This window comes from Anser cygnoides, chromosome 14, assembly GCF_040182565.1.
Source record: "Anser cygnoides isolate HZ-2024a breed goose chromosome 14, Taihu_goose_T2T_genome, whole genome shotgun sequence".
Lineage (NCBI taxonomy): Eukaryota > Metazoa > Chordata > Aves > Anseriformes > Anatidae > Anser > Anser cygnoides.
Genome location: NC_089886.1, coordinates 7298040 through 8451472, shown reverse-complemented (window position 1 = coordinate 8451472; position 1153433 = coordinate 7298040). Strand labels below are relative to the sequence as shown.

Sequence of the window (1153433 nt, the reverse complement as noted above, 5' to 3'; positions counted from 1 at the left end):
TAAAGATGAAGCTGTTCATGACAATCGAGACTTTTGTATTGGAGGGAAGCTGCCATATCTCTCATTGCTTCTACAGAAAGGTCAGTGCCTCAATTCCAGATGATCAAGATGGCCTCAAGAAGAGGAGACAAAGGCTATATAAAGTGATATGGGAAAATCAATTCTAATAAAATAAGCTACAGCCCAAACCTCCATCAGAAATTCCAGTGAAACTTAAGAAAAATAAAATCCAAACCCTCCAAGAAAACAATCTGGAGATTCAAGTAAATCAGATTGCCTAAACTATAGATTCATTTCCTTCTCGTAAAACATCTGTGGATGCTTCTCACATCCTGGCCCTTCCACCCACTCCCACATTCCCGCACCCAAAAAGCAAAAATGAGATCGGCTCTTAGGAGGCTGGCTAGCACGAGCGCTTGAGTGCCAGGTATGTGCAGCTGTATGCTTGATTGCTAATCCATCTGCAAAACTCGGCATGGGCCACTTTTGTTTGAGCCTCAAGTAAGGATGGGAAAATGGGTTGGAATAAATAATGCAAAAGCCTTTGGCCTTTCGCCTCTTTTGAAAGCTGAACTGGAAACAAAAGTTCCTTCCAGGTTCTCAAGTGCTCAGTCAGTGCCACCCATTTGCTTGTGCTGCCTCTCCATTTTCAAACTCCATCTGGCAGAGCGGGCCCTAAAACACTGGGAGAGCAGCTTTCCACGGTGCCCTCCCGGGCTGGAAGCAGAGGCTTACCAAACCTTGCAGGAAACCTGTCTTGAAGATGATGTTTTTGCATCAAAAAGGTTCTTTGAGTACAGGTAAATTCAGCACTGGAGAAGGTGAGGGAACAAGGTGTTTAACCTGGACCTAAACCTGGGACTCAACTCTGTATATCTTAAGGACTGGATGCACCCAGAGTGGGTAAACAGATGTAACAGAACATGCAGAAGAAATTCATAGATCAGCTGAAGAGCCCTGTTTGCCTCCCACTGGTTTGTCCTTTCTTGTTCTGGCTCTGCCTCATTTTCTTCTCTCAGTGGGCCAGGGGTGTTACCAAGCAACATGGTAACACTTGGCCCAAGTGCTAAACCATAGATTTTTGTAAACATCAGTGAACGAAGTTATTTAATATCCTGCCTGAACATTGTCCTAAACCTCTGCGTACACACTAAGGAATGCCAGCCCCATACGACTCCCATGCAAAAAAGGATAAGGCTCCCTCCTGATTGTTTTAAGTCACCATTTCTTGACAGATGAACATCTCAATCAAGGCTTTTCAAAGCTATTTTCTAGAAAGTGAGATCCAGTCACAGACACCAACCTGACTGAGGTGAGGCACTCACCCGAGGGACAGGAACCCAACTTCCAGACTGTCCAGGTTAGAAAGGGACCTTGAACTGTCTCCTAGGGACAGTCCCTAACAGGTGGGGTACCATTAACCTCTCACATCTCACAGACTGGGACTGAGATTCAAAAACTCAGCTCCTACTTCTGCAGCAGTATTTCCCCTTGCCCTGTTCCCAAACTGGCAGGAGAGCCTTGTGACCTGGCCACCTAGGAGGCCCTGAAACACCACCGCTTCTCCCTCAGGACTCACTCCTGTCCTGGCCACCACCCCGTGTCCCAGCCCTGCATGTGGCAGCCACGAATGTTGCCTGATGAAAGCACAAAGGGAGGGAGCGTGGTCCTGTCCCCTGCACCCTGCCCACAGCTCCTGGGCAGAAAAGAGCTATTCCCTGCTCGGGCTGCGAAAAGGGCTTAGCTGCCTCCCTCCCCTCTCCGGGAAGAAATGGATCCATCACAAGGTGCTTAGTGGGATGAGCTGTCCCCCCCCCTCAAATCCCAGGATTTGCAATTTGTGCTGCTTCGGGGCTGTGGGAGGGCACTGGACTCGCTCTCCCTTTCCATTTGACTCAGTCTTCTCATAGCAGGGATTATCCTCGTCTATCAAAGGGAAAGCTGCGGAGCAGACGTCCGCCTATTCTTCCTGAGCACTGAGCCTGACAGCCGGCTTTTCAGCCCCGCTCACATTACCAGCTGCCCTACAATGAGGGAGCTAAACTCCACACAAGGCCCACATGGAGCTCCAGAAGGAGCTGGGGGGCTGAAGGGTGCGGGAGGGGAGAGGGGGTTGAGTGGTGCAAGGGAGAGGAACAACTCATGCAGATGAGGGAGAGTTAATCCTATTTAGCACATGTATATTATCAATGAGTGTGTGTGGTGGGGAAAGGCAGGGGGGGAACCCCCCACTGCAGGCAGGCAGAGGCAGACAAAAAGGTCATTCATGTGTGGCTCACAGAATTAAGAAGGTACCACAATCTGCTGCTGGTTTGGCTCCAAATGCTTCTTCGTATTCAAGTCAAAGCCCCTTCCCCCACCCGACCTGCAGAATTTCCTCGCTTCCCTGTCCCTGCCTCTCTGGGCAAGCACGCATCCAAGTTTTACTTTCCGTCCCTTCTGCTGGCATAGGGTGGGTGCAGGGTAGCAATGTTTCAGGGCCAACTCAACACCTCAGCCTCAAAGTTTCAGCCTACGTTAACATCCAGAGTTCAGAACTGCAACTTTGGCGTGGTCTTCCATGTGCCCCAAGCATTATCCAAGAGACGGCTCAGGACCCACATTTCCAAGGCTCTGGACCTGCAGCTGAGCAGAGCATCCAAAATGCTGAGCCCTTCAGAAATTTCGTCTATGGGATATAATACTGAGATAGCAGCCCAAGGTCTCAGGAATATTTTGGCAAAGTCGTTTGACTCTGGACTGTCATTAGCTGTGGCTTTGCAATAAGACTTTGAATTTGTGAAGATCCTCTTTGTCCGAATTTTAACCCAAGAGCAAAACACCAGGTGACTTTTTGCATCCTCCCACCTTGGCTGTAAAGCATGGCTATGCCTTCCCCTGCAAAGTCTCTGCTTCCTCGATGAAAAGGAATCCAAAACTCAGGGTTCTTTTAAATAACAGTGTGGGGATGAAAGACCAGGGCTGGAGTAAGTCATTTGAAATGCATAAGACATCTCAGGCTTGAATCTACAGGCTGTCCCTTTAGAGAAAAAGCAAAATGTATTTTGGACAAACCACTTGACTGCTAATGAACCACAAACACAAACATTGCTCTGTAATTTGCATTCAGTGCTGGAGGAGACCCGCGCTACCTCTAATGAGCACTGCCAGCCACCCTTTTCCAGGGAGAACTCCCCAGCCACCAAAGAGAAGCCGGCAATTCCTCCGGGGCCCCTGCACTGGCTAACTCCAGGCTTTGGATGGCTGCTTGTGCTGTGCCGCGTAGCTCCCCCTTCACCCCCCAGTAATCTCCTCGCCTTCTCCACAGGAATCGGGGAGAGAGGAGCTCTCTCCTCCCCTACTGTACATGCTCATAGGTTTTAATCCAATTAAACTGTTCTCTCTCCTTGACAGATTCTCTTTTTTCTTCATTTGCTTTCAATAAAGAAGCATCATTTGCTTGGGAGCATTCCAGGGTTGCAACAACAGGCCCTCTGCTTACACGTGTCACTTACAAGTGGAAAACTGCAAACGAAGCTCAAGGTTTATTTTAGGAGGGTGGAAATGGCCTTGCTATTTAGAGTTTTTATTTTTTAATGCTTTTAAAACCTTATTAAGCAAATTAAATTTCAAGACACATCTCACTCTTTTATTCTGGGAAGTCCCTTCCTGAATCCTTTCTCATACCAAATTGGTATTTCAGCATAGGCGTGCCCACTGCTTGGCTCCCACAGACCCATCAAGCATCGATTTTGACACTTAACAGAATTAGAAATGCCAGCCATCCAAACCTTGATGGCTCTTCACAGGGAATGAGCACTAACCTCCATTAGGAGGCTTTCTTTTATCACATAGATCCTCTTGTAATTTAATTTGCAGTGAAATTCTCCCCTGTCTCCCCAAACCTTGCCAGCTGCCAGACCCATTCCTCTACCGCCAACACTTATTCCTCAATCAAACAGACCTATATCCAATCCTTTCCGCAATTTAAAAATCATCACTTACACCCGCTTCCCTCTGCTGGAAGGAAGCCACAGTCAATGGGTGAATCAGGGCTGTGCCTTGTACCCCTGAGTTAATAAATGTTGAAAAGAGGGTGAGCCAAAGTCCTCTGTAAATATCTCTTGTGCCAACCTAATAAACTTAATGTCATAATGCAAAGCTCCCAAGTTCCTTGTTAAAACGTGCCTGAAACTGAAGATAGTAGCAGTGAAAAACTCAAACATTGTTGCTCTGTGAATCCTCCAGCCCTCAAGCAAATAGCTAGCTGTACAGAAACAAAGTAAGGAAAACACAACTCAAAGATAAGTGGAACTGCTCTTAATGTGAGGCAGTGCACTACCTGGGTTTGATCCAAAAATTAGTCAAGTTCTTCATTTAACTACAGGGGGTGGTTGGATTAGGTCCCACTTGGCTGATGTGCTGGGGGCAGGAACGTGTGATTCTGTATCTTTCTCCTCCTTTTAAATGCTCTCAGATTCTTACGGTATTTTACCAATCATTCAAGGACTTGATGGGTTAGCAGAAAATTTCCTTTGCGTTGCTGTGCCAGAGAGTAGAAACAGATCTGGTAGGCAGCTCTTCTGCATTTCACAGTATCCGAGATCCCCATTCAGTTACAGTAGGGAATGTATGCACAGGATTAAAAATTATCCATGATTACAATTTAGAGTATTATAAACCACTCAGCACCTGGAGCCCTAGCGAGGTGATATTTAAAGATTAATAAAATAAGCATTTGAAAATCCACTTCCCCTTTGGTTATTTGCCAGGATCATAGTCCAGAATACAGCATTTTCTGTGCAAGAACTGGTAAGCTGATTAACAGCTAAAGGAGAGCACTCTTCTACAGCTCCTTTGGCATGTTCAGTACAGACCATATCATCATCAGCACGAGCAGGGGAAGCTCATCTTGAACTTGTATCTTAATAGCTGGGAAGTCAGTTCTAAGACTATATTTTGATTAATAATTACTGAAGGAGAAAGTGCTGTTCAGATTTTTGGCCATATTGACTCTCCATCAATTTGGGATTAGTTCCACTGAAATCTATGGGGTTTTGTCTGATGACAGATGGCCTTTCATTAAAAACAGGTTTTTGTTCTGAATATGCTTTTAAGCTTTGCTCTTCAAGACTGAGCAAATGCATCTAACTTCCCCCACCCCAGTAGTCCGTTTTGGTCTGGTGTTCAGGGTCCTCTTCAAAGTTTGCTAAAACTGGTGTCTTTCCACTGGCCTCAGTGGGCTGTAGATTGCATCCCAATTCATGAGATGTCTTCATTTAAGTTTGACACCAAAGCCTACTGAAGTGAATTAAGCAATTCCCATTGACACCAATGATCTCCGAACCATGCTCTTTTATCTCCAGCTTTACCTTAAAAGCATTAAAAGAAAATTAAATCAAAACCAGGGCACCTTAGCAAGGTAAATGGCATTTAAACCATAGAGGACTCTAACCTCTTAACCCGTACATGTTTGGGTAAGGTTTCTTGAAATTAAACACATTTTTCCTCCCATAGCGTATTTTTCGCTTCAGCAGTCTACACCACTGTTTCCACAGGAATGGGATTTGATGTTCAGTGAGATTTACCCATATAACTTCTCAAAGCACAGACAATTGTTGCAAATGATGCTACCCATTAACAGTAAATGCTTTCACTGTCTCCAGCTCTATAAACCTCTAAACATTATGAAGAGCTACTCCTTAGTTCCTCCCATGAGAAATTAGAGATGGAACTTTTCTGGACACAACTAACAAAAGTAAGAAAGGTTCTCCCCCACCCACCCCTTTAGTAGCTTCTTATTGAATGAAAATGTAGGAAATGAGGGGGACTCCAACCTCAAGAGATAAATTCTTCGTCATATAGTTTCCTTTATGCTGTGTAACAGAGTTCCCCTAAAATAAATTAATAGATGAAATTATATTGAAAAAATTACATTCCTTGATATATTTTTAACATGATTGTTCCACATACTAAAACCATAAAGTCAGAGTAACTTGACTTATGAATTCAGATTGAAAGTGTTATTTGTATAGGTGGCATGAGATGAACTCACACAAGACACAAAAAGAGGCTGTAGAGGCTGGAGCGTGGCATGTTGCTCAATAGAAAGGATTTATCCAAATGCCTGTCAATGAAATACCCTGGAGAAAGGAAAAATGTTCCTCTTCTTCACCTTTTTTTTCTGAGCTTACATGCCAGATCCTGGTCTCACTTTCCTCTGACCAGCCTTCATCACCTCCACTGGCTTCCTAGGAGAGACTGGAGATTAATGCCCACATAATGGAGCAGATTTAAGAATTACTTTATTTCAGTGGAAAGGCCTTGTTGTTACTTTAAAATACGTCCTTCTCTTTTCATCAGACATTGCAATTACTCAAGTCTCCCACCCACTCAGAACCTGTCTTCAGAGTTTCTCCATTGCTCACATTCTTTTATGGCGGAGGCTTTAGAGCCTGCCAGAATTTATGGAGGAAGTGACATGGATCCAGCCAGGACCTCAGAAATGAGGTTTGGATACTCTTGCAGCACATCTCCTTCCCCCCATCACAGGGCAGACCAGCGGCCAGTCCCTCTCTCCAAGCATAAATCTGCTCCTGCATCCGTACGGCTGCAGAGGGTCTCGTACCGCACCGGGTCTGGGCTGTGCCAAAGAGGAAGCAGACGTATTGAACATGGCAGGTTTGAGGAATCTCAGTGCTCCAATTAGCATAATTAACTTAGAGAGTGAGCCTCACACAGGGCACTGTGCAACCTGATGCCTCCAAGCGAATCAGCCTCACACGCTCTCCCCAGCCCCCAGATCAGCCTTCAAGGGAACCCAGGAGGACCCGGCTGGTTTTGGGGAGGGGGCCAGAGCTAGGGGAGAGAGGAACAGCAATCTCAAAGTTTCGCTAGCAGTGCAAGTACTTTCCATGAGCAGAATTAATTTAGCCCTTTGCTTTTAACATTACTCTACTTGGCTAGGAATTTTGGACTCATTCTGCCTTCCAGTATCCAATGGCCAACTTTGCTATCAGCGAGCCCAAGTCAAATTCTGGGAGCAGAGCTGATCGCTCCCAGCTGCTGTGCTGTATTTGGGCCCCAAGTCTGGTTCAGATTTGTCACCGAGCAGTCCTCTGCAAGCATGAAGTCACCACTAGATGTTACGAGCAGGATCATATATGTACAAGGCAGATCATGGAGGAAAATATTTTGTTTTACATATGTTAGGAAAAGGGAATCTCTAAAGAACAATGTAAATGTTATGCCTTCTAACTGCAGGGTTTAAAAAAATAGGCCTGGTTATTTGTGGGCTTTTTTTTTTTTTTTTTTTTGGCAAAACATGCCTGTTTTTCCTTTGTCAGTAGGTGTAAGTTGATTTCTGGAGCCAAAAACACCTCTTTTTGGCTAAATACCAGGTACTTTTTTTTTCTCTTAGTGGCATACCCTGGAGGAGCATAACTGAACTGACATAAATTATATGCGGAGGAGCTAGGAGTTTAATGAATAGAAGACTCGTGGAATTCACTTGATGTTGGCACATTAACACACTTTTTCCTGTCCACTGAAAGTAAGTTCTGTAGTTTCCCACATAAAGTGAGAAGGAAAAAAAAAAAAAAAAAAAGAAAGAAAAAGAAAACTTTCAAGACTGAGACCTTCAGGTTCTATAAGCAGTTTTGTCATTCTGTTCAGCCTCTGTGAAATGACATTTGAATGAACCAAGCTCAGCACAGCACCGAGTTGGACAGCAAAACTTTTCACATTCCACCTTCAGTGCATGTTTACTAAATGCTTGTAAACAAGTAAGTTCATGATAGATTTGACTTGAAGTAAAAAATACAGGTGCCAACAACCTGGCCCTCTCAATCATCTTTCAGATTACAAACTCAAGCCCCAGACTGGCAGCCGGGACAAAGTGAAGATTATAACACGCACCGAGTGAGCAGTATCTACACTCTTAGAAATAGCATACATTTCTGCATTCCCTCTGGTTGTTTAAATACTGGATATTGGCAACTGGAAGCCTTTTTTAAAACAGAACCTGGGTGCATAAATAAATGTGTGCTGACTTGTGCTGATGCTGTTCCAGCATTATAGGAAACACATTTGTTTATCAGGTTTGATTAAAGTTATGCGATCCAAGTTCTGCAAGTCAGGAGTGCATTGTACACATCATTCGATAAGGGAGAAGGATGAGTTATGTAAACACCTAGCAACATGTGAGGGAGATTTACTTTAATTGTTTATGTGCCTTTGTGGGAAGATTATAATCATGTTGTTTCATTAAACATAACAGTTGTACAAGTTCTATAAGACAAATTGCCTTTTGCTCTATTCACTTGCAAAGGTCATCCTGTTACCGCTGATTAGCACCAGACAGCCAGTCAGACTTTGGCAAAAAGTGAGTTCATTCATAACAGGAATGCAGAGCCTTTCTCAGAATAGGTTTCCCAGTGACTGACTTGGCAAAGACACAATGTAGAAAACACTTCTGCCCAATATCAAACATTCACCTTCTGACAGTTCCAGAGGACATCTATCCTTCACAGCAGCACCAAGCACCACCAGCCTAAGCCTTTGGCTGCATCAGAGCCACAAATAGATACGTAGAGGTGAAACACGGGTAAATGCTTTCCACATATTGCTAACCAATAGAGCAACCAACCTCATTGTTAACTAATCCCCAAAAGAACTGTTAAAGTTTGGGAAAATATAGCAGCAGCAGAAGCGCTCTAGGTCTGTCCTAGTGCTGGAGAAAGCTCGCCCCGATTCCTCCTCCTCCTCCTCCAGCCCCATCTCACTTCATTAAAGGCAGCCCAAGGAGCTGTCATGGACTCTCTTAGCACATACACACACCACTCCCCAGAGCTTGGTAACTATCTTGCTTTGTCTCTTTGATAGGCATGTAGGAAACAAATGAGAAGGAGAAGATGTCTGAAGAGTCCATTAACATTGTTAGGTTAGATGCGTTGACAATAAATCGATTCTTTTTGACATGACTGTCGCAGTAATGAAGGTACATTTTTGGATAACTCTTCTTAATGTAAGATAAGATATGGATGGCCCATGTCTTTCTGACATATGTCCAGCATATCAAAGGGTGGTATAAGAAAAGGTTGTTTTGTTGACGCAATAATCAGAGATAAAGTTTAAGATTAATGATGATGGGTGGTTTTTTCTGTCTGATTTTTTGAGGGATAGAGGTCGTAGACTGCTGGGGATGGCAGAGCTAGTACCCTACCTTTGAAAAGAAAATGAACACCCAATAAGACCCATATTGAAAGGTCCCTCTTTCCTCTGGAGATGAAAAATGCAGTCAAAGGAAAAACATGCCTAAACTTGAATGTCACGCTACATTTCTCCACTGTTTCTGATGTTCTGGCATTTGAAAGGACCTTTCAAAGCTCCTTTCTTTGCTATATAAAGGAAATTTCTAGCACAGTAAAAACATGTATATGAGGGTCAAAGTGGCAAGAGGGAAGAAAAACATAGCAAGTACCAGGGAAGGCCAGAGCTGTGTCACGCGGTAGGAGGGGTAAGCCATGTCATGGCCCAATGATGGTGTGATGCTGTTGCTGGAAACCTGGGAAAGGAAGGAGGGAAACAAAAAGACATTTCCCTCCTCCTAAACATACATGGGCCTGTCATCTTGCTTTTGCATTCTGCTCTGGGTCCTGCCTGCTGTATGAAACAGGGCACAGCCCTGGGCTGTCCCAGCTGGTGGGATCAAGACTGGCCCTTAGACCACCAGCATGGTCTTGCTGAAGGCAAGGGCAGCACCAGCACTGGCCCTAGGGCTATTGCACAACTTCTTTTGGCTGGCTGTAAGGATGCCAAGAGAGCAAAACGTATAGATCTCCCTTGGCAGTATTACTCCCCAGTTTGCCTAGATTTAAAGATGATGAAATACTAACATACACTGTAGTGCACAAGTTTTAGCCCATCTTTTTTCTTAGGTGAGGTATTCAATTATTGTTTGGTGAGACCTCAAATCCACAGAGAAAGGGCATTATTACCTTGAATCACCTTGAAGACAGGCATAATTGTATTGTTAGAATCAATAACAAAACCCTTGGTAGTAATAAAAAAACTTATTTTTTTTTCCACCTCATAGTATTGTTTCAGCTAGTGAGAGAATTAACTTCTAATTACTTTGAGAATAAAGAAAGAAACAAACAATTAACTGCCTTCAATTTACTTAGCTAAGTGATGAAGTCATGTGAAACATATTTTGACTGGAGATAGGTAAAAGCCAAATATTTGAAGATTAACACTTCTGAATGTTGGGATAAATTCAGGGTGAAATCCCAAGAACAGAATTAGCCACTGGTATTTTGGTTTTGCATCTAACCTAAAATGGGAAAAGGACCAACAGTTCACTAAAGCAACTATTTTTGTGATGTTTTTGCAAATCGAGATAATGGATCAAGATGTTTGCTGCTGTGGAGCCAAAAATCAACAGAAACAAAGTGTGCAAGATTTCAGCTTTAAAACCCTAAACCTAGTCCAAACCTCAACTCCCCAAAAGCATCAATCTTGCTCTACCAGAGACCATGAAATCCTTCTGGAAATTCAATTTTCTGTTGAAAAGGTTGAATTTTGAACCTCTTGACTCTAACACTCATGTTTCTAAGCTAACTTGATAGCAGTAGAACAGATTTAAACAAATAGAAAGACAGTTATAAAAAATCTCATAGTTTTTCATCCAAAATTTTTCACTTTGAAATATTTGGAGTGTTGTTTGTTGTTTTTTTTTTTTAAGGCTTTTGCTCTTTTGCTCTATTTCACTAGGTTTTACCACCAAATGTGATGTAATGACTGATGCTTCCACAATTTTTTCCTCACCATTTTGTTTGTTGCGTTTTTTTTTTCAAGGTCTCTATTTGTTGCTTTTCAGTTTGCATATAATTGAAGAGATTAAAAAAAAAAAAAACACTTAAATTTTTAAGGAAAACTAAAAAAGACTGAGGCAGAGAGGGACCCATTCCTAAACTGTACAGATTCTACTGCATTTTCTCATTGCTTATTCTACATAGCGTGCAGGGGAAAAGAAAGGAAAGAAATATCAGAAATAAAGTGTCAACGTATAAATTATTAACATAGCCAAATTGTTGTTTTAACCCCAAATACCCAGTGGATACCCAATTTATTGTGTCACTAGATACAGGAAATATATATTTCTACCATTAAAAGCACTCTAGACTTTGGATAAAACATTTTGGCTTTGATCTCTTTACTAGGACATCCTGTAGACACAAACCCACCTCGCCAGTCTCCTAAAATACCATCTATTTGGGTCAATGCATTCCCCCATTAACAACCTGTCAAGGCACACACTAGCAGTAACTTCACAGATTTCCACAGGGACGATTGCCATTTGCATTGGGCCTGCAGTAGCTATGTCCTTGAACACAGCTGCTTTCCTTCCAGCTTTAAGACGGGGGATTCATTCAATACAACTAGCACTAATTAAGTAAATAAATAAATAGCGGCCTAAAGAACCTTTGCTTTGAAGGATTTAAGCATTCTGCTAATGATAACAAGCCTCCAAGGCCGTTCAGCAAGGTGCTTTTCTTACCTCTCAAGATAGGCTATCACTTAGGGTGGAATCAGAGGAAGAGAAATTGGGTTTGAGGAAGTTATAAAAAGGACGGCATGCAAACAGTTTGCATCATTGCTGACATAAGGCAGCTGTGGGTCATTCAGCCCAGCCTATATCTCCATTTCCATTTAAAAGTAGGTTTTCTTCCCCCCTTCTAAGGAGATATAAATGTACTGGTGGTTGTTTTTCATTCCTGTCTGACTATGGTAACTCCAGACCTGGCCCTTTGTTTCTTCTTTCTTATTCTTGCCCCAGCAAAGACTCTAGATTTCCTCTCTTTCCATCTCTGCCCAAGGTTTGTTTGTTTAAATTTGTTTGGGTACTGGGGGAATATTCCTGTTTTCTGACTTTGAAACTGCGACAAGCTGACACTGGTGGTCTTTCTGCCTGGCACTGGGAGCGCAGGCTGAGAAACACAGCAGCAAGATCTCAGGCAGACACACACAGAGCAAAACAGACCTAGCTTTTATGCAAGCCCAGCAATAAGGCCACCACAACTCTCTGCAATGGCAGCCTTTCTATATAGGTGAAATTAAATGAGACTTAAAAGCAGACTGAGGCCTAGGGCTGTATGTGACATCTCTAAGATCTCAGGAGTTGTTCTCACTCGAATTTGGCCTCAAACTATAAAAACAGGTTAATATTAGCCTGTTCAAACAGATTTTCAGCCAAGGTTTCCCAGAAACAGATGGAAGAAAAATCCAAATTAAAAATAAATAATAAAAATGTTTTTGAATTTCAACCCAAACCTGAAGCCGTAAGGATGGGTTCTGACACAAGTGCTTCAAATTCAGGGAAGGGGTGGATGGTTTCCAGCCACACATTGAAATCCAGCCCCCATCTTCCCAGGGAACTGAAGTTTCTTTTTGGGGCCACCTCTCTGCCTGAGGTTGCAGATGACACTGCTGATCTCTGAGATGAAGAACTGGGATTACAAACTGATTTACAAAGCCAGTGCTGAGTAGATGAGCAAAATGAAATCATAGCTGCCTGACCTGCTTATACACTAAAAGGCCTTGGGAAAAAAAGTAAAAAAAAAAATCAATTAATCAATTTGTTTATGGAGGCAACTTGGCAACAGGGAGCACACGGAGCTGATTGGTCGGGTCTGTTAATAAGCCAGTTGAATAGCAGATAGTTGCATCAACTGATTTCAAATTTTGGAGTATTGATTTTTGTTAAGGAGATTCATTTCAGCTGACCCTCCTCCCAGAGAAAGAAACACTCTTCCTTTCTGTCAAAGTAGTAACATGCTGCGATTAAGAATTACCACGTTGCCATCTCAAGGAGATTTTGGTATATCCAGGGTTTCTGAGCCTGGACTAAAAGTAACAGCTGCTTGTCTGCTGCCTCCATGTTTTCTGAAGGCACTTTAAGAGACAGTACTCAGGAGATTTTAAAAAACAATATATTTAAAATTAACTGTAATATTTGCAATATGCATTGTTTAAAATAGTAGGTTATGTTCAAAATCTGTGCAAAACACTTTCTAGAACGTTTTAGATTTTAAAAGCATGATAATACATACAATAAAGAAATACATAAATACTACCCTATGGTTTCTGTAGTTTTATTTAATATTTTAGATTACATTTTTAGAGGGACATTCAAAGCCTATGATGTATGTGCATTTAAAGTCCGTGTGCTAAACGGACATTACAAGTGGTTGTGGACATTGCAGTCCATAACCTCTCAACAGGTGGAGGTTAGTCTTAGGGAAACCTGTGCATCTGAACACCCTGGGAACACCTGGCTGTCAGCGTCACCATTGCCCCTGTCCCTATTTTGTAAGCCGAAGCCATCATTTCCTTCCGCCACCCTAACAGAGCTGACATTCCACTCCTGTTCACCTTTTCAGGGCACTTTCCTTATTGAAATGGTAGCCCCAGAGCTGCTGGTTTGGAGAGGGCTGCGGATAGATAACACCTGGAGGGATCCCGGACTGCAACGCCCCAGGAACGTGTTCTGGGTGTCCCACGGGGAAAGTGTACAGCCTGCAGAGCCCCCGAGTGGGTGCTGGGCACACAACCTGCCTACATGGGGAGACATCGTGCAAGGCTTACACCTCCTGTAAACCATATCTTAGCCTCGGGAATTAAAAGGAGCACAGAGCCTTTATTGAGCCCCTTCTTCCTCAGTATGAGTGCCAAAGAGAAGGGAGCTGTTATCCAACCCCACAAACCCCTGCCCAAGGTCAGCTTTCAGGGCCCAACCACATCGTGGTGAGGCTCCAGCCATCTTCTAGCCACTTGGTTTCTTTCTCTTCTCCCTCTCAAAACCTGGTGCACGTGGCACACATTTCATTTCTTCTGCTGGCTGAACAAGGTTGCCCATGATTATAAATCATCTTGGTGATTTTTTTTTGAAAATTTGCCTCATTTGTGCTGATAACCTCATAAACTCTTGATACCTTTACTTACACCAGGACTTCTTCCACAGTTGTACCATTTACTGTCATTCTCATGAGCCTTGAAAGGGCAAATGGAAAGGAACTACAGGCACTTACATCTGAGACGCAAAAAATATGGTTCTGGGAGAAGTATAAACAAATGAGAATGTGAATGCTGAGAGCGCAGGATTGCCCAGCGCTGAGTTTCTGCAGAGGCCCTTTTATTTACTGAACATTTATGTGTGTATGAATATTCAGGCCTTGATAGAGCAAAGAGCTGGTTTTGATACTAGCAGCAAAAATATTTGCTGTAAATGTCATGACACGCCTTGTCCATAATATGATTTTTTCCAGATGTTTTTTTTTTTCAAATTACTGAATGGAAAAATATGTCTTAAGACAAGTACACATAAAAATAATTCTTTTTCCTATTATTGCTTTTTTTTTTTTTTTTCTTTCTACATTTGTAAATGCACTGCTGCCTGCCATGGGATGATATGCTGGGAGAGCACCCACATCCTGACATCTGATTAATCATGCAAAGCAGTGGATGCATAATTCTTCACTGACAGGGTAGCTGACCAGGAACTGTTTTATTACACAAAATGCAAAGGTACACAATATTCACACCCTCTTCAAGATGGTTTCTAACACCACAAACATTCCACTGAGTGAGTGGTAGGCATATATTCAAGCTGATTTTAACTCCAAGCAAACCCATACTTCTTTTGTTAGCTGGGCCATGAACCTGTTTCTGGATCCAACATGATCTCAGCTGGCAGTCCCACCCAATACAGCATTTGAATGATTGTCTTGGTCTTGCTCTTCATTTATTAAGCTTGGTGTCCATGAGGTTGTGACTGATGTGCAGCGCCTCGCCTGTAAAGCAACATCCAGCTCTGCAGAGTTTGCTCCCCATGAAGAGGTGGAGTCGGCTGAGCTCTGCCCACACAGTTTGGGGCCTGGAAAGCAGCTCCTGCCAGACATGATTTTGCTAGGGCTGAGAAGGACAGACTCCTTCGTAACAGTAGCAAGCGTTTGGGAAGATTCCTGATGATGAGCCTCATACCACACTTTCTGCTTGCTAAGGTTTTCACATTTCTAGAAGCACAGTGACGTGCCAAGCCAGGGGGGTGAAGGAATGCAATGCTAGAGATGGAGAGGAGAGAGGAGTTGTGTGCTGTAGGTGCAAGGTGGAAAAGAGTAGCATAGCCTTGGTCTGGAACTTGAGATTGCCACTCCAGTTCTGCAGGCATCCAGCCTTTGGCTTTCTCCATGGGGGCTGAAGAGGTTTTTGTTTCACAGCCCCCACCAGCAGGTAGGAGGCACACTCTCCATTGCCCTTCTGCCCAGCACACTGCCTGGTAAGGCAAGAGGTGCAGGCCCCACGAATGGAAAGCTGCTGCAGGTACAGTCTGTTCTTATGTATTAATACCATGTGTCGTGCCAAGCGACACCCTTCCGAAGCCAGGAGCGGGGCGTTGTCTGAAGAGATCAGTTAACATGAGCTGGAGATTGACTTCTAGCTCATGGCCCAAATCTGAATCTCATGGCTCAGTTCTGGCAAGGGCCTTAGCAACTTCAGCTTGGGCAAGAGCTGAGATCACTTGGCATTTTGCAGAATAGAGCCCTAATGCAAACCAGTTAGTGAAGTACGAGCCTAGCAATTTCTCTTCTTTAAAAAAAAAAAAAAAAAAAAAGGAAAAAAATTGTAAAGGGGATAGAAGGGCAAAGTTCAGAGTGGTTTCAGATTCCCACAATAACAACGAAGCCTAGCTCTTTCCCAAACACTTGCACATTTCCTTAGAAACAGGTGACAGACATCTGCAAGGCTGAGTTCAGTGCTGGAACAGCCCGGCCTCCCTTCCTTGGTTGTGGGTGTTCTGCTCTTACAAGAGCAAGAGAGATTCAGCTTAAATATTTCCAGACAATGCTGCAATTTATTTTAAGTGTAATAGAGGTCATTCTTCACTGAAAGAATATAATAATTGTTCTGTGTGAAAGCAGGAGAAATGTAGAGAAGCAGTAGATAGCAAGATTTATACCCACCCAATGAAAGATTAAACAGCTTTCCCATGTCTCAGCATCCTGGGCATCCCACCCAAGCCAGTAAGCCCAGTGCCAGCCACGGGATAATGCAGGATCCTTTACTTGCATTGTTCAATATTCACAAGGGGAATGGCTCTCATGGAGTCAAATGTTTTTCCTGTTCCTGAACAAACTATATGTCTCATCAGCGGCATTAGGAAAGCAAAATTCAAAGAAGAAAAGTGGTGAAAGTGGCCATCCAGCATGGATATAAACATCCTCCCTTGCTAGGGCTCAGATAAATATCCACTGTGTTAAATCTCCTCAGTTTTCTTCTGAGGACCCTAAATGACCTTGCACTGTCCCTCTGGTGGGGTAACACTCATCACCCGGTTTCCTCCCACAAAGTGGGCAAACTGGGGAAGGGAAGAAGAGCAGGGAGCGGAGAAGAGGAGTAGAATCCATCCTGAACCAACCACTCGTCATCACTGTTCCCCAAAGGACAAAAGTACAAAACAAAGAAGGCATCAACTGTTTTCAAGGAAACACAGGCTTCTCCCACTCATGGAGAGAAGAGGAAGACTCACCCATTGGGCAGGGCTGTTATTTCCACCAGTCCTGTAAGGACACACTACGAGCTTCCAGTTGCAGTAGTAAGAAGCACAGGCTGTGTGGGTGGTGAATTGTTCCCAGACTTTCTGAGCAACACAGAGGAGTCCTGTGTTTTTCTGAGGTCTGCAGTACACTCTCTGGGTGACCCCAGGAAAGTCACTTCATCTTTCTGTTCCTGTCTTTCCCCAGTGTAAAACATGGTCCATAACAGCTGCCTTGCAGTGTGCAAAGCTGAAAGTGGACTGTGGAAGGAGGTGGTGTTACTGCAGAGAAGAGCTGCAAAGCCTTTCAAGTACTCCCTGAACCCTAAACTCTGGCTCTGAAATTCTTCAAATCTTGACCAACACCAAACAAGCAGAAAATGAAACTGATTTCAAATCAAGTGGCAGAGACGCCAAGACTCAATCACAATACCTGCCTTCTAATGAACGAGCTCCTCTGTCTATGAATCTGATACACATTCAACTGTTTCTAGTGCTTTATTCGAGAAATGTTTCAGTTGGAAAGCATCATCACTTAGAGAGAAAAATAAAAATACCGTAGATGGTTTTAAGTTCTACATCTGTGGAAATCTCATTAGGTAGTTTTAGATGTGCTAGCATCTGGAAAAAATCATCCTTCTAAACAGAAAAATATGTCATAAATGTCATAATGGGGTGTTGGAGAAGCACATGAAATTAGCTTGGTTCTTCAACTCAGCATCTCTGGCTGGAATTGTTAATACTTGCATAAGGCATTAAATAGTTTTTGTCAGGATTGGGCTGTGTGGACCAACATGGAGTCTAAAGACCATTGAGTCCCTGACCAAAAGGCATAAAACTCTGAAGAGCAACAATAAGCTGGAGCCAACTCCAACATTTATAGAAGGTGAGTTGGAGTACACTGAACCCCACGGTCTGGGCAGGCTCTTTCCAGCAACAGGCAGGCACTTTGCTCTGACTAGTGAATTATCCAAAGCCTGTAAGGGCCATCATTGCTTAGTCCTAATTAGCTGGATATTTGCATCAGGCATCATTAAAGACCTCAGGCCAGCATCACCTTCCGAGCAGTCCTGTTAGGAGCCAATACTCAGATGTTGAAGGACCTCGGACTCCTTTGATGTGGACAGATGTGGAAAGCACTCAAGAGCTTAGTGGATTGGTGGTATCTCCAGTCTTCAATTCTGTGGGAATGTCCACAGAGGTCTTCTCCAATGGGCACCACGCTCTCGTGCCTAGTGTTGCTCTGCACTGAGTGAGCAGGGGCTGGACAGGAGGGAGCACCCGGAGCTTGGGGTGTCCCTTCCCAGGAGGGCTGCAGACATTTGCACACACCTTGCTCATCTCCAGTTTGTGGGCTCAGCACTTTTATCCTGACCTCCATTTAGGCTCTGTCCAAATCAAACTGGGGAAGCCTGGGACAGATGTAGCCCTGATGCTGGTGACAAGGTGGGAGAACTGGGCCTCCTCGTCCTCTGTCCATCAGGTCCCTCTTCTGCAATGTCTCTGAGGGGATGGTGCCAGTGGAAAAGATGGGAGCAAAACTGTACTTCTACACTTCACCACAGCCTTTGGCAGCTTTGGAGGAGAGAGTGAAGCTGTGGCAAGGTCACAGGCAATGAGCAGCAGATGGTGCAGGAGTAGAAGAGGCCCAGTTACCACTGCACCAAATCTGGGGTCAGAGCAAGCACTGGGCTTGCTTGTGCCAGGTGCTACATCCACAGCATCATGAGACATCACTGCCAAAGCTAGAAGCTCAGCTAGGTATTTTCAAGGTCCCTTACCTTGAGCTGACCTACAGACATGGTGAGGAAATGCTCTTGGAGCATCCTGAGCCTGTTCCCCCAAAAATTCCAGTTCTTTTAGGTCTCTGAGTGGCTGGTAATTTTGCAAAGATGACTGCAGCAAGGAAAAAGCTGTTTTCTGAAGCGAGATGCTCAACTCCTAGGATGTGCATGCTGATTGCTGCTTTGTTATTGCACACTATCTCATCAAAATTAATGTAGTTGTTAAATACCAGCCTGTATGGCTGTGTCCAGGCCTTTGCAAGGTGCACGTTGAGAAGGTATAAAGCAGCTGGAGATGGGATTTCCTTGGGCAGTATGTAAAACACAAACCATGATCACAACTGGTCATTAAAAATCCTGCGGCAGTCTCTGCAATAGAACGTTCGATCCATTGTCCCAAATCTAATCATTACACTCTGCCCTCTGCCCATTTAGCATCCTTCTAGTGTTTCAATTGAGGATAGTATTGCAGCGCATTTCCTGACCTGAATAGTTTAACGGATCATAATTGTCTCATGGTTACTTCATGCTCCTGCAGTCGGTTTGTTGCATCCATCTGTTTTCTTTATTCTTACATGCAAACTGTAAGGTCTTTGGGGCCAATGACTGCCTCTGAGCTCTGTGTTAATACAGCACCGAGCACAGGGGGGTCCTGATTTTTAGGTTCAGCAGCAGAACAACCCATAATTAATAAATGGCGCTTGTCTGTTCTGAGCAGAAAAGCAGCGCAGCAATCTGTCAGGGTATAGAGGAGGAGGGTGTGACCTCTCCCATCAGGCCCACGTCCCTTGGGATTCTCCTGATCATCCTCATTTTCTTTGGGAAAGTTATGGTGCCGAGCAGTTTTTTGTGCATTCAGTTTCACTCCAGCCCAGGAACAGATGGTGGCACAAAAGAGGAGTGACTTAAAATCACTTTGTCCTGCTCTCCCCCTCCACCTGCTCCTAATCACAAGCCATCCATATATTTAAATACCAAACAAGAGGAAGGAAAGAGCTTGTGTGCAACAGAAATACCAAACAATGTTTGCATTAGGAAAAAAAAAATAAAAAAATAAAAACAACTTAGACATGCCTTTCAGCCCCTAGCAGCAGTCCCCATGGAAAATAATGTTAAAATAAACAAAAAGAAACAATTCCTCTCTGACTGATGATTTTATAATATGGTCGGTGCTGCTAAATGCAACCAGCCATCCCTCCCACACTCCCGCTATCCACCCAGAACTGCTCCCCTGCTTTAAGGGTGTCTCTTCACCCAGTGACATGTGCACATGAATTCTCTTTCTTAATGATCCTTAAGCATTATTAAGAACAAAAGAAAACCTAATCATGATATAAGCCTATTAAAGGATGACAATGATAAATCATTAATAATGATGCAGAATGGGCAGAAACATGCAGTTAGCACTTCCACTTCTGTATTTAGAAAGAGGCAGACTGATGTATTTTTATTAAATGAGGATGATGAAGTATATCCCAGTCAATTAGTAACCAAAGAAGATGTTAAACAGTATTTCTCAGGAGGTTCTCTCAATCTGTATACCAAGAAAACGTGAAGCCAAAGTCCTATAAGACCTGGCCAAGGTGCTCTCCGGCTTTGTAGATTTATTTTTCAGTAAAACTTGGAACAAGGATATTTATGAACACAGCTCTGTGTATCTCCTCACCTCAGCTCGGTCCCATTTTTTGCAGTTCTGCTGTGTATTCATGGGGAGGTCTAGAAGTAGGCTGGAAGATCCTCATGCGACTACTGGGGAAAAAAAAAAAAAAAAAAAAAAAAAAAAAGTTCCTATAAAGATTTTCTTAAAGAAGCAGAGGAATTACTCATCAGGTACTACAATCACTTGTGGCCACAGAGGCTGTGTACACACTGGACCGAGCCCGCCAGAACCACCACATGCCACATGCTCACAGCAGCCCTGCAACAGCTCTGGTAAGTGCCAGGACGAGTGGCCCCGTGGCAGCAGCTCCGCAGCCCTAGGGAGAAAGATCACTTGTGGCATATCAGCCAGAGTTATCTGCAGCTACAGCAACCAACAGCTACTGCAGATGGCTGGTCCTGGCTCTCAGGAATCTGCAAGTTGCAGTAAAAAGCTGCCCTGTCCTGCCTAGCACTTGCTGGCAAGTCACCCTCACTAAGTTATGCTAAGCAGTGACTCTGCCCACCACTTTCCATCTGCCACTCAGACCCCCTGGCTTGTTTGCTGGCAGAGGTCAGGGATGATCTCTGTGTCTGTCTCGTTAGGAAGTGCTTGTGTGCTGCACTGGTGGGGTTTGTGCCTGTGGATGATGGCTGGGCAAGGTGTCTGCAGAGCACCAGGAAGGGGGAAGCACTGTCCATCTTTCAGAGTTCATCCATAGCCATCCTTTCAGGCACCATCAGGCTGTGGGGATGTGGGTGTGAATTGCTCAGCAGAAGCCAACAACTTCTCCTGATGTCCCCGAGGTCAGGATTTGACCATCCACATGGGATGTCTTCATCTACAAGGCTGAAGAAATCCACTCCTGCCCGTGCCTGCAAAGCGAATCTCAGAATCATTCCGGTTGGAAAAGACCCCTCAGACCATCTAGTCCAACCTTTAACCTAGTACTAAAGTCCACCACTAAACCATGCTGCTAAGTTCTACATCTACATGTTTCTTGCAGACCTCCAGGTATGGTGACTCCACCGCTTCCCTGGGCAGCCCGTCCCAATGCCGCACAACCCTTTCAGTAAAGAAATGTCTCCTAATATCCAACCTAAACATCCCCTGGCACAACTTGAGGCCATTTCCCCTCATCTTATCACTTGGTGCTTGGGAGAAGAGCCCGATCCCCACCTTGCTACAAAGCACCTGGTTTTACTGATCGGGACAGAATCTGGGTGCAAAGGAGGCCAAATGCAGGCACGGTGTTTGCGGAGCAGATCCGCAGTGTTTTGTCTGATCCCGCAAGGCACTGTGCAGTCCCAGGCTCTGCTTCCCACCGTGATCAGACATAGGGAGACTGCAGCCTTCTCAAGGCTTCCTTTCATGGAGAAAATCCTAAAAAAATAGCTGAATGCAGGAAAAAGAACATCAAGAGCAGTCTTTGAGTCTCTCTTGTTCAAGACTTCTGTCCCACCGGCTGTTCCTACCACTTACACCAACACCCCTAAATGTCTGTGGGGTCCTGCCTGCTTCAGGGCCAGCACTGTGGCTCTACCTGCCTCTAATGCCCTGAGCCTCCTGCTGCCTGGCTCTGGTGGAGCCCCATGGCTGCCAACGGGGCCTGGGGAGAGCTTCCACTGCCCAGAGAAATGGCCTGCTGTGAATCCACTCGTTGGTTTGAAGGAGGAATGTCCCAGGCCTTCAGGTGTGTAAAGCCAGCTCTGCTGAGGGTACTTCCCTGCTCCTGCTCCTCTCCCATGAGCTTTTCACAGGAGCTGGTGGCTCCCATAGCCCCACCACGGGGCCTTGGGTTCCTGCATCCTCGGATGGGAGCTGCATTTAGCCACCAGGCCATAGGCTGGGGTTTTGTCACAAGAAACCACCTCAAAGAGGCTGCAAAGGTGAAAGACTCCCCTTGGTCTACCCTGCTTGTGCCCGAGGAGCCCAACAGCCACCATTGCTCCAAGGAAGATCATTTTCCTCACCAGCAGCCTTTAACCTCCCTCGCACTTGCCATTCATGTACAATTCTCCTCAGCCACGTCCCTCCGCTGTGTGCTGCTGGTGCCCCAGGTCTCTCTGGGGAGGCTTCACCCTGGGCTGTGTGGGTGCCTGGAACAAGAAACCGCCATGCTGTTGCGTTTGTGCTATTCAGTGGAAAATTGCCTTCATCGGGGACACTTTGATTCCTAGGCTGGAATGTAAGGAGCTGTAAATCAGCAGAGTCCCACTGCTCCGAGCAGACGCACAGGATTTGTGTCAGTACAGGAATTTGCCACTTCGTTACAGAGCCCCTTCAGCAACAGCCTACCCCGAGTGAGGCCCAGTGGTCAGCTAGGAGAGGCAGCAATTTTCTCTTCGCCGCGGTAAACAGCAAACTCACAGATATTATTTTAATCAGCCCTAAGTGCATAGGAAGGCTCTGTGCAGATAGGCGTGTGTTAACAAGGAGCACACTCATATCACGCTGCTAAGTATTTTTGGGTGGCCGGTCAAGCAGAGCTGCCTTTCAAACTGCCTCGGAAGGAGAAATATTAATAAACTCCCTGCAGCATGCAGATTTGATTGAATTTCTCATGGATCATAGCTCGCCTGCAGCAGGGTGGCATACCTGTCAAGCTAAGACATTGTTCCATAATTGTTCCTGATGCATTGTGTGCTAATTACCATTGCTGAAAATAATCTCCAAAGATTATGGCAGGCATCATAAATAACAAGCCAGCAGTTCGACACTGCATTATGACAAGGCCTCAATCGCTCTTATCTTTTACTGGAGTGGAGCCTATGCATTAGCTTTACTAATGAATCTTTTTCATTTGTACAAGTGATGTTTCCATTTGACAATGACATGAACATAAAGTGGAGGTTAATTTACTCTATTCCGAGAGGTTCATTATTTAACCTGACGTTGAGGACAAAACAATGTAGCCTAATAGACGGCAAACAGAAATTAGCTGTGATGAATTTTGCCATTTAACACTCTCGCGCTCAGAGGTGGCGCACATGGGAAGAGGACGAGTTTGTTGCACCAGCAAAACCACTTTATTTCCACCGTTCTCAAAAATAAATAAATAAATAAAAAAGGTTCCCTGACTCCCAGAATCCCCTGTACCTTGTAAAACACGATAGATTTACACAGACATAAAAACTGCCGGTAACTAATGGCCCGACGTTGTCATTGTGTCAATTTTTATCAGATTAGTTGGCATTAACACTGTATCACCGATTGCCTTACAAGCCAGGCTGCTGCGAATTGAATTGGATTCAGGTAGCTATTAGAATTGCCAATTTAAACACTCGGGGCTTATCTCAGCTCTAAGCCATTGACAAAAAGGTTTGGTCACTTCCCCGACATTTTCTGACATGTGTGCTCTGGGCAAGCGATGCAGCATCCGGCCGCGGGTCGCACTCATCCCTTTAGGCCTTCGAAATGTATCTATCCAGCAGTCATTTAACATCATCCAATGTGGTTTGAATCAAGCAAATATTTTCCTTGTTTATTGCACACGCTCATTGTGCTGTTTCAAGGAGGTTTATTAATAGTTTGCAATAAATTTGCTAAACAATTTGCAATAAATTATGCAGTCATATTTATAGCAGTGACACATTTTAGAGGACAAAAGTTGACCTTTCCCATGCCTCAAAGAGAGAAGGGGCAGGGTGTATCCATTACAACCCAGCCTTTCGAAGGCTCATATCCTGGTTCCTTCAGCTCACAGAGAAGATAAAATATATCTGCTCAAAAGCTGGTTTAATTTGTTTACAAACAGTGGGACATATTCTCTGGGAACTGAGACCTGTAGGGTCTATTTGAAGGGGTTTGCAGAGCAATAAGCCTTTTAGATTTGGGGTTTGCTTGTTTTGTTTTGTTTTGCAAGGGTTTTTCGTTGTTTGCTTTTTCATTCATAGCTTGACACAAAGCAACATCTTGAGAGGAAACACTCCGATTTCAACAGCACGGCATTTTCCAACAACAACAAAAAGGTTCCTTTAATTACTTCCAAATCGCGTGGCCCATTGAGGCAGCGCGGTGCGGCGATGTGCCGGGAGGTTTCTCCAGCGCTGCCCTGACCCCATCTCACCGCCCCGGCTCCCAGCTGCGAGCTGGCTCAGCCCTGAGCCACCTGGGCTCCTTCGCCTACGGCCCACGACAAGAAGGCCACTCATGCTACAGCGATGGATGCACGCATAAAAATCACTGCTTTGTGCTGCTACGGAGCCGAGGTGGCACCTTTGGAGGCGTCACGGAGCAGACCTCCTCCTGCCCTCCTCTCTGGGGCTTACATCCATCCTTCCCACTGCCTTCCTCCTCCACCTCCGCACGCACATCTAGCTGAAACCACCGGGAATACGGGGTAGAAAGAAAAAAATACTGAATCCTCCATATTTTGCCAGATATTAGGGCTGCTCTGGCTAACTCCATACTGACAAAGAGCATCACAGGATCCTCAGTGGTCATATGTGGTCAGGAACCGGGTCCCAGGTTTCCAAGAGGAAACTTTTCTCCAAGAGAGATCCCTCAATCTGGGATCATTTTCTCATGGGGCACTCAGAGCCCAGGCTGCCTCCTTGCCACCAGCTGCCCCAAAAAGCAGAGAGCAGCCCAGGAAAGGCGCTGGTGAGGCAATGGTCTCACTTCTCAGAGCAGTGGTGAGAAAAAAAAGATCACCGCTCTAGGAGCGAGCTGGGCAGCGGTCTGACTATGCCTTTTTCTTTTTCTTTTTTTTTTTTTTTTTTACTGCATATTATTACAGCATTACATTCATAGTCAAGGGTCAGCTGCCATTTCCTGGGGTTTATAACTTGCCTGTTTTAATTAACATCAGACTGAAATTTGGTAGGGAGGTGGGGTCAGCCCAGATGTTAATGTTATTCCAAAAGTCTTTTATATCAACTTTGCTATTGAAAATATATAAAACAGGGAACGTTTAGGGATGGTTGTTTTTTGGACAAGTAATACAAACAGGGCTTCATTTTGGAAGAAAACATCTTGGCACAGACCTTGTGCCTCTATGAGCAGGCTCAGCACCAAGAGGAGGGCAGAATCCTTTCTCTGCTGTCCCCAGGGGCTCCTCTGCCCTGTGCATCACCCAGACAGAGGGCTGAGCATCCCAGCTGCCTGCCCAGGGTGGTTTGGGGTTTCAGCAGGGTTGATCTTAGCTCAGATGCAGGCATTTATGAGCTCAGCTGCACCCTTTCCCTCATCCAAACCCAGAAGCCTTCTCCTCACCTGGACGCAGAGCCCTCATCTGAGTTTTCCACAGTCCCCTGCCCTCTGTTACCCTATATAATGAACTGGCTGCAGAGAGTTAGGCAGGCAACAATGCTTCAAAGAGGTGCCTTACACATGGCATTCTCCAATTTTTGGGATGTTTTTGCTGATATTATAAGACACTAGAGCAGTTACAGCTACAGCAAAGTGGTCACTACCACTCCTGCAGTATTGCTCACCGAGACCCGGCTGTTCTTTGCATGTTTGCAAAAATTTGTAGAAGTGACCTGAATTAAGCACACAATGTTACCCTGCTTGTGGCATTGACATCATGAACACTGGGACTTGGCATCGTCTTTTCTGAACCCCCTCTCATAGTTAACAGCTCAGTAAGGTGATCTCTAAGGAAGGTGCTGTCTTCACTGTTCTGGCAGTGGATGACTTGGCATGCAGGGTTGTGTCCTTTTGGGTGAGTTAGGACTGGCAAGGACTCTACGTTAACATTGAATGCCAACATTGCTGCGTACAGAGACTATTTCTTGCTGATTTAACCTAGACTTCTGTGTTTCCCAAGTCCATGCCACCTTCTACAGCTTCACCCCACTCAGGCCAATTTTTGACCTCTCTGTTTCTCCTTGCACCAATCTGCAAACTCAAGAGTTCTTGTGATAGAGCAACCTCAGCATCCTCACCAGAAGAGATGTCCCCAAAATCAGCACATCTGCTGAACCAGCCTCCATCGCTTGAGGCTGTCTCGCTTGCCTATCTGCTGAGTATCAGGCTTTGGGATGAGACCTGGTGCTCTCCTCATGTTACAGGCAGGGAGCTGTAGCACGGAGGGAGAAGGGACTCACCTGAGCTGATACTGGGAAACTGCAGCAGGGATGGGAACAGGACACAGCTCTTACAGGTTCTCAGGCTCTGAACTGGTCATCCTTCCCCAAGACAGGTCTTCTGCCTAAGCACTAATGCAGGTCTTCTGCTGTTGGCTCTCAGGTGGCCTTGGAAAAGCAGCTCACAGAACAGCCCTAACTTGCATGCTGCTTCTTGTAATAAACAAGAAGAAAAAAAATCAAATCCTTAGCTTGTGGGCAGTGCTCCCAAAGGACATAGAAAAGGTAACTAAGAGAAGCAAATCTATTTCCAGTTGGCTAAAATTTATTGTAAAGAGAATCACTCCTGTTATAAAAAACAATTCAGAAATCCATACATCAAAAAAGACTGAGAAGTGCTAGTACGTTGCCAGCCACATTACACGTTGAGCTCAGGACCAGTCTGCTCTGTCCCCAGTCTCTTTCCTTTTCTGCATAAATTTACAGGGAGTTGTCATATCATCACTATTGCTACATTTGACTGCCCAGGACTAAATGTTTAGGGATTTAGCCAGTACAATAGCTTTTTCCCTTCATGGCAAAGCTACCAAAAATGCCTCAGGCAAAAAGTGACATTTCTCCAATGCTAACAGGAAAAATGCTAACAAGCTAATTTTTCCTGTTTTGCTTTAAGTTTGATTAGGGACTCACTGGCTACAGGTAAATATCCCAGTATGACTGAGTTTAAAGTGTGCTGTTTGCTTTGTCTTCATTCATTAGCGAACAGCAGGAGCAAATGCAGTGGGTAAGTCGATTACAGCTCCTGGCTCCTTTCACAGGCAAGCGGTGAATTCCTCAGGACCACGCTCTGCCCAGGTGTTACATCCCCTGGTGACCCATGCAGTAGTCACGTACCCTGAGATCACAGCTAGTGCATCCTACTTCCTTTTTTTTTTTTAAATGCAAAAATCTGATAACTTCATCAGCTCTTTCCCCTATGACTTTTGTTGTGTTTACTTTCTGAAACAGCAAGATTTGATCACGTGTTGAGAAGCTGTATGTTGCCAAAAATTATTTTCAGGTGTATTCTGTGGATCTTATTTCTCTTGGAAACTTAAAATGCCCCTGCAACAAATACCTAGGCACAGTATTTATGGAGTCCTCATCGTTTTGTTTCTTGGAAACACAAGAGACCCTTCTGCTCTTGATAACATAGCGGGAATGAGCCAGTGGTGCTAAAAGGAAATGAAGGGCTGTACCACGCACAGCCAGGCAAGGGCATGTTTGCCAAAGAAGAAAGAGGGCAGCGCTCTGACTTTGATCCTGCTCCTAACCCCTGACACCAGTAGGCATTGCTGTACGTATCAGTGTTAGCAAGGTCATCTTTTCCTCTTGCTTTAATACTTTTTCCAAACAGCCACAGTTCCCATACAGAGGGAAAACGGAGAAGGGCAATAGGTGTTTCTATGAGCCAAGAGAAAAGAAGCCAGGAAACAAAGAGCATCAGTAGCGTGGGTATCACATAGCTCTCTATAAAGGACTGAGAGCAGGGTGGTTAGCTGTCTGCTCGGGTGAAACAACTGTGACTAGAAGAAAAAACCAAACACATGGGAACACCTGCTGTAAGGAGTCACTGGAGAAATAGCTTTGTATGAAGGTAGAGGCGCATCTGCCCCAGTGCAGCACACCATGAGGTGTGCAACAAACAGGAGGAGACAGAACAGGAAAAGATCGGGGTCAGACCAAGTCAAGCAAGTGCCTCCGGCTCCCTCCTGGGCCCTCTTGTTTATGTGGGCAGTGCTCACAGCCTGGGATCATCCGTGCCTCTTCGTATTCTGGCCCTGTCCAGGTAAATATCGGCAAGACCCCAGCGAGGAGATCTGCAGCACTTGCCCCAGGTGTAATCGACTCCCTGGGGATCATCACTGACTCGGGGCACTGCTGTGGCTTTTCGCTATAGTCACAGCCAGCTCTTGCCTTCTCAGGAGGCTGTAGCAAAGAAACCCATGAGGAGATGGAGGCACAAGGTGGAACCTTCTCCCACTAAGGGCCACCAGCAACCCCATGGCCGTTCCTTACCTCGGGAGCCAGGGCGCAATGTTTGGAACATGTAGGTGTGGAGCCACACAGGGGCCACGGGCTACATTTGGTGTCATCCTTCCTGCCAGAATTAACCGATCATCAGAGCAGCACAAGCAGAAGCAGGCCTGGGTGGGCTTTTTCCTGCATTATCCCCCTCAAAGCTGTGGCCTTAAATTGTCTGGTCGGTAAGATATGGTTCATCCTCGTCCCTTCTCATTCCCACTGTCAGAATTTGAGGCATCGAAATGTATCACAAAATTGCACCCCTTCAGAGGAGAGGACTATGGGTTCTGTGAGACCCAGAAAGCTGTGACTTTTTTCTTTAATGTCAAGGGTTATTTTCTACCAGACAAAAGTTATAAGCAGTTCCCAAGATCCGGGGATGCAGATGCAATAAAGGCAGACAAAAGATTTGAGGTTATGTTCTTCAGAGGGGAGCCTCTTTTGTTTGTTTTGTTTTTACTCAAAGGGCATTTTTAATTTGTTCCTCAGTTAGCTGTTTCCAAATATATTTGTCTTTGCCATCTTCCTCCTTTCCTGTCTCTCTCTGGTTCTGATTTTCACAGCCATTAGTAAATATATCACCAGTGGGATCTCTTCTCTAGGATTTATGTTTATAGTTAAAAATCAATTTCATCCCAGAAATAATGGACGAAGGGAAAAAGTGAGAGAGAAAAGGAGAAAAAGAATACGTAAGAAAGAGCGAAATCACACAGATGTTTGGAAGTGAACATTAACATATTAAAACCAAGAAAATTTAGAGTTAAACAACACAGGTAAATCCCGGCAGAGCGCAGTTAGGGTTAGCCATGGCATCTTACACCATTTAAGTAAGCTTTTACTAAGCTAGCTGATTTGAGCAGAAAAACATCCAAGGATCGCCCATACAAACAGATGGGTGCTGCTCAGGGACGCAGCCAGGTCTGCAAGAGGGAAGTGATGCGCAGAGGTGGCAGTGTCCCCTGCCAGCAGAACTGTAGCACGAGGACTCTGCATGGTAACAGCCTCCTGCTCTGGGCTTGTCCTTGCCCAAACTCTTGGTTTTCATCAATATAAGTGAATGCTGAAAAACTAAACTTTCCATCCAGTCATTCTCAATTTATTGCATCAGGAGGGAATAAACATCATACATTTTCTACATTAGATCTAGCCTGAGCCGAGCAGGATTTATTTTATTTAGACCACACATTGTGTGGTGTATTTATAAAGCAGAGACCTCTGAAATACAGCTCTGCTCCGGGAGGTCTCAGCCGAGCCGTATATTGAACAATCACACTCCTGCAAGCTGGCGAGCACCAGTGAAACGTGCAAGTCACAGAAGAAGCTGGTGGACACGATGGGAAATTGGTACAGGAGCCGGGTGTGGGGCAGAGCGGGCAGGAGCCCCCCTGCAAACAGCAGGAGAGCCTCTTCCCGACATCCTCCCCGCTAGCCATGAGTCACTACCAAGGCTCCACATTGAGTTATCGCCATTTAGAGTGGCATTTCCTTTCAGACTGCACAAAGCAAAGGAGCCATATTAGTAAATTTATTGAGTATTTCATTAGATCAATATGGAGTATGATTTAGGAGCCTCTGCTCGGGCTCTTTAAATCTATTTAATCAAACCAATTAATAAAAAAAATCTAGAAAGTTGAAACATATCCTGTAAGGTGCATCGTAAATATAATCCCTTACTTATGCTTTTGATCTCAGCCAGGTAATTAACGGCTTTGGTTAAGTTCAAGTCATTCCCTCATGCCTGCTCGTGGTCACAAAGCCCTAGGGCTATGCGTAGCTCATGGATTTATTGTTGTTTTTTTTTTTTTTTTTTTTCCAGTTGCAAAAGCTCCTCTAGCACTGTTTCCATTTTTTTTTTCCTTCCCTTCCCTCCCTTAACACCACCTAGGCAGACTTCTGTGGCTCTCCATCCTGGTTACAACAGCAGCAGCTGTCATGCTTCGTGCGATACTGCAATGGAGAACGGGCCCCTTTCATCATCCTTTAGCTTGTAGGACACCACAAATACAACTGAATCCTGGATTTCCTGACTGCTTTGCCAGAGCTGTAACCTGACCATCGCACGTGCCAGGCTAATGCTGCTCAGCAGGGCATCAGCTGCACTTCAGGAGAGATGAGGCTAAGCCAGGGGACACTGACGTGCTACCTGCCTCATCCAAAAACAAAGGGGTGGGAAACGTATTCCTCCATGCAGTAAAGAGGCTCCCAGATCTTCAGCTGGAAAACTCTGTCGTTTAGACAAGCATGGAGGAAGCTAGAGGGAGAAAAAAAATTGTGTCCATCACAGGGGGATGTGTAGTACGCTGGAGAGAGAGGGAGAGCATGAACACATTTCTTCCCAGAGTCTTTAAAGTCAAGATAGCAGCTTTATCTTGCTTTACAATCAAGGAAATCCGGGCTCTGGGGGAGAGAGACAAGGGACAGATGAATGGGTTTCCTCTAAGCACATGTAATATATATCAGTATCTGAAGAACGTTGGTCATAACTCTTGGACAGTGCGCCAGAACGAAATAAATAACGAGGCGTGCTGGGCTCACCAGCTGCTTGGAGCAGGAGAGCTGAGCCTGAACGTGCTGCAGCCGAGGAGCTTCCCTCTCCTGCTCACGGAAAGCATCTGGTTTTACCTGCACAGCTACGGGAGGTGAAAAAGGTAAAGAAACACTCATTCACCTTTTTTTTTTTTTTAAACTGAAATTCTTTAGCAAAGAACACCACATCTTTCCAAATGAGCAGCAGGTTAATTTTTCATACGTATATGAACACCATGCAAGTCGCACCGAGTTATTTCAGGTGAGGATTAGACCTGGTATATAAACGGCCAACAGTCCCACTGTCACCATGGGTCAGATCTCAGGAAACCTGAGATGTTGCATTTCTCACCACATGCTTAATTCCCAATAAAACCAGAAGGTGTCCCGGTTTCAGCTGGAATCAAACTGGTATGCAGCAGCAATACGGAAATGTCCACTGGTTCCCCAGCTTTCCCAAAAGCTTCAGATGTGTCAGTCTGTGTTTGGCTGCGTGTGTGGGAGTCCACAAATGGATCAAAGCTTCAACACAAACCCTGGAAGAGGGCACAGAGCACAGTCCTGCCTTAGCCTTCCACTGGGCTTTCCATTGCCTGAGCAGCAGCATGGCAATGAAAGGAGCAGAGGGGATCATGCCTTCCTGGACAGCATCTGCAAGCACAAAAACCCCAACACAAATCCTCTGAAGACTGCACGAATCCTTCCATCAACTTCAGCCGACCTTGGATCCAGCCCAGGTCTCCCAGCCCAATGACTCATCGGTGAGGTTTTTTCCTTAAAAACACAGAGAGAAGACGCTGCTCTCACAGCTGGTTGGGGTGCATGCAGATGAGTTCCCTCCTCTGTATTTTGTCAATAAGCAGCAGGCTGCGGCAATTCTACTTATTCCAGTATTTGTTCATCACTCACAGGATAAAAGCAAAGGTGTTCTCCACCCTATCTTATTGCCAGAGAGTTTCTAAACTTGTCAGACCCAGAACCAGGCTCTTTCCCCCTTATCCCCACTTTCCAGGGGCTGGGGTGACCACGTGCACTGGGCAGTGGATGAGTTGCCCCCACCGTGGTCCCATCCTCACCCAAACCATGTTCAGCTACTGGGGGTGGAGGGGAAAAGGGACTTCTGAAAGCAAGAAAACAAATCCATAGCTAGTAAATTATATATAGCTTTTATCCCACAATTAGTTTGTAATTCTGAAGGACTGCAGACAGTCAGACTCCTGTGTAATAATCCCTGAGATCAGATTCACATTGAATTGAAGGACTTTGAAGAAAGAGAGATGCAACAAGAATTGGGCCAGGATCTATACCAGTTAACACTAGTAAATGGTCTGTCCCTAGAAGCGTTTTAGCAAAAACAAGCAGCCCTTTCCGCAGTTAGATTTTTATTTGCGCAAGTTCCTTTCCTGTCTGAATGTTTTCTGTCTCAAACCCTACTCCTGATTCTTCTTCATCAGTAGTTCAGTGTTGGTTTCAATAGTGTTAGTCCTACTTTACATCATTGTAAAACACAGTAAAGAGATGGTGCTGTGAGTGAAGAGATACATATTTCAGGTATGGATAATTGGAAATAGACACTGAAAGCACATTGTGCTTTATATATCACATTATATATAAAATAATATTACAAAATGGGTGGTACTTAAATTTATCCATTTGTCATAAACATTGATTACTTGCATAGTAAGTGATAAATCAAAATGCAGTAATCACTAAATCAAAGATTTATACAAGTAAAGAGCAGCAAAGCAATTAATCAATTCCCTGTACAGCCAATGATTAATTAGGTTCCAATCTGAAAGTATAGAAGCTGGTTTACAATTAAGGCTATTACAGATAGGGCTTTAAATATTTATTTATTTCCCCCTAAACATCCTGTTCTTCAAAAGGAGATAAGTTGACCCAAACAAACAATGCTCGGAGAAGGATCAGCTGATGTGCTTGTGTTTACATGCAGGGCTCCCAGCTTCTCAAAGCACGGATCACAGGAGATGGAGGCAGCAGCACGTTGCTAAAGTCCCATGGTCAGACCCTTTGCTCGGCCTGAGTTTCCTCTGTACCACAGCTGGGAACAGAGGCTTGTCCCAGTGGATGGGATTTGGGAGCCGAAGCCATCAGAGAGCCTCTGGGGGCAGCACGGATGCTGGTGGCTGTCTCTAACCAGTGCCTGTCCCTAATCAGCGTTTGTTAAAGCAATGCCAGGAGCCTGCAGGGATCCACGTTGCTTCTGACATCCCAGACTCTGCAGTCTGTGAGTGGCACCAGCCCCAACTCGACTTCCTGCCATACACCACCATTGCAAAGGCAGAGAGTAAAGCTGGAAGCATCAAAGTGTCCCAGCCTTTCCCACTGGAGAGAAAGGAGGTCCCACCGAGCCCTGGGGAGCACCAGCGGGTCCCACCTGCAGCTGCTGGTGACAGACAGCCAGGACAGCACCCACAACAAATCCCAAATCCAGGACAGCACCCCGCACATCCATTATACAAAGTCACCATGAGCAGTTACCATCAGAGCCATCCTCACTCCTGCATCTACACCACAGGGGACAATTTTGGCCCACATGAGCTTCATTTTGGGCCAGCAGCACTGCTCCAGCCTGCTGAACTGGAAGCATTGGGGCCAATGTAGGATCAACCGGGTAGCTCAGCAGAGCAAGCGCAACACAAACATTTGCTCCCAAGTCTCCAACCAGCTAGAGCTCTGTCTTATGCCAGCCAGCTGTTTGGCAAGAGTTGCTTCCTGTTCTTATTTATTGTCATGCCTTAGCCGGGCCAGTTCTTGTGCCTCAGCTAAGCTCCAGAGAAGAGCAACAGGACATGCTGCTGTGGCTCAGGGCATACCCTTAATTCAGAAAGATGAAGCCCCAGATCATGCAAAAATCCTCCTCTTTGGCTTGCTGCAGCATTGCTGCAATGTAAGTTCAGTGGCTGCTGGCTGTCAGCAGCAAGCATCACACATCTGTATGACAGATGTATCGAGCTGTATCGGTGCCACTGCTCATGGACCTCAGGTGAGCATGAGTCAGACCTGAAAGGGAAGTTTTGTAGGAAGAAAATACACAATATACCGGGGGGGGGGGGGGGGGGGGGGGGGGGGGAATTCTTCCTTGTTCCTGTTTTTTTATTCCTTTTCTTTTTGTTTTTTTCCCCCCTTGTATTTTTTAGGAAGCTGGCTTTACCACCCTTCCCTTGGAGAGGCGATGAAAGGGATGCAGGTCTGTAGATGTCTCCAGCCCCACTAATTTTGGCCAAAAGGCAGCAACTGGAGCCTCCTTCACTCTGGCACTGCAAATCACTGTGGATAAGTCCCTTTGTATGGCATTCATATTGAAAATAGAGATCATGAGTTTGCAACCCCACCTGAGCACCTTCCTAAGGCTCCCCCACTTCCAGATAAGGCAGGTGAGAGCTCTGGCTACAGATGCTATGACAAGTTTTCAGATAATTAGTTCACTCATCTAAAAATGCAGTTAGAAGTTACCCACATGGCTCCAAATAAAAATGTATTTTTATTTTTCTTTTTTAGGAAAAAGTCCAATCATTTTGTTTGACATTTTAAAAATTAAATGTCATGGTTCCGTATTTCAGCAGGAAGGTTTTGAGACCAAATTTGCTCAAACTCCAGCTTTTTATATATAGATGTATACATTTTTTTTCCAAATAGAAACAGAACAACATGTTTTGCATAATTCGAAGTGATAGTTTTCAGAAGAGATGACAGCAGTGAGAGTTATTTCAGAAAAAAACACTCGGTTTATGTTCTCCTAAAAGGGTGAACAAGCTGAAAAATTAATTATTCACACATCTCTAAAACACAGATTGCACAGCGCAGTTTGGGCCCAGATAGAGATGCTTTGGAAATCTCTCCTAGTCAGCAATTGATTCCTGATCCCACTTTACCTTTGCATATAATAACTGGGTAAGGCGTGAGAGCATCATGCGGCTAACGGCAGGTGCTCTGCACAGAGGTAGCAGTGAAGCATCTTTTCTGCATAGCATTGCCTGCAATTGCTCTTTTTGACCTCATTTTGCCTTGATGCCTGCATTACTCACTCTGAATCTGGCTGCCTACTTTGCTCTCCAGCCTCATGTCTCTACTTATTTGTGTTAAGGGTAGGACACATGGACAAAATCACCGGAGCAGTGCCAAAGCTGTAACCCAACCTGGTGTGTTTTGAGAACAGCAGAGAAAAGACGTTTTGGTGGGGAGAGAGGAAAGGAAAGGGGGGCTGCAATGGCTGCAATGAGGAATCAGCTAATTAGCCTCATCTACATTTCAGCTACACGGTTCATGGGTACTAAATCATTCCTGACATATTTAGGTTGCCATTTATTACCAAAATTATTCAATGTGAGTTTGCCATTTAGGACGTGTTAAGAAAAATACTTATGCCTTCAGAGTGACTACGGCTCTGATCCTTTCTGACATAAGGGCACCAGCAGGCCCATGGTTTAAGTGCACGTGTACCCGAGGAACCCATGCACACAGCTGGATGAACAGCTGTAATGGACAGGATGATAGGGCTGGGTTCAGATACAGAGACGGGTGCTCAGAAGTGCCTTCTTACTTAAGGGACAAATAAATAAATAAATAAAAATAAAGGAAAGGTAATAATATCTCCACTTTCCCCCCCAAAGCCACAAATGACTATCTCCTGCTACAACCATCTTAGCATTCAGTTCAGTATTCCGAGAAATAGTGAAGATTTTACATGCTTAAAAACTTCACTTAGAACTTACAGACTTGAAGCTGTATAATCGCAATGGAAACATAGCCTTGTGCCAGAAGATACACACAAATATGCTTACACACACGTGCTTCCCATGACTATTAAAGTGTCTTATGTTTTTATTTAACTCTTCATTTTTCATTGACAGATTGTCCACATTACTTTCAGGCATAGCTATGCCCAAAGCAAAATATTAATTCAAACCATTACCATGTCCCTGAGTGACAGATCTATGGGGCCACTCAGCAGACAAGACCTACTGGAGAGTAACAACATCCACCTGAGTTTCTGGCACATACCTGAGCTTCTTGCTCTATGTCTGCTTAGTTCCTTCCAAAGCTCAGCTTCACTCGCAACCTACATTTTGAATCCCAGCCCTATTAAAGCCTCCTATCGTTTCAGGTGAAACCACTAGCCTGGATTACCACACCCCTCCCTTCTCACCAAGCCTTAACACTTGTGGACACTGGTGTCACAAATGCAAGGAGACTTCATCTGACTAATGTGAGCTGGCCTTGGAAACAGTACGTCTGTACACGGAGTTTCCATTAGGTTGTGTCTCTGCTCAGATCACCATGAGCCTGGCAGTCGTGTCTCAGATCACCAGTACCACCACTTTCCTCTTTTCTGCTGTGCTCTCATAGCTCTGCTAATGAAGAAATGAGATTTATCACACTGTGCAACTGTGGGTGTTCACCTCTGTAGGTCCCCATTTAATAACTTTAAGATGCAATGGCTAATTTCAAAGAAATTTTGACAGAGCAGCTGAGGTCTCAGAGATATGAAGTTCATGCAGGTTTTATGAAAAAAGATTCCTGGATAGAGGAAACTGCTCTTATTAATGTCTCCCACAGAGAAAATGCTAATAACCTCACCCTTTATTAGACATTAGAGAGTCAATGTAGAAAAGAAATCCTGGACTCTCAGCTCTATCAATCTTCCTGTTTGTGGAAAAATTATGTAATGTGGATAGAGTTTGATCTGGGCCACTACAGCCAAAGATAAGTCTAAGAGTTGCCTGTACATGCTCTCATAACTCAGGAAACAAAGCCCACCCTACATTTGAGCAGAAATTCCCCATGTTAGTGACAGGCTGAAGATGAATTTTAATGCTATATTTTCAGTTGACCAGTTCCTTTGCCACTGAAAATCAGCATGACTCCAAAGGCATGAAGAAAGCAAAGCTGAATTTCACCACTTTACTCCTTGTTATTGTTGGAAATATATTCACTCATCCACCTCTGACTTCAGAGGAAAACAAAATTAGCCTTTTTTAAAAAGAAAAATCAAAGTGGGCGGGGTTAGTTGGTAAGATGTTTCCAGTGAATGGGTCTTGATTTTGCAACTGGCTTCCAACTGAGTCCAAGGCAGTCTGAATTTGACTTTCAGGCTATCTGCTGAGCTATTTTCCCAGGCATTGAAACAGATGAGATGTAACTGCAGTTTCATCCCCTAGCCAGGGCCAGTTTCCTATCAGAGGTGCAAATTCAGATTTATCTACTACAAGAAGCTTAATAAAAAACACCCTTTTCCCCCTCCCCCAGTCATTGGTTATCATAAACAAATCCCTCAGCAGAAGCTTAAAAGAAGATACTTTGAGGTTAAAAGCAGCCTTTAAAAGAAAATGATGTTGTACATCATCCCAAAATTTAATATGACTTTATGCACAATAGTAATGTGCCTGGTAATGCAAAGATTTTTCTAAAGTAGCTTAATAACAATCCAATATTCTCATCCTTAAAAAATGAAAATGTATGTCAAAAAGAGATCTAATGTAGCTGCATCTTGTATCCATTGATGGAGAGAGCTGATTTACATAGATAGCATTTAACATACTATCATCATTATCCTATCAGTCTTCTGTCTAATCTGGAAGCCTTGAGACAGAGTTCTCAATGTTCTCTGAGGTAAAAAAAATACCAACCAAAATGATGGTAAAGGGGGAGAAAAAAATCAGCGAGGGACAGATGAATATCAAATCAGATGAGATAAAAATGGGATTTTTTTTATTTTTTTTTTTAGACAGCATAGTATGAGCTTAAAATGCTGAAGAGTGGGTAAAACAAATAATGTTTAAGACTGTAGCATACGGTACCACAGTGATGAGCAATAAAGGAGAGAATTATGTTAATGGTTGGGTCTGCGTGTGCTTGTGACGGTTTGAGGGATACAGATAGTGTGGATCTCTGAAATCCAGTCAGTGTAAAATATTCATTTTCTTTCCCTCTTGGCCCCTTTAACATGGGTTTAATGCTTGTGCGGGGTGTGAGCAACTGAAGGAGGCCTTCTAGTGTGGCAGTGACGGTGTCTGGTGGAAACCCAGATGTGGTGAGCCTGTCCCCACTGTAGTAGAAGAGGTTTTGTGCTTCTCTTTATTAAATTGCTCACCTTTGGAACAAGTGCACGGTCATGGTAACACTTCCTATCCCTTGCTCTCCTCTCCCATATTCATCACTTTTAAAACCACCAGCACCTGCACCTTTCCCAGCCCCTGTGTCTCCCCTGAGCTGACCCCAAACCCCACAAACTGCCCCCTGGCAGCAGGGCCAGGCCTGCAGAGTCCACCACTACTGTAGGACTCCACTATTTAGGGTGGAGGAGAAGAAACAGTGCTTTTGTTTGTCCAGAACTCTTTTCTCTTGCAAGCAAGGCAACTAAGCGGGTAGTGATCCAGAAAGGTGTGAGAGAGCTCAGGGCCGGGCTCAGGGCAGCAGGCTAGGCCTTCAAAAACAGCACAGGAAAGCCAGCAGCCATGGTAACCATGTGGGCTTCCTGTCAGGTGACATTAGGCCCTGTGGCTGCCTTTGGTGCTCTCCACACCTTTAAACTCTTATTGAGTGCCTTAACTGCAGTGGCACGAGCAAGGGCAGCACTCACATCTGATGCTGGGCTGCTTCCAGGAGGCACCAGGGCTGTGTTCTCCTCCCTACAGCTCTCTGTGCTCCCGCTGTGGGCTGCATCCCTCCACACCCTACCTCTACCCCTCCTCATATCGAGCCGGATGGGATATGGAACTGCTACTGCCCCTATTTTAAACTGGAGCATAAGGCAACGAGGGTTTTCCATGTGGTCTTATAGGGAACATTGTGGCCCAAGTGATACCCTATCCACTGGGTCATCCCACTTCTGCTGCCAGTCCTTGGCTTGTGCCCCCTTGCTTGCCTGTTTGACAGATTGGCTCCTGCAGTCCAAACTAAACAACGTGCATGATGTAAGGATGTGGTCGCCCTCTTTGTCTGAGAAGGCATGGCAGGAATTCCCGCAGCGGAAGAGCCCCGGGCACTGATCCAAATCTGCCTTGAGCGAGAGCGGAAGCTTTTCCCGCAGATTTCAGTGTCATTTGGATCAGGTCCTTCAAGAAAAGAAGGAGAAAAAAGTAACGTCTCCAGCAGAAAGCAAGCATTTACCTCTGCTTGCACCCCGCTCGCTGTACAGATGCCCCCCGTGACCATGAGCCAGCCTTGCTCATAAGAGGGCAATGCAAAAAAAAAGAAAAAAAAAAAAAAAAAAAGAACTGATGGCCATGACCCAGAGTGAGCACAGTGTTTCCAAGGGTGCTGAAAAAAAAGGGAGCATCCCCCCAGTATTGCCTCTCACCATACATTACATGTCCCCATGTCATGTGGCTGCTTGGCTCTCCACGTAATGCTGCATCTGCCCCTGCATAGAAGCAAGTATGATGCAATATAAAGCCTGGGCTAGGCACTGCACCTAATTATGAGGAAGAATAGAGCAAATTATACCCTTACATGGACATGGAGTGCCAAAGCCATGCTGCTACTGGCAGAGTTCCCCTGTGGTTGCAACTACAGAGCACCCAGCGGGGATTTAATCCTGTTGTAAGTAGCATTATCTTGAGCTTGGATATTTGTTCTGGGCTTCACAGGGCTAGCAGTGGGGATCAGTCCTGCCCCCAAAACCTAGCGGCTTTCAAGGTGGAACATGATCATTTTATAAAAGGGATTATGTGTCATTGTTTGTTTGCAACCACAAAGCACCGGACTCAGAAACTCAGGAGGTGCCTTCCAGTCTTATGCTGCTGTGTTGCTAATTGAAAGAAAAGCTGTTGGTTCCCTTGTCCTCAACATTTATCATACACAAATCCCTCAGAGATCTTGCAGAAGGTTTCTGTGGGAGCCCAAGGATCCAGGGACACAAAAGCTCTTTCTCCTTTTCTAACTCATATTTACTTTTCTCAGTTTCCTATTTTATTATTTTTTTTCAGAAGTGAAGAAAATAACTGGGACCACAAAAGAGTGAGATGCTACATTATTTTTCATAAATACACCTCACTTCACCTGCTTAGTATTGTCCTTCTCAAGCACATGCAGAGCTCATGGCAGAGCAGCAGACAGGAGACAAAATCTCAGAGATCCAGACCAGCAAGAGCCACGCTCACTGCACCTAATCTAGACCCAGGCTCAAAAAACATGTCCTAGAAAATAACTTGCACAAAGTGAGTTGCCGTGGGCAGGTGAGAAAAAGTAAAAATGAGTTGCAGAAACAAGCAAGTCTTTTCCAACCAACCATTAGGTTAATTGGGCTTTAAGAAAACTCTGGAAAGTTTTGTTGAGGAGAAATAAGTATCGCCTTATGGATAAATAGGTACTGCTTTTTGGAGAGGCTCTGCCCAAGTTATTTACCTCCATTTTGGTCTGTGGGACTGTGATGACTATGAGCAAAAGCTGCTGGGCACTGTGCCCACTCATGCCAGTCAGGCTCGTGTGAGCTAGAAGCAAGACAGAGGTTTCAGTGCATGAAATTTATCAATCATGAAAAAAAAAAAAAAAAGGAAGGACAAGAGAGACATTTCTTTTAAGGAGTTCTTTTGGAAGAGATCAAAAACAAGCTTGTTTTTAAATACAAAAACTGATAAAGCCCTGATCCTGGAGACAGACATCTAAGCACATGCAAAGGATTTGTTGAAGACAAGCATTAGTGTTTGTAAGATAAAGCCTTTATTGATACTTAAAGTTCCATCAGTTTAACTAAATGTATTTTTAAAACTCATTTAGTGAAAACATGCAAAACCCTTGGGCAGACACTCTAAAATTGTTTTAATGGTTTTAAATTGAATTGGCTTCATGATTTCTTACTAAATTAAACTGTGCTAACTTTAAATTGTTTTGCAAGTAGCCACGGAGTAGTATGCCCAAGATTAACTAAAACAAGTTTTAAACTCAATTTCAGTCAAACCACCTTACATTTAAGTGCGGTAAAAGCTTTAAATACAGGAAAATCATTACACATAGGATAGTGACATGGCATCTGGCTAAATAAGCTGAACCTTGCTCATTGACACTCAGAGTTAGAATCACTTCCAAAATTGATATATTTGCCTTCCTAATTGTTCTCTGCAACTGACTGCTGATAAATGGTTTTCCAGTGTAAATCTCTGCAGCTCTCACATTCATTGGAGTCTGCTGGGTTCAACACTCCACAGGCTTAACAAGAACTTTTCAACTTTCTTTTTTGGCTTCTCCATGGCTCTCTGAAGAGAGAGCAAAAAGGTGACGCTACAGTGGCAGCACCCAGAGACAGCAATGACAGCTCCACAGACTAAGATACTGAAGGAGTGACAAGTATTTCTAAAGGCTGCTTTGACAACTCATACCGGAGTTTTCCTTTAAGTTACAATCATTTTTCTGAAGCAGTAAAATTGGTGCCTGAAGGATCCAGAAATGAAGGAACAAAGTTGTGTGAAGTTGGCAGTCTCTTACAGTGCTCATGGAGCATCAGTTATATATACAATGCCCTGTCTTACACCTGCCCAAGTTGCCTCATGACCCAGTTGCTGTGCCATGGTATAGAAGCTTGTTAATAAAGCTACTGATCTGCTTCTGGTGACTCCAAGGTGGCAAACAGGGAGCAAACGTGGGATGATAGCCTGGGCTGCCATATCGATAACTCTCCCTCTCCCTTCTGATTCCTTTCAGTCACCCCCAAGCATTCACAGGACCTTCCCAAGAAGTGATGTTGGGACTGCCCGTTACCTTCTCTGCTCAAGGCAGTTCTGGTTACTGAGACAGATTACTGTCATCGTCATCAGTAGCTGGAGGTTTGCCCATTACTCTCTTTGCATAGCCACAGGGATGAGGCACCATGGTCATTCTGATGGATGCTGCAGGGAAGCACAGGGCAGTCCCTTCCCCAGAAGCCAGCACTGAGATGTGGCACAGGTCACTCAGGAGGACTCGCCCTGCCCAAGAGGTCACTGCCCCTCTGTTAATTAGCTTTAACAGATGAGGTGTTCAAACTTAGTGAGATCCAGACTCAGTAAAGGTGTGGGAGATGGTGGGATGAATGGCACAGAAGCCCTGAAGCAACCTCACCTGTTTTCCTGCCTTGCCACAAGCAGCCTCACCTTTCCAAGGCTGCACTGAGCTACCTCCCAGCCCCGCATAGAAATCCTTCACCCGCTGCTCTCTGTGCCAGGGCTAGCCTGAAGGCTCTGCCTAACCCTTGAAATTTGTTTTCACCCGTCTAGAGAAATGATTGCTTGCCTGAATAATTCAGTTGCTGTCAGCTTTATCAACTGGACATCAGACTATTATTGTTTTGTTTAGAGGGTCGCAAATCATTCCATTCAAGAGTGGGAATCATCTGTGAACTGCAAAAGGTGGCAGCTGGACGAGCATCAGGATGTCGGGGAACATCTTTAACCTTGCCCAGCTGCTGGGCCTGATGCACTTGACTTACCCACTGGCATCACCCTGCTTGGTGCCTTTCGTTTTGGCTCTTCCCTGGATTGGGGAAATTCCTTCTTTTTCTAAGGCCAATCAACAGAAGCTCACTGAGATTTATGACTTTGATGAGTGAAATTTTCAGCCTTGAATCTACAGACTGCCGCTTTAAATACATTATAGAGATTATCAGCAATGTATCAAGGTGTCTTTGCAGGATGGTATAAACTTCTACTGCACTACTTATTGCCATAAACTATACTTCCAGGTTTTTATTTATATGCGCATTAGCTCAATATGATTGGATCTGTAGCCAGCCCTGGGGATTGGAGTAATTTATATATATCAATAAAGGTCTCCAGCCAGCCACTGGGTGCTCTAAGGGGAACAGTAGTTCCATTTAAAACATTAGGAACTGGAGAAATTGAAAATAAGTCTCTATTTAGAGGCCAAGAAGTAAGACAGCAGGCAACAGAGGTCCCAGCACAGCAAGGCTATACTAAAGAGATTGTTAAAATGTCATTTCACTTACATATAAGCCACAGGAAAAGAAAAAAAATATTAACCCATTCTCTCCCATACTTGCTACAAATAAGGCTTGAAAAGAAAATATATTCTTCAAACCTAAGGTGTTTTAAATAATCCCGGAGGATATGACCATAAAACTTTGAGCGACATATTCAAATAATTCAGGGAACTTTACTTGTAAAATTCATTTTACAAAAGACAGAAAATCTCATTACCTTTGCAATTGCTAATGTTAGAGCTGAAATGTAAAAGCAGCAAAAAAGAAAAAAAAAAATCCTTCAGCGGTTGGATTTTACTAGGCGCAAAAAGCCTACAGGAAGAAGTGTCAACCTATCTACCTAAAATAACCAAACCCAATATTATTCCATTTTAATGTTAAAGTGTCTTTGACTGCTCTTTTCATTTAACAAGCAAGGAAAGCATCACACAAGCATCCAGTACGGAAGATCTGATAAATTTTACCTGCTTCCACAGCTCCTAGGTTTCTTATGGTTCATGGGTGAACTTGGCTGGTAGTCTAGGTTTTATGAGTGTTTATATAGTAAAAATTTCATCTTACAGTGAGATTTAATGACCTGAGACTCAAAACCAGCTTGACTGACTTCCTACATACATACATTTTAATTTTGTTTAACTTTCTGCAGAAGATAACTAGCAGGTCGGAAGGAGGGTAGGGCAAAAATGTTCTAAAAAGAAAATGTTCTAAAAAGAAGCTATATGAAGCTACACAAGAAAAACAGGTTGTAGAGGCTTGCTGTAGTCTGAACTGTGGAACTACACCCTTTGTATGTCAGGGCAAAAATGCATGTGGGATTGTTGAGAGAACCATCTGCTATGACAGGGCCTTCCCCTGTTGCGCTGCTCTCTATTTTCATCAGTTTGAACCATAAAAGCAACAAGAAAATGCAAGCTTCTTCTCACTGTCCCAGTCCTTCTCCCTTTCTCCTTTGCAGGAGAGAAGTGTCAATGTTTCATTTAGTTTCCTCAAAGTTAAGGATTTTTCTAAGAGCCTGAAACACCAGCATGCAGGGCCTGCCTCCTGCAAAGTGAGCCAGTGGGGTTTTCTTTTTCTGTTCTTTGCTTAATCTGAAAACAACAACAACAAAAAAACAGTGCGGTGCTAAACTGGGGAGCAGTCATTTCTAAGCAAACATAGCATGACTGATGTGACCACATCGAAGAGCGAGCAAGCCTTCCTGAATCCCATCACGCCCCCACACCCCAAGAGGAAAAAAAATTGCCTAATGCATAACAATGGCATTGTGTGCACGAGAATGCCTGCCTCGAAGGAAAGCGTCCCCACCAGAGTCCCCGCATGCGGCTTGCAGCGCTTTGAACGCTCCTGCTGTCCTTGTGCCGCAGCCAAACTAAACCCATTTCTATTCAAAACTCAGATACTGCCCTGCTGTTGCAGGTTTTGTTTTCTTTTTTAAAGGTTGGTTTCTTACATAGGGTATTTATTTGCATAATTTATGGTTCATGAGGCTTCACTTTTCCAAGGATATTGCTTGTTGCTCTGGGGAGCCAGTGTGGGCTGCTGGGCAGAGCCACTGGGCAGAGAGTATGGAGACCTGAGCTGTGGTTTGAGGCAGGTCATGCCCTGTGGCCTCTCTTCCCGTCCCTTCAGTGAAACCACCCACCCACCTTTCGGAGGTTTTGTGCATGATTTCATTGCTCGCACTGAAGGAGTGGTTGCTACTTAATGTCAAGGAAGGGCCCGGTTTGATCACTCCAACAAGTAGGCCTGAGCTGAGGCCTAGGACTTGTGGGAGGCCTTGTGCGCTGGAGAAACATCACGGTAGGACACACAAGTAGGAGTGCTACGTGTTGAGCAGAAGTGTAGATGTCAGGATCAGATAGAGGGTAGTGTGACACGGCAAAGGTGAAGGAAAAAATGCACAGAGAAATATTATAGCATGATTAGCTGATGAAAACACTTTAATTTCACAAAAATTACACTCGCTACTGACAGTACATTAGCTCTCTCAGATAAGGAAAATGGGGCTAATGCTTGTAGGGGAGACATTATTGCACTGGCCTCAGAGGCCACCGCTTTTCTTGAAGTCCCATAGGAGCAGGACAGCCCCTGTTCAGCTGGGCCTGCACCGAGACCCTGGCCAAACAAGCAGGTCATAGACAAGCTCCAGACCGGGGGTCCTGAAAATGTTTATCTGCATTCCGCACGGTATCAGTGGTCCTTCCTAGCAGTTGATAATTATGTTTTTTATCTGAATAAGTGCATTAGTGCCTCCATATTCTCTCTTTGCTTGAACTGCAGGCACACCATGCCGCAATGGCTGTGTTATTCTAACATTATTAAATGTGCACTCTTCTTTTATTAGGCTTTTTAATAACATTTAAGTTGTACCCCTGGGAATTTTTGCAGAAAGGGAATGTTGGCCAGCCTAATTTGTACATGAAAATACCCCATAGGCCAAGGAAACAAGATTCAGATGAATTTCACATATGACTGTGAATACAAGTGCTGAAGGAGCTTTTGGGTGCAAAACCACTCAGCTAGGAATCTTTGAATCCCATGTGTTGCGCTCTGTAGGCTGTATCGTGGTTGTGCACACTACTGGTTACATTTGCTGTGTATTTTTGCTTCACCAGTAAAGGCACCCAAGCCTCCTAACTCCGTATCTAAGAGGTACTTTACTACACCTCATAATGGGTCAGTGCTGGACTTATTGTTCGCAAAGACCCCATGCTCTGCATGTCAGTCGTAAATCACTTAACTCCCAGACTGCCAGAAACACTTAGGGATGTCCTGGGCATGCTCCTGGCCAGGAAATTTGTGGGTGAGCTGTGATGCTACAAGAGAAGGCAGATGCTTGTGTTGGGCACCATGGGGACAGGCTCTCCTTTTGGGGAAATCACAGCTTAGGCATGAATGGGATCAAAGCTCTGGAGATGAGCAGGCGACCAATGCCAATTAATGTCCCTGAACACTATTCTCTCCCTTTTGCTCTAGCTGACATTGCTGTTAAGGAACTTTTATCTACAATCGGCTGTTTGTCATCTTCCCTGCTACTTCATTATCCCTTTTTTTAAAAAACATTTGCAATCATTTTAGAATGATAAACAAACAAAGTCACTTTATAAGGGAGAAAACTATGCATAACCCTTTTCCTTTCCCTGGGAAAATCCTTGCTTTGACTTAAATGTTTTAATTCATCTCTCTCTTGGATAGCTAGCACATGAAGATCTTTATAGGATGGGCTGCAGGAATTCACAGGAACATCACTGCATTTCCTTGCTTACAGCTGCCTTCACTGCTGCAGGGTTATTGTTCTAGAATAGTACATGGTTTGAAAAGTTGAACTGCTAAAAATGTTAGAACTAAAAATGTACAGCATCAGATTCAGAATTAATGTGGATGGAGAGATGTTCCTGTGACAAGGCAGCAGGCAGGGGCTAGGAATAGAGTTTGACTTTTGGTTTTGCTAAAATGCCCGAGTGACCCTAGGTGACTCATTGAACATCTGCTAATTTTTCTATTCTTTATTTCTTTAGAACCAGATAAATAACCTTCTCTTCTCACCAGGATACTATTCAAGAGCATACAACTATTTTCACAAGAAATGCCTGAGTCTTTATCAGGAAAATTATTCAGATAACTGTTTACTCATGGGAAAAAAAATATTTAAATTATAAATTCTTTGATCTTTGTGGAGCACTCTTCTCTACATCCAGCCACTAGCACAAAGGAACTCAGGTCTGGCTTTAGAGCTTGCAGGGTTCCCAGAATGCAAATAGTCAATGGCAGGAGCACAAAGAAAAGATGGAAGAGACTTGGTCAGGGAGGTTCAGTGGAGCAGCCCGCGCTCGGTGCTGCAGTACCGCGTGGGAAACCTGACTCAGCAGTGGGAGGCAACTTGCATGGTCACATCCCTCTAAAGCTTGCAGGTTACTCTGTGGTTTCTTTCACATAAAGTTCATGGGAACATTTTGTTCAGTTTCACGACACGAGTTATGATTTTTCACTTCTCATGTTTCATTTTGGGCATGAAATGATGAACAGACCCAGAACCTCAAAGTGAAACTCATTGGAAACCACCACATTTCTTTGGTCTTTGTTTTAAATCCAGGAAAATCCACAAAATGCTTGCACTTTCTATGAAAAAAATAAAATCATCTGGCTTAACAAAAGATGCTAATCAAACCTTCCCTTAATTTCAGGGGGGAATTCCTGATTTATGCCACAGTAAGTAAAGAAGATCCTTGTTGACAGTACCCAGGAACTTTGCAGTGAACCTGGCCTGGGTTTCTTGTTGATCACAAAACAGAGAAGTGAAAGTAAATAAGTCAAATCAAGATAGTTCTAAAATGGCATCATTTTCTGGTTGGACACATATTTTGTACAATTTCGATTATAGTCTATTTTCTCTTAAGCATTTATCTGCATCTCCACAAACCCTGCTGGGTGCAGGAGCATCCACCGGGACAACGGAGGTCCAAATTCAGGGGAGACGTGCGCAGAGGACCCAACTGTTAGACTTGGCTTGTGCAAGTTCTCTCAGCCTTTCGCTTTCTAGAGTCACACACTGGCACTGGAAAACAGAGACCACAGACCTGAAGTGCATACTTGTTGTGCTACATGGCATATTGGCAGTACAAAAGGTCTGGTCCTCCAGCACACCTCTGGGATGCATGGAGAGGGGCAAGGCAGTGGTTCTCCTGGAAAGCAGCGCTGGAGCCAGTTTTATCACCACTTGGGAAGTGGTTGCAGAGTGTCTGACAATAGTGCTGATATACGAAACACATGTGAGGACAGTGGAGTACACATGTGGCCTGGTTTGCACATTGCCTTGTCATTTTTTCTTTTCTGGAAGACAAATGCAAGGAAGATGATAGACTTTTCAGAAGCTGGAAAATGATTTGGGTGTTTTGCAATTCTGTTTTAACTTGTGGTGGGGCTGGCACAGCATGGTGCAGCAATGCTGTGTTTGTACCAAACCTAGCATACTCCTAAATAAACCTGATCTCAGACGGAGACTGGTAGCCCTAGTCCTAATATTTCTATGTATAGGGACATATTGAAGAGAAAAGGTCTTGCTTCAAAACTGCTGCTGTTGCAAAATCACTGTTGCTGAGTAATATGACCCATGATATTTTATATTTACTAGAGCAGATCTATCTCATCCCTGCTCCATTTGATACTGCAACAAGAGATATGTGTAATGAGTTAGTCACTGTGACTCACATAACCTCAGTCCCTATAAAGCAGCTGCATTTCATGCTTTGTCTTTTTTCTCATTAAAAAAAAAAAAAAAAGGCAGTTCTAAGTGATTCAAGAGTAAAAGGAGGAGATGGTAGTAATCAGTTCCACCTAATGATTGATCAGTTTGTGAGGAATGCTGATCAACTCCAGATGTTGCATTCCAGCCTCAAAATGTGATCATCAATTCAGAACTCCCATCTGGCTCGTCTGACACCAACGACACAAGAAGTTTTCCAAGAAACTAAAAAAAAAAAAAAAATGTGGTTCTTGGGAGAATATCTCCATTCAGACCAGCACATTTGCCAGTTGGGTGTGGCAGAGTTCCCTTCTGTGAGTCTAACTCTTCTTGGTGTCCCCGAGTGACTGGTCCATTGATGCCATCTGATAGAAAACCATCAACTTTGGGAGATACACTTTCCCAATACCCCAGCTTTCAAGAACAGGGGTTTCTAGATGCTGCTCTCTAGCTGTGCTGAAGGAGAACCGTGGGTTACACTCTACTGTTAATATTTTAACTCCTCCCCAGAATTAGAAGATAATTTGATGCAGTCCTCCTGCCCATTTGCCAGATTTCACAGGAAGCAACGACCGCCAGCAACTCATCAGTGTTTTGCATTTGAAAACTTTATTTTTTTTGCTTCCCTATTTCTCAGAGCTCTGCTTCCCTTACTTACTCACCTACCCCAGCCATTGCTTAAAGCAATCATCCTTCTGGACAATAAAGTGCCAAATTCCATTATCATTTACTGATTCACCATTCCCACTAATTTACCAGAACTTTTGCGTGTGTTACCATTGGATCAGTCTAGCTCTGACCCAAGCATCTGTACAGAAGTGCTCATTCCTGTGCCGCACTGAGTTCCCCAGGGAGGACACTTGCCTGCAGGTTTGTTATATCCCTAAACCACATGTGGTCAAAACCGAGCTGAAACTCCCCTGTAAGTAAAGAGGCAGCGGAGGCCAACCCTCTCCCCAAAGCCACGAGGATCTGAGGAAGGAGGCAGTGAGTGGGAACACACGCAGTGGTTATTCCTCGCTGGGTCTGTCTGTGCCCCTGCAAACCAGATCTTTTAATTACACTCTGTCACCATTTAATGACAGCTTGTCCTACCTTCCAGAGGGCAGAGCAGCCACCAGCAGGCAGCCAAGGGTCCAGGCTCAGCCCTAACCCCTGGACAGCGAGCACCTGTACCAAGCGTGCTCGTATCAGGGATATGATAACAGGAGGACACAAGAGTGAAATGCAAACCCCGCAGGAGGCTTCGCTGCTGCCCTTGCAGGAAGGGGACTCCTCGCGGTGCAAATGCAATCCTTTGCTGGGAAGCAGAGCTGGGAGGGGCTGGGGCGTCGCAGAAACCTCCCGTAATTGGCCTGGTCGAAGCAGCCCAGCTACTGCACAACCAAGGTAATTATCTAGGGGGACTTTAGCTGCCCACTGGAAAAACAGAAGCAGGGTTGGAAACCAGTTGCATCATGAATGATAACGGTGCTGACAGCTTTAAAAGCACTCAGGGACTTTTTAAAGCACAGCTAACCCGTCTGAGAGAACCTTTCATGGGGCAGGAGCTGCAGTCATGCAGGCAGGGAGAGCGAGCGTGCTGCAGGGAAATAAAGAGCTGTCGCCCCTCCGCATTTCCAAATTCACCTCTGCCTGTGAAAACTCAGTATTACGACGCTGCCCAAAGAAGCAGGCATACTTGCAAGGCGAGGGAAGCACCGAAAAGGCAGCGCTCCTCACCCAGGCATGAGCAGCTGGTGGAAATCCCCCCGCTTGTAAGAGCATCTTGTCTGCATCGAAGGGCATTTGTACGGCAAGGCAGCGGTAACGGCGTGGAGACTGCTGGCGCTCACCCGTATTGGATGGGTGGTTAAGGTGCCCCTACACACTTAAACACATTTCCTTACTAAATTCCCTGCGGTACATTAATTTTTACTGATTGCTAATGGCTGCCTGGCTGTCTCTAAGGCAACTGGTCCAGTTATTATTAATTTCCAGGGTAGAAGAACAATAGACATCCATTTATCAGGGAGGTACAAAACAACAGCTATTTTTTGTTGTTGTTGCAAACTGGTTTTTAACTATAGAAGTCCCGCACTGATTGTGTTTTGAGCCATTTCTTGTCATAAACCATCCTAATGGAGGAAACTTGGGGTAAGAGTAAGGAAGTGAAACTGAAGCAATGCTCAGGAGCAAATATCAGACTCCCTCAGTGAATGAATATGAAGTGAATGCAATTTTTTTAGCTGTCACTGACCTATTTTAGACCTTCTCCTTGCCAAAAAATAAAAAAAAAAATTTCCCTAGGAAACTTCATTTGCCATAACATGATTTTTCTGGAAGTATCAGTGAAAAATATAAGAAGAGAAAATTCAAATATGAGGCTCATGTGTTGCTTTTTACTTCATGTGGGAGTGGGGAGAAGCAGAATAAATGGGTTCATGTCAGTGCTATAACCACCTCTGTTCAGCCCATAGGCCAGTGGGGAAAAAAGTGACCCAAACAAAAGTTTAGCATAGCTTTAAGTCTTTTCTGACATGCACTGTCTGATAGGGAGTCCTAAAATAAATAAGCTCAGCTGGTTTTAAATGCATTCTCATGTTATAGTGGAAAACTGCTAGTTTTTGCATGCCCTCGATTTGGTAGATTTTGAGGGACAAAATCTTCACTGGCAAAGACAATTTAGTCTGGTGTGTTGAAGGTATTGTTAGAGGAACATAATCACAAGATAGATAAGTTACTCCGTAATGCTATTTTTTGCCTTGGAATTGAGATCTAAAGGGAACATTTGGCAATAGAAATAGTTGGAGCGAACCGTTTCTGGTGTCACTAAATTCACTGGTATAAGACAATATAGGCTTATTTATGAGTATTTAGCTATCCATAATTTGCACGTTTGTTCTAATAATTATGCTTATTGTCTTGTGTCAACTGACATATGCAGATTAGTTTACAGTGTGCAATATTGTATAGAGCAGTCATATGTTAGCATGGCCAGTCTTTGTCAGGCTACACTACTGAATAGTGTCTAAGCAGAGTAGACTTTTTTATTTTCAGAGATTTTAACATATGCTGTGTTTTTTTCTTATTTGAAATTGTGACATTTCTGAAGGCAAATGCTGATTTACAGGCAATGGGAGTGGCTGGCTCTCACTGCCAATGCCCACTTGAAACCGCACTTATCAGTCTGCCTACCTATGCTCTCACATTTTTGTTAATGTAGAAGACAATTTTCCAAACTGTTTTGTGATCTTCATTTTTTAACTAGAAAAAGTCACAATAATTAAAATCTCAAATTTTCAATTTTTCCTCTAAGAAAATTATTTCTAAACCTCTTTACCCTTTTTATTCAGACCACCAATTTCCTTTTCCCTCTGCTTTTCCTGTTCTCTTCTGTATTCTTTATATGCACTTTTGTATATTTACTGTAAAATGGAGTTTCTTCGTAAAATGCTTTGAGGAGGAAGAATTAGGTATGTTCTATGGGAAATTACTATCATTAACACTGATTTACTAGAGCATTTTGAGAATATTGAGGTTGAATTTGCATATTTAACTGCAATCTCAGCCTTATTCACAAAGTTATTCAATGCACATAACTTTCAACTGAGAGCTAATGACTTGCTTAAGTTCTGCACCAAGAAGAGACCTAGGTGAGCATTACAGAAAGAAAGAAAAAAAAAAAGTTTTAAATTATGGGGTATTTTAGGTTTCTTTTGAACAAAGCTATAATGCCACAGTGAATGTATCAACAATGTCTATTCGAAATCAGTGGAACCATTTGCTTGATGCCAGTGCAAGGGTCAGTCAAGACCCTTCCTTAGCTGAGAGCATGTTTTATTACCACTGAAATAATCACAGGATTCCAGTAGACAAAAAATGCTAATAGATGAAAGGTGATAATGCTCAGTATACATGTTATGAATCAGTTGGTGGTGGCTGGAGCCAGCAGTACAGAAATCTAACAGAGAGCAATGTGTTTTCCTACATTCATCCACCAGCATAAATACTCAAAAGTCATTGAAAGCCGATTGCAAATTGTCTGTTTGATTGCATCACTCAATTTTTGCACTGTGTCAACTGAATAAGTAGTCAGCCATGCAGGAAAGAGAAATGATACTGTACAATTTATTAAACGAACACAACACAGCACAATTTTGAAGTTTCAATATTTGATACAAATTACCCATGAGCTGTTCATAAAGGTAAAACACTTCACCATATAATTTAAACAATCTCCACTGTTCTATAAAGAATATACTTTAATAAACTAGCACACACATTGCAAATAATCCAGAAGGATGACAGAATATCCAGCAGTGCTCCTTAGGTTATTATTATAATATCCTTATCCCCCAGTGTGTTAGTTTCTGCTACACCGGGGTTTATCCTTTAATATCTGAGGCTGGGGGGATGAAAACTACTCATTCCTACTAATGTCTCGTGACAAGAGTCTGGAAATTTGGATCAATTTAAGAATGTCCAGCCAGCCAGCATGGGCAGTTCTATGGGTCCAGGGCATTTTCCAGGATTTCCGACAAATGAGTGGAAATCCCTGCCCCATGAGTCGTCTCTTCTTCTGGTTCCAGTGGTGGAGGCATCCCCGTGCCTCTTCCCAAACTCGTCTTCTGATGAAACAGCCCCCCTGCAACTTCCTAAGCTCTCTAGAGAGTTGATCTCTCTCCCATACTTAAAAATAAACTTCTCAGTCTAAAGTCTCATGGGAAATGCTTTGTTAGGAAAGGCAGAGAGTGAAGTGAGTTAAATCATTCACACTATTAGCTCAAGTGGCTACTGCAGCTGGTCCAGTAAATGCCAGCCCAGCCAAACCTCAGTCATTTTCTCTCTCACACACATTGTGTATGGTGAAACAAGAGTGTCTGCAGATTTATTAGCTTGTATATAACACTAAATTGATGAAAACATCCTCTAGGCAACTTCATCTACTTTTCACTTGCCATGTTCCCATGACAGTGACAACTTGTTGTGTTACAGCTGACCTGTCAGCCTCAGCTACTCCCTGTTCGTCGGGGGCTGTCTGTCACTGGCTGTGTATGAAACGGGAGGTGAGCAGAATACACCAGGCAGTTATGCACACATTCCTTCCAAACAGCCTCCTTACAAACTGGCAAAGCTGACAGTGGAGAGCTTATTGTTGAACCTTCGCGTAGATTCATCCGATATATAACTCTGCTCGAACAGACTAATTCTATCGCTGCAAACATTTTTACGGAGCTATAAATAATAACATTTCTTAAGTCGGTGGTCCAAAAATAGCAGCTCTGGGCATTTTCTGCTTTTGCAAATCAGTTGTGAAAGGGGCATTCATTAGATCCTCTTTTCCAGATAGAAAGGTGACCAGCATAAATCACATCCCATGCAACGAGAGCATGCTCCATTGTTATTGCAGATGTGTCAATCCCTGGAAACAAAAGAATCGACACCCGTCTAGGAACAAGCTCCCCGTTAGTTAGCAATTCAGAATGACTTCCAAAAGCAATCCCTTAGTCTCCAATGATATCTGGCTGACAACTACTTAATCTCGGCAAGAGCTGCGTTAAACCAGCCTGTCATCATTGCTACCTCTCAGGTGTAGCTTGAAAAGGCAGAGAGAAAGAGAGAGAGATCTATGAGTTTCAATCACTTAGAAGAAATTATAACTTTTTAGAAGCCTGTATGCAGATAGCATTTACCATATTGAATGGAAGATGACAGTTCCTATATAGACAGAGTGGTACAATGCAAAATGCCAGCTTCCAGGTGATTCTATCCCATCTCTGAGGCTGTCGGGAGCTATCAAATTAATGTTGAAATAATTGTCACTTGTGAATACCTGCCAGTGTAACCAAGTCAGGTATTTAAAAAAAAAAATCCCAATTGATCAGCCTCACAAAATGTTCTGAATACTTAAAGAAAAAAGTTTCACTGAGGTGTGACTCTGTTACATATTCATTTCAGCAGAAGGATTCTTTTTTTTTTTTTTTTTTTTTTTTTTTTTTTAAGAATAGAAGTAAAAATGAAAGTGTTTAAGTTGCCTCATTGAAGCGGTGTTAGTATCATCACCGATTCCTTGATTATTTGAAACGCAGCTACTTTTATGATAAAAGAAGCAAATAAAGATTAGCTAATGCTTGAACCTCTTGCTACTGGAGACATTTGCAATAAATCTTGATGCCCTTCTCTCCCTCTGTCTCATTGCTATAAAAATTCCTACTTTGTTGAAGTTCCCTTTTATCTCTGCATATTCTTACAGGGGTTTTATTGGGGTTAATAGTTTTTGTAGGTCCTATTGCAGCAAACTGTTAAATGTTCTTGGTGTCCAACATAATGAAGAAAAGGGATAGATCCACTTTGTCACTCCAGTCCCATTCATTTTATAATAAAAATAAATGCAGTCCCATAGCATTTTATAATAAATGACAGAATGGGAAATTGAATTCTCTATTCAAGGAACACATGCAAGACCAACACCCTGCACATTTTCTCTATACTGACTAGCAATGTAGCTACAGGAAGGAAGAAAGGAATATAGTTTCTGTGCTCACACTGAAACCACACTCGGTACTTGGCAGGTTTGAATCTTTGACATTTCTTCTAACCCTCTTTAGGGCGCCAGGTTTCAGTATTCAGCAAGCACGCCTTATTACACAGTACATGGCAAATGATTGCATCCTCTTCTTTCAGACATCTCTCCCACCACTACACTCTTTGCCTTCATCATTTTGCCGAGGTCTAAATGCGGTGCACCCTGAATGAGCTGCATTTGAAAGCTGCAGCCAGGGCTGAATCCAGCAAACAACTTCTTAGGAGGCAGTTCATGCAGGCAGGACATTGTACCACTGCTCTGTGACCTGTGCTGGCCACCACATGAATGCCAGGAACAGCCTAAGGTCCCCACGCACAGCCACCAACCTTCAGCCACCTGGACCTCCTGGGAGCACAGCACCCTCAGTGATAAAGTAGCAAGATGTTTGGTCTGATGTTCATCCAGGGCATGAAGTTTGCTTTCCTCATGGAAGGCAAATATGGTCTTGTGCTCATTGCTCCCCAGCCCCCTGGTCTTTTTTTTCCTGTATTTGACCTCAAGGCCTGCCACACACGCTATGTCCTATGAGCCATTGGCTGGGGGACTTTTACTGGGCCACAAACCAAGTCACTGGACACCACTGTGTAGAGCTCACATGCTAAAACACAACACAGGCTGAGACTGTTGAACTGCACAAATGATCTGTACAAATTCTGTTGTCTAAGCTGCTGGACTGAATTCTGTGTGTAAGCACTCCCATGCTTCAACTGCTATGAGGTCTACTTAGTTAATTCTCAACCACTGAATATATATAATAAATAAAATCTCTCTTCCCTATCTTTTTATACCACATTATTGAGTATCTAAAATTACTTTCTCTTTTCTGATATGCTTAAACAATTCTTTTAACCTGGGCTACATTCTGATCTCCCGTATTCTGGAGCAAACTGGAGCCATTCCATATTTATACCAGCATAAATGAAATAACATCTTGATGCTTATGTATATATGAGCACAGAGAGTTTAAAAAATATGCCATCAGGGACATATATTTAGGAAATGTATATGAAGTATATCTGGATATACTTCCTACACACCTATAAATTCAGACATCTAACGCACATTGTACTTAATTGTTAATACATACGTGCACCTTGACGTGCCCATTTATTTGTAGTTAATATCCTGAAAGTGCAATGCAGAGAAGAACCTAAAAGGTATGTTCTGCATTTTCCATTTCAGGCCATGTATCTGAATTTTGGAGTGACCTTTGCCAACGGATGGACCCATGCTTAGGAACTCTCCCCTTGGATGCCTTACGCCCACAAATGCCCTAACGCTGTCACAACAAAGGCAGCAGCTGTTTTCTCAAGCCTTCGCTGAATTATTCCGGCAGATTAAAATATACATGTATATATTTATGCCGACAAGAAGGAGGGAAAGTGCAACTTCTAGTCAGTGCCTAAATTTCCTGCCTCCAAAGCCCAGCTGGAGAGCAGGAGTTATAACAGAAAACAGCAGCACAATTAGCTGGAGTTCTGTAGCTGTCTGCAGCAGACTGCTTGCTCCTGTCTCTCTATAGGTGGTCTCCCAGTTCATCAGTTCATAAATAAGTAATTTGAAATGTGTTCCTGGGGGAAATTTTCCTCCTTCTCTCCTGAACAGACTGTACTCATCAGTTTTCCTGTTCTCCAGGTACCTGGCGTTCTCATTTATAATGGCCAGAGGAACTATGCTGTTCTAATTCTTGCTTCATTACATTTCCTAATGCTTGTTTTCAGCAGCTTCACAACTCCACATTTCTTTATATATTGATAAAAAAAACTCTTTGCATATATTATTTATTGGCACTTTCATGTTAGCTTTACTGCTGATTTAAATGGAATATTTTTACATACAAAGTAAGACTGTGAAGTTGGTTTCAGGTCTGAGGTTTAGATATTTTGATTTAAATTATGTGGGGAAAAAAAAAAAAAAAAACGATCAGCAAGAGAAATCATTGTCACTGGCTATTTCCCTCCCCTCCTCATCACACAATATCCAGACAGATAGTGAGCACATACCGATGCTTTAGCAGAAAGGAACATTTTGTACTTTAGAGAAAAACAGAGAGGCCAGATCAAAAGCTTACGGAGCCAGTTTATAAAGGTCTTTAGGTAGTCAAGGATGCAGCAGGATGTGCAAAAACAACTTGGCAAGTAAGTGCTTAATCCTAAATGAACAGCAGGGGAAAACAGGCACCTAATTCACTTAACCCTTCTGTAAATACCTGTAAGTGCTTATTGCCAAGGGTCTGTGTTCACTTCAAAAAAACCCACCTCCATTGGCACATCAGAAAAATGCACGACCAGACAGCTGGGCGAAGGGCTAACGGTGTTCATCCGAGCATTCACGTAAAACCAAGCAGCCTGAACCCGGGACATGTGGTTGCAGAAGGCCAGGTTAAATATTTCTGAAGTTTTCTTGAGCAAACTAATTATGTAACAACAACGGCCCTCCTCAGCACTCCAGGCGGACAGGCAACAGCTCTCAGCGGTCACATCCCGTCCCGTACGAGGATGTGCTAACGCCTGCTGTGACCACACACAGCCTCGCTCAAGCCCACAGCACTCCGGAGGGTTCAAGGAAGAGCGGGGTCATGACATTGTCGGTGCAAAATGTGGTGTGCGGATGTTAACGCCGGCACAGAAGCCCAAATGCCTCCTGTGGATAGACTTCTGGGGATTTCTGAGCTCCAAGACACCTTCAGAGCAGTGAAGATCAAGACTTCAAGACTCAGTTGGCCACAAGAGGTGGAGATTTGACTTGCTGACTCAGGAGGGCCCTTCTCCTCCATATTCCCATGAAACAAAATCCCCTGACCTTTAGCAGCTGCCAACGAATGCCTGGACACAGCTCGTGTGCATGTTACTTTAACGAGTCCGGTTTTCATTCCTCTGTAGAACAAAAGGGAAATGTTGCAGCCTCGAAAGCTGCCATGAGATGGAATTGCTGCTCCCCGGGAAGTCCAGATTAGGTACCAACAGACCCTGAAGTGGAATTAGGGATGCGAGCCAAGAGCGCGTCTCTATATTGCCTGGAATTACAGTGATTTTATATTGCTCTTTTTGGACTTAATCAAAGACACCCATTGACTGCAATGGATGATCGATCAGGCTTTGCTTTTTGCCATATTACACTAATCAATGGCTCTAATATATTACATGGAACAGTTCACCAAATGACAGGTTTAGAAGCATCTATCTTTTCCCTTAAGAAATTACCCTGAAAATACCTAATGAAGAAGCACTTATTATTGCTTCTAGCTAGGGCCAAATGTTGCTCTTAATTAAATCAGTGGAAATTCAGAATCATGCCATTGAGTTCAATAATTGGCTTGTGAATGCCAGTGATAATTTTGATTTTCCTATATTTCAGAAGCAGCTGGAAACTTTCACTGAAAAGATTTATTTTATATAAGGGAACACTTATACTCAGCTTACCATTTTCGTTTAGTTCCTTGAAATGTCTGTATAAATTAGATATATTACTGGTTGGTTAGTTGGTTGCTGGTCAGTTTATTTTTAAAGCAATATGAAAAATATTTTAACTTTTAAAAATAGAAGGCTTGCTTTGTAAACTGAACTGCACAACCCTAAATAGCAAGTCAGTATTTTTCTCTGATGAAAGGCATCAACATGTAGTTAGGCAAGCAGAATTCAAGTCTAGTCCTTTTTCTGCTCTATTAGACGAAAATCATACCACAATCAACGTAGCATTGTTAAGCTCAAGTCTTCAGGCACCACAAATCAGGTCCCCAGATCTGATTATAATTAAAAATATTTAGAAGCCTTTTCTGCTTTTATTTAAGGTAGCACAAGGATTAACCATAGCTCTTCCCCCTGCTAGCATATTTTCTTCTTTTCCACGAAAGCAGGTAGTTACATGGTGCCTGGAGCTGGAGCTTTAGGAAACATATTAACTACTTTGACAACTATGGCCATGGATTATGCAAGAATAATTATATATTAAAAAAAAAAAAAAAAAGCCAGGAACTGATGAATTGATGGTAATGGTTATTTTCCAACAGTTACTAAAATTATTCAGGGAGAGGTAAAGGGGGAATACTTTGTAAACCTTCTGAAAAAAAATGTAATTAAAATAATCCTCTTTTCATCTGGGATTTTCTTTGGGGAAAGGGAATTTTGTCACCCAACTGATAGCGAATTCAGTGGTAGCCTTAATTATTTGCTGGTTACCTGCACAGCTTAGCAATCACAACTGGGGCTAGCTTTTTCAAAAGAGCTCCCTTCCCATTTTAGCACTTGCAATGAAGTATATGCTGTTGGATTCTGCCTAAACTTCAGAAAATATTATTCTTAATGCTTACAGGGGAAAAAAAAAAAAAAAAGTTGTTGTTTCTTCTAAAGGCTGAACTAGCAAAAAAAAAAACAAACTTAGAGAAAAGGCTGAGAAGAAATGTTTTTAGCAGACTGCTTGCAAAATGAAATCAAAACATATTTCAGAGCATTTCCTTGAAAGGGCTGGGGAGGCAGGAGGAGGGGGAGCAGGAGGCGTACAGGCACAGGTGCTTCATTCAGCAGCAGGCAGGAGTCTCTGGGCGCGCAGGTCCCTGCTGCGCCTCTCACTCGGGCAACTTATTTTCAAGTTGCACTGCTTCCCAAATGCACACGAGGACTTAGGCAGAGAGAAACAGAGAGGGGCAGAGGCAGCAACACAAAAGTGGCACCTGACACACCTCCCGGATAGCTGAGCCTGGGAGAATTTGGCCGAAGCATCCCTCCTTGTGTGGCCGCATCCTCATGCCGGCAGCAGCCCAGCGTGTCTGCTTGCCCACCGTCGCAGGCAGGGAGCACACCGAGCAGGTTACTTTGCTCCAGGAGCACCTTATCTGAAGCCCTCCTCAAAAGAGGAAATGAGTCTATTTGCATTTTCCCACTGAAGCATGGAGGAATGTTTCTCGTTACATTATACTGAATGCTCAGGTTTGCCCCAGGCCTGCTTGTGGGCTAGAACAGCTCTGAAAACACCTGTATCCTTCCCATTTAAATGCACGCTTCAGACAAATCTTTTTGGAGGCTTTCAAAAGAGATAGACTAATATTTTTCCATGCTCACATGTATTTTCTCTATGAGGTTGCCGAAGACAGAAATTAACCACTTGGTTCCCACATCTTCCCCTTCCTTGGATCCCTCTCTCATCTGAAAAGGCTTCGCTTTGCATTAGGCTTTGGCTCAGTGGCTTTCTCCATAGGGAAAAATAAAAATAAAAAATCATGTTTGGAAATGCACCGTAGCTCAGACATCTGTCATATAGCTGAATGAAAGATTCAAGGGGACATTTCTATTGGGAAGGCCATGGCACATTCCTTATTTGAAAATTCAAAATCCATTAAGCCATCCCTCTCCTATAGATTTATTCTCTATTGAAAACATCCTGAAAATTGACTACAGCAAGGAAAGCTACCACTTCAAAAGTGGTTCAAAGCAGCTTCTCTTTGTGTGGGGCTCTTGTCACTGGGACCGGATCCAAATTTTACCAAAGTCAAGGCAAGGATCTTTACACGAGTCCGTGGGCCTCCATCCCAGGCTGGGTGGAGGAGCAGCCTTTCTGTCTACAACTAATTGCACACACAACAAATAGTGCCTGGATGAGAGTGAACAGGGCAGAAACACTTCAAAGGACCTGAGCTTAAAGATCAGCACCTGCATTAATACAGGGTGCCCACGGGAAGAGCTGGGTGCTCTCCCCACAGGCACAGGAGGCCAAGGTCCCTGCTAGGATAGACGCTCTGCCTCTCCCTGCGCCCGTGGGTCTCCCTTGCTCCTCTGTCACTCAGTTTCCCCAGCTAGGAAAAATGGGAGGCTGAACCCTCTAAGACAAACAGCGAGGGCTCCTAAAGCAGCGCTGCTCAAGCACGGATGCTGTGGTGAGTTTTGTCATTTACACTCGGACTTAATTGCGCCGTGCGCGTACATGATTGTGCATATGCACATCTGGTTACCTTGGTGACAGCTTTACTCCGATACGAAGTTGCCATAAGAAAACACCATTGGGGATTGGCAGGAACAAGGCCAAGAGACAAACGAGTTCCCATCAGCATCAGCTAGCGATAGCCCGATGCCAAGTTATATAACACGGGGGCAAAAGTCAGCGTTCCTTTCCCGTGTCTGTTTGGTAGAACGCAAACGTCCCCAACTCTTCCCTCTCCCACCCTATTTTAAAGTGGTTTCATTAAGAATGGAGTGAGGATTTTTTCCAATGTATTCAGTAATTTCCCACTCTCTCTCCTAAACGATGATTTCATGTGTAACTGGCAGGAGATGAAATTTCGACAGATTGAATCTCTCTCTCTCTCCTCTGCGCGCGCATACACACACACATTCTTTCAGTCCCCAGATAGAAACTGTAATTCCCCCATATAAAAATGGGGGAAAAACATTTTTTTTCTTCCTTTTCAAATGTATAACATAGTTGTGAAGGCTAATTATAAAATAATGTTTATACCTTGGAGACCAAGACGGGAGGTTACGAAAAATGCTTTAAAAGTCCCAGTGCTGCAATAGAAGAATTTCATTAACTGAAACAAAGCAGAGCTGGTGAAAGTTTGAAAAACAAAGTATGCAAAACATTAAAAAAACAAAGCCAAATCTATTTACTGGTCTGGTACATATCAAACTTTCAAGGTTCACAGTGATTCCTTCACATTCCTAAGTGAAAAATGCAATTAAAAGGTTCATTTTTGTTCCTAAAATCTTGGCTTTGAAATGCACAATGGGTTTTTTCCTTTCAAGCCACGAGGAAGCGCGGTGCTGACTGCTTCCCAAAGAGGTTTAGATAATCGTATCCCGCCCAGCACCCCGCAGGATGAGGCTCTGTGTAATGGGGCTGTGCAGCAGGAACTCCTCCAGGAGATAGTGCGCTACACGGCTCGGGGTGCACGCGCCGCGGAGCCAGTCCTGTCCCCTGCACATAACAAGTTTGCCCTGCGTGATCGTCCGACAGACCCGGCGACGAGGAAATGAACCCTGACAGATGCAGTCTTTATCACAGAGTAAAATAGGCTCCCAGCAGTGTCCCGCCAACATGAATGTCACATTTTATGAATTGCCGTATTGCATGCTGCAGTGAGCGCTGCCTGCCTGGGCTTTAGGCAGGCACTAACAACCCTCCTCTCCCCCTGTATGGCCTCAGCTCGCTGCCTGCATCCTCCCAAAGTACCAAAGAAGAGCAGAACCAGCAGCAGCTGCTTCTCCACGGACTCATTGCCCTTAAGTTCCAGAAATACCATGCATATGGTAAAGAGAGGGGTTAGACTGTCCCCGTTTCGTGTGCCAGGACGCCTAACAGGGCTGACGGAGGGCTGCAAGGTGGAAGCAGTGACCGCAGCCCAGGAGCTGCGTTCCCACCCCTAGGCCCCCACCCGCAGCAGCACCCGGGGCCAGCATGGAGCCCAGGATGGGCAGGGGCCCGTCTCAGTCCACCAGAGGACTGTTTTGCCTCCGCCAGCCGTGGAGGGCTGCAACGCCACTCCCGTTACAGCCCATGAAGATGGACTGGAGGCAATCGGTTGTGCTGACTCAACTCCAACAGGCACTGCTTCATCATCTGTGCAACATCTGTACGCAGGATCAAGCTGCCAGGGAGGACACCGGCAACATTAGAGGGGAGGACTGGTGCTAACCCAACCTCTTTGTCCTTTTAGAGGCTTCTTCAAGAGGAAAAAGTCATCATGCAAGTCAGTGTCTAAGTCAGTCAAGCCAAAGCTCTAAACACAGTACGAGCAGAGGCTAAATCAAGCAGGAAAGAGGGGGTCGTTAAGGTTCATTCAAAATAGACTTGCATCGCTGTGCTGTCAAATGAGGCAAAAATCTCAGCAGGGTGGAAGGCCTGGGTTTATGTACATTTCCATGCAAACAATTCAGATGTGTTACATTTGAAGTGGAAATAATAGTCTGGGAAAGACTGGAAAAATTAACAATGCTTATATACCTTAAAGCCAGAAAGAAGAAACTCAGCCTGTGGTCTCTTGGGACTGGAGCCATCAGTTTGTCCTGTGTCCCCACAGTGTCCCAAGCCACTCGTTACACCAGTAATGAGTGTGACCAGGCACCGAACGCCAGCCAAGCTCATGGCGCTGCACTACAGATGGTGCAAAATCCTTCTGCCTGTCTCTTTGCAAATGTCCCACTGACTCCTCACATCCCCAGCTTGAGTACCCACTCTGAGACATTCAGACTTATGGCATGGGCAATATCAATATTATATAAATCACATCTGCAATTAGAGCTTTGGAATGTAATTTTTTTTTTTGTCGTCTTCTTTAAAATCGTCATTTCTTGAAATATGCTTTTCCACATAAACATCAGCACTTCTGGAGGTCAGTGGGAGAACCACCAAGTTATGAAACAACATAAGATCCTGAGCTCGGGTAACCAGGGAGCATTTCCTTTCCTGCCCCATGACTGCACATCCCCACCCCTCCCTGCACCCCTTGGCAGGATCATTCACAGTAAGGGAGAGCTGGCTGTGGGGGGCCTGACACTACTATTTCTTTGGAGGGGTCTGCCTCTTCACAGATAAACCTTGAGCTTTCCTGGTACTTCTTTTGCCTCTTAAATTACCCTTTCCACCTCAAAGTGAGGAAGCCCAATCTTCGGGATCCCTAGACTCAGACTCCAGCAGCCTGTGTCACAGAAGAGTCATGCTTAATGCCCCACACTGTCACGCTCTTCCTACATGCCCACGAACCACTCAGTTCCCCATCTGTAAAATAGGAAAAGCAGCACTTTCTTAACTCCCAGGGGAGCTATGAAGGTGAAAAGCACTGAAGACCGCATGGCATTCAGATGCTTTGCAGCTGGAGTATCGCAGATACTTACGGCATGGTACTATAAATGCAATGATATATGTGTGTATACACACACACTTTAAAAGTGTTTGAGAGCATAAATCTAGTTTAAAATCTTGCCCTTGCCTTTAAGGTCTCTGACTACTGATTCCACCTAAAAATAAGTATTAGCAAAAGATGTCAGATCCCAAGCCAAGCCAGTGTAAAAGTATTTAACTTCTTGCATATCAGAGAATCCGTTTTATTTTGGCTCACAAAGGACAGTGTTTTTGACCAATATATCAAACCGCTTCCGCCTCTAATCACAAGGGGCAAGCCGACCCATGAAAGGAGTACGATGTACACCCAAGCGACAAGCACGGTTGTTTAATGAAACCCAACTAGCAAAGCTTCAAAAACTCTACCATAAAAGTGGCTCGGAATTTTTTGCTGAGACTTGAATGGGACAAAAATCACTTTCTTAATTCTAAACACAGCTCCACGTTTGCCAAAAGTTTTGCACAAAGAAAGCAGGTTGCATATTTTCAAAAGCACGCTGTGTTTTTATACTTTTCTTTTTTTTTTGCTGATAACTGGATAGGATTTCACAGAGCTTGTTAAATATTTATTTGAAAAATTCTTTTTTTATGAGGAAATTCAAAATTTGTTAGAAAAAGATTTTTCCTGAATTTCAATTAATCCTGCTTACAAAGTTGAAGGTAGGCACTTTGCAAAAACCAAACCCAAAAGCTCAAGACAAGGGAAGCTCACACAAAGCTTCCAGCCCCTTGTGCTTTCAGAATCTGACAAAAACAACAGCAACAACAACAACAACTCCCAGGATGATAAAATGTAAAGCAAATTGAACAAATGTTAGAAACAGAACTTTCCCATTCCTACTAAAATAACTATTCAGTTCTTCAAGGTTTTTATACTTTTGTCCAGTATTGTTTGAGCAACGATTTGAGTCTATTTGTATTTTATTGAGGTCACTTGACCTTTCCCAAGTCTTAAGAGTTTTGCTGTTTCTGGAGAGAGTGAATAGACCCTGGCAATGGCAATACCATGAAGCCTCCCAATCCAGTATTTTATTGAAAATGAAGAGAAAAAAGTGTATACAACTGGGCATCTTTTTGTGGGATCTGCGTCACACGAGTGAGAATTCCCTTCTTGAGCAAACCTGCTTCCTGGGCAAACTTGCTTTTCCTTCTTTTTAAGCAGTTTACAACAGTTCAACATCCACGCAACTTCACTGAAACCTTTGGAGCTCCTCCTAATTATTTGCCTCTGCCTTCATGAGAGCAGAATCAGACCCTCAATTGCTTTTTTTGTTATATTTGCTAACTTGCTTTGTATTTTCCCCTCTGCTAGGAAATGGAAAAGCAAAGAGACATAAGAGAATTGCCCTTTGGAGAACATGGCCCTGGAGTTACAGCTCCTCTGAGGGCTTGCATTTGAGTCCTATAAAACGTGCTGTAGTCTCGTAGGCTACTGGAAACCTTATTTACAGGCGTGAATAATGTGAACAACAGAATTCACCAAGTGCAAGTTATTCTTTCTTCCCCCTCTTTTCACCTTAAGAAAATAAGGTGAAGAAGAAACTAGAATGACAATGAAAAGAATAAAAATCAGGACGAAATGGAAGGTCCTGTAAGAAAAATCTCTTTCAGCTCCAGTTTGACAGTGCCATTCATTTGGGCCAGAGTGGGAGCTAGTGCCTACTGACTCCAGAGGAGTGGAGAGCTCCTCTTGTGAGGAAAATGAGACATTTCTCTGGGTGATGTCTAGGGTTTCTTCTGCGCGGAGCAGAGCACAGTTTCTATCATGCTGAGACAGGGGGGTCCCTGTTATAGCAACCTGCTCTGTAACTAACTTGCAGTCCCCTTGCTAATTAAAAGCTTTTGTTTCCGATCCACCCACTGAGCTGCTCCCAGGCTGGCACGAGTGCGAGACACAATTTGATTTCACTGTGGAGGAAGCACATTTACAGGGTCGGGCTGTGTTTGCTTGGAGAAAAGTCACCAGAGGAAGCGAGGCCGGGTGACTGACAGCTGCTAGCGACAGGTTCAGCACACGTCTGCTTTCCCCTCCTGCTCCCATCCCAAGCACGCCCGCACAGCGGGGACAGGCAACCCAAGGAGGTTTCACTGCCCTGAAATCCCAGCCTTGGATTTTGTGCCAGATCCGAGCCAGATTACAACACAACCAGGGCTTGAAGGCCTCCCCATGTTTGATCATTTGCTGATATTTCTTATTTAGCTTAAATCAACCTACTGATTGTATCAGCCATAAAGATTTATGGAGGTTGGTTTATCCCCCCCTTCAAATGGACTGTTCTCCTTTCTGTCATAAAGTTAATTTTATAGTCTTTGTTCATTTTCCTAATCTGCAAATTACATCCTCCTGTACTCTGATTACTTACTATTGGAAAAACAGACCTTCTATATTTCCCCTCTGCTTCTAGTTTGAATATTCTTTGCATTATCTTGATGACCTTAATCTCTTTTTTTTCCCCCCACTGGCCTTTCAAGGAAGCAGCAAACGCACCAGCAACACGAAGTGTGTCAGCCAGAAAAAACAATCTCAGCTCCTGCTCTGTGCTCAGTCCATGAGGCTCCCCTCTCTTTTTCTTTCTTTTTTTTTTTTTTTTTCCCTCTCCCCTCCTCCCCTGACAGCAAAGACTGTGGGAAGAAATGCAACTGTAGCAGGGAGGATTTGGCGTCCTTGTAGAAATCCTTCATTTCCTATTGGGAAGGAAGGCAGTTTAATATATTGGGAAACAAGGTATTAATATACCAGAAACTGGCCATTGAGGTACATTGCAACAAACAGGTCATTTTTTATTTAAAGTTACATTCATTTTGTAAGAAGTGTGTTGCACTTTAAATGGCCACAACTCAGCAGCAGCACATGCAGCACTAGGAATGAGGAGCATCTCATGGGAATTCACCCCTGAGCACAACCTAAATCTTGTCTGAACCTCAAAAGTAAGGCACAGGCAGGTTTCAGGTTGAACCATGTCCTCATACTACTTCTCTTCACTGGATGAGCATCCCTAAAACAGATCTTGAGCTCTGAGTAATTGTGAAACCATACTGGCAAGTTTGGAGAAGGAATCCCTGAGGAAAGAAAACTGATAGATGGGATGCTTCTATATGCAAGGCAAAAAGGGTATGTGCGAGGGAATGAAAGACCTGCCAGGGTACCTGAGTACATTAGAATGGTCTCCTCCTCAAGCACCAGTTCCTCCTCACTGTGGGATATTCTCTACCTGCGGTTTTCAACCTTGTTCTTATTGCACATCCCCAAAAAAACATGGCAGGACAGGGCTGCATGTGAGTTGACTGGCTCTAGACTTGTTTTTCTTGATTTCCTCTGCCAATCCTTTTGACAGTTCCTGTGAATACCATGGGAGTCAACAGCCCATGGTTTGAACATCACAGTACAGCATCCATCCTCTGTATTGAACTCGGTTACTCTTTGTAGGCTACGAATTGGAGAAAACAAGCTGCACGTCTTGCTGTCAAAACAGTGCACCTGATCACAGTCCACTCTGAATGGAGCATCTCCTGAGAAGCTCCAAATATTGTAATAAATGTTTTCCTGTGATGAAGGCGGTCACATTCTCTCCGTTGGGACTACTGGGGCCTTAACTGCCATGCTGAACCACAGCATCTAGCCAGAGGGACTTCCCTGGAAGAGGCCAGTCCCAGCCAGAGCAGCACGAAGGACACCACAGCCCCCTTCAGCCTGGCGAGAAGCTTCTCTGGCCTTTCCCCTGCTCTCAGCTCAGCCTCTCGTTCTGCGGACTCATTCCTCTCTCGTTTCTCTCCTCTAATCCGCTCCGTTCGCTCTCCCTCTCCTCTACCCCACTCTTCTCCTATCCTCTCTTTCTTTTTCCCCCATCCCGTTGGGTTTCTCTTCGTTTCAGCTCCTTCTCCTCGGCACCGCTCTGTTTCTTTCCCTCTCTTCCTGCTCTCGCCTGTCCCTCTCTTTCCTGCCTTCTCTCTGCCGGTGTAATACAGTGGGAGCTGCCTTTCACAGCCCTAATTTGCCATGCAGACGGCGGGACTGCTCATGTGGCCCTCACTTGCAAACAGCAGCTCCAGCCGGAAAAATAAGACACCAATTAATTCTAGCAGCCAACTTTCGGCTTAAAAACCTTGCGTTATTTCACATTAAAGACCGGCAGAGTTTGTGTCTGCCTGCAAACTGCCCAGTGCCAGGAACATATTTATAGAAGGACCTATGGAAGGAAGGGTTTGCTTTTTTTTTTTTTTTTTTTTTTTCTCTTCCTAGTAAACACAGAGATACGGGGATTGTTTCATTTCAAATGCATGTGCAAATTCTCCAGGGCGCAGCTCGAGGCCAGAGCAGGACTGGGTCTTTATTTGTAAGCTGTTAGTCTTGGCAAGTCTGCCAAATGTTTTCCCCCGAACGCATTTCGCTCTCGTAATTACTGCCTGGTGGCTTTATATCAAACCCCCTATAACTTCGGACGTGTGACACGACCCGCGGAAACCTACGCCCGCTCCACGGGCGCGATTTGGGGGTGCTGAGGGGGCGCTGAGGGGGCCGGGCGGCTGCGGGCGCCGGTTCCTGGGCTGCCAGCGCCACCTATGGGCGCTGCCTCCGGCCCGCCCCGCGCAGCCGCCGCCCGCGGCCTACCTCGCACCCCCAGGCCGCCCCCGGGCTGCCCGCCCGGCCCCTGCTAAAATGGGCGACGTCAGGCCCCAAATGTGTCCCCCCCCTTTCGTCCCCACGGCCCTGCGTCCTGTGGCTGTGGTGGAAGGGGGTCGTGCTGCCCCTCGTCATGTTTTGGGTCCCGCTCTGGTGTTTGTGGCCCTGGGAGAGATGATTGGTTGCAGGGATGGGTTTCACGCTCGGGGCTCCTTGGTTTGGGGTGGTTTTTTCACATCCTGAGTGGTTATAGGCACATGGGAGCCACCAGATTGATAAGAGCTGTGGGGCCATCTGGTTGGGTAGCTGGTTGTGACAAATGCCTGGTGCAGGCTGAGAAGAAGGAAGGGCAAGAAATGTCACAGTAGGCATCATTCATTAGAAGAATAGGGGAAAAAAAAAACAACAACAACAAAAAAAAAAAACTTTGCATAACATTATAACATTTTGCTTGCTCTGCCATCCTCTGATGTGCCCTCTGCGAGGATAAGGCAGTGAAATGACATACAAATCGTCACACACAAGCAGAGCCATGCCCCACCGAGGACAACAAGGTGGCTGTTCATGGAGTAGGTGGGTGTTGGGTTGGGCCCAGTGTGAACGCAGCTGGGTATTTCACCATCCTTCTGCAGACAAATATTGGAGGGGATAATCAAGGAGGGAGGGCAGATTTCATGGAGAGCAGGCCAAGGTCTCCCCAGGCTTCAGAGCCTGGTAAGCTTTCAGAAGAGCCACAGAATTCAGCTAGGTATTTTGAATACCGAATTGCTATTTTTTAAAGGCTTTCCTCAGAAATTAGAGTTACATTTTTTAAAAAGGGGAAAAAAAAAAGACAAGAACAAACGTGCCTGCAGTGCTAGCCCTTTTGTGCGCTGGCCCTAGTCTCTGCCACTCCTGCCAAGATGGGAGGTGGCACCCCAACGATCCAGGATTGCCGCAGGATCCTGTATGGTTTCAGGAGAGTGCCCCAGGTCAGGGCCAACCACCACATTGCCTGGTCACCTTGCTGGAGACATGGCAGGAAAACACCCAAGAGCCTGAGAGTACAGGCCTCCAGCCTAGAGATGAGAGCTGTCCTCCGCTCGCTGTGTACCAGTGCCTTCACACTAAGGACTACAGGAGCCTTTGACAGATGTGCGCGTTTGCCCACTGCCTTTCTTGTCTCATGACTACAAGGTCTTAGCACAGTAGTAGAGCAGTTAACTGGCCTGACCTCCCCTGCTCCAGGGAGCATTTATCAGGGGTGCCATTTCCTAGCTGGATGTTTGCCACTAAAGATGGTTGAATCTAACGTGCTTTCTTCTGCCATTCCTCACCTGAAATGAAGGAGGCTGGGACAAAGTTGGTGAGGCCGGCACCCATTTCCAGCAGCATTAACAGAACGCCAAGGTGGAAGCAGTGAGTTACCCACCTTGTGACTGAATATCTACTCTGCCTGAGTTCCTTGTAAACCATGTCACCTAACCAGTACAGTTTACAGCCTGGAGAGTCAAACAGGACGTTTCATCATCGCTTGTCACACAAGAGGTACACTGTCTCATACTGAAGACAGCTGAAGTCTATGCTAAGCCTTGTGTGCAAACTGTCAATAGCCTTGGATGAAAAGCCTTTACTAATGTCAGTCTTGACCCATGGAAAATAAAGCTCTTGTAGCAGTCTGAAAATTTGTGCTTGTGTCCCCCCTAACCTTCTCGAAGAGCCCCATTGTCTGCAGGACAAAGTCCTCTGCTGAGTGAGGGGCTATGAAGCTCTCGCCATCAGCCTCAGAAATAAAACATGCTTGCTGTTTCTTTCCTAACTGAGATGCCTGCTGACCTCTTCTCTCACGTAACATAAAACTTTCACACTTCAACTTCTCTGGGTTTCTTAAAGTAACACTTGGAAACACAAACCAGTCAACACCTCGGGGAGCAGGGGCACTTGGCTGAGGCGCTGCACTGCTGTTGTTAGTTGGAGCTCCGCAACAGACGCCAGATGACCGGGCAAGGGCGACTCAGGATGAATGCAGATACAGGCTTATTGCTAGGCAATACAATCCATGGATCAGTGGCACTGGCCATTGTTGCTTCTCCCGGTTGACTTCTCCTCAAGAGAAGCCCAGAGATGCTCCAGCAGCACCGGTAGAGCTGTGTGTGATACTTGCTGAGCAGAGGCTATAACTGGACAATCTCTTGGAAACTGAGTTTCCTCAGCTGTAGGACTTGCTAACAAGAGAAATGAGACTGAACTCAGGCTTAGCTTGGCTGTAATCAAAGTACTGTTGCCACAGAACTAGACAGATTTCTTCACAGTGTGAAAATTGCCATCCACATTTAATCCTGGGGGAAACATGAGTGAAAATATCAATTGCTCTGGATTTCTGTTCCCCAGCATTTCCCAGGATGCTTTATATGCCACGTTACTAGTGGTTAGAAGTACAATGAAGCTACATGCTCAGTGAGAAGAGATTCCTTCGTACATCGCACAATGAGTGCCTGTTTGTGAGGGGCAGGTGGAGAGGCTCTGGCTCTCCTGGGCTGCTGTGGGGCTTTGTGGCTGGGGAGTGGTGGCGGAGTCAGGGAGTGGACATCTGCACACACACACACAGCGTGCACACTAGGAGCTGAATATCGATTCCTGGCAGCTATTGCATCACCAGACTTGTTTTTGCTTTTCCCATCGTCCCATGAAGCCCTAGCTCAAATCCCAGACCAATAGCCCTTATCAGCATTTCTTATCACAGCGAAAGCATAGTTTTGTTCTGAAAAGGAGCTCTAGAAATGGTATTACTGGGTTCCACGTTTACTGTATCTTAGCGACTTCCCAGAAAATTGTCTTAGTTTGCACACAAAGGATTGCCTTTTCAGTTACAAATTAAACCTGAGATCTAAAAGTGAGTTTGTGTTCTTTTCGATGCCACCAGGAATAAAGACTGCAACTGCAGCTCTGCTAATTGTTCTGTCAATTACAGCAAATTAATTTGCTTGTATTTATTTATCACTGCACTATCAAAAGTGCACTCAGAGCTATGCAATGCACCGATGAAGACAGCCTTTGCTCTGGGAATCTGGCAGCTTTTTTTGGTTTGCCCAAGAAGTATTCTATCTGCCGAGTCTGTGCTGAACTTGCGAAGAAGCCAAAGGAGGTCAGGGCCTAATCCAGCATCCACTGGGCTTGGATTAAAGCATTAATCGCAGTTGGATCTGCCCTCTGACAGAGTAGGCTCTGATTATGAAAAACAACAATTTTTGAGAAAGTGTTAGTTTTTATAAAGAATTCTTTTCACAGTAGTCCCATCATTTTAAATGGGCAGAAAACAGAATTATAAGCAACCTCCCTTAGCCAAATGAGCTTCTTCCTTTGACTACAATTATGCAAGCACTACTAGGTGAAGTCAGGTGAACAGTATAAAACTCGGTTAATATAATAACAACACGTGATTGTGTGTAATGTGGCAGGCAATTGTACACTAAACAGGAGCATTAGTGGTCACTGCACATGATAACTCACCGTGACACCTCTTATTTTCCCCTGTATAGAAAGAAAGAAAACAGAATAATATACTTCCCCGTGGCTCCCCGTATTTTACAAAAAGCTTGTCATTAAAGAACTGTAATTTTCTATTCCATTCTCGACAGACAGTTCTTTTGCATAAAATATTCTCCTGCTCTCTGCTCCTTAATCCCTAGAGCTCGGCTCCCAAAAGGCGTTAGTCCCCTTTAGAACAACCTCCATAGGAACAAGGTGCTCCAATTCACGTAAAATTTAGGGACATCAAGTCTGACAGCTCCCACACGCTGAACTCCTGCTCTGAAATGCCCTCTGCTTTTCAGATTCCCAACAACTGCACTCTTCATTGAGAAATTCTAGTTGCTTGCACATTAGGAAACAATCAGAATCTGTCAAGTAAAATATCACTATAGATATCTTTCTACTATAACGTACGTGTATGGGTATAAATGAATCGGGTATAAAATGCGTAAAGCCTCACAAATAAACATTTTATCATGTATAACTGTAATACTACAGGAATCATTCATCTACTTGCAGTGAAGAACTATTTCATAAAAAATAGCTAGTCTTTCTTATTTTTATACTGGTTGAAATATTTTGCATAAAATATTCTTAACAAAAAAACATGTTTTTTGACTAAAACAAAATTTGCCATTAAAAATTGTTAACCTAATTAACATAATCCATTTTCCTTGGCATTCCCTGTGTCTATTTCTGCTGATAATGTTATTAAAGATTTGATCAGAATGATATTTCAAAGTATTTTAAAATTTGTTTTCCCAATCCCATAGTTTCATCCCAGAAAATCCTATTAAAAAGGAAAGAGAAACTTGAAAAAGAATTCTGGAAAAGGACCGTTGTTTTTTCTGGAATATGTTGCAGAAAAATATTTTTGAAATAGTTGGAGTATAAAATAACAATAAATCCAGTACTGGAAAGCAGACGCAATACATCGTTTTATACTGTTTTCTTAAAATGGCCCCTTTAGTTTTGACCAGCTCTCTGCATTTCTGTATCTGGGGAAGGTATGATTTGGTAGAACTTTTCAGATCATCTGTCATTTCATATGCTATTGCATTTTACAATACTAAGGCTTAGCTAGATTGTCGCAGCTGAGAAAACAGAAACACATTCATACAATATATGTGTTTATTTTAGTGCACATTATATGTGTGCACATAGAAGAACATTCCATGGGAAATGTATTCCTATAATATATAACTATATAATCTACTATATATAAAGTAATGCTTACTCATAGATAATTGTATACAGGAATGATAGAGGCAAAAACCTTCATCTCTGTGCAATTTTGTTAGTGAAGGCTTTGCAAATGAAAGTTCAATATAGCCACCCTGGCTGAAGCACAGCACACATCAGAGCTGCACAATTCTTATCTCACTGGTGGCTCTTGCGAGGAAGATATGAAAGTCTCATTCTTTCATAAGAGGGCTGCGTGGAATTGAGGATTGTATGGTTCTGGGGAGACTTACTGTATAATATCAGAAATTGCTAGACATTTGAAGACAGAAATGTCTTTCTCCTTTGAGTATTGCATCCTAAGTGCCAGCCAGAAATGATTTATACATGCTCATCCTTATTATGGACTACACATAATAAGGGCATGATAGAAATCGTATCTGCATAGATTCAGGCAGTTCCAAGAGATCTGCTGCCAGTTTTGTTTGACAAGACACTCAATCAAGTGAAAAGGTTCAAAATATTTCAGGAGGAACCTTCTGCATTTTTAAGGCCCAATGTTTGCATCCACATAACAGAAATCCTAAATGAGAGTAACGTTAGTATATATTCACCCTAAGTTGCATTTTGCAAAGAGGAAAATATTTTGAGCTTGGCTGCCAGCATTTTAAAATAAACATTTTATTCGTTTCATCATTTCAATATGATCCAATACATTCCTGTTTCTTTTTTTCTTCCCTGGAAGAATGTGGAATGGGATAATAAATACTGTCCTGGAAAAAGGATCTCAGAACATATTTTATACATTATTGTATTAATTGGACAGGGGGTGCTCCGTTATACTACTTAATGCCTCTACAGCTCTCTTCAAATCCTACCTGATCTTCGAAATGCAGGTCATTTTCCAAAGAAGCAGATGCATAAAGAGAAACAGAGCACTTGAGAGAATTTTATACAGAGGGAAATTATAGCGATGGGAATTGGCATTCCTTGGAGTGCATCAGATTTTCCATGGAATGTTCCACTGCTCCCATCGAGGCCCAGTTCCTCCAAACTTGAGCAATCCCATTCCAGTCAATAAAACTACTCACGTGAGTAGAGCTTCCCAGGCTCTTGGTGGACAAAATAGGAGGGCAGTTCTTGTCCTAAAATAAGAGAAAAGCAACTCAGCCTGAGGGCTCGGCTTTGCTGTCTCCCACAGAGTTAAACCTCTCCCTGCCAGCTCCCCCGCGTCCTGAAAATCTGCGGACACACAAATCGCTAGGGCTGCCCGGAGAAAAGCTCTAAGACAAGTTTGTGCGGTGCAAACTCCGTCGTGTGCAGGCCAAGAGGCTGCGCCACTGCAAAGCGCCAGGAAGTAAAACATTTGCTCTTCCAGCACTTAACTGCACTGACAGTTTGATAAAATGGTTCAAGGCATAATGTTCAAACAGAGGAAGAAAAAAAAAATGTAATAATAAAGTTAAATGTAACTGTTTTAAAGTATAATTCTTTGGAGAGCTCAGTTTTATGTTGGGCCGGCATTTGAAGCAGCACTAGTCATTATTAACGGGAAGCACAGATAGAGGAGATTTAAATCACTAAAGTAATAAAATCTGAACGAGGGCTAGCACCTTGAAAGGCTCTTGGAGAGAAGATTGCATACAAATGCAATTAAAACGATGCTTATAAAATACTAAGATGTTAATTGGGTTTAGTCCCAGAAGCCCCAGCAGTACAGTATGTCAGAAGTTAGCTGGTTTGAAGTTTAAAAAGAGTGGTTTAATTTGTACACCTTGTCCTAATTACGAAGCTTTCTGCAGCCTGTGTATCGGCATGGTTTATTGTAGCTTAGAGCTTTGTAAAACAAACACACACCAGTTAATTGGGTTATTGCAATGGAAAATTGGGCTGCAGAACTGAAACCTTCCTTGCTCGTGTTTTTTTACAGCTTGTAATGAACGCTCCAGCAATGTCAGGATAGACTGATTTGTAAGGTGTGCAGTTTACAACTTGGTTATACCGCTGCTCCGAAAAATAGGTGATACAGTGAAAACAAAGACTAGCACGATATAATGTTGCTGAGCTGGTGGGTTGAAGCCCCAGCTGGCTTATTTATATCTTTCAATCCCCCCAAATACTCCAGCAGGTCTGAACTCTGCATTCCCACATTTGAGAAAGGACCATAATAAGCAGGGAGAGAATACCACGGTTGTTCAAGGACCCCGTGGAGGCTGTGAGCACCTGCTGGGGGTCCTGCGAGGTCGTGTGTTTTTTCTCATAATCAGTAAATAAATACTTAGAATAAGAACAGAGTAATACAAAGAAAGGGGCAGGATGGGAGACATTAGTATTCGAGTGCTGCTCAGGACCACTCTCCTTGGAGTTCGTTTGTGCCATTCAGCTGGTATTCATTTCTTTGTGTGAAGGAACACTTCGCAGAAGAAAATCTAGTCTCTCCCCTCCTGTCTTACTTCAGTCCAGACTTCATGGAGCTGGGGCAGAGCACACTCTGGCAAAGTCCCTACCTAGATCCTGAAACCGCCCATACATGCTTTGTTGTTATTTGTTGTGAGCCTGGCACCCTTCACACTTGAACTACAGCAAATCCAAAGGAGCTTTGCTGAGGTCAGTGGATTGATCCTAGTGGAAAGCAGAGGCCAGGAAAGGAGATGATGTCCTGCACATTTCCCAGAAGACTTCTTCCAGGCCCGGGGCAGTGACTGGAACAGAGCTGTGCCCAAAGTTCCTAGCTAAAATGTGTGAATGGTGCAATGGGGATCAAGAAACACTGCACTGAGGTACAAGTCAGGACGTAACAGAGGTAATACAGGGTGTGACTAGTCCTACGGTCAGCAGACTACAGAACATAGGAAGCAATGTCCCTTTGTACACCAGTATCTCATTTGTATGTATGATTTATGCGATTATGGCAAAGTTGGCCAGTTAGGCACTAACAGACTACTTTAATTAGTCTTCGAGTAGCAAATAAGCTGCCAAGAGTGAAGAAAGATCATGCAATCAGAAATGTTAACTTCCAAGGTGGCATGACTAGCATCAGTATCTCATATACCTATACCTACCTGTATCAATATATTATAGTCTAACCTTCGTCAGTCTCGACATACATCAGATAACTAAGAAATGTATAACAGTATGTACCTATGCAGATAAAGCTCTTACTACGTACGGGAAATTGATACCATTTCTGTATTGTTCCCACTGATTATATTTGATGGGAAATGCAGGGTAAGAAAATCAAAGTGATCACTGGTAATTCCAAATATTCGGGGCACCCATACCCACCTGCCCCAGTAAAGCCTGTCACAGAGATAAATGTCACTTCCCTTAAAGGTTTGCAAAGCCATGCATTTTGCAGCCATGAGTAGTTGCCACCCCAATTGCTGCATTTACATGCTACTTAAGATACATCAGGGCATAATCTCACCTCATTGAGTAGGGGATTTACATACATAGTTGCCATTAGCATTTATAGGCAATACGCATATAACTCACAGCCCAACACAGAATGAAAATATAATTATCATAACCATTGCCACCTCGCACAAGGCTTGGGCCATTCTGAGGCATAGGTCTAATTAGCTCTAAGCTGCAGAAGATTTGCGTGTAGTAGTTTCTTTTTGACTTAATGCTCAGTGCTTGGTTTGAATATTCAAATATATTGTTTCCTTTTAAAGTAACTCCTTCCTGGCCCACTCTGTCATGTCAAAAGTCCCCTATCTTAGTGACTTTCTGTAAAGGTTTCCCCAAGAGCATTAAGGTATGTTTTTAGCCTGCTCTGTTGATCTCTCTGTTCTTGCTTCATTGTTTATAAATGCAAAAGACCAATGCTGCACTGGTAACACTTTTATTTTTTATTCACCAGGATTTGCTGGCAGCGAAGTTATGTAACACTAAAAGGAGACTTACGTGCACTATTTCTAGATAAATGCTTTTTCTCTGTGCTGAATTCACTTCAAAAGTTTCTGATCTTTGCAGAAGTGGTAACTCAAGTCTTTATCACATACATCTGCCAGCTTTCCTTGGGTGCAATTGTTAATAACATATTCAGTTCCCTGACTCCTCTTGTACTTCAGGAGCTCACCTAAGCTGGGAACAGTCGCTCTTGGCTTCCTGGGCAGGCAAAGAAGAGCCAGATGCACCACCAGGAGACAATTAAGATTTTAGGTGGATTGAATGAAGCTCAAGAGGGTTTTATTTCTCTTTACTGAGATGAGAAATTTATCCCACCTTATCTTAAGGAACCTGGATGATGTACCTAGAATACCCTTTATGGAGTATTGATTTTAGGATGCTAGATCCATAACAATCTGGAGGTGAAAGGCCACGTCTATAGGAGCACATACCTGAGAATAATTTCTTTTAAAGGATCACTGAGAGACAAGTGCCTGTAAACTTGTTTTTTATAGCAGGCCAAATCTCAAGGTCCTTCTTTAGTTTCACTCTCCTCTACAGAATAAAGGATTTTCCTGGATACAGGATGAATAAGAAACAAGGAGCGAGATCTTCAAGGTTTGGGCCATCCTCTACTAAGAGCCACCACACAACTCTCAGCGGCTGCCTGTATTCACGAGCTCAGCTCAAGTGGGCTGCGCATTATGCAGAGTGTTCCCAATGCCACTTGAACTCTGAAGTGCATCTCCAACCGCGAATACATTCGCCGGCTCAAGAGCCTGCAAACAAGGTAAACTCCTACATTTGATGCAGGGGATCTCTGGTACACCTAAGTATGCATCTTTGCATTGCAGATGAGTTGGTCATATGGAAAGCCCCTGCCAAAAGGGAGATCCCACTCCAGCCTTTATCTATAGCCACATGCCTCTGCCTCTCCCCTCCCTGATGGATCTATTCATCATAAGGTCACTGGGCAGCCCAGGCAGCTGGTTGACTTGCAAAATAAATTAATAGTTTGCTGCAGGAGCAACCACTTGAATTGACTCATCCCATAGAGACGCAATTTCGAGTTCTGATCCAAAGGGGAATTTTTACATGCAGTGGGAATCTGTCTGCTTTTTGGGTGCAGCTCTTCATCAGAGCTGTTCAGTGCAATATATAAAAAAAAAAAAAAAAAAACAAAAAAACCCAACACCCTTAGGTTGTCAGGTCTGGGGTAGAAAAAAAAAGAAAAAAGGAAGAGGGAGATGCTAAGGACAAGATGATCCATGCGTGCGTGTGACATTAATTGTCATACTGATTGAGGGTTTCAAGGGAGATACAAATGGATGAAGAAATGTTAAATTAATAGAATGGTACCAGGAATTAACCAGATATTACAGGGTGGATCCTTATCCCTTCCTTTCCACTGTTTAAGCATTCAGAAAGTCCATCTGTGAAAGACTTCCCACTTGAGAAGCTTTGAGCAAAATACTAAGCGATGTATCTTGCTTATTTATCATTTTGTACCACCAAGTGCAAATACCACTGAATTTTATTTCTACTTCCATGTGAAGTCCTTTTTCAAGAGTTCTTCTCTCAGGGAACTGCAGCAGCTTGAGGGGGATGATGCAGTTACATTGCCTTTCTTTATAGTCACCCTGGGGGGTTGCAAAATATGGGGAAACGGGTTTCAGTCAAGAGAGTAGGAAATGAGGAAAAACGCTGTTATAAGTATATTGTGGTCTACACATTGAACATGATTATTCTGCTAAAAACAAGGAGCCCCAAATAGCAGTTCTCACTATGGAACCCAAGAAAATGAAAGATGCTCCATGATCTCCTGAATTCAGCCCTCCAAGACCCAGCCAAGTCTTTACCCACAGCTTCACCCACTGGCAACCCAACCTGTGCCCTTGTTGAGGAAAATCCTAAGAAATTTATTTTTGTTCATAGCGTCTGTGATGGTGAAGAGCCAAAGACTGAAAGAAAACACATCTGACCAGTGGTATATATCTATATTTTTTTCATTCATAACGTGCAGCAACATTTTGCTTCTTCCATCTCCGTTTTTTGAGACCAAAGTTTCTTTAAGTTTTTGGGTGGAGCCATGTGAAAAGCCACATCAAATCTGAATTTAGAAATGAACCAGCTCCTGCAAGTTTCATCTCTTGGGCATTCAATCATTCAATGAAAAAGAGAGATCTTGCAACAAAAGTAATCTCAGTTATTTCACAAAACTTTCTGCTTTGACCAAAATAAAGTTGACAGTCGGAGGGAATGTGGTAAGAGAGGGTTGAATGGAAAATTTTCGGCTAGCAGTTCCCTGAGCTGCTCCCTCTGATACACACGTTGAGGATTTGGAAGCTGAAACCTTCCATGAAGTCACTGGGCTGTATTTCTGCTGAGGTTGCCTTCTGAAAAAGGGCACCTCTGGCCACCATCCAGTCCTGCTCCTCTCCAGTTTGATTATCACCCTCAGGCCTGGTATCTGGCATACAAGAGGCACGCTCCCAGGTCCAGGACCGATCTCTGGAGGGAAAGGAAACAAGTCACCATCTCCCTTTCCTTCCTGGGAGTCTTGGCGGACTCCATTGCATCAGCGATGTAACTCGCAAATGTGAACTCATCGAAAAATCCCCCCGCAGTGGCACCAGTGCCATTTCAATCAACATCTGACTCCTTCAGAAAGGCATCGCGAGCCTGCTTTGTTCCACTTGCTGCTCTGGAAGAAGGAGATAAGTGACACGCTCCAACTTGCCGAGGGCTTTGGGAAAGTCATCTTGCTGGGGGAACTGTAGGAGAAGTCTCCCTGGGAATAGCGGCTCATATTTAACCTCCCCTAGATCATGTCAATGAGAGTCTGGAGAGAACAGGTCTTTCATTTTTCTTCCTCAGTAAGCTACCATATGTACCTCATCCCCCACTTAAGCAATGAGATTGATGGCTAAATTGCTTAACCCCTGTGTTTTTAATTAATTAGGTCTACTTCATAGAAGGTTTAATACAGTAGTTTAATTTAGACTTTGCTCAGTGCATGATATAAAATCCAGATTTATTACTATTTTTTATCAATTTTTATTTTTATATGACTCAGTCACTCATATAAAAAGACTACTGTATGTTATAGACTTTAAAAAGTGATTCCCTGTAGGTATTGTAAAGTATAGGGTCTATTATATGACAGTAGTGTGTTTATTGCTAAGTTTTGATGCATTGTTCAGGAATCCATTGAAAGATGGCGTATAGAAAGGATATTTTATCCTGTGAAATAGTACGGTAAAGTACCTGTTCTTTTTAAATATCATCTTACAGTGCTTTTACATAACACTGAAGTGTATGAGATAACCACTGCTTTAAGAAACTCAATACCCACAAGAAAATTACTTTGAATCTTTAAGGAATAAAAAAGGCACAACAATTTGTTGACAGCTCTTTTGTAAAAGACCTGCAGAGCTGTAATCTGGCGAAATCCACTGCTACTCTTGGTTAATGAGCAATTTGTTAGTTAACAGATGTTGTTATAACATGAGAGGTATCTGGTTTATAACAGCAATACTTAATCACAGGGTGGGGTGGCAGAATCATTTATAAGAGTCGATGGAGTGGCATAGTGGCAACAGTAAGTGCTGCCATGTGGGAGCACAAGGTGAAGGGGTCACATATCTATTCTGGTGCTTGTGCTTGTGCTCTGACTTGGGTGATCCTGGTTGCATTCTGCAAAATTCCGGCAAAAATTCTGACTTTAGAAGAATCAGATATATTCTGTTGTGTAAATCAGGTCTCATGTACATAAAAAGTAAAAGAGATCTTGAGGTGACCCAGGAATGGAGGTTACAGAAGTACCTCACCTAGACGACAAAGCTCTGGACCAGGTTTAACTCCCACTGTTTCAGCTATGAAAGCTATTTCAAAGTGAGCACCCAAAATCTATATTCCCTTCCTTGAATTTTGGCCCAATGAGCCCAGGCAGTTTGTTTTTTTTCTGAGGATAATACACCAGGATATTGCTTTACCATATTTTTTTTTTCCAGAGTGCTAAACAAGTACAAGGGCATTTATGTCTCTAAGTAGGGAAAAAATAGGGAAATAGAGGAGAATGAAGACACCAAGGAGCTCACACAATGCCCCTCCTGTCCAGCTGTAATCATGTCTACCAAAAACATGGTAAGATGAAGTCTCTCAGGGCATGCCACAAGCAAAACCGAGTAAATTAAAACAATACAACAAACAAGCATGTTATAAATATCAAGTTGACTTTCCAGATGAAGATTTAGGGGCAGAAATTTTGAGATTTTTTTAGGTTAATTATAAACCCTTCAAGGTGTATACCCATTCCAAAACATAGGTAGTGATCATATTTCATGGAAAAATAATGTCTTGACATTTTACCTGTAAATCCAGATATAAAATACTACCTAGGAAAAACCTAGGAAAGGAAAATATGGCATTTCATGTCACCACGTTTGACATCATGAAAGTAGCAAATACTCGAGAAGAGAGGATTCAGCCCCCCTTGCTGCCCTTTACTTCCACTTCGCCAGACATTTCCTCCTTTCTGTAAGAATTATTCGTCTCACCTGAGCAAACCTGCAGCCAGATAACCTTCATCCTCGAGTCAGTCCTCTCAGCCACTGCACAGGCTACAAGCAGTGGCAGCTCAACGCGAGTTATTGATAAGCTGAAGATGTCACAGCCCCTGGTATTACCAGCAAACCACCTAGCAGCATGTCAACAGCAGCTGCACAAGAGCCAAAGAGGACCTGGAGAGCAGCATTTGCTCAGTGCAACCGTCCTAGATTCCTTAACGGAAGACATCGTAGCTTCCCAATGGTCCAGCCTTCCACCAAAAGCAGTGCATATTAAAGATGGGAAGGAGCTCCCAATCTTCAGGTAAACAGCCCAGAAATATCCCGTCTGTAAAGCAAGAGGAGTGGGGACAAAAGTGAGGGGTTGTTTCCAACTCTTTCCTAGGTAGTGTCAGCTCAAAGCAGGAGTCCATAGTATTTCTCATGCAAATGCATGCAGGGCAGTTGACAATAAAGGCACAATCAATAACACGTAGTTAAAAAAAAAAAAAAAAAAAAAGAAAAGCTCTATTAGAAGAAGGAACAAGTGCAGGTTAAAAGGTAAGCTTGCAGTGTAGATTCAAATCAACGTATTGACTCAGCTTTACAGATCCCCAGCCCAAAATGAATTCCACACAATAACTAAGCAGTTGCCTTCCAAAGGTGTTAAGCCTATTTGTGTTTTGTTTGTTTTGGAACGGCCAATAAAACAGCTTTAGATGATGTCAAATAGTGCTTAGGCCCATACAGAGACAGCTGCTCAGATAAATACTCAAACCCTAAACCATGTTCTGTTTTATAAGTCATCAAAAGCTCTTTGAAAATCCACTTGATACGTGGCTGGGAGCTAATGCGACTTCCTCACACCTGCCAAACCACTCAGGGCAGGTCAGAAAAAGGCACTAAGTTTGCTCACCAGTTTGAGCTTCTGCTATTATTTTCTTCTACCAAAATTATAGACCCTTATATCTTTCTGAATAGTAGTTTCTGTATGACACCGGGGTCCCTGAGATCAGACACTGCCACTACTTCTTAGAGCATAAAAGTGGTAGATAATCATAAGCACGTACAAGGGCTGAGGACAACCTAACCTGCCTGAAGGCGCTTCCCAACATTTTATTCAAGACAACTGCTGTAGCCAGGCAAGTCCTTCAGACTGTTCTTTCTCTACATTTTATTCTTTTCTCTGTTGTTTCCTTTGACTTGTAATTAAAACCCCTCAGACTTAAATTTTGCCTTTAGCTTTTTATTTTACTCAGATAAATGTATAGTGCACTTTTACTATAATACAGGAAAAGCACCATAGAGGCCCTGTAGAGAGAATCATTTGGGTGTCTGTGGGATGAGAGATGGCTCCAGTCCTAATCCCTGTTACACTGGTATTAGTTAGGAGTCATTCCATAAAAGCCAAGGAAATCTTCAGAGCTAAGACCTGAAGGTGCTTTGTGGTCTCACATTCAGCCCCAGTGACCATATGCAAAACGGAGTGGTTAAGAAACTTCAACTAACTCTGTATGCCAAACAAAACACAGGAGGTGCTTTAGGGCATAACACCATGCACTTTTTAAATCCTGAGCCCCCATTTAAAACTAGTCTCTAGCAAAAATAGTGAGAGGGGCATGTCCCAGTCTCCCATCTATCTCTGCTGTGAATCAGAAAAAAAGGGAGGTAGGGCAAGGAGCAGCTTGCTGGATGGGTGTTGTGTTTTAGACAGCCAGACAGAGCTCAGCAAGAGTTATGCACCAGGTCTGGCAGTATTCTTCTGGGCACAGAAGGGAAGAGAGTTTGAGAAGAAATATCTTCTGCAAATGCTTGACTCCAACACCCCAGCCTTAGCCCTTCTTGAGAAGGCAAAGCTACCATTCTGAGCATGACATACACAATTTTAATCCTAGAGTGCTCCATGTTACAGGTTAGGAGAGATGGTTGGTTAATGGAACTTTCTACAGATTCACATCTCTACCTTCACCGCGGGTGGCTTGAACAAATGCTTAAAAAAAAAAAAAAAAAGGCGACAGAGAGGAAAAAATAAAAAGACCAGCATATCCTTTGTCCAAAGTGGTCTCTGTGCTATGACTTATCCAAAGTGTGGATCAGAACTGGTAGGATTCCTCAGAGTTACCGAAAACCAACACAGTCACTTCCTTCTGAAATGTTGATGAGCAGTTGAAACTTTCAGAGAAGGTGAAAATTAAGGCAGATTGTTTGATGGCAATAATGGTTTCTTCAATGCAACATGATCATTTTCTTTTTATAAAGAGGACAGAAGGGATAACATGGCCAACACCAATCAAACCATTTACAATGGCCAAAAGAGATGGAGCTGAGGCCTTCAAGTACTACAAAGAAGCCAAGTAGGGTAAGGAGAAAGATGACAAGAAGTTGGATACAAGTGCAAAATTATTTCCTTTCCATTCAACATAATAATAGACCTACAGCTGACCTTGAAACTTCCAAAAGGTGCCCTTGTATTGAGGCCTGGAAACAGTAGAAACAGCAGAGGGCTTCTGATCTCTAGGAACTTCACTCACTCACTGAACTTTTGAGCTGTCATTTCCAATAAACTTGGCTGCAGATGAACCAGAACTTTTTTTTTTTTTAAAGGAAAACTATTCATAGTTTGAAAAAAGAATTGCGGGGATTTTTTCCCTTTGTCGTTCCATTTGACGTCCAAAAAAACTACAATATCCTTGTGGAGTAGAAAGTGAAATAGATGGAAGAGGAAAAGTGGTAAGAATAATGTTACAATGAAACCACAAGCAATAGAAGAGGAAATGTTAAAGACCCCAAACCCAAAGAGAAAAATCAAGCTAGGAGCACGTCTTTAAAGCAAGTGAGACCCAAATGTGCTTAGGGAAATTAAGCGATTCCCTATACGAGCTACTTTCTCATTTTAAAATGGGTTGGTAATGATTAGCAACCAACATATTAAATGAATATCTCTTTCTACTATCAAAAGTTTTAACTCATCTATACCAGACTTGACTCCTAAGCCCAAGCAGTTCAGCAAGGTGACCTGAGATGACAGCAGAGGATGACATACTATTGACTACAGTGAAGAAGTAGGAGGAACAATTGTGCCTATCAATTATTGAACAGAGAGAAAGGAAGGACTCAGCGAATAACTAATACATGGAAGCCTCCATGTCTGTGCTCTGTGCAGGCTTTGGTACGCCAGATTTATAAGAAAATGCAGTATTATTATAGATAAAATTTAGGGGTAACATGATCAAATGGTTTCTCGTTAATTAAAGTCATTAAAAACTTTCAATCTGGTGCAAAGCAATGTAATCTTTGAAATACTAGGTAAATATTCCCCACATCGTCCTGAACAGGGACCCTGAAGTTGGGTATTGAAAACCTCCACAAAATACCTGGTGGCACTACTGAAGTAGCCAGTTAAGAAAATCTCAGCTGATGAATGGGAAGAGAAACAGTACAGCAATAAATTCCTATGTCTACCCTCCAGTCAATAGATTTCTCTTGTTCTATATTCAAGCTGTTTTTCACCTTGTACAGAGAATCAATGCAAAATTTAGGCTACTTTTAAATTTGCATATACCAAGGCTTTCCAAAGCTTCCTGAATATTTCCCAAGCATTCTCATGACTTCTGTACATGTTTTTTCATTTCCTAGCAGAGAAGGATTGCAAGTTTTAACTTGTTCCTATCCTGCTCCCACTTCCTGTCATTCTGTGCCTGCTTTGCATCTTGTATATTGACCTTTCTGATGTAGCAGATATTTACAAGCCGAACTACCTTGCTGAGGCCCTTTTAGGTCCCAGAAATAGAAAGAACCTTGCCAGAGGTAGATGCATGCATGAAATGAGATAGCATATTGTACATCTGATAAAGCTTCCTTGACTTAGCTGTCTGAAAATCATTACCTGTGTCTATTTCTGTAACGCATATCGATCAAAAAAGTGCATGCTTCTTACCAGCTCTTGAAAAACAAAGTTTTAGGCAGATATGATCTGAACTGACATGTCTACCAAAATGGTGATGTGCAACAAGAAAGCAAAGGAAAAAAAACTCCCTGAAATGATCCCTCTTAAAACAGAATAAACAGCACATGGCACCAAATCTCTAGAACTACTTTTAGGATTAGAAGTACAATTTGTCTAATGACCTTTATAAAAAAGAAGTGGAAAAAAAAAAAAAAAAGAAAAAGAAAAAAAAAGACTTCTAGGCATACAGCTGAAATGTGCTCTTCATTATGACGGGATTAAGTCTGAACAAATCCACTGACTCCAGTGGTGTTACTTCAGCTTTACACCGCTGCACCCAGAGCTCCCTCAGCCTCAGCAGAGCTGCAGCAGGTTTCCTTTGCTGTCTCAGATCGAGATCCAAACACAAATCTCAGGTTTCATTTGGCTGGGAAGGAGGAAGTTTTATTTTTCAAGTCTACCGTGGGTTGGCAGTGGTAGTTTTTCGAAAGGCTGTTGGTATTCGTACCCATCTCAGATCCACTGAAAACAATGGCTTTAGCATGGGAAGGACCAGATCTGTTGCTAATTTGTTTTATGGGAGGCCTTTTAGCAGAAAATTTTGATCTGGAACTCAGTAAGAATCAGAAAAAGAAGAGCAAGTGATGTCGGGGGATTTGAGATCAGAGGTTTTGCTTCTGACACATTCTTGCTTATTGATAACACGGAGATTCCCCTTCGGCATTACAAGATCAAATGCAAAAGCTGCCATCCCCCTGCAAGGTGCTTGGCACTTCCAGCTCCTTTTACAAGTGGTAGGGAGACGGCAGCTTGCAGGATCAGGCTGTGCAGGTGCCAGGGAAGGCTGACAGCCCCTTCCAGCCACCGCACAAGGAGGAGAGGTCCTCGGTGACACCAGAAACACTCCCAAAGCCTAAGCACAGGCAGGCTGGTGTCAGGTCACTGGCGTAGGGATGCCTCACCAGACAGTTGGGATTTTAACAGGCTAGATATTGTCCCAGCGCTTGGTATTCATTGATAATAATAGAGATGATATGTACTTAATAGATTTGCTGTTTAGGCAGATGATTCATGTTAAGCCATAGGCATTTGGTGGCAAACATCATTAGTTCCAATTGTGTGAGAGAAAGGCCCGGGAAGAGGAGGCACAATCTGGCCTCTCTCGCAAACAGCTGTGTTTTTAAATCACCATTCTCGGGTTGTTTCCTGTAGTTGTTGGTATATACTGTACACTGAAAATTAGGCCTCAAAAACACTTATTAAAAATTTATACAGCTTATGACAGGCTCTTTCAGAAACATAACCCTTAACTAATTCATGTTCACTTACCCTGCAGTTTTCTATTTATAATACTTTACAATTTCTGTGTATTTGTATTATAAATTATTCAATGACATCAAGGTTTTTATTTTGATGAGAGAATTTTTGATGAATTTGACAGAGTAATTACTTCAAATCCTGTTCTGGATCGCTATGAAAATATTTAATTTTATTTACTTCAATAAATAATTAAAATGTGAGAGTAGCAAGCGTACTCGCAGTGCCTTATAGCCTGTGACTTCTGTTTGCTTCTCCCTAATTAAAATAGCAATGTTTATGTGTGTACTGATTTAAAATAATAATAAATTACCAGCTGGGGAGGGACATCTAAAGGAGGAAGAAAAAGACTCTTGTAGCAGCAAGCGCAGTCTTAAGGATAGGAAGAAATTATTCTGGAGAAATAGGAAGTTAGCGATCCCCCGGTGCTGTTAGAAGGAGGCACTCCGGATAGAATCTCTGCAAGGTTCATGTTACCCAAATGAAGATTATTCCTTTTGTGGATTTAAAGTTTAAGAACAGGCAGCTTTTCTAGATGCTCCCAGACTGATTCAGCAAATATTTTAAGCATGTGCTTAACTTGAACCTGTGAGCAGTTCCACAGATTTCAAGAACACTCACATTCAAATTTCAATTACAGTATTTACTGAAGTGTTGTTCTGGCAGCAGCCTAGATCATCTGCTAAATCAAAGATTAAAATTTCACATTGTGATTTGTGCTACACTGTCTCTTAACTCTCCGTGATGTAATCCAAAACAAATATTCTTTGTCCCATTGCAGAAAACTCAGGTCGCAATGGTCAATGGTTTGTAGGCTGCGGTCCTCTAATTCCTCCAAAGGATTTCCATAGGGTCAAGTCTGTTTCTAAGTCTCATATGCAGTTTTAGGGCTCAAAGGCAGCAAAACAGTATGTATAAGAAAGGCAGACAGAAAGGCAGAAAGGCAGACAGGCAGGCAGGCAGGCAGGCAGGCAGAAGGAAGGAAGGAAAGGAAGGAAGGAAGGAAGGAAGGAAGGAAGGAAGGAAGGAAGGAAGGAAGGAAGGAAGAAAAAGAAAAAAGCTTGAATCCTCAGAACCTCTCAGTTGTTTCATAGGTCACAAACAGGCACATATTAAAAGTTTTTAATTACATTGAAGCCATCAAGCATGCAAGTGCATAGTCATTATCATATAATAACAGGTTAATTACCTCATTAGTTGTCTTTTTTGACATTAAAGCTTGCTCATTATTGCCACGTACAATGGTGGTCTGGTTACCCACAGGCTGGTAATTGAGAAAAATTGACATTTCTTGACGAAAACTGTTTGTATTTCACAGGAATGGAGTGAAGGGGGGACGGGACATAGGTTAAACAGCTGCAAGCAAAAGTAGAAATATTTTCCTTTTTTTTTTTTTTTTCAATTTTTAGTATTTGCATGGCTGAAAGAGGTAAGTACAGCTGATCCTAGCTGGCAGTTAGGGACAGAGCTTTTTGGTCGCAGGTAAGAATTCGGTCCCAGCCATCAAACCATGGGTGAAAATCAGTGCCATCTGTTGGCAGGTCGCTGGGCTGTCCGCAGAACACACAGGCGATGTGTCGGACTGATTCCCCCTGGACAGGCATTCATACCTCCCCCACCACACTGACAGATCTGAAACAAATCGGCGTGCTGGGTGGCAGCATCGGGGGAGAGGACGCAACCTGAATAATCACAAGGCTGCTGAACGCAACAGCAAAGACTTTCGGACCTACCAAATAGAATAACCCTAGTTATCCTATAACCCCAGCGGGCTCCATCTGTGTAACCCAGACACAAACTGCACCCCTCCTTCACCCCCAAGTGCCTTTCAGTGACACAGTTTGGGCAACAAGGGAGGAGTTTTTAACCCCAAGCATGGGACGTGAGATGCTGCAAAGGGCTGCAGCTGCAGTGCCATTCCACTGGAGCTCGTGCCCAGCTCCCCTACAGATCGGCCGCTCTCCCTGTCCCTCCCAGCACTGATACACACACACATAGACACACGCACACACATAGACAGACGTACACACACACCCCTATAGACACACACACCCACACACCGGGATTTCATCGTGAGCTCCGATGTGACTACAAGTCACAGCCGGTAATAAATCCTCACTGCTGGTATCCGGCTGGATTGCCTGGCGGTGGGTTAATCCAATAGCGAACCCTAATAACACGACTTTCAGCTTGCTGTAAAAGCAATTCCTGTGCAATGTGCCATATTTCTGTGGCAGTGCCTCACGTCGCAGCGGGTAACGTGTTCTGTCACAGGCTGTTGTAAACACTCGGGCTGCTTGGCGTGCACCGTGCGCAATTCATCTGAGCGGAGACCTAAAATCTTACACCTGACTGTTTCACTCACTATCAAGCCTAAATAAAGCCTCAACGGCAGAAGCAAGCAGGGAACACAAACCAGTTGTGACTGGTGCTCGCAGCCGAACACTTAGGAGCAGAAGGCACGGGGCTGGGGTTTTGCTTTTTGTGGTGCCACTGGAAGTAGCAGCAGAAGGGGAGGTCTGGCCTAGGAGAGGGGCTGACTGCTGGCCGAGCAATTGCAGGGGATGGGAGAGGAGGAATCAGAGGTCGTCCTTGCTGTGACTAAAATCCCAGCATTTACTTGGCTATGGGTTCATGCGTAACGAGGTTTGGAGCTGAAGGAGGTCTGGTAGCTAAAAGGAGCACGGAGAGCCTCTCCACCCGGCTATTCCTGGCTACTATCGATTTGTTCGTAACCTCAGGAGAGTCTTGTCGGGGCCAAAATGTTCTCACGTTGGAAGCCAAAAGTTCATTTAAGATAATGCAGCTGTTAAATAAGCATCTTCATTTTCAGAGGGGATAATATCAAAGAATGGAAGGAGAACGCGATACAATGCGCCTTTTCTGTTAATGTTTTACTTGCATTCATTCAAAGACATGAGTCTATAGGACGCCAAACGTCGTGTCATGTAAAACAGTGTTTGGCATCTGGTTTTCCCTTCATCTTTCTCCTTTTCTATTCTTTTATTTTATTTCTAGTGTGTGCAGCTAACACTGAAGATTTTATTTTTTCTTTTTAATGGAGCGATTGTTATTGACTAGCGAGTGCCTGTGTTCACGGGGTAGGAAAATAACCCAATAAAATCTGCTGAACCTAAAAATAAAGAACCCAAAACAACAACAGGAGCTCTCTGTATCATGTGCACCTGGAAAAAAGGAGTGCTGTAATTTGTGCAGTCTACTGCGCATTAGGAAATACGATACTGTGGTGGGCCTGTCTGTATCCCGCTAGCCAAGGGACCCGGGGCAAGCTGCCTACTTGTCCCACCACTGCTCTGGGCTATCCTACACGAGGGATGCAATGCATGGATGGGAGAGCTCATTCACAGATTTTCAAGTTCCCTGGGAGCAACTTGCAGTAAGAATTAGCCAGAGCTTGAAGACTTGCATTGAAAGCTTAAAAAAAAATTAAAACTTGAAAATCACAGGTTCAATAAATGCTCCTCAATATCAAGCCCTGTGTAGGATGTTCCAAAACCCATACCAATAAAACCCCGCCTGCAACAATCCCAAGAACTAATTCACATTTGCAATTGCTCAGCACTGCATTTAAGCATCTCCCCTCCTCTGCTGGTCCACTAGGACTATTTACAAATCATTAAATGTTGACTGCAAAGGAAGCAGATGCCACCCTACTTCAACCCAAGGCCTTGGTGTTCTTCCTTTGAGAAGGAGGGCATTAACTACACCAGGGCACAAACACCAATGGAGTTCTACCACCGAAACAATAAAGCAAATTTTAAATTGTGTAAAAAAGGGGAGGAAAAATCCTTCCTCCAGAAACGTCTTGGGTGGGAAGTGGCATCAGTCATGCCACAAGGACAGGAGGGGCAAGCAGACTTTATTGGAAAATAAAGATGTGAATAAATCTACTCTGATATAAAATGCCTCTTTTGGATTTAATTAAGAGTCACCTTTTTAGGTGACCAGAAATGAAACTTCTCTTTTAAGGGCACCGCTTTGTATCTGACTTTTCACACAGAAAAGCATATGGCAAAAAAAGCAGGAAGTGGGGATTAAGGTACATTTTAACGGGCGGCATGTTCAGCCAGATGGCCTCTTCCCTGCTCCTCAACTTCTGTATGCTTTTTCCCCCCTCCAGAGTTATTTTGATTGGATTCCTTCCCCCAAATAAAAATAAAACCTCCATAATTTATGCTATTTTAATGCATACTCCTCAGTTCACCTCACCCCATTCCCCATGTACAGGCTCTTTAAACACAAGTCATGTTGTAAAGAGAAGCAAGATCCTTCCTGGGTGCGGCACAACTCCCAGCTGCCCAGCCCTGGAGTCCGAAAAAAGTCCGAAGCAAGGTACAAATCTGGAAGGATTTTTTCTCCTGGCTGCTCCTTGCCTGTTTTCCTCACTCTGCCATTGAAACTGCCTGTCTGTGCACCAGTAAGGGTCCCTGGGGCTGCAGAGCTGTCCCAAAAGTTTCTCCTGCATTCTCAAAAAGCTGGGCAGAACCAAGAATTCCCATGCCTAAGCCAACACTGATGGCACCAGTAAGTGATCAGGAAAAGAAAGACAAGAAAAAAGAAGCCATTGTCTGTTGAAAGAGGAGGAAGACAATGGCAATTAGATCGGTTTGGATGCTCTTAAAAAAGCACAGCTAGAGAAGAACCACAGTTCAAAGGCATTCCTATGATGGCATTCCCATGTCAGGGCACTTAAAAATTGTCCACTGTTCCTTTTTAAAACCAAAAACTAAGCGGGGAATAGAAAGTCCTCCAGAACTGCATTAACAGAGGTGAAACTAATTGTCAACAGAGATTAACGGAAAAAACTTGGGAAGAGAGAAAAGAAGAGCACAGGTTTGGTGCTTCGGTTTGGAGAGTCTAGGCACAGCAAAGAAGGAATCAGAGAAATGCCCACATCCGCTCGTGTATATATAACAGCAGTCGTTACCTATACCTATGCCTGTGTACACACACGCACGCACACATATATATACATGAAAAAAATATAAAGCAAGCAAGCAATCCCGTTTTAAGAGAAATACACTATTTTTATGGCGTACAGAAAACAGTAATGATGATTACACTTCCTCAGTGGAAGCCTTCATGAATACAATGTAAATTGCATGACACGAATGCGAGAATAAGGCTTCACAATCCTGACAAATAGCGACTGGAGAGGTTTGGATGAAACATGGAGGAGGGAGCAGTGGGGAACTTCCCATGGCTGGAGCTGGACAGTGTGTAATGAGCAAAATTCATTATCTTAAACTTTTGGCTATGATGTGTAATTGTTAACCTCTGCCGTTAGTTCAAGGCTCCTTTCAGTAAAATATATGGGTTGCCATCAAAGCTGATTTGGATTAGGAGGCAAGCATGTGCCCTCACTTTTAGGTTATATTAATACACCAAAATCAATAACATGCCATAGCTTTCAGAAGTAGTAATAAAACACCCTAAAATATTCCCAGAATACTTCTATAAATTATTTGCTCAATGTACTTATGTTAAAAAGGTTGTCAGTTACAGTGCTCTGAAAGACTCCAAAATTACAAGTCATCGTATTTGTATTTGATAAACCCCCTGCTGTTTTGGGTCAGAGAGGGCTCCAGAACGGGGAGAAAAAATCATTATTTTCCCTAATAAATAAATTACTTGCCTGTATTTCATGTATCACTAAAGCCTGCTGGTATTGAGGACTTAAATAATAAATAGCAAAATAGCTCCATTCATTTATTAATAATAATGCATCTTTTCTTCCTCTTACCATATTTGCGGGCAATGGATTGAACGGTAGGCAGGTGGAAGGACAAATAGTTGGGCCACTGGGAACATTTAAAACTTTCCAGTGTAAGGTGAACATGTCAGCACCGACAGCCTTTTAGCTTTGCCAGTGGTGTGGTGCCAGGGCTCTCTACTGTCTGTGCCTTTGGGCTACAAGAGTGTAAAACACCTCGGAAACCTCATTAGCTAATGGACTTCTCACATGTGGGTATTTCTCAAATAGAAACCCATTTTCGATTAGTCATCACGATACCTGTTCAGTCCTGCTCCATGTAGGTACCTCGCTGCCCTCAGCAGGTTTAATGCTCGTAACACTTAAGCAGGGCAGCCCCGTCCCTCTCCGCATGGGTGGAAACAGACGTTGGGCAAGAAAGTGGCAGCAAGCAAGGGGCTGATCCAGATACACGGCTCTTTTATAGTCAGCTAACCAGAGATTTGTTTTATTTGTGACTGTTCTCAGCATAAATTGTTCATTTCCTTTCTGATCCAGCCTACAACTACATCTACCTGATGATTTTTAACAGCCATTCCCTTTCATGGCTCTTTGATTTAAAGAAAAATAAAACATGAGCAGTTGGCCAGAGAGGTGCAGGTTTCTCAAGCTCTGAAACCTCCAGAAAAATACCTCCCTCTTGTAGGCAGGGTACTGCAGCTGACTGCCCATGCAAGTAGTGGCTCCAATATTTATTGTCTTTTGGTCCTAGGGACAAAAGTCCTTAACGCCACCAGCAGCCCAGCCTCTGGGTGGAAGGAGAGGTGGGTGAGCATGGCTTTCTGTGGCATGCCTTAATCCAGCACCTCCCACGGAGAGTTACGAGAACACACACACACACAGATGACCACTTCCACCACCTCTTTTTTTCCAGAAGAAGAAAGAGAGCTGGAACCTCAGTGTTTGTGTAGGTCATGGCATCAGCGTGTCTGGTAAATGAACACCTTTCTTCACCCGTGTTGTGCAGATGGGATGTAAGGAGCCTCATGCTAACCAGAAAGCCACCTCTGCCCCTTACCTGGAGGGCTAATCTTTTTCACCAGTCAGGAGGAAAGCACTTTGCATTCTCAGTCCCTCTCAAGCAACCCAAACTCATTCTTGACAAAATAAAAAGCCAAGAAAAGAGAAAAATAACCTTGTATCCTACCACACGTATCAGACAGGCTTACAAGAGATGGTGCCAAAAGCTGGCAGCTCCCAGCCTCGGGTAGGAGGGGCTGTCAGCATTTCAGCTCACCACCATTAAACAGAGTGAGTATGGTGGCACTCAGTCAGGGTGCAGAGTCTTCAAGAGCATGCCCTGCTACCCTCCAAAGGAATTTAATCACGCAGCCAGCTACAGGAACTTCACTTCCAACTACCTACAGAGTGCAGGTTCATTTTTAAAGCAGACTGTTTCTTACAGCCTTACCCACTGTGAAGTGCTGTTATGTTTTTCTACGGGATTTAGCTACAGGGCAGAGGACTTCAAGCATCTAAAAATACAGATGAGAGATCTGGCATGATACTCCTGACCCAGCCTAATAGGACCCTTGCTAGCTCAATGGGTTGGGTCACATCCTACCTCTTGTTTCCTCGTGCCCAGAGTGCCACTGGCTCTTTTCTGACCTAGGTAAATTGTTTCTTTTCTTCTGGCTATTCCTTAAGCTACCCTAGGCACCAAGCAAGGAAAGTAAACACATGGCAAAGGCACAATAGGCAGAATGGACTTGATCTTTGTTTAAAGCACGGGGTCAGCTCCTTGCTGTGAGCAGATTTTCCTCTTTGGAAACAGGTTCATGTTTATGTTTCAAGTTCCAGCAACATGCTCTGGATTTTCAACATGTGCAGCACATCTGCTCCAGCCCAGATTTATGAACAAATCTGCATATAATTGTGCTGGGCTAGGGTGTTGTTGTTGTTGTATTCCCCCCCCCACACCCACCCTTTAAATAAAATGGCTTTGTCCAGGGCTGTATAAACCCCTGATTCCAAGCCATATAATTTTATGGACAGGGAAAAAAAAAAAAAAAGTTCTTTTGTATTGCACCTGAGCTCATTAAAACCCCCAAATTCCATAATTTTACACTACCATGTGCTGCATATCGTATTTAGTACCTAGCAGAGTAATTGCTTACAGTCCTCAGAGCGAGTGCACATAAGGTGGAGAAATGATGGAACAGGTGGGAGAGCCGCCCCGTGCTTGGTAATCGCAGGTTTACGCTCCTGCACAGCTGATGTCGAGCCGTGTGGATGAACAGTTGAAAAGCCTGGATTACGGCCTTTTGTTAGCCCTGTAATGGATGCCAAGTCCCGGATGTCAGTTTCCAGTGAACACAATGGCTTCTGTAACGGACCAGATAAAACAAATAAGCGCGTGGGACGCAGAATGGGAAAAGGGAGAAGCCAGGAATAAGCAGGTCAAGGTGAAAGATCCAAGATGCCAGAGGAACCGGCAACTTAAACAAGTTAACCAGATATCCCAAGGGAAAATAACCCTGGAAAATTTGAGAGAAAGTGAGCAGCCCAAGAACGCTTCTGTGGCAACATTCAAGGTTTCCTAACTTGGTCTGGAACAAACCCAAAAACTTTTATGCATCCTCGCAAAGGGAATGATGTCAAAACAGCTGTTTCTAAATCAAAACGAGTTTTCACACTCCCCATCTCTGGGAGCAAAGATATTGAGGCTGGCTTTGCCACCATACATTGAATGCAGGAGGATCTTCTGGAGTGGGAAGGGGAGAGGAAGGTGTGAGCGTATTTATAGCATGGTCACAATAAGCTCTATTTTGGGTACATGCTCTTTGGAGACTAAATTCTCCTCGACTGACATTAAATGCTTGCTCAAGTGCTGAGTTAGGATCCAGTTGCAAATGTCTCTGCGTTCAGTGCTCCTACAGGGCACGTACTAGAGATGTTTATCTATCCATATACTGTAGTTGTTGGACTACTCAGCCCAACAGCTCAGGTTGGATTTAGGCAGCCTGTATGAGAGGTTTTTAAAAGCTATCCATGCACGACTTGCTCAAGGACAGAGGGACGTGGTAGCAGAACAACTGAACTTAGCCAAGGCTCCAAAGTCCCATTAAAGTGCCTTAACCACTAGGCTTGTATCAGAGCTACTGATAATTTCTTGGTAATTTCCTTGTGCCTGGCACAACTGTGAGTGTGCTCTGCTTGAGATTCTCCAATGTCTTATCTGCAGCCTTTCAGTTAGTTAAGGTTAGAAAGCCAGAAGGACAGAGACCTGTGTTCACAAAAAAAGCCCTGTGAACAGGGGCGTAGATACATACCTACATAGACAGTGGGTCCATGCCAACTTTTTTACTAGTTTGGTTTCCTATGGAAGCAAAAAAAAAAAAAAAAAATCTCTTGAATTCACTGAAAGGAACAAGGAGGTTTTGCAATGGCCAGAGAAGTCTAATATTTTGGTAACAGCAAAGCAGAAATACACAAAAATTGCACATATCTGTGCTCAGTCCTAAATGGTGGGAAAGGTGGAAGGCTTTAACCTCGGCATTAGGAAACTTTTGACATTTAGAGTTTCAGAAATCTCTTAGCAAGGAACAACTTGTTTCCTTTTTTTTTTTTTTTTTTAACTGGAGTCCCTCCTTATTTAAAACATATAATAAATGCGAACAGTCATCAGTCTGTAAATACTGGTTTTAAGTTCACTAGAGCTTTGTCGAGATATTCCTTCTAGGTAACAAGTCTGTGGCTCATTAGTCTCTCATTAGCAAGATAGAAATAAAGATAAAAAAAAAAAAAAAAAAAGAAAAAAAAAAACTCTCCAAAGATATTGTTGTAGTCTAATTGCCTGCAAGGAATTCTTAATAATGTTTACTAATGCCTTTTCAGCATTGCCAATTTTGTAATGTTCCAGATGTGACGTTGCTGTTCCCTGCTGTGATATTACCAAGTCTGCTAAGGCACCTACAGTACGAAGTTTGGAAAGAGTTTAGCCCCATCTTATGTCACTGACACGAAACAACATCCACTGGAGATTTCCAGCCTCGCATTTGTACTTTCAAAAAAAATAATCTGAACAAAACCTGTCTGATCCACTGTTTACACAGAACTAAGTAAATTCAATCACAACACGCACTGGCTGGAGCCAACAGCCCTACAATGGACGTTAGCAGCACTTTCAGTTACACAAAGTTCAGCAACATTTGCTTTCCTTTTTTTGATTTTTAATATATTATTTCAGACTCTGTGACATAAATTGGTTTCTTATTTGTAGAGAAATATCTGTTGCTTGGGATATGATTTTACGTTGCAAGCAGCATTTGGAATAAAAAGCAAGCAGACATTAGCAAAGATCTGTAAGCAAGTCTCCGTGCACCACCATCGTGGTATGCTCCTGCTTTACAGCCGGGCTAAGGGAACAAAGCAGGCAGCAGGCATGCAGCTTTTGAAACAACAGAGCTTTTTCCACTAATTGCTCCGAAGTTTTTGGTATTCTGGGAAGAAGTCGGCTCTCCCTGAGTCAGATTTGTATGTCATTACGGAATATATAAACAAACAGGTCTGTTTGGCCAATTTTACTGAGAAAAAGAAAAAAAAAGTTTGAGAGATCATCATATCTTTGTCATTTTTCCTGTCTGACAATTTGTGTACCTGCTGGCAAACTTCAGCCAAACTGGAAAGGGGGTGATATTTCCATGATACAAAATTCCTGGAAAGAACTAGGTAAATAAAAGAGCCAGTACTAGTGTTCCCAGGAAGAAAAATCCTGTGGTGTGAGCACTGTGTCCATATTAGATGAGGAAGCTTTGTATGGGAAAGAAATCGCAAGAATACCCTGACCACAGGGAAAGCTTCTGTCGGAGGTGGAAACACAGCTTCAGGTCAGGGACTCCCACCTGGGTAGCAGAATCAGCTCGAGCTGAAACAGTCTTCATGACCACATCCTAAAGCATGATCTCAGGATCAAATAAAAGGCTGGATTTGTACGGTGAGGGAGAGAGGAGGAGTCACATCATGGATCCACGACACCAAAAACTAAATGATCACAAGAGCAATTTGCTTTCCGAGTAGCCATCCAATCTGTTCATACAGAAAGCTTGTTCAGAAAAATATATAGGGGTTTTGCGACTCTGGCTCATCACTTAATGACTGCGAAGCTCATTTCTTTTTCTTAAATGTATCCCCTGCTCCTGAAATGACGGCTCTGTCAATTACTGCTATGGAGTTCCTCGTGCCTGTCAGGACTGGGTTAATGCTGTCCCTGGAGGCACTCTGCTCGCTTCCCAGATCCAGAGGAGGACACGCTGCAGTCTGGCCACCTTGGCTCATGCTGTTAAAAAGCTCTTGCTTCCAACTCTGAAGGTCCCCAGTTCATTTTCCCAGTATATCAGCCAAGACGGTGGTCCTCACATTTGCACTCTTCTAATAGTTCCAAGCTTACATCACATTCCCCTTTATTTACTCTTTTTCCAAGTTATATATATATCCTTAGCCTTAATCACTGTTCAGCCAAGGTTTCTTCAAGCAGACCCAAATCCAGCGATCACTGGAGCCAATGGCAGTCTTTCGACTGACTCCAGCGGACTCGGGATCATAAAGTCCTGAACCCACAAACATCTGCAAGATCTGGAGGCGTTCCAGCAGGGATTCAGATTGGACATCGGCCACTCAGGCCCATCTTAATTCGTAAATCAACATACCCAACTGACTTTCTCTTCTCTGGATCCCTTCCAGTTTGTTAATACGTTTCTGTTAACGAGGTGCTTAGAACTAAGCACAATATCCCCAGCGCAGTCACATGAGAGCTGTTACATTCCTACTTCATAATGTTATGTCTCCACGTATCCTGGCCAAAATTGCACCGACTTCGCTAGCTACCATGTTTTGTTGCAGCCTCAAGCCCTCATCCCGTCACTCGCGCTCGCCAAGAGCCGTGCCTCGCTCCACAGGTAACTGCGGCAGTCAGCAGGACGCCTCGCACGGGGCTGGCAATGCCAGCGAGGAAAGCAGAAACCGAGCCCAGAGAAAGAATTCCTATCTAGATTTTTGAGCTGATAAACTCAGACAGCAGAATAATTGTAACAATGCCATCCTGCTGCTTTCCTAAGCAATAATCTATTTTCCTCATTGGAATAAATGACTTGGCCATCAGTCTCCCGGTTTATCCATTTGGGAACTGGATTATTGCTTCATAAACTGTGCAACGCGCTCCTATTACTGTTTAATTGCACTGGGCAGAGAAAGGGGGGAAAAAGATTTTGCAATTTCTAACGGAAATCTCCCAGAAGCACTCTCTTTCTGTGTTACTTTCCTCAATAGTTCAGTGAATTGCATTCCAGTCCAAAATTTTCCTCCGAACAAAGAGCATAGTTTGTCTTCACACACGTCTGCCAGGGCAGCTCCTCTTTCCAGCGCACCGCTCCTTTCCTGCAGCTGGACGCTCGGGTTCCTCACCCCTCCCGCTGTGAGATTACACCGTCTTCTAGGCAAACATTTTCTCTAAAATCTCAGCTATACGTTCAGGCCTGACTCTACAACGAGATTTCCTACCGCTATCAGCAGAAGCTCCCCTCAAACCTGTTTATTCTTTCCATCCTTTTTGTTTTGCTTGTTGCCTGCAAGCCCAACAGTGCAGCATCCTCTCCTGCCTCCAGCTTGTTTTCCAAGGCTAATCTCCATACTCTGACACAGCACTGAGGAGTCAAGTTGAGTTCAAGGAAGCTGTTTTGTTGTCTGAGAAAAGACTGCCAGCGAGAGAGATTCCTGGTTCTTAATTATCTAATGTTGACACTTGTTTCCCTTTAGGAAACTTTAGCAAATTTCTGTTAATATTTTTTTCTTTCTAATTTCAGAAGTTGATCGAAGTGTTTGCATCAGAATGTTTCTCAGGAAAAACACCTTTTCAGCAAACTTGGAAACATTTACTAGCCAAAACCTTCAATGGGGTTAGTGTTTTGTTCAGATTTTTCCCTGTGAAAACCTGACAGAGACAGAAAATGAACAAGGAGTTTCTTGGTGAACACATTTGGTTTTCAAATTCTGGCTTTGTAAGAAGTCTGAAAACTTTTACCAAAAGATACCTTTTTAAATTTTGATGACCATAAATTTTATAGGAAAGGTAAAACAAATAAAAACAAAGCTAGGAAACTCTTCTGGGCACTATGAAAAGAAATTGGTAGAATTGGTAGAAAGAAAAAAGCTTTTTCTTTTTTTTTTTTTTCCTGCAGGAAAAAGCCTAGGAACTCCCTAGCTTTACTGTATCCCAGACACAAGTCTGAGAAAGCTGCAAGCCAACTTCTCCCTTAAGCACTGCCATGTGTTCTCCCACACCGCTCCACCCATTTGTGCCAAAAACCTGTCCAATTACCTATCCTCTGGTAAACCATATCTTATCATTTACTCGTGCTTAGTGCTTACAGATTGTTCCCATTGCTTTCTATTTCTCAGGCAGCCAGCTGACCTTTCTGCTAAACTCTGCGCATCCCACTGCAGTAAGTTTTTTCCAAACCACATCTGCCTCGTTTGGCCAACTCATCCATCACCGCACCCTGGCACAAGGACCGTGAGCTCTCCAGGGCCGGACCTGCCTTCTACAGCAGCTGGCCAGGGAGCTGCTCTCTCTACGGGGCTGCAGACTTTAACTGGGATTCCCAGGTACTCTTGTAATACCAATAACAACCAAAAAATTGCCAACTAAACAGGGAGAGTCCGTGACAACAGAGAGCTTTAGCAGAGGAACTGGGGACAACTCCTCATTTTCAGAGCTGGCAGTGTCTTTCTGCATAATATGAAGCTGTTATCACAACGGAAGGGGAAATATTTGGCATCGGCAGTTGATTTTTGGCAGGCATTGATTTTAATGCACTGCTACACCTGGGAACACCTTGGTCCTTATTTATATATAACCTGGGGAATGAGGCCCCTCTGGAAGCAGGCACTGGGTGGGGAGGTGAACGGCTGAATTGCTGCTGTCTGTGCACAGCTTCTGCTGCTTTGGGGCGACAGCCCACGGCACATGCTATTACTGCGGGCATCTCCTTGTGTTTCAGCTCCCTGCAACACCAAAGCTCACTGGCAGGATGTGCAGCCTGCCAGGAAACGTGCTGCTGTTTTTAATGGGGGGTCAGAAAAGTGAGAGATGGGGAGAGCAGCAGGCTGGATTAAAGGCCGAGTCACCGGCCACGCTTTCCTCTATTGGCCAGCGAAAATCTGGCTGGAGATCTCCCACCGGACACTCTTCTCCTCTTGTCCTTTCTGGGACATGCACTCCAGCCTCGTGCACAACTTTGCAGTTTCCAAGGAGACCGCATGCTGCTCGCCCCACAGCGCCCCGCGGATGACCGTGTGACTTCACTCGGTCAGGGAGCCCATAAAACACTGCAGCCAAAACGATAGCGCTGCAGCTTGACTCATTGCGATATTAGTGAATCCTAAAGGACATATGAACCTAATGATGGGTTGTTCGGTTTGCTTTTTCATTAGTGCCGTTATGATGAGACCTAGACATGGTGTCACTGCTTGGAGACAGCCTAAAGAAAAAAAGAGCTGCGGAATCGCAGGCTTCAAAGAACCGATTCCAATAATCACGTTACTCCGATTCCTGAAGGAAGATAAATACGAGAAGCCAATTTCATAATTGTAACAGTACAAAAATACACTAAAAATTCAAAATTTATAACATCAAGTAAGTTCACACCAAGATCAAAGATTAAAAATTGGATACATTCCTGAAAGTATGAAATGCATCAGTTAGGTAGTGTGGCTCGGTGTCAGGAGATGGGAATCTGGTGCCTTGCTCAGTCGCAGACTTCCTGAAGGATGTTGGAAAGCTCCTACAGGACATAAAATGCATACGTTTCTTTGTAAGCCAATACTCATCTTCACCTGAAAATTAGGTTCTGCAAATAGCTTTCCAGATCCCAGTCCATAAAGGGATACCAACGTGTTAAATTCTGTTTAGGGACCAAAAAGAAATTAGATACCTGGGTTTCTCTGTGAGTGTAGCCCTCCTCCCTGTTTCTGTGACCTTAATTCCCCATGTCTTAAGTAGGAATAGTAGAGTTATTCTCACTGCAATGGGGTGAAAATAAAAACTTTAAATAATTATGAAACACCTATACTAATGTGGCAAAGACCTAGATAGTAGAATTGAGTGTTGGATAGTAGAATTGAGTGCTGGAGGAAGTCGTACTTCAGGACTGTACGAGGAGGAAGCAGCAATAACATACCTACAGCAGAACAGTTCACAGGTAACAGACCCCAGCTGATAAGGAGTGCTTTGCAATTGGCAGTACTCAGGTTTTTCATGACATTGGATCAGTTGTGACTATAGCAAGTAAAGGAGCAAATGATCCTACATACCGCAAGTAAAATCTACCACTGGTTAGAAATCAAACATTTCAACATTTCTGGTCAAAATATTTATAAAAAAAAAAAAAAGAGAGAGAGATGCAGTCTTTGTCCCATATGCCTACCCTCCCAAAGATTGCCCAAAATACCCCTGAAAAAAAATCCAAATGCTAAAGAAATGTTTGCGTATGTATGTTGATGGAAATCACGTCTTGTCTCTCAGACCCCATTAGCCAACTAGGAAGATAATGTCATTGGTTTTATGCAGCGGGAACCACTATTAAACAAAGAGACAGGGAATAGTTTTGTTTGTTTGGACAGTCTCTGACCAATAAAGGAAAGCTGAACATCCACATTCATTCACGTATGCTGCTCTCCTGCCATTCAGGTTATGTCTACACACATGGTTATAACAAACTTTGAGGTCATCTTGCACCTGTCTTGTGCAGATTGATCGTATTCCTCATTTCTGTAACATCTCCCAGCCTTTGTCAAAATCATTTATGTGGTGCTTCTTGGCTACAAAGCACGGCTCTTTTAGAAACAATTTTATGAACTATTTCTAGACATGCCTTTATGGATTACCTGCTATTGCCCAGCACACTTTGATGTATCGCAGCCCAGGAGATAAAATGGGAGGAGTAAGGGGCAGAAGTTTGGTAGAGTTCCTATGGATCTGCCTGACAGAAGTAGCCAGTAAGTGTATCTGGTTCCTAGAGTGATTTTGCAGTTGGTCTGAACTGTTAACGTAGGACTGGTGGTGTGTTGATTGTCTATATAAGCAAATATCATAATTTTGGGAATGGATGGGATTGCAAGAGGCAAGTCCCAAATGCTGGTGCTGCGTCAGAGCCATTTGCTTCTTAAGAGCTGTTCCTAGGTCTTGCGCAAGTACCAGCCCTAGATGAATACTTCTCCCACAAGTTCAGTCCTCCCTGACTTTTAGTCTAAAACATTACAAAATGTTGGTTATTGGACAACCACAACAACTCACAATGGGGAAACATCTGAGCAAAGAACGTCTACAACGATCACTTCAATACCCCTTAACTGTCCTAGTAAAGGAGGTGGTTACAATCGGATATTGAAGGAAAACTGTCTACTTCCAACTTAAATACACGTCAGAAGAGAAAATATGAAGTGAATCTCCTGCAATGACACAAAAACTAAACTGAAAAAAAGAACTCCAAAGTATTTTAATTTATTCCTTCTTTCTGAAAGAATCCACTTTAAAAGCCTGCATTCTACTTTAAAAGCAATGAAGAGGAAAATCCACTTCACTCTCCTGCCATTAAGGAAATGGTTAATAGGTTCGGCAAAAGGTGGCAGTATGAGTCCTGGGGAGATCTGTTTACTTTGCTAGGGACTGACACGAACCTCTCAATTTGTTGAATGAATTGTTTTTTGAAGATAAAATACTTTTCTTTCCACTCTTTTCAGTGTTGCTTCAGGAGTACAGATTACCCCCAAAATGTGCTGGATGCATCAGAAATTGCAGCCCCAGGAAAACAGCCCTTGATAGAGCAGATTTTCTCTCTTACTGTTAAGTTTCCCACGCTTCTCAGCCAGAATCTGCTGGCCACAGCTCAGAGCCTGACTCTCGCTGTGAAAGTACGGGAAGCTGGTTACAGACCCTGGATGTTTGAGCTGCAAGAGTTGGAGTGGGTGTAGAGGACAGGGACATGATGCAGAGCAGCCCTCTATAACAGCAGGTACTGTAAGGCCTCTAACCTCCTAGCACATTGGCTGCTTCACAACCTATAACGTGTTCTTCCCTGTAATGCCTATGTGAGGAGAGGAGATCCCAGAAATCTCACTGTTTAGGTGGGAAAAAAACAAAAGGTCACAATCGAGAACGCAGAATCCTGTGGTTTTCAAGTCCCAGACTCTTTTGCAAATCATCTCGCTCCTCCTCTTCCATCCACAAAAAAAAAAAAAAAAAAAAAAAAAAAAAAAATTTGCAATCCAAAGGCTTACATTCACGGGGCTCTTTGTCCATCGGTATCTTTCTGCTACGGCAACCAAAGGTGGAACACAGTATGCTGTGTTATATGTTTATTCATCCCACCCTGGATCTGGAATCAGTTATAACCTTGTGGAAGAAACAACATGTCTTTTAGGGCACTTACAGACATACCTGAGGCAGGCACAGAGACATGCTTGAGCGCCCGCCAGCCAGGTGCTCAGGGCGTGTGATCCTTGTCCCAGGCTCTCCTTCTCTTTCTAAGCCAGTGGTGCATGCACAGTTTTAAGTCTTGACTTCTCTACTTCTGAATTGCAACTCTGCCTATTCAGTGGAGCCTCATTAAATGTATTGATTAGCTAATCACTTGTAAATTAATTTGGGCATTCCTAATGTTATCTGCATTAGGCAGCGATATCTGGAGTTATCATGAGTCAGGGTCCCGCTGTGCACAGAAAACATACGACCCTATGAACGGCAGTACAATGGAACAAACACTGGCACATCTGCAGATGCAGTAGTGGATACCATTTTAACCTCACTTTTTTCTTAAATCTCTCACACTGCATTCAAAATAATCTCCCAAATCCCACTTCCTGTCCTGACCCCATGGCAAGAAAGAACACGGAAACCAGGAAAAGCAGGAAATTCCACTCAAATTCCAGCTGCAATCATTTCTGCGAACAAGAGGGACAAAATGCAGCAGAGATCATGGTGGATAAATGCCATGTACCCAGAGAGGCAGCTGGTAAGGAATAAGGTCGGGGATAGGGCGTGGGTCACACATGGAGGTAGAAGTAGACAGCCCTGACCCTTGCCTTACAGACTGTACATCAATATTAGTTAAGAATTGACTTTTATGTAAGACTAATGCTGGTAAAGGTGTCTGGATGAATTTCTCATTCTCAGTGACAGCTGGATATGACTTCACTCCCTGCTTTTAGTGGGAGGAGAGACTGGAATTCATTCAAAGGCTTTTTTAATCATTACTGTAGATCTCACTGTTATAGTTACCAGTAAGAATGCAACCCACATACACTTCTCAAACAAAGAAGAGGAAGTATCGCAGTTTTGTTTAACATCTTCATTGGGCCTCTCTTGGACCATGAAGCTGTCCTGAAAAAAAAACTTAGCTTTCCCCAAAAGCAGAAAAAGTAAGCCCAGGAGCTTGAAATCAGTGCCAGCAGAAGACGTGTATCTCCTGATCTCATTAGAAGCCTGATTTAACTCAGTGGATCGCTCTCTGATATTTTAAAATGAGACTTGCGAATATTTTACTTCTGTTGGTGAGGATGCTTGTGCAAGGCAGGCAAGAGAATTGCTTAACCCTTGAAAGAAGGTCTGCATAGGGGTTTAACATATTTTAAATGTGTCCCTTATTTAAGCCAACACATGGAACTGGTGCAAACTCAACACATAGGCAGGTCTGAGAGGAAAGAACCACCCTGACAACACTGGAGATGACAGAGGCCCTCTTTCCAACTTCTCCAAGGCTGTTCCTTTGCAAACTGAAGGTAATGGAATCACCATCACCTCACGTTCTAACAGGCTGCAGGAAAGCAACCTTTTCCATTTGGCTGGGGATGTTGCCAGGTCTTCTTCTGCCCTTTCCATTTCCCATCTTCCCAAGGGACCTTCCAAAACAATACAAAAAAAAAAAGGAGTCAACATCACTCTGACAAGTTGTCTCCTGCTACTATGCCAATAAAAATGATCTTCTTTGCACCACACTTCTCTGAACCTGACATCTGTCCTAAATCTCAAGTCATACATACTTTAACATGAGTCATCCTACAGACGTCCTTCTGCTAGTCTTAGAGTCATGTCAGAAAGAATCATTGACTTATTGTCAGCAGGTTCATCCTACCATGTTAATGGTGTCTGCAGAGCCCTCTTCTCTGATCTTGTTCTTATGTCCCCCAAAATGCTAGAAAACACTTGCTGTGCTCTAGGATGCCAGGAAAAAGGAGAAAATTGTCTATCCCATGCTGCTACTCTGCCTGGAGTATAAAGGGTAATTTGCCAGATTTTGGAGTACTCTACCCTGAGGCAGAGCAGATAAATATCTTCTCAGGAACCCATGCAGCCCCCAGCTGCCTGTATAGGTTATCTGGTTCTGGTAATGCTCTTGAGATTTTCAGGAAACATAATTGGCATTCTCTAAAAATATTGTGTACATTTTATATACAGGAATATTATCTGATCTGTTTTGCACAGGATTCTTTACTGGGCACTGCCTAGTTCCAGATGCTCCAGGGAAAAATTCCAGGACTTCAGAGTGGACAGTTGCATGAGAAAAGGAAAGACAATCTTAAGCCTTGAATCATGAGCTGTGTACATCTCTTCTGCTTTTAAGGTATAGACCAAACGGAGAAGATGCTTCCTTTAAGGTGCAGAGGCCATAGCAAATTCTGCTAGTTGTCATTATTCCACCAACTTGTTGTCTTGAAAGATTTATTAACTCATTTTTTTTATGGGTCTTTTAATTTTTAAGTTTTTAATGTTGCCTCCAGTCTCATACACTACATAATGGCCGTCCTGCAAAGTCACTGAAAATCAGCCTCAGCCTTCACCTCTCCCACAAATGGAAGCCTAAATGCTTGCAGAGCATGGCAGTGTCTGTGGTTTTGCTAAGATCCTGGAAGTAAAGCCACTGAGCCAAATCCATGTCTGGTGCAAACCAGCACTGAGACTTTACCTAATTTCTGAAGGGAACAAGGAAATCCTTGCAAGCAGCTGTAGTAATCCAGACTGCAGGTTCATACATCCCATTTTCAGCAGGGAGCTAATTGTTCGAAGGAGGTAGATGAAACCTTCCAAAGGCTGATTTCCCTCCTACACCACTTCTTAAATCTTTAATGCTTAGAGGCTGCTTTGAATTCTATGGTTTGTGGCTTAACACCTTCATGATCTGAATCGGATTTCTTTCCTTTAGCTACAATGAACAAGGGCTCCAGCAAAATGGGCTTCCCAGCACAGCAGGCAAGGAGACGTGGGGCACAGCTCCCACAGGTATCGCCCTTAGCCCAGGTGCAAAACAGGGCCAGTCCCAAGGCAGAGGGGCCTCTTTTCAGTCAGTACCCCCTTTCTCCTGATTCAGCGTCTAACAGACACAGGAACCAGCCCTAGATTTAGTGCTCCCTCCAGCTAATCCAAATTGTGTTTGCATTACACTCTCCTACAGCCTGCTTTCCCTGAAGAGCCCTTCAGGCTGTGCTACACAGAAGGGACCTCCTTGCTTCTGAAGGCCAGAGGAGACCATGATGGGCTGGAGCCACATAAGGAAGGTTGTGCAGACTGCTGGTTTGCAGAGCATTGCAGGTCCCCATCTCTGTCCTTTTCCACTGCTAAGCTACATTCATTTCCACCTCCTTTTGTAGCAGCTAATTGCTCCAGAGAAAAAACCTCCTACTTTTGTAAGAGGTGGAAGTTACAGCTCAGGTAAATGTTGCTCCAACTGAAAGAAGTTCTGGTGTTTAGATTCACTCCCATAAGACCCCCATGTTTTCTTCCTTCCTCAATACCTGGGTTTTCTTTCCAGAATGCTCACTCCTTGGAATGACAGAGTGCACTTGTGTGGTGAACTTGTGCTGGAAATGCATACAGCAATTCTGGTGTGTTGGTGAAGGGGGCTGTAGGAACATCCCCACCATGTCTTCACTCCAGCCTTGTCCTGACGGACAGAGCATGAAAGGCAGTTGCCTAGGACCTCAGAGAAGCACTAAGATGAGGTAAAAGAGCACCCCTGTCTCAAGAACAGCTGAAAATGGGTTTTAGGAAAGAGGTCAGTTCTGTGCTAGCTGGAAGAGGACAAAGAATAATACTCCCAGCACTCGTCTGCTCACCACAGCTCAGCTTTGCTTAGGACACAATGATCCCTTACGGTCCCATCCCAAACACAAAAGCATACAGCTGGGGCAATCCCTGAGGCTGATTGCACGTGCACACACAGCTCAGTGTTTTGGGATATACCTACATTGCCCTCAGCCCGGTGGGGGAATAGCATGGCAGTGAGGTTCAGATGAACCAGTTCACTCCATCCCATCCCAACATGGCCAGCAGGCTGCCATGAAACAGTCCCATCTCTGAGACAACCACCTTGGCTATAATTAAAGCTAATTATTCAAAGGCACCCTGTTCATGTAGCACTGCTCAGAAGCTCCCTGCATGAGCATGTAGGCAGCAGGGCTGTTTTTCTTCATAAAAACTTATGAGGAACGCTGTGCAGATTAACAGCTTTAATGACAAAAATTACCGCTTACAACACTGACTTCAAATCAAAGAACAATATCTGCAGACAGATATTTTCATGGTTTTCATAACAATTCATTATAGGTGGCACCAAGGGATTACATTTTTATTTCCCTTGTGTCATTTCTCTCAGACTCAGGTTCATTTCTCTTAATGAGGCAGTGGAAGATAAAGGGCAGTGAAGGCTCCTCCAATGCCTCTGCAGAATGTGAGGAGTTTAGGGGCAAAGTGATAACTGATCCTCTAAAGGAAGAGGGAGGGCTTGGAAGGGGAGGGGGAGAGGGAGAGTGATGGGGTGGGATGCTCTCTGCCATAATGAACTAAAATTAAGACATAAATTCTCCTACCTTTATTCTATCCAGATCTAACAAAAGGGATTCGGCTTTTTAATGACGAATGGATCAGTAGCAAAATTATTAGCTAATTAATTGTAAAGGAAAAGGAAAGATGAAAAAAAAAGTCTTTGCCTGACAGTACAGGACCAAAAGTTCTTCTCGCATGCTCTCAGAATAGGAAGGAAAACCCTGATCCTGGAAGCTTTTACTCAGACAGCAAGGCCCTTCGTCATATGTGGTTTGGGATAGCAAGGCAAAGGTCAAAGCTAGAAATAATACGAAATAAGTAGAGCTCAAAAGGGGTTCCAGGTTCCCCTGGTAGTACCAGGCTTGTTAGAGCTGAGAAGAGGTTCCCTGCGGAACTGGATGGAAACTCTCCTGTGAAATAGTTTGCTGTTGGAAAATAACGTGGAGACAGCACAAAAGGGTTCCTGGGAGTGCGGGACTCCTGGCACAGCCTCAGGAGACCAGGCAGCTGTTTTGTTTCTAAAACCAAAAACATCAACCCAAATGCTTCAAAGCCTTCTGAGAAAAAAAAAAAAAAAAAGGCAAACTGAGAACTGACATTTCCAATCCATGGAAAGCCTTCTCATTCCTGGGTTTTGTTCCAGCATTTGATCCAACAGTGCAGTTTCCAGTGAGCAGGGCATTCTGCATTTCAGCAAGCTCTGCCCTAAAGTTAGTGCCCCAGGGCTTCCAGCATCTGTGGCTTGAAGTAACAAAAAAAGGGAATTCAGGGTTCCCTCTGTGCTCCATGTTGGCATAAAAGATATTATCTGGAGTTTACCAAAGTAGAACAAAACTGCATTAGGGGTATCAGAAAAACTCCCCTGAAATGAATTGCTTTCATTGGGCTAATTCTAATTCAGATCCTTCTTCTGTCTGCCATAAGTGGTGCTTTCCTGAAAACCAGCCTTTTAAGCATTGCTCAAGTTGGGCAAAAACCTGGGAGCCTGGATGGGTAAATATATCTGACAAGCTATAGAGACAGGAGACAAAGGGGCTAGACAGGGGAAAGGAGAAACCAAGGATAAATGAGACACAGTTAGTGGCATTTGTGTGTTTGGCTGTGGTGAAGGCAATCTTGAGAAAGAAAAATGTATTTTTATCATAGCCCCTCTGTCTCTCCACTTATTCTTGGCTCCCAATTTCTTATCCACTCTAAATGAAATAGGAATAGCCATACTTTTGGGATAGATGGTCTAGATTGAAATGGAGCCTCACTTTATGGAGTAAATATCTATGGAGTATTTAGCCTACCTCCTTTCTGCCTCTTTCACATGATGAGAAATTCTTCATGCTTTGGCAGGGGAGCCAAGTCACACAAAGAGGAGTTTCACACTTGCCTTGCTGCTCTGTGCCAGTACCATGGAGCACAGGCTTGCAGACTGAGAAACGTGGGGCTGAGTGGCTTTGAAGGCCCTGTCCTGTCTCCTACAAGTCAGGCTCCAAGAAAGGAGAAAGTCACCCTTCAAATTAAAAATTTAAAATTAATATATGTTTATATATATCTCAAGGGATAATTCTTTGCCTTCTGCTTCCCATGTTTTTCAGTCTTTTCACTTGAAATCAACAGGGCTTGAATCCTCTCTCCCATTTAATGAAGGCTGAGCTTCTTGCGGACTCGCATGACAGCAGGAGGTGCTGCTCGCTGAAAAGCCCAGGATGGTGGGAGACTTTGATAACATCACGAGAGTTGGTAACATGGGCAGAAGACTTTGAATAAAGCTGTCTGACCTCCTTGGCCCAAGTGCTTTTACAGCCAAGCAAAACAATTTCTCTGGACTCTAATGAATAGACTTCTGTCATTGTTCATCATCATAATGCCCCGATCCTGGCAAGATTACCTAGATGCTACCATAATCCTGCTAATAAGTGATGATTATAAAACACACACTTGAGGAAAAGGAAAGGTAAAATCTGGATCTTTTGCCCCAGTCTCTTCCCAAAGGAAAGCGGGATAATAAATGGCTTCTGACTGTGATATATGACAAAGAGCCTTACCACATCAGTTTGCTACAGCAAAATTCAGCCAGCTCACTCAGTTTTGTCCGTAAAAATACTGCTCTTATTCAGTGAGAGGCCTGATAAATGGGGGGGGAGCACCATACTGAAGGCATCTACTGAGATTTTTTCTTTTGGGGGGAAAACAGCTGGAGACAAAGATTTTTTTTTTTTTTAATGAAACTAGCACTTTTTCAAGCAGCAAAACTTCCTCCTGGTATTACAGAAATATATGATTCCCCTATTATGTGTTACTTCCTATCCATTTTCATCTGGAGACTTCTGGTTTTTGGCAGAGTCCAGCACCAGATAGTTTACCCACAGGCAAAAGTTGCTTAACACAGCAAAGTGTGGCTGAGCAGACTAGAAAAATGAAAAGGGCAGGTGGACTGACTGACAGTTTGTGTCCTGGAACACAGCATAGGCGACGTCTCCGCCGTCCCAGTCCAAGCTGCTGTTACTTGACCGTGGAAGGTACTGCAGGCTGGTTGTCATGGGGCAGATGGACAGATGTCACTTAAAACATGGACTTTTCCTTTCTTCAGAGTTTGGTCCATCACAGTTGATGGGGAATGCAGCAGAGAAGGGTTTCTCACTCTTGTTTTAGGTTTCCAACCCTAACAAAAGAGGAGCGCTTCACTCAGAGGCATGAACAAGGTGTGAGAGGCAGGTAACATACTTTGTCAGTCTCTTGCTGTTTTCTGGAGCCTTAAAAGCAGGGGGACAAGATCTTGGCATAGGCAATGAATAAAGCAGAGTTAAGACAGTCTGAACAGGAGACCTCTGCAGGTAGAACGTAACGAGATCCGGGCAAATCCCAGCACAGGAAACATTTAGGTACTCATGCAAGAAATGTGTTTCTACTGCAGCCGCTATTATTAATTCCTGCTAACAACGTGTGTCACCTCATTTGCACACCAGAAGTAGCCAGCGTGCAAGCTTCATGCATTCAGAAAGGCCAAGGTATGTTTTTGCAAAAAAAAAAAAAAACACCTCACTTTTGCAATCAAGTTATCATCAGCTCAGCTACCACCTAAGCTAAAAAAGCTTTTGTTTTAAGATGAGAGGCTTTCTCTTCCCACTGGGTTAGATTTCAGTGGGAGCTAGGCCAGGAAATTGCTTTTATTTATATTCTCCACCCCTGGCAAAGTCAATGGCCTCATTAATTCACTGATGGGCCAGCACCACGATGGAAACTAGAGATGCAGCAGGGAAGATTGCCAGAGGAATTGCCATTTTTCTCCTCTCCCCAGCCCTCACCTTGCTCCCACCCTAACCTCACCTTCAGCTCCCTCCTGCCAGCCCTCAGAACTCTTACCACCATCGCCTCCCCCCACCTGGGTGCCCACCCTTCCTGGGGACAGAAGGAAGAACACAGCCCCCAAATTCCACATGCACATCTGCTGGTATGAAAGAGAAAGGGCTGAAACTAGTTCAGTTCTTCTGAAATCAGTCCCAAATAAATCTTCGCTTTCCTAAATATGCAATAAAATTGTAACAGCCAATAGAAAAATGCAACACTGACTACGGTGAACCCAGGGAATGTTGTCTCCCCTTCCAACCACAGCTTAGACTCTTGCTGATCCCCAGTTGGAGTTACCCTCTCACTTCTTTTCAACACTTTTTTTTTTTTTATGTAAAAGGCGCCTTTGACTGTGGGCTTTAATCCTCGGACTGGCTTTGTTTTGACTTTTATTTTCCATATCATCTGTCTTGCAGTGGAGAGACCATTAGCCAGTGAAACAATGTTTAATCCCAATAACATTATTGCTTAAAGTGAGCACGGCAAGAATTTGTTAACTAGCGGGCAGTAAATTTACTCTTCTAATAGGTTCATCCTTTATTAGGTATTTATTTCAGGAGGTTAAACCATAATTAGATCACATTAGGAAGCTGAAAAAGAAAGGAATGGAGATTCCAGCCTGGGAGTTTGTTTTATTTGCTCCTCAGATGTCCAAAGAAATTCTCAGTACAATCTGTATTCCTCCAGATAGGGGGTTGCACAACTAAACAGCTCCAATGTTTCTGCCAGGAGTTTGCATTTGTCTTTCCTGTACAAAAGTTATTGCCAAGCTGTAATCTTTCCCTGAAATACAGCGTGCGGAGCCAACGCTGAACCCAATTTACTGTGGCAGATGAATATAGCCAAGGTGGTGGTCTGAATGTTTGGCCTAAAGGCACAATCCAATTTTCAACTGTTTCAAAGCTATTATGTCAAAGCCTGTTTGCATAAACATAACAATAGCCGAGAGCCCGGGCGGAGGGAACGCCTGCCCTCTCGCGTCCCCTGCCTGCATGTGCCGGGGAGGAGGCAGCCGCACAAGGTGCGGTGTGGTTAGGGTGGGAAGAGAGGCAGAATTAGCAGAGAGGAGCAGGTGTGCGCGCATGTTTGTTGTACCCAGAGCCCATCCTGTGCTCGTGGCTGCAAGCGGCGCACACACGAAGAGCGCCGCTTGTCTGCGTGGAAGCAGCACGGAGCCTTTCAGCTGCAGGCACTGACATTTTTCACATGCACACGTGTCTACGCTGCCGAGATGCTGATTTTAAAAAAAAAAGTAGATTCTGCCAATGATGGAAACAGGAGAATGTTAATGACTCTTTAAACTTTTCTCAAGCTTGAGAAACAGATGTGATTATTCAATTCATTACAAGAAAAATGTCTTGCAGCAGCACGCATGTGATGAGCTGACTGATGATGTGGGAACCTATGAGAAAGCTGTTTCCCTTATTAGAACTGGAGGATTTTCAAGGCAATGTTCTATTTCTCTTCCCAGTTATGTATACACATGCATGCTTTTCAAATATTACCAATCTGGACTAAACCTTTAAATCCAGAGTGAACAAAAGTGAAATACCAGACTCAAAGGTTGTGTAACCTGCAGAGTTTTACACACGGGCTGCAACTTCCCCCAACATTTGCGGTATTCAGCCAGCACCTGGACTTGGGCCAAATATATGGACTTGGCCCAGCGCTGGGGCTCATCACTAATTTAAAAGATGGGAAGAGGATACACTTATCAGTTTTCTGGAGGGTAGCCGGAGCAGGAAAATCATTAAATGACAGAAGCTGCCAAAAATAAACATCCTCTGCTTTAAAAATCCTCCTTATATAGAGCCGTCAATGCACACGGCTTATTAAGACATCTGGCAAATTATTTTTTCTGATGGAGAGAATTCTCAAGGCCTCAAACCTAGAACAATAGAGGATTTCACAGCAAAACAGATTTGCAGCCTTAACGAGGCGTCCAAGTTCACTGGAGTCCAGCAGCTAAGATGGGGTTGAAGCCAACATCAGGGGAAGGAACCACAGAGCCACCCCACACAACAAAGCCCTTCTCATCCGACACCTGAACCCCGGTCAAGGCCAGCATTGGGCAACACTAAGGTGATGGTGTGAAGATGGATGTATGACTGACACTGAATAACCTAGCTTCAAAATTTAATTTTTTTCCTGAACTCAAATGTCCAGAGCCTTGAGACCAAGAAAAATTCCACACTGCTTCAAACTTTGATTTTTGCACTGAGTACTGTTAGAAGCATGTGATATCCAGCTCTGTGACTGGACACGTCTAACACCTTTGTAAGGCATGGCTCAGAACCCCATTTTATTTTTGGCAGAACAAAGTGTCACTTAGAAGCAGATCCTTTCCTATCAAAATATCAGCAATCCAAATAAAAATATGTAACTATAACTTTCAGACAGCTCAATAATACTACAAGAAAGTAAACAAAATGATTTATCCAGTCAAAAATGACTGCACCATGTGAAGGACCTGCCAGCATCACATTGGATGTTAGCATGGGGAGCAGACTCAGCTTGAAGGCAGGCCTTGCCCCAAAAACCTTAAAACAATGAAGCAGATCAAATCAAAGCAGACAGACAGACAAGTCAGCATTACGGTAAAAATAAGAAAAGTCCTTTTCCTATATGTAAAAGCACAGCCTATATTTCACAAAATTCTTCACAAAATTAAGGCGGGATTTACTTTGCCGATCTTGCCTTGTGCTGAGCAGGCAGGCAGGCTCACTGCGATCAACACCACACCAGTTCGATACAGCAAGGTGTCCCCAGGGCTTTCCTTGCCTGGGAAATGGGACAACAACAGCCGAGATAATTACATTTTTCTCAGGACATCATGATGATTAATTAGTTACAGAAGTACAGCATACAGAAATTAAGAAGTAGGTATTTGTGATGAAAAGTGTGTTTGTATTTATGTAAACACTGCCTGACGTTCACAAGTGAAAGCAGCAACTTTGAGCTGGGCCCTGAGCATCTCAGAGCAGCTCCTGGCTGGAGGAGCTGCCCTCAGCCTGCCCACACCTCTCCCTGCACCTTCCACACACCCTGAAACCCACCGCCTACAGCCACTGCTGCTCACACACAGAAAATGAAGCACGAGCCCAGGCATTCAGGAGCTACGGGTGGTAAGAGTCACAGGCCAGGCGCTGAAAAGGAAAACGTGACGCTGCATTTGCCCAACTCAGTAGCAAAGCCACGTCCCCCAGCTCCCAGTCTGGTGCTTCACCCGCAAAGCATCTGCCTTCCAGGGAAGGGCTGCCGGAGCAGAAGGAGCCGAGATGCACTGAAGTGGCAGTGGGAACAGCTGAAAGAGACAGCTGAGAAACAGTTTAATGAGATCCAGCTTTGTTAGATATTTTTCTGCATCATGTTGTTTTAAAGCTGTATTCCTGTTTACATTTTCTGTTGCTTCTTCGTCCTTGGCTTTCCTGGGCCCACTGTTAGATCCTCTCATGGAGACCAGGATGTTTGGAATTGCCATTCTGCTGCTCTGACTCGGATGTTAGAAACCGCTCAGACATAAACAACTGCCTCCAAAGGCACTCCCCCAAAGAAGGCTGTGGCAGAGATCAAGACATCACAAAGGCAGTTCCCAGCCCCACCAGGACACGCTGGGCACGCCAACTTCCAAGGGGGCATGTCCTCAGTCATCCTGGCTAGATGCAAGGTAATTCGCAGATGAGTTTCAGTGCCTTGCGAGGAAGGAAAGCTCACACGATCATTTTGCTGAGCTACAGGTTGATTGGGCACAAGGAAACAAGAACCAACTGAGCACAGGAGGGAAAATACAAAGCTTTGTGGTGTAAGGATGTGTTGTATCACAGCCACACGTGCCCGAGCCCCTCAGGACAGGCTCCTGCTCTCACACAAGTCCCTTGGATGGAGCTTACTCAGGGGGACAACCCTAGAGAAAACAGAGCTGAAAGGACATGTGTAAAGCTGCAGAACCAGGGCTTCTGTGCAATCAATACCTCCACTGCAGTTTGCTTCTCAGTCATTGCAAAGTCACTTTGCTCCACGTCTTCAAAACCCCTGTTCTTAGGGACCCAATTCATAGCTTTCTGAAGCAAGACTGTCTAGACAGGAGGAACCACGAATATCCTTGAGCTCCCTTATCTGTGTGGGCCTGGCTCCAGTCTCACTCCCGTGCCCTGATTTTCAAGTGCAGGGGCCAAGCCAGAGTTAAGACACAAAGTGACAGCCTCCTGACCCAGACAGTGGAAGGAGCAGACCCCCAAAAGCACTGTGGCCAGCACCAGTAGGTTATTTAACAGTCATAGAAACTCTGGAATAGAAAACAAGGGAAATTAGTAGAAAACCAAGGATCCCACCATTCCATGATTTAAACTATTGTAAAAAGAGGATAACATCTGCCAGCGAGGTACAGACACTGCAGCATCTTGTGTGAAGCCAGGAAGTCCTAGCTTTGTCTCACGCTGGTATTGCAAAGCTTGCTTAACATTTGTGAACTGTTTTGAGATCCTGGGATGAAAAATGGTATTGGACAGCAGAAGTAGCATTGTTCATTACTGGTAGAATTAAGCCTGCATGCTGACAGCAAAGTAGATGGAATGAAAAATGTCAAAGGCTCAAAAAAAACCTGCAAATTTCAAGATGCATAAAGGGAACAGCCTGCTTCTCCCCCTCCCCCTTCTTCCCATCACGCTCAGATGTAATAACTTTCCCTAGTTCCGTGGCTCTCACATAGCTAATGCTGTGTTCGGTTGCTGGAGTCTTTACAGATGCAATGCATTAGCAAAGCCTGCCAGTCGGCATCCTGTTTTTCCAATCACTCTTCTGAAACTCCTCCACTTTTCTCAGAGGTTTTATCAGAAAGATGTTCCTCTGAAACATTTCAGCAAGGGGATCTGACAGCTCTTCAAACACCAGCTGAATTTCATTTGTTTTCCGCTCCTTCCTGTTTTTACAAGTTCATTAGTGTTGTACCAAGATAGACTAAAGATTAGAAACTTTCACCAGCCATGCTGAATTCCTGATGTATAAATTCATGGGATACTGGCTAAGCCTCTGCAGTATATGTACAGAAAGAAATACGCATGTCTGTATGCACATACATGCTATACGTTAATGTAAATATACACGTCAAAAACATTGAGCTGGGTGCTCAGAAATCCCCTAGGCTGCCCCCACATCCAGCGAGGTACGCACATGGCTGTGACACACATAAGCACACACCTCAACACACGCACACAGGGAAAGCAAAGGCCCCATTGTGGGCAGCCTGACACTGAGCCAGTTCTTTAAATGGGATTCCTGAGGCCAAGGTAAATAAGCACCTAAAGCATCTCAGCTGTGGTCCGCAGGTCAGGGCTGCCCATAGGACAAGCAGGAGGCAGAGCATGTATGGATGCATTCCTGAGGACTCACAGGGGCTGAGTGTTAGAGCTCTATGAAGAAGGCGCTGTGTGTGCTCAAGCATCCAGGCTTTCAGCATTATCTGTCTGGCACATTAATATGCTAATTGTAAGAGAAGAAACGTGGAACTAATTCCATGTATCATTCATGTAAGAGCATCTAGGTAGCAGTGAGATAGGGTTGTATCAAAACAGACATAATCACATTACTTTTGATGTATTCTAGACCAGGAGTACACAGTACGTTCTCCTATTTAAATAGGTTAACAGGCTGTTTAGTTACAACAGCAGCAAGAAAATTGAAATCTATTTCTAATTTTCACACAGGAGCTCTCTTATGTCCCTGAAATGCAGCTGTACAGCTTCTTATAAATTGCAGTCATGAAGAAAACAGCAAGACGACAGACAATTTTCAGATTAGTAAATCTGTTTATTTCCAAAGTCATAAAACACCATTTGTTGTTAATGATGATGGTTTAACAGTTGGCACTTAACCTGTCCATCTTCTGCTCTTTCTAATTTTTTTTTTTCTCAAAATCTCCTGTAATTGATTCAGAAATTACAAGAGAAGAAAAAAGCAAAGGAAAGCATGTCTGCTTTGGTCTAGTGATTTTAAACAAGCCTGATGTGTCAGCCAACAGAAAGTGCTGTTGATATAATCATGAAAGGCACAGGGTAACTTGCTGTACTTCTATATTAAAGTAAATTTGCATGATCTGGAAGCTGAAGTTTTCTAACTGACTGCTAAGAAAATGTCAATTATTGTTTTTTTTTTACGTGGGTTGGTGGTGATTTGCAGCCAAATGTTTATGATGGAATCAGAAAGACTCCTTTTTGTTTGCTTTTGTTGCAGGTCAACTTCTATGATTTCAGGGCTCTGTCATGTGAATCAGAGCAGCCTCACTTTAGAAATGGTTCCCTGGATGACCAAAATATCAAATTCCCTTAAAATTGTCCTGAGCCTTTAGCACTGCAGAGCCATTATTAACTTATTGCCAGAGACTATAAAACACGATATTATTGCTTGGTTACACATTAAGTTTGTTGGTTTGTCTTTTAAGTAAAGCAAGAGCTCCACATCTGCCCCCTTTGGAACCACTTGCTATTTGATGCCATTATTGAAAGTCTTAATTACTTTTAAGACTAATTAATACTTTATTATTTAAAATCAATTTTATCAAACTTCACCAGTGTTTGGTGTATTTGTATTTCCTCCAAAGTCACTTGGCCTGCGAAACAGTGCTGGAAACATAATCAGGTGTTTTCATGCTATTTTCATCACCCTGGTTGAACCAGCACTGCTACAAAAATATTTTATTTGATGCATTTCACCTTCACCTCCACGGCTTTGCTGAGACCACCACAAAAAGACACTAGAGGGAAAAGTTTTAAGTAAATTAGCAGAGGTTTCATAGCCTTTGGAAAAGCTCAAGCAAAGGGCAAATGTTCAGATCATCAGCAATTTTATAATAAAGATAACCACCATGCAGCGTGATGTTTTTCATCCTTGACATCACTGAAAACTTATTCTAATAACATGGCCCACTCACATAAAAAGCCAACTAAGATCTTTGGCACCACACAAGCCATGCAGGAGTATTAATGTTTTTGTTGGTCACTTGTTCCATTGGAAAAAAATGCAAACACCTATCCTGCAAGAAAACAGCAAATTGAACCCTTCTACCTGTTATCTTTGTTTAGCTCCAGCCAGAATACTTTGTTTTTCATGACCTACATAAAACAAGTAACCATCAGATGCTATACAGACACATGGAGAAGAAACTAATATGAGAGCAAACCAGGCTCAACATTTACCTCTTCCTGGTCTTTTAGGAAGTTCTTTAGAGAAACAGTAGGTTCCCCATTAATACAAAGGATAGGATGTGCTGCCTTTTGCAGGATGTACCAGCATGGCTACTGATAGAAAAAAATAGCCTTCAGCATTGAAGTCAGAGATCAAAATTACTCTAAAGACAGGCTGTTGAGGCAAAACCCTACTTGGTGGTTTCACCTGTTCATTAGCTGTTGCAAGTGCATCATTCACTGGAATGATTTTTCATTTCCAGTCTCACAGGCTCTCAAGAAACAAAGTGTCACCTCAGGGCTGGTATCCTTGAATCTGAGTCACACCAACATAAACACTGGGGTAGGGGGAGGAAGAATGGTAGACTTGAAGCGACAGCAGCAAAGTTAGCATATTTGGAAATTGTTTCTATTGTTCCCCTTTGAGAACCCACAGATATTTGATATGGAGTCCTATGAGTATATAAGTTACCTTTTGGAACGAATGAGTTTTAATGATGTGCTTGAGAGAGGGGAAGCATAGGGGCACAGGAGAAGCCATCTGGGAACAGAGCACAGCATGAGTTCAAAGAAAAAAAGCCAAGAGCTGAGAGTAGGAAAATTCATCAAGCAACTTGGCCAAGGCAGTGGAAGGCTGTGGAAAGAGATGAGAGAATAGACAAGCTTCAGCAGATCTTCCTCATTGTTTTTCTGGTGCTACTGACCCCTCCACCTCCTTTCTCTCCAACTGCCAAGGCAAGGTGAGACCGTCTGGTGTCTGCAGCCCAATGTTTCCCCCTCTCTCAACACCATCTGGGAAACCACACTCCTAATGGAGTTTCCAGATGTTTGTGTCATTCTGGTTTTTGTGTCATTCTGCATTTGCTCTTTCAGTTCAGATCTCCTGTCTCTGCCATAGCATTTCGTGCACATCAAGACTTCACAGCACACAGCAGAAAGCACAGGAATCTTATCTAGATAAAAGCTTACTGCAGGTAAGGACAGGAACTTTTGTTAGTGTTTACACAAGTAGATTTATTTCACTTGCAAGAAACTCTGGGGTGTGTCATCCCATTTCCCCAACAGGCTCAAGTCCTGTTCCATTTCTGATGCACACCTCATTCATCATAAGGGGATGCCCAGCCACTGCTTTCCACAGTTTTCTGATACAAAAAAAAGTCATCGCATCAGGTACCAGAAAGTTTAGTCAACTTGCAGAAAATTTCATCAAATGGGTCACTCCACCTACACCTTCCATGCTGTAGACAAAGCTTTTCCATGTAACAGCACCATAGGGATCCTCCCTGAACTTCCACCTGCTAAGCTCGCTATGTTTCAGCCGCAGATTCTCCAAAAGACATTGTCACCCCTCCATGGCGATAAGTCCACAACATTTAAAAGTAACAATTCCAAATTTATTTGTTCAAAGTTATGAGGATTTTTTGCAAGTGTACTGCTCTATTAAGGACTTGACTATCTAGCAAAGGAGCACAGGTATCTATTTCACAAACTTCTGAACCACAAGTACCTTTTCTGTAGTTTAAATTAATCCTCTTGCAACGTGGATCAACCCAGGTTACACAAAAAACACTTTAGTACAGGAGAACATCCGCTCTGGAAGCTAACACAGAATAGTCACCATGCTTGAAACATGCCCCCAGGCTCATTCTACACCAAGTCCCTGCTCTGATAAGCCCTGAGAGCTGAACTTTCTGCTCCTGATTTTCAAAACGCAGGGTGGTGGGAACAAGTGCCTTAGAGAACGGGGTCAGAGCTGGAGGGCCTAATTCAATTGTTTTCCCACTTAAACAACAAAGAAAGAAGTGTTCCCTTAGACTCCCAGCCAAGAAAGAAAGCAACTTGGCAAACAGACTTCTTATGAGTTCTTTTAGTAGAGAGATTTATATTTTGCTCACCACAAGCATACAGAGCAGACAGAGCATACTGCGCATTTGAGAGGCTGTCTGTGCTCCTTGTAGCATAAGGTTTGGCAGCCTTTTCTAAAAGAAGGTTGAGAAAATACACACTGCTGGGGACAACCTGGCCACTGTAAAAGCCAAACCTGGCTTTTGACTAAATAGACTATAGATTCAGGCATTCATGATTTTAGGGCAGAAGGTACTACAGATCACCCAATCTACGTACATCTAATTCTCTAAATTAAATTCCACATAGCTGCAGCTGAATTCAACTAATCTTTCAGAAAGGCATCCAGCTGTAATGGAAGAGTTACCAGTGATGGAGAACACACCACAGCGGACTACCATAGGTTTGTTCAGGATTTCTTGGACAACCTCACTGCACAGGGGCTGCTTTGCCCCCATAGAGCTACTCAGAGACTTTCAGAAAGCCTGAAGCCTGCTGCTCCCACGCAGGAGTTACTGCAGCCCATGCTTCTGGAGAGGTGAACCTGCTTTTGGATGAGAGCTCCCACCTACCTAGAAGGTCTAGACAAATGCAGCCAAAATAGTTCAAAAAAAAAGAGTAGCATACATTCTTTTTTTCTGCTTTGCATCAGACACTCAGAAGGCAGGAAGGGAAGAGAGGTTTACCATATCCTAATCCTAGCCCCTAGTGCTTCTAAACAGAAATGATCTTACCTATAAACGGCATCTTGGAGATACCCTCAAAAGCCAGGTAAAAGCATAAAAAGAAAATCCTTCCCTTGGTGACAGAGCTCTTGCAAAACCCACAGCTACCTTTCTGTCTCTTTTAAAGCTGTTTCTCTCACAACGGTCTCATCTGCATTGGGCAGGTAATGCCCTGCAGCTGCCCCATCCCACCCCAGCGCTCAGGGCCCTCAGCTGTGTGCGGAGCTCTACCCCAAGGAACCACAGTAACCCCCTCTCTGCTGGCTAATCTCTTCTTTTGGATTTGGGGCACACAGCAAGCGTCATAATTCTTGCAAAGAGGGGGCTGAAAGCAGGAAGAAAATCAATGTTCCTTGAGGCGATGGTGCTTGTAGCAATAAATTTTACAAGTTAAGGTGCACTTGTGTGTAGTGTAGATTACTGAAAGGAGGGAACTTCAGCTGCATGCCTGGGATTTAACTTGTTTTGCACTTCATCACGCCAAATTTTAGTGCTTCTCTTGAGGCTTCATGTTCTGCCCTGAGAGTTGAGTTTTACCGGCTTCATACACTCCAAAGTTTGCCTGGGTTACAATTACCATGTCTTCCAAGGTGCCCAGTGACTATGAGGACTTCTGTTTTGAGGGATCACATCACTTAGCGAGTTTTCTAGTAGAGCCCAGCACCCACTTTCTGAAATGCAGGCATTTTTCAGGTATTTCCAGCTGGACAAAGGAGTCACTTAGGATGTCTGTCCCCAGGTGCCCATCCTCAAGGTGTTTAGTTCAAGGAGCAGGTTTTCCAATTCAATACATATTGCCATCAAGCCACCTTCCATATGAATCGTTCTGAGCTTACGGCGAGGGCAGGATAAAGGCCGTTTGATTTTGAACAGGTGAATGCCCTGAACATACACCTTGTCTCTTGTGATAAAGTAGTAGCAATACAATTGCACAGCCCCCGTCACCTTCATGTTTTGGCTGCACTCAGCCCAGCAAATTCTCCTCGTTTGTTAGTTCTGGGTTTTTAGAGCCCTACTGAGGGTTATCAGGCTGCGAGTGCTTTAGCTTGCATAAAACAGTGGCATACCTAACTTAACTACAGAAAACAGATAATTGCATGGCCCTACCATACAGAATGACATAATCCTTTGGCCTAATGCACCGAGAATCTTCTAAAAATATCTCTGGGTTAAAGTTATACTATATACTTTCTATATACTTTGTAGTGAAGCAGTACTAGGAATACAGACAGGGAAGCATGCCTTTTTTTCTCTCCTTTTATCCTGTGTTTAGAAGCAGAATTTTACAGGCCAAGCAGCCAGCTGGTGCAACATCCATTATTTACTCTTGTTGGACTGGGAATCTCAACAAGACCTAGCACCAGTGACCTGACACTGGCAGCCTAAAGAGTGGAGGCAAGAAAGATGCTCCCCAATGTCCCCAGCAGACTGTTCCTGCTGTCTCAGCCAGATGAAGAGCACCGCATGTTGCTCTTCTTTGGAAAGCAAGAAAAAAGTAAGTCTACTTATTTATTTATCCAGCAACATCTTAGAAGATTCATTCGCTGCTCAGTAGGCCTGATTTTCCTTTGCTAACCTGCAAGGTATATTTTCTTTAACCCATGTTGCTCTCCTTTTGTGGAGAATTGTTGCTGTTATTTCAAAAAGTGAAAATTTGGACAAAGATGTCCAAATCCTGCACGGGCATAAGAGCCTTTCCCCTTTTAGATAAAACGTTATCTCCGTCCCAGAAACACCTCTCCTCAGATATCTGACATACACATCTCTGCCTGCTAGGACTCACAGGGACTTTTGCCATTAATTTTACTGAGTACAGCTGCACATACAGCTTCCACTACCACAGTTGAAACTGCACAGAGTTGCAGAATTGCATTGTTGGCCACAGGAGCTTGAGAAACTGGACACGCTGCCCAAATTATTCCTCTTTGTTCCAAGCCCACCCCACCTGTGGAGGGTCCCAAATACTGCTGGCCACAACCGCACTTGGGATTTTTTCTGTGCAGCCCCAACCACTGTTATCAGCACTGGCAGAAAGCAGAGCACAAGAGGACTTGTGGCCCGTAGGTGCTGCTGCAAGCTCATGTGGAGCCACCGCTCCCCCAGTAGGTACTGCGAAGGGCTCAGAAATGTGGTCCTCAGCCAAACACATCTCTCTACTTACAATCAACTTCATAGAAGACGTGGAATTTCTGATCGCTTCCATCTCCTTTGACCATACATGCTTTTAAAACTACAGTGCAGACAAAAGGTTCTATTTGATATTCAAAGAGTCACTTCACTAGGTGTTATCAGGGACAAAAGGGATTTTAGAGTAAAGGTTCATTAATCAAAGTTAGGGGGAAAGTAGAGTCACAAAACTAACATGCAGACTACTAACTGGCAGAACCAGAAACTGCATCTGATTTCCTGAAACTCAGAGTTTTAATTTTGCAGCAGGGTTAGCCTGAGAAGAGAGGGAAATTCAGCTCCTAGTCAAAACCCTTTCATTCACCCTGTGGTCCTCAAGCCTGCATGAGTCCTAAGGGATCCCTGAAAGTTAACAGCCCAAATTCCACCGTCCATATACTAAATTCAAAACATAGCTGTTTGCAACTCTGCTGAAAAAATTGAGAGGCTTGTGATGCCAAAAACATTTAAAATTTGCTGCTTTAAGGAGAAGGCTGTAAGAAGTAGAAAACACGAACCACAGGCAGATAACAGTATTTTTAGGAAACACATACAACCAATGAGGTCCAGAGTAAATATTCTCTCTTTTTCTTTACCCAAGATATTCCACTTCCCAGCCCCTGCCCCGCAAAGGTTTTCTTGCAGAATGTGTCATTTATGACCAGCTTTGGGTGTTTAAAACATTTATAGGGAGAGAAAGACAGATTGATGCCTTTAGTGCAGCCTGCACTCATCAGGTCTAAAGACAGGTCAGGGAGATGACAGGAATACTAAGCTTAAGGTGACGGGCTTGGCGCCATGCTACATTTAAGCCGAGACTGAGAGTCCAGTATTCCTGGACATCATAAAGAATCTATTATCATTGTGGTCACTTTCAGCAACGCTGGTTTCATTACCATCTGTCTTCATCCAGCGATGCTTAGAGAATAAATATTAAATATGGAACTTTTCCTGGATTCGAGTCACAGAAGGCAGAAGGCGAAGCAGTTCTCCAGTAATACGATCTCGGAACACCTTCGAGTAGGTGGAGGAAGATAAAGAAATCAGATAAGATCATTAGCTCTGTCGAGTTGAAAATAAGGGTTCAGTTTTCAGTTGAGCAATAATTCTCTTTTCAAGGTGGGCAATATTTAAGCAATCATCCCTAGAAAATTGGTCATTACCACTGGCTAATAACCGATTTGTTAGTTAATAGCCCAAGGTGAAACCAAGGGCACTAAATGCTCTGACAAACCACCACTGACTGCAGTATTAACAGATTTCAAGGGCATCATTGCTATTATAAACCATGTTCATTGATTTATAACAACACTAATATGTTTTATAAAAGAGCAGTGCAGTGTTCTGGAAAAATTAATCATTTCTTGCTAACTCACAGCTGACTGTCCACTGCTCTCAGTCCTGTAGTGCACTGGATGCCATCAAGTTTTGTTCTGCTCACACTCAGGAGCACACAAAACAGACTGGAGGAAGCAGAGGAATGGAAGGAGTCTTTTCCAGAGTGAGGAGCATATATCCACGTCATCCTGGCAATCAGATCTAGATGGCTGCCCAGGCTCCTCCATCCACAACTGGGGGTTTTTCCCAGGGGCTACCTGGAATCACATTCACACCCCCACAGCCCATTTCTTCCATGCTATCCCGGGAGATATTCGGAGATGGGGTCTCCTGACAAGTGTCACCATTATCCCCAAAATGCAAGCCAGACAGAGGTGCAGATCCACATTCATGTGACAAATTACTCTGTTCTGCTGAATTACAAGCTCAGCCAGCACAAGCTCACAGCCAACACCCTTTGTGATGTGACTTGATCCCACTTGACCTTAGGGAAAGGCACTGAAACTAAACTGCACTGCGCTGCTGGAGCGTGCTGGAAGTGCACGCCTGGGCGTTACTGGAGCTCAGCTGATGGGTTATACCTTGTTAGGTCACCGTAACTCTGGCACATCACTGAATCCACAGATTCTGCAGCTGAAGGCAGTAGCTATCGAAAAGCTAATCAGATCAGAGCAAAGCCCAAGCACACCCATCAGCAACACATGGCCAGGAGGCTGGAAAAAATGCAGCTTCTTCTTGATCTGTTCTTCCCAGCAGTTCTTCCCAGTTCTCCCCAGAGGGCTGTGGATTGTCACTGACAAATACATACCGTCCTGGTCATCACCTGGAAGGAATCTATAGACCTGTGCAAATGTCCTACCTGGGGATAATCCACTCAGCCTGTGTGCACTTGACTTTTGTGACCAAGGTGAGGCATTCCCAGAAAAACGGTTTGCAGTTTTACCTCTGGATTAGCGTTACCACCTGGCACACAGGTAGCTCTAAGAGTTGTTGCTTGCTCACTTGAGTCGTGACAGGGCTCAGTCCGAAATAAATAAATTTTTTTTTTTAATTGCTAATCCTTCCCTGTTGGCAAGAAGCAGGATTTTGCTAACTGCAGTAATGCTCAAATTGAAACTCGTCAGCTTATATAAGAAAACTTCGGGCAGCGCGATTCCTGATTAAGAAGGATACTGAAAGTTCATTCATCCCTTCTGTCAGTAAATCTGTTCTTTCTGCCCTAGTGCCCACCGAGCCTGAAGGAGCATCCATGTTTTCAAGGGCAGGACAAGGCAGTTCATGCAAACTTTCCCAAGCTGTAGCAGAAAAAACTCAAAGAGAAAAAACTTGCAGGAAAATGAGCTCAGCTTCCAGATGGCCGGGAAACTCCTGTGATCTCTAGTCAAGTAGCACTCTTTAAGTAGCTAAAGTACTTGAAGCCCCATTAGAACTGGAGTTGAAATACCCAGCTCCTCAGAGACACTTAGATACTCTTCATCTAATATTTCAGTGGGAATTTGATGCCTAAATACCATTGAGTTCTGGAGCAAAATCTCCAAGCAGAGAAGGACTTTTCAATCCCAGCCCGCTGTTTCCCAAAGCAAATTTGAATGTGAACCAAGCTGTGCCAAAAGAGACAGACAGATGAGTTAGAGCTACTATATGTACATACCTGCCTGTATATAGATTAATCATAATAAGGATCCGGTGTGGACATTTCAACCCAGTAATTTTAATGGAAATGAGGCTCTAAATCTGTATTATCGCACCAAGAAAAATGGAGCTATTTTCACATCTCAGTTGCCTAATGGGCTAGACACACATTTTCCTTTGTCTTGGGGAATGAGCTGTAAGTGACAGGCTCTCCCCTGGTTGTTAATGATGCTTTCTTCCATTGGCTGGCCCATGGCAGCCTGCTGGGTACGGTTGCTATAAGAAGTACCACTTTGCCCCCCAAAGCATTTGTGCACACGTGTTTGTGCATGTGGCGTGCAACAGTGCGTGCACAAATGCACACCTGGGTGACCAACCCCTTCCACTTCTGCAGGGAGGATGTTGGGTGGGCTGAGATTTCAGTTAGGCACAGAAGTGAACACTTACTTCATGCAATAGTTAAGGATGCCATGACTTTCTTAGAGGCAAGGTTTTTCACATAGAAAACCTGTTGATCTCATAGTAAGGACTGATCAGAAACGGAGTCAGAGTTTTGGGATCTGCCCCAGTTTTCCAGACACTGGAAATATGTTTCCATGTATTACACGGGCTCACCCGATGATACGTTCTAAAGCTGGCCCTGCCCAACAGACCCAATAAAGACTGTCGACTACAATAAAACTTCTTTGACATGTTAGGAAGAACAATTGGAAACATAAATTCATGCTGTGGATCCAGCACCTCGGCAAACATTTACTGCTTTCTTTCTTTTTTTTTTTTTTTGTCTTTCCCACAGAATTATTTAAAAAAAAAAAAAAAAAAGAAGAAAAAAAGAAAGAAAAATGACAAAGAATTAGCTGTACATTTGTGGTTTATTGGTTTTCCTAGAATTTATTGCGATGCCAGAAATTAATTTATGAATAATAGCAAGCATGGGATCACAACGAACTTCATGTGAAGGAAAAAAAACACCTAAAGAATGTTCTAGTTGGCAAGAAAAAGCCCCTGCGTCAATCTGAATGCCAAAAAAGGAGGGTAAATCTTGCATACCAGCTTTGGAAATCATTAGGGGTTTGTAAATTATGAGACAATGTTACATTGTCTTCCCAAACATTTTTTCCCATTTATTCCTCGTGTGCCTAAGCTCACAGTGTCCTGAAATTTTATTGCTTTATGGACACCGATATGCAGAGATTTAGTAAAATATCACTTTTTTTTTTTTCCAAGAGTTGTTCTTTCTTTTTCTTTGAATGGAGATTGCTATGTATTACTCATTCCCGTGTCTCCTTGACAAGGATCATTACTTATGTTTATCATAAAAAGATGCTCTGTATTACTGTCATATGGTTCCAGGATTTGTTATTATAATGCTGCAGAGTCCGGAAATGGCACAAAACAAAGGCCAGTTTTATTTGGCATATTCGTGATAGTCTTTCTCTGCCAAGCTCCTCCTTATTTGCTTCAACACAAGCATCTCTAAGGTCTAAAATAGAAGAGCTCATTTTGCATAGGGAAATAAAAAATGGGCCAATTCTCATGTAGGAAAAACAGGAAAAAAATCATAGAAAACACGTAGAGGAGGCTACATTTGTTTATAGCACAGTTCACCTTAGCACTATATGGCCAAATACCTCTAGTTGTGTAGGTCTCATAAGTGATTCATAAGTGCCAGGAGGCACGTTTCTCCATCTCCAAGCCCCACCTTAGGACTGGCATCCTTAGCAGAGCTCCACATAGAGAACACCAGGCGAGGGCACTGCCCTAACCAGACTACAAGATCACAGAAATCAGGGAAACTCCAGGGAACAGAAAATCCATGAAGTCATGTGCATGGGAGGACTTTGCAACTATATGGGCTTTCCTCCATGCCACAACCAGAATTACACTGTGCGCCAAGAGATCCTAAAGGAAGAGGGGATACACTCTCCTTAACTTTTCCTTCAACCTAGCAAATTCCTCCCAGGGGAAAATTCTCACTTTGGTGTGTGGTTACGGAAGGATTGGAAGCTGTCAGCGTGTTGTGCAACACTGTACTTGAGAAAAATTTGGGAAAGATACAAGAATTTGTTGAGTGCTGATGTCTAAATTCTAAGGCGCTGGTGAAGGACCAGCTGGCTGGTTAGATAGATTCAACTATCGGTTCCTCCACCGAGATGTATCAGCTCTAATTTCACCTAGTCAAGACTCTTAATACTGGCACATGTACTGGCTTGACATGAGGCGTTGCTGTACCACACATTATCTATCCATTAAATGAATATAATAATGCTTACCTGCCTCACAGACTGTTGTGATTGTTCATCAGCCGCTGTTTACAAAGATCTTCGTTATCCCAGCTCAATGTCCTAACCCATTTGTTGCTATTGAGCTTTCTCAAGTATTTCCACTTATGGTTATGGGCCAGTAGATGCAATGGGAATATTAATCTAAAGACTGCAGAGGACCTAATCACTAAGAAAAAATCAAGTAGCAAAATGTTGACCACTTAATGTCAATATAATAAACTTTTGCAGCTCTTGGAGAAAATTAAACTTGTTCAAAACATAAAAATGTGACAAGGTAAATCAATATTTTGAAGCTGTGTTTCATTCTGAATTTGGAAGAAAACTAAAAATCTCCAGACTTTCTGTTGAAATGTTCTTCATTTCAACTGTATAAAAATGTTTTCCATTAGAAGGGTCAAAATGTTTTCAAACTGTGTTTTCTTTTCATTCATACATTGTAAGAAATTATATTGAAATTGAAATAAGTCATTTTGACCCTCTTGCAATTAAAGGTCTTTCTCCTATTTAAGTGAAGCATTTCAGTCTTATCAAAGTGAATTTTGAAATATCTTCCCATGATAATGTTGATGAAAATAGCATGTTTGTGAAAATTTTTCAGATTTGGTAAACGGATATTTTCCAGTGGATTACCTCTAGTGTATTTTCCACACAGAAATATCTTGCATTGTAGAACAGAAGGAAAATTTAAATTCTTCTGCTTTTATAAGAGCAAAAAGTACTCAGTGATGCTGATAATTCTTAATTTGAGAGATGAGTATATTCAGCAGAACAACAAAATTTGCACTAGAGAGCGAAACAGAAAAGTCATGAGTTTTTGCAGAAATCTAACAGCAATCTCCAAACAGCCATGCAAAAATCATCGGTCAAACTCCATTATTGCAAAGCCACTTCAAAGAGGGTGCCCATCACCAAGAGATTTCTAGGTTTCTTCTGCAAAATCTTCCAAATGTGGCCAAATACTGACCAGGTAAAAGAGCTAGATTTCAAGCTCCACACGGGCTGTGCTAGAGAGATTTTAGCTCATGAATCAAAATTAGGTTTCACAGGCTTGTAGTCACTGAATCCTGCAGCAGCTCTGCGGATGGCTGCTCTGAAAGCCAGGGGTGCTAATGAACAGAGAGCACAGTTAAGACTTCCTACATTGGAAGTAAATGACAGAGGTGGTTTATCTTATTGTTTCCAATGGGTGCATCTGACAGGAGTTCAACTGGAGCAGAGAAGTAAAAGAAAAAAAGAAAAATGTTAGGTCTGGACCAAAATAATAATGACCGTGAATCACAGCACTTTCCTTTCAAGTATCTCCAAAGAAACTGTCATCTTAAACAGGGCTACGTCTATCAGAAATCGTATGACAGCTCTATAGGTGGCTGTAGATATAAATGCTAGCTATAGGGTCACCGGAGTATAAAAAACACATTGAGAGGATGTTTTCATTATACATTTGCTTTTGTCTTCCTTTGTCAGGTTAGTGTTGCATTTGCTCTGCTGTGTACTAGCCGTGACTTTTATTGATTTGTGTTTTTTATACTGTAAACGCTCCTGGTCAGGGGCTGTCATCATTTCTTGGCACGACTACATTCTGTATAGTACTTAGCATGAAATATATCAATAAAAACGGTGAAGCCCCCAGAGGATACAGCTGTGCAGCGCTGAGCATGTCCCTGACACATCTCACCTCTGGATCCACAAAATAAGGATTCAGAAAGGAATTCAAAAAGAATGTTTTGCTGTGTGTTCCTTTCTGAATGTCTCCGTGCAGCGCGGACAGGCACTGGAATTTGGGAAAAATTAGTCAAATCCTACCTGATATAGAAACAGAGACAGAGACAGAGAGAAGCAGAGAAAGAAAAAAGGTAGAGGTAGAAGTAGAGGAAGAGGCAGAGGCAGAGGCAGAGGCAGAGACAGAGAGGTTTCTAAAATCCCAGGACCCCAGAGAGTAATTTTTAAGAAAATACATCCATTAGCACAAGACTGTTGCTAACATAATGGAAGCCAGCAATGATGTGTTCAGGGCTTCCCTCGTGAAACCTCCTTAGAGAAACTTTTCATCTTTACTACTTCCTCATGACCCAGTTCAGGATTTTCACTGTTATTCTCTGGGGACCTTTACGCCACTGCTACTTGTCTAATTCAGGTCCTGAGTCAGCAAGATGCTTAAATCTCTGCCTGGTAGCCCCACGAGCTGTACTGGGATTACTCCCATATTTAAAAGTAATATATTGCCAGATTGAAATAACATGCCCTACTTACAGTCACACAGACCAGAATCTGCTGGGTGCAGACCCCCAAACCACCAGGTGTCTTTACGGAACTGTTACCTAAGATCACTCATACGATCAGCCAGCACCCAGGAATCTTCTATCACTGGCTGGATGCAAGAAATGTACATACTTAATTCTATCACTTTTCACTTTCAGGTCCTTGGGGTACAGAACATGACAACATTTCTCTGCCAGAAAGAAGAAAAGGTCTTAACTGCTTTTAATTTAAGAGATTTCAATCCAGTTATTTGTTAGAGTGATGGAAGGGTAATGGAGCAATCCTGTTTTACCCAGATGAATTTCCCATGACAAATGATATTGGCTCATCATCTGTGGTCATGATTGAATTCCAGTATTTTCCTTGCTCTAAAGCATGGATAGGGCTGTAAAGAGCTCTTGTTTTCCTTGGGACATTTGTTTCCAATTGTGAAAACACTGAGAATGTGGTTATTTTTGTAGTGCTGTTATGAAAGCCTGGCATTTTCTTCTTCATGTTGGAGTTAATTATAAATCATTGGAGTTGCACTGCCCACAACAAAGTTCTCAGACCCAGAAACTGAATCATTGCTGATCACTGCTCTCCCACCCCTGCTCTCTCTCTCACTGTCAGTTACTCTTTGAGGAAGGGAGGGGGCGTTATTTTAAGATGTTTTTATTGGCTTCGAAATATAAAGTGTCAGTTCCAAGGTCTTTTTTTCCCAGAGCAAGATAAACTCCTTTGGGCCATACATCATGGGGCTTTCGCATAACTCGACAGGACCTCACATTTAAATGCCTTTGCAATACCATATCTGATGAGTTATGGGAGGACTGTAGTTTTTCAGGGGATGTATCATCAAAAGCCCCTTTCAGTAGCATTGGGCTTAGTCCCAGGTTTGCTTCTTTAACACTTTCAATAGCAAATTTTCTTCCTTTAAAAAAAAAAAAAAAAAAAAAAAAGGCATGCACACACACTCATGCACACACGTGCACAAGCACTATCACAACAGGCTGGCCGTATGGTCTAGGCTGTGTTCTTCTGCTTGTTTGGGTTGGGGGCTTATTGTCGTGTTGTTGTTTTAAATTAGCTTAGCTCTTTTGTGAGTTTTACTGTTGTTTAGGCTCGAGCTTGTTCTTTAAAGCAGATTAAGTCTGAAAATTCAGGTCACAGGATCACATCAAGTTCTGTTACAGGAAATTTGTTAAAGCTCCCCTCCCACTAACCTACTTAGTGTCAGGTCTGATTTGAAAGTAGGGCACTTATAAGTGTAAAGAGTTTAATCAGGTTTCCTTTTTTATTAGAAAAGATGAAAATCCAGCTTCTCTTTAAAATAAATTGCTCAGTTTTTATTTGGGTTTTGGTAAAGGCATTTGTGTTCATTCCTAAGGATGAATGCTTTTGCAGAAGCTGCTTGGTGCAGACTTGTGAAAGGAGATTGTCTCTGGAAACAAAATAATCATATTTAACTTAATTGGGCCCTAGATCAGCAAAGCACTTAAGCACAAGTATAAATCTAATCTTACTCAAGACAAGACTTATACAAGCACTTCAACCTGAAGTGTTTAATTTCCAGTGGAGTCAATGGAGCATTCCAAAATCATGACTCAGGTCCTAGAATCATTAGACTGGCATGACATTTGGGAAAAAAAAAAAAAAAAAAAGCATAACTGGATGTTATTTTTCCCTGTCATTACAGTGGCTAGAAAGTTTCTTAAAAATAAAGCTCCTTCTTTCAATCCTAAGAGCGTGTTTAACTTCAAGATTTTTTTATTTTTTGGATTAAAGGTTTGAAGCACTGTGTCAATTCACTGCACTATAATCTCCTCTCAAAGGAAGATCGTCCCGAGACCTGAGAAATACACGTGGTAGCAGAAGACGAATGCTGTGGTATAAAGAGATGTTTGTAGAAGACTTCACTGGAGGTGGGGTCAGAGTCCAGACCCATTACATGGAGGTTACTGTCTAGCACAATCCCCAGTGGTGATAGTGAAAAAATAAAAAATAAAACCTCTCATGTTTAGACTGATGTGGATAGTGGCTGGGAATAATTTACAAATCCTGTCAGTACCTCCTTTGAAATAAAAGGGAATCAATGTTGAATGCAAATACCAGTGCAAAATGCAGAGCTATAAATGGTGCATTAAGTCCCCTTTCATTTAAATGAACAGCTTTGCATTTGTAGAGAGGGCAGACTGAAAAGACACATCTATTTTGCAGTTGCAGGTATAGCGGTACTAGAAAATACCTTCTGGGAAATGATCCTGTCAGCTTACATACGTTGTGTATTAAGCAAATAATATATTCAGTGTTAAATGACTTCTTGGCATAATATGCAGAATTGTACTGCTGGCCCTGCAGTGGCGTGCTCATTTACACCTGTGGGCACATTAGCCTCCGTTCTGCTATTCAGCAGGCTCAGTTATTTCTATTTAAAAAGCTCAAACTCATGACAATAAACCCGTGCTTGTGGTAGTTACGTCTTTTCCTCACTTTTCCGTGAGCCTAAGACATTTAATACTTGAAGCGACACCAATTTTCTGTTTGCATCGAGGGTAAATCATCTGGATTCCAGTGAAAACAAAAAGGCAATGGCGAGTCCCTCTGGCTGAGAATCTGGCCCCCGGTGCCTGCTAACTTCTCTATAGAGGCTAATGGGGAAAATGCCTGTCATTTTGCGGCTTCTTTCTCTCCACAAACACATTTAAGACAAGTTTGGTCAATTATCCCCATGTCTCCTATATCCATTTAGTGTAATTCCTATTAAGTGCAGTTCCACCTACAGCACTAATGGGAGAAATACTGATCAACCACAGGTCCCTCTTTGCTATATTTAGCTAACGTAAACGCTTGTGATTCCAGTGCATTGCCAGGGGAATGAGATCGTTATAGACGATAGCATTTCCATTTGACTTCCCAGGAGGATAGACCAGCATGGGTGAAATCCAGAAACCTACTTCAACAGAAGTACAAATAATAATAGGCGTAAGTGACTGTAGGCTCTGCAGTCACAACATCCTGGAAGCCAGGCAGCTGAGCTGAAATAACACTAAACTAGGCATCAAGAAAGCTCGGTTCTACTTTTGTCACTATCCTGTTTTGTGACCCAGAGCGAGCCACTTCATCACTTTGAAGAGCTCTGCCTTATTTCTTCCCTTCTCTGTTTTCACTCTTTGCAGCAAGAACTACCCCCAGCTTGGAGCGTGTGAGCCTGGGGAAACCTGGTCCCTCTCGCAGGGCTCGGGGTCGTCACTCTTTCAGTAGTCTCTGGGGCCTGGCATTCCCTGTGGTTCCCTGGGCTGAGACATTTTGGGATTCCTTCTCTGACAACGGCAGGAGAGCTATGGCGGCAAACTGAAGGAAAGGTTTTCAGGAAGAATCAACACAAAAATGAGTTTGTCTGCTCCACCCTGGAGTAAGCTCAGGCATGATCAAAAGCACAGCTTGCATTTTGAGCCCTTCATGTTCGAGCAGACACGGGTACAAGTCACAGACAAGAGCCTGCTCTGTGACACAGGGCAGTATGAGCTGGCTGTACCCCACACTCGCACGCAATCAGAAACAAACTGGTGACCCCATTACTTGCGATATCCAAGTTCATTAGGTCTGCCAAGTGGCAGGGTTCTGCCATAACTGCGAATAGATAAGAATACTAACTCAAAGAGCAGTCAGTTAAATGTGTGCTTACAGCTAGGGGTATTTAGAAAGCCTCGTAGAGGCCAGCAGTCAGGCACATACACATTCAGCTCCAAAAATGGATTTTTATTGGGCAGGAAAAGGATGTAACAGATAAGCATGCAAAGTCAAGCCAGTGGGCAGAAGGGAAAGAGATAAGGAATCAGACCTCTAGAAGGAATGCAATGAAACTGTGCTTTTAAAATTTGTCCCCAGATGTGTAGAGCAGTGGCAGGCCTGGGCAGTCCGTTGACACAAGGTACCAGGAACCCGCATATTTGTTCTGCTGCTGTGCCCAGACCAGAGGGATGGAGATGTGTGGTGACAAAAATATCAACCTGGGTACATTTTCTGCTTCCCTCCCACAGTGAGCACAAACAGTATATTCCCAGGAATCACGGACATGCACAGCCTCACCTCTTTAGGTATATAATCTCCTTCACTCCTACCCTCCCGGCTAGCAGCTATTCCCCCTACATGCCCACATACTCCCAGACGCCTTCCCAACAACGTTTCCTAATTCAGAGTGAGCACAGCGCTAGACTAGGAATCGCCAGATGGAGAAGTTGGGCAGCTTTGGACAATGTGTTGCTGCTGCTTGATCTCTCTTAAGTTAGACCTTCTGCCAAGCATCTAAAGAACGGGATCATTAACAGACAGCACAGAGGGTGGGCAGGACAACCACGAAGTCATAAACAACTTGTTAGAGGAGCAGAGCAGCTAGCGATGCTCAGTTCCCTCCAGCGTTATGTTCCACATCCCCCAAGCCCTTGCCATGACCTCTAGTCCCCCCGTGCCCTCCCATCCCACGCAGTAACCTGTGCAGTTGCCTCCTCCATCCCCCGTTTGCTGAGCGAGAGGCAGCAGGAGCCGTGGGTGTTTCGTGGCTCGGCTTGTGCCCCGAGGTTGGCCATTCCATGCGCTGCCTGGCCAGCTGGCTGCTGCGATCCTGAATGAATAAGATGAGCTATAACTGCATCGCTCAGTGGGGGCACTAATTTGGGTCTTTCTTCTCTGCCCAGCTGCTGGTTTCCAGGAAGTTCTAGGAATTTAGTATCTCTGAGTTCAAATGTGCTTGAAATTGGCCAACTGGCTCAAATACTGCCGGGGAGGGGAGGACAGACAAGCAGAATGGCTGTACAAGCACCATTTCCCCAGGAAATCAGTCATAGACAAGGGCTGGAAGGGACCTCAGGAGATCACCTAGTCTATCTGCCTGCCCCAAGGCAGGAGCAGCAATACCTACATCAATCTTCACAGATGTTTGTCTGCCTTGTATCAGGCACTGCACACTGGCTTGGGAGCGTGCCCAGGAGTTGAGAAAACTGGCTATCTTCAGACTACCTGGCAAGCTCTTCTGTGAGCTTGACACAGCATTTCTCAGCACCTGGAAACCTGAGAACATCTGCTTTCCACACAGGGAGAGCAGAGCTAAGTTGCTTCAAATCCTACCATCCATATTTTAACCTTATGTGGCTGACTACACCGCAGTCAGGACAGCTCCCAAGGAATGGAGTAGAAGTGACTTTACAACCCCTCAAACATCCCTCGGTTCTTAACTATGTGACTGTTCTTCCTCATGCCAAGCACCAGTGAACCCTAACCCCTTCTAGCACGGTGGTCCTTTGCACACCAATGTCCCTTGTCCCCCATACAGAGCAAGAGCAGCTGAGGTCCCATCTACTTCTTCCATTCCATCCACGCGCAGTGGCCCCAAATCAGCTCAACACACCACAACGCCAATTCCCGTGATGGCCATCAGAGAGTCTCTTAAGCCACTCCACCTTTCTCCTGCCAGAACAGTAGGAGAGAGGAGCTGCAGCCAGAGGAAAGGAGGTTTGGCTGGGCTGTCCCTGGGCTGGCGGTGGGTTTCCAGCACGCCCAGGGCAGACCACACATGAGGCAGCTCTGACCTGCCACACAGAAGTGGCATCAGGATTAGAGCAATGCGAGGAAGAGCTTCAAATCCTCCTCTTCCAGATTACTGATTTGCCTTTTATATTTTCTCTTCTTTTGCACCCTGAAGTACAGCTCTGGCCCTTTCAGTGCCTGACAATTAAAAGGAGAGGAGTTCAGCCAGGACAGAGCAGTGACCTCGCTTTTTTCACGAGCTGCTGTGTGACTGCAGGTCCAAATCCAGTCACATGCTGGGTTACTTAGGAATCCATTTCAGTCCCCAAGTCCTCATTACACACATGGGTCAGTCTGTCGTCAAAAAGTGACCTGCATAACATGAGTAACTCAGTACGTGTCAGAAATATTCCTGACCTTATTAAAGAATCTCCGTGCTCGGAAAAGAGGTTTTCACTCATCAATCACCGTTTTATTCACGCACGATAACAGCCTCATTAAATCATATGAGAGTTGCAGGAGATTTTATATGCTAATTTAATACCAATGTAACCAATTACACAAACTTCACATAATATTTTTAAATAATCAAGTGGGTATTCAATTAGCATGCAGTGACCATTTATTAAAATCTCAATTAATTGCTTGTTTAAGACTTGTGCAGTGATCAAACTGTGCAAATCCTAAATAAACCCACCAGGAGAAGCCATGGCCCTGAGACAGCAGCACTGCCCAGCACATTAGCAGCAGAGATGCCACCGTGCCACGGGAGCTCTCTGCCGCTGCTTTTTCCCCTACACAACGAGCCATCGGGCATGTCCCCTGGTACTCAGTGTCACGGCCTCACCTGATGGAGAGTCAAGCAGCAAAAAGCAGCAAAGACTCAAAGGCTACAAAAGCTCTGGCTCTGATTCCACTTCAGCTGTCTCAGATCATATTTGTAGGGTCTAGACACACTGCCGAAAGCAGTTTAGCAAGTCACCAGCCACCAGCACAAGCACAGGAACCAAGTCTGCTGGCATCGGTGACGAAGTAAGAAGTGCCCCACAAGCAGAGTCAGGGGACAGGCGGGAAACCTTGTCACCACTGGCACTTGGTGTCTCTGAGGAGTCCTCCAGCCTCGGACTGGGAATTCCTGGGGCAGATTAAGGGATTCCTGCCCCTTATTCCGTGCCCCTGTTGGAAGCCTCTGCCCCCGTGCAGGGAACGTGAGGAACGCTCCCAGCTGCAGACGCAGGTAAAGCAGGAGCCACAAGGATGAGTTCTGGCTTTTGTAAAAACGTGAGCTGCCTGCAGGAGGGCCACCACCAGGCTGGGGCTGAGCAGGCGTCAACCCCTCAGCCCAGCCCCTGGCAGGGCTCTCTGGTGGTGGGAATCTATTTGCCAGTGCTGATGATCAGGCACAACAAACGCCCAGTCTCTAAATTTTACAAACAGACATTCCCATTGTACCTCAACAACAGCAGGTCCCCTGTGCTATCACTGTCACCGCAACGCTTTTAGCTCCTACACAAAGGGCATTGCAAACACTCAACAAACAGCCTTCCAAGAGTTTATCCTCTCAGTGCAAAGAGGTATTTATGCATTTCCTTATGAAAGACAATTACGTGCATCACTTCCAGCCGAGTAATTGAAAAATCTACTTTATTTATGCAGAATGTTTCCTTGCACTGAGAGCTCCTTTCTCACCTGTGAAAACAGAGCACGGGCCGCATGTGCAAGCAGTTGTACTTACAAGTAGCACAGCTGTGTTCGGAGAAGCCGGGTGGAAAATTTAGCCCATAGCAATTTTGCATTTTTCACAGGGTTTATTATGAGCTCTCTGACAGTTTTACCCTGTGCTCTCTTGGGATTGTGTCACAGTTGGTTTTCATTTAATGATGTTAATCAAGAAGTAACTGTGAAACTGATGTTCGTCACTGCTGCAGCTAGAAGATCATTCACCTGGCAGCAAAATAAGTTCATATTTAGAGGAAAAGGAAAAAAACCGACTACCCGTAGGGTTTGCCCTTTGTTCACGTTGGGGCCTCCTCCTTTCTTCCACAGCAAATTCTTTGGCAGTATTAAGTGCAATAAAATAAACCAGCGTTCAGAGGAAATGATTGCTCCGCTGAGCCCTGCAGTGAGGCAAACCCTGATCTCCTCAGCTTCTTACATGCTGTAGTGCAGTTGTTCCACTAGATGTCAGGGCCGAGCATGGAGCGATCAGACAAGACCCAGCTCCCTGTTCAGCTGGTCTTGTGAAAAGACTGCTATTCTTCATCACCACAGTACTTAGAGGCAGCTCTGTGTGGCCTTGAGGGTCTGCAAGGATGGCAAATTGTTCTGCATGCTGCTGGAGAGTGGCTCAGGAAACAGACGGCGGCCCGTCCCGGCTGGTGTCCTGCTCTTCTTAATCTGTAGAGATTTGCGTGCTTGATTGGCTTAGTGGAGGAAAGCAGAGTTAAAAGTGAGACTGGAATGTGCCCATATATTGTGTGCAATGCACGCCCATGTGGCTGCAAATGTTCCCAAGGATCCCTGGGAGGTTCCGGAGGGTGCAGCTCAAACCAGATCTAACGAAGGTGGAAGAAAAGGCTCCAGGAAAAAGCATACTTGGCATGATGGAGGTACAGATTGTTCAGCCTCTTTGTTCTGCCACACAGAGCAGCCTGTGACCTGTCACACACTGGAAGAGATGTGTCGTGTATCAGATCCCCAGATGAGGAATGAGCCCCATTCATCATTTCGTCAGAGACACTCGCCTACAATGGCTGGGTCGGGCCTGGGGGTAGGTGTGTCTGCCCGAATACACGAGCTTCTCTCTAAAAGAGAGGCAGAGCCACCCTGACTGGTTAGGCTTGCTTTTCTCTGGATTTCTGACAAACGCTTTGTATTCAAAAGGTCAGACTAGCAACAGCACCTCACACCCCGGAGCAAAGAGCCATTCCTCAGCTGTTTCTCTCGCTCACGCCTGGCTGCCCAAGCTCTCTCCATCTCCCCTGCATCTGACATCCAAACTCTTCTCGGTGCAGAAGAGATGCAGCCAAGTCCTGGCATCAGCTGTCAGCTCAAATAGAGGGGAACAGCACAGTGACATCAAAAACGTGTTGATGGGTATCAGCCCTTTACCCAAGCCCTGGCTGTAACTCCTGTGCAAGGGAGCAAGTTCTTTCGGTGAAGCAATAGCTTCACAATCCCAGTTTCAGAGGGAAAACAGGGAGGCTACATTACTTTCCTCTACAAGTCATGCAGTAAACAGATGCACTTCTTGCAAAAGATATTTGTCATCTTTTGTATACTCTTGTAAGACAGAAGCAAGCAGAGATGTGGTGATTAGAAAGTGGCTATACTCCTAACAAGAGACACCCCTGTCTCTGCAGCAGTCACTCCTCATGGACTGCATTTTATGCCAGGAAGCACCCACCATGATTCAATTCTTTTCACTCCAAGAAAGAATCATTTCCCCCATGACCAGTTTTGATGATTTTTTCCTTAGTAGGTGTGAAAGAGCCTCTAGCAACCCTCTTCTCTGTTCTGGCAACCCTGGGGAGGCTGTGATGACTCTCAGCAGAAGGAAATGCATTGGCAGCTGCCAGACCAGGGAGCAGAATTGTCCCAGACAACAAAAAGATAGGTGTTTAAACAAGAAAGTAAATACCAGTGTGTTTACAAATGTACTGGATAACCAAAATAGGGAAGTCCTAAGGTGAATGAATGACTGAGTCATACATATCTGTTGTGCTCGAGGTCTGACGTCCTCTTTGTCAAGATCTAGGCTAATATTGAACTCTTATGCATATTCCCATTTGTACATTGGCACAAGAAGAGGTGCCCATCATCCCAAGCCCGTTCAGCTCACTAAGATGGCAGAAAAGTAACCCTACAACGAGAAGAGTCATTAGCTTCTGCTAAGTCGAACTCTGAACCACCACCGAGAGCGGAAGGAACACACAGCCAGAAGCTGTGCACATCCTGGCACAGCCCAGCTCAGGCTATAGTGAAACCATGCTTCAGGAGATCCTTACGTTGCTGGCAGAGCTGTCTCCAGACACTGATAGGAGCGGAAGACCTGCCCTCTTGGCGTCATGCAGATGTAGATCAGTTCCAGATGACTGTGAAACCACTCCCCAGGTGTAACTACTTTTCCGTGGAATCCAGAACCCTCCATAAAGATCAGGGTCGGTTGGTTCAAGAGCCAGACACACTCACAACCCAGCCACACTGGGAGCTGGGCAGCATTCTGTGTCCAAGCAGCGTGGTTAGCACAAGGAAGGCTTTCTCTATGAGCCAAACTGATTACAGACAAAGAAATGAAGGAGGTTAACCCAGACTTCAAAGAAGAGGAACAAAGCTGCTCACCCTTTCTCCAGACTATTAAAGCTGATTGCTTAACTGGAATCCAACTTAGGCAGTTTATTTTTCAAAATAGTTGGCAGCTAGAGCCATTACACAACAGGGTTTGAGACCCAGGCTTGCTGAAAGAGAGAACCTTGCACCAAACCGTTCAAATGAAACCTTCAGCATCTTTCAGCATTGGCAATATTCAACACAAAACATCTTATGTCTTTAAAACAATTTATATTAATTTTTTTTTGGTGAAAAAGGGCTTTCTCCCTTTACCTACAACAGTATTTATTATCTGGGCATTGAGTAAATAAAAATAATGATAATGTCTTCATTAGCATGCTGATTAAAAATTTGAAAAAGAATAACTGTGGGGATGTGTAAGACACAAAAAGAATCCTTTCAAATTCTTCCAAGTGAAGGTTTTCAGAAGGTATATTTTTTCACAAAGTATTTATATGAGATGACATAATATAAACAGTAAGCCCTTGAGAATTTGGTATCAGGTTCTAATCTCACCTGTACCAGCATAAATAAGGAATAATTACTAAGCTACACTGTTACGTATGGAAAACCACCTGGCCATCATCCTTTCATGAAGTACACACATTAAACCAATGGTATAAGTCCCACGGTTGTTGGAAATGAATGTTATTTGATATCATAATGAATCTGTGATTTTTTTCAGATGATTATTTTATATATCATTGAGGGATAATAGTCAGAGTGAGACCTTATTTATAGCTTCCAATAACTTATGCTAAAATTTAACACAATGCTTACATATTTCAGCTGTAATATCTGTCTGACTACCAAAGACAGTTATAAGGACCAACACTATTACGGTGCATAGGAAATGAATCTGGAGTGATGAGTCCCTTCAGATAAATTATCACATGGCATTTTAAAATTACCTTCATTTCTCTTTTTTGGATCATCTTAATTGTTTTGTCATCTCCACTGGGTAGCAGGGGCTATAGAAAAGTTGGTTTGTGGGATTACATGACCTTGCCCCAGAAAACCTCTACAAACCCAGAGTTTCTTAATCCTTTAACCCTTTCTTATCATAATAAATTTGTCACTCCAAATATCTAGGGCACTTTAATTTTCATTAACTATGTATGTGTAAAACAAGAGATGCCAGTGTGACTTCCACATAACCACTATTTAAAGAGCTAATCCAATTCTTTTTTTCTCTAACAAATCAAATTTCTAAATCTAGAAGAAAAGAAAAAAAAAACATATAAAGGGTTAGATAGATAGAAAGATAGATAGATAAGAATGTGGAGGGAGAGAAGCAAACAAAACAGTGCCATATTGTTAGCAATTTGCAAACACAGAATTGACCTGATCCACCTCTCAAAGACTGAAATTTAGCCACTAGCAAAAATCCAACGCAGACATTTTATTACAGACAGAGCTACGATTCCAATCTAAAATCAAGGAATGGTGTTGTATCTAGCTTTTACAGCACCAGAGATTCAGGTAACAGTCATTCCTAAAGTAGAAAATATCCATAAGGTTCTCTTCAAAGTATTCAAGACATGGTCAGAGTGTTGATGACAGATAGATGAAATTGGCACTTTTCTATCATTCCTAGGCCATGTTTTCATGAAGTTGTACTACAAAGAAGTACTTCACCATGTGTCTGGCTCAGGGAAGAGTAAACATTCCCATTTCTTCAATTCATCTCCGCCCGTGACGCAGACGTGAGATCAGACCGTCCTATTGCTTTGGTTGGCTCCAGCTCCCCACAGTTGACTAAAGGCTGTGGGTTTCAAATATCCTAGGCACATACATACACATAATACGTTAAAAAAAAAATGTATTGTGAGCCTCATCCTAGCTCCTTATAGTAGCTTCACTGGGTTTTGGTAAAGCCAGTCTCTGAAACTTTTACAAATGTAAATGTCATACAGGGTTGAAAATCATAATTATTGACATTCTTCATCAGTAACAGTAATTGAACAACAAACTCAGCAGGCCTCCCTTAAATGGCTTAATAGCTTATTATGTCTCCAGGCTGCCAATCTATCTCTTTCTCTCCATACTTCAGTCACTTTTATGTTTGCAGTTCACATATAATGCATTGCATATTTTTTTTTCTTTTTACGGTGTCTTTCTTTTAACAAGCTACTGAGCCAGCAGGAACATGCTGTAAATGAGATACGACGTCGCAGTGTGGCCATCCTAGGAACATATATTCAATAAATATGTAAATCAGTTCAAGTACATCTCTCCTCAGGTGGGAAAAGGTATGGGAATATGGTCAAGTATCACTTTAAATTATCTTCTCAGTGGAAGACAATAATTCTCTAAGGAACCAAAGAAAAGGGAAAGAAAGTAACTAAAATTAACCTTTTTTCTTAAAAAGGGGAAATTCGTATGCCTTTGATCACAATCTGTGCACAAGGACGTCACCTTCAAAATGCAACAGACAGGGGCTGATTCAGTGTGAATTACACACACATCAAACATAATGAACAGGACACGTCTTCATGCTGGAGAAAACCAAGTCAACGCAGAACAGCCCCGCTGACCCCAGAACTGCCCACTATGGAGGAGCAAATATTTCGCTGGAAATCTTTGCTGATGTTCATTTCTCCATTATCAGGTCAGATTCTGATATCTTCCTGTTGGCTGCAGCTATAAATTAAAGGCAGAGTTTGTTGCCCAGAACTTAATGGGCTCCTCAGATGAATGTAGTAGAACACCAGTAGTATGATTTGGAAGGCAGAATACCTGCATATACTGCTGTTGAGTATTACAACAGGCCTGATCCTGTTATAGGCTTTCAGGAACTGCCTTCAGTTACATCACTGTACATCCAGAGAAAGCTCCACTCAGATATGAGGAACTGAGCAACCTGATCTAGGGGAAGATGTCCTGGCCCATGTCAGGGAGCATGGAATGAGGTGATCTTTAAGGTCTCTTCCAGCCCAATCCATTCTATGATTCTACAGTCCTATGAATTAATTCCCATTTTATTAGGGTAAATGAGTTAACTTCTGACAAATCATCCACCAAGTTGCCACTCAGAAGACTTATTCTCCTTCATATTTAAATAAATGCATAATAAGTCTGACCCTCAGCACAAGTGGAAACTGAGGGCAGTTCAGCAGACAAGTGACCTCTTCTACTTGCCATACAGGGACAGGGAAGCCATTGGTGGGAACCAAGCTGCAAGGAGACATCCCAGGTCATTGTGGCTCTGGTCCTAATCTGCTGTATAAATTTAGAAACAGATTTTCCCTTCCCACTGCCTCCGTCTCCCCTTTTATAATGCCTAGGTAGACTGTTGATTATTTGTCATAATAAGCCTGGGGAACTCAGTTTTGTCTCCAACTCTCCAAACTGTAATCTATTTACCTAAGTAAGCTCCTGTGTTAAACGGGAGAGAAGCTTTTATTCCTGAAAACCTCTCAGCAGTGACACATTGCTTGGAGCACATCATTTTCAGCAATTAACACCACAGATACACCAAGTCTCTAAGCCAGCATAAACCTGCACGGCTGCTGAAGGAAATGGCCCTTCCTTCCCACACCCCCAGCCCACATTCCTCTTCACTCCCTCTGCTACTCTCCCTCCGCCTTGCGCCAACACAAGTGTTCTTGTGGCCCTGCAGTGAACCAGATCGGGGAACTCATCCAGGTTAAAACTAACCTGGGGAAAAGGAAATTGCTTAGTTTTAACCTGGCAGAGTTCCCTGGCTTGGTTCACTGCACAGCCATGTGTGTGCTAGTGCCAGCACGGGGAAAGGAGCAGCCCTGGGCCAGGAGGGGGGAGGCAGAGGAAGGGGAATGGTGGACCTCCCTCTGAAAGAGGTTGTTGCAGGGCTGGCTTGTGCCAGCTAAAAGCGTTTGTAGAAATGCAGCACATATTTAATATCTCTCTCTTCAAGGAATATTTGTCTTCAGAGGATTAATGCTTCCCAGGATATTCCAGCCTGGACCATCTGTGGAGCATTGCTTCTCCCTCTCTCCCCCGCCAGCCCAATATACTGGCATGGAATTAAAGCCCTGGGAAACATGAAAGCAACAGGCCTGGGGATTCTGTGACAAACGCAGAAATGCTCCTATTTGTCAAACCATTAGCAAAGGGGCACAGCTGCTTTGAGAGCCTTGACCTCATGCCAGGAATGCTCGGGCCTGCAGAAGGTTGCACGCCTGAATCATACTTGTTCAGCAACACCCACCAAGAGGCCTTCTACGTATCTGTGACAGGAGCTCAGAGAAGTAGAGTTGACTCTGAGATGTCCAAGGAACATTACTGCACACTACCTGAACCCCAGAAGTTTGATAAACTTCCCAGCACTTCCCTGGACAGCTGGGCTCCAGTGCTGCAGCTGCATTTGAGCCTGAATGAAGAAGTCCTGCCAGCCGTGAGCCAGCTCCTGCAGGTCCGAGCAGGGCGGCTCTGTGCTGTGCGACTGCAGCCTGTGGTGCTGGGAAGCCTAACGCAGGAGCAGTGTGGCGTGGCTCTGGGTACCAGCAGCATGGACAAGGCCCAGGCCCAGGCCCAGGCTCAGAGGTGGCCCTGGATCTGGAGGCCATAGCTGCAGTCCCGAATGTGGAAGAAGACAAAATGAAGCAGCACCCTTCGCTTCCCAGGACTGGAAGTGGGGGAAGAAGGGAACAAGGAGCAAACCTGTGGGTGGGGTGGAAGAAAAGAGGAGGCAGAAGTTGGTAAATCCAGGGGTGAGGAGCAGGTGCCAACAGGTGTCTCTGTAGCGCAGTTTCGGAATAGCACATATTTGGTGGCTTCTTCCACTAAACACCCTTTCCTCTAGGAGAGCTAGGTAAAGCCCAGGGCAGACATCTACGCTTTGGGTCTGATCGTCTGGGCTGAGTGCACCAGAGATGAAGGCAAGGCCCACAGGAGTCAGTCAGGCCTACTGGCTTTGCACTTAGCTGATTAGCACTCAAATCGCATGGCGCAGGGCTCCAGGCGCTCTGTTAATAACTAAACCCAAAGCGTTTCGTTTTGACTAATCGTCCAAAGTTCAGAGATGATCCCAAAGGCCTTCCTCAGCAAATCTCTCCAGAAATGTCACATGATTTGGCCTCCACTAGATTTCCAGAAATCTGTGGGCTTGAGATGCCATTAAGATTAGGCAAAAGTGAAATCTTTCTCTTAGTTTATCTTGATATATCTGTCCCTGCTCAGCAGAGCAAATACGTTTGCTTTCCATATTTGCCCATCAGTTTAAGGCTTTTTTGTTACTGCTGCCAATTTTTAGCTACTTTAAAGCATGGACAAATCTTTTTTCTCTTCTGCACCATGTATGTTTGCTGGAAGTACTGATTAATCCTTTACCACCCTGATTCTTCGAAAAGCAACCTTCACTTTATGCATTTAGGAGGAGTGGCCCCAGTGCTAGGGCAAACCAGACAGAGCAATGCTCAAGAATAGAGCTGCCTGCTAAAAATAATCAATTCTAATTCTGGATGGTTTCCATGTCACTCTCTGACCTTTGGTCAGATTTTACCACTTTCCCTCATGATGTAAATTTTCCTTCTCTCTAGGCTTTGCAGTTCCACAGTGCTCCATAGGGCAGGAGGAGGGCCAAGCACTTTGTCTGCCTAACATACGTATGCAGCGAGAGACACCTTCACCAGTTCTGCTCTAACCAGCCCTGGCAAAGCAGGAAGGAGAGTGAAGCAGAAACTGAGAAAAATTATTTCATGACTTAGGACAGCAAGAGGTGTCCTCTTCTCCATGTAGATGTACAAGTGTGAACCCCAGCTGTATGACTCTGACCTACCTACACCACCTTTCCCTCTTTACAGCTGCTAATGGAGCAGGCCTATATGAGTTTGTTTTAGATTGCTTCCCGCAAAATCATCTGGATCAGTTCATCCCTCCATCTATGCATTCATCCATCCACCCACCTGGTATTGCTTGAACCCAGGACCACTCGTGGGGTGTTTCATTGGCAGAATGGCTCGACGGTAACCCCTGACAAGGTAGATAAGGATGGTCTCCTGGGAATAGCAGCATCTGCCACCAGCACAGCTGCATCTGTCCACAGCTGTGTAAATTTGACTAGCTAAATCCAGCTAATCAAAAATAGACTTTCAAATGAATCCCAGGCTCCTTGAGCTAAAGTTGAGTGAAGTCTCCTCTATTTCACACAGCATCGGCTGCTGGGAAGAGCTCCAGCAGTCAAAAACTATTGAACAGGCAACAAGGCAGGAGGAGGTGTTAGACCTTGTAGAGCTTCATGTCTCAGTATTCCCTTTTCCAAACCAGAACTAACACTTCTCACAGGGCAATTTGAGTAAAAAGCATTAGAACTGTTGCAGAGCCTTAAAAGAGCTAACATGATCAAGAAATGGTGAGTAAAGGTGGTAAATACAGATGCCCACACACAGATCAAAGACAAAGCAGAACTCTCAAACAGCATAAACAAGTAACGTTATCAAACCCTCCCCAGCATCTCCAGCATGGCTCCTTTAAGACCTCTGGAGAAATGAACTCCTCTTTACAGCTACAGGTAAGCAATTTTGTCAAATAATGATCATGTCAATTGAATGCTAGATTTTTTCCCCCGTATATAGTAATTCATCTGTTTGCGGTTGTCAGTCAATGTGCTGTGATACGCAGTTCAAACAGGAAAGACGAGAAAGAGAGATATTTCACGGAGATACCACCAGCTACGCATACATGTACGTGCCCACATTCACATACACCAACACAGACTCTGCTCTGGGACTGGGAGGGCAAATGAGCTCTTTTTTGAGGGCATTTTCCGAATAAAATAATGAAGAAAAAGTCAAAACAGAGAAAACACAGGGAAATAAAATGACCTGGGCAGGTTTTCCCAGATGTCAGCTAAGTTCTCCTCACTAATTAAAGGAGGAAGTGGATGAAAAGAAAGGAAACGAATTTATGAAATATCCCAAGTCTGATATTTATGAGGTATATTCTTATGAAGGGTTATAAACCCTTTGCAAGGCAGGGGATTTAGTTCTATAGCCTTCCAACTGAGACAGACAAAAACCAGGTAAAGTGAGGATTATTGTGATCACTACCAGGAGGTGAAGAGATGAAGAGAAACCAGAACCTGTGCCTCCTCTGTGTTGTGCGTACAGCTCAGTTAGTCCTAATGGAGTCACCAGAAAGATGTCCACTCTTTTCAAAGGATGCTGAATCAGACTAACAGTGGAAAAAAAAATGCAGAGACTGGAAGGAACATGAACCACTCCAAGTAAAACTCATCTGGAGCACACTCAAGGACAGATGAAATTCCAGAGCCTTTGTTACACTTTGTTGGAAAATGTCTACTAAAAGAGCAGGGGACATTCAGTGGGAGCTGGCTTTTTCACGGCAGTATTCACCCATTATTTTGTCAAGGATGATTTCCTTTTATTCAGAGAATGAAAAGGGATCTAAGAAAAATGTTGATGAAAAGACGAAAAAAAAAATTGTTATTGTAATATTTTCCACTGGAAAAAAAGGAACTGAGCCATTTGCCTGCTAGCAGTCGGTGCTGTTCACTCATCCACTCAAACTAACCCTCCACAGCCCACCTGATGCCTGTTCCTCTCTGCTGGAGACTGGCCTCCCAGAGCTGCGGCGCAGCTCGACCCCCTGCCTGAGATCACAGGAAGACCAGCCCAGTCTTTCCAGTCTGGCCCAGCTCCCCAGGTATCTTGGCACAGTATCACTGACACAGGCCTTTTCACTTGCAGAGGAACTCAGGACTGGAAAAACTTGAGATATTTGAGGTCAGAACGAAGCATGTCAGCAAAGCTGAGCTGAAAGGAATGTTGCACAATGACTGTGGATTCTGTGCCAGGAAGCAGTTAGTCCTAACACCCCTCTAGTTCTTTAGCATCAAATAGACTTAGAAAAAAAAAAAAAAAAAAGAAAGAAAGGAAGAAAGAAAAAAAAAAGCAGCAGCTGGCTGACCTTCCTACAGATCAGTTGGCTTCTGTACATCCACCTCCCCTCTCCTGCCTGTAATGGTGTATCTCCTTTTCCCCCTTGCACCTAAATGCCATCGCCTCTGGCAAGGGTGTCTGCCACGCAAGGGATCCTGCTGCTGAGTTGCCTTTAGCTATGAAAACCCAGCATTCTGCTGTGTCTGCAGAGCTCCTTTAGCATTCATCCCGTCATCCTCTCAAGTGCAGCTGGTGTGTTTCTCAAGAGCCAGACTGGGCCGATCCCATTCTCTGGAAAAGGACACACATTGTTGCTCAGCAATGGGTGTGCTGGGAAGAAATTCTAGCTGTGGCAAGATTTCATCAGGCAGTTGCACTCTGCACTGAAACTGAATTCAGTTGGCTACAGCCAAGCCTCGTGTGGGCTCCTGGTGACTGCTGAAACAATCCCGGTCCCCAGCGCCGACTGCACCTAGCCACTTGCCCATTTTCACAGGACATTCAGCTAGTTCTTTGCTTTGATGTGTGTCAGCAGGCACTGCAATCACATTCAGTGTGTGCCCTTCTCCTTCTGATTCGACAAACAACTACACTGAACTTCAAGTGGTACCAGCCTGCAAGCGCCTGTGTTTAGCTCTGGGCATGTATAGCTGCTGAAATGGTAAACAAGGGTTCTGGTCAGGAGATTAAGAAATCCTGCTTTGGGACATGTTCTCTGGCATGACACTCAGGAAAACTGCTGCATTTTAAGTGCCAGGCTGGCATGCAATCATGTCCTAGCTTGTTCTTACCGCTCGCTATAGGAAATGCAAACAGTGACATCGTAAAAAGCGGCATTTGCAAAATTATTGTTACACGCTCTGAAGTGCAGCTCACTCTGCCACACAAGATCATACCACATCTCCTTGCAGCCCTCAGGTTTCTTCTCTATCCACTCTACACACTTGGTGAGACGTGACAAAAAGTTCATAATCACGTGTTTAAAGACTTCAGCCAGATTTTTGGTCACTTTAAGTCATTGTATGGAGCATCCACAACCTACACGTATATGGCATGCTGTCTGGTCAAGGATTACAGTGATTCAAAGCAAGGTTCTCACCCAGAAATACACTTAATATTTTAAAATTTTTTTTGATTGTTATAATTTTCAGTGTCAAAATATTTTTAATAAACACAATGTTTATATCAGCAAAGAGTATTTTAAAACTCCACTAAGTTCAAAAGGCATTGTAATCGTCTTATTTTTTCATGGAAACCCTATAAATAACTAGTATCTTCTTGCAGCTCTAGACAAGGTAGAAACCTTTCCCAGCTATTTCCCACCTGAATTACCCATTCAGACCCTTTTGTGTGCTGAACCGACTCTCACCACACAACTCTAGGCATGTAAAGTTAAGTGGATAAACAATTAGCAAGGGATTGAGTTTGGTTTAATGAAAACTACATCCTGTAGAAATCCAGGGAAACCAGGCTTTTCACAGCTTTTGAACAGTAGTATGAATATGGGAAGTTTGGTTATTTTTTGAGTCCATGCCTGATGAGAAAAAGGGAAAGGAATAGATTGTTGTTTAGTTAAACTCTGCACTGCGGCCCATGTCTGGGCTGCCTGAGCAAAAAAGAGGAACCAAAGAGTCCTCGCACTGCCCAGAGCTGTGAATCCTCTCCAGTACCAGATGGGACTTAATTCAGTCCATGGAGAGCTGAGACGATTCCAACGCTGTTCTTTGCAAGAAAAATGAAATGCTTTCAACTGTCTAGTCACAGCCTCTGCACACTTCTGGTTTTGTTTTCTTTATTACTTTGCTGTGAGTGAGCCAAACTTTCCTTCACCAAGTTGCATTTTTTGCGTGACACGCATTAAAGCCAAAGTGACCAACACACAACCACCCTGGGAGCTCTCTGGGCTAGCTGCAGATACAATGGTGATAATGAAGACTGTTGCAGCAGCTCAGTTGTTCCTTCCTGACACTTCCCCGGTACCCATCTGTGCTTGGAGCCGAGCAGTTTTTCCCAGTGAAGCTTCCTCTGAGCCTTCCTACCAACATCACAGTTTTATGAAACAAAACCAAGTATAATAATAATTCTATTCATTAGGGCTAAGGCTTGTAATGGCACTTAGCCATGAAAAGATGCAGCCAGTGGGATTTTCAAATTGCCTAAGTAGATTACACATCTAATTCCCATTGACAGCCAATGGGAATTAGGTCCCAAACTCCCTTAGGCACTTCTATAAATCCTATTAGGTGTCTGTCTGCATCTTGGTATGCTTAAATACCTTTGTAAACCTGGGCAAGGATGTGCTCCTGTGCTCCTTAGGTTGTGTTTCAGGGGTTTGGTATGGCAACTCAGGTAACAGAATGAAGTCAGACCTTCTGGCTTATTTTGCAGATCTCAAGACGTGGAGTAGCAACTACAAACCCGGTGATCCTTAGCTACCTGTGGAACTTGTGAAGTTAGAGCAGTAGACATGATGAGGTGTGCTCAGAGGTTACTCACTAGTGTTGACTCATTCCTGCCGGAGCAACTCTTTTATAATCAGCTGCCCTCAGCACTGCTGGAACAGGGCAGAGAGCCCAGAGCAGAGCCAGAAAGCTCAATACTTGTGGCACTGAACCTAAACACTCAAAAGCACTTCCTCTTTATTTTATGCTGCCATAAACATAGATAGAGATTAGGATGAAGATGCAGCTGATGTGAATTTTGCTGTGGCCACAGCTGGTATGTGTGCTCCTGGGTGAATTGTACATGGGGTTTGTGCAGAGTTCTAATCAGACTAAGCTGATTCCCCAGAAGCACAATGGTGCAATTTTTAGAAGACCACAGCCACAGTTTCTGTAAGGCTTTGAGAATGCATCCTTTACTGGGATGGCTTTGTCACCATGTGAAACTAAGCAGACCAAAGTGAAAGCAAACATTCCCCTCAGCTGAACGGCTACAGTGTGATCACAACAATACCATCTGAGCCCTACTGTAAGCTAGAGTAGGGCTCATGACTATTTAGAAAATAATTAACTGAACTTTACATGACATTCAGATGTTTCTTGGCTCAAATTGCAGTATATTCCTCTGCTGAATTCTAGGGATTCTGCAAACAATGAAAAATATTTGCTTAATGGCAGACTTGCACACTATATTCTTGTTGTGCTGAATCATTCTATCTCTGAAGGCAAATGCTAAGGAGAGTGTTAGAGAAACAACTTAGCTAGACAGGCTTAAGAGTGTGACGAAGATTCATCATAAATATGAAGCAATTATGGAGTGTTTTTATGAAAATGTCTTACAGGGGTCAAACGCAGGTTTTTCAGCTCCCCAAGGAGATTGGTGGGGAGCTGAAAGGAGACTGTGGACTTTTTGTTTGGTTGAGATAATATTGCTCATATAATTACTATAAATGTTAAATGGTGTTTGGCTCTGATTACATCAAGAAGTGAAGAGTAGTCTTGAGAACGGCCTTAATCTTGCCAGGCCCTGTGGCTCCCTGAGTTTTCCATGTGCGTTCCTACCATGGATTGAGATCAAAGCGCCCACATAGTGCTTCAGAACAGCCAAGTTCTGAATACCTGCTGCTGAACAAGTGCTAAATGCAGTACCCTCTTCAAATCCACTCATGATATATGAATAAAACTGCGCTGAACAGCTTTCTCCAGCTCACTGTTCTGAGGCTGGGATGGTGCAGACTTGATTGTTGATGCTTGATCCTTGATGGCTGTTGCTTGACTTGATAGTGCCTGATAACTCCCATTTTGAGAGTGGGCTCAAACTTGTCAGGGTGACAGTATAAATGGATGTGCTACATTTTTCCCTGAAAATTTGAATAAGGAGTAGCTAGTTGCTTGGCAGCCCAGAGAATCTTCCAAGTCCAAATTACTAGCTTGCAAGGAGAAAGAGAAAAGCAGACGGATTGTGGGGAAAAAAAAAAATGTTGGTTGAAACAATGGGAATAAAAAAGGAAGGAGAAGAAGGAAAAAAAAAAAAAAAGCAACAGCTTAGTCCCCAGTCCCCAGATGCTTGTCCTGCTATTGATGGGTTAAAGTGCAGATGTCTCTGCGTGCATGTTCACATATGTGTGTGTACACATTGCTGGAACTGGATTTTCACATAACTGAGGGAAGCTGCATTCTGAATTGTCATGAATAAAGTCCATTTATTCTAAAAAAAGACACCTAAAAAGCACCATGGCAAAGCTAAGGAAACAAACAGGCGCAGTAGAGAACTAGATGGCTGGTAAAAGAAGCAAAGGTTTCAAATTTGACCGTAGAAAACTAAGTGGATTTATGAAACACTAGCACCTAATACCCATGTTCTTAAAAGCATCTGCCAGCTACTGTTGCCTGTTTTTAGCAAAGAACAGTTGCAGTGTTTCAGTTTCATAGAGATGGTTTTTGATGTAAAAAAAATATGTGTGCAGGTGCATCCTAAAACAAATGGCTTAGATGCCATTAGTGGGCATCTGACTTTCATTTATGAAGCAGAAAATAAAAATGACCCAAACCAGATCTTTCAGTAAGAAGGATTTATTCATGATCATAACTGTGGCTGTGCTGAAATCAGGAAGACGGCAAATAAAAAGCATACAAATTGTGCAAACGATAACGTAATCTCAAAAGGAGAGAAATGGCACCTGGCAAATATTCACATGGAAAGATAAACTCTGAGCAGGAGCTGCACACTGGATACTTCCTCATTCAAAATGAAAGACTGTCTTAATGACTTAGGGTTTGCAAGCTTCTTACTTAATGGAGCCTTTACCGGGACTCCCTGGACTAAACCACATAACACAATTCTTTTAGCATGAAATAGCCCCTATAGCCAGTATCATAAAGATATCCCCAAACACAAAAGCATTCTTCAATGTACTAAATACAAACTGCATCTGAAAAGCCAAGCAAGATATCTCCTCAGAAAGGTCTCATAAATTCTTTTGAATGGTTTTTGCGGGATGCGTCTGTGCTCCAGAACAGCTCTGAAAGGCTCAGCATTTCTAATCAGCTAGTCAAGGAGCCAAGCAGGTTTTCAGGGAAGTACACATCGCTTATAGAAGGTACTCAATGGCAAAAAGCTAAATAGTTTTTGAAAGATCTGATTACTGAATAGTTCCCTTTTATTGGCCATGTGCTTTCTCCATGGTTGGATTCATTGGATGTGTAACAATAATTGAGTTTCATCCCAGGGGTGAAGTCCATTTGGCGACTTAAGTGCAGTCACTTGTCAGGATGGATTTTTCCACAAATGTACATTTTTCAAGTTTGCATGTCTTTTGTCAATACCTCAGCTCTCCAAGGGACAGCATGTCAACTTCCTACACTCTTGCATTTGACTGGAACTGAAAATCCGTCTGCTGTGGTTCTCTGAAGTCTGTTTGATGGGGAAGGCTTTTTGACAACCCCTGCCTCTGCAGAGCTCTTACCTCTGTTTTTGTTGTGTGGTGGGGTTTTTTGTTTGTTTGTTTTTCTCTTCCCTTCCCAATAGCAGAACCTTTTGTTCAGGCTAGCAGCATTCGTATTCTTTTTCTCTGTTTCTGTCTTCCTAAACAGCAAACAGTCCCCAAACTGATGAACTCTAATGAACAAGCACCTCAAAGCTGAAGGGCTACTAATATTTTCTCTCTGAACTCAGCCTTCAGCCTTCATCTGAAGTTAGGGTTTAAATTCATGACACAGGGGGAGCCAGTAAATAAAGCCACACCAATGGGAACAAGACAGGAATTGAAACTATTGAAAATGAAGAAAGCAGTAGAACAACTGGTACAAAATTAACCAGGCCTCTGCATTACGGTCTTGTGCAATACACTTGGTTTACTGGGCAGTACTGCACGCAAGGCAAAATTTTAGATCCATCTGGCAATTATTCCAGAAGGAGACAGGCAGTTGGAAATGAGCATCACTCTTTTCCCAAAGCTGTCTGAGATCAGAGAAAGACTAGATGGTAGCTCTCGGTTTCTTTTTCAGGATCTAAGAACTGGAGGACCCAGTCCTGGTAAATTCAATATTGAATGAATTGTCAAGAACTGCACTGAAGAACTTTGGAACTGGAGATGATCAATCCGTTTAATTCACAGTCTTTTACCTAATGACATCCAGGACCAAGTAGTTCTGAGAAAGAAGCTGTTGTAAATGACTGTGGGATAAGGTTACTCAATGCTGCAAGAATATGTCCACTTAAATCCCAGAGGATGAGGTCTGCTTCTTGTAGATGTCACATGAAATACCTGCTGTTAATTTATAGTATTTTTTTCCTCTGACATTCCTCTCAACCTAGGCACCAAAACTCATCAGTTTCACATCTGAGATTGATTTTGCTCTTTCAGCTTACCTTTTAACTCGTTAAAATCTCAGTAGCTTTTTTGCTGGTGATGGTGCTTGTGGTTTGCTTTTGTAAAATGCCAAGAGTTAACAGCAGATTTTAAAGCTTTATTTCTGTAAAACACCACAAACCAAAACAACTGCATTCCAAGCAAGCAACTGAAATAGAAAAGAAGGATGAGGGAGCATGGAAGAAAAAGTTGCTAACACACCATTTCCACCCCATTATAAAAGTTACTCAGGTGGGAATTCTTTGTTACAGGACTTGCATTTGCATTATTTTCCTGGTGATGCATATAAATGATGCATATAAATGGTTATGCATATAAATATGTTAACTAAGAGAAAAGAAGCTCATTAGACAACTTGTTTTTTTTTGTTTGTTTGTTTGTTTTTAACAGAAAAAGCAGCAGCACTTTCCTTCATTCTTTTCTTTGAAACATGATCTAATTAAAAAAAAAAAGTGGAGGCAAAAGATTTTTTTTTTTTTTAAATTAAAGCATTGTCTCCCACTTTGAGATAGAAAGCCAGTTTCTCTGTCTAAAACTGGCTGGATAATTCCAGGCTGGAGAGTCCCAGTCTGCCAGCCTGTGAAAATGTCTCCATCTACTGTGTTTCGATCCAAGTCCAGCTAATTCTGAAAAAGTAATTCGAGGACTGTCTTGTAAAGTGTTGCCATGGCAGTTTTCATTTCCAACCAAATAAAAATATGACTAATTTTGGCTCTTAAAACATCATTTTTGTATCTTCCTATTGTTTGTTTGTTAATTTCAACCCATGAAAATGTATGACCTTTAAGAGAAAAAGTTGCAATGATTTAATTGACTGTGTCTTACCAGCTTATCAAACAGCAGTTGCCCTGGACCCTGGGTTGAAGATCATTTTGATACGACATTCCTTTTACCTGTTTAAGGGCTGTTTGCTAGTGTCAAGAGGGAAAAATGACAACTTTGTCCCCTCATAGTTCACATCTCATGAAAAGCCGTAGTAGGGCTTCATCTGATAAGACATGTAAGACATTTATGATATTGGGCATTACATATGAGAGTAGCCAGAGCAAGGAGAAACAAGGCTTTCAGGGAGCAAAGAAGGAACTTTGTCTTCCTACAGTTTTATGTCCTGTGACTGGATTCTCCAAGAATTAACAGACTCGCTCAGAAGCAGGAACACTGGTCACAGTGCTCTCCAAGGGGATTCCTAGCTATCTAACTGAACTACTACAGCCTTTCCCTGAAGAGGGGCATTCATATGGTATCTCTCTATACATTTTCATACATTCTATACATTTGTGCATTTTCACAAAACATAACTTCACATCCTTAAGCCTGCCACCCATCTATCTCATTTGTTTCCGGTTGGCTGTTACGCCCAACGGTAATTGCAAGGGGACTGAGGGACACAAATACATAGACAGCAAGATCTCATAAGCTTTGTATCCTTAGGAAATCAGGCAAACAAGACCTTTCTGCCTTGGGATCTGGCACAGAGCTGAGTGACTTGGATTAGGGTCAAGCTGACAATGTACCAAACGGGAACATTTACTGGCTGCAGCCATACCCAAGAATTCTGACCTCACCAGTCTGGCATGTGCTTCTGGTTCAGCCCTGTTCTGCTACCAGTTTTCTAACTCTGGCCACTGTCACAGGAATTTTGGAACGTGAAATGCAGGCTGCTAACCAATACAAACCTGTCAAGGGCTGACTGTTACAAAAAGCAGACAGTTGCCTGTCTTTTTCTCCTCCTCCTGTGCAGTTTAAATTCTAGAGTGAGCTGGATTGTTGTCAGTGAACAAAAAGAACTTACTGGAACAGCTGCGTAACAAATACCAGCAGGATGAAGATTCTTAGCATAAACTGGAGCTAAAACAAAAGACTGAGGAATCTGGAGATGAGTTTCTGTAAGAAGAATTAAGATAATGTGTGATTCATATGATGGAAGAGAATTATATTATCAGGACCAGTTCTCAAAAACAAACTCCTAAATTGTCCTTGGAAAGTACCACAGTCACTTAAAAGAAATTTTTAGGGGCATGACAGAAATAGCTGTGACATCATAACATCAGGACATCAGTCAGAGCATTTTTCCCCATATTTCACACTTCCTACAGTGGGAACATATATTCAAAATACAGCTCCAAAGCCTCCCCAGGAAAAGTGTTGAGTAATGTCATATCATTGTCATGAGGGATAGCTCAGAACATCTATTATCAGCCATCAGTTGGAAATCCTCAAGCCCCACATTTTCTTCCTAATTCAGAGCCATGCCCACGCTGCTAATGTGGGAGTAAAAAAATAGGAAACCAAAAAGTCCCAAGTAGCTCTGTAAAAAAGTGGAACTAATGATGACTGCTTCCCTGGGGACATTTATCTCTCTGTTGGTTTGTTTAACAATTAAATGGTAATATATTGGCAACAGGAATTCACCTCTTTCTAGACATCAGAGAATCCACAATAGACAGTAACATCACGAATGCCATGGGTACAGGAAAAGCAAGAATTTGGTGCTCGCTGGGCAATGGAGAATACTGAGAAGTGAACCGTGACCTTAAATGCTTTCTATCAAGGGCTGAGCTCAGCTTGCATTCCTTTTCCAGGAGCAGTAATAACAAGGTGTCCCTCATTCTGTCACCTGCTTTCAGGAAACTTGTAAGAATTTTGCATAACTGTGTAATTCCCTTTGAGAACTAACCACCTCTGCCTCATATAAGCGAAACGGTTCAACTCTTTCAAAAGACTGTGAGGAAACGGTGAAATCCATGTGGCCACAGTAGGGCATCAACCTTCATTTCTGCAGGCTAGGAAATAAGGCAGGACTAGGCTGAACTCTGACTGATGTTAACATTCGATACAGCCTCTCTGCAGGGACTTTCCGCAAAAAAAAATGCCAGTGTTATTGTGGCAGAAGAAACTGTCAGAGTGGCAGAGTTGTCCTCCCAGCTTCTGAGACAAGTCACTACCTCTGCCTTGCACTCCCACTATTCCACACGCACAACATGAGCAGTTGTAGACAGCTCTAAACCTTAAAATAGGATTTTTTTTCACTTCTTGAAAACTCTGAAGTTTGCTACCTCCATTATATTCCTTTATAGTGAATCAGATAGGTCCTGGGCATGCAAGTCTGTTGGTAAATGGATGTACCACCGGTAGGCAGAAAAAGGACAATGTCAGGAGGGATATGGCTGGAACAGCATACATCGCTACCAGATTCTCCTTATTACCCTCCCCACGCTTTCCACAGGGAGAATTCACTGCCAATATCCCCTGTTTCTGCCTGCGCCCCAAGACTCTCCCCTTGTCCTTGAATGTGATATGAGCTCAGGTACTGAGTGGTAGAAGCTTTACAGGCAATTTTCAGACCACAGCAGTGACTGGAGCATTTTGACACTTTTTACCAGAGGCAGAACTACTCTGTAACAGCCCGTGTAGTGATCTTCTGTTTGTAACATGACGTGTTTGTGTGTATGGGATGTGTTACAGAAAGGCAGAAATCTGGATTTGGAGAAGCTGCAATTGTTCAGAAATGTCTGGTACACTAACCAGACTACAAACAGGGAATGTTAGTTCAGTGTTACTTCTGCCCTACTGACTAATACTTAAAACAAATACACTTTATGAAATTCAGACTTCAGATGTATAAGTGGGTAAAAAGTGGATCTTTACGAAATCATGGAAAAAAATACTGCTTCAAATGAAAAGTTGGTCTCTGCCATTGCCTCCTTTCCCAGCCCCAATGTGTTTTTTCTTGACATTCCTTCTTCTTTTTTTTTTTTTTCCCCCCTCAGTTTAATTGTAAATTAATCACTGACTTGGACATATCTCTACTGTGCATTAATATGGTTGAAATTAAAACCAATATTGCTCTCCAGGCATTTAGAATGTGCACGACTTTTTGTGCACCAAATGGCCCATATTAACTTCTGGAATAGCCAGGTGCAAACTCTATTGCAGTGTTCAAATTAGTTCAATTTCTCTAACTGCTTCTCCTGTAATTGATGGCTCAAATTATAATAAAGTACATTTCCTCTACATGATATATGCTACAACTACTACCTGTTATGCTGAATATTGCATTGCTTTGAAACTGCATTACCCTCGATCTACACCGATCAGATCTCTCTTTTAAAGAAACTACTTATGCATCAGAAAGTGTCTTCACATCATTCAGAAATTATACATATGCTCATGCACTTTATCAGTAGCTGACAGAATGGGGATGGCAAAATTACTGTCAGTCATGTTGTATTCAATCTTACATAAAGACCTGCTTTTTACTGTACCCTAAAATTGACAATAAATGCCAGTCGTCTCTCCTTGCCCCATTACTGCATCCAGGCACAGCTAGTAATGCTTAAAAGATCTGCACCTTCATCTTAACTGCCGTTAAATTCCAGCTTCATTCTCTCTTCTGCATGTACTATTATTCTCCTATGCCTGAATCTAAAATACCTCCTCCTTACTCTTCTCTTTTTCTAAAATGTATGATTAGACCAGGTTGCATTTTTTTTTCTCAAGGAAACAAAGATTTATAAAAAAACCAAACACATAAATCAACCAAATTCCGATGGCTTTCTGACTCCTGTTTCAGTCTAAATGTCAACCCTGATGAGCAAAAGGGAGGAAGAGGTTGTCTGATGTTGGGTAATGTGCACCTTCAGGTGTGGCTAGAGTCTGGACCCTGAAAGCTGCCTCTTGCGGCCCATCATGAGCTGGCAGGCCTGTTCCAGCACGTAGAACTCTGGAAGCTGCTTGCGGCTGCTCAAGGAAACCACTGCACTGACAAGAACATCAATTTCAGAGCACCGCAGCCTAATCTGGGGAACTTGCAGTTCATCAGAAATGTATTTAGAAATTTGGTTTTGATCCAATATGGACTGAAGCCAAATTTAAAAATAACATCATTTCTAGCAAATCAGAAAGGCCGTGCTTTTGCAAGCTCCAATTGCAATACTTTATATTATTTCTTCTTTAAACAGAAATCATAAGTGCTTTTTCCTAATCCCAGGACCAACATCCTCAGTTTAATTACAGAAAAAATGAAGGGTGGATAACAAAGAACAGGAGTCCTCCCTTAGCTTGCTTAGCCAGGTGTTACAATATGAAATTAAGGATCGCCCTCTTCCCAGTCCATGATGGAAGGGCACGTAGCAGTGCGGACAGCAAAACTGGTGCTGAGTTCAGTTAAACAACAACCACAGACAGATGATAGATGTGCTGCAGATTAAAATACCAGCTCAGTGTTCAGTGACATTCAAAAAGGCAGACAGTGTTAAGAACTCTTATGAAGGGAACCAAGAAAAAAACATAAAACATAAGTAGGCCATTCCGTGTCTTCAATACTGTATTCAGTGCTTGTTCCTCCCTTCATGTTTGAAAAAGATAGAGTAGAATTCCAAAGCTATGGCACAACTTCTGAACAAGGAGAAAATAAGTATACCACAAGTCTTAGGCATAGTAAAGAAAACAATGTAGTAAGAAATCTAAAGATTTCTACATTCACAACTGACATTGAAAGGAGTAACACAAAATTATTATACACCATTTCCCATGATGTTTGGACTAGTAATACTTTTAAGCAGATGGTTTAAAGCACATAAGAGGAAGTATTTTTTCGTACAACACAAAACACAAAACAGTTTAATACGGAATGTTATTGCTACAAGGTGTTGGGTAAACTAATCTAAGAGGATTCAAAAAGTAATCATAAATTCATAAAAGCAAAGTACATCCAGTGCTCCTAAATGAAAGTTTTAAGACGAATACTCCAGAACTAACTAAGTCCCATAGACACAGGAAGTTGAAAATGGCAAAGATATACCTGGGGACTAATCCACTGACATTCACCTGTTCATACATAATTTACATAAACATATAGCACTCACTGTTAGTGTGCGGACTGGATCTGATGATCGATTTGGGATGTTTATTCAAACAGATTTCCCTGAGCTTTCACTGAGATTTTCAGAAGACAGAAGCTGGGAAAGTACCTTGATAAAAAGAGATAGTGGGATATCAGAAAATGGGCAGGTGATCTGCTGTTCAGCTTTCCCGATTAGTTCAAAGAAATACCAACTATAAAAAGAGGTGACTGTTACTTGACCAGTAAATTGCAACCGGTCTTTCTCATGCCTTTTGTGGTCACTCTAACCAAACAATCAAAAGGCAAACGTTTACAGAAAAATGTTGCCTTTAGGTAAAAGTTTACAAATATACATTGTCCTGAGGCAAAACACATTCATTTATAACACAAGCACACAAACAAGAAAGATACATCAAGAATATATTATGGACTGACCATGGTACCCAGGCACTCTCTTTGTGTCTTGTGACTTGCAAAGAACTAGCCAACAGACTTCCACCTCTCCTGAGGAAAAAAATCTTCCTTCATGACTGCTCGTTCAAAACTCACATTGAAAACAAGCTGATAGGGAACAACAGTAAATGTATGTAACAAAACAGTCTGTCAATCCTGATTATTATAAAATCACTTGACTGAATTCACTGTTTTGATGACACTCAGGGAGCTGCAATTCCTGTTCAACACCATGCACAGACAGTATTTGAAGATGATCTTGCAATGCTTGGTGAGAAGTATGTTAAATCAGTTAATATCCTCCTGTGGCAGCTTTAATGTCTACGATTCTTTCCCCTGGCTTTTTGTCAATTGGCTTGGTCTTGCTGGAGGAGCGGGGACAAGGTTCCTGGCGGTGCTGTGCCCCAGCCGGTGCCTGCACCTCACCCTTTTGCCCGCTTTGCTGTGTCACACCTCTTACAGAACCCTGTAGGCCCTCAGGGGGCGTCCTGGATGTCTGGGCAACATCCGCCATCAGGCTGTAAACCACGACCAGTAAACAAACAGTTGTAAAGATGGAATGCTGCCCTTCAACGAACTCCTTACAACAGCGCCATATTCCAGTCAGGTGTGACTCTTACGGCTGCGTTTGGCGGTTCGGCCAGCTGTCCGCACGGTGCAATCTCCCTCTTGTGAGGGAGAAGGCGGTGGGGCAAGGAGCTAACCACAGGTTAGGTGCTGTGGTGGTTTTAAGGCTGGGTCAGAACAGGGCTGTGGCTGCACCACAAGCCGAGGAGGGCACAAACCCTCTGTTCCTCCACAGCGTGTGACAAAGCTTGTGGCACTCGGAGGCGAGCTGAGGTGAGGCGGCGAGCTGAGGCTACACCAACTGCCTCCTGAGGGACAACCAGCGGGACTACAACTCCCCAAAACCCTTGCGCGCAAAGCCCAAGCTCCTAAAGAGACTAAAGCCTCCAGCAGGCATTGCGGAGCAGCCGGACCTCCCCCTCACACCGCACCCCGATGGGAAGACTACAGCTCCCGGCAGGCAGCGCCACCGCCGGGCCCTCCATTTCCGGGAGCGGCGCCGCGTCCCCGGGCTCCAGAGGCGGCTGCGAGCCGGAGCGGGCCTGGCTCGGCGGCGGGGGCTGCCCGGAGCGCGGCTGAGCGGAGCCTCCTGGGGCCGGCGGCGAAGGAGGAGGGCAGCGAGGCCGAGGAGGTGCCCGGGCGGTGGGCGCCATGCTCAACATGTGGAAAGTGCGGGAGCTGGTGGACAAGGCGTGAGTACGGCGGGCCCGGGGCGGGGGGAAAGCGGGGGGGGGGGGGGGGGGGCTCGGTCGTGGCCCCTCAGCGGGGCCCGCGCTGCCCCCGGCCGCCTCCCAACATGGCCGCGGCGCCTCCCCCGCTGAGGTGGCGCCCTCCCGGCCGCCCCCTGCTCGCCTCGGCCCCTGCCCGGGGCCTTGGGTAGCAGCCCGCTGCCTGCCCCCCCGCCCCGGCCCGGCCTCGGCCCCTCAAACCGGGCGGGGGCCGCTCCCTGGGCAGCCCGGGGCCTTCCCGCTGTGCCTGGCCCTCGGCAGGGCCCAGCAGGCTCCCTGCGGGCTGCGTCGCATCTAGGGGTGCCCCCTTCTCTGCTAGGGGGGCTGGGGGGGGGTTGGGGAGCCCGTGGGGGCTGGCTCGGGTGGATGGGCTCCTGCCTGGGACCCTTCCAAGAAACGGACGGTTCACATCCAGAGGAAGGAGGGCTGCAAGGAGCCAACCACCTGTACGGCAGCAGGAGGTTTTCAGAGCGCTCCCAGAGCTGCCACGTCTCTCCCAGTCTCTTTCCTCCTTCCGAAGGACAGGTCCCTGCTGCGGTCGCCGTTGGTTCGCCACCCGTGGTTTTAGAGGTGGAGTGGGGTAGAGGAGAGCAATGATCTACCCCAGCCCTTAAACTTTGAAATTGCTCGGGTATTTGCAAGTTTATTTCCTGGATTAGAGCCGCCTTCGGACTTGGCTGCTGTGGTGGTTACTGTGATCACGGCGTTGCTGTTAGAGAGCGTGACGTTACTGCTGTGTTTCTATGCTACTCCTTAAATTCTGGCATGAGCAAAAAAAAAATACTATAGTGGAGGACTTAATAAAGATTAGATTTTGCCTACTTAAGTAATATGTCTTTAGGGTCAAACTTGAAGCACTTTTCCATGAATTGTGAACTTCTTAGAGGAATAACGTGCTGAAGGTCATAACTTAGTGTATATAGGAGGAGATTGTGTGCTCTAATAATTGTGTCTAGCCTTAGGGGTCAAAGGGTAAGTCTTTCAAAATTGAGGTTCCGTTCTGAACTTTTTAAAAACTTCTGTTTCTCCAAAGAGTTCTTAAACTGACCTGCTCTCTATAAAAACCTTAAAGGCAGCAAACTGAAGAGAAATGGCAGCTTATTCGCGATAATCAGGTGTTTAGCTTAGGATGCTGTGTACCAGACTGAGGCTTTTCCAGGCCAGGACTTCTCTTGAGGAGGTGGCTTACTTCTTTTTTTTTTTTCCTCCTGTTATCAGCTTCCTGCCAAAAAAGTTAGCTGTTGCTAAAGTAGAGTGGTAATTGTAATAATGTGACGTTGTGTAGATAGGAGAACCCAAATAGGCCCATCTTAAGTTCCAGGATTTAAAAGGACGCTTCCAGGGAACATTAAATTTTGACTGTGTACTTTTATTTGTGTAGTATTAATGCTATGCAATGTGTGGCATTGGTAACACTGTCACTGTAATTAAAACATTTCCTTCTAAGGATATTTTGTAAGTTATTAAGTCGAATTGTGCATCAAAATCTGTACTGGAAAAGACGTTTAATTTTCAAACCAAGTGCAGGAAGTGAATATCTCAGATAAAATGTTTTTTGAATAAACTTCAATTTCAGGGAATAACATTATTCAAATAAAACAGATTGTGTATTTAAAAGAGGGGGGAGGGAGGAGGGAAGTGCAGTGCCTGGAGAGTAAACAGTATTTAGAGACATCAAAATCAATAGTCCCATTGTGTGCAGTGCAGATTTGTCATAATGTCTTCTGTCTTAAGGCCACAACTTACAAAATTCTCTACAGAGAGAGGCGAAGTAATGCTGTCCGCCTCATAAATAACTGCTGATGCTGTGGCAGGAACATACTGAACTTTAACTAGAACGTCCCTTTCCTTAAAAAAGGAATATGATTATATGGGTTTTTTGAAAAACGGGCAAATAGCCTGAAATTTTGCTGCTGCAAACCACTATCTTTGTGGGGCATGTTAGCTCTACACCTTGATTTCGCATTCAGCTGACATGTATCATCTTAGTATTTCAACTTGCTCGTCTGTCTCTTAGCTTTACTTGGTCTTTAGGTGGCTGAGAGCTTGCTTAGATCAGAGATCTCAAGGTGGAGGACACGTATGAAACGTTTTTCAGTGTCTGAAACTTCAGTAAGCCATGATGCACAATTAAGCTACTATTAATTTTTGGCAATGTCTGCTTCCTACTTAAAAAAAAAAATACTTTAAAATGGTAAATAAACTATTAAACTTCTTGATAGCTTTAAACCTACAAATTGGAACCTAGAATTACCTTCGTTACTTTCCTTGTAGTGTTTCCTGAAAGTGTAAAAGTGTGGATCTGCATCCTCTTGTGCATAAGACAGTTATTTTTGATATTGAATGGTGGTCCTATTATTTGAAATTTAGACTATGATAGAGCATTAGATTTACCGTTCTAAGATGTGACAAGATGCTTTAAGTCTTGTTCTCCTGTTTGCAGTGTCATGGTTCTTAGTTTCTAGTGTAAGTCCACCCTCTTCAGTTTTATGTGGCTTGATTAGCTATGATCAAGCAGTAATGCTTCATTTCCAATTGGGTGTTGTGAAGAAGTTTGAGGCTTAAACGAAATAACTAATAAAGCTTCTCTGTGCCTGGTAAAACTTGCTTGTCCTAAGTTTTATTCTAAATAAATGCCAACCTTTTTCCACTCTCCAGTTTCTTCCCAGGTATTGTAACATGCACAGGAATTCTTCAAGTGTGTAGAGTTAGATTGAGTTTGTCTGGTTAGCTTGCAGTTTAGATGGTGCAGGTATAAACTTTACTTCCTCTAGAATAAGCTGTTACACATTATTATGTGAATAAATTAACTTTAAAGGCAGTTTTTCACTTTTTTTAAGTGTTCACTTGTATGAGTTTTCTCCCCAGTAGATAAAAGCTGAACTGGAAAGCAAACTGCACAAATGCAGCCCTGCATGGTCAATTCGCTCCCTCTGTAACTGTAAGCTCCATTAAAATGACAGGTTTCTGATGGCTCAGTAAAAGTCCAGGGTGGTGCTCGATGTAAAATTAGTGAGTCAGGTAGCAGTCTTAGTCACTGCTGAGGTCATGTAGTAGAGTTTGATGGATTCTGTGGTGTCACAGACTTTTGCTGTTTGTGGTAGAAATGTGCAGCCGTTGTAGCCTGAACGCTGTATGCAGAAGGCAGCCAGTTTTTTCTGACCTAATAAGCTGCATACCAACATCTTAATATGGCAGAGCGCAGAAGCACACATCGCATACTTCACATAGCTGGTAGGAGCATGAGCTCTAAGAATATTTGCATGTGGGAAGTATGCTGGCCACCAGCTACCCTGCTGCTCTGTTGCGTGATGGGTTTTGCAGCTTTATCTCTGATGGATAACGTTACCCCTGGATGTTCTGCTGCTCCTATGGCACTGGGTTCAGGTTACCTCCTGAAACGGCTTTGAAACAGCGCTGTGGCTGTGATGCAACTTGGGGTAAGTGTTATATAGGAACTGCTTGTGAGCTGTGTGAGGCTTAGGACCCGTGGCCTGGCTGGTAGTGTGTAGAAGCAGCTTACACTAGAAAAGTTGTGTTTTTATTGGTGTAAACACATCAGTGCTTTGGTAATCCAACCAGCAAAGGCCCGACCAGGTATCTCCCTAGTGTGTGTAAATAGCTGTATTGTCAAAAGGAGCTGCAGTCACTGAGATCTAATTCTGAAGTCCTGGATATGGAAATAGCGAGTATTATGCAACTTGGCAACTTCCTTTTTTAATCTTGTTAGACAAGTATGTGCTGTGTTTTGTGGTCCTGGTAAAATTTCTAGGGGAGTTTTACAAAGAAAGCTCCGTGGAATTTTTTTAAAGAAATCAAGGAATATTAAGGAACCCTTTCAAAACAATTTTTTATCTTGGCAGGAGCAGAAAGGTCTTAGCTTCACCTTGGGGCCAAGTTTGAAAGATAGGCCACCGTGTTTGTCTCTAACTTCCTTGAATTCCTTTTTCTTCCCTGTGAGTGGAGAAAGGGAAACTTCACTCCCACTTTTAAAAAGGTTAGAAAGGAAGACCTGGGGAACTGGACTTCTCATAGAAATAATGTGCCTCTATTAGTAGAGATGTGATTGTAACTTAAGATTTTTTCTAACTAGTTTCTGTCACAGACAGGTAGGACATGCAGTAAGCAGGATGAAAAACCTTTTGTCCCTTGAGACTAGATTGTAAAATCACATCGTGACACAAGGGACAGCCACTTTCTCTGAAATTTCTTTACTGTTCTAAGCTTTTGTTAAATGCATGACCCTAGAATGAGAGCTCATTTTAAACACCTTCCACACATCAAAAAGTGAGAAACAGTCTAAATAAAAATTTGGTGAAGGTGATAAATTTCAGTGAACATCTGGATTATACAGATCTGTTAAGGAAGATGAGAACGTTGTCACTGAGGTTTTTGAGCTTCTTGGATATATATTTAAGGAAAGTCTGTGAATTTCTTGCCAGTGTTAGGAACATAATAGCTGCCATCCTTCTGGTTTTATTATTTTATTTTTTTCCATCTCCCTCTTCTGGTTCAGTTGTTTGTCCCCATAGTTGAGTCCTAACTGCTCTGCAGTTACTGCTCTTAGCCACACCTTGCTAGTGGCAGAGCAGGAATGTGATGGCACTCCCTCCTGTTGTGGAGTGGGAGTGGAAGTGTTACAGAGCTATGTTTTCATTCATTTTGCAAGCCTGACAAATTGCCCAAGTATAATATTGTAAACTGTCTTTAAATGGAGAGTAAATTGTCTTGCTTAGAACTTGTTTAGAACTAATTGTAATGTTTGTACAGATACTAAATACTTGAAGCATTTATAACCCTTGAATTTGTAGAGGTAGGCACTAGGGTCCTCTACTACTTGTTCTGATGTTACATCTGTGCAAGGATCTTTAACACAAGTGGAAAAGGAAGGGCTGAAGGAGCTGCTGTCATCAGCTCCAAAACAGCAGGCTAGGGGAAAAGTTCTGCTAGTTAATGAACAGAGTGTTTTCCTTAGTGCTGTTAATTGTACAAGTTGTAAAAACAAGGGCAAAATCTTGGTAAAATGGAGTGAATTACTGCTTTGATATTCATTGCAGTTCTTAGCTGTTGTAGCCTAAAGTAGTGCAAATAAATCAGGCATTGTGCTTCAGCTGAGGAGTAGAGGTTTCTGGATTACTCCTGCTTCACAGATAAGGAAAACTAAAAGAGTAGTTGTGCCAAACTAACAGTGAGTTGATAATGGTATAAACTCTGGATTTGTTGAGTCCCAGTTTCATGCCGCTGTCTGCTGGCTCATGTTATGTCTGCATTATACTTTATTAGTTTGGTAGGTAAATAAATAGCGGTAAGTTACCCTACAATCACATGCCTTACAGTCAAATCTGTAGTATGATCGTGTTTGACCAATATGTAAGTAGGATCCTACTTGTTTTCAGCTTGGGGAGGGTTAAATCCTCTTGCCTAACTAATTTCCTTTTTTTTTCCAATGTGCCTGTAATTGTTTGTGTTTACAGGTAATTTTCTAATGGTCCGTGGATTTGTCCACATAGACTATTGAGCTCTCCTGTAATCAAGTACCGTTGGCTGGTTTAGTAATAGCAGGTATTATGGTAAATGATCTGTCATATGATATAGCCAGTGCAAGGGTAAATAATTGTCTAACACTAGTCCGTTGCTGTCTGACCTTCCTGTAAACTCCCTTGCTCCAGTTCCAGGATCATTTAGTTTTCTTTATACTTGAGAATTATTTTGGTTTGCATAAGCGAGGTCTTGAGAGCACTGAACGCTTCCCTTGTTTTATGTAAGGGACAGTTAACCCTCCCTGCATGAGTTATCCTCCTATTGCTGCTTAAGAGATGTCCTGCTGATAACTGCTTTAAGAACGGCATTTAGTGTCATTATTGCAAGCAAGGTGATGATTATTATCTCCAGCCCCATAAGGACTTGTCCTCTGCCCGGTTACCAGAGAGAGAGGGAGGTCTTGGGAATGCAAAGGAAGATCGTGTTTAATATCTTCTGGCTCTGCATCAGTGTGTGGCTGTGCCTGCCAAGTGGTTGTCATAGCACTTCGTTCTTAGGGCTTTCCTCCTTCCTTTAAAAATTTACAAAAACCGTTACTGCTTTTTACAAACAAGGAATAAAAATAGTTGTAGTCTTTGGGCCATGTAATTTAGCATTGGTGATAAGCATCTCTGCAAGTGGCATGCTCCGTTACCTCATGTACATAGGTATGTCATTCTGCTTGAATATTCAATTAGTGGAGTAATCAAAAATAAGCAAGTACTACAAGCTGAAGTGTATACTAAGAGTTAGCGGAAGGTAATTGTGGTCGAATATGTGGGTTTCGTCAACCTGCTCCTTAAAGCGAGGCCATTGTTCAAATGTAGCCTTGCCCTTCCACACCCTGTAGAAGGTAACAGCCCTTAGTGTTGTGTTACCTGATGCTAGGTGAGGGGTTGGTCTTCTGTGCTTTTAGGGAATCTAAATGATGTGTACGTGCTTGAGAACTTCTGTGTACTTCAGGTATTTTTAAAACATAATTTTGCATTGCCTTTCCAGAAATAAAGCTAAGCTTCTGCTTGGTAGGCAAGTTAAGCTAGTCAAAGGTAAAGCCCTACCTACCTCAATGTGCAATTCCAGTCAAAAGGATTGAGGTGCTCAGCTCAGTTCTGTACTAACATCTCTCGGTCATGTTGCCAGTTAGTATATTATAAAATGTTTTTGATTTGCGTATTTATTTTTATCCAGGGTACTTCCAAAGCACGGTGTAGATGTGGAACACACCACAGCCATCTTTTATCAGGCTTGCCTATCAGAGGGTGTAAGATCAGCATTGCAGTGGGCCTAAAAGGCAATCTTGAAATTTTGATCTGATTCTTGTATCTCACATATGCGTCCCTTTATTTCAAGTTTTAAATAAATTTCTGTATTTATGTGAGAATGGTAAGGTTCTGTAAAAACAGAAAGATGAGATGCTGGAGAAGGAGTGGAACGTTGCCTTGCAGGCTGGTAGTTCAGGACACAACAATGTGGTGTTCTTAAGGACTGAACGCATGCTTCTTTGTGGAATTCTTGGGATTTCCCTCACTGGTTCATTCTTAAGTTTGGGATACAGCTTGTCCACAAGTCATGGTACAAGATGACCCATTTGAAACTGGAAAACTCATCTGTAACGTGACCTGTTGCTTTAAGTACGTTTCAGATATTTACATGCACTTGATGTGGAACTTAACTTCCAAATTACTGCTGTGTGTTCTGAACTAATGTTAAGAAAGCATTTTAAAAGAAAAAGGTGGAGAGAGGAAGGTAGAGAGCCTAAACTGAGGCTTGTTGTCTTTGGGAAAAAGGAGTACAGCTATTCCCTTTAATTAGTCTCTTTTCCAGCTCTTACAGAGTGCCTGGTCTTCCTGACATAGGTCCAGTTATAGACAAGCACTGGTAGCGTGCTCAGTTTAGAGCATGAGCCTTTTTCTTACCTGTTCCATTTGGAATAGACAGCTGGAATATAGCCAAGACTTTTTTCTGTAGTCTATTCAGAAAGAGTAATGGTGTAGGGGAACCTAACTTGTTCTTGACAAAACAGACCCTTTGTTCTGCCTCTCTGAAAAATACCCAATTCAAGCTTGGGCGTGGTTTATTTCTTAACCTACATGTGTTGTTCAGCTGTGGTTATATGAAGCTGTTACAGGTTGGTGGTTCACTTTCCAGAAAGCTGTGTAGTCTGTGGTTTCCTGAATACTTTTTATTTTTGTAGGTGTTAGGAAAAAGTATTCATTACTTATTTACTTCTGCATCTTGTGCCTTGTAAGTATAGTAGTTTGGGTTGCTGTGCAGTGAACTGCTTAGAGAAACGGATCTGATTAGAAACTTTCTCTTTCCCAGAAGGACTTTGTAGGTTGTTTCTAAGTTAGATGAGTTCCCTAGACTCGTTTGCCATACAAATGTTTGTGTGGCACATCTGAAGAAGCAGTATTGAGGTGGGAGGGAAGACAAAACAGTTAAAAGCAGTGTAAGCAGAGGGCATAGGAACACATGGCTGAGTGTTCAACTCCCCTTGTGCTTGCCCTGATGTCTCCAACACTGTCAGCACTACAGCAAATTATGAAAGCGCTGTATAAGCCATGAAATCTTAGGTTGTAGTTTCACAGTGTAAGCGTAGGCTGATGGTAAAAGAGGTTTCACAGCCTTCTGTCTGCCACGGGCTGCTGGCACTAGCACACTTTCTGCTTGATCAGAGAATATATTTTTCAGGCTAACCAGTTGTTTTTGCCAACTTAATTCTCCACTGGATCGGTTCCCTGGTATAGCTAACTCCATGGTCACACAAATATTTGTACTGGTATAAAGGAAGGAATGGTATTTGGGTAAGAATGAGTGGCTAGAGGTGAAGGAGGACAAGGTACAGGCTTAGTGCTTGAGCTACACCCTTAGGACACAATTCCCCAGGCAGGTGGGGTTTTTCTTCCACTAAAAGAGCGTCCCACTTTTAGACCTGGCCGTTTCTAGTCCTTGCGTTCTGTACGCTGCTGTCGTAGTTCAGCATTTGCTTATATTAACTTGCTGATAGAGCTTAAAAAACCACAGACACAAAGCCACCACCTTTTATGGTTAGTAACTGGTTTGGCAGGGTGCTGCATAAGCAGCTGCTTGTGGCACTACAAGTGCTCGTGTTGATAGGGGAAAGGACAGGAAGATAGGCTGGGACCTTTTTTGGTGATAATGCACTTTCAGGTAACTTTACTTAAATAATGTTGGAAACTGAGCTATTAGTGGTTTGTTACCCACAATACTGCTCCAAAAGATGACATTTAAGTTCTAGGTTGAAATTTCCTAGGGTTGTTGATCTATGTTGTGTGTCACTACTTCAAGCTCCTGACCGAACCTTCCCAAGTTTGTGTTGCTGCTGTGCTGGGGGATGTGCGTCGTGGTTTGGCTTTGCTCTCAGTCCCCAAGTTGTGAGAGAGGATATGAACTGAAATAGACAGATGTCTTGTATGGTCCTGCTTCGGATCATTCCAGCTGGAAGATCTTCATGCGAGAGAGATGCTTTCATTACGAGTTTAAAGTGTAGCTAATTATATTAGAAATACCAGTGGCATATATTTGTTACTACAGAGTGGTAAGAGTGGTGTTATTTGTAGACTGTTAGTTTAAATCACATCTTTTTGGATGGGTTTGATTTGCTTTTTAAAATCAAACTAAAGTGACAACATCAGCAACTTTAGTGCGTATTTGTGTGTTCTAAGGGAACTACCTCAAAGCTGTTGTACACTCCCCTCCTCTCTTCCACTTGGTGTCCTATCTGAACCGGTTAAATGTTGCCTGCACACTTAATAGATATTACCTGGCTCATTTGGGATACAATTAGAAATATTAGTGTCTATTCAACTTGTTTAATGAGACTGACCTGCATTTTAAAAATCTGTTGTAGTAATAATGAGACCCACTGGGAGTTGGGGAGCGTGGCTCTTGTTTGCTTGGTCCGCACTCACAACAGTAAATGTTTTTCTTGTTGGTTGCTGTCCCCACGCTCCAGCTGTTCAGAAGCATTCTACGTACATACAGCCTAATCTGTTTCTTCTCAAGCCATAACTTTGTGTTAAGTGAAGAAATACATCAATACATCCCTTTGTGATCCTTGGGAGGAGTATGTCGTGTTTTCTATGAGACAATTCACTTGATGGTTTCTTTAAGTCCATTCTGAATGTAAAGAGAAGAAAAAGGCTTTTGATAGCCCTAGATGACTTTATAGGAGCTGCTCTGCATAGTTGCTTGCTTCTGAAAAATAAACGTCATGCTTGGTAATATACATCCATCAGTAAAAGTGACAGCAGTCATTAAGGTATCAACTCTAATTATTCCTCTTTGGTGATTATTTAATTATTTTAACTGTTTGTCCATATGATCATGCAAAGAGAGGTGGGGAAATACCCTCCCTTCAAAGGTGTTTATCGTCTAAATGAGGTGACTGCTGTGATATAACTTCTGTCTCCTTGCTACCAAATTGATGTTTGTGTTCCTTGAGACAGCTTGAAAACTTAGTGCTAATAGATTTCTAATTAGAAAGTGGGTTCTCTTAGCCTTTAAACTGCTAGTGTTGGGTTTTTGTTAATTAAAGTAACTGTAACTTAAGTACGTAACTGCAGATACAAGATCATAAAATTCTAGTAATTTTACTGTTAGTGAGTTAAATAAATAAATTGTTCCTGTATTGAACCATAGTGAAATTGGTTTGTTGCAAGTAGTTTGTTTAATTTGAAGTTATCATCTGGATGTGGACAGGAAATAGAAACTGGGGCTTCGAGACAAATGAAACGGCTCTTGTTACGTTTTTAGGATATAAGAGTTATTTGATCTCCTGGAGGAATCAGTTTAACAAATGATACCTATGAAAGGAGAGGAAACACTATTATCCTCCACAAATAAGCATGGCTTGGCATTTTGAAAGTTAATTTGTCTGTAATTTGCCAGACTCATTCCACAAAAGAACGTTTGCTTTGGGTAAAAATGCATGTTTGTCAATTTGTGGGATTTTAGTTTGCCAAGCTTCCTTTTTTATGTAATGCGAGATGCTAATTTGAAAATTTTAATGAAATGCTGAATGTTAATACCAGAACACTGACTTCTTAATATTTCACTTACTCTGAGTGGTGTGTTCTCGTGGCCGCTGCCCATTTCATTTTGGGTGTCCTGCTGGGAATAGCTGTAGGAGGGCACTCGGCCGTTAACTATTAGCCACTGATTCCTTATGGGTTAAGTTCCTTTGTCCAGCTGCTTAATGCAATAGCAGAAGGTTTTGTACTTTGTAACCTACCTTCACAGGAGAATGGAATGGCAAAATAAAGTAGGTGCCAAGCTATAGAATCCTGCAAGACACAGAAAATAATCATAAAACCTGACAGGATAAGAGGCAGTGGGCACAAACTAAAACAAGTGAAATTGCTATGTGCAAGAAAATGCTTTTTATAAATTATTTTTTACTGTGAGGGTTGCCAAATCCTGGATGGGGCAGGTGTCATGAAAAGAGTGTGGAGTCTCCATCCTTGGTGGATTTCAGAACCCGAGAGGAGAAGGCCCTGGGTAACCCACTCCTGCTGGCCCTGCCTGGGTGGGATGGCTGGCCTGCGGGCTCGTGAGCTCCCATCCAGCCTCAGCCATTCTCAGAGCCTGACTTGGCTCCCTGGAGTGGTAAGAGCTGTCTTTATGGAGCACTGAAACGGAGATCAGTTAGAATATCTTCTCAGTTCCCTTTTACTTGAGATACGACAGCCCAGTATGTCCCAACACTCAGGTTTTAAGGAAAAAATCATTTCAGCGTTTCTGCCAGTGGAAGAAGCATGAGTGACAGGTGCGTTGTGCAACCCTTCTCTAGTATCTTGTTAGTGTTTTGTGTGCTGTGAGCCTCACCTACAATTCTCATGTCAGTTGAACTATTCTGATGTGCTTTTGGCTATATGTGACGTGCTTGCTCCATGTAATAAGATATTAGAGGGGAAATTCTGGGGAAACTGCTGATTGCCAGCTCTGGTTGTCAGCAAAACTTGTTATAATTATGCTAAATTAACCCGATCAGGAGATGTCAACTGGCTTAATTCCATAAGAGGAGGGCCTCAAGCTGGTGAAGGGAAAAATTAATTCTTATGAATGTAAGGTAAGAGGTGGACATCTGATGCGAAGGGTATTTGTCTCCTAATAGAGTTTAGGAGACTGAAGAATAAGGTGGTGAACCTCGACTGTTTGCTTTTCAGAAATTTTTGGATAAGTCATTTTGTCGGTGTCCCATTTTAAAACTGTGTGGGTTAGCAGGACTCTGTTCTAGGCCAAGCACAAAATACTCGATGAATGAACAACATGCTGAAGAAAACTTTTCCAGATCAAATTAACAAGCTGTGTCAACCAGTCAGAGCTCCTGTGAAACTGAAATTTTGGTACTAAAGGTGTGAGTGCAGAGCAAGGATGTCTTATATTGAGAATGGTGCATATTTAGATGATTGGCGACTGGTTTATCAATCAGCTAGTTGGAAAGACAAAAGCACTAACCCTGGACTCGATCCTGAGACACGTTAGTTCTGGTTCATGATATGACTAACAGAGCCACTCTGCAATAATGATTATAATTTACTTAAGTCTCTTCATGAGCAAAAGAATAATTAAAACATTAATTTTGTGTATTTTTTCGTAAGTTGGTAGAAACTACTCTTCCATTTTATTCCATTTCAAAAAAAAAGAAAACAACAACAACACTAAGCTTTCAAGGGCATTCCTAAGAATGGAGTCCTTGCAGCTGATATGGAGGTAACAAAAATTGTGTAGGTGGCTCAAAGTGGAATGGTTACCGCTTCTCAAAGATGCTGCAAAAGAAACAGCATTGCTAAAGAGAAGGATCAAGGAAATAATGAATAGCAAAAATGTGTTTCAGGAAGTTGAAACGTTGTCCACTTGAGGAAAAAACGAAGTGCAGAGCTGCTGATCGTTCCCGTGTAAAACCACAACTGGAGGCATGTGAGCAAGTTTGCAAAGAGGCATTCAACCGAATTCAAAGCAAATTGGATGCAAGTCTGAGAAAGCCTTTAGGGCTATTATGTGCAGAAGGAAGACTGGAAGAAGGCGAAAGCATAGGGGCAAAAATTAATGGGGTTTTCCTGCTAGCTATAAACTGTTGGAGGCAGGCAGTGTATTCTGCAGAACTATTACTGCGTATTTGCTCTACATTTTTACACGTTATAATGGGCATCTTTTGACAGTCTCGGGGATTAGGATACTGACCAGGTTGCCCTTGCACAGCCATGCTTAGGTTAAAGAAGTATGAAGTACTCACTGGGAGACGCTGAAGTCTTAATTCCACTGTAGTTTTTAAGATGTTGAATTTCTTGTTCATACATATTAGCAAGATGAAGTGCAGGGGAAAGGCTTAGGTTTTTAACAGCTTCCTTCCTAGGAAAGCGGAGGTGCTCTTGGAGACACCGAAATGCGAGTGTAAATGGCCTTGATTGTGTTCCTCTGCCTGTAATGGAGTCAAGAAAAAAAAGTTCTTGGATCCAGACGTGCTCCATGTAGTCTTACTTCAGGTCGGCGTCATCCTTAAGTTCTCTGACAAATGTAATGGTCTGTTTGGGATTGGATTTCAATATTGGATGTGAAAGGAAATGCTGCAGCTACATTGAGCTATTGAGTGTGGCAGTTCCTGTAGCGCTCCACTTCACGGCACAATTCTCGCTTTCAGCCTCAAGTGGTGATTAAGCAACAGACTGTAAGGAACCAGTTTTGAGAAGAGAAGCTGATAAGCAATTTTGTAGTGACATACGCATTCAGTTCCTGGTTTTATTTTCATCAAAAAAGGTCTGGAATTGGATGTTGAGGTTTGTTTATTGTTGTTTTTTCTGCAAACACCAGCAACTATAGAATTAATTCCGGACTGTTTTAGAAATAAGATCAGTAAATGATAATGTGACTCATTTTAGAAAAACAAAGATCGAGACAGTTGAGACTAATGTCTTCCTCTGCTACTGAATATCTCCTGCATAGCAAATTTCACTGAAAGACATGAATAATTGAAGGAAAACTGCTTATTAGCCTGTAATTTGATAACTTTGTATAAACTGTTGCCGCCTCCTTCCCTGTCTTCCAGTCCAGAAAGTGCAGTGCAGCTTCTGCCTGTCTTAAGACATCTTCCAGGACACAAGGCTGTGTTAAAACACTAGTTGCAGGTGTTCTTGTTCAGTTGCTTTACCAGCTGCTTAGACCATGCTTCCAGGTTGTGAGATGCATGTCTCAGGCTTTCTAATACGACATTAATACTTTGCTGCATCACAGGCGAAGTACAAAGCTGTACGGCATCATAGCTCTATAGATGATGGCAGAAGGGAACCGCAAGCCCTTCAGATCTAGTCTGGGTGTTAGGGACAGTGTAACCAGTGTTGTGAAAGTGGAGTGAGTTGGCAATGTGTGGTTTATGTGCAGTTGGGATGCTCCTGTCAGATCCTGACTCCTTTCTCCGATTGCCTAAAGGGCAGGGAGAGGAGTTGGCAGCAGTTAGGGCTCTGGGGCAGGCTGGAGGCAGCAACGGGAGCGCTCTCAGAGCTGGGCTCAGGTCTGGCAAGCTCACCTGCTCCTTGCCAGGGGAGCTGAGCTGAGAAGAGCATTCAACAGGTGCTTGCTTTGGCTTAGGTTCGTATGGCAAAAATACAGGGATGCATGTGGTGTTGCAGTGCCAAAGTGATTATATATAGCAGCAGAGAACGATCAGTCTGTGTTAGAAGCTTTAATGGCACTGTTTAAATTTTAATTGGCCCTCCCTAGTGGAACACCTAGCTTGTGTTTGGAGTAATGCTTAATTTGCAATAAATTTTGGAATTAGGGCAGTATTTTAATGGTACTCAGCCTGCAATGAAGGGAATATCTGAAACTACGAGGTTCGTTAAGCATGGTCCTATGGGGGGAGTGGGGGCTGTCTTTTGGCAATATTCAAGTCTGCATTATTGCATGTGTATTCTTCTGTCCACACCAAATATTCTGTAAGTTGACAGATACTCAAACCAAATTTAGTTATTTGAATAAGGAAAGCTTGGATTATTTAGAAGTCAGTGCAATTGGCAACACTAAATAGCTCTGCACCATTCAGAGGTGTAGTAATTACCAGGCAGTATTTCCTGCTTTTCAGAGTGAAAAGTTTTGACTGTAACTCTTAAGCTAATATATCTCAAGTATGTCTAGATGCAAGAGTTTTCCTTGACCACTTTGGTTACTGTAAGCTAACAACTGCCACGCGTTCTTTATGGTGTCAGAGGACCCTAAAACGAATTCTCTGGCAAACACGTTTCACATGAGCAGTTGTGAATAGCTCAGAATTGCAGAAGCTTTAGAGGTGAAGCTGGGCTTATCAAAAGTTTTATCTTTTGGGGGTCATATTAAAACAGTAATGGCACAAAGCTCTTTTGACACTGAAAATTAAGAATTTTTTTGGAAGTAGGAGGCAAATGGTTGTGTAATGACCTCTACTTAAAGACATTGTGGGGGGTCACAAGAAGTTACTGGCGGAGTTTTGTTTTTACTCTTTTTCCCTTCTTTCTCCTCCATCTGAAGATCACTCAAGTTTGTTAGGGTCAAGCAGAGGAAGTCTGAGGTACACGAGTGGGTTGAAGTTACAAGGCTTACTGTTGCTGCTTTTTGAATGTAACTACAACTTGATTATCCTTGGAGAGCTTCTGGATTTATTAGAGTGAGTCCAGAGGAGGGCCACAAGGATGCTCAGGGGCTGGAGCACCTCTCCTATGGAGACAGGCTGAGGGAGCTGGGGCTGTTCAGCCTGGAGAAGAAAAGGCTCTGGGGAGACTTTACAAATACACTTTAAAACTACCATGTACTTGGTTGCCTCATGTTCCCAACATCTGTTTAAAAAAAAAAAAAAACATTAAGAATACAGCAAGCTGTAATTGGGTACCTTCTGCAGGGCGCTTCAGCACTGTGATGGTTGCTTCCGAGTTCTCTAACAGGCTTCAATTTAATTCTTAAAGTCACTGTCTTTTTTTTTGAAAGTGTGTATGTGTGGTGGATTTTGGGTTATCTTGTTTACTTGGTAGGCTTTTGTGATTAGAAGTTGTAAGGCACAGGAAATAGCTTTATAGTTCCTTCCTCCCACAAGTCGTAATTCACTTGTGGCCATCAGGATGTTTTTCTTGGCTTATCTCTTTCTGTGCAGTTTGCCTTGCACATCTGCCACATAAATTATGAAACTTAGCTTGAAAAGCTGGAAATCTATTTTAGATCCTACTGTAGTGTAATGAAGATGGTATCGTTGGTCAGAAAGAGCGTAATTGCAGCTTGCATTGAAGGTCTGTAATAATATCCAGTATTCATGTACTGAATTGCCTGGTGTCGTATTTGGAATGCTTCAGAGGGGTGGCTTAAAAAGTAACTTAAATGGTCAAGTATCATCTAATGTCGAGCTGTTACCTCTGTGTAACCTGAGGTATTTCACCAGGCATTTTAGCAGATGGGTGCCCATCTGCTTCTTCGTTGAATGTGGACTGCTGCCTTCATATTTGTTATCCATATGTTTCATCTGTAAGACTCTAAATCTAAGCTGCGTGTTTTATAACAAAAGTGACATTACTGACAGGAGCAAAATGAAAATGCGTTGAGTTCATTGCATGTTTTTTAGTTCGTCTTCACCAAGCAGAGACAGATGCTTGCTGAGATCTACTATCCCGATTCACTGAGGGGAAGGGCAGTGCCTATTTTGAGGGTGTTTAGTATCTTTTTCTCTGAATAATTGCTAGTAGCACTAGGTACATAAATTCCCGCATGTCCATTATGCTGTGTTGGAAAAGGGGTGGATAACTGTCTTAGCTTTGTCCTCTGCCTGTGCATATTGAGCTTTCTGAAGCAGGGACATAGTGAACAGGTCAAAGCACATGAACTCTGGTGCTGAAATGCATCTTTCTGCTCGAGTTGGCCGTAACTGCTTCAAGTTTCTTGAAGCCCAAGTTTGGATCAGCAATCAACTTTAACTACATTTCTGCTAGCATCTCTTCCACCAAACTCTGACGAATTAATGTGATCTGCCTTTTTACGGGGTGTTTGCTGCATGGTGTGCTGGCCCCTAGTGGTTTGGGAGGCAGTGCTGTGAGGATCACTTTTTTTAGTATCAACAATTCAGATGTTCTACTAAAAGTGTTTCATGCCCAGATGGATAAGTATTCAATAACATTTTTTAATTGACAAATAAAAATGCTTCTGGAAACTAATTCACAATTTAATAAATGCCAAGATTCTAACACCTGGGTGTGGGGAAGACTTATCCTGGACTCAGATGAGACATGTAGCTTTTTTATTTTACTGTATATTCTCAGTAGTTGAAGTTAACTTCAGAACACACTTTAAGAATGGATCACTTAATACCAAAATAACTCTTTAACATTATCAAAAAGCTTTTCATGTATTTCTACTCTTACCGTACAGGAACCTTTTAATCTAGATGCTAAAAATAGTTTACATGCATGACTCACAGATGAAGACTGGATGGGGATAAGATGGTATGTTCCCTTCCCTCCAAAGGCTGCCTCTTAAATACCTCTGTGCCTGTGGATGGGGCTCTACAAGGTAACTGAGTATTGTGAAAATATTACTAGGGATCTGCCTCATCTCTTCTCCAAATGTTTAATGCTCACTTTGCTCATATTACTTTTATAGTGCATCCTTTCTTTAAAAAAAATCAAATATGGATGCTGCTGTCTGAAGCACCTAAAAGCTAAGCAATGTTATAAATATATATATAATAGTATATAAAATAGTATTTAAATATATATATATTTGCCTTAAGTTTTCAGCCCCTGTACAGTTCCATGGGAAATCTGAAAATAAATTGCTTTTCTGTTTGGGTAGTGTTGCCAAAATAAGTATCTTAAATTAGATGAACAATAGCCAGTGGGTCTTATGGTGGAAGACTGCTAGTCTTTCAGCTGAATGTGGAACAGACAGCCCAACAGGTTAGAAGGAAATAAGCTGCTGAAGACAAAGGCAGCACTTCAACTGCAGGAGCAGAGCATCAGCTCGGTCTCCGGGCATGAGTTACTGCTGGCTTTGTTCAGAGGCTTAAGTTGAAATCACCACCGTGCTTGTAATAAACCATTCGGATGAGAAAGTACTCCTGTTCTTATGTACCGCACCATAAAAATCATAGCAATATTTAGATGGAGATAACACAGCTGGGTCACTTATTAAGAACGAACATGTACACAATGAATCAGATTCAAAGCAAACTTTCTTACTGTAATTTAAGAATTTCTTAACTATTTAATTTTCAGATGACATCCTTTTTGATTAGGTAGTGCAGTCTCCTTTTTTTTCTATCCAAGAAGGACAGCATAGAGCTGTTCAAATGTATTCTTACTGGGTTTGGGAATGTAGATTTCAGAAACTGTTACTGTAATATTCTCCTTTGCTATGTCACCAAGTGAGGTGAGGAAATTTTAGTCAGAGTCCGTAGCCTAGCTGTTCTGTTGTGGACCGAACTTGAAGTTCACTGTGCTTTACTCACTAGGGAAGTTACAGGAGACCTGCAGAAGACTTCTTAAAAATAAAGAAGCTGCTAACAAAAATACAAAAATAGCTGCTAACAGAAATACTGAGATTAAAGTGTTACTGCATGAGACTGCCTATTAAAAGGATAATGCTGCTAAACACACAGTTATTTAAAGAACAAATTATGTGGTGTTTGTTTTGGTTTGGCACTGGAATAATTCAAGGTTAAAACTTGTTTCTTTCAAGACTTTGTTAGCACGCTAGGCAGTGCCGTACAGCAACAGCTTCTGTTGCACTGTGTTCATCCAGACCCTTTCCCCTATTGAAGAGACAAATTTTTCTTTAAAAGATGTAGGTTCTTTAGTGTTGCTGTTTGTTTGAATAGCATTAGTGTTCAAACCGTATGTATGATAGGCATGTGTGTGTGTAATGTGGGAATCTTTTTCTTCCATGTTTGGGCTTTAAACACACATTTGCAGAATGGTGTCTCACTGGAAACTGTTAATGGTGGTAAAATGGAGAAAGTTTCTCATCTCAGCTTTTAGTATTTTAGTGTTCCCAGTTGTAAAATTAAAAAAAGGAAAACAGAAGGTGCATAATCCAGTGATGTCCTTGGAGTAATAGTTAAAGGCATAATATTATGCACATAGGAGTCCCATGTATACATGATATTGTAATCGGTTTGAAATATACATTGAAAAAAAATTTTTAACTGTGTAACCAGGTTTCTTGTTCCTGCTGCTTGGTCCCTCAGCACAGTGGGCAGCTTCCCAGAGGTTTGAGAAGTGTTTCTAATTAGCCTTACCCTGTCCAATCCAATACCTTTATCATCACTATAAAGAAACTGTTGTAATATACCCTCTCTGTGACTTCTGTTTATCTTAGTTTTCATGAGATTAGACATGGCATTTCACAAATCTTCTTGTGGATCCATGTCCAAAATTGTACTTGTCCTCAGTGACACCACCCACATCAATAGCAACTGTAATCCTAATGGAGCTTTTAATGGAGTGGTCTGACTCTCGCCCCAGGGCATATTCAAGGCTTTTAAGTTTGAGACAGAAACATTGACTAAGATCTGTTAGGCTTTCTGATTCCTTAATATGTATTAAAGTAAGTTCCATTCTAAATGGATGGATATACTGTTCCTTCATTACATGTAATATATAAATAGCTGCTTTTCTCATGGCGCTCCTTGTTTTCTCTATTTCAGGTTTCCTATGCAAATGCTATTTAAAGATTCCTGCATGTTTAAGACTGATGCTCCTTGAGCATGGAATGTTAAACTTTAATTTACGTGTCATTTGGAGCTCTGAAATTTTGCAAGATATAGCTATCTACTCCTATCCTGAGGAACGTGATTATCTTGTTCAAAAGAACATAACTTCCAGAATCTAGCAGTGAACTGTAAGCTTCCTTTATGAGCTGTGATTTCATGCACTTGAATGTATTGGCAGGGTGATGAGGGAACAGAATGACACCGACCATGGAAAAAAACTCTGGAAGATATGGGAAGTGCTGGGGATGGAAATATCTAACTGTATGGAGCCCTTTTGGGAAGACTGTGGGCACTGAGCTTTTTGCATGTAACCTCCTAACCGAGATGCTGAATCAAGTGAATGAAGACCAAAATTGTAGTGCCTTTTTTCTTTAGCAAGATTTGCTGGAAGTGTATATACAGCATTGTTATAAAATATTTGTTATCTTGAGGGTTAGCATTATGGTTTCGTGGTTGATTTTAAAGTGTAGTTTAGATGAGAAAAGAGTCTTGATTCTCTGCATCAAACTTCTCAGGCTTGAATTTGTCCCCGCTCCTGAGGCTTCTTCTACTTCTCATTACTGACTGTGTTCAGAGCCTCATGTTTCCACATATATGTTTACAAAGTATTAGTCATTCAAAGGGTAATGAAACAGAGAGAGACAGTCTTTTTGGTGTGGAACCAGCAATTATGGATGTGGAATAACAATTTCAGGCACAACAGAATTTCCAATCAGAAGCTGTTACTAGGAACAGCATAGTTAGCATCACTTACAAAATACTGTACAGATACAGTCTCACCTAACTGAGCTGTCTTCCGTTACAGCACATGCATCTGTAGAGAACAAACACCTTGTGGATCTGAACAAGGAAAGAACTTTACTTTGGAACAAACCTTCAATTCATAATGTTTTGATTGTATTTCTATCTTAAAAATAATGATTTTGCTTTTCTGGTGATAAAGAAATTTTTTCTCTTAGTCTGGAAAAAAGAAAACTTTGGTTTTTTTTAGCATTTATTTTGTGGCATTTCATGCAAAAACACTGAAGAAGTGCTGATACCTTACTAAGAGTAGAGTGCACGTCCTCCTTGCAATACTGTCCTTCTGAGTATTTGTCGATTTTGTTTCCTGTATTACTATGTGACATGGGAAGCCTTCACAGAGTACCAAATACAGCTACTGGAGCTTTATACTGGAGTATGTTGAAATCAAGCATAAATAAAGTTTTCTGCAAATACACTTAAACACTTAACGGAGTTTGTGTCCATATCATGGGTTATGTTCCTTATCCACTGATACAGGAGGGGGAGACCCCCTTACAGTAGGCCTTTTGTCCGTCATCCTGGGCAGTGTCCCTCTGCTCTTTATGTTCGAGCAGGGCATCCCCAAGCTATATTTCATTTACACATGTCAACAAATATTGCTCAGAGGATAATCTCAGGCCTGTAGTATATTCATTGTCTTAGGACTAAAACCTGAAGTGCTTTTCAGACCCTTGCAAGTGTAAAGGTTGAAGTGGCAGATACTTAATAGTTATTTTTGGTGGACCTCATTAGTTTCTCCATTCTCCTTAGTTTTATGAGGTTTGGCACAGAATTTCTTGTTCTTCTTGCTTGTCAGCTTACCATCCCTAACATCAACTAAGCATTATTTTTATCTCAAATTACGCAGTTGAAATATGTGCAAAACTTAGTCTCGAACCTCACATTCCTTTCTTCTCTCCTTGCTTTTTTTCCCTGTTTTTAGCATACTATAGGATAGACCTGGATCAGGAGATGACAGCTTTATCTCAATTTACAAATCTCACAGTGTAACTTAAAACAAAATTTGGAGTCATTTACCAAGCTTTTGAATCCTTTGAGAGTTTTTTTTTCCTTTGGAAAATGCAGGCAAAACTTGTGCAAAGTATTTTTTTAATGTTGAATCTATGGTATGTCTATTCAGTTTTAAAGTATGTTAAAAGTGCATAAAACACATGCAAAACTTTCAACTATATTTGTCATTTTCTTTGAAGAAGTGTGTGTCTTACTCTGATGCAGTCAGATGATCAAATATTTATAGCTCTTACCACTGGCTTTTCCCTGGCATTGTGCATTTATTCCTGTGGAGGCTTTCAGTCACAGACTTGTGCTACCTATTCACTGTTGTAATCGTTTGTAGATGTAAACCTTTAAAGTTGATCATTCTCATGTAAGAAATTTTAAAACTAACGCTTTGCTTGCCATCACCACACTTACTGTTTCATAGAGATGTGACAGTACTCCTGGTTTTTTTTGAACTGTTTTTGTAAGAAACAGCACTGAAATAAAAGTGGTATAATAAAGAGTAAAAATGATCTGTTGACACCACTCTGTGGTTTAGATTTAAATATAGCACACAAACATAATAATTAAATACATAGTTTAGACTTAAATATAACATACCAGCAGAAAAGAATGTGCAACAGCTTGTAAAGTTAATGTCAACCCACTTGTTTATTTGGTGGTCTTTATTTTGGATGTAACTTTCAAAATCGACTTCATGCATTCACTATTTTTGTCCACATTAAAAATTTTGTAAATGTGCTTGGTACAAGAGTCCACTTGTGTCTCAATTAACACTTTGGGGTAAATCCGAGTGTAGCCTTGCAGAGTGTTTGAAACACTGACTGCCAGGATGCTCCTGTCGCTTCTGCCTGTTGTGTATCCATCCATCTGGTTGTGAAGCAGGCTGGGTCCATGCAATCCAGCACGATTCCCTGGAAGCTGCCCAGTATAAACTAATCAGCGAGCCCCCCCTGGTGTCTGAAAGTGTCCTCGGATATTAAATTTATATCAATCACAGGAAGTCTTGGCAATCAAGCTAGTCACTTTTTCCCTTCACATCTGGACATAAATTATTTTTTTGTTGCAGAGGTCACAGGAATCATGGGTAGGGCATGGAATGAGGGCCATAGAAAACATGGGAAAGGAAGAATAAAACTATATTTCCACCTTTTTAGAAGTGGTTATTTTTAAGTGACCTGGAACGATGCCAAACTATACAACTTTTTTTTTCTTCTTGAAGTTTACATTTGTTGCTGAATTAAATGCGGCTTAAAGATGCTTTGTTTTGGAATGCTTTGTGCCTCTTACATCTCATCGTGACATTTATAAAAAAAAAAAAAAGAAAAAAGCTTTCTCCTAGTTACTGAGAACAATAACTTCACTGCAGAATGATTTTAGGAGTTTATTTCCCTATTTAGTTGGTTTTAACTGCACTTCTTTGGTTTTTTGGCATTACTTAATTTCCCCTTCCATTCCCCCTCTAAACCCTGATGCCGCTTTAGCCGTACGACACCGAGCACTTCCATAGCTAATACTGGCTTTTGATTTTTACAGTAAGTTTGCATCTTTCATGCATTTTCCAGTCTTAATGCTTTACTCTACGAAATGAAGGAAATAAATGCTTAACTTTATGCTCTCCCACCCACCCCCAGCTCCCCATCAAGTCTCAAACAAGCGCTTGAGGAGGGGTTATAAAAACAAACAGAACCTTTCCATTCAGCTCGCTGCCTTTCCTCGCTTTGGACAAGGGAACCAGTGTGCTGAAAGCCACGCAGCTCTGAAGCCTGTGGCTTTGTGTTGTGTTGCTTTGTTTTATTTAAAAATCTTTTTAAAGTCCCATGCATATGGGAAATAAAGGTGGTATTAGTTCACGTTTGTGTGGATGGTGAAGAAAATGTCAAAACCAGAAGCTTGAGGCACGTTTACCATAAATGAATTTGTAAAACCCCTAATTGCTGTTGTCCATACCTACTGCTGTTTTCCTGCATGCTTTTTTAAGTATAGACGGGTTCTGTTAGCTTGCTGATTATTTATTCAGTCATGTAGCTTACATTCTCTTTAGACACGAAGTTGAATAAAATCATACATCAGAATCTGACAGCAGGAATTCTCATGCTGAGAATCCAAGATTGAGTCCAGGAATTTTATTCTGTTTTAACAATTACCTTCTGTGTCCCCTTTTGGACTTAGGGGATCTCATTCTTGTTTCTGCTCCCTGTTCCAAACCTTGGCTATCTTTATGCTAAATAAAATTCAATGGGCCAACTCCTCCAAGGACAGAGGGATGACTGTTAAGCATCATCATTTTTTTTCTTCTAGTCCCTTCAGGTTCATAGGAGTTCTTAAGTAATGAACACCTTCTCAACATAATATTTTAAAATCATTTTATTCCTGCTATGGTTAATCAATTTGACTTTATAGGATAGTCTGCATATTGAGCAGTCATCTTGCAGCATTTTTAGCTTCTGAAACCAGTTGCATGATGTGCTTAAACAATGAACTAAATCTTAACATTTTGATTCAATAGGTGTAAATGTCATTTGTAACTTATGTCAGATACATTGCACAGGATGCAAGAAAAACAGAAGCTACTAGGTTTCCTTTTGGAAGCTTCATGACTATCGTGTTATTTCGCAGTGCTAAATACGTGTGAATAAGGATTCCCTTATGATGATAGATTATCCCCTAGTTAGAATGCTGTTTCTCAAATATTCTCTGTATGAGTGACGTTTTAGGCAAATGCATGGGGTCTGCTTGCTCATTTCAACATATAGGGAAAGTCACTGCGTTATTGAATATATTCGGACACTTTTAGGGGCACAGGGGATGTTGCTGGGATCGTAGCTGAATGTTACCACTTAAAATCTTAGATTCATTAAAAAAAAGAATAACAATTGTAATACAAAATTGTAATATAACTTACATTTAGAAACAGGAAGCAGTTTTTAAAAATATATTTTTGTGAACTCATAGGGGTTGCTTGAACTCCTTGTAGTATTTGCATTGCTTTAGTCATAACACGGTGCTCTGCAGACCTTTTTCCTTTATTTTCCCTGGAATAACTTTAAGCTAGAAAACAGACTTTATAGTGAATTTTATTTTCCTTACTGTAGTCTTCTGAAGCGTGGGGTGCTGTGGTGTTGGTTTCTTTAGCGGTAGTATTTTTAATAACACCTGTTTGGTACTGATATTTTTGAGTGTCTCGTAGTGTTAATCATTCAAAAAGCCTGCTGTTGGCTGAGTTAGAAAGCTTCTTGCAAATAAACGCATCGTACAAAGCTGCAAGTGAACCATCTCTAGTCGGGGAAGCTCTCAGCTTTGACTATGGTAGTTCCGTTTCGATTTTAATTTGACCAAAAGCCATTTTTACGGGACTGAATCTAGCTGTAATGTAATCCATAGTTTCTCATCTGTATTCTTGAAGACTAATGGAATATTAAAAACCTTAAAGATAACATAAATGTGTTGTATAGTGTCCTCAGGGTAACTTCTGCACTAAAGATGTTTTCTTTCCCACCCTGTAGAGGTATCTCATTAAGGTACCCACTAGTGTCATTATTAAGTTTTCATGTATTTCTCAGTTTTGATGCTAATCTTTGTGTGTGTTAATTTTTTTCTTCCTTTGCAGCACCAATGTGGTTATGAATTATTCAGAAATAGAGTCTAAGGTTCGAGAAGCAACCAATGATGATCCATGGGGACCTTCGGGGCAACTCATGGGAGAGATTGCCAAGTAAGTCATAATTTGAGTCAGTGATAAAGAAAGAAAGGTACGTTTTATAGAGGAATGTGAAATTTGCTGCTAAATCAGCTCTGCGTTACGCTGACTGATAATGCTGGAAAAGTTGCTGTAAATAAAGTCTTTAAAAAAAATCCTTTTTTTTAAATGCCTCATAACATATCGGAAACTGTCAAGCAGATAATGTAATCAAAGTATTTTTGAAATTCTTTATCTATGTATGTAGCCTTGTAATTCTCTCAACATAGCTGACTTTTTTAGGGTGTTTATTTTCATGCTGCTTTTTTTTGTGATGCTCTAAATAACAGGTCATTCTCCTTTTTTGTATTTTTTCTGCCAAAATGAGTTTGGAAGTCATGTTTGACTAGCTGCTGTGGTTGTTAAGGTATTTTTCTTTAGAAAATAAGTTCTTTTACTGCCTCAGACTCTCTTAAGAGTATTTTTCTTTTGTAGTGCTGGTATGTAAATTACTTCTATATGAGTAACAAACAGGGATAGTTTTTTCGCTTGTAATGCTGTCAAACTTGAATGGGTTTAGATCAAGCCTGCCATCTACTGTCAGCCCCTAGTCTTAACAAGCTATTATGGCAAGCCACTGAGAATAAAATTTCTTTACTCCTTTTGTTTAATTTTTGTAGGGCTACATTTATGTACGAACAGTTTCCAGAACTTATGAACATGCTTTGGACTCGAATGCTGAAAGACAATAAAAAGAACTGGAGGAGAGTTTATAAGGTGTGTATTTACGTGAACTTAAAAGTGTGCAGAACTTTGTATTGGTCTACAAAGGATGTAATGCTTGATGCTAGGATAATGTTCTGATACAGTGTCTTGTTTAGATATTGCTGTATCACCTATTCCACTAGCAACCTATAATTTCTTTCCTGACTCCTTCCTTAATGATGTTACTGAAATCAAAGATGTCTTTCAAGTACTGTATAAGGAAAAACATATCTGATTTTAGAAACGTTCTCAGATGCTGCTTAATAGAGCAATTATATTTTGTTGATATTCTCATACTGGAGTAGCATTCGCGTTTTTAATCTACCCAAATGTGTTGTTATAGTGCTCCAAGAGAAGTAGATGACAGTTTTTGAAGGAGCTTAAGAATAGCTGAAATAAGATCAGAAACTAATCTTAATTTTATGACAAATACTGATTCTAAAAATTGTGGTTTTGCTTTGAGTGGACGAAATTTTCTTGCAGATCTTATCAGATGAGCGTGTTATGTCCTGCTTGCATTTTGGAAGTAAAACTGAAAATCATTTGCATTTTTCTTGTCTTTGGCTAATTAGCATGGCATGGAAACTTTTTGCTTAAGATAATCACGCTGCACTTAAAGTGGTGTTCAATGTTCACTGAATTATGCAAATATAACCTCATTTTTTAGAATTGATGTATTAGAATAGCTTATTTTGTTGATGCCAAAGTTGTAACAAGACAGAATTAATTCTAAGGCATGGCTTGTGCTTTTCACAGGTGCTTGATGTTTTGTATTCATAGTAATTGTTTTCCCTGAAGTACAATATAAATTAATATTTAATGCTATCGCACATAACTACTTAATGTTATAAAGACTGTGTGGAATTGCTTATCAGGTTGTGATAGGTTGAAATATAATGATAGTTTTAACTGTAAAAAGGCACTACTTCGGATAAAGTGCGTTATTTTTTTTCCAGATAGAAATCCTAAATTTAAAAAACCACAGTTAAAGTACTATTTAAACTTCATTTGTCTTGTAACTTGCTTATATTTGTCCTGAAATGCAGTCTTATATATCCATTGCAACCTGCATAAGACTTCTTGCTTTCATAGGAGTTGCTTTTTGGTGAAAACTGTTAGAAATTGTGAGCAAGAGAGGCAAAAGAAAATGTGTCATTTCACAGGGTTAATTTGTTCTCTTAAGCTTCTGCTGCTGTGTTTTAAAACAATTAGTAGCTGATGAAGGCAACTACTTGTCATTTGATAACAACAAATTGTAGTTTACAAAATGCAGCTCTGATATCCTGAAGAGCATTGTGTAGGGGGGGATGTTCTTTCATAGGTGAACCCATATAATAAGCATTTATTTAAGAGGGGAGAGTCTTATTACTTAATTTGGGAGTGTGGGGGCGGGTTTGGTTTTCTATTGCTTTTTTAAAAAAAGGTAGAGCTTTTGTTCATGCAATCATAAGGTGCTTTGTATTTTTATAGTCTTTGCTGCTCCTAGCTTACCTCATAAGGAATGGATCAGAGCGTGTTGTTACAAGTGCCAGAGAACACATTTATGATTTGCGATCCCTGGAAAATTACCACTTTGTAGGTGAGCAATAGAAAAATCTTATAAGCAAATTAAAACAGTAGTTGGAGTTGTCAATCACCTGAACCAGCTTAGAAGCTTCCCCAGTCTAATTAGAATGTGACTGTTGCCAGTTGTGTGAAGAGTGCAGAATCCAAGACGTGGGACCCTAGAGTATTAATTAGTGAAGACAAGAACTTGCAGAAAAGACTGGCTAATAACAACAGAACCAACACAACATGAGTGTTCGGGTTTATATTAAAATATGCACTAGAGACTGGTCCCCTGTGGTGTCCGTAAAGGAATAGCTTTAATCATATGGGAAGAAAAGGTTAGAGCTCCAAAACACACACATCTGTTTGAAGCTGGGTTTTTTTCCTCCCACCAAATAATATTTACAGTGCAAAGGCAGCAAGGCCAGTGTGTGTTTTGAATGTGAAAAAGGCTGGGAAAGGAGCACGCTTAGCTTGTAGTACATCCCAACTGAAAGCACTTTTTCAAAAATTCAGTTTTGCAGTAAGAGTAAGTTCATGCAATTAAAGTTGTAAAAGCTGTACCAAAAAGGCTTATGTTCGGGAGGGTTAAAATATTCATTGGAGGATATAATCTCTATCTCAGTCTTCGAGCTTTTCAGTGTTTCAACAGCAGTTAGATGTTTTCTAAATACACCATTCATTGAAAACTATCATTTATCTAGGGGTAAAAATTGGTGTTAAAATATTTGGCCCCTTTAAAACAGGAACAGTGGACCTTGGTACCCATAAGGTCTTTTGCTTTGATTGCTCTGTTCCTAATTGAAGTTTTCTTACCAGTTTATCATGCTCGGTATTGCTGCCTCTGATTTATTTTCTTCTCCTGTTTCTGCTCCTGTCCCCCCTCATACTCTTTATCCTGCATTATCTATACAGATGAAAATGGCAAAGACCAGGGTATAAATATACGCCAGAAGGTTAAAGAAATGGTTGAATTTGCTCAAGATGATGATCGACTTCGGGAAGAAAGGAAGAAAGCAAAGAAGAACAAAGACAAATACATTGGTGTTTCTTCAGACAGTGTTGGAGGGTTCAGATACAGTGAGTACTAACTGGGCTTTGTTGGTCAAGAATCGACAACCTAGACTCTCAGTGTAGCTTAGATATGCAGAAAACCAGATAACTACTAACAAATTTCTAAGATGCTCCTTTAGATGTTTCTTCTTTATATTTCTTTAACTGTCAGTGTTGATAGTATTATCAAATAAAGCTTGTATTTCTTCCCCTCCCCCCGTATATATCTAACTGAAGTACTTCAAAAATCTTTTTTTCTTTGGCAGACTTTTCAGTATGTGGGTGGGTTTTCAGGTAAATTAACTAAAAACACAAGTGACATTGATGCAGTGGTTTAGCCAGAACTTAGCTATTCTGTTTTTACCCTTAGGCAGAGCCTCCCTGAGAAATGCATGCTGCTGTAGCAGAACTAGATAAATAGATGCCCTTGTAAGTCAGGGTTTCTTAGTCTTTCTGTAATTAAAAAAAAAAAAAGTGATCTTCCCACCTCCCACAGCACAAGAATATTGATCCACCTATGCCTGCCAACCTCCTTAAGAATCACTGCTTAATTTGTGTTAGGGCTTTGGGTGCAGTAATACTGTTTGGGTGAAACAATGTAAATACTATGTCCCGTTAGACTTTTTGGTTTCCCATGTCATGCTGTTTGAGTATTTGAAAGGTATCTGTGGATTATCTATGGATTCTGATGTCTGTCAGGTCTGACTTTAAATATGTGGTGGAGCTTATGTATCAGCAGTTTATCAATACAGTTGTCACTGTCTTGGTTTGTGTTTTTAAAACCTTCTTTGAATAGCAGTGTAGGTCCCATGTGCTTTTCAGAGGAGGGTTCCCAGAGGTAATACTGAATTTACTTTATATAGCCCTCCTAAGCTCGTGGCTAGATGTTGTACAGCAAACCTATATGCAGGCTGGAAACTTGGTGCATAGTGCTCACCCCTAAACCCTAGAGAACTGTAGCTGCTGGTGAAGGGGTCATAGTTAACACCAGAAAGTTATTTCTAAACTTACCTGTAAAACAAATACTTACAAACATTTTTAATTATTTGTAGCAGGGATCTGAGCTTGAACCTGCTTTTATGTTGATATATCCCAGTATGTCATCCATGATCCAGCTATCAGTCCTGAAATGTTTGCGTTTTCTTTGGCCCAAGTGGATCCTTGGGTTCTCTTAATAAGGGATGTTTCCCCAGGTCTCAATGGCACAAAGCTCTGGTTTGCTAGAATCAGTAACTGCTTTGAGAGAAGGCTTTAGGATGAGATCTGAGTAGGAACTGTGTATGACTTAGACTTCACCTGCAACTCTTCAGTTCTGTGCATGTTTTTCCCTCTTCTTCACTTTGAGCCTTAGAAAATTAAAGGCTTACTCTCTCCTGCCTTTGGCAGGTTACTTCCCCATGTTCCTCTATTCTTCTTTTTCCACACATGCAGAGTAGATAGAAATCTCCATCTCCGTGGCAGGATATGTCTTTATTATATTGTTACAGGTTTTTGTCTACTTGCTTGGAACTCTACCGATTCTCTCTCTTTAGGAAATTCTTATGAGTCACTTCATCTGTACTTTTAAGTACGTGCCCCTCTGTTCTTTCTCTGAGCTTTTCTTTTGACTTACTCTTTACAGAGTCGTGATCCATCCCCATATGCAGGGTAGATTTTTCTCCATATGTTCTTAAGTTATCATTCAAGCTTCTGAATTCAAAGGGCTATCTCTCTCCTTTGTTGTATATTTCATTTTTGTGGTAAAGGATTTTTAATTTTCCCGTCATTTGAGTGAAGTTCTTAAAAATCTTCCCAGCAGCACAAAACAAACTTTCTTTCCCAGGTCAGACTTCTAAGCTAAAAAATTATAGTTACTTAAATAGAAAATGCTTGTATTTCCACAGTTCTCCTTAGTTCTTTTTGTCCTGATGAAAACATGGAGTTCTTAGTTTTAAGTCCTCATTTTATAATTCGTATCACACAAGAAAACCTTTTAGTGGAATCTCCAGTAAAATGCTGGAGAACCTGACATAGCTGAAATAAGGCCATTTCACTCTCCTGCAAAATTTAACAGTAGTATATTTCTAACTATTTCTCCTTCAACAATGATAGAGATCCCACTGAGTATCCGGCTGATTTTTAACAAGCACTCAACGTAGAAAAAGTTTGTCAGTCTGTTATGGATCTAAACAAGATACCATTGGAGATCTGCATTTATCTCTTTGATAAGAAAATACATCCTAGTATATCTCAAATTCTGCACCTCGTAGTGCTGGAATCATCATTTTATTTCGAATGGCTTAACTGAATACATTTTGAACATAACCTGAGATGCAATATAATTTTTATGTAATTTGAAGTATTAAATTTCTTACCTTTCTTTCTACTGTTCAGTTTTACCGACCTTAAGTAATAAAATCTTATTAGTGTTTTTACATTTTTCAATAGTAAAAACGAAAAAAAAAAAACACCCTTGTTGCATGGGTGTGATGGTCCAAAATACAAAAATGCTCACATCTTAGCGTTGTCTAGAAACTGAGCTATACTGGGTTGTTTTGTATACCTATATTCTCAGCTGAAGGTCTAATGTAAGATCACAATGCTAGTTATTAAAGCATTATGTGGTTCTGATAGTTGAGTCTTTGTTAGAATTAAGTGCTGTTTTTTCTTTTAAACTAAACTTGGGTTGTTTGAGTATGTTTAAGCCCCAAGCTTTAGTCTTTAAAAAAAAAAATCTTAATTTGATTGTACAGCAAACATACTGATTCTAAGTAAAACCATCAGCTGTTTGCAAGCTCTCAGTGTGGAGGTCTTGATTACTGGAATAGAAAAAGAATGAATGATGTCTGTAAGTGTTCAGTAAAGATGTTCAGGATACTCAGTGGCTGAAAAGGTGGGTTGCTTTACTGCTTCTTCCTTTTAAAAGAAGCTTTTACTTGTACACTGAGTATGGAAAAGAAAGAGCAAAGCTATCACGCATTTCATGCTTGTCTTTCAATATTTTGGTACTATGCTTTTATCTGTTCATGAGTCTCAATGTATAAATGTTTGTTTTACCTCTGAACGCACAGGTTAGCCAAGAATGAAGTATCATGTGTTAAATGACTGTTACAAAGCTGGCATGCCCCATTTCTGATAAGCTGCTTATTTGTAGCCGGGGTTGATTGTACTTCTTGTGCCTCTCTGGCAGAATCCTACAGTATTCTGATGTGCTGTGTAGTGCATTAAGGTTGTGTGGCTGTCATAAACAAAAGTCTTTGATTCTGCATTCCTGCCATTTAATGACTGGCATTACATGCTGTGCCTTGCTGTAATAGTGTTGATTCAGCACTATGGGAGCTTTGAGTTTCCTTTGAAAACCTGTGAGCTTTGTGTTTGCAGGGGAGGGAGGCTTGAGAGTGATTCAGAAAACACTATGGGCATTTATTTGCTGTTACCTTTAGTATTTTTTATCTTAATGCCTTACACAGGTGAAAGATATGATCCTGAGCCCAAGTCAAAGTGGGATGAAGAATGGGATAAAAAACCTGCGTTTCCGTTCAGTGATAAGTTAGGTGAGCTAAGCGACAAAATTGGAAGCACGATCGATGATACCATCAGCAAGTTCCGAAGGAAAGATAGAGAGGACTCTCCAGAAAGGTGCAGGTATTAGAGTCATTTTAACATGGATTTATTCTGTGAAATTGTTATTATAAAGCTCCTTGACACCGCTGATTATTAGTTACAATCTGCTGCCGTTCTTCATGTGGAAACGTGTGTGGGGTCAATACTTGCTTCTCTTGCGAAGCTCTTGCTGGCCTCTGGGAATCACATAGCTCTGTTGATAGTTAACTGCTGTTGGCTGCCTTCCATTATAGCCCCTAGCTTAGATGCCTGCTGGCAAAGCAGGGAATTTGGCTGAAGTTTCTTAATCTTTGCTTGTCTCAGCATTTCAGTGGTCTTTCTTGAGCCAGTGTACCTGAAGATGTCATTTAATGCTACAGTTACTCTGAATGCTCAAGTGCTAAAGGAGGAGATAAAAAATAAATAATAATTTGCTTAGATCTGTTTTGACATCCTGCATCTTCCCTGAGCCCATCTCAGCAAGAACAGACTGCAGGTGACTTACTGAAATACGTTAAAAAAATAAATAAAAAATTGAACCTTCTTAAGAAACTTGTATTTTACATATGGCCACTAAAGGTTTTGAAGTAAGAAGAAGAACCTACCCTGGTTTGCCTGCAGAAAGAGCTTTAAAAGCATCACTCTTCAACAGGTGCATGGAATTTTATTATCTGGAGTTCAAATTTGTGCTTAAGAGTCTGAAATTGCTGCAGAGGAAGTGCTTAAGTATATTGAAATAATCCCCTTTTGGGAGACATCTTAATTCAAATTTACGCTGAGAATTTAGAGGTATTTTTAATAGGAATATGTTCAAATTTTTGTGCATTTATATACGCAGACGTACATACGTATATGTTACAAAACTTGAACAATTTTGTAGGAAAATAAAAGTAATGACAGTGGTAGCATTTCCAAGAAAAAGGCAGTATGGCCTTTTTACTAGGATATTAATAACTAATGAAACTGGTATTCTTTGCACGCATCTGGGTTCCCTCTTAGAATTTACTATCAATAGACTACAAAGAAGAAGGGATCAGAAGTACACAATTTCAGACTTAACCATGATGTATCGCTGTGTACTTTTCTGTACTTACCTTTGAAATGTGCCGTAATGCCTGTACAGCTTACTGTCCGCAGTTCATGTAGACAATGTGCAGTAAACTTCTTAATCTTGCTACTTTTGCTTTATTTCTGAATGACTTGTGGAGATAAAAGCCTTGCACCTTCCAGCGTTTCAGACAGTCCTTTTTGCAGTCTTTTCTCTAGGAAGGGTGACTGAATGGTGGGACTCGTTCATCTGGCAAATGTGCTGTTGTTATGTTCTGTTGTTTCTAGCTTAATAGCTTTATAAATCATTTTCTTTAGCACTGTAAAACCAATAAAGGTCTTGAAGCACAGAAAATGAATCTGACTTGCACATCTTCAGGATGGTTAATGGAATTCAGATGGCACAACCTTTACCTCCAATATACTCACTAGAAATATTTGGCCTGACTTCTGGCTTTCTGACTGCTTGCAAAGCTGGCAGTTTCCATGGAAGAAAAAAAAATTCTTGAACTAAGAACTTAACTTGTGATATAGCTGGCTTGAGTTTGTAGAAGACTTTGGTGAAATTGCTGTTCACGTAGCTAACTGGAGTAAACTAGTCTGTGTTTTTCTTTGGTTTCTGGAAGTTGCAATGATGTACTTCGCTTGTAGCTCTCTTAATTACTTGGTACAGTGCAAGCTATAACTTTTATTTTTGAGTTAATTCTGCAATTCTGAGTTAAAGCACTGTAATTTTACTATTCTGAGCATGGTAAACACTTCAAGGGAACGTTAATCTGTAATGTTTGCTTGCTGTTAATGTGAAGGTTAAGGAACACTTCAAAACTGTCTCACAAGATCTGTTTTTTAGTGGTACAAGTTGTTATAGAAAACTGAGTATTGTAATGTTTGGCCTGCATTCTGGCATATATATATTTAACTTCTTATCTCCAAAGCTTTTAGACACTTAGAGTGTCTTAGCAGACACAAAATAAGATCACTAAAGACTCACCCCTTTCCATTCTTACGTTGATCAGGCTTTAGTTATCAATCACTTGTCAACCTACAGAGTGTGTGTGTGGACTAAGCAGACTCTGTAGTGATGACGAGAATTACATTGCAGCACGCTGTAATAGACTTAGTTGTGATGTCCTGATCTTAGATGTGTTCAACACATTTCAAAGGCAACGTTGATTCCGAACGCCTTGGAGGAGTATAGATGATGTGTACTAACATTAAAACTAGCCTTGTTTGGAGGCTTGTATTAAATCCTGATGTCATAATTGAAAAATGAGGTTAGTGTCCCATCTTATTTATTTTGCATGTAGCATATGTGCAGAAATCCAGAACTGGAAGAGCAGTAGCCTGCTGTTGCAAGCCGAAGTGGAAGTGCCTTGGAAATGTGAGCTTAGGTGATGCTGTTTGAGTTCACTTGTCTGTATAAGGCTGGTTCAAGCAAATTCCAGTAGTTACTCGGTTGGCCTGAAGATACGATTTTAAAAATGTTGAGCATTTACTTTGCCTAATGGTAATGAATTGAGCCATCCCCAGCGGTGAAAAGGAAGTACACATAGAGGAAGTAAGATGCCTACAGTGTATTCCGAAAAGCACGCTATTGTTAACGGAGAACAAAGGCTACCCTCCAGAGTATATTGCAGTTACTGTCATATTCCCACTGACAAAGGGACAGCCTGTCTTAAATTTTGCAGTTTTTGTATTCTAATGCATTATTAAAATATAAAAACCTTCTACTTTCAACTGTGTTGCTAAGGGAATTACTATTTCAAAATACTTTTCAATATATTTAAGCTTTCTCTACAGCAATTTTCACCGTTGTGTACAAATCTTATCCTGATGATTACAAGCAACATGACTTGTTGAAGGAGCAATTGGTTTGCTTGTGAAAGGCTTGAATTGTAAGAGTAGAAAACGTAACAGATTAAACAGATATTGCACAGTGACATCTAAAAAGTTTTCACCTGAAATGGTGATGCTCTTATTCTTTTACGTTTTGAGAATAAATGTGTTCTATGGAAAATGAATAGTATCATTTTAGTGCATAATTCTGTGAACATTTTTTCCATAAACATTCTGAAGAAAATAAAAGCCCATTTATCTGGAAAGGGAAATAAGTTTAAATAGGAATGGTGTTCTTGAAATCTGAAAGATAATACCTGTATCTCGTGCACTGCTTTCTGGCTGTTGGGGTAAGTAATGAGCAGACTTGCCAACTAAACTTTTTGTTGCTGAAGTGTTACATAACGTGTGTGGGAGTTCCTGTCAGAAGGTAATTAAGCGTGCTGGATTTAAACCGTGATTTCCTCTTAACCTCTGCTGTGGCCTTGCAGTTAAGATTTAACAAAATATCTGCTTCTCTTATGTACTATAGGTGCAGTGCTATACGCTCTTTAAGATGTGTAACGTAAGGATAAAACATTAGCTTTCTCAAATGTAGGAAGTATTTTATTTTGTTCATTATGAACCATCACTACAAGGAATTGCAGTAATCAAAACTCTTGTGGCCTAAGCCAAGTGTCTGCTTAAGTAACTGGGAAATCCATTGTGAATGGTATTTTATCACTTCTGTTCTTCTAGTGACAGTGATGAGGAAAAATCACGAAGAGGTAAATCTCCCAAAGCTGAATTTAAAGATGAAGAGGAGACTGTGACAACCAAACATATTCATATTACACAGGCTACCACCACCATACACAAACGTACAGCAAATCCTTCAAAAACCATTGACCTGGGAGCGGCAGCGCATTATACAGGGGATAAAGCAAGTCCAGAACAGAATGTTGCATCTCATACTGCACAGCCTACGGCAAAGGTGAGATGACAGGAGAGTGAAATAAAATATGACTTTGGAAACAGTGTTCTTCTAAACACTGAGACAACTTAGTTTAGAAATCGAATTTTTGTTACATAGCATTCAAGGGAACCATTCTATCAAAAATAGGCACGTGTGGCTTTCAAAGGTGGTGAAACCAGCTGTTTAGTATTTGATCTGTAATTTAGCTAGGTTTCAGTGACTAGCTTCAGAGACAAACCTGCCCTCTCTACAAAGCACTCATCTTAAATGACTTTGTGTTTTGGTTTTTAGTCTATTTCAAAATCAACCAACAACATCACAAACAGCTGCACTTTGAACTGTGTATTTCACTTGCATTATTTTAAAATTACATATCTTTTAGGTTCTTCTCTAAGTTATTGTAGGTAATACAGCTAACACTTTAACAGGGTCATACCAAATTGCTTGTGTGAGCACAGGTGCCTTGCTTTCTGAACTGGCGTGAACTTGAGCTGTCTGTTCAGCATGTCTTAATGTCAGATCTGACTCAGTAACTTTCACAGGAAGTTCTGCTGTGTTACGCTTACATTCATCAAACAGGGCCCTGCTTTTCCTCATGCATCTGTATAGATACCGTAGTGGAGTTTAAGGCAACCTGTGGTCACATGGAGTATTTTGTCCTACTTTTAATTTCCTTGCTCTTTATGAGGAGGGATTGATTCTTAATCATAGTGGAACAGATAAAGTGCAACTCTTCTTCCTCTGACTTGCTTTTAATGTCAGTCAATGTAAAAGGAGTTCTGCAAATGTCAATATTTCACTCTGCTGCTGTTTTTTAAAGGCAGAAATCTTATTTTTGAGCAAATGATGGTTCTGTCCAGTTCCGTTTTTTGATTCTTCATATGACAGAAATGAATTTGCAGTTCAAACAGCAGGAACCTCTAAAGGAAGTATCAAATAGCTTTTTGTTTAAAAAGAATTGGGGGTGCCAAAGATTAACTGTGAGATTTCTTCTTCAGGCTTCCGTACCCTCTGGCAGCAAGTCTTCTAATGACCTGGTTGATCTGTTGTTTGATGGAGTAAGCCAGCCAGCCTCAACAGGTTAGTGCATTTTTTGTTGTCTTAATGTATATTCTGATGGACCAGTTCTGAGGATAAACTTGTTTGATGTTCCACAGATGAAGAGGAATAGATATAGATAAGCTGAGAAAGTAATACTCAAAAATTTAGAGCTGCCTAGAACCTTTTGCAGCAAGGTATTGTAAATGTTATTGCATGGGATTAATAAAAGTTAGCAGGACAAAGATTAACTACCAGATCAGTCAGAAGCTGTTTGTAATGCAATTAATTATAATTAACTCTAAAAGCAAGTGCAATCAATTCACATTTAAGCATTTCTCATAGTGCAATTCAAAGTTTGGACAGCTAGAAATGGATGAAATAGCTACTTAGTAAACCTGTTCGTTGTAAAACATGTCCCTTCAGACTCTAAATGTGCAGTTGAATTTAAGTCCGTTAATGCTCATATGGACTTACTCTTACACTCTCAAATTGCAGTTTCTGTTTCAGAGTATGTTAAATATCAGTGCATTGTATACAGGATAGAAACGGGGATTTGGGAGTCTGGTTGTTTTGCTTATTACACGTCTGCAAAGTTTTAGGTTTTTATTGTGCTTATAGGTTCTTCTAATACTAAGTTTTGATTGCAACTAGCATGGAAGAGAAAAGGGACTTCCATGCATTTATGGCCTAACATTTAGAAGAGTAAACAGTGAACAGAATTTTTGTTTAAAGATCAATTTGAATAGAGAATTAAATGCTCACGTGTTTTTATATGTATATAGAAACCTTTCATATAACTGTTCTCCATTGCAAAGAAACAAATTCTGTTGCTGGAAATTGCATCATAATCATATTATTTGTAGAAGTCTCTGTATGTCTTGGGCACCACAGATAGTCAGCTCCACCTTCATTTTAAAGAAAATGTAAAATTGTGTGTAACTTTATATACAGAGGTGTTCATGTACTTGGGATTTACAACAATTCAGTGGAATTTTAAGATCCTGGATCACAGCCACTACCCCTAGTCAATACTTGAAATTTCAATACCCAGATTTTAAGGCCTTTGTCCTCTTGACTGGAAAAAGAGAAGGGAGCTGTTTTGGTTTTACTTTGTTTATATACATAAGTCTGTATCTTTTTATATATAAAAAAATTTGTGTTAAGAATAGACAATTTCAGTTCAAATTGAGCCTTTCCGTGTTTCAAACCAGAGGTAAAGTGCTTTGACATTACAGCACATTTGAATCTTTCATCAGTTTGGTTCTCTGTAGCAAGCCCTTTTTTTGCCTTTTTGATTTTTTTTCTTTTTTTCCCAAAGCAGCATTTACAAATGGTGTTGAGAAGAGGCGTATTACCAGCTGGTCCTGCTAAATAACCTCTCTTCTGACCTGGGAAGGCAGATGGAATGGGTTCATTTGTAGTGACAGATCTCACATGGGAATCTTTGAGGATAGCTCATGTTGAGAAGATTAGCACTGTCCTTCACGTGCAGGTCACTTGTTATGACCACTGTTCCTTGCAGCACAGGGTGTGGGAACATTCCCAGTGTCAAGCAAGACACAGGGAAAGGGTCACACACAGCCTTTGATCTAGCCTGTGAAGGAGTTGGCAGGGAAGTCATGTGAATTCAGGGAACTCAGAATTTGCTTATCTTTGTATTTTTAGGTGCAGAGATCTGGAAGAAAGTTGGTGAAGCTTGGGGGTTTACACGTTACTGAAGCAACACAATTTGTACATAAGGGGAGATGTCATGAAGGAGCAATCTGGGGAGTTGTAGAATGTATGAATAGACCTGCTGGAAGTAATTTTTTTGGTGTTACTGGAGACTAGGTTCTTTAATCTTAGCCAGCGATACCTTTTTTTTGTTCAGAGTTGATGCATTCAGCTTAAGCTTTGCTATCTTCCTCTGGAAGTCAGTTTCATTTGAAAACATGCAATAGAGGTGGAGAAAAAATTGACTTGACTGAGAATGTTAAGGTGTTATTTTGGGTTTGAACCTAGTTGTTTTTAAAATGAAATTAATCACTAGATTCTTTGACAGATAACCAAGGGGGGGATAGTAAGTGTAGCATGAGAGCTTGTTTCCGTTTTAGGATGTGGTCCGATAGAATTTGAGTGTGGTATCTCTGCTTATAAACCTTCAAACCATTACTGTGTCCATCTCAGAGTTCAGAACATGTGGTGGAAAAATTACTTGAAAACGTTCATTGCAGTAGACAAAGCTGTGTGTTCATCAGAGCACATTTTTAGCCTGATATTTCACTGGCTTATCCTCCCCTTTTCATTCATAATTTGCATTCAGTATAAAACTTCTGTATTAATGTATGAAAGGTGCTTATTACATCACTTAAGAATTTGCGTTGAAGAAATTTCTTAACTTTGTAATCTTCTCCCTTTTGAAAAGGTGGTGAAATGGTTTTAGTAGTGCTATATTTCTGAAAATTTAAAGAGACTGTCCTTGCATTCCCTTCTCTTGCTCTATACCATATGCTGCAGGAAGAGATACTTCCCCTTGGAAAAGCAGTCGCCTTCCTAGCAATGTCTACAGTAAAATAACATTAAAAAGAAATACAAGTATGCATGTATTAGAAAGTGAATGGCTCCTTTTATTACTGCTAGCCATTTATTAAAAAGGAGATGGTTCTAGTTTAATTAACCCAGTTGAGAGTAGCAGATGGGGCAGAATGTCTTGCAGCGATAAGACAATTCAGAAATGGCACCAGATGTTGGAAGCTGTCCCTGGTGGTGTTTGAGTGCAGCACAGATGTTCCAGTCCCACCTGGCTAGTTTCTAAGCACTGCAGGCTAAGCAGCTGTGATGTAACCTATATAATGTACGCATAACACTAAAAGCAAAATAATTGAACTGCTGCAGCTTTTTCTAAGGGTAGGACTGTTTGGAGGTGAAATCTTTGAGGACAAACAAATAAGGTCAATTTCTTAGCTTTCTCGGGTCTGTGGAGTAGCTAGTTAAAAGCAATAGTGAGTATAATTGACAGATTTGTTGTAAAATATTTCTCGTTTATTTAAAGGAAAAAAGCTTTCTAGTATATGATTCTTAAATCTTCTGTTTCTATACCTTGGCTGTGTTTTTTTGTGAAAAAACATGCTACATTCAAAAGTTGATAATTTATTTGCTGTATACAGATGTCTGGTAGGCAAACTTAATGTTCATGCTGTAGAAAGGACACAAAGATCTTAAAAAAAAAAAAAAAAAGGCAATCACAAACACAAGCCACGTCCTTGAGATTCCAATTCAAGATTACTGCAAAATCATTCATGCTTTAAGTAACATAAAAATAAATATAAGATATTTAATTTTTCATAGTAAGCATAATAAATTAACTCTTTTTATGATGAGAATGTTTGGCTTTTCTATATAAAAACTTCCAAAGTTTTATTTTCACAAACTGTCAGACTAGCAGCATCCCTTGTTAGGAGAACAGGAGAACCCTTTCTAACCTTTTTATTCTTTTTAAATTTATTTTTAGAGATATCAAGAACTCGGATCTTAAGAAAACAAAACTGCAAAATCTGCAGTGTAGTTGGAAATACTCCAGTTTATTGTTGCTCAGGCTTGTATAAATATAGTATGGTGATGAACAGGAAAACCATTGTGGACTTATGGAGCAGAATCAATAAATCCATCGTGCTAAATACAGGACAGCTTTTCTTCATAAATTCTGCATGCATTTATTGCAATGGTTCTTTGTAGAGTCCTTTAACAGTATTTGGCTTCCTTCTGTTTCTAGGTGGATCAACTGACCCATTTGGAGGATTTGCTGATTTTAGTTCAGCTGCTGCTACAGCAAGTTTCCCATCATCGCAAGGTAGGATTCATTTACAGATTGAAATGCTGTTTAAGGGCAGAGAGAGGGGAAGAGATGCCACGTGGCGTTATTGAAAGTCATTTCTCTTTCCAAGGCAAACCCTGTTTGTTTAACTGGACACAAGTGTTGATATTGAGTAAGGAAGAGATCCGTTGTCCAGCACAGCACTTAGCACTTGTCTAATGGGCCTAAAACTCTTTATCAACTCTGTTTCAGAAAAATGTGGTAGGGGTTCCATATACACCCCGTTTATTTAAAAGCACATGATAAAACTTAGAGCAAAGCTCCAAATCTAATTTTGGAACTAACTGAAACAAAACGTGACTAAGTAAAACCTGAAACAAACAAGTGTGGGTCTAAATGCTGGCTGAAGAGTGCTCACTAAACATCATAGAGCCCAGCACACCCCACTTCTGTAATAGTGGGCAGAGCTGTCTTAACTGGACTTCTACAGTGATGAATGCTTCAATTTGACAGTATCTGTGTTTCCAAAATGACTGAAAAATTGGCTGTAGTGATAGGACTATTCGGATTATTAATCATCATAGTCTTCCCAGTGCTTTGTGTGAGATTATTCAACTATTTGCAATAAAAACTAGTCATTTTTCTAATACTTCAACTAGCAGTTTGCAAGCTTTTCAGATACGGGTAGGTAATTAAGGAAAGAACCTACTAGCTGCTCGGGGCTGGGGGAAGGACTTGGATGAGGTGCTTGGTAGTCTGCTTTGCTTGATTGTGGTAATGCTGACTGTGAACTGAAAAGTACACAGAAGGGTCTTACGCTGTTTTTTATAGTTTCTAAATATGTACAGAGTTCATATTGGTCTTAAGAACTCTCAAGACAGGCAGAACAGTAAATTAAATGGGTAAGTTGAAGAAAAACAAAAGACAATCACGTTCAATGGAAAATAGGAGCTCACTTGTGCTAGAAAAATGAGATACCCTCAGCTCCAATCTGTCTCCTAAGATTTAAAAAAAATAAGGGTGCATCTCTAAACAATTACAAACTTAATTATGTTGGCCTTGTCAGATTGCGTAATGAGGGAAGGCTGTGACAAGCTATTTCCAGTCTCCAGTGCTGTCTGGGTTACTACTGGAAAACTAGTACATTGGAGGGGAATTCTGTCAAGGTGTGTGCCCCGTGTACACAGTATAATGTCATTGACTGATGCCTATATGCATTTGTGGGATGAAGCGGACTAACACTTTTATCTTGGCTAAGTAACAGTTTATTTTCATTTCCCTTTTAAGAGAAACCTATTTTAAAAAAAAAAAAGTGTGGATCTTGCTGAAGTCCGAGGTGAACAAGTCCCTGCCAATCAGAAGAGCAAGGTTTTTAGTAATGCTCATTAGGACAGCACTCAGTTTTGCCCTTGCCTAGCTGTATGGCCCGCACTTTAGAGTCTTCCTGTGCCCAGGCAGCTGGCTCGGTGCAGTCATTTTGCATGCAAACAGACAAGTTACTAGGTACACACAGCCACTGTTTGAAAAACAACATGCACAGAATTTCTCTTAAAGCTGGACTGGAAAAAATAAATGCTAGGAAGCCACCTAAAGCAATCAACTTCTTTTTGGTCAAGTGTTTTTGGAGCCTCCAGTGCTACCCAGGCAGAACAGTGCTGCAAATGAACACAGAGACAGGGAAGCTGGCTATTTTCTGTGAAGTTAACTTGGACAGTGTTGGTGTTTTGTAGCTGGGTGATCTCAGTGAGAATGCAGGAATACATCTAGAATGTGGAAAGATCAGCAGATCTACCTGTGAGACAGCTTTTAGTCAGCATATTTATAGTTTGTCATTTTTTCACATATGCTATGTTAAGAAAATGTACTGGACATGTATTAATAATATACCTTTAATTTACTTAGCAGGAAAGAACTGCTATAATTTTTTCACAGGCTTTCTCACTCAAAACCAAGTTGTTTTGCAAACACAAAGCCGCCTGCTATGCAAATAATTTGTGTGTTAATACAGCCTAAATTGATACAATCCTTTATCTGCATTAACATGATTAATCTATTCCAATCACCATTATGCAAGGGACAAGGAGTCCTGTAAAATGATTAATCATTCCTGAACAGCCTAAGCCCCTGTAGAAATCTTTTCCTTCTTGATTAATCATCTTTGAAGTTCTACTGAAGGGGCAAAGCCGTATACGTTTTGTCCCCACTTCCATTATTGGTGCTCAGTGCACAGGTCTGAATGTAGATAAGTAAATGCTGAGTGTGCTTCTTCTGGGAGGAATATTTAAAGTAGGTTTTAATTTTTAATATGCAATACTAATTGAAATATTCTAATATAGCCCATGTTTGTGAGGGAGATCAAAGCAAATGTTCTAGCAAGGCCCTAAGCTAATGAATATGAGTCCACTTGTGCAATGATATTGTTGGCAATACTTAGATTTTGTGAACGGATTCACTCTCCTACCATTCATTAAATTCTAATGTATTGATGAAGATAAAGATGATTAAGGGCTGAACGTGTATATTCATGGTCTTTCACATTCCATGTAATTTATTGCTGTTATGTTTTGAGTAGGTAGAATGTCGTTGCAGAAAATTGCTATGGGTGGCTGTTATAGAGCTGGGCATCGTATGGGTTAGGAAGTGGAAGCTGACACTAGATTCATCTGCTCCAGCTTTACGTGCTCGAATTTTTATTAGCTCATCTAAAGAAATTCAGAGGATGATTTACTGTTCATTAGAACTCGAAGTTCACTTCATATGGCAATGACATTGCTTGTGACTTAGCTCAAGTACCACAAGAATATCAGTGACATAATCAAAAAGCTGACCTGTACAATGGCCCAGACTTGGAACAAGATTCATGATGTAGGAATGAGAGCAGCTTAAATGGCATTGCTTTATTTTTAGCATCTCCTGTGGATGCTGTTTTAATCTCTTATTCCCCTATCGCTGCTCTGAAGTAATTCTTTTCTTTTTAATTTAAAAAAAGCATTTTTTAAGGGAGATAACATCTACTTTCATTTGACTCAAAGGTTATGAAATATTCTCAGTTCACTGGTTTGTCTATGGACATGTGTGATCCTGAAATCGGTACCCTTGTGGTTGTGTATAAACAAGTTATACTGTTAGACACTTCATATCTCTCTCTGCACCTTACTGTGAATTGCTGTCTTTTTATTAAAACACTTGTCTGCAAAAACCCTGGCATGTTGAAATGAAACAAAGTGTTAGTGACGACCTACGAGTTCAACAAAACTTTTCCTGAGAGATGTATTAGATCCAAAATTGAATTCAATTTCTGTTTTAAATCAAGGGACATCTTGAAAACTTAACGTGTTTTGCATGAGCCCTTCATGGGATGGGACTATCACCTCAAATAAGAATTCCCTGGTAACTTGCTTTCAAAGCTTTTATTCCCCTCAACATTTTTTTATATGAAGAGTTACTTACTGATTGTATATAGCAAATGTAGAAACAGTTGGTTTTGTATTTTATCACGATGGAATTTGCTTCATCAAGTGGCTTGTTCCTGACAGCAGTTCTCTCAGCAAGTACCAGGGCTCTGAGCTAAGAAGGTGATAAATTTCATCAAGTTCTACGTTTGGTTTTGCTTGTTGCCTACATTCTACTCTGAAGTTATCTTTCTTTCAAATTTTGTCTAAAGAAAACCTGTCCCTACTTGTTTTGTATCTACAGGTGACGTTATCATTCTTTCTGTGTAGGGGTGTTTTCATATTTCCTTTGCTACCTCGTTAAAATTGTTGGAATATTCATGAGAGGGAGTGATGTCCAGATGGAGGTTCTACCTGCAGATGTTAATCTGGACAGACACAGATCAGCTCTCATTTGTTTCAGTTCATGGAATATGGGACTTGTTTAGTGCCTTTCTCTAAGCCTTCTACCTTTTCTTCCATCTTCCTTCCTCTTGCACTGTTCCCTTCAGGTACAGCAACAAGTGGAAATGGAGACTTTGGTGACTGGAGTGCCTTCAACCAAGCTTCTCCTTGTCCTAGTGCTTCATCTGGAGAGCTCTTCAGCAACGTGGCACAGCAGCCAGCTATAGAGCTCTTCAGTAGCTCGCAGCCAGCTTCTGGCCAGGCTCCAACTGCTTCAAATTCTGCAGATCTTTTTGATTTGATGGGCCCCTCTCAGACAACTATGACCTCTTCACAAAGTATGAATTTCTCTATGATGAGCTCCAATGCTGTAGGCATCGGTTTACCCATGTCAAGGTCACAGGTATGCAGCTGTTTGTACAATTTCCTAATCTTTTGCTTTCTCCTTAATGTTGTGTCTGAAAATGATAGACTGGTCTCCTGAAAAGAAAATATATTGGAAGTTCTAGAAAAGTTCTTGAAAAGCCTCTTTTTATATGCCAGTCCTCTCTGAGATGGTCTTCATTGCTGTATTAAGTGTTGCTGTTTTTCTGGGGAAGAAGGTTGATGTTTTAAACCTTAAAGCCATCATGCACTGAATGCTACAGGTTTCCAGTCTCAAGGGGATGGAGGTGAGGACTAGCCTGTTTTCTCAAAATCTGGAATTGACTGCTTACATGGAGGGTCACTGATTTTTTGGAAACCATAGCAGGTTGATTTGGTATTAGGAGTTAAAAATCAGTATGTCTGAGTTGAGAACTTGACTACAGATGATCACTGTCCTACTAAGTAGGGATTAGGGCATCTTGATACTACTTTAACCCATTCTAATGGTGTAACAGCAAATGGGAGCACTGCTTTGGAAGAGCTGAAATTCATGTCTAAAAACAAAGAAATTTCAGTGTCTCCTTCTTGTCTTCTGTGGAAAAATAAATACTTGTTGTTTAGTCCTGAAGCCTATTAGTAAATTGTTTCAGTGTATCCCAACAACTTCTTTTCTAGCCTCTGCAGAGCGTGAACACTTTGATGCCGAAGCCCAACCCTCTTTATAATGCAAGCACAGAGATGGTCCAGAAGAACGCAAGCAAAACTCTACCTTCAACTTGGTCAGATCCCAGTGTAAATATCAGTTTGGACAATTTAGTACCTGGGATGCAGCCTTCCAAACCCCAGCAGCCATCACTTAATACCATGATGCAGCAACAAAGTGAGTTACTGTTGGTGCACCATTTTGCTTTGCACACTGAGCTCTCTAGGGATTTAGTAAGCTGTCCTTGAGATGAAGTATTCTGCTAATTATTTTCATACGTTGTCATAATTGTTTCTTAAACTACTGTGATGCTTCTGACACAAAAATGGTATTTTCTAAACAGAGCCTGACAAGCTAGGAGGCTGGTAACTGCATGCCTTTACTGCAGAGTTTGCACTGTTGGCGTATCTTGATTTCAGGCTTCCTTATCTCTAGAAGTTCTCTAGAATATGCATAGCAGCATGTATTGCTACTAGATGCTATTTAAAAATTGTTTTTAAATGTTTTCTGAGTCCTCACATAGAAAATACGGAAACGAATGAAATAGCTACATTTTGGGCCATCATATATTCACGGCAGTGATTGCATAAGTTAATTAAAATAAATAGGGCCTTCAAACAGAATCTGCTTTACTATTTTTGCATCCTTTTTCTCCTTTTGCAGATATGCAACAACCTATGAATGTCATGACTCAAAACTTTGCAGCTGTGAACCTCAATCCTCAACCTAACATGATGCCTGTACGACCCCAGACAAGCCCACTGATGGGAGGGTCTGTTCCTGTGGGGATGGGAATGCAGAGTGTGATGTCAGGTACGATGGGGATGACCTCCATGGGACCCACGCCTATGATGAACCAGGGAATGATGGGGATAAACATGAACATGGGATTGCCAGCTACAGGAATGGGTTTGACGGGCACAATAGGAATGGGAGTACCCAATATCTCTATGACCTCTATGACTACTGGGACTGTTCAACCCAAGCAAGATGCCTTTGCAAATTTTGCCAATTTTAGCAAATAAAGATTGTAAAAATAAATAAATTAAAAATAAATGGGCAGACTGAATGAAGGATTTTTAGCTGCACAAATATAGCTGGGGAAGGGGTGGAAAACACTGATCAATACTACTTTTTTTTTTCTTTAGCAGTTAAAGTATCTACATAAAGAACCAAAAGCTATTTTCTAAATGTTGAAATAACTAGTGTTCAAATTCTGGAGAGATGAAAGGTTCTTCTAAGGAATGTATTAGATTTTGCAAAATAATTTGTATTGAGACCATCAAAGCCTTTCCTAGGTAGAAGAACCAATTTTAACTTCGGGACTTGATGGAAGACTGGAATGGGGGTTGGGTAAAAATGTTTGAATCTAATTTTATACTTTTCTTTTTTCTTGAAGAGCTTGACTTTCTTTTCCCCCTCTCCCTGATCGCTTTGTCATAATTGGATCATTCCTTTTACTACCACTCTGAGTCCACAATTGAAGTCACTCAAGTACTATAATCAGTTTTTTATAAGAATATATATTTTTGTCCAAAAAATGGCTTACATATGTGATTATGGCTAATTCAAAGGGACCTGGAATGTATATATACTTTTGCTAATGTTCCAGTCGCACTGCTATATTACCCAAATTTTTATGGTAAACATCGTCTCTCAGCAATTTGGTGATCAATAGATTTTTGGGGCTTCACATGCCTCTGTTATAACTGATATCCAGTGCAGGTCTGGGAGAAGATTTATCTGAGACTGCTGGAAGGTTTCCTTTTATACAACTCCAGAAAATGCACTTTCTTGCAGTTTTTACAGTGGCAGTTAGCATCCTTTTTACCACCAGCTATGGAGCCACTGGTTTACAGTGTCAGCAGCAGTCAGAAAGCAAAAATGTTTATTTTTTGTATCATTACAAAAATAACAAGGCAGATTACACCGTGTTATGTAAATCTATAACCCGACCTAATCCAACAGCATTGAATCTTAGCTTTCATACAACCCTTGTTGATTCTTTTGTGTAAATATGGCATTTAGCAGCTGTGGAATCCAATAGAGGAGTAAAATATATATATTAATAAAGGAAACCTGTAGCAGTCAAAGATTTTACTGACTTACTGAAAACAAAAGAACGAATTAAGATTTTGGGGGGTTTTTGTTTTTCCTTCTGTAATTCTGCATCTAAGTCCACATGAATCATGATTCTAGAATCTGGAATACAAAGACATTGTTATATTCACAAATTGGGAATATTGGTAAGAATAAGCACTATGCTATAGGTATGAAATTTATTGCCTCCCTTTTCTTATGTTGGATTTTTTTATTATTAAATTGATAAAACTTTGTTTTCATTGTATTCATAATGTTCTGTTATACATAACATTAAAATGTTCATTAAAATCAATGTTGGGCTGCTTTGCCTTTCATTCCATTTGACGTTTATGAGAGCATTTGGGAAAAAAAATAATTATAATTTGGGCAAAGTAATTTTTATAAATAATTTAAAATTGTTTAATGACTTCTTATCTGAAGCCTTTCCTATCTGGCTCTACTGTTAGGAATTAAAAATGAAGCAGGCAAGATATCCTGACCCGCTCCAGCCTTGCTAATGCTCCATCTACAACATTTCTAATTAGGCAGAAATTCATGTACTTCAGCTAAGTGGTAATGAAAAGTGATTCATTTGCTGAATAAGAGATGAGAGTGAGTGTAATTAGCTGACTGCGGTTTTTAATCTTTCAACAATTCAATGTGTTTAAATTAGTTTCAAAGAATAGGAGCTTTCAAGTGTTGTTACATCAAAGTAATCAAGGCAGGCTTTAACGGCTGAGTAGGAGAGATCGCTCTGGTTCCTATGCTGAAACCTTTAAACTTCTCTGGAAGAACCGTCTTCAAAACCTCTCATTCTAACAGATGGGAAGATTCAAACTGGTTCGATATATGCAAAACTGTGGTGGGAAGAAAGCTAGTTCTGGAGGGTAGGTGGGTGGCAAGGAAAATTAAGCCTGTAGTTAGCGTTGCTTAAGGGGTGCAATGTTTGAGTAGTATTTAGCAGATTTTCAGGTGAACCGGGTGAGCCCATTCATTATACTGTCCTTTCAAGTTAAGTTTAGCTGGTTAAACAGTTGGCTTTGAGTTTAGAAATTCTCTGTTCAGGTTGCTCAGATCTCTTCAGAGGATCCAGTGATTTTCTTCTAATCAATAAATTAATTATAATGAAACATTTGTCAGGGATTAGAATAACTCCAGTGGAAAACAGTTGGTCAGTTCAGAGTGGATTTTTGTGTCTGTCAAAGATGTCTTAGTTAATGGAATATGGGCTTATAGACCAGCTGTAGTACTGAACTGATTCCCTGCCCTAAGCATTCGTTGTTCTTCATATGGGTCAGTATCCTAATCATCAAAGCAATGTGAGAAAAGTTCCTCATCCATCTTGATTGTCTTCAGGTGGATGGGAAGGAAGCCCTTTAAACCAAAATAAATATCAGAAAAGATAATGCAGAAAGATCCCTTGAGAAAATGGATCAGGTGCATCCCCATGTGATTTATACCTGCAGTGAGGAGAGCCTTTTGCAAGGGAGCTTCGTTCCGTTCTCCACCAGTTAGAGTAAAGGCCCTACAGCATAGGTAGTAGCACTTAGCAGGATATGGTTTATGTCCTTAGATTCAAATAGATTGTGATTGTTAAGCAAACAATATTGAGCATGTTTAAGATGGATATTATAAAATGTTTCTCTCAATATTTCAGGTATGAGCAAAATAATTTCAATTCTTAATGTTATCTTTTCAGGTGAAAATACAAATGAGCTACTGTGTGAATGGTGACAGATCACCCATTCATCAACTCCTCCCCAGTATGACTTCAATATAACCTAAATCACGCTGTTATGTTAGTTAGTATAACTCCTTTCACCATTTTTTTTAAAGCCAGGTCCAGCTGTAACTGCGAACCTTGCAGCAGCCTAGGTGTAGCTGTGGTACGCAGCGTGTGACTGCATCGTGTGCTCCATATGGATGTTTGGCTTTCTCCCAGGGATGCTGGGCAAGAATCTAACTTCCTTGCTCTCTCCCCCCCCAGACTATTCAGAAGTTGAACTCCACATGTTCTAAAATGTGTGTGCTGATGCTGTGATAGAGTCCAAAGTGCTCAAGTTTTAAGAACAGATTGAAGGCAGCCTTGGAAGTCCTGTGACCACTGCCAGCATAGCTGCATGGCCTTCTCGCACCAAGCTGCAAAGCAGCAACCTGTCATCGGAGCTTGGTGCTTACAGGGAGTAGATGGAGGGGACTGACTGTGTTTGGTAGTAAGAGGTGAACTTCTGCATTCTGTAGCTTCTGAGATGGTAAACGTTTTTAAAGTTCAGTTAAAATTAGGGAAATCCTTGGTAAAAGATGTGTGTGGTTAGGGTCATCAGAATCCATCTCCTGTGTATGTTTTTGGAATACTTAAAAAAAAAAAAAAAAAAATCGATCCTGATATGTGAAAGGTGTAATAAACTCCAGCACAGGTGCAGGTTCAGTGATGACTAGAGCATCCACTATGTTCTACAAAAGAAATTATATTCAAAACAGCTAAACAAGGGTATTTATAGCAGCATCTGTTTCAGCTGTATCTGTCAGCTAAGAACAGTCTGACACTGCTTCAGGGAGGTGGGGGAGGGATTTATCAATGAAGTGTTTACATAATGCAGGCAGGCATTGTATACTCAAGGTGATACCAACTCTAACAGGATAACAAATATCTAAAGACACTTTTATTCTCCGAGGCCTTTGCTCCAGTAGTCGCTCTACAAAATTGCCTTTGCGTTCGTTTGTGCATAACTGTAAACACTTTTATAGCATGTGACGTTTTATAGTATCTTCACTTGGTTCTGCTTAAAGCTTTTAATGGAGATGTAATTTTTTTCTCTCCCACCCACCCAGTATTCTTCAAAGCCATCACTGAGTAAAATTCAGAATTGTTTCAGGCAAACCCATTGGGTTTGACTGCACATTGAAAGTCTTTGTTTTAAGCAAAATATTTAATTTAACTGGAAGGGAAACTTTTTTTCAGTTAGTACTCAGAAATGTCAGCACGCTGAAAAATGGCTTATTGTACAGCTCTGGGTACTTGCTGACAGATTTGACTGGCAAAAAGAATGGGAGAATTGGAAACCAAATAGTGAATACCTGTCTGCTTCCAATTATTCCACCCAGGAGCTCTGCCCACAGCAGAGGAACGGGAGTTGCCCTCTTTTTCCTATTAGAGGTAACTGAAGCACAGCTCCTTCATGGGGACAAAGCAGCTCTGTGCTGCCTGTTCCTCGGAGGCTGTAGCTGTCCGATGAGGTGGAGCAAGCGGCTGTGCAGCTTCTTCACATCAGCCAGAAACACAGAATCTCTGTGAACCTTTTTCCCCTAAGCACTTGGATTTGGAGCTGACCTAACATCCTAAACAGCTCAGTGGGAGAATGGCTTCCTGGAGGTTTTGGTGGGGAGGATGGGTATTGTTTTAGCTGCACTTCTAAGACCTGCCTTCTTGGAGCTGTGTTTAGGGCTAAAGGGAAGAAATAGAAACGCTAAGTTGCAAAGACAGCGAGGTGAACCCTGTTAATGTTGTGAGACTGAAAAGAGTGGCATGTGGAATTTGGAAGTCAATCTGTACAGCTTGTTCAGCGATATGGTTCTGATTTTACCTAGCCAGATGCTGCAGGGGTTTGCTTCTTTGGGTAAAACAGCCTTTAAAAACTGAAATGTCTCTCTTTTTTGATGTGATTCTAGGTCCTGTAGTCAAATAAGGGAGGATAAGCAGTATGAAATTCTGCTGAATGTGGAAAATGTAAAAGGCACAAAATTTAGATGGCATAATCCAGGTCTCTCTGTTTATGTAAGTGTTCCATGTGTATGGTGCAGTTCATCTCTGTCTTTCAAAAATATCTTGTCACAAACTTACAGATTTTTTTATCATGAGCCATAAGGTACTGGTTCAGTAATTAACTGGTTCTTTAATAGAGCTGCAATTACTTTGTTTCATGAGAAGGAAAAAAAGAATGCATTCCAAGACAGAGCTACTTTCGACATCTGGGAACCTCCTAACAGCTGGCTATCTAATGAATATGCATCTGCTTAAGAGGCTGTAGTTCATTAATAAACCAATAGATATAAAACAGAAACAATCTTTGTCAGCTTCAAATGAAATTGGATGCAATGTGCTGTGAAGTGTCACTGTCGCGTTGAATCGAGCCGGGGAGGTTAACAGTTGCTCTTTGGTACCAGCGGCTTCGTGGCAGAGGCGAGGGCTGCAGCCTCGTGGCGAGAGGGCTGAAATCCCAAAGCCTTGTGGCTGCTTTCTGCTGCCTTTTGCCACCCCTATTTCTCCCCCTGTTTCTCCTGGTACCAACTGAGTCTTGAGGCACTGTTGACCATTTACCATCTACTCTTTTTTGGTTTGACAAAAGAGGATGTGTTGGGTTTTTTTCCATATAGAAATGATTTGATAGGCACAGGAATCGAGCATGTGAACAAATGACTGGGGAGAAGTTACATGAATGTGATAAAAATGCACCTATTTGACAGAGAACTGGGGCTTGTAAGGGAACTTAGACTACCCCGTGAGCTGTGTTGTACAAAAGGACTGGTGTAGGGTGAAATAAACACTCTTAAAAACAATGACAGTGACCTCACTCAACTGTATAAATGTCTGAACCCTTAAGGATTGTATCTGCACTTGTTCTGAGATGTTGTCCCAAACTGTAGCAACATTTGGTATCTTATTTTTGTAGTAGTCTGCACCTTCATTTCCTGGGGGAGCTCCCATAATACGTGAGGTCGATGTAGCATTACTTTAAGCAGCCGTGTCCTTTCTGCACAGACACACAATCCAGCCCCGGTTGGTCTAGTATTTTCTTCCTTTCAAAGGGTAATCACGCTGAATAGGAGCCTCTTGAAGTAGCAATAATTATTTTTGATGCAAAATGTTAATGAGGTGGAGTTCTCCTTAGAGAAAAGTTACAATTTCATCTTAAGCCACGGTACCGCTAGGAGTGACTGTCAGCTGTTAAATTACCAGTCTGCAGGCTCCCTGGGACAGAGGTGAGTCTCTCTTTTATTTGGGGTGTTGGGGGACTGAGTAGTTTCCTTGTTTAGAAAAATGTTGAGGTGACGTAATTCCACTGCCTGCAGAAATGGAGAAGCGAAGGAGCTTGGGCTGGTTTTGCCCAGGGTGGTTGCAGATTGTAAGGCTAATTAGTTGGAGGCACCCACGTCCCACTTTCCAATTCATCCTCCCTGTTTGGGACCCTCACCTGTACCACCCATCTGCCATGGGAGTGCGGGGAGTCTGGCAGCTGAGGCACACAAGAGTCTTTGGAGGTTTTTGAGAACCTGTGCTGGATTGACAGCATCCCTGGGCAGGCTAGGCTGGTTTTTTTCTATTGCCTACAGATGAAAGATTTCTTTTTTTCCCTAACACCTTGTCAAAATGTACTCCCTGCCCTGCTCTCGACATGGCAAAGAAGCAAATCCAGCCAGCAAAACTCTGGTTTCTCCCAAGGATTGGACTCCTCAACCATTTGCAGCTCAGCAGGTAGGTCACTGATTAGCAACCCAACTTCCCTCCCTCCAGAGCTCTACCTTTCACCCCCAAATTAGCAGGACTAAGATGTTACAGCTTTATCTTTTTTGAGACAGACAAAAGAGCAAACTGTAATGGAGGGCTGTCCTTTTAAATACTTTTACTTTTCAAGGTCATTTGTGGAGCTTTTATCAATCAGAAAGCTAAATTCATACAAAAAGCATCTATAATGAACCAAGCATATCTTGAACCTTATCCCTTCAGCTGAATACAAATTATCTAGGAAGGTATGCTCATCAAGTTCAGCATCCCTGTGACCATTTAGAAAGAAAGCAGAGAAGCCACTATTGTGGTTTGGCATCTATCAATTTATTGTCTTTTTTTCCTGTAATTGATTTATTAATTATAGCATCTTAATGATCTATTTAAAATAAATAAACCATTTACACCATTTCAAAGGTATTTTGTGATGTTCAGCTGATATTAAAATAGCACGAGCCTTATGTGCTTTTTCAGCAAGTGACCTAATTAGTTAATAAAGTAATTGAATATTAAAAAGGATGTTGCAAGTGATTAAAATTTAAGAGCCTTCAGAACATTATTAAAGCTATAAATCATACATCACTGTTTTAATTTGCATAGCTACAGAATTACTAATGGTCCCACATGCATAAGCTACTTGGCAATTAGTCTTCTAACAAACTGTTGGTGATAGTATGAGATTACCAAAATCTTTCCTGTTTTGACTTGCAACCAAATCCCAGGATGAGAGAACACTAAGGGTTAAATTCCTAAAAACATGGAAATTAAGTTCCTTCATAGATCTCTGTGAACTAGCCTCTGTCACCCATTGTCCCTTGCCCTTCTGGCCAGAGGACCACAACCTCCCATGTCCCAACAAGGTGTTGAAAGGAGAGGAAGAAGCATCTGTCTCCACTTTGAGCTTCCTAGGCTAGCCTTGGGTCTTTTCTCCAGCCCAGTTCAATGTGCAGGAATTCTCCTATGTGGTGCTGGGTCATTCTGCATTCTTCTCCCAATATGTACGCCTGTCACGGCGGTGTTTCTCTTCCCTGGACTCTTCCCACCTGGACTCCAAGCTCATTAACAGCACCAAGCAGAGGGCAAGCTGCCACAAGGCAGTGGTACTTGAGCTTTGTCCCATAGATGCTGTCTTTGGGCTGCAGGGAAGGGCCAAACCAACTGCTTGTCACCTTTCAGCCGTATGGGAAGCCTGAAGCACCTGCAGACAGTGAAGGGTTTGCAGAAACATCACGGATGGGGAGCTGCCTGCTGGCCTCACTGGGCACAGCCCCTTCCCTGTGTGCTTGGGGCAGTGAGGGTCAGCTGCCCATGGCCCGTGTCTGCACTCTGGGGCTGGCTGCAGGCAGGAGGTGAGCCATGATGCCTGTTTTCAATTTAATTGAGACAAACCACTTTGGCCAGCTGATCTGCCCCTGTTCGCCTCTCTTGCCAAGAGCCAGCGGTTCTGCAGTGACGGTTCCTGGCCTCGGGCCTGCTGTCCAGCTCCTGAGCTCTGCAGCGGGACATGGTCCAGTGCCCAGGCAGAGAGCGGCTCTGCCACCGTACGGATGTGCAGCCTGACAGGGAGCTGCTGCTCCAGGCAAAATCAGCCGCCTACAAGCAACCGACCTGGTGTGCAGTGGAGCACAACCCTGCCATCCGTCAGCTAAACTGCTGGAGCAGCTGAAAGCTGATGAGAGGGAGAGCAAACAAAGCTACAGCCAAGCAAGAGCATGGCTTCAGCATAAGCTCAGCAGCGTTGTCCCTTCCCTGATCAGCGCTGCTGCATATTGCGCCCTCTTCCCTGTGCTGCGCAGCCCCCTGGCTCCATCTGGCGCCCCCAGGACTTGGCTGCTGCGCCCGCTGTAGGGACAGACTCTCAGTGAATCAGTTTCTGATTTCCCACCTCTTTGATACGTGCGGTGTTATCGCAGTGTTATAGTCTGTCTCGGTCCCTCGCAGGAACGCTGGGTTTGTGCTCCCCAGCTCCTCCTCCCCTTGCCGCTGCCTGCTCAGTCGCTGCAGTCGCGCTGCTTGCATAAGCTGATGTGTTCACCATGTAAGTCACAAGTCCTTTTTCTTTGGAACAAAAAAGATATCGCAGAACAGCACTTCCCTGAAAAACAAAGCTGTCATTCCCACCGAGTCAGCAGAAGCCTTGATGTAGCTTTAGCTATTAAAGTGCGCTGGCTGCTGCCGTACCAGGAGAAATTCGTTTTTGTGCTGCAAAACTTTTCAGGAGCTTCCTTTGAAGCCTTTATTGAGGTCAGGGGCTGCAACCTCTTGTATCATTTCCATGTCAGCCTGCTGCACTCTTTGAAAGCCCTTACACTGGATATCCTGACAAATAGCAGCTCTTTGTTCATTAGTTTACACTCGGTAATAGATGTGAGGCCAGGCTGGAGGATGGCTCTCAGCAAGTGATTCACACTCTGCTGCACTAAGGTTTGCTGTGGCTCAAGTAGTTGGAGACAGTACAATCTGCTTTCAAGGGTCTGTGTTTTTAATTAAAACAGCAAGCTAAGGAAGGGGTGACTTCAGAGCATCCTGATTCCACAAGGAATGACAAGAACACAGCTGCTTCTAAAATAAATTAATTACTGCCCATTATCTTACAGGTACAAAACTCATCATGTGAGGAAGGCAGTTTTGTAAACGCACGAACATTACAACAGTACAAGCACCATGCTGAGTGACAAGGTACACTGGAAAAGACTGAGGTTTATACCATTTTGCACTGTTTTTGGGGTTTTAGGGCAAGTCAGGTCAGTGACCTGTCCCAGCGCACCCTGGCTCTACTGCCCGGTTTCACTCCGACGTTGCAACATCAGGCACCGGCATTTGCCAGCTGCTGGCAAGCACTCTGACAGCACAGGGAGGTGAACAGGAGCCCACTCTGAAATGTAAAAGCAGTAACTTCCTACTTTGTTTCAGCTTTTCCCATGCTTGCAGTACAGACGGTGGCTGACTCGAGCCTCTGTGGCCACACGTGTTTCATACTCTTTCTACCTAATGCAGCGTGGTATCCTGTTTGCCGTCCTTCCTGCTGCTATATGCCATTAGCCCGATAGCATCAGTTTTTCCACTCAAACTCTCACATCCTTTTCCTGATCAACACACTGCACAATTGTTCCATTGACTGCACTCTGATGGGAAAAACTTATTGTGCTTGAGCATTGTCCCACAAAGAAAGGGGTGGGTTTTCTTCTTCAAGGCTATGCCAGAGCTGTCTGTGAACGCACCACCACAGCATCCCTAGTCTCAAAGAATATTATAGTATTTCCTCCACGGCATCACTTGCACATGAACACCACACGATCTCAGTCTATAAATTGTACAACACGACATGAATACTCACACAGCACTAACTCCTGCCTGTGTCCCAGCCCCACCAGTCCCTGTTTCCAGCTCTGTCCTAGTGCAGCTACCACCACGCAGCTCCAGCTCCCCACATTTCCTTCAGCCAGGGTCATCCTCCACACTGTACAGGGCTCCTGCTGCCCCTCCACCTGAAATGGCACACAGCTGCTGCCCTTAGCAGACAGACCTGCGAGAGCCCTCCTGGCAAAGACCATTTCCCTCTGCTGTACCCACAGCAAGGCTTCCCCCTGCCCCAGGTTTATTTAATAATCCCTTCTGGTGGGGACACTGGCAGATCTTCTGCTTGTTAGAGACCCAGTGTGACATCTCCACCTGCACTGCCTGATCACAAAGGGAGGATCTGGCTGACCAGCTCCCAGGTGAAGAAAAAGCAACCCAAACTACCTGTTGTGAGAAACACTCCGTAGCCAATAACTTAGGCTCAGGCGAGGATCTCAGTGAAGTAGTAATTTATTCGCGATTGCAATGGCGGGCGCCCCACAAGCAGGAGAGCGCGCCTACTAGTTCCAAAAACACAGTTTATATACTTTTTGATGACAGGACCCTCCCCTGTTTCCCCACTGGAGTGGGTAATCCAGGTTCACAATCTACCTGATGCTTCACAGACAATGCCTGGCCTTCAGTTGCCGGCCTGTTTTTGAGATGGTAATGTTTTCTCCCCTTATCTGGCTTGACTTAACATAGTGATTTTCACCTGATTGCTCTAAGGAGTCTGGTTGTCTGCATTTTAGGAGGACACCTGCTGAGCTTTCTTATCACTGTAAGCATATCTCAATACCACATTCCTTCCTTCTATACAATGTAACACTGCAAAAACAACATTTCTATTCCCACAATTCCCCCCTTTTCTCTTTTTATAATTTGTTGATTTTTGCAAAATTTTTCTCTAAGATGTAATCTGGTAGATGTCTTCCTCTTCTTTACTTTCTTTGCTTTCCATTTCCTCTAATATCATCATCTTATCTGAGTAGGGTGGTGGATCCATGGTCATTTGTTTCAAAAGTGCAGTTTCAATTAACCGCTGGACAAGTCCCCTTACACAGGGGATAATGCGACAACCAATGGCTGTCAAAACTCCTGCTACTACAATCAAGGATGTAAATATGGACACTACCATCCCTTTCCATTTACCAAACCAAGATTCCAACCATCCTGTGATGGAAGTGTCTGCTCCTGAGTTTTCTGCCAATTCATTGGCAAGGGTGGTAAGCCCTTGCAATGCTCTAGTTACTGTGCCATCCGGGGCAGTATTGTTAGGGATAAAAGTACAACAACGGTTGCCCAGCATCATGCACACACCACCTCTCTCCGCAAGAATCATATCTAATGTTATTCTGTTTTCCCAAGCCATTTTGCTGGTGGCATCTAGTTGTTCAGCGATTCCTCGTATCGCATCCCTTGTATAATTTATGAATCTCTGCTGATTATAATAAATATAAGTAATCCAATCCACATTCTTATTGATTGTTACCCACCAGAACAGTGACTCAAACCCTGCAGCAATTTGATTCCTGGCTTCCTGTTCATCGGGAACTCCTCTAGGCACCCCAATAGAATCTACGTATGCTCTATCATCAAATGATACTCCTAAGCTTCTTTTACTTCTTCTGGGTATTTGTGATGTTTCTCTTTCAAATGCCAGGGTGAAGGGTATAGCTAATTGAACAAGTGCACAAGTGCCTCCCCAGTTAGATGGCAGGGTGGACCGTAAGATCTTCCCTCCACAGTACCACCAGAGATCTGCCCTGGGGATCTCAAATCTTGAATAGTTTCCCATCAAGTCCTCGGTAGCATTCAAGGTCCTCGTGCACAAGGCAAATTCTCCCAGATGCCAGGTAGCACTCACACCCTGCCGTGAGAGGCAAGCTGTATGGTTACCTATAGCTGTGGAGAATACAGGGGGAGCCCTGATACTGCTATCATGCAAGGAAGGGAATAGCAAAGAGAGAGACTTACAGGCCTCATTTCCCCAGGCAGTCTTTTCTTGGTACAATGCAATCATACATCGCATTCCCTGGGAATCCTTGGTCCACCCCAATGGGCAGGGCACTATCTGGGCAATCGGTCATCCCGAGGCACAAGCATAGCAATTGCTATGGTTGAGACTCTGGACAGTATATTTGACCCATTCTATCCAGGCATTCACAACCCCATACCCTGTTTCAATCTCAAATGTTTGAACTGCCGCATTTCAAAGAGGGCCTCCTGTTTTCTCTCCTGTTTTCTCCTTGAGTTTCTCCCTTTCTCTGATGGCAATAGAGGATTGTTTCCATACAGCTATTCTCAATCTGGCTGTTGGGCCTCTCCCAGTTATTTGTTGTCTCTGCTCAGTTGTCATTGGGCATTTAAATCTCCACAAGCTAACACCTCACAAACATCAAACATGACAGATTGTGGTACATAACCCTCTGTCACATTCACCCATATTTTTATGGGGTATCCCATCTTACTATTATCTGGTCATGCCTTTTCCAAGTTGCCAATTGACCAAGGCTTTCTCTGAGGCCTATAATCACTAAAAACAAAATTAATAATTGATTTTTCCCTGTCATTATTTTTAAACCTTAGGTTTCCAAATAATTATCAATACAAAGAATAAGATATACACTACTACCATAACAAACCCCCCTTGGGAACACTTCAATTCACTATAGGCCAGTCCTTTCTCTCAATCACAAGTCACACTCATTAGTTACCTGTGAAAATAAAAGGTTAGTTTACAATCGCAAGCTCTTATCCCGCTCAGAGTCCACTATGAGATTTTTCTCTTTGATTTCAGCTTCCAACAAGTCTTCTGTAGGAACAGCTTCCCAGGTACTAGGGTCGACGGATGCCTTCACTCGAGTATAGTGAGTCCAACCTTTTTCCGCAGTTCCTATGGCTGTTTCAGTGGTTAGTAGTACTTGGAAGTGTCCTTCCCATTCGGGCCGGAGTTGATCCTTTCCAGGTCTGAATCAGGACCCAATTTCCCACGGGTCCTGAGAAATGACAAAGAAGAGGACAACCCCAGAACACAGTTCTTAAGAAAACTCTCGTTTCGAAGTGTGGTATCTCATCCCTTCTGCCCAGACAGGGTAATCCGAACAGCATCTCATACGGTGAAATTCCTATATTGTTTCTTGGTGCTGTTTGAACCTGGAGGAGTGCTAAAAGTAAACATTTTACCCAAGGAAGTTGGGTTTTTAACACTAATTTAGTTAATTGCTTCTTTAATGTCTGGTTCATTCGCTTTGCCTTCCCAGAAGAGGAGGGGTGCCAGGGGGTGTGAAAAGCCCACTCAATCTCTAAGGCCTGCATTAACCCTTGCAGTACTTGTGAAGTGAAATTATTTCCTTGATCTGAATCAATGTTTTCAGCTATCCCATATCTAGGGACTATTTGCTCCGGTGATACCTTAGCCACCGTGTTTGCAGTGGCAGATAAGAGGGGAAAGCTTACACCCATCCAGTCACGTGGCCAATTAGGACAAACAAGTACTTAAATCTCCCTCCTTTACGTAACTCAGTAAAGTCTACCTGTATACTTTGTAAAGGTCGAATCCCTGGCTCCCGTCCCCCTCTAGGTTAGTTACAAATGACCTTTTTATTTGCTTTTTGACATATGGTACATCCTCTGCATATTTGCTTCACTAAAGTGTATATTCCTACACAGACATACTTTCTTAGCACAACATCACACATTGCTTGCATCTCCCAATGACTCTCTTGATGTAAAACATCATATTTGCCTCATTGGTGCTTTATTCAGCATTTCTCTCCCATCAGGGAGTATCCATTTTCCCTCAGGCTTCGTGGCTCCTGATTCCTTACAGAAATCTCTCTTAAAAACTTTTTAGTTCTTTCTTAGTTTTCAACAATTCCCTGAATCCTCTCTGGATTTATTCTCAGTTTTCCCTCAGACATTAGATGCCTTAAATACCTGACTTCTCTTTCTACGTATTGTAATTTATTTTTCAATACTCCCAAGCCCTGCTTTCCCAGAAAGTTGAATAGCTTGTTAGTAGCTTCCTTCACAACTGTTTTCTCCTGTCCTGACAATAAACAATCATACACATTTTGTAACAGAAATTCCTCCTTGGGAGGTTGGAATTGCTCCAAAATCTGTTCTAGAACTTTGCCCAAATTAATCAGAGGCCCTGTAAACCCCTGAGGTAAAACTGTCCATATGTATTGTTGCTTCCGCCCCCACTTCAGAGTCTTTCCAGTCAGAGGTGAATATATCTTTGCTCTCAGGGCCTGAGAGCACTCCATTAATACCACTGTTATTCCAGTCTAACAATTTACTATTTGAATGCCCAATTTCATCATCAAATCCCTTCCCAACAAGTTAGTCCCTGCCTTGGGTACATACAATAATTGCCCAGAGATCATTTTATCCCCTAGTCTCAGCTTGGTACCCCCCAAAGGTGGCACTGTTACCCCAGCCCCTTCTACCCCCATCACTTGTTAGGGTTTCATTAGTTAATTTAATCCCTGATACTTTACAGGCCAGTAATGACCTAGCTGCCCCTGTGTATTGTGTTTGATGGCAAGGTTCGGGAGGGGGCTGCAGTGGCAGCCCCCACGAGGAGAATCCAGAAACCACCCCGTAGCAGATAAGGGACAATTTCATCCGGCCCCAGAGGGGCCCACCGCTGCCCAGAGCCAAGCCATGAGCAACACAGTCCGTGCCTCTGTGAGAGCACATCCACGAAAACAAACATACAAACAAACAAAAACCTGCTGCTCAACAGCAGCTGGGAGAGCGAGGAGTGAGAAACCTCCCCGCAGACACCAAAGTCAGCACAGACGGAGGGGGTGGAGGCGCTCCAGGCGCCGGAGCCGAAGCCCCCTGCGGCCTGTGGAGAGGCCCCTGGTGGAGCAGGCTGCCCCCCCTGCCCCCCCCCTTCTCGATACTTGGGAAACTGACCAAACACCACAGCAAATATACCAAAACTTCTAGACGGTTACTTAGATAATGCCTACATCCTCTTTCCCTGCTCATTCAACTTTCCCAACTCATTCAAAAAAACAGCTCTGTCAAACATTACATACCACACCTTTAACACCTTTAATAACCCTTTTTAACACTTCTTCCTATCTTTCTCCAGCCTGTACTTTCTCCAAAGTCTCAGTCATTAGCCAACTTAATTCCATACCTTTCTCCCTCATCCCATTTTCCTTCTCTCCTCCTTCTTCCACTCCGGATATTCCTACCTGAAGTGGCCAGCCTGCCCACACTTAAAACATCCTATCAAAGCCTGTCCCTGCTAAGATTCAGGTCACAACACGGGTAGCTTTCCTTGCCTGCCATTCCTTCATCTCTCTTCCCCTCTTTTCCATCCTGGCCCTGACTCCCCCTGAAGATTTTCTTCCTCTTTCTCCAACCCTCTGCCTCACTACCTGCTACACTGTCAATACCATTAGTTTCACTCTCTGCTTTTCCTTCTCATCTCCCCTCTTGACACACACGTTCAGGGCCTCCCACAGGAGGGCCCCCCAGTGACTGGTCACTACATCCCCCCCACCTTCTGGAGCATTTTCTGTGCATCTTGCCAGGCTTCAATCACAAATGAACTTTCAAGAGCCCTTGGGATACCGGGTCCTCAGGATTCATCCCCAAGTACTTTCTCATTCTGACCCCAAGTCTCTCATATGATTTCTGTGTTGCACACTATTATTCTTCCAGCCAGGATCGGCAAGTGGTTATTTCTGCCCTGCCGGTATTACCCCTGGTCCTGGAGGATGAGTTCTTTCCCATTTTTGTATTGCAGCTCTCCTCCTGATCATTCCCATTTCTTTCCCTGTAAACAACATATTTATATACATAATTCCCCCTCCCCAAGAGTATAAGTTAGGTCCTAGGAAACTCCTAACCTCTCTGCTGGTAAGGAGGGGGGGAAGTTCACTTAAGAGGATACACAGTTAGTGTTAGTGCTGTTAGTATCAGGGAAGGCAAAATTTTCAGTACCTCTTCTACCTTGTTCTAATTCTTTTACCAGTTTGGGGTACCTCCTGTTCCCAGAGCTAATGTTATCTATAGTTCCTGTCTCTTCTTTCGGAGGAACTGCTACAGCAGCCGCTGCTGCTGCAGCAACTTGGGGGTTATAAGGAGGAGGTAAGTTATCCAGAAGGTCCCATTTATCACTTGTCTCTTCCTTTTTCTTTCCCTCTTTATTCTGATTTTGCTCAAAACCAAATTTATTCCTTGTATCCAACAAGCTGCATACTCAGATTCTTCTTCCGAAAATGGAAATTTGTTATTAACATAAAAATTTAAGGCCTGACATACCCAATCTTTGTCAGACCCGTATTTTGGCCAAAATACTGCAGCTCCTTTAATTGGTTCTTTCGTCCAGACTGATACACAATATTTAACCATTTTCTTCCTATCTTTTTCCTTAGTTTTGGGGTTATTCTTCCAATTTCTCAACATCCTTCCTAAAGGACAGTCGGGAGGCACTCCCCCAGGGATATCTCCCTGTCCCCTGGAACTCATATTTCCCATTTTTCCTATCCTGGAAAATGGGGGTGTACTGCCAAGCACTTCCCCGTGCAAGGGCTACCGCACACCTATGAGTTTACCAGATTCCCTGGTGTACTTCCGAGCACTACCCCGTGCAAGGATTACCGCACACCAAATTTCCCTGGTGTACTGCCAAGCACTACCCCGTGCAAGGCTTACCGCACACCAAATTTCCCTGGTGTACTCCGAGCACTACCCCGTGCAAGGATTACCGCACACCAAATTTCCCTGGTGTACTGCCAAGCACTACCCCGTGCAAGGCTTACCGCACACCAAATTTCCCTGGTGTACTCCGAGCACTACCCCGTGCAAGGATTACCGCACACCAAATTTCCCTGGTGTACTGCCAAGCACTACCCCGTGCAAGGCTTACCGCACACCAAAATTCCCTGGTGTACTCCGAGCACTACCCCGTGCAAGGATTACCGCACACCAAATTTCCCTGGTGTACTGCCAAGCACTACCCCGTGCAAGGCTTACCGCACACCAAAATTCCCTGGTGTACTCCGAGCACTACCCCGTGCAAGGATTACCGCACACCAAATTTCCCTGGTGTACTGCCAAGCACTACCCTGTGCAAGGCTTACCGCACACCAAAATTCCCTGGTGTACTCCGAGCACTACCCCGTGCAAGGATTACCGCACACCAAATTTCCCTGGTGTACTCCGAGCACTACCCCGTGCAAGGATTACCGCACACCAAATTTCCCTGGTGTACTGCCAAGCACTACCCCGTGCAAGGCTTACCGCACACCAAAATTCCCTGGTGTACTCCGAGCACTACCCCGTGCAAGGATTACCGCACACCAAATTTCCCTGGTGTACTGCCAAGCACTACCCCGTGCAAGGCTTACCGCACACCAAATTTCCCTGGTGTACTCCAAGCACTACCCCGTGCAAGGATTACCGCACACCAAATTTCCCTGGTGTACTCCAAGCACTACCCCGTGCAAGGATTACCGCACACCAAATTTCCCTGGTGTACTGCCAAGCACTACCCCGTGCAAGGCTTACCGCACACCAAATTCCCTGGTGTACTCCGAGCACTACCCCGTGCAAGGATTACCGCACACCAAATTTCCCTGGTGTACTCCAAGCACTACCCCGTGCAAGGATTACCGCACACCAAATTTCCCTGGTGTACTGCCAAGCACTACCCCGTGCAAGGCTTACCGCACACCAAATTCCCTGGTGTACTCCAAGCACTACCCCGTGCAAGGATTACCGCACACCAAATTTCCCTGGTGTACTGCCAAGCACTACCCCGTGCAAGGCTTACCGCACACCAAATTTCCCTGGTGTACTCCAAGCACTACCCCGTGCAAGGATTACCGCACACCAAATTTCCCTGGTGTACTCCAAGCACTACCCCGTGCAAGGATTACCGCACACCAAATTTCCCTGGTGTACTGCCAAGCACTACCCCGTGCAAGGCTTACCGCACACCAAATTTCCCTGGTGTACTGCCAAGCACTACCCCGTGCAAGGCTTACCGCACACCAAATTTCCCTGGTGTACTCCAAGCACTACCCCGTGCAAGGCTTACCGCACACCAAAATTCCCTGGTGTACTCCGAGCACTACCCCGTGCAAGGATTACCGCACACCAAATTTCCCGAGACTCTTCCTTTCTCTCCCTTATCTCACGCTTCGTCCGTCTCCGGCCGCGTCCCTCGCGGAGCTACGGAACCGCGGATCAGGACTCCACACTCGCTTCGTACAAAAGTACGTCTCAATCACACATCACACATCACACAGAGTCTCACCCGACCCCCGAGGCAATACTTAATATTTCTTACCTTGGTCTGTGCACAGTTACCGGATCAATTCTTAAAACCCTGAGTGCCTACCTTCTTCCTTTTCCCCACTACTTCACGGATCCTGCCTCTTTAATCAGTCTCGGGCCCTCTGTCAGCTCTCCGCAGAACCGCCACCGTCGATGCACAGGACCGCTGAAATCAGCGGGGCATGCCTTCCTGCTGCTGCGGCGGTGGGGCTCCCCGGTAGGTGACTGGCTCCCGGACGAGCCCCCAATTGTGAGAAACACTCCGTAGCCAATAACTTAGGCTCAGGCGAGGATCTCAGTGAAGTAGTAATTTATTCGCGATTGCAATGGCGGGCGCCCCACAAGCAGGAGAGCGCGCCTACTAGTTCCAAAAACACAGTTTATATACTTTTTGATGACAGGACCCTCCCCTGTTTCCCCACTGGAGTGGGTAATCCAGGTTCACAATCTACCTGATGCTTCACAGACAATGCCTGGCCTTCAGTTGCCGGCCTGTTTTTGAGATGGTAATGTTTTCTCCCCTTATCTGGCTTGACTTAACATAGTGATTTTCACCTGATTGCTCTAAGGAGTCTGGTTGTCTGCATTTTAGGAGGACACCTGCTGAGCTTTCTTATCACTGTAAGCATATCTCAATACCACATTCCTTCCTTCTATACAATGTAACACTGCAAAAACAACATTTCTATTCCCACACTGTTAAAAAGGAATTGCATAAACAGTATTATCCCAGAGCAATCGTTATGCAGCAAGACCTGTAAGCTTCTTCTGCAGTGTAAAACGAGACCGTTACGGGCTACGTACCTGTGCCCAGCCTTCCCCCTGGCTCCACAGGTCCTAGCTTAGGGCAGCAGTGCCACCGAGCTGCACAGCCTCGAAGGCAGCACCATCACGGCTACAGTTTGCAAGGACACCAGCAGCAAAGTGGGAGGGTACAATGGCAAAACTGGGTAACAGGAAAAGAGGTGAGCAAATTAAAAGTGATCCCAACCTCAAATGCTTCTGCTGGTCAAGCAGGTGAGGTGAGGAAGGGGAGAGAAGTGTTGAGGTAGTGGCAGAGGCAGGTGGAGCAAGGCCCTCCCTCAAAGCAGCCATCGAAGCACCGGTTACCTTCTCCTGTTGAAAGCCGCAGCCACAGCCCAGGCTTATGAAGGAAACGAGTCTCATGAGATGGTACGAATTTGCAAAATCTTCACAAAAAACACACCTCTGTTCAGCAGAACCAAGGCAGACTGGCATTATCAAAACATCCAATCCAGCTGGTGTCATGATTTACTCTTCAATTTATATCCACTCTCCATTAACTCAGAATCCTAATGATATCTGTTTTAAATATTCAAATACTTATTCAGATTTCAAGCAGGCTCTGAGCACCACCCAGACTGACTCATTAACCGAACATGTGAAACAGCAATGTACTTATCCGTATTATTAAAACTTCATTCTTGACGTATCCTTTGTCACTCTGATCATTTAAGGACTTAAGGACTGCCAGGCTGTGGAAAACAAATAATCAAAACTAAGAAGTGGCCCATGTTATGAAGGATGACAGGACAGACTCATAAATGCTAAGATGAGAGAGATCTCCAAGGCAGGTAAGAAACTGTGGGGAATAAGCTAGTTGTTTGGGATAATAAATCATTCACTGCAAAAAGATGCAGCTTGAAGTTGAGAAGAACCATTCAGAGAATTCAGGTAACATTTGATCAGGAAAATAATTGCCTCAGTGGCACCAGAAAAGACCTAACTTCTTATAGCTAGGAGGGATGTCTAACGCCCCCCCTTTTATTTTTTTTTCAAAACAGGGACAAATTGACATCAGAACTGCAGGTAAATACACTTTACAGAATTCCAGAACAGTAGCTAAATTCAGGAGGGGAATTTCTAACTGTGCCTTACTACTCCAGCTATCATTTTCCTTAACTTGAGCAATGGTCTCATCAGGTATGAGAAAAATGCCTGCTTCAGTCCTCTCAGATGTCACCTGCAAGTAACAAAAAACAAACAAACAAACAAAAAAAAAACCATACCATTTCTGTGGCAGTACAGAACTTGTTTCACCAGCAGCTTAGGAGTATAACTGTTGCAGTCAAATCAGGTGTTTTGACTCTAATTAGGAGGGTACCGAGCACATGCTTACCCTTAAGCACCTGCGTGGCTATCAAACAAAAACTCTGCCCTTTGCACTTGTAAATGAAATGGACACACCTGTAGTCTAAAAGAGCAAGAGTCTACTGTAAATTGACTGTAAATCACCTGGTAAGACATCAGGGAACTATCAGACACATGGAAGAAAAGGCAGACTCCCAGCGTAAAGCATTTTAAAATGCAAATGAAAGTCAACGGGTGGCAGACCTTTGTGACTCCCATGTCTAATCCTTCTCATTACATGCATCCTTGTATTGCCACTCATGTCTTTAAACTGTAGATTTTGTTTTCTTTAAACAGTTCACAGGTTGCGCTGGGGGTTACTCCTTTTAGAAAATATCTGAACTCCAGAGCACAGATATGTTTCCACCTCTGGCAATCTGCATCCACATAATTAGCACCGGTGATCCAAACACATCAGCAACATTTACCGTGGGACTAAACAGGTTCCTGGAGGACAGTTTCCCCACTGGCTATGCTCAGGCTGGACTAGATGCCTGGATGCTGGCTCTGGACCTCACCGATTCCTGGCAAGCCACCTCCTGATGGCACGGTGGAAGACCACACACTAGGGTAACAGCCCTTTGCGTGATCAGGACAGCACGTCTTATCTTCTTCACCATGAAGTTCAATTCCTGTCTGCATCTCTAAAAGACAGGTATGATATTCTTATTTTAAAGCTAAAATACAGGTATAATAATATTCTTATTTTGTACGTTAGTACAGTTTTGAAGACACAGACAACCGGTTTGCTCCAAATCATGACTAGATAGCAGCACTCGCATTCAGGACTTGGGGTCTCCGCATCCAGGCATCTGTCCTAACTGCTGCAGCAGCAGCTTCATCACTGACACAAACGTATTGACAGAACACACTAGAAAACATGCTCTGAAGCCAACTGTTACATGGATATTATTTATTGCAATGCAGTCTTAGCACTTTTAAATATAAACATTTATGTCTAGAAAGCAGAATATTGCAAATTCAGTATTATTCAATATGTTCATAGCAGCATCAGCTTCCTAAGAAACAAAATATTTAGGAAGACAGAGAAGGAATTACAAACGAGTTACACTCTCATTTATCACCATTAGACGGAACCATGGTATTGCAGCTGTGAAACAGATATTGAAGTCACCAAATCTGACCTTGAAGACACAAGTAATTTCAAGACTGAAATGCGTCATTATACCTGATATCCTGCACATTTTTGGTGTGCCTAGACATAAGGCTAACAGTCAAGTGCCTGAAGAGGGCAGATGATGTATGTATCTGCACTACCTGACATATTATAGTTTTAATAACAATACGTAGCACTTGTATAGCACTCACTGCTCCCCCAAATCCTCGTGAGACAGGCAAGGATTGCTCTCAGATGTATTACAGCTCTGGAGCGTAAGGGAGAAGGAGGGAAAGTGACTTGCCAAGGCCATTCAGTGAGCAAGTGGCAGTAGGGAGATTGGAATTTGTCAGCATCTGACTTCCAATCTCGTATCAGTCTGGTAGGTCACGCTGTTCCTCTGTGTTTCACTTAGGAAGTTTTATAAATGACTAATTGGTTAGCAAGTCCCAACCCATGCAGCGATACTGGATGCATGCAGCATTCGGAAAGAGGTCAATACAACTGCTCCCCTCGTAATGCCCATTTGGGTTTGAACACTTCTTTCATTTTCTCATCTCAGGATGATCTGTCAAGCGGAAGATACAATGACACAGCTGCACTTTGCTCTAAAGCAGTGGAAATCAGAAGCAATCGCTAAAGGAGCAGGAACAGCTTTCATTTCTTTCCTGAGGGAGAGCACTGATCTTTTGAGAGGAAAAAAGGATGGATATGTTTTTACACAAACTGATCAAACTACTTTTCATTCTAAACGAATACAAGACTGACTGAAAGTCTCAGGTGTACTAATTTTCTTCAGCTAAGTCATCCAAGTGTACACTGTGAAGGTAGCAGCTAATAAAACAGTTATCCAGGAACATCAGAAGCCATTTTCCTTTCCTGACAGGCCTTCACTTCTACCAGCTAAGAGCAAGAGCACTTACAGTGACATCTAAAAGGACTTGTAAACATCATGAGACAAGCCATCTCTGATATTCCTCCACTAAAGTAGTCCTTTCTCCTGCACCCCCAGAAAGCTAACAAGGATAACCAAGCCTCCTACCATCCCTGCCTCAAAAGAGAAAATTTGCTTAGTTGTTTTTTCTCCCACTGGATTTCCTCTGCAAAATTTGAGAGGCAGGATCAAACACGTCAGTTATTAGGGCTGGAGTCTGGCAGAGACTCCTGGGGCACAGTTCATGTGCTGTGAAATGTTCACAACGAACGGCGGCTGCACTAGAGAATTGTCTCTCTGCGTACTCACGGCTTTATTTGTAGAGCACAACAGCCCAGTGCTGGCCAAATTACGCCAAAGCGTACAGACAGGAACTGTGAAGGCTACCTCCCATTTTGAGAAGTTATCACCAAGTAAAGTAATTCCTCTCCCCTCCTGTTTCATGGCCTGCTTTCCCACTTTCAGCATGCTGTGTAAGCCTGTAGTTGGGAAAATGTACAGAGAGGTATGTATTATATTTACGGTAGACTACACACAATTTATTCTATCAAAAAAAGTCATCATCAAGTGCATTAATCCTGCAGTGCCCATATGGAGGAAGAGCACTGGTCTGCCTTGCATCTCTCTTCCCAAGTGGCCTCATTTTAATTCTGCCCAGGCTACTAACAGGTAATAAATGGCAGCAAAGGACGCTTTTCAAAAGGAAGCTTTTTAACCAGCACATTTCTATCACGTAACAAATGATGCTTTTTCCTGCTGATACATCAACAACATCACAGAAAAAGCTGTGATGAAAAATCCAGAAAAATCCACCTACTCAGATCTCTCCACTAAGTACACTGCAGCTTCTTGAACAAGACTGGAACAAGATAAAACGACAACACATCATGAACCATTGTATTTGCCATCTTCTTATGGGTGAAGATAATAATACCAAGAAAGCTTTGCGTGGAGATAATGCTGTGGACACCTGATTACTACAAACTGGAATTGCTTCTCTGGAAGCTTTCACTATAAAGTTAGATCATCTATACTTAAGTTTGCAACCTGACCTACGTCTCTTTGAGCTCTGTTCTTTGTGTGTGTCTAACTCACTTTGGGTTTTGGCCTGTTTAGGCCCACCTCCTAGCAAGCCTGGAAACTCTGGGATAAACAGCTTTGAAATAATTACCTCACTCTATGGAGATCATCTTCCTTCGCTAGAAGGGAAGTATTTTTTATCCTCTCTTCTTCCAGTGGAAGCTTCATACATTTCTATCTGTGCACCTTGTTAATATCTTGAGAATAAAGATTTTGGTATTCAACACCTTAATTACAATAACATGACCTTTAGTCACCATATCAGTCAGTATCACATAATTCCACAAATTGTGTCATCCCTTCATTTTTAAGAATCACTTCTAGTACGTGTTAGCCTTTTGTAACGTCTCAGCAAAGGCAGTCTTAGGATCGCTATAGCACAAGCTTCCAATTTTTAAGCCAATGTCAAGAAGCAAAAGTGTGAACCGAAATAGTTCCAGGCTGCAGAAGGCGCATAGTCTAGCATTTCTATTTTACACTTTGCAATGCAGGCAGAACAGAAAACATCTTTATATTAATACACAGGATTTTGCAGTTATGCTTTGAGGCAGACACAAACGTATTTCTCAACAGATTCTCAGAAAAGAGCTTGCCTGGCTGAAGGAATCTCTGCATCAGTGCTACTGCAGCAATGCTGCTGCACTGACTGAATGGCTGCAGCACTGAGCCTTGCAACTTTATCCAGTTGCAGAGCTTTCAGCTTAAGCTGGTGGTTTTAATTCTGATCTGTTTAATCAAAGACAGAAAGTTTACCTGGATATATATAACTTCAGAAACTTGTGTTTTCACAGTTTCCTGACCCTCCTGCCTTCCCATTTTCTTTCAAGACTCCAGAGGAAATCAGTGTTTCCACCTGGCTCATTTAAGTCAGTCACTGAGCAATAGAAAAGGTAACATGGGCAGCATGTTGGACAGAATGTCGTATTAAGAAAAATTCGACATTTTTTCTCTCTTTCTTTTTTTCTGAACGCTTCTTCGCCCATTGCAATTCATTGGCTCAAGTGAGTGATTGCAACAGCAAACTAGGAAAACCTAGCACTCTGGGAAGGAAAAGAGTAGAAAATAAATGAATAATGAGTTTACTGCAAAAGATCCAAGATAGATAATTCTTCTGACCAAGCAATTTCAAAAGTCTGCCACTATTCTCGCAGAGAATAGTATGAAAATGAGGAATAGTCTAAGCCTATCTGGATGTAAAATGAGGCTGGGTAACTCTCCTTACGGAGGGGGGGGTAAAAAAAAAAGTGGGCAGCCAAGCCTTCTTCTGCTGAGACCTGCCCCTGCTTCCAAATGATACAGAAGTGAAAGCTGCATCAGAAACAATGAATCCAGTAACTGAAGAACCAGAGGCAGATAGAAAACAATTGTTTTTGACCGCTTCAGTGATCAGCTGGTAAGAACATGCTGAGTATCTGCCTCTAGATCAGAAAATTTTTAGGCAATTACCAAGCTGAACGAGTCAGTTGAGAGAAGAAACTAAAACCCACGCCTTCTACAAGCTTTCTTCCTTTAGCATTATTCTTTTACCACAGCCACTTTTAAGAATTGTTTGATAAAAATGAAACGCCTGTGCAGAAGAGTTTCCCAAGAAATAATCCCAGTCATGATACCCGTAACTGTAGGGTAACACTGCAGCTCTCAGCCTGGTTTTCACTGTTCTCCCCACTTCCCCACAGCGTAGCAAGTATTTATGCCATGGTTCCGTCCGTGAAAATCCCATTCAGACTTTCTGAAAAGGTCTCTAGAACTATATCACTGTAGAAACAATATAGCCCCTCTTTAAGTAACTATGAGACTTTGCTCCCTAGTGAACTATGTTAGCAATTACAGGGTATGTGATGATACTGTAAGAAATACCTCTGACAGCACAGTTTAATTCCAGGACTATCTCATTACATCGTTTTTGCAGCTGGCATCGTAACACTTCACAAGTTTCATGTCTGCTATGTCAGAAATTATTCCAAAAAAATTCTCAAATTATCACAACACTTCTAAAGTAGTTCAAAAAACTTTGCTCCTTGCAATTTGGTACCTCACAATAAATATGCTTTAGGAATCACTGCTAACCATCAGGCTGAAAATGTCACATAAGAACTGAGCAGAATGCAACCAGCATATTGATCCTTTGAGGTATTCTTTATACTCGGCTCAAAGCTTTTTCACTCACACAGCTCTTTGTTTCTTAAGACTGCCTCCTGCTCACATCACCTTCTTTGCGACATTGCAGCAACAGAGGAATGGCAAAGGCAGACAGCTTTTGGAACAAAGAACCTGGATTTTATGCTGAGTTTTGAAAAGGAAAACATGGCAAGAAATAACCAGAAACAACAAAAAATAACAAAGTCGTTTTCTTTTTTTCTTTTAAACATTTACATGAATATTTAAGTGAGGTAGAAGACCACTTCAGAACATCACATTCAATTTTATTTAAAGAGCAACTTCATCTGAAGTATTAAACATGCAAGTGACAACACACATAGAGGATCACTTGCTTAGTCACAATCAAATACTATGTTTCAAAGAGACAAAGTTCATAAAATAGCATTTTGATAATGGGCCTCAAAATGATACGGTATCAGAAAAAGTAGGGAACAGGAAGACTCTTTGAAAGATCTGAAGTTATAGAAGAGCCTGTATTTGGGAAGCAGCTTGGAAATACTGAGAGAGGTGGACAGGGAAGTAGGAAACAAAAGAAAAACCACCAAACCATTGAACCTAAAATAGAAGAGAGAATTTTAACCAAGTCCACAGGTGAGAAAACAATGAGAAAAGAGGATGAATACTTTAATAATGAGGTAGAGGAAAAACAAAACAACAGACATACTGTCTAGTTCTTAACCAGGTTTGTTGTCTAAGGTGATGATTTTGGAAGAACGGTCAGTCGTGATATAAAAATCAAGGCACAAACGCAAGTCTAAGCACCAGCATTTTTCAAAAAAATAAAAAAATTAACTTGTAGATGTGAAACAACAAACACTTGCAAGATTTAAGAGGAAAACCTTCTGACGAAAGGAAACACTGAGACTTCTAATAGAAACTGCAAACTTGGTGAAATATCAGCTGGCAAGGAAAGAGGGCAGTAAAGCTGCAAGAACATTCAAGGTAGCTGTATCTTATTTAATGCACAAAGAAGGATAAAATAGGCAGATAAATAGAAATCTGAGGTAAAGAAAAACAAGAATTCAATGGGATGGCATAGTACATAGGCCTGAGTGGGAGATATGACACCCTTTGGTCAAGTACAAAAGAGGAGAGGTGTCAAAACCAGTAGCCTTTGGCATTCATGAATGGAAGAGGCAAAGATGGTCATCCCAAGAAACTGAAATAAAACCAAACCAGTCAGAAAGCACAGCAGAAAAAAAAACAACACACACAACCAAAAAAAAAAAAAAAGAAAAACATTAATTTGCAATAAAAGCTGATGAGAACAGAAATAAAATCCTTGTTTCCAAGGACTGGAAGGATTCTGGTCAGTTGTTAAGTGCACAGAGAGCCAACCAGGAAAGGTTCAGAAAACCAGGACAAGTAAGGGTGAATAAAAGAACAATCTTCCTAAACCAGAGTTTAGAAAGGAACATCCTGAGGAGACAAAATAATGAAAGAAGGGAAAAAGGTGGTGGGGAGAGGAGGGGAGAGGTGGGACAACAGTGGACCACAACCATACAAACAAGAACAGCACGAAAGGAGAGGAAGCAAAAACCTTCAAAGGAAGAATCTTTTCAATGCCTGGTTTCAGTTCATAGTAGGAAGGGATTACAGCAATGAAACTGTGTATAAGAAATCATAATTATTCTTTTTTTGCCTCTACAGTACTTTTTAATCCGAGGCACTTTTGTCCCAGTCTGAACTTGGGTTTGCAGCTCAGGGGCTGAGCTGATCAGTCATCCAAGCCCCATGTCATCTGAAACGTTGACATAACAGTTTCAGGCTCCCCCAGAGGCATACAGCTGCTCTGTGTGTCCAGGAACTCCTGCTAAACGATTTCTGTAATTCACCCAAGCACCAGACATATTCCTAATGACAAGCAAGCAATATGCTGCACTTGAAGCAACAGAAATACGACTTTCAAGAATACAAATCACTTAGTTTGAGGACTTACAACCTCAAAACGCAATAAAAGACCTGCTATAAAGCACTAGAAAGTTCTACCAGTTGTCTTGTCTAACCACTGTCCCGGCAATTTCACATCTTCATCTTAAACACAGGAGCTGCTGCAAAGCCTAAGGTGGTCGAGATGAATCCAGGAATAGCAGTGTGAAATCTAGTGTCCTCTGACATCCAAGAGAACAGACTAGGTAATGTAACAGCTTCGTGTACCCTCAAACTTTTCCACGTAGCTCTTGGAAAGTAGTTTATACCTGCAGAAGCCCGACCTGATCTGCAGCAGCTTAAGAACGATGCTTAAAATAAAACCACTGATGAGGTGAGTTTGACTTTTATACTTCATAACAAATTTAGGCACACCTCCAAAGCTCAGTACAGCTGGAATTAGGTGATGCATCATTCATACAGATAGGAAAGACTAGTGAAGATTTCTGCTTTCTGAGAACAGCTGAAGACACAGCACCTCTAGTTTCATTAGACGGAACTCGAAAGGCGCTTAGATACAGTACAACTGTGCTCAGCACGAACGCTTATATCTGAGGAGAAAAACTACGTCTTTGTAAACTTCACTATCACAATAAGAACCAAAGGGGTGAAAGATAAAAGTACAACTTTCCATATGCACCCACAACGTTCACAGATAAACTCCATAAAAGGAGGTCCCTGGACCAGCTACGTTAGCTGCTTGCTGGTGACGCACAGCAAAAGCAAGGCATTACAAATAGAAGCGTAAGCTTTGATATTGGAAACAAGTTAAAATCCTACACTCGTTCACAGAAAAAGAGCAGTCCAATTAAGGGAAGAGGTCTTCTATCACACAGGGCTTTACAGAGCTAACTATGAAGAGGCTAATAGCCATCAGTAGTATGTCACTCCACCTTTTTATAGACCGTTTCAAAATGCCTGTCAGAATTATGTCTGGAAGAGAAGACATCCACGTAATGGTGGTAGATAAACTGCTGGTTTCGTTAGCTGTTTTCTCTTGAGATTACTCAGAACGTGGCAAGTAGCATCTGTGATTCATTCCAGGTGGAGAACTAATCTTAAGCTCCTCAAATGTAGGCCACAATTAGCTCCTATAACTGAGTACACCAAAACTCCCCACCAATCCTCTTGACTTTGCTTCATTTTACTTTTTAAGGAGCAGTGGGGTCTGAGTTTACCTCCCTCATCTCACAGAAAAAAAGTGTGCTGCTGGCCTTGTCCTGAGACCCCCAGCACAGATCGAAGGAGGCTGCTTTGGCAATAAGCTCAGGGTGCTCCAGTTAGAAACACTTCCCCTACCTTGTTACGGTAATGGGAAACCAGTCACAGTACCATGATACTCAACGAGAATGCTAAATAGTAACGAGAGCTGCAGCGGCAATTCATGCTATCAAATAAATACACTGATGAAGGCTCAGCCTAGTTAATGTGCTAAATGGACAAGCAAGACATTCTCTCCTCGAATAAAAATCTGGTTTATGTGACGCGTGAACACCTGTTGATAATCCACTTTGGGCCTCCTTTTTCTCCGTGACTGGCTTCTTGCACGGGTACCACCACCACTGGCACCCTCTGTGTGAGCAGTCCCGCTGCCCACATCAGCTTCACCTCTGACTGCTAGATGCAGACTGTCACCTGGCGTCTTCTTTTCTCCAGCTCTGCCCAAGCGCTTCTGCCTCTCACGCTCATCTTCTGCTCTCCCTCGTCCCGATCCAGCTTTCCATCCGAGTGTCTGAGAGTCATTTGTCAGGGCCAGCTCCCCCGAGACAGTCTTTGAGTCAGCTCCCTTCTTTACTGAGGACTCCTGCAGTTTGAGTCTGTCAAACAGCTGTAAAGGGACATTTGTGTATGTGACCACATTCATAAAACAAGAAAAGCCTCTTGTTCTGCATTTCATTTGAGTATATGATCCCAAATCAGTTCTCAAAATACCGAGTTGGTGAAGAGTCTTTACCAGGAATAAATACTATGTTTTCTTGGCTAAATCAAGCCATGACATAAGGTGAATGGATCTCCTGCATATGCATAAGCATTTTTACATCAGGGAATTTAATTTGGGGAGCAATGCTGATATGCTGTATCATTTAACTTTGGTCAAGAACAACTGAAAGCTACCAAGTGGCTCCATTAGCTCACTTTCCCCAAACCTCTTGTACTGTTCTCAAACTGTTTTACAGAGATCCCCACCCTTGTGTCCTAAGGCAGGACACGAATCCCTAAGATAAGGGGCCTCAAACAGCAAGGAGTGCGTGCAGAAAAAATGACACTTCGTGCTCCCCAAACAAACTGAAGGAGGCCACTTCTGGGAGGTGAGCAGGCCAAAAACAATAGGAAAATAATAAAAGCTGCAGCAGCAGGCCCAAAGCACGGGATGAACTCATTAATCTGAGAATACATAGTACAGAAACTGGAAGAGAAACTGCTTTTACTCTGGCAGCAGGCAAGCTTTTATGAAATGCTGACAAATGAAAAGGATTCTTGGTTAGGCTGTCTCTTCCTACCAACAGGATGGAAAGCCAGTCTCTGTGACAGTGGGCTAAGATGAGCAATGACAACTGGATTATTTTTAACTTAGGAAGAGTGGGATCTATCAGAAAATAGATTTAAATGGCAGGAATCTAAAAGCAAATCCTTTGCAATGAAACCGTTAAAAAGTTTTTGTGATGCCTCCCTGATGTTCAAAAGGCCCCAAGCTACGCCATGCAACAGGCACAGCCCTGCCGCATTTTTTTCCTTCATTGTTCAGAAGTTAATCTATCATATCTTCAGTTTTCAACTTGGTAAACATTTTTTTTTTTGCAGCTGGACCCAAAGAGTGTCTTGCTTTAGAGCAGCATGAAGAATCTTGGGCTTCACAGTGGCAAGACTAGAAGGTCAAGTGAGCAAACAAGACATTCAGTACCGTTGGCTAGAGACAAAGACTGTCACTCCATGAATGTCACTATCAGAGTTACGCACTGCCAAATCACCTGGCAGAACTGCATCAATCACAAATGAAAAAAAAAAAAAACTAAAACAAAAAAACGACTATTCTACCAAATTATTTAGGGCACAAAATACTGGATGGCCTTATGTTGGCTATCAGAGGGCAGAAAATAGTTCCAGCATAAAGCCAGACAGTACAGAGCAGACAAATCAAAAACCACACGCTGAGCTTATAGAAGATCAGCGTGTTGTACTAAGCAGTGGCAGCAATTGTGATCTCATATTAGGAATTCTAAAGCGGAACTTCTGTAACAGTGAACTATGGCCAAAGTACTTTCAAAAAGGTCAGAATACTTCTTTTTCAGTTCAAGTAATTTTAGAGTCCTCTGTACTAAAAGGAAGTAAAACATTTCAAATATAAATATAGTTTTCCAGCCAATGCTCCCCTTTTACTTTGAAAACTGAGATATTCCAAACATTAAAACGGCAGATGGTTACCTACCCGGGTTAGTGTGAGCTGAGGTTCTGCATAGAAAGCTTTGCCCAGTACTGGTTTCCTGTATGTCTCATCCACGTCTGTCAGGGCCTAGAAGATTAAAGAAATGGAAAGTTCAAAAATATAAAAAGACACAGAGACTTCAGGCTATCTTTGTGCCATAGCATTATGAAATTATGCTCTGAGAGAAAATCTGTCCTAGGAACAAGCTGTTCTTTGGAGCTGGCTTCATATCAGCTAAGTTGTACTGAGGTATAAAAGCAACAGCAAAGCCTAGCATCCATTCTGCGTTATTTAGAAAATCCGAGCCTCGCCTGCAAAATCCTTCTATTTTTTCTACCAATTTCCAAGCTTTTCACAGCCCTAGGCTCACAAATTTTTAGTAGTTGCTGTTCCAGCCATTGTCTTTAAGATCTTCATATGGTAGAACAGAGGCAAAGCTGACATACAAGCAACTTGTTGGTGAAAGAAGTGGCTACCACTATAAGATTGGAATATGCAGAGACATTTTTGGAAGCTTCTGATATTCTTCATGTATCACCTTCCTGGGTTCTTATATAAAATCTTTGAAGCTGCTGTGTACTCCAAAGTTTCTCCTTCACCCTCTCCTAAAGTCTATAAAACAGCTAGGTATCTCCCAGACATACCAATACAACACCAAGCAAAAGTCTGAAACCCAGCACTCAGTGCAAGAGTAAACTAGCATTTACGGACCACAAAATCACGTTTATCTTCTCAAAATGTAATTTGTTTAAACCTGTTGCAAATTTCAAATGTTCAGTGTAGCAGTTACAAACCAAGGGCTTGGAACAGTAATTACCATATTCCAGAACTTGTCAAATGCAACCAAAAACCCTGTGCAGACTCCACGAAGCCCTTTGAAAGTGCGGATATGAACATTGATTTTTACGCCATCTCGGACGCAGCGATGGAGCTCCCCGAGCGGGCTGCCTTCGTGGACTAAAACAGAAAGAGAACACCATCAGTCTTCAACAAAATACATTCATAAAAAAAAATATGTAGAAATACTTAGATTTAGGATTTTTAGAGTTCAGATTTAGATTGCTATGTTTCTTTTATACAAGAACTTTACCTCCAACTTTTATAAAAAAGTAGAATCAAGTAGAACCTTTATTTACAACTATGTCTTTGCTTGTCAGCACCCCATTAGACCTCACAGAAAACACTACTTTGCAGCTCTACCTGGGTAATACAGCTCTACCTGCATAATCCATCCTGTTCCTACTCTTCCTTGCTGTGGAAGCCTCCGGCTTCACCAGACTAATAATTTTTCTATCCATAGGGAAATTAGTTACCTAGCTGGTTCTATACTCAAAATCCAATGCTTACTTGCATGAAATAAGTATGTGCTTAATGCAGGATTTTGAAGAATTACTGGAAAACTGCTGTGCACCAGAGGGCAAGTACCCCAGGAGAGACAAAATACAGATCCAAATTCTGATGAAGTTCAAGTCGCTGTCCACAGGGTAGACTCTATTTAGAGACAAAGTTAAAAGAACAGGAGCAAAGCAAGCAAGGACAGTTGAAGCAGCTCAGAGCAGTACTAAAGGCCTTTCTGCTGCTCTGCGGTAACTGCTTGCACAAGTTCTTTGCCCCTTGGTAAATACGAGATGATTCGAAATTGCTTCTCCTGAGCTGATTCCAAACAAGCACTGCTAACTCCTCACAATGGGCAAAATTTTGTGTCCATTTTACATTTCTGACACACGGAATTTAAGGAACAAGTCACACATTGTCACTGCTGCCTGGGAGCACAGCAACACAACCATGGGATGCAGTAAAGCACGAACCACACATATCGTACATGCCTCCAGAGGCAGCTATTGCCTTAGGATCCAAGCTTCGATCATAGCCAACCTGCTATGCAGACAGGCCCCCTAGTTGCAGGGAAAGCACACAGTTTTGAAAAAAAATAAACTCTTCAGACTGCTGAACAGCACTTTAGATGCCAGTTGAGCCAGTCTTCTTCAAAGTCCCCGCTGTCTAGTCTTAGATGTGTGGACGTTAAATATGTGCTCGTAATGGAAACATGTAACCTCCTCACTGGACCACTGCTACAGTTAATTTTTACAGTGCATTTTTTCAGTTTCAATCACAGTAATCCAAATACAGATTCTTTATATTAAGATCCTGAATCAATATCTAAGGTCAATTCTTTTGGAAATCCTACTTAAACAGAGCCTCTGCATTTGTGGAAAACTCTCAACTGACATGATCAGATTGCGGATCATACAGCACCTCTGGAAAGGAATATGTTGTTTTGGTGTCTAAGCAAGAAAAAGGTTCTGCTTTAGGCATTCAGAGTTGAACATTTGGGGTTTGTCTGTTTATAAAGAGCATTAAGGTGATGTTGGCGATGGGAAGAGATATTTTGACTCCAGTAAACCTGCAGTATTTTTAATTAAGCGCACTAAATTTGCATCTCATTTGCTTCTTGGTGTGGGTCCACAAGTTGCACCCCTTATGTTCAGGGGCTATTTCCCTGACTGCGTATGGAAGTTTACACAAGAAATTTGTATCATCCCCACAGACGACGAATTTATCATCACAGTTCCCTCCTGCCTCAATCCGCTGCTCTATCATCACATCAGTAGAAACACCAGTGCTGTATTTATGCCCCCAGGATGCACATTTAGTAGCCAAGAGAGCACAGTGTGTTGCGGGCTCACGCTGTGGTTATCACTTAACTACTAGCTCCATGGGCTGAAATCTGATTCCAGGTTTAAGAACGGTACTTCTGGAAGCACAACACTTTCTCGTCCTTCCTTTCCATTAAGAAGATGGATGTGACCAACCAAATGACCAAGGAGGATGTCACAACAAAACGAGCATCATCTCCAGTGAGCATTTCTGCGTTCGGCGTTTTACCAAGCCCGCCGTCCCCATTTCCCCCCGAGCTCCCTCAGTCCCTCTCCCTGACCCTGTCACCCCGCTGTCACCCCACCTCCCGCCTCACTCCGTACCCCCATGCCCCAGCACACCCCCTGGCACCCAGTGGCCGAGCCCGGGCCCCCTGCCCTTGCTCCAGCCCCCCTATACCTCAAGCCCCCCATTCCCGGCACCCCCATACCTCAGACCCTCCACAGCCTGGACCCCATGCCTCAGCCCTCCACACCTCAGCCCCCCCCATTCCTAGCCCCCCAAACCTCACCCCCCCACGCCTCAGCCCCCCCCCCCCGCCCTTACGGGGCATCCTGGTGAGGACGTTGCGCGGTGCCCTCCTGCGCCGAGCCGCCGCTCCCCCCGTGGCCGCCTCCTGCTCGGGCCCGGCGTTGACCATGAGGCTGCGGAGCCGCTGGATGCGCTCGGGGTCGGCGGCGGCGGGGCCGCGGCGGGCGGAGCGGGCGGAGGGGCCGCGGCGGGCGGCGGCGGCGGCAGCGGCGGGGCGGCGGCCCCGCGGGCGGAGCAGGCCGCGCTGGAAGCTCTCGTACTCGGCGAGGTTGTTGAAGCACGGGGCGCCGGGGAAGGGCAGCGGCGTGCGGGCCGAGTACAGCGCCAGCAGCGGGTCGAAGCGGCTGGAGCTCACGTCCAGGCGGCCGGGGCTCGGCGAGCGCTCGGCCCCCGCCCGGCGGCGCCGCTGCTGCTCCGCGGCCCCCTCGGCTTCCTCCATGGCGGGCGGCGCCCGGCCCGCCGCTAGGGGGCGCCGCAGCGCCGCCCGCCGGCCCCGCAAGCTAAGCAGGGCCCGGGGCGGGCCGCGCCGGGAGGGGAGACCGCCCAGCACCGCCCGCGGAGGCGGGGCGCGGGGAGGTGCGAATTAACGGTGTGTTAATGGGAAATTAGCGGTGCTGGCGGCGAGCAACGGTTTCCCTCGCCGCTGCTGCTGCCCTCTGCAGCCGCCAGAGGCCTCTGGCGGTCCCGGTGCTGCAGCGAACAGGGTCATTCTTATTTGAATGTGCTGAGTGGCACAGAATACAAGACCTATTTGTCACAGGACACGTTAACGCTGCGGGGTTTCTTTACTGCAACAGATTCCCCCACCTACCGTTGGTCTTCCATAACCGCTTCCCATAGCTTTAATGGTTCCTGTTACAACAGTATAACATCAGGCCGAGCTTGCTGCCCAACCTCAGGAAGCGTCTGTTTCTTCACAGCCCCAAAGAAACTTTATGCAGGAGGATACCATGTGCTTGAGTCCATTACATTCTTTCCCCCCACAGTATTTAAAGTCATAAAAATTCAAGACCAGAGTTGTAAAGACAATCTATATCTTGGTTCAAAACTCTATTATACTATATAGTAGTACTAAACTAGATGTTTACTTACTACACATCGTTGTATGAGTTAAATGGAAAACACTTGACAGCAGGACCTAATACACACATACTATGGTATCTCTCCTTATGTATCAGGTAGTCATGATATATGATTAAAAACCCCTACATGATGCTTTTTCAAGGAGGATCGTTATTGCCGAAGTTGTTTTCATCTTTGCTCAGAATGCAAAATCCAAACACTACCAACTCTGGAGCAGTTGCTCTGTACGTCATGTCCAAAGTCAAGCCCTAGATAGCAACGTGGCACATCAAAGTCGAGCAAATGACAATTTTGCTGTAAGACCAAAACACACACACACACACACAAAAAACAGATAGGAAGTTCTCAATGCTAAATGACTGCGGTGCAATGATTCATTCAGAATCACCACCACACACTCCCTCATATCCTCTTCCTGAGGAATTAAACAGGCCCTTCGACAAGCTAAAAATGGTATACATTCTCTTATTGCTCAGCATTAGTATACATCGGGGACAGGAAACTGCTATCACGAATGCACAGACTTATTCTTCATTCTCAGAAAAAGGAAGAAATTGCAAAGTAATATTTTACTTCAGTATCTGTATAGAGTGTTTTTTCAAAAAAAGTTTGCACATTGCCTTAAATGTATAAGTTCTTCCCGTAGTAAGAAAAGGGTGAAAGCAGAGAGTCAATTCATGACAGTAACTCAGTACTGACCTTATTTGGCCACATTTAATGCTCTCCTTCCATTTTTATGGCCAGTCCCAACTGCTGGTTCTCTCTCCCTTAGCGAACTGGCTGGCGAGCTGTAGCTATGTCAGTGCCATGTTTCTGAGACCAGCACGGTTAAAGCACTACCATTCTTATATCATTACAGTTGTATTTCTGAAATAGGCATTTATACTGAAATAAGTTATTTCCCTCAAAGTCTAGTTACATTTGGACAAGTCCCTTTACATTAGAAGCATTTGTGCTCCCAGAGGTTGAATGATTTAACTGTCTTGACAGAGATTAACCAAGTTATACAAGAACTAAACTGTGCAGAGAGCAAGCAACACACACCCTCCTTTCTTTAACTAAGAGGTATTGTCATGACTGCTACATCTGTATCATCCCCAAGAAAACCAGAGAACAGTAATAATAAAATTACTGCTGGCATCCTCCTTAAAGGCACCAAGAAACTACCCTGTGCTGCTATCTTTCACTCCACTGCACAGGAGGAGACAAATTACTTCCCAGGCCACAGAAGATGAGAGCACAATGTCTGTCCATACCCTAACAAAACTCAACTCTGTACGGTTTATTATTAGCTTAACTGTTTGAAACCTTCACTAATTACTACTAAAAATATTAGTAATGGGAAAGTCCAAATAATAAACAATGAGAAAGTCAAATAATAAACACAGCAGAGAATAAATCACTAGTTTTTAATATTTTAAAAAGTATAAAACCCTGTACATTTGACAAAAGCTTTTTAAAAATTCGTCATAGGAAACTGCTAGGCTTTCCCTTCTGTAAGGATGAGACATTATGTAGTTGAACAATTTGTTGCTAAGGTCAACCAAACACACTGGCCTTGAAATTTAATACTAAATGCCAACTGAAATATTATTTAATACTAAATACCAACTGTCTCTTATCTGAAAGAAAAAAGTATTTTTTCTTCTGCTTTTAACTACTCAAATGTACAATTTTTTCATTTTGTTTGTTTTTAATCATTTGGCAGTTCAATACAATTCCCCATGATTTAAATGCTATAGAAATAGCTGACATTTCTATACGCTTTTTCTACAAATATGCATTTACAAGGAACAATCAATTTATGATGAGTTCTTAACATTTAAAATATAATATGATTTTGGATTTTCCAAATGGAGATATCCTTGTATGTCAGACAACATTCCAGTGCCTCCTTTTCATGCAACTATAGTGCTAAAAGCTGCTGTAAAGCTTCTGCTGAAGCTGCTGAAGAGGAATGTAAGTCGAACTCTGCCAGCCACCGTCCATGCTCCTCAGGTGCCAACAAGCCAAGCAGAGCAAATCATTAACTACCAGTTATACTCATCCAGGTATCAACTATCCTCAGCCAGAATCTCAGGATATTCCTCCCAGAACTGGTCCCCAATAATGTCACAGTGCAGGGGGACAGCTTTAGTCCTACTCCGTGTCACTTCGATTTCCTTTTCTTCTGTTTCCTTTGGCAGTTTTATTTTCTTAGTTGTGACTTCATTAACCTGAAAATAGAGTTGACACATTAGCAAACGTAAGATTTCAGAGAGGATTCACAAACAGATGAGAAAAAAAAGCTATAGCAGAATTAACCATCAACCCTATAGCATGCTATAGAATTTGAATGATGAATCTTTTCAAAGAATCTATTCTTAATTTGATGACTAACATGAGTAGTTAGAACTGCACGTCATCATCATGTGGCTTGAAGAAATTAGCTACACGTTCACGTAACTCATTCCAAGTATTCTTGAATAAAGTAAAATATTTAAGTTGGAGCTACTTAAAGCAAATGGGAAACCTCAAAAATGTCTAAGATTACCGAGAAAAAATAATAAGAGCTGCAGCTTTACTATGTTCCTTTACATAAGAGGAAACGACTATTAAATATACTATGAGCTGAGCTACTTTTTTTTTTTTTGACTGAAAGTTTCTAGTACATCTGCAGTGAAAACACTTGAGAACCAATCCTGTGAAGAGCCTGGCACAGGCCCCAGGGATTACTGTATAAAACAGACAACAGTCATTAAAATATAATTTCTGAGGAAGCAGAATATACTCCCTCAATTCTCAAAGCTGCTAACACTAAGAAACTAACCACATACAATTCATTAAACAAAGGAGATTTACCTAGCAAATATATCAGTCCCGTGAAATTGTATGTAAAACATGAATGAAGAGATGACAACGTATACATCTCAACAGGGATAACTTATTTCTGAGACAGACTTCAGAGGCTAGTTTTGATACTACGCTTATAGACATAGTTATGTCAAACACCTCCAAAGCAATTAGGCACCTTTCACTACATCATATGGAAAACGTGGTTAATTTTAAAATACATTTATAGATACACATCCACAGAGCGTTACTTCCCATTTGGTGATCGTACAGCGTAGCTTTTTGGCTACAGTTTAGCTACCCAAAACATGAACACGAAGCATGTGGTAATGCAGTTTTTACCTTCTGCCATATTAAGACAGTTCCTTTTCTATACATCAAAGGCTCATTGTTGTAGTTGATGTTGAATTCAGAAAATAAAATTTCATTCTTATCTCCAGCCAGCGTTCCCTGAGAGAAAATTAAAAAAGAACAAAAACTGTTGAAGACACAAACAAACAACCAAACCAATAAAGAGGTTTTTCATCTTTAAATTACAAGGTGCAGTTTCCTTTCCAACTAGAATAATTATTTCAACAGCCAAACAGGAATATTAAAAAAAGGTAGTTGCTTTTTTTTTTTTTTTTCCCCAAATCTGTTTTACATGTTCAAGAGGAACTGAAAGGAGTCAACAAAATTCAGGAGAAAACCAGAAACAATCTGCTGAAATCTGCACAATAAGACAGTACTACAGGAGGGTCTGGAAATCCATAGTACCTGAACCCTCCCATTTTACTTCTTGCTTACAGATATTAGATGGTCACGTGATGTTTTTAAGATTTCTGAACTCACTAATTAAAAAATTAAAGTCCTTTTAGAACTCCAGTTAAGATGCATTTGCTAATCATATTATCATCTTTACAAGTTAAAAAAGTTGTTGAATGTACATCCACAAAATGGTTATCCTAAGAAAAGGCAGAGCTGAGTAGGCAAGACACAACTTAGCAAACCGGATGATTTTCTCTGTACCTAGAAGAACATGACCTCAAGAGATGTTTACCTGGAGTCTATCCTGTGCTTGCACTGGTGTCAAACCACTTCGCTGTACAAGCATCCAAAACACCGTATTGTAAAGGTTATTAACATGGCCTATAGAAAAAAAGATAGAGTGCTTACCAAATCCAATTGAATACTCAAAGAATAAAAAAAAAAAAAAGCCACTTCATTTCCAGAATTATAACCGAAAAGACAGAATCTTTCTGATCCATTTTTAACGTGCTGCATATCGTTTGAGACCAGGCTGGACGAGGCCCTAGGCAACCTATCTACTGAGAGATGTCCCTGCCCATGGCACCAGACAATATTGCCAACCCAAGCTGTTCTATGATTTTATGAATGACTAGAAGACAGATTCATGATACTTCTGAAAAGGGAGAGGGAGGGCAGAGGGAGAACAGTGCTTCTGTATAACACAAGTTATCTTAACTTGAACAACAGGGACTACATATTCATGGAGGCCTACAAATGAAACTCAGCAGTCTGATTCAGCATGAAATACGCAATACTTTCGCTATGTGGTTTGAATTGTAACATTCACATCTCTTCCTGCCTGCTCTAAAGAACCTGCTTTGGCAGGGGGGTTGGACCCAGCGATCTTTCGAGGTCCCTTCCAACCCCTTCAATTCTGTGATTCCTTTATCATCATCTTGATTTTAAAAAAAATGTATAAAAAATGAATTCTATTACTATTTCCTATGATGAATTCACTGCCAGCATGCACCAATACAGTACTAGTCTAAGGACTCAAAATTTTAGCCAACACTTCTGCAAAATCCCACCACGGGGATCTCAGTATTATTTATAACCATTACCCTGCCAAACTGTGCTTTAACCGTTAAGCACATAGGCAGACACACTGGCAATAAGGATGTTTCTGTTCAGGAAGACAATTCAGCTGCGCAGATCTCCATTCTCTAGCAATGCTTACAGTCCGCTTGTCTCCAGCTGAGGTAGTCCTTTAAGTTTTGGGTGCTAGGATACAGCACAATTCGTCCATCAAATCCCGGCGGGTACAGAAGCTGCTGGTCCTTAAAGTAATCCTTCCAATAGAAAACGTAACTGGAGGCAAACTGCGAGACCACGTGAGTCATAAACTTACTTGCAAACATAAAGCAAAGGAAAAAGGAATACGTCAATATGATTATATATATCCATGACTTTCTCAAGTATCAATAGCAGTGATTAGTGTGGACAGCATCATTTCTTACATAATGGTACAACAGAGCAGCAATGGCGGAGTCTTGTGGAAAATAAGAAGTACTATGAACCAAGGAAACGAGTTTAGAAAGGGAAACACTTTGTTAAAAGAAGTCTTGTTTTAATCAATACTTTTTAATGCTCCCTATCATTAAAAACTACAGAAATAACGCATGCAAAGAGTCTGCATGAAGAACTTGAACTACTTGTGGCACATACACCCAAATATACACCTAAATACAGCTCAGCTCCTAACCTCTGCGTATAGATAAAGGCAAACCTAAAGATGGGGAACAAATTACAGATTTACAGAGAGATGTTAAAAACAATTTCACTTCCTTATCAAAGCAGCTGTTACCTTGCTCTTCTTTTAAACCATTTACTTTTCCTTTTGAAAACAAAACTGTACTCATCGCTCTGCCCATAAGCGATAGCGATATCCTCCAGCTCCTGCATCACTGTCTGGGCACACCTGGTCATCAGGTGAAGAGCGCGGTCATCGTTTGGCTTTTTGAACTCGTGTTGTTCAGCAAACCTTCAAAGCAAAAACGGGACAATAAGAACCTTTTAAAAGGTTAGTCAAAAATGCTAACCCACTCATTTTCACCGTATTTATTTTCTATGTATATTGATTTGTAGTATCCGGGTAGCAGTAACGGTGAATTCCCTGCAGGTAGGAAAGAAATAACAAGAACTGTTGTTATGCTTTCTGGATAACACGTTCTTTGTCCCATCAGCCTCTCACCCTGATGAGATATGGGGGGGCAGCCCGGCCCCTGGGGGCTCAGCACCTTGGGGTGGGGATCAGCACCCCGGGGGGGGGGTGTCAGCACCCTGGGGTGGCCCTGGGGGGGGGGGGGGGGGGTGTCAGCACCCCGGGGTGACGGTGTGAGGCTGTCAGCACCCAAGGGTCCCCTCCCCAGCCCCCCCGCCCCGTCGCCATGGCAACCGCCCCGCAACAAGCGCCTCGGCCACGGGCTGCCCCGCACCTGTGGAAGTTGCGGCCGTCGAGGCGGACCACTATCCAGCAGTTGGGCAGGCACGTGTCGTCCGCCTCGAAGTCCCGCACGTACTCGAACTTGCTCTTAGCCATGGGGGAGCGGCCGCGCCCCGCAGCCCGCCCGCTGCCCGCGCTGATGGCCGCCGCCGCCACCCGCCAGCACCCCCGCATGGCCGGGCCGGAACCGGAACCGGAACCGCCGTCACACCCCCGGCCCTTCTAGGCAGCCGGGCGGACCTCTCTATGCCCCTAACGCGGTCTCCATAGCGACCGCAGTGCGAGGCGAGGCGAGCCGCGAGTGGGCGGGGCGAAGGAGGCAGCGGCGCGCTCCCATTGGCCGGCGGCCGCGGCGCGAGGGCGCGGCGAGCGTTGGCGGCCAACCGCGGGCGGGCAACGGCAGCGGCGTCATGGAGCGGGGCGGGGGCGGCGAGCCCGGGCTTGGCCCCGGCCCCCAGGGGCTGGGCGGGGACCGCGGGGAGCCGACCCCGGAGCCCCTCTCGGAGCCTCCCCTCAGCGCCCAGTGGCAGCCGCGGGGAGCTGCGGCCGCTGCTGAGGGCGGCGGGGAGCTGGGGAGCGGGCCGGGGAGCCCCCTGGCCGCGGGGGGAGCCCCGGCGGAGGCTCTCGGTGCCCCCCGAACGGATGCAGGGCGGGGAAGGGGCGGCGGGGATGGGCGGCGGGGCAGCGCGGAGGAGCCGCAGGGAGCCCTCAGGGCGAGGACGGGCGTGGGGGGCTCCCTGCACGGCTCCCCGCACGGTGCCGGTGCCGGTCCCGGTGCCGGTCCCGGTGCCGGTATCACGGCGGCGCAGCCCCGCGGGGAGCCCCCGGGGGTGCCGCCCCAGGCGCTGCGGGTCCCCCTGGTGCTGCGGCCGCTGCCCGCCGCCGGCCGCCTGCAGCTGCCGGGCCCGGTGCCCGCCGAGCTGCTCCGCGTGCCCCAAGTGCCCCTGAAGCCAGCGCCGCTTAAAATGCAGGCGTTGCTCGAGCCGCCGGTGAAAATCGAGACCAAAAACGTGCCCCTCACTGTGCTGCCCTCCGACTCAGGTACTGAGGAAGCAGGTTTGTGGGGCTGCAGCGAGCGGCACGCAGCTGGCAGGCCGTCACATGGGAAAACACGAAAAAATAGCGGGAAAATAACGTTAGAGTGGAAAAAAAAAGATAGAGAACCACCTCTTTGAATATATTATTTGTAAAACTACCTAATTCAGGGTAGGGTGTGCATGTACAGGAGCACAGAGCTCTAGTAGTTGGCTCGAATCAATACAGCTTTGTCTGTTTGCTCCCTGACTGTATTTAAACCCCTCATAACTTCAGAATCACATCGAATTTTGGTGACAAGTTTAAGTTTAGGCATCTGTTGATCCTTAAAATGAAGCATTCGTATGCTTCTCTGAGAGAATTTGGACGTGTTAAGTGACAAACTTTGTACCGTTTGGATTAAAAGCTTACTTTTTGGAAAGAAAAGGCTTTTAAAATTTATACTTTTGGCACTTTTGAAATTAATGACTTTAAGTGAAATCCTGAGGATAAGAATACTTCAGCCCTTCATTGATAATGTGGAACAACAGTCTATTTCTAAGCCTTTTTCAGAGAGGAAGTTGTTTGCTGAGGGATCAGTTGTGAAAGGTCTGGATGTTCGTAATGTCACCAGCTCATTTCAAATGCAGCCTGTTTACAAAGACCTAAATCTGGGTGTCATGTAAAACATTTGGTAAGACAGATTCACCCAGCAAATGAGTGTCCATATCTGAGAAAAGAGAGAGTAAAATAAATAAATAGAAACCTAGAACAGCAGCAGCTGAGAAACCAGAGACATACCACCATTAGATCTCATCCAGCATCATTAGGGCTTTTGGATACATAGTTCTAGTGGTGATGACAAATTTGTAGTGATACATCTGTGCTATACAGTGCTTAATTTATAAATTCATAAGTTACAGAAAACAGTCTAGCCAAGTGAAAACCAAACTGTCTTTAACAGTCACGTTTCATATTTTTAAAAATAGATTAAAGAACAAAATCCATGTAAATGATTCCTTTTGCAGTGCTTCAGTGGAGGTTATAGAGGTACTCCCTTGCACTTTTCTAGGAAGTGCTCTCCGAACATGCATTGAGTTCTGTGTGTTCCAAAGCTCTAGTAATTCTTTTGACTGTTGCCAAATATCCTCTTGATATATTATTAAGTGTAACCTGTATCACATATATTGCCTGGAAGATGATCCTCTTTCCTCATTTTGTTGCATAGGAATGCCAGATACTCCATTTAGCAAGGACAAAAGTGGCCACGTAAAGCGTCCAATGAACGCATTTATGGTGTGGGCTAGGATTCATCGGCCTGCTCTAGCCAAAGCTAACCCGACTGCCAATAATGCAGAAATCAGTGTTCAGCTCGGGTTGGAGTGGAGCAAACTGAGTGAAGAGCAGAAACAGCCCTATTATGATGAAGCTCGGAAAATAAAACAAAGGCACAGAGAGGAATTTCCTGGTAAACATTTATTTATTTATCTCAATAGTTTAGAAGTGCAGGATTTGTGGAAAATTTGATTTCTTTTATTAGAGCAAATAGTAGAGTTGGAAAACATGACAAAAATTTCAAGCACTCAGTCCCTCTATCAGCTTTATAGTACCTGAAAGCATATTCCTTTCTTAAAGTATCCATAAATGATGTGGCATCTTTTATAGCCTCTAATGTTTCCTACATTCTTAGCCCACTACAACTGTAGCATCTCCTGCATGGGTTAAAAGCCTCATGCCCCGTACAGAGTTTATTCTGAACATGGATGCAAAAAGAGCTGCCCAGGTGGTCTGTGGTGACACATGTATCCTTCCTCAAAAACAATAAATGGAAAGTGCCACAGGAAGCACAAATGGCATTGCATTCTGTGGGATTCTTCAACGTTTAGTCTGGGGATTCACAAGTAAGAGTGTGGAATATGTTGTTCCTCAACCTTTTGCCAGAAGGATTAACAATTTGAACCCTTACCAAATTCATTTGTTCATAGCACTGCAGTTAATTAAAAGGACACTAATAAAACAAAGCACAAGTATTTGTATTTTGAACACTGTGAAAGCTGTTGAGACATCAGGTGTCATAATCCTTTATCTCTGTGATGTCATAATCCTGCTAGTTCACTGTTAAGGCTAACGCTGGTAGACAAACATGATTAATGTGTCATAAATACACCAAAGATGAAGAGTAGCACTCCCTCCTTGCACCCTTCCAAAAAAAAAAAAAAAAAAAAGGGATTGGGGAGGGCCTTTAAGGTAGCATTAAGAGTTAGCCTGGGTTGCTAGCCTGTGTAAGAAACATCTGCTCAGTAAAAAACTGTGTGTTTATAAGTCTGCTAGTGCTTGATCAGTGTTGTAAGTCAGAGGCCAATGTACTCCTTATTGCCAAAATCTATACAGGATTCCCAGTGGGCCATATGTTCAGTTGTCTCTTGTAACCTGCAGGTATATGTTAAATTTACAGGGTAAGGAAAAAAATCAGGAAAGATCCACATTTTGAATACAGTCATAGTTTTCTTCTGGACTGAAAGCCCATCATGCAGTGTTGTGTTCTCCATTGCATGCTTTCCTTAGTTGTGCCATGTCACATCCCACTGTTCTGTATTTATGTGTGTCACAAAACTCTTTTGATTCGGTAACATAAAAACAGTGCCCAAATGTGTCCATTTTATTTCTACCTCTGCTAAAATTCCCCATTTGCTAGCTCACTGGCACAAATGGAGTTTTGCCATTGACCATTGGAGCAGTTTAGGGACTCTTCTTTCTTTCTTTCTTTCTTTTTTTTTTTTACTTTTTCTTTCTTTACATATTTCAGAATTATGGTTACAGTAGTTTTACATAAAAAAGAGACCATCCCATAAACAGGGTGTCTGCATCTTTTTCATCTCTGACAGGTTGGGTTTATCAGCCACGACCAGGCAAAAGGAAGCGTTTTCCACTGAATGTCTCTGGTCTACTTTCCGGCACCACTCAGACTATCATCACTACAAATCCAGCTGCCGTTCTTCCCTTCCAATCACCTGGGTACTCTGTCGTTATCCCCACTGTTCAGAACAGTATTGGACATCCAGTCTGTGAGTTTTCAATACTGAATGATTTTTAAAATTAGGAATCTACTTATTAAAGTTGCATTTAACCTAGAAAGATCCTTTTTATAATCAGTCCATATGGGCAGTGAAATAGGGTGTGCCATGAAAGCCCACAGGCAAATATAATAGCTAACCTGCAGCCCCTCACATTTTGTGGTGAAAGAGCTCTGTCTCTGATTGCAAGGACAGCAGATCACAACAAATAGCTTTGGTCCAAGCACTGGACCTTTTCTCTTTAACTATACTGACTCGAATGAGGCTAATGAGACAAGAAAACTAAATGCCTGTTTATGCTAGATGGTGATATTTGGAGAAGTAAAAGAGAACACTTTACTTTGTTCAGGTGAAGTTCTGACTTAGGATATGATCCTTTCTGAAATCATTCTGTAAATTTGACTGAATAAGCTATTTTTTGTGTTCTTATGCTAGTGTGGTCTTTTGGGTGGTCCTTTGGGGACCAGGAGTTGGACTTGATGATCCTTGTGGGTCCCTTCCAACTCGGATATCCTATGATTCCAAGATTCAATGATATTATGGTGTCCTCACATCCTACTATGTTTCATTCTGAAGTTTACTCTCCTATTGTGGTTCAAATCACTCTTAAATACAAATGGTAAAATCTAGAAGCATTTAAGTCCAGTTGACTCAGAACTTAGACTCCTGGGCTAGGTAGTGGTTTTTGAAAACACTAATGCAATGTGTTTTGAAATCTTATTGTATAAAGGCAGCCTTTAACATACAACATGATCTCAAGTGTACATCTGCAAAATGTTTCAGTGAGATTGGCTGGTGGGTGCGTTCATTGGTGAAACAAGTAAGAAAATATATTGGAGAGTTGTGTGTTGTAATTACTGCTTCTGCTCCTCACTGCTGCTTTGGCACCATGCAGATTTATTAAGAATTTGGTTCATTCCATCTCAGATGGTAAATGTGGCAGGTGTTCAGAGCTTCAGGCACTAAGTGCACACTCCAGCCCCATTCTGTGGCTATCCCAGAACACGATGCAGTCCTCACTAGACTCACAGCCTCAACACTCACCAACCAATCCATTATTCATTCACCTTTTTCTTCTTGTTGAAGGAAGCTTGAGTGTGTGGACTCCAAAACCACCTGTCAGAACATACATAGGCCAAGTGACGCGTGAATGAGAGTTGCAGGGAAGTGATGCTAGGAAGTGTTTTGGAGAAAGTGATTTTGGCCCTAGTGATTTTGGTTTTGTTACGCCACTGTTTGTGACATCTCTTCCGTTACTCATGTCTGATAAATAACTGCTCTGTTTCCTAAAGGTGAAGCTCTTTCTGCCATCCGTCTGCCAGCTTCTTCTGTTCAACGTCCAGGTCCAATGACTCTTTTCCAGTCTACTTTTGCGAGCACCACATCATTGGCAGTTCCAGCTCCAACCCTGCCCCTGCACCCTGTAATTGCATCACAGCACTTTGCTGAATCTGTTCAGACAGAAGCTTGTGATGTACCTTCTGGATCCACCTGCTCTCTGAAGAGACTTACACCAGTTTTTGTTGAGAGCTCCAGTAGAAACCCAAGTAACACAGTCACTGCTCATGGCAGATTTTCCGTTTCTACCATTGAGCTCCCAAAGGAGTACTCAGGGCTTTCTGCTTGTCCTAGAGGAGTACCTCTTTCCCAAGCTACTCCTCTTCCTCACTCATATCTCTATGAGAGTCCTCCCATTGGGCAGCCAGTTCATCTGTTTGGAGCACCTCCTCGATTTTCATTTCATCACCCTTACTTTGTACCTGGACCTTACTATTTCCCCTCAAGGTAATGCAATCCTTCATTTCAATACCAGCGAGATTAAGTGCTAAAGGGCTTCAACTTTCAGAAAGTAGATGGAGCTTTCAGTTCTTGAGGCAAGAATGCAGTGCCAGGAAGGAGAGCTGCTCTTACCTTCCTATAGCTCCTCTGTGGTTGGACCTGCTGGCCTGAGGCTGTTTGTAATATATGCCCAGTTACTGAAGGCTCCATGGTACTAATTTAATAATTGGCATTCCCAAGCCCACAGTAAACAGAAGTATACTCTCTCCACTTTGTGCACCTAAGATGCACGACATCTGATTTCTACAGAAAAGTATTAGGTAGAGATAGTGTAAATATATTTTCAAAATGATCAGATACAATTAAAGTAGGTGTGTGAGATGTCTCCCAGCTACTAGGATTGCAGCTGTCATAACTACCAGTATTTCTGAAATCCAGCCTAGTGGGAAATGTCTTCAGAATTCTTACGTAAGTAAGTAGTCTTTACTAGTTTGTCTTTGCAGTTTCTGGGCAGTAAATGAGAGAAGATCACTTAATCAAAGAACTTACAAGCTAACACATGCAATATCCCGTGGGTATTTCCTAAGCTAAGTATGCACAGAAAGTACCAGTGTCCTCACACTAAATTTCTCTAACACTGCGTAGATTATATGTGTGTCATTTTGCATCAGAATACAAATTCCAAGAGGACACAACAAAGACAGTTATAGTTTGGCTTAGGAACTTCTTGCAATTTATTTATGTATTTATTAGTAGCAATCACTGTAATTTCTTTAAATACATTGACAACCACATACGGGGCACAAGGATTTTCTCTCAGTCCACTTGTTTAATAACAACTTAATACACACAAGAGGTCATTCAAAGAATAAATAAGAGTGTTTTACCCCAGCTCTGTCACAATTTTTGGTACATAGAAGTAACAAACTGATTTTGGATACTTCATTTTACTATTCTGAGTATGTACATTAATATACTGCAGGCTTACTTGATTCTATTTTATCTAGTATATTATTTAATTAATATTAAAAAAAAGATGATTAGCTTAGAAAAATTAGTGCCATTCTGATTGTCTTAGCTGAATGGAAATCTAGGGAATCTGCATTTCTGAACGACGCTTTCAATCTCTTTCATTGCAGCACGTGCCCATTCAGCCGGCCTCCATTTGGCTGTGGGAATTTCTCCAGCTCAGTGCCAGAATGTCTTGGCTTTTATGAAGACAGGTACCAGAAGCAGGAGATGAAGATTTCGGTTCTGGACAGAGACTATCCTTTCAGGGAATACCCAGAGGAAGTCGTACATGAGGACTCATACAACTGTGAGAGACTTGAGGAAGTGACCTGTCACAGCAGCCGCAGTGAGGAGGAGTGTGTAAGCCCCACACCACAACTGGACATTGGAGCAATTGAGAAAGTTTTGTCAGCCACCCCACCTACTCCTTCCAGCATCCAGCTAATCAATGTGACTGACAGTGAGGAGGAGGAAGAAGAAGAAAAGGTGTTGCGAGAGCTGTAATTTTTAAAACAAATGATAAGCCAAGGAAATAGAGAATTGGAAATAAATCTTTTCTTCAGTACCGTCTTCAGAGTGTGTGTTCAATGGGAAACCTATGTAGCTTGAGCAACCTGTGCATGTCATTTTGAGGACTTTGATGATCTGTTTGTATTTTGAGAGGTCACATAAAGAACTGGGGATGTGTAAAAGCCTCTGAATTTCACCTGGTTCATCAGGGCATTGTTTGGACTCTAGCTCAGGAAATCGCTTACACAGGAACTTAGCTTTAAGCATGTGACAATGTACTTTCTGAGGAGAGATATGTTTAATCACATCCTTTTAATGCTCCTCTGAATCAGGATACTGCCTTTTATTGTTTACAGACATTTTAATGGTATTTGCTGTAATTTTGTAGGTATTACTTTTAGGAGTTTTAACAAGAGAAATAATTCTGTTTTATTACTGTAATGTAATTCTTACTACAGTAGAAGACTATGAGGCCTGGAAAGTGAAGTCAAGAATGATTCTGCAATGCTTTATATTTTTGCTTTGATAAGACAGTTTTAAGTTTAATTTGGTTAATTTTTAACTTTACTCTGCATTTGTGGTATGAATGTTATATAATGCACTGAAAATTTAGATTGGTTTCAGTAATATCTTAGTCTGTAGCCAGTTCCATTAATGAAAATGGATTGTCCAGAAGGTATGGGGAGGTATGGTAGCACCCAGAGAGTGGAAAGTGGATGGGATCTAGCCCTGTGACTTACATTAGTGGATTGTGACTTGATCCCTGAGTGTAGTTATTACTGTACGGAATTCTCCATAGAATACCAAATTCTCTGAAGAATATCAAAGGCTTTTAATAGGGAGAGTATCTGTACTGTACTCAAAGAGTAAAGAAATTCAAAAGTTTTTGACCAAAATATGTAATTAATGTTACTAACATTTATTTTTCTGTTTTATGAAAGGGATGGTCGTTTCTTTCTGGGAATCCTGTTATTTTACTGTTGTTTATTTGAATAAACTCACCTGAACAACGTACCAATAGTGTTTCATTTTAAGCCACGAACAATGAACTGAGTGGGGACGTGTAATTCATGATTTATCTAACTCAAAGACTTACAGTGCAGCTAAACTGCACATGCCTAGAATGACTAGCTCAAATCAATTTTCTAGACAATTTTTGCAACTAACGGTAGTGTATACATATATGTGTGTGTATTTATATTTATAATTATGTAAGTCCAGCTACCACAGAAATATGGGAAGAGCTAAAAAACACAGAAGGAGAAGTACATTCATGCTGGGCTGGCGGTGTTCTAAGCAATGATTCAGAAGAAGCTACATTGATGTCTCATCCAGCACATCCTGTCTTGTGTGGGCTGTCACACCAGACCTGCTGGACCTTGATTGCCCTGTCTAACCTAATGCTTAGGCCCCCCATATCCATCCACTAAGATAGCATTATTGACAAAGGCAGGTACCAATGAAGTTTCCATATGCCTCAAAAGGTAAGCCTAAATCAAGGCAGAGTAGATATCCTTGGGGTTCTTTGCGTTTTAACTTTATAGTCTTATATCAACATTTTAATGCTTCTCTGGGCTCTTAGTTCCATTTCCAAGCTTAAGATCATTTGAGAACCACTGCATTTTGTAGTTAAAGAGCACATTTAAAAGCATGGGTAAATACTGCCTACACTACATTGCAACTGTGTTGTAAGCAGCCCCCAGCTCCTACTGCATCTGTAATGCAGATGAATCGTTAAGAAGAAAGTCTTATAAATAGTAGAAAGTGTCTGTTACTAAATTATCTTCTCAATGAAAGCTGATCTGGCCTGCAGGAATGCATGTGGGCAAATATACTAATCCCTAAACAAGTATGTTTCAGGGTATAAAACAGCTGTTGGTGGGATTATTCTCTAGATCTAACTTTCTTCTTTCCCTTTTTTCCTTTTTATACACAACGGAATAGGATATAAGACATATTGCAGTGCATATTCTAGTGCAGAATCTAGAATGGTTGCCTTCCACAGACAATTCACATTTACTTTGTCCCATATGGGGTGTCCAGCACTTTTTAAAGGGAAGTGCCTCCGAGCTGCTCAGTTGTACCCAGTGCTAATGGTGAAGCTGGTGCTGACGCACATGAGCTTCAGTGGGTCAAGGGATTCAGCATTTGCTGTGCCAGGTCCATCTGCTAATGGGACCTTTGCTGCTCATTTAGGAAAACACAGTATTATACCCTCAATGGAAATCTGCTCTGTTTAATACCACAAAATCCATATGAAGAGAAGACTGAGGATTAACACATCCTGTATGTCAGTTTGAAACAAAATGTAGGGCTGATCTTTCCTGTCCTTCCAGGTAGAGCTGAAGTCCCAGATAAGTTATATGGGATCTGTGTCTGTAGAACTACAGCACTGGACCCAGCCATCTCTGTTGTTTACTGTAATCTAAACTAAAAATCACCTTGTGCACTTCTCAAATTGTTATATATATATATATCAGATGCAGATATTCCAAAGTTTTTTTTCCTCCTTCTTGGAAAAGTCTTGACATTTTGTAGTGCTTCCTGGTGTGCCCACTGCCTGTGGCTATTCTTTTGCAGAGATGACTTTCTGCTCCAAAGTTATGGAACATTTTTTATGGACTGGATGTTATTAAAAGCCCTTATGTTATTATACCTGTTCCTCTTCTCATGAGTGTAAACTGCTTCTGTATATTCACTCTCAGAGAAAACACAAGCTTGGGAAGTTTGCAGTCAGTGTGGAGAGGACCACGGTGCTCTACATATACAAATACAGTCAAAGAGATGCAGCGTGTCAGCACATACAACCTCGTACCATTAGGTCCACTTGGCTGTAGGAATGAAGCAAAAGCAGCAGCAGTGGCCCACCCTTTAAAAAAAGCGTAGGGAGCATTTTGGTAGCATTTCACTAACAGCACATCGGGACAAGCCCTTGCCTGGTACCTGATCATCTTACAGCACTTCTCCCTCTTTGGCAGGGCAGCTGCTCTAAGGCTCTTCCAAGTATTCCCGCTATCCTACAGGCATGCTGGAAAAGCAAAGCTAGACAGAAGAGTCTGGGGCTGCCAAAGACGTTCTCAAGTGCTAAGGCCTGAAATAATGACGTTTGCTGGTAAATCACCAGTTCCCGTCACAGATCCACAGTCTTCCTCCTTTGATCATTTCAAGTGATCTGAAAGAGGAAAAATGTTCTGAAAAACAGAAGATTTCACATTTCCCTCAAGTCAGGCAAAGTCATAAAATTTCTTTCTTTGGTGCAAGTGTCTAAAATGTAGAGCTTGGGCAGGACAAAATGTCTTCTATCTTCTCTTTCTGAGACTTTGATTTTTGGTAACATTTCCTCCAGTGTCAGCAGAAGGCTTTCAACAGCAGTTCATTCAGCAGCTTTTCCCATTTCTGAATCGAGAGTTCCAGTGAAATATTACTGAGCTTTCAGTCTGATACATGTCCAAGACATTCTCTGCATAAATCTGTTTCTTTAGCAGGCACTCTCCAATGTGGGTCTACCTCTCTCTTTCCTTCTAAGTGGTTAACTCCTAATTTACTCCTAAATTACGATGGATATAAGGGGAGAATCAGCATCTTTTGCTTTCCAGCCAACTATAATAGCGTTAAACTGTGGAGTAAGTGCAGAAACCCCACTGCAAAAGCATGCTCATCGGCTTTGACCTGGGGAAACTGAAACACCTGATTTCCAAAGGTGCTGAACAACTGCACGCACGGCCCCTTGCTCTGGGTGCTGCATGGGGGCTGCAGCTATTAGCTATATCCTTGCCTTGATCACAGGGATGTCAGAGATAAGGAACAGACTTCCAAATTCCCAGCTGATACTTTTAATCAGGAAATCAGTTTTCTGGAGGAAATGAGCTTGAGCCTTTGTAATTCCCAGATAACCGAAAGCTTGATCTTGCTCTGTCCCATTAAGTTCAGCAAAAGCTTTTTGAAGAAATGGTCTGGGGCAGGATCTGACTCATCCTGTGCCAGAAGCAGGTAGCGTTACAGCTTCTGAGCGCTGTTAATAGGGCTAGAATATCCCGAATCTTTCCATGCAACTATGTCTGAGCAATGCAAGTGATATATCATATAAATATAGATTAAACTATTTATAACAACGGCACAGTCTGTGGTTATATTTTTATAGAGGGAGTTTCTGGTGATTATAAATTAAGATATCAATTCTCATATTACAAAAACCCAGTGATAAAAATATCACTATATAACAAATGCAAACACTGCATGTATTTTATTTTCGTGATACTTGAATGATGACAGAAATCACCAACAGCTAGTTACTGGTCCAAGTATTGTAACATTTTAAAATAATGCAAGTAGTGCTCCTTTTATTTCATTCTATGCATGTTTTTTTGATCTGATCTTTTTGAGAAATAAGTGGAGTAGTTCCTGTGAAGATTTGTTGTACTGGTAAGATTTGTGACAATCTTTCAGTGCAAGCAAATATGCTCCTCTTCAAAGGTTCTTCTTTTTTTTTTTTTTTTTTTCTTTTTTCTTCTTAGGGTGAGAGAAATTTAATTCATGGATGAAAGCAGAATAGCTGTCTAAATTTGGGTTATGTATTTACTTATTCATAATATTACGTTCAATATACTCCACATATTTAGGAAAGAGCTGATCTGGTCCCTGGATTTTTGCTCTGAGAAAGGGCCTGATTTGTGTGAAGACGATGTGTGACCAGGCTGTGGGTCCGATAAAAGGTCATTTATGGCCCACGCACCCTGGTGAGTCCCTCTAGGACTCTCCAAGATGTCCTAGCTTTCTTCTGCCAGGGCCATACTGGGGGGATGCTGACCTTCACAAGATGGAGGAGGTTTCTCAGCTCAGCGTGTGAAGTGCTAGGGGAGAGAGGGGCCATGTAGGATGGCCATAAACCAAAATGGGGTCTGCAGACAGAAACAGGCACATTTCCTGTGGGCACAGTTGCAGGAAAAAGCAGAGACCTTCAATAAAAGAGAGCTCAGTGGTTTCAAGAACATATGAAAACCCCTGGACAAGAGACAAAAGCATTACTGCTATCTGGCCAGCCTTTTTTCTAAATGGATTGTTAATTTCCTATTGGCCTGATTTACCAATTCACTCGGAAATATAGCCAGGTGCAATTTCTCCCCATTTCTCATGCCGCTTTCCTGGTGGCTCACCTGCACAGACGCTCCCCTCTGCAGAAGCGATGTCAGCGATGTCAGCGTGCTCGTGCTCTGCCTCGGGGCAGGGCTGGGGGCCGCCAGCACCTTTCGCACCAGCGTCCCCGTCCCTGTGTCCCAGCCTGGGCTGATGTCACCTGGAAATGGGCTCCTGCCCCTGAAATGCTGAGATCCCAAAGAGATGGTGCATGGAGCACACAGCCCATGGGGCAGCCCTGAAGGGTGCAGGAGAAGACAGGGACACCCCTTTGGGAGCCTCACACCAGTGAGTGGCTATCCCCGAAGGGCAGCACAGGGCCCGGGAGCTGTGGGTGCTCCCAAGCCCTTCCTCACCCCCAGTCCCTCCATCTGCCTTAAGGGGAGGGAGGCAGTGAAGTTGATTTTGCTTCTGGCCAGCATAAATCACAGCCTGCATCCCTTCAGCCGCCCAGTGGCAACGGCACTGCCCTGGAGAGAAGGGATTTAGGATGCCTCTGGGGACACGGGTTCAGCCGCGAAGGAGCTGGCTGGGTTACCTATAAATACAATAAATACACCAACAGTGCCAGAGCACAGCTCCTCCAGGAGCTTAAAACCTATTTGCCTGCTTAACCCAGCGGGTCTCCCCTCTTTTGAGGCCCGACAGCTTTCTGTGCTGGCACAGCGCCTGGCGGCGGGGGACCCCAGGGCTCCCCCCCCCGGGTACCCGAGACGCATCCCGGAGCCGGGCTGGAGGAAGGGGAGGAGGAGGAGACACCCGGCAGCACCCCCACCCCCCAGGGCAGGGGGCTGTAGGGCCGGCTGTAGGGCCGGGGGGTGGGAGGGGAAAGCTGCGCCGGCAGCTTTTATACGCGGGGCGGCGGCGGAGCCGCTCCTGCCCGGAGCCATGCGGGGCCGGGGGCTGCTCTGCGGCATCGCCCTCTCGCTGCTGCTGCGGCCACCGCGCCGTGAGTGCGGGGGGGACCGGGTGTGGGGGTGGGGACACAAGTGCATCTGGCTGCCTGAGCCCTGGGGAGGGTGGGGTGGGATGGGGAGGATGGCATAGGGTGGGGTGGGGTGGGATGGGGAGGATGGCATGGCATGGGGTGGGATGGGATGGGATGGGATGGGATGGCATGGAGGGGGTCTCCTCCGGCTCCCCCCGGCCCAGTTTCGCGTTTTTTGACTCGGGGGCCGGGCTGGTGAGCTGCTCGCCTCGTTTTTCCCCAGGAGGAGAGGTGGCCGCCGGCTCGGAGCCGCAGCCCGTGGTGGTGGTGCCGCGCTGGGAAGCGCCGGGGACCCCCGGCGGCGAGAAGGTGGGTGGCTGAGAGCCGGCTCGTGCCTGCTTTGCCGACACCCCCGGGGGTTTCGGGAGAGGGGGACTAACGCCGAGGGCAGGGCGAGCCCCGCTTTGGTCCTGCCGGCCGAGCTGCGGGGGGGCTGCGGGGAGCAGAAGCGCGGTTGGGGGGTGCGTGAGTGCAAACACAAAGCCCCGCACCCTGCTCAGGTGCAGGTCTGAGAATCACAGGATGGCTTGGGTAGGAAGGGACCTTAATGCCCACCCAGTTCCAGCCCCCTGAAATGAGCAGAGACACCTCCCTCCAGCCCAGGTTGCCCCCATCCTCATCCCACCTGGCCTCGAGCACCTCCAGGGATGGAGCGTCCACAGCTCCTCTGGCAGCCTGTGCCTTGCGCACCGTTTGTGTCAGTGCAGAGCTTGCTCCTCTCCTCGTACACATGACAATTCAGCAGCGTGTCAGTGGTCTGCAGCCGTTTTGGGAACTGCTGGGATGCCAGACTTGAAATCAACCGCAAACCACAGTTCCATTTCCCAGCATCTGTGTTGTTGCTCTCAAGAAGTTATCAGTTGCATAATGAAGTGGGAAAGGAAAATCCAAGTGATGTTTAAATGGTGAACCAGGAAAAGGGAAGCTACAGCATTATTCTAAAGAAAAATTATGGTGTCTCTCCATAAGCGTTGTTATTCTGGGCTTTGTCCTCACCATATAATGGGAATTTCCAAAACTTTATATAAGAAAAAGCTACAATGACTTTCTCATGCTCTTAATTCTCTTAAAAATGTTCTTGCAACATAGCCTTGGAAGTTTTGTTTCTCTCTGTTATTGATAGCAATATGAATACATCTGGACAGCATTTGCCCTTACATAAATTTGCTGTGTCTCAGGGGTCTCACTCGGTTTGTTTCAGGCAAATTCCTGTTGGCTCCCAAATGAGTGTTAGCAAAGCTTATGTACAGCTGGGATGTTTCAGTTACACGGCAATCAATGCACTCTGAAGTAGTATATTTATTGAAGAAGAAGGGAAAGCATTAATAGTAATAACAATGTTTGCACAACCTTTGAGTAATTACAGTAATAGAGACCCTTAGACCCCCTAACTACGGGCAAGGCAGCCTCTCTTGCTTACACGTTAGCAAAATAACAGACCCACCCTGGGTCATACTGAGCACCTGTAAGTCAGTAAACCAAAGCTCAGCCCCTTGGAATTAGCCATTGTTGTATGGATTGAATGTATTTACTTCTTCTGCATCACCTGTGTGAGCCTGATACAATGCCCTGAAAAACAAAGGACAGATGAACAAAACTCCAAATGTAAGCAGGAGCTGATTTAAGAGGAGCTTGTAATTGAACCTGGAATCAATGAAGTGACACCCAAGCATGCCTCTGGCTGACAAGCCTTTTAACAGAGCATCCCATTAAATGAGTCGTGCTTTCAGTTAGTCTCTTCTGCAAAATCCCCACTAACACTGAATAAGGAAATAATATCGTTGATTATCTCTCACCAGTTTTCAGGATATTTTTGGGGTGTGGTTTCAGCTGAATAGAGAAGTCTTTTATCAGATGGGTTATTTCTCTTCTGAGGAGTTTATTCATCCATTTCCTTTATGTGAAATCACTCAGATCCAGAAACCTGCCTTCAGCCAGTGGTTCTGCTTTGAGAGGGAGGTAAAACCCTAGAGATCTCCAGAGGCCATTTAGTTGGGCCCCTGGGAAGTGTATTCTATCCTTGAATGATTTTTTTCAATGGTGATTTTTGTCATACATTGGCCATTGTACTAAGAAATTGGGACCCTTTCCATTAACACTAATAGCAGCATTAACACAGCCAGCTGTCCTGCGTCCTCACTTGGAGCCGAGCTATATGCAGATTGCAAACCAGGGCTGTGGCTGGCGTGCCTGAACACAGCAGAAAGTTGCTGTCATGGTTTCCAGTCCCTCTGCAGCCTGGGACTAATATGGGAGCAGCTGTGAAATACCGTCCCTGAAACAGCGAGGGCCTGAAGACGTCTAAGGGATCCTGTAGCCTGCATCTTACTGACATTTTCTGGGAGTAAAGGGATTTTGTGAAAATCTCTGAAAGAGGCATGCTTCCTCTTGTGCTGAAATAGGCTTCTAAAAATGCCTTTTTCTGCTGTGACAACAAAGGAAGCTTTGGTTAGCTAGCTCCTCTGTTTGATGTGTAAACCTCTGGGGCGAGTTGGGGTGTCCCATCACATGGTCCTGACCGTGGTGCACACACAAAGGGGCTCAGTGCACCCCTGGAGCCATACCTCTGCACGTGCTGTGTGTGGATATGTTTGCAGTGACGATTTGAGTAACAGGCACTGTCTCTTTTGCACGCAGCATCCATTCCGAGCCGAAGTTAGGATAGAGGCAGAAGGCCAGGAGCTTGTCTTGGAGTTAGAGAAAAATGGGTAAGTGTCCTCGAGTGTTGCATTCTGACCTGTGTGCTCACTAAAATAATGTATAAGGATTATGGTGAAGTCAACAGGAAAACCTCCACTGACTTAACAGGGTTTTGATAAAGACAGGATGAGGAAGTCCTTTTCGGGATTTCAAGGTTATTCCAGGTCTGAGACCCACTGATGTTAATCAGCCAGGCAGCCCTGACTGCAACAGAGCTTTGTCAGCAAAAAGCAGGTAGTGACCTGGCCTGCAGCCTGTAAAGCTGTTTTTGCATCATAATTCTTACTTTAACCAGAAAATGTTGCTGATGCAAAGCTCGCTATTTACCAAATGGCTCCCTGCTTTAGAGTCAGTGTGACGGTAATGAGGATTTCATTTGCTGTGATCAGAAGAGATGCTGCTCCCTGGTTCCTAGGAGAAATGATCTGACAGTTTCTATTCCATTAGTGACCTTCATGCTAAAATAGACTGAAAAAATGCTTTTGCATTAACTGAAATGCAGCCTCTTCTCAGGCATGATCCAGCAATGCCGTGTGATAGCATAGGGCATGATGTGTATTGAATTCAGCTGAAACTGCAGGAGACAAAGGGAGGTAGAAAGATTCTTGGCTTGAGGCTTGCTCCACAGGCTTTGCCCAGTGCGTGGATTAGCTTCCAGTGGTAAAAAAGCAGCTGGAAATCTAGCTGCAATAAGGTTCTTCTGCCAAGCAGTACACTTGCACTGTTGGTGTTTTATTTTTAAATTGGTCTGAAGATTTATCTATGGAAACACTACCAAATGTATGTCGGCTAGAACCAGTAGAGGGAATAATAGCCTTGGAATAGTAACTCTGGCAGTATTTCAAACGTAATGTATGGACATGCCAATCACAGAGCTCAGGGCTCAGCTTCTCCCCTGGAAGGGCGAAATGTCAGAAGATCTTACTAGTTCTGATGGCAGTGCATAAATCTAAATAATATTCGGGGTGACTTGGAGGAAAACCAGATTTTTTTTGGCAATGTATTCAGTAGAGACTGAAGCCTGATGGCTGATGAGAGGAGCGTACATCCTACGAGGTGCTTTCTGTAATAGACTACAGAAACTGCTGGGGGGTTCAGAGCAGCAAAACCTGGACGCATCTCCCAGTCAGTTGTGCACCTGTGTGGAGCTAAACAGAACCAGCCATAAATTGTGTTTTGGCGTCTCTCAGCTGGGAAAATAGAGAAGGGATAGAAGAGACCAGGCAGCGTGAGCTCTGCCAACTTGGTCCTGTCTAACGCAGGAAAAATAGCTGGTGCTGATGGCAGTTTCATCAGGGGTGGTCTCTGAGCTGGACCTGGAGGTGACGTGCTGGAGCTGCTGGGGGTGGTCTTCCCAGGGAAAGGGCAGTCAGGTCTAAAATATTCAGCAATAACCATGCAGAAGCGAATTCACTCCTGGCAGAAGCAAGGAGCCTTGCGGAACCAGTCTGTGTGGAGTGTGGTGACCTAACTCCAGGTGCCTCGTGGGAGCGGAGCCGTGCTATTTCCAGCGCAGGCAAACACGTTGCTGGTGTTGGTAAACACCATGATAATAATAGAGGGCTTCTATTGTGCTTATTTCCTGAAATGTATTTTCATTCATTGAGATGTATACACACAGGCTGGTGTGCACACACAGTTCCACTGCAGGGTAAATCCCCTTACAAGGACTGCTGAAATACGGCAAGTGGCTTGGAGTTTTTGGTTTTATTTATTTATTTTTTTATTGTGGAAAATGCGAGTGATTTATTGATAACAGCACTTCACATGGGAGACTTGCCAGGCCTCAAGTCCTCATGCAGGAGAGGTGATGGCACCATCCCAAAGTGCAAGTCTGTGAATGTGATTAGGAGAGGCTCTGGAGAGCCACCGCTTCTCAGACTTGCAGAGGTGCAAAAGTAGTTTAGAGAGACTCAGACTGAGAGAGAAATGATGAGGCAGCCAGAAGAGCATGAAGTGTATGGGAGCCCTGATAACAACAGCATCCACAGAACGCTTGTACAAGAAGGGGAGGAAAACTGCTGCTCCTTGCTACAGTGCGCGGAGCCCAGCCTGGGGTAGCTCCCGGTGTCCAGCAGCTCAGCACAGCTGAGGCTTGGGGTGCTGAGTGGCGACAGATCGGGGCTTCTTCTCTGGGGGATTTGTCAGGCACCCAGGCAATGTGAGAGAAGGTGGTGGTTCCCCCTTTGGGAGTGTCCCTTTGGAGCCACCTGAAGGGCTAGCTGCTCTGCTTTGAGTTCCCTTGGCAGTGGGTGTAAAAACAGCAAGGAAGGTGCTTGGGGCTTTTTGGATTCAAATGAGCCCCAGAGGTCTGGGTCATTTCACTGATCCAGTATAGAGAAGCTCCGGGAATCTGGTGGGTTAGGCAACCTTGTTACATGTCCACCTGCTCACCAGCCCATAAAGAGAGATGAAGGTGATGAAGATATGGGCTTGCTTTGGAAAAGGGTAGGGGAAATACAATCATCTGTATGGGTTTGGTAGGGATAACCTCGCTTTGAATGAAACAAGCTGTTTTGAGTATATGGAAGAAATGTTCACATGAAGTCTGTAATTTCATATCCTATATGAAAAGGACATGGTGTTCATCCAGAGGTGAAACATTATTGTATATATTTCTTCAGAACTGCGCACAATTCTGTATTTTGAAAGACTCAGTGCACCATCTGAGTTTGGGCTTCATATATCTAATACAATTATTGCATTAGTTGTTAACATAATATTGCATTATTTCCTGTTCAGGCATTTAATACAAAGGCGGAACCACACCACGGTTCCAAGCAGAGTTCACAACACCATGTAACATTTCTGAGTAACGACAAAAGTATATCCCCCAAATGACTTAGGCTTGTTTTAAGTGACCCAAAACCATGTCGTGCAGCTGCAGGATTGGAAAGCTCAAAGCTGCACAAACAACAAATATATGGAGAGATGCCTATAAAACAGTTCTAAATTTGGCTGGGGCTTAGGAACGGAAGAATCTGAGTTGAAAATCTTGGATCAGAAGAGACTATTTTAAAGGCATTCACATTTTTTAATAAAAAGCAGCTTTGAGCCAAGCGTGGAGGGGATGCTGGGATGGTCTGAATATGTGGCAGAGCCGCCTGGTGTGAGCCCTTTCTTTCTAGTGAAGTGGGGAGTTGATATTTGCACAGCAGAAACCTATGTGGAATTTTTCTCACCTGAATGGAGGAGAGAGATCTACAAGACTTTCCTCCCTGTCCTCCTCCTCCTCTTCGTGTCTCCCGTGGGGAAGAGCAGACACGGGGAAGGATGACTTGCTATGAAGGGCAGCGGGTGTTCCCCCAGAAGTCACCTTCCCCAGGGGTGTCCCTGCCTGCGGTGGATCCCACGGGAGCTGTGGGATGTGGCTGTGTGTTTTGGCTGGGTACTTGAGTTGTGTTCTGCCTGCTGCCCTCCCACAGCACCTGCGATCGCAGGGGATGCTGGTGGCAGGGGTGAGGGCAGAGCCCATGCGGGGCTGGTGGAGACGTGCAGCAGTGGCCTGAGGACAGCACAAAAAGTCCAAAGCCCATCTGACCTGAGCTTGGGAGCCATCCAGATGGTTATTTTGGGTCAGCTGGATCTGATAAGGAGCAGTATCGCATCCAAGCCCTTCTGGCCCCATCCAGGTAGCTGACAATCACTCCAGCCCTGTTTGATGCTCTCAGCAGTCCAATAACAGATCTGTATGTCACTTGTGTGTCAGTTTCCTGCTTTTTCTCATTTCCAGTGCCTCTTCTCCCAGCTGAGTGAGGAAGAGGGGAGGTTGCTGCCCACCCCCAAGCAGGAAGGATATCTGAGATTATTCCACTGATGAGCTGCACACTATCAGTGTCTAATAGACTTCCTGCACGGGGGGTTAAGGGTTACATAAAGGAGGGAAATCGAGTTTATCCTGCTCTGCTGTCTCTCAGAGTCATCAGAAAAACAGGGGTGGGACCTGGAAAGCCAAAACAGCTTTTCAGCCTCCTGGTTCCCCTGGGACATTCGGTGATTTCTGCGTGGGGCAGGGAGGAAGAGAGGAGGAAATGGAACCCTTTAAATCTTTTGCTCCCTGACTCATTATCAGCTAATTTCCCATTTATTTTATTTCCTTTTTCCTCTCAAGGCAAGTTTTATGGTTCCCATTGGTGAGCTGGAGGGTTATGTGACAAATTTTGCTTGGGTCCTGTAACGTGATTTACGTGGTGAGTGTCACAGATGTAGATCATAAGGGGATGGAGAGTACCTAGCCTGTGATGTTTTCCAAGACTTTGAGAAATAGGTAGTTTAGTTCCACCTCAAGAGCTGGGAAACTGTTTCTTTCTTTCCAACTGCTGCAGTTTGCACAACAAACTCAGATACATCAGCAAAGGCTCTTGAGGGAGGGAGCTTAAGAGCTCTAAGCTTTGTCTGGATGAGACTCATCGGCACCAAGAAAAAAAAAAAAACTTTGGATTTCAGTGATTTAATGAAGTGCTGGGTTTTGGCCGGAGACTTGCAGAGAGGTGAAATCCCTGATTTCCCACTAGGGGTGGATACAGAGAGCAGGGCCGCCTGCTTGCATTGTCAGGGGTGCCATTTTAGTGGTGTCTGGGATGGGGTCACCTCAGGTTCTCATCATAAATTCTGACTTTGGGGAATGTTTAAGGGTCTGGGAAGTGAGGAGTCAAATTCCCCTTCTTACCCTACTTGGATCCTGCTGAAAGGCAGCGGAGAGGGACCACAAATCGTAGATGGAAATCTGATGTCAAAACTTTCTTGGGAGAACCAGTTCCCTCCACCCCCAGATGCTGGCAGCCAGGCCGGACAGATTTATTGTGATTTGAGGAAAGGGACAGGGAAAGAAATGTTAGAGACTGCAGGCTTCACTTTTCTTGGTCCCAAGACTTAAAAATGAGGAGTAGATGTTTCTCACAAGAGGCTTGTGGACTGTTTTTTTTTTTTTTGGGGTGGTGGTGGGGTGGGACAAAAAATATGTTTGTCTCCTAGATACGGGTATTTTAAAAATTGCAGCTGTCCATGCAGACCAGCCCCTCTGTAAAACAAACCCAAACAAAGTTGCAGGTGGGACTGAATGATTAAAAAAAACTCTTCTTGCTCCCATGGGTGAGCGCAGCAGTGTGCCGGTGGGGTGCTGCCAGTGCCTGTGGGTGATTTCTGGCTGGGGAAAACACACACCTCCCATGGCTCCCCCTGTGATGGGGAGGGCTCTGAGCTCCTCCGAGGCTTCTGCTAGCAAGTGATGTTTCACAGGCAGACACAACTGCTCCCCTTTGCCAGGAGAGCATGGGTGAGGCTCTCCAGAGCAGCTGGGCAACGCGCACTCCCTCATACAATCATGGCTGTGGGAGAACAGCCCCAGCTTTCCTCCTGCTGTTTTGGGGAGCCCTGCGGTGTCCCCCCCTGGGGGCAGCTGCCTGCTGAGAAACCTGGGTTCACACCCATGCCCTCTGCCACTGAATGCCGTCGACTGGCGTGCGAAGAGCGTGACCACGTCGATGTGGCAAGGCGGAGAGGCGCTGCCCCGGCCTGCCAGCTCCGTGCGGCAGCGTGGAGAGCGGGGCTTTGTTTCCAACAATGATATCATTGACAGCCTGTAGCACGGCCAAGGCTGCTCCACGCCGGTCATCGGCAGAAACAGGCTCGAGCCATCTGTACGTTATGGCACTGAGCCACTTGTGCTTCATTTGGCTTCCTTGTTCGCATTGAAGCCGGGTCCCGAGGCTTTCTGCGGAGCAGGGCCTGCCAAGGGCCGGCTCTTCCACCCAGCGGGTGCAGCCTGAGCTGGATCTGGGGGAGCGACTGATCTTGCCGAAAGCTGGTTGCTGTTGGGAAGGCGTGCGGGCTCCTTGAGGACACCCCGAGTGCTCAAACAGCCCCACACGGCTGCAGCTGTGATCAGGGCTTAGCAAAGGAGAGCCCTCCCATCCAAAAACCATTTTTACTCTGACTTGATTCTTTCTGCTGATAACCCCTCTAATGACCAGCCCCGTGCTGCCTTTTATGAAGATGCTGTGCCAGCAGTCTGTCAGCTGTGTGGCTCTCTGAAGCCTTTACATGATGTTATTTTCACATCCAAACCTTACAAGCATTTGCACCTTCGTCTAAAGCTGTTGCAGAGATGGCCATGGGGCTATATAATGTAACAGGAAAGAAAGGAACAAATCATGCTGTATTTTTCTGTGCTCTCCTCCTCCATCAAGGACATAAGCATTGTGCTACTATGGAAGCAGTGAGTCGGGTCCCACAGCATTTGCAGGGCCGAGCTCCCTGGGAGCCTGGCAGTGGCACTGTCCTGAAATGATGGTAGACAAAGGCCACTACTAAGGCTTTGGGGTACTGGTGTCTCGCTGGTCTCTCCTGTTTATCCAACAACACGTGGAGAAGAAGAACTGATGGGCTGATGACTGGTGCACTTGGAGCTGTGAAGAAGGTTTCTCTTCTATTTGTTTACACTTTGGTGGTAAACTTGATGCTAGCTGAGGAAGTGAGCTGGGCTGGGAATGAACTTTCACAGGCTGTGAAGTGCGGTAGCCCCTTGAGAGTATTGCAAGATGTCCTGTTGTTTTTCCTCTTTCCTCACTGCCCTCCCTACCGCACACCATGCAATGCTCTGCGATAGCTCTGCTCAGCAGTGCTGCAATATCCCCACGGCTCCCCTGTGCTACAGCGGGGGAAGACCTTCAAAACAAGGCTGTTTCAGCTCAGAATAAGAAGCTGGGTCTTGCGTGGGAAACCTACGATGTAGCACAGGAGTCTGCTGGTGGAAAGGGAATTGAAAGTCATCAGATGGCACTGCTCAGCAGCTGCACAAATATCTAACCATGCAGGCAGACCGCTCAGCATCATCATCCCCCTCCCCGACCTCTCTATCTGCTGGTAGGAAGAGAAGTACACACAGTGCGTGCATTGTGCCATCATCCTGTGCCCAAAAAACCTGGTGTGCTGGGCTCAGCCGTGGGGCTGGGTGGGAGCTGGAGGGGCAGATCCCAGTCGTGGGCACCAAGAGTCAAAGTGCTGGGCAGTTTTATGGTGCTGAAGGAGAGAAAAAACTAGCTATTCATAGTGCATGCTTTCCAAGAATAAGGGAGCAGGAGGAAAACACAGGCGTGCTTGTTTGAGAATGAAAAAGTAGGCTGTGCAAGCCTCAGCTACTGGAAATCTATGGGCTGGTGTCTAATTCTAGCTGCAGTAGCACCAGGCAGATTCACATCAGTTTCATGTCTCCTCTCGAGATGACAGTCTCTTACAGAGACCAGATACCTGCCAGAGCACATTGCTCAAGGCAATTTCCTGCCAGTTAATGCAATCTGTTGATTAAACATTTGTTTCTTGCAGCCTCATGCTGAGCAAGCTACTGCAGTCATGGAGCTGAAGGGAGGTTTTTTTTTTTTTTTTTTTTTTTTTTTTTGTGGGATGGCGCTTCTGGGCTTATCTTCGGCTTGCAGATCGGAGATAGCTGGAAAACAGCAATTGAGCCTTCTGGATCGCTGACAAGATCTAGTGATGGGAATTAGCACATCAGAAGGAAACAAAATGAGCTTTTCTAGGCTACAGTGAACTCTGAAAGTGGAGATAAAAGCTGTTGTATTCCTGACATCAAATGCTATCAAGTAAAGCGGTGGCACAGGGGTTTGGTTGACACTAAGGCATCGTTACTTGTTCGGGTGTCCTGCCCTTTGGATGCGGGATGGAGAAGCACTTTCATACTTTCATACACTCTGATCAGAGGTGGCGCTTCTTTCTGGAGGCTCAGGACTAATTTAATCAGTTGATATCACAAACACACAGTCCGTTATTGAAACAGAGGCTTTGAAGGCACATTAGACCCGATTGCCATGTGTATAAAAAAAAAAAAAAAGAGGGGAAAAAATCTTCAATTTTGTTTCTCGTACAGACTGATCTGTCAGGTCGTGTTTATCCAGCCTGAAGAAACCATACAAAAAAAGAAAACCTTTTTCTCCTTTCCTTCATGTGGTGCCTGAAGCAGCGATGCAGAGGGGCCGAGCTGCAGCTGGGTGCTGCAGGTGTCGCGCTGCCCGGGACGCGCAGCATCCTCGTGCTGCAGCATGGGTGGTGCCTCCTGGGGGGACAGCAGCACGAGGCTGCTGTGCGAGTGTGCTGGATTGACCGGGCACGTTCTAGTATCCAATTTTTTGGAAATGAGACCATTGTTTAAAAAAAAAAAGTTTTAAAGCTGTGTTATACTGTGGCTGAGATGGACACAGGATGTGACCTTCTTGGTTTGGCCCAGATTTTGACTTACTGTACTTTTTTACATCACTGTTTAGTAAATGCAGATGTTTAAAAAAAGGGGAAAGCTGTTTCCTCTGGAACCAAGTCAAAACACTTACTATTCAGCGCACAGGAGCGCCTTTTATAGACTTTTGGCCTGATCCTGGGTTAAAGACAGGGAGAATATTGTCTATATGAGGATGGCATGATCAAATTCAAATTGGGGAATCAGCAGTTTTCTAGAACAAAGATGTGAATCGACTGCTGGTCAGAGGTTGAAATGCAGACGCAGATTGGTTTATAATTGTGCTCAGATCTGAGCACTGGAGAGTCTGGATTTGAGCTATGAACTCGCACCCATGCTCCAGTGCCAAGACGTGTCCTGAGCTGGCCTTCAGTGTGCTCAGTCTCCTTCCAGTATATCTGGGGCAGAACTTTGCAGCGGAAAGGAGATTCTGCACAGAGACTTTTACCCATTAAGGGAGGATGATGATATTTTATTTTATTCATTTTTTTAAGTCTTCACATAAAAGCTTGCTCACTTGAGGCTATTAGAAATGCATTTCAGCACCTGATTGAACTGAGGGACAGCCTCTCCTTTATTGTTTTAATTTAATTTAATAAATGGCTTGCAAGAGCACTTAGGAAGATGGCTTGCCACATCCCTTCGGAAGTGGGTGTGCTCCACATGAGAAGTGCAGAGCTCCTGGGAGGGCTGCATGTGGCTGGATGTGGTGAGATCAGGCAAATGTTCTGGCACAAGTAGGAAAATAAATCCAGGTCTAAAGAAATCTCTTACTGTCTTCCTCCCCTACCCTTTTTTTCCCCCCAATATCTGCAGAAACCTCTTTGCACCAGGCTACACCGAGACTCATTACAACCAGACGGGACAAGCTCAGACCGTGCCCCTGAGCCACACGGTGAGTGCAGACCCCAGTGTGCAGGGAGCAGCAGGGGAGCATCATCCTCCAGAGCCTTTCTTCCAGGCCAGGCTCCCCACAGCTGGAAGCTGAAGGGGAGGGCAGTCTGGCTTTCTGGCCTGGGGTTTTCCAGCGAGAAAGCATCTCCGTCACCGAATAATGGTAAAAACACCTTCCTGTTTTTGCCTGAGCTCTGTTATCTGCCAAGGTCAGCCAGCAGCACTGCTCCCTAATCTCTGAGTGCTGGAGAATCGTCCATTCCTCCCACTGCTCACCCTCTTGCTTTTAATTCTGCCACCCTGTGCTGGGGACGTTCGCAGCCTTTGGGAAAACCAGCCTAAGTGAGCTGGCTGCTCTTCAGCTAAGCCCCCCATGAATTACTGCTCTCACACTGCCCTTGGCTGGCTGACCGCCGCAGAGACACAAAGATGCACATTGGTCGCAATGTAAAAAATAGGAGATAAAATCCCCATGAGATCATCTTTACTGGTGCTGCCCCAGGGTGAGGGGGAGGGCCGGGATGGGTATGTTGGCGTTTCTACCCCAAAGCCTCCTTGTCCCTGCCAGAGGCTGCCTTTGTCTCGTCCGGAGCCCCCAGGCGGGGACTTCCCCGCTGCCCATGGTGTCACCCTCCCAGGCACGTCCTCCAGGGCCTGACCCAGGGCCAGCTGCCATCGACAGGCAGCTCCCTTACAGTCAGCTCCACGTCTGCTTCATGCTGAGGCCATCCGAGTTGCATCCTTGGGGATGTAATGGAGACAGGCACCACATGCAGCGGAAACAGAGCATTTAGTGGAGTATTGGGACTCAAACGGGACTCAGCGATGCCTAAACACAGCGCGTGTCCATCCCCGAAGCGGATTGCCAACCCTGCTGCCCTCTGCCTTGCAGGAGCACTGCTTTTACCACGGGACAGTGCGGGGCAGAGAGCACTCCAGCGTGGCGCTCAGCGCGTGCAGGGGCCTGCGGTAAGTGCCAGGGCTCGGCGCCACACGGCGCGCCTCAGGGTCTGTCCGGGCCGGCGGGCCTGTTCTCAAACGCCACCCAGCAACAAGTTCTGGGCCTTAAAGGGAGCACGTCAGGGGAAATGTCTTCAGCTCGGGCGTCCTCTGGAGCAAGAGGCCTCTCCCAGAAGTGACCCAGGGCTGTGTCCCTCACAGAGACAGGGACAGGACTCGCCCCGTCCCAGCCCAATGCTCTTGTGCTAATACCAAATCCAGCCCCTTCTCCCAGTCTCTCCCAACCGGCCAGTTTTTGTGTTTTGGGGCAGCCTTCAGGTCCAAACTTCCCCCAGTGTTGTCAGCTCTGCTTCCTCGCCTCGCTCCCTGCTTTCTCCCTGGGTGGTGCAGGGGTTGCGTGTTCCGCCTTTAATACCTTGGCTTTGGTAGTAATGGAGTCTCTGGCAGAAAAAGACGGTCTGTATGTGTTCATTTACACCAGCTCTGAGTTTGTTTCCAAAATACCATGTGCGCTTTATTGATATTAGCGGTCATCTGCTCTCAAGAAGTAATTGGGAGCTGGGCTGATGGGACCTGGCCCAGCCAGGAAGCAGCCCTTGCCAAAGCAAACCCCAGAAATCTTAAGTGGATGTACAGCAGGCCAAAGAGCCCAGGGAAATAAACAGGGCGGTGCGGCCACCTGCGGTTTGCAGTAAGCCATCCAAAAGTAGTCACAGGTGTGCTCTGCTTCTGCCAGCCTGCCTTGTCCCCTTCTAGCTGGAGGAGACAGATGTCTGGGGGCGCACGTAACAGCTCCTGCACCCCTCAGTCCATCTTCTGAGGGTGTTTGATGCCCTGAGTGTTTCATACCAGAAAGCTAACTGGGCCATTGCAGGGCTTTTTGCATATGCACATGGAGCCTCTGCTTGGGGGCTGCCCTGTGGAGAGGAGAAAAGGAAGGATAAGGCCCTGAACCTGAAGGCAGCTGTAACCAGAGGCTCTGGAGGAGAAGGGGACCATCCCAGCTTAAGACACTGCTGGGCTCTACGAGTATTATTGGGAACCTGGGGAAGCTCTGAGCTGATTTATGGCTTAGTGTTTTTGGGAAGAACTGGAGGAAAAGTGGGACAAAGCATAACAACAGCTCCCTGCTCTCCTTAAAGCTGTGTGGCTGCGCTTGCTCCCATAAGTAGCCGTGGGATGGAAAAAAAAGGCTTATAAGATGTGCCTCTGGGAAAGTGCTTTGAATATGATCCTGGTTCATAAGGAAAGCACTTTGCAGTCACATGTATTATTTATTGCCCCTTTTATGACCCCTTTTGTCAGGCGCTTGCTCTCTTCAGTGTGACGCAGGTTTTCTTTTCAAAGGGATGCTGCACAGGGTGGGACGGGCAGCTGGAGAGAGCGGGCCCGAGGAGGTGGGGCGTGGGGCTTTTAGGGGACAGACCCTGGTTGTGGCCAAAATGGCACTTGATGTGAGAGGACAAAAAAAAAAAAAAAGAAGAAGAAAAGTAAAAAACAAATTCTAAATTAGAAATTGTTATAGGTCTTCTCAGGAGATGGAACAAAATGGGAAAATATCTGGGTTATGGTGGCACCCATTACTTGTCCACATTGGTGTTTGTTTTTTTCTTTTTCTTCCCTACAATGAGACTGTGAGACAGGGAAATGAAAGGAGACAAAATCTGCAAAAAAAAGGATGCAAAAATGAACTGTTTTTTTCCCATTGACAAAAAACAAAACAAAACCTTCACATCTTTTTTAGGCCAGTTCTGTTGCAGACAAATTTCTCTGATCAGCTGAAAAACTTCCACTGCCACTAAAGGAAAAGCTGTACTTTAAATAAATAAATAAAATCAGTCCTTGTTGCAGCAGCACATGCTCCTATAGCCCCTCATCTGATTGTCAGAGCCCATTTTAACAGCTTTTAATATATGCAAGCTCAGGAATTCCCCCTTCTGAACTCAAAATATTCCCATCCTTCTTTTGAATGAGCTGCCCAGCCTGGTAAGGATAAATGCCTCCCCAAGGCAGCTGGGAGCGCAGCAGCAGAGGAAGGATTTGGCTCAGTTTCCTGCAGTAGTAACTAGTTTTCTGTCTCTCTGCTTCCTGCTCCAACAGAGGACTCATCGTGTTGAGCAGCAACTACAGCTACATCGTGGAGCCTGTCCCTGGCAGCCCAGACCAGCACTTTATCTACAGGTCGGGTGACCTGAGGCTGCAGAGAGGAGCCTGCGGCCACCAGGACGGCGTGGTCACAGCTGAAGGCTGGCTCAGGGACTTCACAGCCGGGGTGGAAACACCCCACCTCAGGGTGAGGAGGGCTCTGACCGGGTCCCTGTGTGATGCTCCAGATTTCCCCCTGGCTCCCAGCCTGCGGAGCCTGCTGCTCTGCAGGAGCACAGTTTGGAAAGGGAAATGGGAGAGAATATCTGAACTTTGTAGCAAGCTGGTTGCCAAATAGTGGTTCCGGCAGGGAACTCAGTGAGTGCTGGGAGCACGGTGACAAATCCAGGCTGTTGCTGTTCCTGCGTGGATTTGTGCAGGCAGTATGAACAAACTGGGATGGGCTGAGAACACACATATCAACGTGTGCTGTAACTGACTTGTGATGTTGGTTGCTCTAAATCAACCACATCTCGAGGTCTCTGATGGGGTGGGGTGAATGGCCAGTGAAAAACTAACAGTGAAAAATAGCCCATATGTACGTTTTGCAAAGGGTTTCCTGGGGGATATTGGGGAAATAACCTTTGTTGCCACTGCTGTAGGTGAGGCGGGAGACTCTGCAGACTATGAAGTACGTGGAGCTGCTGCTTGTGGCTGATTACGCGGAGGTGAGAAAAGGGATGGGTTTTACACCAGCTGAGCACTGGGCATGGGGCGAGCATCCCGCCTGCAGCATCGTTGCGGACGGGTTCCACAGCTGGAGCAGAGAGGCTTCACTTTGCCATCCCAAATATCCTGCAGTCTGCAGCTGGGGAGAACTGAGTCTCTGTCACTGCTGTCCCCTCTGCTGCCACCATCAGCCACTGTTGCCCAGCAGGTTATGACTGGCACAAGGGTTGGGGGTCAGTTTTTGCCTCCCGAGGTACCAGTGATCCAGAGCTGAATGCTCCCATATCTTCATGGGCATTTGGGAGCCCCTTTGCTGCCCCTGGTTAAGGATGGGAGAGACTGCCTTCAGCCTTGGGTCACCTGGGGGTGTCTAGCAATGATGTGCGTCTGTATTTCATCTCTAGAGAAGATAACTAAGATTACCCTCTGCTTTGAGCTCTTGGCAGAGATAGAAATAGGTGTTTCAAAGGCTCCAGGTGATAGAATAGGGCTGGAAGAGACCCATTGAAGCCAGCAATCCCTCCCCTGTGCCCAGCCTGGACTGCATGCCAGATGTACTTACTGACAGTGCAAACTGCACAGTGTTTCGTTGATCATTTAATCTCCAGCACAGACAGGAGTCGGGCTGATCCTATTCATAATTTACAACATGAAACTCCAGTAGTGAAAGCCACGTACTGCTCTGGGCTATAATTTATTCTGAACAAAACCAGAGATGCAGAAGCCATTTCAGTCTCCTCTATAAGGCAGCAGGATGCCAGGGAAAGTATGAGAAAACACGTTATACCCAGGAACTGCCATATGCCGTTGACCATTTCATTAGACAAGCTGGGGTAGGCACCCTCACAGTGTAGCTGTGAACTGCCCTTACTTTATTGCTTCCCTTGATAGGAGAAAAGTCCCAGCTTTTGCAGTCTGCTTAATAAAAATCTAAATATTTTGCAACATTAATTCCTTGAATCAAACACTGTTTGCTAAAATTAAATCATTAATTACCGTGTGGCAAATTTGTTCTTCCTGGATGTTACCATACATTCTACCTAAAAAATGTTAATTATTTTTGATGACTTTGGGTTGCTCCACTCAGTTCCTGCCACCACTAGAAAAACATCCCTGCAGTGGGATGCCAGGGATGAATTCTGAATTTGCATGTACAGGTGGGTTTACAGGGAGATGTACAGTGAAGGAAGGATTTGGGCATCATCTGGTAGTTACCTTCCAATTCTCAAAATAATGCGACATGTTTTAACACGTTTCATCTCTTTCTAGTTCTCTTCATGCTGCCTGACATGTTCATTTTATTCAGTTTCAGAAGCATCACTTCAACATCGAAGCAACAAGGCTTAAACTAGTGGAGGCAGCTAATTACGTCGATAAGGTGAGATCAGGTGTGCATGAACTGAGGAAGGCAAAGCTCAGATTGCCAATTATGAGAATTGATTGTGGCAGAGGAAGGCTGTCTTCTTGGGAGAGAGAGAGTAATGTTTTGCTAGTTCTCCCCAGTGACTTGGAGAGTGGAGACTGTTTTCCATGTGATTCTGTTGTTGGACACTGGGGATGTGGTGGGGGAGTCTCCTTTACTTAACATGGAGCCAGCAGGAGCATCTCTTTATTTTAATACATCTCTGTATTAACACCTAAATGCTGCTTTTTGACAAGGGACTAAGGTATTCACTTCAAATTGTAGAAATCTTGGCAAAAATCTTGGCCTTCAGAGGTCATCTTTGCAGTGGTACGCAGTGCTGTTGAAGTTAACATCACAGCTTTTCAGATCTCCTCCCTTTGTACTCCCCTTCTCTCCTTAAACTCCTTCCACTGCTCCCCGCCCACCCCTGCCCAGGAAGACTTGTCCTGTTTGTGCTTGACGTGGGCAGCAGATTATTTCCTTCCTTTTTGAGGAATTTTGACATATCTAAAGATGAACATGATGTCAGTCTTCAGTCTTTGTTTCTTTTTTTTTTTTTTTTTTTTCCTAGATGATATCTCTGTCATTCATTAAGAAAATGAATGTTTAGTATCTCTAGTCCAACCCAGTTTAGCCTTGCGGGTGGCACACACAATCATTTTGCAGACATGGTGCTAAGTTACAGTGCAATTCCAGAGAGAGCATCATCTCTGATCATGTGTTTCTGTAGTAGCATTGATCAGTGTTTATACACAAGGTTTAAAAGGAAATAAAATAAATTAGTGGTGCTCATTTTATCCTCTCTTTTCCCTCCTGTATCTGTCAGTTTTACAGGTCCCTGAATATCCGTATTGCCTTGGTGGGGCTGGAGATCTGGACTCATGGGAACAAATGCGATGTAACTGAGAATCCCTACTCCACCCTGAAGTCCTTTCTGGCCTGGAGCAGCAAGGAGCGGGTGTACAGAAAATACGATAATGCCCAACTAATCACGTAGGTTTATTTCTTCTGAAATAACCCGTTTCAGAAAGTGGGTTGCGTGGGTGGGAAATCAATACCTAAGATTATATTGTTCTAAGATTCAGCGAGGCAGATTTATATAGTGGCTGCTCCGCCAGCATTAAGCTATGGCACCCAGAGCAGTGAATTTAGGAAAGGTGCAGATCTCCGGCTACGCAGCAATCTCAATGCATAAGCATCAAAGTGTGCATCAGCTTTTTTATGTGCATATCACAAGCAGCTGCACGTGATCTGTCACAGCGACACGTGCCGTTTCAAGAAAATCTGAGCCATAAACGAGACCTGTGTTTGGGAGCTAAGCCCTTTGGAGAAAGCATTCGTTCCTAGCTCACCCTGCTGAGACACAGCAGCCATGGTGCTGGGAGTTGATGATCTGTGACTCATCCTGCTGATCTCATTAGGGCCAGTAACTATGGCCAGCAATGCAGAAGTCATTAGAAGAAAAATCTGCAGGAAGTCTTAGACCTTCTTGCCTCTCCCATGGTATTTCATTGACCAGCAAATTCAAAGAAGGATGCTGTGATGCAGAGCAAAATGCAGAGATACAGTACCTCTCCTCTTTTTTTTTTCCTTTAACATTTCTGTATTTCTTCTTGATGCGGTGATGTCCTGCAAGGTAATAACAGGGCTCCTGCGTCAGACACTGGCAGGGCCTGTGCAGACTTCCAGCTTGCCAGGCAGGAGCCTAGCGGGGCTGCACCACAGGGGTGTCACTGAGCTCTCTGTCATGTCCCTGAATCCCAAACTAGCAAACAGTAGTCTTAGGGTAAATAAAGTATTCACAATCAGTACCCAATTAAGGAGCCAGAAACAGTCTTTTCTGTACTTGCTGCAAAGCTCAGCACAGGACACTTTTTGGCACTAGACCATTATGAAAAATAAGATTGGCTGGTTGGTCCATAAAATAAAGGAACAGTCCAAGAAATTTAGGTCCTAAGGCTTTGTACCTCTGGTCTAATGTTTTGTACCTGAAGATATTACTAAAGAAAATGTATTCAGACACAGTACATGTACAAATCTTGGGACTGCAGGATGCCTCAGTGCCATTTCATGCTCTTTCTGGGTTGATTTTAGGGGTGTGCCCTTCCAAGGTACCACAGTAGGCTTGGCTCCCGTGATGTCCATGTGCTCTGATTTCCAGTCAGGAGGAGTAAACATGGTAAGTCATTGCTAATGCCTAACATGATGTTTCTTGCCAGCAGTGAATACGTGCAACAGGTGCCTCCTGAAGCCCAGGAATAAAATATTTCCTCTGAAGGCCTCTAGCTCACCTGTTAACAGGCAGGAATACCTTCAGCAGATGTTTTCTACAAGTAGCATTGAGAAATGACCCCGAGGTGCATGGGACAGGCACAGGTGAAATGCTGACTTGCCTCTTTGACCTTGCACAGGACCACTCTGATAATGCCATCGGTGTTGCTGCTACCATTGCCCATGAGATGGGACACAACTTTGGCATGAATCACGATTCAGCTGGCTGCTGTACTGCCCGTGCGGAGGATGGAGGCTGCATCATGGCTTCTGCAACTGGGTGAGTCTGACTTACAGGGTCTCACTGGTAAATACAGGGGTCTGGGGGGAGGAAGAGCTAGAAATGCAGAATGAAGGTGGGTCTGTTGCTTGATGTTCTTCACTGTTATAAAGTCAAGTTTTCCTATCTTTTGTCCTGAGAGACTGTCTCAGGCCTTAATCTCTGAGTTTGTGCTTCCCCCTGTGTCCTACCAAGAGATCCATCACTCCAAAGCAAGTTCAGCGCACACACATGCATCCTTCTCCAAAACCTGAACTGTCTGGCTATTGACAGCAAGCTCAAAGAAATGAGGGGTGACCAGAACATGTCATGGCGTGTCACCTTGGCACGTAGACTTTTATGGTGGTTTCATTGCTGTGTTGCACATGAAATGCATAAATAGTTGACAGGGTTTCTAAAGCATCTCCCAGAAAAGATAACGTGTTATAATGTGGTGAAGAGAGGAAAAAGGGTTACTTCAGGAAAGAACTGATAACTGATTTTATTAAAAGGCACGGTGATTGGATTATGTTTCCAACTAAGGAGATATGAAAACAGATCTGTTGCTTGCTGTCTCCAGAATATGGCTTGGGTTCGGTGAGCCACTGAAAACCAGTGTTTGAAAGGGAAAGAATAACTGGCTTCTAGAGAAAAAGGAAGTGAGAATGACTCTGGAAACCACCAGGATTCTAAAGCTCGTTTTAGATGAGGAACGACAATAGCTTTCATATTTCAGTCACGTAAAAACGACAGCGGAACGCATTCACCTAAAGCCACATTCCCTGTTTCCTCAAGCACTTCCCCTTTGGGGTTCAGCAGTTTTTAACAAAATTGTCTCCACTGAATACATTCTTTTATGTGAAATATTTCCTCCAAATATGGAAAATGTTCAGATGAGCAGTGAACACATGCAGGTAGACATTGGCATGTGCTCGTTTTTGGTGCTGTGAACACTTGCCTTGATCTGTCATGATGTTTTTCTGCATTCAGGCACCCATTCCCCAGGGTATTCAACCAGTGCAACAGGAAAGAGCTGGAGAAGTATCTGCAGTCTGGTGGAGGGATGTGCCTCTCCAACATGCCAGACACCAAAAATATGTATGGAGGGAAGAAATGTGGAAACGGCTACTTGGAAGAGGGGGAGGAGTGTGACTGTGGAGAGGTGGAGGTAACAGTTGTTCAGATCCAACCATCTGGGGCTTAGCTGGGACACAATGATTTTATTACATGCTTGGTAAATACAGTTACATGATATGTTAGCAGCTTTTCTTTGTGCAGGAGATATGCATACCTGTCCTATATGTAAATGTGTATGCAATGTTATCAAGGTTGAAAAGTATCATATCATATAGATATCAAAGTATCTAACTGAATTTACAGCGCACAGTACGATGCATCCCAGAACTCAGGGATGGTGCAATCCATGATAAAACACAGCCGATGAAAGCTTCATTAAAAAAAAAAAAAAAAATCTTCCTACACATCGCATTTTCATGCATCTTTAAGTGCACTTTAACTACAGCTCCATTTTTGATAAGGATGAGGCTTCTCTTAGAATTGCGTCTTGCTTCTCCAAACCCAGACTTTGACTAGTAAGCCAAAAGGGAGCTGAAGCTAGCAGCCCAGACTCACCAGAGGTAATGAGCATAGCCTATCATACCCAGTCCGTCCAACAGAGGATATAATTATGCAGTAGTGTAAACCAGCAAATGCTGGGTTTCACGAGTGTGTTGTGGAAGAAAGGCTGACACTGAGTATAATTCATCTTCTCACCCTTGCACTTCAATGCTCTGACACCATTCTTGTCTTGAACATCTGCCTTGTAAACTGTGCTGCATCTTGCTGTCTTCCAGGAATGTGATAACCCCTGCTGCAATGCCAACAACTGCTCCCTGAAGCTGGGTGCCGAATGTGCCCATGGCAGCTGCTGTCATCAGTGCAAGGTGAGCTTTCTGGGTTTTTCTAAAAGAGGAGAGGGAATAACAGTGGAATTATAGTACATAACAGTACATGAAGGTGAAACAGAGGGGAAATGGGAGCAAACACAGCCAAATATAGAGTCCATCTCCAAATCCTCTCCAAAATGAACACAGGCAAACATTTCTCTTCGGCTCATTTTTATGCTTGGATGTGAACTCCATGCTTGTAGTGACCTATCCTGAACATGGGAAAAATAATTTTCCAGGAATCCGTCTGGACTCTCACTCCCTTCAAAAGAAACTTAAATAAACCTCCTAGATGTAATTGTATATGTCCTTCCTCTGCATCCATGGTAAACTCAGAGCAAGGGAGATGTAAGTTACACATTAGGAAAATGTCACCAGCAGAAATGACAAGCAAATACTGAAAGAGACTTCCCAAACGGGGGGGTTGGAGAACAGATTACACAAGCATCTGTCAGAAATCATTTAGGTGTATCAGATCCCACCCTTGGGTACAGAGAGATGGAGCAGCATTCCCTTGAGATCTGGCAGCCTTATTTTCTGTGCGTGATCTCATCCTCGCGGAGGGAAGAGATCCAGTCACCAATTTGATTCCACACAGCTAATGAAGTTACAGAGTCATTTGGATCACTGCTGACCTCAGAAAACCTAGCACAAGGTGGATGAAAGGATGAAGGTTTTTTCTTTTCTTACCTACATTAGAGACATTGTGCAAACACGAAACCAGCAAGGAGCCAAACCATAATTCCATTTTTTCCCTTTGTACCTCTTTAGCTGATGTCTCCGGGAACTCTCTGCAGGGAACGGTCAGGACTGTGTGACCTCCCAGAATACTGCACTGGCCAGTCACCATTTTGTCCCCCCAACTCTTACCAAATTGATGGGGCTTCTTGCGAAGGTGGAAGGGCGTATTGCTACAGTGGCATGTGCCTCACGTACGAAGACCAGTGCTTGCAGCTGTGGGGGCCTGGTAAGGACACTACTTGCAGTGAAACATGTTTTCCTTTGAGCTGGCAATATTATGTAGTATCCTGCTGTTATTCACCCTGTGTAAGGCAGTAGTACCTTGCGTATATGTTATCAGTGACAAAGCCCGAGGAGCCTTCCCTCCTGCCTTTCTTGCTTGGAGGGGGCGGCAAAAATTTCCCATGCTCAAACCATGACAGAAAAAGGACAACTGGGTGGTTGGCATAGGGTGAGGTGGGCTGCCAGGCTCCACAGAGACCAGCCACATGAGTTTCTCCCATGCAGGAGCAAGGCCAGCACCAGATGCTTGTTTTGAGAACGTTAATGCCGCTGGAGACGTCTACGGGAACTGTGGGAAGGACATCTACGGCAACTACAGGAAGTGCGAGAGAAGGTAGAGAACAGTTGCTGGCTGGAGAAGATCTTTTCATATATTACAAAATTATGGGCCAGTAGACTAAACTGAGCCATGCTTTGGTTTCAGTCCCTCTCACACCCCTGGGAAACCAGTTGCTTCCTGGTAGGACTTAGAGTCCTTATGACTGAAGCATTAAGTTTACCATTTTCCCTGTCTTTTGCATTTAAAACATCCAGTTGGTATTTTTTCAAAGCACAGGAACAGGGGATTTTCAATCCTGTAAGCTGAAATGTAGTTTTCTAACATACTACTGAGACAAAATCTTCTCAGTTTTCTCTGTGATTTTTTCTGAGGCTGGCCTACCATGGGGACAGTGAAGTGATACTATCAGTACCCGTCAAACACTGGTGCTTGCTCTTTTGTCATTGAGCCATTTCTCAACACTGCTGCTTGAACTTATGCATAGAGCTGAAGCCTGCAAAACATTCAAAAAGCCAGAAATAATCATTTAGCCTTTCCTTTGAAATCAGAGATGCTAAATGTGGGAAGATCCAGTGCCAGAGCTATGCTTCCAAACCCTTGCAGTCCAATGCCGTGGCCATAGACACAACCATCTCCCTGCAGAGGATGCAGGTGAAGTGCCGAGGGACCTACGTGTACAGATCTGAGAATGAAGACAAGGAGATGCTGGACCCTGGCTTGGTGTTGACAGGAACAAAATGTGGGAGCCATCATGTAGGTACAGTCCTGCCTGTAATGGTGTGGGGAGGTTCAAGGCTTTGTGGTTTTAAGGCATTCATTTCTGATGTCTAAAGTCTTTTTAGGGGATTATTATGTTTGTTAGAAATTAATTTCTTAGATGTTTCTGAGCAGTGGAAGAAGGCACACCAAAGGCCATACCTTAAGTCTTTGCCAGGTGAAGACTGGGCCAATGCAAAATTTGGGGGTTACTAATTTGCTGAGGTGAGACACCCGAGAGCTCCTCCACAGAGTTGCCACATGGATATGGCCAACATATCTACTTCTGAGCTCCCACTCCTCTCTCCGATGTGTGCTAGCTGGGATTTAGGACAGTGATGAAATGTTTGCTTGGGAAAGCTAACTTCATGGCCTGTTGTTCTGCCTGTGGTATTATTTGTGTCCCAGGGTGTCTGGGAGCCTGCAAATCACAAACGAACACGAGGCAGTCATATGGTATGCAACCAGAAGGGCTTGCATTGAACTTTTGGGATTCTTTCTCTGCAGGTTTGCTTTGAGGGGCGCTGCCAGAACACATCCACCATCTTTGAGTCTGAAAGCTGTAGCAAGAAGTGCCACGGCAATGGAGTAGGTGTCTTCCTTTTTGTCTCCGTTTCAGGCTGAAGCAGGATGGGCTGCCGCTCATCTGTGCATGGTTGTTTGGCTCAGTTCTGATACCACACTTAGGTTCGCTCTGGACTTCTGCTTCCTAATTATTAGTTTGCACCTTCATGCCATGTTTGATGTACTTTCTGCTCTAATCGTCTGGGCCCAGTTTAGGCTGAATCCAAAAAGATCAGGCTTACTAAGGGAAAAAGTAAAAACTCATGTTTAGAACAGTTTATCCGAAGCTCTGCTCTGCTGTTCCCCCAGAGGATGGAAAGAAAAGGGTGGTGGGAATATTTTAGAGCTTTTGATAATGTTTCTAGCAGAAAACATTTAACATCAGCGTCTCTCCATCCCCATGGTCTAGTTAGACAATGAAGAGGAGCAGTAAATACTGCGGTGTGCAGCAGTGTGTGCCTTTGGGCAGCTTGGGAGGCCCCAGGATGTGCCCAACAGAAAACAGGATCCATCCCACTCTTTCATTCTCAGTCTGCTCCCTCTCATATGGCCCTTAAGGTTACAGGGAGCAAATGGCAGCTGTTCCACAGAATGAAATTAAACACCGCACTGAGTCTCTGAGTCTTCCCTCCCCAGGTCTGCAACAACAACAAGAACTGCCACTGCAACCCGGGATGGGCTCCCCCATTTTGCAACAAGCAGGGGAGGGGAGGAAGCATGGACAGTGGCCCCCATGCCAGAAGGTGAGTGGGACCAACTCACTGTGATGGCACTTCAGAAAGCCTTGGGTTAAATTAGGAGCAGAGGATTTCCCATTTAACAAACTGTATTTTCTTGCTCCCAGGCTCTTCAGCAGCAGTGATAACTCTGGTGATCCTGGCTCCTATTCTCCTTCTCATCGGAATCATGCTTTTGTTGTATTATTTGAAATGCTGGAATAAATTTGTCATCTGTTCTCTAAAGAAGGCCCCGCAGTTCAGGTAAATGATCAGTGCTGTAGTGCTGTGCCTTGTCTGCTTCCATCCACTCCCTTTCAGTGTCAGCACAGAAAAGAAATTGCAGTGGTTGCGAGGAGTATAACTGTATCGATTTGTTGGTATAGTCAGTATTTGCTTCTCATTCTTCAACTGGTTAAATTATAACAAAATACATCAAAGAAAAAGGAGAAAAATCCAGGAAATAACTCTTATTCTTTTCTTTCTCTGACTGTCAGCGACACCTCTGGAAATGGCCATGCGAACCCTGCCTTCAAGCTGAAAACCCCTCAGACGCAGAGAAAGGTAGAGGCAATGTCACCTTCCACTTCCCGGGGGATATGCAGCTGCCCTACAAAGCGGGATTTGGTTCCGTTTCGTACTGTAGTTAAGGGGTGGATTTTTCAAAGGAGGAGGAAAATAGACAGATGTGCCCCATGGCTGAAAGTCAGTGGGAGCTGAGCATAGCATCTACTTCCAGCTGTTTTTTACAAGGAGAGAGCTGGGACCTGGCCAGGCCTGTGGCCGCTTGTCTGTCCTGATGGATCCTCTCCTGTCACATCCCCCCTTTCAAAACTGCAGCAATCGCAAACCTGGATTGATTTCCAAAAGCTATTTACAGTGCTAATGCCCGAGATAGTCTGTTCTCTCATTTCCTGTTTCTGCCTCACAATATCCCAAATTGTCCTAATCTACCTAATCAACACCCACTAGACACATATAACACCCAGGTGTTGCAGCTGATATTTCCTGCTATGTGACTGAAAGACCTCATGTAGATCCTCAAAAGAATAGCAGAGAGTAAAGAGGTCATTTGAGGTGGACATACCTAACTCCTGGGATTTGTGGGTCTTCTGCACAGGTGATTGATTTCCCTGAAATCCCATCAAAACCTCCTCCCCAGCCACCTCCCTGCCTCCAAATAAACATGCAGCAGCCATCTGCCTTCTCCAACGGCTACAACCACAGCATGGGGAAACCTGACGGGGTTGCACAGCCAACACCAGCAAAGGACGTCGCCCGGCGGACACCCCCGAGCAGGCCAGCACCTCCTGCCCCCAAGCCACCTGGCTCTCAGGTACGAGGTCATGCTGCCATCCTGCAGATGTGGTTGGATGGGGAGGTTTGTTCCGAGTAAAGCCTCTTTAACCCTGATGTTGTGGGTGGGACACAGTAATCAGGGGTCCTTCTTGCTTTGTTGTGTAGCTGACCACGACTGTGCTGGCTGTTAGCACAGACAATTACTAGTTCAGGTCCCCAGATACCTCTGACCTGGAGCTGAAGTCAGGTAGGCTGGATCACAAGGTGGTATTTCCTTTACCAAAGTCATCTAAACATTTTTTAATCTGCAGATCAAATGCATATTTGGAGCCTTGGGCAGTTGGAAGATGTTTCTGTGACTTAAGTTACCATAAACTCTGGCTTTTAAAGTGTTTACAATTCTTTGAAAGCCCTTTTGTCGGTATCAGCATTGTGAAACATTTTTTGTTTCACAAAGAATACATGGAGCAAATTAATTTTTATTCAGATGAGGAACAAAAATGGGACCATTAGTATGTTGCATAGGAAATGTAAGACTTAACCCAGACTGACCCTGTCTTATGGGAGCATCCTAACCACAAGGTTACTTTGAGGGTTATAAGGCTATGGGGTACTTATTTAATTCTCTTGCTGGTGGTTGTGTTCTAAGCTTAATAAAGATCCCACATTCTTGTGAAAAAATTGCAAATCACTCAGACTGACTTAAACCCATTTTACCAAAATATTCCCCAACTAGCTTTATTTCGTTAGGTCCAGAAGAGAAAGAAAGGCCTCAGCTGCAGGGGAAAGCAGGAGGCTGGCTCAGGCAGTCTCTCCAAAGGATATAGAGGAAAACAAAACCAAAATATTTTACTGAATGGGATTTGTTTCTAGCTCCATTGTTCCTATGAACAGCCGGCACTTCGGCAGGAAAGAAAACTAAAACAAAAGCAGGAAGCTGACTCTAATCAATAAGGAATAGGTATCCTTCCCAGCTGCTTGTTGACAAGTTCCCCACAGTCTCCATTGTGTTCCCTCTCCAACGCGTCCAGTTTCTTTATATGTCAGACCTACTAGACAGGACATTTGTCCTAGGATTTCCAAAAGCAACCTTGCCATTTCTGGGTTGGAGAAGAGCCACAAGATCTAGAAGATAGAGAGGAAGTCATCAATTTCACTGTTTGCTAGTGTCAGTGTCCTTCCTAGACATTTAAAGCATCTGCCAGATTTGCTTACTTGCTGTCCCAATAAGAGCTCTTTGGACCCAGCTCTTGGTGGTGTTTAGCCTGCTTTGTCCCTCTTGCAGTCACAGGGCAAGGTTCTTGGAGAGCAGTTAATCCCCAGACATCAGCTGATGCAGCCACCAAGCATTGCATTTATACATAGTCTAAGGAGATTGCAGGGTTTTTGGGTGCCCTCCAAGTTGTGAACGCAGCTGTGTTTATTAAATCAACACCTGTAAGCCAGTGACTTAGCACAGAAACTAAGCAACAACAGTCAGTTAGCTCTTGTGTGGGTAACTTCTCCCCAGGGGCATGCTTTATGCTGAAATTCATTAGACAAATGGAAAATATAATGCTCCGAGTATCCTATTAGGGACAGCTGTGTGCACAAACAAAATAATAACTGAATGTAGGAGGTCTGCGAGTGTGTTTGTGTATGGGCAAGCATATGTACACAGGGTTTACAGTCATTGTATGGCCATGCCCGTACATCCTATGTGAGGTTCACTATCATGTAGTGAATGTATGTATGTGAAACTCACTTCCAACTTCAGATGCATCAATAATGTGTCTAATTTAAAGGCTCTAGAATATAGTTTTCCTAATTGCTTGGAAAATTCAAGGCTTAAAACTTTTGGATCCCTTAGTAGCTGTAACATAATGTGCTTTCAGCCCACAGCTTCATTTAAGAGGCAGAGCAAGGTAACCCTGTCATCCTGTTTGGTTGTGCTTGGTTAGAAGCCAGCTGCCCGGCAGCCTAAGGCCATCTGGTCTTCATTGAAACTTGATAGTTGAAAAGCTACAGATTGAAAACCACTAATCCCCTGCACAAATATTATAAGCAATAGCAGCAGCCCCTGCACACCCTCCCTGTGTCGGAGAGGGAGAAGTCTTTGCACACCAGGAGGTAGTCGTGGTTTTGCCATCAGTCCTTTGTCTCAGGCAGGGATGCTGCGGGCTGAGGTGCGGTGGGGCCTCCTGCCAGGTCTATAAGGTTTCTCCTGCTTTGCATCACACAGCCATTAGATTGTACTATCACTGTGCTAACTCCAAAGCAGAGACCTCAAGCTGGACAGCTGCATATCCAGTCTGCTGTCTCTGACTTCTCAAAAATTAAAAACCCAAGAGGTCCGAAGGGCCTGTGGCCATGCTCAGAAGCTCAGGCCCCGTGAAGTGAACACAAGCATTCTTTCTGCTTTCAGGTTGGGTATCTCTCCAGGCTGACAACTCAAAACTCTTTCTTTCTTGTGTAGGACGTTTCTAGGCCGCAGCCACCCCAAAGAGCTTTGCCAGCCAACCCAGTCCCGAACAGAACCAGAGCAAGGCCTGGGGACGGCCCTGCCCTCCCGCTGCCTCCTGCCCGCCCCAGGACCCCGGGACAGCTGCAGCCTGCGGGGCAGGTGGGCACTGAGCGTGGCGACAAGGCCGCGGCCCCTCACTGACAGGACGCGGTCTGACTGTTGGGGGAGTAACACCGCTCTCGTGCTGTAAAACACCTCTGTGCACAGCCCCAGTGGATGGTGGTGGAAAGGCTGTTGGGTCGCTTGGCTTTGTTGCAGGGGCCTCTGTTTTCACCTAGTACTTATGAAGCATTTATTGTGTCAAACAATATGCCTGATCCTAAATCCTGCAGCAAAACTGACTGATCCTAAAAGGGATCAGGTTGCAAGAACTGCTCGGTGCAGGCAGTATAAGCAGCCATGCCATGTTCTGGAACAACTGATTCGGTTCTCCACATCCCTGGGCACTTCCTCAGATAAAGTTTTCATGTGAGCAGGGCTGAGCACTGTGGGAGTCAAGGTGTGTGATGCAAAATGGTTAGTGAAGAGCAGCAACACAGGAAGGTCCAGACAAGGCTTGAGGACCCATCTAAGGGTCAGGACACTCTCCAGCCACTCTGATATGCTTTCTCTGAGGAACGTTTACCAAAATTGTCCTTAATAAGAACAATTAATAAGGGACTTTGTGCTGCTGAGTTCAGCTCCAGCAATCTGGACCCCTTAAGACGAAACACCTCCATTCCACACACCACAGGTTCAGCCTGCAGCCTGAACCATAATTGAGGCTGGCTGTTAAAGTGACAAATCCTGCACGAACATCATCGTGCTATGGGCACAGAGCAGCAAAGTTTCCTACGTGACCCGTTAGGGTGAATGTGCAGTGTTGAATGGGGACAGCTTTCCCCAGCCTGCTGTAGCAGCAGCTCAGGAAAGCATTTTCTCTTTCATCAGTGCTCACCCCTCTCTTTTCCCTATTTTCTGTCTCATCCAGAATACCAGTGTTGGGACAGCCGGAGCAGCAAACTTCTTGAGAGTGGGACAGTCGGGCTTCCGTGTGCACCCATGAACCAGTCTGTTCCCAGCTGACTCTAGCCTTCACAAGGGACTGGATGGCCTTCGTCACCCAAAAAAAAAACAAAAAAAAAACCACAATCAAGGACCACAGATGATTTCTCAGTTCCTCTCCCTTGGTTTCATCTGTTTCCTATGTGACTCAACAAGCTGCAGTCAGGCTTGGCAGGACTGTGCCCAGCAACTGAGCCGGTACACACCAAGCTGAACCCCTCCCTATCTGCTAGTAGCCTTTTCCATATAGGGATGACTTGTTTATACGGTATTTATATATTATTGTGCAATATCCAATGCAGGGATGGGGCAATGTGGGCTTCAGGTGGTTTTAGCAGTTATTTAAGTGTTTTCAGGCACTGCAGGTGATGGCCTTGATGGGCTTTCATGTAGGAACAAGCCCTGTTCGCTTTCTCAGCCCATCCAAGCAGCTGCAGAAGCATATGTTGGTGCTATAGAGAAACCATTGCCTCTTGGGAGACCAGGAGGCAGCTGTTGATAACTTTCTTCAATTTATTCACAGTTTACAGTGGCTGGCAAACTGGGCCACAACAGAGAGCAAACCATGGGAATATTCCTGGTTAAAATCATTTGAGTCACTGTGGATTCTGGTTAGCTTTAATAGAGTGGATTAATTATTTCCCTGTAAAACCATCTTCAGCAAGGGCTTCGCAGCCTGTCTGTCCTCCAGCACTTGCTCATCTTGTCTCGGTGCTGTAGGACCTGACAGCATCAGCAGCGTGGCTCATGCACTCTCATCCGTGTCATTGGGACACAACAAGGTACGACAGGGACACACTCCAGCCAAGACATGGAGCAAATGGCCAGAAGGAAGCACAGCAAAAGCAGTGCTGAAACCTCCTCTCCACCGTGCGGTACCACAGATAATCAGTAGACACTTTTGCATGCGTCTTTTCAGGATTTTGGTCTGTGCTGAGCAGTAATTCAGCACAGGCTGTCTGCTCCCATACCAGTGAGAAATCTACCTTAATGTTGCCCAGGTGGTAAGACAGCAGAAATATTAATATGACACGTGGTGCTTTTTTAGCACAGCTTATTTACTCCACAGATTTTTCTCAAGGACTCAGGTGGAGAGAGCTGTCCATGTGCACTTTAAGCAGCTGATGGTTCTGACTCTGAGGACCCTCCCTTCTGAATTTGATTTTTTCTCCTAATTGTTTGGGCTTTTGTGTATTTTTTTTTCCTCAGGATTTTAAATTAACACCTTTTGTTATGCCATTTTTTCCTTTTTATTTTTTTATTTTTTTATTTTTTTCTCTTTTTCCTTTAAGTTATTTCCTAGGAGAACACAACGAGTTCTGGAGCTATGGTTGCAATAATATTGTGTTGTGTGTGATTTTGTTATGGACAACTCTTCAAACAGTGTGCTTGCTGCTGCACATGTGAGAAATTGTATTATTGGCTTAAAGAAAAAGAAATGTTGTTCTGGTGGTTCTGTTTACCAAAGCTCTACTGATGGGGGGGAGGGAAAGGGGAGAACAACCAACAGCAACAGACAAAGCCTGAGCGCTTATTAAGTTATTTGTAGCAGTAGATCTGTAGGATGACTGAAACCACAACATTTTTTGCAACTTTACTACCTCTTTCTTCACAAGGAAACAGTATACAGGGTGTATCTTGAATTTCTGGTTGACTATTCCTTATCATGATCATTTTGGACTTTTTCTTACCTTCTGTATGCCTGCAAAACAAAGCAACCTAAATTACTCCTCTCTGAAATAATGGCTGTCAGGTGAAAGACGTTACCTTTCTAATCTTTATATTATGTCTTTTTCTATAGTTGGGGTATTCTACATGTAAACAACCTATATTCAAACCCCCAGATTTGTTGTTTACTGCTCACAGGTGGAGACCCAGCCATCTTATCTAAGCTGGGTGCATACAGTGTCTGCTGTAGTACAGATTCAACCAGAACTGGATTTTTTTAACTGCAGACAACGGTATATTTCTGCTACAGCCCCTGATCTTTATCAAATGACCACCAAAATTCAGTAAGAATATTTTTACTGCATTCCATGTGAGCATGGGGTCAAGCTTCTAAGAAATGTCGCCATACACACAAAACTCAGAGAACAACTAGAGATGACCAAACCCTGATGGAAACCTTTATTACTGGAATATCCTGAAGTTGCTAAAAGGTATTTTTAAAGTCCTTTCAAATTTTCATGTGTGTTCCAGATGAATGAATAATAATAGGGGAACTGCAAGAGGAGTAAAAGATGCAAAAATATGATTATTTTTTTAAAGGCAATGTTACTTGGAAGAACATGTACAAAAATACATCTCACTTTCACCTATATCCACACAGTAAAGGTTTACAATAATGCTCTCTGTGCATCTATGCAAATACTTGAAGAATGCAACTCATTGTGCCTTTTGCCTAGTTTTTAATAAATTTGTCAGTTGTCATTAACAAATGTTCTGTCACTGTGATGTTTTTTTACACCGCTTCAGTCCTTCATTTTAAATGTGGCTTTTGTCCAGAGATGGCAGGATTTCTTGAGGAATAGTATTCCTAAAATGTATTTCTAGGCACCGCAAGCAATGAGTCCTATTTGCAGTCTATTTCTAAAATAAAATGCATAAAGCATTACACCAATTAAGATGCCAAAATTAAAGCTAGAGTGAATTACTTTCACTATTTTCTGCGACCAAAGGAGGGCGCTGCTGGTTTTCTCTGCCCAAGATGATCTATCTGTTTTGCTCAGTTTTCCTTCAGCTTGTTCATCCTTCGGGGCTATACCAGTAAGATCAGCGAAATCATTAACATCTCTCAGATCCACCTTCAAGGGTTTTTGAAAAAGTCTTTATTTCCCTTTACACCTTCAAAAAAAAAAAAAAAAGTACTGAAATGTTATTAAAATGAGCTTGTATCCTTCTTCCCCACCCTAACCACAAGTCACATTTCTTCAGTGATAGCCAGACCAGCTACAACCGGGTCAGCAGCATCCTCCAGACTGTGTAAACCCAGCACACTTGGATTAGGCTTTTCTGCTCCTGTTTTGGGATCTGCTGTGAGAAAATGGTCTCCCAGTTCTATGGGACCTAGCAGCAAAATGGGAGAAACTTTCAAATGCAATATATTTTTTTTTCCTTTTCCTCCTCCAAGCTCAAAATGTTATTTCTCCCATCCCTTCATCCCCACAACTAGTACAAATACAAGAGGGGGAGGGGGAGCTGGAAGTGAGCGGAGAGCAGTTCACATAACACTTAAATCAGATCCACAGAGATGGAGGGGGTGGATGGGACCACTCTAGGATAAACTGCAGCTCGACAGCTCTGCAGAGCATCACTCACCTAGGCTTGTTTGGCTTTTAAGGTGCAGCTCAGACCTCCCTCTAAACAAAAACAACTTTTCAGCTTAAATGACAGCAGGACAGGTCATAGGAAAGCTGAAAAGCAACAGTAAATACCACCTCTCAAAGAGCTGGGGGGGGTTCTCCGAGGTTAAGACATTTGTTAAGAAAAACAACCTTAAAATTTACACCTGTTTGATCTTTCAGGCTGAAAAGATTTTTCATTGACCCCCAAAAAATCCTGCAGAAGGTGTTCTCCTGATATGGGGTTTACCTGCCAGAGCTCTCCAGCCTTAGCAGGGGCTGCCCCTCGCTCAGGTGAGGTCTGGATCAGGCCCTGTAGCTTCACCAACAGCATCAACACAACCTAGGCACTACGGTTCCTAAGGGAAAAAAAATCAGAACAAACCACAACACATAAACCTAATTAACACTGTGCTGCAGGGAAACTCCTACACCTCACCAAAAAACGAAAGTGTAAAAAGATTTCTCTTCCATATGCCTGTATAAACACTTTATGGCTTAGGTCCTGCTGGTGAACACGTATTCCAAAATTCACCATATTTTGCCAATATTCACCAATAGTCTGAGTTCATATTTGCAGAGTAAGTAATTAAACATGGATGAGCAGAATCTGAATAGCAGGAGTACATCCTTCAGTCCTTTTCTTTCACCTCCGTTTGAGATACTGTTGGGTATTTTGGAGTTCATGCGAGTGTCTAGAAAGGAAAAAAACAAACAAACAGAAAAACACTAATCAATGAATTAATCAGGGTCTAGAAATAAACACATCAATGGTATCTCCACCCAGGGGAAGGAGTGCAGAGCAAGCATTAGCCCTGACAACAATAAGAGATGGGAAGGGGCATCAAAGAGGGGCTTTGTCCCAGGAGCATCTCATTTCAAGAAGATTTTCATTTTCAATGGCTGTGCATATTAAAGCCTGGTGACAATTAAGCATACCCCATGACAAAGATCCAGTCTAAAACCCTGTGAAAGACTTGGCTTGACCCTGCCAAACTGTGGATAAGACACTGCTGGTTTTAGCCTTTGCTGTTCCTTTTTTAAATTGCTCAACAGCCTCTGGAATACTGACATCAACCCATTCAGAGCAGTTTTCACCCAACCTTCAAACCCTTGAATACAAAGTGCTAGGTATAAATCATGAATACTTTAGGTTTATCCTCTGGAGCGATGCTGGAGTTGTCCACCTCTATCAGGATGTTCTTGTCATCTCGGGTGACTGGTGCCTGCTGCTCGTTCTGGAGGATCTGTGGCAGATTCCCCAGACTGACATCCATGTCTTTGAAGGCATGGAGTAAAAAAACTCCCAAAATGATGGTGAGGAAGCCACAAACTGTCCCAATGATGTCCACTACGGTCATGGCGACCCATTCCTTAAAGAGGATAATGGAAGTTGTGATGACGATGGTGGTGAACAGCACATAGTAGATGGGAAACACCAGCGAGGTGTTAAAAATGTCTAGAGACTTATTGAGGTAGTTAATTTGGGTAGTGATGGACGCTACCAGCGTGATGACCAAGATCCATGTCAGTGGGTGCTGCAGCACAGGCTGGTCAGCAAAGAAGCCCTTAATGGCAATACCCAGGCCCTTGACTGAGGACACGGAGAAGGCACCGATCACGGAGCAGATGGTGAGGTAGATGAGGATGTTGCTCTGGCCATAGCGGGGTGCAAGGTAGAAGATCAGGAGGAAGCACACAGCCAAGAGGATCGCAGCATAAGCAAGGAAACCTGAATGGGGGAAAGAAACAACAACTCTAATCTGGGTAGTAGGCATGGGGCCCTGAGCAGTACCTACTGCCAAACCCTGAGAAAGAAAATACAACCTCCTGCATACCTGGCTCTTTCAGCTTAGACAACATTTCATCCAGAGTGGTGACCTCCTCGTCCTCTGGGGCATGTATCACCATCACGGTGCTGCCCACAAGGCTCAGCATGCAGCCCAGCTTTCCCAGCAGGTTGAGCCGCTCTCCAAGCAAATACGAAGACAGGATGGCACTGCATGGGACAGAAAAACAAGGTCTGCTGGTGCTTTAAAGTCCTTAGAGTTAAAATAATGTAAAAGACATGATACAAGGACACGGATTTGTAATAATTTTGTTGGATTGCAATATATTAACACACATTCACACTGTATCTGAACTTGCAGAGATGCAGCTCTGCAGATCGTGGCTCACGTATCAGCAAGGTGAAGAAATACTGAATGTGTTAGCACGTCCTCAGAGACATTTTCAGGGTTTCCAGATTCACTTGTGAGCTGTTGGGCATTGTGAAGATTTTAGTGCCCAAAGAAGTGAATTCAAGGACTATTGCAATAGAGAGAAAAAAAAATATAACCACAAAAGAGCTATGCTAATTTTAACTTGATATCAGAAATACTAAGCCCAGAGAAACATGAACATTATGGGACTCTCAATATGTCTGCAAAAAATATCTAGCTGTTTTCTATAAAAGTGAAACACTCCGGGACAAGACACCACAGCAGTCCTAAGTCTCAATTTGCTTATGCATTTTACAGTAACAGTCCTTCTATAAGACCTTCAGTACTTGGAGCCATTTTGACAATAGGCAAAAGTATGAAAACACAGTATCAGAGCACCTTAAAAGCCCAGTAAATACAAGGCAAAAAAAAGAAATACAGCTAAAACCAAGCTTAATATTTTTGACACTTTCAGATTTTTAGTTCTGTTCATTACAAGAAAAAATATATATTATATATATCCTTTTAATGGTTAAAAAGCTAGGATAATGAAAAAAGTAACACTGATAGTTACAACAATTTAACTTGGAATTATGTGCAGCTGCTAATCACAGCCAAATGCAATATCTCAAGGGCATGCTACTTAATTCATTGTTTTTTGAATGATCCCCAAAAGGACAGCAACTGTTACTGTATTTTTTTGAAAACACCAAGACATTCTTTCTTTTAGGCAGAATAAGCCATATTAGCATATTTCAAGTCATTCTATCTTAAAAGACAAGCAGGCAAATAAAAGATGTCCAACTGCAGGCCACGGACACGTAAATCACCTTATGAGCACGCTCAGGGCTCCCAGAGGCGTGACAATAGTTGCAGGAGCAAAGGCATAGGCAGCAAAGTTGGCAGCTTCCCCTCCACCCACTAAACAAACACAAGAAAAACAAACACAAGAAAAACAAACACCAGTGAATTACAATATACTTTTTGTGTTTTCTCTTGTGGGCTTGCAAACTAGCAAGAGGTCTACTAGAGAGTGGGTTTTACAAGGGTGCTTCGTGCAGCTTCTAAACAGGGCCAGATGGTGGTGAAAACACCCCTGGTGCAAGTGATGCAAACAGAGGGGCTGGGGTGGCGGTGCCAGGGCTGGGCCAAGTCACAGCTAATCACAGCTAACCCCTGTCAGCTCATTAAGGCCCCAAACCCAGCCACACAGCTAGAGCCCATCAGGGGCTTTAGCGAGTGGGTGGGCAGCCCTGGGAGCTGGGAGGGCACAGGCTGCTCCACCTATAAGTGTCCCCTCGGGGGCACAGGCACCCTTTGGCAGAGCTGTCCTTGTCAGGGAGGACAAGGACATTGGGAGCTGTGGCCTGTAGGGGCCCCTTGAGCTACTGCTGGGGTGAGAGCTAAGGAAGACTGCTCTGAAGAACCTTCTTGGGAGACCTGTTGCTCTCTGCACAGCTCTGATTCCGGTTTGGAGGAATACTCTAATGTTACAGCATGCGAAGAGGGCTTTGAGGCTTGTTCTAAGGGAAAACAACTTTCTTTTGTGAAGGGAGCTGCTACCAATACCTTCTTATCTCCCCTGTGCTGCAGCAACAACCTTTCCTGGTGACCTGAGGCACCAACATGAGATGTTTGCCCTGTACATGGTACACAGGCATGCCAGCCAGCTGCCTTATTAAAACCTGGTTTTCATGCTTTTGATGAGGTAAAACTGAGCTAAAAAATCCTACTGCAGCCCTTCTGCAAGGCTGGTGGATGGTGAGGAAGATACTGTGAGGCCTGCTGCCTCCGCTCGCCTTGAGATGCCCAGGGGAATACCAGCAATAAGGCCTCGTGCCACCAGATGCTGGACTCCTTCCACACCTGATGCACAGGGACAGACCCTGGAAAAGCTGCAAACCCAGGAAAACAGCTTCTACTCACTGGTTAACAAGCCAGCCCACCAGAGCCAGTCCTTCAGGTAGCCGTGGCCTCCATCTCCTGGGAAAGCAAAGCACACAGGTACGCAGAAGTTAACAATAACGTTCTTCAGAGCAAGAGGTGACAAATGGCCCTCTGGAGAGGATAAGTTACAAGAAGTGTGACTAAAAAAACGTCCTGGAAGGACAGAAGCTGCAGATATGCCATCCTGCATGAAAGTTATGCTGGGTCAAGGGATAAGCAGAAAGTGACACTTGGGGCTGGACAATGCCAATACAATAAAAGCAGCCGTTTAATCCTACGTGGCAAAGGGAGTGGTATCCGCTGCCCCAAACCAACAGAGGTTATTAGCTTGGGGTGCAGTCACTGCCCTTCAGTCCTGGCAGCAGTGGTCAGCCTTACTGGTTCATCGTGGTGACTCTGCCCCCCTGGTCCAGCAATGAACACCCCAGCTGAGGTCCTGCAGGCTGGTCGTGCTTCACCTTGGATGTCCCACTGACCTGCCCACCCCATTCCCCGGGAGAGGGGATCCTGGAGCAGAGGGGTGAAGGCCAGAGGGGGCTGCTCCACACTGGGTGTCCCCCACCCAAAGGCTGCTCCCCAGGGAAGCTGCTGTGCTGCACCTCGCACTCCACTGGTTGCTGTGGGTACCTGCACATGGGCACTAAGGTAAGGCAATGAGTTTTTTCTAAATCAAGCTCGAGTCGAGGTTATGGCTATGTGAAAGATGAAAGGAGAGAGCTGGCTGGTTGCTTTGTCTGAGGTTGTGGTAGTTTATGTAGCTGCATTATTGTGGTGAGGGCTCTGGGCATCCTGTCCCAAAAGTGCTCTGCTCCTTTGGCATGTTGTGTTGTGTCGTAGGGCTTCAGCCTGAACTGTCAGAAACTCCAGGGTTGTCTTTATGTGGAGTTGTTGCTTTGTGACTGTTTCTGATGACAAATGATTCCTGGCATTGAAGCTCAATGAAGGAAAATGTGCGTATAAACGAGAAAAAATGGTCATATTGTGTTGGAACTAACCCAGCTCTGGTCTTAAGCTACAAGTTGTTGTTTGATATGGTAGGAGCCTGAGCCTGTTAACATTGTGAACTCTGGTTTTACTGGGTCAGAGAGCCCATGTGTTTGCTAAATCCAGCCTTACAGGAGCATCAGTAACAGCACTGTTTGACCTGCATTGGAGAAATGGGATGCGCTCAGATAGCGGGGCTGTGAAATACTGGCACTGAGAGATAAGGGGAAAGAAAGGGAAAGGGAGGATTAAGGTGTGGACAAGAAGAGTTTGAGACAAATTTTTTTTTGCTACAATTCATCCTCTGTTTTCTCAACAAGTTCACTGATGCTGGAGTTCAAACATTGTTCTGGTATTCCTTAGAAATTGCTGTTTTTTTTCTGAAGAATTCTTTGTTGGCTGTAACTTTTGTCATCAATTTCTGGTAAAACATGCTGAAAAATAAGGGGAGAGGTTTGCTCTCATTTTACTAGCTTAGCTCTGTTGTGGGAGAAGTTGATGTGGGGAGGGAGGAGAGGGAAACTTGGCAGAACTGAAACAATACTGATATTTCATTGTGCGAATACAATGCTGAAAATCAAACCCATGTGAGTTTGGCATTTACATGTGGATGGCTTAATGTGTGGAATGGGGATGGGAGCAGACTTGAGACTGGACTATGGCTTAGGTGCTACTGGTGGCTTTGCTTGTCTATGGGTTGAATGTATGGTCATTTACATTTTCATGTATTTGTGTCCCCACGTGGGGACAGTGATATCGGCTTCCTTTGTAAAATGACTTAAGAGCTGTTCCCGGACCAGAACTGGGAAGCAGTAGTACTTCAATTATCATTATTTTGTAGTTATGTAAGTAGGTCACCTGCCAGGTAGGACTTAAACTGCTGCTAGAGCAAATGTTTGCAATGCTGATGGGTTGTGTCCAACTCCACGGTGCAATTCAGCTGTAGGCAGTGCTCCTCCACCACTCCCCATCCATACATATGCATACGAACACACAACTCACCCCAAGACCTTGGTGCTAGAAGAAAGTTATCAGTCAACATGCTGAGCAACATACTTCTGATGTATCGCTTCTGAAAACCACAAGCAAGGCTTATACAAATTGCAGGCGTGTAGTCCTGCATGAATAAATGGCTCCTGCTAATACAATTAAAGCACATCGGGATGCATTCTTATCTCAGTGACTTGGTGGCAAAGCCTCCTAATGCATCAATAAGAGCAAAAGTGGGGTCATGAAGCTGTGCTGTTTTGCTCCAGACTGTGGCATGGTGATGATTTGCAGCATTGTGCAAAAAGAGCCCATTTCAAAGAGCTTTCAACCATCTGCTTTGTCTTGGACTCCCCATTTTTCCATGTAAGAGCAGCAGTGGGCATGTATTGTTCTTCTGAGGGGTGCACACCTGACCACGCAGCATTGTGCATTGTGCTGTCTGTGGTGCAAGGCAGGGAATATTGCTTATAGCTGAGCCCTTCCAACACAAGGCTTTATAAAGTGGCTGCTCAGCTGCAGCACAGCACCCGTCTCTGGGTCCCATGCACAAAAATACATTCACAAAAGGTCTTATTTACAATGCTGATAAAAGGCTGATAAAGAGGTGTTGCCTTTTGAGTGCTGGGCTTTGGACAATGCGTGCAGTTCTGGGAGCAGCCAGACCTCCCCTTCCTGGCCCAAGAGCCTTACCTGCCCTGGTGCCTCCCTTCTCCACCAGCCGTAGCAGCCCCTTCTTCTTGAGGATGACGCTGCTTCCGATGAGGAAGCTGGAGAAGACAGCCAGGCCCAAGCCGATGTAGAATCCATAATTGCTTTCCAGCCGAGCTACCCAGGAGGTATCTGATGTCCCATTGTCATGGACTGAGCCAGTGGGATCAGCACCACTGATCACCCGGCACACAACTTGGTGGGAAAGGCACGAAAAGGGTGAGTAGAGACCCTGTGAGACCATGGAGATAAAACAGAATTACTGATGTGACCATCAAGTGTGCCTCTGTTAGCCCTGGGACTGTCATGCTGTCACCATAACTGCACATACCCAGCTTCTTGACACCTCCAGCTCAAACTTAGGATGCCTCTATAATCTCTCAAGGAAACGGCAGGATTTTTGGTGGCAGATTTATGGAGCACAGTTCAAGTAGCTCGTTGACACTGGATGTGCCTGCCAGCCCCCACACCATGAACTGGGAGGCCACGAGGACCACTCTAATAATGTAATGTGAATTTCTGAATATCCGTACCAGAGATTCTCTACCATCATGAGTTTGAACTATACCTTACCAGCACTCAGCCTTGTTGATCCAAAGGCTTTGGTGCTTCCTGGTCATCTAACCCTGCATCTGCCAGCTTGCCTGCAGCTTTGAGTTTAACATGGAGCACTGCCAGCATTTTGTAACTGCAAATTTGTCCTGGCTCTGTGTACTGAGCAGAGCCACGTGATTGCTCGTACGAGGACAACAGGCTCATCCTGGACCGAAGTTTATTCTCTGCATTACTTTACTGTGCAATGGGTTCATTCCACTTACTCGCAGGGTAGCTGCGTGCTCGTGAAGCACACCAAGTCCTGCTGGTGTGGAAGAGCTGAAAGCAGGCACAGCTCTCTGCTGTCCGTGCTGAAGGCACTGAGCCTGTCCCCAGTGAGGCGTGTGGCTGTGGGGGTGGGAAATTGCTGAGTTTCCTCCTACCCTCACGTTCCTACCACACCCAGCACATCTCCCTCCTGCAGTCTTAACTGAGTGTAGTAAAGGCGGTGTGACTGTGGTCTTATGGAGTAAAGCAGCCACGTAGTGTCATAAAAAGCTTCTTTCTACTAAAAGACTGATTTTTCTGCCTCAACACACGCTGGGATTACAGAGCAAGGATCTCTCTCAGCAGACGGAGGTGTGCCATGGCTGAACTGCTGACAGTGCTCCCTGAATAGGGGTCCCACCTCTTCCTTAACCCAACAAAGTGCCTCAGATCTTCTGCAGCCTCCAGCCCCGTCCCTTGCACACAGAGCTCAGGATTTGGATCCAAACTTTTTTTTTTTTTTTCTAAGGGGAAGTTAGAAATTAGTTTCTAAAAAATTAGTTAGAATTAGTTTTCCCTAACAGGCTGGCAGGGTGCTGCGTGGTGCTCGCAGCCCGGGCTCTGCGCTCCTTGTAAAGAAAGGGACTTTCCTCTGTCCCGTGCAGGCTCCCCCCGCCCCATAAAAATACCCAACCCCAAAAGCGAGCCCCGGAGCCGGGGTGAGCCCGCAGGGGGCTCAGCCCCCGGGTCTCGCCCCGCTCCCCCCCCCCCCCCGGGGTGCACCCACCGTTGCTGCAGCTGCCGTTCGCCCCCGGCCGCTCCATCTCCTCCGTCCTGCCCTCCGTAGGGCTCTCGGCATCCCCGGGCACCCCGAGCCGGCTCCTCCTCCGGCACGGGGCCGGCTTACAGCTCCGGGAGCCTCTTCCCATGCAAGCCACCGCCCCTAAAAGCCTCGCACCCCAGCCCGGTGCGGCTCGGGAGGGAGCGTGGTTGTCCCCTCGGGTGGCCGGGATGGGGAGGAGCTGGAGGGGGAATGGGATGCGGGGTGCATGGCTGGGCGGGGGGGACCCCGTCTTGGGGTGCTGCGGGGTGTGGGTGCTCTGTGTGCTGAGAGCGGGGAACAACTTAAAAGCAGGCAGGAAAAATTAAATCCTGAGTGGTGTCCGTGTTGAACACAGCTGCTCTTACTAAGGCTGTCGCAGGAGGTATTGGGGTAGCAAGGGAATTTTTCAGAAAGCGTCCTGCTGCTTCAAGCTTCGGTGTTGGTTGTTCCCTACTTAGTCCTATGGCTGTGCGCAGCAGTTTTTAGGACTGAAGGGCAAGGTTGGGGGGCTGAGAAACATGTTGTGGTATAAGGAGGATGGGTACATCCTAACAGAGGTTCTGGGGCAGGCGCAGGGTTCCCCGCATCGTGTGCTCGCAGGGCAAAGCCATGCTCTCTGCTGGAGGTCAGGGCAGATTTTCCCTTATCTGACCTTCGAGTCAAAGAAAAGGCTGCCGGCAAAGGCACATCTGAAAAACAAACACCAACAAAAGACGAGTGTGCAGTGGCAAGGGCACTGTCGTGCTGTGAGGTGCGGAGCGCCACGAGGGCAGGACACAGTTTTACCAGCAGTGGCTGCGATTTAGGATTTTGCTGTCTCTGTGCTGAATCCCAGCCCTGAGAGAGTCAGCTTCAGCCCCGCTGGGATGGGTAGGGGCTCTCCTGCTGTACTCCTGGGGTTGTCCATCTGCACGTGTGGGCTCCTCCGTCACTTGGACTCATTTTACATCGCTTTGTGGCTATTCCATTGGCAGTTTAACTTCTCCATCAACTTCCTGTCCCTGCTCCTGCTGATAATATTGATGTGCGAACATTTCAGAGGCTGTTGCACTCCGATGTGCTTTACCTTCATCCTCACCCTCCTCTGCTGACGTCCTCCATTCCTGTATTTGTGCGCAGTGACCGTGTGTACACAACCCCACTGCTGATACGAAAGCCCTTTCACTGCAGCAGGATCCAATCGCCAGATTTTGCTGTAGGTCAGTAGTGATAAGTAAAACCAATAGAAGCTGCTTAGTTTTCCTTCAGCAAGCCTGCATTTTTAGGTAGAAACTGTATATTTCATGAGGCAATCAAATGTAAGATCTGCAGTATTTAATGATTGAAAAATTGCTTTTTTTCACCATAAAATGCATTATCTGCACGTTACTAAGAAATTGCTCTCAGACCATCAAGCTGCAGCGTTGCTGGCACCATGTGGATCCTTCACTCAGCACCTGATCGTATCTCTGTACAAACTGTTTTCCCCAGCAAATGTTGCAGCATTTTGTGAGTCATTTGGTTTTAATTGGGTCGGTTCATCAGCCACAAAACTGAGGGTGACTGAGGAGGATTGTACTGGCCAAATCCCATGTCCTGCCCTTCATCACAGGAGCACCTGATAATCAATCCAAACAGCATGGCAGCGATTTCTGATGTTGGAAATTGAATGCATGTTGATTTATCAGTGATTTGAAAGCAACTTCTGCTGCTGTTATTTATTATGCAGGTGAAAGGCACCCTGAGCTAGACAGTGAAGGCAGGGTTTGGCCTTTATTTATAATTTTACCTGCTGATGCTGGTTATGAGCCATTCGTGCAGTGTGTGAACATGAAGCTGATCGCAGAAATGGAGCCGATGGCTGAGTGGGTCGAGCACCGTCCATGTCCCGTGTTCCCCTGCGTCCTGCTCTGCCTGTTGGCTCTGCACTGTGGGTCTTTCTCCTTGGCTGGACCTTGCCCAGTGTCCCCAGGGCTTGGGAGTCCTCACGGTGCTTTAGTTATGTCAGTTAAGGTGTGCCCAAAATCATTCCCAAGCCTCTGTGGGTGAGTGTTGTTGATACCTGTGCAGAGGAGAGCTCCTCACTATGCATAGAGCTTTAGACAAGTTAGGGAGGGAGCATATTTTTATGGCAGGGCTCTGGGCTTAAAATCTTTTTGGTAATGGTGTGACCTCACAAATGACTGCAGCACAGCAGAAAGCAAAAGGCACTTTGGGTCATAGCTTTACCTTCCTTCAGTAGCCTGGTTTCCTAAGGGAACTGGGCTAACGTGACCACATAGTGTGTCTTTGACCCCAAAAATATTTGATAAGGGGCAAGAACTCCAAGAGAAGCTTTTCTGAGCTCTGGGGAAAGAGAAGATGTGATAGCCAAGAGGTTGCAAAAGGAGGGGATGCCACAGCTTGAGCTCACGCTATTAGACAGGGAAGGAACGTGTGTAGCTGTTCCCACCGTGGGAGAAGTTTCACTCCATGCTGCGATCAGCCATGGGATGTGTGTGTCACATCTTTCTCTCTGGAGCAGGGGCTGCGGGGGTGTGGTATATAAATTCACTAAGTCACAGGAGTTGCATTTGATGGATTTAGCAAGGCTGTATATGGCAATATGAGATTTAAAAGCCAGGCAGGACTGGCATGGAATTGCCTGCTACACTTAGTCAAGGGCAAGTTCAGACTGATAGTAATAAAGTAGGGGTGCAACCAGTGCCTCTGTTATTGGTTCACATCCTCATTTTAATGGCAAGGCTGTAATTAAGGGAATTCAGCTCCAAGCTATGACCTCACTGGTTGATACTTGCATCAGATGCTTCCTTAAAAATAAGGCCCAACTCATCAGAAATCAGGGAGTCTTCCATAGAGGCTCATCTCTTAGCAATGCAGTTCCTCCTGAAATACTGGTTTCCAGGCTAAAAAACTTGACTGGAATCCAAGGGATAGAGCAAGAGAACTTTGCATGCAAATAATATCTTTAGCAACATCAAAAGGCTTTTCTTTCCCCTGCTCTTCTCTGCTCATCTCTTCTGGCTTGGAAAAAAAAAGATGGAAAAATACTGGGTATCGATTCCCTTGTGTTACATATTATGGTGGAAGCATCCTGCTAACAGGTGATGGAAACTTTTGCCCTTGGATATCTGCTAGGCCAAGTTCCTGTGGAAACTTTCAGAACAGGGCTGCAATATTCTGGCTTTGTGTAGTTCGAGGGCCCCGAGGAACAGTTTGCTGCTTCAAAGAGAGGGTAAATCCTTCTCTTTCTGACAGTGACCTGATTGTGTAGGGGCTAAGGGAATTGCCTGGTGTTCAGATGATTGCAGTGCAGCAACATGAAAGGATGCTCAAGGCTTGAAAGACTGGACTTTGTTGAGCAGACAGCTTTTAATTCAGGTTATCTCAAGGTAACAGTGTCTGCAGTGGCTGAGGCTGTCATTTCATGCTGCAGGACTTTAAATGACAATGCCAGCTTGGAGAGTTCCCAAGTCCGTCCCACCCACGATGGGTCTGCACCCTCTTTGTGCTGCCCTTCTTGTGCCAGTGCAAGTACCTGTGGCTCTGTGCTGTACAAAAGCTGAGTGATGTGGGTTCGTAATGCCAGAAAACACAGCCTGCCTCACTTGCGGGGTTATTTTTTATCCAGATCAGTTCAGTGATACAGGTCTCTGAGGCCGCATAAGCCACATACGCTGGCAGAACAGGAGTGGAGGGTTGGAGACGGAGAGGTGGATGTTCTGTGGGCCATGGAGGCATGCCAGCAGTGGGTGCTGTGAGGTGCCGTGGTGTGCAGTCAGCAGAACGTGTGTTTGCAGACCTCTTATCTGCCAGTTTGCATCAAAACTCTCAGTGGAGCAAAACTAGATGTGAAGGGCACTGCTGGCTTGCAGAAGGGGTTTCAGAAAGGGTCATTTTTTTACACTTCTGAAATCGTGAAACAATCATTAATGAACTATTCTCAGTGGCAGAGCGCTGTTAATCTGAGTACATACATATATTTAGAAATATGAGGAAGGAGAAAAATATGGGCATATGTTCTTGATACTGGTCCCCTAGGGTTTGTTGTCCAAAATTCAGGCTCTTGGAGCTTGATGCTCAATGCAAGGGGTGCGTCTGGCTCCAGGTGAGGCTGTGCAGCCTGTGAGTGCTCAGCGCCTCTTAGGGCTGGCGTTAGCACTGGGGTGCCCATGAGACAGCAGCTACTGAGTTTAAACAAAACAAAAATCTGATGGAAGAAAGAACTTGCCTAGTATCAGAAGCTGTCAGGAGGAACGTCCTGTCCTGCTTTCTGCCATTCTCCACTGCAGAACCACTTTGAAATTAGTAAACATTGGGCAACTTTCAACCAGCAGGCAAATAATCTCCATGGCAGCGTGTTATACACAGCTTCAGGCACATCGTGTGCCCCTTAAACACATCAGAAAGATCAACAGAGCTGCCTGGTCACGGTGTGAAGTTCACTTCCAGTTTTACATGAAGAATCATTGCATTTTCAGTTCTGTTAAGCTAGGAAGCAGTTCCCCCGAGGAAACCTTGGGAAGAAGCTATGAAAGGGAACATCAGTTACAGCGTTTTGCCTGGAGCTGATGAAGCGTAGGCATTCCTGCTGCCACAGAGCCCCATCAGTTGTTTCGCCCTGCCTCCTCAGCTCCCAAAAGGTCTCTTCCCCTCCGTCCCCACTGCTCCTTCTGCACTACTAAACCACAGCCACTCCTTGGATACTTCTAATACAATCTGAAGAATGTTTTCAAATGGAAATGTGGGAAAAAAAATAGCAAGGATTGCCTCCTAGGATATAAAGTCCCCTGTTGAGATGGTAGGGCTGTAGAAGTGAGAGGAATTGAGCTCCTCAGTTTAGAATTTGAAAGGACCTACTCAAAACAAAGCTATTAATTATATACATCCCCCCACCAAAAAAAAAAAATTTCAAATGAAATTTTGTGGTAGAAGTATGTTTTCCTCAAATCATCAACTTTCTGATAGGAAACTTGACATTTTTTGCAACAAAATGCTACCATCATCCCTCCTAGCTTTCTTTTTGCTCAATAATATCAAATAATATCAAAAAAATCAAATAGTCAAATAAGTTATCGTAAATGGCAGTGACACCACGAGGTAAAGTTTGCCCATTTCATGAATGAGCCCAATTTTTATTTCTCTTCATCACAAAAGTCATCCCACATTTGTTGTACACACTGTTGGTTGCTGTGTTACGGGACATATCACTACGTACCAGATGCTTTACTCTTGCAGAAGCATTTCTAATGGAGATGGAAGCTCCTGTTAGCTGAATTTTAGAACAACAGCAAAAAATAATACAAAAACAAAATATCATCTTCAGCTGCGTAGCAAATATGGATCAAAACTTTAACACTGTATCAGATCACGAGCGTAAATATACCTCACCATAAATAAAACTCATTGTACAAAATAACTCAAGCAGCTTTTCATACAAATATGGTACATTTGACAAGAGATTTTGAGAATATTTTCTTTTTTTTACACCTTCAATTCTTTTTTCTTTTATTCTCAAACACATGAACCTACTCACTGGAGTAATGCTGGAGGAAAAAAAGACTAACATTTTGTTCAATGCTAATAAGTGCTGTCACAGTTTAAAAGGAAAACCACTGAAGTGCTGGGTTTGAACTAGTTTGCTTCCCCTTTCTGTTGTATCATTGAAAGTCAAGTGTAACATCATCCAAGAAAGGCATCTGCACTGCCAACAGTCAGTCACATTTCCTAATGGTAAAGCTGGAGGGAACGTTACAATCGAGTCTGACTTCATTCATTACACAAAACATCCTTACCCCCCCTCTAATTCCTGTATTGAGTCAACAGCTTGTCTTTGAAGTAGATGTTCTAACTGGTAGTTGGTAAACCCCAAGGAGTTTGCAACTACTTCAGAGTAATCAGGAGAATGTAGGTTAACAAAAGTGAGCCCGTAGTCAGTCGACTTAAAATATCCAGAGAGGGGTCCACATTTCCCTAGGAAAAAATAAGAGTTCTGCAGGTTGTGAAAGGCTGCAAACTAGAGGATTAGAGTACATCTGCAAGGAAGACATCCAAACGTGGCAAAAGAGACTCAGGTGTGGAGAATATGCCTGATCTCTTGGCAATCTGTTATTATTTAGCCCTACTGTCACAAATTTGCTCCCTATTTCCACCAACAATTATGCCGTTAAAAAAAGAAGATAGGGAAAAATTACAATTCACTGAGTTGTTTGAAGACCTAAGCCTGAACCTCTCATATACAATCAAGGAGGATTAGAAAACTGAAACTAAAGACTATTTGAATCCTTCAGATAACAAAAGGACCACAATAACGTTCAATCTCAGAAATGAAGACTGTAAAATTATTCCTAGCTGATCTCATACTACTTGAACAACGGGGCAAAAACATCTGCATCCACTCTACAGCCAAAAGTACCTCACATTTTGTTCATGCGCTTTGGATGTTTTGCTCAAAACGTTTCACCCCTCAGAATCTGAAGGGGTTCCTTTTTGCCAGCGAATATGAGGGCAAAAAATAGATTTCATCTACCTGTTTGTTCAAGTACACAACTGTGTTTTACAGGTTTTCAGAGACTTATCAAGCCAAAGCTACAGCAGAAGAATACAAAGAGAGACGTTTAGGTAAAAATCTCATGACTCACTCCAAACCTGAACAGATGAAAGCAGACACTTACATTCAACTTACGGTATCCTATTTTGTCTAGCTAGTTGAGACTGGGCTGTGTGGTACAGTTCATCCCTCTGTATTCTTGCTCATGCTGGTTTCTACCAAGGCTCCAATGTCCCATAACATGTCAGGCGTAGTAAGACATTCAATTTGTGCTGTGCTCAGGGAAGGCTCTGTGAGCCAGAGACCTGTGCCACCTTTTCAGCAACACTTTCATACCAAAATAACAAGCACTTGCTACTTAGGTCACAAAAAATAGGATCTTGGTTGGATCTGTCTTGCTTGTATCTTGTTCTCCACAAAAAATAAAGTGCTTGATTCTCTTCCTCCTTTTGAAAATATATATCTGTAGACACACTCCAGTAGTTTCAGCAGTGTAGAAACGTAGGAACACAATGGAAAAACAGAACTGACATCCTTAGTGGAGAAAGTAAATAAAGAGCAAGAGTCCCTCAGTGTTATCGGGTCCTGGGTGCTCTGCTGCTCCTCCTCACGACACGAGGGAAACAACTCACCTTCTGAGGCTGGGTCCTTCCCTGCCACTTAAAGGATTCAGCCAGACTTCCTGAGATTTCATTTTACTTTCAGATTACTGTGCTGCACTATTTCCTCCCAGCAGTTTAAGTGTTTGTCTCAACAGTTAAAGGAGACTCAAGGTGTAAAAATGTTCAGCACTTTGCATGTGTGGGTTATTTGTTGATTAGCAAGGAAATAGGAGAGTGTCTGGGAGAACAAATTCATCCCACACAGCAAGGTTTCCTCTTGCTAATAATACAGTGCTGGCTGTTGTTTCCTAAGACAAAATATTCCATGTGGGACATTTCTACTAATTAATAGTATGTTTCCTCTGAGAGAATCCATGACCAGACTCTGCCTTTTTAACATCTGTAGTAGCATTCAGTTTGCATGGCATGATGAGATGCATGAAAAGAATATATTATCACATCTGTATATTGTAACAGCAATTATCTGCTGTGATCTGGTTAAAGCTGAGAAAAAAATATTGCCAGTGGTGATGCTATCATTATCTTCTCCTGGAGCATGTGGTCTGATCTCTGTTAGCTTCAAGCACAAGGTTTTGTATCACTTCTGTGACGCTGCTTGGGGGGGAGCAGGGAAAACCATGAGTTATGAAATTCTTCCTTGAAGTTCCTACTGAATTTTTTCTCAATATTTGACAACTTCAGGGCTGTTAGACGAGCTGAGTGGGAAAAGGAAACAGACTGCAGTGCTCCCTCAGAATGCTTTTGAGCCTGAAAAATACCGTTTCTGTCATTTCTGAGTGATGGGAAGTTTACTAAGCCTTGCTGATATACACCATTCTCTCAGGAAAGATATTTGATGACTAGGAATTTGTCTAAAACAAGGGGAAATAGGATTCCAGAGCATACACAAATTTTACTTGGGCAGATAATGATAGAACAAGGGGGAACGGTTTTAAACTAAAAGAGGGGAGATTTAGATTAGATGTTAGGAGGAAATTCTTCACTCAGAGGGTGGTGAGGCACTGGAACAGATTGCCCAGAGAAGCTGTGGATGCCCCATCCCTGCAGGTGTTCAAGGCCAGCTTGGATGGGGCTTTGAGCAACCTGGTCTGGTGGGAGGTGTCCCTGCCCATGGTGGGGGAGTTGGAATTAGATGATCTTTAAGGTCCCTTCCGATCCAAGCCATTCTGTGATACACATTCCAGCTCTCATCCTCAGCTGAAGATCAAAGATCACGTATGTTTGAGGTAACTACAGCTGTCTCCTGTCAGAATCAGTGACACTTTTAACCCAAATTAGCATGGACAAGAGCATATTCACATGAATGCAATCTCTTCCACGGTCCTTGTTTACTTCATGGAAGATGCGTCTTCAGGGGAGAACCCTTTGAATTAAAATAAGTGGAAGTCCCATAGCAGTGAAAAAGCCAGGCCGTTTTCAATTTCCTCCAGCTTTCTGAAGTGCCGAAGAGTTATTTGACAGCTACATCATCACTGTTCTGAATCCTGACTGCCAAAGCTCCCTTCAGCAGATGCTAGACAGGCCAACAACTCAACAGAGAGCACTCAGCTAGCCCCAGCCTGGGGCATGCAGCAAACCAAGACCAGCCCGGCCTGGCCGATCCTTGGTCCTCAGGGTGCTGCCACAGGTAAAATCCTGCCTTCATCCCCTCTTCCCCCAAAAGAGCAAGTCAGGGTTTGTCTTCAGACCTTCCTGCCCTGTGGCTGGTGGCACACATCACAGGTGGGGTTGATTTGCCCTATTGCTTCTGCGGCGGGAGCGGGCTCCCAGCACTGCGGAAACACGCAGCTCTTCTGACAGGAGCCCCACCTCTGGGGCTGCAATATGGCTTCAGAGTTTTGTGTTAGACTGGACGAATCACAGGGAAAAACAGACCACTTCATGGAAGAAAAGCACATTTTGCCCGCCCGTTCCCACCCGCCCCCAAGTCTGAAAGCTACAAGTAAAACTGGTCACAGGGATGGTACAGAAGAACATGCACTCAACAGGGCCAGATGGGAAGATGCATCCTTGTGTAGTAGGCATACCCAGTCTTGCTTTGTTGCCAGGTCGCATGCCATCAAGTTCATCCTCCCAGTTGTTCTGGGCTCAGTCTCTTCTCCCTTCCCAACGTGCACGGGGGTAGCGTCCACACTAGCAGGTGGTGGCCAGCGACTGGTGGATGGGGGGCTGGAAGCAGCGCACGTGCTCCACCGTGGAACTGTCTGTCTCCACTGACTTCATGTACTTGTTCAGGATGGCAAAAATCTCGTTGTTCAGGATCTGATACTTCCTGATCCTGTCGGCCATCTTTTTCAAGGGCTGGAGGGATGGTGAGGGAGAAGAACAATCAGTGAAGAGAATTCTATGTCATCTGACCAGCCAGAAGTATTGGTACCTCTGCTCTGCTGCTGAGAAACCTCTGCTAAAGCAAAGCAGCTATAACACGTTACAGTTCCACTTAGCACCTCCCAGGGACTGGTGACTCACTTCATTATAGGGTTCGATGACTCAAGAGAGAATTAACAAGGTCAGTAAGTGGTCCTATGTTAATCGACCTAGAGTTAGGACTCCCAACTGCTTATTGATAAAGCCACTGAGATCAAAGGCTGGTTGCTGGAAATACCAGCTTCTCTGCTCCAGCTTCCCAACCCCAGGAAGAAGGTAAAAGCTTTGGGAGAAAAAAGATTTGATTATCAAGCCAATTAAAAGCTTGGTGTCTCTGCTGAGACTGCAGATGGAAATCTGACGGCAAGTGTATCCAGTTTCAATAAGGTTAACACCAGGCAACTTTGTGATTTTTGAGTTTGAGCAAGGCAAAGCAGAAAACAGAGAAAGAGAGGGAGATGTGTGCTGGTTCAGGTCGTTTGGGACCTTACCCTTCAACTTACCACATTTTTTATGATTTCATCCTTCCCATCCTGCCTCTGCACCTTCAACAGGTGGTAGCAGAAGTCAAAGAGGTCAAAGCGCCGTTGTTGTCCAAGGAGAACGATGATAGAGCAACCTGCCCAGTTCAGACCATCTCCAAAGCACTGCCTGGAGGGGAGGACAGGACAGAGTTAGGTAAGATCTCTCCTACCATGATACCAGGAACTTTCCTTGGTGGGGGAAAATCAGATTCAGTCCTATTCCTGGAAAGTGGGTATACACCTAGAGAAAACGAACTCAGGAGACCTGCGGAATTACATCAGGACCAGCGCATGGTGCATCACATAGTACGACGGATGAGGACCTTGCCTCTGACTTGGGTTGTACCCATCCACCCATTTCCTTCTGCACGTTACCTTGGGCATGTCACTTTGTATTGCTCTTCTCCCCAGCTGTTCAGATGGGAAGCTTTTGGGGCATCTGTTTATGTCTACGCACAACAAAGTCCTGTCCTCAGGTCCCCATGTTCTCCCTCTACCTCTCTGATGGCTGAGGCTACTGCTGCAGCTGAGGGCATCCCCGGGGCTGTCTCACCCCGCTACCTCATGAGCGGTGCTAATGGCAGAGCCGCCCGATGGACACTCACTCTGCAGTGAACTCATTCGTGCCCACGGGGATGCAGTACACAAACTGCATCGCGCTCCAGAGGCGGTGAAACTCCACGCATTCGTCCACGTGCATGACCCCGTTTGTCGGGGGGGGTCCGCGCCAGATCGGGTCCTGCAGGTAGCTCCTAATTCGCGTCAGGATCACCTCGAACATGGACAACCCGCAGCACAGCCGCTCCTTGGTCAGCAAGTCACCTTCCCGGGCGATAGCTATTTGCTGAGAAGGAGGCGAACCAAAGAAACAGAAGTGACAATGTAATACAGACGAACCCTCCTGCTGGACTTAACGATTCCTGGTCTCCCTGGCATATCCCGTGCAAGATCCACCCTTACCTCTGATGGCTGCTCCTCTGGCACTCCCCACCAGAAGTGGCTCAGCCCTCAAATAGAAGATGACTTACTATTGTGCTCAATTATATTTCAGCAAGCTGAGTATCTTTGGAAGTAACTGTGTGTGTCAGAAAACAAAAGCTGAAGGCCAAACTGATCAGAAATACCGATCCTTAATTCTGCTAGCATGCTGTTCTTTTACGTGAGCACTGCTCAGTGTTGCCAGGCTTAATTTCATGATTATTGCAGATTATGAAAATGAAACAGGAGAGAACACAGACATTTTGCTTCCCAGGGTATTACCACCATCTCTAAAACACAGATAGGCTACAACTTCCTTGAGTTCCTATGCAGTTAGGGTTAAAAAGGTCTGAGGAAGATGAGAAGCCACTGGAACCTTAATACTGGAAAACCTGTGGTTTATAAGAAAGTCAATTTTTTTTTCCAGCTGTGAAGCATCCATGTGCATAGAATTTCTGTGACGTCCCCACTCAGATTTACATGAACATATCCAGAATGGCTCCCCTGGATGGAATGTGGAGTTCGCTGACTGCCCTGATGTCCTCTTTGCTGCCCCACATGCTGTTACTGACTTCTTGCAGTGCAGCCAAAAATACCATGGGAAATAGGACAGGCAAGTGCTGTCAGAGTCGTGCTGGTGGCTGTGGAGGTTCCAGCTCACCCAGTTGGATGGGGACTCTGTCTCTGCAGGCAGAGCCTTTTACCTATCTCACTGCTTTGGCGGTAGCACGCAGAGCAAGCGTGACACTTACCAACCCCCTGCCTATCCTAGAGCACTTCCTGGAGCTTCAGGTAGTTTTTAAGCATTTGCTCCATTTTCAGCAATCCCCCTAATGCCTATAAAAAAAATCAGTTATCCTGACCAGAATCACAATGGAGGCTCAGAGCCTCTGGTACAAAGCACAGGTATATGTCCCAGCTAGACATTAAGAGCATTACTTTTGCTCTGTTTATGTGGGTATTCTTTCTTCTGCACTAAAAAAATACAATCTGAATGTGCATATATTCTTTTTCCTGATTATTGGTTTATGCTGGTATTAACCTAAAGCATTTTTAGTTTGGTAGCTATTGAAATGAAAGTGTTACAATTCGTGCTTTTGCTACAATTCCAAGGACATTCTGGGAACCTTGGAGCAATTAATGTTTAACTACTAGCAAATATCAGGGGAATGCTGTATTGCTCTGCAGAGGACAGACTGAGTCTGGGATCTCTAGATTTGTTAAACTCGGGAATAATTATCACCCGAGTTTCGTGGCATGTATTTTCTTAGCAAGTAAGGATTTATTTCATCCAATATGTTTTTATAGCTAAAGGCTGTACGTATACTTTCTTTCTCCTTACCTGCTCCAAACTCTAATAACAGATAAAGATTAGTGTCTGCACACAGTAGTCTGTGATGGTAAAATGGGGACACAGAAGAAGTAAAGTCAGTTCACGTGTAAATTAAACCTTATCATTGGTGTTTGCTAAGATGCAGTGATAAAACAGGTATTTTTGAGGGAACTAGTCCAATGATCTTAGTAAGCTTTCTTCAGAAATGACAATCTAGAAAAGGATGTATCTAGTTTTCAAAAAAAACGTGATACCACTCACACTTGCAGACAGAATTTGGTTCTAAAATTCACCTCCCTAAGACCAATCTTTGACACAGCACTACTATCATTTTGGTAGATATTTAACGTGGAGAAGGCAGCTGGACAGCTATTAGTCTTTTGCCAAATCTGCCTTACAGTCTGGGGTTTCACTGACTTCTGCGATCAAGAGAGGAAGGGTGATCTGAGGATAAACTGTCAAGGGATGCCACTGTGCTGGCTCAACTATTCCCTCTGTTTTCAAAAGAAAAAGACTCCCATTACTTCCAATGAAAAAATTATTTGACGAAGCACTTTTGAAAATCCCTTGCTAAATATCTACTCAGCATTAAAAGGGAGATGATTCCTTCAACAAACCAGTGTGACCCCCCTGGTTCTTTATGAATCACCCATCAAACAGTCATGGATTTCCAGTGCAGAGTATTTACCACACACTTGCTGACTGTTTTCCTGCCGTTGCACAGACTCAGTTATGCCATACCTCTTCTACAGCTTCTTAATTGTGAACTTGCCAGAGCCATACCCAAAGCTACAAAGACTGCTGGGAAAGATCCCCACTAAGTTCAGCAGCGTTTGGCTCAGACCCTTCACAGCAAGTAATTATGTGCAGAGGGACACCTTTGGCAGCAGCCAGCTTCTGCTCAGATTCTGGACAATTGCTATAAGGCACTTAGGCATTCTGCAGGAAAAATCCCATATGGCCTGTGTCCAAAACTGCATTTCCAGGAGCAAGCTAGGAGGCTATGGAGGCACCTGTAGAAAGTCATTCTTGTGTTCATTTACACCTGAGCTCAAAAAGTTTTGGTACTCAACTGTACCTGTGTGCTGAATGTGGGAATGGTTTACGGAAAAGTTAATTCTTAGCAGGACATGAAATACCTTTTGTTTCATCATCATAACTATGGCAAGGATAAGCAACAAGTGGACTCTAATAGCAGAGTTCAATGATGGTTTTGCATGAAAAGAAGGAGAGAGAGAAAGACCGACACAAAGACACAAAAACACAGAGGTGAATTCTTTTTCTCGAGTGTCTCCTTTGAAAGGAAGCCAATGGGGAAGTGAGAGAACTGTCTACAAAGTAAGCCAAAGCTCTCAGTTATCCATCCAGTTTCTTTGTTTCATATGATTTCCAATGAAGCAAAGTTCTAAATATCCTTGATCCATTATAAAAACAAGAAAAAATTAGTAACTTTCTGCCTGCCTTCGATCTATCACCTCATACAACTGAGCATTTGTTCCATTCCTTCAGCAGAAGATTACAGAAAAAGGGTGTTGATTTATTTAACACAATGACTTTTATCCTATTAACTCCACTAACTAGGCAGTGGAATTTTGGCTACTGGTATCAGTGGGACTCAAATCCTGCCCAGTACATTGATCAATCCACTGCGATAATTTTAGCAGTACTCAATTTCTGCACAATGTAGATTTTTTTTTTCCAAGCTAAGACCCCACCTCAAGACAACACTTAAATGGAGCTGTAATTTTAAGCATGTGCCAAAGCTCTAAGCACGTGCTAGGAGGGAAACCATTCTCAGATGTATTCCTTGACAGGGATGAGCTTAAAAATATACCACAAGGCAGTCCTAAAATGGGATCCCCAAAAGTGACGGCAATTGATTAAGCCAGGGACAGCCCTGCAATGTTTCCCCATGAACCATCCCAACAATTCTCCATCTTTTTAAAAACGGAGAGGAAAGAGGGTTTCAAAGCTGTCCATATTCAGAGCTGGCTTCTCAGGCACTTGCGTTACAGCTCCCTGCCAGCTCTCCGGACCGGAGGCAGCAACACGCCATCTCTGGACCTGCTCACAAATTTCCCTTTGATGTGTCCGCTAGGGTAAGGATTCTGATTTTCTTGTCTGATTGGCGTTTTGGAATAAATAAATAAATAAATAAAGGATCACTTTCCCAAGGCCAAACAGGCCACGTGGGGACTGCTATGAATTTTCAACAGCCATCCCTTTCAATGAAATCCTTACCTGCGGAGTGCCCAGCCTCTCTATTAAGGGAACCAGGTGAAGTGGGGCATACTTGGCTTCGAGACGCTTCATGCGCACCTCCAAGCGTTCTCCTTCTGTCAAGCGAGCAGCAAACAGTGAAATGAGAGGAGGAAGTGGAGACCCGCAATTTCCGCCGAGTTTGCTCAGAGCTGCCCCCCAGCAACCATCCAACGAGACTTTGGATCAATGAGCCAAACCAACAGCAAATGAGGGGACCAGTGATGCAGAGAAGGGCGGGATGTGCGATCGCAGTCTCAGCAGCAGCTTAATCACACATGTCCAAAAGCATGTCCCTGTTACTGATCACTCCTGTTGAGATGGACATTTCATGCTGTCATTCTCCAAAGAGGCTGCAAAATGGCTTTAGAAACTGAAAGGAACCCCCAAACTGAGAAAGGTTTCAGTCTGTAACTAGGCTACAGAAAATGCACTGTTGGCGTTTGTTTCCACCTGACTTTTGGCTGTATCCACTATTTAAGTAGATATGCTTAGAGGGGGAAGCAGGGCCAGAACTGATCCTCGGCAGAAATGGGAGAGAAAGGGCTCTTGACAGAGACCTCTGAGTCTGTCCACTGCTGCCCCCTGAGCTTCTTACCTTTGATGTAGACCCTGGGCAAAATATTTTGGAAGGGAGCAGCATGCAGCAAATCACAAACTTCTTCCTGGGACTGAGGCAGGAAGAAAGAAAGATAAAGTAAGTTAAAAAAATACCTGTAGGGGGTGATTGTATGGCTCAGGGATCTGGGCAACACTACAACAACCCAATCACATCTACAGCACCTAGTCAAATCCAACCCAGCTCACTAATAAATCCAATAGTTTGAATCTAAATGAACTAAAACTGGAAGAAACAGCTCTCAGATTAAGCTAGGAACTTCTTATAACTCAATTTACCTTATGCCTATGCAAGGCCAGAACTTCATTTTTTTTTCTGGTCCACTTACTAATACTGGAAGTAAGAGGGGATAAAGGCCATAGGGATCTCAGTTTTATCTTACCCTGATGACTTCCTGCAGTTTGTTTTTACTGAGTGTGCCCAGGTGGAAATTACCCTTTGGCTTAGTTATTCTAGGAGGTGTACGTGTAAAATACACTGATGCATGGCTCCATTGTAAATAGATACATAATATATTGGCTGAAATTGTTTGTTTGTTTGTATGGTGTTCACAGCCAGTGCTATCCAACCAAAATCCCAGTGGTGCAGGCACTGGGGAGAATAGTACAGAAGTCCAGAGAGTAATAACATCATGAGATGCCACCTGAGAGGATGCATGCCAATGCACTAGAGAAAAAATAATCCCAAACATAGATGCACAAGGAGGAGAAACCTGGAAGTAGGAAGGTGGAGACTGAGGAGCGATGGCTGACAATACATCATATACGAGTCTGCAATGGGAAACAGCAGCAAGGAAAACCAAAGCTGTTCAACACAGAGGCATTGCGTCACGACACGGCGTTAGTTTGCTCCTGTGAAACTCTAGTTCTAGGACATGCTTTCAGTTCTGAGCTTACCATAGAGATTTAGACACACTCGAGAGGAGGTCATGACAGAGCAGCAAAGATTTTCAGGGCCAGATGGAATGACTCAGCTGGGTCTGCTTGGGATGCGCGGGTGGGTACCCCATCTTCCAGCCCAGAGGGAGGGGACAGAGTGGCATGGAGCTGCAGGAGGCTGTACTGGTGTCATGGATGCTGGCATGGGAGCGTGTTTGTGTGAGTGCAGTTTGTGACACAGTGCTGGAGGGAGAGGAACAGCACGGGGTCCCTCCTTGGGCATAGAGGTGTTGATGCTACCAGAGCGTGCGCATCACCTTTGTTATTCTGTTTGCAAAGCACTCTTCCCTCCTAGATGAATGTTCTTTCACTGCTCTTTCCCTCTGATAAAGAGAGTGTTTTCTGTTTTTGCAGCCTGCATTCACCTGGTATCTGTCCTAAAATTAGTCATGGGAGATTTTCTCCCTAAGGCTCATTACCTGAGAGTAAGAATTCCTCTTAGAAATTTAGTCCCAAGCAACACCTCATCCCTCAAATTTAAACAATAAAAAGGGTATAGAATGGAGCAGACTGCTAATCTTCCCTAGAGCAGTCTCTGCCAGCAAATACCACCAGCCTTAGATTAGGCTGACAGCTATGAAGATAACTGCACCGTAAAAGCAATTGTGCCTTCTGCACAGGGGCTCCATTAGAGGGAAGATCTCGTTGCGCAGTGGCTCCAAGTATCTGACAACCCTCCAGCAAGCAAGAACCAGTGCCTGCTGCATGTAAAACTGCTTTATATTTTGAATCAATTTCTGTGCTGAAAAAACGAGGACCAGAGAGGGTGAGGACTTTGCTGGCATGGAAGGTAGGCAGATGTGGAATTTGATGGGCAGCCTTCCTAAAAGGACCCCCAAATTCTCACTGTGTCCCTTATTTAATGCTATTCTAAAATGCTATTATATTGCCAACGTACAGCTCCTGAAACTGGCAAAAACAGGAGGAATGTTTCTGCACTCAAATGAAACATTGCTAGAAGAAACCACCATGTGTCCCTTAAATATCAATTTGGAAGATGGGACGTAAAAGGCAAATGTAGTACATCTAGCATAAAATTCAACACAGAACAGCCAAGAGCAATGACAAAGCCACAAAAGGAATAGAAACTGCCAGGATACTGTTGGCAACTCTGGTCATTCTATTAAATAAAGCCAAGCTGCTAGGTGATATCTCTCTCTCTCTGGTTTTCTTAAAATTACACAACTGCTGCTTTCTGAATGTGTGTGATGCACCATATTAGGAACTAGAAGGCTCTATAGCTGGGCTTAAAATGCGAGGGCAAGGGCAGACATATCCTTTTTGAGGATATGCAGAGATTCTCAGTTTTCCTGGTGTTCTATGGTTGAATAAACTTGGAATCTTTGAACTTTCTTCTGGTTTTGCTCTGAACAGAAATGCATGGCTTTGCTTGGAAATCCCATTTTGCGCTAGAGAACCCTTTCTGAAAAAAAACCCTAAGACCTGATAAAACTCTGTCAATACCATTCTGACATGAAATATGCATGATAATGCAAACCTGTTTAACACTCCTCAGTTGGCTCTGACATGCGTTCAGCCACAGCCTTTGTCCCACACCAGCTCAATCAAGTCCGAAAGGAGCTAAGAGGCTGAGAGTCTTTTGCAGGTGTAAGACACTTTTGCAAGGGGAAATATCAGGTCATCGCTCTAGCTAAGTTTTGGTGAAGATTAAGTCATGGGAAATATCACAGGATCATCTGCTCTGAGATTTCCTTCCTGTTGGATTGCTTTATCCTTAACATCATTTAAAAAAAAAAAAAAAAAGCAAAGGGCTCAAATTTACTCCTCAATGTATGAGTATGTATATATATATATAAATATATATTGTAACAATCCCTGCCCCAAAGAGCTTACAATCTAGAAATAAGCCCCAGTTGCTTTTATTTCTCAGAAGGACAAACATGGGGTAGCTTTGGGTCCAAGAATTAAATCTAGATCTTCCAGTATTCAGATTCTCCTTGAGCAATCCCAGATGTCAGTGACACAGCACCAATGTAAGTCATCCCCATGGACCCCAGTAACACAGCCCTAGAGAGACCCTGAGCACATAAAAGGCTGGCGATTTTCCCAAACTCTTCTGTTAGCGAACCAATACTCTTGAGCTGGCAAATTCAAGTACAGTCTGTTGGTGCAGGGGGTTTTGCCTTACCAAAGCCTGCTCAATAAGGAGGCAGAAGAGAATGGCATTGCCCACTTCTCTGAGGCTCTGGAACACATCAGTCTTCAGCTCTGCGTACTCAATGATGTCCTTCAGCTGGTGGTGGAAAAACTCCAGGATTCCTTAAAAGACAAGGAAGGACAGTCAGAAAAGTGAGAGCCAAAGGCCCCTCCAGTGACTTGGATTACAGGACAGTCAGTGCCTGGTGTTTCCTACATCATGAACTGCAAGCCGTGACTGCTAAATGGATAAGACAGATCAGTGCTGGGGAGAACTAGCATGCAGGGTCTCATCCTGCTTCCACTAACCCTTGGGAAATAAGGAGTAATTCACATGAAGGCCTTGGATTTCCTAATCAGAGGAAAAAAAAAAAGATTCCAGGCTGTAATGGCTGTCCTTGTGCTGCTTCATGTATAACAGTTCCCCATCCAGATCAGCTGCAGACTGCAGCCATGCTGCAAAAAAATCTTCACATCAACTAAGTAGAGCTTTTGAAAAAAAAAAGTAAAAGTGACCCCACAGTAACAAAAGCTTTAAAAAAAGTCCTGAAAACAAAAGCTAAACTACCAGCAGATGTTCCCTTATCAATCACCTGTGTGTTTGAAGAGAAATTTCTAACAGGAAATTTCCTGGAAAAGTTTTCCATACGTGTTCCAGCGTCAGCAGCAAAACAGCTGGAGGTTTGTCCCAGGGAAACCGGGCTGGGAGCTGCACCAGCATGCCAGGTGCCAATCCTTGTTTAATTACTGGTTGCTGCCTGAGTTAATGCTGCACAAACACGTGGGCGAGCTCTTGCTCAAAGGATTATGCATCTCTCTGTAGCACCCACCTGGAGAGCCGTATTCGTGTCTTGGCAAGCGGCATATCTTGGGCATTACTTCTATCAGAGTCTTCACGTACTGCAGGATGGTGCCTTGCAGCTGTCAGAGACAAAGGGAGGTTAAACTCTAAGGATGGCTTCTCCTGGCACGGGTTTTAAAGAGAGCAGCTTGTGGCTAGGGCCATGTCTGACAACAAACGGTGAAACTGGGGTCTAAGAAGAACTTGCTTCGTTTGGATTTCACTCAGATAGAAAATCCAGCCCAAGTGCACGGAGATTTTACAGCTTCCTCCCAAAGAATAAATCATGGTTGCAAGGATTTTCTACTTCAAAATACAGCTTGCTGTGTTTGCATTGTTTGCAGCTGAAATCCAAACAAGGATCTTGGATCCAGCTGGGCTTATGCTCCTAACCCACAAAGCATTTGACCAGAGCTGCCAGAGGAGTAATTCCACAGCACAGGAAACACTCTTTTCACCTGATGAATGATCACTAGATACTGAGTTTAAATAAATAAATAAATTACATGCACGTAGAGCAAGTTTCTGCGGATTGGATGTTTTGAACTAACGTGGACAAGAGTGAAATATATATTTCTTAGTTAGAAAAGCTTGCTGTCATTTGGAATTATATACCTGCATCCTGTAGATACATTATATGGGATTATGTGCTAAACACAATTTAGCCAAACGCAAGATCTCTGTCTTGGCACTGAATGCTGTCTGATCTCGCACACCAGCTACAGCATTTTCAACTAAGTGACACAAATTACATCGTCAGTAGCTACAGTACTTTACCATAGAGAAACTGGATATATGCTTGAGATTTTTCAGTCCTACATTGCTTTGCTAGACACATGCTAGACACATTATTGCAGCCAAAACAGAATTTAAATATTTATAATGAGTTAAAGTCTTCTCTTCAGTAAAGCAGGTTTTTTGGTAGAAAAGCGTGACCTGAAAAATTGTACGTTTTTGCATACTCCGTCCTGCCTTGTCCATGCTCTGTATTGCTAGCACCCTTAGGGAGCGTTTCCCTGTGGATACACATCTCTCTTCTAAGGGAACCACAAAGCAGATGGAGCTACTGGCCACCTGAGTGTCTGATGGAAACGGCCATATGGCTTGAATTCATAAGAACTCACCTACAGCGGGAAATTTCTAAAAGTCTTTTTCATCAGCTTTGTGTCCTGCTCTCTACCTCCCTGCAGGTCCCCAGGGGTATCAAAAAGCTGTGAGAGGCTCTTGTGCCACTGCTGAGCACAAGCATGTATCTTGGAGGTCTCCTAGGCTGCAACACAGGCGGTGCTGAGGGGCAGTGGGGACGAGCACCACATCCCCTTGATCACCTCTCGGTGGCTTTTAGCAGAGCAAAATGCAAGTGCCAGTACCCCCAGATCTGGGTGGCTGGTCACAGTCAGCACTTCAAGACGGTGGGAAGACTCCACCATCCCACTGGAATCAGGGGGGGATGCCTTTGCAACAGTGGAATCACACCCTTAATGTGAGCGTCGCTGTGCGGATAAAGGGGCACAGGGGCGCCCAGATTTGAACACCCTGAACCAAGGCCCGAAGCCCAGGCTGACTGCCCAACCTGCCCCTCTCAAGGCATTGGGGTTTCTCCATCACCAGGGTTAGGGTCACAATTACCAGGCTCTTGACGATCTTCAACAGCTCCTCCATGACCACCGCGATCCCTTGATAGCCAAGAAGCCTGCAGATCGTCTTGAAATGAGGCGGCCCCACGAAATTGCGGTAGGAGCTGTAGATGTGACTGTAGGCAATGTTGAGAGGCTGAGAAGTTAGAAGTACAATGACAGTTAGACAGCGTTTACAGGGCCTGTAAGTAATTCTCTTATCTTAGTATTAGGCTCCAACACTTGAAATAATTTTTAAGAAAAGCAAGAGAAATAAAAATCCCTGTAAGAAATTTATCATAAGACCTCTTGTGGCACGAAGAGATTGCTTTTCTTTCCGTGCAGTCAAATATATTTGAGTCTGAACAAATTGTCACATCACAAGGTTTATTATCCTGCTGTGTAACCAACACCGCTTTCACTTCCCAGGTAATTTACTCTCCCATATATTCCCAGTCAAAGATTTCAGTTCACTGGTCCTTTGCCTCTTCAAACTCAAATTCTTCTGTACTAAACCTGAAGGCATTATACATAGGTAACAAGATAGATTTTTTTTCTCCTCCTATTGGCACTTGCTTCAAATAAAAAATATTAAGAAAAGTAGGAACTCCAGCATCCGAGCCTAAGGGCAGTTGGAAGAGACACAGAAATGATCCTTTCTGCATCCTGTGGAGCCCTACATGTACTTAAAACATCCACGTGTGACTGAACAAAAGGGGAAGAATATGATTCTTGTCTAGGGAGCATCCTTGGGGCTCTAGCCCCCAGAAAGTTTTTAGCAGCAGAAAACAGGAGGTGATTTCCAGGAGCGTAATTTATCAGTACCATGTTGGAATGATAGCAGCAGGGAATTACTGCAATTTTTTGTCATTAGAACATTTTTTGGATCCATTTGGTGTAAGGAAAAGAGAAGTGGGAATTAATTCACTTGAGTGATCAGAAGGAAAAAAAAGAAAATGAGTTTTAGCTGAGGCACTGCATGCTCAGCTCGGGCTCTGCAAGAGAAGTGTTGGCACCGTGACTCAGCCCTAGCAGAGAAGGGCTGTAGCCTCCCCCACGCTATCTGGAACAACCACGGCTTCAGTAAACAGCACCAAGCATGAGCTTGAAAAGACTCAGGCGTGCAGTGCCCCTTCCAGCAAAACACGGATACCCCCGGCTCACGTACACTGAAAGGTCTTTCTTAAACAAAAACAAGGAAACAAACTAAATTGTATCCCAAGCGTGCCGTGCAGGGCTGATTGTGCTTCTCGCGTGAGCACGGCGTGCTGGAGGCGCGCTGCATCTTCACGCAGCAGGGAGCTGGCATCCCACAGCCATCGCAGACCCAGCTCGTCCTCCACTTCTTGCTCACTTCCTCGGGACTTACACCTCGCACGCCTAACAAGTTACAAACGGGAGTCATTTGCTAAGCACCAGAAAAGTGTTTTCTTTTGCTTGCAGATAGAGAATTTCTGCTGACTGATGCACTGATGGCACTTTCATAGACTTGGCAGCTGCTTTAATCAATTAATTAATTGTTCCTCATTTTGCTACAGCCCTGTTGCTTTGGTCCAGGGATGTATCACCTGCTATGATTCACAGGCACTCTTTGAAATAGCTAGCAGAAAGAAGACAAAGTTAGAGAGTTTCCTGCTTTCTGTGAAACAGAACTTCACCTCCTGGCCCTGGTAGATAAAAACCAAAACCCTTTAACTCTATCCTGTGCATCAATACTTTTAGGTACAGAAAGGCTACCTTGTAGGCTCTGCTTTGCATTCATTCACAACGTGAATGAACTTTCTCTCCCGTCTCATGAATAACTGAGGGCCAGAGTTTAAAATAGATTTAGGCAGATAGAAGCCTACTTTCAGAGCTCCTTCAATGCCAACTCCTGTTAAGAGAGCTGCTTTTGAATGTCCTGCTTAGGCTTCTACCCGCATCTTTAGATAACCAAGACTGTAAAAATCTGTCTGTTAGAGCTTGATCCAAAGCCACAAGATACACACACTGATACGAGTGGAAAACAGCAATATGTTTTGAGAAGCATGCTTGTTTAACCATGAGGTGACGCCCAGCCCGGAACAAGTGCCCGAGGCCTGGCACCCCCATGCAGGGTCACGGCTATGGCCCCAGCACAGCCCCTGCAGATAACACACACAGACTATGGGGAGATAAATATCCCCATTGCAGTGGGCTCGTGAATCCACACTCACTTCTGGAAGCCCCTTTTCTGCTCCACAGCTAGGAGATGGCGCTCTGCACGTGCAATGTTCCCTGAGCTGGGATGTGACCGGTACCCGGTCGTGGAGGAACCGGTCACATTTTCCCTGTAATGGAGCTGACATTTTGCTGCACGGGCAGGGAGCGCCTGGTGCTGCTGTGCAGCCTCCTGCCTAGCAGCGGGATAATGGGGCTGGAGAGCAGCTTTGAAGCTGACTTTTCCTTCAAGTGGGGGTCCCAGCAATAGGCCTGATGAGGAGAGGATCATTTTGGGATGTGCACTGGCTGCAGACGAGCAGGATGATTCATCCCCGCCTGTCTGTGAGATGAGGTAGGTTTGTTGAGCTCTCCGCAGAGCCACACAGTGCATCAGCAGCAAGCTTGCATCTAATAATAATACCCTGTGAACAATTAAAATATAACTCCATTTAAGGGTGAGATACACAGCTTGGGTAAAAGACTGTAGGATGTAAAAAACGACACCAGGGTGTATTTTAAGACAAACCAGCTGAACATACAAGGTGGTTGTGCAGCACGGCTCACTCCCCCGTGCTGGGTGGCTGCTGCCACCCCCTCAGAGAGCAGGAGCAAAGCCCCAATCTCACAGACTGTTGGGAGGTTTTGCTGTTCACAGGAACAACAGCCACTGAGGACACCGAAGAGGTTTGCCCCACCTTTGGTTTGGGGCCAAACAGGCAGGTTTGGGGGCCGGGAGGCTGGGCATGCAGGCAGGTTGGGATTTGCAGGATTGGGCAAAGCTCCCGGTGTCCCAGGTCACTTGGGACATGAGAGGAAAGCATGGGAGCATGTAGGAAAGGTCCCACATTGCTTTGGGAGCGAGTGAGGCTATTAGGAATGCCCCAGAGCTCTGAACACCAGAGCCAGCAGCAAACGAAGGGAAACAAGAACTCAGTGTCATTTCCACATCTTCGAGCTCATTGTTGGCTATCACCCAGAACTGTCTGAGCTCACCTGAGGGAAGGTAGGGAGAATTTTATCTGATAAAACAGATTGGACAGAGAGAGAACAGATGATAGTGCTTGTGCCAGAAGCTCCTCGGAAAAAAATAAAGAACTAGCCAAAGAGAAATAGATTTAGAGACAAAAGAAAGACTATGAACTGTGCGCATTTTCCGTGCCTCAGTATAATGCCTTGTTATGGTGGCTGCCGATTGCTACTCACACACACGCACAGAGCTATGATTTACATTGAGCTGCTGGCCGTGGCAGGACAGGCAGCACAGCACGTGCAGTCTGTTGGAGGGGCTCAGCAGCCCCCGCCGCCAACACCACCTGCAGCAAGCACAGCCCCGGAACGCCTTTGTGCCACTGCTGCAGCCCTGGCAGCAGAAAATAGAGCCACTCCATCCCACTCGCGCGCCGTGGCTATTTGTACAAGTGCCAGCAGCATGCACTGCCCTGCAGGTTACATCTGCCTGCATGTTCCTAAAAATGCAGGGGCAAATTCAGCCCCGGGGGGGGAGCAGTGATCTTCAGTGACTCTGGTGTGACCCTGGGCCCAGAAGTGCCAAAACAGAAGCGTTCATCAAAATACATGAATTAAGCCCAATCTAGAGCATTTACAGAGCTAAGTGGTTAATGAGCAGTAAGAAGTGGGTTGCTGGTGATTTTACAGCTTCTTTGTAGGAGACTTGAACACCTGCTGCATTTTCTAAGTGGCTGAATGACAGAGGATGGCTCACTTTCTGTCGGTCACTTGAGCACACCCGTGGTTTGCATCCTGCAGGGAGTGCTGGCAGGCAGGGACAGCCGGGGACACCAGAAGGTGTTATTTGGGTAGTAGGGAACACCAGTGTTAAAGCACTGGCATGGTTTTGGCGGGTTTTTGTCCTGGGAAATGAGAATTTCAAGCTCATCACCAATGTAAACTGGTGCCAGCTTGACTTTGGGAGCAGGCAATGCCAACACCACTGAAAGCTTTGGTGTGGTTCCCTTTGAAGTAGTTGTGAATTGCTGTGTGGAGAAAGATTAGCAGGACCCTTTGCTGACCTAATCCAACTATTCCTGTTTTCCTTGGTTTCCTTTGTTCCTGTTAACATGTGATTTGTGAACAACTGAAATTTAATTTTGAAGCAACTGTGAACATCAATAAACTCAACAGCCTAGCTGCAGTAGGGAAGCACTTCTCCCATGAAAATACTGTCACATGGTGTATGCCACCTTTCCAAGCAAGGGTTTGCATCCTCAGCTCTCTCCCTGCAGGCAAGGATGTACTTTACTTACAGCATGGGAACAGCTAAGAAGTCTCCCCCTGATTCTGCAAGGAGGACCAAGTGATATAAAAGGCAGGAAGCCACCTGGGAGCACTTCCATTTCCATCCCTACCCATAATTATTTTCATCTTTAATCCCAGTTTTAAGCTCTCTGGCAGCTGCAACTCACTCAGAGACAGAAGAAAATATGTCAGGGCCTGGAGGACAAAACACCCAGAACTGCAAAGCATCAATGAAAAGCAAGGGTCACACGTACTGCCCAGGCTTCTACCAGCCCCTCCTGATCCAGTCCGCATCATTTCCTCATTAATGCATTTTGGAAGATCTTTGAAACACTGCAAACACCTTAGTAAGGATGTGGAACTAATTACTTCAGACCCAGAATCAACATTTCTTTTGGAAAAGTTTCCCTCTGGAATACATTTTGGCTTCAGAGAGCAGTGTGTCACTTCTTCAGAGCCCCTCCTTACTCGCCCTGCTGCCACATCTGTCCCCAGCCTGTCCCCTCCTGGCCACAGGCTCAGGCTGCTCCCCCAAACCCTGCTGGCTCTGACTTTGTCTCTCCCTCCTGCCCTCTCACTTGGCTGATGGGACATCCCCGAGTCTCCTGTAAGGCAGGGGCATTCGAAGAAGAGCCTGTCTTAATCCCACAGGAGTTCAGCAGGGATCCAGGTCTTGGAAAATCCAGTTCCTGCTCCTACCACACAGCTTGGATTAAAATTAAGAAGTGAACATGTACTGCTGCAGCATCAGGGAGGAAAACCTACTGCTCACTAGCTCTGGCTTAAAACAGCAGTTCAAATGTGCGAGAAATAGTATTAAAAACAAAGCCCCTCGGTGACAAACTATCAGTAGGTAATAATAAACTACCAGAAGGCGAGGAGCTGGATTTCATGCCCCGTGTCAGTGTGGCTCTGACCCCAGACCCTGCTGGGGGGCAGTGGCTCCGGAGCAGGGCCGCAGCGTTCTCACTGCAGGGCTGCAGGTGGAGAGGAAAGAAAAAAAAAAACACAAAACCAAACAGAAAACAAAACTACCTGTCTCGTTTTTCCGCCTCAGAGACACACTTTTCTCAGGCAAAAGCTTTTAGGGATAACGTTCCCAAATCATTGGAAGACGCCTGCCCATCCTTTCCTATTGGTTGCTATGGTGAGAGATGACGGAGCCCGAGATGGGTATAATACGAGGCAGCGCACGGGGAAGGGATTTAGAGGAGGCAGGAGGGACCCGGCGGTGGGAAGAGGGGAAGGTGGAAAGAGGGGAAGGTGCCACACTGCTCACCAGCACCGAGGGGCTGCTGCGGACCCGCCAGGGGAGGTAAGCTGCTGCCCGCGGCGCCGGGAGTGCCTAGGGACGGGTGCTGTGCTTTCCTGCTCTGCTCCTAAGAATGCTTAAAACAGTCGTTAAGATGAGCTGCTTCTGGAGTGAATTAAGGGAAAGTTAGTTTTATTAAGGGGGAGAGGAAAAAAAGAAAGAAAAAAGAAATCAGCTCTATTGCATGCAGCTCCTGCTTGGGGTGCTCGGCTGGCTGGGAGAGAGAACCCTGCGACAAGGCTCAGAGGGCACTTCGGTGACCTGAAGGAGCAATGTACCACTTTGTGGCTGCTGTTAAACAGTAATTTGTTAGTGGTTGAAGTCTTTTGTCCGGGGGAGAGCTATTTAATTGCTATTCATACATTTGTGCTTCCTTAAAGACACTGATATTATATTTCACCAGACTTTAGATCTCACACTTCAGATCCTGATATTACACAGTGTGAGATGCTGTAGGAACAGAAAGACTTTATTAAGCAACAAGTTAGGTATGCAAAGTGCAGCAACAGCTTAAAACAGTTATTTAATCATGCAGATTTTCCACGTGACGTTTAGGTGTAAAAATCAAGATTTCTATTGGAAACTCCACAAGGCAAACTGGAGCTAGCCTAGTAATCAGTTTATGCTAATCACACTTGCAGTATCCTTTCTATTCCATGGCAATGGAAGCAAAAAAGCTTTCTATATAGATAACCAGTCACAAAGAAGAGATTTGTACAAAATCTAACTAGAGCATAAAGTATGCCCTATGTCCCAGGTGGTGTTTTTTTTTATTTTTTTTTCTCCAAGAAGCAGCAGGATGATAGAGTAGTCTGGGCACCGGCAGAATTCAAATTTGGTAATTTTAGCCACCTAAAATCTAGCATCTAATCTAAGCTTGTCAGGAATACTCTCCTGTCAGTAGAGAGAGCTCCCTCCTACCTTCTGGGCAGCTCAGTTCCTACAGTCGCTTTCTCTTTGCAGCCGCAAAGGGGGATATGACATTTTCTACATTCAAGGAAGAGAGGTTGTGGTGACTGAGAGAAAAGGCAGTAACAGCCATAAGCATGGAAGTCATGGAAGCAGCAGGATTAGAAGTGAAAATATTGAGTGTGGCAGGTGCCTCAACAGGTTGAGTTTAATTTTCACAACCTCCCTGTGAGCGTAGGAGTCTACAGCAAAATGGGGAAGTTTCAAAGCAGTCACCTGAGTTACTCAATTTCTAAAAGTTTGCTGAAAAGTCTAAAGACAGTTGTGAGGAAGCTTTCTGTCTATTAGAGAACACCTAGAGCACCTACATTCTAGTCATTTACAAAAAGCAAGGGTAATTCTCCTGAAGCCTATATGAGTCCAATACAAGGGCCAATAAAGCTGGTGGAAAAACTTCACTGATGTCAGTGGCCTTTAAGCCCGTACATGCGTTGGGGAACTCAGCGTCTCCCTGCTTCTGGTTTCAGGGGCACAATGAACATCGAAGTGCACAACATCACTTACACCAGTGCCACAGTCTCCTGGGCCACAAACAACCCTTGTCCGGAGAATTACTACCACGTCATGTACCGCCCCAACTGGAACAGCGTCTTCGCCAGCTATTTACGCCAAAACTTCCACCGTGAGGAGCGAGTTCCCCATTCCCTCAGCTCCCTCGTCCTCCACCGACTCACGCCTTCTACCATCTACGTCCTCTGCATCACGTGCAAGAACTCCTACCCCTCCAGCAACCACTGCACCACGTTCCACACCCTGGACCAACCCCCCCTGCTTTTCGGCGGCTCAAAGCACGAGCCCACCACCTCCATGTGGATGGTGAGCAGCCTGCTGCTGCTCTGCTTCATAGCTCTCTTGGCCTACGGCTGCCTGCAGTTCTGGTCGGCACGGTGCCGCGGGGCTTCCAGGCTGAAGGAGCCTGATGGCAGCTCAGAAGAAGTGGGAGAAGGCAGCAGCTCGCTGGATGGTCCCTCAAGCGATGGACTGAAAGAGGAGCTTCTGGAAGTGCCCATGACCACTGTGCTAATGAGGAGCTCCAGTTTCATGAGGGAGAGCCCATATAGTTCCCCCCGCTGCTTCTTCCCCTACAAGAACAGCGATGATAGGAGGGCCATCTTGCCGCAACATGGCCTTCAGTGAGAGCAAAAGGGAGGCCCTGCTTAGAAGTTTGGTTCGTGCTGCTCTTCTCCAGCTCTTGCCAACACAAGCATCTGTGCGTCCACAGGGGCTGTTTGTCCCATGGCAGAACATGAGGTGGGATATATTAGCCGCAGGGAGAAAGGTTTTTGTCAAGTGACAAAAATATTCTCATTTACTGAGCGGTTTTTAAAAGGAAACCAAGTCAGCTTTCTGGGAACAGCCAGGCTAGGCTGACTGTAGTGTCATTATCTAATCTGCATCAGTACTGTAGATTCACTTCAAAATCATCAACCAATGTACACAAGAAATAAACTCCACTCCAGTAGTTTCATGCTTGAGTGATTCTCCATTAGCATCACCCCCCAAGCCCTCATAATGCTTGTATAAACAGTAATCATGGCCTGACAAAAGAGCTTTTTGTCAGTATTAAGTAGTCTACATTTGCACAGAAGTATTTTAGTAATTCCCTTTTTGAACTACTAACAAGATTCCTGAAGTAACACCTTCCTTGGGGAGCAGCACTGCTCTGGAGCTCCAACTCGCTCTTCTCTCTCTGCATTTAGATGGATGTGACTTGGTCTTGGCACCAATGAGCACAGAGCAGTGTCAGTTCCCCCTAACACAGGCATGTTACGGAGAAAAATATGGGAAAGCAATAGCAAAAAGCACAGCGAAGCTGCTTCTTGCATGGCTTTTTGGTTTCACACGGCAATGTGACCCAGTACATTTGCATCCACCACACTGTTAATGAACTAGTTCTTGCATTGCTTTCTCCCTAAATAAAGGATTCCAACATCCACCCCTGCTGGCTGCTGTGGCTCATTTACTGACCTTGGATCCATAGAGGTAATAGGGTTGAACGTTGGCTGGTTTGTCCCGCTGGGGTTCCTGTGTGAAGGGGATTGCCGTCCTCACAAACCTGTGGTGGGCACGGGAGACGGGGAGGAAAGTGGTCAGTGCCTGGTTAGCCACGGTCAGTGCAGACACTGCGCAGTCCGGGATGAACTGCAGTACCTGAGCTACACGAATGAGCTCCAATCTATCACGGATGTAAAACACATTGGTTTAACACACTACAAAGATGGTGTTGCCTTTTTTTTTTTTTTTTTTTTTTTTTTTTTTTTTTTGAGAAGCTGCCACAGTTCTGCTGTGGAGTCACAGCCCTCTAAACCAAACTACCTCAGTTGCTTGCAGTCTCTGTACAACTTTGTTGCTTGAATTTGTTACTAGAACTTTCAAGGCCAGCAGGAGCTGGTGGGCTTTAACTTTTTCTATTGCTGCTGCATTTCATTTGGAATGAAAACCTCACTGCAATGCATGTGGATTTTATGTGGCAGGTGTGACTTTTTGGAAAGAAACACAGGGTCTCCAGGTGCCCCCTGCCCTGCTTTTCCTCCTCACCTGTTGGTAGATCCATTGTAGCAGTAGTTGGGTAGAAAGTCAAAGTTGAGCTCCCAGAAGACATGGAGGGTGATGCGCCCATAGGGTGCGGAGACGTTGTGGTTGGCCTCCCGGAACATGGCATCAAAGCTGTCCAAAGTCATGTGCTTGCACAGCAACCTGTGAGTCAGGCGATTTATTTCCAACAGCCACTCCAGCTCCTGCAGCACATAAAGCAGTGGCAGATGCAAAAGTGTTACCAAGATGACAACAGAAACAGCTGATTTAACTGCCAAGGGAATGATTCTATATCCACACCCCGCACACAACTTCCCAGGTGAGGATGTAGCAAATGATAAAGACATCAATTTAAGTCAGTGGCCGAGGCCAATTGCACTTCTACTCAAGGGGGTCCTGGTCCAGTATCTCCTAAACTTGCAGGCAGAAAAAATAATTTGTTCCCCGCTGAGTGCTGGCTGGCTTTCACATCAGAATCCTTCGGAGGTGGAAACTGGTAATTTTACACTACTTGACTGTGATGCTCCTGTAAAGTATCAAAGGCAGCAAATCCTGTACACACGTAAGCGATCTCAGTTACCTGCATCCAACAGAGGGAATTACTATCAAGATTTCCCGCTCCCAGATCACAGGACTCTATTCTACAAGGTCTGCAAAATTTAACTGCTGACTGTTACCTTATGACTTACACAGATACGGTCCAACAATAACGCAATTAAGGCTTCATAAGTAGAAATAGTAGAGACTCAGCACCATAAAGGAGAATGCACGTCTGGCTGAAACCTACTGTAGGTGGGACTTCTGGCAAAAGACAGCTGACTCTGTATTCATAGCAGTGTATTATTCTCAGTATTTATTCTCTGTCAGGAACGGTTCTTACCACTATGGATGTCAGGTCCTCACTCTCGAAGCGGCTAATGGCCTGGTCTAATGATTTGTACATCGCTGCTGAGATACGCTGGGTTATGAGCCTGTTTAGGTCGATTGACCTACCCAGCAACTGGGAAAAGAAGAGAAAATATTTGTATGTTATATACAGATGGGGAAAAGTTGTTTTGGTGTTTTGATTGTTTTTTAATAGACAAAAGTTAAAGCCAAATATCCAACGCTGCTTAAATGTGAAAATGGTAATACAAATGCCTCTGGTGAGTTTACTATTACTTAAGAAAGTAAGGATGGAAACTTGAAGCTTAACTTTATTATAATAACTTAGTTAATTAATTGCCCCCTCCGGCCCCATGTCCTGAGTGTGGTGTGTCAGAAGCAGGTTCAACCATTCACATTAGAGCACTGGTCTTGACTGAGCACAGCACTAGGATGCCAGCTGCCAACAAAAGGATGATAGACCAAGAGCTGTGAATACCAGAATCTACTGCTTGCAGTGTACCTGGACGTGCCTCTGCTTGAGCAGTGTCTCGTAGCGGTTGGATGGTGGGTATGGAATGATCACCCCGTAATTCTTACACTCGGCCCGGAAACGTTTGTCCAATAAAACACTGAAAAAGGAAAACAGTGTCAGGAAAAAGGAAACATGCACAATCGGCTACTCTGTGGATCTTTTCCAGAGTTGTTTTCATCCTTCTTTTCAACTTGCTCTGAATGCCAAGAAAATTTCCACACAGTACTAACTAAATCGCAGAGCAGAAGTTGTTACCTGGGGACTGCCGTGCCTCTATCGTTCTTGGCTTTTACGGCTAAACATCCAAAAAGATAAAAGATTGTGCTGAAAGATATCGCTAGTGCCAGGAAGTGGGGTTAACCCACAGGTATGCTCCCTCCTTGAAGGTCTGCTGTAGGAACAGTTTGCTGGTGACAGTGATTGCTCTCCTCTAAGGCCAAATGTGATTAGAGACAAAACTCCTGGCACAGTTAGACTGAAGACTTGGTTCACCTTTGGGGACATGAGAGGAGGACTCTCATTAGAGTTCATCCACGTTCTTTCAGTGGTTAGAAGGAAAAGTCATGAAGGGCCCAACTGGAGGCAGGCAGCTGTCTGAAGTGTGACCTAAGACAGTGAGAATCCTTCTGGCCGTTACAAGTCCTGCTGCTCTGCTAGGGTGAGGACAAGTGCATATCCCTGTTTCTTAGAGATGGGAGGTTTCCACTCATCTGTCTGGTACAAGTGTCAAGCAAGGACATGTCTTCAATAGGCTTGGTTTACTTTGCTGCTGCTCTCACAAATTGTACTCAAATAGATACATAGGATATGAATTGTTTTTATTTCACTTTTAACCACGTCTGCCTTGCCACCATTAATTCATTTTTCCCATCTACACTGGTGTGACACGGATAGCACGCTCTGTGAGGAAAGGATGATCTGTTTTGTTATGTCTACCCACAGCGGCTACTCCCTGAGGGGAACCTTTTGGTTAACAGTGACTTGGATGCAGCACTATCACCACTCATCAGCAGCAGTCAGGTTCTCCTACCTGCCAGCCATTGCTTTATAATAGGCAAAGATCTGATCTGCCAGCTTGTACACAAATTGATCAAAGCACAAATTCACCTGAGGGAGAAAAAACAAGACATCGTGAGGGTGTCACTAACACAGAATAGCTCCTTCCTACTCATGCAAGACCGATACAACGCAATACAGAGCTCTAATTTAATACACTCATGTATGTCAGACTATCTAAAAACCACACTGCAGATCTCACATGCTAAACTTAAGCAGAAATTTGCAGTTATGTTTCTGTCCTATAGTTTCTAAATGTTCCTAGAGGGCCCAGTCCCCCATTCCCAGTCATCCTTCTCTTGCAGGGATCTCTGGGTTCTCGTTTTCCTTTGATGCCTCATAACCTTTTGCCCATCAGACAGACTCTTCCAGGCTCCCAGTGTTTAACAGCATTTGGCTTCCACTGGTCCCCATGGGCACTGCTGAGCTGAAGCCCTTAATCAGCAGAGCATGTCAGCTCTCAGAATATTCTGATCTTTTGAAAACTTCTCATTCTCATGGGATATATTTTTCAGGAGATGCCTACAACTAATTCACTGCACTGCTGGGCTGGGTTGTCAAACAGGGCAATGTGACCCCAGTGAGTTCCTTCTATAGAATAAAGATGAAAATGACTTACTTCAGCTTCAATTTCATCATACAGGAACTGCTTTTTGAACTTGGTCAAGGCATAGTATGCGCTGTCATTATAGAGGTCCAAGGGGTACAGTACATACCTGAGGGCAAGAAGACAGATCATGCCTTGGAGAATATCAGCAAAAACAGCAGCAACTCGATACAAGAACTGGCTTTTTTCTGACATCACCCCTTTCACCTCCACTCACTCCCACCCCTCAAATCTCCCCACCTCACTCTCTCTGTCCGAGTTGCTGGAAGCAGCAAGAACAGACCTGGACGTGTCCTAACTGTGACTTGTTCAATTAACACTTGCTCCCTCTCTGCCGTTAAAAAATGTCGTCCTGCGCTCACTCCACAGAGTGCCCTCATGGTGGTTATGAAATGGTAAACAAAGCTTTCCTAATGAGGAATATTATTATGAACATAACTGTACTTGCATAACAGCAATACTTCTGATCATTTATCACTTGTAAAAAAAAAAAGTGCTTAAGTGCTTCAGCCAGGGCCCACATCCATTTGGTTGCACATGCTGTCTGGCTGCTGCATGCAGATGACTATCACCAAGTTGTGTGCTGATCCTAATACTGCAGTTGCCAATTGCTGGTTTATGATGCATAAGCAAGTGCCAGTGTCAGGAAGCAGCCAGTGTGCATTTGCTAATGAGTTATTCACACAGTACACACTCATGTGACAGCAAGGCAAGAAATACAGTTTGTTTTTTTCCTTCCTTGTCAAAGAGACTGCTCACCACCAGCCTACCCTTCTCCAAAATAAAATCGCAAGCCTGAGTGACTGCACAGACCCACCACAGCCCATCATCTCTTACTCCATCATGGAGGGCTCTTTGGTTTCCAGAATATGGTCCGTGAGGATCCAAGGCATGGACATTTCGATGGGGAACTGGATGCGGCGGCCCATGGTCAGCTCCAGGAAGAACTCCCGGAACCACAGCTGGGACAGGTCGCAGCACTGCTGCAGCGCTTCTGAAACACAGAGGAGATCCCCCCGGGGGGAGGGCACCAAAGTTACTCCCTAGGGATGGCAGAGAGGGAAAAGCACAAGAGGCGGTTCCAGTGGCATCATATTGGACTGGTTTGGGGCATGAAACTGCTTTCTGAGATGTCTCTGCTTTTAAACAAAGACTCTGTCCATGCTGTCCAAGCACTCTGTAATGGAAGAGGAAAGAAGGCATCGTTCCTTTTGCTCTAGAGCTCCAGGAAGAAAATTTCAATGTCTCAAAATCACTTTGGAAGATTTCTTCTGCGCCCAGTGGCTCAGAAGCTTGGCTAGGATGGAAAGAAAACGCCACTCCTAGAAACTAAACTACAATTTATGTCTCGTTTGCTATTGCTGACTCATTCCCGTTCACATAATGATTACCACCTAGAAGCAAGCCTGTATCAGGCTGAAGTAGAACATTTAGGAAAAAATCAAGGAAAATCTTCTGCATAGGTGAATACAGAGCAAAGATACTTTGCTTGTCTAAGTGTGCAAAACTTGGATTCAGGCCTCCCCATGCCATAGCCTCACCACTGATGTTGAGAAGGTGGGTGAAGAAGAAGGACTGCTTGTGGAACTCCTCAATGGCCAAGACTATCGGTCCATCCAAGCTGCTCCTCAGAGTCTTCTTTGAGCCACTCTTGTCTGCTATGAGGGACTCCAGCATGGTCCGCACCATGTAGAGCTTTGGAAGGAAGTTAACATGTAGTTACTGCTCTCCTGTGAGATACCACCACACACCGCCATGGTGTTCTGCAGCAAAAAAATAACACTTCTCCTGGCTGGCTTCTACTCTACTCTCTCAGCCCTGTAGGCCACCATCATTCTGAACTAGAAATAATCATAAACCTAAAAAAAGGAGGCTTTGGGAACAAACTAGGCATCAAGGCAACATTTAACACATAGCATGTGAGTTATTGATGTTACAAGTTATGACGTTACTGAGTTACAATATTCTAAGACATTACTAAAAAAGCCCACGGAAACAGCTGCCAACCCACGGGATGGGAGACTCCTACATGGCTGTAAGGCCATTAATTCCTTACTCGGGAGATACAGATTTACATACCTGCGTACTTGATGGTCCTACTGCTCTTCGTGGGACTTTAATATCAAATCCACCCTTAGGATCCTTCTCACCTCTCAGGCAAGGATCATTTGGTGGCTCTCGACCTCCCTCCCAGTCACAAATCGTCTTCCGAATTGCTTGCAGAACACTGAAATAGGCAGGGAGATGGAAATTAGTGCTTAAACTTGATTTTACTGCAAAGTGAAAATATTGACTGCTGTGCACATATGGGGTGGGGAGTATATGAGGTGGGGAGACACAAAGTTGTTTTGAGGGGAGTCATGTTCAAAACTGACCATGAAAAAAGTTGCTGGCCAAGGTATGTTGGCTGGTTGTATAATATTAAGATGTCTGCAGGGCCACTATGCATATAGTACAAATGCATTACACAAATAAATACACCGGCTTTGCATTACATTCAAAAAAGACCAACCTGATCAGGACGTTCTTCTTCTTCCTGACTGCCTGCCTGAGCGGCTCTCGCAGGGTCACCTGGGCAAAGTCCTGCAGGGCTGCATAGATGGTGTTGCGGATGGCTTGGTTAAAGACACTCTCCATCCGGCCCATCAGCACTTGCAGACCTTTGATCATGGCAATTACCTGAAGCAAAAATTAAAAACAGAAGTACTTCCCATTTTTCCTTTGTATGGAGAGGTCCATAAATCCACCATTATGATAACTTGGTACTAAATTAATTCTATTCAAGTAACTTAGGTACAACGAATAGGTGTTGTTTTTTTTTTTTTAATGTTATTTGCTTTAAGGATCACCACAAACAGGGGGAACATTTCTAGTACCACTTCCTTTGAAATGGTCCCTATCCCTTGGCAGACTCTGTTTCCCCTCCTGATCTCTTGATATCTTTAATAATACCCAGTCCTGGGAAACTGCACATGCCCCACACATGGGTGCAGCTGTGTGCCTTGGACAGACCTGATGAGAACAGAATATGGATGAGAAAACAGTCTTTGCTGGTTCTTACTCACTCTTAATTATATTTTATGCATAGACAAAGCTTTAAGAAAAAGGTACAATTCATTGGGGAGCCACTCTGCTCACTGCCCCCTCCTCATGCTGCTCACTGCTCTTCCGTAACGGCAGTTGTTGACTGTAAGCAAAATACCTGGATGAAGGAAGGACTGCTATTTCCATTTTAGAATGCTGGAGAGAATTTAATCTGTGATTTTCAAAAGCAGACTTCCACACTGCTGGTGGACACCTGCGAGGTGCAGCTAAGAGATGACCTTTGAAAACTGCAGTCCAAATACTCTGAAATACTTTTAAAAATCTGGCACTTTGTGACTTATCCAAGTGACCTAGATAATTTGGGGCAAAGTGCACAAAACTTGATAGCCAGGCCACTCTATCTGCTATGGCACTACAGAACGAGGCAGCAGTTGGCACCTACCTCCACAAAGGCAAACTTCTCTTCACTGGTGTAGTTGTACCGGGTGGCTCTTTCATACTCTTCTGCTGTTCCTGGGCAATCTTTGTTGCAAAACTTATCTGTGGGATGAACCAGCTTCCAAGAGTACTGGAAGATGGAAACATGCACTGTTAACATTGCAATGAGTAAGAAGAAGGGCTGGAGGGATTGAAGAGGGCCCTGCCAGAAACACTCCCCGGACTTTACTACAGTTGTTTGACACTCCTTTGGGAGCTGAATGTATGCTTCTTCCTGGCTGCGTTATCACTGTACTGAATATTGGTTTTGTGTATTTGGGAGGTGCCAGTCATATCGGGCTTTTAACATCCATGGACTTGTGTTAAGGTGTGGTCAAAACTTTCCAAATTAAGAATTTCCATAATTATTCAAATTACAGTTTTACTTGTTAAAGACCCAGACTTATCACCCTTCTTTCGGTACTTAACAGAGGTGTTCAGGTGAGAAGTCACCAGCCTCCTCTAATGTCTCTGGGGGCGCCCTGCACCTGCAAAGGGCAGTTCAGCTCTAAGGAGAGATGAGTGAGCTCTGCTTCTCTGTTTGGTACAGAGAGACTTCGGGGTGATTAGCTGCCTGATTTTAGCATGTTTGTCAAAGGCTTAAAGTTAGGTGGCATGCAAGCAATCTCACCTTTCCACAATCAGTACTGTGTGCTGTGTTGAAACATTCACGTTAGCCCAGGAAGAGGAGGAAATTACACACTTTGATGCACTCACCACTTCCATGACATGGGCACTCCACTTGGACAGCAGCTGCAGCCCCCGTAAAGCGAGATCGAAGAGCTCCCTGTACTCTTCATCTGACTTCTGGCTGTCCAGCCCTGAGCCAGTGACGACCTGGAGAAGATCACATCACATCAGGGCTAGAGTCAGCAGCTCGCTGCAGTGCCTTGGCTCAGCCAAACAGCAGCAGCAGATCTCTCTCAAATCCCAGCTGAAAAGAATTCCCCATGACCTTATGATCAAGCTAAAACTGTGCTGTGCATATACAATCCTGTGGGAAAAGAGGTATAACTTGGCAGGACTCTTATTACCCAGGTGGTCCATTTATTTCCTACAGAAAAATGAGTCTGACCTGTAACCTCAGAGCAAATAACTGACCTTCTCATTCCATCTTCCCGTTGCTTAGTGATGGTCTAATACCACTGAACTCCTCTAGAGGCCTTTACTGATTCAAAGTTCAAAATAGCACATAAAAATGCCAAAACAAAAAGGCTAAGAACACTAACAAATCATTAAATTAAAAGTGAGGATCCCACATTTGCAAAAAAAAACCAGTCTCAGTCGCATCAGAAAGGGCTCTGACATTCAGCGATCAACAGAGCTGCTGTGGAGAACTTTCCTCAAAGCCCTGACCGATAGCTCTGTGTAACAGAAAAGACCCATCTGCAAGACATGGGTGTTCTGCCACCCACGGCCGATGATAAACAATTAGCTGCAAAAATATTTCTCCTTCTTATTTTGACTGAGCTGCGGCCAAGGAGCAGAGCTTGCAGAGTAGGCCTTCCAGTGCACATGATTTTGCACGGGCAGGGACCTTTCATGACTTGCTTTTTTATTGCTTAACAGTGGTTTGTTTCACGTGTATCCTTCTCCCCTCCTCGTTGTATGTCCTTGGCACAGCAGGTCCATACTACTGCCACACTTGTCCCCTCCCAGCCTCGCCTGTCTAAGGATTACAGCGACCACCCCGCACTTACCTCGCTGTTGCTGTAGCGAGCGAGCTCTGAGATGAAGCGGATGTGGTCGTCCCGGATCTGCACCATCTGCTCGCAGATGTTGTACTGGGGACTTATGCTGCTCTGAGTGCACGTCCACCTGGGCAAAAAAGCAACGGCTTCAAGAACAGGACACGGGGCTCCACTCAGACACCCCCAGGGACAAAGCCTTTCGCTCAGCTGCTCTCTTCACCTCAACGTGCCCTAGACACGCCACCTACAAGGCAGCCTGTCCTCTCTCTCACCCCCGGGGTGTGTAATGCCTTCCAGAGATGGTCTCAACAGCACGACAGGGATGTTTGCCTCACCTTTCTGCTAGAACACCTCTGCTCCATCCCCCCTGAAGGCTGCTCTCCATGTTGGGTCCACCTACCCCCATGGGCAGAGGTGGTTATTTCCCTGGCCGCTGTCTGGCAAGCTTTCAGGGAAAGACAAACTGCAGAGCCCCATCACCATTTGCATCCCTTCTGCTAAACTTAAGGATAATCATCTCCTTAGAGGTCATCCTTCTGCGTCCTATAGGGCTGGTCACGTGCCCTTCTGCTGCAAGGAAAGATCCTGCAAGGGGCCATCATGGAAACAGCCCTTCTGCTCTTTTTGGTTCTGGCTCACATTATCAGCTTACTGAGCAACTCTGGGAGTGAACAGTGAGCAGGAGATGATTAAAAGAACTAGATTTTCATTTGCATTGAGCCACACGTACTCTGTAACAGTGCAAAGCGGTCTTAAAGCGAAGGCAGCTCTCCCCTTCCAGTGGCACAGTCATGTGAAGAAGTGGTCAGAATAAGCAAGAACCGGGTCTTTCTATTTTAACATCTCACATTTCCCAGACCTTTATTAGCCACTGACATAGAACCAGAACGGCTCCATCAAAATGCTTTGTGCAAACAAACGTCTGTCAGCGAGACTCTCACATCTGTCTCCGTCATCACAATGGTTTTAGATGTTCAGAGCCTGCTTTTTTCTCCCCTAAATAACTGACCATCTTAAGATAGATAGGCTTCTTCTCCAATCTAGACTGGCTGTACAAAAGGGATGTGAGAAACCTGCTGCTGACATGGACATACACAGGAAAATGTATTCCCACAGTTAACTGTGAGGCTCCTGTTGGCAACACTTGTGGAGATGGAAAGTCCTGGAAGTGCTGGACCATGTCATCCCTTGTGAAATCCAGCCTCCCACCATCGAGTCCCATCGCTCGACTCTTACCCGTTTGAATGTCCCGTGCTCCCCACCAGACAATCGGCAGGCTGGCAGGAGTGGCCAGGGCTGCCCCAGCCCTCCCTGCCACACACAATCTAGTCCACAGTGCAGAAACAAAACGCCATGCAGGAAAAACACCAATTAATTCCATTTTCATGGAGACAAGGAGGGAAAGAAAGTGACAAAAACAATATTAGTAAGAAATGGGGAACATATGGAACCATCTTGGCAGAGTTAGTGTTGGAAGCCCCATGCAATTTGCTGGGAAAGCAAGTGAGTGAGGAAGAACCATCGGTTAGTAAGGTGCAGCACAAAGACCTGGTGGACAGATTTTGAGACAGACATTAAATTGTGCACAGGTAAACAGCCTGCGAGCTACCTTGGTTTTGAGATGAGAAAATGAATGCAGCTGACACGTTTCGTTGAAATGTGCTTTCTGAACAGTTTGGGATAAAAAGGTGTCAATTCTTAGACAATCTTCCCTTTCAACTTGATTTTTTTTTTTGAAATATTTTTAAAATTTACATTTTGTAGAATTGTAGTTTATTTTTTTAATTTTCAATCATAATCGAAAGCCTTTTGCTTGGGAAATTCTGTGAAACTAGTTTCAAATTTCTTGTGAAAAATGAATTGGCACTTTTCAACCAGCCCTCAGGAGGGCAGGGGAGGGCGCTCCCGGGCGAGCCACACAGCGGCAGAAAGCAGGACCCGCCGTGGGGAAGGGAAAAGCAAACAGGCGCAGCGATGAGGCTGTTGGTTAGTTCCTGTCCTGGTGGCTGTTCAGCTAGACTGCTTCTCGCAGGTGACGGAGAAATCTGACTTCCACGCAGCCTGGTCCCACAGGCGAATGGTCACTCGCTGGTGAAAGCCAGGCTGCAATCAGTGATTACAGCCAACACAGCCTGGATGGGCTTTGCTTACGTGCGGATGCAAACGCTATTCTGAGGATGTCCAAACCTACCAGCGATGCTTCTAACACTAACTGAGCACCACACAAAGCTACAGAGACAACTGGGCCTTCGCACACGAGTGGTGTGATCTGAAGTGACACCTGCAAATTCTCTTGATGGGAGCAACAAACTGGCTTCCAACTCACACTGTGAAGCCACGCTGCGTACCCCATGCCACAACGACTGAGTACACCTGGAAAGACTCCAGTTCTGCCTTTTTCCCACAACATTTATTCCTTTTCAGTGCATCTGACCCACCCTGCTCAATTCTTATTCCCGCTGCCTTTCTACACAGGAAAGTGCCTGAGCTAGAAGAGACGCCCTGCCTACCACATAGATAGATCTGGCGCTGTGTTCACGCTCTGGAGGATTTTGTCCTCGGGGTGAAAACTGTGGATTAAAATCTCTCCAGAGCAGGAACACGCTGCTCACACTCACACGTCCCAAGCACTCAGCGGCCGCCCCAGACCGCGCACCATGCCCGCTCGCCTGCCTGCACGGACGGGAACGGTTCCACGGAGTCGGCGAGGACGTCCTCCCATGCAGGGACACACAGGTACACACGTGCACACACAGGTGGCCGCAGAGTCAGGCACGCTGGGGTGTGCACCCCCTGGGGACACACACAGGTACCCGTGCACAGACCTCACGCACGCCGGGGAGGAGGAGTGGCAGCTCCCACGGCTTTCGGGACACACACAAAGCCAAGAGACATTATGGCAGGCACTCACTTGGATTTGTTCTCCTCATAGTGAGCACTGGTCTTAATGTATCTGGCCAGTTCTATCTGCATATCGCCGAATAAAGGAACCACCTGCAGCTGCTGGAAAAGAAAACAAAAGATGGTTGAAACGCGGCGGAGAGTCCCTAGGGCGACACAAGGGACTACGAAGTGGCATCCTGCATCTCCGAAGCTACAGGAAGTGTCAGACTGTTCAAAGCAAGGTGCAAACCTGGATGCAGGGTCTTTTCACACCTAGGAAGCAACTGAAAACTATCACTTTTTTTTTTGTGCAAGTAAGATCACTCCCTGCGAGTGCTCTGGAGCCCTGGGCTTGCTGATACTGGCTTGGTTAATACCAGAAAGGTTCAGTGCTGTAACCAGCATCAGCTGCGACAGAAAAAGGTCTTTTTATACCAAAAAGAGAGAATCGTATTCTTAAACAGCACTTACTGCCTCCTGCCATAATCCTCAACAGAACTGAGGGACAAAAACTAGCACATTGGTATTTTGGCAGCATGCTGGGGAGGGGAGCTGCCGGCTGCTCTGCTGCCTGGACTGCCAGGGATGTGGCATCTTTCCCCTGGGACTCAGATTTTACTTTGGCACTGTGGTTGTTAGTGATGTGTCTTACAATTTCACCACGAAAACAAAAACACAGTCAATGTCTGTCTGCAATATAACATGGCTTTGTTCTCCCTTTACGTCTCAGGAGGATTTTGAAGGGAAATAAATTCTAAGTGCAGTAAATGTGCCTCAAGCTCAGACAGGTCCCTGCTGGACTAAGCTTTCAGCTGCAAACTACATTCAACCAAGAGCTACCTACAATTCTTCAAAAAAAGAGAAGCTTCAACATCACCCAGCTACAAAAGCCTAGCCCCAAAATACAGGGAAGATGGTGGCAAATTCACTGTCCTATTATCAAACTTCTCAGGCTGGCTTGTGTGGAGGATGTGCAATGCTGTCATTAGAGATTCCCAGTGGCACTTTCATAAACGGTTTAAATGAAGGGGTAGTTCATTTTCACTACTCAAATTCCTGGTCAATCCACTAGAAATTTAATCAGAAGGCAGTAAGCAGATGTAGTAAAAGGAGTAGTTGGCCTTTTCTTATTGAGATCTGATAGTCTGGAGTGGTACTTAACTGATTAGGTGAAACCACAGCAGATGTTGGTGAAGTGCAAGTGGAAAAAAAAAGCTGGAAAGGAGAAAGTTATTCCATGCAGTGGAAGATATTTTACCAGTCCGATTCTCTGACGGCCCACAACACTTTGCAACGAACAACAGATCTGTTTGAACGCACCAAGATGACCAAACTCTACACAGAATGCTGAGGGCTGGATTTAAACTGAGGCAAAGATTCAGTAAAACTAGCAAAGCTGAACCAGAAAAAAACTCAGAAGACTCCGAGGAATGGCAAAATACATCTCCTTTGCAGAGCTGCAGTCCTCAGCAATCTCCCCAGTGACTGGGAAGCATTCCGCCATCTCATTATCTGCCCATCTGTGAGGTTACGGTGTCGGTCTGTAGCTCCCTACGCGGGCGTCAGAGCCCTGCTCTCAGAGCTGTCTCCATGAGATGGTGCAAAGATAGGTAAACAAGTCCCCACTCACTCGGGCTGAGGATGCAGCAGCAGGTACATCAGCCTTTCCTGAAATCAGCCATCCAGGCTCACCAACACGTTTGTTCCTTGCCATATCCCACCATGAACTAATCTTCTCCAAACCCAAAAAGCCTCCTAGACCCAGCCTTGTGCACAGAAGCAATAGATGAGAAGAATGACTTCACCCTGCAATGCTGCAGGAGGTGCTTGCACTGTGCTGAGCTCCTGCGAGCCATGCAATCAAGCAGAGACATCAGGGCTCTCAGCCCTCCTCTCCATATGCCACTAACAGCTTGCACACACAGCGCATTTGGGGAGGAAGCAGACAGTGTTATCCCAAATCCTCCCTACAGCCTGACCTCCAGCTGTGGACCAGCCCAGGGCTGATCCCAGCTGCACACGGAAATGGGGCAGAAGGAGGCTGCACAGCTGCTTCCCACCGCGTCACTGGAGCACCCAGCTCCTGCAGACCTTTCCTCAAAAAAAAAAGATCTCAAAAGACAAAAGGATTCACCAAAACCACCAGGCGAGCCCCTTGAGGAACTCAATGAGCACCTGCAAATTGCAGCCAACACAATCTCCTCAAGAAGCTTTTTCTGCCCTACAGGGAGCACAGGTTACACACCAAGTAAGGCTGCCAATGACATGTTGGCTGGCCAGTTTCGTCCCCTGTTCCTCAGCACGTCAGCTCAGCAGTGAACTGAGGGAAAGGAGCACGCAAACATCACCCACACAGACCTCAGCAAACCTATCTAGGCTTGCCGGTGGCCTGAAATCATGGTACTCTTCAGAAGACTACAAGCCAGCCTCAAAAATGTGCCCACAGCTAGAAGTGTGCGTCAGTCTGGCACACCCTTCCCTCATCCACAAACACGGGCTTCCCACGCACCATCCCCGTCCTTCACCCCTCAGCAGGAGGGCTGTCATCGCTCATCTCACCCACGCTACACCCACCTATGCATGTTCACAGCAATCCCATTTCTCATCCTTCAGTCTAGGTAATTTCTTGACCCTTTGGGTGGTTTTTTTTTTGGAACTGTAAGTGATTCCTGTGGTTTGTTTTTTTGTTGGCAGCGTGTGCAATGATACCGGTCTGTAATTCATTGGTCTGTAGTAAATTCCAGCCTCACCCAGACAGGTCACTGACCTTGAAGAATTTGTCTATTTTGCTAAGGTTGATTCTCTTCTTGGCGTCCAGTTTGTAAATGTTGCTGACGTTCCCATCCATGAGATACAAGCCAAACCCCATCACCTGGAGGAGACAGAAAGGCTAGGTTTCAATAGCCTGAAGTCAGCAGTACAAGTCAGACAGTTCGCACTTGCATAGCGTGAGGAAAGACCATTTCAGGCTCCTGTGCCAACTGACACTCATGAGAAAACTGTATAAAACGTGCACATATCTGCAAGGACGTGTGTGGCAGACAGGGGACCCATGATGGAATGTTTCTGCAAAAATGTATGACTCTCAGTTGTTCCTCCTCTCTCACAGGTAACAACAACCCAAAAGTCTTCTTCACCCGTACTAAAAAGGCAAACATTTGCTCCCAGAGAACTGAAAACATTTTAAATATTCTCCTGGGTTGATTTTTTCCCTTTATTTTGGTACAGATCACTATAGATATTAAACGTACCAACTTTGTCCTTCAAAGAACCTCAGTTGACTCATACCGTGGTAATGAAGTTTTTAGGGTAATAGTGACTGTAATCACTGTAATAACTGACTTACAGTAAGAACAAACACAAAAAATAAGCAGATACTTTGGCATGTTCATATTTGGGGCTCTTTAGAGTCAGGAAACCAAACCTGTATGGTGATCTGTCTTCTGATTATTCTTGGAAATGAGTACCAAGAAGAAAATTCAGGGTTGCAAAGTTGGTGGTGATTTTAGCATATCCTATAAGGTTACCCAGGTCAAAATTATGATCCTGCACGCCATGTGCAATAGAAAAAGCCCTTCCAGCTCTGGAGAGTGCAGAGTACCCCAGGTGCTCTCGTCCACCAGCTGGCACCACCTTAGTGCCAAGCAGGCAGAGCTGCTGGCAACCTTGGGAAGAACTGGCAGAAAAGACAGAGATGGAGATGTGGAAGAGCAGAGGAAAGGGAGAAAGGAAAGAAGATTTTTATACGGGAACATGGAAGAAAGCCAGAAAGGCCAGAAAAGAAATGACAGGAGAAGGTCCAAGTTACACTGGGAACGGAGGCAGCCATGGCACTGCCCAGCAGAGGTGCCACTTCAGAGCACCAAGGTGGGACATCTCTGACCCTCATCCATGCTCAGTCTGTTCAGCTACAAAGAAGGGATAAATGGGGAGGAAATGGGGGAATTGGAGGTATCCCAGCAGAAGACAAAAGGTAACTAAGATCAGAAAGGAAACAGGCAGATGTGGAAAGCAGCTTTGGTGCTGCATGCAGAAAACTTTCCCATTTCATAGCAAGCATTGCGTCCAGAAGATGTTGGCTCAGCCAACAGAGAAGAGATGCATGTAAACCCAAAGGAGTTAAAAGTGAAAACGAAGAGAAACATTGTCCTGGAAGGGAATTTCATTTTACTAAAACAGAAGTGGAACTGCCCAAACACTCAGACCCATAAATATGACTCAATCTCACCTTTAAAAGCATATGTTTTTCACTGGGCGTGAGATACATCTTGTTTTCATAGTAATCCACACAGATGTTGACAATATCAGCAAGCAGTTCCTCGTAGCCAGGGATGACCTCTAGTTGTTGGTGCAGACACTGAAACAGCAATAGGGGCCACATTATCCACATGGACAGAAGAATATGCACGGACAGAAGAATATAAGCAGGAATATGTTTCCAGAAGTGGAAAAAGATTAAGAGCATAATGGTAAGAGGTTTCTTAAAAAAAAAAACACACCCTGTCTGTGTGCTTAAGTCACAGATAGCAGATCGACCTCATGGTACCACCCGTGAAGAAAAACCTTCCTTCTGTAGGGCAGCTTTCCCCTTCAGACTGATCACAGCAGCCAAGCATCACAATGAGATGAAAAGAAAGGGTCTGCCTCAGAAGCAGACTTTCTGATTGTCTGCTGTCTCTGTACAATATTTTATCTAATTAGCAGAAGCTATAGAGCCGGTGGTATGGAGGCCCCTGGTGTCTGATCTGCAGTCCCCATGCAGTTGGAGAGACAGACTAGATGGATTTCCTGGGGAAAACAAGGGTAGAGTTTCTGTGAGAAAGCCCCGAGAGCTCTTCTTGCACCTTGTCTTGACATAAACAGACCACCAAAGCTACCCAGGATGATCCACTGGAAAGAAATACTGCAGGAATTATACAGCCTGACCAAAAGAACGACAGTCGGTGGAAATGACCCAACAAACGAGGCAGATATTGCTGCAGTCCAGACTGAAACGCCCTCAGCCTTGGCGAGACCACTGCCTCTGCCTACACGTGGGAAGGTTAACTGGCTCGGAGGAATGGGACCTGCCTGCGTGATGCGGTTGTGGTTTGCCAGGAACATGGAGAGGTTCTGGGACTCCTGGATGGACTGGGGGTCTGCCATCTTCCGCAGAAACTGGGCAGCTCTGGAAGGGAGAAATCCAGTGTCACCAAGGCGCGCTCACCCAACGCAGACCCTCACCACCCACCTTCCTTACCTCACGTGCAGCTGCAGGGCTGCAGCCTCAGAGCCCCCCTGCAACACAGCTTAGCTCTTTCCCCATTTTACCAATCGGGAACCAAAACACAGAGCTCAGACATTTGCTAAACTCACACAGAGAGCCTACAACAGCACAGAAACCCAGCCTCCAGCCCCCTTACATCTGCCCAATCTCTCTGCTGGGCAGTTCCCCCTGCCAGACCCGGCCCAGCCCTGTCCCCGCACCGGCTGCTTCCCGCCCCTCACCTTTTGTAGGCGGAGTGGTCATTTTTGACGCTGCACTTCATGTTCTTCAGCTCATCCAGGACAGCGAACATGTTAATGAACTTGCCCAGCGTGAGGAGATAGGCCTCGGAGACGAAGTCCTTCCTCCGCTCAGCGTGGCACAGGCGCTTCACCTCGCTGCAGAACCGCTCGATTGCCTTGCGCTGGAAGGCAGCGGGACACGGTCACCACAGCAGAGGCTCACACACGCACAGCACCACCTCCACCCACCTCTCCTTCCTTGTCCTGATGGGGACAGAGGCTCCAGGGTCTCCCTCCATTGTCACCACGCAATGAAGCAGCATTTCAAACCGCTATAGACAAATGTCCTCAGTGCTGGAGGGGAGGAGCGGGGCTTGAATCCTCCGTGCCTGCCCTGAGTGCAGCGTGTTCTGCCAAGTCATGCTTTGGTTCTTTAGGTGGGGCGTTACAATATATAGGACATAAAACCCAAATGTGCCAGTGAAGCCCAGTTGCAGCCAGTTAGAAATGCAGGTGGTGATGTAGAGAGCTCCCTTAAGCCCAGAGCAGCTTTGTTGGCTACGTGGTCACTGCTCTGCAGGGATCTGAGCGTGTTATCTTCGCAAGTGCCTCAAATGCAGCAACCGCTAAATGCAAGCTTCTGTGCTCTGACATCGGACGGGTTCTGTGGCCAGGATGAACATGTTGGCTGCACCATCAGCCCTCTGTTCCTCATGGCTTTCCTTCAGACGGAAGAGCCGAAGAGCAAATTATGCTGGCACCAGGCTGTCAGCACAGGAATATCCCTTGCATCCACCAGCCAGCACCCCAAAAACCAGGAGCCTGTGGCATCCACCAGCTCCACAGTTCTGGTTCTCCATGAACTTCAAGGGCTGAGGCGTGTTCATTCCCAGCTTGTATATGAGATTTTGGGGCTGAGCAAGGGATAGAGCACAGATTTGGCTCTGGACAGATAACTTCAAGTTAGAAACCCACCAGAAGATCAGGGCAGGCACAGCACAGCACAGCCCTGTTGAGGAACCTCAGACCAAAGTAAGAAATTATTCTTAACCACTCCCCTTGACTGCTTACCTGAAAATACATGAACTTCATAAGCTTGGTGACTTCTGGCTCCAGGACTTCCACTGTCTTCTCATAAATCTCCACTCGGTTTGGCTGCTCATTACATTTCACCTGCAGTGCAAAGAGAAACCATCTTCATCAGCATCATTTCTAACACAGCTGTGGACTTGCACCAGCCACCAACTTCTGCTTGTTTCACAGTGAATCCTGTCCCCATCTGAGGACAACAGAGGGACTCCAGAGGGAGCTTGTTTTCAAGGCAACAGGTGATGGCAGAAAGGGCTTTTTCTCAGATGTGAATTCTCTCCATGTGTTATAAATGGACACAATCCTGACTCTAAGAAATGCCATCTTCTAATGCACTTGTCTGGAGTAGAATACATAAAAAAAAATGAAGTCTGTACTTGCTACACAATGTGGGAATGTTGTACTATAAATTTATCTTTGATTTTGTCTTGCAAAGTCCCATGGACATAAGGCACCATGCTATGGCTCTGCTCTAGTCCTGCTGGGATAACTCTGGTTCTGTTGCAGACCCATTAAAAATCCCTGGGCTTGGATGTGACTAGCAGCAATGAAGTGAGTCACCTTTATCGGAGTCCTAGGAACCTAAATTTAAGTAACTCTGTCTTGCCACCAGCTCAGCCATGGCCTGCCTTCTGCTAGCGTGGCCAGCACAGGCAACAGCAGCGCAGCATCAGATGTAAATGGGAGATAAGCAAAAATCTAATCAGCATCAGCAATCTCCCCGTGGCTGGATCTCGTCAGACCATCAGCAGAGTATAACCCAGGGGAACTGAGGTTTGACCTTTCCTGGGGAACCACTAACATGGGCATTGTCAGCCATGTGGAAATATTTCTTCCTGGCTCCACGGAAGTGCTGCAAACCCTTTTATCAGTAGGGTTAATGGATGTGCACTACATCTGCTGGCTGCATTGTCAGCCTGCGCTTTTGCAGCGATCCAGCACTGCTCATGTTGCAGATGACAAGCTTTGCGCCAGAGTCTGAATCATGGCTCAGTGGGCCTCATGGGCAACCTTACTCATGTCTGTAGGTGTCTGCAGGATTCTGGTTGGAGAGAGGACTGAAAAACATTTGAAACAGAACCAGCAGTAGAGGAGAATGATGAAACCCAGGACCTTCAGGTACAGCAGCAGTAAAAAAGGGCGTTTGGAGGAGACCTGGCTGGGAGGCGGATATTCACTCCAGAAATGTTTCTGACATAGTGAAGAGCTCCTTCATACATCCTGGCTCAACACTGACCCTGCCAGGGCTCCCATGAGAGCAGAGACAGCGCCCCAGCACCAGTTTGGGATGCAGAAAGCTGCCCCAGCTGCCCACTGTGCTCCATGCAAATCAGGGAGAGCCCAAATCTGCCACGTCTCAAGAGCACTGGCTGTTGTCATCACAGCTAGCCATCTTGCTTCTTCACGCAACACAGGAGTCCCACTCGGCACTGGAGCAATTTTTAACTGAAGTTGAGACACACCATGCAGTGGTGTCAGGGAGTGTGATATAAACCAGATCTGATACTTTTACTCTCAACTTCCAAAAACTAACTGCCTTTGCCTGAAGCAAACTGCATCTTCCCACAACATGAGAGGGAAAAATATTCTAGTGGTGCACTGGAAAGGAAATAAGAGCCCTGCTTTAATTAAAGCAAAGGCTACCCAATCTTCGGACAGAGAAGTGGATAGGGATCCAAGCAGCAAAACACAGCACTATGCCAAGCACTGAGCGGGACCAGAGCTGTGCTCAGCCGCATCCTTGCGCAGCTATGGGACACAAAAGCTGGTCCTGCGGTTGTGAAGTGACTTCAAATATGACTGCTTTGGGGAGCTGGGGAAACGGTCCTGAAACCAGGAAATATATATATATGTATATATATGTAACGCGTCAGCCACAAACAGTTGCTTCATTTGTGGCTAGTGTGACTTAGCTGAGAGGTACTGCTAAGAGGGTCAGGGATGGAGCTGCCCCTGTCACACACAAGGGTGCAGAGCAGATGTCCTCTGCTGGAGCAGCAGCAGGGACCTGCTTCTTCTGGAGTAGCTACCTGTTGCTGAGGTCAGTGATCGAGACTTAGGTGGGGTGAGGAGGATAATTTGAACCCTCAGTGGCCTCTCTTTCCAACCTTTCTATCTGCTTCAGTCTTGAGCCCAAACTAACCCATGCAAGACAAAGCCACACAGGTGCCCCAAGCAGAGCCCTGTACGGAAAGGGCCCCGGTACCTGGGGGATGGCTCGTGAGCAGCTCCTCCACGTGTAAAGCATCACGGCGTACTCGTGGCCTTCCTCCAGCATTTCGTTCTGAAACACAGAGAGGTGTTGTAGGGGCAGGGCACACGCCATGGCTCAGCATCGCCGGGGCAGTGCCCAGGGGACTCACCATGCTGGAGTGCACCGTCGCCTGCTCGATGTACCTGGCTATGCCGGTCACAAAGGCGTTTCTGTCTTCAAAGTTTGTGTCAAAATTAGCCTGTGGGTGAAACAGGGATTGGGATTAAAATACATACACGCTGGTTGTTCTCTCACCTGATGCCATGCGCTGGCCAATTGTTTTGGGAGTATATCCAGGGAACCCTATGCGGGCACAGGCTCGAGGGCACCTAGGGCACAGGGTCAGCCTATGAAAAATTTGAGGTGCTAGAAATGACTGCGTCTCTAGGGCTGGAGTAGATTTGTACAGGCAGCCTGCAATGCATCTGAACCACGCATGTTCATTAGAAGAGACCCTGCAGTTTATATGTGTGAAGATGTGGCAATCAAGACTGACAAAGCCTTGTAAAATCAAGCTAAGACAAGTGGAGATCAGTTATAAGGAACTGCAGCCACACCAGTGAGCAAACCTCTAGCGGTTATACTAAAGACTTTAGTCTGTTAACTCAAAGACAAACGCAACCTCATTAACTTCCATTTGTGCCCCTGACTGCTAGGGGAAGACCACATCCTGTCAGCAGGAATTGCAAAGGATAAACACACGGAAAGGGCAGGGAAAGAGATGTCTGGAAAACATAAATACAAAAATCAGCACTCGTTCAGATGCCATTATCAGTGCTAGTGTTGCTCTTGCAAGCAGATGCTTTGGGAGGAACAGTTGTTTGGGAAGCTGAGCTACTGCTTTGGGTCTGAATATGGGAGTGAGAGAGTGCAGAGCAAGGTGGGGGGTGAAAAAGCAGCTCCTTGGCCTCGCGGCACCGAGCGCCCATTCACACGCTTTGTGCTTGGGCAATTTCCTCCGCCAAGGCGCGCTGATGGTATCTGCTGCAGGGCAGAGCGCACGCGAGTCCCAGATGCCCAGAGCTGCTCCTTGCAATGTCATCAGCGTTGCAGCAGCCGTGTTCACCTCAATAACCCATTTCCTGAGCGGCAAAGCTGGGAGCACGGACCTGTGGCCGCAGGGCCGCTTTTCGAAGTGCCTCTAGGACAGCGCATGTGACCGAGGTGAAAGCAAAAGCTGGGGCTGCGTGTGCATCTCCGGGCGGCAGGGACGGGGCTAACCCCAATGTGTCTGTGATGAGGAACCAAGCTGAGCAAACACTTCCAGATCCGGTTAAGACAAGGTTTTTAGGCCCAGCTGAATGCACACTTGTGATACGAGACACGAGTGAGGCTGTGCCGTAAGACGGGACCTTCAGTCCCTCACAGGACACAAGCCAGCAAAGAATAAAAATTATTTTGTGAAGAGAGATGCTAAGTTGATACCAAGATTTTCCAGGGCTGGCTGACATTTGAACAGCCCTGAAATGCCTTTGGGTTTGATAACCCATAGAGATACTAATGCTACTGAACAAGCCCGCAGCTTGACCTGCTGAAAGAGATACTGTAATTTCAGAGCCCTGCCTACACGGCACGGCAATCCCTGTATGGGTGCGTTTATGCACGCTCACGGGTAGACCATGAAGACAGGAGCGGCAGGACAGAGAAAGTAACCCCACGTTATATTTAACCCCGGGTGTGTGCTGTAGGACAGGGTGTGGTGGCCAAGCAGTTGAGGCATCCCGCTGTGGATGCAAAAGCAGGGGTCTGAGCCTTGCCCTGGGCTCACGCCAAGCTTGGTCAGCGCAGCTGCAGCTAAATCTGTGGGTGTTCGAGGCAGAGCAGTGATTGTGGTCACTGCATGCCCTCCGCTCCCCCACCAGCAGCTCCAGCTGTGCTGGCAGCACAGGCCAGCCAAATTCAGGCAGAATTTTGATTTTGGCCTACTTGGACACGCGCAGTACCATGAAAAGGAAGCACAAAAATACATGCACAATAAAACATCACCGAGAACTCTCTGCTGTTATCACAAACCTTATCTCTGGCTTCTCACTGGTTCATGCCCTCTTGTCCTCATTGTCAACTTCCCTACATCTTCCTCACTTAAAGGTCCCTTTCACCAGTCTCTCTGGGAGCAGATTTGTGGCTAGATCTGTTGTGAATATTTCCTTAAACACACCGAACCAGGAACAATTTCTGCTCGTTCTCACAGCACCACGCGCCCCCGTGCTTTGCATGAACCCCTGCGCTTTGCATGCCCTGCTGCGGCCGGGGCTGGAGGTACCTGGTACATGATGGAGGAAGGGGGTGGTTCGATGCATGGCTGCTGGTCGGGCAGGGGCAGCTCCTCCAGCAAGTCCACGTTGGACAGGGCGTCCTCTAGCGTGACGTGGGTGGTCATGGTTCTGGCTCTTCAGTTTCCACGCTAGATCCAAAGGAAAAGAGAGGGTGATAGACAGTCAGCAGCCAGAAGACTCAGTGGGAAAGCACCAAAGGATAAAACTGGAACCAGGACTAGCTTGCACCGCAGACGATATGATCCTGGTTCATCTTGTTTTCCTTTTCTTGTGTATTTAACCTATATCTCTGTGTCATCTCTCCTTCCATGACTCAATAACACAGCAGGAATGCAGAACAAGAGGAACACAGCCACCCACCCATGTCCTCCTTTACTTAACTCTATGCAAAACTGCTGGAGACACAAAACAGCTGGGGGCTGCAGTGCAGCTTAAGCAGCCTCAAGTGAAAGCTTGCACTCCAAAATGCAAAGTGGTGCTTTCCAAAATCTCTCTTGAAGCAGCGTGATTAGAAAAGCATGACCAGCGCTGACACTCACATGATCACCTTCCCACATACATGAGCAGAGCTGGAAACTGTAAACACCGAAGCGCATTTTCACAGGTGAACTGGAAAGAATTGGCTTCTGCACAGTCAGGCTCTGGCAGCTCAAGCAGCAAAAAAAAAAAAGAAGTTGCTGCTAAAAACAAAAATTTCCTTGCTTTAACCAGACACGCAGTGGCCCCTGCCCAGCCCCAGCCTGCCCTGCAGCTGCCACCGGCGGTGTCCTGAGACGGTGCCAGCTGCACACAAATAAAAAGCAAAGGGAAAGGGTTCTGAAAGAGCTCGCTGGTGATTACCCCGTGCCGAGCACCGACGCAGACAAGCTGAAACGCAGGATCAACCCCTCTGTCCCTGATCTCTTTTGCTCTTCACCTTGGCATGCGCAAGCACGGAGGGACGCTGCTGTCATCCGGGCTGAGCACTTGTATAACCACCGCCACCGGGCTCCCCCAGTTAATGCCTAATCCATGTGCAGGAGCCGTGGCTGACCTGGAGCCTGTCCTCTCGGAAAACACGCAGCTGTATTTAGATATTTGTAGAGAGAACTGGCTTTGAGAACTGACATGTTGTTCGATTAGCAGATCGCCCCTCCTTCGAGGAGCGCTTTTTTTACCAGTTGGAGCCTGTCTAGTTCCTAATGCGAGCCATCGGGTTTTATCACTTTAATCTGCAACACAGTAGAGCTCAACAGAGCTCAAAGTTCCCATCAAGACACTCGCGGATTTCAATACAGACACCCTGCAACCTTCACTTCTGCTCAGGCAAGCGGGCCGAGCTCCTCGACTGCCTTGTTATCGGGTATATTTTCCAATCCGTTCATCATCTCCTTGGCTTTTCTCTAAGCTTGATCCAATTCTGCAGCTTTGTTTGCCGAAGCACAGACATCGTAGCAGGACACAGGGCTCCAGCAACGCCTGCGCAAGTGCCAGATAGAAAAGTAACACCGTGTCCCTTCCTGCTCACCACCATATCCTTGGTCACAACAGCAGCTCCGCAGGCGCTCCCGTTCAGCTGATAATCTGCTACAATTCCCCTAGGTCCTTTTTTCGTGTTGTTGTTTTTAATTGAGTCACTGTTTCCCCGAATACAAGTTTGCTTTTCGTTTCCAGCGCTGGGAGCACGGAAGGACAATGGCTGCGGGATGGCCACAGACAGACACCCATGCACGCAGCGAGGAGCACGGCCAAGGGGGATGCGGGCAGCCTGCAGCCCTGGGGTGGCTTCATGTTGGTGAGAAGAGGGCCTGCTGTCTGCACACAGGAGCTGCAACAACATCTCTGAGCCTGGTAAAACCCACGTCACCTCCCCAAACGCCTCCCCAGGGCACCAGGCAGCCGAGGAACCGGCTTGGTTGTATTTGCAGCTTGAAGAACCATGAAATAAGTATCTGGAGAAAAGAATTCTCAAGCAGCCCCTTCCCTACTCGCTCAAATTTCTTTTTTCCCCCCTTCACCCCGTTTGGCCCCAGTTGCTGCCTGTAACAAGGTGCAGTAACTGCCCAAAGCAGCCGCTCTGTCCTGTTCTGAGCAGGAGATCTGGGTCCCAATTCAGTGTTGCAGACCTGTGGTGCTGGCCACGGCACGAACCTGCAAGAAGCCAACAGCCCCTGCCCCATGCGTCTGGCACTCAGCTGCAGGAAGGGAGGTACCACGTAGAAATAACGAACAGAAGAGGAAGCCTCGAGCACTGGCAAGCTATCAGCCCTGGCCACAGCCCACCCCGTGCTTTGCCACGGCTGAGCAGAGTGCAAGAACCGGGATCCAGGTGGAAAAACTGCCCAGACTTTGTGGGTTTACCAGATGAGTCCTCACTGCAACATCGCCGGGAGTGACGGGCACTCCCAGTTTCAATTCTATGTTTTCTTCAGCGCAGTGGCAGAAGCTAAGGAGACGAAGGGGAACAGTGAGGTCAGTCGGGACTTCCTCTGGGTCTCAGGCCCTTGGCAAGCCGTGGCAGAGGGCAGCCCTGCAGCTGGCAGCACACGATGGAGGGGACACTGGCCCAGGGCCGGCAGACCAGGATCCCCACCCCAGAGCATCCCCGGAGGAGCAGCCTCAAGCAATTCCCCATGGCACAGGCGCTGCCCTGCCGCATCCAACCTCACCCCCTCCATTCAGCGACCAAGAGACTCCAGCCCAGGGGACTACGGAGGTCCTGGGGGCACCCACCAAAAAGTCCTCGTTAAGCCTTACCCCCCAACCCCAGCAGAGCCGTGCCAGCTCTGCCTGCGGCTCACCGGCAGCGCTTCCTTCCTGTGCCAGCACACGTGGGGCTGCGGCCGCGCCGCCCGGGGTGGAGCACGGCGGCGTGCCCCAAACGGGGCTTTTCTGTTACCATAACGCATGGGCTGCGGGGTAAGGCTTTCCTTCTCACACAGGAAACATATCCTGCCCGCGTGGACTCTTGGGCTGCTACAAGTTGCCTCTCGAAACTATTTTCTTCTGCGTGTCCTGCCACTGATCAGAGGCTGATGCTCCTCCGGCAACATGAGTTTAGGCAGAACCGAACGTGAGCCTGGCAGGAGCCAGCCCCGCCCTGGTGAAACCCTGGGGAGCAGAGACATGGCCAAAGGGCTAATTACAGCTTCTGCTGATGAGCAGCGGTGCTGACGAGAGCTGCCCATACTTCCTGCCCATCCGCTGCAGAAACTTCTTCCTCCCGTTGCTGTGGTCCCCCTGGGGCAGGCGATGCTCGGTGCGCCCCGTCCCACCTGCCCAAAGTGCCAACCCCAGGCACGCCAGCCACACAGCATCCACAGGCACAGCCCCACCACTCTGTAGCTGAAATTAAGGTAAATCTGTCGTGAGAGCAGCCTAGAGAGCGTAGCAAGGCTTTGAGAAGGAGTGAGGACGGACATCCCTGATGCCTGAGCTCACAATCGCAGGCCAGGTCCTACCTTCCCTGCTGAAATGCTTGCCCAGAAGTGTCCGTGCAGTATCATCTTCTTCACAGCGAGAGGAACAAAGAAGCCTTTATTGTTAGAGCAGCTTGGGGGAACAAAGGAAGACTTCTGAAAGCAGGGCCATAATGAATATGTTGCATGCATGTGCGCTTTGCTTCGAAGCTGCGCAGCTGAGAGCGCTGGGGAAGTGGCACGGGCTGCTTCGGGTTTGCAGCTCACCTGCTCCTACAGCACGCATCCATGCTGGGGCTGCAGGAGCGACCAAGGGCAGGAAAGGAGGAAAGAAACAACAGGAATACTGGAGATTGGCAGTAACTCTGCGTCCTGCAAGCCTGGGGTGATACGAGCAGCAAAATGACTTTTGATGGGGAGATGGTGATATGGAGGAAAAGGGCAAACTTCTGGTCACCTCCAGGGGATTTGGGATTTGTCTCCAGCTCTGATGCCCAGCCCCTGGGTAACCTGGGAACGTCACGTAATTTATTTTTGCCCCTGTGATAATGCTTCCCCCCTTACTCCAAAAAAGCCTTTAACCCATGGTCAGGAAGCATACTGGCCCAAGTGCCCAGCTGACTGATGTCTCAGGCACACAGCAGGACATTTCTGGTACCCGTTGCCTCACAGCAAGAGGAGGGTAAACGCTGCTGGCCGACAACGTACTTTCAGTCAAGTAGAGTAACTTTGGGGTGTAAAAGGTTAGTTTTACCCTTGCCTAAAATTCACGAGATTAACATCCCCTGTGGTTTAGGATGCATGTCATCAAACCCTCCTTGCATGCTCTAAGAATCACTTGTAATTTCAACACCACGCCAGTCAGGAGCTTCTTTGCATAAGCAGATAAACACAGCCAGGATGAGCAAGGCTGGCAGAGCTGGGCTCCTGCCCTGCACAGACACAGGCGTTAATGACTGTGAAATCACCCTTCCCATCCAAAAAGGAAGCCAAAGTGCCCAGCTCCTGAAGCTGTTGGTCTGCATCTCCACTCTACGTTTCCAGCCATCCCATTAGGGCAGAGTTCCAGCCATCTATGCCAGCTCTGTCTCTCAGCAACATTTTATTTGGAATTTATTTCTTATAGAATAAATTGATCAAATTTTTCTGCTGCCAAAGAAAGAGGGTCAAGGCAGAAGGCTGGTATAGGAAGCTACATTTCCAATATAGTTGAGAAATTTAGAGCAAGTTTCCAGGCAAACTCCTTTGCTGACAGTCAAAGCACTTACTGAGAATTTAAACCATACATAAATGCACTGTTAATAGTTGGACAATTACTGATCTTCCAGAAATGATCATCCTCTTTTCATGCAAATACGATAACTGTTTGTTAATAAAGTTCTTATTATGATAGGATAGTCTGCTTTGCTAAAGAGACCCGGGTCAGAAAATGGAAGATTTTCCATATTCCTCGGGCTTCATGAATAGCAATTAGCTGTACAGAGAAAGGGAGAAAGGAATTATCCTTTGTAGGGAATTACCCTAGAATTACAGGGCTGTGACAGACACCAAAATAGCGGGCTGGCCACCCATCGCGGTGCCCAACCTCTGACAACTGTCACCGCGCCGAACACGAGCGCGCTCTCCTCTGGCTACCCGTGCGGGGCAGGCGGGGTGCCGGGGGTGCCACAGCCCGGCCTAATTCCGCAAAATCTTTGTGGTCTGAGCCTGGCGGCCTGAACCCCCCCTGGGGAAAGCGGCAGATGGCGAAGGGGGGCAAGCTGTGCCGCTGGCGGCCTCCTCGTAGGGCGCCCAACCGGCACCCTCTTCCTTCCCCAGCTCAGCCGGCAGAATAAGGCCCAGTAAGCACGGGGGGGGGTGGAGGGGGGATCCAGCATGTGCCTCTTTTTCCCCCCATCCCTACCCAGCCCCCCCAGCCCCCCCCAGGAGCCATCCCTTCCTCCCAGCGGGATGCGTTTCCAGCCTCCTCGCCTGGAAAGTTGCCTACAAAGGAACGCTCCCCGCTCACGGCCTCCGCCCGGGCGGAGGGGAATTTTGGGGACGGGGGACGTTCCCCCAGCTCCCACCGACCCCAAAACACGACCCTGGATAACCGTCAAGGCCCCCTGCCCGCCGCAGCCCCCCCCCGGCTCAGCATCCCCCCGCTCCCCTCCTCGCCCTGCGCACCATCTTCTCCCGGCGGGTGCTGACTGGGGACCCGCTGGGGACCCTCTGGGGACCCCCACCCTGACCCCCCCTAGGGCCAGCTCCCGCCCCTGGCCCCGCAGCCCCCCCTCCATCGCCTCTTCCCCCTCCTTTCCCCCCCCCCCCACCGGGGTGGGGGCAGCATCGCCGCCACCGGGCTGCGGGGAGCGCTGCCATCACCGCGGGGCCTGCAGCGCCCACCGGGCCGGGGGCTGCTCGGCGCTTTCCCCCCCCCCCCCCCATCCTAGAAGGGGCGAAGGGGATTTTTGTCATCCCCCCCCCCCACCTCCGGCGCCTTGCCCGTCAGGCCGGCGGGGGGGCTGCCTGCCGCAGGTAGCACGGAGCATTATGGGATACATCCTCGCACATCCCGGCCCGCCAGGGCCTCCCACCCTAAGGGGGGGGGCACCCCCATCGCGACACCCCCCCCCAAAAAAAATAAAAACCCCAAACCCATCCCGACCGGGGGCCGCGGAGCTGCATCCCCGCGCAGCCCCCGCGCAGCGCGGCGCTCCCACCCCCGCCCCGCTCACCTGGCGCTCGGAGTGAGGGGGGGGGGTGGACCAAAGGTGGGGGGGGGGGTCCTGGGGGATTAGGGAAGGGTAAGGGGCGAGGTGGGGGGGTGGGGGGGGGCGCAGCTCGCCGGGATGCTCCGCGCCGCCCGCACAAAGAGCAGGAAATGGCTGCAGCAAGTGCACTTCCGCGGCTCTCCGCCGGCCCCTCCGCACGGCGGCGGGGGGAGCCCCGGCCCCCGGCGAGGGAAGGGGCTGGAGCGGGGAGAGCGGCTCCTCCCCCCCGGGCTGCAAGGGGGGTGCGCGGGGGGAGCCCGGGGGGTGCGCGGGGGGAGCCCGGGGGGTGCGCTGGGGGTGCGCGGGGGATGCGCGGGGGTGCCCCGGGGGGTACCCGGGGGATGCGCGCCCCTCCGCTGGGGCAGGCAGCGCTAGGGAGGGGAAGGGGCTGCCGGGGGTCCCGGGGAGGCAGGGCCCCCTGGCTGGGTGCCGGGGTGCCGCCGCCCCGAGGTACCGCCCGGAGGTTTGAGCCGGGCTGGTGGTGAAAGGTTTGTGCTTAAAACGCACGCAGAGCCTTGGGGGGCTGGGGCGTGCAAGGGGTGGAAGGCAGGAGGCGATGCCTTTGCTCCGAGCTCCGAGCTTTTTCTGAGTCAGCACTGCATGCCAAAGAGCTTCCTTTTGGCGTTTTTGGCATCTGGCGTTTCTTCGGGGACAAGTTTCCAGTCCTTCTGCCCATGCTGCTTTGTAAGGCTTCGATACGGCTCTTCAGATGCAGCGTGAAATCCGAACTGGACCTCTTACAACCTGCAGAGCAGCAGCTCCTCGCCGTAACTGATGCAAACCCTGGATGGGGCCTTCATTCATTTTCTGTCAGCCCTCTCAGCTTCTGCTGCTGCTGCTGGTTGAAAGACATTGGTGGATAAGCAAGACTGCTGAAAGTCCAGGTTTATGTCTAGATACATTTCCTTGGTGGCCTTGGCAGTGTCCCTTCCCTAAGCATCAGCCTGTGCTACAAGCAGGTTGCCATCTGGCCCTTCCTGCGTTAGGGTGACCGCTACCGATCCCTTAGAGGCTGTGGCTCTGTTGTCCAGGCTAGCTTGGAGCTGAGCTTGCCGTGGAGCGCAGGCTCCCCACGGGGACGTGTCGGCTCCACGGGGAAGCTTGGCTGCCAGGTTTACACCTTAAATCTGCTGCTATCAGTTGAAAGAATGCAATGGGTGAAGGCACTGGGGTCTGCAAACCACGAAGCAGTACAGCAATCTTAGAATCAGTCTTTGTTTTAGCAGACAGGAGTATACCCGAACAAATCTGCATCTCTCTGTGTAGGCTCTTCTCATTCCCCTCTGTGGCATTTCTTCTATCTCACCTTTAACTGGAACATTTTGTAGCCATCATTCCTCTTTTTACTATTTATTGCTTGTCAGAAAAAATCAGTAAGTGGACATTATTATTGCAGATCTGGGAGATTTCACAGCTAATATTGCTCTGAGGCCGTGGGTGAAACAAGGTCAGTTCAAGAAACCTGTGGCAGTAAAAACTGCTGTGGACATTTTTTTTTTTTTTGTACAGTTTAACCTGCTCCTGTTATCAGCCAGGCTCAGGGTGATGGGAATTCAACAACTGTTGTGACACTATTTTAATTTTCTGCTCTGTGCTGCTGTCTTAGATTACAGAATAAGGGAACGAACTTTGCGTTTATCGTGCAGATCGCTGCAGGATGGGAGGACTGGCGGGGGGGGCAGGCCCACCAGCCTTGTGCCAGTGCTCACCATAGCAGCAGGCTGGGGACGTGCTGGGACAGAGCAGTGGGACCAGGACACGGCTTCCTAATACTTTCCAAGCCAGCACGTAACGTAACCCCAGAACACAGCCGTAGCTCCGGGAACAGAAGATATTGCAGAAAGCCAGAAGAAGCCTGTTTGCTTCTTGGTGGGGAGGATTTCATGAAAGGGCAGGGTGTGTGATTATGAAAGCATAAGGGTGTTTTTTTGCATTTTTGCTGACATATAGTGAAAGCCACAGTTGGGACAAAGTATTTTTATTATTTGTAAAAATATATATTGTGTACATAGAAATTCCTGCTAAAGAAGACCAAACGTAAGACATTACAATATTATTTTGTGCAATGCTCCCTAGCTAATAAATATTACATTTATTTCATCAAACATAAATATGGCCTCCAAAACATTTCTTAGAAGAGCAATACTGCTGCTACATAATAGCAACTTCCTCAGTCTTGACAGATCCCTGGTTGCTCCCTGGATGGAAAGGGCAGCAAGCCAGAAGCTGGGCTTTGTGAGCCTGTGGATACCCCTGCCGTGGGCTGGGTGTTTGTGTCCAGGGAAGAACCGTTTCAGAGCATCCTGCGGTTGTATGGCTCCTCTAAGTGGGGTGGGGGACAGAGTGGGGTTATGGCCAGCTGGCCTCAAACTTAGCTGTAGATGTACACTTCAACATGCGTAGGGCTACTGAAAATTTCGTTGTTTAAACACCAAAGTTAGCACCATGGGAATGTGACGGCAGGCTAATTCGGACTAAAAGGGTGAGAAGGACAATGAGGAATTTAGCTTAAATTCACTATAGGCAAGAAATCAAAATCTGTTTTGTATATGTTCATATTCCACATGTAGGTTCAGACTGCTGAGGGATTTTGGCAGCAGTCCTGACCTGAAGGTAGCACTCTGACCCTGGTTTGGATTGACAACCTCTGGTCTGAATGTTAGGATTCTCCTTGCTTGGGAGAGTCACTCTGGGTTATACTTGTAGAAGGAAAATAACATGGAAACAAAGCAAAGGGGGAAGATGCATAGGGCAGGAACCATGTCTTGCTTGTATCCATAAACCTGAAAAGATTCTGGCTCCTAAAAGCTACTCTAGAACCATTGGTCCTAAAAGTACCAAAAATTTAACTTCCTTCTATGAAGAAATAGTTTGACACAGGATATGTGAGATCATAGGATTACAGTATTTCCTTGTTCCATTTTTCTTGGCAAACATCTTTGATCTTGACTTCTGTAATGACATGAGAAATTGCTGCTGGAAGTTTGCACCTCAGACTTTTTGTAAACTGTTGTCACATAAGGTTTACCCATGTCCTAGCTTGCCCAAACACAGGAACATCCAAAATACATATTGAATATATGCACATAGCATCTGTGAGGCCTCTTGGCTTCCCTAGTTATTGTTAATGCTTAGCAGAAATCCTGATCTTACAAATTCTACAGGACACTAACACACATGCTTCTGTTTTGGAGGTTGGTTATGTCAAATCAGTGTCTGTCTTGCAGAGAAAAGGTAGACTTTAATTGAAGTACCCGCGCTGTCACCACATAATGTGGAACTCATCGAGAAGTACCCAGGCAGTCCGTTTGCATAAGCCTTTCTTTCTTTGATCAGTCCCTAGAGGATTCACCGGTTTGTTCAGAGAAGAGATGGAAAACTCTCTACTTGTGATGATTCAGTTGCTCTTTGAAGTGAGCGAAAACTTCTCATTATCGTTGGTGCACTGATCACACACTCTGCATGTTTCCTCCTCAGGGCTACCCTTCCAGCGCCCTCTGGCTCCTTCCCTCCGAACACACTGGTTCTGGAGGAGGTTCCTGTGCCTCTCACAGGCAGTCAGATCGTGGGATCCCGTCTTCTCCTGGGCTACAGACACCCAGCACTTTGCCCTGCTGAGTCCTCCGTACGTGGTTCAGAGAAATTGGTGGTCTCTTTTCTGATGTAGAAAGACTGAAGAAAAAATGAATACAAACTTTCAGCTTTGCCTTTTTTTCCCCATCGGAGAGTCCCGTTTTCCCACTCACTACACAAATTTGAGAGAATTTCAAGACTCTTCAGCACACTGCTTTTTTTTCTTCCTCCCTTACAAACTTGGGTGAACATGCAGACACCTCTTCAGCTTATGGGATACCACAGTCCTGTTTCTGTTAAGCCACAGTTTCAGAGAAGATCATGTAAAGGGAGAACAAAACCACCTTGAAATATCAGCATCAAAAATGCAGACACTAAATCCAGCTTGTTCCCTTGTGTCCCAGGTTTATTCCTGTTCACAGCTTTCAGGTCCAGCCCACTCTGAATTAGAGAGCCATGGAAATGTCTAAATGTTCCTCCTCAGCCAAAGATAGTTGTTTTTCGTTTTGTTTTGTTTTGATTTTTCTTCTTCCTCAGGGAAGACCTTAATTTGGGAGTTCACAGAACTGGAATAGCAATGCCAGATCTCTTACTTTTGAGGCTGTATCTTCATGAGAAATACACTTGCTGGATTGTGTGGCGCAGGAATCTGTGCTCAATTGCTGGTTCTGCTTGTAAGATGCAAACCACTTTCCTGGCCAGTCCATGGCCTGTGCCTGTGCTCTGGAAGACCTGAGGATATCTTGTCTGTCTGGAAGTACTGGCCTCTGCCCTCTCCTTCTCCCCAGGCATACGACAAGTGTCTATGGTGAGAGGATTCCTGTTAATGCTTGTGTGGGGAAAATCCAGCCATCTGCCCTCTCAGGACTCTCAGCTTCACTTAGCGGCCAGTGCCATGATTACAGATCACACTCAGAGATTTCACTCAGCTGATAGAGCAGAAGAGAAAAGGATGGGCGGTCTTCTTTCCTCTGAGCAGGGGAGAGAGAGGGAGAACATTAACGTCAGCTTGAGAGGAATGGTGAGGTTAGAAAGGAAAACTTTGTGACAAAACTGAGCTTTTACAGGAATAAAATCCATTCTTACAGAGAAAATGCCAATGGAAGAATGAGGTTCCTTCTGTGCAATGTTTCTTTTTCTACTAGCAGTGAATTTTCCCTAGAGGACACTAAGACCTTGTAATGGGTTGGCTGTCATTTTTACCGTCCGTATTAAAACTGAGCTTCACTGATACGTAGCTTTCTTAGGAAGCAAACTGCTGAATTAACTGAAGTGTGCTACATAGACTTCTCAGTTGAGTCAACACATTCTATAGAGATAGCAGCTTAAATAAAAACCAGAGTCCAGGGTTTAACTCAGATTGCTAACACAGATGAAAGCTAAAAAGTACCTCACGTCCAGGATTTGATCCTGTGTTAGCATGTGAGCATCTCCTAAACACTAATGGGGAGAGAGCTCTTGCTGGTGAGAACTAGGGCTCTCCCAGTGAAATACTAACCATGCTCCAGCAGTGGCTCATGACCTCATAAATAGCCTTGGAGGCCAGCTTGGGTTTGTAGAGCCGAAATCCTGCATTGATTTCTTCCACCACTTCTCCGTTGGTGCGGTTCTCATAGGGCATTTTACCTTCACTGAAGACCTCCCACATCAGCACTCCTAAACCAAACAAATGAGACCAGTCACAAAGAAGCAGGTAACATCTTCAGCAGGCCCACAGCCCCCTTCCACCTGCTCTTTGCAGGTCAGTGTTGGTGTCTGTTACTTGAAAAAGCATTCTCACCCAGATTCTGAGCATGCATCTGAAAAATCACGCCCTAACGCAGCTGTGGATGTGCAATCATGGTGGAATGTCACAGGACTGCAGCACGTATTTTCCCTTTCCCTAAACACTGAAATAATTTCCTATGATTACTGTTCAGAGCAGTGCAGAAACTCATGTTTTTCTAGTGTGGTGGAAGACAGACAGACAGACAAAATTGTGGTGGAATGCATTGCAGTTGGCCCTCGGATGAGAGAGGGTCAGCAGATGGAATGAATGCAAGTTACTTGTGTTATTATTAGGTTTAATTCCTTCATTCACCTAATATGACTGTCTTGGTAAACCATGTTCACACTGTGTAAGAAAACAGACAGATAGACAGATCTGAAATATAGTTGTGTAGCTCCCCAGTCAACTTTGCTAGGGAATGCCTGCTTTCCAGCTTCTAATTATTCAAATAGGAAGATGCAATGAGATTGCAGCTCCCCACCAGTGACACTGGCTCTGCTGAACACTAAGCCAAGCAGCTGTACTCCCCCAGGGTGCGGATTCTGGGCACTGGGAATTCCTCACACCCATTTTGTTCTCCTGAGCACAGCAGGACTTCAGGCCTGGCAGAAGAGGTGAACACACTGCAGTGGAGCAGAAAGCATCTCACAGTCATGAGACCATGGGATGAAACAGGAATCCTCTTGTGCAATGCCACTGGAGGGGCAGGTAAAAATGCCAGCAATGCGCAGCACTGGCGCCTGCAGATCTCACTAAGGAGGACTGACCGGTGCAAACAAAGCTCACAACTATTTCATTCAGCCCTGAAACTGGCGTGAGCCGTCTTCACCCAGCTTGGCTGGACTGTAAATCAAGCTGAGCACACTTTTTGGAGGCATCTGGCTCTTACAGTGGCCCTAAATGTACATTACCGCTCAGCAGTTTCTGATTTATGAAGCAGAAGAACGTCCTTACTGAGGCAGCATCTCTTCCCATGTCACTGCCACTTTGCTGTGAGGTGTCAGAGCTAGCTCCACTGGCAGTGTTGCCCCTTGTTATTATGTGGAAAGTGCTGACAGCCTCCTCCACATGCCAGGGGACACCAAAGAGGAATGGAAGCATCTCTGGGTTGGGTTCTCGAAGGAGCTGCGTGGGTCTGAGCACCCAGCTCTCACCACACTGCTCACAGCCCCCCCCCCCGGAAGGCACAGCCTCACCCAGCACGAACTGCACAGCAGAGCCCAGTAAAGGGAGAGGGAAGCACAGAATTCACGAGCACAGACTAGCAAAGGTTATAATCCTGCATTATTTACTGCGAGGCCCGGAGCTGAGTGGCACCCCATTGACTGTGTGCTGTGTGCCGCACACTGCACCACTTCATTCCGCACTGCCATTATTTGCATGTTAGCTGGAGATGGGCCAGATACATCACAGTGCCAGATCAACAGGCCAGGGAATAGCCTTTGTTATCTCCAGTGCCAATGATTTTGAGGAAAAAATATACAACAGCTTTCTTATCTATCAGGGTCCAGAAGGGAGACCAAAGAACAGATGCAAATCGTAAAACAATGCATCAGGGAGCAGGACATTAGGTGGGAAAATGTCAGCACTGAAATAATATTTTCAGATCAGCATAGAGCAAACGGAGTAAGCAAAACAAACTTTGTAAAGCAGAGGGTTTGAGTGAAGCTTGAGTGCCCAGGACTGACATGCAGAGAGATGGAGTCCCTAAATCTCTTTCCTTTCTCTTCCTCATAAGCCTTGTCAGTGACTCTCCAACATTTTCTTGGTCACTTATTCTATGACATCATGAAATAGAGATTGTTGTTTGCTATTATATGACATTGTACAGGTATAATACATAAAATTGGAAGTATCTGAGGTGTGTCAAAGTGTCTAGGCAGTTTACTATTCTTTCCTTTCACTTCACTGATTTGGGCTTGCTTTTCTAAGCTGCTTTTCAGGCAAAACACAATTGGGACTCAGAAGATGCACTATTTAGGGCATTTTACTTGAGCACTAAGCCCCTGTTTTTTTCTGAGCTGGTGTTTATTCAGTGCATTTCCATTCTGATGAGAGGTTCTTACCAAATGACCAAACGTCTGATTTGGTGCTGTAGTTGCTGTAGGAGAAAACCTCTGGGGCAGACCATTTGACTGGAAACTTGGTGCCCGTGGAGCTGGTGTACTGATCATCAAGGACAATCCTGGAAAACAAAAAGAAGGGAGCGTGCTGAGCAACCCCCCTGCCCCCTGCCAGCCCCCCGTGTGCAGCCCTGGTGGCATTACCTCGACATCCCAAAGTCAGACACTTTGACCACTTGGGACTCCCCCACCAGACAGTTCCGAGCAGCCTGCAAGAAAAGAAGGTGCAAAGGCAGAAGGTCAGCGCTGAAAGGCTGTCACAGACACTTAGCTGCTTTTAGCCCAGTACAGCAGACAGTGCTTAAAAACAGGAGAATCAAAGTGACATCCTACCATACAAAAAAGGTGAGAACTTGGAGTCCTAATGCTTTCTGCACGTTTTACAGCCTGCATGCTCCTGTTGCCAGGAACACGGTCAGCCATCAGTCTGACCAGCTTGCCTTTGCTGCCCAGAAGGGGCAGAGACAGACTCTGATTATCCACAGCCACCCACAGTCCCTGCTCCCTAGCAAAATGGCAGCAGTGAATGAGGCAGCTCGATTGTCCACTATGTAATTGAAGCTATTGAAAATAAAATAAAATGAAAGCTGAAATTAAGGAAGGGAACAAGGCCAGCTGGAGTGGAGAAAATGTCTGTCAGGGAGCAACATACCAGGTCTCTGTGGATAACAGAATTTTCTTCCAGATAAGCCATTCCTTCGCACACATCTTGGCACATCCCCAGGAGGGTTTCTTTTGAAAAAGTGCCCCGCTGGCTCCTGAGGTAGTCAGACAAGCAACCGTGCTCCATGAACTCAAACACCAGGCATATGGGAGTGTTCTCAAAGCACACGCCATAAAGCTGGACTAGTTTGGAATGAGACAGCTTCCTGTGGACAATGAGGGAAGGTGGAAAAAGAGGCTGAAATATGCTCAGTCCCATCTGTCCTTACGGAAATTGTTATAAACAACCCGCTTTTGTCACTCTGTTGCACTCTGCAAAGTCCAACTATGAACTATGAATGCAGAAAAGAGAAAATATGTAGACCAAGTCTAACTTCAAGCTGGTTTTGCATTAAATATAGTCCAATTTCAAAGGTAGTGGTTAACAAAGGATATTTCTGCGTGGAAAATCATCCAGTCAAACTACTACTTACATCAATACTTTAGCTTCCTCAATAAAATCCTCTTCAGACATTGCTCCTTCACGAATGGTCTTTATGGCTACTTTTGTTTTCTCCAGCCAGTAGCCAAGGTAAACCACCCCAAACTGACCACTGCCAATTTCCTGTACACGGGTGAGCTCTGAGGGATTAATGACCAATTTTCCTGTTGATTGTGAAGAAGAAAGAGTAAGGATCTCATGTTAAAATGTCAAAGAAAAAGCTTTTGTGGGTTAAACATTAAGACAGGACTCTGAGTGAGAGTTGCTAACTCTCCCTCAAATTATCTGTCTGACCTTTGGTATCTCATTTGACTAGTCCATGTTGCAGTTCATGTTCAAGACTAGGAATAACAACATTCCTTTTTTTCTCCTATTTTTCTTGTCTATCCAGTTCTTCAGGGAGGATTGTATCTACTGTGCATACGTGCACTACTAAGAACAGTATGTTTTTGAGTTTCTGTGATGTCTACAGGAATTACAATAAAAACAATACCAGTAAAATTCTGTAGTCAGATGGAGGCATCTTTCGGGAGGGACTCAGCTTTTGGCAAGTTATGCTACGCTCCTGCTCCCATCACCTTTGTTCAGCATTAATTTCAGTACCTAATGTTGACTTCAGTGAGACCCTGGGGTCCTCAGCACCTTCCTCAAGACATTGACTTTGCAGGATCAGATCATTTGGTCACCAATGGTAATGACAAAGATGAAAACATAGACAATGTAAAGGTCTGAAGAAAGCTATTTGTTGTTGTGATAGTCACACAAGTATTCATCAGTATCAATGGGGATATTCAGGATCACCCAGCTAATGAGGGAGGAATGTGATTCCCAAACGGTCAAGACAGTAGCTCCATACCATAGCTCAGACCTGCGGTGATTGGGGCCTTTTTCCTCCAAGAAGAGACTGCATATCGCAAACGAGTGACAAGGCCTGTATAACAGAGGGAAAGGTAGGATCCAGTTATTGTCACAGTCATGGGAAGCATGGCTCCCTCCCAGAAAGGAGTCTGTACACTGGAAGCAGATTTATTGTACTGAGTTCTCAGCTCCACTTGAGGGCAGCTGAACCTCTATCAGAGTGTGATTTCCTGCCTGCTCAAAGGAAGCCAGTTCTGAGCAGTTTCAATTTACTTACCATTTTTGCTCTGTCAGTAAATATGAATTTGTATTAACTCTGAAGGAATTCTAAAGAATACCTTTGATTTGTAGGTATATTTGAAGCCAGGGTTTCCCTTGGTACACCTGAGCTGTAGGGGCGGGAGTCTTTGATGCCTCCCACGTTTGGCTATGCATCCTGGCCAAGTCCCTGACTTTGTGTCAAGTCAAGGCCCAGAGCTATATCACCTCCTGAGCAAGAAGGCACTGCAGTGTAACTCAAGCAGGTAGCTTGGTCTGGCAGTGCTGACACACTCCCATGGACTCCAGAGACTGAAAGGGCTCTCTGTGGTATATCAGTATGACATACAACATCTGTGTTGGTCATCCTCAGCCTTAGAAGGACCACCAAAATGAAGATGTAATGCTGAAAGCTGAGTCAAGGTGATGTTTTTACTGACATCCAAGTGCCAAGATAACATTTCACTGTAAGGATGGAGGTCTTGAGAGACTTCCTTCGTTCAAAACAGTCACCTGGCTGCACGGTAGAAGAACAACTTCCCTCGCTGGCCTCAGCCTTCACTCACCTGCTGCATTGTGCTGGTGATAGTTGATGAGTTCAGGGATGCAGTCAAACACATGCTTTTCTGCCAAATAATATCGCTTGGGAAAGTCTGTTGTTTCGTTGATGTGATAATGTTTTATAACAGGATTGTTATCCGTGCTGAAAAAGATGAGTTTTTCTTTGAGAAAAAACAGGTCACAACAAAAAGACAGGAATTTGGGGTATAGATGGAAGAGCAGAGAGCAAGTAAAAAGAACCTTCCTTACGCAGAAGGAATGGGAGAGGAGCAAGGAGTGAGCTGCAATTGCTAACAATGGTGTGTGTTTGTATGTTCTCCCTGTAACTCGTAGATGGTCTCATCTCTAGAAAGGCTGAGGTTTCCTGATAAGAGCAGGTTGAGTACCAAGTTTCTCTGCCTCTTCTTTCTGAAACAAAACTTTCTGCCCCATGACAGAAACCCTTTCACTAGTCTTGTATTTTCCACCTCAAATGAGTCTATCTTGATCCTACAGACAGTTCAGTTGGGATGGCAATTCAACAAAATTACAACCCTGGTGATGTTTAAGGGGCTATTTATAGGCAGTTATTTAGATGCAGGGAGAAGTGGAGCCTTTAATACCCTTTGTTTTGCAAAAGGCAGCTAACTCTTCTGCCTTTTTTGGAAGCGTTTTTCTCTATCATTTTCATGAGCCTTTTGCTCTCTCTTTATAATGCCAAAACAACTACAGAGATTACACTCTCAGAAGCCATTTCATTGATGTAATTGATGTGAAAAGCTGCTTAGCTCAGCCGTACCTTAATGCTTTGGTGAAAACAGAGACTGTGTACATGCCAGGCTGCCTTGAGTCTCTCACCATGAAGGCACCTTCCCTACCCTGTAAGAAGAGCAAAGGAGAGAAAACTGGTTAGAGACATCATGGAAAAAAGAAGTGGGCCGGGGGCAAGCTCTGCTTGTTTCAGCCATCTCTACTGCTCAGACATGAGGATGTGCTAAATATGTAGGAAAAAAATGAGCCATCAGCCAACCGATGGAGGTTGCTGTTCCATGCACTGCTCTGGTGTCTGCCCAGGGCCTGCAGGTACACTCAGCTGGTCTTTCTTGGGTGCTATATATTTTTAGCCTAGTTTCCTGAGGAAATGAGAATTATGTGATCAGATCATGCTTAGTATGTGTGGGGGTGGATACAAGTGAGTGCGTGTCTCTCTGTCCCTCCAAGCCTCTCCTCTAGAAATTTTGAACCCATTGATGGCTTTCAACCTTATCTAGCAGAACAGTGGTGATATTAATTTCATGCAAGTTCAATGAAAATGGGCAGCCGAGTGGAAACACAAACCCCTCTTAGTGCTCTCCACAGGGAGAGAAACTACAGAACAGAGGTGCAATTTATTCAACACCAGAGAATCCATACAGGAGTGTAGGAAAGATAATTTACCAATTTCCCAGAACTGGGAAAAACTTGGACAAGATCCCATGCTTTCTCAGGTACCCTGGTCATCCAGTATCTAAATATAAATGCTTAGAAAAGCAAGCTTCCTCCACTCTGGCACTCAAAAAACAATTTTCCATTTTAATTTTTCACTGTAATTGCTTTCTACTCATCTGAATGCTGAAATGTGTCCTAGGCCATGATCAGGCAGGGCCAAGCAGTGATGGATCAGATGGCAGAGGAGAAGATTTAACATAACATTTTGGATGTAACGTGCTGTGGTGCTCTATACACTGGTAATAAAAAACGTGGTTTTCTTCTGTTTGCACACAAAGATGCTTTTCATCTGGCATCCCAACTGCTGGATTAGTTTTGCTTTGTTTTACCTGGTAGAGTTCCTCCATTTGTATGTGCCCTCTATCCATTTCTGTATCTATAAAAACTTCTACCTAAAACCAGACTTCCTTCACTTCAGCACTGTGCTAATATTGGTAGAAGACACACAGCAAGCCGTGAATGTCTTTTGTCTGATAAAGGTGGAAGAAGCTTTATCAGCTTTGTCAGACAAAGACCACCCACAACATGTGGTGCAAAGCTGATCCACCAAGTGCGCCCTGCCTCAGCCTCCTTGCTTGCACAGGTAGACAAGTGCTGGAGGCAGCATCCTGCCTGAGATGCTTTAAGTTCCATTCTTGCCCTTCCCTCTCACTTGACAGCAAGGCTGGCTGAAGATCACTCGTGTGCTTGGCCGCATTTTTTGAGGGACTTGTGAGGGCTGGGAGGCTTTGAATCAGAGGTCTTCTGGTTCTCTTGGTGAGAGCTGCCACAGAAAAGCTGTTCTGGTAGGACCCAAAGGAAAAATGAGCTCACTAAACCATGTGTGGATACGTCCTATAAGGAGTATATAGGAGATAAAAGATATTTTTTTAAACTGCATAGAAAAGCTTTTATTTTCATAAAATACTATCATCCAGGATCTTACTTGAGTCTCCTGTTAGTGAAAGAGCTATTTTAAAAACTGAGGTTGAATTTGTGTGGAAAATTTGAACAAGCAGGGCATACTTTTTATTTTCATGACAATTTTCAGTGGAAAACTCTGTCTCTACTGAAAAATTAAAGATGCATGCTCATACGCACGCACACACAGACAGAACTAAACAAAACGCCAACCTATACTTTTGGCTTTCACCCAAAATACTTCAGCACGAGACCAGTTAGATTTTCTGAGAATTACTGGCATTTTCAGCCTCCTGCAGAGACAGAAACAATAAGCTAAAATCACAGTTTTCGGCTGACACGGTGTTCTGAAACGGTGTTTTCCATCACCCTCTCCTGCCCTGGAGGAGGGTGACACAGGTCGCTGCCCACACCCGGCTGCTGCGGATCCCTGCTGGTCCCATACCTCGCTCCTCAGTTGTCATTAATTAATTATTACTGCCCATCTGACCCACACGTAACACGGGCTTACCTCATCCTTGAGGAGCATTTCTGCTTTGCTTCTGCTGATGTTCTTATTGTACCATCTGAAAACATCAAAGGACTCCGAGTCAGCACTTCTAGGCTATTAAAGTTCCTGCCAAAAAGCCTCCGTGCTAGCCCCAGCACTAGCACCAGCACAGATTGCGGGGTGGGGAAGTGGGGTTTGTAGCTTCTGTAACAAATCCAGGGTGCTTAGAGGTACAAGACAAACGTAGGCACAACTTACTCATATATTTGCAGATTCTCGGGTGATTTTTCCGCCAGGTAGCTACTTGGCACGTAGCCTTCATGCCTGTTAAAATGCGATACAGCATGAGCGTGCTAGACAGACAGGATTTTCTCTACATCTGTGGGAGTAAGCCCTGAAAGATTTGCCTGCCAGAAGTCTTGCTCTTTGCATGACATAAATGCTGTTTTTTATGTATTTAGCAGGGTTACTGGGAAAAGGAAACAACTGATATCCTCCCCAGACTGGTTAAACAAGGGGAGATTAAAGAGAAGTAATGCACAGACTCCATCACTGTTCACATTCAGGATCCTATAATTTCTTTTTTGTGTTAGTTATCCCCAAAGGGAACACACAAATATGCTCTGTGCATTCCAGTTTTCACATTTTTTTTTCTCCACGTTCGACAGCACGTATCAGTCTGAACTAGACTGCGCTTCAAAAAATTAACTTTTAGATCCATTTTCTTCAGCTGCCTGGATACAAGCAGCATCAAAGGCAAGAAGCCTTCCATTGCTCTTTGTTCTACATATCAGAAGATACTTCATGAAAGTTACACTAGAGGCCAGCATGTATGTTAATGGATGAGAAACTTGGATTTAGAAAGGATTTGTAAATTGGCTGTGGAAAAGGGACTTACCCGTTCTTATCTTGAATCAGCCACCAATGTTCCTCAGAGCTGTCAATCACATAATATTCCTCATTGTATTGTAACGTCAGCTCCTGCGGGTTCTGGGCTTCATAGTCGTATATGGCCATGACTAAGGCTTCCTTTGTGTCTAGCAACAATTTCTGCACAAATTAGGAAAAAGGCTCATCATACTCATATTCATAAACATCAATGGTATGCTGTCTAAAATGATATTGCCCTGGCAGCACTGGTGTGTGCTATACACGGTCTGCTGGGTTCAAAATCCTCAAAGCTAGGAAGGCACCCCAGGTGCATGGTGGGTTACATTAGCAATATGAGGTTTTTTATAATGTGAAGTTCATAAAAAAAATCACTTGCACAGAAAATAGTTATCTACTCCTTCTCTGAAGCTCAGGGCAGGATTACCTCTGTCTGATCTGTTTGTCACAGATGTTTCCTAAACTCCAATCAAAAGCCTCCAGTGATAAAATCTTCAGGACCTCCCTAGATGGACTTAGGTTGACCCTACTTCTCACTTCTTATTGTGTAAGCCTATGAGATTTTGTCCAAATCCACAAGTGGGTTTGCAAAACGATTTACTCTGTTCCTCTCCACAGCAGCTTTTGCAGATATGAGTACTATTCTCATATCCACCCCCTTTCCCAGTTTCCCTTTCTATAGTTTGAAAAAACAAAACAAAACAAAACAAAAACCCAACAACCATTGAAGCTTCCCTCACGATTGGAAAGCTATTTGTAAAACCAAGCTGTCTTTGCAGGACTGAATCTAGCTGTAGTGGGATGCTGCTGATTTATAACTTATGGAAAGAAAAAGAAAGAAAAAAAGGAAAAGGCAAGAGAAAATCCCAGGGAATATTATCACGGGTGATATTCTAGGTCACTGCGCCATGATGAACATTAATGAACATATTTTCACCTACTTAAGCACACAGGACACTAAGGACAGCTTATCGTGCCTCACTGCACTCACCCAGTTATCTTCAGGAGTGGGAGGAAGTGGCTTCTTTGAGGCTGAAATGAAATCAAGAAACCTAATTTGAAAGAGATCTGGACAAAACCATACAGAAATAGTGAATATCAAGCCTTGGACTTTTAGAGTAAGATGTACCAGCAGCCTGCACCTACACAAGTGACTCTCAGCCACACAGCGTGTTTGAAACTGATATACATATTACATAAGGAATCATGCCAACACAAGGGAAAAAGTCCTGGGTAAAGAAAGATTGACATCCCTATCTGCCAGTACCTACAGACTTTTTTAGTAGACAAAGTAAAGATTACACCTGGTCATTGAAAGTACAGAGGAAATACGATTAGGACAAAATAGGACACACAGGGATGAATCTGTATATCTTAAGAAAGTTGTTAACAGCTTATTGACAGACCACAGCTGATCAAGTTCTTAGTTTTCAATCTAATTCCTGAGACAGCATGAAACATTCCACCGAGGAAAATGTTAATTCACAACAAAGAGTATCATACATAGTGAAAGACGAGCCAGAATAAAGAATGTCCCAGGAAGCCAGCAAGATCTCTTGCTGCAGATATAACATGGTATTCTTTGATGTTCTGTACAAGGCAGATTTAATCCTTTACTTTTTTCCTAGGAATACATATTTTCAAGGTCAGGATGGTCTTAAAAATTCCCATACCATTTCTGGTGGGGTCATACTCTATACAGCCAACTGCCATCTTCTCTGTCTGAGCACAGCATCTCCACTTGCCATCTATCCAAAAGTCTGGATGATACTTGGAGACTAAACTGTTGTTGTTCCTGGTTTCTGGAAAATGATAGAGAAAGAGAAAGGAGGAGTAAAAAAATGTGTTTATTTGTATTGATGTCATCTCTGAAAGGCATGTAAAACTGAATGGAAATAATCTGCACAAAAGAAGCTTCTTCTTTTCAAACCAGGCTTGGGTGAATATTATCAGACTTCTTTGTTAATATTTTCCTTTCTCCTGGAAGGAGTGAATGCCACCATCACTCTGAAGGGATAGCCTTCCTACCTGTGATGGAACTCATACCTCTGTACTGTGCGAGAGCAGAATCCTACCAACGTGACTATCTCTTTAAACTGTTAAACACCAAAACCAGAGAAAGAAGGTCTCAAAAAAGAAAGAAAACCTGGTACGCCATGTACTGATGATTCTCATAAAAAACTACAGCTCTGCAGTATGTATATACATAGGATATAGACTCTGCTGCTTTGGCTTGGTGTTCAGAAGGAGCTGTACAAGCTGGCATTCGCCAACTCCAAATATTTTTTGTGCATGTAAATGCCAGTCTTGAATCTCTGTATGAGCAATTAAAGGTCCTTCTGTTTGAAGCTCATGATCTCTATCCACAATAATAATTTCCTAAAAAGACAAAAAAAAAAATAAATCTGCTGGCCTGTTTCAAGAAACTATTTGAAAACGTTGAATTAGAGGAGGTGATAAATCAAAAACTTGGAGCAGGTTCTTCCCAGAAGGGGAATAACTGGTTGCAAGACTAAATACACGAACTCAATAATATCTCAATCAGGCACAATATTTTCAGAATGAACAATACAGAAGCTTGTCTTATAAAGCAGGAGAAAGCTTCAAGGGAAGCCTGATGCAATTTTTATGTATCTAAACAACACCTTCCCTATGTCAAGTACTGTGCTTCATTTCTGCATGCAGTGGTTAGGTATTGTACCTTCACTTCAGAACCATTGTAATGAACCACAGTGCAATTCAGGAGGTGAACAGGAAATGAAAGCTACCCACAAAAATGTTTCTTAATAATCATGATTCTGTAATAAGGTTGTCATATAAACAACGACTCTGTTAATCAGAGCTGAGAAATGTACCCAGAACATATTAATTTATTTTTTAAAAAGTACCCTAATGTAATTTCTCATCTCTTCCTACATAAGAAACCTCAAATTACAGTAACATATTAATAGTTGATCCTTGAAAGAGGCAAAAAAAGCATTCCATGTCCAAGTTTTCTATTGCTGCTGAAAACACACGCACAAAAATTGCAAATACATTTAATTCCATAGCTGCACTCCCAGTTATTGCGTTGCATGTTTAGATGCAAGACTTAATTCCTCTTGCACATTTTCTTGGCATTACAGGTTTTGAGAAAACTGCTCTGGGTTAAGTAACTTCAACAATTAGGTGGGTGCAGGGGTTTTGTTACCTTCCTTCAGTGTAGAGACCCATCTCTGCCGACTCTCGCGATTGGGTGCAAACACGTAGAGTATGTAGTTATCATGGATGATCTGGAGAGGGGAGTAAAGAAGGGAGCCAGCCGTTAGAAACAATCCCAGATACACTGGGTACAATGGAATCACTGAAAGAAACAGGTAGCAGCCCCCATACCAACAAATTACAAAATGATGCTGTGAGCACGTGGAGTACACAGGCCCTGTTCAGTGACATCTCATAACCTCAGTGCCTTTTGCTTCTCTAAAACTGAGTAGAATACCTGATCAAGGAAGAATTCCAGATGAGTAATATTTTAGATCAATTTTATGTTGTTAAGAAATGCCAGTGAAATCAATGGAGATGTAGCAATCTTCATTTGCACAGAAGCCAGCCCATTTCTTGCTGACCGTGGTTTATTCTTCTAAAGTACCTCTGGGGAAATGCCATCTGTTCTCAGCAGTTTCTTTCAAGGCATGTTCACTTAAAATCTAAGAGCCAAATTTAACTTTTCTTGTGTAAGTATAAATCCCAAGCAACTCCCTGGAGATTTTTTGGATTACTATCATTTTTCAGTTTTTAATAGCTTTCACGGGGATTATAGCGAGGAAATAAGAAGCAAGAGCAGACAAACAATGAGCAGCCAGGATGCTGGTTTCATAAGCTTGTTCTTAATGATGAACAAATGATGGAAGAGAAATACAGAACATTTGTGAAATTTCAAACAGGGAGTAAAATCATCACAAGAATAAAAATGACTCAATCGGATAACTACATTTAAACAGAAAATGTGGTATAACACATAATCTATATTTTTGTTCCATTATTTATCTCAACAATTTAAATCCAAATGGGATCTGGTCTCTTTGATCCAGAGAAGCTTTGAAAAACTCTGACCGCTGTCTTTAAACAGAGATTTCTACGTGACAGCAGCTTTATTTTTTTTTTAAAAGTTTATCCAGCGGCATAGATGAGGCAACGTTGATTATTGTTTAAAGGATAGGAAATATTTGCTATCTCTTGGCCTGATGCCCTTGCAGGCACACGCAGACGGCTGTGTGACTCAGTTGGTTTGCATGCTACAGAGAGATAAGTTATAACCTCTGTTACAAAAAAAATAGGAAGAAAGGAGGAATAATTCCCGCTCGTTTAAAGCCACTCCTGTTGATGTTAGTGATATGCCTGTTTAATGTTTTGACAATCTGAGATGGATTTTGAAATCCGCAGTAAGTGGATCTCCAGAAGATGTAGCCACGAGTACGCACAACTGGATAAAATCACTAGTTTCAGCCACTCAGCAAGGGGCTCACTTGCCAGATGAGCCACACAAAGAAAACAAAACAACCCCAAACTCGTCAGTTCCACAGAAAATTTACAGTTGGGTGCAGCTGAGATACTTAAGAAGAAAATAGACAATATCATTTTTCAAAGTACCACAAAACTGACTCTGGGACAAAATTCAGACAGGCTACAAGCAGGTCCCCTGACCTCAGCCCAGCACTGTCCAGCAAGTCTGGTCCACCGCTATCAGGACTGGCCACAACCTTTACTTTATTTCGTTCTTCCTACAAGCAGTGGAGACACAGCTTGAAAAATTCATACCCAGAACAAGTAGATCTGAGCATTTGTTCCTTCGCTCATCCATTCTCACTGAAGGAAGCTGTGTTATAGTGTGGGAAGGGAGTAAGGAGCAGTCAAGGTTCCCCCATCAAGCTTTCCCACCGGCTCCGGCTAAGAACTTCCCTGTCAGGCTGCTGTTTGCAGTGTGTGACAGCACCTTCTGTTGCTCCTAAAGACCCCAAACCAAGGTTGTAGCACTCTGACTGTCTAAAGGAATCTGTGAACAGATTGCCCTGTATACACAAATTCATACGGTGTTGGGTTCATTAGGGACTGCATTTTGCAGGGGAATTTTATTGAAATTCAAAATGAAATGATATCACTTATCAATGTAGTCAGTGGACAGACTCACCTGGAAAGGGTATTTATATTGACAGGGGATGATGATGTCACTTTTGACAATTTCCACGCATTTAATCCTTGAAAGCTCTACAGAACCCTTCAAAGTCCTTTTTTTCTGAAAGACAGATAAAAACACTTGGTTAAAGCTAGTGATTGTGGATTAAGTGAATAATTAGACAAGACTGAGATGTCCACAGGAGATTTCTGATTTCAGTGGAGCAGAAGCAGATTAACTGATAATGTACAACATTTAAAAGTATAAAGAATCATTCTCATATATGGCACCTCTATATAGATTGCACATACACATATTTATATGCACATACATTTATTTCAAGTCAGCACATGGATTCTTAGAGAACCAGTCAAAATCTTTGGTTGAAATTCATTTTTTTCCCCCAACAAAATTAGATGCCTTTTTAACAACAACAACAAAAAAACCCAACCTCTTTTCATGAAACTTTCAGCTTATCAACACTTGTTTCATACTGAAAAGCTATAAAACAATAAGTATTAAAAAAAAAACAAAAAACACACACACACACAAAAAAACATTTGGGTACTTTGATTTTCAAAACTAAGCATTTTATCTAAAATATAACATTTTCACTGATTCTGTTTTCCAAGAAACAAATCATGTCTCTGGTTTTGGGTTGTCTGGGTTTTCAGATAAGAAAAATAACAGGAAATTTTGAAATAAATAATATCCTCAAAAAATTGCCTACAAAACTCTTTTTCTGGCAGCCTCTGCTGCGTGATTATTCATCAGCTACCAGATAGCTAGATAACAGAGCAGGCAGTTAGGGGAGGATAAGAAAGGAACAGGATCCTGATATCCCCACTGCCCTCGAACTGAGCCATCGCCCCGTGGCTCCCAGGCAAGTGGCACTATGCCCTTGCAGGAGAGATGGGTGGGGAAGATGCAGGCCGGAGCTAAGCTGATGCTTGCTATCTGGTGCACGCTGCTGAAGGATTCGCTACAAACGCGTTCGCTCTTCGGAAGCAAACTGGTTTCCTGTTTTGATTCGTTTTCAGTAGGGATGAAACACTAATCCGCTCCCAGCCCAGCTTTGTGACAACATGATGAAAGACTGTGAGATGTATGAACCCAAAGAATGCTGCAAAATCTTCTGTTTTTGCAAACACGGGTTACCGTCAACATGAGAGAGCATGAGCTTCAGAGACTGCCTTGTACTTGTATTTTGGCGGCCTCCTTGCCCTGCCTTGGAGTCCCATCCCAAACCTTTGTGTCCTTCACCCTCCGGCTCCCTTCTGCCCCTTGCTCCCCACACTGTCATGGACCCACAGCTCTGCCCTGCTGAGATGCGGGGAGGTTTGCCGCTATGAGCCATCCAACTTCAAAACAGAGAGGCCTAAAGTTTAAAAAAAAAAGTTTTAAAACTTTATTCTTGTACAACTGGCTGGGTACTTTGTCGTTGTGCACTCGGACTTGAGGAAAGAGAGGGAAGTTATTACGGTGTGGTTGCACATAGCTCCTGCTGGACTTTGCTGGTGTATGTTTTTTTCGTAGTTGCCGGCAGTTTAACCAGCGCCTTTGGGTTTTCTGCCAGGACTGTCTCTTGTCAATGGCATCTGCCTACATAGTTCTATGAGGTGGAATGGGATTTTTGTATTCAATAAACCCAAGACTGTAAGGCAGCCCTAAATGTAAATACCAATTAGCTAGCAAGAGTATTGCCAAGTCTTAGAAAGCCTCACTGCACCCCATTTTCCCTCCTATTTTCTTTCACTCTTGTCTGTTCACTTCTTTCTTTGAGACTTGGCTTCCTCTCTCTCTTCTCCACAACCTAGTCTATCATTTGTTCTCCCCCTGGGACTTCTACCCTGCCATGAGACACAAAGCCATTTATTTCCTACTAAAACCTTCAATTTTGCTAACAGAGAACTCTCTTTTGACTTATTACTTTGAAGTCCCAGGGCTTAACCACACATGTTCCTTCTCCGAGGCTTTAGGAGTCAATGCTGTGCTGGTCACAGACTCGGCTCGTTCGCTGCAGACTGGTTTTTTGGTTGATACATTTCCATTCTTCTCTGAAAGACAGGGTCCAGCCTTCACAAGGAGCTTTACGCAGCTGTCCTGCAGCTCTCTTCACCTGCTGAACTCCTGTTAATTGGGTAATTTCCACAGCAGAAGCCCCCTGTAATCTCAAGTCAAGGTGTAACATCAGGCCGTGTCTCGCAGCCACTGCATTGCCTGGAAGACTCTCCACAGACGGGACTTTGCCGACAGAAAGCAATTACAGCCTTGTAGCAGCACAAACAGCAGGAATTATGATTCACAAACCAGGCATTACCCAGAAGTGGGCCTGGAAACTAAACATACCCCTGCTTTTGTGATGTCTGCCTGCACTTTAATCTAACAAAAGCAACCAGGCTATTTGGAAGGGAGGGAAGAGGAAAAGCCTCTTAAAAGTGGTCTCCAAAAACCTAAGAAACTTGTTCCTAAAAGGGCCAGACAAAACATGCTGACAGTCCTCTGCTGCTTTCAGTCTTCCTGGAGTATAATTAAATAGCTGTTTTAGCTGGTCAGTCAGAAAAAACATCAGTGGTCTTACTGTGTAATGTGCATGGAGAGATAACCGAGGTACATTGCTGTCCCACGAGGAGAAGCACAGTGTGCTGCAGATCACTGTGTCCTGTTTTATTTCTATTGAGCCATTATTTGCAAAATGGGGGGGGAAAGCTAACAGCACTGAGCGGAGCTTGGTGCATCACAAGCTCCATGCATCATGGTCTTCATCTCCAGTATCTCACCTCCTCTTGCCACACAGCTCCAGCAGTCTTTCCCTGATAAAACCTTTAGTTTGTGTCTCCTAAATGATCACAATGATCCCTATTTGTCTTAGATACAACTTAGAACAACTGACTATGGGATAGAAGAAGGGGGGAATTTTCAAATCACAACTATTCTATAGCGATTTTTACGTACACAGCACAAACCAGGCATCTCACCGTGCTTACTCGGGGAATGAGCCACCTGGCATTTAGCACGTGCTAAGCCTACGCAACCACCAGCACTGTTTTTGCCCAGCCACGGCAGCCTGGCCAGGCAACACAACTAATCACATCAGTTCCTGGTCTGCTGGTTTGAGCTGAGCCTGGGTCAGACAAGCACGGGCAGAAGCGGGGACGTGGAGCTGGGTGCGGGAGGGCAACGAGCCGCCAGCGAGCACAGAGCAGCGTCACGAATATGCTTCCTGACTGCGGTTCTGCACTCATAAGCTTCACAAATGTCTAAGATTTTGTGAGATATGGGGCTATGCAGTCTGGGGAATTTGCTACTTTCTGGCTAACACTTCGCTGTTGCTATTTGTGGTCCCAATTCATCAAATGTGCTACGACAACCATTGGGGCTTAAGGTCCCGTGGAGCCACAAACCTTGGTGGCTGCTGAAATTTGAGCTAAACCCCATTGTATTTATCAAAGGGCCATGGCAGAAAAAGTAGTCACGGGTGCTGGAGCAGAGGGGAGGAGGGAGGGAGGCCAAGTGCCAGGGAGGTGGAGTGGGCAGAGCTTTACCTCAAGGAGTGCAGAAGGAGAGAGCAGACAGCACCTTCTAGCAGGCAGAAAGGCAGCATGCTGTGTTTCACAAAGCAGATTGCGTTCAAAAGTTGTGTAAGAACTTGTGTCTTTTGGGGTGTAAAGGAAGGGAAAAGCATGCAATTAGGATTCACGTGGCCCCAGACTCCTGATCAGTGGTCACTGCCCAGGGCCCATGCTGCAGCTGGACTTTCCTCACCACACGTCTCTGGTGTTGGCTCTCCCCTCTCCTTATCGCCCTTCTTCATCCCCATCCCCATCGCCTGCCCCATCCCTTCCTCCCTGCCCAGCCAGGCCCTCGCAGCCAAAAGGAGCAGGTCCCCCTGTATAGGGGCATCTTTCCTCCGCCCCGAGCTCTGCCCGTGACCCTGTGCGTGCCCGCTGCTCCCCACCAAAGGCCCAGCTGCAGCTTTCCCTCGGCAGGTGGGAAGGGGAAGGTAGATTTATAGCTGCGGTGGAGAGAGCTAGGAAATTCCAGTCCCCCGTAAGCAAAACCGCAGAAACATTTCCGCCAGTAAAAGCATTTAATGACCGTTCCGGCAGTGCCAGGTTTTTGTCTGCAAGACTATGAGCTGCATTTCGTTCCCTGCTTTCATTGTTGTGTTGATTAGGAGCCATTCTCAATTAATCATCTTTGTGATAAAACAGATGGGGGGTCTGGCTGCAGCCCTTGGCATGACCCACTTGGGCCTTGTCACCTTCACCCTGGTCCCTCTACTCTGGCCGGGCTCAGTGTACAACCTGGATGGAGGCAGAGGCTGATCTGAGGGTTTCTTACACTGTGGGATTGTAGTGGTGAAACCATAGACTCATAGAATGGCTGGGGTTGAAAAGGACCTTAAAGATCATCTAGTTCCAACCCCCCTGCTCTGGGCAGGGTTGCCAACCACTAGAGCAGGCTGCCCAGAGCCCCATCCAGCCTGGCCTTGAATGCCTCCAGGGATGGGGCATCCACAACCTCTCTCAGCAACCTGTTCCAGTGCCTCACCACCCTCTGAGTGAAAAATTTTCTCCTAATTTCTAACCTAAATCTCCCCTGTCTTAGTTTAAAACCATTCCCCCTTGTCCTATCACTATCAACACATATAAACAGGCATTTATATGTTTATAAACATATAAACCCAAATTCTACTAGTTAGAATTTGGGTCTCTTATAATCATGTGTTGGCTTTAAGGTAGCAATGGAGAAGAACAGAGTACATAGTAACTAGGAACCCATGAGATATCACTGCAATAAGATGGACTTATTTTTAATGGTGATTCTCCTGAGAAGTATTTTTCCACTGATCAAAAATATTATGCTTGAACTTGAACTTCCTTGAAAACTGTGCTAATGTAATTACTAATGTAATTACTTCCTACCCCTTATCTTATCATATTCCTTATCTATACATTGGGGCATGGGCTCTTGTTATCATTATTAGGATATAAAGAATTGTTGACTGCTGGTTGATAGAGATCTTGCCTGAACCCTAACATTGTTCAGTATTTGTGAGTTCTCACTCTTATAAGGAACATCAGTAGTTTGAAGTTTTATAAAATAAGTTAAACAATTTTAAAATTAACTTTGAAACCTAATATAAGCAAATGGGACTTTAAAAGAAATGTGTAAGGGTTTTTTTCATTGCCTGCGAATAGTAAGAGTTTCAAAGGAAAAGCAAAAAGAGGTGATAATTGGTAATACTGGGAATTTTCTGTACTGTTCTGACTGTTGTGTTATGCTGTGATACCTCCAAGATACCCTCTTACATTTGATATTTAAATTCCTAAGTGTAGCTGCTTGATTCATATGTCTATTATGACTATTCTGTCCTCCCACTTGAATTAAAAATAAAACATAAAGATAGTTTTATAGCTGTTTTCACATCGAAAGAATAGAAAGGTGTTTTAGAGTTGAGCATAACCTGGATGCAGAGTGCATCAAATTACGTTAATGACAAAACCAACTGCAGTCGGTGCCTAAGATGCCTGCATGCATCTAAGCAGTCGAGATGGTGAAGCACACGTAGGAGCCTGGGGCAGGCAACTGGAGAGCTGCGTTTGCTTCACTGCTTTAACTCATCCATGGAAAGTCCCCTGCAGGCTTCGGTTGCTGTCATGGCTGACTTCAGCACTTGCAGTCAGGAACTTCTTTTTGCCATGTTGCATTTCCAGGAACCTGCAAAGATCTCCTTGATTGCATCCTCCCCTGGAGTGTAGGACGTGGGGACAAACCCAGGTAAAGAAGCCGAATCACAGCAGGCTCCGACATCAGAAAGCAAATATTTCATCTGCCAGGGAGATGTCACCGTGCAGCTTAATAATTGTGTGCATGCTGTCAGTACACGTTGTTTGTGGGCTATCAGCTCACTCACCACGCAATGTCACTCCCAATAACTAACTTCAGCTTCAAATCTTCTTTACAGAGGCCGATGCTGTTTGTAGCCAAAGCCTGTTCCATGCAAACAATCTCAGTCTGTTATCAATTTACTCGGCTAAATTATCGGTGTCCCTAGGGAATAACTGCTGTAAAGAAATGACTCCTCCCATCCTTATAGAGTCCTATAGGCCAGATCCACTATTGTTTTTCCAATAAAATCAGTTAAAACCAGAGAAGTGTAAAAATTCTTTAAAATGGACAGAAAAGTCAATGGAGCTGCACTACAGACCTGGACCTCAGACATTGCTCGCAGCCAGGAGTTGGCTGTTTCACTGTTCATTCCTCCAGGCTTCCTGCAGTGCCTGGCTTTCAGAATTACAGGAGCCTAAAAGAGAAGGCATGCAGGGGAAAACTGAAACTATAACCTGTCTGCAAGGCTTCTGTGGTACAAAGAGTACATTTTCATGGGCTGTGTAAATTTAAGTTTCAAGTACAAAGATCTGGTAGAAAAGCACGCTTGGACATAAGATCATTTTTTCTCTGTGTCCATCACAGGGCCTCACACATTTGCAATACCCCAGTGTTTTCATTGATCTCCTATTTCAATATCATGCAAAGCCACTTCCAGTGTTCATATCACAGTCCTGTCTCAGATCATTATCAAGGCGTGCATCCCTGCTATCAGAACAAGTGGTTTGACAAGAAAATCAATGACACTGTCAAGGAAACTTAAAAAAAAAAAAAAAAGATTCTTGGCTTTCAAATGAGCTTTCTAATATAAAGAAATTAAGTCTTATGTTACAAAAAGCGTATGGAACAATTGCTGAATATTATATTAGTTTCTTGAAAACTATGCTTGACTAGATGGGAGGAGTGGATATTAGTGAATAAAAGATTCAGTGATAGAAGGAAACCTAAATTAAATCTACTAAATGGCTAAATGGCACCACTTTTTTCATTAAAAATGTGTAAGTCTTAAGGATGAAAAATTGGTACGGAAAGGATGAAAGAGTACAAAGCAATAGGCAGGCATTGCAACAATATCAGTTACAATATTGATTACAGTATAAAGCAAAGGCAGACGCTGGAAACAAATATGGCTACAGTACAGAAATCTAATAAAAGATTAAGAAATCTTATTATTGTAGTATATTCATATTAAGAAGAAGTCCTTCCTTCTTAAAGATATGAAAGAAAACAAGGGTTGAACATTTTTGCTGCATCCTTAATGTTTTCCAATAGAAGAAATATTAGAGCTTCATAATTTAAAGAAGATGGGAGTATCTGACATTTGTTCAGAAATAATTTTTAAAAAATCTTGGAAGATTAAAGACCAATAAATGCCTAGGCAAAGACCTAGTAGGAGGAGAACCGGGTATGCACGGCAAGTGCAAGAAGAAATGATTATAATCCAAATATTGGAAGATCGAATTAGTTATTCTGGCAAAAAGTAGCTATTTTTTCTTACCAGACTCTACTTCACATTTGTGGAATTAGAAAGACCACAGAAAACAGACGTAAAACAAACTGTATTTCGTTTAAAGCAATCTTGTCTAGACAGTGCCATCACCGTCAATCATGCCGCAGAAGAAAGTCACGAAAGAACTGCAATAGACTGGTTCTTTCTAAATATTCAGAAAACAACAACAACAATAACAACAACAAACATTTGGTAAGATATAATGGAACAGGTTGCCCAAAGTTGTGGAATCTCTGTCCCTGGTTTTCAAGCAGTGGCTAGTTAACGCCATAGCTGACTTGTTCTAGTGCTGGCAGCGGTCCTGCTCCGAGTGTTGATCTAATGATGGCAACTGCCTGGCCCCGAGCACAAAGTCCAACTAAACGAATTTAAGATGTGCCCTCCAACCGATAATATGATTATTACAAAATCCATGATAAGTTCACAGAGGTATACTAACGGATTCTTTTAACGTTAGGCACAGGTTTGTACCTTGTCTCCATCTTATTTAAGGTTATGTTGATTTTCTTACGTAAAAAACCAACAATGTTGAAACAGCTGTGATGTAGATAGATGCCACGCCTGACTTCTTTGTGGGCGATATGTTTATTATTAATAAATTAGTTGGAGATATGCATCAGAAGACAGATGGTATTGCAAATTCTGGCAAGCAAACAGGACTTGTTAATAAATACATGACAAGTTACGAAGAATGATCTATCTACTCAGATACATATTTATATGGGAGGTTGACTTTAGAAACATCTTTAAATTCAGTGTCTATGAGGATTATAATTTTGTGACTGTTAAGGTATCCAGAATACACAAAGCAAGACTTATATTAAACAATGAGTGATGGTATGGACAGCCACTGTAATTAACGGGAACACCAAAACCAAGATCTTCAGAAGCAAAGTCTTTGTCTGTTAACTTTAGAGACTTGGTGAGAAAAACAAGCCTTTCCACGGCAAGATAGACAAGTCAGGTTCCTAGAATAATCAAGGTAAAGTGGACTGCTGGAAAGAGGAACAAAGAGCTTCTTTTGTTACCATGGGTAGCTGGACTGTTGCAAGTAACACAATGTGTAGATAATGCAGCAGAAGCAGCTGAAGCTTTTTAGGATCCTGATAAAAGGCTTTTCAGTCACGTTTATTCTTTTATTTTCCCGGAACAACAGACTGAAAGCAAATTCCAAGACACACGGAAGTGTCACCTTTATGTCTGAATATCAAAGATTTGAATGGAAAAGCCCAGGACAAGGCTGACTCATGCTCTGTGACCTCTTGAGCATCTGACCAGTGTAGGAAGAATAGTACTGCTGTAAATGAAGAGAGAACGCGGTCCTTTTCTCTGTGCTCCTTTCACTGCTGCCTTTAAAAGCTGCACTAGTAATAGCACATGGGGGCATGAAGATCTGAAGTTTAAAAATAGCTAAATGCCTGAACTTCCCAGGTATTAGATGCAACTTTCCCAGCCCCAAAATAATTCTCAGAATGTCTAAAGAGGGCAAGGATCCATATTTTTGAAGAGGTAAAACTGTGGCATAGGGACACACGTTGCATACATGGTACAGACAGGCTCCGGCACTCCCCACAGGTCCGAGCCACACCAAGATGAGCAGCTCCGTCCCAGAAACGGTGGAGCTGCACCAGGGTGGCACCACCCCAGAGGCCAGTGGCCTGTTCAGTCAGTGGGGCACCAGCCTCAGACATTTGTGCCACTTTTAGACCACAGCCAGCTTGAAAGGCAGATACATGCTTCTTTCTGTCCTTATCCAGGTAGGAATGTGATATGCCAAAGATTATTCATGAACCTCTACTCAGTGTCTGAAATGCTAAACTGTTTTGGTGTCTGAGTAGCTTAGCACTTCAGACACGATCTCTCTTTGTTCTTCTGTCTGCTAAACTGAAGGATTTACCAAAGACCACAAGCCGTTAAGCCAAGGAGATAAGGGTAAGTCACTAGTTTGTTTTTGCTAAGGCTAAGTAAGAACATTTGAAACTCTGTCCTAGAGACCTCTGCAAAAGGGATTCACTTGGCTGCTTCTTTTGCAGTAATGCAAGTGCACCGGGATCCTGAGAGTACCACAGAAGTGCCTGCATTATTGGGTACTCCGGTGAGGATCAAACTCATTGAAATAGTTAAAATGATTGCTCCCGTGTGCTCATTTACTCACTTGCACAGTAGCTATAAAATCAGACCCTGGAAATGAAGAATTTTTGCCCATGGAATTGATTTGCATGTCATGATAAAGGCACTTCTGATTTATTTTAGTAGACGGGGGCTGAATACATGTGCCTGTTATCAGAGCTTAGCTTTATGTTAAGACAGCCCTGCATTGTGTACTGGTTAATGAATTCCAGAAAACACAGCTTCTTATTGTTGTCAGTTATTGGGGGCTCATTCTCCTAATGAGACGTGTAAATATCTTTCATTAACATTAACGGCGATTGTATGCTTAGCCCCTGAGGAAAACAGTGCCTTCTGTCTAGCTATGTGCTGTTACGACAGAAAAATGCCATCCTAGTTATTGCAAAAATTTGCCTTTATGATGTCGGTTGTCTTGACAGCTTTTGGTATCATTTACAGAATCATTCTCGTATCCCTTCAACTTGGTTATTTCCTTGCTTTGGACTGCTACAGTACACTGTTAAACATCTTTTTATACGCACAGTGTCCGAATCCAGGGAAAAGGTCTGTTTGTAAAACCCTGTTAAATACAGACAAAACATGTAAGCCTGCGTTAAATACATAAGATTATACTTTACTTTAACATGCTCTGTTGAAGTCAGTGGGACTTCTCAAATTGTTTAGAAGTTTGCTAATTGTTCTACCTGAATTTACATTGTCACTGATTGAATGGGGACTGGAGCAGTGGACACTGTATATACAGTATTGAACTCCGAGTACAGTAGGCCATTAGACATGTTGGTAAGGGGTTCCTAAAGAAACTCTTTGAAACCTCTCATAGCAAACATCCAGAGAGATTTGCCTTGAAAAATACATCAAAAGCGTAGGCAGATGCTGGGCCCATCTATCCTTTGCAGCACGCGTGCCTGAGGATACTCGCCATCTCTGCGGCCAGCACCCAGAGCAAGGGGACCATGAGCAATGCATGTTGGCAATGTTCCCCAGCCTCTCCTAACCCCTGTCAGCCCCACAAATTATCGGAGAGAGCCACCGCGGAGCAAAGCCAAACCTGTGCTAGAGGATTAGCACTACAGACCATCGATTTCAGTGTATGCTCCCTGGTCCTGGTTGACTCATTGGGACAGGCCTAGCCCATGTGTCAGGCAGGTACTGTAGTTTCCCCTTCGTGGGCTGTGAACTCCTATTCCGGGCATTCACTCCATTCTTAGCATGGAACAAGAGGGTGTTTGCATAGCCTACCCAAAGTTTTTCCCTGCAAAACAGCCATGATCCGACCACAAGGAAGCATGACCAGGATGGGCTAATTTTTGGCAGTATTACTGAAAAGGCTGAGGATTGGTTCCGGGAGTATGTCACAGGACAAAGTCTTTTCTCCTCATTTGATCCAAAGTCCTCCTATTCATGTAATGACCTGCTTTTGACAGTTCACATCAGAAAAAAAAGTCTGTTTTTATATATTTACACATATGTACACGTGCATGTTTATAATAGATAATATATGAGGTAAAGTACATAATATACCAAACCCTTATTTGGTCAAACTTTGCATAGCTTCATTTTGATGTCACTGTACTTTGGAATTTTACCACACCTAAAGATTTGGCCCACTATTGTCTGACTTTGGAGATCAAATTTTCAGAAATACCTCATCTGGGCATATGTATACACATATGTACAAAGGTATTTGTCAGCTGTCACTTGGTGTCCATTCAGATTTTGCATGTGCAGTGTACTAACGTGCCTTTGAAAGCTTCTTAAATGGTTACTTCAGAGGTATTTTAAGATGTTCTCGAGTGGCCTAATTGACCTTTAGGAAGACTAGGGGATAAAATTTCCAAAGACAGTCATGTTGCATATGAAATATATGCCCCACTGAAAGTCACCAAGTCAGAGTTTCCAAACTAATTAAGTGACTAAAGAAGCAAACACCTAGCGTGATTGCACAAAGCTATCTAGGCAAAGTGTATGTTGAGTCCCTCTCAAGTCCATCAAGACTCAGCAAGCACCAAAAAAAACCTAGGTCTGAAAATGCCTACAGCAGAATCACTTGGATGAAGCTTTTGAAAATTTTAACCAGATTAATCAACTGAATAGTTATAATAGAATTTAAAATCTTAAAATAATGACTTCTGAAAGATAGCTTGAATAGCAGTCAAATAGACTCTCAAACTAAATACAGACACACTGGGCAGCAATAAATATTTTCCTATTTAAATATGAAGGTAAGAATAACACTGGCTATAAAATAAAAGCAAGAAACCTTTTTTTGAGCACATTTCAGAGAAATAGCTTACAAGTAAAAATGACTGTTAAGGCTTGAAGCTGGTATACAATTTCAATGGGGGAATGACACCATACAAGGACACATTATACCTTGCTTTTCTTGCTGGGTTCAGTTTTAACTTCATTTTCTTTTTCTAAACAAGATCAGATCAGATGATCTGAAGGTGCCAACACTGGATAGCAAGACAACAAGATCCCCAGCACTGGTCTGTGTACAATAATAGCGCGTAAACATAATGGATTAACAGCATGTTAAGTGACTGAGAAGAAAACAAGCAATATTATTTACAGCCGTGATGAGGCTCAGCAAACATCCAGCTAAACAGAAGAGGGAAATAATCCTCTCTTCACTAGAACACTTAACACAATGTGGTGCACAGATTGACTTTTAATTTTCTTCATATTTTGCAAATTAGGGAATGCAAGCCTGGGGAAACAAGGCCTAGTCTGGATCCAAGGCCATGGACCTCATCATCACATCCCTTTGAAGCTAACTTGGAAGAGTAGACCTGAATGGCAGCTGAATTTGTTCTGAATTGTAAGACTAGTCTACCAACCACCAGTCTGTTGCCCTAAAGAAAAGGAGAGCAAAGACATGTGGCTAGTTGTGGCTAAGATACACGTTTAGTCTCTGCAATGCCCCACTGTAGGTCACTCCCGTACCCATGCAGGCAGCCAGGCACAGGCTCATGCAGCTGTCAAACACATCGATTTTAACAGATCATGCTAAATTCCTACAACAAAATTATACACTTTCTATAAGGTAACAAGTTAGTGTTATTCCCCCATATCCCACCGAATGCTCACTGACCAGAGGCTTGTAAGGACCCATTTGACCACTCTAAAAATTTCGGTGAGTGGTGCTAAAATAAAACCCAGAAATGTTAAGTTAATAAAGTTTAAGAAAGAGTTAATCCTTCCCTCTGTTATTATATTATGACAAAGAAAATGGCTGACATACCCCATGGCGATGTTCATAGTAAGCCAGCTTAGATTTGGTTAAGACAAAGAAGCGCACTTTAAAGTTGGAGGGCGAAGTCCTTCTCTTCTGCTGGGACTTTTTGATCAGCTGTTCCTCCAGGAGCACACAGTTATTCATGGCTGGGCCAAGAATGATCCTCTCCTGGGACATGGGATGCCTGCCCTGTGAGCTGAGCACCCGTCCAAGAAAGAGACACAGTAAGGAAGGCAGTTAAGTTTCTTTTTTTTTTTTTTTTTAAAAAAAAAAAAGGTGTTCAAAAGGCAGCGTAGGTACTTTGAGCTTTATCTTCCCATCTACAGCAAAGCTTCCTTTCTGTCAAACCATAACCACATCCTCTCTGAAGTCATAAAACGAACAGCACATGCGAAATATACTGTAGGGCAAATGTTGTGGAAAAAATAACACTTGAGGGACATTCGATAAATGTAAGTCAATGATTAAGGATTAACTAAAGGGGCGTGGCATGATGAAGCATCTGTCTCCTACTTGCCCATTTAGTAAATACAGTTATAAATGCACACACAATGGATGTATAGGATGAGTGTCTCTGGTCCTCTTAGAAGTAGGTCATGTATTCATATTCGTTATTGAAGGAATGGTGCCTTCCCATTTAGAGTATTTAACAGTTGACTTTGTGTCTCAGCGATTTCATACAAAGTGTTCTGAGGAAATTTGCCACATAACACGAAAGTTCCTACTCCGCAAGCAAAAGCAAAAGGCAGCAACTGAGCATACTATCTAAATGAAAAATGATAACCAGGATTTACTTGTATAAGAATTGCTAAATATTTGTAGTCATTAGACATTTAAACCGAAAACAAATGGCTACAATAAATGATAACTAATTAATTGTCATGTGTTACTATTCACTGATTATTGTCTGCTTCAGGTGCTCTCTAATTAGTCTGTGGATGGATGTTCCAGACAGCACAGGCATAACCTGTCTTCTGCAGATGCAATCAAGACCCCTGTAATCAGCAGCAAAGCGAGCACAAACACTGAAACAAATGCAACTGGTTTCCTCAGGACTTCAGGGCACCATTCAGGGTAGTTTGCACCAGGCTAAATATATAATAATAATAATAATAGTAATAATAATAAAGAATTTGCACCAATGCGCTCAGTACAACAGCACTGTTTTAAAAGAAATGCATTTCATTTTCTTCTGCCCTTTCATTTTTAATATAATATATGTTTATTAGTGATGCATAATTGTGTTGTTGAAGCTACTGGGGATTGGAGACATGGGGTCTAGTGGGATGTGGGGAAACTACAAGACAAATATTTTCATCAACTAGGCATTTTTGAAAGCTATTGTAGTCATTTACCAGTGCTGACTTTTGGCTTTAGTTTACAGTAGCATTAGGGCATAAGTAAAGGCCTTCCTAATCCTGATGTATTTTTAGAGCTCTTTGCAAAATCCAAAGAAGATTATTTTATTTTATTTTATTTTTATTTTATTTTTATTATTTTAAATTCTGTTTGTGTGGAAAAAAAATATTGGATACACACTTAGGAACTGTATTTCTCAATGGAATGGACTGGTTATTAGTCTCTAAGAAAAGAAAAAGCAAAGCAAACCAAAAAAATAAAAAAACAACAAACCCTCCAGGTAACAAATTGCTTCTTTGCTGTTTGATGCTATATTAAGCATTTCTTTAGGCAGAATGTTTTAGGGATCCTCAGAAGTTCCTTATCAATTTTGTTCAATGCCAGAACCATTATTTACCGTAAAAATACAATTTAAAGATAGCATTTGATACATAGGTCCGATAGAGAATTTGCTAAAGGTCACACTGTATCATGGAAGAGAAATGGAGAAAAGCGAGCTGTTGTGCAGTATGCCCCTATGTATACCCCTTTCTGGTGGTCTTGCAGAAGAAGAGCTACAGCATGGGTTGAAACGTTGCACGCAAGTCTAGTGAAGCGATGTTTCATTTCTGGGTAGTGACTGAGTTCCAAGGAACCCTTGTGGTTGAACAAGAAAGATGACACAAGTCTGCAGTCTCCTGAAAACTCATCATTGCTGCCTAGGAGGATTTCATACCTGTTCGTAGACTAGGATCAATACTGGGGCCTAACTTCCCAATTCTTCTAGGAAACAGCATGCCTTATGTAATGCATACATATAAAAAACAACAGTCTGGTGTGAGTTCTGTAAAATTGCACTCCATATAAACAGCAGCCATTCAGACATTTCCAGACCTAATTTAGGTGCATACATCCCTAAAATAGAGGACTACTTTTGTGTGCGCATAACTTTCCTTGTCCTTGCAAATTTGCTGGTTAAAATAATGTCCAGAGATCCTTTTTTATAACTGATAAAAACGTTGGCTGTAGAGTACCCTGATAAACTGTACAGACTTTATTCTGCTAGCATCAGTGAAAGCCAAAAAAGGAATGGATTTCAATGGCATTGCTTGATTTGTGCCAGTACAGATGGTTTTATAACCATACTTTGTAATGCCATTGCATTTGTAGCTACGAGCACTTCTTTAGGGCTATAGTACTCTTCCTAGTTTCATTGACTGCAGCGTGTTAAGGAGTTTCTGAAAAGCTTTCCTAGTTTGTGCCAAATAGGTTTGCAGTCTGTTAGCAAAGACTTACATGTTGTATTTTCAGAAAATTGAATATAAATAGCAATTCGAGGGTGTGACCTTGCAGCTCTGCAGAAGAAGCAAGGCCTACAGGACAGCAAAGAAGTGAGAAGCCAGCAAGTAGGCCTCAAGGGAGCAACGGTGCTGGAGGCAAGAGGATGTGGGGGGAGAATAGATTCAGCAGGGGTGGCATGTAGTGGGGGCAGAGCTATATAATTCTTTGAACATAGTGGCAGACAGCTTGATTTCTTCATGAGATAGGAAATGAGTTAGTAGAGGGGTATGAAGAGGGGAGCGATTTGATCAAATGTTCAGATAACGGGCCTTGGCAACTATGTTTATTTGGTGTAAGCATGGTATGATGCAATGTGTTGGAGGAGGTCTGACAGGAAGGTGCTGCAGGTCAAGCCAAGGGACAATGAAGGCCCGAATGAGATTTGGCTCTGAACGTGGAAGAACTGGACAGGCTGACCTCCAGAAGAGACATTGCATATCTGATAGAAAGTATGTGTAGGAAGAAAGAAACTGTTATAAGAAAATAATCATGAACTTTGGCCTAGGGAGATAGAGTATCTCCTAGCTATGTCAGCATAACTGGCAGGAAAACTCAGGATTAGCCATCCTGAGTTTTCCATGGTGAATTCAAGCTGAGGATGCCCAATTGAGATATTAGACAAAGGGGAAAAAAAAATAAAAATGAATGAATGGAAAGAAGCAAACAAGTCAACACATACAGATTTGTATGTCATTGACATAGACACAGTAGTTGATATCAGTGAGAGCAGTTACCTGTTTTGCAGTGTCTTTGTCAGCTGGTGGCTCTTCTCTGTTGAATTAGGGAAGGAGGTAGGGACTGAGGTATTTTTGTATCCACTCTTGCTACAGACCTACACCTTCATGTTCCTTTTTCACTTCAATCCCCAAAACCATGTGTGGTAAGCGTGCAAACCTTTGAGTGTAGCAAGCCAAAACCAGAATATGAATGCACTCCAAGTCTAATGATTTTAAGGCCAGGTTGACATGTATATACAAATATACACAGCCTAAGATTTATATTTAGTTACACATTTACGAGACATTAACCTGTTTATGTGTATATGAATTGTATTTAATTTCAAAGACTATGATGCCTTGTACATTTTTTAGAAAAGTCTTTGTTGCTTGCAAGACATGAAGTGTAGATGTAAACCATATGTCATCATCCTCCTGGTGACTGAAAGGTTTATCACTAAAGGTTTATCTTCATTTAAGCAAAGACTCAGTCATTTAAGGGATTCAGGACCCACCTACAGTGGAGCAGAAGATATATATGGTTAGGTAGATATACCCAACTTGGCTAGGACCAAGTTGGCTTCAGAGATGGAAGAAGTGCAGACAAGTCTGTAGACTCTAGATCAAAACTAGACAACTTCCTGAAAAGACTCTGTGGGTCAGCTGAAATGTCCCACTAATGCAGATACCTCACTGCTGGAACCTGATCTTGTATGTCGGTGCAGGAGTACACTGATAGTATGAGCACACTCCTTTTGTTCAAGGCTTTTTGCACCACTGTATATTGCATGGCATGGAAATTTTGTATATTTAATGGAAACGAATTAAATAGAACTGTCCTAAGTATCTTAAAACCACTGTAGTATATCCTGTAAATGAGGAGATAACCTAATTCATTTTTTAGGTATGTTCTCTATGTATGTGCTTTATAAAGTCTGCTAACGTGCCCCCTTTCACACATTTCATTCATATGTAAGAAAAAAAAGGAATTTTTTTTTTTTTTTTTTTTAAGATTTAAGTTTCATTTGCTGTGTGCATTAAATACTTCTCTCTGCTTGGCAAATTGAGGTTACCGACAAAGTTATTCTTATCAACTGTGGCTTCAGCGGCCTCCTTTTTTTTTTTTTTTTCTTTTAATCACCTTTGTTCATCCCTTGCTACCTCCTGCAACTGCTCTATTTCTGCTCTAAAAATGTTATTTTAGGGATTGGATTTTTCATAGGGGATTTACCCAGATTATGCAGTTCACACTTTTATTACTGTAGACTGTGGAAATCTCCCCACCCGCACATCCTGCTCTGATACCAATGCTTATGTCCTACAGGCAGCAGAGAAATTTATAAAGTTAAATATAGATAGTTTTTGTTTTTGTAAAAAGCAGAGCGGAAAGCAGCAACTACATCTTCACTCTCACAAGACAACCTGTATACTTTTAACGTGTAATATTTGGGACAGACTTTCTGTCTGGGTGCCAGCTCTTCCTTTTCACTAGCTGTTCAATATGATGATTATCACTCAACTTCGAAGCTTCCAGAATTCAGTCCATTTTGCTACTTAGCTTTTTTAGTGAGTGTGAGAAACTCTATTTAGGTTGCTCAGCTGTCTTGCTTCTTTGGCAGTTCATTATTCCCCCAACAAAGATGTCTCCAGTAGACCCAAAGAACCAGACAGAAAGCTGCAGAAAAAGGAAAGAATTAGCCTGGTCTTTATGAGCCAGATGCATCTAGCTTTCTCCTGAGTCTTACAACTGTACCTTTGAATGTGCTCACATTGCTCCCAGTGACTCCCAAGGGAGTTGCTCTGGTAGAACCAGAGCAAGATTCTTCTGTGAACCATTCAGGAGCCCTTGGAAAGTAGATGCCTTGTTCTGAGCATCTGCTAGGAGGATGTAGTGAGCAATCCATGAACTGAATGCCTGGAGCAAATCACTCCCGGGCTTACTGATGTTGGCAGGACCACAGAGAACTTGTTTTATACCAGTGATCTTGCACAGGGTTAGGACAGGTTCTTCTGTGATACAGGTACAAATGATTCTTTGCTCAGCTGCTCTCTCTTAGGCAAAAATGCAGAAAGAAAAACCCAGTCACACTGTGTCTTATCCAAACTGGGAATTTGCTCCAGGCCCTTTTGTTAGTGCCTGCCTATTGGGGTTGCTGTCCCTTACTATTTTCTTCTGAAGACAAAGGCAAGACTTACACTGCTGGCAAATCTGCAGTACTTCAAGTCCTGCGGTTTATTCTGACAGCATGACCTGCTTACAGCTACCCAAGCTGCTGACGGCTGTATGGGGAGTACTTCTTTATGCCATACAGACACAGTTGTGGAGACATTTTCATTTACAAGGTAGAATAGGCAGTCACCACAGACTCGTGACCATGTAAAGACCCAGCATTAATATCTGACTTAATCATCAGGTAGGATGGTTGTTTCCAGAAACATTATGAGTATGAGCATAGGAAAGAATGCTGGCTAATTCCAACAAAATACGCCTGGATTTTGAGCCATGTCAATTTATAAACAAGTAGTGAGATATCTGTTTCATGGTTAAATAACTGTTCAGACTCCGCTGAGGTTTGAATCTATTCACATACCTTTGTTAATAAGTTGTATAGCAAATAGCAGTTTGGCTTGTGAATTGAAGAATGGTGTGTCCCAATTTCTACATGGGAGGAACACTAAACTTCTCTCCTACATTTATAAATGCACACATAGGCTGCAGCTGATGTTTTAGTCTGAGGAGTCAGAAAGAAAAGGCAACACAGCACTGCATTGCAAATTCATTAATTCCCAAAGCCACAGCGGGAGATATGGAGATGGGAATTAACCACAGCAGATGGAGACATAAAGCTTAAGTCCCCTTCACCCCCAACTGTCTCCCTTTCTATTCCCCTCCTCCCTGGTATATCCTGCAACAAAGCCTGTAACAATCACCAAAAAGGAAATTCCTGAGCTCGTTGCTTAACTAAGCTATAAGATGCAACACAACCTAAACAAAACAAGCAACTAGAACTGAGTTTCATTTTGGGGTTATTTTTCAGACTACTTAGAAAACAAACACACACAAAAAACCCTTTTATTTACTACTTAAATTGCAGTAGTAATCAAAAATCGAACAAATATGTTCCAGCACAGAAGGGAGCAGATTTGTTATAAGACCATGCATGAAAATGGGGTTTGTATTTACTGTGCTCATCCACTGCTTGGACTCGAAATTCTGCTAAGATAACTTAGCATGCTTCAGTAGCACACACTTTACACACTGCTGCTGAATTAAAAGAATGGAAATGGCTGATAATGAAACATGCCAATTTGCCTAAAATTAGTTACAAAGAAAAAAAATAATTAACTATAGCAATAAATCACGGTCTTCTGTCTTTGAGGCAGATAACATCCCTGAACCGACTCATCATTTCTCAAAGCAGTGTCCAGGTTCATTCCTACAATTTACAATATGGAGATGCTGTAGTAATTGAGCTGTATTATCAGTGGTGGACTTGTACTGGACAGCATCTTCATTTTAGAAAGAGCTGAAATGCAGCAGAAAGCAAATTGTAGAGTGCTATGCATGACGCCCACCATCGTTCTTAATTTCTCATTTGGAAGCACTGCAGAGGAAATGTTAGTGGCTCCCCATATGCTAGAAAGGGTCATTCATGGGCCTGCTGAGAATCAGCCATGCTACCAAGAATGAGAATCAAAACCTTTTTTCTTCTTTCATTTGTTGGCTGCTACATACAGACTGGGAAAATGACTCAAGAAGATCAAGATCACGTGAAAAACAAGTGCTTGGTTCCCCACTATCTTCCACTTCTTGAAGTCACTGAATTTTACAGCCTTGCTGTACAGTTCACAGAGTGCAAGGCAGCCGAGAATCAAGCTCAGCTCTTGTTAAAAGAATGTGAAATCAAAGTCTGGAAAGTCCAACAAAACCAGAGGCAGGTTATCACCTCCTACTACTGGGTTTTCTCGTGCCTCTCTGGAGGTGGTACTTTTTTATTCCTTGTCTGTAGTACCAAGATGATCTGACAAACTGACAGCTGCTGCCACAGAGAGGAGAACCCTTCCCCTCACCATCTCCTTGAACTCCTCCCTTCCTTCTGCCTGTGTTTTCTCCTCACTTAAAAGCTAGCTCTGATACTGGATAGCACAGTGAGTCTACTTAACTCAAGAGAAGAGCAGAAAACATAATCCAGAAAAATTACAGTCATATTTTCTGTGGGGTATGGAGTTGCATCGATTTACTTTGCAATCCAGTGTTTTACACTGATGAAGACATTGTCTCATTTTCCCATTCCTGTCTCATTCCAACAATGAGAAGGAAACGTTGTACAGCCAGAAACGGAGACTGGAGGAGCAGTGAAGGAAGAAAGGAGAGGAGAACCAAGATGAAAGGTGAAGGAATGAGAACTCCTCTTTCCAAATCAGCAAACTGTTTAGTTGCAGCACGGAACCACACCCTTGCCTGCATCTGAAACCATGCTCTCAGTTCCATATTTATGTGTCTTGGTTAGATCTGTATCTTCATCCTGGAACACTTTCCCTTCTTCAAAATGATTATTTGTATGCATTGAAGTAGTGTTTAGAAACCACCACCATATGGGAACAATAAACAACAAAACAAACAAAAACAAAAACAGGAAAAAAAAAAAAAGATAAGTAATCTTGGATCCCCCCTTGCTGATGGTACGTGATTTTCTGCTCCGAACTGTTTAGCTTCTCAACTGACAAGATCACAAACTGATGAAAGAAGTAATGTGGTAGAGTATTCTGATGTTATGAGTGAAGATTAAAGGTTTCTTAAATCTTCCTGCTAAGCCCAAAGGACCTTGTGGCTTAATATGGAAAGTTTGAATGACTGGTATATGCCAAACAGCAAGCTTGTGGCATGAGAGACTACCAGAGTCCCAGCTCAAAGCATGACATCCAAAGGATCCCGTCAGTCTATGGAGGCCATAAGTTCCATAGCTATGATAGGAAAGTGGTGAATGGTGGCAACTTTTTAAACTTCTTCATTCTTTAACTTTTTTTTTTAAATATTATTATTATTTAAGTATGTATTTATTTGGGAACCAAATGACCAGTTTTCTTAAAGGTGGCTTTTACTAACAAGTTACATACTAGCACATATCATACATTTCAGAAGGTTGGTTTCCCCAGATACAGTGCTGAAGTGCTGAAAACAGAAAGCAACATGGCCAAACCATGTCATACTGTTTTTTTACTTCTGCATTGTGTTGCCCAGCATGGCTGGCCTTTAGGATATTTATGCACAAAGAATAAGAGCTTTCTGTACTCAAACTCCTGAGTCTGAACAATCCATTCAGAGCTTACACTACTCAATGCTCATCACATTTCAGTCATTATGGATCTGTTCCTGAAAAGAACACTAGATTAATTCACGTCTTGGGGCACCACAAAATCCTTAATGTAAAGAGCTTTGTTTCACATTTTAAGCAGAAGTATTGACATCCAGGGTAGAAAGTGTGAAGACATTGCTTCAGGTATTAGACAACATCAGATCTGGAAGTCTAGAGATTATTGACAAATGCAGATTCCGCCCAAACCAACTTAGTGTCAGTTTTTCCTAAATCAAAACTGTAAGTCATTTCCAAATGGCAAGAATATCCTCCTTTGGACAACATGCCTAAATTGAGGCCCATTTACCCAAGAAATCCTTGGGTCTATATCTGTAAACACGACATAGGCCATATCCATGCATATATGCATGTAGATAAATACTAAACTATAACCACACTGATGACATCAGTCTGTGAATACAGAAAAAAGTCAAGGAACAAACCTTTAACTCAGACTGAGTAATCAACAGATACTTGACTAGGTAACTGAAGTCATCAGCGATTATCTTTGAATATGTGTAAATACTAATACAGCACTTCCAAAGAATAAGGGCATCAACCTTCATAATGGGAGAGATTTCTTCAGTAAGTTCACTGAAGACCACCCTTCCTTCCCACATGACAGACACTGTCCTTCTCGCTAAATCATGAATGTCACAACGGGGTTCATTTCTGCGAAAATATAGTTTGCCAGACTCTTTTGATGCCAAGGGGTTGCACTCATCATCAGGCCTGCCTCAGCTGTAGAGTGTGTTTTTTGGTTCGGACTATTTCAACATTCAGATAATCAGTAAAATGTAAGCAGCAAATGTTTTCAGGTTTTCTAGTCAAATTAACAATTCTGAAGTTTCTTTGCATTGTTTTATAAATAATTGGCAGGATCCAAAGGGATAATAAAATAATCAATTTTTTTTTTTTTTCCCCAAAAGTGATCTTGAAAAGAAACTCTGTAAAAGATACTGCATGTATACACAACGGGTTCCTGCAAAACCAAGGATATTACTGCCACCTGCCGAGGAAGAGAAGGAACAGAACATAAATGCCCAGGTGTCAAAACCTCCTCTTTTTCAGTTGGCCATTTCGGGGAGAAATTCCTGCAGAGGCAATGCCAGCGAGCCCCGCTGCCCAAGACCCACAAAGTGGAAAATATAAATCCACATTTTTTTCCTTCAGCTCTTCGTGGAACGAAAATGAAAGAAAACCACTGGAGCCCAGCTGTTTGTGACAGCCTTTATGTACTCAGGCTTGGATGTTTAGATAAAGGAACACTGCAAACACTTTCCAAGCAAATGCTTTTATTTCGTGACCAGGGATGACACCGAAGTTTCTGACGCATGGAAGCACTATGTACGACCACCACATAATTTAGTGGTTAAAGTCTCAGAATTCTGTTGGAGATCGCAGTCTAAGTATTTTCCTTCCAAGCAGTCCCTGCTGCTTTGGGGTGGCAGCCACCAAGCACCAGTCGGTGCACACCTAAGTTCTGAGAGGACCTCAGGCCTACGGAAGCCACTCGAGCCCCCAACATGGCGCCCCCTCCATGGCGACGCCCCGCCCCAGGCACCGATCGGCACCGCCTCCCGAGAGAGCGCTGCCTCTGAATGGAGCAAACTTCAGACCGGCGTTCGGAACAACCAATCAGAGCGCGCCGCTCTCCCAGCCCTCGCTCGGCAAGCCAATTGGGAGGGGGAACAAAAGGGGGTGCCGGCGGAAGCGCGGTGCTGGCGGAAGGCTGAGGGGAGCGCGGCGCGCAGGTGAGGGCAAACGGCCGGGCAGCTCCGTCCCGCCGCCGCCTCGGGGCCTGTCAGGGCCCGGCCGGGGCTGCGGTGTGGAGGCCGCCCCCTGCCCTGCGGGCCGGGCCTGCCTCCCGGTGGCTGTTTGCTACCGCTCCCCGCCTTCCTGGGTCGGGCCGTGGCCAGGGAAGGGCTGTCCCCCCTCTTCCTGTGGCTGCGCTGTGTGCAGGCTGGCTCTGCGCGGGCTGAGAGGCGAGTGCTTGATGTGCCTCTCGTGAGGGTAGTTGTGGTGGGAGTATATCTCAGTGAAGAGCTAACATGGGTTTATTGGGGGAGCTCCGTGTGTTATCCACACCGAGACAGCTTCTGCTTGGTGCGTTGCCTCAACGTAGCCCTCACACAGTACCTTTATTTATATTATAGGTTTGTTACGCAGTCTGTATAACATGTATTTCTTTGGCATTCCCTAGGTACTTTCATCTGGCAAAAATGGGTGAGCCCCAGCAAGTGAGTGCTCTTCCTCCGCCTCCAATGCAATATATAAAAGAATATACTGATGAAAATATCCGTAAAGGCCTGGCACCAAAGCCACCTCCGCCTGTGAAAGACAGTTACATGATGTTTGGTAATCAGTTTCAGTGTGATGATCTAATTATCCGACCCTTGGAAAGCCAGGGTATTGAACGCTTGCATCCTATGCAGTTTGATCACAAGAAGGAATTAAGAAAGCTTAATATGTCTATCCTGGTCAACTTCCTGGATCTCTTGGATATCTTGATAAGGAGTCCAGGGAGTATAAAGCGAGAAGAGAAACTGGAGGACTTGAAACTGCTCTTTGTTCATGTCCATCATCTTATAAATGAGTACCGTCCTCACCAAGCTAGGGAGACCTTGCGAGTCATGATGGAAGTGCAGAAACGTCAGCGTTTGGAAACTGCAGAACGATTTCAGAAGCATTTAGAGCGAGTTGTGGAGATGATTCAGAACTGCCTGGCTTCTTTGCCTGATGACCTGCCTCACTCAGAGGGAGGACTGCGAGTGAAAACAGAACCAATGGACACTGATGATGGCAACAACTGCATTGGACAGAGTGAAAAACAGAGAGAGCGTTCTGGTTGCAAGAGAGATCAGGTTTTAGACAAAGATGCAGCTATGTGTAGCATTATTGATGAAATGACATGAAAAAGCTTCTTCCATTAGCTCACTACAAGGAGAAGCAGAATAGATTCTGAAGGTCTATGTTATGTTTTGTTTTCCTGTTATACAAGCAGTCAAAGCATTTATAGTGCACCTCTTGGGGGGAGGTTGTGAGTGATTAAGCAGATGAAAATGTTTAATATTTTGTGAACTGTGTGTGCATTGTTAAAAAAAAGTGTGCTTTTTGTTAAATGATTCATGTGATGTGGAAGCCACATATTAAAGTTATTTTTTCTGACTTATATCCATTTGTTGTTTGCAGCCTTTTTGGGTGTGCTTCTTTTTTTTTTTTAATTGCTTTAAGATATGGAAGCAAGGGATCTGACTGACAGAAATTGAAACTGACAATTCCACCATTCCAAATACATAATGGCTGTTTACACTTTCAGTGGGTCTTTTCAGGAATGTATAATTTGATATTAAAAATGAAATCAGTGGCAAGTCTGAGAAATACATTCTTTTCTAGCTTTTTAGTATATAACTGTATTTAAGACAACTTAAGAATTGCTTTTTTATATATGTAATGCAGTGTAATTTCTCTTACAGAGATGCTGTCAGGAATCTAAACAATTAAATAGATTAAAATTATATATTTTTAATTTTGTTGGATATAAATTATAACCAGTCTTGAAAGTACAGAAATGCCTACTTTCTGTTGACGCTTAGACTAACTTTTTGTTTCCTGCATAGCTGATAAATGTGTATGAAGTAAATAATTTTGCAGTGTGGATGCTTTGCATTTGCCTTTCAGGTGGGCTGTATGCCCAGCTGAGCATTTTTCTTGAAGGAGAGTCTGATTGGGTAATTAGCCTTTACACTAATTGAGAACTTTAAGTTCGAAAGATCCTTGAAATATTCTGTCAAGTGGAAGCCGTATCATCCATGTTTAAATAAAACTGTAGTTTATTTAAGGGAAATGAGGATTTTGTAATGAGGAAGTGGCTTCTTTACCCAACCCGTCCTGTTGGGGAAATCCTACTTCTGTCTTTTTGCCATGCAACACTGTGTGTTTTCCAGAGTATACAGCTAAAAAAGAAAATGGCTAGATTTCATGGGTGAGGGAACTCATTCAAACTCAGTTTTACACAGTGATCTTGCAAGCTATGTCTCTTTTATTGGATAATTCAGTTATTTTTAGAAATACATATTTATTTAAATGGGCAGACAGAACTTAGCTGTTGGGTGGTGGGAACTGAATTCAGCGCAGATGAAGATGGAATGAACTGATGCAAATAGGTGACTCACTGCAGGATCTCACCCGCTAATTTAAGTACGTGTAATATGAGTAATAAGAAATGGAAGCATGTTTTTGAGAAATGCACAGCTTTACAAAGTTAACATATCCGTCCTCTATACAAACAGTACTCTTTCCTTCCTTCTCCCTGGACTAGATCTAAATTATGTTGTTTGTAGGTAGCTAAAACAATCACAAGTCAGAGGAATTGGTTGGGTATCTACTTTGCAATTTTTTTGAAGTGGAAGGAAGTAATAGATTCAGTGCATCCTGGATAAGTGGTCATGTGCTGTGGAACTAGCTTAACACAGGTGTTTCAACTCGGCCATTCAAAAAGCTGTTAGATGCTCAATATTTTTTTTTTTTTAACAAAGTCATACAGTACCTGGGTCTAGTTTCAAAATAATCTACAAGCTGGGTCCTAGCAGTAATTAACAATTGTAATGAATTTTTTTCTGGGAAAACATTGAGGTAAATGGGGATCATGTTTGTGAACACTTCTTGGAAAGTGAAAACAACCTGAAGTGTTTTGAATGTCATGATCCCCTCACTATTAGAGGTAGCTGGCAGAGGGGACTTGCGCTGTGCTCTTGGTTGATGTTGGTCGCGTGCTGAGCCACCAGGAGTTGTTCAGCTGGTGCTGAACCCCATCCTGACGTGGCTGGGGTGAGCTCAGTCCCCAGCCTTCTGCCAGGGTTAGGTCACCCTGCCTTTTCCACCCTTGCAGAGCAGTTTCAGGATACTGCTGGTAATGATCAGAACAGTTCTCGTAACAGCTGACTGCAGTGTTCTATTTCCCTAGGAAAAAAAAAAAAAAAAAGACCAAAGAGGAAGCGTTTTCTTACACAGAGACCTAACTCTGCTTCTATCCACTTTGTAACAAAAATGGCCATTTCTCCCTCTTTTTTCTCAGCTTCCTCTCTCAGGTTTGCTGCTGGTGTTCATCTGCCCTTGACTACTTTTGTCCTTGGTTTTTCCTCCTTTCTACTGAAAGAAACTGTTACTTCAGTGACTGCTCGCATGTAAGGTAGTCAGTCCCAGATGGCTGTGTCGGTTCTGATAAGGCCTAGCCTTATTGTGAGGGTATGTTTTTGGAAGCACTTCTGCTGCTTGTTATTTATGAAAAGTAATTCCTTGCAACTTACTTTAGTCTGTATAAAAGGGTGTGAGGTAGATTATCTGCTGCAGCAAAGAACATTTGTTGGCTGGAGATCAAACACACTTGATCACAGCTGCAGTTCTAGTCCAAACAATATTAAAATAATAAATGTCCTCAAGATGAGTTAGGGAATCCAGGGACAGGGAAAGTGGGCAGGCAACACCATATTTCAAAAGATGCATTTCAATAACATTTTATCACAGTGAGCATTGAGCCTGGGACAGCACGGTTTCCACCCTCCTTTTTAAGTGACTTCTGTGTTGTGTTACTTTATATTGTAAAAGCCCAGATATATGCAGGATGTTTAAGAGTCGGATTTAACTCTAATAAAAAAAAGAGTCGGAAGTTTAACAGATGGCAACTCTGCTTAGGCTACAACTCTCAAACAGCAGGGAAGTTTCCAATGTTACCAAATTACAGCCTGCAAAGAAAAATCACATTTGCTCAAAGTAGCTCTGAGCTACTTCTAAGTATTAGAGCCAGAAGTTTATTATTAAATGGTAGATTAATAGTTACAAGGAGTTTGTTATTTTGTCAAACACTTTCTGTTTATGACAGCCCATTGCCTGGACTAATTTTCCCCCTAATTCTATATACTATGGCAAGAAAAAAGTATGGGAAGCAATATGGGGCACTGTATTATGGATAGCTGTCAGCTTGGTGGAGCTGACAACAGTTTCACCTACTATAATTGAGCAGATTTGGGAAGAAAAAACAAAACAAAACAAGTAGATTTTTGAAGTACTGCTAAGTATTTTAGCCTATTAGTCAAACCACAGTCAGCAAGCGTTCAGCTGTGTGTATCACCAACAGCAACATTAGAGACTAACAGACTAACCACAGGAAAGGCAATCCTGATCAGACTAAAGGGCATCATCCTGTCTGAAGCTGACGTGCTAATACTGAGAAGTAAAACCAGAAGTTTATGAAAAAGACAGGCTTTCTTAAATGTAGGTGCACAAAGGGTGAACACGAGTGTCCCTCATCTTCAGCCACAATGTCTCCTCATTTCTTCCTGAACTGGATTCTTCTGACCTTGCTTACAGGTAAATAAGTGGGCATAAAAAATAGCCGGGACTGAATGGAGGTAACATGCAGCAATGCTTCTGAGGGTTGCATGGCACAGAAACTGCAGTTTTGCACTAAAATATAACTTCATCGCAGTCGCTCAATAGTCTTCTGAAGTTCTTATCTCCTTTTTAAAACAATCGTGTTGGGGCTATGGTGGCTTTAAAGACACTGCCTCTTGGGCTGTCTGCTGGTCTTACTGTGAATGATCTTTTGTTTTTCTTTTTCTTTCTTTTTTTTTTTTTTTAGATAATGATGTTCTGAGACTAGCAGAGATCTTAAAATCATTTTAGGAAAGATGTAAAATGGATGTTTCACTTCAACAGGCTTTGTGAATGTGAATGCTTAGGAAGACGAGGAAGAAGCCAGCCGCAGCTTCTAGTGGTTTTCAGACAATATGAAATCGTATTGAGACAAATCTATGATCTCTCCTTTTTTTCTTCTTCTGAGAAACAACCATCCCTCTAGGAAAGTATTGTCAAAGTCAATAGCAGTGAAAACAGGTTTGCAGAAAGGTACTGATATAGGCAGATGGACATTAAAAATTCGGTGGTAGGATATGCTCAACAGACAGAAAAGGGGTATTATGGACATTTTTTCTTCTAGTTCTTTCTAAAGCCTTTTATGATTAGATTAATTTAGAGATTACTTTTTTATATTAAATAAAATACATTATTTCCAGAGATATAGTGTTTGGTATGTTATTGTGGCAAAGTTTTTGCATGAGACTTATTTATAATAGCTTAGTTTAGAGAAAAATGACTGAGATGAGGTGGGCAAGACAGCTTGTTCACAAGGAACAATTGTAGTCAAGCCATAGGGTGCTCGGGATCCACCGGCATACGTTGGCTGACCTGCCTAGGGGAGAGCCCTTCCTTCTCAGTGATATACAGGGTTAGACTTTTAACAGAGATAATTAGTTGCTAAAATATTAACTACTTCTATATTTGCTGAAGAGAATTCTATCCCTGAAATACTAATGTGGGTAGATCAATGTATCTACACAGTTGATTCAATGCTAATGGACTTGATAAGGAAAACGTAGTGGTAAGTTTTCCTTCTACTACAAGGAGGCTGAATGTACATCTCAGCAGCCCTGCTGCGTGACCTGTTAGAAGAAAGCAGTTACAGGATGGCTATGACAGTCTGGATCACCAGAGCACATGTGATTTTGGCTGGCACTTAACAGAGCTTTTATTAAAACTCTCCGAAATGGAATACTGACCAAAGTGGTTTAAATACAGCAAAAGAAATAATCTCGCTGTGATGAATGGGCTATGGCTTGCTATATCTCTCTCTTTTGACTTGAATAGCGCGAAATAGCTTTCTGGAAACCCCAAAATGATCTCTAATGGGAACTGAACAAGTTAGAAACTTGTTAAGAATGAGGGAAAAAAATAAACTAGTGGAAAAAGAAGGTATAAAATTTCTCAGGAAAGCTCTGAAAAATCTGATAGGAACTGGCCAAATCTGTTATCAGGGAAAGAAAGGAAACAGCTGTAATTCTGATGAAACCTGCCAATCAGTGACCTTTCATTGAAAGGGAGAAAGCGTTTCCTACAGTGGTTTTAATGAAAGTCAATGTCTTTCTGTTCCCCTATGCCTGGCTTGGATTAAATCTGAACTAAGGGAAAAATAAAGAACTATTGAACTGGACACGGCTAAAGAGAAGCCACAGAGCTGTGCAGATCCAAACTCTGGACTGGCTTCACCTTTTTGCCTGCCAACAGAGACTGCAGAAAACGCTTTTCCTGTTCCTCTGGCTACAGACACGTTCTGGACAAAAGCACTGGCCAGAACGTTATTCCTCACCATGCAGCAGTCCTGCTGGGTTTCACATCTTTTTGTTAAAAACCTGATCCTGGTGCTGTTGTCAGGACGGGTCCATTTATCACACGAGATGTATTAGAAAATTCATCTTGCACGCGCTCTGCTCAGTGACTACATTTGTGCTTTTGCCCGTAGGCCCCGCAGTGTCAGCATCACTCGTGACAGGAGAGGTTGGACAGAACATCACCGTGCCCTGCTTTTACACAGTTAACGAGAAAAGCAGCACCACATCGATGTGCTGGGGTCGTGGCCCCTGCCCTGCTTCCAAATGCTCCCAGCCTATCATCTGGACAGACGGCTGGAAAGTGACAGATCAGTACCACAGCAGGTACGTGCTGAGGGGGAACCTGCACGAGGGCGACGTGTCCCTCACGATCATAAACGCCGAGGAAGCAGACAGCGGGGCCTACTGCTGCCGCGTGGAGATCCCGGGATGGTTCAACGATAAGCTAACAAATCTTCAGGTTGTGATCAAGAAAGGTGAGTGCAGATGAGCTGTCCTGTGCGACTACTATTTTGGTGAAGTCTGGATTTGGGGGCTTGTGGTGGAAATGATTTCTGTGGTCATCCATAGGATGACTGGCAGATCTGCCACGAGTGCTGTTTAGATTAAGCTATCTTTCATAATGTTCTAATCCCAGTGCAGTCAAAAAACAAAACAAAACAAAACAAAACAAAGTAAAACAAACAAACGTGGTGCTTTGTTTCATGGTGTACGGTGCTACTGGGTTTTCTTAGAAGCACTACTTGTAGAATTCCAGAGAAAGGGCGGTGTTCATAGAAGACAGTGCTCCATCCTTTTCTGCTGGATTCTGGAGTAAAGCCCAGGGACACACATGTATATAAACAAGGTTTTCTAAAGGCAATTCCTCCTTTGATTTTAGTTTTTCTCTATTTATAAAAAGCATGCTAATATATGGAGTAAGTGGCTCACAGCTGTACTTGTGTAGCTGGTGCTAGCACACTTCTTACAGAAACGTTTTCTCTTTTTCTGCATGAATACACACTAAATTAATTATAATGTTTATTGGATTTTTGCTATTTTATTTTACTTTATTTTATTTTATTTTATTTTATTTTATTTTATTTTATTTTATTTTATTTTATTTTATTTTATTTTATTTTATTTTATTTTATTTTATTCTATTTTATTCTATTTTATTCTATTTTATTTTATCTTATATTATCTTGTCTTATCTTATCTTACCTTATGTTATTCTATCTTATCTTATTTTGCCACATCAGCCAGGATCTCTACTGTAAGTCCTCACACTTACACCTCTACACAGACCTCAGGTAACTTTTTTCCAAATATTAATCTCGGTAGCGTATATAAGCTCTATTGCAAATGGAGATCTTAAGAAAGAAATAAGATGATAGAAATGTCTTGGCTAAAATTTACTAAACATTACCATAGAACTTGAGATCAGAACATGGCTTGTAAATTCTACCTGGCATTTTATAGAAGGCCTAGCAGAAGGAACCTGTACATGTGAGAGGAACTTTGTTTCCAGTTTTTAGGCTGAAGAAGATGTTACATTGCTGCTGCAAGTGCGTTTTCCTTGTGGCTGTTTTTTCACTATGTGCTTTCTTTGTGGTATGAAAAAAAAAAGTATATGTATATAAAGATAATTATATTATAAAAACATCACATATAATTATATATTAATTACATTATATATATAATATATGTTATATATTATATATATAAAAAAGTAAAAAATAAATGTTGTTTTCACCTTGTCATCTGAAAATGCATCCCGTCAACAATGAAATCCAAGGTTTAAGGAGTTGCATGTGTGCTCGCTATTTAAACAAATTATTTGTTGCTCAATGTAATATAACATAGAACTGTGTTATTGGACTAATTCAGGATCCCGTCTCCATTACCTGTCAACAGTAGATTACCAAGGCGGACTGCAGAAACAGGGCAGGAATTTTATGATACAGCACCAAAGTATTGTTTTATCCAGCTCTAACCTGTCTCAGAGGCTGGCTGTATCCTCCGTAGTAGTACATGTATATTTAATAGTCTCAGGTGAGGCTATACCCACTGAGCTGTATCCTTTTCAGTCTGTAAAAGCCAACTTTAATTTTCAGTATATGTGGGAGAGAAAAAAAATCAGGGATGCTCTTTGTATTTATCCCTTAATCTCAAATGTTTTTATTTTTAGTTAACCAACACTAAAATGTTACAACAGTTGCATTTCCTTTTTGGAAGAAGAAGTGAAAACTTTCTCAGACCATTTTTATTCTAGTTGCAAATAATCTGTCTTCCAGTCTTAGTGCTCACGGGTTTTCTTAACCATGTGACATCTTAGCTGTTGGGAAACAAGGAACAATTTTTTGTGCTTTGAGAATACAAGTTAATACGTGCACATTTGTGCGGAGGGAGACTTGAAAAGGCAGGTGGCCATGTTCCTCTGATGCAGGAATATGCCAGCATCTCCCTCAAAAAAGAGGACAGTGAAGCAGATGATCCTGCACTCTTCAGAATAAAGCTTGTAGGACGAGGTTAACCATTTGAAACATCAGGAACCACCTGGGGTTGTCATAAATTGAACAGGAACTTTTGTTTTCAGGAAGGTCCGTATCGTCAGACCACATGGAGAAACTGAGATGGATGTTGTGGAAGACAGCCATTCATAGCTCTGTTTTAAATACTGAAAACTACTCTGGGAAATTACCTCAAAATCTGCTGCATGTCATTATGCAAACATATCACACTTCAGTCAGGCTGTTTCTCGCATAGCTGTGATCTGAGATTTCGAAAGTATCAAAGTATCACCTGCTTTCTGCAACCCCGCACCACTTACTCTTTCAAGGCCCTGAGCTGGTGTTAATCAATTTTGATCAGATAATCTAATTTTGCATTAGGCATCCACTGCCTCTTCTGGGCTATGAAAACCGAAGCCCTCCTCGGTAACTCCAACTTTCTAGGCTCTTTGTTGAGATAGCAGCATTTCCTGGAAGGAACTCAAAGCTCTGAAAAGGGCAGTAGAGGCTCCAGTATCAGGAGCTTTGTGCTACCTTCTGAAGGCACAAACTTCTTTATGATATGCAGAGCCAAGACTCCTGAAAGAGGTGCTTAGGTTTGATGGTCCCAGGTCAGCAGTATGAATTCCTCTCTGTCTAGGCAGAATAGCTTTCTGTGACAGTGATGTGTCGGTTTGTCTTGCTTTTGCTCAGCTCCTGGGAGTGCCAGTGAAGCAACCTTTACTATGGAAACGTGGCCATCAGTTTCTTCTTCAGAAAATCCTCAGACTGTAAGCATTTCTGTTGTGCTATAGCATATTGAGATTAAGCGGTTAGCCATGCAGTTCACTTGTAGTACTTTATTTTGATTGCAAAATAATATATTTTTTTTGTAGTCTGCACATTTACTGTTTACGAAAGAATACTTATGTGGTCATTATTAAAGGGGGAAAAATGCTTTGCTTGCATAAAGTATTTCCTTCCTACTAATGTGGGAAGATATTTAGCAACATCTACATTGCCTTTCAGGCCTCTGGTCCCCACTTGAACACCTCAGACTACTCAGAAGTAACCTCAAGCCTGCAGGTATGGCAGGACATAGGGAAGACTCAAAATTGGGCTACCTGACAGCACAGGGATCCACCTGCACTGCCCATGGGGTGGGTTTCAAATAGGCAGCCCTGTCTGCCCTGCTGAGTCTTCCAGCCCGTGCTGCAAGTTAACAGGCAGTAGCATCACCCAAATTTTGTCAGGAAAAGACAACCTTTGGGTAGGCCTGATACTATGTACTACGAGCTAGTATGTACTGTGGGCATTCATATTGCTGCATGTGTGGAAGGTCAGGGACCGCACTGCCTTTCAACATCTTCCCAGCTTTTAAGGGGAAGCCTTTTTTAGAGACTAGATGCCTAATGGCTGGCTTGAGAGAGAAGTTTTGCCTAAGTGAAGTCTAACACAAGGTGAAGGCATGTTCACTTACAAGGATATAGCTTTGAATAGATGCTGAATAAGCTGACAAAAAAAAAAGGGAGGTGTATGTGTGTGTGGGGAACGCACCAGGAGATATTTTAATCATAAGTTTAAATAAAAATATTCACCAAATAGTATTGAACCTGAACAAATGGGTTTGGCCATAATTTCAGACACTCTGACAATCTTAAGAAGAAATATATTTAACAGCATGGTTCACACAACTGTTGCATTGTGGCTGCTGGAAACTAGTCCTGTATCTCAAATTAGGCTCTTGCTCTTAAGTGTATTTTAACTGCAGGGCTGCAAAATGCACAAATGGCCTCTGGGTCGTGTATGGGCTTTTTGCTCTTAGTCCCACTGATACTAATCTGTTCTGTTTGACAGAATGCATCCATACCAGTTCATAGTCAGCAGCGTTCAGAAGGGGCAGTTTATATCTGCGCTGGAGTATGCGTGGTATTTCTAGTCATCCTCGTTTTGGGTCTGTTGCTCGGTAGACGTAAGTACTTCTTGGAGGTGGTTATTCAACGATGGGCTGGGTATGTCAAATCACAGCCATGGCAGATGCCATACATCTCTTCTGTGTCATGGGGGCAAGCTGATGTCTCTGCATGCCTGTGCTGCAGCTGCCTGCTTGGGTCTCCTGCCCAGTGCCTGGGGCAGAGAACTGGAAGGTGCCAGCGTGTTCTCATCATCTCAGACTCCACAGCAACCAGCTGACCTGGAGTCTGGTGAGGAGATGTGCAACACAAGCCCACGTCCCCTGCCCTGCTCGTTTCCTCATGGGTATTACCCATCCCTCAGCTGCCACCTTGTCCCAGTCCTTCCCAATGACGAGGGAAGATGCACTGGTTTCACGGAACTATATCCAATATTCTTCCACGTGCCAGATGTTCTCCTTGGGCTCTTGGTCAGAACAAGCCATATGAATTTGACCTCATGGAAATTGTGGGGATTTCCTACACTGAAAGCCTCTGCTTAAAGTTCCCTAATTTAGTTTCTTGCATTTTGTTTTCCTTGCTGAACCTCCTACTTTACTTGTTCCTGATCGTTTAAAGAACTTTGTTTTTCTTTCTTTTCATTCTGCATGATCCTTAGGATATTTACATAATATGAAGAAGATGAGTAACTTTGCAAAGTAAGTATTCTGTTTCTGCTTTAGCTAATAGGACAAACTAGGTCCCAGAAGGAAATACTTGTGATTCCTCCTAGATGCATGCTGACTGTACATACATTAAATTTGTTTTCTTTTTTAATCTCAAGTTAATGCAAAACATTGCAAAATAAATTAATAAATCCTGCTATTCGTCATTAGTTATTAAACAAAAATGAGTGTAACTGCCAATTCATTGCATTAGGGAATAGGCAAACTTCAAGTGTGGGTTCTCATAAATGGAAAAATGATTCATCATTCATCATCAGTCACATTTAAGTAAGTGTTTTTGTATATTTTACATTTTTTCCAGTGAGATGGTTGATTCAACTATTTGGTCTTTTGTGTCTCTATTGTCTGTTGTTTAACAGCATTGTTTTCACTCTTTTGTGCAGCTCTGTTGCATTTTGGAAACCAAAACATGCAGAGAACCGAAGTGCCCTGGAAGTTGAGATCCATGCAGAGGAAAACATTTATACAATACACTAAGGACTGGATGCATGTGTGCCTTTGTCATCACTGGGACATTAAAAATTTCGCAAAATGTTGGCTGCTCCCTCTGCTCTGCAGTTAAATGTGACCAGGCTTCTGAAGCATCATTCACATCATTCTAATACTGCAAATAAAAGCTACAATTCTAATTAAAACCTTTATCGGCCTGTTCCAGAGACAGGAATCCTAGTGGCTTGAATGAAAATTTCCAGAAACAATAAATAAATTTACCAGATACTATCTGCTTCAAATTCTCTCTTCCTTTCTGGAAAAAGAGGAGGTGCCGGGATGGCTACTCAATAACAAAAGGAAAACAACCCACATATTTTTGAAATCTGTTGTTATCGCGTATTGTATCTGCCAGCTACAAAACGATCTGTGCCATCTGAGGGGAGGAGCAATTTCGTAGCTGCCATGACAAAGTTGACAGGTGGAAAAACTTGGTAGTATTAGGATGTCAAAATACATTTCATTGAATTTTTGTTAAAGCTGGGTATGCTCACTCCTGGTAACAGCTCAGTTGTGCAATGTACAAATTCCTGCCTACTCCCAGTAAAAGCTGGAGAAGCTCATCCCCTCATGGCTCCTTGAAGTCTATGGAGTATTCACTGCTTTTTTTCGGGAACCATCACTAAATGCATTTTCCTCTGCAAAATATGTCACTTTCTTGCTGTGGCTTTCTCCTCAGGCTTGTATATGCCCTAGAAGTCTCAGGTTGGAAAGTCTCACCTCCAGGCCTCTAAAGCAACTAGACAAAATGTAACTACTCTGCAAAATTAATTTAAACAATCTTTCTTCTCTTAATTTGTGGAGAAGTTAGGGACATTACACAAAATCTTGGCTGAAAGTTAGTTCTGCTTTTACACCTCTGTAGGTTCCAAACAACTCTAATATTTTGTGCTGAATTTATTTGATGGCTTTTAGCTGATAAATGGTGAATATCTGTGGCCTACTAGCTTTCTTGTAGTGCTCCCCATTTAGACTCTTATTCTCCATAACACTGAACTTTGGCTTATTTGAGAGATGGAGGGAGCCCTGTGGGGATGAGTCAACTCTTCATGCAGCGTTTATGCAGACACAACCCACTCAGATCAGCATTCACTGGAAGGACAATTTTCCATGACTGTTCTTAAGAACACGTTTTTAAACAGATGCTGGGGACTTCCTGAAAGAGCAGAAAAGTGGTACAGGCAGGAGAGAGACCAGCTCTCAACCAAATATTGACCAGTGCAAATTTCACCCTGAAGCTCAGCCCGAGCAGCAGTGTGGAATACCTAAAGCAGACGTTGCTGCCACAGGGAAGGATAGCTGACTCACAGCCAACTTTCTACCGTTAAGATCATTTTCAAGGGAGCCATGCAAAGAACAAAGCTGTGTTAGCCATTGAGGTGTAAAGGAACAATAATAAAATTGGTAGGTATTTATGTTAACAGTTGAGACACTTTCAGCCACGGTCTGGTTGTGCTTTTGTGGGTAGCTGAGGTCAGTGGAGCAGTTCCCCCTCCCTCCATCCCCCAGCTGGGAGGGCTTTCCCCTGCAGTCCTGGGGAGCCTGGCTAAGGTGGGATATTGCAGGTGAGTGTGCTTGCAGAGGCTCACGGAGGGGGGAAAATCTCATCCTGCTGAGGAAGGAAGAGATCGAAATGGGCAAGTTGGGATGTATTTTGAACTGAAAAGATTCAAAGTGCAGAGGTGAATTCATGGTTAACTAAAGAGGTCAGTGTGGGAACACAAGTATTAGGTGATTACCAACCCCACTGGGCAGGAAAGGCAACTCTGCCATTAGCTGTCTTCATGTCATATGTTGCCTTGTACAAGAAAGTACTGAAACTTGAATGGATTTATTAGTTGTTGTTGTTGGACTACTAGCAAAAACTACCAAACAAGAATTACTGTCCCCACTGCAGATGTTGTTTTCCTTCTGTCTAGCTGAGCATATGTCGCGGCTGTGGGCTCTAGCCCATGACCAGAGCTGGAGGAAGTCTCACCTGACCTCTGAAACAGATCTCAGAAAACTTCCTTAACAATTTCTGCTTCCTGCAACTTTGACCTAATAAGTCATCTCTACTGGGATTCAGTTAGACAAAAAGTGTGGGGTTTCCAAAATCATTTCTTTCCAACCACTCATGCTTTTAAGGAGCCTGAGGACTGCTAATCATGAAAGCTGCTTGCCCATAAGGAATTTTTTTCTTAGTATTACAGACAAATTCAGGCTAATTCTTATATAAGATTTTTTTATGCAAAATAAAGTTATAGACTATTTGATAACCATAACTTTAAATAAAGTTTCCTTTCTGCTGCTGTCTGGTTACTCTGTAAACAGGCTGCAAAGATTGTGCACTGCAAGAACTTCACTGTAGATAAGCAATACATACATGCAGCAGAAGTTCTCGCTGCTTTTTCATTATTTCCACTCATGTCAGTGAATCTTGGAATAGGTATTTCAAAACGAGCCCCGGAGATGTACAGGTGGCACTTGAAGCCTGTTCACCTGTTAAGAGATTATCCAGCTGCACACAAACTGGCAGCCTGTTGACCCTGCTAAGGCTAACGAGCTGCAGGGAGAGCACTCCACCGTTCCTTCTCTGCCTGCAGGAAGCCACTAGATAGCAGTATAGATGCAGAAAGCGAGGCAGATTTTACTAGTTCTTCCCAGCATACTTGGATCAGCTGGATTTTGGGCGGCCTTTTTCAAGCCCAGTTTCACTAAAGAAACAAAGCTGACATAATGCCACGTTCGTCCTCTTCCTTCCCTAGTCACCTAGAACATGCTGGCCGATTCTGTTTTGAAAAACGTCATGGCAATCGGTAGCTGGATGAATATCCAAATTAGTGCCCCAGATGGGATTCAGCTGCTGCCTGCAGTGACATCAGCTGAGCATTGGCTCAAAGTGGCTTTGTAGGTGCCTTCCAACAGCACCATTCCATTCCATTCATTCGTGCCTTGTCCAGTCCTGAATGCCTTGAGTTATTCCCACTCTATTACTCATCTTTTCGAGTAGAACTTCCAGAGAATATCTTTATCAATTGGTCAGAGAGAGTTTAAAAAAAAAAAAAAAAAAAGAGTAAAAAAATATTTGTTGGAGATGGTGTGGCAGATCTTTAGAGTCCTTTCAAGTCTGTCTTTGCAAATAGAAAATCTGAAGCTGGGGAAATAAATAGAGGGGTCTTCAAGCAGAGGGCAGAATCAAGGGCAGTGAAGGGGTTAGGAAAATTTAGGAAAAGACAGAGGTAGAGATTAAGCCAAATGTTTAGGACTGTAAAAGCACAGAACTTGTTCTTGCTGCTCAGCACCACAGAGCAGTAATGGACCTTAAGAGATTCATACAAGGGCAAAAAAATATATATATGTTGAAATCTCTGGTGGTAGTACCATGCTGAGTGTCTTGGAAGGGCAGAGAAGGTTATTATCCAGAAGACAGGAAGAAGCAATTGCAGTACATAAAATCTGGAAATGGAGAAATGATACTTCAGTGGGGCTCACTCAGCATCTCTGGAAGCTATAAGATCTAGTTTTCTTTCTTTCCGCTCATTGACCCAGAGTCTCCATTAGCCAAAATGTTCCGTTTTGTGTTGTTTCGCTGGATTATGATACAAATCTTTATAGGTGAGTCTTTACCCAGTTTTTTGTGTGCTTGCTCAGAAAACAAAAATATTGTAGTATTAAAAACAGCAGTACTTGTTTTTCCTGTGTATGTATGCATTACAGTGAAAAAGGTTGTAATTGTTGTAATTGTATACAGAAATTCAGAATTTCAAAAGTTTAACTTAATGAGTTTTTGCTTTTAAAAAAAATTTGTGGTTTCTTCTGTCTATAAGCTTGGTAAGTTTCTTCTATTCCCCTAAATTATCAATTTATTTACTACTGCCAAATACTGCTTGTTTTGCTTATCCATCTCTCTCCACTATGTACAAGCCTGACAGCCTGAGCCATGGAATTGAAATATTGACAGAATAATGAATGCATATACGTGATAAAGAAAGGATTTTCTGAAACTCGGAGGGCTGTCTGCTGCTTGAACTGCGTACTGTCATGGAAAAGCATGGCTGGAGATTCCTCTCCTTCTAAACCCAAACTTTCAGTGCTCACCCATCTAGGATCTGAATCCTAAAAGAAATATCTGTCAAAGAAGAGTAACTTGGGAGACTGAGTCCTGCAAGTGTTGTTGGTATCAGCTGCACTTCTGCATGTATATTTAGGCTTCAGAAATGCAGCATCCAAATTGCTGAATGTGGCTCATGAAATGTCAGGTCATCAACTTTCAGTGGGACATGAGCTCCTGGTGAGAGATGTGCTTGTAAATCACTGAGGCATTTCAGGAAATGTTTTAGACAACTAAATACTAACCGGCCAACCTTTGCCAGGATGAACTATCCAATATACAAATAGAGCATTTACAGCAGCTGCGGTGTTCTTAAATCACTGTGAAAAATAGTGGACAGGTTTGGTTACTGGTGGAAGACAGTGAGGGGCAAGAAGTGATTCATTCCCCATGGAGGCATGACAACACAACCTCCATGGTGTCTGCTGCGCAAGTGGATTTTTGCCAACACTCCTGTAGCCCAGGGAATTCCATACATTTGCAGTCTTTTACCAGACTCAGCAGAAGAAACAGGAGGCCTCTTTCTTTGTCATATCTTCATTCTTAACATAAATGGGAGTTACTGGCCTCCATTTGCTCTTATTTTCAAAAACTTTTTTGTATACGGAGCTACTGAAGAGTGAGAATGGCTTTTTGTTACTCTCCTCTCTTTAGCCCAGCTCCATGCAAAGAATGGGTAATATAAGACTCTGGGAATCAGCAGATTGGCAGTTTTAGCCTTTAGGCTTCTTTCTTGTTTATCAGACATTTTCTTTGCAACTTCATCAGTACAAACACTTTAAGGAAAAATACAAAAAATAGGACCGATAGGGAAAAGATGTCAAGTATCTTCTACATAAAAATGGAAAAAGCTATTCCTGAAATATAGATCAAGAAAAAAAAATCATTTTTCAACCAGCTGCCTTGACTGGAGGATGTATGTTTTTGTCCATCCATTGACCAGTCTACAGGATAGAAAACCATTACAGCAGCAACTATTGGAGTTACTGCTTAATGCTATCAATCACTGAGGGCTGTTTCAAGAGAAACTGCATACAAATATCTGTGTATATATATATATATGATCTGAGCAGTTATGAATACATTACAGTTTTAGAAGATATATTAAACATCTGGAGTCCATTTCTCTCTCAGTTGGGTTAAGGATTTAGAGTGGCAAACCTCGCTGACTACAGTGGGACTGCCTAGGCACAGCTGATGCTCAGAGTGCCTTGGGTCAGATCTGGATGCCTAGGCAGGTCATTGCTGTGCACGAGGGCAGGATTCCTCTTACAGTAAGACTAGTGTGTCACAATTTAACAGTCTCAGGAACCTCTTTCTTAATTTCAAAGACATTTAAATTCAATCCTGCTTACTCTTTCTTCTGGAAAATGTGTCTGTGGAAGAGGCTGCAGCTGAGAAGGAAATTACTTAGTCTTTGCAGATGTTCATACTGTTGAAACGAGGCTGTTGCAGTACTGAGGCTTTCCCTCCTAACCTGCAGTGAAGACAGATGCTAGGAACGCTAGCTTCTTAAAAGAGGACTTGAAACTGCAAAAACGATAACTTCCTAGCACTGGTACTGGTGCGAAACTACCCTGGAGACACTCTGGTGCCTTGTGTCTTCCTTTTTTTTTTTTTTTTTTTTAAAGTAAGTTCAGGCCTTTTCTTCTTTTACAGAGAAGGGCAGGCAGATTTTCATTTGTTAAAGAGTTCCTTAACGAAGCTGCTTTGGCACTGTGCAGAACTGAGATGAAATGAGAGCAGAAGATAAGCCCCTTCCTCCTCAAACAGTGGTGATGTTAACTCCAAGAATAGTTCAAGCTGGTCTTGGTTTTATACACATCATTGTTGTGTTGACTTGAAAATATGTGTTAACCTGCTCCAGAAACTAACTCTCTGCTCCTCTATGGATACGTTCAAGGTCAACTGGATGAATTATTTTGTTCTGTTATCACATAAAGAGACTATTTCTCTATTTGTTTTGCTGTAACTAGGCAAATGAACCTACCCTTTCCACAAGTAAAACAAGCAGCCATCTTGTAAAGCCTTAAGCCTTACTTGGAAGTTCATTTTCTGGCACATCCTACATTCATTTCACCGCAAAAGCTTCTGCCCTTCAAACCATATTGCACATTGTTTTGTCTGCTTCTACTCTTTTAGCATTTGGAGCAGTGGAAACCTGAACCAGTCAGCTTATCTTGCCAATGGGATAAGCAATAATGAAGCTGAAATGTCATCCCGATAACAAGTCGTGAGGCAGCCTGCCACAGACTAAAACCTCACCTGGGGAATAGTCCGTTAAAGACAAAACAAGAGAGACATGGACACAATTGGAAGCATCTCTGTTTGCTATCTGGGAGTCATGCCAAAAGAAAAGACATTTAAACAGCTGGCAAAATAGAAATGTTTGGCAAACCAGTGTCAAAGCTGTTGATAACAGCAGCAACTGCTGTTAGTCTCTCTTTGGGGTGAGCAAACTGACCAGGAGATATCAGATCTGTGGGATGATCCCATTGCTGCAGCAGAGGACCAGATCTGGATGTTCCCCAGGTCCCTCGGTTCCTGCTCCACTGTATGTAAATAATAACACGGGAGAAAAGGGTAGCACGACAGGAGGACCAACACATACAGGATGAATATGAACCAGAAGAGATTTATCCCTGTATGTAAACATTTTTTGTATAGTGCCTTTCATGAAGAAGAAATCCCTTTTAAGGCAATCTGGGAATTGCATGGGCAGTTAAGGAGGAACAATAGGCAGCAAAGATTCAAACCAGATGCTAAAGTGCGTATTGGCTCTAAACACAAAGTAAAGCTGGTCATGACGAGTAAAAACACAATTAAAATGTGTCTATTCTTTTAACAGTGGTTTAACACTTGCTGTTAAAGTTCCTGTGTACACGGTGCTCTGCAAGGTAACTGAGATGGTGGGGCTTTCTCGGGGACAGAAAACAGTGCACTATATGAGAATAGGTTCCCTTGGACAGATCCCTCTGCTCTGCCAACTTAATTAGGCACTAATTTCACACAAGAATAGGTATTCTGGATCCTGCTATTGAGTCTGTCAGGGAAAGGCAACCACGACAACATTTTCTGTCTGTTTGAAGAAGCTGATGGTAGACTGAGAAAACCAGATGTGTTTCATATCAGGTTTCTGAACAGCTTTCAAACAGTCTCTTAGAATAGGAGCTGGGATGGGAGCAGAATTCCCCAATTCCATTTGCACAGGTCTACTCTGCGCCTGGGCCATCAGCAACAGATCTCAGCTTTGGCCACCGCATATTTGCTGTGGGAGATGTGTTTTGGGAGCAGCTCTACAGCAGCTGGCTGGGGCCAGAGCGCTCAGTCCTCCAGCAGCAGCAAAAAGCCAACACTTGCAAGCTCCTGGTTGATGCCCATGTTGCCCTAGGCCATCAGCTGCTACAGGCTCCCAAGGAAAGCCTGTGGGATCACAAGAAGTGGGCATCCTGCAGGTAGTGGTTTTTCTTTTCCTGCCAAGTTGTGCTGCATAGGCGGTCTCACATCTGAGCCCACCAAAATTCCTCACTCATCTTTCTTCTTCCTTGACAGTGCACACCACATCTGAAACTGTTGTTAGAGGAATAATAGGACAACCTGTCAGACTGCCTTGCTTCTACCAGGTGGCACGAGAGAAGGACGTCTCTGATATGTGCTGGGGCAGAGGCCCATGCCCAAATTCAAAGTGCAATAACAAAATTTTGCACACCACTGGGAATCGGGTGACGTTCAGAAAATCTCAGCGGTACAATCTCCAGGGCTATATTTCCTATGGAGATGTGTCTCTCATGATACGGGAAGTGAGGGGAGAAGATGCAGGTACATACTGCTGTCGCATAGAAATCCCGGGTTGGTTCAACGACATCAAACAGAACATAAAGCTGGTGGTGGCCAGAGGTGAGTTTTGGGGCCTTCTGCAGGTTTTTGGGCTCTGCCACACAAGGTTCTGGTCCTTCTGTTTCTGTGAGAGGGTCAGGGAGTGGATGGTTGAAACGTGAAGGGGAAAAAAAAAAAAAAGCAAACTCACAAATCTGGGAATTGGGAATTGTTCTGGCTGAGGCTTGCTTTCTCCTCATTAGCCAACCATTTTAAATAGCAATTCTCCCACTTCTACTCACAATACTTTACTAGATAGATACTTTTCATTCACTTCTCTTTTGCCTTTTCCCAAAGTCAGCTGTGAATGCTCTGATCCAGCTTTTCTCTTGCTTACGATTTTTCCATGCAGCACACTCAGTGAAGACAACAACAATGAGAAAGATTCCTACTTCTCCCAAACGTTTCAGAAAAACAACTCTTGCTCCTCAAGCAACCTCTGGTTTTCAAGGAACAACAGAAGCTGCTGTCCTCGTGACAACCGATGTCCCCCTAGCAGCAACTGCAACCACCGAGTCTCCAGCAGTAGAAATGCTGGAGACAATTGCTTCCACAGTGTTTGATGTGACACCAAGTGAGACTTTTCCAGAAGCAATGGTTACAAACAGTGCTCTCCCAGACTTTTCAACTGGTTTCCAAGCAGCTGATGTGAGGACTGAAGATGATGATGTGTTCTGCTCAACAGAGCCCATCCCTCTTCCTGAAGGTACAAAGAACACTGAGGGGCAAGAAGCGATTTGAACACTGTATGAAGAACCCCCTAAGCAGTGATCTTTACCAGAATTTGTATTTATTTTGTTTCAGTGACTACTGAATTCCCAAGTATGCATCTGACTACAGACAAAACCGAAAGGGCCAACACTTCTCTTGTGATGGAAGATGTGCCAACTGTAGGTGAGTACAATAACTTTGGAAAGTCAGAAGTTGCATATTCAGGGAAATGAAGATGTCATTAAAAAAAAATATTGACTATTCTTAAGAGTGTTACAAACATTTATCGAGAGCTATTTATTGCATCTGGCAGAAATAGGTATCTGGGGTCCACTCAGAAATTGTCAGAAATCAGGATGAAGCAACAGATGAGAAAAACATGTTTTCAAGGCCTCTAAAGGAAGCAGATTTTGAGTCACTCGCTACTGTTGGGTATCTCAGGTCTGAGTGAGGTTAAAAACTGCTCTTTGTCACCATCCAAGCTGAATTGTCTGATACCTGATTTGTCATCACTGTGAATCCACTGAGCTTTCCATTGCAAATACTCTCTGACTGTGGTTGGCTTTGAAACTCACTGAATATATTTGGCCAGATATGGCCTGCAGGCTCAGCTCTCCAGTGCCTGACACGTGCCCTTGGTACTGACAAAAAGCAGCAAGACAATTGCCACAACTAACAGTCATTTCTTCAAGAGAAAAGGAAATGGGATACGAAATCATACCATACCTGAGAAATGAACAAACTTGCATGAAGTTGCACGCCATGTCTCTCAGTCAAATATAAATGCAGAATAGCCCATGTTATTCAGGTGTCACAGCCTGCCCACCAGATACCTGCAAATGGGGATTTTAAAAAACGAATGCTAAAATTCAAGAACATATCATATTCAAAGATATATCGTATTCAAGGACATATCAAGGATATGTCATGTTTACCTGTTAAGAGAGAGCCTTTGGTTTCAACTAGTGCCAAGAGTCTCTGAACTCTTAGAAATATAGTAGTTAGGTTTTTGCAGGTCTTCTTTTGATAGATCTAGAGATTTAGAGAAGAAATAGAGTTTAGGAAACCGTTCCTGAATGCCCCTGGAGAGGGCTTATGAAAGTGACTTAACTGATCTCTTGAGCATTTGTGAGCATTTCTCAGCATTGTCTTACTTCTCATTTTTTGATATCATTCTGGATAATTCCTATGTTCTGTTGTTGTAAATAGAGAGTTTTGGAAAGAGTCTTACCTCCAGGATTCTGGGGGCAACTTAAATTGTCACTGTGGGCTAGAAAGAGCCACCATAAAACGAGTCACAGCAAACTATATATCACGCTTACTGAGTAATGAATGTTCCCACACATGCAATAACTTGCGTCATGCTATTTCTGAGCGCCAAACCACCATGATGTGTGAAAACGCTGCAGCATAGTTAAGCACTGTCTATTAATAAAAAATCACATATTCCGGCATGAGGATCATATTATTGCAGTGTTTCAGAGGTACTGAAAGGGTGCTTGAGAATTAGAAAAGAAGGTGGATGCTGCCCAGTTTGTGTTTGATGGAGGCACAAGTGAAGACCAGGCAGAATCTTGCCTTTTTTTTTGTCAGATATTTTCTCATAAGTATTTGCCAGACAGTTTGGCAAACTGAGCTCTAGGTTAGTTGTTTCCTGCTGACCAGGCTCTCATTTAGTTTCTCTTCTGTCTTTGTCTGCCTTTCCTCAGCAATAACCTTGCCAGTGCCAACCGCACTTCAGACACAGGAGACAACCCTTGGTCCTTCAGGTATGGAGAGGAAACACCAACAGCTGCTGCCAGCAACCAGGCTGCAGCACACTGCCAGAAGGCTTAATTTTGAATTGTGAAACGTGTGTCCGAGTGAGATATGCACTTCTTGTGTATTTGGGGGTATTCCCGCTAAAGTACTTAAACTACGTTTTTTTTTAAAATTATTTATTTTGTATCAAATGGAGAAAGTACGAGAAAGCTGGATGTTGTAAGACAGGCATAAGGCAAAGTGCAGTGTTGGCATCTCCCTGGGATTTTCAGAACTTGCTAGGATTTTATTAGATGTATTTATTGTCAGCCAGAATCTCTTTTCTACTCCAACACAAATTTTTATTGCATGCGTATGGGCTACCTGTGCCCTGTCCATGTCTTTGATAACATTCAAACACATTATTTGGTACATGGAAACAAATCAGCTCAGCTGTCATAAGGAAACTGATCAGAACTGAAAAATTTGGGGGAGATTAGGTTATTCATTGAAACAAAACAAAACAAAACCAGAAACATTTGCTTAAATTTGTAGAGATTTAGAAAAAGAAAACACACCAAATTTCTTCTAACGGGATTATTTGTGACCAGCTGATCACCCTCACTGCCACGTGACGTTCTGGGAGCCTCATACATACAGCATTTCCTTTTCTGTGGTCTTGGAGGACATAAGCATGCTGCATATACATGCCCTGGCAAATGACTCATCCGGTCCCTATTACATTTTGCTAACATGGGGGCTCCATGGTAGTTCTTTTGTCAACCTCTTGAAAGTACTACTCATCACAGTCTTTCTATACATTAGGGTATGCCCTAATGCGTAGAAACTTTCCTGTCATAAGATGTGAGCTGTGGTTTTGATTCACTAAGCTGACCAACTCCTGTTTTTAAGATGCCATTAAGCATTGGATGAAGAGCTCCAAATACTTAAATACTTCTGTGTTTCATAGCTTGTCACAATGAGACAAGGCCCAAGCCAAGATTAATCTTTCTGTGACTTTAAATTCACTAGCCAAAGTTAAGGCGATAGGATCATAGGACAGCAGCAGCAGCAAAGTTTGCTGCAAGATTTCTTGAGCATTCATTTAGTTCATCCCTATATCCAAAGCTTAGAAAAACAAGAACTGATTCCTTTTTAATTCCTTAAGATTAAAAAAAATAAGGAAAGAAAAGAAAAACAACATAGTTTTCATAGACCTATGTTAAATATATGGTAAGTTATCTGAATATAAATATATTTCCTGTGGTTTCTTGTACTAATGCAGCTGTCAAAAGCAATTACATATTACTCTGACCACAATTAAACCTTGGCAATTCCTCCAGTTAGGCTCGTACCTTGTTTACTACCCATGCTTTCTGCTACATCTTGTGCTTACAGAAGTTAAAACTCCCTCACAGGAGATAAGTTTCTTCTGTCTTACTTCACGGGCTATCCCTGGAAGCCTTCTCTTTCCTTGATGAAGACTGATGTTTCCCGATGAATGCCTGATATGCAGTTTGTGGCTGAAACAGATTGTTCACTTCTGGTTGCAAGACGCTTTATTTCTCCTACCCAGGGCCAAATTTTGCCCTCCTCATTCCTTGATTAAATCTGTGACAACCACAGTGGCCCTCACTCCTTCAGATGACTGTGCCAGTAATGATTTCCATCTCTTTTGTTTTCAGAGACTTCCACAAGTTCAGACAGCAATCCTCAGAAAGTTGATGTAAAACTTCCAGTAAGTTTCAAGAGTGTTTGATTAGAAGCCAAAAGGACAGCAGGATGTGCTAGTGATTTTCAGTGCGTTCATACTAAATGGACAATATTTGCAAACCAGTAGCTTGAACTCTTGTTTAAAGCTCAAGATTCATCTCCCTCTTGTCCAGTGGATAAAGCCGAAGCCTGTGAGCACCCCACCTGTATAGCACACTTCAAAAAAACCCTCATTCCCCTCACACCTCGGTATGAGAGGCAGTGTCCTCAGGCCATGACCAGGCACTTGGGATGGTTTTTATGCTTCCCTGTCTCTAGCTAAGAGAAAGATGAAGGTGACTAAGCTGCTAGTTTAGATACCTTAGTAAGAAGTTCATGTTAAGTGGGACGAATCTAGGCTCAAATGCTTCAGAGGCAGATTGATTAAATATTTAACAAGAAATTAACGTTGTTTATCATGATCATAGTGATGCATTTTCTCCATGATTTGTACAGCCAAGCTCAGAAAAGTGTTGCAAACTCCAGCCCAATACAGATATTTCAGAGCTCTTAGCCACTACAGCAACCTACTCCTGCATGAATAGGTCTGAAGTAGACATGCTTTCACAGACTTTTCAGTTTTTCTCTTCTCCTTTCCAGCTATCCATCTCTGTCATTCTCAGCGTAACTCTCTTAGCAGTGTCCATTCTTTTGATATCAATGCTGACATCATTGCTTTGGAAACGTAAGTATCCTTCAGCACCTAAATTTTAATGTTTCTAATGCTGGCCTAATGCACATGTCCTTCTGTATCTCTGATTAGTCCTCTGGTAAGATCTGCCATGGACCCTGTGACAGTACTCAGTTAATTTTATGGGAGTTTTTGTCCATGCTCCAGGACTGTGTCACCACAAGCATGAGGAGATGGTGGGGAGGCAGCAGGCGGAAACCTGTGCAAAGAACCCGTTCACGGGTCACAGTCCTGACCCATCTTGCAGTCCCTTGCTTTTTAGTGATGTGGTCCCATAGTCTCCTGGAATAGCTCCTAGTGGACATTGGTGCAACTGAAAACAGAACGAGGTCCTATCTTTCCTGCTTAGCCCACAGAATTTTTTGTAACTTGCTATCTTTGCTTATGAAAACGTTTGACTGATTCAATAGAACTCTAGGTATCTTTCTGCCATTGTGACACTATTATTTTGCTTCTAGGTAAACACACAAGGAAGTTTATATTAAAAAGGTAATCCATTTTGTCATTACCTATCAAAAGTTCCAATGTAATTTTTATTAGAGGCAGAAGGTATTTGCTGCTAATTGTATGGGATGTGATACTGGCTTGTGGTGCTGATTACCAAACCTGTGGTTCGAGCAAACTTCAGACAACTTCACTCCAGAAAATTAAACAGTGGTTCCTGGAAACTGCTTATATGAACAGACATCAGAACACTGGAGAACTTTAGCAACTGATGCTTTTTGCAATGTAGTGACCCCAGCTTAAGGAAATACCTAACCTGCATTATTCTTTGATCATATACCAGGGCATGAGTCTAGTGGAGTTGGTTTGAAGCAATGAAGAGGTAAATGGTTATGGGGATTGTAAAGCCAAACTTTTCTCATCTGCTTGTGATGGCTCAGAAAGAGAACGGGGGGTTATGGACAGTCCTTCGTGGAGTGGTAATTCATGCCAATACACACACACAAATAAAGGGCCCAAGGAAGGGCACGCTGCAACAGTGTGAGAAACCAAAACTTTCACCAGTAGATAAATCTTGCAGCCCTTGTGGGGCCACTGCACCCTGTCACATCCTCCTTGGGTTACTCAGAATTATACACAGTGATATCAAGGACACTATTTCAATGGAGATAAGAAATATGTAAGTATGATGAATCAACTGGTGCAGGTGTGCCTAATAAGCTCATGTCTTCTGGCTCATCTGGAGAGAAGGATTTTCTCTAGACCGACCACAGGTTAGCCCAGCGAAGTATCACCTCCTTTGCCAATAACAGATACTATTTTAATTATAGATGCCGCCCCCCCACTGCATACCCCATCTAGGAGATAAGGACTGGGGGCCAAGGAGGGGATCTTTTCTGAATCCCATAGTGGTTATCTAACGCCTGTCATTATAAGATCTGAATAGGCCTTTCCTATCTGTTAGACTAATGCAATCAAGGTAAATACTTCACGGGTGTAAATTAGTAGGCATTGTACCATTGAAGTCAATGGACTCAGTAGCTTATGTTATCTGTTTCAAAGGGAATTTGCCAATGTTACAAATAAGAAAGGGTGCTCTGAAGCTTTTCCTCCATCCATAGCGATCTGTGCTTCTCACTGCAGCCTTAGACCAGCTGAAGATCTTGAGAAAGTTTTCAGTGGTGCTGAAGGAGAAAACAACGTGTTTGTCCTGTGAAGAGCTCCTGCATCGTCTGTAGACACTGTGGAAAAAAAAGGATGGCTGCACTGAAAATAAAAAGGGCTTGTTTCAAGCTGCACTGAGAGATGCTTATGAGCCCTCAAAATATCAGTGGCTGTAAACCAAGGGCCAAGGCTTCAATGTGAAAATTTAAACTCTTTGCCATGTCACCTTTAAAGCTCACTGTATAAAGAATCTTCTTTCTGAGGTGTTTTATGCATTATTCAATGGTGTTTCTGGGATCTGTATTCTTACTAACACCACATTACAGAAATAAGTTTGTTTCTCTCTGTGTTTTACTAATGCTCTTCCTGGAATACAACCTATACTGTGAGGAACAGAAGAGCAGAGAAATAACAATGAATGCTGCTTAATTTTGAACTGCAAATAAATAAATAAAAAATTAGCAAGTGCAAAGCTTCTTATTGCTTTTATATAATCAAGAGAAAAATTAAGCCACAAGAATTTTGTGAGTATAAATAAAAAATGCAGATGACCTAAGGGTTACTAATGCTGCCTGTGATTCAGCATGTTTGAATGACCCTTGGAGACTACGTTAATAAACTTTGTAATTTACCACTAGAAATTGCATTTTCTCTGCCATATCCTAAGGCATTTAAACAGGAGTTAGTTATTCCCCAGGCACTGATGTGCTATCTCAGCTCTCCAAAGAAGGACTGCCGCAATTCCAGCGGTGGAAAATGGCCCAGAAGTCCAACCTCAGAGAAATTTTTCTGTCCTGTCCCCATAGTCCCTGCATACCAGTTGTTTGTAAATCCCCATCTCCCCCAGCAGTGTGCTGGTGGCCTGCCTGGGGGGGTCAGTGCAGTGGGACTGACTCTAGGGGCATGCTTGGGAGGGATCACCTATGGGATACATGGCAGAGCTTTCATTTATTTCACTGGGGTCTGCACCAGCTTTGTGCCAGTGACTGTGGGAACTGCATGGGAGATGGTTCAAACCCACAGCACCATTTGTTGCCTCCACTGCGTGGAGTTCACAGATCCCTGCTACAGCTGTGCCACGCCAAGACAACTTGAACCAAGAGCACGCTGCGGAAACAGCACTTGAGCAGTGTGGCAGACCTGGACTTCCCCGTCAGTCACGCTCAGGTCTGTGGTGAGACTTTTTGTCTCCATGGCATCTTCTCCTTGTCCACGCAGTGGCTTGCACAGCAGGAGTTTTGGGGAAGACGAGGAGTTTCCTCTCTGGGGTCCTGCTTCATCTTGCATTCAGCACCCTGCTGGGCACCCTGGTCAGGGGAGAGAGAATAGACTTCCTGAACAAATCCTGCACAGATCTGTAAGGAATAAAAGGGGTGGTGGTGGTGGGGGAAATCCACACAGTTTTCCTTTAAGAGAATACAAACAAAACAGCATATTTTTTTTTTTTTTTTAATGAAGCCAGCAAGCTCTTCTTTGCAACTTCTAATTAGCAGGATAGCAGGACTGGGCCTTTTTTTTTTTTTTTTTTTGGTGGGTATTAATTAGCTCTTCACTGAAGACTTCTGTAGAGCAGGGCTGGCCCTTGCTGGGGAAAGCTCCTGCACATTTGCTGTGGTGCTGGCTGGATTTGGAGGCCCTGTTCTGGGGAGCTTAACAAGGGTAGAAGAAATAGGAGCCAACAAAGTGAGTTTGATCTGATCAGCCATGCGGAAATGCAGCCCAGAGATGCTGTAAGGAGGCTTTAAGTGTAACTTATGTTGCTGAGTGCTTTTATTTATCTTTTTATCTACCCCAATTACTTGAGATTGAGGTTTGGGTTTGGAGTGGCAATTGCAAACAAGGCATCTTGGAAGGGTTACATTTAAATGAAAATACATTGAAGTAATTTCTGAGGAACTGACCCTGGTTGTCAATATATTCAATGAAAGGTTAAAGGGAGCCTTTTTGAAATGTAGCTGGAGGAAAAAACAAACAAACACAGTTTTCCAAAAGTAACAGAAAGCCCAGAATGCATTTCTGGGGCTAGTGAAGAAAAACTGCATGAAAGCAGCAGTTTTTTAAAAAAGAAAAGGCTGTCAGAGGGTATGTCACTGGCACCAGGAAATGTTAGTCTTTATTTTTGAAACCTTCACCTTGGAAGGCAAAGAAATGCACTTGCATAAACCTAAAGCACTGCAGCCAAGAAAACCCTCCTCGTAAGCAGCTTGAAACAAGACCCAGAGAATAAGCTGCAGAGCCCGATGGTGACCAGAGCTTCAGGCAGGCAAAACTTTGAGAAAAGCAACCTGGCAGCTGCTACAGGGCTTGTGCTGTTGTGTTGTGGGGTGCAACTTCTCCCGAGAGCCGTTTTGCTACAGGTGCTGGTACCTGCTGAACTCGCCAACGCTGATCTCCCTGCCAGCTCTGCCCATGCACCCACCTTCACCCTGACTTCCCAAACCTTGTGGAGAGCTGCCAAAAAGCAAAGCTATTTCCTTTAATTACGCGGTGCATCTCCACAAAACTCCAGTTCTCCCAAATCTGGCTTCTTCTCAAACTGCAAAGAACCAGGACCTGAAATCACCCGGCTTTAACGCCTCCCCCCCGTGCTCTTAGCTGCTGGAGTTATTGCAGTGCTTACAGGCTTGCACCAGGAGCCTCTGGCTAGACTAGAGTGGGTTTTAATTTGTTCAGAGTCAGTGTCAAGCCTGAATGGTGTTATATCTGGGGAGTCTGGCTCTGCTCCATGGAGCAAGATGGTTAATTAATGAAGGATTTAGCTTTTGGTCTGAGTAATAATTTTCACTGGCCCCTGGAACTTTGTGTACAATTGTCTCTATCAAAATGACTGATTAAATTGGGTGAAGGAGGTCTGACATGAAGAGATAATGACTGAACTGCCTGATTAGTATGGAGCAGGTACAGAAAAGAAATTAAAAAGGGGGAATCTGAATGTTTTGGACATGGGATTGGCTAATGGAAAAAAAAAAGAACAACATGAAGAAACACTAAAAAAAAATAGGCAGACACTGAGTTAGGAATACAAATCCTTTAAAGGGAAACCCGAGGAATGAATTAAATATCATTCTGAGATTAATAAGAGACTCTCTTAATAGACTTTACTGGAACTGACTGCTCTGATGGCCCCTTTCCATCTCAGCAGCACATTTCATTATGTCTCAGGGTTTGTTTCTTAGTCTTAATTTGCTTTTCTAGGCATTTTTAAGGTTAATATAAATAAATCTCTGGGTTCCAAAGGTGGAATCTAATTGGAGCTTAAGAAAGAGCAAGCAGAAGGGAAGAATGTGTCTGAGTACATAGGAAATTAGAAATAAGAATAAATAGCATCATGGGACTTGGGGAAAGAGCAAAGATAACCACATAGTGTGAGATGAATGCATGAAAAAGTGGAAAATTTTAGCCTGGTAGAAAGAGTAAGCGGGACATGCTGCTGCAGACGTGGCAGCAGATGGCAAAGTTGAGCTGCAGAGAAACAGCTGGAGAGCTCAGGAGCGGCTCTAAGGGTGATGCAGACCGGCTGCCACCAGCCAGGAGCTCACCTCCTGGCCCACACTGCCTCGTGCATCTTCTAGGAAACCGATTTTCTGCAAGTCTCGGGAACATCCTGGCTTCCTTGTGCTCCTGAGGATGCACTGGCCATGCACTTCTTGGTTTCTTCCAGCTGGGAGCAGTGTGGCTTTGGTTTCTCTTGCTAATTTAAAACATAAAACCCAAGAGTTAGCTTTTCTTGCCATCACACCACGGCAGCAGTGACCCAGCAACAAGGACGTCAGCCTCTCGCCACCCCATACATTCCCTCAGCATCCATTCCCTCCTGCTGTGAAGCTTGTGAGAAAGGGTGGTGATTTTTGCAAGGGGCTCTCCAAATGGTCAGGTTTGGGAATACTCCTAGCCAAGAGAAACAGTGAGTTTAGAGGGGCTCCTCCTGCAGAGAATGCTTTGGTAGGAAGGCTCATCTCCTTACCCTTTGACAGCCTCAACTTAAGAGCTCCCACTGGTTTGAAGCTGAGGTATAAGGCACAAGGACAGTGGAAAAATGGATGCACAGTGGAATGAGCTAAAAGAATCGGAGGGCTTGGGGGAGAAGGTGTTGGGAAGTGATCTCTGGTATCAGCTCATTGACTTTCTTTAGTCTCTGAAATACCGACCATTCTCCAAGGGGAAGGGAAACCCCCCACTTCCCAAATTGGCATTTTTTTTTCTTTTAAGAGGGAAGGAAGCTGCATGTTCTTTTGTAACTTCAAAAAAATATATATTTTTATATATAGGAAACATGTTTTTGTATGTAGGAAAGGGAAGTTTATCTATTTACTTCTTATTTTTATTTTTATAAGTTTCTAGGAAAAGGGGAGTAGGGTGGGTAATCCAAACCAGGGAATAAGTCCTGTCTATAGATATGCTTTCTAAATCAAAAAGTACAAAGGCTTGGCTGTCCTCCCCCATGTACTGTTGTGTGCTCAGTGTTGTTGTACTGATGTTAGTGCATCTCGAATCCTTGAAGATAATTCCTTTTCATGCTCAGATTTACATATAATGAAGATTCATGGCTTCAAATTTACTCTCAACTGCCAGAGCTGGTGTCATTCTTAACTAAGCCATCCAGTAGTTAATACACATCACACAATCATCTGCATATTTAATGCGGGGCAGAGAATTTCTATGGAGAAATCTATAGCTTTTAATCCAGTGATGAATCATTTATGGGATTTTGGATTATTCACTTTGCACTGAATTAAGTTGTCTCTCTTTCACAAAGTGAGACCCCCCTGACATGGTCTGCGTCACAGACCAAGCTTCGTGGTGATGTATGTTGCCGGGATGAATTATTTATTGAACGTTTTAGATCACTTGCCCAGTGGTGAACTAAGCCAGTTAATTTTAAATCTGTTCATATCCATTCCTAAGCACACAAAAAGGATTTTATGTACATGAAATTCATCTCTCATTCTTCTTCCCTGTCTCTCCAGTGCAGTGAATTATCTATGAAGTTTGGGTTGTGCTAGTTTTGGATGTAGCCAAACTTTCCCTCAGGGGAGGCAGCAGCAGTGACGTGGCCTGGGGGACCTGTGTGTCCAAGCCAGTTTTGGACCTGGAGTGCAGAAGGTGTTCGTATGAGCCCTTCAGGGCTTGGTTATGTCCTAGTTTAAAAACCGTGGATGGAAATGATTGCTATTTCTTAGCTTGTAATGCACATGGCACATTTCTCTTGAGCCCCAGGGAGCTGTTCAGAGAACTTCTCAATGGACCTTCGTGTGGGGAGTGGGGAAACTCCTACAGACTGCCATGATCAGACCTCTGAGCTCTCCTTCAAGGACAAGGGGAAATCAATCTCTCAGTAGAGAGGTGAGATGATGCTTCTTTTGAATTTTACTTGGTGTTTTATGCCCTTGGTCCATTATCTAATGAAGAATATGATGAGGTAATTATGGAAATACACAAATTGCAACCTCATGAATACCAAAGAAATTCATGATGATCTGTGCTAAAAGAATGCATAAAAATGCAAATCATTTGTAAATGAACAGCAGTAAATCTTGTTAATATTAATAACTTAGAGGTTTTAATTGCATCAGGTCTGGATGGATTCTAACCAAAGCCCTCTGAAGAGACATTTTTAAGACTTTACCCTGTGAACTGTGTACCATGAGGTCAAGGGGAGCTCTTCACTTGGCTCTGCTTGGTGTGTGGTTACACTTGGCTGCTTCCATAGTCAAGGGAGGAAGGATGGCACTGGTCCAGAAGGTGTCCCAGCCCACCCAAGGGAAGATGAGCTCTCCCTTTTGTGGGAGAGCCTCAGAACTCAGTTGGCCATTGCTAGCTATGTGCAAGACCTGGACCCATGTCGTAGGGACTTACAGTATAAGCTTTGTGTCTGTTGTGGCTCTTTGACAGTACAGTTAGGTTAAATAGTACTGTTGGGAGAAAATGTCCCAGGTGTATAAAATATCTTTCCCTTGTTAGAAATGCAGACCTTGCTCTAACTGGACCAAGTTAAAATTAAAAGTAAAATTTTATACCAATTGTGTTATTAATAGTTAATAGTATACAGTAGGCTATCAAGTGAAGGACCCTCATAAAGTGAATCATATTGTTGCTGTAGAAAGCTAGCTTATCAGCTCCGGGCAAGGATGTCATAAACCTGCTGATTTATACCAATTTTCTCATTCTACTGGCATTTCTGACAGGCATGTTCCATGGCAGGGCTCTGGTGTTAAGGGCTTATTCTGGACACCACCAGCATCATTGATGTGAGCATCTCTATGGGCTCTGTGGTTGCTGTATCACAGCACAGAGGAAATGGTAGAGAAATGGAGCCTGCAGAGGATTTAAAATTTGCAGAAGCATGTTAAATGAATCAGTCATAAAACTGGAACGAGAGGCCATTGACAGTGAATTTCAGTGCTGTTTCTTAAGCAACCTTCTCCTTTCTCTAGGTCACTTAGTTTACAAAGCTGGGGGAATGAGCTCACCCCACCCACGCTTGAAATGCAGGTAGGGTACAAGTGAAACACCGAGGATGGATGAGTGCAAAGGCCACAGCTGAGTGAGCTGGAGATACAGATAGGTGATGTTTCAGAGACCCTGCTTTCCCCTGGAGCCTGCTCCTCTGTGGGTGCTTCCTTCAGACAGACTTCATGGGGAACAAAAACCCTCCAGTGGTGATAAGAAATGGAGCTAGATTATTAAACCTGTTGAGAGATGCCCAAAATATATGTATGGATTACGAAGCCCAGGGAGGTTCTGTGACATCGCTGTCACAGGAATAGTTTAAACCAAAATTGATACTGAAGGCAAGATGCTGGGAAGCTACAGGGCGTCCCTCTCTGCAGCATAAACACGGCTCAGCCGGTTCTTCTGTGGGGTAATGACAGGGATTGGGCTGGGATTTGTCTTCAGGCTTTTCCCTGGGATTAGTCACATCACATTGCATCCCACTGCATTTGCTAAGCTGTGTGAGAGGCGCTCTCAGCAGCTTCCCAGGCAGGAATGAGAGGAGAAATTCCAGCTGCATTCAGATTTTTGCCCTTCTTGTACTGTTATGATATCTCTGCATAGGTGTGGGAGCCTTTCATTAGGAGTCTGGTGGGGTGAGATTACCTCTCAATATCCACTCACTGAAGCTTTCCCAAGCCTTTAAATTCTCTCTCTTTCCCTCTCTTTCCCTCTCTTTCCCTCTCTTTCCCTCTCTTTCCCTCTCTTTCCCTCTCTTTCCCTCTCTTTCTCTCTCTTTCCCTCTCTTTCCCTCTCTTTCCCTCTCTTTCCCTCTCTTTCCCTCTCTTTCCCTCTCTTTCTCTCTCTTTCTCTCTCTTTCTCTTTCTTTCTCTTTCTCTCTCTTTCTCTCTCTTTCTCTCTCTTTCTCTCTCTTTCTCTCTCTTTCTCTCTCTTCCTCTCTCTTCCTCTCTCTTTCTCTCTCAGTGCTGACAGGCTAGGTGTTTGGTAGAGTTCTCATTTATCAGCTTGTTCTTCTCGCTTCTCCAGTTCATTCATTGCCTGTCTTCAACTGAGTTATTCTACAAAATAAATGAATTTTATAATACAAGGATACTAGATGGTGCTTTCAGACATGATGCCTGCAGCTTCACAAATTCTGATGAAGGAGAGAGGAATATTATGGGAGAAAACAAGGAAAGGTCATGATTTATTGCTTATAAACAGCTCTCTGGATCTTATTATCTTTGCTGTGTAGAAGCCTGGAGATCTAGATTGGGCTTTATAATTCATATCAAAATTCATTGTATCACATGTCTCCTGTATAGCCACATTTTTGAATGATACGGCAAACCCTATTAAATAGGTACTCATTAAACTACAACGCCTTATAAATTCTTCCTGAGTTTTGTTGACAGTACACATCAAACACAAACCATTAAGTGCTTTTCATTTTCCTGGTAGTGTGCAATCATAATGCATTACATGACAAAATAATGTGTTTACATGACAGATTTAATGCTTGATCTGCTCCATGAAATGCTTCTGAGCACCAGAAGATAAGAGAAAAATGTAACATTATACTTCCAAGTGTCTATTAATTCTTAACTAATAATAAATTACGGTGGAATACTGATAGAAACGGATGAGAGAGGCACATGCACATGGGAGGAATTCATGAGGATCGGTGACATTAGTAATGAATACTAAATGCAGACATCATAACTAGAGCTAAAGTGAAGCATTTCTACATTGGCAAGGGAGTTCCTAGAGCCTGTGGACTTGCTGTTGCTCTATGTGTTTCTTTTGCTTCCTGAAAACCCACTCTGGCTTGCAGCGAAGTTCACGTTAGACTTACTGCCACTTGTCCCTCCCGCCCCAAACGGTGCCAGCGAGGAGCTCCCTTTTAAGATGACCCCAGCTTGCGCTGCCCCGTGACTTGGCCAAGCCCAAGGCCAGCACTGGTACCAGCCACCAGCTCTGGGAACAGGAAGGTGTCCTGGGCTGCCCTGCTGCACCTCCCCACCAGCCTGCCAGCATTACCCTGGGACTGATAGGGGCCTCCCTGGCATAGTTACCTTCTTGTCCCTACTGAGCCTTGCAAACGGCAGGGCTTGCTGCAGCAAGTCGTCTTTCTTCATCAACTGTTAGCCTGTGTCCAGCCTGCCAGTTGAGGGACATCCTTCTGGACCAGGGAGCAGCTCTGGGCTCCTTGCAGCAAGCCTCTTCACGAATGTTGTGCAGGGACAACAGGTTCCTTGAGGGGCCAGGGCACTCGCCAACTTCCCTGCACCTGGGAGAGCCCCCAGCAACCTCTGACCAGAAGTCAACCCTTGCTTGCAAAGATTTGCTTACAAACTGTCTCACACCGGCAAAAGAAAGCAAGCAAGTTTCTTTTTTTTTCTTTTTTTTTTTTTTTCTTTTTCTACTTCATTTTCCTTGCTAAAATAACTTTCCCCCACATTGTTGGCTCCTCTGGTTGGAAACTGGCCCATCCCTGCACATCCCATGCTGACCCACTGGGCGTGAGGCTTCCTACCCTCTCAAGGCATCCAGTGCCAAAGTTCATTTCTCCTTTTGAAAACTTCTAAGGAAATTATTTTAACTTTTAAAAAATATTTTCTTCCAATTTTTCATCAAAAATTATAGCTAGCTGTGTGTTTACTTTCTGAAAATTTTCCTCCAAAAGGGCTCATTTCTCTGCAGCCACATTGCTACTGGTCCACTGCCAGCCCTTTCCCTCTACAAAACCCAACTGTAATCCACAATTTAGCAGACATCCAGCCCCAGCAGATAACTCTCAGGGCCTTGAATTTGGAATTTCAAGAGTGATATTCAGCCACTTCATGAGTTTGGAGTATGAGAGTAGCTGTGTCTATTAATCTTTAAAAAGAACCCAAATCCGTGTGTTTTATTGCAAGTGGGGGCTAAGAAGGAATTGGTATGTGGGAAAACAATGCTATAATAATGACATACAATCAAGGGGAGGATAATAAACCTGCTAGTTCTCTGTGTATGCTGGGGAAGTTTGCTGGGGAGAAAGAGATGAGGCTTTTTTTTTTTTTTAACTACAGACAGCTTTCTCCTTACAGGTTTTATGGCTTTCTCAATCACCTCACTCATCTGCTTCTGGAGGCTTTTATTTGCTGATAAGGGCTGTTAACCGGTTGGAAAGTCAGATCAATAAAATTATGTAAGATGCGGCCAACAGTTTTTGGCAGGTTACAGCCATGGTGCCAGAGGAGTGAGGGACGAGATGGGAGGGCTCCTTCCTCTCCTGCTGGGAAGGGAAATGTCCTGAGGAGGGGACAAGTTGTGGTAAAACAGTGATTGATATATATGTATTTATACGTGTATATGTACAAGTACACCTATGTCTGTCCCATCTCCTTCGCCTCTGCTGGTGCTGATGGGACAATGACTTTCTTTTCCTTATTCTGTTCCGTCTTTTTCAGAGAAATTTCTAATTTTATTTTATTTTATTAGCAGAAATATTTATTTTCTTATTGTATTTTATTTTATTAGCAGAAACGTTTCTAGAAGCAAAGCATCAAATTTGTGTAGGCTTCCACAGTGTCCATAGGTGCCTTAAAAACCCAAGGCTTTACTGAGAAACTAGTTCTTTTGTTTATAAGCTGTGTCTGGCAGAGTGATTGTGTTTCATGGCATTTTGCCCCTGAGACAGTATTTCTAACGTCTGGAGCTCTGAGTATGATATTAATGCAAAATTCAAGAGGAGAATGCTATGAGTTTGAGTTCTTAAAGGGACATTCAGCATGGAAAGCTGGAGTGTAGGACACAGTGCTTTATGATCCATGGTGAATGTGACTTTGTTTTGGGCTTGGAAGATTTTTTTATAGCTTATTTTATTTTTATTTTTTATTATTTTTTTTTTCCAGAGGCAACAGTGATGGCAGGTGTACTTTCCTCTGCTTCCCAGCCATTATTTATTCTTATTTGCTCCTTTTGAGGGAATTAAAAAATAATCTAGAATGTCATGTTTGGAAGGTCATATATATATGTGTATATATGCACACACATAATTTTTAAAATGTAAAAAAAACAACAACAACAAAACAACAACAAAAACCCTCAAACAAAAAAAGATTTTCCCAATGTTCAGCTACTGTCTTTCAGGTTCTTGCAAATTGCTAACATATTCAATCTACAGGAGCGCACAATTTTTCCTATTTTTAAAGGGTTTCTGATTTATCTTGGCTCGTCTTATGTCCCCAGAATCGTGGATTCTCTTTAAAACCCATGTTTCTCAGCAACTGTTTGGAGGTCTGTTTGGAGGTCTCAGTTACTGGAATATGATACCCTCTAGTTTTCAAAGACTTTCCTGGAAAATCAGGCATCAGTTTCATATCTCACCTGCATCTGGTTATCACTTGAGAGATGATCAGTATCAGATGTTACAAAAGCATTTCAAATTCCTTTCTCCTCACTTTCAGAATCTTTTTGCCCTGAAACAAATCGGAGAAATTCTGTAGTATCTTCTTGTGAAGCCTCATCTCTTTCAGTTTGCATATGATGGAAAGGTACCTACCTACTTACAGAGCTGCTTTTGCTCTAGAGAAATTTTCAACTACCCAGAAAGAAATGTGATGAGATCAGAGAACTGATGATGTGCTTTGGAAATTGTCCACTGTGATGTGACAGCTCCTCTTCCTTGTAGCAACAGCAAAGCAGGTAGACTGGGAGAAATACTGCTGACTGCAACTGCCTATTCACTTGGTTTTATTTTTCCTCTCTCTGCAAACAGTTTGTTCAAAAACCTCTGCAGTCAGGAAGCCTGAGAGCCTGGTTTTGAAAGGTCTAGGAACAGATTTGCTCTTTGCATTAATTGGCACTCATTGCAATCATTGGGGTAGAGCAGTTAACTGAAAACCGGGGAAGAAAAGGTTGTTAAAAGGTGAGCATATCATGTGAATCTTGTCTCAAGGTAATAAAGCCCAGGTTTAAGCTAGTTTCTTCCATTTCCCCTGAAAGAGGTGCAAGGTTGAGGGATAGAGATCTGAGGATTTTTGAATGCTCATAAACCACTTGGTAATGAGTGATACAGCTCCTGCTACAGCACAGAGAGAGTGCAAGGCGCTCACGGTGAAAGCCCAGTGGGGCTTTGCCCCAGTGCTTGTCAGTGTCTCCTATACCTACAAATGTATGTGTACTGAACTGTTCCCCAGGCTGCTGTCACAGCTGATCTCTCTCCTCTAGCAGTCTGGATTTGGGGTGCCACGTGTGTGCCGTGGTGGCAGGGAGCTGGCTGCTGCCCCAACCTGTTGCCTTCTGCTACCTCTCAAGCAGCGGCGGCGGCATGCGCAGTTGTCAGATGTGCTCAGCTGTTTCGTAATTTGAAAGGTCACATTCCGAACTGTGATCTCTTAACTGTCTATAATATTGGCACTGAAACCAGTGATTAATAAACCTGAATGTGAACCTTGGTTTTGGATAGGATGATATGAATTGTTTTAAAAAGGAGTATAGCCAGTGAGTCTGCCCATATGTATGCTGGTGTGTGCAGTGGGTTTCTTTGTCTAGCCTCTGCAGGAAGGGTTTGAGATCTCTTTGGCTGATGCTACATTTTCTGATGGAGATTCATTAAAAATTGATTACTTTTTTTTAGCAGGCTCCACTACTTTCCAGCTAGTGCTGTTTTTGTAGAACTATATTTAAACGTCTCCTATTTACTCATAAATTGTATTGACCTGGTAAAATCCATGCCATTCTCAGCAAAGTCTGTTCTATTTGGAAATAAGATATAAATCTCCTGACTTCACAAAGCTTTTCTAAAAAGCCCTCATCTGAGGCACAAATGTAGCCAAGGGAAGCTAGAAACCGAAATCCAAAGTTTTCTGTGCCTCATCCTCACACAAGCTACCACCTGACACCAAACTCCACCAGTGCTGTTTTTCCGCATTAAATTCCCCCAACTGCTAGAAATTTGTACTTCTCAGCAGTTCTCCTTGTGGGTTAATAAATCCACAGTCTTAACAGACTCAGCTGCTTTCCTCCTGCTGCACCATCTTTGAACCCCTCCAAGACCAAATTTATGTATCTTTGGCCAGATACATAAGCCTTTGGACCACAAACAAAGTCCTTTTCCTCCTCCGTGAATGACTTAGCAAGTAGCTTATACCCGCGTAACCCCCCTGCCCGTTTTGCTTGTTAAGAAGATTGCAGGTGGATCATCCCTCTGGCTGCTTCAGCTCTGGCTGGCTCATTTCCAAGGCAGCCGCTAATCCCTGTGCAGTGCCCCTTGTCCAGGCTCTTCACTCTGGGACCTGGATCCATGCCCATAGCCGAGCACCTTTACTCAGTCCCAGAAATTGCCCTGCCTAAATTTCAGATGCAGAAGGCACTTTCATCCAACCCTGAGTTTTTGCGCACTGGAGTAAGTGAGCTACTTGATGAACTGATTAAAGATTTATAGTTCTTAGAGCACACAGCAGTCTTCTGGGGGGAATCCTGGATCAGAAATCCACCTCTGTCCTCACTAATTCATGTATTATTCTCTCTCATTAGTTTCTATTGATTCATTTCCATTTCATGCTGGTCACCAGTGTGCGTCTGATATTACAATACATTATCTAGCTGTCTCCTGACTCTTTTTGGTGTTTGGTGGCATCTGTTAGCATAGCTGTCCCTTCTCTGTCTGACCCCGCTTAATGGTTTCTCTATTTTTTTTTTGGGTTAATAACACCAACATCCTACTGGCCCATTAGCTGGTCATATTCTGCCTAAATCCAAAGCTAACTCTTTTGTGCCTGCTCTTTTCTTTCAATCTTACTGTCTGCAAAATGTCATCAGGAACTGCTATTGTCTCCTCTGACTTTCCACCTGATACAAAGCCTACTTGTGGTGGTGTCCCATGCGGATTCACACAGAAAAGTGGTGAGCAGGGAGCTCTTCTCTGCTCTCATTTTTTCCTGTGCTGCCATTTCATCTCTGGTGTGAAGTACCCGGGACATGCAGGGAGCTTAACAAGAGAATATCTAGATAGACCGAGTCCCACTCAAAGACCCAATGTACTAGGACCAGACTCCTGTCTATTTGCTCTGTTAAACCATGTATTTTTCAATAAATCTTTCAAGTCAGGGATTCTCCTGCCCCTAAGGATTGCCCTGCAGGTTGGGTCAGATTTTCTGCTTGGGGCTCCTAGGCATCATTTTAATACAAATGGAAATCCTTTTCCCAAAGCCCACCAAACCACAGATACATGTCTCTAAGAATACAGAAGCAAACCAGCAAGTGTTTCTTCAATGTTTATAAATACCTGAAGTGTGGGAGACAGAGGGATTTAGCCAACCTCTTTTCAGTGGTTTGTGGGGACAGGACAAGGGGTAACGGCCACAAGATGGAGCCCAGGAAGTTCCGCACCAACATGAGAAAGAACTTCTTCGCGGTGAGGGTGGCGGAGCACTGGAACAGGCTGCCCGGGGAGGTTGTGGGGTCTCCTTCTCTGGAGATATTCAAGGCCCGTCTGGACACCTACCTGGGCAGCCTGCTCTAAGGAACCCGCTTTGGCAGGGGGGTTGGACCTGATGATCTCTTGAGGTCCCTTCCAACCCCTACAATTCTGTGTGGTTCTGTGATTCTTGCTTTCTAGTGATGAGTGAGTCGCTGCAGCATGCGGCAAGCCAGGTGCTGTGCTCCTGCCCAGGCTGAGCGCAGAGGCAAGCTGCCATTGCTAGCACAGGCACTGAAGCAGCAGAGTGATGTGTCCTCCTTGCACATCTCCAGTCTTCCTCAATGACTGGTCCCTCTGAAAAGGAACCGATCCGCATCTCTCTGGGCATGACCCACTTGCTGCCTCTTATTAGTTGTGATGGTTTTTTAATATTTTAAAATGCCAGAGAACATGTATCAGCCCCAACAGCGATAAAACCTTACCTTGATGTTCCTAGGCTGGTAAAAGCAGTGTTGCAAGGGACTGCAGAGCACTTCTGCTTAGTTTCAAATGGACTCGTAACAGCTGGGCTGGATCTTCCCCCGGGCAAAGCAGTGCAGCACCACCACCACCCGCAGCAGGCTTCTTTCTCATTCTCATCTGCAACCCTTCAGGGTGCCTCTCATCTGAACGGGCACTGCTGAAACACTTGGCAGATGCAAAGAAACTGTCTTCTCTTGGGATTTCTCTTTGTTTTCCTTTGCTGGACTGCCTGAACAACAGCAGCAATACCTCTGGCGTGGCTCTCCATCAACAGAAATTCCTGTGAATTCACTTAATTGCAGCTATTCCTCTCATTTCCTCTGGAGTCACAATGGCAATAATAAGAGACAACTGGGCTGTGCCATGTAACACCTTCCTTCTCAGCCAGAATGTCATTTCTCATGTTTTTTGGGCATGGCAATATCTTAACTGCAGAACTTCAGGAGCCTGACAATGCCAACAACTGTCCCATCCCATGGCCGGATAGAAAAGAATCAGCTGTTGGAGAGACATCAGAGCAGAGCTTAGGAGAGGTTTGGCTACTGGAAATAACTATTGCTCAGAAACACCTCTCTGGGCTCCCCCACGACTGATAACATATGTATGCAGAGGTCTTGCACATAATCCACTCTGGTCTTCTAAGGAGCACAAAGAATCCTCAAAAATTTAATTCCTCTTTTATTTTCCATCTAATCAAGCATTTGGGCCTCAGCTTAATGGGATCCCTAACCAGAATGTAAATGAGGTCACATTGTCCAGAATGACAATTTCTGCCTGCCCTGTTCATACACCAGGCCCGGCCTCCCAGCAAATGCCATCCTTGTTTTCTGTGCTGTGGGTGACATCTGGTGAAAGCCTGTCCCCACTGTGGTGAGACGAGCTTTGACTCAGTTCCCCTGAGAGAAGAATGGGATCTCAACTAAACTGCCTTCAGGAGATGCAATAGGTCCTGCGCTGGAAATACTCATCAGGGATGAGGGAACTCCACCAGGGTTAGCTCAAGGCCTCTCATTGTTTTGTTTCTTTCATTGGTTTGATTGCATCCAGGCCACTGCTGTAGTTTCTTACTGTGCCTTTTTCTGTCTAGCACCGATCTTTCTTCCCTATAAAACAGTCGTTTTCAATACTGGCTGGCTTTGATTTTTTTTTTTTTTTTGATAAACAAAGTTGACCTTTAAAATGTCCCATGGCCTGTTGCTTTTCTAAATCCTAAATTGTTTTGTGCTTCTCTTTTTTTCAGACAGTTCAATCTTTTTAATATGCTTTTAAAATATACCGTCGGCACCAGAGTTGAGTGAACATCCTGGGTTTGTCTCGCCAGTGGCACGGTCAAGGGGCAAAATTTACCTTCTTCCTCCTGCTTCCTCCTGTGTGGTTGAGCTGGATACATCCCCAGTCTGTAATTCAAATACTGCCTGTGATAGAAAATCTATCAGGCTAATGGAAGATGTTCCCATGGTTAATTAATCTCCTTGTTTTAAAAAATAAAAAAAAAATAAAAAATAACTCCCCATACTTATTTTGGATTGATCCAGTTTCAGCTTCCAGCCATTGGGTCTCATCCTGCCCCTGTCTGCTAGATTAAAGAGCTCTTTCTTAACAGAGAGCCATGTGGGTACTTTAGTGACCTCTGAGCCTTCTCCTGGTGAAATGAAATGAAGGGAAGCTCTTTGGTCTCTCACTGCAAGGCAAGCTTTCCTAACGAGGGTCAGGGCAGTCCAGCAGGGTCCAGGTCAGAGATCATGAAAAAGAAAATATTTATGTTCTTGGCCTACTTTCTGGAAACCCAAAATAGATGAATTGTGACAAGGGATAGGGAGCTTTCAGGAATTGGTTTTCCATTCAGATCGGGCACTTAAATACATATCCCTCTTCATGATTCAAATTAACAGAGAACTAATGGAAAAATTAATCAGGTGTTATTTCATACATCTCCTTCATGGAAAGGCAGGTGAACATTAAACTAGATTAAATATTGCTTTCTTATGAGCAAATTGAGATTCCATACAAATACAGTTAATTAAAGATCCAGGCCATCCAATTATGTGTATATATACAAGAAGGCTGATTTGAATACGGATGCTACAAGATTGGAGGAGGGAAAAAGGAAACCTGTCTGTACCACTAAAAACCCATTTGAACAGATTAGTGCTGGATTTCATATTTAACTTAATAAAGGCATTTACTGTTAATTAAATGATAAATGTGCTGGAAAATGGGACTAAATGATTAAAATGGGAAAATCTTCAGGTGAAGCACTTGGAAAGGGTGGAAAGAGGAACAACAGGGGAGCATCTGATAGGAAGGGCTATACTGGGACCCAGCAGACAGGCTGGTATGCACACAGAGGTGTCACATCATCCCTTCTTAGCCTCTTTGGCTTCCTGTCCTTCCCTCTTTCTTCATGCTCTTCCCCATACTACTAACAGTGCTGCTAGTGAGCCCTGATGATGCTGTTATTCTGTAGGCCTGCAAATGAATATAGATGAAAAGACAATCATTGCCCAGTGAGTTTTCCAACCTAAGTGAATTTCCTTGTCCAAAATGTCAGTACCAAAGGCTAGATTAATAAGAAGTTGATTATAGGAGCGGAGTCCTGTTAGGATGGTAGCATGGTTTATCCCTTAAATCCTATGAGGTTTGGGAGATTCTTGAATTATGCTAGCATGGCTAAGTGAATTTCATGGTTTTAGTGACCTCCAAGCAAGGACAAGAAATGCTCCTTTCTGTCTAAAGCTGTTTTCTGCAAAAATAAGATATAGTTTCTGGACACAGAAGAATGAAAGCATTGTAGTTTCATAAGCTGTATATGGAACTTACATTTACAAGTTTTTCATTTGTTATAAAATAATGATAGGATGAATTCACAGTGTCTCCATTCCCCTCTGGAACTGACCTTCACGTGGGAATGGGCTGCTGAAACATTTAATATTTAGATTGCTGCAAATACTACCTGCAGGAAAAACTGCACCAAGAAAATGGAAACTCATTATATGGGTTTTGTCATAGTTACCTTCATTGCCCTTTCAGATCAGCTCAAGGAATGCCAGGTGACTGAACCCCTTCAGATCTCAATAGCAGAGCTGGCAATTCAGCACGTTTTTGGGATGAGGAAGGTAGGTTTGGCTCTGCCTTTTTTTTCTTCCATGCTGAAGGGATAACGCCTTGCCTTGTGGACATAAATCACTTCTAGTTATGGGAGGTTAGGAGGAACCCTCCCTGGGACCGGGCTGTCCAGCAGTTGGCTGCTGAGGGGGTTTTGTGCCTTTCTTGGCAGTGCCTGGCTGTTGTCACACCCTCGTTTAGCAGCTGAGAGGACGAGGTGGCTGTATCGGCTCATACAGTTCTGGAGGCTTTCATGCAGCAACAGCCAGCCACAGATGTGTTAGGGCTTGTGAGGAGGGGAGAAGATCCACGGAGTGACAGCAGGAGTGTCTCTTGTGCCATCAGCACTAACCCATAGCAGCCAGGAAGGGGCTGGTGGCCATCCTCCTCTGAGGATTTAGTTTTGGTTCAGATCTCCCATGCAGGGTGTTTTCTGGGAAAGCTGAGCTTTGTGTTACGTACACATTTAGACCATGTCACATGCAGGACAGAGGAGAATATAAGATAATGGTTGTTTTTGTTTGAAATGTGTAGGTGCCATCTCTGCCAGGGAAGAAAAAACATCCGTGAAAGCAATGCCAGTGTCTTTTGTTTTTTTGTGGTGCAGAACATAATAAGGGGCCACAGCAGCAACATGCAAATGATTTGAGTGTTGAAAAGGAGAAAAGGCAGGATAGAGTGGTGCATTGAAAATGTAGTGTGTGTTTGGCCATTAGGTGACACTCTTTTGCTACGTTTCCAGCAGCCAAGGCTGCAGGTGGTTGGTATCTCCTGCTCCCCTTTCCTGGCCCAGGGCGTGCACAGGGAATTGCAGTGGTGCAGGTCTGCAGGCTGCAGATGGAAAGAGATGCACGTGTGAATTCATACCTCTGGGGTCACTGTTGATGGAGAGAAAGGCATTTGATAAAGTTTGTGTGAGGTACTCTACTCAGACACACAATCTTTTATTTTGGGGAAGCCAAGTATAACTGTTTCCTCAGTCTTCAGGTTTAATTCACATTGGGACTTAACAAAAAAAAAAAAAATCTGATCAAGAGCCTTCCACTTCACCCAAATACTGATTAATTTGATTCTTCACTTCAACGTGATTGAAAATTCAGGAACCCAACCCCTTGCATTCAGAATGATAACTGCCAATATATTTTGCTTCGTTTGAATCTCGTTAAGTTGGTATTGTGAGATAATTCAGCCATCAACTCCAGGGAGAAACTATGTAATTTGTGTGGAGGGTGACATTTCAGCACCATGGAAAGTAACGGAGTCCGAGAACGATGCAGGAATAAAAAGGAGAGGGACAATTAGAGAGTTATTTTGCTAATATTTCTGGCTGCACCACTGACCTGTCTAATGACTGTGGTCAAAACAAAGCCTCTGAAAACAGTACAGAATAACCACAAAGTCAGAGAAACTAGTTTGCTCTTTTCTGGCAGCAAATTCTGAGTAAGTGCATCTGTTCCACCTACTTTCTCACTCTCTTCTACAAGTATAACAAAAGATAAATGCATGCTTGGCCATCCCTCGAAAGAGCAGCAGTGACTTCTCAGATTACATCCACATCATAATGACTCACTTGAGAATGACGGCTTACATGGAAAAAGCAGTAACATTAATTTTTTTCAGGAGCATTTTAAAGATTTGTAGCAAGCTTACATCTTAGTTCCAGGCTAGTAACCAGATTAGTACTAAGCAAAATCTATATTTTAGATTTAAAAAAAAAAAAAAAAAGGTACTTATGGGTTGCAGACATAAAATTCCCTGGCTTTTACTTGTGACAAAGATTTTGGTTGTTGTTGCTGCAGTCAGCAAATAGAAAGCCCCTGTGTTCTGCACTGTACGTTACTGGGAGGAGAACTGCCAACATAAGTGAAGGAGACTGGTGGAGACGGCATTATATATTCCTTTTTTTGTCTTTTCAATATCCAAGTAAAAGGGCCACAGAGCCTGCAGTGACCTCTCCCCAGGTGACAGAGTGCCCCTGCTTGAGGTCACTTATTTCTGCCTCTATTTGCTTGCTCTGGAGCCCACCTATCTTTCTGAATAATTCATGAGCATGCTTGGGCCCGGGAACCCTCTTTAATGAGTTCAGGAGGCAACCAGGGCTCAGTGCTGCAATCGGCTTCAGAGTGCTGAAATGCAGGGCTCGGGGCACTGTGTGCAAGCCTGGGGCTCCCACGTGCACCTGAACAATATTGGTCTTGCAGCGATTTACACTCAGTGAGGACAGGATAGGGAACAGAATCCAACAGGGGACTGCCAAACCCTTCCCAGTGTTTCTTTTTCTTCATCCCTTCAAGATAATTAAACTTGACAGGAGTTGAAGAACAGAGGTTTCATTTCTGCTGGGAGGGCACTCTGATGCTTCTGTTCCTTTTTTTGGCTTGTTTTCTCTGTCTGGGGCTGGATCCTGTTTGCTTTGTGGGTTTAACAGAGTCATTGGTGCTGGAGTAAAGCCCTGCTCCAAGGGAGGTCAGGGTGACAGACTGGGACTCAAGAGTAGCCAATGCAGATGATTGTGTTCTCTTCACAGCACTGGGAATATATCCACTTGCTCGTCTGCTAAGAGCTTCCCACTCACTGTGCTGTTCGTAAACACAAGATCAAACCAGTCTTGTGCTTTCATCTATGCCAGGTTTAAGTTTGTATGGCAGGGGGCACTGGGTCTCACACAGGCTCCCATCACACTATCCGTGTGCTGCGACTCCAGAACAAGAAATATGAAAAGAGCAGCGAATGCCCTCACTGTGGTGGCCTTCATCTGGCCTTCAGCCTCCCGCTGCCGAGTGCCTCCTCTCTGGGGGGAACCAGCATGGAAGAGGATTCACACACCCGCTCCAGCCTAGCTAGTATTCATGAGCTTGCTTACAAGTTTTTAGAGAAAAATCAGCTTTGCAGATATGCTCCACTAATCTGCAATGACTTTGGTGTTGGTTTTTCATTCCGTTGGCATACTCGTATTTACTTTTTTTTGCAACACTTTAGGTATTTTTTTGCTGCCTTCCTTTCTGCATCTGTGTGAAGCAGGCAAGGCAATTTTCTGTTTGAATTGCTTCTGGGGAAGGTACATTTGAAGTCATACGCCTGCTTGAAAGGCATGTTAAAGATTTAAGAGGTCATCCTAGGGACCCAGCTGTATTGCCTGAGTCCTTCAGTATGTAAAAAAGGGACATAATCTGAATGGGTTCTTCGGATCCTTGAAGGAAACAAAAGAAAAGAAAGAAAAACAAACAAACAAAAAGCTTAATCTGAAGCCATTTGTTTTTGTTTGTTTGGTTATTATGGAAAACTTTCTAACTAAAAGTTAATTGAAAAGATCTGAAGGAGGCTTTTGACAGCAGATTAGACCATTACCATCAAAAGATGGTGTATGAGATCCTGCAATAAAACAAAAAAAACTTTTGGATTCCTTTCCTGCTCTGCTTCTGACCTGAGCTTCCAGATACGAGGAAGTAAGCATTGCTTACTGACCTTAGTGAGTTTGTAGGATTTGTGGGTCTGTTGGGCATTGCTTCTACGAAACAGAACTGGACTGGTGGTGAGACAAGATTTGTGTCCTCCCTCACATGGTGATCCTGGTTAATTGCCTGTCAGTAAAATGGCTTTACTCCCCTTCTCGTAGCATGGGCTTAGGTGGGATTGTCAAACCTGGGAAATTATGTTTTTGGAATACTTGATCCTGTTGCAAAATGAACTTTAAAAAGCAAGGCTTATGTCTCACAAAGCTACATTTATTATTATTATTATTATTATTATTATTATTATTATTATTATTGTCTGGCCATTGAAATATTTGATCTTTTTCATAATGTAAAATAAACACTGGAGTGAAAAGTTGCACCACACTGCGGCTGAAGTGGTTGAAGTGCTCTGTCTTGACATTTTCAGAACAGAAAACAGATGTTACCTAGATGTTTCTGGGATGGCTTGTGTTTTTTCTTTAATGAAAAATCATTAGCGAGCAAATGTCCACAGAAGGTTTGAACTTTAATGAAATGTGATTTTTCTGATAGGGGATGCTTTGTGGAATCTTACCATTACTTTTTTCTCTGCAGATAATCAGAGTACCCTTTCTGTGCAGTACATGCTATGCCCTTCATCCTACCTGTGTGGTTTGATCACAGCATCTTCCTCCCAGAAAATATTGCTCTGCATACTGCTCTATGTCATATCCCCAGGAGCTTATTGTTCTATGGAGATGCTCTGAGAGAGCTGCCTGATCTTTCCTCAAAGGTGCAATGGGATTTGGGCTAGCCTATATGTATGTGAGTTGTGTCTCCAAGTATGTGAGTTGTGTCTTTAGAGATTTGCTGGCTGCAGCCTCAGGGCTGGTGGAAAGGCACCCCTGAGGACCAGTGCAGGAGGTTTGTGATCAGATGCTGGAGCTGGGGTGAACCCCACAGACTATTTCCTAGTGGCTTCTTGTGGAAATCTTGTATATTAACATACATGGATTCTAGCCTTACTCTGTGTGCTCATGTCTTGTTGCAAAGCCTGGGGTTTGGGAAGTGCGCTGGCTGGGCATGTTGTGCAGATGAGAAGTGCTCTGCGCTGTTATACATCAGAAAAACAAAAACAAACAAGCAAACAAAAAACACCCTGCTGTAGTTGCGTATCTGTGGTCTGTCTGGCATCTTTTCTCAGTGTGGCCATCTTGTGCCTGTTCTTTGCTGTCCTGCCTATGACTACAGAGCATGATGGAGATTGTCCATTAATTGCCTGCTGATTGACTGAAAACATAACTAAGATGTTAGTCTGCAAGTCTATTTCCTCTAAATGGGAGAGATTAACATTGGCAAATTGATATTAAACAGAGTTTTAAGGCAGTGGCAGCTCCAAGTGCAATCTCAGCTTATTCTTCTGAAAATACTGGGCAGAAGTTACAGTCCTACAGGCCAGTATGCGAGGAGCAGCATGGGGGTCTTGATCTTGGCTGTTCGCTGGTTGGACAAATGAAAGAGAAGAGCTTGGTGGGAAAAGCCACTTGAAACCTAAGGGAACATTGTGAAAAACAGGTGCAATCAAAATCTGCATGCCCACTTCTGGCTGGAGTGTGCTTTGAATTTGCTGCAAGCATCCTGTTCTGCCTCCATTCAGCTAGTGCTTTAGGGAAACAGCAATGCAGATTTTCATGTTTAAATACACTGAGCTTGCTATCTTTGCACAGGGTGGCTTCCCTGAAAGTCAGTTCTGTATCTGGAACAAATAAAAATGCCTGCTCGATGCTCAGCCTGCAGCCCCAGATCCCCGTGGCTGTAAGAGCTACATTTTTGTCTTTCTGCTGCAGGTGGCACTATGGTTCCTTTTCTTTTAACCATCCCAAATCTGAAGTGATGAGTTATTTGCCATGGTCCAAAGGGCAGCAGAAAAGCTTGACCAAATTTAACTAAACCAGAAGGGCACAAAAAGGATTTTGAACTAAATGTGAGTGACTTGCTTGCCCTGCCCATCCCTTCTCAATTACAGAGAGCAAATAACTTTCATGTAATGGCTATGGGGGTAGAGGCATGGAGAGGAATCAGAAGAGTCTCTTTGGCAAAAACTGTGATCTGCAGGTGGAAGAAGGAGATGAATTCCACAATGTTTGCACAAGCACAGTGTGTACACAGCTGGCTCGAGACTTCCCAACTGGCCTTGCAGCTGACACTGAGCAGCAGCAGCCTGGTGCTCGCTGCTCTGTGCTGGGCACCCTTCGGCATTTAATGCTCTCCCTTTTCTCCCTGACTTGGAATAGCATCTCTCTGCAGCACCAGTCCCCCGTGGTAAGCACCAGCAGGTTTGTCCTAAGTTCCCTGAGGACGTAATGAAAATTAGCCCTCCAAGCACCATGGCAATGCTCCTCTTCCCCAGCCTGATGTCCTGGAGGCATGATGCAGATCTTCAGGACCCGTCGTGTGGGTGATGTCTATAGGATGGCCAAGGTCAGATTTTCCTAGCAGAATCAGGGCAGTCAATTTGCAAAGTGTTTCATTCCATTTCTTAAAATCCAGAAGAAGCTTTGCTTTCCCTTGTGAACTGTGTTGGGGTGGTGGTGGGGAGGACACGGCTAACAGTTAGTGCAATAAATGCAATTGTCAGGTAGTGTTCAGGCAGGAGGAGGGAGGTGGTGGGAGCTCATCCCACCAACCCAAAGAAGTCAGCAACAGAGTACTGTGTTTGGGCCAGATCTACCTGCCCACAATTGTCCATCAGATCACAAAGGGTCCAGAAAAAAATACATAAAATTTACCTGTGAGGGGTTGAACAAGATAAGAAACAATTTTTTTTTTTTTTTTTTAATCCAAGGGAAGGTTAAGAGATGACCCTGTCATAGCCTGTAAGTAACAACAGCAGGCAGGATAGGTTTTTAATCTGAGGAACAGAGTATAAGTAAATTTCAAAGGCTGTAAATTGAAGCTAGATAAATCCAAACAGGACCCTGGGCAGGTAACAGGAGGGTATGCGTGAGATGTACTCTTGCCTGTGTGCAACACCGTGTGCACTAATCTAAAAAGCCCATAAAAATCTTCCTGCAGTTTAGTTTGATTCCATGCAGTACAGGAAGAGTAAACAGAGAGGAAAAGTATATGGATTGAGTTGACAGAAATTTACTTTCGACTGATTGAAACTGAGGTGACATAAAGCAGATGGAATTTTTTCTCACCACTGCTAGCTTAAGGAAATGAAGTCTTTCATGATGATCCAATTTTTTATTAATTTTCATATAAAGAACACAAAATATTGTGGCTGTGAAAGAGCTGAATATGAAGCAGAAATAAAATATGTACATAAAATGGGATAACTGACAGCTTTAATACATTCTCAATTTATATGTGAATATAGACACAATTCCCCCTTGCATAAACCAAACACCTAGCCACGGGTTATACCATGGGAAGCATAAAATCAAAGCGATGTGCAGCACTTGAGCTGGAGAAATAAAGGTAGAGAGGTGGCAGAGGGCAGGGACCGCCTGCTGGCGTGATGGGATCAGCACCTCCCTCCTTCCCCGTCCGTCTCGGCAGCAGGCATCAGGCTTGCTCAGGAGCTGGCAGGCACAAATCTTTGGTCTTTTTGTGCAGTCTCTAGCACTTTCTTCATCAGCATCTTGGATGCTCTGCTAGAAGCAGAGAAATCATCAAGGTTAAGGAGTTGATTGTAATGGCCAGATGCCACCCCCGTGACAGAAGGCAATTCGGAGGCAAAGCTGGTGCGACCAGAGCGTGGCTGCTTCCTAACAGCTCCCAGCTGCTCGGATGACCCTTGGAGGCTATTTCAAGATTGTTCTAAATTGCACCAGGCTCAAATCAGATCCTGTGTGACTTCAGGCACACTGGTGCCGTAAAGCCTCCATTACCACCCTGTCATGCATGCATTTCACCCAAAGGCTTCGGCATGCTTAAAAAAATAAAGGAGAGAAAGGAAAGGGGGAGAGGGAGGGAAGAAGAACAGCACAGCGCAGAGAGGAGTAGAGGAAGGAGAGAAGAGATTAAAATTTTCTGCACCCACAGCAGCAACCTGTCCGACTCCCAGGATGCCCAGCTGTGCCCAGCACTGCTTTTTTAATTATTGGCATAATCAGGTCGTGCAGCTAGCTGGCACCCTGGCGGTGGAGCTCATGCTCACGCTGGGTTGCTCCTCAGCCAAGGCTTCTTTGGAATTTGTTTAGCTGCACGACACAGTGAAACCTCATTAGGGATAAGACCAGCTCTCCATAAAGGATAAGTTCTGATGAGTGGGTCTTTTCTCTTCTGCTTGAGCTACCGTAAGGGCTTCTTGAATTAATTTAATATAGGCAGCAACAAAAGCCTCTCAGACAGCTCTGCACTCTCCTTCCCCAAATGGCTGTTTATAAGGATTCCACTGCCCTACCCTGTGTTTTTCAACAGAAAAGCTGCAAATATTTCGTGGATGCCACCAAGGCCCGCAGCAGCTCTTTGCTCCTCCCTGATGACTGTCACCGTGCAGCAGCCGGTTGTTGCTGTGCCCCAGGGAGCCGGCACGCTCTGCTAGGGCTGCTTCCCCGCTGGAGAGGCTGGCTGGCTCTTAGTGCTCAGGGAACAAGGCTGTGCTACGTCTAAAGAAAGTATGTCCAAGGGAAGCAGAGTAGGGTTTACCTAGGCTTTTGAGGAACAGCCCAATCTCGAACCTTTCTCAGGCTTCAGCACGTTTTCAGCACTTCCGTCTACATCGTTTCTAGGAATTTTGCACAGCTCTTCAGGAATCCCTCCATCCATAACCTACCTAGGAACTCCCCGTGGCTTCCTAGGAATGTAGCAGTATATTTCAAGGAATCCTTGAGCAAGAAGGTTTGGGGGAATTTCCCTAGTTTTCCAGGAAATCCCCAAGCTAGAGACCTAGGAATTCATATAGTGCTTTCCAACAATTCCTTGGGATAGGATCTGTCTGGGAATTTTCCTGGTGCTTTCTAGGCAATTTCTTGTTACATTTTTTTTTTCCAGTTGCTTTTTTTTTTTTTTGACTTTTTAGGCAATTTTATCTCAGCCTTTCAACTTGTGCTTTCTAGGAGTATTTCTGTTGCATTTTGTGACTGCTTTCTGTGCTTTCTAGGAATTGCCCTGCTCTTTTCTAGGAATTTTTCTGTTTCTTTCTAGGAACTCTTCCTTCTAGGAATTTACTTGCTGTTTTTCATTTATCTATTTATTTATTTTCCATAGGAAACAATTCATATGTTCTTTTCTAGGAATTGTACGGGTGCATTTTAGAAGTTTGCTCACTGCAGTCTGGGCATTTTCTCACTGCTTTCTAAGAATTCACCTGATGCTTTCCAGGCATTTACTGTTGGATTTGTAGGAATTCACACCAAACCTTCCAGGAATTCCCCATTACTTTCTATGAATTCTGCTGCATTCAAGAACTTTATCAGTTGCTCTCCAGGAACTCAGGTAGTGCTTTGAGGGAATTTGCCCTGTGCTTTCTAGAATTTCACTGACTGCTTTTGAGGATGTCACCCACTGCTTTCCGGACATTTTTCTACTACTTTCTAGGAATTTGCTCCATTGCCTCAATTCACTTTTGAGGAAAAAATCCTGTGAGCAACTTTCTGCTCTGCTAACATGTCCTTGCTGTGGTAATGGTGTCCAGAATAACAGCACAGACTATACATGACCAGCTAAAACAGCCCAATGAGACAGGACAATGATGTAAGAGGAAAATAAGGCAACTCGTACCCCTTAACAGAGCAATGATTATAACTTGATTCTGCTATTGCTGTTGCTGCCTGTATAATTTCAAAGTTGACATTTGAGGAGGAATGTGAGTGAGGCCATGGTAACTTTCTCACCGTACCCTGAAGTCAGACAGCAGGCAACTTGTGATCCTTTCCTGACTTCGAGCAATAGCATGGGGATGCTATGCAGCATCCACTGCTCTTCCCATGTGCTCCTGCTTTGAGGGTTTTCCTGAGTCTTCTCCATTGCAGAGGAACTCCCACAGCATGCATGCTGCTTGCTGAAGTGACAAAATAGCAGCAATAGTGCAAACAACAAATTGGCTATATTTTTTCGAGACTTAATCCCATTTCCTCTCTCTGCAATGCCATCCCTGAACACTCTCTTTAAAGTATTACCACAACAGTTTGTAGAGAATGAACCTTTCTCTCCCCATCCTTGGTGGAAAGTTGTATGCGAACAGCTGGATTGCATCTGGGGACTAAGAAAATTTTCTAGTTATGTATTTTTAAAAGTTGATTTTTCCAGTAGAGTAACACTTAAAAGAGTTTTGCAATTAGCATTGCTAATGCTCAAGTGTGGTAACAGCCACGCACGACACAGCCTCTCTGGCACAGCGCTGATGAATTGTTAGGAAGAAGAACTGATTCACTTTGCTAAATTAGACCTGATGCCACAGGCACTATGAATGTTAGCATCCATGTAATTATGCAAAATATTTGTACTTTTATCTACATTAACTATGGTACAAGTGTACAAGATACACAGGCTGTCAGAAAAACACCCACAACTTACCCCAAAGAAAAGTTTCTTATCGCCTCGGTTCTCAGCGTAAAAGAAAGGTGCAGTGACAGGCTCTGCGCTCTGCAAGAGTAAATCTACTTTCCGTAGCATATCATCAAACATAAAATAGAGCAGGGTCCGGGGTTTTCTGCTTATTAATGGGAAGAGCCGGCTTGCTGTGCTGGGAGCAGTGCTCCTTTGGTTGCAGTGTGAACCGTGCAGCCGAGGGGAAGTGGGAGCTCCCTGCCTCCCTGTGAAATAAGACATGAAGGTAACCACAAAGTCTGCACAAGGAGTTGGAAAAATGAAATATGATTGAGAAAAAAGATGTAAGGAGATGTCAGGCACAACTAACAGTCCCTAAGTTCTTTCCTTCAGATCTCATGCTAACAAGATTTTTTTTTTAATTATTTTTATTTTTGAACTAATTGAAAGGAAAAGCATGTGTAGAAGTGATAGTGTACCTGTTCCACTTGTAGCCATATACCTGTGGTGACACTGAACTCATTGCAAGCATGTAGTGCCACTGGAATCATAATTCTCCCTATTTGGGGAAAAACTTAAATCTTAATAGTTTAAATACTAAATCATCCCACATGTTCAGAGCTGCCAAAGGAATCGTAGAAACAAGCCAAAGTATATGCTTTCATTTTCAGCTGTTTAAAGCCTTAATCTGAATTAAATTACATTGGGGGAGAGGGGGTGGGGGTGTTACTACAGAACACTAAAGCTTCAGCACTTGCCAATTTGAAGGTGACTTCTCAAAGAAGAATTTCTTAGGATGGGTTTCAAGGTCAGTCACACTTACTTTTAACCAAAAAGGAGGCTGTTGAAAAAGACTCTGATCAGCAAAACTATTGCTCCTTCACTTTGATTTCATAGTAGAAGACTGTCACTTTTTCCTGCTCATTGTTAACCTGAGAAGCTTCATGTCTATGCTCAGATAGAAATGTGACCTTTGTGTGTTAAAAATTGTTACAGTATCAACTCCATTGATAGAGCAAACACCTTCCTTCAGTAAGCAAAATGGTGGCTGATGTATGCATAGAGCCATCACAGTCTGAACAGCAGAACCCTACAGTCCTGGGAAAGATGCTGTTTGTTCATTAGGCCTGAGAAGTCAATGAAATTTCACCAGTATTAAAACAGTTCTGGAAGTCAATACTAGTCAATACCAATGTCCAGGTAAGGTGCTCTTGCTGGCTGAATTGAGGTTGAAGTCCATGTTTTAAGGACCTCTATGTAGCATGTATCTTCAAATTATTTAACTTTTTTTTTTTTCTTTTTCCTTTTTCTTCTTTCTTCTCAGAAATTTCTTCTCAGAAAGAGTGGTTTGGCATTGGAATGTGTTGCCCAGGGACGTGGTGGAGTCACTGTCCCTGGAGGTGTTTAAGGAAAGGGTAGATGGGGTTCTTAGGGACACGATTTATTAGGCAATATTGATCGTTGGTGGACGGATGGATGAGATAATCTTGGAGGTTTTTCCAGTCTTAACGATTCTATGATTCTATTCTATATCCCAGAGAATTACTGAGAAGGAAGAAATTTGCAGATATCACAGAACAGCAGCTTATTCAGACTGTATATTTACAGCTTTCCCCATCAGGAGTTTGCCTCTTTCAATTAAGAGTCAGAAAACATGAAAAAAGCTTTCTCTGCCTCCTACAAAGATTTGGGTCAGCACAGGAGAAGCAGTGAAAGACAGCTAATGTACATGGGAGGTATTTGATTTGTATTGACTATCATGAGTAGCTTGAGCTCCAATGTGTGATTCAGATGGGAGACTGCCAAACGTCTGTGTCAACATCTCAGTGGCAACAATAAAAAAGAAGGGCGGAGAGACTACCACAGAGAGCAAGCTCTGGAAATAATCCTTCACAGTGTGACTTTGTACATCGTTAGACAAAGAAGGAGCAACTAATTGAAGCATTATTTTCTTAACAGAAACTCAAATTTTGCTCTCAGTTACATGTCAGCAACTACACCAAAGTAATTGGAATAACACCTCCAGCAGAAGAAGTTCAGATACCATGGTGATGAGTGCTAATAGAGAGACTGGTTAGATAAAGCAAGATGCATAGATGACAGATTGGTTCTGATACATACATTTTGAAAGTCAGAAGGATGTTCACCTGTGTTTTTCTTCTGAACCAGACACTGAAAAGGTTAGCTTCATAAGTCTTCTGCTCAGAGAGATGCTCATTTGCGTGAATACTCTTTTCTGTTCTAATGCTTCAAAGATCCAAATTCAGTTTTCTCTGAAGCCAACAGGAATTTTACAAATATAAATTGTGATCTTCGTTATAAAAGTTCATTTATTACAGGAAATTTAGTCAATATACATTTCTACCACATCTGCTATATCACTAGATAGAGTTTTCTATGAAATACTAAAGATGTGTAGGCCGTAAGTTTTCATATTCGACTAATGATACCTGGATGTTAGTTCTGGAACATGGCTAGAAAATCTGCAGGTAAACCTAACCAGCATGCCTCTAAATGTTTCATTACTATGAATATTTGCTGAAGATCTGTTCCCTAGGAACTAACTACAGAGGATGGAAATTGATTTTAAAAATTCCCTTTTATATTTTCCCAGCTAAAATTCAAATAAGAATAACAAAACTGTTCTTGACTTTGATTTTTCTTTTCTCAAAACATCTGGAAGCATCTATTACTAAATTTAAATGACTAAATTTGTGATTAGTCTATGATAGATCAAGCTGATATGAACTTTATTCTCCGAACTTTATTTCAGATCTCTGGAGAGTTAAGTTATTATGTCTTGGAGGGAACTGAGCTGATTTGCCCAGAGCAAAAATCTGACTGGTTTATATGCAGTCAAGGCAACCACTGTAAGCTTGCCAAAATCTAGATAATCCACTCAGAGGTGGCCTTCCACAGTATACACAAAGTATCTGTGTGAATATCTCTAGGCAGCTTAAAGGGGGCTCATTTGGACCTCAAACATTGAGATTTCTTCTCTGGTGTCCTCTGAAAAAAGGCAGCTCAGCTATCTAGGACAACAGTGTCTCACCTCCTCCTCTCCTTCCTACCCTCAGACCTGGTATCTTCCATCCAGTCTTTACTCAGCAAGGAGTACACTGGCTGACGTATCCTCTGATTTAATGAAGTTTTGCATCTTTCACTAACAGATTACTTTACAGAGCAGAGCCTACAAAACTGATGCTGGCAAGAGCATTTGCTTACAACTGCTTGTAAGTCCTGACTGAGTTGTTCAGCCATTAACGTAACACAATGCTAACCTAGCACTGAAAAACAGCAGCGTGTTGAATTGTGATGATCATCAACCAGTTTCACTTAGAAACCTCCACAGGAAATAATGAAATGCTGTTGTTTCATACAGCTGAATAGTGTATCAAAGCTTCATTCAGTGCAGAAGTACCAATGTTCATCCAGAAAATGGAAGTGTAGACCTACACATAAAAGCATGCATGAATTTTTATAAATAACAGCTCAGCTTTATGAGAGTGCTTGCCTTTTCTTTTGTGTGTGTGTGGTGTATAGGCTTAAAGTCTCTCCTTGATGGTTTGCAACTGACAACTAAAATTATATGGTCTGACAGACCTCCTGCTTACAGTGGAAGGTCAACTTCCATGTTATCGGGAATTATGCCTTTTATAATCTTTCTTGGTAAGTATAGGTTTCTTTAGCCTGGTCAGTTAGCACATTGTAGAACAAGTTCCAGCTGGACATTTCATTCAGGAAGCCAATATAAAAGCCTTTTAAATTAGACATGGTGGGAAGCAGATTGTCTCTTTATATACGTCTCAAAGCTCATTCAATGCAAGGCTCCAGCAAAAGATAACTGCTACAGACATCTTCTAGTGATGCCGCATAGGCTTTCTTTTATTTCTTCTCCTCCTCAAATTCTATTCGTCTGTGATTTTGACTGAACCTTTTAAACAAACAGCTTCAGCAGTACATAATGCTCAAGTGTGTTGCAAACTGAAGGGGTTTGTGTTCAACCTTATGAAATGCTGTAAGTGTTCGTTTCTCCTAATATCATAGATACTTGAGTAGAACTAGGAAAGGGTTCAGTATTTGGGTTATTCGAAACTTCTTTGTGTTATTCCAGTATGTGCTAGGGAGTATCTCCTAAGAAATCCCCGAACAGAGCTGTAGACGGAGAGAGTTACTAAATGGCTTATGTGGAATTGGTCTAAGCACTCTGGCCTTGTACATTACCCTCATAGTCAATCTTCCTCAAATTGTTTGTGCTGTATAATTTTATCATAGGATCAAAAATTCACAAATTTGGCCTGAATTCTGTTTTGCAGCTAGAAGCCAGAAGTAATAGCACATTGCTGAATACTAATGGCTTCCCAAGCAAGGAATCTCCTCCAAGTTTATGCTAGCTAATGGATACTCTGATAAACAGAGCAAGAGACATTAGTATAGCCAAGCAAGAAGCTTTAAGGCCTTGAACGGAAATGCTCAATTCGTTTGTCCTGTTAGCTATATGTCAAGTGTTAATTCCACCTTGGATGTAACTCAAATACCTCTAAACTCTTGGGCTAGATCTAGGTGAACTCGCAGACCAGACTCAAAGGCTCAGGGTTAGTGACAGCACAACCAGACATTATTCCTCTATGTTATTCTTTGTGTTTGCTTCATGTCTGGCTAGTGGATGGAAGAATTCTGTTTCCACATTAAATTCATATCACTTGCTTTCCTTTACATCAGTCTACAAACTGATACTGCGGTCATGTTTGGCAATGCTCAGGTACCCAAAATACTTCTCCCTGCTCTCTTCCAGGAGGCACAGCTAAATGGAACAGGTTTGTCCAATTTATACAGCAGATCTGGTGCCAGCTCTGCTGCTTTCAGGTTCGTGTTCCCAGGTGCAGTGTGTGCAGCTGGGGCGTGGGCACTGGTACAGCCCCCAAGCCCTGCCGCAGGAAAGGCAGGCTTTGGCAGATGGACTGGGCAGACAGGTAGGCAGAACTTCAGCTGCTGCGGTTACATTTGTCACCAGATATAAGTCACTATCTTTAGGACTGTTGCATTTAATGTGGGAGACAAATTACAGCAGAAGTTATGAAGCTGTGCATACAACCCATCTTTCTGCTTCTGACTGATCAAATGCTTGTGCATGAAAGATGGGCCAGCCATACAAAATACCAGCTCCCATTACAATGATGACACTGGCTTGTCTTCTAACCCAGTTGTCCTATTCTGACAGCATCTTGACATCTGACAGGCAGCAGCAGATGTCAAGGGCATAGAAGCTTGGCTTCAGTGATCAATAATTAACAGTAGCCACAGCATCTCTTCCAAGGACACAAAACTTGCTCATCTACAAAGATAAAGAACTGGAGGGCTAGACCGCCCAGAACTGCCTGTGGCTCTTTTTATTATAGGATGGAGCTCATATATTCAGCCATCTACCTGGGGCTGATGGAACACATTCCTGAAGACGATGAATACCGCAAGGTGACAGAGAAGTTGAGAGAGAGCTGAATGCCTTGGCCGTGGAGTCCTGATATAGCTGGACTCCCAGCCAGGGATGTGACTGAGGGCTGGGTATCCTTGCACAAGTGGGAAATATTCCTGGTCCCCGGGAGTCTTGGTTCTTGGATCTAGGGGGAGAGCAGACACCTCTGACTCCCACCCTCTGCAGAACTGGCTGTCGAAGTGCCTGCAAGTCAGCTTAGGCTGCATGCAGCTGGCTTTAAATGGAGCATCTGCATAAGGGATGTTTCAATCTGCTTTTAGCCTCTCTCCTTGCACCTAATCAGCCCTCTCATCTTGGGGCAAATCATTGCAGAGAGGTGTCACAGTGTCAGGAGCTTTCTGTGCCAGCTCCCCCTCCCAGCTGAGCCAGAAGTAGCTTCCTGTCTCAGGCAGACTGGGACATCATCCATCCCATTTTCCACAATGACTGTAATCCTAGCAGTGTTTATTCAAGCATAGCCATGCTACAATTAGAGCCAAGGGCTTTAAACATCCAAATGATGCCATTGGCAGAGCTTATGCTCCAAAAAGTGAACTGCCAGCACCTCCTTTATGATTTGTGCAGCCTTTTCCCAACCAATAATTGAAGTGCCTTAGTGTGGTCTTGAAACTAAGTGGGAGAAAAGGCTTTTTCCAGCCTCACCTCTGACTTTCATGTGTTTCCCTAACTCCTTCAGCATACCTGGTCTCTGGGATTTTTAAATAACTAAATGATTGAGGAGGCCTTCTTTTTCTTTTGAAGCTTTTCAACTCTCACTCCAGGCAGAACAATCTCCTAGCTGAATGCTGGTTGAAGTCCTGAACACTGCCTCCAGAGCCAGAAGAGAAACAGCTTGAATTCCTCTGGAAATTCCTCTCCATACAGCATGTCAAAAATCCCTCTCCAAATTTTTCTCCTGCTGATGAACAGAAAACCCATCCTGTTCGTGCTGGCGCAGCGGCAGCCACCCCCAGGAGGGAACTGCTTTGCAGCCTCCAGTGGCTGCTTCAGAAGCATATGCCCTGCTTTAAAATGTGGATGCTTTCACTGAAATCAAACCAAGCCTTGGCACTTCTGGCTCGGTAAATATGATTTCACCACTAATTCTTTCATGACTAAATATCTTTCTGCTTGCGCCTTTTTTCTTTGAAGGGATTTTTGCTCATGCTGCCAGTATCCTGAGGCTTAAACATAAATAATATTCCCTGGAAAATGCATGTTAAAGCTAGTTGTTAGCAATCGAAGGCAGACAGGCCTTTTTTAAATGTCTGTTAGCTGACCTGTTGCTGTATTCAAGACATCGCAGCTCCCAGTCCTCAATAATCAGTGGGGAGGATCAGGGCAGGGCAGGGATGCCCATGCAATGCAGCCCCAGCCCAGAGATGCTGAGAGCCAGGGCTGCTGCTGGGTGTGTGATGATGCTGGGGGAAGCACCCGCCTGCCATTGCCTGCTTTGAGCTGAGCAAGATGTTTGCTGCTTTTTTGGTACAGGATGACTTCCTTTCATGTGCCATGTTTCAGGTTTTCTGTGTGTTTAGTGTAAGCACAGAACTCATTTTATCTGAATGTTTTGTTTATCTCCATCCAAGTCTCTATTTATTTATTTATTTCCCAGTTAAAACTCTCAGCTATGTTTTTTTCTCCCTTCTCTTTTTTTTCCTTTCTTTTTTTTTTCTTTTTTTTTTTTTTTTTCTGTAAGCAAATAATTCCATGAGACTCCACTTGGCTTCTCATACTGAGGAAAAGCAAGGGAAATTACCGCTAAAGCAAAGCAGCCATGTTACATTTCTTGTGGACATGAATTCCAACAGTGAGAAATCTTGAAGGGTACAGAAAAATCGAAGATGAAAAATCACTGCCTGATCAATTTTGCAGTTGAGCAAGGATCATTTAGAATCGGACAATTTATCCAATTGCAACCAAGTGTATATTTTACAAGAACATTATATATGACAACCTCAGCACAGAACAAATGTAAATGAGCGGGGGGTAACATGAGTGCCACTCTATCGAGATATCCCCCCAGGGAATACATTCTGTTCTAGATTTGACCGAAAGCAGGCAGGCAAAGAGCAATTCCACCTAGATTTGCCAGTGTGTTTCTGGATTTGCATCCCAGGCATTGCCAGGATGACTTTTACCTATTTCGTTTAAGTGCAGATGCCCACCTACCCCGTGCTCCTGAGCAGCACCAGGGGGCTGACTGGTGTTGGACTGATGGGTATTCAGGTGACGCAGACTCCGTGAGTTCTAATTCTCCATTTCTTTGGGACAGTAGGAGGTGAATTTGACAATTCTGGTTTGTCTTCACGCTCTCCTAAGGCAAGACAGGCGTGTGCGATGAAGCTTGTTCTTTCCATTCAGTCAAAGGTAACATAACAATAACCCCAGGCCCCAACCACTCTCATAAATCGAGTCATTGTGGCCAGGTCAGATGCAGTTATTTTCTGGCATTCTTGGACCTTCACAACTGCCTGGCAGCGACTTCTGGCGCACATGACACCAAGGCCAGCCCAGGCCTAGTTCCACATGTGCTGCATTTATCCCCCTTGCATCCAGACTTCGGCTGCGGCCACAGGCTCAGGACTGTCAGCATTGCAGCCTCCAGCCTCCTGCTGCATGGCGGGCCGGTCTGGGCAATGTGCTCCTCACCTAATTATTTTTTATGTGGTGAGATGGAAACATAAAAAGACAGGTCCTTCTTTAACATGCAATTAGGGGTCACTTTATATGGGCCATGAAATGTTAATGGAATTTAGCAGCTTCCAAGTGTTTTCTAATTGCAAATAATTCATTGCAACTTAATGAATGTCTTGTTTATGCCTGCCATCTACATTCCTGCATTTTCTTAGGCTTATCTTGAGGTCCTCCTTGCAGTCCTCATGCAAATTATGGATGAAAATATTCTTCTGAGGGCAGGAGCAGAGGGTCTCAGGGCTACCTGGGCTGCCCTTGGAGCAAGGCCGTCACCTCTGCCCTAGCAAAACTCTTTCCCTGGGGATTTGGATTCTCCAGAGCTCTGAGGGGAAGCCTTGAGAACACAGAGAAGTACAGTGTTCTGTACGAGCAGCTGAGTTTAGAGAGAAACAGGCAATATGGGGCTTATCAGTGCCTGAATGCAGAAGCCTGGAGGAATAAAAGAAAAACACCCCATTCCCAAATTGGTCTACTGCTTTTTCTGTTTTCCTTTTCCTTTTTCATCTTCTTGTTTTAGGCCTGATGGCTCTTTGTTTTAGTCTTGTATTTCTTACGAAGTGTGTAGTCCAGACCAACTCTCCTGAGCCAAAGCAGCCTATGGTTTTGATGAATCTGAATCTAAACCCTCTCATTCACATCACGCCAACCTTTGGCTCTTTCATTTTGACCCTGCTGTTCAGTATCTTAAAGATGGGAGCAACAATCTATGTGTAGGCACAATGCCTACTGAGTTCACTGGGAACTGCTTGCACTTGCCCTAGGGTTGCAGAGCTTTCAGTATTTCTGCTGTTATTTTTGCTGTCTCCCATCACCTTCCTGAGGAAGGAAAGAGCAAAGCAGCAGGTATGTCTCAAACGGGTCTCCGTTTGAGTGAGTGGCATCTACAGAGATCCAAAAATCAAATCAGAAAGAGAAAACTAAAATGGAAATGAAAGAGGCATGTTGAGTTGAGGCCTACTCAGACCTTTCTGAGTTTGTTTTTTTTTTTCCCCTACAATTTTGCTAAGTCTGTCTGGACACAGGATTTCCATCCTGGCGCTGCAAAAACCCCAAGCCCCACCTGTGTGGCAGGGCTGTGCACCACCACGCTGGGCCTGGGGACAGGGCCCAGGCAGGGCCCACCACAAGGGCATTAATTCAATGCCGTGCTAAAGGCCTCTGCTCCTGTGGACTGAGGGGCTCGTGTACTGCAGAGCCCACACAGTGCTGGGCAGGGACAGCCCCTTTTTGTAGGCAGGCTACAAAGAATTAATGTAAAAGCAGGATGTGGCCTTTACGTCTGTGATTTCTTTGTTCCTGTCATTAGCCTTTAAACACAACTGACTGTACTTGTGCTTTACCTTAGCACAAAACCAGCGCAGTGGGGAAAAAGGTGAGAAGTAGTGGCTGCCCTGCTGGAGCGGTCCAAATGCCTTTGACCAAAAAGCGCTTGTGTCTGTCACCTGAACAATGATATGTGGTGGTGCAGTGGGGTCAGAGGCTATTAGAATATCAGGCTGGATTTTGCCAGAAACTGTTTGTCTTAAATTTTCTTAGTGTGCAACTCCTCCCATGCACTCAGATGTCTTCTGGCCAGGAGCGCCCAGCACTCACGTCCCTGCCCTTGCCCTGGCAGGGCTGTGCCTCCAGTTTGTGTTTCCTTTGCCTTCTAAACTGTTCACTGCAGATTAATCCATAAATAATTCATTGCATGTTGCATTCTGTGCTTAAAAGTTCATCGTGTAGGTGGTGGGTTGTGGGTTTTCTTGGAAGTGACAGTGCTTTTCTCCTTTCTTTTTTCTTTGTTCATGGGTGCGTAGAGCTCTCAGAGCATTCACAGCCTGATGGCTCCGCTATAGCTGTTTTTCTATTAGCCTCTTTATGCTGGACGATAGTTATTTTCAAATTTGCTTATTATGGTTTAAGACGGTTGCGTTGCAAAAAAACTTCTCTTTTGAGATTGGGGTTTATTGAAATAACCAAATGCTTTTGGAAGGTGCTAGAACCGACACAGAAATACATATTATTCAGAAATGGGTTCCCCCCATCCCCAGGCAAGCATGTGTGTGCACACACTCTTCCTAGGCAGGCTCTTATTATTTGTCAGCCTGCTGATACTGGAAATCAGTGCAAGCTTTTGGGTGTCCAGCTCTCACCTTGCATTTGGCATTCAGCTGCTGTTGGGATGGTTTGCAAATGTTGTGCTTCGGGAGGGGGCACATTTAAATAAACGCAGCCCTTCCTGTGCCCAGCATCAGCTCTAGCACTGCTTATTACAGTCCTGGGGCCTCAGTTTGTTCCTGTCAGAGCACTGAAACCCATGTAAATGTGTCATGTGGGACACAGCGGGGTCACACCCTCAGCTTGCTCCTCCTGAGAGACTTCTCGCTTTCTGTGGGTGTCCTGCTATGGGGCACCCCGCGTTTGCTTGGCTGCATCCCAGATACAGCATCATTTTCCAGCATGTGCATATTGTTTCTTGACTCTTTTTTGTTGTTGTTGTTGTTGTTGTTGTTGTTGTTGTTGTTGTTACATCTCCCCAGTCTGGCAAAGCAGATGCAAGACCTGTATTCAGTGAGTAAAAGCCCACCTCAATCACGTAGAGCATCCCATGGTTGACTTGGAGCACTCGGATGCTGAGCTGAAATTGTAGGCAGAGCTTAGGGCAGGCGATGCAGATATATTTCTGTCTGAAAGGGTGCTGAAATAACAAGCAGCACTGGGGCCTTCCCGTCTCCTGTCTGCTTGGGGGCTGCTGTCATTTACAATACTTGCGGGTCACAGCCAGGAAGCGGCATGGGCACAGGGCTGTTGAGGAAGGTGGGATGGGAAGAGGAGCCCCCCAGGGGGTCCATCCCCAGCAGCAGCAGGATACCATGCCAAATGAGGTTGTTTGAGTGATTTCAATGGTGTTTTGTGCCATTCCCTCCCTGCACGCACCCACTGAACGGGGCCAAGCAGATGGCACATGCATTCCTCAGCGAGGAGGCAGTGGCGTGTATTCTGCCTGCACTGCGATGTTTCTTTTGAGACTGAAAGCAAAGACTAGAAGTAGGGGAAAAAATGTCCCTGTAGGTGTGAAGGGGAAAATACCACAGCCAGTGTTACACAAGCTTGGTTGTATGATGGCCCGAAGCAGAGCTGTTATGTGAAGGCCTATTCACAAACCCCAATTGTGAGAAGTGCAGATCATATCAGTAATGTTTATTACAATAGCCTGATAGTGTGAATCACATATTTAAAGACTACCTACACTCTGCTTTTTATTCGGGAATGACTGCAGAAAAAAAGCCAAGTTTCAGCTGCTGGCCAGACTTCTTGCTTTTTCTCTATTAAATGAGGCCATATAATTTTCCTCTGGGATACATTTGGCACTGGAGCTATTTAGGTCTGAACTTTCATCACTAAATTCAAGAGGAATTTTCTGTTCAGTTTAAGGACAGAAGAATCAAGGTCACAGCACTGGAGAAAAGCTGTTAAAACAGATACTTCTCATCACTGATTTTTGCACTCTGTTCATAAAAATAAAAATAATCACCCTGATTTAACAACTGAACTTCCGCAGCAGAAACTTGTCTGTACTAGACGTAGATGAAAAATACAAAAATCCAGCTGCACATAAAATTTTAAAATGTTGAAGTTGTTATCATTTTACAGAGTATGAAATGGATTCATTTGGTTTCAATGGTTCTTTTCTGCTTTTGTGATTTTTTTTGTTTGGTTGATTCATCTTTTCTACTAGTTATGAAAAAAAAGAAAAAAAAAGAATGAATGAGTTACCTATAGGGATAGAAAGGAAATAAAGCAAGAATCAGGAACTACTTCTTAAAAATGGAAAGGCAAAAAATCTGGGAAGAAATTGCATTTTGATAATTTTCCAGGGAGTGGATTTTGCAAAACGAAACCTGTTTTTAACCAAAGCTTCCTAGGCTTTCAAAACCACTTAAAATATCATTGGTGCTGAGAACCACCACTTAGCACTTCTTATATAGGGGCACTGCAAATGCTGCTGCTAAGGCTGAATTTCATAATTCCTCCCTGCTTAAATCGCAACACGCGTGAGACAGCCGAGGAGGAGTTTGCTGGTCCTGGTGAAGGATGCAGCCGCTGCCTGCTGTGGCGGTGCTGGCTGCAACTCCTGCTGGTGCTGTGCAGTCCCCGGCAGCATGGTACTGAAATGGGGTTAACTTATGAATCATTTCATTGCCAATTTGCTAGAAATTGCAAACTCAGGCCAAGAATGACACCTGAAGTTCAGCTGAAATACATTTTTTGTTGTTGTTGTTGTCTGCTTTTTTGATTTTTTTTTTGTTATTTGTTTGTTTAAAACCGCAAACAGTCCAAAACCCAGAGAGCAAAAGACTGTGTGTGTCTGCCAAACAGACCTGTGTGAACTTACTTGAAGGCTGATAAACACTACCTCTCCCAAACGGGTAAACACGTACCCCTGCAGCCTGGACTCTGGCAGTATTTCAGCTGTGATCACTGGGCTCATGCTCTGTGCATTTGGAAGGCATGCATGTCTTTTCAGCCGGACTGAATTCTTGCTATTCGTTCAGCTAATGAGCCTCAATCAATGTTCTCATTTACCGACAAAATCCATGGTGAACAACTTCATATTTAAAATCCAGCTCCTGCAAAATGCCCTCGCAAGTGATTGCCTGGCATGTGCAGAGTCACCCTGAGCATCTGATTAGTTAGCCAATTAAAATAGAACTGATGGATCATTAAAGCAACCAGTTGGTCCAAGCTGCTGTGTTTTTTTTATTTTTTAATTTTAATTTAAAATTTTTTTTTGCAGGCAGACTTGAGCTCATGTTCCCCACACTGTGCGCAGGCAGGGGCTTGTTCCTGGATGCATACACCTGGCTCTGGTCCCCTCCCAGCCTGTGGAAACCCCAAGGTGCTGCTGGTTTGGAGCACGAGCAGCACCAGATCCACCAAGTGATCCTCACCGAGGGGTTTGTGGTGCTCAGGCAGGATCTCAGTGCCCACAGGACTGCTTGGCTGAGAGACTCCTACTGTACAAGGGCAAAGCTCAACCAAACTGTAAGTAAGCAAGGTGGTAACTCAACTTTCCTCATCATTTCTTCCTCTACGGCATGTTTTGGCATGAATATATCCAGTGACTTGATGCTGTGAAACAGATCACTCGTATGAAGCAGTCTGGCACATCCTATGGACATACAAATACATGCAGATATACAGACATACCTTGCAAACACATCCTAACCATACCCTACAGACAAATGAATGTTTGATGTCTAAATTGTATTTGTCAGGCTCATACAAACAAAAAAAACCTCAACATCTCTTTCCTTCTTAACAATCATTATTTTATTAATATATTTTACAAGATTGCAGTTGAAATCATTTAAATACAAATTTTTTTTATACAGAAAGTGTAATAAAGTTAAAATAGTTCCTTGTGTAATTCATAGCATTATTGCAATGCTTACAAAATTTTGCATAGAGTGTGCAAGGATTGATGTTATTTGATACAAAAAAGCTTTATATTTTCCCACACAACCACACACATACATAAATTAAAAAGAAAAAAGCCAAACCAATCTGAATTTCTTAATGAGAACTATGATAAGACTTTAAATTCATTTCGTCCTGTCTACAATATCAAGGTCATTGGTGGTTATCAGAGTAGAGGTCAGACAAGGTATTTTAACCATCACAGATGAAAACTGCCATAGCATATGGGTCATGCCTTTATGCTGCTGTTGTAGATGAATGGGGATTTGCTTCAACTCACACTGAATGTTGTTCTGCTGCTGGGTCTAATTACGCGGAGCATGTGTTGGGTTAATATCAGCAACTCTATTGGCATTCGTGCACAAGGAAACTAATTCAATAAGGGGTGGGCAAAAAATAAAATAAAAAAAAAATCAAACGGATCTGAGTCAGATCCAGCAGGTCAATCCCTTCCCTGCACCCAGAGTACTGCACAGTGCAGATCCAGATCGAGATCTGGCTCATGGCTCAGGAAAAGCTCTGATCTAGGGAGAAATCTGGGTGTGAGTGCTATCAACCGAGCCCTTCTTTGATAAACACAGGGTGTGATAATTGCTCAGATCTGCTCTTTATGAGGCTTCTGGTGTGCTCTCACTCTGCTGAGCAAGGGCAGGATTTGTTACTCCTAACTTCTGTGCTCTCTCTGATTACCCACAGGAGGGGACAAGAAAGCAAATTCCTCCAGCAGCGCCTGCTCTGCGGAAGCCACTCCGCACACAGTGCAGCCCTGACCTAACGTGCGTGGGAGCAGCAGAGCCCCAGAGCCCTGGCAAGACCTCCTGCTGCACATACTGCCCATGAAATAATCTGGCTGGAGCATGGATCATGGTGGTTTAGACAGGGTACTCAAACCTTCAGGGTGAAACCCTCAGATGGTATAGGCTACCAGTGAGTTAAACGGAGCCCCATCCTGATTTACCCCAGCCACAGAGTCAAGTGCCTGTCCTGTGCAAGCTGCTGCACTGCTCCAGCCCAGCCTTGCAAGGCAGGCACCGTTCCTTGCTGCTGTTTCTAGTGCAGAGGACCTGGCAATGGGGCGGAGATCAACGAGAAAGGGCAATGCCAGCCTCCAGCCTCCCCACCTCACAGGCTGCCTGAGGGCAGGCATCGTACGGGGGGCATCCCCTGGATGCCTTCAAGGTGATCAAGGCCTTGTTAATACAGCAACCAATAACCACCACCATAATTTATACCACTTAGACTGCATGTACACATCCATCTGTAAAATCATTAGCATTGCCAAAGTGTTTCATTAGCTGCTACATCAAATATAGCACTGGTAGTGAGTGCGCAAACCCAGAGGAGGACCCAAATGAAGACAAAATTAGCAGGCTCTTGCTTAGTGGAGCAGCTAGCTCCCTGCTCTGCAGGCAGCTATCCTGGGAGAAATCTTGCTGTAGTGTTGGGGGTGGTGGTGTTTGCAGCTAAGTAAGTGTGGGAGAAACTCTAACAGCAACATTTTTTCAACTAGAATCCAGCCTTTGGTAAAAATAGAACCGCCCACAAATAATTATTCTTCTGCTCTCCAGCGTAAGCCCGCCTCAAGATGTTTCAAGGACTCCGTTATGAGGAAATCTTTAAAAGAACAAAGAAACTACATTGCTTTAGAAAGTGGTAACGCATTTAGCTGTAGACAGGCTTCAGAAAGCTTTATTTCCTATCAGTGGTTAAGCCTTTCGAATGGGGCAAAAATGTGAAAGTACAATGCAATTCTAAATTCTTGCTACATGCAAAGATGCACATGACCTATGCTTTGCAATGGGCCTGTTCCTGTCATGGTGAAAGTGTTAGAAAGAGTGAGACTTTCCATTTGGGATGGACCTGATGAAAGGCTCCAACACGTCTTTTTAATCTTAGAAAAAAAAAAAAAGACCTTTTTACTAAGGCTGCATGTTTTTATCTAAAGCATTTGGGAGCAGGAAACAATGTAAATGCAACACTTTTGCACAATTTTTTCTTTCTGACATTTTCTCTTGCAGGCAGGAAGATTTGACAAACTACATATTGCTTCGCAGTGGACTCATCCTTCCTACTTTTAAGTACTGGTTAAAAACTAAAAAAACTCACCCTGTCCATGGAGATGAGTGGCCCCAAAGGAAACGTGGCTTCGTCTGACCAGGCAGCCCACTGCTACTGATTTACCAGTGGCAGAAGATCCCAGCCACCACAGACATCGAGAAGGTGAGACATTTCCTGGAAGTGACACCAGGGCTGACTTTCCCGCAGGAATTACACTTGTAGCAACTTAATTTTTAAGGGACTCACATCTCTAGTTTAAAGTGACTTGGATGGGAAGTCTCAATGGTACGCTATGGTTATATTTTCTCGTTCGCTTCAGAAAAAAGTCCTGCAGCTTTAAATATCCACGTTTTCCTGCATAAAGAAAGTGTGTCACTTTTCACAAGGGCACAATGCAATTCAAGTGGCAGGACAAGAGAGTTTTAAATGATAAAGCCTCAGGGCTGTATGTGCATAACCATGTGCTTCTCAACCACAGTAGATTTAAAAGCTTTCTAAATACAAGCTATTCACTATAATTTCCATCCAAGCCCCAAGCCATTGTGGTTATTGTGGACGGAAACAACACCCTAGCAATCTTAACCAGCCCAGGCTGTAAGTGCTTTCAGTGACAGCAATTCCACTGTGCACCAGGAAAGATCAAACATAATTGCTACCATATTTAGTAAAATGGATGTTATTAATTTAAAGTATAATAGTGTAAACAGACAAAAGTTTGCTGCATTACCGTGATTAGGGTGATGTCTCTTGCCATTTCTTCCCTCTCCCTCCTACCTGCCTTCTTTAATTTACTCCGCTCCTGCTTGAATAATCTCATCAGCGCCACATCAGTGTTTAACCCTGCTCCAATCACAGCTATAAACTTGGCTACATCAGCTGTGAAAACACTGCAACTGCCATGGAGAATTTACCCAAAAGGCCTAAATTTCACCTTAGTGTTACTGCTTCATGCTTGATGCTAGCTGATTTTGGTCTTTGGAGGCATGAGAAGCTGAGATGGCATTTGGGGACCGCAGCCACCTGAACATAGCCCTGTGTGTGTGGCACAACACTGGCTACCAAAACACTACACAGCAATTTCAGAACTGATGGAAAAGCTTAAAACTGGGAAAACGGAAATGTTACTGTGATTGCATTCCTCAACAGCAACAGCAATGAGAATAAAGAAGCTGCTGTGTTCAGATTTGAAAAACACCAACCTCCTGATTGCCAGAGCTTGACAGGAATGCTCCCTGCATCTGCTCAGGTGATTTCAGGTGATTTCTGGATGATGACATTTCCAAATTTAAAATGTCAGCTGTTAAAAACAAAACAAAACAAAACAAACCCACACACAAAAAAAAAAACACACAGAAAAAAAAAAAAAGAAAAACACACAAAAAAACCGCTCCTAACTTTCTTATTTTTACTACATGCACTTTAAAATGAAATCATTAAATCATTACAGCGCAGTTATTCTTCTTCACCAAGCAGGGTACTAAGAATTCTTAAGACTGAAGATTCAGATGGCTGTACAGGAGCCATCCTTCTCTCGTTCATGTCCTCCCTGAAACAGAGCCCAAGAGCCCCATGCCTGCCTGCCCTTGAGAAATCCACAAAGCCCCCCTGCCAAAACCTACCAGCATCCCTCATCGGCTTATGCTCAAGTGCAGGGAAGTGCACAGTCGGTAACATTTCCTCAGTTTATTTATACTTTTAGCCTGGGAGGACGTCTTTTAATTTTTTGGTTATTTCTGCATGTTTCAATTTTCAGGTAACCTTACCCTCTGTATACATTTACAGAACTTCATGTTATTTCCTTTCCTGTCACTGTATTCTCTCAAATGCAGCTATGCAATAAATCTGTATTTTTCCTGGCCAGTTCCAAAAAGCACCATTAAAGTTAATGCATTTCAGGCATGAGGGCAACTAGAGAAGGGATTAATTTCTGTAAGTCTTTGGTCTTTGGCTCACTGTCTTTTGCAATGTGAAACTTAAAGCCATAAGAGCAAATAGAAAAAAAATTGTATGTGAGCATGTGTATATATATGTGTGCGTGCATGTATTTTATGACAACAAAAGTTAATTTCCTTTAAAATCATCCGTCACTTCAAACCAGGTATGATGGAAACTGACTGGACATCTTCAGAAGTTCCACAGGAATCACTCCTTAACCTTGAAACAATTTCTAGGGAGGGTTTTCTTGATTTAAACATCGTTTTACTGTACCATATATTGCAGATGGCATTTTTAGGCTTATGCCTTAAACTTTTTTGCTTGTGCATTATGATATTTATAATCGAGGGAGAAAAAAAAAAAACACAACTCTTAAAATACAGCTGTTTGACAAGACACGACTGAGAGAAACAAATAAAAATCACTCCTGCACATGCTTAGTTTTCTAAAAATGTATACCTAGGAGAGGCCTTATACCTAGTCAAGTAGTTACTGGCTTTCCCTTTTCAAGGACTTCCTTTAGTGTTAACATTTCTTTTTACTCTAAAGCTACCCATTTCACTGACTACTGGGTAATATACTTCAAAAAAGGGTAAAAAAAAACAAAACAAAACAAAACACAACAAAACAAAAAAAAAAACAAACCCAAAGACATGGAGAATGGATACAGTTGTACAATTGGTATTAGGATCTCTGTTTTTTCTAATGGCAAGGTCTTTTTGCTTTAACCCACATCCACACAGAAGGGTCATACATGACATATGGCTCAGGTACTGGAGTACAGGTAAGCACTGACAGTCATTTTCCCGACTGTGTACTGAAGTGTAGCATTTAAAGCAAATTTAACAAGGTCCCAAAGCCTTGTAAAATTAAGAACTACAACACATAAAAGCATTTATCATTAACTGGTTGCCTAAGGTATACTGACATTAGTATCACAGTCCCTTGATCAGCATTTCAATGCTTTTAATGCACATAGCTGCAATGCAGGATCGCACACAGTGCAGAGTCAGAGGTCAGCTCCACGGCCACCGAAATAGCTGGCAGTGTCTCCACTGGCATCCATGCCGCAAATTTTCATCCGTCAAGCTCCTGCTCTAGCTCAGGCTGTGAAGTCGTTGGGGTCTCTTCCACTGAGCTCGGTATAAACAAATTCACCATCCATCCCAGCCTTGCCTTAGTGTTGAGAGGTAAAACTAAACTCTGATTTGAGATAAATGGCATCTCCCCTAATAGCAAATGCTCAATTGAACAAAATTGCAGGCCCAATTCATAAAGAAAAACACAAACCATTGTTCGTTTTTGGCATTTATCAATGGCAGGTAGAGCATATGTACAAAATTCTGGCCAGGGAGGTTTTAACATGGATGCAATCAAAGAAAACCAACCCATAAAGCTAAAGCAAATGTGAGTGGACTCTGGGCAAGGGAGTCTTATGCATCTGCCTGTTGGAACAGGTGAGTTGGTCACTCCACAATTGCCCCCAGACAACAAACTATGAAACGTGAGATAGCTGGATGTGTTTGCATGCCACTTCTTAAACAAAATGCCTTTTTTTCCCCGGGATCTGAGACATGCAGTCCTGCTCGCTCTGGCTTGCCACTCACTGAACAGCAGGGGATGAGTCATGAGGCCAGGGCAAGAATGGGCATCATCATCCAAACTGTGCTCTCAACACTCAAGTGGGGCTCAAACGGTTTTCAGGTCTCTATATAGGTTCAATCTCTCTAGCAACACAGCATATCGTGTTATGCTCTTTGAGATGGGAATATGATTGTAAAGTATATTGAAGTAACTGGAACTCCTTTACACAGGCATAATTAAAGGCATGTCCAAGAAGATTTCTGCAGAAAATGCTATTTCGTAGTGATGGCCCAGATGTCTAAGGCTGTTCCCTAACGGCTCCCCCATAGAAATTCATACCAAAATAAATAGCTGAATGCCCTCAGGCAGTTTTATAGCCTTCCTAATACAAGAAGGTGATAACCTCGTCCAAGAGCTCAGCTGAGAAGACCAGCCACTCAAAATGAAATTGCTGGGAAAGCAGTGCTCAGCACAGCAGCTAAATGGTGTGTGGGGATGAGGACTGAGCCAGCAGACTCCTGGGAGAGGAGCATGGCGATCAGGAGGCAGCATCCCTTCTGGGTCAGTCCTTGTGTTCAGCACCATGTTTCTCACTAGCACTGACACCCCCAGGGAAGGGAAAGTTAATGCAACTCGTTTTCTGTACAGGATACTCTTCCTGCAGCAGCTGTCTTCACAACCCCTCAAGTGCTTGTGCATTCAGGATTCGTTTATGAATTGGGCCGTGCTTGCTATAAGGTTTATGATCAGTATTAAGTGAAACAGGGAAAAAATTCTACAGTAAATGTAGGACTATGAACGGGACTTCTGTTGTGGTCCCAGAGGTAACGTACACAGTATTTTGCTGTATATAACATGTTAAAAATAAAATAAAATAAAATAAAATAAATTGGTATCATTCTTGGTGCCCCTACGGTCTAAATGCATTTCATTAACATCTAAGTTGCACAACCAGATCCCAAGACACCCTCCTGTCCCTCCCCCCAGATGAACTAGTTTTAGTAACAAGATAAATATGATGTGCTTCTCCTTGCTGAGTGCATTGACTTAAGGCATAGGCACAATTCCCCTCTTTGAACAGAGATGGTATAGTCCTGTGTCCCAATACAATTGTTATCCTGGGTGACCCTTTGCATTCGAACATTGACTCAAGACATAATAATTACAGGAATCATTCATTAACAAATAGTTTGAATTCATTCATTGATCTGAAAGCATCACTGAAATAAATGTAGATCACTCAATCCTCTTTCAGGAATAAATTTTATGGGAATATTGCGTTGTTAGGCAGCAACATCTAATCCAAACTTCATAGAAATCTTCCCATTGAGTCCAGCCAGTGTTGGATTAGGCCAGAATAGATCATTAAAAAAAGAAAAAAAAAAATCAAACCCTGGTACTCTCCAGACCATACGAAAATGCGTGGAAATATGTTAAAAAAAAAAGAAAAAAAAGAAAGGGCTAAGTTATTTCTAAAAATTATTGTCAGCTACATTTTATCTTGAAAATTGCTTGAGGAATACCAGCTTTGCTTAGATATGACTAGGGACGGGCACAGATCTGTTGTATTTGCATACAAGGTAATATTTTCAGTAGCATCTCAGTGACTTAGAAACCTCGCAGTCCTTGTGAGATTTACTGTGACTTGAACACTTTTGTGATAATTAGTTCATTTGTTTTTCAAGGATTTTTGCATGCACGTGGATGCAGTTATGGGTCAAAATTCAAAAATCTGTGCTCTTCTCAGTATTTTTCAAAACTTCAACATGGGAAATTATGTTACCAGATCAAATGCATGTTTTATCCTGCCCGTAAGTGACTCCTGGACTTCAGTAAGGAAAAACGAACCCATGAAGAGATTCAACCACAGAGCTTTTTGGACTCAAATTCCAGATGAACCACCATCCAAAGCCTTTGCTTTCCAGTAATCTGAATTTGTCATAATCTTTATAGATTCTTGGAAAAAATAATCTGTTACATTGTCAGCATCTCTGATATTTGCAATCTCTGCAAAATTTATGTGATCTTGGACTGCATATCCTGAATGGAAAGATGACAAAAATTCTGGCATAACATTCATATTATACATCCAATTTGCAGGAATTTCTATGTTTCTATGGAGAGAACAGGTAATTTCCTCTGTTTCTGTACGTATTGGTAGGTAATGTCCAAATCTTAAATCTCACCTTCGCGTGGTACATTTGGTCTTTTCAAATTTGAATGTGGTAATAGAGAGCACGTAGGGTGATCCAGGACACCTGTTAACTGAGGAGGTTCAAGGCTTTTCTATTTTAGTCCAACCTTCACTTTATTTATTTATTTATTTTTTTCCTTTCAAGGACTAAATACAATGCTAGTTCTGTTAGCACAGAGACACACCTGAATAGCACAAGGCATCCATTGCAAGCACAGGCAAGAATCGAACCCCTTCAGCAAACGCTCACTCCAGCAAGAAGACCAGGATTTTCCTACTGGCCAAGTACGATCCATCGCTCCCAACAGGGAGTCATGCTTCAGGTGAAAATTTAAGTGTATAATTTAACCGCAGGTATCTTGGATCGCTCTAGGCAACCAGCACAGCACATCCGGCCATTTTGTTTTTCTCATGCCACTGATTTAATGGTGCAAAAATAATCAGAGATGCTGCTCTCCCCTTTGTATGTTGGTGGGTCTACATTGGTTCCAGGGTCTTGACCAGCCAGCAATCCCATTGCTCTTAGAAGATGATCAAAAACAAGGGGTGATCATTAGACTATATTATTACAGAAGGGTCCAGGGGAGCATCAAGTCCAATTCAGTAGATTGTACCAGTAAATTTTGGTGGGGGAAAGAGAAATGCTACAGAAATGTAACAGGGTCACCCTGGGATTCCTTGTACTGAAACATCATTTTACACAGAGGATATATATAATTTTATATATATATTTTATATATATATATATTCACACACACGCGCGCGCACACAAAAAAAGTCTTTGATAGGCTTTCTGTGTTCTAGTAAAAATAGTTGGCAGCTGCAATCTGCGAGACCAGAATTAGCTTTTGTGCTGCCTGCAATGCCCCACTGCAAATTGTCTCTCAAAGGCAGACGCTTGTATTTATCTGGCAGGTCGAGCTAGCGCCTGCCTGAGACAGAAATAACCTCCCATTGGGACACACACAGAGCTCGTAGATTTTTTGCCTGGACCCTGCAGAAGAGGAAGATCCTTGAGGCAAGTTAGGTAGTTTGATTTTTGCAGAATTCAATGTTATCTGAAGTCGGAGAGGGGGAGAGAGAAAAAAGAGAGAGAATTAGTGAAATCTCTGTTACCTGCTGTTAATTTAGAACTTGTGTTTAAGGAAGCATCCTTTGGACAACTGAGCTGCTACAGAAACTTGGCAGGCAAATGTGTGAAGCTGGGGAAAGTCTGATATAAATCTGGGTGAGTGTATTACCTGCCTTTACTGTGAGCCTCCTAAGACCTCCATTTTTTTTCTGTTAATCTACCCACTGTGTTTTCATGGCTTTCAGGAGCATGTCTGTGCCTGGGTTAACCCTTGCAGCACCCAGCAACACGCCTCATTGCCTGGGGAAGAATGTACGGTTCACCTCCACACAACAACCCCTCTCCTCTGCTGGGACTTCTGGCACTGTGATCCCATTTCCTTACAGGCTCACGGCTCTGACTTTTACGTATATTTTATGTAAACATATATATACACTTATGTATATTAAAAAAATATTTAAATGCCATAACAGACCCGAATTTCTCTTTACAAAGCAGCACATAAAAGTGAACATGTGGCAGCTCTCAGACACGTGGCAGCTGCAGAGAAGTGTTGTAATATTACTGAGAAGGGCAGCGTCAGATAACCTGCAGTCCAGAATATTACAGGGCGATTGACAGTATTTGCTCTTATCTTGCAATTACAGGAAAAATTGCCACTTCTGTTTTAGTATCCAACCATCTAATCGCCTGAAAGAGACAGGTCAATATATGCATTTTAAAGGCAAATTAGTGTTAAAAACATAAAGGGAACTGCTTGCAGTCATGAAATGCCTTGGATTTCAATTGTGGTATATTAGGTAGGGTTTTTTGTTTGTTTTGCTTTGTGTTTTGTTGTTTTGTTTTAAAACCCTGGTCAGGCTTTGGAATATATTAAAATGCCAACATTTAGAAACGGCAGGAATCGCAGTAAGAATCCCAAGCTGTGAATCACACCTAAGATAGGAAAACATCAGGCTATATTGGAGCTCTGCTGGTGACAGGTTTGTGTTTTATGGGAAGCCTCCTGCTGAGGCTCTCCTTGGGTTCCCCCAACATCCCCATCTTTCTTTTTTTTTTTTTTTTTTTTTTTTTTTTTATGTGGTGGGATGAAGGAATGAGAACTGGTGTGCACATATTCGTGAGACACCAGAAGAGGCTTAACTCAAGACCTATTTTACTTTTGTTCTGTTATCAGTTTTAGTTATTCTCTCTTTCCCTTTAGAAGCTTCCCCAGTGTAACAACCTCTGTCTCCTAATATTCCCTTTCTTTCCAAAATGAAAACATCAGCTACAAAAGCTTTTCAGATCAATACAGGTGAATTAAGCTCTTCTTATAGAAAAATGTATGATATAAGATTTAATTATGTTGGCCAAGTAAATCTTGTTTTAAAGTGACAAGGAAACAAAGAATTTAGGAGCACTGTGTACTTTACAGCTGCATAAATTTGCTTGAACAACAGATGCTATTATCCAAGCACTTTAAAAATAATGAATCAGCCTTCTCCACAGAGCGAGCCTTGTTTGCATATGATATGTTCAATCACTCCTAGCACAACCTAAGCTATGAAGGCTGCTTCACCAGTGCTTTTAAACGACTGTTTAAAATGGAGCTGCTAAGTGAATCTGGAGGTTATAAATCTGCAGATCTGTGGCTTGCTTTGCTTTTGCCATAAGGCTTGACACTCTTCGCTTACCTCTCCATCTTTGGATTCCAGCCTGAGCTCTGTCCTGCATGTGGCTTTCAAGCTGCCGGCCTCAGCGTTGATCTCAATGCCTTTCGGAGCCTCCATCACCAACGCGCGTGTAGGTGATTCCAGTCTGCAACAGAAAAGGGAGTTACAGAGCCTGCTGGGTTCGATGTGCGTGCTTAACCTCAGGCTTGAACAGCCTGGCTGCCCATTGCAAGGCAGCTTAGGACCTACTGAAGTTCAGATCCATGCCTGGTTTAGTCAGTGGAAAGCAATCATATTGAAGAAATCATGGTAAAATACATCACAAATTCAATCTGCTAACAATTCACATCAACTTTGCTATGCCATAAATTCTGGAATGAGATGCAAGGTGCAATAAAGCTTCCCCTGTGATCAACTCCCTCGTACACAAGCTCAGATTTGTAACTAATGAATACTAATGGGAGATATTAGCAAAGCAGCGTAGCTACACAGAGAGTGCAAGCACTTTTCCTCCTGAAACCACTGCTTAAACAGGAACAAATTCATTCTCATGACTCCCTATAATGTGAAGTATAGGAAGTTTAATGACATAAAAAAACTGATAAAAAAAAAAAGAAAAAGAAAAAAGATGCAGACGCCCCCAAATTCTTTGTCCTCAGTCCTACACTCACATCACAGTGCTCACAGCCAGCACACTCTGCAGTGCTTTGACCCCTCCTAACTGTGGATATGCCAGAGAGATCCGACAACCCTATTGCAGCACTGGCTAAACACCGCCAAACCTTTTAGTTCAGGCAATTGAGGTTAATGCTTTAAGATCTAGAAGTGCAAGGTTCAGTCTTTCTTGCTAATTATTCCTTCATAGGTCTTGTATTATACTTGTCTCTTCTCGTCTTTATAAAACAGTCTCTTATTACTTTCTGTGTTGAAAATAATAATAAAAAAACCATTTCACTCTCTTCAGGAATGTCCTCCTAGTTGATTTTATCACAATTTATTTACTGTCCATCAGAAAATCCAGGCTATGGTCTCACCAGCTGAAGTGAGCAGGAAGACTTGAACAGAAAAGCCTCTGCTCGGAGTGCTCTGGTCAGGCAGCAGCGATCGCGATGACAAAAGCAAAACTCAAGGGTAGAATCCAACACCCAGCTTTCTTGGGCATCTTTTAGGATTTGCTTGCATTACTGCAGCAGCACGTCAGCTGTTTCTCTGCTCTTCATATATAATCATTTGTGCCAGTAAGTGTATTCTTAAATGGACTCCCGCTGGTACTGAGACAACATTATGGGAGACAGGGAATTTGGCTGTATTTATTGCAGCCAACAGTTCAATAAAACAGAGGCACGGTTTCCTCTGTGTGGCACTTTCCAAGTTATGACTTTCCCTCTTGTTGGTGTCTTCATATTGCTGGGTTTCAAACACCTTCCCTTAAGACCCCAAACTCATCCGTAATTTCCTGGCTGACTCAACTAAACCTAAATTTCAGAGAAGTGAGGGATATACAGCCCAAGGAGCAAGCACTGTCTCATGGTTAGCAGCCTCTGCACAACTATTCTGAGATGCTTTTTGTTTGCTCTCCACAGGGAAGTTACATCCTACATAAACCTTCTTCTGATCCCTCTGCTGCTATCACCCCTTGGCTGTTTCCTGTATGAGGAACCTAAGGTTAAAACTGCTGGTACTCTTTTCTTTTTCTTTTCTTTATTTAATTTTTTATTTTTTTCCTGATTGAATTGCAGATTGCATAGAGGAAAAAAAGCGTGCAAGCCTGCAAAGAATGACTGACGTGAAGTAATGCTACCTGGGCTGTGATTCCCTCTGACCTTCCAATTGCAATAGCTGCCTTTCCAGTATCTGTTAGAATTTCTTTATGGTAAAAAATAGTCACAGCATACAGCCTTAGGGCTCTGGAACATCCACTCTGGTGGCTTTCATTACGGTGGCCGAACACGCTGTCCGCTCCACATTTTCACTAGAGATTTCTACCCCAGGATACAGCATGCTCTTATCCTTGGTGGTACAGCCCACAAACTCGTGTCTACCCTGAAAACTAAGGACCCTCTGCTTGCACATTCCCTCCTGCTGTCTCTGCACCAGAGGCAGGATCCTCCTCCGGAGAAGCAGGTGGCTGGGGCCAGTGATGTCTTAAGTCACTGTAGCCAAATTCACCAGAGGATGTGTCCAAACCCCAAGACAGCTCAGCTAATCCGAGGATAAAATAATTCCCAGGAACCATGGCCAGACAACTCTTCAGCTCTCCAGCATCCTAGTGGCTCTTCAATTTCTTTGATGTCTTGGCTGTCTCAACATATTTGTTCATCTGTTAATCTTGTAGCTCCTCTGCCCACTGAGAAATAAATCTTGTAAGTGCAAAGCAGCACTCAGACACCACAGTGCAAATGCACTCATCTGCAGCAGCAGCACTCGAGTCCGGCCCTTTGCGGGAGCAGCCTCTGACTCCCCCACCAGTGCTCTGCTGGAGCGTGTGAGGGGCTGGGAAATAGGAGAATAATTTCCCATGATGGGGGGATTGAGAGGGGACCTTCTCCTTCCATACCTTCCCTTATGCACACAAGTCCTTGTAACACCAAAATGAGTTAAATCTGTGCTTTGAACAAGCTAACAAGCGCCTGGGAGTCTATTAGATAACATTGCCCCAAAGTTTTAATCTCTTTTCATGTCTAACAAAGAGAGTGAGTTGTTCTCCCTCCTCCACCCAACAGAATCCTACAGGCAGGATAACTGCACCTTAAAAACAGTAATGAAAACCCATGCAACTTTAGACACATCCTAGTCCCTACAGAGCTTCTTGAACCCTGGAGACACATATATTCCTCTCGAGCATCTCCTGATAGTCCCTGGTGTGACGTGGGACAAGCATTCAACACCAGGGCTCTGCTGGTGGTCCGTAACCCACTGACTCCCTGCAGCCCCACGTGTGTTTTTAAAGTTAGCTGAGCCCCCCACTCTTGTCATCCTAAATCACTAATTCAGACAGCTGCAATTTTGCTGACATGCTGAATTAACCAAAATCCATCCCTTTAATACTAAAAATATCATTTTGAAGCCCAGAGCTTTTTTTTTTTTTTTTTTTTTTAAAGAAACTTAAAACTATGGAAATGAATGCCAGTACTTGAACAGCAAAGTGCAGCTCTTCCAGTGCTGAGAACCTTGTGCTTGCAGCCTGAGTGGTTTTGTACTTATGCTGTGGGTTTGAAGCCTGACTCTTCTCTCTCACACCTGTCTGACAGCGGTGTAACTCTATCTGCTTGCAAAGGACTTTTGTCCCAATTTATGCTACTGTAAGCAAGGACAGAAAGGTCTTAATAAAGTTTTCTTTGTCATTAGAGGGGCATATGATTGCAAGGGATTTAATTTGATTATTTTCTGATTTCCTGAATGAATCCCTGAGACAGCTGTCTTTAAACCAGGAGCTGAAAAATCTATGCAAAGCCAGAGAAAGCATTTGAGGAGTTTATGCTCTAGGGGGTTTGAGTAATGTTTACCGAATACTTTCATTTAAAGCAAGTGTTTAAGAGACACTCTGCTTTTAAACCTAATTCTGTCTTCCAGAGCAGAACCAATTTGGAGATTAATAATGAAAGAAAATGATTTAGCAATGAACAGATAATTTGTTCAAAATCAACATTTGTTTTTCAGTATGATACTCTGGAGTTTTCAGTAGGATTCACATCCGGCTGGGTGTTAGCCTGTACTTACAGCAGTAGGCTGGAAAGGTGGCTGCATGAATATAGATTGTTTCATTATTTGCTCCTGCTCTTGAATTTTCCATCCCAGCAATTGGCACATAAGCCCTTTTTATTGACCATGGGTGGTGCTTATTTTTTGCTCCAGTGTCTTGAAGACCAGCCTCTGACCTCTCTGCCTGAGCTGTGCAAAGAGGGTAAGTTCACCGCTATCCACAGAGTTACGCTGATTTCCAAACATGACAAATTCAGAACCGAGATAAACTGCTTCCGCCCACTGCCATAAAGCTGTTCCCGTCCCAGCTACCAACCTCCTGGTAGGTGGATGAAGGGTCTCCTGTCTGGGTGATGACCTGCATCAGGGGAACCTTTCTTATGGGTCCCTGGGTTTCACGCAAGCCAAAAATTTTAAAAGGAAAGTAAAAGTAAAAAAGGAAAGTAAAAGACACAAGTAATAGGATTTTCAAAGCTATCAAAAAGCCCACAATCCACAATCTTATTACACCAGGCATCAGGTACTTTTGAAAATCCCATTGAGCATCTAAATGCCATAACAAATCTGACCCTTAATCTCACTTTTTAGTTCTGCAACAGAGGTAATAGCACTTCCCAACTCCACGGGGAGAATGAGAAGAAAAATATATTAGTGGTTGTGAAGCGGTTACATACTGTAATAACTGAGGCCAGGTAAGTACCATAGCCAAAGATAGATGGCTGGCAGATGGATAACTGATCTTTCCAAAGCTGCAGTATTAAGCTCTTGCCTTCATCAAAAATACCGTTCCTCCCACTGAGCACACTTGGCCTGCATAGCAATGTGCAGGATGATGTATGCAGGGGAAGCCTTCCTCCAGCTCACCATGCCTAATGGACAGTGCTAAATGTGCCTCTTAAGCCCTCTTACTCAAACCTATCACCAGAGCAGCTCTGATTTTAAAGAGGTTGATGGCTTGTGTGCATCTGGTAATGAACCCCTCTCCGGCTATCGCTGGAAGTTCTGTGGTCCTGAGAGTCAGCAGGAGAGCAAAATTTTTGGTGCCATCCCCACTTTGTTTTGAAAACTTCAGCATAATTTAAAGGAGGTCAGCATATGAGTTTGTATTGCGGTTCCAGTTAAATTCATTCTCCTGGAAAGATCATTACTTGCCCAGATTTCTAGGTTTCATTTCCTTCATCATAAACAGCCATATTAATTACTCCAGCAGCATGGATTATATTTCCTTCTTGTCCCTCTCCTTTCCTCACTCCCCTCCAGAATAATCCATCGCTTGCCTTACGATTATGAATGACCTTTTGAATATGGGGAGAAGAGAGGATATTTCGGATGTGAGGGCAGTAACACTAGCAGCTAGGGGCTGCTCATGTGCTTCCAATAAAATGGATATCATTTCCTTAAAAAAAAATAAAAGTTTAATGTAAATAGTTCAGTGGGAAAATACTCATTTGGGTCCAGCATTGATACAAACAGGGCTTGTAATTCACTGGTAAAATACAAGGAATGGCCTCAAGCTTCAGAAGTTCTTGTCCCCAGCAGGGGATTTTTTTGCATTAGCCACAAACTTGCTTGCAGTGTGGAAATGGAAAGAGAAGTTTGCTCTCAGGAGGTGAGGAGCATATGATGCAGCAGTGTGGTAACATGAGCTAATTTAATTTTGCTTAGAAACCTCTGGACTGAGAATAGAGCATGTATTACTGCAGCTGTAGCCCATTATTTCTAATGACTCTAATTATTTCTTATGGTATCCATCTGACCAGCTATAAGATTTCACATTGAGCATAAAATTAGCCAATGTTACCACTGTGTCTGCTTACATCTCATACAATTGGTAAATTATGCTAGCAAGTAAATGTAGAGCTCCATCAATTTGCTGGTAATGAACCAGTATCTCAGGCTGAAATTTGTTTTCAGTTTTAACTCCCTTGTTTCGATGAAATCAATGGGATCACCTATTCCCAGTGACTTATACTTCTCACTCCATTATTTATGTTATCTTACACATATCTATTTATAGAAGAAAACACGATACTTTTTTCTCCATTAATTGGAAGGTAATTAGCTTTTACTGAATTGAAAAGAAACCATGCTAAATTTCAATTTCCAGAATGCTTTTAAACTTATTATTTTTTTTTCATTGCCTTAACTCTGCTTCGTAGTGGAACAGAAAATGTTTGACAGAAGAAATAAGTGGCTGGATCTGGGTCTCACCTGGTCAAAACCTAACCTGAAGTTCAAGCAAGATCTTCTAATCTTACATGGAGCAAAAGGCTCTGCTGTGAGCAATTCACTTCTTGCCCAGACTTCCTTTCTCCTGGAAGAGACTGCTACTTCATGAGAACAAAATGAGCTAAAATATGGTAATGACACCAAGCTTAAGATAAAATAGGAAAAGAGAAAAAGAAAAAAAAAAAAAGGAGCTGGCCTTGGTACATCAGAATGAATTGTTAAAATAAAAAGAAGAAAATACACAATCTCTCTCTCTCCCTCTCTCATTCCTAACCAACATACCAAAATTTTGACAAAATATGTTGTCGCATATGGCACAGTACAAAAGCAGCAAGTACTCTGAAAGCTTACAGAAGTATCATCACTAATAATAAAATATGTATCCCTGTTATTTATTCCCTAGCATTGACATAAATCTTGTTTTCAATTACACTTTAATGAAGCACACCAATTACTGTTTGAATGGGGACATCTGATTATAGTCTCAATCAACAGAAATAAATCTTGCTTATGAAAGGTTTCCAGGGTATTTTCTTTAGGAACATTAATTATGGAAGTAAACAAGGATATATTATTATCACGGCACTCAATTGTAAATCCCGGCTCTAGCTGTAAATACTTCTTAGTTTGACAGCAGGCATCACAATACAGTTTCCAGTGATCATGCTGCAAATCTGTTAAGTGACAATTCCAGAGCAGCCATATTCTAAAATAGATTTTTATGGCCTGATTTTTAGCCCATCTAATTCCTAACATGATCTAGAGGACAATGAATGAGAATTCTTTCAGCTATCATGCACAAACCATGGTTAATTCCTAAGGAAAATCCAATTAAACCTGTCAGAGACCTGACAGGAGCAGAGGTCTAATGATGCTTTATTGGAAATTACACTTTTCTAATTGAGCCAGAGATAACTCTGGTTCAAATGGCAAGGGGTGCAACAACTTGCTTCTCTGTATTTGGACAACACAGACAGTAGGGAGATTTTTGTACAGTGACGAGTGAAGAGAAAGGAAAAGAAATTGAGAAAATAATGTGAATTGCCCTTGTGCTTAAAATTTGAGCTGCAAATATTGTGTTTAGCGAACTTTTCCTAAACAGAGTCCATGCTGAAATAATACCCTTCTGACAATATAACGGAAATACCTTAAACTCCTTCAGAGTTTACGATTCTGGGAGGAAGAGTAATTGAGTAACATGAGCAGCTTGAAACCATTACGAAGACGCTCAGCTAATATTGAAAGATTTGAGTGGGTCTAGAAAAATGAGAAACCAAAGAAGTCTGGAGGTGCGGTACAGCTCACAGGAGCGCGCTGCTGGCAGCGCTAAGTGGGAGAGAAGCAGCTTTCATTTCCCTCTGAAAAAATATCATCCCTCAGCAAAAGGAAAAATTTGAGCATGCCATTCCTCCAAGAACACTGCAAGTCCCCTGTTGTAGTCTTCCAGGACACTTTGCATACACATAATATAGCTGCAGCTTATTCAGAGTACTAAAAAGCAGTAAAAACAGAAAAACATGGATGAATCAAAATACAATTGTAAAATCTTTGCGACTGCCTACTGTGCTACGGCATTGGAATTGCTGAAGGAGATGAAGGAGATGTAATTATGCAAAGTTGTCCTAAACGTTGGTGTTTCTTTTTAAAGTAATCTCTGAAATGGTATACAAGAAGCCAAATATAATATTTAGTGGACAAAAAGAGAGATCAAGCAGAAGATATCAAATTAGTCTAGGGAGAAAAAAATCGTGTAATACTATTGAGATCTAGTTTCATTATGAACTAGCAATGGGGAAGTGGTGAAGGTTAGAAAGTGTCAAAGAAAAAAGTACGAGATTAATGTTTAACGAAGTAGAGGAATGACAGAAAATTAAAATCATCTGGATAATTAAAAAATTCTGTTGCTTATAAATCAAGGAAGGAAATTATCATAGAAATTGGGAGACAGTACAAAATGATGTGCAGTAAATACAGATGTGGTAGAAGACGATGATGTATTTAAGTGGGCAGGAAAGGGGATGAGGGATGCAAAATGAATCGTTCCTATTCTAAGTGTAGAGACGACTGCAACGACACTCCCCTCACCCGGTGGGTTGTGAGCAGATTGGTCTTGCTCCGAATCCCTACTGTGCCTGACAGACCTGAGCAGAGCTGTCTGCAGGATTACCTCCATCCTGCCGTGCTCAATCTTTCAGCCTTAATTGATAAGCTCGAACACCCAGAGCCATTATGGGGCCAAGTGGTGGGAAACCTCCACGCAGCCAGGGCTGGCTGCGGCCAGAAGCAGCAGCAGAAGGGCCAGGGGCCGCATCCTGAGCAGGTACAGCCCGGTGGGTGCCAACGCTGGAGGCACGGTGACAATTTTCACTCCTTGGCAGAGGTGTTATCAGCTGGGAGCATGGGGGTGACTGATAAAACCGTGGTTGTAGGTGGGACTGAGAAGATCCAGCCTGTAGAATATAGCCCTGTATATCGATGTGATCCTGCCACAGGAGACGCTATGAAATACAGAAGCAAAAAGTCTGCTCTGGCTGGAGGAAAAGCAAGGGACAGATGTCCCCTCTTCTGGCACAGTCAGAAGTGGGACAGTAAATGACATTATCACTGAGTAGTTGAGTACGAGCTGGGAACTAAACCATTGCACTCTTAATGATGCCCTTGGCTGGAACTTAAGAGCCTGTTGTTGCTTTTATTACAAAAATCTCACCACCAAATGTCTCCTGGCACAAGGTTACATGGCCTGGGTCAAAACTGGTCAAGTAATGGCCTCAGGCTGGAAATTCCTTTGTGGAGGTGAGCGTTAACTGGGCAGTGCCAAGCTGTAGAAAGGCCATGCCTGCTGCCCACAGCTTCTTTGTGCTCTCAGCATGGCCAAGGGACAGCCTCAGGAGTCAGATGTGCCCCAGCTACTCCATAAACCACCTTCTTCTGCGTGTCTGCTATACCTTGTTATGTAACTTATTGCAATAAAATAAAACAAATTGAAACAAAATAAAATCCTCCTCCTGTCGGGTGCATTAATGAGCACACTCATTTCACACATGGACAAAATTAATTACTTTTTATGTTACCATAATTGCCTAAACCACAAATGCATTTTTCAGAAACAAAGGTTGGGCTGGTGTAAGTTTCTAATTACAGGTTGAAAGCTTCTAATTAAACGACATAAATTGGAAGAAACCTTTTCAGCCAGAATTACAGAAGAGGCTGCTAAGATTGGGTATTATCTTGATGTACTGTCACCCAGCCAGGGAGAAGATAAAGAAATAGAAACAGAGCACGGCAGCTCTTCAGCTGTGCCACTGGCACCGCTTAGTACCTAATATCATCAAACTGCTGCCATCAGGAACATGCAGAAGATGAGCACATCGCAAAGATGATTTGGGGAGCCACTAAGTTTCCTACTAACCCTGAGACACTTGAGTGGGGAGAGGGATAGCTGTGTTGTAGCCTGGAGGTAACAGCTGAGGCTTAAATGGTCTTTTTCCATTTCCAAAGGACAGAAGGACATTGATTTAAATAATAAGCCACACAAGGCATATTTTTCAGGCTAGGTTATTTCAAAGAGCTCTAAGGATGTCAAGTATGAAAGGCTGGCAAAACGCAGCATGACTTGGGCAGTCAGAGAGCAGGGTGCATGAAGGTATGCTGGCTCCAAGACACCCCCATCACTCTTCAAGATTATAGTAAATTGGATCTGGTCTATGTGAACGGGCACAAGTGGTGTATTAGCTCTTGGAGCACGTAATGAAGTTTATGTTGGCTTCTGGATGGCTGCAGGAGGACAACTGCTACCTGAATTGGCATATAATTAGAAAATCCAATGGAAAGATGGTACTTGAGTCAGATAAAACTTGCTAGATTGACCCATTAAGTATTTATTAACCTAGCTATATACTTTGGGGTGACTTTAATGTGCAGTACAGGCAGCCATTGACCACTGAATCAATTTGGGCCAACTCTCTGCTCCTTCCAAGGCTTGCTTTTCTGTCCTACTTCAGAAGAAGACTGTATGATGCAGATTTTTTATCTTCTTTTTTTTTTTCTTTTTTTTTTTCTTTTTTTTTCAGGGTGTTAAATAACCCTACTAAGCATGCTGTCACTGACAGAGAAAAATCACTTTCTCGTGATAACCCAAGTACTCAAATGATAGGGTTACTGGCAGGGGTGCAGTGCTATGCAAATATTGCAGTCATTATCACCAGTAGTTTGCATGCAGTCTTCTACACTGGGACTGTTTTATGAAGAGAAGAAAGGTTGATCCAGATTTCCATTTTAAAATTCTTTTTGAAGTCTATCTATCATGGGATTTTTACATGCCATTTGGTCAGACATGAAGGAAACGGGTCAGGTAGATTAAAGTCTTACGTGGACAGTGCACAGGTACAGCCTACAGTGCTTTCTGCAGTGCTGATTTATTTTTTCGCTTCCTTGATGATTTATTCTATTCCTTCTAAAAAGATTGGACTTAATAGTAAATTACTTACAATAAGAAATACAGAGATACCACAACTAGAAAGGATTTGAAATGGTAGAATATAAAACCTGCTGGAAAAGAGGTGTGTCTGCATGCATCATATACTTGGTGGTGATATCCTTTGGAAACACGTACAGACTGCCGTAAGTGGATTTGAAGAGCTTATTTAGCATGACAAATTGGCTACAACCTGGTGGCTATTTCTGAAAACCCATTTATAGACCTTCAGACACTGATACTCCTGTGGCATATTCATTCATTGTACAGTCAATTTATAATGATTCCACCAAATTAAATCTTTATTAACAATCTTATTGACTCTGGTTTTGACTTTTTGTCCCCTCTTTTAATTAACTGCAGTAATGAGACAAGCAACATCCAATATAACAACTGACCAAACATTTTATTTTAAACCTGCAGTTTATTTCAAGCAACTTCACAAAAAAATGAAGGCTGAATTGCTATTTGCTAAATGTCAATTTTCACACTCTGCTGAACCTTTTCTGAAGCATGTCAACCACAAATCTGTAGTCATTTTTTCCCCTCTGATCACAGCTATATAGAGCATGTAACAGATTTTCAGTTACTTTTCATTTTTATGCAGAAAAAGTACCATTTGCTGTCCCCAGTGTACTTCACAAAATGGTAAATACGCATAATTTGTAAATCTAAAGGGATGCATATGCCAAAGTTGTGGCCTCTTTCACAGTCACTATTTACACCAGCAATACAATTTTATATCTGCATGCATAAGGAGACGGGAATGACCCAAACTCCTCAAATACAACCCATTGCTATACAAGAATAGGGCTCCATCCAGTTGTCTTGTGTACTGGGCTCCTGCTCAGAACTAAGGAGGTGTTTCAACCTCCACCAGCCCCAGCAGATGGTTTGTTGACAGACTTCCTCTGTGATCAGAGGCACTCCTCATGTTTGCAGCTGAAATTCCCTGCCCCTGCCCTGCTGCCTGGCAGACCCAAAGCAGCAGCATTTAATCACAAGCATCCACACCCGTCCTAGTACAGGCGACTATGGCCATCTACAGAAGACTTGGCTACATGGAAAAGCAATACCTTTTACTGGGCCAATACCACTGTTGACCACTAAATTTCACCTAACTCTCCCATACTTATTGCTATTTGCTGAAGTTGGGTTAGCAAAGTGGAATCACAAAATATGCTATCTATCTGAGTCAGGATACCACTACTTGATAAGGATTTAACCAGTATCCCTAGCATGATTTCTGGCATATAACTGCCTGGATATTAGTTGCTCATTCCTATATCAAACCTAGCTGACCTGTCTTTGAGAAAGATCGTTAATTTTTCATACACGACCACCGACATAAGATTCCTCTACATCCCTCTTTACATTATAGCACTGCTTCATAACCTATTTTGATAATACTGGAAATTTTCCTGTGAAGACTGTCCAACAGAGAACATGAATACATGAAAAATAAATACAACTTCTCTGGGGGAACGTCAAGAAAAAGCCAAGGAATGGGCAAGGCTGCTGAGGACAGAGAGTGAGAGAGAAGAAACACTCCTGTGTGTGACCATTTCCAAGCCACGCATTGGGCACTGTTGCCGTTTGGGCACTGAGGAGTTTTGCAAGGCAACGGGAGAGACAGGGAATATTCAAATAAGTTATTTTCCAAGCTCTTTGATAGCCTAGAATGAAAATCTTAAAGCCATTTGAGATTTCCAGCTAATTTCTTGCTTTCAAATATGCAAAGGAAAAATAGGTTGGGAAATGGTGCAGAGAAGAAAATAAAGGGATTGTGTGGGTGTGTGGAGGGAGGAATGAAGCACAGAGAGAAAGAGATCAAGCAATAAAAAAAAGCCAACTTTCTGTAAAAGAAAGTACAGAGATGTCTCCAAAGGGACTACTTTAATTCTAGGAATAGGATGTTTTGCAAATTCAAAGCATCAATTTATCTTTAGCTATAAATGAAACTGTTTTCTGTTTATCTTTCGCAAATAATCACTCCCAAGTAAAACATATGTTTTAAGGTACGGTTTGGCAGTCTTTCAAGAGAGGTACGCTGGATGGTATTTTTAACTAAGAGACAGGCTGAACCCGGTGGTGGCATTTCACCATGGGAGATCACCACAGTGGCAGGGATGTAGGGAAACAACACTCCTGTCCTGCTCCATGTGGAACTGGGGGAACTGGAAACTACAAAGCAACACTACTTCACAGGTGCTTGTCTCAAGAAGCTGTGATCCCTGCTCTTGGCTGTTTACGCCAGCACCCATGCTGTAGATTGCTAGTCCTTGTTTTAAGGTATAGAAATCCGTTCTCCAGCTCCTTGGGTCAACACAGCCAAATGAGAAAATGTTCAACATTTCTTGACCTCCATGATGTTCCTTCACTCCTTCCTTGGGCAAGTCTGCATTTTGGCTGTAATAACCTTCCTTGTATGACTTTTTTTTTTTTTCTTTTCAGATAACAAAGAGACAATTACAGCTGCTAAGGGAGCAGGTCAAGCAGAGGTGAAACGAAATGGATTAAAAAAAATGAACCAATGTCAGAAAAGCCTCAGTACCCCTCAGTGGCATAATCACTTCCTAGAACAGGTTTTTAGCTGGGAATTTCATTTCCTTCTACTCTATTTTTTGTTTTTAAAAAGAGAGGCAGGCAGGGAGGAGGACTGGCTTTGCGGTTGAAGCACTGAAATTCAATTTCCAGCCCCATGATGAACTGCCTTTGTGACCACAGGTGGGCATGTTCAGTGCTCCCTGGGTTTATTGCAGTGTAGCAGCAGTGGGCATGGCTCAGCACAGCCCAGGAGCAGTAATATACCCTTCTCCTCAACACAGCAAAGTGATACAGGCAACTCTTCACTGCTGATTTCTCCTAGTACCCAAGCCAACTCATTAAAAAACTTTCTCATAGAAGACTGCCACCTCCACTGCAGAGCATGGCCCTAAACCACTGCCTCCACACGGAACTTCACCAGATGGTTTCACGTAGTGGGAATGCTCCCAGGTAGACAGAGGTAACCCCACTGACTTCCTAAGTACTGCCTTCAAAAGAAGTCAGTGGAGTTACCTTGGAAACATAACACTGGAAAGCAAATTGGATTCCAGACCTTTAATTCTTCCTTTGCCTGGCAAAAAAAAAAAAAAAAAAAAAAAGTTCAAGAGAAAAAAATAATCGTGGTTATTATACTGCTTCAAAAACAGCAATCAAAACTGTAAGGTAGTTTTTTTTTTCTTTTTTTTTTTTTCTCCAGAATTCTTTGGTTTTTCTAAATTGCCTGCACTCTCGTGGTACCTCTCAGCAGTCACATTAACACTATGTATTGATTGTCTCCTTGGTAGGCAGCAGGAGGGAAAATAAACCAGGCAAGAACTTAAAATCTGTTTGGGTTCCTCAAGCGCATGTGGAATCTGGACAATCTTCTGTGGGTGGCCACCGTCCTGCTGAAGCTTTCCTGCTGAAATTCCTACCACAGTCTCCATTCACATCAGTTGCCAAACACAGGCAACGCCAAGCCATCACTGAAGGCAGAAGCCAAGGTATCCTCCTCCCTTCTCTTTAAAATGTTGGTGCATTTCTATTCTTTCAAGCAAAAGGTGTATCACCATCTGTCACTATGACAAGTTTCCAAATGTTTCCTGCTTCCCATCGACACAGACGTGCTATACGCAACGGTTGGCACATCACACCCCTTGCACCAGAAACACTGAAATCTATCATTCCCTGCAACATCCCCATGTCCCAGCAGCCAGGAGCAGTTGATTCCTGCTCCAGAATAGTGAGTGCAGTCCTCGTGTTGTAGCCCCAAGGAAATGAGGACTTCTGTGTCACCTCCACGCACCATGCTGAAGAGACACATTCAACACTGGACCTTCCAGTCCAAACCAGTACCACTTGCTACCGTTGCCCAGGGTGACTGCTGGGGTAAAGTACTGAAAGGAGTCACCTGAAAAAATTAGTTATTTGGACACTGAATATCAAGCCTACTGTATAAAGCTCAGAGAAATCTATATATCTGTATCAGAGAAATACAGATACTAACTTGCTGAGTCAAGGAAGGAGCCGGTCAGAAAATAGCGGGGAAGGTGATAATTGAATTTTCTTTCCTGTGTTTCGATGAGGAATTTGTGACATCTGCAGTTATTCATATGGCACAGTGCCGGCAGTCAGAGGTGGAGTGCTGACCGGGGCCCATCGCTGGTTAGGGAATTGCGGTGGATTGATGCCAACTGCATGTATTTGGAGAGTTTCCCAAAGCTTATACGTAGACACAAGTGAAGTGTTTCCTCTCTTCAGTTTCAGTGTCAGCTCTGGCAGAAATCCCCATAGCCGATTCCCTGTGGAGGAAGTCTCACAGCTCCCAGATTCCTTCATCTGCATGCTTTTCAGTGGAATATCTTCCCCAGGGGGAAGGCAGTGCTTAGAACTGGTTACCTCCTGTCCCCCTCTCCAACACATATAAGGGATGTACTCAACATTCATGACTCACCCCAACGATTCCCACAGACCTCTCTTTTTCCTTCTGTACTACTATAGAGCAAGTGACCTGCCCTCCTGCAGCCTGCAGAGCGCTGAGCACCTCTGCAGGGATGTCAGAATGTGCTGCTGCCTGCCCAGGGCTGCACGGCGCAGCGGGGGCTGGCAGGGTGCAGCTCTCCATCAGGGATGCAGAGAGAAACCTTGGGTGCAGGTTTTGTCCAGCATTACTGATGCTGACTACACTCTAGTATACTTCCACAGATGACAGTATATGGAGGATCTTTATCTCCTCTAAAGGATATCTTTTTTAAAGCAGTCACATCCTGACAGTCATGCTGCTTTAACTTTACTGCTCTAGTTAGAGGTATAATGTGGGGCGAGCTTCAAGAGATATAACTGGACAGGCCTGTTTTAATTGTTCCCACTAGACCTGCGCTCTGTGACCTTGGACATCTACAGAGCCATAAATACGAGCTTTGATTGCTGTTCCCATAGTGACTGGCAGGAAGAACACACTGGAGGGTGGACCAGGACTGCTTCAAGCAGGCAAGCAGCAACTGGAAATGATTAAGTTCAGAAGCTCTGGGGACACTAATGTCACTGCAGGCCAGTCAACCTGGAAGATAAACACTGCTGGGCACTGTGAAAAGGATTGTTATATTTGCTTTCCACAAAGACAGTGGACTAGGTTACACTGTAGGCACTTGGCTTGGCAAATGAGACCTCTTCCGAGGCAAATTCTCCAGTCCTTTCTGCTGCTGGAGATGACAAAGCTACTAGTTGTGCCTGGGACTTCTGTGCTGGGAACACTTGCTGTCAAGGAGCAGGAACTCCAGCCCTTGAGCTCAGTTAAACCACGGGGCAGGCAGGCCTGATGGATGGAGAATGTTTGTACGTGGAACAACACTCGATGTGGGAGGCTAAATTATCCCACACAGTGCTGCCAGGTACCTGTGCTGTCCCTCTTCCAGTGCCAAAGCCAGTGTGGTTATTTCCGCATCGTGCACTCAGTGCTGTCACAGGGTTTGGTTGGGAAATGGCAGGATTCTGGCACCCTGCTCCAAAAGGGTAAAGGCCTGGTGGGTGCACTCAGGGACAGAAATGCAGCTTGTCCTGCCACTGTGACATCTAGCTCTCACTCTGCTTTGTGCTGTGAATACAGAAACAGAATTCAAATAGCTCTAAACTCTCCCATTTGAATATAAAAAAGGTAGTTTCAGAGAAGAAAAAGTGCAGACATGCTGGTGGCCTGAGTATATATAAAAGCAGCTTGGGAATATTTATATTAGCACAGTGCACAGCAGGAAAAGTATATCCGTACTAATGGCAAAGCTGCCAGTATATTTCTGAGTGACTTGCTTAATAGCACGGCACGGTGTGCTCACTGGCTGCCTGTCCACATGCTGCTGGGGCTCTGCACTCCACAGCTTCATCTGCTCCCTGGCGATCTGGGCCTGCTACATCACAGAGGAAGGGAATTTCCACATGGTCAAACCTGGCATTGCCCACAGATCACTCAAAGTTATACGTCTGAAAAGCAACACAGCCTCACCATCTGCATGAGTGTATTACGGTTTGACACTGGAAATATGGTTCACCACTGGAGTCACTCTACCATCCAGGATAAAGCAATTATTCAGCTGGAAAGGAATGCTGAATCTATACTGTCTATATACCTCGTACACTACCCAAAGTCTGCAATTCATGTATTTTAAACTTTTCAGAAATTGCTACTGTGGTAACTTTAATGCCAAAATAAACCAGACAAACCAATAAAAGTAGTATAAGGCATCACTTCTCCCTTGCTACTCATTTTCAGGACTTTTACACATACACACAGTTCTGTAAAACAAAAAACAACAAACAAACACATCAACAATGGTAATTCTGACATGTTTTTAAGATTACATGATCTCTTATTAGAAGCTTAGTGGCATGTCACAGGGAGACACTGTACCACTCTCATACAGTGACCGATTATCCTGGTCTCTTCCTGATGCATCTAGCCTTTCACTGAAAGTAGATCCCATCATTTTTCAAGTACTTGAGACAGATTTGCAAGGTCTGCACATTCCTATATAGTGACCACAAACACTTAAAGCATCAGCTATTTTTTCCAAGTTTGGTTCCTCTTTTTTGTTTATTTTTTAACCAAGTAGGAAGTGCCAGAATTGGCCAACATTCTTTTTTTTAAAAACAACCAGCTTGTGACCCTCTGATATTTACCCAGTATATACTATCATATGTTGATAAATAAGTACTATAAAAAATGAATCTCTCAAATTAGATGCTCAAATGCCTTAAGCTACTTTTGGAAATGTTGACTAATAATGAATAACTATTGCCTGCTCTTCTTCACTCTTAATTTCTCTTGTACTTTGAGAAGGTGCACTTTTTAAACTATAGAAAATGACACTCTTAGGAAGAACTTTGCATTTTTCTGACTGCAGCAAACCATAGTGAGAGTGGCTGATGGGTTCTGATGGGTAACACATACACGAGCAGCCTCCTAGAATACTGTTCTCTGAAAAGAAGGAAATTCTTCAGAAGTGGCCAGGTTATCTCCATAAATCAATACCACACTTCAAACTCCTGACAGCTTCTAAAAATTAAGGGACAGCATTTTTAAGAATTGGTCCTACAAAACTCTTGTAGTTATTCTTTCAAAAGAGCCATAATCTCCATTTGGGGAGTGAGAGAACCATTATGTACAAGCGTATGGTGGCTCAGTCAAAATTTCAGCCTAGCTCTTGAAGGCTAATTTTGCTATTCATCATTCTAATTAAAAACACAATGCAAACAAAAACAAACTTTTGTTTATATATGTATATAACGGAATGCTAAAACAAAAGAGCATTTTATTTGTTGTGGAATCCTTCAGTCACACTGGCAGGTTAGCCAGAGCCATTACCTACCATAGGCTAGACTAGGAAAGCCAGACACCACAGCAATAGTATGTGTTTTGCTTCCCTCAGAAACAGAGAACTAGCACCCAGCCAGAGGAAAGCTTCCTCAAAGGGATGATTAAGAAAGCAACACTCTCTCTGGTATCGCACAGACATATTGACATACTGCACCAGTCAGGGAAACATTTTTAATGCGTATCTGTGCACCTTTGCCTGCAGAACTCCCATTGCATTGACACAGCTTCCCCTTTCATGGCACATCAGTTCACAAAGTATGATGCAACATCATTGAAAATGTGTACATATCTATTAGAGGTTACAGCATAAAATATGCAGGCACCTTGAAATGAATTTCAGACTGTGACAGCAGGCAGTGACTGAATACATGTCAGAGGTTTATGATGAACTCTGGAGTGTCTTCATTTCAGAGGCAACATCCTTTTTTATAGGCATTTTTTATTGCTTGATTTATTCTTTATATCTGTAACTAACCTCTATACTCATAGATTTAGACTCCTGGTGTGGTGTTGCTTGAATGCCATGAATTTCAGAGCTCTGCAAAATTTTCTGACAAAGTCATTGCTTGGTCCTCTCTCACTGTTCAGAACAATCCCAATGGATGTAGATTAAATGATACCCCATTGCTGAACTAAGAACCCATAAAATCAAGACTTCTACTCGGTGTGTAGGTGCATCGTTACCTCATGACTTACATGGGAACTTTTTTTTTTTTTGAATAAAGGCAAAATATTGCCTGCAGGATATAGCTTGTTAATACTAACACCAAACGCACATAGATAACACCACATTACCACAGTTTCTGTACTTGAAAAATGATAGTGAAAAAAGCCAATGCCTGCTTTACAACCTAAAGGTTTAGATTTGGTGAGGAGCAGAAAAACGTTGCTGGAACCTGGCACAGCCCTCTCAGAACGGGCTTTTTTGCCCTGCAAGAACAAGAATTGATCACCTCATACTGAGTCGTGTGGAGGGTTTAGACCGAAACGAACAGTGATTACGAAGGACTTAATTTTTGTTCCCTGAGACTATCTGTCTGAAATGTCATTTGTAATTAATTAGATATATATAAACCGGATAAAATTCCGGGTGATCACTCTGGAAGCACTTCAGCTTCCAGAACCAAACGCCTCAGGTTTATAAGACAATGCCTTCCCCTGCCGTGGCGTTCTGCGCATGTGCACGCTGGGGGCTAAGCCACGCCTCCGGGGCGTCACGTCACCGCGGGCTTTGGGCCGTTGTGGCGGGCGCTGAGGGAAGGGGGGAGGAGAGGCCTCGGGTGTGGCGAGGGGCGGCCCCGTCCCGGCAGAGCCGGGCCTTGGGGCTGTTCCTGTGAAAAAAGGAAATGCAAGGAGATCGGGGGGTAGGGGGAAACGCGCCCTGCTGTGTGTAGAAGTGCTGGTTCCAGACGCTTCATGTGTTTGTCAGCTCCCTGTGTGGAAGCTTGCTGGGGAAAAACATTCCATCCACACGGTGGTGTCATCAGCTGGCCCTACGGAGTCTTAGTTACCTGAATAAAAAGGCAATAACACGTTCAAGAATTCCGTCCTTTCAGTATCATGTCTTGTCCCATCCTTTGCTGTAGCAGTGGCTTTCCCCATCGCACATAATAAATAAATAAAATAATAAATTAATTACTCTTAATAAATTAAAACCACAGTGTGCTGTGTGGTGTCAGTGGTTTATCTGGGGAATATCGAGAGATGTGGCACCACACACACCTCCCATCTGTCAGGTGTCTTAAAAAAGGAGGCTAATGAAAAACTGGTGAAGGGCCTGGAACACAAGTCCTGTGAGGAGCAGCTGAGGGAACTGGGGTTGTTTAGTCTGGGGAAGAGGAGGCTCAGGGAGGTCCTCATTGCTCTCTAAAACTGCCTGAAAGGAAGGTGTGGAGAGCTGGGGGTCGGCCTCTTCTCACAGGTAACTAGTGATAGGGCTAGAGGGAGTAGCCTCAAGTTGCACCAGGGGAGGTTCAGGTGGGAAATGAGGAGACATTTCTTCTCAGAGAGAGCAGTCAGGCATGGGAATGGGTTGCCCAGGGAGATGGTGGAGTCACTGTCCGTGGGATTGTTCAAGGAAAGGTGGGACCTGGCACTTAGGGACGTGGTTTAGTGGCTGACATTGGTGGTAGGCTGATGGTTGGACCAGATGATCTTGGAGATCTTTTCCAACCTTAACGATTCTATGATTCTATGATCTTTTAGAGACAGCTCCTCAGCTGACTTGTGTATGATAGCCTGTTTTCTAAAGAGACTTCTAATTGCAATATGAATTTATTACAAACCATTTCACATGCACACATTTTCAATCAACCATACCTTGTAGGCCATAAGAGAGAGAATTTAATTTCAGAAACCTTAGGAAGCAATAACAATCTTTAACCTCTGGCATCGCTTGAGAAGATACTGCATATTTTCGATCAAAATGAACAGCTCTAATAACCTGCTACTAATATCCATTTATATTTATTATTCCTTCATTAAAGTTAAGACACCAAATCCTTTATAAAAAAAAAAAAAACACTTCTTTTTCTGTCTTTTAAAATGTTTAATACTTAAGGAAGTGGACAGGACACGACATATTTTTATCACTGCCACACAGTTCAGCACTAGCAGCATAAACCCCTTCTGACTTGCTTTCTGCACTTATTATATCAAATATAAGCAGATTTTCACTGAGTTCACTGGCAAAGAACATCTCCTTACAGCAGCACATCCCTTCATTATCCAGCCCTCTCAGCTGTTTTCAAACCCACCAGGAGGCCATTTCCCCTCTGCTTTACAACCTCTTTTATGATCCTTGATGGCCTAAGTTTTTTTGTTTTGTTTTGTTTACTTTCTTGCTTGATTCCCAAGTGTCACTTCATAACATGTCCTCAGCCAGTTGTCCCACAACCGTCCTTAATGACATGAAACCAGAGAAAGAGGGAGAGAATGTGTTTTCCTTTTTGTATTGTGAAAGACGAGAGAACTCATGAACCGATGTCAATTCAACACAACAGAAAGAGAATTGCAGCTGAGATGGAGAGTTTCAGCTGGTGAAATAGCTGCTGGGTCCCAGGAGCCTGACACCCATTCGTGTTAATCTAACCCTGGGAGAAAATTCCTCTCCTTCTGCAGCTACTGCCCACACCCTGGGAAATTTGTTTCCCCTCTCTGGAGAACTGAGCTGCATTTCTGAATGTGTTTTTCAGGCTTTCTTGGAGACACCTACTTTATGGCTGTTATTGGGTTGTAATCACATTTCTGCTTCCTCATTTCCTGCATGAACCCAAAGCCATACAACACTGTGTGAAATACACGCTTATGAGATTGACTTCTTCTATCCAAGGTCACCATGTCCTCATACAGCTGAAGTGAAACAACATTATTTTATCTGCCAGCAAACCCATGTGTATGTATTGAGGTATGTATTTATAGCAGCCACATCTGCTGCTGGAAGAAATGGCGGCTGACACTTTGGCTTTCAAACCAGTAATGCTCCACCTTTAATATGGTGCTTTCATTTTTGTTATCCGTAACCTTTTCATTTTTTTTTTTTAAGCTGGTCACACTAATCCCAATTCAGCTGGGAACAAGAACTGGGGACTGCCAATTTCAGAGGCATCATCAGAATCTGGAAATAAGACGGTGAAGTCCCTGGGCTCTCAACTTTTCTAAGATGGAAAAGAGAAAGAGGAACCACCTGCAAGCTTCTGCCTGTGCTGCTAGCACAAGTAGCTGATGCATTTCCACTTCCTCTCTTCATGGGGCATGAGCATGCAAAAGGGACAAGATGGGTCACCAACTGCCTCCAGTCTAACACCACTACGCCAACTCACTCCTGAGCCCAGAACGAGCACATAGATAATGGTCACACACTAATAATATATTATTATCCTTATAGACGAAGTAGAGAGCATGGGAGAAACTATGAGTTTTGTAGGGATCCCCAAAGATGCCAAGCGGGAATGGATGATGAGCAGGACCTGATTGCTCATGGTGGTACCTAACAGAACAATCCAACTTTCAGAAAACACCTTTGCTAGGTGGAAGAAATCCCAATGACGTTCCAAAAGAGACCTAGACAGAGAGGGATGATGCTTAGTAATGTTGGCCGTTAGCTGTGAGGTCCATCCAGCCTCTGACAGAAGCAGGCTGAAACAGGTTCTTGAGGAAGGTGCGTGAGAAGAAGAGCGAGAGTGTAATCCTTTTTATAATTCATTTGGTGTGCAGAACATCCTATGATAACAGGTCCACAACTTCATTATGCATTTGCTTCCCTTATTTACTTTATGGCTATCATCTGCTAATTCAACTGGAGGCCTGAGAACTTGCTCAGGATGGGCTAACTGGCCACCAAGACTGGTTTCCAGTGTGAATGCTTGCAGGATCTAAACATGATTAGCTCCACCACTTGTGGTTTGACACTTTCCATGCAGCATTTGTAAGGCATGTGTACAGAAAAAGTAAAGGATCCTGTTTTCTGATCTGAATCTGCACACACATTTTCAGTTCCTGCCCATGGGAATTGCTATGATTTGCCTAAAGTCAAAATGACAGCCTCCTGTGCAATGCGTCTTACGAAGTGCAATGATGATATGGCAATTACTTCTGATGGTGGGCTTACATGGTACGCTGCAGAAAGCCAAGCAAGCCTCCTTCTTGCTCTAAGTACTGCCCTGCTGTCTAAGGGACACGGGTTTGACTCTTGAGTCATGTTTAGAAACGGGTTCTCATCAGACATGCACTGGGTCTGTGAGAGAGACAGAACTGAGTGCAAACACCATCTGAAAGCAAGGAGTGACATTCCTTTAGTATGACCTCAGCAATGCCGTTTGGTAGGAAATTCATATTATTCAAAAAAGCCAGAGGTGCCACACAAACCCATGGGATAAATCCATGCTGCAAAATATAGTATGGATTTATATAATATATGAGGAGCAGAGCAGCAGCACACCGCACATTAAGAAGATAAAATCAGTTCAAGTAATGAGGAAACAACACAGCCACCCTGTTTGGCCTAAAGAAAACAACTCTATTACATATGACACATAAATTCAGAATAAAGATTCTGTAGGCACAGTGAATATTTATGATTTCTCTTAATAAGTATACAAAGTACTGCTTTCAAAAGAAAGAATCCCATTATAGTTATAGATACATTTTTCTTCTCTTTAATATAGTTATACAACAGCTATCAATTCCTCTCTCCAGTCTAAAGTACAATTAATGTTTTTGTACAAGTGTTCTTTTTAATCACAATGGACTCATACAGCTCGAAGTACCTCGATCACGCTAAATAATAACTGTTATTGCCTTGATACAGCCAAGCCCTCAGGCATGAGCAGAAAGCAGTAGGAAACAAAATACCCTGCATCTTCTCACTCGAGCAGGAAAGCATCTAAACTGTCCTTTCCTATTTTGTACCAGGTTAATGAGGAGTCCATATTAAACACTCAGTTTTAAGGAAGCTGGTTGATAACTGCTGCTCTTCAGCAGTGAAACCCCAGCTGCGATTCCCATGCTGTGCTCTGCCTGGCTGCAGGAGCTGGCTTTGGTTTGCAAGAGTGCGTCCAGGCTTGCGTGCAAAGGCTCAGTGGGGAGATAGTCCTTCCTTAAAGGCAAGTACTGAGTGCTGAGTAAGGCAAAGATTTTTATTTTGCCTGCTTTGCTCTTCACTTCAGGCTTTAGAAATGCAAGATACACAGCTGGAGAGAAATACAAAAAGATAGAGAGAAATATTGAAGAAAGCCACGCGTTTTTCTACCCAAAAGCAAACATGGTGCTCAGTGGATTATATCCCTCTCATTTCTTTAAGATAAGAACTATGTTCAAAGGAAAATCTCCTCTTCTGAGCTATTCAGTCATTTTGAACATGATTACACCCTAAATATCACACTATTTGCGAAGGAAGTTAAAGATGGGATTGGGACCACAGGTGGGTAAGATGCTTTCCTTGTCTCCTTTCTGTTTACTTCTGCATTTCATGCTCAAAATCCTTGGTGCAAATAGCTCTTTTCTAAGTACAAATATTATGATAAAACAATAGTTATTGAGACTCTCACAGGGTATTACAAATGCCACATCCCACACCAGCAGATTCACAGCCCACCACCTCCCAGTTACCCACGTTCATGCAGCACTGGCAAGGCTCTGCTGCAAGGCAAACACGTTGCTCACCTTGCACTGAAACAAATGCTGGCTTGTTGGCCCTTCTCTCTGGGTCGTTGTCTAATGATCGCTTTCAGGAGGCTTACGGCTGCAGTTAGTCAATAACCTACAGATCCCATTAAAGTCAACGCTGCAAAAATGGTCCTTAGAGCCTGCAGACCGGGCATTCCTCCTAGGGCACAAGCAATAAGGTATGCTGCTCCTGAACAGAGTAGTCCTGATTAATCATTAGCAAAATATAAATGAGAGGCAATGTCTTTTATAAACATTTGTGTTGCAGAGGCTAGGGGGTATTTTTATCTTTTTCTCTAAGACCTTCCAAAAAAACATCACCTCAGGGAGCAGACTAAACTACTACCAGAAAGATACATTATGTTAGCTGGGTGTCACCACATCCTTTTAATCAGAACACGGCCAATACTCTGTATTATATGAATAACTAATTAGTTTCTCAACTTATTTCCACAGATGTCATTAAAAAATCTATCTGAGGAATGTCATCTGCACTTGAGAGAAGGACAAGCATTGTAATTAAGTATTAAGCCATTTCACCAGTATGAGTCTGCCATGAAGTGTGAAATGGCTATAATTCACATTTTTAAGACCTTGCATTTATTAGCATCTATTTTCTACTCAAGGTTAGTGGTGTGCTGCACAGAGAGTTAAAAAAAGGAAAAACAGCTTACATTTTTGTTATTCAAGTGGATGGATGTGGATACGACTGTACAGATTACTAACACTGATAGGGCTTCTCTCAAGTCCCAGAGGACTTCTGGCTCATACAGCTTTCTGAACGGCACTCGAAGGTTAGATGAATGCTCTGATTACAGAGCAAGTGATATTCTGCTGTTGAAAGCTAATGACAATCACAGGCGTAACACACCTAGGCAGGACACAGATCTTGTATACACGAAAAATATTCAGTCTGAGATAACAGGCAGGATTGATGATTAATATCTCCCAGAAAAAGGCTATGTTTGCATTAGGAAACCCCTATGGAATAAATGCAGAAGGAAAATAATGAACCAAGCTGTGCTATTTTATTCAGAGCCCAGGAAAAGTTACACTGGTCTCTGACTAGAGAAATGTAATAAGCATACACTTATGACTATGCTCCTTAAATATATACAAAAGGAGAGGAACCTTGCATATCCTCCAACCAACCACCAAATAACAGACAGATTTCCATTGCTGTCTATCCCATACACTATGCCATTTGGCAGCAACTTAATTTAGAAATCTGCCCCTTACCTCCCTATTCCCACTCTTCTGTTTTCCCTGAAGGGCCACGTAGCTCTGGTGGATGTTCCTGCACCCACAGACCTGCACCCACACGTTGCTGCAGCACAGGGGACACAACTACATCTGAAAAGAGCCATGCACCCAACTGCAGGTTGCTCAGCCACGAAGCCTGACTACTTTTTCTTTTTTCCTAGTTTAAGCCGATCTCATTTTTTACTTCAGCAATCGAAGCACCTTTATGCCAAGCTCACTTTCCTGCCAAGCCTGCTTTCACTGTCCATTAGCCCTCCTTGAAAAGGATCTGCCTGTCTATGGACAGATCCTATTAGCAGCACAGCGAGCAGGGCAGTGCCATGATTTATACAGCTGGGATAAGTCAGCAAAGCTCTGTCAATGCCTCTGCCATTTGCCAGGTGTGTGCCTCCTGATTATCTGATCCATATCTAGGCTTCACCTGCTAAAAATAGGGAAGGAAAACACACCAAGAGCTAACCCCCTCGTCTGGTGCTGGGTGTGAAAGAGGTGACAGCCATTAAGGGGAGATCTGCTGGGGCAACAAGAGAGAACAGCAAGTCCCCTCTGCAATGGGAATATTCTACCAGATGGAAAGCCCCTGCAATCAACTGCCTCCTTAACCCCAAGCCTTATATCAAATGCATTGTGTAAAGTGCTCAATACACCATCCCCAAGAAGCCTTATGGAAAGGCTCCCTTTGACTTGGGAGGGCTGTGGCTTGTCTACTATAATAGATGGATGGGCAGCAGCTTTGAAGGGATGTCAACAAGAGGAAAGGCTAAAGCAAAGTGGCTGTGGCTGTGAAATCAGTGTGAATTGCGCTCTGAAAAAGTCTCATCCAATAGCAAATTCTTCAGGAAGCTTTCTCTGTTGTGAGAAAATTGTTGAATCGCACATGGTCTCCTAGATTAGTTGTCTAGGAGTGATGAGGACTTCTGCCATTCAAAAGAAACTCATCAGGGTCCACTTAAATTAGCTTGAAGTTTAGAAATGAAGAACCTGTTCTCTCATTTCAGTTGTACACTGACAGGTTTGCATTGACTTGAGTGGAGATAGTGTTATAAATCCTGCCCTAGCTGTGTCACATTAAAATAGTTATCACATATTTCTTACCAAGTGGAAAGTAAAGCTCATTCCAAGGCAAAAGTCTGTTGTAGTCTAAGCTGGTAGGACTGCCAAAATTACTGGGATTGCAGTGGCATAACAGAGAAAATAATTGCATCCTTTCTGGCATATCAGTCCAAAAATAACACCAGTTAGATACAAGGCTAAAATGACCATTTTTCCCTTGCTGACACCTCACAGAAATCCCCAAGTGTTTGTTGTAAACTAAACTATGTTTCAGGATCACACACTACTCCCATTTCCCACTAAATACTTCCTCTTTTATACAATTCTTTCCCCCTCCCCATCCCTCTAATTTTTGTTCTCTTAATCTTCATTAATGTACTGGGTTTTAGACAGAAACATTATTTGTGTTCGTACTTATTGAAAATGTCTCTGCTGCTTTGTGAAACACAGCTGAGAGAAACCCTAATTCGATAAGAATTATTATTTTACAAAACGACTATTGTTACATTAGCTAAGCACTGTATTTAAATTGCTTTTTGGTACAATAGGTCTCACTTGGACTATTTGGATAGTTCAGTACTGTACATGTTAAGGTAGAATTGCACTAATAAAATCAAACTGCAAGTGCATTTCATCTGCCATTTGGTAATTTCAGTGCTTCGTAATTAACTTTGGTCAAAAATTACCCCTTCATGCCCAAGGGATTAATTCTCCCTTAACTATATTTGCGTATTACAGAAAAAAACAATCATCCATTGGTTTCCTGGCCTTGCATGAGCAGTTTACTGCATTTTTTTTAACTTACAATAACAGTGTATGAACTCCAGGTCTGCGCTTGCCCCTCATGGAGGGAACTTTATGCTGATTTATTTTTATTTAACTTTAGGAACAGAAATGCCCTAAAACAGGTTTCCAGCAACACACTCCAGGTGCCCCTGCTTGGCACGACCTGGCCATGGGGTAGGTACCTATCCCTGAGTCTGAACAAGGGAGTTTGGGTTGAGGAGGCACATTCCTGGTGCCTGTCACAGCAGGACCCATCAGATGAAGCCCACACGCTCTCACCCTGTGTCACTGCAAGGGTTCACCAAGCCCAGGAACTGGGTCTTAGCAGGAGCCAGGGACAGGTGCTGTTACACAGCACCCATCCAGCATACGTCCTCCCAGCTTCCAGCACTCAGCAGTTTAACATCACCCCCCGATGTTTTTTTTCTTATATCGGGCAACTCACTTTTTAATTACACACCCACCCCCAATTATTTTCCTCCTCATCAGCTAGTCTACCCCTTATCGTTCACCTCAAAGGATGTCTCAGTGGCAGTGGAAGTGCTGAACTTGTGACTGTCAGACAACTTCTGTTACACGCCTTAATATATATTTCCTATTTGAAAGAAGACAAATAGCAGAAGCCAGGTGATTTCTGTCAGTGTCAAGGAGAGGCTCTCAAGACAGGCTCTCACCAAGTTACTTGGGCTCTATTTAAACAGTCCAGTGAGAAAAGGGCATCAGGAATTCAACCTTTATATATAGGCCATCATAAGGACACCAACTTGCATTTTAACGAGTCAATACAGATTACTAGAAATATTTCAGTGGCCCAAACAAATCTCCCAAACCTTTCCCTTAAACTCTTCAGGAACGATACTGAATGGCAATGGTAAGCAGTCCAAAAAAATGAAAATAATTTGAATTTGTTTGTTTTCCTTTTTACTGTTTTTGACCAGCTTACAACCCAATGAGCAACTACCAAAACTTTTAGGAGTCTAAAAATAATTTCATTAAGTAAAAACATGAAAATATTCACAAAAGTATACTAATAGTTTTTCATATATTTCTATTCTGAAGTAATTATTAAAGAACACTCTTAATCGCAACAAGAAAATATGAACCATTAATAACACCCACCTCTGCATTAAACAGGGCATTTATGAGCTCTGCCATTCCTAATACAGCTGATACCGGGCTGTGTAGGATTCTTGTTTTGGGACACATGAGCCTTTCTGTAGCATAGGAATCATGGATAATCTCCTGAGAAGACGGCAGCAAAGTTTGGACCTGGGTCAAACCAGCACCCAACCAATTCCTGCAGCCTTACAGCTCTCACATGGGATTAGCACGTAAGAAAAAGCTGAGCACATATTGCCACCTGAATTTTCTCCATCTTAACCACTGTAAACTAAAGTATTTTAAAAAGAGCACGTAGAAAAAAGGATCACACGGAGCCTGCTAGTGCTCTGAGAGGACAGCTACCTTGTCTGTTCTCCAGGAATGTGGCCACCACCTTGTAGAGCAGCCAGTTACTAATAAAGGAATTTAGAAGGAATATGAACTAAAGATCGTTCATCAGCTAAGCGGGGACAGAAAGTCTATGGAGAATATATATGCCATTGCTCAGAGTTTATCAGTCTTTGTGACACTTGGGCATGATGGAAGGCCTGTGGGATATGGAAGAAAAAGAAGGAAAGAAGCAGAAATGATTGGCATGATGGCATACCGCCTGTGTCGAAGGAGAAATCAGTCTGTCTGTTAAGTAGAGGAGGAAGGGAAGGAAGACATACAGATGGTCTGACTCCCAGTAGTGACAGGAGCAGTTGGTCTCCTCTCTTTCTGTTAGTGACAGTCGTTGTCACCTTATTTTGAAGTCTCCTAAAGAAAAAGTGGGAGTCTCTATGCTACTGAAAAGAGCAAATGGATCAATCATGTAACTAATCTTAGCCGTTTGGTCTAGGAACAGTGATTGAGGTTGGTGGTGCTGGTGACAGCCCACAATAACAGACCGTGCACCTTCTCCCCAGGAACTTCAGCCTAAGGAGGAAAGAAAGGTCTGTAATATTTGTTACAGAAAAAGGTCTTTTAGTGTCAAGCCAGCTACTGAGTCCATGTTTATAATGCTGCTTTCCTAGTGGTAACAGATAACAGCTCTGGACCCATAGCTGCCACCTCATTCAGTCCCATTTCACTGCAGCATCTTTTTAAACAGGCTAAAAGGACACCTTATGCACGCACACTGCTATCAAAATAGGAAGGTGCCAAAGAATATCACCCCAGAGTAAGATTACTCCCTGTGAGAACTCTGTGCTGCACCCAACAGGCTCCATTTCACCTAAGAAGCAGGCAGTGCTCCAGCAAACTTGGGTATGCATAGAGAGAGAAGGATGGTTCTTGGTTTGGGGAGGAATAGAGCATTTGCTCTCAAGAAACCTTACTTTCTCTACACAATGCTACCCTTGCCTCTTTTCCTTTCAGGGTGGTGGAAAAAACATCTATCTTTTGCCAAGATAAAATTTTCAGGAGCACATGAAATGTTTTGGGACCCGTCAGGTCCTTTTCCAAAGTAAGCCCTACTAAATTTCAATTATTTTCCCTTAAAAAGCCCTACTAAATTTCAATTATTTTCCCTTAAAAAGCAAAAGAAAATCACCAGATTTTTAAAAGATTTTTTTTTTCAGACAGTCCACTAATTTCAAAGAAAGCCAGTTATCCAACAGCTCTCTACGTAGAACAAGTGAAATAACAAGAATTTAAAGCAGATCGAATATACTGAATCAACCCCTTGCATGGATACCACCATTAATTCATTTCAATTTAATTTAGCTTAATTCTCTTTGGAACAGAAGCATACTCAATCAGATTAAGGCTACTTTAATTCACATTTGTCCCCTCTAATGTGACATCTTACATTTATTTGGATTAAATTCCCTTCCCACATTTAGAAAATTCCTAAGCAAGCACAAACTTGGACCTAAATCACTACCAGAAATGGGACGTTGTTGTCTAAATCATTTTGATGCCACTGGATATTTTATACTTTTTTTTCCCCCTCCCCCTGAAAATGTCTGCAACGACGGGCTGAGTGAGAAAGCCTTTGCCACTTGAACCTCACCCACAATTCCACCCAACTCATGAGTGCTTCGTTTGCCTGCTCTGCCCAGAGGAAAGGAGGACACGTGTGCCCTGCACAACCCTCCCCTGCCCTCCTGGGGCTCCTTCCACCACAGCAGACCCTGGAGCTGCCCCAGCAGCTGCATGGCAGGCTGAGCAAAGACTCCATTTCTTCTTTATTTTTTTAAAGGAAGTATACCAAGACTGAAAAACAAAACAAAACAACAACAAAAAAACCCACAAGGTGGTGTTTATGACACCACTCCGAGGAAAAGAATAAACTTTCATAATGAACTGAGTCACATCACTGGTGCACTTTTGGTCTGACATGTGATCCCCAGAGTGCAGATTGGGAACAATTAGAGTGTTTCTGGAGAGAAACTGAAAGCTAGTGATAGACACAAGGGAAGACAGCCAGGATGTTGTTCATCTTTCACGGTAATCTAGGCTGGACCACAACTACCCCCAGTATCAAAGCAGAGAGAGTTAATGAGAGGTTGTCTCCCATCTCGGTGCATCCAGAGCAAATCTGCAGTGCTTGCACACAACTTCAGCTGTCTGAAGATTGTTTTATCCCCAGCATTCTCCAGGAGAGGAGTGTTTGCAACCATAGATATAAAGACAAGATGTCGCTTTCCATTTTTTCTCTCTTTCTAAGCAAGAATAATTTGAGCACTGGTGAAAAACCCCTACAGCCCTTTTGGCTGGAAGGTTGCTGCAGATTTAGTCATCATATGATCAGTTTTTTTTTCAGAGAGCAGTCATCGAAACTAACCTGTAGTGACCTTCTTTCTTTTTAATTTTTTATATTTTATTTTATTTTATATAATGCATAACATTAGTTTGTGGGAAAACTGGTTCTCAGGAACTGTGCAGTTTTCTCCCTCCTGATACATTGCTGTCAGCAAGAGGTATCTCTGGAAGTTTCAGCAGTGACATGCGTGCACAGCTAGACCCAGTGCAGGTCAGGGAGGATTTGCATTTCTGCAAGACAGATAATGCTGGAGAGCATTACCATTTTGGCTATTTTTAAGCCCTGTGATTCGGCAGAGACTCCCATACCTCCCTGCACAACCAGCAAAAGATTTCTCTATTTCTTTGCAAAGGCTGAGCCCAGGGTAAGCAGAGTGTGTTACGGAGGAGAAATGATGCTCTCATTACCCACGATTGCCTTTAGCTCGGTCACATCAGACATAAACATGGAAGATCCCTTCTCTTTCACGGCATCCCCTTGGTGATGCCATCCAAAGCAAAGCCCAAGTTCTTGTGCAAAAGCAGAAATGATGCCCAGCAGTATGCACAACTCCAGCAAGGTGCCACTGAGTTACCGTTAAACCATATTCCAAAGTTTACCTTAGTTCCTTGAAGGGGTCTGCCCTGACATTGGGAGTTTCTATAGATTTAGGGAACACTGTGCCTTCTGCTCCTGAAATCACAAAACAAAACAGAAGACAAATTGTAAACATTATAAGCTGTTATCAGGGGAGTGATTGTCAAATCATACCTAGGTGCAATTTAACCCATTCCCTGACCCCATTTCTCTCTTGCACACATTGCTTCTGTCCCCGGGAAAAGCCAGACCTTGATTACCTGAAATTGGTTGCCTTGATTACAAGTGGGATTTGCCTGCAACCTGCACTTCTGGTTGTAAAAGCAGCTGCTTGTACCCTGAGCGTGGGAAGTGTTTGCTGACCCAGCTGATGCAGGGAGCTTGGAAAAGATACCTCCTTGTTAACAAGACTTCTAATCCAGCTACATCCCTCATTAATGAACCTGCATGCATGTCAAGAAATTATCTTTTGCTCTGAGAGATACTCAAAGGAGAAAACCAAATTTTGGCTCAGCCACTGGAAGTGGCTCAGGTCAGGCTGTGCTTTTGCCTGGGGAAAAGGAGGGAGGTGTTCTCTGGCTGAAATGCAGCACAAGCAGGCAGGAGATGGGGCTCTAGTCCCAGTTCAGCCACTGGTTTGATGTGAGACCCAGAAGTCATTTAACTTCTGCACATTTCCCCTTTCTTGTACAGACAGTGGGGCGGACAGCACTATCCCGATTTGATGAGTGTTTTTAGATTATGAGCTGTGAACTGCTAGGTAATATTAAACAGCTTTCCTGAGTTTCAGGCCACTGCGATCCCCTGATGTGACCACCTGCATAACACAGGCTGGACGTTTTCACCCAGCCATTTCTGCATCAGGTCCATATTTTGTGACTGCTTCTTAAGAAGCATGTACTCTTCCTATTTCAGTTTTAAGCCAAAGACAGCCTGTGTCATCCTGTGGTAAGCCTTTCCACTGTCTAATTGTTCTAATTTTTAAATGCGTATCTAACCTGAATTGGTCTCACATCAGCTTTCAGCCGTTAAACTTTCTTGTGCCATTGCATGCCAATGAATAGGTCCTGCACGAACAGAAATCCCCACCTTCCGTAGACGGTTACTGATGGTGACCCAACCACATTAACTTTCTCTTTGATCTTCTTGAAAGTAACATCTTTCTAAATCATTCCTAACGTGAATGATTCACATTTTCTGGGCTTCTTACTGCTCCTTTTCTGAACCCATTCCACTTCTAAAACACTCTACTCAAGACCTCAGGACTGTACGCAGGAGTCCCCAAGGGGTGTCACTACTGCTCCATGCAGCACAGTGGCACTTTCTCTCTCCTACTGAAACTTCCACAGCTAACACATATGTGAATGATAGTCTTACCACACCAGTGCACTAGAAATCTGTTTCCTGATCTCTAGAATGTAGATGCCTACCCAGTGAGCAAGTGTGACCTACATTCCTGAATCTGGACCTGCAGTCTTGTATTCAGATGCAGTGTGACCAATTATCCAACGTAAACTTTACCAGTGGCATTTAAAAAAAAAAAATCCTTAATTTTTTCTTTGATAAACCTATTGGTGCCAACTACAGATCCTGACAAGATCTTTTAGATGCACTGTTTGAGATCTTTCTTAATATGTGCTATTAAATTTGTTACCTACGTGCACTCTGGAAGTCAGCATTATAGAATAAAAAAATATTCTGAGATGATGCAAAACACACAAACACAACATCCTGCTGTAACTACTGTTCTAAGCGAGAAACACACGTGGCTTCCACATGACTGCTCTTTCCTTACAGTGAAATAGATTAACCAAGCCATCCCACTGTGTTAAATGAAAATCAGAATAAAAATAAGCACTCTATAAAACAAAAAGCAACTCCTACTTTTTAACCAAGAGAACAGCAAAGTAATCTCAAAGATGACAAAAGCAGCCTAAAGTTTGAGGCTTTATACTTGGGTATTGAAATTGATCCTATGGCCCAATACAGATATTTAGCTCTTAACTTTACTATAAGTCTTCATTGTTACAAGTTGTCAAAAGCAGCTGTAACTTGCCAGCCATGAAGGTTATTATTATCTGATCTGTCCTCTCTCAACAGTTTCCAAATGATTTAAGTCTCTGCTTATCCACACAATTGCCTTGGTTATTAGCTTTGCAATGAAACTTAGCAGAAGACGCAGCCTGCACATATCTGCATAATAGCACAATGATTTTTGAGGTGAGAAAGATGAGAAAGTGAAGCTGGAGAGGTGCAGATAGATATTCTTGCACCCTTTCCACTTGCATTGCTTATTTGATGACTCTGTTTATGTGGGTAATTATATCGTTTTTACACACTAAGTGTAAGATCTGCAAGTAACCAGAACTGTCTGAAGAATAAGGGAAAACTTTCGCATATTTCTAATGATCTGGAACTTTCCAGGTGTTCATTATTTTTTTTTGAACGCAGGAAGCAACTTTAGAAACAAAACTAACGGAGACTCCGATGTAGTCATTTCAGGAAGGCCAAAAATAAAAAATACCCTCCTATTCCTTTCATCCATCTCATTTTCCTTTCCCTTCATACAGATCTTAGACCCTCTTTTCCTCTGTTCATCATTCCCCACATCCACGGAAGAGTCCTTTATGCACTGAGAACAGGAATGAGATTTCCAAATCTCACCCTTTTTTCTCCCTTTTGATATGGATTAGAAGTGAAGGCTACCCACCTTGATAAGGCTTACTGCCTTGACAGTATCATCTCTTATTATTCCCTCTTAAGAACATGAGCTCTCCCAAAGGGCCGCCTGTCCCCATCACTGTGTAGGACAGCAGCCACGAGGGGATGCTGAGGAACCAGGACTGAGCCCTGCCATCCCTCCCTTGACTGGCTGTCAGCAGCTGAGGGACACCTTGAGCTGGCTGTGACCACTGGAGAGACACCAATAAGCTTTTCTCACCTCTCTTTTTGAACCTCACTATCATTTTATTTATCCCCAGTTCTGTACCAAGGGACTCACAGCTGGACTAAATATTCTGAAGAAGTTCATCTTTTGGTTTCAACTTGCTGCCTGCTGATTTCAGTGGATGCTTGTTCTGCCTCGGACTGTGAGAAACCGTAAATATCCATTCTCTATTTTTTTCTGGCCTACCTGAAATGCTATATGTCTCAAACGTGTCCAATGCCACCACCCCTCTCTCTTGCACAATGAAGAGCCTCAGTCTCTGCCTGGGAGATCGGCAGCTCCCCAAACATCCTCCATATGGACATTTGTGTCAAAGTCTGGCTCTTGGCCACTGTGGGAGTCCCCAGCCAGGCTGTGATAGCATCAGTGCTGGACTATGTTGAAAGTGAAGTTGTTAGGCTGGAGGAAGTGACCTCATTTAAAATTTATACTAAAGGCCTTGGCACAAAAAGAAGGAAAGTTTGAGGGAAATATGCTGTCAATAGTGAATTAGTCCATCTTGGGTCTGCAGAGGAGGATTGGGATGTCATGGAAAATAAATGAGTGACCTTAGGGAGTGGAAGAAGAGAGAGAGAAGGTAAAAGTTAAAAATATATATCTAAGGCCAAGTGCTTAGAAAGTAGTGAGGATTTCTGCTCCATATTGGATGCTTCCTGGATGGTAACATCCCATAAAGGGGCCAAGGGCTACTCATGATTCATAGCAGCAGGACAGGGCCAAAGGGAAGGAAACCATGACATTAAACTGAAAGGGAAGAGGCAAGACTAACAGGAACATAGAAACATGAAAAAAATCACATTTATTACGAATCACCAGTGAATCCTTGAACTATTAAGCAGCCTCCAGCTCATCCTCATTTGAGGAAAGTGTAGAGAAAGGAAATATTGTCTGAGTGCAGGAACTGAAAATACCTATCCTACAAAAGACGACTAGAAGGACTTGACTTTTTAGTTCAGCAGCATGACAATGAAAGGATATGAATGCTGTGTATAAATACATTAGGAGGATAAATAACACAAAGGAAAAAGAACTACTGGCTATAGGCCAATGTTGGCATGAGAGCAAATATCAATAAACTGGTCTCAAATACATTTTGGAAGAAAAGCAGGTGTTTTCTAGCCACCAAGGGAGCAAAAAATGGAAACAGCTTTTCTCTTAGAGTAGATGTGACAGACAACAACAGATTTGACAAAATCATGATTATAAGGTGTGGAATCTCAAAATGAGGGACAAGATTTGCAAGACCAGAAGGTGCCTTCCAGTCTTGCACTCCCACAGGAATATTTTCACTGTTCCCTACCCAAGGAATGAGGGTTTTGGCAAACAGTACTAATGCATGCCTCCCACTGTTCAAGAATTAGCTGTTACAATCTTCCTTCTCAGGCAAAGCTACTATATCCCTCTTCTTCCTTTACTAAGCATAAAGCAAATTTAAATTAACTATTGTATAACAGAGTGTCTACTTCCTGGGTTATGTTATTAAAAAATCTGCTATCTACCATGAGAAATGCATAGTATAAAATTTCCATTTCATTGCAAAGTACTGAAAATATTTTTTCACCTTATAAGACTTGCTGCTGCTAAGGGCAACTTACCTGCAAACGGCCAAAGACAGTTAGGAGAAAACAATCATTTAATTTGTATTTAAACATACTGTATCATACATCCCTAAGCAATAAACTATTCTTTCTCACAGTATTATATCAGAGCGAGTTCTATTAAAAGCCATACCTACTGATTCCTCCTTCTGACACTCTGTAATTTACCACCAATAAATGTTCATAAACAGTTTGACTGAAAAATCCATAAAGCCATTTCAGCTTTATTTTAAGTTCCATTTAATGTCCCTCAAAAATGATTTCATCAATGTGTTTCCATTAGCTGGTTCTCTGCCCAATAACTTAATTCCACACAATCAGTCAGGAACTTATAAAGCATATGACAGAATCTACCTAAAGTGTTCTGAATCTCCATAAAGATTCACCCAGTGAATGTTTTTTTCCCCTCTAGTGCATAAGGTGTGGGGGAACAAACATCCAAGACCCCTGTATGCGTTCACTTCGAGCAAGATCAGAAAGCAAGAGCTTTATAGCAAGGGAACATTCAGTATTCAGTCTCAGTTTCGTTTCCATTTGCTTGGTTTTATTCGTGTTTATCTTCTTTTCTTTGAGAATCAAAAGAAAGACCACATGATAACAGGTCTGCCAAATAAGACTGACTTTTCTCTGGCACTTCAGGTTTCTTAGAAGCCTACTGCCACATCCAGAAGACAAGCCTGGTTGAGGTTGGACCACTGCAAGTGAGCTTCTGGAGTTACATCCAGCTTCTGGATCTCTTCTTGCCTCCCTCATCCTACTCTGCACCTGCTGTGGGAGCCTACAGTGCCACCAACACGTGGCTTCAGCAGCTTCAGTTCTTGCACATAAAGACACTGTCTTCTTGCTGCAGAGCACATGCCAGGCACAGCAAGCTGCCCTCACTGTTTCCAACGTGGAAGCAAGAAAAAGAGTCAGTGGACTGGGCTTTTTTGTTTTTATTTTTAATCCCAGTTTTGCATTGAAACAAAGCAGAAGCATCATGTTAAGTATCTATATGTTGGTCTGCTAGTCTCCTGGTCTCCTGCTGAAGAGCATCTTTTGAAGTGCTAGCCCTCTTCATACAATTTGGAATTGGCTGATCAATCTCACGAGCTTTGTGAGAAAAAAACTATGGGAGATTACTAACATCCCAGCAAGGCAAAGGCTCTTGTGTGACCTCGATAATGGCTGGATGCCATTAAATCTGTAGGAGAGAAAGAAATTACAAATGCCCCAAGAACGGAGCAAATCTCAGCTGGAACATGCGTTTTCTTAGCCAGCAACAAATCCAACCAATGGAAAGTGGGAATCAACAGTTGAGCTTGTCCAGCTGCCTTTTGTTTTTCCTGTGCCCTGCCAAAGTACCTGAGCTGCGTAACACTGTCCTGGCACCTTCCCTAGTGCAAGGTGTCTCCCTCCAGCCAGAACTGGGCTCCTGCCATTGTGACGAGATACTGCTCACATCCTGCTCCCTCTGCACAAAACTGTTGTTCTGGCCTTCCACTGCTATCAGCTGGAACAGAGAGAAGAATCCAAATGCAAAGCCATGATAGGTATTTTTAGACCAATGGTTGATGCTCTTGCTGTCAAGGGTAGGTGGCAATCAGCTGAACAGCACTCGGGGGTGAACAGAACATGAAGGGAAAAAAATCAGGTTTCCACTCAGGTGGAAATACACCTGGTTAGCCATTCCCCACTTTCCTTCATTTTCCTTTTTTTGTTTTTCTTTCTAAAGGACACTTTCCTTTCCCACTCTGTGTGTTCTTCAAGTAATAATTCCAGATCCAGAGTACACCTGAATATTGCATATCACCATTTTATGATGAAATCAGGATCTCAAAGCCCTGTGACACATGTGGTGATTAAGCTGGCTTAAGCCTGTCTTCTCCTTAGCACACTACCTTAACACAGTACTGTGCAAAGGAGGGGAGAAGAAAAAAGGATTTGCTCAGAGTTTTTTTCTAGCTCAAGTCAAGAGGCAATGTATAGCATGCTGATGATCTCCAGAAGCTACCTTCATTCCCACTATTATTGATCAGGATGCATTCAGCAATTTGTTCATGAAAATACTCATCTGATGAGGTTCTCTCCTCTGTAAGTCTCATTGGGGTAATATGTGATAGTCTCAGGAAGGTGGCTGGGCAAACAGATGTCCAGGAAGTAAATCCAATACAATATAGGTAGAAATGATTTGTGCCCACTTCTTTTAATTCCTAGCTTTAAAAGCCTTATTCATCCCTAATTTATGTTTTTAAATGGATGAACATAGTAATTGCTGTTGCTCCCCTTGAATCCCATCAAATCTGAAATCAATGAATTCTATTTCAGGGCCTAACAATAATAACATGGCTAGGTTAAGCCACTGCATTGAATAAAAGACATAAAGCTTCATTCATATTTCTTTCTAGTATAGGATGAAAATGGTTTATTCAAAGGTCTGTCTGTATACCTTCATTGTCAAAGTGTTGGGGAGTTGTTCTTTTAAGGAGAGTCTATATAATGAATCATGTACAGCATCAAGTGTGCTTTTAATAAAAATGCAATATAAATTATTTAGACTCTGTTAGCAAATATCTTTTTGTCTCTTTCACATCTATATCTGAAAGATACAAGCTTCATGTTTTTGTCTTGGCACTGTATGCACACCGGGAGTGAATCAACCCTTGTGCATTGGGCTGTGGTTGAGTCATGCCAGATGGGAACTCCTTGTGACTCCAGCACCACCAGCTCTGCTGGGTGGAGGAGAAGAAGTTATCTGACTCATAGCCCTAAGAAATAAATGGAGCCTGGTTTTAAGCTAGAAAACTTGCAAACAATAAGATGAGCAGCAAGCTCTAAGATGAGCATGCAGATCAGTAGTGATGCATGTGTCTGTAGACATGTTCAACTTCAATAGCCTAGCTTCAGTGGTTGATGGTCTGAGAAATACAAAGGGAATAATATAAAAGAAATGAAGGGCTTGTACCCAAACCGAGAAAATGCATATGAAGAAAAGTTGATACAACCTATGCTGACCTCTAGATATTTCCATCTCATGTAGTTTTGGGGTCTTTCAACACTTTCTGCAGCTCAACAATAGCAATGTCATCACTGAATTCCTTTGAAGCTGTTCTTGGCGTTCTTGTGTAATGTTGCAAAGAAACTCAGGAGAGCACCTGAAGTGGGAATACCCAGTGGAAATTTATCAAGGAGAATATTCTTTCTGCTTCAAACAGGTCAGGGTTGTGAAGGCTGGGGAAGACACTTAGGAAATAAAACATAAATCTGCCACACTTTTAAACTTGATTTCAGTGCTTGGTAAGTGTACAGTATGCTTCTTTCATAATCCTTGTGACATTTAATCAATATTAATCTGATGGTGGATGATTCTTCTTTTTCCTTAAACAGGATTAAGGTAACACAATCTGAACACACATTTCAGCTTGGACTAGAAGCCTATACACTTTACATAAATTCTAGCCTTTTTGCCTGGGATGTACTTTGAAGTAAAAGCAAACACGCAAAAAAACCTTCTTGGTATATCTCCCTCCTGACACACATTGTTCTCTCCAACAAAAGACAAGTTTACAATCTGGATAAGTGGATTTTGTAGAAGAAGGGCGATGTTATTTGAATTCACCATTAAAAGGAATGGACAACAGATATACCTACATATACCTATTGCCCTCAAGGCAGCAAAGGGTTCTGAAGTATTCATTCGAGAATAGCATGTTTGTTCAAGATCTGGTCATTTTAATTTCTTCTGTAATACAATGGGAGAAAGAGTTTTTTTTTTTTTCTTAAAGAATCCTAAAAGTCCATCCCAATCTCTGGGGGGAACAAACAACCCAGTTCACCAAATCAGTTTTTCTTTTTTTTCTGTAAGGTTTTTGAATCCTTTCTCTGTCACTTCTGATTACAGATTAAATCACTTTCTCATGCCTGACTTTTAGTTTGATACAGCAACAGCACAATTCCTAACTGAGAGCAAAGAAGAATTTTCTTGTGGTTTTAATCACTGACAGAAAACATTATTTTTTCTCGCTGCTTCTTACTTTTGCTAAACAAGATTTTTTTTTCAGCACCACAGCAATGCAATGAGTACAAAGAGATTTAATGAAACTCCACTGCCATGTCTGAATGCTACAGACGGTTGTTTCCAGTCTTGGTAGTGCCTGTGCTGGAATCTTTCACCTGCATTTGTCAGCATCTTTCCCTAGTTTCATCATTTTATTCTCTGTCCCTTTTCCGTAGGACCAATGACTACATGACAGCTTGGCAATTGCTCCAGGACTGCATTAGTATTACTGCTTAATTACCTACAGAGAGTGAATAGGGAGTGTTCATAACCGCTTCCTAAAGAAGTTCATACATCTTCAGCAAAAGGTCAAATGCCTGTCCAAACCTCGCGAGCAGCATGGCTAATATGGTCACGACACACTTGTTTCTCTTGCCAAGAGCACAGAAGGGAGCTCTGGAGCAACTGCTGTGTCCAGGTGCCTTTGAAGCAGCCCGAGCGAGCAGGAGCTCATTTGCAACTGGATGAACTGGGAAAGGCCTCTGACACAGGGCTGATGGTACCGTGTTTGCTTCCAGAAGCACAGCACGGTGCCACAGCCATGTTTCGGCTGCACCAAGCCAGCTTTGAGTCGGTTGCAAGATGCAACTGCCTGTCAGCTGCTTTTGCACAGGAAAAAATAGCAGTCGTAAAATATTTCAATCTGCAAAAAAATGAATATCGTATCACTGTTTCTCCTGAAACAGCCACCTACAAGCCTGTAGAAAGGACATGTTTTTTTTTTTTTTTTTCAGGAAAATGTACAAAATCCACAACACAAAGATTCAAGCTCGCCATTTATCCCCAGGCACAAAGTTGCAGCAGAAACGATGGTGAAGCCAGAAAGCTCTGCTTCCTCTTTGGCTCAGGTCTGATTTCAACATTTAGCTACAAAAGTTCCTCAGTCTGCAATAAACAAATCTGCAAAATATCATTTTGCAACCATAATGGCTGCTGTAAAGGCAACTGTGCATGTCCTGACCCATAAACAATCATTTCTGAAGAAGGGTGCAGGCAGCAAAAATGGGTGGTAATTCCTGGAAGTTGTTAGATTTCTAGTTTACACCACCTTCCAGAATGACTGGTGCCAGTCAAATAGCCTTGCAGTTTGTTTTCATGAAATATAACTGCTCTTGCACTCATTAAAGTTACTCTGCTGTAAATATTGCAGCAAACACAAGCTAGAAAGGACATGCCAAGAAGCTACTAAAATTGTAATATTAAGGAAATATGAACAGAGTTCTTTAATAAGGATGGCATTGCAACAGCACTTCTGCAAGATTTCTCTTATTCCTCCCAGATCAAGCTAGTACAATTCTCCCTAAAAATGTCTGTGGACGCAAAGCTTTTAAGACAGCTGGGCCAGTTTGCACAGACACATGTGTTACCACATTCATAAGTGGTGTTCTCCTTCTGTCCAAATCAAGAATGTTAAGGACATTACATTTTTTTTTAACCCTTCCATGGGTACTAAAACCCAGCACTTGTGAGCAGAAGGTGCAGCAGACACAGAACAAGTTACCCTCTCACCCCGAACAACAGAAAACCCCAATCCAAAGCCTCCCATTTAAATAGATCTTTCTATAGGACAGTCATGCAGTGAACTCTTCAATAATAAGCTTGGGCTATGTGGCTTTAACTGGTGATGTTTCTCCACTGAAACCTCTACAGTCCTTAATATATAGCTCTCATAAATAAAATGCTAGAAACATGCCTCACAATCAATTACTCCAAACTTACTGATAAATTTGCAATAACATTTCAACAGCGGACTCCCCTTTTCAGGTGCATTCCCAGGCAGCTGAAGAGAAACTAGAATAAAGAACACTCTCAAACTAATGTTTCTGAAAGTCTCCCCAGAGGCCAGCACTCACATGCTTCACATGCAGAAAGACCAGGTTCAGAGCCTGGAAAAATGAAAGCTGAACTAATTGAGCTAGGGTTTGCCACAGAAAAAGGCCTTAGCCAAATTTATATGCTATGGTGGTATAAATGTCTAAGTGAGAAGCACATTTTCCAAACATCCAGTGTGGGATCAATTTTTTGGAACAATCCTTGCATTCATCTATTACAGATAAGGAACCTTTTGGTTTTGTGATTGATCCTATCCTTATCGTAAGGAAAAAGGGCAATCTTAGGAATGGTTAAAAAGTGTGGTTGATGTGCAACAGGACAGTGTCCAACCCATGCAATCCTACTTCTCATGCAAACCATCCTCCACCACTCAAAGGCAGGGAACACAAAAGCCTGTAAGAATACATCCTTTGTGTTTTCAGCTCAGCTCACGGTAATGCATGTGGATTGCCTACAAATTTTAGTATTTAAAAAATCAGTTTATAAATCCATCATAAATATTAAACACCAGAGTACCCTGGCAAGTTGCCCTGAAAGCAAACTTCAAAAAATAATCTCCGAAAGAGATGTCATGGCCCTTGGGAGAGCTGACACTGGCATGTCATCAGATGTTGTCTTATAAGGCTAAATTAAGCATCTGACCAGATTTTAATTTTTGTAAAAACTCATGCTAATTTAAATTGCTTTAGATTTAATTAAAAATGCTTTTGTATAGAGATAATAATGTAACTCTGTTAATTAGTATCAAGTGGCATCTAGAGGGCATATTTAAAAACTAATCTGGAGAATAAATAGAGCTAATTAACAGTCAGAATAATGCTTTATGATTGTCCTTTGTTTATAAATGCTATAATGTTCAATATGCTATTAAATGAAATTGGTAATTAATGTATATCAAAGTTATTTTTAATGCTCTTTTAACTAAAGAGTATTTCTTACGAACCATTTTTCACACGATCTGAACATGTTTCACTTCTGACGGGAGGGAGGCGGAGGGAGGGGGAACCGCCGTATGACGAACCACATGCGAATTCAATTAGGACCAGCTCATTCATCTCCCATAATGCAGACCGTATGTGTTTATGAGCCCGCAGGGAACATCCAGTGAGGCACTGCTTTGCATCTACTCCGTCTTTACCCAAGTAGACCACTGAACATGGCAAAGGTGAGCCCAGGGAAGGTTTCGGGGCTCCGCTCGGGCACTTTGTGCCACGTACCACCGCTGAGCGGCACCACGGTGCCGTCTGGTTGGAAGAGTGGCAGCAGAGTCTGCCTTCAAAATCTAAACCTTGCAAGAGCAAACAGAGTCGCAGTTCAGAGGTGTGAGAACTGCTCTGAGATTTACTGCGGTATCTTTTCAAAGATCACGAGTTGCTCAAATGCTACAGGAGTGAGGACCGTAAAAGAAAGTAACGCTAAAAGTGAGGATGTGTTGCCATCCTATCCCTGGACAAGAGTGGAGGAGACAGCTGGGCAATTGCAGGCACTGGCAAATGAGCTTGGAATAAAAAGGGCAGGCCAGATTTCGCAAAAGACTCAGTTTCTACATGACTTTTTACGGGCAAACACGAGCTCCTTCTGAGTCATCTGGACAGATGCTGAGCTCCCGCTTGGCTTTGAGTGGGGCAGAGGGAACTTGTGCTTGTGTCTGGAAAAGCTTATGTAGATATTATCAGAGCTGACCATGGCCAAAGGGCTCAGAGAGCTGCACTTGTGCTCAAACAGAAGTTCCTGTTGTCCTCCAATCTCATCTATGATGACAGCTTTGATGGGATTCACTAAATCAAACACAATCACTGAAGTACTCCCAACTGTATCATGCAGGCAGAGCAGAGATCAGCTCTGTCTTTCTGTGTCCTTTAGTGGTTAAAATTCAGAAATACCCCCTCCAAAAGGAATTAAAATAAAAAGCACTTTTTTTTTTGGTAATCTGCACCACCCATACAATGCAATTTTTGAAGCCCCATCAAATGCAACGTATGTCCTACTTGTATGTTTGTTATCCATAATTCTGTATATTCCTCCTATTTTAATGCCTTGCTAATGTTGAAAAATCCTTTAGCTACCCAAAACAGAGTCTATTTCAGAAACAGACAGCAACTCTTGTCTCACATCAAAGCTTCAGCATCACTTTGTAGAACAAACTTTCAGAATCAACTTTGAAGAGCATACAAAGAAAAAAGTAATTATCGTTAACAAGATTAAAAGCTAGCCACAGGTCCAATAACTGCTGCTCTAACCTCTGTGAGATGACTTTCATGCCAGATTGCAGACACACACTTCTTTCTGTAACAAGTACGTGTTCAGCAATAACAAGAACAAGTTGAGATTATTTACATAGTGTAGATAGGTGTCAGCAGACACATACCGGCAGCACCTGAGATCCCAAACACCAGAAAAATGATCAAAGGAATTTGTCTGTGTACTACAAGTTGGACTAGCCTCAAGTGCAGACAAAAACACTGGAAGAAATATGAACATATGGTATAATACTTCCCAGCATGGCAAACAGCCATGGCAACCACTTTTGGAGATATAATTAGATTGGGGAAGCAAAGCTGGAGAAAAACAAAGCCAAGCATGAACTCTGAAAGCATTTCAGCTCAAGGTCATTGAAATATTCACCATGTAACATAATCTGTGATATCACTCTACCTTTTCTTTTCTGATAGCTCTGCAAAAGCCGAAGAAACCCTAAGAAACACACAGTTGCAAAATAAAAATGAAAGTGCACTACAGTGGTTAGCAATATTTTTGATGCTGTTTATTCTGGAGACTAAAACAAGGCAGAAATTCAAAATAACTATTAAAAATAATTGCTGGTTTCTCCAAAGCAGAAAGCAAATAAAAAGGAACATTTTTGTAAGTTTGTAATCTGAAAAGGAGTACTTGTAATTTGTAAATAAAAGTTTGGTTTTGTTTTTCAAAGAATCAATGATATAAATCTCTCTCATTTTAAGGTTTCCAGGAAAACACTTAAAATAGTTGCTTTCTGAACTCATCTACCCTGCACAAAGACTATATAGTCTTTAATCATATGATTAATCATATGATTAAAGAGTTATGAAGGGTGCAGTGTGAAGGGAGATTTGTAGTAGAACACGGATTGTGACAAATGCTCCCCATCCCTGAAATACTTTGAATGGTCCTTTTCAAAGTTTTCTACTAAAAAAAGATACTGGTAATTTTTTGAAGTTCACCATTTATCCAATAAAACTCATCTAATTTTGGTATACCCAACGACTGAACTGGTCCAGTATGTACTGACTGACTTACAATTCAGAAGAGCCACACTTGGCCTTTCCACAAACAGGAAACCATCTAGAGCAGCACACTGGGTAACAAAAAACGTTAAGGGTTGGATACAAAGTCTCATTCGTGATGCTTAGACCCTGAGGCCCTCATTTTAAGCTCCTTTATATTACATATAGTATACTAACAATACCGTATGTAATGTAGAGTAAATAACAATAATTTAAAATATATCATTTTAAGCTCCTTCATTGATTTCTCTGTTTTCAGGAGCTTACTAGAGAAATAAGGAACAATATGGAGTGAAAGATGCATACAAATCAAGCCACTGCAAAACAGGCATCAGTGCGTCCTGAGTCCAGTGGCTCTGTGATGTGACTAACTTCGAACAATATTGAGCTTACCCAGTCTGGTCCTATGTGAAAATATTCATGAGTAAATCTCAGACTAATTAAAGAGCTTGGATTGAACTAGAGAGCAACAGAATTCAAGTTCCTATGAGGTAATTTCACAGACCTCTCAAATGCATTTTAAAATTCTACAATTACTGGAACTCTTTCTTTCCTCTAATTAAAAAAAAAAAAAATCAAAACAAATTATAAACAATCCCACTCTCAAACCCGAAGTGTATCCCCATTTTCTATGAGGAGCTACCAATGTAAAAGCCTAGCAGGCAGGACAGCTGGGGAAGCAAATCCAGCATAGGAAAAGAAGTGTTCAAGCTGCCCTGTCTGTCTTGAAAGGAAGATGGGGAGGCCACGTCACAGGTAACGTGTGTTTCTCATCCCATGCATGGGACATTTAACCATACCCATAAGCGTAGCTAGAGATGGCTTAGAGATGATCAACATGGTCTCACATCAGGTTTACGAAAGATTAGAAAGAATGCATATGGGATCCTAGTTCATACCTACATTTTCACTGCAGGTCTCCACCTTAGTGTTTGCTCTAGAATGAAGGAGGAGCTGGTGAAAACTGGTGAGATTAAAAATGCAAAGCCTGAGGTTTCCCTATGTGCAGAGACAGCGACTGCAGCAACGGAAGCATCCTTACAGTGATCCCACACTATCCCTCAACCCAAACTCAAGAGATAAAGTCGTTTAGTTTTCAAAGCTGGTTTTAAAGCTGCTCCAGATAAACCACTTCCAGGGGAGTTTTTTTCTGCAGAGGAAATAACATGTTGTGCAAGTTGAGAAACTCCTCAGACAGAAACTCCTGACCATTATCTCCCCGGGGAAGATTCGAAGCAATAAGGAGAGTGAAAGGCTTTGTATCCAAATGAAGCTTTCCACAAGCATGAAGGAAAGTCAGGCAAAACTATTCTAAAATTTGAAGAGGTACATATTAAAACAGCGATTTAGTGAGTAATCTTTTACCTAAAACTCTCAATCTCTCTGCTCCGACTACTACTTCATTGTCATCTGCAGAAAACAGCAATTTTCCAGAGAGGGTTTTCACCTCAAATTTTTGGCTGTGTGCTTCCACTGCTTGGGGACCTAGAGAGAAGAAGAGATTTAGCATAAGCTTTTAGTGAAAAAGTGTAAGAAAATCACACATTAGCTTCATACATTTAATAACCCCATTTGCTGAGATTACTCTAACAGCTCTGCATGCACAACTTGCATCTGACACATCAAGCAGGGATGTCTGTGCTTTTCAGAGGGTGACCTCCCCATAGAAAAGGGCACTGTTTTCTACCCAAATAACAACCCCTCAACTATTTCAACTTTTTTTTTTTTTTTTTTCATGCTTATACATGTCTTAAATTTACCATTAAGTTTGGCATAGCTGGGAAATTTTTACAAAAAGACAGATCCACACATGAAATAGCAATGAATGTAACCACGCTTTGAAGGCATTGGTACAACCGTAAGAGGCATCAGAACTTCGTGAGTACATTTTCCTGGTGCTGAAGTGCAAATTATTCTTGGTTTCATGCCTGTTAAATATGCCTGTATTAAAATGATACTGCTGTCATGCACAGTGCAATTAAAAATCCAATAACTAAAAACACAACAACAACAAAAAGCAACACCACAGGATCCAGTGTTTGCTTTAAAGCTGCAGTTTAAGAACTTGATCCCACCTCCGCAGGGAGGTAACTCCTGGGAAGTGCTGAGGATTTCCATCTTGACCCTGCAGAAGGATGAGCCATGAAGGGAAGGGAACCCTGCGCAGGCCCAGATGAACAGCAGGGTCTCTCACATTTCAGAAAGTTTTTAGATGAGTAAATCTGTGCTCTTCTTTTAATTCCACTGCTTCTCCTGCAGGCTGCTGTGCAGCGCAGTGCTGAAAAGCCTCTGGCAAGCATTTTGTTGCGGAGCCTGACAAACTTCAACTGCCCAAGCAAGCAATTCTGTGCAGGTCTGTGGCTGAAAGGCCACAAAGAGCAGGCCCTTCTGTTACCTGACCTAGGCTAAGCTTCTTACAAATTGCCATCTAACTGCCCTGTGCAACCTAGTCCAAACCACAGGCTCCCTGGATCATGCACTGCACAGAGCTGTGACTGGACTTTGCTTTACTCCTGCCATCTTCTGACTGGTCTCATTTCTCAAAAGTGAGTCTTCTCTTATAGGCAGCTCCTAACTCCATCTATACACAGTGTTTGCCTGCACAGGTCGTCTGTATTAGCATCAGGGCACACAAAGAGTCATGTGTGTGGTTCGGGCTACAGAAAGGTGAGATCCCTGTACATCTAATTCTGCAGCAAAACTTATAAAAAACAAAACAAAACAAAAAAACCACAGCCATTCTGAGAAAATAAAGTACTTTCAAGCTTTAAGTTTGATTCGTGCCTCACTAATTAGCTGCCTCCCTACTCATCAGTGCAGCACACACAAGACGGGCTGACACCTTCAATCCACTCATGAACCAAAGCCATTCCAAACGCAGAAATGAGCTCAGTGACCAGAACATCATGCCAGGAGACATAACTGACTACGTCCTCCTGAGCTCTTGTGAAATGGAGGCACTTAAGGGAACCAAATACCCTCTTGAAAATATATGCAGAACCAACAAACTAAACAAGTTCTTCTGAATGTGAGAATCTGAGAGCTTGGGGTTGAATTTATTTCCTTCCTCCAGGCAATTTTCATGTATGCCACTTAAATCACTGCTTACTGAAGCTGCATATTTAATTATTTAATACTGTGACTAGAGGCCAAAATGTTATTTAAGCAAACCAAACAACTTGGTCTCACATAGAAACAACATGTTTATGGATTACTGTTTCTGCCACAGAGCAATACTTCTCCCAGTCCCTAGATTAATCTCAATAAATATATATCTATCTATATCATATATACATATTATATATTAGTATTTTAGGCTCTTTCAACCCAAATTATATATGCATCCATTCAAAGGCTGCTGTGTGCTGGGGATTTATGAAACACCCATTTGCCCATCAAAAACACTAATGCTTGGAAACATCAGTGTTCATCTGAAGAAGAGCATAAAAAGCTCTAAATTGCTGAGTGTCCGAACCCAGCCCCAGTCAATCAGCAGAGTTCCCAAGATCTTAGGCAAGTTAAAAGACTCTCAGGAAAATCCTGTCTGTTACGACAGAAATGTCAGCCTGCATATGTTCTTCTTGACCCTGAAGTCGTACAACTAACCTTTCTGCCTCTGGATTGGCTTTCAAATGAAAATGATGGTCTGCTTCGTTATCAGAAAGCACCAGCCAGCTGCCTCTCCAGCACGGCTTTCATGTCTCTAGCTTTGTTTCTACAAAGTAGAGCGAAGTTTTCATTTGTTCTTCACAAGACACCTGGGCTCCCCTCTGGCGAGCTGTCGGAAGCCAGCGCAGCATCCCACAACACACCCTCTTTCATCTTGTCTTAACAACTCCACGCAGCCTTTCCCCCTCCTTACCTGTTACAAGGCGAGTAAGGACTTTAGTCTTCTCGTTGAGGATGTTCACCGTCACATTTCTGGCAGACTGGAAGTACAGTGGGTTGCCCTGGAACGAGACCACGAGAGCACGCACGTGAGATGGGAGTGGGCAGCCCGAGACCAGCCTGCTCGAGGCACCTGGCTGCTGCTGGGCTGCCATCAATGACTGCAAAGCTGGGGATGTGGCTGAGGTGCCAGGCTACCATGCTTGTACTCTCGTATGTTGATTTGTGTGTGTGTCCCGTCGCTGCACAGTACTGATGTAACCCAGAATAAAATACGCTTATCTGGAAAGGGCAGCAGAAGATGCCCAAAGACAGGCAAATTTCCTTTCCTGCAACCTTCCACTCTGCCTCCAAGCATGCTGGTACAAGGGGAGTTTTCTGAGACATCTTATACTTATGTGAACTCCTGATGCTGCATTAATTTTTATTGTCCAGGTTGAAACCATACTCCACACTTCTTTTTGGCTCAGAAAACATCTTAGAGACTAGCCTTGTTTTAGGGATGGTTAGCTTTATTGCCAGTACAAACCAGCCAACCTGTTATTTAGAACGTGCAGATGATATGGGACCTGACCTAAGCGTCCTGAAGTTCAGGGTATTTTGGGAGGCTGATTACAGCAGTGCATTTCAGAGTCAAGTCTGCAATACTGCATACAGCTTGAGATGACTACGATGGGTGATTGCGTATAAGTACTTCATGGACACGTGAGTGAACTGTGCCCAGGGAGCTGTGAATGAGAAAACCTTATTAACATGTTGAAAGTACCTTTGGTCCCAAAGCACCTATGAGCCATCCAGCACTCACGACCACCACCATCCAGACTGGGAAGCCAGCACGTACTGCTTCATACCAGACCCATCTCATCAGGTCTGGAGATGCACGAGACATGAAGCCTTCCCCACACCACACTTGACCACACAGATTTCTGCATGTTTTTCATTTTTATGCTTTAAATATAACTCTGAAAAAGAAGCTAGACCAGCTGTTAAAACACAGGAGCCATACAGCTACCTGGCACCATCCGTCTCAGGTATTTCTCCTGCAGAGTGAAGCCAAAGGAAACCCACAGCGAAAACCATCTGGCTCCTTCTGTGTGGAAACACGTCCAAGACACCTGGGAATTTGTGTTTTCTACAGGCAGCCCCAGTCCACACAGGTGGTTTTCTTAGGGGCCATTAGCCACCTAAGGCACAAACAAAGGATGACCCCAACTTAAATCAGCCAAAAGTCTAACGTGTAAGGTGGAAATTCACTACCAGTATCTCTTCATAATGTCTAAAGCAGACAGCTGAATAAATTGATTAATCAGCTGAGCCAGAGGATTGGTAGAGGGGATACAACAGTAAGAAAAACAGCAAGGAGATGAAAATTTGATGTTTGTGCACTTCTTACATCAAAGTCTCTTCCCACTGCTTCAAAGTCTTTCCATTAGGAATGAACATTCAGGAGTGTATAGGTCAGGCATGTTCTCTCGGCCTCCTGAATTTATAAGGAATATAATAAATATTTGTATAAATGTGATCTTTCTGGGTCATGACAGAAGGACTATGTTGCCTGCATATAAAGCATAACAGGAGCACAGGAATACACTCACTGTGATGGACTGGAGCTTCAAGAAGCACTTCTAGTGACGGGTGAAGAGTTCCCAGCAGCAGTGCTTGCAGAAAACAAACATAAAAATACCACCCAAAACAAGCCCACATGTGAACAAAAATTCACAGTAATTACTTTTGTGGCTTTAAACATTTGTGCTGCATGTACCCAGGAGATAGCCTTTCAGAAAAAAGGAAGGAAGAAATGGGATTTATTCATTCAGTTATAGCTAGACTATCATGGCTTCATTCGGACTATTTGCAACTAAACTATAATGCAAAACTAAAAATAATAAAAAGAAAGAATTCCAGACCTTGGGCAAGTTTCAGAAGCTCTTGGTGTCTCTGTCTCCTCATACACTAATTGAGGACAAATCATCCTTCTATACCTCTGTGATATGTTTGACAGCTTAATGTATACAGTATCTGAAACTGAAATATTATTCATAAGATACAAGTAAAGAGCAATAGTAATGACTGGTAATGATTTTTTTTATTTATTTTTTATTCATTTTTGTGTTCTTTTCCCAAGCACCTAGGAGTTAACGCTGATTACCATTTTATGGTTCATAGCGTAGAAAAAGGATTACCTTCACCTGAAGACCCTCTTCCTCTGGCATTAATTCACTGCAGCCTTGACCAGGGACGTAATTTGAACACCTAGGGATAGCAGCTTACTGCTACGTTTTCATTTCACATTTACAGATGAAGGATATTTTTAAAGGCAGATAGTTACAACCTGCATAAACTATCGCCACAGATGAGATTATAACCACTATAAAAACACGCAATATGTAGCACAGAAAGGTCACGTTTTTGACTTGCACTATTTGACTTCTGTTTATGGAGTTATGTAAGCACAGAGTGTTTTGAAAAGGCCAGGAAACCTTCTAGTTCAAATTAAGGTAGGAAAAATCATTCAAGCCCCATGACTGACTGGCTTTGAAACTCTGTTACTGAACTTCATAACAGGAGGTTCACTACAGAAGTAGTGCAAGACAAGCCAAGTAACCGATATAAAAAGAGTTGCAGAAAAAGTTGCTCCAAAGAAGTCTTACAAGACAAGCTAAGAGCTGGCATCCACCTATGGAAGACTTAAAATACATAATCAGAACTTGAAACGCTTATCCTAGCACAGTCATCTCATTCACTGATTCAGAGCTCAGATTCATGCAGCCTTCAAAAAACTAAATTTCTCTAATGGAAGAGTTATGTTTTTATTGGTCTGCAGGGAAGGAACATTTCAAGCACTTAATGCAATGCCCGCTCTCATTTCCATAATTCTTCTTCCATTAAGAAATGAAAAAGAGCTAAAAAAAAATTACTCCCTTCTGCTGAAAATTCTGCAGACTTTGTGTCCATCATCTTCTGTTTACAAAGATAACAACACTGACATATTTTACACACTGAACATTTAAAAAACAGTCCCCTGTTGCAAGCTTAGCGATGATGCCAATTTCCTTCAATCACACAGGAAAAAAAAAACACATTAAAATATTCTTAGAGAGGTTAGAAATTATAACTGAAAAGTGGAAACCTTTCAATTCTCCTAGCATTTCATGTTATCATGACACAAAATTAAATATGCTGATGTGCTTGAGCAAATGGAAATCTAGATATCAACATGGCATCATCACCACGATAAAAATAATTACGTGCAGTGAAGTAATATTCTCACAAACTTTATAGACCTAAAGTTAGAATATTAGCATGTAATAAAAAAACAAGACTCATTATAATTTTAAGACTGCAAGTATGAGACATAGCGCGTTTCTGAAGTATAATATGTAACAATCCAGTTTACAATCTTTCCAGATAAATAATGTCAAAGAAATTATATATATTTTATTCTTGGACGTGATGCAAAGAAAATTGAAGTGAACTGAAAACTGGATTTAGCATTCTTTTGGGTTCAGAAAAGTAGAGAAAATAATCTTTTTCTGTTCGTCTACCAGTTTGTCTAAAAGAGGTTCCATCCCATTCTTCAGAAAAGCACATTTTAGATAAAATAAATCTGATATCTCTGATCACACAATAATCCAACATATTTCACTGCTTGCATGCTATCTGATGTGCCGAGAAATCTCTGTCATTTGTTCTTCTTCCCCTCAATCACAAATAGTACAGCAAGGTTTCTCTGCACCTTTCCTTAGCCCAGACATGGGCTGCTCCCAGCCAGTTGCTGGCGCTGACATGCTCTTTATGCCCAGATTTGGTTGTTGAAACTTTAATCCCTTTACCATGGCCATCTGTTAACTTCAGTGCTGTGGCAAGTTAGCAGAGTTGTAGTTCATGTCCATTTTAGCCATCCCATAGCACTGCACTGCACCGCTGCCTCCTATTTACCCTCCTGTGTGACTGCAAATTAAATCAGCAGTCACTCCTTTCTGATGCTATTTTACATTACTGTTTCTTTCCATTGGTCACATCGTTCATTTGGCTGAAGAAACTGAGCTAGAGACACGGATGGGAATAGGATATATATATATATGTATTTTTTTTCCCTTCTGCATGTCTTCCTGTTTGCTTCTGGCTTATTTCAAGCATTTTCCTTGCAGAAGGCTGACAGAGGATTCCACCTGCACTGGGTTCCATTTCTGGGGAAAAGCTAAGGCTGGGATCTTTTAGGGACTCTTTAGGTTGGTTATCCATTTCCAGCCCAGCACAAATCTACTATCCACCTCTGCAGAAAATCCTACGTAGTAAACACATCATTCTGCCCATTACTCCAGCCCTTCATTAGCAGACCCAACAATAATGCAAATATTTGCAGGCAGAAGTCACCACAGCTATTCAATAGATTAAGATGTTGGACATACACTGCAGAATAAAGGATCTTGTAAAGCGCAAATTATTGTCAAAATAGCGTAGCTTGTTTTCCCGCTAAGCAGTGAGGTATTCAGTAAAACACAGAAGACTGCAAAAGGTATTGACTGCTTGTTTGCTAGGCTAAACACATGGTGAAACAAGCCCTAACAGCTCACTAGGTGTTTTTTTTTGGCTAACTCTGGAAGAGATGCTAAAAAGTCGTAGATCAGAGACCAAAACAGAAAAAGTACTTTGACTGACAACCTGAGCTGAAGCAATCCCAACCAGTGCTGTCTTTAAGAAAAGTCAATACTTTAACAGAAGTCCTTAGATTGTTTTAGGGAAATATTAAAAATATGTGGAAATCTTTCTAAATTTTAACAGGCGATTTTAAAATAATGCATCACAGCCAATGCCTGCGTACTTTGGACAGTTAAAAGCAATAGCTTTGATTTGATCTTATGGATTCAAAGAGTCTGCAAGGTAAGTGGACATGAAGCTTGTGAAAATGGTGAATTTCCTTCAGGCTTGAAAAAAGTAATGGGAAAAATTAAAATATTAAAGTGTAATCCAGCCTGGCAAAGAACAGTCTGGAGAAGACACTCAGAGCACTATTTTCCTGCTCATTTACACGTCTCACTGACATACAGAAGGGAAACCCAGTGCTCTGTACACAGCTGGACTGTTAGAGGGCAAAAGCTTGTTTTCTGGAGAGCAACCAGACAGCCCACTATGAGAGCAAAAGCACTCCTTCACCTGGCCGGCAGCCACAGACAGCTCATTCACTTCCCTGCACCCTTGAGTGCTGCTTTAAAGAGCTGCTGATGGAGAGGAAGCATTTGTGGGGGGTTATAACAAATACATTCCCTTCACAAAGTCCAAGCAGTCCTACTGTGACAGCTACATGCAATAACAGCACTAGCAGCGATGATACCTGCCCTTTGCATTGTGTTTCCACTGGTGGGGACAACTCACAGACACTCATAGGTGGGGGAGGCTGAGTCCTGAGGAGAAAAATCCCCTGTTGCTGATGGTGCAGGTAAAGAGCAGCTTCGTCTTGCAGGCAGTGAGTGAAACTACTTGCAAACAACCCCCTGTGCACAGAGCCCGGGACCAGGAGCAATTTAAACTCTTTCCAGACAGCACAGTTCTAATCGACTGGATCAGTGTCGCTCAGTGGTGCCGCAGACAGCTGCTTTTTCCCCCAAGAGGCTTGTTATTTTAAGATACTCTATAAATATTTGTATAATGCTTAAACTCTTCCCTTAAAAGATCATTGGGAAATCCTGACAGCAATTTCTTGTGAAGACTGGGAAGAGGAAGCGGACTGGTAGAACCAAGATATAACCCGTAGCTTGCATGGGCTGAGCACACAAAAATGTAGTTTTTATGGTTTTTATGCAAACTTATAGTGCTTCACCCAGAATTCACCTTCAATCAGATGCGGGCACATTTGCCTGTGAATAACACAATCCTACCTCGCTGTCTGCTGCAGCTCTACCACTTTGTTATTGGTTTGGGGACAGAAAGCAACATGCTGCTAGAAATCTCCCATTCTCGGTTCATTCCAAATCTCATTTCCCGGATATTTGGGGTATGAGGTAACTTTTCACGGTTTTGTCTGTTTTGGAGTAGCAAGTAGTCATTGCCTGTAAACGGAGACAAAAAGCAATCATTTCAGGGCGCAAGATATCCTTCGCCAAGAATGGGAAACTTTCCTAATGAAAACTCACAAAAATATCACCTCTGCCGATTTCCTAACGCACCCAGACCCAGCAGCACGGGCTGTCCGTGGCACAGCACTGCGTGCAAGGTCGTCGTTGCAGTTGTCAGGCGCATCTTGAGACCTACCAGCAAAGGTGACTTTTTAACCCTCACTCTGTCCCTTCTGGTCAGTTGACACAGACAAGCTTCAATTAGCATCATTGATCCAGTGTTGTGAGAGTTCTGATATGACTTGCTCGTCCTTCAAAGGGAAGCATCAATAAAGCTCTCACTACTCGACACTAAATGCGGAGTTCCCTAACCACAGAAATGTCCAGAGCATGCTGCGAGCACGGACTCAAACAAAACAGTCCTGGACCTGATCCCTAGCACGCATTAGAGAGTGTTTGGTGATTGAAAAGCTCAGGGCTGTCCCCATAAAACAGAGAGTAGTGAGGAAATAATCAGGTTGAAAAAAACCTCAGAATTCAGAACAGATGCTGCAGATCAAGCAACTGGCACCACTGTGAATCACAGCAAACTTCACCAGAACATTGTACAGACATCGCACACCTCCTGAAAAACGAACAGACAGAACGCTGGGCAGCCTCTATCTTTGGATGTGAAGAAGACAAATTTGGGAGTATCCAGCTTGGAACCCCTAAGATCCCGCTTCGAAGCAGCCTAGCTTTCATCTGCATCAAGAGAAACCATGGACTTCAGGCCAAACTTGCAAGCCAGCCATCACTGTTTCCATTTAAGTTGCCATACAAAAGAAAAACCAATAGATCTTCCTTCTGTTTCTGACATAGCTCCCCACAACAAGAACAGGATTTTGCCCAGAAGCCTTCTGGCACAAAAATTTAAGTCAGTAGCTAAATCCCTAGGTGTTAGATTGAAAACATCTTTTAATATTATTTGAACATGCTTTTTGTTGTTTAATCACTGAGTCTCTTCTGATCTTAACTTTGTCCTTCAAATGGTTGAATATAATGTTCATGTAACTAAATCCCTTTTTCAGTAAAACTTCTGATTTGACAGTGTAAGCTTTTCACAGCAGAATGAAAACAAACTGTGAATGGAATTGATAACAAACAGATTAAAATGAAGGCTACAAAATGCCCCAGTACATGCTATATTTATGTCTAAAGATGATTACTTTCAGGAAGGAAGCAATAGGTCCAGTGCAGAGGTAACAAAATGCAGTCCATATCCTTTTCTTCCTAGAAACAACCTCTTTTCACAAGTGTAATGCACCCAAGTCATGTAACCTGGATCAGTGACAGAGCTGAGAGAGCCCTGACCTGCAACTGGCACTCAAAGACATAAATCTAGAAAGTCATGAGCTAATTCAACATGTTGGATTCTAACCTCTGACATTTTATTAAGTACTCAAATACTAAAAAACAAAACACTCAAGTCCCTTCTATACAAATAATGTACAGTCATGTTTGCAGAAAGATGTTTGACTGTAAGCTCTGAAAAGTTATGTAAAAATACTCACCCAACATGACACATTTTCATAGCATATATAATACCTATGTTGGAATTTTATGTCAAATACTACAAGCCACTCTTCCTCCCCTTTTTATGGCATTTCTTGGAATTCATTTTAATGACAATAGAAACAAAAGATAAATTTCCCACTGATACATTAAAGCAATTACATTTCTAACTCTCCTTTTAAAGTGCAAGGAAAGCAGGTCTGTGATGGGAGATCTAAATGGCTGGGTTCTGGTTTTGGATGGCTACCCAAGGGGTTTTTGTATCCTTCAAAGTGATTTATTTTTGGCAATCTAGGGATTTCTCTCTTTAAAAGAATTCCTGTAACAATCTCACAAACACAGCACTTAGCACGGCTGCTTCTTCAAGATGCCTAATCAGCTGCTTTGCAGCTGAGATTCTTCTGAAAATTAAATTACACCATGTCTGCTGACATTAAAAACAACACTGAAAAAAATCTCTGAAACGTTACATATGCCTTGACTTCTTTGCCATTATTTTCTTTCCCCCCTTTTTTTTTTTCCATTGGCTTATAATACAAAGAAAAACACAGATGACATGATGAAACCAATAGACATACACATGAAAATTAAAGGCAACTGTGCATGTTGGAATTCTATTCAGTGTCCATGGGGGTAGAAAATCTGGATTTGTAATATCTGAAGGCTGCTGCACATCCACAAAACTTTCGGTGTTGGCAAGGACTTAGCGTAGCATTGCTGGCTCCCTGGGCTGGAACCTGAAAGAATCGGAGGCACCACACATGCTCAGCACCAGAAGTCCTCCGGCAAGACACTCTCAGACAACATCTGAAGACAAGAAACAGCACAGCTTGTAAAATGACCAAATAAGTCTGAAAATGCTTCAAGACCTTTGCTGCACTCTGAGATCACCCAAAGGCATTATACTGGAGTTGATCAAACGTGCTCAGATGATTAACTTGGCATCACTGGGGAATGGCTCTCCCTCGCACAAACCAAGCAGGACACAAGAAATTGCAATGCTCTTAAAGAGGAGAGCAGCAGTCCTGGGTTCTCAGCACGCTGATCGCCACTTCCCACTAGAAATCAGCCAAGCATTCATTATTTCAATTTATTTGAATTCTTCCACAGAAATGCCTAACTGCAGTGGCTGCTCGTATGCAGGCTGAGAGGCAGCTCACACGGATCTGATCCTTGTATACAGGAGGTGTTGCAGCAGCAGGACTATGGATTTGTGCTAAGTTACAACCTATTTTCTGCCTCGGGCTGCCCTAGTTATGGTCAGACTCCAGTGGTGACAGGCCTCTTTCTGAAGTGAATACACTGTAGGTATGCACAGGACCATAGAAGAGAGAGAAGTAGAAATGAAGAGAGCTCTGCTGAGGTTTAAAATATTCTAAATCATCCAACTATATAGCTACTACAGCGCTTGTAATTTTTACTCCAGACAAGTGTGCAGATCGCTGTTCATGTGTTTTCATTTTTATGGCCTTTCTGGTATGCCTACTGCCTGCCTTAAACATCTTTTAAAACTACTGGTAAATCACACCTCACTATCTATAAAAGGCATTTGAAGACAACATTAAAATTATACGGAACTGGTAATTTCTGACTTACTTTCTCTTACTATCAGCGTTACCTGGACCATAGTACAACCAGAAATAATCAGTCAGTTGGTGAGTTGAATACATACAAATTTAAGACAACATATTCTTACTATATTCTTACTACTAAGAAAGGAACAGTAATATTTTCTAGAAGTCTGACTCACCCGCGATACTTGGGTTCTGCAATGCTCACACCACCTTTTAGGCACTTTGTTACTACACTGTATTCCAAGTTATATATCTAGATATTTTTCTCCAGGAAGGCTAATAACAAGGCTATCCCTGAACATGGCTTTGAAATCATAACTTTACTTCACAGCAGGTCATGGATCACTTCTGGTATGAGATTATAGATGGCCATGACAACTTATGCATGCACATACAGCAGGAAACACAGGCAAGATCCTAGCTGAGGCCCCTGGTGTTACTGAAAATCAGCTGCTGCTAATAAGAAGAACAGAAAACATTTCCATCTGTCTGGATTGGGAAAAAGAATTCATAAGTCTGCATCCATATGCTGAGATGTAGACAATACTTATGGACACATAGACATACGCGAGGTAGCCAGCAACACAAATCAAATCAATCACAGATCACAGCATGCTATTTGCCTAATTATGAGTAACACCTCACATTTTTTATCTACGCAAAAAGCACTTTGTGAACAAGCAGATGGCATTGCTATGGGATGGCACCATCCTCGACAGTTGCAGATGCAGAGCATTTACACAGCATGCTGAAAAAATGACACAACACAAGCTGCTTCCTTGGAAAAAGATTCAAATTGAACAAGTGTCACCAAACAAAATACACGTATTTATTGATGTTCTGAACTTATCTGATCCAGCCTTTCTCCTCAAATCAAATACATGCATGCAGGCCGGGGAGCGATGCTATCTAGACATCATTAAAATCTCTTAGATAGAAGCGTCACGTGTGCTGCCTCGCACAGAAAAGCAGAGATGCAGACCAACTTGAGTCTAGTTCCAACCTGCAAACAATTTAAATCCACACAAGCAGAATCAATAGGAAGAAGCCCTGCAGAGAAAGCAATTACACTGCAAAAGCAACTATATTACAGCACGGTTACGGCTGGAAGGCAGGACGCAGAAGGCCATCCTCACTTCGGTGATTACCCACTGGAGTTCTCTTCAATGCATCTGGCCTGTGAAGTGACAAGGTTCAGCCCGGACATGTTCCTGCAATCCAAGCATTTCTGTTTCTAGGCATCTGTTACAATTATAAGGCTCTTCATTATGAGACCTGTCCTTCAGGTTTGCCATGAGCCACAGGCAAACGTTTGTCTGTGCATCAGGAAACGTGTTTGAAGGGCTCAGCGTGCTTTCCTTTTCAATAGCTTCACGGGAGCAATAATCTAGATTCCTGGAACTACAATTACTTATTCACTGGAGACTTGCCACTTTACAAGACTCAAAGAAAGATCATCTGACCATTCTTGGTAATAGAAAATGTTTTCTATTCAGGTTTTCTATTCAAATTCTTGCTTTTATATTCAAATTCTTGTTTATTTGTGGTTTGTCTTTTTTTTCTCTATTTTTCCTCTGAAGCTGCTGCAAGCACATACATTGGTGTGACAGGTTTGAAGCAGCTATAAAATGATTGATGAAAAACATATTTTGGCCTTGTTGTAGGAATATTTATTGTAGAAATATGCTGAGTTAACTCTGTAGGGGCATATTTTGCAAAATGGGACATAAAGAAAGGCTGGACCCATATCTGTGTCTCTGATACAAAAGTAATTTCATCTGTGTTAATTATGATACAGGGTTATTGGGTCACATAGACAATTGCACAGATTGGTTTTGATTCCTTTTACCTAACCACTTTGTTTCTTCTGCTGAAATGATCGATACTTTGCTTTAAGAAGGATGGTCTGTCAGTCTACACGACTAGACAGAGCCTTCCCCACAGGAACAAACACAGAGTGCCAAATCCTGACCTGCAGTGTCGTAACAGTCCATGTGTGAGTTAGTGTCAGACAGGAACCATCTTGGAGAGGAAGAACTGCAAACTTCCACCCCAGGAGAGGCAGAATGTTGAAGAGGCAAGGCAGTACTACACTTGAAGAGATAAAACAACAGATGCAGCTATGTGTGTGACCATGACATTGAATTGATTTGGAGGAAAGATGCTAAATCCTGCTGGACATTGCTACCCAGAACACATGCATCTACAGAGATAACATGACAGCAAACGTCTGACCAGTGGGACAATTGCACAAGCAGTAATAGGGCGCTCTGTGCTGAGATTTGACTGCGTCCTGCAGCTGCCATTCAATAGACACTCTTGGGTATCTACTTCAGGGCTAAGAGAGCAGAGAAATGCAGGGCATTGCCAATGAGCAGAAATACATCCCTAACCAACACCACTGGGGACCCAGGGAGTGTTATTTCAATAGCTGTCAGGCTCATAGAACGAGCAGCAGATGCTTTTTCCATGCCTGGAAGAAGATAGGAATGTTGTTTGGGGAAATGGTGAGTAATGGCAAAAGCAGCCAGAGCGATTAGGATGTGTGAAGGTAAAACAGAGCACAGGGAGACATATAAAAGCCAAGGATTACTCTCTGGGCGATCCGCAGGGTGGCTGAGCCTGTCTGGTTGTCACCACTTTTAAACAAAAGACATTTGCCTCCTGATGTTTTTATTCCTGAAGTTCTTTCAAAACTCTGGAGGAACAGAACTGATCAGTGGACATCCATCCGATCAGTGGCTCCCACCAGGACTGGGTGCAGGAAGGGTCCTGTCTGCATGCTCCTCTTTCCCCTACTTGAGCTAAGCCACACTTCCCAGATTGTTGCATAATAGATAACGCTGCAGAGAGAAACAGAAAGCCTGCTGCTCTCCCAGCTGTGTACAGCATCAAGGTTCATCATTTATAAATAACAGTTGGGATCTTAAGAAACATATATAGCGAATGCCAGTTTACAGTAGTAGCTGGGGATTTCAAGAATGTAGTAGCAATACAGATAGAATAGTTTGGTTTGAAGCAACAGTAAACATGAATTAAAAGGTGCTCCTCAAGCCAGCAGCATTGACAACATGCATGCCAATTGCCCTATATGGCCTTTATTTTATTTAAATAATGAAGGATGTTCTGTGAAAACATGGAGGGGATCAGCTTTGAATACTATGCCATAGGAAGCATCAGAGGAAATGTCTTCAGATTCACCCCATCACCTCACTGAATTACAGCCACAGCTCTCTGGAAACCAAAGCACTAAACCAGCTCAGGTTGATCACTTCCTCTTGAACTTTTCCAGCAATTAGTGTGCATTTGGGTTATGGATTATTTGGCCATTCCCTGCGCGTTGTACACAGAGGTGAATTCACATCAGTGTATCTGCTTAAAGGAAGATATGAATTGCTATAAGGTGGTGAACAGCTACATCCACTTTGTACTTCTAACCTGCAAAATATGCCTAGAAAAATAATGATTTTAAGAAAAACAATGAGTTGTTCACACTCTTCGAGACCAACCTCATCAAATGAAAGACAACAGCTTTCGGCTAGAGAACTGTAAGCCTCACTAGAGAGGTATGCTTGTTCTGTCAGACAAATGACCTCTCTTCTCCCTTCAATCAACCTGATCGTCTGTAACTTTATTTATTTCTCTGCTTTTAAATATTGATGTCTTACAAAGCTTCTCATTGGAAAAAACACATCTTACTCTTCAGCTATAGTGCCTTGGGCTGCAGTCCTGTCAGATCTCATCCAAGAGGAAGGCTCAGCTTGTAACAGTACTTGGAAAAGACAACTTTCCAGGCACCGTGAAGAGTGATACGGATGATTCAGTGAACAGCATGTTTCTCTCTAAATCAGTCACCACCCATTCATGGTGCCACGGGCACTTTTTTGCAGCTGCTCTTGGTTTCTTAGCAGAGAAACAGAACTCAGATATTAACCACTTTTATTCATTAAATGCCCCATGACAAATCCATTTCTTGTCTAAATAAAGAGAGAGACAATGGAATGGTATATTGTTTTGCTCAAGGAGAAAAAGAACTAGATGAGCAATATCAAGCTGTAGCTGGAAAGAAAAAGAAAAAAGCCTGGGTCATAAAAGCCGCTTTCTTTGCAGAGTTTTAAACTACAAATTAAGAATACAGCAGTGTCCAGCATTGACTAAGACACCATGGAAATCTTGGTGTGCATTTACTCTCATTTTCATAACAGAGATTTAAAATTTTAGCATTGAATCATTTGGAATAAACCTTAAACAAAACCTTCCCTTCTAGACCATAACAAAGAACTTTCTAAAGGAAGATGTCCTCCAATGACTGTAGTTTCCACGCCAGCATCCCATACAATAGTCAGCATTCCAAAGGGGAAAGCTGCTCTGTTCCATTCGCTCCCTTCCAGAACTGCCCAGCTCTCCTTGTTAGTGCGCTCTTCACCTGTTCTCATAGTTTCAGTAGGGAAAGAAATGCAAAGCTGCATTACCCGAAGCTCTCTGTGGTTCTTCATCCTATCTGTAACTCCTACATAACATCTCATGCCCTCTCACTGCTCACGCGTGCCTCCATTCCTGTAGCCTCTCCAGTCTTTCATCACATCCCAGCAAGACAGAAAAGGGCTGGGATTCCACCCTGAAGAAGGGAAACTGAATTTAGAGACACCACGGCTGATGCCACAGGGTAATCAATTTACAAGGGAACTGAGTTCAGGGCTCCCAAGGCCCAGGAACGCATTTCAAGCACTTCACTAACCCCTTTTGCTTACAGACGTCCTTAGAAGGGATGTTTCTGGGGGAAGTTGCATGGCAGCGATGCAGTTCAGCTGATGCTATCTGGGGAAACTTAGTGGTGGGAAGACAAAAGCCACAGACACTTTTGCTCCACTCCTGCCCAGGAAAAACTCAAGGTCTGAAAGAGAGGAGTCTCCTGTGATTCCACATAAGGATGGCAAACTAGGATTGTGTCCTCACAGACAAACAAGGAAGAAATGCTGTGAGCTGGAACACCTTGCATTTTCTTCCTGTTCCATAGGTTATTCCCCTTCAGAGAGAAATGAGGAGCAAGCTACCTGTTAGTGCTGTGTGTGACCTGCCACAAAAAGTTATTCCACCTTTTAAGACTAAGCTAGGAAAAAAAAAAAAAAGATAACCAGACTTGCCTCAGAATTACAGCAAATCAAGAGGAAATCATTGGACATGTGACTCTTTGTACTGAAAGCCTGCAGTCAAAAAAATAAGAAAAATAAGAAAAAAGGGCATCATCTTGGTAACTGTTTTCCATCATCCATAAGGATTTTTTTTTTTTAAACCATGTCAGGTTTTATTTGAAAATATCTGCCAGCTCTATCACCACACTCTTTTACGCTTGGGGCACGTGACCTATTAAATGATCTATTAAAATGAACATGCAGATGGACACAGGACTCCTCACACAACTCCTCAGCTCCTGTAGGAGCAAACGAGCAAGCCATTTGGCTCACCATGATCCCCATCTCCTGTCCCAGTCTCGGTCTACTTATTGACACCATAAAACCCTTTGGAAAGGCCTGTCTTCATGTTTGCACAGTGACCAACATGATGGACTCCTGCCAGTAGCTTCACACTGCCACTTACATGCAGTGTACGTAGAAATTATAGGGCATAATCCAGGAAAGAACACAACGTATGGTTAGCTTTATACATGTGAATAGCCTTACCAGCATCAGTAAAGTAACATACAATTGTAAATTATACACATAATTAAATATCTGGTTGGATTGAAGACTAAATCAATGATTCATACCAGAACACCCATCTCTTAGACTAGGCTTACAGCCATTTTTATCACGCACGTACAGCAGCATCCTGCATTCCAACACTGTGCCACTAACGTCAGCATGGGAGCATCCGTTCCTGAAAGACGCTGGTGCACATGGGAGCAGACAGCCAGGCACAGCCTCAGACAAATAGAGATCAAAAATAGAGATGTTCCAGCCAGGGAGTTGTTAACAGCCAAAGAAATCTCACTTTTACTTTCAAAAGAAGCAAGTCAGTTTTCCCAAGAGCCTCAACCAATTTGCCCTAAAAGAATAGGAGCAAATTCAGAGTTGTTCTCGTTTTTACCCTGTGTTCTTCTTTCTCCAAATCTAACATCTGTCATTTAGAAGCAGAACAATCAGAGAAACTCTTATTACTGGCAAAGCAGCTTGTAAATGAAACCTGGAAGGTCTGATTTTCCTTTCCTGTTGCAAATCAAAGAGCAGCTAAACTGAACTGTCTGTAAAACCAGTGGTGTGTGCCTGCACTTGCTAATGACAGCACAGCTCATCTTGTCAAGTAACACTTGCCTTAAAAAATACATAACTTTGCTTCTGAAATAGTTTTGATCAGCAGAAGAGTTGCAGAAGTGTTTGCTGTCCTGTGGTAAGAGGACATGAAGCTCTGCTATTGAGACTTCCTGGAAACATCAGAAAAAACCATTCTGTTTCTTTATAATTGGCTCTCACTATTTGTCTTTTAGTGCTTCCTCAGTCCTTTTGTCTCTATCCACACTGTACGAAGTTTTATTCTTTTTTGATTTTTAGTATTAAGAAGTTGTTTATATACTTCAGCGTTTCCAAAGCAGCCAGGATCCTGATTGTCAGCAGTGCTGTCTAGACATAGTAAATCCTTATACTCAAGGCCTTTGCCCTTGAGAGAGAGAAATGCAGCAGTACACAACCGCACGTTTTTCCCTGAGCAGTTTCAGGTGCTTTGTAAGGCTTACTTCTTTCTGAGTCTACAGCTTGTTAAGACAAAAGTTGGATCAAGTTTCTGACTGAAAATTCAAGACTATCCAAAAATGCGTTCAATCCCAAACATTGGTTCAGGTCAGCTGTAGTCAACAAGAGAAACACCGCTTCTCTTTTAACAGTAATGCCTGTCTGGCAATAAAAGTAAGCAACAGACAACCCATCATTGGTAGATGAGACTGATGCATCCCACACTCATAAAACTCCCAGTAAACCCCTGGTGCTACCCCCCCCCCCCCCCTTTTTAAGCATAAGAGTAAATTTAGAAAACTAAGAATGAAGGACAGCACCTAGAGTTATATGTGCCTACAGGAATACTGACAGGCCACCATAAATGGCTAATTAAGAAAAGGGAGCTTCACAGCAGCTTTGCAGTTAATTCATAGAGGTAGCATGCAAATTTGAGATGCCAAACCTAAGCTGAACTAACAGACACTAGAACCGTTGGGCATGTTCGAGGACAACAAGAAACTACCTGCCAAATTCATTCAGCTCAGCCATTTTTTCTTTCAATTTTAAAATCAATAATTCCATGTATTTTCTTTTTCCTTTTGGGGGAATAAACTAAATCAAATGTTTATTCCCTTTTAGGTTCTAGTGCCTGCACTCCCGTCTCAAGGCTCACGACTCAGCTAAAAACACATCAGCTGATTTGCAACATTTCTGTGGAAATACAGCCCTACCACACAACTCGGTCCCGCTGTCATCCTCTTCATAGCTGAAATGCAAGCAATTTTGGGGATCATGGTAAAAATGCAATGCGAAAGCTTAGAGACCACAGAGCACCCAGCCTTAGCTCAGCAGCTCACTCTGAGCTGTGGTGCACATCGCTGGTTTTTATGACTGCAGAGTCCAGCTGCAAATGTTGAAAATGAATAGGAGAAGGGAATCAGATCAGAGCAGCAAACCAAACATGATCTGAACAGCTCCCCTCTCTTCACACAAGCAACTCAAGCAGAGAAATTTCACCTGTCAAAGAGAAAAAGTCAACAAAACAGAGATCATTTGGGAAATTCTCCCTCTCCTTCTTGTTTGGCTTTGGGGCTGTAACTAGCCTGCATCAAATCCGCGGCCCAAACTTCCAACCTAGAAGACAAAAACCCCCGACTAGAAGTGCTTATTCAGCTTATGGGTTCAGATACTTCTGCAAGGACCATACTGGGTTTTCTGGACACAAAATTTCTAGGGTAAGAAAGTACAAATGTACGGTTCCCAGAGCTAGCTTAGAGGTGTGCCCACGATGAAAAATATAGACAAACGCTGAGGTAGGTAGCCCACTTGGCACAGCTGATTGACTTTAATAGGTGTTGATTACGCTGCTCATATTGCATGAAATTAAAATGCTTACAAATGTTATGAGCCATTACCCTTCCATTTAAAAGAGCTTATGACATGTTAGCAACATTTAATGGAATCCTTTTCAAAATGCCATGGGCAGCCTCCACGAGATTTTTGCTTTGAAATATAAGTTGTAGGGTCATTCCAAAAAGTTTCTTCACTTCAGAGGTTCCTCTATCTCTCTTTTTTGGGCTACTCAAACACATTTTGCAGCTGGTGAGATACTTCAGCTGCCTGTTGTGCTCTCAGTATGCAGCATATAACACCAGCTCATTAGACAAACCACAGGGAACACACAAAGCAAGATTTAATTCTGGTGTGATTGGAAGTACCCCTTCAGCTATCCTACAAAATTTCCTTCAAAATTCAAAGTTAGGAAACTTTTGGCCAATATTACTATGAAGCTAGAGGGAAATATTTTCACAGCTGCTGTAAAATTTGTTTAAACTTCCACCTTTTTAGCACACTGGAAACATCACGGAGGCACTAACTGCCCCCAGGGTTCCAGGAAAACCAAAGTTCAGTCTGAAGTAGGATCTCTGGATTTTATTGCTTGAGAATTAAATTTATTAAGAGCAGAGCATATCAGTTTTATAAATCCTAGTGGATGCTTACAGCCTACTGCCATACAGAGACTTGAACGTGCTTTGGATGGCGATGGTACCTGTGCATCAAGGGAGGGTGCTTCTACCAAAATGATGCCTTTAGCAAATTGCTCATCCGCTTCTGTTCATTTTTACTGTTTTGCCCCTAAATACGCTCCCTTCTCTCTGTTCATAGCTAATGGGTAAGAAAGACTTAGATTGACCAAACAGAGAGAGACTTTTATACCAAACTCACGCCGGCACTCATTCTAATGACAAGGTGTTTGGAGCGGTGCCACAGCGGATGCTTAACAAACTCTACAGGGAGAACATGAGGTGGCCAGGCAGGGCTGCAGACACTTCCTTTCGTTGGCTGTGCCATCACTAGCAAAATTGTGCTTTTTAAAAATTTTCTAGGGCTTTTAAACACTATTTTAAGATCTGCTGCCAAAAATCAACTCAGAGAAGCAGAAAGCTTTGAACATATAATTAAAGGAAGTATCATGCTTCAGAAGTTGACCTTGGATAGCACGAGTTTCGCGTACCTGAGGCAGTTCCTTCGTCCCTGAAGTCACAACGTCAGCTGAACTGCCCCAGAGGCAAATGCTGGGGGACCAACACCTCTGTCAGCTGCCAGGCACACTCATAACACGGTGTGCATAAGAGAAGATTCTTCCCTTCTCTGAAGAACTGGTCACTGAGGGAATAGCTAAATGCTGACAGGAGTAATGCCAAAGAGCTGGTGGGAGTGCGCGGGGACTGCTAAGTGGCAGCAGCATGGTGAGATAAACTTCATTTCCACCCTGCCATGGTTTCAGCGAGCGTGCTGAAATCCTTAAGCACTCCGCTAGACCAAATCATCAGGAACTAATTCAATATCCTTTTATTGCTCTGTAAACTCTGACAAGGGAAAAAAAAAAAAAGGCATTATTCCATCCCCTTCCTCAAAAAAGCAGCCTTCTTTCATGTTATCTATCTGAGCCTTTACTGAAAGCTTGATTTCTACCACACAGTTTGAACATCTCACAAAGTTGCAATTATCTTGCCATTTGCATTGCCTTACCTCATGGGTAAATGTTGCTTTCTAATCCCAATTAGTATTTTATACTGTTTATAAATATGTATTTATGGCTGTGAGGCAGGTATACCCCCACAGAGGGCACATGTCATTTTGCAATCCAAATACATGGTTTATTGTTTTTCAGTAAGTATTTTTAGCTTTGGGGCAGGTAGACCTGCAGAGTAAATAATACAAAAGAATACCTGCATTACAGAATTGCTTCTGTGCTTTAAAACTACACCACTCTTCTTCCAGATTTGAACAGAGAGAGACAAGTACATTGGCAAAATAATTATTTATCAGTCTTAAAAGTTTCCTTCAAAATTTCTATCATTCAAATACTGGCTGGGGAAAATGAAAAGTAAAGACAAACATATTTTATGCACTCACTAGTCTAGCTTTTATGCTGATGAGAACTTACTAAACACCAGTAAAGGGAATAGCAGTTATCAGTCCTAATTCACAACTGTGAATTCTTTAGGCCAAACAGATGCCCTTGCAGAATCACAGCCAAGTGCTATGACAGGCCCAGACCTTTTTCCATGGCAGTTACTAGATATTTCATTTAGCTTCAAACGGGACCAGGTTTGCTTCAACTGAAAGAACGTGGTTCTCAGTGGCACTCTCAGTGCCTGGTCCCAAGGTGCTTCCCACAGTGAGCAGGACTGGGACCTCTGGCATTACCAAAAAAAAGGGAAAATATAAAAAGACACTTTACTTTGCTACTTTGCTCCATTATTTTTTTTTCTTTAATGTATGGGATTCTGCTTTTCAATTCTTTTTTTTTTTTCCTTTTTTTTTTTTCTTCCAATTGATTAAAATAACAGGAAGCAGAACTTCAACATGAAAATGGAAAAATACAGTAAGGGCAGGACCCCAGTCAAGCTTTATACTGCAGATCTTGATCAGACAAATCAATGCTTGAGAGTAATCATGTCTTTAAAAGGATACAGGCTAAGAGAATTTAAGCCTGGGTGTAAACATTTGCAAACCGAGGTTTCTTTCTTCTATCTTTGCACTTGAAACGAACACTGAGAGGGCAAAAACATCCTAAACCTGTCAAAGCAACATCTTTCTCTGTTTCCTAAAGCTGAGATTATCATCTCATTGGTTGTCACACAGTTCCTGAGAGAAGTAATTCACTTGATTTTCCTGTATAATCTCAGCATATATCTATTGTTATCGGAATTGAAAGTATACATCGCCTGCTGCCTTGCCCCTTTTAAGTTACTTACAGTCCTGGAAGTGGCAAGCTTCAAAGCAACACATTTACCCCAAAGAAAGCTAAAACTGCTTATAGTAAGTTTCAAGGAACCTACTAGTTAGCAGCTCTTGTTGACAGAAGCAGGAAAATTTCCATTTTAAAATTTCAATTCAAATTAAATCAGTGAAGACTGCAGACCACAAAACTGTTTCTATTGCTTTCCAGCACATAAAATTAACAGTTTGTGCTGGTATGTGCAACTTTCAGTCAAAGTTTGTTTGATTTATAAGTGAGCAGATGGTTCACACGATAGTCCACAATAAATTACAACAGTTAGAAAGACAGCTACATTTTGAGAGTGACAGTGCAGCTGAGCTACAGATGGGTTTATAGATGACCCTTCCAATTTTTAATAATCTCCATAATTTATGTGCAAGTAAAGAAACGTGAGGATTCCTAATGCACCTTCTTGACTAAGTACAAATCACTTTTATTTACACAGGCAATACTTCATGGTCCAGTTAACTTCCTAATTAAAGGCAGCAAGATGCTCATGTTCCATGCAAGTGGCATGGAAAATACTGTTTACTGTGCAATATGTTCAGCTGGGAGTTTAAGATGCTCTGATCACTCCTGGAAAAGTGAATGCATCTATCTTGTTTCTTTAAAACAAGACTACAAGGGTGCAAATACTGCTACCACCAGTTACTATTCATTACTCTCCAGATAAACTTCAGGCTTGTGTGATAACAAGGCTGTGTTTATTTGCAAGCTCTCATGTTTACCAATAGGATCCTAATCCAGGAGGCACTACAAACCATGCGTTACTGAGCCAGGACTCAAAACAAGAAGGGTCTCTGTTCCTGTTGTTTCCTAAGAGAGAGGTATTTGGGGTCATTCTTGAAGGGGTGAGGGAAAAGGTGAGAGCCTGGCGGGTCATTGCTGGGACAGGAGGCAGCGGTGATGCAGAAGTAAACTGGCTGGAAGTAGCTTTTAGCAGCCAGTTCAAGCCTGGGATTTTAAAGCCCGCATCTCCAGCATAGGACCAAAACACTTTGGCACAATTCTTCTGCTCGTATTTTTTAAGAGAAGGCCAAAAAGATACCTTTATTGGTATCATAAATTGCATGCCACAGTACCACAAGTTTGTTCTTCCCAGATGTAATTTCAGTTGCAATGAGTTGTCCTTCCAAAAGGAGAGCAGCTGAAAGCAACCACTCACTCCAGAAGGTGATAAAGGGCGTGGTACCTGCTACAGCTCTTTAAAGCACAAATCATAGAAACTCAGAGGTTCCAGCACAGCCACAGTCTCTCGGGATGACACCTGAGGAGCTTTTCCTCCTGCCTATGCTTTGGTCTTCCCTTCCTTCTGAACTAGTTTGAAAAAGAGAACCATGTGAAGTGAAAATCCAAAACTATCTTTAAACCTGAAGATATGGCACCTAGCCATATGGCAAGTCTGTGTGTATATTAATTACCACTTTCCTGGGACTTAGTGATACAGAAGAGGAGAAGAGGGATCAGTGACAAATTCGGGCTTGCACCAATTATTAGAGTTCATTAGAAAACCCACTCCATGGAGGTCAGGTCATGGAATGGCAAAACACAATTCCTTCCCTGCCATTTCCACCAATGCCATGGAGCTCACTGAGCCCCTTCATCTACAACGTAGAACAACACCAAAGTTGCTATTTTTTTTCCTGAAAATCCACTGTAAATAACCAGTGTCTGAAAGACTTTTGAGCTTTAAATAAAACCATTATCTATTACCGCACGCAACTCTTTGTTTAATTAAGCATAAGAGAAATACTATATGCCAGCTTATTTCTTAGATATTCTTTACTGTGATTTGTCATATTGTTTCTGTTACCCTGTGCACATTTAAAGCCATATTATGCATTTCTGAAAACCCAGAGAAGATTACTATGGTATCAGTGTGGATATTCATCAGCACTTGTGAGTGCTGAGTTTGGCACTTTATTTTAGCAATACTCATCAAGATGAGGAGCTCCTTCTATGCTTCCCTCCAAGAAAATTCTGGGTCTTACTACTGTGCTTTAAACAAATAAAGCTTTAGTTATTTAATAATATTTTTAGAATAGACTTTAAGTATCATCCTTTGAATGCAACCCTTTGATTTGCTTACTGGAGGCCAAATTCACGCACAGCACAAGGAAGCATAATTTGACTGAAATCAATAGAATTGTCCCTGTTGCTCCCAGTCCATTAATAATTCCAGAATTGTTGTGAGCAACCAGAAAGCCAGCACAGGCTATTCCAGTTTAACTCCACTAAGGAGTCAGAGAAACTACACACATGGTTTATGCAACTAAATAGTTAATATAGCATCCAGGATTCATCTACTGAAGTCAGCAGAAAGGCTCCTACTCACTAGGATGTAGATCAGCCTTTTCTGGCTTGCGACTAGACCCTTATCACGGCAACAGCAAAAATAAGACTAATTCTGGAGGATGGATAAAGCAAGGAGCACACGGAGCCCTTAACTTATATTTGTTTTTCCTTGCATTCATTAAACTATCAATGATGAGGAAAGTAGTTTTATAACTTCAAGAAAGAGACACCTTTTGTCCCCCCACCTTATTAAAATGTAAATCAGTACAATGGTATGTAAACAGTAAATTCCCAGTAGCAAGAAGGGGTTCTTAGTTCTCTCAGTAATCAAATATTATTTTTAGCCATCTAACTAAAGAAAAAGAAATGTAAATAGCAATTCTTCAGTCTATTTATCAAATTGAGTGCTGCACCTTTTCCACACACTTTACCTTAAAAAGTGTATGACACATAAGGTTTTATAGTTCTCTTTTAATTTGGAGATGAAAACATTTATAGATACAAACGTTTTCTCATTAACTTTTCTTCCTAAAATGATTATGTTTGTTGAAATCAATTCTTAGCCATCTTAGAGAGGTTACAACCTTCAATAATTAAACAGGATATTGTATTGGATGTTATGTTGATTATTCTAGAAGTTCCAACTTCTACAAGACCACTGAAATGCTGAGATAAAAGGATGTTAACTATTTAATTAGCCACCTGCCATTGTTATCAAAATGGAAGGTTGGTATCTGACTCAAATTAACACTTCAGATCAGGAAACAAGATAGATGACATTTTCTTAGGAGGATCCTGGAAACCATATGTAATCTTTTCAGTTATGTTACAGCTGCTCAGGACAAACAGGATTGCATTAGAAAGAACAAAAGGCACTAACAGTCAATGAAACGCTACCACAAAAATGCTATTTCAATCACACTTGGGTTCTTTCTCATTTTCAGTTTTTAACATCCTTGCCACTTTTGTCAAGCAGTCTCACTGAGCAGCGTTGAATTTTAACTGAACATAATTTTAAGACACAACATGAAATAGGACTGAGCACATAGTATGGGCTTATTGTGACAGCTAACGGATCAGGCTCTTCTGCCAAGGCATCAGCTCTCTGCAGAGAAGGACTAACTTTAAACGCAATCTGGATTTCACAACTGCCTGCTATCTCTGTACCTCAGAAATATTAGGTCTTTCAGTTGAGCACTGCTTATGATTTATCTTAAAGGGAGACCAAAAGACAATGTGAAATCTCAGTGGTCCTGGGATAATTTAAACTGTGACTTACACAAACTAAACCCACATACATCAACCTTGCAACTGCCCAGAGGATATTGTGTCTTGATGAAGTACCCAAGGGACACCCACTGTCTCTCTCCCCAGATTACATTTGTATAGAATGACCAAAGTAATTTATCCGGTAACCGTATCACCCTGCCACTTCAAGGTTCCTTACAGTTAGGACTACAGAAACGTGATTATTCCTTTCCCGACAACTTACTGGTCTTGACCGGATTTCTTTGGCGTAGAGAGGTTTCAAGAATTCTGAATCTCCTTCCAGCTTCAGACCCTTATCCGTGATTCTCAGGTTGCCCATTCCATCCTAAAACACATACAAAAAGAAACAACCCCATTAGTTACAATTACTAAATTCATCAGGCTGACAATAAATGAAAGATTTTTTTCCTGCAGAGGAGAACACGTAAAGCACTGGGAGGCACTAGAGAATGCAATTACTTGTGTTATCCTTTCAGCTCTGTTTCTGTGAAAAAAATAAATCCATTCAGAGCAATCTGCAATGCCCCCCAGTAAACCATTTACACAGATGAAAGATGTTCTTTTAAGCTAGTCATCTCTACTCAAAGAGATGCAGTGATGCTCTGCTTTAACAGGAAACTATTCACTGGAATATTAACCGTGTGCCCGTATATTAATATACCTTCTCATTCATGACAAATCCATACAAAGAATATGTGATTAATTTTACTGAACTCCATATGGAGAATGTGTGATTAATTCCACTGAACCGACAAAGTAAGTTTGGGCTACGTAAGATACTGCAATAAAACGTGGTATAGAACCTGACCCCCAGTGTTTGGGGAAATCTCTGCAAAATATGGACTCTTTGGTGTGATGTCCTTAGGGCTTATGACAAAAAGATGCGGAAAATTGTTGATTAGTTTTAAGTCTCACAGGCTTTCTTGTGCTTTCAATGTTGTAAAGACACCACATAGCTCGATCAAAATATACATTTCTGCAAATACGTGCTCTGGGAGAAGTTAACTACACAACAGGAATATCTTTCTAATGGATTGTTCTCTTGTCTTGGGCTAAATTCTGACTTTTCTTTCCCAAGATGATCAGGTTAGGATTTTAGCCTTCCCTCTGCTTCTTGCACAGCCTGAGCGCATCCCAGCAATCCGAACATTTGGGTCTCCTGCCTTTCGAATAACCATTGCAAGGTTCCAGCGATCGGGCATTAAGTGACAGATGTAACATGCATCTCTCTCCTCTCCTCATTTGAGGAGCTATCAGCACTCCCCAGCTCCGCACAGTGCCAAGCTCCCCCAGTCCCCACTGCTCCCTGTGCTTCAATGGAAGAAATCTTCTTGACAAATGACGTGAAATATTGGCTGCAGGCCTCCAGCAGATGACTGCAAATAGTCCATTTTCTTTAGAAATTGTTTAGTTATGGACGTCCAGGATGTAATGAAACATCTGACAAACCATAATGGCAAACAAAATATATGTCAAAATTGCGTATGAGTTTTTCTTACAGTTTTTATGCAATAAGACAGGTATATGGATACATTAGCAGAGAGCAGAATCGGGCCAAACGAAAAATATTTCACCTTTAGCTTGTAAGAGAAAGTCACAACTTTTAATAAGATGTGGGACTTAGATTCATTTAGGCTATAATTGTTTAGAAAGGGGTACGTGTGTGTTTAAGAAATGTGATGCGTGGGGGGAATTGCAAAAACAAATATAATCAAAACCAAATCTAATGCAAGGAATAGAACAGAACGGAACAGTTCAGTTGGAAGGGACCTACAAGGATCTGAAGTCCAACTGCCAGGGTTAACCAAAAGTTAAAGTGTATTATTAAGGGCATAATCCAGATGCCACTTTAACGCTGTAATGCATGGGGCACCAAGCACCTTGCTAGGAAGCCTGTTCCAGTGTTTGACCACTCTCACGGTGAAGGAGTTTTTTCTAACATCCAGTGCAAGCCTCCCCCGGTGCAGCTTTGTGCTGTTCCTGTGCATCCTGTCCTTGGTTCCCAGGGAGAAGAGACCGGCACCTTCCCCTCCTCAGGAGGTTGTAGAGAGCACCAAGGTCAGCGAGTGAATCTTGAATGCTTTCTAATCCAGCTGCAAAAACTAAAACCCATCTACCTCCTCCTCCTCATGCTGTGTGTGCCCCTTCAGCTCGGCAAGAGGAATCAATCCCATTAGAGGTGAATGACTAACCCAAAGAGACTTGCATAAACCACTGCCAAATGATGGGAATTTTGAGGGATACAAATCAAAGCCCTAGCACGTCTCAGCAGTGATGCTGGTCACTTGCCAGAGGTTCCCCTGTTGCAAGAAGTATCGCTCCCAGGGTGTACCCTGCCAAGCAAAGATTGCTTTTGCCACAACGTGATGTCTCACGAACAAAGGCAGGCTCAGGAGTGCTGGCTGATGAACTGACCGCTGTCATATCATTTTGAATTGAAAGCTCTAAGTGAACTTTAAATAGAGACATATGCTGAAAATGCTATTGATTGCTGAAGGGAGGGGAATGAGAGATGGGTCATAAAATGCCAGTTGCTACATTCCCCTTCCCAGGTGTAAAATACTAGCTTATGAATTCTGGGTTGGTGGTAGCACAGAAGGGGGTTCATTTATCTCAAGCAAAAGTATGAAGGAAAATGAGTGAAATATGATTATGCACCAAAGAGCCAAGATTAAATTTTGATAGCGGTATGCTTTGCGATTTGAGTGAGCAGGAATTATTACAGCTATCTGCAGACCCTCACATGTTTTGCACTGCTAAAAAAAATTAAAAAACTCTTTCCCAAAATAGATATTTCGGTAAGCCCACAGGGCTTTCACATTGCAGGTTCTTCCCTGGTTTCATTAGAAAAGTTGCAGGTCAGGTGGGCAGGTGTATACAATGTAAAGCTGCAAGAACCACCATCCCTGGGGATTTGCAAACCTGACCATTTCCAGGGCTCAGTCCTGAGCTGACATGGGGCAATACTCCACCAGCAACGTGGACCTATGGATAAAGGCACCACTGAAGCTATGGCAAACCCGCAATTTCAGTAGCTCATGACTACAGTTTATCCTGAGTAGGGATGCAGATCTGTTATTCCACTTTTCTCTCAAGTCTTCCTCTTCCTTTCTCTCCTTCACCCTCTGTTTCCAAGTACCCCCACAGGACTGTTATACATAAAAAAACACTCATAGGGGCCATATAGATCACATCTAGCAGGTCCTATACATTCCAAAAGACTGATATGCCTACGGAACAATGTTCTACAACCAGAATATCAAGAATACATTTGATTTATGTCATACAAGCCGACACATGCTCTTACAAAAACACTGGGTAGGAGAAAATAAGGCACTTCCCCACGTTATTCTTCTCAGCCTTTGACATTCTCACTCCAGCCCCGCACACCAGACACTAACTCCTGACTTCACTGGCGTTTGGGATCAGGATGCAATGCTTAGCACTGACTCTTACCATCATTAACTCTCTACTGCTCATGTTTCTTGTGATAAACAGCTTGTGATGACAGCTTTTTGTAGTGACATTCCGGATCAGCAGGGCAAAAAACATGCAAAGGTTGTAATTTGAGTCTAAAAGTGAATAGATAATCCCGACCTCTTACGGTACAATCATTATTAAATCATATAAATTTATTTCCCATTAGAAAAAAAAATCTGCAGCTTGCAGAATTATATAAAGGTATCAAAATACAGAAACATTAGAAAGAAATCTTTGTGTGAAAGACTACCTTGCGTGCTGTTTTGGATAAAGCATCTTCCTCCTCCCTAAAGTATATAGTTTAATAGAAACTAAATGTCATACTCTGCTACTGTGAATATATATAGCACTAGTACTATGAAATTTCATGGACCTTGACCTATAAAATATAGCAGAAAGCTGGCCAGAGAGACAGAGACCATGATTTTTTATTAAACATTGTGTCTGCAATTGGTATATATCCTTATCTGCCATTATGTTGTTTGTGAATAAGAAAAAACAATGTGGTATTGATTATTTGGTACACTGACATCTGACAACCTCGGTTTCTCTCCTTTTTATTAGTAGACTCCTCAACAAAGAATGAATGACTTTATTGTGCAGGCACAAACCAGCTTTGTGGGAGCTTCCAGGCTAACTGCTGGAAAACAAGAGGCACAGCGTCAGGAACTTTCCATTACCACCTGCTCTGAATTATTCAGCTTTTTTGGAAGAGCATGGTGAAAACTTTCACATCAACTTTATTGTCTAAACCACCTCTCTTTTTATACAATGCTTTGTAATGGGTAGGCATAAAAATTTATGTGCTATCACTGACTGCTCTGTGTTAAAATGGGACAGCAATGGTAAAATCCTGAATAACATAAATGTCATTTTGGTGTTGCTGAATGACAGAGGACTTTCTGCTTTTTATTAGCTTGAGAAGGAGTTCAGTTTAACAACCAATTACAACTGATGGTGCTGGTGTTAGAGGTAGAGCTCAGTACTGATGCTACCTGAATGCTGAGGCTCCTTGCTGCCTTGTAGTCAGCCCTGTGGCCATATACATGAGCAAAGTCTAGCTTTTTTTGTTTTCCTTTTTAACAGCTGTAGGTTACTTTCTAATTTGTTTATAATTGTATGGGTAGTAGCAGGAAAATTCAGTTAATAAGAAAAAAATAAGAAAATAAATTAAAAAAAAAAAAAAGCAGCCCATCTAACCAGAGACACATAATTGCTGTGGTAAATACCTGAAAGTTGCATAACCTGCACAGATCTGGGCTGCATTCACATATTGACAGGGGAAGTTTTCAGTGGTGTCTGCCATCCATGTGTAGCTTTATTAAATGAGGCTGGGCTCTTGCTATAGCTTAACCTAGTTAAGAAACAAAGTGGTGATAGCATGTGTTCACTGTGGCCCTTCACACGAGGATTCTTTGTTCTTTACAAACAATAAATTCAGTCTCACACTGCTCTGCACTTCCTCTGGTATTTCTGAACATAGAAGGCATATTTGCCATTTATTGTTTTTTTTTTTTTTTTTTTTTTTCTAAGGATTTTCTAGGGACATTGGTGAAGGCAAACACTGTGAGCGGCAGCTGTCTGCTGGCCACCACGTGTCAGTGTTGAGGGCTGCTTTGTGAAAAAGCATCTCCCCTCATGCTTTTTCCTGCACATCCATCCATTTTCAGCTTTCTGGAGCAAAACTGTTTACGAGATTTGCCTCTGCATGGCAGGAAAGCACTTGCTTCTTTTCCTGGGAATAAACTGAAGTTATGTTTGGTAATGTCCTGTGGGAGAGAATTATCTTTGGAGACTGCTCATGTCAGATGGCTGAAACACCTGATTATCATTGCTTGTATTATTGATTGCTGTGCTCTGCATTGCTTCCAGATATGTGCAATTTATTACACAGCTCAATACATCCGAAGTCAGGAAAAAAAACAGCAAATGCAAGTGACCTGTTTTTATTTCTCTCACCTGGAAGATTTCTGTGCTCTTCTACCCCTGACTAGATATTAAATGTTTCTAGTTTCCACAGATTTAAGGAAGATCTGCAGAGATACAAATCACTGTCAGTTCTTCACAGCCTCAAACACCTACTTGCTCTGATAGGATTTGCCCTCCCTCCTTCTCCTCATTTTCTTTATTTAATTAGCTCTTTCAGTCAAGACCCTGGTCTCTAGCTGTGGAAGCCAAGAGAGACAAAACACCCCTCCGTAGCCTCAGACCTGGAGAGTTAAGGCTGGTTGTACAGCATGGCCCAGAGCAACATAACCTCTGAAGTAAGGAGAGTATGACAGCTTCTTCCTCTGTCACAAGGCCTTGTTTTGAGACCCGTGGGCTCAGGTTTGTGCGCACAGTAGAGAAAAACAAACCAATGTAGTGCTACGTCTATGGTTACATCCCTGTTTGTACAGATATGCTTTGAATTGCACTGCAAGGCCTCATGTCCACAACTGGGATTCACCTTCCTGTTCTGCCGCCTTATCGACTGCAGGTGTCCCTGTCAGGCGTCTTTCTGGCTGTGCTTCCATGTATAGGTGATGAGCACGGCCCAGGACGGCTGCTCTGAGACATCGGTGGGTGAAGGAAGGTGACCCCGGGTGCCTTGCATAAACGTGGGACAGTCCATGTGTCCACCCCGGGGACAGAGGGAGAGACAGATGAAACACAGCTAAAACCGTCACTGCAAATTGCTGCACTAAAACAACATTATAAATTGCAAGACTAGCAAGCAGCTAGCTCACAGAAGGCTCCCTCCAGAAGCTCGTGACAGCCCGTGAGAAGACACCTTTATAAAATTTCTGGCACTGCAGCAATCGGTCACAGGGAGACATGGAGCTGAATGAGCAAAGACCAGGTGTGGGAGTTACCCACAGGAAAATGACCTCCAGAAGCTGCTGTTAAAGTTGTAGCAGCTATGGAAAAATTTATACTTACTTTCACAAGCATAAAGTAATTTGTGACAGCTCCACAGAAGTCAGGTGGCTGCTAATTTACCAGGGAATTAGGTACAAAAGGAGGAAACTGCCTGCAGACCATTGCGGTTAATGCAAAATTCAGCACAAACCAAGCCTACACAAAGACCAGAGCCCTCCACTTCCAGTGGAAACTCTTGGTTTTGTGAGTTGCTCTGCATGACTGAGAATAAGAGGCAGAAGACAAGAAGAAGGTATGTAGCAAGGAGAGCACCAGAAATGGGAGGACGTCTCACAATTAGGGCAATGAGCTATGATGCAGAAAATCTTGAATTTACTCCTGGCAGCCTTGCAAGCTTCACATCCAATGCTGGGTGCTCACACCATGTTCCTTGCCAAACAAATGGGGCCAGCAGCAAGGCCATTTCCCCCAGACCTTACAGCCAGAAGTGCCATGGTGTGCACGAGGACACAGGGCAGCAGGGAGCAGCTGGCAGTGCTGCCGCTGACATCCAGTTCCCAAGTCACGCCTCCAGCTTTCTCCGAAAGAGAATAAATGACACAGATTGCAATTAACAAGGCAGGTATCCATCGTGTGATTAATAAGGCGGTATCCATCTATCCATCTAGCTTACTGTCACAGTAATCTGCTTGTCCCTAGCAGTTCACAGAGAAAAATATGATACAACCTGACAGCTCACAGATGTGAGCATGTGTGCTCGGGCGATACAATACCTCTGCACGTCATCCTGGCGTTAGGGACAGCTGCCACGTGTACGGTCCCATAGCACCTTTCTCCTCTCTCAGTTCCTTCCACTTTAACTAAGTACTCACCAACTATTTATTATGATTACTTTAAGAGCCCTAACAAGTTGTCTTTTAAAGCAAAAGAAACTTATGCACTGACTTTAAAGGGAGTTAGGAAAAAAAGTCTAAAGCAGAAAGAACAAGTTACGGCTGACCAAAGGCTCTAAATCCCATCCCTTGAAACAACTCCAGACTAGTGCTGGAATAATTTCTAAACAAATCATTCAACCAGTGCTTGAAGAAAGCTTAGCTCAGATTTATTGCATATTGCTGGAACTACTTTGGGCAGGAGGTATTTCTTTTCAAAGGGAACTCCTAGTGAGTTTACTCAAAATATGATGATGTGTGGCAAAACAAAATCCGGACTTGTATGAAATAAGCCACTCCATTTGAGAGAACATTTTTGCAGGGAAAAGGATTAGCAGACCTTTTGGGAAAACTCTTATGAATCCCAACATTGTTACTACAACACAACCATCACAGGCAAAATTCCTCTTTAGGGTAATAATTTCCCTTTCCATTGATATAGCAGGGAAGAGTTCAAAATTTGCCTTTCATACCTCCCAGCTCCCTGTTATGGAGCACTTTGGCACCGAACCATTATAAAATGAGCCATGTTCTCTTGAGTATTTTTCCGCTTTTTTGCTCAAACATAAATACCATGGTTTAATATCTTATAGTCAACATATATTCCAAATGTGTCCCTTGAATTCTGTCTTTTTCAGTCTAGCTCATTACCATAATTATGCTAATTAGAAGGGAAAAGTCCCATCCTGCAGAAATTTGTGCTCACTCAGAAGTGGAATAAAAGATACTTATACTCGTAGGAACAAGTACTTTCCTTATAATGCAGCAATTTAATAATAAAATCAGCACGTAAAATTCACTGTAGAGTTCAAGGGGTTGCAGAATCAGTTTTTATACATTCCGGTTTAATTCTCGTGAACTACAATAGTCTGTCAATCACCAAATGAAGGAAAGAATCAACACATCCTTTTTAAAACTATAAAGATCTTGGACAAAACATTCTCTGTGGCATCACTCCTTCAAGTTACACCAAGGCTGAATTGAAGAACTCACTTATCTTTATATTGTTGGAAGAAGTATCCAGGGAGAAGGAGGAATTATTATTTTTTTTTCCTCCTTTCTTTATCTTAATGGATTCCTTTTGGGTTTTGTATTTGCACTCCGGAGTAAGATTTTCTAGCTAACCCAGTATTTAGCAATTCCCAACAACCAGCGATGAAGCAGGCAGATTAAGGTTTGACTTTGAAAAAGGAAGTAACAGCTCTCCAGCAGAGTTTCTCGAGGTTAGCTCTTGAAAATGAGGCCAATTATTGGGTCATTTTTGTCTGACATGAATGTGCCAAAACAACTCGGGGCACTAATTAGAGCATAATACCAGGTTTGTTCAAAGAAATAAGGCTCATGCAAACACACTCTGGTTTCAAAACCCTGCTCAAGGTCCACACCAACGCTCAAGCTACCAGAAATACAAATCCTGGTGCAAAGAGACGGGGCAGGGCCATTGCCTTTCTTGCAAGTCCCGTCTATCAGCACATTTGACAACCCCATCTCAGCAAACTGATTTACAGGCTACGAGGAAAGACGGAGAAGGCGCCTGTTGCACTGACCTTCTCAAAAGCCACTGCACCTGCATTATATACTTGCTGCTATAGCAACATCAACCTCCAAAGGTAGGATAATCACGACGTGAAGGAATATTTTCAATGCAACTCAAGTAATCATTTACAAGCCCAGATTCAGTTAATATAAGGCAGTTCACTGATGACCCTGCGTTTGGAAGATACCCGTCCCAGGCTACCTCTGCAGTCAGGGGAGAGAAAATGGCAATCGAGCCCACCTAGCACCCAAATCGCTCCCTGGAAGTGCTTCCTTCCAGCTGCTTGGGAACTCCTCCAAGGTAACTTAGGCATATTTTCTAGATGCCTTTGGATAACTGGAATAAACCTAGACCTCAACAGTGTGCAACAGCATTCAAACAAACAAACAAAAAAATAAACAAGTTGCCAGGCAAAACGATAAACAGAGATCACAAAATAAAATATACTTCTAAAATGTGATTCCAACTATACTGATAGAGAGTCACTTCAGGGATTACTTTAATGATTATTGTTTTTTAATCAAATCTCATACTTTTAGCGAGAGACAGGATATAGGGTAAATTCAATTTATTTGAACAGATAGGTAAAAAGAAATGTGCTTTAGAATCAAAATCACTGTGTTAAGAGGAATCCATAGTCCCCTTGTTAAGAAGCTACTATAGAACCACCACAGAATTTTTATAGCTGTATTTGACACAAAAATATATGATTTAGCTCTTCCACTATCAGAATATACTGAAAAATAATTTAAACTGTCTTCCAGACTTATCTACAGTGTGTATATGACATTGTTGTTAGCAGAGTGGCTCTGGGGACAGCAAAGAAATGAAAGAACTGAAAGCGCTACTCCCAAAGAGGCAGAAATAAGTATATTGCTTCTATTGCTTTTGAACAAACGCCAGCAAATAACTATTCATAGAGCAAAATGCATGGGTATGGTTAGGGTCGCTCACCAGCGTAAATGGTGGGCAAAGAATGTGGCCAGATCTGCGGTATGCATCCGCTCCTTTCAAACAGGGATCAGAGGATAAGCAGCAGTTTAATTACTTGTCATCAGTTATTCCTCCCTAAACTCCTTGCTTCAAATATGTAGCATCAGAACTACCATACAGCCATCTAACACAGCTAATGCATGCCCTCACATCCACGCCTGGCAGATGTTACCTGTGCGCATGCTCACATGGCAGCACCTTCTTAGGGGAAACTGAGGCACAATATTAGGGATCAACCCACAGCCACAGGAGAAAGCTGTGTTAAAGGAGGAGCTTCCCAAGGTTTCTCTCCAGCCATTTATGTCAGTGTTGTGGCTAAGAAGCTAAATATATACTTCTCCTGAAAAACAACGGGTTAATTTTATCAACTTTCAAATGCCAAAAACTCTAATTTCAGATATACTCCTCTTTTTTTTTCCCCCGTTTTTGTGTTCCTCTGCCTCCTTTCCAGAAGATCCATTACGCTTAATACCTCGTCTTCTTCAAAACATTTAGTGAGCTTTCAAGACAGTCTTCAGAAAAATGAAAATAACACAGCAAGGGAACGAGGAGCTTGCTAGTCAGCAGCTCGAGCCCAGAACCATCCTGCAAGACGGCACTTCCTAACATAATTTCCAAAATTATCATTATGGTAGTTTATACTTGTCGAGCTGTGAAGTAACTGGAAAACAGAGAGACAATTTTCCTACTGTTTACTTGTTGAGGAAAATAAAGGCAGAATGTCATTTTTTTTCTTCATAACCAGAACTGATGCGTGGGGTGTTTTTAATTTCAAATTATTATCGAGTGGGGGCTTACTTAGTCAGAGGGGACTTGTGCCAGATACCAAGAGATTCTCTTAGAAGTCAAGGAGTACAGTATTACGTGGGTGAAAATCAGGCAGTTACATGACATAGCCAAGAATGACATGCAAAAATATACAACTGGCATCAGCTCTGACTGCAAAGTACAACAGAGAAAGGCACAGTGCCTTTTCCTAACACCTTTTGTAACAGCAAGTCTTAAAGTCACAGGAAAGTGATTTTTCCTACCAGGGTTTTGCCTTTAGAGAACACAGCTCTGTGTGTCATTTCATTACAGAAATATGCCTTATTTGGGGCTATTAGCATTTCTTCCTCTTTCTACTCCCTTCCGACAGGACATCAGCAGGAATAAATTAGGTGACTCAGTCTGCATACCTATTTATCTGCTGCGCGCAACCTCGCCTTAGATGATTTATTTATTTATTACAAGGACCAAGATCATCTAAATAATGAAATATTTCAAAATAAAAAGTGCCTCAGATCTGGATTTCCCTTATCACAAAGAACTGTAGAAGCTTCTCTCAGGCCACGTGCATTTTGGAGGTGAGCTACTCCCGGGTGCAGTTTCGCAGCATCACTGGCGCAAGTGAGAAGCGATGCCCACTCCCTCCGGTGTGACAAAATGAGCAAGAGCGAGCAGCTCGCACAGCTCCTGATGCTGCAAATTTAAAAGCAATATATTCTCCAGTGGGTGTCTGCAAAGTTTGGCAGAAGCCTCTGGCATCTGGTTATGCTCCCCGGGAACCTTTCAAAGAAAATAAACAAGTTGCAGGAGGGCGATGCAGCTCTCTCCAGGAGCTGCTGCCTTGTCCCACAGGACAGCCCCGGTCGGTACGAGGCAGGTTTGCAGACAGACCGCAGCACGTGGGGAGATGGTAGCCAGGAACAGGCTACATTAAAATAACGTGAAAACAGTGCGCTCAGTGAAACATTTTTGATCAGCAAGCACTGGTCACTCGAAGTGCAATGGGATGCTCCTCCTTGCAGTCTTTTGCAGCAGAGTTGTGCTCCAAGGCAGCAAGAGGTGCCTTAGCTCTCCATCACGGTCTAGACAGAGCTCAGAGGACACCTGAGACTTGTCTTACAGCTTTTTCACCATTTTGGCAGCCCGTGTTTGTTACTGCCTGTTACTTTTCAAAAAGACTTTCCGTAAGAACCACCACCAGGGAACAATGACACATAATCACTAACTGCTGCATTTGGTTAGGGACCGAAAAAGCTCAACAAGGAATTTTTATCCCTTAAAAGAACACAGAGCATAAAGCAAAACACTGAGGCAAACATATGTATTTCTCTTTGTCTGACCTCTGGCTGAGCATCCAGAACATGTCTTCAGACCGCATTGCCTAAAACCACAAGATTTCTCTCCTTCTTTTCACTGAGGAGACTCCTGAAGGCAGCTTCTCAGCAGCTTTGCCTGGGACATGGCAGTGACAGTGGGGCAGGAGCTCTGCACCATGATTACACCTCCTCCCCTTTCCATCCACCTAAATCCTAAACCAGATTTCTCTTGTTTTGGCTTTCGTCGCTGACCTACTTGACAACTTTGGTGAATTTAACCTCAAAATACTCCGGGATGTAGTGCAAAAAATATTTTTCCCAGGCTACCGATAAAGATTGTAGTTTCAGGAAGCTTAAATAGCTTAATGGGACATTTTGGTGACTGGAGGAAATTTATAACCTTTTGATAAATTTGGGATATTAATGTAAGAATAAAGTTACACTGCTAGCAGCAGTATCTTATTGACAAAACTGCTAGAAAGTTGCAAAGATAATAAACAAGGAATTGAGATGGATTACTGGTGATATGCTTCTGAATGTATTATTACATGTCAGCTGTCTGATACCTTGTGAAGTCTTTATGTATCTAGGTGAAATACTGCACCCATGAATACCTTTCTTCAAAAGGGTTATTAGTAAGAATAGCCATGGGAAGGGTGGTAGTGATTTTGTTACTGAGAGGTATTAACACAAATTTTATAGTTTTTTATTCTAACTGGTTATTAAAAAAAAAAAACACCCAACAACTAAACAAAAAAATTGGGATTCAGCTGTAAATGCATTAACAACCTGTATTTTCAAAGCTTAGTGAAATTTCTAGGGCCAAAGTTTCAGCAGAAATATTGAAATTTACAGTAAAGTTACAGAAAACCAAAAATAAACCCTCACTCAAACCCATTCCTCATTCAGCATTTCTCTGATCTCACTGTTTTCTCAGATCAGTCAATCTGTTTTTTATTTCTCTGCAGCTCTGCACTGCTGCAATATAGGTATATCACATCTACTATAAAACTGTGCAGTAAGTTTGGTAAAGTCCTGCCAAAGTGTTTTTTTTTTTTTTTTTATCCTTTCCTCAATTGCTATGATGGGGTAAGAAAATCTTATATAATTTAAGATAATAATAGCTTCACTTATTAAACATCAGACTAAGCATTTCTGGAGAAGAGAGAGAGTGTAACATCAGTAAATAGAGAAAATAGCAGGGTATAAAATTCTTAATAGTCATTAATTTGTCTCTTTCAAGACAGCTCTCTGAATGACATGTGGGTAACAGAAATGGAACACATTTACTGCAATCAGATAATTTAGCTCAGAGCCCGTTTAAACAGTTTGAGGTACCCAGGGGCCCAGGCAGCACAGTGCAGCCAGGGCTGGGCTGGGGGGGGAAGGCTGATGCCACTGCTCTGATGCATGCACTGAGCTCAGCAGTGCTCAGCATCCCCCAATCCCCATTTTTCTGCAGCCTCGCTAACCCTCGCGGAGGCCAAGCACGCCTCCAAATCCATCGTGGGGACATCTACGTGGCATTGCCATAAGGAAGCACCCGAGGTGGAGGAGCTGCAGCAGCGCTACAGCTCTGTTAGTGCAACACTTCACTGCGCTCCAAGTGACCTTGTGGCTCCCTACACAAGGCTGCATCGTGCCACACAAATTTACCCATACGAGCCTTCAGCTATTTCATTTCCCGCAGGTCTCTTGTCATCATTGTTTCATTACATGCCTTTCTTTTCCAGTGAAACTACATTTTATTTAAAAAGTACAATGAAGAATAAATGCAACCACAGTTGAATAAACAACTCAGGTCAGCGGGTGCACCAAACTTTACAGGGATCTTGCTGTAGTTTCTCGTTTACACTGAATGAACTCCACTTTGCTATATCATTAAAGGCAATTGCTTTGCATGCACGACAGCTAATTTTTAAGGATTTTTTTTTTCTGCTGAATCTTATCCGATTTTTTCTAAAGAATTCCTTGTTTGTTAAAGGCAGAGATTCCTAAATCACTGAAAAATACAACTTTGTTTACCTAATTGTTGGATAATGCACACAACTTATTTATACATTTGCTTTCTAAGTTCTCCTCTAGCTATTGACGTTGTACGTTATTAGTGTCTTGTTAAGCTCACTATAAATTTTTCAGAAGGAGTCATTTAAACTTGTAAGCTCTCTGTTTTGGCTCCCAGCTGTCTTTGGGACTGTGTTCAAGTATTCGTGTTCTTCAAGTTCCAAGAAACATCTTATCTGTCCCTACAATCACTCAAGGAATTTCAGGATAAAACTGCCTTTTATTTTCTGAACAAACAGAAAATATTCGACAATCAGGTTCCCTTCCAGCTGATAAATTCAGCTTGCCGTTTAACAGCTGCGTGTGTTCAAGTACTCACCCCCAGAACAACCTGACACCACGTGCGCATGACATTGCTGCAATGGGTTGTCTCCTCTGTATTGTCTGAAGTTGTGGTAAAAGAGGGTCTCCATGTTAGTTCAATCAGTTCACTAATGGAACATGAATTTCAGATCCTATAGTTCAAACTTCTGTTTATTGCTCACGTTGCTCTAAAGATCTCTCTGTTTCATAGTTGGCAAAAGCTCATGCCATGGTTAATAGAGGCAATATCTTCAAATGTCTTAGCCATGAAACATCAACAGTTGTCCTAGGATTATTTACACAGCCCCTTGGTTGCAATGGCTATAGAGATGAATGCCTATTAACTCAGGTTAATTAACGTCCTTATATATTCTTGTGTAGACATTCAGTAGATGCTTACTCAGCAAAAGAAATGTCTGTGTTCTTAATTGTCCTTCATTTTGGGCTGATTCATTAACTGTTGCGTGTCTTCCCAAGAATGCATGTTCATTAATTCAAATTAACTGCTATTCAATTACCTTGAGTTATAATATGTCCCTAAACACCACTGCAAACAAACCCCCTAGAGATTTCATATACTTCAACTGTTAACTAAGGCATACTCCATATTGCTGGTAAATGATTATATCTAGTTTTGAAATAATAACTTCACATTTCTGATTAAATTGTTTCCTATTAGGATTTTTTTTTCAAAACTCCTTTGTAGGTAATTGTAGTGATAAAACTTTTCCTTGCAATAAAGCACAACTGCATTAATATTATTATTATTGCACTTGGCCAGAGATGGTTCCTGCAATCTTTTTTTCATATAATCCATTTGTTTAGATAGAAAGAAGAATCCATTTGTTTAGATAGAAAGATAATCAGGTCAGAGAGCTGATTATCTCAGAATGAAACTCTTATGGTAGCAGATGCTTTGTAAATTTTAGGGTTCTTTTAATTTTCAAATGTTCTCTAAGACTTTTTCCACATACTTTTTACAGAAATTTCAGAAAGGTACCTTATCATTTCATATGCTTTGATTTTTTGACTTCCAGTAATGGAAAGACAGCATGGCCAAAGCTTTTCTTTTCACAAACTATAACAATTCTGATAAATAGCTAGGAACAACTGACAAAGATCTCAGACAGTCATCACAGTAAGAAGATAAAAAAATTTTTTAATAGCAAAGCACACTAGAGAATGAGTAATATACTGGCATCCCTCTGCAATGTTGAAATGTATTTAAAAAAAATAAAAGTGAACAATACCTTTATAGTATTTAAAAAGAAGACAGAAGTTAAGGCAACGGCCGGGGAGTGCAACTTCTTAAAAATAAGAACAAATGTAAAATCTCTCCATTACAAAGGTAAGAGAAAAATACATAGTGGGAGCTAAGACAAAAGACAAAGGTGTAGCAATAAATGTTTTTAAAATTAGTTATTTTTGTTTGAATACATTTCTGTTTAATGTGTCCTCCTGAAACTAACAGGGTCTTACATCAGATGAACAAAGAATTAGGAACACTTAGAGCTGTTATATGCAACAGGAACTCTACAGCTTCTCCTGATGTGGGCTAGGAATGTGAGGAGGGAATCCCATCCCAGCAGTTCCCCACCTAACAATCGCCCTATGAAACGGTCTTTGCCCCAGAGGAGAATTTTATCATACGACGAACAAAGCAAAGATATTGTAAACACCCATTTGGCCCTAGTATGCTTTAATCCATGCCAAGAGAGGGGGGTTGCATACGAAACTGGTGTGTGTGTGCGTGCATGTGTGCAGCCTGCAGGGCTCCAGTTATGGCACCTGTCAATCTGACAAAGAAAACCATTTTGGTCTCCTCTGAGTTACTGGGAAATAGGCAGAGGTGCCATTAGGAGCTCCAAGAGCACCTCTGCGTCACAATGGTTACATGATGGGCAGAAGGAATGGAGGAAATGCAAGGAAGGAAAACAAGTAAAGGGTAAGAGAAGCACTAGATCAGGAAGTTTTGCTAGGAAAAGCTTGGTTAACACTAATTCATGCAAAAATGAACTAGGAGCTTATATTTACTGGAGTGACAAAAATCATCAGCAGTTCATGGCCCTTCCCTTCACTGAGCCATATTGCAGAAAGCTATACAGAAGTGGGACACAGCTAGAGCAATAGGACGAAGACGCTCAGGCAGGGGATATGATCCTGCACACTGCAAAACAGACTCTAGCCCCTATTTATTCTGCCTCTCTTGCTGGGGCGTCATTACACAGTGAACACGCAGTGTGGTGAGCTCCAAGGGTTGGAGAAGTCCTGGTTTGGAGGGCTGGGAGATGCCAATCAACCCTTGGTCTTGTGTTTTATCCCTCACACCCACTGACTTCCCAATATGATTGAGCCTAGGGCTCCCTTCACACTGACATGTTTCCTTCCCCCTCCGTCCTCCCCGGCACAGTAATGAATTATGGCACCTCCAGTGCCAAGCAGAAAAGCCAAGCCAACGAGAGGCCGCACCAGGGCTGCGCTGAGCTGCACAGCATATGGTTAGCACTCCTAAAGCAGCCAAAAAGCAACAGCAACTTGCTGTGAATTTCACACATGGCTCCCATCAGGATCAATTCTTGCCAATCTCTAATATCAGCATAATGGAAGGGAAAAATCTCAGGCTGTGCACAGCCACCGAACACCACCTCCACTCCATGACAGCACCTTGGGAAGCAGGTGCTAAATGATCCGTCTTCTGGAAATCTTTACAGTGTCTCCAGTTCTCTGAAAGAAGGAAAACTCCAGCCCCCTCTCTCAGGGTCCCAAAACCATGCAAAACACCTCTTTCCCCAGTGTAGAAGACCCCCACCATGCAGATCCTGGGGAAAGGCCCTCCCTGAGCCGAGGCACTGCGGGATGTCCTGACACCGCGGGCCCAGTTCCCGCATGCAGCATATCCCACATAGGGCAACCTGCAAAGTAGCAGGAGCTAGAGCCAAATTCACAAAATTATACAGGTTTCTTTAGGTAAAACTCAAGTGACATTTTCAAAGATGACTGGAGACTTGGCACTTCAAATGTGGAGGCTGCAAACAGAAAGTCCAGAGGATGAGGATTATCTAGAACATGCTAATATCCATCATCTGAAAATCAGGACCTCACAGAATGGCTGAGATGGATCAGGCAAAAGTAAAAGGACCACATACCATGATTGGTTTGAAATATCCATATATTTCACTATATAAAGCAAGAACCCACTGTGAACTGCCTCATGCATCTCTTTCAGGACTGCTTTGCCCATGTGGTCCAATTACACAGGCTCTGTTGACACCTCACGGTACAGCTGCAGGATAATTTATTCATAAGCATTTTTAAAAGCATTGTACATTTCCAAACAAAGTCATGCATGCTGCTGATTCATTTACACCAAATTAAAAAGCTTCATCTTCATCCCTCTCTCCCAAATTTAACTTTCAGCATTTTAATTGTTTCTTCCTTCACTGTTAGATCAATATCAATCATTGTCTTCAGTTACCAGAACTTGCATCTTCCTGAAAATTATGTTAAATTTAGATGCTAATGAAAACTGTTTGCACTGTTTAACCACAGAAATGAAACCTCTATTACAAACCATAAAAACTGTTAGTTGTAACAAGAAACCTTAATTTCTACCTCAATCTCCTTTTTGCCATCTGCTGCCCTACAAGACCCGTCCCAGAAACCATGGACTAATGAAACAAACAAACGATAAAAGGGATAATTGTTAACTTTGCTTCACAACACAACAAACATTCAAAGAATTAAAATAGTCCCATTAACCATTACACTGAAAATTATGTTATAAAGCAAACTAATCCATGTATGCCAGCACATGCCAATATTCCTTCTTTCCAGCCGTCTTCCCAAACAAACAACCTGATATCCTATACAGACACATAAAAATGGGGCCTGACCCATGACACTGAACACTCTCCATCCTCCCAGAAGGAAGAAGACAAAAAAAGTATTCCAGCCATCAAGACAAATACCACAAACTCTACCGTAGTAATAGGCGATTATTCATTGATCCAAAGCCCTACACAGTTCATTAGATATATTATAAAACAAAAATATTTAAAGTGTAATAAATATTTATATTTAAATAGTATTCATTGTGGCCAATCCTCAGAACTTGCTATGTGAAACTCTGATTCTGCACCTACCTCTGTCATTCACAGATGCTCTTCTCACAGGTCCACCACCGTGCGTCTTTGTACAATTACAGACACTACCATGTTCTGGAAATGCTGTGTCAGTGATCTTCAGCCTCCCCATGTCGTGGGATGGAGACAGCTAAAGGCAGACAATGGGCTTCAGGAGAACAGCTATGTTCAGAATACACCAAAAAGGTTCAAATCCCCTAATAGAAACCATTATTCAGACAGAAGACTTGCCTGCCTTCCTGTATAAACTCAAAATTAAATTGTGCACAGGGTAGGGGAGGGAGAAGGTTATAATAATTACAAAACTCTAATACGTTTTAATTATTTTCTGTGCTGCAGAAGACAAGTAATCTTAGACAGTCATCCCTCCTTTTTATTGGGCTTAGATGAGATACAATCAGATTAGGCAAAACGCTCTACATTGTATTTTACTTCTGAATGGTTGAAAATCTTTATTTCTTGTTTTTTACTGATCTGCCCCCAAAGAACACTCAACACATCCTCATCAGGGTTATAGTACAAACAAAATTGTTCCATTTGTGACTTGAACATCAGTCACGTCTCAAGGAAGACCGAGAAAAATCAGACAAACAGAGCCACGCTACACTGCTGCTAAAAAAGTCTCATGAAGTAAGAGGCTAATGAGCCCATTTGAGCAATAATGCGGTAATGCGGTCTATGCCATCTGGAATGCAGAATGAGCTTCTAGCTCACTCTCTGCTTTCTCTCTCCGAGTCCTAACCTCCAAACACGCACAACTACAGGGAGGCGGGTTTGATTCCTGATGTAAATCTAGTGACTCCCAAGACAAAACCACAGATTTGTACTTCATAAAATTATTTTTTTAAGAGATATCATGGATAAATACCTCATTCCTTTTATAAACCGGACAATTTAGTCAGGAGCCACAGTCTACCTCTTGAGTCAGCTAATTCTCTACTTCAGTTATCCTACACACCTTCTTTAATGAATACGTGTTCCTTTGATTAAATTCACGTTTTTGTCTACCTAATTAGCCTGAAAAACCTGTGCTGAACCAATCTAAAAGTGACTTCATTACTGTTCATTGGTGCATGTTTGCTACCCATCACTGTCAACTCAACAGGCAAAGGATTAGAAGAACATTAACTCTGGCTTATTTGGCTTTTCATAGCAATCATTGCACTCGGAGTGCACAGCCAATCCAAGCTTTCAATCGACCCGGTAGGACGCTGACAGATGTTTTAATCATGTGGCTTCATTCATTAGTGCTCATTTGCCTGGTTGGCCAGGTTTGTGGTTCTGAGAGACAGTTGAAACAAAAAATAATTAAACCTAACCAGCTTAATTGCTTTCTAACATTCATCCCTCAGCTGGTACAGTTCATGAGTAATGACAAATTGAAAATATAAATAAAAAACAGTTTATTCAGACCAATGAGCTAATAAGTATGTTCACCAGAAGATGCATCATTGCTTGTCTAGGAACATAAGCAAAGTTGCCTAATAGGCACTTAATGTACATTGGTTAATGAAATCATACCAGAGATAATGAATATATATAATTGGGTAGGCAGCTGCCACTAGAAAAAAGTCAGTGGAACCATCTTTCTAATTCAGTCTGCAGAGACAATTAGAGAAGGCCCTTGAAGACACTTGAATAGACCCTGCTAATAAGGTGACTATTGATTATTTGCATGATAAAATTGTGTTGTTTCTCCCCTGATCAGTTTGTCATAACAACCACCCAACCCCCAGCCACTTCTAAAATAACAAATAAATAAATTTAAATACAAAGTAAAAACAACAAAATTTGAAATACATTAAAAATGGAAGAAAAAACACACGAAAACAAACAACAACAAAACAAAACATCTAAAACACTGTCCAAGTGTCTGCACCTCAGTAAACCTGCTGGGATTACTCTTATCAGGCACCAGCTGATTCCATGTAGTGTGGGGGCAAAAACGTGACTAAAGTTAACGAAAGTTAACGAAGGGAGACCTAAAGAGCAAGGGAGAGCTAGAGCTCGAATCTGTAGCAAATTATTGAAGTCTGCACTGCAAATTTGGTATTTTTAGGCCCTGAAAATCCTGTGCCAGTGAAGCTGCTACAGAACAATATTTATCTCAATCATCATCTTGGTTTTTTGATTTCACCTGCTTTCTTTATTTCATTACCAGTGTCCCTAAAGTCTTGAACTATTATTCTCCAAATGCAAAGATCTCTTCTAGAAACTCTCAAAACATTTCACAATTTTTGTTATTTTTATTGTATTATAGGAAATCCAACATCTGGATGGGTGTCAGAGTACCTCTTAGGATTTTTATTAAAGGTCCATTTGAATTTTTCCTGTGTTACCATACATACCAAGACACGGTGACACTCCAGTGAGCAGGGGCACTGCTCCCAGGACTGCCTAGAGTCCATGCCTCCAGAGAGACAGCAGAGCAGATGAGCAAGCAGCTTTGTAGAAAAAGGTGACCTCAAGGTTTTCCTGCACTGCAGAGGGGGTAAAGCAAGCACTTCTTGATGCAAAAAAAATGAGTTGATTTATTCACAAATCAGAAGAAAAGCAGCCTGCACCCACCAAGGCTCTCTTCTGTAGGCTTCCAGCTGCAAGGGACGGTCCCTTAAGGCCAAGGAATTGTAGCAGAACAATGCCAATGGATGCTCCCCACTGAGATATTCACCCACCTGCAGCAGCTGGGAACCCCAGCTCAATGTGCAAGAGACCTGGATGTGGGAAGGCATGATAGGATGGTATTCCTTCACACCATTTATCCTGACTGATGAAGAACCCAAATTAAAATTCAACACTTCTTCCGTATAATTTAGTGGACCATAAGCACTTTTTTTTCTATTAATGATTTTTTATAAAGCTCTGGATAAATAATAAATATCAGTGTATGTATTTTATCCCAGTCCTAGCTTGTTCTTATCTTTTCAAATAGATTTTTTCCCAAAATATCCCGTTGAGACCATTTGGAGTTTGTTTTCATTTTCAGGCTCTGCTGAACTAAGCATTTGATTCAGAGAAAATAACAGGTTTGAAAGAAAGGCTCTGGGAAACTTAAACATAACAGATGCTTATTTGCAGACATCTGACTTAACCGAACTGAAAACCCCAGTCTAAATCCTGAAAACCATAAATGTCAGCCAGCTAGAACAGAATAATAACCACTTATCGATACAGATGCACCCAGTAGATAACAGAGTGTCTGGATTATAATATTCATATAACTATTCTCAGTTTGGTTCTCCTGAGCTCTCAAATTATAACCGGCAGCACCATATTTCATTTCCCAGTGCTGTGCATTGCTGGCTCACAACGAACGGCGTGGTCCGTTACAAACTGGTAATTTCCGCCCAGTATCAGGTGTGAACTATTTATTTTAGCATTGACATCCAAAGAAGCTCAAATAGGATATTCTTAGTGGCATAAATGGCCAAGAGTAGCCATCTCTATGATTTTTAAAAGAGCCCATTGAATCCAAGCTGACAACTCATACTTCATGTATCTAAATCTCCTAATCTTTGAAATTACAGAATCTGTGTGATCACAGTAAAATCACAGGCAAAAAAAAAGCACTCAAACTTCAAAGTAGTCTGGATCAGGATTCATTTTTTCTACTTGTCCATAATGAGGCAAAAGCAAGTAGTCTGAAGTTTGCAAAAATTCGGTGAAGAGAGATCTGAAAACTTAGGGCCATTTGAAACAAAAATGTCAGCACTATAAATCGACCTGAAAGTACAGAGCTGAGGGGACACAGGCATTTTAGTGACAACTGTGAAATTTCAGCTTAGAAATCAGCATTAGGTCAGGCTGTTTAATATTTTCTTATACTTTTCTCTTTACCTGGGCAAGGGATAAGATACTTACAGTCCAAATAACTTGGATGGCTTTTTGCCCTTAGTTTTGAAATTACATTTTGTTCCCTGTGCTCTTGCCCTTTCAAAATTGGGCCCAGATTACCTTCACAAAACATTAGTCATCTAAACGTTAGGTGCACAATCTCAGCGAGGTGTTCACGATAACATTATAGCCAACAAAAATAGAAAGTAGTCACCAGAGGGTGATTCATCCTGCCCAAATCAGATGCCTACTGTGGGATGTGCTAAATCAGCCCTCTCCTCAGATACCTGAAATTTGGCAAAGAAAAATTAGATTTCTAATATTCTCAATTCTTTAAAAACTAACCCAATGGGCCCATCCACTCAGCAGTGTTAATACCATTGCATTTTTTATTTATATTTTAAATTAATTTTTATTTTTTAAATAATTTTTTTTTCAAACTTGTCTAAGACACAGTTTGATTCTCTCATGATTTCTTAAAATCATGGGTAAAAGCCCTATGAGACATTAATAGATTTTAATTAAATTCATTATTCCATTAATTGAAAATGATCTGAGGTAATGAAGAACTTCGTTGTTGATCTCAGTGGGAATTTGGTTGAGCTTTTTCTGGATAGATGAGCTGACAGACAAGGTGGTGACTAGCTAAGGTTGTCTGGAGATACAGTTTAAATCTTATGGGTTGCATATTCAGGTGGTAATATTCTACAACTACTGCATAATACACTACATATATTTTGTTGGGCAATGAAGTGATCTCCAAAGTTTGATGAAAGCACACAGTAGCTTCACTGAGATTTTATGCAAATTTCTCAAGACAAAATATGGATGTTACATCTCTTAAAATATTCATTGAAAATGGGGAGAAACCTTTCTTATTAAATACTCCCTGATGCACATGTAAATGCTAAAACTGTGAAAAGATAAGACTCTAGCATCAGTGACCATAAAGAGAAAAATCAATTTTGTATAAAAAGTAGCTTTATTCAACTTAGTCGTGCAACAGAAGAAATTAATTACATCACTACATATTGCAAAAGGGTTGTTTTATCATGTTTCATTTGGCAATTCCTGCCACAGGGAAGAGAGAAAGTTATTGAATGAGACAACAGTAAGAGAAAAAAGGAGGGACAGCAACATGAAAAAGAAAAAAAAACAGGGAGACAAGGAGCTAATAATGGCATGCTCAAAGAGAAGCCAGGGAAGTAAGAGAAGACAAATCACTACACGGTCAGAGAAGTCAAGAAGAGAGATCGATATAATATATAGCATGGGGCACAAGGCAGGAAGAAATACAACATATAATGAAGGGAAGCATCATTAAAGAATTGGGTCAGGATTCATCCAGCACTGTATCCTCTTTCCCTGCTTTGGCAGCCCAGAGGGATTTAAGCTGTTGGTGGGATGCTGCTGAGCCAGCGCAGCCTGACCTGAGGCAACACGTCCGTGAAAGCCAGATGTGACTGGAGTTGTCTGCGGCCAACAGAACCCAGCTCAAGTCCATGTCACCGCTGCTCCACAGGGCAAAAACTTTCGTACCACACTTCTGTAACGTATAGTACTACAGCAAGGAAAGTTAGTAAAAAAAGAGTTGTAGAAGTGACTATCCTTAAAGTTAGTGTTCCAAACTTTTTAAATATGGTGTAAGTAAGTGAAGTTTTGCATCTAGAATTTATTAAATATGAGGAGTTGGGCCTTACAGGTGCTATTAAAACCCTGAGGTCACTGTAAGAACAGAGTGCATGCTTATAAGTTATACTCTTTTTTTCTTTCTTATTCATGAACCGTTTGAGGTGAATGGCTACATAGAAAATCAAAATGATGGCCTGACAGATATCTGAAAAGCACATCTAGATATTTCACTATCCATGCTGACACAGGGAAGAACTGTATCTCAGGTCATTTGGAGACTCCATTTAATCTGCCAACCCCCCCATTAGTAATTACTTTCATTATTATCCCTGTCCCCAAAACGCTATTAACTTTATCAAATAATAGTTCTGTCTGTCCTCTTTCAGAAGTCGCAGTCTGAATTTTTTTTGAGAGAGAAAATGATGCTTAAGTGGTGGACATTTGCAGCCAGATAATTCCATATCTAAGTCCCTATTCATAATAAAAGTTTTGGTACACGAGCAAGTCAGACCATTCGAACTGGTGACAGTCCACCAGGCTATTTTACCATATTTACAACTTGTGGTAAAAGCTGGGTAACTATAAAGAGTATTCTGAAGTTAAGCAGAGTTAAACTAACATGAGTTATCTTGTATATGCTGAGGGCAAGTATTCAGCTGCACAGCATATTATTTAGGCTTTGCTAGCACACAGTAATTCTTGAAAATACATCTGAACGCTACACTGAGGCACAAGTAGGCATGGAGACCGTGTGGCACCTTAGAGATATTCAAAACTAGGTTAGTCCAGCAGCTGAGCACCTATACGAAGAGTTACCTTCATCTCATTACTAACTCACCAAAAATTCCCTAACACAACACTAGTACAGTTATGCTTTGTTTCAGCACTTGCACAAACAGCAGCAGCGGTAACCTGCAATGCACCATGAAGCCCTGTTCCAGGAAGACTGCAACAGCAAACTTCTGAAGATCTGTAGATTGAGAATCTGGTTTGCTCTTGGCAGAAAATTCAGAAGCAGAGTAAGAATCATAGAGTTGGAAGAGACCCATAAGGATCATCAAGTCCAATTCCTGGCTCCACATAGCACCACCCAAAATGAGACCCTATATCTGAGAACATTTTCCAAGTGCTTCTTAAACTTCAGCAGGCTCAGTGCTGTGCCTACTTCCCTGGGCAGCCTGTTCCAGTGTCATTTCAGCTCAGAACCTCTTCCTAACATGCAGCCTGACCCTCCCCTGTCCCAGCTCCATGCCGTTCCCTCGGGTCCTGTCACTGTCTCCACAGAGCAGAGCTCAGCCCCTCGTGAGGGAGTGGCAGGCCGCCATGAGGCCTCCCCTCGTGAGGGAGCTGCAGGCCGCCATGAGGCCTCCCCTTGGCCTGCTCTGCTCTGGGCTGAACAAACCAAGTGGCCTCAGCCACTCCTCACCCTCTAGACCCTTCACCATCTTTGTAGCTCTCCTTTGGATGCTCTCTAATAGTTTTCTGTCCTTTTTATATTGTAGCATCCAAAGCAGCACACAGTACTGGAGGTGAGGCCGCAGCAGGCCGAGCAGGGTGGGACAACCCCTTCCCTTCACCCACCAGCATGGCCGTGCTGGATGTACCCAGAACGCGGTTGGCCCTTCTGGCTGCCAGGGCACGCTGCTGACTCAGATTCAACTTGCTGTCAACCAGCACCCCCAGATCCCTTTCCACGGGGCTGCTCTCCAGCCTCTCGTCCCCCAGTCTGTACATACAGTCAGGGCTGCCCTGTCCCAGATGAAGAATCTGACACTTGCTCTTGTTGAATTTCATGCTCTTGGTGACTGCCCAGCTCTCTAGTCTGGCAAGGTTTCTCTGCAAGGCCTCCCCACCCTCGAGGGAATAAACAGTTCCTCCTAATTTAGTATCATCTGCAAACTAACTTAGTATGCATTCAAGTCCTGCGTCCAGATCATTTATAAAAACACTGCGGAGAACTGGCCCCAAAAGGGGGCCCTGGGGAATTTATGACCAGTCCTGAATATGCCTTGGCACTCTTAATGCAACCTCTGTGATGCTGCGTGCAGTGGGGAGGGAGGCGGTGGCCCAGCGAGCAGAGCACAGGGCAGGGAGCACCCACACACCACTGCCTTGCTGAGGGCTCTGAATGACCAAAAGGATCATTTCCAAACACAACAGATATGTAAGCCAAAATGTTTGTCTGTGCTTTCTCTATACCGCAAAATTTTTACATAACAACAACAAAAACTTGCTTATGTGCTCAACATATTTTACAGTTCAAAATTTTGAGACCCTACTCAGTTCAGCCATAAACATATTTATTTAGAATAAGAGTTTTGCTGGGTTAAATTGTCTTGTGTCATAAGAAAGAAGAATTCCTAAGCCACATAAAAAGGCAAAGTGTTACACGTTAGATTGCAATTCTTGCTTTAAGCAACTTTATAAAGGTCTCCCTTCCTTCCTGAAGGGAAAACCTTTCGTAGTTTTCATAAAGCAGTTCAGAGTATTTAACAATTACCAATCTCCAAAGGCATGTTTAATTTCCCTCATTTATCAAGCTGCCAGATAATATTTACACATTCTCAGCTCTCACTGTGCTCCTCTGGTGAACTCTACTTTCCGACTAATGCTGCTCCTAAGTTCTCATATTTTCAAAAGTAAATATTTTTACTTACTTTCATTATAAGCACGTTGGAGCCATTAACCCCTTTAGAATTTCATGCATTCATTTTTCTAGGTATAAAAGATACCATCTTCAGCTGTACAGAGTATTTTCAGTTCACCCTGGACTGCAGAAAGGCCAAAGTTTGCAGGATGTGTTCAATGCTTACACATACCTAATCACCATACTGCATCTAGCCTCTTCCTCCTTGCTGCAAATTCAAGCTTCTCGCTTTTGTCCTCCCCAAGACAGAGAGATCAGGCAAATTCGGGTGACTAACTAACAATTCCTCAACACAATGATGGGTTGTATAGTCACACGTTTTTGAAACCTGATAAGCAGCCCTTTTGTAGTTCACATGGAGAGAGAGGCACTTAAAAATAGTGACCACATATATAAAAAGACAAAGATCCACATCCAAACCCATATCATCCATTTTGACAAATAATTAGAAAGAAAATATAATTAAGACCAGATATCTAGGAAAAAAAAAGTGAAAAAGATGGCAAAGCTGTGATTTGTTCTCCTGTTTCTGCCTCAGCTATGTAAGATCATACCAAAAGTTGAGGACTAGCTTAGTGATTCATTTTCTTGCTTGGTTTTTAACATAGCAAACTAAATGAAACTTGCAGAACAGTTCCTAAAGGCTACCAAAAATCTGAAATCCATTCACAGAAGAAACAACAATCAGCCATTAATTGAATTCTGATTCCATATTCCCCCTAAACTCATCCATGTGTTCTCACATAGAGCAAAGTTTGCTAATCAGATCGACTTTATCACATTTTCCCTCTTCTTCAGGATGGAACACAAAAGCAAATCTGGGAAAAGTTACTGCAAATCTATGGGATACCGCCAGTCTGATACCACACCAACCCACACAACACCAATACTTTTGCATGAAGTTTGCTTTAAGAATTTCACAACAAAAATGTGTATACCTGTACACAGTGGCATCTGTAACTGGAGATTTTAGATTTGCATGTTCAGCTGCAGAGAAGGGAAACACCTCTTTTCAGAAAGTCACAGGTCAAAATCTAACCGACAAGTAAACTCAGTTTGGGCTTTAAATCGACTATGTAATGGACAGACCAAACATGACATGCCACCCACTGATTAATCTTGCCTTTTTTGTTTGTTTAAGTAATTTACTCAGAAGAGAAATTCCTCTTAAAAAATTCTTGCCTGTGTCTTTACCCAAACATTTTTGCAATAATTGTGATTCTCTTAATGATTTGGAGTTGCTGATACAAATTCTTCAAACTTCATTTCCATTTCACTAGCTGAAGATCTGAACTCACACATCTTTTTCATACCCAATGTTTTACTTGCTCCATTTAAAAATAAATAAATACAGGAACAAATCCATTTCAGAGAGACCAGAGGGGCAAGTGCAATGAATTCAGCAATGACATTCACCTTTACAGGTCAAGTCTGAGCATGAACGAGGTTTTGTGGGAAGCCAGCCCATCAACTCAGCTGTGCTCTGGTGCAAAATAACCTGCAGCCCTAACCAGAGACCAGCTTGCCACAATTCATTGTGTGCCATGGTTTCAGAAGGCAAACAAATGCTCGGCAGCATGCTGCGTATGAGGGGAGGTAGGACAAACTGAGTCCTACAAATATGAGAATAATTTGCTCATTTTTTTTTTTTTGAATGTTCTTGGCATTGATAATGGGTTTGACAAGATGTTCTGCAAACAGCCCATGGGTTGCCCATGAGACAACCCCTAGTTAGCATTCAAATGACTATTTTTGAATGTCACTCAGGACTATTTCACCAGAACCACTTTTTGCTCGTTAGAAAGATTTGAGCTGCTGCCACAGTTGCAGGGGAAACACACTGAATGTCCTTCCAATAACTGAGCCTAGCTGAAGTGTAAACTTCAGTCTCAAACATTGCCTAGCCTGTGGGCATCACAACACCCAGCATTTCCACAAAGAAAAAAAAAAACTATTTCAAATCCTTCAACCACATTATATTATGATGTAAGGGGAAAAAAAATAATATTGAGCCATTACATTTACTTTCATTCTGCCCTGGAAGCCATTTGGCATTTATGAAAACAAAAAAATGACTTTTGCAAAGAAATACCATGCATCAATTTCTAATTCTTCATCTGCTAAAAGAGAGTTGGTAAGGAGCTTTTATAATTTCAGCAGGGCTATTTTACCTCAGCGCTGCTTTGAGGGGCAATATTTCATGATGGCAGGCCCTTTGGCACCTTGTAACCTCTCATACATATATAACAAATTAGAAAGGCAATGACATATTTATACTACAATTAAAAACATATTTAGCATTCCCTCAAGGCACCACTCTTCCCAATTATTTTTTGCTAAAGGTACATTAATCTGCTGCAGCAGCCCACTACAATAAAGACAACAGTTGTTCCCGTATCTGAAGTTTAAATATGGAGTGTGAAAACTGGTCCCATAGCCTTGAAATGTCACCACACATGGATTATACTTATGCTTAAATACAGTGTGCTCTTTTTAGGAGAACCTTTAGAAGTCCTCACACACAAACAGGGCTTCGTGCTCTTTGGCAGTAACACATTTCACCGCGAGTGTGTGAATCCATTTGCTGCAGGAATACAATAAACAAAACGTGAACAGCTAGGAAAAAAAGAATACAAGGGCAAGAAAAAAGAAAAGCAGGGACATGAAGGAATGAGCAAGACAAAACAGATACACAAAGTAGTTTCATGCTAACCTTTTAATTACACAAAAAAAATAAATACAGAAAGTAAGTTTTGCTGCATTGCAGCAAGGCCATTTCAACTCACATTTGACCCAGACAATTCTTCTCAAACCTCTGTTGAGATACCCCGCTTTACCACACATGAGCATCTGGCCACTGGAGTACCCATCGAGTATCCACAGACCAAGGACCAAACATCCATGAATCCGCAGTATGTATAAATCATGCTTTTAAAAAACAAACAAAAACCACACCTTGCCTTTTTCAGCTTTTTTGTTTTTGCACTGAGTTCCTAGCAATTTCCAAAGGCATAATACAGTTCCAGACCAAAGCAAGAAACCTTGCTAATCACTTCGCAGTTCGTTTCTGTGTACAGCTACTGCTACTATCTTTTGCTGAACTACAATAGCTCAGCTGACACTTGGGTGCAAACAGATGCTGCACAATGACAGCTTGGCTAGTGATCTGTTCTGCAAATCATTCAGACTAGCTTGAGCTTATCGAACTCCGTCTTCTCCAGAACAACCTCCAAAACATGACTAATAGGCTGATTGTCCTCCAACAATATCTATCTTGGTTCCTGCTGTAAAATAATCAATTACACTAAATGGAATTATTTATACAGAATACAAAAGTAGTTTGGCTTTGGTGGAAGTAATATGCTTATCAGATGGATTAAGATCTAATAGGCTTTTCTCTCTGAAAGTATAGCTGTTCCCGATAGTCTATCAAACCTCTTATGTAAATTACTTTGCTCTTGACAACATAAATTAGATAAAAGAAATATATTTTGTTTACAGACCTCGAGTAACAAGATTTTTAATATATTTTAAAGCTGTGCCAATAGAATCAACAACCATACTTATGAACTGAACCTGCCTTAGCTTATTTCTACTAATGAAACAAAAGTGAACTCCGCATGCTTTTTGTTAATATGGTGACTCCAAGAAAAATCAAATATTTATGTCTTTGGTCTAGACGGATTAATACACAATTTCTCTATCACGGGAAAAAGAAAGCAATAGCTTCCTTAATGCATGTCTATGGTGGAATATCTTATTTCTCCAAGGTCAGCTCAGGAGAGCTGAGGGCTGCACAAGAGGCTGCAAGGCAACGACTGGAGGGAAGGGAGCAGCAAGCGTTGAAGACTGAAGCCAGCTTGGTGAACACCACCAACACATAAGGATGTCAAATACTGCCTGTCCATGGATACTGCACTCATTGATATTGGGTAACTGATTCTCCGTGAAATCTTGCTCAGAAATAAATTTAAAAACATTACTCCAATTTCTAGTGGCTGTACTTCTCTTCTTATACCCTTCCTTTGGGAGTACTGTAGAGGAGCCTTCACATTGCAGCTGGAATAAGAGGAAATGTGTTTCTCCTGTCTTTGGGGATATATTACAAGCCCTAAAAGCATATTTCATAATACCTTGATTATACACACACCTGAAAAAAAATTTCTCAAAATGTATGCAGGAAGTACAGGTAATGTCTAACTTAGGAATACATTTAGTGTATTTAGCAATAAGGAAATGATACCTTACAAAGCCAAATATTGGACTTGCATTGATCAGGATGTACAGGATGAGGGAGATTTGGGGATTCATATATTCATTTTTAAAAATTGGGCAATACAGCACAAAAGCAATTTGGCTCCGTAAGCCCATTTCACAGCAGCTCTGGACTAATTAATTTTAAGTAAATTAGACTTGGCTAAACAAAAAATAACAATGCACACCACACTAAACCAAGTCTTAAATAATTTTTCAAAAGCCCAGATGATTTCCTTTATGAGATGCAACTAATCATTTTTGCCAAAAAGAGAACAAAGAATTTATGATGCCATTAAAAACCTAGTAACTGCTACCCTTACCTGAAAAAATACAAAAAGGAAAAAAAAAGAAAAAAGAAAAAAGAATCCCTGGCTTGATTATGATTCACAGTGTGTAACAGTCCCCTGCATCATGGGACTAGAGTATCCTTTTATCTGTGTTATTCTTCAGGACAGATTGAATAATGACAAGTGGAGTGCCGAGCCGCAGTTTACTCGCAGATTGGTTAACATCATTTTGTTCCCAGAACAAGTCTCATCGGCCCTTATCAGGAGTCTCCCAGAATTGTTTGAAAGTTACAAGCAGCACACCAAGAAAATTAATTTCCCTGTCTGCCTCCTAGTATTGTTCAAATCTTGTTACCCTTATTCACACAAAGTAATTCAACTACATCAGTACAAAGTGATGCTGCAATTTTGCTTAGTCTTACAAAAATTAGTGAAGTATAATTTCTAGGGACCCATTTAAGGTTCATTCTCCGTTAGATGTGCACATGCAATTTCATTTTATGTATGCATATTTTATTGTTGTTTACTCTTCATTTTCTTGCAGCAATTAGGAACTTTGCTCACTACCAAACTGCAATACTCGGCCAATCCTAAGAGAAACACAGTCCATCCTGCAACTGTTGCTTACACCCAAGAGCACGGAGCCTGCTCCATCTGGTGAAGGAGCCACCCTAGCGCAGGGATGCCATTTCTCACTTATGATGAGATGTGCTAGGGATATTTTTATGCCTCAGGAAATCCAACATTCCGTATTTTCAAAGAATGTAGATTTTCTGAGCTCACTACCAGAATTAGGAAAACTATACACGAATCAGATTATGTTTTACTCTTTCATGCCTACCCTGAGATTTCAGCTCTGTGAATGAATCAAGTAGAAATGATACAATCTGAAGCAGTTTGTGCAATGGACTGACCAGATATAAATTAAGGGAGAAAGAATTGCACCAAGTCCTTCTAACTCAAAGCAAAGACCGATACAGCTTTTAATGCTGCATTTCTAGAATGAATATAGCCTGCATAGTCACACTTTGCATCTATGCATGAGCAACTGCCATGAATTTTTAAACACATATGCTGTTTTAAATCAAATTTAGCAGAGATCTTCATGATGATTTCATTTACCCTCTGCTTTGGTGGAGACTTAAGCATGCAGCAATGTAGTAAAGAAAACAAATCTACAGTTTGAGCCTTGCACTTGTTCTCAGCCTTCCAGCTTTTAATCTCACATCATCATCTGTGGAAGCTGTCCAAAACTATTCACGGCATCATGGCATCAAGTGAGAGATGCTTTCCACCGATCTGAGTAGTCTCAGTCCTGGGACTTGTTTACAGCTGCTACCTCTAGCAGTTTTCCAGTTGTTCTAAGTCTCGGGAAATGTTTTGCATTGAAGCTTTTTCATTTCAAGTCATTTTGCTCAGATTCAGGCATACAGGTAAGAATGCAGTAATGAATCACAGGGCAATCACTCAATTAGGTTTATGTTTGAAAACCAGCAAATCTAAATATATCCTTCAGAACAGACGCTGCGGTCAGATGTGCTGTTCCGCACAAAGCCAAGCAGTTGCGACGTTACCACCTCACACCCACTCACAGCCACTCCTTGTGCCACCCCCATGGAGGGCACAGCACACCCAACCCTTCCTCGACCCAATTATGTCAAAAAAGTCTGCATTTCTAAAATCTGCTATTAGAAGTGTTTAAGCGAGTTTGGATCTTTGCGACAGAGTGGAGAGGAGGAATTATTTATGTCTTTATGCCACTAGAACTGAGAGAAGCAAGAAATCTTCAAAGGATGAACCTCTCCTAAACCATCTCAGCACTTCCGACCCGTGTCTAACCCACCCTAGGACCAGTCACTGTGCTGATCAAAGTTACACATCAGCCCATAGCCTGTAATACATCCAGCTGGGCAACAGTAAAGAGAGCTTATAAAATAATTCAACTTTCACCAGGTTTGAAGACTTTTTTTTTTTTTTTTTAAATTTACAGGCTGAAGGCAGTCTTATTAAATAAAATTTACAATACTTCACTAAGAACAAGGGAAAAAAAAATGAGGCTACAGACCTCTCCAACACGGATGCTGAGCAGATGTTTTCAACATCTATTTGCATTTTGAACTGAAATTAAAGGGCACAAATCTCAATGGGTTTAAGATCTCTGCCAACAACTTGTGAATACTAACAAGTGGCACCTAATGATCCATCGAAATGGGTGATTTTTTTAATTCTTTTTTGTTTGGTTGGTTTGTTTTGGGGGGGTAAAGATTTAACTGAATGGAATAAAAGACAGAGATGCGAAAAAATATCAAATAATAAAATCAAGAACTTTAAACAGGATCTTAAAGCCTGAGCTACAAAGCCTGACAGCCATGCAGAAGTCTGACAGCAGAGATAGGGTTTAATATTCTCTTATATGAGGGAGCTTTGAATCTCATTTAATTTTATCAGATTTAGAATCATTTGCTAGGGGCCAGACAGCCAACTAGTGTAAATCAGTTGAGCTCCATTAACTTCTACGGAATTACAGTTTCCAATTTACATCAGCTGAGAACCTTGCTGTTATGCTACTATTATTAGCTGCTATTTATAACGCAATACTACCTAGAGCAGTCATCTCAAACATGCAGCTCAACAGGCTTTCTGACACTGCCTGCAGATACTGCAAGACTCTGCTCCTCTACCCCACGTTGCCCAAAACAGCAAAGTTGGCTGCTGCATGTAATGTACTACTTGCTCCATATTCTACCAAATGGACCAGTGAGGCTAGAGACTACTGGTTAATATTGAAATCTGCATCTGGTTTTGCAATGAAGTATAAAATATATAACTGCAACATTTGCAAATCTAATAATAATAACCAAAATAATAACGCATATTTTTATACAAACGCTGTCCCTTCCAAAAAAAGTCTCATAATTGCAATCTGCAAAGGATTTGGAAGGAAAAAAAAAGGGAGGGGGGGTAGAGAAATGACATGAGGTTATGCAGAAGGCCAGCCATAAAGCTGAAGGGAGACCACAGTACTACCCAGTGCTCTGACTGGGCCACTTGCTTCTCAGGGAATGGAAAGTCCCAGGCCAAATTCAAAGCCGTACAGGGTGACAACGCAGATCCGAGTCTCTCTGCTCTTGCAGTGAGAACAGTTAGTTCTAAGTGTAGAATTTCTTAGCTTTAAAAATAAGTTTCTGAATTTGATGTATGGGAAATATCCATGCTAACTAAATTTAGAACATAACTTATGTGCTTAAATAAGGTAGCTAGCCTTCCTACCAAGAGATGTTCCTTCAAGCACCATTCAGTGCAGAAGCATAACTGAATTACCTTGTGAAGGTTCTTAATGCTCTCTTTTAACTACTTAGAAGACATTAAGGAACTCCCCTCCTTGAAAACAGACATCAAAACAGGCTGATAACAGAAACAGTTCCTCACCCCCATCCTGGGGATGCAGAGATGGGTTTTGATGCCTTCTTGTCTCTCAGCGTTCATTCATTATGGTTGTACAACCTTCTCTGGCACTGTCCAAAGAAACAATCATCTGTACACATAAAACCCAACCGGTCACAGTTCTTCATGTTATGTAGGGGACATTTTCTCCCTGACTTTGCAGGGCATATAGAAACAAAGCAGAGTATGTCATGTCTTCAGTGCACTTCCTCCATTCACTACTTGACCTTCACACAAAATTAAGAAGAGCTTCTCCTCATATCAGCTAAGTTCCCTTCTAACCCCGTTTCTTACTCAGATTTGTCTCCTTTTCTGCAAAATGTATTGAAGGCAGACCCTAATCTCAGAGTTGAAATCCACTTCAGAGATGAGCCAGACTTTTCTCTGAAGTTTAACATTGTCTGATTCCTACATCCAGACAATGTGGGAGGCTGGAGACTTAGATATACAGATCTGCTAGGACCAGGAGGAGGTAAGGCAGGGAAGAGACACCAAAGAAACTATCATTCCCATTAACAAATGCAGCATGAGGCCCATATCTCATGCCATGATCAAAACTTTGTGGCATTTCTAATCAAAGCAGCCTGTGTTCATTCCCTGATTAGCTCCCCGTTTTGAAGCCGTGGTTCCCTTAAGTTCAAGGGCTCAGGAAGAGAAATCTGGTTCAGAGCTTTCTCTTTTTACTTATGAACTCCTACTCACTATACCTCAGTCTCACAAAGTGTTTAAGCTTATGCAAAGTCTCTCTGAGGCAAACGGGCCTGTTCACAGGCCTGAAGTACAGTCCTTCGTTGGATCAGGGTAGCAGCTCACTTCTTGTCAGTCTTTCCAAGCTCTGTGCATTCTGTTCAAACATTTTCTAAAGTACATGGGTTAGTGTTAAATATAGAAAGCCCTCTGTTCAGTTTTGTTCTGTGAGACTGACATGCTGCTGAGCTTTACAGCAGTGCTGTGCACAGATCTGCAGAGCACAAGGCCTGTCCACCACAAGATGGTGGGTGTCTGAAGGGAGGCATAGGACAGATCATCTCCAAACTTATACACGCTAAGAAAAAGTTTTCTGTTAGGAACCAGTAACTGTTACTTGCTTATAGCAAATATCACATTAGAACATCTTATTCTGCTCCTGTCAGTAAGTTGGGCAGCCAAAAATCCTGTGCCGTTTGCTGGGTTTGTGCCGCTCTCTAGGAGAATGAAGGGGAACACTGCATAGACTGATCAAGCAACCCATTAATATTTCACAGCTGGGCTCAGGGTGACTGACAGCAATTATTCCACAGATTACTTTTTCATTTGAAGTGCAGCTGGCCATCCATTACTTTCTTCACAGCTTGGAAGGTGCAATAATTCCAATTATTTTTATCAACTGGAGACAGGTAAACTGGCTCTGCAGAAATCTTCCCTGACCTGAGCACCGAGTGGCTGACTGGAAGCCCACCACCATTACAAGCTCACTCTTGAGAGCAGAGATGTTGGTGTACAGTAACAAACTGTCTCTGGTTTTCCAATCTAGAACACAGTATTTGTTACTGCTGTAAGAGACTTCAGCTGTGGCCTGTACATAAAGCTGGCAGTTGCTCAGCTTTCCTGTATGTTCCCTTACCATAGACAGGACCATCAGCTGATTTCCATTCACAAAGGTAGTAGCCAAGTCTCGAAGTGACATACTTCCAAAACAAAGGCCTTGCAGTCGCACTGGGCTACAATGGCCACTCTTGTTCCTGAAGTGCACACGATGTCTTCTTCACAAACAGCTGCCCCACCAGTCCCATACCACAGTCATGGCAGAGCCACTGGCTCAGAGCTCTTGGGGAGCCGTGTGTTGCTGAAGGGACACAAGAGCGAGTATCTCATGTCAAGGATGTCTGCTGAATCCAGACAACGAAATGCAGGATGGCTTTCACAATGCATCACAGCATGAATTGTCTGCGTTGTTCAAAGCAAAGGAAGACTTTCAAGCTCTCCCAGCTTTCTCCTTGCATATAACACCATTCCTTATGCTAGACAGCTTGAAACCTGCTGCAGACTGAATGCTGAAAGCTACACCAGCAGAAAGGTTTCGCCATAAAAATCAGCAATCAGATCTGGTTAGCAAGTATGCATTTAACCTTGGAAACATTAGCTGGATTGAACCTGACTGCTGATGAGTTACCCTTCCTTGCCTGACTGGAAGGTCATAAACATCCCTGATATTAATGGTCTGGTGGAAGTCAAGGCTCCATGCAGATGGAGTGTTCTCTCCCCATTTCTCATCCACTGAGAACTTTCTGCTCCACTTGTTCAGCAAGTGGGCACTTTGAATAATGTGGGAAAACGCCACTTAGCTATTCAGAGGGTTCCTCTGTCTCACTGCTGCAGTACTGCCAAGTTTGCTTCAGGACAGAATTTTATTCTGTACCTATTTTTCTTAATCTAAAGGTCTGTTTTAGAGATCTGTTCTACAAAATGATAGTGCTGGTGCTCATTGCTCTGCTCTAATAGCAGCTACATTTATTTCATCCTTTCAGTGGGAGTGAGATTGCTTCTCTTTGACTCAGTGGGAGGGAAACTTCTGCGATTTTTTCATGCCATTGCTTGAGTGTGTGCATTGCAGCAGCTTCTCTTACATTAGGACCAGGATAATAAGATTAGCAGAGTGAGGCTGTAGGGCTCTTCCTCTTCCCATTATTCTGATCAAGTTCTTTCTTCCCCCCAGAGCCACCCACAAGTGACTGAACGTGTGTGCTAAGTACGCACTTCTCTCTACATTTCTTGATGTTCTTCTACATAGTACTCTGCACTAGAAACGCAGAGGCAGTGAGACTTCAGAGAGGAATGAAGCCCACAGGCAGATACAGAGAAGTACATTTGGGATATTCTCCTCCACAGACTGCAGTGCAGCTCCAACCTCAAAACTACTTCGCTGAAGATGCTTGAGACTGTTCATATATTGCCATGATATGAGAGTCTGCACTCTCCTACACAGCATCACGTGGAGAGATACCTTCCCAAAGTGCGGAGGCATTTACAGCCAGCAATTCCCAGCTTTCTGTGGGCAGGTATTGCACTTTCATGAATGCTAAACTGGATTTCTCCTCTCAGAGAGCCACTCGCAAGGCTGAAGACCCACTTTGCCCAGTGGCAGTGCCAAACAAGTAACAGCCTTACCTGGAAGTCAGCCTTTCTTATGCAAGACACCAGAAGTTGTCCCTGCACAACACATTCATTTAAAAATACTTGGAAAGTGTTCTAAAAAGTGCCCTTATTTCAGCTCACTGAGTATGAAATGCATGCATAATGTTCAGTAAAGTTACAAGAAGATAATTTTATTGCTCATAATATTCTGCCTTACTGAGTCCCTTAGGGCAGACTCCATAATCCACTGAGCACGGGAGTATCCCAGTGGGTAAGTCTACATTGCTTCTGTAAAAAAGAGCAAAGGGGAGTCCTGGGAGCAGCTGAGAGCACAGCGCACTGCCACGCTCACGTGCCTCCTGGCCACGTAGGGGCCTCCCAGGCGACTTGCACAAACTCCTGCAACAAGTCATCCTGAGCACGGCTGCTGCCATCCCAAACTGTGCCCCGGCAGACTGAGCCACCTGGCCTGCACGGCTCCCCACAGCCCCTACGAGCTCCAGGAGACAGTTTGCAGACACAGCCTTGGGCTGAGCTCCCAAGCTTGCTGTCTGGAGAGGCAACAGGTTTTGCACTGGGCGCTTGTTCATCCAAACAAGTCCCCTGCTCTATCTGGAAATCTGGGGCAATCAAATATTTAACGTATTGAACGAGAGCACTCCCAGCTAAGAAGAACAGCAATTAAAGACCTGCTGACTCAGCACGTATCAAAGGGGAAGCGACTCAGTGGGGAATAGAAATATTCTGAAGGAGCCAGACGTTTGCATTGTACCAGGCCAAGAACTGATATTAACGGCATCCCAAACAAGCTGAGGACAATGTTTGCTTAAAATCCCCAGTGGGGAGCTGCACTGACTAGAGAGAAAAAGCAAGAAGAAAAAGGGTATTTTGGAGTTTATAAAGAACACATCCTCTATACTGCAATAAAGGCAACAGAAGAGGGCACTGTTATGGTCCTAGGCATGTGGAACCTGTCTGGACACCTCAAGGACCAACTTAAATATTTTAGGAAACATACTTTTTTCAGCTTTCTCTGCAAGCTTACCCACTTCTATGAGCATGTCAGGCACACGTGTGTTTTATTACGGGACCAATCTCAGTATTTCTCCTTAGTGTCTGCAGGAAAAGGTGTGTGTGCTGCATACCAGCCCTGAATCAATGCTTTGACTCTGAAAGAAGATGCGTCCAAGTCTGATCACAGATACTGGATCTTAAGGTCACATCTGATTTTGCTTGTACAGAAGACAGTGCAAGTAATCGCTGACTTAGCACACTGACAACACTCATGCAAAAAGGTTAGAAAGCAAACCTCAAGTCCAATAAACTCTTAGATGAGTTTAATGAAAATATAAATGGACCTGCAGGCATTAGTATCCACATGAACACGGCCGCTGTGAGTACACAGGTTCTGTAAATACCAAGATTATCTGAAGTGACAAAGGAACTTTCTGCATTTCATTGTCAGGAGACGTCAAAAGTCTAAGCAATGGAGAAGTTCCTATAGCCACTGACTGACGTTGAACAGGTATCTACTATATATTTCTATACCCTTACAGATAAGCATGTAGCATCGCTCACTGATCAGCAGCAGGACAGGCAGCAGCACAGAACTGGACTGGAGTCTACATCTTTCTGGTTACCAGATGGATTACGCATCCACATTGCTATAAAACCACGCTGATATGCAAGTAACTGCAAGTCAGCACGGATTGGCAAACTTACAATTTACCAGTCATTCCTTTGGGAAAATGTCTTTCATGTCACCACATTGTTATGACATTTGGAAAAGTAAACCAAGGACAAACTTTCTCACTGTAATATCAGGAGTGTGATTTACAAACCACAAGGGCAAGCCAAACCTGTTGTTTGCTCTCTGCTCCAAAATGTTCCTCCACTTCCTCTTCCTAAACCTTCCTGGTGCCCTGGTAAATATCCCAACAAAATTATTCACATGTAGAAGCAACATCCTTATCCCATTGCCAGAACAAAGTCACTTGAGGAAGTCTGTGTTCAGGTGTTCATTTTTAAGTTTGGCTAACCTTAAAAATGCCCTTTAAGCACATATCGCTTTAGCCCTAAAATACTTAATCATTAATGATTTAAAGCAGAAAGGAATTTAAGTGAGTTAGACATCCTGTAATAGGCCTTTTGACTAGGGCTATTAGGAACATTTTGGTTCGGTTCAGACATAATTTATCATCCTGAGAGGAATGTGGAATTCACCTGAAAGGCAGGCAGCTCCTTCTGCTCTCGGAGGTCTTTCCTTAGGAAAAGAAGGGGGTGGGGGGCAGAAAATCCATTCAGCTCTTTTGGTTTCCTAAATAGCTTAAGGTTATGAAAGCCAGATAGCTTCCAGTTAGGCATTTACTGCTGTCTTTAATAGCCAAAACCTATCAGAAACCTCCTGAGGCTAAACACAGAAGAGAGGGCAGAAAGTAATCATTTTATATTCCAATCCCTGCTAGGAAAAACCTGCTAAAAGAAGGTTAAGACGCTGTAGACTGGTCTCTTTTCCATTTCTAGCTCACTAGTTAATTATCGCAATGCAGCCAGCTCCTCAGCCAACGCGCAACTTTGCCGACTTTGGGGCACCCGGGTCACCCACAGCAGCAGCGGCGCTAACCTGGGACCTGCAGCAGCATCCCCCAACACTAAGGTACTTCTGGATAGCGACAGTAAATTAAAGAAAGGGCACAGCTTAGCTATTAAATAGCAACACAGCCATAAAATAAGACATCTCAGCATATATATGTGATTTTCAGGCTGGTGTCAACTTATAGCGATGCTCCAGTTATTCTGCGGAATAGGAAGTTTGACAGCCTTTATAAGCATGGCTCATTCTTATATGGGAAACATATAAAAATGCTGATGCATTATACCGTTGTATATAAACATGAAAAATAGCAAAGGTAAGCCAGAAAAGGTTTAAGTCCTTCAGAATTTAATAGAAAAAATATCCAGCCATCTTTCTGAGTGATTAGAGAAAATTACATCCCTATCAAACAACTGTGAAAGATAGCAAAAAGCTGCTAGGATGGACACGTTCTCTGCTTAATTTAGGAAATTCTGAACATAATTTCTACCAAGCTGTAGTAATCTTGTTGCTCCTAAGTTTTAAAGATTTTTTCCTACACAGACGAGCACAGAAAGGGAATTAAATACACAAAATACATCTCAAAATACCCCAAAATACAATATTCTGACTTGACACTGCAAACACTGTTGCCTATTACCTCCCTCCGCTCACCATAGTTTATAAATATCTATGCCACAATATTACTTCAACACGGCACGTGGACCATCCTGGCACTTTGACTGCAGAAATATGGGTCCAGCTGGGCTGGCAGACGCCAGCACAGGAAAAGTATTATATTGAAGCAGGAAGGTTCATTCCTTTGATTATAACAAGATTGTGTTCGATGCCTGACTTGGCATGGCTGTGTATGATTTTTAATGGAACTAAGGTTGAGAAAAATGGGAACTTATTAAAAATAAATACATCAGACCGCCTGTTACTTTTTTTAGTGAGCACTGCTGGACTGCGACAAAGGGAACACGCACACTCTGAGACTACTGTTGATTGCAAACTTTTAAAAACTAATTCTCTCATTAAAACTCAATGGGACAACTGTGATCTGATCCCTTACCCACAGGATAAAAAAGGAGGTGCAGAAAAATACAGATTGAGCAAGAGGCCACAGTAACAAAAAATGTACCACATCCATCGAGGTCATCTGTCCCTCATCCCCATGGCGCAAATACAACGACCAGGTACTGACACATGACTGCAGCCAGAAAGTAGATGCAACTATTCTGCTCCCTTATTTTTTATCTTTATCATTTTAAAGGATTTTCACTGGGGGATGGCAGCTTTGGTAACTGATTAGTGTATATTACTAAGACAATTCACAGAGCTTCTATAAGCCAGAAGGAGTCATGCTGGGAGATCTGCTTTCTGCTCTAAATATAGCAGCACGAGAAATGAAATCCAAGTGCCAGATTTCAGTGGGATTTCCCAGGGAGAAATGCACTGCACACATGGCTCATTAGAGACCTTTAAAACAAAAACAAGAACTACAGATTGCACCAGTGTAATCCCTTCCCCGTGCTGTTACTGAAAACATTTTGGATGAATGGTGGTCATTTCCCCATCATGAATCTCATCTCTCTAAGTTCGTTTTCAGTAAGCATTTCAGCCAGCTCATCCAATATGAGCATCAGTGGTAACTATGGATGACCAGTGAACTTAGCCGTTCAACTTCACATTTCTTATTGAAAGGTTTCATTTTAAGAACAGGAAAAGGAAAGAAAAAAATGAATACAACAGATTAGTGTACCCTCATTTGCTGGAATTCACCTGTAGTGGTCCACCAGCTGCAGGCTCTGTGGCACTTTCCAAAGCTGGCGCCAGGTTCTGTAATGCTTCAGAGCAGAGATTTGTAGCTGTTTTCAGCTTTCTGTACACAAAGCTCTCTTGGGCCCTTGTCTGTGTTTTGTACTGCATAAATTTGTTTTAAACTGACATACATAATAGGTGAGTGAAATCCATTTAACATGTCAGCCTATAGATTATTACTAACCCAAAGCAACGACAGCAACAACAACAAAACCAACAAACCAATCAGGATATGCTCTTCTTTTCAATTGCCCAAATGCTGTCTATATTTCAAAGTTTAAAACCCTTTCCTTTGCTGCCTGCCTTCTAGAGCTGCACACTGCCAGCCGATTCTCCTCTCATTTATACTTGCGTAACCCAGAAGCGATGCCACGGACTGACAACCTTGTAAGAGGAGAACTGAGTCATCCATCAAACGACTGGCTACTCCGTGTTTGTTTAGCATACTCTACAGGCAAAAGGGAATTAACTGACTTCCCAACTCCAGGCTCCGACCTCACCCGCAGAACAGATTTTTCCCCAAAGCATGAAACCCTTTCCTTGTGCATACTGCTCCTGTAGTACAGTCTCTTAATGCCTTCCATTTTGATGACTTTCTTACTTGGACGGGGAACACGGCCACAGTGCTGCTCCCATGGGCTCTTGCTGCCTCGCAGAGCTCCTGACACTGCAAGTGCAGCGGTGGCACCAAGGTCTCTTACCGGCCTCAGGCTTCCCATACAGAAGATTGTTATCTCAGCCCTGAATGTGTAACAGCTCCTCATTCTCATCTAAAAGAAAAAAAGGGACTGTCTGGGCAATCCGCTCTGCAGAAAAGCTTCCTATTAAAAGGGTGCAACAGCAATAAATGTAACTCCACTGGGAAGAAGAAAAATTAAACACATCTGCCTTCTAACATAGAGGATTTTTCTCCTGCAATGTATGAGACTGAATCATTTATAATACTAGCAAAGACAAATACCTTTAGTCAATAGGTTTTGACAAGTAGCTTCAAACAAAGATGAAATTTGCCTTATAATCTATACTTGCTGGTGAACTGAATCATTCTCCCTTCTAGACAATGCAGTTTTCTGTAAAACCACACCAGAATTGCTGGGATCCACCAAATCTTTCTGTAGCCCAGCCATCAGCTGCTCACCTAAAGGTTCCTCCATTCACAAGATTCAAGGCTTTGCTGCATACCTTCTATCAATCCCATTTGATAACACCTCTCCATAAATAAGTGCACAATTTAGAAGTGGTTGGTTTGTGCGCATATATATATAATTAGCAGGAATTCCCTTTCTACCATGCAGGGAAGGTAAAGACTGTAAGAGGCATTTCATTTCTGTTTCCCAGAACAAAGAGCTTTAATGTCTTATTTTGAAAGATTATGTATTTGTTGTCAGAAAAAATACCACCCTACTAAATAATCTCAATCAAACTCAGCACCTACACACATCTATATGACTTGCACCTACACAACATACAAGTATGTCAGAGCTCTGCATACAGAACTAAAACACTTTCTTTTCATTTTTTCCCAAAAATGAAGAGGTGCACTTCGCCAAGCATATGTCCTTGCTAAGAAAGGTCAGAAGAAGGTCACGTATGTTTTCATGTATTTAATGGCAGCTGCAACTTCAAAAATTATGACAAATCTACAACTGACAAAAAATGACATTTCCATCTCTGGCTCATCTAGAGCCCTCCTAAGAGGTCACTGAAAGATTTCAGTGCATCTAGATATTTTGTGTTTCACCATGTTAATAAAAAGCTTCAAGATCATAAAAATAAAAAATCAGAAGCATGTTCCTACTGACTCGTGCGATACAAGGTGTTAATGAACAACGCAAGAACACAGGAGAGCAGAACAGTCACGTTTTTCAACATCACACCTTCAGCATAGAGGATAAACAGCAGAAAATGGCCATATCCGCTGTTACAACACACACACTTTCATTTTTGTCATGCCTGTTTTCAGATGTGTAATACAAGAAGGGATTTTAATAGAGCCGAAGGGCGCAGGCAGAATGATTGTGCTGCCAGAAGCAGCATGAAAATGCTTGTAGTTGTAATTAGGCAGAATGCGTAATTCAAGCGCCGCATGCTTGCATCCGAGACAGGGGCTGTAATGCAAGGAAGGCTCTGTGCTCTTACCAGACACGGCGCTCTGCGGGCTCAGCTCCAGGCACCCAGCACAGCTCAGCCCACTGCGCCAAACAGAGACCAGCACACCTCAGCAAGTGGAGCAGGACAGGTTCCTTACACCTGTGCCCTCCCCCCTTGTGGGAGGGCACAGGTGGGAAGAGGCCACAGTAGCTTATAAAATGTTGTGCTTGCCTTAGGGACGCATGGTGTACATCAGGATTAATGTGGCAATGCAGTGATTTGGGTCTCTGGGCATTCTCAAAGAGGTTGCCCAGGCCCATATTCCCACGCTGAGAACACCTGCCAAACTATAAACATAGTTATTCTTCTTGGGAAGAAGAAGAACAAGATCTGAGTTGCCTTGCCCAGCACACCTCGAGCTGGTGGGGCCGCTCTCCTGGGCTTTGCAGCTCAGACTTTTACTAATCAGAAACACTTGCAAGTTTTTTCCTCTTACAGTCAAAATACCACTGAAAGCCATCAGGAACTGCACAACACCAGAAATCCATGATAAAAGTGAAATGGTCATGAAGACTTAAACAAGAGGTGTGTCTGCATCCCCTGTGCTCGGAGCACCCAGCTGCAGGGGACACTTTCACACAGCATGGACACTTGGAGAGGACGGACAGTGCCTGTGGACTTTTCATAAACATGCCACAAACGTGGCTTTTAAGTAACTAAATTTAATCTTAGCTGGTTAACCCACACTGAGGAATCTTTTACAAGGACCCTCAGTCACCTTAATTACACAAGGATAAAATAATTTTCAGAGACCCTGTGCGTAGGAGTAAACTTCTTTTTCCTTTTTCCTGTGGTGGGGTGGAAACTCTAAAGACTTCAATTAGAAGCAATTACTGTAGATGTAGAGCCTTCTTTGAGGTTAAGCCGCCCTTCATTTTCTCAAGAGAAGCCTTTAATTAAATGCAAATAATCACAAATTTCATATAGCAGATTGCCATAACTTCACTATTAGTTACTGGATCTCATTTGAAAAGGAAAGAGATGGGCAATAGCGCTGGGTGGATGAGAAGTAATGAGAACTCAAGAGGTCAGGGCTGAATTACCTGTGTAAATCTATTCCTCTCCTATAAATCTGTCTGCAACCATATCATTTCAGTGTTAACAGGTTGTCCTTCATGCAAGTGCACTGGAGTGTAGTCCCATAGAAACTCAGGCCTCAATGCAAATAATTACCTCAGTCCATCTTACTGTTGACCACGGCAGTGAAAGCGGGATGGGTAATGGGGAAGATGTAATTGAAATGGAAATGACCAGAACTAAAATGTAAGTTGTGATGAATTCAAATGGTATATTCAACCTCATCTCCACAGCAGAGCTCTGGAAGAACAGGCACGTGAAATGGCAGCAACCACCAGTGAGTATCTTAAAGACATTTCTCAGATCAGGTACGGTAGCACATGAGTAGAGAAGAGGCATCCAAGAAGAGATAACGTAGTGTCCGCAGGAGGGAAGGGGAAGCACACAGTCCACACAAGCAAAGATTTGTAATTTTGTCCACAAAACTGTGAAGTTTTACAATCCATTCTGAACATTACTTAAGGTAAACGCACACAAAGGTAGGGAAAATCTGCCACTTTCCTTACTCCCCTTCTCCTCCTGTTTGACTAAACAGAAGCTCATCACAGCTAATGAGCAGCAGTTAGTTTGCAAGCTGGGGCTTCATGCAAAGAGCTTGGGCTTCTTCTGCTTCATACTTTGCACAGGAATTTACAGTGCTGACGGAGAGCTGCCTCCATCCCCTTTTCACAGATTATGTGCAACAACCCAAGATGCAAAACAACAGGGGGTCAGGACCAAATGCCAAGCAACATTTTAAGCATCAGCTTTCTGAAAAGCTAATGGCTCTGCAGTTCCAGGATAAGTTGAAAGAGGTGCGGAGGCTACACCAAGTAGCATCTCAGCCTTAAGGAAGCCACAGAGAAGAGGTGCTTCAGAAAAATTACACTTTTGTTATGGAAATGACTGCTCAGTTTTCAAAGCTGAGAAGGTCATTGCTCTCTGACATGCAGAGAGTTCAGCAGGGATATCAGGGAACTCTAAAAGAAAGAAGAAATGCAGGGAACAAGGGAAGGAGGAGCAGAAAACTTGCTACAAAGATCAGGTTGGCACGTCATTTCTGTGTAGATTGCCAAATTAAATCATTTCTCCTACTGTACTGTGAGAATATAGGGAGGGATCAGATTGTAAGCTATTCAGAGGACTAACTGATTATTGGCATTTTAGCAGCGAGCTTGTTTTTGTTCTTTTGCACATTTATAATAATACCTTTTACATGTTCCTTAAGAGACAAATCTCTCTCTGCTTCAAAACTGCTAGTCTGAAGAACTTTTGTTGGCACTGAGAAGAATGCTAATGTGAAATATCTTATTTCTTCAGATGAAAGAGGAGCTGAGAACAATCCCCTCTGGAGGGAGGTGGCAGAAGCAGGATCTGCGATCCAGAGTTTATGATCCACCCCCCTGCACAGCCCACCCCTGCCCTTGTCGCTGATCCCTGGGTCCTGCTGCTCTCGCTTCCCATCACACTCCCCACAGCACAGCAGGGACTTGGGGCACCAGCAGCCAGGACCCTCTCTGTTCACAGGCAGGAATGCCTGGAAATGAAGCTTTAGGCCCGAGACCAAATGCTCAGCTTCACAGTAGCAGGGATTTGTGTGGTTTGTACTGCCCGCTCTTCCCCAACTATTTTTGTCCCTCTGGTCTTGACGGAGCCAAACAAAGCCATAATGTGTTTTTAATGCAGTGATGTTTTTTTCCTGCTGGGGAGGTGTACAGGAGAGTGGCTATTCAGTCTTGACAATGCAGCCCATAGAGCAGATGTTCCAGATAACGTTTGCCTTATGCATACATTGAACTGCAAGTACGAGGAGAGGGGTGTTGCTGCATGTTTCTGACAGCTTCTTTCAAATCAGAAGCAGTACTAACCCAGGGATGTTGGGATCCCAGGGTATCTGGGTCCCAGGGCTAAATTCCTGGCAAGAAAATAGCACTGATAAAAGCTTTGTCTGGCACAGGGAACATTCATAATATCCCCCACTCCTAGCAGGTAGCAAGCACAAGAGCTAATGCAGCAGCTTCTTCCACAGTGGGGACACCAGTAAGACTGCTTTTTTCTGCCTCTGTAAAACACGAACTGAATATGCTTGAGGTATTCCTGCCTCCTGGATATATACTTCTGTTCAGAAGTGAATACAAACAGTGCTTGAATACAAACAGCGGCTTAAAAATGATTGGAAAGCGAGAGCTGGAAGCTTGTTCATTGAGATGGAAGCATGACCACGTAATCTGCAGTTCTCCATGAAACCCAAACCAAAGTATTTGAGGGAAAGGAGCCATCTACCTTCACAACAGACTGTATACCACAGACTGCCTTGTGCAAGATCAAAGAACTACCTAAAATGATTGTACTGTAGCATATCCAGCTTGATTTAGAGGTACTAGTAGAAGATTCACCATTTCTTTCGATTCCATGGCGTATGCATATCCAATGCCATGGCAAGGCTCTGAAAAACTCAGAGTTTTTTTTAGAGAGTAAAAACAGCGAGGTAAAAATCTGAGCTCCTTTCATCCCTGTTTGGTAACAGGAGACAAAGGCCTTATGTGCTTATGCTGGCTGAGAAGATTAGTACATATATAATAAAAATTAAATATCAGAGACTGAGTTTTCAGAAGTGTAGCATGTCATTAGGACCAGAAGTTTGACACTCTGTAAGGATGCAACAATGGAGGAATTAACCTTTTAACAAAATCATACCATATCCTATTAAAACTATTTTATTCTAAACTCCAAAGGAGTGAAGGTAAAGATACATATAGTATCTTTAAAAAAAAAAAAGATACTTTAAGATTTTTCATACAGATGCAGAAGCTCTGGGAATGAAATTAAGATCTCTAAAAATAGTAAAAGAAAAGCATAATTTTTTCCCCTCAATCCAGGAAAAAGAAAGTTAGAATTTAGTGTAAAAAATTGCAAATAAAAAGCATTACAATGAATGGCTGGCTCCACTGATGACGATGCTAGATTTCCTGCTAGATTCCACATGATTAAGGATTTCATCCATAGAAATTTCTTCACTTAACAGTACAGTCACTCAGTCTTGCTGGTTTTGTCAGTTGCCTACAAGATTAAGATCTTTATATCAGAAGATGCAGTCCACGTGAATGAGAAAATAAAGGAAATACACAAAGCTCTTGGGTAATATGGGCAGTCATAAAAAATTGCTTGTTTTATAAAAAAAGCAACATGAATTAAGATGGAAAAGTGCATAATTTTGTGTATATAAAGGAGAGAAAAAAAACATTCTTTCCTCAATAAGGGTATAGTAATATTAATTCTAACAATTTTAGCTGACCGATTGCAGTTGCACTGCAAAGCAGAATCTGAAAAGCAGACCAGATTTATTTCCCAAGTTGGTTTTACCATTGCACCAAAAAAGACCCCAGAGAAATCATGAAGAGGGAATATAAACTGCACACTCATTTTATTCTGAGGCAATTTTTAATTAAAAAAATTAGAACAGACTATTATTTTAAATCATTAATAAAAGAATCCAGCCTATTAAAGAGATGAGCTTTCCTAACTCTAATCCATCCTTACCGCTGTGTTATTACCCTACTGTTTTCCTGTAATTAAAATGTGGCAGGTAGTTTACACACAAGAGGGAGTAATTGTATTGGAAATAACAGTTCATAACCAAATTTTAAAAGCTTATTTTTCTTATCAACTTTTAATAAAGAAAGCAAGATAATAATGATATTTAGCTTTTCTGCCACCTACAGCAGCATTTTGTCTCTCTAAATTGATAACACTTCATTCAGTGATGCTAAAACATATCTTTTCAAATACGAATGCAGCCTAAAGCAAAAACAGAATATCTCAACCATCTCAGTCATTTGTTTTTGCTCAACTTAAATCAAAAACCTTACGCTAAAAGACCCTTACCTTCAAAAAATCTTGTGTGGTTCTGGAAGTAGAAAACAGAGTTGAACCATGCTATGGTTAGGAAGGACCCCAATCACAGCCTGACCAGGCCAGGAAGGAAAAGCCCCTTTCTCTTCTGCATCCTAAGGAAGAAGGAGCAAGACAGATCACTGTCTGCTCATTTCTATGTTGCACTTCCTCAAAGGTGCATTCATGGGTGGCACAAGCAGTCTGCATGAATTTGCTCAGATATGAAAGCAGCACATATTTCTCCTGGCTTGAGGGAAGACATTAACCTTTATTCTTGAACGTTCTCTCCTGAATACCAAAGTTGCAGAATATTTTCCTTATAAAGACTTTTCTACAGTTTTTGCTCTGTATGATTCTTAGAAAGCAGTTCTTCAGGAATTTCAAGCCTTGCAAGCCAACTTGAAGGAAATTATTTATTATTACTTATAGGCTCGTAATATCTGCCAGTATATAGCACTGCAGGATGCTGTACACAAACAGCTTCTATCCCAAAATACATACAGTCCAAAATATATGAGTAGGCAACTGTAGACAGAAACACCAGGGCAGAGCAAACGGACAGATGGACACAGAAGTAGGTGGACATTTGCCATTTAAACATAGCCACAACAGAACAGAAATATGCAGCATCTCATATGCAAGTATTTTATAGCATGTGCTCATCTGCAGTCATGGGCAATGTTAACACTAACAAGCTACATCACTGGATGCTAATGCAGGTGGACCATAACGAAAACGACCATTAAGAGCTCTGGTTCCAGCCTTATAATTAGCTTGGCACCTACAGATCCTTGAGGGGCTCAACCAAGCCCTACATAGCTCAAGGCTGAGTAAAAACCACATAAGACTACAGGATACAGCCCAAGCCAGCACCTGGTGGGCATACTGAGTGGGTAAGTTCCATACACAGCCCACAGGCATTAGTGTTTTCTCCCCAAACCCAATATGTGTAAACCACATTGTCCAAAATCCAAATGAACTGGAGTTCCCTTTACCTATATATCATCAGAAAGTTTAGCGCTGGATAGTGGTTTCTACCTCAATTAGGTTTGGTGACCTTCAAGGTGCATTGGGGTTTCAACCCAAATTGGCAGCTTTGGTTCAGATTCATTCTGTGGTTTGGCTTGAAAATCAAAGTAAAGTTTGGAGGTAGCAACCTTCACAGAGCTTCCTGCAGCATAGCTCTAATGCAAATGAACTGGATAAATGGACCTGACTGTGTGAACCAGCTGTGGAACAGGCTGATGATGTTTCAGGTCCCCTCCAGGCCTGTTTTTCATACAGCTTGTGCCTGGAAAAATCATTTTAAAAACAAATCGAGGATCAAATACCACAGAAGGACTGAGCGACTGCACCAGAGAACAGACTAGACAGTGACCGACTGGCCACATGTGAACATGACCTGTGTAAAAAGTGATAGCCACGCTTACGTTTACGCCTTCCATGTTCACATTAAAGCAAAACCTAGAATAAATCACTTATGCCTTGCATATTAAAGCCACAGATTGGAAGCTTATGCTTCGATTTCGCAGGAGTTTCTTCCCTGAGCACGAGCAGCAGGGCATGCAGAGGGGAGAGAAAGGGAGTTCAGGGACATGGACATGGAGCGGATGAATAGTACCCAACATGCTGTAGAAACCACACGAGAAGGCGTCCCCCACTCCCCCCCAAGATTGTCTCACTTCCTCTCCTCCCTTCTCCCCACCCCATTATCAGCATTTAGGACATGCCTGAGTTTTCTTGAGCAGGTTTGCTGTGCTCATTAAAATAGAGTGAGTGCTTATCAGCTATAATGAGCACTCATTAAATTCTTCTAAGTGCCAGGACTGTCCTGTGGAGCTGAACACACCCAGGTTCTGGGAGGAGAGCTCAGGAGTGGGAAGATACTGGAAATGTGTTTTCCACAACAACAAAACTATAAAACTTTCCCCTCCTTTTTTTGCTCTGCAAGCACTGGGGTAGCTCAGACCTGTTAAGCAGCAGTTCCTGCTTACTGACTGCTCCAGTCGTTCTCCGGCCCCAGAAGACCTCTCAGCTCCTCTTATCAGAACAGGAACAAATTAAAGATTTTGCGTATTTGCATCTCCTCATTTGAGGATATCCCTACATTTGTTATTTAGAGATAAAAGTGCTTCTAAAAATTCACTTAAAGTGGTTTTCTCAGCCTTGGGGAACGGCGCAGAAGGAATTGCAGAGTGGGATCCAAAGCAGCTGGCGAGGCTGCAGGACGAGCAGATCAGGAGATGAACAGAGCCGTGCCCACATGCAGCACCTCTTAAACACACGTGCTGCAGGTGGCAGGACTTCCTCAACCAAGCGGAAGGCCACACAAACGTAGCTATAACTTAATCTATGGCTGTACCACTCCTGGCACCAGCTAGGCCACATCTGTGGTGTGACGGGCCCTCCCGGTCCCCAGCTCCAGCCACACGCACAGCTGATCGCAGCGGCTCAGGCTTGAGGCCCAGCCCTGTCAGACTCCCCACAGACCTCACCAGTCAGCAAAGCAACATCCTCAGCCGAACACTCTTCAAGACCACACACCAACTACCCCTGGGGACCTTCCTGGTCTATTTTTAATCTGTTTGGCCGAGTCATTAGGTCCCAACACAGGTAGCAGAGCTCTAACTTTAAGCTACAAGAGCCTCACACTTGGCTTCTGGGCTCTCACCACTCTTTCAGTGAGAGCCCTATAACCATAAAGCAGTTCCCATTACAGGATTCAGTGCTACAGTCTATGCTTTCATCACCAAAAGCTGTTCATCACCCACTAACACCAAAACATATGAATTAACTAAAAACATACACAAATATACTTTACCCTGGACTAATCCCCAGTGAGTCACAGAGGGTGAGGGACTATTTAAGGAAACTTAAATAGTTTCAGACAACAGCTTGAAGAGCAGCACATCCCCTAAAAAGCCAGCATATAGGCTGGTGGGGGAGAGAGAGCTGCTGGAAGGGGGAGGTTTCTGTAAGTGTCTCTAGCAGATGATGCTTCTGCAGATGGCCTACAAAATGCAATGGATCAGGAGTGGGCTGTGAGGGCAAAAGGATCAGAGTAGTTCACCTCGTTTCCCAAGCGATCTGTAGAGAGCAGACTGACCACCATCAAATAACAAAAATCATGGGACTGGCATCCCAAATGTAGGTTATTCTGGATAAAGTTGTTTTAAAAAGTGAGTATCTGAAATCCTGTTATCTCATGCTTCAGCTAATAATCATACTGCTGTCTGTAGGACCAGGATACAACCACATCTACTATCACCTCAGAAATACCAATTTTTCTACCGCATTAATGTAATTACCACAATTCAGCAGAAGATATATAGCAAAGTGGCATCAATTTCATAAGAATAAATAACTGGCCTGATTAAGAATTAATTGCTCCAGTTTGGCTCACCCTTCACCCACTTGCAGGAGCTTTCTGTGAATTACTGCTTTATAATTGCTTGCTCCCTAAACATACAAGCATTACAGCCTTCTGCACACCTTGACAGCATACCAGTTAGAGAAAATGAACTCTACATGTTCCCCTGACACTGTATCCAGCAGACAAAATATAGTAAGTCAGAGATTGTTTACCCAATTCTCATGGCCCATTAATGACATAATACTGGACACAGCTGTGCAGGACTTCACAAGACCAAAGCAGAGAAAGAAATGCTAGGAGACTTCAAATGCACTACTCACATCAGAGCCTGGCTGGGGAAGTCCTTGAAACTGGTCTAGGAGATTTTAACCTTACAGTTTTCTCACAAAGTAAATCCAGGATTAAAGCCTCAAACTTGGTTTCTCTTGAAGATCCTAATGGTCCTAAAATAGCTCCACCTGACCAGGGTGGCAGTGACTGCTTTGAAAAAGGGGGGGGGGGGACAAGTAATTTCATTTTCTCTCTGCCTGATCAAATTATCTACTGAAAAACTGGTAAGGCCTGCCTTTTATAAAGGCTTTGCCACATGCTGACTTTTGGTGTGTTTGAGCAAGGGGGGCAAAGTTCACCCTATAAAAAAAGGCACCCCTTTTTATCCCCAAAAGTTTGAGCAGAGCTCAAGCGATGTGCTGGGCACATAAGGCTCAGAAACCATCATTTGCCCCAGTGCAACCTGCCTCTCAGTACAGAACTCCTACGTTTTTTCAGGGGCTTCTGGAGAGCTAAGTCCAGCCAGGGAGCCTGTGCAGCAAGCGAGTGCTACTGGCAGGGCTGACACGCCAACCACAACACAACAAAAATGCTCCACCTAAATACTGCACCCAGAGACACTTTGGAAATTTTGTTTTACTTCTGTGAAGCTTTTTGAACTGCATTTTTATGACCTTTCATACATTTCATTTCAGTACGTTAACTTTCCCCAAGAAAAAGGCAAACCAAGTTTCATGACTTCCCAATCATGGAGAAAAACAGAAAACACCTAAGAGAAAGTCTCAAACTCATTCCTAACCCCCAATTAAAAATACCCTTATCCAGTAATTTAAAAATACCTTTTAATTAAATGTTGGGGGTGGGGGGCTTTACATAAAAATATGTATATATACTTTTATATATAAGTGTGTATAGATATATATATATCAATAGGATAGAAGAACGTGATTTGTGATGCTGAGATGATTCCTCAGCCTGGCAATCCTGCAAACATCCCTAACAGTCATCCTCCAGCAGAAAAAAAAAAAAAAGGATTGTTGGATAATTTTTTTTTCCTCCCTGTAACAACAGCTATCCATAGCAACTAAAACACTCATTGAAGCCATATCTGAATTCATGCACAGAGAAACAACCATCACCCTCCCTCATTTTCCCTGCAGCTTTTAGGGTAACCCCCACTACTTACAATTGTGAAGTTCATAACCTTCAGAATCCAGATGGTCATAGCAAGGTTCACCAGGATTAAAATCATTAGGAGCAGCACAAAGAAATAGAGGCATCTCTTCCTCCAGCCATAAATCCCCACTTTGTATACCTGGGGTCCTTCCGAGGTCTGCATGGTGCTCCTGTGTGCGTACTGTTCCTGAGGCATCTGAAATAATCACAAAAAAAAATAACCACGTGTATTAAGCAGCAAGACAAATCCAACGATAAAAACTGCTGAGGACTTGTGTCTGTGCCTGTTAGAGGTTTAGTTGTTTGTTTGGTTCCCCCCCTCTTTCTCTCAGTTTACCAGCTGGGCAGCATCTTCTTGAATCACCTTGGTTCTGCATTATTTTTCTTGCTGCTTACTCTATGCAGTACCACACTGAGAAAAATTTATGTATTAGATGTATATATTTATAAACACACATAAGCATGCTGTCTAAAGGTATCCTATGGAGATCACTCTCAAATGACTCTGCTCACCGCCCCAGGTTTTGCAAGGCTGGCACTCCAGGGCTTCGAAGGATCCTGAGGGGAAAATTCTGCATGCATTTGGTAAAAGAAGTTGAGTTCAGCAGTTTGTTTTGAAGATGCAATATTACTTCTCAGAGGCTTTAATTCAACAACAACAAAAAAATCATCTCAAATAAAATCATTCCTTACAGCCAAAGAAAAAAGGCAAGGGGAAAACGTTTGTCTTTTTCTCCCCACCTCCAACTTCATTAACCAAATAAACTTGAAGCACAAAGTTCTCCAGCTACCACAGCGCTAACAAATTGTCCCCAAATATCTACACCGATTTAACAAGGACTGACACCCTGGTCAGGCAGGCACAGCACGCTAGGACAAGACTGGAGCCAAGAGCAAGGAAAGGGGGAAGGAGGGAAACCTGGCACCAAGGAGACCAGAAGGACTATGAGGTGTGGCAGCATCCCCAGGAAAAGTTTGCTTTTCAGTCCCCCAGGGCCAAGGCGAGCACAGCCACCCCTGTGCACCCCAGTACCCAGCTTGCTGTGGGCAGTCGGGGTCTGGCTGCCCGATGTTGACGAAAGGAGACTTAAACGGCATTGCAGCCTGAGGAGAAGGAGGGTGGTGAATGGATGTTCCTGTGGAGGTGTTTTTGCCCCATGAATGTAGGTATTCACCTTCTTGCCCCCCACATTTGGAGTGCGGAAAGCCACTTTCACAGGCTTCCCCCAGGGAACAGATTCATACATTTTCAGACTTGGCCACACAGGCTGATGATATCAGATCATCTCTAGTAACGTGCAGTTTGCTGGATATTTTGAATTTGAGACTTTAGACAGATAAGAAGCCACCAGACACATTCCTGTGCTACTGATTCAATATCACGGGCTTCTTCCTCAGGGTATCTGGCATCAATGCTTGCATTCAGTGAATTACAAAAATCACAAAACGGGGGGAAACAATGGACGTTCCTCTCTGCGGGAGCATGATCCATAAGGGCAGAACAAAACAATGGTAAAAATAAGATGCTCATTGATAGCAGCTTGCGTTTGTTTGTTTACCATTAGTTTCATAGTTTTTCCTTTCTTTTAGAGGAATTTGCTAATAGCTTCATATTCCAGCACCTAATTAAACACAGTGTGCAGTAGGCAATGGTGCAGAGCCCTTGGCAATGAAAGGGTCGACATAAGGTGAGTTTCTCCCTGGCACAACTTTTATTCAAGCATTGCTCTCGGGATGAAGTTAGCACTCTGTCTTTGTTGTCCCAATGCTGAAGCCCATATGACTGGGACAAGAACTGCCTAAAGAACCAGTAACCTTCCTTTCCCCTGCCAGGCTGAGCTCCCTCCTCTCAAACAAAGGGCCTTCACGTGCTCACAGAACTACAACTACAGTGATGTGAGCCTCAGCCAGCTCTTCCATGCCTGCAAGCCTGACTTTTTTTTTCTAGCTTTCTCTGAGTGTTTAAAAAAAAAAAAAAGATCTTCGATCCCACCACAAACCATGCCTCACGTACAACCCCAGACTATCCTGGCCCCAGCTAACACATCCTTAGAGTGGGTAGGCTCAGCCAATTTAGCATTAAGGATCTGCATCGCAGAAGAAAGGTATGTCTTTATTAAAGAGCAGTTTTGCTTGGTGTAAGTGGGCTCACTATAAATCACTTCTGCTGTTCAGACCAACTGGGGTATCCATCTCTGCACTGCAAAGCCAGCCAAAGCACTGGCAGACCCAGGGCTTTTGACAAGGGGGCACAAAGCAAGTTGCTCGCAGCAGATCCAGCTTGGTTTTCATGGGTCTTTTGGCTCACAGATGCTAAGTCAGCAACTGTAAACTGTGGAGGGCTTTGCAGCAGAGAGCTTGCCAGAACGGAGGAATGAAGTCACAAACAAATACATGCGCTTGGAGAAAAGCGGGCCTTTACACTGCTACAATCACTCAGCTCCTGTGCAAGGGAAATCTTAAAAAACAATAAATTACAGTTTCCACTACCTGAGGGAAATTATAACAACAACTACTGTACAGTCAAGGATTTTATTGCCTAATATTTTAACAGGGGATCCTGGAGAGCACATATTAAATGCAGCCTCTCCCTTAGAGAAAATGAATAAATTGCATGTCTAACCCTCTCACATCTTGAAAGGGGTCCGACCAACACGGAACAGTATGAAATACCCAGCTCAAAATATTTATTGCAAGACTTGTTTATTCTTTCTCTCCACCTCCCTTCCTCCCACTCCCCCTTGCAATCACTAGGACAGCAAAAATGCCATATTCAGGTGGGGGAAAGTTTTACAGACATCCAAGGAATTTATAGGAACAGAACATAACCACAAAAAGCAACTTGCATCCACGCAGGAGCCTGATCTTGAGAATTTCTCTGGTTTAGATAAAATATTTAGCTCACAGCTGCCCTGACAGAGATAGAGCAACTGAAGTACTACAACACACATGGTGAACATGACCTAGTAATACAGTATAAATTTATAACAAGAAAATAACATGGGAATCATAGATGGGACATTCCCTCTATATAAGCTCTCACAGAGCTACACTTAAAGCTGTATATGATTTCTAGCTAGCATTCCTTCCTGAAATGTGGCTACCAAACAAAAATGCTCATGTTTGTAGTTCTCCAGCTAGAGAAGAAAAAGTGACGGGCATTGAGTGCCGAGGTGTGTTAAGCAAACGTGTAGGCTAACAAGGACCGTAAGGCACCTGCTTAAGGAACAAGCAGCACCCACTATCAATAATCTGCCCTGTGCAGGAGGGAGAAGTACGCTAGTCACAATTTATATTTTAGCAACTTCTCTTCACTCAAACATTATAAAGACAACCAGCAAATTAGGCACCAGAAAAAGAAGTATTACTTTGAAAGGATATCCAGCGGTTTCATTTGCAAGGTACACCCCCTTTTCAATTACTAAGCTAAGGGGAAAGGCTGCTAGTTGCTTTTTTTGTTTGTTTGCTTAAATTTGGAATTGCTACCTAATTTCATAATATCCATAAAAATAAAATACTGAAGTAAATACAGCCAGAGGATGGCGGGTGTGGGGGTGTGTGTGTGTGTGTGGGGGGGAGACGCACTCCCCAAAAGTCAGGCTTGAAAGCATCTGCCGGACACAAGAGGACTTCAAGCCACACATGCGCCACATTAGACTACCAGTACTGTATTTACCGTAAAAAAAAAAAAAAACCACAGGATGGCAAATCATCACAGTTTAGCCACAGACAGCATTACCATGACTACAAAAGCATAGCCTGGAACCTGGGTACTCTTCAAAGAACTCTTGCTATTAAAAAAATATGGGTAATAAGTTTTTGCACAATAGCTGCACACAGAGCCCTTAGATACAAACACTGCAAACAGAACCCAATACAAAATCCAGCCCAGTCAGATAAACTATTCATCTTTTCACTTTAGCATACCTTCGAGATCCAGCCCATGACAAGAAAGATTTATCTCTTTTATTACGACCACCAGAAGAGTAACAGCACTGCATACCCTGATCCACACTGACTGCTTGCTGAATCCTTCTGGCAAAGAACCTTCAGCACATTCTTTCAGTAAAGCTGAAATCAGTCTCAGCTGAAAGGCATCACAAGTCAGAACTGGCACTGAGTTTCCAAAACTCACATCAGATGCCGCTAGTTAAGGCAGTAGGAGCCAGTAAATCTTTATCACATGGCCCCTTGCCCCTCCACTGCCTCCTCCTGCCCCTGCAGTAACATCTCGTGGGCAGAACACTGCTTGCTCCAGACACAACCTGGCTCACCAGTTCATCAGACAAAATGTTTTATGTGCACCAAGACAGATAAACCTCTTTCCCTTGCAAATACCATAGCTGTAATGTTTCTCGGCCATGCCAGCTTTGTAGGCTCAATGATGGCTATCAAGAGGGTGAGGCATAACATGATGAACCAATAACGTTTCTATGCCACGGGGGTCTCTTTGATCAGTGTTTAAATCATGTGTGTTTAGTAATAGAATACTTTTAGGCTGAAAGGGGATTCAATCGGGGAAGGTGCCTTCTCCCTTTCAAGCCCACTTGAAATTTACTGCTGAAAGTGCTCTAGAGCTCATTGAAATGACTCACTGCTTCACAGACCTAAAGCTCCTAAGTCCTGTGCAGCTGACACAGCATCTCTCCTCCCTTGGCGTAGTGTGTCCCCAGCCAAAACGCCAACCTCCCCGCTGGCACTGCAGCACCGCTGAGGCCAGTCCTAGCTCAGTGACAGCGGCTGCGTCCGTGCCCACACCGTGCCACCTGGGGCTGCGTCCCTGCTCCTCCTTACACAGCCCGGCAGGAGCGTGCACCGAAGGGGGTTGGATGGGATGGGGATTTCCCGTGGGGACTGCAGGGGTAGTGCAAGTGGGGATGTGGCAGGTTTGGGGAAGGTGGCATTTATTTCCATGTATTTTTTGCCAAACTGATTTCCATAAATTTTACGTAGAAACCGTGAGCGCTGAGCCAGCCCCATATTTATAGGGGACAAAAGGGTCTCTAGTCAAAATCAGCAGGTGTACCAGAAGGTGAACACAGGCCAGCAAGAGGCTGGCACAGCAAATGTGCTGGTGTGCTTGCAGAGAGTTTGCTTAGCTGCCTGCTTGCATATAACCGAGGTGTAACAGCTTCATCAGAAAAACGAAGAGCATCCGACCCCAGGCTAACCTGTATCGTGGTGATAGGAACACATTTCTAGAGATGAGAGAGATGGGCTCAAATTCCCTTGGGCCTTGGACCTACATCTCTCACATCTGCCCTCTCTTTGTATCCATGTAACCGACATCCTCTTCTCTCTCCCTTTGCTTTTTGAAACAGAAACCTTTTCTTTTGGGTTAAAATGAGAAAAAAACCTGCAGAGGTGTTCTCTGTCATATCACTGGAAGGCAATGTACTTGTGTTCGCTAGCTCTAAATCCTCTGCAGATTCAACCTCTTTAATTTCTCTGTCTTATCTGCACACTATCCACCAGGTTCAAAACAACAGACATTTCTGGAGCGTGACTGAGAACAAAATTTGGCATGAAGAACGCTTTTTTGAGCCTTCCATCAACAAGACTTTTTGCCTCTTCACTCCCCATAAAACTCTCTCTCAAGCTTGACACCCCCAGGCGTCTGTTATTCCACCAGCATCGTGACCCAAAAGTGATTTATGGTCCCCAAAACTGAAATCCTCATTCTGTGCTTGTCCCTCTGCTTCTGTCAATAGTTCCCATTCCTCTATGTGTGGAGCAGGTTCTTCCATGTGCTGTGAAGACCATCACCAGTCAACACATTTCTTGGGTGTCATGGCAATGTGTTACACGTCCAGAGAGACAAAAATAGGAAGGAAACATCTTAAATAATGTTTTCTTCTTTTCTGACTAGTTTCTCTCATCAGGGTACATCACATGTAGGGTTTTTCAAATATCCAGCTTGATATTTGCACATCAACAAACTTTGCTTGGTCTGCACAGTCCAACAGTCCACTAAGAAATATATCATTTGCCATTCCCACCTCTGAAATATCTCTAGGAAATTGGACTCACTCAGCACAGGGAGCTGGGGAGACCTTGGGGATTCATCTACTGATAAAGCATCTCTGATCCAGATCCCTCAATGCTTGAGGCTACTCCGTGCCTCTAAGGTCTTGAGAGCTCATGTAATTTCCCCAGTCACCAGGGCTGACAGCATTTCAACACGAAATTCAACAAGGGCACCACAAAAGCCTCAGTTTATAAGCCAGGAGCTTTGAGAAGGTGGACTGAACAAAAAGCTGATCATGGGGCTTCTGCTCTGCTCAGTTGCTGCTTTGCATTCAAGGAGCACTTACAGCAAAAGCTATAAACATATTAGAGTTTGCCAGAACAAAACAAAGTAACAGGCAGCTCCATCTCTGAATAGTCTCTCCTAAACCAAAGGTGGTATTTTATTCTAAAGTGCTGCAAGAGTCTGTGAGCAACGCGATGTTACTATTGTTTCTCTTCTCTTGAGAAGACAAACATGTCTATTTTCTTATGAGTGTTTCTTCCAAATTTCAGACTTTTTCTTCATAGCTACCTCGTCTTGATATTTTTCTTTGTCAGAATTAAAGAGAAAATGGAAAGAAAAGTTAACAAGGAAGAAAAAATTGTCTTCAGTGAATTATATATTGAGCTAGCCAGCAAAGAATGTCTTCTACAAAATGCCCCCCAATATGCAGCAGTACATTCACACTGCATGCAAACATCGTCCCGTATTTGCTGCCTCACACGCTGGTTCCTTTGCACTACTCAGATGATGTGAAGCAATCATAAGCCCATGTCCATCCGTGCCAAGTTTATAAAAGCTCTTTCCCACTGGAGTGTCTCAAAGCAGGGTGAACAAATATGAGAACTACACTAAAATAGCCAGCAGCAGGTGTGACTACAGGGGGCTGTGGGAACAGCAAGAGGGATATAATCAACGGAGTTTGAATCAGAAGGCAAGCTACAGGAGGTGATACTTTCCAGACTTCTGCCCCAGCATACTCTCACCCCACAGTACCAAGAAAAGTGATATGACTTGTAGGAATGTGCAAAGCAGGATCATAATATGGATTTATATGGCTGGAACCCAAGCAGCATAGCACAAAGCAAGAACTGTGGGCTTAAGCGTGTGCCAAGAGCCAGAGCAAAGTCTCTGCAGTGATCCTGGATATATGCTCTCTAAAGTTAAACCTTGTTCTGCTGCATCTTCCCTCCATATAATGTGCTTACTGTGCTCATCCATTTATTCATTTGCACAGAAACACTTGCTTCTTAGTTTGCTCTTGGGAAGGACCAGGAGAAGGAATGCACATGTGGGTGTGCCTGTGGCTCTCTCATCTGCGTGCTTGCAAGAAGATGGGATCCTCCACTTTCACCTTATAGATTTAAGATACTCTGTCCACAGGTGCACATGCATGCACACACCCTTCAGTCTTTCTTGACACAAAGCAAAGCTTGAATACTTGACCTGGGTGGGGATGCAGAAAAGACATCTCTTGCAGAGGGAGGCCCAGGAGGAGCTGCCAAAGATAAGGAGGAAGCTGCCATCTCTCTCGATCAAATCCAGCCCAGGGCATTGCAAAGAGCCTCCCCTGCTCTGCCTGGACTCATCTGTGTCTCCAGCAGGGTCCTGTGAGAGCATGGAGTATACCAAACAGCCCATCTGGATGCTCAGTCATCCCAAATTCAGACACTGCACCTCTAAAGCCAGGCAGTGGAGCTGACACATATCCCAGCCTGTCCGTCTCTCTGGCTCTTCAAATGCCAGATGATCAGATTTGTGAGGTAGGATAATACATGATCAGAGGCAGGAACTTAATTTTTTCTTGTTTTTTTAAACTAAGCTTCTACCTAGCAGTGAAGAAGTTAACAGGCTGTCTGGGTGCCTGAATTAACAGCTGCTGAGATAAGCAATAAAGCTCCAAGTCTGCAGGGTAAGATGGCAGGCTGTGCAGGCTCAAACAGTCCAGATCATATGAGAACTTCATTTAACACAGCATTTTCACCACAGGTGTATTATCTGCAAAGCAAGCTTTGAGCCTCTTCATTTTCATCATATGTCTCCCTCTTCTGCAGCTCATCTCTGTCCTTCCTCTAATAACGTTTGCCGCCATCAGCCTCCAGGAAACTATCTACACACCAAACCAACAAAGCCCTCACTTGGTTCAAACCAACCCATTTCAGCTGACCAGCACTTTTAAAGGACCAAACAGGTGTGGTAGCAAGAAGATGCTCCCAAACCCCTTTCTTCATTCCCCTCCATCACACATATAATGTTTGCATTTGCCAGACGTTATTCCCCTTAAAGATCTAAATATACTGAATCTTGCTGCATCCAGATAGGGTTTGCTGCCTACCCGAACCTGCTGTCCTCCCTTGGAGTTACCCTAGGTACATGCTTCCCCAAAAGCTCTCACCCTGGCCCTCACTGGATCTGATGCGCTTTTGTGGCCAACCTCACCTTGTCACTGAATGTCTTGGATCACCAGACTGAATGACTATGTAAGTCCTGTACACGTAGTCCTGCTGGATGTGGGAAAAGCAAACTGTGGGTCTTCCCCCACGAACCCAGCCAGAAACACTTAGCGCTGTCCCCCTCTAAATTTTAATTTCCTTAATTCCTTGCTGAAATTAAAAAAAAAAAAAAAAAAAACATGGAAAGAAGTTCTTTTTCAACACATTTAAATAACTTTGCTACAAAAATCCAAGGAGAAAGCACTGGGATAAGCAAGAAAGTTTCCAAAGCTGCGAGAGGCGGACTCCCCCTGACACCTCCACCAGCCCTGATGAACGCGCCGTGCCCGAGCTCCCGGCCCCAAGGCTGCCTTATAAGGTGGAGAGATCTCTGCAAGGCGAGGCAGGCTTCAGTGCTGCAACTAAAGGGATGGGAGCCCTGCCTAAGTCTGGCAGGCTCCTAAAGAGAGAGTGAGCTTTTTATCCTGTTTCTTAAGTTATTTGGGGAAAGAAACGCAGATCAAAAGAGAGGTTGCAGATAGAAGAGGCACTAAATTAATGTTTTTCCTTCTAGTCTGCAGTACGTGGTTTCTGACTGTGCTGTCTGTTGCAATTTGCTAGTGTTTTATAAAACACAGAAATAATAAGCGTAGAAATCACAAGGCAATGAATGTCACCCAACTAGTGCCTCTCTGCCCAGCCTGGCCGTACCAGCTGATAGGGATAGTCAGTAACTGCCCGATAACCCCCGGACAAACACGCCTTCAACCCATCAAACAACCGTAACACAATATACGTGTAAGTGCATTTAGCACGACTGAATAGCATTTTTCATTAAAATCTGCTAGTGACACATGGTACAGAGCCAACCTTTCAGTGGCTTCAGGTTATATGCAGACTTATTGCCCAAAATGCACAAGTTGGGAGTTATTCTGGCACAGCGCTTGCACAGCCAGAGATGCAGCGCAAGAGTTGCTTTGCCTGCAGAATTACCACTGAAGCAAAGTTCGCCAGAAACCAACACCCAGCCTCGAACTCCTCCAATCCTTCAGCAAATGTGCCACAGCTACACATTCTCCACTTTCCCACTAAACAATGCTCTGAAAGCAGGAAGCCTCTTTGCAGAAGCACAGACGCGCAGCAAATCCGACCGGCCGCCCCGGGAAGGAACAATGCGGCTCTTACCTCTCTCTCGGTGGGAGATGAAAGCCTGGAGCCACGCTGGAGGCTCGGAGGAAGATGCAGCACTGCTTTCCGAGCCGCACGAGGCCTGGCCTGTGCTCATGAGCTGCCCCTGTCAGATTTTCCACCAGCAGAATTGCAGCCAAGTCCCTGCCCATGCCTGAAGAATTTCCTGAACAGCATTCCCGTTCTTTTTCTAACTGCTTTGAAACCACAGTGTCTGTACTTCAATAAGGCTTTGTCAGGCCAAGTTACAGCTACTGGTCTGGCTCCAGACAGCAATTGAAAACACATGTGTTTTGCATTAAAAGCCCCCTTCTCTGCACACACATTCATACACAGACACCCCTTTCTGCACTCAGCCCAGGAGTCTGCGTGGCTTGTGTTTGCAGCTATTCTGTTAAATTCTAGCCATTTCTGTCTAAAAGAATAAAAAGGTTATGCTGGTAGGGATTTTCTTTGGAAAGAAGGAAAAGGGGTCGGGAGGGATTCCCTTCCCACAGCTATCACCTCGCCCTGCCTCATCATGTTTTGCTGGTATCGGTGGTCATGGGTGCCAGGTTAACAGTCAGCTGAGCCAAACCCCAGTAAGCAAGGAAACACAGGAACTAAAATTTCAATTCACCACCACTCTCTTCTTACCTTTGCCTCTGCCTCTTCTAAAAATTGTGAAAAAAGAAAGCATATTTTTAGCATCTCTACACTCAGTTCAGCACATCAGGACTGTATCCTAATCTTGACACATAGTCCCATATCTGCTTATACTAAAAATAATACAACTATTTTTGAGTACTTTCATCCCTCTCTGCTTTCCAGCTGTCCTAACCCTTTAAAAATATTTTAAGCACCTTGCATCTTTTTTTTTCTCAAAGAGCATTAACATTGCTCTGGTGTTGGCTTAAGGAAAAGAAATAGAAGATATAGTGTTATACCTTTAATCAGAATGGGTCCCAGTTCTTAATATCTGTAATCATTTCCAGCCAGCACCATGGGTCGAGGCAGCGAACGCGAGCTCTGCAGCTCGAGATGCCCTGTGCCTGGCATGTGCCTGTGAAGCAGAGCCGGAGTAGATGTGGAAATGCACATGGATGTCCTCCTTATTCCACCACAGCTAAGTCCCACCAAAGATGAAGCACAGCAGCAGAGTTGTCAAGGTAACAATATAGAAAAGAGACAGTTTAAAGAGAGAGAGTTATATTTTTTCCCTCTTAATGTTCCTTTTCAAAACTGTGCACTCCACTTCTATCAGGTTATTCTGTTCTGTGATTTACAGAGGTGTGGAGTCTGGATGAAGTGTTTACAAGAGACAAATGCAGCTGGGGATTGAAAACAGAGAGCCTTGTGGATGGTCTGATCCAGGGCTCACTGAAGGCAGTAGAAAGCCTGTTGCCATCCATGGACTGTGGATTAGGTCCACAGCCAGGACTCATTTACCCAGCAAGAAGGAGAGATCTGTACTGGGGGACGAGAGCTCACAACACACACACAGGATGCCCGTACGGCCGACCTGCCCTACTTCCATCCTTCCATCCTACTTCCATCCAACCTGTTTTAAGAGCTACTGTGGTAGCACCACGCATGTTTTTTGTCTGCAGCCTGTCCTGGCCCCAAAATGCCCATTTAACTCCTGCAAAGAGCCACACGTTGCTTGGCAATATTGCCAATGTGCCCTGGCAGAGTGCATGGCCAGATTTTGACAGCATGGATGAGCACCTGAACCACACCGCCTTCATCAGGAAAATACATGGAACAAGATGCTGCTTTGCAGAAGACACGGCAGTATGAAACCACCTGATCCTTCTGCCTCAGTTTTCAAGACTATAAGCCAAGCAAAAGGCAGGCATGCAAGCCGACAAACACAACCAGTGGTGATAGCGTTTCAGATTTATTTGCACAGCTTGTGAGGAGTCAGTCTGTGCCAGAACAGAAACCACAGACTCTTGGATCACAAATCAGGAGAGCATCAATGCAGCTAAAAGAGAGTCTCCTAAACAGGCTACAATGGCAATGATAATATTCGTTGGCTTGGCAGGCAGTAACGGCTGAAACCACCAGCGCCAAAAGTCTTTGGAGTCTCTTAGTATAAATAAATTGAAGTAGAAAAATATGAGCTGCAGATTCACGTAATTAGATTTTCAGTTCTACAAGACAATCGGGCATCTGCAGAGCTGTTTGCAAGATGATAGCAGTCCTTGCCTTCTGCTTTAAATTTCCCCATGGCTTTTGTTCAGCATACCAGTTATGTATGGTGACAGGCAGGAACTTCAGTGGATCGAGGTACGTGTTTTACGTTAAGCACGTGCTTCGGTGCTTTGTGGTCCAGGGCTTCTTGCGGTAGCCTGGCTCCCAGCAGGACTAATAGTCAGATCAGTTACCGCATGGCAGTAGGGTACTCTGAAATTACTCACTTCTTTATACAAATATGGTAAATCAGTGGTTTTCAAATTTATCTCAGTGTGGATCCCTAAATATTTGCCAAAGGTGGTGCGTACCCTTTCAGTAATTTCACAGAGGGAGATTTCCAGATACTCTACGCAAAACTCTATTTTTCTGTCATTTTTCACAGTTCCCTGGGGAACAGTCCACAGGCCTCCCATACATCTGTGGGCTGGAAACTACCGCTGGAGATAACTTAATCCCTTATTAAAAATGTAAATGATCTCTTCTGTTTATGTGCTTTACTTACTAACTTCAGAATATTTATACGAGCTAGCAGTGTGCTGCCAGGTAGAGATGTGGCGAGGTGACAGCATTAATATTGCATTTTTTCCATTGGCATAATTAGTAGGCCAAGTCTATAAATATTTACATTAAATCTGTCAAGCATCACATCAACCTCACTGATAACTTAAGGGTGTCTTACTGTAAACTGCATTAATGTCTAACTATTTTGTCATCAAGTAACACATAAAATGCTCCTTCAAGCTAAGCCACTTTGACTAGGTTGTTTTTCTCTCTCTCTCATTTGGGTATGGGGTTTAAAGATGCTTCAAGCATCAGAACTGTGGCTCAGGGACTGCTCTTTTCTCTATCACTGAGCTATTATTTGTATTACTGCCAGTGCTACCAGAAATATATGAACCTTGCAAGTGTAAAACTTAAGTTGATGTCGACATAACTATCTGCGTAACTGCTATTATTTGTCAGTTCTGGCAGGGTTATGAGGATTAAGGAAAAAAAAAAAAAAAAGCAGCTACTAGAGTTCTTCGGGAAGATAAAAACAAATTAACCCCCCAAAGCTCCAATATCTTTGCAGCTGGAGATTGCAATGTGTAGGAACTTCCACTTGGTGCAGGAGATCCCCTCCACCAGATCCATGAATTTCTATACCAGGAAATTCGTGAGACCTGCAGCTTGCACAGTAACATTTACGCGTTTTGTTCCGCATGCCGCATGCTGTTGTTCTCTACCACACCTTTCTGCATCTTTTTCTTGGCAGTGGGAGCCACTGGGAGGTTACTCACAGCACCAAGTCCAAGTGCCACCGGAGTCGCAGCAGTTGGCACTCTGGAGTGTGCCCTGCAGCCACCCACTGCTGACACTTTGCTACGAACTCCCCTGCATTAACCCCCCCCAAGAGGGCTCCTCCAGGAATCACAGAACGTAACCTAACCTCCTTATCTAGCCACGCAGCATTAGTAACCTCACTATTCAGAAAAACCAAAACCAGACCAAAGTGGACTGGAAACACACCCCGTAACACCGATCTGTAACACTGGCAAAAAGGACTCAGAAACAGGAAAGCTTCTTTTCCACCATTTATACCTGACCTGCATTTTGCCTTCCAGCATTTTCTGGATGTAGCTGAAAATGATTTAATATTTACTGTTGACTTAGCAATATACATAACTGATTCTGTTTAACTGATAATATCTATTTGCATACGAATCAAAACTCACAGGATTTTCATGCTATGCAGATTTCTAGGGGCTTGCTAAAGCATTCCCAACACCTTCCTAAGAAAATCAGTGCAAAACAACCAAGCAGAAAGTAGCAGCATGTAAACGCAGGTGTGTGTGCACCTGGACTGGAGGAAGAATTCAAAATGAAAATTTTAATATCTGAATGTGATAATTAAGCAACTCCTTGTATGAGCTTTTTCTCCAAATGACTTCTTTAATCCATTCAATCTCTTGAAACATCACAACCAAATAAATATAAATGTTCACATGTTTTTAAACTCTAAATTGAAAGAAATTATCTGCCTAATTATTATTATTTTAAATCATACTCAGCCTTGGACTCCTGTAACAGATCTCTTGCGTATCCATGTGTACAGGGAGAATTCAAGACTCATTTGAGCTTCATTTCCTTAAATGCAGAATTAAGGTAGCTAATGGATTAGAAAGTTAACTCTTTGGGGCCAGGAACAGCAAGCTGCTGGAGGGAAGCTATGGGCATTCCTCACAGATTTGCCCAGCCCTGAGCATTTAGATGGGACAGAGGGCAACCTAGTGACAAAGGAGGGGGAAGAAGGGGACACCAAAATTTGTTTAGCTAATGGCAGTAGTTTTAGGACAGGAGTGGTTTATCAGAGGGAGAAAATCCTTCTGGGTGTGCGTGCATTTGTGCAGGGAGGGAAGGTCTGATGTGAGGGTAGGGCGCTATTAGCAGGTAGTCCTATTTAAGGGCTGCAGCTACGACTGGATGAAGGCACACAGGTCATAAGGTAATCGCACACAGGGCCAAAATGGGTTTGCTAGACAAGTGAAAATGAAATGGGAGAAAATGAAAAAGCACTCATGGTGTGTATGTGTTTGGAAGGAGCTTGTTGCAACTTGTGCCTGGAGACCAACCAACTGCGTGCACCCAACAGCAAGCTAGGAGAGTCAGACCTGGAGCGTCTGCATCCTCACCCACGGCTCTAGTTTCTTCAGAGATAAATATGGCTACATTTTAGTAGGAAAATATCAATATGGGACTGGTTATGAGATGCAAGATCTTCCAATTCCCTGAAACTAAGGAAAAAGAAATAAGGAGGGGCACGGAGATGACACCTCTGTGGCCCTGCTCTCACGGGCAAGCATTCAAGAATTCTCTATCATGGAGATGGGAAATTTCAGTAATGGCAGAAGTGACCCTGAAAAGGAAACCTTGCTTCACATGACACTGAGTTATTTAGATGTATTCTAAATTTCACCCCTTCTGTTGGAGTTTGCAAACAAAAGTATGACAGTAAAGGAAACAAAACAAAAAGTCCCAGTTTCATTTTACAGGTGAGATAGGGAATGGGAGACCAGGCCAGCAGTCAGTGCCACTTGCACTGGGCTAAAAACACAAGAGAAGTTCAGGTGCAGGGTTCAAGGAAGTGAAGGACTGAAGTCCTATGAGAGGCCAGACCCAGAGAGCTGCTGTTCAGGGTTTGGAGTTTAGACAAGGTGCCCCCACATTTCTGCCACTGCTATAATACAAGGATCGAGGTGGCAAAAAGTCATCACCAAAGGCAGAAATCTTCCATGGCACAAGCTCAGGAGAGCTGAAGAACAGGGGGAGGGAGGATGGAAATTCAATTCAACTATCTACCGTGCCAGAATAACAGCAGGCTCACACATAATGTTGCAGGGGTTGATGTGTAACACCTGTACTGACAGCAACCTACTCCTAATGGCTGTTTTCTCCTTAGGGTCTGGGACCTGCAAACTCCCTGAGCCCATTTGCAGACTGTAGCGCACCTCATCAGAAAACTCTGTGCCGTGCTCCTTTTTCCACAAAAGCAGCAGCAGTGTTTACCTGTTGGCCAAAGAGACGCAGCCAGGACCACATCCAGCCCACCCCCCGACCCTGACCAGTGCTTTGCAATTATTCTGATGATTTCAGCCATTTGCAGGCTCTTCTCAGAAATAATTTAAGGCCAGTAGAGCTAGTTAATAGGTAAAATGGAAAGTGTTCCTTTCCATTTCTCTGGCAACATTAATGTAATTATCCTGAATCATTCTCAAACTACGTGGGCTGTAATTTCAAGGCAATATTACTATTACAGAGCCCTGTTCTTCCAGCCAGCATGTGTCATACTCCCCATCCAGAAGTTATTTATCAATAATCAGAAAGGTCTTCATTTACAAACAATAGAACCTCTTCATGTTTAGCATGACAAGGAAGCAGAATGGATGTCACCGTGCAAAGGCGCACAACTTCCTTGGCTGCTCCCTTTCTTATGGGGTTGGCACAAGAAACACAACAAAGAAAAAATAACCATGAAGATTAATTTCATACAGACATAAGAGCAAATATGCAGTTGACCAGACTAATAATTATTCTTTTATTACAGTCTTAATGGTACCCAAATTTATTACTCTTATCTGAGCAGCCTCACCCTTAGTTCTTTCGGAAATCAGGTTCGAGGCACACAGCTGCTCTCTATGCTGCAGCTAGATGTGTGCCCTAACAATGACAAATCTTCACCTTAGCCTGCTATCATCATTTTCGGGGGTGGGGAGAGTTTCAGTTTCTCTGCCAGGTCTGTTGTAATGGGGATTTTTGCAGTATGGATATGCCATGCTGCTTGCATTTAATGCAGAGAGCACTTGCTGGTCAAGCAGAGCTCTTCAGCAGTCTGCATATCACAGTCTTTTCCTTTAAACTCCTGCCTATTTTTATTTCATCCAGAAAGAAGCTCTGCTTGTTCTTACATTTAGACGTCCTATTATATCGCAAAGTTTAACACCACCTGATGCATCCAAATTTGGCTGTACGAAACAATTTTCATAGGCAGCCAGTCTTTTACAAAGCAATTAGCAGGACTCTTGCAGAACACCAGGAAGGCAGACTGTCGGTCTATAAACAGCCCTGGCCATGGCCACCTGCTTTAATGAGCTGTGCTATGACAGTCTGGATACCGAGACTCCTCCATGATTGTGTAAGCCCCCTGAGATGGGCAGCAGTGGCCTTCACACAAAATATCTGAGCCAAAGGAGAGCTCTTGCCCTCCTCTTCCCGTAACAGTGTTAGCTGCTCAGCAACAGGCTGAAGCCGGATGTACAACGTCCACACTAGAATATGATGCAAGGAGACAGCAGTTCTAGTAACCAAAATTATGGACAATCTTTGGCCAAATTTTGCAAATTCTTTCTCTCTGCTCATATCCTGCAGGAGGTGATAAAATACATACTGTTCGTAGAGTAGCTCATGACAGTATGCAGACGCTTGGATGTAGCAGAGTGAAGAATTATTGTGCTTATATAAAAATAAATGCACACATGCACATACACTCACATATTTTGAGTTTCAACAGAGAATGAGGGGGCAGCTTTAGAAAGCAAATTAATAGGAACATTAAGCTAAACTGAGACTGTGTGGAATGTGAGAGACAGAGGGAAGAAAAAAAAGATGTAATGGTCTGAGAAATAAAAGCATGTTTATACATCACTAATCGCACTGACCTTAAACCCTGCCAGAGAATTCAATATGGTAGAGGCATATCTGTGAGGACCATGAAAAGGACACTGTGCAAAAATTCCAGACTCAGAGTTGCCTACAGAAATCTAGCTGATGGCCTACCAATCTCAGCATCTCTGCTTAAGTAATTGGCAGGATGTCACGAAAGGTAAAAAAAAAAAAAAAAAAATTGTTTGGGAAATCCCTATGTCACTGTAGCTAATTACCCCTTAATTTCTGAGAGGATTCCTCATGCCTTTTCATACATGACTAGTTTCTGTAGCCTGGGCTAGGGGGTTTTCTTATGTGGCTCAACAGCATCCATAAGGGCTGAAAAGTCCAAGAAAGTTGATGAGACCATTTGCACTTGGGTCTGCTGTACTTTTCCAAATGTTTATCTAATTCAGCAGCTGGTAAGGCTTATCCCTCATTCCACTGTCAGCGAAGGCTGCTGCTCCTTCCAAATCTCTGTAAGCCAAAGGCTCACTGTAAGGATGAGTGTAAAAATGTGCGGCCCTGAAGAGTATGGAAGACAGAAGGAAGAGAGAAACAAATGTCCTGTCCTTTCCTCTGCAGAGCTCAGAGTCAAAAACAATTCTGTTCTTGGCACCATCTTTTCTCCTTTAACATTACAGTTATGGTCTTGGATTACCTGTTAGCACAGTGGCCCCTGGATCCTCCAACTATACTGCAGAAATCTTTACTGCGGAGCTGAAGGAAGGGAACAACTTTCACCTTGTAATGTTCACTTCTATACGGTAGACAAATGACTGGTTCATTGCTTGATTCCTTCCTTAACCAGGTGAATGTACCCTACAGTTTGGCAGCCACAGAATCCTTTTTTCCTTAGTAGGACACAAGGGAAATCTTGTCTCATTCGTATATTTTGGAGTGAAATTTCGTCACTGCTGTGATTAATGTTAACATCATTTCTGCCCTAAATTCTCCATTCTTTCAGGCTAAAAATATCCTCCTGGATTTCCTGATGTTGTCTAACCAGAATCACAGAGGGAGTGAGGGCAAGGAGAGAAGGAGAGAGAGAGAGAGGCTTCGTGTCTTACACCCAGCCATATTTTTTGAGCAAAGTAGCTGTCAGGAAGTTGAGAGTTGTTCCTTTTTAAAATCTGAATGACTTTATCTGCCCATTTTTTCTCCCCAAAATGAAGAGCAGAAGTTAATGTGGATGCTTCTCAAAAAGTAGCATAGTTTTCAAGATATCAGTCACTCTGAGATATATTTACAATTATAGTTTATCTCTGTGAAGTCACTGACTGTTAATTAAAAGCGATTATTTGATTTTGTCTATTTTCCAAGTGCCTATGTGGCTTATTCTCATTGTTCAGAAATGTCCTCCCTTCCCTGTTTCTGTGGGTTAGAGATATACGCAAGCTAGAGTAAACTTTCCCTCCACTAAAGCAGGAAGTATGCAAAATGAAGAATTAAATCTCTTTCCCACATAAAGCCATTTCCAAAGGCAAAGATGATCTAATAAAAGGCTTAATGTTTTTGTAACTCCTTTCCTTACAAAAGATCAGCATAAGGAGAAATCAGTGCAGGCATTTGTTCTCTATTGTGTGTGAAAATGTATACATATATTTAAGTAGAATGGTATTAAGGAACAAAAAATGTATCGTTACAGTGGGTTAGATGTGAACTCTGCAGCAACAACTCCTATCTGACAGGGGCAGAGGTTAAGTGTTTTTCAACACTCTGCTCTAGGAAGTGAGCATCTGCCCCCTTGTATGAAATAGCAGCGCCCTGCATTCGCATCAACGCTGCTGAGCAAAGCTTCCCCCTTTCACCCCTTCAGCTATTTATCATCATCAGAGAAAATCTGAAGCAACTTAGCACCGTGTTGCAGAAGTCTCCATGCCTGCTGCCACACAGAGGTTAAACCAATCTCGCTGCAATGGAACAGCAAAGCCAGTGCATTTCTTTTAACCTAAATCATCCAGGTAGTTAGGCTTTAAAGGAGAGCAGGTGGGGGAACGAGCGTGTTTGCAGGGAGCATGGTCTGGAACAGTCCCTGAATTTTATGGGTTTATCATCCTGCCACATAAACTTTCTCCCAGTAGGGCCCCTTTTCACTTACCTGTTTTTATTATTCTACAGCTGGAATTCCATGGCAAATCTCTCAAAGGTTAACAGGCCTGTCCAGAAAGCACAAGAAACGGCCCTGCTACAGTCTATGAATTTTAATGCTCTACATTACAAGTGTGCTATTTTTATACCTGATAGCAGTCCACAATCAGTAGTATTTTGGTAACTGTGTAAGATATGACAGAGGCCAAGGAAAGGTGCAATAACAGTTGTAAGACAACCTGCCTGCAAATAATAATAGATGACCACCATAAAGACTACAAGCTTTAGAAACCAAGTAAATCTTTTGTTATAGCAGGTCTGCTCGTATTTCAGACGGTGACCCCCATGTGAAATTAGTCAGTCTTTCCTCAATGGGTTTCAGAAAGCCCCATTGCTGTCTTCCTATGAGAAATAACACCTTTATGCTGAAAGTTACAGGTTGTTGCAGGCAAAAGGACAGAAATACACCCACACACTTTCCTCATCTGCTGTACACTCAAGCTGTCTGTGTATTTTGCAGCAAGGAATGCTTGCAGGCACTGAGACATCTCTCAGACACATGCTTTTTAAACCAACATGTTTTAGAAGCTCTTACAAAAAAAAAAGGTGGTTACCAGAATGTGTGTTGCATCTTTTCATCCGCTGCAGTACAGTGAAGAGCAAATGTTTAAGTGATACTTAAGCCTCATACATCTCGGTAAAGGGTATCTAAGCACCTTATGAAGAGATATTGTCACCAGGCTAAAATCAGCTCCCATCAGTTGGTGGTGATGCGGTGAACCCTGAACATGCTTAAACACTGGAGTAAGGGCATTTACTAAAGCAGCCTTGCTAAGGCTGAGTAATACTTGACTCTCACCTAGGAGCAGTTGACCACATCAGCCTGTGCAACATGAGCACAGCTCTGGTTGTCATCCATGGCTGTGCTGTGCTGCTGATGGTGTAAAGTGGAGCCTCCTAGGTCAGTGGAGGAATCCAGCAGGCTGCAGCCCCTGTGCAAGCAAAGCGCTTGTACACATGTTGTGTTTTAAGAGTCTTCTCTAACAGAGGCACACATGAGCATTTTGCATGACTCAAATTACTTACAACGCTATCCACAAACAACTGGAGTAACTCATGACTAAAGTTTTTCAGTGACTTCTTTAAACGAGGTCCAGAAACCAAACAGCCTTACAATTTCTCCACCTTTTTATCTACTTAGTAATCTAAGCCAGGTTGCCTGTTCGATCTCTTTCCAGCCTTCATGCTGTGAAACAGTAAGGGCCAAACTCCCGAACTCCCTAGCTGGAGGACAACTTTCTGCACAGGAGAGTCCAGGCACAGAGGCTGGGACCATGCAGGGTCTGGCAGGTCTGCAACATGCTAACACCCCTACACCAAGGACCAGAGCGAGGTTAGCCCTACCTATCCTATTTGCATTCCTCTATGGAAATGAACCCAAGGAGTCCTTAACAATAAAATTTGTCACAATTACGTTCTGGCATCTCTTTATAATTTTCCTAACTGCTTCGCTCTCAAGAAAATGTAGTTGAAAATGCAAGAAAATTATGCTGATGATTTGCTCATTATTAGATCATTATTAGATGGATTCAATAAGATCTGGTATTAGGATGTTTGACACCTATATACTCTTAATACAAAATTAAGCTCAAAGATATCTCTATCATTTTTACTGCTTTGCTATCAAGCATATCTGATCAGGCAAGGCTCATCTTCTATAAACAGATGCCTCTTGGGGAATATTTAAAATCATTACTTTATCCACAAAACAGCTCCTTAGCACTTCATTTTTCCCTGCTACTACTGTTATGTAAAGTTTGGAGAATAATGGGCTTTAGCCTGTTAAGAAAAGAAACCGATGATGGAACTAGGGATTTTTGTTGGAAGCCTGGTTGTCTATCAAGAAAGAAGTCTTATTTCAATGGTGGAAAGGGGGGTGGGGGGGGGAGAATAATCTCATTGCCCACTCCTCCAAATGTCTCAGCCAGCACTTCTAAAAAGTTTGCTAAAAATATTAGTTGCTTCTTGAAGCTAAAAGCAAGAATGAACATGTACATCTCAGCACAAAAGCCTTCCTATCTTGGGAGCGCTGATGAAGCTAAAGCTACTGGTAGACTCATAAACCTGACTGCCATAATTCACCTGTGGATGAAACTTTCATCTCCTCATCCAGACAAAGAAAATCCCTAGGAGGAGATAGACAGAAATAATTGCCTGTTTTCCTATGCAAAATGGCCTTTGTGTCATGGAGGTCCCATTAAGTCCTATATGAATGCTTATGCGTACTAAAAAAAGATAAAGGATATTTATGAAGCTCATTTTCACTGTCTTTCCAGAGCAGTCTGATGTGTCTTCAACCCTGTACATAAGAACCTCCATTTACTACTCTGAGTATCTGATCTTCTTTGCTCTGTGTGAGAAATTTTTCTTCTTCCTTCAGAGTACTGTCCTCATTTCTAAGCCCAAAGAATGTGAAATAAATGTGGTACTGCATACAAACAATGCAGAATATAAAAGGACTTCTACATTCAGAGTCAGCCTAAGATACCAAGTTTGTTTTCTTTGCAAGTGATTGATGCCCTCTAGAAGAAATAATAATTATATGGCACAAGGAGGAGGAAAAAAGGCATGTTGAGTGATACAAGCGTTTAGTCAAAACATACCTGAAACACCGAGGAAAAAAAATGCTTTAGAACTGCTCAGACTGAATAAGACAGCATTATTATCTGTAAAATGGATGAAAATAAAACCCCTCCAATAAGAAAAGGACTTAAGAAATTTGTTATACACTAATGCCATCTACCAGACATCAGTGGAAGTAGCAGGAAAAAAGTCAAATGAGACAGAGAATACAAAAAAGATTAAATAAGGTTTTGTTCAGAGCCCCAAGACTTTTTTTTTCTTTTTTTTTTTCCTTTTTTTCTTTTTTTCTTTTTATCAAGCACTGAATTCAAAATCTCGTTGTGTCTTTTCTTTTTTATCTGAGTAAGGATTTCAGGGCATTTGTGAATGCAAATATTTATCACTTCTTCTAATTTGCAAGGCTTCAGGAAAAAAAAAATTAAATTCCCCTTCCAACACAACTTCGAGGCAGAACATATATTTACAAGACTTTGAACTGTCATTATTCTTCTCCCACAAGCTGCCACTGTCTTATGCAACGAGAAAAAAAACAACTTAATTTTTGTCAAATTCCATGTCATCTTGGTGCCTCTTCAATCTGCCTTGACTACCTTGATCAGTAAGCCTAAGCTCAGCAAGCTTTGCAAGTGGCCGCACTGTCTACATAACGTAGCCCATATCTGTATGCACAGACCCATTTCCAAGGATTGCCTGGTAACTGTAAAGGTGTTGCTACTTTTCTTGTCCCAACGAGCCTCAGATTTATAGCCAGCTCCGTAACACCCCCCAAGGACTTGCGCCAGACATTAAAAAGGCAGTTCCTTTTCCAGGAGAAAGATGAGCTCCTTGGGTTGCCTCTTAGACCTGTTCCTCCCTTCTGTCTTCAAAGCCATGCCTTTTGCACTAAGACAGAAAGATGAAACAAATGAGCCCCAAAGGCAGCATCACTCTCAAGAGTACTTCTGTGTTATTTTAGAGAACTGAGAACATCTGTGTATTCTCTCATCTCTGGGAGACTGCAGAAAATTGCTGCTGAATCCTATCACATCAAGACAGCTGACTTGCACTGCCAGGGATGCTTTGACTTCTTTCCCTGTGCCCTTCCCCTGGCACTTCACCTTTGTTAGCAAGCCCAAGGCAGTCAAACTGTGGGTCACACTCTGCATTGGTCTTGCAATTGCAAAGACTGTTGCAGCTTGACCACTTCTTTGGCTAACCTTTCTCAAACCCCTGATCCAACCCTCATTTCATGTACACCTTCAAATCATTCCCTAACTCCCACTAGGAAAATTCTAGATGTGGTCTGAATTCTTTCCCTCAATCACCAGCTCAGGGTTTGTTCCCTTTTGCAAAATTTCCAGCCTCTGATAATACTCTTGTAAGTCTGTTTGTGAAGGCTTCAGCTCATGTTTTGGGACTTGCTTTGTGTAAATCTTTATGCATTCTTAAATGTGCATCCTTCACAACAAAGCAAAAAATCATGAACCCACATGCATGAAATTCTGGTTGTGCTGTAGTCTGTGCATAATAAAGGCCAAAATACACAAAAAGAAGGTGTGATTTTACATTAGAAGCCCATAAACATCACAGGACACTAAAACTTTTGTAACTGTGACAAGAAATATCAGCCATGACCCTGTCTTTAGCATACCTACTTTTCAGAACCTGAAACTAGACTGTTTTTGGTATCCTCCAATTTTTCTTTTGGATATCTACCAGAAGTAAACAGCAGATGCCTGTTCAGTCTCGAAACAGTGAGAAATGGCTGTAGCTGCAAAATCTGCCACTGCTGTGCCATGGATCTGGTCTCCATCTGCTGATGTGGGCACAGGTATACACAGAAACTGGGAGATGGACAAAGCAATATGTGAAACCAGCAGAGCATGAGGTGGACGTGAACCATTTTGAGAAACGAGAGAAGACTTGCATTTTAAAAGGAGCATCACTCTCTGTGTATCTGTTATTTCAGACACCACCTCATTCCTTCCAGTAAGTAAACCCCACCAAGTCCTGCCCAAAACACCGTAGTCTTTTAGTCCCTGATATATTTTTAGGAAAATCTTTCAGCAACTCTGACAGTTAGAAAAAAATCTAATTTTCTGTGTAAACATATTCAGATCAATGACACCTCTTTGCATAACCTTTTTTTTTTTTTTTTTAATTGCTGTAAAGAAGCCTTCCAGACGTATTTACACATACCAACTAACAAGCACTATCCAGAAACTCTGCCAGTATTTGTCTCTTTCTGATCTCCCGGAAGGACAGAAACAAGAGCTACTTAGCCACCACCTTCAGTCTGTCTCTACAATGGAAAGGTTCAAATGATGAAGCTGTTCTGAATAGCCACTGATTAAGAAATTGCAGCAGTGCTAGGAGTTGCTGTTGATTCAAGGTGAGAGGAGTCACACTGAGCTGGAGTTAGTTGGCAACGCACAAAGAGGAATTTCCATGTTGTCAAAAATCTTCCGCTGTGCCTGATTCTGGCATTATTTCCTACTGGCTTGTTAAGAAAAAATGAGCCCTCATCACTCTCCTCTGGTGCTTCCTTTGCTCCCTGGATGAATATTCTGCAAGTGCAAATAAAATGTTCAACAGCAGCAATTTATTTTCTGTCTCTTACAAAAGAACTGCAGGTAGCGAGGCTTTTGTATTCCATGCTAGCAGCAAGTGGGTTACAGCAAAGCCTCCCTGCCAGGACTGAGTTCCCCTCCTTCTTCTGTCTTTTGCTGGCTGTGAGATTATAGCCATAAGGCACAGGGGCCATTTTAACATGGTACTGGTTTCCCTTATTTTTCCTCATCATCTCTGCTACTGTAAGTGCCTGCATGGCAACCAGCAAGACGTAACCATGCATGAAACTCAGCCCTGAGGTCCAGACCCATGTTTCTGACTTGCAAAAGGTAGATACACTGTAAGCAGTCCCAAACTGGACAGAAGGAGGAGGATCTGCATGATTATTACAGTACAAGTCCAGGGCTTAACCAGCCCATGTCAGAAGAACAGAGGCATGCTATCACAAAGGTTTATTGGTTTTTTTCCCCCTACATGTTGCGCTATTAAGCTTCCAGATCCCCAGAGTAACAGTTATGCCTGAGACTCCATAAACTATTTTTTTCTCCCTCCAAAATTACAAACACACAGAGCAACCATAGTTAAGCCTCCCCTCTCACAGAACAGCATTCACTGCCTTTCACCTATCAGTTCTTTACTACAGTGCTGGCAGTGCATGGGTTAACAGGACAATTATTTGAAGGAAAGGCATTTCCAATAAATCAGCAAAAAGGAAAAAAGCACTCGAGTAATTTTTTCATTATACTCTTGGCTTTAAGCCATTATAAGGTAAATCACCCAAGTCATGTTGCACAGACATTTCTGAAAGGACAGTTATTTAAATCACCATGCAAGCTATACCCCTTGTTTTGAATGGAGAATCCTGCTCATTTTGCATTACGCTTTATGTCCTTTTAAAAGTTTTGAAAATGAGAGCTGAAGTCAAAGCTAGAGCTGTAATTCTGCTGCAAATGGCACAACATGGCATTGGCCTCGGTGTTGTCCTCACATTCCCCTTTCCCTCCTGTCTCAGACCTGACAGCAGCATCCCAGCCAACAGACATACACCACCTATTTTGTTCCCTTTTGGTAATATACACTGGAGTAATGCTGTACGAAGAAGGGGTGATGATTAGTATTTTTTTGTACCTGGACAAGTTTGCTGGGCGTGTGACATTCATTAACCCTCTCCCTGAGTTTTCACATTCATCAGCCTCAGATATTCACTCGCCAGTCACTGGCCTGTGGCCCCCCAACAAACAAGGAAAACTGCAAAGATGTCTATCCTCCACACTGGAAAGACTCTCCTAGTTTGAATCTTTCAGAGCAAGGAAATAGTGTCTGCTGATAAAAATACTACAGTTTTGACAAAACCTGTTGGTTTTGTTCCTTTTCTCCCTCACATCACCAGTGTGATCAAGAGGAGACAGAGAAGGAAGGCGAGGCAATAGAAGCAAGGGATGAAGAAAGGGCAAATACCGTCACACTGAAGGTGGTCTTGAAAGCACCAAATTTGGTGCTTTGTCTCTGCCCAGATTGTCTTCCAGCCATTTTTAATGTCTTCTCACTTGGCACAGTATCATTAACGTTCAATATTTTTCTTTTTACAGCTCACAGCTTTCAACTTATTGTGCTTATTGTTCCTTTCCCCCTGCCCAGAAGTCACTGAAAGTGCCTTTTACCTTCATGATTTGGAGTCTTGCACAATTTACTAAAATACTGAGCATCGGTTATAAAAAAAAAAAACACAACCACACACATAGAAGCCAAACGCATTATAAGAATCTTGAGTCATCACAATAAAAACATTTTCACATCCTCATAACACACTCCATCAGGCAGGAATCCCAATTAATGCCTTAAACAGAAACACAAGATCTTCATGAATAACCCTCACATTTGGATTGGGAACCCAGTGTTTGCTGTGAGTAGCTGCAGCATATTTTAGACATTTCTGGCTGTTTGAAACAGGGTGCAGCCTGCTAACTTTTCCCCTACATCCACCTACCCACCTCTCATTTGGGCTAGATTCAGCACAGCAAGCAGTTGCTGCAGGAGACGGAGATTCCTCATCAGTTTCTAAACTAGTTGACAGACATTTCCAGCTGCTTTTCAATGCATGTTGCACTGTCAATCAATATTACAGGGTATAATTAAGCAGGCAACAACTAAGCAATGTCTGTCTTCTACCCAAGAACCCAATGAAGAGATTAATGTACAAGTGAAATAGAGTAAGATGAGTTTCCTCAAAAAAACAAACAAACAAGAACTGGCAGAATCAAGGCACCATCATTTTCTTGATTTTTTTTTCCTTCAGAATACAAGGCAGAGTTTCAAAAGTGTCCAACAACTTGAAGCTTTCTGTATTATCCCACATGTATCTTGGTGATATCAGTTCAACCTGCAACCTCAGCTCATGAAGACTTCAATGTGTCACTCAGCCTCATGATCTTTTACCAGAGCAAGTTCCAGTTTGGTGCCTACGAAAGTGGCATTTGCTACCCTGCGCTGGGTAACCTCTAGTGCTGACTTCCAGACATGCAGCAGTGCCCTGTCCCACTACCCAACATCAGCTCCCAGAACCCAGAAATGGAATTTCCCCAAGGAAATATCCTAGGAAGATCCAATCAGCTTCAGCTCCTTCTTCTCTAGGTGCCCTCCGTTCCTCCGGCAGAAGCACTTTGGAGACCACAGAGCTCTCCAAGGCAACTGCCATGCTGCCTTACAGCTATTTGAAAATGGCATCAAATATCAGAAGGATGATGAGATGACGCACAAAATATTGTAGGATGACAGAATCTGCCCCAAGCCGTTGTAGGCTCCTGAGACCTACTGAATACCTCGCTTTACCTGACATTTCTTTGTGCGTGATCTGATAATCTTCACTTTGCATCCTTGAACTTTAATTAGCTTAACAACTTGCAGGGGACTTTTAAAATATTATTTTATTTAATCAACAGTTTTTTCATTGTAATGTTTGGTTGCAGCAAGAGATTGCACTAAGATAATGAAAAGTATTGGAGCAGCTGAAAACTTAATTAAAACATGTAAAAATTAATTATACATCTCATCATTGATTTTGTCTGAAAAAGCTGATATTGCAAATAGGAAATCAAAAGCAAGGAGGTCATGTAGAGAATAGCTGATGCAATTGTTGATATTTTACAGAAAAAATATCTTCCTACTGAGAGCAACCATTCACCCCAGGTCCACGACCCAGTGCTGAGCTGAATTCCATCTGATATCACAAAATTGCTAATCAAGCATCAATAAGGAGGCTGATTAAGGTGAAGCCAGGAGAACAGAGAATATATAATACTACTATTATGTATAGCATTGTATATGAGATTAGTATCACATGATTAATAATGCCAGCCTCGTCAGTGTCTTTTACTGCCTCTTAAAAAAGGAGTTTTGTAGCACAACCATGAAATATCATTCTTCAGGCTCTCCAAAAGTGTCTGAAATGGTGTCTCGGTTAGCACTACGCACTGTGCAACACTGGGCCACTTGGCAATGCAAGTAAGGATTATAATTAGCCTAAGCTGCCATAACTAAACTGGACCGTGATCACACCTGCGTTCAGTCCCCAGGGTTAGAGCACCGAGGGGAGCAGCTAAACAGGCTAACCCTTCGTGCTTTATCCTGGAAAAATTACATACTATCCTCTAACTTCAATAATAATTTTCTCTCCTCGTCAGTTCCTGAGCTTGTTTATAAAGTATTATTATATCTTACTTCAACTTGGAATCAGTAGAACCAGTTAATACATCCTTTTAATGAAGAGCAAAGTACAGAAGGTCAATCTGGTACCACCATAAATTTTATCGGGAGCTCTATCGTAGACTTCTTTGGGTAAGTTATTTAACTTCTCCGAGTCTAAAGTATAGAATGAGGGAAATACTGTTTCACCAACCTCAGCAGAACGATTATCTAATATTTATAAAGTGCTTTCAGATCCTCAAGTAAAGACCATAGAAATGTAAAGAAGTAGAAGTACTGACCCGGATGAGGGTTAAGAGCAAAATCTTTTTCTCAGTGACAGCTCTCAAATGACCTTGTAATGTTAGGATTTTATTTTCAACGCAAAGGAAGATCTGTCAGGTCTAGGAGCCATGTTTTGCTATGACTGCAGACGACTTGGTATCAACAGGAAAACAAGTTTAGTCACTGATCCAAATGTCAAGAGCTGCCAAATCAGTGCTTTGATGAAATGTCAGGAATACTAACTTGGTTTCAGGTCTGCACTGATTTAAAACTGTGCAGCCAAAAAGGAGTCTGATCACACTGCTTTTTCCCCAGGAAAATAGCAAGTAGCCGGCAATATACACATCATATACACTTCTTCACCTTGAAGTGAAGCTAAACAAGCTGAAAAACAAAGCAATACAAAACAAAATACCATACATACTTCTACTTCTGTCTTTTAAAGGAGTCTGACCTCCACATGTTGCAATTTCATGAGTACAAATATTCCATTTAATGAGACACCTGAAGTATTGAGGGATTTTTTCCACACCTCCACTATGCCTTGTGCAGAAAAATACCCTGCAAAGGGAGTGTTGCAGACATTAGGTTGCTCAGAGGACTCAGAACACAGTCCTTAACACGACTGCACAGAGAGGGTGCTCCTCCCATTGCATGTGAACAGTGGAGCGGTTTGCTGCTGAGGAGCACTGAGGGTATTTCACATGTACAGTATGTTGATAAAACCTGGCTGAGTTGTTGCAAAAATGCAAATGTCTCTTACAACTGACACTACCACCCATACAGTTGAGATGATACCCTGCAATAATCCATACGCACTATCCTGTATTGACACATAAACGAGCGTTTCTAACGCAACAAAGCCTCAATGTGCAAAGTGTAATTTCGGTCTCAAGTTTCGGCACATACTTGAAGCCTGATCATTTGTCTGGTACCACACACGCTGAGAAAGTCATACGGTGGTCTTTGAAAACCCAAATAACATCCCACTGCCAGCACGGCAATGTTTCATTTTATAATTCAACCTGGACAGCACTTCCACAGGAGGGAATGGCAGTAGTGTATCTCCTGCCAGGAGAGCACTGCCAGGTCTTTTACAAATTCTACAGAAGTTTCCCAAGCAGGTGGCCCATCAAACTCAAATAATTGATCCATGTCAGTTAGACCTGGAAGCTCGATAGGATAGCACATCATTACAGCAGTCAACATAAGAAGAAAGTCCATGTGGTTTCCCCTGCAGCAAGCAGTTGAAAGGAAACAGAAAAGCTCTGCTATCTCGTCAGCTTTGCACATACTTCTCTTGAAGCCTTCAGGGGAAAAGCAAATACTGATAACCGCTGTTAGAGACCCCTCCTCTGAGACTCACCTACTTTTCTGAACAAATAACAGCATTGTAATATTCTCTTTTTCTTTATTGGAAACAGTTCAATATGGGGAAGAAAAAAAAGAAAAAAAAAAAGAAGATTCTTGGGATTCTTGGCAGGTTCAAGCAGTGCCGTTAAATGGCCCATTTCCCGATGTAATGCACAGTTTTAACAGGCAATTTTCATCACTGTCGACAATGGCACACTTCTGTTGGCAGCACTGCCATGATGGCTGCAACAGAGGGCACTGATCCCATCATCACAGGTGGATTTAGAAATCACTAAAGAAATTGCTGCTGCCTAGACCTACCTGCCGGAGGGGATTGGTGTCCCAGAGCGGACACCTCCAAGGATGGGATCACCTCTGTTCACTGCCTGACCCTCCAAGCCAAAGGAATTGCTCCCAGTTACAGTGGTTCTTGCTGGGCAAGACTCCTTGGGTCTCCTCTATCGCTGCACTTTCTTGAGTCAACCACAACCAGATTAATTTGGTTCTATTTTTCCCTTAAGCATCCAAGCCTTACATTTCCAGCACTATGGCTCCCATCGGACAGGAAAGGTCACTCAGTAACTACACATCAGGACTTGGAAAAGATAAAAGTGATGTTTGAACCATTACAAGCACAGAAGAAAGCCCTCTCTATCAGCCACAACCATATACTGAATTATTTATTGAATTTGAACAGCAAAATCAGAGGAAATACAGCTTTTAAAGCAGTTCCCCCAACCTGTGGCTTATAAGCAATACTTTATCTGCAAGATCTTCCAGTGCTGCTGACAGACATGGCAAATCAAGAAGTTACCACCAAAACCAGTAAAGACAAACTCTGTCTGCAGCGTGTTGCTCCTTCTGTACATACCTGCAGCCCATGAAAGGTCAGAGACCACTCCATTACCGACACATCAATATAAACCTGCATCGACAATACATATTTCCTTTCTTACATTAAACACCTTTGTTCTTGGATATATATTTTTTCACTCCTTTGGAAACAACATCAGTGACCCTACAGTATAACACTTTCACCAATGTTTATACAAGTAATTTCAAAACACTGCAAACAGCTCAGCAAGCTACCTCGGCATGATGCTGCTTCCCTGGCAGGAGGAAGAAGGTCAGAGTTACTTCTCCCTGCCAAATTTTGTGCCACCTATCCCAGGGCAGTTCTCAGCAGAAAGCCAGGCAGAGCTGAGCTAGGTCAAAGCACCCTCTGCAGAGTCCTGGTTCTCTGCCACCTAAAGGGGAATTGAGGGTACCCGTGCTCCCACCTAACCCTCCAGCAAAAGCCCTAACATTAGATGAAATGACATCAAACCTTTATTTTTCAGTTTCCACCTCCATAAGACAGGCATAATAATACTTACTTTCAAAGAGAATTGTAAGGCCTAATTAGATAATTAACATGAAAGTGCCTTTAAAAAGGCTATGTACACACAAAGCACTACTATATTATTAGTGTAGGCAGGCATGGGGAGCTCTTAGAGATTTTCTAGTAGGTTATTTGTTATTGTGGAAGAAGTCTTTAGTTGCATGCAGCAGTAGTATAATTATTATCATCATCAGATTCACTTCCTAAAGTTATTTATGAAACACTATATGAAAAAAAAAAAGCATCAAGTTAAGTAGCACTGAGCTGAGTTTCGGTTTTGTTGCATACACTGATTAGGAATGCTGTTAAAATGTTACTCTGCTGTAGTGAAAACACCGGTGCCAGAAATTTAGTTATATGTTTGTTACTAGAATCATCATTATTTAAATTTATATGGGAGGTAGCAGTGATTTCCAAGCCTGTTTGTTTTTATGTGCATTTCTTTGCAATGTTTTTTTTTTTTTTTCCTTGGGTCTGCTGGAATATTACAAGAACGCATAGAAAATCTGAAAACTTTAATTGCATGGTTGCAAAGCTGATTTTGACCTTACCACACATCCAAGAATTTCTCTTTCCTGTGAATTGCATAAATAAGTAAATCAAAAATTCACTGAATTATGACCACGACCAGGGAAAGTAGGGTTTGCATTAGATGATGACTTGTCATTCTATCTCCATTAAGAGATACAAATTACAAGTACTTCAACTGAATGGCAGTACTTGGTGCTGGAATAACCAGGCCATATTTACTCACTTAAGTTACGGGAATAATTCTGTAGTCTATAAAAAATCCCTCATTTGCCAGGTGAGGAGGATTTCATTCTACAACCCTAGTTCTCTGGTTCTTTTTTTTTTTTTTTAACCAAATTTCATGGTAAACTATGCTGTGATCAAGTTCAGCTTAGGGTTGGGCCCTGAACCATGACTTCAACTATGTTTCTACAGAAGTTTAAAGACAGCCAAGACAGCCAGACCACTGGACCCAGAAAGGCTGCTTTTCAGTATCTAAAAAAAACAGGCAAAACCAAGATTACTTTTTCATTTAGAAAATTTTCTCCAGAGAGTATTTTGTGCAGTCTGTGGTGTTACGGGATAAAGACTGAAGAGGTCAATTCTCCCCATCAGTGTACAGAGGCTTTCATGTTTACTTCCTATCAGCAAAAGCAAGAATTAGCTGAACAAATTATTTTCAGAGCAAGGAAAAGAAAAATTGCCAGGACCTGCGTTCACCTCCTTACAGCTTCTAATAGTGCACATCTGTATTTTTATTTTGAGGGAAACAATAAAGCAACATATTCCCCCAGGAGAAAACATCTATAAATCTCATTCTCAATAATAAATTTAATTTTAAAATCCGTTTATTTTGATCAATCTCCATGATTCTGTTATAAAACTGGGCAGAAAGTGTGTATCCACCCAACTCTAATTGAGTAAAAAACCCTCCACAAAAGAACAGAAAAGAAATCTAAACAACATCAAATATTTATATCATGGGAAAACATCAAGAGATCTTTTTTTTTTGTGGCTTCTACTGTATATGTTTTACATGTAAATTAAGCTGAGTGGTTGCTCTTCATAGCTTCAAGCTGTTGCTTATGCTTCATAGATTTTTTCAGGCAGACAAATATTGGTGAAAAGAATTTTATAACCTTCATACAGAAGATTTATGATTACACGTGAACTAGAAGTCTAATGCGCTGACACGTGGCCTTGGCTCAGTCTCATTATAGAGTAATTTGTACCCCTAGTTTAATTGCTGTTGTTTGAATGTAAATCATCCTCTCCTTTCATGCAGCTCTGCCAAATTTGATTTTAGACTTAAGCATACCAGTTCTCCCGGAGTTTGCACAGCTTTCACTAAAACTAGTGTTAGTCTACACTAAAACTGTTGCAGCTTTGTAACAGAGTTCGATAAACCCTGATCTGCTCTCTTTCCCTATGCAAATTGACAATGCTTCTTCCTACCCTGGCTCCAATTATAAAAATAATGTTTGTTATTTTTAAATGCTTAAACGTGCTGTTTCAATTCAGCCCTTATACTGCTCCTACTTGAACAACAGAGTAACGCTAGTACATGACATAAGGCAAACTACAGTACCTCCATCAGCTGGCAACAGCAATTCACTGCGATTTCCAAACAGTATTACAATAAATTAATGCTTGTGATGGAAATTAGCCAATGCAATTAGAACATGGTACTTACACTATGACATTTTCTATTAGCAAAAAATGTATGCCAACACCACTAGATATTGTGCATACAGCAAGAGACTATTAATGCAACGGACTGCCACTTACTGGAAACAATGGACTCAAGTATGAGCAGATGGCAAAATTCTGCATTTTTCTTACCTGCTTTCAGCCTCTAATCTTTGGCTGACTACCAAAGCAAACTGAGTCAGTTCAAAACATATACCTAGCAACTATTGTAATTAGCAAAGCCATGAACCTATTGGATATTTTCCATGCTCATGAACTATTGAAAAGTGTAAAGGGTTTTCACAAGAAGTTAAACATGCTTTTAAAGAGCATATCCATCGTGCTCCAAATACAATTGCTGGCTCAGAAAGTCCGTGTGAACTACAGACTGTAAGAAATTAGAAGCATATGGCCTGGGATGGATCACTTTGTCCATCCTGTTTACTGCTCATATTTCAGCATCCACTACCAGTGACAGCTGAAGAAAAATGTTTTGGAGTTTAGCCAGACTGGTGCAATGGTTCTTATGCATTTCATAACCCAGGACCTCCAGGAATAACCCCTCCATGAGCTGAGCAAGCTAGAGGATGCTCTGTAGAGCCAAATGGCAGGCAGGACTGGGAAGAGCACCGCACAGCCAACCCAGCACATCTGTGCCACGTGTCTGAGGTGTCTGTCTGCGAGACATTCTCAGCCATCCTAATGGGCGAAGAGGGAGAAGACCTTTTAACCCTGCCCTATAAATCCACATCTGCTTTATGAGATACATGCTTAAGGCTCATTAATGTGCCTAATGACAAAGCTGTACTTAAGTGCCTTACTGAATTTGCATGGATTTATTGAAGCAACTCAGTAATTTATGCAACTGAAGCCTAAAAGCATGAGTTTCTCTTGTTTAACCTAAAGGCATCATCTTTGGCTAGCAGCTGTGGAAGGCTGCTGTAGCAGCTGGAGAAGTCTTTCATAGCTCAGCCACCAGGGAAGGAACGAGACATGCTCATTGTGGTACACTTGATGGGTGCATACAGTTTCTTTCCTTTCAGCTTCAACCAGGTAATGACCTTCACCTGTGTTTGATGCAGTTAAATTTGTGAAAAGCTATAAATATGGAGAAGACATTCTTTTTAACAGCCAGCTCTGCTGTCTATCTTCAGCTGGGATTTGTTTCCCTCTTGAGATTTCTTGTTCCAGTTTCAATTCCCTGTGGTTTACTCTGCAAAAGAAAAAGCCTGACTCTAATACAGATCAGGCTTGCTGGGTTTCCTTTGGAAGATGCTGCACTGGGATGGACAGTGCCATCACTGCAGTATGACTTCAGGGGATTTTTGCAGCACACATCGATCGTGCTGTATTTGTTTCAAGACATCTTCAGAGAACAAAATGTTTAAAGATGGATTTTTGGCAAATCTATGTCCAAATTCTGGAAGGGGGACAGAGAAGACTTGAATAGCAACAAGTAGGACCCTTCCTATTTGATTCATGGATGCAATTAGGATATGTTTCTAAGCGTTCTGCAGCCATTGTACATTTTCTGCAGCCCTATTCCTCTTCAAACTGTGTTCAGTGCCACTTAAACTTGGGCATCCAGCCTCAGCTTTCTGGAACATCCACAATGGATGGCGAAAGCCAGGGAGCGGGACCTGACCTGTTTCCTCTCTGGCTCATTACACATTCTTTATTCGGTTTCTTCATCACATGCATGCTCCACTGCCAAATTTATGATGGCTACAGTCCTGACATCTCCACCTGGCGGCATCTCGCAGAGCACTCAGCAGGTCAGGGAGCAGAACCATGTCATGGAGGTGCTGCACTCATGGAACTGGCCCAGTTCAGACAAGGGTACCACGGGACGTCTGAAGGGTGGCTCTCTTCAGCACCCCCGAGCACTCCTCATGAACTCCTTCAGTTAGATCTCCCATTTCAGATTTCTGCTGATAAAATGAAATTTACTGAAGAAAGGTAGAAAAAAGACAAGCTGAACAGGTATAGTTAAGGTACTAACCCCAGAGCACTGACTTCTTTGTAGCTTTATGTTCTGGTTTTAAGTAGGGAAGGTAGGACGATTGCCTTCAACTAGGGAATACAATACAGAAAAGAGTAACAGGTACCTGCAGAGCTGGATCCTGTTTGGATTTCAATAGGGCTATGCTGATTTGCAACCACTGGAGATAAACCCCATGGTTTTCATGACCTACTAGAACTCAAACCATTCAAGAAGCAAACAACCTCTTACCACAACAGCCTCGTTATAACTACATAAATTAATTTTAAATGGAATATATATTTACTGTGGAATATATATATACCCAGAAAGTCATTATGTATGGCAATATATTTGAAACTCTTTGGACTCAGATTATTTCATTAGCTCCAGTATTTCTCTCTTACAAATAAATAATACATTTACAGGCTAGTTTTTATTTTAAAAGCAGAGTCAGTGGTAGGAACAACACGCCTTGCTTCTGACTAGGAATAAGCAGCAGGGATCGCACCCGATCTGTCCCCAGAGAACAAATCTCTGTTCTGATGTTAAATCCTGAAGAAGGGAAGAGCAAGTAAAATACCCAATTTCACATCACCCGCAGTGAAGGCTCTCCTAGAACTTTCTAGTTAACCAGAATGTCCAACTTGTCCTACGTTGCCCTATATTTGGCGTAGGCAGTGCCTTAGGCTGTGTGCAAAACCACAAGTTACTTTGCTCAGTTACAGGCTCCAAGGAAACTACAATAAATCCGAAGGTGACTCCAGGCAGCTTTATCCCACACTGCATTTTTCCAATACTGGTTATTTACACTGAGCAGTTGCAGCACAGGCAAGATCCAGCACAAGAGGCAGGTGGATGCCAAATGCAGCAGAACGAAAGAAGTGGAGTAAAAGAAAATCTTGCTCCATGTGAACCGGGGTGCTGTGGAAACCGAGGAAAACTTTGTCAGCCTTGCAGCCACACTGAAGACTGGCAGCGCACTTTCAATGTCACCTCTTCCATTCCATACTTGGCCAAGTGGGAAAGGAGAGGAACATCCCCATATGGGAATCACCCCAAACTGCCACCACCTGAAATTTAATGTGGGAACTAGCATCTGGGCTGGGAGAAGCTATGTGGGAGTTTATAAATCTCTAGCTATGGATTTAATCTCCCCTTCGTGAATCTGTGTGCTCCATCAGTGGTCTTAACATACACAACAAAGCACGGCCCAAGGGAAGGACTGAAGTCTGTTACTCCAGGAAAAAAGCTTCACCCCCTTCTTTCCAGCGCTGTCCCTTCAGCAGTGTTTCCACCACTCGGTACGTCATCCCAAGTACAATCAATGCTTAAAACATTTGAAAACAAGACTGTCACAGCCCGTGAAATGCACAGGATTTAACGTCTGCAGAAGCACAAAAGCACTGTCTCCAGAGCACTTAACATATTGACAAGCTGTGTGAGAAGGGAATGTTTTTCTCCAAGTTGCCAGTTATGTTGATTCCTCCGAGGAAGGCATCTCCATCGCAGTACCACACGCAGATGGAGCCCCTTGCTGCCTCTGCAGCCCCAGTGGCTGAGTCCTCAGTCCTTGCTGCATTTTATACAAGAATAATCAGACTAATTAACCTAAACTGTGTAGGGAAATTTAAACTGTGGGCAGGGGAGTCTGTTAAATGTATCGGGACATTTCCCTGAGAAGTGTCTATACGCAGCAAAGGATTTCACTTCCAAGCTTTTGTTTTAATAACTTGAAAATGACAAAACCAATCATGCAACCAAGTGGCACTCTCCTTAATTAAGGAAGTCAATTTAGAATCAATAAAAGGGCAATTAATCTGTTGATGTCAGTGGCTCTGAATTATGCTGATAGCCCCAAAGAGGTGACCCTGTGACCGCCAACACTTCTCCCAGAGTCTGAAGGTTTCCCTGTGCTGATCTATTACTTTGACAGACACACTGTTAGAAAATACACCGATAACTGTCAGGGAACACTGAGGGAGAAATGGACTGAAAAGTGTGTGCCTTTTGCAAAATTATTGTAGTTAATCTTATTCTTGCTTTGGATCCTCTTAGAAGCACAAAAACGTGCTGAAAGTAAAAAGGGAACTCAGTGGGGCACAGCCTGTGTGCTCTCATTCAGCACAACAGGGACTGAGGACCCAGCTGGTCATATGGGATCGGAGCTAGAACTAAAATCCCACTGCTGCATGTCCCAACCCCAGTCATTCGAGGTCATTTTGTCCTCCCCAGTGTGGTGCCACAGCCTGGGCAGCTCGTCCGAGGACACCAGCGTTGCCGGGAGCCGCAAGCACACAGCATGCAGCAGGAGTCAGTGGCACTTAGAGCAGCCTTCATTTGCTAAGGGTTTTCTGACAGGTCTCTGGCAGGTTTGGGAAAAGAGGAGCGCACAATTTAGCACAGTCCCTCTGTCCAAGACAGCCTCTTCTCTTTGCATTTTCCGGGGAAAACAGGCAGTGCAGGTTTTTCAAGGGGAAAAAGGAGGATATGAAATGGTATAAATCTCTTGGCCTGCTCCCTCACACATACCTGGGCACAGATCACCGTGGCACAAGGAGATTTGTTATCAGTGATACACACAGGTTGGCACAAAGAGAAATAACTTGGCTTGGTTAGGGCCAGACTTTGGCAGCTGAGGGTAAACACGATGCAATTCGGTGGGAGAGGAGAGCAGGGTCTGTGGAGTGACTCCCTCCTCGGCAGACAATCCCTCCGACTTCGCTGGCACTTCATTACTTACAGAAGAAGGGGCTATCAGAGCGTGCCAAAATATCACACTCTGAGCCCTTGTAAAAGTGTTATATTAAAGAATCTGTAAAAGCCAGACCCAGTGTAAGCAGGGGTGCAACTAAGCTGCCATCCAGGGGTGATTTAAGAAGCTTATCTGCATTATTCTGTACTACACTCCGCTGACAACTCTAACAGTCACTGCAAGAAATGTCTTATTTCCTCCACCACGTCCCCATGCCTCTGTAGCTAGCACAACATCCAGTAGAGTCTCCATTATAGGCGTTTTATCCTAACCTATGCCCTGTGGCTTTGACTGACCTGTCCCCACGTCTGTGAACTCTGACTTGATCTGTCTTTTCATCGCTATTCTCTTCCCGGTCTGGGGCACTGAGCCAGCCCTTCCTCTCACCAAAGCTATAGCTCATCTTTTGGTACCTCCCTTTGCTTTTACCTTATCACCAATCCCCTGCCTCATGAATTTAGTTAGTTAGGCATTTCACCTCCACTGGCAGGAGTTCTCCGGTGTAAGATGACTAACAGACATTAAATTGTTAGTCTTAAGTTCTCTTTAAAATGTGCTCAGAGCAAATGCTAATAGCAGCACATCTCAAAAGACTCCTACCAGCATTTGTCTTGATCTTTCATTACCCATCTGTCAAAACCCAGGTGACAGTTATGAGTTTAAATGAAAGTTCAGAGGCACCTGTTAGTTTCAAAAAACTTTTGCCTCTAAGGCTGACATTTTAGAAAGCAGGGTGTGCTTGCCAAGCCCCAGTGTTTGAAGTGTTGGCAGGAGAGGTACATGGGTATTACACAAACAGGGAGTAGCAACTTTCCAATTAATAAATACCTGAGGGCAAAGAAATTGGAGTCCCTGGGGTCGAGACATACAGTAAGTTTACTCTGTACCTCCTCAAAATGGCTCACATGGATTTAATTTACCAAAACAGGTGGGGAAAAATGAAGAAGAATGTCAGAAAAGAATGGCACTGACTAAATGACCGGCAACCCCTAAACTCAGGCAGTTGCCTGTTTTGAGATGCTGGAGGCCATTAACCTGAGTGAATCTGATCAGAGAGGAAGCCACAGCCACACACCTCTGCTCATGGAGCTCAACCCACAGCATGGAGCTGAAAACCGAGGTCATGGTTTGGCTGTACCCAGGCGTGATGGAGGATCACGGAGAGAAGACCCACAGAAGGCTCTCAGTCCTCTTCAGAAGTTCCCTGTTCTCCACAAGGCTCCCAACTCTTTGGACCTAATGCACTGTTTAAGTACTGACATATGAATTTAGTCTTCCAGACAGCTTTGAATAGAAAGCAGTCTGAATAGAAAACTCAGACCCAAGTAAGAAACCTCTCCCCAAGGCCCTGGCAAACCTTTGTGGAAAAGTGACCTTTGTTCAAGCAACTGGCAAGCGTGAAATCATCAGTCGCAGCCCGACACTAAGTTAACTTGGCCAGTTGTCTGTCTTGCCTGCTGTAGACTATTACTCCCATACGTTTCCAACAGTTGCAGCACATTTTCCAAATTTTTTTGAATGGCTTATTTCAATTTGAATGTCACACATCTACTGAAAAACACATGGAAATAGACTACTATCTGTGTCTTCCTGGTAATTTCTGAGTACTGACGAATGTCAGCGCATGTCACAGTGTGTCTTTCAGAAAGGGCACAGTTGGACTGATGCTGTAACAGGTACCCCAATGGTTTGCTAAACTAGGTACGCCTTACTTTTTCTTAAAGGCATAATTTTTACATCAAAACGTTGGCTTTAGATTTCTATTTCTGTTTTTCTACTTGCAGAAAACTTATAGCAAGGTAAATAATTTATGGCCATTGCATCCCAGCTGTATGCTGAAACTGGCGAGGAATGTAGTTTGCACCACAGTTAAATAGTATGTTCCAGTGCAGAAATCATTTTGTGGCTCCGATATTTGTAATCGACTAGCCATGCTGTGTTTCAAGGGTTGACTTTGATAACCTGAATAGAAATGCTGTTTCCACTTCTCTCTCTTGTTACAAGACACTTGGCAGCTCAGCATATGCCTTGTTACTGATCCAGTGGTTTCATTCATAGCACCTAGAGGTCACATCAGAGGTGAAGCTGCCAACCCCAGTGAAGTCTGCATATCTATGTCTCAATCAGCTCTTCCTCAGCTTAACCTTCATTTTGCCTGCACACACTAATCAGATTTAAAAAAAAAAAAAAAAAAAAAGGCCAGGAAGTTGTTTTTAAACAACTCTAAGCATGCACCTTACAGGTACCACTGTGTATATGCAACAGGTCCCTCAGAAATCTGACTCGTTTTTGTGCCACTCTCTGAAACTAGACCTAATAAATTACGATAAGGCTATAAGCCAAGCAATGCATCTTTTTCAGTGGATGGCAGAATACAAATGCAATAATTCATTCCGATTATGGTGTTTGATTACTGAGTGTTAGAAAAGGCTCAAACAGAATGTAACTTTTAATTATGCCACTTTATGGCAGTTCATTGAGAAGCCAGAAGCTCTTTCAGGGCCATGCAAATGCTTGCCTCAATACTGATAAAGCCTGAAATACGTCCCAGTGCCTTCCATAGCCTCTGGGCATAGTCTGTATTCATTCCTGCGGATCTCACTGTTGATTTGCTATATTTTGCTACTGCTACCCTGGCAACCCTATGAAACACAACGAGCTCATTTCTTTGTTTCTCTTTTAACTGGAAAAATGTATTTAGATACTTCTAAATAAACAACATCTGGCATCTAATGAAAAACCACACAGGAATGTAATATGGTTGCATTGTGCAAATTATGGTTGACCAAGAGTTGCAAATAAACGCACCCTAGAAGCACATTTCCTCTGCATACATTACACGGAGCACAATTCCATATTTCTCTATGGGAAATCCTTGACATAAATGTGGTGGCCTGAGGCTGAAGGAATAAGGCAGAATTTGAATATACTGGGGCTATTTTAATATGCTTTGTGTGTAACTGAGGGCAGAAATACTCCTAGCTGTGCTTTTTTTGTTTGTTTTGGTTTGTTTGTTTAACTGGTTTTTAAAAGTACCTCAAAGGTTAATGAAATCATTTATACAAATCTTTCAGCCCCCAGTGAAGTAACTTCACCCAGGCAGTGAAGTCCATTTGTGCAGCTCAGTGAAACACCAGCAGCACTTAGTTTGCCCATCTCCCATATTCTGCTAAAAAGATTTAGCAGCATGAAGAACCCAAGAAATCTCATGTTTGGAATAATACAAAAGCCTGTGCTCCCCAAGGCATAACAACAAGAATATTGTGGTCCTCTGAAAGTAAAATCAGCTTCCCATTCCCTTTCTGGTCCTTTCTCCCCTAGCCCAGCACCCAGACCACAGTGGACGTTTGTGTGGGCAAGAGCACGGAAAGGGAAGGGCAATGCAGGTTGTAGCAGATCCTCCTGAGTTCACATGTGGAAAAACAATGCAAAAAGTGATAAAAGCCATGGAGAGGGATGTTGACAAGACACAGTCAAGAGATGATGCATGGAGAAAAACAAAAGGATTTCACAAAACCTTGGAGATAGGGAAGGAGTGAGAAGTGACACCACTGTTCTGAGCCTGTGGGACATGGGGTGGCAGTGGAACTGTCAACATTAATGGGAAGAGGAGGATTTTGAAGGGTAGGTGCAGAGTTCAGTTTTTGAGCTGCTGGGCTTCAGTTGTCAACAGGACATCCACGATCTGCTGAGGAAAAGGGAACGGCAAGAGAGGTACCTACGAATCATCATCTCTGGATGGCAATTAAAGCCTCCGTGCCATGAACTGCTCTGTCAGCAAGCCCCTCTCCAGCTGCATGGGTGCAAGCTCCTGAACACTTCCCTTTTCCTACCTAATTTCCTAGAGGAATTCATGCAATCCACAGGTATGCTTATGTGGAAATTAAGCACATTATCTTCCAGAGGTCAGAGATCTGTCTGGGCTGTGCAGGCTGCCACAGCTCTGCAGCACCTCCAGCATCTCCTCCCACAGCCTGGAGCCACACAGCAAGCCTGCTGGCCCCAGGGAGCCAACCTTGCCTCCAGGTTTTAGTCTACCAGGCCCAGAAACCAGTTGCCAAAATATACAGATGCATGCTTAAGGAGCATTTTTAGACAGTCACTCCTTGCACAGTAACATGAAAGAGCCAGTTGATTAGACACATGGTCAAATTAGACAGCATTTGAGGCTTGCTGGGGCAGTTTCCCTCCAAGACCAGTCTAAAGCTTATCATTTTATTTAGCATTGGTTTGTTAGGACCACATTATGTTGTTATCATTTCCAACATCTGACTAAATCATATTCTTGCCTGCTGTGTCTCGTGGCTATGGACCCACTGCTCTTCACCATGTCAAAGAGAAAAAAGCAAGGCAATTTATTTATATGGGTAACTTCCCATCTGACACAGTGACTGAGATGCCTCGAGCAATAACTCCCAGACAGCTCTCTAGAAACAAACCACGTCTAGCCAGACTGAACCCCTCGCTTCTGCCCACATGGCTTCATCCAAAGCCAACATATTTATTGTAGGTTTTTGAAGCAGATCTTGTCTCCAGCTCTCTACCTTTCTGGCTGCCAAAAGCCTCAAGGCAACCACCATCCACTGCCCATACCAACTTCTGTATCTGTTTGTGCATCAGGTTTCCTTGAGGCCACAGCAATACAGCAGGACCATGTGTAGCCTTTATTAGCACTGCCAGTGAATTCATTGCTTTAGGCTGGCTTTACATTGCACAGCAGTGCTAGGAGAAGAAAGCCACAGTCCTTCACATCAAATGTCTAGTTACCATTCCAGCAATTGAAGGACCTCTTTTTAATGTACGATCTGCCCTTAACTTTTTAGGGGCTTTTGGGCACATATCTCCAATGCCAAAATTTTGAAAAGGTTTAAAAGCAATTTTTTTTTTTTTTTTTGTCTCTCCTCCTACAAAAAAAGGATGCTACCTTAAGGTTTAATGCTGCATGCAGTCCAAAAGCCTACACCTGGCATCCCTGATGCCTTCATCCCCCAGGGACTCTCCCTGCCCGACTCCCCAGCACCCAGGGGAGAAGTCTGACACCCAGTTCCCACCAAAACTGCCCTGCATGGGCTGAGGTGAGCAGCACGAACTGATTTCGTCCAGAAATCTTCACCTTAATCACTTTTCAACCACACTTGTCCCATGTTAACCATGCTTGAGAAGGAGACCAGACTGCCTAAAGCCATCTCTGCTTGTGAAAATGTCGCCCTCCTGTTTGCAGGTATAGGAAAAGGGCCATCTTCCCTCCTTAGTCTTTGCTTTTTCTCCCAGGGAAAGGAATGCACCTGCGGCATGTTTTTTCACTTTATTTCTCTGGGGGTTCTCAGAAAGCTCTTCCTCTAGTCTGACCAAGGAATTCCTCCAGGGAGAATTGTACCTGGACTAGTGCATGAAGTTAAGTCAGTTCCTCTGAAGTACAGAACAAGCAAACAGCCCCCCAGCACATAAATGTGGGTAGTGGGTATAGATTTTAGATAGATGTCAGAATTCAAAGCAAAGCTGAATAGCATTTCCTGTTCAGAAACAATCCTGTCTTATTATATTTTTAGTACATTTCTCAGACTTGTCATTATGTACTTCTGATTTACAGTATTAATGCCAGGCAACTGTGTTGCTTTTATTCTTCCCTGCAGGATTACGTGAGAATATTCTTTAGAGAGAGTATCACACTGGGCTAAGGTTAAAAAACAATCAAGACATGTAGCAAGCTCCAAGGTGCCTTCCCGTATCTCTGAAATATAAATGATTCCCTGGCATAAAAGATTCTGAAATACATGGCCATAAAGTCAAAGCTTTGCTAAGCAAATAACAAATAAAAGAGGAAGCTCTCCTTCCAAAGGCTCTGAATCATGCTGACAGCTACAGTATGCGTGAAGCTAAAATATTTTCCAAAAAGCCAAAAGCTGTCAAGAGAAGGTAGCAAAGTACTGGCCAATTCCTAGATTTTGATTATAATTCACACAGAAATACACACTTGGGGGGACAGACCTACAGCTTAGAAAAATTGCAGTATATGTTTCTTGGAGACTTTTATATCCAGGTGTTAAAAGCTGAGGGTCCTTTACTTTTATACCTGTGATACTCAGTAACCAACTGGTACCAGCTAAATACTAACTGGTACCAGAATATCAAATGGTTGGGGAATTTCCTCCTGCCTCCTCAGAGCAAATACTACTGCTGGATATAATCAGTCAAAACGCACAATCTCCCTTTGCTTTAAAAAACTTGGTCTATTAACAATTAAGGATTAAAGTCAACATATAAAAAAATCGCTCAAGTTGGACACTGTCTATAGTTATGAAATCAATACTTTTGTTTCAGGGCTCAAAATGAGACCACGAGACTCATTTTTCTTTGACAAGAAGATTATTCTTTTGCCAAAAACACGAGAAAATAATTTTAAAAAGCCCAGCTGGCCAAACCAACTCCTAAAGATTCAACAAAGCACATCATGTCAGCGTACCCATATATAACAGATTCTGGTGATGAAGATTTGTCTTCTGAACAAATCCTCAGCCATAGATCAAACAAATTAATCTACATTTCTCTGTGCAGATGTGAATTCCTCCATCCACAAACAAGACGTGCAGCAAGCAGTTACTGGACCAAGGAAGGTGGATAACCTCAGTGCCTGTGCTCCAAGGAAGCACATTTCCCTATCAGCTTGAAAGGGCAAGGAAAATAGGGAGCACAGAAAATCACCCCAACAGATTACAGTGTAAAAACCATGTGTTTAAAAAAGCAACCTGCAAGAAAAACAGATGGACAAGGCTCACATTCATCACCGGCAAGAACAGGCATGTGCTTGCCCAGCTCAGCTGCACCTCCACCCAAATTTGTAAGGAGACAGCTCCTCAGTCAAGTCTGTTGTCCTTGGGTTACCAGCCTGCAACCATGGACTTCTTGGAATCTCCAAGATTTGTAAGGGTATAAAACAGCCAGCTGCTGGGTGGGGATGAGGCAAAGCAGAAGCAGAGCAGACATACTGGGTTTTCTATTTTCATGCAGAAGTACGAAGTTCTTGAGCTGTCCAGTCACAAGTGATGTGCACTGGAATCCACGCTGCGCCTGGCTGTGCACACAGCAGGCACAAATCCAGGGATGTCACCTGAGAAACCCACTGAAAAACAGAAAAATCAATCCAGCTGGCCATGGTCCAAGCAACAATCACTAAAACAGGGGAAGTGTAAATACACTTCCACACCTTCTCTAAAGCATGGTCCCTATTAGTTTAACCTGTGTCACTGCAATTGTCTCCCCCCCCCCCCCCCCCCCCGGCATATAATCCTTCTTGTATGTGAAATATTTGCCAAAGGACATAAAGGAGTAATGTCAAAGGCCTGACATATAGCATGAAAGACAATGAGCTGGGCTTTCCCTAAAATTCTGAAACAAAGCTTACAAGGGACATCGAACAATATTTCTTCTTACTTCAGATTCCAGGAGTTACTGAATTTTTTATTACGAGTTTGACTCCTCATCCTCCCCTCTCTCCCCCCCACCTAATTTTTTTCCCCTTCTTCAGGAAACCGGGAATACAGGTAGAATTATGTTATATATTGAATAATTAAAGCTATTGAGGAATTCAGCTGTATAGCTGCTTCTCTGCTAAAGGTGTATATACAAGATTATGCAGATTGTTAGTCAGCTAACTTCAAGCACTGTAACATGCTTACATGCTGAAATGCCCATTAATCTGTGCTACAAAGGAAGTGCTCCATAGTCAGTAGTGATCAACCTGATTTGCCTAAGGGAACCCCACAAAATTTCCAAAGAAAGTGCAGACCACAGGACTGTATTTAAAACTCCTGACAAAAGCCTTTTTTTTACTACTTATTTTCTGTAATCCCCCATAAGCAGGCATAAGCCTCTGGAGGTACAGGTACAAGAGGCTGAAAGGCACTTTTAACACAACCCTGCAACATGGCATGCTGTCTGTTAACATTCAGTAGGTTACCATTTATCAAGCCCATGATAAAAATCTGGCAAGTTTCATATTAAAAGTGACAGAATGGAATAGGTAATATCCTGAGTGAACATGGAAGCGTTTCAATGCAAAGCAAAATAAAATAACAAAACAACGAACAACAACAAACAACAGACTAAAAAAACCCACCCCTGTCTGCAGAGGTAGCCCTTACAATCACGTGCAGCCTGATCAGGCTGAGCTTCATTTGTCACTAGCAGGTCTAATAGTTCTTGGTTATGCTGCACAGAGAGTTAATTTTGTATTTAACTGAATTCAAATGTACTTTTTTATCTCCTATTTGTGACAAAGACAGAACTTTGGGAACCATAGGTGAGAATACCCTTTAAAAGGAAAAGTCCAGTTCAGCAGAGTGCTGAAGTACTGGAACGCTGATAGATGTCAAGTTTGCCTATTATTCAGGCACCCAAACTCCAAGTGAAAACCACCAAGATCTCCAAACACAGAAAGAGCTTTCTCTAAACAAGTAATTTTACAGTAGATGGATCTTTTTGATTCAATATCCAAGAAGAGCGAGGTTTTTTGTTGCAGTCCTACTAAACTTTAATAAAACAGCACAAGGAACGCATCTTTCTATCTCAACTGTGGATACAGTTTATCAATATTAAAATAATTTGGGATGGGCTCTTTTGCTAATAAGTCATCGTTTCAGAGGTGTTGCAAAACAAAACTGTCTAAGTGTGTGATTTGTGGAGGAAATAAAACAAAATCTATGCAGCAAAAAATACTCTTGTTCGCACAGTAAGATTAAAAAAACAATTACAAGGCTGAGTACATTAAATTAAGCTTGGTGCAGTCATTCTTGACAGAAGTCCTACTGTTGGTAATTGCACATATTTGGCCTTGTAATTGTTAAAAATATCACACTGCATTTGATGCATCTGAGATTCTGCCTCTGAAAAGCCATGCTAAATTCCCAATGGAAATCTCAAGTTTTGTTTTAACATGAGTTCCTGTAATATTTTATTCTGTGCTGCTTGCTCTTTTACTATTTATTGCTTCTGGATCAAAGATCCATTTTGTAATGAAAATAAATTCCAAATCATTGTTTGCATGCTTCTTTACGGAGAAGAAACATAAGAGCCAGGGCCAGAATGACTAAATACCCTTCATCTCACCAGATTCCTGGTTCCCTAAGGATTCCAGAGCAGCAATGTCACGTTGCTGTGGTTTAATAGGGTTGCTGTTGTCTAGCTAACAGCTAACAGTAGGTCCTTTTTTTCTCCCTTCAAGCACAGGATTTTACTTCCAAGCTTCTCAAGATCAGTAAAGACAGATGTTGGCAGAATAACGTAACAGCGGTTCAGGTAACACCCTGCCTACGCTACATTTATGTCATTGATCACAACTCAATCCAAAAGACAACAGGCAGATAAATGAAAGCACGTGTAATTTTCTTGAATTCAGTCAAATGATTTGTCTGCCAAGTGAAGACTTGGGCTTCAGTACACTTTTGGACCAGGCCACATGTCATTGATTTCCTCCCTCCAACCTAGAACTTTGAAACTAATCATCAACATATGGCTATCCTACACCAGGGAAAAGTTACTGTCCTTGCTCAATACTTTCACAAAATAGTTTTGCCAGACTCCAACACAAACCAGTTATTCAGGCTAGCGAATTGTTGATGATAGCATCTCCTCTGAGAACTTTTCCATTCCTCTTAAATAGACTATGAAAATATTTAAACATTATTCTTGAAAAAGTATGATTCTTAGAAAGAATTTAAGATCTGTACATATTTATGAAACTTCTTTGAAGTTGTCAAGAAAAACTTGCCACATTGCATCTGACTTTACACCTTCTTACTGTCTGCTGACGCGAGATGTCCCCCGTGCAAAGTGGCTTACTTGTCTTACCTTGTACAGAAAACCTCCACTAAGCTAACAGACCATTTACCATAGCCACATTCTCCACATGACCCTTCTAGATGCCTCGCTCTGGTCATCTTGACCAACCCTGATGACATCTGGATGCAGCAGATAGGTCATACCATCAACACGAGGTCCTTAACCCAACAAGCCCTCAACACACCTGCCCCCTGTCCTGAGAATTAGGACAGAAGGGAGTAACCTCACAACTCTGTTACACAACACAAAAACCTCTGCTGCACCAGCATTCCCAAGTATGAGAAGAGTGCAAAAAAGAACGTTCTTGAAGGCTGGCAATTTGTTTGCCACTAAACGCAAGGCATTCCTCCCTTTCTGGAAGGTGTGCTGAAGCGCAGGGCTCACCGGGACCGGGCCACCGCGCCAGGCTGCTCGGCAGCCTGCTCTCTTGTGGCCTCATTAGCTGAGCTCTCGCAAGCGAAGCAGCCGAGCGTTGTCCCAGATTTTCACACACCAACTCTGACATTTATAAAGTACTTTCAGTCGTGACAAGATCAAAAACTCAGCGTTTTTTTTTCAAATCTCATAACTCTAAAACACCCCCAGCACAAGGCTGAAAAAACATGAAAATGATAAAGCTCTTATTAGACAAAACCAGAGGAATTATGGGATTCCCCCCAACACACACACCCCTCCACCCCACTCCAGGCTTCATTTGATTTTTGCAATGTACTTTGCTCTTAGAAAACACTAATCACATGGCTCATTTGCAATCACTGCAGTCCTTCCCATCAGCTCTGCTGCCAGCAACTTTCTCAGTCGCTTGTGGCTCTCATTTTATTTTGGGCCCTCAACCATCTACTCCTATAATTATGTTTAAATGTCAGTGTGAAACAACTCCACTTTGCATGTTAGAGCATCATCCTTCAGCCAGGCTTAAGCAGAAATTGTGTCGGGGATCGTAATCTGAATTATTTGTTCTGAGTTGTACGTGAGGACTGATTTTGCCATAAAAACCATTGACCAAAACAATGTTTTTCATGTGTTTGTACTTAAGAATCACTTAAAGTGGCCAGGAAAAAAAAGGGTGAGTTTATGAAGTTGAGATTAAAATAGAAAAGAGTATCCCTTCGTTAAATTGTATAAAAGTTACCAGTACAAAAAGACACATCAGCTGCTACGTATTCACGTATGTAGAATTCTTACATTTTTCTTCATTTATAATTATCTGTGAAATCATTGCACCACATATTATGGTGCCCTCCCTTCCTTGCAACTGTACTTTTCTGTCCTGTGTGGTGTGCTTGAATTCTCCTTGTTGCCTTATGTCAAGAGATGGACCTTCTGGTGCTACAACTACACCCACAGCATCAGAAATAATTGAGGGCACCTTGCACTCTCGTACCATCATTAATCCAGAAGGACGGTACAGAGTTTTGCCTAATTTTACTCTGTCTTTAGAGCCAAGAGCTTGACCAATATGTACGTTAGCAAAAGCACGTTGCACACTGAAGGCTGCAGTTGTGCCTGACCAAAACAAGGGAGTTACCACCTCAGCTAACGATGCATTTGACATGGCACAGAAGGTTGTGGAAAAAATGCTAAAGGCAGCCATAAAGTAGCCATTTCCCTGGGAAAACCTATGCCTAGCTTCCACCATTAAAAAAACATGTAATTCTTTAGAAATGGAATATTTCTATCCTTTTCAATGTTCTTAGTTGCTGTATTAAGTCTCTGCTTTTGTAACCCAGAAGTTAGCTTAATCTATACTAATACCCAGATTTTCTTGAATCTGGATAACTTTATGCTCAAGTAACATGCCCCAGCTTATCTATTTGTGATATTATAGGAAAAAGACAGTTGGATACTTTAGACAGGATGTTTCTTCTGTCTTATTTTAAGAGCTCTATTGATGGCTCCTAGCTAGAGTAAGCCTGACAGAGTCTCCGAAGTACACATGAATCAAAGCTAAATAATAACAGGCGCATATACACGGACAAGAGGAGTGACTTCAAGCTGCTGGGTTGGAAGGTATCATATAGTTTTGCTAGCTATTCCTCACAGGAATTCAGTTTTATTTTCCTTTTATTGATTCATAGCCCTTTACTTTTTTTCCCCCCTTGTTTATTTCAAACATAAAACAGCTATTAAATACAAGCTGTTCAAAAAATATACTATTGAGAACATTTCAACAATAAACAATACTTGCAGATTTACTCTATGAAAACCATAACCGAAAAGCAAAGACTAACTCTTCAATACAATGAAATCACAGACAAAATAGGCAGGAAACAATTTGAAAAACAATAAACCACGCACTACCATTCCCAATAGGCTTAATAGCATTCCAGGGCTTTATAAAAAGTAATGATCATCAACCATGAGAGCAGACTTTTAATTAGCAAACTGATGTGTTCTATAGAACAGAGAATCGTGTTATATTGTTTTCAGAGTCTCAGGTGTGTTTATACGACTTACTAAAATGAAATCTTTCATTCATCCTAAACTGGGCAACTGCATGCAGCATGAAATACAAGTTCTTGTTTACATAGCTAAATTGTGATTAATGTGCACCATATGGAAGCACAGGCCAGCCCCAGCAAACAGTTCTTTCTATACAGAAACTCATAATGGGTTTGTGAAACAGGCAACCTGGCACTTGATAGGGAACAGCAAAAAGGATAACAACAGAATATCCACCAATGGGCTAACAACTTTTAAAATAGCAACACTGGCAATTAGAATAAATACAAAATAAAACTTTAACTAGGCGAAATAATTTCACAAGTAATGCTTATGAATGCAGTAGATAATCAGGACAGGTACTTAGGACATGGGGATTATGAGTGGTTTTTCATTAATACAAAGAATGCAAGCGATACTTCATCTAGCAAATTTCATAACTAAACTGAAAGATTAAGCTAATGTGCTAATTTGAATCAGAAATGCACAGGAATGTATAATTAATGTGTTCCCCAGGCTGCTTTTGGCATGACAGAGAATGCCAGTAAGCAGCTCGCTAGGTGGTGTAACCCAGTACATCTCCACAGCAGCTGAAAACATTCTCCCTACTGCCCTGCAACTGAAGTAACTTCCACATTAACACATTCATACTGTATGTCTTGCCATATAGTTGGTATAGAAAGGGGCAGTTAAAGGCATTCCCGAAACACACTGCTATTGCCATTTAACATTGTAAGAAGAGGAATAACATCCACATTCTTAGTAGCTTTTGTGCTTTTGCTCTATTTTCAGCTTATGTTGGCCCTGATACTGGGGCAGATACAAATTTCTGAACTCTTGCTAAGATTCAGTAATTTGAAATAAATGATGTATAAATATGATTGAAAGAGCAGAGCCACAGACCATAAAGTCTTTACCTATAGCGTGCAGAGAGGAAACTAACTCCATTGTAATAGCTAAAAAAGATAATGTATATTTTTATAGTTATTAGACACAGAAGAGACCCCGAAGTAGTCACTTGCTCTCAAGCTCTCATATGAGAGAAATGCAAGTTGTACTGCCTGCAATCAGCATGCAGATCTATAGCGTAGCCTGCCTAAACAATGCAACCATAGCATGCATTTGCTGACTACCAGACTGAACAAATCCTGCTGTTTTAGATGCCTAAAGCAACTGTTTTGTTGTTGTTGTTTTTTTTAATTTGCTTTGTTTTGTAATAAGATAGGTAGAACGAAAGAGGACAAAGAAATAAATATTAGGTAAATTAACTTTTCTAACATTTCACAAGCAAAAATCTTATTAATCCTGAAACACAGGGCAAGTCCATGCCTTGCAGTCCTGAAAAGTTTATAAGGTTTGTAAGAGTACAGCCCCAACGGCTTTAACTGAGCTGTGTTGATCTAAGCCAAATTTAACTGTTTTTGTAAAACTACAAAAGTTTCAACTTTCCTGTCTCTTTTATAGTGCTAATCACGGGTGCAGAGCTGCTAAAAGCTGGATCAAAACAAATGCCAAAGTATTTGATGCAGGATTACTCAGCTTTTGGAACTTAAAAACCTACTTGACTTGTGACTGAACAGCCACTTGTCCTGCAGAGCATTCAATTTCTGCCAAACTTTGCAAGTTGAAACAGTGTTATAAACGAATGCATCCTTAACAGTTCATTCACACAACTCTCAAAAAAAAAAAAAAGAAAGAAAAAAAGAAGAACAACAAGAAGGACAGTTCTAACCAATATGCTCAAACAACTGACACTGACCTTGAATGAATTTGCTTTGGCTTATACCATATTAAAATCTTCAAAACAGACTCAATTTATAGAAACTGAAACAGCCTGATAGGGCAATCGCCTGCCCAATTTTCTGTAGAAGAGATAAAGACTTCGTTTCAAGGCCTGGTGCCTACTGAGGCACCAGTGGGTAACCTGAGGCGCGATCACCCACGTGGGAAGCACTGCCTTCCCTATTCCCAGTGCTGGCCACGATGTTTGTGGCACAGTTTAACTCTGCTGTCCCGGTACCTGTTTCAGGTTTCCCATCACTGGCCAGATGCTCTTCCAGGACAGTGTGGAGATCAACTGGCTGAAACTCAAGCCCAGCTGGCACTTCCCATCCTCCTGCCCGACTCGGGTTTGAATTGCTCTTCCTGAGATTCCCAGGAAAGGAGCTCTGTGCAAAGGAGCTGCTGGCAAGCAGAGCTGTGGGCTACTCATGGCATCTAGCCATGGAGAAATGGCTCCAAAAGGGCCCTGTAGGTGGAGGTCACCTGGCTGTTAACACAGGAGCCGCTTCAGATCTGAGGCATGAGGGAAGCAGAGGCTTATAAGAGTTCTTTGACAACACGAGCCAGCACAACTGTCTGAATTGCATCAAAAACGGACAACTGGCATGTTTTGTCAGAATTTCCTATTTCAAACCACTGTGCCCATTCCTTATTTCCCTGTAAAGCATTAGAGCCAAAACCAAAGCAGTTTTTCTCTCACCATAAATATTTGGTCAGAAGCTAAACAGTAGCACCAACACCCTGAGAAACCTGTGGAAACTACACCCGGCAGGTCTCCTATTACACGAATGCATTACTTCAGCAAAGAGAGGAAATAAGTTCCAAAGAGGAAACGCTCCTAGCAGAAGCAATATTAACAGGAGAATATCTTCTTATCTGCATTCAGATCTCTTCACAAGGAAATGGAGGCTGACTTTTTAGGGCAAGTCTTGGCAAAAGGTCAGCAGGAGCTATGGGAGAGACCTCTGCATTCTTGAACCCTTGCAAACAGTTTCACTCAGCAGACCACAGATTTGCACAGGACCCTGTGCTCAGAGCAGAGCGGACTGATGGCTTGACTTCTGCCTGCTTCCTAACCAGCCCTTCAAAAGGTGGGCTGGGAACGAGCACGGCAAACTTGGTCACCATATGGCCACTGAACCGCCTTCTGCCTGGTCCCACCGCTGGCCTCAGCTTCTGCTGCTGACCACGTTCAGCCAGCCCAGTGCTCCCAGGACTATTTAATAACAGGAGCCAAACAGGCTCTTCATCTCAGGGATGTTTGTATGCTAAGGTAGGAAAGCATAAATCAGGCCAGCAGACCTGCAAACGCCTGCTCTTTATTCCTTCAATTCTTCCTGCCTCATTTTCTTCCCTCATATTTTTACCTTCTTTGCCCTGCTGTTTGGAAACTCATCTAATTGTCGCTTGAGATGACAAATGTCCTCTGCCTCAGTGCCCCTTCCTCAGTAACGGATGTTTCCCTTCTGTATCACTCTGCTTGTAGAATTCATTTTCTTAATTAAGAGATGCCGACATTTATCATTTCCTAATTTTTGTTTTACATCATTCTAACTCTCTTTTTCTTGGCAAATATGCTTAGGAACATCTTCTGATACTATTTATTTTATAAACAGACATTTAAATGTAATATATCCTTTCTTTAAAAAAACATTAACTTTTCACTTTGTGTTGGTACCTTTGTTAGCTTTCACCTTAACCTGCTGGTTTTGCTATTTCCTATAAAATACAAACAGCTATTCAGTTCAGCTGTGGAATGAAAATGAAGGATATTCTGTTGATCAAAAAGTTTGCTTTGTTTGTTCTTTTTATCATTGTTATAGTACGTACAGTCAGCCAAAAAGAACACCTACTTTTCTGCAATGTTTGTGGGAAGGTGGTTTTTTTTGTTGTTTTGTTTTGTTTTTTAACTTATGTTACCAAAACCATAGCCAAATGTCTCATTCACTATCTGGTTTTAAGAGAGGCCAAAGACAATACACTGCCTTCTACAACATGACTTACTGACTTTAAGTCATCTGAACTGAATTACAAAAATAAATAAATCTAGGACTCAACATCTGCCAAAGTTTTTGCACAGTTACCTCCCACACCCTCCCTCAGCACTGCAACCCTGTTATAAACAGGACTTTCTTCTGCAGGAAGAAACCACTTACTAGAACATGAAAATAATTTGTTTTTTTTCATTGTTTTCAATTTGCTCCCCTCTGCCTCTCCTTCCCCCCCTCCTCCAATTTTCATCCATCAGTACAGCAATGACAGCAAAGCAGAAGGGAGCAAATATGTTTCAGTGGCATGAGATCTGGTAGAGGGGCAAGCAGAATGCAGCTGGCATTGATGGTACCTGGGATTTCTTGGCAATCTCCCATATAAGAACTAGCCATTGTCAACATTAGTTAACCTACAAATTAAAAAGAGAAAAAAAAAAAAAGAATACATTCAATTTCTTCGATCTACAGACCTTATAGTATCTGACATCATCCGTGTTAATAACGGTGTCTAATTAAATTAAGATAGTGATTGTTTTGACTTATATTTGAAGGATTAGCAATCCATACTTGCTGCGAAAATGGCAATTTAAGGAGAAGAAAGCATTTTCCCTGTCTGGAGCAGAGAACCACCCCCAGACTGCACACTCAGGTTTCACAGCATGCAGCTGGCGGGGCTCAGTTGAGCTCCTCCGAGTCCAACAGGATGAGATCATGGCAGAAATGGGTAGCCATCTCATGGACCTAAGATACCATACAGGGTTCATCTCACTTTACATCTATAATGAAAGCATCACTATTTGGACAAGTTATTTAAATAACCTCTACCATCATCTGGACAAAGAAGCCCATCTGCAATGAGTCATCTGATTCACTTATATATCTATCTTGTACTAGAAGTATTGTGCATAAAGGAAGGATCTGTTTCTACCCCAATTGTGATGAGGACAAGCTCTTTGACAAGATCAGACATTGAGATCCAGACTTTCAGATGTCTAAATTAATAAAATGAATCCCACTTCTGGTGCCCAAGCCCATCACATAGATTAGAAACAATTAAAACTGCTAAATAGCCCTAGAACATGAAATATCCCAATTGGTCTAGATAGTCAATCCACTTGGCTCCCAGCTTTAGTGTATTTGCTGGGGAAAAAAATAAAATACAAAGGTAATGGTAGAATATGATTCAATATGTACTCCTATAGCCTCAGCTTCTGGTGGACCTCTGTGCTAACAGGGTAGGTCACGGTACACCCAAAATGTCACAGCAAATGATCTCATGAGGGAATTACATGGGTCACTGCAGAACAGAGCCAAGAAAAGAATTTTATACCTGTCACTCCCTGTATAAAAACTTCAGACAGTCAGAGCAGACATTCTGCTACATACCCAGAAAAGACAGGAAAATGAAAGGGAAAGGAGGGAAGCGAAAGCAAAAGGAGATTGTTAGTCTTCTATGAAATACAAGATGATTAAATACTGTCAGGCTTTAATCCCTGCTGACAAGTAGAGCTGCATGAGAGATATGGGTTGATTAATTACAAGGAAAAAAGGCTATGGCATAGGCATGAGGCAGAAACACCAAAAGGAGGAATTTGTTATATATTTATTTATATATAAAAGATGTGCTAATGAAAGCAGAACCACTTGTCTGGATCTAAAACTTCCAGCCTTACACCTAAATCCTAATGCTGCCTCCCTGCACATCTGGAAACAAAAATCTCTTGGCTGAATCTGCTTTTCACAAGTGAATTGAATTCAGTTCCTGTGTGAGGCTTTCTGGTCAATACACTGGGATCTATTATGGGTGTCTGCAAAGGACGACCCTGGAAAGGCTGGCTCAGCATCGTGCAATGGCCAGAGGACTGATGGTAAGAAAGACCAATGTAGGACATTTCTCAGAGCATGGCTATGAAAGATTTCAGAGAGGTGAGAAGTGAAGGTTTTGAGAAGCCAAAATGTCAAGAGATGCAATTCAGTAAGTATCAGTAGGGAACAAACCAGCAATTGCTATTGTTTTCCATCTTCTTCCACATGAGTAGTCGGTATTCAGAGCTTTTCTGGGTTATTTGCTATACTAGGAAAACTGGATCACAGCACAAGATTTTTTCTGGCGCAACACCTCCCACCCCCACCTCCCATCCCAATTTTTCCTACAAATAAGTATAGCATATTTTTTTTCTAAAATATAAAAAATGTTCAACAGAAACCTGTTGCTTTGTTCTCAATCCTAAGCCATGCTCTCTGGCCACATCTGTGCCAAAAAACACTCTCCTGGGGGGCTTTCTCATAGGTCTGTGCTCTCTTTGAGAACACTACGTTGTCCATGCCATGGATCTTATTTCACCCGGACAAACCCTGATGAAACTCAATTTCTTGTTCCAACATCCACAATTGATCTGGCATTTGCAAAGCAGCTTCCATTGTTTTATCAGTTGCTAAACAAATGGGGATTTAATTCTGGGCTGCCTGGAAACTAGTCAGCGTAGGTCTAGTATGACACTGCTAAGGTGAGCTTTTGGCTTGTAATTTTGGAGAGATATGAGAGAACAGCCAAAAGAAAAAGGAAAGAGATAAAATATAAAGGAAAGAACGGATTTTTTTTTTTTTCTCTCTCTCTCTCTCAATAGCACATTTCCCCTATATACTAGCAAGGGGAATAGCTTATTCGAAATAGTGCATGTTAAAGCTGAAAAAATTTAGGAGACATTCCCATTCTCTGGGGTAAGGGAAGCCCAACTGAGCCAACATCTGCTACAGGCCCATCTTGGCTACTCCAGCAAATTTCCCCAAATTAAAGCTAAAACTATCAAGGAGTTTTGGCCGCTGAGAGAGACGTAATCAGGCATCTTACCAGGAGTGAATACATCTTAAAACGAGAGACTGAACAATCTCTACATTACAGCAATCTGAGCAGGAAGAAGCGGCTCCGCACGTTCCGACTCCCGACTTTCAAACACGAGAATTTGTCCTTGCAGAAGACACCACCGCCCACGAATCCGCATTAGGGTGTGCCATGCTTGTGTGTGGACAGACTTCCGACTTGCCTTTACACACCAGTGATGGTGTGGTGCTGTTCGAACGTGCTGCACTTCTGGTCTGCTGAAAAAGAAGCCCTTTTGGCTTGACAGCATCATCCCAGGGATTCGTGCAGCCCCCAGAGCTGCACCCCTCCTGGCAGCAGGATCAGGGGATCACCCTCACAAATCTGGATTGGCCTTAATGACAGTTTCAGCTTTCCTCTCTAAACAACTTCTTTACAGACACCGTTTCCAACACCAAGAAATGAGAAGAGAAGGAAAAGCAAAGAGAAAGAAGACTCCGGGGGGTGGGGTGGAAGAGGAGGAAAACAGAGACAATCCATTACAGCCCCATAATTTCATCCTGCAAAATTTCAGTCTGCATGCACCACTGATTCAATTACTGTATACAGCTTTACCCTTCAGCAGAACTAGAATTACAGAAAAACCATTTTTAAAGGTTAGTGAGAAAATTTTTCATTGGCAATGACCTGCTTCAAGTAGGGGTACACGATGTAAGGTGGGAATTGTATTCGCCTTACTCCTCCAAAACAGATATTTAAATCCGTTTGGGGCTACAAGTGAAATATGTTTGGTGATCTTAATCTATTTCCCACAGAAAGCAGTGCCAAGGAACAAACTCACTTGATTACTAGGTTCTGCACACAATACTGAACCTGACATTAGGAAGCACATTTTACTAGACAGAGGAGCTGATCCCTACAGTGCATTTTGGAGTAGATAAAAAAAGCAGACACAGCTACAGGGCTGGCAGATCAAAGGGGCAAGGTTAAGTGCTCCCCACACTGGGAACTCCACTCCTCTCATCTCATGTGGTCATGCCATCTCTCTCTCAACTATTTCTCCTAAGAGTCCTTTGTTATTTTGGCAAATATATACTTAAATGTAAACATATATATTTCAAGGACGATATTCTGGGCTACGTGGGGCACATCTACTGCTGGATGACAGAGAAGACACCAGAACTGCAGCTCCTCAGTCTTTTCACAAGTGCAATCTGAAGCATTTCCCTAAAGTTGTTTTAATGTGCCCAACAACTTAAGGCCAAAAGGGCTATTTGGATGAGAGGTGAGTGGGGTTACTCCTTAAGTATCATTTTTAATTACACAAGTGTTGCTGTGTTGCCAGCACTTGTTAAAGTAGAAATGTATTCAAAGAGTTTTTATTTTCCTCTCAAAACAGTACGTTTCTCCTGCATGTTTCGTTTGCCAAAGCTACAACCCCAAGCTTACAGAAGTTCCTCTGCAGTTTAGACTATTGAAAACTGCCTGATAAATATTCTCTTTTAAATCCAGGAAGCGCATGTCTATGCCTTGCTAAAAAAGAGCTCTCTCCAAAGGGAGCAACAAAAGCATCTATGGTAAATCCCAGACCACGTGCCTTCATTGAGACTGGAGAAGGGCTGAGCTCGCAGGATGCCACTGATGCTGAGAAGAGATGGAATTACTGTAACTATTTACATAATCAGCAATACTGAGACAAGATGCAGTAAAAGCAGCAAAAGCATTACTAATTATATTATTCTAAACTTAGCTCACAGTGTTCTCAACCCAATTTGGAGTTCTCCAGGGGATTTTTCCTAACTTTTTTTTAAATCAGCTAAATTTTATCCCTCCAAAAAACTCTGGGCAAATGACAGCTTATTCTTTGGGAAGACTGCAGTACAATTGGACTAGTGAAATATCAAGATCATTTCTGTGTAATATATTCCCATTTCCCATCCTAATTACTGACGGATTACTTAGTGTCACTGGAATTATAATAATTTGCCTAAGTAGCAGGTTTTTAAATAAAGATGGAAATTGCATTCACAAGCCCCTCTTCCACACATTATTTATACATACTCTGTGTCTGTTTACTCTCCACGCATGAGTGGCTATTCTGTCCCTAAAGATCCACGATAACGTGCTAACAAGGATGCTACAAGCACCTACACACTTTCGTATTTTCTCACATGCAAGCATTTGCATTTACAGGATTCTCATCACGCTAACGCATGGCTGCCAGCTGCCACCCTGTTGCGTTTGATGCTCGCGGTGGTGCCTCCCCTCTCCCCCTGCACATGCACGTAGGGGGCTGCTAATTCATTTGTTCTACCTCAAACTCCTCCAGAAAAGATAAAAAACCTCCATCCACCTCCCCACTGCAGGCAGGCAGGTTAGTCGGGGCAAGACTACCCACGCCAGCTCCGATTCCCAGGCCAACTCCTCTCCTCCCATGCACAGAGCCAGAGGTGCCTGTGCTGACCTGATGAAGGAGATCCCCTCGGGCACGCTGCTTGGTGGTGGTTTCAGTCACAGCATGGCTTATAAAGGACTACAAACCTTTTTCTTTTTTAGTAAGTCATTTACACAAACAAAACCACTTAGTGCTGTGCACAACAAACCTTCTGGAGCGGGCTAGGCATCACTTACCTGTCATCTTTATGCTCTTTTTAGCTGGTTGAGCACTTTTCTGCCTTCTAAAATAAACATAAAGGATCTGGGGGACAGGGGAGGATTTATTTTCAAACTAAAGCCTGAGCAGTGAAATAAAGTCTCCCTGAGGATAGGCCACCGATCTCTCTTTGCTAGCTGCAGTCTCCCTCCCATTGCACCATGGCAAGGGCACGCCGCTGTGTGGGGCCACAGCAGGCTCCCAAAACCCAGACCATGCAGGTCCTGGTGAGGAAGCATCTTCAGTCGCTGTCCATTCCTTCATCTCCACTGGCTCTGGACCTGGCTATGAGACCAAAGTCCTGCACCAACACTAACCCTAACCCTGCACTGAACTCACTCCTGACAGCCATACCTGCCAAATGCTAGAAGCAAGACAGTCCAGAAAGCATTTGCCCAAATACACAGCCTTTTAAAGATTTTCTGAAGTACCGAAACGTTTTGTTTTGCCCCCTTCCACGTCTATTTTGACCGTTGTAGAAATCTCTTTTTAACCCTCTCAGGAGTATACAATAACAACTGGAACCTAAAATCAAGCCGTTTTCCCCCGAACTATTACAAAAGCTCAAACCTAATGTTCCTGTTCAGCCCAGCGTGGTTCACTGAGTTGTAAACCAGTGTTGATGCTGCGCTGGAACCAGCTGTGTGTGTGTAGCACACGAATCTGCTTGGGAGATTAAGCCGATGGGAGATTAATAGTAAAGCCATAAAGGGAAATCAGCTGCTAAACTCCTACCAAAAGCCATAGGCAGCTGAGCGATTAATGTTTTGAAAATCCTTCTTATCAATCAGGGGCTATTCTAAGGGACAAGATGGGTTAGAAATATCTCCAATTAAAGGGAAAGCTATATTAAGTTATTTAGGAAGAGAGTTCATACTTAGCAGAAGTTCAAAAAATGAGCTATTTTCACGATTCTTATATTACTTTTTCCTGGAAAATGGGCCCATTTTGAACAGCAGCAACACATTGTTCCTGGATCAAGCACTCGTCACACGTAATATGAAAAGGACAGCATTACCGCTTCCACTTTACAGGTGGCACAATGGGAGGGCTCTGATGACACCTTTCCTACAGCGACAGAGAGGATTATGTCCTGGGAAGGCAGAGCCCCTGTTCCACCTGCAGCTGTTGAATAACACTTTTATGTATGTAGGCAGCAAGCAGAAAATATTGGCAGGAGCCATAGTGTGGTAATGCACAAGTGTGACAGGAAACCTGAATAATCGCTTATCTTGTGATATAGAAGCAACAGGGGCCCAATTCAACACAGTATTCCAGCAAGTTTGGTAAACACACCAGAGACTGCTTGATAATCATTTTGCCTGTTTCCAGAAAAAAAAGACCTTTTGAAGTTTGTGCATGTGATGTCAGTTCATTTTTCAAAGGGGCAACATGACAGCTGTGTTGGAGATAATCAAGAAACCTGGGGGCAATTAGGTTTTAATGCTGTGACAGTGGGGAAGTATATCAACCTCCTCATTACAGCCACCAGTTTCTCTGCAAAATGCTCTATAATAAGACACAAGGGATATCATCATTTCTTTGCAGAACATTTTTTGTGATTTTTGCTGTTGTTGTTTGAAACCATGCAAGGAATTACTTGCAGATTTGCAAATGCCAATCACAGCTACAGCACCCTGTTTACAGCACAGCAAGTAAACATTATTACATTTATAATCTCCATTAGGCAGAGGAAAGAAGTTTTGCAGACCTTGCTGTTTTATACAAACTTAAAAACAAGTCTGACAGCAGGCAGTGCTTACAGAGCGCACTTTGATTTCTCTGGTACATCTATACCTGATGTAGGAACATGTGGGGTTGCTGATGGGGCCCCTGATTACCTCCCATCTGGAAAATTACTCATATTCACAAAATGCCAGGTAAGGGTGACGGGGCACTCCTGGAAAGCCAGAAAATCCAAACCATGGAGATGCCAGCTGAATTATCCACAGAAAAATTGTTCCAGAAACAGGTGCTCAACCTGGGCTCTGTTTTTCTTTTCTGCTATTTTCTTCTGTTGGTACATTGCAATTTTCCATTTATTCACAAACATTTATGAGGGTGTCCTCTGTGGAAATTGAACATTCAAGGTCTGCTTGGAGCACCTTTTTCTCCTGATGCAGAGACCGTAGTTCAGGTTGTTACAACATCAAGAATGAAATGGACTTCACTATGCCACAGAAATCTCACCTGTAAGTTACTGCCTGAGCCTAAAAGCCTGTACAATAATTGGTCATAAAAAGTATGTATTTTCATTATATTCCAGAGCAGTTCAGCAAAGCAAAGGTTTGGGGAGTCTGACCGTGCCACAGACTATTGATGTGCTGCTCAGGGGAAAGACACAGCTGAGGGCAAAATTGCCATCCATCATCTCCCTCTGTCCTGCTTCTCCACCTGAAAATTCAGCTGGTCTTACCCTCCTTCTTATGTCTTTGGTAAAAGCACTCATACTTTTCCTTCACAGTTCCAGGAAAGCTTTTTGAATCCTCAATCATTTCACATAATGGTCTTGCAGAGAGAGAAAATGAAAGGTGACATAACTCAGTGGTCAGGGGGATCGTGCCTAAGCAACGTCTTGGGGGACAAGGAAGGAAGAGCATCCCATCCCCTCTGTGCTCTAATCCCCCTTACTCCCACCACCCTCCTGGCTGTATGAGTTCAAAACCAACTCCAGCAATTATACGCTGTAGAGTATAGAGCGGAGCAGTATCAGCTTCAGCGGAATGTCTACAGCACCCAGCAAAGCACCAAATGTATGGCATCCCAGCCAGCACACCTCACCTCACATCTCAGCCAGCAAGGGAGCTCTGGTGGGACGCAGCACTGACAGCTGTCCAGCTCCCACATCGAGAGCCGAAGCTGTCACCAGCAGCTTCCAGCTCTTTCTTCCCTTTCCCCTGAAGACTTCAGGGACCCACAGCAGCACCAAATACAAGCTCCAGCCAGCGCTCCTTTACATTCAATTTGCACAGGTGTAAATTGACTACTCAAGGCAAGGGAGAATCAGCTTTCTTCAGCAGCCAAAGGTGAAGAGATGCTCTGTTTTCACTTGTACAACCTCCTTTTCTCAAAGCTCCCTGCGTGATATGAACCTGCTGCCCTTTGCCTTCCCTTCCCATGAAGGAGATTACAGCTTCCCATACCACCACCTGCACTGCTGCAACACAGAGCGCCACATTTCCAACAACAGAGAGAAGGGGAGCAAAACAAGGAATTCATGATGAAAGACTACCTGTTCTCGGTCTTCTTTCCTAGTTCTGCACTTAGACTTATGCACGACACAGCTTGGTTTTATATGCAGGTCACTCAGTCATTCTTCTCACACGTACATCAGGCACTGCTGGAAAATGTGGCCATTATCCATCAAGTCCTTTGCTTTAGTCAGCTTCCAGCAAAGAGTAATAGATGCACTTGTGTTGTCACATCATTGTCCAAAATGTCAGGGAAAAAAAGCCTTGAACATTAACAACTCCCTAAGGAAATCAGTTCTTAAAAAAATAGAATGGGGGGGAAAAAGGTGTGAGGAACGGAGAGTAAGATGCAGAGCATCCCTTTTTATCAGGGATGAGGTATGCAAAGAAGTGCCCTTAATAGCTGTATGCCAGCCAAGATAAAAGCACCAGTGCTGTGGATTTACTTCCACTGAAGTTTACATTGCATCTGGATAAAGCAACATGTGATCATGTTCATTTTAATTTCCAGGATCCAGAGTTAGAAATGATCTTCGCTTTTGATATCATACATTAAGAGAGACGTATTAAGTTGAACAGTAAGGATAGTCTCTTCCCAGGGCACTTTGTATTAAGATTCAAATAGTGCAGTGAGATGATAGTATCAGGCAGTGCAAATCTTCGTGGACAGTAAAGGAAGAAAAAAAAAAAAACGGAAAAGAAAATGATGAAATCAAAGATGACAAGAAGCAGTAGCCAAAGTTAGGAGGAAGAGGAGGTCAGGCACACAAACTAATCAAGGTGACGGAGTGGTATTTTCCTGGTGCAGTCAACATCTATGATCTGCTTTTAAAGGGTTTGCTTAAGGTAACAGAGAATGAAGCAAAGATTCAAACCTTTTAAAGCTAGGTAAAATGCAGACATGAAAAAGGTATCTCTCTGCTGAGATGCAGGGAAGAAAAGAGAAATGAAACAGGAGGGAATGAATACCCGCTCCAGAACAACCTGCTAGTAAATTTTGGCAGCTTGCTGATAACTAAAACCAACCTGACCTGGGACTACAGGAAACCCTGCGGAGGAGCAGTGACCAGCGGTGGTGAGCTTCCAGTAGTGGTGCATGTTTTCGCAGTTGCAGCTGCAAATGCACAGCATCAAAACCTCAAGTGAGAAGGATAAAGTGCAATAAATTTGACAGTGCTTTGCCCACTCTATTTTCATTGAACGCTCGTTTTACACAACTACTCATTGCAGCACAGTGAATTATGTTCAAGAGAGGTGCTCATAAAAATAGGAAAATAAAGCAGAAGTTAGACAAGACTGCAGGAATCTGGCTGAGAGATGAGTAACGTCACCAGTTCAGTCACTTGCAGCAGATAAATCCTTTACCTCTCCAAACTCAAACGTGTTCAGCCTAACCCACAAAAAACTCTGAAAAGGGACCTTTCAGCTCATGTCCAAGCTCTATGGACCTTCAGACAGGTAAGGCATGGCCACAGTCAGCACTACAACTTCCCTCCAATTCCTTAATTGGCTTTGAGTATTACTGATAAGTAATTGATATACAGGAAATGAATGCAAGGCCTCCGACGAGTCTGCTTCTGCATACAAATACAGGCAGCTGAATATGAATCAGCAGCAAACACTGCAGCCCTTCCACTCCTATGGCACTTCCAGTATGGACGTGCTTAAAATATTTCAACATAAAGTGTTTCACTTTGTATAAATGATGCTGGCATGATTTCCAATGCCATTTCAGAGAGGAAACTGCAGAGGACTGAGGGGGTCAGATAAAAACAAAGATAATGTATTATGCTAACACTATTTTGGATGAGAATATAGAGAAGAGAGAGGCTTAAGGGACAGCACAATAGAGAGTAAGATAAAGAGAAAAGACACACAAAGGCGAGCATACAGCTCTCCACGCATTCAGTCTTTACATACAATCTTCCTATTTTTTCCCAAGCCAAAAAAAAAAAAGCCCCAAAATTAAGATCTATGCACAGAGTATTTGTATTTAGTGCCAACTTCGTGTCTGCATCAAATTCCTCTACAGTGCAAGATGCAACACTGTAAATAGGCTCATTTTCATTATTTTATCAAATTGTGTTAACTTTCTTTCTGCAGCATTCTGAGGCTGGCAACACCGAGACGTGCAGGAAATGTAAATCACTCCCTTTTGATATGATAACCGTAGCAGTGAATTGCATCCCAGAAATCAGCTCAGGATTATAGCTGAGAACTCGCTGAAAGGCACTTAGCTGTGGCTTTGCGCCAGGAGGGTAAATTTCAGCTGGCAGGTCAGCGCAAAGCGGACTCAGGTCTTGGGAAAGAAGAACAATACATAACATACAGCTATCTCTGGCTGCCCGAACCTCAAAGCCAACAGCCTCAGGGTCGATATATAATTAAAGGATGCCAACAGGTGTTAAAAACAAGTGTATATTTATGTATGCAAATGTATGGCAGAGCTATATTAAATATGAATAAGCACCTAGGCAAGTGACAGCCAGCAGGCAGTAGGATAATCTATTTGCCAGACAAATACAGATGCATACATAAACAACCACATACAAAAAAAAAAATGCATTTCCTGCATTAAATTATTTGTGGAAAAGTACATTATTACAATAATTTTAATCATGTATCATTTATTTAAACTGTTTTTCAGTTTCAAAGATTTAGCAAATATTGGAATGCAAATAAAGATAATCAGAAAGTGAAAAATAATTGTTTTGCCAATGTCTTATTTTCATGTGTAGCTCCTGCTAACAGCTACTTGTGTTAACCCTGGGCCAGGACTCTGCTGAATTAGGTACTGCACAAACACAAAACCAAAAAGCTCTGAACCCTAAGGAATTTGCAGCTCTAACAGAACAGAGGCAGCAGATGGATATAGACAGAAATAATCAAGAAATAGTAGTTAACAAGGCAGGAGTTAGTCTGAGCAAACCAAATCCCTGATTGCCGCGAGCATCGCACAGGCACCACAACAAAGAGGAGTTTTGATCATCGATGCCCTGCACCACACGGAGCTCTGCGCATCCTTCATCTTCGTTGCTGTGCTCCATCTGTCACCTCCCCGCTTCCTGGCAAATGTGTATCACTCACCCACTGCACTTCATCTCTTAGCATGAAAACTCTTTGGGCCAGGGACTGTCATGTACCACCGAACCCTCCAGCACCAAGCATGGTAGGGCTCAAACTGGTCATGGAGATAGATGAAACGATTTAGGAATGAAATGGTTAATTAATAATAATGCTTATTAGTAACTGCTCCAGCAGTTACTAAGACACTAATCCAGTCATCAGATTTTTTATATATTTTTTAATTTTATATTCGTTATTATGAATTATAAATTATTATTATATTTATTATTATTTATATTATATTTTATATTCATTTTTTTTCCCTCAGATACCTCCCAAAGACCAACAGCGACCAACAGAAAACACTGCTTAGAGTCAAAATACATGGAGACTTCACTCTGCACAGTTCCATGTCTACTGATCATGTTACCTTTTCAGTAAGATGCAGTGAATTGCAAGACAAGAAGGCAGTTCCTACAAAATGGCATGTTCAATTAGTGGTAGCTGCAACTTCCATGCTCAAATGTACAATGTGACAGATTTTCCAATGCAATCCAAACTTCAGAAGTGGAAAAAAAATAGAATGTAAATGGACCCTGCTTGCTCTTAAATCACTGTTAGCAAATCTGAATCTGTTTAAGCTGGCCATTTAAATCAGGCCTATTTAACTTGCAAAGGTAGGTCAGGTTTTATTGATCACTCCAGTGCTTATAAATGCACTCTTAAAAGAACAAGAATAATGATAGACAAACACACAGCTCGGTTGCTAAAGGCTCACTAGAAATATGTGTGATAATATTTACAGCCCTCGAGCTATGTTGTTTTCCGCACAATTTATACACGCACCAGAATGCAGATTGTAGGCTTGCCAATTCATATTGGAATGTTTAAAAAGCAAAACAGACAGACAACCAAACAAACCACCAAAATCAGAGCCTTACCAGAAAGGAGGTGGGTTAGCATTTCAATTTACTAAAAGTACAGCCATGAACTTCCAGAATACCGTCACAGCAGCACAAGTGCAATTCACTGCTTGGTTTTTGTTCCTCAACTGCTTTTAATGCAATATTTTGTGACTGGGTTTCCTACTCTGAGTCCTTGCTATGTCCTGAATTTTGAACTACTAACAACTGGTGGCATTATTCCAGTTGCCATAGAAATAACGCAGACTTATTTATATTATGGCATCACCTAGAGGTGCTTTTAATTAATCAGAGTTCCTTCCTCTACACTTCTCAGAGAAGGGCCAGAGAAGAAGCATGTTTATAACACTGATGAAATTTTTAAATAAACAAATGCTGACTATTTGACGAACCTAGATTCTAGAGGAGTGAGATGATAAATAAAGGAAATAAATAAATATGATCTTGCTCAGGGCCGGTGATCATCATAGCAGAGAAATAAGAGAATGTCTAAATAAAGATTTGCAGCACTTTCCACCCATATGGACGAGTACAGACTGAACACATTGCTAGCTCTAGATATAGCCTTACTTGATACTAGCTTTTTGCTTCGCTACCCTAGCTTTTCGTAAAGGATTTCACTTATGAACTGCCTTTCAGAGAAATAAAAAAATATTATTCCATACAAAACTAAACATGACATTCTGTTATTTTTCACACCATGCTAAAATAAAACTACAAAGGGTTTGCAATTGATATACACATCACTCCCATCCCAACTAAATACTAATTTTTATGGCCTGAGAAAGTTTCTAAATATAATATTTACAGACACTTAGTCACAGAAAACAAACAAAAAAACAAAACCAAATGAAACAACAACAACAAGACAAAAAAATCACACTGCAGTTAATGTACTAGAAGACAAGATTTCTGGGTTTTATTCTACTGCAGACTTGTGCAACTCAGACAAGTTCCTTAATCAACCCTTACTCAAGTTTCTTCCTCCATCTAATGAACAGGTGAGGTGCATAAATGGATCAGTGCCTAGGACATACTCTGGAGCTATGCTGTCAAACAGCTAGAAAAGCCAATAATAAATAGTATAAATTCCCATCATCAACTTTAGGCAATTATCCACTGTTTATTAGCCTCCAAAGTGAAGGCTAATAAATCTGCTTATTTTAGCAGATAAAGTCAAATTACCCTGACTGAAGTTGGTGAGTGTTCAAAGACGAACAGCTACAGCCTCATTTGCTTTTTGTTATTTTTGATGAAATGTCAGCTCAAAAACTGAAAGATAGTTCCTCGTTATTTAGGCAATGTGAAACTTGGGCAGTTATTTTCCAGGGAACATGGCCTACCTGACAGGTCTTAAATGAATAAAAGTGATATTATTACAATTATCATTAGAAGAAGATGTCCCTCATCAAAATGTGTCTGGATTTTAATTGACAAGGTCTGGGTTAATGCTGTGAAAATGCCAATGAAAGCAAAGCCTGTGGCTCAAACTAATTGTCAGCACTGAGCAACCTCAACCTCTAACCCACCACAGATTTATCACTCTGTGCACACTGTACTCATGACAAGAAACGTTTGAATTAATCATTAACAACAAGAAATTCCTCCCAGACAGAAAGCGAGCAGAGTGCAGGGCTGCCTACCCCCCTTTCCCTTGCTCCCGAGCCAAGGAGAGGCGCCTGCAAGCCTTCCTAATGAGGAACACTTTCTTGTTGTTGTTTTGCCACCTTTAAGACCACTGCAGAGGAAACTTTCAGTGCTCCTAAAATGAGGAGAGATGCATTAGTTTGAGAGAGCTGCAGCGCACATAGGGCTAAATGTCCTCCCACCTCCCTGGCCATTCCTCCCCAGCCAACTCCAGCACAACCGACAGGCACAAGGCCTTGATGGGCGAGATGGCAGAGGTGCAGTTGCACGATGTGGGCTCACACATGAGCACAAACCTTATTGCTGATACTGAGGGAGTTCCTTCGTCCCAGAAACACCCTCACAATTGGTCCACCTTCTGGAAAAAGGCCAACACAGTACGCAGCACTCTTGCTTTCCAACATGCAGCAGATTCACAGTGCTTGCCCAAGGCACTGTGGCTGTTACTCAGTGCACACAGCCTGCTCCTGCTGCTGATCATTCATATGAACTCATTCCCCATGTGGGTGCCTGTTTTTAGTACCAGACTACACAGCCGAGCACCCACCACTTAGCCCCACCTGCTAACTCAGGGAGCTTCCTCCCTGGTGGCAGTCATCAGTCACGGTGCATTGGCCACACCGGTACGGAGACCAACAGGCAGTGAAAATCCCAGAAGAGAAGCCAACAAAGTGTGGGACATGAGTACCAGCCCAGCACAACCTACAGCCTCCTTACTTCAGCCACAAACATGGTAACATTTGGGAAAGTCCCCTTAGTTGGCAGTCAACATCACTTTTCACGTCCGATTTCATAAATAAGTAAAAACGAAAGGTTCTGTAAGAACCTTACTGAATTCTTAGCTTTATTTATTCTACACCAGAATACTGGCACAGACCCTCCAGAATACTGCTGGGCATAAGGGAGGCTGACTGCCTCCCGTACCTGACAAAGGCCCGAGGCCTGCTCGGTAACGGCGTGCACCTCAGCCTCACTCTGCTCGCCTCGCGCAGCCTTTGCCCCGCGTGCCTTGGCTCTCAGCTTTTCCATCTGCGTGGGTGACGGCATCATCGTGACGCAGCTTGAGCACACGTCAATATGTGAGGTTGCTCCCCAGCCCGAGACTCTGTATGACATCTGATGCAAAATGAAGAATTCCTCCCCCATGCCACATTAAAAATGGAAAGCACAACAAGATTTAGAAGAAAGGAAGGGAGGGTCATCTACTAAAAAATCAAGGGCCAGCTTCTGAGGTGGGGGAAAAGGCAGAGGGCTGCTAACATCCAGAGGCACTAAGCTTGACTGGCAAGATAAAAATGGAGCTACAGAACCCACCTTACAGAGAAACAAAACATACACACATCCCCCCATCATCAACCGACTAGATGGGTAGGTGGGAGAAAACAAAAGGCTGAGTTTGCTCTGGTGAAGGAATATAAAGCTACCTTGCTTAGGGGGTGCCAGAATCAGCAGGGGCTCTGCGGCCCCTTCGCAGTAACTGGGAGGCAGAGGCTGCCGGTGGCATTAGCACAGGCACAAAAACCCAGCTCACTTCAACGCCCCATTCCTCCCAGAGACGAACTTCTCCCATTCATGGCCAGCTATCCTGCTTTTCTAATTTTTGCTGTTTTCTATAGATTCACCACAAAAACTACAAACTAGAAAGCTCCCATTAAACGATGCCAAAAAAACCTCTCCATTCACAGCAAACATTTGACTGCACACATTCTCTCTTATTTTCAAATGTTTTCAGTATGTTTCAGCTTCCTCCATTAAAAATTTTCATAATTATTTACAGTGCATCTAAAGAACTTGTACAACAGGTTTATGCTTCCAAATACAGACTCGTGGCTGAAATAAATAAATAAATAAATAAAAAACAAAACATATCAACAGCACTAGAAAGAGGTCTGTATTGATCAGGAGGCAGAGCTCAGGCAGAGGAAACTGGGAGCCATCCCATTGTGATTTAAGTCAGTGACTTCTACCAGGCAGGAATTTGGCCCATTACAAAATCCTACCTGTTTTCTCACAGCATCATTTTTCAGTTAACTGTCAAATTAGTCAGGAGCCGCAACCATGTTTCATGATAAAAAAGTACAAAGTGGAGAATTCTGGTATCTTAACCGAAAACTTGAAGAGCCCAGATAATTTTTCTGGGCTAAAGAGACACATTTAACACAGCAAAGTAGCTCCATCACACTTCACACAAACTTCTGCTGTGGGTTTGCAAGTCTGTTTCCATTGCACACTTCCAGAATCCTTTCAGACTAAGTGAAGGCTTCATTGGAGAAAGTTAAAACAAATGATAATTTCTTTAGCTAAGCCCCAAATGCCCCCTTTGAAAAGTTGTCAGGACTTTCCAAATTTCTAGCTCTTTCGGGCTCTTTCATGCACTGCACAGAACTATCTAAGGAAGACCATCTTTGGCACTTAAATAAATTGTGCTGTGTCAGTTCTGCAGTGCTCAACTAAAACCAGCAGGACCCAGCATGCAATTATGAGACCAGAACGGCTCCCAAAGTACACATGGTGCTGAGGCTTCCAACAATTATTTCTGTGATCCTTAAGACAGAGGTTGTTCAGGGACAGAATTGCTCCTTTTGGTAATTACAATCCTAGGGCTACGTGATGCCTGTCAAACTCTCCCCCTGTACATCACAGGCCACTTTTGTGGATCATTATAAAATAAATATGTCACCCTGATGGGATTTTTCCTAGTCACTCAAATGCAGAAAACATAACAAGCTGTAGCTCATCTGAACCCGAATATAACCAAGATGCCACGACAACAACAACAAAAAAAAAAAATAAAAAAAACACAAAATGTTGCTTCCCAACTACTTACTGCACATGGGACACGGGTGGCTTCCTTAGCACAGACACAAGCCGTAACAAACTGGATGTGCAACTAAGTCAGCATTTGTCCAACAAGAGGTAAAAATGACTTCCTGGGTGATGTCAGAGTACGGGCGGAGCAGTAAAGGCTCTCGAGCATCCTGAATCATCAGGCCCATGTGTGACATTCTCCACTAAGCTTTGTTCTGGCAAAATCCCCACTATTCGAGGAAGGAAAGGCAGTATTTTCATTTCTTTTCTGCAATGCTGGATGTAAAGCTTGGAAAGCAGAACTGCCTTAACCACATGGCAGGAGGATAGTAGTTCATAATTAATTTTCCACATCAGCTGTTGGCTGCCCTCCTCTTCCTCGCTGCTAGACTGCAAACTGCCAGTGGAGACTTATCCAAGAGCAGACATGCCACAGTGCAAAAAGCATGGTTATTATTAGCTGTACTTTATAGTGTGGGCTAGCCAAAAATAAGAGGTAAGTGAGCTGGGGTGCAGTGAGAGAAGTACCAGAGCAAATGCAGCCTTGTCTGAAGCTGCTTATCTAAGAAATGCAAAAATGAAGGGGATAGAAAAGCGGGATGGGGAGAGACAGACAAGGGAAGGTTGCAAGCAGATATGGGAATGTGTTTTCAGAAGGCTTTGAGCCAGGCAATTCCAAAATGTCTGCAGCCCAGAGTTTCCACCCTTTTCCACCCCTGTTTGGCTCTGCCCAAGCTGCCAAGTAGTGGTAAGGGGCTCCGAACTGCTGCATCTGCTGCGAGAAAGAAGCTTTACTCCATTCAGACCTTGGTTAGCATTTTCCACTCAGACTTCAAATTTCTCAAAGACCAGAGTGCAAAGTAATTACAAGGAGGTCTTTGGTCCTTACAGGAGAAAGGTCTCCAGGAGAAAATTAACCACTACTTCATCACGCTCTCTGAAGTCCAGAAGGCAGAGCTGTAAGGTGACAGCTCAGGAACAAGCCCATTTATATGACTTAGGGCAGATCCATTGACTTCTCAGTATTTCAAGACTACAGGTAAAGGACTATTATATTACTGTTCTGTGATTGATATCTTAAGAATTCCATGTTAGTTTTGGAGTTTCTTATTTTCTTTCAGAAATTCAACTCAGTTCTGCTGCTGATATCAGCTTTTAATTCATTTTACACCAAGATATTTGTTATCAGAAATTGTGCTTTGATATGTGTCAGGTTGATGGATTCAATAAAAGCCCTGTCAGGAGAAGCAGAGTGAATAGGGTTGCAGAAGTGGTGTCATCAATGGAATTGATACGTTAACAGCCAGTCTGCTGATCTTGCAAAAAAACCATGCAAGTATAATAGCCATTTTATTTCCTCACCCTGGCAAAATAGTTCAGATAAATACTAGAGAATATTTGCATAAATATTACTCATATGAACAAGCTCAGTGTGCTCATTAATAAAATAAAAAAAAACATATAGAAAAAGTGATCCTTATGCAATTCTGTTTTCTTATTTGATGTGGAAAATCCAACTGAGAAAAATATAGTTTATTGAAAACTAACTTCAGGAATTCAACCAGATATCCCCTCACACTCCAAGTGAATGTTTCCTTCAGTGAAACAGGAAGAGAATTTCACTGCCATATTCAGACACGGCCAGTAGACCTGCACCCCTCATCAAGCCATTGGAAAAATCACTTTATGGTCCTATTGACATCCAGACTTAGAGACATGCAAAATCAGTGTTTGTTTCTGATTTCAAAATGAAATTACATAAAAAGCAAGAAGAATTCAAAGAGAGAGGCAGTAATTTTTTTTTGACCAAATACAGGGAATGAGAAAAAGAGAGTTGCTTACTGCACTGCTGTAGGTCAAGAAGGGCTTGCATATACAGCTACACCCTCTCTTTGCTTCACCTGTATCATACCATCACAGTTGCAACACTGCCTTTGCACTGTTCTATATTAAAATGAAATTTTGTTAATTGAGATGATTTACAAAATATATATGTGGGAGTGGTTAAAAAATGTAATGTTGGAATTAAACTTTTTTTTTTAAAATATATATATTACAGCCTAAACAAAGCAAAATATCCAAAACAAAATATCCAAAGCAATTCATCTGAAATAGCTGAATTACACTGAGGATTTATGCCTATGTAATGAAGACAATTAATTGCTATGAGATCCATAAAACATTAAATGAATGTAGGTGGGGTTTTTTGTTTGTTTGTTTTTCCAATTCTACTTGCAAGATAAAATTTATAAACTATGGTTAATGTCTACTTAAAATTTTTCTCTTATATATTTATTGAATGTGCTTTTTCAGCAGAACAAAGCATTTTACTAACCTGATTCTACTAATCTAAAAGTCTAATCTTCAAGCAATTTAAGAAAAAATATTACTCTACATTTCATCTACAGATCAGTTAAAAAAAATTCCTTGCACAATAAGAATACCATCATCACAAACACTGAAGTGCTGCTAAAAGGGAATCAGCTTGTCTCATGTGAGCAAACAACTTACGCTGCAAGATGAATGCGTTCAGCTAACATTATCTGGACATATTTTGCCATTTCCAGCAGAGATACAGAGCAAATGTGGGTCCTGATGTCATTTGGTGTTACCGTAATCGCTTAACTAAACTAAATACGTGAAAGAAACTGGCTCAGATCAGAGCAGGAACCTCAATCAAACAGATCCGCATCCAAATCTCGTGCTTTGCCCTATAGGTTCCTCAGCAGCTCAGCCAAGGCTATCTCCGTGCCTCCAGCCGTGGGTATCAAACACACCTGCACAACCTCTGCAGCCTGAGGTGTGAGCCTCAGAGACCAAGAGTCAGGCTGATTCTGATGGGAAGGATACAGGGAGTCCATCACACTGCTGGCCTGCCCAAAGCAGGGTCAGCACCAAGGTCACTGCCAACCGAATGTCCTAACCTCACAAACCTCAACTTGTCCAGGTGACTGGAACAGCCGAGGCCTAGAGGTGTGCATCGTTACTGTCACCATTAAGGGACAGTTCCTATGAACAGGCTAATAATTCTCTGTAACATTTCCCTGAGACATCCTATTAATACTGCTTTTATTGCATGAAACAACACCAGCAATGCAGCAGCCAGGACATTGCAACACATCTGTAATTCGTCCTCCCTTCATTCCACTGTGCTGCAACTGCACAAATTCAGACACCAACCACCCACACCTGCAAGGGATCCCCACACATCGCGGGACACCCAGTGCACCCAGTGGAACACACACAGCAAGGAAGATTCACTTGCTTTCACCTACAAAACTCAAACAAACACAGAACTAAACAGACTGCTGTGATTTCTACATTATTATAGAGTAAAATATTTCTCCGCAAGAGCTGAGAAGCTCTCTTGGTTATGAAATACCTTACAGCCTTCCCCTTTAGGTATTATAATCACAAGAGCAACAGCTTGGAAATAAACAAAAGTAAAGATGACAACAAAATCACAAGTGATGTTTAATGGGCTCCTGTTCTAGAAAACAGATGCTACTGTAGCAGACAGACAAACAGAACAAGTACTGCAGGAGTTTTAACAACAGAAACCTCTCCTCCCTGACACCAATGTGGTTTTCTTGAAACACCTGTACAGATTAATAATATATACTATATATAGGCAGAACAGACCTTTCTTGACTCTCAACATTTAAAAGTTAAGGACATAATTTAAGCTATTCCAACTTTTTCTACAATCACTGGAGACAGGCACGTACCTACAGAAGCCATTTAAAGCAGGTATGCAAAATGTTCAACACAAATCACCTCCTAGAAATGCCCGTCTCCATGGGGAGCTTAAGCAAGAAGCTTAGACAGCTGACCTAGGTAAATGAATCCCAGCTGCTGGGTCCACCTGTAGGAATCTAGTGCTCTGGTACAGCCTGGCAGAGGCAAGCAGACACAGGTCTCGGTTTGTGCCGCATTGCTCTGTCACTCCAGCTCATTGTCACTATTGCACGGGGGCTGTGGGAGATAAGAAGTCCCAGCTACCACCCATCTGGGCAGCAGATAGAACCACAGGTTTGGTTTCCTTACCAGGACCTTCCTTCCAGTCTTCCCAATAGCTCCACTTGCAGCATTTAACATACAATTAAGTGCAACATAAATTATACAGGAATTGAATTTTTCTGGCAATATTCAAGCTTTCAAGTGCCACTGGCTTCCAAGCAGCACAGCCCTTTGCCCAGCTCCCCCCAGAGCCCTTCCCAACAAGCACCGCCTGTGTGCACAAGCGCTACCTGCAGGGCTGTAGCATGAGAATTTGAGCCTACAATTTCCAGAGGTAACACTACAGGTGTGATGATATCAAAAGCAGAAGAATGAAAGCACAGTCTCCTGGATGCCTCATGTTTTCTTAGAGACTTTTAAGTAAGTCTTAACTCTTCTTTTTTTCCTCACTAACACCAAATACGGGTGTTATATTGCTGCTATATTTTGGTCAACAAACCGTACTGCTGGTTCAGTCATGAAAGAGAAGTCAATACCTATGTGTTAAAAAAGGATAGCATCATCTGATACCATTCTACAAGGATCTTGGAACCAATACTTTAAGTTTTGTTCTTTGGAAGCAAATTTTGCCTCCACAGAAATAACTTGGCGTACAGAAAAGAAACTGCAGCATCAGAGGCTACACTGCCCTAAATGCTTCTGCAGCACAGGATTTGTCTACAGTATGTTCCTTCAGTCCTGGCCTTCAATTTCTTGTTAAAAGATGAGTTACATATTTTCTTGCTGTATTTACACCATAACAAAGGAAATGTTTTCGTGTAATATGAGAACTTCCACACATGTAAAAATTATAAAAGCCACACAACAAAGAGGGCATGTAAGATTATGCAAGAAATTGGTATTATTACTGTCCTTGGCAAACAATGAAAATATACCAAGCACAAAGGGGAGCACAGGGCTGTATTACAAATTGGCTACTTCAGCGTTGTTTATTATTTTCCTCTCTGACCCTCTGAACTACAGACGTAAGTGAAACACGACAAGTGAGACTTTCAAAATGAGGATGTCTATCAACACGTATACATCATCATCAACAAAACACAACCATCAACAAGCATTGTGTTCAATAAAACACTTTATATAGACATGCACCCCCTTGAGCCCAAGACTTTAAAAACACTTCAGTCTCGATGAACGCTCTCCAAATTCAGAGAGAGCAAAGGTTATTTACTGAGGCAGTATGAGCATGGCACGTATATAACAACAAACACAAAGGCTGCTAACTTACTATTTTCACCGTATGTAGATATCCAAAAAACAGTACAAAGACAAAAGCAGGGGGAAAATGACATACCTTACCAAACGTGAATGTTGGACTCAACTGGTTTCAGAGCAACATTGGTGTGAAGTTCCCCAGGTGACCACCAACCGCAATTCCTTCCTAAGGTCCCCAGAGGATCCAGCTCACCCTTGTCCCTGAGGAAGATGCAGTGCCCTCCAGTACGTTAGAGCCTCAGCTGCAGAAGATGCTGTTCAGAAAAAGGAGAGAGGAGAAGGTGTGGAATTAAATTCTAGGGTCAGTTGTTTGGCAGATTCAGAGCAGAGCGTAAGACAACATCTGATAGGAATGAAATGTCAAGGCAGGACAAAGAGCCTGTGACAATCCATCATGCATGGCACCTTCAGAGGGCAATCTTTGAATTCAGGAACGGTGGTGCAAAGCTATTCTTGCTTTACAATACTTTAATAGCACCACTGCACCATGAAACAAATGCCAGCTTGGCTGCATTTTATTCCAGCCAGATATCATACTAAGAAAGTAAGTAATACACTTCTCCATAGGGAATATTTTAATTCATTATGGTATTTTCACAGAATAACAGAACTTTCATATTAAACGCAGGGACACAGCCTCAGTCTTAATACTTTGCACTGTTAAAATGGCTCACATTCAGGAAATTCAAAGCTCCCAAACAGGCAACTACATCAGGTCTTTTAGTCAATGGGAAGCAGTGACTGTCAGCCCAACTCTCAGCAACATGTTCCTGAAGTTCCTTCTCCAAACCAATTGTCAGAGACAGAAAAAAACATCCTAAGGATTTCTGGGAGGGTGAGAGCTCAATATCACCATGTTTTCTAGCTCCCCATCACTGAACACAATAACCTTGAAACAATACCATCACCACACAAAAATCTTAGAGAAGCACTGAGAAGGTCAAACATCTGTATGTTCGTTGCTGCCATTGTATTAGTTGTCCCTAATCCCTCTGGGATGTGGGAAAACATTCAAAGGACTGCCCTTCCCTCAGCTCAACAACACAACCTGCAAAGTGAGATGAGGCAGAACTGCACAAAGCAGGTGAGGAGCAAAAGAGGAGCAGGATCTGGCCTCTTGACTAGCTGGCAAGCAATTCACTTGTTGGACTGCAGCTGCCCAGGATGGGAGCACAGCGAAGCTCACCTCGGTCCCTGTCCCCTGGCTGCTTTGGCTGGCCTCAGCTTGCCAAACAGCCCCGTCCCAAGAGTGCTAGGTTCAGGGTCATCTTCCTGCTCTGCTCCCCGAGGGAAGAAAAGCACAGGTGATGAGGAAGAGGAGGGAAGGGATCGCCCCCAGGCAGTTGGGGCTGCCTTCTGCAGTGCACAGCCACAGCTCTGAGTGACAAGTGGAGGCACCAGGTTGTGCCCATAAACCAGGCTCAGAGACAATTTGTCTAACATCAACTCAACACAGCAGCCATGAACACAGTCAGACTCTAACTTTGCTTAGAAACACACAAATAAGAGATGGAAAAAAATAATAATAATATAAATAAATAAATAAATAAAAGATATGCAGACATTTATTCCTTATAGGTCTTCTGCACAGGAGAAAGCCTATGACAGCTTGAAATACCACAAAATCCCATTATGTCTTCACAAAAAATCCTGAAGTCAGGAACAGGTTACAGCTGGAAAACCCAGTCAATTTGGGGGCTTGCAATAGAGAATATTTCACTAATCAGTGTGCAAAACTGTCTGTAATTAAAGTTAGCATCACGTTACATTTTTTTAGTCATTATTATTATTATATTTATTTTACCAAAAGTCTACATAGCAATCATGGTCACACGAACAGCCAAGTACAGTCACTTTATTTAGCACTAATTACTTCTCTGGACCTTAGACCAGTGGTTTATGCTATGTCTCATATGTAAAGGCATAACTGGAGCAGCCTGCGAGATACCTGCAACAGGAGGTGGGAAGCAGAGCCCAGCCCTGCATTTCTTGGCACACATTTTCAGACCTTCTGCACCTCTTGAACTCAGACATGAAGGAAAAAAAGTGGAGTTCACAGCTCCTGTCCTCTTCCAGGCTAACTGTAAAGCCTTTGGTTGCAAACGACATATGAAAAATCAGACTGCTGACTGAAATGGTTGCCGAATGACTTATTGGCGTAGGAAGGGCTAATGCTGCAGTAGCAGACCTGTAGGTAGCAGCAAGACCTGATTCTACTGCTTTCAAAGGCTTTCTGTCTCTGAGGACTGCAGTTACAACTATTTTTTTTCATTTTCTTCATAAAAAAATATCACAAAAATCATGAAAAAAATCAGTTCTACATTTTGTGCATTACCCATAGCATCATCTGAGCTGAAAAGTAGAAGAAAATGTAATAGGACTAGATCATCATCGCAAACTGAGTGCAGGAGCCTGGTCTCAGGTTGGAAAAGATGTGTTTTTGAAAGCTCCTATTTAGAACAGTTTGCCAATTCTCATCTGAAGCAAATCTCTTTGGTTAGAAGTTGGCACATTGCCTTAATAAGCTGCTATGCATGCACTTAGACTTTCTGTGCTCTCTGAATTCCTGCACTGCTGGGCAGATCATAAATTACAGCACGGGCAGGAGAGTGCACTTTCAGCTCTTGGCAAAGACAAAAAAAAAAAAAAGAAAGAAAAAAGAAAAAGACGAGAAAAAAAAAAAAAGAAAGAAGAAGAAAGCTTCCCTCACTTGTAACCACTACCATTACGGGAATGAGAGAGCAGCAGCAATGAGCTGGAAAATGTTGCTGCAGATTCCAGCCAAGCAGTTGCCTGAGCCAGACTGAAATTCTGGATTAATCCTGATGTGCTGTGATGCTGGAGGTTGGGAAGTAACAGGAGTTAGGGAGATGATGGGGAAAAACAACTTCAGTCACAATAAAATGCAGTGACTGTGCACTGATTCCATCTCTCCAATACAAGCATTTTTTTACAGACATCTCTCACCCCTGCATTACAACTTAACTAAATAAAACTGTGGCCAGGGCTCCCATGAGCAGCAAGGTGCAGGAGGGGAGTTAATGATTGTGGTGGAAAGTTGGTAGAGTTCACAGCAAACTCAGTAGCTACTGACTGGTATTTACCAGGACAAAGTGGCACCTGCATTCACAGAGAACTTGTCCATCCCATGCCTGTCTGCTGCTCTTCCCATCCTCTGGGTGAGCTCAGATAGCCTTAAAATTCCAGTAAAGTGCCAAGTTTTGGATTCACTAGAGATCTGTAAAATCAGTGTCCAACAAAATGACATTAAGCAGGGATAAAGTTAAAAAAAACAAAACCTAAGCTGAGGATGTTACCCTGTTTCAGGTCTCCTTCCCCCTCTCCAGGTTAAGGACTTGATTTATTTTCCTTTTCTGAGAAAGATGAATGATCACTGATGAGCTGTGGCACGACTTTAACAGCAGCAGGTACGCGCAAATCAGAGAGATCATTTCTGTCAATTTAACTCCATTGTTACATCTGGACCTTGGAGTTAATCATCGGCAGAACGGAAATTTGATTCTTATAAAAGTTTATCAAAAGTCAGTTGTGTTTGATAAAATGAAATAAAGTATGTGTATATAAAAAATATAAAATCAGATTAATCAAAAAGGAGTTTCTTTTTTCCATCTCAATATCACACAGTTTTAAGGCCCAATGAAGTTTTCTTGCCAATCTAAAAAGCTTCCAACCGATGACAAATGCTTTTGAACAGTACATGGAAAGTGCATGGAAACCATAGAACAGGAAGCCAGGAATCAGAGAACGCATCACACGGCTCCTAAGCTGTTCCTTGGATCTCTGACTTTGGGCAGCTCTAGCAAGCAGCCATCCTGATGGCCTCTGCCCAAGCCCAGAGTGATGGATGAAGAGTGAGGCAGACACCAACACCCCTGCTGACAAACGTTTGTTCCAGTCTGCAGCTGCTGTAGTTTGCAGGGACTTTGTTTCAAAGGTAAAATGTGAAAGGTTCTAATCCAAAATGTATTTTATGCATTTATACACATTAATGTCTATATAGGTAGCTCTTGATGGGTGGCTCACAGGAGATTACGAGAAATTTGGCATTGCTTCAATCTAAAATCAAATCAAATCTGAACATACAGAAACACCCCATGTACTAGAAGTCCCGCATTTCCATTTGCTTTTTTGTTCTAAAATTTAGTACCACCCCCATTCTCTTTCGATCAGATGTGTGGAGGTAGCTACTGACAAACTACAAATTACTTTTGTTATACCACCAATTCAGAGCTTTACATTCTGTTTCGGGAACCCTAAATTAAATATTCTGGTACATTCCTAAATTAACATAGTTAAATGCATCAAATCAGTCTTCAAGCTACAAAAGCAGGCATATAAACGTTCTCATTAATCAGAAAGGCAGACAAGACAGTTTTCCAGTAAAAAGACAGTATTTCCCTTAGAGGAACCTCAGTCCTTTACTGATAAAAAGCATGAATTATACAAAATAACCATACACTTTAGATGTAACAAATCAGCTCAAATATTAAATTTGAAGACACCGCTTCTACCTTGAAATGTTCCCTGACCACGAATCGATGACGGACGGGAGACTATCTCAAAGGAAGCCTTGCTATACCTTTGTCCTGCTCTTATATTCTTCTTTAGACATCAGCTATTGATCACTGTCAAGACGAGGACAGGAGCCGGCTGGACCTTTATCTGACCCAGCACAGTCATCCTTGGTTTTGGGTGACATACAGCTCAAGGTATGGGCCTTGTGGCCAGACGTGACCATATTAGTGAGAATTTGCAACTTTTTATAGGGCAAAAAGAGGTATCTGAAAGCTGAACAACAGATTTGCAAGCAAATCTTACAGTGTAGTAGATATTCAAATTAGTATCAGTTTGTCTCATCAAAAATTAATTGCAACCTACCTAACTGCAATTGAAGAAATTAGTTGGGCTTGGGAAAGATTAAATATTTAAGGAGTCTGATGATTTAAAAATAATTGAAACCGTATCTCCTTGCTTAAATATTAAAGTCCTTTTGGTTTTCACTTGTAGTGTGGACATTAGGAAATCAAAACTCCGTGTATGTGTACAGCCATGCAGACATGTCCAACAGTCAGACATATGCAGCACGAGCACACGCACTCTTGTAACTACCCTCCTTCCCTAGAGCTACACCTGGGCAAACACGCAAGACTAATACAGGGGAGCTGTGCTGGAAGAGCCAGAAAAAAGTTGTAAAAGGTTGTGAAACAGGCAGGGAAAAACACATTTTTATTGCTAAATATTTAACAAGGTCAGCACCTTCTGTAAGTGCAAGAAAAAGATCCCACAGCAGACTTAGAACACAGCAGGGGATTACAACAATTCATTAGCAGATATATCTTCTAATTACAGCCTTGGACGTTAGCCCCCATACAGCCAAGTAACAGCTGCTGCTTTTGCCCTGTCTTCAGGATCAAGCTCACTGTTTCCTAGAGAGCTTCAGGACAATATGGCTTAAAATGCTCCCAACACAGTCACTGGCTTCAGCTGAAAGGAAGAGTATTCGACTATCTCAAAGGATGCCCATGACTCCTCATAGCTCGAAGCTAAGGGAAGGGGGCTTCTATGTTTTATAGGATTTGTTTCTCTGCTCCTGCCACGTCAAGGAAGCTGTAGGATCAACATCTCATCCTGTCAGCTCCATCTCTGGTAAAGATCTTACATTAATTTAGTGTAGAGATGACACTGGTGAAGAAGAGAATAAAAGGAGACTTTGAATCCTTCTTTCCAGAAGGCTAACGGTAAAAAATTGGTAGCAATGCAACTATGGCACTTTTCCAACTCTAACACTTAGAGCGTTGCGCCCACGACCGTGTCCCCAGACATACTTTGTCATTCATGATGGCTCAGTACAAAACATAAATAAAACAGAAGTCGCCAGCAATACTGGCACTCAGCTGCTTTGAGGCTTTTTTTCCTTCCCTGTCAACAAAACAAATAGCGAAATAGCAGAACTGCAATTCAAGTGATAACACCCATGATTTGGAAATTTGGTGGAGGCTGGTGGTGTGACAGGCTTCCTCAAGAAGTTAACTCAATGAAAGAATGCAGGTAGTAACAAGACGGAGAACACATTGACTGAAATTAATATAAGGTTATGCTGTGATGTTGCTGAATATTAGCATTGTGGTTTTTTGTTTTTTTGTTTTGTTTTTGTCATCCAACTGCAAAATAAAGGTATCCAGGGAAAGAAGAAATAAGTATTAATGTTATGAGGTACAAAAGTAAAATGCTAAAACCTGCACAAGTCTTGCTGCTACTGCTGCATAAGAGTAAATAATTTCTGAAAATGAAATCCAGACACGCAGTGGAAATATTTCTCTTTTGAAATAAAACGTGCATCTTGAAGAAAAAAATCTGCTAACAAAGGCTGCTACTCATGTTCGAAAGCATTAAGTTACAAGCTACTGTCTAACTGTCTAGCTGCTAACACTGCATTACACCATTAAGTTTTTTTTATTATTATTATTACTTTTACTACTACTCCTACAGTCTGGTTACAGTATAAAATAATATCTCTTGGGCTACCAATGCTGGAAAGTGCTTACATTCACATCTGTCCTTGTATTGCTGCTCTTTTGTGAGATTGTTTCTTCAGTCAGTTCAACAGAAAGTAAGGACAAAGTTCCAGCAATGCACACGTCCTTGTCAAATGATTGCACGTTCTTGGGGGAGTGAGGCAATGCTGAACTGATTTTCTGGATTTAGGACAGAATGAGTACCAAACAGCCTGCACGTAACTGGCCAAAATATTTCAATAAGGAAATAAAGCCAGTTCTGCCAACAAGAGCCGACAGGTTTCTCTCAGAGGCAGCTGTGTGGTACAGCCTTTGTCAGTACAGCAGTATCTAACTGGATTTCCTCTTACTGGTGCTTAAAATGGGAGTATAACTAGAAAGCAGTCACGTCATTGTCTTGGTATCACATTTAAAATGATAGCCTTACTTTCATGTGTGCTGTAAGTGGCTCCATCAGGTCTATTCAGAGCAAATGAGAAGCATGTTTCTCCAGCTGAACTGCACTATACCAGCATTAACTTTTTATTTTTTTCCCAGCTTCCTAAAAGGCTTCATTTCCAAATTTAGTACGGCAGAGTCCTTAATTCATTGGCAAGGTGAAGCCAGTGCCTTTCTTTTCCCTTATCTCCTCTTTCCCCATGCCTGGGACAGACTGCATGCCACCGCGGGGCAGACTATCTCCTCTTCTGCCACCTCTCCTCCCATGGCTCACAAGCGACCAGGGTGAGGGCTTCACTCTGCATCCAGAGGGCTGCGGAGGTGGGATACGCTGTGACAGCCCCAACCGTCCCAAGGGAAACGTTTGTCAATATATGCCAAAAGGTAAAACAAATCATGTTAACGAGGGAAAAATGTTATTTTGGGATCCATTCCAAAATAAACTTGCACTGCACCAAGTTAGTGCGCTGAGACTCTGCTGGGGCATTTGCAATAGTCTGTAATAGAGTTGCATGCCAGGATGAGGAATGCTGTTTATTACTAGAAGATTCAAATACCCTTGGATCTCTTTACCACAGCTGATAGCATATAAGTGGATCGTATTACAGGATCAGGGCATTACGGCATAAGCTTTTTATAAATATACTGTACTTCTCTTTCTGTATCAAAAGTATTAGCTTGACCACTATGAACTTTAATCTCATTTCAACTCAGTGTATTTTCATTTTGCCACCCAAAACTGGTGGCTAACTTCTCTGTATCTCCTTCAGACATGTTTTCACTGTTATTTATTTATTCTTCCCAGGATTCCCTTTATAATAGTGCAGATGAAATTTCCCAACAGTCCTGGCACTGTCCTCACTCTACTCTCACTGGAATTGGTGAGATTTATTACTAGCCTGCATTAAGACTGGTCATAAGAAGTCAGTGTTTTGCTGTCCTAATCTGTCATGCTGAAGAGACCTCTGATTTGTATTACTGCCATTTTTCCTTTCTCTCTTTTTTTTTTTTTAATTGTTGGAGAATGAATAAGTAAATGCATATCTCCAGCTCCTGTTAAATGTCATTGCTAAGCAAACCTTTCGTCCTTTGCTAAAGTTGCTTATCTCTGAAGTTATTTAACTGTAACTTTATTGTTTATCTCTGTGGAACATATTGGGATAAGCTGGTATGTCAAATGTTTGAGAAAATATAAATATATTGGATTCTGTGGCGCCTAGAGGACACACAGCTGTCAGTCAGTTGTCAGCCTGGAATCTGAGCAGGGATTTCCATTATAAATTCAGATTATTCTTCTCACTTTTCGATTTTAAAATCCACACAGAGCATCAAACTCTGATGCTTTTGCTGAGAGTTCACAGTGTGATTCTCCTTTGACGCATTCAGCCAAGTTTAGTTCTGGTAGTAAAAACAATAGTTTTTAACCACTTCTCTAACTTTGAAAAGTTTTGTTTGATAAATAAGTTGTACCCGATGTGCTCTCACTCTGAAAGTCACACCCTTCGTTTCTGGTTTTACACTGCTACAACCTAAGGGAAAAGTAAGAGTCAACCAGGTTCATAAATGACACAAAAAGACAGCCTTATTTACTGCACAGATCTGACATGTTAGCCTGGAAAGTATATCAAAATCACTGACACTTGAAAAACACTATACTAACTCCTGAAATGTAGCTTATCCAATGTGGATTGTATATTTGAAGAAAAATAACCTCAACTCGAGCTGGAAACCAACATAAAAGCCTGGTAAATCTCTAGAGCTCTTAAGTGCTTTAATTTCAGCAACTGGTACTAAAAGGACAGAGCCAGGAGGATACAGAAGAGGGCACGCAGAGGTCTGCTGGAGCATCAGGGAGGAGGAAAGGAGGAAAGGGTGCCCGCAGGGCAAGGACAAGGACCACGAGGGCTGGGTGAGTGCCCCAGAGAGGCAAGGAGAGGCCAGAGCAGACCTGGGGCTGCAGGAGGAGAGGAGGAGAGTTTTCTAGGTGAAGTGTTGAGAGTTTGAAGAAAGCTGATGCAAGTTTAAAAGGACCATAAAGAAACAGGAGCACTTGCTAGCCCCAGAACTGGACCTTCTGGTGCACAGCCACCAATACACTTGTAATTGCAAACTGGGACTTCCTTAATGCCCTCTCCCCTTTTCAAGCACACACACTGCTCTAGTCTACAGCTTCCCAAGCAGGCCACCTACCCTTACATGTTGAACTAAAGAAAAGCTTCAGTAATGAGTGCAAAGTGCTGAGCAATCCAGGATTGGCACTGGAGGCATCCCTGCCTCCAGCTCCACATGAAAAAAATCTTCAGAGTTCACCCATGTAAACACCTCCTGCTGTCTGCTCCTGGAGGCAGGTTACATGGACTTTTCCAGCAAGTCTCCAAACTAACCAAAATACTCTCATTCATCCATAAAATAAGGCAGCGTCACACTGCTTCAAGTTGGTAAAAGCTGGTTTCCTCATCACACTGCAAGGCTTAATGAACGGAGCACAAACACAGCATCCAGCAGACTGCACGGCTGAGCCAGCCTGAACAGCAAGTACCTGACCTGCCTTCAATCTCATTAGGCTCTCAGTAGTCTTAGAGCAATCTTCCTATTTGTGCTGAAAACCAAAGCAGCTAAAAGTAGACTATCAAATGCAGAGGAGTCTAGAATAACCTTGTTACAAAACATGCTGAATTCTCCTCAGACACAGCTCAAGACTGCTGACTCTGTTTGAAGTAGTTGATTAGCAGACCCCAGCCAGAAATATGTCACAGAGTCCAGGTAGAGCCTGACACCAGATGAAAAGACCCATTAGCCACTGCATAGAAAGAATACAATGCACTGAACCCCTCTGCATCTAGGCATTAACGAGGAATAATTACAAAATACAGCTGACAATTATTCCGCACAGCGCAGCGTTTGAAACAGATATCTGCCTTATCACCAATTGCCTTCTATAGATGCACACTTATATCGAGTTAATTGTGCTTACAAGATAACTGGCTGTGCCGTCAGGCGCTTGTATTCCCAAACTCTTGCACCCAGCAAGTGACTCTGTTCATTTAAAATCTCTTTGGAAATATGATCCTGTAGATAATCAGGCAAGAGAATTTAGTGTGCTTTGCTTCTTTTTTTTTTTAAAGTTCTTCTAAAACCCAAAATAACATTGTCAAAACTGTACTGCAGTTCTGCATGTATAAATCAATTAGCAGAAATTCAGCTCAAGGATAAATTTTTTCAGTCCACTCACCCTTAAACAACTGGATACAGCAAAAAAAGCCTACAGCTATCTATCTGCATAGCACCGCAAACGGTTTGAACAACACTAAAATGACGTTCATTGACCTGAATTTCTCTCTGGTGTAACTTCACCGACTTCAGTAGGCTTTTGCCAGTGATAAATTTGCCCCCTGGGTTATGGGACATAAAATGACTATGAAATCACAGCTTTTAGAAATGTCAATGAACAGGTTTGGATGTGGGCAAGCCTGTGCATCAAGAAACTCTTCTCGTTACAAATCTGCAAACTTTTGGCAGTTCACAAAATGTTGCTCTTAGAAACATTTTGAAGAGCTATAAACAGACTCCTCAGCCCATGATAAATTACAATCTGTGGAGCCTGCAAGATTAGAAGCACCTATAGCTCTGTTGCTTCAGTGGGGGCTTTCAGGCCTTGTTTGACTCAAGACATATTTTCAAACTTCAAGTTTTCCTGTGAAGATTCATGCATGTGTCTATACATGCATGTGCTTTAGAGTAACTTCTCCTGGATTCTTCCTGTTTCCATCCAGTACTTTAAAATTACAAACTGGCACCATTCGCAGAAATAGAAACGTTCTGCAATTCAATATTAAAAACAGAGAGTGGCCCGAGTTCAGACAGTCTGATGTCCCTGAAGCTTGAGAGCTTTCATGAGCTTTGTGGCTTCAGACACGCCTTAACCACCCCTCAAATGCACCTTCAGAAATCTTGATGTGACCTCCTGAGCCCACCTGAAGTTACAGCCATGTGCTTTGCTCTTCTGTAGCAGCTGCTGAAAGGGCTGGATTTCAGCAGCTCCAACTTGCATCCCAGTTAGAAATGCTAATAGTTACACGCTCCTATTAACCCATCTGTTCTTCCCAAGAACAGCACCACTGCTTTGGTTGCTTTCTAAGTTTGAGGAATGGCATAGGAAGATGGCACGTGCACATCACATAAAGTAAGAATCAATACGAAGCAGGGCGGGGGAAGGAGGTATGATCAAACTCTCAGCTGGTCTCAGTCAGCCTCGAGCTTTTGAAGTTAATGACTACAGAGCAATTTTTATCTTTTCGAATCCATACCTTGCATATTTGCAATCAATTCAGTAAAGAGATGTGACAACAGTTCTTCAGCAATAACCGTTCTTCAGTGAGCATTATAATTACACCCAGACAATTATCCCAGTGCCAGAGGCCGGTGGGAAGTGTGCTTTCCCCTTTCTATTTTACTGTGGAAGGACAACAAAAAGTAGTTAAAGTATATATTAACGGTTCTTCAAATAATATACTTGATTACATCTCCTGCAGAATATTCTCCTTCATGTTTTTGTAATGAATCTGACCATGAAAAACAAATTTACTTCTGCAGTTTGTATCATTATAAACGCAACTCATTTGATGTGGAAAACCTACAGTTTAATTGCTTGATTTAGATTTGGCTGGTAAAATGCATACTGAAACATTACTCTTAATTATGTTAATTTATAACTGAAAAGCTAAATTTACAAAGGCAATAACATTAATTATTTACTTGCCCATTAAAGCTGAATATTTATTACCAAGCTAATTGGCTTCATAACTCTGCCAAAAAAAAATTAAAAACGAGTTTATGAACTGATTTATACAGGAATGATACTGCCATATCTCTCAGCAGGTTGCATGTATTTAATGGATTGTATTGATATACATTCATTTATAGTCTGTTACACATATTATTTTTAAAAGATTTTTTTTCTTGATAAAGATGCCAGTTCTCACTCAGAGCAAGATTTTTCATTATTCTGTACTCAAAATCCTATATGCAATGTGATAGACTTCCACTGGTCTGTAATAATTTATGAAGATTGCATCTTGCCTAGTCGTTTAAATGCTCACTGAATGTAGGAATACATTGGGTTAAATCAACCAAAAAGGGAAACAGTAACTCAAATAATCCATCCCACAGCACCAATAGCAGGACTATTAAGAAGCAATACCTAGCAATGAGGAGTCTCCATCTTCACTAAAAAAAATTTAGCTTCATTTCTACACACAAGATAACTAATATATTCAATATTTAGTTATGCATGTATCCCAAAATAATACAATTAGGTTACTAATGCTTACAGAACAATTTGAGTGTTACCTTAATGCACGATGAAAGGCTAATTTTGATTGCTGTCTAGATGGAAATTTTAATTCCATTTGGCAATGTCTTTCCACTCTGGCACAAAGCAGATACCTTTTCTTTCTGCTTATGTTCCTTAAATATGTGGCTTTCCCAGAGGGTGATTGGATTACCAAAAAGCTGCCGTGGCACGGCCATCAGCATGAGGCAACAGGCTGCTGGGCTCTTCGGCTGTGCTCGTGCTTCTGTGGACATCCTCTTTGACTGAGGCCTACTAATAATTGGTCTGCAGAGTGCACAAATAAACTGAATAAAAGAGCCAACCCTGACACAGTGTTCACAGAGACAGTGACTACCATAGCCAGTATTTGTGGGTGTCCTCAAAATGGGATGACTAACTATAAATTACAGTCTAAACTTCCAACAGTGGTGTAATTCCACTGCAAAGGAAGCACAGAAATGTCCCAGAAAGAAAGGCAATGGCTTGGTGGATTTAGCATACAAGCCATCTTACGTGAGATGGAATGGGTCAAACCACAGCTGAAAACTTCGCTGCCCTTAATTTCTTCCTGCAATTCCTCTGCAGCTGCCTGCAGCCCAGGGGTAGAGCCAGCAGCAGGGAACATAGGAACCTCGGCCTCAGGGAAAGATCAGCAGGCTTAAGCTGTCAATATCTTATACGGAGAGGCTGGAATCAGGACTTATATTTGGTTTTTGATAATAAAACTGATAAAGAAAAAAAAAACAAACCACCACAACCATCCTTAATTGAAAATTTGGGAGTTCTTTACTTCTTTATCCAGGCATTAGTTTGCATCAAAATAAAACAGATCACATCCAGGATCATCCAACATTTGCCTTCTGTGAAATTGCACAGAACATTGACCGTACGCCACCAGAGCACACACGCAAGTGTATCTCAGTGACATTTTTTTTCTAAATATAAAAGAAACACAACTCAGTACAACAGTGCACTGAGTGGGTACAAGACAGCTCCTTCACAGAAGTGGTAAGGACCTGCAAGATACAGAAGAACTTGTTAACTCCAAAATCCAACCTGTGACCTTCAAGAGACATTTTTTGACAATTCAATTCAATACCCAAAAAAAAATGATGAAGTGGTGGTATTTCAGGTGAACATGTTACACCGGATTGGAACCAGAGGTATTCCCTGCTCACGTCCCAAAGCCGTGCTGTGTGACAGGCTGCTGCTGTCAGCCCTGTACCACCGAGCCGGGCGCTGTGCAGGTGAAGGCTGTGTTACCGTCAGTCCTGGCGCACAGATCCCCATCTGGCTGCTTATGCACTTTCCCTTTATCCTCTTGCACAAGCACACGCTTGGCAACCTGTCTAGTAAGGCCTGATCAAAAGGCTGCTGTCATCAACGCAGGACTCCCCATTAACTTTTGGGCAATTTCAATCAGCACTGCCGAGTCTGTCCTACTTCCCATTTGGCTCATGGCTACAACAAGATCATGCATATTAAATAGCCGTGGAGGCAGCCGTATCTCCTGCCTTGCTTTATCATTTATCTAGGAGCTTGGGTAGTGCAACCCGCTTCTCCATGGGCTTTTAGCGACAGCCTGAACAGATCGATAGGATCGTCATGGAGATGCAATGACTCCGCTATCATAAAGCTTCTCCTCAAAAATATTTGACTTGTCTAAATTACATCAGCAGCTTCTTCTCCCTGACAGAGCACAGCCCCATGGTATAACAGCAATGGAGCACTAAGTAGGGCAGAGCAGGGAATTAATTTTACCTATGGATATTATTTATGTATATACTTATTTTACCCATTATTTGACCTTGTGAACAGCGACAGGACCCAAGGGAATGGCACGGAGCTGTAACCGGGGGGGTTCAGGCTGGGTGTTAGGAAAAGACTGTTCACTGAAAGGTGGTCAGGCACCAGCACAGGCTGCCACGGCCCTGAGCCTGCCGGAGTTCAAGAAGCATTTGTACAATGCTCTCAGACATATGGTCTGATTTTTGGGTGGTCTTGTGTGGAGCCTGGAGTTGGACTCGATGATCCTTGTGGATCCTTCCAACTCAGGATATTCTACGAACATTTGGTACTTATATTCTAAGAACATATGTACAAGTAGACCAAAGTCTCAGAAATATTAATTATTCAGAAAGGTATTATGAGTTAGTCAATGAAATACTCTTTGTGTGTGTGTGTGTGTGCAAAGTTTCATTGAATTTTAAATTATTTTTGAACATATCCTTTAAAAAAAAAAAAACTTTAATATATTTCTTAGGGGAAAAAAAAAAAAAAAAAAAACTAAAACCCAAGCCTTCTGTTTAAAAGACTACGGAAGCAACTAAATTTAGCAAACTCCAGAAGTCTTGTGCTTTTCCGTTTTGCTTTTAGCCCAGTGTTTACTGAAGCTGGCCACTAACTCACTATTAAGGTATTAATGGGTTGGCACTGACCAGTGCCAAGACATCAGACTGCAAAATTCAGATCAGGTCTGGCATGAAGCAGAAAACCTCACAGATAAAGACCTGGTACGAGGCAGTCCTGGTAAACACGGATAATCCTGCATGACATACAACTAGCAGGAGGAGGATGGCGAACAGGAAATGATTGTCAAGCATGTGGTATATTTAGCAACAATCAACCAAAATGCCTTAGACATCAATTTCAAGCCACTTAATCCTCTAAATGATGTGCTATGGCATTTGTTTATGATTCGGGTCTCGCTTTGTTTTCTATATAAGATTACCCTCAGAAACTCACATTCAGTGTTCTTTATAAATAGTTTTGTGAATAAACCGAGCATTAGGTTAGGGTTTAGTTATCACAGTGCTAAATTATTCCAGCTGGGTCATTATTAATTCTCCTAATTTTACTATAATTCACTATGATAACAACAACGCAGCACCCTATGGATACATTTATTACAGAGCATAAATCCACTGCTCATATTAGATGCTGTAATGCCTAGTCTGCAATCTTTATGCAAAAGCCTGAAAAATGTTTAAAAAGAATTGTCTTTAAGACAACTTTTTAAAGGCGTACCTCTAAATTCCCATCCTCCACCCAGCTATTACATTTCTGTATGATGTTGGATAACTTTTCTGTATGTGATACTCTACTGCAGTACAGGCTATTGCTCAAGGCAAAACTCTTTCATAGTAAATACGCTGGGGAAAAGGATGGTGGAGAGAGAGCAAAGAAGAGTATACTGCTGTACACTGCAATTTTCATTAAGGGAAAGCATTTATAAAGTAGACATTTAAAACATGTTAATGCACAGTCCCCTCCCTCTCAAGGAGTTTATGCCACTGCACAGATCTGCACTTATATTTTGCTGAAGTCAGGTGTGTAGCCAATAACAAATACCGACCAGTGAACTCCTTGCTACCCAGGAGCGTGCACCTTTGCTAAAAGCTTCTACTGATTCACTAATCAAAAAGCTTGAAAGCTACAAGTTTGAGCTCAACTTTCAATAGAAAACAATGCTTAAGAGGGTATCAGACACCTACCTAAAGACCAAGTGCTTCTGCTTTCCTCTGTTTTGGATGAGTCACCCAATCACAGAAGGAAATTACATTCGTTTTGACTTAATAAAGCATGTTAGATATTATTCACTGCTCATGGGTAGCTGCAAGTTCAGTAATTTGTTCTGTATCTTTTTAGGTATTTACAAGCCTCTGTTTCCTTCGCGCTGTCCTCTGCGATGACAGGTACTATGTTTGCCTTCCCCTAGACTTCTGACAATTGCCCTGTTCTCTGTAAGCTTCTGAGAGTCATCGTAAATAATTCTGTGGGTACATTTCAGAAGGCCATGCTGACCCAAATATATCACACTTATCTAAATACTCCTTATCTTGTTCTTGCCTTTGCTCATAACCCCTTGTTACAGGGAACATTCTTATAGCTCTGACACAGTTATTAACCTTTCTGTGAAGAGCAGTGCAAAATAATGGCATTTGGTATTTCTGTCTTTCTGTCTAGTCCATTATTTGCTTCCCTTTCTTACTGATGGACTTTTGCTTTCCTCTTACTTCCAGTGCTTTTGTAAGTCATTTCATCACCCTTTATAGCTATAGATGACTTTGCCTCTCAGTCCTTCTGATTTTAGCCTATGTAGTAGCACAATTGCTGTTCTCAGTTATATATCTTTTGCTTGCCAGTTTTGTACAATTTCACATTAGTGAACATATCCTTCTGTAGCCATTCCAGTTCCTTATGACTTTTTTTTTTTTTTTTTAAGTTACAGGCTGATTTAGGTTTAGATGTATGGACTTCAGAAGGGGCTTGGCTACAAACTTTGGATTCAGAGGAACTCTGGAAGCCACAATATGCCTGCTGTATGCACTGCTCCAACATGAGCAACATATCTTACTGTGCCAACATCTGTCTTCCCACAAAGTGCTGTACAGCTGAACTGAACAGCACAAGGTGAAAGGCTGAACAAAAAAACTTCAGTTTTTTAATCCTTCCCCCCCTCCTCTCCATGTGCAGTGATTCAAGCAAACATCCACATTTCCATCCAGTGAACCACTGTGCAAATAACCAGAGGATAGGATGCAGGTCTCTTAGGCCCACAGTCACCATGTGCCCGACCCAGCCAGGAGCCTACCACCCCACACACATTGCTGAAGACTAACCTTAAATAGACCAGCTTTAGCTAACTTTAGGATGAATCTCAAGAACCTGTATGAGTTTGGTAGGAGCTTGCCAGCTTCCTGAGTCATGATTAAGTGCATTTTCTCAAATGACCACTGCAATCTCCTTCACAAAAAAAAAGATTTTCATCATCAACAAAAATAGTCCAAAAATAACTGCTTTATCTTCTTGGACTGTAGTTACTTAACACGGCCACGAGCTAGCAATTTATTTCATGTTCAGCTAAACTGATTGAAATATTGTATCTTACATCATTTTTTTTGATTAGCAAAGCTTTGGCTTTAAATCTTGAATGGAATTCTGCGGAAACACATATCGGATATTAAATAAAAAACTGGGAAGTGGACTGTGTACAGCCATGAAATATATACGTGTGAGTTAAAGTACAATTGGGTAAAAGGTTTGAATGTGCTCCACTGGACTGTTGTTTGTTTTTTTTTTTTTTCTTTTTTTCTTTTTTCCTTCAAGCAAGGCATTAAGAAAATGGGTCACGAACTTGCAGGACGCTATGTACCTTCTAGACCACCCTTGAATTTTAGCGGCCAGTTTACCCCTGCTTTACACTTGTAGTAGCCGTACACAATTGAGCAAAAACACCATAGGAATTCTTGAATTCATCCCTAAACAGTGCTGCAGATGTGAGAGGCAGGATGGGACCCTCACTAGGAAGAGCTCTCAGGGAGTGGGGGCACAGGAGAAAGAACTAACCAGGTTTCATGCCTTGGCTTTGCAACTCCCTAAAATTATCTAGTCTTTGTGAAGAACCCCCCCCCCCCCCCCCAAAACGCCTCAGCTCTACAGCAAAAGTAAAAAATTTGTGTAAAGGCATTTTCAATATGGAAGTGTTGAGTTTTCCCTCTTCTAACATTTTGCACCTGAAACTAAGTTCCAAACAAACTGAAAAGCTCGGCTCCAAACAAACTAAAAAGCCCTTTTCTATCTCATTACCCTCTGGCCAAAGCCAACCTGCTCTGATACTTCAAAGACAAGTTACAAGACATATCCCATATTTCTGGCCTATATCTCCTCTATGTCCCAAGCTGTCTTCCCACAGATCAGCGTAATTTATTGTCCCTACTGCAAGCAAGACCCCTGTAAAAACTTTCCCAAACCAATTCCAGCCAAGCTGCCACCTGCCCTCCTGCTCCACTCTCTTCACAGTTTCTCTCTTGAATATTCTGGTGGCATCATTTTTTCTTCACTACCTTCTGGACTTTGTACACCTTGGTCACAACCCCTCTTAATCTCCTCTATTCTAATGCATATAAACATAATTTTCTTAACCTCTCCTCACAGTTTATAACCCCTGAGGCCCTTTATCATCCTTGTTAAGGCTGTATCCATAATTAGGGTGTCTAGAAGGATCAAAAGGAGAGAACAAGAAAGTGCCTACTTAATACAAATTGTTACATGCATAACCAACAACTCCCTCCCCCTAAACCCTTCCCATTCTGCAGCAAGCAAAGGGGGCGAACCTGAGCACTGAGTGTCGGGGTGCAAGTCTGCTACCGCTTTCTGCACATAAGTGATTTAGCCAAGATGGCCTTTGAAGGCGCAGGGTGCATTGCTCCTCCCAGGTGCATACTGCAGTATTCATCTACTTGATACTTGTGCTAACTTATTACAGCTCCACATAGACACATGCGTTTATATTCTCCACGGATAACTGAAAATTCACACCTGCCCATATTATATATCGGACAAACTGCCCTCCATCTGTCCATGAACAGGTACACACACAGCCTCTTATATAAACAGATGGCAGACAGTCCCCTGCATGGACACACAGGTAGGTGTGCACATACACCTAAGGACACGTTTAATATTCCTATTACCAGGGTAAAGTTAAAAACTGACCTCAATCACCTTTTCTTACAGATTTGCTGATGAAGGTAATGCACTGGCTGGCCTTCAGTGCTCGCTCTGGCCAGCATTTGTTAGTTGTATAGATTCCTGAATCCTTCCCTGATAAGCAGTGTAGAGGCCTCCAAGAGAAGTCACAAAAATGCCCAGGGCATGGAAGATAAACACCTTGCAGGGGATATCACTGTGCCCTTACGGATTATGCTATGTGATATTTGGAATTTGGAATCTGCCATAGTAGATTAGACGAGTGCTCTGTTTAGACCAAAAACCTGAATCAGACAGCGGCAAAAGCAGATGCTTCAGGGAATGGTTTGAGGAAACCCTGAAAACAGCTATAGAATGAATAACTAAATCACCTGTGCTATTTTCTTGATCTTAATAAACCAGAGAGTTGGCAGATAACCTGAAAAGGAAGACTTTTCGCTACCCCTCTCATGCATCTCCCTTTTAATTCTTACCATCGTACGTTGAATGGTCTCACTGCTGTCAATTCGAACCCTTTGGACTTCAGCTTTTGTCCTTGGTGGCACCTTGTCGCAATTTGTCCCCCAGTCTCAGCAACTCAACAGCTCCTCCCACACCCACAAAATACGAAATCACAAGCTCATGACCAATCTGCTGCTCTTTCAAGAGATTCCTTGCAAGATTTGCTCACACATTAGTGAATCACTTCCAATCTGTTTTGCATAAGCAAATTTAAGGTATTTTATTATGGAAATGTATGCCAAAACATCTTCCCACAGAACTTCATGCTGCCATGGTGTGACGCAGTTACATAGGTTTGAGACTGATGTACGTTTTACAGAACACAAGGCTTTGCCCTGTTTGACATGGGGCAATGATCTATGCAAGTATAAAAATTGACAATTCGTTTGTTTGTCCTTGGCATGCTTTCCAACTATGTATCTGCCTCCCAGCATGTATAGCCAGTAGTAACAACCTGCAGAAGGAAATTGTACTAAAACTGTAGCCCACAACAAGCTTACAACTCTATTTTTCTTTGCCATTATTATCTATCAGAATATTGTTACTACAAAATATTATCTGCATATTTTATCACGCCTACATTTATACCACAGGCGCAAATCAGCAGATTAAAATATCCGTGTACTCCTCCAAGAATTCCTTACTGCTTTTACAAGATCCTAACTTGGTAGTTCTTTATGTGAACTTGAACTTCACATTTTTTCTTTGGATAAACGTTTTTATGCTAGCATAAGAGTTCTGCTGGTTATTTTTACTTTCTACTCTTCTCCTGACACAAGCTGTAGGATCTCATCCCTACTCCGCATCCACCATCTGAGCAACAGCAGTGACAGAGCTCAGCCTAGAGAGGACTACCACTAAGCTAGAGCACATCCACCACATTTTGGCCAAAAAACTAATCACATAATTTCATGAGCTCTCCTCTAGCTCTTGAGCCACAAATAACAGAAAAAATGGAGCTCACAAATGCAGGTCCTGGGTGCAAAAAGATATTAACATATCCAGTAATGATCAACACATGTTCTAATACTTTCCTTTAGGATATAACTGTTTAGGGTAGAGCCTACATAATGGTTTCACTGGGCAATTACATAACCATGAAGATCTAAAAATGTTATAAAAGTCCAGTTGATGGAAGCAAATCACAAAGTACAGGCTTGTAAATGCAAAGCCATCAAAAAAAGGGTAAGAGTTTCTTTTAGACTTAGCTGCCAGTTAAAAAGAAGAAGAAAAAAAAAATCACATTTCCTTTTACTGGTGAAGGTGCTGGCTTGACAGCCCTGAAGAGTGATCTATTTATTCAAAGTAATGCTGGCAGCAATGGTACACATTTCACAAGCAGCTCTTCCAATGTGCCCAACCCTGTATCTATTTTCAGTTCCATCAGTAAGCTAAAGGTTAAAGCTATTTATTTAAACCCACACCCACATGTGATTTAAATTGACCCAAATTATTGTCTGAGTTGTAACCTCTCTGTATCAAAGTCCCCTCAGGGGCTGCTTCTTCATTTCAGGCTCAGAAAATTCCTCCCTCGCAGGATAAAAGAAGGGGAAGGAGCATCTGCAAATAGAAATGCAGCAGGAAAATGGGTAGGAGGAGTTCATCTTCAAAGAATGCCTCTTGGTGCTGTGGATACTGAACAAAACTTCAGTTTTATTATACAAATACCCAAAGAGGTTAGCTTCCGTCAAAGAACATATTGGTGATGAAAGATCTCATTGTCACTCACATTTTAAGGATTCCTTGGAAAGAAAAACACTACTTCTCCTGTCTGCCTTCACGCTACAGCTGGAATTAAACCCAAGCCAAAATAATGTCCAAATGGAAAATGAAAGGTGGTCCCACAGCACCGGCCCGCTATGGAAATAATCCTTTGCGAAGAGTCCTCTCTGTGCCAGAGGACCAGGAGGACTGAAGAACAGGAGCCTCGTGCAGTCATGCACCAGTTACCACGAGCAAAGTGCCATCCCAGGAGTGAAATTACTCTCTAGGCTGATAAAAGGCAAAGGGAAAGCAGCATCTGGCCTACAATATTTAGCCTTTTCTACACAGTTTAATGCTGTGTGAAGCATGGTAAAAGCAGAGCTTCCTCAGCCCTGGGAAGACAGCTGGGGTTGAAACGCAGCAGGGACACCATATGATGGAAGGCTCCTAATTACAAAATCTCCGTCTTGCCTGTCAGAGCAACTGCACAGTAGTACAGCGTAGCTCACGGAGGAGTCAGAGAGAAACTAGCAGAGATAAGATTTGAAATCCATCTCCAGATGCAAACCTCCCTTGAGGACAGCTGGCTCTTGGATCTAGCTCCAGCCCAGTAAAAAATGTGGATCTCAACAAGGTCAAGATATCCCCAAAGTTCAACATTTGTCCAACTCTGGCTTCTGATGTGGAGCCATTCACACAACCACATACTTGGCAGAGAATTTCAGTGCCTACAGACCACAGACACCCAGTTCCATCAGCGTGAGTGATAACCCCTGGACACCAAGATTCGCTCACACCAGCACAAAGCAAAAAGATAGGAAAAAAAAAACAGCAATCCAAGAAGTTTGAATTTCATTTGATGTTTGTTAGATGCATAAGAGGAAAAGAACTTTCTCTTTCAAACTATATACAATACCTCATTACATACTGATACTGTTAATTGCTATTCAAGTGTCCAGAGGCAAAGACACAGTACACTTAATAAGTCAAAAACATTGTTAAATACATCAGTGTTAGAGAGAGGAAGACAAACCACACCGATACCGTGAAAGAAAACCAAGGGGTTGACTCCGTGCTGGTACTGGTATCCACAAAAGATGATTTAAAGCCTGCTACCCTTATGCTACTTCAGTCACTGCTGTGACTACACTGTAAACTTACCCCCTGAGTCTCCTAATACCACCATCTCACTGAGATCACTGCAGTGACCAAAAGGGCCACGTGTAATGAACTTCTAATTTTGGGCTTTCTTTCCTCCTGCCCTTTTCTTTTTGGTCACTGAAGCTCTGCCATATTAGTGCATCTGCTCAGAATTATAGGGTCACCGTCTGCTGGGAAGGAACTGAGCAGTGATATTTTCAGCTGTACTGCCAGCAGGCTTCTGCAGTACCATGAGGGGGAGAAAAGGAAGAAAAGGAAGAAAAAAATGTGAAAGAGCTGGCTGAACTGTACAGTAAATATAATTAAGCTCCTGCTAAACCATATGACTTCTGCTCAATTTGAAACACAAATGACAAAACTGTTTCATCAGCTTTATGCTGAATAAGAAGAGGATAAAGAGCTAGATTTTTACAATTCAGTATGAGGCAACCCCAGCTCTGCAGAATCAGCATCATCCAGGCTGTGCGTGGGTGGCACAGCTGGACATCTAACTTTTGAGACAATGGTAGATATTTAAAGCTTTTGCTTAAAGGGCTTGAATAAGGGGTTATAAATCGGTTAATTATTATTTCCTATATAGATGATGAAAAATAAATTCTCTCTCATATGTTACACAAGTTGTGGTGAAATCTGACAGGTGATGCTTTTGGAGACAGAAGTACCTAACAGTAGGCTTTTAGTATGTGATTGTGCTTCAATTCCAACAAGCATTTGTTTCCCTCCAGAGTAAGGTTTTCTGGAACTGGGAGTCAATTTGAAACTTTAACCAGGATAACTCACAGTTATCAAGTACATGTCTAGAAGAGAACCTGAAAAAACCTTCTGGCCAGGAGTTTTGTTATATATGTTTCTTAATTATGCTAGGGCATTCAAAGACACAAACAACCCTAACTAAAACAGAGGAAAAACAGTGGTGTTGGTTTTAGAAGAATAAAGAAAAGTAGGGGAGATTTATTAAAAAAAAAAAAAAAAGCAACAACGTACTAGTAAACAAACAAAAAAATCAGTCAGAAAAGTACGTGGGCTTTCAGTTCAAAGAAGAAAAATGGTCACAAAAATTCTCAAGTAGTAAAACAAGGATGATAAGCATTAACTCTCCACAAAATTAAATTACATTTAAAAAAGAAAAAAAAAAAGAAAAAGAAAAAAAGCAGGAGAAATGAGCCCTGATAGGGAAAATGACTGAATTAACATATCAAAGGAAGGAGATAGGAGAGTAATCCAGAGGGTAATACAAAAGAAAAGTTTAAGGGACACCTTGGGATAAGTTTTCTTTCAAGTACTGCACTTCCTAAAATAATAGGAGGGTTATCTAAACATGCCCATCATGCATCACAATTATTGTATGACACTTTTACTTACAGAAAGTTCATTACATAAGTGGAGAGTAAGTGCTCCCGTGGAGGAAGACTAATTAAGAAGCTTGTGCTACGCCTGCAATTCGTGTCAGGAGCACAGAACTCTGGTCTGTATTGCAGACCCTGGGTGTGCACCCAGGCCACACATGGTCCTCAAAAGGAGAGTAGCTTGGTAGTAATTAAAGTCTTAACAGACAGTATATTATATTAAGCTAAAAATGGTTTCATTGTTCTGTATAACATCTCTTCCCCACTTGCCCTTCCATTTCCATGGACTGTTCCCATCTCTGACCTCAGATGCGGCAGCTGCAGGATCACCAACAATTGACAGCTCACACACAAGTGGCAATATTTTATCCTCTATATATGCTGGAAGAAAGGCCTTGCAGGCTATTAAAATAGCATGAACAAGCTTTGAAGACAATTAATTAATTGTCACTTTACAATCATTTCTGTTGCATGCTGCAGGTGCAATTCCTTTGAGGGGACATCGCATTTGTCTGCCATGGAGATGAAACTGATTTTTATTATGATGAAAATTACTATAGATGTTTAAGAAATAATTTAATTTTGGGGAAGACTAGAAGAACTGGCACTAGCTGATGAGATGTCCAGTTTCTACAAAGCAAGAGACTACTCGTGGCTGTACAAGACAGAAGGACTGCCTGTGTTCTGCACTGCAAAAACTGTACTGAAGAGGCTCTTCTGTCTGCCAAACTGTTGCTACTTTTCTGACTGTGCAAGAAATGCAGCGATTGTACAGTTTACAAGGATATATATACTCAGTGTATCACCTGTGGGGTTCCTTGGGCAAGTTCTTTGAGAAGTATAATCCTGCCTCCTTTCCTAAGACCATCCATACATAATGACAATGCTGTATGACTTTGGCAGGTGCTTTTGGTTTTAGAGACTCCAGAAACATTGTAGCCTGTTTGACCTTTTTAACTTAAAAGCAGTCAGTTTTGACTGCTACCTTCTCCTCCTCAAGCCGCTATCCTTTCCCAGCCCGGCTCCATGACCACCCTGCAGATGCAGCATTGCGTCCAGGGGAGGATTTGCTTGCCTGAGCTTTACAGAGTCCAAGCGGAACAACTCGAAATGAGCGGCAGCAGATCCTCATTTCTGAGCTCCATTCTCCAACATGTGTCAGACAACGCAGATATCTCCAGATGACTGATCTATATCCAATAATCAAATACATTGCAGATAGTATCTTTAGATGAAGCTCAGTCAGGAAGTTTAAATGGAAAAGGAAATCAGATAATTAAACCCCTGCCCTTAGTAATACATTTTTTAAAGTGACAAAATCTATAAAAACCTCAGGCAGAAACATAAAATGAAGCTGAAAGAGATCCATTGAAAACCAAATTAATATTTTAATTCTGCCAACACAGAAAAAGACTCTAAATGAGATGAAGTTCAGAATGAATACCAAGCACAGTGATTTATTGCCTTTTCTCCATAATTTAAATGACTGTTTCTTTAATGTTCACTAAATTCCTCCCATAGAGTTTCAACCTAAGGTTCACACAAAAAAAAAAAAAAAAAAAAAAGCACTTGCAGTGCTCTTGGCAATGCTTCAGAAAAAGGAACAACCAGTTGAGAAGTTGAGAACATGCCCGTGGTTTTCCAGCAGCCATGTCAAAAGCCAACTAGGCTGATGGACTAGAGATGGAAATAATAAAGCTTTCTTCCTCTCTGTAGCTGCGCACTTACTCTCTAAGCTGTACGGATGTGCTTATTTGCCATAGAGTCTCTACAAATAATGTTTCAAAGAGTAAAATGAAGAATACCTGCATACTTGTTACTCAACACAACGCATTCAAAGCCAGGTCAGCTGTTAAAGGCAATGTTTTAGCTATATACATTTTAAATGATTTCTCCAGCTTTTACATAAAAAGGTGCTTCTCTTAAACACATCCTCTCAAAAAGCAGTAAGAACTATCACCCACACCTGCCAAAGTATTTTATAACCCTATCTTATTAACTTACATAAACCTTCAAACAAGAGATGAATACCAGTGCCCAGAGCTATGTGGGTATAATACGTTATCGACTTCTATAGATGAAAATGGAAAATGCCATTTACACTTTTACTGGGACAGAGTTATCCAGATATGTGTGTCCCTGCAGCAGGGTCCTACACTATGCCATGCACTAGTTCTCCTACATAGGGCAACATCTTTACATTTCACACTGTAAATTACGCTGTCCAACTGATTAAAAAAAAGAAAAAAAAAAAAAGGCTGAAAACACCTCCTGCCTCAGAATGCGACAAGAGGCCATACTACAGAGGGGAAAAGAAGATTTAGGCCCCCAAAACAAGCAGAAAAAAAAAATCAAGAGCATTTGTGTTGGCTGCTTGAAAGAGTCTACAACAATCACTAAGTTGCCAAAATTATAGATTTAACTAAGTGAAGATTAATTTTTAAATTAACTTATATTTAATACAATTGAGTCATGTATCATGTTTATACGAATTGATCAAAAGCACAGTTAGCAACCACATGCAGATCCATATTTAATGATGTGATTTTAATATTCAGTTGACACATATATTTAATAAAAGCAGTTGTATGCTATGATAATTACCATCGCACTGTCAAGCTTTTCCAACACTCCCATCAGAAATAAAAACTTACAGATGCTACTCCTCCTATCCAATTTATACAGTTTCATATAATTACACCAGCGCATAAAGTACCCTGAATAGCAACATTTCATGACAAAGGATAGGAGAGTCATGCTTTTAAAATAACTTGGCTGTCAGCTGTGACTTCCACATTTAGGAGGAATCAAAGGAACGCAAAACTGCAGCAAACTGAGTCTGGCCCCTGCGACCCCCTGCAAATGCAAGGCAAAACTGTTCGGTCACACTGCCCCAGAGCAGCCACTATCTATTTTCCATTTCCCGACACTGACATTCCCAACAGCAAATTGCAAATTAACACCAAGGGCCCAGGACTAAAACAGAAAGTAGCCCATGAAGAAAACACCAGACATCAGCACAGGGAAAGAAGCTGGACGAAGACGACCAGATGAGCCCAGAAGAGCAGCAGGTCCCATGCAGAACAGGAAAGCCAAGAAAAACCTGACAATGGTTCTTGACTCTGACCTGGAGAAACATTTTTCACCTCAAATCTGGCAGCTAAACTAATTCTGGGTAATCTCTTGGCTGTCTTGACAAAAGCGCTTTTGCCAGGCAGATGAGATTTCCAGGAGAACCAGGAGCAGTTCCAAGTGCCAGCCATCACCTTGCCAGGTGCTCCCATTAAAAAATTGGATGTTTCTAAACAAGGTTAAAGGACGGGCAGGATGGAAGCTGTGCATTAGTGTGAGCAAACCAGTGATGGTCCCAAGGCACCACAAAATAGATGACCAACAAAATGGCTGTTCCAGTAGGCTCTAAAAGGCAACCAGAGTCTTAAGAACCAGTTACAACATTGGTTTAATTAATTAAGGCCAGACATCATACTGCACTGACAGGTCAAAAGCCTCCATTCACAGTATCATCTGTAGCCTGTAACACATACCTCAAGATTGGGCTTATCTAAACAAAAATAAAAAAGTCTTTCTTTAAAAAAGAAACAGATGTTTCTTGTTTTTAAAAAAGATGTTCTCCAAACATCACACTTGAAATAAAATTTACATTCACGTCCAAAAAGTCAGAACAAGATAATGAAACACACCCATACAAAGGAAAACCAATTCTGGTGACTTCCACAAGGATTTTCATCAAACAGAAGCACTTCATAGCCATAGCCTCACACCTTATGCTGTTCTACAAATAAAATAAAAAAAAATGGAAAAATAAAACCTTCTGTTCCATCTGCACATCTCAGGTCAGGCTCTCAGCCTCAGCGTTTGCCACTCTAAGTTTTATTTTCAGATACAACAATTTTAGAAAACTACTTAATATTTCAGTATTTTCTCTTAGCCAATTTCCAGCATCCCTTTCCAGAAAGGATCAACATTGCAGGATTCACTCTGATATGCTGATTCACGCACAACTGTATTAAAGGTATATGGGAATAAAATGAACAAATTAATACCACTCTACGCTTCCCAAAGCAGGATTTCAATTTTAGCTGTCATTGGCTCAAAAGTTATACTCAAATTAGCTTAATTTTAAGAGGCCCTGAAGGACTAGATCTCAGCTCATGTTAATTATTTCAGCCCATTGAAAGTAATGAATCTGTATGGATTTCTACCAGCTAGGAATAGCGGGAGCAGGAACTTCAAACAGAATTTGGTTTTATTTCAGATACTCTTTTTTATTTTGGTCATTTAAATTTTCTCCTAATAATTGGTTCATTAGGATAGCCACATAAATCGTTTTCATATCTCAGGCAGATGCCAGTATTTTCCTCATCTGGATTTGAGAAAAAACACCATGGCATTATCCCAGGATTTGCTAACTAAACAGTAATCCACTTCATTTCTAACTGGCCATCAGAAGCTCCATGGCTCTATGGCCAGCTTAGGCCCAGACTTGATTTTCAGACTGGGAATTGTATCAAAGCTGATGTTCAAGACCTGATTTCAGTATTGTTTAACACTGACCAAATAAATATATATATATTATTTCAGAGTAGGAGTGTGTGTGTGTGTGTGTATATATATATATATATATATATATATATTGTTTTAGAGTAGGAGAAGCATCACAGCCACTGGATTTTGTGTTTGGGACGTGCTGTTCTGTGCCTCTGTTGAGCAGCCCTTGGTGTTTGCCTTGAAGCCATTCCTGCACAACCTCACTTCTGGCAGCAGCAGCAGCAGCTATTGGTATTCTGATCAAACTCCAGCCAAAGCTACCACCGTATGTTGACAAAAAATCTTGCATCAGATCCTAGGACAGCCGTTTCACTACCAACTTATATGGCATAAAGTGAGAGCAACAGGAAATTACAGTGAGGAGAATTAAGCCTAACAACTCAGCTTAAACATCACTCACTTGTACCATCCTGTTTGGGCATGGGTAAACTTTGTGCTGGATACTGCTCTCAAAAAGTACTTCTGTTGCACAGATTGACTTCAAGCATCTTTAAAGGATAAACTCTTCCTAATTTAAGTCATTAACAACAGTTATTCAAAATTGCCACAGAAGATATATAGCACCCAACCACCTAACAAGAATAATGCAGTAATTTGGAAATATTACAGTAATGTGTCACTTTCACTTTTGTTCTAAATAAAAAGAGGGAAATAGAAATTAAGTATCATATTAAATATAAATGCTGATAAATTCTAGATATCTGAAGGGTATCCGTTTTAAGCACAGTGCCTCCAGACATCTCATTATTTTTACAAAATTAAGTTAGCTGTGAAAGAATATTCATTTTCTTAGTGAAATTTGATCTAATCACTTTGAAGCTTTTCAAACTTTATGAGAAACTGCTTCATGAAACATGAATTGTGACACTGTCTTTCTGAAAGCTGGACAATAGTATCAATCACAGATCCATTAGAAAAAGAGAAAAATAGGAGAATTGTCACCAGCAAAATACCTTTAAGTGTTTAAATTGTTGTTTTCAAGTAGGGAGAAATCCTTCCTCTACCATTGCTGCCTTGTACGAATACAGTACATTGCAAATAAAATTAAAACGTGAATGTATTGCTAAAGTGGTAGCTGAAAACTATTACGTGCATAATTTTTGCACCAGGAAAAATCTATTCTCCTCAGAGCTGTTTGTTTAAGAGGACTATTTTATTTATAAACAAATATTTACACAGCATTGAACAGCACTACGTTGATTTCATTGCTCAGAATATATTATAATTTAAGAAGAGAACTATTCCACCAATTTCAACAATTTTCAAGAATATGTGTTGCAAAAGTAGACTTTGCATCAGGACATAAAAGATTAAAACCCCCTTCATTGGGTGTTTATATCCTACTCTTGCAACACAATGGCAATCTAAAACAGTTCCATAAACTTGTGGAGTTACTTGGCCTAGGAGAACTATATTGATATCAAAAATATATTTATGATTACAAATATTTTCAGAACGCTAAGCTAAGCAGCCTTGAATTACCTCGTATTTACCTGTGGGCAGATCGTATGGATTAACTGGGATACAACAGCTTGTTATCCCAGAGCCCACACACATGCGCTTACCCCAGAGTAGCTTAGACTTAAGAGGCAAATCAATAAGGTAGATCTCTAAGACATCATCCCTAAAGAATAGGAAAAGGTCTTCCTAGATTCAAGCAATATATTAAATAACATTTTCATAGCACAGATACTAATTTCTCACACACCTCATGTCTGCCAGGGATGAAAGATCCTTCTGTGGCACAAGCAACCATATTCAAGAAATCCCACTGGGGATCAGGCAACAGCCAATATTTTCAAGTGAGATTTATTCATAGTTATAAAATACCCATTTTTTCTAAACTGAAAGACAATACAAGGAACTGCTGGAGTTTTTAGCCCACATTGCTTTCCCTTTCCTAAATTATAATTTATATATTATAATATTATGTGTATATATATATATTTAAAATAAAACATGACTTAATTTTTTTTCAATCAACCAAATTTCCACCCTACATTTACAAAATAGCCTTAAAATATCATGGAGAAAAAACATATATAGAAATATTGGTGGCAGGAGGTAAAGGGAAAAAGGGTCTCTTTTCAAATATAACTTAACAAAATATAACCATTTGGGCTTACATTTAGGCAAACAAACATAAGTTTGAGACACCCAGCTCAAATACTCCTAGCCTACAGTTGACATCTGTCTAGTGACATTAGGGAACCATATATAACCCATCGTTAGATGGGATTAAGGCTGGTTATCTTTATGGTTATCTTCACCATTTTCATTCACTTAAAGGAAAGAAGAAAAAAAAGTAAAAGAGGAAAAAAAGAATTAAAAAAAAAAAAGGAAGAAGAGAAGAAGAAAAAGAAAAAGAAAAAAAAAAACGAAACTCCACAGCCCAGGGAGTATTGTTGTTCTCGCAGAAATAAACATTTACCATGTACCAGAACAGTGCTGGAGGCATTTCCACAGGAAAGCAGCCGTGTGAAACAGCTCTGCCCTGGATCACACCACTGCCCTGGGAGGCTGCAAAGAGGCGAGGAATTCAAACGTGAATGAAGTGTTTTCCTTGCACTGCCTGGTGTAACTTCTCAACACACCTGGCTGGCGTTACAAAATCGTCTGCTGCAGCACAACACTTGCCAGAAATTATTAGCACTCAGATTTCTCATGGAGAAAGATTGGCTCCTCTGCACTGCTGAGATTGCCGGTGTAGGTACAACTGACTGCCCAGGACAGTCTGCATACCTCAGTGCTTTATTTTATTCTTAGATAAAGAAACAGGGTAGAGTTTAAGAAGCTGTTTCCTTCTGTTTCAGTTGTCTTGTACGGGAACAGTTTAGGCAGGAAAGAGGGGCAGCAATTCTGTCTTCGTCGTGTGGATACAAACTTCCTACACACAAATTTCAGCTCGCTACAAAAGTCACCTTCCACCTCCTGCTCCAGGCATGTCACAACCTCCCTGTTTTAGGGTATTATTGGCCCCAGTCCTGTAGCATTGATAAGCACCTCATTAACTTTAACAGATTTTTTTTTTTTCTCACAAATCCATTGGAGAAGAGAATCAGTTATTTCATCTTTAAAGATAGATTGTGTGTGTCACATTTTCCCAGGCATTTGACCCACGTCATACGCAAATGCTGGGCAGTGTTAAGGGGAACAAATGAGGACTGGTACCGACTTCTACAAAGAGACATGGCTGTGTCCCCTCGCCAGCCACTCTGTCCTCATCAAGAATAAGCTGCCCTTTCCGTTAATTCCTTCTGCAGCTTTTCAGCATCCTTCAGTATCATCTAAAATACTAGATATTATCTACCTGCATCTCATCAAGCACTTGAGAGTTTAATTGCAGTGAACTTCTGAAAATAGCAGATTCAGAACAGCCTGTATGCATTCGGTACCTCGGTCCACAGCCTGAATTCATGGTTCCTGTTTGCCTTATACCTATAACCAACCAGTAAAGTAGAATTAAATGGCAGATCTTCAGCCAATAAATCAGCCAGCCCAAAGCATGAGCATCCAGCAATCACCATGCTCCTCACCCTGCCCAGGATGGGTGCACAGGGGAGGGACGGTCCTTGCCCCTTCAGAAGAAAGTTAATTCCTTTGCTTCAGCTACAAGGTTCAGTGCTGTAAGCTGCATGTTTCACTTGTTCCCAACAAAAGAACTACTATTACTTAACAGTTTTGTCAGTACTTAATTACTGTTCTTGTAGAAAATAGTGTTATTCAAATCAAGTAATTTTATTACTCAAGTGAATACATATTTAAAAAAAAAATCTTCTACTGAAAATATACTCTTTTTTCCTACCAAAACTCTCACCACTATTGTCCTCCAGATAAATACTGTTGCACAGATCTTTCAGAAGAGGATATGAAATCTATTCAGAGCCTTTAGAGACTATCACGTTAATTTGGCTGCCACTCATTTGCCCTCAGGGCTGAATTCAGCTAAAAAAAATAAAGACATATTTCAAACTGCTTAAAGCTGCAGAAGTAGATGCCTCTCAAATCCCCGGTGGGAACTGGGGGTTTCACTTTGCTTTAGCTCGTTCCAGTTACAATAACAAACCTCAACCTCCTTTGCTCACAGATTCAAATAATGGTTGTAATGTACCCAGACAAATGTTTAATTTACACATGTGGCTTTATCCAGTATTAGCCGGAGTCCACTTGTGCACCTCAGGATGCACAAAGGAGTGAAATGTGTTATACTAATTTATATAACGATTGAATACATTTATTTAAGGATTAAGTTAAGTGATTTGATACAGCGGCATATGAAAATAAAGGGGGGAGAAGAAGCGCACAGTTCTTTGGCACTGTAGGACCACAAGTACCTATATACTCTTTGCATTATGTGCTGATAGCAGTCAAGGCAGGCAGAGGCTGAACAGGAAAAAATTAAAGAAAAAGCATATTAAAGAGAAGAATGAAGACCTGAGAATACGCTTAACTTTCTAGTGTGTCTACTGAAGGGTTTAGCCAACTTGGGGTAAAGTTGGAGAACAAGTAAATAAGTGTTTTGTTGATTTGGTCCTAAAGAGGACTTAAGAGAAAAATAACTAGTACAAACCTGGAGATGTGCCACTGTTTGTTTCGTTTCACACCTTTGATGAGAAACTGAAAACAAGCAATGCTTTTTTTTTTTTTTCCAAATTTCCTCCTATTTTTAAATCAATTTTCTAATTTGTCAAAGTACTTTTAAACTAATCTTCATATTCTACAGCGTAGCTTATTTTGCAGTGAAGCAGAGCAACATGCAGAGCTTCGCATCCCCTGGGAGAAGCAACCGTGGGCTGAAAAGCACTCCACAGTTTTGTGCGTTTCTGCACCACTCCTCTCTGTTTCTGCCCCAGTCCCCTAGCCAGTCTCCTGCCAATGTCTCAGTGGATACTGGAACAACAACTTGCTGTCAAAGCTACCTTGAAACAGTACCTCTAAACATCCATAGCATGTTTGTATAGTTTGCTCTGAAATAAAATGTTGAGAATTACAGCTCCCAGCTATGCCATTATGCCACCAAAACAACAAAAGGAGCAATGACAAACAGTATTTTGAGAAAATTGGGAACAGACATGATACGGTAAGTACCCCCCTATTATTTGAATTGCAGCAAGCTCATATTTCTCTACAAGTTCAAGACTTTTTTTTCCTTGTTTTCACATGCATAAACCATGTTTAAATCACATGCCTAACGAGATTAAATGTTAACTTGTAGCCCAATCCTGATGTAATTTATGCATTTTGCAGGCAAACACAACCAAGCAGAGAAATTCTCAATCTATTTAATCTGCATTTTTAGGGGTACAAGGCATGTAGCCTAATAGGGAGCCCTGGCCTCCCCAGTTAGGGGCCTGAGGCTAAATGGAAGGGAACAGGAAAATACTGCTACACTTACCAGTTTTTAATCATCATAAAATGAGGAATTTTGTACTGTCCCACTACACCACCACAAATTTAGTAACCATAGGGGGAAGCAATTTGTTCTAATCCATCTGTTCAATCCCTGTGATGTATTAAAGTATCCCAAAATGTGCTTCTTGAAGTCACTGAAGTCCCTGTGCTGCTGGGTAGTGAAAGATGTTTGTGTACTGACCCAGCTTCCCTCAGCTAGCTTAGTCTGTTAAAAAAGTAAATTTGCGGCGTTTGCATTCATAATATGAAAATGGATTCTTTAAAATAGTGCTATTATTCTAGTCACATTAGGACAAAAATAGGGCATTATTTCTAGCAGCCTTCGAATATGCAGAATATCACACATGCAAAGCATCACATCGCTGTTGGGCCACAGCACGTTACTCTGGTCAAACACTGGTAATGAGGAAGAGTAACAAAAGACCAACTGCAGTATTTCTCCCTTAGGAAAGGATAAACTTAAGCTAATTATATACTTTGTCTGGAACGAAGAGAAATTTAAACCACACTTGCTTCCTTATAGCTAATATTTATGTTAACACTGAAGGAAAAAAATCACTGGGACACACCAAGAACTGAAGAGCAGACCTCTGTGTACCTTTTGATGGATTGCAGCAATCTGAAGCACCATAAACAAAAAATGTGGATTCTACCAGTTGAGACATGCTTTGAACAGGACTTCATGTTGTTTTTTACGGTATAATGTTTCCTCCAATTAATCATTCTACTATCACGTGTTTTTCCTCCTTTTTCACCCTTAGGTAGGTCACTGGATAGTGATGCTAATTTATCAAAGTTCTCATGCAATTTTCTGCTTATTAAAAAGTGAGGAATTGCACTGCAATTTCAAAATCTATACCACACAAGGAAACTCAAGTGCCAGGGTCTGAGTGACCTCTTCATGTTGTTAGAGGGAAAAAGTCTCCTTCATTTATATTAGATATTAAAGCCTTTATCCCTTACTGCCTCAGACACCTTTGCTTTCCATGGGTGTTTTGTTTGGGCTTTTTTTTTTTTTTTTTAATACCTACAAGAAGGAAAAGAGGAAATAACGTGCCAGGTTTGTTATTCCTATCTGATTTCCTTCTGACTTCACACATTTTAATTACACAAAGATGGAATTTCAATTTTATTTTAAAATAGCATTCAAAGGCTCTCTGAAAAGAAGAAATCTGTATTTAGCAGGAAAGCATGGAAATTATCATTCAAAGGCACATATCAAGGATTAGAATTAGAAAAGAAAGTGCATTTCTTTGCTGTGAAGGATTCAGCCACAAGGGAGTAGACAAAAAGAAACTAAACAGTCTCTTCCTTCTAATATATGTTGAAAAAATAATGAAAGAATGAAAATGTGAACGCTCTATCCAATTTCATACATCCTTTTCAGTATTTTCAGCAAGCTTAAAAAGACAAACAAGAAACAAAAACCCCACCACATTCTGACCACTCCAAGCTCCCCCAGGAATACTTCTCAGTCACTAAAAAAGATCTTAAACTCTGAGGTGTACGCTGGCAGCTAAGTCAGCTGAACCACCACTCAACAACGTGCTTCGGCACTTACTAAATCTATCCATAAATCTTCACATGCTCCAAAAGAGAGGCTTCAGACAGGGGCTGCTGGCCACCAGCCTTTCAATAATTCACTGCTATAAAATCATTTTCTACCAATCTCTCTAAACATTCACGCAAAGCTGGTGGCCAGCCTGGTCTTCAAAACAGATGTGGCAAATACAGTGGGAGGCACGAGACCACAGACAGCTCCTGAGCATGCTACCAAAGGCAAAATGCAGCTCCCGCGCCTGCCCTCTGCCCCGTGCTCTGCTGCAAACCTTGGCCAGCACAGGTAGGGGGAAATACGAAAAAACAGGCTCACCAATGCAAGAGGCAAGACATGCTTTGACAAAAGCAGCTTTTGAAAAGAAAATGCCTGAGGTGGGTAAAAAGTTCTTCTCTTCACACTACGTGGAAATGTTTCAAACACTTGAAAACAAACCCCCTAAGGGGATGGGAGTTTTCAGGGTGAGCCCAGCTCTGCTCCAGGGGCTGCTCCTCTCCTCGGCGCCCCAGTCACCTCCTGAACACCTCCACCTGCCGCAGCACTTGGGAAAACGCCTTCTCCTGTAAAAACCACCTGCTGTTACCTGCTGTTCACCTGCACTGTAATCTCTTTGAGATTGAACTCGCATTTAGCCGATGCGTCTTGTTCTCTGCTGTTTATAGTAGGAGTCTAATGCCTCCGAGATTAAACCGTCAATCACAAATGCTTCTTAGTCTCTGTGGGAGAAGCTCTATTATGCAAGGAAAATTCTTACCCGGAAACTTTCAACAATAACATGCCATTCAGTTCCTCTTCCTGTGCCTCTGTGACTTATACAATATTAATAATAAATAATAATAAACAAAAAAAAAGATTTTTTTTACTAGAAAAATAAAGCAAAGGAGGAGCTCGGATTGGTGAAGGTCAGGACTTGGTATGGGGGAAAAGTGGACTGACAAACAACTGAGTTTCACAGAATCATAGAACCACACCTGTTTTATATTTCCAGAAGAACAGAAACCCTAAATGCAAGAGTCTAAAAATATCAAAATATTATACTTCCATTGGACAGAGGGTCCTGCTCCCAGCTTGCCATGGGGAGACATCAGAAGGCAGAAATACAAATCTGCTCAAGGCAGACTGGGTTAAATGGGGCTTGCTAAGAACAGATAAGAGGGTCCTGTCAAGAAGATTGAAATAAAATAGGTGCTTTGGCTGGAAGGATGGAAGGAAGATCAGAAACCAAGTACTGTGAAACAGGAGGAAAATGGGAAAACCAAAAACCACGATGGGCAGCTTCAAAGGCACGTCCACCTGAAAGATAGCAAATGCAATGCTGCCCCTGCTAAGCTTGCTGCGGCCTCACCTCCAGTACTGTGTGCTGCTTTGGATGCTACAATATAAAAAGGACAGAAAACTATTAGAGAGTGTCCAAAGGAGAGCTACAAAGATGGTGAAGGGTCTAGAGGGTGAGGAGTGGCTGAGGTCACTTGGTTTGTTCAGCCCAGACAGAGCAGGCCAAGGGGAGGCCTCATGCCGGCCTGCAGCTCCCTCACGAGGGGAGGCCTCATGGCGGCCTGCCACTCCCTCACGAGGGGCTGAGCTCTGCTCTGTGGAGACAGTGACAGGACCCGAGGGAACGGCATGGAGCTGGGACAGGGGAGGGTCAGACTGGGTGTTAGGGAAAGGCTCTGAGCTGAAATGACACTGGAACAGGCTGCCCAGGGAAGCGGGCACAGCACCAAGCCTGCTGAAGTTTAAGAAGCATTTGGAAAACGCTTTCAAATATAGGGTCTCATTTTGGGTTGTGCTATGTGGAGCCAGGAATTGGACTTGATGATCCTTATGGGTCTCTTCCAACTCTATGATTCTATGATTCTTTTTCCTCCAGTTTTGGAAACCTTGAATTAAAGCACAACTTCACCTCTGCCCCATCAAACGGAATCCATGGCTTCGTTCATCCAGCCCCTCTGCAGCAGTGCTGAGCCCCCAGCTCCTGCCACCTGGAGGGGGATCACACAGGGAGCACTTTCTCAGGTGTGCAGGTGCAATGTGTTTTCCTGTTTTGAGGATTATTGTTTAATTAAGATTTCCTGCCCAACTGAGAGAAGGAGCTACCCTGTGGAACACAGAACGACTAAGTTTTTCAGAGTGCACAAGTACATTCAGTGTCATGGTGTGCTAAATATTACAAATCTTCTGACAGTGAGTTTATGGAGATTCTGACTTATATCTGCATCCCTTTAAAAATTATTAGCCTACAGTCATTGTTAGCCTGCAGTCAGAGGAGTTCTGAATGAAGAACACAGATGTGAGCCACACCAAACTTAAAAACAACTGAGAAACATGCTTTATATATGATCACTGTCCGTAACACAACTGAAATCCAAATCCTAATGTGGTCTGAGAGGGTAAATCACAGCTTCAAGAGTCTTTGTATTACCCAGAGTTTTGCCATGCCTCTCAAGACAGAAATACTAAGTGATCCCCCAAACCAGCAGCAAGCCATCACTTCTTCAAAGCCAAAGGAAACTGAACTGGAAACAAATTGAGAAGAGAAATGAGTTCTTCGTTGCAGCCATTATTAAGTGAACCAACCGTCTAACACTAGGACAAATATTGTACTTCACTCAGTTTAACTTCATTTTACCTTGGCAAAACCGATATAAAAGCATGAGATAATTTGCAATTATGCACTTAAAACATCACATTTTTTAAATGGCATACAAATGTAATGGTCTCCGTACAATGATATATAGCATTTACCATGTACAGCTTTTTGTTTTCATCTCCGTGAGCACTCCTCCCTAACTTAACCTATAAACTACATCATCTACACGCAGAATATCATTTTTTCCAAGTGCTCCTTTCCTTTCACTTCCCAAACTCACAGAACGAATCTAAAGCCTGAAACCTTTGAGATCCATGTCTGTGGGACACTGTTCACAAGCCAGTTCCAATGAAATACACAGAAGCTGGAGGCCTTTAGTAGTTCTAAAAAATTGCATCAGAGTCCAGTCTCAGGAAATTCAGAAGCACCATTCCATTCATATTGACAGTCACCTGTGCATTTCTAAGCCACATAAGTGAGAGAAGCACCTACCTCCTCTTTGCACTTCTGATAAATGAATTCCCCAATATGATAGAACTGTACAGCAAAATAACCTTCTAGTTGAGGTCTGGTTTACACTTAAATCTGTTATACTTAAATCTAAGATTTAAGCTTAAATCTTGATTCCTTGGATTTGCAATATTTATTCTGATAAAATCATTATATTCCTGTGAAGCTGTGGGAAGACTGGGAAAAGCTGCACACAAAAGCCACTCTCAGATTGAGCTCTGGCAAACGCAAGTTTTTTTTGAAGACTATATATAACAACCACCACAGCTTCCCTGAAGGCTGAGCCTGCCTTTCCCTGTGTCACTACAGAAAATACAAAGCACCAATGATGATGAGACAGAACAGGATGATCCTGTGCATCCAGGGAGACTCAGGTCCAGCAGGATGCACCTTGCTGTTCCACTCCAGTGCTTTCCACATCACAGCCCTGCCCATCTGCAATCCCAGTCCAGGCTGGGATGGACCAAGGGTGAAGGGTTCACAGTGAGGCTGCAGTCTCATTGCTGTGCAGTGTTTTGCTTTTCTTCCAGATCTGCATCAGCTCTACTCCTCTCTCCCTCCCAATTTTCCCTCTGCTCTGCTATTTTCCATCTTTGAAGACGTCACAAAGTTTTCTCATCAGCATGAAATGTTCACTGTGAAGAGTCAAGTTTATTTTGTTCAATGTGCTTTTGCTAGATAAGCATTTATGAGCCGCTATTTGTCTTGCAGAAGTCCTGTTTCCTCTTGATACAGGCCGGCAGCCTGCAAGCTGCTTTCTGTAGCATTCTACTTAATTATGAGTCTTGTTTCTCCTAGCCAGTCTTCATGATTATAGTTGAGCACTGTCCTGTCCTGATATGCATGCAGTTGCACTTTTGTCAGATGTATTTTTATTTAAATATTACAGGTCTTTGTTGGGAGCATTTATTTTTCTTCTGCAAGAACTGGGACATATTACGTTGCTGTGTGGTGCACAGCAACTTCCCCAGAATGCAGAAATACTGCCCAGCTACTACTTCTGCAGGAAAGGAAAGTAGGCTTAAAATTCACAGCGAATCTTCAGCTGACTGCAGGAACATCGTGTATTTTCAGGACTCTCACGCAGACAGTGACTGACCAGTATTGGTGCGTAAATAAGCGCTGCTTGCCAAATGGTCATGAAGGGAAGGCCTCCCCCAGAAAATAACACACCCACCAACGATGGGCACTGCTCCACACGGACATATTGTAGCAAAGAAAAACACCAGCTCTTCAATCTATGTCAAAGCCAGTTTGTCTAGTGCATCCCTACAACTTGTGTACTTTAAAAGACATTGCAATAGGATAAAAAGCAAGTTCATGCTCAAAGCAACCAGGCCAGCACTTGGCCATTCCCTTAGTAGTAAGACCTCTTGGTACTCCAAAGAAGTCAAGAAAATCCCTGCATATTTAAATAAGTCTTGAGATAAAAATACACTACAAGACAAGACAGAGCTTTTAATGCTGGAGAACCACGCCCTAATTTAACTGTTTGCACTGACTCGTATATGCTGGAAGGATGAAAACCCAGAGATGCTGCACTGAAGAGCAGAGCAGAGCAGCATCACCCAGCAGAACTCTGCCAGCACCCCCAGCGGGTGCCATACCTCAGGGCTTCCAGGAAACACCAACCCTGGGCACGAGTCTTTGTTGCAGGGCTTGAGAGACAGCAAGAAAAGGAAGAGAAATTAAAATGTATTTATGGGCTTAAGGCAACCCTCCCCCTTAACACTGCAGTTTCTGTTAAGTCCGATCTGTCATCTGCTCTGCAACAAACTTGTCTTCACTGTCCATTTTGCGGGTAAGATTCAATCAGGGCTCCCTGGCTCCTCAGGGAACCAGGGCTCTAGCGTGAACCGCTTCCACTCAAATGTAATGGAGTGAGATTGCTCATGCCATTATTTTAAATGGTTTGAGGCCACACGGTCCCCAATTTCATTAGCTGCATTTATATACAGACCTTACACTTAATACTGTAGAAGCCAGAGACATGGATACATTACATGCCATCTTTTCTTCCCACCACAAAAAAAAAAAAAGTAAAAACCAAAGAAACTAAGACATGTCCCTCCCCCAACAGCTGCAAAGGAACAGCACAAACTGCAGTACCGGTTCAAGTGTCTCTGCTTGATGTATCATGTATGTGGGGAGGGTATTTGTACACACAGTACAAATAGCTCTCACTTAAACCAGCTATTTGCTAGTGAAAGTGTCTAATCCTTTTCTACTTCACAAATTAGGAACATTTGTGTCAGTCAGACCTCACACACACTGGTATAAGCAGGCAGCATAAGACTGGGAGCCCCTGACTACCTGCACTCAGGAGTTCATCCAAGTTCAGGTGTTAAATTTAAGCCAATTAGCTAAATTACTGCCAGAGGCTGTGTGGGCACTTAGACACTAGGCAGCCCCATGTTCTTGTAGCCATGCTCTTGCACCTCAGGGCAAAGGGGCTGGAAACACTGACAAGGGATAACGAGGGATTACGTCTCAGAGAACACCAGCAGCTCCTTTGGGATATCACTCCCTGCAGAGCAGGCCCCCAGTCTCTAGCCCCACAGCCTGACATTTTAAATCACACACCTTTAACGAGCAATGCATACAGTGCATTAAACTGGACTAAGACCATACTTGGGGCACTCATAGTGCACCTCGTTCAAATATGACCTGCTGGGTCACGGCAGAGCAAAGCTGTCTCAACTATTTGAAACTAATCTTAGGCCACCTTACACCAAGCTGAAACAAAGCTAGAAATAAACTCAGGAGCTGATAGAATATTGTAATAACTCAAAGAGTGTATGTCTTCATACTGGGCAATATCTCCAGATCTCTCTTGCAATATGTGAGCAAGAAATATGAAAATAGTAATAATACAGATTCCAAATTGAACATCATGACAGGAGGGAGTTAGGAAGTAGTCTTGAACACAAAACATGAGCAATGAATCTAGATGTGGCTGAACAGGTGTGAGTAATCGATGTTCATAGACATTTTCCTGGTACAACTTGCATCAATTTGTTTACATCTTAAGAAATTATAGATCTTTGATAGACTTCACAGAGGACAATAATAAGCTTACATAGCTTGCTATACATTCATTAAGCATTATTAATGTCTTCTTGTACTTTGCAAAGCCTGCTTGAAAGAATAATAACGCAATATGAAAAAAAAATTAATGGAGTTGAATGCTGATATGTTTTTATGGTTTGTTGTTAATTACAACATGGATACAGTTAAACAACAGATGCTGTGAGTACTTTTTAGCTACCGGTAATTTTTATTTTGTTCTGTTTTTCTTACAAAACAGATTTTTCATTTAAACAGCTGGTGGTGATTTTCAACGTGGAAAATTAAAACCTCTTCTATCACCCAACAAACAGTGATTTTTTGTTAATCTAAAGAAAAAAGGACAACAACAACAAAAAAAAGAAAAAGGCAGTTTTGTCCAAACACAAGGTATTATGAGAAGAAGGGGAGTAATCAGCTGAGATGTGAAGTTGTCCTGCAAACATTGACACGTGCAAAACCTATGCAATGAACGGTCCGAGCACAAGACAAACCTTGCTCATCTACTTCAGTAACTGCTTTACAGAAAAAAAGTTGCTCTATGTTCTTCCAGTCTTTGCTACAGCACCCCCCCCACCATAGCAAAAATATTGTAATACTACCTTAAGCACTGTTATGTGAATAGTTGGTGGAGCGATCTTGTTTTGAGAGGGACTTTTTGGATTAAATTTAATCTGCATTTTGCTCTGTATTTTGTTAGACAAGGTAAAGCCAATTAAATGCTGCTTCACCTAGAAAGGAAGGTAGGGACCCCTTGGTGTTGGAGCCATCTCCCCATGGGCTCAGCCCAGCCTCAGAGGAAGCCAGCTTGCAACCCTGCACGTCCTGAGCCTACCACAGCTGTTGGGCACAGCTTGCTTCCATAAAATGAGGTGGATCATAAGACTCCAAATCCTTACAAATTTTAAACAGATGCAGTACTGCAACCAACACATCCTAGCAAAAACAAACAAAAAAAGTGGAAAGAGACAAGCGTTCAACATAAGCAGCATCTATAACCATCTCTACCTATTCATTGTAGGGGAAGCCTTCACAAGTAGTTTAGGATGAACTTCAAGTCATACACAGCTTAGGCCAGACAAGATGAACCCCAACAAGAATTAGCAGCAAGATCCGTATTGTATTGCTCACCACTCAACTGCCCAAAAGTGGAGCACTGCAGAAGATGGCAGTATCCAAGTATCTCTGGGAATCCTGAGGTGTTTGTGAAAGGGAGCTGGGAAGTACAAAAAAGGGACCTTTAGGAGCAAGGACACCATTAGAATGTCAGGAATGCCTAACAGCAGCAGAGGGAAAAGAGAAACAACTTTGGGGTTTTTTAAAAGGTGCCACACAACGGCATTTGCACTGTGTTGGCATGTACTCTAAACAATGAAAAGAGGCAGGACACAACACCTAGACAGGTCCGGACAGCACTGATGTGAGAGAGTCAGGAAGAGCATGCACTGAGGCCATAAATTTACGGGATGAGAACAGAAGCCTCCCCAGTGCAATATTTACTGCCTACTCAGTATTCTTTTTTATTTTCGTATGTTTGCTTGACCTTGGATACTCCCTGCTTAGTATTCTCTGAGCACCGCAGAGCTTTCTTGCAGCACCCAGCAAGCCTCAGTCCTTCCAGGCTTGCAGGTGAAGGTGTTTGGCCAGGTCTAACAGGAGCAAACGCGGGATCTACTGTCTCTCCATAATGTGTAAGAAAACCCTGTAAAAACAGGCTATAAAGCCCTCCTTGTACATGCAACTGATGAGTACTCATTAAAAGTCGACATGTAACATTTATATCCTTCCAGCCACAGAGCGAGGCTGAAGTGCCTTCCCCAGGCACCATCACCGCGCTCAGTTCACGACGGGCCACTTTGCACCATTACAGATACAACCTGCAGTTGCTCACATCCTTTGCATTTCAAGCCAGTTTTTCTCCTTCATAAACAGCAGTCAGAAAGGAGACTGAGGTACGCACAGAGATCCTGCTAACATTGCAGAACACGCTCACCTTTTCCTACACGCATACCCAAAGGTATTTTTCCATGAGATAATATTTTTCAGGCTCTTTTGGACCTAGAGAAAAAGGGTTTGAGTGAAATAAAAACATCTTTTATCTTAAAACAACTGTCAGTTTAGGAAACAACTGACTGAGCAGCAACCGTGCCCTGGGTACGTACGTTGTTTCATACGAAGGCATTCCTTAAAACAGGATCCCAGAAGTCCAATTAGTTTGTGCACATCTACCTCCTGCTGACCTCTCCTGGCACACATCCCCCATAGTATTCATGCTTTCCAGGATTGTATCTGGGCTAGAAATACTGGATAATTACTTTTAACACAGCAACTATAAGCATTCCAACCCTTTCTGGACTTCTGTACATTCATCATATTCAGCAAGGGGAGCGTTCCAGATTAATACAGAGATACTGAAATAGCGATGGAGAGATGAGTGGCACAAATTGAACTAACTGTAGATTAGGAGGCTTTTAGGCACATTCCTGAGTCATCCTTACATACTGCTCACATCACCTCAACACACATTTGTACTTAATCATCTGTTGTACGCTGCAAAGATAAAGTCATGTGGCCAGATCTGCAGTTTTAGTTATACCGAACCGTGCTGATTTACAACAGCTGAGAATCAAGCCCTGAAGCTTTGGACAGACTGTTAGCTTTATTTCACCTCCTGGATGAAGAGCAGACTCTGCACTCATCAGCATGATTCACTCAGAGCTTTGCTCCTGGGCTCACACCCCCCTGACCGCTCAATGCACACACAGTAAACTTCCTCCCTGTGTATTTCTGGGGGTGAACAACCTATTTCCCAAAAACTCAAGATGGATTTTGCTGTGGTAGTGTTTGTCTGAAACAGACCCCGAGGCACACTATGGAGGAAGATTATGGTGATGACCACTGCCCCCTGGGGAGGGCCTGCACACCTCCTGATGCCATCCAACACATCCAACAACAAGCTCCTGCCTGGCGCTCTGGGGCCAGGGGAAGGACAGCGCTGACCCAGCAACAGACAGCCGCTCAAAGGAGGGAACTGGCCGTGACTGCACCTGTACCCCCGGTGTGTGTGAACCACTACAGTGCTCTCTGGAGAGCCTGTGAAGGAAACTACTCTCCTCCTAACTCCCCCCGTCCTTCCTCAAGCACTACAGACCGGACACTGGGATTGGGCCTGGGGTTCCAGAGAAACACAGAAGCACGCTCCACACACATTCATGCTAAGAGCACTGAAGTACCAGCTGTAATCTGAACGTAAATATACATTACAATTAAAATCCAGACGTTCAACATTTTCAAAGGTGATCAGACATCCCAATCTGACTCTCTGAAGCCTAGCTTTTACAATCCAAATTGCTAGGCAGTTTGCACGAAGGTATTCATTTGTCATATGTCTCCTCACTCTGTGATTCTTGGATTGTTAAATGTGAAAGAGAGCAGTAATTCAGTATTGTTCCATCGCTTATGAAAGCCTTGCAGAAAAAACATCAAAAATAACCTAGGCCAGTTCATTTGAAGTGCAAATGACTTATGCATGCAATACAAAACGCAACAAGTACCTTTCAAGCTGTCTCATTTATGATAACACAAAAGTTGCTGATGGAATGAGAAGTCCCAGGTAGTTATCAGGGAATTTTGCATATCATTTGTACTTCATACTGCATTAGCAACTCTCACATCTTGTCAGCAGCTTGAAAAAAAATAAAACAATGAATTATATCCTTCCCAGTTTTTTATTCTGCTTTGACCGAGTGATCTCATCGCTTATCTCAAATGATTTTGCATTCAATGCAAACTGTTTTTTTCTTTTCTAGAGGAAGAAGAAACCCAATGCTTCCTCCAAATTATCCCAGTTTACCAAGATGAATAGCCCATCATCAACAGCAGAAGTATCTGGTGATCACATCTCCAAGGTATGCAAGCTGCAGTAGACTATTAGGTATCATGCTATTAGCAAAACAGATAAAACCAAAGCTTTATAAATACCCTTTTAGAGGGTTCCCCTAACTTCTACTCCAAATCAGTGTCTAGTGCAGCTTCCAGGAAGAGATCTGACTTCAACGGCCAGAATTTGTGTCATATAACCTTAACTAACTGTGACACTGAATACTGCAAGGACAAGATTTTCTTTGGATGAACTGTTCTCAGGCAGGCGTGGTGGTGGTTTTATTTTTCCAGCACACTATAAAATTTCTTTCTACTATCTTACAAAAAATAAGCAGTTTGTGTTTTTTCTTTTTCTCCCAAATACTTGTTACATATCTTATGTATTAATTTCATCCAGGTGATCATAGTTCCTGCCAAAGAGGGAAAGGCCAAAAAAAAAAAAAGTGCTAGCTCAGTTCTGCTGCTCTTAATCCAGCTGTGAAACACCATGCTTGGAAAACACATCCATCGATCCCTGTGATCTGCTCTTGATAGAAGGGACAAGCCTGCATGCATATAATTGATATAATTGGCATAAGGAGCTAGACTTAAATTCAGCACTGGTGCAAAGAAACAGGGTCCTGTTAGAGGAGCTCCCCACAAACCAGACAAAAGTTCATCAAATTTCTGGTTATAAATTTATCGATCTGGCTAGAACTGTGTTAAGCCTTTATAGACTTAACACCACCACTGGCAGTTTCTGTGGGTGAAGAAGAGCAGGTAATGAGAAAGTAAAGCAGAATTCACTTATTCCCAGTGTTATCTAAGCACTTCTCTGTAAAACTTCCTATTTTACTTCTTATTAGCTCCAACCCCAGGCTCAAATTTTTCTACTCCATAAAGCACTGCCTTACCCAGGTAAGGACACTTACCCTGCAGCATAACAGCTGCTCCAAACACTTCCTTGGCTTCAAGAAGAAACACACTTGAAGAGTGTACAGTGTACAGAGAAATCAGAAATCCCGTATTTCTCTGTAACATACCTGGGGAAGTTGGAGCTTTATTGTCTATTAGCGCACCCTTGACTTTCTGACATTGGAGGCGAACTGGCGCATAAACAAGGGAACGTGTATCTGTGATATTACGCTGTAACATCACTTCTTTTTCTAATATCCCACAAGCTTATTCCCTAGCTTGCCCAAGAGCGCTTTAATCCATCAGTGTAGTTCAGAGTCTGACGATTTCTATCAGCATGTGGTACCAGCTCGTCGTGCCAGCACCAGCTCTGAGTCAGGCGGAGGCTTTAAGGACGCTGTGACTGGCAATGGCCATGGTACATTGCCAGCACATCTGAATCCCAATGTGATGTTGCAGCTCTGGAGCAGCCCTGAGAGCGATAAAAGCAGGGACAATGCTTTGTGATTTCTGCAATTTGCAATTTTGCATCAGTAGGCTTATGTACCCTCATTAGGCTGTCCAGTCTGTACCCCTCGTTTTTCCTCTCTTCTTTTACAACCAGCAGCACCTCATTGAATTTCTGAAAGGACCCTTACTACATATGCGGTTTCTCTCAAAATAGGATTTGCACAAACCAAACCACGTAACATTTAAATGCACTTCAGAAACACGTCGCCTGAATTACAGCATGCGTTAATTTTTCACAGAACTTTGTGAGCGTAGTTTTATCTTCTGACATCTCACTTCAAGTGACAAGACGAAAGGATCTGACAAAAGTACCTATGTAAGATTCATCAGCAAAAAGTTGCATTGAAAAGAATTTGCACCCAAAATCACCCTCCGCCCCCCCCCCCTTTTTTTTTCCTTTAAAAGAAAAAAAAAAGCCATGAAATTGAAATTTCTGAAACATAAGGAGATTTTCAGGCGACCTCCCACCAAGTAGGTATAGCATCAGAGGCTTGAGACAAACTGGCTTAAACCAGATGTTGACAAATCACACTTCAAACCAGGAGAAGAGCAGAAGAAAAGAAAAAAAAAAAAGTCAAGCAATCACTGCTAATCCAGAAAGTCACAAGTAAAAAGCCTGTACATAAAAAAATGAAACGAGCAAGAAAACTGATCCTAATTGCTAATGGAACATGGACAAAGTCAGATCATTCAAGCAGATTTAATTGCCTTTGCACAGATGACACTTTGAAGCACGTAAGCAAACCTCTATCAGTGAAGAATTTTAAAAGCGAGTTAGACAGCCATCTGTCAGGACAACCTAGGAAGAACAGGCCCTACCTTCAGGCAAAGGGATGAGCAACCTGACCTCTTGCTCTCCTTTCTAGTCTCATTGTTTCTGCAAACTCCATGACAATGGGAGGAATATGCATGCATAGCATCTCATCAAATTGTCAGACTAGGAACAGATTGTTATACAGGATTCTAATAGAGCTTGTTCCAGCCCAGAAGTACAGCGGCTCCTCTTTATGAATTTCAGTATGTAGGGACTTCAGTAACGTAATACATGCTTGGACAGGTAGTAGGGAAATATAGGTTATTTTTCAGCAGTCCAAGGTTCTCAGAAGCATGCCTTTTCTGGTGGAATTATGCTATTTCAAAGCCAAATATGGGGATTTACATACATAAATCTCCAGGGTAAACTGCTTAGTACATCAGAGGAAAGGCCACCATGTGAGGTGGGCTGGGTGAAAAGGAGCAAAGGGGTGGATGCTAGTGATTAGGAACCTAAACATAGACAAAGTATCTTTAAATTATGACCTAAATCGGTAACTGTTTTCTGCACTGGGAGTTATTTTAAAATATTTCCTGAAGGATCTTTTAAAATCTTATCCCATGAAAACCAGGGAAGTTTCAGGTTGAGCGACCATCTATTTAATTCCAGTAAATTGAAAGTGAAGAAAGTGAAATATCTGACTACATCCAGTGCCGTTATTTGATGTATTGGAGCTGTGTCAAAGTTAAATATGAATGACTATATTGCTTTGACTAGTCTAAAAAGCTACAGGGGATTATTTTGCACACTGAAAAAATATAAAAGAAAACTTCAAAAAAGATGCCATGAGGAAATAGTTTTCCTTCCCATTCACTGAACATGCATTTTGACAAAGACGATACATTTAGATGGATAAGAACAATTTTCCATCATTAGGGAAGCCTTAAACAACCCCTGACTGCTTATACCGTCATCTCTTAGGCTCCTACTAAATTGCAGTTATTTGCTCAAAACAAAACTATGAGGCCTGTGATATAATAGAGCAATTTAAGCAGTGAAGAATACAACACCTGTAATTCAATTTCATGGCAGCTGGTTTCACAACATGTTTCTATAACACTGTTATGATATAGGAAACTTCTCTCAGAGTGTAGCAATTCTTCTTTAAGTAAGCCAGGCTCTCAAGAGAGAAGTGGGCTTTAAGCAGACAAATACTATAAACAATAAGCAATTTGTATCTCCATGCCAGTCCTTTCAGTTCTATCTCCAGTTCGTCCACCACTTTTCTCAGAGTTTATATTTTAGTTTATATTTCATATTGAGAGGCTGTTGTCAGAAAAGGTAACGATAAAAGTCACCCAAGATCTGTAACCTTGAGTAAGGTTCCAAGCAGAGGAACATACAAGAGCTCTCCTCCCCATTCATCTTTTCTACAACAGTCACTATATACAAAAAAAAAAAAAAAAAAAGAAAAAGCTGTAAATCCCAGGCATACAACCTTCCCAAAAAGTCAAGGAGGGAGCAGGGGGAAGATGGAGATATCAATAACAACTAGGTCAATGCGGGAAGCACAGCAAAAACATTCTTCCAAAAAGAGAAATCGAGTATTAGCCCAAAACCCTGCAGCTGAACTGCATCCAACTGTATTTCTCATCCTACATGCAAATAATGAGGTCACTTGCTATCTTGGTGGAAAGCTTTTTAGAGAATAAATTCATGCAGAAATAGAAACTGAGGTTTGTAAAGAGCAATGTTGGCATTCTCCTTTATTCACAGTACTGATCCATACTACCATCTCTGCATTTTATACTGAAACTAGGAGGATTCGTAACTCAGGGATTTCCTTGCAAAATTGATGACTGGAGTAAACAACAAAGTGGCACTTTCAGGAAGGTTTTATAACAGTATCAAGTAGCCCTGATGATGGAAAACCTTCCATCTCCTCTCCCTGGCTGTGTGTTCCCCATTTGTCTCCTTCCCTTGCATCGGGGCAGGGATTTGGGCTGAGATCTGGATGGAGGAACTGTGCCAGGCTGAAATGCTCGCAGAAAGAAAGTTGCCACCACAGAACAGCCTGGGATTCCCTGTGAAGAAAAGGTCAACACTTGTCATGGACTAGATCTGGTGGAGCATTTCAAGGGCACCCACCTCTAACTCTCAGAAAATGGACGTGAAACAGAGACATGTTCTAACTCAATGACTGTAGGTCAGAGGGTGCACTTCTAGTCAGGTTAAGAAGAAATATTCCTACTGATGAAATACCTGTCTGGTCATAAGGCCCTCCTGTTCAACCAGCTTAGCTTGAACCCCAGATCAGCAGGACAAACAAGTGACCTCAGTCCCATTCTTTGCTACCTCCTAACCCCGAAGCAGAAAAACAGTATAACAAGAAACAGGTTAGTAGCTACCACCTGAATTTCATGGCTGTTTATACTTGTGTTTTATGTCATTCTAAGGAGAAGAACTACTGCCTGGAGCGTTAACAATCCGGCTGAGATTCATCAACAACCATTCCATCTACCTTCATATTCCCCATTTGAAAGGAAAATGGCTAAAAATGTCTGAACTGTAAGTGTAGTATTATTAATAACTCCATTTGAGAATGGCTCTTCAGTTCATCCTGCTTAATTTTTACATTACCAGGAATCAAAAAGAAGTGAATATCCTGAAAATACGAGAAAAAAGAACACCCCATCTGTTTGCCCACTTCAAGCCTTAAAAGAGAAACACTAAGCAGGAGGTTAAGAGCTAATGAAAATTGTTGTACCAACCTGTATAATTACTGAGCAAAAATTAATCACCAGTATATTTAGTTACCCACAAGGTAATAAGTATTTCTAGAAATGTACACATAGGAAATAAGAATCAATGGAACTAATTTCTTCCCCCCTCTAACCCTTGATTTGGTTGCTTCTACATGCTGCATCTGCTTGAGCATCAAAGCTTCGGTAGGGCTGTTCTTTAAACTCAATAGGAAACTTGTAGCCTTTTCATCTGAAGACATTCAATCTCTACTCATTGGTGACATCCTCCCGTAGTCCCTTAATTAGCTCAGCATGCTACACACTATTAGAAACGTGAGGAAAGCTGCTAATGAACTGGACTGTGCATGACTTCTAACAAAATGCGACCGACACAACTGACATCTGCCTATGCTGCAGATGCAAAATATTAAGTAGGTCTAATACATGGTGCTTTGGGGATGAAAATACAGTTTCTAAGTGGTAAGGTTTTGGAAGTTCCTATAAACTCCCTGGCATTTAAACAAATTTGGAGGTAAAACATGCACATTCTTACATTGACAGAGCACAGAAAAGGAGCATGGTATTCACCAGGAACCCAGAAGGAAACCAGGGTTGCCCCCATCTACTTGAGATGGGGCTTATTGTACTCACGCAGCTAAGAGAGTGTCATGTATTCAAACTGATTTGAGGCTCCTTCTGAAGTTAGTAGAAAAAGACCACCCTATCTAGTGTGCATTTCGTTATAACCAAAGACAGAAGTGTAAGGTAAAGGGGGCTCAACTGTATGTGGAGGTTTGTCTACTTCCAGCAACTACAGAGGGAATATAAAAAACTGACTTCGCAGCTTTCTTTGGCTAAGATTAAGCAAGACGAATCCTGCCTTTTTACCTTAGTGAACCTAAGCTGGCCATGGATCTCTCCACATCTCAAATCTGCAGGTAGAATCTGGGATGTCACGTCCCCCTTCATGATTCACCCTATCCATGGTCAACTTAGAATAAACTATGCAGAAAAGACTGCCTTCAACAGCATATGGCACAATGAAAATTTAATTTCAAACAGAGCTTTGCAATATTGATGCAATAATAACAATAAAAAACTTTACAATTCCTGATGTTTTTGTGACCAAATCTGTCTAGTAAGCACACTGATTTAAAGAAAGTCAGCATGCAGCCCCGTCATTACTGAGCACTGTGACAAAAGCACATCAAAAAGCCAGAATGGAACAAGGCATCCTTGATCTTGATTGAGAAAAGGAAGCAAAGCCACAGCTTCAGCAGCTGATACAGTATTACACAAAATATGGCATTTACTGAATATTTCACCTTTTCGAGACTCTCAATCACTCAGCTAGTTGTGGTGTTAGTTCACTGTCAAGTCTGATGTTGATTAAAAATCCCTATCCCAACCCAATTTCCCTCATCGAGCTCCTATGGTATATTTGTCTTTTTTAGAGGACCTTGGTGTCAACCACCAATTGAGTTTATCCCTTCTTCTAGGGGAGTGAAGGACCTGAGCTGAATGAGGCAGGAAAACGGAGTTAACTTTTATTTCCACACCAGCTGCTTCAGCAGAAATGATGGGTTTGCAGGTGGCAAAGACATCTTGAGCACCCCAAATTTTGAATTTTTCAAAAGGACCTCTGAAGGGTTTGGACTTTCTATTGTCACATCAAGCATCTCTTTAAAAAGAGATGTGAGACTAAACTCCCTCCAGAGCCCAGAAAAGCCCTACCAGCACTGCCAGAAGGAGGTGGGCAAAAGAGCAGCATCTCTCACAATTAATTCAGCAGAAACAGAAAAATATTTACAATTGCTGCCTTTGCTGAAGAAAACAAAGGCAGAATTGTGCTCCCACTGAGGACAGTAAGAGACGGGTCAGGTTCCTACTACACGAGGAGTTCAAATGATGAGCTTACATAGGCTGCTTGCTTGCTTAAAACATTACCCCAGTTTATAAATTACAAACAGCACTGCCCATAACACAAACTCTGATCTTAGTGCTGTCGCTGTCCTTGACCAACTCATGTTTTATTTATTTTTAGGATAGCAACAATACAATGCAGTTATATATATACATTGCTTAGACTGATAATATCAGGGCAGAGACTGTATCAGTGTGCATTTGCACAGCATCTACCTCAGCCAGCCTGTCTTCCTTGCATCAAGTCAGTACTTCTCTATCTGCAATAATAACAAGCAAAACAGAGAAGAGGGGAAAAAAAAAAATCAAAAACCAAGAGTAGGAAAGGTTTAGAACATCCACATTACAGGTGGAGAACTGAATGCCAAGGAAGTTAAAACACCTGCCCAGGGCTGTCCTGTAAGTACATGGCGGAGGTCTGCACCAACAGCAGTGGCCCAGAGACTTCAGTGTGTAGGTCACAAGGGTATCTTCCTTCTCCAAGGTAATTCCCGGTTTTCCTCTTATACACTATGACAATGGTGAGAAAATTAACTCTTTGAATTCTCATATTGAAAGAAATCTCAGACAATGTCTATTTTGATTATCAGTTCAGGTGATTTCCTCCCCCCACCTCCCAGGTTCCTTGCACGAAGAGTTTTACACCTATTGACTTGATAACTTTTGCAATTGCTTCATTATTATGATCCAACCGTAGCCAGAGAAAATGTTCTATGGTTCAAGCAGGACCTACATTACATATTCAAAATCATTAGCTCTATCAGCCTTCTCAATCTCTTATATTTGATTAAGTCTCATCTTCTAAAAACTGATTAAATCCAGTCAGTCTCTCTAAATTATTATTCCTCATTGGTCCAGTGGTGCTAAATGTTTCTAAATGCGACAGTAATCTAGTTTTTTTTAAAAAAAAAAAAAACAGCTGCAGAGTCCATAAAATCATCTTTAGCAAGCTGGTAATCTGTGTGATAGATTCACCAGCAGCAGCGAGAGCAATGCAAGTCATGTCCGTTAGCGCCTGCACCAGCAACAGATGGGCCACGTAGGACTGCAGGAGCCTGGAAACAGCTCAGCCTGCGAATGAGAACACACACGCAAGTATTTCAACAAATTTTGCTCTGTACCCACAAAAGCCCAGAAGACAAGGCCTAAAAGCCAAGTGTTAAAAGGATGAAGGCACATCGGAAATACAGCCATTAGTGGTAAGCTGTAACGTCTGCCATTTAGGGGCTACTGCTCCAGCAGCAACCAAAACTTACTGCATGCACGTGTCAATCTGAAATAGACTACTTGTGAATGCACGCCTCTAAAAATTGGGCTTTTTTAAATTATTAAATTCTTTTCAAAGAGTATGCAAGACCCAAGCTGCCTTTTTACCACAAATAATTATTCCCTCCGTAATCACTAGTATGGCAGTGGGAGAAAGATAACACCACCACTGCCTACAAGGCAGTCTATGGATAAAAGACTGTCAGGTCTGGTATTGTCTGAGGACCTTGGACCCCAAATTCATTTTTAGAAACACGACTGTTCTTTGGCAGGTGAGTTTGCATTCACTTGCACCGAGCCGTTAGCATAACTGGACGAGCTCCTGCCTCTATTTTCCCTACATGCAGCATAGTCTCCCTGAGAAAATGTTCTGATCATTTTGCCAAATTAATGAGAACAGATGGCTTTTTTCTTTTTGAACCATTGTTCTCCAACTCATACAAGGCCACTCATACATCTAAGTAGCTCCACAACAAGCATCAGAAATACAGAGAAAGATTTCAGTGCAGAGAAGGGCAGGGAGGATAAACGTGAGAAAAATCTGTTGTAAAACAAACGTCTTCCACTGGTTGAAACAGTTTCCAGCCAAGAAATATACAGGGATAGTGCTCTTTTCCACATGAAGCCCCATACATCATTTTTCTAGTTTGATCTATTCATAACAGATATGCAAACAGACACAGAAAGACCATTTTTTCTCCAAGGGCTTATGCTCCTCAGGAACTGGGGAGTCTTTTGGAGAAAAAAATAAAAGTATTAGCAGGTCAGGGGAGATTGCTCTGTGTGTTGCTTAGCTGAGCTTTCTGTCTTCCAGAGGTAAACAGCCTTTTCAGCCATAGCAGCAACACGATGCAGGCAATCACCAGTCATGTTGAATTGCCATCAAACCACTGATGTTTAGTAAATTAAAGGCCCTATGCCATCGGCTGTGCTCAGGGCCTGTTTCAACCTGGGGATGTTCCATTACAGTTTTCAAAGGAGCTTCATCCTTTCAACCTGGAAAATTGCAAGCAATTGCATTCAGCAAGCAAATAATAGAAAAGTCATACATGCTGGAGAATAAGAATGAGCAGCCTAGAAAGCAGCGAATAAGGACAATAATCTGGTGATGATAATAGCAGAGAAAATCTCAATATTGATGTGCAGGGCAACCTGCTGCACTCAGAACCACTGCAATCCAGAACAGCAGTAGACCCTCTTTGCAAAGGCAGCTTATATTGCCTACCACGTGTATTATTGGAGTCTACAACAGCAGAGGGAAATTTTGTTTGCCTTGACAGACAGGTTTCTGCCATGAAAACCTGACTGCCCACATTTTCTTCCTGCTCAAGCCTCTTGTGCCTGCAAGCTCCTCAGCATGACATACTCAAACTCTGGAGATTTGAAGTCCTCAAGACTTAAAGATGCTGAAGTTTCCCTGCCTAGGGATCTGAAAACCACCATTTCTCCCCTCTCGCACAGGGAGGCTTTCAGGTGGTGCAGCAATATCAGAAGCTCATCTAGGAATCACAGACAAGCTCTTCACATTTGCATAATATGTATTTCTCTTTCACACTGGAAATGACTGAAAGAAAGCAAATTTGCTCATGGAACATTCTAATAAGCATGTTCATAATATATTTCTCAGAAAAATTGTCTTCCTCTTGAGAGCCTTCCTTTTCTTGACCTCTTTTGCACATCCAACATCCAGGAAAAGAAACCATTTAAAATTTCAATCTGGTGGGTCTGTGATCTGTGACACAGATCTGTGGATCTGTAACTTCACCGCAACATTACAAGTTTCTGTCAAACCAAGCAAAATGAGTCAACTGCATCCTCAGCAACATCATCTGCTGTCACAGACACTTATGGTGATGTCTCACAATGGGCTTCCAACAGACAAGTGCAAAACCCCAGGCTAAGGTTTCTTGTTATGGATGTGCTGCTTTGTTTATTAGCTGATAATTTGTTTATTCTCCTTTTCTAAACTGAAACTCAAAAGGGACTGTCAAGACAGAAAATTCAATCTAAACAGATTTGGTTAAAAAAAACTTATCCCGCAGCAGATCCAGTGGTTATTTGAGGATGGCAGCTGGCACCTGTAGCCTTCTGTGAGGTCCTTTCAGACACTGATGGAAGAGGACAGCTGGCTAGGCTGGCACGAGGTGCCTCGTTTGATTGATAGTGTGTTCCAAGTGTCACAGACTTGTAGGCTGTCATTAACAGTCTCTGATTCCTCAGAGCAGTAGAACACCGTGCGGCAAAGCACTGGTGCTTGCATGAGCCCAGGTTGCTCAAAGAGTGGTGTCCCTCCACGTGCTCTCATAGTTCCCAAAGAGATGTAGCTTTTATTTAATATATTTTTATACATATATATAGGCAAGTGGTGTAGGGCATTGTAGCACACAACTACTGAAAAGTCATTCCCTTCTGCATGAAAAATTCAGCAATTTTTATGGATAAACGAGTCATAAAACATTTTCTTCTGGCTATTTAATTCATCAGCTAGCTGGACAGCAAATATGCTAGGATGTTAATTTAACAGAATTATTCCTCTTTCATAAGGTAAATGTTAGACGAAGATCATTAGGCAGGCTGGCAACCTCGTCAGCTTCCTTCTGCCACATAAACCTACAATGAGAAGTAGCTGCTAAAGAAAACCTGGCAGTCTGGAGGGCTGTAGTCTTCTCTGAGCACATACTTCTGCTGCCACATTTCCCCTATTTTTGGAGCTTGTTCGGGTTGTTATCTTACCCTGTAATTTAATTTCTTCATCTAAAGTCAAACACCCACATGAAAATCCATCAATACATCTATTTGTAAGAAAAACAAAGACTTCTACATAAATGCTGTTGTGTGTGTCACATCACAGCCAGGTACCCTATTCGTGGTCAATATAAACTTGATAGCAAATCAAGTAAAATAACTGCCACAGATTCTGTCAGTGTTTTTCCCCACAGGAAGTGCTATTACTTAGAAGTAGATCTTGACCTTGCAAATAAACTAACAAAGGCAGAATGGAGTTTAAGAAATGGGCCAGAGTTTCTGGCAGCCATGTGATTGAAGGGTGCATTCCCCTTTGGTAATAAAAACAAAGTGATGCTACAACTGGTTCAGATCTTCAGACTGGAAAATCCCTATTGCAACTTTTTTGTGTGTGGTCTCAACTCGCTGCAATGGCACACGGCAAAGAAATGCCTAAATAGAGGAGAACAAACCCTCCAAAATGCAACAAGGTAAGCATAAAGAGACTCTTGACAGGAGCCCTCTCAAAATGATTTGGTCTGCCCTTTCTGGCTGCAGAAAACAGCTCGCAGTTCTCACCAAGGACACATCAATGTCCACCCACTGCATTGTTGGGCATGTATAAATGGCAGAAAATAAGTTTTATGGGATGGCTGAATGAAACAGAAATGCACACACAGACATTATGCTTTTTTTTTTTCCCCACTTAAACTATGTTCAACAAGGCTTTGGATCAGAGGAGAGGTATAGGTACATGTAGTAGGGAAAGGCCTGTTATATATTCTGACAGGTATTCTGAAAATTAGCTAAACAGATAATTTTTTAAATGTTATCCATTATGTTTTTAATTAAAGAGCCACCTGTTCTTTTTTTTCGTTTGTTTTTGGTTTTTTTTCTCCCAGGAACTATAAAATAAACCACATTTTTTAATGAACCTGTGATAATATTGCAATGCAATATTGGTGTTTCATTTGTCCTAGTAGCAGGAAGCCGTAGGTGTTGAAACTCATTCTAGACTTCCAGGTTGAAAAGAAGAATTGAGCTGGATTCAGTTGAGTTGGATTGATTTATGTCTCAGTCTCCTGTTTCTAGATGGTTCTCATCTTTTCTTTTTTAAATTTGATAAATTCCTACAGCAGGGATTATAATTTCCTGAGTCTCCAGTACCAATACATAACAAGAGCTTAGTCTTCAGAAATATTTCCACATAATCTGGCATTACTATCCCCCCACCTATACTGACCACAAGGGAATGACAAAATAATAATAATAGGAATGGTGTTCAGACTACTGTGAAGTGGAAGAGAGAAAAGAAAGTAGGATAACCAGTTTCGTACGTGAGGAGGGGGGTGAAAACATGGAGAACAGGTTAAATTTATTCACTTCTCCTGCCCATTCAAAACTCTTTAGGTTCTCAATACACTTTCACCACTGTCAGATACATTTCTAAATGCACATAAAATAACACGACTAACATCTCGATTGTTATTCATCTATGTTCTTCCCCAACATTAAGAATTCTTCTATCTAATGTAGCAGAGCTGAAGCCAATATAGTTCCCTTGTGTTTACTTATCTTCATGAAGAAGCTACTGAAGCATCTCAAAACTCGCACCCCTCTGGGTCCTAAACAGGCTGACACGCATCTCTCCCCCCTCTATTCCATTTTTGTTCAATTGGGCCTGCATTATATTGTTATTGTTTCACTTCTGAGCCCACGACTGTTCAAAGCCTGCCTGTTCCATGTGGATAGTGCTTTTGTAGAAAAGATAATAAAATTTATTCAGCAGCTCTTAAAAGTCTCCTCACATAGAAAGGCATGTGGGGAAAAGTCTTTCAAAGCTTTGAAGCTATATTCCAAAACATCTGTTCATGTTTCAAGGAGTTTATAGCCCAGATCCCAGAGCTCGTATCAGTAGGTTGAACAATCCTTCAGAGCTCCCGTATAGCTATTTTCAAATGTCTTCCTGCAATCAAACATACTGGCTTGAGCATAAATACAAAATGTAATACTTCTTCCCCTCTCCCTCTTTTCAGGGCTCTTTATCTAGTTCTTCTGGCAGTTTTCCCCATAAAACCTGTTATGACTTCTCAGCAAGAGCGGTTTGGATTTCTTCAGTATTAAAGATTTCTGTTGGGAAATCAACAGTCAACTCGCATGTCACATAACAGCATTTAAATGGACATATTAATATCAACACAATCATTTGCCACTAGTTGTAAAAAACTTTATGAGACTTGCAAGAACATAAATGACATACAAAACCCCATAAGAACAGCTGAACCCTTCATGCCCCGAGGTTTGTTGAACTATATATTCTGGAGAGTCACAGATATTGAATGACCTGGGAGAAATGTAAGAGGACAAAGTATCATGATATTTTACCAAAATAGTTCCTACTTATGGTCCAAGGACTTCCTGAGCCAGTGGAGGTTGCCTTTGCTTGTGGAAGCCACAAATGCATTTTGCCACATGCATGTCTTAAACCCATATAGGCTTTCAGCAATCAGATTATCCTTTACAGGGACTTCCATAACAAGGTTCTCTGTGAAGAATAATCTCATTTTCTATATATATGTTTTTTATGTCACCTGATGTTTTACATGATGCTTCTTTCTTCTTCTATTATAAAAGAAAACAAATTTCTCCCCTTTTTTTCCATCTCATGATTAGCAGATCTTCACCACTATGCCCTTACCCAGTCATCTCTAGTCCAGCCTCTTTTTAATGTCCTATATTATTCAGTCATTCCATCCTGTTCTTTAAACTTGATGCTATTATCAGTTGTCTGCTATCAGCACTCTGAAATTTGCCTTCTCATTGAGCCAAAGAAATATATGTCTAGATACAACATATCTGTATGAAAGCTTGCTTCTTTAACAGGATAAATCCTTGAACAGGGGTATTAAAGAACACAGATTCTTCCAGATCACACCAAAATGCCGAAAAAACAATTCACAGGGAACAACTCTGCCACAGGGACTACAGCGACATCTCACACCAGCATACCCAGTAGTATTTTTCACAATACACACCACAAATTGCTTCTACTACATGAAACACATAATACCAGTTCTCTCCTCTTTGACTTTTTTCTCAAGGAACTTTCTGGGATGAAAAATAAACACGTCCCTAGTATTGCTGAGCTTTAAAGTTATCTTAGCTTCAACAAAACAGAGAGCTGATGACATTTTTTTTAAAGTCATGGAACAGAAGTTAAATTAAAGAAGACTCTCAGCTTAGCAGTCCTTTAAAGTTTCCTCTAGCTTTCTTTTTTAGAGCATTAGCAACCACTAATTTCTCAGGCGGACAATTTCAGTTTTGTCTCTGGAGTGAGCGAAGAGGTCTAAGACGATGATCATTGCTGGCCTGACCAAAAGAAGCAAAGGAAGGCTGAGAAGGGATTTAACTTCTGCTTGTGGATAACACCAGATGAGAGCAAACGCTCAGGAGGCAATAGCCTATTTACAATGAAGGACAGTACTGGCTTAAAAACATGTGGGTGCAAAACAGGTATGAATAAATATATGATAAAAATCAGAAGATGAGGTTCTATATTGGTTTCCCACTGGGAGTAGCGGGTACAAAAGCGTTCATAGTTCTGAAAAGAACTTTGATCAGTTAGTGAGAGGACTCATACGATGGGATTTCTCACAATAGCACAAAAATTGACTCAGTGACCCTGGTGGTCCCTTCCCAGACATGTTCTCCTGGTGACAGTTCTGCCTGCACAATGAGTAGAAAGAACAGGTAATAGCAGACATTGAGCGAAGCTCTGATCTGCTGAAGAAAATGACTTCTGCCTAGGACTGCAGGAGAGCCAGATTTCCACTCCATGTGAACAAGCTGGGCTGCTACAGCTTTATGAAAAGCCACTGAGATACTCTTTTCTACCCCACGTGAAAATGATTGACTCGACCCAGCTGAAAAGAACACAAATTCAAAACAAAATGAGCTAATGACTTCACAGCCAGGAAACATAACTCCTTTCAAAATTTGGTTTCCTGCTGCAGTGGGAGACAGCAGTCTTCAGCACTAGCCTTCAATAAATATAATCTTTTCCCTTTAAGTGCCTTGTGACTCTCCCAGATCCAGGAACTCAGCAGCTGATCAGGGATCCTTCTTTACTGAATTTCTTTGGAAGAAGATTTAGAATTCTTCAGAAACAAACCAAGAATAATTATTCAAAATGATGTCTTTAAGCAAACCATATGCAGAGCACATGTCATGCCTCCGTGCAGAAACATTTGTCGGACAGTTCTGGTCATCTAGAACAAACATCAGCTACACCAAAGAACTCTTACTCATCTGCATCAAAGGAAGCAGATGTCAACACAACCTTCCCAGGACTTTAGCAGTCTTTATCCAGGGATGGAATAAGACTCTGGGATGCAGCTCAGCATTGCATTTGTATTAGCCCAGTTCCCTTTTGCCTTTTTAACCTAGATTGCTTCTCAGACTTTTCCCTTATATCCTGTTACGATGAGTTTACAAAATTTCATCTGATGAAAACTGCTGAGCAACCTCTTAGAAGAGTTTCTATCATGCAGCAGATGCTTTGCTTTAGTATTTTCCACTCATCATAAAAAAAGGCTTTGTGAATAAGTCTCAATTTAGCTTTAATATGAACACAACATTATTTTCACAGAACAAAGATTTCTCTTATAATCCGGAATTATATTTTTTAAGAACTACAAAAAGCATCTAGGAAATTCTGATTTCACCTCACTGTTTCCTGCTTTTTAAGGGCATTTGGGATATTACACCATCAGCAAAGTACCTAGTACTGGATATCACAGATTTTTAAGACCAGAACAAACCATTAGATAACTTAAGCTGATCACGTTACACAAGCCAGTTTTGCACAATTATCTGTGTATTAAGCCCATATCTTCAGTCTAACTCCATATCTCCCAGAAAAGCAACCTGTCATGATCTGCAAATGTCAAAAGAAAGGAAATTTTCCTTTTACCTGGTAATTCATTACATCATCTTCCACTATCCAGCTCTAACTTTTAATTTTAAATTGTCTGGCCTTAATTTCTAGCTGTTGGTTATTCATATGCCTTTCTCGGCTAAATTAAAGGCTTGTTATCTGTCACAGCGATATGCAGAGAAGAGCAAAGCCCAGTTCTGCAATTCAGCCTGACAAAGAGAGATAACTTTTTCTCGTCCAACTGGAGCAGTTTCCAAGGCTAGTGGAAAATCATCATGCTTTAATTCAGCTATGCCAATTTATACCAGCAGGAAATATGACCCCTGTATCACCTATTGTAAACTGCTTCTGAGGCTAAGGAAAATGTCATTTCCAATAATATTTATTAATAAAATGTAAATTATAACGAAACTGATGTCTAGCACTTATCTCACATTTCTTTTTTTTCACCTTTCCAGACGATGTTCACAGTAATGAAACAAACGTTAATTCTGCTGTTTATGTTCTATTCAGAATTCCTGTGCTTCCCTACAGCTGCAGTCAGCTACAGTGACTACGCAAACGATGGAAAAATGATGAAGATAAAATTACTATAAAATAAATCAAGATAGTACAGAAATGTTCTTTGGGGTTTTTAGTCTACAGAATGAGAGTCCCATTGCTTTGCTTCATTTCCAATCATCACAGTTCATAAACTGTTCTCTCTTGTAAGCACAGAGTTTTCTCAGCAGAGAAAACAGACTATTTCTGCTTTAAGGAGACAACATTCACACAATCCTCATGGCTCCTAATATTCTTCACATCACAGTTTCCTATTTAGAAATCTCCTCCCCCATATACACCCTGCCAGGCTGCGTTGGTGGCATGGCTTAAAATATAAATTTGCTCCTTCTTTATATAGTCATACACTACTTTTTTTTTTTTTTTTTTTTTAAGACACAGAAGAAATCAGGAAGGCTATTTAAATTACACAGCACATAAAACACTCCCTGCACATTTTCTTTAAACCAGACTTCCCATCAGACACTCAGCTGAGTACTGGAGAAAAGCCCCAAACTTTAAAGGTGATGCAGACCTCCTCTAAAGGTGCAAGGTTTACCTAGCTGTGGGTGCATCCCCCAGAGAAAAAGGAAAATACTTCAACAAGTAGACAAAGTCAATGTTTGCAACACCAATTAAAACATATCATTAATTATGAAGGAAGTCCTAATAACTGCAGACGTTATGGAAGTGTACTGCAGCATCTTGGGTTGGACGCCTGAACCGCTGGAGCAGAGTTTGGTGCTTACTACACTGCTTATGGGAAAGGAAGGTTAAATGCTGCAGTGCAGCAAACATCAGTGTATTAATACTGCCCACCGTAACAGAAATGAACAATTGCAAAGAAGCCTTTTCAAGCTGTGCAGAGCACTTTCTAATGCTCTAGCTGTGTGCACACAAGCTGACCCGCTTGCATTTCAGTGGGAGATTTGAGCTGACTTTAAGTCACTCACAAGAGTTAGGAGAACGAAGAACTGCACTGGAGTTGTTTTACAAAGGCAGCCAACAGAGAGGCATTCTTTTGTTAATATAGTCATTACATGAAAAAGATGTCAAATGCTAGCTTTTATGCCAGCTGAAACTTCATCTTGGGGAAAATGCACTTTGAAAGTTGCGATCACTCTGGCTGCGTTGAGATCAAGCATTTAGATGAGAAGAATTATTTTGTTTTTCTCCTTCACACAAACTATTTGCTTTCTAAAATATAGGGATTCCACCTCTCCACTTGCCAGCAGACGTTCAGCCCACCTAGTGCGTGCAATTCTCACTGGCCACCCAGGACCACTACGTTGACTTCCATCCAAACCTCAGTCTGGAGATGCCTTCCCTCCCAGCTTCCCAGTAAAATTTCCCTATTCAAGACCCAGTTCCCCACTGCCTTCTGACACAGCTTCCCTCTACGGTCTCAGTTCCCCCTTCCAGTTCCCAGTAAGGTTACTGCCTCACAGATCTCCCCCCAGGAGACCAATCTTACACAGACAGCTTTCAATTCCAGGCTCTCCTAAAACATTTTGATAATAGAAAAGCATCTACGTGTGGATTATTTTATACACAAGATAAATGCATGGGGAGATACGGCCAGAGTACCCCAAGCACAACTCGTCTTTAAGGCAGTGTGACAATCAGGAGGAGCAGTGCAATCAGAATCCCCTGTGGTTCTGCCATTAATAAGACACTTTGCCTACGGTGCCTACAGCAGCCGTGGAAAATTGCGACAAGGTTTGTATGGCATTTCGTACTAGCTGTGGGAGCAATACTGAAGGTCAGAGCAAGAGCAGTGCATCTGCCTAAAGTTTTACCCAGCCAGTCCAGAAGTAAAAGTGTAAAGCAAGCCGCAAGAGATGAAAGAAATCTCCCGAGATACTGGAACAGACCTTAAGCAAATTGAGGTGCATATGCCAATAAACCTACAGCTCAAATACCACTCACAGCCATCAGCACTCAGCTCCTCTTGCCTCCCCATTAAATCACACTTCCTTCCCACAGACGAGAGTTGTCGGGAGTGCTCTGTGCCAGCCAGAGAGGAACAAACTGAGATGAGTGGGGGGAGATTAATCGAAAACTGACAAAGAGGAGGATGCCCAAGATAGCAAGCAGCAGCTCTGGAAGGAAAACAGGGAAAAGAAACTGTGTTCAAAAAGCAGATTTTGTATATTGGGCGGCAAGTGCCTAAAGTCTAAAAATCACTGCAAACAGAAAATGAAGGAAGCAATGAGTCTCAGTTTGTTTTTTGTTTGTTTGTTCTTAAACCTATGCTAGTCTTGCTTCTGGGGATCCTGGTTCCTTTCCCTGCAGTCTCTGGATCCCACAATCCTGAAAGCCAGGATTTTCTCTGGGCTTCAGTTCTCATCCATAAAAAGAGGGTAATGACGCCATTGCCTAACTCAAAGTGTCTTCACACCAGCAGTACCTTACCAGGTGTGACAAACCATGCAAATATCATTCCTATAAGCACCGAAGATACCCAGACAGTCACAAGACTTTCAGAAACGGTTCTGGTTTTAGGATCTTCAGAAGAACTAAAGTCATTTGATACTGAGAAGGGAGCGCTTTTCTTTTTCTTCTTTTAAGAAAGTCAAGTCTGTGCCAACAGAATGCTGCTCTCAGGTTAGGAAGAAAATACTTAAATCCCTTAACTGACAACATTTTCAGCCTAATTCTCAATATCTTGTTTTCCAGCATGGGTCACGAGACACATCTGCTGTGTCAGGTCATGTACCAGGAGACAGGCTGTGCAGCTATGTCACAGCAAGCCATCTGCAGCCCTGTGGGGACCCCTCCTGCACTGCAGCCAGAGCAGGCTCTGCATGCAGACAGAAGCTCTCAGGCAGGTTATTCAGCTGGAGACTTGTCCACTGCATCTCCTGCCACCAGCCCCTGTTGTACATCTCACTCACCAAGATGCTCCTTCTCGCTCTGTGCAGAGATGTGCTCTACGGGAACCACGAGTCAATGCAGCTTCACGCAGTGGTACCAGCAACCTTGTCCTCCTTTTCCGGGGATGGACTGCAAAAAACAGAATTGTGGCTTGCACCTGAACTGTCTTCTGGGTTGCTAACCCCAACCTTAGCCATCTTCCATGAACATTATGAATTGTTCCCATCTAGGTTTTGCTGAGTTTGGTTTCTTATACTGATAGACGTTGATAAAATATTGTGGTAATATCAATTGCCTCCTGCAGAGGCAGGTGAACTCAGAGATTTAGGAAGAAAAGACCTACTGGTTCTGGAATCAGTTTTGTCAGCAAGAGGTACCTTAACTGGTGATACTCAACTTAAAACCAGCCTCCTCTACTACAACACGTCCTACACAAATACTGATTTTTGCTATAGGGACGTATGTAAGAGGGAGAGCTGGTGATAGACCGATAGCGTTGAAAATAAAAGTCACCAAGTTACTTAGTATTTCTGTTAGATGATTTCTGCCTTTGGAAAATTAAAAAAAAAAAAGACTGAAGTGTGGGTACCATATGTCTAATGAGCAGGGACATGCAATGCTCAGTGCCTCTCTGACTACTTTAAAATCGTTCCTCCAGCTTAACCCAGAAGGATCCTCACACCCCATTTGAAGCAACTCATGTGAGACTTCACAGGAGATAATTCTCCTCTTTCAAAAAGGGAAGTGAATTAAACTCTGAACTCTAATCATGTTAATAGTCCTGCCTGACACTATAAATCACTGAAGTAGCAGTTGATATGTGCCCATAAATTACTGATACTGTACCCTTCTGCGGATGATTCTTTCCCCTTAAAAACATATTTAATAGATTTGCATCCAGACTTCTTTTTAAACACACTGGCTTGCACTGACAGCTTTCCTAATGCTCTAGGCACTGATTTCAATTTTCATAATCAATTATATCATTTTCCTTCGTGGCAGTAATTTGATTACTGCTTTTGGGGTGTGACAGGCATTTTTGAACATTTCTGCCTGTCTTCATCTGAAATTGCTAATCTTCCTTCCTTCCCTCCTCCCCTCAAAACCTGTGCAAAATTGATAAAATAACATCAATAAATCAAGACACTTGCATTTTCCCTGAAGTGACTATATTTCAGCTTTCTTCTCTGAAAAACAAACAAGGACATAGTTCACCTAGCTCAACAGCATGACCAAAAGAAGTATAAAAAGATTATGATGTTTTGTGGCATTTATTGTCAGTTTTGTTCGTATGACTGACTTGCAAGCTGTCTCTTCTAGATCACCCCATCTTTGAAATAACCACCACTACCACCTAACATTTAGCAGTAATTTACTACATAGCAATTGCTATGACTAAGCCCACATCATCAGAAAAAAAACTGCAAGATTCAAGGAAAAATAATTTGAATTTGCTCCTCGATTTCAGAATTCTTGTTAATCAGCCTGTACATTACTACATTTCAACAGCACACTGTAAATGTAAAACTGTTCAAATGCAGCATCAGAGGAAAAAAGCTCAAAGTTTGCCACTTCCCAACTATGTAAGAAGTTTTAATGAGAGCAAATGTAGAAGGCAAGAAATATGTATAAATCAAATTCTAAAACAGGCCATAGAAAGATGCATGCCCATCCGTGAATCTAGCTGATTTCATCAACCACACGTTTCTTAACGATGCTTAAATCCACTTACATTTCCACGAACATGTGGAGAGATTGCAAGTGGAGCACTGCTGATAGCATTCACTTGAGTTTTCTTTCAGGGCAAGTTGTTTTCCCCCTTTTTTTTTTTTTTCCCCCTAAGGTTTTTAGTTTCTCTCTTCAAAGCCACATTAATACAAAACCTTCCACTTGCCATGTATTTAGTAAAACAGAATTTCTTTGATTCTCCCCTTCATCCATTATTTTTTTGGGAAAAAAATACTGCATATGTTACAAGTATTCAGACCACAGAAGCTTAGAGCATGTGAAATATAACTCAAAAGAAAGATTTCTCTTAAAGTCAATAATAATATAATTCAACAAATTGCTTCTCCTAACTGCTAGTTGATTTTTTTTTCCTGGACAAATTCACAGTTGCACAATAAAAAGGCCACAACTAAGGCAAAAGCACCTGGACCAGAATAATGAAAGAATTTCCAATCTTAAGTCAACTTTTGAATTAAGACTAAACCAAATTTAACATTTGTGAATGATTTATCCCATGGGAGAAAAAGTTGTCAAGAGCCCATCTGGTAGAAGGAACTGTTCCCAGGAGAAACACCTTTCAGTCACGTGCAGTTTTACGGAGAAGTTTTATGTTCACCTCTTCCAGGAGTTAGAGTCCAAATGCCTACACAGGAATTTTGAGTAATATGAAGCAACAGAGCACAATTTAATCAAAAATTCTTTGAAAAGAGCAAAACATTCCAGGAATTAAGAATTTCCTCTTGTCCGTTTTATTCATTCCTTCTTACCATTCATCTCTCTTACTAATTAGCTGTGATTTTCTTTTCCTCCAAGATGGAACCTGTGCTAGTAGGTATGTTCACAGTCACTGTGAATTACTGAGTCATGTAATTTATTTTTTCTTACAGGTTATTTCTCTGTAAACTCCTTTTAAACTAAGTTAGAAAAAATTAGCTCTTTAATGGCACGAAAGCAGCAGCAATCTGCTTTGCTCTTGTGGTTTCCATTTATTGAGCTAACAAAGACACTCACAAATTAAACCCTAAAGTGATTTTAAATTTAAGGTTACCATTCTGACTTAAAGCTACATATATGAAGCTTGCATGTTGCTTTTGCTCCTAGATGGATAGCCATCACTGAAAAGAGATATACTTGACCTGTGTTACCAAGCTGCTGTGAAGGCTGCCTGCACAGGGGAGAACTGTAGCAGAAGAGTCACTTCACATTTTGCTGCTCTCTAATACCATCTATTTGTTCACTGTCCCTTTTCAACTGAAAAGGTTTTACTCTTTTTCATAAGGCCCAAGAGTGAGTAATTCAAGAAAAAGATCTTTCAAACAAAACAGTGGTTGAATAGATGCTATTGCAAACATCTATATCCCCACATCCCTATTTGCCGCTGTTACAGTTTGTGAAACAAAGGACAGTTCAGGATTTCAAAGGAAGCCAATACCTGTCAAGAGAGTTCTCACGGGTAACATTACTTAATCTGCCGTTGTAACTTTGGCATGTGCATGTGAGAGAGAGAGAGAGAGAGAGACTCCAAGTACAAATTATCTTCATAAACATGGGACTTAAAATCCCAAGAGTAAAAGTTTTGGTTAAGTGCCAAAGCTTAGGCACTTTTGTGTTGCAGCCAGACATCCTCCCTTTGCCCTGTCAAAGGTAGGGATTACCTCTTCAATGACAATGGAAGCTGGAGACTTTGTAAAATGCAGATTTGGGAAGTGTGGTATCAGAAGGGGCCAGCACAGCTCAATGGTACTAAGGAGCAGCTTGGTCATTTCTGTGTCAAGCTCTTGGGGCTCTAATAAATAGCACAAGTAACACATTACACCTTCCAGAGCACGTTCCCAGCACACACCTAACACGTACAGCTCCAGCCCTGTGAGAAATGTCAGATGAGTTTGTTATTCCCCACCCTCACCCTTCTCTCTCATCATCGTACAGCCTCCAGCAGTAACAGACTGCCAAGGAGTTACCAACGCCAACAGGGAGGGAGTGCCTGCTGCACCACACGCTGCACACAAAGGCAGCGAGCAAGGGGATTTGCAGGGGAGGAGAAACAGAAGGGATCACATGTTTCATCCCGTAGGGATCGACAGACAGACCAACTGCATGAAATGGCTTTGTAAAGGAAAGATGAAGAAATGAGGGTTCTTGCAACTTTATAGTTCTCATTTAAATGAAACCTGTATTTTGGGGACACTGAGGAAAAAGGACTTGATTCGCATCAGTCTGAAGGATATGGGGAAAGCAGGAAGGAAAGAAGGAAGGAAGGAGGATGCTCTTCTGCCAGCTGAGACCAGGCAAGCAGATTTCCTAAATAAACAAGGTCTTGACAAGTCTACAGCTAATAATTTGAAGCTTTATAAGTAAAATCTGCATTCCACTGGCAGAGCCAAAAGCTTGCCTAGAGATTACACACGATGCTCTAATTGCACTGGTTCTTCAGAGCTGACCCATAAAGCACGAGCAATGACTGACAGATGCAATAAAAGTTTCTGACTAGCTTTTTGAGGAACAAGCCACTGATTTGTATTTGGAATCTATTTGAAACTGTTCTAAGAGTCATGTAGAATAAACAGCCTTTTGCTCAGCTGCCAGCACGACAGCCTGAACGCTCGATGAGGTGACTTCAGAAAGAAACAAAAAGTCTCTGTGTTTCCACCTACTACATCTTGCACTAATAATCCCCCTCTCCTGATACAGAGGATCTCAGTGCTGGAGAACAATGACGAATTCACCAGGGCAAAGACCCACAGCTGCTGCTTTGCTTTGAAATCCTTCCTCACTTTTATAGAGCGACTTCAAAGGAAAGCAGAGCCCAGTGACATGCGTAGGACCCCACAAACCAGGCTGTGGTCACACTGCATAAGCCTGGAGACTTGCACCACTCAAAAGCTCTCATTTTTGAAGCGATGCTTCCGGTAGATGATACATCACTGATTGAAGACCAGAACCTCGAGAAATATCACTTATTAGGTGTATCTGCTGGGATAAAAGGGTTCAAGTTGCCTCCAGATACTAGTCAAGAAAACATGAAGATGGTTCTTTCCACAAACAACAAACATACTCTTTTTCTTATTGGAGTGGAGACTAAAAGACTTGATCGGACAAAAATGTCAATCTGTCCAGAAGTTTCTTCAAGAAATGTGTTTCAGCCATGGTCAGAGCCGAGCACCAGCCTTTAAAGCTCAGAGACCATCCTTCTCCACAGCACTGCCCAGGAGCTCCCGCTGAAATTTAGCCATCAATTGCAAGGTCTTGCCTCCACATCCAGGACCACAAAAGCTTAGTTACCAAATAAAATGCTATCTATGAACTAACACAAATAGCCTATCAGCCGAGGCAAGAAAACAGACACAGGGCAATTCTTGTCTTTATTCACACATCCTAGCCTGACTACAGTGATTTCAAACACTTTACCTTGCCTGCTTTTCTCTGCAATGCATACCGTATTATTACCCCCCGAGAGGCCACTTTACACTTTGCTCTCCTGCCTCCCTGATCCTGCTTTGTTGTATAAAGCTATATGGAAAATAATACCTAAGTGGCTGCACATCGTGCTGTGAAGTTGCTTAAAGCATCACTCAGTTTTTCTGAAAATTTTCTTGCCATTAAAAAGAAAAAAAAAGTCAGTCATTACATCTCAAACTTGACAGCTTTTTTCAGCATGAAAACCATAAATTAAGTAAAATATATTTATTTATTCAAATGCATGGGTTTACTTACCACCCAAACACTTTTGACAGCTGCAAAGATGACAGTAACCTGTGATACCTGCTCTGTATCACCCTTGTGGTTGTCTTGTTATTGCAGGAACCCCAAAGGTACCTCCTGAAAAATCAAATCACTCTGTCCTAATTAGAAGCTTCTGAAGACAAACTTCAATTGGGATATGTGCTTCCCACATGTTAAATACTAATTCAGAAAGCAGGAAGCCCTTCTCTCCTTCGCATGAGAGGCTGCAGACTTAAAAACACCAGGTTTAAAACCCAAACTGAAAACTCTGCTGTTTAATAATGAAACACAGCAGTTGTGAGATGTTAGAGTTCCTCTAGTAATAAATAAAACTCTGACTGCAGCAAGACAGGTTGTGAGGAGCTTGCTCACAGCCACAGAGTCTTACAGAACAGGATTTTGCCCTCTTGTTGCAAAGGTGGAGGAGATATATATATATATTAAAAAAAAAAAAAAAACACAAAAAAAAAAAAACACCTTTTTCTAGCAGAGCTGCTATTACAGGAGGGAAGGAATCTGATGTCTTTAACTTCATTAAAGGCATCAAATTCCCTTTCCAGGGCTGACACTGTTTATTAGTCCAGGGATCTAAACCAGACAGTTAGCAATCAGGTCAAACACCATAAAGTACCAAGCTCATCTGAGTTGCTACAGTAATATTAATTGGGCTTATTTAGGTTTTCTGCAGAAAACTCTCAGCACTTAAAAATACCTCAAAGCCAAGGTCATCCCAAATAATGCAAGTGCTGCCGTTGGACAAGCAATACTGTATGGAGGGAAAATAAGCCCTACAGAGTTCATTGCTCTCATAGGGATCTAATAATTTATTATGGATGTAAGATAGTCTAAAGTCCAAGTCTTGCTATGGAAGGTGGGAACTAACAGCAGCCAATACGTTAGTACAAGTCTACTAACTTTATTTCCAAATGCAGTTACCATTTGCCATGAAAATTTAGTTTTAGCATATACTTTTCTATGAAAATAGAATGTGCTTGTCTGCAATAGGCTGCAAACTAAATATATTCTCACCTGTGCCTGAAAATTATGGATGCAACCTTTGTATGGCAGGTATCCAGTGATTCGAGATCAACAGTCAGATTATTTCTGCCTATGTGCTACCAAAAGCGAAAAAAAAAACACTTTGGGACTTTTCGGCAGCATGTATTATTTGGGTGGCAAAAGCACTGTGCCCCGATGTCAACAACTAGTTAAATCACAGAAGAGTACAGGTTCCTAGAAAGCACTTGACTCTCAATTTTCACCCACTTATAAGCTTGTCATTAAGTCTCACATTGAAGGTACTGGTTCATCTCATAAGGACAATTTGTTATTACTATTATTATTATTTTAACCTTCAAGTGCATAATAAGCCAAAGCTAACATGCACTGCTTTTAATTAAAGATAATCTATAACAAAACATAAGACCACTTTAAAGCAATTTGTGTTGCTTCTAGTAGTATGCAGTTATAAGAATTTACTGCATCGCCCTGTGCTACTTCCTGATGTGATGGAAATCGGCGTGATTCTGTTGAACTCTTGTTGATTTACAGCAACAGGTTTTGTGGCTTGCTGATCTAGTCCTTTAATTTCAAGATTTCAAAATGAGATGAATAAATACTCTGCCTGCATTCAACAGTGTGTACACATGTAGGAAAGACAATTCCTTCTTTCCTGCAGCTACTGTCCACAACATGATTTCTCCATCCAATGAGATGGCAAAAAAATACTCCAACCCTGAACATATAAAAAGGGGAACATCCAGTAAAAATAGACCATGATATGAGCTTTGTATGCTGCACTGATACTACATTTGCTATAATATTGTACTCCCGTTTCTCATCTACATTTCTTCAAGTAGGATGTCAAATACTAGTGAGTCCAAAGACTAAAGCTAAACATCGTATGTTCCCAGAGCTGTTCAGATTAGCAATTTGAAGGCTACAACATGATTTAATCATCACCTATATCTATGCACAAATGGCCGTTATGGTAGTAGGGATTTTTTCAACCATGATGACAGAATAAGATCTAGTGTTTGGGAAGCAAAGTGACATGAATTCAACCTTCAAATACAATGCAAGCTTCTTAACTGGGCAAGTTATTAAAGACTCAGATGGGTTGTTAGAGAATGTCTAATCTTTCCCTCATCTGGTATCTTTAAAACCAGATCAGACAACGTTTTAAGCCTATGTCTCTTGTGTGTGCGCCTTACTATCCCTGTAGCAAGTCCAAAGCCTGTGCACGCAGTGGGTAGGTCAGCTGGCTGTGCTGGTACCTTGCAGACAACCAGCCTCAAAGCCAGGCCACAGCTCACCAAATTCATTGAACTGCATTAACCACCTGTGCACCTAGAGTGAAAGAAGTATAATTCGACTTAATTTATTGAGTGCTAAGTCACTTGTACGCTCTGAGATTTGCTGCAGAGTTAAGTTCACATATGTTAATAGCTAGCAGGGGTTGCACTACCATAACAATCATCTGGACACGTTCCACCCAATTAATTTTCTGTCTTTACTAAGTGACAGGGTTTGGGTGGCACCTTGGTCTCTGCACTTTCCTGACTCAGGCAGGTCATGCAAACTCCCATTAAGAAGTCTGATGCAGAGTGCATGGTCTGTACTTCTGCTGTGAATCTAGGTGTGCTTTATTCAACTCACTAGGGTATTTCATCCAAAGAAGGGAGCAAGCCAGAAGAATATACCATAACAGGAACTGAGGATCTGTGCCCTTAATTTGTAAGGAAGAGACAAGAAAGCTCACCAGCAAGACATCACGCAACCCACCCTCTGCATTTAAGGAGAGAACACAAAATCCTTCTTAAAGAAGAGTTTAAAACAAAACAAGAATCCATGCTGGAGAACAGTGGAACTATCCTTTGGAGAAAGTTCTTTCTAACCCCTTATTAGCTACCGTCTGGTTTGTGTCTTGAGGGATGAAGGTTTGTAGAAGAAACCTGCTTCCACACACTGCGCAGCAGGCTGGAAGGGCTTTAGATTCATTTAGTTTTATGCCAACTATTGTGGAAACTTCTAGCAGCATCTTTGCAGCTCCAGGGAAAGTTATTTTGACACATTTGTACATATGGCATACAACAGAAAAATCCTTCAGGAATGACTTCTGCATGCAGAAAGAAGTACATCAAATTCCTAGGAACTGCTCCTTTGCCTTAAAAAGATAAGGGCATCATTGTAATTGAGAGTTATTTCCAACACAGCTAGGTTGCCTTGAACATAGCAGCTTTCAACCTCCTTTAAATTACCTTGTTACACTAATTGGCATTAACACCGCAAGCTGCCAAAATAATGGCGCATTGAGACGAGCCAAAGGTACAGCCCAGATGTGGCTCTCTCAACGTTCACCAAGCAATTGTGCATGCTTCAGGCTGACACGGCTGCTGTGCGAGCTGTATTGATCCCGCATTGGCTCTGTCAGGAGCGAGGTGTCAGGATGACATCCTAATCTGGACTAAATTACAGGATGCCAGCACCTTGCAACGGAGGCTATGGAGCTGTACTGCCAGTAGGACTTCATGCATTTCTCCATTATGAACTCAGTTTTTATTGACTTATTACAATAGAAGCTTTTTCATTCTTTTTTTTTTTTTTTCTGTAAGAGAATAGTCTAGAATATAAGCCTTCCTGCTGAGCTTCCATGGGCTGATGTGCATCAGACCCCACTCCTGAATAACATCGGAGGCCAGCTTCTGTCATTTAATCAGCATTACGCCTTGTGGTCCCCTTTCCCTACCTACTGGACAAACCAAGCACTAGAAGGTTGCCTTTAGGCACCTAAGCTGTGTGACACAAAAAGTAATTGTAAGTACTTCATTAAGGGCTTTAAAGACTAACATCCTGCTAATGGAAGTTCAAAAGGAGGAAACCAGGTAAATTCCTCTCTATAATGTAATTAAGCTGTAATGTTCTACTTTTCACCAGAATTATTACAAAAATAAGACACAAATTGTCATCTCAAGGCTCTTCCTTTACCCTGATGCGAAAGCCTCAGAGTATTCTAGCTGAATTACTGTTGTTTACTCTTTAATTTTAGCTGAGAGATATGGCCCCAAAATACAATCAATGCTCACTTTTGAAACTCTAAAACTTTAATTACCATTCCCAGACACGCTCTATGACATATTTTATGTACAATCAATGCTGACCCCATAAAAGGAAAGCAGTCACATTTTGTAACACAAGTTAAGAAGAAAACAATTACTGATCATCTAACCACCTCTGCGTGCGTATCTATCACTCTTCTGTTATAATCATTTGTCTAATCCACAATGTCTTAAGAAAGCAGAAATGCTCTACAATCTTATACAAACCATCAGAAGTGGGAATCTATTTAAGTGCTAACTTACGGTGCTGGGTTTTTTGTTTTGTATGGTCTTTTCTTTTTTTAAAAAAAAAAAAAAGCTCCTCAATGCATTGTTCCCTAAAAAGCAGGAAAAAATAAATCCTGAAACAGCTAAATTTGATCAATATGGTTTGACACTGCTTCCTTCTAAGTCAATCTGAATATGCTGAGATCCAAATACACGTTGACACATCAAGATACAATTGCATGAGAGTTGTCACATACAGAAAGAAAACTGCTCATATATGTACTCTGGTTTTAATATGTCCTAGCAGATCATGCCATAAACAGTTTGTCATTCCTAGACTTTGGTTTTGGGTGTTTCTTTTTTGGTCAGGAGTGTGGGTCAGCTTCTAACCTTTTCAAAGACATTACCAAGCGTCAGCCATGTAAGAAAATGACTGGCTTTAAACAGACAATGACAATGTTTCCCTCACTAACACACATAAGTAAGAGGCATTAAGAAGTCTTGTGACAGATAATGACATTTAGAGAAAAGATGTGCCAGGACATCCATGTTCTCTACTACTAGTCCATGAGGGATAGCTTAACAAAATGTTAAAGAAAAGCCTGCTATAAAATTGTGTTAGAAATCATTAACATGGGTGCATATGTGGGCAGCTAGGTACGTTGATATAGCAGGTACATTGAGCCCAAATAACCTTCTTCTAAAGCCAATAGCATTTACATTCACCATTCAGAAAGGATGTTAGCTAATATGGGTATATCTGGGGCTAGAGACTAGAACATAGCAACAATAAGCTCGACCACTCTCTAAAGGACCTAAAAAACTTAGCTGGTTAACTTTCTGTAATTGTATGCATGCACATCTCTGATGGCATGCTAAAGAGTACCAATCCTTTATTTACATGCAAGCCAGAGATTTGCACAAATGTGCATAGATAAACTTAGAAACAGACAGACATATGCATCCTATGGAACACTAAATTGAGCATAAACATTGCACAAAAATCTTGTTACTTGAAAAAAAAATCAGGTCACAAAAGTCAGTTTATTCTTGGGAACAAAAACTACAGCTTAGAATAAGCTGATAGGAAATTCAGAGCTATAAAAGCAAGGGGAGTGAGAGCTCTGCATATGCTCAAATCTTTTGACTTAGCTTGGTCAAACAAAAGACTTTTCTGCAGTTAGTAAATCTTCAGGAACCCAACTTACTTTCATCTTCACAACCAAAAGTGTAAATATACTTAATTAAGCTCCTCTTCTTAACAAAGGCTACCACAAAGAGCTGCAGGTTTCCTATTTCCCAGTTTCCCTGGCATCCTCTCACCACCTCCTCTTCTCACACACAAACATACTCTTCCTACATTATGTGCCAATAGACCTCAAGCTAAGCATAGCTTAATACAGCTTAGAGAGTCTGAAAAAGAAGAGAAAATAAACCCCAAATCTGCAGCCCAACAGGGAATGGGAGCTCCACAAACCTGAGTGATGGAAGGGAATAGGGACAGGCCGAAAAATGAACTGGAGCAATGAAGCCACCTGAAGTTACTGACAGACACTGATATCCCTCTATAACTCTGAGTACTCAGCTAAATGGTTTAGAAACTTAGGAAGTTCTGGCTGCATTCTGATACGCATTGCATATCAGCAATGCAGGCAAAAGTCATTTTACTTTCCCTGCTGAAGTCATTCAGCATAGCACCTTGAGCTTTTACTAAACTCGTTTCATTGCTCATCTCAAAGACTTTCAAAAAATGTGAGTCAGAATTAAAGCTGCAAAGTTAGTAGGAAAGTACCATGCTACTTCCAAGCTGCTCACAAGTAAATTATGTTTCTTGCATCAGGCTGGTCAATGCAACATCGGTGTGATGCAACACAATGGTAAGAAGCCAAGGCCATGAATCTGAAAAGGATTTCCATGCCTATTTAGATGATCACAGATGGCACTAAACATTAAGGCTAAAGAAAAGCTGAATGTAGAATTTGCTGATATGAATGCTGAGAAAGATTTAAAACCTACACCTAAGAAAGAGCTTTCAAATTTTTGTTTCATCTATTACATGATATTCTAGGAAAAAGGTATGATCCCCTTTCTCATCACTATGGCTAATAACTCTTATGTCAAAGGACAACAGTCTCCTGTAATGATTGGATTGTCATTTACTCAAGCAATACTTTTAAATGTGATCATAGAATCAGACTCATTTAGGTGGGAAAAGACCTCTAAGATCATCTAGTCCAACCTTTCTTCCGTTTTAAAGGGCTCTACAACAATCAGGAACTCTGGCATCATGTTATCCACTGAATGTCATTCTCCATAACAGCCAGGACCTGAAGGGTGTAAAGGTCCACACAGCATCTCTAGAGCATGGCCCATACTAAATTCTTTGACTTCTTTGAAGCTCAAGTGGTATCCAGCTGTGTTTGAAGTTCCATCACTCTCCAGCACTAGAATGTCAAGTACAGTCCAACCAAAGGAGGAAAAAAAGGTAATTTCCCTTCACGGAAGAGAAACAAAAAGTGCAAGTCTCCTCCTTTGAAGAAAGTTTAAAAATGAAGGAAGAGACAGCAGCAGTGTCTGAGGTTTCCTGATCAGTCACCAGAACAGAGCACTCCCGTAACCACAGGAACCAGTCTTGGCTGTGCACTATTTTGCTCTTTACCTTCTCTTGCTACAGCAATGAGTCTTGCATGTTAATCCCTAGAATCCTTGTTATTTAATAAATGCATTAAAGTCTATTGATTTTTAGTGACTATGAAAGGTCAAGCCAAAACAAAGCAAGAACATTTTGTGATGCACATAGCTATAAAGGCGGGGGGGACCCTAATGAGACTAAGAAGTTACTGTGCGGGTTGAAGAGAAACCCCAGCCAGTCAAGTTCATCTCTCGGCTGCATGGAGGTAAGTAGTGAGTAATTCCACATGGGCCAAAACTTCAAGCAGTACTCTCTGTGTCCCTATCCTAAACTCATACTTGCATACCCATGAGAAAATTTTAATTTCAGATATCCAGAAATTATTAGAATTTGTTTAAAGGCCTGAAGAGGCTTCTGTAATCTTTCAGTACGACCTCGTGTTCAACACAGATTGAAAGCAAGCAGCAGGTAACTCCACCAGCCATCTCCCAGGGGAGGGGAGGAACAAGAACTGATGCTCTTCCACACACTTGGGAATACCAAGTCAAAAAGCTGTGCAACAGGTAACAGCAAACATATGCTTCACTTTAAATATTTGTAACTTAAAATCTTTCATGCAAGGTAATTCTCAACAGTCACATTTTCTTCCTCAGAATTTCACATCCCATCTCATTCAAGCTTATCCACAATGAAACGCAATGCTGTGATTAGAAGCATGCTTAATTACTGCTCAGCAATAAAAGTTTATGAACCAACATTTTATCCTAGCCTGTGCATTGTCTTATTTATTTTTATATATTCATAAATATGCAAAGCCATTAAGATGATTATTAATTGCAGCAGAATACAATTAGGAGGCTTTCAGCAAATGCAGTCTTTGAAACTGTAGTATCTATGCACTATTTTTCCAGTGTCTGTCTTCAATTATTTAGCTTTCCGAAGATCTCTGTTATCATGATATAATGAATGCTCCACATAAATAGTATTGCTGCCTAAAAGAAAGGACGCTGATCTATTACTAAAGTAAGCTCAGGCATGCAGAGAGTTGTGTCATTTTATAAAACCTTCACAAAACTGATTACATATATAGCCTCACTCTGTTGTTCACAGTATTGTAGAGTTGCATAATCGACATTTTTTTGAACACAGTTACCATCTCTCCCTCCCAAAAATAATTTCTCTTTGGTCATTTCATAATTAAGTTCCAAACTATAATTTTCTAAAACATTCCTCTCCAACACCCCCACAAACACACACTGCAGGAAAACAGTTGATGTTGTGCCTTTGTTAGGGGAGAGACCATTTTGAAAATTATGGACGCCGCACACAATAAAACCAAGAATCACGTTAGAAATCTTCCTTTTCAGGAGGTGGTACTCAAGAGCAGAGAACTCTTTTCAAAGGTCAGCAGCCTGACCTCACTGATGTTTGTTGCACTGCTCTCACTAGCAGCCACTTACAGGGTGGTTTCAGTACCTCGCCTTGGTAGGTGGTGGCAGTCTTCATAATGATCAAGACATTGTTGCAGTCTGCAAGACCTGACATTAACTTGGTGTTTTTCAGCCTCTAAAATGATCGTTTGCTTTTGATTCCATGACCTTAAATCATTTTTGTCTAGCCTAACCCTGCTCCTGCACAGCGCTCCTCCTTACCACATACTACTGCAGGTGTCAGGGCCCAATTTTCCATTACATGCCAGTAACACGAATTGCAATATTCTTTCAGAAACATTTTGTTCAATTCTACTGTTTTCCTTTTTATTCAACTCACTAATGGAGAGGCAAGTCAAGCTGATGAAGAAAAGGAAAAAAACAGGGTTATAAAGCAATGCTGAGGCTGCTGAAGTGAATACTCAAGTCAGAAAACCTGACCCATGAGCACAATCTCCCAGGGCATGGTGCTTCATCAAAAGCTCACCCAGAGGCTGTGAAGCCAAGCAGTGGGTACAGCTCTTGGCACTGGCCAGAGAGTGATGGAGAACGGCCACATCAGGAGAGGGAGGCTGAGGGTGCACTGTAGGGGCTGGACCGAGCCCTTGCTACAGCAGGAGGTGGTAGCAAGGCAAACTGGGAAAACACAGGCCAAAACCACCCACCTTGTAAAGCACATGTATCTATCACAAGAGCCTCCCTTAAAACGATGGTTTTCAGGGAAGAGTTTCTTAAAGGCACAAGACAGAGAAGTGTAAAGTTCCCTCCCCAGGGGCAGCGGGAAGTGATCCCATATTTACACCAGGCTGCCCTCCCCTGCCCCGGCCCACTTACAAAGAAAAGCACTTCCTAAACATAGCAGAAGCGCCAGGAAGGAAACCTAGAAAAGCCCCAAAACCCCTGGTGTGTTTTTTCATGATTTCTCAGCACACATAAGGTGATTGCTCCCAGGGGACGAATGTAAGAAATACAGTTTGCAGTCATGCATCAAAAATAGCAGCAATGCTCACACAACCAGCTTGTGCCTTTCAGCCAAAACGACTGTGCGGGAGACATGAAATGTTGCAAGCACTCCTAGAAATCTCCTCAAGGGTCTCCTGGGACTTGGCATGGTTTTACTAGTTTCTACTTTGATAACAGTAAAGCAAACCCAAGGCACATCCGGGCAGTGGTAAGCACTGGACTTCAGAGCTGTACGTTAGGGACAGTACTGCTCCCCGCATGCAAGACAAAAGTCAGATTTCTTCCAAAAATTCTCAGAATTCCTTTTCAGCTTCAGCTGCGTACAAAATCCAAGCAGCCAACCTGCTGCTGGTTTTTCTTCTGTGCAAAATGAAAGCAAAATGTTCCTAAAATAACAGATACCCCATCACGTTATACCGCAACACTCTCCAACCTTGACCCTACAATCCAGTCCAGAGGGGTTGACCCCAGCACCAGTGCTCAAAGCCCACTGTTGGCATTACAGCCACCCACAGAGCTGTAGTTTTCAGGATGAATAATTTAAGGAGGCAGCTTTGGGAGCTCTCTACATGCAGCAGGAGAGGGGGGCTTGCAGAAACTCTCTGAAGCTGCCCTGGTGTGATCATTCACACTGGCTTGAGAAGTAGTTAATGCGTTTTCCTTGGTACTCAGTCAAGATATTGGCCAGATGCTGCTATCATGTGATCCGCTATCTCACCTGAGGACAGGCTTTAAATTTAGTGTTGTATAAAGATATCGAAAAAACATCACTTCCTACAGCTATCAGGCTACTTTTACTTATTAATGCTTCTTGTATTATCAAAGAGAATAACAAAGAGAAAGAAATTAATAGCCCTATCTACTTTTCCTAAAGGTTTACTTGCTCATCTACATCTTGTTTAGGGCATATACTCCTTTCTCCCAGAGAAACTAGGAGAAAAGCATTGTCAGCACGTACCCACATTTCAAAGCTAAAGCACAGAGCAAGATACAGGCTGGGACGAGCAGGACAAGCAGCTCCATGCACAACCTCTCTGCAGCACGGAGCTGCTGCACCACCAGGGCTGGGGAAGAGCCAGCAGAGCAGCAGCTTGCAGGTGCTTTTTTTCCCCCAGGGCCTGGAAAGGAACCTCCATTTCTATCCTTCTGTAGAGTCCGATGCCTATCACTGCACGCAGCTGTGTGGCCACCACCTCCCTGCCCCTCGGGAGGGCACAGCTCACTCCTGCTGAGCTATAAAAATGGCTCAGTCAGCAGAACAAACTTCTGGTGCTGCCTGACAGCGCATGGGAAGTAAAACAACCGTCAAAGCTACCTCTTTGCTACAAGAGCCCAGGCAGTGATGAGCAAAGTCCCAGAGCTGGCCAGTAAACCACTGCAGTGGCTCGTTTGGTGTCCCTGCCAGCGGGGCACACCTCAGAACTGCTATAAAACTTCATCGCCTGTCTTGTGTTTCTTTGGCCTTGCCCTCTGCAGCAAGCACATACAACAACTGGGATAAACTAAATTAAAATAAATAAATAAATAAATCTCAAATCTATTCTAGGAAGGAAGAAAAAAATTGAGAAGACAACTCATGCATGCCAGCCACACTGCACGATCTATTTCGAGAAGGTAGTTAGTGCTGTGGAATACAAGGAAGCGCAAGATGATGGAAAGGCAGCGTTGCTCCACTCCTATCTGTGAAAGGCTGGGAGAGCTGCTGGAGCCAACACCAGCACTGGTAAGCTGACCAAATTACTTTGACCTCTTTAACCACTGATTTACAGCAGGCACACAGCAAAGGTGTGGCATCCATCACGTTATCGCGCTGCCGTGCAGCTGCTGCCATGCGAGGACAGCCCATGCCCAGTACTGGCGAGACGCTGACTGTGGCCAGCAGAGGCATCAGATGCTCAGCGGTGCAAAACTCTGTCCACCAGTGCCCCTCATACATCCACCAGCACTCAGATCCCACTTGTTTCCAGCCATTACCATAGCAGGCTGGATCTGATCCAGCCAAAATGCTGGAGATGAATAAAGGAGCAATTACCTAACAGAGATAAGTGCGCTAGCAGACAGCATTCGGACTGCAAGAGCTATTTGCTGCTGTTTAATACTGAGATACCGAACTTACATCCCAATTTTATTTCTAACTTTAAGATTAATGCTGTAGTTAATTAGAAAATAGACAAGCACATTTTAATAGCAGTTGATGTTTTAATAAAAAAAATAATAAACTTAACACCAGACTTCAAAATACTTTGAAAAATAAGGATCTATGCAATAAGAGGCTAATATTGCTAAAACCTTTCACATTGGCATATGAAAATTTAACACTCTAAGGAAGAATTAAGTTAAAACTGCATGTTTTAATTAAATCCTACTTATATAATTTTTGCTGAATCAATCTTGAAAATCAGAAAGATTAAAGCTGAGATTCATTAGTATGGTGGAAAGTGAATATAAACATAATTTCTGCAATTTCTGCTGATTCAATTTTAAAAACCTACAAGATTAAAACTAAGACCCACTTATAGGATGGCAAGTGAATACAAACTTATTAATTTCAGATCACAGACTTTAATATAAAAATAATGAATGAGAAGTCACATTAAAGCTGCTTTTCATATTCATCAGATTATTCAGTAAAGCAGACAACAAAATTAAATCCCTGCTGAAATAAAACAAAACAAATATAATATTTTCCAGATCACAAAAGCTGCATTCCAATATACCAGTCAAAACCCAGAATCAAACTTACATTGTAAATCAACAAAGTGTTATTAAATTAGACCCAACTGTGGAACAACAGACTCAGTCCTGTACACTTGCTCCTCTATGTCTCAGCAGGTCTAGTTGCTTCTGGGAAATTAGCCAGTCTGATTACCGTTATAAGAAATCTTTCCTTTGGCTCTCCAAACCGCTGATGTCAGTTCCTTCCCATTTTAAAAGAACTCACGTTATGTTACAAATAAAGAGCACGAGCTGAAGGACTGCAGCACAGCAGAAATACAATAAAGGAAAAACGAAGCTCCTGATGCTCTGCTAGGGCTCTCCACAAATATCTTCATGAGGAAAATAGGTATCTCAGAAGATAACAGACTGAAAATAAGTTGGGTACCTTTCTCCAGGGTCATCGACACAGGATGGAGAGGGACCATCGAGGCATCAAGTTCTGCTTCTACCCCTGCTCACCAACCACAGTGGTGCAATAAACCCTAATCCATACCCAAAAAAATCCTGCACAACTTCTGCTTCCCCTTCACCTTAACGCAAAGCAAAAGCGCAAGGGGTACGGATGCGGGGAGCCTCAACAGACAGATACAGCTGACCTCTGAAAAATTTTACGCCCAACAGCTAAGACAAATCAAGAAACATCATTCTGACCTCTCTTGACAAAGATAAGCAGCTTCTTCAGGTCCCAGACCTGCAACTGGATCCCCAGTGGTGGAGCCCAAAGACCAGAGCAGAGCCCGAGTGACTTTCCCTGCGCACAGGGACGGGTCTGCTTGCCGCCGCCCGCACAAGCTGTTTGCGATGAGAGCATATTCTGCAGTTTATAAAGTCGCTGATACCTCCCTGCCCTCCAGCCCAAGATGGGGGATTTTATTTTTCTGTGATTCTAATAGCGTTAAATTAGACACAGGTTCTGGCTGGCAGCCTCAACTGACCTTTTTAAAGGCCTGAAATAGATTTAAACTCAAAGTCCCTGGCAAAGGAAGCCTGGCATGCTTCTTTCATGCAGCCAAACAGGGTTCAGTCCCAGTGACACTCCCCCACAGACCAGATAGGATGAAAAGGGCAAGTCTCTTAAAATATGGCTCTGACTTTGAAATTCAGATGACAAGGCTTCTGGACATATGGTATTTGACAGCTCTGTAACACAGAGGCTCTGGTCACCACTTGAAAAATTAATCAAAGTTTCCATAAAGACATGCTCTTCCAATTCTGCCTTCATAACTTTGCTGAAGGGGTCCGCGGGTGCCAGCAACCAGACACTTTGGAGTATGCGGACAGATTTAAGCAGACACAGAAACTCCTGCAGCCCGGAGCTACCAAAATGAGTTTCCCCCTCCAGTCTTTTTTTTAAGTGCATTTTTCAATACAGCGCATCCAATTCAGCCACAGAGCGAGCAGAACTTGGAACGTATAGATAAATGCTTACACAGGATAATTAGATACAAAAAAAGTTAACTCCTTATATAAAAAATACTATGGGGTAAGTCAACATTTTAAAAAGTCAGGAGGAGGGACAGTTGATAATTATGATTTATGGTTGATGATTCATCTATTATTATCTGAGATAAACTCAAATACCCTGTAAATATGTTGCCCCTTATACCAGAGACAAGCTGTGGTGTGAACAGGTTTCAGATCACAGCACTGCGCCTGTCTGCCCCACATTGCACCTCTGCTCCACTGCTGCAAATCTGCATTCTTTTACTGAATGTAAATTATTCAGGTGAACATGAAACACTGAGGTCAATCGCTCCATTGTGCAGCCCTGTGCAAAACGCCTTGAAGGATTTCTTAGATTCCAGTTGTCAGTGCAAGCATGGAGGGAGAGGAAGGAGCTGAAAGTTTGGGAGAGCTGTGAAAATGGGCTTCCCAGAGCACGCTGCTCCCCTCCAGGCACAGGCTGCAGGAGCCAGGCAGTCACCACGGCAGGGGCTGCTCCGAGCACCTTCCTCTCTGCAGCTCTGATTGCAGCAATTACGTTCAGACACATGGAGAATTAACACAGCTATTTCACAGACCAAGGCATCCCGGAGCTGAACCAGAAAACTACTCTGCAATAAAGTAGGATGTTTGTTTACCTCATCCTGGCCTGACGCCTCGCTTTTATGGTGTAATCTTCCACTTTGCTAACCCAAAGCAAGAGCTGGGGAAGCCCTAAAGCTAACCTGCAAGGAAACCACTTAAAAACCATCGCACGCCAATAACCGAACAAATTTAATTCAATTTCAGGAGCAGATGAAAAGGGGCAAATATAATGGGAACCTACAGTTTCACGCCAGCTTGTGAAACATCCAACTGTGTCAGGAAAAGAGGACAGTGCGGTTGCATAGGGTACTTACAATACAGGAGTAAAACACTATCACCTCCAGGATCACACTCTTTTGGCTATCTTTCATGTGCTTTGTTTTTTAATCGCCCTTTTATCATATTTCATCATTTTAGAGCACAAACCTTAGTTCTTTTATACCTTACAGCAATCCCGTGTGAAGACTGATGCTGTGCGTGCACACAGGTATGCATGAACATCTACCTGCCTGCTCCCATCCAGGGTCACCTCCTAACTTCAACAATTAGGGAGTACCAAAATGCATTGGTACTTCCTCTAAATTCAAATTCCTCATGTATGTCATCTGAGCACATGCTTAACTTTTAATAGTACAAATCTCCCCAGTTGAGGGAATTCATTGTGTTTAAATTCAGAAAATTTCAGAGGGTTTTGTTTTGCTTTTTAAATGTTTCATTAATTTTGACTGCAGATGCTTCTAAGGGCTTTGTATTTACCGTCCTCTGGAGACATTGCCCCTTCAAACAGCTCACGAGAGCTAAGGAAAAGTTGGGTTGTTTTTTTGTGTTTTTCTGGTTTTGGTTCTTTCTTTGTTTGCTGTAAAGTCATACAGTACTTTCCATATGCAAGTCTCCCAATTCACAGGAATTTTGTTCATTTCATAGAAACAGAAATTGGCGCTAAGTAAGCAAATACACATACATCTGGTATTTCATGTGCTTCTGATAATTAAGGTTATTACAAGAGTCAGTCAAGGCTCAGGGCAACGCTGTATCAAGTCTATGAAGTCCTATACAAACAGGCAAAATTGCCTTTATCCCAGGCAATTCCCCATCTCACCATCTGCTCTTGTCCACATTTATCTTACTTAGAAAAAAATGTTCCCGTTGCTGTATCTGTTGCGGCACTGAGTATGACATTGGTGCTTAGCAGCTCCTCCAACTTATTTTGTCTCATTGAAAATTTCAAATCCACAGAACAGATCTGAGTTTTGAGTGAGTTTTGCTTTAAGAAAGTTTGGGAGCGAGCAGGATCCATTTAAAAAACAGAGAGAAAAGGCCTAGAGGGGACAGATTGAAAAATAAAAAAGAAAAAAAAGAGAGGCTATAAGAAAGGAGAACCACGTGACAAATGCAATTGAAGCCAGTCTCTCAGAATAAGTAAAACCCATCCAGCAAAAAGGACTGTGTAAGGGTAAAAATGAAGTGTGATAGTCCTGTCACCTTTGGGGCTCTGAGGGATAAGTAATGAAAAGTGCTGGATTAGAGATCATAGAAAACAGGGCTGGAAGGGACCTCACGAGGTCACCGAGCCCATCTCCATGCCCCAAGGCAGGAGCAGCTCTACAGATATCGCTCGTGACAGATGTTTTTCTAACCTACTCTTAAAGGCCTACAACAATGGCCATGCCACAACCCCCATCAGCAATCAAACGCGGTATTTCATCCTAGAAAGTTTTTGTTCCTAAAGTAAATCTCACCTGCTGCAATTTAAACCCATTATTTCTGGCCTCACCCCCCATGGACAAGGAGGAGGGTGTTCCCCTTCCCTGCACAGCAGTCTGCCGCCAGGAGGAAAACACAGCGATGCTCGGCGCCCTGACTTCGGCTTTGTTTTAGTTCTTGTCACCAGTGCTCCCGTTATGTTACTTAGTTTGTCATGCTGAGTTTTTGGAAGGGATGCTGAAGGTAGCACCATGGTAACAGGACAAAATCCTAACTAATCTGTCCTGTCCGCAGATGGCTAAAATCTGGAAGAACATCTTCTATTCTCCCTAAAGATGAAGTGAGAATCTCAAGTCTTTCTCCAATGACCAAAGTGTTTGCATCTCTGTTGGGATGTTAGGGCTCTTAGGTACAGCAATTCTTTTCTCTCTGAACCTTTCCCTTTCAAGCCACAGGCTCTGCCCCAGAAGACAATAGTCAAATATGGGAAAATATATATTTTTATTTTTCATTTTTTAAAAGGCAACAGAGATACAGCCTACAAAGATTTCAAGTGGCAAGTTTCCAGACAGTGACAAGAAAGAAAGCCAAGTGCTCCAGTAATTGAAAGATGTTAGCATGATGCAGATACTGCTGGGCAAATTATTATGGATTGTATTATATAGGATTCTCTTCTTTGACCTGTAACGTTATGGCATTAAAAATGGGTCAAGCAGGCTTTTGACAGCAAAGAAGCAGGAGCTGGTGAAAGATACATTCTCCTAGTACACATGAAATTATAAACCAGTTCTCTCTGGATATTTATACAAGACTGTTACAGCAACATCATGGGAATGAAAGATGGGGGGGTCTTTTTATTTGTGGTCTTGGGCAAAGTTTTTTTGCATATTCAAATCCAAAGCTGTCATATCTTCAAGCTGTTCTCCCCAAACATGTGGACAAGTATCTTTCCTGTGATGAGAACTCAGATTTTTGCTTTATCATATCACTCTGACAGCTACGGTATTTATGAAAACTGCTAAATATCATGCAATTCATAGCATCAATGCAAGCACTACTAACAGCAGGCTCCCAGGACTCTGAGTCACAAATATTTTTCTTTTTTTTTTTTTTTTCTTAAGCAGTGACCTACTCTGCTTCCTAATGCCAATTAAACATCCAAGAAAAGGGAAGGAGGGGGACATCAAAGTTGTCACACTTCTCTCATACCTCCCAGCCAAAAGCTTGTCCCCTTTTCTGAGCCTTTTATAGCTTAGGCAGATCTCAGCAGCGTTACCATCCAAGTGAGAGCTCTTGCCTAAGGAGCTGGCTGCCTGAACTCCTCAATTTATTAGAGCCTACCAACATCAGGGAGCAAATGGGTGCAGTCAGCAAAGATGAGTTGCAGAAGAAAGAAAATAAAAACATCCATTATACACACAAGCCTTGACTGCAGAATTCAAAAATATGCAAAACAAAGCACCCTTATTAATCATTAATTTTACCACGTAACCCTTAAAAGCGATATATTCACTTTACCAATCTGAAGGTCACATCCAAGATGACACAGTTATTTAGTCCCACAGATTCAAAGCACACAATACTGAACATTCACCCTTCTGGACCAGTTCCTTTGTCTGATCTCTTTACATACATTGACTTAGCACAATTAGGAATATACATTTAGCTGGATCGAAATTAATGGACCTGCATAAAAAGTACCTGGCATTTGCCTTGCTGATAGAGCCAAATTCCTCAGTAAGGAGAAATTCCCATTGAAGGTAATGGGAATACAAAATACTAAGGCTTAGCTACTTCGGATAGATTTTTAGAAGAAAGTGCTTCTATTTCAGTACCAAAGCCAGTGGCCAGATTTTCTAAGCAGTAACTCCACTTAAGAGCTCACCAGGTGCTAAGCTCTTTTGAAAAGAGTAACAGAAGGCAGGTTTAAAATGTGCTTCCATACATATAGAGAGTGTTTAAAAACCGATCTTCAATCTTTTGGAAAAGGAAAAAAAAAAAGCCAACAGCAACAACAAAAACCCATACAACTAACTGCACCTTTACACTGGCTCCCTTGTTTCAAAGTGGAATTCTTTGCTGACTGAAAAATTAGACTTGCCCTCGAGTTCAGGTATATCTTCCAGTTTCCAGTTAAGAAAAACAGAGAAACTGCAATTGCAACGAAGACATTTGTAAGTGCTTGCATCCCACCCTTAGTATCAAATTTTGAATGAAACATTGACATGTATGAAAACTAGAAATTATTTTTTTTAAAAATGAATAAATCACAGGACACCTGCTACATTCTTCAAGCTCTTTTCAGCCAAAACCTGCATTTCAGTCCTTTATGTCTCAATTAAAACTAGTAATCTTGCAAAAATTAACAAAGGAAAGCAATACTAGGGGGTAGGAATGTTACAAAAAGAAAGAAAAATAACACTGCTGTTTCTTTCCCCTCTGTTGGATGAGCCATTAGTATGCCAGAGGCACAAGTAATGGAAATGTACTTTTATATAAATCTACTTTCTTTGCTTGGATTATTTTAAAATGACTCCACTACAGTGTACATTAACCTAGCCATCAACCTTCCTGTAGTCAGCTTTCTTTTTATAGTTTATTAGGAACACAACTACTGTGGAATCACCAAATGACGGTTAATATTATTGCATTCTCCATTCATTTTTCTAAACACACGGAAAGCTTGTACTAGAAGCTGCACAAAGAAAAATTCTGGGAAGCAAATCTTCTGTCCCTGCCATCACATACCCAAATCTCCATGCTAGATAAGATGGATGAGCAGATTTCACTCCTTTCCCAAGCAGCAGCACCTCCGATCACCTCAGCCAGAGGTAGTGGCACAGAACAGCCAACAAGCACCTGCAAACAGGAGCGATTTTCTCTCCCTTTTTCTTGCTTAACTCACATCCTTTTTCTTTCTACACATTTCTTTTTTTAAAGCTAGAGTCCACACTGTGACTGGTTAAGCTACAACAAATCACGGTCAGGTAAGGAACACATTCCAAATGTGCTCCAAAAATGCCTTTTACTTTTACCTCCTTATTTTTACAAATTTGTTTCTGAACTATCAAAAAGATACGCTCAATACTGACCAAAACTGCAGTTACGCTGCTACACATTACATATTGTGCTTCATTTTGGCACATTAATACAACTGTTGTCATAACTCAAGCAGATTCTTCTTTCTTCAAGAAGGGGATGATTTTGAGAATACACAGCACCACTCAAAACCAAGAGCTAAAAATCTTACCCTTTTCTCTCCCAAACAGTTTGCGTGTTCCTTTCAACATTTCTTTCTTAATTTTTCCACCCTACAGCACGGATAACAGCATCCTACTTTACAAATGCATAGAGAAGGTTCAGCATTTAGTGGTGGTAAGAAAATTGTTTTAGATCCCTGAGGGAAGGTGCTATAGAAGTGTATTCAATATAGCTACAATTCAATCCAGTTTGCTGGAGCTGAAAGAAAAAAAAGCTCTTTCATCAAAATGAAAGCCTGGATTTATTTTTATAAATAAATATATATATATATATATAAAATATTACACACACACAAACAGCACACTCCTTAAGACTTTAGGAAGCGATACCTCTAAGGAGAGAACTGGCTTGTTTTTCTGGGATGTGGGCAAAACTAAAATAAAATAAATTTTAATTGTGCATAAGCCTCCAAGTTGTTACACACAATGTACACACCAACATTACTCTTACCAACAGAGAATAGACATTTTTTTGCTCCAACATATGCACTAGAAAAACTGCTGCTAAAGTTAGACTACAAACAAACAAAACTGCCTCACGCAATACTTCCCTGAAGAGAGGGAAAAAAAAAAAAGCCCATGCTGTGTAATTATATGAAGGTAAACAACTAGGAAAGCTCGTTGTAAATCATACCGTGTGCTGGGTGATTTGTCATGCTGACGAGCTTCCAAAGAAATCCCACAACATGTGCTCTCACCTTTTTCATCTTAGGTTTCTGCATAATGCAAATTGCAGTGCGAGAAGGCTCCGCTTCCCACTTAAGTTACACAGCATCAATCTTTTTTCCCCCGAGTTCGGTACACGATGTGAAAACTCACTAGCTGTACAAAACAAGGCAGAAGAACTAGTTCAGACAAGCAAATTACATATCCACTCCCCTCTGACCTCCAGAATCTCAGAAAAGTGGGTGGATGGAAGAGCCGCTGGCGATGTTGCCAGCAGATCTCCCTGAACTCCTCAGCCTTGGCAGAATTATAGGAGGCAACTTTACACATGGATGAACTGGTCTTGAGCAATCTCTCTAATACCGTAGACACAAACAGGCTTTCCTCCAATACAGAAAAGCATGTCCCACGTTTCTTTTGAATAATATTACTGAGGACAATCCAGCAATATTTCTGGAGGGGAGTTTCTCTAATAGTGGTGCAGGGGTCAGTTAAGTCTTGGACTTAGACGGGTGGGTGAGGAGCCTCTGGCACCATTTTCTAGAGCAGATTGTCTCGGATGCAATCCTACAGAAATGTAGGTGCATTTCTATGGGGTCCTAAAGGATTGAGGAAGGAAAAAAACTTATTCATCTCTAGGTCTCAGTTTAAAACCAGAAGAGACAATTGCTGGCCAACTTGCCTTAACCAAAGACAAAGGCATCACTCATAAAAGTGGAGTTAATCTTAGTGGATGAGCTTTAGGGGCATCTTCATCTACAAAAAATGATGTAAATGACAGGTTCGCTTTGTGATGCCACAGCCATACAGGTGAGCAAATGATGAGTACAGGAACTTGGGTCCCTATACTTTCACCCATAAGTGTGATCCTCAGAGGGCTTTGTCTGTGCTGAGATCACAGCCATGACTTTAGCACAGGAACACGTTTGCTCTTGCTGCATCTGCTAACAGCAACACAGCCATCAGCAGAGCCCAGCCCTTACCCCTTGACACCGCTGCTCACGTGGGGATGTACAACATGAAGAATAAAGCCAGCTTAAGGACGATGACTTGCACTGCACCATCATGATGTAAACGTAACCCAAAACAACCCAAGGACAAATGCAAGGCTGCAAAGTTTGCTGAGAGAGGATCCTTCCAGGCTTCTGGGTTTAAGCATTAAGCATTTACAGCAATACATCTTCTCAGTGGTAGAAACAAAGACAAGCATTTTCACCGTTTTTTTTTTATGTTCACAAACCAACCATGCATATTCCCTGGTTGCAAAACAAAATTGCATCAGATGATGGTCTTTATGCCCAGGAATTCAGGAAAGGATGGAATGGATGAAAAGTAAGAGCAAAGGTTATCAACTGTTAACCTCTAAGATCAGAAGGAATGGCGCCATAGGGAGCATCTCTGATCAGTCCCTGAAATCTCAGCACTTTGCACTGAGATTTAGCACCATATGTACTCAGCAGTATATACAGTGTTGGCAAAGTTTTTATTTTTAAATAAATAAAGGCCAGAAAGTACAGATTTCCTTAACTCTCCAGCGGCTTCAATTATGCAGTACTGCATCCACCATGTAAGCTGTATTTCCAGAGCTTTAACACTTGACATTTTGAGATAAAATGTCATGAATAGAATTTGTGAACCTCTCTCTCTTTACCCTCCCCCTTTGAATTTAAATCCTTAAAGGCATCAGACCACTGCTTTCTCTTCCCCCAAATTCAGTTTAACGGCACCTTTGCAAACAGCTTGCGTTAAGTCTTATTGCAAGAGTTATTTTTTCCTAATGCTGCCCACTGTAAGTTAAATAATTATTTTTCTCCTCATTACGTTCTCCAGGTAGAGTCGCTCAAGCCTACCAGTAGGCTGGCTGCTTGCTTCCCCACATGTTCCCTCATTCCAACTCTGGACCACAACAGCTTCTCTGAAGAAATCAAAGCCACCAGCACAGGTCAGAGCACATCTTCCTTCCATAGTATGCCAAATCTCAGCGTTCTTCAATTACTCGCTATCCAGCTTACAGCTTTCCTCACATTTACCTCCTTAGGTACTTTTCTCGTTTTCAGGGCACTCACTCTTTCATATGCCCTGAGCAAGAGATGGCAGGAAAGGAGGAGGTAAAGAAATAAACAACTCTTGCTGTACTCTGAACTCCTAGACAGCCTTGAATATGAAACAGGGACATAAGAACCAACTATTTCACTAAATTAGCCAATTAGTATGGTGAGTTTAGTAGTATCATGCATGTGGCTGACTTTTCTCTTGTCATATTGACTGATTTATCAGTAAAACTGAAGGAGCACAGTCGTTAATTCTGTCACTCTTCAAAGAAGGCAGCTGTGGTAAACCTACCTCCTGGAAAGGAGGTTTTGGATGCATTTTCTCTGCTTTAAGATGGAAAGAACTTTAGTCCCAGCATTTTTTTCCTCCAATCTGATGAAAACGTTGCTTTCCAAATCCACTCTACCCTGTCTGCTACTTTATTTAGTTTGCCTCTAATTGTATGGCTCTTCCTGAAAGGTCAATTGTTCCTCATCTAGCTGATGGCCTCCTGATGGAATCTGAACTGATTATTACCCCCTGCCTATTTATATAAGCTGTGGTCAAGACATTGTTGTCATTATTAAGATGTGATGTTTTGTCAGGGATGCCTTAACAACTGAAAGAGCTAACGTGACAGCTCTGAGCTTGGAGAGATGGGAGGGAAAAAAAAAAAAGTTGCTTTTTCTCTTCTCCAGTATTTGCCCTGTGCTGTCATGCTGTGTGGGGGAGCCATATTGGCATCTGTTATCCATTCCCCTGAAGGAGTCCTTCACAAGAGTGAATCTGTCTGCAAAGAAAACGGGAGGATTTTGAAGACAGTATATGGAAAGTTGCCATCAGTCTTCCAGAAATCTCTTCTGTAAATCTCATAAGAGATGACCTAGGGCACATGAAACCACAGCGCTTGTGAAATACAAAATCATCACACTGAACTCTCTTTCAGCCATTTGCATTTTCAAAAATTTCTCTTCAGAGAGATGCCCTGTGCCTACGGGAATATTTGCCTCTATTCACAGTTGACTTTTAATCTAAGATGGAATCTGTTGGCTTTTCTTTTATAGTTGACAGTGAAGTTGTGGCTCTGTTAAGATAAGTGTTCTCTTTGTTGCCTCTTCTATAAAAATTCCTGGAAGATGTGCCCTCGAACAAATCTCCCAGAATACCAGGGCAGAAATGAAGTAGTGTCGCTATTACCAAAAGCACTCAGCAAATCCCACACAGCCCAGGAGAATCCAATGGAAGATGATGAATAAAGATGTTCAGTGTGGCCAGATAAAAGTACCAAACAACCATCAAGTGCTGAATTATAAATCTTGAAATCCAGAAATAGATATTAATCTTTCAAATTTTTTATCCTCATGTCTAGGATTTTTTTCTTTTTCCAATCTAAGAGTCTCAATGTGAGAAGTTCTTCAAATCTGATAATTTTTAAATATGAGAGATCATATTCACTTAGGACACCCTAGAAATTAAACAAAGACGACCTTTTCTATATATTTTTTCCTATATATGTATAGATTTTTAACAGCCTACTTTTTCATTGATAGATACACTTTCAACACACAAGAACAGAGATATTTTTCTCAGGCCTGTATATTCAGCTGAAGACCATCCTATATACAATGAGAAGCACAGGCAAAAACTTCTTAAACTTTGTACAAGAGGAGTTTTTAAAACTACAGCACTTTGAGCATGGGGGTATTAGCAAGAATGTGCCTTGTGTTAGTAGTCTTCCAGGCAGGTACGTCTGCCTGACTCAAATGATGACTTAGTGTCATGGGAATCATATTTCTTTTTCACTGTTTTATAGCCACTCATCTTGAATTGACATTGTACAGCACTCTTCACTGCTGGTGTCAGATGGTATATCAGCATCCAGAGCAGCCTCAGCATCTTCCAGATGAAAAGTTTCTGTGATTAACTTTAGAAATGTCAGTCGTTCGCCACGTTCAGTATTCAGGCTTGTTCATCAGTTAGTAATAACATTCCTAGCTGAACAGAAAATGTGTTCTGAATAAGTGCTAGGAAAAGGAAAGCTTAAACATTTGACAGCAGTTAGAGATGAAGCAGACTATACTTTTTGTTTCTGAAATGAGGATTTCATTGGGCTTCTGCACCAGAAGAAGCTACAAGATTACAGAAACAGACCTTTGCTTCTACTTTTTTTATGACAACTGCAATTCTACATTTCTCATCTCTGCCCTGCAATTAAAAGGGAAAGATACCAGAAAGAGCTGAAGAAGCAAGAGACAAGAAAGGAAAAATAAGCTGATTCTAGCTAGTCTCCTCATTTCTTTCTGTGCCATACACATTTCATTATTAGATTAGAAACTTCTTCCAGCACCATCTCCACGGGCTTTGAAATTGCCACCATTAGAAAGTACGTCACCAAAGTTATTTTTAAACTGTGGATTGTATTATAGAGAATCTCATCTTTTATTTTTATTTTTAAATGTAACAGAGGAAAGGCACTCATTAGAGGAATATGACAGCTGAGGAGAAAAAAATACTCATCGTATTTGGAAGATACCGAAGAGAAAAAAATCCTGGAATATGTTCTTGCACTCGCAGCCTGAATACATCTCTCTCCCCCGACTGGTGTCAAACATAATCCATCAAATCAATTCTGCACATAATAAAAATGAGCTTTCTCCAACTCACAGAGCTCTGAAGTCACAGTTTCTCTTCATTCTCATGGAAGTTAAACTGCCATCTAAATGGATCTAGGTGAATCCCTCAACAAGTTGACCAACCTATTTTCAGATGCATCCCAGTGTCTGCACGATGCATTGGTCAGGAGACCAAAAAGAAACCAGCAGCAGGTCTATGATCCTTGCAGTAGCAGGGCCTGTAGACACAGCTCTCTGATCCGCTTTCACCAGTAGGATGGACTTCAAGCACTCCTGCTCTCCCGTGGGGACTGCCACCATTGGAACAGCTGCTCCATTTGCACTGTGCAACACTGCTGCAGTGCTCAACACCCTCAACAGCAGCTTCAGACAAGAAAACGTGTATCAAGCCAAACTCATAAGTGAGTGAAATACTGAACTTAAAAATACCACCGATTGGCAAAGGCAAGTGAATTATGTCCTGCTTAGATGCTAACAAGAAAAAAAAAAAAAGATGCAAAAGAGGAAAAGAGATCACACGCAAGAGAAAAGACAAGGCCAACATTGAACAGGAAGTGAAGATTTCTCCCACGCACAAGCAAATAAACTCCTCATGCATTATTCATGTGTTGTGCAGCTGGGGACCGGTACACCTCTTCTGAAGAGGAAAAACTCATTCAATATCCTTATAGCTCTAAACTTGCAGTAACCCCCTAGAGAAAAAATTAAAGGAAGAGGCTGAGGTGTGAGGGAGGTTTACAAGTCAAACAGTGCAAGAGTTCTGTAGGTGGTGTGGTTTTTTGTTTGTTTTTTGTGTTGATAGTGGGTTTTTTTTCCCCTTCCCCTCTCTTTTCCATTTTAGAAGCTGGATGCTTGTCCACAGACATGCTAGATTGCACTGGTCCGAGTTTGAAAATTGTGCTCAGTGTCTGTAACAAGCAAAGAAGAGGAGGAAGAGCAATTCTAGCACAGTAAGTTACCACAGCCACATTTAAAAGAAAGCACATCCACAATTCAAGCTGATGTGGCATTATTCCATTTTTCAGTGCTGTCCTTCTGATACACTGAACCTTCACTGGACCATCTTGTACTGCAGCTTATTAATCCCCCGCATTCCCCAGCATTCCCCCTTCAAAACGGCCACTCCACACAGTTTCTTCAAGCACAACCCAAGCAACGTTATTAAGAACCTGTAAGGGTCAGGCATAAGCCCAGAGCCAGAGCTCTGGCAGAAATCCAAGCTGAAAGAGACACTGACTATGCACAACGGCAAGCGAAGAAAGACAGCTTTTCCCCAAAGTGATATTTTAATTCAGAAAGGAACCTTCACTAATCTCAGGAAGGGCTTATTATTATCTGTGCAGCAAATGGGACTGCAGTTGGTCTACGTAAAGCATTAACTTCCTACGGGGTGTTTTAGATTTTAAATTATGAAGGACCAGACTTAAACCAGAAGTCAGCTGGAACTCTACTCTTACCTTTAATTTGATTTCGGCATGCCAAAAGGGAGGAAATGAAAGTGCAGCAGTAACAAAGAGACCTCAGTGGAAGGCAGGGCGCGGGAGGGGATCCCTTCGGGCAGGGATCAACTTGAGAACATATTTCTGGTGAGACCAACCTCCCTCCTCTCTGGGATCAACCCCTGCAGTGTGCTGCTGAAGGTATTCCTCCCTGGCCAGTGCCTGGGACACCGCAAGACAGCGGTTACGCCCTGCCTGAGCAGGAAACACAATACGTCGTCAGTGCAGTTGTCTAGTTGAAAGGTAGCTGTGTGTATGACATCTCACTGGAAATAAATGACTTCACTTATTAAGGGCTTTTTGCCGTTGGGCCATGATGTGCTTCACTATGTTCCCAGTCAGCATGAGTGAATTCACTAACTAAAGTGAACTTGGCTTTGCCAATGACCAGCTCCACTGACTTTGGGCAAGATCTTTTCTCTGCAACAACTCCCAAATACTTTATAAAAGGAAGGAATGACTTCCATGGTGCACCAGGGACAAAACTTAACACAAGGGAACCAAAACCTGGGTAGTGGATGCCAACATAACAGAAGAAACAGCCCCTACACTGCCGGGGAAATAAATAAATAAAATAAAAAAAAAGTTTCTACCCTAGACCATAGGTAAGTATAACCAGCAATGGTTTTCCAGTGTTAAGTTTCTAACCTCACAGACCAAGCCATTAGACACAAGGATGATGTACACTAAGAGTTCTGAAACCTACTACCAGAGGGTTAACTGCAAACTCGATAGAAAAGCAGAGCTGATCTTCTGAACACAGCAGGCATCCCAAACTACTTGCTTCACAGACCCGCACTTGAAGATCTACATTACAAAAGAGTTTCCTCCAATGCTCTTCCTGTGATGAGCTTTACTGAAGAAAAGAGGGGAATCTAAAAGAAAGATGAAAGTACAGGGATGTGGCTTAGAAGAGGTCAAAAAAGCCGCCACGTACCGTTACCAGGTTCACAGCAATATTTCATTAAGTATTTTTCTTCTCTTCCCTATCCTGCACTGTAAAGCATGTCTTTTTCCAGAATGCTCAAAAGTACCAATAATCTAATTAAAGACATAAGAAAAAACAGTTAAAATACATGGTTCTTTTGAGCGCTGTGCATTTTGGAGCAGAAAGCGAAGTGCTAGAGAGTGGCCATCATTAGAAAAATGGTCTGCTTAAAGAAATTCTCCCACACGTGAAATGTAATGCATTTAATATACTAAAAATATTTTTAGAGACCTTATCAGATAGGAAGAGCTAGGTGGAGATTTTACAAAGCCTGCTCTTTTAACCTGAAACGTGTGAGCTGCACCTACAGGCTCTATAGTTATCCGACGTTCTCATCAACTGAGCTACAATTAAACCCATACACAGAGACCTCCTGGCTGAAGTAGAGGTGGACTGCAGAAATTGCTCCCCTCTGGGCTGATGATGGCTAACACACAAAAGCTGATTATCTTTCCTAAAGATTATCGCTCTACCTTCAGGGTGTGCAATTCTCCTTTCTTTAGGTCTGTGCGGTTCTGTTTGGGATTCCGCTCAATGAGCGGATTCCTCCTATTCTTGACCACCCTCATAAATAACGGGACAGAGCTGCAGCAGTCTTGCTGAGCGCTCAGCTCTTTTCCCAGCAAAGTTGAGGGAAACCGCCAGGATTCATTCCTTTGTCTGGAGGAGATCCAGCCAGGTGTCTCACATTCATGCAGTCTGCTCAGCTCCACTGACTCGTGGAGAGAGCTAGCTCAAAATTTTGCAGAAGTATACACCCAGAGAAATCAGTGGGATTTAGAGCTTCACCGTGTCATTGAGGATTTGGAAACAGATTTAAGCAGCAACCCAGGGTCAAGCTTTCAGCTTGTGACACATTCATCGTGACTGGAGTGCCTTTCAGTTAAACACCGACCCGCATCCATCAGGCAGCTTGTGAGCGCTCAGCGCAGGAACACCCTCTAATGCTCCTGACTTTAAGCTCCCCATCAGCAGCAGCTCTTGGTATGCCCAGGAGTATTCTTCTGGGCAGCACAGCACACTGAGTATGCAACCATCCCTCTTTACTTCTCACTGTGCAAATCCATATAAATGATCATGCTTAAATTAAGAAAAAAAAAAATAAGATCCACTCCTTGATAAATAATCTTACTACCAGTCAATCTGACATGTCCAAGCATCATTTTTATATATCACAGCTTTCTACTACTTGCATGAGAAACCAGACCAGCAAGCTACAGAAGGATTTTGGGCAGGGACATGGCAATTCAGAGACTTTCCATCTAGGCAGGAGGTTAGCCATTGAAATGAGAATTTGAAGTACAGAACGAGGCCTAAGCTAAGCACCATGACAATAACTGCTGTCTACCACACAGCAGATTCTTTGTATTTTCTCCTATTTTTAATCACTGAAGTACTTAGCTTCACTACTCCGGGAAGCACATATGATTGATCAAACAGGGATTATTCCCATCTCTTCTCTGGTTGCTAGTTATTTAAGCCAAGTTGTTTAAAAACTATTGCAAAATTGGCTTATGTAAGGAAAGGGTAAAAAGCGACCTGGCAAATGATACTGAAATTTGAAGTCAACTGAAATTTTGAGGCATCTTTAGCTCATCCAACAACAAAAATAGCATCATTACTGAAAAAATGCTAATTCCGTATAAGAGGAACACACTGAAATATCTGAATTTGTGCTGCAGTTTAATGAATTGAAGACAACTCTGCAAAATAAACAGCAAAATTCCTCAGATAGGGAGGATTTAGACCATGATCAAGTTCCAAAGTAGTACTATAAACTAAGGAGAAACTTTTTATGCCTCAGATTATATCAATGAATAGGCTCTTGGAAGCAGTAAGACAGAGAAAAAAAGTGAAATGATCATTAAGAAGGAAATAAAATTGGAAGGGGAGTTGCTGTAGTGACTGAGGATTGCTGCCAAATACAGTTATACTAGTTTAAATATCAATGCAAGAGGAGCTTAAAAAAATCCAATCTAAACAAGTAACAATTTAGGTCATATGTTTTTCATCATTTCAGACTTCCCAACATCATTCCCTATTTCTGCGGTATTCCCCTTTGCCATTTTGATTTCTCACATCTATTCATATTGGTTTGGGATGTGGTGATGAGGCTACATGGGTTATTTCTTCTGGCCATTTGCAACTAAATTTTCTAGACTCAGGAATGGCAAAGTGAAAGCATTGCAAAGCAAAATAATTTTCTTTTAAGAACTGAAGTGAGGAATGTTTCCACTTGAAACATTTAGCCAGTAGTTAAAATATAATCCATGTTTTCATTTGTTAAGAATGATACACAGAAAGAAAATATAACTATTGATGCCAGGGAAGTTTTCTGGAAGTCAAAAACTGATGGATCCTAAAGAGTTAACATTCAAATTACACAAACGATGAGGAGTGCAATGTACTTACTGAAATTAAATGTACCTGCTCCTGGGTATAAATCCAGCACCAGCTATTCCAAGCCCCCTATATTAAATTTTATTCATGAAGTTCAAACCAAGATTATGCTGATAAAATGCCAGACTGCATCTGCACTCCCCGGCAACAATACCAACGATAATTCCTGTTGCTCCTTTGCTAAATTCAGTATCCTTATGTTTTATTACAGCCGCACCAGACCCTTAACCTAGCCAAGTTTGCGCTGCCAGTTGGCATTACAATCCTTCCAAAAATAAACATACTTGCAGTTCTGCTATCTTGGCTCAAAAATGTCCATTTCTCTTCAGTTTATGATCAGCCTAGTCTCTAACACACTGCCAGCTGTTCTAAAAGGCCCCAAAGGCTACAGATCAGCACAGAATTGTCACAACTGGGGTGCTTTCTCCCTCCCTCTTTTAAAAGGCTCCCTTTCTGGAGATGTTTCTTCATTTTATGGGTTTAAACAGACTTGACTCGGATTGGAAAGCCATGTTCTGGGTCAGCCAGAAATTACAAAGCCAGTAGGAGTATCACCTGCTAAGTTTTTCTGGTCTGCATTGCACAGAAGACGGGGTGCTTGGATTTAATAGACATGTTGCCTTGCACCCAATATCTAGGTTTCTATCTAACCTCTCCTATGAAGACGGATGTTATGCTTTCAGGCCACCGCAGGTCAAATTAGGAGTGCTTAGGATTCCGATTTTGAAACAGTACTGCTGCAACCAGTGTGCGGTAGCCATCTAAGCCATGTTTCGTGTCAAAACATCTGTATCTGCACAGCACTGAGGCAATTTTGGGTGGCAGGCAGTTCACAGCTTTATACACTGCTCATTAAACAAATACAGTAAGACGAGGTAGAGCACAGTGGTAGTGTTCCAGACGCACCAACATGTTAAATGAAACATTCATGTTAAATGAAACAAATAACCAAACAAGCAGGGTAGAAAAGGGCAGACCAGAAAAGCAGGAAAAAGCTATCATCAAATGCATAAAATGACTAAAATGAAAGGGAAGAACAGCTGCTCCCTGCATGCACCAAGAATAAGACAAAAATGACTAAGTTAATTTACACCAATGGAGATGGAAGTTCAATTAAAAAAAAAAAAGAAAAAGGAACAGCCTAGTCTACTTGCTTTGGCATTAGGTACAGACCTGGCAAAGATTTTCTAGCATGACTCTCAGTATTCTGCAAGGAGAGATTTTTTTTTTCCTTTCCTTTTTTTTTTTTTTTTTAAAAAAAAAGTAAACTTAACTTTCTACAAATGTTGACCCCTCAGCCTGCATATAATAATAATAATAAAAATAATAATAATAATTAGCCATTTATTTTGAACCAACTGCAGGCACAGGGCATTCCTTAACATTTCAGCTGAAGATGTCAAAATATGCTTCTGTTTAGGAAATAAGTGAGGTGTGAAGACAAGACAGATTACCTGCTGCACTCTCCTCACAGCGTTCTCCGGATGGGAAACCCATTTAAGCCATCCACATCACTGAGGCCTTGTGCTAGCGGCTCGCTCTCAAGCACACAATGAAGCGTCTGTGTGCACACACGACGCTGCCCAGACGCTGCGCGCTCAGCCAGCTGCCTCTTCAGAGGTCCGCAGCCAGACGAGCAAGCACACAGCACACGAAGGATTTCGTTTTTCAGGTTTTATGGCACCAGTGTAAATTCCAAAATAACTTCCCCTTGCATTTTCTTCCTCCCAACACACCTAGGCTGTTTCTGTCCCCACGTCCCAGTGCTTCTTACAAATGAGTAATTATACAAAATATTTTTGCCTGACATGACTTCATAAACATGTTGAAATATAAAGAGGCATGGAGAAGCTAATACTTTGCTTACAAGCAGCAAGGGAGGACTTTCTGAATAAAGAAGGCATATGAGATCCTGGGCCAGATGCTTATCCAAACCTACTGCTGTTTGCCTTCAATCTTACACAAAACCCATTTAAAGGGGGCCTCCTTTGAAGCAGATAGACATGAGCATAATTATCTGAGAACCATGAAGATGATGATTTGTTCATAAACTACACGGCAACAACAATTTTGCCATGAAAGGCTATGTAATACCAAGTGCTAATAAAATCCAAGGAACCCAAGTGTGCTGAAACATTTGTCTGGGTTGTTGGATTGCTTTCTGGGCTTTTAATGACCCATATTGCCAAACACAGTTTCCTCCAAAACAGATTACAGAAGTGCAACATCACTTTAATTTGCAGCAGTAGGTAGGTAATATATGATAACATCATAATGCTTCAACTAGCATATTTTACTTCTCTTATTTAATAAGAGAAAGAAAACATTAAGAATGCAAATATCCTAAGTAATTGCACCTCTTTCCCTTCCTCTGTAGCCAGTTCTTCACAACAGTGTCTAGCCCAGAAGAAGAGATCTCGTAATGCATTTTGTTGCCATCGTTCTTCCCAGAAACAGATAATGGGTTTTTACATGGTTTCACAATTCAGTCTTAGCGATACCCTTAAGTATTGAAGCACATCTTTAAGGGAAATGATTCACTGATGGCACTCCTAGGGACTTGCGACCCAGCACTGAATAGAGGCTTTATCACTGAAATGCAAGTTGTAAGGGAAATTACTACTTCTTGTTGGGGGGGGGGGGGGGGGGGGGTGGACAGGACACAAAACAAAACCTCTCTCCCCCACAATAATATGATTTAAATGCTTTTTATCTTTGGGGGAGGTAGGAGGTGACAGGGTAACACAGAAGCTTTCAAACAGACTTCAGAATGGAAGAACGTTTTCCCTGAAATTCGTATTCTGACATTATGCCATGCCTGGTATATACTTCCTGTATATATTTACCTAACCCATGAATCAACTATCAGCCAAACTACACAAAATATTCAAGTTTGAACGGTATATATTATCTAATGCAGAAATACCTCAAAGGTCAAAAACCTCACAAAACGTACAGTTTAACTGAGAGAGACCAGAAGTGATTTGTATGAGATAAGCGCAGATTATAACTACAAATCACACGAGCTGTTGACTTTTCAGTTAAAGAAAATCTGAGCCATCACTACTCTTAGTCTTAATTAACTTAGAACAAGCACAACTCTTAAACTATTTTTAATTAATTCTTTAATTATGCAATAATCCCTGACAAATCATCGCTATACATAAAGGAATGACAATTTGCTAGACAATTCTGGCAGTGTTTAGAACTTTAACTTCCTTATCACTTTCTAAGCCTTTTCTTGAGCAACAAAGCAGCCTCAAGAAGTCCTTACCAGCCATGAAATACTTTGAGGGGGCCCTTAGTGGGAAGTTATTTGGAGTGAAGTCCCACATATATTAGCACTGTGAAGTTTCAGCAACTCCATACCTCACAGCAATTCAGAAGATCCTTTGACTCAGCAGCATGGTTCCTCCCCTAAACCCAAATGACACGGGACAGCCCCAGCTGTGTTCATTGCTTCAGCCCAAACAGGAGTCACAGACATAGCACTAACTTATCTCTACAATATTAGAATGCATTAATGAATATAGCAGTGCTCACATTTGCTGACAATAACTGCTGAACAGCAGTTTCATCTAATAGGTCTGTTTTCTCCACCTACGGACAGACAATTTGCTAGTGTAACTCCCATTAATGTTAGCAGAGCTGGACTTACAAATCCCTGTCCAAGATGGAATATGGACGTTCTCACTGCTGTGCCTTTGGCCAAGGTTAAAGGAAAGCATTCACAGCATTTTAACTTCTGCCCATTTTGCTCAATCTCAGGAGCTTTAAAATGTAAACTTTAAAAATGATTAACTTTACCTTAAGAAGAAAAAAATGCACCGTTTTGCTTTTTGTTTTGTTTTTAATCAACAAACATACCCATCCCAATAGGCCAATTATAAACAAATCCAAATAAGAGAATAATTCTTAATACCAGAGTATACAGATAAGACAAATAGAGCTTACAGGCTAAATTTTAGAGAAGATGCCTTTCAATTCCAAAGAGAACAAATATTCCACTATTTTCTGTGTTTACTCCCTACCAACTATAACGCAAACAATTAAGCTGATTCTTCTATTAGGTAGATCATGCAACAAAAAATACCACTAAAACCTAGAGGAAAAAAAATAGAGAAAAAATAAAGTACTAAAAGATTCAGGTCACAGTCAAACAAAATCAGTGTAGGCAGCTCTCAGACTGCAGTTTCAATTGGGGTCCAACTCACTGAAGTTCGCTGCAGCGTGGGTACCTAATTCCATAGTGCAGGTTATAGGCACTAACCTACATGAGAACAGCGGAGGCACAATCCCAATGCCCAGTTCATGCTCAACAAAAATCGACTAATACAGAACACATCTAATGGAAAACCAAGGAATCCTTTCACTGAAAATATAAGCAAAGACATGTCGAGACTGAGGTGGGTATAGTGGTATCACTATCACCACATGGGGAAAAACATGCAAAGAAAGATGGGAACAGGGTACTGGTGGGACAGCAGCCCCTATTTTCACTGCTACCACCTGCATTTCAGAGAAAGGGAATTTCCATTCTGTATGAAGCCTTGCCATTTTGAACTGACTTTTCAAACCAAACAAGAAGAAAAGGTCAACATTTCTATACAACAGAACTTTTTAAATGTTGGTTCAGAATTATTGACATCTCCCTAACAATATCAAAACAATCTAAAGCATAAATACAGTTCTGAATAATAAAACCAAAAGTTAAAAGGACATCAAGACAAAAGCGCAACAAAAGGTTTAAATGTTTTCTTATCAAAAGAAGCGCTGAGTATGATGTACCCACAAAATGGATAGATGCCAACAAAGCTGCATTTTCAGAAGCTCCCACTTTTTTCTTCTCTATTTCCTTCCTTGCTCTGCTACGTGTCCATGGCTTGGCATTAGACTGTTTGCAATGCAGTGCCTGCTCGATATTTAAAAGCCAGCTATCCTGTAACACCTCTAGAATTTTAAGCCTCTCCTTCCAGTTCTGCTGTTTCCTTACATAATACATCATTGCAATTAAGGATTATAAAGTATTTATTTTAATGTAGGACAAGAATATCAGGCAGGAAGGAAACAAACCATCACCTCCCTCCCCATGCCATGCACATGATCTTCTTTCTAACATGACCGAAATACAATAGTTTAACAGACAATTTCTTTCTACAGCTAATGCAGCTGGGAAGTAATGGAGAGGCTTTGGGGTTGTGCATCCCTTCATCCAGTCTGACAAGAAGCAAGGACATTTAAGTTGAATATATTAAGACTCAATGGCTCTTAATAAGAGGTGATTATGTCAGTCAAGTAAAAAAAGCAGTGTAAGACTGAGCAGGGTAGGATTCGTGTGAATGAAAGGAAGGAAGAATACATGAGACCACTGAGAAAGACAATGAAAAGCAATGCCATAACACACGGACAGCAGCTCATAAGCAGGAAAAGCCACCAAAAACAGTGATGCCAAGGGAGTTTCTGCCTTTCAGTTTCTATCAATGACAACAGCTTCAGCATGAATTGTGATCCACTAGCTCCAAAAATTGCAAATGAAGTTTCGAAAAAAGCTCACTCTTTTACTTAAGGTGTGCGAAGATTAGCCGATGGAAATTCTCAGGTGCAATGAAAGTGCAAGAGAAACCCAATGGCTGTGCACTGCCAACTATCACAGAAGACAACATTTCAGACCTCTCCTGTAAAGCAGTGGTTTTGTTCTCCACTAAACTCTTCCAATGGGTCTTATTAAGGATTTGAAATATGGTAAGGATTATTTCCCTTTTCTAGATGCATCTCACTTGAAGCTGGGGAAGAAACCGATCACAAAATCAGCTGCATGTGTTTCAGCACAGATGAGCTCTCACACTACATTTACATTACTATTTTCTTCAAAGGGACATCACTGTTGTTTGACTTCTTACGTTCTGTCCATGCCTCCAGTAGTTAATGAATCATTTACATGGTGAGATTTTCCGGAAAAGTTAAGTAAGAAATCTTCTGGGTAGAGGAAATAAGTTGTTACAATAACAAGCAATTTACTATCTGAATGCTACGCGTACTGTATCATCTTATTTGTATTTCACAGTTAATCTCCCCGCTCACAAAAGTTTTATCGGATCGGAGGCATGTGCTGTATTCCCTTTTATAAAATTTTACAGTCCCATGCTATTCTCAGGGCTTGTTTTATAGGCACAATTTGCTGCTTTAATCTCACCCAATTGTCATGTTCTAAATCACGGTGTATAAAAATGTCTTAAAAGGAGAGATGCGCTGAAGGGTAGTACTTAATTACACTTACTGCCTGATTTAAATGTTATCTGTGCTTTGCCAAGTGCCAGGCACAGAGTAACCCAGCAGTGCAAATCTGCATAAACTGATACAAGTCATTATTGGGCTTTTAATAGTAAGCCAGTTCTCCTGTGCAGCATTCTGATGAAGGTGTGTTCCTCCTCCTCCTCCTCCCCCATTAGCTTGTGAGAAAATTAAGAGAGGTTGAGGAAGCTGCTAATTGGTAGGGGCTTTCCAGCCACTCTTCTCTTCCCTACTTATTTATTTTGATCTCATTGAAGAAGCCTTTGTCAAGACAATTTCACTGGTCATCCTTATAAGTCTGATGTGTCCTAATGAAACTGAAAAGCAGAGAACACAGAGCACACAAAAAAATCTGTTTGGTCGTTTCATATTCCTTTTGTAGTACTGCCATTCTGAAAGAGCTTCTCTTTATACCATCTAACAACCCCTTCTTCCCAATGCTCTCTCTCCCTCAACTCAAAAAAACAAAAACAAGAACAAAAACAAAAAAAAAAAAAAAAAAACACAAAGAGAACCAAAGTTTTAAGCAATTAATCTTTTGGTTTTTGAATTCCTCCTCTCCCACTGAAGCAAGCACATCAAGGGACTGATCTGCTTCCACACTAACTATACAAGGCATGCAGTTAAAGCCTCTGGCTCAGAGAAGCAGAAATGCAGCTCATAGCACAGCATATCCAAAAACTTTCTACTTCATGCTCCAACCCCTGTTCCAACAAGTCAGATGCCCCAAGCCAGCACAGCCTTTGTTAAGGTCTATCACATTTAGTGAGCCAGCAGAGGTACAAAAAGCTCTCCCAACAACCTACAAAGCATCTTTATTTCTTGTCCATACACGAAGTATAGATTCAATTCACTCTTTTTGCCCCCCTCTCTTTGGATATGCTGTTCTCATGGTTAAGACCTAAGAGAGTCTAGAAGGGGCCAAAACACATATTACCTCATGCCAAGCACCCAACAAGTAATATGTGAGAGAACATCAGTGAATCAGTCTCAGATACTCAGCAGCTTTCTATTAAAATGAAATTTCTAACTTTGTTACACACAGTCTGAACAATGTCAGAGCAGTCCCATTTACGTACTACTGCTGCTTACCCATTTATGTAGCATGGTTCCAGCCATGAGACTTTATCATTTTCACATGCAAGATGAAAACTACAACCTTGTCCCTTATGGGTATATGAAATACATATGTGCTGCTGTTATCAGTCACAGCTGTGCTTACACTGCCCTTATTTCAGCCTTTGCAAAAATAAGCATCTGTCTTGAACAGTCATCTGGCTAAATACTGGGGAGATAGGACACGATAGAATGATTGGACATTTTATCATCTGATTTTAAGCACCTTCTGATGCAGTGTGAAATTGAAATGCTAACCCCCTTCAGCTTCCCAGGGAGCTAAAGCGATGTGACGTCTCGCATGGCAGGAGCTGGACCCCTCAGAAGAACCTGACTAGAGCAGAGGAACAAGGCGGCTCAGCAGACTGGTGCCGCAGCAGCTTTTCCAGCTCAAGGTCAGTGTGATCCGGCCCAGACACTGGTAGGATGACTTCTAACAGCTCCCAAAGCCCAGCCTGTGGATCCCTGGCAATATAACTTCCTTTGGGAAGAACAAAAATGAGACCATGAGGGAGCAAAAAAAGCTAAGGCACTGGGAAAATGCCATTCCCAAGAATCTCATTTGCTCATTTTCTTCTAAAAGGAAGAGCAATATTTTCCAGACTACTGGTCTCTGAAGCCATGGGAGGAAGTTCAGAGCTGTCTCAGGGGATCCTATCACACCTCAGCAGTGATTTTAATTAAAATTTTGATGACAAAAGTGCACAGTCCTCTACAAGTAATTTAGAGAGTTAAAGATGATGCCTAACTCCAGAGTGTCTGAAACCCACTGGATTATAAAACTGTAGGCTTAAACATAATGAGTTGCTGGCTTCAGTTTGTTTCATGACTATGAAATATTCCTTCGTGTAAAGGCTCATTACAGTGGCCACAGACTAAATGTCTGTGAAGACAAAATCGACCTCGTCACATCCAGAAGCAGCCACTCCTTGAGGAAGAAACATTTTAGAGGAATCGTGCAGCAAAACCTTCACTTTTCCACTGCAGTCACATCACCCTCCTAGCAGGCTGACTCCTCTGATGGGTATTAGCACACTTCTCTTTGCTACACACATACCAAGTTCATCAACTCTGGGCCTTCTTCTCAACTCCAATGAACTCAGCTTTTTCCCCCCCTCCTAAAGTAAGGATATTACAGGATTAATTACTTAGCAAGGTCTTTAGAAAATGATCTGCCTTTGAAACATCTACAAAAGCTCAAGTGAAATTCCAGAGATAAACAAACACCAACTCCCTTTTAATTAAGCAGTGTGCCTCTCTGTAGGGGGTGACGGAGTGAGCAGATGCAGGGGGGATTGCCAATTAAGATACAACTTCTTTGATAGGAAGGGTGCAGCCATACACAGGAGGAAAAAGGAGAGGAACTTGCCATACAAGTCATTATTTTAATTGGCTGCTCAGAAAGATTATGCATTCCCCACATCTGATGCTGCCAAAAAAAAGTATTACTGATCCAAAATACTAAAAAGCCATCAAAACATCTTCTAAGCTGCTTGTACCACGTTAGTACTAATGCTGCCTGCACTCCTTGCTTATCCTGTTTGAGAGAGCTGTAATGCAGGGAGCTAATTCTCAGGGTTAATTAGACAAAGAAACAGAAAACTTGGACTTCTTTTCTTATTATTGATTATTATTCAGTAAAGACCAGGCATTCTTAACAAAAACTTCTTGAAAGGAATGTACAGTATTTCTTGCATAACTCAGCTTAAAAGTAATAACTAAAAGCCATGTGCACAGCTAAATAATGCTGGGAAATTCTGTGTATCAGGATGCACTCAGAGTGAACCTGAGGATGACCAGCTACCTTCTGCATAACTTCCACTGCTCTGACATCGCAATATTTTCTTTGTGTTGACCTTTATTTTCTGTGACCCTAATGGTGACGGTTTCATTCTCCCAGCTTCATTAAAGAGCCACATATTAACTTTCTGTTCTCTTTTTGTTTGGTTTTAATAGAAACACAAATCAGTTTTTGCATGGTTTTTTCCATGCGTGCCTGTGTGGGGGGAAGAAAGGCAGGAAACTGAGAAATGGTTTACTGATGGGCAGCCTGCTTGGGAATCTTGATTTGGCCTCCTTGTACAGTACATGTTGACCACAGAGAACAGAGGATTATGCTTGGCAGAATTCGGACATGGAAACACAGAAAGAAGAAGCTGCTTTATCCAAACCTTCTTCCCCTGAAGATGACGGCTGTCATCCATTTGTATCAAAACACAAAAGCAGATGGGATTTCACCGTCTCTTCTCAAAATAAATGAATGCAACAGAAAATGACCCCTTGTCTCTGTGAACAGAAGACAAGTTCAGTTCTTACCAGGAATGGGATAACCAGAAATGTATTTCTGCCTTGGAAATGCTGCGCAGGCTGCAGAGGTAAGCTGGTACACAGAACCTACTCCCTTCAGGTTACCCCCAGCTTGCAAGTCAAAACTAGCAGCGTTATTAAATTTCACAGTTGTACACAGCAGAAACACTTCTGGCGCTTGTGCTTGGGCATAAGAGCCTGTAAAGGTGAGCCATGTAGTCTCAAAGCACTGCACCTGTGAACTTTTTTATATATTAAAAAAAAAAATGCAGTTTGAGGATGGAAAATGGGAAAGTTACCAATTTGCTGGTTAGAAGATACGTTGATGAACATGTTATCGTGAACCAGCAAAGCCTTCCAGGGGCACAGCCCTACTGAGGGCCATCGTGTCCCTTAATTTTCACATAAAGTACACCTTATTACCCTCTCTAAAGCACTCTGCTAGATATAGTCCTCCTGCTCATTTCTAGTCCAAATTGATTCATAGCCAAAGTACATATTTTTATTCTTGCTCCAGTACTTCGCTTTACTTAATTTACTTCTTATCCTCCTTTGTGCTTGCCGCCAGTACGTTTTTAATAAGCGATGCGGATTCTTTTCAGCTTTCCCTTTCCTTTATACATCTCCTGTGAGAGCTCCCTTCAAGGGCTTTCATCAGCTTTTCTCCAGCCCTTGCCCAGTTTGGATTCATCCTTCTCAAGAAGCAGTCACTAAGAGTACCTGCATTATTCCAGTGGAGGCACCACCTGTGGTATTTCCACAGTCCTCAGTAGAAAAGCCTCACTTGGTGTGTTATATGCCTCTGACCTTCCACAGCTTCACTTCAGGCAGAGTTGATAGACCAGATGATACTTGTTTTAACCCCCCTGTTGCTTTTAACTGCAGAGCTCCCAGCTTACAGGACAAATCCTTACAAGCCCTTCAGTGCATGACCTTGCACCCTGCCTTGTATTACCAACGCGAGGTCACTTTTTCCAAGCACAGCAGAATTTGGCTTCAAAATTTGCTTCAACTCCATAAACCACTGTCATTACAGATCAAGGAAACTTCAGAACAAAAATATATCTACTTATGTATATCTTTCTTTTCTCCTCCTTTTCACTGGTAAAACCCCCCAACCCCTATCTTCAGGACAGAAAAAAAAAAAAAAAAAACCAGAAAATAAGCAGAAGTTACTATTAAAAACATCATGCCTTCCCATACTCTGGGGCAAGTGCTCTGCTTTTCCCTTTCACAGTGGCTGGCAGTCCCTGACCCCAGTGCACTCAGCAGCTCTTTGGGAAGACTCCAATCCACAATCAATATTGAACATCCATCTTTCTGCCGCTCCCCTCAAATCATGCTGTCTGTATGGAGTGCAGAGGATCAAATACCACGCTGAAAGCTTCCCCCACCTCTCTTGCACATTTTCTACGTGCGTTGCAAGTGCACAGCACTTTTCAAATACCCTGAACAGGAACAGCTTCACACTATTACCAGACTTGGCTATCAATCAGAATCAAAATAAAATGACTGAAAAAGTAAAGGAATTCAAGATATTTGATTTATGAATAAAAAGGTGAAGAAGGAACCTACTCACAAGTAATTAATTCCTGCACATGGAAAGTACATCTACAGGGCTGCCTCATCTAACTGACTTCCAGTGTCTGGAAATCAAAGCCAGATCCATGACGGCTCAAGAAGGAAATAAGATGCATTTTTTCAGAGATGAAAGTGCTTCCACCTTCACTTTCCTTGGGTGGATCTTCCACCACTTGAATCCATTATCCCTATCCATTATCACTAATGAATCCTGGAAATTTTTCAGAAAGAAAAAGAAGAGAAGGAAAGTGGAGGGAAACAGTGTTTTCAAAGATGCAAGAGTCGAGCAAAGGAAAGAGGTGGAGAATCAATGCAATTTGGGCAGCTAATTTATTTAAGTCAGGAACCTCAGCTCCTCACATAACTCACAGGAGAGAATCAGGTGGTAATTCAGAGCTTTGAATCACCCGTTGGAGGCTCCATGTGGCCTCACAGCTCCCAAATTACAGACCTGTACTTGGAGGTGACTACAGCTCTTTGTCACCTAGTTTTCCACTTAATACTGCAGGGACTTGGACACCTAATACTCCTTTTAATTTGGCTTCACAACTGAGTGATGGCGTTAATGCAGAAATCAAAATGACAATGTAGGAACTATCAATTTCTCCTTTAAAATTTGTGACTGTAGCAACAAGTCTCAAGAGTCTCAGGAGTTCTTTTTTGTTTGTTTTGAAGAAGGAAATACTGTACTAAAGTACCTGATACTGTGAATATGTACAAGAAATTTAGATAGAGACATGTGTATGCCATAACTATGGATGAAGCAAACTTCATGAGAACAGGTTGAGTGCAAACAACCCAGAAGTTGTTTTAAACATAATAATGATTCAAATCATGTTGATGACAGTGTTTCGTGCAGTCTCATAATCCCTTGTTTCTGTCCTTAATACATTTATCCTTTGAAATAACACATTATTGTACAACTTCGAGAGCAAGCACCAAACCCTTACCTCCTCCCTCTTAAAAAAAAAAAAAAGTCTCTTAAAACATCACTGTACTTGGAGGGAAAACAACAGCAAAGCATGGAAGTGACTAAACTTGCACATCTCTCTCACTGGGCTGTATCTGGCACAGAGTATTGTCAGAACAGAAAATGCAGGCTGGTCTCACATTATCTGCAATAAGGTAGACAGTCTTTCATTTTAACAAGGTACCATTGCCAATATCAGCCCTGCTGTGTAAAAAGCTGAGGCAATGATTTTGTTATATATACAAGTGCAATGAAACCCAGTGAGAGCGGATGTGATCGAAGGCACCTTCCAGCAGCTGGCACAAACACATACGCATGCAACACCTTTGTGAAGCTGGAGAAGCAGCTTCCATCCCACACATCCCACACCAGGGCAGCCACCAAGGTCCCAGCCCAGCCCTGCCAACAGTGGGGCTATGCAGCCTGAGACCAGTAAGCACAGGCACTGCGTTCAGCTCTGCACGGCTATTTTTAAGCAGGAAGTCAAACTGCTTCAAAACCAACAAGATTTCAGTGTCTTTTCACATGTGAAATGTTTAAAATTTCTCCTTCTACTATCACAAGATGGATGCAGAGAGCACGGACAGTCTCTCCATACAAAGACACCAACATTCTCTCTTGGGCATGCATCGGAGCCAGGTGTTCCCCAGCAGATGGGGCATGTTAAGGGGGGAGAGCCCTGCACCCCACAAGGTGCTTGCTGCCATTGGGCAGGAGAGGTCTGTACCCGCAGGATGGCTGCCCATGCCCTGCTTCGTCCTGCCTCTCCCTGCTCATCCCACGGAGTTGGACGGTTCCCCTCGCCCCTTGCCGCTGGGGATGCCGCATGGGACAGCAGCTCCTGTGAGGACAGGAAGGGGCAGAGGCAGCTTGCAGCTGCCAGCCCTTCAGCCCAGGTCAGCCACTCACCTGCCTGCAGCACCTACACCTCGGTCAGCTCATCGGCATGGCATTAACCTTGTCCTCCTCCTCCATCCAGGCCTGCTTGGGTCTCTCCTTCCCGTCCTGTCCCATCTCGTCCTCCAGCCAATGTGGGGAAACCACACTGCCAGCAGCACTTATATCACAGAGGTCACAAAGGGCCCCGTGACCCGTTGCTGCACGCCCATTGTCTGGACAGAGCCTGCATCACGACAGGTCACAAAGGGCCCCGTGACACGCTGCCACCTGCCTCGCCCCTCAGACCCATCCTGCCACCCCATCCCCTCAGGGCTTCCCACCAGCCTGGCTCTGAGGGCCTTCCTGCCAGCCTGGCCCCTCGTAGCCTCCAGCCTCCCCAGCTCCTCCAGTCCTCCCACCACCCACCCCCTCACAGCTCCCCAGTGCCCCAGCTCTCTGAAGCGCCCATCAGCAGCCCCTTGTCACAGGGCCACCAAGCGGCGGGTGGGAAGGGGCCTGCGGGGGTGGGTCACCAAACTTGTGGTGACAACATCTGAGTGCCCAGACCTGTACACCTCTGTGTCTGTATTTCCAGGGCATAAGGAACTGAATGGATGGTCAACAGAAACTGTGATGCCCAGATGGAGACCAGTGATGAGTGGTGTCCCTGAGGGGTCTGTACTGGGACCGCTATTATTAAACATCTCTGTTAGTGACATGGGCAGTGGGATTGAGCGCACCCTCAGCAAGAGGGCAGATAACACCCAGCTGAGTGGTGCGGTCGACATGCCGGAGGGAAGGGATGCCATCCAGAGGGCCCTGGGCAGGCCCGAGAGGTGGGCCCGTGTGAACCTCATGGAGTTCACCAACGCCAAGCGCAAGGTCCTGCACCTGGACCAGGGCAATCCCAAACATGAATCCAGGCTGAATCCACTGTCCCTGGGGATGTTGAAGGAAAGGTTGGATGTAGTGGTTAAGGACATGGTTTAGTGGTGATATTGCTGGCAGGGGGGTGGTTGGACCAGATGATTTTGGAGGTGTTTTCCAGCCTTACTGATTCTATGAACATTCCTGGCACCTATCCCTCTCCCAGGTCACTGCAGCACCAGCAAGGCTTCAGAACCATGAACAAGTTTCTAACCCATTGGGACAAGCAACCCTACAAACTCTAAATAGGATCTCTTGACTTTCAGGTTCTGGAAGACACAATGAGCAAATCATCCAAGCTGTTTGAGCTGCTCCACCAGCAAGCTGGCTGAGCGAGCAGCAAACAGAGCCACCACTCAGCTTTGCGGGGACAGCACAAGGACGGCGATGTGGACAGCATGCATTTGGAAACTCCAGCCCTGTCACCTGGAGCAGCATATAAGAACATGTGGAATTGCTGTCACATTCGTAGCCCTGCCTTCTCAGGACCAAGTAACTGAAACTGCAGAAATACTTATTTCAGCTACCACTGCACCAAGATGGTTTATGACTGAGAACACAGCTGTTCCATGAAAGACAAAAGCTGTTTCACTTCTTACTGCAGGTGTGCAATTGAGGCATAACAAATCCCAGAAATAATAATTCCATCGTTCTTCCTTCGTTTAGGTGGAATTATCAACTAATTTTATGTGCAAGTTGTCTGTTGACTGGATGTTTCAATTTTATCACGGTATTTTGAGGCTATTACACAACCATCTTAAAAAACCTGCTTACTCCACAACCAGATAACCTAGCTCTCATCATTAAGACAACAGTATGTACTTTCCCAACAAATGCTGCTTTTTCACACAGGATCACCATCATGGACCAGAAAGAAAAATTCTTGATCGGATAAAATTTGGAGACCATACTGATTTGCATCTGATGGGCTTGTAACCTCTGGACAAGACTTTCCCCACTCTTTGGTGAATGAAATGACAGTTAGTGAGTAAATGCTTTCTGCTGCTACGGCAGGGAGGCTTGATAGTTCTATTAGCCTGGGCATATAAGGTCAGAAGAAACATGTAACCACGATGACCTGTTACTTCAGTAGAGACTAACAGCACAAAACAAAAGGAAAGATTCGGGAATGTCACAGGTTCCTTCCAAGGTGGGTATTTACGAGGACTGTAGCTTTCTCCCACTGCTTTTCATTACAGACTCCATATATATACTTCATGTTCTCCCACAGAGAACATAGATAAGCTTCTAACATAAAATTTTCCATAAAACAGAGTTATTATACAAGGCTAGTGACAAATGCTGGCATCAGAAGCCTGCCTGGCATTTTGTTAGAAGAAGTAGAGAGTAAAGTAGAAGTCCCTTCTCTCAAATTACAGGTTCCAGAAATAAAACTTGAAATACTCATTAAAGTTTCTTTGTGAAGAATGTAGATAGCCCTATAGCTTACTACTTCTATATACACCAATGGCTTAAAACTGTAATACAATAACCAGTTTCAGTCAACATTAGTTCAAGTGTTTGATTTTTGCTCACAATAAATACTTTAAGCTTATTACCATTGATAAAGTCTCATCTTGTCTTGTACACCTCAGGGCACTGCTTTGAAAATTTCCATGTTAAACTTAGCAGTGCCATGGAGTGTAACACAGTAACACCATGGTGACGTATTTTCATGATATCTGATTCTGGGACCCCACAACTCTGAACAAAGCCGTAAAGCTGCGGTGCAGAGTGGCGGAAAAAAAATACCCACAAGATGTTATAGAAAACATACCTCACTTCTTTCATTGGCTTCCTACAGCTAAGCATTTAATTAAAAAAGCCAAATGTTCAAAACCACAGTCTGAGATCGTGGCCCCCATGCACAAGTCTATCAGACTTCCCCAAAGGAGTTAATAAGCATATGAACAAGGTGACGTGGCATGCATGGATATGCATGGAGCTGAGGCAGTACACGTGAATTTTCCCAAATCCTCCAGCAACGGCCATCAAACAGTCTTAAGCACCAAAACCAAAAAAAACAGTAACAAAAGGAAAAAAAAAAAAAAACACACCACACACTGCAGAAAAAACTAGGCTACAATGGGGTAGATAGAAAAAAAAACACAATGAGGGTCAACAAATGGCAATAAATAAAGGGATTTTTTTTATTATTATTATTTTTTTAAATCACTTGTCATGATGATGGGGGGGTTATTCACATCTTATCTCAGCATCTGTGCCCAGACCTACACTACACCATATATCCATTACTGGTCTTAGAATGGGGAGGGAGGTAATGAAGTGCCAAATGACACTGACAAAACAGAACAATTAAGAGTAGGCACAATTATAACTGCTATGAAAGCTGCAGAAGAGTCTCAAAGTATTCTGATTGGACAGCAATATAACAGAGTAAATTAAATAAATTCAAAAGTATCGCTGAAAAAATGAGAATGACTGTCCACATAGACTGATGGGCTGTGAATTAGCTGTTCTAATTCAGAAGAGAGATGCTGTCATTGCAGACAGTTTTCTAGAAACATCAGCCCAGCAGCAACAAAAAACTGTCATCAGGCAATTTACGCTCCTGAAGCCCAAAAGGTGCAGGACCAAGCTGGGTGAAAATCCAGGTTCAAGAAGATCAGAAGCTACAAGCATGGGTTCAAGCAGTTCTGAAGTTTCACATTAGCAGAGGAAAATGCAAGAACCAAAATAAAAACAAAGTCTTTCTGTCCCTGTAAGAACGGTATCATGTAGTCTGAGAAGCACATGGAGAACAAGTGGCTTTGCATCATTAATTACAAAATAACTTTTTCCCACCTTAAGGCCAACACTTTTTTTTTTTTTTTTTTTTTAATCCTGAGGTAAGCAATGGATAAGGATGGAGCCAGTCACTTGAGGCAGTTGCTGTCATACCATCAGCAGCACATTCATCTTTTCCACCCGGCTTTGGAAGCAACATTTCCACTGCCACCATAGCTTTCCACACCGTGTTCATGAGTAATTACCAACGGCTGAAGATGTGAGGTTTGGGAAAAATGTCTGACATCTTTCAGCTGATGAATCTCTCTGATTTCTCGCAACGCGTTTTCTTCCCTATGAAGGAACCAAGATATAGTAGAATGACGAAAGTCCTGGCTTAGTGCACATTCTGATGCTGAGAACACTCCTCCTGTACAGAAACTATGAATTCACTAAATCACGTAAGAAACATTTCTGCTATTTACAAATCTTCCATGCTGCCTCATTTTTCAAAAGATTTGACTGAACAAATACACTTCTGCAGTAGCCAATTAAAAGGAGACACTGCCAAGGTTTTTAGAGCCACCCTGAGATGGTCTCCACCTCATTTTTAAACCAGTTTTCATCTAAGTCAGACAGCTTCACTATTCAAGACAGAACAGAGACCACTAGCAATACACACTCATGCACTAAAACTGTTCATGAAGTGCCATTTCGATACCAAAATAATAGACTCTGCCGATGTAAAGATAGACCCAAACACTGCAGAGTAACACGCACATACTAGTTTCAGGATATTATGCATTTTGGCTTTAGAAATATAATGAAATATACTGGGGGTGAGACCAGCTACAAATGTCATGCAGCTCCCACCAACACAACGAAGAGAAAGGCAATGTGAGAAAGGCGAGGGAGCTGACTCACAGGATCTCTGCTCATCTCTCAAACACACCCTGCTTTTCCCTAGGCTGTATTTTTGTCTATACGTTGCCCACAAATACCAGCTCAGCCCCACAGACACTACCCTATGATTCCCTTTGGTTATAAAAGAGGATTATCTTCCTCAAACTCCAATTCAGATCCCTTTTTTGCCACTGCATTAAACCCCCCAATCCATCGAGAGCTGCCGGAGACACACGGATACATCTCTGCTGCAGCCTGGAGGTGCCGCTGAGCTCACGTGCCCCCAGGTACCATCCAAATATAACATCCAAACCTAACGACACAGCGGGCAGCCAACTGCGGCTGCCTGTATGCTCCTGAGGGAAGATGGAGGTGGAAAATACTCCCTGTTGCCAACATCTTGACTGATGACCATACCAGTAAGTTGGGGCTTGCTGGACTGTGCTACCTGAACTGCAACTGCACCAGTGGATTAGGTGAAAGAGCAGGTCACGGGGTGGTGACACAGCACAGAGCCCTCCCCAGTGCTGGGGCACGCTGGCTGTACACCACGAGCACCCTGCCTCCATCCTCATCCCACCCAGGGCACATGAACCTTTCTTAACAGTGCAGCTAAAATTAAGAGCAATGATGAATTTTAACTGCGCTATTTTGCTACTTCTGACTCAAACAACCATAACATCCCCCATGGCAGTAATAAGATTGTTAAATAAGATACCTAAAATCATTCAGCTCTGACTTTTAGTTTTCACACAGGTCCTACAGGCAACACCCGTAAATGGAAAACACCATTTCGGAAATTAACATGTAGGTGCTTTTTGTCTAAAACAGTGTATAAATACCCAGATTTCAGGATTAACAGCATTAACACTGGCCTGCGTAGGGTCCGCGCAGTAACTCTCCCAAGGAGCCACCAGCTTGGGCAGAGGAATGTAGACGCGCCCATTGCTCAGCAGCTGAAGAGCTCTGCTGCTGGAGTCAGAGAGAAAGAAGGGGAACAAACAGCACTGGGACAAAGAATATCTAACAGATTTGTTTTTCACACAACTCAGCCAATACATCAAGTCTTTTATTCGCACCTCCAGAAGTCATCATCTGTTGGTAATTACAGAGTGGCTGACTCCACTCCCAGTGTTTTCCTTGATGCCAGTGACAGGAGGATTGGCCTCTTCCCTATTAGCTAAACTCAAACCTACAACTTGCTTCTGAATATCTCATTCACCGCGAATATTCCTCTTCAGTATATTTTATGCTCAACCAGAAATAAAAATCAATCTATCAAAGCACTGCAGTTTCATCATTATCCCCCAAACAACAAACAAACAAAAGAAACCACAAATTAAAAAAAAAAAAAAATCACATTTCAGTACATGCAAGGCAAGCCTTTTGGAGCACCCTCTGTTAACCGGGAACTGATAGAAGTGGATTTCGCAGTGCCTATTCTAGAACAGTAAATAATCTTGTGTTTATTTATTTAACACAAAATGCTTGGGCAAGCTCTGCAAACAAAACTGCAAAATAATTCAGCTGTTCAGGACCAACTTGTAAGCAGAAGACTAAGCTCTACTCTGTAAGGGCTATGATTCTTCTCTGATCTTATTGAAACAATAAAAAAAGCAGTCAGGTTAAACAAGGTATTGTTGCTCTAAAGTTCATTTTGTATTCACATTTTTGAACAGTCATGTACACTGAAAAGTTAAATTTTAAAGTTGGAATAGCTGTAAATTTGATAAAATAAAAGAGGTGAAATTCAGGGTTAATGTTTTACTTGAGTGTGACAGCAAAAACAGTGAATTTTTTCCTCCTTTGGAAAGACAACATAAGGTAGAAAATCCATTTACATCCCATTTATGTCCATAAAATAAGTCACAAGAGGAGCATAGCTATGCATGCTGACACTCCAAAAGAGTGCATATGTTCTGCATCAAGAATTTTGTGAATAAAATAAATAAGAGACAGATTTACAGGTTATTTTCTAAATCACGGAATGCCTCTCCAGCCCCACTCCATGGCTATGCGTCTCGTACATACACAAGGACGGTCAGCACAGACCAAGCTTCAGCCAACACCTCAGCTCTTCCTATCTCGAACACAGGCTAAAAGTCAGAACAAAACGTGGGGGTTGTTGCAACACACAGTTTTAAAAGGCTTCAAAAAGTTACTGGAGCAAGTCAAACTGCATAAGACTGTTCTGTGAGAACTCAGGCTAGCAGCAGTCCAATAGCTCAAAACAGCTCTCCTTTAATTAGCTATTTGCCATGTATAAGAGAGGTTGGAGGAAGTGCCCAGCGCTGCATCCTCATTTGCGCTTTGCTGTGATCCGTACAGCAGCAATTCAGTCCTGAGTGAAGCAGAGCTCATTATCCAGCAGAGATGAACTCTCCTCAGGAGAGAGCTCCTTCTCCTGCTGCTAACAGCATCCGCTCAGCACCATCACCCCCACTGCCTGCTCCGGGCAGGGCACGGCTGGTGCCTGAAGGCGATACAGGTGCTTTGTATGCTGGGAAGGACCTGGCAGACCCAGGCTAGGAGCAGGGATACAGACTAGTTTATAACCTCACAACAGAGCAAGCTGTATCTAGTAGGAATGGGAGCGTAGAAGATGGGAGAGCCTCCTCTGATGTGCAGGCACTTCCCAGGCTCTGCTTGCCAAGTTGCACGCTCCACGTTTGCCACTTGGGCACATTTCCCTGTCTAAGCTTCCTCAGGGCTACCTAAAAGAGAGTTAAGACCCTTACCATCATCCTCCGCAGCCTCTCGAGTCAAGCTTTAAAAGGACTCTTCCATTGATTTAGCAAGCATCCACCGCAGAGACGAGGCAGGCCTTTGGACGCGCAGGCAGTGTCGTGAGCCCTGCTCCACGTGAACAGCCCCGCGCTCCCAGGCGAGCAGTTTGACCAGCTGCACTCACAGACCTCAGCCAGCAGCACCTCGGCGGTGCGGAGCTGCAGACACAGGACCCAGCCCTGGAGCAGGCCAAGCCACCGCTGGGTCAGCAGGGGACGGGGAGCAAGCCGCGACCGCAAAGCAGCGCCGCGTTCAACCCACCTGCAGGAGCCTCCCGGTGCTTCGTTCCTCCTCATGATTATCGTCTTACTGTTATCCAGCAGCGTTTTAACAACTGTTTTCTTATCACACCAAACTGACACCTCTGACAAAAAACAAACGTCTGATTCTCCTGTATTTCTGCAGAGTACGCTGCAAGCGAGCAAATCTCTACAGAGACACGTTATCTGGTTGCCTAAGCACAGATTTCACTCTTTAACCTAATATTTTCTCACCTTCAGACAAAACCAACAACACACACGCACCCCACACACCTCAGTGACAATCTTTTGCTCAAACTTTCCCCCCAAAATAGCAGGACAGGCCTCCAGCTAGCAGCACAACTGGCGGAGCACCACAGAAGTTAGTGGAGCTGCGGCGATTTACGACTCTTAAAGACCTGGCCTGGAGGTGGGTCATGTGGATCACCTGCTGCTTGAATTTCAGCTATTTTAAGGGGGGAATTTTGTGGGGTTTTGTTTTTGTGAGGTTTTGTTTTGGTGGTTTTGTTTTCTTTCAAGCCTCTGGATGTGCAGTAAAGCTTCAGTCAGTAAAGGCCAACTCCAGCATTTCCTCCTGGATATTTTGGAAAGCTCCACTCAGACCTACAAGATACTTTTAGGCATGCTACTTCTTGGATTCGGACAAATATATATATATATATATAAAAAATCACAGCCACCTCTTCTGCCACCTGAGATAGTTCATTAACCTACAGATTGATGCAGCTACTTTTAACCAAGAGGTGAAAGCTTAGCTCAGAGCTTTAAAACAAAAAGAATTTAAAAAAAAAAAATCAGAGGCTTTGGGACACCTTTCCCTGCCATCAGTCTGAGCACTGTGGCGCTGGCTGCTGGCATTTTTGGGTGCCTCGTGCAATACGGTCTGTTCTCCCTCTGCTGAGCAATTCAAGCACTACAGAGAATAACGAAGCTGCCTTTCAGCAAAAGGTCCTCAAGTCACATCAGTATTGCAAGAGAACGAACTGTAATTCTCAGGCTAACACCAGAAAAAAGGAAGAATGCCCACAGAGAGCTGCTCCGCGCACAGGGTTGCCAAGCAGAGCAGACCCCACACAGCAGTAACACGGCCAACACAAGCCCCCACGGTGCTGGTACCTGCTCACGTTTTCCACTGTGTCAAAACTGGTACATCAGCTGGTGGCCAACACCAGGCAAACCTCCAGAGAAGGCAGGAAAGATCCAAACTAAATGGCTAAGCCTGACAAGTACATCTACAAAGAAGCGATCCTGTCCTATTGCTTGCATGCCTTCCACACCAGGAAGGTGTGAAACACCACCCCGCCATTTCAGCTGCTGGGCTGGTTCCTAACACATCTTGGCTCAGGCCAGCAGCAGGCAACACCCCCCTGGATGTGGGCCCAGCACCGCTCTTCTGCGCTGCTGGTAGCTCTCCAGCACCCATGGGGACAAAGAGGGACAGTAATGGGAACGGTCGGCATCCAAAAGTGAACACTTGGGTGGTTTTGTTCCCTTAGGAGAACTCATATGACACGGCATTAGAACCTGGTTGATGGTCCTGGCATGTGCATGCTGGAGGAAAGCAAGGAAGTCCCAAGGCACACAAAATGCAGTTACACACCTCCCATCTCAAAGCCTCCCTGAGATCACATCCCCAGGAGGAGGCAGGACTGGAGCAGCACAGGTACTGCCACAATACCGATGTTCGGGCTTTCCATCCTCTGTCGGGTTTTCTAAGAGGCAGCCCAGCTCACCATCTTTCAATGCACTACATTTAGTGAGCTCCCCGTGCATCGCCAGATTCTTAAAAACACCACTAAATTCCAAAATAATCAAAACTTAATGTTTATTGGTAAACTGAGCGCAATGCTGAGGTTTTACAAACTTTTCAACTCCATGAGGAACCAGACAACCTCCCTTGCTAAGCAGAGAAGCAGATAATGACCACGGCACTCTGTCTTTACTGAAAAGCAAGATTCCCCATTTTTTGAAGGCTACAAAAAACATCCATTTTCACTAGCTACACTCAAAATCAACAAAACAGCAGCTAAAAATGGCAGAAATGGGGGAGAAAAGAAGAAACAAGTAAAGACATGACACCTGAAGAGCATAATTTCAAGCATGACCCAGCACCTGCTAATGTCAATTGGGTCCTTTTGAATCGTTTAAAAACCAGCCAGATACAAGCCACGTCCAGGTGTGCTGTTATTGCGAGCAGCTGATCACGGTTGGGAGGAAGAATGTGCAGGACTCACAGAAACACACAGTCATGCTTACACCACCCCTTGATTGGTGGGCCAGGAAAAGTTCTTTGGTTTCTTTTCAGTATTTATCAAACTAAAACAAAAACAAACAAACAAAACCACCAACAACATGTTTTCAAAGAGCATACTCAGTAAAAATCCCTTATTAAAATCAATGAGAGACAAGCTGTTAGCTGCATGTAGTGCTGGAAAGCTGCAGATCAAATACAGAAAGTTCGCATGTGTTCATTCCTGATCCAAAAATTCAAGCATTTGCAGTTCCCTCATAAATCAAAGTTTGTCATTAAGCAACACCTAAAGTGCTATCTTGCCAAAACCTCCGGAAAAGCACCAAGGTAGCTGCTAATTATTTTTTGACAGTCACTCAGGAAATATTTCCGGGGCCAGGAGCTGTGGGCTGGTGCAAGTCCTGCCTCCTTTAGGATTCTGGAGGCTGATGGCATCGAGGCAGGTAAGCAGGTCAGGAAGTACATCCGCTGGTAGCCAAAGACAAAAGGACTCCGAGGGTGATGGTGTATGGGAGCTTTTAGGCTAAGATACTTTCCTCCTTAAGCACCCCTAGGGGACTTGATGTAAACAGGTAACAAAGCCTAGGGTTCTCACAAATGAAATAAAAGCAGGAGTAGACAAGAGAGAAAGTTATTTTTTCACATGGAGTGCGACAGTGTTAGAAGATTGCCCTGGAGGCTTTAATCGATGCAAGTGAATCTTTTATATTTTTCTCCACTATTTCCAAAATAAGTCAATAAGATGCCAGCACTTTCTCAACATAGAGTGACCATTTCCCAGCAAGTTTGAGTTAAAGTCTTTATCAAAAGAACTAAAGAAATACATTATGATTTCAAGGGAAAATAGCAAGCAAGGAAGCAGAAGCAGCAGGATACAGTCTAAGGTATGGTAGTTTTTCAGGAAAACTTTGTACTACGTTTATTTTTAAGCATGACTTGAAGCAACTGAAGACTAGTCGAACCAGAGTTGCTGGTGCACAAACATACCTGCAGCTACCCTGGGCCATAAGAACAGCAAAACAATTCAGAAACGCACACCACCATCAGACACTAACCATCCAAAGGCAATTCCAGATCCAGGACCTCCTCTGATGAAGAGCACACACATCTCCTTGTCCATCCGCCTCATCGTGGATCGTGTAAAGCTTCCTATGCATTCAAGCAACTTCTAACGCACCCACCTAATAACCTATCACCCAGCGGATATGTGCATGCATATTGCATCCACACACATCGCGTTAAATAAGGAGCAACAGACCATGTTATATAACACTCTTTTACATAATTATCAGCACCTGAATAAATGGCCCTGCCTGTCTGCAGGTTTGCATGCAGAATAGCTCTTGGCCAAAGGAAATGTAGGCAAGGAGCTTTCCAAAGTCATGAAGCAGCTTACAATCCCACCTTCTTGGAGCTTGGAGAATCTATTTCTCTAACTTCCTCTTGGTAATACTTGCTTTAAATGCACAAAGCAAAAGAACTGTCACATTTTAAGTTTTAAAAGCGTTTCCAAGTTACCTGCAAAAGCAAAGAGGCACAAATGAAACACATCAGGGGGATGCGATCCATAGTTCTTCAAACAAAATGTTAAAGGCTTCCAGAAAGCACAACACAGTCAATGTCTTCACTGCAGTCCAGTGCAAGAATTTCAAGGACTTAAGGGGCAAAGACAAAGGTATTTTTTCAGTGGCAACCAGAATATTGCAACAGCTGTACCTATGCTAATCAAAGAGTTTAGAAGCAAAGTTCATGCACTGTATTACTAAGAGGTGAAGCTCTCTTGTAGTACAGAGCTTTTACTATAAGTAATCTTGACTGGGTTGCTTCAAAATTGTGAGTCCTATTTCTCATTTATCAGTATCATTTTGTCTCAAACTGGCATTCAAAATAGAACTCTTCCTTGGAAAAAAAAAAATAAAGTCTGAAATACCGAACTGGATATACATTGCAATGAGAAGACAATAGAATTATGTCAATTTATACTAAATGAAACACAACCAAGATTTCCCTCCTTTGAGGAGATGCTGGAAGTGGGACAATTCTACTCTTGATGGCACAGGGCACAACAGCCCATCCCCACGCCTATGAAGTGTCACGGAGCAAATCTATCTGTTAGCAGGAGGAGGACTCACTTCAGCAAACTAATGTTGTAACGTCGCTGGCTGACCTATTCTGTGCAGCACACAACTGAGAGTTGTTCATTTTTCTTTTCAAAGAGCCACTATGCAAGTGTTGATTTAATGGTTCATTTATCAACCCCTCTGAATATTAAGCAATTCATTTTGACTTAATTTGGACAAGTCAATTTCACCCATCCTTTCTCCCCTTGAAAAATGTGAATTGCTGTCTAAGGATAGGCTATTTTAAAAGTTGATTTAACTTGGGAATCCACGGCTTTTATATCCTTCCATAGCCTAATAAATATTTTTATCTGACTTTTTTTTTGTCTTTACATTTTACACGCTATACCTGAGATTCACAACTCCTAAAGCAAAGCCACCTCAATGAACATTCTTAACGCTGCAGCCCAAAACGCATCTCCTGCAGCATTAACCCTCCTCTCAGACGACCACCACAACGTCAAGCACACCATCAGTACGACCAACCAACCTCTGCAATTCTGTAATTCTTAAGCAGTTTCTGATTGCAAATCTACTGCTTTCCTTAAAAAGTTTTTCTCGCTAGATCCAACTGCCCGACAGGAAAAAAAAAGAAGTAATTAACCCAGGAAAAAACCTATGCCGTAGGCTTGCATTTCAGCAGCAGAAGTTGGCACCCCGAAGAGCTCCCGCAGCGAGGCGCAGGTGCGCGCGGTGCTGTGCGGTGCTCAGCACCCGCGGAGCGGCCCCGGGAGCACCTGTTGGACACCCCCGGGGGGGTGCCGGTGCCGCAACCCCCCCGCACAGCCGGCGGGTCCCCCCCCAGAGCTGCTCCGTTTTTACCTGCTGCTGCTCCCGCGGCGCTCCAGCCCTCCGGCCGGGTCGCACCCCCGAGTGGCGGCGGTGGGCTCCCCAGCTCCGTCCTGCCGCGCATCTCGGCCGGGGGGGGCCGCCCCGCACAGCGCCACTTCCAAAAGTCTCTTTAGGGAAGGGACCGAAGGGAAGGCGCCCCCCCCATGCAAACACGGCCCCCCCACACCCCGCAAAGCTCCGCCGAGCGCCAGGCAGCATCCTCCCGACGCCCAGAGCCGCTTCGCCCTCCGGGAGCGCAAATAAAGGAACCGAGGAGGGGATGCTCGGGGCACCGCTACCCACCCCGGGGGGGGGGGGGGGGGGGGGAGGCACACGACCCCCTGGGGGCTGCGTGTCCCCACGACGAGCATCCCCGGGGGGAGCCCCGAAACTCCGCCAAGTCCGAGAGCGGAGCTCCCGCGGGCGGTGCCGGGCGCTGCGCTCACCTGGACGCCGTGCGGGGTGGGGAAGGGGGGAAGTTGGGGGGTGAAGGGAGGGGGGCTCGGCCCCTCTCAGGACATCACGGCGGCGGCGGAGCGGCTCCTCCGGCAGCGGGGGCGCGGCGCTGCCTCACGCCGCGGCGCTCAGCCGCGCCTCCCTCCCGGCCTCCCTCCCGCACATCCGCGGCCGCCGAGCCCCGGCCCCCGCTGGTGGCGGCGGCGGCGATGGGGGGACAGCACCGGGGGGCGGCGGGGATGGGGGCGGGCCCCGCTCCCGTCGCCTCCCGCCTCGCCCCGCCCGCTCCGCCGCCGCCACCGGCCCCCCCCGGAGAGCCTCGGCTCCTCTGATACGTCTGGGGGTTGCCTTCTCCTTCCCCCCATCCCTTTTTTCCCCTTTTTTTTTTTTTTCCCCGCTCTTCACCCCACTTTTCTCCCTGGTTTTTCCTTCTTTTCACGCGTTTCCCCATTTCTCCCTTCCTTCTTGTTTTCATTCCCTCCCATTTTCCCACACCCCCCTTTTTTTTTTCCTGTCCCCCTTCCCCTTCTCCCCCCCCCCCCGCCCCCCCTTTTCCTCATCCCTCTCTCTACCAAAGGCTTTCAGCACAGGATGCTATGGCCACGCACCCAGCAGCCTCCCTCCGAGGAGCTGGCCAGGGGCTGGGGGAAGCCACCACAGCAGCCACCACGGGCATCACCCCACATCTCCCCCCAGAGCCAACCCCGACCCACAACCAGCTGGCACCAGAGGACGCTTCCAGGGCCATCCTTTCCCCCTGCCCTCGGAGGTTACAGAGAAATCAGCTTCCTCCAAAGGATCCAGCACAAATCAGAAGCGAGGTTTTCTGCTCATTTAAGCCCAGGCAGCCCACCCGCTCCTGGTTGCACCGAAATGCCCTAAAAGAGCCCAGCCGCCAGGTCCAGCTGGCCCCTGAGCACCCAACCCGCACACCGGGCTGTGGCATCCCTGCAGCAGCAGGCCCTCAGCTCAACAGCACTTCTCCTGGGAAAAAGTTTCATTCATTACAGACAGGATCAGTAGAAACAGTGTTTCCACCTTAAAATTGTGATTGTTTTGCCATTACAAGCGAGTGTTTTGGTTTCACCAGATGGCAATGGATGTTTGTCTTCCATGTGTTACTGTGGAGTTAAACAATTGTGGTGGAAAGCTGGTAGAGTTCACAGCAAACGCAGTAGCTACTGACTGGTATTTACCAGGACAAAGTGGCACCTGCATTCACAGAGAACTTGTCCATCCCATGCCTGTCTGCTGCTCTTCCCATCCTCTGGGTGAGCTCAGATAGCCTTAAAATTCCAGTAAAGTGCCAAGTTTTGGATTCACTAGAGATCTGTAAAATCAATATCCAACAAAATGACATTAGGCAGGGATAAAGTTATAAAACCAAAACCTAAGCTGAGGATGTTACCCTGTTTCAGGTCTCCTTCCCCCTCTCCAGGTTAAGGACTTGATTTATTTTTCTTTTCTGAGAAAGAGGAATGATCACTGATGAGCTGTGGCACGACTTTAACAGCAGTAGGTACGCACAAATCAGAGAGATCGTTTCCGTCAGTTTAACTCAGTTGTTACATGTGGACCTTCGAGATAATCACTGGCAGAACAGAAATTTCATTCACAAAAGTTTATCAAAAGTCAGTTGTGGTTTTTTTACTTTGTGACTCGATGAATTGATACTGATGTGGATGTTGCAGTCTTCATGGCCACCTAGTATCACTAAAACAACACCAGAAAAAAATGAAATAAAGTATATATTAAAAAAAAAGCTTAGATTAACCAAAAAAAAAGGTTCTTTTTTCCACCTCAAAATCACACAGTTTGGAGCCCCAATGAAGTTGTTTTCTTACCAATCTAAAAAGCTTGCAACTGATGACAAATGTTTTTTCAACAGTGCATGGAAATTACACTGAAGTCCTGCCCTGTACATGCACCTCTAGGCATGCACTCCTCCTTTTAGGTTAAGCGGAAACATTGCTCAAGCAGCAGTGTCAGAGCTATGCCTGTAAGACCGTTGCTGAAGAATTCAAAAGAATGTATTCAATAATGAAAAATAAGAAAAAAAAAAAAAGAAAAAAAAATGGGAAGTATCTAGCACCATATCCTTCATTAGCACCCATCAAGTGAGGCCAGCACCAAGTTTGACCTATGGCTCTTCACTTTCTTTTTTGTTATTTTTTTTAGTTTTAATTCTTTCCCCAGCAAACTCATCCCAGTTTTTGTCTTTTCCTCCCACTGACTGTGTCACTGTGCACTGGATCCAGTTGGCCAGCAATGGCAGGGAAAGCTAATTCCACTTAGTTACTGGAAAAAAACTATAAAAGCAAATATGCTTCCCTAAGGGCCTAGCCCAGGATGATAAAAAATCCAGACCAGCAGCATATTTCCTTACAATCAGTTTTGAATGTCATCTCTTTTCCCACTGAAAAATAGAAGTATGAGAAGAGTACTCCGGGCATGCTGAAGCATACTGGTGGGCGCTGCCCAGCTCTGGAAATCACACCCCAGATAAATCCTCAGGCTGGGGAAACAGCGCCAGTCTCCACCCCAAAACTGGGCAAGCCCTCATCGCGTTTCAGATGGGCCACAAACACACAAATGCCATGGGGCTGTAGCTAAGATTATTTAAAGTTATGGGGTCAGTGACAGCAGCAGCTGCTGCTCCTGACCTCAAGGGAATCACGGTTCCACTTAACACAAACTCCCGTCCTCCCGTTTCTCACTGGACTTACTGGGATGTGGGTTGTGCTCGAAGCTGCTGGAATGGGTTCCCAGTAGGAACCACGTGCTGGAACACGCAACAGGGGCAGAGGAAAAGGCAGCACAGGGGAAGATAAATAACTTTTCCTGTTAGGGCTGGCTCTACTTGTTTTCCCTGCCTTTTCGAAATGAACAGCTGCTGCTCAGGTTTGCCAGCATCCAGCACTCAAAAACTGTGAGTGAGAGACTCAGAAATAGGATGATTGTCTGTAAAACAGTCTGATATTGAAAAGAAAAAAAAAAAAAAAAAAGCAGCTTCTTTTTATTTAGCTTGTGATTACTATGTCTGCAGGGATCCTTTTTCAAGCTTTTTCCCTCAGTTCATGAGGAGCAGAGATCCACTCTTTTTTTCCCTTTTTTCATTTTTTTTTTTTCCAAATGAATGCTGGGATTCTAGCATAATCAACTAATTCCAGGAGCTGAGGCTTGAAGATAAAAAAAGTATACCATGTCGCAAAGCTCACAATGCAATCTCATTGCATTGGCAGCGGTTCACTTGGCTCTGGAAATAATAAAGTGGGAGACTGAAATGACAAACAAACTGGAGATCCAAGCCCAAGTACCATCGGGGAATGCAAAGCAGATGGCCAGCTAAAGAAGACCGGCCCAAAGAATCGCTCTAGTCTTCGTAGTAAGATTACTGACAGCATCCACCGTGGTTACCTCCTTCCTATGAACGTGCCTGGCATGGTTCGGACCTTGGTGTCCTTGTCATGAATTATTAAGACAAGCAAACAAGCTGGAGAGCCCTCTCAATTGCAAATCATTTGTGCACCCTCTCACAGCAAACAGGGACAGTCAAGGGCACTGGGGAGCCTATGCAAGGGTTGGGAACAACTCCTTCCAAACGTTCCTGTGCCATCTTGGGACTACATTCCTTACGTTAACCAACCATTTAGCTACCACAAAGATAACACTGATGTGTGCTTTCAGGAAGAATCGATTATTCAGCGTGCTTGTATTAAAATGTCTGCTGTCTTTCAATATGCCATAACATTATTTTGTCAAGAGAATTTGTTTAGAAGTTGCAAAATGAAGTCTGTGCTAACCAGGAGCAGGCACAATGGAAATTAGATTTTGGGACTCCCCATAAATATGCAAGAGTGAGCATACGAGATCATACGTAGCAATTCATTTTCAGAAAGAAGAAAAAAAATAATAAATTACATTGTCTTCTGTCATATCCAGTTTGCCCAGCGGAGGAAAACATATGAGTATCAGCTGTGACCAACAGAGGTAAGCAGTGTGATAAGAATGCCCTGCAGAGCTCCAGCGGGACAAATCCTTCCTGCCTACCCCAATCAATACATTGGTTTATTGGGGAAGAAACAATTATTGTACAGCGAGTTCCAGACCGCCAACCCCAGCAGATTCTCTCTGTAGCCAAACAGGATTTCTCTTCAGTTTATGTCCATCCCGAGCACTTAGCAAAGCTGCCCAGTTTTCTTGTGCTTCTAAGTATACCGCTATTTTCTCCAATTCTCACTCTTTTCACCAGTCTAGAAATGTAGCACTGACCGCTAAGTAAAACCTACGTGCTCTCCTCTGTGCTTGTTCACAGAGATCGGGATTTGGGACTTTGGACTCAACAGGAAAAGTTTTCCACAAGTGCTTGGAGCTAAATCCCACTCACCGTATTTGGGGGTGTTGCTCCATTACCTATTGGTCTGAAATAAGCCGGATATAATCATTTGGGGCTGAGAGGGAATTACAGCCCCCCTTGAACAGGCACAGACCTCCTGTTCCCCTCTCCCAGCCCATCTGCCCACAGCCTGGTGCATCGCTGGAGCGCGGCCAGGCAGCCAGAGAAATGCATGCAGTGAATAAGGTCTTCCTTCCCCAGCAGCCAATAAAGATAATTACACAGGCCAGCATATATTAATTTGAGTTCAGCCCTTTTCCCACTCAAATTAACGTCAGTTTGGCCGTTAACGCTGATGCTAGCAGAAGCTGACCCAACAGCACGGGGCTAAAATGAGACTACTCTGCAGCTCGCTGCTCTTCCTCGTTGTGGGCGGAAGGGAGCTGCCGGCCCAGCAGGGAACTGGTACCAGTTCTCACAACCAGCTGGGTGTCCGAGGCACCAGAGGTGTCTCTCACACCTACTGCAGGATCTTAGGCAGCGGGAGCTGCGCCGTGATCAAAGCAGCACCACCTCTGCCCCTGCAGCACCGCAGCTGGGCCCCGGGCACACTCGTCTCTCTGGAGCTCATTTGCCAAAACCAGTGCTAAGGGAGGGCAGGGGAGGAGGCACGCACGGAAAAAATGTTACCCCGGGAGGCTGGAGTCAGGGGAGCTGGCAAAGAGGAGATGGCAGCTTTCCGTGAGGGTGCCCGGGTGTGCTCAGGCAGGCGTGTGACACTCAGGGACTCCCAGCGCGGGTCTGTCGGGTTGTTACTGGGCTTCCAGACCGCAGGAGCCACTTGTTATCAATATCAGGGATGCCACTTGAAAAATCAGGGAGAATCCATTGTGGCCTGTAAGGTTATTCTGGTGTGACGGGCACCCCTTCTATCTCCTTTTCCAGGGATGAGGCTCAGCCCCTACGTCTCCATCTCTGCTCTGTGCAAAGCCAGAGGGGGGTAACAACACAGTGACCGTGGGGCCTTCCTGCAGGCCAGCAGCTCACCTCATCCCTGCATCCATGCACATCTGGATGCATGCAGATACACACACACACACATAGTTATTACCCTCCCCAGTTTTCCCCTTCAACAACATTTTTCTTTCAGGCAGTAGCCTGCCTATGAGTATGTCTGAATATACAGATACACAGGCACTCAGCAGCAAGGCTGAAAAGCCTCAGCCACGCTTCCGCGGAGCACAGGTAGCACACCGATCTGCGCGTATCTCAGAAACGCACACAGCTCTTCTCTTTTCTTGTTCTGCTGTTTCAGTAACTCCGCCGAAAACTTTGCTCACTGGCCTTGTATCACGGTGGGTGTAACTACAAGCAATTGCTTGCCTGCTACTCAGAGCAGTCACATGCTGGGACTGCTCATGTGCTGCTCGTATTTTCTAACAGCTGAGATGGGAAAAAAAAAAAAGAGAGAAAACACAACTATTTCTAACTGAGACGCTTTCCTCTGTTGTCTGAATGCCCTCTGCTACACCGATTTCCTTCGGTCATTCCCCTCCCTGTTTCCACAAAAATAACTGCTTATAATTCGGATCTCCCAGCTTTCTGCCAGACAGTATTTGCAGATCGACTGCCAAGGCAAGCTCCACGCAGAAAAAAGAAAGGGAGGGAAAAAAAAAAAAAAAAAGGAAATGGCAGATTAAAAAGATCAGCTCTGATTCTTACCTTCAGAAGCAGACTCCGTTCAAAGCCCACAAATACTTTTACTTCGCTGGGAGTCCACCAACTATTTTTAGCTCCCCGTGGGGACGCCATATACGGCCAGCAGCCCCCTCGCTAGCATTACTAATCTGCCCAGCATAACAGCGGGACACCTGCTGCTAGTGAGTCACTCTGTGTGTGAAACTAATGCTATATATATAGGCAAACCACAAAGACAATTGCTTATTTTCCTCCCTAGCCTGTGTTGTTTGTGCCTTCCTGGATTCTAAGCACAGCAAATAAGTGCAAAGACAGACTTCTGATTACAAATTCAAAGTAAAATTCTTGTTCTCTTCAGATCAGAAGCTCCAAGCTGTGAGCTGTAGCAGAAGCATGTTTGCTTGTGTTTGTGGCATGTATACTCATGTGCATACATACATCTGCACTTTCACACACGTATTCACCCTCACCGTGACTGTGTTCTTGCAAGCTCCAGCTCTGATACACGCAAACCAGCGTTTTCTCAGAAAGCATGAGTGGAAATTCAATGATTATAAATCTAAAGCCCCATCCTGGTCCTGCCTTCCCTACTCCCACACAGGGTAAGATAGAGCAAGCATGGAAAACAGGCATGTCCAGGGGAAACAGGTCTATAACCTGCCAGCATGGAGAAGAGACCTGCCACATGTTCCTCGTGCCTCATACGAGGCAGAAGTGGCTTAGGGCTTGTACAGTGGCTGTGAAACACCAGCCGTACTCCCCTTCGTTTGCTTCCCAGCCATTACTTGAGGCAACAAACAGGGAGAGAGCAAGGCTTTGGTCTGCGCTGGGAGCCTGATTTAGCTCTCCCCTCAAGCCGTGTATTTTATTGTTATAGGCTGCACTTCAAAACTTTTCGGAGCTGCAATAAAGAGCTGCTAGGTCTGGCTTTGTGATCTCTGGAAGATCTCTCTTTTCCTTCTTTTCTGTCGCTCTCTTTATTTTTTCCAAAATGTGAAATTTTGGTTCTTTCTGTCTTTGAAATAAAGGCATTGTACCAATCTTCTGGCGTGGACAATAATGTGTATTTCTACTCATGATGGACACTAGTACTCACCATTCCTAACCCTAGCTCACCCTACTGTCCTACTGTGGAATAGGATGAAAATTTACAGGAAATACTAAAAACATCTGGCAATAACCTTAACTGTCATGGGCAGAACGTGTGATAGGCATTGCAACACATGAAACTGTACCCTTTAGATTGGCGGATATAACCATGTAAACCTGTATGTTGCCCCCACAGTAAAGCACCTGAAGTATTCAGTGGATAATGAAAAGCTTCCTGGAGGCTTATAAAACCATTGTATTGAATGTGTTGCACCAGGATGATTTTTTAAAATATATAGAGAAGATACGTCTGTTCCTAGAGAGCTCTGCAGATTTTCAAATACATTTCTTTAGAGCCTTGCTTTTTATTTTGTTTTACTTTAGTTTTTGTGTCCCTCTTTATCTTCTTCTCCTGTTGAACTGGAAGAAGTATGGTACAAATGAAGAAACTCTCCCAGCCTGTCTGGTTCCCCTTCTCCAAGAGGAGCCGGGTTAGGCAGCAACAAATGGCCAAATTTTCCCTCCTTCAGCAGCTTCAGTTGTGTGCTGTATAAAACCCTTCAAAACCTGAATGAAGCTCCTAAAAACTGCCTTTATGTATGTCCAAGGCTCTTTGAGCAAGATTTTAGAAATATATTTCAAACCCAGAAATTAAAAAAAAAAAAAGACAGAAAGAAAGAAAGAAAAAAAACAACTTTGCAAATCAACATCTGACCGCTGAGAATGACGACCAACATCAGCCCTGAGCCTTCTCCCCCAAATAAAGATATTCAAGGAAATCATGGGCCCTTTCCCTCCTGCTGGATCCAGCAGAGCAGCAGGACTCGGGGCAGGCAGACCCCGCAGCACTGGCAGCTTCACTCTGCAGTGCTCTATTCCCCTCTAGTGACTGGATTGCACCGAGGGTATTGAATCAACTGCTGCCTTCCAGCTCCTCAGAGCCACCGCATCCCTCAGGCACAAGCAGCTCTGGCTTTGTGCTTCAGGAGCCCTGCATCCTTTCTGGTACCTGCAACCCCCCCAAAAAAATGTCCCCTCCCATCTCAGAAGCAACCAGCTGCAAAGGGGAGAGTGACAAACTGAGTGCAAGGGTCAGCTCTCCCTGCCACCCCTCCAACAACAGCCTAAGTGTGCCATTAACATATTAAGTTACGCTGAAGATCTGTATGTCTATGAAATAAAAAAGAAGTAGAAGCAGAAGATGAAAAAAAAAAAAAATCAGCACGTCTGCCTTGAATCCCAATTACAAAAGAATTGTTTGCCTTAATTCTAAATGTATTTAGAATATGGAGCATATATTTCCAAAGGATGTTTTGTATTTACAGCGTGTCTGTCTGGTTATACTGCTGCAATGTAATTGTTTTCCTGCTGAGAATTATAGCAGTGAAGTTACTCTGGGTGCGATTACAGCTAATTATAGTTTCGCTTTGGAATTTAAAGGCTCCCCTGCACCACTCTCTCCTTTCCACTTAGACACAATGGCCTCGGAGCGCGTTGTGGCTGCTGCCCGTAATTGTAGTAACCGAGGTCTGTAAGGTCACTGCCAGCTCCGTGGCATTCGGGTGCCTTTGAGGTTTAGTTGCTAGAAATGGGTAAGTCATTACGGTAACAATGTGAGGGAAAATCCACAACAAATACCCTGCACTGAGCCCACGGCTGAGGCAATATCAGCCCAAACTTCACCTGGGGGGAGCTTTAACCATGAGAAGATGGCATTCCCTGCCCGGCAATGCGCTGGGCAGCCTTTGGGAGCAAGAGCAGTGCAAGATTTGTATCCAAATGGGGCAATTCTTAACAAAGATAAGTTATGTTCAGGGTGGCTAACAGCTGAAGGGCAGAGAGACATTCATTCCTGTGCACAGACCCATCAGGAGGTGGTGACTGCTCTGATATCAAAACTAGAGCCCTAGGAAAGCCTGCGTAAGGCGGCAGGCACAGCTTGGCCAAGCTGCAGCAAATTCATTGACTGCTCCCTAATGGGAAACAGTTCTTGACATTTTTCATAACTGTAGTTGTTCCTTTTGCCTCTAAATCTTTAAAGTCTGATGCTGGAATGAGGTTTTCTTCATAAATCACTTCCTTCTATCATACCTCTGCCTGTCGCTGCTGATATCCTGAGCAGAGAGCTGAGCTCCAGCTCAGTGGAAGAGCCGGGAGGGCATCCAGAACACACCACAAAGCCCAGCCCAGCACCAGCTAGGGTGGCCTCGATATTAATTCAGCACAAAGCACGCTGGTGGCTGCGGAACAGCTCAGGCCCCTCAAACTCTGCAGCTGGATGGAGAAGGGCCCCCAGGCAGTCCCGGTCCCCCCACACCCCAGATGGCGCAGCGTTGGGAAGAAATGTATTCCACTGCTGAGCGGCACCATGTGTTTCCAAACAAAATGTCAATGAGTTTTCCAGATTAAAACATTAAAAATGTATGAGCAACAACTGTCGCACGCAAGGGAGCTAATAACACTGGTAAGGTTTACTCCTTCTGAAAACAGGTGACATCACGTTTAGGATCAACTTATGCAGTTATAGCTTCATCACATCAAAGGCCAGGAAGACTCCTTAGATCTACATTTGACCTTATAGCAAATGCTTACATTTTACCTAGCTATCTCTAATCGAACACAATTATAAGGCCCAAGATAGCCAACAGGGGAGAAAAGCAGCAAATCTCACTCTGAAGCCATCAAAGAGCAGAGAATCCTCTTTTTCCTCTTGAGAATTTGCTCTAACAACCAAGTTAACTTCCAGTTAAAAACAAACAAAAAAACAAAACACACAACTCATTATTTATATCCTGTTCAGTTTTTAAACATTGGCTCTTCCAATTTTGTCTGATAAATCAGAGAGACTTTTAGGATGTAGTATTTTCTTCCCAGAAACAGACTCATGCACACAAAAAAAATCACCTCAAACTTTTTTTGGTCAAACAAACACACCTTTGGTCAAACAAACCTTTCAGATAATTGATAATAATAAAATATTGTCAGATATTTCCTCTGACCCTCAAATAATTGCAACCATTTTTTCCTACATATTCTCCAGCTTTTCCATATCCTTTCAAATTTTCAACACAGTCCTTTGCTAGTTCAGACCTGGTTTTAATAATGCTGCACATAGAACTAGAATTACCTCTTTTCCTTTTATACATTTAAAGGCCGCATAAACTCCTTTTGCCAGACCATCACAGAGGTTCTTTGGTTGCATGGAGGCATTTTGGAGCACCCTTCTTACCATGACTGCTACCTGTGCTCTCGTGTGCAGGGCTGTGCCCGGGGACAGACCAACATCTAGCTGGATGGATTTCTCATCATCTTTGTCAAAAGATTCAGGTTCCTCAGTGTCACTCTCCCTACTTCTCCTCAGCATCCCTCTTTCTTGATCTCTGTGTTGTGCAAAATGTTTTCATCTTGTGTCTTACTGCTGACCACTGATACAAACACGGGAGGGCTTTGATGCTCTGACTTAGATTTCACGTGCCCCAGAAACCCCAGGTCCGTTCAGTGCCAGTTCTCCATTGGGAGCTGCTTGTTGAGCTCCATCAGACACCTCTTAATCCACTTAATGTATGTTCCAGCATTATTGAATAGTGCTAATGTTTAATCAGCACGTTATTCAGTACCAAGTCAAACACCTTACAAAAGTGTAAATGCACTAAATTTATACAATCGGTTTTGTCAAGCAGACATGTAACATAATCAGAGAGCAGAATTAGGTTTCTTTGATAAAGTTTGCCATAAAGCCATGCCATTTAGACTATTTAGTAATTCAGTTTTGCATCAGCTTTTGAATTATTTAAACCCAAGTGATTACAAACTAACCAGCCTGCTTGGCTCTCAGGAAATACTTCTTCAAAACAGCCTTCTCTCTGAAATTAATACGGACACTTTTCATATGACCGGCTGAGCATTATCTCACTCCTGAGGCAGCCTTTACCTCCAGGGGGATGGGGCTGGATTTGCTGCCTTTTGGGAGCTGCCACAGAAAAACTGGTCTCTGATGGGACCAGCTGGCTAAGGCAGGGGTACCGTGTCCCATTCCTCCCAGTACCCTTCACAGCCACCCTGCTGACAGCACCTCACCAACACTTCCAAGGAAAACAGACAAACAAACAATTCTTCTTTATGGTTTTCCTTGCAAAAAGCTGAGAAATGACTTAATCAAAAGAGATAATACATGACCTGTGGCATTCCTGCATGCACCTGGCAGCACGCAGCCACTGCTGCACACAGTCTTGTGGTTTAGGGCCCCAGAGAAGTCTGCTCTTTAATTACATTAGTACAAAGCCATGGCCACGATCTTATGGGCAGAAGGATGGACACATTCTGGAAGAGATCCAGCTGCCCAGAGGATTTCTATAAAGTTTGAACACAAAGACACACATTTGTTTGTATCAAAAACCCACCTCTTTTTGTTCAGACCAAGTTATTTGAAGGAGCCTAAAGGTATCTGGGAACCCTTTGCGTAGTCCCCACCTTACTCCTTTAAACAAGTTCATTTTGTCCTGCCAGAACTGCTGTTGCTTACCTCATTAAATAATAACGAAACCTCCAGGAATTCAGCAGAGAGCTGTATGTTTTGCACATAAAGACACAATGGCTTCTTAGTGCTCCTGCTGTTATTCAGAAATCATGCAAAATGAAGCTGAGGCGGGAGCAAAGCATGGCACAAACGTGAAGCCTTCATACTTCATGAGCATACCTCATTTGCTCTGCTGTCAGTAACTCAAAACCCCAATGAAAAGAGGAGAGGGGAAAAAAATGAAAGAAAATAAGTAAATTATATGCAAGCCACTAGACTCATCACTTAGCTGCTGGCAAAATATTGACTCCTGAATGATCTTTGTCAAATCTCATAAAAAAAACAGCCTCTAGCTGATGAATCTTGCCATGGGCATTAGAAGGGGTGCTGCTGGAAAAAGAAAAGAAGGGAAATGGAAAAGAAGGCTTAATTTTAATTAAGTAACCTACCTATGTCTGCATTTGGTCACGGCTCTCGTGATTTGGAAAAGAAAATGCTTGAGGGCTTGATTTTTGTTTGTTTTAAATATTCATGGCATTTCAAATGCCTTCTGTGCTGGGCTTGGTGGACTTGATCATAAACAGCTGAACCAGCTGTGGGGCTCCCTGCAGTGAAAACCTCGACAGCAGCAGTTAGCTCGTACGGCCACTCAGCCAAATCCCTGCCCCACCACCAAAGATCACAGCAGAATACTTCCAGTGAAGGAGCTGCTGGGACCCCATGCAGGCGCTGAGCACTTCTACTGGTTTCAGGAGTGAGATAAATGGACATGCAGTATGTCTGTATCAGCAATCTGGACATTTTAGACTATATAATTGTACTGACATTTCACCATTACCTGGGTTTTTGCTCAGCCTTTAACCCAGCTGTTAAGGGTCGAAGCTAGGAAGGACAGTACTATGAACAAGGGGTAAGCAGTGGGGAAGAAGAAGAAAGTATTTGTTATCTAGAGCAATAATTTATCACTTCCAGACAGTACAGCAGGATAAAGAATAGCCTCCTAGTTAAATAATTGATTTGAGACTGAGAGGATCTGTCCTGGCAGATCTTGGACCTGCCAAATAGAGACATAAAATGGAAGAAAGGCTCCCGGTCCCAGGTGTGGTCTGAGGGGTGCCATGGGGACAAGCTGTGCTGCAAAGCCCCAGATAAAATCCCAAGGAAGAAATTTGCAGGACTTAAGACCTGGATTTTTCATCATAAATAATGTGCCATAAGCTATGCTGAGGTATTCCACACAGAGTCTGCCATTTCCAGTTTCACTCTAATCACTAACCAACATTAATTCAACATTAACTCAGGACTCACCAACCACTTTCACCCAACTCATGTTGGCATCATGTAATCCACCCAAAAGTCTCTCCCTGAGTCTCCCCTTTTTTTTTTTTTAAAGTGATTTTTAAAAATCACTTTCAGTGATATAAGAATACTCCTAAATGTCAGCTACAGGCAGGAGAAGATAGTTATCGGTCTGTTTTTAGAGAGAATTTTTGGCTCAGCTTCTTCTTCCTACCCTGCTCATCACTGATGTATTTTTAAATGAATCCTAAAATACACACCAGGAAACTCTATTAAATAAAAATCATGAATGGCATGCAGACTGTGCTATTACTGTGCATAAGAAGATAACAAGACTCCAGAGACTGCCCTTTACATTCTGCTGCTCTCGCTAACTACAGACCTGGCCCAGCACCCGCGCACATCCCACGCAGAAGGGAGAGCATCACGAGCCCCATACAATGTGCCTGGGAAGAGGCCGGCAGAATAAGAGATCAGAGAAGAAGAGAATTGGGATCCATGAGCTGGGCTCTCTGTGTGCTCAATTAACTAAGTGATTGGACATGCACAATCAGAGATCCCCAACGCGTCGTTTGCAGGTTATCAGCGATACTGGACATGAGCTGGAGCAGCACTGGGCTCCCAGTGCCAGCAAACTGGAGGAACAGATTAGAATTCTGAAAGCTTTTTAAAGCCAGGCTCTCACCTCAAGACACAATAAAAGAAAAGCTTTTAGATCATTCCTGGCAGAGGAGTTGGAAAGCTGCCATGTTCACACAGAGTAACTATGGTAATCCATATCAGGTTGCAGAAATCATCTTTAGCATAGAGTCTTTTAAGCCCTCCAAGAAGCCGTCTTCTTAATCTACTTAAAAACAAAAAATAAAGGGTGTTTCAAGGTCAAGCAGTACTAATAATGGGATCAAAGACACTGAATGGGAAACGAGGTGAGGCTCCACATCCCCAAGCACCAACCCCTGTCTCTGTGAGGAGTGACAGCTCTGGTGCAAGGGACAGCAGCTGAGCAGGGGACAGGCACCCGTGCCTCGTGCTCTGCGTTACCATGTGAGCTTGATCATGTCATTCGCAAGGAAGACTGCATAATTAAGATGCTCTGCAGAAAATCTGTGCTTAATTGCTTTGATGCTTAGGTGATTGAGAGCTGAATACATTACTGTGACAAAATTACTGAACACAAAGGCCTTGATGCTGTTCTTTTCCGTGCCGGTGGAAACGGGGCTCAGAGTTCACCTCCATGGGCACCTGAGAATTGCTGGAGCTTATTTACCCAGGCAGCCACAGCCCTCGGTCACACTCCAACTCTGCTTAAGTACTTGGGATTTCACTGTGACGGTTCTAGAGGAATCTGATTCTCTTGTTCACTTAGGCAGAATCAGGAGTATAGAAAATCAAGTTTCACTATTTCAAAATTAGCTCAAAATTAAATTCCAGTACTTAAATCCCCAGGGTAAATCTAGCCTGAACTTTTGCCCTGCTTCACCCAGCTGTGTGTGCACAGCAGGCTACCCTGTCATCTAGTCATCTTCCCCAGTATTCCTCAGATATCTGAGTGATCCCTGCATGTCTCTGAACATCCTTGAAACTAAGGCAAATGAACGTGACAGGAGCTGGACCCAAAAAGGATCAAGAACAAGGGTAGCACAGAAACCTTTGAGGGAAAAGATGACATATGACCAATGAAATCTCAAATGGCTGTACTGTAAGAAACTCATAATTGGACTTACTCTGCTGCTTTACTTTGCTGCCTGCTGAGCCAGACTTCCCTCCTTGTAAAGACAGGAAAACCTCTGATGAGTCCAACAGAACATCAAAACTGAAAACTGTTCCTCATCAGTCTTATGATAAAGGGCCAAAATCTCAGAGATTAGGTGTCTATCACTGCATCCACATTCTTTATTTCTTCTTTACTTTTTAATACAAAAGCTGAAGTTTTCCTCAGTGATGGGGTCTTTTTTTCTTTCTTATATGCAAAATGGTTGTACTTGTGTGCACAAAGCAGCTGAATGCCCATCTGTCTGGTCTGCTCATATAAATACAGTACAGGGCAAAAATCTGCATTTGGGGGGAAAAACTAAACAGATGTTCAGGAAAAGCATGCAGGCAAAAAGCTTCAGAGATGATAGACACTCCGCTTTGGAGATACTCTGAAAATCAGGACTAAAATATCAGTTTTAGATGGTAATTGCACCTGTGAGTGTGGGTTGTTGTGCCCATGCCTTCCAGCCTCTGACTGTGCTGCAGCAACCCCAGCCGTGGAGCAGCAATGTGTCCAGAGCCTGCTGACAGCCAGCCACCCTTCCTATGTAGGGGGATGAAGGATAACACCTTTCCTGTCAATGAGCTTCACTTATTTGTATCACAATGCCATTCCTTAGCACAAACAGTGATGGGACCTGCTTGCCAGAGCGGCTCTGCTGGTGGCTGCTGAGCAGACTTCACTTGCAGCCAGACCTGTGTATCGTCTCCATCTATTCCTTTCCTATTCCTTGTGCTTTGGCACAAGTTAGGGCCGTGCCCAACTGCCCAAAATCTTTCTACTGCCTCCTCCAGTCCAGTCTCTACACAGATCTTTGAGGAAGAGCCCAATGCAGGCAGAACGCAGCTGCACAGAGTCCCTCTGCAAGAAGGCAACCACAAGCAATTTCATTCTCCCCTCAAGCAGTCCCTTGTACACTCCACTGCAAAAGAGACAGTCATGGAGTGTCAATGAGTGTTTAATTAATAAGCTATTATAGAACTACTTTGCTAAACTGAGCATCCAATGAGGAAATAACATCTAGGGAGCAAAAGCATGAATGAGGCTCCAACTGTCAGCTTTATGGATGTCTGCTGTTGGGATACGGCTCCTTCAGCTGTGATGGAAGGATTTGCACTTTGGGAAAGAGATACAGGAGCTAATGCACACACTTCTTGTATGCACATTTTCCACCTGGAAAATGTCTGTAAAGATACGGTCTGCTACACTGTGTCTCTGGCACAGGAGGGAGAAACAGATGGAGAGATCGTCTAAAACCCTTTTTTCTCCATAGTTAATAACCTGGAGCTCTTCTAATATCTAGCATGTGTAGGTTGGCCTCATCACTATGTGCATGCTCTTCCGAGGAAAACCGACTACATTCTGTGGCTGGATAATACAAAAATGTGTGACTACTTTACAAAGAGAACAGGATAAGCTCTTAAAACCACTGTGTCCTTTACGAAATGCTGTTTACAGCAGATCTGTCACGAGCATCAGTAACTCACCTAGCCATCTTAGCGCAATATGACATTTTAGTGCCAGTGAAATTGGGAATGAAATCAGCCACATCTTGACACAAGTTTAGAAATTAGGAAAACCTTTCTTTTCCCTTTTTTTTTTATCTTCTCTCTTTAAACTCAAAAATGTTGATGTACTCTAGTGGAACACTGCAGTGCTCCTGAACAAAGAACTTCCTGCACACCATCTCACGCTCAAAATATAACTCTGGGCTTATTTGGAATTAAACCAAATTTTGAAATTGTTATTTTTCTCATGAAAAAAATGTCCATTTCAGTCCAGCTTGACCTAAGCAGCAGTACAATACTGCTGGTGGAAGGAATTGCCTTCCTATCCCCCACCCCAAGTTTGTTCTATGCTCTGAAGTAGGGGATTTTATTACTCTCAATTTACCGTGCAAAGCTACAAATAACAGCAGCCATAAGATTACCCATCTCATGTTAAAATGCAGCTGGAATACACAGCCTCCTTAGATACTGATTTCCAGGGGAAGCCTTTATACTGTGTTAAGTATCAGACTCTTACTCCCCTGCATGAAGAGCAAGTAATGCCAACAGAAAGGAGTCAACCAGAGCATCTCCACAGCTCTTGCCAAAATGTACTCCTCAGCAACTGAAACAAAACTCTTCAGCCCCTACAAAGGCCTCATACCCCTTTGGTGCCCACACCTCATACCAGTGAGACTTAGGCTCCCATATAAAACTCAGAAATGTTACCTTTCACCATTAGGAGCTGCCATGGGAAGCCGACGTAAATTCAGTCTGCAGCTAGCAATTTCCTGTTCATAAGTCATCTGTTTCTCTATGTCTTAGGGGGAATACAGATTTTTCTTGGGACACCAGGACTCAGGGGAATTACCTGTAGTTAAACATCTGATTAATGGCTCATTAAGAATCAGCAACAGTGTTTATTCAGTCCCTGTCTGAGTGTGGTTTTGCAATTAGGTGCTTTTGAGACTGCAGGTGTGTGAAATATTCATAACCCAAATGGAAATATGATGGAAGTGCAGTTTATGCTTACTCAAGGGCTGGCTGCTCTGGATTATAAATATAAAGCAGAAAAGCAAAGGTGCGATTATTACTCTGCCCAGGGAGTGCCCAGACACTCACAAGACTCTTTACAAACATATTAGAATAAATTAGTTGGGACAGAAATTTAGTGTTTAAGTGGCAGCACCTCCTATCCCCTTCATGCCACCTCTGGTACAAGCTCCTGCTAGATGCAAGGCTAGCTCATAAAAGCAGTTACTTGTGTAGTAACCAGTGCAGCCAGCAGGATCTGAGCTTCTCTGGAGGCACACCCACTGAAAGAAGAGAGGAGAAGGAAGGGGACAGATGACCCTCGGCCAGGTCTGACTGCTGGGTTTCAGGTTCCATATTAAAATCACTGGGCCTTTAGTTCTGTTTAAGGCTGAATCATTTCATTATCTTCCTCCCTTACCTGACCCCAGGATGACATGGGGTGGCCACAAAACCTCTCTGGCCTCCATATGATGTGCTCCTGCCGTTTGCTACGTTACCTCCAGAGCAGACACACACACTGAGGAGCTGCAGCTTCTGATCACAAACACAGCTAGCAACAGGTTACCAGGAACTTTACAACACGCAGTCATAATGCTCTAGTTCTGAAGATGAAACAGGAGCATGGAGCAGGAGGGGTAGGGGGCAGACAGCAGCAAACACTGCCACCTGAAGAAAGCTCCCCCATCAACTTCAGGTGGGGCAAAATCTATCCTGAAAGCCGGTAACTTGTCCCTGCTGTGGTTGCTGGTATGAGCATTGAGCCTTCCCTGAAACCACTTCCTTTTCCTAATTTATTTTATGCTGTTGTTTTTTAAAAGGGTTGTTTCAGAATTCCTCTGGGTCCCTTATACGCCGTGCTACCACCTTGCAGAGGCTCTCAGTGGTGCTGTACAACTAAATATTAGTCACAGGAGAACGGGAATGGATAGTCGAGCACAAACAAATCTAAAAGCAGTGAACCATCAAATGCGAGGAACGCGGGAGGAAGCTGACAGATGAAGGACTGCGCAGAGTCCCTAAATCCAGAGCAGGTTTCTGAAAGGGCACCTTTTTTTCAAGAGGAGTAATTCTAATAGTCTCTCTCCACTGCAAAAGGGAAGGATTTATCTGTTTGCCATCACTGATTGCCTGATGTAAAGTGCTTTGTACTGGCCTAAAAGGAGGCAGACAAGTGCTTCCAGATGGTGGGAGGCAGCAGGTGAGGCCTGATCTCTGCTCCCACTTGCTGCAGGTACCCTGAAGCCCTGGGTCTGCAGGCTCCCCCCGCTCCCCCCATCCAGCCTCTGCTGCCCAGGCCCCTGGGGGGCTCCAGTCCAAGCCCCTGCTCGCAGCTTCCCACCTACGATGGGATGCACAGAGCCTTTGTCCAGGCAACTTTGAAGCCTCCACAAGGATGGGGGCTCCTCAGGTGCCCTGCTGCAGTGCCTGGCTGCCCTCAACGCGGAGACCTTGAAGTCCAGTTTTAATTTCCCTCACTACAGCTTGTGTCCCACATCTCTTGTCCTTTCCCTATGCACCAAGACTCTCCTCTGTAATATTCATGAAGGAAGTGAAGGCACCTATCAGGTCTCCCCCTGCTTTGCTTTCCCTTCCCCAGAGAAAACAAACAAACCCAGAAACGTTTGGTGCTTCTTTCTGGTGGCTCAGGGGCAGGGGTAGCCTGAGAGAGCCTCCAAGGGTGGACACCTAAAGCCCTAACATCCAGACTTTAGGAAGGGGAAAGTGGAGGCCCCAGGCAGTGACCGTACTGAAGACCCCAAAAATTCAGGCTGAGTACAACCATGACATTTAGAAAGATGCCCAAACCCATTAAAAAATTGATTTAACGTTGGTAAATCTACCATGGTCTGAGGTAAGCTGTTCTAGTGGTTCATTAGCAGAAGCACTGGACTTTTTCCAGTCTGAATGTTTCCCACTGCAGTTACCAGTCTTGGCTTATGCTATGACATCATCTGTGACATCCAAGGGTCCTCTGCTACCACCAGACATCTTCCTTATTGTTAACGCTTTGACAAAGTAACGAGACACAGTCGTTTTTAGTCTATAAGCCAGGACTTTTAGAACTCTTGGGTATTTTTTTTTTCAGAAGTATTTCAAAATTTGTCACACAGCACTGCAGAAATGGTCTGTCTTTATTTCCCTGTATATTGGTAACATCTGCATTAACTCAGTCTTCTCCAGCTCTATATTCAAGGTCCCTATTTAATTTCTTAGTCACTGCAGCCAGCGCACATTGAGGTGTTTATCATTTCAAAACCACAGTCACCTCAGCCAATAAACATGACCTATTTTCATGGTTCCTGGACCTCACATTTTCTGTGTCATTCAAATAAGTCTTTTTGCACGCTGGATCCAGATTGCTTTGAAGAACTGATTTATTGTTATTTACTAACCTGCTCATTTTTATGTCATCTGCAATCTTTGTCATTAGTAATTGGATATTTTCTTCTAGATCATCGATAATGGTGCTCTACGACGCTGAACCAAAAATAGATTGCTGGGCAGCTAAGAAGCAACCACACTGAATGTTGGTTCCCTGCTCCCAATTACTGTAATGTAGCTAAAATACCTGTAAACGTGAAGGCCGTATCAAAGGCCCATTTGAAAACCTTTTGGAAAGCCTCCAAAATAGAAAAAGGGAGACTTTTGCAGAGCTGAAGAAAAAAAAAAAAAAAAAAAAAAAAAAAGCTTAAATCTGTTATTTTGAATAGTCTTTTTTTTTTTTTCTTTTTCACAAGAAGACTTCATCAAATACTTTTTAACTATGTCAGGGCTTTAAGTTCTGTCAAATAAGGAATTAACAGAGAAACTGTCACATTATTGTCTTGTTAACTCTTTCCTTTTCCTACCATATGCACAAAAGTCTGGGAGATATTTCTTGTTAAAATGTCTCTCATTTTCTCAGATTTGAGGAGAGCCACCATTTACTGTGAGCTGACATTTCTAGCAAAATAAAGGATAAAGTCTGGAAAAAATATCATCCTCCCAACCTTCTCTCTTATTCTCTTTTTGAAACTGTATGTTTGATAAGTTCAATCAATATGAAGTTTTAAAAAGGCAACCGATGGCAGTTGTCTCCTAGAAGTTTGAACTATAATAGCTATTTGAATCCTGATTTGAATCCTGGTCAGGCTTTTTAATCTACAGCAGACAGTATTCAAGGATGTGCCAAATTTTATCTGTTAGTATGATTTACTGTAGTATTTATTGTCAAGGGTTTTGTTTTTTTGTAATATAAATTCATGCACAGCAGTAGTCCCTGCCCCACAGAGTTCCACCAAGCAGCAACCCAACAAGTGGTTTGCGGCAGTGAGTTAGTGACAAAAATAGGAAGCAACCTGCGGTTCCTAACCAGTTCTGCACTCTGAATGTCTCCTGCCACCTGGCCAGGATATTTGTGATGTATTTCTGGGAGAGATAAGCTTTGAAACAACTTCAGAAGAAGATAAGGATGAGAGAAGGATGTGTTCACGCATTTGCTTGCAAGTATTTTATCTTTGCAGGGCCCATGAGCGAGCACAGAGAACCAAGCTGTGAGCAGTCTCAGGGAAACCACATATTTAACGTTAATAATGTACTTCAGTACCCAGCTAAATCAGGGCTCCCGGTGCCTTGTCAGAGATGCTGATTTCCTGACTCTGTAACTCTCTTTTTTACCACGGGGACTTGTGGAGTTGCTCAACCATTTGCAGTTCTCTTGATGGCAGACAGTTTCTTTATATGTGACATTTTTCTAAGATTGATACAGAAAAGGTCATATGCTTTTCCTCAGCTATGTGATTAATACTATTCAAGGCTTTAAAAAATATATAGCAAAAGACAATAATTGTCAAGGTTTAGGTGTACATCTAGTGAATTCATTGCTGCCATTAGGAGACAATTTGCCATGCCTCTGACGGAGTAAGAAGTAAGAAGTAAGTCTTGTAAACAAAAGAAAATGTAGTGAATATACCAGGAAAAGAATGAGGCTTTTGTCACCGTTGTCATATAAATTATCTGCCTCTCCCCCCACAAGTCTAAGAATATTTATCAGTAGTATGTTGGAATCCTACCTATTAAACAGTGGAAAATAGAATCATTTTGCAGAGCTAAAACCCATTTCTAAAAAGGGAGAAATCCCTCATTAAAATCAGAACCCCCTTCCCAGGACCTGCAGTCCTGCAGGGCAGAGACAGTGCCATGCTCTGTGTCATTTGGACTTGGTGCAGCCTTGTGCTCTGCACAGCTGGGGGGATCTGTCCCCGGAAGACCCTCTCGATTTCCTCTGTATTAATAGCTAGGAATCCAAAGTCTCTTCATTGTAACAACGTACAGTGCAGACCTGCCCTTCATTTCAGGGTTTCTATCCAAAAAAACATAACCGATGCTCTAATTAGCAGCTCTGCTGACTTCATCTGGACTGCGAAGGATTGAGAAGTCACAGCCAACCTTTGATTTAAAATCAAGAGGGTTACAGCCCAGCCTTCCTTCAAGAAACTGATTTCTGCACTCTGGTACTCATTAGGAAGGAAGCTTTTACTGCCATACATTTGCCTTATTAAAAGGCTGAGCTCTCCAACAGATAAGTTACACCCAGATGTTCAATTCCACCCCTTCTTTTTTTGTGCCCATTGGAAATCCGCGGGGACAGGGTAGCAATGTCTGTGCTGCACTGATGCCCAGTTCACTGCGAGGAAGTTCTGTACAGAGAAAGAGCGATGCTGAGATGAAGGTTACTCTGCCGGTTACATAAGGGCTTAGGGTGGTTTTTTTTTTTTAATCTTTTTTTCTTGACTTCTCTGTTACCAAGGCTTTTCAAAAATCCACAATAGGCCCAATTTAGCTAGACCCAACACTGAGTGCCTTGCAGCGTCTGTAAGAGCAATTAAGAAACGCTATTCCCAAAGCTGTCTTCTCCTCAATTATGTCAGCGAACAAAGAGGCGTGACTGTGTAAGACCCTCTCTATTAAACAAACCAGACCTACTTATTTCGGCTTTGATCAGGGGAATGAAGTCAGTGGGGAACACAGAAGGCAAAGCCTCAGTGAGACCTGTGAAGTTTACAAACAGAAAGGAGAAAAGGAAAATAATGATGATTCTTGCCTATGTGCGCTTGAAACTAAACCTGCCCGTTCTGCAGAGAGTCAGGTATACCAGGCACTGCTCAGAACAGTGGGGCCACAGCCTGGGGCTAGGAACAGGGCAGACACTGTAGTTAGCATAACATAACTCAGGAGGAATTTTGGGAATTTATCTTTTGAGATCCCTCCTTTTTCAAAGGAGTTCATAAAAGGATGATCCATAGTTCATATCCTGGTCTGTTTTAGATGTGGCACAAGATGCCGGTAACTGCTGTGCCCTTGCCTCATCACTTAAGAAAACAAATAAAAGACAAGGAATTAGGACTCCTTGAATTGTACTATTCTTTCTATTAGTATAGTTAGTCTAATAAAAAATAGCAATGTGTTCCATAAACTATTAGTATAGCTCCTTCAGATTTCAGTAACTGCCACTTTGTTTGGGTTAGGGTTTTTGCTTTGTTTGTCTGGTTGGTTGCTTGGGCTTGTTTGAGCTGAGATTTTTGGCTGAGCTTTTGTGCTGAGATGGAATAAAAGTTGCTCCTCATCACAGAACCCCCATCACCTTTTGCAGTCTCTGCTGGAAAAGACAACTTTGCATTTCTGAGCTAATGAAATATTCAGCAGCGTCTGGGTGGGGTGGGTTGCTACCAACTCACGTTACTAGGAGGTATGTATGTGATGGTTTCTTAGATAAAAACACAGCATCTGTATTAGCTATTTTGACATCATTCTTAATACCTACTTGGTCTTGCATGTAACAGCCTAAGAGACGAGCCATGCTGGTCCCTCAGGATGTGTAGGAAGCAGTCTCAGGAGTAGCTCCATTGAAGCCTACAGCAAAGCTGCAGCTCATAGAAAACCTGCACTTATCTACTGGCCAACTTCTCAGCAGCCCCTCCAAGCTGAACAAACTGGGGGCTTGTTCAGAGGCTTGGTGGTGGTTTTTTTTTTAACCTTGCAAAAGATTTGGATGGACAACAACGGAAATAAAAACTGTTTTCTTATCTGCAGACCAACGTCTCGGTGCATGCAGAGGTACTGATGGTCGGGGATATTGCAAACTGAGATTATAGCTCTTTATGTAAAAACTCGCTCGACCATTACTTCATTTTAATCTCCTATTTATTATTGGTTGCATCAGCTTATAAATTAGGACAGTAAGTTGTCTGGAGCTCTTAATGGCATGTTTGACTGCTGCTTTGAAAAATCATCTGTACAGTCATCAAAATAATATTAATGGGTCATTACTTCAATAAAATATACCACAGAATGATAACAGCGTTAGAATTAATAGGATAGTGATAATGAACTCTTGGAACTTCTCTAGTGCCTGGTATCAAAACACTTTCCAAAGGAGATCAGTATTGTTAACTCCATTTTACAGCTGGAGAAACTGGGGCAAGGAGCAACATCTGATTGCCAGAGTAACAAAATCAGGTATTTGAAGCTCAGAAGGTGAAGCTGATATTTGTCCCAGGCCATGTTATAGAGTTTTTAATTTATTGCCGCCTTCTCCTTTTGAGTCTGAGCCTGTGCCAGCTCAGGGTGAAGCTTCTCTGAAGCAGCAGAAAAGGCTGCAGTTGCCCATTATCTCCCTCGTGTCACCACCATTTGCTAGTTCATGCCCTTAATCTTTCAGATTTCTAGAAGTATCCTTCATCCCTAGAAGAGCTCATTTCCCGAAGGCATGCACATGTTAGCATTCACTGTGTATGCTGACGATTTTTTAGGGCTTTGCTGGGTGGAGATGTGTGGGAAAACTAATCCACAAATCCTCTGTGAACTTGTTCGGAATCCAAATAGCCCCAAGTGATTTGAGCTAAGCTAATGAAGGCCTGATGGAGCCTATCTGCACAAAGCCCTTGGTGCCATTTCAGTCATCCATTACTCTTAATTTGGGGTCAGCAGCATTACACACAAACACTCTCAAAATAAAAGAGTCCAAAAGGACAACAGCATGTGAGTAACTATCGACAAGCATTTTCATAGCAACTATTCTGTGAAAGCCAAGTCCAGACCAGGGAAGACAAGAGGAGTTTCCAACAGAGACTTGTCAGTAATGAAATTAGGGTTTGGGCAATTCAGAAACACATCACAACCATCTCTGGCTCCTTACTTCTAAAGAAGAACAGATGAGGGAGTGACTCAATGCAGACTGCACTAGCTAAGGAAATGTACTTGGGCAGAGTGCTGAGGGGAGAGGAGCTGCAGATATGGGGAGATGCAGAGCAGTGAGAAAATGAAGCATTCAGTGCAAACTTTGTGACATTCCTAAAGCTCCAGCATTACTGTGGTGCAGTGCAAAAACGTGTTAGTTGTACATTTCATCATCGGATCTGTGGCTGCCATTAATGTGAAGTGTCTGTGTTTGGGAGATGCTTTTTGAGCGATTAGTCAAATCCTCAGCTTTCACGGGAAGACATTTCTGACCCTTCTGCTGAAACAATGCACCTGAAAACATAACACCTGAGGGACCAAAATCAAAAGACAAACTCTGATTTCACCTTTTCCATTTGACACCTTTTTCAATTTCTCATGAAGTTCTCCCTCCTCGGTGCAGGAGGTCTGGTAGCGCACTCCCAGGAGGGAGCAGAGCCCAGGGACTTTCCTCTCCCAGAAGGAGGGGGCTGAGCCTCTAGCAGGCACACTTCAAATAGATTAAAAGGTAGGTTTTTCTGCTAATCTGATCCATTTGAACAGAAGCAGTACAGTCAGTGCTGGAAGCAGACCAATGCCCTGGAGAAATATTTCAGTTTCTCCTAGCTTTGTAACCCAGGCATCATTTTTGATCTGCCCTGCATACTCTCACCAGATCAATGTATCATCACACCTCTTCCCTCTGCTGAAGCAGGGCCATTTGTCTCCCCCCTCAGCCAAATGCTTCACCCAGGCTCTCATCACCTTACACCACAGATCAACTCACATTTTCTTTTCTCTAACAAAACGCCATTTTGCCCTGCTTGTATCCTTTGAGAACAGCAATGTACAGACAATTTTCCACAGTTTTACTTCAGCCCATGCCTGCTGCACACCTCTCCCCTCGCTTCCATCCATTCAGTGACCACATCAAACCTAAGCTGCTTGCTCCTGCATTTTCAAGGCTCTTCATATAACTTCTATCTGCCTTACCCATCGTTTCTCACTGAATTTCAAGAGATCAGCTCTCACCTTCAATCAGCCCCAATGCCAGATGGAAGCAGCCCCAAATCCTTCCCTCACCCTTCTCAACACAGCTAACTACCATGAAACAGCAATTTCTCCCTTCTGCGCCGGAGACTGTGGCAGATGGCACCACCCTGTTTATTACAGGATAATCCTTTTTAAAGGAGGATAAGGAAAAAGCAATGCATGAGAAGTTTAACGAGGACTTTGAAATGGAGTTTCTGCATCTTTGCAGGGACTGGAAGTCATCCCTGGGGTCACCACATGCAGTCCCTGCTATCGTATGTGCTGCATCGCGTAATCGCCTCATAAACTTACCAAGATGTGGCTTTAACGTAGTCAGGGTTTTGTTCATTGCCATTCCTACCAAAAAGCTTTTCCAGGCTCCCTGTCCTAGAGACTAGAAAACTTCTTTCAATTTCCAAAAAGTGTGTTTATTCATGGCCCTTTGTTCTTACCATGGCACTGCTCTCCAGTGTAAATGGTCCGTTCTCCTCCCTGATGTTTTACAGGCAGTAATCATAACCCTGCTAAGCCTTCATTTCCCTATGATAAACAATCTGTACCCTTCTAGCCTCCTCTTGTAAAGCAGGCTCTCTGTTCTGATCTCTGTAATACCCCCATCTGCATGTGTCCCTGCTTTAAGTCACATTTTCTGAGCATAGATATTCCACAGATGGCTGTATCATGCACAAATGTCAACAGCTCCTTATCTACACAGCCAGTACTTCTCCTGACATGGTCTAGGTCCTTTTCACAACTCATCACAATGGCGAGCATAAAAATTTGGGGCAAAAATTCTGATTCTGGAGAGCTGATGTCAGATGAAAATGCCTGTGCATGCTGCTCTCCCTATTTCCTTCCCTCTCTTAAATACAGATACTGTGTTTGCTATTCTTCAGTCACACAGTGCCACCCTTGAATTGATAGATTTATTAAAAACTCTTACTACCAGATTTGCAATTTCACACATCAATTCTTCCAGAACTTTAGGACCAAAAGTTTCCAGTCACCCCCCAGCTTTAGCACATGGAAATCTTTAAGCTTTTCATCCACTTGTGGTAAGGCAGACTGTTCACACGTGCTCTTTCCCAGTAGCCACTGCATTTTTAGCCCCATACAGACTGGTTACCTTGAATTTCTGTGTGCACACATTGAGATAAGGTCTCCAATACAGTGAGTGATGATTCTATGCCTACAGAGAAAGTATTGTATTGAATTTGTGCTGAAATGTTCAGAAACACATCGGATATATTGAGCATTTCAGAAACTTAGCAGGTGTATTAAGATGAACAAGTATTTTTTAAAAACCTCTGTGTAATGCTTGAGGCAGAATAAGCACCATATATCGACTGTGCCATTAAAACAAAATCTCTCCCAGGATTTGAGAGCATTTCTGCAATAAAGAGGAGAGAGCAATGCTTGTGGCAACCATAGCCACGGTAATTGCCTGGGGACCTCGTGAGAAGCCAAAGCCCAAAAGATGAAGGAAAGAGGGAATACCATTAAAAAAAAAGTGAAAACAAATATTGCAAGATACCTGAACAGCTATTTCACTGCTACAGAAAAAAGAAAGCACCACGTGCTTTCTTTAGGAACAGCATCCTAATGCTCTGGCTTTCACTGAAATCAATGGAGAGCACTAGAAGGATCCATTAGCATCGCAGCCAGCTGCTGTGCTGGGGATCTGCTCGCTGATAGCCACAGGAGCCCTCAAATTCTGCTGGTGCAGCCCTCTTAAAGCCTGTCTGACCCAGAGGTGGGTCCCCAGCCGAGGTTCTCCAAGCTGCCTTCTGATGGGGCTGAACTTGGGGCTCAGCGGCCGTGGCAATCGCTCAGCCGTGGGGCCTGGGGCGAGCGGGACACCTCTGTGTGCCCCGGTGAGCGTCCCAAGAGGGAGCTGCCATGCAGGGGAGCACAAGGAAGGGGCAGTGGAGGATGAAATATTTAAAATGCAAGAGATGTGAGAACGTGGGGTACCAGGGAAATCAGTTCAGCCTCTTCCTCCTATTTCACCCTGGGTAAATCACTCTGTAAGCAAAACCCCAGCCACTGTGGGTGCAAAACACCGAAACATCTCCTCCCTACCTCTTCCCCAAAGCCTAACTGCACGAGAGAGCCCAGAGCTGGAGTTGCAGGGCCAAACAAGCCGGGCAGCAGGCAGAAGGAGCAGGCTGGCCGGCACAGGAGGGGGCTGCCCACGTGCAGGCACAGCCACAGCCCTGCGCAGGGAAAGCAGCCCAGGCAGCACCGTGCTCCCCTGACGTTAAATGCCAGTTTGCAGATGCAAGCAGCAGATCACAACCCATTCCCCTCGGTAGCAGAATGGGCTTGTCCTCAAGCTATTTCCCCTCGCCTGGTTCGTGCAAGCGGGTTGTGCGCGCCCTGGGAGCACACCTCTGCTAAATCACTCCCAAAGTCCCCAAAGTACAGTTTTATTTTATAGTCGCTGTCAAACCAAAACGTTTCATGTTAATTTCTTACAACGTACTCCACTGTCTGCTTCACTCCTATTTGATATTTATTCCCCTGCCAAACATGCATTTATTTGTTGACATTTTTATTAAATTAGACTGCAATAAATCTGTCTGAGTTTATGTTTATATCCCTTCATGCTCAAGTATTCAAAGGACCCCAAAGTAAGTTGCATGCATTAAATGCACAGCCAAATGCTCATAAGCATTTCACAGAGGGTAAATAAAGTCAAAGTACTGGTAATCAAAAAAGATAATGACCCAGCCTGGCCGGGCTGGATGGGGATGCTGTTTTTATGGAACTGCATGATCTTCTCTCCCCTGATCAGAAGGGGAACAATCTGGGAACAGCCCTGCTTCCAGGCTTTAAAAAATCACATTTTTAATTTCCCTGTAGATAGGATAGGGAATTTCTTGAGCGCCAGCATCAGTAGGTTTTTTTTCAGAGTGAAAAATAATTTCTAAATGGTTGCACATTACAAAATGTTGCTGCAAGATGCAGTATCATGAAATTCCAGCATGCTGTTGATGGCCAATGCTACCTGGCTCTTAACAGAGCATGTAAAAACATCCTTAGCTCACCAAGCACCGGGTAAATACAGCTGTGCCCAGGGAAAGCAGGGCATGGAGTGTGCGATTTGCCTGATGTCACCCATCAAGCTGTCACCAGAGTCAGGAACGAAGGTCAGAGCTGCTAAATCCCATCTGAAAAAAAAAAAGTAAGGGACCGCATTCATGTCATTTGAAGCTTCTTCCTGACTATTCCATGCAAAAGAGTGTTTTTGTGTAATATCTTTCTATCATAACTGTTAAAGCAACAGGGAGAAGAATAAGTTAAAAATTCACCACAGCAAGGTCACTCAAGGTTGAGGCTGTTCCTCAGCTCCCTCCTGCCGTCCCTTGTTGTATCGCTTGGGCCTGATATTATGCAGCACACGTGCCCTGCAATTCACAGGCGTCACGGTGGCATGCTAAAGAGGGTCCTCGTGCCTTATTTCTCCCTCCACACCATTCACACCGAACTTGATAAAAAGGAATGCAGAGAAATTCAGAATAGCTCCTCCAACTTCAGAGGACTCTGAACACAGGAAATTTTTGCTAAATTACAATGTCTCAAAATTGGCAACAGCACACTGATTATGTCTCATTGTGACTGTGATGTCCTTGGCGATGGAGCTGGGAGACCACAAAGTGAATATAATGCTCCTATATGTGACTCTAATGACTGATGATGCTCTGCTGTGGGTAGCAATTTTGAAATAACTGAGAATGACGACAAAGAATATTGCTTTTGTCTTTTTGCTTCAGAAGAACTTTACGTGTAATACGGAATACAATACAGCACTGCCAGCTACACATTGCTAATAGGGGAATTTGCAGTAGTTCATTCTAATCTGCCCTATATCTAGTTCTGTAGGGTAGGCAAGGCAGGGGGAAAGGGGGGTGCTCACTCCTGGACATGTCCTCATGTGTGGGATGAAATCTCAGAACATCAGGACGGCCAACAAGTGCTGCAGACCACACGATCTAATTAATACGTTAAATTAAATGTAGCATTTTATAAATTGGGATCCAGATGCTTTCCTCACTCTAGTTGCTTCCTGTCATTCTGATAGCTCAAAGCAACCGCTGCACTGAATAAAACAGTTGCCTGATCCCACAGAGGGAAGAATCATATGCTTTTGTGACATGAAGAGAATGCGGTTACGCTGTCTTCAAGACCTGACCTAGTATCATTGTTCGCCACCCCTCTGTGCCACGGAGAAGTGCCAATGTGCTCGGGAGTAACTCGTGCTTCATGACCCCACTCAGAGTCACCGCATGCCCTGGGGACATGGTGGATGGTGGAGGGATGGCGGAGCTTTGCTCCTTCCTCAGCTATCATCTGACAAAGCATGAAGGACTTTGGTGCAGATAAACGCCTCTGTCAGTTGCATGGAAAACACTGCGTGTCAGCAGTCATCACACGAATGGGAGAGGTAAAGAATAACCCACAGGGGGAGGCTGAATGCAGATCTCTCCGCTGATGTCTTCTGCAGGAAGCTCCAGATCTCCTCTGAGCATCATGCTCCTCCTCCCCGCCTGCCCCACCAGGCAGAGACCCGCAGAGCTGAGCCCTCACCAGCACTCTGCAGGTCCGGGCTGGTCCTGGGACCACCGAGCGCTGCAGGAGCACACTGACCGTTACACACGGGCTGCCTCTTTTAATTTTTACACACTGCCTGAACAAGCTAATTCAAGCCTGTGCAGGTCAGTCTCTGGAGAGCAAAGACTGACATAAGAGGGGCACAGAAATCTATTTTGGATCTGCCAGAACAGCAGGTCCTGAGAAGTCCAACTGCTGTGCTGGCAGCACATTGCTGTTTGCCTTTGAGAGATGGGAAAATAGGAAAAGAGAAAATTGGTTAACTTCAAGATATACAGGTGACTCGGGGAACTGTGATCATGGGGCCTTTACTTTGATGGCTGTTCAGACTTCTGAAGATATTGGACTGAGCAAACTTTGTTTTAATTCATCCTGAAGGATTTAAACTCAAGAGTTTGTTTTGAAAATGAGCTCTTCACTCAAGCCCCCATGCAGACTCGATTACCACGTTGGCCTTTCTGTTCTGGCAGGGGTGGTTTATTAAATAGTCTCCCCGCCTGTTGCTGCAGGAGCCAATGGAGAACAGAAACACAATGACAAGCCTGAGTAAATCCTTGTGAAAGTCTTTCCCTAGGAAGACAGTCAGTCAGTGCCCATAGTGCCTAGCCTCCTCCCACGTGTGAACTCACTGAGAAAATGATGCAGAGATGAGGTTTTTCTGACACTTAAGAAGCAAATTTAAGTACGGTAAAGAAATCTGTTCTGCCCAACAACAAGCCAGAGGGTCTTCTTGAACCGGAAAAGACTGGTCTCATCTGAAGACTGCTTTAATAAGCCAGTAATAAGGCAAAAGACTGGTTTTCTGTGCACCTGAAGCATGTCTTTTTGCTTCTGCCTTCCAACACTCCTTCTAAATGGAAACCATTTTGAAGCTCAGTTTCTGTGCCCTCAGCACATTTCATAGTATTGTGACTTTGGGGGCAAAATTCATTCCTTGCATGGTGTGAAGTCCATGCCCAAGGCCTATTTCTACCTCGGGACAGAGAGCTGGGCTTTTCACAGCTTTAAATGGGGATGACGGCTCCGGCAGCCAAGCTCTGAGGAACCTGGCGGAGGCAATTTAAAAAGTTACTGCTCCCAGTGGTCCACTCTCCCCAGAACAATTAGAAGCGAGCGTGTGCCTGCATTTCAATGGCTTCAGTGCAGAGGTTGGCATATTAATGTGAGCCCGTCGCCGGCCACAGCAGAAGCACTGAACTTTGCACTAGGCAGCTTCTGGTGCCAGGGGAACAGATCCTTCCCAGCCCCATCACTGAGCCCATCTCTCTGTGCCCTCTGAGCCACCCCTCAGCACACAGAGCTTTCATTCCTACTTCTGCAGGATTTCTTGGCCAAGCTGCTCTGGGACTGGTTTGGTGGCGGTGCAGAAATAGCCACCTGGGCACTGCTACAGCTCTAGGGGTGCCAGGTGCCCCCCAACCAGCACCGACAAGCACCCACCCATGGAGAAGGAGCCGGGACAGGCAGCAGCACCTCCCCAGTGGGACCCCACGTACCTATACACAAACCATCACATGGGGAAATCCAGACCCAGGGATGATTTTTGACAAATTTGCATCTACCAAAGTGAACGGCTATCCTAGCTGCTCCTTCCTCAGGCTTGCTTTTACTTCTCAAATGAGTGTTTTTTTCCTTCTTTCCTACAGCTGAACATTGCTTTTCCTCGGGAGCACTGGGGAACAATTACAGCAATGAGAAAATGGTAAAAATAACACAAACCCAGTATATTCCTCATGACACTGACAGCCAGAATGCTGCTTAGTATGGCAGAGAGCAGAAACATTAACAGGCTTAATACCCAAACAGGTAAGCACGATCTGTACTTGAACTGCTAGCAAACACTCTCTTTGCTAGAAATACTTCAGAAATCCTGAACACCTCCATCGCCCTGTGAACACACTTAACCATTCTCAGTAATTTGGCACTTGGGATGACAGGCACTGTATTTTTGATACCGTTTCACTTGTAGCGGCATTATAATACAAAAACGTTCAGACGCTGCTAGGTTAAAATATGTGTTTCCCCACTGGTAATTAGTAAAAGAAAATCAGGCTAAACATATTAGTTTGGGCTGGCTTTTTCTTTCCCTTCCTGTAGTTTTACACTTCACAGTCTCAATAATTGTAGCCCTTATGAACAATTATGTAAAATAATGTAAAATGCAATACGATCAAGGTATTAGTCTATTATTATCCCAGCTGCAAATGCATGAATCATTACAACAGAGTACCTAAAAAACCCCAGACTTTTCTGTCAGTTTGAGTTTATAGGACTTCTTTTTTTGTCTTCTGGATGTTCATGACAATTAAATCATACCTTGAAAATTATAAAAGGAAAAGAAATCCAGCGTAGTTATTATGAGTACTCATTAGGAAGCAAAAGATTGGTTTTGATTAATTGTGCTTGTTGTGCCACTTAATTAATCGACTGGGTTCTTACTTAGTTGAAGAGTCCTTTCTGGAGCAGGCACCCAGGCAGGCCTGGGATGGGTACGTGGGGCTTCTGTAGGGATGCACCTGTTGGAGAGCAAAGATCTGGCAGATTGGAGGAGGGCTAGGCTTGGTAATGCATGTTTATCGGGTCACCTGTTGAGTGCATGACAGTTACAGATCATTTACAAGCACTGGATACTCAAGAACTTTGGGTCTGAATGAAGACAGGAATTTCCCTTTTTGCCTGAGTCTGATGCTTTGCTTTCAGGGGTGCAGTGATGTATGCTTGCTCTTGGGCATGAAAAATACAAAGTTTTTTTTATTTATATACTTGTACGTTTGTGTGTGCGCAAAATCCCCAACTTTTAAAAATGGGTCCCCTTTATTGGAAAGCTGAGTAAATATTACATTAATGTAAAGCTATGCCCCAGTCCTACAATCAGACCTTAAAATCAATGGGACTGTAGACTGGTAAGGAGTCTCAGCATCACCAGTCAGACTCCAGGATGTGTTTTAATTCCCCTCTACGCTGAAGGATAACTATTCCCAGTGATTTTGGAGGAATTAAACTAATATACTGGAGAGAAGGAACTCTGTGACCTGTTTCTTTCCTTTCTATTTCCTATGGATATATATGGTGATTTGTATGTAAGACAAAACTCTGGAGACTGCTCAGGAAATTCTCATATAATCCACTCTCTCCTAAATCTTACAAGAACCATGAAGATCATATTACAGTGTTACAGAAAATAATAGGGCCTTGAAATTAGGGGAAAAGTCAGAGAAAAATGTGGCTGAGCCATGTTCTATGGAAATTACATAAAGTTGGCTTTTTTTTTTCTCTATAGAGGGGGGAAATGGAACAGAGATAAAGCACTAATAAATATGTGGAGAAGAGTAAGACGCATCAAAAATTGAAAAAACATTATGAATTGGTCAAAAGAAAATGACAATATTTATATGTGGGTCCAGAACTGATAAATTCTTGCCTTGACTGGTAAAACCAGTGGGCTGGATTTATATTTCAGACTGATGTTTCTGTACCCCATCCTTCTTCTTTCTCCTGAATCTACCTGCAGTTAGACGTGCCAATTTGCTGCCATCACTCCCTGCCATCACAGTGCCATCTGTGTCACAAAGACTGGACAATGCCCTCATCTAAGAGCAAGAAACCAGACCTGAGATAACAACAGATGAAGCAGCAACAAGAGAAAGGAGACAATGATTCATCAAGGAAAGGAGGCCACAAATGTTCCCCTTCCCTGGTTCAAAATACAGGAGTCACTCTCTAACAGGTTGTTATGGAGATCTGCGGCTTTTAAAGAAATTGCAGTGAAAAACTAATGCTTCTTCTTCCCATCTGCAGAATCAGGCACTTTCAATGACAAACATAGGCACTGACAGCAGGACACAAATAATTCTTTAATCTAAAGAGAGAGCACTCAATATCTACATTTGGAGCAGAAAGCCATCTCCTGTTTTAGGTTATCGCCTACAGGGAACGGCGACAGGGCTGCTTTGTATCGGGAGCCTGGCTGCAGATGCCCAGGTTTGCAGTAATTATCCAAGAGGCAAAGCCAAGCATGTGAAACTTAAGATCAGCATTAATAAATGTGAGAGCAAACTATCTAGCTAATTGTCTGGGAAAAAATAATAATAATAATAAACCTGTGCTCCCCATTTGCAAGAATGAGACAATATTAATCATCATTTAATAGCAACAATAGTTGTTCAAGAGCCTTGTTGTGCCTTATTTTTTTCTTGAAAAGAGAAAAAAATGAAAAAATGTGTGCAAGGAGGAGACACAAGTATGAGAATTGAAATGCTAATGTTATTTCATTAAATGATTTGTGGAGAATGAGATAAGATATCAACATTCTCTAAGAATAATTTCTTTAAATACCTTGTGCGCAGGATTCCCCTCTAGGCAACTTTTCATCTTTCTTCATTAAAAAAGTAGCATTAAATTTATTAAAGAGTCCCAATTAAGCTGGTAACTTGCTTCAAAGAGCATCCAGGCTTAGGGGGATATGTTAAACTTTAACAGTGATGGGAAGATTCACCCGTAAAGCTGATTTTAGAAACAGCATCCTTCTGACTGGTACAATTTGGCTTGCACACCCTTAAGGCATTCTCCCAAACCTAACTGATGCTTATTTTGGGAAACAGCACAAAAACACTCCAATTTAAGGTCAAGTGGATGGCAAAGTTGGCCAGAACAAATGCAAATTTTTTCTTGATAGCTTTGGAAGACAGTAAAGGACAATTTCATTTTTTTTAGGTCCCAAATTGATCTGATTCAAGGGTGCCAGACACACCTGAAGCAAACTACAAATTTACCTTTAATGCCACCTACCCTGCCCAGTTACATATATCGCCTTCTTGTTTAAATATAATTGGTAATACGCACACTGGCTTACAGAATACACCATCAGTCATGAATGGAGACAGGTCAGAGGAAAAAGATTTCAGTCCTACCTGCCTTAATTCTCAGGGTCAAAACTTCTAGAAAAACTCCTGTAGCTGAAAGTAGAAAAATCCTTTTGTTTTCAGAGCAAAAGACAGAGAATGAAGTTAAAAAAAATAAAAATATTAAGGGATGACTGACCCTCCACCTTCATCATTTTACATTCTGGGGAAGAAGAGCAAGATATGAAAATAAATATTGCAAAAACATTCAGAAGATATATTAAGATATGCATTCAGGCTGTGGAGTGGGAAGAAGTGAAACAGATGGCTCAGGTCTGAACTCTATGGAAAACCTGAGAGAAAAAAATGGAAGGGGGAAATTGGAGAGAAAACCACTTGTAAATCTCATATAGTGACAACAGATGAACAGGCCAGGGAGAAAAAAAAATGCAGCACTACCAGGTCTCTGCTGATCCCAGGGGAAAAAGAAAATGGGAACAGAAGTGAAGAAAAGATCTTCCACCTGAGAAAACCACCTTAAAACCAGATTTCTCTACCCTGTAGAAAACCACACTGCTATTCCTGTGGCAGATCTTTCTAAGCAATGCTGCATAAGGAGACAATTTATGCAGCCATACAAATGTCACATTCATATTTAGACACTGATATAGTCCTTTGCTTTACATTCGCATCCTGCATTTCCTTCACTTCTAATCGAATGCTAATTTCACATTCATTCTTCATAGCCAGATTTAGACAAGGCACCCAGTGGTGCATACTTAGGGGGGTTATTATTATTTTTTTTTTTTTTTATCAGACTATGTCATTCCCAGGTAAAGGATGTGCTGCCTGCAATGTAATTATGTATTCTGGATAATGCCATCATTGACTGGGAGGCATATAAGTCAATTGCATATTGCATTGTGTATTATTTTATATTTATTATTTGCTGTCAAAGTGTTTTTGAGAAGCAATGCTTATGAGCTGTGTGTACTTTACTATAAATATGGGGTCTCCTGGAGAAGGTACAAGGATCAGGATAAATTTAATTTGACAATTCTGTCAGAGGTAACCTCCACTTCTTTCCAATCTGCCACTTGCAACAAACAAGCCAAGCTGGTGTTGAATGCAGAGGAAAAGAGCTGGAGGGACTCAGTAGTAAATATTACAGTGGGAAGATACAGAAAAGCTTGTTTCGTGAGCTCAGTAAGGAGCACAGCAAGACTACACTTTCCCAATAAATGTATTAAGAACCCCCCTGAGATAATGTCTCCATATGTTTAGCTTTTTCTTTCCTTTTTTTTTTATTTTTTTTTCCTATTTAATTCCTCTTAGAAGAGTCAGGTTTCAAATGATACCTTTCTCCCTCTTTGAATGAGACAGCATATCTCACCCAGGAAAAATCAATTCTAAGTGGGAATGGTCTATATTGCCACATTTATATTAAATAATTCTCCCCTCCTCTCCATTGTATGCATCTCCATCGGTGATAAATAATGGAGCCAATTTTCAGTGGGTGAAATGTGACAGCGGCTCTACATACTCTGCCCCAAGGCTGCCTGAGCAATTTACCTCGGCGCAGGCGGAAGAAGGCTGTTGAAAAATTTCTATCAGCCTGGTATATACAGAGGGCTTCAAAACAGAGGGAGAGCAGAACAAAGTTCCCTGGAAATGGTATAAAATATTTTGATACTGGGATTCTGATTGATGTTGCTGCTTTTCACACTCTGTTACTTCTTCTCCCGGTGGTGTGCCTTCTCGCTCCCCGCTCTAGGAGCTGTCCCTGTCATCTGGGTGACTCTCAGTTGAATCAGAGCCTCCGCACCACGCCTAATGGACCTGAGCTGACTGGTAACCACAGAGGACTTGCTTCTTCAGCTTCGTTTCCTCACCCATCCATGCCTACACATGTACATTTTCTGAATGGAAGAAGAAGCTGAACAGATATTTAAAAGTCAGGTGCCGTGAACACGCTTGTTCTGGATTCAGAAGTGGGTAAATCTTATTTGATGGGGACCAAAAATCTCATCTTTCCTTCTGTAAAATTGTTCATGCTGCAGCTCATCTATCCTGGTTCAATGCATGAAGACCGACAGGGACCAGGACAAACCCCATGTGATAGCACAACTCCTGACAGGGGGGGCTAGAGGAAAAAGCAATTCTATTTTATGTTCTACCTTCCCCTCTGTATTCATTTTATTATCCTCTAAACCTTCACAGGGAATAATCAAAAGAGATACACTGGCTGCACAGCAAGCATGCCGAGGTCAAACTTGCTCAAACTTGCAACTTTACCATAACTATTTTATCAAGACAACACATTGACCTGCTCTCCAAGTTGATTAGATAAATTTTGAACACAACTCTTAATCACTCTCCATATTCCAGCTTATCTTTTACCAGAGATAGAGCACAGTTGCTTGGCTGTTCATCATAGTGTTGGCATGGTAGTAACTGCCTTGAAACTTCAAACTTCCCCTGCCCAGAAGTGTGAAAACTAATAGGCATCGGAACCACATTTTTACAGATAAAGTAGGATTTTGCTGGGAAAGAAAAAAAAAAAAAAAGAGTTTTTCTAAGCAGAAAAAGAAAAGGCACTATTACACTGAATTTACACAGATCTCTATACCAGCATTTGTTTGCTACATCCCCTGCTTTTGGTAACATTTTACTGAATAATCAGGACTCATTTCCTAGGGACATTAACAATTACAAATTGTCTCTGTTCCCCATTTCTAGGGAATTTCGTGCATTAAACACAAGTTGATTCCCAAGAATCTTCCAAGGCTTCTGGGAAAAGGGGGTTTCAGAATGAAAAACCAGCCACTGTTGCCGCAGCAATAACAAAAATCCTTTTAATGCTCCCAGGAGACCCGACAACAAGAAAAAATCACTTTTATGAAGGACCTGGTGACAGAAGGAACTGAAAATTATATAAACCTTCAGTGCCTAGGAAATGAAACATAATTTTAAAGAAGTAGGCATCAAAGTCACACGGTGGAACGAGCTTTATATTTATCAAGTTCTGGCTTTTGTTGGCCTTGAAGGATGAACCCATCCCTAACTTCAGGCACTATCTTTTAAATCACCTGAGATCCAGGCATGGCTCCTGGATGCTTTCACGATGATCCTTTGTGAGACCTGTTCTAGAATGCAAAGCCATGACGAGACGTGATGTTTCTGCCTGAAGGCCACTGGGGAGCTGGAAGGGAAAGCAAAGCAGGTGGCAGTGTCAGGAATGCTCTGAAGCCTGAAGAAAACCTTGCAGCAGAAACATCACCTTTCACGCTAGTCCCCTCCCTTCAAATGCCTCCAGCTTGCTAATGTGCCTTTCCCTTGCTGTAATTTTATTTTGCTATCTACATAGTGATGAAAATACAGGTCTGAGTTTGGGTATCTATTTTTTTTTAAGTGATATCTATAATTGACTTCTGAGCACAACAGCGTTCACTGAGTGAATTGATTTAAAATTGCTATAATAATACTGCAAAATTCCTTTATTAGTGTTGGAGTACATCAAGGAGAATCAGTTAGATTGCCATCTAGGATAATAAATACTTACAGACTAGTGCAAGCAGCCCACAAAAAGTAGCAGTTTTACAACTGCTTTCTCTTTCATTCTGTTTCTCCTACAGCCACTAGCCCATCATCACCATAAATTAGCTACTACCTACAGGAGCCATCCGAAGCGATCTGTTTTTCATATCTATTGTGAGTACGTGCAGAGCACGAGGGAGAGAAGAGACAAGAGGAAATGGAAAACACGACACTGGTGAAGTGAACTGAGCCGATAATCCCTTGTTTCATGATAACTTTGGGAAGAAGGGAGTAGCTCCCCTGTTCACATCAGCATTAGTTCAGAACCGCTCCACTGGATCAGGAGCACTCTTGGAATTAGAGTCTGACAGTCAAGTCTCAAATCACATTCGCTGGGCCCAATCCAAAAGACCCTTCCAAAGCATCCAAGGACATTTTTGCATTGACTTCAACAGCATTTGGACCAGACCCATTTTCTCACAAGGCAGAAGCAAGGATCTGGACCTCACACGGCGTGTGTGCTGGCAGCCCTGCCTGGCCGATCCGCCGAGCTCAGCCCCCAGCCCACCTAACACCAAACATTCATTTCCTGAAGACCACACACCGCAAATGCTACATGACTGATAAACAAAGCGGACACCAGGAAAAAGTTATTATCATAGCCTTGCCTATGCTTTAAGTTTTCTCTTCAAGATGAAATATTTCAAGGATATTTTACTGAATCTCTTCCATCAGAATTAAGGCCAGGTTTAGTTGTGTGATTTCTCCTGCCATTGTTGGTCCAGCCTCTTTTCAGAGCTATCACAGAGGCCATCTAAAATACAACGTATCACACGTGCTAATATTACATATCCCATACACGAATCATACACAACTGGAAAAAAAAATTAATTTAATTACTGCAACTGTAGCCAACAATTTTCAGATTTGCTGGTGCCTCAAACCTCAGACAAAGCCGAAAGTTCAGGAATTTATAAATCCCATAGGATCCATTCTGCTCCTAGGATTCAAGGTTTATCAATACCTATCACACTCCTGGTAAGCAAAACATGTCAGGCCCCTACGTTGCAGTGATAATTGGTGGGAACGCGTGGGTCTGTCTGAGGGGGGCTACCCTACATCACCCACCAAAGGAGGCTTATTGCTATAGCAACAACTGCATCCTATGATTTTCTTGCTACAAACACCCGCAGAAAATATTCTGAAACGATCCATGCAAAGAACAACCGTTACCTTGACCCGGTGTGATTAATGTGTTCAGACCTGAATTATTTCTGCCACGGGTCAGGCATGCTGAATTCAGAGGACTCCTATGCAAGAGGAAGAAATCGCACTGCACTTCAGATTGAGGAGGGGAACTCTTAGTCTGAGCTCTCACTAGCCTCTGTGCTGTGCCTGATTTTCCCCAGAGTAAGAAATGGGAAACAGAGTTACAGCTTGGCCAGGTTGGTTGGGAAAGTTCATTCAGGCAGCAAAAAGGTGCAGGGCTTTTCTGTTCAGGACTTGCTCGTGGAGCAAAGCCATGCCTTCCTGATATTACTTCTGTTCTTATATTTGCTTGCCAAGGGATTAGAAGTCACAGAGAGAAGATGCCATCCTTCTGTTCAGAAGGAAGAGGCATTATGTTGCTCTCCTACTTTAAATTTTAAAAATTGGGTTACCAGTGGCCTTGTCCCAGTGTGTGAGGCGACCCTGGAGCTGTGCCTGTGGCACCAGCAGGGTTACTCAGTTTAAGATCTTCATTCTCCCATTTTCCTCTCTGCTTTATCATGCAGAAAGCATCCAAACAGAAAAGCAGCCTGAAGCCAGAAATTAAGGTGTACCATAAAAGAGTTTGTCAAAGGATCTTAAGGAGAAAAATGAAAAGACATAACCCTTCCTTCTGTCTCTTTTTAATCTCCTGTGTGGTGTCCTAAAGTGTGATAGATACTGAAATCTAAGGCTCATGCGGATGCAAAGGACAGACACTGGCATTCCCAATTCTGGCCTAAATAGAAGCACCTTCCAGTGACCAGGAAAGCTCTTTAAGAAGCAGCAAGTAAAAGGGTGCATGGCGGAATCCTGATGTCCCATGGAAGTTTCTCACATATTACCCCTTACTCCACGTCTCTCCATGTCAGAGCACTCAAGTAATGATGCCTCTGTCTCAGCTGAGCAAATCAGGAAGTGTTTCCCAATTCGAGTTTGTGTATCTCTGAGAATTTATTTCTGAGGCAACTATCAACAGTGAGGGTAGATGCGATGGTAGTGACTATGTAGAAGGATTCACAACCAAACTGTACAAATTATTTCTGAATAAAGAACTCTTTATCCTCCCACCAAAAGTCTTTTTACTTTAAAACTCAACTTAAAAACAGAATTGCAACTTCAGCACAGACACTAAAAATGTCTTACGGACTTGATTCCCTTCTATGCAAATACACATTCGGCAAGAAAAGCAACTTCACGTAGTAAAGTCTGAAAGTTGTCAACTGCTGCAAGAAATTCCTCCCTTGCACCACTGCTATTTAAAGCAGCATGGCACCAATTTGCGATATGAATGATCTATTGCAGTGAATCTGATTCAGTGCCTCGTAAAGGCAAATGCATCACTCTGACCCATCTGTTCTACGGACATAATCTTAATTGCAAACATAGGGTCACATTCCAATAAATCAGCAAGGCTGCAGTGAAGGTGCCTGTGTTTATGTCAGCTGAACATTTACCCAGTGCTGCCTACAATCATTGTTCAACAGAATTTAGGGACAAAAAGAACAAGGAGATCGCTATGAACCCCTATTTTCTTACAGTGACTCATTGAATTTATTATTATTTATTGAATCTAAAGCTCTGTGTGGGTAAAATCCAGGTCCTATTCCTGTAAAACGCAAAACTTCCATGGACCAGAACTTCATCACATATGTATGACATAACATGGCACCAGAGATGTTTGGGGTGAAGGGCAGGCCACATAAACACAGAGGAGAAATATATATCTTGTCACAGAAGAAACAGAGTAAGACCTGTTCCAGGCCTGCAGAGCACTGTGCAGAGTATGAGCATCTTTAGTCTCAAAATAAAGGTAAATGATTAGAAAGGATAGAAAGGAGAAAGCAGCTCCTTGTTTCCCTCTTCCCCAAATGGCACACACACAGATGATCTCATTAGCTCATCTGTGTAATTTACACTTCTAATATGGCAGGGGAATAAAACAAATATTCAGAAATAAGCAACAGGACGGGGATAGAAGAGGGGAAAACCTCAGAGCCCTCTCTCATCTAAGCTCCTTCTTTCCTTGCCAAATGTTATATTCCCTTCCTGGGAACCCCTCCAAGTTTGCATCTCCAGATGCCACATTGCAGCAGGCTGCCTGGAATCCCTCCTACCCGCCTCCACATCACTCACTCTGAACAGGCAGGGCAAGCACAGGGCGGAGAAAGCATTTTATCCTTATTTATTTCCAGATGGAAAATTGAGGCATGCAAACATCTAATAAAAAATAAAAAGCATTTTTAAAGTAATAATAATTCAAACCATCTTGAGGACAGACTCTTCTTTTGGAATAAATAAATAAATAAAAAAGGAAATACAAGTAATTGGTTTGGGTTGAAATTTGGAAGAGTACACACCTTAGCTGTATCTCCTGGTGTTAACCCAGGGTTCTGGCAGGTAAATTCCTTACTGATAAAAGATCAGTATGGGCACCAGGAAAACCCTAATTATGAGCAAATGTAAGCATGATGATAAAACACATGTGCAACTGAAGCTCAACAGGATTCACTTTTAACTGAATATTTGGGCATACGTTCATTCTAGCTGTCAGCATTCACTCAAGCCAGGAATGTGCAGTTGTAGGCGTCTCTCAGGACACCTAACTTACAGATTCAGGAAGAGGAATTTCCTCCTAGAAGCACCTGCCTGTCCACGCAGGCTTAGGCAGAGACCTAAGGGCTGGTGCCCCTTCTCCCCAGGGGCAAGAGCAGCACCATCGGTGCGTCACTCTCCACCTCTTTCTCTTCCTAATTGACGGAGGAATCCTACAGTGACTCCAGCTCAGTGACTCCTACCTACCTGAATGTAGGTAGGATGAAGCCAAGCCTAGGAGCTGGTAGCTTGCCGGAAGCAAAGTAACGGGATCCATGGTTACCAAGGAAACGTGTTGATCTTTAGTATTTTTGACACTGAAAAAATGCACCTGCTTTAAATACAGATAAATCTGGTTGAAGAAGAAAATGTAACCGGGCCTAATTAGAGGAGCCAACCCGTGTAACATGAGGCTTACTCAATTCACAGCCTCCTTTCGTCCTCTTCCTACGTATCTCTAAAGACCACTGCTATCCCATCCACGTCTCCCTACCTAATTTTTTCATCTTAAAACGTGCTTTAATGACTGCAAGTAGGTCTGTGGTCCAGAAATAGAAGTCTCAAAGCACAAAGGGCATTATGTTCCCATCCACCTCACAGGGCAGGCTGTAGCGGAGTCCAGACCCAAATTGCCCAAGTATTAGAAGAGACCTCTATGCAGTATTTCATTCCAATTGCCTTTTGGACACAATTTTACAATACCCAGCTGGCCTCCAGTCCCAGTCAGAACCACTCTTGTACCTGATTCTCTCCACCACTCTCTATTTTTCTCTCCCTTCTCCTTACCCTGCATGAAGAATGTTTGGTAAAAAATTTATTGTGGGTGGGATTTCGAGGCACGCATCCCATTAAATTTAATGGGAACTGAGCATCTAAATCCCTTAGGCAGCTTGAAAATTTCAGCCTCTATTACTAATGCTCTTCTCATTATAACAAGATTTGTACATGACAGCTCGAGAGCCCTGACTCCACTATTAGTGATGTGGTTCTGTATCGTGCCGCTCACGGCACCCGGTGAAGGCTGCTGTGCTCAGAGCTCAGCTTGTCACAAGCTCTGCAGCTAACGCCAGACCAGAAAGCAGCCGGTAATTTCATTATGAGCGGTGAACTTTCTCATTGGGGGATTTCCACAAAAGAAAGATAATGCCAAGGAAATCTGCCTTTGTTGTCTTTTTTTTTTTTTTGAGAAGCATTTAATTTTAATTGTAATCATCAGCATCTGACATGCAGTGCACAGCAGAAGGGACGTGGCTGTGTTGCACAGCTGCAACACGATATCAAAAGGAAGAATTTTTCAGGGGTTATTGTAGACTTCGCTGTCAGAATTTCCAGATTCCACCACATTAAATTTTTCATCAGCATTTCGCTAATTTACTGAAATTATAATTTACTGAGAGGGCATAACTGCAAAGTGAATGGCTTTTTAAAATTTCATGCACATCCTGCAGGTCTTCACCGGCAAGGTATTTAACCGTGTTGGTGTTAATCACACCTGACAGAGCAACCGTCCTCTTTCTCATCAGAGATTTTCCTGTCCCTTCTCATGTCACTCCGGCCCAACAGTGATGTGGGAGCAAAGGGATTGGAAAACCTCTGGGAAACCTGGGGAAAGTGGAGATTGGTTGGACTTTCATGTTAAAACCCTACATTCCAGTGCATGGAGTTGGGGAGGATGGGTTTCTTGAAAGGCAGAATTTCTCCATAATAAGGTAGGATTGCTGAGCACCTTTTTTTTTTTGCTGCTGTTGTTCTTTTAGGGGGTCACGTGCACCTACCTCCTTCACCCAAGGTGCTACGTGAGATTGGGCTCTTGACCTCAACCTTCAGATCTGTAAAGACGTGCTGGTGGCTCCCCTTACTTGAAGGCCTAATTCTCAGAGAAGTCGGCAGAAGTTCAGACACTTAAAAACCTTGAGACATCTGAGCCCATATTCGCAGTCTGAGGGACAGATTTTGTAATCAACTCTTTCTTTCTTTACCCATAACTGCTACAGCTGACATCGGAGCTGAGGGCTTCGGAGTCTCTTTGTGCTGTTATGAAATTATTGGAATAAATTGGATCAGGACCTTTGGCCATGTTCCTGTCTGGCGGCAGTGGTTACGACAAAGGGCTGGGAGCCCTCTTTGCTGGATTTTATTCACTGCTTTGATACCAGCTTGCCTTCCCCACCCAGATACGCAATGCACAGCCCTTCATTGCTTTCTGTGCAGTTTTAATAGTTCTTCCCACAGTTCTGGAATGCAGGAATTGGCACCCTTGCACAGGCAAAAATAGAGTCTAAACATTAAGAGATCACTGCATCTGCCTCCTCAACTTACCTACCTTATGGGGAAAAAAAAAATAGAAGGAAAATTATGTCTCTATCTCCTCCATGCTACACCTGCAGATTTAGGCAGAGAGCTTGCTGGGTTGTCTGCACACAGGACAAAAATACGCAGTGCTTTTCAAATAAACCTTAATCATCTTTCCCTGAACTTGGGGACATACCTTACTTTGGATTTATTTTTTGTTTTTCTAAGAAAGCTTATTGGGAAACCCCCAAATGCTCTATCACTCCACTGCTCCCAGGCAAGAGAGGAGCTATTCTCTATGGACAGCAAAACCTTTTTCATGGGGTCTTCAAGAGGTTTCAGAAAGGAGCAGGCAGGTCTGCCACACTGCTGTGGTGTGTCTGACTCACATGGTAGGGTGGGAAGAAAGCTAGGAGAACTGAAAACATTTAGGCACTTTGTATTGTACCTTGGCCTTGTCCCGAGGTTGTTGGCCACAGTTGCCCTCCTGTTAATGGTAGAGGGACACCCCGTACCGACAGGGATCTCTGGAGGTCTCAGCTGTGTTGGTCAGGACCTGTGGTTCTCACTACAGAGAGAACAATCTGTGCTGCTTTGACTGACACAAAATTACCAGACAAGGGTAACAAAGAGCATCTAGATGTTGTTGCCATGAAGGAAAACTCCTTATTTTAAACAAATCAGGTTGGTATGGATTAGGTAGTTTGAATGGAAACACACAACGAGTTCACAGTTCAAGGTTGAACAAACCTTTCAACTTTGTTTTTTCAAACGACAAAAACCCTGCTTAAATCTTTGACTTTAACTAGGCAGGTGATTATTTTTAACTGCAGCTAACACACATTTATTTAGGCAAAACCATTCATGGACTTCAGATGGGAACTTTGTTTCCAATAAACAATAAATGGCTCTCTGACAACATTAATATTAGACTCTCACTAGTTAGATAAAGCTGATAAATTGGCTCTTCTACACCAGCAAGCGACAATCTCTGCCAGCACTGTCTGGCTTAAAATATGACTAGTCTTCATCAGGAAATATATGAGCAGTGGGCTGGGGAAAGGAGCACAGAGAAAATGGTAAGGTTAAAAGTACAGTGATAAAGAAGGTGCATGAAGATGCTGAAGGTTTTTCAGGTGCACATTCAGACACAAGACTTTCTGAGAGTGCAGTAGTGGGGGATCCTGTGCCGATGCATTGCACAAAACCGACAAGCATTTTAGGAGACTTACTTAAGCAACAGCAATGGCATATGGATCTAGAGCTGGGTATTTCCACTGGTGTTGAGATCCATGTAGTATCTTGAGAAAACTCAAAGTCCTTGGGTGAAAAACTCCTTTGGGGTTGGTAGCACAGCAGCAGATCATCTGAAGCAGCTTTCTGTGCAAAACCCCTTTTTGTTTTAGCAGCTTGAGGGAAAGTCAAAATCTTCTCCATGATGAGTACATGGCTTCACAGGTTGCATGACAAAATTCCAAGTAATTAAAGAGCTGATAAAAATGGTGTTAAAAGAGCTGTTATTTCTTTGGGACACTTCAGATAAGTCGATCATTGCATCTTCAGAACAATAATTGTCTTTTCTTTGAAGACAGAGATGAAAAACAAGATGAGTCGCTGTTATATCTGATATAATATGAACAGAAATCTGTACGATGTTATTAGAGATATGAATGATACCAGACTTGTGGTTACAGGAAGGCTTTAATGTTCCTGATAGAGATCGGAAAACAAATGCGACTTATTACAGTGGGCCTCAAATACTCGACTGTGGTTACCAACACATTTCTTTGCAACATGGACTCTGAGTAAACAAAATGCTTAATATGTGGCTTTAGGGAGCAATAAAGTCAGATAGGAATCTTCCTCGTAACAAATAATTTTGTTATAAGTGAATCAACATGAGTTGATTTTCTTCAAATTAAAACCAAAGTTAAAGTCTGTAAGTAACGTTTTTCCAAAAAGGAAAAATGAACATTTAAGAGCACCAGTTAGTGAAATTATCTGAAATGCAGATCTCAGTGACCAGACTTCAGCAGAAAAACTGAATATCTAAGTTACAGATTCAGCCATCATCTGGAAATGATACTTGAAATAATAATTCTCATCTTCCCAGAACTGGGGGCAACACTTTTAGATTTAGCTTAAGTATATGATGAAAGTTTACAGAGCAGAGAGAAAAAGTCCAACAAAGAACCACAAGAACAACCGAAGTCCTTAAAAAGCACGAGAGAAGCATAAGAATAAGTCTCAAGGGGCTTAAATAAAAGCAAAGGAGATTTTAGTTAGAGATTAAGGGAAACTCTCTAGCATGAAACTAGTGAAATGCTGGGCTAAACTCCTAGGTGATGGAAATCCCCATGCAGGAAGTTTTGAAGAACAGATCAGACAGACAGCCACTAGGAGCAGTTAATTACATGTTCACCTCCTTTGAGGCAGAGAGATGGATTAGATGATCTCCCAGGGTCGCTTCTGCTCTTTTAATTCCTATTTTGTCTATGTATCATCTCCTGTTTTTACACCTCTTTAATGAAGCAGAGAAAGGAGATGGTACAAGGGAATATTTCAGATGCTTAGCCACCAGGAAGAAGGATTCAGCAAGTAGAGGGAACTGGAGAGTGAAGTCCAGAGGAAAATTAACTCATGACTGAGATCTTTGACAGGAGAAAAGAGAAAACACTCTGCACCCTGTCCTGATGGTCCTTAAAATCTCCCCTGAGCTCAATCTCTCTTTGCTCATGTTTGAGGAAAGGAGTGCACAACCTAAATGCAACTAGGAGCTGGTTGGAGCCACAGTACAAATAAAACACCCCTATGTTTTAGGGTTTTCTGTCCTTCAGCTCTTTACATTTTTCTCTGATTCTTAAAGCCTGATAGCTTCACTGATGTATTCCACACAAGCATTGCTCCTCATGAAGAGAAAGGAAAAAAAAAATAGGGTAGTTGTTATATTCTACTTTCTTAAAATTACTAATTACCATGGTGAGTGTAGTGCATTTCCAAGGCAGTCTCTGGTTGTACTAGACTAATTCACTCACATCACACTATTATTGGGCCTTAAATCTCTGTTTCTCAGGCTGTTTGTTAAAAATAAAATGCTTCAGCATAAAAGGGAGTGAAACAACTGGGATGATTCAGCCCACTCAGGGTGCTATATATTTCTTCTCTTCACTTTCAGTACCTCTGAATTGTAGTTCTCAGAGCAACCAAGCCTCAGTCTTCAACCACAATTTACATCTGCCAGGGAAAGGGATAAGAAGAGCTTTACACCGATTTGTGTGTTCAGTAATCCTTATTCCACAGCTGCTTGTTTCCACAAGAGGGCAGAGGATGAAGTTTGCTGTGTGTTGGCTCCTACAGCATTATATATGACTGCACAGCAACTGTTTGCCATAAAGCGGTGGCAGCCATGCATTATTCCCCTATATCACCACAGTATTCTTTACCTACAGCGTTATTATGATGTACAGCATCTTGGATCACTTCTCTGGCTGATGTGCTGTATATTGCAGCCCCAGCATAGCGCTTGCAACACTGCTGTGTGCAATTTGACTGTCTGCAGCACAATTTGAGGTCCAGACTGCCCAGAATGGAAACACCAGGCAGTGAAACACTTGTTTGAGTTTTGTGCAGACATCAGTTCCTCTCTTCCCGCCCAACAGTACCTGGTACATACAGAAGGATATGAGCCAATGGATGGATTTTATTATTAAATGTTTTCTTACTTGTTCCTCTAGAATAAATAAAAATAAAATGTAAGCAATCCTATTTTCAGCAAGAGAAAAAGCTGCTGTCATGCTGGCATAGAGTATAATGGAATACAGTAGCACTGTATTTCATTACGATTCAGTTTGTTTTCATGTTAGTTGCTAGGGATTCAACAGCTTAACGTGAATTCTAAAATAAGATTAGTATTCCAAATAAAATACTTTTGAAATATGTGTATTTCCCATTTCATTCTAATGAGCTTCAGTAATCGCATGGTACTGCTTGTGGGCCTAATTTGAAATCAGGAGGGACACAGTTAGATACAGCCATTTGGGACCAGTGTAGAAGTATTTGGGCAAATTAAAGCAAGAGGGCCAGGCCTTCTGGTCTGCTTTTCAATGGGCTCCACAGTCATCCAAGCCACAGCATCGGAGGCCTGGTGGAAGACTGACAGCACAGCCACACATTTTCCAGCAGCTTTCAGCTTTTGTGGGGCAAGCGTTTGCACATGATGCTTGGGACACTGGGAGTAAAATGGGGGGAATGTTTCCCCGTGACCTGCTCAGGTAACACTGAATAGGAAGGCACAATGCATCTGAATTTCACTGTAACCACTCAGCTCAATAGGTTTTAAATAGTCATTAAAAAAAAAAAAATCCAAAAATTCATCTTCTCCCGTGCTCTGGAGCAATGACCACTCCATCATCTGAACAGCCCCAGCAGCTCTGACACTCCTCTTACTTTATTCATCTGAATTACCACAACAACTCATCAGGCCACTTAATTTGCCTTTTTCTAGCTTGAGATTTGTCTTATTGGTCAATCATCCTCTTCGGTCAGTGAGGCTGGAAACAGCCAAGGAAATTGGCTTGGACACAACTGAGGAGTCAGTACCAAAAAAAACAAGTTCGTCTGGTCCTTCCTAGAATTTTGCAACATAGACACTGCTTTTTGGCAATGCAGACAAGAAAATGGCACAGCACAAACCCACTGCTAAGAAATCAGTTACCAAAAAAAAAAAAAAAAGAGAGAGAGAGAGAATGAGAGAGAGAGAATAAGTTGCATTACGGGATTTTTTTGGTCCAAGCTGAAGACTACATCTACCTCCAGACCATGGCTGGGTGAGGAGAGCCTGAACTCGCTTCCTCGCAGGCAGTCTGCAGCAGCACAGCCCAGGAGGGAGCCTCCTCTGTCCCGCTGGGAAGGCTGCGTGTTGCTGGGGCAGCTTCTCAGCAGATGCTGCGCCCAGGGAGCCCTGTGCTGCTGCAGCATCGCTGCCCCACCAGCTGCTGTGCACACAGCCAGCAGCTTCCAAAATCCTCCTGGCTTCCTGCAACCACATTCACACCGCGAGGAGTCAGCGCCGTTGCATTGCAGCGCCTCGGAGCAGCGCTGAGCACACGCACAATAAGTGCCCGTAGGAGCAAAGGGCTGAGATCCCATCCCTCCCCAGGCGAGTTGCAGACAGCCTGTCCCCTGACAGGAGCCACCACCATGTCATGAAGCCACACACAAACTAGCAAACCCTCAGAGCCATTCCCTGATTCTCTCTCATAACCTGGCCAGCGATCACTCATTTTGGGATTATGCTGGAGCTGAGGGATGGCGATGACAGCGCCCATCCCACCAGCCCCACAAACAGTAAAACTTCTTATTTACCCTGCTGTGACCCAGCTATGATGCTCTCCTCTCAGCAGAGCCACAGCTTCCCACAAAATGCAAAAGCAACCAGGAGAATGAATAACCCCTAAAGCTTGTAGGAAAGAGTCGTCCTTCACATGGCTTGGCAGTGCTAGCACCTGAGGGCCTCACCTCTCCTCCCACACTGTGCAATGTCACTTCTTTGCTGAGCAGTAAGGAAAACCTTTCAAAATTCAGCCCATAGTGGGACCACCCATGGTAAGAAAAATGAGTAATGCCCAGAGTTATGAAGTAGCCATGACTTTCTGACAATCTTACTCCCAGGGGACCCTTTTTGTATTCCTCTGCTGTTTTCTTTTTCTCTCCTCATTTATTAAGACTGTATAAAATGCTTACCAAGTGGACTGCAGGTTCAGAGCTGAAGGATGATGTATTTCTAGCTAACGGCCTTTTTAAAGAACTAACTAGAAAAGAGGCAGTAGCATTAAAGAGCAAGATAGCTCTGTAATTAGTGGGAGTCATATGGGAACAGAAGACTGATATACTGGGGACAGGAAAGTGCTGGAAAGAGAGCAACAGGGGAAGAGAATATGCAAAGGAGAAAGAGAAATAGCACGGAGGTTGGTGGGTGCAGAAAAAAAAAGATCTAGATAGACCCCAGTGATGTGCATTATCGAGGAAGCAGACTGGAGGAAGATGACGTGAGCTGTCTGCGGTGGCATGCCTGCGAGCAGTGAGCGAGAAGAGAAAGGGCCAGACCAGCTGTGACTCCTGGAAACAGGGCACATCCATCAACCAGCAAGCATATCTAGTGCCCTCCCGTAATTCAGTTAGTCACTCGATCCCTTACATGAGGGAACAATAAATTGGAACGCCTTATCACTGAGCGGAGGAGAGAGCAGAAAATACTGTGACATGAACTCCATTAGCTATTTCCACCACCAGGATGAGAAATCCAGACATTTCATTCCTGTGTGTGGTTCCTGGGCTGTTTAGGTGTTAACTCAAGTGAGCTTCAGTAGGATGACTGTTACATGGGTATGAAAATGTAAATTCACGAGTCTGAATCCTTGTATAAATGAGAACTTTGATCCATATATTGTAGACAGAGGAAGCAGCACCCGTAACATCACCATGGCTCTCCACACCCACTGACAGTTCTCCAGCAAAATGGCACACAAGTGTTTTCCTAAGCCTCACAAAATAATACCTGCCCCAAACATTACTGCGCATTTGTAACTGTGTTGGACCTATATAGAACCCATAAGAAAAGCAGCCTGGCCACAATAAATAAATATGTCAGCCTATGATCTCGTCTGGCTCTCTGGCCACGCTACACAATGGGCAATGTTTAATTACAATTAAATTGACTAATCCTACAGTACTGAAAAACAAATTAGAAACTTGTCTAGATTACTGTAGATATGCACCCAGACATGAGATAATTAGGCTGCTGGAAGGCACCCTGCAACACATTTCAAACTGTTCTGCCACTCTTCCCTCATCACCCAGACGTAAATGCTGAGACTTGCATCCGTTTTGAAATGGCCTTATGCAAGGTGTTATGCATGGCGTGTTGAAAAAAAGCAGGTGCAAACAAGTTCTTGGTATGAGAAGTTATTAAAATAAATGCTGAGAGAGAAAATAAATACATTTTATAAGGAGAAATAATTTAACACAGCAATTTATTAACTGAACCTACTGAATGGCTCTGATTGATCCAGCAACAGTGTCAATACTCTGTTATTCCGTGCAGTAACAATTATGTTTCCCTCTGCTTTAGCCTACCTTGCACTTAATGTAGACTCACAGATTCTGGGAAAAAATGAGTTCAGATTATTTTGATTTTTACTTTCTGGTCATATTTTAAAATGTTTTCCTACAGTGAATTTGCTTGTTGAAAAACATTGACTTGAGCAGCTAAAAATATTTTCTCAGAAGGGACTTCTTTCAGAAACTGAAATGGTTGATTGTTATAAATTGCTATCTAATGTCTTCAGGGTGTTTATATCTACAAAGCCAAGACCTAATCTGCCTTTTCACAGATTTTTTTTCAAGTTAAGCATTAAAAAGAATTAACTAGAAACTTGAGAATAGTTATAGTTTATCACTCTTTTTTCCTAGGGAGCCATCAGAAAAGTAAAACATTTTCATTCATGCCATTTTCCTCTTTAATATTCCCAAAAAGCTCTGAAATAAACAACAAGTTTCACCTTCTCTCTCTCTCTTATTTTTGTTTTGTTTTAATGGATTGTAGAACTTCTAAGCACCTCTGAGGAAGTAAACTTTTATTCAACAGAAAGCATGGACAGGAGGAGGGAGAGCAGAACTTCTATCATGTGGCTGGTTCTACCTGTCCATTCTTCAGTCTCCCACATTATCTACAGACTTCTTCAACATAATTTATCCTTAGCATAACCTTACTGGCATTATATCAGGGATTGTATTCATCCCAGCTGTGCAATACTAAAGTGCATATTAACTCTCTTAGACAGATTTGGTACAAGATAGATATACTCTTATTATACTGACATATACCCAAATTTATTCCCCGTGGTTTGGGACAGAATGCATTATTCAAGCAAAAGGCATTTCAGAATGTCACTTCATGTGGAAACGACTTATTTTAGCCAGAACGAGCAAAACTTTCTAGTTCCCATTATCATGTAAGCCACTACTAAGTTTCAACACTGGAGGATAATTACTAGTGTATGAGCTTTGGTACCTGGTATATTGCAGATGTAGACCAGCCCTTCCCAGATTTTATGAGCCATTACTCCAAATCAAAACCCAGGGATGCATGAACACGGAAAGCCTCCAAGTCCACACTCAGTCTGAACAGGAACCTGTATGTTCAACATTTGAACATTTGTTTACCTGCTGTATTAGTACCAAGTTAGCAGCGCTCTATAGAAAATTTAAGCAAAACTTTTTTGATGTGGTGGTTTTGTACTTCTCATTCTGGTCTCAGCTTATGCCAGAGCAGGGATTGTATCTGCTGGACAATCAGAACCATGGCTGCAAGTGCTTCGTCCTAGCTGGGTTCTAAAGCATGGCCAGTGCTCATGCAGCCAGAACAGTTCCTCTAGCAAAACTGCTTTGGCTGCTTCCAGCTCAAACTCTTAACCTTGAGAAATAGTGTAAACAGCAGCTGTGCTGCTCTGTCTTGAGATGTGTTAGGAATGAGGAAGAATTAAGTAATTCTTGGAGCTGGAAAAGATTCAGTGCTTTAGTCCTTTACATCCACTCCCTAAAGAGTTACAGCAAGTGTCCAAGCTTTGGTTTGTTTTATTGCTCGGCTGTGGTCTGGAGAGATGCTTTTAGTATAGTGCTGCTCCACCGTCTCCTCAGACCTTGCTAGCATGAGTCTTTTAAAGACAGAGCCTGTGCTGCATTTTCCTCTTGGCTTTGTCTGTGTATTGGTTTATGCACCTGCTGCTAAGGCCTTGTTCTTTTGCTGGAGAATCCTTGACTTTGAAGGGTAAGAAAAACACCCCTGCTACAAAGGACACCAGAGAAATCCACAGTGCTTTTCTGGTGCTTTGGTCGGTAGAACTGACCTAGATATCACAGACAACAGCAGGAGAAAAATGCAAATACGTCTCCCTCTATATGAAATTATTCAACACAACAGAAAACAAAAGGATCTGAAAGGTGAGGGATGATTTATAAGGGCAGATGTGGGAATACTCTTTCCACTTCCCCAGCTGTGGATTTCTGATGTGCACAGCTGTGTCCTCTTTTTCACTGTTTGAACTGCTGTCTCTACAGCACAGGTCCCCTGACTTCTTTTTCCTCCTAAAATCTTTGCTTTATCTTGATATTTCTTATTAGGCTTCCCCGAGAGATATGTGTTTTTAAGATAATAAAATAAAGAAAGAAAACCTAAAAGAGACCATGTATCTGTGCATAGGCACACGTGTGTGGCAAAGCCTGTCTCAAAAATAGTCTTTGCTTTCCCCCTCTGTTTTTTTAATGTTTGCACAGGAAAAAAATAAATCCCTTTCCCATTTCAGAGGCCTACAGCTTTGAACAAATGTAGTAATTATACTTCTCAAAAGCAGATAAGTGACAGGTGAAAAAAATTAAACTCACTTAGGCGAGGCAGGTTTAGAATATCTGTAATGAACTGAAATTACTGCAGTGAGTCCCCCTTTTGGTTTGAAAGCCCAGAAATCGTAATCATTTGAGCTTTTCCTGCATTTCTTCAACACATTGCAATTAAGCTGCAATTTGTGGTGTCTCTCAAGTCAGCTAGGTTTTTCACTCATACGTTTGCTAAAAGGATGTAGCCAGTGCTGTACGGTTGGTCAGCCAGACAGATCATTCATAGCTTTGCACCACTGGCTCTAATCAGCTGGAAACAAACAACAACAACAAAAAAAAAACATCGGGAACATGCAGGATATTCTGGTTTTCTCTCCCGAGGCCAGCACAAATATATCAAGGATCAATATATCTAGGATAAAACCTTTGCAATGCTTTCAAGCAGTTCAAGTTCATGCACAAAAAATATAGTCTTTTATTTCCGAGCCACTGCTGGGACAATTACAGCAGCTCTAAGCAACTATTTCAATCACCCCCATCCACGTCAGCTCTGCAGGAACTATTTCCAGTCTGCATAGACAGCGTGACCAGACGGGACCACAACACCCCAAACAGTGGTGCACAGGATGCAGAAAAGGTCTCTCCACTGTCCTGTGAACCCCTGCAAACGCAAGGCCATGGGGATCCAGGCTGTCACTATGCAAAACCTGTAAGACTCTGAGCAGGGGATGCCATGTGCGAGTGGGGTAGGTATTGCTGTCTGAACACGAGCCAGAAGCCAGGCCTTCCTCTGATAAAGGCAGAAAAGCGGTTGCTATATCAATTCCCTCTCCTGGTCTTTTTTAATTGTGACTCACTGAAAATAAACATGGTGAAGCACTTTAAAATAACCTTTAATTATCCCTCAAGCACTTCCATTGCACAGTTTAGCCAAGGCACTGTGATTCTGCCCATTTTGCTTTCTCAGAGTCTATTATCCATGAGCCCAGAGAGCTTTTCTTTCAGCCTTCCCTCCATCGCCCCTCCGCCTTCCCTCTTATTTCCTCTAGAAGGAAAATTTCCAGAGGAATGGGGCTATGCTGGGCTTCTGGAAGCCACATGCCCAGGAGTTCAGGGCAACACAGCAACCCTTCAAGTCCAGCACTGGTGAATTTTAAGCTCTATTCATGGGTCAAGTGACCGCTAAGTTCCATTTACCTTCCCAGCAAATAGATTTGTACCCCAAGCTAACATGACAGGCAAAGCTCTGATTCAACTCCCAAGCTCTGCTTCCATCTGCAAACTGAGACACAGTGTTGTGGCTGTTCCAGCAGGAAAATTTTGATATGCAGTCCTAGCTTCAATCACAGACTTTGCATCCTTCATCTAAAATACTAAGTATTTCAAACAAAGCCATATATTTATAAACTTCATTAATTCACAACAGTATTCCATACCAACAACTTGTAAAAGTTTGGAAGTTAACGACAGATTATACATATTTGATGTAAATCACTGTAAATTGATAACAAAAAGATTGGTTATAAAGCTATAAAAGGTTATGTTTTGTTTTCACATACCATCATTAACATTATGAAATGTAGTTATGTTTTTATGCCTTGTTGGCTGACAAAAACAACCAGAATCTGAAGGAGATCATGAACTTTGTTTAAAAGAGGTCTTAAATTGACCCATTCAGAGAAACATCTTAAAGGTTATAAAATACTCCTGCAGTCTACGGTACTCGTTATAAATATGTTAGTAATCAGCAGAGACCTCAGTCATAATGCACTATCTCCATCGGGCACGTAGTTGCTATGGTTCAAAAGAAAATAAGATCTGACATCAGGGACAAAAGAAAAATCTTTTGTTGATTTTTTGTGATAAATTTAGAATGGCACTCAACAGTCAGAGGTAAAATCCACCAAGCTAGAGGCTGGAGGTTTGCACTGGTGAGGAGGATGGATTGGTAGGTGTGACATTTACCAAACACCAGTAAGAAATGTGAACAGATAGGAAACCACTAGATTTTTTTAAGGTTGTGTGGATATACCAAGAAGCATTCGAGTTTGCACACACAGGGGCCCTCAGGAGGACAAACCCAAATTAACTTCTGAAATTAATTATTTTACTGTATTAACCAGAATCATGGCCAGTTTAAATTCTGATTAAAAATAGCCATACTGGAATTAATTTTATTCTCTTTGGAGGCAAATTATACCAAATTTATTCAAAGCCACTTACAAATATGAACTAGGAAACCCACATGAGGCTTTACTGGATTTAGTTGATTCAGAGGTTTAACTATTTTGGACAAAGCCTGAACATCTCCACATAGGCAAAGGCACATCAGTGTGTCACCTTGCACCACATGCTGCCCCATCCTGGTCTCTGCTCCTTTTTGGGGCTGCATATTCAACTTGCATTTTACTTTTCCTGAAGTAGCGATAGGAAACTTATGGAACCCCGAAGCCTACAATTTGCATTTGTCTGCACTATTAATAACAATGTACTGGAGCAATGAAAGACCTATTGATGCCCTGATAGATTGTGAGAAAAAGGAAAGCAATTTTTTTAAGCTGCATTTTAAATCTGCTCATTACACATATTGTTTCATTTTATTTTGCACTGCATTCTCTATTTGTTATTCACTGGAGGTTAAAACATCCAAATGAATCCTGCTTCCAGGCCTATGGTCCAAGTTGTGATTTGGTTAAGTAAGATTGGCCAGATTTTCTCCTGGAAAAAATCCATTCAAAATCAGGAAAATTATTCCTCCCAGCAGATAATTTGGCTTGGAAATGATATTTTCTTTCAAAGTAATTTAGCAGAAGCCTGTGCAAATCCAAGCACATTTCCACTGACTATGAGGGCTTCAGTATAAAATCAAAACAAAATCTGTACTTTTCCCAAGAGGCTCCTCATTTTCATTTGCACCAAACCCCTAACCATATTTGTTACGCATAACCTAGTTGATGGTTATTTCCCATTCTTTTTTTTTTTTTTTCTTTCCTTAACCCCTGCAGAAGTCTTACTGGAAAATAGACGGCAGCAGCATTGTAAAAACAGCATTTTCCACATCATTTTCACCTGTCCATCCTAGAGAGTGGGTTCTGGGAATTAGAGAAACACTCTTGTAATGGTGCAGGAGTCTGCACCATGTGTGCAGCTGGGATGGGCTGGAGATTGGATGGGGCAGGCTGGCATTGGCGTGGGCAGACTCATTGGAAGTAATCGCCTGGAGCTGGTGTCCAGCGACAGTGCATCTGCAGAGCTCTCAGGGAGGAGGACAAGGGGAGACTGAAGTGCACAATTTAACAACTTGGAAAGTCTTTGTATTAAGCAGAGATAGGAACAGGGTATTGAGGAATCAAATCCTGAAGTGGTGTTGGAAGCTCTCATACCCTGAGAAAATCCTGCTGATCTCTTAAGATCCTCTGCTATATTTTACCCCTTGATTTTGAACTAGTTCAGAGTTTCAAGTGGAGGAAATTGTGGGGACTGGATAAAGTACTGTGCTCGGCTTTTCCACTTAAACCACAAGCATTAGATGATCAACTTATGGATGTTTTCCAGTCAGAACTATCTGCAGGTTCAAAATGCTGATAATTGGTGAGTCTAAACTGTTGATAACAAATAAAGATTTACTTTGAACAAAAAAAAAAAACTTAAAAGCCTTTATCTTGAGGAGTCCAGGAATAAAGCCAGAACCACATAGTTTAATAGATTTCCACAAGTCAGCCCCATCTGGGGAGGAGAAGCTATTATACCTGAATTATCACACTGAAAGATCCTGCTGTAATCTCTACCAGAAAAACCTCACCGACCCAGAGAGCAGCTAAGGTATGTTCAGTACTGGGGACCGCAAACACCTACCTCCATGAACAGCACACATAATGGGAGAAGACCAACCTGTAATTAATACCACAGAAAATCTCCTCTTCTTGCAGGCACCATTCTGCCACGTGTGTCCCAGGTGCTGAACGTGGGAGGGCTGAAATCCTCTGCTCCTGCAGCTGCCACCAGCTGGCATTTGTCACAGACACGATCTGAAGACATAAGATCCAAAATGCAGTTGAGTTCTATTGTGACCTCAGCTCCCCATGAGACTCCATCCCATTCATGGCTCAGATCACCCTGCAGTTTGCACATGAGCAGATACCATCACTGGGTTATAATAACTTAATTTACCAGTTCAGATGAACAAGGCATGGGGCATTGCCATCGATGGTCAGAAACTATGGTTCTGCCCCAGCCTGGCTCCTGATTTTCTAGTCTCAGGCTAATTGCTTCATTTTGATGAAACTCCGTTTTCTGTTCTGCCTTTTCTCTGCCCCTGCCTGTGAGGAGGGGGCTGGAAGGGGATGTACAAATCACAGCTGTAGTCACACGGTGGGTATCCAAGTGGGGAGACCCCTGGCCCCCGCACTTATTCAGAGGACCATAACCATCAGGGCAAGGTTAGGAAGCAGGAACAAATCGTGATGCACAGTCAGAAGAAGCACTGATAAACGCCAAGCATAACCTACACATGCCATGAGCATCATATACATGAACAAACAAACCTGTTATCATTTTTTAAAAAATCAATAAACAAGCTTACACCCTGCTTAATCTGCCTTTGCTGTTAGGGCTGTGTGACATGAATACAGCAGCACGAGATACAAACCGTGACATTTATGACATATGACAGTGAATTATTATTGTTCATTCCACAGAATATATTCTAATGGCACTAATAAGATCACTTTATCTCTCTCTCGATGCTGATACCAGTCTGTTTGCAGTAGATCTCCATCTGAAACCAGGGGGGTTATCCAGAGTAACATGCCCAAATTCAAAACCTAAATATTTCTACTTCTCATACAGCTACACTTCAGAGAGAAGCTCTGATAGTTCATATTTCATGTCCCTGCTGCCTTGTCTTTTACCCAGCTTTCATGTTTCTCAAGATAAGTATTTTTGTCACTCTCCTTAGAATGAATTACATGTGGTAAATACAGTCAGTGTGCTCTGATCTTGGCTTTGTGAAAGCTTCTTGGCATGGTTAAAAAAACTTTTAAAAGCTTGTTCTGTAAGATTTAAGGTGAATATAAACAGCAGGCATGCTCCCAGTCTTGGGCTTTATTATGGCGCAGACATGGTTGAAGTTATCTTTAGAAATGGGATTTTGGTTCCTGAACTCCTTTAAAAAATGTTACATCCTTGACTGTGTGCAGTATATCTGCTGCAGAGCTGGAGACAGTGGACACGGGTGGGGATGAAGGGAATTATTCGGAACCTGGGGCTCAGCAGAGGAGGAGGAGGCTGGGAGCTGCGTGCTTGGTGCCTCCCAGAAGACAGTCCAGCACAAACAAATAAAGATATACCTGCTTGCTTTGTTCCTTGCACTGTACTAAAGCAGCAATACTGGTTTTCCATACTTTTCTGATTACACAGATAGGAAATACCTCCATAAATCTTTTCAAGCTGAGTCTTTGTTAACTGCTGTCCCTTTAATACAGCATTTCTGCAGCATTAGGTTCACCTTTTCATAGTGTGCTTTTCTTTAAATGCTAATTAGCTTCACTGAAGTATAGCTTTCCCTCTCCCCCAATTCCTCTCCCTCCTTATTTTTTTTTATTTTCGATTTTCCAAGACACCAGTCTTCCCTTCCCTTGGAAGCACAAAATCATCTGCATGAAAGTATTTCCATCATTCTGCTGGAAAAAAAAAAATGTTATTTACCATTGTGCCCAAGAGTAGAAGTGGTTTCTTATTCTCAAAATGTGGGCATGAAACACCCCTGAGCCTGCCTCCACCACAGCAGAACATATGCCACTTTTAATCAAACTAACTGCTTCTCTGTTTATTAATCTAAACTCCCAAACCAATCTAAAGATGAGAGGGAGGAAAATAAAAACAAAAAAGTAAAATAAAATCGCAACAAGTTTTCTGTGTCATCTAATATCTTGCACGAAGCTGCCCAACCAGAAGGCTCTGGAAAGCTGCCCTCACTCGGGATGCAGCGGGGAAGGCAACCTTTGCTGCTGCCTCCCAAGGCTGACCAGTGGCACTGGGTCTGCAGCTCTCTGAAAACGGAGGTGCCTCCTTTTAGACTTTGTGTCATGCTGTTATTTCTACCTTTTTGGCTCACAAAGCCTCTCAGCTGCTTCTTTGGAAGCTGATTGTCAATTCGACTTGCAGCTGAAGCTAGGCTAGTTTTTGGAGAGAGAAAACCAGCACAACAAGCAAGCCTGGGAGGGGCAGTACAGAGCACGTAGGAGAAACTTGCCTACAATGTGCCAAGTTTCTTTTTCAAATGTTAAGGGCAGTTCGTGGCCTCCACTGCAATTCACGTGCCTGTCTTAAAGACATGGACAAGAGCTTGCAAACCATCTGCAATTTTTGTGGTTCCAACAAACTTCCTTATGTCCTTTTCAAGCTTCCACCTAGGCCATGTTCTCCAGGCTTGTGCTGGAAAACGCAGTGGGACTTCACAATGCCCTAAAACGGTGATTGATCTTCCCTCTCATTGTCCATTAGATTCCAGCAATGCTTCAGGATGGTGCAGGCAGAGGCAGTAACAGCCGCAAGTGCTCATTAAAAGCACTGGGCCCCATGCTGGAGCCAACATAAGGGAACAGCGTGGAGCACCACATCAACACCTATTTAGTTTTGCAGTCATGTCAGACCGACCCAGCACAATGGTGCAACTCAGCAGAACGAACCAAAACGTCTTCTTGAGTTAATGCTCATCTCTGTTCTCTGAGATCACCTTACAAGAAAGCACCACGCAACCAACAGAGCTGGGCTGCTCTGCATGCAGACTCACGCTGCTATTCAACACGTCGCTTTGGAGGGGCTGCACACAGCTGGCTGCATGTAGGCAGCGCCAGGAAAGCTTCACTGCTGGAGGAAAGGATTTGCAATGGCCACAGCAACTGGGGCAGAAAGAGAATGAAGCGCCCTGGGCATCCCTCGCAATGCACATCCAGTCCCCGGGCAGAGAGGTGTGGAAGCGATGGGCACGGACATCACAGCACAGGCATCACCGTGCTTTGCAGTCCGTGAGCAGCGCGAGGTTACAATGATTAACAAGGACATCGGAGCTGCTCGTAGGGTGAATTCACAACCTCGGACAGTGAGAAATTATCGTGATTAGCTAGTCAGAATGATTAAAATTTCACAGGGCGAACTGAGATCCGTGGACGGAGAGATGTAATGATTAAGTGGGTCATGTCCACCACCTCATCAGGGGGAGGCTCCGATTCACGGGCAGCAAGGCCGTTATTAACGTGGCGACATCGATAGTTATTAACCTGGCTGCGTCAGCGCTGGGCACCGAATGAACTTCGCTTCACAGGGGGAGACAGGGAGAAAACGATTAACAAAAGAATTTAGCAGTGCTCTCGGGGTGAATTAAGATGTATGGACAGGAGCAGGATTAATGCAAATGCATCAGCGTTGACCGCGATGTGACCAGATTCACAGGCAGAAGACTCAGATTAGCAGAGTCTTGTCATGTCAACTTGCTAGATGGCTCCTCATTACAAGGGCTTTGGAAGCAACTGTGCCTGCAGAATTCAAGGTTAAAACATTACCCAACTTGGCAACCAGCAAAATCAAGCCAAAAGGGGAAGTAATTATCTAGTCTAGACAGACCCTTGGTAACTCAGATCTGTACAAACGTTTGGATGTCTGTTAGCTGGTGCCAAATACATCAATTAGTTTGCAGGGAAGCAATGTTAGAAACCCCGTTGTTAGTCTGATCTCCTGGGCAAGGAGAGGTTTATGGGTTTTCACGAAGTGTTAGTAAAACCCTATACAGTTCTAAAGATCAAGACTGGTTTGGGCACTCTGCAAACTGACGCGATGTTAGCACAGAGGTGATGAGCCAGAGCCACGCACGTGCCATCTTTACCGCCATGGATAGCAGAACATGGCAAGAACTATCCAGTAGCTCCAGAGATGGTGGCAGGCACACAAAATCCTCACTCAGCTACTGATAAATGTGACTAAACTGATAACCTTGCAGATTAAACCATTCTTTTCACGGGACAGATACAGCAACATAACTGATCACAGGCTGAGTCCTGCAGCTGAGAGCCACCAGCACAGCTGGGGTCTGAGTGGGGGTAAACAGGCCCCCCCCCGTGGCTGCAATACTTCTCTTTCGGGGGAACCTTGGGTCTGTGCCTCAGTTTCAGAAAAGCTGGGGTTTGGTTCAGGCCAGTCAATACCAACACATCCCAGCTGCGCAGTCTACGTGACACTTGGGCTACTTCAGAAATTTGGAGATGTGCTTTAAATTCTATGGAAATGGAAGAAACAGCAAGGCAGAGAGTAAGAATTGCTACTAAACACCCAGAAATTTCCTTGGACAATGTCTTTTGACCACTGCAACTACTAATCAAATTCTTATTTTAATATTTTAGCCTAAGGCCTGTAAATGGCCTACCTACCCTTGGTTAAGAATAGAAAACAACAATCTTGGAGGTGGAAAACACTTGTGTTTTGAAACCAGAAGGAAAGCTAAGAAAACAAAGTCAGCAGGGGCTTGAAGTGTCAGGAAAAACTGTCTCCTATGGGTTGGATACAATGCAATTCTGTGTACAAACAACCAGCTAATTATTTCTTACTGCATATCAGCTAAGGCTGACCTGATTAAAATCATAAATCAGCCAATGCCTCTGGTTTTATGCTGTGAGAATCCATGTCTGTGTTTGCATATTAATTAAGATATGCTAAGTAATCAAAAATGTTTGCTAGGAAAAAGAAAATAGATTGTAACCTGACAGAAGCAAACAGAAAAGCGTGGTACAGCAACTTTTCAAAAAGCTTCCTGTGTTTACACTGCACCCTTTTAAATTACGAGCAGTTTCAAGCCACCTGTGATTTCCTTCCATCAGGTTTTAAGAGAAAATGTCTCTGTCGTTTGTATCCTATGACTTGTTTCCACTTGGTGGGAAAATAGCATGAAAGCTGCTGTCAGGCTAGAAAGCTGCATAACTTTATAAGCTCCAGCATATTTTTTGGCTGTTCTTCCCTGTGTGCTATGCAATATCAGATTAATGTCACTGTTCAGCAAAGCTTAGAGTATTGATGTTGAAACATTAAAGCTATTTCATCAATACCAGGTTTGGAGAGAGGTCATTTATGGTCATTAGAATAGAAGAGCATTTATTCTGGACATCAGAGAAATCCCCATGGGTCCTAGAGATGATGCTGCAATCCCCATAATGCCATTAATATAATGGCCTCTTTCTTCTTTATTAGACTTTTATGGCTAAGTAGGATGTAGGGAAAACTATCAAGTCAGTGGAGTCCAGCACCCTACAGTTGCTCCTGTCACAGAGTCCATATGCTGTTCTCTGTTGGTTTTCCTGAGTGAGAAACAATGTTCATTAACTGATATCGCTGAGCCCTTTGTCTTAGCAGCTACAGGATGCTACGAGGCTAATATCTCCAGCAGGATGCTAAAGTACCCTGCCCCAGTTACAACGTACAAAGCAGCTGCAAATGCCCTACTTTATTTTATTCTCGCATTATGCTAATTCAACAAGGAGCGCTGAAGGTTTGGAGTGTTTTACTCCATGTTGTTCTTGGTCTGGGACTCTCAGTGCCCAGAGGGCTGAAGCCAGGATCCTGCGTCCATTGGAGCAGTGCCTGCAGCCCCATTACAAGTCACGAGAATGTTTCTCATCGGGAAGTCAGAAGCCTCGATTACCTGCCTGAAGGGATGGAGTGAAAGATCTGCTGACACCTCCAGCAGCTTACCCATGTCCTGAACGCAGACACTTCCAGCTCCCAGCTTTTCCGCCCCAATTTACATCAGCCCAGAGACCTGCAGCATATTGGCCTCTTTTTCTTCTCTACCCCCCACAGCAACAGGTGAAACCACCACCGCGTCAGTTCAGCTGCACGGAAGTGCCAGTCAGGTGGGTTAGGCTCCAGGGCCCGTTCACATTGATGTGCCCAAAAGTGATTTATGCAAAACGCTACGCTAATTTAGGCAGGAGGTATATGCACTGCATCTGTCTGACTGCAAGCAAGCAAGAGGTGCTGCTACATTTGGATAACACTGCTGCAAAAGCAACAAACACAAAGACAGATGGGTTGAGCCAGCAGTGAGTATCTAATCCCAAAAAGCAATGATTTCCCAAGTACAAGACAAGCCCCAGCCTCTCGACGGAATAACCTGCCGAGACTCAGCTAGCTGTCCTCACAGCACGCCGTTCCTGCGATAACACTGTCCTGCAGGGCAGTTTTGGATTGACTAATGGCATAGCCTCTGCACAGGGTGAGGCACTTTGTTTAGCAATGGACTTGATTCTGCCAGGAGATTTCAGATAGAAAAAGGCCTGCGAAGATCAAAAGGAATAAATTCCAGGTTTGGAATACAGCCACTTCACCTAGTGCGAAATACCAACCTCCCTAGTACGACATTGCACTTGGTTTCCTGTAAGACAAGTCCAAACCAAAGGACCTCACCAAAGGAAACACCATTCTCTGTTATATACGGGCATAAAATTAGCACCTTGAAGACAGCTTTACACATAAAATAAGTGTTTAAATCTTATAAAGTCCTTAATGCTTTTCCCCTAGCATGGGTCCTTAAATTGCCCTGCAGAGAGCACTATTTCTATTCTTCAATTCCTGCCTCTAAAAGTTTCACTAAACCAAGGAGGAAACAGGCCAGTTTCAAACAACCCAATAAAAAATGGCAAATAAAATATCAGGCACACTCCTGTAGCAAGTTAAGAAACCCTGCAACCTGCTCAAGGACATTTGGTGAACTGAAAAATAGAAGGGAGGAAAAAAAAAAGGGGGGGGGGGTGAGAGAGAAAGAGTAAGAAAAAGAGGCAGGCTAAACTCATCAGTTAATTATTCACTGTGAATTATTTACTCAGATGTAGTTAATTAAGAAACACTTTTAACAGGCACATTGCTGTCCCTTATTCCTGAAAATTAAGCTGTGTTTGAAGTCTTCCCGCAGACACCACTGCAAGGCAGTTGCAGGAGGACCTGAGTCCCCTGTATGGTGTTTCTCTCTGGCCAGATGTGAGCCAGCTCTGGGATGAAGATGGTGTGACAATGGGACTGAGATAAGGTCGTTACACTCCCAAACGCAGGAACAAAGCTGTTTGCAGTCCTGCACACAAGTCTTGCCCTGTTCAAGATTACAGCTGGCTTATGCCCGAGCAGGTCAGATCTGAGGTGGAGAAAGGTAACTACATCCGCATCTGCTGGAGTAAAAGTTCTCCAGTGTTCTTAGAAGAGGAAGCATTGTTATACCTGCTGCATAGCACCTGGGGCAGCTGTTTCTCACCTGGAGTCATGAATTGCTCTTGCAGTACAGATTAACTGCAACCACGGAAGCCAACAGCCTAACCTAAACGTACCAAATTTTGGTACTAGTTACCCCACACCCACTGCTTATGTCGCTTTCCTTAGTCTACTCCTTCTAAATATTTTGCATTGCCTCTTACTTAATTTTAAGGAACTATCTGAACAGGAGTTTTTTTCTCACAGTGAAGACAAAGCAAGAAAAGCTCGTGACCAAGGTCAGTTGTTCCTGTGAAAAGATCAGAGTTTTCAGAGGTGCTTTTCACACAGTGAGAGGTGGAAGACATCTGTGGGCTCTGGCATGCACGCAGCACTGCAGCAGCACACCGACTGTGCACGCAGGCACTAATCCAGCTGTGCGCACGGCCAGGGCAACGCACCCACAGATGGGTGAGAGCATGGCCACCTCTGCGGCGTAACGTTACTCTCTTCGCCTACGCTTTCACTACGCAGTAATTTAACTTCCCGGTATGCACGATATTTGCAGAATGCAATAAAACAATCATTTCTAAATCACGGATTATTGCTTCTGCCAAGTTTTTTCCTCCTTATGCCTTTCCACCATGTGTTTCTTGTACAGTGATTGCACTTAAAGAACAACATTGTACGTCTTCTTTCAAAGCTTCCCCTTCAAAAAGGAAAATACATTATTTTATCAAGTTTTCCTGAAAATCTTATTCTAAGCTAAGTATGTCTCATGGCTGCAGTATGGATCCCACTGATCTGAATTTTTCCCAGGTAGATAACATACAGCATGAACTTCACACTGTAAAAAAGAGCAGAGCTCTTAAACATTTGGAGCAAGATTGAAAAGCCCCCCGGTCCTCTACTAAAAAGAGAAGAGCAATTTATTTGGATTTGGCTAAGAAGTGGAGGCCTTTCTCAAATATGTTTTTATTTGGAAGCCAAAAGCTCACTACAAACGTGGATGATAAGTTATATGGCCTGAATTTTACATCTGGTAAATAATGTCTTCTGGAATGAAGGGAAAGAAAAAAACCTATTTAAGGAAGAAAACTTGCATTTTCTTTAAGATTTTACATTTTGATTTCACCAGTCATTGAAGGTTGTACAGTTATTATCTGAACTCTCCAAAAAACAACCTTCCTTGGACTATTCCAGTCAGTGCCATCCAGTATGTCACTTTGATGCATCTGCTTGTGCCTGTCAGCAGTAAATAATCTTAGTTGGCAGGTTAATTGAATAATGTATATTGCAATCAATTTTTCACAATTCCTCCTTTGCACTGTAATTTGTATAAATGTCGCATGACACCCTGGGACTTCCAGCACGGATCTGGAATTGTAATGGTCACAACAACGCAAACTGACAATGCCAGCAATTGATATGGATTTCACAATCTGATTTTGGTGACGGTTTTAGATAAATATTTACTTTCTGGATGTCACTTCATTAGTAAAGCTTGAGCACAGAAACATTTACAGAGAACAAACACAAAGGAATGACAATGACAGCTGAATCAAAATTGACCACTGATTTTGAACAAACGTGAAGTGATGCTTTCTACTCCTACCTTATGCTGCTGCAATACAGAGTTGCAGCTCTCCATAACTGTCTCGCATACAAAATGAACCAGAGGGTCAAGCTGGGAGTGTAAGATGTTGCTCCTAGCTTAATTTACATTCACACAATCTTTGCAAAACATTTGCTTCTCTCATCTCTTCTAAAATACAAGAGGCCTGAAGAAAGGGCTTATGTCTTGTAAAATAGTTTGTCTCAGTGGGGACAATGTTAATCACTAGATAGCATAATGCCTTTCATAACTTTTTAATTAAATATTGAGCATTTTAACAACATTTTGGCTACCCTGCCACAACTACCCTACTGTAGGTCATAGTAGAGCATCTGTCTTCAAATACTGCATGCTGTTTACTGCTGATCATCCTCTAAAAGGCTGATTACTGTATTAAACCTGAACATAAAACTACTGGTATTGCTCTACAATCCACACAGCTGGAGAAATTAATCTATTCTGGTTTATGATGAAGTGAAACTAACAGCTACAGCAGAGCTGAAAAGAAACTCCGTGGTGAACAGTGCAAAAAGGCAGCACTTTTCTGTTTTGCCTTTACATCCAGCTAAACGTGCTAGTGCTAAATCCATGCACTGTTCTTTTGTCCCTAGGTTCCTTACTGGCATATAAAATACACAGGAAAACTGAGCTCTCTTAGTAGTTAGCACCACATAGAAGGTGCCAAACATCATCTTTTAGCTGTTTACTGCTCTCTTGCAGCTCCTATTTTGTGCCTATCAATATACTGCCTAAGCATGAAGCAACACACAAAGAGTATGACCATTTGTAGCTGTTGTGTTCCATCACAGAGCTAAACAGCCCAATGCTAAGACAAAGCTTCTCATAAAGTTGTTCATGCTAAGGTTTATGATTTATCATTGCAATAGGTGCTCACTATTCAACGTTTTCCTTTTCCTGCAGGCTCCCTTTTAAGGAATGAAATCCTGGTGCAGAGACTTTCCGTGTGGTGTGTTTCCACCCTGACCAAGCAGCCAGCCAGAATTTGCAAAGTGATGGGCTGTATTTGATATGCAGCTTTCTTCCCCTTAAAGCCTCCCTTCTTTAAGGAAAACACCTAAATATTCATATGTTTATATACAGTTTGTTTCTTTGGTCAGCAATATGTTACTGATTTGCATTGATTCGCTTTTTGTATCATGGTCACTGCACTAATGGCACTCAATTCTTTCAGACTAGCAGCAGCTACTGTACCAGCCTCAAATTATTCTGGTCTAAGCTCTGCAGCCAAAGCATACACAACTCATCCTTTCTCCATACTCTCTGCATATTTCTACCTGAGATGACGTATGAGCACTATATATTTACCAAAGGCTGCTCCTGATGGCCTTTAAAGCCATGCTGAATTTAAGCAGCAGACTGTCTCAGTAAACATTATGCATATCATACACTTTCCTCTCCGAGCACAAGAAAAATAAAATATTCCCTAACAACTTCATGTCTGTACTCTGCAACTGTGACACAAGAAAGCATAAATCTACCAGAGCCACAGGAGATCTTGCTCAAGTTCCTTTTATTTTGATTTACTAAAGATAACATTAAGTAGGCAAATGACTTTGATTCCCCTAAGAAATAGTAATAAATAATGTGTATTAGGAAGAAAAACACTAACCGACAAAATTTACTAGGACTTTTTTAGTAGGAATAAATGACTCTGTTTTATGGCCTTAAAAATGAAAGCACAAACTGTTAAACAGCTGAAGTTTCTGTGGCATGAGATCTAATAGTAAAGAAGAATGAAAAATATTTCCTTTCTGCTGGCTATACATTAGATACAAATCTAATAAATGGTGCTTATGTTTTAAAGGAACTTGGAAAATCATATTTTCTCTTACTTATATTCTTACAGAATGGTTAGATTATTACAGAAGCAGAAAGTAAGCATTGTTCAGTACAAAAAGGCAAGATGTATATTTTTCTTTGCATCTTACTGTGTTATAGTACATTGATGTTAAACAAAATCAGTCTTTTCTATTTCAATCCCCCACCACCATGCTTTTTTTTTTTTTTTTTTTTTTAAATAACACACCTTTGGTCCTGCCTGGAACAAACTCATGTAAATCTGAACCTGGCTCCCTGCTTTCCTCATGCCTGACTGCAGTGTTTGGGAGCTGTGTGATGCTCAGGGGTGACTGCTGGAGAAAGAGCTGGACCAGAAGCTGGGTTTACATCTAGAGATTCTACTGAGAAGACTCTGGTGAAAAAGGTCCTTGAAGGACACTTCAGAAACTCATTCACATCCCTTTGTCCTCCCAGGCACATTACCACCTACAGCCCAACAGCTTGGGCAAGCTCACAGTACCATTTCCATCAGCCGCGGAGGCAGACTTCAAGAGCTGGAGGTGCTTACGGCCAGTTGGCAATTAATTTGAAACAGATCCTGTAAATCTGTTGTTTTAAAGTTTGGTAGCTAATTTGCATCCAGAGGCTATAATATCCCTGATCACAGTATTGTGACAGTTTCCTCTTAAAATCCCTGAAGCTTTAATTGAAAATAATCAGCAGTGGAAGTTGTTCTAACAGTCCACATTCACTGACGTAAACAAACACAAGACTTGAAAGCTGTGAATGCTTCTGTTTGCATCTGTGGCTCTTTCACCAAAAGGCATGTTGTTGATTCCATTTATTCCAAACACAGAATAAATGAATGCTTAATTTGGAAGCCTATAAATAAAGAGCACGCTCACTTGCAGCAGCAGAATCTAGAAGCAGGCTTGAAATGACGTTTCTGAGTCACTAATGCTATTAAGAATTGCTATATGCTTAAGTCCCAGACACACAAGCTCGGAAGTTCATGTGTGTGTTCCACCCGTTTGGGGACAGCCCCACTGTAAATCAAGCACTAATAATTCTCAACAGCACAAAGCCTCTTTATGAATTATCCTCATTACTACAATAATCCTTCATTGGTTCCTAGTGATGTGAATTCAGTGCAACAGCAAGTGCCAAAGGAAGAATGATGCCTTTATCGATTCTCTTATTATTCCTGCCAGTCCGTGGGAAAGACCTAGGGGGTATTTGACTAATTCAAATGCTTTGCATGATGAATAACAGTGAGATGCATGGCTTGGTACCACTGCCCTGAGTGACAGGCACCTGAAACACCCTCCTTTCCCAACATCTTTCCCTGGAAGAAACAAATGATTCTGGCAAACCAAGACAGACAGGCACGTAGCTGGGGTGTGGGGACATTCATGTCCCTTGCTCATTGCAGTCTCTCTGAACTGATCGGAGGGCCAGAAGCTACATAGAGAAAAATGAAGAAGCCATGATGTGTAGGGCAGGACCAGTGTGTACCTCTCAGCTCATGGTCCCTTTCCAATTTTTACCAGATTCACCTTCCTTCATTGCAGCATTGCACAAGTAGACGTGACTCCTCCAGAAGAGATAAATACAGCACCAGCCCGTTTTCACCTTTTTCTGGAACTTACCAAAATACCTGGAAGTTGACCTGATGCTACTGAGCTTGACAGATCATTTCTTCTCCCAAGCCTGTAGCTGACAACCCACTCCCCGAAAGACAACCAGCACTGGAGAGAGAAACAGGACGTTCTCCGAGACAGAAGCAAAAGCAGCAGCTGTCTCCAATCCTCTTGCAACTGGGCAGTAAAGTTCTCAAAAAGTACCGTCCAGTTCCTCAGCCATGTTGAGGAGGGGACAGGCACTGGGAATGGGAACACACCAGAGCTCAGCACAACTCTCCTGTCATACCACGCACATCAGAGAGCATTTCTTGAAAGATGCAAAGTCCTCCGTTACTGATAACTGCCTCTCTTAGAGGCTCCTTCTGAGAAGCTTCAGGAATTTTAGAGGAAACTGTCCTGACTCTGTGATCATGGATATCGTTGTGCACACTGAGGGAAGAGAGGGAAGACAAAGATCCTGTGCTGTAACAGGTCCTTCCTCCTGCTGGTGTAATTTCTACAGCACCATGAACAGTTTCTAAATTTAATCTCCGAACACACCTCCATTTAATAGGGCAGCAGTCTTTCTTCCCTCCTCTTGCCACAAGCCTAGCCTTAGGCCAGATACTGCAGACAGGGCAGCTGTCACATCTCAGCCAGGTCTCTGGCTGCTTCCAAGAGATTGGCAGTAGCATGGAGGAGATGACTGTCCCCTTTCCTTCTCCCTCCCCTACTCCCAAAGCAGGTCAGCCAGCATTTCTGCCAAGAACTTAGCTGTGTTTTCTCAGGATTGGATGTGTTTGAGGCCACACTGGTATCTCCATTGTTTGCCACACTTATTAATGCTAAACATTAATCCTTCACTTCTTAGTTGCCTTCCCCTCATCCCTTGACTTCTCTCCATTATCCCCTCTTGTAATGAGGCAGTAAACGGATACTCACGTGTATTCCTGATTTTTAAAGTTCTGCACCCTACTGTTTAGTACACAGGTCACCAGCAGCTTAGAACCTTGAACAAAAGAAACCAAGTTTCTTTAATGGGATATAACTAATCACACTTCCCTTGACATTCAAAGACCATCACTGGGACATGCCAGACGAGAGGAGAAAGCTACCAAGCACAGCAGGTGTGATAAGCCATAGTGCTCCTTCAGACACCACCTACATAAGGTGGGCATCTTGCAGGCTCAGATGTCTGCATTTCTGTCCTCTCTTCTGATAAATCTCTGGGTAAAGCACCCCAGTGACAAAGGTTGTCAGTCACACAAAAGATATGCCACGGGCAGAGGACAATTCAAAAGTTCTTGATATCTCCTCCCACCTTCTTTCCCCACAAGAAAAAAAATATACATATATATATAGATAGATAGATATAGATAAGCACACTCCCTGCAAGAGCCTAGAGCTTCTGGAACATTTGAAAAGGAAAAGGACATTTTCTTTGAAAAATTACAAAACCTTTTCTCTTTGCCTGGTGATGACTTTCTATTTGGATAAGGCACATGGGGATGTACACCCGAGGTAAACCTGCCCTGCCCCAACAGCACAGTTCTGTACCACGTGTGGACATCTCACACTTTTCACTAGCATTAAATTCACATGTAACTGAAAGGAAACAGAACTGTGCAGTGAGAACTTCAAATCTTTATGCCTGAGCAACATAGATACCTACAAGGGATTTTCTCTCCCAGCCTGATACAGCTTACAGGTCCCCTCATGAGCTGAAGGGCAGAGATGAAAATCCCTTTTTTCTCTGAGACCTTATCCCTTTTGGCTGAGCATCTTTGTATTTCAAGATGTAGTGGGAGAGAACAGGCAAAATTCAAATTTATTATCTGGGGAAGATGAGAAGGCAAAGGGAGAAATAAAAGGGAGGAGAGGTAAGACCAAGGAGTTGACTGAGACCTTTCTTCTCCCGGGAGCGCCCGGGGGTGAGCAGGTAGTGGGGAGGAAAAACAGGACTTGTAAAGTTAAAGGGAATGGTTGGTAATGAGTGACGACCCTGAAGAACTGAAGTAATCACAGTAGACAGGGCTGTCATATTTTATCTGTGTAGAGACTTTTCATTTTGGAAGATCTCTTGCCAGTCATGTTTTTAAAGCCATTCCAAAACAGCGCTGCACTGACCTTGGAGCTCGCCTACACTGAACTCTTTCAAAGCACCTCTCAAGAAAACCAGAACCTCACATTTTTGTAGCTTTGTGATCTACCATTGCTGTATCGGAAAGAAACTTATGGGGTAATACAGGTTTTCAAGCAGTCTTTCAATTAAAATTTAATAGGGCATTTATAGTCTCTAATATCAAATTAATGGAATTGCTTCAAATGTAAATCCTGGATGGTAAAAATTCCTCCACGTTTATGTCTCTAGTTCAGCTAGCTAGAGCTCAGTGAAAATATTTTTAATCATCTGTACAGGTCACTGCTTATCTAAGAAATAAAGAATAATTTTTAAAATTGAAGGGCATTTCCAGCAGAAATTTACAGAGCTGCAGCAGAGGATTTCTTCATGTTTAAGGAAGAGTGAAAAAAGTATTTAGTTCCACTAAATTTCCAAACTCTTTAGACTGGGTTCTGCCACCAGACCTCCTTGCTGTAGCAAGGAGGGATCATTACCTCCAAAAGTTAAAAGTCTGAGGACAATTAAGCTCAAAATAGATTTCAGAAATTCCTACATAGTCCCAGTGGCATGCTAGGTGAGAAGGTGTTCGCAATCCTGGAGAAAAACAAACAAACAATTGGACACGCACTTACTGGAAAAGCCTCAGGGTAACTGTGTGTTTCTCTGTATGTACCCAGGATGCACATATAAATGAGACAAAAAATGATTAGTGTTCTTGGAAATTTTGGTATCCACAAGGCTGTACTGGATCCAGTTAGCTGAATGCTCAACCTGATATCCTGGTAACATTAAAAACAATATCCTCCTCACTGTTTGTTTTTTTGCATGCAAAGTTATGTAAGCAGGACCCAACTTCCTCGTCAGTATTAAAGAAAACAAAGGAAAACTGCAATTCCAGGAGGAAATTGCGTGGTGCCATTCTTCAGCTGTGAACTGAGCACTCATAACTTTCATTGCCAACAATCCATAAAACTTGCTGTCTAGCACTCGGAGTCCAGGAGGCATAAGAAGTGTCAAAAAATGCTTTATGCTGTTGCTAACATGCTACAAAATGCTTGATCACTAGATTAAACTAAGAACAGGCTGGCAGTATCTGGGAAGAAATTTGGATGAGATCGTAATGGTGGTGAGAAGAAGGGATTTGATTTCTGTAAAATAGGGTGGATTAAGAGGGGCTCCACAGACTGCAGCTCTCCCAATCAAAGGATCCAGACAGACAGATGGACTGATCAGGAGCTGCAGCTGATTGCATCCAGCTAGCTGCCTGATGGAGGGGCTCTGGCTGTCCAAAATAGAGCGAGATAGCAAAGGTCATGCTTCCCAGCCTTCTGTCCCGCCCTCATCCCTCAGATGGATGCAGCGGGTTGGAGCACTTTTCCTTGCTGCTACGTGATTCAAACAAGTGCAGCCTCAGACAACCTTAGTTTGTGCTTGGGTGCCCGTGAACCCAAGAAACTGTTAGGGCAGGCTGAAATTGCTGGCGGATGCGTGTGTGCTTTGCCTACGGCTGTGTCTTCTGTATCTGCGAGGAACGGAGAACGTGCAGCCCTGCCTCACCCAGTGCTGCCCCTTGGCCCAAGGAAATCCTAGCAATGTGTCAGCTTGGAATGATAGGAACGGCATTAACAAGCTGCAAGGCAACGGAGAGCAAGGCCTGCAGCTGGGAAGAACACATCTCTGGGCAAGTCAGCTAGCATGGAGCACTTTCACTGAGGACAATTTTAAGGAAGCAGTAAAATGGGACAGAATAGCTGGGACAATATTGACAACATTTTAGTGATTTGCAAAAAATTCCAGGAGGAGACCAGACAACTCCTTCCGGTCAAACAAGAACCTTATAACACGAGCAGAACAAAATGATACATCTTTGGAAGCTACACACATCTGCAGCTCCTCAGGGCTGGGTACAGCCAAGAAAACCCCAGCAAGCTACAACTAGAAAAAGTTGCAAATCTTTCAGGAAACATTACCGTGATGTAAAAAGAATAGATAAAAGAAACACAACTAAAGCTTCGGGTTTTTATCTGAAACTCATATTAAATATTTTTGAATGCTAAATGGAATTTGTGAAGCTCCATTGCCTTAACCTCCTCTAATAAGCTGCTCAATAAACTTCATGAAAACATATTTTATGTACTGATAGAATCTCAAAGTATGACAGGCTTTGCAGTTGTTCAGCAATCAGTTACCAGCTGGATTATGGTCCACTAATGCTGTTAGATTTCTGTAAGACAGAAGGCGGCTTTTCAACCATTTGTTATTTTAATGATGAGGAATCTCGCCATAAGCCTTGTTAAAACTTCATTTAATCCATTACAAAAGAAACAAAGACATTTAGAAGTGAACATAAAAAAATCTCAATCTATCTGAGCAGAAATTATAGGGTCTAGGGAAGCTTTAAAGGAGCATCCATGGAATAAAATGGTCCTGGTAATTAAAGAACTGTATCTTTTCAGGTTTGACATTTAGAGACTGTCTTCAACAGGGACTGAAGTACTCGGCATGGAAGTACTCATAATGACAGAGAGAAAAAGGGAGAACCTTTACAATGTCACAACCAATCACTCCATCTATTCTAAATATCATCCAAATCTTTGCGCAAGGGTGGTTTTTACTTAGTTTTCTTCAAAAAAATGTCTCAGGAGAACACAGGGTGCGACCTTCCTGTCTCTAGATCATGGGAAAATATTTCGTTGGAGAGACTGCTTCCTTGGTTCAGCAGCAGCCCTAGCAGACAACCCAGTGAGAGGTAAATGTGCATCAGAAACACGACTGTCCGGCTAGGAGAGGTAGGTTGTGAAATCACTTGAAGGAAATTCATGTGCAGCCCAGGGAACTATGGCTGCCTAATTTTTGCTAAGCCTAGAAATGGGACATCTGAGGCAAGCAGATGGTGGCTGCACTGCTTTGCTACTGCTCTCCCAGTTTACAAATTTCTCCTACAGAGACTGGAAGAATTTCCATGGGGTCCCTAAAGAGAAGCAATGATGTCCTGAACTCCCTGGTCCTTCTCTAGGATGTCCCATGCCAGCTCTATCACATTGCTTCCTATATACCAGCTGATGGCAGGAGAAAAAAAAAGGCTGAGATAATCTCCTTTTATAATATCCAGAAAGTACTTGATGCAACACGTAACCAGAATGAACATTTCTTTTATGGCTAACACATTAAAGGTAGCTCTCAGAGCACTAGGAAATGGCCATTTCTGACTGCACAGAACTACACATTTTTCCAAAGGACTGCACACTAACGTCAGCCCTCACAATTCCATACCTACAAAGCAACACACCAAACATTTGCAATCAGGACTTCAACAAACAGGTCCAGATTTATTTTATTTCACCTGCGCTTGTAGGTGCAAGTGAAATGTTTATCCACAAAAAGGGAGCCTACTTAGAGAAAAACCTACTGAAATGCTGTAATCTCAGTTCTACAAGATTTTCTAGAACAAGCAACATCATTTATAGCACGACTTTTCATATTCCTGGGGGAAGGACACACTATTCCAAGTCCTGTACCTCCTTCAGCAACTCTAATCATGTTCCCAGTTGGTATTTTAAGACAGGAAAAAGCTTCCCTTGAGAGTTTTTTCCTTCAAGGATTTCCCCAGAGTTGAGTTTAACTGGCCAGGCTATCAACTAAACTGGAAGAAAATTTAACACCACCTGTCAGACCTTCATTCAATTTAAATTAACGATAAGGAACAGGGCATGACCTATCTTTTCTATTTTCTTTGTTGAGGAATATGGAAAACATTGCCTAAAGATTTAATCATCTCTAAGGCCCAGGTACCAAGAAATTATAAATAAATAAATATACTTTTCATTTTGAATACAGAGTATTAAATGCTAAATGTCCCAATTTTATGTATAAAAATAAATTGTATTGCTTTAGGTCCTTTTGAAATGTTTGATGTAAAAATACATTCTCCAGCTCCCACATTCTTCCATACCAAACCAAAAATTTACTAGATATCCAGCTGCTTTGAGACCTTATATCTTCAGCCTGGTTTCCTAAAGAAATAAGGTTTGTACAGACATGCTTTTTGTCTGTTTTCTTACACTAACTTCTGAAACAAGCCTCATAAGTTGTTTCTCAAAGAATTACTTTTTTCCAGTTCCTTTCCCCTCAAGCTTATAAAATATTAACATTTGAAATCATTCTATGTAATATCGCTCTTGCAAGAAGCTGCTGAAATGGTAAATTAAGTGCCATCTAGACTGACTAAGGAGTTTTTGATAAGAGAGTGATTTTGAATGAAAAAATGGATACTTAATTCAAAGCCAATTAAAAATGGAATTATAAAGCATCTAGATGAGAATCATATAATAGATATCAGCACAAAGTCTATAAACGAAAATGAAGCCTGGAACTCTTCCAAAGGGTCAGCAAAGTCTTGAAAACTTGTTTCACCATAAACTTCAACTTTTTTAAAGTTTTTCCCAAAGCTTTTCATAAGACTTCATTAAAGAAATGAAGCAGTCACGGACTCTATAGCTAAAGCTATAGAAACAGGACTGAGTTCTGAATAAGAAACTGAGGAGCAAGATTTTAAGAAATGGCCATTTTTTATTGTAGCATAATATTAACAGCTGTTGTCCCAGTATTCTCTAATAAGATTGGCTGGATCTAGTTCCTAGGATATACGATTCTACCACTCAGATTCTGTTCCTTGTTTACCATAAGAATGGGAAATCATTTTTAAATAATTGCATATGTTTACTACCAAAATAATTAAGAATAAAATTTAACACAAACAGTCCAGCAGCAGATCAAGCTAGAGAATTTTTAAGTGAGTAACTCTTGTGAAAAACTATGTACCTTCATTGCGTCAGAGACTTCCTGGTGACTGCAGAATAATTTATGTGCACATGTAAGTGTTTTCTTTGAAACTATTGAAATCCATCTCAAAAAGCAGTTGGAGTTAGTAATAACTGATCATTTCCACCTCAAATTGCATACTATATTCTTAAAGAATCCCATCATTACAGTCAATTAAACATGTCCAAAGATGCCCATGTACATAGACTACCTCCTAGGAACTGGAGAGGGATAAAATCAGGCAGCTCCTCTCTGTTACTTAACTGATCTACAAATGTCAGATCAAGCCCTTGTTCTTCAAGTTGATGGGAAGAAAAATGGTCTAAACTAATTTTCATTTAAATTTCTTAATGCACTGTACCAGTTGTTTGTCACATCCTGACATGCTGTCATGTTGTTTTACAGCATGATGTATTGTAATATGATATGAAAGGAACATATTTCATTCAGAGAAATGCACTAATGCCTTTAGACTCTTCAGGAGTAGACAGGTATTTGCATTATTTCTTAGCACCTGATCTAGATTTATTAGAACAGGTGGAAACATAGCACAAACTACCTACATTGCTTTCAAAGAAGTCTGGAAAGCATCACCTTAGGAACTGTAGAGGTGCAGCATGCTCATACAGATTGCACTGAATGCACATGACTATGCCAGGTATTACATCAACTCTTGGCAATATAGGGCCAAACAACTTCTTGTTTAGAAGAATCAAAAATCAAACTCTCCAGAAGATTTTATGTTCCTTCCTGGAACACGAGATGGTTTATTCTGTTTGCATGAGACCTTTTATGCATACTTAATGGGAGGAGTTACAGCAATATACTACATTACAGAAGTTGTCTGATTTCCATTAAAGAAAACTTCAAAAAAAAGTCCCTAAACTGCAAGAGAAGGGGCCCATAGTTTTCCAACAATCTCCAAATATATCCTTGAATTGCAGGTGAAGCTTTCTAGCCATCTGTAATCTCCACAATCTGCCCACCAGAAGGGGCTGCCTTGCCTCCTCTCTCCCTGCTGGCTCTCAGTAACTGCTCCTATCCTGCAGGGCTAGCTGCACACTGAATTGGATCAGTTTGCTGCTCTGATTGAAAGCTAAACTTTTTTTTTTTTTACAGGGCTCATTTTTAGTTAGATCAATGGACAGATACAACTCACTGTGAGACTGCATAAATGTTAAAGCTACAGAAAAAGGGAGAGGAAATACATGGTTGGCAGCACGGTAAGGAAGGACTACTTTTTAATTGTTATCTGATTTAAAAAAAATCAAATTCATAAACACAAGACTGAAATTGCATATACTGTATCCCACGGTATTTCCAAGGGAAAACACATGGATTGTGTGCATAGTCTGCAACTTTAAACAGTGCATTTGTGAATGATAGCTTGAATTTCAATCAATCACTATTCTAGCCTTTTCCAATTTCTGTGATTCAGTAACCAGACCCATTTCTCATCGGCACTTTTAAGCAGAAAGCTGACAGGTATTGAAAGAATATTCTTTTATTATTGCCACAAATAAATATTTAAGACTCGCAAATAGGATTCCTTAAAATGCCCACTGAGCTTTGACTGTAGTCTGAGAACAGCTGTAGCATAAACAACTCTCCTTAACTTGCACAGCCCACAGCAGTACTGTCCACTCAATGCAGAAAGATTAAGTACATAAGAGCTAATTGATTATCTGGATCAGTTACACATGGTTCAGGAGATCTCCGGATTCTTAACACTTAAATTTCACTGAAGTAAACAAAAATGCCCAGCTAGATATCAAAAGATTTTCATCAATGACAATCCCCAGCCCTGCTAATAGCAAGTATTTGTGAAGCTGGCCAGTCAACAGAAAGCTTCTTGAAGTGCAAGGTAAAATACCCCATCGCTCTTCCACTCCTAAAACTATTGCAATGTAATCCAAAATGAGTGGATTGTGGTGACTGATATGATGCAATATATGCCCTTAACTTGAAACATTTTCAAGTGAGCCTGAAAGCTCCCCGTGACCAATGAGCCACTGTTAGATGTGTGCATCCTGATGGGCTCAAGATCAGCAGGAAATACTACAGGAGAACCTCTTCAGGCAAGAAGAGAGGCTTCTGAATTTACTTCCCCAAGAAATAAAAACCCAATCCCCTTGCAAGGAAGAGTCGTTTCACAGTCAAGATTTGCACCAGTGAAGTGAGGTAGGAGAGGTGAAATATAGAAAAAGTTTTAACTTATTTTCAGGCAAATAATACTGCAGGTGGGCTCTGCACAGCCCAGCATAATGCCAAGACCCAAGCCAAACCTCTAAGCATTCTTTGCATCCATTAGCATTCATTCAGTCTTACTCCTGCCACACGCTTACTGAGCTATAAGAAGTCAAGCCCTGTACCATGATCTTTCAGGCTAGTGTGTGTGCCGGGGCTGTCTGAAAAGTGTAACACAGCATAACCGGAAAAGTTAACTTGGTCTCCGAGACACAAAGAAAAGAATAACTCTGGTTCTGCCTCAGCTGCTCTCACACAGTTGTCCCTTCCTATCCAGGAAGGCAGATTTCTTCGGCTGAGCACACTTGACAGAGTTGCCAGCCATAGCGACCATGCAGACGACTTGTTTGGTGACATATTCTTGCCATCACCTGCAGAAATGCCCTGTTTCCCCAGCAGCACCTGCAGGATTTGACTGGAGCTGACAGCAGACTGTAACATCTAATGGACTCGTGCAGAGCGCATGAACGCCTAAGGACTTCTGTCATGTGTCAGTGCCATTTATGTTAAGAGATCCATTAGGAGTGCAATGATCTAAAGAAAGGTCAGCTGTCACAACTAATGCCAGAAGTGTCACCTTTGCTTAAAACGATTTTGCACCAAACTCCCTAGCTAACTAGATGGCCCTGATATCCTTGTCTTGAAGCCAAAGACATGTCACCTTAGGTTGGCACACATGTAAGGACATCACTTGCTGTTGCAACACAGACACTGAGCTTTTTTTGGATGGTTCTTATCGAAGTCCAATGGTCCTGTCACCTTCCCTGACACTTCTGTGAAGTGCTTGGACTTCGTTGATCTTACACTGGAGCTGGGCGTTACGAGAGCTCTGCAGCTGAAACTGCAAAGCGGCACAGGAGATGTTTTGCGAATTTCTAGAGAGAAGAAATGAAATCTATTTCTCTTGCTCCCATTGCTAAGTCTCCCATAAGAAACAATAATTCTGCCCACACTCAGGCCAGAGAAACAGGATGCAATAAGCATAGCAAATTAAATCAGAAATAATCACAAAATTGTTAGCTGAGTTACAGCATGGAAAACAGGATTAGAGGCAAGGCAGAATCACCACGGTGGAATTACCGTTCTGGTGGATGAGCTCGCATGCAGAAGGTAATCCGATTCAGCCTGAAGCTTGCTTCTCTAGAACTGCGACTCCAATGAAAGATGTTCAGGGGTCTGGAAAGCACTAATGCAGAATTGATTCATTCTTCGCTGACAGAGTCAACGTGTTAATGACAACGCGTGACTACAGTGTCAAACTTGCAGGGTCAAATTCTAACTTAACCACTACCAGTGCAAAAAATTCATCACAAAATTCACTATGACTTGAGCATTAACTGTTCTATTCTTTTATATTATGCATGCTATAAAAGAGTTAATGTTCCATAGTCACCATGCAATTACCCACTATTCTAGAATCTTGGTATTTTTGAGTACCTGACATGTACCAAAATAATTAGCTTCAGGAGAGGTGAAGTTGTTTGTGCCTAGTTAGTGTTGTTTTTGGATTATTTGGGCTGCAACATTTGCATAATTGCTAGTGTTGCTCATCTATTTGAGTAATAGTGCAATGAAGACTTCAATAAACTACTTTAAATCACAATAACAGATTGCTAAATAGCCAGAAAATACTGACGTGTCATTTTTATATTTTCAGTCCTTTGAACTAATTCTGTAAATTATAAAAATAAATTCAAGATCTGGGTGCCTTGTCAAAACAAAATGTGCCTGTATCAAATTGCACTGTTTTGTGATAAGGATCGAGTATGGCTTAATCTTGTCAAAGCAGGTTTATGGTGCACTCCAGACAAGTAACCTTAACACACTTGAAAAAGAGATGGCATTAATATGATCATCACCCAAGTGCTGGCTGAATGACACCAGAACTCTGATTTTCTGCATGGCACATGACAAAAGGGGGAAAAAGGAGAAAAGAAAGGGGGAAAACAAACAAAAACCGTAAGGAAAAAAAGGCTGATTCTCAGGCACAAAGGACAGGAGTTGTGCCAAAACTGAAGGCCTGATTGGAACAGGGGTACAGAAACTAAAGTTAATGGAGGGAGTGTGCCTGCACATAAAAAAACCGTTCAATACAACTTCTCTTATTTTGTGAATATTTAACTAACATCAAAATAGAAAGTGAATAGCCATATTTTCCCTGGAACTAATAGGCTCAGGTGCAAGAAAAGAAATTCAAAACAATTTTATTCCTAAAGAAATAACTATTTTGACTGGAAATTTTCTACCTTATGCTCAAAACTGTGCAAGTAGAAAGTATGTTCTCACAAAGCTAGACAGCCTGGTAAAGCCGTATTGCTCATTTCTGTTAAGCTTCAGTACAGAAATTTCATTGTTTTGAGACAGTGTCAGCATGTCAAAGGGAACGCAAAAACATCCCTCAAACCTAAGGAAAATAAACATGCAGGTAGAAGGCTTTGTGATTCTCAATTCCTGGCCATTTCCCTACCACCGGTGTAGAAAAAGGGGGGGGGGGGGGGGGGGGGGGGGTGGGATATCTTGATACATTTACGTAGTCACTTTGACTCTCCACTGATCTCGTTCAATATCAATCTCCTGTATACATGTGGTTCTTCCTCATCAAAAAAATTATAGTGCAGCTGCTCAAAAGTGGTGGTATTTGATGATTTTTGCTACTGACAATATGTATTTCATGAAACAGAACAAAAAAACATTCAACGAAATTTGCCAATTCTTATTGAATTCTGTCATGCTTTTTCAAAAGGCAAATTTCAGTGGCAGAAATCAATGCTTCTGAAGGTGCCTCATTAAGGACTTGAAAACGTACACTTCTATTCATAAATGATCTGGAAAAAGAGATGAATAGTGAAAAGATAAAATTTACAGGCAATACAAAATCATTCAGGATAATCAAATCTAAAGCAGTCCACGAATTATTGCATAAGGAACTTTCAACACTAAGCAACTGGATGATAAAATGGCAGATGAAATCCATTTTTGATAAAGGAAAACATTACAGGATGGGAAAAATAACTACATGTGCACATTGTTAGCATTTATATTAGCTATTGGCATTCAGGGTAGGGATGACTAGAGCCTTTGGTTAGTTCTCAGGAAAACTTAGAGCAATCCTCAACATAATCAAAACGGCTAGAGAAATATCAAGGTAGACTCATTGCACCAACACTATTTACACTACAAGCACGCTGTGTGGAGATGATGACAGTAAAACTAGAAAAAATACTGAGAAGGGCAAAGGGATAACTGAAATATGGAGCCACTCCCACATGAGAAACCCAATTCTTCAGGCTGGAAAAGCAGTGAACACACAAAGCGTATCCAGACACACCCATCAGAGGAGGAGAACAGAGCCTCTGTGTATTCATTGTTTTTCTGAGTGCAGGAGCAATGGGGCACCCAAGTAACTCACCATGCAACAGATTTAGAACTGAGAAGAAGAAAGGTTTCCTCTCAGCATGATGCCATTGTGAAACTTATCTAATGGACCTTGGTGAGGCACAAGAGGACAAAGTTTTCAAACGGGTTCCATTGGAAAGGAAAGGTCTAGCAGGACCAATAAAACAGCGATCCAAAAGCACCAAGCTTAGGCCTTAGGCAGCAGAAGACAGGAAGAGAAGGATCACTCTATATATGCCCCGCAGTCCATTAAGCTCCTCTCCTTAGCCACTGTTTTTGTTACTCTCTGCACTGCTAGAGAGAGGACCTACGGCCACATGGACCCATCCCTCCAGGTATGGTCAACATCACAGAATGAGAGAAACCTCAAAACGTGTCAGGAAATTGGAAAGAAGAAACCTGCTGGTGGTCTGTAGTTCAAAGTCATCAAGATGCCTGTTTTGAACTGAGTGGAAGGTGCTTGTGCTTGACATTTTTGAAATAAACCCATCATTTTTCCATTTATCCCAAACCACGTTTTACTGGGAGTGGTGGGACAGGAGCAGTTTGTCTTTTCAGCTCTTCAGAGATATACATTCAAATATGTTTGAGATAACTGGAAGTGGAAAACCAAATTTCATTCTTGATTGATTTTTTCAGTAGATGGAAATGCTCATTTAATTGTTTTTTAGTATTTGACCTTTCTATTTCATTTGGTTAATCTTTGTGATGATGAAATAGCAATTCATGATATTCACGCAGGGTAACTGTTGAAAGCTAGAGCATGAATACTGATTTTTCTGCAACGTTATGCTGCTATGGACACCCTAGGAATGAAATCAGTTTGAAAAACAGCCTCAGCTTTTGATGCTTCTGAGAGACTGATTAAATTTGTTGTTTTTTTTTTTTGTAGTCCATGATTAGTCGGGGGAGGGGAGTGTCTGTACAGGACAGCTATGGAAATCCATCTTTTGGACCATGCCAGAGCCGCTGAAGCTGAACACAAGAAGGAAAACCCATAAAACAAAAAATTTCCATGACAAATATTTCAAATCAACTCTTTCAAGTTATATGAAGATTATTAACTCTCCCGACTGTATGACAATTCAACGTACAACCTCGTGGGACAGGGCATGAAGGGCAAAACACATTCTCTCTTCGTAACGATGGGGCTGCAGATGGGTCCCCCCTTACCTTTCCTGCCTTCTTCTGACACTGTTTTTGCCTGGTATCATGTTGACTTCACACATGTGGCCAAACAATTTAAGAAATACATTTCACATGCTTGCCTTAAACTCTTCAGATAAAATGTCAGTGCTACCTATCCAAATTACTTGAAAAACTCATGTTTTTCATTTGTATATCCTGGCTGATCACTAACAAATGCTATTCTCTGGCAGTATAGAAACCATACATACTGTGACTTCTTATGAGCTCAACATTAATAATTAAATTATTCTGACTTTCAAAAAAGCTTATCACATGCACAAACACACAGAAAAAATATAGTTGTTGGTCTTTGCCTGCTGCTGGAATTTCCAAGTCATTCAGAACACCCCTCAAAGACGAAGGACATGTCCTACTTTGAACCATGGAAGACTTCAACCTGAGAAGTGGCAAATATCTTGCTTCACATAAAAAAAAAAAATCTCCCACTCCATAATAAGAAGCAGTTGACAGGAATCATGTGTACTAAAACAGACACAGCTTCCAAAAACTAATTTGCAACAGATGCAGATTTTCATAAAGATCCTCCATTTGACAGGCATCATTGCTGCTCGACAATCTGCTATTAGTAGGCAGTTACACAGCACTGACAGGAGCCATCCTCCCAGCTGGCTGTGTGGGTCTGCACGTCCCTGATGTGACCCTGGTTTGTCCCCTGGTCCAACGATGGGACTTCATGACTGTAAGCTTTAGAGACTTTAAACAAATTTGGTCAACGTTACCAGCCTGAAAAGGCAAAAACACCAGCTACTCCAGCCTGGTTTGGACTGAGAGTTTCCTCACTGGTTATCTGACAGCTTCTCGTACCCACAGTGATGGAATTTTAAGTCCTAGAAATCTTGTGCCACCCCCACTTTTTTTTTTTTAAAAAAAGTTTTCCTGCAGCCTTTTTTAAAAAAAATCAGCATGCTTTAAGAGGAAACAATGCTCTCTGCTGCCTCTGCCCACAGAGAGGACAAAAGCCAGGTTGGATTTGTTTGGCACTTTAACTATCCCTTTATGCAAAAGGTCAAAAATGCTGCAAAAACATCAGTCATCTGAGCTAACCCTCAGATCCACCTTACTAGGCTGAACAGTCACTTCTGTTTCACAGGAGAAAACAGGGACATGAAACAGAGATAGGTAGAAAAAGACAGAAAAGAGTGGTCGCATGTAAAACCGAGCCAGTTAGTACTCTTTTGTCTGCACTTGATCACCACAGTTCTTCCTACCTTCTGTATCTACTGTACCAGAAACTCTTAATGAAGATTTTAAATATAAAATAATAATAAAATCCTGCTATCTTCTCATGCTTTCTCTCTGCCCTGTTGCCTTCTATATGCATCCCCTCTCACCACCACAGTTATTTCATCAATCCTGATCTGTCTGCCTAGTGCACATAATTTTGTTTTCAGGATGTATTCTTATCAGAGGCTCACATGTATAGAAGACAAACTGATAGATGCAGTGCCTTTTAAAAACCAACCCCCTCACACATCTTCAAAAGCCCAAGATAGCAAAACACACACAAAAAAAAAAAAGAGTACAAAAAGAATTAAAAAAAACACTCTAAAATGTTTGACTCATCTGCTCATTTTAATTGAATAGCCTGTATCTTCAGGAAATTTCATTATTTCCCCAGGAGCAAGGAAGCTAAATGAAAGACAAACGTTGTTAACCTCTGACCAAGAAAATCAATAATTTTCAATAAAATTTAAGCTAATTTGTTTCCAAAAGATCTTACAAACATCTTCACTCTAGTATCATGTACTCTGGAGCTAATCAGATATGGGATATTATATTTTTCCAGAACATTTTTTCCAACTTAGACACGAAGCCTTCAATTTTACTTAAAACTACAGGAACCCTTGCACATATATGAAAGGTAGTTACTCTCACAATCATGGATGGTATGAGCAAACTATCCAACTTGCCCTGTACTCATAGCTACTCTAGAGTGACAGTGCAAACATTTCAAAGAGCGCTGCTCTTATTTTTAGTTCTGCTTAGGGTCATCGATTCTTCTTCAACTGCAGAATTGATTTCTACAAGTTCATGTTACACACTTTATCTTGCTGAATTCTGCAACCACTGAATGCAAAAGTACATTCCTGATTTAAAAAAAAAAAAGAGCCAACCTTTCCAACACAACACTGGAAAAAGCTGAACATGGGCTTGTTTCCGTGGCTGCACAAAAAGCAAAGGGTAAAACAAACGCTTAATATTTATTCTAGTTCACATTCTGCCCAGAGAACAGCAGAAACTGTGGCAGTCTGCTAATGAAGTGCTTAAGCTATCAGATTCCTCCAAGTGCCAGGGAGAGGATATTTGTATAGATCCCTGCGATACAACGAGAGAAAATCCATTCCCTACCTTAGTGGAGCATAAAATACATACATTTCAAAACAGAACTTGGTGTTCTGCAGAAAGAACAAATATAACATTGCTGAAGCGTGGCAAATACTGATAGGAAAAATAGATCAGTGAAGAGTAAAATCAAGCAGATCCCCCAAATATAATAGACAAATCCCCACTGGAATTCTACCAAGGTTAAGGGAACAAAATCAGCTTATAGCAGAGCCATCACCATTAATACAAGAATTGATCTTTCTAATTCCTGGGCAAGGTTGGACACTGGATTATAAGACTTCAGAAACAACATTTCCGAAGGAAAATAACAGCAATAGGAACATCTCCAGGTCACTGGGGAGCAAGACCCTCCAATAGCTCTCTTTGAGAAGGGAAATTTTCTCAGGCAAGTCAAGAGAAGAGGGAATCACAGTAAATAATACATAAATACAAAATAAAGGCTCAGTGGACATACTATCAGATCTCAATGAACACATGGTACACGCACATAGCCAATCTAGGAGAGTGAATGAGTATCTAAAATCCAGCCCCAAGGTTTGCATGTGTAGTCTAACTTTTGACCACTTTCAGATGAAACCAGTGAGAAAAGGGATCGACGGTCAGCTTCCTTTCTGACTTTGCATTCAGACTGGAATTCCAAAAGGAATCACACGGGATAGCTCCACATCACACCATGATAAACAGAGCCACAGCAAACCCAAAGCAATGCTTTCTCTGGGCATAATAAAATCTTTGCAAAGGGACTGAAGATATTAAAGCAGCAGATAGAAAATACAGTTTCAAAGGACAAAAAAAAAAAAAGGAAATGTAAGCATTTAGGTTTTTCTTCTCTGTGACCCAGAAGTCCCTCCGCTGGAAGAAAGACCAGTCCTTCTTGAGCACTTCAGCCTTGGCTGCTCTGCGCTCAACGGTGGGCACTGAATGTGATGACACGGTAAGGCCACCTCCTTGCCACAGAAACCAGTCTGCAACGCCCTAGTTCATTACTCACAAGGCAGTCTTTAATGCATAACTGCTTTATCTCCACTGTATTTCTTCTGTTTTAGAAGTCCCTCACCTAACTTACGCTCTTGTTTAAGTGAGGCACTTCCTCAGGTTAATCAGCCCAGTAAGAATATTTCTTTTGCTGACTTTGAAAACCTTGGTGGAAGAAAAACAAATAAATTAAATGAAAGGTCAGGGAAAGTTGCAGCCACCTCGCAGCAAATTCCTCCAAACACAGCTGAACGTTTTGCAGAACCTTAATGAGAAACAATCAGCTCACTACTCTGACAGCTCAGTTTAAGGAGTAAAACACTGACTACCGTGTAGCTCGGTAATGTAGACAGCAAAAGCTACATGATGAGATCCTGCTGTTGGTGACTCAGCACAAGAGAGTGGGGAAAGTGCACAGCTTGCAGAACAGCAGGGAAACCACACCCCAGCTCAACTTTCTAAAAGTCATAGAGGAAGCTGACAAGAGAACCATTTTCTCACTGTTTTCAGATGAAAGTGGTCAAAGAAGTCTGACTGCACATGCTAAAAATTATGATGAAGGGGATCCTGCATGGACAGATCACAGGTCTTCCATGTCAAAGAGTTTGCTGCCTAAGAAAGCAACAAACTCTCAAAATTAAAATTAAATACAGTCAGCCACTGTTCCACATTAGGTAAGAAAAATCAAAATACATTAGACATTGGATTTAGATTAAACAAAATTTGTCTACTATTAGACAGAAAATAAATCAAAGTTCAGTAGGATTTGCCATCAATAATCTCTTTTCCATAAGTAAAAAGAAAAGGATTTTTTTTTTACTCAAGAAAAGGAGAAGAAAGCTTATCAAAAATAAACTATGCAGGAAAAAAAATGGATTTGGATTTCACACTCCTTTTCTGGAAGAGCACAACACACAGAGTGACCCTAACAACAAGAGGTTCTCGCTTCTTTCCAGATAACTGTGAGTACTGGTAATTGAATTCCAGCTTCACACTAAATTTTTTGTCTTAGAGGCTTCCCATTTCAAACTGGAATGAAAATTCTCTCAGTACCAGGCAGTGCAGCATATTGAATACCCCCATCAAGTCAAATCAAACCAACTGACCTCACATCGTTTTCCCAAATGCTTGTGGATGTTTTCATCACACTGCCCCCGATAAGAATTTTACTGCAAGATTCATAACAACTAAAATCTTTGGCAGTGGAACAGTGATTGCATGTCAATTATTCTACAAATATTATCCATAAATGTTCCATATTACAGGAAGCACTTTGCTTATGCTGTGGTTGAGAAACTCCTACAATATCAAATAATTTTCTCCACTGACAGCTATATCTGCTGCTTAGCAGAAAACAGTTTTCGATCTGGAAAGTAGAAGTACTTGTCTATCTGATCACTGTAAATCAAGCAGATCGTTAATTTTTCTTCCAAAAGTTTTGCTCAAGGCACCCTATGGGCAAAGTGAACGGTTGAGAATTCAGTCTAGGGATTATAGCTGGAACACTATTGTTTAAATTTCCGGAATCTACATTCAGTTGTACACCAAATAGTACAAAGGTAAGCTTAATACATTAATGTTTGTAAAACCATTTCACATGCTATATCCATCTAGGCACTAGTGTTGTTACACTCAGTTTTGGAGAACTGAGTTCAAACCATTATGCTGAGCAGCAATAAAAACAATCGTGTTGGTTTAGTCTGATCTAGCACAGTGAGTGTTTCAGTGTGCATAACCAGCAATTAGCAATAATTTTGGAGCCTTCTTTATCTGAGATCCAATGTCACATGCTCTCATGAGACTCTTTTTCAAAGGCGGTATCATCCGCTTGCTTATAAAATCTCAAATTGAGCTTGTACCCTGCACATACATATACACACACTAACATTGATCATCTAGTTATAAACCCCCTGCTGAAACTATTTGTAAGAAAAATTGCAAAAAAGTTGTACAATCTAAAACAATGACAAGAAAACTGTCTTGCTCTAATAGGCACCACAAGTCAGACTTCATTCAGAAACTCAGATGAAGTTTCAAAGTACCAATCATCCAATAAGCAAAGAATTTTTTTCTTTTACTTATAAAGTCGCACCCATTTTGTAATAATTTGAACCCACTAAAAGTCATTTTTTCTGGCTCCTTAGGCAAGCTGATATATTTCTCATAAGGACTGCAATCACACCTGCATAAGCAGCGCCAGCAGAGACACCCAAAGGGCTTGGCAGAGATGCTGCGCAAGCTCAAACCTGGCCAACCACACCGCATCCCATAGGCACCGTGAGCTTATTCAGACCTTTTTTTTCCTACACTGCTGTGCAAATTTAAATTGGAGCTTCCAGAACCAGATTTACCAGCACAAAACCCTTAACAAACCAACTGTTCCCAAGAGCACTCATCATGATCTAAGGCCTCTGAAGACAGATTCTGCCCTCAGTTTTATACACAGGGACTAGGGATGCTGAATCTTGCAAAGTTGAATTTGGACAGAGAAACAATGGAGAGTTCCAGACACTTCCCTGCAAGGCTGGAAGTTTAAGATGTGTGAAATGAACCTTAGCTTAGCAGTATCCCAGCATGACTCTTACTGAGTTCATTAGAAACAAAACACAGCACACTCGGGTATTTCCTTAAATACCTTGAACATTTTCCAGCAAAGGAAACGGATTTCTCATCACATCCTCCGAGCTTTCAAATGCCCTATTGATATTTTTCTTGCCTTTTTTTTTTTTTTTTAATATTGCAGGTGACATAGGTTTCCCAAGTGCCTTAAACATTTGTTTATATTAGGAGACCTGTCAGATTTCATAGGTTCATAGCTTAAATTTATAGCAATTCCAGGTCAATTTTATTAATAGGAACCAATAATAATAATAAATGAACCAATTTGTTATCTTCCCATGTCATCTTGGAAAACTGGCTGCTTGAGTGCTGTTTGTTTTATTATTGTGACATTGGTGAAGAAGACTTGAGGATCTAAATGTGCACACGCAGATACGTAGCACAGTACAACAAAGTTGTGTGTCAGTGTCAGCATGGCTCAGTAGCGACCCTTCCAAAATTATCCTCGTTCATTTTGCATGAACCAAGCAGGTTGATGTTCATTTTCTGACACCATTCTTCCTTCACACTATCTGAATCTACCCTGCTTATAAGTCAGCTTATAAGTTACAAAAAAATTGTGCATAGAAATTTGAAATTGTTTATAGGAAAAAAAATAAGTTAAATTTCACCAACTTCTAAAATGCAAAAGAGCTGTTTTCTGCAACAGGGCAGTAACTCAGGAAAGCACTAAATATATGCTCAAAGTATTTTCCCTTCTGGTATAGTAATTACGGTGTTTAAGTGATTCATTCAACGGGGGTGGACATCCAATTAGAACAAAAGTGTACAAATCATGGGAGTTGTTATTTTCAATTGAAAATAAAATCAACAAAATGGAATTTTTCCTTCTAAATTTCACATAAAAATACAAATTTATTAGTCTCGTTTAAAGTTATTGAAGACTATCAAAAGAACATTATTCCAGCATTGATTCAAAACCATGGGGTGCACTATCAGCATAATTAAAATGAAAGTATCTTGAACTATTTTCCTATCCTGCTTTCATATTATTGTCTAATTGTTTAGAATGTCTGTTTGTTATGGAGGCAAAGTAATTAAGCACAGCACGTTGAAACAAGGGGGATCATAAAGCTAGAGCTGGCTACATTACCAACACAGATATCAACATAGAAAAACATTAAAGAAAGGATTGGAATTGTAATTGAAAATAATTGGATGATCCACTTCATTTGACTGACATCAGGACCATTTATGAACTTCAATGCTCTTTAGCCCTGGATGCTCCCTGCTCACCTGTGCTCTTAAAATGAATCTTTTTAAGGGAAATTCTGGAACAATGTTAAAGATCTGTTTGCATTATCATTGCCTTGTCAGAAGGCCTGAGCATTATTATTCACCTTGAATGGCAAGTGGTCTAATATTTAGGTTGCTACATACAAAAAAAAAAAAAGGTCAGACTAAAAGCATGAAAAATACAGAAGACTCCTCCAAAGCCCAGCATAACATGGCATCCATTGGAATCAATGTATTTCCTTTCTCATTTACTGCTAACAACAGAGATCTCCAGCAAGAACTACTCTCCTCTCCTTAGAAGAGTTAAGACAGGTCCTCACCTATCTGGAAAAAAATAATATATTGTTCCATGTCTTTTTGTAACAACGAAGCTGAGACCTGGATTGAAAGCAAGTTTAGGAGCTTCAACAGAAACACTTTATTGCTGTCTCACAGGAACACAAGCACCTTGCATATCTCCAACTCTCAGCAAGTTGTTTGTGACTGCACAACTCTTTAATTTTGTAGGTCACAACTTGGCAAAATCAAAACTCACCACTCAGCAAAAAAACAAATTTGCGAGTCAGCGGTATGAAAACAGCCAAGTAACGACTTCCAAAATTACTGAATCGTACAGCCTCCTCAAGAGCCTAGCACTTCCTAATGATCATCTCTCAAAATTCATAGCTTAACATGGTGAGAGCCATGCTTGTTTGCCTAAAGCCCTTCACAATTCCAGGAGACTGGAGCTTCACTACTCTCAAGCTAGTGCCACCAGCCTGAGCCCTGGGAAACATGCAACTAAAATGCAAATTTAATTAACAGAATTGTGCGCGTGAGATTTAGAGGGCCACACAAGTCCCTTCTGCAATGCAAATAACTGTGCCCATAATTGGTGTTTTTTGTCAAAATATAATAAAGGGCTGGTGAGACAAGAGCAGGTGCAAACTGACTACCCTGGGATGAAATCAGGATTGTACCATCAAGTCAGAGAACGCCAGGGAAAAAGGTGAAAGAGGAGGGGACAAAAAAAAACCAAAGACAGTTTCTAAAGAAGTTTTCCCTATAGCCTGGACTTGTGCTTTATAGGGCCCACACAAGAGCTGTTGGAGGGTTTTTTTTAGATTCACATAGCAGCTTGAGGGCTGTTGGGTGGTGAAGTTTGAAAACCAAACCTCACATAACTTGTTCTAACAGCATCAGCACACCTGCTTCTGGAAGATGCTGCTCCTGCTCCCTGCCTGGACACGTGCTGCAGAACTGGGTGCACTGGGGAGATCATTAGTGTGGGCCCTTGAGCAATTAAGTCGCGGCTGCTGACCTTTCCAAAGTCAGCTGATCAATCTGCAGCACTCTCCTAAAATTGCAAGTGCTGTTTATTGCTAAATAATTTACGTAGTTTCCTAGCAAACTGTCCGCACAGTTTATGTTTATAAAATGAACTCTCCCACATGGACTCTTTTAACACACCCCTGGGATCTCTTCAAACCAACAGCCCTCTACAGTCATGCAAAGGTTAAAATAAGGTTAAGTCTGAGCATTTAAATTCAGCAGAACAGTATGCTGATTCAAATGCCCTTGCCTGAAATTATGCGTCAGCCACGAGAGTGGCAGCCGTGCCTAATCGGTGTAGAAGCAGGCTGGGACCAGCAAGCGCCCCATGTTCCATCAAGCTCCATCAAGCCCCTCTCAGATCTTGCCTACCTCAAAAGGAGCTGGAGACATTCCCTTCAAGTGGTACAACATGAACTCACCGACGGCTTGGGTGGGGAAAAAAAGACATACCCTGGTCTATTCTAATGATCCTGAAGCCAGAAATAAACCACCAAAACGTTGGCTGGTGGAGAGAGGAACCATAAAGCTCCTCAGTGAGAACTTTAATGCCTTCTATAGATTTTGTTAGGAGACAGGGTTAGAGAGAGCAGGGCAGGGAGGAAACAGGAGCCGGGGGCACAAGGGAATTTAGAGCAGGGCAGCGGGCTGTAGGTCACAGCAGGAACACAACTACCCACCAGTGTTCAGAGTGCCACTGCTGCTGCCTGCACCTGGCCACAGCATGGAGCAAGATTGCAGCTCTCCACACCAGGACCACGCCACACTCGCAGCAGTGCTGTAGCAGCAGTGGGAAAGGACTGCAGCTCACAGTAATGGCTGGGTTCCTGCTCTGGGGTGAGTCTGGAGCGAGCCATTTCCATTGTGCCACTCTCTGCACATCAAGAGATATTTACCACTGACCTCAGGTTCAGTAAGCTCCAACCACTAGATCAGAGTCCAAGCAGACAAAGCAGGACACAAGGTCAGGGTTTATATCCTGTCCAACCTGTAAACTGAGCACAGCCTTGGGCAAGTCACTCAGGTCTCTCATATGTCACGAGATATACAGCCAAGCAGGTCCTCTTTCCGGAGGGAGGTGGTGGAAAAAAACAAAAGCTGAAGGTCAAGTTTAGCAGTTTCCCAAGGAGTTGCTTATTCCGACATCTTAGAGACTCACAGGCTGCTGTACTTTGCTGTTCTCCGTTTCCTCACTGAAGTGTTTCAGCCACCAGAGCCAACAGATGGGGCTGCTCCCAGCTCTGCACCTCTGTGCCCCGAGCTCAGGCCAGCTGCGAGCACCACACGAGATTCCTGCTCAGAGTGAGGTGATGCTCAGCACCTCTTCCTCAGAGATAAACAACTCAAAAACCCACAGAAGCACTGAGCATTTCTTCAGTGTACTGGCAAAACAAGCATTTGCTTGCAATCAAAGCACCTGAGTGCTCACCCTGATGTTTAAGGAATAAAGCAAGAACTTTTGGAGTTTTCTAGCTTGGCTCTAATTTATTTTTTAAAAGAAAGTTTCACATTTTTGAAAGTTTCTTATTTTTGGTTGGATGGTTACAATTATTACTTAGCACTTTTTGGTGTTGTTGCTACTTTATAAACGTAAATTCTGCTGAGCTTCAGACAGATGATACATCCCCAGGCTCTGGTTCTATTATCCATTAGACACAATGTAGTTTGTTTTTTGTTTTTTTTTTTTTTTTTTCTCCTTACTGCTTATCCCTTATTCTCAGTCTTAAGAGGAAAGCAGATATGAATTGCTCCTTCATTTGAACTTTTTTTTTTGAGACAATTTTAAGAATATTTATCAGGAAAATAATTTTTTTAATACTATCATAAGAAAATTAAGCTTACTGGAATTCTCACCTCTCTTTTCATCTCAGCCAAGACATGGTTACTACAGATGGCATTGTCAAACCTCATAACATTGCATGAATACAGAAAAATCTCTTTTCCTAGGCTCTGCATATGCGTAGTGATAGCATGGGATCTTGAAATTCGTAGCAACCACTTGGGTCTTCCTATTCATCTTCGGCTGCTGTGGGAATGTTCTTTATTATACATTTTTCAGTGTCTTGTCTGGTCTAGTTTTAAACGTGCCAGACACTGAACTACTGCCACATGCCCCGGGAGACCATTTCATAACACAATACATCTCGCTGTCAGAAGTTTGGCTGATAGTTGAACCAAGTTTTCTTTTATTTCATGACTTCACTCTCCCTTACACTTGCTATCTGCAAATAATTCTTTCTTCCCCAGTGATCATATTTTGTAGGGACTACCCTCTTCACCGTGATTCTTTACTCATACGCCACACTGTATGATCTTAAATTTTCTGTATAATTATTTGGGCTCATAACTATTTTGTTGCCTCTCTCTGCATTCTGTATCAGGAATACGTTAACCAACATGGAGTGAGATATTTAAAATTAGAGGTGTTCTCCATGTAACAGTGCCTCACTGGAGGAGTACACAAAAAAAACACAAAAGCAATAAGAATTCAGAATAATGGAAGATCTAAGGAATTTATTTCTCAATATAAAAAGACCATGGGCTTTAATTAGAAGACTTTGTGATCCAAAATCTCTTGGAAATATATCAGCTTGGACAAGCCCATAAGAAAGAAAGTCTGTGGTCAAATCAGACAGATTCAGCCACTCCAAAATAGCCAAAAGTTGGTTTTCCAGATCAGCACTCCATTCCAATGTGCTATAAGATTTACACTACATCACTGCAGATATACCTCTAACTCCTAACAGTTTTTTGTTTGTTTTTTATCATCATTTAATATAAGTAAATGCTCCTTAATCCAAGAGGATGTAACCTAGCCCAACACACTGCCCACCCAAGGGGATAGTCAGGTTCTATTCTCTATTTGAATCAAGCAGACTTAAATGTTAAATGAGTACCATCACTAGCTGGACTCTTGGCTAATCTGGAATGAGACTTGATACACAACACACAAGTGCAAGTTAGCATCAATCAGACTGAGCACAAAACTCTGGCATCAGAGAGAGCCCCCACTGCTCGGGGCTGGCTGCAGCTGCAGTTGTGTGAATAATGGCATGGGGAGAGATTGTTCCTGAAAGAAAAGTTAATAGATTGCTACTCCGAAGAACCAGTTGTGCTGCTGTCTCCCCTGAAAGCTGTTGGAATTAACACAAAAAGATTTCAAGATATTTTTGATAACAGCATCAGCAAATTCTTCCTGAGGGCCTTTTTCTGTTAGATTCAACCACCACAGGTCATAAGTATTTCCTTAAGAGGAAGTCTGCAATTAACAAAAAAAATCCCCAAATCCCATGTTTATTTATTGTTCATTTTTAGCTTACCAAGGTGCAGAAATGATAACATATGCCTTCAGTGACTAACTGCCACAAAAAAAAAGTAAACTCAAAACAAAGAACACTCTATAAGCCATTGTCAAATACTTTCAGATAATAAATCCTGAAAAGCCAGAAATAATTTGCATTAAATTACCGCCCCCCCCCCCCCCCCCCCCCCCCCCCCCCCCCCCAAAAAAAATCTCAACCAATAATTCAGCAACATCTACTTTGAATCTGGAGTCTTGGGCATGTTTGTAAACTTAGTGCACTTTCCAGAGAAAATACTTTTTTCTTTTAGTCTTTTCATCCTCTTGCCTTCAGTTCAGCTGATAGCCCACACCACCACAGCCACTTTAGCTACATTAGCTCACTCGTGTAATGTCACCTCCTGTTAGTAGCAGGCAGTGAAGAAAGAAAAAAAAAAGAAAACATGACATGATGTAATACTACATGGCCTTGCTGAATGTAATGCAGGTTGTCAGAGGATTGTAGGGATAGTCTTTAAACGGAAAAAGGAAGATCTATTTGTGATGTAGTTAGTGAGGAGCAGGCCTTAAGTATCTCAAATTTATCCTGCAATATTCTCCAGGAAACCGCACTTTTCATTGACTATGTGAAATTTTCATGAGCTTCATTCTTCCCACCTTCCATATTTCTCTTTTACTCAGACCAAAATAAAACCAGTTTTTCCCTGCTATCAAACAGCTCCATGACTTTCTCACAAGGAATTCCAGTCCCTATAACCAAGGTCCAGAGTATGAGAAGTGCAAATGACACGCTTTCATCGAGTCTCCCATCTAGGGCACTCAATGCAATAACTGTCCCTGACATGAAAAGCTTGTAAGAGAGAGCCTCAGACAACACCGGATGCACCCTGCAGCAAACTGCACATCAAGAACTGAAATGAAAGCAAGCTAAGGAGCAGCTCCTCTGCTTCTTTCCACAGGATTTCTTTCACTCCAATGAGACCTCATTTGTATTAAGGTACTACGCAACAAGGAAAATGGACGAGTCTCATTGCTTCCTACTTGGGGTCATATGTCATGCAGATCACCTGCAGGAAGGGCTGTTTAATCTGCAGTGAGTAGCCACAGAAGAGAGAAAGAAGTTTTAAGAAACTGGAGACTCTTGTAAGCTAGTCAACATCTCAAAAGTTCAGCATTGGTAATTTAACGAGTAAGCTAGAACAATAGTTCTGTTAGATATTGAAGTCTCTTAATTGGGAATATACCATTACTCCTCATTTATGGTTGATTTGCAAAGAGGAATGGAAGCACCTTGGCTACTTCCCTTACTAAAACTTTGGAATCATAAAAACAACAAGCAAATTTAAGGTTCAAATTAAGATAAAAAAGGAAAAAAAGAAAAAAATGATGGAAAAAAAAATTTAGAAAAATCTTCAAATGATAGGCTTAGTCATGTATTTGCAGACCTTGTTAAAGTTTGATGTCAAATATATAAGCTACTAATGAGACTTCCCATTTGCCACTTCTGTAGAGAATATGCGGTGACTCAGCAGGCCTAAAGCACTCTGCTCTCCATGTGCAAACCCAGTGAATTAATCTGTCCATGAACAGAAGCTGGCAGTATCCAGGAGCAATTAAAACACTTACTTTCTCACTTCACTTGAGAGTACTGTATCCTTCAGCTTGAGATGCTCCCAAGTTCACAGACCAGATTCAGACTTCTGATTTTGACACCAATCCCCTGGCCCACCTGACACTTGGTTCTGATCCACAAACCTGTAAAGCAAAAATGGGAAAGCAGATTAAACAAATGCTCAGTTCTGAAACGTCTTTGAGTTGGAAAAGCATTCTGGAGAGATAACAATAATCAAATACTTTCTATTTTCATCTCCCAGATTTCACAGCCCTTAGGATGAAGGGCAAGTCGGTTTCTATGCTGTCGTCCAGGATTTCTTTTCACTGCCAAACAGATTTATATACATGTAAGAGTTTCAAGAAGTATCTCCTGCTACACAGCCTTTTAATCTGATGGTTATTTTTTACACCGTGGTCATCAGTCCATAATGACACCACTATTTTTCAGGGACAAAGCTATAACTGAGACCCATATGATGCTTGCATGTGGAAATAATACAACTTTTTATAAGTGCTCATGCAGTTGGAAGTTACATGCATGCTTTTTTTCAGAGCAAGCAAGTCAAAAGCAATTTGTCTGACTAGACATATTGATCAGACCCAAAGAGAGAAGACAGCTGGGTAACTGAGGAGTAAGGGCAGGATGTCAGTATGGGAAGAGACGTCTCCCGCTGAAAAGTAGTGATAGGTACTTTATCATCTATGGAACACAAAGTGATTAGTGGAGCAAAGGAGATGCAAAGTCATAGTCGATGGGTGTTCACCTCCCTCCCTTCTAACTGTTTTGACTTCTGTGCAAAAGCTCCATCTTCTCACCAAACACATTCATTCGTATAACATACAAACAAACAGAAAACAGAAGTAGCTAGCAGTCCAGCTAATGACAACAGACTGACTGGTATCTACTCCACCACATCCAAACAGGATTTTAAATTAAATATTTCTCACATCTCTGATGAAGATGATAGCAATTGAAATGCTATTTTTGGGTCTTTTATATTCTCATTTCATAGCACAGTTGCATGAGACATTATCTGATAACATCAGCACCCCATCCCCACCTTTCACAAAAAAGGGGTTGTTAGGGGCTTGATGATAGAGCAGAGATCCCTGCCCTGCCTTTGCTTGCACTTGTGTGCATCTCATTCAATTTCAAGTGTTATTCCAGATCACTGGCAGTCACACCGGCGTGAGGCAGCTGCTGCCCCAGGGTTGTGTGATGCAGGTGCTTACAAGGCTTCTGTACAATGCAGGCTAGCCTGGTAAGCCCTCAGACTGCAGCATGCTGCCTACTGCAGTAGTATGAATTTTTTAAATAGTAAGCACTCTCTAATGAATGAATCAAAGTTGAACTATTCAGAAGCTTACACCCCATTATATATGTAGCAATACCCACCACCACCTCAAAGTTCACCTATAGAAGTTACAACGTGCTATGCTTTCAAATAGAGCAACAGCCATTTTGCAAGATGATTTAAAAAAAATCATAGATTACAATGTTTTTTATATTTTTTCTGGCAACTCCACAATTTCTATGATAAATACCTCCACAGTGCTGAGGTTAGAACTGGCTGAAATTTCTGAAGACAACTGGCGATTTTGGGTGCATGACAGGAGTCCCTGAAAGAGGGGAATGCTTTTCATAGAATGCAGTTCCCTCTTCTCTGCAATTTGAGTTTATTAAGCCAAGCAACTTGGGTCACCAATCACCCTTCAAAATCCTGGCTGTTCATCACCACAAAACACATTTCCATGAAGGAAGGAAAGGCTTTAGCATCAAAAATATGTAAATATACCCAATAAATTTGTTCCTAGGATCTGTTTTTTAAAGTCAGAAAACTAACTGTTACTGCCAGCCTCTTTGCAGGGGCTATAAGAGATGATCATTTTCCCTTGTAATGGTTCTGACATAAAGTGTGTATCAAAAACTGCATACTCTTCATATCCATCCAGCTGTGTTGAGCAATAAACATGATAATTATGCAGATAAGGCTTAAATAAATTCCTACACCTAAGGGCAGCCGAATGCTTTTTTAAGCAAAACAATAATTAACCCTCCATAGGGCTGAATGAGCACAGACCTTTGCTCCTTCCTAAGGTAGGAAACCTGTGTCTTGGCACCTCCCAGGCGTCTGTCACAGATATAAATGGGTCAGTGTACTTGAGAGGAAACAGCTCCAGGGCTGTTCCTTGGGAGGTTCCAAAAAAGGTCAACAACAAGATATACTTGCTGCTATATCTTGCCTCTGGGATTAGAGGTGTCTTTCAAACAAATGTCAGAGGAATCGCAGGTGACGAGAGAGAAGAGCGTAAACTTCCAGTGGAAGTACTCGCAAAAGAACAAAGAGGAGGTACGAGCTCGGCAGTAAACAAAGATCCTTGCAGTAAACTCAGAAGCCCAAGGGCTCAGAAGTACGATCAAGCTATTGCAGTGTAATGAGCTAGCACACATTGGTTGATCTGCAGTAACTGCTCATATGCATGCTCTTAGCTCACAACAAATATGAAGATTTGTTTATCTTAACCTCTTTCATTAGGTTGAGGCTAATGTGTTTTACTTTGGATCTGTGACAAGCCAAGCATCTATGCAAACTGTTACTGCTTGAAGGAGCCCGCGAACCATGTTGGTCTAAAAGGACTAGCTCCCTGCCTTATGTGGCCAGTCACCACCTTACTGAAATGCCTTTGTGGCTGTCCTCACCATCATGTGTGACTATTTCAATCATAAAAAATTTTGGTATAGACTTCATGTTCATACAAAAGGAAAATACTGCCTATTATTTTACAAATGTAGTGCAGAATTAAAAGGCTTGCCCAATGCCAGACTATGTCCCATAACAAATGAAAGTAATAAATCCTACACGCATTTACTTCCCCTCCTTTCTTCATCATTCTTGGCCATTCTTTAGCCTGAGACTACACACTGAAAGGAGTCCAAAATTATCTCCATCCATATAGCTTCAGGGTTTAAAACCAGCATAAGAAACATGGGAATTGCCATACTGGTTATGTGCACTTGGGGTCTAACCAAGTACCTGAGAGTCATCATCTTCAGATGCACAGAGAAAAGGACTAAAGTGGTATTTCTATGGTTAGGAACTGGGAGAAGTCACCAGTCCCAGAAAATTCTGCAACACTGTGCTTACTAGTCAATGCATTTTCCTTCTGCAATGTTTCCCAATGGGTTTTGGAAGCCATCCAAACTTTTTATCCCCTCCAAATCACATGGCAACAAGCTCCACAGTTTTGTTCTGCACTATGTGGAAATAATGATTCTTACGAGTTTTTAACCCTCTCAGTGATTTGGGTGCTCCCTAATTCCCTTATTAAGGAAACCAGTGACTAATCAACCTCTTGCACTGCCTCCCCACCACTCATGGCTTTCCAGCTGGCCACTGGAGCCACTTTGCAGCACTGACCCACTGCAGCCTTGCCTGGAGGGACGGTGCCAGGAACAGGTGACAGATGGTGGGCTGTGAGCTGGGACTGCTCTTGAATCACTGAGAATATGGAGCCATGGCTCACATTTAACAAACATCCCTGATCGGACCTGCAAAAATTTATCTCAGCTCTATACCAAAAAAAAAAAAAACAAACCTTTCCGTGTGGCTCAATCATGGCAGCACCACTGTGCTCTGCCACTCTCATTTTGGTTTGTAATATTCTTGCACAGTGTTGAGCTGAGGACAAAGACATGACCAGACCCTCACTCTGCAGTTTGCTGACTTACCTATAAATTTTGAGCACAGACATAATCCTCTCATACTCCAGAGGGAGGTTTTAAACCATATGGAAAGTTTCCTGCTCCCCATTACATCCTTGAACTCTTTCAAAAGCCTGTTTCTGCAGACCCCCTGTTGACTTCATCTGTTTTAAGAAGGTCTCTGAAGCAGTGTCATGCATAAGGAACCCACATCCCAGGGGAGGGTGGAAATCCAGCACAGCCTCTGTTGAGAAGCCAAGGCACAATTATTATGATTTCAGCAGAGGGCTAGCTGTCCTGAAAAGTTCCATGCTGTGACAACGAGTGAAACCCCTTTCAAATCCATTTTTCAGAGCCTGACAGTTCTGTCTCAGCCTGCAGGGATGAATCAGACATCCCAGCAGGCTCCTGGGGGCACAAAGGGAGAAGTGCCTCAGGTAGTCTGCGTGCAAGTCAGTCTCTGCCTGTACCATCTGCAAAAGAAATGCTTAGCACTAATGTCATCTTTACAGCTATTCTGGTTTTTCCCCTAGACAGGTGTCCTGGGGCTTGCTGCTTCTCCCCAGCTGGGTCACTGAGGTTTCACATACTTTCTTCTCTTACACATAAGAATCTAGAATACAGACTATTCAGCCTAGGAGAAAACCCAGAAATAACATTGGCAGTCTTTTATCAGATTCCCAAATAGCAGAGAAGAGCATTTCCCTTGTATGGACTAGAATATTCCCTACACCCCCATGGAAATATCTTTAGCAGTAATAGGAAGCCTACAGACTTCGTCAAAAGTAAAGCTGAGACAGCCTTATAAACTTAAAAAAAAATTTACTCTTCTTCAGGACTTATCTCAACAGCAGAAGAAGAGAGAAGAGTCTGGGTGAAAGAATAACTTCAGATAGTAGAACTGAGGCCTAGAGAACTGAGGCCTGTACTATCAAAGTCCTACCTCTCACTGTGTTGGCATCTACCAACACTGCCTAACTCTAGCAAGTAGCGTATTGAGTTTGTCTTTGCACCTAGAAACTGTTAGCTGATAGAAAAGAGAACCTAAAGGAGAGAAATCCCCGTCTTTTGTAGATTTCACTGGTTGCCTGCGCTTCCCTTTGGGCTTCAGTTCCCTGCTGCGGCCTGCGCTGGGCAGCCCTTCCCCTCTCACTGCCCCGTACAATTTCTTCCCCAGCTTGTCACAGCCCTCATACAGACAACTCGCTGCCAAAGCACATTACTTAGCAATTTTCTGCTTTAAGCTACCTTGTGCTCATCTGCCTGGACTCAGGCCATCCCCCCGTGTCTCCCAGCAGCTTTCAGTCATATGCTCCCTCCACCTGACCCCCTGGACTCCTCTCCTCAGCTACAGGAGCAGGCTGCACCTCGAGCCAAGTGGACTTGAACTCCAGCCCTTTCAAAGGGTTTACACTGCCCAGCAACAGATGGTAGAGCACAACTTCTAACCAGCATGAAAATGATGTTTTTCCTCTCACCAACTGGAATATTGATTAAAATCTGCACATTTTTTCCAGTTCCAGTACGAATGTTGATTCCATTTTTCAGGTCAGAGCTGCAGTTTTGTAAGGTTACCAGAGCAGTTGAACCTGAAGTAAAAACACTCAGATTCCCTTCTGGTGCTTCAGAAAAGTTTTCAGTAAGGAAATATTTTCTGTTCTGGGAGTATTCTGTGGGGTTGTTACTTTGAAGGTTTTTCTTGTAGTCATGATCATTCCTACAGTCTCAGAAAACCCACCATGCTCAGCCTGTAGTCTCTCGCATGTGCCATCAGATCCACCTGTTATCGCTGTCTGCTATTTTTAAGGCATTTTATAAAAAAATAAGTAATGGGCACGTCTTTGTAATTGTAACACAGCAGTCAAAACTGGTTTTGTACCAGACCAGTGTTTTGCACTGTTGGCCTCCAGAACGCGTTCTCAATCCCCCCTGTATTACAGCCACACATCCCAAACAGCTTTGGGGATCCCTGGTACAGTGTTCATTATACTTTAAAAATAACTTCTACTCTCTAAAGTAGAAGCCAGAAGCTACTGTAACTTAGCAACGTGACAAAGTGCCAACAATGGCAAAAGAAACCCCCTAAGACCCACCTGCTCCCTCGTTGCTCAGTTTTATTTGCCAAAAGTTTGTTATTTACTGATAAGCAAAGCAAACAACACATTACTATGACACGTATGGTCCACATTTACCCACCAATTCCATTGTTGACAAAGAAGTTCATTAGCAAACAAGAAATTAATAAAGCCCCGTATACACAAGTGGAAGTTGATAATATCAGTAATATCGTCTGTCAACCAAGTTAATATAACCAACTTGCTAATTACATGAGAAATACTGAGGAGTAAAAGAAAACCATTTGCTTTGAAGAAACTTAATTCCCCGTAATCAAATTTGAGTATGGCTATAGCAGTCTAAATGTTTCCCTTTAATGTTTCTATCAAAACATATGACCTGTTTTCTTCTGATTATTAAATCTGCAAAAATATAACATGATAGCTTGTTCAGAGTTGCATCTGAAGTCCAGAAGAAGAGGAAGTCAGCGACGAAAATGAGAAAGAGCCAGAGATTTTTGCACACCAAATATTTTTTGTGCATTAATTAATAAGTATGCCTCAGATATTTTTTAAATGAGCTATTTCTCCTGCTGACGCTTGCACATTTTAGGCTATAGGAATCTGCATCTTCACTCTCTGGGGCAATACCTTTTAAAAAATATGAACCCAAAGATAGACTTCTTAAATAAGATTTACTTTTTCTGATTTCTAGAGGAGAACTGCTATAAGATTATATTTAAAAAAAATAAAAACATCAGGAAGGCATTTAGGCATAGAATTGAGATGAATTTTTGACCCTTTTCTTTCTTTCCTTAACTTTCCCTTAAAAAAATAAAAATGCCAATCTACAAGATTGGCCAAGAGGCCATGCAAGGCTGAAAAAGCAATCAGAGCTTTGGTAAGTGATAAATTGTCTTTTATACTAGTAATTAGGTTGGAGACAGCGCTGACTTATTTCTGAAAAGACTATAACGAATGACCAGTGAATGGCAAAAGTTTCTACAAAAATCTTTTCCTTAGAAAGTGGAAGGCTCTTCCAGCTTACGTTTTCTTTAATAAATCTACCCAGTTGCACATGATGACAACTATGGTCCTGGCAACCATTCTTCAAAGCCCTTCCTATAGAGGCTTACATTTTTGTGATGGCATCAGCACAGCAACAGGTCCGGTAGGGAGAGCTGATGGGAGAGCTCCAGACCTCACCAGCACATGGGATCCTTGTTTGGCACAGACCTAATGGTTTGGACAGCCAGCCTGCACTTCTTTCTTTGAATATTCCAAAGTAAGAGACAGATTCATTAGAGCAGACCAGGGGCTACACAACCTTGAGAGCAGACACTGTCCTTTTCCCATTTGGGTCTTAGCCTTCATAATACTAAAGAATCTGTCTTAGGTCTGGAAGTTGAATCAATCTTGCATTCATGTGGAAATTATCCCTTTCAGAACTGTTTTGCTTCACTGAATGCTATAACGCACAGTAAGTCTACATGAGTTTATTCTATCAGAGGATCTCAGTCAAGTTTTGTGGGATGTTAAGCCTCCTCTTGAAACAAAACAACGTGCTGCATTGAGTCCATATGTTGCCTGTCACTGCACAAGACCAGGAACCTTTTAAGACTAGATCCAATCCTACGCGATGAGCAGCGCAAGGTGTGATGGGTTCCTTTATTTCCAGCCTAACAGCCATCTTTATACAAGCTGTGCAGATGATGGTCTCAGGCAACCATTTAGTAAGATCTAACCATTATCTTTGTCATTCATTCACTCTGTTTTAACATGAGCAAGTCCAGCTGCTTCTTAAAGACAGAAGGAAGAAAGGAAGAGGAAATGGCTGCATCCATGACTTAGCCCTCTTACTGGGAACCTCCTCTGGTGCCTCCAATTATTTTATATCCCTTCCATCTGATCTCAGACAAATCATGCAGATTTCCTTGTTCCTGAGCTAATTACCTTGTTAGAAAACAAGAAAACAGTGTGGAAATGAGATGGAACCCTATGAGGAGCTCTGCATGGGCAGTACCTTCCTTGTCATCCTGATATTCTTTAAGAACAAACCTTGTTAATCTCCAAGCACAGCAATTTCCATAGCCTAACTTTCAGAGAGGACTGCAGAGAGAGAATACTGCAGCAACTAAAAAATAATTTACAGCAAAAGCATATTCTCTGAGACCCATGCATTGCCTAAATTTCTTCCCATCTCTAAGTTACTCTTCCTGAGAAGCAACGACAGCCCTAGCTTAGAGCTCAAGTAACCAAACTGATGGAAGTTCAGAAAACAAACCTGCCTCTAAGAGTCCTTGCTCACCTGTTGCCTCAAAACCTATTTATTGTATGCCATAGGAGCTCTACTTTATATAAGCTAAAAGCAAGGTCAAATGACCAGCTTGTGGCTACATAGCAAGCGCGAGTGCCAGAGGTCCGTCTTCGGGTGGCAGTTTTGAATATCCAGTTATTCCATGCCTCTCATTACCCATCCCACTTCGCTGAGAAGACCTACACTCCTGATTCTGCTCAGGTTGACCTGGAGCTGTGCCAGCCTCCAAAGATGAAGTTCTTTGATCTCAAATACATTTTCTCTGTGTGACGGGAGTGTGTGTGCCTGTTTGCAGAGAGGCGTCCAGAGCACAATTTGCTTGTGCCTTACAGAGGAAAAAAAATGTTATAAAGTTGTCCACTTTTCATTGAGCTTAAAACCAATATAACTGCAAAAGCCAGTTTCAGCTCTGAGATCAGGGAATGCCAAGTACATTACAGAAGCAGTATCTTCTAATACCCCGAAGCTCAGACAGAAAATTGATTTTTGATTATTAAAACATACAAATATGCTGTGTGTCACAGACCATGCTGCAGTTTTCTTTTCCTAGTTCTGCTTTTTCTTCCCCTCCTGTACAGGGAACCTTAATACTGTGCAGAAAAAAGGACTTTAAACCTCCAGCAGAGAAGACACCTCTCTCTTGCCTTAATTTGTACTGCTTGTATCAGAAAGGCATTTCTAAGATTTAAACGAAGAGATAGAAATGTTATCTCTCTGGTGTTAAACTAAGCTATCTGTGGGCCTGATGTTCTCATGGTTCACCTGAGCAAAACAAATGTTTCATCCTTATCTATGTATTTCTTTGCTAATTAAAATGCACGAACTACTTTAAACACTATTTACCCAAGGGGCCTTCAGCAGTGCTCTTTCACCATTAAAAATAAAAATCCAACAGTAGAAGGTTTTAAAGATGCTGCACAGAGAAGCCACTCATTAATATTCCCAAAGAGTAATATCATCAAAGCAGGATATTAACACTACAGGTCTATCTATACAAAACAATTTTCAATCTAAACACACGACAATAAGTGAAATCAGAAGCAGTCAGAGATAAACACAGAGAATGTACTTAGATCTTGTCAGTTGTTGGGGAGAGCTAAGTCACAATTTGCATTTTTCCCTGGGTATTCCCAAAAGTATACAGAAAACCCTGCAGCAGCAAGACAAAATTATCCAAAGCACACTAAGAAAGGTTCGCAGTGGTGCTAGTGATGATTCTGTTATATTTTAAATTCAATTAGAAAGGTAGGCAGCTAAAATAGCAACACCTTGCTGATGAGGCAAATCTTTCCCAGGCTGAAGGATAAAACAGTATTTCTGAAACCTGTTCATGCAAGTGATTTTACAAAGCCTGACAGCAACAAACTGAACTACAAGTTTTCCTAATATACTGTGCTTCTGAAGGCCTCAGATCAGCCCAGAAACATGAATTATGGGTGCGGACCAGCAATTACAAACAAATGAGTAATCAGATCTTCTTGATTTTCTGATATCAGCCAGCTTGCCTTCACAGTGTTTTAGGATAACACATTTTACTTTTTATTTGCAACAGATTGGGGCTATACATGTGGCCAGTTAATTCAGTACAGCTAACAAGCAGGGAATTATAAAATACAGTAACACATGTGCTTTCAGCACCAATCTTAGCAACTCTGTAGATGGAGAGTACCATAAAAAAGTCATTTTTTTGGCACTGGTTGCTCTATGTTATTCTTACTTTTAATTTTATACCCATTTTACTGGTGGGCAGAATGAGATGATACCAGAATGAGATGATACCAGGTTACCAAATCAAGGCTAGTCAGCAGAGAGGTGGAGACGAGAAAGCTGTATTCATTCTCTCTACACCTGGGCTTTTTCCTGGAAACAGAAGCACTCCCCCTTCTTTTAGGGAACTGCATTTTTTAGCAGACTTGCTTTGTAGTCCACCGGTTAATTCTTCCAAGTTAAGCAGCCTTTAGAGGTGGATATGCTTTAACACTAGATTATGGCAAATACTGAAGGGTGTATATTTAAGTCAGAACAGAGTATAACTTTCTGAAATAATTTCTGTAGATGCATATATAGATAAATATGTGGCTTTAAAGTGAGTGATATCATCCTCACTATGTTATATCATGTTGTGTTGTATTCCTCTTGTGGAGGGTTTTCACCTACCCTTTCTCTGAAAAATTTATCTCAGAAAGCCAAGCCCTGCCCCCAGACATTCCATTCAGGAGTGCTACGCAAACTGAAGCTGTGCATCCGTATTTTCATGCCATCCTTCTGTCTTGTGTTATGTTCTCCTGCTGAAAGGAAAGCAACTTTGAATAACCTTGAGAACTAGCAAACAGAGTAAACAAACCTGCAATGGAAAGTTTCTATCTGGACAAGGGAGATGTTAAAATGCTAGAATTTAAAGCATTTTATGTGCAAGTAACAGAAGAGCAGATATCTGATAGGGCTTGACTTTTAAAAAATGGAATCCATTTTTGCAGCCAGAATTAACTGACAGCATATATGCACCCACTTCAGCTGTTTACCAAGTGAGTGGTGCATACAATTCAAGGTTGCTCAATGTCTAAATGCTAATGTCTTCATAGATTATGCAGGCACAAATTTGCACCTACAAGGAGTGGAAACCACTTCCTTTAAATTATAACAAATGTGGCTGAGAGAAAGGCAACGTGAATATTTTGTGATGTGCATCTTGGAGGCTTTGGTGCAGCTGCACAGCTCCAATTAAATTCAATAGGAGCCTCACATCTAAAACCCTGAGCAGTGCTTTGAACAGCCTAAGGGTTTGATGTCACAGTATGACTTTCAGAGTCAATTGCTTTTGTTTGGCAGAAGCCTACATAGAAGAATGAAGCACAGTCTCTTCTCTTACAGAAAGGGAAGGCTGAAGAGAACAGTAAGGGGGAAAGAAAGTTCTGAACAGATATTAGCACAAACGTTTGTCCAGCAGAGTGTCTAAGGGCCACACTGACATTATTTGTAATGGAAATGATTCAAAGAGGTCAGGTTTTGGCTTTTCTGTTACCCAACAGAGATGGTTCACAAACAATTTCTATTATTCTTCAAGCCATCAAAGCCCAATAGGATGAAGGAAACTCCTAGATAAAAGGGTCAACTTCTGATCCAAATCTAATCAACACAAAGGTAATTCTTTTACCTCCAACAGGATTAATCTGATTGTTTGAATAAACAATTTTATTCATCTTTTGGGACCATTACGGGAGACTAGATGTCTTTGGATGTGAGTGTATTAGTGTTTTAGTCTGGACTGAGTCTTCAAGCTTTTGAAGACACTCTCCTGCTTGTCTCTACTTATCGGGATTTGGATCCCATCACAGCTTGTGCTTGGAGCACCCATTTTGAAGTGTGCATAGTGTCAGGGCTGGACCTTCAGCATCATTTTGCTTTACAGATGTGGTCCTCTTGAGGTTTGTTACTTGTTTATGTGGATATAGCTTCCATGGCCTTTGGAGTGTGGTCACATCTCCAGTGTCAGAAAAAAGTTTACACTAAAAGGTTTTGCAAGTGCTAGAAAATCATCTACTTTCATGTACGACAAGGTAGATGATGGTGTTGATTTTAAAGATTCCAATTATAAAACACCAATTAAACTAAACTCTTTCTAGTAGGAATCACATTAACTGGCATATTCGTCTCAACCTCAAATGTGTTAAATGACAAATTTTGTCTCAATATTTTTGTTCTGAACATGTTTTCTCTTCCTATCATTTTCAGAAATTTATGTTATTTCATGACATGTCTGTGGCACCATGCCTACATATCACTATTTCAAGTTGTCATGTCACATTCCACAAGACTACTGCTGCCATGTCAAATCATTGTGGAGCAGAGCAGTCTCTTTTCTTTATCATTAAGGGCAGCTGCTGCTCTGTGCAAATTGAAACATCAATATACTGCAGAAAGGTTCCAGGCTACTGAAAACAGTTGCTCCTGAAATTAGTACACCAAATGCTTATCTTTTTTCTTGTACAAAGTGTTAACCCTGTATCATTTCAACACAAACAGGAGACACTTTGTTCAAACAGACAAAGTGAAGGGGTTTCAAATACTCAGAGAGCCTGCATCATGATTGTCTAAACAGACGAAAAGAATGTGAGAAAAGGTCATATTTTCAGATACCTTTCATATCCAAAATTACATGCAGAAATCACAGAACTATTTAGTGTTGTCATAGAGGAAGCCTTTGACATAGCTGCAGATTTAAATGTGCATCATTTACATTCTATTCCAGTGCTGTAACCATGAGGCATTCATCCTGGCACAGCAATGAACTACATGGAGATAAAAGAGGAAAAGAGAGAAGTCAGTAAGATTCCAACACACTGGAGTAATTGCTTACATTTCCAGTCTTCTTCCCTGCCAATTGCTCAAGTGAGGTTGAAAAAAATAGGATTCAGAAAATAAATTTCCTAGATATTGTCAAAAGGGTCATAAATTCCATTTCCTTTAGAAACCTTAGAAAAGGAGGATTCCTGCTGAGAAGAGATGCTCACGCACATGCAGGCAGTTCCCAGATTCTTTTGGAAGTTAGAAGCGGCCAGATAGAGTCTTGCAGTAGAGGTAACAGCCCTTGATCCACAATGGCTAAGAGTCACTGTGCAAAAGATGTGCAGGGGCTGCAAGAAGCAGCACTTGTGCTATATAACTCCCATTCAACAGGGACATGCTTCAGTATAGGCTAAACTCCTCCAGAAGTACTGAGTGTGGCTAAAGGATGGAGGTAGGGCTATAAGCCCATCTAGGCACATCCCATTCAAAAGCTTAGCAATAGCAACATCTGTCACTGAAAGACAAGACATACCAAAAGCTATGGACAGAAAAATAAATAAGAAAAACCTCAAGTTGCTTTTGTTTACAGGGGTAAACAGGCTAGAAATATAAAGCTTAAGGTTACCTTCACTTTCCTACTTTTCCATGCCAAACATAAGCAAAGAATGGAGGATGGAGAAAATTAAGTTTATGACTAGGTCTCCAACCAACAGTTTCTCAAAAGGATTCAAATTTAGTTTTCCATTAAGTACACTGCAGTACTTTGGTCGCAAGTTCACAATGGCATGGAGTTACTTTGGAAAAAAAATAAACAAGCAAACAAAACAGAAGGAAAGTCATGAAAAGAGGGAAAAAGAGGCAGCTTGATAAAATTGTGGTAAAAGAGCTTTTCACAAATATCTTGAACTGCCGTTTTCCCTTCTCCAGTTTGAAGTTCAAAACATAGGCCAAACACCATCGGAGTGACAGATGCTGAAGTTTTGTAAGACATTCCTCTTGAAGACTTACAGAATAAAAGCGACCCACACCCTTCCTCTCCTGAAAGGATTCAAACACAGAACTCCAAAGCAGAGGTGGGCACTGCCCTCTACCAACCCATCCCATCTGGGGTCTCAAGGTACCAGTTCTCCTTTGCTCAGCAACTGGGACATCCCATTCTCAAATGGGGACACATGGCAACCTGTTTGAACCCTAAAACTGCTGGGCCATCAACAAAATTACTGAGAGTTTCCCAAGCAATCCCCTGCTAGGAAAACAATTCAGGACTTACGCTGGCTAGGGAGCAAAGAGATGACACTGTTTCAGTCTTTTTCAGTTGGATCGGAAAAATACTGATTAAAAGTCAGCCTTACACGTCAGCTTAAGGTAACCTGCTTTTGCACTTTCTTTCTCAGCAGACAGCAATGCTACCTTTGAAGATAACCATTCATGCATAAAATTACTAATAGAGACCATCTATCTGATGAATGTCTGTTCCTTAATAATTTATATCACTTGTTCTATTTTCAAAGGTTAGCCTTACATTAAAATTACAGTTCTGAATAGGTCAGCCTGTTACTTAAAGATAAATTACTCCACCTCTTCACGTTGTAGTGTTGTGTTTTGATAATGACAGGCTTTTTATTCCCAAGCTTTCCTCTCCCTTCTCAGGAGCAGCACAGTAAAGTAGCAACATGAACTACCTTGCCCACACCTCCCTGTAGTTCCCATTTCCACTCTTTTTGACTCAGGCAGTCGAAACATCTCCAACTTACAGTCTTTTACCTGCTTTTAGCAGAGACTCAGGAAAGACTCCGCACTCCAGGATGAAAAGATGAATCAGTGATGCATGATAGGACTATGCTAAGCTCTGAGCTTTGTCATGCTGTGTGTCAACTAAAATGCTGCATAACCAACACCATTAAATTCTTTGTAATTAAAGGATAATTTCTGCTCTCCTCTAGATAGATAAAGCAATAAAATGACAATATTTAAAGAGGAAATGCCAGTGTAATGTTCATGCATTTAACAACTACCCAAGAGATATGCATTGTAAATATAACAGAGAAGTTCCTACAGTTTTCTGAACGGAAACATTTCATGGTGGTATTTTCATACCACTGAAGTGGTCTGGAAAGTCAATGCACAACAAAAGATTTACTTCGCTGATGGTGGTTTTTTTTTGTTTGTTTTTGTTTTGTTTTCTAAATACCTGACACAGGTCTTTTCCTATGATTGTGAAGAACTATCAGGTTATAACTTGCACACATCTTATTACAAAAGGCATCTCTGAATTTCTGAGTGTGCAAAACTCTTCTCAGCAGACATCTGTACACCAGATCAGTGCACCACTCTGTTAGCTCTGCAGTGGCAGGGTGAAAGGAAAAAGCAATGCTAGGAGTCTGTGGGTCTTCTGTAGTAACCACATAAGTACGGCTCTCTGGGAGCAGTGTCCAGCACTGGAAAAAGAACCAGGAGAGCAATGGCATCCCTCCCAGCACGGAGATGCTCTCAAGAATGAGACAGTCCAGGAAAAGAAGTCACGTACCTCAGATAGACCATATAGACAGGGAAATTGAGACAGAAAGCAAAGTCTGTAATTTGGGGGGAATCACCAAGTCTTATTGCATGCTGCAGTTCTAAGCAATCTCCCCAAGTTGTGCTCCTGTGTTCAAGTGGAATAACTAGCCTTTGCTCTGCGCACACAAATGAACTCAAAACCCCCATCTGTCTCCCCCCAGTGCAGCCCTCACTGTGAGCATGGCATTGCTGTGGGTGCACCCAGCATCCCAGGAACAGAGAGATTTGTGGGTCACAGGCAGCCAACAGATAGGGCAGAGCTACAGCTCTACTATTTTAAATCCTGGGCAACTAATGATTCATAAAGAACCAAAGCAAGCTTCAGACAGGCACAGGAAGACTACTGAAGGTAAACTAATGGGAAGAACAGGGGAAACTTATTTTTTCTAGCTAACTAGATATGAAAGGTTGCAAAAATAGGTATATCCCACTGCTGATAAGCACATCAGCTCTCTTGTGTATTGCCAAAGACAAAAAGGCAGATCTCAAATTCTCCATTATTTACTGTAGGGTGTTCTGCCCCAATGGGAGGGGTTCAGAAGAGGCAACAATGGTGTTGGGCACTGTAGCCCCCAGGGCAGGACTGCAGTAGTATAAGAGATGCACGTTCACAACACTGGCAAATTTGAAAAGTTATATTAAGTCTATTATTATTTTTTCCATGTAGATGATTGCATCATCTACTTCTTTCAGGGTTTGTAAAGTATGGAAAAACTTGTATGGTATCATGCCTTCACCACAAGCCAGGCAGAACCAAATGAGGAGAACGTTTTAAATTAATTGATGTAGATTACCCCAGACCACCTTCCCTGCAGTAAATTAATTCAGGCATTCTTAAATTCAGATTTTTCAGCAAACTGTCATTGATACCTCCACCTTCCACACTACAACATTTAGTCTCCTTTCTGTCATGGAAAGATAGACCAGTTACAGTTAAAACAAAAAAATATTAAACCATTAAATCATCTCCAATACATGCTCTGACTTATCCTCGCTATTCTATTCTGGTAAAAGCTGGACAAGACAAGTCTGATGCCTGCAATGCTCCCAGTCCAGGTGGAGCCCCAGTTCTCAGCCAGCGAGGCCATTTCCTGCATTTTGGCTCTATTCTCATTCTCCCTGCTTGGGGTCTCTTCGGCCTTTCCTCTGCCACAGCTCTTGCTGTGCGATTATCTGCATTTGTTCATTGTTCTGTGATCATCCGGAGGCCACACAGTAGGATCATTGTCGCTTTAGCATGCACCAAATCAAATCAGTTCTAGTGCTGTAGCTGGCAGGGCAGGCTCTCGTGCCTTTGTTACCTCTCAAATGCCAAGGCACTGAAATGCCAGTGCTGTCTGAGTGCACCCAGAGCCAATTACATTAGCCTTCTGCCAACCTGGGGCCTTGTCTGCTCCCAAGAATTAATTTGTGTTCTGCTGCAATGCACAACCAAAGTTTTAAGTTTCTTGGCCAATTTATTACAATTAGTCTTCCTACAACGCATTTGGTCTTTTTTACAATTAACCCACAGAGTCTGCAGCTCTGGGAACAGCTCAGTGCACTCCTCTGCTTCTCCAGTTGCTTTCCTTTGATGCAGATACCAACATTTCCACCCCCATTCCCTCCTGCACAGATAACATGAGTAAATTGAAGCAATCACCGCAGAGCTCCGTGCTTGGATAGCCTGGCATGGAGTGCAGGAGATAAACTGACAGGCTGACAAACACTCAGCTAAGTTAGTTTCTTCTTTTCGGGAAGTTTATTTGCAATAGCTTTCATTTGATCAGATCACCTTCACTCGGTTAGTCTGTTTTCTGCTCATCACCACAAGTAACCGAGCAGCACAATGCTATTCCGTGGTGCAGAGCAATTAGGAAAACAACCGTACAACATCCTCCCACAGTGCTTGCCAAATCGCTGCCTGAGTTTCCCCGCATGGATAATCCTTTCTGAGATGCGGGCCCTGTCTGGACGATGGCCAGAAGTCACCATCAGAGGAAGCAATTCACTGAACTCTTCCATTTAGGTCCATTAGTATCTAGATCTACTTTCTACAAAAAGTGGTTGGAACAGCATTATGGAACCAGTACAGCTGATAGATGGGTGGAAAGGATGAATTTATAAAGTTTGAAGAAGGAAAGGTAAAGTTTTCAGGAGGCTCCTCTTGAGGCTGACAGTTGAGGCAGGCTGCTTCAGGGCTGCGATTCAAAAATCTGCGAGGATTAAGCTCCTTTTAGCTCACAGGTTAGTGGTTCCTTTTTCTTTCTCTTCAGAAGACAAAAAAATCTGAATGACTTCTGAGGTGAACCTCAGCAGGATCTCCCTAGCAGACAGGGGAGGCCAAGTTCCCCAAAGACAAGTTTGTGAAATCTCCTTTCCCTGAAGTCTCACCAGAAGATGAGCTGAACCATACAAAACCCAGACACTGACCAAGTTTTATCAAGAACACACCTCATTGCCTCTGGTACAGAAATATTATTGCCTCTGTTACTTAAATCAATATAACACAGAATACCAGAAATGCTCTGAGGGACTGCCAAACATTAAATTTAAGTATAAATTACAGATGCGTGGGGGCTGTAGTATTTAGGCTGTACTAATTTCTCATCTTGACCCTTTTCTCAACCTCAGAATAAACCTCGTAGTTACCAGCCACCCGAATAAGTTATCCTGCAAATTTATCAATTGTAAGAACTATTCTGAGTTGCAGATCTAACTCAGTTAAACCTGCAGTTACCCCAAGGAGTTTCAGAGAACCATATGTCCCTGACAGTCAGGTGATCCTCAAAGCCCTTGGACAAGCAGTGTGAATCATGCCACACTGCTTTTATTTCCTGGTATGCTTCATTTCATTGCTGTACACCACATGCAAGTTGTTGGAGAAAGGGGCCACGTTCATTTGGGATTGTTTCTCTGAGGATGTTTTGATGTGACACACTCAGCCATTTCACCTTTAGCTGGCCCCCTTTCCACAGACGACCAATCATCCGAAACACCAGAGAGATTTTCAGCCTTCTTGATCTAAGGCAGTAGGATGAGAAAAGACATGATGCAGGCAAATGTCACATTTGTGTCACTGGCTGAAACGTTGCTGCCAGGATACATTATTCAGTATCTAACAGATATACTGAAAGAACCCTGAGCTGAACTGTCCTCAAAAGATCAGCCATCCATGGCATTCCCAGGCAGGTGGAGTGATTTACTGCTGCAGCCTTAGGGTAGTAAAAAAGAACACCTACCCGTGTCTCCACACAGTGCATGGGAACGCATACTACAAGCAAAATGCCCACTCTTTACTTCATGAAGAATTCTCCATAGCAATGCTTTGTAGCGTCCTGGCTGTATAGATAGGGGAGCTCTGACTTCAGGCAAACTAAGTTGGCCTGCTGGATGTGAAAATCTATGTGCTATGTGCCAATGGAAAACACTACACCAAATGATTTGTATTCCCACTAATATGCTATCACTGGTAAAATATTTGATACTAACAAGGCAAGAGCAGAAACAACACTACCAGCTCACACTTTCAAGCATGGTATGACTTCATGTCATCGTGGGGAGAGCACCAAGGCATTAGCTGTCCCCCAAGCAGCCCTTTCACATGCTCTAAATCTGAAGGTATAGACATATCAGGATGCAGTCATCTCCCATCACATGCAAAGCCTCACCCCAGAAAAGCAACTGGTGTAGTTTCTGGTCAGGTTTTGTCCTCCTTACTCTTCTTAACTGACTTTGTGCTAGAATCCATTCTGGGGGTAATGGGAAGGAAAATTGAGTTAGACCTTTTTAAAGGGTTTGCTAATGAATTTATTCATGAAAGACTTCAAGGTCTGAGTTTTCCATTAGCACAGGCTTCGTTAACCAATACTCACCTGCAACCTTTTCTAAGCAAGCCAGGATGTTACTTTCCTGTTGCTTCACTACCTTTTTAACCATCTTAGCCAGAGAGTATCTGATCATCTCCACATTAATTAGATTGGCAACAGTGAAGTCTCTAACAGATCTTACATATGTCCTAAACTTCTCGTGCTTCAAGATGTCTTGCAAGACACAACACAACAAAAGCCAAAGGGCTCCATCCCACCTTGGTTTTCAAGAACGTCAATGTTCAGAGTTACAGAAATAGCCACTTCTGTCTGCTCACTTTGAAAGACAAATTAAAAGATATGCTCCAACCAGCCTGTATTGGGCATGAGAAAATTCTAATATCTTCCAAAACAAAGACAAGTAAACGTGAAGAAGGCAGACTGCGTGATCTGTTACATAGGCCTTTGGGGGCTGCAAATTCAACCACTGCATCATGGTAAGGCCAAAACACAAGAATCGGGTCATAAAGGCACAGAAAGTCATACAACATGTATGCAGCTTCATAGATCAGAACCCACATCCCACTTACTTAGAATCATGGAAACACAAGATTGGAAAGGACCTACAAGATCATCTAGCCCAACCGCCCTATCACCAATACTACCCACTAAGCTACTAAATCATATCTCGTAGCACCTCGTCCAGGCGTTTCTTCAACACCGCAAGGGATGGTGACTCCACCATCTCCCTGAGCAGGCCATTCCAGCATCTGACCACTCTTTCAGAGAAAAAGTTTTTCCTGGTATCTAAACTAAATCTCCCCAGGCACAACTTGTGGCCATTTTCTCGAGTCCTATCATTAGTTACCTGAAAGAGGAGGCCGACTCCCTCCTCATCACAACCTCCCTTCAGGAAGTTGTAGAGTGCAATGAGGTTTCCCCTGAGCCTCCTCTTCTCTAGACTAAACAATCCCAGTTCCCTCAGCCACTCCTCGTACGACTTGTGCTCCAGACCCCTCACCAGTTTTGTTGCCCGTCTCCGTACACACTCCAGGGCCTCAATGTCCTTCTTGTAGCGAGGGGCCCAAAGCTGAACACAGTACTCGAGGTGCAGCCTCACCAAAGCTGAGTACAGGGGGATGATCACCTCCCTCCTCCTGCTGGCTACACTGTTTCTAATACAGGCCAGGATGCCATTGGCCTTCTTGGCCACCTGTGCACACTGCCGGCTCATGTTCAGCCAAGCATTGACCAACACTCCCAGGTCCTTTTCCTCTTCACAGTCTTCTAGCCACTCTGCCCCAAGCCTATAGCACTGCATGGGGTTATTGTAGCCCAAGTGCAGAACCCGGCACTTGGCCTTGTTAAACCTCATCCCATTCGCCTCAGCCCAGCAGTCCAGATCCCTCTGAAGGGCCACCCTACCCTCAGGCAGATCGACACTACCTCCCAACTTGGTGTCATCTGCAAACTTACTGAGGGTACACTCAATCCCCTCACAGGTCATCAGTAAAGGTATTAAACAAGATAGGCCCCAGTACTGACCCCTGGGGAACACCACTTGTAATTGGATGCCAGCTGGACTTAACTCCATTAAACCACTACCCGCTGGGCACGGCCCTCCATCCAGTTCTTTACCCTGAGAAGAGTGGACCTGTCCAGGCCAAGGGCAGCCAGTTTCCCCAGGAGAATACTGTGGGAGACCATGTCAGAGGCTTTACTGAAGTCGAAGTAGACTACATCACCAGCTCTTCCCTCATCTACCAGTCTGGTCACACGATCATAGAAGGAGATGAGGTCGGACAAGCACAACCTGCCTTTTGTGAATCCATGCTGGCTGCGCCTGATCCCCCGGATGCCATGCAAGTGCTGTGTGATCTCACCCAAGATGATTTGCTCCATAACGTTCCCTGGAACCGAGATCAGGCTGACAGGCCTACTTAAACATAAGCATCTCATAGTGTTACAGATAAAGCTGTAACCACAAAAAAACATAACAAAACAAAAACTATCGCTATATCCTCGGCCCACGTACAGCTGGATCTCCTCTGACCACAAAGTGAAGTGGAATATCATCTTATCCTTATTTGTGTGTTGTATCTGTCCCATTACAAAGGAAAGGTGTAGGCCAGGCACTGCCAAGAGAAGTTCCTGTCTAGAGAGCAGCTCGGACCTTAAGTGCATGAGAGAGAAGAAAGGTCAGTATTTAAGCAAGGAGAATATAAAACAAAAAGCAAAGAAAGACACCAAAGTGTGATTTGGTTGAGGAGTTAGCACTGAGAGTTTGAAGAAGAAGCAGAGTCCTAAGTCACCTAGGGTGGGATTTGTTCCACCTGGATCCCCCAGTGCCTTAATGGAAATTAAAGTGTCAGCAGAAGCCCCCAGTGCTCAGAACAGCACTCATTTGTTACTGAGGCTTCACACAAGCATATGCTCATTTTAAAGTCCATAAAGTTGCTCTTGGTAGCTGAACAGTAAGATATGATCTCTGATGCCATAACAGCAAGAGGATGTGGGAATCTGGGAGAAGTACTTACCCTTATCTTTTTTAAGGGAGTCAAGCACAGAGGTGCCTATCTCCCAACACCCCCAGCAAAACCCTGAAAGTACTGGTGCCAGTGGTGTGCTCGATCTGTATGCACTGCCTGCAGAGCAGCGGTGAGCAGCGCAAGGAGCAGCTGCAGCAGACAAGAGCACTTCGAGAAGAGTCCCACATGATCTCTCCACAGCAGCTTCTGAGATTTGGGGATTTCACATCCTGTCACTGGAGGAGATCCAGAGAAGACACAGGGTGCCCGGCAGCTGTGAATACCAGGGAAACCAGAGGCAGAAAACAGTAGAAACTATTCTTCCCCTTGCACCAGCCTAAAAATTACAGAAGTATCGGAAAGTGAAGCCTGCAATTCTGATCAGCAGAGCTGTCTGCCAAACTAAACACAAGCCAAGCACCAGCCCTGCTAGTTATCGCTCTGGCTGTCCTACTTACCCACCTTGCAATCAGAATAGATTGTACTACACGTGCAGATGACTAATGATAGCAGTAATTAAGAAGGTTGCTGATTTTCACATGTAAAGCCCTAGCTGCTCTCCTCTGGACCTCAGCATCTCCTGCAGTCAGGTAACTGCTTATGATCCCTGCAGCGGTGATTTATCTTTCTATCAGTGAATGCATGGGATACTTCACTTCTCCTTGTTGCCTGGGGAGTGCAGCCCTCCGTCCTAACCAAGGACTTGCAGGACAGATAACATGCTTGGATGCACTGCCTGAAACTAAGTTGTTGGGGAAAAGTCTTGGTTCAGGCAAGTAGAAATGTCAGGGCAGGTTGAAGGTTAACCTCAAGCTTTTTGTTTAAAAAAAAAAAAGGTAGAGAGAATATTCTGATTAATTCAGGTTTTAGCCAAACCAAATCACCTTTAGGCAGATTGTTTTCTTTTAAAGGTTATTAAATACTTTTTAATATTTTATATTAAAGATGATACATCAAGAAGTATCTAAAACATACACTAAATATGTCAGGGGAAAAAAAAAAAAGCAATTTCAAAATGTCATTGAATCAACGGTGAAGTCAGAGTAGCCCAGATGGCTGCAAAGAGGAATAGGGCAATGGGCTGGGAATGGCAGGAGACCTGCAGAGCAGTGAGTGGGATAGTGCTTGCTGCCCAAGAGCCCTTCAGATGGGTTCTGCTTGACTGTCCCCAAATTCTTCCTGGAGACTCATCATCCATGCCATTCCCAATGGCAAAACCAAACCCACAGTGAGGTGCCAAGAGATGAGCTAAAGCCTCAAAGTCATCCAAGCCTGAGAAAAGGCTGGACGGGTTGCAAGATCTCGTGGCACACAGGACACTGCCATAAAGATGTGATGTGAAAGATGCAAAAAGACAAATCTGAAAGATTTGGCAATCTTTCCTCCATCAGACAAACAAACAGGTATTGGCATCTATGTCTGCTTAGGCTTTACCTTGTGAATAATTGATGAATTTCCATGTGTTTTTATTCAGAAGTGACTTTGAAGTTACAATCTCCAATATTTCCTGATATTCTTAAGGATTAAAAGTGGATAATGGTGACTTATAATCAAAGAGTCCACATTAGCAGAAATGTGGGGAGGAGGGGGAAAGAGTGAGCATGAGAAAGAAAGAGAGAAAAGAAAAACAAAAGGCAACTCTAATAACCGTTGCAGGAACTAGACAGGCATTTCCTTCACACTGAGCTGTCAGTAAGTAAAAACATATTGTGGCAGGCTGTAGTTTACCTTTGCTTGCATGCAGGCATCGGAGGCTCAGTGGGACTAATTATGAAAATATGATTATAATGGATTAGTAATTCTGTCAATCAGAGACATGCATCTGGTAACAAAAAAAGTAATGGGTAAAAATGCCACAGGACAAAATTTAATGCTGTGGGTGAGTACCAAATGTGCGTCTTGTGGGGAAAAAAAGATTTGAGTTATGGTAGGGGAGGATTGCTGAAATTGTGTATTAATCAGAAAGCATGTTTCAGATTGGTGGCTCAAAAAAGCATTAAAACCAGCTGTACACCTATTTTTACTCCTTCCCTCTAAAAAGGGCTTTGACTTCCTTGGAAGAGATATAAGTTCAAGCTGCTCTAGAGGTTTGCAGGCAGAACTGGCAAACATCAGCATTGGATGGGCCTGCTCTACCAAAGGTGACATCTTGGGAACACCACGTTTCATTCATCTAGAATCAAAGAACAAGAAAACCTGGGCAAAAAGATGCTGCAATTTTGGGCAAAGAACTTGGTTTTTAAATTGGCGAAGAAGAAAGTGTCTTTGAACCTTTTCTTACTGGAGTTTCTACTCTTTTGTCCCTTACACCCGTATCTGGTTTGCTACCTAAAACCCTGCAGGAGAGCCGGACAATGATCAGGATGTCTCAAAGAAAGCTGAGCAGCTGTCCTGTCTCCTTTTCCACATAAAAACACCAGAAAGTAATTTGTTCTATAAAAACAATGTGAAGCTTGTAAATAACTGCAAGCATTTTTGAACTTCATTCTCTGCTTTACAGCTCTGCCAATATGCACCCTAGTAACTTGGCCAACACTTGGCATATTAATATGTTTTATTACAATTTTTGTTCCTTGCTTGCTTGCGGGGTTGAGGCAGCGCCTGTGTTTACAGGCAAGTCTGGAAGGCATACATTCCTCTGGAGGAAGCAGCAGCCTCTTGGCTCAGCCCCGGCAAGCTGACAGGAGCCAAACACAGCTGGGAACAGATCCTTCTGCAGCTCCCTGGGTGGCCTGGGAGCACTGTCATCTGGAAAATTAGGATGCTGCAGCTTCCCCGTCTACCAGGGGGTAGAGACTAAGGAGGACCACTTTGTCAGTCTACAGTGCTAGATAACAGTGCCGAAACATTATTGCTGGTCTGGCGATAAAAATATCATTTCTTTCATACAGTCAACACAGAATCAGCACATTAAAGTCCTTCTCCTAATCCCAGATGCCTGCCCCAGGTACTGGCACCAAAGCTGAAGGATGAAGAATTTGTACAGAAACATGGACAGGAAATATTGACCATGGTGCAGGGCCATGACAAGCCACTGAAAACAGATCAAACGAGGACAAGAATACCTGTGTATTCTTGGCCTTTTCTTTGACTTGTCGTTGTTGCCTCCTCTTTGCAGACATCTCAGGTTAATTCTTGGAGGCACTGAACCGCTAACTGATGGGACAGAAAAGGGAAAGAAGCACTAAACTGAAGCACAGACTAAATCAGAATAGTTTTGCCCTCAGAAAATAAGGAGAAAAAGCAAATATTCAGGCCCTGTCACCTTGTTTTTCCTCAAGTACGTTTTGTTCATTAGAATTTCTCTGAATTTATTCTGGTGTAGGACCAGACTCAGGTGTTGGGTATGAGCCTGCCAGCAGTATGTCTGCTAGGATGAGCAAAAGGAGATGTGCTAACATGAATATTTATCAGCTAAACACATAATAAAAGCACAGATTCAAAGGGAAGACCAGCATAATTTTGAATACCATCTCTACCTAACAGCCTAGAAGATAGGGAGGCAGACCTCATGTTGATAGAAAGCACAGTACAAAGACAGCCAAAACAAAAAGTACGTCTGACATATAAAGGTGTTCTCTTGGTCCCTACCTAAACCACCACATAAATACTTGTCAATAGCCTGGCACTGATTTGATTTTCAGGATCACATATTTTAGTGCAAGTGACCCAAATAGACCCAATAAAGTCATTCTGAATGGAACAGCCTGTGCTGCAAGTGGTTGCAACTGCAATAGTTGCTGAAGAATTGTTATAACCATTGAACATTACATTCTTAAAGACGGTAGCTTTACAGTTGATTTTATTAACCTGTATTGTTTGATGCCTTGGCATTTCTATCTGCTGCCAAGTGTGCCCTGGAGTCTTAGCTAATAAAAAGCAGTGTGCAATTTAGTCCATGTGGAGGCTGATGAGGCAAGTCCAGCAAGGGACACCAAAAAGAGCAGGATGAGGTTCATCTCTGTTGAGCGGAGCTGCCTGCTCAGATAGGTACCCAAGAACCAGGTGGAGCTTGAGGCTTCTTTCCGCAATTTTGGAACTCTCAACACAAGCTCTGAGGGGTCACAGTCCCTCACTAGATAGCAAGTAGGCATTAGAGTAAGGTGCAAGGACCTCCTAGGTAGATAACTAGGGAATATTTTCTGATAGTAGAATCATTTTGACCAAGATACACCCCTGTGGAGTCTAGATTTTAAACAACAAAGTTTAAAACCATCAGGCTTCATGGCACATTCAGAAAAAAGTATTCTCAAAATTTCATCTTCCTTCTCTCCTCTGTCAATATGCCTGTGTGCACTTTGCATGAGATTCATTAGCCAAATCCAGGACTCTAGGAATGATGGAGCAATAGAATGCAAATAGCACTGATCTCAAGAACGTCACGTTTCTTTGTCCTACTGAAAAGATAAATTTAGTGCATTGCTTGCACAGGCCCTCTCTTGTCTAACAAGACTATTTTCATGTACTTGGTGGCAGGCACAAGTGGGCTGTGATAGAAGCAGCCAAATTTGGAAAGGATGTTAAATTAATCAGTGAATATTCTCTCCATTGACATGTTTTCTGTTAAAAGGCACAAACCCACTCAGAGACCTGCAGCACCACAAACTTCCTGCGGCGACTGAGTATCACAAAACAGAGGCCAGATGCTTAGAAAGGTAATACAGCAAAATTGTTTGGGGTCTACATCTGACATTTAAAGCTACCTGTATTTAAAAAAATGCTTTAAAAGGAGATGATGTTAGATAACAGAAAGCAGACAAATAAAACAGCATTCCTATAGCAGTGGACAACAGCACTGTCCTGGAGCTGGGGTTGTAGTCTCCATTTCCCATGTGGGCATTGACCAGATGTGGTCAGAAACTGCAGGGTTCGTCCCTCAGCCATGGGCCAGCACCTCCATCAGATCCACACTCCATGTTTTTAGGAAACAGCAATCTTAACATTTGATCTTTGAATTTCTTAAAGAAAAATGGCAAGAACAAAAGGAAACATTCTAATGCAAAGACTGCATAGGAAATATTACAAAGGAAAATCATTAAAAAAAATCAAGAATTAAATCCTAACCCATCACCACACTTTTTCCTACTTCTATTATTTTCCTGTGTATCATATTTTTCTATTTCAGCAAATTGGAGCTTTGCTGATATTTCATTACTCCTGTGAACGCAGCTACTGCTATATAAATAACAATAACACTGTTTCTCAAGGACAAATAATGCATTTTGATCATATCTGAAAGGGAAGAAGGGGGAAAAAAAATCATCTTCAGTCTGAGATGAAGCAAATAAAACCTCAGCCTAAAAGAAAGGCGCATAATCAGCTAATATGAGCAAATGAGAGGTATTATTACAGAAATAGCTCTCCATTCTTGATGAGTTTGAGAGTCCATAGCAATCTGTTTTGCCAGTACCACGCAGTCCATTCAAACATTCTCATTCTCCAACATCTCCTAGCACCTACCACGCTCAGAGGCATTGCTAACATTTAGCACCTTGCTTTCAGGTTGTAGCATTCCCTGTTAAAAAGGAAGGTTTCCAATTGATAATATTTGTAAGACTCATTTCATCAGATAATATCTTTCATATCCTCTCTCTACCTATTTCCTGTGTAACTAATTCTTACAAAGATTATAGTAACTGTTCAGTTCAAACATCAGCTCTGCCAAGGTCAAAGAGCTCCAACGCTCAGCTATGCTGGATGCTGATTCTTTTTCATCCCCTCCCCTCCCACTAGGAATAAAAGACGGGAAAAAATATTTTCTCTCATTTTTTAAACAATTCCATTCAGCCAGAGCTCTCCTACCACCTTTTAAATGATGGCAACTGCTGGTAATCGAAAGAAAAGTGGAAGAGTTTATGGCTCCAGTTGAGAGCTCCAGCCCCCTTATTTACAGGGCTATGGATTCTGCTACACACTGTGAGCAGTGCTCAGCACATCCCTTTTTCCTGGCAAAATGGGACCACTTGCAGACTAAAGGAGAACCATCATAAGATGCATGGCAGACTTTGCCTGCAGTTTGTCAAGGCGAAGCAAGCAAAAGATTTTATTGGTATCATTTTATTTCCAGTTAAGTTCCATAAAATCAATCTCTGGGAAGTTCCAGTAGCTGATGTCTGCATTTACAGGCTAATGCAGTGAGAGGGCATAGCATGAAATAGATAACTGTAAAAAGAGATAGCAGCAATGCAAATTGGACTGAATAAGAAAATTATATCCTGAATCATATGACTGTAAAAACAGGAAAGGCAGAACAAGTAAAACTGAGGTATCTGTGCTTAAGCTGTGGTTTGCAAATCTCATGGAACCAGGTAGACAGACAGTGCAGCACGGGGAAAGCAGCCGCTTTCCTTCTAGGAACTTGTTACATGCTTGTTATAACTTAATTTCTATCCAGAGACAACACAGGCCCCAAACTATACAAAAATGCTTATGCAGGCAAAGCTCTGTAACTGCATATAAAAATTAGAAATGTGAATTTTTATAGATGAGTTGGGGGGGGGAGTCTTTTTAAGTTTCCAGGTACAATTTATTATGCATTCCACAGATTCACTCATTCAGTTCAAATTGGACCTTAACTCTTTTGCTTTCTTTGCAGATACAAACCAGGCTCCAAACCTGCTGCAAGTTTCAATGTACCATCCCTGCTGACTAGACATCACTACAAAGTGTTGATAACTCAACCTTTCCTTTTAAACATGAAACAGACTTTTGAGTCAGGACCTGTGGGCTTTTTAATAGTTTAGATCCCATTTTAGCTACTGCCTAAAGCATAATGCCCGGAGGATAAGCAGGAGGGCAAAAATCGAAGTCAGAGGTATTCTCCTAACTCTAATTGTATTTATATTTCAAGTAACTCAAATCAAAACACATCGAATTTGAAATAAAAGCTATGATCCTCAGTACGCTCTGTGGCCAAAAAAAAAAAACAACACACACACACAGGAGATGTCCCAGGCAGACAGTGCTTGTTGCTGCTGTGGACTGAGCAGGGCCATGAGCAAGGTTGCACATGAAAGGAGCACGTGTTTGACCTTTGAAATAATTCCCTCCTTGTGAAAGCCAAAGACTGGCTTAACACTCATGAAAAGTACTCTTCCAAAGAGAAGTGCTCCTCCAACCAGTTTCAGGAGCAGAGCCAGGAAACAGGCAAGTGGCTTACACAGAGATGATCTGGGCAGGTCAGGAATGAAAAAACATCACCCAGAAAACCACCAGCTGCTCTTCTGCTTTCTCAGACAGAAAAGAGTTTGACTTCAGGTACCCAGCCCTACACATGCTTTGAGCTGAGCTCTGTCATGACCCCAGCCTCTATCCACGCTCAGCAGAAGCTTCCAGAGGGATCCCAGCTTAGAAGGTCCCCAGGTCCTTGATCCTACTCCTTGTGCAAAATCCCACAAAACCGAATATGTGCAGCTCCTGATGGAGGCATAGAACAGAGTACATCAGACTTGGGGAAAAAGGGAGCACAGAGCCCTGGCCCTGCACTGGCTTTCCTCCCCTGCTTTTACCATTTTTATCCCCTGGGATTTATGCTCCTTCCCAATTCCTTTCATAATTGCCCACCCAGGCAGGTTTTTCACATTTGTGCATTCAATACTCCACAGTAAGGGGCAGGAGGTGTTAGAAGAGGTCTTTTCTCATTGAAAACTTAACCACTTGGAGACCTGTGGTGGTCAACCAGTAACACGGGCTGAGAAGGGACACCAGGAAGGACTGTATGCGCACTCTAGAAGAGTACAAGCTGCTTACACGTTACACATGGTGCCTCAGAAAGAAAGGAAGATCATGGCTTCCATGGAGATAAGCCAAAAAGGTGAATTACAATCACATAGTTTTAAATTCTTAGTGAATCTCAGTCCAAGACTCATCTTTCTTGACTGAGGCACCAGTCACAGGTAGCCAACAGGCAGGGGTCAGCCTCAGCCAGACTGAGATATTCCCTTTGAGAGCTTGCTCCAGGCAGTCCTCACCCAGAGTTATTGCTCTGTTTTAGCAGGAAAAAAAAAAAAAAAGAAATCAAACAGCTCCACTTCTTAGACTCCTCCCAGTTGTATTGACCTCCATTTGTTTTATTTATTTCTCTAATATCTCTCCAGTACTGTAGTATGCAGAATTACAAACTTTACTCCAGCTCTTCCTGCAGTACCATATCAATCTCTTTCAAAACTGGCTGCAGCATCCAAAGAGATTATTTAAAATTTTCATTTAAAGGAATGATTCAGAAGTTTCCTTCAATATTGGAAACTTTTTAAAAAACGGTTTCAGGTTTTCTGAAGTCATCTGGCAGAAAAGAATGCACCAACAGATGTTTCCAGCACTTTTGTAACAAAACGCAGCAAACATTGATAGTGCCATTGGCTTTGTGTGCAGCTGTACTGCTAGCAACTGTAGAATATAATGGGATAAATGCCATTTGCTGCCCCCCCCCCCCCCCCCCCCCCCCCTTTTTTTCCAATCAATGCATGTATTCTTGTCAACAAGACAGAAAGGCTCTTTACCTTTGGTGCTGCACCTGGTACAACCCATCTAGACGGGCACAAAGGCATACCTGGAGGTAACAGGTTCAGACTAGAATGTTCCCACTGTGCTGGCACAGCTGCTTCACTTTTCCAGGTAAAAACAGGAAAGCAACCTTCTGTCTGACCTTGCAAAAGCTTTGTTAAGATGTTTTTCTGGGGTGGAGACCGACTGCTCCTACTCAGAAAATGGCTTCTTTCAAAACACTTTCAGAAAACCCTAGATCCTTCTCCAAGTTCTGCTGCCATTAACATGGTGACATTAACTGTCCCAATTGCCTAGCTGTCCATGACAGGTTGGACCTAAAAAGAGATGGAAAATGTGTCCTAGCCTCTGTGGTATTCATTTAAAGTCAGAAGAAGTTGGGTCCCTGTGGCTACTGAGAAGCTCCAAGTTTGCCACCGTATTTTGTGTTGCAACATTTACCGGGATGAATTTTTAACAGCAGAAAACTCTCCTTACAAAATGAATCTATCCCTAATGACTTACAACTTGCAGAGGTGAGCAGAGAGCAATCTTCTACTACTGAAATTTTAACATTCCTTCAGGGGATGCACAACATTGTTTTCCAGGTCAATTCAGGCCCCCAGTCTGTCTAATTTGTAAAGAATTATATCTCTAACAGATGACTGTATTAAAGTTACCTTGTTAATCAGGTCAGGGGAGGCAAAATAACCCTTTAAAAAAAGACCACCACGAAAAAAAAAAAAAGGAAAAAAAACTGCCTAGAGGTTACAAACAGCCTAGACAGATAACATTAGAATAAAAACATTCTGAGAAACTTCGGAGTACTACAGAATAAAACCACACTTTATCTGCACAGAGAAGAACTTGCCATAGTTTGAGTCTGCAATGGGACCTGGCTTTTGTACCTAAAACGCAAAAAATGAAAGTACAGCTAAATGACCACTGGATGTCTCTAATAATTTGCATGTAGGTAGAGAGCAGCTTCCAGCTATTTCCCTTTTCTTGGTGGAATGAGAAAGAGGAAAAGCAAGAAACTGGAAAAGAAAGAGCAGACATGTCTGTTCACTTGAGATTTATTCCTAATAATCACAATGCAGAGGTATACACATATTCCATTTTTACCTCAATAAATGCAAATTGGTCTGTGGAAATTTTCAGATGTACAAGCCCAGCTGCTCTTGGTCATCACAGCACAAAACAGTCAGCACATGCCCTGCTTCTGCCCTGGTAAAGCAACCATGCATCTTGCGATAGATGAGCTTCTAAGAAAATAAATGCATGCATGTCCTTAATGTGACCTTTTTGCTTTTATACCAGCTGCAAAAAAATCACACCACATCCTGTCTGAGCTAAATCTGGGCATATAATCCAAGAACAGAGGAGGTTTATGCAAGCAGTGTGTCAAATAAACAGTTATATACAAAGGCTACAGTACTCTGAAGTTTTACAAGACAAATAACCCAAAGCTATAAGCACTTTTGAAAAGTAATTAGCTCATCAGTTTGCTCGGGTCCCTGCATCCCTTCACAAGTCTGCAGTAAAATAAAGTAACCTCACCTCAGGCTACTTTTGGTTTTCTAACACTCTGAGAAAGCTTTTCACATTCTTTAATATTTATATTCCTGCACTGAGCAGCAGCTCCATTATGGAGCTGGGTTCCATTGAGCTGGCTGGCCTCCACATGGATATCCATGAAAGAAACAACCCGCGCTTAAAGTACTAGCAATCTTGATTTATTTAGTTATTTCCTAGGCCAGGAGGAGAAACAATAGTCCAAGCTGGTCAGCAAGCAGCAACGCTGAGTCACATTAAGATGTTTCTACTCCTCAGCTGAATGTTAAAAGGGCACGTTTAAAGTGAGGCTGTAAAAGTTTCTGCTCAAAACACAGGGCAGAAGATGCTAAATAACGTCGCAAAGGTGACATCAGGCTCTCAGGAACAAGGGGTCCACCAGCTCAAGCAGACACATCCCCATACAGCCCAGGTACTGCCCATGATTGCTCAAGTAGGTGCTCACAAGCCCTGGATGCATGTGTATTCCTCTTCTAGTCAAGCCAACCTGACAGCCAGATGGGAAATGCTTTTTCCAAACTAAACAGCCATAGAAGTTATCATTAAATGTCATTCCATTAACAAACTTCATTTCAGTCACATTTTGTCAGAATGGATTTTTACTCCATTAAACTCAGCGTACTGTACCCAGCCCCAGAACGAAGAGCACAAGATAAGGCTCAGTTGAGCGGCCATTCATCCACATTTCTGGCACCGCTCTGAAAGTCTGATCGGCAGAGCTCACTGCTGTCCGTCCTCAGTGGTTCCCTAAAGCCTGCAGCACAGCCAGTTGCAGTCCGTTTTGTGGCTTTTGGCTGAGTTAACTCTTATTTGATGTCCCTAATGTTCACTTTCCTGGCTTCCAAAACTGCTGTTGTAAGCAACTGAAGAAGCAGCAGGATCCAAATGATAACTAGCCTTCATCTGTTATCGCCTCTCTGCAACGGCATTACAGAGCAAAGCCTTAGGCATGTAAATACAGCACTGCTAGGTCAGAGACACTCCTCCATTGGCTGCGAGCAAGGATTACCAAATCTCAGATGGAAGGATCAGACTTTGCTTCCTAGCCTACAGGCGAGAAACAAATAGATGTACGAGCAAATGAAGAAGCAAACCAACTGGGATGATGTTAGGCAGGTGACTCATCCAGCCAACAGCCCTTCAGCGAGGCAGAAGACCTCTCCGTAAAATGAATTCCCTTCTGGATTATTGCCTCCCAAAGCAATAACATAAATCTACCTAACATTTAAGCAAAGGGATATTGGATTTGACAGATCAACAACGATCGTGTTTGTCTACAGAGTTATAAGGTCACTACTGAAGACCCAGCTGAGAAAAGCAGGTGCACGTGGAAAGGGGCCAGATATCACAACATAGCTAAAGGAGATTAACCTTTGAAGAAAACAAAAGATATTAAGAAATCATCAAGGTAGAAGTAATCTCACAGGAACTAGCAGTTAGTTCACTTTTCATTGCTAAGAAGAGATACAATGAAAACCTGCATTGTCATTTGTTGGGATTGTTTTTGTTTTTCCTGTTTGGTTGTTTTTGTTGTTTTTTTTTTTTTTTGGGGGGGGGGGGTGTTTGTTTTTAAAAAAAGGTCAGCTGAGAGATCATACAGTTCAAACACCATCCAAAATAGACCTTACTTTGAAGCAGAAATCAAGAAACGGGTCCAGTTCTGAAGACCTCCAAAAGCTATTCTCCAGTCCCCCACACTGCCCAGCACTTCCAGACATGCCCATTGCAAGTCCCTGCCTGGAAACATGTCACGCTAACCCAAATAGTCACATTTCCATAGATAATTTATCCAAATTCAAAGACTATGTAAATTCAGTTCTAGGTATCAATTGCAATGGGGTAGTATCTGTCCTTGGTTGATGCCACACTCGTGCAGTGGGGAAAGGACTGATATAATTCAGTGTGCTTAAAGTGTTCCATCTCAAACCCTTTCTAACTTTAATGAAATTGAAGAGAACATCTTTCAGAAAACTGCTAAGTTATTTTCGTTCAGTTCAACTTTGTTTGTACAAATCTTCTTGGGTCAAGATCAACACACCACCCATACTGTATGAACATTTAATGATACTGCAAAATTAAAGCTAATATCCTACAGCTCTCTCACTGCTGCACAGAATACCTAAGCCACTTAAAGCAAAAAAAAAATCATATCTTGAGCCTACCTTTGGGAAAGTGCCAAACCAAGTATCCTAACAGAGGAAGAAGATCAAGATAAATCAAGATAACTCTCTCCTGTCTCACACAAGCCTTGGTCCACAGCTGCTTATTTCCCAGTTTCCCCAGCTGGCAGAAACCAGCCAAGCCAAAAATCTTGCATTCATCCACTCTGCAGCTTGGGTGTGGATGTCTTTGCACCTAAGCACATCTCTCAAAATAATTGGTTCTGCAGTGTCAAGAAATATTTCTCCCCTGAGCCATCTGAAGCACGTTAGTCATCTCCCAACCTGAGGATGCTATCCTACTTCTCTTCATCACCTGCCTTGTACACAAATCCTGGACTGAGACAGCCAGAGAAGATGCTGGATGGCATAGCCCTTTCTTCTGGCTGCAGGGCAGCTCGTTCAGAGCTAAAGATGCTGCTTGGACTTTACCCTGGGAGTCCACCTGCAGATCAACCTGCGCTGGATGCAGCATCAGGCAGCAGAGAGACAGAGAAAGAATTTGTGATTTATTTCCTCTGATAGTGAAACAATTTATCAGTCCAAAAAGTTCCACAAAAAGATGTTTTTAAGTCAGGGATTTTCAGAAATCTGCAGAAATCTGATACACAAAGCAAATAAGTTTTCATAGAATTATTTACATGTAAAATACTTATATATAACCCATAAGTTGTCTAAGGGTTCCTGGGCTCTCCTAAAATGAGGATTCAACATTATAGGGAAAAAAGAAGTATACACACACTTTCAGTCCGGTTTCTTATCTCACTACATAAAAATAAGTCAGTGTCACAACAAGAGACTACCTGCTGGAGCAGCAACATGCAGGAGACACCTCCAAAAGGCACACTGGTAATCATGTCAGGAGAACTGAGCTATCAACAGGGTACTAGCTCTGTAGGAAATAAGAAAAATTCCAGCCCAGGACTTCACTCCATTTAACAAAGCCCAAAGTAGTGACAAATTGGGAGAGGAGCAGAGTCCAGCTTATACACCCTTTAATTAATTTGGTACAATTCACTGGTAAGCACTTTTCACCTAAGACAGTCTCAGATAAATCCCAGACTACAGTTCTATTCCTCACTGTAACAGCACCTAAAAGGTTTTATCAGCCACTAATTAATTCTTCCAAAGTGATTAATTTAAATTAGTTTGTGTCTTTTGTGGGTACACATTTGTCTGTGGAGTACTGTATTGTTTTCTGAATTCTTTACTAATGTGGGATGTGGCTACAGTAAATGGGTGTATTGTTTGCCTTTCTTCTGGGCAGAAAGGGAACATAGCAGCAGAAGAGTACAGGCTGGGAACATCGTTTTCTGTAGCTTTTCAATAAACAAGTTGTTGATCCCCAGACTAATAATATTGACTGGTGAAATCTACTAAGACAAATAATTCCTAGCTAAAAAATGTTCAGGGTAAGGAGTTGAATTGGTCTCAGAGGACAGATGCAGGACACAGTTGATTTTACCATGTACAAGATGTACACTTGGATTTACCATCAGACCCCTAAGCTATGCTGAAAAACTGCACTATTGCCTTAAGGACCTCCAGCCTTCAAAGCCACCTGCAGTCTGCTGTGATAGAGGAAGATATGGTTGAAGTTTTCATCATGGACTGGCAGCACTGGTGTGTTTGCTATAACGGAAGAGAAAGCATGCATCTGAGAGGGTCTGTTACCTAAGACCAAATATCGCCACGCCCCCACACAGCGTTTCCTATGCCATGATGTACAGCATGCTGTGCTGCTTTTACTGTGGCAACAGACATCGGTGCTGTGAATTTTAGAAATGCAAGAAAGCAGCCTGCTTCCTCTGCTGCTGCCACAAGTCTGGAGATCATCCTCTGAGCTGCAGCTCCGGCCACCACGGTGGTCCTGCTGCAGCCACTCATCTCAGACTAATACTGTAAGCATCACTCAGTGCTCTACAAGTCTCACGCAAACATTGCTTCAGCTTCAAGAATTCAACTTCACAATTCAAGACCAGTGACCACAATACGTAGACCAAAAAAAGAGTTATTTAGCACTGTGCAGACCCAGGAGCAAAGCTCAGGCGGTTCCTTTGTCACTGACTGCTACTCAGACTCTCTCTTTCTCCAGCATAGAAGGACCAAATTAAGAGCTGCAACAGCAGCCACATCCCTCTTAAAAGATGCTCTACCAAAAGATAAAAAAAAATTAAAAGGATAACACATTAAGTAGGCAAGCAAGGATTAGCTATGCTCATTTGGGGACGCTTTCTTAATCTTGCGAAGAGGTAGCAGAGCTACTCAAAGCAGCAGACACAAGAACCAAAATGCAATTCTGACACATAAGTAGAAAGCACCTCTTACCTACAAACTCAGCCCATTACAACATGATTTTGCTAAACTGTTTACTACTCAAATTCTGCTTTTCTCCTCTCTTCAGTCATGTTCCTTTTATATAGTGTTGACTGCCTTCATTTTTTATTTATTGTATTCACCTCTGTTATGATTTTTCTCGGTAAAGTTTTTAAATGATTGCAGGAATCTCATGTCCCTCCTGACCTGCTGCTAGGAGCTGATGGACAGCAGTGTTAATTATTTCACAGTTGCCTTCCATTTGGAGAAGCAACACCATTTATGAGGGAGATTGTGTGGTGACACAGCAATTCTCCTTTCTGTGACAGAACCCTTTACTAAGATCTTCAATATTTAATCCTCACACTGTGTAAGAAGATCAGGAATGATCTCCTTGCATACATACCTACATTCATGCAAAAGCACTGGGTCATGGTATCTGTTAGCATAAGCAGCTGTAGGTCCCTAACCTACACCCTGCTCCAGAATTATCTCTGAGCGTGTCAGACAGCCACTGCAATGGGGTCACAGCAGCAGTAAGACCCCAGTTTTACACCTGGGATACACCTAGCTCAATTGGCTTCATTCCCAGGGAGGTTTTGAGCCGGTTTCTAAAGCTCTGAGCTTTATTCCATACAGCTGTATGAATTTGCTCATGCCACTGTATTTCATGCTTTCATTCCTGCAAAACCTGCACTCCAGAGCACAACTGTACCCTCACACACCAAACAGGGACCACAGCCACCGGCACAGAGCCCAGCAGGGCACGAACCTGAGGAAGACTCCTCATACAGAGCTCTACAGAGGTGTGCAGCACTGGGATAACATTGTTCCCACAATGCTGTAGGACCAGGAGATCAAATTTGGTGTATTTCTGAGCTGGAAGCACATTACCAATGAAAAGATGAGTTAGAGCTATTTGACCAGTAGCTTGGCACCCATCGACAGCAACAAAGAGAAACAGAGGAGGATCCTCAGGGACCTAGAAGACTAAAGGAAACTATGAGATATTTGCTTTGGAGCCTGAAAATTGTATGATACAGTATTTTCCTAAACGAGCAAACTGCAGGTGAAATGGTACCTTCATCCACCTTCAGTGGGGACTTTTAGTCAACTCCCATCTGCCTGCAGACAGTCACAAGCAAAAGGAGCACTGGGAAATAATCTTAGAATAAAGAGAGTAAATAAAGAGAAGCCCAGCTGCACTGTACAAAGGAGCACAGTGAGACACCCATTAGAGCATATTACTCTCCCCTACACGGAAGGGAAACATATGTCAGGCACTAGTATTTCTGAACTAGTTCTTGCTAACCACACAGGTAGGATGTTAAATATACATTTCTGTGTCACAACAGCAACACACAAATAGGAGCATGGTAGTACTTCTGTATGATGTTCTGAGCTGAAAAGTCACTTACAGTAGAACGAAACCCATTTGGTATTTATTTTCCACAGGTACAAGTCAACAGCTTTAAGCAGATGGCTGTCTTTAGCATAGAATGAGCACCTGAGGAGGGAAGGGGAGGCAAGTAGCTCCAACAGGCCATCTGTTTCTTAATTTTAAAGCAAAGGGCAAAAAGAACTTTGAAGCTCTATCAACTACATCCACGCTGTGCCATACCCTTCCAATTACTCAAGTGTCAGCATCAGTTAATTCCCCTATTGTTGTGCTGTGATACTTTCCCATACAATGCCTGAGAGCCATAAATGATTGTACCATGTGTCATTGTTAGCTTCTCCAGAGAAAATGTTCCCCCAAGCCAAAATACTTCATTTGCAAATCACACCTGAGCAGAAGTTGATAGGAAAAGCTGGCTCCATCTGTATTTACAGCATCTCTTTGGCTTCCGCAAGACATAAGCAAGTACTTAAATGTTTCACAAACCAGACCCTTGGAGCAATGTGTACACTTCTTTCAAACAAATACATGCATTAACCTTGCTCCAGACGGTAAATGTTTACATATTGCCACTTATTTATGAAAGTTTTTGCTTTACATAATTTACAAAGCATAAAACTAAGCTCTCTACTTGTAAGCCACAGAGTTACTCTTCCTTTTAAAATACTAATGCTACCTTTGGTAGGGAATCTCACATGGCTACATCCATGGGTGCTCTGTCCTCAACAACCCACAGCCTAAACCTACATTTTTAAAAAGACAAACAATGATTTGGCAGGTTTCCTGCACTGGCATTTTCCTCTTTAAAAATAAACATTGAATAGACCAATGCCAGACTCCCACCTAATGCCTATTTCCTCCGTGCTCAAGCTAACAAATTTTGCTAAAAATCTTTCAGCAGTTGGCTTTTTGGCCACACAAACCTATTACTACACCAAAGGTATAAGGCTATGAAGAACCTCGATTAAAAATTTGACTCTTTTAATGTGATAAAGTTGCCTTTTAGTGAGGTTTAAACAGTGTATATCTTGCCCAGGGACCTAGATGTTATGCTTATACAGTTTTGCTTACACAACTGCACCTGCTATAAATACACCAGCTTGAAATGAGATGTTCGTGTCCCTGGGAGACATTTACAACTCCTGCAGCTGAAGTTGTACAGAGCAGCCTGGCCTCAGTGGCACCTGCAGGTTTGCCTACAAGAAGAGCTTGCTCTGCTTCAACTCCTGCAGTAGAATTACACCTGCTCTCCAGTATAATTACGCCACCTTACCACTGTAAATACGAATGCAACTTTACTAGCATAAAGGTGTTTTATAGCAGCATAAATATTCCTGTATAGGAATAGAAATGAATAACAATAGTGAGTTTTCTTACCCATCTAATGCCTCTGCACTACAGAAAGCATCACTGTAGCTTGCTTAGTTTTCTGAAAGCTTGTTTATAAATATTGGGCCTAAATACAGACAGAGAATAAAAGTAGCCATGCCAGACAGCTTTGTATGGTTTCAACAGAAGCAAAAGGATTAGGAGTAGATAGGTAAGATATGCAATCTGTTCAATAGACATTAAAAGGCCAGTGAAACTCGATGGAAAAGAAATCACAGCATTAGCTGAGACTAAGGAAAGAACAAGGAAAAGGAGTTATTTTTAAACTTATTAAGTAAATAATTAGAATAAACTCTCAACTAAATGAAATTAATCAAAATAACATAACTTTCAGTTATTTAAGAGGGAGGTTATTCCAGGTAGCCTGAAAAATACCAGGTACTAATTTGTAACAAGTAGAGACACACGTTGCGCATGTGAAATCCATGCAAACCTGACAACAGGGATCAAACATGCAATAATTTGAATGACAGAGATTCCCCTGTTCAACTCTTCACAGACCTGTTGTCATCACCTATCTGACAAGAAGATCAGAAAGGAAGACAATGGTGACCTAAGGGGGTCTTTTTTTTTTTTTTTAACCTCCTGTCAAGGTAAATGTGCCTCGGAGAATCCATCAAAACATTAAATTCATCTTTAATCTCCTGGAAAAAAAGTTGGCAAGAAGCAAAATAAACAAACACGCTGAAATTCAACTAAGTCATTTCTCCTCTTCTCCAGCAAAGCCCCCATTTGTCCATGGATTATTTAAGTTAACTGACAGATAGTTTTATCAAAGCCTTGTCTACAGGAAAAGAAAAGAATAATGCAACTTTAAATGCTGCTAACTGCAAGAAGGTCATAAAGATTTATGGTTTACCCTCCTGTAAATACCATTCTTTACAACTGATCCTCAGGAGATTTACTGAATGCTCAATAACCTTTCTCTAGTGGATGCAAGCAAAATCATCAGCACCATCTTGAAACTTAGTTTATTCAGCATGCCAAGAGCGCTGTGACTGCAGATTGACCTCAGCAGAGACTGTGCTTCTCTCCCCTTTTGCAAGTTGGTGGTAATGAAGATGCTGTTGTGATGGAGAATCTTCCCAGTCAAAGCTGAACTTTAAATGTATTCAGAAAGAGTTCTCCGAGCCAAATGTCACCGAGCTGGGCCCAGCACGGAAGATGAAGTGTATACACTGGGCTCTGTGGGATTACTGCTGGAGAGACTCTTGCCTTCAGCTACAAGGAAAACTAAATGTTTGCACTCAGCTAGGCACTGACTTGGAAAATGGAAATGGGAGCCGTGCCTGCTACTAAACCAGTTGCAGTTTTCTCAACCTCACTGTTACCAAAGGATCCCATTACAAAAAAAAAAAAAGCAGGTAAGTGAATGGGAAAGTGTTCGAGGTCAGTCAACTGTCTAGGTATGTTAGCAGAAGCCTGCTTAAATGAGCCTGACAAACTGGTTCCAAGTTTGTGCACAGTGGATACAAGAAAAATTAGAACGACATACAAGATGAACAATCTTTTTCACTGGTCACTAGAGCATTGTCTCGCGGTGTCTGGTATCCCAGACACCACTGTCACAGTTCAAGATCCTCTGGAGACAGAGATTTGCTGTTCCTAAGTTGCATCCTGGTATCTTCACAAACCTGGCTTTGGTGCAGCCAGATCCTGGGAATACACGACATTTTCTGACTCAATACACAGCACAACAAAAGCGTTGCTTGCCACAGCAAGGGGCAGTGCCCAAACTCAGCACTTTTAGCTTTGCAACAAGAAACAGTACCGTGGCCAATATGCACACACTAGTGAGCCTGCACTCTGATCACCTGAAGAGCTGCTGCCTGCACAGCATCTCAGTTCTGGACACCACTGCAAGCTGTGATCTTGCTTAGAAACATGCTCAAGGGAGACCTCTTTAGAAGGGGCAATTTAAACTTTATTTAAAGCCAGCGCCTGACTGCTGGGTACTCAGTTAACTTTTATTAATGCAAGAAACATGGGAAAACACTGCTTCTCTTCTTGTCTCATGCAACCCCTCCCCATGACCTAATTCCACCCTACAGCAGCAATCTATGTGTGGGACAGCTGTACAGACGGTGCAAGCCTCCTGGCAGAGGACCACAATCTCTTTCCCCCCCTCCCTCTCCTTTTCTTGTACGAAGAGAAGAAAGCATTGGCAAGGCTGGCAGACACACAATGAATATATCAAGCAAATTTCTGGTCCCTCCTGTTCCCCGGATTTATTATTTTCAATAAGCTTCTGGAAAATGCAAGAATCACAACCTCACTCACACTATTTAAATGCCTCCACCTGGACACAAACCACCCCGATGCTGAAAATGACTCTGATCCAGGGTTACAGCTGGTACCCATTTAATGCAAGTCTTATGCCTTACAAAGTTCCCAAGACAAATGCAAATAGACCCGAAGCTTTAGGGGGCTGAGATCTTGTGTACTGGTTTCTAACCCTTCACTAACTTAAAGCAAAATTAAATCCCGCCTGTAAGAATCCATCTGTTATTTCCAGTCACCCAGCAACAAATAGAATATTTAAGGAGTGATTTATGATTCCATTTATTTTACATACCTCAAAATGAAGCATGAAAATAGCTAAATATTTTAAACTAACCAGTGAACAATTCCCAAATATCTGAAAACATCTGCACCTTCGTCACCCACACACAAGAGATTCCAAGTTTTTAAGTAAGAAAATTAGGTTTAAAATTATCCTATTTTCAGAGAAATTAGGTCTTGGAGGAGATAATTTGGCCTTTGCAAACAAAAAAATGTTGCTCCCCTGAGTGACTCTTGGAAAGGCTAGCAAAAGAGTTGTTCTTCCCCTCACCCTCCAAATAAATAAATTGCACAAATATTAAAAAAATAATAATAAAAAGTCAAAATTGGTTGAAGTTTGGTCAAGCATAAATACCATCTATGATAAGCAGACCCTGGGGAGTGGGGATACTGCTGACCTTTTGCCACACAAGAGTCAATACATGCCATGTAAAGCCAAGAGAGATATTAGAAAAATCTCCAAGCATGAAAAAGTACGTGTACACTAATCAGCCTGCCCATTTGCTCCCATTTGTTTATTATTTCCACTGATCTCTCCACCACAGGTGGAGGGGAAATCCCTGGTGTTGCTAATGATTTAGTTCATGCACTGGAAAAGTCAATCTAGATCAGGGCAGCAAAGATTAATGGAGTCTTTGCTGTGGAAGTTTTGCTTCTCTTCGTAGGATGTATTGGAAATATTCTCAACAGTGGCTTCACACAGAGAAAAATTATTCCTATTATCTCAAGCAGAGGTGACAAAAAGAAAATAATTCCCTGTTTGATTCACACACATGATAAAAGAAAGCAAGAAGCCTACAGACCTCTTTCTTTGCCAATTATGAATACTTACAAAGTGGATTTTTTTTTAATGAGAGAAAAATGTTTCTTCTTTTGTGGCTCCTTGGGGAATTTTCTTATTTCTGTCTTCCCATGAAAGAGTACACTGGAAGGTCACTGGAAAACCAGAGGATCTGTGTTCTCTGAGCGGGCAGAAAAGGTCAAAGCAGTATGTAAATGCCTACCCTGGTGGACTCCAGGCAGTAATAAGGAAGACCATAAGAAGGCCTATAAATATCCAGCATATTTCCCCCTTTTTTGGCTTATTTCCTGGAATAAGGGGTTGAAAGCACTCCCAGAAACTTGATAGGGAGGAATACACCAGAACAGCAAGCGCAAGCCCTGCTGCTCCCCTTCCATTGCATTGTGTGCAGAATGACCCTTCCATTTCCATGGACTCCTAAAGTCTCTGTTTTCATGTTGTGACCACGTAGCTGGCATCCTATGACTCCAGCCGACCCTGGTGTTCATCAGACTCCTTGGCACAACCTGGCCTCCCAATACCCAGCCCTTGGGGAGCCTAGTCTTGTATTGTAGATTTCACATCCTCCAAACAACTGCTACATCCACTTGTTGAGGCCCAGCACTACCCAGGGATGGCTTCAAGTCACATTTGGTGACTTGAAAATCCAGGGGATCTCCAGGACTACAGAAGGAGGGCGTAGGCCATGTGCTGGGTTTGCAAGGAAACATAGGAGGAAACAAGGCCATTTCAAACCAGCATAGTGATTATAGCAAGTTAACTCCAAACAAACGTGAACACTTGTCCTGAACCAAATAGACTTGATACTTGTGAAATGCGCTGCATTCTGGTGTCACAGCAGATGTGTCCTCATGCAGAGAACTCACCTTATTCCCAGAGAGTACTCGACCCCAAATCAAGAGCACCAATACTGAAACTCAGTGATCGGACGTGCTTTGTCAGAACTAGTGTCACACCTGCAGGGGACACGATTTGAAAAGCATTGCTCTGCTGCATACCCTGAGGTGATCAACAGAACTTGAGGGAAAAAAATATTTTTTTCTACAATAGAACAAATAAATACAAGAGCTTTGTTAGAAATCTAAGGAAGGATAGAGAAGTGAGTGTATGGAGAGAGCACAACTTGCTGTCTTCCTCTCATTGCAGCTTTCCTGAACTCCAGAGGAGCCACTTTGAATTCCACCATGGTGGGGACTTCGCAAAGCTAAATTATATCACTCGGCTACACTGGTTGCTACTAAAGAAATACGATAAACGAATAACATCCTGAGAGAGCTCAGGAAGAAAGAGGCTGATGCTACTGTTCAGAGAGATAAAACTGAAGACGTGAGAGAGGCAACAGGGAAGGAATCTATTATTTTGTACGAGCCCAATGAATGCTTAAAAAAAAACACATTTGCACAAACAGTTCATCCACTGCCAACACATTGGGATTCAGAGGGTCTGTTCTGAAATGAAGCAGATTGTAGCCATTTGTGTAAATGATGAGAAGCTGTACACTAAGAGGCTAATACCCTCGTCTTTAATAGCACCATGAGTCAACATCAGCTATAACGTTCCTTTCTGTGGACTACATCTGGCTTACGCCACCCACATAGTGGATGCTACCAGTTAGGAAGAAGGAAGGTACAACAGAAAACTGTTTCAGTTTGAATTAAGCTTGTCAGTGTTAAATAGGAAATCTGGGTCTGGGGTGGATTCTCAGGATAGCCATCTGGAGCACACATCTGGAGAGAAGTTATGCAGTGGCTGCATGCCACTGTAATCATTCCTCCCTCAAGTACTGCAAATGGAGCATCAAAGCAGAAAGCAGGTGGTTCTTCCAGGAGGTAAATGAACCACAGAGAAGGGTCAGACAGTGTGACACACACCTGATGAGGGTTTGGTTTTTTTTTTTCCTGCTCATAAAAATTGTCAGAACAAATTACCCATTGGATGTTATACCAGGTTACTACATGCCCAACGTCTCCATGCTTGTTGCTTTGCAGAAAGTAGGAGTTCAGTGAAAAGTGTCTGCAGACAGGCATTAACTTAGACAATATGAACCAGCATTTAGGTTTTCACATACTCCGATACTGAGACAGTTCATCTGATGCCATGGACATTACTACTAAATAGGGGACATGAAATTCAGGAACTTGTGAAATCTTTCAAGGAGTTCAAAAGTTCTCTCATTCTGCAACAGTGTAATCCTAAAATTCCTGCTATAAAAGAAGATGCTTGCATGGATTGCACATAATGTGAGTTGAATTCTTACTCTGATCCTCAGAGTAATAGGCTTAGTAAGGAAGCAAACTGCTGTGGTTGAGGCAGTCTGGTCAAAACATGGGCCAGAGAAATTAGAACCAAGAGACTATTTTCTCCCCAGGAAAACTGACAGTTTTGTCAAAGTTAAAACATTTTCTCTGACAGGACTTTTTTTTTTCTTCTCTCAAAAAACGCTGATAATTTAAAATTAAACGTTTTCTCCAGAATTTGCAGATGGAGCCTCAGTACGTGAGGAGATCACTCATAGATCTCAATGTCTGAACTTCACCTACATCTGAAGGCAAACATTTACTTCATCAGCGCCATACACATTGTGAAGTTGGAGCAGAAATTCAGATCCAGAGGGAGAATCTTAAAACCCACAGCCCCGACAAGGAGACCCACTACTTATGCACAAAAACTCAGAGACAGCATGGACATTTCCTCAGGGCTTCCCAACCCCCTGTGGCCTGATACATTGCATTTTTCCCAGGCCTTCTCAGAAAAAGGTGACATTCCTGCCTTGGCAATCAAGCCAAAGGAAGGGGCTCCTTTTCTCATCTCCTGCCCCAGAAGAAAAAACAGTAAGAGCCTTTTTCAAATCTTGGTTTTGCTCATGGGCCTCGATCCAAGGGAGGAAGAAAGACCAATATTACTATTTAGGAGCTATGAAAAGATTGAATTGGTCTAGAGTTCATCCTCATATGAGCAATGACTTGAAAAACCAGTGCTCTGAAGATTTTGACAGGTTGGTGACCTTTCAGCTTATGCTGTAAGAGATTACAGCCTGGGGAGCTGGCTCCTCAGATGAGCTCCTGTCCATATTTTGTACTGAAATAAACAGAAGCTTTAACTACTCTGCTGGCCCAACATTTACAGAAACTGCTACTGGACACGGACAGAATACATAAAACAAAGTGGCAGGCAGAAGCTCTGAATTTTTAATGGACACACTCCCTCAGAAGCACACAGGGATCAGAAATATGTGGTCCGTAGCCACAGAAGTTTTTTGCAGTAGATATTAAAAATGCAATAGTAGGAGTCTGGGGATTGGCAATGAGATAGGAAGTTTCTTCCTTATCCTGGCCCAAGAGAGTTCAGAAAGTTGTTGCCATTTCATGATCGATGCAATGAAGGTAGCGCCTTCATGCGTTTGTCAGTCTCCACACAACTTCGGAAATAAAACCAGTGGTTTAGGTTGAATTTACAATAATTACAGTAATAGGGGTCATCTTTCACTTTTAGCCTGTTATCAATACCTGTGTATTTTTAGAGGCTTGTTCACACAGCCTGCTGTGAAAGCCAATGTATTTCTTAAAGGAGAACATATTGTCCAGCAAATAAAATTAACACCAGAAGAAAAACAAGAGGAAAGAATGACAACTCAAACTTGTCTCACTCGTATAACATATGCACTACTATATCCAGACATTTGGGTAAATCTGTCTCATACTGAGTCACTCGCATCAACCCAGGTAAAATATAATGCTAGTGACTGGGTTTTCAGGGTTTTGAATTTGGGTTTTCTTTTCATTCCCTCCTATTTCTTTAAATTAACTAGGAAAAAAAATATTATTCTGAAACCTGAAATGTAAATAGGATCAAGAATCTCCTGCCTGCATCACAATTAACTGAGCCCACACAAACAGCAAATAATGAACGAAACAGGCGCTACCATACACCCTGGCAGCCCAACGTCCCCAGAGAGGGCCTGGCCATGCACCTGCAGGAGCCAGAAGAGAGGGGAAATGGTTCCTGCTACAGAACCTCCATGGCCTTAAATTAAAATTCTTCTCTTCAAACTCTTTCTCCTGCCCTCTCAACAGACGACAATACCAGAGGGACGTGCACAATTACTGGATGGAGGTCACTCAGCCTCTAAACTACCAGCCTTTTCAGGTAGCAATGCCTTTTGATGCTTCCAGGAGTTGAGAATGACTGCAGCTCCCACACTCCAGAAATCGCACATCTGGGTATGTGATATCTCACCTGACACATCCATTTCTGTGTGGCATCTTTTATTCTGTTAAGATTGAGAAATTCCAGTTACATCACTGCACAATTGGTTCTACAGCATGCACAAAACAGAGCCAATGCTTCTTGGTCGCATCCCACTAATTACACATATTTTAGCTGCCATCTGTTCTTGTATTTTTGCAATTGTTCCTGAGTAAGACACAAGATCATTAAACCCGTATCTCATTTGGGTTACCAGAACTGTGTTGAAAATCCAGGTGCTTCTGGAAGCTGTATGAATAGGAGATGAGTTTCAGAGAAACTCTGGTCTTGCAATATTTACACAAGGTTGTGCAAAGAACCAACTCCAGTTCTCAGTTCTGAGAACTAAATTCAACTCTCCAGAGTCTTTTCCTTTCAGCCACTAAATCAACTTCCCTTTTCCTGAAATTCTCCCCTTTCAAAAGGAATTCCCTATGGCATTGCTACAACACATAAAACATCCTAACAAACACCATCAGTTTAATTCATATTAATGGTAATGAAAGTTAAATAATAGATGTTGCCCACAGTGTTTGCACATTGGTAAATTCTGCCGCATTGCTGGGGAAAAAAAAAAGGCATTTATTATGCAGAAGAGATGGGCAATTAGCTCTTTAAAATAAAAGCTTCTCTGGAGACCAACTTTTTTTGTTGACATGTATCTAGTGTGGTCTCCAGAGCAGAATAATGACCATACCAGAGCATAGGCTGCTCATACTCAGTCAGGTGCCTGTGAGTGCCCAGTGGGCTCAGAGCAGTGGTCAGTATCTCGCTCAGATCTACTAACAACTCACTGGGGGCAGACGTGGGACAGACTTACAGACAGCAGCCACCTTCCCCTGCAAGCAACATGACAGGACTTTGTCCCACCTCTGTACTTTATGGTACCTCTCGCTGCATGCTATACCAACAGGCCAGAGAAAACTGGTACAAAGCATCCCCTGCCCCGTGCTGAGCAGATGTCGGGACTGGCAGCTGCACACCCAGCATCATGCCATGTGCCCACGGTGCTGGGGAAGGCCAAAAACAGCATGGCAGTGCTAGCACTAACACCGTGGTCCACAATGCACCTTGAAACCCAGTGACACAGCCTAGACAACAAGTATTTTCTGGATCTGAGAGGGAAGGAGCCAGCCTTTAGGAGGGACACACTGATGTGGTGCTTCCCTCCAGCAACAGCCCTGCAGCAGAAAGCAAAGCTTTAGGGGGCTGGGAGGCAGCTGCTAACTTAAGAGCCAGGAAAGGCTGTGTCCTTGTACAAAGGGAAGCAAAACTGGTAGAAAGAAAAATCCCATCAGGGTAAGCCTTCTGGTGTTACAAGTCTTCTGCTTCTTGCCTGCTCCAGGATTCCGGGCGTTTGCAGGTGGCTACCTGGGCAGAGGCAGCATTACGACTGCGGAGCTGCACAGTGCATCTCCCACGTCCCAGAGAGCAGCTGCTGAGTAAAGCACCAGCACCAATTCATCACTACAGAGTTGCTCAAATCCTCCCCTGTCCGCTGCCAGCTGGAGACAAGCGTTCTGGGTAAAATGCCAGCAGTCGAAAGGTTAATAGCAACGGGACTGCAATTCAAGCTTTCCGAGATAAATGAAGGCAGAGTGCAAGGCAAAGAGGGGGAGAGGATCCTGTAGTGATTTCGTGGCAGTCTCTTTCTTCCATCATCATCATCTGAAAAGCACGCTTATCGAATTTGCTCTCCAGCAGACCCATCAGAGAGAGAGCAGAAGACAAAACGTTCCCAAAGCTGTGAGTTACCACAAGTGGCAGCATGTCTATTGCTGCAACACAGCAGCAGCCTCAAATACGTCTTTAGCTGAGCCTCGCACCACTGAATTGGCTTCACTGGAAGAAAAAAAACTAGCAACTTACTGCATGCTAGAGACTAAATACATCATCTCAGTGCCAGATATGGGAAAACACACCCCCGTGGGCTCAATCCAGATTTAAATGACTGCAGAGGCATGTTTTACTGCTCCAGTCTGACTGAAGACTCCCAGATCCTGGTGCTGACCTTGGTGTTTCCCAAACCTAACACTGATACAAGTTACGCTGAACAATGTCAAAGTTGCAAACATAAGGAATGGCTGCAGGACTTGCTAATTGGAAAATTGTAATATAAACCCCCCCAAAAAAAACCACACTCAATAGCTGATGATGTTCTAGGTATTATTTTTCATTCCCATTTTTGTGTAATTGTTTCACAGCTGATGTTCACACTCATTTCAAACATTTTTTATTTTGACAAACTCCCGTGACTGAGCTAAGCAGTCAAAACTGGCATTGAAGAATAAGAGAAACGGGAGAAAAATGCAATGCCAAAAAGGATTATGTTTTTAATGTTATACTTGTAAAATTCAGAAAGTTTTTAATGTGTATTTTTCTGGTAATAAAAAAAAGAATTTATTGAAATTTAACACGTAACTGAAACAAAAGTTACTGTAATTCTTTATTATGAAAGAATAAAGCTAGAAGGAAAGTATTTAGACCCCCTGTCACTCCAGATCTTAATGCCTGAGCTGCAATACAAGAAAATATTTAAAAGAAAAAATGTGAAACACAAATCCTACTAATTTCAGATCTGTTTTTGGTTTTTTTTTTTGATGCCTTCAGACCTTCTTTTATGTGTTTCTCATTTCTAAAAGCAGCAGCAGGCTTTTGCTGGGTGGAGGGGGATAAAAAAAACAAGCCTTGCAAAGAAGTTATGCAAGCGTATCTTACTGTCCAGGTTCTTATTAAGGATGTTGTTTTTAGGATGCATCTGGCAAATGTTTTAAACAAATACATAAAACTTTTTTTCTTGTAAGTAATGATATATTTCAATACTAAATGAAGTATTTTAGGTATTAGAAATCATCTATGTTGCTTCACTGATTTCAAAACCAGTCCTGCACTCTGTATCCTGTAAAAAAAAAAAAACATTTCTTTCTGCAGTCCCTGCCGAAGATTTATACAGTATGTTTCTCATTGTCCTGCTACAAACAAATTCTGAAATTAAATTTATTTTAAAAACATACTTCTTGTCTCTAACAGGGAAGCTGAGGTAACATCAGAATGGTATTTTGGAATAGAAACACTTCTTAAGACAAAGGATATGAACAAAAAGAAGAGTGAGTTTACAAAGACTTAAGCACAGCTCAGACAAGTGATATCACATACTACAAGCCAACCAAAACTTTTTTTGCCTCTCTTCCTAACATTTGTTTAAAAAAAAAATTGTACTCCACTTCACAAGCATCCATTTACATTATTTATAATAGCAACTTGCAACCACAAATGAGGACACATAATTCACTTATATTTCAATTCATTAAGAGGGGTTTTATAACTGTGAGCAGTAAATAGAAAATATAACAGCATTTAGCTTTTTTTTTTTTTTGGTATGGTGAGTTAGCAGGTGTGGAAACTTTCTGAAGTCTAAATAATTGAGAAACTTTTTTTTTTTTTAGGGTGGATTTAATGCACAAGGAGAACATGATTTACACAGAAAAAAAGAATTGGAAAAGAATGAATGCACTAAGCACATTAAGTCTACTAAGTCATGCCTCAACAAGCTAATTCTGGAAAACAGAAAAACTCTGATATATCTTTCTGTGCCACCCAAAGATTTTAAGTAGTCACATAATGCCCAGACACCTGTGACTATTCTCAGAGCTTTTACAGTGGAAATTTATTTTCCTTTTAAAGCCAAAAAATGAAGCAGGTCACAAAATTGGTTTCGCAATGTGATCTAAAGACAGGAGAAGAGAAGCTCGAGCAACCCTAGTTCTGCCAGTGTTTGCTCTGTGGCTTTGTGCAAACCTTGCACTGCCTCCCTTGCGGTATCTGCAAAACACAGCGCTCGTCTGCATAGCGCTCTGGTGTTGCCATGGGCTCCAAGCTGATTTAGGTGGCACGTAGGGACAGTACATACCAGAAGTAAGGACAGCACACAACAGAAGTAAAGCCAGACCTCTTCAGGAGTTAGTTGCGCTTGGCTTTTGGGATGCTGCTTAAACTCCAAATTGAAGCAAAGCAGTCCCAACCCCTCCCCAACCACAAAAGCAAGATTCCTGCAAGAAATAACCATCTCTGCTTGAAGTCAGAGAGACGCGGAAGTTCAGGATTGGGCTGGATCAGACCCACCTTTGATAAAGTGAATACTTTCAAAATTCACTTGATCTGCGCCCCCAATCTATGAAAATACTTTGGTGTTAAGTGCTGACTCTAAATCCTGCAAACGGTTCCCATTAGCATCAACAGACTCCAGCTTACACAAGTATAGCTACAACAAGCTTTGGTCTTTTATCTTCAAATAGATTTAACATTTGACAATCCAGGGGCTGAGAAAATCTATCCAGATACAAACTGCCTAATTCCATCTACTGCAGACTTCTGTCTACTTTTAGGAAGGGTCAGGAACCAAAACATTACATCTGAGAAACAAAATCAATTATTAATTCCCTGGTATCTCTTATTACCTAAAAACGGAGAATATATAACATCAGAGACCACATCAAGAAGCTCAAATCAGCCAAACCCAGCGATGCGTAGATGCTGCCACATCACCCCTATCCACAGGGGAGTGGCTTTTCAAAGGGACTCCTGTGAAAGCTGCCCTTCAGAAGCACAGCAGCTTTCCCCTCGAGAACATCTGAGGAAAGAAGTACTGATGGAGACAGTGGAAGCACTGCCCTGTTACACATAAATGGACCAGTAGGGCTCACCCAAAGGACTGGATCACATTTCTACCTGGCCTTAGCGTTTAGGGTAACCACCTAAATTCTTCATGCCTTGATTTACCCATTATGTTGGCTACTCATTAGCACCGTAGCAAAGACAGGCACAGTTCCAGCAGTCTACTCCCAAGTCCAGTCCATCGCAAGACACTTCTGATCTCAATGCAAATGGGCTCATGCCTACATGAGTTGCTAGAAACCAGGCAGCGAAAATATTCACAGCAGTGATACATCTCTGAGGATCTCTATGCCAAAGAAGAGAAGTTCACTCATTTCAGAGCCATTTCTATGCAGATGTTTTATACTGATTTACTTTTCAAAATGCAGATCTTGAATTCAGCCTTATTGCAGGGGAAGCGTAAAGCAATTGCAGAAAGAGGGAATGCAGATGACCACAGCAATACAATTACATTGCAAGACAAGATCAGAGGAAATGCATATGATACTGCAGGATTAACACAGCAATGACTCCTGAAATCCAGTTCCCAGCAAGAAATGTTGGTACCTTTAAGTACTGAAGGAGTCAAAATTCATTGCCCTTCATATTTCTCTTTTCCACTTATTTTCTAGCACATTAAAGAAAGGAGTGTGAAGATGTTACACTTCATTTAAAGCATCCTTGATCTTTACTTCACTGTTTGCATTGTTTATTCTAAAAGCTGTTCTAGTTTCCCAAGGTAGTCACAACACCTGGGAGAAAACAGCAAAAGGCAGGGAAAGGACTAAAGGCTTTATGCTGATTTCCAGGGTAGCCTCTCCTCTCCTCAACATGAGCTGCAGTTACAATATGCAATCCAGTTTATTCTCAGGAGGGGTGACCCAGACTTCTGTGATTAAGCCAGAAATAGCTTTAGATTCCTCCAAGCCTACAGCCCAGGCCAGTGGCAGACAAAGAGCATCCAAACCTTTTTCTGTGGACTACCTGCTTTGGAAACACATACTACTGAAAATCCACGTAGCACTGAAACCTTGTTATTACACTTTTTGCTAACGGTTTAGAATGACTGACTACAAGAGCTTGTGTATAGACCAGAAAATCAGGATCAGGAGGTTAAAGTCATGGTATTTTGTATGCTTTTTTTTTTTTTTTTTTAATAAAACAGAGTCCATGCAATGCTCTTTTTTATTCCCTGTGGTTTGAATCTTCAGGACCACAGCATAATGCTTTACTCTTTAAATCGTTTTTGTTTGGTTCATGGTTTTGTTTTTTCCTCTTTGCAAAGAAACATTCTTATATAGTCACAGGACTTCCATAAACATCACCAGATAGCCAAGACATTTGATAAAATCATGTGTTAGCAACTGTGATTACTGATCATTCCATCCTGCCTCAGGATTTTTTATTTCCTTTTACCTTTCATTCATCAGATGCCAACTATATTAGGTATCACATGTACCACAGCTATTAAATCAATCCATATGCCTATTCTCAAAGTGACTACACTGAATCCTTTAAGAAGAATCAGGGAGCGTAACACTTTGTGCGGTACCAAAATTTCCTGTTGTCTTCAACCTTTCCTCTCCGCACAGACTTGTCTACAGGTTATCTTTGCACAGAGTGACTCATGGGGATAGGAAGGATTGCAAAACTGGTACAGGCTCTATGCTTCTGTGCTCTCCTAATCCTATCGTGGGTGACTAGCACCAGTTCTTTTGGGATGACCAGTGAAATCCAAAGGCTGCTCTCTAATTTGTGCTGCAAAAGCCCAAAGCTGCAGCCAAGGATTAGCCTTGTATTAGCTGTACTGTTTATTACTTTTTTTTTTTCCTTTCACCATATCTACTTTTCCCAATTTCATTTTTAGAAGGGGAAAAAAATAATATTCACAAAAACTAATATTTAATTCTTGCACTGGGGAGACACTTGGGGTGACTTACACCATCATTTGGGCCAAATTGCATCTGCAATGCAGGTAACAACAGTTGTACCATCTGGCCCATAGTATGCACACTAGCATACAAACATCGATATAATCAAAAATAATTATAAGCTGTAGTTTTCAAAGCCAACTAGCAGTGCCTGGAAATACACAGTAAAATGAATTCCTGGATTCCTCTCTGCAGCACATGTTTCCTGGGACATGAATTCCCAGAGAAATCATAAATCCAAAAAAAAAAATCAGATCAGAGAGTTGGCTAAATCCCTCTGTCTCCCACACTTCAGGTATTTGTATACATTAGTAAGATCCCCTCTCAGTCTTTTCTCCAGGCTGAACAGCCCCAGGTCTCCCAGCCTTTCCTCAAAGGAAATGTGCTCCAGGCCCTGTATCATCTTCGTGGCCCTCTGCTGGACTGTTGCCAGGAGATCCCTGTCTTTTTTGTACTGAGGAGCCCACAGCTAACACAGTATTGCAGGGGAGGCCTGCCCAGGGCAGAGCAGAGGGGGAGGATCACCTCCCTTGGCCTGCTGGCCCTGCTCCTTTTAATGCACACCAGGATGCCACTGGCCTTCTTGGCCACCACGGCACACTGGGAAAGAAAGCTCACCCCAAAGCCGCCCAGCTACAGCCTGCCTGATTACCATGCGTGCCTCCTGACTTGAGAGAGGCCTTCGTGCTCCGCTCATCTCTGCTTGTTAACAGGACGGCCTTGCACCTGCCTCCGCTTCTCACAGAAACCAGGAGGGGCGGCCTGCACCCCACTGCTGGCAAAGAGCAGCCCCAATTTGTACTGGGACAAGGAGCATGGATCTGCCAGGCTGTCAGCTTTTCTCTTTGGTGTAACTGGCAGGCAGAGCAGAAGTCATACAAAGAAGGCCAAGTCATAAGTAGTTTCCTAGTGATTTACTGGAAAATCCATGAGCCAAATTCATCCATGTGAAGAGGGGAAAAAAAGGCACCTATTGACTCAACTATATATTGGCACACTAGTGCAAAGCACCAAGCTTTCCCTCCACCAGCCTGAGAAAAGGCTGTTATGAAACACTAGCCACTGCACAAGCTTTCTCCTCCCAACCTATCTCCTGTCTGGAGTATGCTGCACACAGCCGGGAAGGATGAAGCCATGAACTTGAAATAAAAACATGTTTCTAAGATGCACCTTCTACTTTTTGTCTTCAAAACCATAATTTTTCCTCTCCAGTTTTATTGGCAGAAGCTGAAAATAGAGGCAGGATGAGCAGAGCAAAGAAGAAACAAATAGAAATCTTGCCAAGTCCCAAAGAATAGGCCCGACTCTGGGTTCAACTGTTAGAAGTATCTAGAGGGCCAAATTTCTGACTGCCTCATACCCAGTGGAGCAAGGTATATAAATATGCCCCAGTGCCAAGTGGATGGGAAATGCTGCCAAATCAGATGCAAAGGAACATTTTGAGACTGCCTGGCATTGGTGTGAATGATAAATCAAGGTGCAAAACAGTGTAAAATTCAGACTGAGAGCTTTCTTTAGATGCTAAAAGCCTTCTTTAGATGCACGAAGAATTCACTAGAAGGGAAAATGTTTAGAACTTTAAGCACAGGGCTCTTGGGAATGTAGTTGTTTTGTCTATAGAAGAACAGAGCTGTCAGAAGCTAATATGTTTTCAATTTGTGAAATCTGTGCTATTGGAGCAATCCTCACCGGGTACCTTTTATTTACTTCCTTCTTGGCAAAGTCCAATTACTGAGATGCTCCATGAGTGATGCTCCTGGCCATCCCAGGCGACAGCAAGCTCTGCTGGTGAAAACAGCAGCTTTTGGGGCTTTTGTGGATGGATCCATTTCATCCTTCTATGCTTGTCCAAAGAAAAGAAAAGCACTAACTGTTCTGGGAGAAATCATGCCTAAGTAAGCTTTCTACATAGAAAAACTGCAGCAGAGCTATCATCTAGACACACTTCCTTAACAACACAGCTACAAACAATGTTGAGGTTGTTCACGTGTCCCAGGATAGCTCATGCTCCAGTGCAGTCTCCTACATTTTCCAGGAGATTCCTGCTCCTTCCCTTTCTCCTCTGTTTTCTACTGCAGGAGAAAAGACTGACAGAGAAAGTGAGACCTGACTCACTTGAAGTTGCAAAGAGCAGCAGTGATTTGGCGCTGAGAAGCACAGCAGCTCCTTGCCCCTCATGCCCATCAGGCTACATTGACATTTTTGCAATTTAAGTTGCTTAGAAAAATTACTCTGAACTGACTCTTTCTTCCTTCCCAGCACCGTGTTTTGTTTCACAGCTCATCCTGCAGCAGCAATGCACATTGTTCACAGCCACTGAGCAGAAACTTCTCCTGCCACAGCTCCTCTGACCTCAGGGAGCTCATGTCAGCTGTGCGTCTGCACACCATTTAACATGGGGATTGTGAGCACAGAGCATTAGTACAGCATGACCCAGCTCGCTTCCATGAGCTCTCCCTGGTCTTGGCTCTTTGTCGAAAAGATGCACAGGGTCATGCTCAGTGCATCACCCAGCCAGGGGAATCAGCAAAGCCACTGCCCTGCTGTAACATGAGGGAAAGGCTCTGGGGTGGCACCCTTCACTTTCATGCTGTGGGCCTGCAGCCTTTTTCTTCCCCAAACTGAGTGCCCATGTAAGCCTCACAGAACAGCAGGACAGGGAAGAGCTGGCTGAGCATCACTTTGTCCTTCTGGCTTGGCAGGCCTAGAAACCTGCTCTGCAGGGGAGGTTCATTGCTTTGAGCAGATGTGAGGGGATCCCAGTGCACAAGAGAAAGCAATCCTCAGCCAGAGCAGATGCTAAGGGCGTCTCCTCTTCATTTGAGGAAGAAAGGCTCTGTTGAGAGTGTTTGATGAAACTTGTGGTTTAAAGCATCTATTGTCTGCTAGCCACAGCTGCTCTGGCCAAAGAATCAATCAGCCAGAAAGTTCCCTCTCTCCCTGACAAGAGGAAGTACAAGCAAAGGGGAGCATTTGGTCTTCAGCTCATCATCCTTTCCTACCTGTTCCATGTCCCCCTTTCTAGAGATAGTTATCTTTTATCACTTCCCTCTAAGTCAAAGCCCCATATTAAAAACACACACACACGACATCTGGTCTTCTCTCCTGAGCATTTATGCTTCAGGAAGGTGCTTTTAGAGAAACCACAACATTGGCTTTATTCCCAGCTATCAGTCTTTTATCCCCTTTTTACTTTCAACAACCCTGCCATATATACAGGTTTTTTTTGATCTCTAGATAAAGGAGAGCTGCATGCTAACAGGGACCATCAAGAAACATGGGTGAAAGAAAAATAAATAAATACTCCTGGAAGGAAAGAGATACAATGAACTCCAGTATCCTTTAGAGGTTTAAAAGTGAACTGTGGCTGAGCCCAAATATTTGAGTTTTCCAGACAGCGTGGTGTATCAAAGACTACTCCTCAAAGCCACATTCATCCAACATATGAATCCACTTCTGTGACAGAAGCTCTCTCAGAAAGAGCCTCCCCCCAAAGCTCTCTGAAACCTCCAACCTGGAGCCAAAAAGGACCTTGTGGATGCTTCTAACCCACCTTCCACTGCCCTCCATGCTCTCCAGAGCTCACTGCCAGGTTTCTCCCTCGACTCTCATGTCCCTTTCTCAGCTCCTTCAGTGATAAGGATCCTGATTTTCCCTGATGAAGGGGCAGAGGAAATTAAATGGTGTGGCCCTGATCCTGTCCCCTTTAATACCTACGCACATATAACTCATTTCCATTGAACTCCCATAGAGCTGCAATAACTCCTACTTACCTGTTTGATGAAAATGTGACATCATTTTAGATACTATTTGAGGCAAGTGAAATTTAAATCCATGAAGACAAACATTTACACTGAAACTCCTCTTTTGAGAGCTATCTCCACCTGTCTAAGGACAGAGGAGACAGCGTGTCGTCTATAAATGTATGGGAAAGGAGTCAATATGACTGAAACTGTGAATACAAAGCACATCTCACAGCTGATTAGACTTTATTTCAAGGTAGTATCTGAGGCTAGCTTTTGTTGTGACATGCATTTAGAGTTAGTAGCTTATTTTGGAGATGATTCCACTGACAGAAAACATGGAAACTAAGGTCTGAACAACAGATTGCATCTTCAATCCTAAAAGATATCTAAATATTTAAACATATTTTAAATGCATCTCTTTCATTCCAGTGAGCCTGGTAAGGATAGGAGAGCAGAGTAACAGCCCTGAAATCCTTTACCAGAGTTTGCAACAAGCTCAGCTGGAGCACCAGCAATTCAAACTTCATCAACTCAAAATGCCAGCATGATTACGACTGCTCCAGGGCGGTCACCCACTGCATACGGGTGGTGGACCAGAGATCACAGCATTGTACAGCTCCTGACTCCCACTCACCCTCACCATTAAAGGCAGCCAGTGCTGTTCCTATTTGAACCGCATTTAGAAATCCTAAATTGCTGCCTGGCTTATGCTAACAACTGCACAAGCATTATTAGCTTGATTATCACCTGCTACCTGGAGCCTGGCCCAAGCTGAATAGCTCCCTTGATATAAGGAACCAAACAGCCAGAGGGAGTGTCGCCCGCTGACCAGGGCTGGACCAGAGATGCTGAAGCTCATTCCAGCATCAGACACAAGCCACCTCCAAGTTTCAATCTGCTTTTCATACTCTCACCATTACACATGCAGGAATCTATTTATCTGGGAAAAATTTTAGGGTTTCTTTTGAACCCATAATTAGTTCATTCTTCTTAATAGTGTTTAGTGGAAGAGACAGTAATTTACTTTTACAAAACAGATGTATTATTAAGCATTTTTAATATTTAAAAGCTTCTATATTTTTGTTGCACAGGTTGATGGGAAAGCCATTAACAATTCTGCATACACCTTATTAGAAAGGCTGCCCACATCCCAGCTCAGACAGAGCATAGCCTGATAAAAAGGCTTAATACATAAATACTTGTTTGTGTTTGGAAAGCTCCTGGAGCTTAGCCAAACATTCAGTGTGCTGAGGAAATGCAGAGAGACAAGGGCCTGCTTTTAAAGCGATGCTTGTCTGCAGCTCTGTATTATCCTGAGTGACATTTTGTCCAAGTACAGTAATAACACATGTCCTTGCCTGCCACTGAAAGCAAAAGCCAGATTTTAGTACCTGACGGAAATGTTCTTGCTTTTGGGAGCATCCAGACCTGGGAGAAAAAAAAAAAAACACATTCTGCTTATAAAAACTCTGATTTCTTCACATCTAAACAAGCCGGTTTCCAACAACAAAAGCCTCTCAGATACTGCGTGTAATCTCCTAGCTGCTGCCTCGCCAGTCTTTTAGTAACACCTATAACTTACACAGAGATGTGTCACTGTAGATTTGAAGGAGGCTGAACACCTATTGATCCAAGTCACAAAGAGGGAACCTGGAAGCAGGGAGCAGGGCTGTGGCTGCTCCCCAGCCTGTGCAGCGAGGCAGGACCAGGAAGAGCCCCAGTCTCCTGACTCCCAGGACACCCACACACAGGGTGACAACCAAACCACTTGCAGGGAGACCCCTGATTCCCACTGTAAGAAAGTTATCCTAAAAACGTGCTTACACCTACATGAATAGTTGTGCAAGAAAAGCAAGACTGTGGTAAACGCCCCCTGCAAAGAGCATCGTTCAATAGCATGGATAAAATTGCTGCCTTCATTGCTACAGAGTGCTCCCTTTGAAGTCCACAGCGCTGCTTGATGGATCCGATCCTGAGCTGCTCCAGACAGGCCATTAACACACCCTCATTTCCTTAAGGGCTCGCTCTCTGGAGCATGGCAGGAGAGCAGCTCGGGGAGAGCAGGAGGTCTGTAAAGCCAGGAGTGGGAAGGCAGTGAGAGGGCAACTCTTCGTAGCTGAGTAAGTGGGGGTGAGAGATGGAATTTGATAAAACGATCAGGCAGCATGTCTAACAAATTAAATAAAGTGCTTTTTTACACAGCTAATTTATGGAACTCCTTGACACAAGTTATTGCAGAAGACAAAGGATTTTAAGAGGGACTAGACAAAGTCATGAAGACTTAGTACCTAAGGGTCTGGATCCAACGTTGGCTTGAAAGCCTCTAAACCAGCAGCTGCCAAAAGCTGGAAAGGTTTATCTGAGGCAGGCTCAACATCTATTTATTTTTCATACCTTTCTCTATACGTCTGCCACTAGACTTGAGCAGGCAATGGCTACTTCCACATCATCCCTAGCAGTGAGCCAGGCCAGAGGACAGTGTGGAGCCGAGCTGCTGCAGGTCACGGGACTCAGCCCCTTCACGTACAGCATTTGTCTCCAGATGGCAGGGCCACAGGCCTATTTTCTCCTAGATCACCACTGAGGAGCTTTGATTGCTTTTCAAAGAAAGAGACTTTAATTTTGCTTGCCCATGAATTTTCCTTCCTGTTTGTACGTGCCCAAGGCTGGTCCTAGCATGGCTCAGAACATGATCAGCAGACAGGTCAGAGCTGTCCTCCAGGGATTTTCATACAACTTCTTAGATTATCCTTATTAAGTGAAAGAAGACTTTTTTAAAGGTATTTTTCTCTTCTCATTAAAGCCTCTGTCACAAAAATTACTTGTCACAAGTTTAATTTTCTGCAGAGTCCAGCTTTCATGTGTTTGCATTCATAAGACGAGGGACAGAACATGAGGAGGAAATTGGACCAAATTAACCTGCTCCCATGACAATCCACAATAATAACAAAAGTGGAAAATGGCAGAGAATTAAACTGTTCTTGACAAAAACTGTAATGACCTCTAAGAATGCCTCTAAAGTAACTGTCCAAGTAACAGTTTCCAAGTGTAATTTCAAGGATATGCTAAGCAAACTCACCCTGCAGAATTTCATGCAACTGGTTAACAAGCCTGAGAAAAGAATGAATGAGAGGAAGAGGTAATCAATACTATAATTAGCAACACAGTAATATGAAACAGGATGATTTGGTTAAATAAGCACAGATAGATTGGATCAGGGAATGCTCCAAAGTAAAACAAAAGAGTTTTAATCTGATTTGCTTTTAGCACTGGGAAAGAAAACACTTTAAAGAAGTTGTACAACAGGGTGTCTTGCTCCATTTCAAACTCAAAATAATCACTGGGGGGAAAAAAAGCAAAGCAAACTGATTTCAAATAGGATAGCCTTAATTAGTCAATCCCCAAATAGAGAGATAGCATTAATCAAAGTCAGTGCAGAATTAGAACGAAAGGCCATTTGAGACTGGGCCAATCCTCTGAACAAAAAGGACACCCAAAATAAAATTATTCCCACCAAGTAAAGAACAGAGGCTGCATGCTACATTTTCCTCTTTAAAGCTGATTGAGGCAGCCAGGGCTATGTTTTCCAGGGACTAATATAAAGGAGAGAGAAAGAAAAGCCTTGTTATTGTCCTTGTAACAATGGCTCTGTCACTATCTAAATGCTCCTGTTCAGAATCAATATTTCTGAAAATGGAGTCAGTGTCCATCACGTTGAAGAAGAAATTCAAGCAATTGTCCCTGAATCATAAAAAGAGACCTAAAAACACTACCTTCAGGATAACACTGTGTTCTGACACACCAGCCACAAGCTACACTGAGGTTACGCAAAGGCACCCTGGCCACGTCAATGCACAACCGATCATGGTTCAGGGACAGTAAAATTTTAAGTTATTCCTTCAGATAAAACAAAGTAGCAATACAGCATTATCATAATACACCTCCTTAATCTAGTCGGAGTCTACAAGAAGAAAATAATCAATCCTTGGAGGATTTCCACTAATATAAATAATAATACGTTACCCAAGGCCTTAATGCTGTTATACTAGGAAAAAAACACTGAAAATTGTGACTTCTGACTCCAAATTTCAGTTCAAAACAGCAAACACTTCATGTGGGATTCCTTTGTCCAAATTCAGATACCTACAATATGCATATTTAAGTATGAAAATTCTTTTAGAGTCTATATATGAAGAGCTAGATTGATACTTCTGAAGGAAAATCCCTTTCATTCCAGGACTGATGGATAGACAAAAACAGCATCACAGATGACTAATGGTAAAGATAAATCCCATTTCTGAATTCTAAAAATAAATAAATAAATAAACAGAAGTTAGCTCTAAGGCCAACGTATAGATTTCTTCAAAATTTGTATAAACCAAAAATCTAAGAAAGCCTCAGTATCATTTCACAAAAACATAGAATCAAGTTAGTCAAAGTCACTCATCACACAAAGTGAACCAAATCTGTCTTTCAGAAAATATCCTCCAATTATCACAAGAAGCCTAACATAGCGCATAAAACACTATGAGTCAAACTTTGGTTTCCTTCTTTAGATACTTCTCAGCCCCCTATGTGGAGAATCACTCTTTTAGGAGTCAGTCCCTGGCACACAGTCACACTCAAAGCTGTCTTTACCAAGTGAAAGCAGTGGGTGGATGACTGTGTTAGATGTCTTTTTTCACTGGTCCTTTGATAAAAGTTAGCTTTGAGACAAAGAAATCGCTTGCTCTGAAGACACACAGGCAAGCAGAGGTCTGGAAGGCACTTGGATCTTGGTGTTAACATCCCAAGATAAACCCTTGGGCCAAAACCAGGTCAGATCATGCTGTAAAATAAAAGAAAGGGAGAGGCATAAAATGCAGTTGAGACTTGGAAATGGTTCTATGTGTCAGTGGATCAGTTCAGTATGGGTTTCTATACTCTTCCCCATTTGAAGCTGATTTTGGTAAGAGCACAAGGGAGAAAAGCCCTGTAATTTAAATAGACCTTTCTGACTGTCAGTTAGATTGATTACAGTTCTCTGCAAACAATACATTTTTAAATAGTTCTTTATAGGGTTTATTTTACTCCCAACATTTTCCCTAATATAAAAACCTCATAACAAATGTAATCACATTTCTATTCACTGCCTCTCCAAAGTCTTCCTCCCTTCCTTTTCTCTGGCCACCTGTTAGTTCTCCCTTCTCTAAATTTAACTGCCTTAGCTTTGTTTGGTAACCTTTTCCACATGCCCTCATTATCTGAATTCTGTTCCTGCTGTGGTAAAGCTGGGAGGGGTGTGTGGAGGGTGGATTTTAGGTTGTTATTTTGGAAATGGGTGGGGGAGGAGATAATGAATCAGACCATCAGCAGATGTTTATTTATGGATGATGATTTTTTTTCTAACAAATCAAGGTCCCTACTAACTTTTACTGAGTTCAGAATAAAGATAACATTAGAATATATTAAAATATCCCTCAAAATATGGCTCATTTCTGGTTGTCTGTTACTGTCTGAGTATCAAAAAGGTGATGATAATCCTTTACATCTGTGAAAGGTAAATATAGACATATTGGAACTGTGACTTGCTTAACACTTCATTGGTGTTGATAGAAGTTACCATGGAGAAACTGCTGGGGTCGCATGGCTGCTCTCAACAGCAGGGAACAGTCCTGTCCTTGGTCACCTGCTGCCGCTTGCCCCCATCTCTCAGTCCATGCCTGGCACACTGAGGACCAGTTGTTTCTATCTGTTGTGACACAGTACATAGGAAATTGCCTCCTTGAGGATGAAGGTAACTCTTCTTGCTCTTTCATCTCACATACTACAAAAACTCTTCATTGATCCTTGGCCAAGGTAGACCTGAGTCTCTCCACTAATTGGTGATGATAGCCAGCCAGCCACCCCACAGCAGCCACATGTATGGAAATGTGTTGTTCAAAGAGAAGAGAAAGAAAGGGGAGGGTGGGAATTCCACAGAATGAAAAGGCAGAGAAAAAAGGTAGAGAACTGCTTTCCTCATCCTTCCCAGACATAACAATCCATGCAGTATGATCTCAGCCCCTCTTTGAGTTATACAGTTGCTCTAGGAAAAGCTTTTCTATGAGCTCCTGTCTCCACTTGTAAATTTTAGGAAATTCAATATATAATCATACTTATAATGGGAAAGTGTGATTATATAAGAGCCATCTCAGTGACTTCCCCCAGGTTCAGAAGCTCCAGGTATTTGGAAGAAACCAAAGAGTAAGAAGGATAAGAACCACATTGAGTACTGGTTGCCTGGAGCTATTTTACCTCTAGGAGAGACTCAAAGAAGTGAGGACTTTGGTTTTAGGTATCATGACCCCAACAGAAGTACTAATTGCATCCTTTCCTCATGTCACATTTAGCATATGCCCAGAACACTCTTCCACAAACTCCTTTACTGCTCCTAGTAAACCTAACCTTGAGCTAGCACAACTTCAAGACCTCTATGGAAACAGACAAATGCACATAAAAACCATACAGCTAACACACAGTGAGGTTACCAAATTAACTTGGATGCAAGGAGGAAAATAAAAACTATATCCATATTTCACCTACAGAGAGACCATAGAAAACCTTGCTCCCACAAAGCATATACTGATTTTGAAAATATAGTGAGCTTGTGTTGGGACACAGAGGGGAGATATTTTTAAAATGCCAAAGTTGCTGGCATGACACCAGGCATTGGTTTAATTTCATTCTCATACTTGCTCAGAGCCAAAATGAGTCATCTTCCCTATGAAATACGAATCTGTACACAACACTAGCTGTTAATTACCTTTCCTGTCTCCATTAAAAAGCAAAGTGACAGTTTCAACCTCTCCCTGGGCGAGCATTGTGTTCTCTCGCTGTCTCCATCCCTCGCCAACAAATCTGCTGTTGCAATTCAAGTGGCACTTGAGATATTCAGTCTAGCATTTCAACAACAGTATAATAACCAATAATTTGACAACAAGAAGCCATCTTTAGAAAACTCAAGCCATTTGTAACCACAGTAGAAACAAACAGAAGTATTTCTTTACCAGGCCAACCCACAAAGGAGCACATTTGGCCCTGTCCAACATTGATTACTCCAAGGCTGGGAGCCATCAGCTCCAAAACATTGCTGTTCTAGCTCCATCGAATCAGAGTTTTTATCCTTCGTTTATTTGCATGGTTACATTATCATATAATGAATGTTTCAAGACTAATAAGACTCAAAGGAGATGATACCTAGCCACATGGTGCTCGCTCCGGGCATCCCCAACCCCCAAAAAAACTCCCCAGCTCCAAGGAGATCACTTCTACAGCTATGCTGTCACCTCAGGGACAAGGAGACACTCTTCATATGAATCCTATCTCCCAGCTCAGTTGAAAGCAGGTAGTTCACCAAAATTTCACAAGTTGCTCAGGTGCCTTTTTACTTTTGCAGTGTTTTAATTGGAGTAAATCTAAGGGTTATAGCAATTGCCATCAATAAACACAAACAAACCTGAACTTTCCATATTCCAAAAGTTACAGCAGCTTCAGACAAGATCAGCAAAAATTCAGTTCTCCTTGTTCTCTAGGCTATGGTCTTTTGGGAGACTGGTTGTGCTCTCAGGACTTCTTGTACAACTGTGAAGGGTAGAAACAATTTTTGTTCAATATAAATAAATGTTTTTGAAATGCCCTCTTGGGGGCCTTTATAGATAAAATGAAATATAAGATTTAGAATACAGTCATCAGGAAAAACAAAAAGACAACGCTGAAGTTGCTACTCAATTACAGTTGTAGCAGGAATCCACTCCTTTGCAAAAAAGAATCAAGATCCATGCAAGACTTAGCCCAGTAAGCCCTCGGGACGGAGATAGGTTGTTGAACAGATCCTTTCCAGAAAGGCAAATCTCATCTTCACGTGCATTGGAGCAAAATAGTTCAAAAAAAACAAACAAAAAAAGGAACTGAAACAAAAAAAATGAAGGAACTGAAAACACTGGAATATGAAAGCCTGCAAGGCAACAATGAGAAAAAATAGCATCCACTTTCATTTCTGATCATAAAGGCAATGCTTTACCCAGACAGAACACCCACCATTCAAAACCTCAGAGCAACTTGCTAACCCTAATCAAGTCTTGCTGGACACCTCTACATTAGATAAGACAACTGAGGCTGCTTTAACACTTTGTGTCTCCATGGTAGAAGATCGATGTGTTCACAGGAAGGCAAGAAATTGTTTTATCGTACCACATCACAGTTCACTCTCTTGTTCAGCCTGATGGCTGCTGTATTTTTCTTTTTTTTTTTTTTTTTTTTTTTTTTTTAAGACCAGCAGCACATAATTTACTTATTTGTCTAAATAAGTAAATACGAACATCGGGGTTGATACTTTTTTTTTTTAAACCATTCTCATTGAAGTACCAGGGACTCATTATATCAAGATGCCTGTTACTATGGTAAGACCTTTTATCACAAATTTATTATTTCATCATGGTATGTTGTGTATTGATGAGAACAGCTCCAGCTTGCACCAGTTCATTACCTACTCTGTGGCTTGTAGGGGAAAAAATTTGAAATTATTAGAAATAAGAGAAGTCTAGTGTTATATCTGAGAGGCAGGGAAGTTCCAGTTATCAACCATGTCTTACTTAAGAAAAGAGTACAAGAAAATAGTAGAAATTCTTGATAATTAGAATAATTTCCTGAGGGTTTCTAAAGAACAATGCAAGAGACTGAATTTCAGCCTTGCAAGGTTAATCATAGAAAATCCATCTGCCTAAAAACACTGCCCAGTTTACTGCTGCCATTTTTTGCCTGTAAAATAGTTTAAAGCTAGTTATTCATTTCATTGAACTTTTCATAGGGTTGTTCATCACATTTTACCATTGTGGTGAGTGACTAATGACCTTGAAAAAAAATAAAAAGTAGCCATACAAGCATTAGCAGAATAATATATACTCCAAATTAAGGAGGGAATGCTTAGCATTTGTTCAGTGAAGTATGCAGTTTGCTCAACAAAGAATGATTTAGATGGAAAGCAATGGGAAACCACATGATGCTTCTGAGGCACAGAGTAGACATAAGCAAAAAGCATAGCTCCAGACAAGCAGGATCCAAGCTGCCACCATGGAAATGCTAATATACTTCCACGCTTGATCTCGCCTAGCCCATACCTATCCTATTTAACTCCTTGAACTCAAGGTCATCACGAATAACAGGCTATATTGCATTTTCTTCCCACACACTGGGGAAGAAACGGGAAAGGAAACTAACAGTGTAAGATCAGTATCTACACATTTCCTTCCGGCAGAGGAATTATCAAATAGTGAATAGGTGAAGATACCAGAAGCAGTGCTACCAACTCTCAGTGGTGTGACCTGCTCACGGACAGCTGGCTCAAAACTCTCACTGTTTAGGACTTCCCCCAGAAGCAGAAGTCATCTCTCTTAATCTCTTATGAGGCCTTAATGCTAATAATACTATTAAATTCCAGGTATTCTTATTCAGATAAAAGTGTTCCTTTCTTGAGGCCTCTTGTATGCATGTGCTTGTGTAGTGATAACTCCAATGGATATGTGTGAGCTGTATTTAAAAACAAAGAAACAAACAACAGTTGAATGGCCTTTTTCATTCTCTTGAGCCTCATCTCAGTCATACTTTAATGTAAATGAAGCACCGCCCAATTTCATTCTTTGCACAGCCCCAGCAAATGACAGATTCTCACAAAATCTGAAGCTACCACACACAGATGGAAGTGCTCCAGAAGATTTGCCCCACACAGAAGAAAAAAATCATAGAATTTTTAGAGAAGATTCTTTTTATCCTGTTTCTATTCAGAGAGCTCATGACACCAATATAACAACAAAAGCTATTTTTCTTTTAATTTTAGAAAGTTTCATAGGTAGATTAAATTTTCTCTGCGGTATTTTCTCTCCATTTGATCTGGTTTATTTTGGCTAATACAAATAGAGTTAAAAAGAATGCATGTGATCTATTTTAATGGGCTTGATTTTTCCCACTTCTACTTTTCACAATAGCAATCAGCTAAAAGGTAGAAGGTAACCCTATTTTCTGATCTGGCAGCACTTTACATCTACTTCTTAATCCTAGAGGTCATTTCAGTTGCAGTCTATCCAACAGCCAGACTTTCTGCTTTGTGGGAAAAACCAAAAAATCTCCCAAATTCAAGAAGTTACCCCAGGTAAAAGTGTTTTGATAGATACATGTTCAACTGTTGCACCCTGAAACACCTTTGGAAAAATAAGACAATGCTGAGAGGTTGGCCACATATAGATTATTGAGCTGGAAAATTATTTTGGACCCTAAGTATCTGTACTTCAATTTTATGGATAATTAAACCTAATGTGTTGCCATTTGGGAAGCAATTAATTCCAATATATATTTGTGGTGTCCCCTTCCTGTGAGTGATGGGGAGGAATTGCCAGGATTCACTGTGCTTATCGACCATTGCTGGGAACCCCTCCTTGTACCCTGAGGTCTCCTCAGAAAGCAGGAATCAGGCAAGATGTAGAGGTGGAGGTGAAGCAAGATCTCCCTTGGGCTACATCTTGCATGTGCTATCAACGGCATATCTGGAGCAGGTACCTTAGTGAACTGGGAGAGAACTTGGACACAAGATTTTCCTAGCAATTACACTGCTTTGTCCGGATATTGTTGCACTACAGAAACAGGAATGGCCAAAGAGAAGACAAACTGGGGCTGCAGCAATGTTTTCTGTTCTTTCCAAACTTCATGTCAAACACTCTAGGCACCCTGGAGGTCTTCATACTTTTTTTTTCCCCCTCCTGTTCTCGGAAGACATCGAGTCAATCTGGCTAAAGGCAACAAATCCATCAACAGATGTAACGCTGAATGTAAAACCACACTGGCTGAGAGCCACACTTAGTGCGAGGCTCTTGAATTAATTCTCAGATATTTGAAACTACCCAGTGCTGAACAACATATTCCTGATGTGATGGGGAACACTACCAGAACTAAGTGAGCAAAAAGGGGCTGCAGTTTGTGACTGAGAGTTCCTGAAGCCCCCCACCCAGCCTGCACAGCCCCATCTGCAATGAAGCAGCAGGAGCTGCAGTGACCACCTCAAGCAGAGACAGCACGGTAGGCTCCTGAGCTCCATAATACTGTGGGTGTCCTACAGCACTCAACCCCACAAAGACTTGTGCATGGTTCATACAAATCAAGAAAGGTGACAGAGATGCAACCCAACAGCTCAAGACACAAAGATAGGTGACCTGCCAAAGTCAGGAAATACTCCAAATTGAGATTTGGGAGGGGGGGGCGGCGGGTGGAATCCGTTTATGTCAAAGTACCCATTATTACCTCAGTCTTTGGTTTAAATTAGATTCAGTAACACTGGGGACTAGGACATAACTGTGATCAAAAGGTTTGCCCAAGGTTAGAAAGAAAGTTCGTTGCAAAGTCACAAAAACCAATCTGATCCCTTGCTGTGCAGTCCTATACTTGGGGAGAAAGATAATTGTTACTAACGCCCATAGTGGTTAGTTGCTATGATTAAAAACTTAGACATATGTACACCCTTATTTTTTCAGCATAACTACGGAGGGAAAGAGATCAGTAGGGAAAAAATAAAACAAGCTTACCAAACAATACTTCCATGAATATCACATCCAATCACATCTCAGAGATGTTATTACAATCATACCAACCTAGCCAAAGCATTGGTCTTTCTGATAGGAAAAGTTAGCACCAAGAAGAGATTTCTTGAAAAATTCTTATCCTCTTCTGTTATTTTTATACTATTTGAATGCATTACCTTGCCACTTCTTTCATGACCGGGCAGCTTAGTGATAAGCTAGAGTATTACAAATTACAAAAATTACAAAAGTATTACAAATGTTTTCTCCATCTTTGAGAGCAATATGTAATATCATTAGATTTCCAGTTTGCTTTGGCAGCGATATGTTTAACAGACAAGCTGTTCTCCCTGTTGAAGAGATGGGACTGGCTCTGAGCAAGCAAGATAGAAGAAGAGCATTAGTGGAAACCTATTATCTGTGTTCAATTTTCCCAAAGAGTAACCAAGGCTGCTTCTGCAATGGAGAATAAATGAAAACATTTATTGTCTGATAAAAATTAGTAAGCTGCTCATACTGGCACGTTTCCTTGCTGATTATGGTGCAAAAAGGTGGCTTCTGTTGAGGAGCAGCTCACAGTGAGCAGTGGTGACAGCCTCAGCAACCACCAAGCTCCCCAAGGTGCTCATACCTCACCTCCGTCAATAAGAAGCACCTGAAGACCAACCCAAGGGCCTTTGTGCCAGAGAAAGGATGTGCACACTTGCAGTAGAGCATACCTAATGCCTCAAGAGCTGTGCACCAAAACTGCTGAGAAAAGCACAGAACACACCACCAGAAGAGGAGAGGTAGAGTCGGATGTGCCCACACCCTCAGCCACCTCCCTCACACCCACAGCGCTGCTCCCAGCCCCCGAGCACCCAGCTCGAGGAGCACGGGGTGAAGCACAAAGCCCTGGCATCGACACTGAAAGGATCTAACTGGTGCAACAGCTCACATCTCCACAAGCAAAAATAGCAGTACCGTTATTTTTAACGGTACTGGGACAAAGATGCATTGCTGAGGTACAACAAGATAAGGGAAATTTGTCTCAGCTACTCCTAAAATTATTAGCAGAAGTAGCCCGGGAATGCTGCAGAATATGGTCCATACTTTCTACATTTCTCTTCCCAGCATGAAAAAACATGAAACATCTCAATTCATCTTTTACTATAGCTTCTTCAAACTACATGCAGCGTGTGGCTTTAAACCCATTTCAGAGCAGCTAAGCACACAACAAACCATTAACCTGAAGGTGAGAAAAGCCATAGAGCCTTCCAACGGGCTGTTAGGTGCCCTGTGCTGAATGCTTCCATGGCAATTAGTGTTACATTATTGAACATCGCTTCTCCTACAATTCTGTTTGGATAGCTATGCTATGTCATGTTTCCTTAAGATACAAGGGAATGACATACCAAAAAAAAAAAAGCAGACCATCACCACAGAAAGGAATGTAATCAAATAGATGCCAGGAGAGAACCAAAGGCAGGAATGAGCCACCTTCCTCATCCCTTCTTGATTAGATTTCTTTCAGTCATCTGCAGATGCTGATCTGCTGATCCTTAGTCTACCACCCCATCACCTTTTTTTTCCTGAATTGAAGAATTCATTGGAAGCCTTAAATCCTTTAAAAAAATACACAGAAAATTTTGAACCAGCCCTGCCTACTTCAGAGAGCATTTACTGAAGCCAGCTCCTACCCTGCATATGCCCCTTGATAAGGTGGGCCCGGTGTTCTGCACTGACACAATAATTAGGATCTTTTCACATTGTGGAATAGCCCAAGTCCTTAGTGCAGCTAGAAGAGCCTTATTTGTGGTCCCAGGACACAAGATTAATCATTTTAGGGCTCCAGATTCAGCTCGCGAGAACCACCACAGCGTCTGCGTGAAGACAGGCCACATCCTGCGGCGCTGGTTGGGGTGGCTTTAAACATGCCAGGACTCCCCTGACTTGTTGACAGGGCTAAAGTGACTGAAACACGGCCCTGCAGACAGCGCTCCATGGAAGAGCGATTCTCCAAAAGAGAAAGTTGCCTTTCAGCTTCCTTCCATCAGCAGGAATCCTGGTAGGCAGAACTTCCCTCTGAGGAAGGCTTCTAAGATAAAGGAAGGCATCATCATCTCTCCCAAACACTCACGCCTTTCCTGCCCTGGAAAACCACTTAAATGCGCTAGGTGATAAACGCTTTGTTGCCAAGCACTGAAGAAGCCCCACGGGACTTGTCTTCTGACACCTCTGCTGGCAAATGAAAGAGTGACATAACATGATGGGATTTAAAAAATTAAGTCTTCCCAGACGCTCCCTGGGGGTGCTTTCACTATGATATGCAGGCTGACAGCGCTGCTGCTCACGAGACGCCACGTTCCCACGTTTCCTTGTTTTACAAGAAATGGATTTCACTGGTTAGTGAATCTTTAATGTGACAAACAGAGAGGATGAGGCAACAGTGCTGGAGTGCTTCTCTTCAGCAGCACTGCACCGCAAGAGACAAGGCACAAAGGCTGCCTGCGGATAAGCATTCACATTGCTCTTGGACCTGCCTCTGTGCAACCGATTGCTCCAATACCAAAAAAAATCACTTTCAGAATGAAAAAGTGATTCAGACAGGAAGTGAAGATTTTGGCACAGGGACTTTTTATGCTGGGAAGCGCTGGGAGGAGAAAGAGAATTGGAGGGGATGGACAAGACAGGTCGTCTGGGCAAGATGGGATAGGCAGGTCCCAGTCTGTACCCTCCTGGCTGCTTGAAACTTGGCAACATGTTCCTCAAGAGCATGTAGGAGCCCTTCAGCGACAGCCCACCAGCACGTTTCAGCCTCCACCAGCTGAAGCTGTTATCAATGGCTGTCTCCTCACTTCCCGTACCTGCCATTGTAAATCATACCCCAGAGCAATGCTTAAGAGAAGGAATCTAAATCACAAAATAAAACAGGTCAGAGCTGCAATTATGATCAGTGAAGCAGGCATCAGTATGTTGTGCATAATTAAAATGACTGTAGGACTTCTCTATAAATATCAGCCAGAAAAGTGTCTCTTTGTGTGTGGGCATAAAAATGAGATGCAGGAAACAGCCTGCTCTGATGTGACAACATGACCTTGGAACAACTTTGTTGCGTCCACACCAGAATAATTACACTGTTGAAGCGTCTGATTGTGTCCCTCTTACCAACAGCAGCAACCAAGTCTTTGCAGCAATAAACATGTAACTGGAAACGGTTCAATACAAGCCCAGAGAGAGACTAATTTTGTGATGGCTGCTGCTTGTTGAAGTTCTCTAAAACTGCTGCTCCAAGAGCAAAAGCTTGTCTTCTCCTTTTAAAGGTCTGAACTCAGCTTGGAGATGAAATCCACTCAACATGACAAATAGATACCATGCAAAGCTTGACTTATACACATCTTTAAATTTTTTACTTATTGCTCATCAATCTTCCCCATCTATGAAGCATTTTAACTATTTTGCAGTAATGGACCCAGTTCCTTCAGGGAATGTGGGAAGCAAAATATATTCTGCTCTTCTCAACACAACGATGACAGTCACTATAGAAATGTTAAATGGAGGGTAGTACTATAAAGCAGATAGCTGCTCTAGATCTGTGTTTTTGCCAAACTGGGCTGTAGGGCAAGGATGGGACCTTGCAGGTCATAGGCAAATCCATGCATCGCGTGTTGGGTCTCATGAAACCCAGAATTCAGGCAGTTACTTTGGGAATAACTGAGAGCTGACCAACAAATCAAGTCTGAAATGCTATGGCAGGTCCCATTACAAAATGCAACAGGAGAGTAATATCACTGTTAATAGGCAACATAATAGAAATACTTTTATCACAGAGAACCCAGAAGTTTAGCAAGTGACAATGTGCATGGTATGTATTTATTCAAAGCTATTTCCAAATGAAATTCTTTAATCTATAATCACTTGCCTCCCATTCAATAACCCAGTAATCCCTTTTTGACCAGCATAATGCCTACACACATTTTTAATGACCCAATAGTAAACTCACAGGACTTACAATTATTTGACTAGTAATGACTGGGTATATTTCTCCCTGAAGTCATGTATTTATCAGGCAGAAGGCAAATGTGTGATTCATTGACTCATAATACCTTACAGATAAATAATAAGGAAAGACCTATGCATCATTCTTGTCAATGTGCTGAAAAGATTTGCTGAATGCACAGAGGTCAGAGAAAAAAAAAGTTAAGTGTTAATCTGCAGGAAAAGAGAACAGATATTGATGCATAGGCTTACTAGAAATGGGTAATGGCACCCTGCCACCAAGACCAGACTGTTAGCACTAACCAATACATGGCCTGATCTCATGTCCCAAAAATATAGTGTCAAAACCTCATATTCCAAATTAAATGCTCCAAATTATCCCACAACCTAGGGTGGGGTTGCAAATTTAGGAAATAGAAAAAATGATGGAATTTAAGACATAAAGGGATCTTTGTAGATCTTTCACAGGCTGAATGAGGAAAAGAGTAATAAATAAATTAATCTGTATAAATAATTTTTGCATGTGAAATATTAATATGCTGGCTAACTTTCAAAAGTCACAAATTAGAATAAACATCCATGATGAACTGAACTGGAACACGCACAAAAAAAGAACTAAAGCAGGGAACCGTTATTTTCAATCACTCAAATATAGATCTTCTTTATAAAGAATAATGGTGCATCCAAAATGGTCATCTTCTTAAAGTATATAAGGCACTAAAAAGAGAAGGACATAATACATGACTTATTGTTGCAGTGTTGTCAGGTCACTGCTTTCTTTTTAAGGTGTTATACTGCCTGAGCTTCTGTTGGGAATTCTCCCTAATAAATTCCTGTTTTTATATTCCTTTTCAGGACTATCACTTACAGGATGCTATGCAAAGATTCAGAGAGCTTCTGGAATAACTGCTTGGATCTGGTAACCCTCAGCAGAAAGGAACTCAGCAGCTCCCTGTCACACACCCCACTTGAATGATAACCAGTGTTGGTGCAAGACATTTTTCAGGGAGCCTAACAAGCCATCTGGATGCTAACAAACTTCACGTTCAGCTCTTCTAGTGCTCTGGGAAACCCAGGGTGTGACAGGGAGAGCCCCTTATAGCAGGTACAATTTGGGAAGACTGGGGAGACAGAGGACCTCACTCTGCTGCAGTGAAAATGCTGCTGATAGGGCACAGTCACCACCAGAGCTTATCCTCTACAGAGGAAAAGGATCCATCTTACGTCATTCCCATTGCCTTGGCTCCTCACCTGAAGGAAACCTATTCTATAAAAGCAGATAGGGCACATTCTAGTAGCTGCTTATGGAATCAGCACTGCAATATTTGAATTTGTTCAAAAGAAATATTCTGAAGTCTCAGCCTCTGCAAGGCATGATTTCTAGAGGGCCCACGGGTATGGTTCTTGCAGCAGGCTGGCTCAGCAGTGCTTTGTGTGCTTTACCAGGTCACCTGCCTCCTCTTGCCCAAATGCAGAGAAAAAACAGGAGCTGCCTGCTCAAACATTCCTGTGTCAAAGCCTCTTAACTCCACGTCTGCCCTCCTCCACATCCCTCACCCTTGCAGGAGACAAACTCCATTCAAGGCAGCTAACATAAAGAGAGCTCATTTCCTTTGAACTTATTTACAAGTTTTACCATTAAACTTGCCCACATTATGCAAGCAGCTTGCAATCTTCCCTAATTCTCCGACTTTAATTATATAATTGAACAACCCAAAAACTCATTTTTTCCAGGAAACATTAAACATTACCATCTTAATGAAATTCTTAATGAAACGGTTCTCTCTGCATGCAAATGACTGGCACTGGATTTGCTTATCGCACTGGTAGACAAAAGGACAAATGTCCTTCCTTTTGTCAATCATCAGGAGTGACAGCCTATTCTGCCAACACTCCTCCTAGATGGATGGATAATGCAGAATGGATAATGCAGACAGTTACAGACTGGAGGAAAACATAATAAGGAAGGGTGAGGAACTGGCCAGGAAAGGTTGCAGGCAGATGAAGAGCATGGGAGAGGAAGAAACCACAGCTAATCTCAGACACCTCCTGCTGCCTCTCACCAAACCAACCCGCTATCTCACCAGACCTCTCTGCCCTGCCAGCTGCATGGGAGAGGAGCACTCATCCCCTACAAACATCCCTGGTCCCACGTCCTCTTCTGGTGTCTTTGTGACACAGCAGACCTCTGCAGCACCTGCCGCCCAGCCATCACCCCAAACACCCCACAACATTTAATGTACGTGCCCTTTTCCCAACATAAACCCACACTGCTCCCTGTCAGCGCTTTCTTATGGGACATTTTCAGGTAGCTGCTGAATGGTGTACCAAACTTTGTCCAGCTGAGAAATTGTCACATCTTCCAGGAGTACCTATCACTTCACTGTACTTTCTGCCCTCCAGTTCAAAGACACCAACGTCTTCCACTTTTATTCCTAATAAAATCACATATAGCTCAAGGACATGACCTTGGCATCCACACTTGTGCAAACAAGACAGGCCTCGGTGCTACACCAAAACCCACATCACCAAAGCAGCTTGCTTGAATCTCTCTCACATTTAATTATTTCCAAATCTAATTCTCACAGCTCAAGAGCAGAATGGTTTTACTCAATAAGCAGTACTTTTCTCTACTCTCCTGCTTCACTGCACTTTCAGTGTCCTACCCCCTTAGCCCACTGATGTTCCTCACTGTGCTGCAGCTTCCGGATTCTTCTATTTATCAACATTGAAAATCAAGCCCCAGGTTCCTTTCCCTTATTTACAATCTGAACTGAAATTATGTGGTGTGTGGTCACAATAACCCCAACTCTGTTTATTTTAAGGTTTACTTAATTTAGAGTAAAAGGAGTAACATCTGAAGAGATTAAGCAGTGATGTTTCTTATGATGCTTTGAATTCAAATCAAGACTCCCCAACCTTTTGGGAAGCTTATTCTCCCACTAACCTGACCCTTAACTCAGGATTTCTCAGCTGAAAACACCTTCTGAGTACCCCTGAGGTTTGCAAATAGGTTCTATCTTTTCAGTCCTTCATCTGTCCCTAAAGTATTATTCCCCCAGATATAATCCTGCCCACTGTCGCACTGGGAAGTTAGCTGTGTTGGTACTGGAAAGTGTTTTTAAAACTCTGGTAGAAAAAGACGTTCTTGATCCTGTGACAGCCTACAATCATAGACATCAAGCAGGAACATCCTAACTCACAGTTAACACAGCCTTAGTGCTCAGACAGTCCAGCTGAAATCAATTGATATATTTGCTGAGTAAAGTAAGAAAGCACAAAGTACAAGAGATCAATGCATGAGGCCCAAATCAACTCATAAAAGATAAATAAATGAAAGCAACTCCATGGGCTTCAGTGGGAATTCATCCAGTGTACAGTTTATAATCCACTTTCACCAAGTGCTGTTCATTCAAAGCACTCTACAGGAAAGGAGCATCATTATTTGCTGTAACCCCAGAACCTTCCCCATTCTAGTTTGGTTTTCACTATTTGATTCATTCCACTCTCCACAAATTCCCTAGTTGTGCATTTTTGTCCTTGCCATTGGTTTCTGCCCTTTTTGTCCTGTGCTGTATTCCTCCGCAATTATTTATAGAAGGGACTCATCCGCCCCCGGATCCGTGCCCCTAGCTGTATGTCAGTACAGCTCCAGCTGTTGGTCTCCCAGGAATTCAATCACCTTTCTGCTCAGACTGCAGCTCTGCATTCACGACAGCTCATGCTCTCTGTAGCAGCAGAGCTCTGTCCTACCAGTTAGATTTCCATTTGGTCTCCAAATGGAGAGATGAACTTTAATTTGGGAAAGGTGAACCTCAGAATCTAGCAGGACACCGAAATTCTACATTGATATAAAATCAGACTTTTTATTTGTCCCAACAGAAAACTTTATTTCGTTTATTCCAGGAGCATTTATGACAACAAAGACTTATGACAACAAGAAAGTAGCTCAAAGCATTCAAAAACATGAATGAAGCCCCACCCCCCCCCCCCCCAAAAATATATATATATATAGTCAATACATATGCTGGAGTTTTCCTTCTGTCTCATTTGATTTTCTTTATTGCCTCTTTCTTTTCCCTCCTAGTGACTTTCCTGCAACACTGCAAACCCCAGGAGAGCCTCACCCTTACCCAGTGGGGGAATCTGCAGTGTTGGGGTGGAGAGGGGGATCCTTCATCAACGGGAGGAGCAGGCAGAAAGTGATGCTCCCAAAGTGCTGACTCTGCTCCTGAACACCAGGAACAGCCTCCCAGTCATGCTCCACAGCTCTGACCAAGAAGGAAGCCCTTTGGGAAGGAGGTATATCGATGACAAGCGACCAGCCCACCACCACCCCCCTGCAGAGAAAGGTCACTGCAGAGCCTCCTCTCCTCACGTCAGCGTCCATCTCGTTTGCTCTGCTGTAATCTGCAGAATCCCTACAGAGCAATTGTATTATTTTGGCTAATAAGAATGTGACATTTCATTGTTGACTTCCACAGACACTTAAATATAGCCTTAGCAAATTAATTTTGCAAAACAAAAAGTGACTAGCCAAATAAACTCCACCACAGCTTGACAGCCAGTAAAATTATACAAGTTAATGTTTGCTTAGAAAACAGACCAAGAAAGCGCAAGGGGGAGCAAGGAGGAAAGGATGAATAAACTACTCGATACACAATTGACTTTTAAATCAGCGCAAAAGATGGGGAGGGCAGCCCCAGCCCGTGTTGCCATTGCTTTTCAATCAACAAGGAAGACAGCCATCTGCATGGATTTGCACAGCAATTTGAACACCAAGTTTGAGCAAATGCCCTTATTTCAACCACTGGTGGTACAGGAATGACCCAGTCACACCAGGAATTCCTCGTCCCGTGGCAAACCAGAGATCAGCAGCAGAGGTAATACATGGTAGTCATAGCCTGCAGCACATGCAGCTGCCCACACACGTGTAAACACATGGGGATATGCAGACATGGCAGAGGTTTTCTAGAATTACATCGTCAGTAATTTCCCTGCAAAACCTAGAGTTGAAGGAAAAAAATCTGGACTAGCTGCTTCTTGCTGTCATTTCTACTTCCAAATAAGTATTGTTTGCCTTCCCTGCGCAAAACCCAAGTAAACTGCCAGTCCCATTCAGAGAGCAGCAGCATGTCCAAGAGGACTCAGAAGTCAGCAAAGGGAACAGACTTCATTAAAGGGGAAATTAACATAAAGCCGTTCCTCAGAACTTTGCCCTAAGACAGGGATGCTTAAGGCAGGTGGTTGCACATTTGCTTATTTCACGAGGTACCACTACAGGCTTTAAGAAGGAAAAAGGATAACAGATTAGGTTCACAACCCAGCAAGCCTGACTCAGATAAAATGAACTTCGTTTTAGTGAGGAATGCAGACTGATATCTGAAAGAGGTTAAAAAAATAAGTCCCACAACTGACCCTCTTTAACTCTGTGCAAGCACCATCCCTTATGACATTACGAAAAGGCACAGAGGCTTAGGAGCAGCAAACTGCACGTAATGGAGCTGCTTGGACCTAAAGGCAGCCACAGCCCACCTCAGAGAAAGGAAATTAAACAACATTAGCAATGACCCATTTCCTCGCTCAGCAGGGAAGAGCGAAGCTAATCTGGCACCGAGAGGAAACACGCTGTGGGTTTTCCCACGCAGTGAGATCGCTTGCTGCTAACACACACACAATGTTTTCACTAATCCACCTCGACCCAAAACCGTTGGCCATTTCTACTAAAGAAATAAGTGGGGGATTAAAAGGAAAAAGCCTGAAATGGTACAGACTTGAAATTAAACTGGCATGGAAAGCAAACTGCTGAGAAACAGCAAATTGCACAGGGAAGGATCCACCAAGCTGCTGCAGGCTGGGGGAGTTTTACAGGGGTGCAGGAGCAGATCCCAGTGATCCCCTCTCCAGCATGGGTGTTTGGGGGTTCTCTCAATTCCTTACACATTCACCTCCAAGGGAACATGCTGAAACATAATTTGAGCCCCACAGCCAGGTGTTTTCACTTAATCTAAATTGCAGTCACATCTGCTTCCAATGTTCACTGTCATCTTCTCCCCCACCACACTTCTCCAGTTGTAAGTTTGGACAATTAAGCTAAATTTGAAAGAAATTTAAAGCTACCCAGAGAAAATCCAACCACAGTAAACAACTGAAACAAGAAAGGGGACACGTTGCACACCCAAGCATCCAGCACAGAAAAGTGGTTTTCATTATCCTTTTCTTCCTTCAGACTGCACAACCTTAGCACGAATGTTTTCCTATTTCTCAGTGGAAAAGACTGCCCAAGACAAGATGAAGAAAGGAAGCCCAGATTCTACCTGATCATTTCTTGAACGGCCGCTTCTTCAATAAAAACATGCAGCAATTACCTTCAAGATCCTGCCAGGCTGCCTTCCCAGTACACATGGTCCAGCCTAAACATAGATTATTCTGTAATTTCTGTCTTTTGTAGAAGAAGGGTAGACTTCCAGTGAGAGCTCTGCTACAGGACACTGCATACCGTGTCTAACCCCCTCTGCACATGAGTCAGAAAATGTTCTACAGAAGAAAATACCTCCCCGGAATATTAAAAACACCGAAACCTGCCACTTTAACTCTATTTGACTACTCTCACTAGAAAAGGCCACTGCTATTTCCCCAACAGTGTTTTTTAACACATACAAAGAGCCGCACATGATGAGAGCAGCACAGAAACCAGCCTCGAACCAGAGCTGTGCCGATGTCACTTCACGCACACGCTAAAAAAGAGCCCAACCCTGCAGACACTGACAGCAGGTTTTCCTTACAGGAGGAATCAGCCAAAACCCGACAAATGTAAGTAACAGGTGAGGGAAGACATGCCCAAGACGACAAATCCATTTATTTGTATACTTATTTTTCCATTAAGATGATGTATTCTGGCATAATTTGCCATATCCAGCATTTCTGCCCTTATCTTTAACACATATACAAGTCTCCCTGCTGGCCTGGGAATATGAACAGAGCTCTTTTCCTAAACAATCTCATTTCTTTCTTAGTTTGCCTATCACTATTAATGTCTTGGGTTAACTAATTGAATTCAAGTTGCTTAATTGAAACATGTTAAGTGCAGCGCCTGTTTCTAATACAGCAGGAGGAAAAAAGTTCCAGAGCTGTCTGCATTTGTTGGCAGTATTTATTTTTATTTTTTTACCTTGATGTAGAATCGGGTGTTCAAAACAATATTACTGAGACTATTCGAATTTCTGCCTAGGAATGAGAGGAGATATTCTTTTTGTACAACACCATTTCTGTAAATTTTGTTTAGCTTGCGTGGGATACAGTTAATTACAGTAATTTATCAAACTGGCACAAGGTAGTATTCACACAAAAAGTTTTTCCTGCAGTCAGAATCCCTAGTTTTATATGAGACTGGGTTGTGCTAATTGAATTTTCACTTGGGTAGATAAAATCTTTAACAACTCTGGAATAACTAAGTGCTCTTTGTTCACTGATGTGGATCAGAATGATTTACAGCACCTTTCACATAATCATGTTAATTTTGCTTTCATATGATTAATTAAAACAATATGTTCTTTCTTCGTAAAATAGAATTACTGCACCCAAGGAGACAGGTTTTATTGCAAACTTCTTTTTCTGGTAATAAAAGCAATTTTTATGCACCATCTTTTTGGCAAAGAGAAGTAAACATGCTTAAGTGGGCAAGAAAACTGCAACAGGGGTCAGATCCCTTCACGGTGCATCAACAATGAATTTAGATTGCACCAAATAGGTTGTGAAGCAGAGAAAGGCCAGCGTGAAGCTGGCCTGGACATTGCAACACCAGAAAATCCCTTTCCACCTCAACACATCTAGAGCCAAATCGAACAACATACCTGCAACAAAAACCCAGAGGCTAAATCGGATCACACCTGTGGTCCAAGCTCTAGATTCAGCCCAAACATGATTTTACAGCACAGTTCAAGCATACTTAGGAGGATTAGGTTATCTGACCACGATGGTCGTGCTGAGCCTGAACAATGTGAAGAAAAATAAGGCTGACTTAAAACCCTTTGGTAGAGCAAAGCCTATGTGCCGACTCCTTGACTCCCCACTCGGCTGCCAGGGCGTGAAGCATCGTTGAGCCCTATAGATCAGCTATTGACAGGTCTGCAGATCACCTCAGTGCTCATCCTATGCCAGATTGCTTTTGATGTTATATCGACATTTCCCAGCAAGACCAACAAGCCCAGAACATTGTCAGCAGCATTAGAGTGCCACAGCTCACCACATCAGTGCTCGGTAACAGAAGGGAATCAGGAAAGGGAAAAAGACAATAAAGGAAAACTTCTGTGGAACCATGGGATGCTTTCTGTGATCCGTCTCACCGTCACACTGTGACTGTGTTCCTCGATCAGAGGCTGTGCAGGCACCTCTGTATTAAAATTCACTGAAGAAAGTAAGAGACTCAGGTCTGATCATCAGTGCATGGAAGCAGAGAGAAAAATATCTTCTGTCATGCATATTCCACTCAGCAACCTCCCCTGTGCAGTGCTTACCCACTCTTGGTTAAGTGGTTACCGAGAGCCATTGGTTAATCTTACATAGGCACAGGGACTAATGGTATGAACGAACTAGGAATTATAACAAAGATACCTGACAGAGACCTGAAACCACCCAGCTGCAGGTGATCCAGCTCAGCACAGCCTAACTCACCCAGAAGAGAGACCACGCTGAGCCAAAGTGTCAGAAAAGAGCAGCGTGCTGTTGCATTTCACAACCCTTTTTGAGGCTAGCAGAGGGGTTTCTGCCCAGTGCTGTAACCTCCCAGGAAGGCAAACCATGAGCCCCTTGTACTTCCCTAACAGGCATGGAAACCAGAACCTAAACTGGGCTCGTGGAAAGTTCTGTGAATTAAATAGTTATGATTTCAGCAAGAAATCCAAGCAGCAATGCAACTCAGCCTCCAGGTTGTGTCTGCAGGTACTTGGTTGTCACTGCCTGGGGTGGTCCAGGAACCCCCCATCAAATCCCTGCCATGGAGCGACCTGGAGGCAGTGGAGTGCTGCACAGCAAAGCCGCCGGTTGTCACAAGACTGGAAATTTTGGACAGTGCTGGAGATGGCCCCAGGCAGCTCGTGCTGTGCACAGATAAATTGATGGACACCACTTGTGGTGCAGATTAACCAGCTGCCTGGATTAACCCCCTGGGTGGAAAGCCTGGCAGTCCCCAGCAGTTCCTGCTGCTGAAGTGACCACAGTGTGCATAGGTAACCACATAATCAGTAGGAACTCTTCCTGCAGATGCAGAAGTGGTCACTTAGGATCCATGCAGATGTCATAAGTGAACACAGAGGGGTCTTGTCCAGCATAACAGGTACCAGAGAAATAGAAGTTGTTTTAAATATCGTTTTGTTGTATGGTGATTTTATTTTTTCCCCCAATTGTTTCTTCCCATTTTTATTATTGTGCCTTGGCAGGATTATTTACATCCTCTCCTTAAGGTAAATACTGATGAAGTGCCCTGGATAACAAGACCTGTTACATGAGAATGGTGAAGCAGATCCCATGGGGGGCTCCGGAGGAGAGGCAGGTGCTCCAGCTGATGGCAGAAAGGGAAGAGGGAACCTTAAGAGACTCTCAAATGGCACCAGAGGAGTAATTTTGCAACCTGATGCATGAGGATGTAGATTCACAACTATCATTACCATTAGTGGCAATCATGTGGATGGCTAAACTCCCCACATACAGCACTGAATATTTACCTCCAAGTGCTCCCTTTGGTCTTATTTCACTCCAAGCCTGGATTGAGGTGCCAGCCTGCAAAGGTTATGCATTTCAAAGTTTCAAGCCCACTGAGGTCATGGTATTACATCTCTGACTACAGATCTGGTCTGAAGACTTTCTTAAATGCGTGAAACAGTGAAGGAAACAGTTGCCTATAGGATTTCTCTGGTTTCGTTCTCGTTTTTACTATAACTAAAAAAAAATATTCAAAACAAGATAAATTTATTTTCGTCCATCACCAAAAGATCTGTTACTTTGCCTGAAGTGCACACATGTACCAGCAAAATGGTAAACAGCCTAGCATAAATGGCAAGTCATATAGAGCTACTCATGTGTAATCCTCAGAGCCCGGGTATCAAGAAATATCATCATGGCAAAAAAAAGCATTTCAAGCAGGTAGCCCACAAATCACATGGCCATACCACACAGAGAAACGTGCATAGAGACAGAAATATAAGGAGTGGAAAAAGAGCAATCACTTGGAAAAAATCAGCACCGGACAGATTGAAACAAACTATAATGAGTACTTGAACATAACATCAATGCTAAAATACAGCTGCAAGTGCTAGGCAAAAAACAAAATGCCTTCTGAAAAAAAAAACTGTGAGAAGTTTAGACATCAAATAGAGTCAGTCCATCAGCAGGTAAAGGGACTCAAGAAATCAACAAAAATTAGGACAAGCTGAGTATAGATTGAATAAGCACATCCACTAGTGCAAGGAAATACAAGTGAACCTGGAAAAAGCACTTTCTCAGGAAGGCAGCACAGTTAGTATGGATACTGAAACAATAGTATTTAAACCCAGTTCTGATTCCTGTAAAAGAAACGAAAAACAGGCCAACCAATGAATAAAATGAAGAGTTGCATAAGTGTGTTTCTGTACCTATCCAAAACTCTTCAAGGACTGTACAGGTTTCCTCTGACAGAGCTACTAGTAAATCTGGGACACTTAAGCTGCAAGAGAACCTCTTGGCACTAGAGTGTTTGACAATTACAGGTAGCATGGCTTCCCCTTCTTTTTGTACCGCGTGGATTAAAATATTTATATTGATTTTAAATAATTAGACAATATTTCTTGTAATCTATACAGCTATATTTGTCACCTGACAGACTATCACTGTTCTGCAAAAAGGTGAATAACCTACTTGGGCCAATGTGTTTAAAACACAATTGTGTTTTAAACAAGTCATATTTGAGCTCTAGCACAGACAAACTTTTAAGAATAAACAAACAAAAAACTGCTCACACTTGTATGGTTTTTCCAAGAGTTTTGGCAAGCAAGTGGTTAGAGACCAAGGTATAATTCAAGCCTGCAGTAGTTACGTTAGTAGTGATGATGACTTAGGCAGAACAGCCAACCAGCTTTACAGAAAGCATGTTTATTTGGGTGGATTAGGTGTAGATGGCCATCTACTCAGGAACTAATTAGAGCCCATGAAGCAAAATAGATTCTCTGTGACTAAGGGACCATCACTGCACTCTGCTGCAACTATCTCCACGTTTCAGTTTGCTTTCTCCAGCAGAGATGGGTGCATGGTTGTTTAAAATAAATAAATAAATGCCTACTGCTACAAATAACTTGCTGTGCACACACTTGTCTCCCAGGCAGAGGATGACCAAAACAGCAAACAGCATGTGACAGCTCACTTAATGCGTTTCATGGTGGTGCTCAGGGCAGTAGTCAAACTACCTACTATCAGACTAATTTAGGTGTCAGAACTACTTCTCTTTGGTGGACGATGAGCAAGCTGCTGTCTGGGAGCCCTGGCCAGCTCCTGGTCCTATCCTCTCCAGGCTCTCCTAAACTCAAGTGACAGAGCAGCTGCAGCAGCTAAGGAAGCTGTTGAGGCTGGTGCGGTTATAGCCCTTGGATGCTCTTGTGCTGATGGCAGTGTAAAAACCTCACCTGTAAAAACAAGGGGAGAACAGACCAAGGGGCTCATTTCAGCTAAGGGTAGTCAGTCAGTGGTCAGACACCATGGTCAGTCCTCATCCCCTTGCTGTCACAGGCCCACCGGAGCCAGAGCCCACCACGTGCTACAGACCATGGCCTCCTCCCCTATCACCTGGCGTTCTCTGCTTCCGTAAAATTAATTTGATGACTGAATTAAACTAATAATTGCCTCATTTCCAAGTATGGTCTCACAGTACACTTGACTTAAAATGGGCTTCTCTTGGGAGGCTCCAGGGAGATCTAGCTGTATTACTTATGGAATCTGGGCTAAGTTAATTAATTTTTGAGGGAAAGTGCTCAATTTCACAGATGGTAGCTGCCTGTTTCTTGTGTAGCCAGGGCCACACACAGTCACTGATATCTGCACTGCCATCAACACCCAAAGTAGCCCTGAGGTCACTGCTAGGGCTTCTTCCAGCAAGCTCCCTAGGGAAGGCTGCTCTTCTGCTCTCTCCACCTAAGGAAAAGGGCACATCTTGGATATCCAGATCATTTCCTACAGGTCAAACCATTTCCTACTGTTCAAACCACTGGGTACATACTGAACCCTGTGCTGCAAAATAAACAGGGGCTCTGATTTCACATGAGATTAGATACTAACATGACACACAAAATGAAAATGAACCAGTGTTTTGTGTCTTGTCACCAAGCACGGTGGATAGGACCGTCTCATCCCTACAGCTCACCAGAAACCCCAGCAGGTACTTCAGTCAACAGAGAATGAAACTCAGCAGTAAAGATGCATCTTGGAGCTTAAGGCAATGGTTCATTCTAGACACTCGTTTTCACTAATGAGGCCAAGGACCAGAAAATCCAAAAGCAGAAGAGTGAACCCACCCACCCAGCAGTGGGGCCAGGCAAGTCGTTAGCAGTCAGCCTGGTACCTTACTGCAATCCACTTGTGACTCCCATTGGGACACAAAGGAGGGCTCAAAGAGGAGTTCTGCTCAGCAGTGCTGACATTATAAGGCCTCCAGCACACTATTAAATCAGAGTCCCTGTACTCTCTCTAGGACCACATACTGTTATTTGCAATATAGTTGAGCTATGCTTAAAATGAGGACTTGTGAAAGAAACAGGCTACCATAAAAAGAATTAATTTTCTGTACTTCAGATCAGAGCTGCAGCACTCAAGTGAGTCCTTTGGAAATGAATAACTGAAAAGCAATAAACCTATTAAAAGAATAAACTTTTACTGCACCAAAAGGGTGAAATAGTGACCTGTCACATGAACGGCTCAGTTAAATGAATACATTTTCTGTTTCACAAATCAAAGCACATTTCCTAGGGAAATGGACCTTTTTTGAACAAATGCCTCTTTTAGGATTAGGCAAGTTGGAACTGTAGCTCCACTTTACAACATGGCTATGCATTAAGCAGATTTTTACTAGAGCAAAGTTATGGATGTAGTTAGCCAAAAAAATTAAAAGAGGATGATCGGAATAGTTAGGTATTAAAGACTGAGTGAGACTATTCTGCATGCAAAGTGCTCGAGCTGGTGCCTTCAGTCGGTGGCACGCTGCTGTTGGCTGGTGCCCAGGATGCAGGGCTTCAGGTGGAGGCACAGACTGCTCAAAGACTGGTGCTCCATTTCCCAGGGATGCTGTTGCTCCTGTCTGTTCCTGGCCAGTGACAGCTATAGAGTTTGCACCTCCAGCAAGGGCACATCCAGTTCATTTAAAGCTCCACTCCCCCATTCCTTAAGTGTCACAGCTTTCACAGGTGGTTCTGCCATCAGGGCCTCCACCTGCTTACACAGGTCCTGTGCATCAGCTGTCTCTCTCTTCAATATTCTCAATACCAGTACTCTAGAACTACACACACTTAAATAAGAAGTCCTAGGATTTCGTGACAAGAAAAAAGTTTGGATTTCCTTCCTGCCTGAAGCAGACAGATCAGATATTCTCAATCCAGCTATGTAGAGGAAAGTAGGAGGCTCAGGCATTTAAAAGCAAACATATTTCTAGGAGCTACAGACATCAAAAAAATCATCAGTCAAGTACTCAAAATGGCAGAATAAGCGATGGTTACATGCACTCAAACCCCGCCCTGTGATGGTGAGGGTGAAGTCTGCCTTTCCCACAGCCCACACAAATTCATCCACTCCCCCCACAACAACATTTTATTTACCTAGAAATTAAGCGTTCAGATTCTGATGAGCTCTCGCTGCTTTTTAATCTATTGCTTGAGGATTTTCTCTTGCAGGGAGCATCTGACACAGCGAGAGGCAGCGCTGCCTGGCAAAACCCAACTTGCCTATTTTTACAGAGGCTGTGTTTGAGCATCCATCAGGTGTGCTGCTCACACAGCCAAGACACACTGCTACCTGGCACGTTTGGCAGATATCACAGTGCTGTCTCTCACTCAGAGAGAATGTTTCTTCTTCTGTCACTACCTACACGAAACATGAGGAGACAGCCCTTCCTCCTCACACTGCTTTTGTGCTTCATGGTAATGGCATTGCTGAGCCCTATGAAGTCTCCAGCTCGTTCTCGCTCTGAACAGGATAAGGTTCAACATTTTTAATCCACCTGTAATAACATGGAAACTGGTATTTAATTTTTAATGTTGGCTTAAAACCCAGGTGGTTGCTAGGCTTTACTTATCAACAAAATCTGTCTCCTTTATGGAGAATTAGAGTTCAGGAGTCCAGCACTACTGCTTGCAACTAATGCATTCCTCCCCCACTTCCTCTCTCAAACATCTTTTCAATTTTGTTGGACTAAAGGCAAGGGTAAGGTCAGGCATCTGACGGGGCCCCTGGGATACTGCAGGGGACATAAACCAACAGGAATTAAAGCAGGATATATATACTAGGTTATCAAGCCCATTTCCTGGCCAGTGCAGTTTAGCAGCCCATGACACATTCCCGCGTGCTTTATCTGCAGTCCTGAAGAGAGCTTGTAGCTATTAGTTCTGGTCACTAGGACTTTGCAGCTCTTCAGATGACCTGCAGGCTGGTTTGATCCTACACCTGCAAAGGCTATCTTATCTAAGGAAAAAAAAAAATATCAGCATATAAAGGAATAGATAAGATATTCCTGCAGAGTTGAGTCCCTGAGGTTTTAGGGTTTCGTGCACTACCAGCAAGTTCATTGTACTTGTGAGATCTGCCCATACCACCAGTTTTAAAACCCACATTAGAGAACAGCCTGCTTTTTCCTTCTTTGGATTTTCAAAAGGGAAAGATCTAGAGGCTGGAATGGAAGAAGGGGAAGAAAGAAAAAACACACAAATAGGACCAGTTCCAAGAATATCAGCTACTTGTCAGCTCTGCAAAATATCTGTTAATTTATAGAGGAGAAGTGTGTAGGTTCTTTCAAAGCCATACATCAAAGCTTTCTCCTATGATACCTAGCTTTATTCAGCCTTCATATTATGGACCAAATTGGATTTCCCTGGTTCCGGATAAACCACATAAGAGTGATGTACACTGTGATTTATTGCTGTAAAGTGCTTAAAATGCCTCCCACTAAATTTGTTGTGACCTTATCACACTATTAAAACCCGAAGTAAATAAGTGCAGCAAGTAAAGGTTAACAACACACCAAATAAAACAAACAACAAGCAGAGGGGATGGGACCTACTCGCACACATCACTGGCACACTCCAGGGAATGAAATTGCTGCATGGTCTGGCAGCAGCAGGGAAGAGCCCAGAGGATGCAGAGCCTTAGAAATGGCAGAGATACAGAATGGGTTTTAATTCCCCAGCCCACAGCCCTCCAGCCCACCAAGCACAACAGCCTTGCTCTGCACTTTGCAAAGACAAATTTTCCCAGATCAGGCCTCATAAAAGAAAACGGCATCTCTATCTCCAGCCCAGGCACGTGGGTGAAGAGTAGAGCAGCAGCACAGAGGATCACAGGGTTATCTCCCCACAGGGAGCCTGCATCTAGGATCAAAGGCCAAAACCACTGAGAAGAACCCATTACAAAAGTATTAAGGATTACAAGTATTGCCAGGAGGTGAGTAAGCAGCTAGCAGCCTTCAAAGATGGGCCTGGTGGAGAGTGTACAATTTATTTGCTTGCATCAGCCAGATCCCTCTTCCTAATCATGGAGAGATGTTCCACCCCATCATACTCAAAGCAGGCAGGTTTGTGAAGACCTGGGTGCCACAGAGAGCTCTTCACCTTCTCCTCGAAGAAGATCCCCTGAGCTACGAACTCCCAACACTCACAGGGAGGCAGCCTCCACATACCATAAGCACAACTCCTCTGGCTAGCTAAAGCCAAAGAGCTGAGCTGCTTCCACACAAGGTGAGAGGGCAGAGCTGCCCATTTCTGGAGCAGACTTAAGCCATCAGATAGCAAATAACACATCAACAGAAAAGTTATTATTGTCTCTATTTTCAGCACACCAGTTAGCACCCCTGTCCAGACAGAATATTGAATTCTCAAGGAATAGCTGTGCTTCTACAAGAAGAGCCTTTAAAGGAGCAAACCTCACACTGATTTGAAAGAGTCATCAAGGACAAATTTACCACGGCATTTTAAATGAGGGTTAGGTCTTTTTTCCATGTATTTTCTCTAAAATATTTTTTTCCAGAAGACCACACCTAGGTCACACGTAGATTCATGTCCTTCCAGTACCTAAAAGAGGCTGCAGGAAAGTTGGAGAGGGACTCTTTATCAGGAAGTGTAGGGATAGGACAAGGGGTAATGGCTTTAAACTAAAACGGGTGAGATTTAGATTAGATATTCAGAAGAAATTCTTTGCCATGAGGGTGGTGAGGCCCTGGCCCAGGCTGCCCAGAGGAGCTGTGGCTGCCCCACCACTGGCAGTGCCCAAGGCCAGGCTGGATGGGGCTGGGGGCAGCCTGGTGTGGTGGAGGTGTCCCTGCCCACTGCAGGGGGTGGAACTGGGGGGGCTTTAATTGCCTTCCTACCCAAACCATTCTGTGATACCTTCTATTGTCTCCTCAGAGATTTACAAGTTACCAAATACCTGAATAAGAATAGCATCACTAATTAGAGAAGCCCTTAAAGAAACATGAACAACATACGAACAAATCCAGACTGACCCAAGCAAGCGAATAGTTTAAGCCACTGTTTGAAATGGTTTCCTTGCTGTTTTCCTGCTATCTGAGGGAGGTAGTTTTGTTCCCAGGTGCTTTTCATTACAACCACCAATTAATTAAAAAAAGGCATTGCATAACTCAGAGCAACAGAATACACACACCCCAAAAGTGAGAACTTCTTCAAAGTAAAAACAAAATTATAAAAATAAAAACCATTAAGAAGACTCAAAAAGAGCATTTGAAGTCTCCAAGACAAAAAAAAATTTGAATAAAAGTTGAAGCAGACTTTGTTAGTTGGCCTCTGCGTTCAACGCAATTACAAAAGGTTTCTTGTTCTATAATAAATATTTCTCTGACATCCTAGGTAAGCATGAAGTTCTGAAAGTTTCCCCAAACATTAAACTGCTTGAATATAAAAACATAGTACTCCAAACCATGCTTTCTTCTGATATATCAGTAAAAGCAAGGGAGAGTCAGGTCATTAGAATCTCCTTTTTACTTATTCTAACAGCAGCTGTGATAATAAATTCATTACTTCCATAATTACTCTACTATAATTTAGTAATAGGTTCGCATTAATTTTAAAAATCTTACTATAAGGCATTATCCAAACAAAATAAGAAACAATTAAAATTAATTTAGTCTAAAATCCTACTTACAAGGCATTACCCAAGGAAAAAAAAACAATATATACCATAAAACATATCTAAAATCCTATTAAAGATGATGACTTGGAGGCCAAAAAATATCTTACTTAGAAGCACATATATGATATAATCAACTTTTTCTGCAGTATTTTTGAAGCGGGAGCAGACAGCCAGTCACAGTGCTAGAAGAGAGGCCAGGCAATAAGGCAACGAATCTAGCCTCTTATGGACACCACAGTTCCCCAGGGCTGGTCCCAGACCCCAGCCCACCACGTTGTTTCAGCCTGTCTCAGCCTCCCGAATGTTTTCTCAGGGAGTTATCACAGCAGTCACTCACTATGGTCAGGACGACCAGGACTCCTCAGAAAGCTCTTCGCAGGCTCCTACTACCTTCAAGCCTTGGGGTGAAGAAGTTCCTCCTCTAGCTGCAAAGAACCAGCACGCCTCCTGCGTTCACCCTATGAGCCCCAGCAGGCTCTGAGTCCTCCCCAGGTGATCACAAGCATCACCTGAGCCTCCCACCCCCTTCCAATGCCCTTTACCTCCTCACTGCTGGGCTAATCTGACTTTTCAGCACCCTAATCACACACACCTTAGTGGGTTTGATGTGGGTACTGCTTATTCAAAACCAGAGTGTCTCAATGGAAAAAAAAAAAAAAAATTAAACAATCAGCACCCAATGCATGCACCTGCTTTGTTGAGTGTCCGTGCACATTTCTTGCAGAAATCGCAGCAGCTCTAAGATTGTCATTTGTTCCCTAAGGCTTCTGAGATCTTTGTGGCACAATCTTCTATCCTGAATCATAAACTGCTTTATTGTTTGCTACTGTGGGGAGCGTGTAGCTAAGTCCTGCCTTGGACTGCTCTTTTGAATTTCCCTCCTTGAGGTTATAGCAGCTCTTAAATTAAAACCCTCTAGATTTTTTTTTGTGTGTGTTAAGTATGTGTCAAACTATTCTTGCTGCGGAGATGTATTTTTTCCACAGCAATGGAACTCACTGTGTTAGGGCAAAACAGCTGTGCAACAAAATACAGTGGTAACCCTAATGCACTTCTATAGTATGTCTCAATAACTAGGTCACATGCAGTATTAAGAAAAATGCTACAGATCAGATTCCCATCTGCCATGCCCCACAGAGGATCTAGGTTCTAACAGAATCATAGTAGATGAGTAACTTGATCCCAGTGTCCAGTTTTACATTCGAGAATGTGTCCATGTTCAGAAACACATTAAAGCAAACACTTAACTCTACCCTTTTCAGTTAACTCCTGTCTCTGCCTTCTTGAAAAGAGTCATTAACTGCATTTCATCTGTTCAGTTCCAAAATCCTCAAATTCAGCTGCAAAAAAATGGAACCCCTTTGATCTCAGATTGCCGCTAATTCATAATTGATAACCCAAGCTGGAAAGAAGGGAAAAGCTTCGTCCCCATTAGTCGTTCCATTTAATATGTTCTGGTGCTTCAATTATGCAAAACCCAACTTTAAGGGTCTGACTGCCTTCCAAAATGTGAGTCAGTGGGGGAAAGAGAAAAACCCAGATCAAATTATTCCAGCTGTAAATCTTTGTAATAGCATAGATGTCATGAGAGTGACATCCAACATTGAACAATTCTGTTTGTTTTCTGAGCTGTTGCTTTGTAGAATTCCCAAGGCATCCATTAATGACTTCAGAGAGCTCAGCAGAGAAGGACTCATTCTCCCCCACTTACATTTTTTTTGGTCAGGTCATTATGCTGTTTGCTGTAATGACCCTTTTTGGCTCAAGGCACTAAAAGCCTTGGAGTAATATATGTCCTGGTAAGTGAGAAGGAATAATTAACACAAGTTATTTTGTCCTTTACTTTGGAGAAGGCAACTGTCAATTCTTTCTGGAGACATTTAAATTATAAATGTTAAGAATATGAGTGCAATGAAGAAAACAGTAACATGCAGACAATGCTAGGCCGAAACATGTTTTTCTACTGGGAGACTGACAGAAGCAAAACTATGCAGCAGGGAACTTGGTTAAAATGGCACAGATGTATTCACCACCTTGCATAAATAACCAGCAATGAAAAATATTTATATGGCTGTACCTGTGTTTTGTCACACAGCAGGCTGTTTTGCTTAAAGAAAAGTCAATTGATTTACACTTCTCTTGGACAAAACTATACAGCCATATAGCAAACTCCTAGGAATCGGAGGGCAATTAAAGAATGCAATTGCACAGGTGCAGTTTAAACAAGGTGAACTCATTTGTTACACAGGATGTCCCAGTGATTACCTGGATTACCTGTAGAGGACATTTAGGTTTGGTGGTTCTCCAGACTTCACCCAGACTAGCACAAAAAGAAAAGATGTAATTTGATTTCCTCTTGGTTTGTGCTAAGTGACTGCTGGGGGTCATGCTCTAGGAAAATGTGAACTCCAGTAGAAGGTTTTCCTGAATTAGGACCGTGGTAAAGTCTCTTTTCTGGAGGTCATCACTACTTTTTCAGGGTCTTATAGGATCTCTACTCTGCCTGCCACTGATTTTCTAGGAACTTCATTCTCTTCCAGACTTCTCTTCCATCTGTGAAACGTGGTCAGCAGGTTCTGACACCACTGAGGAGTCTGGGAGATATGCAGACAGTGCAATCCGAATAAGCTTCCTTTCTGTGGTAAACTATGCTTAAGAAAAGTTTGCAACAGAACTTCACATCCTCTCTTTTCTTTTTTTATGGTGAATTTCCCATGGTGACAGAGTAAAGTCAAAAGCTTAGAGCAAATGGAGGAAACACCCTCACTTGTGCTTACTGTCAGAACATGTCAAAGCCGTCACGTCAACATCCTTGCATTTTCTGTTACATCTTAAGGGCTAGGCAGTTAACCTTTTACAATACAGAATCTACTGAGGTCTCCAGGCTTCCCTTGCTTTGCTCTTATTTCCCTCATGAAACCTCATCAGTACTTGGAAGTTGTGGGGTAGGCCACGTCCTTTATAGATAACCAGATGCTAGCTCTTTCCCTCTTTCCTCTTTGCCATGTGCTGCAATCCACCTGCTGTTACTTTTGCCCTCCTGGCATTCTTTTTCCCAACAATATTTCTTCGTATTTCTCAAGGGAAAGATATGCCTCAGCCTTACACCGGTTGATGAGAGCACCAAACTTCCTGAGGCAGCCCAGGCCCTTCCCCAGACCGGCACAGGGACCACCCTGCGCCTTGCTTGGGTTTGGAGCTCTAGCAGACTTCGGGAATCACGTCTTGTGGCTAGCAGGACTGGGGCCTTTGATCCAGGGCCAGTTCTTTCCTTGTGCTTTGCCTCTTCTGTTTTGCTGCATGTTCTCCTGTTGTTTCTATTTTTTTCATAGACGCCCGGCAAAAGAAAAACAACTCTGCACCTCACAGACATTTTAATAATTCATACTCAACTTCAGTTCCTGCAATTTTAATAAACAAGTGCTTATTAGAATACAATAATTTCCTTTTAGAACAGGCAGTTTTTAAGGAATGAAATAACAATAATTGCCTCTAAGAGTGTGTATGAATAACAAACATTCAGTCCTCCTGGTTTTGTTGTTTAGTTCATTTGCATGGAAACCTTCCCCACTATGCCCCTTGCCTTTGCTTTAGCAGAGCTTCTGCTTTCAATTGGACACAATATTCAGCTGGGTTCAAACCAAAATCTGTATGTAAAAAAGCTATACATAACAACCAGCATATCCTGGAATCCGTTAAAAATATCAAGAGAGTTTCAAATGAGATTATTTTAAGAGCTCTCCTGCATTCATAGGAAAGCAGATTTATTGCACTTGCAGAGAAGTTCTCAGGTAAGAATGATGTAGGTGATAGCGTTGAGTCCTCTTGGTTCTTCTTCCTGCCCACAAACTTGGGGTGAAATATGAACAAATGTTTTCATTCTAGGTGAGGATTTTCATTATTTCTTTCACTTTAAAAAAAAAAAAAAAAAAAAAAAGCTGTTTTCACATAGAGCAGCTTTCATACGCTCCCACTCCCACCAAGAAAATGGATAAGCAACATGGAGACTTTAGGTTTCTCCTTCTAGCACTTCATAGGGGAAATTTCCCAGGAAGAAGAAACCCAGCCTTAACAAGATAATGATTTTTTTCTGTGTAGGAAAGTCTTGTAGAACTGTTTAATGGAAGAGAATATGGGGGAATAACTTCAACTTTGGCAGCAGGGAAAAACAATACCTTTACAAGTCAGAGGCACACTCCCTAAGGATACGTGTGGATTTTTGAAGGGCAAGTCCTCCTGCGAGACTTGTCTTGCTGGCTGCCCCACAGTGACCTCACAAAGCATTCCCAGAAGAGTCCTTGAAGTAACCAGGCTCCAGCATGACTCCCGAGACAGCCTGCCCTCCCAGAGAGGATGCACACCTAGCTCCTGCACCGCTAACAGGCGTCAGGGTGAGGCAGCAGCATATTCTCCTGTATCAGGTAATGAATAGCCTTTCGCTTTTGTATTCACAGCTGTGCATCTTCCTTTGGACCACTGAGTGCAGCTCCAGCTCAGGTTCTTGGTAAAAGGTCTGTGCTCGCAGAGGCCATGATTAGTGGCCAAATGAAACAGTCTCAAAATCGCTAACTTTATCCCATTTTACTGACGATCACACTCCCTTAAATGTTGAAAGTTTGTTGATCCCAAAGGTTTGGGACACTAAGCAGAAGTTACAGAGGTCAAGGTGTTTTTCTTTAAAGCCTTGTTTCTAGTTGCTTACAACTTTCAGCTCCCAAAATAAATGAGCTGAAGTTTGGCTCTCTGTAGATAAAGACATTTGCACTATACCAAAAGGGCTCCTCGAGTTCAGAGCAATTCCCCTGCACCATGCGGTCTTCCTGTAAGAATTAATCACTGGTAAAGCACAGTGGGGTCTTTCGGTGAAAGGCACTAAAGAAGTAAATTGCAATTTCCTCATACAAATTCCACTTTTCAAGATTTTTTTTTTTCCTACGAGAGAATTTAAATTAATTGAACGTTAATATGGCTCAGTTCTAAAGCAGATCCTTAGCTGATATAAATTAACATAGCTCTGACTCTTTTTTCCTAATCCATACCTTCTTGCCAAGCCAGGAATGGATCTTTGGTGAAACATAACCAGGACAGCTACAGTTAGCAATAAATGCTTTTCCTTCAAGAAGGTTAAGGACTCAAATTCTTTTGATTTTGGTAGTACTTGCTCCAGGTCTAGAAGAGGAAGCAGAGTTTTATTTCAGTATCCCAGACTTTGCCCACTCTTAAATGAACTCAAGCATTTATAAGAGCCTATGGCTTGTGCTTCTCCCAGCTCATTTTCCCTGGTGTATCATCATAGAGCTATGCAGGGAAAACATAAAAATAAATAAATAAATGAATAATGACCATGTTTGGATCTAACCTAGTTCGGGAATCCCTAGGATGCAGCAGAATTGAACTGGCTACCCAGTTCCAGCTGTGTAAAAAAGCCCTGGCTTCTTTTTAAGCTTATTTATATACAGATCAAACAAACAGACTTCCAAGTGCTTTCATTTAACTTTGATGCCAAACTTTGATGTCTTCACCATTTACAGTAATCATTTTTATGTGCACTTTTTTTAGTCCAAAATGTTACACATAAAAAGACCAACTTCATTTGAAATATGCAGCATTTTTGCTATTCAAAAACTCTGCATTTTTAATTTGTTTCTTATCAGCAGAGTACTTCTGGGGCAAAGAAAGAACATCAAGTTTTTAATGCCTTTCAGTTGATTTAAATTAATATTTTATGTTTGTATTCAAAAGAGCTGGCTAATAGAAGGGCTCTGACATTTTTTCCAGACTTTTTCTGGCATGTCTTATATGAAAAGCAATGGTTATTTCTCAAACGTTTGGTGCTTTATTCCATGATGAGTCCCCAAAAGATGATATTTCTACACAGTTTAATCCACTAGGATCATTGCTCATAAGCCCTGTGCCCAGACTAGAGAGAAGCAGTACCCCAATGTCTCGAGAATAATATAGCAGTCCTTTGCTTTAAATGTAAAGGCCTATTTTTGGGTGCTTGCACTCTCTCCTCTTCCCTTCCCTCCCCCAAAAATAGGGTAGCATTTTGCTCCCTATTTCTATATTTCCACCCAGCCCTTTTCCAAGAACATAGAAAGCCAGAGATAAGAGTGAAGCTTTTAATGAAAAGGGGGCTGAATGATTTCTATTGCATTTAATAACCACTTCATCACTGTCACTAGATGAAAGTGCTGTATTGGATTCCATAGCTGACAACAGTAGTGAGGCAGAGGACAGTCTTCAATTAGGAAGCTATACCCCTCTCCGTTTCAAACTGTTGGAGGAGGACAGTTTTTGAATTTAGCTTTTCACTGCAGAACACTCTAGCTAGCTCAGAGGCCAGTAGCAGTCTAGCACCAGCAGGATGCAGCTCAGCTTGTATTTATAACTGTATTTATCAGAATTAAGGTCACAGTGATGTCACGGTCATATTGCCCAGGAATCCTCAAAGATTCTGCTTGAGAAGATAGTAGTGCGTGACTGCTAAGAAAGCTGAGAACTTTTCCAGCAGGCTATCCAGAAACTGGCTGAGCTTTTTCTGCTGTACAACTTAAAGACTCAGAATTAACCTATAGGAATTGCCAAACACAGAGACAAACCCTGGACTTCAGCAAAGAGAAACAGCTCTTTAAGTTCGGATTCCTAACATCCTACTCCTGTTTAAAGCATAACAACTAACCTTCAACTCACTGAATCAAGAACATACTTTCAAGAGGAAGAATTGCTACTTTTCCTGGCATACTCACATACCGCACCAAACATTTTCTTCCTTTGTATTCATGTATATACTGTTATAGGCTTAACTTCCCCATAGGCACAACTACTCTGAGAATTCAATAGGCACAGAAATCTCTTTTTGAGATCCTCAGTTGAAACTCCTGGGGTCAACCTGGACCAGCTGTGCAAATGAGTCAGCAGAAGGTCACCACCCTCTTATGCAAAGTATTAACTATGATGCTCTGAGGCAAAGAATTTTAGAAGTGCTCTAAGCATTAAGTTTCCTATCACTTTGGTTAGCAGAAAGTAGCTGAACAGCTCAGAGAGGATTCAGCATGCCTATAAGCTCTCAGGCTATTCCTACTACAATTATTATGGTCACTGACTGGGTCTACAAATAAAGTCTAGAAAAGGAGGGAACTTAGAGAAGAAATGTAATTACATAGCTGAGTCCCACGCAGCACAGACCACTGCGGTGTTATCACCACATCTTTACAGAAATAATCCGTTTAGGCCATTATCCAAGAGGATAGAATACAGGGGAGAAAGTTTTCCTCTCTAGGGCAGATGAAGGAGGAGAGCACTGAGAAGCTATCATTAGTAAAATAATTGGCTGCCTGCTTTGCACAGTTGCCACAAAATGTTTGTGCTGTCAGTGCCACGAGTGTGCTGGCCTGCCAAAGTCAGAGCTCTGCCAAGCCTGCTGCTGGGGCTGCTGTTGCATTTCACCTTGTAGGTATATGATGCACCCCTGGATCATCGTCCCTATTCCCCTGCTGTTCCAGGCATGACATTGGGAAAATATATTATTGGCCTCCTTCCGAAACCTAGAATTTTGGCCCCAAATATAACATCTCAAACCTAGTTTTAAAAAGTGGAGGTATTATGCTCTCTGATAAAGGATCTGAATTAAATATTTAAAAAGTATTAATGCATTGAGTATATTTTTAAATGTAGTAATAAGTCAGTAGTTTCTGTATCAGAAAACAAGAAATATTTAAAAAGTAACTTACCAGAGAGAAATCTTATTAAAGGATAGAGTCTAGCAAGGAAAGACGTGCACTGCAGAGTAACTTATTCACATGCTTCATGTGTAAAGAAAGCTACTCAGAACACAATCCTCAAAGATGCTGCAGGCGCCCTGCAAGTTACCAATACTCTCGGTTTCAGTGGTATTGAACATACTCAGCACATTGCAGGATTTACCTCTACTGGCTATCTGATCCAAAAGCCAAACTGTTAAATTTATAAAATCCCTGCATGCTAGATCAGGACATGAGAAGATTGCCTACGTTGCTGAGACATTAAGATTATCAAATGAATAAATCTAGCAGAGATAGATAAAACAAATACCCATTAAAAATATAAATCTCTCAACACTAGCAAAAGAAATGCATTCCCAGCACAGACTCTGAAAATCTTCAAAAAGGCAGACATAGCCAGAATCAGAACAGATGGAGAAGATGAACGCTAAATGCTTTCCAAGCATCCTTCCCCACAAAAGTAGAGAGCATAGCAAAAGAGACTGATAGCAAAAGAAAAATAAAAATTAAGAGCATCTTTGAAAATTCTAGGACTTGAGAACAGGTAGGAATCTCTGCATTGAAACATGACATGCTACAGACCTTTGTAGCTATTTAGCCAATAGTTTAGCTGGTATTGCCTTGTTCTCCAGCAGAAATTGCCACAGACTTTTTTAGGTAAGAAAGGTGTAACTGTACCACACCCCTTCCCCTTAATCTTGACTCCAGGCAGCCCATGATAAACCCCAGTTCCACATCATTTTATCCCTACCACCCTTTGCTGACTTTGAAGTCACCTTCCCCTTTTAAGGGCACTACATTTCCAGTTGTTTCACATGCAAACGTCTCCAGGAATGTCTCTTGGTCGAGAAACTGCCATTTGTCTTCCCTCACTCAAACGTCTACAACCACATTTCTACATTTACCTAATGCCCTGGCTACACTTAGGATAAAAAACTGAGCAACAGTGTAATTTTATTTTATTTTTTTATTTAAAATTTAATTTTTAAAAAGTGTAATTTTTGCTTTTTTTAAAAGGTCGCTGCCAGCAGATCTCAGGATGCTTCCACAATTCACATGAACAGGGCAGACAATACATAGCTAAAGCATAGGCACAGTTACGCTATTATAACATAGTTCTGCTACTCTAATATAACCTCTACATAGAACACATCCCCGGTGACTGAACCTTTCCAGCTCGAGGTTCGATATTTCCCATTCGTCGTCTTCTTGCAAGAACCATGCCACAGGTTCAGGGCACGTCTGTCACGACACAGAGGGCTGCAGGTTGCTGCTTGCTGCCTGTGCTCTGAGCTGAGAGAACATAACATGAACTCATCCACGGCCCTTCAGACAACCTCACCCTTCGTAAGGCAGGTTCTTCTTTAAAGGCAGAGCAACATTCAGTCTCACTGAACTGTAACACATTCCACCTGGAAAAAAAAAAACGGACTTTTAAAGAACAGGAACCATAAGGAAGAGCTGAAGGCTAAAGCCACGGAAGTTATAACAAAATACAATGACAAAAAAAAAAAAAGTAGTTGCTGAAAAAAGATGTCCTGAGAAGCAGATATCCCATCCTCCATTCTGCACCACCACGGAGCTCAGCTGCATCCTCTTTCTGTTGAGAGCTTCTTTTCTGATTTACAGCCCTGTAAGAACTTCCCAGTACTCTTTTCTCCGGGAGAGATGGTAGCAGGACGAAGCTCATTATTAATAACTTAATTAGCCGTTTGTGGGAGTTTCTCTGTTTGTGCCAACACTACCTTCGGAGTTTTAGGACACACGCTGTGTAAGGGGAAACAGGACTTATATGCATGCTCTCCAGCTGTTCCATTACACCTGATTTATAGCATGACACTACTTGTTCTAGCCCATAACCTTGAGCTTGTAAACTACACAGGGGAAAATTTACTAACTACTGAGTTCATCTTAATGCACTATGGGGAATTTTAAGCAGGGAAAACTAAGGCAAGGAATCGGGGACATCTAGAAGAGCTGGTTTTGAACAGCAATACTTTAATGGCCCAGTGCAGCGTGCTTCAGAGTCCACCCCGTTTTCTTTTAATTAAAGCTTTAATTTACATGGCCAGCATACAGTAAGGGCCTATGTTTGTCTTCCTCTGAAGAAGATAATCGATAGGAGAGATGTAGACACCTTTCACTGCTTCTTAGCTGCATACATTGATAGAGTTTAACCACAATAGCGTGTACAAATGCTTTTATTCCACTCTTCACTAGCCTAGGAGTTTGATTAATAACAGAAGCCAGAAAACTGTTTTGCAGCTCTTCTATTGGGAAAGAAAGAAAGATCATCAGCCACAAAACAAAACAATTTCCTGACAGTAAAGGAGTCCTCATTAGTGTATATAGCAAAGCAATGAGAGCTGGAACACAGGTGCCAAAGGTACTTACTGCAATTTTGATGAGCAACCTAAAAAGGAGCAGGGAGTTGCGTGCACATCAGGTTGAATGCGAGCCAACACCACTCTCTCCTCACAGACAGAGCAAACTGCATACTTGGCTCCATCAGAAGCACGGCCAGCAGGCTGAGGAAAGTTATCCCCCTCTAGTCAACGCTGGTGAAGCTGCGCCTGAAACATCGAACTTGGTTTTGGGTTCCCAGCAGCAACAGAGAGAGGGAAACTGGAAAGTGTCCAGGTACGAGGCCTAGAGAGCTGGGTTTATGAGGAGAGGCTGAAGCTAGGCGTGTTCATCTGCCACAAAGGTTAACACGATGGTCCAAGAGCAACAGGACAGTCACAATGGGAGAGTCAGCCATGTCATGGTAACACCAGGCAACAGAACAAAGGACAGCAACAAAACACGGCTTGGGAGATTCAGGCTGAGCTTTGCAAGAAGTTTGCACAGGGAGAGCAGCACGGTATCAGTACAGGCTACAAAGTGGCGGCTGAATTTCAATTTTTGCAGGTTTTCCAGTATTGTTAGACAAAGACATAGGTGACCTGATGTAGTGTTGACAATGGTCCCACTCCAAGCTAATTTACAATAAAAATACTACATGGATCTACAGTTTAAGGCTCCAATTCATTATTTTTGGTGAAGGGAAAAAGGGAAAAAATCTAGGTTCACGTATGACAAAATTAATTCTACCACACAAAACCCAACAGTTGTACTATTGAGCAATACACAGCAGCAGCACTCACACATGTGCTAGTTAGTCAGATGCTCTGCCCCACATTGCCTTTAATTGCAAGAATGCTCAGTTCTTCAAGTGTATTTCATACTTTCTGGTTCATTTTCCCAGTTAATACTCTGAGGTGGACGCATAATTCGTCCAATATAAAGCTACACTCTCCTTGGCTTGTTCTCCTCAATGGCAGCCTGCCCTCTGTATTAGTGTACAACTTCCTTGAAACAACAAGAGAGCGTTGATGTTATAGAGCAAATATAAAATTAGCTCTGCAGTTGCTGACTAATCCCAAGAGATATCTTGTTCCTGAAACTTTCCCATCCTTTCAAGTTATTTTCCCTAGGTAAGGCTCCAGCACACAGTAACTGGTGTGATTATTATTGCTATTACAGTCTCTTATTTCATTTAATTAGTAATTATTTTAAATTACAAGATTGAAATACAGCTGGATAGCTGTCATTCAGCAATAAAGACTCATTCTTTGAAAAGTGAGAAATAAGGTCATTTTCAAGAGAACAATAGATCATATGGTAAAGAATGTCACTTTGTTTACATGGTTCATTGAGGATATTAGGAGCAACCTTATTCCCATTTAGAGGAGAATTCTGTTTGCAAGTGACCTTCCAACATCCCACTGATGGGTTTTCATGGGGATTGACAGAAGGTGACAGAAGGCAAAGAGCAATTCCTATTGTTCCTATGCTCCAGTGAGTGAAGGATTTCCCAAGCATCTCTCTGCAACGCTGAAGTGGCAGTACTGCTAGCACAGCTCTCATATTTGTGTAAGCAAAGCTAATCAGAAGATCTACATTGCACGACCTTGGTCTAGCCAAGTTCATGTCAGGTACTGACACACAGCTGTTGTAACACCAGGCAGAACAGGCCTGGCTGCTCATTTACCGTTCTAGCCCTAACACAGTCCAAGATCAGGGTCCAGTCATGGTTTATCACTCTCATATTTATCTTCCATGTTTTTGAGAAGGCTGATGAACACTTTTCAAGTTCAAAGGTAGATTTAGGAAGATACATAAATAATCTCCTCAGTAATTGCCCTGGAGTTCTAAAAAGGAAAACAAAACACATACAACACATGCAGGAAGACATCAGGTTGACTGAAGTACTTCGACTTCCTCATTGAATGCTTTAAAATGTTTATGAACAAGCCCAACAGCAGGTTTCTGAGTTTTCCTCAATTAAATCTCACATTGCTGAGCACAGCTCACAGTTCTGCTCTCTTCAGATTTCCCTGAAGCCTTACTACACCTTCACGCATACTTGCTCCTCCTATTTCTGCAATGTCAGCACATACACAAGTGGTGAGTTTACAGTGCCCCCAGATGTTACCAACAAAATTAGCATCAAGTAGAGGCCTAGGTGCCTCTCCTCCTCGTGTCTGGTGACAGATCATTTAAGAATGCCCTTTTATTGGGGGACACAGTAATAAAAATGATTATCTTCTAATAAAGTACTGTTAACTGCAACAAGTCTTTTTTTCCTGAATCCATATAAAAAAATCTAACTGAAGACATACTAAGAAAACACAGTAGAATCAAAAAAAAACATTTTATTTACATAGAAAACTTGATGGTATAGAGCCTTATCACTAGATTTTACTACATTTTTAAAAAGATTCAGGCAGGTTCCCATACCACTGCTCTGGCACACTCATCACTGAAAACACTTCAGACACTCTTACCCTCCTACAAGTGAAAGACAGGGATCAAGTCAGTTCAAGCTCCTTATCTCACAAATCTCCCATTGTGTTGTTACAGCCAAAGTTGGGGAGCTTCTTTAGCCACTGTGGGCTACACACCTTTAAGAAGAAAAGGGTACTAAGGTGTAAGGGGGGGGGATGAAAAGTCTGTCAAAAACGAATCCTCCTCCTTTTTGTTTTGAGGGAAACAGGAATGACGAGCAGCCAAACTAGAATGCAAGCATCCTGCCTTTTGCCTGAAAAATTTTAGAAGACCAAAACTGTTTGACTAAAGGAGTCTCAGGGCCACCTGCTGTATCATGAAGAAGCTGGAAAGGACAGTCACATTCTCACTTCTGCTTCAGTTTTTAGAGAAAACTAAAGTAATGAATATCCATGTATGGATTCAACCTTGTCTGGAGGTCAAGAAGGGATCTGAAGGGAAATCTACAGTATGCAGTAGGAAGAGGCACTGGGATAAAGTATCCGGGAGCCAGGTTTTACATGCTTAGATGACAAGCACTCTTAAGCATGGATTATTTTGCAATTCTTTGTTTTCCCAAATCACTGACTTCCCCCAACCCCCCCAAAATAAAAGTAATTAAAGTTTGCTACAACTTTTAAGAGACTCAGTATGGCAAAAGAGTTAAGGGCAGCTGGCAAAGCACAGTGCAGCTGTTTATCATAGCACACCAAAAACAGCTCTTCAAACAATCATGGACTACAGAAGTTTCTTCCATCTCTCAGACATCTTTCAGAGAAAAGTTACTAAATCCCTGCAGTAAAACAAGTAATGCTTCTGTAAGTGCACTACAGAAAAAAGAGCGCAAGTAAGCACCTGTTAGTGGTATGAGCTATGTGTGTACTTGTGTAACTTCACAATCCCCTAGCACTCCCTTTTCTTTGGTAGCCCGAAGAATCAGCTGTATGCCACCTTCACTAAGACAGCACAGAATTTGTTTCGTTATGGGAACTGTCCCTTGACCATCATTCAAGTAGTGATGAAAATAAAGCCACATAAGAAAAGCCACCACTAGTCAGTGTGGTGAAATGATCCAAACCACGTAAGCAATTCATCTCCCATTCTAATGTTCCCAGAAAGGAAAAGGTCTAAATACCAGATTTTCATAAACAAGCAACTACTCATTCTGTTTTTATGCTTGTGTTCATGATCTCTGGCCATCTGGGTTGAAAATTTGACTGGGTAAAGACAGATTTCTCCCTATTGACCTTTTTTTGCCCCCTTTTTCACTTCATAAAAATGAGATTGTTTTCAGAGAACTGAAAGCTTTGTTCATATATGCAACAAGCTATTCCACATTAAATCCATACAGCATTTTACTTGCCTCAGCATTACAAAAGCAATTTGTTCCCAGACACTACAGAATAATTAGCTCACTCTTCACCGAGATATGCTTTCCTCCCTATAATGCCTGCTACTCTTATTGAGTTTCTACAGAGAACAGCTTGAGCTCCAAATACATATCGGACTATTAATGCCACGGTCAGAATCAAGAAGAGTTTCAACACGCTGCAAGTTTTCACTGGCATGTCCCTCTCTGACAAACTAAACAATGCCACCTAGTGACATTGTCAAAACCTGAACTTTTTTACTTACTGCCAGACACAATGCCTAAGACACATAACAGAAACAATAAGGAATCAGCATTACAGCCCAGATAAAGGAAACCTAAAATGATGCATGATAATCTAAGATAGTTGCCAGCTTTGTTGATTGTTGAAATGTTGTAGCTACTCTGAGATGTCCAATTCTGATAATTTTACTCAAAGTCTTGACCTTGCAATCTGTCCATTGTACATTTTTACAACAAAAGACCCAAATGTATATAACAAAAAGATAGCTGCATCAGTTTTGTGACAACCAAAGTTCCTGAGAAACTGTGTAGGTGCCCTGTATGCTCTAGATTTGATAGCCCAGACAAGTTTGAATGCTGTGGTCCAAGTAACTCAAAAAGTAACATCTGTTGCTGCTCTTCCAAGACTTTTCTCTACCTATTGCTTGAAAAATAAAAGCCTATGGTCATTCTTGCAGAATCCAGCTTCAGTAGCACTTAAAATACACCCAACACATGATTTTAATTATTATTTTATGTAACTACATTGTCAAACAAGAAGTACCCATACAGTCACAAGAGTTTGTCACAGCGTATGAACAAGTGTTCTATTTCGCAGCTGTTGCACATATTCTTTTGCTTGATCAAAACCAGTCTTTCGTGGCTCCGGAGGAGGAGGAGGACCTTCCACCAGCTTCACGAAGTAGTGGCACCTGACTAATTTCATGATGCCAAACATGCCTTTACCATGGTAACGGATCCGTTTCATATATTGGCCTCTGCCTGTTAATGACTCAGCTGAAAGAAAAAAGGAGGGGGGGGAGGGAGAGAAAAGACTATTTAAGTCTCAGAATAAACTACTACATATCTGCAATTGAAACATTGCCTCAGTGTATTTTTCATGATTGCATAGGAAAAGTTATTTCCATTCATGATTCTCCCCTCCAGTTTACATTACTTTTAGCAGATTACTGCCTCAGAGAAATCCAAGGGTTGAGTTAACACTCTTCAGGAGCACCAAAAAGGTGTATTTAGAAAGCATTCACGTGAATACAGAGTAAATGAAAAAACCAAGCAAAGCTAGATAGTTAGACAGAAAGCTTACTAGCTTATACAGCTCTTAGAAATGCGGTACTAATTCCATTGCTTTTTCAGTACTTTGTCCCGTCAGTTCCTGGAGAAGTCTTATAGACTTTATTTTTCCTCCGCTTGACCAATATTGCATTCATCATACGTATTTTCATTATCTACACATCCAGTCCTGCACTAGCAAAAAAGCCTTCTTTATGGCAGAGGCCTGGAAGGGTCCAAAGAATTCTTATCAAATCTCTACAACCCAGGTTTCTTTAAGCTTATGAGTTGGGTTTGATAACACATCATATTTGGCAGAATGGCAGATTTTTTTTCTTTGAGACTGAAAACACCTATAAGGTAAGCATTTCTCTAATATTTCTAGGCAAGGAAGTGTGGTAGTTTTTACAACCCTATTCCATAGTTATCTGTAACTGATCTTTTATTATTAAAAAGTCTCCTGTCAATACCCATTTACTTGCACACAATGTTTCTAAGAGAAGCCTAAGTTTCTGATTCTTCAAAGGTAGTAGTACTATTCCAGGACAAGTTTCCGTGACCTATGTTCACCGGCTGCATTAAAAAGTAATACCAGCTTACTTCCTGCTATCTAGTCTTTCATACTCATGTCAAGCAGCTTCCTCTTTGGGACTGTTTCCACACTGGGAACAGAAGTTCTATTCACAGATGAGTATCTTAAAAACAATGCACCTAGTCAACGCCAGAACACCACTTGTCAGAAACCAACTGTAAGAAACTGATGGTCAGAAAATCAGCAACCACATTAACTTCAGCTCTGCTTAAAATAGGAAGCACATGCCTTTAATGTTTTGCTAAAGATACGTTTAGCAGAAACCATCCATCCATTTCTACTGATCTGAAGCAACGGAACCTTTAAGAATAAACTGTTTCATCGAGTAAGATGACATTTTTCTGTACAGAAATATGAAAAAACTTACCTATGTGTAAATTTGATTTGAATTCCACATTGTGATTTTTTACTGCCATTTCTTGAGCTTCTAATAAAACCTGTAACAAGAAGAAAGAAGTACTGAGCAGAAACTGAAGCAATGCTGTTTCTTATCTCTGGGTAAGATGGAGGAAATTGCAAGTTTAAGTCAATTACAGAAAAGTATTCTAGAGACATCAAAACTGTTAGAAAATAGACTTATCCCTTACATAAGCATGTTCTCTGCACACAGATTGAAAAGCTTCAGGACAACTATTACACTTTTAAGGAGGAGACAAAATGGGGAAGATGGCTCCCACCAGCAATTGTCTGTATTCCATCCATGCACCTTCATCATGTCTAATTAGACAGACTAGAAACAAACTTCAAGGTAAGCAAAAATCAACATATGCCATTCACTACTTTCAGCTAATGTTTGATTCTCCTTTGTTATTATTATGCCAGCAAACAAGTAATTTGAGACTCCTAACAACTACTGTGTATGAAAAACTTTTATGCCTTTACAGAACTCAATCCTTTCCCTGACACTATCCCTCATCTTCTGATTTTGAAGAACCAAAGCACATTGATATAGTCGACAGTGACAGATTCTGCATTATTTACTACAAGCTTAACATCAAGCATCATTACACAGAAGACGATACCCACATGTTATTTGTTGTCATTACAAAATAAAACATTCAGCACAAGCTACTTCTGTATATCTTTAAATCACGTTACATGAATGTGGTTTGAATGTGTTCCCAGGAGGCTTAATAGAAACATCTCCGAATCTCTAGTGACATTTATTGATTTAAAAGTTTTCTTGAAACTAGGAGGGTTAGAGAATATTACTGCATACCTCTTTGATCACCTTTGCTCCCTTTTTATCATTAAACTCCAACTGAGCAAGAGCCTGATCAATGGACATTCCTTTTATCTGCAATTTTAAAGCATTAAAGTTAACTTTTGCAATTACAAATATTTCCCTTCTCTTACTCAGAAGACAGTATCTAAATTATTTTACTACTACAAAGAGCTAATCAGAAGACTTTAGCTTCCTTAATTATCATCTCTTCAACGTAATACCTCACATACAGTGCTTCTCAACCAAATGATTTTTTTTAAGTGAAAAAACAGCCTATTACTCTGCTTCAAAGTTCCCCTTGCCATCTACCGCTAGGCAGAAATTAACATGAAAATTCTTCGACAGTGCATGAACCGCGTATGATCCTGGGTACGCATTTGAGAGCATACTAGGATAAACAAAGCTAAACAAAACTACAAACAGCTGCTTGCCTGCACTAGTGCATGCTCTTCCTCAGGACTCTATTATTAAGATGGCGATTACACTGTGACTAAACTAGGCAGTTAAGGCAAATACAATTAAATTTTGCATTCTGAAATTCAGTACAAAGATGTACTTTCGCTTACCAGTTTTGCCAGATACCACATCTTATCTCTGCTGTATTTTATGTCCCTCCGACAGTGATATATTTCCTAGGTGCAAAAAAAAAAAAAAAAAGAGGACTGGTAATTTTGCTGTGAAAATAAGAATGAAACATACGTTTACTCTGCAACATATGCTCATTCTAGGAATAAAAGAAGCATGGCTCTTCCTACTATACTATGGACACACCAAGTCAGGCATACCTTTGCTATTTTAAACTGAAAGCATTATACAAAAAAATAGTTAGCAGTGAATTTTAATACAATCTTGTAAGAATTAAACTAGGTTATAAACAGAGGTCCTGAAAAAGCAGTCAGATTTTTCACCACCTTTTCTTCTCCTCCTCCTCCCCACCTTTTGAAACAGTCTAAAACTCACGTGCCCGTACAGTTCTTTACTACTCTGACATCAAGTGAACTTACTGGGATAGCAACAAAACATTATTACCAGAATGAAACTAATTAGCTCTTCAGAAGTGAGGAGGGTTTCAAGTTTGATTGGCATGAAGAGTTGCCTCCAAAGAGCCATTTAACATTATTACTGTACCAACAGGGAACAAAAGCAGCTAGTAAAATTTAACAGCAATACAAATTTGAAGGACATGGCATTCTTTATGAAAAGAATTTGATTTGAGTTGGTTGATAACTCTTTTCATATATATTCCATTAGTCACTACAGTTCACAGCATGTATTTCTAAGTTCTAGGCCATAATGTTGATAGAAGTGACAGGTGCTCATGGTCCACAAAGCACGTCAGAAAGAAAAAATAATCTGTTCTTTTGAGATGTAAATACGTTATTTTGCTGAGCAGTATGCCTAACACAGGACACAAGACATTACTTCCCAATGAAGTACAATTATGAAAATGGAAATCAAAAATATCAGCTTTCAGGAACGATGAAATACTGAGTAATTCACCTAAAACTCTGCCAGGTTGATGTATAGAGAAAACAGCATTGCTTATTCCCTCCAAAGGCATAACACTTAGCTTTCATGAATGACTCAAAAGACTTGCTTCTATTCACACTTAACTGTGCTTCCCAGTTTTAAAAGGGCCAGGAAGAGAAGACAGGGAGAAACAGGCTTAAACTTGATGTTATCAAAACCTAATCCCATCAGTTATGACTACATTTTAAAAAGCTGACCACGTCACTTAAGCTGACTTTTCCAAAAGTTCTCTTGCATGACCAGCAGAAGGCCTTCATTGAGGATACAGGTAACAAAAGGATTTTAGATTCTTTGCTTCAGTTTATGGTTTAGTAAACACAAGTTGCTGTGCAATGGATGGAAGAGCAACAGCCCCACTGTATTGCATTTACAAAATGGTTTCCTAAGGAAAAAAAGACTTCTGCAATCACATGCCATGCTTGACTCATACGTCCATCCCCACATAACTTCAGAACTCTCCAGATCGTATCAAGCAAATGAAGCAATCACTGTGAGAGCAGACAACCTACGAACAGCTCCATTAAGAGGCAGGCTGCAGTAACAGGCAAGTATCAGACCTCAGAATCTATAAGGCAGGAAAACAAAAAAGTAATGGAGAACATGCACTATTTTACTAACAGTAAACAGGCACCATTAGTTCCACTACTAAAGAAAGTCACGTTTATAGCTTCGTGCAGAAGCAACAATCCAGCTGTCTTCTTCCCTAGTTAACTGTTGATGGTATGTACAGGACAAGTTCATAGTGATACATCCCCGACAACTTTCATCTGTGTAGTTTAGAGAAATTCTACAAGCAGCGGATGGCATCTTTGCCATGTGCAACACATTAAGCAGGCGATCAGCTGCACAGCAACTTGAAGTTCCAACATAATTTAGAAATAGAGAACATCCAGAGCGATGTTAACTTTTACAATGTCAATATGCCAAACAGACTTCAATGTTAAAAAAACCAAATGAATAAGCTATCAGAATAGTGCCTTGTGAAGATAACCAAAGACAATCTGCTCTAAAACTACTAAACATAAACAAGAAATTCACAGGTGTATCCTTACAGCTGGTCTGCGAGGTTCTCCAGGCAGCTGCGGAGGGTAAACAATCCTGTTCTTTTTCTCCCACTTCCCAAGTTTCTGTAGACATGCACTTGTGTGGATGCATGACAGAGGGAAAACACTACTGGATGCTAACCACCTGCAAGACAAAACCAGAGCTTTTGTTGCTGAACACAAAATTTCTTGCTGTCCAGTTTATCTGGAAAATTGTGAACTTACCCATCTTGATGAAGAGAACTGTCACATTTGAATACTTTCAAATAAAACTGTAAAAGTCCTTTACAGTTCACATTGCGAGGGCTTTGTAATTCAACAGAAAGCTTTAGGCTCCCTAAAGCAGGCCAGGAACCTTAAATGGCACTTGTACAGCATAAGATTCTACAGTTAACGTCCCCTGATTGTCACACAAAGACACCATTACCTTTCTGGTCTTGCGTGGAGTTCATTACTCACAAACAATTCACATCTTCAGTTTTCCAAGACTAGCCAATACTTACTTAACTTCTAACAACAAACATTTTAACAGTAAAAATTTCTACCTTTTCAAGGGACTAAGTACTAACAGTATTAGAAGTGTATAAGCATTCACCCTATCTGAAATTTGAAAGGGAAAATAATCTCAACTGCTTTCAAAATGCAATGAAATCACTGTAAGATAGCTGACTGCAAAAACCTTTCTACAGTTTTCACTCAGTTTGCTCACCTCAGAGACCAAGCTGCATTTTGCCCCCTGCTGACTGGACAGAGCAGCACCAGGCAGCCACAAGAAATAGACGAGATCAAGACCAGACACTGCGAGCTCTACTGAGGCCTGAACAGCTTTGTCTGGGTTGCCAAATGGTGTAAAACATTTTAGAAAGTGACTGACAAACAGAATACACTTATTAATTTCAATAAAGCATTGTACACCTTGGAAAGCTTTCACATGGCATTAATAAGGAGTAGAACATGATATAGATTTAAATGTTACGGATTATTTTTTCAGTTATTTATTGAAACTACAATTTAGCATCACCAAATATAACATCACCTATCAATGCAGGACAATACTTGCCTAGTTCATAAACATCGTTTCGCAGTTTAACAACCTAACCAACAGTGAGGTAAGTACTGCCTTTCACGCATCAGCAGAACGCACTAATGCATCTGACAGACTAAGGAATTCCACATTCTGTGCCTTAAGGCGATCCAGCCACATGTGAAGAGCCTCTATTTGTCATGTGGAGAGCAACTCTGACGTGACTTTGGGAGAGCGAAGAGGACACAAACGCGTTACAAAAAGAAAAAAGTAACAAGCAAAAGTTTATATACTTTACATGCAATGTTTTTTTTTTTAATATGTTTTATGCTATATGCATAAGGCTTTATAGGACGATACACAAGCAACAAGCGAGGGCAGCTCCCGAACGAGCCCCGGGGCTGTGCAGTGCCAGGCACCCGCACTCACCTCTCCGGCCGCGCCCAGCCCAGGAGCCCACGCAGCCAGGCGCCACCTGCGAGAGGAAGCAGCGGGGTGAAACAGGGAAAAGCCCCCGGAGCCCCGACAACAGCAGCGGGACCCCTGGGGGAACACCAGCCCCGCTCTCCCCCCACCCCCCGCTCACCGGCACCCAGGGCCCTCCCCGCCGCCATCTTCCCGGCCGCGCTTTGCGGGCGAGGGGCGGGCATTTCGCGACGCTTTGCGGCGCTGCGCCCGACGGCAGCGCCCGCGGCGTGAGGTAACGGCGGCGGGGCGAGATGGCGGCGGCGGGCCGGGTGCTGCCCGCCTCGCCCAACTGGTACTGCAGCCGCTGCAGCGACACCAGCGCCGACGGCCGCTTCTTCGGCTTCGCCGCCAGGCACCGCATCTGCCTGCTGGATGTCAGCAGCCCCGCCGCGCCCGCCTTTTACGGTACCGTGGCGGACCGGAGGGGGGGCTTCGCTGCCCCCTCGCCTCACGGCGTGGGGGGTAACGGGAGGGGGGTGAGGGGGCATGGGGGGGGGGATTAGGAGGGTCTGGGGTGTGTGGGAAGGCTCGGGGTGCTCACGGGGCTTCCCTTGGTTGCCGGTGCAGGAGAGCTGATCGGGCACACGGACAGGGTGGCCGCCTTCGCCTTCTGCCGGCACCCCGCGCACGGCGGCCTCTGCGCCAGCGGCTCCGACGACGGCAGCGTGCAGGTGTGGGACGCCGACAGCCTGGGCCCGCTGGGAGAGCACGACCTGCACCAGGTGGGAGCCAGGAGCTGCCGGAGCCCGCCCTTTTATATCTCAGGTGGGGGGGGGAGGGTCTCACGCTAACCCGAGGCAAAATCCTGAAGTGGTGAGGTTAGAACGGATAAATGCTTCTGGATAGGTTTTTTTTCCTAGCCTTAGGTCTGCGTTGTTGTTACAACATCCTCACAAGCCAAGCAGTGGGCAGTCATCAGAGCTCTGTGATCAAGCATGCCTGTGCTTGTAGCACGTGCTCAATGCCACTTCACCCAGACCATGCCTGCTTAAAATCTTTTCAGCAAGTTATCATCCTGCACAGGACGGGGGTAAGAACGTACACATGGACAGCTGCTGTGACTCAGGATGCTGGCAAATAAGTCAAATGTGCAAAAGCCCAAAATAATTGAAAAGGTTTAGAACTAACCCAACTGATACTGAGGAGTGCTCACAGAGTATTTTCTGCTTGTGTTCAGTGTTACATGATTTCTAGGTAGCGAATGAAAGCAGGCTGTTAGGTTATTGTTGTCTGTTTTCCATCCAAAAGAAACCGCTGCTAAATGCACTTCATTTTATTCTGTGCTTTAATTCTTTAAACGACCTCCAAAATAAATTCAGTGGCCAAGCATACTAGACAGCTTTAAATGTATTCATTTGTCTTTCTTCAGAATGCAGTTTCAGCGTTGCACTGGTCACCCCTTGTGAAGGATTTGATTGTATCCGGTGATGAAAAAGGGATAATTGTTTGTTACTGGCATAGCAGAAGCGACAGCCAGCAATTCTTCCCAGAGCCTCGGACAATTTTTTGTCTCACTTGTTCTCCTCATAATGAAAACCTCGTGGCTGTTGGGTAAGTATGTTTTGCTTCCCATTCTTCTTCTGAAAGGTTCTTGTTTGGATATTTTGCTGCACAATTGTAAGGTTATTTTTAAGAGATTTTGGTGGCTGTTTTTTTCTTCTGGCATACAACAACTTAGAAATAACATTTTGATTAGTAGATGTACAAGGTGTAGAATTCTGTAACAATTCACAGGACCAGGTTTGGTTTTAATCCCTGAAGTTACTGAAAACTTATCTTTCTTTAATAGACTTCACTAGTGTTTGTCCTGGTACAGGTTACTTCATCTGAACAGAGTTGCATAGTTCTTATTGAGCCATTGTCAACCATTGCAATTCCTGTCCTTTGCAAACCTGAGACTGTATTGAACCTGAAAGCCCTTTAGACTTGAGAATACAGTTCTCTTGAGGGAAAACAAAGACAAGAGAAGGGAGGGAGTAGAAGCAACTTGTGGTAAAAAAAAAAAAAGTTTTCCTTTTGTAAAAGCCACTGTTACTTTTAAAGTTTCTGAAAGCTGTATTGCTAATAAATTGGTGTCATTCTTGAAGCCAAATGTACTGTGTGGTTGCACATCTTGAAAAGAAGGCAGCTGCATGTATGCCAGTGCTCTGCTTGAGCTGAAGTTGACAACTATTCTCATTTTGCTTGTTATTTAACTTCTCTTTCTGTAATATGGAGATAGTGATCCTGGTAAATAGCTTGGTAGCCAGGTTAGATGATGTTCCGCAAGGATCCAAGAATCTAGTGGTTAATTGAAATCTCTGTTTTTAGGTACAAGGATGGCATGGTGATTGTAATTGACATCAGCAGGAAAAAAGAAATTCTTCATAGGCTAAGAGGCCATGACGATGAAATACATTGCCTGGCCTGGTGCCCTGTGCCTGGTGAAGAAAGGTTACCTGCTTGGCAAGATGAACTCCAAGGTACGTAGAAGTGATTAATAGTTTGTGAAATGCTTTTTAGCTCACATAATGTCCTAAAGAACTGAATTCCTTATAGAAAGTCAGTAAGTACCTAATCAGAGGCAACGTATGAGTTCAGTTAAAGTATTTTCTGATACAGAGCAATGTATTTTCAGGTAATTTTTACAGAGCTTTGAATTTTAGAGTATAATAATTTGACTTCTATGGTATTTCCTTCAGGAGAAGGTGAAGTTCCAAATGGGGAGCTGAGTCAAGATACAGCTGCGAAGAAAGGTTGTTACCTGGCTTCAGGAAGCAAAGATCAGACCATACGAATATGGAGCTGTACTAGAGGCAGAAGTAAGTAAAATTAATACTGTGAGATAAACAATAGCAATATGGGAGAAGAGCTCCTCTCTAAGTGCAGGTTTCATTTGTAGTTTAAAGCGTGGGGAGTGTACTTAAAGCGTCAGATTTACAGGGCTTCTTTTTCTGTCTGATTTTGATGTACAAAGTCTAGATGATCCCTTTTGGTTCTGTAGGTGTTATGACTTTGAAGTTGCCACCCACAAAGAGAAGAGGTGGAGCTATTGATCCTGCTGTCAAAGAGCGTATTTGGCTGACTGTTCACTGGCCTTGTGGTCGTTCCACAAAAATTGTATCCAGCTCCTTTGGGTAAGTAGGACACGCAGCCATTTGGGTACAGACAGTAACTGTAGGTTAATTTATTCAATACTGAAGGAAGAACTGGGTAGGAAACCCTGACTTCTCCATCTTTTTCCTTTCATGATCTAGCTGGAGACAGGACAGGCCAAGAGTTAAAGTGGGAGTTCAGACTTCTAGAATAATATTATTTGTCCCATTATTTATCCTATAATCTAACTGAATATCAACTGCTAATGGTACTGATTGTGATTTTGCCCATTTAATGGGAGAAAATGGCATGTCAGTCTTCAATGTGGTTAAGTATGGTTATCTGTAGGGTCTTGTATATCTCTGTATAGGGACGTGTAGTGCATGTGAGTCTAGATTTAGTATGGTATTACTCTTACACTTGCAGTATGTTCATATGTGTTACCATCAACAGCCTGTGTTACTGTTTTGAAGTGAACAATGAAGTATACGCTTTGAATTTTGCAGAGGAGAACTGCTGCTCTGGGATTTGACCCAACCTGGAAAACGCAAGTGGACGCTTTTAGGATCTTCAGAAGGACAAAATCACTCCCGTATTGTGTTCAATCTGTGTTCCGTGAAGCATCAAGACAAAGAGCTGCTTTTTTCCATTTCAATGGATAGAGATGTAAGAACCCGTTTTCAAATTAACGTAAAAATAGCAGTGGCTATACAGTTTGACTGAGTGAAACTACCCCTTTTGTAGCTATATATTTTCTCCTAAAGTGGGTTGATCTCAGCATTTTATAACGTGGCTTAAAATTTGTTCTGAGCGCAGGCTGTGCGTGTTTTTGTTAGTTTGTAAGCTCAAGCTTTTACCATCATGGACCAAATGATTATGCCCCTCTGGACTTGAATGGTAAACATTAAATAATGAGAGCTTACCGTGTTCTTTCTGTATATGTCACTTTAATATGGCTTTATTTTCATTCCTAAATTCATTTACAGTACTGACTTATACAAACTAAAGCTTTTTTTTTTTTTTTTTTTTTTTTTTTTTTTTTTTTGCCTTTTACAGGCAGCAGAGAGCCTCCTGTTTTGAGGTCAAAAGAGGACCATAGTATTAAAGCATAGTCATTTTGTCTGCTCCATTACAGTCTTCCAATTATTACAGTCATCTGTGACATACTCCCCTGGGTGGAAGTGGCATACATTGTCTTGAATTTGACCCTCTGACTCTTCCTCTCACTTGTGCTTTGTTTTTTCCTTGTCATACCGGTCACTACATTTACCATTCATTCTTTCTTAAATATTCTTTAGGTGAAGTGCTGGGACCTATCAACTCTTGATTGTAGCTGGACAATGCCCTCGCTCGGGGGATTTGTCTATAGTCTTGCCTTCTCCCCGGTGGACCCAGGCTGCCTTGCCATCGGTGTAGGGGACAGCATGATCCGTGTCTGGAATACTTTGTCCATGAGCAATATCTATGACGTCAAAACCTTCTGGCAAAGCATAAAATCCAAAGTTACGGCAGTAAGTGTGCTTCTGATTCCCTTTTTTTTCTTGTTTCTTCTATTCCTCTTACTCTGTTTTTCTTTTTGAAGAAAGTTTGTCTTTCACTCTGAAGAAGGTTTTTCCCAACCAAATACATACAAAGCCAACTTGTTCCTTTTGTGCTCAATTCTTCTGGTATATAATACATGTCAGAATCGAGCAACACGCTTTTAGACCTTTTAATAGCCCTAGAAACTTCCTTACTTTTTTGGTTTTATGCACCTTTGCGATTGTTCCTTGCTTCATCCATGGTTCTCCTTGCTCTGGTAGGGGGTTTATGACGTGCACAAAGCCTGACATGGATGTCTTCAGGTTTGGTTTGACTAGTGATTCACCAGAGGCTAACGTTTGGTAAAAGGTGGCAGCCTTAGAACATGGTAGATACTCTTGTTTGTACCAAAAGATTACTCACTGTCCTATACTGTTCTTGTAATGTAGATATAAAGTAGTATTTTAATGGTTTTAGTACCTTTCATCTCGTCCCAATAACTGATCATGGGGAGAGTCTTTGATACTCATTGTGGAGTGATCAAATCAAGTGGCTATAGTTGGAAGAGTGGATATAAGGGACAGTCCTTGCTTATCGGTTTCAGTGTTTAATTTTTTGTTTATTACTTAGAAATAAATTGTATGTGGCTTGTGTAATTTCGTGTCCCTTTCTAATTTTCTTGCAGTTATCATGGCATCCAACTAAGGAAGGTTGCTTGGCTTTTGGAACAGATGATGGAAAAGTTGGCATATTTGACACCTTTTCCAGCAGGTAAGAAAGAAGCTTTCTAGTTCGTTAGTGTCAGATCTTGCTGGTGTGTCACTATGCATTAGGTGATGTGGTCATTCCTGAGGTATATGTTTGCTGTTAGATAAGAGATAGGATTAAATTAAAAGCAGTCAGATGGATTTTCAGTGTATCTTTTCATCTCTTCATTATGTCTGGTAGCTCTTAAGTAACCTTGCTCAAATTGCATAACCATCATGTCTTGGAGGTCATCAGTCAAGGGAAACTTTAACTAGAAAGATGTTATCAGAAAATGAAGAGCAACATGCGGGTGCAGTTCATCAAGACAGTTTTGTTCTGTTTCTAGTAGTGTTCTACAGAAGGTGTTGTCCATTTTCACCACTGGAATGTGGTGCTTTGATTTATTTTATTTTCATCTGTATTTCCCTTTGCTGAAATTTGATTACCCCTGCTTTCTTATATTCCTGCCCAGTGCTAAGAACAAGCCACCTCAGATCTCCAGTACTTACCACAAGAAGACTGTGTACACACTAGCCTGGGGGCCTCCGACTCCTCCTCTGTCTTCTGGTGAGTCTTGCAATGTCTCGTGACAAAGTAGGACATCCGCACGGAGCCCACAGATGCCATGAAATTGGTGTGCTTTCCTTCCTTAGGAAAGACAGCCCTATTTGTTTGGTAGCCATCCTTTCAAGCCACTAAGGATGTGTTCTGCTAGAGGAATCGTTAATAGTTTTGCAAGGGAGCAAAACAATCTGTTCTAGTTCTTGAATTCCAGTAGCTTTAAAGGAAGTAAGTGGGAGTGGAGTACACCACCTCTGCACTTACCTCAGGGTATTACAAGCAAGTAACTGCATGGACTCTGCAGTAATTGTTTAGGGTCAGATGTGGGTTCCGTAGCTCCATAGATATGTTTCTACCATTCAAACTAAACAGAATAGCGCCATTAGCTCCTCTTATACAGCTTATTTCTTTTTTCCACTGACCAAGCTTTAAAGGGAGTATAAATATGTGAAGCGATTGTACTATGGAGATATCTGGAAATGAGAGGTCATTTCAGAGGATTGTATTGTGAGAATTTCTTGCTGCCAGATCTCAGGCAATCAAAGCACATACACAGCTTTTTAAAATAATGTTTGATTTATAGTGGGAGTAATTGCTTTTGCTAAGACTGATGAAGAACATAATATATTTAGTCATTTCCTCTGTTGAATAGGAGAAGGTGAACAACCCTCTGTAACTTTATATAGTTGTGCTGGGGAAGGTATTGTTTTTCAACACAACCCTTGGAAGCTTAGTGGGGAGGCAAATGACATCAACAAGGTCATCAGAGACACTAATTCAATCAAAGTGAGTATGATTTTGTCTTTTTCTATGGATCTGCGGTAACCGTGTCATAGTTCTTGTAGCCCTGTAGTTGTAGGTTTCTGAATTTGCATCCGTGATGAATCTGTAACAAAAAAAAAATATATAAAACCCTCAGTCTCCACGGGTGAAACTCTTTAGACAGTTTATGTGTTTGCCACTGAAAGAGTCTTCTCTTCCCCAGTGTCAACATGGGACATCTGTTCCTGGCATCAGTTACTTACTGTTCTATTTTTCTTCTATAAAGCTGTACATGGCTGTTTAAAATAATTGGTTTATACAGAGCTTTCCAGTTTCAACACAGCTGAAGTAATATCCTGAGTAATGTCATAGCTTAGACCACGTGGTGGGCATGCATGGGTTAACTACCTCAGTTTCTCTGGTTCTTTTGTTGCAAACATTAACTTTTTCATTTTTTAAAATAAACATAGCAGTAGGTAAAGGCATTCATGATTCTGCATGAGTCTATTTCCTGTTACACTTCTGCTAATGCAGAGCAGTTGGTGATAACTGACCATAACTAGTTCTCGGGTATGATTCAGTCATTTCTTAGTTGAAAGGATAAAGGAAGTGAAGTGGGTTAAGTCTTCAGTTGCTGTGAGACAGCATAATTCAACTGAAGTCAGTCAGAATATACTAGATCAGCTAGGTTGTGGCTTCATGCTTGAGTAAAAGACTTGCTGGAAGTTAAGAGACTAATGTCATAAGCAATGAAATAATCATTTTTAGGCATCTAAATCACAGTTGTACTGCAAGTCACTTGCATCCAGATTAGAAAGAATAGGAAGAATTACAGTAAATATTGATTTCTTTTGAAGGGTGGTAGAATTTTCTTGGAAAGTCTGGGGCTTTCTAGGGAGCCTAAGGAGAATTGAGCGTTAATGTCTTACTGGAAACCAGACAGACTTCCTTTGAGACGTTCCACCAAACGGATAAAAATAGTCACTGATTCTTGCATCATTTTGCAGTCCTTAATTGCTCGAGCTTACGTCACTGCTACATAACTCAGCCAGCAGTTTTGTGACTTTGATTCTGCAGGCTAATTGTAACTGTCCCGTTGCTGGTCTTGTTCTGTTGAATGCATCCAAGAAGAGACTTAAGAGTTTGTGTGCTTGTTTCTAATAGTTGTGTCTTCTTTCTACAGCACAAACTGCCTGCACGCACAGAGATTAGCTGGAAACCAGATGGCAGACTCTTGGCTCTTGGCAATGAAGATGGGTATGTTTTGCTTGTAGGTTAAGGTTGTGTATGTGCCGATCCTGAGTCGAGTCACTCTAGTGAAGCGAAAGTACTTTTGTTATCCTGGTTTGTCTCTTTTGTTTCATTGCCAGTGTGCCTGAATTGTGATAATACAGCATTCTTTGCTGATGTTTGGTTTAGTTGCTTGTGACATTGATCCACAGCATCGTGTTAAGTAATTTTTCAGGGATCTAATCTGACTGAAACACACTTTCTTGGTATATTAAACCAGGGTGTGACTTGAATCAGGAAAAGAAAAACTCATTTAGCTATTCTTTTTCATGGATTGTTGTTCTTATGCAGGATAACAACAAGAAAAAAATCCCATTTTCACTGACATAAATTTCTTACATTGCTGTTCTTACATTTCAGGTCAATTGAAATATTTCAGGCTCCAAGCTTGAAGTTGCTCTGCACTATCCAGCAGCATCATAAACTGATTAACGCTATTCGATGGCATCATGAGCATGGGAGCCAGCCAGAGCTGAGTTACTTGATAGCTTCAGGCTCAGTCAATGCCACTATTTATGTGCATAATCTGAAGAGTGTCGTAGGTAATAGTTTGCAAATTATATTCCAGGTCTTGGCATCTTGTTTTGCTTTATTCCTGGTTTGTATTGCCAGCCATACTTTATCATTTTCTTTGTTCTTTCAGAGAACACTTCAGAAAGTCCTTTGACAATAACAGAGCCTTTTCGAACTCTGTCGGGGCACACAGCTAAAATCACAAGTCTTTCTTGGAGTCCCCACCATGAAGGCAGATTGGTATCAGCTTGTTACGATGGCACTGCACAGGTATTTGCTCTACAGCCCCTCAGAAGTGTATTTGTTTTGCTTTCAAATCATCCGTTCTGCAGTATTTTTGAACCCAGCTGACTGAACAACAAAGCTTTTGTGAATTTAACTTGCTTAATTACTGCATGTTTTCCCTTGGCAACAATCTTATTCTGGATAGCTGAAACAGAGAGATACATTTTGCCTTATGTTTATTTCTGGTTTTCCTACACACTGCACAAATGAAAATGTTGCAAAGAAGGCTTTTAGTGCAGACCTATGAAAATTTGTAAAGGGAAGCTGGGCAGTGGATATGTTTTTGTGCCTCACAAACTGATTTTTAAGTCCAGTTGTTATTGTTTTCATATTAGCATTTTTGGATCTTTAAAAAAAAGAAGGATGCAGATATATCATTGCGAACAAAGCAAGCTCTTGAGTTTTCTCCATTTACCTATTGGTAACTGAAATATATCTGTAAGCTCACTAATAAAGAAGATCATAAAATGCGAATCACTGAAGAGGAAATGCAGAGTTTTAAGGGAGGAGGAGACTTCTTGAGTAATTTGGTTTCTTTCTGGTTCATAAGGTATGGGATGTTATGAAGGAAGAGCCACTCTGCAACTATCGAGGGCACCAGGGCAGGCTACTGTGTGTGCAGTGGTCACCAGTGGATTCGGATTCTGTTTATACTGGAGCTGACGACTTTTATGTTCACAAGTGGTACATCTCAAAGCAGGAACATACACGGCCTCCTCAGGGTAAGTATATTCAAACAGAAGATCCTTTCCTGAAGAGGATGTGGGAGCTGGGGAATAGAGGGTTGCCATGAAATGGTAGTAAAGTTTTCTTTGTTGAATTCAAACCTGCCTGCTACCCTTTCAGGGATAAACTGTCCAGTTTTAAATAGAGTTGTATCCCTATTGGAAAACAAAATGTTGATTTTGGGAGGCAGACAGCTTGTACACTAAAAATCTCTACAAATAATGTGAAAGTAATTTTTGTGACCTTTATAGGCAAAAAAAGTATAGAATTAGAGAAGAAAAGAAGTATCCAACCAAAAGTCAAAGCCAAGAAGAAGAAAAAGCCTATAGGAAAGAGTCCCGCCAAACAGGATCTAAGTGATGCCGTGAATGGAGATGAGAGCATGAAGGATGTATTGCTAGAGGAAAATGGAGTGTCAGACCATGAAGGAGAAAAAGAAGCTCGGGAGACGGAGTTGCCTGATAAAGTTTCCGCAGCCGGTAATAATTAAAGTGTCTTAGTTTAATGATTCCCAGACTGCTCAGCCTTCAGAGCATCAGCAAGCTTAGTACTTTCATGCAGGATTTTCTCATAATGTTGTTTTATTGAAGTAGTCCACTTGAAGGAAATAGGAAAGGTGTTCTGAAATCATAATTTTATAAACTAGTTTGGGACTAGTTGTGTTTAAATAAGAGGTTCTGGACTAATGAACAGAATTAACCATGTCTTGAAAAAGTGTCATTTTTGATCAGTGTTGCCTTCTGATGATAAGTCTTGTAATGATAGACCTTCATTAGTGCCTTCTGACATCTTAGCATTCTGACAGTTCTGTAACATTTTCTTATTATTTACTTTCCCTAAAATGCTATTAAGTTCTATGGCAAAGCAAAGCTTACTTTCTTTCTATTTTTAAATTATTGTTACAGAATGTGTATGTCAGGTGTCTTGCTATGGGTTTTTTCCTTTTTCAATCACTTTTTTAATCACTTAACTCCACAGTGTCCAAGGATACATCTTCATCTGCATCTGAATACCCTCCATTCAGTTTGTCAAAGCCTTTTGTTACCCAGAAAGCTACTCCTGTGAAAAAAGATCCACCTAAAGAGAAACCAAGTTAGTATGTTTCAGATTGTTTTGATGCGGGACTGCTAGAATGGAGTTTGGCAGTAGCTTCACTTCTTAATGAGACACCAAAAAGTGGTGGAGAAGGAGATTCTCTTAAAATCTCTGTAATATTTCAGTTTTCTTCTCTTATTTTCCCTGCTTGTCAAGTCAATTGGTGTTTAATGTGGGCTGAGATACTGCCTTCTAGTTGCTAGTTCTTGTCCAGGCAAGATGGGCAGAAAAATAAGCAAAATGATCAGTGTTCAAATGTTGGAATTGTCATAAAAGAGATGCAGGTGGCACTTGAGAATCTGGTTTTTATTTTCACATGTAAGGAACAGGGTTGTTTTGGAGTATGTCTGAGAGTTCTGCTGTAGACTTGTAACTGTGCAGCGGTGACTAAACTGTGACTGATTTTTCAGCTTTTGATGCCTCTCTGAAGAAGAAGAAACCTCGCTCTATTCTACCCTTCACCACATCCATGGATCACAGATCAAAAGATGAATTGCATCAGGACTGCTTGAGGCTGGCTACATGTCTGAAAACCAAAGGTATCAATCTTAAACTGCAGCTTCCTCCATCTGATCAACTGGGTAAAATACTTAGGGGGTAGGTGCTCTAAAATATTCAGAAGTATGTGTCTAAGGACTTGCTTTGGACCACTAGGCATTAACTTTTGGAAATCTTGGCCTTTGTGCGACAAGTTACAGTCTTCTATCTTGCTTCTCCTGAAGTGTTTCAGCATTCTGTAGGCACTCCAGACAAGTTTTGTGTAGGATCCTGTATATAGTAGAGATGGAGGTAAAATTGTTTGTAGAGCTGCAAAGTTTTTTTTCACTTTCAGAAGCACAATACGTGCAGGAGAAAAGCCGCGAGGGAGATGTTTTTATTCTCACAGTATGGTTCCATAGACTCAGAGCATGCAAGGGAACTTGCTATGTTTGATTTGGAATAAATGTTCTGCTCACACATAGTCCTTCTAATCAAGCTTAGGTACAAATTCAGAGTAATGATCTGTGAAAGTGAGCACTTGTTAAATCTCTATACAGGTAAGAAAGTGGAAGATTCAGATATATGCAATAGTTGAGTGTAGTGGAGCAGAACAGTGACTTGGCAGGTCCTAGTTCCCTGTGTTGTATCAAATCTTGAATGTTCATTCTCTTTATCTGTGTTAGATCATAATGAAGATGTGTCCCCTGACCTCGGGGATCGTATCCACCTGGGGCTGTTCGCAGACAGAGCTTCTCTGCACAACATGATTGATGTGGAAGGTAAAGCGAATAATGAGACCAATTTGACATTGTCACTGTGACATTCAAGGAGAAGACAGATTAGGAAAAATGCTTGAATTTTCTTCACTGCAGATTACAGTGTAGGTTTGAGAATGCAGGTCTTTATGAAGAGAACAAAAGACTTGCTTTTCCCAAACAGTTTTTATGGCTTTCAGATGCAAATCTGCAATGTCTTAAGCCAGAACAAATTCATTTTTGCCACTGTATTTTACAATGGTGAATAATGCTGTTGCACTCATGCCGATAAGTAACTAGGAAGTGTGTTTACTTCAAACAGGAAAATATCACTTGGAGAATGGGCATCCCGAGCTCTTTCAGCAGCTCATGTTGTGGAAAGGAGATATGAAGGGTGTCCTCCAGGCAGCTGCTGAGAGGGGAGAGCTGACAGACCAGCTGGTAGCAATCTCGCCTATGGGTATGTTTGTTCTTGTAACACATAAGTAGATTGAATTAGCTGCCAAGGGTCACCTCATTATGATTTCCTGAGTTGGAAACTCACAATTTTTCTGGATTGGAAAGAAGTTGCTTCTTTAACTGCGTGATGGCAAAAGTCAAACACAAATCATGCTTATGACAGAGGAAAAAGACCACAAGCGCCCCTAGGTTGGTATAGCAGAAAATATAGTGCTCTGGTACTTCTCAGAGGAGCAGGCTGTGCTTCCAAGGATAAAGTTGGTACTTTGACACGTGTTGCAGTCCCTCTGGCTTGCTGTTGATTTAAATACGCTTTTGTATTTACTGGTACTGAAATCTTACAACTGTGTTCAAGTCCAAGCTTTTCCCTGTCTCATTTCCTCAGCTTGTATTAGAATGATTAAAAAAAAAGAGAGAGAAACTAATCTGGGGTGGAGAAGAGTTACGTGTTGAAGAAACCAGTGATGATGTCAGTCTTGCAGGAATTCTTCCAGTTTTAAAACTTTGCATGTAATTGTATTGCCTTTTCTTTTGCAGTTGGATATCAGGCTTGGGTTTGGACAGTAGAAGCCTTTGCAAAGCAGCTGTGCTTTCAGGAGCAATATGTGAAAGCTGCCTCCCATCTCCTGTCCATCCATAAAGTATATGAGGCTGTTGAGCTCCTGAAAGTGAATCATTTTTACAGGTTGTTGTATATTTCTGTTTAGATTTTTGTTATTTTCTAGTGGGGTAGATTTCCTTTGATGGTTTGATTGTGAGGTACAGCCATTGTGCTGTAACATCTGCACTGTGGAAGCTGCATGAGAGTGTTTACAGAGAAGTTACCAACTCTACACAGAAGTATGATGTAAAAAAATTACCTACTGCGCTACATATTAATGATTAAGACACAATAACTGAAAAAGAATGGAATAAAACAACGTAGTTCTTGTTTACTCTGAATTAAAACATTTTCTGTAGAATGTTCCCCATGGCGGATTGTGTAGCCAGATACAGGTATTATCAGTTTGGGGTTTCTCAAAGTGTTGGGTGCTTTTTAAATAGGAGATGGGATCTCAAGATGTAATGGCATTGGTTTTCTGATCTAGTGAGACAAGTTTTCTTTTTTGTTCATGGACATAAAATACTTGAGGCAGTTTCTTTTTAAATGCAAGAGAAACTTCCCTTACAAAAGGAGGAGGTATTTGTTTTTTATACAGTCAATCAACTTTTCTGTCTGGTTTCTCTTATGCGCATTAGGGAAGCAATTGTAATCGCTAAGGCCAGGTTGCGTCCAGAAGATCCAATTCTGAGGGATCTCTACACGAGTTGGGCAGCTCTGTTAGAGAAAGATGGTCATTATTCCATGGCTGCCAAATGGTAAGTGTTACTGGTAAGAAGACAGAATTGGTTTAATACCTGAAACAAGTTGTTGACTTTTTAGCAGTAGGATCTGATAACTGGCCTGTTCATTATTTGTCTAAGGTGCTTTCTGAGGCTCTTACTAGACTCCCTGTAGTGTAGTATGAAAAGAAGCACCAGAGGGCAGTTCAGAGCAGAAGGCCCGAATTCCATACTATAGTGCAGCCACCTCTTTTCAGAGTCATTAGTGGAAGTCTTGGGAAACTAGTCTAGCAAGACTAAAATTAAGATGTATGCAAAAAGTCTGTGTGAGCATTCTAACCTTTCCACTGGAAATGTGCAGTGCAGCGGTTGATCTTGAGTTTCTTGTTCCCTTAGCTAACATCCTAATCAGTGGGTCCCCCTCCTCCAATCAGAGTGTTTCAAATTTGTGTCTACCAAAATTACTAACTGTGCTTGAAATATTTTGGCCTGGAATAGTGTGGTGGCTTTGCTTGATGTTGATTGCGGCTTTGGCATTTTTGGAGTGTTCACACTTCTGAAAAGATTCAGCCAAAATCCGGACAAATGCTCTAATCTTTGTCTTTGAGTCTGTTTTGTTGTATTACTCTTCTAAGCCATGCATGGCGTGTGTGCCGCCATCCAGACCAGTATGATGAGCCACTTTCCCTCTGGAGCTTTGCATTGGATCAGGCACCTCTGTCTCTAGCAACCTTTTTTAAAGCAAAGTGATGAGAACTCTGACTCCATGTGGAAAATAAAAGTTTATCTTCATTGTAAGTTTGTGCTAGAACTATTGCAATACAGTTTCTAAGTGGTATCTTAGTACTAACCTGAGGTCAATTTGCTTGTATCTCTTCAGTTATTTGGGAGCTTCCTCACCCTATGATGCAGTTAAGGTGTTGGCAAAAAAGGGGGATGTGACATCCCTTAAAGCTGCTGCTGAGCTTGCTCTGTTATCTGGAGAGGAGGAATTGTCGGCAAGTTTGTCTTTCAGATGTGCCCAAGAGCTGCTGTTATCCAGAAACTGGGTTGGAGCTCAGGAGGTCCTTCAACAACAGAAAACGTTATTTGTGAGTCTGGTTCTTTCCTTTCTGCTTCATTTTAGCATTGTCTCTCTCCAGATTAGCTTGATTAACTTTGCACCTCTTCCCATATATTAACAATCCACAGGAAGTCCTGAATGGGTTTTGCCTCAAAATATTTTACTAAAAGTTTGTGCAATAGCACTTTTAAAAATAAATAAATAAATGCATATTTGCAGAGCAGAAGGGGCGTGTGGTAAGGAGGCACATAGATAGGCTCCATGCATCTTAAGTATGTAAGAGAGGTAGTAGAGGTTTCTCTATTTTTTGTTTGTTTTTGTTGTTGTTGTTATTGATGTATTACCGTTTTCTTACTCAGATTTATTTTAATTTATTTATTATCAGTACATAATACTAATCAGAAGAAAGAGGTAAAAGGTGGTGTTCAGTGTCATTCAGAGTGAATGTGCTCACTGTAACTCCATCTGCTATTACAGGTTTAATCCAGGAATTCATTGTTGTGTGGATTGTGAAGCAGAAGGTTACTTTACTCGTTTTGAGGCTTCCTTCTGACCTTAGAGCCTCTTGGTCTGTCAGCATTTTTATTTGGTAGCTGCTGTTGTGAAGCACCATCACCAGCAAGCTGCTACTAGCCACATTTTTAACTTTGACCGCTTCTATAGTCAGTAAGGGATTGTTTTTTGTTTTGCAACAGCTCAGTGCTTTTTTTTTTCCTCTTTTTAAAGGGGCAAAGACTTGTTTTCTGCCTCAACGAACTGCTTTGCAAGTGCCTTAGTGAAAGAAATCCCTGTAACCGAAAGAGCCCTGTGCCTCCCTGTTACCACAGCTGGGAGCTGAACAGAGATGCCTCATTTTTTGACATGGTGATAGAAGTGTGGCAGAAGGTGTTGGGCATGAACACTGCTGAAAAAGCCACGTGTGCACGGGAGCAGCTATGCAGCATTGAGCATCCTCCTTCTACCAGCAACACCCACCCAAAGCAGGTAATTGGACTTGGATCTGTACACGCTAAGCCTCGCTACGGCATGTGCAGTAAAACACAGCCATGTTGTGGTGTTGTGTGAGCTGTTTCCAGGGGACTGCTTTCTGCATCCTGCTAAAAGATGAGGTTATAGTCTGAGAGAGGTAGATGACAGGCACCTGGGGCAGCTTCCATACCTACCAGTTTGTTTCTGCACAGGGTAAGAACGCACATATGGTGTCAGTGATGAGCACTGAGATCACTGACGTGCTGGCTGGGTGGGAGTGACTGGCATAGCTGAGTATTCTCAGCAGTGATACGGGGTTTTGTGTAGAACTGTCAGGAGAAGCAGGAGTGCTTGTCAAAATATCCTGGAGTTCAGAAAGTCTGGTCATAAGCTGGTGCTCCTGCAACTCTCTGACCTCAGTGAGTCACTGACCTTTGATGTACAAATTAGTAGGACACATGCAAGCACAGTTGCTGATTATTACAGTGACAAGTCACGTAAAAGTGCTCTGATTTCCTACATAAACTATGTAAATTGCATCATTGTGGAAGTTGCTTTTGAGCAAGTTATGTGCTTCTGGACTTTTCTGTAATGGTTTTAACCAGTGAGTCATTCGTGCTTAGCAGTAAAATTATTCATTGTGCTCTCTGCTGCTTCCTCTAGGTGCTTTTCCATATCTCCCATGACCTGACCCTTGCAGCACTGAGCTATCAGGCTGCCGCTTGGGATGAAGCAGTGAAAAGTATTCTTGGTGCTGTGACCCGCAGTTACGATGCCGGCAATTTTACTTTGATGCAAGAGATTTGCAGTATCTTCCTTCCTGACGGTAAGTCTTTTCTAGTACATCTCCTGGCACTGACAAATAAGGGGATCTTCAGAGCTATGTGCCCATTATTATTACTAGGCATAATATCAGGAGTAAGATATTCCCGTGTATAAGGAAACTTGGCTTTTAGCAGTGTACCGCTCCCATGCTGAGTTCACTTCGTTGTCTATGGAATCAGGGTGGTGCAAGGGCTGCTGGGAGATGAAAATTCTTGACTGGAAGGAAGCTCAGCAATGTCACCCAGTGGTGGTGACGTTAGAAATCCAGCACGCTCTGATCTGTAAGGGAGATGGGCACACTGGAAAGCTCTGTTCCTCTCATAGTTAGAAATCACTCTGGGCTGTTCTTCCCTTTCTTCTCCAGAGCATGCTATGCATTTATCCTGCAGCTCTTATTTTATAATCTATTTATAATCCTTTTTTTTTTTTTTCATTATTAGGCTGTGAGAACCTGAGAGACAAACTGGACAGCACAAATTCTCAAAGCATGGCTGCTTGCAGAAGTTTAGAGGGCTTCGTGGCTTATGGACTGCTGTATGATCTGTGGTGGAACCCACCCAAAGATTCCACCATCTCGCAAAAGACTGGTTTGGATCCTGTGCTGTGTCCCAGTGAGCAGACAGCTCTTGAGCAGAGTTCCATTTCAGGTCCCTCCTCTCCTGAAGATACTCCTGATCAAACTGCAACTAAGATGGACAAAAATCTCAACAATACAACTGAATTTCAGAGATGTGAGCCAGGAAGTGACTCGAGAACTAGCTCAGTAGATTGGGTAGACAGACAGTCAAAACTGAATGGCTGCAAAGTGCTTCTTTCAGAAGTGACTGCTCCTTTACAGAACACACAGAGAGATATAGCTGAGGTCCAGCAGATTTTAGCAGACATGATACACCAGCATCAGCAGCAGAGGAATGATCTCCAGGAAAGCACAAACGGAAGTATCCAGGAAGGCAACCTGCCGCAGAGTTCAGAGAATGAATCAGATAAACCAAGCTCTGGCAAGAGCCAGATAAACTGGTAAGCTTTCAGAACGGGAACAAAGAGTTTGAAAGGTGTTGCTTTTTGTTTGTGCAGCGGGTTTCTTGTTTAGCTCAGATTCCCTCTAATCTCAGGCTCATTGCCCAGGGACACTTTAACATACTACTGCTCAGAAGTTTTGCATATCCCAGGAGCACCACCACATGCATGAACTTAACACAGCTGAACACCTTTCTGATGCACAGGCTGTGTTGATACAGTGAGCAAGCAGGGCAACTTGAAAAGGGGAGGATAATGAAAAGGACAACCATGATCTAACAGTTCTGTCTCTTCGTTGAACAATTATTTGGGACTTCAGCAAGAAAGAACTAGAGGGTTCTTGTCTAACCCTCTCCTGTGCTCTGACTACAGTAGGGAGGAGGCTATGTGGTCATTTAAGCAAAACAGTAATCCATTACACCTGCTCTTTTCTTGGCAGTAAAGATGAAGTAAAGGAAACAATTACCCTCCCTGAGCTAACGAAGCGCCTTCTAGAAGCAAAGCAGAAACTAGCAGAATTTCCAGACAGTTTAAAGGTAAGTTTTCAGAAGAGGTGGCATGGTTCTGAAAGAAGACAGTCTTTTCGTAAGGGGAGTCTCATCATATAATCCTCCCCCCCTTTTTTTAACGTAAGGTAAGGAGCAACAACTTTCTTTGTGCCACAGTTGCACTCTAGGTTTGTAAGATAAAGGTGTCTTACTCTGCTGCCTTGGTGCTAGCAGTGTAAATACAGACTGGCTCACATACGTGAGCAGAATTATCCTCCTTTTCACTGGAATCATCCTCCTTTTCACTGACTTGATCCTATGGCAGCTTTGAGAGTTCACACATCTCCACGCTGTTGGAGAGCGCAAATAAAACTTCTCACTCGGATATCCTGGCTGAAACTCTCTGATGGGATTACTTTTAAAATACTTGATACTATGTTTGCAAAAACAGTTTTGATAGTTGAGTCATGAATGTCAAGTATAAAATGACCTGTATTGATCAGAAACTGCTGAAACCACACCATGTGCTGGAAAACCATCTCTCCTAGTCTGCCTTGTCCCCTCTCTTCTCTAGTCTGTTAGATAACTGAAGGTAATCACAGTGATAGTGCGTAAGGCAACAAACTTGGTTATATGTGCTAATGTCCTAGAAGAACAGGAAAAAAAAAAATCTGATGACTGTCTCTTCCAAGGCTACACTTTTTTTTTCTTTTTTTTTTTTTCCAGTTCTTTCCCTTCCCTGATGTGCTGGAGTGCTGCCTTGTACTCCTTCACATTGGATCCCAGTGTCCTCCTGAACTACGTGAACAGGCATTGGATCTCCTCAGGAAACACGGTACTGCTACCGTTTACGAGAAGGCTGGCAGGAAGTTCTTGACATGACGTTTTGAGACCAGGCACAGCTCCTTAGAGCTGCCCTCAATTGCTTAACACCAATTAACATCACCAAGGCTGTTCTTCCTTCAACCGAAGGTTTGTTTCTATGGATGTGGTTATTGATGACTACTAGTTTGGATAAAACTACAAAAAAATCAGGTTTATATACAGACACTCATGGTCATCAACTACTACTGAAGAGATTGTTGTTAGAGAACTCAAAAGCAGTAGAATGTGGCCTTGAAACTGTATACAGGATTTTTGTATTGTCTTTTTTTATTTGTTGGAAGTTAAGCTAAGGAAAACTCTTGGAATTTATGTTCAAGAGAAACAGTTTTGAGCAGCTATATCAGTCTTTCAGCAGAGGAAGAATAGGAGCCACCCTTCGGAAAAAATAATGGTTCCTTTAAGTAGTCTGACCCTACAACCAGTATTGTTCTTAAAAGCATTGTGAATTTATTTTCCCTCCTCTAAATAAAGTGTTCTACAAGCAGGAATTGGCATTTGATTTGATGAATATAAATTAATGTCAATCAAGGGTGAATGCATTAAAAACAAGTCTTTTTGTTGTTTTAAGTACAACATAAATTGAACATGCTAGATAGAGCAAGTATTGTGTGCTATGACTTAAACCTTGTGGAATGAAGCCAAGTATACAAGTTAAAAGGGAAGGCAAGAGTTGTTACAGTTGATTCCAGCATAACTGGCAAGAGATAAGGGACTTTTCCAGGTCAGGAAAAGCTGAAGTACCTGTTCCTGACACTGTCCGTGGCTGAACTTTTTTTTTTTTTTAAGCTATAGTAAAGGTAAATGTGAGGTTCTAGTAGGTTCTATAAAGGTGCTGCAATTTAAGCATCTGAAGTGATCCTAGATTATGGAATCTTGAACATTCAACATTTTGACCAGTCTTAGAGCTTACTTAAGGCTTTTCCCATCTTAACATAAAAACTAACTCTTCCTCAAAAAGCAAGCCTGTAAAAGCCTTAGTGAATATAGCATCTTAGTAATTTCTAGAAGCAACTTAAGTACAGCAGAAAAAAATAATGGGATAGGAGGTCACAGATTTATAAAGTTGGTAAGTACAAAGATTTCTCTTTAAAAAAAATACTAAAATCAAGAACTGTTCTAGATTCTTGTAGTCAGAATGCAGACTTGACACTGATACAGTTCCTGCTTCAAGGCATGTACAGCATCAAAACAGTTCAAATAGCAGTAGATAAAAGTAAGGGGTCATACCAAAAGATTAATCCACCTGCAGAATAAGCTGGTGATTTGAATTTGCTAAATTCTGTACGAAGCACTTAAAAACCAGGAGGGGGAGCTACTGCTTAACCAAACAGCTCTCCTATTAAGCAAAACAACTAGTCAAGATGAAGCAGTAAAACTTCACAGGAGCAAAATGGATTTGCCATTTCAAGTGGCTAAGCTGCACTGAAATAGTCCATAATTCTGCATCCTGTGCTGACAGAAGAGCAAAAAATGAGTATGAGTACATTTAAACTCAAAATTATTGTATAGTAGCTGACAAAAGTTAAAAGCCGATTTTATTAAGAACTACTGCAGTAGCACATCATAAATAGTAAAAGAAGGAAGAAACTTGAGCATCTTCCCTCTCTTGGATGCAGGTATCACTAATTCAGATTACAAATCCTCAATTCTGAGGAATTTTAGTACTTGATGGAAAAATCCAAAACAAGGCCCGTTTTAAAAAAATTTATTTTACAAAAGTTAAAAACAAGTACTATTTACAAGCATTTTAAATACCAGCTCTAAACCTTCACTCCTAAGTAAGAGTTAAGCTTGTTTAAAATGCATTTTACGTTTATCATGTCCAAAAGATTTAAAAAAAAAAAAAAAAAGAAATGCCATTACCAAACTGTTGGGGAAGAAAAAACTATTGTAGAATGGCTTGAGTTTTAAAAGTCAGAACCCCACGCTGTTCTTCCATCCTCTAGCTGCTTTTCAGCTGTTTATAATGAAAAGGAAGGGAGCTACTTTGTCACTTCTTAAGCATATGGTAAAATTAGGGACTGGAGAAGTAGGGGAGAAGAGGGACAAGTGTTTATCCATCTGCTGAACTAGCTGTGTTACAACAAGAAGAATAAAATTTGTAGGTCTAGCTGAAGAAGACTGAAGTCAGAATACTGGTCCTGTCAAGAGGTCCTCGAGCAAAGGTTAACTTAATCTACTTCCAGAACAGTTTATTAATGCCTGTAAGAACTAAGGCAAAGCTCAGTATGAGTCAAACCTGTACCATACAGAATTAGAAACTATGGAGCAGATCAAATCAATTCCAGTAATATCCATCCCCAGTGTTGTTAAAGCAAATCTCTGAATAGTTTTAGCTGCAAGGATCATTTTTAATGTCATCCTTTCCGAAACCTCCGCAGTGATCAAAGGGAACAATTTCCACAGGCTATACAAAGATAAAAGAAGCAAACCATGAGGTGAAGCTCTGACCCTCACAACATGCAGAAGTTTTAAAATAAGCTTTCTAAAGCACAATTTGCAAATTCATGTGCGTGTCTGTGTCCGATTTCATTGGATTTCCAGACCCTTAGCTTTACTGGATATTCTACTCTTAAGTCTTCCTTGCAGATTCTGTACAGTATAAAGAGGAAAAAAAAGAGGTATACACAGTTTCTGTCTTTTGCCCTTCGTATTAAAAAGATGGCAAATCACAAATGCTGGCATTAGGAATTCAGTCAACTCTCTCCTTCTGGGTTTCAAATGAAGATGCAGCTCTTCATTCAGCAAAACCGAAGGCCTTCTGCAGACTGTGTACTTTAGATGCCTTTTGAAACACTCTTAGGGAAAATAGTTGAGGACAGCAGCTGCCAATACAGTAACCATGTTCTGCTGAGGGGTACCCACTTGTCATGGCTGCATGTTGTTGATAATAGCCAAAATACTCATTTTTTCTTGGGCTGAGTCCACATCTTCATTTTGTTTCTGAGCCACTCCGGTGCCAAGGCCATACAACCGCCCACAATACTTTGCATCATCGATCGTATCCTCAAAAAACAACTGCAGAGGGGGGAAAAAAAAAAAAAAGAGGCACAATTAAACAGTTCCTGTTCCTTCCTAAACTGGAAAGCACCTAACCTTAATTAAGGAGCTTGTCTGAAGTCAGCCACCTCTAGGATTCAGCGTGGGAAGTAAAATAAGGACTGGAAAGAAGTACGAACAGAAAAAGTGTGTGCCAATATCAACATTTCCTATTATTGACATTTTGAAGTGCGGCAGCCACAAGGCTCAAACAAAAACCAAAAAAGCCAATGACATCAGTTGTATTGACATTGATGGATAGGGACTGGAAAGAGAACCAGAAAGAATAACGCACTACCTCTTTCATTCTGAAGAATGCCATTCCTGTGAGAAGAGAATCTGATCCCGCCTGGTGCTGTCTTCCAATTCGCTGCAAATCCAGCTGATCTGCCACCTCTTGAAGGCCACCCTGCAGTGAAAACAGACCAGACTCTGTTTTGTACGAGCCCTGTCTTACCACAATTGCCACACCTCTCCAAAACACAAGTGTAAATATTGGAAGCAGTTTCCAGCAACACGCGCCAACTGTGAGTGAACTAAAATGGTAAAAATCATTCAAAAATGCAAAAATACTCTCCCTAAATTTAGGTGCCTTGCTTTCCTGCTGCAGATACTCAAAATATGACTGTATATTCACAGATTACAGGTGCTGCACCTTTCCCACCCTTTCCTGAAACAAGGCTGTGATTCAGTAGATAAATTACTTTCTACCCTCTGAGTGTCTACCAGATAATCAAGTCACGCACTAGTTCGTGTAAAACAAAATGCTCCACCTTGAGTAGGAAAAAATAAAGAATACTGAATTACAGCTGCCCTCTGAAATTAGCGATACACAAAGTTACGCAAATGTCCCCTACACGATAAACATACTGAAAAGCTTAAAACTGGGAAGGCAGCATCTATTAGATACGAACTTAGCCTAGGTGTGTGTGTGTGTGACTATTCGCTTTGATACGCACTCCAGCTTAGAGACAATATACGTGGCAGTTCTGTCATTTGCCTTACTGCCCATGTGCAGCACTGATATCTACCCAACGCTTGTTTGCTGGGGAGACGCAAGTACCTTGAGGTTTTTGCAGCTCTTCATGAGGTACTTTACATCGTAGATAGATGGAAAGAAAAGGTTCAAGATATGGAAAAACTCGTGTTCCTCTTCTGGCAACCTGGAATCTGTCAACAGCTTCACCATGTAGCCAAAGTCATAACCACTGAAACCAAAAACATACAGAACCTAGATAAACAGGCAGCACCTGTACTCGTCGGTACTAATACCACATTTTTCACAACACAGTAGTTTTCAGTAGGTTTGGAGTTTGCTTTTTAATATCCTATAGCTTTCAAACCTTAACATATTCTGATATTCATAAAACTCCAGACAACATGGAAAAGCACGAAACCCCCTGAGAATCTCTTCCCACCTCCTCCTCTCTCAAGTCCTTTCACTTGCAGTGATACCAAGGACAAGAGGCTTTGCAATCAAGTTGCTTGAAATACTGCAAGAAAGATACCTTAACTACAGAGTTCTTCCTCTGTGCATACACACAAGATGGAAACTGAGAAGAACACCAACATTTAAGGCAGAAGAAACAAACCTTACTTTGCAACGCGCACAGGTTAACAAGTTTGAATATGACTGACAACACTGACACCTTTTTTTCGCCATAGAGGCGGACTGTAACAGCAAATGGATTTGCAAGCAGCGCATACCCAAAATTCAGACCACAGTAGGTGCTAACATAAGTGGTGCCACTTCTTAAACTTCGCCTTCAACTTTACACTTAAGAACTGCAGAGCTGCTAAATCTTAAAAATCTCATCATTGTCCATAGACCAAAGCAGCAGTATTTCAGCCAAAAAGAGATTTCATACCCTTGTAGCATCAGTGATTACCTCCGACCTACCTGTGAAACGACAGCCATTTCACACTGTCACTAAGGACGACCCCTGAAGTCATGAGCAACTCAGCAAAATGCAGGGTATCGATCCCTTCTTCTTCGTGCTTCTGGAACTGCAGCCCAGAGCTTGCGAGGAGGTCTATGGAATCCTGAGAGTACATATCTTCCCTGAAGGAGAAAAGCAGCTTTGCACTTGAAGCACTAACAAGTCAGCCCTTTCAGAAAAATTCCCCACCTGCTGCATTTTGGAAAACTGGAGTGACCATTAGGCTCTCTCTCCGCATCTGTCTCTCTAGAAAATTCCTATCAAATCACTTTCAATATGATCATTGCACCCTCCCACATACAAAACAAGCTGTTCTGAAATCTTAACTGGACTGCAGTTAGGATTTACACTCCTTATAACAAGATTCATCCCCTTGAACAGCTGTGACAATTCCACTGTTTTTTTTCTTTAGATGCCAGTTTATATTTTAGCATGGATCTGCAAAGAGAGATTCTCCTTTTTGCTGAAAACAGCACATCCATTTCTTTTTAGCAGGAAGAGATGGATTTAATTGTTTAAATGATTATACAATATAGAGAGACAGATACAGAAAGTGTATAAAGTTTAAGACCATAACATTTTTCCAGAAGCCAAATTTAGGGCACACAGAACTACTGGGCATAGGCTATTTATGAAGGGAAAGGGTATTACAGACAGTATTTTAGAATGGCTTTGACTTCCAGAAATATTGCAACTCCTGTCATGCCAAAATAGGGTTCCATAAAATCAGAATCTGAATTGTTACTGCTCAGAACCAACCACCGATGACAAACACACGGACGGGCTTCTGCATTTCCCAAAGACAAGCACCACTTCAGCAGCAGTGGGCAGACTATTCCCTAGCTCAGAAGACTCACGTAAGGTTGAACTTGAAGTTAAACTGCCAGGTGTTGATCCCGGAAGGATATTCTCCTTTCTCATTTGTGAAAGTCAGGCCCAGCTGGATAATTTTCAGAAGGTCAACATTGCACCGAAGGAGCTGATACTGATAGTCGATGGAGCTGCGGAATTCACCTATTGGCCTTACAACAACCCCCGGAAACTCTGTGTCCTGGGAAAGAAGAGCAAATCTTATTTCATCACTTGTTCCACCAGGAGAATGTTCAATTCCACACTTGCAGGTCTCAACGCTGCATTCTGTGAATCCTTCTATAAAAAACTCTTATTTTTAATCCTGTTTCATATTCTATTACGGATACTACACTGTTACAAGTGTTCTTTCATTTCCATCTACTATGTGAAAACTCTTTTACTTAGGCAGTGATTGTGTGCTATCTTTGCTGAAACCCAAACTTTTAGACTATATTTACTCTTAGATTACATCACGTAACTTCTACAGCATACACGAAAACTTTCATAAAGAACCCAGTGCTGCATATCTTACAACATTTCTCTCTTGCCCAATGTCTTTGTGTGTCCACTCCTACAACACAGCTATTAAAACAGGTGATGAACACTCTCAGTGAGATGAAACAGAACTCAAATTGAAGCGAGAGAGCTCACTTCCTATCAGCATATGGCAACAAAAGATTCTATTTACTTGCACAACTTTGTTCTACGTTGGATTTTACAGACCCTAAAGGGACGTGTATTTTTATGCCACACTTTTATAACAGACTTCTCACATCTTTAAGTTTAGTAACCCCAATCAAAGTTGGCATAACTTACAGTACCGTAACTAAAAACATGTATGGAACTGACCAGCTCCTGCCAAGTGAGTGTAGGCTATTAAGAGCAGAGAATCCTTCCAACCGGAGGATATTCTGGTCTTCTTAAGTAAAACCTCCTGGAACACACTGTCATATCTACAGCCAGAATATTTTTCTTCCACAAGAATCAACATCTGACCACACCAGAAAGAGACACTCCTGCTAACGAGCTGTCACTGGCAGGTTTCTCTTCCTACAGTTCTGCGTCAGTTTCCATAGCCAAAAGGGGAAAGAAATTCAAAGGACAAATACGGCGGCAGAACACTAAAGACTTTGTACATCTGACCCATTCCATTTTCTATTGCATAGGCTAACACACATTGAATGACTAAATATTAAATTAATCCAGTTGTTTCAGGTGGTCTCTCTTTCCTGCCTATCAGTCAATCTGAACACGACATATGCACTACGTTCTGGAAATGAACATGAACAGCTTTCTAGTTTTTCACCACTTCTAGCTTAATTTGGTCAGGAACAGGGGAAATCGTTTCTTGCCCAAGAACCAACTAAATCCCCTTCCCCACCCAAAACCCCTTCCCTGAGACAAGCAGATCACGTATAAAACATTTACCATCGCGATGTAGCTGTAACTTAGCACAATCTCTCGGATTTTCCTCATCTCCTCTTCCAGATTGTTTGCCCATACTTCGCAGATAACCTGGCTGTTCTCTGCAAGGGCTGCAGGCATTTTGCAGCGACCAGGGCAAAGACAGCCGGTGAATTCAGATGGCAGGGCAGAGCTGCAAGCTGCACGATCCAATCAGCGTGCTGTGCTAAACAGGTAAAAGAAATCGTGTTTTACATGAAGATCTCCGTGAAGGAAGGAAGGATTTGGCAGAGCAGCTCATGCTTCTGTTTGCACCTTCAGACAGCCCGCGTGAAGCTTGCAAGAGGATTTTGGGCATTTTGTGAGCCTGTGGACGCGGTGAAGGAGAAGCCGATCTAAAGCACGCCGGGCACACAGGTAACAGGGCAGGTACCGGAGCCCCTTACCTGCCCCCTACCCCACCCCGCACCGGGCTGAGGCACCCGCGCAGACAGCTCGGCTTCCCCCGGAGCGCCCCGCCGGCACCGCGCCCGCGCCAGGCGCCCCGCAGGCCGCGCCGAGGCCTCTCACCGCGGGGCAGAGCCGCGACAGGCCCCGGCCGGGCCCTTCCCGCCCCCACGCCCCGCTTACGGCCTCGGGGCGGCCCCGCGCGAACGGCCCGGCCCCGGGGGAGGCTCCCGGGACAGGCCCGGGGGGCTCCGAGGGGTCCCTGAGGGGCTCCGAGGGCTCCCGGCCCCCCCTCACCTCCTCGCCGCCGCCGCCCCCTGGAGCCGGGCCGGGCCCCGCCCCCCCGCGGGCCGCTCTAGCCGCCGCTCCCCCCGCGTCTCATCTGCTCCGGGCTCCCCCATCCCCTCCGCTCCCCTCCCCCCACCCCCGCCGCTACCTGCCCGGAAGCCGGGGCCGGGCCCGTGGCGCACCGCGCAGGCGCGATGAGGCCTCCCTCCGGGCCTTAGGCGGGATTTCCGGCTCGCCCTCCCCGGATCTCGCGAGAAGTGGGTGGGGAAGAGGCGGCGGCGGGCGGGCGCGCGCGCGCCGCAACGTGCCCTGCCGCGCGCCCGCCGCGCGCGCGCCCGCAGGGGAGGGGAGGGGAAGGGAGGGGGGAGAGGGAGGAGCGCTGCGCGGATCTGTGCGCATGCGCAGGGCCGCTGCCCTTGCGCTGAGGCGCGCCCCCTGCGCACGAGGGAGATGGGCTCGCCCGGCGCTCCCAGAGCGCGGAGCTTGGGCGAGTCCAAAGGCTGCGGGCGGGGGGAGGCAGCAGGGTGCGGGCCTTTGTCACCCTGGGCACGGCCCGACCCTGCCAGCGCCGCCTCGCCTCAGCGGTCGCTGTGGTGGCCCCGTCTGCCAGCTCTGAGCTGGCTCTGGCTTCTGTTCCAGAAACGTTATTTAAGTCACATTAACACCAAAACTTCACTAAAACAGCCCAACACGGCTTCTAGTGTCACGCAGCTGCCAGCACCACTGCTTTACTGGCTGATGGCAGATACGTGATTGATTTGGAAGCCTGTCTACGAATTATAACGCTTAGATAGTATTTCCTCGCTTTTAGGCTGCCAGCCTCCTCGGACAGGGTTGCATCTGTTAAAAATGGATTACATTTCTCATAGTGCTTCAGAATTGCTATCTGCCCAGCGTTCGGGGTCAGCTGGAAGCTTTCATTGACTCAGCAGCCTGATTACCATTTAGATAAATAAAAGTATCTGGAAAAAAAAATAAATCTTGGTATCTCTTACACTTCAGGCATAGTTCAGTCTCTCAGGTTTAGCGTTCATACCTCAGCAGAAATGCAGATGTAAATGGAGAGGTTTTTTCTGGACACTGCTCTCTGTCAAGTGACCTTGATGCTGTCAGCATCTTCTGAGCTCTATTTTGATTCAACGTTTATCTTTGTAGGTGATAGTTACTATTTTGCCTTCTGAGCTCAGAACTTCACTCAGGTTGTGTAATTCATGCAACATGCTAAATTGGCAGAAAGTTATCACCTTTAACAAAGAGAAGTTATTTTATGAAATGTCTGATCAAAAAAGCATTTCTACTAAGAGAAAATCAGACTTTGTGCGTTCCTCAGAGCTGAGCCTTGGCAGGGATTGCATTAACTGGAGGGTTTCTAGTGACGGTACCAGTTTAGGACACAGGCTAACCAACAAACAGAAGCAGCTTTTAGATTACTGCTGACCTGCACTAGACCCAGACTTGCAGCAGCAGGTAAATGAAGTTTACATCCTTATGACTAATACTCTAATCTGTCTGCTCCTACTGGGCATAAATCTTTCAGATAGAACCCGTGTCTGAATTGAACAGAGGTTAAAAAAGAACACTGAGGTCTGTGAAATTCACTGGCTTATCACATTCTTTAGGATACTGGATGAACAGCCCTCCCAGTGCAAGATCAAGTCCAAATAAAGGACAGGACAGCATTCATGCTCTTTAGATGCCAGTTCCCACTTCCTCCTCTGTACATGTGCAAATAGTTTGGAGGAATTGCATTGCTCCCTGTTGAGTCTGCTGTCTACAGTAAATAACAATTAGTAGCAACAGCTGAGAACTAAAAAAACTCTTTCCCCACTAGGGAATAGATCCCATTAGTCAAGAGAAAGCATTGATGAAAACAGCAAAGGTTCTAAGTCTGAAATGAAACAACAGCAAATGTTTACTGTACTGATGACAAACAGCACTGGTTGGGAGGGGAGTTCAGGAATATTCCTTCAAGAAAAAGTTAATTGATAAAAATATAGATATAGTGGTAGGTGCAAGAAATCAGGCAGACAACAAGGCACCACCGCTATTCGTGCTTGCAGATCTCTCTGCAGCATTAACTACTGCTAGCCTGAGATGTTGCTTACAACAGCATATATTGCTTCGTGCATGTATGGCCATGCAAAGCTAACCGTGAGGGAGAGGAGATGGTCCTTGTCTTTCCTTGAGTGGAAAAATAAATCTGGTTACTTATGTCAAGTAACACCCTCACTTCTTCAGTTGGACTAGATGATCTTGGAGGTCTTTTCCAACCTTAATGATTCCATGATTCTCAGAGCTTCGTTCATAATAGGACGCTGTATATTAGGTAAGTAGTAGATTAGGGCCACATCTGCATAATAAAGACAAATACTACTGTAAATTACATCTTGCAATACTGTAATTACAGACTTTATGGTCTGTAAGCATATTTAAACACAACTGAGCCCAAGCACATTCTAACCTGTTTGCATCTCATCCTTACAGACAGAACCAGTACCTGCAACTGACTGAAGACACTATGCAGCAACTGATGGTGAAATCTGTAGTTAGGACAACACAACGAAATCTTGGACTGCTGTTTTTGGCCACATTCCGCAGTAACCCTTATGCTTTCAACAAATACACCTTTGACTCATTCACTTGCACTGGCGTTTTCTATTTTGTGCTTAAAACATGAGTTAGGGCATTGCAAAAACTATTTAAGGTGTAGCTTTCTTTTTTATTCTCAGACACAGTCATTATCTCTTGGTGAAAAACTCTTACCTGCAGAGATGTATTCTGAATGCTTCACCGAGTGACAGCATGTGCACATGCACAGGGAACGCTGCCAGTACTGCCAGTGACATGGCCCTGGCTTCACATGACTTGTCTGGGAGGGGACAGCCAACTCCTGCCTGGAAACACACCCCCGACTCCTTTGCCTAAACCCTCATAAAGTTTCCGCAGCAGTAGTGAAAGGTGAGGAGTTGAACTCTGGGCTCTGGATAAACACAAAGGACCTCTCCTAGGCTACACTTAGCAGGAGGTAAGCAAAGAGTGGGCAGCCAGAGCTCAGGGGCATAACGGCTGGAAAATACATGGTTGAAACTCTGAAGAAATAATTAAAAGGCAATGTCATATGTACATTTAAAATAGGAACTGTAGTTGCCTTTAGATCTGTGCACTGCTTGGCACAGTAGGAGCCCCACCAGACACATCTAGTCTTGTCTCTCTCCATACAGCGTGGCTGATATGCAGCTTCAGGGTGACCAGGTAGGTTATCCTTACGTTTTTCCTTTCTATAGGTTCTGTACTTTCGCAGACAGTTGTACCCGTATTTCTCTCGGGCAGCATTTCCACCGTCTATGTACTATAAAGGTTGATTCCAGTGAAGTTTTAAAGTAGAAGTTTCAAGCAGGAAGGAAAAAAATACCAAACAACGGGGTTGGCAACCAGTCCATCACTGCGGACACCCAGTTATCCAGCTGTACCTGACAGCAGCAGGACTTAACTGGTGTCAGAAGAAGGATGCAATACAATGCGATACTGGGTACAGTACAAGGAGAAGCAGGCACTTGTGCAGTCTCAGTTTGGGACTATCTGGGCATCAGGAAATGTAAGGGGACAGCAAAGATGGGACATAAATAATGTAAACTTTAAAACAAATGTAAAAAGTATGGCAGTTCTTTTATTAAAGCTGTGTAACCGTTTTTTGGGGTTTTTTTTGTTTTTTTCCAGATTATTTTATGAATTTTAAAACATGACTTGGACAAACTAGCTTTTTCTGATAGTTGAAATGGAAAATACAGTGAAAGCAGATCTCATAGAGTTGCTGGAGAAATGATGAAATACATGGAAATAAAAAAAAATAGTTTGTACTGGAATTCTTTACTGCCTAGTGCCTGTTTCCCTTTTAATATCAAGAGCATGATCAGAAAAACAATTACTTTTACTGCAGGATTTAGAATTTAGTTTGGATCAGATTTTCTGTTAACTAGATTGAAATAACCTAAACAGAGCCTTTATTTTACACAGCACCAGTTCTATCTAATGCTAGCAAATAGCTGCAGACAGCTGAGGTCCTCACTGTTTGCTTCGGGGCTGTGTGACATGCCAACAAGAGATCAGTGCCAAGTACTTGGAAGGATTTTTTTTTGTTTGCCAAAACAGCCGTGGTGACATGAATGCTTTTGTTTATGTACTTGATGCATTCTGAATCAGAAAAGATATTATCCAGTGAAAAAAAAAGGGGTAGGCAATGAGATGCTGGGGAAGGACATGATCCATCAAAATTTGTCTTCATGTAAGTAATGTAAAATTTTATTCTGTAAATGTGACAATAAAGGTAGCTGACTCAGATTTAGGGGAGAGGAAGGTTAAGCAGATACGTTTCAAACTAGAAGGCTTTGCTCAACAAAGACTGCTATTGTAATCTGATTATTTTAAAAAGGAGGAGGACTAGAAATGCAATTACAATTTTAACTCCTTCTCAAACTCACACAATGTGAGACTCAGTCAAGCACTGGTTCTTTCTCTTCCCAGGAACTCAAAGCAGAGTCACGCTCTCACCTGTGCTCTGCTCTTTAGCCCTTTGCATGCAAAGACTCAGCAGGGATTGAATCAGCACTGCTGTATGGAGCTGCAAATAGTAACTAAGATATCTGCCTCTCTGAGATCTAATGTCTATTACAAGATTACCTAGGAGTAGAATAATCTCTTTTACCACAGATAACTATGACCAGTATTATTTTCTGTACTGTTGTAGCAGAATAAGTCGATGGTGCTGTTTTCAGCTCCCTCCTGGGTGCTGTAGGGAAGACAGGGAGGTGCACAACAAAAGGACAAGGGATGCAAGTTATAACAGGGGAAATTCTGATGAGATATTAGGAAAAAAAAATACAGTAGAGGTAGTCAAACACTGGAACACATTTCCTGGAGAAGCTGTAGCATCTCCCTCCATGCACATACTCAAAGCTCAACAGCTCAAGGCTCCAAACAACCTGATCTAACTTTGAAGTTGGCCCCGTACTGAGCAAGGGGTTGGGCCAAGGGGTCCAGAAGTTATTTCCAACTGAAATGATGTTGTGATTTTAAGTAGTGAGGTAGAGCATCCTTAAAGAATAAGGAAAGTGTTAAAGCAGGAGCTGGAATAGAGCAAGGTGCCCAAAAAGTAGTGGATTATTTGTTTGACGTATTACAAGTGTTAGCAGTGTTTTCACAGAGACACCAGGCACACCTGCACCGAGAGGACCTGTGTGACCAGATGGGCACATACTGCACATTGCTTAACAAAGTGCTTCATCATGATCAGGAGGTCTTTGCAAATGAAGATCAGCTCACTTTGCCCTGGGGCAAATTATTTACCCTGTTCTATTCAGACTAGCAGGTTACGTGTTATGGTAACTCATAGGTATTCTTCATCAGATATGTTAGAGTCCCACCGATATTTTATCAGTAAAATTGTGGTTGGCAAACTAGATATAGTGGGGGAAAAAACATACAAAAGATCTCACAGACTGGCTTTAGTAGCTCACAAAGTCTAATAGAGGAGCTCTCGATCTGGGGACAGATGAGATGTACTAGGTCACTGGCACTTCCCTAACACATTCTGATTTTAAGCAATAGCACCTCTCACCCATTGTTTGTTTGTTTGTTTTAGCAAAGGGAGACAACATGAAGTTGTTTGTTTGTTTGTTAAGGCTGCTACCAAAATTTAGCATTTCCCATTGGAGTATTTGCAAGCCTAGTGTTGACACAGAGTTAGGGCTTGTGGTTTCCAGTGTCAAATCACTTTTTGTCTGATTTCTTTTGGCTTCCCAGAACTGTTTAACATCAGTAGTAAGCAGTTTGGTTGTCTGGCCTCACCTTTTTCTGTCCATGAGTAAGCAGGAACCCAAGCAGGAAGAAAGTGTCCAATTTTTTTGTCTCCTGCCCATTGACCTGCACACTAACATGGTGTAGGGAAACAAAGCTGGAAATGCTTGTAAATAAACAGAGTTGCATTTGGAAGAGTGTACCCAGAAAGCTATCGCTTTGTCTCTCCGCTCCTATGATGATTTCTTTTTGGCAGTGCGTTCCCCCTTTCTGACAAGCTGCAAGAGGAGTACTCCCAGGAGGCCTGCTACCATCATAAAGGTAATAGAATATCATCTGTCTAATGAATCATTTTCTGGTTTTCATTGTACCTTAGACAGGTGCCTTTGTACCTTCTCTGCACTTTCCTTTGTTACCTTAGGTAACACCGCGTGCCTGTGTTTGAATATTCTTCCAACTATGAAAAGCAAAATAGATTAAATTCTGCAGTCCTCAGTAAGCTGTCACTTATACCATTAGACTTGATGTCTTTGCTCATAAAATCTGTGTGAAACCAAGAAAATCTTAGGGAGCGTTGTGTTTGATTTTGCTAATTACAGCTTACGGGAAGAGTGCAGCAATATAAGAACAGTTACACAATGATCATCCTGTGGCATGGCCATGGACAGCAATTTTACCCCAGCAGCTTCTTTAACCTCGGGTTTGTTTCACCCCTCCTTTTTTTTTTAAAATATAATATATATATATATATATATAAAATATATATATATATATATATATAATTGGTAATAAACATTCAAGTCAGAGCCAAACAGAAGGAGATCTGTTATGAAGTAGCTGTCTGTCCACTGGGTCTTAAACCCTGAAACTGAGCTATTTCTGTCAGTACCAACCATAGCTGGACTTGAAGCAGAGGTGATTTTCTCACTTACCCTGTTCTCAGGCTGTAACTCATCCACGTGAGTGAAGACTGCATGGTGCTCTACTGTATTAATACTTCAGGGCACAAGCTCACATCAGTGTAGTCTTGTTTTCTTTTCATCGTTGTTAGTGTTAACAGCGTGCCTTTGTTAGGCAAGAGTGCGTGTCTCAAGCAGCATTTGCTGGAGTTCCCACTGAGCGCAATGTATTTCTGGGATAGATGGAGGGAGGAAGCTGTGCCACCATCAAAAGCTTCGGTTTTGGTTGTTCTTCCATTTTTCTTTACTATCTTTGCAACCTTCTCAGTGTTTTAGGAAAATACTAATACACATCAGGAAATAAGGGGGTGCGGGGGCTGTAAGGCTTTAAGAGCTCAGCTTTGTTCCATGGACAAAAACGAAGGAGGGGCAGGGCATAGAGGGTAACTATGGTACAGTTTTGCAACTGAAGCTGATTTGCTATGGTCAGCATTGTGTTCTTCCACCCTCCGGCTGTACAAAGTTCACTTGCATCACTTCTTATTTCAGATGAAGAGAGACTCTGGATACTCCACCATGGCTGCACAGCAGAAACAGGTAAAGACTCAAAGTTCACCTTTTAAAGGAAGCGTTACGCAGGCGCTTTGGAAAGCTGGATGTGTTGAATAACCTCATAAGAGAGGTGACAGACATATCAACGCTCCAGTCGCTTTAACACAACTAGGAATTCATTGCTCATCACTACGGCAATGCTTTCACACCATTTTTTCCCTTCCAGTGCGCTGTGGCTATAGCACTAAGTGGTGAAGGGCCTGTTACCTCTGCTTGTATGGCAGGAGACCACAACCCTCTTCATGCCAGCAGCTCTGCCACCTAACCAGGCCCAGCCCTCCGAGTGGGCCAGCTAACAGTGTCTTTCCCAGCTGGTGCGCCTGCTTCTCTTTTACCTTGCAGGCAGCAACTCTGCTCTGCACTTAAGGAATTTGTCACCTTGTACAAGCCCTTTAAGGGCAACATCTCAGGCGATCAGTGGAGCAGAATTTGGAAACTGCTGTGCCGGAGCCGCTGGCATGAAGAGAAACAGGGTGTTAGCACTTGGACCTGATGAACAAGATTTTTTTTTAATGTAAACTTCTCTGCTTCTACAGCTCATGTAATTATACTGTGCGGGGTTCATTCATGTAATTACTTCCTCATGTGCAATAAAAGCACAGTCTCAAAACAAAAGACAGTTTCTGTCCAAATGGCTTTTAAAATAGCTTAAAAAGTGCTGAGCTGTGGCTACTCTCAGTCCTATCTCAAAGCAAGGCATACATAGTCTCTGATGTGTATTAGAAGTCATTAATATCTGAAATTATTTGAGATCATCTGGCTGGAGGATGCTAAAGAATCTGAAATATTATTTGGTCTAACTACAAATTCTGACTTCAAAATTTTTCTTTGGTATGGTCTTTTGTCATCCTATGAAAAAGGATTTAAAGGATACAATTCTGTTAAAAGGCTCAGAGCCTTTTATAGCTTCTAATACCTTTCTTTCTGAAGAATACCTAGATGGTATTCCAGGGTTTAACTATTAAGAAATTCTTATCTTGTATCAGTATACATTAGGTGTAACGTGGATACAACTGGACGACTGAAACTTGAGAGCAAATCTCCAGCCCAGAATTCAGCACGTACTATCTGAAGCTGGAATAGATGGCTCTTTCACCAGCTTTACATTTTCAGTTGAGTACACCCAGCCATAACGCTGGCAACTGATTGTATTGCTTCGAATACAAGCCTACAAGGCTCACAGACATGGAGCTGTAGGGCAAGAGTCCTGTAAATTACTTTCTCCCCAGCTGCTAACGTGATAAAAACTGAAACGATAGGAACAAATGTTTGTTTTAATGAGGAAAGTTTCAGTGCTAATGAGCAAAGTTCTGTCCTGGGACAGATAAATACTGCTGACAAGTTCTGGGCAATGATTAATATTCTGTAGCTGTTACAGAATCTTAAAAAACCTCTTAACACTGAAAGCTATGTCGAGAGGGTTCCTCTATATTGCATTACCCTACACACACAGCTGCATTCAACATGCATTAGCGAGCTGTCTCTCTTGTTTGTCCTCCCTGACAGGAGACAAACAGGACAGCAACTATGAATCATGCTATTTTTACTCCAGTCTGCTTTTGCAGCTAAACAACACAGTTAAAAAAAAACAGGAAGGACAGAGTTATGAACAAAACGCTAGCTGGTTATTACACTACATTATTTTAGAATTTCATTTATTTATCTGCAGGATGATTAAAAAAATAAATACATGTATTCACCCAAGAAAACTCGAACTAAGATTTCTGAACTGCACAACCAATATGGGCTACGTTAAGACAGATAGTTAATTATATACTTGTCATATAATTGATAATCATTTTCAAATATTTAAGTGTTCAAATATGTTGAATACTGCTTTTTGAATATTCTTATTCCTAGAATCAAAAAGTCATGCTGGTCTGACTCTTACGCAGTTGCTTTGTGTGGTTAAAATCCTTACCAGCCCAGGAGTCATGTTAACACCACAAGTGCCCTTATGCTGTACACAGGAATATTTGTTTAGTAGGTAACACTTCCTTGACTGACAAAAGGCATCAACTTTATACTTTTTAAAAGTTGCGTATTTTAACTCCTTGTTATTGGGCAGTTATTCTGTACAGATGACACACGGTACCTTCTAGGCAAGTTGTACTCCCAGTACTAGAATTGAGATGTATCTACGGTGGGCTAACGGCACAGCAAGTGAGCTGTGCAAGGCATTTTACATATTACTTATATTCTGCGTTAGACCTCTGTTAGAGTTGGGGAAAAAAAGCGAAGCTTCTGGATGCATGAGCCCATCTTCAGAAGCACTCTTCAAAGCTAAGAGAAAAGTTGAGAAGTGGTTCTGAATTAACTGGAGCTATTAATCAAATCACCTGAGCATAATAGTTCTTCATTACTGCAGGGGGATAGCATATTGAATACTGGGAGGGAGAATAAACTGACAGAGTGAGGGAGGTGCTGAGATGGAGCACGATTCCTTACCCCCAGGTCTTCCATTCCTACTGTTCTGAGTTATCCAGAAGCCCTTTATATTACAGTCCTCGAGGTACTCAGAAATGTATCCAATAAAAATGGGGAGGGAAAGATCAGTGGTCCTTCCTCTCCCTTTGATTACACCAGAGAAATTCCACGTCAGTGACACTTCAGGGCTCTGTGAAGATGTCAGGTGGACATGGGTGAACTCTCCCCCACAGTTACGCGCACTATCCCAGAACATCTTTGTTACTATGTTCTTTAGAATCTATAAAGCAAACCAGACCATCATAGGACTGCCTTTAACTCCTGCATTTCAAATACAAAAAAGCCTAGCCGAGGGCCCCGCAGCACATACTTACTCTTGCTGCTTGCTCGCAGGAAGAGAAGCTCTGGGATGCCGTGAAGACCTCTGCCATGGTCCTTGGTACAGGCCTGCTCATATTCACTGCCTTCATGAACTCTGCTTCTTGGTGAGATTGTTAGAACAAAGGACTTGAGGAGAAGTATTTCTGTGGAGAGGGGATAAACAGATTGTGGAAAGATAAGTCACTAACAACACTTATTCCCACAGGTGCGTACAGAAGATCTGGGAGACTTCAGGCAATTTCTGGCAAACAGCATGGCTAACGCTTTACAACCTGTTTGAGGGAAGGGAATGGTCACTCTTCCTCTTTGGTGAGTTATTCAGATTAACAACCCTTTGCTGTACAAGGGCATGTATTGTATTTAAAATGGGATGTGGATGCTGCATCCCAGACTACTTCCCCAACTGAAAAGCACGTGTAGGCTTCAAAACCAGCTGTAAGTGACAGTGCAACAGTGCTGCCGTTGGAGTGGCTCCTCATATAGACCTACTATAGGGATTAAAAATCTGATCCTTTGCTGCTGCTGAAAGCACAGAACGGCTTCCCTGTGTAACCATACTCTCTGCTCCTGTGAGAAGTGAATGACTCAGTAGAACTAATTACTGAAAATTAAAGTAAAATTAGTAAACTTTACACTTGCTGTAGTGTACAGTCCTTCTCTGTCTGTGATTAACAGTTGGTGAACATGCTCGGTAGGGATGTTGCAAGGTCCCAGGAATCAACTTGATCTTATCCAATGTGTATTTAAAGATAACTCGTGACAGAGGTTCCCCAACCTCATAGAAAAACCTTTTCTTAGCGTGTTGTTACAAGTTTTAGCCTATGGGGCACTTGTGCAGTTTAACCTCCTCACCATTGCCTAGATCTTAGTTGGGTGTCAGAACCTATTCTTGTTCTGTTTTAAAGCATCTCTGGGCAGGGATTATACACCTGGTATACACAGGTCCAAGCAAGGTCCTCTGGATACTAATCCACTGTATCATTTTTCTGATTAGCCATAGCTCTCAATGTACTCACACACCTCTGACCTTTCCTCGTGTCACAGGGGCTGCGTTGGTTCCTAGCCTTGCTTTCTGGTGCTTCAATGGAATCCTTATGGTGGCTGATGTAACAGGAAAGCCAACTTTCATTACTCGGTATCGCATTCAGCTGGGCAAGAATGATCCTGTAAGTAATTGTCACTGTGCCTCTTCTGCTGGTTGAACACTTCCTGGAGTCTCTTAGGTTAGGAGAGGGGAGAAGAACCAGTTATGCTTTTCTCTTCCAACCAGATAGGATTCAAGGAGAATCAAGCTGAGTCTTGTATATCCACTGCAGAGAGAAAAAACGTTCTTGTAATTAGGCTACTGATCAGATCTTGATAGACTGCTTGTTAAAAAGTTGACCCCTAAACTAATACAAAAGCATCCTGCAATTCTAAAAGCTCTTTATTGTCCCTAATCAAAGCAACACAGTGCTTCCATATTCGCCTCAAATCCTGACTTCTTTTTTGCAGGTGGACATAAAAAAATTGCGACAAGCCATCTACACAGCACTGTTTAATCAGTTCTTTGTCTCCTTCCCCATGCTTGTGCCCATGTTCTATGTCATGAAATGGTGGGGCAACACCTTCAGCAAGGAATTACCCACCTTCCAGTGGTTTCTTGTCGAGCTGAGCATCTTTACCATAACTGAGGAAATTCTCTTCTATTATTCACACAGGTGAGCTGAGCACTGGAACAGGACTCAGTGGTTTGCCCCTCTGCCTTTAAGGTTATACCCATCTCTTGAAACAGCCATAGTCCTAGTCCACCCTCTTCCAACAACCTTGTATTTCTATGGGAAGACTTAGGTCCTGGAACTTACTTATAAGTTCCTGTATTAGGGAACATCCTTACTACATGAGGCTTGGCTGCTGCAATGCTGCTAGTAACTACAGTAAGCAGAAATGGGTAAAAACTACAAATGTGGAGCAGGTTAGAGATTCAGGAATAAACTAAACAGATAGCTTTATACAAAAGCTGTTAAAAAAAGCATTTGGACAAAGGCACAAAAAAAAAAAAAAAACAGGAGGGCCACTTACTATTCTCTCTCTAATAGTTGCCAGTAGGAAAAGTCAAAACAGCAAAAATATAGTGAGTCTTCCCCTAAAGGGAAGGTTTGAGTGAATCAATCTTTCAGAGACTTGGATTTACGGGATGTACTTGAACTTAAGTTCAGCATCAACCAACAGACATTGAATCCATTGAACGAGGACTTAATGGTGAAGAAAGAGAGAAGCCAGGAGTCCTACACTCTCATTCCCAGCTGTTCTAAAATCTGTTTTCAAGAGGAGATATGAGACATGCCCCAGGAAAAGTTGTAACGTTACTCTCTGTTCCTGTCTTATGGGGCTCAAAACCTACGTTTCTGTTTTCTCTACTTAGGCTTGTTCATCTGCCCCTCCTGTACAAGCACATTCACAAGAAGCACCACGAATGGACAGCCCCCATTGGCGTGGTCTCCATTTACGCTCACCCATTAGAGCACATAGTAAGTGGATCTTCCCGTGGTCGCCTTCCACTTCCTGCGTGGAGTGTGAGTTCCATGGGATGAAAAGGAGCGGTAAGAGAAGAAAAGCAAGTGCTTCCTTAGAATCTTCTTTCTTAGAAGAGGAAGCTAAACTGCAATTCCAAGAAGCCTAGCTGTAGAAACGCTGCAGTGCCTGTTTATACTGGACTCTACTAGCTTTAAGAGCAGAGAGAGAGCTGGGAGCACAGATTGTGCTTTCAGCAAAGAGATTTAACAGTTACACAGGCTAGGTTACTGCATGGACTCAGTTCTGTCATTATTTTCATGCTGGTGGCTGGGATCAGTACTTGCAACCCTCCTTGAGTGTCTCCCAGCCTTGCTCCAGCCAAGACTTCTCATAAAAATGCATCCCGACTTCAGAAGATTGCACCTCTAAATACCACCTCCTGTTAATAACAGGACTGGGCTGCAGCGCCAGCTCTGCGAGTCTCCCTAACTGGCAGCCTTTGGGTAGCAGAATGGCCTTTTAAATCCAGGAGTCAAGCTGAGCCCAGCCGGTGCGGTAAGCCTCGTCTGGGCCACGGCTGCTATTTGTACCGCTGGTAGGACACAATGAAGTGATGCAGCTGGGATCACTGCTGCTTTGACTGCAAACATAGGCCAGTGCCCCTTTACAGCTAGGTTTCCCTAGAGCAGCTTCAGCTTTTTTCCAACAAGCAGCTGGAATTCTCACCTCTGACTCCAGGGTGAGTTACTAGAACCATGCTGCCCTCGCACCCCCTGGTTTGCTCTCATGTCCAAGTTTTACTGCTAGTTTGGGGAGCTTGTACTGTGACTATGTTTCGGAGTGAGTAAAACTCAGTTGGCTCAGAGCAGAATTATTTCTTTGCTGCTGATTATGTACTTTTAGCAAGGTGTTTGCAGAGGGATATGCCCTTTATGCTGTTTGCACAAAACTAATGCACTCCAGCGAAACAATCTGGCTCCTAGACAAGAACCTGCTTGTTGTGGACCCATTAACGAGGCAGTTTGCTTCTCATTTCTAGCTCTCCAACACGTTGCCTGTCATGACTGGCCCGATGCTCATGGGGTCTCACATTGTTTCAGTCGCAGCGTGGTTCTCCCTTGCTCTTGTAACAACCAGCATTTCGCACTGCGGCTACCACCTGCCCCTCCTGCCGTCGCCGGAGTTCCACGACTTCCACCACCTCAAGTACGTCCCAGCTCCCCTTCCCCCTCCTTCCTGCACCCTGTCACTGCCCACAGGCAAAGCTCCTTTTGGAGCATGATTTCGTGTGTAAGCAGAGAAGCCTATGCAGTTCACCTGATGGCAGACCAAAATCAGTTCTCAGAGCAGTTAAACAGAGCTTTGGTCTCCGAGGATTCCTGCTGACTTCCCACCCAACTGCCAGCCACCTCCCTGACATCTATGCTTCTCCATGAGCTGACCTGGAGACCTCGGAAGCACAAACGCACAGCTGAGGCTGGGTGTTTCAAGTTTCCCAAAACGACATGGGAGGAAAGCACCCAGTGCTGGACTTCCCCCAGCACAAGTGCAGAGACAGTTCTCTGCAAGGCTCCTCCTGGAAGCTCAGAAGATACCGCATATGATCTAGATTCAAGGCAGCAAGGACAAATCACATAGCAAAACCAAATCTGCTGCGGGAGCCTCCCTGTCTGTCTCTTTCCTACACACTGGGATTAGCAACAGTGATCAGATAACACCTTGCACAAACAATCTCAATTAACCCTTCCTGGCAAAGACTCCCAGCCCCCTTTTACACGGGAGAGTATAGTTTCAGTAGGTTGTTCAGGGATACATACCAAAATCATGGAAGAATTGTCCCCATCTGCCGTACTTCTCCGACCGCAATTTGCTTCTCCTGCAGAAATAGAAAATGGGATCGTTCTATTGCAACCTAAGTGCAGGGCAACACCCAAAACATGGAGCCAGTTCTTGTTACCAGTCATCTCCTCTGCAGCTCGGCTCATGTCAGGACACGGATCGCCGCAGAGCTCAGCTGCTGTCTGGGCAGAGCGGCTGTGCCAGCATCTGCAGTGCTGGAAGCACGTCAGCTCCACGACTCTGGGCAGCCTGGGCTGAAAACGCAGGCATGGCGAGGTGGCTGCCCCACTGCTCCCACAGCTCCGAGCTGCTGTGGGCAGGGACGGCTGTTGTTCAGTGTCACCGTACCTGGATAACGAAGTAGCAGGAGGGAAGCTCCGTAGGTTTCACCCAGGTTTCATTAGGGCTGCGAGGGAAACGTACAGCAGCAGCAATCGCATGGATGGCTTATCAGGGCTCTGAAAGATCGGAAGGGCAAGGTAACCTCAGTAACTTCCAGTGATGTTTATTCTCTGTTTGGTTTCTAGGTTCAACCAGTGTTACGGAGTCCTGGGAGTACTGGATTATCTGCATGGGACAGACACGGTGTTCAGACAAACCAAAGCCTACGAGAGGCACAGGGTCCTCCTCAGCCTCACCCCTCTCTCAGAAAGCATCCCGGAGACACCCAAGAGGGCAGAGTGACCTCCAACCCTGCAGCCTGCATTCTCGCAGAGCCCAGTGACAAGGAGAGCTAGAGACAATTTATGCCAAATAGTACCTTAATTGGGAAACAAGTCACTGGTCACGAGTAACAGTTCCCAAAACTGAACTGAAACATGCCACTTGAGATGACCACAGTCACCGCCTGTTATTTTCTACTGAAGGTGTGAAAAAACTGCTCTAGAAAGCTATTTTTAAACTTGTATTGTTTCTTGGTTCTAGCCGCCTGCACATAAGCCACACAGTTTTGGGGATTACTGAATCCTCATTAGATCACATTTTGGCCTCTTTCAGCAGCGTTCTATAGACATACCAGCAAGATCGCTACGACTACATACTATAGGAATTAGAACCACTGTTCTTCTGACACTTAGCTTTACCCAACCTCAGGCAGCCTTGGGTGTGGGATGATTTGTCCTGCAACCCCACAAAAAGTCAGTGAAGCCATGGCTTTAGAAACGTTCCCTTACACACACAACACAGGCCTGATCTGCCCTCAGCAGTTTTTCATTATGCAATTTTAAGTACATCTGAGGTTGGGGCTGTCTCGTCCTCATGGCCACTCCACAAACCGACACAAACAGCACTCACACCTTTATGCAGATCCGCAAATACTTATACAATAAAAATCAAGACATGCTGCAAATTTTTTTGTAGAGCTGACCTGCTCTGCACTTACCTGCTGTCAGCCCCTGGAAGCCAACTCTCTTTCTCCAGCCTCCTCCAGTTCCTTCAACCGTACCTGCATCGACCCAGCCCGTCCGTACAACCCACAGCCCTCTGGGGAGGGCACATCAGTTAGCTGAACAGACAACCCAGACTGCACTGTCTTTTGAAGTTTTTATTTTTATACATTTTTTTTTGTATTAAAAAGGAAAAAGCATAATTACCACAAATTACAAAGGACTAAAGCATTACTAGAATAATGAATCACATCAGCCTAGAAAGCAGATACTCTGAATAATATTAATGTTATAATACAAGCTCTCATTCAAGTATTTTACATTTGTCTCTTTTCCTTTTATATGTGATGATGATCCTAGCACATGGGTCAAAGATTATGTACTATCGACAGAAGATGGATCATGTACAGCGGGCCATATTAACAAGATTTTCCTCCCAAGTGATAAATGGTCTGTGATGAGTCATTTTAAGTTTGTCTCTACGATAAATGCAGCTGAAGAAGGTTGCACACACTTTCTAGTTTTGGGAACAGAAGGCTGAGGTTGGGACACACACAGTTTGAGAAGGGCCAGCACATCGAACCATCACCCCTGTTGCTCCAGGAGAGCTACCGAAGGCCGAGCTCTAACCCACACCACCCGAGCAGCTCGGAGCACACCGGCACCAGCGCTTGCTTCTGAGTCACCGATCTGAGGATTTCCAACCCCAACGGGAACGGGCCAGGCTGGGAGAGGAAGGGGGGAGCGGGGCTGGCTGCTGTCCCTGCAGGCACACGAAGCTCGGGGGGGCCAAGGGCTGCCAAACCCCATCCCAGCATGGGTGTCGCCGTCCCCAGCCAGCCCACGTGCGGGGCTGACGAGGTGGAGATGGGGACAGGAGACGGAGCCAGAGGGACAGCAGGGGGACTCTGGGGTTAGCCCGAGCACTGCAAGGGGGTGGCTGGCACCCGGGCCGGTCCACGCTCTTCTGGAGCTTCCCACCGAGGGGATGTGCTTGTCACAGATACATCGGTCCTATGTTCAAGTGTCTGCAGAAAGTGAAACTGTAAACTACTCATTGAAACACTGCCCTCCATCCATCCACCCACTCCACGCCACTGAGATGAAAATTTTCATTTAGAGGAAAAAAAAAATAAGTCAGTGAGGCATTTAACATCAAGTGTAGCAACCCTCTCTTAAGAAGAGCCTAGCATCCATTTCAAAACAGTGACAAAGTGACATAACCAGTCTCAGAGGAGAGACAGGAGAAAAGAAGCATTGCAAACACAGCTTGCTACATTTACAGTTTTCCTTTTTTTTTTTTCCTTTTTTTTTTTTTTTCCTTTTGATAAAATACCTGGAAAGGCATTAACAGCTAAAAGGCCCCCTTCTCCGCGCCACGACGCTGAGCGCGCAGACGCGTGGCAGGACACCGAGGTTAACGCCTCATCCCGTACAGTACAGGCGGCCAGGCCGAAGCAGAACGAGCAGTTGCCAAAACCCGAGGGAGCCCAGGGGCTGCAGTGAAAGGCTGCCGACGGGGAGGGGTCCGAGGGACACAGCAGGGAGAGGGGCAGACAAGCAAATGGAGCAGCAGCATTAATTTTTTTTTTTCCTTTTTCAAATGAGCGTGGCTAAGCAACAAAGCCTCCTCTGAAACACACCATCCACCTCCACCGCTGACCAGTGCCAGAGGTCTGGACCTGTCCCAGGTGCCTGTGCCCCAAAGGGGGGTGGGTGTACAGGACCTTGGCGAGGCGAGGGCTCGCACAGCAGCCGGGGGGAGACAGGACACACTCCCCCTGCTGCCCCAAACTTTCTGCCGGCAGCCAAGGCTCCCTCTGGTCCTGCCGGTGGCTGGGCACCAGCCTGGTGCTGCCACCACGAGCTGCGCAGCAGGTCAGCGAGTGGCGTTTTGCAGTCACGGCGATAAGCGTGCCTGATCACCCAGGCCATTAAAATTAAAAAAAAATAATAATCATCATCATGAAATATGATTGTGGCGAAGCATCCAAGCTAAAAGCAAGGCCGAACTCCTTCCTCAGCAGGAGGGCAAAGCTTCCTCAAAAGCCAAACCCCTCTCCGGACAGCTGCCCGCCTTCCCCGGGGGCGCAGTGCGGCAAGCCGCGTGCGCTGCCCGACGTACGGCACCGGCACGTTTTGTGAGGGAGGCACAACACCTCTGCAGCCCCACAGCCCGGCCCTGACCACACCACAGCAGCCCCAGCCCCACGAGGTGTCCGTGTGCCTCAGGGCACAGAGGGGCTCACGGAGCCAGCCCTGCGTGGGGCTGGGCCTGGTGGGCACCGCGGCCCTGCTCGGTGGCGGCCTGCAGGCCCCGCTGCCCCGGGAGCCAGCTACAGCTGCCTGGGGCTGCTTCTTTCCCTTCTTTCCATCTCCCCTTCGCTCCCCGGAGACGCTGCTGTCCCACAGAGGACAGAACAAGGCGCACGGCAGCACGTGGCCGCTAACCGAGCCCGCTGGCACACAAACCCGGCCGGCAGCACCGACAGGCGCTTCCCAGGGCCCTCAGCCACACCGATGCAACAAACCACTGACTACAAGGGGGGAGAAAGGTCTTCTGTGCCAAGACTACACAATCTTAGCCTTAGAAATTAAAGGAAGAATAATTTAAAATCAATTCGGGGTTTGGGAAATTCTCTGGGACATTTCATAGCCTTTTCTACCACCCCGGCAATTCCCCAGTCTGCTCCACAAGGACCACCTCCGCAGCAGGAGCTCGCCTCTCCTGGTTTCCTATTTTGTTTGCTGCTCAAAAGCAGACAACTGGCTTCCAAAGAGAACATGCACCAACGAGAAGAATACAGGGAACACAGCAGCAAGGACCACCTGTGGCACATTCGAACCCGCTTCCACTTGCAAACGACCAGCAAAACATCTCCAACGTCCTCGGCCAACCCCCGGGTTCAGCCGGCGAGGCGCCTCCTTCCCAAATCAGGGTCGAGCCCTGCCACGTCCGTAACATTAGAGATCTGACTCTGGCTCACAAGAGAAGAGAAATTTGGAGGTAACAGTCAAGGCCGCAGCGCTGTACAGACGTTACTTGCCAGCCTGGCCTGGGTACCGCTCCGAGCCCCCGGAGCGCTGCTGCGGATACGGAGCACGCCGATGGCTTGGGCACCTTCGTGCCCTGACCGGGGCCTCCGAGCGGTACCGAGCTGCAGGGTGGCGTGGTAGGGGCAGACGGACCAGAACAGGATCACGCTAGGAGGAAATGGCGAAGTAGCAGCTACCCAGCCTCGCTCAAACCCAAGCTGTGCTTTCAGTTACTAGCAGCAGGTCACGAAGCTGCTCCACGCGGCCCAGCCCCGCTCCTCCCTTCCCCCCTGCCGGAGCAGCACGTTTGGTGCAGAGGCAGCTCGGGAAGGTGGTAACGGGGCCCAGCAAGCATCCACAGCCACCCCTGAACTCCGGCTCCCCGCTGGCCGCCCTGGCCAACGTGCCCACACTGAACACCCCGAGTTCTGCTCCCAGCTCCCGGCTGCTCTTGCCCACCAGCCCCGCAGCCGTACGGAGGCAGCCCTGGAGAGGTGACTCCTTCCTCCAGCTCCCAGATGCAGCACCGTATCGAGCGGATACTTCAGGAAGATGCTGTTTGTTACCAGCTTTTGATTTTGCCGAGGGTAACGCGATGAGCTGCATCTTCCTGTAGCCACCATGTGCAGGAGCACAGCCCCGGTATGTGAGGACAGCACGTCGGAGCCACGACCGAGCCAACGCTGCACAGCACGCATCCCAACCCAGGAGACAGCACAGCAGCAGCAGCAGCGAGGCCAGCACAGCTCGCTGAAGAGGAGCTTCCACCCTCGCAGCAGGGACACGGCCTCCCAGCGCTGCTTCTGGACCCTGGGTGCAGATTTCACCCTGGCACTTGCCCCCAGCCACGCGCTTTCGGGGGAGCGCAGCTCAGGAGGGATTTGCTGGCCGAAGCCCACCTGGTGCCGCACGGAGGAGCCCAGGACACGGCGCGGCAGCTCTGCGGGCACCCCCTCGCCTCAGCCGAGCAAGGGGCAGCAGCAGGGCGTTGTCACAGCCCTCGGAGGGCTCAGCGCAGCCTCCCGCTGAGACGAGATGCGCCACGAACCCCAGGCAGGAGGTCCCCGCTGGGACCCGGAGCAAGTGCCACCAGCAGCGCCCCAGCCACGGGGGCCGCACCGTTCATCGGGCTACAGACGCGGCAAGGAGTCCCTCGGGTGCCCGCTGGACATCCCTGCTCGCCCCCCGAGGCTGCCCGCAGGAGGCTGAGCGAGGCCCCGAACACGGTCACCATCGCGGGGAGGATGCTACAACGGTATATACACAACGGAGCGGCTTCAGCTACGTCCCGAGCACAAGTCTTGGATTTGACAGCCCTCGGCACCTTCCCCTGCAGGGGCAGGGCCGGTGGGGGTTCTCCACAGCAGGGTGCATCCGAGCGAGGTCCGAGCGAGTGCGGGGCGGAGGAGAGGCCGCGGGGAAGCTCGGCCCGGCAGCGGGGCCATGAGGAGTCTCTGGGGGGGCGGGCAGAGCGCCCAGCGCACCCCGGGGCGCGGGAAGCCAGCGAGCCTCCCTGTTCCAGCTCCACCGTAAGGCAACTTTTTTTTTGTTTTGTTTTTTTTTGTTGTTGTTTTCTTTTTTCTTTTTTGTATTTTTTTGTGTTTTTTTTTTTGTTTTTTTCTTCAATTAATATTTCCAAGGAAGAAAGCAAAGGGAGATGTGTCTTTTCAAAGTTTTTTTTTGTTTTAGGGGGTTTTGTGTTTTGTTTTTTTTTTCTTGGTTGTTTCATTTTTCCAAGGGAAAAGGAAGAGAAAGCCTCCTTCGGCAAAGTCCTGTCTTTGCGTGCGACGAGCAGCCCTGGGGAGGCGGGTGCACTGTCCACGCAGGCTCGAGTCCACCAGGCGCCTGCCGGCCCCGCCCCAGCCGTCCTCGCAGGAAGGAGTCAGAACAAACCCATCCTTGGCAAAGGTCCTTTGGTTGATTCAAAACGTCCGTGATGGAAGGGAGAGGCGGGCGGAGGGAGAGCCAGACCCCCAGGAAGGATGGAGGCGAAGACGCCGGGGAGGAGGAGGAGGGACCGGGAGGACGACGAGGGCTGCGTTCCTTCTGCGGCGGTCGGCGAGGCAGCGCCGTGCGCAGAATGGGAGCCGCCAGCCGGGGCACGGGGATCAGAGGCTCCGCAGCGCCGCGACACGCTGCGGCTTCGGTCCCCGGCGGGGAACCTCGCTCTTCCGAGCTTCCTGATCAGGCTGCCAGCGGTCCGAGGCGGGGGGACACAGGGGGGAGTCGTCGGGGCCGCAGAGAGCAGACTTGTTTTGGTAAATCTGGACGAACTTCTAGCAATAATTTAAAACTTGATATATATATATAATAATAAAAAAATCTCCCCTTTCCAACCCAGCCAGAACGTTTTTTTTTTTTTTTAAAGAGACACTAAGACATGAGTGTGTGCACAAGAGGGAAGGGGGCGGTAAAGAAAAGCAGAGGGTGGGGCTGGTGGGGGTAGGTCTGGCTCTGGTCAGGTTTGTAATAGCAAAACGGTGTTTTAGATGCGGATCGTCTTTGCTTTCCAGCCACAAGAGAAAAAATCGTGTGCGTTGAAGTTTCTCCCCAGCAGCCTATTCCTGGGCACCCACATTCCAGCTCCCTTCCTGTCCCACCCCTCGGGTCTCCCCTTCTCCGAGCCAGCCCCCCACCAACCCACCCCGTCTCCCGGAGGGAAGCAGAAGGTGCAGCCCCTCTACTTCCCCACTGTCTGCAATTCTGCGGCTGCAGGGGCAGGGACTTGCTGGCTCAGGTTTTTGGCATCCTCTTGTGCAGGCTGGCTGGGCGAGGCGTAGGCTTGGCTGGCTGGGCACTGGCTGACCGTTTTGCTGGAAGACTGGGATGGGTAGCGCTTCCTGCCGTCTCCCCCCGATGTCGTCGGGTATCTCTTGTGTCCACCTTCCTCTCCCATGGGTGGCTGGAATGGAAGCACCCCAGTATCAGCACAGCCGCCTCAAAACGCATTTCCTCCCCCCGGATTAGAAGGCAGCCTTGCTGCAAGCCTGTCTGCAGCCTCCGTGGCCCACAGGGAACACACATACCCGCCCCAAGCACGCAGTACTGGGACAGCTGCCCTCCTCTCCACATCCACCACTGACAGATTTGCTGACAGACAGCCTTCCAAGAGAGCACAAGGGTGACAACTTGCTCTTAGGCACCTCCCTCCTCCACAAAGGGGCACGATCCAGGAGTCTGGGAGCCAAGGTCTGCACGAGGCTGGCTCCACTCGAGCCATTAAGGCTCTTTTTCTTCCTCTCCCTCCAGCTCATCAGGGAGGATGCACTCATCCCTTTCCCCAGAGAGCTGCCCTGAAGTGGATGTGCAATATTCAAACCTCGCAGCAACCGCTTTGCTCTAGAGACACCGAGGCAGCAGTGACTGGAAGCCTGACTGATGGCTCTGGCAGCATCCGAAAGACCCAAGGAGCAGCAGGAAGAGACCCAGCGTGTGGCAGCACGGGCAGCACGTGCTGCTCCGCTGCTCCATCCAAACCAACAGGCACCCTCCTTCCCCCTCCCGATAGTCTTCTGCCCCCGTGTGAGTTGCATCTCCTAACCTTCACCCTCATCTGCCCACGTCCTTGTGCTCCAAGGATGCTGTGTGAGCCTCAGCACCTGATGGGCTGGCGGAAACGTCAGCACAACCCTGCCATGCCCAGCCTCACTCACTGCCCAGACACAGCACAGGGAAAGGCCCTGGGGAAAGGGAACCGCGCAGGGCTGCTTGAAAAAAAATCTCAGGGGCTCATCAGGGCTGAACATCGCTGATTCAGCGACGCACACAAGGCTTGGAAGCGCTGAGGCTGCTGGTTCCTGGCCCAGCTGCAGTGATGGGGCACGACACTAGGTGTCACCCACCCCCCGGCCAGCACTGCTGGGAACCGGGCTCTGAAACCCTTTGTCCTTGCAGAGGCTGCACGGTGTTTGTGGGGGCCGTCAGCGTAGTGCGGGCATTGCTTCTACTCACGTCCACTCGGAAGTCCTCGAGGCGCTTGAACTTGCTGAGGTATTCTTGCAGTTTGCTGTTGATGTCCAGGTTTTTGGCTTTGGAATATTTTAGGAAGGCCCAGAACTTTTCCAGCCCGTAGAGCTGACCTGAAGGGGGGGAGAAAATCAAACCGTGAGTCAGAACTCCCTCCTCAAGGCTTATGCTCGCCCCACGAGCCCTCCTGTCCCACCGGCTGGCACAACCGAGTCAGTGCGGAGAACCTGGAGCAAAGCATCCTACGCAGGCACTGGGCAGCCCTCTCGATGGGGGTGTCCCCAGGCTCTGTGACCGGGTAGGTGATCGTGGTGAGCCGTGGGAAAGCCATGGCCTTCCATCACCTACCTCCACACCCCCAACAGCCTTCAGGCCACCGCGCACCCACCGTTCCATCTCAGAGCTCTGCTCCGCACAGGAGCGTCTCTCACCACCAGCAATGCTGAGGGACAGCCCGTCACTGTCACACAGCACTACATGGCTGCCATAAAGCCATGAAAGGAGGCACGGGGCAGCCACACATCCGGGCTACATCGCTGCTAAGCACAGGAGAAGCCAAAGGAGGCACTTACCAGCTTCGTAATCCTTGATGGTCTCTTCTTGAAAGTCCTTAAATATGTCTGGCCGGAATTTCTTCTCCAGCCCATAGCTGTAGTATCTGAAAAGGCACTCCAGACCGTACCTGGGAACGGGAGAACACGCGGTGCTCAGACACTGGTGCACGTAACACCTGGGTCCTGCTGTGTATCATAAAAACAAACCAACCACACCTCTTTTCCCTCACTCCCCTCCCAAGAAAGGCCACTCTGTCCCTCCTCTCCTACCTGTATCCCTCCTTTCCATCCTCCACAGCCAGTTGCTTGAACTCCTCGTACATTTTCTTGTTGAAGTGATCTCGTAGGAAGAAGGACCAGAACCGGAAGAGCGTGTTCATCTCCTGGGACTGACCAATGCCCAGTCGTTTCCGCTCTGTTTAGGGGAGAGGGACTCATTAGAAAACAGATCAGTGCACAGGGGCTTGCACACAGGAGGGCTCTGGGACTACACCCAGCCCCTGCTGTTGGACACCCCAAGCCACAGCTCACTTTCCAGGCAATGGGGAATCACAGAATAGAATGAAAAAACATGGGAAACATCAGCTGCCAGCAGGGCTGTCCTACAGGACCCTATTTACCTCTGTGTGCAAGCTCTGCTGCCAAACCCTGCGCCCCAGCACAGCAAGTCACAGGCACCCAGCCCCAAACCCAGTGGTGCCAGCATCCCACACCTACCGTTAAGGCAGCGCCGACGGTACTTGTGGTAGACATGTTGCGTGAAGCCGTTCTCCTTGAGCAGCTCGTGGGAAGGGTGTTGGAACTTGGGCAGGGACTGCGGGGTGCAGCCATAGCTTCCGACAGCCGGGGTCCCCTCTGAGGGGCTGGAGCTGCGCACAGAAGACCCCTGTTAAGCCCTTTCCTTGTACCCAGCCAGCAGCACGGCGGGATCATACTCCACCCCGCAGCACTCATTTGTTGTTCCCACCAACTCCCTGGGACTGCCTCTGCTCTGGGTTTGGGGCCTGAGGTAAGTGGTCTCCTACTAGGAAGGGAACCAGTGTTCCCGAACAAGTTTCTTATTGCAAAGCCTAAGACTTCCCTCAGCTCCCTCCAGGAAGAACAAAACACGTCCAACCCCGTTCTGCAGCCTAACAGGAGATCTCCCCTGCAAGACCAAACACTGTCCTTTCCCTTCCTTCCCCCCCCTTGCTCCCTTTGGTGTTTCAGGTTCCTCCACGACCCCGTGGCTCCCATCTCTGGTACCTGATCGAGGCGGTTCGGGGCCTGTGCTCCCGCGAGTCCATCACCCAGCCCACGTGGCACTCCATCGGGGGGTTTGAACTGTGCCTCGTCTTCCTCTTCCGTGGGGTCTGCAAGACACGGGGCATCAGGGATGCGTCCCCTGCCTCTCCAGGCCCCACCTGGGAGCCCCAGCCTCCCAGCCCTGGTCCCACCTTGGCATCTATTGTCCTGCCCTCCTTCACCACCGGGTAGAACCGGGGGGTCTGGGTCGGGTCCTTCAGCTGCGGCGTGCGAGGGGTCCGGGGGGTCCTGGCGTTGCGATAGTTGGGTGATTCTGGTACGGTTGTAGGCAAAGACCGGGCGATGGTGGAAGGTTCGGGGACTCCAAACAGCTTGTTAGCCAACGCGTCTGTGGGTACTGCAGAGATAAACCCCCCGCACCGTGTCAAACTGAGCTCTGAGCACAAAGAGCACCACTGCAGCCAAGGAACGGGCATTCTGGGGGGCAAGAACTCATGGACACACCCCAACCCCTCCTGAGACAAGCAGCTTGACACCCAGTCTGTGACCAGCCTGGCCAGACAGCCCAAAACCAGAGCTTCCAGGGTCCCTGCAAAGTATCTTCTAGGAGAAGGGCAGGCCAGAGAGGGAAGTGTGATGGGAGGGTCCAAGACGAAAGTCACACGCATGGTGTTACATGGAAGCGTGACCAAGTTTCCTCACTCAGTGGGGACACTCCTGCTTCTGGGTCTCCAAAACGTTCAGCTGGGAGAACACCACTGCCCTGGGAAGGATGGTTCCCTCCCTCCCAGAAATAACCCGTGGCCCTACTTCCTTCCTCCCCCCAGCTGCCGTTGAACCCCTAAGGAAGAAGGGGACAAATTGAGCCCTACCCGTTCCCGTCCCCGCTGTCTCTTACCTTGCTGGAACCTGGGGGGGCCAGGAGGGACCTCCTGGTTTGGATCCACGGGGGGCTCTGGGGTCAGGGTATCGAACTGCTCCCTGCTGATCATGTTCACCTTCTTGAAGTTCTCCACCTCTTGCTGCATTGGAAGAGGAAGACGATGAAGCAACCAACTGCCCTCTTCTCCCCTCATCTCAACAGCTCATCGTGACCACCGCTCTGCTTGTGCAACAGCCACGACGCTGAGCACAAAATGCAGCGACGGGGCCTGGGTGCCCAGGAGGGTGCCACGTTGCTCAGGGGTTAAGAGGAAACAGCGGACATACAACAGGGCCCTACACGGACCACGTCTGAGCTGCCTGCTTCTCCCATTAGGCCCAGGCTTTCCCAGATCCTACAAGGCAGCTTCACTCCTCATCACAAGCAGTGTTTGAGGCGAGCTCGGTAGCCCCTGCTCAGACAGGACCCTGCTGTCCCTGCCACCCTCTTCTGCTGTCCCTACAGCCTCCTTCCCACACCCTTGCAGCCACAACGCTCCCATTTAACCTCAGTCACTGCAGTCTAGGCAAGCCCCTTACCGTGAGTGCCACCAACTTGGGACTCGAGTATTTCAGAGAAGCAGATGGGCTTTCTATAAAAAGCCCAAGTCTATGAAAACTGGCAGAAAAACGGGGAAGACAATGAGCCAAGTGTGGCCCAGTCGTCAATGAACCCATCCCCAGTAAGTGAGGTCTCAAGGGACCGTGTCATCAAGCGCTGGGCACTACAGACAGCCGGCTCCCTCCAGCAGTCTGGCACTGCCCGCACGCTACTGCTGTCTCCAACAGCCAAGACCCTGGCAGAGAGCACATTTTCCAGGTCACCTCGTTACCAGCACCTCGTCTAACTGGCTGCAGCCTTACAGCACTTTACAGAGCTGTATTTATCCTCTACATAGCAGAGCATGACACTGGGAGCCAGGAATCCTGAGCTCTGCAAGAGGATTAATCCCAGCTGAGCTCTACCCTGTGCTCGGGCTGGGACCTCCTGTATCACCCCGAACTGCCACGGAGGCCAACGTGCTGCACACAAGGCTCCCTGTGAGGAGCCACAAGCTCCATTCCCCGGATCAGCCGCCCTCACCTTGATCTGCGAGTACTCCGGCTCAAACTGCTCCGTCCACAGGTCTTGCTCGTAGTAGTACAGCCCGTCGTTGATCACCTTGGCCAGCTCTGAGCTCATTTTAGCCCTGGATGTATGGTTGCCAGTCCGGTCCCCGCCAGGATGCCGGCGCAGGTAAGGAGGCGTCTGCGTCACGATGAGGATCTTGTTCACATCCCGATCATCGATTTCATAATCCGAATCCTCGTCTGACCAGTCGGTGAACGTGTTCTTGCGGCCGTCCATCTGCTCCATCTCCTCGTCGAAGAGGAAATCCAACTCCTCGGGTTCGTCTTGGTCCTTTTGCTTCTGCTGCTGCGGGGTCTTTGACTCCTCTGGTTTCTGTGGGTAGGGGAGGCAATGGCGATACAGTGAATGAGGACAGCAGAGATCAGGACGTCACTCCCGTGACCAACAGACTTCATGCAGCCTGAAAACTTGATGCTTGCCTGCAGTTAAAGTCACTCAGACAACTGGCAGACCCCCACCCCAACAGCCGCTACACACCTTGGGCCTGGCAGGAGAGGGCCGAGGCCTCTTCTTCACTTCGATCCATGTCTCCGAATCCAGGTCCGGCAGGCTGGCGGACAGGCCCTTGGGCATCGTCTTCAGGTTACTGACCTCCTCCGTCTTGGTGGGCACCGGGCTAGCAGGACGCGGGGAGCCAGGAGCAGACTCTAGAGTTGACAAGAGCCACAAGATGTTTTAGAAGGAGGCAGAGAGCCTGGGGAGTTGTATACTTGACGCACCCAACCTAGATGGCGTTATTTTGACAGCACAGCTTGTGGGACATGTCAACATCCAGCAGCCAAGGCAGGATCACCCCGGCTTACCAGTGCATTGCCCCAGAGTGCAGAAAAACAAACTCTGGTTAAGGCTGTGATGCTGGTGGTGACCACAGAACTCTGCAGGCGTGGGTTTCCCAGAAATGCAGAGAGCCCTAAAGCAGGTGGTGACTTTGTTGCTCCCAGGGAAACCTTCCCGTGACAGCCTGGAGCCAGAGAGACCAGATCTAACAGATCTCCTGCCAAAACCAACTCTTACGACACCACCAAGCAGATCCCCTGCTTGGCCTCTCAAGCCCAGACCCTGAAACCAAACGGCAGAGCCCTGCCTCGGGGAACACTTGTGGCTCAGTCTCTCCCATCAGCTGCGTCACCAACACTGGGTCCCACACTTCCCTCTACACTCACCTGTCTCCTTCTGGAAGCTTTGCCGGGGCACAAACTCAGGGCAGTTGATGAACTGCGAGAAGTCCGTCTGTGTGTAGTCTGCCATGGGAGGGCCAGGCAGAGCCCATTTTTCTGGCTGCTCTTTTCTTCTGATCTTCTGGTCCACGATTTCCACCACCTTGCTGTCCTTCAGGGCCTGCAACCAAGCGATACTGAGTTAACTCAAGGTCCTGCTTTGGCACACAGAGGCTCAGCCCCAGCTCTTTCTCCCTAGGTGGTCCAGGGGGAGTAGGGAGCAGGTGAAGGACAAGGGAAGGTGCCACTCGGATCTCACCCATGACCCAGCTGGAAAACAGGCCTCAGACAGGGACAGCAAGAAGCCAAAGACGACAGAAGTTCAGCTGTCCTTGCCCTCACCTTGATGATGAGGCTGATGTCAGTGGTCAGTGCCTGCACCCGGTGGAAGCTGGCAATCAGGGTGATGGGCAGGAAGCCGTCCGAGTCCATCTTGCGACGCAGGAAGAAGTCTCGCTCCAGGTTGTCCACGCTGAAGTAATATTCTCTGCACGGACAACACATCAGTGAGAGGCACCTCCAGCTACCTTCCTCAGGCCACCCTCATGGAAACAATCCCTCCCACGTCTGCTCAAGGCTGAACAGAGACAGCCCATGGATGCAACAAGCCGCACGGCAGAGAGCAAACACTCCTCAGCTCTAACCCTACCCCAGGGATCAGCCACACAGCCTCCAGGGAGGGCAGCGAACACCCCACCACCAAACAATGCTCCCACGAGGAGGGGCGGCGCTTACATTTGGCGCTTGATGTAGTCCTTGAGCAGTTCCTGGTCCACGCTGTAGAGCTCGGTGCTGCTGATGTTGTCGAAGTAGTAAGTGATGTTGCTAGCGTACTTCTGGGTGCGGGAGCCGTCCGAGCCCTCAAATTTCCGGTACCCATACTGGTAGTCAAAGTGCGCTGCAAGACACCGACAAGGGAACCCCCCGGTCAGCACAGAGCCCAGGACCTGCCAGACAGACCGTGCTGCCACGTGGGGCCAGGCTCCTGCACTAACAGCTCCCTCAGCACCGTCCCTGGGCCCCCATGACAGCACAGAACGGGGCACTGCTGACCCATCCCTCAGCCCAGTGCCCTCAGCCTTTGCTGCAGAAGGGATCCCAGCAAAGCCTCAACATAATGCAGAGAGGCCGTGTACCCTCTGATCCAGGGGCGCCTGGCTAGCCTAGATAACACGCCAAGGCTCTGCACTGAAGCTATGTCAGGGTTCGCATAGACACAGCCCTACCAAACACCCCTGCAGACGCTCTTCCCCATAAAAGCAAAGACTCCTGCTCGGCGCTCAACGTGCCAAAGCCTATGCAGAGTTATCAGCATGCTTTAACCGCTGCACGTAGGGGCGCTGCAAGGGGCAGAAAACAGGTGGAGGAGCTTGGCCTGAGTAATGGGAAGACATTTGCCTTTATTAAAATACTAACAAGAATCATTTGCTGTTAGTAAAATCAGCTCAGCAGGATGCCACCTCCGGAGCAGCACGTAGCTCCTCACAGGGGATCTCACATCTAGAGTCCTCCTTGGCCAGGGAACAGCAGCTTGTGCTCTCCTGCTGGGATGACCTGCCGCAACACCGCTCTGCCCCCTGCAGCGCCCTGCCCTCCCAGCCTGCTTCAGAGCCCGGCTCACATCCACAGCCCTGCACGCTTCGGCACGTGTCCTGCTCTCTCTCTGCCACAAGGCCACACGAACACCGAGTACCTCCTCTGCCGCGGCCCCGGCCCCTGCCACGGCCCCTGCCTCGGCCGCGGAAGGCTCCTCGCACGGCTCCCCCCTCGCTCTTCACGCTGGAGGTCTCGTCGTGGTCCTGCCAGCTGCGCTCGTGCTTGTTGTCCGGGTGCCAGCCTGCAGCACACGGGGAACAGAGAGGCAGGAGGGGTGTTACAGGGTGAAGGCACCTCCCCGGATGAAGCCAGCTGCTCTCGGAGCTCTTTGGACGCACAGAAGAGTTTGGATCCCTCCCTGTGGCCGGGGAGGGAGAGCGGGGTCCCAGCCCAAGCGCTCACCTTTCAGCTCGCCGCGGTTGTTGGAGGGGTGCCTGTGCTGCTCATTCTGCCGGTTGTTCCGCGAGGCCGTTTTGTCCCGAGGCACCTCTGACTTCATGTCTATCTGCAAAGGGACCCACTTGTGTTTGTTGCCTGCAAAAGGACAGAATTTGGGTGTGACACAGGTTCAGAGAGCGGCTGCTTCTACCCCACAGGCCCTTCCCTCCACACACCCCATGTGGGAAGCAGCAGGGCCATTCGAACCAAACCTCTCCTTGGACATCCCTCAGGGCCTTGCTGTCACCCAAAACTGTGCAAGGGGCACCACGAGGATGCTGAAAGGCTCCAGCTGGGGCTCTCAGGCATGGAGCAGCAGGGTACAAGACCCTGCTGTGGCTTTGTAGCACTTGTCCTTCCTCTCCCCCTTTCCACCCGCTGAGGCTCAGGCTAAACCAAGCCCACGTGTCAACCACAGGTGATGCAACCCAAAGCCAGGGGCTTTTCTGTGCCACCGTGGAACACACATGAGAAGGCAGACTGCTGCCCTGCTCCCCAGACAGATGCACAGACGTACCTACTGGGCCCTGCTCTACGTGCTCACCTGCTTACTTCAAAAGGGTGCTGAACAGACACCCTCTGGCAAGGCCACCGCAGAGATCAGACCCTTACTCATTGCCCCCAGGCAGCTACCTGAGCCCCTCCAGGCACTAAAATGGCATTTTGTCTGCAAACACCTTCCCACCACAGCTATCCCTGCACTGAGACCACAGCCCACAGCAATGCCCACAGGGTAAGCAGCAGACGCTTCCAACTGGCTTTGGGCTGCAGAGGGGGAGGCAGGCTAAGCCCAGGGCCGGTCTGTGCCACGAGCCCGCATCGCCCTGCATTACCTTTCTTCTTCTGGGCTGACTTCTGGTTATCATCGTCACCGTTTTTCTCCTCCCCAGACTCATCCGATTTGGTTTTCAGGCTCTCTTTGCCATCGCTCCCATCTCCTTTCTCCTGTTCTTTCATGTCTTTCTTGACAGGCAGTTTCCGGAGGGAAGGAGCTTTGTGTGGCTGCTGGAGACACATCAATACAGGAAAAATGCGAGGGGTGTGAGAAGCTGGAGGCAGAGCCCAGCAATCCCAGTCAGAGCAGGAACAGGAGGATCTTGCCCTACGTTGAGGGCACCCCAGCTTCACGCTCCCCAGAGCTATCCTGTTCCTGGGGAAGGGCTCGTGTCTGACCAGGGCAAGGTGCTCCATGGATGCTGGGAAGTGCCCAAGCCGAGGCACAAGTGCCAGGCACAGACATTACAGAGAGGGGCTGCCAGGGAGGCCTGGTGCTCCCGGACGGGTGGTTCCTAGAAGGGACCAGACTCTGACAGGGGCAAGAGGGTGAGTGACCCTCGCGTCCTGACACACGGCCAGGAGCTGGCAAAGCAGCATCCCAAAATAGAAAGGTTTCAACACCACCCATGTCTGTAGTAGGAAAGCCCCCCCCCCCCCCCCCGTGCCCCAAGCCCTTTCTCACAGGTCTTTTCAGTTTCCCCACTGGAAGTCACAGCTACTGCCCAGGTCCCCTCTTGCACTGAGCAGCCCCAAGGAGAGCGGGCCTGGGAGCTGCCCTACCTGCTCTGCCAAGCCCGGGGCTTTAGACCCGGCTCCACGCTCCCAGAATAGCGCCCAGGGAAGGAGCCCGATGCGCAGGGCAGCCCTAAAAGGCAATCCCCTGCACCCAGCTATTCCTGGATGCCTCCACGCTGGCACTAAGCACCCCGAGCAGCCCGGCTCAGCAGAGCTCCCAGTGCCACAGAGGGACAGGGAGCTCTGCAAGGGCCTGATCCTGCTCAGCCGAGCAAGCCCCTGGTGCTGCTGCGTTGGAGGATCAGCGTGCGGAGGCGCCTGCCAAGCACACAGCCTCCCTGGGCACTCTGCAAGGGGAGCAAAATACTGAAGCTCGGTCAGACAACGGCTGAGGATTTTGTGTTCTCACCTGGACGCTCTTGTGGGCTATTTCTCCAGGTGTAGGCCAATTTGTAGCATCACCAAAGTCACCAACCTTGTGTCCAAAGAAAAAGGTCTCATTAGTACGCAAACTGTGGGTGCCATTCCCTGGATCAGCAGCCAGAAGCCCTCCCAGACACGCTGCCATTGTCATCACCCGCCAGTGTCCTGCAAACAGCTGTCCCCAGGAGGTTTGGGCATCACACCCAAACTGCACAAACCTCTCTCCCCACCCATGTAACGCCCAAGCTAATCCCCAATAACTGCCGGTAAGTTTATGTCTGTCACGGATTGCTGTGGGGCTGCCACCAGCCCTGTAAGCTTCCAGCTCCCACCAAGCTTTTTGCCTCCGCAAGGGCTTACGGCACTAAGCTGCCCAAGGTAACTCATCACAGTCTTTGTCCCTTGGACAGGGAAAGCAAACAACTTTCAGCATCCTTAATCCACCTGAAGCCCTGGCATCCCATCAAAGCAGCTGTCTCCACCTGGTGGCAAGTTACGGCCAGGCTTAGCTTCATGTAAGTGCCCAGCTGCAAGCATGTGTTGGCAACAGCAAAGCAAAGGGATCTGGTAGCAGAACGACCAGGCCACCGTCAGCATTTCCACCTCCCCCAGTTTTCCAAACAGACGTGCTGCTGGAAGCAGGATGGAGGGCTGCACAAGGACAGGACCTAAGAACAGCTGCCCAGGTATGCAACGAATCACGGCTGGGCACTGAATTTACAGTGATCTGGGCACAGAAACTCCTCCTTGCCCTTGAGGGGACTATTATTTCTAATTTCATTTGGAGTCACCAAATTGCCCGTAAGACCACGTCTCTACGTTGAGGTGCCATGCTTCTCTCCCCAGGAGGCAGGTTTCCTAGCCGTGTCCCAGCTGCATGCAGCACTCTCAAGGAGCAACTGTTCCTCCACCACACGTTGAGCCTCTGGAACAGATTGCCCCGGTTCTTCCAGAGGAGTTGCTTTGTTGGAACTCAATTACCCTAGCTCTCTGTGTGCCAGTAAAGAACAGACTGGAGAGGGACAAAAGGGGGCCTGCAGACGCAGCCTTTCCACACCCAGCACCACGCTCTGAGTGCTCCCTTCGAGAGGGCACACGAACAGGTTTCCCCCAGCCCAGCTGGGCAGGACCCAGTCCATGCAGCACGCAAGATGCTAAAATGCCTAAGGGGTGGAGAAGAGGATGTTCTCCTGCGTGCTAACAGGCAGGTCAGCACGTCAGCCCCTCCGCAACTGGGCTCGCAAAGGGGTCTGCTTGCCAGACCCCTCAAGGTGGTCACACAGTGCCCACACCAGGAGCTGGAGGCAGCGAGGGGGCAGCGGGCACACTTACCTTGCTTCCCTTCCGCTGCCTGGGGTTGGCAGCCCTCACCACTTTCGCAGGAGTCGTGTGCTCTGCAAAAGGAGGAGAAGAGAGCTGTTAACACACGGCTGAGGGTTGCGGAAGCGTTAGCTCTGCGGGGAGGCGGGTGGAAACAAGTCACCTCCCCCTTCAGCACAGGAGGGCTACGAACAGAAAGGCGAACAGCAAACGGAGCCGGCTTCTGCCCCGGCTTTCAGAAGGGCCCATCAGGATCAAGGGAAGGTGCACAGAACATAGAGCTTTGCCAGAGAAACGCAGGGCGAGGCCGTAAGCTTCAGCCTGCCCCTCCTGCTTCACCCAGGTGGCCGATTCCCCGAGCAGACGGGGCCTTGAGCCTCGGCACCCCGCGTTCAGCTCAGCCCTCCCCGCTCGGCCTTGCCAGCCAGGGAAGAGGGGTGGCGAAGAGTTCAGCCTGCTCCACGCAGAACCCGACCTGCCGTTCGGCACAGCAAAACAAACATGCCCTTGACCAGGCAAGGCGTCTCCCCAGCACCACCGGCCTTCCCCGCACCCACGTGGGCCCAGCCCGCAGCCGCTGCTCGCCTCGTGCCCCGCTTTGATCTCCGGTGCGTCCCAGCACGGGGCGGCAAGTTCACGAGAGGGAACGTCCGCAGAGAAGGAGCCGGATCTGAGGAGCGCCTAAACCCCGCCGCAGCCCAGAGCGATTAGGGACCCGAGGGCCTCTGGGGTGCTTTGAGGTTCATACCCTAAAAGCCTCACGTGGAAACTGCTGTCGGAACTGACCCTGCCAGAACAACAACGCGAGGTCAGGCTGCGGCACCCGTCCCAAAAAGGCTGTAATGAGGCTCAAAACGAGGTTCAGCCTCCGCAGCTTTTCACCAAGGTTTTGTTCCAGGGCACGCTGCCTCCCCCGGGCCCTGCACAGCAGTAAGGGCCTGGCAGCACGGCTGAGGGTGCTGGGCAGCGGTCCCTCTGTGACCTGTCCCGGCCCCTGTTCACACACCGCCTTCCCAAAACCAGGAAAATCCCAAAACTAGGAAAAGAAACTTGTCTCCCGCCTCCCGCTTTTGGCTGAAGGTCTGTGAGCAGCAGCAGGGCCGAGGGGCTTCGAGGGACAGCCCGAGCAAGGTGCCGTGCACCCGCTGTCGGTTGTGCCCCTGCTCAGCCCGGGGCCGTCCCTCTGGCAGCAGGGAGCGTTTCTGCACAGCACCAGCAGCCCTGCAGCACCAACTCCGCCGGCTTTGTTCGAAACAAAAGCGCTCCAGGCCAGGGTATAAGGGGGAAGGTGAGGAAAAGAGCCCCGAGGAATTGCAGGGGCTAGCTGGGGACACCCCAGGACCCACCCTGGATAGCCTACCTAGCTCCATTCAAAGCCAGCTTTGATCTGCTGCATAAGCTGGGTCGACTTTGCCTAGATGATCAAAACCGGTCCCCTTCCTCGCCTCGAAAGGCATGATTCATCCTGCTGGCCCTGCCTCGCTCCGCGCTGGAGACTTTGAAGTGTCAGTAAGGCAGAGTCAGGCACTGCAGCATGGAGCCATCTGCGCTCCCCCTCCCCAGCTCCCTTTTGTAACGCTCCCACGTGGCGATTTCGTTCCCACGTGGGGATTTCACCCCAGGGAGAGCCCGAGCTCTCAGCTGGGTCCCCAAATCCTTTCCCTTTCCCCCAGGAGCAGCGCAGCCTGCTGCCGCCGCCCCCGCCGCCCAACAGCGGCGATCCCCACGTGCGCCTCACTTATTCCACGTGCACCTCAATGAAAATCCCGGCTCCACGGCGCAAAGCTTGCCACGAGGCTTTTAAACTTCCCCACCAGCGTAGGAAGAAAGAGCACTTCCAAACCAGCCCCTAAAAATCTTCCACTCAACACCCACGGATGTCACCAACTAAATATAGCTTCAAAAGGCGCCGAGCGCTACAGCGCAAACCCGCAGCCGGCCCGGTTTTCCGCAGGTAGGGAGCACCTGCCTTGCCCTGACAGCACCGAGGGACCTGGCACTGCTGGAAAAAAATAAAATAATAACTGAGCTCCATCCGCAGCCTGGCTGAGCACAGGGCTGGGGGGCAGCAGGGCTCCCCAGCCCGCTGCAAACCTCCCGCTGGACGCCTGCTCCCACCCCGCTGCAGCCCCACAGTGATGGGGACGGCCCCCTGCCCTCTTCTCCGGGTGTTTCAGCTCCGGAGCCTCGCAGGCAGAGATGTTTCTGAGCATCTTTGGGGGCAAGATGCCCTTTTGCGGCCCCAGAGGCCCCCCACACCCTGCCAGGACAGAGGAAGGCAGGGCAGAGGCGTGGGTGCCCCGGACTCCATCGTCTTTACGGGGGAGAGAGGAGCTGATTTAAGGCAACTAGCAGAACTTGTTTTATCAGCCAGATAGGAACAGGGAGCCCTTATCTAGCTGAGAGGACTAATTAGCATGTGCAGAGCACTGGGGAAGACAAAACACGCCGAGCACAGCACTGCAGCGGTGTGGGCACCGCAGCCTGACGGAGGGATTGATCCAGGGAGCGCAGCCAGGCCAGCGATGCGGCGGGGGCAGGATGGAGTCGAGACCCATCGAGATCTCTGACGGGATCGGGATGGGATCAGCACTGCTCACACGAAGGCAGGAGAGCGAGGGGGTGTGACTGTGCCGGCAGGCAGGCAGGCAGACGAGGCTACGCCATGCACTCGGGCTTGGAAAAAAGAAGCAAACCTTCCCCCAAGGACAGCGGTGCGTCGCGTGGCACACAGCCGGGAGGGCCCCTGCCAAACTGCACGGCAAAAATCCTGCTGCCCTGTCACTGCATCAGCTCGGTAAACGGGGAGCAACGGGGTGTCACTCACCCATATAGAGGCGTCCAGGGCAAAAAGTTGAAATGAAAAAATTAAGAAAAAAAAAGACACTTCCCTTTTGGTGCTTGGGACCACATAAAGGACTGCCAGGACACCCCCTGCAGCTCTCTGGGGCCACACTGACCCCATCCACGGCAGCAGCAGTGCCAGGGAGCAGGGCAGAGCAGGGGCAGTGAGGGTGCAGGGCAGCCACCCCCCAGGCACCCTGCAGATGGCCCTGGGGGCATCCAGCCCCGCAGAGGTCATCTCGGATGGATGCTCAGCGCCCCAGCTCCTTGCTGAGCAGGGCAGGGGGGCTGCCTGCAATCAATGGCTCTGCTGAAAACCTGACTGAGCACCCAGGGGAACCTCGGAAGGACACAAACCATCCTCCCTTCACTTCCCAGGGCGTGCAGAGCCTGCAGGTTTTGACTGATGTAAATACCAGCGGGAGACTGACCCAGGAGGTTTGTGCCCCGGCATATCCCAAGGCTCCTGTTGTGTTTGGTTGGTTGCAGTAAGATCCAGTTGCAGTAGCACTGCCTGAGAACCTGCACAAAGACCAGGCTGCCCCTGCGCTAGGGGATGGACAGGACGGCTGCAGAGGGAACAAGCCCATGTTTTAGCTGTGCAAGCCTGACAATGGGACAGAGACCAGAGAAGAAAGCAGTGGCTTGCCTGAGGTCGCAGAGCAGATGCGAGGGCAGTCAGAAATAGAAAGCAGGTCTCAAGTTTTGATCCTGACCGCTATCTGCGGCCTCCTGCCTCCTCCCTGCTCATCCTCAGCCCAGCGCTTTGGCCTCAGCAGCAAGGCTGCCAGAACTGATCCCCCCAGGCTGTGCCTGCTGCTGCCTGTGGCACCAAGGGGGGATCGGATCATCCTCGCATGGGGCTGCCAAGCCAAGCCAACTTTGCTGATCGAGGGGGCGATGCATGGGTGAGAGCACTGGGATCCCAGGACCAGTGCTGCTGTCAGACCCCTACCATGGCCCAGGCACAGCCAAAGCAGTCCCTGCCTTGTAGCACTTACTGCCTGAAGCACCTGCTCAACACCGAGATGGGTGAGGCTGTGAAAACTCTCGCGTTTTCCTTCCAGACAGGAGCTGGCTGCAGTAAAGCAGCCGTCTTCGTAAGTCTCAGGGCAAGAAGGGAGAGTCCAGGTGAGCAAACCCAATACCTGGGAGCAGAACAGCCACTGCACAAGGACCTGAAGCCTGCACAGTAACAGCTCTGCACCTGAGCGTGCTCCCCTGCGAGGGATCTGCTGCAGGACCACTGCACACAGCCTACGAGACACATTTACCGCCTCACCGGGGGAAATCGAACCCTCCAGCAGCCAGCCTGGTTCCCTGCCATCCTTTACACCCACCGCAGCCTGCGAAGAAATTTTTAAAAAGGCAGATGGGAGAGGTGGAATAGATCGGCAGGGCTGGACAGGGATCGGGCATTACGCAGCAGAAATATCTGCGTCTCCAGCAAGTGAGCTGTCCTGCCTGCCCCTGGCACCCCGCTCCGGTGCGGCGTGGACAAGCGCTCTTGCTCCAGCTGCGACAGCCTCTCAAAGGGCGGCCGATGCCCGCAGGAATGCGGAGTCCTGGGGCTCTGCACGTGCTCCAGCCCTGACACAGCACATCCTTCCCTCCCCAGGATCCAAGCCACCGGGACCCAAGTCCCCCCCTGAAGGGAGCAGGCCTGCCTCAGAGCCTTGCTAGTCTGCGGGCTGGCATCTAGGAAAAACTGCTGATGCGGGCGGGTTTTCAGCCAAGAGCCTGGACTTTGTGCTGCAGAGGCCGAGGCAGGGGCACGGCTCCGTGCTGCCGATCCTGTCGGGGTGGAAGCGGCGAGCCTGGAAGCCCCGGATTCCCCGGAGCAGCCTCCCTCCCTCCCACGCTGCACAGGATGCTACTTCACTGCTCAGTCACACCGTTTTTGTGCAGACTCATTGTGCAGGCACAGGAAGTCAGCCTGGGGGTAAGCCGCTCGCTCTGGAGGCAGCCAACACCTTCAGGGTCCGCTGGAGCGGGGCACGAGTCCCTCCAGGGACGCAGCACGCAGGGCAGACCTGGGGGACGGGGCAGCACTGACCCGCAGAGCAGCTCCCACAAGAAGCTGGGATCCAGCAGGGAGCGAGCCAGGGCTGAGCCCGACTTGGTGCTGGAGCCTGACTGAGCCCAGGCGTCAGAGGCCACAGCCGGTGATCTTTGTGCCCACCGGCACCACGCCTCCTCCAGAGAGGTTTGGAGGACGAGTCCTGCAGGGCAGACGCGCCCTGTAAGCTGATGGCAGCCTTCCCCTTCCCACCAGCCTTCCCCGCGTTACAAGTGGTGTAACGCCTGTCCCAAAGCCCTGCACACATCAGAAAATTCTGGGATTTACAGCACCGGCTGGCTTCGCACGCTGACGTTTTGTTGAGGACAGCACCAGGTACACGAAACCAGCCCGGTTCAGGGCAAACTGGGACACAGAGCGCGCCTCCTCCAGGTTCACAACGCCGCGCCGCTCTGCCTCCCACCGAACCGCAGCTGTAGCTGCAGGGGTGCGTGCACGAGGGTGGAAAATCAAGGGAGCACCGTAACGGAGCTCGCCTGGAGTTTAAAACGAGATGCTGCTGCAAGGAAAGCATCTTCTGGCACGACCAGGTGGCATCTCCTGCTCCGGGACTGCAGGGAACCAGCTGCAGCCAGCACCACTGCCTGGGGCACGCGGTCACACAGCTCCCAGCTGGCAGCACACCTCTGTGGGCAGGGCCAGCCGCTAGGAGGGATACTTCCAACACCTTCGCGAATTTTCTTGCACGTGCAAGAAAAACTGCTGTACGACGGGCGAGGTGAGGACCAAGCAAAAGCCCTCAAAGTGCAGAGCGGAGCAGGATCCCGTGAAGCACATGGGAAGCACGTTCGGCAGGAGCGAGACGAGCTGCAGGCGCCGCGGCTCAAAGCCTTCCAAGCAATTTTCTGCAGCTCCTCGGCAGACGGCTCCACCTCACAAGCCCTGCTGTAACAGGGAAGGAAGCGAGGAGCTGCCTACACTTCTCCGCAATGTAAGCTCTGCGACGGCTGCAAAGATCACTCGCTAAAAATAACTTCAAAAAGGGCATCTGACAGCGCTGCGGAGAGCATGGGAACACTCCTACCTGGGTGTCCTAAAGCAAGCTCCCGGAGCACGGGGGCTGGCCCCAGGAAAACGCAGAGGGGCAGGCTGAGGGCAGGCTGATGGGCGGCAGCGGGACGGAGCCAGAGCCCTGGGCTGGGAGCACGGCTCCGGAGCTTTGTTCCCAGCTCCGCAACGCCTCGCATCCCTCGGCTGATGTTCCTCAGATGGCTCCCGAGCAGGGGAAGGTGAATCTGCAGCCTGTCCCCTTGCTGACTGCAGCCCAAAGGCAGCGCAGGCGGGCACAGCGCTTCCCAACAAGCGGGGGCACCCGTTATTACGCAGCCCCGGTCACAGGGAGGCTACGAACAGAATTTCTTTTTGAACGCCTGTAACTGAGCTACAAGCTCCTGCACGCACACACCCGCAGCGTCTGACTCCCGTTTGCTCCCAGGACTGGTGTGGGTTTACCAGCGCTGCACAAAGCTCTCCCGCGGCCCTCCGGTTCAGGGTAAGAACCCTTCAGCTCACAGCCAAGCTGCGGTCAGGAAGGAGCGGGTAAAGAAATGCCACTGGGTGCTTCCAGCACTAACAGCACCAGCGAGGATGCCGTGGATTTTTCCTGGCACAGCTGACTGCTGTTAAAGGTAGCAAATGAACCATCTTAAGGGCAAGTGACATCTTTCGGCTGCCTTTTCAAGTGACATCCTTCCCCAAGAGAATTTCTAGGAAACTTTCACCACAGACGCCAAACACGCACGCCCTGCACCGACCCCTGGGTCGCGCAGGAGGAGACGACAAGAAATTCCCCAGTTTTCTGAGGAAAGCTGACTTCTCCCACGGTCTTTGCTGGGAGAGCCGGTGGCTCCCAAACTGCAGCAGGGACGCGGCCAGGGATGCCCAGCTCCCTGGTGCCACAAGCAGGGCGCAATACGGAGCCACCTTGCTGTCCCCGGGAGAGCGGAGTAGCGCCCACGGTGCCGCGCAGCTCCAGCCCCGGCGCCTGACCCGGCTTCCCTGGCACGGGCACGTCCCTGGCCGGCCGAGCACTGAGCCAGCAATTCCCCTGTCATCCCGCAGGAGAGCGACGCCAGCCGCTCCGATGCCTCCGAGGACATCTGCAAACGCTCCCCGGCGGATTAAACGGTTAATGGAGAGGGCTGGAAAAGCCGGCAGCGCTCGCGGCTCCCGCAGCGGCAGACGCCACGTCGGTCCTGCAACCTGTGGACGTCCGTCAGGGGCGGGCTGGGGCTGCAGACCCTGAGAAAAGAGGCGAGTTGGTTCAGCTGCTGCTCGGGGCGCCGAGGCACAGCAAGGGCACCTCGGCGGCGGGGCGGGGAGGACGGCGGGGCGCGCTCAGCACCGAGACGAGGCTGCAGCGGCCCGGGGAGAATGAGGGCAGGCAGAGGAGCCAAGCCGTGGAGGAGGCCGAGGGTCAGGCTCTCCTCCAGGGCGGCCCGGAGCCCAGCTGATAGTTCGTGACCTGAAAAAAAAAAAATCAGCGGCTGGGGAGAGGGAGGGGCGACGCGAGCAGGAAGTACAGGACGGCAAGGACAGACGCGCAGGACACGGCAGGACTCGCGACTCCTCGTAAAACGCCCGAGAAAAACCAACCCGCTCACCTTTGGGGGCTGCTGATTTGCAAATTAAAGGGGGGGTGTCCTACCAGCACTGGCCTCCACCCTCCAGGACGGACCCCGAGGGGTTTCCTCCGCTCCTGCTTACCTCTGCGGCACCGCTCTGCCTGTTCTGCCAGCCTCTAATGAAAAGCTAGTTAACAGTTAATTATTACCCATTCAGACACAAGATCCCCTACTCTGACTGACTGCCGGCCAGGAGGGATAAGACAATCACGTGACGCAAAAATCCCAGCCTTATGAAAGCACAGGCGACTATATTTAGTTTGAAAAACGATGACCCAGCGAGACCGCCCCTCCCGGGCCCGGCCTCGCCGCGGAGCTGACCTCCACACGGCGCGCTGCAAGCCCAGCACCGAGCCGGGTCGCAGCGCCGAGACCAGGGTGCTCAGCACACGAGTGATGCGGGGTGCACGTGGTCACACACGCACACACACACACACACGCTGCGGGTCCCAGCGGTGCCATCCCAAAGCACGGCACGGGCCGGGGAGACCTTCCCTCCCGCACGGTCCTTGGTGCTGCAGGTCACCTTGTCAGCGGCCGAGAGCTGATAAAGCACCAAGCGCGACAAACAGGGCCCAGCCCAAGGTCCTGGAGCTTATCTGGAAAGCAGGAGGTATGCCGGGAACCTGACCGGGGTGACCAGCACTGGGGGAGCACTCGGCACAGAGGCACCAGCTGCTGGGCTGGCGGCGAGGGGAAGCGGGGCTCCGCTGCGGGATCCAGCCCTGGATGGCAGGAGGGCGGTGATGCTCGGAGCTGGCCCTGGGAGCTCTGCCTCGCCTGGACGAACCCGCTCCTCCTTCTGTGGAAGCCGAGGAGGCAGGCAGGGCTGTGCCTGGAACAAAAAGGGGGCAGAAGCAGCCGTGCGGGGGTCACGCGTGTGCTGTCACCGCGCAGAGACGGCCCCAGGAGAAAGGTGCACGGCTACAAAAGGCCGGCCCTGCAAGAGCATCGCCCGCTCCGCCTCCCAGCGCGGTGGAGGAGCTTCAAAGAAAAAAGCCTGAGGACCAGACATCATTAATCTCTTGTCATCCGCAGAGGGGTGTTCTCCACCCGCAGCCCGCTGCAGCCGATGAGACAGCACAAGCGGCGGGGCCCGCAGCGCGAGCAACGCGAGGTCACCGTGTCGCAGCCCAGCCGAGGGCTCCGCACAGATGCAAGCCCTTTAATGGCCGTCAGCCTCGCTGCAGCTGCGACCGGGGGCTTGGAAGCTGACAAAAAGCCTTCCTCAGAAGCATCTGGTACGTCTCACTGTAAATATTTAACAGCGATCAGACAGGGAGCGAGAGCCGAGCGCTGCCGTGAGCCCCCTTCCAGCAGGGACCGCCCGGTTCCCACCGCAGGCACCGGCGGGGGGAGGCGAGGGGGTCGTGCAAGGAAAAGGTGCAAACTTGACACAAAACACACCTCAGGAGGAGCTGTCACCCCCAAGAGGAGATCCAGAGGCTGCGCTTCTAGAAAGGAGACTGAGGTAATCCAAATAACATCGCTCTTAAGTCTTCCTTGCTGCGATTCCTCTGCCCAACTCTGCTTCTGTAGAGCCCTCCCTGCGGGACCAGCCGCCTCCCTTGGGCACCGCGCACTTGCAAAGCGGCCACCAGACCTCGTGCTTGAAGCCTGCATCAAACCAGCTGCAGATCTGCTTCTCTGATTCCGTCTAAGAGCAGCGGCTCCGCTTGCGAGACCAAGATGACCATGCCACCACCAGCCAGAAATGCAATCCCATCTCTCGGGGCAGGGGAAAGCAACCATCCTGTGGTAGTTGGACCAGGAACTGCAAACACCGAGGTTTAGGGAGGCCAGACCTAGGTCTCCCTCTAAGCAGCGTTGCTCTGGAAATCAGCTGAGCCCATTTCAGGGTATGCTCTCCAGGCACAGAATAAAACATCCTCACTCAAGCCCCCCACCTTAAGTCAAAGGCAGCGCAACCCAAGCCTCTTCTCAGTAACCCTGATGTAACAAACACGGCCAGTTTCCTTCCAGGGCGCACAGCCACGTGGATCCTGCTACACAAAACACGCTCGCCCATCCAGGCGATTCCAGCGCCACAGGCGGCTGCCTCCCCTTTCTCAACACACAAAAAAAGTAAAAAAGAGCAACAAGCCCTTAATCAGAGCGAGCCTTCCCAAAGGAAGCTGAGAGCAGCCGGCTACAGAAGGGAGCGCAACACAGCGCTTTCTCTGCTAATTTAAAGATCCGTCTCCCCTCCTTTTCTTTATAAAGGACTAAAAACTGCTTCCTTGCAGCGGGAGCATCACCCACATCTCTTTATGAAGGAACTTCAACAGCGTTCGATTCAAAGTGGCGTTTATAACTCAAGGAAGGTGTATCTGGCTCTGCTGACAGCTCTCCAATGATCAGCTCAGGATGAAGACAACCAAAAAAATCATCACGGGCAGTGAAAATGAGACAAAGAGCATCGCTTGCTGCTGTATGAAACCGAACCCCGCAGGCAGGTCTGGTCTCTGCATTTCAACAAGGGCACGGCAGTGTTATGGGTGTACAGAGGAAAGGAATTCTGCTGAGCAGAGGCAGCCCTTAGGAGGTGTGACCAGAAAGGCTGGGGTTCCCCGCTGCCGAGGGAGATGAGCTGAGTGCAGCGATGTCGGGAAGGCATCCCCTGACAAACCGGCAGCAGGAGCATCGCATGAAGCTGGCAGATGTGCTTGGAACAAGCAGAAGTTCTTCGTTAAACAGCAGGCAGCAAACTTCAGCACCTCCTGCGGTGACATGTCCTGAGAGGTGGGCAGCCTGGTGGGGGGTTAGATGTTCACAGCTGACACGTCCACAGAGCGGAGACATCTTCACAGCCCTCCTCTGACAACAGAAGTAGGGAGCACGAGTGGGAGGAAGCCTTTCCTCCCGCTTTGCCAACACACAAACGAGCCCAGCACACGTTTCTCAAGGATGCTGAGATCTCTCAGAGGTTCACCTGAGCTCCGGATCACGAGGTCTCAAGTGGCTTCTTCTGAAAAGCAACCGGCAGCTGCTGCAGCCTGGCTGCTCAGCGTGGGAGAGGACTGGGAACGGCTGTGCCAGACACGAGGCAGGCCCCTGGTAGTCTCTGAGGGAGCAGCTTTATTTCCAAATGCTGTTAGGTAACCAGGATGCAAACGCTGCTACCTTCCCACCTCCATTGTGCTTGCCCGTGACACCACGCTGAGGGCACAACGCCTCCAGCATCCTCACACCAACAAGCAGGTACACGCTCTGGGGCATGCTCCTGCTGCCGTGCCTACAAAATGGCTGGTGCTTTGGCTCAGGCTCCTCGCCCGTGCAGGTCCCAACCCTTTTACCACAAGCCAGCATCTTCAGTCACTGTGCTAAACGCTTCCTTGGGCAAAAGGACACCAGGCTCTGGTCCGGGAGCACCCCGCTGGCAGCACCACGCTGCCCTCGGCGCATCCAAACGGCTGTGTTTGGAGCCATCGGGGCTTCCAGGTGACTCGGCGCATGGGAAGAAGCGGCACAGCACCGGTTTTAAGGCTTTTCTCAAGAAAGCACGAGACAGAACTGTGCGGTGTCAGACCTATCAGTAAGAGAAATCCTGCTTAAGCTTTCATTTATCTACTTAAAAATACAGAAGAGTGCCCCCCCCAGCTCTGCGGGCAATGTTTTCTGCGACCCTACTGACACGCAACACGCTTGCTGCAACGCACGCTATCGCCTGCCGCAGATGCACGCTTGTGCCCCACCCCGGAGCCAGCTGTGAGGGCCCACCACCAGCTGGAGCACAGAGCGTGGAGTGGTGCCAACCAAAGGCCATCTGAGTCTGCAGAACACAACACCCGATGAAGGCAGGGTGGAGAAAAGCATCTTACGAGGGGTGGGAAGAAGAAAGAAAAACCTCTGTGTCACAGAAATTTTTCTGTGCAGTCATCGCTCCATCCTGGCTTCAGACCTGCCATACTCAATGCACGGACAAACACCTTTCCTCCTTCAACATCGTACTTAATATTTTGCTTCCAAGCATGTTCTGGAAGTGATTGAAATTGTGAAAAGCAACCCAAGCATTTGAAAGCCTTTCTAAAACCCAGAGGCATCTTCAGCAGCTCCAGTGGATCTCGTTGTGTATGATGGCCCTGTTAGCCAGCTAGAGCTCTGGAAACAAGTACACATGCACAACTTCCAACCCCCTGTTCAGTTCATGAAGTTGTCTCTGACGACACACCGGATCTCTCAAAAACAGTGTTAATTTTTTACTGAAACCAGCTTTAAGACAACGGAGCTGATTTTTGTACTTCCAAATCCTAATCATGCAGTGCTTCACCATCAGGAGCAATTTATCCTCCCGCTATTGCTGCGAACTTGGAAAACGTGATCCCATTGCAAAGCCTGAAATGCGGGCAGGAGGTGGACACAGTGATGTGACCATGGTTGCACAAGGCCGCTTCACCACAAACTGACCCTGATTCCCAATGCCTTTGCTATGGGACATCCAAAAGGCACTACAGCTCCTGGGATCACAGAGTCTGCCCGAGTGCTATCTCTGGGTAAAAGAAAAACCCCTCTATCAGTCCTGGCACCCCAATGGTATCAGCCTGGAGGAAGAGCCCATGACCATCACTACATGAAAACATGAACATATCACTTGCCATACAGAAATAACAAAATTTTAGTTTTTTTCCCCCCTTTTCTTTTTTTTAAATAATGTCTGTTGCATATTCCTCTACCAGTCATCTAAATTTGATTAATGCTGACTCTGCAGAAAGAGAAGTGCAGGAAAGACAGGGCAGAGGGAGGGCTGAAGAACTCCATTTTTAATTAATACATACCAGACTGGCCGTCAGCTGGAAATATATCTGCAAAAGAAAAAAAAAGAAAATATCAGTATTGGTTGCAGCTGGAGCGCAAATCATATTTAAACGGTCCCTCCTCTCTTGATTTGTTTACTTTAGCTAAACAGAGGAAGTATTTTCTTAGTGTCCCAAGTTAAATATCAATCTAGCTTGGAACCCACCTCAATTCAACCACTTGTTGCGAGAAAGATTTTGAAGAAGTTAGTGTTTACTTGAACGTATTGCTCTCATTAATAACCTTCTGTGTTGGTTTCTAACAGACAGCGGTGAGGAATAAAAAGCTCGTGAGATGTCCAAAGTCCCACGCCACGAGCTAGCTGGTGACACCCCACTGCCCAGCATTACCAAACGGAGACCTGCACAGAGCACACCGTAACGCTGTGACCAGCCAGGGGAGAGCAGGGGGCAGCCAAATCCTGAGCAGGCACCCACCTCAGCACCCCCAGGGTGCTGGTGGAACATCACACGTGGCCCTGGGCAATCGCCTTCCCGTTTCAGATGGCTCTCAGCAAGTACAGCCCTCGGAGCAGAGCTGCTGGGGTCCGGAGGGGTTCAGGTCCCGAAGCAACAGCCTACTCACCCCTCCCACCCCCGGGCAATTCCCAGTTAGAAGCACACACACAAAAAAAGGTCTCCTAATCGACCCTATTTGTCGCTGGAAGGATGATGTGTGCTGAACAGCTGGAGAGGATCAGAGGTAAGATTCATTCTTTGGAGATGCAGGCAGGACAGGCACCACGCGCGGAGAAACCCTGTAGATAAAGGCTTCCTAAGAAGCTATGAAAACAGCGTATTTCAGGGAGCAATACATTATACTTTCTTCAAGGAACTTGGAAGAATAGGGGGAAGGGAGGCTGCCAGCAAGCCAAGGTCCTCCTAGGACAGGGGGCAGGCCCCTGGCTCCAGCTTATCAGCTGCCCAAAACACACATTCAGCTGGAAAGTCACAAGAGTTGCAGCAAGGACTACCCCTTGGCAGGGCGCTGCTTTCTGGCCAGGGCTCAGCCAATGCAGGAGCTGCAGAAACACGCCCCTGCCAGCGAGCTGCTGCTTCTCTGCCCCTGACAGCGCAGTTCAAGGCGTCCTCAGGCAGGGGTGCTTCCATCCCACTTGGGAGCAGCAGAAGCAAGTGGCAAAATAAATATAATAAAATCAAAACTCCCTCCGTCATCGTGCAGAGGGCTCATGGCCACGCTGGGTAAAAGCCAAAGGGTCCAGAAGAGCCTCCAAGCACCAGCCTGGAGCCTGTGCAGACTGCACGTTCTGCTGCAGCCCTCCAACGGCACTTCACCCAGGCACATCTAAACAGTCTGCACTTCTGTGAGGACTGCTGATGAGCTCAGGCTCCTACAACAACGAGCAGGAACACCCTGTGCTCGAGCCATCGGGTCCCAAATAAGAGGCCATCTCTGTATTTCCCCGCTTGGGCAACTCCCAGCCAAATTCTCTGAGGAGAAATGAGGTGGAAGTGGTGGTTAAGGCACATCCCACCCGCTTGGATCAGCTGGTGGGACTGGGTACCACCAAAAAAAAACCTAACAGCTGAGAAAATAATACTGCAAAACACCGGTTGAGAAGAGGAACTCCTCTGTGCCAGCCAAGGACTGCAGGCCTTGGCACACGATCCCCTCGGTGCGGCCCTGCCAGACGCAGCTCTCCAGCCTGCGTTCCCGGCAGCCCGGCCCACCAGCTCTTCCCCAGACACACCTTCAGCCCGGCCGGCCACCGCAGAGCCCACGAGAGGCCCGGGACACCCCTTCCAGAAGCCACAACTGCTGCCAGGTCCCCTCGGGGACGTTCCCTACCAGCTGTGCCCCAAGGCAAAGCGGGCGCTGCCTCCAGGCCGCTGCTCAGCTCACAGCCAAACCCTGGGCTCAAGGCGCACCAAGGCTCACCCGGCCATCGCAACTTGAGAAGTGGTGGAAACACCTCAGTGCCGTATGCCACTAAAAATCGAGCGGCCTTGCATGCTGACCAGGGGCGGATAACGCTCGTGTTCTCCCCCAGAGGCGCCAGCGTGACCCCCGCTGAGGAACGGCACTCGCCTGCCCTCCAGCCCTCAGGCCCCCTGGCCCGGGAAGGCCGAGCTGAGCCCACCCAACTCATCACACCAGTAGCCGGGGCAGGTCTAAATCCAAGCACAGACCCAGACTGCTGGGCTCGCAGGCAGCTCCTCGAGCTGCAGGGAAGGAGCACGGAGCAATCTGTCCCTGGGCCTTGCTTTTCTGAAAGACAGAGGTGCTCGGAGGATGCGCACAAGGCAGGGCTCGGCAGGGACTGCCAGGCACAACATCCCTTTGGGACGCCTTCTTCCCTGCAAGCACAAGTGACTAGATTAGAAATTAGCCTGCCAATTAGAGGCAGCACCTGGTGTGCCCAAGAGAAGCCTAAATCTGGCAGCACTTTCTTTCCCAGGAAAGCCATGGGAGGAAGGTGGCAGAAACACGCGTGGCTGACAGGCCACAGACAGATCACTGGGGCTGCCTCCAAGGAGCCAGGAGTTTAAGATGCTTCGGGACCGAGGCTGCCTGCCCCACTCAGTCCCTGAAGGTTACAAATCAAACACAGAGGACCCGAACACAGTGACCACACAGCTTTTGCTCAGGCAAAGCCTCAGCGTTGAAAGCCCGCCAGCCCCAGGCCTTTCTCCCACAGCACACACACCGTTTCCCCACCCGCTTCCCTCCAAGGCTCCCAAGGCAGGCACCCTACCGCAGACCAGGGGACGATGCTCCAGAGCAGCTCCGCACCACTCGATCGAGGTTTCCCCACACAGGAGAGGCAGCTTTGCCCCGACTGCCCCAGAGCTCCCCGCTACGCCCAGCCTCGCCGTGCCAGCTCAATGCAAAACCATCCCCAGGCAACCAAACGGGAAGGGGCGAGACGGCGCCGCTATCGCGATGCAAGAAAACTCGGGCCCTGTGGTCTCACATTTCCTTCCCCTTCTCGCAGGCTCTTTTGTCTCTCACCCTGGGCCCAAAAACCAGGAAGGCTTAGAGCCGGTGCCTTAGCAGGAGGATTATAATTACAACAGGCGGTGGCGATCTCTCCGTCACAGCACCAACCTGCGCCGAGCCAGGTATTTCCCAAGCACGTTAACATCCCGCTCGGCTCCGCGCGTTCCCCTCGCGGCCCACATCTCAGAGGAAGCGAAGTTTCGTGCCTCTCCCTGCTATCAGCACAGGGGGTGGAGGAAAGGCGAGAGCAGGAAGAGGTCAAGGATGCGCGGCAGCCGGCAGGATGTTTGGGAGGGCGCTGAGCATCCCGTTCAGCACCGCCACATCAGGGCGTGGGTACGACGCGGAGGTACCGGCTCTGAACACCAATACCCAGAGCTGCAGCACTGCAAGCCCAAGAAACGTAACTAAATTGAGGGCAGTCCTTCCTATTTTAGGTGCGCAGGGGGTTGGGGGGGGGGGGGGATACAGCATCACAATTTTTGCCTGGTGGTATTTTTAAAAAACAGAGGAGGAGACCGTGTGTTAAACTGGGGCATTTACAGAGAGCGGCTGCTGCATGCACACACAGACCCCCTCCCCAGGGGCTCATTGCCCACCGCTGCTATCCAGGTATCTGGGACAGCTCCAGGCAGGCTAGCCCATTTAGGAGCCCACATCTCCCCCCGCTCATTGCGGCACCACATTGCTCTGCCCCCCCCCCCCAAGCCCCCACCCTCGAGCTACACTCGAGCGCTAAATTCAGACACCGTTGCTCCTTCAGAGCCTTCCCCCTGCTCCGCCACCCAACCCGCAGCCACGACTGCCCAGAGGGGCGGCGCGGCCACAGGCCGAGGACCAGCCCCGTGCACCCCAGGAAAGCCCCCGCGCCTCGTGTCACCACAGCATGGCGCCTTGCCCCGCGGTGCCTGGCGAGGGCTGCTCCTCTGCCCGCTGGGGTACGAGCTGGCACCACAGCAAGGTCCACAATTATTCCCACAGGATCCATCCCCGCTGCCCTGCCTCACCACGAGCAGCGGAGCAGCCCGCATCCTTCAGCGCTTCTTCCCAGCTACGGGAAGGCTCCGGCTGATTTGCCCCGGCTTCGGGCCCGGGAAGTTGCAACTAAATCACCCTCCGCGGTTTGCAGACAAAAGACTGGGATGTGAGCATGGGATGTGAAAAAATGACCTCTCCAAGGTCACGCAGGGACGTGACCAGAGCTTGGTCGTGATGGCTCAGAAGCTGCGGGGCTGCACGGACTGCCCAGGAGAGGGCCAGGGCAGGGAAATGCTGTCAGATGGCAGGATCACTGGGGACATCTCCTCCAGACCCGAGCTTCCACCCAGTGGGGACATCTCACTTCTGCTCCACGAGCAATTTGCTACGCAGGCAATCCTTCCGATGCTAACAGCACAGGCAGGGAAAAGGTCCAAATTACACAGTCCAGCATCTGCTGCAAAGAGACCAGAGTTCCTTCCATCTCTTCTCCATCCCCAGGCGACTTCTGAGCTCGGATCCTATCCCCCGGCTCCCCCTCGCAGGCCCACATGGTGCCCGCACAGGTTCCTGAGACAGTTACAGGCCGCTTCAAAGCGGCGGAGAAGGGGGCGAGGTCTGCTAGGAAAAAGCAGCAAAGCAAGAAACCCAAACCCCGGAGATTAGCATGGCCAATTACGTCCCTCCTGAGATCTTGCTCGCTTCCTGCTCCCCTCCTTCCTTACCTGCCGAGCAGGCTCGGGGAGGGTCCGGCTCGCAGCCACCCAGCTCTTCCCCACCCTGCCCCGCTGCCAGGCCCAGGCAGCCACCTCCAGCGCCTCCAAACAACACGCGGCTGTTGTAATAAGAGGGCTCCTCACCCCCGCAAAGGGAAGCTGAAGCTGGAGATGGGTGGAAGATCCTACCCAGATAAAAGGTCTTGCTCACCAATGTCGGTCAGGCCCGAAGACGCCTCAAAGGTCAGTTCAAGAAAAAGATGGAAGGAAAAAAAAATGCAGAAGCATTCATCAGCTCCCAAATCCCTTCTTTGCAAGGGTTAGACCAGACTGTTAGACCCTCTGAAGTGATTTTCTGATCTCCATCCAGAGCAGAGGCTCAGTTCCTTCTCTCACAGGTGGGCCACTACCTGGGGACACCCCAGTTGTCTGCGCTAAGAGGCTGACGAGCTCCAGGCAGCGTGAGCTCTGGCATTGATTTCCCACAAACACCTGAAATGGGTTTTCAGTGCAGAAATGACTGCGGCCTTGGTGGAGCTCACCTGGGGTGCCCCAGCTACCTTCATGTGCTTGGAAAGGGATGAAGAACTCCAGCCTCACCGAGCTGCAAGGGGAACACCCCCTGAAAAAGTCCCCTACTGCAAAATGAGAGCATTATTATCTGAGAGAGCTCCCTAGCTTTAGACTCACACCACGCACCCTGCTGAACTGGTACCTTTTGCTGATTGTAAGCCTCCTCCTGACTGCAGGGGAGAGGAGCCGACTGATGCCGTGACAGCACATACCCGAGCACAGCCACCGGCAGGACCGGCACCGTGCCTGGCCAAAGCACCTTTCGGGGACCTGCTCGAAAGAGGGGCCCAGGTCCCCTCGCCAGGCGTCAGCGATGCCAGAGGGGTTCGGAGGAATGTGCCTGGTCAGCCTGACCACAGAAAACGAGCGCTCTCCAAACAAACAGTCCTGCGAACCCAACGCTCACATATGCACAGACACACAGAAAATAACTGTAAGGTCACGGCTGTTTTTTCTCCCATCCACTTATCAGTGCTTGTACTGGAGAGAACAAACACTGATGTTCCCTGCCATTAACCCCTTCTCCCCTCTCCCCAAATGGGTGAGCAGCACGGCGCTGCTCCAGCCACCAGCCCCAACCCCTCCGTTCACGCATCAGACGACGAGCTGCGGAGAAAGCACCTTCAAAGACAGAGCAAGAGAAAAGCCCGATTACCGTTCCCATCAAGCAGGTGGTGAGCCAGCTCTCTGCCTCATGGCCCTTAATCACCTGTAAGCCTGAAGTGACACTGCTGGAAGCCTCCAGCCCCCCAGGAGGTCAGCCCAGACGGAGCCTACACCAGCCTAGGTCCGGCATAGCCACAGTCACCCTCCCCAAATGGTTCTTGAAGTTATTGGACATTGAACAAGCAGTAAAGTTTTAGGCATGACCAGGCAAAATTAACGTGCTTGGAGAGACTCTTGTTGAACTACAGTAGCCATTTTGGTGCAGCCCAGAAGCCAGCTGGATCCCACCCTATGGAAACTGATAGAGGACAGGGTTTCCCTATGACAGGCTTATCGCATACTGCTCTGCTCCACGCTTTTCTGCGTGCACATAAGGGCAGGCACCCTAACACACAACAGCGAAGTTTTGCCTAAGGACAGCGTGATAAATGGTGAGCAAGGCAGATCCTTCTCCCTGCAGAGGAGGAGAACCTCTCCACCACCCCACTGGGCAACCAGTAGCCACAAATTCATTCCCCAACAGCCCCAGTATCAGAGGTATGCCCGTGACACCAGGCAGGGATGCCATAAATCCCCATGAAAACCCCAGGACTGACACTCAAGGCTCTCTCACCTCAGTGCTGCAGGTAGAGGGTCAAGCAAGGAGTCTATATGCAGGATGCAGGAGGCAGCACAGTAAAGACAACAAATAAAATCCTTAACTAAATTTGAAAGCCTTAGGCTCACAGCCTATTTGAGACATTCCCCGCTCCGGTCCAGGCTACCTGGTTGGTTTTAATCAAACTCAGAGCTTTTCTGATCACCCTCCACCTTCGTCCTTCTCCACTGTTAATTAGCTTAACTCAGATGTCAACTCCAAGTGAAGTACTCGAGTTGGCTGCCTGTAATCTGGTACGTCTCTTCCAAATCTTCTTCCAAGTTGTACTTACAGGTTTAATTCTATGCTTTAAAGATGAGGGTCACTTGAATCAAATTCCTCCCCGCTCAGAGTGCAAATGTCACATCCAGCATTCTCTGATTTGAAAAAAAAAAAAACAAAAACCCACCACCATCACCACCAGAAAAGCAGCAGTATAACAGTTCACTTGGGATTGGGAAGCCGAAAAGGTATCGGTCCCCTTTTTGCTCAGCTCAGCGCAAGACCCTCTGCAGTGGATTTCCGCACACTCAGAAGATGCATTAGATCATATTAGGTACTCCCCCGAGCTTTCAAGGTTTAGCAGGGAATTGGAAACTGAAATTTAACGTGATTACAGCCAGGAAAGTCTCATGCTTTGTCATCCGAGCACATGGCGGAGCCACCTCTGTGATTCGCTTCCTGTCTTACGGGGTGGGATCTCGAGCACAAACACCCTATCATCTCTCTTCCAGAGAGAGTAAAAGCTCCTAGCAACATTTTTAGGATTCATTTTTCCACATTTCAGTGCCTGCTGCTATGGCCACATCATTTCTCTGTGTTAGCGTGTACCGGTATCATTCCTCACACTCACTTCTTTGCTCTGTTTTCCCTTTGTGGCCGCCTGTAGGCACACAGACACAGCAAAGTACCTCGGCCACTCCTTTAAATCTCTTCCCGTGCTAGACGAGACCAAGGGCATTGCCATCTACAGACACGCAGGAATTTGATATTAGGGGCTTTATTTTCAGGAGGCTTGTTCGGTTCAGGGGGCTTGACAGAAGCAGACATTGTTCCTGCACTGTGCTGACTGTGCAAATATCCAGAAGGGCTCCAGCAAAGGTAGAAAATCATTGTAATGAGAATCTCAACTGTCCTGCAGGAATAAATTCAGCGCTTCTTTTGCAACATTTCATACAAAAAAATGGAAGATCTGACCTTGAAGAATCCAAAGAAACTAATTTCCTGTAGTATAAAGCGAGTGTTGGCTTATCAAACGTTAAATCTTACTTAATTATAAATTCTATTTCATTTGTTTGCCAGCCTCCGTCATCTGTAAGCGTGCAAACCAGGCAGTTTGGCAACTAACATTTGGTACATCAATAATCGCTCATTTAGCCCCTAACCAGGCGCTTCCAAAGGCACAGTTAGGAGGGGTGGGAAGCAGGGTGAATTTAGCGTGAAAGCTGAAGAGATGTTGCAAATACTCCAGTTAGAGGTACTTAACGCCGTACCCACCATCCGGCAGCACCTCTGAGTTACCGGGCGGGTATGACGCCACCCCCCAAACCTCTCCCGTCGACCTCCCCACGCACCTTCCTCTCCCTTTCCCACCGCCAGAAGCCTCCCCTTTCCTCATTTTTGTGGCTTTTCCAACCCGATACTCGTCTCCCCGCATACTTCGGTCAGGAAAAACTCACCTCTTTTCTCAGCGTTTCAGACCGATTCCTATCTCCCGAACCTAGCCCTGACCCCCCCCCCACCCCGTTCTCTCCACCTACCACCCGACAGGCGAGTGGGGGGGGGGGGGGTGCGGAAAATAAACCCAAAGGGCCTTGGGAAAGGAGGAGGAGAAGCGAGCTGTCCCCGTGCCCTGCCGCCCGCCGCCAGAGGGGCTGCTGCTGCTCCTGCTGCTCCCCGCCATGCAGCCATGCCCTGCAGACTGCAGAGTCACTCTGCGGGAGCGCCGCACGCGCCGCCGCCGCCGCTCGCCTGGAACAACGCGCTCAGCACCGTGCTGGAGACGCCGGTGCCGCTTCCTCCACGCCCCCCACCCTGCAGCGACCCTCGGGGCTGTGCCCCCCACAGCCGCCAAGGCTGGGGACGGGCGCGGGTCCGTGGATCTGGATCGGCACCAGCACGGAGCACGTGTGTGCCGAGCCCTCTCGCCGCGCGTTTCTGCCCTCCCTGCCCAGCTTTCCTATCGCTGCTGAAGTCCGGCTGGCGTGGCGAGGGTGTGAGCGATGTTGGCAAGCTCCGTCTGAGCCCCCCCGGTTCTTCCAGGTGCCCCAAGGACCTCCCTGGCTAGTGCTGTCACTGCCACCAAGGGCTCACTCTGCACCACAAAAAAAAAAAAAAGGAAAAAAAATGCCGTGGAGCACCAGAGATGCTTCTCCTCCACGACCGCCCTCCCGGGGCAGGGACTCTGCTCCTGGGCCTCGCTAGAGGCCGGGGACACTCTGATGAGAGGGTCTAGGATGGAGAAAGGCAGTGGTGAGACCGCCAGGTCCCAGCCCAGCTCCGCCTGCCGCAGCAGCAGGCTGCGGAGCTGCCTCCAGGGGTGCCAGCAAGGAGACGAGCTCGCTGCCTGGGAACGCAGCGCCCAGAGCAGGCTGGGCTGCACGGATACACCTCGGTCACAGCCCCGCCACCCCAGTCAGGGCTCGGCCATCTCCGAAACAAACGGCGCCTTCCAGCTGACCCAGGGCTGCCATGGTCACCTCCCACACGCCGCCAGCACCAGGCTATCTGCAGCTGAGATCTCCGCCAGTCCTTCCGACTTGTGACCGTGGAAAGAAATAGGATGACTCAGAACACAACACCAAAAAAACATCGCAACCGCCGGGAAGCGCTGCCTGCCACGTGTTCCCATCCGGCACCACAACCCAGAAAGTGTCGAGGCAAGCGGCTGCTCCTAAGTCAGCTTTGCCCCAGAAGGACGCTGAAGGTAAACCGCTGTTAATGCAGGTATTAGTCCAGCCAACTCAGGCCCTTCCTCCCTCTCCGTGCAAGTCCCAGTGGAATATCCTCGAGCACAGGGAGCGTTAATGCTGCACGAAGAGCTCTTGACCCTAGCACAATCCACAGCAAGCTTCACACCTGAGCTGGGCCGGGCGGCCGCCAGGGATGGCTTCTGCAATTCCATCACCAGCCTGCTGTGATCCTGGGTTTGGCAGAGCTACCACGTGCGCAGCGCCGATTTGCTCGGAAAAGGCAACGCACCGTGCCCCCAGGAGCCCCCCAGGCCCGCTGTACAAACACATGCCCTGACAGAGGAAGGTCAGGCAGGAGGGCTTTCTGGGAACCTGCCGTTACAGGATGCGCCTATGTTTGGAAACACGGTGACGCTGTACTTGGCCATGGTTCCCACAACCCTTCCCAAAAAAACGTACGTCTTGTGCGGCCTTAAAACTGCCATCACACCCATTTCGTTCCAAACGCCTCGTGCCAGTTCGCACTCGCTGCTGCGGCACCCCCCGTGCACCCGCGCCTCCCTCCAGCCAACCCAGATCCATCCCGACCTAGGACTCTTCCCACAAAGAACTCCGATAATTGATTTATTCAAGGGCAAATTCAGTTCCCATTTGTTCTGGTCACCAATTATTGTTGCCTAAATACACAAACCGCTGCGTTAAGTTCTTGTAACACTGCAGTAACTTCTTAGAAGCCTTTCTTTACCTCTCCTCTTTCCTGAAGCCACGCAGCTCGATCACGTGCTACTAGAGGTTCACATTAGCCACTTTTATTTCAGCGCACGGAGAAAAATTTCCCAACCCCACCTGCAGATCACTGACGAGGTCCAGGACCTACAGAATGAGTTTGGGACCGAAGCACTGCCTTGAGTGAAGACAACAGCAAAAGCAGAGGTGGCCACACGGAAGACCACACTGCACACAGATTCAAGCCACTGGTAGTACATCAGTTCAGGCTTCGGCGCCAGAACAACCAGATAAATAACATTTTAAAGGCCATCATGTAAACGTGCCTCATGGCTGGGAACAAACAAAGCTCACCGCTCCCAATCGGACTGGGAGAGCAGAGCAAGAAGCCTTCCCAGCTCTGCCACCAGTTACCTATGAGACCCACAGCGAGCGCGGCAGCTGCACCTGGGTTTACCTGGTTGCTGAGCTGGGAGCAGGGCTCCTCCGAGAGCCGCGTGGTCACAAAGGACACCGCAATCCTCCGGCAGCATGCAAGCGTATTTACGTTTTCATTAAGGTGATTATATTTTTAACGCTTGCTGTTTGTAGCTGCAGTAACTGTAAGGATTAAAATATCTAACCTGGTGCGGAGAGCACAGCTTTCTACTAAAACGCCCGTTCCTTATTTAGCCAAACGAGCGCTACCCCTAAGGTGGGATTGGAGATTCCTTACAGAGTAGTTTCAAGCGTGCAAGGAGAAACCTAACTCCATCCAAGTCGGCATTTGGCATTCCCCTGAGGACAATTTCACACTATTTGAGCATAGTGAAAGGATCGGGTGTCATAATTTGGAAGCCAGAGCAGAGCACTGCAGCCCAGCGCCCCGATTCCCAGCCCTTTTTGCACCCGATTCGCCCTTCCTCCGTCCAGCCCCACGATCCCAGATGCGATCCCAGTGCAAACCCCCGCGGTATCACAGGCGATAAAACGCCTGAAGGAAGAGTTGCGGGGGTGAAAGGGACGGCTGGTGAGGATCACCCGGCGATACCTCGTGGCTGGCAGTCGGGAACCAGAGGTCCAGGTGGAAAAAAAGCACCAAATCCCAGCAACCGTGGCCCATGAGTCAGCTCTCCAGCAGCCGCGCCGCGCTCCCCAGCCTTCCCGAAACAAACAGTGCACAACAGGGCAAAGGTCCAGCACAAAGCTGAAGGGCAAAGGCATGCGGGGGAGGGAAAGCACCAACCTTCCTTCACGTTTTGGGAGCAGGGAGTTCCAGCTGCCCTCGTGCTCCCCACCGAAACGGGAAGCGTTACTCAAAAGCGAGTTGTGGGATCGGAACAAAACCGTATGGCAGAGAGGAAACTTGGGGCGACGGGGGGAGGACTCCTGCTGCGATAGCAGCTCTGTTGCAACCAACAGCCAGAAGAGCTCCACAATTACGTGCCACGACAGAGCAAGAATTGCCCAACACTTTGGAAATAGGTGTGTGCAGCTCTACCCTGCTGGATACCCAGGCAGGCAGATGTGCGTGTCTGCTCCGAATGTGAAGAAATGCCAGGGGTAAAACAAGCTTCCCATACAGCTTATCTCCTGCACTGGAGGCTGGTTTCAAGGAAAGCCCTTTGGGGAGTTAGTCAGCGAGGGGTGAGAAACTCCTGAATTGTTCTTTCCCTGCCTCCTCCTCGGTACCAGCCATAAACCACCGGGCGCCCTCTGAAGTCGGCTCACCTCCGGTGCCTGCTGCTAGGAACTAAGGTGTGCCTTCTGCAAGGCGCTGCTTATCCTCCCCCTGCATCTGCCGAACGGCAGGCAACAAACTCTCTTCAAGAAACTAGAGCACCTCCTGCACCTCCACCAGGAGATACCGGGTGCTGCTTTCTCACGGCGGAGCGTCTGCAGCCAGGAGGAAAAACGGCAGAAAAGTTAGCGCAGACAAAACTCGCGGTGCCAGCCGTTAAAACCTGGGTGTTCTTACTTCCAAGACGTAAACGGCTTTAAAAATTAAGAAGCGCCAAGTGCCTTGATGCAACGTTTCTTGAAAGAAATCCAGAAGGTTTTCAAAACGGGGTGCTGTTAACACCTGCCTGCACCAACGCTTGCGTCATCACCAGCGCTGGTGCTGGGCACAACGGAGGAGTACAAAATGTTCCAGAAGGTCGAGCTGTCTCAACTGCAAGCCACACTTCTTCTCCTCCTCTATAGGAGAATTTGGAGAAAACATTTCAAATCTGGTTTATAGCCAAAAGCACAAAGCTGTTTTTGTCAGAAAGTGCTTCCTTCGCTGCTGCGCGCACACTCCCTCCCGTCATGCCTTCGCACGTCAGGCTCCGGCTGCGCTGCTTTCCGTGATAAGGGAACGTACAGCAACTCGCCCGCAGCCAGGGGACGGTCACACAGCCCTCGCTACTTGATCACCGGAGAGCAAAAACGAGGGGTCATCACCAGCCTTGTCAGCGTCCCTCACGAGCAGTACGTCCTAACTCAAGCCTTGCCACTCTGGACGCGTTCCTGTGTTACTCCACAGCTCCAAGGACCATCCCCTTCCCACCCGAAACGCACGCCGACGAAGGCAGTGCGCACCTCGCCGAGCGCCAGGGAGCTTCTCTGGTGCGCCCCTCCGCCAGCGCCTGAGCCCCCGCTTCCAGCATCAGCGGTATCGCTGTCGTCTGACCCGCTCTGATGGCTGCTCCACCGAACGCCACGCTGCCGTGCTTTCGGGAGGAGGGGCTAAGCGGCGAGGAGAGGCTTTGCTTCGGCAGTCCACCTCCCTGAGCAAGCAGGAACGTCTAACTCCAACTTCCCACCGCAGACCTCGCTGCCAGCCCTCGGCGTACCCCACGACCGCTGCGGCAGGTACGCGAGCCGTCCAACCCTGCAGATGAAGCCTAATCCACCAGATCCAGGCAGCTCTCCAGCATCTGCCCCCGCCGCGCATCCAACCTCCCCAGGTGGCGTTCAGCTGCAGGAAGTCAAGCGCCTCAAAAACCTGCACGGTCCCGTGGCTTTGCCAAGCTCTTCCACGTCTGTGTTCAGGCACGGGCAGCAAAAACTCACGACGACCTTGAACGCGGCTGTTTTATCTGTGCCAGAGCTCAATCCCTTCACTTTTATAAGCACTGCTTCCAACACAGATCAGGTGAACACCTCAAGGAGCATGTCTCGTCCATTAAATCTGCTCTACAGGCCTATGATTAATACAATCATTATAAAAAAAATTAGGGCTTTCAAAGCCTGTAAAACAAGTCATAGAGGGATCTCTGCATCTTTACAGAGCTGACCTGATACTCGCTGGCTCCTGGGTCTCCTCGCTACCCCTGGCAGGATCAGGGCTGGCAACATTTAGGATCTCAGCACACAAGCACTGCGCTGGGAGCACAGCTTGATTGCAACCCCTGGTTTTCTAGGCTATGCTTAAGAACTAAGAACATTTAGTAATGCCCTTCCACAATTTATGAGCACCCAACCCGTTTCAAGTGTACGGAGAAGCCACTTTTCTTGGGTGATCTCCTCCCTGGAGGTCACTGCAACCCCACAGCTCACCTCACCAGCACGTCCCCTGCACAAACTCATGTCCCAGCCTCTTTCTGCAAACATCTGCTGTCAGAAACCCTCCGCCCAAAGCGGCGCAGACACGGCAGGGGCCCCCAAACTCTCCAAGAGGGCACTCGGGCAAAGGGCCGCTACACGACCCTGCCTCTCGTGGGAGCGAGCCAGCCGTGTTCGCCTGACACGTTTTCTCTGCTAACGAAGCAGGCGGCCGAAGAAACAATGCCCTGAGTGCAAGAGAGCCGAGCGGCAGCGTCCGGGGCACTGCACGAACCAGGCGCTGCTGCCAAGCGTCACAAAACCAATTCCATTATTTGAACCCCTCCGGGAATAGCGGGACAATCGGGCCAGGCCCTACTAAACCCCATGCACTGCGGGATTAGCCCCTCACCCTACCGCAACAAAAATCATCCGGGGCACCGCAAAGCCACCACGTGCGTCGCCCGGCGCTGGTTTGCGCCCCAAAGTCCTGACCTCCGAAGGGCCTGCAACCGCCTGCACGGGCTTTGGAGGTACGCCCTTGTATTCCTGCACCTTTGGGTTGATTTCCAGGGAGCGTGGCGGGGCCCGGCTCCCACACAAAGGAGCGATGCGGCCAGCTGCGTGTCACAGCGCGCCAGGCCGCCGCGGACGGCGACGCACGGCGCCAGACCCCCGGCGGGCGCGGACGTTTATACCTGGCGCACCGAACTTCTCCTCCTCGCCACCGTTCCGCCGACAGCTTTCCAGGTGGGAAGCCGCCGAGCCGAGCCTCGCCGCGCCGTGCGCCTTTCCGAGATCAATACCTCCCGATGGATGAATCAGCGCGCCAAGCCTCGCGCGCCGCTCTTGCAAAAAACACCCCCAGCGCGCCGGGGAGCCTGATGTCACATCTGGCAGCAGCGGGGCCGCCGAGGTAGGCCCAGGAAAATGAAAAGTGAAAACTTCTGCCTCGTCCCCCCCCCCCGGGCAGCGATTTCACCAGGGGCGAGCGATGAAGGCGGCGGCGGCGACGCCCGTGGAGGAAAATGGAGTTCTGCAATGCCGGCCCCGCGTCAGGGCCCTGCTGCCGGGGCTCGGGGAGCCGAGGGGAGGCCGCGGAGGGAGGGGAGGCTCCGGGGGGGTCCTGCTGGTGGCCGAGGGGCCGCGCCCGGACCCCCACAATACCGGGAGGGGAAGGAGGGGGGGGGATAAAAAGGGAGGAGGGGGCGGCGGGTGGGCAGAGAAAGGAGCCGCGCACGTGGGGAGGGCCGGGCGGGGAGCCCCCCCCCCGGGGGTGTGCGGGCAGAGGGGGGCGAGGGTGAGGACGAGGAGGAGGAAGAGGAGGAGGAGGAGGCCGCGCTCCCGGGGAAATCACATGCTCGCCGCCAGCCGGGGAAGCAACCACGTTGCCTGCGCGGCGGCGGAATGCTGGGAAGGGGAGGCCGCCGCCGCGTGCCCGGCCCCGGCCCCGCCGAGCACCCCCAAAATCCGCCCCCCAGCACCCTCCCCGACCCCCCCCCTTCCCCCCCGAGCCCCCGATCTCCCCACCACCACCACCTCTGCCCCTTGCCTCCGCCGCCCCCTTCCCCCCGGAGGCCGCGGCGGGGCCGGCCCCACGCTGTGCCGCATGGCGCGGCCGGCCGGGGCGCGGTCGGCGCTGCAACCCCCCCCCCCCCCAAACCTCCCTCCCCCCCCCCCCCCCAAAAAAAAAAACCCCAAACCCCCTCCCCTCCCCGGCTGCCCCTACCTGGAGGCGACTGCCCGTTGACCGCCAGCGCGGCGGCGTTCTTCGTCCAGGGGTTCACCTTGGGCGGGGGGGCCTCGATGAACTCCCGGCGCCCCCCCGCGCCGCCCCCGCCGCCGGCCTCGCCGCCCTCCTCGGGCTCGGCGCCCCGCAGCAGGCTCTCCTTCTCCTGGTTGTTGCTCTCCTCCTTCTGCTGCTTGGCGCTGGGCGGCCGCGGAGCCGCGGGGCCGCCGTCGGGGCCCATGGGCTGCTGCTGCTGCTGCTGGGGCTGCTGCTGCTGCTGCTCGCCCTTCTCCCGGCCGCCGTCCTGCGGCGGCTTCAGCACCAGGGCGCGCTCCTCGGCGGGCAGCAGCGGGGCGCCGGGCAGCAGCGCCTCCACCTGCGTCGCCATCTGCGCGCCCCCGCGGGGGGAACTCCCCTGAACGCGCCCCCGAGCGCCCCCGCCGCTGCTGTTACCCGGTGCCCCCCCCCCCCCACCCTCCCTCCCTTCTCTTCGGCGGCTTTCCCCCCCCCCCCACCCCCTCCCGGCCGGCCGCAGCAATATGGAGACGCGCGGGGACCACGCGACTGCCGCGGGGGCGCGCACCGCGCCGCCCCGGCCCGGCCTCCGCGTGCCCGAGAGCGTGCGCGCGCCCGGCCGGCGGCTAAAGGGAAAGGGAGGGGAGGGAGGGGCGGGGCGGGGAGAGGGGCGGGGCGCGCCCCCGCGGGCCGGCCGGCCGCGCGCACGTGCCTGATGCAACGGCCGGGCGCGGGAGGGGGGCGCTTAAAGGGGCCGGGGGGGGGGCGGGGGGAGCGCTGAGGGGAGAAGGGGGGCGTTGGGGGGGGGGGGGGGGGAGGCAGGGCCCTGAGGGGCACCGCGGTGTTGTGTGGGGCTGGGGGGGGCGGGGGGGGGGGGGGTCGCCCACCGTGGGTTGAGGAGGGGGTGTCCGGGGGGATGCCCGATCCTAAAATGGGGGCTGCTGGTGGTGAGCTGCCCCGCGGTGAGGGTGTTGGGGGGGGGGGGTTTGAGGAGGAAGGCTGAAGAGGGGGCGGTGGGATGGGGGTTCATGGCTGAAGCAAGAAGAGGGGTCTCTGGGAGGGGGCTCCGCGCCTGACACCACAAAATGGGCGCGCTCCTGGCTGTACCCCACGCGGTGACACAGGGCCAGGCATCGGATGAGAGCGGGTTGTGTGGACTTCAGGGGGAGGTCACAGACCAGAGGTCTGCGAGGACAGCGTGTGGCCCAGGAGGGTTAAATGTGACCATGAGAAAGACCGGTTGGTGAAGGTAACCGGGAGAGAGTGGCTTGGTCCCTGTCATAGGCTGACCGCGCCACGTCAAAGCACATGAAAAAGGCGAGCGTGAGCCTCAAGTGCATCAGAAGCTCTTTATCCCATTACAGCCGGCACTGATGAACCTTCCTCTGGAGCAGTGTGTGTAATTGTGGTTATCCACATTCAAGGATGATGAAATGGAGCAAGGACTACAAAGATGATTGGGGAATGCAATGTGTTTCATGGAAGGAGATTAAAGGACTAGCTTTTGTACCCAGCAAAACCTGCACACTTTCATTTGAGGAGGTTAAAACACCTGATTAATCTCTCGCTGACGGAATGTTGCTCGGTCGTGATTGTCTCTAATGTCCTCGTCCCTTAATACTTAAAGAAGGCCAGGCAGAGAGTCCAAATCCTGCCTGTACCTACACACAAATTACACACACACAAAAGGCAAGGCGTAATGTCAAACTTGCACTGCTGTTGTTATCATGCAGCAAGACTTGATTCACAGTGGCTCTCGGTGACGCTTTGGTTCATAGTAAGCCTTGCACCAGCCTCTTCTCTCCAACAAAGAACACGTACTCCACTTGTACCCAGAGATGCTCATCCAGAAAACCTGGCTTTAATACAGCTCCAGTGAGGCATCTGTGCAGACCCCTCAGGAAAACTGACAGCATGACAAGGCTCTGTGAACGTAGCTTCCAGCTGATGGTGTGTGGAGAAGGATGAAAAGCTGATTTCACAGCTTGACTATCAGAAGGAAAGGAGAGGGGAGAGGCAAACGTAGCTTAGCATCTCGTTCAGGAGGGCGACAGAATCAAAGGTCTGACAGACCCCCAGAGGAAGGAGTCTGGCTCTCAGAGATTCTCTGCTGAGACTATTTTGGCCTCCTGTGCCCCTTGATACCGAGCCCCAGGTACATGACCTTATTCCCTAGTTCTTCCCTCAGCCAGCACAGTTCACGTTTCCAGCCCTGAAACCAGAATGGAGCCTGAGGAAACTTCCACTCCCACCCAGGCTTTAAAAAAGGTTTTTCTCTCTCAGGATCCTCCTGGCTACCCTCAGGTTAGAGAGCACACTTGTGTGACACAGCGTCACCATGTACCACAGCCTCAGGGATCACCAGCATGTGCCACGGCCCCAAATACCATCTAAGAATCTGTCCAGTACAATTGCAAAAGGAAATTTATGTAAGTTGATTATAACTCTAGAAGAGGTGGCTGCTGGCCTTGCTGCCAGGCTGAATATCCAGAGCGGATGTTGTCATATCTGAGTTGCAACAACAAGGCCACGTCCTATACTCCTGATAGTCCCGTCCCATGTTTCCCAGCGGGTCTCTACTCTCACATAAGCTTAGCTCAGGGACTACACATCTCCTGGCCATTTGGGCCAGCCTCCCCTCTGGCCAGGCTCCCTCATTTACCCTCTGCAAGGAGTGGGTCCTCCGGCGGTGAGCACAACGCGTTGCCGGTTGAGGAGCAACGTTGCGGGCTGCACTGGGGGGACGTGCAGCCTGGTGGGGTCCCTTTCCCCTTCCCCCAGCCGGGGTGCAGCGTTACTGCGCTCGGGCCCCTTGGGACATGCGGTGCCGGCCTCAGCTGGGCAGCAGATGACAGCCTGGGCTGAGCAGCTCTGCTGCCACGTGAGCAGGAAGCGGCCCGCGGTGGGCGAGAGCCAAAGTGGCTCAAGGGCTGCAAGGCAGGAGCGAGTCGGGTGAGTCTCGCGCTCCACGCTCGCTCCGTGGTCAGCCAGACCAAACCCTGTCATAGTTTTAAATGTTAAAAGATAAATTAATGGGCGAGAGGGAAGAAAGGGAAGTGTCCGCGCAAGCAGACGAGCCTGTGTACAACCTTTATGCACCAGCCAAGAGGACAAATTGCCTTGCTGCCCTCGGTGGCCACCTCTCAGACACCGATGCCTTACGTAAAGGGAAGCTCCTGCCCAGTTCTGCAAGTGAGCTGTGCTCTGCGCATGCAGACTTGAGTCAGTCTAAACAGACTGGCAACGTCTAGCAATCTCCAGGCACCACGGTCCTCCCTCGGTGTCCTCACCTACGCCAGGCCCATCTCCCCTTACTCTGCCCAGCAGGCAGCATTTACTGCGTCGGTAGCTGGAATTTTCTCTTCCCGGGCTCCAGGGACGTGCTGAGAAGCAGCCAAGAAGTCGCTGCATTTCTGCGGCACTGGGAACGAATCCAGCTCTGCTTTCCCCAAATTCGACGAAAGCACCAAGCCGTCATCCACAAGCCTGCCTCTCCAGCTAATCCTTCACCCCGGCCGTGTCCCCGCGCCTGCCTGACCTCGCTGAGTGGCTGCAGGGCTGCCTCCCAGCCCTGTGCTTCTTGCCTCAGCGCACCACTGCAGCCAGCCGCCGAGCGGGCTCCGAGGAAGCAGTCTCCGGGGAAACTCCTCTGCCGGCATCAGCAGACGCAGAGCTGAGATTTGGGCAGAAGCTCCCAGCCTCCCTTGATCTGAGCACAACAGCTTACTTATTTCTCCCTGAATGAAGCATGGCCTGCATATTTATCACAGACACCTCGGCTGCTTTGACACCGGCCTGTAGATATAAAGATGCTTTGATGGTGGCCGTTAACCTCTCGGAGCACTTCTAAGTCTCACCTGACCCTGAATATCCCCAGCTTTGTATCTGCCAGGCTGACGACCTCGCCTGGGGCAGTGATCCTCACTTTGGGAATAGCTTTAATTCAGCGGCAGCGCTTAGGCCTCCTGCTAAGGGTGTGTGCATGGGGAAGGCTCAAAGCAGCGGTGACTGATGTACCCCTTAGCTACACCATCCCATTCCTGCCAGCTGATGTTATAGCTCAGCCCCCTTCTGCATATTCCAATTGCCTGATTTTATCTATATTCATACAAGTACAGTGTGTGGTTTTGACCTGAGTTGAGCAGTTTGAGCTGTTCCCCTTCAGCCCCATGCATTTTTCCCCCAGCCCTCATAAAACCCGCAGCAAGTTGCTGAGAGGCCAACAGGGTGGCTGATGTTTTAAACCGAGCTCCTGACGCATTGAACCGTTCAGCTGATAGACTTCAAACAACCTTTACGTTAACAGTTTTTGAACTGCCTGGTATTTAAGATGATATCAACACCCCTGAGCTATTAGTGGCCAAACCATGAGTGTGTTTCTCCTGAAAGAGATGTGTTTGTATGTAACTCACATTAAAAAACAACAACAACAACAAAGAAACATCTCTTCCACCCTCGTTCCCTCCTCAGCAACATGAAAACCAGATCTGAGCCCGGCTAGACATCACGGGGCGTAAAACGACAGCAGCTACGTTAGCGAGTAGCAGAGCCTGACAGGCGCTGGAGACGGAGGTTCAACGTGAAGTGTGTTTTACAGGGTTTTGCTTTAGCTGTAATCTGCTCCTCGGTGCCCGTGAGCAGCTGCAGCACACTGGGTGTGCTCTTGATCACATCCTTTTCCCCTCCATCCCAAAGCTGTGCCAACCTTGCAGGTCGTTTGGACCAGGAGCACACTTTTGAAGTGAATCTCGTGGCCATTCCCCAGTACCTTCGCCCCACTTGCTCGCTACCAGCGAACGGTGATCGCTCTGACACCTGACGAGGCCACCAGATGCAAGCCCATGCTTTAAACATGAACACCAGAACATTAAGGATCGGGGACCTTAAAGCTTTCAAAAAGAGAAAGGGGATTTTGCCAAGAAAAACCCAAACTTCCTATCCTGAGTCATATGCTTTGAATTATTTACGTAGTTGTTGCTGCTCTGTGAATTCTGCCAGGCAGGGACACTGTGCGGGACGACACACTCAAGGTTATGCAAATTCTTCTCCAGCAGTCCTTCGCATTGCTGCCCTCTGACTCATTCAGCTGGCCCAGATATTTGCCATATCTCTTCTGCTCCCCTGAGACTTGCAGATTCAGCATGATCGATCAAATCGCAGGGCTACCTTTGACATCCACAGAGAAAAGATTTTTCCGAAGGACACCCAGATCTTATTTGTGAAGGGAAAAGCTCGCGCTGTGGCGTGCTGGTGCGGAGCCATTCCCAGGTCTCTGTGCCACCAGTGACGGTGCTGAGACCTAGAGGGGGATTTTCTCTTTCGGACAACCTGACGGCTCGCCATTGAAAAGCACCAAGCTTGCCCTAAGGATTCTCATCAGGAAAGTGTAAAGGGACTGTTTCAGTTCTGGTTCCCTCCTGCACAGGGAGGAAAGCCCAAACGCTGGTGCTGGTTTGGAGCCCAGCAGTGACTGGGGCTGAGGTCAGGCTGCCGCCAGCCCGCATCACCCGGCGGTGGCAGGTGCCTCCCAGCCCCAGCAGACACAAATTAGCGGCACACTGTGGCCTTCACAAAGAAGTTGAGTATTTTAAAAGGAAACACCCCAAATCTTTTATTCTGCTATTTAATCGGAATATGCTGAGCGCTCCCGGACAGTCCCGTGGTCCCTTTATATCTGCAGCCAGGTGATTCAGAGAGGTGGAAGATACTCCCTGGCTCTGAGATAAACGTGCTTGTACCCTTCTAGCAAAACATACGAGCGATCAGCAGGAAGACAGAGCGCATCCGCACTGATAAGTAATTTTCAACCCGCGTAATAAAATGGCAGACACTAACGAGTTCCATTACATTCCCATTACAAAGTGCTTTCGCTTAGCAGGACTCCGCAGCCCAGAGGCTCGGGCTCAGCAGCCCGACCTCGCAGACCAGCCTGGCAGCACCGCGCTGCTCGGGCCCCGTGCCCCACCGCTGGGACGGAGACCAGCTTGTGTCCGCTCTGCCGAGCCCCTCCTCAGCTCATGCACATCTTCTGTCCTCTGGAAAACGGTGTGGCAAACAGGTTTGTGTCGACAATGCTCTGCGTGTCTTTTCCTGGTGTTAAAAAGTGACATTCAAAGGAGAGTAAATATCCCAGAATTAACCATCTGAAGGCTGCTCGGCAGTTTTTGCATGTTTTTAATAAATAGATTGAGTGGGAAAAAATATATCTAATGGTAGGTGACGGCTTTTATCATCACAACTTTTTGCTCCAGAAGTCAGAGTTCTTGTGGGACTCTCCTAAAGCCAATAAATAACTTTGTCTACTCGAGATAAATTGTGGAAACACTCCCCCTCCCTTGTTATTGATGATATTGGCTGCAGAAAGCCATACCTCCTCTAGACGAGAATTTCCCACCTTGTATACTTTGCTGCGGATATATCAGCCTGAGGCTGCTTAACTTATCCCCTAAGTAATTTCTGTTTCCAGGTGCTTTGGAAAACACAGCCGAAGCTGACCACTGAGGCTGATATTTTCTGAAATGGAATATTTACCTGCCAAGGACACTGCTTCCTCCTCCCCCTGCACCTCCTCCGCATTCAGAAATTTCAGCAAAAATCTTTCAGACACTTTTGCAAACAGAGATGAGGTATAAAAGTTTTAGCATCATTTTTCAGAATGCCTTAACGTCTCCGTTCCTCAGATGAGACATCCAGTGTCCCCTCCCAGGACGTGCCATTCCCACCGAGAAACAAAGCAGGCTGGAAATGGGCTGCGAGTCCCAAGAGCCCGCGGTTCTCCTGCCAGGAGCACCTCGTGCTAGAGCTGGCTGGGGACGCGCATCTTGCTGCATCATGCCTGATGTGCAGGGAGGCACCAGCCAGCAGCTGGTCCGCGGAGCTCAATTAATTCAAGTGGCAGCAGCTTGCGCAGGTGCCCTAAAATCTCCCAAAGACCCAAGGTGAGAATCGATAAGATTTACGAGTGGGATTCCCGGGATATTTTCCTGGGGATATTTTTCTCTAAGCACCTAAGGATAATTAACAGCCAAAAGGCTCAGAGTCAACCACCAGTGTTATGAAATACTGAATCAGGGGCAGCTCCCAGCAGCTTCATGCTGTCCCTTTGCAGGTTGCAGGTTCGCAACAAACCCATGGGCAGCGCATGGCCACAGATTCTCTCTTTTCCCATGGGAGTCCTGCTGCTTTCAGAGGCTGGTAGCTATTTAAATATTGTTTTACCCCTCTACAGTCAAAGCAAAGCCCTGGGCCTTGCCATTCAAATCTTACCCTGAACCACAACATAATTACATTGCTGCCGGGTGTTGCTCTGGCAGGCGGCGTGCTGGGAGCTGTGCGCTGCTCCAGTGGGCACGGACCCGACCTGTGCCGTTCTCCCTCTCTGACAGCTAGGGAACTGGGAAACAGAGAGGTGGAAAGTTAAAATTCTCCCATTATTTTGTGTGTGAGTTCAGATTTCTGGGCCCAGGATTTCAAGGACACCAGGTGTCTTTCCACAGCGCTTTCGTTTCCACTTTCGCAGCCACATCGACTCCAGCAGCAGGCACAAACACCCGGCGTTCGTGCAGCCCGGGCTCTGATGGGCATCCCAGGAATGGGGCAGGAAATCCAACTGAAAGCCGGTCTCGAACGTGGGGCTGAGCCGCCTGCTCTCACGGAGCAGTGCAGAAGTCCGGCGCTCCTGCATGGTGCTCGGGTCTCCTCTCACGGCCCACAGCAGAGGTTTCTGCACTGAGCTCCCTCTCCCCAGCACGCTGCATCTTGGCAGGCTGGCATGGGGACAGGGCTCCGTTGAGTGGGGACAGTGCTTATTGTGTTGGGACGGTGCCCACCAGCTGGCACTGCTGTCCTGTGGCACCCCGGTGCACCGAGGTGCGTGTGGGGCACGGATCCGAGCGTCCCCTCCCCTCTGGCTTTGCAGAGAGCCGGGCTCTCTGCTGCCCAGCCTCGCCAGCTTTGCGTTTGCTTTCTCCGCTATTCTGCTGATGCAAAGGAAAGCTCAGCCTGCTGGCTGGCGAGCTGAGCCACCTCCACCTCCGCGCTGAAGGCCCACGGAGTGAGAGCTGCTAACGGGGAGCAAAGCAAGGCACGAGCAGCACACGCGGGTCCTGCCCCCACCCGCCTCTTCCCGGTGCCACCAAGTTGAGCTGGGGACAGTCCCCTTCACCAGCATGTGGGCACGGCCACCGAGCCTGCCGCAGCCGCCCGATAACACCCCGTCAGCAGCTGATCAGCGAGTCAGGGGCAAAAGGGTTTCAGCAAAGTGCAGTGCCAGCACCCAGCCTCGGCTCCCATTGTACGAGCGCAGTCCGTGGGACAGAGAGGGGGATTAAGAGATCTGTGTCAACAGCGGGCCTGTGTATACAAACAGGACAGCTACGAGGGCTCACGCTCATGCTCTGTCCCCAGGGAGGTCACTGGGGATGGGAACGAGCTGTGGCCGGGCGAGTGCAAAGTGAGACGGGGCTGGGCGACGGGAAACCTGCCGTCCCTCTGCTCCCCAGCCTGCATGGACGTGGGCTGCGGGTGTAAAATGGTGCTGCAGGGCCCAGGGGGCTGTAGGGGGTGCCCTGGCTGTGCAGGGGATCTCAGGAGGGCTGGAGAACCCAACCTGGTCCTAAAGACGGGAGCAAGGGATTGCTTGGTCAGTGGCTTACGGATGTCACTGCTGCCAGCCCTAAGTGGTGGCTCCTCAAGAGCTGCAAAGGCATGAACTGGAGCATTTCTACTTCACCTCTGAATATAGCATGGCTCCAGGGGACAAGCGAGACTCTGGGATGCTCATGGACGTGCTCTTGCAAAGCACCCAGGAGGCTCCTTCACCCACTGCCCATGGAGAGCCAGCGCAGGCACGGGGAAGGGACCAGAGACCCAGGCTGAGAGGCTCCATTTTGCGACTTCGTTCTGGCCCTTGCCTCTGCTACCCCTGCACCTCCAAATGAGCTCTGGCTCTTGGCAGCCAAGCAAGCTACAAGGGAAGAAGACACCCACCGCAGGGACTGGAGATGTTCCCAGCACCGGGGAGCTGATCTTGGGCATGGGACTGGTGCTGTCCCCTGTTACCTGCTCTGTAAAATGGGTGCATCCCGCTGACCTCTGTGTAAGCACTGGGAATGCTGAACGGGCTGGGTAAAATAGTTCTGCTTTACAGGAGGGAATATTCTGCCGCGAATTAAGATATATTCCTATATATAAATAAAATACACACATATTATGTACACACAGGATGCAACATGATGTACATTGGATCTGTGTCCAACGAAGGACACACAAAAAAAACACAAGATCTTTCTCATCTGAATTTGTCTGGTTCCCATCACAATCCTAGCTCAGATATGAACAATAGGAACTCAGATATAAACAATCTATTGAAAACTCTTTCTGCTGTTCTCTTTGGCAGAGAACAGTAGCTAGAGAAGTTCTTATTTTTTATATCTTGAGTACATCGATGGGCTGGGTGTAGAAGCTCTGTTTTGGGAAGGAGGATCAGAAAACCAAACCACACACGGGGCAACTGTATTAATTTCAACCTCTTCTGGCCCCAGAATCTCCCAGGAAAGATTTCCTGAGTACATCACGGTGACAAATGAGGGCACAGAAGAGATAGGCAGCAACACTTCCCACTGGAGTCTGCTTCAACCTCTTCTCCCAGCCAGAAAGGGAGGAAATGAACTAAAGCAGCTCCTCGGCTCTCCCTGCTCACAGCCTCCAGCAGCACCGTCGGAGAAGCATCTCTCGTCTTCCAGCAACGGCATCTCTCCTCTTCCAGGTGATGGGGGCTACGGGGCTGCGAGCCACTTCTGGATGCCACCTCGCCGCGTGGCACTTTGTGGATCAGTGCTAATCATGCGGTAGCACCAGCCAAAGATTTTTCCTGCTGTTTGGGTTCAGAAGAGCGGAATTCGCAGGTGGATTTTGTTATGCGTTGCTTGCCAGCTTTTGTGGTGATCTGAGAGCTTTTCATCATCCGGTGTGAGTGACGGCGCTGGCTTGTAAGAGTCCAGCCTCCTGCCAGGGTGTTTGTTAGACTTTGAAGTTAAATCATGAGCAAAATGAATGCAACGTGAGGCTGTGTGCGGTCTGAGCCAAGATTTCTTGCCAGTGTTTCAGTCTGTTAGATTTTCATGCTTCTTAGCTAACCCCCTTTGTTCCTAAACCTTTTTTCATCTGACAGCAAGCAGGGCCAGAGCTTCAGAGTGGATGACAGGGAGCCAGACAGTGCCACGCTCACCCTCTTCACAGAGAGACACCTTTTCTCTCCTCTCCTACCTCTGAAATAAAACAAACAGACAACAAACAGGGGGAAAAGCCCATATTTCCCTTCTCCACCCCTGCAAATTGCTGCTCCTGCTGCAGAATCTTCTCTCTGTTCAGCACAGCCAGCTCGAGCTCGACACAGTCCCACCCCAGGGCAATGCCGAGGTCTCTCCAGATTTTCAGAAACCTCCTGCAGGAATTTATGGCCCCAAACCAAACTTACCCCCAAGGTCTGCAGGGCAGTGGAGACTTCTTTACACCCGAGACGGCTTTTCTTGAGCTTGTTTCCAGTCCACAGGCTTATCGTATTATTTTGTAATTCCTCTCCTAAAGATGCAAAACTGAAGCCTGTGCCAAACCAAAACATCCCCGCAGTTTATCTGAGCGTGGAGGCACACGTGAAGGCAGCTGGAGCGCGGAGCAGGACGGCAGCCAGGGCCTGCGGAGCAGCAGGGGCTGCTTGCAGCTGGCGCGACGTGAGGGAAAGCCAAAAGCCACGCTGGGACCACGCCGCGGCGGCAGCCTGGGAGCCGCCAGCTGTGCTGCTGCACGGGGTGGTGGGGACGAGCAGAGCCCCCCAAACCTCCGTTTTCTCACCCCGGTGGTGCTGAGGCTGCTTCGCCCGCTGTGCTCCCTCGGGGAGGCACGAGCCGTCCCGCACCATGCGGCACTGCAATTCCCATGCCAGTGCTGGCCATTTCTATGGGTACTGCCTTAGCTGTTAATTAAATAGTGTACATTAGTGAGCCTCATTAAGGTGCCTCCTGCCTTTCTGCGCACGGTGACAACACTCTGCGATCACCGATGATGTTGGTGGAGGCTGGGACATTGAGCTGCTGGTGCTCCCGCTGACCACGGGGCACCCAGGCACACCTGATTGACCTTCAGACAAACACAGAGAAAAACTTCCCACAGCTTTCAGCAGCTGTCCCACATCCCCTTCCCCACACTCCCCGGATGGACAGGGGGACCAAACGCTTCCACATTGTCCCTTTTCCGAGCGGGGGATCTGCTGAGCGATGCAGGCGCCCCAGCTGCTCTTTGGGGACCGCTCGGGATGTCACCCACCTCACCCAAGGCAGTGCAAGGTGTTTCCAAACACCAGAAAAACTCCCAAAGAAACTGCAGTGAGGTTGAGTGCTCACATTTAAATGTTTGTGTGTTTTTGGTTTTTTTTTTTAACCCTTTTCATCTCACTTGGGAGGTCTTTCTGCCCCAGGAGCTGGCCTCCAGGGGATCGCAGCACCAGCAGGGAGCAATCAGGATCCGTCCTTGCCTGCAGGAGCCAGGTCCCCAGGCAGTGGGAAACAGCACCTTCCCTTGGGCAGAGGCCAGGGCCCCCGTCCTGCTCGGTGTTACTTTCCAGATAGGCGGGCTGCAAATAGCGCAGTTCACGTGAAGAGGGGAGATAGCGCAGCCGGGGTCCGAGCACGGGGCTCTCGGCAGCGGAGGCGGCGGCCAGAGGGAATGAATGAGCCAGCAGTGCTTTGCCCACGATAAACGCAGCCTCACACACGTGTGTAATCAGGAGAGGGCAGCCCTGGCTCTTAACAGCATCTCAGGCGAGCCAGGCTGGGTGGGGCGATGCCGGCACCCAGGACCCAAGCGCCGGAGATAACTCGTGCCCCAGGAGGCAGGAGAGAGGGGCTGCGTCTGAGCAGGGAGAATTTCCCACCGGGGCAGGTGCTGGTGCAGGCGAAGAATGGGCTTGCAGTGAGCCAAACAAGGTCCGGTGCAGCTTTCCAGCCTACGGACAGGCTGAGTTCCCTAAAATTATGCAGCCAGGGCCTGTCCCCCGCTTTGCGGCCCCCCCCAGGCCTCCAGGCATAGCCTGATCCTGTCCTGTGCCCACCCTCCCGGTGGCAGCTGCCCCACCAGCAGGGCTGCGCGCCCGCAGAGCAGACTTTGCTCTCTCCCCATTTACTTTTAACCGAGCAGGGGGCTGTGGGAGCTGGGCGGGCTGGAAAAGATGCTCCCAGCTCCCCGGCAGGGCTGTAGCTCCTTTCCCCTCCTGTTTCTTTCAGGGTGGCACAGCCCCAAACTCCTTCCAGCTGGTTGTGAAGTGCTGGAGGTTTGCCAGTCCCAAACCGTGACTCAACAAAATCCCCTAAACAGGCGTCTCCTCGCCCCCCCGGCTGTCCCTCTGCCATCGCCCCGTCTCTGGGTGCCTCGGTCTCCCTGTGCTGGGCTCGTGGCTCCGGCTGTGCTGCCTGGGGGCAGGGACAAACACTGCAAACCTGATCACAGCTGCCACACCTGGTGCTGGTTTTGTTGTTGTTGTTATTTTATTTTTCTGGGGGGCTCCTTCTCCCTCTCCAACATCTCAGGGATCTCCCTTGAGAGGGATCAGAACCCCCCAGCAAAGCAGCAGGGAGCACAGTGGGAATTGTTTAATCCTTCCCCAGAGGGGAGAGACCGCAGGACAGGTAAGGAGAGAGGTTTTGGGACTGCGCCTCCCCACGTCCCGCAGAACTGCGGCAAAGCAGAGGTGGCTGCTTTGGGATACGGCTCGGGCCTGAACTCGCCAGCGCTGCCCCAGCCGTGGGTCCCCGCAGATAAAGCAGCGGGGCCGGGCAGAGGCTGGCTGAAGGCCCCTCTCCCTGCAAGGACGCTCTGTTAGGAAAGAAATACTGCTGCTGGCCCGGGACAGGGCGAGGAGGGGATTTGGGAGCCTCAGGCAGGGAGGCACAGCCTGAGCCCGGCTTTGCTGCCATCTGCCGCCCGCCGAGCCGGGCCGCCCATCTCAGCCAGACACTCAGCCAAGAGATTTTCTCAGCCGGGGGATCCCCTCTGATCTAAAATGTTCAACACAAGCCCTTTCCCTCTTTCAGGAGAGACGTATTTAACCTGCAGGGACTGAGGGTTTACTTGAAATGCAGCAAGCCCCGGGCAGGGAAAGCTCCCAGTGTACCAGCAGGCACCTGCAGAAAGCCTCCAGCCTGGCGCCAGCCCAGAAATCCACCTCGGGAACGCATCGGACGTCTGCAAGGTGTCCCCGGCGCAGTACAGGTTGAGCCGCCCTGGCTCTGCCTGGGACCGGCAGCAAGTCCCTGAGATAGCATCTCAGCGTCCAGAGCAGGCATCGCACAGCGCAGGTGCCAAGCACAACGGCACCATGTCAGCAGGAGATACAGCCTTTATATAAATATGTCTGCAAATACATCTATATGTGCAATAAATTTGTATAAAATGGGTTCCCAAGAAAGGCATTTTTGTTGTCCCCATGTCCTCTGCCTTCAGTGCAGTTGTGAGCTGATTCCTTCCCCCCAGTCTCAGCTCCTCAACTCCCCCCCACTGGCACCAAACCAAGCGGTGCGGGGCGCTGAGTCCCAGGGGTGCAAAACGTCTGGATTTTCACTCCCTGCAGCCAGCCCCTCGCAGCCTTCATCTCTGCCCTCACCCCACCTCTGGCTGGCTTTGGAGCCAGGAGATGGTGTCGCAGGAGGTGGGAGCTGCTGGTGTTGCATGTCCAGGGGTCGGGGTCTGGGGGCTCTGACCAGCAGCGGTATGCAGCAGGGGGGCAATGACTTGCCTGAGCGGGCATGGAAACAACCTAGACTGGAGAAACACCGTATTTCTGCAACATCCTCGGCGTGACTGGACAGCACTGAGGGATGTGTGAGAAGACAAAGCCGCAGAAGCACTGGCCTTGAGCACTCGGCTTTGAGCTCCCCAGTCGCTGATGGCTCTGGACGTGTGCTGGAGGCCAGAGGCTCCCCGCCACCAGCTGGCAGGGCCATCGGTGCGGGATGCTCTTGCTCCCAGTCCTCTAAGCCCAGGGGGTGGCCCTGGGTCACGAGTGCTCAGCCTGCAGCACCCGTGCCCAGCTGCCTCCTGCGGGATGGCTCACGGACAGGGCAGGGACGGCCAGCTCCTTCTCTAAGGAAACGTAGGGCTGCAAAGAGAGGACCTTTCCCATAAAAGCTCCCTTAGTCAGGGAGGGGCTGTCACCAGCGCCGTGCCACCAGCCTGCAGCTCATCTTCTCTGTGTCTGAGCAGGACACGGCCAGGCTGTGCCCGGCAGGGACCTGTCCACCCCAGCACGGTGACCCGAGCGGTGGGGGATCCGCAGAAACAGCGGTGCCCACCCTGCAGCCAGCCGGACCCCTGCCTTGGGACAAGGATCAGGGGGGGGTCACACAGGGTGTAAATGGCAGCTGGAGAGAAAGGAGAACCTGCCTTTCAGAAAATCTGGTGACAGGGAAGAGCTTCAAACGGATCGCTGTGTTATGGAAGCCATATCGGGGGGGGGGGGGGCGGAGAGCCGTGTGTGGTGCCACAAAATGAGGCAGGGGAGGCTGAAGGGCAGGCCCCAGGGTGGCCTCACAACCCCCTCAGACGCAGGGGAAGGGGGCCGGCCCTGCCCGGCCCCGAGCTGTCCCAGCCCGCTGCTGCTGCCTGCTCCAGCCGCCTGCCGACAGATGGTGCCACCGCCCCGCCGGATCCCCTCGCTCCCTGCACCTGAGCCCCGAAGTTTTGGGGACAGCTGCGGGGCCGGGGCCGTCCCCTCAGGCTCCCAACGGGGCTGGCGTGGGCCAGCCCGGGAGCAGGCCCGAGGCGGGTGATGGGCGCCGCGGGGCCGGGGCTCCTCCGCCATTAACCGCAGGCCTGCGGGTCGCGGCGTTTGGTGGGGCAGGCAGGAGGCCGGGGAGGGATTTTCCTCCCCTTCTGGGCCTCATCCTGCCGTGGCTAGCGCAGCACCTTGACTGCGAGCCCTGCCACTCCGGCTGGTTAACCTCCGTGTTCAGCAGGAGGCGGCGGGCACCAGCCAAAAGGATGCAGGAGGGGGGTGTAGGACAGGGAGCTGGAGGATTTGGGGTCCCTGGGGGGACCACGGTTCTTGGTGAGGGGTGCTAGGAAGCAGTTTGAAGCACCTTGGGCAGGAGGGATGGGAGATCCGGGTGGGCAGAGCAGGACCAGCACCAATCCTGGCGGGCCCCTGAAGCCCAAGGGGGCAAACCCCACCAGGCCCGGTCTGCCCCGGCACGTTGGAGCCACCAGTTTTTTTGTGGAAGCTCCAAAAAAGGAGGCAAAGTGCTTTTCTTTTTAATCACGCATCACCTCGATTCATTCTGCTTCTTAACCAGATCTAACTTCACTTGGAAAGAGCCATCAAAACACCAAATGGGTGCCGCTCCCCACCCTCTTTGTTTGAGTGAAAAGTTTCCAAACTCTGAGCGCCTCAGCAAATCGGTAACACGCCCGTGAACATGCGGTTTGGAACAGGGCGATAGCCACACCACTCTAATGCTAGCCCAAGCAAGTTTTTATCACATACACATAACAGCCATAAAACCCAGCCTGGAACAAGCAGGGTTGTTTTTGCAGGAGTGGTCGAGTTTTGGATTTTAATAGGCCTCAGCCCCCTCATAATTTTCCTCCTTAAAATGCCAAGAGGCACCAGCCCAAAGCAAGGCTTAGAAAATTCCTGTAAAATAGCTTGTAAGTGTCTAAAAGCCTCCGGGCTTCCTTCTCTTGGGCTCAGAAATGCCACCTCTGGAGCAGTGCAGTGGGGTGAGGGAGAGCTGGGAAAGGCCTCACAGATCCCAGTCCCACCACAGGACAGGAGCTGCTGTGGGGACGTTGTGGGATCCAGGCCGTGCTGTGATGTGGGATCCTGGCCAGCAGGACAGATGGTTGGGGTCAAGTCAGGCTGGCCAATGTGGAGACAGAGCAAGCTGCAGGAACAGGGATGTGGGACAGGGATGTCCCCTGCCTGGAGCTGAGGGAATTAACGTCCTTCCGAGCCCCACATCTGCACCTGACTGCTCCCACGCTGCCCTGCCCGGCTTGCTTTGAATAACCTTCACGTAACCCGGGCCGGGCTTCCCTGTCCTCCTGCAGAGCATGAAACATCTGTCTTAATATCTAACCTTTGAGCTTTCTCCTTGCCAATTAAGTTGATTACATCTTGGCCCAGCTCCAGCTCCGGAGAACGATTGATCACTGTCGTCTCAGAGGTCTTTGGAGTCTCTTATCATGTCCTCCTCCATCGCTGTGCCAAAGAAAAACAAAACCCCGTCTCTTTGGCCAGGTTGGGCCGTCCACTTTGTCATCCCTGCTGCTCTGCCGGCTCCTCTGAGTCGTCTGCATCCGCCAGAGCACTGCAGGGCCCTGCAGTGGGATTGATGGCACCCTTAAAGGCAGGAAACCTCACATCCCAAAGACCAACATAGGTCACTTGGTCCTCTTTACATTTTGAGTGATTTTTGGTCATCAGAGCTTCACCCTTCGGCCTCTGAGCATCTCTCTATGAGGCTGCATGCAGCAAAGCTGATGGGATTTTTCCAAATTGGCACCCCGGTGGGATTTAATGGGGTTTTAGGATAAGACAAGATCAGCCCTCACGGCAGATGTGCTTCTCCTGTTGGCTTTGCCTCAGCCATGGCAGAGCCAACATGCCCTGACCGCAGGATGCTGTGCCTTGCCCAGCTGCCTCTTGACTTTATTTTCCCCGGTGACCAACACCCGGCATCCCTCTGGGGTCAGCCGAGAGCTGTCTCCAGCTGCCAAAACTTCAGCACCAGGGGTGTAGCGTTTCTCATCCAACCCCCTGCCAATCATCCTCCCCTTCCCCCTTCTCTATGATTTAAAGCAAGAAAGAGCCACCGGGCAAACAGCTCGAAGCCGGCATCCCGGCAATTATAAAAGCGCTTTCTGCCAGCTGCTAGACTCCTTGTCACCAAGCTGATGGGTAGACTAAACAGCGAGGACCCGGGCTGATCCCCCCGTCCCACTCCCCAGGGAAGCGAGTCTCGGGCAGGCAGACAGCTGGGGCTCTCGGAGGATGCAGCGCTGCGCCGCTCCGGCAGGAAAACCGGGGGGGCTTGGGGAGGGGAGCGCAATGGTTAGCGTCAAACCTGGCAGCAAGGCCGGAATGGGGAAGGCCAAGGGGATCCTGAGGCTGCTTGAGTGAGGCGGGTGGGAGGAGGCGGAGGAAGGGCTGAAGGGACTTAGAGGACGGAGCCTGGGCGGTGGGAAGCGGGGATCTCCCCACGCTGGGGGCTCACCCCCCACCCCAAGTGGGTTGGCAGCTCTGGCTCATCCCTCCTCCATCACCAAAGGGTCTGAGCCCGGAGTGCCAGGGCTGGGCTATCAAAAGTGATTTTTCCCCCATCGGTTGCCCAAACCTTGCTCTCCCCCCCCCCCCCCAACCCCGCCACGTTAAGCCGATAGCTGATATCGCTGCTTTCCCCAGGGGGCTGGCAAGGAGCAGCCGGTGCCGTTATCCGGGCATCGCTCCCTTATCTGGCTCCCATTTTGGCTGCAGGGAGCCAGCGCCTCTCAGGTGAGGGAGGCTTGGTCAGGAGCTGCTCCACAGGGGAATCCACCCAGCCAGCCCCTTTTCTAGTAAAACCCCGTCAGACAGCAGTGCTTGGCCATCCCCAGGGGTGATGGGGTGGAAATGGGACATTGCAGTTGAGGAGCCCAGGGATACAGCTGCTGCTTCCTTAAAAAAAAAAAAAAAAAAAAAGGCAGCTCAGGTTCCTTTCCATCATTTAGTGGCTTGATCATGCCAAAAGAATTAAGCAGTAGTGATGCTGGAGTGAGCTGTGGCTTTTATTGCTCTTATCTGCCGGCTTCTGGAGGAGTGGGATGTCTGCGTGGGGGTCTGGGCAGGGGACGCGGTGCGCACGCCACGGGGAGACCAGCTCCCCTCTAAATCACCGCTCGCCGTGATTTATGTGGAGGCTCACAGGTTAGGTAACTGCAGTAAACAGAATAAACAGACCTCGGTCTGAATTTATGGACCGACAAAAGGACCTTTAACCATAAAAGAAATGTGCTTTCCAGCCCTCCTCTATCACCAGATCCCAACCAAAGGCTTAAATACTTATATCAAGCCCTCACAGATCAGGAGTTGGGCTGGATTCAAACCGCTGCTCTATTTCCCCGTTCTCTGAGTAAGCCATCTCCTAGCGCACCTCCTGCTCACTCTCAGCTGCCCACTGACACACGAGGGTTTTTTTTTTGGGGGGTGCTGCTGGCTGCTCGACACTTCCTCCCCAGCAGCTACCCATACTCAAGCAAGGAGCTTTGGCTGCTGTCGCAGAGATAAGCCTCCCCAGCACAAGAGCTGCTGTCTGAGGAGCAATTAAGGGCTGTGTCTTTTTCTCCCGAAGTAAAAGTGGTGTTCGATTTTCATGGGGTTCTCAAATGTTCGGTGCATTTCTCCTTATACACACGGAAAGCTGTGTAATGACAGTATTACCCACCTTGTGTACCAGGCAGAAGGACATGTGTGAAGACACAGCACCCAGGGAGCCCCCTTTTTTTTTTTTTAACCAACCTTTAGACCATCCTTTGTAATATGGTATTGGTGCAAGAAAAGGCAGCTGCAGAGGAGGCGTCTGTCCATCCCCAGACAGGCACGGCTCATGGGAGCCAGTCCCTCCAGGAGAAGGTGTGCACAACAGGGAGTGCGGGAGGCAAGCGTAAAACCAGAAGCTGGGCTAAAAAATGTTGGAAAATTTGATATTAATAGGACTTATCAGCAGAGTCAGCCGCAGAGCAGCACAGAGAACACAGTGCTATCAAATCTGCTCTGCGAGCCCGTCATTACCCTGTCCCTTGGTAGCTAGAGAAGGAAAAGCATCCAGGAAAGCGTCCAGCCTTCCCTCCATCGTGCACATCTTTATTTAATTCCATTGAAAGCAAGCTGACATATTTGAAATGGAACAATTTAAATCCTTGAATTGTTCTAAATCCAGGAGAATTGCCAAAACCCCTGTTTTAATACATTTTTAAATTGCCTTTTCCTCCTGTCTTTGGGAGCCAAGATATGGCTATTTAATTACAAGCACAGCCTCCATTTAAGAAACCCTTGTAATGAGGCTGGCGTGGAAAGGCACCCAATTTTTCCATTGTCTGACCGAGGCACTGCAATTAGCACGTTTTATCCCGTGTTCACATTTGGCAGGGGTCGTTTTGCGATGCTTTGGGGAAATGGGTTAGCGGTAATCTCCACGCTCCGGGCTCTTCCTGAGCTCAACCTGCCCCCTAGATGGGACCGAATCCAGAATCCTACTAGGGAAAGGGGTCGGGATGCCTGCTTTATGCAGCTCAAACCTGGGAGCAGAAGCATTTAGTCCTCCATGGCACAGTTTGGGAGAAAGGGGATAGGAAAGAACTACAAAAAGCAGGGAGGATTGGGTCAAAAGGAGGCAAAGGAAAATCACAGCAAGGGAGAGAAGCAAGAACGGCATCGCAAAGAAACGACTCTGTGGTGCTTGCGGTAGCAGCATGAAAATATTTCCCTTGGCTCGCATCAAGCCAGGAACTAGAGCTGACCCCGGGGGGAGTTCTCTGAGCACTGCAGCAGCCACTCAGCTCTGAAAATCACTGCAGAGAGCTTCCCAAAGGGTGGGTGGTGTGATGCAGCAACGTGTCCCAGCTGGGATGCCCTACACCCCGCAGCAGGGAGCTCTCAGTGCTGGAGCCACCACACCACCCAGACCAGGGTGTGCAGAGCCCTCTAAGCGAAGCCCCGGCCCCAGGAAGCCCCACATAAACCAAAATGCAGCCGACCAAAGCCACCCCCTGCCCTCATCCCATGCACGGGACCAGGCTGGGCTCCAGCACCACCCCGGAGGTGATGGAGCAGGGTGGGGGGACATCTCCTGCCCCCTCCCACCTGCCAGGCTGCAGATTCAGGTCTGTGCTCTGTGTGCAAGGAAGGGCTGGCGTGCGAGCAGCACCAAAACCTGCTTTTGGGGCAAGGAACCGCTCGTACCCACTCCAGCCTTGGGGCAGCTCCGCATCCCTCGGACCCACGTTCCCCAGGGAGCACTGGGCCGGTTGGGGCTCCCAGGAAGCGGCCGGGCCGCGGTGGAGCCAGCGCCCTCGCCATCCATCATCCTTATCAACCCCGCTGGCAGCCGGCCGGGCCCTGGCAGCAGGGCCGCACGGCGAGAGACAGGCAGGAGGCAGCGGGGTGATAAGCCACGCCACAAACAAAAACAACTGGCCTGGCCGGAGACTTCAAAGCGCCGGGCTGAAATTTATGTGGCTGCGGAGCCCGCGCGGGTGCTGGGAAGATGGGGGCAGCCCCCAGGGGGGAACGTGGGCAGGATGCACTGCTGTGGTTCATGCGTGCGGAGCCACGGCTCGGACAAGCTCTGCAGATGTAATTGGGATGCTGGCAAGGGGTGAAGCACGTTGTCCTGCACTGGGCACAACCCAGTAAAAGCCGCAGGCAGGATCATGTCCCATGGCTGTGCATGGGAGCACCCTGGGGCAGCGCTACTGCCTGCACCCGCGGGCTCCCAAAGCACCCACAGACATTTATTCCGAGTGATTTACCTGCAATAAGGCCATTTGCTGTCCACACTCAGCTATCTCAATGTAGCTTCAGCGATGGGCCGACAGGCTGCCAGGTGGAAGATTTAGGGCTGCGGCCAGGGAAATAAGGAGCCCAGGCACAAAGTGCTCCACCTGCCTCGGAAACGCCCCACGAGCATCAGTCAGGATCGGGTCCCTCTGCACTCAGAGCTCCCCTGGGGCAGGTGCAGCTCCACAGCACTTTGGGAATAACAGGAAAAACAGTTGTCACAGCTTATACACATCCACTCTCAGCTGTATTCGCATATCTAAGTGTAACAACGCTGTTGAAGCAGAGCCTCACATCGCTTTGCTGATAATTGCCTCCTCCTCTTTATAGGATATTTCACTGAGCTTTGTTCGGACGTCATCGTGCTGACAAATAAATGATCACTAACTTTTAAAAAAGTCTTTTAAAATATTAACATAATTTTTTAAATTATGAGTGCTGTTCAGAGGCTCTTGCTTTCATTTGCCAACAGCTTTACTCAAAATTAGAATTGTTAGCTTAAATTTGTGTGAATGGAAATTGAATCAAGTTAAAATCCTTGTATCCTTTCTCTCCTGCCTCCCAACTTTTAGTAAATAAATAAATAAATTAATTAAAAAGAGGATTTAGGTACAAGGGCAGTAATAGAATCAATCTTCCATTTCAGTTGCATCTAATTGAAAAGGGAAGGATTTTACTTCTACCATCACAAAAATGAGACCTCTCACAGCTGAATGAAGAAGCGTTGATTTCAGCCAGTCCTTTCTTGGGGGAGAAAAGGCCCTTTTCCCAAGTTTCTCTCCCCAGGAGCCTTGGAGGAAAGCTCCCCCCAGACTCACTCCAACAGGACATTTCCAAGTACTTCAAGGCCCGCCCTGCCTGCCTCACCTTGGGGCTGCCCCAACCCGTGGCCCCCCTCCAAAGACCCTCGGGGATCCCCAGGGCCCCCCTCCCTTTTATACCCACGCGGGTGACGTTACGGCTCCCTGCCCACCCGACTGGCTGGCGGGGCCGGGGGTGGGACGTGCCAGCACCCCTTAAAGCGTGGGGCCGAAGCCCCCAGCCCCGAGGAGCCCGCTGACGTGCGGGGGGCTATCTTGTTTTAATTACATCAGAGCAAATGACTCCTTCCCCCGTGCTTTATGTCAGCGCGGCGGGGCTGTAATTTCTCTTGGCACAGTCTAGACTGGAGCCCCTTTGAAGCCGCTCGAGGCCGGAGGAGAACAAACAGCTCCTCCCGAGCGGGGGGATTAGGGGAGCCAGCGGCCGCCCCGCTTCGGGGCACGGCCTGCGGCAGGGCCGAGTCCTCGCCGGAGCCCCCCCAACCTCCTGCTCCGCGCTGTGCCCCCACGGGGGTCTCAACCCCACCGGGGTTTGGATTCCTTGAGCTTGGCTTGTCCTTGGGGGACAGAGGAGGTGCCCGTGTTGGGTGAGGCCACGCGGGATGCCCACCGCCCATCCCAGTGCTGAGGGTGGTCCCGCTGCTCCTTCAGCCCCAAGCTGCCCTCACCATGTCCCCGAGCACCAGTCCTTCACCCTGAGCTTGTGGCAGCATCAGGTCAGCAGCCCCCACGCTTTTCCCTAAAAAACTTACCAATATCTTTAATGCAGGATGTCTCTTCTTATTTTCTGCTGATGAAAGTAATCCTGGAAATAGCTTTACTAAGTTATAGTGTTCCCCTATTATATATATTTGATTTTTTAAAGACACAAATATGAGTTTCATTAACTGGGAAAGATGTCTTCTACCTCAGTATCTCCAAGAACCCCAGAAGCCTAATGGCACATTTTAGGATGAGCACAGCACAGAGAACAGTTCCCCCTGAAACCTGCAACGCCACAAGAAACACCGAAGTCCTTCCCAAAATCACTTCTTCCCCTCCCCAGTACCTGACAGATGAAACCCCAAGGAGCAGCACCGCTCCCCTGGGGGCCTTCAGGCGTTCCCCAAGGTCCCTGGAGGAGATGGGGCTGGAGATGAGCCACGGTGTGGAGCTGAGAGGTCCCCAAGGAGAAGCACGGCCTGCGGGGAGGCCTAGGCCCCCCCAGGCACTGAGCCCATAGGGATCCCACCTGTGGGCAGGGTGAGGGTCCCAGCTGAGGCTGCTCAGGGCCGTCAGCCCCTGTCAGTGCCCCCAGGCCCTGCCGTCCCCACCCCACACCAAGGTCTCACCTTGCCAAAGCGCCGTCCCCGGCCGGGCCGGGCCCGTGCCCCCGCTGCCGCCCCGGCGAGCATCGCGCCGCCGCAAACCCGGCTCGGAGCAGCAGCAGAGCTCGCCTGGAAACACATGTGTTTTCTATATTTTCCACCCAAATGCCGGGTTTTAAATATTCTAGCAGCACCGCTCGCTCGGCGAGAGCTGCCAGGGTTTATGACAGCTCCCTCCTCCTTACGGCTTTGAAATAAGGCTGTAAACATGCTCGCCGGGCTGCAGCGCTGCCTGTGAAGGGGGCTGCTCCCCTCGTGCTGTGCCTATTGGCTCCAATTAGCACTGGCAGGAGTCAACCGCAAAGAGAAGGGAGAGCTTATCCCTGCGAGTGAACTCGTTTATTTACAGCGTTTTCAAAGCAAGATGAATATGGCTTTTTTTTTTTTTTTAAACAAACTTAACCATCTGCAAAAGAAAAAAAAAATAACCAGCCCCTAAATAGCTGGAGGAGGAAGGATGCTGCCTGCTTTCCCTGAGATGGAAATTCTGCTTTGATTAAGAAGGGCATGATTAGATCACCTGGCATTTCTCTGCAAGCCTTGCCCTGGCTGGAACTTGGCTTCAAGCCCCTGCCTGGACCCAGCTCCAGCAGCATCCTTGCCTGGGCTCCTGCCTCTGCCCCTCCACAAGCGACTCCGTCCCTCCTCTGTTAATTAACACCTGACGAGCAGCTTCAGAGCCCTCAGCCGAGTGTGTGGGCAAAGTGGGGGGGGGACCCCATTTGTGGGGGCCCCAGCTGTGCTGCCCGCTGTTTCAAAAGGCACAAATTCAACCCGAAGCTTCTCCTCCGCGCGGGATATTGGCAGTGTCACTGCAATAAATTGTTTTTTGTAGGCGTGCCTCCGGGGTATCGCTGAAGTGGGTTTGGCAGGAGGCAGAGGAGCTCAACCCGGAGGGATCTCAGACCTGCGTCGTTCAGACGTCCCGTCACAGGTTTGGGTACCAGCGGACGCCTCCACTCTCTGCTTCCTGCGGCGCTGCAGGCAATGGACGCTTTGCAGGGCCAGGGGAATGATCGCACCGAGGGAATCCTGCTATAACCCCACGGGAGACAAAACCCCTTGTGCAGGGGAGCTGGGCTCTCTGCTCCCTGCCAGCAGAAGCCAGGGGGAAAAGCCGTGTGCCTGACGCACCACATCCAACCATCGCTTCGGGTTCGCGCCTCATTTGCCGTATTCCTTCCAGCCGTGCTCCTTCCACCTCGGCCGGCCGCAGCCCGCAGTGCTTCCAGCAGCCGAGCAGCTGCTTTTTGTCCCGCGCCGCCAGGCAGGAGCCGGGAGAGGGGCGGCCCCGTGCGCTCACAGGGCCAGGAGTTACGGCCACCGCTTGCTACTGACTGCGCGCTGCCGGCGAGAGCCCTCCCGGCCATAACTCAGTGCCGAGGCCGCCCCGGCGGGGTAGTGGCCGGCAGCAGGGGGTTTATGGACTTTAGAGTGGGCTTAGTTAGTCGTGCCCCCAGGGGACTTCGCTTGCTGAGCCGTACAGAGAAGGCTGGATACTCATTCTGCTCATTAAGCGAGGGAAGCGATGCGGTTTGCAGAGGCAGGAGCATGCCATCGTGATTCCTGCCCTAATGCAGCCTCCTCAGCTCCCCGCGCCACCGAGGGGACTATGGGGGCACCCCCTTACCCCCTACAGCACCTCAGTTGTGTTTCTCACATGCCCGCTCACTGCTGATGGGGAAGGATGGAGCTCTGCGGCTCTGTGGGAGGATGCGATGAAGCCTCCTTTGGTCTGCCCCACCACCTGAACGGCCATACCCCTGCCTCAGTTTCCCTGCAAAACCTGCTTGTGATGCAAGCCAGACAGCAGCTCGGGGCGCTGTGCTCGGCTCTGCCTCCAGAGAGAAAACAGGCGAAGCCGAGCGCAGAGCCCAGAACATCCCGGTGCTGATAGCAGGCGCGGGCCAAAGCCCCGCGTTGGGGCTGGGCTCAGCTCGGCAGCTGAATCAGCAAATAATTAGCAGGGCCAGAGCCGGAGGATTAGCAGCGCTCTCCTTTCCAGCCATCCAGCCCGGTGTTAACCCTTTCATCCACATCTCCCAAACCCCAAAGCTTTGGGGTCTCCTGGGGGGGGGGGGATGCTGCCGCAGGACCGGCACGGCCGGGGGTGCCCGGGGTGTTGCCCCTCGCCAGACCCCGGTCCTCGCCGCGGTAGCATCCCTGGGAGCCGGTGTGCCGCGGGGCGAGCCGTCAGTCCCGTGCCTGGCGGCTCGTTTGTTCACCTCCGGGCAGCCCGATGACAGCGCTTCCCTTTACTACCAGCTGCAAAAACCTGGCAGCTGATTTAGGAGAGCTCCCGGGGCCCAAAATGTAAACCGTTTTTCACCAGGAATGTATAAGCAAGCCATAAAATAAGGGATTTGGGTCTGGTCACATGGGACAGGCCTCCCATAAAATTGAAGCATTGATCTGTATTTTAGTGAGCAGCTTCGAAGCTGCCCGGATGATTGAAGACCTGAGCTTTAACAAACTCTGTAATCTCCCGCCATACATCTGAAGTGGCATGTTTGAAGTCCGAGGACGAGTTATTTATATTATTTATATAATGCACGGTGAAAGGACATTAGCCGAAGCCGGAGTGCCGGTGGCGGGTATTGTTTGTGGGTAGAGGAAAGCAGAGGTCCTGCTGCCCATCATCGTTCCTCGCTGGGGATGCCCTGCGTGGGCACACACCGGTGATGGCCAAGGTGTCCCAAAACCACGGGAACTGGGACCCAGCCATGCCACTGTCCCCGAAAGCCACCCTGCAGCTGCTGGGCTGGGACAGGTGTCGGCCCCTCCTGGCGTGGGTCACCCCGTTGGCAGGACGCCGTGCCCCTTCCCAGTGTGTCACCCCACTCCCGGGACGTGTCACCCCGTTTTGGGGATGGATCTCCCTGTTCTCTGGGGCTGCAGGCTGGGCTGTAATGGGACATGTCAGTGCCCACAGAGTCCCCCTGCCTTAGCAAAGCCACATAGGGAAATCCCCACTGCCACCAGTTTATTTCCATCATCCATGCCTGGCCAGCAGAGATCATGCTGATTGACAGCAACAAAGACTGTAAAAGTATATTCGCTATTTTTTAAAAAAAAAAAAAAAGTAAATCTGTAAAAAGTGATTCATAAATTCAGATCAAACTCCAAACAGCGTCGGTGAGGCCGGAGGGAGGTCTGGGGCATGGGGGGATTGTGGCAAGGTGCTTCATTTCAGCTGTTTAAAACATGGCTTTATTCTTGTCCAGAAGCTGTTCCTTCCCTGCACTGAATTCACTTTCCGTAATTTAAGGAGTTAAGTAAAAAAAACGTTAAAAGCTGAAAAGCAGCTCCTTCAAACCCAAACTGAAACAAACACAAAAAGCCCGCCGGAGTCACCTACAGCACTTCTCAACCTTTACACAAAGTTCTTGGCACTTTCCCTGGACACGGTGCTGCAGCACCAGCACATGCAAGACCTGCAGCAGCTCCGCAGGAGTTAGCGCCGTGACCCTGTAATCCCAGTAACGGATAAGCCCAAGGCTCCCCCATGCCCTGCAAATCCCGGCGGCCCCGTGCCCAGGAGATCTGCAGCCTGGGCAGGTGCAGCAGCTCGAGCTCAGCCCCTTTCGCCACGAGGGGCTTCAGGGGTGCGTGGAAATTGTGCCTGTGCAGAGACCGGTGGGTGGAGAGTGCCCCAGCAGCCCCGGGCTGCTCGCCTTTTGCTTCTGGGAGCCTGTGACAGTTATTTTTTTCAAAACGTTATTTCTCAGCAGTTTCCTGATGACAGTTTTCTATCTGACTGCTAAACCCGGGGAATATTGTGGCAGTTTTGGGGCTCCTGTGAAGGAAAGGAACGCATCTTCAAAGCAAACAAATAAATGCCCTTACCCAAATAACCCCAGCACTGCCTTCCCGCCACAAACCGGCTCCGTCCAGGCTAAATGACTTTTAGGGATGCCCTGCACGTGAGCTGTTATTACCACACAAAACCCAGCCTCCCACCAGTGTTTCGCAGAGGCTGGAGCCGCGCTGCCGTGCCCTTGGCGGGGCCGAGGTGGCGGCGGGAGGCTGCGATTACCAAATCCCTTGCCCACTTAAGGCAGGCTCCGCGCTCCAGCCTGCACGGGGCATATTTGAAATGCTTCGGGCCCGATTCGGACTCCACGGTTTCCAAGAGCGGCCAGGAGCGAGCGGGACGGGGTCTGCTTTGTCTCAGGGAGGCAGCGCCCGAGCGGCGAGCATCGCAGCGGGCCGGGAGCGGAGGGGGCCGGGGGAAGCATCGCTCCCTCGGGGATGCGGCTGAGCAATGCCCTGGAACAGGAGCCCCTTAACCCAGTGCCACTTAAAGGAGGGATTAAGCATACAAGATAAGGGTGTAGCGGGGTTATTTCCCCCCCCCAGGTGCCAGAAAAGGTTTTGGCTGGGTGCGGAGTGGATGCCAGCGGTGCTGAGCCCCAGCGTGCTTTGTTCTCGGGGAGTGTGGCAGCGTAAAACCGCAGAAAATGCTCAGCGTTTCACTGCATGGGGAGAGAATTAGGACAGGCTTTTGGCAGGGGGCAGAGCGTCATTTAAATAGCACTGAGTTTAAGGAAAGTCAGCGTGTGTTTGCAAGACGCCTGCAAAGTTCCCTTATCCCCTGGAAATCGCTCTCAGTACCCGCTTGGCGCTCACACACCGGCTCTGGAAAGGACTGAGCCCATCGCTTTGCCCACCCTGATCACCAAAATGCCCCACAGTCACTCACTGCTTTGTGCCAGCTGCTGTATTTCCCAATTTCCAGGGAAATAAGACAAATCAACTCCTGCTCGGAGCGTTTCTGCTGCAGGACAGCGCAGTCAGCCCTGGCTGGCCAGCACCTCCTGCCTTCGCTGCAAGCCCTGGCTGCGGGGCAGGATTTACACCGAAACTGCTGGAGTCCTGTGATTATGTGAAAAATCAGCTTTTGTTAAAAAAAAACCTACATTTTGAAAAGCTTTAAGTGCAATCACTTAAAAACGTGTGTCTGTGTGTGTGTAAATAATTTCGAGTTGGTCTCAGGAGCTTTGCTTGCCTGACTCATGTTTTTTTTATGTATCACAACAGAAAATACTGTAAAACATACTTTCAAAGTCTCACAGGGCCTTGGCCTCCTCCGAGTATTCAAAAGCATCAATTACACGAGCATTACGGGCAGGATAGTTTGTACGAACCCTGTTAAAAAGTCAACCTGAGAATTGTGCCTCCAAATCCCCTCGCTGCACCGATGGCTGGAACTGATTTCTGCCCAGGCTCCGGCACGAGTAAATGTTTCAGTTTAAAAACATTGAAAACCATTAAAACCAGGCCGTATGCACTTATTATCGAGAAAATCCCACACAGATGGACTGCATTGAACCGCGAGCAATTATTTTCTGCTGTTCTCGTGAGTTAATGAGATCATCAGGAGTCCCCGGTGGCGTGCCTTTCCCTGCGAGCCCGAGCATCCAGCCTCCTCCTCCGCAGCTCGGGCAGCGCGGCGCTAGCTCAGAAACCTCTGCGAGCCCCGGAGGAGCTCGAGAGGCGGCTTTGGAGACCTGGGAGGCAGAGACAGCGACGGAGCCCTGCCTGTGCTGCTCCCATCCCCGCTGCCCGTGCAGCCAGGAGCCCGGCCGGCAGCCGCCCTGCGCACACTCATCCCTCCGGTATGGCCAGAGCAGAAGGTGGCTGAGGTCTGCAGCCTTATCAGCACCAGAGCCCTAATTACCCTCCCAAAGTATAATACTGCGGGCTTGGCCGGTGCCTTACGGGACTGGCTCCCTTAGACAGAAGCTGTTATTGTCCAGATGAGGGGTTTGAAGGCTTGCAAACACAGCACTATCCTCAAAGGGAATTTCTTTTGCTGACGCTTCCCAAGACAAAGAAACATTTCTGCCTGTGCGCCGGCAGATGGGTCTGGCTGCAGGCACAGACGTTTTTTTTTTTCTCTCTCTGGATGGTTTCGGGGCTGCTCGCTCCTGCTTTCGATGAGGAACGAAAGCGGGCAGGGGTCGGACGACCACCGCCGTGCAGGGCAGCGCCCCGCATTCTGCAGCTGCCGCTGACCGCTCCGGGAGCACTAATATGCCGCTGTAATCGGTGGTTTAAAGGAGTAATCTGATCAGATGCAGCTAGTTATTATAATGGAATCAGCGACTTTAACAAGCTCCTGCGCAGACTGGATTACTGCGTTCACTCACCCATAGTTCATTAGAGCTTCAGAAAGGGAATCCACGAGAAGTCATGAAATACGATCTCCTAATCTCTCCTAAGCAGGAGAAGCCCAGCTATAAAGAAAATACCTTTTAAAAATACCCGTGAAGTGAATAAATCTCCCCTGTGCTAAAAGGCACAGAAAGCTGACCTGCTAGGGAAGGGGATCTGCTAACTGGATGCATTTTCCGTGCACGCACTTAAAGAGGCTTCGTGAAAGGGCAGCGCGTTTTAGCGGAGGAACAGAGGGCTTTCTGTTTTTCATCGATTGGAAATCTCTTTCTGATGGTTTTCTTAGGGTTCCTGGGGGGAAAAAATAAAAGTCATGGGTGGAGGAAGGAGTTGGGTGGATGCGGTGTCCCTGAGGGGCAGCAGAAAGCCTAGAGGGAGGAAATTCTGCCCATCCTGGAGAGATGCCCGGGTTCTGGTGTCCCTCTCAGTCCCAAATGCGCTCACTGAATCTGGTGCTGGAAATGTCATTTACGGCTAGGGAAGAGCATCCAGCTGGCACCCAAACACCTCCGGGCATCCCCCATGAGTGCCTTGCCCAGGAAGGGTGGTTTTGGTGTCTCACACCGGGAGGCCGTGGTAGGGCTCTCGTCTCAGCCTGGCACATTGCTTGGTGCCACCTGGCCACGTGTGCGTGTCCCCACGCGGGACGTCCTGAGTAGGACACGCAAAGCCAAGCTCCGTGCAGTTTCCCCATCCCCTCTGAACTGTCCTGGCCCTTATCAGGAGAGCGTTCAGCATGCGATTAACCGAAGACTTCATTAATACCGCTGCAGCTGGGACTGCTCAGGGGCTTAACCTGAAGCATGTGCTTCTCCAGCCGAGGTCTCCATGCGCTCCATGCACATCTGGCTACCGCCCGCCTCTTCCAGACCTTTCTTCTCTCCGCGGGTTATCTAAAGGGGAAGGAAGCCTGAAAGCTGACTGTCCTCCAGGGCCGCGTTCATTCCTCGGCGCTCCCAGGGGAGGATTTGGCAGTAAGGAGCGTCGTATAAAGGAATGTCCCCTGATGGACGGGGCTTAATGGGACACCTCGGCACGCACCGCCCGGCAGAGCGGCCGGGGGCACAAAACCCCGACCCCGTCCCCAGTAGCATCCCCACACCCTGCAAGCCCCAGCAGGCTCCCCGGCCTGTTTTGGTTGGTGAGGAGAGGGGATGCTTGGGGTGGGAGGATGCAGGAGGATGTTTGAGGATGAGGGAGGATGCAGGAGGATGCCCATGCTCACGCTCAGGGCAGACGCTCTCCCACCAGACACCTCTGCACAAGCATCGGTACCTCTGGATGCACAGGCTCTGCAGACTCCAAACGCGGAGAAATGTTTGACAGAGCAGCATACGTATTCCAAACATCGTTTGATTCATGTTTTAAAGTCCCACTTGCAAGCATACTTCCACAGCTTGGACATCAATCACTGCAAATATGTTCTTATAAACAAAGCAATACAGACTGACTGTCTCTTCCACCCCTACCATATGCAGGTCACTGGGCAGCACCCCGAGGAGAGGCTTTTTCCAGCACATCTGAGCCTGCCCCTGGCAGCAGCCACCACAGGTAGCTTGGGAAAAAGCAATGGGAAACCTATTAGCGGTGACATGCTATCACCTAAGGGCCTGGTAGTCCAAAACAAGGCAGCTGAGTCCTCCACTGCTGCCCTGAGGATGACATGGTGCAGATGGGTGGCTGTCCTCCCAGTGACCAGCGTCCCTTCAGCTCCTCACCTCCGTCACTCAGTTCCCCCAAAACACACACCGGGCAGGGATGGGGATGCCACAGCAAGGACGGAGCATTTCCCAGCACCCAGGGTTTCCCCGTGCAGCTGCATGCTTGTATGGTTACCGAGAGCAGGAGCATCATTTCATTTCATTCTTCAGCCCTCGAGGTCTGATCGATGCATCTAATGCCTGGTCACTAAGAAATTCCTGCTCCAGACCTGTGGATTTTGAAGCCTTTACAAACCAAACCTCCTCTGCTTAGGGCACTCTGTGAAGCGCAGGATCCCGCCGGTAGGCAACTCTCCCCCTCCTCAGCCTTCTGTTTAGGAAAAATAAATAGGAAAGAATCCAGCAGCGGCGCTTTCCTTCTGCTGTGCGAGATGGATCGGCGCTCACAACCGCAGAAAAAAACATCCCAACGTGATCCAGCCCAGCACTTTGTCCTGAAATGCTCTGCTACGTATAAATAAATGGCTCCTCTGGAGCAGGGTGACACATTCCAGCTCCAGACAGTGACACTGACGGATGTAATCAGCCTGGAAGTTTAACGGGAACATGGCGCTGGTGGAGCCGGCAAAGGGAAATTTATGGGGGATTTGACAGAGGAAGAGGAAAAACACCGGCATTTGCTGCTCAGGGCGAGGAGGACGGGCCAGCACCCAGCTCGGCGAGGTGTGGTTTGTCAGGGCAGCTTGGGAGCGGGGCTGGCGGCTGCCTCTTGTCCCTCTGTCCCCAGGGCAGAAAAGGGGTCCGGTTCTGACTGTTGGTCATGAAACAACGTCTAGGAAACCAGCCGGTGCCCCAGCTCTCCATTTCAGACACGTATATTCGGGATTTTCCTCCCCCGGCCTCGCACTGCAGCCCTGCGGGCCCTGCAGCATCTCCGCCTGCATCTCGCCTGAGTCAGCGCGGAGCGGCCGCGATGGCCCCAGATAGCAGCGAGGGGCTCGGCCAGAGGGCTGCAGGGGGGCGATTAGCGAGGAGACAGCTCCTGTCTGCTCCCGGGGGGCTGGGGGGAGGCTCGGCCGGCTGGGGGCTGATCTGCTCCGGGGCATTTCCCCATGGGGCGGTGGTGACGGAGGCGTGTGGCCAGCCCCGTCCTGCCAGGCGCCAGGGCAGGAAGGGGGGGAAAAAAATGTCCTTGCTGCTGTAGGGAGATCTGCTGGGCTCATTGTCAGCACGAGAAGAGCTGGAGCTGAGGGGCAAAGAGGAGATTCTTCGCCTGGTGAGGTGTTTTTTCCTCAGCATGGCACGCTCAGCTGCACCGCTCATGAGGTTCCTGCTGCTCCGGGCCCAGAGCGACCGCTCTCCCTAAAAATGTGGTTGGATTTAATGACAGTGACTGTGGGCCTGGTGCAGCCCGTTGGGGCCGGATCCTGCACCCCAGTTTGCCTGCTGGGGCCTTATTCTATACCCAGCAGTTTTACTTCCAGCTGCTGCTCCGGCCTCCAATTCTGTGCTTATTTGGGCCCCTACAAACACATCAGGGAAGTGTGAGTGTGCCGGGGAGCTTTGGGGAAGTTACCTTCATTCGGTGGGGATGTGTGTGAGAGAGGGGGAGAAATGGCTTCCTCGTCCCACATGCCGAATAATAACATCCATATGAAGAAAGCCAAGGACCGAGCAGGGGAAAGGGACCAGCAGAGGCCTTTATCTGGCATAATCAGAGAAAGATCAGCTGCGGCGCGCGAGGGAAACCCGCCGCACACAGGAGACCCAGCCCATCTAAGGTTTCGGCTCTGGTTAATGACACTGTAAATTAGGCCTGTCATCTTCAGAAATGATATTTCTTTCGGTTTCGGCTCAAGAAAACAACAACAACCCTCCGAAAGGGAGATGTGGCAGTGGCAAGGCCTGGCCCCCGGCTCCTCCTGAGCGAGGGGACGCGAGGAGCAGCACCCTTGGACGGGCAGGTTCACCCCCACCCGTGGTGATGGTGTTTGTCTGTGGGTAGGGCAGGGAGCTCGGAGCCATTGGGCTGGGTTTTGGGGAGCTAGCTGCACGACAAACCAAGCTGAAGACCCAGCAGAGAAACATTTATGCCCAAATCAGGGTCTGATGGCACTCACTGGGAGAGCGGCCCTCCAGCTAAGTGAGCTCTTGTCCCTCTGTATTTTAATTTATATATTAATATATTAATATTTTATATATTTATATATATTTATTATATATATGATATTGCTGGTGTTTTAATTGCTGCCTTAGGAATTACTGGGATTTTTTGGGAGTGGATCATTGAAAAACAAGGATTTTACGGAGGGGTCTTGCTGACACCTCCTTGGAAAAAGCTGCTTGTCCTCTGCGGGCTGCCCACGAATCAGGCCCCAAATGCAGCTGCACCCAGAGCCAGGCTCCTGCTGCCCTCTGCCAGTGCTGGCAGCAGCAGGGGAGAAGGCAAAACGCCACCAGTGCCCCTCTCCTCGCCTGGATTCTGTTAAAACATCCCCGGCGAGACAGTGGGTGGGTTTCAGGGCATTTATAGTGTAAAACAAACCTCTTTCTTTCGCCCAAACAAGATGCTTCCTGCAGAAATGGCTTTTTTTTTCTTTTACTTGTTTCTCAAAGGGGAGAACTGGTTTGCACGAAGCTGCCCCAAATGTTTCCAAGCAAAGTTTAACAGAAAACTGGAGTTTCGATTAAAGACATTTTAATGGGGATGGCTTGTTTTCCCTTCACGTTCACTTTCTGGGAAACAAGGAGCCAAAAGCAGAAATATCTTCAGCTCAAAGCGAAGTATTTTGTTTCATTTTTGAGAAGTGTGGGGTGGGGAACATCAGCATTTTTACAGAAGTGTTTTCCTCCCAGTAAGCTAGATTTTAAGCTTTTTTTTTTTTTTTTTTTTTCTCCAGAGCATGTTAGGAGGGCTCAGACACCGACATATAATAAATGTACTCATTATTCTCCACGGCTCTGGATTCACTTTTCCATTCCCAGCACATCCCCAGCTGGGACACCCCAAAAGCCGGGCATGGGGTGCTGGGGTGGCTGCCCGTGGCAGATAACAGCGTCACGTTCGCCACCTCCTCGGGCACCGCACAGGGCCGGCGTGTCTGCAATGCTTCTCCCACGGGGTATTTTGGGAGCGCATTCCAGCGGGATGGGGACGAACCAGGCGGCCGGGGCAGCACCTCCTGCCGCCCCCCCTCCTTATCGTGCGGGTTTGCACCTATAAAAGCCAGGGCGGCGAGGCAGAGGCTTGGGTACAACCAGTGCCCAGCGCAAATTTTCTGTGCCGAAATGTTTTAACCAAAGATACGGTTGCTTTGCAGATCTCCAGATTTTTACTTCTCCCCATTTTTTTTTTAATCATAAGCCCAAACTCAAAGAAACAACAAAACTAACTGACCCCCAGATCCTTCGCCATCTCCTCCCCCCAAGCTTTTCATCCTAAAAAGGAAAATATTTGCAGCCCTGGTCTGATCCCGGCTGCGCTCCTGCTTCTGCCATCTCCCGTTTACGAAATGGGAAAGGAGGGCGGAAAAAAGCACTAAAATTATTTAAAATCCCCAGCCCCCAAATAATTTTCAGTTGTGAAAAAGTCTTAGCAGATGCTTGTTAATTTTTAAAATCATCACAAATGGCAGAAAATGAATCTGGTCTTGAAAAACCAGCCTGCACCACTTGCTGCAGCCTTACAGCAGCCTGGTGGCTGTACAAATCTGGGGACAGCGGGGTCCCTGTGCTCCCCGACCCCCAGCTCCATCCCGGCCCCTCTTCCCCCCTTTCCCTACATCTCACCCTCCAAACCTCAAGTTTCCTTCAGGTTTTCATCTTTGCTCAGATTCATTTCCTGCCTCTGGCTTTCGAGTCTCCCGACCACTTTAATAAATTTGTGGCATCTGCCTTTTCTCCGCTTAACGCAGGGTGCTTCGTCTGCGTTTTTTCCCCCACCACATTTGAAGAGGCGCACGAGCCGCTCACACTCACGGGATAGCAGTGGGGGAAGTGGGCTGTTTGGGCTGATAAAGCCAATTCTTGTTACAGTCGCTGGGAAACTGCACTGTGAGCTGTGGGGATGAGCCAGGCTCCGAAAAGGGCTCGTTTCAGGAGGCATAACACTAGTGCTGGTCCAATGTGGGGGCACTGGTTCCCAAACCATCAGCATCTTCAGCAACTTGATCGTTTGGGGCAGGCGGCTGCAGCTGAGCTGCACAGCCGCGGCAAATCTGCGGATTTTGGTAGGGAGCAGGGCTTGGGGCACCTCGGAGGGGCTGGGCTGCCCGTAGGAAAGCAGCCCCCATGCCCCCAGACAGCGGAGCAGCGACTCCTGCACCAGGGAGAGAGGAGCATCGCCCTGGGGTGTTGTGGGACGGAGGGACATCCACGCTAGTAATGCCCCAAAAGAGAAATTGTTCTTGTTGCTTTGTAGCGCTGGGAAGGCTTAGCCCAGATCGTGGCACCAGGCGCTCTGTGAAGGGACCTGGGATTGCCCCAGGCCACTTTTAGTCCAAAGGCAGTAAAAAACCATGGAGGCTAGGCACGGACAGGAGAGTGGGAAGCCTCAGTCCTCAGAAATGCCCTGTGCCTAGGGGACCGTGGGCAGGGCACCTGGCACCACCAGCAGGGGATGGAGGGCAGACGGAAGGGGAGAAGCATCCCACACCGCAGCCCCTCGCCTTTTTCCGGGTGCGTGCTGGCGAGGCGACCCAAACCTGCGCTCCCGTCAGGACGGAGGGAAAGTTGGAGGCACCAGCCCGGCTCTCACCCACCCGGATCCAGCAGCTTGTCTCCAGCCGTGCCCCAAACCAGATGCTTGAGACGAAGACGCCAGGAGCTGCCTTAATAAGCGATTATGCAATCCTTCTCGCACGGAGGAAATGTCTTTCCCAATCCCCAGCCATTAGCAGTTGGCTTATGCCCTGGAGCATGACATTTTAGAGCCCTTGTAAATTTGCTTCAGGAGTGGAAAGAGTACGGAGGAGGGGCGGGCGCTGGTTTTTGTCAGGGACCTGCACCAGCCCGGGGCTCCTCGCCGCCTCTCCCTGCAGCCGGGGAGATGCCACCGCGGGGCGGCCCCAAACCCACTCGGGCAGCCCCAAACCCAGCGGGGCGGCCCCAAACCCACCGTGCAGCACCTCCTGCAGCCGGCCCCGGGGCTCGGCGAGGTCTCAGCGGGGAATTTGGGTGGGAAGCAGAGGATTTAGGGCAGCAGCACGGCTCCCGCTTCGTTGCTCAGGTTCCTTCTGGATGAGGACAGGCCGCTCGGGGCTGACCAGAGTGGCTCTCCATGCGCGTGGGTTACCTGCGCTGCGACCTGGCGCTCACAGATCCTTTTGTCCATATTTTTCAACTGCGTGCCCGTAACAGGTAATGGAATATAAAGAGAAAATTCCCTCTGTGGCAGGTAGAGACCCCTTCCACTGATTTCAGTAGCCGTCAGCTCAGGGAACGGCACTGGTTCGGCGAGACCCGGGGCACCCACGCCAGCTCAGAGCGGTGATTTGGGGGATTTGTAGCTGCCACTACATCCCCCCCCCGCCTATTGTTTGCGTCCAAACGCAACTGCAAATTGACACGGGACGTCTTTGGGGATCGGCCCTGCTCCGTCAGCACAATGAGCCGTTGTTGATACGGCCGCAGCAATTTTCCAGGTTAATTTATGGCCGCCACACCCCATTAGCGGCAATAAATGTGGAGCCCGGTTTTGCCGAAATTGTGAGTTACGATTTTTCAAATAAATACATTTTCCTATAAACCAGCGCTCTGTTTAGTTTGAATGTTCCTCACAGACACATCCATCTACATAAAATACACAGGAGAGGAAGCTGAGCTGTGACTTCGCTCTGATGACATAAAAACTTTTGTAAACACGATGTCATTTACAGTACGCGCGAGGAGAGAGGAAAAAAATAAACGCCGAGCGCCTGGCGCATCCCTGCAGGAGCACATGGAAAATTTAATAATCTTTTTTCCATAAAGCTTTGTTTTCCTTTTGATTTATCCAGACAAGGCAGGGCCTGCTTGGCCATAAATAGATTGTATTTCTCGAGAGGCAATGGTTGCAGTCATCCTTTATGTGGCGGGGAGGGCAGGCGCGGGAGACGTGTATACAGAGGAGATGCCAGGGATAGCTGCTGGGAACAGGGGGGCTCGGGCTCAGCACGCCGCGGCCACCGCAACGGGATGTGCCTGGGGGTGAGGAGCCATGGGGTTTGTCCCCAGATTCCCCCCCCCGTTCCTTTGGCAGGGCTTTGGCAAGCAGCAGCCTGTCCCCACGCTTGCTTAATAGTTTGGGAAGGAAAGGAAAACCCCTCTGGAGTCCTCTCCAGAAGCCTGGGGAGGCCAAGAGCTCCGCGCTGCTGTCACCTCGCTGCAGCAAGCACCCAGGGACAGAATTTGGGGGTAGGAAGGCAGCGGGACGAGGAGGGGCCGTGGCCGTGCCCGTGAGCGCTGGGAGAGCCGTGCTGTGCCCTGCTCCATCCCTCGCCCTGCGCTGGGGAAAGCCCAGCGGCGTGGGCACCTCCCGGCGGCCCCAGCGGTGCCGTTCGCCGTGACAGTGGCAGCGGGGCCGCAAGCAGTAAGTTTGGTGCCGGGGCTGAGGCGGGCAGCGGCTCTGCAAGGGCTGTGCGGTGCTCCGCTGTGATGCTCCCACACCTCGCCCGGGTGCAAGAGGACCCCGTGCCTCCAGCACTCGTCTGCGCACCCAGGCAGGGTTTTGAAGCTGCAGCGCTTGGGGCCAGCCCCGCTCCACCCCATAAACCCCCCTCGGGCAGCAGCCCGCCCTGCCTCAGTTTCCCCAGGCCTTCTGCAGCCGTTCCCCGAGGCCCAGCGGAGCAGCCAGGCTAGGAGGTGCTGAGTGATTATTACTGCGTTATTCCAGGCGAGTGCTATAAATACCCAGGGGCACCTTCAGACACAACCCAGCTGCCCCGGGGACCTGGCTCAGCCCCGCTCCCGGGCGGGGGCTCGGAGGCACGGCTGGGTGCGGAGCTACCCTGGGGCACGGCCTGCCCGGGGGGGGGGGGGCACAACCCCATGGGGAGGGGGGCATCGGGGCCGGATCCTTCCCGGCGGCGCCCCTGCAGGGAGACGCTAGCAGGGAAGACAAGGGGAATATTTTACGGGGCCGCAATGTAAACAGAGCTGGAGCAGAGCCCCTTTTTATGGAGTCCCTGTCCTGCCAGGGCATCTGCCAAGGCCCTGATTTACGCTCCTATTTAGATAAGGGAGCAGGGGAGGGGGGAGCAGAGCTGGCGTCAAAGTCACAGGACACCCCGGGCTGCCGTGCGCCGGGCGCTGATAAGGAGGTGGCCGAGGGTTTGGGGCCGAAGCCGCAGCCCCGTGCGGGGCAGGTGATGGGAGCTGAGCGGGGCGGCTCCTGGGGTGCCGGGGGCTGCAGAGACCCTCGATAACCTCCCCCCGCGGCGATGTGTGGCACTGGCCCCCTTGCCCCTGGCCGGCCACGAGGGCAGGAAGCTTTTCCCCAGGAAGGATTTGAAGGAAAACAGGTGGAGAGAAACCCGGCTCCTCCGCGATGCGAGCCGTAAATCGCCCGATCCGAAATGCTCGGCGTTTCCCCCCAATTGCGAGCGGGGAGACATGAAATTAAAGAAACTCACCAAAAGTTTGAGAAGTGCTAAATTTGGACGCCATGACAAAGGCAGTCTGGTTTGATTTAGAAGGTGTCGGAGTGAAAAGGGCTCCGGTTTTATTATTTTATTAAAACACGAAAGATTAGAACGATTTTCCAAAGGAAAATCAACACGCTGGTCCCACTATTTGCTCAGCTGAGCCCCTCCAAAATGCACAGGGTCCGGGGACCTCTGTTTGGGGGGGATAAAGCAAGATAACGCCCGGGCTGGGGCTGGGCTCACTTCCCTCTGGTGCTGCCGGGCCGAGGCGATGCTGTAACGCCCCGGCCCCAGCAGGACGCGGTTGTCAGCAGGCTGTGCAGCGCCGGGCTCTGGTTACGGGAGGTTTTTGGGGGGGTGCTTTGCAGGGATGGGGTTGGGTGGGGTTGGGTGGCTTGCTGAATCGGGGCTTTTGGGGCTGGGGAGAGGCTCGGCGAGGAGGCTGGGGATTGCCAGAGGGATCTGGGCACCGTAGGCGATGCTGTGCCCGCACCCTGCGGCTCTCCCTTGCAGGCACCGGCACCCCGCGGCTCCACGCAGGGCTCGGGGATCCCACCCAGAGCCCGGTTTGGGAAGGAATGGGGAGCTGGGGGGGGACACAATGACCTACCCAAGGCCCGACTCCAACGGCGGAATAATCGCTAGCAAATGTTTGCAGGGCGCTTGTATAAAGTGGGAGGGGAAGGGGGGGGCTTTGCATCATCTAAGAAAAAGCAGGGGGGTGAAGTGGGGCTGAACCAGTTTGCTCCCCCCCCCCAGCCGCTGGGGCCCGGCAGCAGCAGAGACCCCCTCGCACCCTGCCCCGGCTGACCGGGGTGGGGGCTGGCCCCCAGCCTCCTGCCTTTGCAACTCGCCTTGTAACAGCTAACGATGGAAAATCCGAGGCATTTAAGTGGCTCCCGAATCCGCCCGGGAACCGTGATTGAGAGAAGTCAAATAAAATTTGTCATCTTTAAAATGCAGGAGGACGTTAATGGTGTGTTAGCCCGGATGATTAATACAAGCGCCTGCAAACAACCCTCCAACGTTTCCACCCTCCGCTGCAAGATGAATCGCTGCAAAGCGCCGCTAATCGCTAACATACCTCGGGCCCAAAGCCCCTTCCTGCCCCGCCGTGCCGCGATCGCCACCGCAGTGCCCGGGCTGTCCTCACTGGGACAAACTGGGGAAGGAGCAGGGCTCGGTCCCAGTGTCACCCGGCCGGGCTGGGACCTGGATGCCGTCACCCCAGCAGCCGTCACCCGTGGGTGCAGGGGGGAGCAGGATAATGGCCCCAGCAGGGCCCCATGCTGGGCTCAGGTTTGGGGCTGCAGCGAGTACAGGTTCCCAGCCCCAGCGGGACCCTCCTGGGACAAACTGGGACAGGGTAACACAGGGCACGTCCCCACGCACCCACTGCCCTCTCGTGAATACGTTTGCATGCACAGTATAACTTGTACATATTTATATAGGTCTGTGCACAGTGGCTGCACGGCTGCACACGTGTGTGTATGTGCAAGGCCTGCACAGCGCGTGTGCACGTGCACAGAACACACGGGCGTGCGTGCAGCCTGGGGGGGGGGGGGTGCAGCACCCTGACCGTGGGTGCACGCCGTCGAGGTGTTCCCGCAGCCCGTGCCCGTGCCGGTCGTGCTGCGTGCACGCCGCAGCGAGGCGTGCGGCACCTCCGGCTCGAGATGTGGGGGTCTTTGTGTGAGCTGCGCGTGTGCGGCGGCCCCGTGTGTGTGCAGCGTGCGTTAGTGCAACACAGCTGTGTGCTGCACACGCGTGTGCAACGTGCCCCGAGCAATCGGAGCCCACCCGATGCGCCCGGCCTATGCACACCCAACCGGGCTCCCCGCGGCGCCTTCCCCCCGCTCCCCGACGTGCTCCCAGCACCCTTGGCCCTCCGGGTGCTGCCGTGCCCTGGCCGCACCGCACCGCGCTCCTGTGGGGTCTCCCCCGCGTGGGTCCGGGCCCCTGCCCCGGGACTGCGGCTCCTGGGAAGCAAAAAGCACCGGGAGCTCCGCGGCCCCCGGGGGCTCTCCTGCCCCGGCCGTCGGGGATGCGGCACCCGCGGCTCCCCCCGCAGCCGCCCCTCGCCCCCCGACGGGGGCTGCGCTCCGGGGGAGGGGGGCTCGGGCACCCCCGCAACCGGCTGCGGGGAAGCGGAGGGGATCGACTGGCGACGGGGCAGGGGCTGGGGTCCCCCCTCGGGTCACTCCTCGCCCCCTTCTCCCCGCAGGCAGGGAGCAAGCGGGAGGAGGAAGCGAGCGGCGGAGGTGCGAGCCCAAATGAACGGAGCCGGGAGCGCGGCGCACGCCCCCCTCCGCCGCCCCGCTCCCCCCGGGGCCCCCGAGCATCCTCCCCTGCCCATTGGCTCCGCGGCGGGGGGGGGAGCCCCGGAGGCCCCCCGGCCCTATATAAAGGCAAGGCTGGGGAGGCTCCAGAAGGGGTTAAAAAAAAAAAAAAAAAAAAAAAAAAGAGCCAACAACGAAACAACCCAAACCCCAAAGCCAGCCGCCGCCGCCGCCGCCGCAGCCCCACGGAGGAGCGTCCCGTCGTCGTCGTCGACCTCGTCCTCGTCCCCATCCCTGTCCCCATCCTTATCCCCATCCCCGTCCCCATCCTTATCCCCATCCCCGTCCCCATCCCCGTCCCCACCCCGTCCCCCTCCCCGCCGCCCCCAGCCGGGCAGCGCTCCCCGGGCGGCCCCCGCGGCCATGGTGCGGTGCTGAGCGCGGCCCCCGGGGCCAGCGGGGCGGACCATGAACCTGGTGGGGGGCTACCAGCACCACCACCACCACCACCACCACCACATGCTGCACGACCCCTTCCTCTTCGGGCCGGCGGCGCGGTGCCACCAGGAGCGCACCTACTTCCCCGGCTGGGTGCTCAGCCCGGCCGAGGTGGCCCCCGAGCTCCCCGGGCAGAGCCCTAGCTACGGCCCCGCCGAGTACGGCCCGGCCGGCCAGGGGAGGCTGGAGGCTCTCAGCGGTCGCCTGGGTCGAAGGAAAGGGGTCGGGGGGCCCAAAAAGGAGAGGAGGAGGACGGAGAGCATCAACAGCGCCTTCGCCGAGCTCCGCGAGTGCATCCCCAACGTGCCCGCCGACACCAAGCTCTCCAAGATCAAGACGCTGCGCCTGGCCACCAGCTACATCGCCTACCTGATGGAGGTGCTGGCCAAGGACAGCCAGCCCGGGGACACCGAGGGCTTCAAAGCCGAGCTGAAGAAGGCCGACGGCCGGGACAACAAGAGGAAACGGGAGACGGTAAGCGGGGGGCCCGGGCCCCTTCCCCTGCGCTGCCCGGCCCCGCTGCCCAGCGCCCCGCCGGGCCTGGGGGAACGCCCTGCCGGAGACTTTGCTTTTTTTTTTTTGCCCCTTTTTTCCCCTTGGAAAAAAAAAAAAAAGAAATAAAAAAGCGGGGGGCCCTCGGCGGAGGAAAGGCCGCCCCGACGGCTCCGGGGCTGCGGTCCCGGCTCTGGGGCGCTTTCCCCGAGGGATTTGGGGCGGGCGGGCGGGGGGCGCCTCCTCCTGCCCCTGTCCCGGCTGCTCCTCGGGGGGAGCCGCGGGTCTCCCCGCTGCAGAGGGCCGGGGGAAAAAGCCAAAAAAAAAAAAAAAAAGCGCCCCGCTCCGCTCCTCACCGCTCTTTTCTCCCCGTCTCCCCTCCCTCCCGCAGCAGCCCGAGGTCTACTCCTCGCAGCCCTTGGGCCACGGCGAGAAGAAGCTGAAGGGCCGCACGGGCTGGCCCCAGCAGGTCTGGGCTCTGGAACTGAACCCCTGAGCGCCGCTCCATGGCCGACCCCTGCCCGGCCCGGCTCGGCTCGGCCCGGCCCGGAGCGCGGCGGCTCCCCCGGGCACGGGCAGCGGGGCCCCGCCGGGACGCGAGCGAGGGCCGGATCCTGCCCGCCCCGTCGGCGGCCGGGCTCAATCCCCCTCATCCCGTCGCCTTCTTTCCTTCCTTCCTTCCTTCCCCGAGCCGGGCCGGGCCGGGCCGGTGCCACTCGGTCGCTGCTGTAAAGCCCCGAGCCGCGTGGCTGCGTTGAAACTACCTAGAGGTGCATTTGGGACCGCTCCTGGGCCGGGTTTTCTACCTCAGCTCTGCACGACCACTTCCCGAGGGACCGGGCGCGCCGCAGCACGTATTTAAAAAACTGACTGCTTCGAAACCAGCCGCAAAAGCAAACGAATAAAAACGTAAACTTCATGCAAACGGCCTCGGCTCCGGCCTCCTCTCCTTCCCCGCCGCGCGAAGAGCCGCGGCCCTGCGGCCGAGGTGGTGCTGGAAGGGGCAGGGGCAGGGGCAGGAAGGGGCAGGGGGGCCGCAGGGCCCTGGGCAGTGCGGGGGCTCCCAGCCGGGCCCCCCACCTCCAGCCCGTGGAGCTGAGCGGTTCTGCGGGGTTGCGGCTGGGCCTTCAGTCAGAGCGCTGCCGTGGGGTCGAGCCGCGCTAAGGGCTTGCCCCCGCTGCGGCTCGGCCGGGATCCTCTGCACGTCTCCTTCGGGACTGTTCGTGTGTGCGAGTTTGTGTGGGAACGTTTTGTGTCAAGGCTGAAATGTCCGGAGGGGGAGCGCAGCCACGGGGATGGAGCTGGACCCCGGCAGCGCTCGGCTCTCTGCCCGGGTGCTGAAGGGCGGCCGGGGGCAGTGGATCTCTTGCTGCCTTCTGCTCGCCCCAGGAGCTGGCCGGGTCCTGCAGCCACCGACCTGCGGCCTGCCCCTGCCCTGCCCTGCAGCCCCTTCCCTCCTGAGCCAGCCCCGACCCGCGTTCATCCTGGGGAAGGACGGCAGGATGAGGCCTCTGCGCGGGCCGGACGGAGCCCGTTTCCTTGCAGCACAGGCACCGACTCCCCGGCCCCGTGCAGGACCCTGCTCTCACCGGGAGAACCCAGGCCCCGCTCCCCCTGCGTGGCTCCGGCACCGGCAGCGCTGCAGCAGAGGGAGCGATCCCTGCAGGCGCTGCCTCGGACGTGTTTTGGAAGCTGCAGTGTCCCCTCCTCGCTGTCCCAACGCGACAGACGCAGCCAGCCGCAGACGCACCGATGCTCACGCAACCCCAAATCATCCCCGTGCAGCTCTTTTGCTTCTCAGGCATAAATTTTTAATAATCCGTAATAATTAAAGCTGAATCCTCGTTCCTTTATTCTGTGCGGCGGCTTTGTTACTGAGGACTTGCTGCCACGACGTGCGCACAGGGGCTCAGGGCCGGATCCTGCATCCCCAGCCCGGCCCTGCTGCCGTTCCTGGAGATGCTGGGATCAACCCTAACGCTCGTCAGGCTGCTCAGGGCAAAGAACGCTAGGATAGGGAAGAGTCGTAAATTAATTGTAAGGCTAATATGAGCTGGGAGTGTTCACTTTTCTATTAGAAAACAAGCTTTTGTTTGTGACTAACGGCATATTAATAACGATGCGATGTCCGTAAAGCAGGGACGTGCCTGTTGGGGTGTGTGCGCAGCCACCAAACGGCACCAGCTCCCTCCCGGAGGAGCAGCGCAGGTTTTAGAAGCACTTTGTGCGTACGAACACACACGTACGGACATGCAGCCGCTGGGGGCTGGCACAATTAAAGCTCGCTGAGCATCCCGGCTGCGTGCATCAGCCTTGCCTTGCTCCCGAGCCTCCCCAGCCCCACTCCGCGGCTGTTTCCTCATCTCCTCCACCGAGGCCGAGAGGAAAGCTGCCTCTCGGAGCGGAGCAACCCGCCCGCGGGGGTGGTTTTTTTTCATTCGGGCTGTAAAAAGTTTAGCACGGCACCGACTCCACGAGCGAAGCTAGAAGTGGGCCTTTCTAAAAACAAACACGTCTGAGGGAGAACAAAAAAAAGAACATTTACAGCAGATCAGCCCCAAATATCCTATTTTATGGCCAGGTTTCACAATCCCTTAAAGGGCTGGTTTTCTACGGGAACGCTCCCAAACCATCTCCGTAACGCTGCAATCCAGCGCACCGTAAATGCACCCTGCCCAGCCCCTGTTCACACGTGCCTGCTCGCATCCCCCTGTCCATACGGCACCGCTCGGGGCTGCCCCGTGGCATCGGGTGGGACAAAGGGTTAACGGGGTGGGTGCCGGGGCTTGCTCTGCTGTGGAGGGCAGGGGACGTGCACAGGAGCCGGTGTCCTCGGTCCCAGCAGCACGGGATCTGTTGGGAACGTCACTTGCAGCCCGGGGATGCACCGCCCTACCAAAAACCCGTGTTTTTTCTCTTAGGGGTTTCCAGCTTTGCTCCTGGGAAGGGGACAGGCAGCAGAGCGGGGCGGTGCTCTGCCCGCAGCGGGGGGATCACTGCTGCTCTCACCACCCGTTTCTGGTGAGCTGTACCTGCTGGCAGCAAACTTCCTGGAAACGTATTGCCCGTGCAAGCTTCCCTCGCTCCTTTGTGATTTTCCAAGCGAAAATGCTCCATTTCCATTTCCGCAGAGGGTTTCCCTGCCCAGCAAGGGGATTTCCCTGCGAGGCTTGATCAAGTGGTGCTTGAGGGTGGGTGAAAACAAGCACTAAACTTTTCCTGTCCCCTTGTGACACGTTCCTGCCCCAAAGGGAAGCTTTGGATGGGGTGTGTATGCAAGCAGCCCAGTGCCCCGGGGACCACTGAGCTGGGGAAAAGCAAATGGGGATGCCCCAGAGCAGCCTCGGTTTGCTCGGAGAGCAAACCCCACCAGCAGGGAGAGGAGAGCCGGCAGCCTGGGACAGGCAGCAGCTGGTCGCTCCCAGCCGCCCTTCCCTCAGCATCCCCTCTTTTTTCCCCAAAAAAACATTTCCTGAGTGGCAGAAGAACCTCTCACCCACCGGCTCCAAGGCTTTGGCCACCTGGCAGCAAACCTCAGTGGCCAGGAGGTCGCACACCTCCGGCTCGACCCTGCCGTGAACTTGATGCCGTGGGGAAGCGGCAGCCTCCCGGCCCCGGCAGCCTCCCGGGTTGCCCGGGCAGAAGCAGACGCTCGCACGGCTCGCTTGCCCGCGGGGCAGCACCGTACGTGCCGCATCCCCTCCGCTGGAATCCAGCCACCGGGGACGGCGGAGGGGACCCGGCTGCCCCCCCGGCTCCCTGCCCGGCCAAGGGGGCAGGAGCTGGGGGCAGCGGGGCCGGCGCACGCTTCCCACCCCACGCTCTGCACCGCCGGCGTTTGGCGCGTGGAGATTCGGCTCCTCGCGTTCTTTTGCATACTTCTGCCTTCCTGCCACGCCGAGACCCTGCTTGTTGTTGTTGTAGGTATTTATGGGCCTGTTTATCTGATCTCCGGGGAGCCCGGCCTTATCTCTGAAGCAGCGAGGGAA

The 1153433-nt window shown here is 43.9% G+C and overlaps 19 protein-coding genes and 10 long non-coding RNA genes across 74 annotated transcripts; 16 read left to right on the top strand and 13 right to left on the bottom strand.

Annotated features, from left to right (window-relative positions):
* Positions 1-88869: 88869 nt before the first annotated feature.
* Positions 88870-99658, bottom strand: LOC125181950 (uncharacterized). Its single transcript, XR_010824879.1, has 3 exons — positions 96827-99658; positions 95255-95301; positions 88870-94307 (listed from the first exon to the last, which is right to left on the bottom strand). It is a non-coding gene; the product is annotated as an uncharacterized lncRNA (long non-coding RNA).
* A 62236-nt stretch (positions 99659-161894) lies between these two features.
* CLINT1 (clathrin interactor 1) lies at positions 161895-209849 on the top strand. Its single transcript, XM_048057042.2, has 12 exons — positions 161895-162150; positions 186861-186965; positions 187610-187706; positions 189165-189273; positions 190158-190322; positions 193745-193919; positions 197499-197733; positions 198714-198795; positions 202508-202585; positions 206493-206788; positions 207427-207631; positions 208118-209849. The coding sequence occupies exons 1-12, from the start codon at positions 162110-162112 to the stop codon at positions 208477-208479; spliced, it is 1950 nt and encodes a 649-aa protein (XP_047912999.1). The 5' UTR covers positions 161895-162109; the 3' UTR covers positions 208480-209849.
* A 17134-nt stretch (positions 209850-226983) lies between these two features.
* On the bottom strand, positions 226984-243137 carry LSM11 (LSM11, U7 small nuclear RNA associated). Its single transcript, XM_066977305.1, has 4 exons — positions 242688-243137; positions 240301-240440; positions 239487-239570; positions 226984-237887 (listed from the first exon to the last, which is right to left on the bottom strand). Exons 1-4 carry the CDS (start codon positions 243109-243111, stop codon positions 237483-237485), a joined length of 1053 nt encoding a protein of 350 aa, XP_066833406.1. The 5' UTR covers positions 243112-243137; the 3' UTR covers positions 226984-237482.
* A 2008-nt stretch (positions 243138-245145) lies between these two features.
* Positions 245146-250038, bottom strand: THG1L (tRNA-histidine guanylyltransferase 1 like). Of its 3 annotated transcripts, none has more exons than XM_048057451.2 (6): positions 249812-250038; positions 249181-249357; positions 248554-248723; positions 247627-247715; positions 246930-247037; positions 245146-245971 (listed from the first exon to the last, which is right to left on the bottom strand). In XM_048057451.2, the coding sequence occupies exons 1-6, from the start codon at positions 249991-249993 to the stop codon at positions 245810-245812; spliced, it is 888 nt and encodes a 295-aa protein (XP_047913408.1). In that variant the 5' UTR covers positions 249994-250038; the 3' UTR covers positions 245146-245809. The 3 variants fall into 3 exon arrangements, with proteins under 3 accessions (XP_047913408.1, XP_066833345.1, XP_047913410.1); XM_066977244.1 differs by having other exon boundaries at positions 249906-249979; XM_048057453.2 differs by lacking the exon at positions 249812-250038 and having other exon boundaries at positions 248554-248719; positions 249181-249320.
* A 134-nt stretch (positions 250039-250172) lies between these two features.
* SOX30 (SRY-box transcription factor 30) lies at positions 250173-258303 on the top strand. Its single transcript, XM_013176090.3, has 5 exons — positions 250173-250860; positions 252062-252301; positions 253719-253898; positions 255200-255692; positions 256826-258303. The coding sequence occupies exons 1-5, from the start codon at positions 250230-250232 to the stop codon at positions 257199-257201; spliced, it is 1920 nt and encodes a 639-aa protein (XP_013031544.3). The 5' UTR covers positions 250173-250229; the 3' UTR covers positions 257202-258303.
* Positions 258304-263001: 4698 nt separating this feature from the next.
* Positions 263002-295445, top strand: ADAM19 (ADAM metallopeptidase domain 19). The gene is given in 24 exon segments (XM_048057145.2): positions 263002-263289; positions 263552-263637; positions 265966-266036; positions 275090-275168; positions 276060-276136; positions 278228-278420; positions 278875-278940; positions 280248-280319; positions 281173-281339; positions 282441-282525; positions 282758-282897; positions 283867-284044; positions 284730-284819; positions 285594-285789; positions 286071-286179; positions 286674-286878; positions 287389-287469; positions 288082-288173; positions 288175-288188; positions 288290-288425; positions 288659-288725; positions 289282-289497; positions 291916-292062; positions 292934-295445. Coding segments are annotated over 24 exon segments (2703 nt in total). The 5' UTR covers positions 263002-263228; the 3' UTR covers positions 293009-295445.
* Positions 295446-297105: 1660 nt separating this feature from the next.
* Positions 297106-304803, bottom strand: NIPAL4 (NIPA like domain containing 4). The gene is given in 7 exon segments (XM_048057149.2): positions 297106-298080; positions 298187-298347; positions 299380-299470; positions 300476-300532; positions 303161-303392; positions 303394-303410; positions 304767-304803. Coding segments are annotated over 7 exon segments (1200 nt in total). The 3' UTR covers positions 297106-297475.
* A 5079-nt stretch (positions 304804-309882) lies between these two features.
* On the bottom strand, positions 309883-363436 carry CYFIP2 (cytoplasmic FMR1 interacting protein 2). 5 transcript variants are annotated; one of them, XM_066977240.1, is made up of 31 exons: positions 363219-363436; positions 357091-357231; positions 354937-355026; positions 354780-354857; positions 352556-352657; positions 351485-351666; positions 351068-351164; positions 350226-350354; positions 348765-348869; positions 346026-346117; positions 343124-343241; positions 342141-342260; positions 341389-341514; positions 340414-340580; positions 339981-340128; positions 339443-339596; positions 338739-338895; positions 337914-338010; positions 337269-337345; positions 336227-336335; positions 335720-335839; positions 334843-335042; positions 334273-334360; positions 325600-325743; positions 323960-324050; positions 323122-323252; positions 320014-320086; positions 319398-319492; positions 315451-315689; positions 314825-314972; positions 309883-314255 (listed from the first exon to the last, which is right to left on the bottom strand). In XM_066977240.1, the coding sequence occupies exons 2-31, from the start codon at positions 357205-357207 to the stop codon at positions 314088-314090; spliced, it is 3762 nt and encodes a 1253-aa protein (XP_066833341.1). In that variant the 5' UTR covers positions 357208-357231; positions 363219-363436; the 3' UTR covers positions 309883-314087. The 5 variants fall into 5 exon arrangements, with proteins under 5 accessions (XP_066833341.1, XP_047913101.1, XP_047913098.1 ...); XM_048057144.2 differs by lacking the exon at positions 363219-363436 and adding an exon at positions 357944-359799 and having other exon boundaries at positions 346026-346114; XM_048057141.2 differs by lacking the exon at positions 363219-363436 and adding an exon at positions 357944-359798.
* On the top strand, positions 330912-334028 carry FNDC9 (fibronectin type III domain containing 9). The gene is made up of 2 exons (XM_013176064.3): positions 330912-331338; positions 332772-334028. The coding sequence occupies exons 1-2, from the start codon at positions 331178-331180 to the stop codon at positions 333439-333441; spliced, it is 831 nt and encodes a 276-aa protein (XP_013031518.3). The 5' UTR covers positions 330912-331177; the 3' UTR covers positions 333442-334028.
* Positions 363437-365137: 1701 nt separating the features above from the next.
* On the bottom strand, positions 365138-395448 carry ITK (IL2 inducible T cell kinase). Its single transcript, XM_013176057.3, has 17 exons — positions 395216-395448; positions 382452-382556; positions 380475-380556; positions 378958-379086; positions 378276-378316; positions 377295-377446; positions 376655-376720; positions 376418-376472; positions 374318-374397; positions 373545-373681; positions 372719-372793; positions 371855-372026; positions 371371-371587; positions 370863-370927; positions 370662-370780; positions 368326-368483; positions 365138-367798 (listed from the first exon to the last, which is right to left on the bottom strand). Exons 1-17 carry the CDS (start codon positions 395384-395386, stop codon positions 367727-367729), a joined length of 1896 nt encoding a protein of 631 aa, XP_013031511.2. The 5' UTR covers positions 395387-395448; the 3' UTR covers positions 365138-367726.
* Positions 391262-405365, top strand: LOC136786398 (uncharacterized). The gene is made up of 3 exons (XR_010824947.1): positions 391262-391773; positions 394671-394792; positions 404891-405365. It is a non-coding gene; the product is annotated as an uncharacterized lncRNA (long non-coding RNA).
* Positions 405366-405572: 207 nt separating this feature from the next.
* Positions 405573-407135, top strand: MED7 (mediator complex subunit 7). Of its 3 annotated transcripts, none has more exons than XM_048057239.1 (2): positions 405573-405715; positions 406165-407135. In XM_048057239.1, the coding sequence occupies exon 2, from the start codon at positions 406184-406186 to the stop codon at positions 406874-406876; it is 693 nt and encodes a 230-aa protein (XP_047913196.1). In that variant the 5' UTR covers positions 405573-405715; positions 406165-406183; the 3' UTR covers positions 406877-407135. The 3 variants fall into 3 exon arrangements, with proteins under 3 accessions (XP_047913196.1, XP_013031153.1, XP_013031154.1); XM_013175699.2 differs by lacking the exon at positions 405573-405715 and adding an exon at positions 405722-406067; XM_013175700.3 differs by lacking the exon at positions 405573-405715 and adding an exon at positions 405723-405946.
* Positions 407136-410057: 2922 nt separating this feature from the next.
* On the top strand, positions 410058-418012 carry HAVCR2 (hepatitis A virus cellular receptor 2). Of its 4 annotated transcripts, XM_013176053.3 has the most exons (8): positions 410058-410330; positions 412318-412662; positions 413428-413478; positions 415372-415448; positions 415687-415743; positions 416515-416629; positions 417229-417268; positions 417679-418012. In XM_013176053.3, the coding sequence occupies exons 1-8, from the start codon at positions 410210-410212 to the stop codon at positions 417770-417772; spliced, it is 900 nt and encodes a 299-aa protein (XP_013031507.3). In that variant the 5' UTR covers positions 410058-410209; the 3' UTR covers positions 417773-418012. The 4 variants fall into 4 exon arrangements, with proteins under 4 accessions (XP_013031507.3, XP_013031510.3, XP_013031509.3 ...); XM_013176056.3 differs by lacking the exon at positions 415687-415743 and having other exon boundaries at positions 410059-410330; XM_013176055.3 differs by lacking the exon at positions 413428-413478 and having other exon boundaries at positions 410060-410330.
* A 3205-nt stretch (positions 418013-421217) lies between these two features.
* On the top strand, positions 421218-432716 carry LOC106032855 (T-cell immunoglobulin and mucin domain-containing protein 4-like). Of its 3 annotated transcripts, none has more exons than XM_066977243.1 (9): positions 421218-421381; positions 425430-425774; positions 426106-426459; positions 426558-426647; positions 428174-428233; positions 429890-429942; positions 430557-430641; positions 431106-431136; positions 432154-432716. In XM_066977243.1, exons 1-9 carry the CDS (start codon positions 421333-421335, stop codon positions 432305-432307), a joined length of 1221 nt encoding a protein of 406 aa, XP_066833344.1. In that variant the 5' UTR covers positions 421218-421332; the 3' UTR covers positions 432308-432716. The 3 variants fall into 3 exon arrangements, with proteins under 3 accessions (XP_066833344.1, XP_013031501.3, XP_013031502.3); XM_013176047.3 differs by having other exon boundaries at positions 421318-421381; positions 432235-432716; XM_013176048.3 differs by lacking the exon at positions 431106-431136 and having other exon boundaries at positions 421318-421381; positions 432235-432716.
* Positions 432717-456168: 23452 nt separating this feature from the next.
* Positions 456169-460024, bottom strand: LOC136786379 (uncharacterized). 2 transcript variants are annotated; one of them, XR_010824901.1, is made up of 3 exons: positions 459682-460024; positions 459005-459367; positions 456169-456812 (listed from the first exon to the last, which is right to left on the bottom strand). It is a non-coding gene; the product is annotated as an uncharacterized lncRNA (long non-coding RNA). The 2 variants fall into 2 exon arrangements; XR_010824900.1 differs by having other exon boundaries at positions 459005-459166.
* Positions 460025-481772: 21748 nt separating this feature from the next.
* Positions 481773-999564, bottom strand: SGCD (sarcoglycan delta). 22 transcript variants are annotated; one of them, XM_013176020.3, is made up of 12 exons: positions 999402-999564; positions 909656-909784; positions 870075-870211; positions 751105-751213; positions 686899-687073; positions 610526-610711; positions 556811-556912; positions 532816-532903; positions 530319-530438; positions 515300-515372; positions 483807-483930; positions 481773-482116 (listed from the first exon to the last, which is right to left on the bottom strand). In XM_013176020.3, the coding sequence occupies exons 6-12, from the start codon at positions 610709-610711 to the stop codon at positions 481943-481945; spliced, it is 867 nt and encodes a 288-aa protein (XP_013031474.2). In that variant the 5' UTR covers positions 686899-687073; positions 751105-751213; positions 870075-870211; positions 909656-909784; positions 999402-999564; the 3' UTR covers positions 481773-481942. The 22 variants fall into 22 exon arrangements, with proteins under 22 accessions (XP_013031474.2, XP_066833369.1, XP_066833377.1 ...); XM_066977268.1 differs by lacking the exons at positions 870075-870211; positions 909656-909784; positions 999402-999564 and adding exons at positions 731589-731719; positions 798987-799482; XM_066977276.1 differs by lacking the exons at positions 870075-870211; positions 909656-909784; positions 999402-999564 and adding an exon at positions 798987-799482 and having other exon boundaries at positions 610526-610543; positions 610655-610711.
* LOC106032854 (uncharacterized) lies at positions 681942-682837 on the top strand. The gene is made up of 3 exons (XR_001205072.3): positions 681942-682080; positions 682476-682623; positions 682706-682837. It is a non-coding gene; the product is annotated as an uncharacterized lncRNA (long non-coding RNA).
* Positions 694043-703490, top strand: LOC136786413 (uncharacterized). The gene is made up of 3 exons (XR_010824976.1): positions 694043-694177; positions 702774-702820; positions 703351-703490. It is a non-coding gene; the product is annotated as an uncharacterized lncRNA (long non-coding RNA).
* LOC106032853 (uncharacterized) lies at positions 799330-800350 on the top strand. Its single transcript, XR_007160715.2, has 3 exons — positions 799330-799460; positions 799552-799630; positions 800150-800350. It is a non-coding gene; the product is annotated as an uncharacterized lncRNA (long non-coding RNA).
* Positions 830014-831946, top strand: LOC106032852 (uncharacterized). The gene is made up of 2 exons (XR_001205070.3): positions 830014-830128; positions 831887-831946. It is a non-coding gene; the product is annotated as an uncharacterized lncRNA (long non-coding RNA).
* LOC125181962 (uncharacterized) lies at positions 971734-986205 on the top strand. Its single transcript, XR_007160716.2, has 3 exons — positions 971734-971913; positions 982553-982802; positions 985785-986205. It is a non-coding gene; the product is annotated as an uncharacterized lncRNA (long non-coding RNA).
* Positions 999565-1002791: 3227 nt separating the features above from the next.
* On the bottom strand, positions 1002792-1003368 carry LOC106032850 (uncharacterized). Its single transcript, XR_001205069.2, has 2 exons — positions 1003240-1003368; positions 1002792-1002974 (listed from the first exon to the last, which is right to left on the bottom strand). It is a non-coding gene; the product is annotated as an uncharacterized lncRNA (long non-coding RNA).
* Positions 1003369-1013744: 10376 nt separating this feature from the next.
* MRPL22 (mitochondrial ribosomal protein L22) lies at positions 1013745-1020380 on the bottom strand. 3 transcript variants are annotated; one of them, XM_013176017.3, is made up of 7 exons: positions 1020299-1020380; positions 1020142-1020187; positions 1018698-1018833; positions 1016682-1016747; positions 1016110-1016187; positions 1015258-1015327; positions 1013745-1014025 (listed from the first exon to the last, which is right to left on the bottom strand). In XM_013176017.3, exons 1-7 carry the CDS (start codon positions 1020360-1020362, stop codon positions 1013814-1013816), a joined length of 672 nt encoding a protein of 223 aa, XP_013031471.2. In that variant the 5' UTR covers positions 1020363-1020380; the 3' UTR covers positions 1013745-1013813. The 3 variants fall into 3 exon arrangements, with proteins under 3 accessions (XP_013031471.2, XP_066833336.1, XP_066833337.1); XM_066977235.1 differs by lacking the exon at positions 1016110-1016187; XM_066977236.1 differs by lacking the exons at positions 1020142-1020187; positions 1020299-1020380 and adding an exon at positions 1019398-1020026.
* A 2-nt stretch (positions 1020381-1020382) lies between these two features.
* Positions 1020383-1039507, top strand: GEMIN5 (gem nuclear organelle associated protein 5). Its single transcript, XM_066977226.1, has 28 exons — positions 1020383-1020585; positions 1020748-1020902; positions 1021550-1021731; positions 1022491-1022642; positions 1022862-1022981; positions 1023164-1023296; positions 1023762-1023921; positions 1024554-1024766; positions 1025462-1025547; positions 1025996-1026090; positions 1026737-1026870; positions 1028030-1028103; positions 1028497-1028678; positions 1028780-1028919; positions 1029485-1029656; positions 1029912-1030139; positions 1030639-1030752; positions 1031166-1031294; positions 1031919-1032014; positions 1032313-1032450; positions 1032987-1033134; positions 1033689-1033808; positions 1034653-1034863; positions 1035562-1035819; positions 1036468-1036630; positions 1037070-1037646; positions 1038086-1038182; positions 1038861-1039507. Exons 1-28 carry the CDS (start codon positions 1020432-1020434, stop codon positions 1039014-1039016), a joined length of 4587 nt encoding a protein of 1528 aa, XP_066833327.1. The 5' UTR covers positions 1020383-1020431; the 3' UTR covers positions 1039017-1039507.
* Positions 1039508-1040708: 1201 nt separating this feature from the next.
* CNOT8 (CCR4-NOT transcription complex subunit 8) lies at positions 1040709-1046447 on the bottom strand. The gene is made up of 6 exons (XM_013176015.3): positions 1046279-1046447; positions 1044856-1045049; positions 1043959-1044120; positions 1043122-1043266; positions 1042357-1042467; positions 1040709-1042037 (listed from the first exon to the last, which is right to left on the bottom strand). Exons 1-6 carry the CDS (start codon positions 1046393-1046395, stop codon positions 1041888-1041890), a joined length of 879 nt encoding a protein of 292 aa, XP_013031469.1. The 5' UTR covers positions 1046396-1046447; the 3' UTR covers positions 1040709-1041887.
* A 32-nt stretch (positions 1046448-1046479) lies between these two features.
* On the top strand, positions 1046480-1062329 carry FAXDC2 (fatty acid hydroxylase domain containing 2). 7 transcript variants are annotated; one of them, XM_066977229.1, is made up of 12 exons: positions 1046511-1046671; positions 1049474-1050014; positions 1050125-1051271; positions 1053039-1053103; positions 1054231-1054278; positions 1057114-1057205; positions 1057307-1057410; positions 1058146-1058267; positions 1058596-1058801; positions 1059506-1059611; positions 1060637-1060803; positions 1061964-1062329. In XM_066977229.1, exons 3-12 carry the CDS (start codon positions 1051232-1051234, stop codon positions 1062118-1062120), a joined length of 1107 nt encoding a protein of 368 aa, XP_066833330.1. In that variant the 5' UTR covers positions 1046511-1046671; positions 1049474-1050014; positions 1050125-1051231; the 3' UTR covers positions 1062121-1062329. The 7 variants fall into 7 exon arrangements, with proteins under 7 accessions (XP_066833335.1, XP_066833330.1, XP_047913025.1 ...); XM_066977233.1 differs by having other exon boundaries at positions 1046516-1046671; positions 1050211-1050241; XM_066977232.1 differs by having other exon boundaries at positions 1046516-1046671; positions 1050125-1050241.
* A 635-nt stretch (positions 1062330-1062964) lies between these two features.
* LARP1 (La ribonucleoprotein 1, translational regulator) lies at positions 1062965-1108400 on the bottom strand. Of its 3 annotated transcripts, none has more exons than XM_066977227.1 (20): positions 1107929-1108400; positions 1092505-1092531; positions 1080194-1080255; positions 1078848-1078913; positions 1077760-1077931; positions 1076891-1077022; positions 1076586-1076729; positions 1075628-1075790; positions 1075235-1075379; positions 1074839-1075013; positions 1074153-1074322; positions 1073628-1073987; positions 1072521-1072644; positions 1071814-1072019; positions 1071623-1071729; positions 1071095-1071246; positions 1070648-1070792; positions 1070396-1070505; positions 1069809-1069936; positions 1062965-1068759 (listed from the first exon to the last, which is right to left on the bottom strand). In XM_066977227.1, the coding sequence occupies exons 1-20, from the start codon at positions 1108314-1108316 to the stop codon at positions 1068538-1068540; spliced, it is 3198 nt and encodes a 1065-aa protein (XP_066833328.1). In that variant the 5' UTR covers positions 1108317-1108400; the 3' UTR covers positions 1062965-1068537. The 3 variants fall into 3 exon arrangements, with proteins under 3 accessions (XP_066833328.1, XP_066833329.1, XP_047913023.1); XM_066977228.1 differs by having other exon boundaries at positions 1077760-1077928; XM_048057066.2 differs by lacking the exon at positions 1107929-1108400 and adding an exon at positions 1106898-1107250.
* Positions 1108401-1125655: 17255 nt separating this feature from the next.
* LOC106032657 (uncharacterized) lies at positions 1125656-1128654 on the bottom strand. The gene is made up of 3 exons (XR_010824864.1): positions 1128500-1128654; positions 1126488-1126650; positions 1125656-1125905 (listed from the first exon to the last, which is right to left on the bottom strand). It is a non-coding gene; the product is annotated as an uncharacterized lncRNA (long non-coding RNA).
* A 20081-nt stretch (positions 1128655-1148735) lies between these two features.
* On the top strand, positions 1148736-1150099 carry HAND1 (heart and neural crest derivatives expressed 1). Its single transcript, XM_048057326.2, has 2 exons — positions 1148736-1149426; positions 1149836-1150099. Exons 1-2 carry the CDS (start codon positions 1148923-1148925, stop codon positions 1149938-1149940), a joined length of 609 nt encoding a protein of 202 aa, XP_047913283.1. The 5' UTR covers positions 1148736-1148922; the 3' UTR covers positions 1149941-1150099.
* The last annotated feature ends 3334 nt before the right edge of the window (positions 1150100-1153433 follow it).

What these genes read in the sequence shown, in the direction of transcription:
- CYFIP2 (XM_066977240.1), bottom strand. Translation starts at nt 357,207, where the DNA reads ATGACCACCCACGTCACGCTAGAGGACGCCCTGTCCAACGTGGACTTG. An exon ending in AAGAAGAACGTCCTGATCAG is followed by an intron (nt 340,129 to 340,413) that starts GTTGGTCTTTTT and finishes TGCCTATTTCAG; the next exon opens with TGTTCTGCAAGCAATTCGGA. An exon ending in ATGAAATCATAAAAAATGTG is followed by an intron (nt 314,256 to 314,824) that starts GTAAGTTGAAGG and finishes CCATCCCTCCAG; the next exon opens with CCCTTGAAAAAGATGGCCGA.
- LARP1 (XM_066977227.1), bottom strand. Translation starts at nt 1,108,316, where the DNA reads ATGGCGACGCAGGTGGAGGCGCTGCTGCCCGGCGCCCCGCTGCTGCCC. An exon ending in TAGCCCACAAGAGCGTCCAG is followed by an intron (nt 1,077,932 to 1,078,847) that starts GTGAGAACACAA and finishes ATGTGTCTCCAG; the next exon opens with CAGCCACACAAAGCTCCTTC. An exon ending in CCTCTCCTGCCAGGCCCAAG is followed by an intron (nt 1,073,988 to 1,074,152) that starts GTGTGTAGCGGC and finishes CCCTACCCACAG; the next exon opens with AAACCAGAGGAGTCAAAGAC.
- SOX30 (XM_013176090.3), top strand. Translation starts at nt 250,230, where the DNA reads ATGGAGCGGGGCGGGGGCGGCGAGCCCGGGCTTGGCCCCGGCCCCCAG. An exon ending in TGTGCTGCCCTCCGACTCAG is followed by an intron (nt 250,861 to 252,061) that starts GTACTGAGGAAG and finishes TTTGTTGCATAG; the next exon opens with GAATGCCAGATACTCCATTT. An exon ending in CAGTATTGGACATCCAGTCT is followed by an intron (nt 253,899 to 255,199) that starts GTGAGTTTTCAA and finishes TGTTTCCTAAAG; the next exon opens with GTGAAGCTCTTTCTGCCATC.
- CNOT8 (XM_013176015.3), bottom strand. Translation starts at nt 1,046,395, where the DNA reads ATGCCTGCAGCCCTTGCAGAGAACAGCCAGGTTATCTGCGAAGTATGG. An exon ending in AAATGGCTGTCGTTTCACAG is followed by an intron (nt 1,043,267 to 1,043,958) that starts GTAGGTCGGAGG and finishes TTTTGGTTTCAG; the next exon opens with TGGTTATGACTTTGGCTACA. An exon ending in AGAGCTGCAAAAACCTCAAG is followed by an intron (nt 1,042,468 to 1,043,121) that starts GTACTTGCGTCT and finishes TTTTCACTGCAG; the next exon opens with GGTGGCCTTCAAGAGGTGGC.
- FAXDC2 (XM_066977229.1), top strand. Translation starts at nt 1,051,232, where the DNA reads ATGCTGGGGAAGGACATGATCCATCAAAATTTGTCTTCAT. An exon ending in CCATCAAAATTTGTCTTCAT is followed by an intron (nt 1,051,272 to 1,053,038) that starts GTAAGTAATGTA and finishes TCTTTTTGGCAG; the next exon opens with TGCGTTCCCCCTTTCTGACA. An exon ending in ATGGTCACTCTTCCTCTTTG is followed by an intron (nt 1,057,411 to 1,058,145) that starts GTGAGTTATTCA and finishes CTCGTGTCACAG; the next exon opens with GGGCTGCGTTGGTTCCTAGC.
- FNDC9 (XM_013176064.3), top strand. Translation starts at nt 331,178, where the DNA reads ATGACGGAGCCCGAGATGGGTATAATACGAGGCAGCGCACGGGGAAGG. An exon ending in CTGCGGACCCGCCAGGGGAG is followed by an intron (nt 331,339 to 332,771) that starts GTAAGCTGCTGC and finishes TTCTGGTTTCAG; the next exon opens with GGGCACAATGAACATCGAAG.
- HAND1 (XM_048057326.2), top strand. Translation starts at nt 1,148,923, where the DNA reads ATGAACCTGGTGGGGGGCTACCAGCACCACCACCACCACCACCACCAC. An exon ending in ACAAGAGGAAACGGGAGACG is followed by an intron (nt 1,149,427 to 1,149,835) that starts GTAAGCGGGGGG and finishes TCCCTCCCGCAG; the next exon opens with CAGCCCGAGGTCTACTCCTC.
- CLINT1 (XM_048057042.2), top strand. Translation starts at nt 162,110, where the DNA reads ATGCTCAACATGTGGAAAGTGCGGGAGCTGGTGGACAAGGC. An exon ending in CGGGAGCTGGTGGACAAGGC is followed by an intron (nt 162,151 to 186,860) that starts GTGAGTACGGCG and finishes CTTCCTTTGCAG; the next exon opens with CACCAATGTGGTTATGAATT. An exon ending in GACTCTCCAGAAAGGTGCAG is followed by an intron (nt 193,920 to 197,498) that starts GTATTAGAGTCA and finishes CTGTTCTTCTAG; the next exon opens with TGACAGTGATGAGGAAAAAT.
- LSM11 (XM_066977305.1), bottom strand. Translation starts at nt 243,111, where the DNA reads ATGGAGGAAGCCGAGGGGGCCGCGGAGCAGCAGCGGCGCCGCCGGGCG. An exon ending in CGTCCTCACCAGGATGCCCC is followed by an intron (nt 240,441 to 242,687) that starts GTAAGGGCGGGG and finishes TTTCTGTTTTAG; the next exon opens with TCCACGAAGGCAGCCCGCTC. An exon ending in CTCAGCTCACACTAACCCGG is followed by an intron (nt 237,888 to 239,486) that starts GTAGGTAACCAT and finishes GTCCCTTTACAG; the next exon opens with CTGTTTGACAGACTCAAACT.
- MRPL22 (XM_013176017.3), bottom strand. Translation starts at nt 1,020,362, where the DNA reads ATGCCCGCCCCTCGCCCGCAAAGCGCGGCCGGGAAGATGGCGGCGGGG. An exon ending in GAGAACCTCGCAGACCAGCT is followed by an intron (nt 1,016,748 to 1,018,697) that starts GTAAGGATACAC and finishes TTTTGCACCTAG; the next exon opens with GAAATATATCACTGTCGGAG. An exon ending in GAGCAAAGGTGATCAAAGAG is followed by an intron (nt 1,015,328 to 1,016,109) that starts GTATGCAGTAAT and finishes TTCTTGTTACAG; the next exon opens with GTTTTATTAGAAGCTCAAGA.
- HAVCR2 (XM_013176053.3), top strand. Translation starts at nt 410,210, where the DNA reads ATGAAAAAGACAGGCTTTCTTAAATGTAGGTGCACAAAGGGTGAACAC. An exon ending in CACCTCTACACAGACCTCAG is followed by an intron (nt 413,479 to 415,371) that starts GTAACTTTTTTC and finishes GCTTTTGCTCAG; the next exon opens with CTCCTGGGAGTGCCAGTGAA. An exon ending in AAGATGAGTAACTTTGCAAA is followed by an intron (nt 417,269 to 417,678) that starts GTAAGTATTCTG and finishes TCTTTTGTGCAG; the next exon opens with CTCTGTTGCATTTTGGAAAC.
- GEMIN5 (XM_066977226.1), top strand. Translation starts at nt 1,020,432, where the DNA reads ATGGCGGCGGCGGGCCGGGTGCTGCCCGCCTCGCCCAACTGGTACTGC. An exon ending in CAGTATCTTCCTTCCTGACG is followed by an intron (nt 1,036,631 to 1,037,069) that starts GTAAGTCTTTTC and finishes TTTCATTATTAG; the next exon opens with GCTGTGAGAACCTGAGAGAC. An exon ending in AATTTCCAGACAGTTTAAAG is followed by an intron (nt 1,038,183 to 1,038,860) that starts GTAAGTTTTCAG and finishes TTTTTTTTCCAG; the next exon opens with TTCTTTCCCTTCCCTGATGT.
- THG1L (XM_048057451.2), bottom strand. Translation starts at nt 249,993, where the DNA reads ATGCGGGGGTGCTGGCGGGTGGCGGCGGCGGCCATCAGCGCGGGCAGC. An exon ending in TGGTTTAAAAGAAGAGCAAG is followed by an intron (nt 248,724 to 249,180) that starts GTAACAGCTGCT and finishes TATGTTTGCAAG; the next exon opens with TAAGTTTATGACTCACGTGG. An exon ending in CAGCTGGAGACAAGCGGACT is followed by an intron (nt 247,716 to 248,553) that starts GTAAGCATTGCT and finishes TTTTTTCTATAG; the next exon opens with GCCATGTTAATAACCTTTAC.
- SGCD (XM_013176036.3), bottom strand. An exon ending in AAGAAATCCGGTCAAGACCA is followed by an intron (nt 532,904 to 556,810) that starts GTAAGTTGTCGG and finishes GTCTCGTTCCAG; the next exon opens with GGCAACCCACTGTACTTCCA. An exon ending in TGGAATCCAAAGATGGAGAG is followed by an intron (nt 482,117 to 483,806) that starts GTAAGCGAAGAG and finishes CTCCGACTTCAG; the next exon opens with ATAACATTGAATTCTGCAAA.
- ITK (XM_013176057.3), bottom strand. Translation starts at nt 395,386, where the DNA reads ATGTCCCAGGAGAGGATCATTCTTGGCCCAGCCATGAATAACTGTGTG. An exon ending in TCACCAGCACAATGCAGCAG is followed by an intron (nt 372,794 to 373,544) that starts GTGAGTGAAGGC and finishes TCTGTTATACAG; the next exon opens with GCCTTGTCACTCGTTTGCGA. An exon ending in ATCAGACGTTTGGTCATTTG is followed by an intron (nt 368,484 to 370,661) that starts GTAAGAACCTCT and finishes TGTTTGGTTTAG; the next exon opens with GAGTGCTGATGTGGGAGGTC.
- MED7 (XM_048057239.1), top strand. Translation starts at nt 406,184, where the DNA reads ATGGGTGAGCCCCAGCAAGTGAGTGCTCTTCCTCCGCCTCCAATGCAA.
- LOC106032855 (XM_066977243.1), top strand. Translation starts at nt 421,333, where the DNA reads ATGTTCCGTTTTGTGTTGTTTCGCTGGATTATGATACAAATCTTTATA. An exon ending in GACAACCCTTGGTCCTTCAG is followed by an intron (nt 428,234 to 429,889) that starts GTATGGAGAGGA and finishes TTTTGTTTTCAG; the next exon opens with AGACTTCCACAAGTTCAGAC. An exon ending in AAGTTGATGTAAAACTTCCA is followed by an intron (nt 429,943 to 430,556) that starts GTAAGTTTCAAG and finishes TCTCCTTTCCAG; the next exon opens with CTATCCATCTCTGTCATTCT.